This window comes from Pseudophryne corroboree, chromosome 5 (assembly GCF_028390025.1).
Source record: "Pseudophryne corroboree isolate aPseCor3 chromosome 5, aPseCor3.hap2, whole genome shotgun sequence".
NCBI classification, from domain to species: Eukaryota; Metazoa; Chordata; class Amphibia; order Anura; family Myobatrachidae; genus Pseudophryne; species Pseudophryne corroboree.
In genome coordinates, this window is record NC_086448.1 from 91,665,130 (window position 1) to 92,818,562 (window position 1,153,433).

General features: G+C 45.7%; 1 protein-coding gene, 2 long non-coding RNA genes and 2 pseudogenes across 4 annotated transcripts; 2 read left to right on the forward strand and 3 right to left on the reverse strand.

Moving 5' to 3' along the window:
* Positions 1-89,130: 89,130 nt before the first annotated feature.
* LOC134928807 (uncharacterized) lies at positions 89,131-176,205 on the forward strand. Its single transcript, XR_010178025.1, has 3 exons — positions 89,131-89,513; positions 149,336-149,401; positions 172,724-176,205. It is a non-coding gene; the product is annotated as an uncharacterized LOC134928807 (long non-coding RNA).
* Positions 176,206-436,558: 260,353 nt separating this feature from the next.
* On the forward strand, positions 436,559-461,669 carry LOC134928808 (uncharacterized). The gene is made up of 3 exons (XR_010178026.1): positions 436,559-436,668; positions 436,750-436,863; positions 459,382-461,669. It is a non-coding gene; the product is annotated as an uncharacterized LOC134928808 (long non-coding RNA).
* Positions 461,670-467,277: 5,608 nt separating this feature from the next.
* ZNF804B (zinc finger protein 804B) lies at positions 467,278-965,989 on the reverse strand. Of its 2 annotated transcripts, XM_063921473.1 has the most exons (4): positions 965,053-965,989; positions 522,454-522,597; positions 489,247-489,377; positions 467,278-470,974 (listed from the first exon to the last, which is right to left on the reverse strand). In XM_063921473.1, exons 1-4 carry the CDS (start codon positions 965,161-965,163, stop codon positions 467,506-467,508), a joined length of 3,855 nt encoding a protein of 1,284 aa, XP_063777543.1. In that variant the 5' UTR covers positions 965,164-965,989; the 3' UTR covers positions 467,278-467,505. The 2 variants fall into 2 exon arrangements, with proteins under 2 accessions (XP_063777543.1, XP_063777544.1); XM_063921474.1 differs by lacking the exons at positions 489,247-489,377; positions 522,454-522,597; positions 965,053-965,989 and adding an exon at positions 476,104-476,187.
* LOC134931602 (5S ribosomal RNA) lies at positions 899,799-899,918 on the reverse strand (annotated as a pseudogene).
* LOC134929753 (5S ribosomal RNA) lies at positions 900,148-900,267 on the reverse strand (annotated as a pseudogene).
* Positions 965,990-1,153,433: the final 187,444 nt, after the last annotated feature.

Genomic DNA, 1,153,433 nt, shown 5'->3' on the forward strand with positions numbered 1-1,153,433 from the left:
TACTACTACATCTCTTTATCAACCAGTCTATATTAGCAGCAGACACAGTACAGTACGGTAGTCCACGGCTGTAGCTACCTCTGTGTCGGCACTCGGCAGTCCATCCATAATTGTGTACTAGTATCCATCCATCTCCATTGTTTACCTGAGGTGCCTTTTAGTTGTGCCTATTAAAATATGGAGAACAAAAATGTTGAGGTTCCAAAATTAGGGAAAGATCAAGATCCACTTCCACCTCGTGCTGAAGCTGCTGCCACTAGTCATGGCCGAGACGATGAAATGCCAGCAACGTCGTCTGCCAAGGCCGATGCCCAATGTCATAGTACAGAGCATGTCAAATCCAAAACACCAAATATCAGTAAAAAAAGGACTCCAAAACCTAAAATAAAATTGTCGGAGGAGAAGCGTAAACTTGCCAATATGCCATTTACCACACGGAGTGGCAAGGAACGGCTGAGGCCCTGGCCTATGTTCATGGCTAGTGGTTCAGCTTCACATGAGGATGGAGGCACTCAGCCTCTCGCTAGAAAAATGAAAAGACTCAAGCTGGCAAAAGCAGTAGCACCGCAAAGAACTGTGCGTTCTTCGAAATCCCAAATCCACAAGGAGAGTCCAATTGTGTCGGTTGCGATGCCTGACCTTCCCAACACTGGACGTGAAGAGCATGCGCCTTCCACCATTTGCACGCCCCCTGCAAGTGCTGGAAGGAGCACCCGCAGTCCAGTTCCTGATAGTCAGATTGAAGATGTCAGTGTTGAAGTACACCAGGATGAGGAGGATATGGGTGTTGCTGGCGCTGGGGAGGAAATTGACCAGAAGGATTCTGATGGTGAGGTGGTTTGTTTAAGTCAGGCACCCGGGGAGACACCTGTTGTCCGTGGGAGGAATAGGGCCGTTGACATGCCTGGTGAAAATACCAAAAAAATCAGCTCTTCGGTGTGGAAGTATTTCACCAGAAATGCGGACAACAGGTGTCAAGCCATGTGTTCCCTTTGTCAAGCTGTAATAAGTAGGGGTAAGGACGTTAACCACCTCGGAACATCCTCCCTTATACGTCACCTGCAGCGCATTCATAATAAGTCAGTGACAAGTTCAAAAACTTGGGCCGACAGCGGAAGCAGTCCACTGACCAGTAAATCCCTTCCTCTTGTAACCAAGCTCACGCAAACCACCCCACCAACTCCCTCAGTGTCAATTTCCTCCTTCCCCAGGAATGCCAATAGTCCTGCAGGCCATGTCACTGGCAATTCTGACGAGTCCTCTCCTGCCTGGGATTCCTCCGATGCATCCTTGCGTGTAACGCCTACTGCTGCTGGCGCTGCTGCTGTTGTTGCTGCTGGGAGTCGATGGTCATCCCAGAGGGGAAGTCGTAAGCCCACTTGTACTACTTCCAGTAAGCAATTGACTGTCCAACAGTCCTTTGCGAGGAAGATGAAATATCACAGCAGTCATCCTGTTGCAAAGCGGATAACTGAGTCCTTGACAACTATGTTGGTGTTAGACGTGCGTCCGGTATCCGCCGTTAGTTCACAGGGAACTAGACAATTTATTGAGGCAGTGTGCCCCCGTTACCAAATACCAACTAGGTTCCACTTCTGTAGGCAGGCGATACCGAGAATGTACACGGACGTCAGAAAAAGACTCACCAGTGTCCTAAAAAATGCAGTTGTACCCAATGTCCACTTAACCACGGACATGTGGACAAGTGGAGCAGGGCAGGGTCAGGACTATATGACTGTGACAGCCCACTGGGTAGATGTATGGACTCCCGCCGCAAGAACAGCAGCGGCGGCACCAGTAGCAGCATCTCGCAAACGCCAACTCTTTCCTAGGCAGGCTACGCTTTGTATCACCGCTTTCCGGAATACGCACACAGCTGAAAACCTCTTACGGCAACTGAGGAAGATCATCGCAGAATGGCTTACCCCAATTGGACTCTCCTGTGGATTTGTGGCATCGGACAACGCCAGCAATATTGTGTGTGCATTAAATATGGGCAAATTCCAGCACGTCCCATGTTTTGCACATACCTTGAATTTGGTGGTGCAGAATTTTTTAAAAAACGACAGGGGCGTGCAAGAGATGCTGTCGGTGGCCAGAAGAATTGCGGGACACTTTCGGCGTACAGGCACCACGTACAGAAGACTGGAGCACCACCAAAAACTACTGAACCTGCCCTGCCATCATCTGAAGCAAGAAGTGGTAACGAGGTGGAATTCAACCCTCTATATGCTTCAGAGGTTGGAGGAGCAGCAAAAGGCCATTCAAGCCTATACAATTGAGCACGATATAGGAGGTGGAATGCACCTGTCTCAAGTGCAGTGGAGAATGATTTCAACGTTGTGCAAGGTTCTGATGCCCTTTGAACTTGCCACACGTGAAGTCAGTTCAGACACTGCCAGCCTGAGTCAGGTCATTCCCCTCATCAGGCTTTTGCAGAAGAAGCTGGAGGCATTGAAGAAGGAGCTAAAAGGGAGCGATTCCGCTAGGCATGTGGGACTTGTGGATGCAGCCCTTAATTCGCTTAACAAGGATTCACGGGTGGTCAATCTGTTGAAATCAGAGCACTACATTTTGGCCACCGTGCTCGATCCTAGATTTAAAACCTACCTTGGATCTCTCTTTCCGGCAGACACAAGTCTGCTGGGGTGCAAAGACCTGCTGGTGACAAAATTGTCAAGTCAAGCGGAACGCGACCTGTCAACATCTCCTCCTTCACATTCTCCCGCAACTGGGGGTGCGAGGAAAAGGCTCAGAATTCCGAGCCCACCCGCTGGCGGTGATGCAGGGCAGTCTGGAGCGACTGCTGATGCTGACATCTGGTCCGGACTGAAGGACCTGACAACGATTACGGACATGTCGTCTACTGTCACTGCATATGATTCTCTCAACATTGAAAGAATGGTGGAGGATTATATGAGTGACCGCATCCAAGTAGGCACGTCACACAGTCCGTACTTATACTGGCAGGAAAAAGAGGCAATTTGGAGGCCCTTGCACAAACTGGCTTTATTCTACCTAAGTTGCCCTCCCACAAGTGTGTACTCCGAAAGAGTGTTTAGTGCCGCCGCTCACCTTGTCAGCAATCGGCGTACGAGGTTACATCCAGAAAATGTGGAGAAGATGATGTTCATTAAAATGAATTATAATCAATTCCTCCGCGGAGACATTGACCAGCAGCAATTGCCTCCACAAAGTACACAGAGAGCTGAGATGGTGGATTCCAGTGGGGACGAATTGATAATCTGTGAGGAGGGGGATGTACACGGTGATATATCGGAGGATGATGATGAGGTGGACATCTTGCCTCTGTAGAGCCAGTTTGTGCAAGGAGAGATTAATTGCTTCTTTTTTGGTGGGGGTCCAAACCAACCCGTCATATCAGTCACAGTCGTGTGGCAGACCCTGTCACTGAAATGATGGGTTGGTTAAAGTGTGCATGTCCTGTTTATACAACATAAGGGTGGGTGGGAGGGCCCAAGGACAATTCCATCTTGCACCTCTTTTTTCTTTTATTTTTCTTTGCGTCATGTGCTGTTTGGGGAGGGTTTTTTGGAAGGGACATCCTGCGTGACACTGCAGTGCCACTCCTAGATGGGCCCGGTGTTTGTGTCGGCCACTAGGGTCGCTAATCTTACTCACACAGCTACCTCATTGCGCCTCTTTTTTTCTTTGCGTCATGTGCTGTTTGGGGAGGGTTTTTTGGAAGGGACATCCTGCGTGACACTGCAGTGCCACTCCTAGATGGGCCAGGTGTTTGTGTCGGGCACTTGGGTCGCTGAGCTTAGTCACACAGCTACCTCATTGCACCTCTTTTTTTCTTTGCGTCATGTGCTGTTTGGGGAGTGTTTTTTGGAAGGGCCATCCTGCGTGACACTGCAGTGCCACTCCTAGATGGGCCAGGTGTTTGTGTCGGCCACTAGGGTCGCTTAGCTTAGTCATCCAGCGACCTCGGTGCAAATTTTAGGACTAAAAATAATATTGTGAGGTGTGAGGTATTCAGAATAGACTGAAAATGAGTGGAAATTATGGTTTTTGAGGTTAATAATAATATGGGATCAAAATGACCCCCAAATTCTATGATTTAAGCTGTTTTTTAGGGTTTTTTGAAAAAAACCACCCGAATCCAAAACACACCCGAATCCGACAAAAAAAATTCGGTGAGGTTTTGCCAAAACGCGGTCGAACCCAAAACACGGCCGCGGAACCGAACCCAAAACCAAAACACAAAACCCGAAAAATTTCAGGCGCTCATCTCTACTTTTTACACATTGCAGCAGCCAGTCCCATTTTATACATATTGCGGCAGCCAGTCCCATTTTACACATTGCGGCAGCCAGTCCCATTTTTTACACATTGCGGCAACCAGTCCCATTTTACACATTGCGGCAGCCAGTCCCATTTTACACATTGCGGCAGCCAGTCCCATTTTTTACACATTGCGGCAGCCAGTCCCATTTTACACATTGCGGCAGCCAGTCCCATTTTTTACACATTGCGGCAGCCGGTCCCATTTTTTATACATTGCGGCAGCCAGTCCTATTTTTTACACATTGCGGCAGCCAGTCCCATTTTACACATTGCGGCAGCCAGTCCCATTTTTTACACATTGCGGCAACCAGTCCCATTTTACACATTGCGGCAGCCAGTCCCATTTTACACATTGCGGCAGCCAGTCCCATTTTTTACACATTGCGGCAGCCAGTCCCATTTTACACATTGCGGCAGCCAGTCCCATTTTTTACACATTGCGGCAGCCAGTCCCATTTTTTACACATTGCGGCAGCCAGTCCCATTTTTTACACATTGCGGCAGCCAGTCCCATTTTACACATTGCGGCAGCCAGTCCCATTTTTTACACATTGCGGCAACCAGTCCCATTTTACACATTGCGGCAGCCAGTCCCATTTTACACATTGCGGCAGCCAGTCCCATTTTTTACACATTGCGGCAGCCAGTCCCATTTTACACATTGCGGCAGCCAGTCCCATTTTTTACACATTGCGGCAGCCAGTCCCATTTTTTATACATTGCGGCAGCCAGTCCCATTTTTTACACATTGCGGCAGCCAGTCCCATTTTACACATTGCGGCAGCCAGTCCCATTTTTTACACATTGCGGCAGCCAGTCCCATTTTACACATTGCGGCAGCCAGTCCCATTTTTTACACATTGCGGCAGCCAGTCCCATTTTTTACACATTGCGGCAGGCGGTGTCCGAGAGAGAGAGAGAGAGAGAGAGAGAGGGGGGGGGATATACTTACCTTCTCCCCGCTGACAGGCTCCTCGTGCAGCTCCCTCGGTGCAGGCAGTGAGGTGAGAAGAAGGAGGAGGGAGGGGGAGCAGGGAGCCGCAGCAGCGCTATGTTATTGGTAGTAAGCGCCGCTGCAGCATCCCCCTCTCCTTCGCAGCCAATACGGAAGGAGAGGGGGATGCTGCAGCGGCGCTTACTACCAATAACATAGCGCTGCTGCGGCTCCCTGCTCCCCCTCCCTCCTCCTTCTCTGCTGCCCGGCGCTGATGTCTTCTATCTTCACAGCGCGGCGCACGGCGCAGAGACTTAGAGGCGGCATGTAATGAGTCAATTTGACTCATTACATGCCGCTGGCCGTGCGCCCTCAGGGCAACTGCGCTGTGTGCCAAGCCCACTTGGCACACACGTAGTTACGGCCCTGAGTATTGCATTACTTGTTATTACTGGCGGATGGTGAGTGGCACCCAAAAATACTGAGGGCTGCAGTCAGAAGGTCAGAGGTACCAGTTTCCCATGTGTCAACTGCTCTGACTGGCTAAATACTGTACTGCTGCATTAACTCTGTACTGTGCGGTGCTTTGTTCCTACAGACACTGTAAATGCTAGCCCCCTTTTTGATACTACTGAATCCTAAAATTCATGGGTGCAGGACACATCCCAATCACACTCACTTGTGGGCCTTCGTTGCAGCTGTATACTCCCCTGCTACTACAGTATATGGTTGTGTATTTGGACATAATATCGCAGCAGGAGAAGGGCAGCAAAACCTGCCCTGACCAAGAGTGCTAACTAGAAATGTGCGCTGACCCCCGTGTTTTGGTTTTGGTTCTAATTCATCATTATGGCTTTTAGTTTTGGCAAAACCACCCTCAAGTGTTTTGGTTCAGATTCGGATTTCTGATCCTTTTAAAATTGATTAAAAAATAATAACATTTATAATCATTGATTAAAAATCAATAAAAAATAACTAAAATCATGTAATTTTGCAATCCAAAACCGAAAATTTGGATTTAGGATCTGAATTCTGAATCACATGATGATTCCAACCAGGACTCGGTTTGGATCAGATCTCCTCAGGGATTCAGGATCGGGTTTTGGTTCAGTTCGGGTCCACAAAATTCGGGTGGATTCAGATTTCTGACAAACCAAACCTCACATCTCTAGTGTTGACTGTGGATTTTCCCATCTAATTTGGGGTCAATTATTTATCAAATTTTGTAAAAATTTTAATTATGCTGAATTATATATTGTTCCTAGAATTGGAATGTAAAAATTTACTGTGAGTAGTCTAGCTTATTGAGACACTGGCATACGGAAATATTAATAAGCATTTAAAGTTTCTACTGATGTTTGCAGTCTTTCCTTATGTACTGAATTTTGTGATTTTGGTGAGTTCTGGTGTCATTTGTAAGCTCTCACTGTCTGGGAAATACATGTTGTGAGAAAATGGAGATTATCTGGGTCAAGTGGCGACACTAATGTCTATTTATTAAGCCTTGAAGAGAGATAAAGTACCAACCAACCAACCTGGCACTTTATCTCTCTCTGCTTTAACTCTCTTCAAGGTGCAGTTGCAGCAGTTGGTGTAAAATCAGTGAGCGGGCCCGTGTTCTTGCTTCAAAAAGCAAGGATTCTCAATTTCACTGTACGGAATTTGGCATCAGCATAAGGCGGTACATCTGGATTCCGCAGCATCACGTAAACTCAGCCACTTTGCTTCCAACCCAGATTCAGGGCCCAGAATGAGGCAGTGGAAAGGCCAATGTGCATTTTATCACGGCTCCAATGCACTGTTAGTAATTATATGTATGTGAATTAGGAAATATATCACTGAAGGACACAAGAACAATAAGAATATTAGAAAAAGGTACTCTGGCCCAAAGAGCTTACAAACTAAACACAGCTTCCACTTGATTTGACCTACCTAGGTGCAGGGCTGTAGAGAGCACTAGGTACTGTAGGGGGCGTGGCCTAATCTTGAAGTGTGGCATGCCCCTGTATTAAAAGCATTTATGAAAAATAGCATGTGTGCAACACAAGGGGGTGCCGTGTGCAGCAAGGCACAGATCCAGTTTGAGGACGAGATTAGTGCAACCAAACCCCCCCCCCCCCCCCGCCCCCCCACCCCCCACATGCATATTGTGCAGGTGGAGGAAACTGCTATGGCAGCAGCCTTCCTGGACCCACCGCAGCCAAGCACACAGCAGCAAATGCTGCGCTGGGGAGAGGCTGTTGGTACAAATCAAGATTTTACATTACATTTCATAGCGCACCTAAATGGTTTCCTAATAACTATCAGGGATATCCAAGGAAATCACTCTGGAATAACTTTGGCTGCATATGTAAATCCCCCACAACATTATAGCACTGTGAATGGAACCTAGCACTTATACTGTATGCATTGCAATTGGTTATGTACGAGACCACCTGAATATGAATAAATCTTTTTTAAGGACAAAATTAGATACATTTATCTCAGTGCCAATCCCCCATAATTGTCGATCAATAATCCTTTATTATCATAATTGCATATGTTACCTTTTATGTTTAGGAACGTATTGCAATAATCTCCTTTGTTTTTACGCCACTGTAACTTTCAGTGAATACTATAAAGCATCTGTTTCTTTAACTTGTACTTTACTTGGAGTGATAAATGAGCCCATTAGTATTTAAATTACCTTGCCAAGGCACACACTGTTTTTCAGGAGTACTGTAGCTCTGTAGAATGAGCTTCGTGTGGGAGTATCTCCATATTGCCACCTTTTTAATAAAAAAAAAAAAATTGCCCATTTTTATTTTGCTTTCAATGAAGGATTGAAATGGAATATTTGCTGAATGACAATGGAACCACAGATGTGCACTTTATAAAGGGAATTACATTAGCTTATGTACCATACATTTTTTTTCTTCATATGACTAAAATACGTGTATTTTATTTCTCTTCTTTGCAGGCTTTTCATCTAAACCACAGTGTATTATTTTATGTAAAATAAAATGCTAAAATGCTTTTCACTTCTACAGTTATGCTACTAGTAATATTAATAAATGGACGCTAAACCTAAACCCTACATTTCTATTTTCCTTTGTATAGTACTTGTTTTATGCATAGAAATCTTCTTGTTATTGGACTATATCTAGTTTCTATAACGGTAGTAATATATCTGCTTACAAAAGTCACAATGCAGTACAGTTTCCATTGCATCTCCTCCCTTCCCCATGCTCCCTTTATCCTATGTTATGGCGTTCCTGCTAATATTATTGAAATGTGGTGATCTTCTCAAACTTCAATAACTTAGGGGTATTTCCTCACGATACGAGTGTAAAATATGACTGGATAGGGATTGATTTGGCACAGGAAGGGCCAAAAGGCTGATAGTAAGCAGACATAAATTATATGAAATATGTCTGGCTTTCACAAATCATTTGTTTTATGTTTCATTCCCTTTAAATGAAGTCAATCTAGAAAACATGTTTATCGGTGTTTGTAAGACATACTTTTATCCATAGTGTCAGGCCAGACATTAAATGTCCCATGTTAAATCCCTAAACCAGGCTAGTTGCGGCCTTTGCCCTTACTATCATTCTTTCCCTTAAAGTCAAGACTGATCATTGGTTCTTGGTTCTCTTTAGGTCTTAGGAACATGGAAGTACAGGAGGAGCTTTTTCTGGAACCTATTTTAAGACTAGACATATGGATACACTGTAATATATTGTGATACAAACTAGTGATGTGCACCGGACATTTTTCGGGTTTTGTGTTTTGGTTTTGGATTCGGTTCCGCGGCCGTGTTTTGGATTCGGACGCGTTTTGGCAAAACCTCACCGAAATTTTTTTGTCGGATTCGGGTGTGTTTTGGATTCGGGTGTTATTTTAAAAAAACCCTAAAAAACAGCTTAAATCATAGAATTTGGGGGTCATTTTGATACCATAGTATTATTAACCTCAATAACCATAATTTCCACTCATTTCCAGTCTATTCTGAACACCTCACACCTCACAATATTATTTTTAGTCCTAAAATTTGCACCGAGGTCGCTGGATGGCTAAGCTAAGCGACACAAGTGGCCGACACAAACACCTGGCCCATCTAGGAGTGGAACCAGAGGCGTCACTTACTTTTAAAACACCCGGTGCGGTCGCGGGTTAAATGGAGCGTGGCTTCACGGGAGGGGCGTGGCTTCGCGTCCCGAACCCGTTTTCGGCACATTGTGGGTCCGGGGGATGCGGGCTTCACCCCTAGACTGCTGAATCTGCAGTGCTGGCTTCTGCACTGTGACAGGAGCCGGGTTGCAGCATCCAGTTCCTGCCACTGAGCAGGAGCCGGCACTTTGGTGTCACCCCTCAGAGGGGAACACCTGGGTGCGGGCCGCACCCCCCGCACCCACGTTGTGACGCCACTGAGTGGCACTGCAGTGTCAGGCAGGATGGCACTTCAAAAAAATAGTCCCCAAACAGCACATGATGCAAAGAAAAAAAGAGGCGCACCAAGGTCGCTGTGTGACTAAGATAAGCGACACAAGTGGCCGACACAAACACCTGGCCCATCTAGGAGTGGCACTGCAGTGTCAGACAGGATGGCACTTCAAAAAAATTGTCCCCAAACAGCACATGATGCAAAGAAAAAAAGAGGCGCACCAAGGTCGCTGTGTGACTAAGCTAAGCGACACAAGTGGCCGACACAAACACCTGGCCCATCTAGGAGTGGCACTGCAGTGTCAGACAGGATGGCACTTCCAAAAAATCGTCCCCAAACAGCACATGATGCAAAGAAAAAAAGAGGCGCACCAAGGTCGCTGTGTGACTAAGCTAAGCGACACAAGTGGCCGACACAAACACCTGGCCCATCTAGGAGTGGCACTGCAGTGTCAGACAGGATGGCACTTCAAAAAAATTGTCCCCAAACAGTACATGATGCAAAGAAAAATGAAAGAAAAAAGAGGTGCAAGATGGAATTGTCTTTGGGCCCTCCCACCGACCCTTATGTTATATAAACAGGACATGCACACTTTAACGAACCCATCATTTCAGCGACAGGGTCTGCCACACGACTGTGACTGAAATGACTGGTTGGTTTGGGCCCCCACCAAAAAAGAAGCAATCAATCTCTCCTTGCACAAACTGGCTCTACAGAGGCAAGATGTCCTCCTCATCATCATCCTCCGATTCCTCACCCCTTTCACTGTGTACATCCACCTCCTCACAGATTATTAATTCGACCTCACTGGAATCCACCATCTCAGATCCCTGTGTACTTTCTGGAGGCAATTGCTGGTGAATGTCTCCACGGAGGAATTGATTATAATTAATTTTGATGAACATCATCTTCTCCACATTTTCTGGAAGTAACCTCGTACGCCGATTGCTGACAAGGTGAGCGGCTGCACTAAACACTCTTTCGGAGTACACACTGGAGGGAGGGCAACTTAGGTAGAATAAAGCCAGTTTGTGCAAGGGCCTCCAAATCGCCTCTTTATCCTGCCAGTATACGTACGGACTGTCTGACGTGCCTACTTGGATGCGGTCACTCATATAATCCTTCACCATTCTTTCAATGGTGAGAGAATCATATGCAGTGACAGTAGACGACATGTCAGTAATCGTTGACAGGTCCTTCAGTCCGGACCAGATGTCACCACTTGCTCCAGACTGCCCTGCATCACCGCCTGTGGGTGGGCTCGGAATTCTTAGCCTTTTCCTCGCACCCCCAGTTGCGGGAGAATGTGAAGGAGGAGATGTTGACGGGTCACGTTCCGCTTGACTTGACAATTTTCTCACCAGCAGGTCTTTGAACCTCTGCAGACTTGTGTCTGCCAGAAAGAGAGATCCAACGTAGGTTTTAAATCCAGGATCGAGCACGGTGGCCAAAATGTAGTGCTCTGATTTCAACAGATTGACCACCCGTGAATCCTGGATAAGCGAATTAAGGGCTCCATCCACAAGTCCCACATGCCTAGCGGAATCGCTCTGTTTTAGCTCCTCCTTCAATGTCTCCAACTTCTTCTGCAAAAGCCTGATGAGGGGAATGACCTGACTCAGGCTGGCAGTGGCTGAACTGACTTCACGTGTGGCAAGTTCAAAGGGTTGCAGAACCTTGCACAACGTTGAAATCATTCTCCACTGCGCTTGAGTCAGGTGCATTCCCCCTCCTTTGCCTATATCGTGAGCAGATGTATAGGCTTGAATGGCCTTTTGCTGCTCCTCCATCCTCTGAAGCATTTAGAGGGTTGAATTCCACCTCGTTACCACCTCTTGCTTCAGATGATGGCAGGGCAGGTTCAGGACTGTTTGGTGGTGCTCCAGTCTTCTGTACGCGGTGGTTGAATGCCGAAAGTGGCCCGCAATTCTTCGGGCCACCGACAGCATCTCTTGCACGCCCCTGTCGTTTTTTAAATAATTCTGCACCACCAAATTCAATGTATGTGCAAAACATGGGACGTGCTGGAATTTGCCCAGATGTAATGCACGCACAATATTGCTGGCGTTGTCCGATGTCACAAATCCCCAGGAGAGTCCAATTGGGGTAAGCCATTCTGCGATGATCTTCCTCAGTTTCCGTAAGAGGTTGTCAGCTGTGTGCCTCTTCTGGAAAGCGGTGATACAAAGCGTAGCCTGCCTAGGAACGAGTTGGCGTTTGCGAGATGCTGCTACTGGTACCGCCGCTGCTGTTGTTGCTGCGGGAGGCAATACATCTACCCAGTGGGCTGTCACAGTCATATAGTCCTGAGTCTGCCCTGCTCCACTTGTCCACATGTCCGTGGTTAAGTGGACATTGGGTACAACTGCATTTTTTAGGACACTGGTGACTCTTTTTCTGAGGTCTGTGTACATTTTCGGTATCGCCTGCCTAGAGAAATGGAACCTAGATGGTATTTGGTACCGGGGACACAGTACCTCAATCAAGTCTCTAGTTGCCGCTGAATTAACGGTGGATATCGGAACCACGTTTCTCACCGCCCAGGCTGCCAAGGCCTGAGTTATCTGCTTTGCAGCAGGATGACTGCTGTGATATTTCATCTTCCTCGCAAAGGACTGTTGGACAGTCAATTGCTTACTGGAAGTAGTACAAGTGGTCTTCCGACTTCCCCTCTGGGATGACGATCGACTCCCAGCAGCTACAACAGCAGCGCCAGCAGCAGTAGGCGTTACACTCAAGGATGCATCGGAGGAATCCCAGGCAGGAGAGGACTCGTCAGACTTGACAGTGACATGGCCTGCAGGACTATTGGCTTTCCTGGTTAAGGAGGAAATTGACACTGAGGGAGTTGGTGGTGTGGTTTGCAGGAGCTTGGTTACAAGAGGAAGGGATTTAGTGGTCAGTGGACTGCTTCCGCTGTCACCCAAAGTTTTTGAACTTGTCACTGACTTATGATGAATGCGCTGCAGGTGACGTATAAGGGAGGATGTTCCGAGGTGTTAACGTCCTTACCCCTACTTATTACAGCTTGACAAAGGCAACACACGGCTTGACACCTGTTGTCCGCATTTGTGTTGAAATAATTCCACAACGAAGAGCTGATTTTTTTTGTATTTTGACCAGGCATGTCAATGGTCACATTCGTCCCACGGACAACAGGTGTCTCCCCGGGTGCCTGACTTAAACAAACCACCTCACCATCAGAATCCTCCTTGTCAATTTCCTCCCCAGCGCCAGTAACACCCATATCCTCATCCTGGTGTACTTCAACAGTGACATCTTCAATTTGACTATCAGGAACTGGACTGCGGGTGCTCCTTCCAGCACTTGCAGGGGGCGAGCAAATGGTGGAAGGCGCAAGCTCTTCCTGTCCAGTGTTGGGAAGGTCAGGCATCGCAACCGACACAATTGGACTCTCCTTGGGGATTTGTGATTTAGAAGAACGCACAGTTCTTTGCTGTGCTTTTGCCAGCTTAAGTCTTTTCATTTTTCTAGCGAGAGGATGAGTGCTTCCATCCTCATGTGAATCTGAAATACTAGCCATGAACATAGGCCAGGGCCTCAGCCGTTCCTTGCCACTCCGTGTCGTAAATGGCATATTGGCAAGTTTACGCTTCTCATCAGATGCTTTCAATTTTGATTTTTGGGTCATTTTACTGAACTTTTGTTTTTTGGATTTTACATGCTCTCTACTATGACATTGGGCATTGGCCTTGGCAGACGACGTTGATGGCATTTCATCGTCTCGGCCATGACTAGTGGCAGCAGCTTCAGCACGAGGTGGAAGTGGATCTTGATCTTTCCCTATTTTAACCTCCACATTTTTGTTCTCCATTTTTTAATGTGTGGAATTATATGCCAGTATCAATAGCAATGGCCTACTACTATATATACTGCGCACAACTGAATTGCACCACAGGTATGGATGGATAGTATACTTGACGACACAGAGGTAGGTAGAGCAGTGGCCTTCCGTACCGTACTGCTATATATAGTATACTGGTGGTCACTGTCAGCAAACTGCAAAACTAAAATACACCACAGGTATAGAATGTAGATGGATAGTATACTTAATGACGACACAGAGGTAGGTACAGCAGTGGCCTTCCGTACCGTACTGCTATATATAGTATACTGGTAGTCACTGTGTCAGCAAACTGCAAAACTAAAATGCACCACAGGTATAGAATGTAGATGGATAGTTTACTTAATGACGACACAGAGGTAGGTACAGCAGTGGCCTTCCGTACCGTACTGCTATATATAGTATACTGGTGGTCACTGTGTCAGCAAACTGCAAAACTAAAATGCACCACAGGTATAGAATGTAGATGGATAGTATACTTAATGACGACACAGAGGTAGGTACAGCAGTGGCCTTCCTTACCGTACTGCTATATATAGTATACTGGTGGTCACTGTGTCAGCAAACTGCAAAACTAAAATGCACCACAGGTATAGAATGTAGATGGGTAGTATACTTAATGACGACACAGAGGTAGGTACAGCAGTGGCCTTCCGTACCGTACTGCTATATATAGTATACTGGTGGTCACTGTGTCAGCAAACTGCAAAACTAAAATGCACCACAGGTATAGAATGTAGATGGATAGTATACTTAATGACGACACAGAGGTAGGTACAGCAGTGGCCTTCCGTACCGTACTGCTATATATACTGGTGGTCACTGCGTCAGCAAACTGCAAAACTAAAATGCACCACAGTTATAGAATGTAGATGGATAGTATACTTAATGACGACACAGAGGTAGGTACAGCAGTGGCCTTCCGTACCGTACTGCTATATATAGTATACTGGTGGTCACTGTGTCAGCAAACTGCAAAACTAAAATGCACCACAGGTATAGAATGTAGATGGATAGTATACTTAATGACGACACAGAGGTAGGTACAGCAGTGGCCTTCCGTACCGTACTGCTATATATACTGGTGGTCACTGTGTCAGCAAACTGCAAAACTAAAATGCACCACAGGTATAGAATGTAGATGGATAGTATACTTAATGACGACACAGAGATAGGTACAGCAGTGGCCTTCCGTACCGTACTGCTATATATATTGGTGGTCACTGTGTCAGCAAACTGCAAAACTAAAATGCACCACAGGTATAGAATGTAGATGGATAGTATACTTAATGACGACACAGAGGTAGGTACAGCAGTGGCCTTCCGTACCGTACTGCTATATATAGTATACTGGTGGTCACTGTGTCAGCAAACTGCAAAACTAAAATGCACCACAGGTATAGAATGTAGATGGATAGTAAACTTAATGATGACACAGAGGTAGGTACAGCAGTGGCCTTCCGTACCGTACTGCTATATATACTGGTGGTCACTGTATCAGCAAACTGCACAACTGAAATGCACCACAGGTATAGAATCTAGATGGATAGTATACTTAATGACGACACAGAGGTAGGTACAGCAGTGGCCTACTGTACCGTAATGCTATATATTATATACTGGTGGTCACTGGTCAGCAAAACTCTGCACTGTACTCCTCCTATATAATATTATACTGGTGATCCCCTGTCCCCACAATAAAGCAGCACACTGAGCACAGATATGGAGTTTTTTTCAGGCAGACAACGTATACTGGTGGTCACTGTCAGCAAAACTCTGCACTGTACTCCTGCTATATAATACAGCTGCTCCCCAGTCCCCACAATTAAGCAGTGTGAGCACAGATATATGCAGCACACTGAGCACAGATATGGAGTGTTTTTCAGGCAGACAACGTATTACTGGTGGTCACTGTCAGCAAAACTCTGCACTATACTCCTCCTATATACAGCTGCTCCCCAGTCCCCACAATTAAGTAATAAGCAAGCACAAAATATTTGCAATGCATCAACATAAACGGAGAGGACGCCAGCCACGTCCTCTCCCTAACATTTCCAATGCACGAGTGAAAATGGCGGCGATGCGCGGCTGCTTATATAGAATCCGAATCTCGCGAGAATCCGACAGCGGGATGATGACGTTCGGGCGCGCTCGGGTTAACCGAGCCATACGGTAGAATCCGAGTATGGCTCGGACCCGTGTAAAAAGGGTGAAGTTCGGGGGGGTTCGGTTTCCGAGAAACCAAACCCGCTCATCACTAATACAAACTGGAATCACAGGTCTTCACACAGGCCTGTAGGTACGAGTGTCTCTGTCATAGACAGGCTTCAATATCTCACAGTGGGGCAGATGCATTAACCTTGAGAAGGGATATAGAAGTGATAAAGCAGTGATAAGTGCAAGGTGATAACACACCAGCCAATCATTACGGGTTTGAAAAATTACAGGAGCTGATTGGCTGGTGCGTTATCACCTTGCACTTATCACTGCTTTATCACTTCTTTATCCCTTCTCCAAGCTTAATACATCTGCCCCAATGTTTCCTATATGTACAGTCTTAGAATATATTCCAGAAAAAGATCCTACTGCCAAGTTCCTTTAAGCTAAGGAGAACCATAACCAATCACAATCCAATCTAGTGTTCCAAGTAGTCTGTGATCCAGAAAGAAGAAGGGGCTATAACAAAGGTCTGGCCTCTCAGCAATTCAAAAATAGTTAGTGGTCCAAAGTTTGGGTCAGGACAGACAGCAATCAAAAGGGTAGTCTAGGAAGAAATAAAGGTCAGGGCAAAAAGCAATCTAAAGTGTAGTCAGGGTTCAAAGCAGAGATAATCAGGCTGACACACTGAAAGCAGGCATCTTTGAATAAACGCCTGTGTTCGTACTAAGGGCCTAATTCAGTAAGGATTGCAAATTCTGCTAATTAGCAGAATTTGCAATCCTTATGTTCGGATGCTGACCGCCGCCTCCCCCCCTTCAACAAGCAGAAATTGCGATTGCATCAAATTTCTGCATGTTAGCAGAAATTAAGGTTGCCTACTGCCGGCTCAGCTTAGCTACGCCCGCAGGAGGCCCGTCGCCATGTTTCCGATCACAGCGGCTGCATGTGATGTCAAGCAGCCACTGTGATCACCCCCCCCGTTACGCACACCGTTTCCCTGTCGCTGCCCCCGTTTCTCCTGCGCCGCCCCCGCAACGCTCCATCTCCACCCTGGAAACGGAGCGTCGTCGTCCCCCCGCCCCGCAGCCGCCTCTGCCTGATTGACAGGCAGAGGTGATCGCATTTTCTGCACCCCCCCGCAGAAAATGTGGCACATGCGTAGGGAGGGCGCTGTGCATGCGCCGGTATCTTTTACGTATTATTTGCGGTTGGATCGCAATCTGTGATCCAACCTGAATTAGGCCCTATATGTATTTTCCCCTCTTTTTGTACATCTCAGAATGTTATTCAGCTTTGCAGCTGCTGCCTGACACTGTGTGCTACTACTCAGCTTTCTCTCATCTAATACTCTGACTGTAAATCCCTTTCCATCTCTGTATTTCGGGCAGAGCCGGCCTTAGGCATAGGCAAACTAGGCAAATGCCTAGGGCATTTGGTATGCTTAGGGGCACCAGCAGCTTCTGCTGATTAAAATGATATGCGGCATGCCTATATTCTGTGTGTGACTGCGGCTGTATCTGCATACGAAATGCTACGTTGCAGTGTATTCCTGGAAATCACTGTAATGTAGCATTTCGTATGCAGATACAGCTGCAGTCGCACACAGAATATAAGCATGCTGCATATCATTTTAATCAGCAGAAGCTGCTTGTGCATCCTAGCCACATAGTAATGCAAATAAGATGCATTTTCATAAACAAAAGGCGCCCAACGTTAACAGAGCTGCCAGGCATCTCCTGCAGAACTAGCGGCGGTACTAGGGGGCACCAGCCAAAATTTTGCATAGGGCATCATATTGGTTAGGGCCAGCTCTGATTTCGGGTGTAATATGGTATGCCGGCGGCCGGGGTCCCAGCGACCAGCATACCGGCGCCGGGATCCCGACCGCTGGCATACCGACAGCGTGGTGAGCGCAAATGAGCCCCTGCGGGATCGCTGCACTCGCCACGCTGTGGGCACGGTGGCGCGCCACGCTATTTATTCTCCCTCCAGGGGGGTCGTGGACCCCCAATAGGGAGAAAAAGTGTTGGTATGCCGGCTGTCGGGATTCCGGCGCCAGTATACTGTGCGCCGGAATCCCGACAGCCAGCAAACTGAAGACCACCTCTGTATTTCCCATCAGTATTCTATTATATGTAAACGCAATCCCAGTTTGGTAGGTTTTTAACAGATTGTTACATATGTGTACACAACTATTCCTCGTTTCTATCTTTTATATTGCTCTAAAATATGTTTTTACCCTTCCATTCATCCAGGTCTCATTTATAGCCAGTATTTGTTATGGGTAATATATTTTATACCACCCTCTTGTCTTATGCCTGAAAGATGCTTTGTTTGAAGTTATTGTTTAATACAAACGTGTTCTGCAATTCTCCATGACCCGGGGCCTCGTTCTTTTGCAGTAAGTGGGTGGCATTTCGTGATCAATATGTCAGCTTCCATCTGTAAAACTCACCCTTTACTTCTTTTGGATTATCAAATCTTTCTAGAAATCAATTCCTTTAATCCTGATACTACAGATGAGTAAACCTCCCCGCTTCATTTCATGTTCGTGTTTATGCTTTTATTATTGGCTCAAACAAAAAGGAATTCAGAAAGACATTGTAATAGTGTAAAAAGTAATGTTTCATTACATTTTTTTGTAATATGTTTTTTAACCTCTTTTATAGAATCGCTTGTTAAAAACATTATAAATAAAGTTTTGTTTAAAAAAACAGTATTACAACACATTTGCTTTTCATTTTGCCAGTGTGAGTTTTCCAAATCACGTTGGTAGCTGTAAACATGAGCGCCGATAGCTGTGCCGGGCCCAGGTACTCGTAGGGGGAGTGGTCAATACAGGGAGGTGGAGCCAGCCCTCCTTCTTAGGAATTCTAGAAAAAACTGTTCTTTTGCAGCCAAGAGGCGGGCACGCACTGCAGGTTGGGGCGCCGGTGGGAGGCTGGTGCGAGCAGGCCCCGCCCACATCAAGCATGGAGAGAGGCAGCTGCTACACCAGTCACTCCTCTCTCTCCCGGCTCCAAGTGTCTTGTGCTGTGTACAAAGTGGAAGATATCATGGTTAAAGTGCCTTGAGAACTGAAGTTGTGAATCAGTGCTGTAGTGAATCAACACGTTGACAGTTGGCATGTAAACAACGCGATTTTCCAAAAACATATCAACTAACCCTAAACCTGGTCCGAACTACAGCCTAACCCTAACCCTAAAATAAGCTGTAGACATTCTATCTGTCCTCAATGAATGCCGACATTCTGTCAGTGTTGACACTGAATGTTGACTTATAGAATGGTTATATTCTGTCCATATTGAAACTCTGAATGGCGACATCAAGAACATATACAAATGGTAAAAAATAAAATGAATTTAAAAATAGAAAACAGTGCTGTTTTCCTTTAAATTTTATGCGCACGTCTTGAAATTCATTCATGTTTGGTGGTAATGACAAAATTGGGGCTTTATACAGTACAAGCCATGTTTTAGCTTGTTGCACCGCAAATTTTAAGCTATTTAAATATAAAACAGCTTTAAAATACTAATTACAGTTCAACTATAATTTCAAAACTGAGAGCTGTAATGTAATATTTCCTTTTATCTGAGGTTATATTTTTCACTTCTGTAGGAAGGCTGAACCTTTCTAAATGGTGTCGGCATAAGATATTGCTAAATGTTTGACCTTGCCTTTCTGGAAGACAGATTAAACCACAGACTGCTCCCTGAATGCTTTTAGATTTTCCTTACACCTACTTCATCCCTGTCTGCGCTTTTAATTGATCTCCTGCTTCATTAGTGAATTAGAGCAACCTAATGGCACTTAGAAAGACGAATACCGGGGATAGTGTTTCAGACCTATGGGAAGTTGGACATCTTTCTTATCCATCAAATAGATGCAAAATACAGAACACAGGCAGCTTCTAGATCACCCTCGCTAGAAAAATACCCCCTGTAATTACTAAATACAAGCGAAAAAACAACAAAGGCATTACTCAGTGAATAGCCATCGATAACGATATTTGAGACAAGGTGCAAGTTATGGGAAGATTAACTTGTAATCAGGATAAATCTATCAGACATTTTCTTTAATAATTAATCGAGTCAGGATACATAGGGCACGCCGTAATATGATGCAAAGGCAAAGTGCGTGATTAACCAGTATAGGAAACAATGTTTTATGTAATAAATGAAGGCAACAATTTGACATTTTAAATGAAATGAAACAATTTAATGGATTCCAGATTCATTTCAGTGTAACCATTCTGCCACGCAACTGCAGATAAACATTAGCAAATTAAACAAAGGTTTGTTTGCTAATAAACAAAAGCATAAAGCGGAATCATTTGACTTAAATTTGGCATTTGAGTGATATTTAACAAAATTACATTGCCATTATTAATTTTAAACTTTAATTAGAAAAGTTATTAATTAAGAGAACTGATTCTGTGTTGTTGGTAGCAATGTAAAAAAGAGTAAGTAAGTTAGCTCCTGTGTAGAACCATGCTGCACTGGAGGGGGACAGATGTAACAGGTGCAGAGAGATCTAGATGTGAGAGGGGTGTGGGCAAACTGAAATCTAAATTGCATTGCACAAATAAAGTAGACCAGCATTTGTGGGCAACATGAAAAAGCAGCCTATATTTACCCTGCATGAAAATAAAATAAATAAATAATAAATAAATAAATAAATAAAAGTATTTGCACACCCTACATAGCAACATTGGGGGTCATTCCGAGTTGTTCGCTCGTTATTTTTTTCTCGCAACGGAGCGATTAGTCGCTAATGCGCATGCGCAATGTCCGCAGTGCGACTGCGCCAAGTAAATTTGCTATGCAGTTAGGTATTTTACTCACGGCATTACGAGGTTTTTTCTTCGTTCTGGTGATCGAAGTGTGATTGACAGGAAGTGGGTGTTTCTGGGCGGAAACTGGCCGTTTTATGGGTGTGTGTGAAAAAACGCTGCCGTTTCTGGGAAAAACGCGGGAGTGGCTGGAGAAACGGAGGAGTGTCTGGCCGAACGCTGGGTGTGTTTGTGACGTCAAACCAGGAACGACACTGACTGAACTGATCGCAGATGCCGAGTAAGTCTGGAGCTACTCAGAAACTGCTAAGAAGTGTCTATTCGCATTCTGCTAATCTTTCATTCGCAATTTTGATAAGCTAAGATTCACTCCCAGTAGGCGGCGGCTCAGCGTGTGCAAAGCTGCTAAAAGCAGCTAGCGAGCGAACAACTCGGAACGACCCCCATTGTTTGCTTCTTGTGCAAACTTGCTAATTCCCCCCCCCCCCCCCCCTCTGCTTTACTCCCATTTCAATCCCAAAGTCACTGGTGTATTTATAATGGGTGCAGTGCACACGGGCCCCCGAGTCCAGGGAGGCCCACACCTCACCTATTTCTTGAATACTCACCCCTCCGGAGTCCCACGCCAACAGCAGTAGCGCTGTTGAATCACTGTGAAAATGGAGCAGCAGCCATTTTCACTGTGGCGGCCATTTTCACTGCATGCAGGAGAACTCACTGGGAAAATGGCCACCGCACAATTTTCCCAGAGATCTGCACATGCGCATTAGAGTCTGAGCTCTTTAGTGCTCAGACTCTACAGCACTGCAGGCAGAGAGGAGGGGGCCCAAATGGAGGAGGCAGCACACAGGCCTCCTCCTCTCTTAAAGCAACCCTGCCCTAAGTGTGGTTTTGTGTGGTCTAAAGGAGGGAGAGGAAGGAGGCCTGTATTCCTCTAAGTACAGCTGAGACAGATCTCCTGTCATTAAGCCTTTCTTTTGTACCTACTCTCAAAGGAAATAGCTTCAACTGCGCAGTTGATCATTATAGGTTTGACAGGAAACTCAGACTCAGGGATTTTCTAATAATCCCTGTGAGATAGATGTTAACCCTGGTTTATGTAAACCTCATACCTTTGACCCTTAGTCCTCTAATCCAAGTTTCAAACTGTTTTTAAGACTTACCCACCAAGAGATGGATGCCATACATGATGTCCCCAAATGGGATAATTTGCCTATAAAACAGAGACCAGTATTAAAAGAATTGGTTAATAATGACAAGATTTTTATTGAAGGAGGGGTGGCAGTGGTGCAGGATTGGTGTGCATATAATGTGGAAATCCACTGTCAGTTATCTGATTCTGAGATATATATTATATTGTCAACTACCCCTATGTATGAAATTAAGAGGGGCATTGATATGATTATAGACTACGTTGTGCAATGCGATTGGCTTGATAAATGGAAACTAACTTTTGAAAAGTTGAACATCTTGTTTGTCCAATTATATATACGTTGGCCAAAGTACAAAGCCAAGGGTTGCCCAGAGCCAGGGGTTCAGTACTACAGCCATTGGCATCTTCATTGACAATTTTTTACAACCCCATATTAAGAGAGTGTCTAGTTATATCAGGGATACTCCTAAGTTCTTAGATAAAATCAAAGCCTTTGGAGTTATCCCTGATTATTCTTAGTTGGTGACAATGGATGTATAGTCCATATACTGTACACTGTCATTACACTGCGGGCCTCGAAGCTATGAGACAGGTGCTGGTTGAAGGACCTCATATTGGTTCACCCGAGTTTCTACTTGACTTGGTCAGATTGGTATTGCTAAAAAATATATTTTTTTTGTATAGTAAAGAGTATTACCTGGGATTACAGGGGATGGCAATGGGCTCCAACCTATATATGTAACAATATGAGAATGAACACATTATGCTCAGATTTGAGATTCATATTCTAGATTTTTGCCATTATATTGATGATATATTTATCTTATGACTTGGCATTTATGTAGAATTTAAGGAAATAGTTGGGTTTCTCAACTTATTAAATAGCCATATATGCTTTACATACTACATCAACAAAAATACTTTTGATTTTTTGGATGTCACCATTTTTTGCCAAGATGGTCATGTGGCCTCTACCCTACATCAGAAGGACACTGATCGCAACACTCTTTTATGCGCATCGAGTCACCATCCTACCTCCCTTAAAGAGAGTCTTCATATATCACAATTAATACATGTGTTGTGGAAGCAACTAAGACACAGCTCTATGAGATGGAGGACAGAATCCTTGAACGTGTAAATTCTGCCAGGGCAATGGCTAGATAAGGCAAGGCATAAGCACTCACAAAAAACAACAAGGACGTCTCTTCTGGATTGTTGCAGAAAATGTTACGGCAGTAATGGGCAATTATTACATCAGATCTGGAGTTCTATTTAAGATGGGATGTTGCCCATAGCAACCAATCAGATTCTACTTCTCATTTATCTAGCACCTTCTAGAACAGGGGTGTCAAACTCAAATTCATCGGGGGCCGCATCAGCAGTTTGGTCCCCATCAAAGGGCCGGTTGTATCTGTAGGTCTATGTGTCCACTCTTTATTATCATAAATTAATGTCACTGCATTCAATTATTACTGTTTTTTGTAATAATGTAAGTAATAACTAGCTCTGAAAGCAGAAACATAGTCAGAATAATGACAAGTAGATATTCAAATGTACAATTATTGTACAATGTATTGAAAAATGTTTTTTGGTAACAAACATTAATTTTTTTTTAAACATACAAATATTGCCAAACACTGTTTATTAAACATATGGAAAACACAAGGCCATGTGCCCCCTTTTATAGTGCCCAGCCATCTGCCCCCTTTTATAGTGCCCAGCCATCTGCCCCCTTTTATAGTGCCCAGCCATCTGCCCCCTTTTATAGTGCCCAGCCATCTGCCCCCTTTTATAGTGCCCAGCCATGTGCCCCCTTTTATAGTGCCCAGCCATCTGCCCCCTTTTATAGTGCCCAGCCATCTGCCCCCTTTTATAGTGCCCAGCCATCTGCCCCCTCCATTTACTTTACTTACCTTTTACTTCTTTCTTTCTTTTACTTCTTTCTTCTTGCTCCTCTCCGCGGCGTCCGCGCGCTCCTCTGATCCCTGGAGATGTCGGGCGGACGTCACGTGATGACGTCACGTCCGACACCCAGGGAGCAGTGCGGGGCAGGAAGAAGTCGGGCCAGGTCCCGGAAGGTAAGGCACGGAGTAAATTCATTGAAAAAAAAAAAGGGGGAGGCTGCAAGGCTGGCGGCGGCACCGCGGGCCATCAGACGAGGTCTGGCGGGCCGGATTTGGCCCGCGGGCCTTGTGTTTGACACCCCTGTTCTAGAAGATAATGGGGGTAATTCTGAGGTGATTGCAGCAGGATTTTTGTTAGCAGTTGGGCAAAACCATGTGCACTGCAGGGGAGGCAGATATAACATGTGCAGAGAGAGTTAGATTTGGGTGGGTTATTTTGTTTCTGTGCAGGGTAAATACTGGCTGCTTTATTTTTACACTGCAATTTAGATTGCAGATTGAACATTCCACACCCAAATCTAACTCTCTCTGCACATGTTATATCTGCCCCCCCCCCCTGCATGGCACATGGTTTTGCCCAACTGCTAACAAAATTCCTGCTGCGATCAACTCAGAATTACCCCCAATACCTGGAATCTGATAGGTTGCTAAGGGCAACATCCCATCTCAAATAGATCTCCCATCTTAGTAAATTTACCCCCTGGTGTTTAAGGATGTTAGCGCACTACCTTCCTTGTGCTCACATTGCCATGAGATTAATGTACGACAAATGTTCATGCGCCCCACATTGCAACCACCTGACACCGCAGGTACATGGTTACCACCTGCCCAGAATGGATGTTATTATTGTTCTGGTTGTATGACTTGCAAGTCAGTGATTGTGAGACAGAGTTTTTCACACCCTCATGGTCATAAGATCAAAATATGACATACTGTAGATTATACTGTACAATGGACCCAGTACATTTAAATCCACTACACACACCCATTACCGGTATAACATCCCCTATGCCCACACCCCTTACCATTTTAATATTCACTACACACCACTCACTGAACATGGATTGCCAGCCCATTAAGTACCTAGGAATCTGATTGGTTAATGGCTGGGAATTAGGACCCTGTGGTTCCAGGCAGGAAGAGACAAAGGCTAGAGAGACTCTGTGCAGGGCAGACATGTTGGATAGTGAGCTGCAGTGAAGATAGCTTTGACTGAAGTGAGCACAGATATGTGTGTGTGCTGCTGAGAAAGTCAGGGAGAATGCTGCAGGGCAGAGAAGGGGAGAGGCTGCTGTTAACATGTTGCTGAATGCAGGCCATGTATGGAGCCAGAGCACCCCTGTGAGGTGGGACTGGTGTCTGAGTACCATGTGGGGCCGGGTATTGTGGAGGAACTGAGTGAGCCGTGACCAGAACCTGATGCTGGAAAAGTAAGCCAGTGTGGAGGAGACACTAAAGAGAACTAAACAGAGTCAAACTGCATTACTTATGGGAACAGTCTGTTTCTGATCAGTGCAACTTTTAAGGTCCATACACACGGAGAGATATAACTGAGAGATTTTGACTATATAGTCAAAATCGCTCAGAAAGTTAGTGCATATCACTCTGTGTGTACACAGCCAGCGATAGCGATGCTCGTCCCCGCCAGGTCGCTATCGCTGCTAAAAATAGACTGTGCAGGCAAGTCAATTTTGTCTAGGTCGCTGGAAAAGAAAAAGCATCCCCTTGCTTAAATGAGTTAGGCAAAATCGCCCATAGCCAAAATCGCTGGTAAAGTTAGTCAAAATCGCTGTAAAAGTTAGTCAAAATCTCCTACTGCCAGTCAAGGGAAAACGCTCAGTCAAAATCTCTCATAGCTAAAATCTCTCCGTGTGTATGCACCTTAAAGGTATATATATATATATATATATATATATATATATATTTATATATTTGCAATAAATACTTGAAAATATATAAAGGGGAAAAACACATTAGCTCTGTTTTAAATCTTTATTCACATATTGTTAATTTTCTGCCACTTTTACCTTTTTCTTTCTTTCAATTTTAATATTTCGCTCTATTATTAATAAAGGACAATTAAGTCCCACTAAAATAGAAAACCATTTTATACATTGATTTAGGTCATTGGGCATTTAAGCCTTTATTTGATATTACTACTGTGGATATACATTCTGACAATATCAATCATATTAAAATTTGCCAGTTGGGTGAGTGCACCTCAAATTGTACCTGGTTTCTCCCCCTTTTCCCCTCTCTATGGGGATTTGATTTCATATCCTTACTCAAACCAGTTGGTAGCACCTTTGTGAGCCTTCAAACCTTTTTGCATATACATGTATATAGTGAATCCCTAAAATTAGGGTTTAATTAGATATGACGTAAGGCACCCTAACTCTGTAATATATATTATAATTTATTTATCTCGATGCGGGTCACCCTCCAGGCCTGGTGGGAGCTTTCAGCTACAAACGTCTATCACCAGCTCAGAACTGCATAGCTAGCTAGGTAATAAGGGAACATGCCCCAATCAGGATGGCTGGAAGCCAGGCACAAGGTCATTGCACAAACACCTGCAGGGGAGAATTAACCCATAGAAAACAGGCTGCAATTACACAGACTCACCACCGGTGGCCAACAAGAGTCTTCTAAACAGGTACAGGGGAAATCCTGGCATGTAAACAGAACTATAATACAAAATACATGAACAGACAGTAACAGGAATGAACCACTGCTTGTGGTTCATAACAGTACCCTCTCCTTAAGGGTGAAACTCCGGACACCCCATTAAAGCCAAGGGGAAAAGAAACAGAAGAACAACATAAAATACATAACCAAACTGCAAAACAGGAATGAGCCACTTCCGTGGCTCATAACAGCGAGTTTGGGCAATTTTATCACCTGTCATCCACATCCTGGTTGCGGATGGTGATAAATAGGCCCCAAAGTCTACTATGCATGCAAAGGTCTCCGGGGAAATGGTGAACGTGCCATGTTTCCGGGGTTTTCTCTACTGCGCATGAGCATATCTTCAGGAAAATGTCCACTGCCAGGGGACTCCAGGTAGGGCATGCAGTGCGGGCTCCTCTGGACCCAGAGGTCCATGTGCACTATTTACCCATTATAGATACACCACTGCTAACATGTTATTAATAATGTACTGTACTTTATAGTACCTTTTATCACCTTTTAACACCTTTTATAGGTATTTACGGAAAATCTTGTAATAAAGGGGTATTATTATTATAAAGTAGTGAAAACTGTGTAGAAGTGAGCCAGTGGAGAAGTTGCCCATTGCAACCAATCAGCATTCAAGTAACATTTATCATTTGCATACAATACAATTGTACGGAGCAGCTGATTGGTTGCCATGCACAACTTCTCCACAGGCTCACTTCTCAACTCTTTTCACTGCTTCATGAATAGACCCCATAATGTCATGTTACATTACTCTCAGGATATACTGTACTAAGCTTTGGAGAGTGATAAAATGGAGAGAGGTAAGGTACCAGCCAATCGGCTCCTAACTGCCGTGTTACAGGCTGTGTTTGAAAAATGACAGCTAGGAACCGACTGGTTGAAACTTTGGGGGACATGTACTAAGCAGTGATAAAAGTGGAAAAGAGAGCCAGTGGAGAAGCTGCCCATGGCAGCCAATCAGCTGCTCTGTATACTGTTATAATATGAAAATTATAAATGTTAAGTCAATGCTGATTGGTTGCCATGGGAAACTTCTCCACTGGCTCACTTCTCCACTTTTATCACTGCTTAGTACATGTTCCCCTTAATCTCTCTCCACTTTCACTCTCCAAGGCTTACTACATGTTCCCGTAAGAGCAATTATCATGGCAGTCTCTAATTAGCAAAGGTTGAGACTATGAAATGATGTACTAACTCTTGACAAATAGGCATTTAGCACTTTTACATATATGAATAGATGCCTCCTTTATAAGTGTTTCTATTGGTTGAATTTAGTTCCACTTTAAAGAAACTTCAATGATCTATATCTCTAGAGTGAATAGCAGTTTATTTCCTCTATTCAGCTATAAGTTTCTGAAACATACTACATCAGAAAGCCGAAGACGGCGGAGGTAAATGGAAAACAGTAATGGAAATAAAAGACCAGTTAGATGAACAGAAATTAAGTTTCATGAAGGTAAAATAAAAAATAGACAGGGCAAAATAGAGGTTAGTGAGAATAGACTGTAAATGTAAGATGAGAACGGGAAAATGGAAATTCAACAGAAAGTCAGTATCAAGTCAACCTGAATATAAATGAAAATGTATTAGCTAGAAAACGCAAATGTTAGAGTTTATGGAGGAGACGGGCACTTAGAAAGTATGATTCCGGATATTTTAATCTAGAATAAAGATATAAACCAGACTGCGGACAGCAAATGCACAATAGGGGTCAGGACGGAGCAGAACTTGTAGATATTATTAGTGAAGTGTGGGATAAAGTACAGTAATTTCTGAGAGAGAATGCGGCTGCAACTTCTGCTCTGACCTGAAAAGGTTTGAAAACATTCTAATCTGCAACAGAAGGGAACATTAACAGATCAGCCATATACACTACTGTAGGCTGTGTATGGCAAGTTTTCCTGCATACTTCTTCTGTGGAATGTTGATGGCCACGGTGTGCTGTTCTGGGAACGGTACATCACGCTCAATTGAATCACCCCCAATAAATGTCACACGGCACCCCCAATTCCATAATAACAAAATTCATCCTCTTTTAAAATTCGGAAAAAGTGAAGAGGTCTCAGGAGAACACTTCTATATCCTGCAGCTCCAGAGAAGGTTATGCGATTTTTTTAAAGGTTTAACACAATTTTTTAATGGGTTAACTTAATGCCATGACATCAGAGGTTTCTCTGTCTTTCTTCTTCTCTTTTAACATGAGATTCAGTGGTAAATATCTGCAATACTTCACTGTAGTACAATGGTAGTTACCGCCACTCACTGACCAATAATAAACACACCCCATTATCATTAATGTCCTGATTCAGAAGTGTCGGCTGCGATTTATCATGGATTCTCAAGTGCGAAAATATGCAAATGGCAGTTTACGCTTTCTTCTTCTGCACAAGCATGCAAAGGACTTAGCAAGCCCTGCGATGCCCACTTTGAATAGATGAGTAATGCTTAAGTGTGCTAAGGAATCTGATTACTCCACTATCGATGCACCATCGGTCATAACATTGTTCCCTCGAGCAGCCACTGCCTGGTGCAGAGTCTCGGTTGTAACTTTTGTAAGATATGCTCACTGTGTCTGCGGTCCTGTGGAGTTTTTTTTTTTTTTTAATAAAGTAATTTTTATTCAATAATATGTAGATTGAGTTACAGACATTGCATATCATCAGCATATCGCATCATCACATTAATCGCATCTTCTTTACCATACATTTTGTCAGCCCGTCTGCACTTGCAACATCTGCATCCACTATATGAATCAACATATCGATTTTTTAATTTTTACCCTTAAACTAACCCACATAAGGGTACGTAAAAAGAAAAGAAAAAGAAAGAGAAATAAGAAACATAAGAAGGACGTAATGTCATCTGAACTAGGACCTTATCAGTCGCATATGTATTAAGGCAAGCCCGCAGAGCTACGCTGTCAGCCCTCTAGATATACATCATTATATATTAGATCAGATCAGTGGCACAATAGCTCTTCGGTATCAATTATGATCAAGGGACTAGGTGGGAGTGGGGAGATTCCAGCCAGCGGGACCAAATTCTTTCAAACTTGGCCGATGCGTTCTGCTTCATATAAATATATCTTTCCTTAAGTATTGTGTCATTAACCAAGGTCCTGAATGCAGAGACTAAAGGACCGCTAGGGGCCATCCATAGTCTCGCAATGCACACCTTAGCCAAGGCACATACATTGCGAGCATACAGATCAACTGGGCCAGTCTCAGAAGTAGAGCCTCCTATCCCCAAAATGCAGAACTGTGGGGTAAGCAGTCCGCCAGTCACTCCCGTACTCTCCAGCACCGATCTAACCCCCGACCAGAACACCCTCAGTCTCGGACAGTCCCACACCATATGCCAAAATGTTCCCATATCCGCCTCGCACTTAGGGCAGAGACCAGATCTACCAGTCCCAAAAGAGGCCAGTCTAGCTGGAGTCATATATGTCCTATGTAAAATGAAAAATTGAATCTGTTGGTATCTGAGGGACTTGGTGACCGTGGCGGGGTATTCCAGAGCAAGAGCCCAGTCCTCCTCACCCATAAGGCCTACATCCTCCTCCCATTTTCCACGGAGACGTGTCAGCGGGTCCGCATGGATTTTGGTGAGAAGATATCCATACGCAAGGGAAACCATCTTGGTTCGACCCAATGTAGTTACAAAAGTCTTGATGGGAAATGGGAGGATTCGCGGGGGGGAATCCGCAAACTGGGACTGGAGGGCATGTCGAAGCTGAAGGTATCTGAAAAAAAATGAGTTGGGTAAGCCAAACTCATCTTTCAGTTGCTGGAAGGATTTGAGTGAGTCATTTAGGTAGAGTTGGGAAATAGAGACCACTGCTCTAGGGGCCCACACCTCCCGTCCCCCAAGCGCATGCAGCTCAGGAAGCCAGTCAGAGTACCAAAGGGGGGTGTCTGGGTCCAGGTCGTCGTACCCTAAGAGGTCTCTCAGGGCCCGCCATATCTTTAAGGCCTGAAAAATAATATGGGGAAGGAACCGGGCCCCATTCCCACTCAGCAGCAGCTGTAGAGGAGAAAGGTGAGGAAAATAACAGCGGATAAACTCACATTGCAAGGTGTCATCACCAGAATCCCGCACCCATTCACTAATATGAGTCAGCTGGGCAGCGTAGTAATACATCTGGAAATTAGGCAAGGCTAGGCCGCCATCCGAGCGCAGCCTAGTAAGAGTATTTAATTGTATCCTAGGTCGTTTGTTAGCCCAAACAAGCGAGGACAGGATACTGTTCAGTTTCCTAAAGAATGTTGGGTAGATATATACGGGGGATTGAAGTATAATATATAGGAGTTTGGGCAGTATGATCATTTTAATGAGATTAACCCTGCCAGACACCGTCAATGGGAGTCTACACCAGGTTTTAGATTTGCACACGATCTGCTGCATGATCGGGTCCAGATTCAGAGGGATGAAATCAGAAGGATCATTAGTTATTTGGATTCCAAGGTATTTAAATTGTGTTGTCCAGCATAATGGTAGGGAAATTTTTGGAACAGTAGGAGGGAGGCCTATGACTGGCATAATATATGATTTAGACCAGTTGATCAAAAGACCCGAATGAGCACCAAAGTCCTCAATCACACGCAGCAGAACGGGCATTGACCTGGCGTAGTCTTGCAGAAATAATAAGATGTCGTCGGCATAAAGTGCTATCCTATCCTCGCGTGAGCCCGTGCAAATTCCCACAATATCTGGGTGTGATCGTATCAAACAGGCCAAGGGCTCAATGGCCAAGGCAAACAGTGCGGGGGATAGGGGACAGCCCTGTCTGGTACCCCGGGACAATTGAAAGGAGGGGGATACATAACCATTCACCAAGATCCTGGCACTCGGATGCTGGTACAGTAATTTAGTCCATCTGATATAGTTGGGCCCAAAGCCCATACAAGACATCACCTCCCATAAATAGGCCCATTCAATACTGTCAAAGGCCTTGGCCGCGTCTAGCGAGATCACAGCCGAGTCAGAAGGGGAGTCACGTGGGAGTTGTAAAATGGTATACAGTCTACGCAGGTTGATAGATGTGGACTTCCCAGGCATGAAGCCAGTCTGATCAGGATGAATGAGGGAGGTGATCACTGTATTAAGTCGTACTGCCAATATCTTTGCCAGGATCTTGGCGTCGGTGGGGATTAGGGATATTGGTCTATAGGAATCCGGAGACCTAGGGTCTTTACCGGGCTTCGGGATCACTATTATAATTGCCTCTGACATAGAGGGGGGAAGTTCGTTATTGGTAAATATATCTAGGAATAAGGCATGGAGCCTGGGCCCGAAAAAATCAACATAAGTTTTGTAAACTTCTGAGGGAATTCCGTCACACCCCGGGGCCTTGCCACTGGGAGACATACCAATAGCCGCAGTCACCTCCGCGAGCGTCAAGGGTGCCTCCAGTGCCACACGGGCCTCGGGGGGGAGCACGGGTAGTGAGATACCCGCCAAATAGTAGGAGAGATCCCTAGTGGAGAACGTCAATTGTGAACTGTAAACTTTGGTGTAATAGGATCGGAATAGCTGCGCAATGTCCGGTGTGGTGTCAACAAAGGACCCATCCCCATCGGACATTTGTGTAATTACAGTCCCAGGGCGATCCTGATGTACCAGCCGAGCCATGAGGCCACCCGTCCTATCAGCCTGCATATAAATATTAGTGGCCCTAAAAAGGAGGGACCGTGAGTTTTTATCGGTCAGGTGGGCAAGCCACGCCGACTGGGCCACCAGCCATCGTGTTTTCGTCGTAGGGGTACCATCAAGCAAATATTGAGACTCTAAATCCCTGGCGTCACTCTCCAGGGCCCTCTCCCTTTCTCTAGAGGACACTTTGTGAGCTGCTATACGTCCTATATAAGAGCCCCTCAGAAAAGCCTTAAATGAATCCCATACCATAGTTCCCGGGGCAGATCCTGTGTTGTCGCTAAAGTAACCCTCCCACTGAGTCTCCAGGTCCCCACAGTCACTCAGTTGAGTCAGCCAAGATGGGTGCAGCTTCCAATAAGAGTGTCCCCTCTGACCCTTCACAGCTAGAGTCATCAGCAAGGGGGAATGGTCAGAGATCCCTCGGGCCTCATAACGTACGTCAGTGATCGCAGGGATAAGGGCGGGGGACACCAGTACCAGGTCTATTCTAGAAAAGGAGCCATGTGTGCTGGAGAAACAGGAGAACTGACGGACTGCAGGGTGGCGAAGCCTCCACACATCAACCCATTGAAGATTATTCAAGAAATCAGCAAATTTGGTATACCCACTACCCACCATCACATCATTCGGAGACCGCCATCGGTCCACAGAGACATCCAATATATTATTAAAGTCGCCCAGACATATCACCGGAGTGGTAGGGGAGGAAGCTATAAAAGATGCAGCTTGCTGCAGTACAGCGTATGAAAAAGGAGGGGGGACATACACTGCTAAAATGTAATATGGCTGGGAACTTAGTTTGCATTCTAGAAACACAAATCTGCCATACGTGTCAGTTTTGACCGATATTAACTCAAATTGCACCGTTTTCTTAATCAGAACAGATACTCCCCTGGAGAAGGAGGAATGAGAGGCATGGTAAGCCCATCCCACCCAGGCCCGTCTTAGAGACAACAACCTATTTCCCTGCAAGTGGGTCTCGCTAAGACATGCAATGTCCGGGTCATATTTCTTAATCGTATTTAGAACCAAAGAACGCTTAATTTTGTTATTTAGTCCCCGGACATTCCATGCCAGGAATTTCAAGTTACTCATGACCCCAGGTATATTCTATGTACCACACGGATAGAAATCGCACAATATATATCCAAACATCAGCACCGTTACCCATAGCGACATATATCTCATAGGAGCTCTGCGTTATAAGCCACAATACCTGGTATATCAAACATCCTAGTTTCAGAAAAAACGTAAATATGAAAAATAATAAACTAAAGAAAAGAAACCAAAAACAACAAGAAGAGCCGCAACTAGCAGCTTCCCAACCTTCCCTCCCCTCCCCGTACACCACCCCGAACTCCGGCATACTTATATCCCAAAACGCCAAATCCAACTACCAAATGCTAAGAAGGCCCAGATTCTCAACTTAACCTAAACCCTCCAAACCAGTAGTGAACTTAGAAAAGTCTTGAGCCACCAATGCAAAAGGTGGGGGGCTCCCCGAATTGTGGTCGTCTCCTCCGGTGGTCAAGATCCCGGTATCTTCAGCGCGGGAAGTCAGTCCGGAGCTAGCTGACGAGCACCCGGCGCATATCCGTCCAGCCACTGGGCCGCCTCTCTAGGAGAATTAAAAAACTTGGTCTCCCCATCTGCCACCACTCGGAGCCGAGAGGGAAACAGCATGGAATATGAGAGGTTGAGGTCCCGCAGGCGTCGCTTGATAGGCATAAACTGGGCCCTGTCCTTCTGAACGTCCGCGGCAAAGTCCGGGAAGGCCGACACTCTGACTCCGTTGCGGACCAATGGGCCCTTTGTACGGCCAAGGCGGAGGACCGAGTCCCGATCCTTATAGTGCAAGAATTTGGCGATGAAGGTGCGAGGAGGGGCACCAGGAGGTAATGGCCGAGATGGTATCCTGTGCGCTCGCTCCACCGTAAATTGTGCAGTAAAGGACTCAGCTCCATATATCTCTTTGAGCCAGGATTCGAGGAAGTCCTCCGGCTGCGAGCCCTCCTCTTTCTCCGGCAGACCCACAAATCGGACATTGTTTCTGCGTAGCCGACCCTCCATATCTAGGAGCTTGGTTTGGAGAGATGAGACCTGCTGGGTCACTGCGGACACGGATTGCTTAAGGGGGCCACACACATCCTCCAAGTTGGAAACACGCGTCTCCGCCTCACCCACTCTCTCCCGTATACGTTGGACATCTTGTCGTAATAAGGAGAGGTCGCACTGCACTTTTTCCATCTTATCGGAGAGACGCTGCTCACTGCCCGCTATAGCTTCCAACACCTGCTGGATAGACGGCGCCTCCGCTGTCATTGGGGAGTTGTTGACAGACGCTGGAGGGGAACTTGAGTGTACTGGAGAGGCACCCTGAGGTGGAGCCGATGAGCCCCTGGGGTTGGGTTGCCTTGTAAATCTTTCCAGTTTGGCCGCGGCCGCGCTCCGGCCTCCCCCAACCATATTGATAAATGTCGGTCACCCACTTCTCCGAGCAGAGTTGTAGTATAAAGTATAGTTAGGAGACAGCAGGCTGTATGATTTTAAAGCCGGGAAGGATCTTTGGCTCCAAATATCAATGGACAAGAGCACAGGCTTTGTGTAAAATAAAAAGTAGTAAATGATAATGATGTTATTGAGGGGAGAATGTCCAGCAGTGAATTCCAGGTAGAAGCAGAGTATGATTGTGTGTCACACTGTGATTTATTAATGTGACACAAAAGTGCATTGAGTTGCAGTGTGCATGCAGTCCTTGCAGGGTAGGCAGGGATGTCTGTGTGCTGAGACTATCTATTGAACTGCACCCAAAATGGCCACCGGGCTTGTGATCACTTCATCCCTCCACTGGAGTACCTGTGTCTTATTGTGCAGTCAGGAGTCTCAGGTCCTCATCAGCCAGGTATAGGAGGGCAGGAGGGCTTGCAATATCCCCTGCAGTGTGCCCAGCTCTAGCCAGCGCCGCCCGTCCGTTCGTCCGTCTGTCGTGAGGGTCCTGGAGCCGCGCGGCCGGGAGCGCCAAACTCAAGGCCGGGGGGGGTCCGGAGGAGTCACAGGCCTCAAAACCGGAAGTCGTCCGCCGCGGTCAGACAGCGCCCAGAGACCCCGGACAAAGGTGCCCGCCGCTGCTCGGAGGCGAGGGGGGACCAGCACCGGGGGGTAGACGCTCCGGAGGGACACAGGATAGGTGCAGGATCTATAATATCGGGGAGCTCCCGGGATCCGCTGCTTACTCCCTCACCGCCGTGGCCACGCCCCCCGGTCCTGTGGAGTTTAAGTCACATCCCAGTCTCCATCCATGGATCGCAGAAGCCGCCTCAAGTAATAGCGATTCAAAGTGCTTCCTCTAATGGTGGTACATTTAAACAGTGTGAGAACCCACAGTGGGTCAAATATATGTAAATATTTTTCAACTGAGAACTAAATTTACCAGGAGGTACCCTGTAAGCTCCAGCAGCCATTTGCTGGCTTTTTTTCTGTTACACATTTTATTACATTTTAATATTTTATTACATTTTACCCTAGCGATGGCCATTAATGGGTCTTTCATTGATGCCTGGTCAATAGTTTTGCACCATCGGTAATTAAGACTGCCTCGCATGAACAGACAGAGCCCCACACATTCACATAGTAGGGCCAGCAGTCACTATTGGGGACTGCCACCAATGTTTTACCATTGGCGGCATCCCACTGATGGTGAAAACTCTCACCATCAACTTCAGACCATTCTTGGCTGATGGCGGAATATGTACAAAATGCTGGTCCCAGCACTGAAGATGTTGACATTGGAGGAGGTAAGTGTTTTTACCCCCCCCCCCCACGTCCCCCATCCCCTACCCTAACCCTCGGGGGGGGGGGGTGGCTAGGGCTAACACCCCCAGTGCCTAACCTTAACCACCCCTAGTGCCTAACCCTATCCCTACCCCCCTCCGGGCCCTGACCCAAAGCCTGTACCCCGATACTCACCTTTGAGATTTTGACTGTCAGTGATACGATGCCGGGATTCCAGCGCCAGTCAAATGACTGCCAGCATCCCTACAGAAGGCATCCCTACATCCCTCGATGGCCACCCCTTTGTATAAATAAGTTCCTTTGCGTAGACTGTATGATCAGGTTTCAGGGGTAATGCACTCCTGTTCTCCTGCGCATAGGCATTTCTATAATGTGTGCAGTGAGTGCGGTGCACACGGGTTCCTGGGTCCAGGGGGGCCCACACTACACACACTGCATACATAAATTATACTTACCCCTCCAGAGTCCCATGACGGTAGCCCCGCACTGTGGACAGGACTCACTCGGAAAATGGCCGCTGCGGCCATTTCCGAGTGATTTGCGCATGCGCACTGGTGATGTCCCCAGGAACAAGGCGCGGGCACCATGTTTCCGGAGACCTGCACATGCGCAGTAGACTGTGGCATTATGCCAGAGTCTACTGCTGCCAGAGAGGAGGAGGCCTGAGATGGAGGCTGCACATGGTTCCTATCCTCTCTTAAAACGCCCCTGCTCCTGTGATTGTATAATGGACATTGCAATCATAACTAATGAGATAAATAGAAAAGCAAATACATTTCAAAGTCCACATAGTCACAGTCTCCTTAGGATTGGAAAACGTGTTTATTTGTTTAGAATAAACACATCAAACAACAAAGCTCCAGAAAGTTCTTCAAATATAGATTTATTAAAAATTGCAGAAAAACATTGTTAAATACAGAATACAAAATCAAATGCTTCAAGACTTCAGGGATTCTTGTAAAACTAAAACGTGCACAAAATCACAATATAACAAGCAATAAATATAACATCTCACAGCGTTCTGTAATTAAAACGGCGCACAGCTGAAACTGGCGATGAGACTTTACTACCATCTGCAAATGCGAATTGCAATAAAGCTGAAGGAGCGAAAAAACAGAATTGCAGATGAAATATAGCCCCAAAATGTTATTATTGTTTTCTTTTAAGAATGATGAATAAATTGAAGGCTGCTAATGCTAATTGCTACCTACCTGTCCTTGTACAGGGGAAGAAAAATGCTTCATATTCATGGTAAGGACTTAACTGTAAGACTGGTTAATTTATAATGCCAATGCATAATAGATTTTCACTCCGGCATTGGAGAGTGTACAGAGAGGACGTCTCTCCGTTCTCTCAGTGTCCTCAGTGTCCGAGTCTTGTGCTGAATCAGTCCAGTCACAGAGCTTGTGTCCTCTGCTGCCTTATGTCTAGTGCTGCTTTATAAGTCCATTGCAGTGGTGCTGTGTTGTGCTGCATCAGTCCAGAGGTGGTGTCCCTGTGCTGCCATATATGTCCAGTGATCCTGCCGTATATGTCCAGTGATCCTGCCGTATATGTCCAGTGATCCCGCCGTATAATTCCAGTGATCCTGCTGTATAATTCCAGTGATCCTGCCGTATATGTCCATTGATACTAGAAATGTGCGGCTGGCACTTTTCGTGTTTTGGTTTTGGTTTTGGATCTGGATGATTTTTGAAAAAAACATAAAAACAGCTAAAATCACAGAATCTGGGGGTAATTTTGCTCCTACGGTATTACTAACCTCAATAACAATCATTTCCACTAATTTCCAGTCTATTCTGAACACTTCACACCTCACAATATTGTTTTTAGGCCAAAAGGTTGCACAGAGGTTGCTGGATGACTAAGCTAAGCGACACAAGTGTACAACACAAACACCTGGCCCATCTAGGGGTGGCAGTGGCACTGCAGTGTCAGACAGGAGGGCAGATATAAAAAAAAGGCCCCAAACAGCACATGATGCAAAGAAGAAAAAGAATTGCAATGAGGTAGTTGTATGACTAAGCCAAGCGACACAAACACCTGGCCCATCTAGGCGTGGCACTGCAGTGGCAGACAGGAGGGCAGGTATATAAAAAAAAAGGCCCCAAACACGACATCATGCAAAGAAGAAAAAGATTTGCAATGAGGTAGCTGTATGACTAAGCCAAGAGACACAAACAATTGGCCCATCTGGGAGTGCACTGCAGTGGCAGACAGGAGGGCAGATATAAAAAAAAAAGGCCCAAACAGCACATCATGCAAGAAGAAAAAGATTTGCAGTAAGGTAGCTGTATGACTAAGCCAAGCGACACACACAAATGGCCCATCTAGGCGTGGCACTGCAGTGGCAGACAGGAGGGCAGATATCAAAAAAAGGCCCCTAACAGCACATGATGCAAAGAAGAAAAAAAGGTGCACCGAGGTTGCTGTAGGCCTAAGCTAAGCGACACAACCACCTGGCCCATCTAGTAGTGTCACACAGTGGCTGAATGTCGAGATGGGCCGCAATTGTTCAGTCTACTGAAAGCATCTCCAGCACGCTCCAGTCACTTTAAAAAAAATCTGCAATTGGTGGACTTATATGGCAGTACCCCAGGACTCATACGGCAGTGTCACACAGGTGGCACTTTTCAAAAACTAGGCCCCAAACAGCATCTCATGCAAAGATGTCAAAGAGGTGCAATGAGGTAGCTGTATGACTAAGCCAAGCGACACAAACAATTCCAACTGGAATTATACGTCCAAATCACTGGAATCAATTGGCAAGATCACTGTAATTAATAATTGTAAATCACTGACATTAATTGGCAAAACCACTGTAATTATACGTCCAAATAACTGGAATTAATTGGAAGATCACTGTAATTAATAATTATAAATCACTGATATTAATTGGCAAAATCACTGTAATTATACAGTACGTCCAAATCACTGGAATTAATTGGCAAGATCGCTGTAATTAATAATTATAAATCACTGACATTAATTGGCAAAATCACTGGAATTATACGTCCAAAGCACTGGAATTAAATGGCAAAATCTCGCTATCGCCTGCCTAGTGAAGTGGAATCTAGATGGGATTTGGTACCGGGGTCACAATACCTCCATCATTTGTCTAAATCCCACTGCACTAATGGCGGATACCGGGCGCATGTCTAACACCAACATAAGTGTCAAGGCCTCAGTTATGAGGGCTTCCATCGTCATGTGAAGCTGAACCACTAGTCATGAACATAGGCCAGGGCCTCAGCCGTTCCTTGCCACTCCGTGTCGTAAATGGCATATTGGCAAGTTTACGTTTCTCCTCAGACCATTTCAATTTCTTTTTTTGGGTCTTTTTACTGAACTTTAGCTTTTTGGATTTTACATGCCCTCTATCACATTGGGCATCGGCCTTGGCAGTCGACGTTGGCATTTCATCGTCTATGTCATGGCTAGTGGCAGCAGCTTCAGCACTAAGAGGAAGTGGTTCATCTTGATCTTTCCCTATTTTATCCTCAACATTTTTGTTCTCCGTTATCAGGTCTGAACTGCGCGTGCGCCGGCGCATGCCAGACAGCTGATTGACAGGCAGAAGCGGTCGTTGGGCGGGAGGGGGTGGGCGGGTGGCATTTGGACGACCTTTTAGGGTCGCGCTCTGGGCAACGCAGGTGTGCCCGGACTGTTCGGGGGGAGGGCCGCGGTGGCTGCATGACATCACACGCAGCCGCTGCGACCCTCACAGCTACGAGTAGCTCCCTGCCAGTGCGCAGGAGCTGCGCTGGTGGGGAGCTACTCTTCAAGCACAATAGCATAGCCGCTGTGCGATACTTTTGTACTTGTGCGATGGGCAGGGCCTGACATTTAGCACATCTACGATCAGGTCTGAATTAGGCCCATAGACACTATGCAAGAAGCAAGTTTGGGGCCCACTCCAATATTCTGCTCATCACTGTAACCACTTACCCTATGTGTGCAGGATTTGATCGAGTCCCCTCTTTCCTCACAGCGCAGGTCTCTGGGATGTGGCACCCAGTGCTGTGTTCCCAGGGACACCTCAACTGCACATACGCAAATCACTGCCCTTTTCCCTGTGATTTCTGTCTGTAGTGACTGCCGCCATGGAACTTCGGAAACGGTAAGTATATTTACATGGGTGCAGAGTATATTGTATGGGCCCCCCCGGACCCAGGTGCCTGTATGCACTGCACACTTTGCACCCATTATAGATATGCCAATGCCTATATGTATCTGATACACACTGATCACTATATATAGGTAATACTTATATCACACAGCTGACACACTGATCACTATATACAGGTCATAGTTATAGCACACACTTGACACACACTGATACAAACTGATTATTATACATAGGTCACGCAGATCATACATGATACACACTCATCACTATACCCAGGTCACACTTATATCACACACTTGATACACACTGATCACTATACACAGGTCACACTTATATCACAACTTGATACACATTGATCACTATACACAGGTTACACTAATACCACACATGGTGCTCACTGATCCCTATACACAGGTCACACTGATATTACACATGGTGCCAGTGGCGGAACTACCACCAGTGCAAGCGGTGCCTTGCACTGGGGCCCACCGTTGTCAAGGGGCCCAAAGCAAGAGAGGCATGTAATGAGTCAAACTGACTCATTACATGCCGCCTGCCGCTGTGTGCTATGAGGGAGAGAGGAGAGGAGCAGCAGGGACGCAGCAACGGGGAGAAGGAGGAGGAGGGAGGGGGACTCGGGAGCTGCAGCAGCGCAGTGTAATTGGTGGTGGCACTGCTGCAGCTGTCCCTCTTCTTCCACATAGGCTGACCGCCGCCGCTGTGAATGTTGGGATGCGCTTCCCTCATCACAGCGGCGGCGGCCAGCCTATGTCGAAGGAGAGGGACAGCTGCAGCGGCGCCTCCACCAATTACATTACGCTGCTGCAGCTCCAGTCCCGAGTCCCCCCTCCCATCTCCCCTGCCTGGGATTATCATCTGCCTGACTGCCTGCAAATAATCTTTCTTTCTTTCTTTCTTTCTTTCTTTCTTTCTTTCTTTCTTTCTTTCTTTCTTTCTTTCTTTCTTTCTTTCTTTCTTTCTGTGTAAAAAGGGGGACTGTCTGCCATAATGTGTAAAAAGGGGGACTGGCTGCCATAATGTGTAAAAAGGGGGATACTGTCTGCTGTAATATGTAAAAAGGGGGACGCTGTCTGCCGTAATGTATAAAAAGGGGAATCTGTCTGCTGTAATGTGTAAAAAGGGGACGCTGTCTGCCATAATGTGTAAAAAGGGGGACTGGCTGCCATAATGTGTAAAAAGGGGGATACTGTCTGCTGTAATATGTAAAAAGGGGGACGCTGTCTGCCGTAATGTGTAAAAAGGGGAATCTGTCTGCTGTAATGTGTAAAAAGGGGGACTGTCTGCCATAATGTGTAAAAAGGGGGACTGGCTGCCATAATGTGTAAAAAGGGGGATACTGTCTGCTGTAATATGTAAAAAGGGTGACGCTGTCTGCCGTAATGTGTAAAAAGGGGAATCTGTCTGCTGTAATGTGTAAAAAGGGGACGCTGTCTGCCATAATGTGTAAAAGGGGCTCTACCTGGTGTAGTGGTGTTACTGTACGGCGTAATTTGAATAATGGAGACTACTGTGCACCGTAATATAAATTGGTATTATTTTGTGGCCACACCCCTTCCCTGTGAAGCCACGCCCCTACATATTTTTGTGCGCGCCTACAGCGCTCACTGCCCCTATTTTACATAAAGGGGGGGCGCCGATGCCATTTTTTGCACACAGTGCTAAAATGTCTAGTTACGGCACTGTTGCTAGGTATCCATTTCCATAGCCCTGAGCAGGTCCTCCTCACCAGATCCTCTCTGGGGATGAGGGGGTGGAATTGGACGGGATGGGGGGGGGGGGGTGGGGGGGAGGAGGGGGGCAAAGCATTTTGTTTCACCTGGGCCCCAGGTCTAGTTCCGCCACTGCATGGTGCTCACTTATCTCTATACACAGGTCACACTGATATTACACATGTGCTCACTGATCACTATACACAGGTCACACTGATATTACACATGGTGCTCACTGATCCCTATACACAGGTCACACTGATATTACACATGTGGTGCACATTGAGCATTATACATAGCTCACACTGACATCACAAACCTGATAAACACTGATCTCTAGATCAAGGGTGGGGACTGGGAAGTGCAACTTGCCTATGTAACTTAACGTTAAATATAATTTTATAGACGTTTAATACACAGTGAACCTTTGCAATAAGGAACAAATATGGGATACTCATATATGGTATGCGGTTAGGATGTCAGCTGTTGGGATCCTGATAGTCAGAATCCAGATACTTGTCAGAATGCCGACTTTGGAATCCCGACAGTATCGGGAGACCAATGCTGGAATCCTGACAGCTGGCATCCCGAACCATAAGTATGGTGGGTGGGTTAGGGTTAGGGACGGGGGTGGGGTTAGGTTTAGGCACCACCCGGATGGGGGAAGGGGGTTAGGGTTAGGCTGTGGGAAGGGAGGGATAGGGGGTAGGGGAGAAGGGGGAACATACTAACTTGCCCCTGTTGGGATGCCGGCGTCGGTAATGAACCCTCATATATTTATATTAATTTGCCCACTAAAACTGAGTACACATTCCAACATTTTCAAATGGAAACTTGGGACAAATTGTACTTTGATCCTTTTAGGGGATGCAGTCATGTGAGCAGCGCTCAAGATCCCAGTGGCCATCATGCCAACACCGTGATCCCAAACGATCAAAAGCCCGAAGGTTGGAATGCCGACTAACAGGGGCTATTTCCACTCGTGGATGTCCACTACTCCCATACAGTGGGAATACAACATGTGGTGAGGGCAGCGAACCACCGAGCCTGCTACATGGCGAGCATAGCGAGCCTGCAAAGGGCTTCGTTGCACTCAACTCGCCGCTGGCATTCTGCGTCGGTATGCTGACTTCCGGAAACCCCACCGCTGGTCTCACATCCCCATCCCCCTTTTAGACCATGTTTTGATTTACCGAGACCACAACACATTGTTTTTTGGCACACTTGCCACCTACCAACAGCAGCGAGGTGATGACACTTGTTTCACTGGAACAAAACAAAAGTGAAAGACTTTGCTTGTCAAAAACATCTAATGAGCTCATTGGTTGGCCAGAGCGAACTACTAGAATCTAGTAAATGCAGACCTATTTGGCTCTGGTTTTATTGATGAGGTCAATGCCCGCAGATAATTTTCTGATCTCAACAGGAGTCCAAAGAAGCTCTTTTCTCAAGGGGCCTGGACTTTGAAGCTGGGGTCCAGCCCAAGAATTTAATAGTGCTTCCAGATCATAGAGAGGACACTTCTCCAGCAGAAAATGAGGGTTCAAAGTGTTGTGTCGTCCATCTGGATTGCCTTCAAAAAAGAAGAAACAGTGGTAAGTATCCTTCTTTCTTCATATCTCTGCATCATTCTTGCAGATGCCCTTCCCGCTTGGAGGCAGATTCCATGCAGGTGGCTCTAAAACATCTTTTGGAATGGCCTTAGTCTTCCACTGATTAGTTTTCCTTACCAATAATTTCCTTGCTCGAGTAACTGCTTGCTAGATGAGTCTCTGTGACTGGCTTGAGAAAGGTGAAGGTGGAATTAGCAGATTGTAATCTCCTGCTCTCCATAAATGATCTGAAAGTAGTCCAGAATCTTTCCCAAACTATAACATTATGGGGATTCCCCATACAGTATATACCCCTTCTTTCTTACTTGCTGTTTTTCTAGAGAAGTGTGCAGCGGTGAAGAACTCAGTATCCCGAATACTTCATCACTACAATAATACAGAAATTCATTGGGGAAATTAAAGCCTTGTCCCCAGGCTTCATTCACGTTACTCTACTCTGCAGACAACACCAAGATCTGTTGGTACCCTTGCTATGTGACCATTATACTGTATATGGCTAAACAAGATTTGTCTGACATTTCCAGTTCCAGCAGAGATTACTAGTTGTACCTCTTTACCTTGCCCTCTTCCCATATTGATCCCCACCAGCAAGAATAAGATTCTGATATACATTTATCAGAGGGGGCTTTCACTCAGGACTGGGCAGTTAGATGGAAATGGTCTATCGAAGAGACAAAATCTTGCATTAATCTCATTGAGTCAAGGCTACAAAGTTGGCCCTCATTGCATTGGTTCCCAGTCACTTTCGGGACATCACATTCATTTATGACTGGATAAATGCTGTCTCTCATTTGAACATAAGGGAGCCGTCGTTTCCTAGCGATCGCCTCTGCCTGCTTGACAGGCAGAGGCGGTCGATGGACGGGAAGGGGCTGGATGGCGGCGTTAAGCCACCGTTTAGGGGGGCGCGGTCCAGCCAACTCAGGCATGGCCGGACCATTGGGAGGGAGGGCCGCACCGGCTGCGCGACGTCACACGCAGCCGCTACAACTTGGACAGCGAAGAGGTGTGATGCTTTTGCACTTCTGCCAGGGAGGGGAGCCGGCACTGACATGCGGGGTGGACTAGCCCTGTGTTGGGCATCACCCGGCATATTTGAGTGCCTGATCGTAGCTGTGCTAAATTTAGCACAGCTACGATCAACTCAGAATGACCCTCCATGTGCACTGCAGGGTGGGCAGATATAACTTGTGCAGAGAGAGTTAGATTTGGGTTCGGTGTGTTCAAACTGAAATCTAAATTGCAGTGTAAAAATAAAGCAGCCAGAAACAAATTAACCCACCCAAATCTAACTCTCTCTGCAAATGTTATATCTGCCCCACCTGCAGTGCACATGGTTTTGCCCAACTACTAACAAAATTCCTGCTACGATCAGGTCTGAATTACCCCCCCATGTCTCCTTTCAAGGGAGCAGAGGAATCATCAGACATGGGCCCTCATTCTGAGTTGATCGCTCGCTAGCTATATTTTGCAGCCGTGCAAACGCATAGTTGCCGCCCACGGGGGAGTATATTTCCGCTTTGCAAGTGTACAAACGCCTTTGCAGCCGAGCTCTGCAAAAACATTTTGTGCAGTTTCTGAGTAGCTCTGGACTTACTCAGCCCTTGCGATCACTTCAGTCTTTTTGGTGCCAGAATTGACGTCAGACACCTGCCCAGCAAACGCTTGGACATGCCTGTGTATTCCCAAACACTCCCAGAAAACGATCAGTTGACACCCACAAACGCCTTCTTCCTATCAGTCTCCTTGCGATCCACTGTGCGAACGGATTCTTTGTTAAATCCATTGCCCAGCAACGCTCCGCTTTACGACGCGCCTGCGCATTGCGGTGCATACGCATGTGCAGTAGTTACCTGATCGCTGCGCTGCGAATCAACTCGGAATGACTCCCATTAGCACCTATGGATGGGATGTTGTTATGTCACAATACCTTCCCCTAAATCCTGCCCCCTCACAATCTCGACAGTCGGCATGCCAACCAGCAGGGACTATTCCCACTCATGGGTGTCCACGATACCCATAGAGTGGGAACAGAACCCGTGGAGTGCTCAGGTCGCCACCGAGCCCGCAAGGATCTTGTAGTGCTGGCTCCCCGCTGGCATTCTGCTTTTGGGACCCCGGAGGAGGTATGCTGATGACCGCCAGTCACACATACCACATCCTATATTTTTGGAAAAAAGCAGCAAGGTAAAGAGAAACTTTAAGAGTTGAAAGGCCTTCCAATACATAGGAACAACTACTGACTACATAGGCCACAAACCTAGATTCCCAGAAAATGACCAGTCCACTGCATACACTATGGAATAGAGATGAGCGGGTTCGGTTTCTCTGAATCCGAACCCGCACGAACTTCATGTTTTTTTTCACGGGTCCGAGCGACTCGGATCTTCCCGCCTTGCTCGGTTAACCCGAGCGCGCCCGAACGTCATCATGACGCTGTCGGATTCTCGCGAGACTCGGATTCTATATAAGGAGCCGCGCGTCGCCGCCATTTTCACACGTGCATTGAGATTGATAGGGAGAGGACGTGGCTGGCGTCCTCTCCATTTAGATTAGGAGAGAGAGAGAGAGATTGACCTGAGGCTGATACTGTAGAAGAGAGTGCAGAGTTTAGTGACTGACCACAGTGACCACCAGCAGTGCAGTTGTTTTATTTAATATATCCGTTCTCTGCCTGAAAAAAACGGTACACACAGTGACTCAGTCACATACCATATCTGTGTGCACTGCTCAGCCCAGTGTGCTGCATGCCTGCATCATCTATGTATATATTATATATCTGACTGTGCTCAGCTCACACAGCTTATAATTGTGGGGGAGACTGGGGAGCACTGCAGTGCCAGTTATAGGTTATAGCCGGAGCCAGGAGTACAAGACAGTCACATACCATATCTGTGTGCACTGCTCAGCCCAGTGTGCTGCATCATCTATGTATATATTATATATCTGACTGTGCTCAGCTCACACAGCTTATAATTGTGGGGGAGACTGGGGAGCACTGCAGTGCCAGTTATAGGTTATAGCAGGAGCCAGGAGTACATATTATATTAAAATTAAACAGTGCACACTTTTGCTGCAGGAGTGCCACTGCCAGTGTGACTGACCAGTGACCTGACCACACTGACCACCAGTATAGTTAGTAGTATACTATATTGTGATTGCCTGAAAAAGTTAAACACTCGTCGTGTGACTTCACTTGTGTGGTGTTTTTTTTTAAATTCTATAAAAAACTCATTCTGCTGACAGACAGTGTCCAGCAGGTCCGTCATTATATAATATATATACCTGTCCGGCTGCAGTAGTGATATATATATATTTTTTATATCATTATTTATCATCCAGTCGCAGCAGACACAGTACGGTAGTTCACGGCTGTAGCTACCTCTGTGTCGGCACTCGGCAGTCCATCCATAATTGTATACCACCTACCCGTGTTTTTTTTTTCTTTCTTCTTTATACATACATACTACTACATCTCTTTATCAACCAGTCTATATTAGCAGCAGACACAGTACAGTACGGTAGTTCACGGCTGTGGCTACCTCTGTGTCGGCACTCGGCAGTCCGTCCATAATTGTATACCACCTAACCGTGGTTTTTTTTTCTTTCTTCTTTATACATACATACTACGACATCTCTTTATCAACCAGTCTATATTAGCAGCAGACACAGTACAGTACGGTAGTTCACGGCTGTGGCTACCTCTGTGTCGGCACTCGGCAGTCCGTCCATAATTGTATACCACCTAACCGTGGTTTTTTTTTCTTTCTTCTTCATACATACATACTACGACATCTCTTTATCAACCAGTCTATATTAGCAGCAGACACAGTACAGTACGGTAGTTCACGGCTGTGGCTACCTCTGTGTCGGCACTCGGCAGTCCGTCCATAATTGTATACCACCTAACCGTGGTTTTTTTTTCTTTCTTCTTTATACATACATACTACGACATCTCTTTATCAACCAGTCTATATTAGCAGCAGACACAGTACAGTACGGTAGTTCACGGCTGTGGCTACCTCTGTGTCGGCACTCGGCAGTCCGTCCATAATTGTATACCACCTACCCGTGGTTTATTTTTCTTTCTTCTTTATACATACTTACTACTACATCTCTTTATCAACCAGTCTATATTAGCAGCAGACACAGTACAGTACGGTAGTTCACGGCTGTGGCTACCTCTGTGTCGGCACTCGGCAGTCCGTCCATAATTGTATACCACCTAACCGTGGTTTTTTTTTCTTTCTTCTTTATACATACATACTACGACATCTCTTTATCAACCAGTCTATATTAGCAGCAGACACAGTACAGTACGGTAGTTCACGGCTGTGGCTACCTCTGTGTCGGCACTCGGCAGTCCATCCATAATTGTATACCACCTACCCGTGGTTTTTTTTTCTTTCTTCTTCATACATACATACTACGACATCTCTTTATCAACCAGTCTATATTAGCAGCAGACACAGTACAGTACGGTAGTTCACGGCTGTGGCTACCTCTGTGTCGGCACTCGGCAGTCCGTCCATAATTGTATACCACCTAACCGTGGTTTTTTTTTCTTTCTTCTTCATACATACATACTACGACATCTCTTTATCAACCAGTCTATATTAGCAGCAGACACAGTACAGTACGGTAGTTCACGGCTGTGGCTACCTCTGTGTCGGCACTCGGCAGTCCGTCCATAATTGTATACTAGTATCCATCCATCTCCATTGTTTACCTGAGGTGCCTTTTAGTTGTGCCTATTAAAATATGGAGAACAAAAATGTTGAGGTTCCAAAATTAGGGAAAGATCAAGATCCACTTCCACCTCGTGCTGAAGCTGCTGCCACTAGTCATGGCCGAGACGATGAAATGCCAGCAACGTCGTCTGCCAAGGCCGATGCCCAATGTCATAGTACAGAGCATGTCAAATCCAAAACACCAAATATCAGTAAAAAAAGGACTCCAAAACCTAAAATAAAATTGTCGGAGGAGAAGCGTAAACTTGCCAATATGCCATTTACCACACGGAGTGGCAAGGAACGGCTGAGGCCCTGGCCTATGTTCATGGCTAGTGGTTCAGCTTCACATGAGGATGGAAGCACTCAGCCTCTCGCTAGAAAAATGAAAAGACTCAAGCTGGCAAAAGCACAGCAAAGAACTGTGCATTCTTCGAAATCCCAAATCCACAAGGAGAGTCCAATTGTGTCGGTTGCGATGCCTGACCTTCCCAACACTGGACGTGAAGAGCATGCGCCTTCCACCATTTGCACGCCCCCTGCAAGTGCTGGAAGGAGCACCCGCAGTCCAGTTCCTGATAGTCAGATTGAAGATGTCAGTGTTGAAGTACACCAGGATGAGGAGGATATGGGTGTTGCTGGCGCTGGGGAGGAAATTGACCAGGAGGATTCTGATGGTGAGGTGGTTTGTTTAAGTCAGGCACCCGGGGAGACACCTGTTGTCGGTGGGAGGAATATGGCCGTTGACATGCCAGGTGAAAATACCAAAAAAATCAGCTCTTCGGTGTGGAGGTATTTCAACAGAAATGCGGACAACAGGTGTCAAGCCGTGTGTTCCCTTTGTCAAGCTGTAATAAGTAGGGGTAAGGACGTTAACCACCTCGGAACATCCTCCCTTATACGTCACCTGCAGCGCATTCATAATAAGACAGTGACAAGTTCAAAAACTTTGGGTGACAGCGGAAGCAGTCCACTGACCAGTAAATCCCTTCCTCTTGTAACCAAGCTCACGCAAACCACCCCACCAACTCCCTCAGTGTCAATTTCCTCCTTCCCCAGGAATGCCAATAGTCCTGCAGGCCATGTCACTGGCAATTCTGACGATTCCTCTCCTGCCTGGGATTCCTCCGATGCATCCTTGCGTGTAACGCCTACTGCTGCTGGCGCTGCTGTTGTTGCTGCTGGGAGTCGATGGTCATCCCAGAGGGGAAGTCGTAAGACCACTTTTACTACTTCCACCAAGCAATTGACTGTCCAACAGTCCTTTGCGAGGAAGATGAAATATCACAGCAGTCATCCTACTGCAAAGCGGATAACTGAGGCCTTGGCATCCTGGGTGGTGAGAACCGTGGTTCCGGTATCCATCATTACTGCAGAGCCAACTAGAGACTTGTTGGAGGTACTGTGTCCCCGGTACCAAATACCATCTAGGTTCCATTTCTCTAGGCAGGCGATACCGAAAATTTACACAGACCTCAGAAAAAGAGTCACCAGTGTCCTAAAAAATGCAGCTGTACCCAATGTCCACTTAACCACGGACATGTGGACAAGTGGAGCAGGGCAGGGTCAGGACTATATGAATGTGACAGCCCACTGGGTAGATGTATGGACTCCCGCCGCAAGAACAGCAGCGGCGGCACCAGTAGCAGCATCTCGCAAACGCCAACTCTTTCCTAGGCAGGCTACGCTTTGTATCACCGGTTTCCAGAATACGCACACAGCTGAAAACCTCTTACTGCAACTGAGGAGGATCATCGCGGAATGGCTTACCCCAATTGGACTCTCCTGTGGATTTGTGGCATCGGACAACGCCAGCAATATTGTGTGTGCATTAAATATGGGCAAATTCCAGCACGTCCCATGTTTTGCACATACCTTGAATTTGGTGGTGCAGAATTATTTAAAAAACGACAGGGGCGTGCAAGAGATGCTGTCGGTGGCCAGAAAAATTGCGGGACACTTTCGGCGTACAGGCACCACGTACAGAAGACTGGAGCACCACCAAAAACTACTGAACCTGCCCTGCCATCATCTGAAGCAAGAAGTGGTAACGAGGTGGAATTCAACCCTCTATATGCTTCAGAGGTTGGAGGAGCAGCAAAAGGCCATTCAAGCCTACACAATTGAGCACGATATAGGAGGTGGAATGCACCTGTCTCAAGCGCAGTGGAGAATGATTTCAACGTTGTGCAAGGTTCTGATGCCCTTTGAACTTGCCACATGTGAAGTCAGTTCAGACACTGCCAGCCTGAGTCAGGTCATTCCCCTCATCAGGCTTTTGCAGAAGAAGCTGGAGACATTGAAGGAGGAGCTAACACGGAGCGATTCCGCTAGGCATGTGGGACTTGTGGATGGAGCCCTTAATTCGCTTAACAAGGATTCACGGGTGGTCAATCTGTTGAAATCAGAGCACTACATTTTGGCCACCGTGCTCGATCCTAGATTTAAAGCCTACCTTGGATCTCTCTTTCCGGCAGACACAAGTCTGCTGGGGTTGAAAGACCTGCTGGTGAGAAAATTGTCAAGTCAAGCGGAACGCGACCTGTCAACATCTCCTCCTTCACATTCTCCCGCAACTGGGGGTGCGAGGAAAAGGCTCAGAATTCCGAGCCCACCCGCTGGCGGTGATGCAGGGCAGTCTGGAGCGACTGCTGATGCTGACATCTGGTCCGGACTGAAGGACCTGACAACGATTACGGACATGTCGTCTACTGTCACTGCATATGATTCTCTCACCATTGAAAGAATGGTGGAGGATTATATGAGTGACCGCATCCAAGTAGGCACGTCACACAGTCCATACTTATACTGGCAGGAAAAAGAGGCAATTTGGAGGCCATTGAACAAACTGGCTTTATTCTACCTAAGTTGCCCTCCCACAAGTGTGTACTCCGAAAGAGTGTTTAGTGCCGCCGCTCACCTTGTCAGCAATCGGCGTACGAGGTTACATCCAGAAAATGTGGAGAAGATGATGTTCATTAAAATGAATTATAATCAATTCCTCCGCGGAGACATTGACCAGCAGCAATTGCCTCCACAAAGTACACAGGGAGCTGAGATGGTGGATTCCAGTGGGGACGAATTGATAATCTGTGAGGAGGGGGATGTACACGGTGATATATCGGAGGGTGATGATGAGGTGGACATCTTGCCTCTGTAGAGCCAGTTTGTGCAAGGAGAGATTAATTGCTTCTTTTTTGGGGGGGGGTCCAAACCAACCCGTCATATCAGTCACAGTCGTGTGGCAGACCCTGTCACTGAAATGATGGGTTGGTTAAAGTGTGCATGTCCTGTTTTGTTTATACAACATAAGGGTAGGTGGGAGGGCCCAAGGACAATTCCATCTTGCACCTCTTTTTTCTTTTATTTTTCTTTGCGTCATGTGCTGTTTGGGGAGGGTTTTTTGGAAGGGACATCCTGCGTGACACTGCAGTGCCACTCCTAAATGGGCCCGGTGTTTGTGTCGGCCACTAGGGTCGCTAATCTTACTCACACAGTCAGCTACCTCATTGCGCCTCTTTTTTTCTTTGCGTCATGTGCTGATTGGGGAGGGTTTTTTGGAAGGGACATCCTGCGTGACACTGCAGTGCCACTCCTAAATGGGCCCGGTGTTTGTGTCGGCCACTAGGGTCGCTAATCTTACTCACACAGTCAGCTACCTCATTGCGCCTCTTTTTTTCTTTGCGTCATGTGCTGATTGGGGAGGGTTTTTTGGAAGGGACATCCTGCGTGACACTGCAGTGCCACTCCTAGATGGGCCCGGTGTTTGTGTCGGCCACTAGGGTCGCTAATCTTACTCACACAGTCAGCTACCTCATTGCGCCTCTTTTTTTCTTTGCGTCATGTGCTGATTGGGGAGGGTTTTTTGGAAGGGACATCCTGCGTGACACTGCAGTGCCACTCCTAAATGGGCCCGGTGTTTGTGTCGGCCACTAGGGTCGCTAATCTTACTCACACAGTCAGCTACCTCATTGCGCCTCTTTTTTTCTTTGCGTCATGTGCTGATTGGGGAGGGTTTTTTGGAAGGGACATCCTGCGTGACACTGCAGTGCCACTCCTAAATGGGCCCGGTGTTTGTGTCGGCCACTAGGGTCGCTTATCTTACTCACACAGTCAGCTACCTCATTGCGCCTCTTTTTTTCTTTGCGTCATGTGCTGATTGGGGAGGGTTTTTTGGAAGGGACATCCTGCGTGACACTGCAGTGCCACTCCTAGATGGGCCCGGTGTTTGTGTCGGCCACTAGGGTCGCTAATCTTACTCACACAGTCAGCTACCTCATTGCGCCTCTTTTTTTCTTTGCGTCATGTGCTGATTGGGGAGGGTTTTTTGGAAGGGACATCCTGCGTGACACTGCAGTGCCACTCCTAAATGGGCCCGGTGTTTGTGTCGGCCACTAGGGTCGCTAATCTTACTCACACAGTCAGCTACCTCATTGCGCCTCTTTTTTTATTTGCGTCATGTGCTGATTGGGGAGGGTTTTTTGGAAGGGACATCCTGCGTGACACTGCAGTGCCACTCCTAAATGGGCCCGGTGTTTGTGTCGGCCACTAGGGTCGCTAATCTTACTCACACAGTCAGCTACCTCATTGCGCCTCTTTTTTTCTTTGCGTCATGTGCTGATTGGGGAGGGTTTTTTGGAAGGGACATCCTGCGTGACACTGCAGTGCCACTCCTAAATGGGCCCGGTGTTTGTGTCGGCCACTAGGGTCGCTAATCTTACTCACACAGTCAGCTACCTCATTGCGCCTCTTTTTTTCTTTGCGTCATGTGCTGATTGGGGAGGGTTTTTTGGAAGGGACATCCTGCGTGACACTGCAGTGCCACTCCTAAATGGGCCCGGTGTTTGTGTCGGCCACTAGGGTCGCTTATCTTACTCACACAGTCAGCTACCTCATTGCGCCTCTTTTTTTCTTTGCGTCATGTGCTGATTGGGGAGGGTTTTTTGGAAGGGACATCCTGCGTGACACTGCAGTGCCACTCCTAGATGGGCCAGGTGTTTGTGTCGGCCACTAGTGTCGCTTAGCTTAGTCATCCAGCGACCTTGGTGCAAATTTTAGGACTAAAAATAATATTGTGAGGTGTGAGGTATTCAGAATAGACTGAAAATGAGTGGAAATTATGGTTTTTGAGGTTAATAATAATATGGGATCAAAATGACCCCCAAATTCTATGATTTAAGCTGTTTTTTAGTGTTTTTTTAAAAAAACACCCGAATCCAAAACACACCCGAATCCGACAAAAAAAATTCGGTGAGGTTTTGCCAAAACGCGGTCGAACCCAAAACACGGCCGCGGAACCGAACCCAAAACCAAAACACAAAACCCGAAAAATTTCAGGCGCTCATCTCTACTATGGAATCGAAAGGCACATGGAGTCATGCATTGTCCATAGGGGTGTCGTTAGTGCACCATTAATCTTTTTTCAAGTTGGAAAAATAACTGTCTGTCTGCTTTGCCTTGTAACTTAAAGTAATTTTCCTTCCTTCATTTGTCCAGATCTAGGATTAGGATTGTCACCAGTAGGCTTCCTAAAACTCTGAGGAGCAGACACACGTACAGTATCAAAGAGGCCTCTCTGAAGAACAAGGAATTGGAAAGTTTTTCACTTTACCTTGTACCAGCGCAATTGGGAAAGCTAACTCACTACCAGCTGTTGCTAGGTGGCCATCTCATACCCTACAAACAAAGAGTTTTTGCAGATCATAGAATCCTGTTAACAATTGTTTCTGACCATTTTTTGGCACTGAAATTTGGGACAATTAGGAATTATGAATCACCACTTATTTAAAGTATAAAATGTCAGGTTTTCAGCCTCTGAATCGCTTGAAGCTGTCAGAGTCAGAGATGTGTGGGTTCGTTGTTTTATTTGAAAACCAGGCTCATCCGAATTTGCCGCTTCTCAGTAGTTCTGAGCCCAGGGGTCAGGTTTTCCCGCCAGACTCAGATTTCAAAACAAGGCAAAAAGTCATCTTTCCGGGTATCAGAATTTTCATGTTTTGAATTCTATAAAAGTCCCTCCCTCTGTGACTCTGGCAGCATTCCACACAGGATCCCGTAGGGTTATGGTGTGAGGATGTGGTCTGCAGCACTGTGACTGTGTCAGTAAAGGGCTGTGGGCTGCAGCACTACTGTGGCACTAATGTGACTGTGTCAGAATGTGAGGGGCTGTGGAGTGCAGCACTGCTGTGACTGTCAGACTGTCAGTGAAGGGCTTTGAGCTTAAAAAACAGGATGTCCCAAATTATCCAAATCCATTGGCAATACTACGCCAATTTCAGATTTATGAAATATCCACATAGACTCATTAGTGGCACCAAAAAGGGGTTGTGGCCACATGGAAAGCACACCGCTGACATCAATATAGGGGCTTCGCCTCTCAGAAGTACCCTGTTAATCTTGCTCCAGGGACATGCCCAGCATCCCACCCGTTACCCCCGGAGACTCTGGCTGCACTGCCAACTCCTTCTCAGTGACAGGAGCCGGGCGCTGCAGGATAATGTCACACTGCAGGACCCGGCTCCCAGTCACTGCGGAGGAGCTGGCATTTTGGTGTCCCATCTTGGAAGGGTGACACCTGGGTGTGGTCTGAACACCCTGTGACGCTTCTGCAGAGCCTGATTAAGAACCAGATGGGCCTGGGGCTGAAAATTTTATATTGAGCAGGGGAGGAGCTGTGACTAGTGCTGTGTGGGTGTGGCTAGAGCCATATGGGTGTGACCAGTGCTGTGTTGGTGTGGCCAGAGCTATGTAGGTGTGACCAGGGTGGTGTGGGTGTGTCCAGAGCCATGTGGGTGTGTACACTATCAGCCCCACTGTCTCCCTTAATTCATGAAATTAGTTACTGTAAGTTGCATAATTTGGGAAGAAAACTAGAAAAACAATTTAATACATAATTTATGGCTGACTGTTTGACCAGCTAGGGAGCTGGTCCTCTGCATGCTGCCATGATGATGGGCCTATTTTTATGTAGAGGCCTGGAGCTGCTGTGAGAGGGCAGCGGGTTGGGGGGGACGGGGGAAGTCACTGTCCCCGTTTCCCCCGGTCAGCGGCGGCGTTGCGGCGGGTCCCCAGCGGTGGGATTCAAGCCCCTCCAATCGCGGGCGAGGATGGCGCCGGGCGGGAGCCAATCAGGGCTCGTGCCTGGCCCACCAATCGGAGCATGCCGCGACGAGCCAATCAAGGCTCGCCGCGTCATAGCTCCGCCCCCTCCCAGCGTCTTATAACAGACGCGGCGGAGCGGGAGCGGGCAGTCGGCTCCGAGGACGGAGCAGAGAAGAGCTCCAGAAGAAGACGGAAGAACAGAAGACATAGGCGGCGGCAGCGGCGACGGGAACGGCGACGGGAGCGGCCAGGAGGCAGAAGCCCAAAGAGGTCCCAGCGCGGAGAGGCTGTCGACGGCCGAGAAGAAGACATCGGGACGACCGCGGAGGAGGAGCCCACCGGAGGTCCCGGAGGAGAGTGCCGCGGTGTGTGGGAGGCAAAAGAGCTAACGAAGCTCCCCACCGCGGCCTCTCCCTACGGCCCGGTAAGCAGCCTCGTGCCGAGCCTCATTCCTCCTAGACCACCGGGTGATCGGGCGCTAGGCCCGTGGGCATAGTCAGGCCCTCTCGGCCTGTGGGCAGACAGTCGGGCCCTTCCGGCCCGTGGGCAAGTTGGTCGGAGAGTCTGGGAGGCCGCGCGTAGTCGGGGCTCCACCCGGCCCGCGGCCTGTAAGGTCAGACCCGACCCATCTCTTCTGCGGGGTTTTGGGCGTTAGGCCCGAACCCCGGTTAATCACACAGTCAGGCGGTCATTAGGCCCGGGGTATAACGGGCCATAGGCCTGTGGGCCATAAGAACGCCTAGCCAGCGGGGGGGGGGGTAGGGAATCATAAGGTGTCCCAGGGCACTACGTTCGGGTCATCCCACAGTACCCACCAACAGGAGGGGGAGATCATCAGGGTGTCTTCATATTAAGCGGAGCCTTGCCCTTTGCACACCTCGGCGAGCGAGCTGTGCGGCCGCTCGGGCGGGGTACATTGTAGGCTGGGCACGGAGGGTCGGCTGACCCTCACGCCTTGGGTACACTCCCAGGGTGGGGAAGAGCCGTGGAGAGTTGGTCGCCACTAGGGCGAGGTGGCAGAACCTGCGTCGGACCGGATGGTAAGGTACTCTCCATTTATATTGTACCCGCATTGGTCTTGTGTTTGCTTAACCTGCTGTTAGCGATTAGGTGAAGTAGCCATCCCAGTAAATTGTTGTAGTTATAGTAGTTGGGCTCAGTTTGTTGTTAGCCGTTGGTTAGTTGTAGGGAGGCTGCTGTCATTCTTTTCCCGCAGGAGCGGAGTGGCGTATTAAGCAAGTTGACAAGAGTACCAGCGTGAGTATTATTTGGGTGTGTGTGTCCTTGTCCGTGTTTAGCACCGGTCGCGGGATCCCGCTAGGCCTAGCGGGCTCGCTCCCACCTCGGTGCGCAAGTGCCAATAGGTGACGATTGGGTAGCTGAGGCCCACGGGCCGATGATGACATTCACCTAATCGGTGAACGTCACAGCCACCCCCGGTGTGCCACTTATTCCCTAGGTAAAGGGAGAAGTGGGCCCACAGTGAGAGTCTTTCTTGTCCCCTTTAGCCGGCAAGTTCCGGGCGGAGGCCCCGAAGGAGCGTCCTCTGAAATCAACGCCGAGTGGGGGAGTGTACGCGCAGACGGAGGTAAGCAGGGATTCACTTACACGGCCACCGGCTTCATACCACTTCGGCATCCTTACATTTGGCGTAGTCGGCAGGATCCTTAGAGAAGATGGATCGGGAAGTGGAACAGCCGGAGGACGACGGTAACGATCCGCCTCGGGACAGGATACCCATAGGGGCGGCCCTCAACCACCTTGACAAGTTCGACGGACAGAATATGCCCTTGACAGAGTGGATCGAGCAGTTGGAAACCACGATCGACCTCTACCAGATTCCGAGACGGGTACAAGTGAACTTGGCGTTGAAGGTCCTGACTGGCGACGCCCGGAAGACCGTGAGAGTAGGCCCCGAGCGGCTTCGTAAAAGCCTGGCTGACGTCTTCACCATCCTGAAGGGCGTGTATGGGGAGAAAGCCACCACCACCACGCTGAAGAAGCGTGTATTCGCGCGGGTTCAAAGGGAGGACGAGACGATTTCTCCGTTTGCGAATGCGATCCAGGAATACATGAGTGAGATCCAGACGAGGGAAGATGAGGAGTTGATGACGGGGGACCCGGATTCCACCTTGAGGGGTATTTTGATTGGTGGACTGAGGAGCAGGTCCCTGCGGAACTACCTCCAGGATAAGGTCGATGGGGATGGCGAGCTCACCTTCTTCGAGGTGTTAGAGATGGCGCTGAAGAAAGAGGAAAATGCGGAGCTTAGTTCCAGCGCCGTGTCCGCACCACCCACTCAACCGATAGATAGGGTCCGGGCGCCGGAGGTTAGTCCCTTGGAGGGATGTATCAAGGAGCTAACCACCACGCTCCTTCTCGTGCAGGACGAGGTGTCCCAGTTAAGGCAGAGGGTGGAACGGGCTGAAAGCCGTGACGCCGACCCCGAAAGGAGGGGTTGGGACGACGAGGATCGGGCCAAGGAAAAGAACCCTCGGAGGAAAAAGGAGACGGAGACCGCTGGACGTCGGGGAGGAGAGGTGCGCCCGAGGGGACCCCGCGAGTTGGTGTGTTGGGAATGTGAGGAGCCTGGACATTTCGCTCGGGATTGCCCGGGGCGCCGCTCCGGACGGGAGGGGCGTAGGAGGCCTTTAAACTAAGGTCCCTCGCGGTAACGGGACAAACCGCGGGGGAAGGCGGCGCCCAAGTAGACGTCGTCGACTCATCGGACTTGTTCGGTGAGTGTCCCACGGTAGTGGCAAAGTTAGGAGGGAGGGATCAACGTTGCCTTTTTGATACCGGATCGCAAGTGTTCACCATGTCCGAGAAGCGGTTTAGGGAAGATTATGCCCATCTCACGACCACCAGTGTCGGGAATTGGGTAACCCTAGTGGCCGCAAACAACCTTCCCATTCCCGTAACAGGGGTCGTGTGGATTGAGATGGAGGTGTATGGGCAGTCCCTTGGAAAAAAGGGGTTCGTAGTGGTGAGTGGCGAGGAGTTTCACCATGGGCCGGTGATTCTGGGGATGAACATCCTACGGAGTCTAGATCGGGTACTCGTACACGATAAGGGCCCCCAGTACTGGAAGTATCTGGGTGTGCAGAAGCCGGTGCAGCAAGCCTTCCAGAGAGTCATTCAGCGGAACGAAGAGACCGCCTCTGTGGAAACCTTGCGCCCCCTCGGCCTGATTAAGACGCGGCATAACCAAAGGGTGAGGATCCCAGCGAGGCAGGAGGTGGTCCTGGAAGTACCCGTCCGTGCGCAGCAGCGGCTGGAAGGAAGGGAAGTGTTGATAGAACCTTGTTGGTTCAGGCAAGTGGAGGCCGGGTTGCTGCTGGCCAGAACCGTAGCGGTCGTACGGAATGGCACCGTACCCCTACGGGTGTGCAACCTGGGAAACTCACCAATTAAGATCCCGGGCAGGTCGGTGCTGGCCCATCTAGAGGCTATCCCCGAGGGTGGCATTGAACCCGGCCCTAGGGTTACCTTGAAGCCGGACGCATGCGAGCCTTGGACGTTGGCCGTTGCCCTTGAGGAAAAACAGGAACCCACCGCGGAGTGGAATGGGGACGTGATCCTGAACCAGATGGATGTATCATTGGAGGGCCTTGGTACAGCAGAGGTGGACCGGGTAAAGCAAATGTTGTGGGCACGACAGAAGTCGTTCTCCCGCAGCGAGGAAGATTTTGGTCACACGACCGAGATGGAGCATGAGATCAACACCGGTGACAGTCTGCCCGCTCGGGAGCGCTATCGGCAGATTCCCCCGAAGCTGTACCAGGAGGTCAAGACCATGATACAACAAATGTTAGCCAACGGCGTCATCAGGGAAAGTAAGAGCCCATGGGCTGCCCCCATCGTGCTGGTGAAGAAGAAAGACGGGACAATCCGGTTCTGCGTGGACTACCGGAGGTTGAACAGCTGCACCGTCCGGGACGCTTATCCGCTACCCCGCATTGAAGAGTCACTGGCGGCTTTGGGGAAGTCGCGCTTCTTCTCCACGCTGGATCTGGCCAGTGGGTACTGGCAGGTGCCCGTCGCGGAGAAGGATCAGGCGAAAACGGCATTCGTTACGCCCATGGGGCTTTTTGATTTCTGTCGAATGCCCTTCGGGCTCTCCAATGCACCAGCCACGTTCCAGCGCCTAATGGAGCGCTGTCTCGGGGACTTGAACTTCGAAGCAATCCTCATCTATTTGGACGACATCATAGTGTTCGCCCCCACCCTGGAGGAACACTTGCATAGGTTGGAACAAGTGCTCCAGCGATTGGAGCAATACGGCCTCAAATTGAAACCACGGAAGTGCCACCTCTTGAAGTCCAGCTTGGAATACCTGGGCCATGTAGTCTCGGAGGAAGGGGTGCGGCCCACCCCCGATAAAATTGCCGCAGTCCAGGAATGGAGGACCCCGGGCAATGTGACGGAGTTGAGGGCATTTCTGGGATTGGTCGGCTACTATCGGCGGTTCATTCGAGACTTTGCCAAGATTGCAGGCCCCCTGCATGGACTGTTGCGAGGTGTTGCCACGGATGTGCGGAATCGGGCAGTGGCGTGGGACCAAGCCCAGGAGGTTGCCTTCACGGGGCTTAAGCAAGCCCTCACCCAGGCCCCCGTGCTGGCTTATGCTGACTTTGACAAGCCATTCATATTGTACACCGACGGGAGCCACCAAGGCCTGGGGGCTGTACTCTCCCAGCTGCAGGAGGGCCAGGAGCGAGTTATCGCATATGGGAGTCGGAGTCTCCGGGAGTCGGAGCGGAACCCTGACAACTACAGCTCGTTCAAGCTGGAGTTGCTGGCTGTCGTCTGGGCGGTCACCGAGAAGTTTGCAGAGTACCTGACCGCCACCGACTTCGAAGTGGTCACGGATAACAACCCCTTGTCGCACCTGCATACAGCTAAGTTGGGCGCCCTAGAGCAGCGTTGGGTAGCGCGTTTGGCCAAGTTCTCCTTTAAGATCCGATACCGGCCGGGCAAGGCGAATACTAATGCAGACGCCCTGTCCCGCTACCCGGTAGGACTACCTACGGGGCCCACGGATGAAGAGAGAGAGGGTCAGGAGATCCCTGATCTTACCAGGATGACCCCTAGCCCGACCGGGCCCAAGGCAACACGCGGGATCCTACTGCAGAAGGCCTTGCCGGACTGGGCTGCAGCACAAGGGCAAGACCAGGAGGTGCGGTGTGTGCGAGGGTGGAAGGAGCGGGACCACTGGCCGTCCTGCGCGGAGAGGCTGCAGCTTGGCCCGTGGGGCAAGAGGCTGGTACGTCAGTGGGAACGATTGGCCGTACGAGGAGGGGTATTGTGCCGCCAGGCTTATCTCGAGCATGAGCTCCGGCAGGTGTGGCAGGTTGTTCTCCCCAGGGAGTTGGCCCGTGGTCTGGTGACAGAGGCCCACGAAGAAGGCGCCCATTTCGGTACAGAGAAGACCCTGCAATGGATCCGCCGGCAGTACTTCTTCCCGGGTTTACAGACCCTGGTGGAAAGCGTGTGTCAGACATGTAGGAGGTGTGCTGTTACCAAAAGTGGCGAACAACGGGCACCAGTGCAGACCATTCGGACCACCAGACCCCTGGAGCTCCTCATGGTGGACTATGTCCTGATAGGGGAATCGGTGCGTGGGTACCAGTATGCCATCGTGATGACTGACCATTTCACCAAATTTACAGTGGTTGTCCCCACCATGGACCAGACTGCCGACACGGCGGCTAAGGCCATTGTTGAGCATTTTATCCGAAGGTACGGCTGCCCGGAGCGCCTCCATTCGGATCAAGGTGCATGCTTCCAAGGTCGGGTGATGGAGCGGCTGTGTAGCACCTATGGCATGAATAAATCAAGGACCACTCCGTACCACCCCCAGGGGAATGGAGCCTGCGAGCGATTCAACCGGACGTTGCTACAAATGCTGAGGGTCCTGGAGGCTGACAAGAAGCGGCGCTGGCCCGACTTTGTTCCGGAGTTGGTGTGGGTATACAACAACAGAGTACACCGGACCACGGGGTTCTCGCCTTATTTTCTGCTGTTCGGCCGACCAGAGAAAGGCCTACAGGACCTCGATCTATCCTTACCGGCGGAGGAGGAAGAGTGGACGCACAGTGGGTGGATTGAGGAGCAGAAACGCCGACTGGAGTTCGCCCGGGAGGTGGCAGCGGGGAACATCGGGTCCAACCTGCACCCTAACCCCGGGAGGTCGCTAGGAGGACCATTCACGGAGGGACAAAGAGTGTTAGTCCGAGAGAAACGTCCTGGAAACAAATTGAGCGAACGATGGGAGGTGATGCCATACATCGTGCAGCGGCGAGTGTCTCCGGACAACCCCGTTTACGAAGTAAAGGCGGAAGACGGGAGTGGGCGTGCCCGCACTTTGCATAGGAACATGCTGCGTCCCTGCCTGTTTGAGGACCTGCTCCCCATGGAGACAGTCCCAGGGGCTACTCCGGGATCGGAGGAGGATGATTGGTGGATTCCGCCGCCTGAAGGGGCCCCGGACTCTCCGCCATCGGGAGAGTCAGCCGAGAGTGGTGAACTGGAGACTTCTGTGCCCGAGGTTTCCGTCCCCACCTCAGCAACCCTGCCCAGGCGGTCAACTCGAACTACCCGTGGGGTGCCGTCCCCCCGCTTCGCGGACCCAAACTTCGAGTGGGCAGCAGCTCGCGTCTTTGTAGGGTCTACAAAGGAAACAGGGGGGGGAAATGTGAGAGGGCAGCGGGTTGGGGGGACGGGGGAAGTCACTGTCCCCGTTTCCCCCGGTCAGCGGCGGCGTTGCGGCGGGTCCCCAGCGGTGGGATTCAAGCCCCTCCAATCGCGGGCGAGTTGGCGCCGGGCGGGAGCCAATCAGGGCTCGCGCCTGGCCCACCAATCGGAGCATGCCGCGACGAGCCAATCAAGGCTCGCCGCGTCATAGCGCCGCCCCCTCCCAGCGTCTTATAACAGACGCGGCGGAGCGGGAGCGGGCAGTCGGCGCCGAGGATGGAGCAGAGAAGAGCTCCAGAAGAAGACGGAAGAACAGAAGACATAGGCGGCGGCAGCGGCGACGGGAACGGCGACGGGAGCGGCCAGGAGGCAGAAGCCCGAAGAGGTCCCAGCGCGGAGAGGCTGTCGACGGCCGAGAAGAAGACGTCGGGACGACCGCGGAGGAGGAGCCCACCGGAGGTCCCGGAGGAGAGTGCCGCGGTGTGTGGGAGGCAAAAGAGCTAACGAAGCTCCCCACCGCGGCCTCTCCCTACGGCCCGGTAAGCGGCCTCGTGCCGAGTCTCATTCCTCCTAGACCACCGGGTGATCGGGCGCTAGGCCCGTGGGCATAGTCAGGCCCTCTCGGCCTGTGGGCAGACAGTCGGGCCCTTCCGGCCCGTGGGCAAGTTGGTCGGAGAGTCTGGGAGGCCGCGCGTAGTCGGGGCTCCACCCGGCCCGCGGCCTGTAAGGTCAGACCCGACCCTTCTCTTCTGCGGGGTTTTGGGCGTTAGGCCTGAACCCCGGTTAATCACACAGTCAGGCGGTCATTAGGCCCGGGGTATAACGGGCCATAGGCCTGTGGGCCATAAGAACGCCTAGCCAGAGGGGGGGGGTAGGGAATCATAAGGTGTCCCAGGGCACTACGTTCGGGTCATCCCACAGTACCCACCAACAGGAGGGGGAGATCATCAGGGTGTCTTCATATTAAGCGGAGCCTTGCCCTTTGCACACCTCGGCGAGCGAGCTGTGCGGCCGCTCGGGCGGGGTACATTGTAGGCTGGGCACGGAGGGTCGGCTGACCCTCACGCCTTGGGTACACTCCCAGGGTGGGGAAGAGCCGTGGAGAGTTGGTCGCCACTAGGGCGAGGTGGCAGAACCTGCGTCGGACCGGATGGTAAGGTACTCTCCATTTATATTGTACCCGCATTGGTCTTGTGTTTGCTTAACCTGCTGTTAGCGATTAGGTGAAGTAGCCATCCCAGTAAATTGTTGTAGTTATAGTAGTTGGGCTCAGTTTGTTGTTAGCCGTTGGTTAGTTGTAGGGAGGCTGCTGTCATTCTTTTCCCGCAGGAGCGGAGTGGCGTATTAAGCAAGTTGACAAGAGTACCAGCGTGAGTATTATTTGGGTGTGTGTGTCCTTGTCCGTGTTTAGCACCGGTCACGGGATCCCGCTAGGCCTAGCGGGCTCGCTCCCACCTCGGTGCGCAAGTGCCAATAGGTGACGATTGGGTAGCTGAGGCCCATGGGCCGATGATGACATTCACCTAATCGGTGAACGTCACAGCCACCCCCGGTGTGCCACTTATTCCCTAGGTAAAGGGAGAAGTGGGCCCACAGTGAGAGTCTTTCTTGTCCCCTTTAGCCGGCAAGTTCCGGGCGGAGGCCCCGAAGGAGCGTCCTCTGAAATCAACGCCGAGTGGGGGAGTGTACGCGCAGACGGAGGTAAGCAGGGATTCACTTACACGGCCACCGGCTTCATACCACTTCGGCATCCTTACACTGCATCTACCCCATTATTAATCTGGACCTGCACCTCTGCATAGGCTAAAGCTAGAGGGGTGCAGGGGCCATCACACTCTAATACTGACCTCTTTAGCCACTCACATATTTATTAAGTTTGAATACTGTTGATTATACGTTGGGTATGTCAACAGTCATAAAGTTGACACCATAACTGTCAACATTGTGGTGTCAACTTTTGGAATGTTATTGTCGACTTTTGTACTTCATCCTATTTATTTCCAATGGGACAAGGGGGGTCATTCCGAGTTGTTCGCTCGTAAGCTGCTTTTAGCAGCTTTGCACACGCTAAGCCGCCGCCTACTGGGAGTGAATCTTAGCTTATCAAAATTGGGAACGAAAGATTTGCAATATTGCGATAAGACATCTCTGTGCAGTTTCTGAGTAACTCGAGACTTACTCGGCATCTGCGATCAGTTCAGTGCTTGTCGTTCCTGGTTTGACGTCACAAACACACCCAGCGTTCACCCAGACACTCCTCCGTTTCTCCAGCCACTCCCGCGTTTTTCCCAGAAACTGTAGCGTTTTTTCACACACACCCATAAAACGGCCAGTTTCCGCCCAGTAACACCCACTTCCTGTCAATCACACTACGATCACCAGAACGAAGAAAAAACCGTGAGTAAAATTCCTAACTGCATAGCAAATTTACTTGGCGCAGTCGCAGTGCGAACATTGCGCATGCGCACTAAGCGGAAAATCGCTGCGATGCGAAGAAATTTACCGAGCGAACAACTCGGAATGACCCCCAATACTATCTACCTTGGAAACATCATTCAGAAGATCTATTCATATTACAGTAAGGGTAATGTATGCTGGTACTGTCTGAGAGTGACGGTGCTGGGTATATTTTTCAAAGTGGGATAAGATTTGACCCCTTTATTCCAATAGTTGTTTTCCCCAGTATGACAATCTTCAGTCTGATCTTTTCTCCATATAGCCGAATAATATTGTGTCCCATTTTAGCCCTACATTTCTGCAGTGTGGCATCCAGGTCAGAGAGTTAACTCACAACAAAATGAGCAGCTCTCAAAATCCCACCAAACTCAACCTACATTCTCCCCAAACCACACCTAGTTCCATATAGCCCCGCCCACATATTGTGCAAAGACACACCCACTACCTAAAAGTCAGCTCTTGGTCTGAACAAAGATAAGATATTAAACTAAGGTGCCCCACACCCTATGCTGGGACTCTAGGGCTGGTGCATACAATCTTTTTTTAATGGTGACTTGTGATTGGCTGCCCGATCCTCCCCCTATACTAGAGGGGAGCTTAGTAAAATCTTTTACGAGGTGGTAGTGTAGCTTTAAGTAACATTATACTATGATTTTTATATGACAGATGTGTAGACTACGAGCTACGGTTTCTAATCTGATTATCTTTCAAGCATGATGTAATTATTTGTTACAGCAGGGTTCACATATATTTCATTAGATGACAATGATGGATTCAAAGAGCCATAAATACATGTTGTCAGTCATTTCATTGACATTCTTAGCTCTCGTTACCAGCAATGTTTCCTTTTAAAGTCTTTGAATGACAACCTTAGAAAAGTTGAGAGCTATTTTTCCATTGTCTGTGACCCTTATGTTGACGGTACATTATCATTTATAGAAAAGGTCATTTACAAATATGGAACATATTACTTAGGTCATTTGTTCATTTTATGTCATAAATCATACGACTTTAATACAAGAGGCAGACGTAGATTTCTTGCATATTTTTTTTATTTTCTTTATTGTGACTATATAATTGTCATTATTACTATTATTATTTTTCAATATTGTGTTTAGAAAGTAAAAACATGTTCCATATCTTTCAAAAATCAGGAACATTTTAATAGCACATCAATAAAACTACACTGAAGTACGAGGCATGGAGGTTACTGCCCATATAAAGTTGCATTCTAACATAACAAGAAACATTTGATACACAAGGCAAAATAGGGGGCTATTGGCTGAAGGGGAGATATGAATCAGTTTGTTTACGTCTAGATAATGTAGGAGAACAAAATATTCAAAACTGTTCCGTGAGCCTCACACAGAGATGCCTACAGCTGTATTTATGCGCAAGTATGAGCCCCTTCTCCTCTTCTCCTTTGGCGGGACCCCATCCTTTCCTCATTCTTTGTTATGGGAGGGCTGCAGCACAGCAGGGAGCGGTGTACAGTATAATGAATCAGTCTGACTCATTATAATGCCACTGGCTGCAGGCCCCTTTTATTGCGGTGGGCCCCCTTGCGTAATGCACCAACGCTAGCTCCAACCTATTTCAGCCCAAATTGAGGGGGTCTATTTACTAAGCTTTGGATGTAGATAGAGTGGACGGCGATAAAGTACCAGACAATCAGCTCCTTACTGTCATTTTTCAAACACAGTCTGTGGCTTGGCAGTTAGGAGCCGATTGGCTGGTAGTTTATCTCCGTCAACTTTATCTCTATCCAAGGCTTAGTAAATAGACCCCATACTCTTTTCTGGGTTACAGTTGCAAGTTGATGATAGTTAATTAATAAAATTCCTTTTTTGTTCTTCAAATTTGCCATTCTTATATTTCTTACTATTTTTTAAACTGGTTTCAGAACTCAAAAGAGAAAGTCCTTTTATTGTCTGACTGATTCTGATTATCCAACTAAACAAAATATGACTAAATTAAATGTCAAGCATATCTTTTAAGCCCATATTTACGTTCAAAGTATTCCCCCCTTCAATCTCGCAGACAGGTTTAGAATTCCTGGTAACAAGAAATTATTGGGTCTGGAGTGGTTCAATTTGCTGTTGTTTAGATACAGTACTTAACATGTTAGTGTTAAATCATTTTTATTACTATACTGTTTTAGCAGGTTATTCGTCTCTGCTCAGCACTGGAATAAGATGCTGTGCAATGGGCACCGGCTGGCTGCACCAACCTCCCATAAAAACTTGATCATCTGATTTCCCAGAGTTTAGAAAATATCTGCAGAACGTTTATGGCCAATTGTTCAGCACAGATTCAAACCTGAAAAATGTGAAACCATCTGCAATGGATCAATATGGAGTGCTTCCAAAAACTACATGAACCACTGTAAATGGTAAATGGCGTGGAGTTACAGCGCCTGGTTGAGAGATGTATGCTAATGCCACTGCAGGTGCAAATTTGTACGCAGTAGCTGTGCAAAAAGTATGCAAATGTAGCAGCAGCCCAGATTTGTATTGAGACATCCACCGGCAATGTCTCGGAACTGTAGCTAGCATACTACAAAGCAAGCATCGGACGCACATCGGCCAAACATTGACAAGGCCCATAGTGTTGTCCCTTGAAACACTTCACTCTCTTTCCTCTTATTCTGCCCAGTGCCATAATTCCCAACAGCAATCTTTAAAATATATCAGTCTAAATTTAAAGAAATGCATCTACTTTCTGATGTGCCTGGTGAGTGTTATTCAATCTCAGCTGATATAAGACAGAGGATAGCTCTGGGGAGACATATATCTTCATAGACAAATGCAGGGTGGTTTCCAGTTGCCCAGAAACCCCATTTCCCCAGCGGCCACTATATGCAGTTTAAAGGGTGGAATGCAGCTGCTGCACATGCCCAGTGGCAGACTTTCCTACCAAGTCTGCTGTGTGTATGTGGATCCCATCGGTCGGGATTCTGGCAGTCGAAATACTGACACCGGAATCCCGACACTACTTGGAATGCCAACACCGAATAGGGTCACAAGTCCAGGCCGGAATCCAGACTGCTGGGATCCCGAACGAGTGCATGCCGGCCCATCAGAGAAGTAAGCCAATGGGGAGGTGGGATATAGGTTTAGGCTGTGGAGAGGGGGGTCAGGTTTAGGAACCCCTGGAGAGGGTCAGGAGTAGGCTGCGAGGGGGGAAGGGTTAGGTCTAGGATCCGTGGAGAGTGGCTTAGGTTTAGGCACTACCGGGGAGGGTTAGGTTGTGAGGAGGAGTGGGTTAGGGGGGCCATTGGGGGAAGATAAGTATACTTACCTTCTCCTGTCGGGATTCTCAACAACGGGATGCCGCAGTCGGTATTCTGACCACCAGCATCCCGAACACCGGCATATCGATCCCAACCCATGTGCGTCTGTGGATCTGAGTGCTCAATTGTCGCACCAGAGAAAGAATCTGGTAAGTGGCTTACCATGATCATTGGACCTGTACATGTCTGAAGTACTGTATTAAATAAACTTTGTTTGGGGCAGACTATAGCTTGCTAATTATACACCCTTCATGGGCCAGAGACAATCGCTCTAAAATCATACATTTGTAAACACACCCCTCCTCCTCCAAAAATCCTGCATTTGCCCCTGATCATGGACACATTGTAGTGTGATCACAGATCTGTGGGAAATCCTTCAATGGCACTGCAGTAATACAGGAGGGAAAGACATCCGTAGGTGCTGAAATACTGATTGGTGCATCATTTGCACCATTAAAATTTGTTTGTTTATTCTGAGCTGTGATCACCTTTGCAATCACACTGCCCATGCCCTCTATCCATAAGATCTGCCATCATCACTATCCATGGATTCACACCTACGCCAAGCAGAAGATATGAGTGAACGTGGAATGTACTGTGCATAAGCATGATTCAGAATTGGCAGTAACTCTGACTACACGCTCATGACGCATCATAGGATGTCTCTGCAGGGACTTAACTAGCAGTGTGCAAGCAATGCCTGGCACATAGCGCATATGCACTGTGGGCACAGAACCACCGGCAGCACCCGCATGGCCGTGCGCCGCACTTGCCCGGCTACTGTTCACACAGGCAACTGGCAGCAGGGTCCCACACCTCCTTATGCTCAGCCCCTCCTTACTCCTGACATCCTCTTCTGTATCCACACTAGCCCGGCTACTGCTCACACAGGCAGCCGGCAGCAGCATCTTATACCTCCTTACGCTCCTCCCCTCCCAAGTCCCGATGTCAGCTTCTGTATCTGCACTAGCACGGCTACTTTGCAGCATTAGAAGAACACAGACATGTGGAAGCTACTGCTCTGGAGCCGATCGTAAGTATAAAACAAACAAAAGTAAAAGGGGCTCTACCTGGTGAAATGTTAAGAGGGGGCTCTACCTGGTGTAATGTTAAAAGGGGGCTCTACCTAGCAGTGCTAGCACAATGTGAAAAGGGGTCTCTACCTGGCCCAATGTGTAAAATGGTTCTCTACCTGGCGTAATGTGTGAAAGGGGCTCTACCTGGGGCAATGTGTAAATGGGGGATCTAACTGGCGCAATGTGTAAAAGGACTCTAACTAGCGCAGTGTGTAAAAGGGGCTCTAACTGGCATAAAAAGGCATTCTATCTGGCGTAATGTGTAAAAGGGTGTCACGATCCGGGTATCTGGACGCCATTTCTTACCCATCAGATGCCTCCTAAGGCTGGCTCAGCGCTCCAGGACCGGATTCCATCTGTTATCCTGATGTGTACATTCCTGTATCCTCTCCTGTCACTCTGGGACGCTGTCACAGTGAACGCCATATTGCACCTGGCATGGCGTCTCCCGCGGCCTCCGCCGCCGTCCCTGAACTTCTGCATGCAGAGTGTCTGAGTGGCGATTACGTCAGCCGCGGCCTCCGCTGTGTCCGCGTGGTTGGATGTGCATCTGTCAGCCTGGCGCCTCCTGTCTCCGGTGGCCGGCGCCGCCATTACTGTTTTCATTACCACATGGATTACAAACCAAACTTCCCTCCAAGTGTCTGCATGGGCGCAGCCATCTTGGATTCTGTCAGCTGATCATTTCCACCAATCTGTTCTCAGTATTGATAATCTGCATAATTGCCTAGCCAATCCCTTCCTTGCTGCAGGTATAAATACACTGTGCCTGAGCAAGGAAGGCGTCAGTGCTTTGGTTGTCAAACCTAGTTCCTGTTTGTCTCTCTCCTGTGATTGTCTTCCAGGTTCCAGCTCCTGTCTCAAGACTTCCACCATAGAGACCCGCACCAGCATTCCACCTGCGGTGTAGCCTGACTCTCCAATCCATTGTGGATTCATCTGTTTCCAGCTACAACATTACCTGCTTCCAGCTCAGCTTCCAGCAGAGTACAGCTTCTCTTAAAGGGCCGGTGTCCTTTCTACACTTTACCACTCTCCACCGGTATTATTATTTCTCCGCTCTCAAGTTCTACATTTCAGTTCATATTTCATCGCTCCCAAGTTCATTTATTATTTAACTGGTTCCAGCCAGTATCCACTCCGTGCTAACAACAGTCTGGTTCCAGCCAGTATCCACAGCAGCTGTTTTATCTTCAGCAACCCAGCTTTTCCTGGAACACCAGCTGGCACAATCCTGGGTTATCTCCATTGCTACAGTCGGGCCTGGTAAGGACTTTCCATCTAGAAGATTATAAGAACTATCTCACACTACCAGTGCCCTGTGGCTCCTGCCATCCTGTAGTACCCAGGAACTGTATTTATTCTTTGCTGACTTTTACGTTTTCTTTTACTGCTGCTGTGTTGCGGAGTTGTCATAATAAACATCATTGACTTTTATCCAAGTTGTCGTGGTCACGCCTTCGGGCAGTTATTATTCATGTTACTTACATGTCCAGGGGTCTGATACAACCTCCCAGGTTCCGGTACATCTCAGTCCCTACAACTGAGGCTGCCTCCCGTCAGCTCAGGCCCTCAGTTGTGACAGTAAGCACTGACCAAATGAATCCAGCCGGAGACCAGGATCAAGCGGCCAGGCCGATGCAAGAACTGGCAGCCCGACTAGAACATCAGGAGGCTGCACAGGGCCACATCATCCGCTGTCTCCAGGATCTCTCTACTCGGCTGGATGGGATTCAGACAACTCTCCGTGGATCAGGCGCGTCTGGTGCGTCAACCACAGTGACTCCAGCTATAACCCCACCCACCTTACCCATTTCTGCTCCACGTCTTCATCTTCCAACGCCAGCAAAATTTGACGGATCTCCAAGATTCTGCAGGGGATTTCTCAACCAGTGTGAGATTCAGTTTGAGCTACAACCTGGCAATTTTCCCTGTGACCGTACAAAAATTGCCTACATTATTTCTCTTCTCAGTGGCTCAGCCCTTGATTGGGCATCACCGTTATGGGAGAGGTCCGACACCCTGCTATCTTCCTACACTGCCTTCGTGTCAACATTCAGGCGCATCTTCGACGAGCCAGGCCGGGTAACCTCAGCTTCATCCGAGATTCTCCGTTTACGCCAGGGGTCACGTACTGTAGGACAATATCTGATACAGTTCCAGATCCTGGCATCCGAACTGGCATGGAACGACGAGGCCCTGTATGCTGCATTCTGGCATGGCTTATCTGAGCGTATTAAAGATGAGTTAGCTACCAGAGACTTACCTTCTAAGTTAGATGAGCTAATCTCACTCTGCACGAAAGTTGATTTACGTTTCAGAGAGAGAGCAACTGAGCGTGGAAGATCATCTGCTCCAAAATCTTCTGCTCCTCCTCCTCGTCAACTGTCACCATCTAAAGATGAGCCCATGCAACTTGGCCGTTCCCGTTTAACTCCTGCTAAGCGCCGAAGACGTCTCTCCGAGTCTCTCTGTCTCTATTGTGCAGCTCCGTCTCACACCATTAATGCCTGTCCCAAACGTCCGGGAAACTCCAAATCCTAGCTCGCCAAGGAGAGGGCCGGCTAGGAGTAATGATCTCCTCTCCATCTCCTCAAGATTGTAATCTCCCAGTCTCGCTTCAAGTTGCTCAACGTTATCGGAACGTCATTGCCCTCCTTGATTCCGGAGCAGCTGGGAACTTTATTACCGAAGCCTATGTTAAACGGTGGTCCCTACCCACCGAGAGACTTCCTTCGTCCATTTCTTTAACTGCCGTGGATGGCAGCAAAATTTTTGATGCAGTTATTTCTTTAAGGACTCTACCAGTTCGTCTGAGAGTGGGAGTTCTTCATTCCGAACTTATTTCTTTTTTAGTGATTCCAAGAGCCACACATCCTGTGGTCCTGGGCCTTCCATGGCTCCGTCTTCACAATCCTACAATTGATTGGACGACTACGCAAATCCTGGCATGGGGTTCCTCCTGTGCTGAGACATGTTTGTTTAAAGTATTGCCTGTCTGTTCTTCCTCCCCCAGGTCGTCTGATGTTCCACCTCCTCCATATCAAGATTTCACGGATGTGTTCAGTAAAGCTTCTGCTGATATCCTTCCTCCTCATAGAGAATGGGACTGCCCGATTGATCTCGTTCCAGGGAAGGTTCCACCTCGAGGCCGAACTTATCCGTTGTCTCTGCCTGAAACGCATTCTATGGAGGAATATATTAAAGAGAACCTAGCAAAGGGGTTCATTCGACCTTCTTCTTCTCCAGCCGGCGCAGGCTTCTTTTTTGTAAAAAAGAAAGATGGTGGTCTGCGGCCGTGCATCGACTACAGAGGTTTGAACGACATTACCATCAAGAACCGTTATCCTTTACCCCTGATTACTGAGCTCTTTGACAGAGTTAGCGGAGCTACCATCTTTACAAAGCTGGACTTGAGAGGTGCATACAATCTCATCCGGATCCGTGAGGGTGACGAGTGGAAGACCGCCTTTAACACCCGTGACGGACATTATGAGTACCTCGTCATGCCCTTCGGATTGAGCAATGCTCCAGCTGTCTTCCAGCATTTTGTCAATGAGATCTTCAGAGACATTCTATACCGTCATGTCGTGGTCTATCTAGACGATATCCTCATTTTTGCCAACGATTTAGAGGAACATCGTTTTTGGGTTAAAGAGGTTCTGTCCCGTCTCCGTGTCAATCATCTCTATTGCAAATTAGAAAAATGCGTCTTTGAAGTCAAGTCCATTCCGTTTCTAGGGTACATTGTGTCCGGTTCCGGACTAGAGATGGATCCTGAGAAACTACAAGCAATCCAAAATTGGCCGGTACCCTTAACCCTCAAAGGGGTCCAGAGGTTCTTAGGGTTCGCCAACTATTACCGAAAGTTTATACGAGACTTTTCCACCATTGTGGCGCTTATTACTGCTTTCACTAAGAAGGGTGCTAACCCGTCCAAGTGGTCTGAAGAAGCCATGCAAGCATGCAGGAGTTGCTAGCCATCAAGCTCGCTCTAGAAGAGTGGAGGTATCTGTTGGAGGGAGCTTCTCATTCAATCACCATACTTACAGACCACAAGAACCTTTTATATCTGAAAGGCGCACAATGTCTCAACCCTCGTCAGGCCAGATGGGCACTTTTCTTTTCCAGGTTCGACTTTAAACTCCAGTTCTGTCCGGGCTCTCAGAATCGCAAGGCCGATGCCCTTTCCCGCTCATGGGAGCAAGAAAATGAGTCAGAGTCTTCAGACAAGCATCCTATTATAAATCCGTTGGCATTCTCCACGGTAGGGATGGACTCTACGCCCCCATCAGGGAAAAGTTTTGTGAAACCGATGCTAAGGAAGAAGCTCATGCATTTTGTCAATGAGATCTTCAGAGACATTCTATACCGTCATGTCGTGGTCTATCTAGACGATATCCTCATTTTTGCCAACGATTTAGAGGAACATCGTTTTTGGGTTAAAGAGGTTCTGTCCCGTCTCCGTGTCAATCATCTCTATTGCAAATTAGAAAAATGCGTCTTTGAAGTCAAGTCCATTCCGTTTCTAGGGTACATTGTGTCCGGTTCCGGACTAGAGATGGATCCTGAGAAACTACAAGCAATCCAAAATTGGCCGGTACCCTTAACCCTCAAAGGGGTCCAGAGGTTCTTAGGGTTCGCCAACTATTACCGAAAGTTTATACGAGACTTTTCCACCATTGTGGCGCTTATTACTGCTTTCACTAAGAAGGGTGCTAACCCGTCCAAGTGGTCTGAAGAAGCCATGCAAGCATTTCATCTTTTAAAACAAAGGTTCATCTCTGCGCCTGTTCTGAAACAGCCTGACATCGACTCTCCTTTCATCTTAGAGGTGGATGCCTCCTCCGTTGGAGTAGGAGCGGTGTTATCTCAGAGGGCTAAAGATGGCCATTTACACCCTTGCAGTTTCTTCTCCCGGAAGTTCTCCCCAGCTGAGCGCAACTATGCCATCGGCGACCAGGAGTTGCTAGCCATCAAGCTCGCTCTAGAAGAGTGGAGGTATCTGTTGGAGGGAGCTTCTCATTCAATCACCATACTTACAGACCACAAGAACCTTTTATATCTGAAAGGCGCACAATGTCTCAACCCTCGTCAGGCCAGATGGGCACTTTTCTTTTCCAGGTTCGACTTTAAACTCCAGTTCTGTCCGGGCTCTCAGAATCGCAAGGCCGATGCCCTTTCCCGCTCATGGGAGCAAGAAAATGAGTCAGAGTCTTCAGACAAGCATCCTATTATAAATCCGTTGGCATTCAGACAAGCATCCTATTATAAATCCGTTGGCATTCTCCACGGTAGGGATGGACTCTACGCCCCCATCAGGGAAAAGTTTTGTGAAACCGATGCTAAGGAAGAAGCTCATGCATTGGGCCCATGCTTCCCGTTTTGCCGGACATACAGGTATCCAAAAAACCCTGGAGTTTATCTCTAGGTCCTATTGGTGGCCAACTCTGAAAAAGGACGTCTTGGAGTTTATTGCATCTTGCCCAAAGTGTGCTCAACATAAGGTATCCCGCCAGTCGCCTGCGGGGCAACTGGTTCCACTATCTGTTCCCCGTCGACCTTGGACCCATTTGTCGATGGATTTTATTACAGATTTACCCATGTGCAACAAGTTCAATACCATCTGGGTGGTAGTTGACCGGTTCACCAAGATGGCACACTTCATTCCTCTCACCGGTCTTCCGTCAGCTTCCAAGTTGGCTCAAGTATTCATACAAGAGATCTTCCGACTCCACGGTCTTCCTGAAGAAATTATCTCAGATCGAGGAGTTCAATTCACAGCCAAATTCTGGCGAAGTTTATGTCAAGTCCTCCAAGTCAAGCTAAAGTTTTCCACGGCTTACCATCCTCAGACCAATGGTCAAACCGAGAAGGTGAATCAGGACTTGGAGGCCTTCCTCCGCATCTATGTGTCCTCCTCTCAAGATGACTGGGTTCAATTACTTCCCTGGGCCGAGTTCTGTCATAACAACCAGTATCATTCTTCATCTGCTTCAACACCATTCTTCACTAACTTTGGATTCCACCCTAAAGTCCCTGAGTTCCAACCGCTTCCAGCAACTTCTGTTCCCGCAGTGGATATCACCTTGCATCAGTTTGCCAATATCTGGAAGAGCGTACGATCAGCTCTGCTCAAGGCATCGTTCAGGTACAAGAAGTTTGCGGATAAGAAGCGTCGAGCAGTTCCTGCTCTCAAGGTGGGTGATCGGGTATGGTTATCCACGAAGAATTTGAGGTTAAGAGTTCCCAGTATGAAGTTTGCACCTCGCTATATCGGTCCTTTCAAGATTGAACAAGTCATCAATCCTGTTGCTTACAGACTCCAGTTGCCTCCCTTCTTAAAAATACCCAGGACATTCCATGTTTCCCTGTTGAAACCGCTGATCTTGAATCGGTTTCATTCCTCACTTCCTCCAACTCCGAAAGTCCAAACTCAACGAGGCGTTGAGTATGAAGTGGCCAAGATCCTGGACTCACGTCACCGTTACAGTCAACTACAATATCTTATTGACTGGAAGGGTTATGGTCCTGAGGAACGTTCATGGACCAATGCTTCTGATGTCCATGCTCCTGCCTTGGTCCAGAGATTCCATTCCAAGTTTCCTCATAAGCCAAAGAAGTGTCCTGGGGCCACTCCTAAAGGGGGGGGTGCTGTCACGATCCGGGTATCTGGACGCCATTTCTTACCCATCAGATGCCTCCTAAGGCTGGCTCAGCGCTCCAGGACCGGATTCCATCTGTTATCCTGATGTGTACATTCCTGTATCCTCTCCTGTCACTCTGGGACGCTGTCACAGTGAACGCCATATTGCACCTGGCATGGCGTCTCCCGCGGCCTCCGCCGCCGTCCCTGAACTTCTGCATGCAGAGTGTCTGAGTGGCGATTACGTCAGCCGCGGCCTCCGCTGTGTCCGCGTGGTTGGATGTGCATCTGTCAGCCTGGCGCCTCCTGTCTCCGGTGGCCGGCGCCGCCATTACTGTTTTCATTACCACATGGATTACAAACCAAACTTCCCTCCAAGTGTCTGCATGGGCGCAGCCATCTTGGATTCTGTCAGCTGATCATTTCCACCAATCTGTTCTCAGTATTGATAATCTGCATAATTGCCTAGCCAATCCCTTCCTTGCTGCAGGTATAAATACACTGTGCCTGAGCAAGGAAGGCGTCAGTGCTTTGGTTGTCAAACCTAGTTCCTGTTTGTCTCTCTCCTGTGATTGTCTTCCAGGTTCCAGCTCCTGTCTCAAGACTTCCACCATAGAGACCCGCACCAGCATTCCACCTGCGGTGTAGCCTGACTCTCCAATCCATTGTGGATTCATCTGTTTCCAGCTACAACATTACCTGCTTCCAGCTCAGCTTCCAGCAGAGTACAGCTTCTCTTAAAGGGCCGGTGTCCTTTCTACACTTTACCACTCTCCACCGGTATTATTATTTCTCCGCTCTCAAGTTCTACATTTCAGTTCATATTTCATCGCTCCCAAGTTCATTTATTATTTAACTGGTTCCAGCCAGTATCCACTCCGTGCTAACAACAGTCTGGTTCCAGCCAGTATCCACAGCAGCTGTTTTATCTTCAGCAACCCAGCTTTTCCTGGAACACCAGCTGGCACAATCCTGGGTTATCTCCATTGCTACAGTCGGGCCTGGTAAGGACTTTCCATCTAGAAGATTATAAGAACTATCTCACACTACCAGTGCCCTGTGGCTCCTGCCATCCTGTAGTACCCAGGAACTGTATTTATTCTTTGCTGACTTTTACGTTTTCTTTTACTGCTGCTGTGTTGCGGAGTTGTCATAATAAACATCATTGACTTTTATCCAAGTTGTCGTGGTCACGCCTTCGGGCAGTTATTATTCATGTTACTTACATGTCCAGGGGTCTGATACAACCTCCCAGGTTCCGGTACATCTCAGCCCCTACAACTGAGGCTGCCTCCCGTCAGCTCAGGCCCTCAGTTGTGACAAAGGGTTTCTACCTGGAATTGTAAAAGGGGGCACTACCTGGTGCAATGTGTAAAAGAGGGCTCTATCTGGTGCAATATGTAAAAGGGTGCTTTACCTGGCGTAATATGTGAAAGGGGCTGCACCTAGTGTAATGTGTAAAAAGGGTCTCTTCCTGGCATAATGTGTATAGGAGGCTCTACCTGGTGTAATATGTATAGGGGGCTCTACCTAGTGTAATGTGTATAGAGGGCTCTATGTGGCATAATGTGCAAAATGGGCTCTACCTGGCATAATGTGTATAGGGGGCTCTACCTGGCATAATGTGTATAGGGGGTATACCTGGTGTAATGTGCAAAAGGGGCTCTACCTGGTGTAATGGGGTGTGTATGGAAGGTAGATAGTAACTAGGTCGACACTATCTAGGTCGAACACTATTGGTCGACAGTAACTAAGTTGACAGGGTCTATAGGTCGACAGGGTCTTTAGGTCAACATGGTGTAGGTCGACAGGTCAAAAGGTCGACATGAGTTGTTTGTTTGGGGGTGTTGTTTTCTTCATAGAGTATGAAAAGGTTCATAAAAAGAAAATAATCATGAAAAACTCATGTTGACCTTTTGACCTGTCAACCTAGAACATGTTGACCTAGAGACCCTGTCGACATAGAAACCCTGTCGACCTAGTTACTGTCGACCAGTAGTGGTCAACCTAGATAGTGTCAACCTAGTTACTGTCGACCTAGAGACCGGATCCCGGTGTAATGTATATAAGGGGCTCTACCTGTCATAATGTGTATAAGGGGCTCAACCTGGCATAATGTATAAAGGGGGCTATACCTGGAGTAATTTGTATAGGGGACTCTACATGACAAAATGTGTAAAGGGTGCTCTACCTGGTGTAATGTGTACAGGGGGCTTTACCTGGCATAATGTGTAAAAGGGGACTGTACCTGGTGTAGTGTGTATAGTGGGCTCTGCCTGGTGGAATGTATAAAAGGGGCTCTACCTGGAGTAATGTATAAAAGGGGCTCTATCTGGTGTAATGTATATAAGGGTCTCTATCTGGTGTAATGTGTATTAGTGGTTCTACCAGGTGTCATTTGTAATAGGGGTTCTACCTGGTGTAATGTGTGTAGGGGGCTCTACTTGGTGAAATGTATATAAGTGGCACTACTGTGTGGCGTAATATGAATTGGTATTATTTTGTGACCACGCCCCTTCTCCATGAAGCCACGCCCCTATAATTTTGTCGCGTGCCTTCGGCGCACACTCTCCCTATTTTAAATATGTGGTGGGGGGGCACCAATTCTCTTTCTGGCACAGGGTACAAAGGTGTCTACTTATGGCAGCAAATGCCCCAATGCTTCAGGATTCTAAGTAAAAATTACTCAAAAGTGCTTAAAGATATATATGTAGAGTAGACTGCAATACATGTACATTTCACTAAACAGCTAGAGGCAGCTGCATTGGGACCTGCATGCAACTTGGAACCAGGCCTTTAGTATTCATTAAAAACACAGCCCATTTACTGATGGTCGTATCTGATACTTCATTAAAGTACTATATTGAGAATGAAATATAGACCTGATTTGTACGCAAACTCAATGGTTTATGTACAAATCCAGTGTTTAGAGGTCTGTACATTCACAATTCCCGCTTTGCGCATGAGGAGGTTTGGAGGCAAACACTAATTTTATGCAGATACAGCAGTGGGGTTAAGGGTGCAGCATCCGGTTTCTATGCCCAGTTCTGGTAGTGTAGACTGGTGATGCCGCTTGCTTGCAGTGCTGATTGCCGGCCAGCAGGTGTTTACTTATAGGGGGTCATTCCCCCCAACTTTCTGCAGCCCGTGCGATCAACTAGACGCCGCCTATGGGGGGGTGTATTTCTGCATAGCAGGGCTGTGATCGCTTGTGCAGCCCTGCTATGCAAAAAAAAGTTTTGTGTAAAACAAGCCTGTGTTCGGATCTTCATGGCCAGAAAACGGTGAGTTGACGCCCCGGAACGCCTTACTCCTGTCAATCTTCGTGCGGTCGCCGCTGCGACTGCTTTCTTCGCTACCGTCGCCGGGCAATGACGCGCCTGCGCAATGCGGGCGCAGCGCATGTAGTTCTGACCCGATCGCATGGCTGCGACGAAGTACAGCGTGTGATCAGATCAGAATGACCCCCATAGTTCTGGGGATCTCCGTTCCTCCAATCCCTGCGAATGCAGCTGAACTCCATGGATACCGTACCTCATCCTGGCTGGGCATTGGACGCATACCTAAGATATGCCCATTTTGCTACCTATGCAGAATTAACCGCAAAAAAAACAAGATTTTACTCACCGGTAAATCTATTTCTCGTAGTCCGTAGTGGATGCTGGGAACTCCGTAAGGACCATGGGGAATAGACGGGCTCCGCAGGAGACTGGGCACTCTAAAAGAAAGATTAGGTACTATCTGGTGTGCACTGGCTCCTCCCTCTATGCCCCTCCTCCAGACCTCAGTTAGGATACTGTGCCCGGAAGAGCTGACACAATAAGGAAGGATGTTGAATCCCGGGTAAGACTCATACCAGCCACACCAATCACACCGTATAACTCGTGATACTATACCCAGTTAACAGTATGAAATACAACTGAGCCTCTCAACAGATGGCTCAACAATAACCCTTTAGAAAGGCAATAACTATATACAAGTATTGCAGACAATCCGCACTTGGGATGGGCGCCCAGCATCCACTACGGACTACGAGAAATAGATTTACCGGTGAGTAAAATCTTATTTTCTCTGACGTCCTAGTGGATGCTGGGAACTCCGTAAGGACCATGGGGATTATACCAAAGCTCCCAAACGGGCGGGAGAGTGCGGATGACTCTGCACACCGAATGAGAGAACTCAAGGTCCTCCTCAGCCAGGGTATCAAATTTGTAGAATTTTGCAAACGTGTTTGCCCCTGACCAAGTTGCAGCTCGGCAAAGTTGTAAAGCCGAGACCCCTCGGGCAGCCGCCCAAGATGAGCCCCTTTCCTTGTGGAATGGGCTTTTACTGATTTAGGATGCGGCAATCCAGCCGCAGAATGCGCCAGCTGAATTGTGCTACAAATCCAGCGAGCAATAGTCTGCTTAGAAGCAGGGGCACCTATTTTGTTGGGTGCATACAGGATAAAAAACGAGTCAGTTTTCCTGACTCCAGCCGTCCTGGAAATATAAATTTTTAAGGCCCTGACTACGTCCAGAAACTTGGTTTCTTCCAAGTCCCTAGTAGCCGCAGGCACTACAATAGGTTGGTTCAAGTGAAAAGCTGATACCACCTTAGGGAGAAACTGGGGACGAGTCCTCATTTCTGCCCTATCCATATGGAAAATCAGATAAGGGCTTTTACATGACAAAGCCGCCAATTCTGACACACGCCTGGCCGAAGCCAAGGCCAATAACATGACCACTTTCCACGTGAGATATTTCAGATCCACAGTTTTAAGTGGCTCAAACCAATGTGATTTCAGGAAACTCAACACCACGTTGAGATCCCACGATGCCACAGGAGGCACAAAAGGGGGCTGAATATGTAGCACTCCCTTTACAAAAGTCTGAACTTCAGGCAGTGAAGCCAGTTCTTTCTGGAAGAAAATCGACAGAGCCGAAATCTGGACCTTAATGGAACCCAATTTTAGGCCCATAGTCACTCCCGACTGTAGGAAGTGCAGAAAACGACCCAGCTGAAATTCCTCTGTTGGGGCCTTCCTGGCCTCACACCACGCAACATATTTTCGCCAAATACGGTGATAATGGTTTGCGGTTACTTCTTTCCTGGCTTTTATCAGCGTAGGAATGACTTCCTCCGGAATGCCCTTTTGCTTTAGGATCCGGAATTCAACCGCCATGCCGTCCAACACAGCCGCGGTAAGTCTTGGAACAGACAGGGCCCCTGCTGTAGCAGATCCTGTCTGAGCGGTAGAGGCCATGGGTCCTCTGATATTATTTCTGTAAGTTCTGGGTACCAAGCTCTTCTTGGCCCATCCGGAACCACGTGTATCGTTCTTACTCCTCGTTTTCTTATTATTCTCAGTACCTTTGGTATGAGAGGCAGAGGAGGGAATACATAAACCGATTGGTACACCCACGGTGTCACTAGAGCGTCCACAGCTATTGCCTGAGGGTCCCTTGACCTGGCGCAATATCTAGTTTTTTGTTTAGGCGGGACACCATCATGTCCACCTGTGGCCTTTCCCAACGGTTTACCAACAGTTGGAAGACTTCTGGATGAAGTCCCCACTCTCCCGGGTGTCGGTCGTGTCTGCTGAGGAAGTCTGCTTCCCAGTTGTCCACTCCCGGAATGAACACTGCTGACAGTGCTAAGACGTGATTTTCCGCCCAGCGGAGAATCCTTGTGGCTTCTGCCATCGCCATCCTGCTTCTTGTGCCGCCCTGTCGGTTTACATGGGCGACTGCCGTGATGTTGTCTGATTGGATCAGTACCGGCTGGTTTTGAAGCAGAGGCCTTGCCAGACTTAGGGCATTGTAAATGGCCCTCAGTTCCAGAATATTTATGTGTAGGGACGACTCCTGACTTGACCAAAGTCCTTGGAAATTTCTTCCCTGTGTGACTGCCCCCCAGCCTCGAAGGCTGGCATCCGTGGTTACCAGGACCCAGTCCTGTATGCCGAATCTGCGGCCCTCTTGAAGATGAGCACTCTGCAGCCACCACAGTAGAGATACCCTGGTCCTTGGAGACAGGGTTATCAGCCGATGCATCTGAAGATGCGATCCCGACCACTTGTCCAAGAGGTCCCACTAAAAGGTTCTTGTATGGAACCTGCCGAATGGAATTTTGCTTCGTAAGAAGCTACCATTTTTCCCAGGACTCATGTGCAGTGATGCACCGATACCTGTTTTGGTTTCAGGAGGTCTCTGACTAGAGATGACAGCTCCTTGGCTTTCTCCTGCGGGAGAAACACTTTTTTCTGTTCTGTGTCCAGAACCATCCCCAGGAACAGTAGGCGTGTGGTAGGAACCAGCTGTGACTTTGGAATGTATAGAATCCATCCGTGCTGTTGTAGCACTTCCCGAGATAGTGCTACTCCGACCAACAACTGCTCCTTGGACCTCGCCTTTATAAGGAGATCGTCCAAGTACGGGATAATTAAAACTCCCTTTTTTCGAAGGAGTATCATCATTTCTGCCATTACCTTGGTAAAGACCCTCGGTGCCGTGGACAGTCCAAACGGCAGTGTCTGGAATTGGTAATGGCAATCCTGTACCACAAATCTGAGGTACTCCTGGTGAGGATGGTAAATGGGGACATGTAGGTAAGCATCCTTGATGTTCAGGGATACCATGTAATCCCCCTCCTCCAGGCTTGCAATAACCGCCCTGAGCGATTCCATCTTGAACTTGAATTTTTTTTATGTATGTGTTCAAGGATTTCAAATTTAAAACGGGTCTCACCGAACCGTCCGGTTTCGGTACCACAAACAGTGTGGAATAGTAACCCTGTCCTTGTTGAAGTAGGGGCACCTTGACTATCACCTGCTGGAAATACAGCTTGTGAATTGCCTCTAGCACAGCCTCCCTGCCTGAGGGAGTTGTCGGCAAGGCAGATTTGAGGAAACGGCGGGGGGGAGACGCCTCGAATTCCAGCTTGTACCCCTGAGATACTACTTGAAGGATCCAGGGATCCACCTGTGAGCGAGCCCACTGATCGCTGAAATTTTTGAGGCGGCCCCCCACCGTACCTGGCTACGCCTGTGGAGCCCCCGCGTCATGCGGTGGACTCAGAGGAAGCGGGGGAAGAATTTTGATTCTGGGAACTGGCTGACTGGTGCAGCTTTTTCCCTCTTCCCTCGTCTCTGTGCAGAAAGGAAGCGCCTTTGACCCGCTTGCTTTTCTGAAGCCGAAAGGACTGTACCTGATAATACAGTGCTTTTCTTAGGCTGTGAGGAAACCTGAGGTAAAAAATTTTCTTCCCAGCTGTTGCTGTGGAAGCGAGGTCCCAGAGACCATCTCCAAACAATTCCTCACCCTTATAAGGCTCTATGTGCCTTTTAAAGTCAGCATCACCTGTCCAGTGTCGGGTCTCTAATACCCTCCTGACAGAATGGACATTGCATTAATTTTGGATGCCAGCCGGCAAAATATCCCTCTGTGCATCCCTCATATATAAGACGACGTCTTATGTTCGCAAAATAGTATCCCAGTTTGACAGGGTTACAGACCACGCTGCAGCAGCACTATCTGCAGGTCTCAGTCTAGTACCTGAGTGTGTAAATACAGACTTCAGGCTAGCCTCCTGCTATTTATCAGCAGGTACCTTCAAAGTGGCCGTATCCTAAGACGGCAGTGCCACCTTTTTTGACAAACGTGTGAGCGCCTTATCCACCCTAGGGGATATCTCCCAGCGTAACTTATCCTCTGGCGGGAAAGGGTACGCCATCAGTAACTTTTTAGAAATTACCAGTTTCTTATCGGGGGAACCCACGCTTTTTCACACTTCATTCACTCATTTGATGGGGGAACAAAACACTGCCTGCTTTTTCTCCCCACACCTAAAACCCTTTTTTAGTGGTACTTGGGTTAATGTCAGAAATGTGTAACACATTTTTTATTGCCGGGATCATGTAACGGATGTTCCTAGTGGATTGTGTATATGTCTCAACCTCGTCGACACTGGAGTCAGACTCCGTGTCGACATCTGTGTCTGCCATCTGAGGATGGCCTTTGAGACGCCTGGGCAGGTGCGGGCTGAGAAGCCGGCTGTCCCATAGCTGTTACGTCATCCAGCCTTTTATGTAAGGAGTTGACACTGTCGGTTAATACCTTCCACCTATCCATCCACTCTGGTGTCGGCCCACAGGGGGCGACATCCCATTTATCGGCATCTGCTCCGCCTCCACATAAGCCTCCTCATCAAACATGTCGACACAGCCGTACCGACATAACGCACACACACAGGGAATGCTCTGACTGAGGACTGGACCCCACACAGCCCTTTGGGGAGACAGAGAGAGAGTATGCCAGCACACACCAGAGCGCTATATAATCATATAATGTAGGGATAAACACTATCACTGAGTGAATTTTCCCCAATAGCTGCTTGTATAAACAATATTGCGCCTAAATTTAGTGGCCCCCCTCTCTTTTTAACCCTTTGAGCCTGAAAACTACAGGGGAGAGCCTGGGGAGCTGTCTTCCAGCTACACTGTGAAGAGAAAATGGTGCCAGTGTGCCGAGGGAGATAGCTCCGCCCCTTTTTCGCGGACTTTTCTCCCGCTTTTTTATGGATTCTGGCAGGGGTAATTATCACATATATAGCCTCTGGGGCTATATATTGTGATTATTTTGCCAGCCAAGGTGTTTTTATTGCTGCTCAGGGCACCCCCCCCCTTGCGCCCTGCACCCTCAGTGACCGGAGTGTGAAGTGTGTATGAGGAGCAATGGCGCACAGCTGCAGTGCTGTGCGATACCTTGGTGAAGACTGAAGTCTTCTGCCGCCGATTTTCCGGACCATCTTCATGCTTCTGGATCTGTAAGGGGGACGGCGGCGCGGCTCTGGGAACGAACACCAAGGACGGGTCCTGCAGTCGATCCCTCTGGAGCTAATGGTGTCCAGTAGCCTAAGAAGCCCAAGCTAGCTGCAAGCAGGTAGGTTCGCTTCTTCTCCCCTTAGTCCCTCGTTGCAGTGAGCCTGTTGCCAGCAGGTCTCACTGTAAAATAAAAAACCTAACATATACTTTCTTTCTAGGAGCTCAGGAGAGCCCCTAGTGTGCATCCAGCTCGGCCGGGCACAGAAATCTAACTGAGGCTTGGAGGAGGGGCATAGAGGGAGGAGCCAGTGCACACCAGATAGTACCTAATCTTTCTTTTAGAGTGCCCAGTCTCCTGCGGAGCCCGTCTATTCCCCATGGTCCTTACGGAGTTCCCAGCATCCACTAGGACGTCAGAGAAATGACATGCAACCAACTCTGCTTCGATAGTAAATATGCATATGACAGGAGCAACTGCGCCATGAGGTGTGGCTTCACTGTGAGTACAAAAGATGGACACAGTACACAGCTCATATACATTACAGTAAGTCTATGGAAGTGTAGATAGCAAGTACCCAAGCAGTAGCGGATCTTGCCACGGGCAAGCAGGACTTTTGCCCGGGGTGCCACCTTCCGGAGGGCGCCGGCGCCATCTGGAGGGCGCCGCACCAGGGCAAGATCCGCTGCTGCTGTGCCCCCCGCTGCCCGCTGTGTCCCGTTGCCGCTGCCCGCTGTGAAGGGAAACTAGATGCTACGCATCTAGTTTCCCTTTGTGGAGAGGACCTTTACTGTGCAGTGCGCGATGACGTCATCGCTTACCGCGCAGCAAAGGTCCTCTCCACGAAGGGAAATAGTAGCGTCTAGTTTCCCTTCGTGGAGAGGACCTTTGCTGTGCGGTGCGCGATGACGTCATCGCGCACCGCACATCATTTCAGTGGCGCTACTACTGTACAGGGGGCGTAACTGACCACGGCCCCTGTATGAAGCCACGCCCCTATTGCCGCCCGGGGTGCAAAAAGCCGCTGAACCGGCCCTGTACCCAAGTCACATTGTGTTTGTTAAAAGGAAACTGAGAAAAACAAAAATATAAAATTGGACCTTTTTTTAAGCTAACACTACAAAACATTTTTGCAACCTTCATCTTCCCTGCCAGAGAAATGGTCTTAATTTGCACCAGCAGTTTGACACCTGTTAGGTTGGGACACATTTCGTGTCAGCCTTGCTGTACTTTGATGCATCAACATACCCAGGGCATTAGAGAGCCTGGCTGGGCCCAGGTACTTTTCAGGAGGTGTGGCCTAATCACAGGAGGTGTGGTCATGAAACAAATTGTGTTTTAAGCGACTTCATGGCCACACTGCAGCCCAACACAGAGCAGTGTGTTCCGGGCTGAGGAGAAGAGTTGCAGCTGCTGCTGCCAGGTAAGGAGGCCCTGGGCCCCCACTGTGCCACTCCATAAGACCTGGGCCCGGGTAATTTGTACCCTCTCCCCCCCTTTCTCGGCACCACTGCACATAACCCCTCCAAATACCTTGGTGCAAGGAGCCACAAGTGCAAAATGTGTCAGAGTTGTTGGGGCAAAAGTTGCATTTCGCTAAGAGATGCCCATTTAAATAAAGAGCAAGTTGCATGGAAAAAAGCTGCTGCAAAATGTGTCAGAGTTGTTGGGGCAAAAGTTGCATTTCGCTAAGAGATGCCCATTTAAATAAAGAGCAAGTTGCATGGAAAAAAGCTGCAACTGAATGAGTTGGAGTACCTGTAGATGAATATTATTCATATTTATAAACATCAATTAAAACAGTTTTTCTTTCTAGTTTTTGGAAGCAGTTAAGAAGAGAATCTTTACCTATTGTGAGGTTTTAAGGGTTTTCAGCAAAAACAAGATGAATATTAGACATTTTCTAACATTCTGTTTTAATTACATTATTTTCAGCACTATGATTCCAATAATTATCAGATCTTGGAAGAGTTGATATACAGTAATGTCACTGCTTTATCCATTAAAGGTGAATGAACTGTAACCTCTAACTTTCAGCAAGCTGGAAGGACCAGCTGGGATTTCCAGTGGAACAACAGCTGGTGAGCCACAGGCTGCCTATCCGTGATCTAGAAGACACAACTTTTAAAGAAGTTAGTAACAGGTTTGTAAAATATGTCTAGGTGACTTTCAGGAAAGTCAGACCTAGCAGCTGCCACATATACTTTTTCTATTACATTTTACTGATCAATGCTTTGATCTGTTTATTCTTCTTTGCAGAATTCCAGCTGTCACATTTTTGCTTAACATACTTGTTCTTTTTGATATATTTTAATATGAATGTTTCTATTGTAAGTGTATTATGTTTTATTCAGTAATGTATGCTCCTGAAGATTTTTTTAAAGGGGAACTCTTGTCTCTGATAAGATTGTATACTAGCTGCAATGTTCAGAATTGTCTGGTATTTATTTATTTTTCTCTCTGTCTCCAATTACCTACAGTATCTCTCCCCCCAACACTTTCTCACTCTCCACCTATTTTCTCTTTTCCCACCCCCAACACTTTCTTCCCACCTCTCTTCCTCCCTCCCCCATTGTCTCTTGCAGGGGCACTTCAAGAGAGGAGTAGGCTCGTGTGAAGACTCTTTCTGGGCCTCCTCCTCTCTAGCCAGCTGATCTGTAGACTCTGAGCACTAGTGTCACTAGGAGACATCACTAATTGTACCATGGAGGACTGGCAACATGTGGTGTGGTCCTATGAATCATGGTTCCAATTGTTACAGGCTGATGGTATGGTTCGTGTCTGGTGCATGCCCCATGAGGCCATGGACCCAGGCTGTCAACAAGGCCAGTGGTGGTTCCATAATCATGTGGGGTGTGTCCGCTGGTCCACCTAAACATGTCATTGACCTGTAACCACTGCGTTGCAGTGCTTGGTAACCATTTGCAACCCTTCATGGACTTCAATCGAGCATTTATGGAATGTGTTGGAGTGGTCCATTTGCACTCAAGGATCTTGCACCTACTGTACATATATCAGGAAACTGTGGGAAGCTATCCAGATGACATGGGTCAACATCTTCCCAGAGGTCTTTTATGCACTTGTGGAATTGAAAGACTGACAGCATGATCCCGCAGGTCAGAATCCTGACACATCTTAGAGGTGAGTACAAGGGTTGGGGTTAGGCACTAGTAGAAGGATTAGGGTTAGGCTCTGGGAGGGATAGATTAGGGTTAGGGTTAGGGGCAGAAGTAGGCTAAAAATACTTACCAGGATGTGTTGGGATTCTGGCCATTGGGATCCTGACTGCCAGTATTTCATTTTGAGTGATAGAGTAGAACTGACCAGGTGGTGAAGACTTTGGCGCAGTTGGTCAGCTTATTAAAATAAATTGTTTTATCAAAACAGCTTTTTCTGTGTACTCTTTATGTTACCACCATCAGAATTCCGGATCCTGGAATTTACCACCATTAAGAGGGGCCGTCTGGTGGCTTTGTGATGGGAATCATGCCAAACTGCATCATCAAAATCATTGTATAATCAAGTTTGTTCAGTCTAGACAATCCATCCTCTACTTCCTAGTACAGATGTGTACTAGGAATGATGCCCCTCTAAGGTCTGCCACGGCTAGGGTTGCCACCTCTCCCGGATTTCCTGGATTCTCCAGGATTTGGTGGCAACCCACCAGGAGGCTTTTCCCCTCTCCCGGATTCCGGGATTCTCCCGGAATAAGTGGACTCTGCCTCCACAAGCCCACAAACCAGTGGGACTGCTGGGGGCGTTGCCGGCTGCACGCACATAGGAAACGTGGATGGCCGTTGTATGACTGTGACGTTGAGACGAGTAACAGGTGCAGCAGGGCGGACTGGTGGCGGACGGTGACTGGGAGCAGTAGCAGGCAGCATGTCTCTGTCGGTGCTGGCTCTGGCGTAGCCTAGGTAGGAATCCTAGGTGTGTGTTGGACTTGCATGTCAGACGATGTGGGAATGCTGTGGTACCATAGAAACAGGGCAAATGGGGGGAGGGGGAGCAGTGTGAGGCACGAGGTGAGCACAGTGAGATGAGTTATGAGGTGAGTACTGTGAGAAATGCGGAGAGTGGTGTGAGGAGAACAGTGTGAGGGGGGTGCAGTGTGAGGTAAGGTGTGAGGAGAGCAGTGTGAGGGGGGTGCAGTGTGAGGTAAGGTGTGAGGGGGGTGCAGTGTGAGGTAAGGTGTGAGGAGAGCAGTGTGAGGGGGGTGCAGTGTGAGGTAAGGTGTGAGGAGAGCAGCGAGAGGGGAGGTGCAGTGTGAGGTAAGGTGTGAGGAGAGCAGTGTGGGGGGGGGTGCAGTGTGAGAGCAGTGTGTAGGGGGGGGTGCAGTGTGAGGTGAGGTAAGGTGTGAGGAGAGCAGTGTGAGGTAAGGTGTGAGGAGAGCAGTGTGAGAGGGGTGCAGTGTGAGGTAAGGTGTGAGGAGAGCAGTGTGAGGGGGGTGCAGTGTGAGGTAAGGTGTGAGGAGAGCAGTGTGAGGGGGGTGCAAAGTAAGGTAAGGTGTAAGGAGAGCCATCAGCAGGCTTATTTACATGAACATTGCTCGGTGTCGGGGGGGGGGGGGGGGGGGGGGGGGGGGTTGGGATTGAAGAATTGGATCTCCAGGAATTGATTATGCATTAGGTGGCAGGTGGCATATCCGCTCCGAGCATCTTTCTCGCTCACAATGTGCATCTTATTGACAGAAATAACACAACTGTGAATATAAAGTAAACTACATTGCTGGCTTGAGTTGATCAATTTAATCTGTGTATAGATGAATCTAAATCTGTGTACGAAGGGTTCCAATGTGAGTGACCTTTGCTCTTTCTCACACCAAGTTCCATTCTGATACCTTTGCAAATTTGTAGGTGTTTAAAACTGAGGGCAGGCCCGGCGCTACCCGCTCAGCAAAGGGATGCAGTGCAGGTAGGCGCCAGGGAGGAGAGGCGCTTTCCCTGCACTGCATCCCCGCTGCTGTGCCGTCCTGTCACCCCCTGCTGCCGGCTGCTGTGCCTGTCACTGTATGACAGGCAGCGGCGCTGGCAGATTAAAGCCTCCCCTCCTCTCCCTTTGACATTCTCTACGGTAACAGTTCTCCTCCCCCAGGTGGCGCTAACATACGCTACCCATTGTTTTCTACCCGGGCCTCCCCTCGCTGGAATTACACTTGTTCCGCCTCTTTTCCGCCGCGGCCACTCAGACATCCCAAGCTGTGGCATGTGCGCATGCACAAGAAAATAGCAAAGGGGGAGCGCGGCATCAGCGACGCTGAGACCTGAGTTGCCACGGCGTAGCAAGTGTAATACCAGCGAGGGGAAGCCCAGGGACAAAACAACAGGGAGCGTATGGCAGCGCTGGCTGGGGGAGGAGAACTGTTACCATGGAGAATGACAAAGGGAGCGCAGTGAAGGCAGCTGAGTACATCCTGCCCTAACTGATCGGACGAAGGGGGGCGGAGCGTAACGGACGAAAAGGGGGCGGAGCTTCACGGCCGAAAAGGGGGCGGGGCTACACGGAACCAGAAGACTGCAGTACCACAGAGGAGCGGGAAGATCCTCTTCAAATGTAAGTAGTCTCTCTCTCCCCCCCTCCCTCTCCCTTCCTCCCTACCAACTTGACACTTGCATGCCGTACTGTATAAAATGGGGACACCTGCCTGCCGTACTGTATAAAATGGGGACACGTGCCTGCGTAATGTGTAAAATGGGGACTCTCGCCTGCGTAATGTGTGAAATAGGGACACTTGCCTGTGTAATGTGTAAAATGGGGACTCTCGCTTGCGTAATGTGTAAAATGGGGACACTTGCCTGTGTAATGTGTAAACTGGGGACTCTCGCCTGCGTAATGTGTACAATGGGGTCACTTGCCTGACGTACTTGCAAAATGGGGACTCTTGCCTGCTGTAATGTGTAAAATGGGGACTCTCGCCTGCGTAATGTGTAAAATGGGGACACTTGCCTGCCGTACTGTGTAAAATGAGGACTCTTGCCTGCGTAATGTGTAAAATGGGGACTCTCGCCTGCGTAATGTGTAAAATGGGGACTCTCGCCTGCCGTACTGTGTAAAACGGGGACTCTCGCCTGCGTAATGTGTAAAATGGGGACTCTTGCCTGCCGTACTGTGTAAAATGGGGACTCTCGCCTGCGTAATGTGTAAAATGGGGACTCTTGCCTGCTGTACTGTGCAAAATGGGGACACTTGCCTGCCGCACTGTGTAAAATGGGTACACTTGCCTGCCGCACTGTGTAAAATGGGTACACTTGCCTGCCGTACTGTGTAAAATGGGGACTCTCGCCTGCGTAATGTGTAAAATGGGGACTCTTGCCTGCTGTACTGTGCAAAATAGGGACACTTGCCTGCCGCACTGTGTAAAATGGGGACACTTGCCTGCCGCACTGTGTAAAATGGGTACACTTGCCTGCCGCACTGTGTAAAATGGGGACACTAGCCTGCCGCACTGTGTAAAATGGGGACTCTTGCCTGCCGTAATGTGTAAAATGGGGACTTTTGATGTTTGTTTTTTTCCCCCTGTGGTGGCCGTGATGATATCAGATGAGACCATGCCCATATCAATGAGGCCACGCCCCCTTGCCGGGAGCGCGCCCATGATTTTTCTTTTTATAGCTATGGGGGGGGAACGCTTTTTTAAAATGTAAATGGGGGGGCGTTTTGAAATCTCGCACTGGGAGCCAAATTGGCTAGAAACAGCCCTAGACCACATCCTTTTATTCAGCGCGCTGTCCCTTTGTAAAGTATGGGAGGGCGCAAATTTATAGTTTGCAGGAGGGCGCCGAACACCCTAGCACCGGCCCTGACTGAGGGGTCTATGTAGTAAGCCTTGGAGAGAGATGAAGTAGACTCCCGCGGAGATAAAGTACCAGCCGGTCAACTACTAACTGTAATGTTTGAAAAAAAGACAGGAGCTGGTTGGTTGGTTGGTTGGTTGGTTGGTTGGTACTTTATCTCCATCCACTTTATCTTTCTTTATCTTCCCTATAGACTGTAAGCTTGCGAGCAGGGCCTTCCTACCTCTATGACGATCTGTTATTACCCAGTTTTGTTTTTCCACTATCGTTTCCAATTGTTTCGTCTTACGTGATCACTCTTTCCAATTGTAAAGTGCAATGGAATTTGCTGCGCTATATAATAAGAAACAGTTAATAAATAAATAATCTCTCTCAAAGGCTTAATACACAGACCCCTAATTGCTTTCTAAAGGATTGTTTACTTAAATAATGGAAATAAGATAGATGTGCTGTAACCAATAACAACGGATGTGACATTAGTTTGCATCAGTCCAATTTATACTAGGGAAAGCTGACTTGTTGTGGGTACGGGATAAAGCACATTTCAGCTTCAATTAATATTTAAAAAAAAAAGATTTAAATTTTACTGGCATTCAAATAGTATGGTTCATAAAATATATGCATTTTACGAGTTGGGATCGATACGCAGGCGCTGGGGATGCCGACTGCGGCATCCCAATGGTGAGATTCCTGACAGGGGCAAGGTAAGTATACTTACCTTCCCCTAATGCCCCCCTAACCCTCCCTTCCTGAAGCCTAAACCTAACCATCCCCCCTTCCTCGTAGCTTAAACATAACCCCCTCTACCCGCAGCCTAACCCTAACCCTCCTTCACCAGCAGCCTAAACCTAACACCACCCCCTCCCACACACACACACACACACACACACACACACACACACACACACACACACACACACACACACACACAGATTACTTCCCCGGTGGCCCGGCAGTCACTTGTTCGGGATCACAGCTGTCGGGATTCCACGCCGGGATTATGATTCCAGTCAGTGTTGGGATTCCATCGTCGGTATTTTGAGTACTGGGATCCTGACCAGATCCCCATTTAACTATACAAGCTACAAACCAGCCAATTCATTTGGTTTGAAAGTTCATGCTGTAAAAAAATATTCACAATTGACAAAAAATGCATATTACAGGCACTTTTGTACTTACATCGTAACATAGTTGATGAGGTTAAGAAAGACAAAATGTCCATCGTGTTTCACCTGTAATGTAATCCTTACGCTAGTCTGAATGTGACTATAGTTTACTATAATGACCCGGATGAAGTTGTGTTTATTAGTATAATATCTACTAGAATTCATGCTTTTTCTAATATAAACTTCTTATATAATCTTAAATGCTGTACCCTTGGATATTGCTTTCAGTTAGGAATTTATCTAATCCATTTTTAAACTTATCGAGTGAGTCCACCATTACTACCTTCTCTGGCAGATAATTCCAAAACCTTACTGCCCTTATTGTGAAGAACCCTTTCCTTCGTATGGAATTAAATTTCCTTTCCTTTAGTCTGCGTGTACGGAGTAGATTTTTGTAAATAAACAATCGCCTGAAAGGTCCTTGTATTGTCCTTTTATATATTTGTAAATATAAATAAAGGCCCCCCTTAACCACCTCTTTTCGAATGTTGGGGGTAATTCCAAGTTGATCGCAGCAGGATTTTTGATAGCAGTTGGGTAAAACCATGTGCACTGCAGGGGGGCCAGATATAACATGTGCAGAAAGAGTTAGATTTGGGTGGGTTATTTTGTTTCTGTGCAGGGTAAATACTGGCTGCTTTATTTTTACACTGCAAATTAGATTGCAGATTGAACACACCCCACCCACATCTAACTCTCTCTGCACATGTTAAATCTGCCTCCCCTGCAGTGCATATGGTTTTGCCCAATTGCTATCAAAAATCCTGCTGCGATCAACTTGGAATTACCCCCGTTAACATATCTAGCCTAGTAAGCCTTTCCTCATAGTCCAGTACCTCTAGACCCTTAATCAATTTGGTTTCTCATAGTGATGAGCGGGTTCGGTTCCTTGGAATCCGAAACCCCCCAAACTTCACCCATTTTACACGGTTCCGAGGCAGACTCGGATCCTCCCGCCTTGCTCAGTTAATCCGAGCGCGCCTGAACGTCATCATCCCGCTGTCGGATTCTCACGAGATTCGTATTCTATATAAGGAGCTGCGCATCGCCGCCATTTTCACTCGTGCATTGGAGATTATAGGGAGAGGACGTGTGCAGCGTTCTCTCAGTTGTGTTCAGTGTGCTGCAAATATCTGTGCTCAGTGTGCTTGCAAATATCTGTGCTCAGATTGCTGAAAATATCTACGTTCTCTGCCTGAAAAACGCTCCATATCTGTGCTGCATTGTAGTATATAGTAGGAGGACAGTGCAGAATTTTGATGACCAGTGACCACCAGTATTATATCAGTATGGTACAGTAGTCGACTGCTCTACCTACCTCTGTGTCGTCAAGTATACTATCCATCCATACCTGTGGTGCATTTAAGTTTTGCGCAGTATATTTATAGTAGGAGGACGGTCATAATTTTGCTGACCACCAATATATAATATATAGCAGTACGGTACAGTAGTCCACTGCACTACCTACCTCTGTGTCGTCAAGTATACTATCCATCCATACCTGTGGTGCATTTAAGTTTTGCGCAGTATATATATAGTAGGAGGACAGTGTATAATTTTGCTGACCACCAGTATATAATATATAGCAGTACGGTACAGTAGCCCACTGCTCTACCTACCTCTGTGTCGTCAAGTATACTATCCATCCATACCTGGGGTGCATTTAAGTTTTGCGCAGTATATGTATAGTAGGAGGACAGTGCATAATTTTGCTGACCACCAGTATATAATATATAGCAGTACGGTACAGTAGTCCACTGCTCTACCTACCTCTGTGTCGTCAAGTATACTATCCATCCATACCTGGGGTGCATTTAAGTTTTGCGCAGTATATATATAGTAGGAGGACAGTGCATAATTTTGCTGACCACCAGTATATAATATATAGCAGTACGGTACAGTAGTCCACTGCTCTACCTACCTCTGTGTCGTCAAGTATACTATCCATCCATACCTGTGGTGCATTTAAGTTTTGCGCAGTATTAGTAGGAGGACAGTGCATAATTTTGCTGACCACCAGTATATAATATATAGCAGTACGGTACAGTAGTCCACTGCTCTACCTACCTCTGTGTCATCAAGTATACTATCCATCCATACCTGTGGTGCATTTAAGTTTTGCGCAGTATATATATAGTAGGAGGACAGTGCATAATTTTCTGACCACCAGTATATAATATGTAGCAGTACGGTACAGTAGTCCACTGCTCTACCTACCTCTGTGTTGTCAAGTATACTATCCATCCATACCTGTGGTGCATTTAAGTTTTGCGCAGTATATATATATAGTAGGAGGACAGTGCATAATTTTGCTGACCACCAGTATATAATATATAGCAGTATGGTACAGTAGTCCACTGCTCTACCTACCTCTGTGTCGTCAAGTATACTATCCATCCATACTTGTGGTGCATTTAAGTTTTGCGCAGTACATATATAGTAGGAGGACAGTGCATAATTTTGCTGACCACCAGTATATAATATATAGCAGTACAGTACAGTAGGCCACTGCTCTACCTCTGTGTCGTCAAGTATACTACAAAAGTTCAGTAAAATGACCCAAAAATCTAAATTTAAAGCGTCTGATGAGAAGCGTAAACTTGCCAATATGCCATTTACGACACGAAGTGGCAAGGAACGGCTGAGGCCCTGGCCTATGTTCATGGCTAGTGGTTCAGATTCACATGAGAATGGAAGCACTCATCCTCTCGCTAGAAAACTGCAGTGCCACTCCTAGATGGGCCAGGTGTTTGTGTCAGCCACTTGTGTCGCTTAGCTTAGTCACACAGCTACCTCATTGCACCTCTTTTTCTCTTTGCATCATGTGCTGTTTGGGGACTATTTTTTGAAGTGCCATCCTGTCTGACACTGCAGTGCCACTCCTAGATGGGCCAGGTGTTTGTGTCGGCCACTTGTGTCGCTTAGCTTAGTCACACAGCTACCTCATTGCTTCTCTTTTTTTCTTTGCATCATGTGCTGTTTAGGGACTATTTTTTAAATCTGCCATCCTGTCTGACACTGCAGTGCCACTCCTACATGGGCCAGGTGTTTGTGTCGGCCACTTGGGTCACTTAGCTTAGCCATCCAGCGACCTTGGTGCACCTCTTTTTCTCTATCGTCCTAAGTGGATGCTGGGGTTCCTGAAAGGACCATGGGGAACAGCGGCTCCGCAGGAGACAGGGCACAAAAAAGTAAAGCTTTTACCAGATCAGGTGGTGTGCACTGGCTCCTCCCCCTATGACCCTCCTCCAGACTCCAGTTAGATTTTGTGCCCGAACGAGAAGGGTGCAATCTAGGTGGCTCTCCTAAAGAGCTGCTTAGAGAAAGTTTAGCTTAGGTTTTTTTACTTTACAGTGAGTCCTGCTGGCAACAGGATCACTGCAACGAGGGACTTAGGGGAGAAGTAGTGAACTCACCTGCGTGCAGAGTGGATTTGCTGCTTGGCTACTGGACACTAGCTCCAGAGGGACGATCACAGGTACAGCCTGGATGGTCACCGGAGCCGCGCCGCCGGCCCCCTTGCAGACGCTGAAGAGAGAAGAGGTCCAAAATCGGCGGCTGAAGACTCCTGAGTCTTCATAAAGGTAGCGCACAGCACTGCAGCTGTGCGCCATTTTCCTCTCAGCACACTTCACACAACAGTCACTGAGGGTGCAGAGCGCTGGGGGGGGCGCTCTGAGAGGCAAATAAAAACCTTATTAGAGGCAAAAAATACCTCACATATAGCCCACAGAGGCTATATGGAGATATTTAACCCCTGCCTAACTTCAAAAATAGCGGGAGACGAGCCCGCCGGAAAAGGGGCGGGGCCTATCTCCTCAGCACACAGCGCCATTTTCTCTCACAGAAAAGCTGGAGAGAAGGCTCCCAGGCTCTCCCCTGCACTGCACTACAGAAACAGGGTTAAAACAGAGAGGGGGGGCACGGATTTTGGCGATATTGTATATATATAAAAGATGCTATAAGGGAGAAACACTTATATAAGGTTGTCCCTATATAATTATAGCGTTTTTGGTGTGTGCTGGCAGACTCTCCCTCTGTCTCCCCAAAGGGCTAGTGGGTCCTGTCCTCTGTCAGAGCATTCCCGGTGTGTGTGCTGTGTGTCGGTACGTGTGTGTCGACATGTATGAGGACGATGTTGGTGAGGAGGCGGAGAAATTGCCTGTAATGGTGATGTCACTCTCTAGGGAGTCGACACCGGAATGGATGGCTTATTTAGAGAATTACGTGAGAATGTCAACACGCTGCAAGGTCGGTTGACGACATGAGACGGCCGACAATCTATTAGGACCGGTCCAGGCGTCTCAGAAACACCGTCAGGGGTTTTTAAAAAACGCCCATTTACCTCAGTCGGTCGACACAGACACAGACACGGACACTGAATACAGTGTCGACGGTGAATAAACAAACGTATTTCTCATTAGGGCCACACGTTAAGGGCAATGAAGGAGGTGTTACGTGTTTCTGATACTACAAGTACCACAAGAAAGGGTATTATGTGGGAGTGAAAAAACTACCTGTAGTTTTTCCTGAATCAGATAAAATAAAATGAAGTGTGTGATGATGCGTAGGGTTATCCCGATAGCAAATATTGGCGTTATACCCTTTCCCGCCAGAAATTAGGGTACGTTGGGAAACACCCCTTAGGGTGATAAGGCGCTCACACGCTTATCAAGTGGCGTTACCGTCTCCAGATACGGCCGCCCTCAAGGAGCCAGCTGATAGGAAGCTGGAAAAATATCCTACAAAGTATATACACACATACGGTGGTTATACTGCGACCAGCGATCGCCATCAGCCTGGAGATGCAGTGCTGGGTTGGCTTGGTCGGATTCCCTGACTGAAAATATTTTATTCATGTAGAGCATTTAATAGGATGCATTCTATATATATGTATGTGAGATGCACAGAGGGATATTTGCTCTCTGGCATCAAGATAAGTGCGTTGTCCATATCTCCCAGAAGATGTCAGGGACACGACAGTGGTCAGGTGATACAGATCCCATACGGCAGATGGAAGTATTGCTGTATAAAGGGAAGGAGTTATTTGGGGGTCGGTCCATCGGACCTGGGGACCACAGCAACAGCTGGGAAATCCAACCTTTTTTACCCCAAGTTACATCTCAGCTAAAAAAGACACCGTCTTTTCAGCCTCAATCTTTCCTTTCCCATGAGGGCATGCAGGCAAAAGGCCAGTCATATCTGCCCAGACATAGAGGTAAGGGAAGTAGACTGCAGCAGGCAGCCCTTTCCCAGGAAAAGAAGCCCTCCACCGCGTCTGCCAAGTCCTCAGCATGACGCTGGGGCCGTGCAAGCGGACTCAAGGTGGGGGGGTAGTCTCAAGAGTCTCAGGGCGCAGTGGGATCACTCGCAAGTTGACCCCTAGATCGTACGAGTATTATCCCAGGGGTAAAGATTGGAGAGTCGAGACATCTTCTCCTCGCAGGTTCCTGAAGTCTGCTTTACCAACGGCTCCCTCCGACAGGGAGGCAGCATTGGAAACAATTCACAAGCTGTATATCCAGCAGGTGATAATCAAAGTACCCCTCCTACGACAAGGAAAAGGGTATTATTTTTCCACACTATATTGTGGTACTGAAGCCAGACGGCTTGGTGACACATAGTCTAAATCTAAAATGTTTTGAACACTTACATAAAAGGTTCAAATCGAGATAAAGTCACTCAGAGCAGTGATAGCGAACCGGAAAAAAGGGGACTATATGGTGTCCCTGGACATCAAGGATTACCTCCATGTCCAAATTTTGTCCTTCTCATCAAGGGTACCTCTGGTTCGTGGTACAGAACTGTCAATATCAGTTTCAGACGATGCCGTTTGAATTATCCACGGCACCCCGGGCCTTTTTACCAAGGTAATGGCCGAAAAGATGTTTCTTCAAAGAAAAAAGGCATCTAAATTATCCCTTACTTGCACGACCTAAAAAGGGCAAGTTCCAGAGAACAGTTGGAGGTCGGAAGAGCACTATCTAAAGTAGTTCTTCGACGGCACGACTGGATTCTAAATATTCCAAGAATCGCAGCTGTTTTCCGACGATACGTCTGCTGTTCCTAGGGATGATTCTGGACACGGTTCAGAAAAAGGTTTTTCTTCCCGAGGAAAAAGCCAAGGAGTTATCCGACCTGTCAGGAACCTCCTAAAACCAGGAAAGGTGTCTGTACATCAATGCACAAGAGTCCTGGGAAAAATGGTGGCTTTTTACGAAGCAATTCCATTCGGCAGATTCCATGCAAGAATTTTCCAAAGGGATCTGTTGGACAAATGGTCAGGGTCGCATCCTCAGATGCACCTGCGAATAACCCTGTCGCCAAGGACAAGGGTATATCTTCTGTGGTGGTTGCAAAAGGCTCATCTATTGGAGGGCCGCAGATTCGGCATACAGGATTTGATCCTGGTGACCACGGACGCCAGCCTGAGAGGTTGGGGAGCAGTCACACAAGGAAGAAACTTCCAGGGGGTATGGACGAACCTGGAAAAGTCTCTTCACATAAACATTCTGGTACTAAGAGCAATCTAAAATGCTCTAAGCCAGGCGGAACCACTCCTGCAAGGAAAACCGGTGTTGATTCAGTCGGACAACATCACGGCGGTCGCCCATGTAAACAGACAGGGTGGCACAAGAAGCAGGAGTGCAATGGCAGAAGCTGCCAAGATTCTTCGCTGGGCGGAGAATCACGTAATAGCACTGTCAGCAGTGTTCTTCCCGGGCGTGGACAACTGGGAAGCAGACTTCCTCAGCAGACACGATATTCACCCGGGAGAGGGGGGTCTTCATCCAGAAGTCTTCCACATGCTAATAAACTGTTGGGAAAGACCAATGGTAGACATGATGGCGTCTCGCCTCAACAAGAAACTGGACAAGTATTGCGCCAGGTCAAGAGATCCACAGGCAATAGCTGTGGACGCACTGGTAACACCTTGGGTGTACAAATCAGTATATGTGTTTCCTCCTCTGCCTCTCATACCAAAGGTATTGAAGATTATACGGTGAGGAGGAGTAAGAACAATACTAGTGGCTCCGGATTGGCCAAGAAGGACTTGGTACCCGGAACTTCAAGAGTTGGTCACGGACGAACCGTGCCCTCTACTTCTGAGAAGGGACCTGCTACAACAGGGTCCCTGTCTCTTTCAAGACTTACCGCGGCTGCGTTTGACGGCATGGCGGTTGAACGCCAGATCCTAAAAGGGAAAGGCATTCCAGAAGAAGTCATTCCTACCTTGATTAAGGCAAGGAAGGAAGTCACCGCGAAACATTATCACCGCATTTGGCGAAAATATGTCGCGTGGTGCGAGGATCGGAGTGTTCCGACGGAGGAATTTCAACTGGGTCGTTTCCTACATTTCCTACAATCAGGATTGTCTATGGGTCTCAAATTGAGATCTATTAAGGTTCAAATTTCGGCCCTGTCAATATTCTTCCAAAAAGAATTGGCCTCAGTTCCTGAGGTACAGACTTTTGTTAAAGGAGTACTGCATATACAGCCTCCTGTGGTGCCTCCGGTGGCACCGTGGGATCTAAATGTAGTTTTAGATTTCCTCAAATCCCATTGGTTTGAACCATTGAAAAAGGTGGATTTTAAATATCTCACATGGAAAGTGACTATGTTACTGGCCCTGGCTTCCGCCAGGAGAGTATCTGAATTGGCGGCTTTATCTTATAAAAGCCCTTATCTAATCTTCCATTCGGATAGGGCAGAACTGAGGACTCGTCCGCATTTTCTCCCTAAGGTGGTATCAGCGTTTCACCTGAACCAACCTATTGTGGTGCCTGCGGCCACTGGCGACTTGGAGGACTCCAAGTTGTTGGACGTTGTCAGAGCCTTAAAAATATACATTTCAAGGACGGCTGAAGTCAGAAAATCTGACTCGCTGTTGATACTATATGCACCCAACAAGTTGGGTGCCCCTGCTTCTAAACAGACGATTGCTCGTTGGATTTGTAACACAATTCAACTTGCTCATTCTGTGGCAGGCCTGCCACAGCCTAAATCTGTTAAGGCCCATTCCACAAGGAAGGTGGGCTCATCTTGGGCGGCTGCCCGAGGGGTCTCGGCATTACAATTCTGCCGAGCAGCTACGTGGTCGGGGGAAAACACGTTTGTAAAATTCTACAAATTTGATACCCTGGCAAAAGAGGACTTGGAATTCTCTCATTCGGTGCTGCAGAGTCATCCGCACTCTCCCGCCCGTTTGGGAGCTTTGGTATAATCCCCATGGTCCTTTCAGGAACCCCAGCATCCACTTAGGACGATAGAGAAAATAAGAATTTACTTACCGATAATTCTATTTCTCGGAGTCCGTAGTGGATGCTGGGCGCCCATCCCAAGTGCGGATTATCTGCAATACTGTACATAGTTATTGTTAACAAATTCGGGTTATATTGTTAAGGAGCCATCTTTAAGAGGCTCTTTCTGTTATCATACTGTTAACTGGGTTTAGATCACAAGTTGTACGGTGTGATTGGTGTGGCTGGTATGAGTCTTACCCGGGATTCAAATTGCCTCCCTTATTGTGTACGCTCGTCCGGGCACAGTACCTAACTGGAGTCTGGAGGAGGGTCATAGGGGGAGGAGCCAGTGCACACCACCTGATCTGGTAAAAGCTTTACTTTTTTGTGCCCTGTCTCCTGCGGAGCCGCTGTTCCCCATGGTCCTTTCAGGAACCCCAGCATCCACTACGGACTCCGAGAAATAGAATTATCGGTAAGTAAATTCTTATTTTTTCTTTCCATCATGTGCTATTTGGGGACTATTGTTTAAATCTGCCATCCTGTCTGACACTGCAGTGCCACTCCTAGATGGGCCAGGTGTTTGTGTCGGCCACTTGGGTCGCTTAGCTTAGTCATCCAGCGACCTTGGTGCAAATTTTAGGACTAAAAATAATATTGTGAGGTGTTCAGAATAGACTTGAAATGAGTGGAAATTATGGTTATTGAGGTTAATAATACTATGGGATCAAAATGACCCCCAAATTCTATGATTTAAGCTGTTTTTGATGGTTTTTTGTAAAAAAACACCCGAATCCAAAACACACCCGAATCCGACAAAAAATTTTCAGGGAGGTTTTGCCAAAACGCGTCCGAATCCAAAACACGGCCGCGGAACCGAATACAAAACCAAAACACAAAACCCGAAAAATTTCCGGTGCACATCACTAGTTTCTCGCCTCGGAACCTGTTCAAGTTCTGAGATATCTTTTTTATTGTACGGTGGCCAGAACTGTACACAATATTCGTGGTGTGGCCATACCAATGATTTATACAGTGGCAGGATTACACGTCCCTTGTCTCCATTCCCCGTTTTATACATGCTATTACCTTATTGGCCTTTGTTGCTGCATTTTGACATTGGGAACTGCTACTAAGTGTATTATCAATGAGCACCCCCAAATTTCTTTCAACTACCGTTTCCCCTAAAACTTCCCCATTTAATTTGTAGGTTGCCTGATTGTTATTAGTCCCAAGGTACATAACTTTACATTTTTCTATATTAAACTTCATTCTCCATTTGTCTACCCAAACTACCAATTTAAGCAGGTCATTCCGTAAAGACTCAACATCCTTGTCAGAATTAATTACTTTACAATGTTTAGTTTAGTCTGCAAAAATTGACACTGTGTTTTCCAGACCCACTCCCAGGTCACTAATAAATATGTTAAACAATAGTGGCCCAAGTACGGACCCTTGCGGTATTCCACTGAGTACAGGGGCCCAGTCGGAAAGCATCCTATTGACCACCACTTGCTGTTCCCTGTTATCCAGCCATAAGCTTATTCAAGTACAGACAGTGTTGCCTAAACCAAGCTCTCTTAATTTGAAAATCAGTTTCACATGTGGTACTGTGTCGAAGGCTTTAGCAAAATCTAAACAAACCACATCCACTGTTTTACCATGATCGATATTGTCACTTACATTCTCTTAGAAGCTAATTAAGTTAGTTTGGCATGACCTGTCCCTCACAAAACTATGTTGGTTCCTGTTGATAACCTTGGTGGTATCCAAGTACTCCTGAATGCTATCCTTAATGTACCGACCAGTATTTTCCCCACTATAGATGTCAAACTTACTAGTCTATAGTTACCGGGACAAGTTTTAGTTCCCTTTTTAAATATTGGGACTACCTCTGCTATATGCCAGTCCTTCAGTATCATGCCTGATGAAATTGAGCCTTAGAAAATCAAATACTGTATAAAGGCCTTGCTAGTTCTAAATTAAGCTCCATAAGAACCCTTGGGTGAAGCCCATCTGGACCAAGAGATTTAATTATCTTAATTTTACTTAACATCATTTAGCTAAGTACTTAGCATCTGGACATTATCATAGCTTTTGTTTTGTACCACTCCCACCAACCAGTACTCTCTAGTAAACGCTGATGAAAAAAACGTATTCAATAAATCTGCTTTATCTTTGTCATCATTGATCAGGTCACCCGACCTGCCCTTTAATGGTCCTATAGTCTCCTTTTTTAACCTTTTACCATTTATATACTTAAAAAACTTGTTAGGGTTTATTTTACTTTATTTTAAATGACTTTTAATAAAAGATTCATGAATCAATTTGCCAAAATTCTATTGACCCACAGTTGCGTCTTACCCTGAATACCAGATGCTAGAGTTTCTTCACTTGCCTCTAACCCACAGATTACAACTTTGACTTTAGTGACACACATTGGCAAGGTGAGATGTTTCTGCATACCCAGAGAGTCCAGTTTGACTAGATAGGCCAAGTGGAACGCACCTTCCATTAAATTCTATGTTTAGTTGGCCTTGCCAATGATGAAACACGTAATGTTTATGGGCAAAATGCCACGTTATCGCAATGCTGGAAAGCATCACAATTGTTCAGTTGTTATTTTCTAAATGAGTTTACATGATGGCAATTCAATAAACACTGACTTATTTGTAATGTGTGAAAGAACATTTTTCATTTCCTTACATCCTATATGCACACTGTGATATTACCTCTGTGGCTTTTACGAGATTGTACAAGTCTCTCGTTTATTTCTTGTTATTACCATTCCCTTAGCACCACTGTTAAAATTAATACTCATTCCCAGCAGAAACATTTTCCTGGGAAAATCACAGGATTCTATGTGTCGGGACACATCACTGCTCTTTAATTAATATGAACAAACAGCTCTAAAAATAAAATAAAACAAATAATGTTCAGCTTGGGGATGATCATTGTAATGATCACTGGAGTATAGGGCAAGCAAAGTTCACACTACAGTAAGGTATATGTGGATGAACGTAGATCTGACTGTAATTAATAACAAATAAGGGGCAAATTAGTATAGACAAGCTACTATATTCAAGTAGGAAATTCATTTGTTTCTGTGATATTTGAAAAATAACATTTAAAATATCATCAAATAAAAGATGATTTATTTTGCTATATTATTTTAGTATCTATTATGACTGTGTATAGTGTGTATGGTGGGATGTAGAATTTAATTTGCCTGCTCTTACAGTAGTGGATTTATACTGTACATCAGAGGTTCTCAAACTCGGTCCTCGGGGGCACACACTGTGCATGTTTTGCAGGTAACCCAGCAGGTGCACAGGTGTAATAATTACTCACTGACACATTTTAAAAGGTCCACAGGTGGAGCTAATTATTTCACTTGCGATTCTGTGAGGAGACCTGCAAAACATGCACTGTGTGTGCCCCCGAGGACCGAGTTTGAGTACCTCTGCTGTAGATAATCTTGGTCACAGTAATCTCATCCCAATGTGAGTGAGAGGGTCTGTCTGTTACACGTGCTGTCTGCAGCTCTATTCTGTCAGTTTAATTGCAGCTCTATTCTGTCTGCTTAATTGCTGTAGCAGCACACCTGTTGGGAAATGACTTGTTACCAAATGGGCCCTACACACTAAAGCTGGGCATACACTATACAATTATCTGCCAGATCTGGCTGGTCGGAATGAAAATCTGGTAATGGATGAGAGCAAATGACAATTGATAATTGGCTAATGGCTAAAATCTATTGTTCATTCAAATTGGTTAAATCTGTGATTTAACCAATTTGTATGAACAACAGGTTTTGTCCATTTTCCGTTGTTCGGGAGCAAATGGTCGATTGTCATTTGCTCTCATCTATTACCAGATTTTCATTCCAACCTGCCAGATCTGGCAGATTATCTGCCAGATAATTGTATAGTGCATGCCAGGCATAAGCGATAACACTGAAAGATATGAACAATCTTGTTCATTAATGAATGAGATATCATTTATATCTTTCAGTGTGTAGGCACCAATGATGAACAATGCGTGGCCCCATGCTCGTTCATCATTGGTGCTTGCTCGTTTATGCATGCAAGCCAATCTCGTCCATATTAGCATGCAGGGCTATGGGGCTAGGTGATGGAGGGAGTGAAGAAACTTCACTCCCCCCGTCACATCCCCCCCCCCCCGCGCCGCCGTATCGTCCGTTGGGCACCTCGGCGGCACATTGCGCTGTGTGTAGGGCCCATCACTCCAGCATGTGGTTTCTTAAAGTCAGGAGCCTGGTGGATGTGCAGCAGCACAGTTGCACTGAGTTAGTAATTAAAGGGGGCTTGTCTGTACTGAATCTTGTTATTGGTTAGTGCTCCCTTTATATTCCCAGCCTGCCCATTATTACATGTTGGTCATAGAATTGGGTTGCCGCGTGAGCCTTTGGGCCTCATTGTCAAGTCCCAGTCCTGTTGGAACACTGCTTTTTTGCTATAGTTCTGCAGAATCCTTCTTTGTTTGTCCCTGTAATCAGTCTTTTGTTTATGTCCCTGTTTTATGTGGTTCTTGTGAGAGACTGTCAGTTCCATTCCACTACAGTCTCTCTCTCTCTCTCTCAGGCCTCTCTCACTGTGTACATAGTCTCGGCCCTATCAGTCTGTCCCTAGACCAACCCTCTGTCTGTCTGTCTGTCCCTGTTTATCTTCTACACTGCTCCTTTGTGTTGGTACTGTGGTTGCCAGGAGTAACATCCACTGGCCTGGAGCATTCTATGTTATTTGTATGTCTGTTCTGCTTTTCCTCTCTGGATTCAATTGTTATACACTTCTGTGGTTGCCAGTAGCAACTACTGTGGGTTCGGAGCATTGTTTGTCATTTATGTACCATTTGATATGTATCTTATCCAGTCCTGATCCCACTGTGTGTTATACTCCTGCTATTTACCAGTCCAGCTTATCTACTACTTGTCTAGTGTGTGCCCGTCTGTCCAGCTTTAACCCATTCCGTGCCAGGTGGGTGTCAACTTGAGCATATTTCCTTACACTTGCCCAGCCTCCAATAGTTTCCTTGTCCACATTAAGACCTGGGGGCATCTGAGTCATACTTGCCTACCCTCCCGAAATGGCCGGGAGGCTCCCAAAAATCGGGTGACCCTCCCGGCCCCCCGGAAGAGCAGTCAAGTCTCCCGATTACAGGTTCCCCCCCTGCCCGGCTGCCCACTTAGCGAGTGAAGTGGGCGGTCCGGGCAGGCGATGACGCTATTCTTGTTGAATTGCGTCATGCAAGCCACGCCCCCCACTGTATAATGCCGGTAATTGCGGCATTACACAGTGGGGGGCGTGGCTTCCATGATGCGATCCAGCAGCCACGCCCCATCCCTCCTCTGGCCCGCCCCGCCCCCGTGCCACCTCCAGCCCGCCCCCTCCTCACATTAGCTCACTGCCCGCCCCCCTGCTGAGCCGACTGGCTGCTCTCTCCCGGAGAGAGCAGCCCAAAAGTCGGCAACTATGATCTGAGTACTTAATCCACCTGGGAAAGGCGGCTGCTAAAGGTGAAGCTTTAGTACGCAGGAGACTTGAGGATTGCTAGGCCTGCACAACACTCCATCCAGATACATTCCCCATATCATTTCTATCAACACTCAGTCCTGATATACTCCCCAGATCATAACACTGTCTCCATCATCCCTTCTATGATTAAGTGTTGGTGAAGTTGGAGGGGCTGGTTACATTGACGATAAAGTAGCACTGTTATACTCATAAAATATACTCATGTATACTGTGACAGTATGTATGTAAATTGCATTAGCGAGCTATGGGTTCTGTGTGGGGCAGGGAAGAAGACAGATGTGAGCACACCTAATTGCTACAGAGTGGAGTCTGTCTGAGGAAAACTGCTGCAGTCAGGACAGGCTGCTGTCTGTGTATCCAGCCCAGGTGGGTTGGGAAAGCCAGTCAGGCTGCAGGGGGCAAAGAGCTCAGTGTGCTAGAAAGCCAATGTGGGTCAGGAGGCCTGTGTCTAAACCTGTAGGAGACAGGGAAGACCACCAAACTCTGTGACTGAGCTTATATTGTTGGGAAGAAACCAGGCCATTGAGCCTTGAATGTGAGTAGGCTGGAAAGTTAGAGTTCATACCTTCAGGAGGCACAGAGAACTAGAGAACTGCGCCTAGTTATGAGTAGTTGTGGCAAGTCAAGCCAAGCTGGAGCCTGTGATATAACTGCAGGAAGCACGCAAGACTTTAATGCTGGGTACACACTAGACGATATGCTCCATGAGCGATATTGTCAGTGTTTGCCCTTGATATCTCGGGCAAATGAGGCAGTGCATACACCCTGAACAATATCGCTAACAATATCATTCAGTGACGTCATCTGGCCTGCATCCTGTACATGCATCGTCAACCACATAGTCAAAATTGACCTGTATGCACGGATAATAGAAGCCCTCGTTAATGACCTGCGGGAGTGCGCATGATTAACGATATTGTGTGTACACACTGGACAATATTACAAACGATATCGCTCAAAAGGGTTAAAATAAGCTATATCATTTAATATCGCCTAGTGTGTACCCAGCTTAAGACTTTGTGATGAAGACTAACTGCCCAAGTATAGTGAGCGGTGAAGAAGTGAACTAGGTTGTTTGTTGTTTTATTGCCATTTGTGCTGCCAGTAAAGCATTACTTTCATTTATTTATCTGAAGAGCTATGTTTCCATCTTGACTTTGCACCTAGACACTGCACCAATACATCCCTCTATAGCGTTAATTATCCCAGATCATCACAATACGCAAAGTGGCTGTACAGTAGTTGAGGGAAGCCATGGAAACCTCATTAAGGGTGTGATGTACTAAGCCAAAGTGGAGAGAGATACAGTACCAGCCAATCAGCTCCCAACTGCAGTGTTACAGGCTGTGTTTGAAAAATGTCAGGTAGGAGCTGATTGGTTGGTAATTTATCTCTCTCCACTTTATCTCTCTCTAAGGCTTAGTACATCTGACCCTTAATACCTTATGTGGCTGTTGTGCATCGAAAGCGGTAATCTGTTATGCCTACCGATTAAATGCTGGCCACCGCAATCATCATCATTAACATCAGCACATGTACCAGGCAGTGCTAGGTGCAAGAAATATGTCAGAAACAAGGGGGGTGATTCCGAGTTGTTCGCTCGCTAGCTGCTTTTAGCAGCATTGCACACGCTAAGACGCCGCCCTCTGGGAGTGAATCTTAGCTTAGCAGAATTGCGAACGAAAGATTAGCAGAATTGCAAATAGAAATTTCTTAGCAGTTTCTGAGTAGCTCCAGACTACTCAGCCATTGCGACCAGCTCAGTCCTTTTCGTTCATGGTTTGACGTCACAAACACACCCAGCGTTTGCCCAACCACTCCCCCGTTTCTCCAGCCACTCCTGCGTTTTGCAACTCGAACGCCTGCGTTTTTCCGCACACTCCCAGAAAACGGCCAGTTTCCGCCCAAAAACACCCACTTCCTGTCAATCACACTACGATCAGCACAGCGATGAAAAAGCTTTGTTATGCCGTGAGTAAAATACCTAACTTTTGTGTAAAATAACTAAGCGCATGCGCTCTGCGAACCTTGCGCATGCGCAGTAAGTGACTAATCGCAGTATAGCAAAAATCGGCAACGAGCGAACAACTCGGAATGACCCCCAAGATTCAGTGATCTATGTACTAAGACTTGTGGGGAGATGTATTAAGCAGTGATAAAATTGGATAAGTTGCCCATGGCAACCAATCAGCATTGACGTAACATTTATAATTTGCATAGTATAAAAGTATACAGAGCAGCTGATTGGTTGCCATGGGCAACTTCTCCACTTTTATCACTGCTTAGTACATGTCCCCATTGGAGAGAGATAAAATACCAGCCAACTAGCTCCTAACTGTCATATTTCAAACACAGCCTGTAACATGGCAGCCAGGAGCTGATTGGCTGGCAATTTATCTCTGTCCACTTTATCTCTCGCCAAGACTTAGTGGGAGATGTACTAAGCAGTGATCAAAGTGGAGAAGTGAGCCAGTAGAGAAGCTGCCCATTGCAACCAATCAGCTGCTCTGTATACTTTGATAGTATGCAAATTAGAAATGTTATGTCAAAGCTGATTGGTTGTCATGGGAAACTTCTCCACTGGCTCACTTCTCCACTTTTATCACTGCATAGTACATGTCCCCCTTGGTACAAAGGGGGTAATTCCGACTCGTTTGCACGCTGCAGTTTGTCACTGCGGTGCGAACAGGTCGGAACTGCACATGTGCGACGCCGCCAGTGGAAAAAGTGATCGCAGCGGCGATCGCAAGAAGACTGACAGGCGTGAGGCATTCCAGGGCGTCAACTGATCGTTTGCCAGGCGTGGTGAGGTGAATGCAGGCGTGTCCAGGCGTTTGGAGGGTGGATGTCTGACATCAATCCCGGGACCTTCGTCGCTGGATCCGTCGCACAGGGTGAGTAAGTCTGACCCTGGTCTTGTTTTGCAGAAAACTTTTTTAGCATAGCAGGGCTGCACAAGCGATCGCAGCCCTGCTATGCTAAAATACACTCCCCCATAGGCGGCGTCAAGTTGATCGCACGAGCAGCAAAATTTTGCTACGTGCGATCAACTCGGAATGAGGGCCAAAGACCCCTCAGAATCACACAGAGCTTTTGATACTTTGCCATGACACTCCCACAAGTCAGGATGGTCCATGTGCTTGCATTGTCTGAAATGTCCAATCTCATGGAAAGATAGATGTGACCAAGTTTTGTGTGACTCAGGATTAGATGGAGATACGCAAAATTATTTTCCCATACAGAGATCGAACCATTATCAGTGTTGACCCAATTTACATGTAAGATGGACTATGACTTTTTGAATCCCATAGATTGTAGAAACCCATAATAAATGATCTGCTCCCTGTTTGGCAATAATGCTGTGTGTAAGTTCAGCGCAGTAACCAGATATGGCGGCCAGACAGCCTGTATCAGAGCATATGCCAAATATTTAGAATAACATGAAATTGTGGGAGAGATTTTAGAAGAAGCAACACACACAATGAGCTGAGCTGCCAAATCACATTGTTATCCGTAGCTATTCCCTCTCCTGGAGCCACTGGAAGCTGCTGAAATCAGTGCCGTGTGCTGCAAAACATGGATTTTCTTCTTTTGCTAACAGGGTTACAATCCATCTGCTAACCCCAAATTTGTTTTCTGTTTGATTGACAAATTTGCGGTAAGGATGGATTTTATACAGGGCCCAGAAAGCATGCAATGTAATTGCTGGTCCTTACAGGACTTTAGCAGTGGCTGTACACTCCCTGTAGGCAACACTTCCTGCATCCCATACACTGTATACCTGACGGGCCGGCTGAGAATCAGGCCATTGGTGTGGAGTGCGTGTAGAACAGAAAGTGCAGGTGACGGTGATTGGACCTTAGCCATGAGGTGATGAATGCATGGACAACATAAAGTGCAGGTGACAGGGATTGGACCTTGGCCAGGGGTGAGGAATGCATAGACAACAGAGAGTGCAGGTAACGGGGATTGGACCTTGGCCATGGGTGAGGAATGGGTGGACAACAGAGAGTGCAGGTGATGGGGATTGGATCTTGGCCGTGGGTGAGGAATGGGTGGACAACAGAAAATGCAGGTAACGGGGATTTGACCTTGCCCATGGGTGAGGAATGGGTGGACAACAGAGAGTGCAGGTGACGGGGATTAGACCTTGGTTGCTGTACTGCTACAGTAAGAACAGGATAAAGCTTGCAGCCCTAGTTTCAATGCTTTCAATTAACTACACTTTTCAGTTTTTCTCCTGAAATACTGATAGTTTCTCTATCGTCCTAGTGGATGCTGGGGTTCCTGAAAGGACCATGGGGAATAGCGGCTCCGCAGGAGACAGGGCACAAAAAGTAAAGCTTTTCCAGATCAGGTGGTGTGCACTGGCTCCTCCCCCTATGACCCTCCTCCAGACTCCAGTTAGATTTTTGTGCCCGGCCGAGAAGGGTGCAATTCTAGGTGGCTCTCATAAAGAGCTGCTTAGAGAAAGTTTAGCTTAGGTTTTTTATTTTACAGTGATTCCTGCTGGCAACAGGATCACTGCAACGAGGGACAGAGGGGAGAAGAAGTGAACTCACCTGCATGCAGGATGGATTGGCTTCTTGGCTACTGGACATCAGCTCCAGAGGGACGATCACAGGTACAGCCTGGATGGTCACCGGAGCCGCGCCGCCGGCCCCCTTGCAGATGCTGAAGTAAGAAGAGGTCCAGAATCGGCGGCTGAAGACTCCTGCAGTCTTCTAAAGGTAGCGCACAGCACTGCAGCTGTGCGCCATTTTCCTCTCAGCACACTTCACACGCAGTCACTGAGGGTGCAGGGCGCTGGGGGGGGGCGCCCTGGGAGGCAAATGAAAACCTATTAAAAGGCTAAAAATACCTCACATATAGCCCCCAGAGGCTATATGGAGATATTTAACCCCTGCCTGGATTCACAAAATAGCGGGAGACGAGCCCGCCGGAAAAGGGGCGGGGCCTATCTCCTCAGCACACGGCGCCATTTCCTCTCACAGCTCCGCTGGTCAGGACGGCTCCCAGGTCTCTCCCCTGCACTGCACTACAGAAACAGGGTAAAACAGAGAGGGGGGGCAAATTTAATGGCAATATTTTGATATATATAAAGCAGCTATAAGGGAGCACTTATTATAAGGCTATCCCTGTCATATATAGCGCTTTTTTGGTGTGTGCTGGCAGACTCTCCCTCTGTCTCCCCAAAGGGCTAGTGGGTCCTGTCTTCGTGTAGAGCATTCCCTGTGTGTCTGCTGTGTGTCGGTACGTGTGTGTCGACATGTATGAGGACGATATTGGTGTGGAGGCGGAGCAATTGCCAAATATGGGGATGTCACCTCCTAGGGGGTCGACACCAGAATGGATGCCTTTATTTGTGGAATTACGGGATAGCGTCAACTCGCTTAAGCAGTCGTTTGACGACATGAGGCGGCCGGACAATCAATTAGTGCCTGTCCAGGCGCCTCAAACACCGTCAGGGGCTGTGAAACGCCCTTTGCCTCAGTCGGTCGACACAGACCAAGACACAGGCACTGATTCCAGTGGTGACGGTGACGAATCAACCGTATTTTCCAGTAGGGCCACACGTTATATGATTTTGGCAATGAAGGAGGCGTTACATTTAGCTGATACTACAGGTACCACTAAACAGGGTATTATGTGGGGTGTGAAAAAACTACCTATAGTTTTTCCTGAATCAGAAGAATTAAATGACGTGTGTGATGAAGCGTGGGTTGCCCCTGATAAAAATCTGATAATTTCAAAGAAATTATTGGCATTATACCCTTTCCCGCCAGAGGTTAGGGAGCGCTGGGAAACACCTCCTAGGGTGGACAAGGCGCTAACACGCTTATCTAAACAAGTGGCGTTACCCTCTCCTGAGACGGCCGCACTTAAAGATCCATCAGATAGGAGGATGGAAAATATCCAAAAAAGTATATACACACATGCAGGTGTTATACTACGACCAGCTATAGCGACTGCCTGGATGTGCAGTGCTGGGGTAGTTTGGTCAGAGTCCCTGATTGAAAATATTGATACCCTGGACAGGGACAATATTTTACTGTCGTTAGAACAAATAAAGGATGCCTTTCTTTATATGCGTGATGCACAGAGGGATATCTGCACACTGGCATCACGGGTAAGTGCTATGTCCATTTCGGCCAGAAGAGCTTTATGGACGCGACAGTGGACAGGCGATGCGGATTCAAAACGGCATATGGAAGTTTTGCCGTATAAAGGGGAGGAGTTATTTGGAGTCGGTCTATCAGATTTGGTGGCCACGGCTACAGCCGGGAAATCCACCTTTCTACCTCAAGTCACTCCCCAACAGAAAAAGGCACCGACTTTTCAACCGCAGCCCTTTCGTTCCTTTAAAAATAAGAGAGCAAAGGGCTATTCATATCTGCCACGAGGCAGAGGTCGAGGGAAGAGACAGCAACAGGCAGCTCCTTCCCAGGAACAGAAGCCCTCCCCGGCTTCTACAAAAGCCTCAGCATGACGCTGGGGCTTCTCAAGCGGACTCGGGGACGGTGGGCGGTCGTCTCAAAAATTACAGCGCGCAGTGGGCTCACTCGCAGGTAGATCCCTGGATCCTGCAGATAATATCTCAGGGGTACAGGTTGGAATTAGAGACAGATCCACCTCGCCGTTTCCTGAAGTCTGCTTTACCAACGTCCCCCTCCGAAAGGGAGACGGTTTTGGAAGCCATTCACAAGCTGTACTCTCAGCAGGTGATAGTCAAGGTACCTCTTCTACAACAAGGGAAGGGGTATTATTCCACTCTATTTGTGGTACCGAAGCCGGATGGCTCGGTAAGGCCTATTCTAAATCTGAAGTCCTTGAACCTGTACATAAAGAAGTTCAAGTTCAAGATGGAGTCACTCAGAGCAGTGATAGCGAACCTGGAAGAAGGGGACTTTATGGTATCCTTGGACATCAAGGATGCGTATCTCCACGTTCCAATTTACCCCTCACACCAGGGGTACCTCAGGTTCGTTGTACAAAACTGTCACTATCAGTTTCAGACGCTGCCGTTTGGTTTGTCCACGGCACCTCGGGTCTTTACAAAGGTAATGGCCGAGATGATGATTCTTCTTCGAAGAAAAGGCGTATTAATTATCCCATACTTGGACGATCTCCTAATAAGGGCAAGGTCCAGAGAACAGCTAGAGATGGGATTAGCACTATCTCAAGAGGTGCTAAAGCAGCACGGATGGATTCTGAATATTCCAAAATCCCAATTAATGCCGACAACTCGTCTGCTGTTCCTAGGGATGATTCTGGACACGGTTCAGAAAAAGGTTTTTCTTCCCGAGGAAAAAGCCAAGGAGTTATCCGACCTGGTCAGGAACCTCCTAAAACCAGGAAAGGTGTCTGTGCATCAATGCACAAGAGTCCTGGGAAAAATGGTGGCTTCTTACGAAGCAATTCCATTCGGCAGATTCCATGCAAGAATTTTCCAAAGGGATCTGTTGGACAAATGGTCAGGGTCGCATCTTCAGATGCACCTGCGGATAACCCTGTCTCCAAGGACAAGGGTATCTATTCTGTGGTGGTTGCAGAGGGCTCATCTATTGGAGGGCCGCAGATTCGGCATACAGGATTGGATCCTGGTGACCACGGACGCCAGCCTGAGAGGCTGGGGAGCAGTCACACAAGGAAGAAACTTCCAGGGAGTGTGGTCGAGCCTGGAAAAGTCTCTTCACATAAACATTCTGGAACTAAGAGCAATCTACAATGCTCTAAGCCAGGCGGAACCTCTGCTTCAAGGAAGACCGGTGTTGATCCAGTCGGACAACATCACGGCAGTCGCCCATGTAAACAGACAGGGCGGCACAAGAAGCAGGAGTGCAATGGCAGAAGCTGCCAGGATCCTTCGCTGGGCGGAGAATCACGTGATAGCACTGTCAGCAGTGTTCATCCCGGGCGTGGACAACTGGGAAGCAGACTTCCTCAGCAGACACGATCTTCACCCGGGAGAGTGGGGACTTCATCCAGAAGTTTTCCACATGCTAATAAACCGTTGGGAAAGACCAATGGTGGACATGATGGCGTCTCGCCTCAACAAAAAACTGGACAGGTATTGCGCCAGGTCAAGAGATCCGCAGGCAATAGCTGTGGACGCGCTGGTAACACCTTGGGTGTACCAGTCGGTGTATGTGTTTCCTCCTCTGCCTCTCATACCAAAGGTATTGAGAATCATACGGCAAAGCGGAGTAAGAACGATACTAGTGGCTCCGGATTGGCCAAGAAGGTCTTGGTACCCGGAACTTCAAGAGATGGTCACGGACGATCCGTGGCCTCTACCTCTGAGAAGGGACCTGCTTCAACAGGGTCCCTGCCTCTTTCAAGACTTACCGCGGCTGCGTTTGACGGCATGGCGGTTGAACGCCAGATCCTAAAAGGAAAAGGCATTCCAGAAGAAGTCATTCCTACCTTGATTAAGGCAAGAAAGGAAGTCACCGCGAAGCATTATCACCGCATTTGGCGGAAATATGTTGCGTGGTGCGAGGATCGGGGTGCTCCGACGGAGGAATTTCAACTGGGTCGTTTCCTACATTTCCTGCAATCAGGATTGTCTATGGGTCTCAAATTGGGATCTATTAAGGTTCAAATTTCGGCCCTGTCAATATTCTTCCAAAAAGAATTGGCTTCAGTCCCTGAGGTCCAGACTTTTGTCAAAGGAGTACTGCATATACAGCCTCCTGTGGTGCCTCCGGTGGCACCGTGGGATCTAAATGTAGTTTTAGATTTCCTCAAATCCCATTGGTTTGAACCACTAAAAAATGTGGATTTGAAATATCTCACATGGAAAGTGACTATGTTACTGGCCCTGGCTTCCGCCAGGAGAGTATCTGAACTGGCGGCTTTATCTTATAAAAGCCCTTATTTAATTTTCCATTCGGATAGGGCAGAGCTGCGGACGCGTCCGCATTTTCTCCCTAAGGTGGTATCAGCGTTTCACCTGAACCAGCCTATTGTAGTGCCTGCGGCTACAAGCGACTTGGAGGACTCCAAGTTGTTGGACGTTGTCAGAGCTTTAAAAATATACATTTCAAGGACGGCTGGAGTCAGAAAATCTGACTCGCTGTTTATACTGTATGCACCCAACAAGTTGGGTGCGCCTGCTTCTAAGCAGTCGATTGCTCGTTGGATTTGTAACACAATTCAACTTGCACATTCTGTGGCAGGCCTGCCACAGCCTAAATCTGTTAAGGCCCATTCCACAAGGAAGGTGGGCTCATCTTGGGCGGCTGCCCGAGGGGTCTCGGCATTACAACTCTGCCGAGCAGCTACGTGGTCAGGGGAGAACACGTTTGTAAAATTCTACAAATTTGATACCCTGGCAAAAGAGGACCTGGAGTTCTCTCATTCGGTGCTGCAGAGTCATCCGCACTCTCCCGCCCGTTTGGGAGCTTTGGTATAATCCCCATGGTCCTTTCAGGAACCCCAGCATCCACTAGGACGATAGAGAAAATAAGAATTTACTTACCGATAATTCTATTTCTCGGAGTCCGTAGTGGATGCTGGGCGCCCATCCCAAGTGCGGATTATCTGCAATACTTGTACATAGTTATTGTTAACTAATTCGGGTTATTGTTTAGGGAGCCATCTTTCAGAGGCTCCTCTGTTATCATACTGTTAACTGGGTTTAGATCACAAGTTGTACGGTGTGATTGGTGTGGCTGGTATGAGTCTTACCCGGGATTCAAAATCCTCCCTTATTGTGTACGCTCGTCCGGGCACAGTACCTAACTGGAGTCTGGAGGAGGGTCATAGGGGGAGGAGCCAGTGCACACCACCTGATCTGGAAAAGCTTTACTTTTTGTGCCCTGTCTCCTGCGGAGCCGCTATTCCCCATGGTCCTTTCAGGAACCCCAGCATCCACTACGGACTCCGAGAAATAGAATTATCGGTAAGTAAATTCTTATTTTTAGACTAATTCATAAGAGTGCGGAGACATCAAGACTATTTTTATTACATGTCATTTTCCCACCACGTCTTTTTCAGCTAAGCTGGCAGGGCAATTGGCATGACCATGCGATGAATCACATCTTCTTATTCCCTCCCCCAGGTATACAAACCTGGAAACCACAGCAAAACACCATGGGTGAGGCCACAATTACACAATTGTCTGTGTCTCGCTTCCATCCTGCCCACTTTGACTTGCTGAAGTCGGAAAGTTTGCTTTGCATGTGACACTTTATTAAGTATTGCTCGGTGTGCACATATAAACTGACTTATTAGTCAAAGGTTGAGAGATATTGGGCCAGATGACTCTAATAACACATATCAAAACGGACTGGAAGATGTATTAAGCCTGGAGAAGTGATAAAGCAGTGATAAGTGGAAGGTGATAATGCACCAGCCAATCAGCTCCTAACTGTTATTTTTCAAACCCGTGCTGATTGGCTGGAACGTTATCCACTTCCATTTATCACTTCTCCATGCTCAATAAATCTGCCCCAGAATTACAATACCTATTGTAGACAACCCCCAGGCACAGTGCACTGTTGAGATGTAAGTCTTGTATTCACCAGTCTGTTGAACTTTTGCATGGGAACCCCATGTTTGTTGCCTCCCTGATATAGTAGAAACCAGCTCAGACTGTTTAATGCTTGTGTACCATTCACCTGGAAATGTCTGCCCAATTTTACCCGACTGCTCCTCTCTGCTTTTGCAAACTGCTGCTCCCCTGTGGCCCTTTTGTTCCACACACTCAGCGGTGCAAGTGGGCGGGTACAGGCTGGTACAGCGTGCCGTTAAGAATTTAGCCACCGGGCCGCCGTTCACTGTGCCGCTAAGCTGTTCACCGGTTACAGTGGGGGCATTTGTGTATCTGGCACTGTGGGACAATGTGTATCTGGCTCTGTGGGGGCAATGTGTATCTGGCACTGTGGGGGCATTTGTGTATCTGGCACTTTGGGGCAATGTGTATCTGACACTGTGAGGCAATGTTTATGTGACACTGTGGGGCAATGTATATCTGGCACTGTGGGGGCATTTGTGTATCTGGCACTGTGGGGGCATTTGTGTATCTGGCACTTTGGGGCAATGTGTATCTGACACTGTGAGGCAATGTTTATGTGACACTGTGGGGCAATGTATATCTGGCACTGTGGGGGCATTTGGGTATCTGGCAGTGCACTGTGGGGCATTTGTGTATCTTACACTGTGGGGACATTTGTGTTTCTGGCACTGTGGGGGCATTTGTGTATCTGGCACTGTGGGGGCATTTGTGTATCTGGCACTCTGGGGCAATGTGTATCTGGCACTGTGGGTCATTTGTGTATCTGGCACTGTGGGGGCATTTGTGTATCTGGCACTCTGGGGCATTTGTGTATCTGGCACTGTGGGGCATTTGTGTATCTGGCACTGTGGGGCATTTGTGTATCTTACACTGTGGGGACATTTGTGTATCTGGCACTGTGGGGGCATTTGTGTATCTGGCACTCTGGGGCAATGTATATCTGGCACTGTGGGGACATTTGTGTATCTGGCACTGTGGGGGCATTTGTGTATCTGGCACTCTGGGGCAATGTGTATCTGGCACTGAAGGGCATTTGTGTATCTGGCACTGTGGGGCATTTGTGTATCTTACACTGTGGGGACATTTGTGTATCTGGCACTGTGGGGGCATTTGTGTATCTGGCACTCTGGGGCAATGTGTATCTGGCACTCTGGGGCAATGTATATCTGGCACTGGGGGCAATGTGTATCTGGCACTATTGTGGTCATATGTGTATCTGGCCCCCCCATATGTGTATCACGCCACCATTTTCATTGGCCACGCCAAACACGGCATTTGGTCACGCCCATTTTTTGGGCACGTGCACAAGCACATTACCTATAAGACATTTTTTCTACTTGCACCACTGCACACACTTAAGGGGCCCATACATCTGGCAAGTATCAGAGCAAATCCCTCATTTGCTGATACCCGGGTTGGGAAATCGGGGAAGTCCTCAATGTTGGAAACCCTTGATCCAACCTACAAATTATTGGGTACAGCAACTCAAGGATTATTAACATGCTGTCTTTTCCCAAATCCCCAACAGAGTGACGATCATTGATGTCTGCTGGTCGGTGACCCGCCGATCGATAGAACGGGGAATAGCGGCCGGGGGAAATTAAAGGCACACAGTGGGGGGGAATGCAATTGACTGCGCATTTTCAGAGGTTTTAAAGAAGGACATATTTAATTTGCCGATCTGCTGAATTTCTGTCTGTCAGATATATTTGTTTCCAGCATTATATTATCTTCTTGACCATGTTCTGTTTTCATTTCATATCCTTTTTATGTGTTTTTCAGCTTCCCCTAGTAGGTCTGTATTGATGTCACCCTTTGCCAAGATTATTTTCTCTTCCCCTTTGTCTCTTGTAACTAAATCTTTCTTTGTACATCCCTGTGCTACAGATAATCTGCAAGCAGGATATTTATCGGCTGTCTTTGATGCACCAGAATATAGTGTTTACTTAATGTGGACCTTTTATCTCTATATAAACCCATAGTGGTATCTAAGTTATCAAATAAAGATCCCTTTAGCTGTTTGTGTGCACTGGAAGTAGAAAGGACATTTTCTGAATACATTTTCATTTTTCTCTCCAGAGCTATAGCAGTAAGGAGAATTTCTATCTTAAAGTAGAATATCTACAGAATCTTTCTCATTCCTTTCATTAGCTTAGGCTGCAGTTGTCGTTAGGACGGGACTGTCAACTAAGGAGATCAAAATGAAAGATAAGATGAACAGTGTGACAAGCGCAGAGCTTATGTGATGCACAGTTATGGAAATCCTAAACATTTTGTAACAGCCAGCATTAAAACGCCCTGGGCCTTTTGATTTGGGCGTAATGCTGATATTTGCGCAGATGGTCAAGTATTTCAATTACACATCCATCTAAAGGCCTGATTCAGAGATGGACGCAAACCCGACTTTTACGTAGTTGAGTAATTATCTGCGCATCAGTCTAAAGGTACCCGTACACCGGTTTATTTTCCAATCTGGCTTGTTGGAACGAAAATCTGGTAATGGATGGGAGCAAATAACATTTAACCTTTTCAAATGGTCAACTGTCATTTGCTCCCATCCTTTACCAGATTTTCGTTCCAACCAGCCAGATTGGAAAATAAATCTTTAGGTGTATGGGCACCTTAAGTTGCGCTGCGCATGTCCTGCAATAGTCTTGCAATGGCGGTGAGGATTTATTTGCAAAGTGGATTGGCAGTCAGTGACCGTTTTGGGAGTTTTATGAGGACTGGCAGCAAAAACCGCAGGAGTATCGTGACCGATTGTGGGGCATGTCTCGGCCTACAACTGCAATCCGGTACGCAGATGCAATGTCTTCGGATCTTACCTCCTGCTGCCATGCTGTGTGACCATAGGGCAGGCCTTGCCAACCTGTGGGTCTCCAGCTGTTATGAAACTACAATGCCCAGTATTCCCTGTGACAGTTTTTTTTTTAAATTAGGGAATGCTAAAACTGTGGCAGGGCATGCTGGGACTGGTAGTTTCACAACAGCTGGAGAGCTACAGGTTGGCCAGGTCTGCCATAGGGCAACTCAGAAGTTCCATAAGATAACCATCTATAAATCAGGCCACAAAATGTGCACAGTGCATGCATCCCACGATGTATACGCACATAGCGCAGTAGCAATTGAGACGCATGGGCACAGGGGTGTATTCGGCATTCCTGGGCGCTGGCTAATCAGACACACAGATATACATGGCATTATGGGCATATTATGGGAGTGTTGCAGATGTGTCACAGAAGCGGTTGCGATTTCTGATGTTTACTTGCTCACATCGGAGGCCATACTCTGTTGGAGAATCTGCACATAGCATGGGACAGGTGCTTTGATTGTCCGACACAAAGACGCTGAAAGTGGGCATCCCAGTCCTTGCACATTCAGGCATGTTGCTTGTACACCAGAGAGAGGACTTTTATTAGCATAGAGTCACAGACAGGGTTGGACTGGCCCCCCCGGGGTGCAGGGAAACTCCCCCCCCCCCCCCCCCCATCCCTTCCTCCATGGATCAGGTTCCAGACTGTGCACTTAAATTATGCATTATGCCAGGGGTTCTCAAACTATTTTGCTCTGGGACTCCGTCAGAATATAAAAATTATTACAGGATCCCAGCAAGTTACCGTAGAATGGCTGCCACACATGTGTGGTCAGCAGATGGCACAATAGCTTTTGTGGAGGCACAAAACAGAAGTGAAGTGACTGCTAATGAGGGGTGGTCTTCAGTTTGCCGGCTGTTGGGATCCCGGTGCACAGTAGACCGGCGCCAGAATCCCGGCATCCGGGATACCGACACCTTTTCTCCCTCTTGGGGGTCCACGACCCCCCTGGAGGGAGAATAGATAGCCCGGCCCCCGGCATACCCTGGCACACCCCTAATGAGATCACTTAATTTCTTACACAATCCCAGAGACAAGCTCCTTTCAGAGTCCCTCCCGTGCATTTGTTTTTAAATATATATATATATATATATATATGCAAATGTTAAGTTTATACCTGCTGTGAAGGCTTTGAAGGTGACAGTGAGTGAAAGGGAGGAGGCAATGGGTGACAGGGAGAGGCAGTGGGTGGAGGGGGAAGGAGAGGCAGATGCTGGAAGGGAGAAGTAAATCGCATTGGGCAGAGGGGACCTGGATTCTTTGGTCTGTTATCCGGAAGGACATGTAAAGTATCATGCTAATCCTGGCTGGAATATAAAGTGTGCATTTCTGTGACTGTTGCCATGCTGAAATACAATTTTTTATGAAGTTGCTACTGGTGGTGTGCTGGTTTCCTTCTTTTGGCTGGGAAAGATTTTCTTTGGCTTAAGGAATACCTTTATATTTTATTCATATGAAATTGCAGCACCCGGTTGAATTGGATTAAAGTCAAATGTGTGCGGTTTTTCCGATTGATTTTATATATATATATATATATATATATATATATGCAAATGTTAAGTTTATACCTGCTGTGAAGGCTTTGAAGGTGACAGTGAGTGCAAGGGAGGAGGCAATGGGTGACAGGGAGAGGCAGTGGGTGGAGGGTGAAGGAGAGGAAGATGCTGGAAGGGAGAAGTAATGATTGACAGGGAGAACTAGTGGGTGGCAGGGAGAGGCAGAGGTTGGCAGTGGGAGAGAAGTTGAGGTCTGTGGCAAGCAGGGAGATGCAGGGGGAAACTGGCAAAGGCAGAAGGTGACAGGGTGATGGCAAAGTGAGAAATGGTGGCAGGGGGTGACTAGGGAGATAAAGTGTAACAGGGGTGTTGGCAGAGGGTGACTAAGGAGATTAATAGGGTGGCATAGGTAGGCATGTGGGTGATGTAGGCAGTGGGTGATGATGCTGGCAGAGGGTGATGGTGATGGCAATGGGTAGTAGGGAGATGTAAAGGGTGCAATGGGAGATAGGTTGAGGCAGTGGCTGACTGGGAGATGCAGAGGATGACAGCGAGAGACAGAAAATGGCATGGAGAGGCAGAGCGTGAATAGGGAGAGGCAGTGGGTGATAAGGATGGCAGTGGGGGACAAGAAAGGCAGAGAGTGATAGGGCATAGCAGAGGGTGACAGGGATAGCAGAGGATGACTAGGGAGAGGCAGAGGGTTGAATGAGGAGGCATAGGTTGGCAGTGGGTGACAGAGGATGGCAGAGAGTGACAGGGAGGCAATGGGTAATGGAGCATGGCAGGGGGTGATAGGGGGATGGCAGAGGGTGACGGGATTGAAGAGGGAGGCAGAGGGTGACAAAGGAGAAGCAGTAGGAGCTTAATTGAGTTTTCTCCTGATCCCCCTCCACATCCTACACTGTGTGCTCCCCTGTTCCCCCCATCCCCAGACACATCCCATAAAGTATGTGCTCCGAGCTCCCCTCTTTCCCCCTCTTAATCCCCTGCTGCTGCTTCCGAGAACACCTTTCCCCCCTCCCTGAGGCAGCCGCAGATGACCCACCCATGCTGCACTTAAAAGAGATTCTTCACAGACTCAGAGTCCTGGTCCCTGAGAGCTAACTCCCCTGCATCTGACTACGGTCCACTGATGGCTGCAAGTTTCCTACAGTTTAGAAGCCCCAGGACCCAGGAGTGTCCTTGCTGCCAACCATGTGCCCCCTGTGGATATCTGCATGCAGATGAGGGAGCCAGGAATGCAGCCTTCTTGTGACAGCGGTGGCAGCAGCGGATGCTGGGCAGCAGTGCAGTAACTAGACATTTAAGTTCTGTGTGCAAGAAACTTCATCAGCGCCCCCACCCCCCCCCTTATGTAAAACAGAGGCAGTGCGCGCCGTAGGCTTGCATCAAAAATATAGGGGCATGGTTCATGTGGAAGGGGTGTGACCACATAATACCAATTCATATTAGAGTGCAAAGTAGTCTCCATTATTAAAATTACGCCGCACATTAGCGCCACTATACCAGGCAGAGCCCCTTTTACACATTACGGCAGGTTGCGTCCCCTTTTTTACACATTATGGCAGACATCGTCCCCTTTTTACACATTACGGCAGACAGAGTCCACATTTTACACATTGCGGCAGACAGATTCCCCTTTTTTACACATTACGGCAGACAGCGTCGCATTATTACACATTACGGCAGACAGTGTCGCATTATTACACATTAGGCAGGCAGAGTCCCCTTTTTAAACATTACGGCAGGCAGAGTCCCCCTTTTACAGGCCAGGGGCGTAAGTACATACCAGATGCCCATATACAAATGCCCAAATATACACACAACCACATATATACATACATGCACAGTGCACGCAGCCACACACACACACACACACACACACACACACACACACACACACACACACACACACACACACACCAAGCCACATATACACACACACAGCCTCATGTACTCATGTACCCAATGTGTACTCTATATATACTCCCTCTCCACCCCGGTCTTCTCCCCTGTCAGTCCCCTTTCTGCCCATCTCCTCATGCAGCCACTGCTGGACGGACCTGCGTGCGGGATCTCGATCCGTGCACCTGAGGGAGCCGGGCAGCCTGCGGGAGCCGAGCAGCCTGTCTCTGTGTGTGGGAGACGGGAGACGGGCAGCGGGGATTAGGAGGTGGGATCCAGGCAGCCAGTCTCTGCGTGCTGGAGGCGGGAGCCGGGCAGCGGGAGTCAGGAAGGGTGAGCCGGCAGCCGGAGTGTGGGGGCGGGAGCCGGGCAACGGGGGTCAGGATCTGTGCACACGCACATCAGGTACTTCCCCTTTCATTGCTCGCTCCGTCGGCAGCACAGAGGCGGCTTGTAATGAGTCAGCCTGACTCATTACAATGCTGCAGACTTTGGGCCCCCTGAATGGGGATGCGGGCAGTTGCGCCCTCAGGGCGACTGTGCTGTGTGCCAGGCACACCTGGCACACACGTAGTTACTTCCCTGCTGGGCAGCACAGGGAAGGCAGAGCACTGGGGTGAGGCAGAGCTGCCTGATGACTCCTTGCATCCCTAAGCAGAGCGGTCTGAAGTAACACACGATTCAGCTGTTTTTCAGACTCCTTGGATCACTGGCTGAGAGATCAGAGGAGTCATCAGCCTGACCCCATGCTGAGATGGTTGTGACCTATTTTGGGGTCGGAACCCACAGTTTGAGAACTGCTGTATTATACATATGTCACATTATACTTCACAGGACTATGGCACATTCTCTACAGTGCATTGCTTTTATTAATGTGGTACATTATCATGCATACACTATGCACACACAAGACCATGCACTCTCTGATGGTTAGACACCCCCTCTGGAGACTGGTCACACCCCTACCACTGCATTACCCCGGTAGGCCCTTTATATTTCATTCACAGACATGACTGCGGCATAAGGTGTGAAAATATCCCAGCAGCCTGTGACTGTATCAGCACCATAAGCAGATAACAAAGAGTTAAAGGTCACGCTACTAAGGAGGGGTAAAAGGGCTATATTGGCTATTCTAGCAGCAGTTCTATATGTATTTTGTTTGTCTAAGTCCAAGAAAAACTTAAGAAAAGCACAAATTGCCTCCACTTTACAATTATGAGTGAACTTCATTTTCTGCTTGTTCCAGATTAGCCTTAAAAGCTAGTTCAGGGCATGTGAAAGCTTCTGTAACCTTTTCTCTGGAATAAAAATAAAGCAACGTGCTTATTTTATAAAAATGTAGCAAAAATACCTTCAATGTACAAATTTGTGAATTAATAATAGATTGATAGTTCTTTCTTGTAAATGACAGTATGAGTAATACGTGCATGTGCAACACACTTGCCTACGCTCCCAGAGTGGCCAGGAGGCTCCTGAAAATCAGGTGGCGCTCGCGCCCCTCCGGAAAGGTAGGCAAGTCTCCCTCACCCCATTCAGCTGCTTACACCCCCGCCAGCTGCTCGCACCCCCAGGGGATGCCCATTTACAGAGCACAAGTGTGTGGTCTGAGGGGGCCCGATGATGCAATTTGTGCTGAAACGCGTCATTGTAGCACTGCTATACAATGTCTATTTCCTCTGCACTTTATAGCGGGTGGCGAAGCCAAGATGATGCAATCGTGCCACCAGGCCCCCGCAACAGCCCACTTTTGTGGCAGCCACGCTCCCTATGTGCCAACCAGTGCGAGGGGGGCAGTAAACCAGAGGAGGGGGCAGCAAAGTAGCCAAATATAATGTGTAATTGTTTACTAATATCTTTAATTGAAATGAGGAAATTGATTTAGTACACTTTGCATGGATGTATAAGTGAAGGTGTGTAAAGGAAAATAACTGTAAAATGTGGGTTACAATGTTTAGGCAGACAATGTCTAGGTCGACCGTCATTAGGTCAACCCCCTATGGTCGACAGGCATTAGGTCAACACTGACAAAAGGTCGACAGGTTCAAATGGCATATGGTTGACACAGCTTTTTAAGGGTTTTTTTCTGTGCATTTTTTACACCTTTTTCATACTTTGCCATCCACCGATCCACGTGAACTACAATAGGAAATAGTAATTTGTGCCGAGCCCAGAGGAGGTGGAGCGAGGCACATTGCACACAGAAGGGGACGCGGAACACTTATTGGGGTTCCCTGTGCTCTGACGGGGAAAAACAACAAACATCAAAAAGATTTCGTGTTGACCTTTTTTGTGACAAGCATTTTCCATGTCAAACTTTTCTTGTGTTGACCTTTTGCCAGTGTCGACCTAATGCATGTTGACCTTTTGTCAGTGTCGACCTGATACTTGTCGACCATATGTGGTTTTCCTAATGACTGTCAACCTAGACATTGTAGATCTTCTATACCACACCTGTAAAAGCATGGGTCTTTATAATGGTAATGATATATCTTTTTCTCTAACGTCCTAAGTGGATGCTGGGGACTCCGTAAGGACCATGGGGAATAGCGGCTCCGCAGGAGACTGGGCACATCTAAAGAAAGCTTTAGGACTAACTGGTGTGCACTGGCTCCTCCCCCTATGACCCTCCTCCAAGCCTCAGTTAGATTTCTGTGCCCGACGAGAAGGGTGCACACTAGGGGCTCTCCTGAGCTTCTTAGTGAAAGTTTTAGTTTAGGTTTGTTATTTTCAGTGAGACCTGCTGGCAACAGGCTCACTGCATCGAGGGACTAAGGGGAGTAGAAGCGAACTCACCTGCGTGCAGAGTGGATTGGGCTTCTTGGCTACTGGACATTAGCTCCAGAGGGACGATCACAGGCCCAGCCTGGATGGGTCCCGGAGCCGCGCCGCCGGCCCCCTTACAGAGCCAGAAGAGCGAAGAGGTCCGGAAAAATCGGCGGCAGAAGACGTTCCTGTCTTCAATAAGGTAGCGCACAGCACTGCAGCTGTGCGCCATTGCTCTCAGCACACTTCATACTCCGGTCACTGAGGGTGCAAGGCGCTGGGGGGGGCGCCCTGAGACGCAATAAAACATGATAAAAATACCTTACATGGCAAAAAATACATCACATATAGCTCCTGGGCTATATGGATGCATTTAACCCCTGCCAGAATATACAGAAAAACGGGAGATAAGGCCGTCGAAAAGGGGGCGGAGCCTATCTCCTCAGCACACTGGCGCCATTTTCCCTCACAGCTCAGTTGGAGGGAAGCTCCCTGGCTCTTCCCTGCAGTCACTACACTACAGAAAGGGTTAAAAAAAGGGGGGCACTAATTAGGCGCAGTATTAAAACATACAGCAGCTATAAGGGGAAAAACACTTATATAAGGTTATCCCTGTATATATATATATATATATATATAGCGCTCTGGTGTGTGCTGGCATACTCTCCCTCTGTCTCCCCAAAGGGCTAGTGGGGTCCTGTCCTCTATCAGAGCATTCCCTGTGTGTGTGCTGTGTGTCGGTACGTTTGTGTCGACATGTATGAGGAGAAAAATGATGTGGAGACGGAGCAGAGTGTCTGTAACAGTGATGTCACCACCTAGGGGGTCGACACCTGAGTGGCTGTACTGTTGAAAATTACGTGACAGTGTCAGCTCTGTATAAAAAAACAGTGGTTGACATGAGACAGCCGGCTACTCAGCTTGTGCCTGTCCAGACGTCTCATAGGCCGTCAGGGGCTCTAAAGCGCCCGTTACCTCAGATGGCAGATACAGACGCCGACACGGATACTGACTCCTGTGTCGACGGTGAAGAGACAACCGTGATTTCCAGTAGGGCCACACGTTACATGATTGAGACAATGGAAAATGTTTTATACATTTCTGATAATACGAGTACCACCAAAAAGGGGTATTATGTTCGGTGAGGGAAAAACTACCTGTAGTTTTCCTGAATCTGAGAAATAAAATGAGGTGTGTGATGATGCGTGGGTTTCCCCCCGATAACAATTGATAATTTCTTAAAAAGTATTGGCTGTATACCCTTTCCCGCCAGAGGTTAGGGTGCGTTGGGAAACACCCCCTAGGGGGGATAAGGCGCTCACACACTTGTAAGAACAAGGGCTCTACCCTCTCATGAGATGGCCGCCCTTAAGGATCCTGCTGATAGAAAGCAGGAGAGTATCCAAAAATGTATTCACACACATACTGGTGTTATACTGCGACCAGCAATCGCCTCAGCCTGGAGGTGCAGTGCTGGGTTGGCATGGTCGGATTTCCTGACTGGAAATATTGATATCCTAGATAAGGATAGTATATTATTGCCTATAGAGCATTTAAAAGATTCATTTCTATATATGCATGATGCACAGCGGAATATTTGCCGACTGGCATCAAGTATAAGTGCGTTGTCCAATTCTACCAGTAAAATGGTCAGGTGATGCGGATTCCAAACGGCATTTGGAAGTATTGCCTTTGAAAGGGGACATTTGGGGTCGGTCTTTTAGACCTGGTGGCCACGGCAACAACTGGGAAATCCACGTTTGTACCCCAGGTCGCCTCTCAAAATAAGACGCCGTATTATCAGGCGCAGTCCTTTGTTGGCAAGCGGACAAAAGGTTCCTCTTTTCTGCTCGTGACAGAGGGAGAGGAAAAAGGCTGAAGAGATTACCCAGTTCCCAGGAACAGAAATCCTTTCCCGCCTCTGCAAAAGCCCTCAGTATGACGCTAGGGCCTTACAAGCTCAGGCACGGTGGGGGCCCGTTCTCAATGAATTTCAGTGCGCAGTGGGCTCACTCGCAAGTAGACCCCTGGATCCTTCAGGTAATATCTCAAGGGTACATATTGAAATTCGAGACGTCTCCCCCTCGCCGTTTCCAAAAGTCGGCTTTACCGACGTCTCCCTCTGACAGGGAGGCAGTTTTGGAAGCCATTCACAAGCTGTATTCCCAGCAGGTGATAATCAAGGTACCCCTCCTGCAACAGGGAACGGGGTATTATTCCACACTATTGTGGTACCGAAGCCAGACGGCCCGGTGAGACCGATTCTAAATCTAAAACCTAAAATCTTTGAACACTTACATACAGAGGTTCAAATTCAAGATTGAGTCACTCAGAGCAGTGATTGCGAACCTGGAAGAAGGGGACTACATGATGTCTCGGGACATCAAGGATGCTTACCTTCATGTCAAAATTTACCCTTCTCACCAAGGGTACCTCAGGTTATGGTACAGAACTGTCACTATCAGTTCAGACGCTGCCGTAGGGATGGTCCACGGCACCCCGGGTCTTTACCAAGGTAATGGCCGAAATGATATCCCTTCGAAGGAAGGGAATTTTAGTTATCCCTTACTTGGACGATTCCCTGATAAGGGTAAGATCCAGGGAACAGTTGGAAGTCGGTGTAGCACTATCTCAGGTAGTGTTGCGGCAGCACAATTGGATTCTCAATATTCCAAAATCGCAGCTGGTTCCGACGACTTGTCTTCTGTTTCCTAGGGATGTTCCTGGACACAGTCCAGAAAAAAGGTGTTTCTCCCGGAAGAGAATGCCAGGGAGTTATCCGAGCTAGTCAGGAACCTCCTAAAACCGAACCAAGTCTCAGTGCATCAATGCACAAGGGTTCTGGGTAAAAATGGTGGCTTCCTACGAAGCAATCCCATTCGTTAGATTCCACGCAAGAACTTTCCAGTGGAACCTACTGGACAAATGGTCCGGGTCGCATTTTCAGATGCATCAGCGGATAACCCTGTCACCAAGGACAAGGGTATCCATCTTGTGGTGGTTGCAGAGTGCTCATCTTCTAGAGGGCCGCAGATTCGGCATTCAGGACTGGGTCCTGGTGACCACGGATGCCAGCCTGCGAGGCTGGGGAGTAGTCACACAGGGAAGGAATATCCAGGGCTTAGGGTCAAGCCTGGATACATCACTTCACATAAATATCCTGAAGCTAAGGGCCATTTACAATGCTCTAAGCTTAGCAAGACCTCTGCTTCAAGGTCAGCCGGTGTTGATCCAGTCGGACAACATCATGGCAGTCACCCACGTAAACAGACAGGGTGCACAAGAAGCAGGAGGGCAATGGCAGAAGCTGCAGGGATTCTTCGCTGGGCGGAAAATCATGTGATAGCACTGTCAACAGTATTCATTCCGGGAGTGGACAACTGGGAAGCAGACTTCCTCAGCACGACCTCCACCCGGGAGAGTGGGGACTTCACCCAGAAGTCGTCCACATGATTAAAAAACTCGACAGGTATTGCGCCAGGTCAAGAGACCCTCAGGCAATAGTTGTAGACGCTCTGGTAACACCGTGGGTGTACCAGTGAGTGTATGTGTTCCCTCCTCTGCCTCTCATACCCAAGGTACTGAGATTGATAAGATGGAGAGGAGAAAGCACTATATTCGTGGCTTCGGATTGGCCAAGAAGGACTTGGTAACCGGAACTTCAAGAGATGCTCACGGAGGATCCGTGGCCTCTACCTCTAAGAAGGGACCTGCTCCAGCAAGGACCCTGTCTGTTCCAAGACTTACCGCGGCTGCGTTTGACGGCATGGCGGTTGAACGCCGGATCCTGAAGGAAAAAAGGCATTCCGGATGAAGTCATCCCTATCCTGATCAAAGCCAGGAAGGATGTAACCGCAAAAACATTATCACCGCAATTGGCGAAAATATGTTGCGTGGTGCGAGGCCAGTAAGGCCCGACGGAGGAAATTCAACTGGGTCGATTCCTACATTTCCTGCAAACAGGAGTGTCTATGGGCCTGAAATTGGGGTCCATTAATGTTCAAATTTTCGGCCCTGTCAATTTTCTTCCAAAAAGAACTAGCTTCAGTCCCTGAAGTTCAGACGTTTGTAAAAGGGGTACTGCATATACAGCCTCCTTTTGTGCCTCCAGTGGCACTTTGGGATCTCAATGTAGTTTTGGGTTCCAAAAGTCACATTGGTTTGAACCACTTAAATCTGTGGAGTTAAAATATCTCACATGGAAAGTGGTCATGCTGTTGGCCCTAGCCTGGGCCAGGCGCGTGTCAGAATTGGCGGCTTTATCCTGAAAAAGCCCTTATCTGATTTTCCATTCGGACAGGGCGGAATTGAGGACTCGTCCTCAGTTTCTCCCCAAGGTGGTTTCAGCGTCTCACCTGAACCAGCCTATTGGTGGTGCCTGCGGCTACTAGGGACTTGGAGGCCTCCAAGTTGCTAGACGTTGTCAGTGCCCTGAAAATATATGTTTCCAGGACGGCTGGAGTCAGGAAATCTGACTCGCTGTTTATCCTGTGTGCACCCAACAAGCTGGGTGCTCCTGCTTCTAAGCAGACTATTGCTCGTTGGATTTGTAGTACAATTCAGCTTGCACATTCTGTGGCAGGCCTGCCACAGCCAAAAATCTGTAAATGCCCACTCCACAAGGAAGGTGGGCTCATCTTGGGCGGCTGCCCGAGGGGTCTCGGCTTTACAACTTTGCCAAGCAGCTACTTGGTCAGGAGCAAATACGTTTGTAAAATTCTACAAAATTGATATCCTGGCTGAGGAGGACCTGGAGTTCTCTCATTTGGTGCTGCAGAGTCATCCGCACTCTCCCGCCCGTTTGGGAGCTTTGGTATAATCCCCATGGTCCTTACGGAGTCCCCAGCATCCACTTAGGAAGTTAGAGAAAATAAGAATTTACTTACCGATAATTCTATTTCTCATAGTCCGTAGTGGATGCTGGGCGCCCATCCCAAGTGCGGATTGTCTGCAATACTTGTACATAGTTATTGTTACAAAAATCGGGTTATTATTGTTGTGAGCCATCTTTCAGAGGCTCCTCTGTTATCATGCTGTTAACTGGGTTCAGATCACAGGTTATACGGTGTGATTGGTGTGGCTGGTATGAGTCTTACCCGGGATTCAAAATCCTTCCTTATTGTGTACGCTCGTCCGGGCACAGTATCCTAACTGAGGCTTGGAGGAGGGTCATAGGGGGAGGAGCCAGTGCACACCAGTTAGTCCTAAAGCTTTCTTTAAATGTGCCCAGTCTCCTGCGGAGCCGCTATTCCCCATGGTCCTTACGGAGTCCCCAGCATCCACTACGGACTATGAGAAATAGAATTATCGGTAAGTAAATTCTTATTTTTCTTTTTAAAAATGACAATTTTATAATGTTTATACAATAGTTCTATTCAGCATTATATCTGACAGGTGTGGCATCTGGGCAATTGGGTACAGTAGGTCTGGAGGAGTGAGGGGAGAAAAATTGCAAGGGTACAGTAATCTCACCTATGTATTTCTCAATTTCTCTAACACATTGGCCCTCATTCCGAGTTGATCGCTCGCTAGCTGCTTTTAGCAGCATTGCACACGCTAAACCGCCGTCCTCTGGGAGTGTATCTTAGCTTAGCAGAAGTGCGAATGAAAGGATCGCAGAACAGCGTCTAAATATTTTCAAGCAGTTTCGGAGTAGCTGCGGACCCACTCCGACCTTGCGATCACTTCAGTCTATTTAGTTCTTGTTTTGACGTCACAAACACGCCCTGCGTCCGGCCAGCCACTCCCCCGTTTCCCCAGGCACGCCTGCGTTTGTATCTGATATGCCTGCGTTTTTCAGCACACTCCCTGAAACCGGTCAGTTGCCTCCCAGAAATGTCCCTTTCCTGTCAATCACTCAGCGGTCAACAGTGCGACTGAAAAGCATCGCTAGACCTTGTGTGAAATTGCATCGGCTTTTGTGAAAGTACGTCGCGCGTGCGCAGTGCACACCATACGCATGTGCAGAAGTGCCGATTTTTTTTTGCCTGATCGCTGCGCTGCGAACAACGGCAGCTAGCGATCAACTCAGAATGTCCCCCATTGCCTCTACCTGGTGTAGTAGAACTTGGCAAGTTCCACATTGGGGTGTGGCTCTGGAGGGGTGTGGTTCATTAGGTCGACATAAGTTAGGTCGACATACATTGGGTGAACCACGTTTGGTTGACATGCATTAGGTCAACATGATCACTAGGTCAACATGGTCATTAGGTTGACATGTGCTAGGTCGACATGGACAAAGGTCTACATTAATTTTTTTATTTTTTTTGGTGTAGTTTTCTTCGAAAAGTGATGGGGAACCCCAGTTAGTGCACAGTAACCCCTCACATGGCGAGCGAGCTTCGGGCACAGTGCCTCGCTCCACTACCGCTGCGCTCGGCACAGGTTACCGTTCCCAACTGTAGTCCACGTGGATCGATAAGTATGAAAAAAGTAAAAAATTTTAAAAAATTGTGAAGAACGCATGTCGGCCTTTTTCCATGTCGACCAAGTACATGTCGACCTAATGACCATGTCGACCTAGTGATCATGTTGACCTAATGCATGTCGACCTAATGACCGCCATCCACTTGGGAGATCCATGCCCAGCTCTCTAAAAATGACTTATGATAACCCACATACAGTACACGCTTATATCAGGAAACAAAGAAAATACACTGGCCACTTCTCATAAAAGGCTGTAGGGGAGATGTAGCAAACCTTCAGAGAGATAATGTGGAGAAATTGCCTATAGGAATCAACCAGCTACTGTCATTTACAGTGATAAAGCCTATAATTTATCCTATTTAAAACACTCTAAAAGGTTAATGAACACAGTACGCAATTAACGTATGGAATACCGTAAGAGTACGCACGTAGCGTAACAAACGCTTAGCCGTGGACGAGACGCACGAGCGGCACGTTCGCTCACGGCTTAGAGCGTAAAGGCAAGCACGCTATAGGCTGCCGACTAACGTTATGATACGCTATCAGCGTAGCGGACGCTCGAGACCACGAGGAGATCACAAGCGGCGCTGACGCTCACAGCGTTTAACCTTTGTAACAATATTATAAACAATGTACTTATAATGTAAACCTTTGTGCAGTGATAAGGTGTAAATGCAACACAGTGTAACTTTGTTAGTTTAAAAGCTGTATGAGCGACTCTTACGCTCTGAGAACCCCTTAGCAATATAATAAACACTCAAATACCGGTCTAAGGGTCTAACACCTTTTAAGGGAAAAAGAATGAACGTTCAATCGCAAAAGAATACACAATACAAGTTATACACTACCAAACTAACATAAAATACCTAACCGAGTTACTACACGTTAAAATACAACAAAGACACAATTACATTTAAGGGGGAAGGAGAGAGAGAATGGCTTACAACAAAATAGGAGATAAATATGGTTGCAGAGAACTTACGCACAAGGGGAACAATCGCAAGAGCCTTTCTGGATATCCAGCTCCCGATTATCAGTGATGAGAACCGTTGAGAAGAGTAGAGAGCTGGCCCAGATCGGCTTGTCTTTTTATACACTACACATAATACAGTACAATGGTCCCTACATTCTTATTGTTCATTGGACACAGGAATTCGTCTCTGCATTATAACAAAAGGTCATAGGTTGGTTCATACAGGTGGGCTGTGACTATTTCAAACTGCTCAGGTGGGAGGGAAACTGGGTTTCCCGCCGCATGGGTAATAAAGTGCAAATATAGTAAATATTCATAAACTTCTTATGTCCATAACTATACGCACGAGCGAGTAATCCGCTTCAAACCAACACCGGAATATTGCTACTTATATTCTCTTCCGATGGATACTAAACACCACTGTGTAACCCCTGTCTGACCCTTCGTATCAAACAAAGACGAATCTCTTTGTCCCCGAACATGCTATATTAACTAAACTTTCAGATTCTATCAAAGGGACCATAATCTACAAAATACATTATATGACTAAAATATGTTACGATTGAGTCGCCCGCTAGACGCACACAAACTCTACCGTAAATTCGCATACCGTGCACCTGCGAGTGCACGTGACTGCGAGTATACGCACGCACGGGAGAGCTCATGCTCGTGCAGCGGGCACACGCATGAGGTGCATATATGGCAATGTGCAGCGTGATATTTTTCTGACTTTGACAGACCACCCTTTGGCAGTCACAAATAACTGCCACTTCCTAAAACAGTTCAAAAAGAGAAAAATATATGTCATGTATAATACATTTCTATGATTGGGTAGGGGAGAAGAGAAGAAGGTGAGAAAAAGGTATGATCTAGTGAGGTAGTAGAAGCATGCATGTATGAGTCCATGTTTGAGGAGTCATGTATCATCGTGCCGTACGTGTTTTAAATCAAGCTTCGAGGTATTGCGAAGTATACATTTGAATTCCTTCTTATCCCGTGGTACGGGTCTGTGGATGGGCTGTCAAACTTTACCGAGCTCTTTTCGGCTTTTGGTTGCAACAAAATGGGGGAGCACATTTTAGTTGATGATACATGAATGGGGGGGATATGTGAGTGCTGATATCTGTGCCTATATTCCCTATCGACTATGTGTGTCATTACCTGAAGGTTGTAGAAATGAAGATAAAGAGCAATTATGGTAAATGCAGTCATAAACTATGTGAGTTTAATATACATTTGCCGATTGAGGTCTTGTCTTGTGTCTTGTCTTGTCTTGTCTCGATGTACATGTTGACTGTAGTCTCCTGATGCTTTTGCTATAAACGGTGTGCAAAAAGCTTTTTCAATGTCCATAGACTTACAAAAAATGTTGGGCTAGCGTAAAGTTAAAGTTACTAGGGATATGGGGGGTCTATGGCATAGTCCATCAGTTGCCTGTGTAAAAGGTTGTCAAATTCTTCTTCCAAGCGGATGTCTTTTTACCTTGGAGGAAAACAAAGGAGAAACGGGTGAAAGAAACGGACCGTGGAATCACATTTTCATCACAACATTGTCTCTATCGTTGGGTCATAAACCAAATCAGTCGTTGTTATTACAGTATCTTCACTTCTTAAACTCATCACTCGGGCGCTACGTTTACACTTTGTTAAAATCCGAATGCATCTAAATATCAGACCGACCGATATGATGACACCCAGAATACACAAAAGAAATTTCCCTACATCCATGATAATTCCTTGAGCCCATTCTCCTAAACCAGAGAACCAATTTCGCGGGTTCAACCATGACACCCAACCGGTCAGCTCATTACGCACAGCAGCGAGGGTGAGGTTGTGTCTCCTGCGGAACTCCCACTTTAATTGGAGAATGTCGTCCATCTTTTTGTCTATGACCTCGACCGGGTCCTCGGTGCTATTCGTAATATAAGTGCAGCATTTTACGCCGTACTGCGTTGCCAGTGTGACACAATATCCACCCGTCACTGCCGTGAGATAATTAAGAACCATCCTATGCTGAACCAGTTCTGTTTTATAAGCTTGGAGCTCCCTTCCGGTATACCTGAATGTGTCATCATACATTTCAGTGATATTGTCTAATAAATTTGCAAGCGCAGATATATATTTATAATTTATCACTCCTCTGGCGGTACGAGTGATATCTAACGCGATTAGGAATTGAATCCCGGTGGATTCATGGATCAGGTCAGAGGCCGGATGCTCTGTTCTTTCTATCAGGTGCCGTTTAACGATGTGCTCGTAATGAGTGTGAGTATAAGGAGCTTGGGCACTGCGGTGAATATCCTTCATTTTAGTGTGGGATACGGTCATTACCTCAGGCAGTACTTTTCCAATATAACATAACCCTTCTGAGTTTGGGGCAAGCCACTTATACGCCTTCCTCCCGCATATGAAATATGCATCATCGGGGAGAACATATGGGACGGAGTAGGACATAACCATATTACACATTTTCCATATGAAATCTCCTAACCCTAATTCTCCCATCTGTTTAGTACACGTATCTGTTTGTACGATATGTGCACAGTATCCTGGTGATACTTCTCCAACTCTCATGATCCTACTTCCTAGGGTATACCTATATCGGAAATATTTTCCACTACCGGCTATGTGGCGTATAAGTTCTGTATCTGTAGGCATTCTATCGGCTCTGTATGAAAAGGTCATGGTTTGGTTATTCCATGACACTTCCCAATTTCCCGGCTTTCGGGGATTGGAAATGTTAAAACATACTAGGGATCTATCCACATGATATTGGTGGAGCTTCAAACTAGGAGGACTGGAGATATTAAACCTCCTGTCCACCGGCCTCCCACCACTTAGCTCAAGTACCTCCCCTATAGTTAAAGGGAATGGTACTAATCCTGATTTGCTATGGCCTTGAGGTACTTGAGAGCATACCCAACAATCTGTCTGATTTAACACTTTACCCACTAAGGAGTGATAGTCACTCAATGGATGCCGGTCCATGTGGATATTAAAACTGGACTGACATTTCTTGATGCACCCATCCTCAACTACACTGTCACAGAGTCTACAGATACAGTTCTCTTCAGCTAACAATCCTTCACAATTCCTCCTATTGTCAATGCTATCGGATCGTTTTCTGATACTCGCCTTTGCTTGATGATTATGATGTTCTTGGAAATCTACGCCTCCAATTTTGTCATCAGAACCCATTCCAGAACCTCTCTCGACCTCCATGGTACTCTCGCCGGAATAGACTGCTCTGGTCAACATCATGGTCAACAGGAAAATCCGGATCACAGTCTCTTGGGGCAAGTCCATCTTATAGGAGGAAATGGAGAAGAATGAGAAGGGGGAAAGAAGTAATTGAGGGAGATGGGATGGGAAGTGGAGAAAAACAATAAAAGGGAACAGGGAATCGACAACTGCCTCCGATCTTATTATTCTCAATGCTCAGGTGCCGTCTCAGTCCTCCTGAAACAGACACTCCAGTGATACAACTTCCTCTACCGTCTGTTCTTTATCACGGGACCTCTCTGGATCAGCAACCTTTTTACAATGGGACGAATGGACCCAAGTCTCTCTCTCGGCAACCTTCAATGCTGTCGTGCTAATCAATAAGACTTGGTATGGTCCTTCCCATCTGTCAATAAGGCAACCTGAGCGTAGAAAATTCTGTATCATTACATAATCCCCAGGTTCAATGTCATGACAATTACTATCTGGCAGATCAGGAATCACCAACTTCAAATTATCATTCTGATTCCTTAGCTGTTTACTCATCTTAACCAAATACTTTACAGTCACTTCATTGTTACACTTCAAATCATCCTGAGGGTTAATCATAACATGCGGTTGTCGACCGAACAGAATTTCAAAAGGGGACAGATTAAGAGGGGACCTGGGAGTGGTTCTGATGCTGTATAATACAATGGGCAAAGCTTCTGGCCATGTCAATCCTGTTTCTGCCATAACTTTGCTAAAAAATTTTTTAATAGTGCTGTTCACTCTTTCTACTTTCGCACTCGCCTGGGGGCGGTACGGAGTGTGCAGCTTACTATCAATTCCCATCAACTTACACATTCCTTGAAAGACATCACCTGTAAAATGGGTACCCCTATCACTTTCAATTATTCTAGGGATACCGTATCTACACACAAATTCCTGCACAATTTTCTTAGCAGTAAACATAGCGGTGTTTGTGGCCGCAGGAAATGCTTCGACCCAATTTGAAAACACATCTATACAAACTAGTACATACTTCAAATTTCGACAAGGGGGTAATTGTATGAAATCAATTTGTATCACCTGAAAAAGGCCGCCTGTAGGTGGGATATGAGATGGTTCTGTTGGTATTGCCTTTCCGATATTCTTCCTCAAGCAGGTGAGGCATGTCATTGCCCTTTTTCCCGCATGGGAAGAAAATCCTGGGGCGCACCAATATGCTCTTACCAACTTGCACATCCCTTCCTTGCCTAGATGAGTCAGCCCATGTGCTGCTTCCGCTAAACTTGGAAGGTATGCTCTGGGTGCCACTGGTTTACCCTGCCCATCTGTCCAGAGTCCTGAGGACTCCTGGCCATATCCTTTTGCCCTCCAAACTGCCTTTTCCTGTGTGGAACACAAATTTTGCATTTCACACAATTTCTGTGTGTTGACGGTATTAAATACCATCAGTTGTGTGGTGTCTGTTTGTCTGGGGGTACCAGCTGCTAACTTAGCAGCTTCGTCTGCTCGGCTGTTACCAAGTGATACCGGGTCTTGGCTATATGTATGTGCTTTACACTTGATAACAGCCACTCTGTCGGGTTCCTGTATCGCTGTTAGAAGCCTTTTGATGTGAGCTGCATGCGCTACCGGTGTACCAGCTGCCGTCATGAAATTTCTGAGGCGCCATAGGGCTCCGAAATCATGGACTACTCCGAATGCGTATCTAGAATCGGTATAGATATTGGCTGATTTGCCCTTAGCCAATTCACATGCTCTGGATAGGGCTACCAGTTCAGCAACCTGGGCTGAGTGAGGTGGGCCTAGCGGTTCTGCTTCTATGGTGCCTTGGTCATCTACGACTGCGTATCCAGTACACAAGTCTCCCGAGTCCGTCTGTCTGTGACAACTACCGTCAGTGTAGAAAGTAAGATCTACATCTTCCAGTGGGTTGTCACTGATGTCAGGCCTTGCCGTGAAATTTTGGGTCAAATATTCCATACAATCATGCGTGTCATCCCCTGTCTTAAATCCTCCTTCACTATTACTCTCATCCTCCACCCTTTGTGCCTGTCCAGGCACACCTGGGAGATACGTTGCCGGATTTAATGCACTGCATCTCTTTATGGTGATGTTTACGGGGGCCATTAATGCCAATTCCCATCTTGTAAACCGTGCTGATGAGACGTGTCTAGTTTGAGCCGAATTCAGCAAGGCTGACACTACATGTGGTGTATGGATTGTGAGGTTGTGTCCTAGCACTACATCTTCGCTTTTAGTTACTAGCAATGCTATCGCAGCGACACTTCGCAAGCATGTGGGGAGGGATCGCGCTACCGTATCTAGCTGAGCGCTGTAGTATGCTACCGGCCTGCTGGCATCACCGTGCTTTTGGGTTAGAACGCCTGCCGCGCAACCAGCACTTTCTGTTCCGTACAGCTCAAAGGGTTTCCCATAGTCTGGCATACCTAATGCTGGTGCCTGCGTTAGGCACTGTTTAAGTCTCTCAAATGCCATCTCGGATTCGTCTGTATGCGAAATCCGATCAGGTTTGTTTGATGAGACCATCTCCTGCAAAGGTAATGCTAGAATGGAAAAACCTGGGATCCAGTTACGGCAATACCCACACATTCCTAGAAATGTTCTGATCTGTTGCTGGGTTTGTGGCAGAGTCATGTCTCGAATTGCTTGAATTCTATCAGCGGTCAGGTGTCTCAGTCCCTGTGTCAGACAGTGTCCCAAATATTTTACTTTAGTCTGGCATAATTGCAACTTGTCTTTAGAAACCTTGTGTCCTGTGTCTGAAAGGTGAAACAGGAGCTGTTTCGTATCTTTCAGGGATGCTTCCAGTGAATCTGAACACAGTAGTAGATTATCCACATACTGTATCAATATTGATCCACTCTCTGGTTGGAAAGACTGTAAACAATCATGCAAAGCCTGTGAAAATATACTTGGGCTGTCTATGAAACCTTGTGGTAATCGAGTCCATGTGTATTGGACTCCTCTGTATGTAAATGCAAACAAATATTGGCTGTCAGGCTGCAGAGGTACCGAGAAGAAGGCGGAGCAGAGGTCAATAACAGTGAAAAATTTCGCAGTGGGAGGGATTTGCATAAGGATGACAGCTGGATTTGGCACTACGGGGAACTGACTCTCAACTATTTTGTTAATCCCCCTTAGATCCTGCACTAGCCTGTAACCCCTCCCCCCACTCTTTTTCACAGGGAAGATGGGACTATTGGCAGTGCTGGATGTTCTTACCAGAATGCCCTGTTGTAGCAAGCGCTCTATTACGGGGTATACTCCTAACTCCACCTCTGGCTTCAGAGGGTATTGTGGGATTTTTGGAGCTATCCTACCATCTTTTACTTGCACAACTACTGGAGCTACGTTTGCCATTAATCCAGTGTCTTGTCCATCTTTAGTCCAAAGTGACTCTGGTATTTGGGATGTCATTTCTTCTACCTGGGATGAACTCCTATTTATCATAACGGTATGTGACATTAATTTTGATGGGGAGTCTAGCATGTCTCGTACTTCCTGAGCGTGATTCTCAGGTATGTCTAAGAATACACCTTCAGGAGTACAATAAATGACGCACCCCATTTTACACAATAAATCTCTTCCCAGGAGATTAGTCGGCGCCGATGCAGCCAGCAAAAAGGAATGCTTGGTATGCAAAGGCCCTATTGTAATCTCTGCTGGTTTGCTAACAGGGTAGTGCTGTACTACTCCCGTTACTCCCATGGCTGGAATTGTCTTACCAGTGGTTCTCATGCCCACTGTCGAATTTATCACTGATTTGGCCACCCCCGTATCTACAAGGAAATTTAATGATTTACCAGCTACATCAATTGTGACCTCGGGTTCACTTCCAAGACTTGCAATCAATTTCACTGGCTGCAGATTACAGGTGTGGCCACACCCCTATTGGGTATGGTGACCTCCCTGAATCGCGCTGGCAGCAATTACTTGTGGTGGGGGTAGATGGGAACTATCAGAGATTTGCCAGTCTCTTCTTGGGGGATACCTTTTGGTTTCCCCTGCATGTGGCTCATAGCTCCGCCCTTTCGGTCCTTGATCCCAATGTCTCGTATCAGGTCGTTGTCTAGGGGATTGATATGAATTTTGCCTTTGTTTTGTTTTACAATCACGTGACATGTGTCCCTCTCTGTGACAACTAAAACATTTTATACCTCTTGACTTACCCACAGGGGTCACAGTTCTGGGCTGAGGTGGTGGCCCAGTAGTAAGAGCCTGTATGCTTACAGCCATTAATTTATCACTCTGTGACTCCCTGTGTCTGATGATATTCCGATCATGCCCAGCAGCAGCCTCTCCCAATGCATCCACCGACATACCTCTCCAATCAGGCCTAGTGGTTTGTATTCTATTCCTTAAAACCTCTTTTAGACCGTCCATTAATACTGAAACAGCTACTTCCCTATGGTGTACATTAGTTTTAATGTCATCTATACCAGTGTACCTAGCCATATCCTGCAGAGCCCGGTGAAAATTCTCTGGTGTGGATTCACCTTCTTTTTGTTTTATTGTAAAGATTTTATTCCACTTTACTACTGCAGGAAAATATACCCCTAACTGTAAGTTGATTCTCTTTACATTATCCTGATTATACTCGTCTGTTAGTGGTACTTCCTCATCTAACTTGCAATCAGCGATAAACTTTAACGAATCAACATTGGGGGGTAAACATGCCCTAAAAACTGTCCTCCAATCTTTGTTATTTGGCTCTGCAGAATTTCCTAGCTCTCTAATATACTTTTGACATGCAGCTAAGTCTTTTCTAGGATCAGGGAATTCAGACATCATTGATCTTAATTCCGTTCGGGAAAAAGGACAGTGCATGGCGATGTTCCTGACAGGAGTTGCTCCTGAAGTGTCAGTTTTCCCATTTGGCACTGCTATTACCCTAACAGGATTAAGTCCAACAACATCATTCTGAGTAGATTCTACAACATGTGGTGAAATGGTTTCAGCATAGTGTATGGTTCCGTACTTACCAGTCGATACGACCTCACCTGTCCCTCCGCTAGGGGCCTTTGATGCTAATCTTATGGGTTGGGTCGTGCCTACTGCTGTTTCTGATATGGTGGCTGCTAGGGAGAGTGCTGATATTGTTGTGGGCTCATCCTCTTGGACACAATCCTGGGGAAAGTTCAAAACAGGGTACAACTTGCACGGATTAATGTTAGCATTAATTACTTTGGTTACATTATCCTTAACTTCTACACATTTAACATAACCCTGAGTGCCATTCTCTGCAACCAATTTCTCTCCAGGTATGTACGGTGGTGGGGGTGCAGTGGCTATCAGTTTCCTGATAGGGTTAGATCCAGTGGCTTGCGCCAACCCCCTTTGTATTTCACCTTCCTGTTGCCACAATGTTAAATAATCATAATGTTTAATACGCCTTTTTGAAGATTTAATCAGGCACACTCTTCTCCTTAAATTCTGTAATACTTCTGGGTTAAAACTACCTACCCGGGGAAACTTTTCCCCGTCGTGCACAGTCATCCTTTCCCATTCATTGCACAACATTTCTGTGTGATGACCATATTTCTCACACATGATATACCTTGCCGACCCGATTGGTCGGTTTACCAAATCAACCTGAACCTGGGTTGATCGCCCCTTACCTGAACAACTGGCCCCCATCTCTGCAGGTGCTGCTTTCACTACCTCTGACTTCAAATCAGGGTCTTCGGCAATCCTTACAGAAAACCAAAATGTCCGGGGTAAGGCTGCGGTGGGGGTTTTGCAACGAGGTCCGCCCACTTAACTCCGCCCACGCTGGCCAATACGGCGACCAAAGTTCCCAGAGGTTCCGTACCCAACCTAGGGCACCTAAGTACGTCTACTTGCTCGGGTGTGTGGGAGTGTCTTACCCTCCCCAGCAAGTATCAGTCGCTGGAATGTCCCTGAGTGATCAGGCTACTTCCCTTAAAATAAAAAAAAATTACACAAATCACGTTAACAATGTGCAAGCAGCGTTCTTCTGAATTCAAGACACGCTAATGCACACAATCACATGCGGTACAATCGTATCTGCACACAAGCAACTAATCTTATGTGCGGAACGATCAACGAAATTGAAAATTTCTGCTGCAAATTCCTTCAGCGATGAGCTTCTTTGGCCTATATGGGTCTCGCACCAACCCTCTTCGGTTGTGCTTCTCTACTTCTAGTCTGCTGTACCTGAACCTCTTGTCCTGGTCTGTGACCTCCTGGTCTGTTATGTACAGCAGACTCTACTGCTCATTAATATGTCGAGATTTACAAGGGACGCCTCCCAAGCCACCCCACGCTATCACTCTCGCTGGTGTACCTCTTTCTACTGGCCTATGGTTCCCACTTCCGTAATAAAAGAGAAATCTTATATATACACACTCTTACATTCGAACACTCTTATTTCTGTACAGAATTCCTTTCATTCAGTAATAGTCTAACCCAGAAGAATTGCAACAGAGAAAGTCTTTTTTTTTTTTAACTTTAAACTTTTGGATTTGAGATAGATCTGTGTTATTATCGCGTTACTTCCTTATCGCCTATTAAAACAATACTATCGTGCGGTTTGTATTATGTGGGCGTATCCGTACGCTCCGTTGCGTAATATACGCTCCGTGCGTCGACCCTTGCGTTGCGTACGCCCTGCCCTTGTAAGGACACGTGTACGCAGACCAAGTACGTCCACAGTAACACACTACACGTTTATCAATGTGAATGATCTTTAACAGTAATCCTTCACTGAACACCACTCAAATCTCCCTTGTATTCTAGGCGAGATTGTGTGCGTGCCTTTTACAATTATTCCCTTAAATATTACTTTTTTATCTTTTAACTATTAATAACAACAAATGTCTCAGCACGTTTATCACTAGTATGTGGCAATCAGGAGAATGAGGCACGAACAAATAATACTAAACAAGAAATACAGGTGTGTGTGCTTATGCGTACGTTCGCAAAACAGAAACTAAACACTTTTTAAAAGACAATAACGTACTGTTCCTACCTTCCGGTTCCGGATTCCTTCAGCACTCCTTACTAAGCGAAGCAGACGCTTATCTGGTCAGCACTACGAGGAATATTACCTCCCGCCCTTTACTGACCGATAATGTCTGCTGAAATTACCTAGTGCAGATATGTGAAGAGCGGGCGAGTCCCCAATTGATAAAGCCTATAATTTATCCTATTTAAAACACTCTAAAAGGTTAATGAACACAGTATGCAATTGGCGTATGGAATACCGTAAGAGTACGCACGTAGCGTAACAAACGCTTAGCCGTGGACGAGACGCACGAGCGGCACGTTCGCGCACGGCTTAGAGCGTAAAGGCAAGCACGCTATAGGCTGCCGACTAACGTAATGATACGCTATCAGCGTAGCGGATGCTCGAGACCACGAGGAGATCACAAGCGGCGCTGACGCTCACAGCGTTTAACCTTTGTAACAATATTATAAACAATGTACTTATAATGTAAACCTTTGTGCAGTGATAAGGTGTAAATGCAACACAGTGTAACTTTGTTAGTTTAAAAGCTGTATGAGCGACTCTTACGCTCTGAGAACCCCTTAGCAATATAATAAACACTCAAATACCGGTCTAAGGGTCTAACACCTTTTAAGGGAAAAAGAATGAACGTTCAATCGCAAAAGAATACACAATACAAGTTATACACTACCAAACTAACATAAAATACCTAACCGAGTTACTACACGTTAAAATACAACAAAGACACAATACATTTAAGGGGGAAGGAGAGAGAGAATGGCTTACAACAAAATAGGAGATAAATATGGTTGCAGAGAACTTACGCACAAGGGGAACAATCGCAAGCGCCTTTCTGGATATCCAGCTCCCGATTATCAGTGATGAGAACCGTTGAGAAGAGTAGAGAGCTGGCCCAGATCGGCTTGTCTTTTTATACACTACACACAATACAGTACAATGGTCCCTACATTCTTATTGTTCATTGGATACAGGAATTCGTCTCTGCATTATAACAAAAGGTCATAGGTTGGTTCATACAGGTGGGCTGTGACTATTTCAAACTGCTCAGGTGGGAGGGAAACTGGGTTTCCCGCCGCATGGGTAATAAAGTGCAAATATAGTAAATGTTCATAAACTTCTTATGTCCATAACTATACGCACGAGCGAGTAATCCGCTTCAAACCAACACCGGAATATTGCTACTTATATTCTCTTCCGATGGATACTAAACACCACTGTGTAACCCCTGTCTGACCCTTCGTATCAAACAAAGAGGAATCTCTTTGTCCCCGAACATGCTATATTAACTAAACTTTCAGATTCTATCAAAGGGACCATAATCTACAAAATACATTATATGACTAAAATATGTTACGATTGAGTCGCCCGCTAGACGCACACAAACTCTACCGTAAATGCGCATACCGTGCGCCTGCGAGTGCACGTGACTGCGAGTATACGCACGCACGGGAGAGCTCATGCTCGTGCAGCGGGCACACGCATGAGGTGCATATATGGCAATGTGCAGCGTGATATTTTTCTGACTTTGACAACAGTATCTAGCAATGTCTATAAAATGACAGATGTAGGTTGCTTTGGGCAACTACTCCACATTATCTCTCTTGAAAATTATCTCTCCCTGTATAACATAAAGACCCATAATCCAGTCCATAGAGGGCACAGGATAAAAGATTGAGGGGGAGGTGTATCAAACCTTCTAATGACAAAAAGTGGTGAAGGTGCCTATGATAGCTTGAGAAGGTGCCTTCAATGATAGCAAATGATAGTGGAGAAGGTGCCTTCATTGATAGCATATGATAGTGGAGAAGGTGCCTTCAATGATAGCCAATGATAGTTTGAAAATGTGACTTCAATGATAGCCTATGATAGCTTGAGAAGGTGCCTTCAATGATAGCATTTGATAGTGGAGAAGGTGCCTTCAATGATAGCAGATGATAGTGGAGAAGGTGCCTTCAATAATAGCCTATGATAGTGGAAAAGGTGCCTTCAATGATAGCCTATGATAGTGGAGAAGGTGCCTTCGATGATAGCCAATGATAGTTTGAAAATGTGCCTTCAATGATAGCATATTATAGTGGAGAGGTGACTTCAATGATAGCCTATGATAGCTTGAGAAGGTGCCTTCAATGATAGCATATGATAGTGGAGAAGGTGTCTTCAATGATAGCCTATGATAGTGGAGAAGGTGCCTTCGATGATAGCCAATGATAGTTTGAAAATGTGACTTCAATGATAGCCTATGATAGCTTGAGAAGGTGCCATCAATGATAGCATTTGATAGTGGAGAAGGTGCCTTCAATGATAGCAGATGATAGTGGAGAAGGTGCCTTCAATAATAGCCTATGATAGTGGAAAAGGTGCCTTCAATGATAGCCTATGATAGTGGAGAAGGTGCCTTTGATGATAGCCAATGATAGTTTGATAATGTGCCTTCAATGATAGCATATTATAGTGGAGAGGTGACTTCAATGATAGCCTATGATAGCTTGAGAAGGTGCCTTCAATGATAGCATATGATAGTGGAGAAGGTGTCTTCAATGATAGCCTATGATAGTGGAGAAGGTGCCTTCGATGATAGCCAATGATAGTTTGAAAATGTGCCTTCAATGATAGCATATTATAGTGGAGAGGTGACTTCAATGATAGCCTATGATAGCTTGAGAAGGTGCCTTCAATGATAGCATATGATAGTGGAGAAGGTGCCTTCAATGATAGCCTATGATAGTGGAGAAGGTGCATTCAATGATAGCATATGATAGTGGAGAAGGTGCCTTCAATGATAGCAGATGATAGTGGAGAAGGTGCCTTCAATGATAGCCTATGATAGTGGAGAAGGTGCCATCAATGATAGCCTATGATAGTGGAGAAGGTGCCTTCAATGATAGCAGATGATAGTGGAGAAGGTGCCTTCAATGATAGCCTATGATAGTGGAGAAGGTGCCATCAATGATAGCCTATGATAGTGGAGAAGGTGCCTTCGATGATAGCCAATGATAGTTTGAAAATGTACCTTCAATGATAGCATATTATAGTGGAGAGGTGACTTCAATGATAGCCTATGATAGCTTGAGAAGGTGCCTTCAATGATAGCATATGATAGTGGAGAAGGTGTCTTCAATGATAGCCTATGATAGTTTGAAGATGTGCCTTCAATGATAGCATATTATAGTGGAGAGGTGACTTCAATGATAGCCTATGATAGCTTGAGAAGGTGCCTTCAATGATAGCATATGATAGTGGAGAAGGTGCCTTCAATGATAGCCTATGATAGTGGAGAAGGTGCATTCAATGATAGCAGATGATAGTGGAGAAGGTGCCTTCAATGATAGCAGATGATAGTGGAGAAGGTGCCTTCAATGATAGCATATGATAGTGCAGAAGGTGCCTTCAATGATATCCTATGATAGTGGAGAAGGTGCATTCAATGATAGCATATGATACTGGAGAAGGTGCCTTCAATGATAGCAGATGATAGTGGAGAAGGTGCCTTCAATGATAGCCTATGATAGTGGAGAAGGTGCTTTCAATGATAGCCTATGATAGTGGAGAAGGTGCATTCAATGATAGCATATGATAGTGGAGAAGGTGCCTTCAATGATAGCAGATGATAGTGGAGAAGGTGCCCTCAATGATAGCCTATGATAGTGGAGAAGGTGCCTTCAATGATAGCCTATGATAGTGGAGAAGGTGGCTTCAATGATAGCCTATGATAATGGAGAAGGTGCCTTCGATGATATCTTGAAGCTTCAAGCTATCATTTATCTAATCCAGTCTATAAAATGTCAGTTAGTAGCCTTACTTACACTTACACTCGTACTTTTTAGAATGTTTGATACAGTACATCTCTCCTTCAAGCTCTCATATGGTTAAATCAGTTAAGCTCAGTCTAACCGTGAAATAGAATGACATTGTAAAATAATGAAACTATATTAATCCAGGAAAGACTAACTGGACATTGAAAAGAACAAAGGCATTGGACAGAGACAATGGGCCTGAGTTTGAGAGCCATGTAAGTCTGCTCTGCAGACGGATATTGTCATTTTCAGCAACTGCATGGGCATGAGAACCTTCATGCGCCACTCTGGGCAGCAATGGACAATTCCGAGTCATAGGCCTGTCAATCACATATTTACTTGTGGAATGCTGGGTATAACTGGGTGGCAACTGGGCAGTCGCATGTAGGATAGGTGCGCCATTGGAGTGTAGACAGTATTGTGAGCAATTCACAAGCCCGTGTAAGCTGAGATCCATCTGATTTCAGATTGAAATCTTGCACCAAGGATAGTAATCGCGCCTCATGGTTATAGCTATTTTTACAAACAGATAGATGGGGCGTTGTCATATACATGCGGGTAACTGTGAGTACTGGTGGATATTTGCATTCATAGTACTGTATGTGCAAGTATTCCAATGCATGCCTCTCTGAATCAGGCCAGTGTATTGAGCATCCATTGGTACTTTCTCACATTCTCAAGATCTATTTCAGATTAACATCAAGTTAATAGTCAAATTAATCATCTATTGGAAATAAAACGTCCTCACTTTCAATTCACCACGCATGACAGCATACCATGGAATGCTGATCTGCCAACAGGGGGAACAGAATATATCAGTATAGATGGGTTTGGTATATTTTGTTGACATTCATCATGTTGACATGTTTATAATGTCCACATTCAGCATGTCAACACTGTTGAAATGTCAACATGATCAGAATATCAGCACTGTATTTTTCGAGATGGCATTGGAAAACCGACAGTCGGGATCCTGACAGTTACAATCCTGACAGCAGAATCCCGACGCTCAGATGATGACGCACCCCAGTAAGTATTTTAACCGTAACCCTACCCCTAACCCACCCATACTGCAGCCTAACCCTGACCATCCCCTCCCGCAGCCTAATTCTAACTGCCTCCCCCCTTGCAGCCTAACCCTACCCCCTGCAGCCTAACCCAAACCTCCTCCCATAGCCTAACCATCCCTCCCCACAGTCTAACTCTAACCGTCCCCTCCCGCAGCCTAACCCTAACTGCCCTCTTCCTGCAGCCTAACCCTAACTGCCCCCTTCCTGCAGCCTAACCCTAACTGCCCCCTTCCTGCAGCCTAACCCTAACGGCCCCCTTCCTGTAGCCTAACCCTAACTGCCCCCTTCCTGCAGCCTAAACCTAACTGCCCCCTTCCTGCAGCCTAACCCTAACGGCCCCCTTCCTGCAGCCTAATCCTAACTGCCCCCTTCCTGCAGCCTAAACCTAACTGCCCCCTTCCTGCAGCCTAACCCTAACGGCCCCCTTCCTGCAGCCTAACCCTAACTGCCCCCTTCCTGCAGGCTAATCCTAACTGCCCCCTTCCTGCAGCCTAAACCTAACTGCCCCCTTCCTGCAGCCTATCCCTAACTGCCCCCTTCCTGCAGCCAAACCCTAACTGCCCCCTTCCTGCAGCCTAAACCTAACTTCCCCCTTTCTGCAGCCTAACCCTAACTGCCCCTTTCCTGCAGCCTAACCCTAACTGCCCCCTTCCTGCAGCCTAACCCTAACTGCTCCCTTCCTGCAGCCTAACCGTAACTGCCTCCCGAAGCTTAACCCTAAACATCGCCTCCTGCATCTTTACCCCATTTGACTAACCCAAACCCCAGTACTTACAGTTGGGATTCTGAATGCTGGGATTCTGCTGACGGCATTCTGTCTGGATTCTCACCGCATCCCATGTTTTTGATGCCAGTGTATCCTTAACCCTAACGTTAACCCTAATGCTAACAGTAACCGTAAACCTAACGCTAACCCTGGCTCCAATGCAACTGGCGACATTTTGCCAATGGCAACCTTTCATACAGTATGTCGACATACTGTACATTTTTCAGGTGTCGACATTTATCTCACTGACATGTTACATAGAAACATAGAGTTTGACGACAGATAAGAACCACTTGGCACATCTAGACTGCCCTTTTTTATTTTTTTTACATTATTTTTATCTCTAACCTTGTTTGATCCTTTTTTCTTTGTAAGGATATCCTTATGTCTATCCCATGCATGTTTAAATTGCTCTATTTTCTTACCCTCTACCACCTCTGATGGGAGGCTATTCCATTTGTCCACTACCCTTTCTGTGAAGTAATTTTTCCTCAAATTTCCCCTGAACCTCCCCCCCTCCAGTCTCAGTGCATGTCCTCGTGTCCTATTGCTTCTCTTCATTTGGAGAATGTTTCCCTCCTGGACTTTGTTAAAACCCTTGATATACTGTATGTTAGTGTAACCTCACCTTACTTATGGTGTGCCTCCACCCAAGCATAGACACCCAGGCTAGCTTGGGCAAGCCTTCCTCTAATGGGATAGGAGGGTGTGCAATATTCTATTGTATAGTTGTTGTTATGGAATAAGTGTTTATAATGATCTTGGGTCCTCACCTGTTGTTTAAATGTCTCTTCCTTTTCAGATTCCTCTTCTCTTTTCCAGTGTCTCCAAATAATAAAGATCAAATACTCGGTATACACTATAACAGGTAAGTGGTTTATTTTCTTTCTCTTTTCTTTTAAAGACTAATCACGGGTGAATCCCTGTTCAAAGTATTGCTTATACATATACATATATTATTATATTATATTATATTATCTTTCTTACAATACTGCATTAAATGTAACATAAATTTCCGCATGCATTACACAAAATTACCTACCACAGTCGATCGGACTATGGACCCGGGATTTTGTTTAAAAAATACCATATTACTCTTTACCATTGGTACCAATATACAATTTGATTAAAGTAAGAAATAATTGTATAAATGATCCACCTGTTCAAGTTCATGAATCGGTCAGTATTAACTCCTTAGATTGGGATAGTTGGTCCTTATATAATTACAGTTTTACACGCTGCTAAGGGGATATGCGATGGGCAATCTTCTTCCCCTTTCAGCGTTCTTCAGACTAATGATGGGTAATCTTTCAGTGGTTAGTATCCTTTACCCTAACCGGTTATGTAGAAGGGCTGGGTCCTCTTGTAATAACACTCCAGTACAATAGTCCCAAGGGGGGTTTTATCCCCAATATGTTCCTTTCAAAGCAACAGTATGCTCTCAATATGGTCACATCTGGGAATAATTATCTATATTTTTGAACTATACCAATACAGAATAGACTAATAATTCCATTTGGGTCTCTTAAGTCTCCGGAGATTCTTCTTGAATATTCGCAAATATATATTTACACGGTTGTTCATAAAGTAGTAAGTTATAATTTAGCTGTCCCTATAAATATATATATATATATATATACACAGCAGACAGGTGCGGCACTCAGGAAAAAATAACAGACTCAGGAAAGTTGTATATCAACGTTTCGGTGTATTACCGTCTTCAGGATATAAAATACAAACAAACAAAATCTTACCTTAAATTGCTATCTCACCCAGTGAAAAGCAGGCAGTGTTTGACGTGCATCCACGGCCGCCGCCGGACCGGAAGCGAGGCGCAGCTCACGTCAACATTACCCACAACGGCATGTCCGCGCTTCAGCTGTGCGGCGCATGCTTGTGACATCACCTTCACCATCACCATAACAACCACAATGTACACAACAACATCACTGAAAGAGAAAGTAACATAGCGTATAGTATAATCATATCTGCAGAATATACTTATACAAGTATCTACATTCCTGCTTTGATTGAGAGCATCAGGCAATGATTATTAGATGATTCTAGATATATTCTATCAGCATAAATAGATTTATGTGACTTCATATGAACATGGACCACGTGATTGTTTCATTAAGTCCTCGAGGACTAACTGTCTCCAATCTATGTATCCATTCTGTTTCACGTTTAAGTAGAAGTCGATTACGATCACCACCTCTACGTAAGGGGGGGATGTGGTCGATCATTCTATACTTCAGGCTAGATATACTATGTCTATTTACTAGAAAGTGTCGGGCAACTGGTTGTTCGCTCTTACCACTATTAATGGCAGCTCTAATTGCCGACCTATGTGCCGACATTCTCTCTTTGAATTTGCATTGGGTCTTCCCAATGTAAGAAAGTCCGCAAGGACAGATAATCTGATAGACCACATGTGTACTATTACAGGTGAGATGGTGTCTGATTTGGTACATCCTACCTGAATGTGGATGTGGGAACCTATCACCCGGAATCATAAAACTGCATGTAGCACATGTACATCTGAAACAGCCCCATTTTTTATTAGCTAGAAAATGAGTGGCTTTATTGGGATCACTGATGTCAGTGCGAACAAGTAAGTCCCTAAGATTTTTTTCACGGGTATAACATGGCATTATCATCTGCTGTCCCAAGTGAAGGGACCTATCTGATTGTATGATTGGCCATCTGCTCTTAGTAATTTTTTTGATATCAGGGGATAAATCATTGTATCTACTTACAAACGGGAATCTATCAGATGACATTCCTTTTGCCTTTTTCTGTAATAAAGTAGACCTGTCAAGTTTAAGGACCTTATCTTTAATATTGCATAAATTCCTGTAATCATAGCCGCGCTCAACAAATTTCTGTACCATTTCATCAAGTTGCCTACATGCCTCATCTGGATCGGAATTAATTCTACGTGTTCTTATCATCTGAGAGTAGGGTAAACCTAGTTTGAGTTCACGTGGATGGTTACTGTTAATATGTAAAATAGTGTTGCGGTCCGTAGGTTTATTAAATACAGATGTAGTCAATCCTTCTGGGGTTACTGTAATCTGGACATCCAGAAAGTGGATCTGTGATTGACTCATCTCTACTGTAAGTTTTACTGGGCAGTCAGAATCATTGTGCAGGTTAATTAACGATCTGAAATTATCTTCAGTACCCTGCCAAATTAAAAACAGGTCGTCTATATACCGCATATAACAGATAACCTTAGAACACACTTCTTGATTAGAAAAAAATAAATCCTGTTCAATATCAAACATATAACAATTCGAGTATGCTGGGGCTACAGAAGACCCCATAGCACACCCAAGTCTCTGTATGTAATAGTCCCCATCAAACAAAAAGTAATTTCTGGTCAAAATAAATTCTAAAAGCTGTAACAAAAATTCAACAAAAGCTGGTGTTAATTGATCATCAGTTGTCAGGATCTTTTTCACCGCAGAGATCCCTATATCATGGGGGATAATTGTATAAAGGCTAGTGACATCTGCCGTCACTAGCCAGACCCCACCTGGTAATGGGCCAACTGTGGATAATTTATTTAAAAAGCTGGTTGTGTCAAGAAGAAAGAACTCATTGCTCTGAATAAGAGGTTGTAAGATAGCATCGAGTAAGGTAGCGGCTGGTTGAGACAGGGATCCCCTGGCAGAGATTATAGGTCTGCCTGGGGGAGGGGAGATGCCCTTATGTATTTTAGGCAAACTATATAGTATGGGGGTGATAGGATATTCAGGTATAAGTATGTTACCCAGTTCATCTGTTATAATGGCTGCTGTTTTCGCTCCATAGATGATACTCTCCAGTTCCTTTTTAAAGATGGTACCAGGATCAGAGACCAATTTTCCGTAAGTGTCCTGATCACTTAGTTGTCTCAAGATTTCGGCTCGGTAATCAGTGAGGTCTTGTAATACTATTGCCCCGCCCTTATCAGCGGGACGAATAATAAGATCCTTGTTAGAGGACAGTGATTTGATGGCATGACGTTCCAAGATGGTGAGATTGGGATGATGATTTTTATTATTCACTTGTAGTTGATTAACGTCATCCTCTAACAATCTCATAAATGTTTTTATTGAAGCATTTAGAGACACAGGTTCAAATGTTGATTTTGCTGCAAATTGTTTCATCTGTGCAGGAATAACCCATTTGTCATTAATGGGGGCACATTCTTTATTCCCAAAAAATTCTCTTAACTTCAGTTTCCTCTGTAGTTTGTACTTGTCTACTTGCCACTGCTGCGTGTTAAAGGGACATGTAGGTATATATGAAAGTCCTTTTTGTAGAAGACTGAACTCCGATTGAGATAGTTCATATGAGGAGAGGTTGCAAACTACCTCCTTTGCTGGACTGGCGGTTTTCTGCCACGTCCTTTGTCGCCGGCATTGTCCACCTCGTCTTGTTGGTCTATGGCCTGGGTGGCATATTTCCTGCGTGTGGTTACCGCTAAAGGGATAATTCGCTTTTGACGTCGCCCAACGGGTTTTTTACCAGATTCACTGGCACTGCTAGATTGCTCTTGTGAGGAGGCCGTATCGTGCATGGATTTCGGATATCGGCGGTTTCGTTGGAAGTTCCGTCTCGTGTTATTGCCTTCGTTACCTCCTGTGAGCCATCTATACACTTTATGATATTCATAGTCGTTATCTACTTTCTGGGCTTTCTCCTTTTTAAATTTTATAAGATCACGTTTATAGATAGAGATTTGATTCTCCAATTTCGCGATCCAATCCGTCTCTGTGTCGACACTTAGTGCAGGTAGATGAATTTTCTCAAAGGCATCAATTTTCTCCTTGATTGCTGATAGTTCTTTATTAGATTGATCAATAACCAGAATGATCAAGTCATAGGAACATTTGTTCAGTATTCCTGTCCATTTTTTACAAAAACCAGGATCATATCGGCCAATCGTGGGACAATTCCTTATCCGGAATCCCCTTGGTATTTTTTTGGATCTATAATAGTCACTCAAAGTTATAGAGTGATAGTAGAAGTCTAGTTCTTTTCTTTTAAGCCGTAGTAGGTCTCTGTAGATAATGTCAGTACTAGTAGCCTCAGGGCTATCTTTGAGGCAATCCTTCTGGAGTATACCATCAATCTCGACATCAGAGAACCCAAATGTATCCCCAATCGGGTACAACGCAGGGTTAAAAGGTAAATCATCATTAAATTCAGCCATTTCTTCCACACACCTACCAGTGTGTAATACTCACTCACCGTGCTCGGTGATCATGCAATGATGCTCTCAATGTAGGGAGAGACCACTGAGTATCAAGATGCTGTTGTGTGCAGTGTCCTTGATAAAAACAATCACAGTTTGTGAACAAAATCCATATGTTTGGGTAATATAGCAAATCCCAACAAAAGCGGAGGGTGCCACGTTAAGAAGGTTTCCAAATGTATAATTGGGCTTCTTTCTAAATATCACATACACAGTAGCTGGCACTCGCTGGATCCATACTAATATAGCGTGTCCTGGTGCCCTCACATGCTGGTATCCCCAGCAGTATGTACACAGCAGACAGGTGCGGCACTCAGGAAAAAATAACAGACTCAGGAAAGTTGTATATCAACGTTTCGGTGTATTACCGTCTTCAGGATATAAAATACAAACAAACAAAATCTTACCTTAAATTGCTATCTCACCCAGTGAAAAGCAGGCAGTGTTTGACGTGCATCCACGGCCGCCGCCGGACCGGAAGCGAGGCGCAGCTCACGTCAACATTACCCACAACGGCATGTCCGCGCTTCAGCTGTGCGGCGCATGCTTGTGACATCACCATCACCATAACAACCACAATGTACACAACAACATCACTGAAAGAGAAAGTAACATAGCGTATAGTATAATCATATCTGCAGAATATACTTATACAAGTATCTACATTCCTGCTTTGATTGAGAGCATCAGGCAATGATTATTAGATGATTCTAGATATATTCTATCAGCATAAATAGATTTATGCTGATAGAATGTCACAAGCATGCGCCGCACAGCTGAAGCGCGGACATGCCGTTGTGGGTAATGTTGACGTGAGCTGCGCCTCGCTTCCGGTCCGGCGGCGGCCGTGGATGCACGTCAAACACTGCCTGCTTTTCACTGGGTGAGATAGCAATTTAAGGTAAGATTTTGTTTGTTTGTATTTTATATCCTGAAGACGGTAATACACCGAAACGTTGATATACAACTTTCCTGAGTCTGTTATTTTTTTCCTGAGTGCCGCACCTGTCTGCTGTGTACATACTGCTGGGGATACCAGCATGTGAGGGCACCAGGACACGCTATATTAGTATGGATCCAGCGAGTGCCAGCTACTGTGTATGTGATATTTAGAATTAAGCCCAATTATACATTTGGAAACCTTCTTAACGTGGCACCCTCCGCTTTTGTTGGGATTTGCTATATTACCCAAACATATGGATTTTGTTCACAAACTGTGATTGTTTTTATCAAGGACACTGCACACAACAGCATCTTGATACTCAGTGGTCTCTCCCTACATTGAGAGCATCATTGCATGATCACCGAGCACGGTGAGTGAGTATTACACACTGGTAGGTGTGTGGAAGAAATGGCTGAATTTAATGATGATTTACCTTTTAACCCTGCGTTGTACCCGATTGGGGATACATTTGGGTTCTCTGATGTCGAGATTGATGGTATACTCCAGAAGGATTGCCTCAAAGATAGCCCTGAGGCTACTAGTACTGACATTATCTACAGAGACCTACTACGGCTTAAAAGAAAAGAACTAGACTTCTACTATCACTCTATAACTTTGAGTGACTGTTATAGATCCAAAAAAATACCAAGGGGATTCCGGATAAGGAATTGTCCCACGATTGGCCGATATGATCCTGGTTTTTGTAAAAAATGGACAGGAATACTGAACAAATGTTCCTATGACTTGATCATTCTGGTTATTGATCAATCTAATAAAGAACTATCAGCAATCAAGGAGAAAATTGATGCCTTTGAGAAAATTCATCTACCTGCACTAAGTGTCGACACAGAGACGGATTGGATCGCGAAATTGGAGAATCAAATCTCTATCTATAAACGTGATCTTATAAAATTTAAAAAGGAGAAAGCCCAGAAAGTAGATAACGACTATGAATATCATAAAGTGTATAGATGGCTCACAGGAGGTAACGAAGGCAATAACACGAGACGGAACTTCCAACGAAACCGCCGATATCCGAAATCCATGCACGATACGGCCTCCTCACAAGAGCAATCTAGCAGTGCCAGTGAATCTGGTAAAAAACCCGTTGGGCGACGTCAAAAGCGAATTATCCCTTTAGCGGTAACCACACGCAGGAAATATGCCACCCAGGCCATAGACCAACAAGACGAGGTGGACAATGCCGGCGACAAAGGACGTGGCAGAAAACCGCCAGTCCAGCAAAGGAGGTAGTTTGCAACCTCTCCTCATATGAACTATCTCAATCGGAGTTCAGTCTTCTACAAAAAGGACTTTCATATATACCTACATGTCCCTTTAACACGCAGCAGTGGCAAGTAGACAAGTACAAACTACAGAGGAAACTGAAGTTAAGAGAATTTTTTGGGAATAAAGAATGTGCCCCCATTAATGACAAATGGGTTATTCCTGCACAGATGAAACAATTTGCAGCAAAATCAACATTTGAACCTGTGTCTCTAAATGCTTCAATAAAAACATTTATGAGATTGTTAGAGGATGACGTTAATCAACTACAAGTGAATAATAAAAATCATCATCCCAATCTCACCATCTTGGAACGTCATGCCATCAAATCACTGTCCTCTAACAAGGATCTTATTATTCGTCCCGCTGATAAGGGCGGGGCAATAGTATTACAAGACCTCACTGATTACCGAGCCGAAATCTTGAGACAACTAAGTGATCAGGACACTTACGGAAAATTGGTCTCTGATCCTGGTACCATCTTTAAAAAGGAACTGGAGAGTATAATCTATGGAGCGAAAACAGCAGCCATTATAACAGATGAACTGGGTAACATACTTATACCTGAATATCCTATCACCCCCATACTATATAGTTTGCCTAAAATACATAAGGGCATCTCCCCTCCCCCAGGCAGACCTATAATCTCTGCCAGGGGATCCCTGTCTCAACCAGCCGCTACCTTACTCGATGCTATCTTACAACCTCTTATTCAGAGCAATGAGTTCTTTCTTCTTGACACAACCAGCTTTTTAAATAAATTATCCACAGTTGGCCCATTACCAGGTGGGGTCTGGCTAGTGACGGCAGATGTCACTAGCCTTTATACAATTATCCCCCATGATATAGGGATCTCTGCGGTGAAAAAGATCCTGACAACTGATGATCAATTAACACCAGCTTTTGTTGAATTTTTGTTACAGCTTTTAGAATTTATTTTGACCAGAAATTACTTTTTGTTTGATGGGGACTATTACATACAGAGACTTGGGTGTGCTATGGGGTCTTCTGTAGCCCCAGCATACTCGAATTGTTATATGTTTGATATTGAACAGGATTTATTTTTTTCTAATCAAGAAGTGTGTTCTAAGGTTATCTGTTATATGCGGTATATAGACGACCTGTTTTTAATTTGGCAGGGTACTGAAGATAATTTCAGATCGTTAATTAACCTGCACAATGATTCTGACTGCCCAGTAAAACTTACAGTAGAGATGAGTCAATCACAGATCCACTTTCTGGATGTCCAGATTACAGTAACCCCAGAAGGATTGACTACATCTGTATTTAATAAACCTACGGACCGCAACACTATTTTACATATTAACAGTAACCATCCACGTGAACTCAAACTAGGTTTACCCTACTCTCAGATGATAAGAACACGTAGAATTAATTCCGATCCAGATGAGGCATGTAGGCAACTTGATGAAATGGTACAGAAATTTGTTGAGCGCGGCTATGATTACAGGAATTTATGCAATATTAAAGATAAGGTCCTTAAACTTGACAGGTCTACTTTATTACAGAAAAAGGCAAAAGGAATGTCATCTGATAGATTCCCGTTTGTAAGTAGATACAATGATTTATCCCCTGATATCAAAAAAATTACTAAGAGCAGATGGCCAATCATACAATCAGATAGGTCCCTTCACTTGGGACAGCAGATGATAATGCCATGTTATACCCGTGAAAAAAATCTTAGGGACTTACTTGTTCGCACTGACATCAGTGATCCCAATAAAGCCACTCATTTTCTAGCTAATAAAAAATGGGGCTGTTTCAGATGTACATGTGCTACATGCAGTTTTATGATTCCGGGTGATAGGTTCCCACATCCACATTCAGGTAGGATGTACCAAATCAGACACCATCTCACCTGTAATAGTACACATGTGGTCTATCAGATTATCTGTCCTTGCGGACTTTCTTACATTGGGAAGACCCAATGCAAATTCAAAGAGAGAATGTCGGCACATAGGTCGGCAATTAGAGCTGCCATTAATAGTGGTAAGAGCGAACAACCAGTTGCCCGACACTTTCTAGTAAATAGACATAGTATATCTAGCCTGAAGTATAGAATGATCGACCACATCCCCCCCTTACGTAGAGGTGGTGATCGTAATCGACTTCTACTTAAACGTGAAACAGAATGGATACATAGATTGGAGACAGTTAGTCCTCGAGGACTTAATGAAACAATCACGTGGTCCATGTTCATATGAAGTCACATAAATCTATTTATGCTGATAGAATATATCTAGAATCATCTAATAATCATTGCCTGATGCTCTCAATCAAAGCAGGAATGTAGATACTTGTATAAGTATATTCTGCAGATATGATTATACTATACGCTATGTTACTTTCTCTTTCAGTGATGTTGTTGTGTACATTGTGGTTGTTATGGTGATGGTGAAGGTGATGTCACAAGCATGCGCCGCACAGCTGAAGCGCGGACATGCCGTTGTGGGTAATGTTGACGTGAGCTGCGCCTCGCTTCCGGTCCGGCGGCGGCCGTGGATGCACGTCAAACACTGCCTGCTTTTCACTGGGTGAGATAGCAATTTAAGGTAAGATTTTGTTTGTTTGTATTTTATATCCTGAAGACGGTAATACACCGAAACGTTGATATACAACTTTCCTGAGTCTGTTATTTTTTCCTGAGTGCCGCACCTGTCTGCTGTGTACATACTGCTGGGGATACCAGCATGTGAGGGCACCAGGACACGCTATATTAGTATGGATCCAGCGAGTGCCAGCTACTGTGTATGTGATATATATATATATATATATATATATCTATCTGGTGTCCAGGATACTACTCTTTATTTGCTATCCGCTACTGGGCATAGGATTTGTAGATATATTGAGGTTTTAGTCCAACAGCCAAGTTTCCTGTATCAACTCCCTATGCCATCTAATGACTTAGTGCTACTCCATATAAATAATGTTACATGAGGACGTCAGTATGATATTAATACTTGTGCAATCCACTACATATGACTGTCCCCAACAGGTTGACTTCAGGGTAACCCTGTTATAAGGGTCCCTTAATTAGTGGTGGGGAATAGAGTCTGGATTTTAGTGATACAATCCTCCCTTCAGGCTTCTGGAGAGTTAATTATTATATCACCCACCTCTGAGGGAGTATCTCCAGTTTATAGCTCCTCCCGCTGTGGGCTTGTTCTGTCCCTCCGCCTCTCAGTAGGCGGGCCTTGCTAGGATTGCGTAGTATATCCGGTCTAGCCGCAATGACGGGGACTCGTTCCTCTCCCTGCTGGCGGCTGTCTCTCCCCTCGGTTCCGTGCGGCCAACACTCCTCAGGTCAGTTGCTTTTCCGCGATCACAGCGCTTCCCCGTTCTGGCTCTCTCCGACTCTCTCCCTCCTCTCCGTACTGCGCACTTCAGTTTTTTTTCTTTTTCCTCGTGCCCTCTCCCCAACCGTCTCTCCCCTCGTGCAGACCCCCCTTGGCCGTGCAGCTCGCGGGGCTCTGGAAGCTTCCAGCCTCCCATTCACCTGAATTAAACATAACAGCCCCATATACACTGGTCTACCCCCATGTAATACATATATTTCTCTATCGTCCTAAGTGGATGCTGGGGTTCCTGAAAGGACCATGGGGAATAGCGGCTCCGCAGGAGACAGGGCACAAAAAAGTAAAGCTTTTACCAGATCAGGTGGTGTGCACTGGCTCCTCCCCCTATGACCCTCCTCCAGACTCCAGTTAGATTTTGTGCCCGAACGAGAAGGGTGCAATCTAGGTGGCTCTCCTAAAGAGCTGCTTAGAGAAAGTTTAGCTTAGGTTTTTTACTTTACAGTGAGTCCTGCTGGCAACAGGATCACTGCAACGAGGGACTTAGGGGAGAAGTAGTGAACTCACCTGCGTGCAGAGTGGATTTGCTGCTTGGCTACTGGACACTAGCTCCAGAGGGACGATCACAGGTACAGCCTGGATGGTCACCGGAGCCGCGCCGCCGGCCCCCTTGCAGACGCTGAAGAGAGAAGAGGTCCAAAATCGGCGGCTGAAGACTCCTGAGTCTTCATAAAGGTAGCGCACAGCACTGCAGCTGTGCGCCATTTTCCTCTCAGCACACTTCACACAACAGTCACTGAGGGTGCAGAGCGCTGGGGGGGGCGCTCTGAGAGGCAAATAAAAACCTTATTAGAGGCAAAAAATACCTCACATATAGCCCACAGAGGCTATATGGAGATATTTAACCCCTGCCTAACTTCAAAAATAGCGGGAGACGAGCCCGCCGTAAAAGGGGCGGGGCCTATCTCCTCAGCACACAGCGCCATTTTCTCTCACAGAAAAGCTGGAGAGAAGGCTCCCAGGCTCTCCCCTGCACTGCACTACAGAAACAGGGTTAAAACAGAGAGGGGGGGCACTGATTTTGGCGATATTGTATATATATAAAAGATGCTATAAGGGAGAAACACTTATATAAGGTTGTCCCTATATAATTATAGCGTTTTTGGTGTGTGCTGGCAGACTCTCCCTCTGTCTCCCCAAAGGGCTAGTGGGTCCTGTCCTCTGTCAGAGCATTCCCGGTGTGTGTGCTGTGTGTCGGTACGTGTGTGTCGACATGTATGAGGACGATGTTGGTGAGGAGGCGGAGAAATTGCCTGTAATGGTGATGTCACTCTCTAGGGAGTCGACACCGGAATGGATGGCTTATTTAGAGAATTACGTGAGAATGTCAACACGCTGCAAGGTCGGTTGACGACATGAGACGGCCGACAATCTATTAGGACCGGTCCAGGCGTCTCAGAAACACCGTCAGGGGTTTTAAAAACGCCCATTTACCTCAGTCGGTCGACACAGACACAGACACGGACACTGAATACAGTGTCGACGGTGAATAAACAAACGTATTTCTCATTAGGGCCACACGTTAAGGGCAATGAAGGAGGTGTTACGTGTTTCTGATACTACAAGTACCACAAGAAAGGGTATTATGTGGGAGTGGAAAAAACTACCTGTAGTTTTTCCTGAATCAGATAAAATAAAATGAAGTGTGTGATGATGCGTAGGGTTACCCCGATAGCAAATATTGGCGTTATACCCTTTCCCGCCAGAAATTAGGGTACGTTGGGAAACACCCCTTAGGGTGATAAGGCGCTCACACGCTTATCAAGTGGCGTTACCGTCTCCAGATACGGCCGCCCTCAAGGAGCCAGCTGATAGGAAGCTAAAAAAATATCCTAAAAAGTATATACACACATACGGTGGTTATACTGCGACCAGCGATCGCCATCAGCCTGGAGATGCAGTGCTGGGTTGGCTTGGTCGGATTCCCTGACTGAAAATATTTTATTCATGTAGAGCATTTAATAGGATGCATTCTATATATATGTATGTGAGATGCACAGAGGGATATTTGCTCTCTGGCATCAAGATAAGTGCGTTGTCCATATCTCCCAGAAGATGTCAGGGACACGACAGTGGTCAGGTGATACAGATCCCATACGGCAGATGGAAGTATTGCTGTATAAAGGGAAGGAGTTATTTGGGGGTCGGTCCATCGGACCTGGGGACCACAGCAACAGCTGGGAAAACCTTTTTTACCCCAAGTTACATCTCAGCTAAAAAAGACACCGTCTTTTCAGCCTCAATCTTTCCTTTCCCATGAGGGCATGCAGGCAAAAGGCCAGTCATATCTGCCCAGACATAGAGGTAAGGGAAGTAGACTGCAGCAGGCAGCCCTTTCCCAGGAAAAGAAGCCCTCCACCGCGTCTGCCAAGTCCTCAGCATGACGCTGGGGCCGTGCAAGCGGACTCAAGGTGGGGGGGTAGTCTCAAGAGTCTCAGGGCGCAGTGGGATCACTCGCAAGTTGACCCCTAGATCGTACGAGTATTATCCCAGGGGTAAAGATTGGAGAGTCGAGACATCTTCTCCTCGCAGGTTCCTGAAGTCTGCTTTACCAACGGCTCCCTCCGACAGGGAGGCAGCATTGGAAACAATTCACAAGCTGTATATCCAGCAGGTGATAATCAAAGTACCCCTCCTACGACAAGGAAAAGGGTATTATTTTTCCACACTATATTGTGGTACTGAAGCCAGACGGCTTGGTGACACATAGTCTAAATCTAAAATGTTTTGAACACTTACATAAAAGGTTCAAATCGAGATAAAGTCACTCAGAGCAGTGATAGCGAACCGGAAAAAAGGGGACTATATGGTGTCCCTGGACATCAAGGATTACCTCCATGTCCAAATTTTGTCCTTCTCATCAAGGGTACCTCTGGTTCGTGGTACAGAACTGTCAATATCAGTTTCAGACGATGCCGTTTGAATTATCCACGGCACCCCGGGCCTTTTTACCAAGGTAATGGCCGAAAAGATGTTTCTTCAAAGAAAAAAGGCATCTAAATTATCCCTTACTTGCACGACCTAAAAAGGGCAAGTTCCAGAGAACAGTTGGAGGTCGGAAGAGCACTATCTAAAGTAGTTTTTCGACGGCACGACTGGATTCTAAATATTCCAAGAATCGCAGCTGTTTTCCGACGATACGTCTGCTGTTCCTAGGGATGATTCTGGACACGGTTCAGAAAAAGGTTTTTCTTCCCGAGGAAAAAGCCAAGGAGTTATCCGACCTGTCAGGAACCTCCTAAAACCAGGAAAGGTGTCTGTACATCAATGCACAAGAGTCCTGGGAAAAATGGTGGCTTTTTACGAAGCAATTCCATTCGGCAGATTCCATGCAAGAATTTTCCAAAGGGATCTGTTGGACAAATGGTCAGGGTCGCATCCTCAGATGCACCTGCGAATAACCCGGTCGCCAAGGACAAGGGTATATCTTCTGTGGTGGTTGCAAAAGGCTCATCTATTGGAGGGCCGCAGATTCGGCATACAGGATTTGATCCTGGTGACCACGGACGCCAGCCTGAGAGGTTGGGGAGCAGTCACACAAGGAAGAAACTTCCAGGGGGTATGGACGAACCTGGAAAAGTCTCTTCACATAAACATTCTGGTACTAAGAGCAATCTAAAATGCTCTAAGCCAGGCGGAACCACTCCTGCAAGGAAAACCGGTGTTGATTCAGTCGGACAACATCACGGCGGTCGCCCATGTAAACAGACAGGGCGGCACAAGAAGCAGGAGTGCAATGGCAGAAGCTGCCAAGATTCTTCGCTGGGCGGAGAATCACGTAATAGCACTGTCAGCAGTGTTCTTCCCGGGCGTGGACAACTGGGAAGCAGACTTCCTCAGCAGACACGATATTCACCCGGGAGAGGGGGGTCTTCATCCAGAAGTCTTCCACATGCTAATAAACTGTTGGGAAAGACCAATGGTAGACATGATGGCGTCTCGCCTCAACAAGAAACTGGACAAGTATTGCGCCAGGTCAAGAGATCCACAGGCAATAGCTGTGGACGCACTGGTAACACCTTGGGTGTACAAATCAGTATATGTGTTTCCTCCTCTGCCTCTCATACCAAAGGTATTGAAGATTATACGGTGAGGAGGAGTAAGAACAATACTAGTGGCTCCGGATGGCCAAGAAGGACTTGGTACCCGGAACTTCAAGAGTTGGTCACGGACGACCCGTGCCCTCTACTTCTGAGAAGGGACCTGCTACAACAGGGTCCCTGTCTCTTTCAAGACTTACCGCGGCTGCGTTTGACGGCATGGCGGTTGAACGCCAGATCCTAAAAGGGAAAGGCATTCCAGAAGAAGTCATTCCTACCTTGATTAAGGCAAGGAAGGAAGTCACCGCGAAACATTATCACCGCATTTGGCGAAAATATGTCGCGTGGTGCGAGGATCGGAGTGTTCCGACGGAGGAATTTCAACTGGGTCGTTTCCTACATTTCCTACAATCAGGATTGTCTATGGGTCTCAAATTGAGATCTATTAAGGTTCAAATTTCGGCCCTGTCAATATTCTTCCAAAAAGAATTGGCCTCAGTTCCTGAGGTACAGACTTTTGTTAAAGGAGTACTGCATATACAGCCTCCTGTGGTGCCTCCGGTGGCACCGTGGGATCTAAATGTAGTTTTAGATTTCCTCAAATCCCATTGGTTTGAACCATTGAAAAAGGTGGATTTTAAATATCTCACATGGAAAGTGACTATGTTACTGGCCCTGGCTTCCGCCAGGAGAGTATCTGAATTGGCGGCTTTATCTTATAAAAGCCCTTATCTAATCTTCCATTCGGATAGGGCAGAACTGAGGACTCGTCCGCATTTTCTCCCTAAGGTGGTATCAGCGTTTCACCTGAACCAACCTATTGTGGTGCCTGCGGCCACTGGCGACTTGGAGGACTCCAAGTTGTTGGACGTTGTCAGAGCCTTAAAAATATACATTTCAAGGACGGCTGAAGTCAGAAAATCTGACTCGCTGTTGATACTATATGCACCCAACAAGTTGGGTGCCCCTGCTTCTAAGCAGACGATTGCTCGTTGGATTTGTAACACAATTCAACTTGCTCATTCTGTGGCAGGCCTGCCACAGCCTAAATCTGTTAAGGCCCATTCCACAAGGAAGGTGGGCTCATCTTGGGCGGCTGCCCGAGGGGTCTCGGCATTACAATTCTGTCGAGCAGCTACGTGGTCGGGGGAAAACACGTTTGTAAAATTCTACAAATTTGATACCCTGGCAAAAGAGGACTTGGAATTCTCTCATTCGGTGCTGCAGAGTCATCCGCACTCTCCCGCCCGTTTGGGAGCTTTGGTATAATCCCCATGGTCCTTTCAGGAACCCCAGCATCCACTTAGGACGATAGAGAAAATAAGAATTTACTTACCGATAATTCTATTTCTCGGAGTCCGTAGTGGATGCTGGGCGCCCATCCCAAGTGCGGATTATCTGCAATACTGTACATAGTTATTGTTAACAAATTCGGGTTATATTGTTAAGGAGCCATCTTTAAGAGGCTCTTTCTGTTATCATACTGTTAACTGGGTTTAGATCACAAGTTGTACGGTGTGATTGGTGTGGCTGGTATGAGTCTTACCCGGGATTCAAATTGCCTCCCTTATTGTGTACGCTCGTCCGGGCACAGTACCTAACTGGAGTCTGGAGGAGGGTCATAGGGGGAGGAGCCAGTGCACACCACCTGATCTGGTAAAAGCTTTACTTTTTTGTGCCCTGTCTCCTGCGGAGCCGCTATTCCCCATGGTCCTTTCAGGAACCCCAGCATCCACTACGGACTCCGAGAAATAGAATTATCGGTAAGTAAATTCTTATTATATATCTCCAGCAGACTGTTATAATATTTTAAAATACAGTATACCTATACCTATCATTTAATATGAGTGATTACTTTATTATTTACATCAATTCATACCTAACCACTATAAAGGGTTACATTAGCCACGTCGGCATGAGTGTCAACTTTCAGGTGTTGATATTGTCCCTGTCGTCATGGTGACTGCATCCTGTGTAGGTTGATCACTCATTTGTGAACATAAAGTTCTAAAGTAAACGGTTTCTGCAACTATTACCGGTATGGTCAGGTTCTATCCGGGCTGGGAGAGGTGACGCGTTTCCTAATTTATATACTTTAGCTTGAATACTGGTGGCTGGATAGAAGCTGTACCACATCTAATCTATTATTTGTAATTTCTCTGACGTCCTAGTGGATGCTGGGAACTCCGTAAGGACCATGGGGAATAGCGGCTCCGCAAGAGACAGGGCACATCTAAAGAAAGCTTTAGGATCACCTGGTGTGCACTGGCTCCTCCCCCTATGACCCTCCTCCAAGCCTCAGTTAGATTTTCTGTGCCCGACGAGAAGGGTGCACACTAGGGGCTCTCCTGAGCTCTTTGTGAAAGTTTTAGTTTAGGTTTATTATTTTCAGTGAGACCTGCTGGCAACAGGCTCACTGCATCGAGGGACTAAGGGGAGAAGAAGCGAACTCACCTGCGTGCAGAGTGGATTGGGCTTCTTAGGCTACTGGACATTAGCTCCAGAGGGACGATCACAGGTTCAGCCTGGATGGGTCACCGGAGCCGCGCCGCCGGCCCCCTTACAGAGCCAGAAGAGCGAAGAGGTCCGGAAAAATCGGCGGCAGAAGACTTTCCTGTCTTCAGATAAAGGTAGGCGCACAGCACCGCAGCTGTGCGCCATTGCTCTCAGCACACTTCACACTCCGGTCACTGAGAGTGCAGGGCGCTGGGGGGGGCAGCGCCCTGAGACGCAATAAATCGATAGAAAACCTTTTATGGCTAAAATAAATGCATCACATATAACTCCTGGGCTATATGGATGCATTTAACCCCTGCCAAAACATACAAGAAAACGGATGATAAGGACGCCGAGAAAGGGGCGGAGCCTATCTCCTCAGCACACTGGCGCCATTTTCCCTCACAGCTCAGTTGGAGGGAAGCTCCCTGGCTCTCCCCTGCAGTCACTACACTACAGAAAGGGGTTAAAAAAGAGAGGGGGGCACAAATTAGGCGCAGTATAAACAATACAGCAGCTATAAGGGGAAAAACACTTATATAAGGTTATCCCTGTATATACATAGCGCTCTGGTGTGTGCTGGCAAACTCTCCCTCTGTCTCCCCAAAGGGCTAGTGGGGTCCTGTCCTCTATCAGAGCATTCCCTGTGTGTGTGCTGTGTGTCGGTACGTTTGTGTCGACATGTATGAGGAGAAAAATGAGGAGACGGAGTAGAGTGTCTGTAATAGTGTTGTCACCCCCTGGGGGGTCGACACCTGAGTGGATGTACTGTTGAAATTGCGTGACAGTGTCAGCTTTGTATAAAAGACAGTGGTTGACATGAGACAGCCGGCTACTCAGCTTGTGCATGTCCAGACGTCTCATACAGGGGCTCTAAAGCGCCCGTTACCTCAGATACAGACGCCGACACGGATACTGACTCCTGTGTCGACGGTGAAGAGACAACCGTGATTTCCAATAGGGCCACACATTGCATGATTGAGGCGATGGAAAAAGTTTACACTCTTCTGATAATATAAATACCACCAAAAAAAAAGGGGTATTATGTTTGGTGAGGAAAAACTTCCTGTAGTTTTCCTGAATCTGAGAAATAAAATGAGGTGTGTGATGATGCGTGGGTTTCCCCCCGATAACAATTGATAATTTCTAAAAAGTTATTGGCAGTATACCTTTTCCCGCCAGAGGTTAGGGTGCGTTGGGAAACACCCCCTAGGGGGGATAAGGCGCTCACACGCTTGTAAGAACAAGGGCTCTACCCTCTCTGGAGATGGCCGCCCTTAGGGATCCTGCTGATAGAAAGCAGGAGGGTATCCTAAAATGTATTTACACACATACTGGTGTTATACTGCGACCAGCAATCGCCTCAGCCTGGATGTGCAGTGCTGGGTTGGCGTGGTCGGATTCCCTGACTGGAAATTTGATATCCTAGATAAGGACAGTATATTATTGCCTATAGAGCAATTAAAAGATGCATTTCTATATATGCATGATGCACAGCGGAATATTTGCCGACTGGCATCAAGTATAAGTGCGTTGTCCAATTATACCAGTAAAGTGGTCAGGTGATGCGGATTCCAAACAGCATTTGGAAGTATTGCCTTAACAAAAAAGGGGATGTACCCCAGGTCGCCTCTCAAAATAAGACGCTGTATTATCAGGCGCAGTCCTGGTTGGCAAGCGGACAAAAGGGTTCCTCTTTTCTGCTCGTGACAGAGGGAGAGGAAAATGGCTGCAGAGATCAGCCAGTTCCAAGGAACAGAAACTCTTTTCCGCCTCTGCCAAGCCCTCAGTATGACGCTAGGGCTTTACAAGTTCAGGCACGGTGGGGTCCCGTTCTCAATGAATTTCAGTGCGCAGTGGGCTCACTCGCAAGTAGACCCCTGGATCCTTCAGGTAATATTTCAGGGGTACAAATTGGAATTCGAGACGTATCCCCCTCGCCGTTTCCAAAGGTCTGTTTTACCGACGTTTTCCGCTGACAGGGAGGCAGTTTTGGAAACCATTCACAAGCTGTATTCCCAGCAGGTGATAATCAAGATACCCCTCCTGCAACAGGGAACGGGGTATTATTCCACACTATTGTGGTACCGAAGCCAGACGGCTCGGTGAGACCGATTTTAAAATCTAAAATCTAAAATCTTTGAACACTTGCATACAGAGGTTCAAATTCAAAATTGAGTCACTCAGAGCAGTGATTGCAAACCTGGAAGAAGGGGACTACATGATGTCTCGGGACATCAAGGATGCTTACCTTCATGTCAAAATTTACCCTTCTCACCAAGGGTATTTCAGGTTATGGTACAGAACTGTCACTATCAGTTCGGACGCTGCCGTAGGGATGGTCCACGGCACCCCGGGTCTTTACCAAGGTAATGGCCGAAATGATATCCCTTCGAAGGAAGGAAATTTTAGTTATCCCTTACTTGGACGATTCCCTGATAAGGGTAAGATCCAGGGAACACTTGGAAGTCGGTGTAGCACTATCTCAGGTAGTGTTGCGGCAGCACGATTGGATTCTCAATATTCCAAAATCGCAGCTGGTTCCGACGACTTGTCTTCTGTTCCTAGGGATGATCCTGGACACAGTCCAGAAAGAAGGTGTTTCTCCCGGAGGAGAAAGCCAGGGAGTTATCCAAGCTAGTCAGGAACCTCCTAAAACCGAACCAAGTCTCAGTGCATCAATGCACAAGGGTTCTGGGTAAAAATGGTGGCTTCCTACGAAGCAATCCCATTCGGCAGATTCCACGCAAGACTTTCCAGTGGAACCTACTGGACAAATGGTCCGGGTCGCATCTTCAGATGCTTCAGCGGATAACCCTGTCACCGGGGACAAGGGTATCCCTCCTGTGGTGGTTGCAGAGTGCTCATCTTCTAGAGGGCCGCAGATTCGGCATTCGGGACTGGGTCCTGGTGGCCACGGATGCCAGCCTGCGAGGCTGGGGAGCAGTCACACAGGGAAGGAATTTCCAGGGCTTATGGTCAAGCCTGGAGACATCTCTTCATATAAACATTCTGGAACTAAGGGCCATTTACAATGCCCTAAGTCAAGCGAAACCCCTGCTTCAGGGTCAGGCGGTATTGATCCAATCGGACAACATCACGTCAGTCGCCCACGTAAACAGACAGGGCGGCACGGGAAGCAGGGGGGCAATGGCAGAAGCTGCAAGGATTCTTCGCTGGGCGGAAGATCATGTGATAGCACTGTCAGCAGTGTTCATTCCGGGAGTGGACAACTGGGAAGCAGACTTCCTCAGCAGACACGATCTACACCCGGGAGAGTGGGGACTTCATCCAGAAGTCTTCCACATGATTGTGAACCGTTGGGAAAAACCAAAGGTGGATATGATGGCGTCCCGCCTCAACAAAAAACTGGACAGGTATTGCGCCAGGTCAAGAGACCCTCAGGCAATAGCTGTGGACGCTCTGGTAACACCGTGGGTGTTCCAGTCCGTGTATGTGTTCCCTCCTCTGCCTCTCATACCAAAAGTACTGAGAATTATACGGCAAAGGGGAGTAAGAACGATACTCGTGGCTCCGGATTGGCCAAGAAGAACTTGGTATCCGGAACTTCAAGAGATGCTCACGGACGAACCGTGGCCTCTACCTCTAAGAAAGGACCTGCTCCAGCAGGGGCCTTGTTTGTTCCAAGACTTACCGCGGCTGCGTTTGACGGCTTGGTGGTTGAACGCCGGATCCTGAAGGAAAAAGGCATTCCAGATGAAGTCATCCCTACCCTGGTCAAGGCCAGGAAGGACGTAACCGCAAAACATTATCACCGCATTTGGCGAAAATATGTTGCGTGGTGGGAGGCCAAGAAGGCCCCTACAGAGGAATTTCAACTGGGTCGTTTCCTCCATTTCCTGCAAACAGGACTGTCTATGGGCCTAAAATTAGGGTCCATTAAGGTTCAATTTTCGGCCCTGTCGATTTTCTTCCAAAAGGAACTGGCTTCAGTGCCTGAAGTTCAGACATTTGTAAAAGGGGTACTGCATATACAGCCTCCTTTTGTGCCTCCAGTGGCACCTTGGGATCTCAATGTTGTGTTGAGTTTCCTAAAGTCACATTGGTTTGAACCACTCACCACTGTGGACTTAAAATATCTCACATGGAAGGTGACGATGCTGTTAGCCCTGGCTTCAGCCAGGCGTGTGTCAGAATTGGCGGCTTTATCATATAAAAGCCCTTATTTAATATTTCATTCTGACAGGGCAGAATTGAGGACTTGTCCTCAATTTCTACCTAAGGTGGTTTCTGCATTTCACATGAAGCAACCTATTGTGGTACCTGCGGCTACTAAGGACTTGGAGGATTCCAAGTTGCTTGACGTGGTCAGGGCCCTGTAAATATATGTTTTCCAGGACGGCTGGAGTCAGAAAATCTGACTCGCTGTTTATCCTGTATGCACCCAACAAACTGGGTGCTCCTGCTTCTAAGCAGACGATTGCTCGTTGGATTTGTAGTACAATTCAGCTTGCACATTCTGTGGCAGGCCTGCCACAGCCAAAAATCTTAAAATGCCCACTCCACAAGGAAGGTGGGCTCATCTTGGGCAGCTGCCCGAGGGGTCTCGGCTTTACAACTTTGCCGAGCAGTTACTTGGTCAGGAGCAAATACGTTTGTAAAATTCAAAAAATTTGATACCCTGGCTGAGGAGGACCTGGAGTTCTCTCATTCGGTGCTGCAGAGTCATCCGCACTCTCCCGCCCGTTTGGGAGCTTTGGTATAATCCCCATGGTCCTTACGGAGTTCCCAGCATCCACTAGGACGTCAGAGAAAATAAGAATTTACTTACCGATAATTCTATTTCTCGTAGTCCGTAGTGGATGCTGGGCGCCCATCCCAAGTGCGGATTGTCTGCAATACTGGTACATAATTATTGTTACCAAAAAATTCGGGTTATTGTTGTAGTGAGCCATCTTTTATAGAGGCTTCTCTATTATCATGCTGTTAACTGGGTTCAGATCACAAGTTGTACAGTGTGATTGGTGTGGCTGGTATGAGTCTTACCCGGGATTCAAAATCCTTCCTTATTGTGTACGCTCGTCCGGGCACAGTATCCTAACTGAGGCTTGGAGGAGGGTCATAGGGGGAGGAGCCAGTGCACACCAGGTGATCCTAAAGCTTTCTTTAGATGTGCCCTGTCTCCTGCGGAGCCGCTATTCCCCATGGTCCTTACGGAGTTCCCAGCATCCACTACGGACTACGAGAAATAGAATTATCGGTAAGTAAATTCTTATTTTTGCAAAGCAAACAAAAGTGATGAGGAGCAAATAAAACGACACACTACAGTAATATATTATGCAAAATGCATTCCAATGCAAGTTTACACAAATCTCCACTGTCATTGTCAGCCAGGAGACGCAGAGGATAAAGTTTGGCTTATGCACTGTTTAGTTATGGGTCCGCATTGCAGCAGCACAAACCACAGACCATAAAATTCGGGTCACACATTTATACGCAAGCCCAATAAGGAGTACATCTGTTGTTTGGAGAAAGTATAATCCCATCATGATTTTCATCAGGAATTTCAATTATGTCAAAACATTCTAATTGTGATTATGAAAAAAACAAACAAACACAAGTGTTAGAGGAAATACTAAATTGATTTGTTTGTTTGCTTACTTGCAAACTATTCCTACTTTCTCATCAGAATAATGAAAGCAATATTATCTTCTGAGGCATATTGCACGCTCATTATTTCTCTAGCTGCTCGTCATAGATTTGCTTTAGACATGAGTTATTCTGCAACTCTCTTTTATCTGACATTCTGGAAAATAAAATATAATGATATACAGTCTAATAAGATAGACACAAAACACTTTTTTATTTGGACATTAAGCCCAGCATCACTTAATTCAAATATTTTTAGTAGACTAAAGATAATACATATTTCCAATGTGTCATGTAGAGCTACTAAATGTGCATTAATATTTCAGATGCATTATAAAGCAATCTGTGGATGAGGGAATTAATCAGAGAATATTGCATTAGATATTAATCTCTGTCTGTGGATTAGGGTTGCTGCAAATTTATTGCTTGCAATAATATAGCAGTTATGATGGGTTTTAAATGGCTAGCTTTTCATGTGAAACATAATTTCAGATCTGAACTTTACAGTCAGTTGTTAAATAAATCTAATTTGACATGTTTAGTTATTTGCGTTGTGTCCATGTCATGTTTCTGTTTTTTTTTTCATGAGTTTTCTCCTATATCCATAATGCAATTACTGTAGATGCTGAATAACCCCCCAAAAGTATAATTGCCATCTACATTTACACATCTCATGTATCACTATAAATTATCTACCCAGTGACACATTCTTGGGGTAGATTTACTAAAATTTCTAAAAAAGTGGAGGTGTTGCTTATAGCATCTAATCAGATTGTAGAGCACATTTTTAAACTGTGCTAGGAAAAGAATAGCTATAATCTGATTGGTTGATCCACCTGTCCTTTTAGATTCATTAGATCTACCCCATTTGGTTTTCTGAGTCTAAACTTTGAGGGGTATACAGTATTTACTAAAGGTCAATTTCAATAGATTTCCATCGATTTCAGATCTATTAAAATTGATCTTAACCGATGTTGGGTTTCCAGGGCCAAAACATTAACTAACATTTTAAAATGAGTGTTAAAAAAATCATGTGTTAGTAAATGTGTGTTTTAACCCTGGAAGCCCAACATCGATTAAGATCGATTTTAATCGATATGAAATTGATCAAAATCGATCTTTAGTAAATATAGCCCTAAGAGTGAAACCAATAAAGTTTTAAAAAAAGTATATTTAATATTTTTTTCAGAATAATGAAAACATCCTGCTTCTATGCTAACTTCCTGTCAGACTTCCACCAAGAAGATCAAAGATCTATATGAGAGCAGCCACTGTCAGCCAGGTGAGTATGGGTATAACCCAGTGGTTCTCAAACTCGGTCCTCAGGACCGCACACAGTTCACGTTTTCCATTTCACCCGGCAGGAGCACTGTGTATCTCCAACTGTCACATTTTAAAAATCTACAGGTGACCTGCAAAACATGAACCGTGTGGGGTCCTGAGGACCGAGTTTGAGAACCTGTGGTATAATCCATTGCACTGGCAGTGAACGGCAGGCATTCCAATCTACATGGACTACAAGGACAGCCCTGCCACTACCAGAGCATTATGCCCTGGAGAATGGCATGCAGTTTTTTCCATCCTATTGTTAAATATCTGAACATATTAGTAACCACAACAATAACAGCAATACGTTTGTTATTGCAAACCTATTACAGGTTGAGTATCCCATATCCAAATATTCCAAAATACGGAATATTCCGAAATTCGGACTTTTTTGAGTGAGACTGAGATAGTGAAACCTTTGTTTTTTGATGGCTCAATGTATACAAACTTTGTTTAATACTCAAAGTTATTAAAAATATTGTATTAAATGACCTTCAGGCTGTGTGCATAAGATGTATATGAAACATAAATGAATTGTGTAAATGTAGACACACTTTCTTTAATGCACAAAGTTATAAAAAATATTGGCTAAAATGACCTTCAGGCTGTGTGTATAAGGTGTATATGTAACATAAATGCATTCTGTGCTTATATTTAGGTCCCATCACCATGATATCTCATTATGTATGCAATTATTCCAAAATATGGAAAAATCCGATATCCAAAATACCTCTGGTCCCAAGCATTGTGGATAAGGGATACTCAACCTGTATAGAATTGTTTTGGATAATTGTAACATATAAAGCCGCTATTAGAGTAATTTATATTGTAGCAATGTAACGATTGCACCAACACAATGTGTAGACAGGGTGGTGCTGAAGAACCTATATAAGAAATCAGAAACATTACAAGCCAAACTAGAACCCAGCATGTTCAATATCACTAAAAAGAAAAAAGGGTATTTTACAGGAAAAAGTAGAGAAATGAGGACAGAGATAACTATCAATCCTCTGGATAGATTAAGAGAAAGACCCAAGGGCTTCTTTAGGTGTGCCAGAGCCAGGTGCCTCACTTGCAGGAATGTAAATTCGTGCAGTAAGACATTTGAGTCTAGAGCCACGGGTGAATCTTTTGCTATAGAGGGCTTCTTGAACTGTGAATCCACGTATACCTTATAGAATGCGGATGTGGATACCAGTATGTCGGACGAACTATTAGAAAACTGAAAGTGCGCTTTCTCGAACATCGAAGAAACATCATAAATCAAAATATTACACATAGTGTGTCGCGACACACAAGCCAGTGCAGACAAGGTAATATTTCCGATGTCCGACTAAAAGCACTTGAACAGATCAAGATAACGTAAAGAGGAGGCGATAGATTCAATGCTTTATGCAGAAAAGAGGCCTTCTGGATTTTCCGTCTAAAGACTCTGGAGCCCTTGGGCCTAAATGAGAACATAGAACTTAATAATATCTAATGTTGTTATATGCATATGTTCCCTCAAGGAGGTACTTCTGTTATAAATGTGCCCCTCAGACTATTGCTCCCGAATGTCCCTATGTGTATATGTACATGTCCCTGTAAGTGAATACTTGAAACATAGGAGTCTTTCAGTCACATATAAGTAGTGACGTTAATCCTATGGTCTGTATCCCCTATATCTAGTAATTGGTGTATCCTTTATTATAATACATAAACTAAGATTGAATAATTCGTCTTTTCACAAAAAAGTGGAGAGTTTCCACTAAGCATATACATGAATAAGTTCTTATTATATGTATATGGTCCCTTCCCAAGCTGATTTATATATGCAGGGAGTATATCAATTATAGAGATCTCCTTATATGTATTCATCTTTTGGATTATATTATATTGTTATCCTCATATGCATCTTCTATTCATATGTGTCTGTATTCTCTATCTCACTTCACTCCCCTATACTTCTTGTTTTATATATTAAGGAAAACATAGGTTGTATATATCCCCTAATCATTAGGGTCCTAAAATAAGAATTTAAAAATATTTTAAAAAATAATTAGAACTAATTACCACTGGTGGTTCAAACCATATAAGGGTTAATTAAGATATAGGTATGTGGACTAGATGTCTATTGCCGGATTTATGACACCTCAATGTGGCTACTAGATCAAGTATCATTTTTATAACTTTTTATCAATTTTTTTTTTGTATATTAATTATATATAGGGAAGCCAATCCCGGGCCATTTTTTCAATCCCGGGTATCGGGATTGAAAAATGGTCAATCCCGGGATTCCCGGGATTGGCTTTAGACTGTGTCCGGCCGACCCCCACGCCCCACCCCTCCCGCCCTGCAGACATAAAAAAAAAACGTACCTGCACAGCCAGGTCCTGAGGACGCTCAATGCTGATCCCTCAATCCCCGGGATTGGAGCTTCCAATCCCGGGATTGAATCCCTGCCGTTTTTGGGCCTAAATCCCGGGATCCCGCCGATCCCGATCCCGGGATTGGCATCCCTAATTATGTATGTTTACTTATGTATACAACATATAGTGCATATATAGGTGTACCAGAAAGGCATAACTATAAACTGGTTAAATTAGATATTTTAATGAGAAACCGATCAGCTGTTATTAATAATGTCTGAACAGAAATTTTTGACCAATGGGGAGTCCCCGAGGGGGATAAATAGAGACTGCACTAATGAAAATCTAAACCTCAGAGGAAACCGCCACCCATTAAAGGCGGAGAAACGCGCCAGTTGATCGAGATACATCAGGTGGAACGCACCGGAAGCTCCGAAAAACCCGGAAGTCGCGGTCCGCGACCAAACGTTCCCTGCTACACCACACGCTTCCAGCGTCTAAGGCTCTGTTGGAGGCAGCTGCCGGTACCAACCAGCCAGGCAACAGACACTCTGAACCGCCGCAGTGCGGAGGGATAAGCTTCGCCCACGGGAGTGTCGTGCCGTGGAACAACAACTACCAGCACCACATCACGTAACTATTCATTGCTGCTAAGCATTTTGCCTTACAAAACTGCCAAAACCAACAAACTTTTCTACCATTATTAGTGCGGGACTGTGACTTTTCAAATGTGGCACTTGCTATGCTTATTTAACAACAACTAATATTGATATTAATAAGTCCCTTGGAGGTAGATAACAGCTTTACTAACCAGTAGTTCTGTATGAAAAGATTGTGCTGTGCCTAACGGACTATTACATCGTGTGCATGCCTTCTACTAACACCAAAGCCTAATTGGCGAGAGCTTATATTGTACAATTTATTTATTTTTCTTCAGTCTTGACTGTTTTATCATGATGGTTTGATTATGTTTAAATTTATTGTTTTTAACAGCTAAATAAAGGTATTTTTTATTAAACCAGCAGCCTTTGAATAAACTAGATGTTCATGATTACACCCACTAGTGCACTCACATTAGATATTTAACATTTTGGACCTTGTGTCCTGTATTTGAGGATATCCAGATCCTCTTTGTGTGAGCTACCGTTTAATAGTATATTTTCAATAACACATAAATTAATTTTTAGCGCCCACTTTTTGATTGTTTTGGATAATTGTAACATATAAAGCCGCTATTAGAGTCATTTATATTGTAGCAATGTAACGATTGCACCAACACAATGTGTAGACAGGGTGGTACTGAAGAACCTCTTTTAGGAATTACCAGATCTCTGTGGGATCGTCCATGACCCTCAACTTCAACATCTCTCTGATCTCTTATACGCTATTCGGAATATGATAGTTTATCAAGAAATAACTTTGAGAGATGCAAACCTTCCTCCAGTTACCAAAAATATGTAGTAAAGACCTACTATATAAAATCTGTGTCTTTATTTTTATTTGGTGACCCTAATAGGGTGGCCGTATAAGCCATATGTTATTTTTCTTTAGAGGGCTCTCAAAATATATGGTTCTCCATCTGATGTGGATCTACACATCTCCTGTGTCTGTCTGGAGATGAGATTTCCACAACAACCAGAGAATCACAGATTGAAGATATCAAAATTAACTGGGGAAATAAAAATGAGGAGAATGTGTTGCCTCATCTGAGAATGTCGCCTTGTGAGTGCAGGACACAAAAGGTGTGTAACGACTGACATCCAAATAAACTCCCAAAATTTGTCATCATTCTTCCCAGGGGCGTAGCCAGAACTTTGTGGGCCACATAGCAACATTTTGAAGGGGTCCGCGTCCCGATGCTTTTAGAGAGACACCTCTCCGCAGCAGTTGTTAATTTTATGCTCATAATAGTGTGCTAGTTAATTATATGAACCATATTAAAGCCCTAGTTCAGATGATGTCACTTTGCAGGGCTACCAGTACTTATTATGAAACACAGTATCCCCAATTCACTTTGTGTCATACTGTACAGTGTCCCCCAGTTCATATTATGTCACATTATAGTCTCCCTGTTCTTATTATGCCAAATTAACATTTGTAAGGGCCCCTATGTACCACCGGGATACGGTCAAGATCCCACCGGATGGAATCCCGGCGGTCGGAGTACCAACACAGGAATCCCGACCGGCACAATCCCGACATATCCTCCCACCATGGGTGTCCACGACACCCACAGAGGGAGAATAAATTAGTGTGCTGAGCATAGCGAGGCACCGTGCCCGCAAGGCGCTGCGTTGCGCTCGCCCCCCTGTCGGGATTGTGCCGGTCGGGATTCCGGTGTCGGTATCTGCAGTGTCTGATCCCATACCACCCAATGGTTACAAATGTATATAACACATGTACAGATTGAGCCGCGCTCATCTAATTTGGCTCCAACCCAAACGTGCACTCCCGGCATGACTAGGCAAAATGTCGCCTAGCCACACTACAGGAGTGCACAGGGACTCTTCCATTACAGTGAATGGGGAACATGTGGCACAGATGGAGCCATGATTAGTGTGGCTCCATCTGTAAGTTTGAGAGGGAAGGTGGCCCCTCTCAGCTCTGGGCCCCATAGCAGCAGCACTTCCTGCACCTATGGTAGCTACATCCCTGTATGTACTATATAACATATGTAACTATGACAGGGAAGGTGGCCCCTCTCAGCTCTGGGCCCCATAGCAGCTGCACTCCCTTCACCTATGGTAGCTACATCACTGTATATATATATACTATATAACATATGTAACTATGACAGGGAATGTGGCTCCTCTCAGCTCTGGGCCCCATAGCAGCTGCACTCCCTTCACCTATGGTAGCTACATCCCTGTATATATATATATACTATATAACATATGTAATTATGTCAGGGAAGGTAGGCCCTTCTCAGCTCTGGGCCACATAGCAGCTGCACTCCCTGCACCTATGGTAGCTACATCCCTGTATATAACATATGTAACTATGACAGGGAAGGTAGGCCCCTCTCAGCTCTGGGCCCCATAGCAGCTGCACTCCCTGCACCTATGGTAGCTACATCCCTGTATATAACATATGTAACTATGACAGGGAATGTGGCCCCTCTCAGCTCTGGGCCCCATAGCAGCTGCACTCCCTTCACCTATGGTAGCTACATCCCTGTATATATATATATATATATATATATATATATATATACTATATAACATATGTAACTATGACAGGGAATGTGGACCCTCCCAGCTCTGGGCCCCATAGCAGCAGTACTCCCTGCACCTATGGTAGCTACATCCCTGTATATACTATATAACATAAGTAACTATGACAGAGAAGGTGGCCCCTCTCAGCTCTGGGCCCCATAGCAGCTGCACTCCCTGCACCTATGGTAGCTACATCCCTGTATATAACATATGTAACTATGACAGGGAAGGTAGGCCCCTCTCAGCAATGGTTTGATTGCAGAGGGATCAGAGATGGGGAATCACAGGGCACCATTAAATCCCACAGCCAGCAATGACAGGAGGTGTGTCATGTGATACCACAGTGCTAGTAGCCCTAACATTGTGGTATGTTGACAACGTTACTGTTTTACCGCTCACTGATTTGCTGTCAAATTGAAGCCAACAGCATCAATCTACTTTAGCATGGGACAGAAATGTATGTTAGCAGAGGCACAGCCCATTTTTGTAAACTTTGTGGACCCTAGAGGTTTTACTAACACCAAAACGGCAGCCGAGGCTGGAGCTATGGATCCTCCCCACCACACACACACACTTCTATTGGTCCTAGGCTGTTCCCATAGTCACCCCCTTTATAAAAATATCACTGAATGTTGATACTGCAATTGATACTGTATGATATAACTGGAATATGAAAGTGTACAGATTATTACATAGGGGGAGATGTACTAAGCTGTGGAGAGTAATACAGTGGAGAGAAATAAAGTACCAGCCAATCAGCTCCTAATTGCCATGTCACTGGCTGTGTTAAAAAAAAATGACAGTTAGGAGCTGGTTAGTTGCTTGATTATCTTTCTCAACTGTATCACTTTCCAAACTGAGTCCAACTGCCCCATAATATTAAAATACTAGGGCTACATTTATCAAAGCTTGGCTAGAGATAAAGTAGAAAGAGATACAGGGGCATATTTATCAAAGCTTGAAGAGACATAGGGGTATATGCAATTCTGGGCGAATTGCGGCTTTTTTTCGCCCGTTTTTAAATTCGACACAATTCGACCGTCGAATTCTGGCCGGCGGGTGCCGGAATTCGACATATTCAATAAAAAACGGATTCGACAGTCCCGCTGTCGAAAAACGGACCAATTGAAGGATAAGTGCGTCCTGGATTCGACTTTTCGGACGGCACAAAAATGGTTACAAAACCCTAAAAATAATTGCTTGGGGTCCCCCCTCCTAAGCATAACCAGCCTCGGGCTCTTTGAGCCGGTCCTGGTTGTAAAAATACGGGGGGAAAATTGACTGGGGATCCCCCGTATTTTTAGAACCAGCACCGGGCTCTGTGTCCGGTCCTGGTTCAAAAAATATGGGGGACAAAAAGTGTATGGGTCCCCCGTATTTTTAACACCAGCATCGGGCTCCACTAGCTGGAGATATAATGCCACAGCCGGGGGACACTTTTATACCGGTCCCTGCGGCCGTGGCATTAAATCCCCAACTAGTCACCCCTGGCCGGGGTACCCTGGAGGAGTGGGGACCCCTTACATCAAGGGGTCCCCCCCTCCAGCCACTCAAGGGCCAGGGGTGAAGCCCGAGGCTGTCCCCCCCATCCAAGGGCTGCGGATGGGGGGCTGATAGCCTTGTGTAAAATAAAATAATATTGTTTTTTGCAGAAGAACTACAAGTCCCAGCAAGCCTCCCCCGCAAGCTGGTACTTGGAGAACCACAAGTACCAGCATGCGGGAGTAAAACGGGCCCACTGGTACCTGTAGTTCTTCTGCAAAAAAAATACCCAAATAAAAACAGGACACGCACACCGTGAAAGTACAACTTTATTACATACATGCCAACACACACATACTTACCTATGTTCACACGCCGACTCTGTCCACGTCTCCAAGTAGAATCCGGGGTACTTGAAAATAAAATTATACTCACCTAAATCCAGTGTGTCCTGTTCTTTTTTTGCAATCCACGTACTTGGCAAAAAAACAAACCGCATACCCGATCCACGCACTGAAAGGGGTCCCATGTTTACACATGGGACCCCTTTCCCCGAATGCTGAGACCCCCGTGACTCCTCTCACAGAGGGTCCCTTCAGCCAATCAGGGAGCGCCACGTCGTGGCACTCTCCTGATTGGCTTTGCGCGTATGAGCTGACAGACAGCGCATCGCACAGCCGCACCATTATCTTCAATGGTGGGAACTTTGCGGTCAGCGGTGAGGTCATCCGCTGTCAGCGGCTGCCTAGCCACACTACAGGGGTGCACAGAGACGCTTCCATTGCAGTCAATGGGGTGCATGTGGTACAGACGGAGCCACGATTAGTGTGGCTCCATCTGTAAGTTTGGCAGGGAAGGTGGGCCCTCTCAGCTCTGGGCCCCATAGCAGCTGCACTCCCTGCACCTATGGTAGCTACACCCGGTATATAACACATGTAACTGTGACAGGGAAGGTGACCCCTCTCAGCTCTAGGCCCCATAGCAGCTGCACTCCCTGCACCTATGGTAGCTACATCCCTTTATATAACATACGTAACTGTGACAGGGAAGGTGGCCCCTCTAAGCTCTGGGCCCCATAGCAGCTGCACTCCCTGCACCTATGGTAGCTACACCCGGTATATAACACATGTAACTGTGACAGGGAAGGTGACCCCTCTCAGCTCTAGGCCCCATAGCAGCTGCACTCCCTGCACCTATGGTAGCTACATCCCTTTATATAACATACGTAACTGTGACAGGGAAGGGGGCCCCTCTAAGCTCTGGGCCCCATAGCAGCTGCACTCCCTGCACCTATGGTAGCTACACCCGGTATATAACACATGTAACTGTGACAGGGAAGGTGGCCCCTCTCAGCTCTAGGCCCCATAGCAGCTGCACTCCCTGCACCTATGGTAGCTACATCCCTGTATATAACATATGTAACTGTGACAGGGAAGGTGACCCCTCTCAGCTCTAGGCCCCATAGCAGCTGCACTCCCTGCACCTATGGTAGCTACATCCCTGTATATAACATATGTAACTGTGACAGGGAAGGTGGCCCCTCTAAGCTCTGGGCCCCATAGCAGCTGCACTCCCTGCACCTATGGTAGCTACATCCCTGTATATAACACATGTAACTGTGACAGGGAAGGTGGCCCCTCTAAGCTCTGGACCCCATGGCATCTGCACTCTATGCACCTATGGTAGCTACATCCCTGTATATAACATATGTAACTGTGACAGGGAAGATGGCCCCTCTCAGCTCTGGGCCCCATAGCAGCTGCACTCCCTGCACCTATGGTAGCTACATCCCTGTATATAACACATGTAACTGTGACAGGGAAGGTGGCCCCTCTAAGCTCTAGGCCCCATAGCAGCTGCACTCTCTGCACCTATGGTAGCTACATCCCTTTATATAACATACGTAACTGTGACAGGGAAGGTGGCCCCTCTAAGCTCTGGGCCCCATAGCAGCTGCACTCCCTGCACCTATGGTAGCTACACCCGGTATATAACACATGTAACTGTGACAGGGAAGGTGACCCCTCTCAGCTCTAGGCCCCATAGCAGCTGCACTCCCTGCACCTATGGTAGCTACATCCCTTTATATAACATACGTAACTGTGACAGGGAAGGGGGCCCCTCTAAGCTCTGGGCCCCATAGCAGCTGCACTCCCTGCACCTATGGTAGCTACACCCGGTATATAACACATGTAACTGTGACAGGTGACCCCTCTCAGCTCTAGGCCCCATAGCAGCTGCACTCCCTGCACCTATGGTAGCTACATCCCTGTATATAACACATGTAACTGTGACAGGGAAGGTGACCCCTCTCAGCTCTAGGCCCCATAGCAGCTGCACTCCCTGCACCTATGGTAGCTACATCCCTGTATATAACATATGTAACTGTGACAGGGAAGGTGGCCCCTCTAAGCTCTGGGCCCCATAGCAGCTGCACTCCCTGCACCTATGGTAGCTACATCCCTGTATATAACACATGTAACTGTGACAGGGAAGGTGGCCCCTCTAAGCTCTGGACCCCATGGCATCTGCACTCTATGCACCTATGGTAGCTACATCCCTGTATATAACATATGTAACTGTGACAGGGAAGATGGCCCCTCTCAGCTCTGGGCCCCATAGAAGCTGCACTCCCTGCACCTATGGTAGCTACATCCCTGTATATAACACATGTAACTGTGACAGGGAAGGTGGCCCCTCTAAGCTCTGGGCCCCATGGCATCTGCACTCCCTGCACCTATGGTAGCTACATCCCTGTATATAACATATGTAACTATGACAGGGAAGGTGGCCCCTCTAAGCTCTGGGCCCCATGGCATCTGCACTCCCTGCACCTATGGTAGCTACATCCCTGTATATAACATATGTAATTATGACAGGGAAGGTGGCCCCTCTCAGCTCTGGGCCCCATGGCATCTGCACTCCCTGCACCTATGGTAGCTACATCCCTGTATATAACATATGTAACTATGACAGGGAAAGTGGCCCCTCTCAGCTCTGGGCCCCATAGCAGCTGCACTCCCTGCACCTATGGTAGCTACATCCCTGTATATAACATATGTAACTATGACTGGTAAGGTGGCCCCTCTCAGCTCTGGGCCCCATGGCATCTGCACTCTCTGACTGCCTGTAAAATGCCGGTTACTGTTGAAGCAGATTGGTTAGTACTTTATCTCTCTCCACACTTTGATAAATATAGCTCATACTTGCCTATTCTCCCAGATGCCCGGAAAGTTAAATAAAACCTTCAGGATCAACTGACATCTACAGAGAAGCGGATGGGGCCTGATAACATGACTTGCTGTGAGGCTACAATAACGCTCCATTTGATCAGCCTAGTGAAGCACTGGAGTTAGTAGACTGGAACAGTGTAACCTTATATAAAACCAATATTTTAAATAAATTGCTGTAACTGCATTCTGTATGACCAGAAAATGTTTTGGAATAAAAGATGGGTGTCCATAGATCAGGTAAGTTGTTAAAAGGTATAATGGGAGACATGATTAAGTGGAGATGATCTGGTTGGCTACCTCAGCTTCTTGGCCTTGTAACAGCCTTTAAACAATTTAACCTGGTATTCATAGCCACCAATGAAATTAGAGATGAGCGGGTTCGGTTCCTCGGAATTCGAACCCCCCCGAACTTCAGCCTTTTTTGCCCGGGTCCGAGCAGACTCGGATCCTCCCGCCTTGCTCGGTTAACCCGAGCGCGTCCGAACGTCATCATCCTGCTGTCGGATTCTCGCGAGACTCGGATTCTATATAAGGAGCCGCGCGTCGCCGCCATTTTCACACGTGCATTGAGATTGATAGGGAGAGGACGTGGCTGGCGTCCTCTCCGTTTAGAGAGACGAGTGACATTTGATTTACTACTAATTTTGGGGAGCAGTTGTTAGGAGTACTCAGTACAGTGCAGAGTTTTGCTGATAGTGACACTGACCACCAGTTTTATTATAATCCGTTCTCTGCCTGAAAAAAACGATACATACCATATCTGTGCTCAGCCTCAGTGTGCTGCATGATATATCATCTATGTATATCTGACTGTGCTGAGTGCTCACTGCTCACACAGCTTAATTGTGGGGGAGACTGGGGAGCAGTTATAGCAGGAGTACACTGCACACTTTTGCTGCCAGTGACCACCAGTATATTGTCTGCCTGAAAAATTTAAACACTCCCGTGGTGTTTTTTATTTTTTATTCTATAAACGCATTCTGCTGACAGTGTCCAGCAGGTCCGTCATTCATTATATTATATAAATATTTACCTACAGTAGTGTTATATTTTTATTTTCATCTCTATCATCTTTATCACCTCTATATTAGCAGACGCAGTACGGTAGTCCACGGCTGTGGCTATCTCTGTGTCGTCAGTGCTCGTCCATAATTGTATACCTACCTACCTGTGGTGGGTTTTTTTTTTCTATCTTCTTCATACTAGTAGTTTAGGAGTCTGCTGACAGTGTCCACCAGGTCCGTCATTATATTATATACCTACAGTAGTAATATATTTATTATATTATCTATACTAGCAGACGCAGTACGGTAGTCCACGGCTGTGGCTATCTCTGTGTCGTCAGTGCTCGTCCATAATTGTATACCTACCTACCTGTGGTGGGGTTTTTTTTTCTATCTTCTTCATACTAGTAGTTTAGGAGTCTGCTGACAGTGTCCACCAGGTCCGTCATTATATTATATACCTACAGTAGTAATATAATTAGTATATTATCTATACTAGCAGACGCAGTACGGTAGGCCACGGCTGTGGCTATCTCTGTGTCGTCAGTGCTCGTCCATAATTGTATACCTACCTACCTGTGGTGGTTTTTTTTTTTCTCTCTTCATACTAGTAGTTTAGGAGTCTGCTGACAGTGTCCACCAGGTCCGTCATTATATTATATACTAGAGATGTGCACTTGAAATTTTTCGGGTTTTGTGTTTTGGTTTTGGGTTCGGTTCCGCGGCCGTGTTTTGGGTTCGACCGCGTTTTGGCAAAACCTCACCGAATTTTTTTTGTCGGATTCGGGTGTGTTTTGGATTCGGGTGTTTTTTTCAAAAAACACTAAAAAACAGCTTAAATCATAGAATTTGGGGGTCATTTTGATCCCAAAGTATTATTAACCTCAAAAACCATAATTTCCACTCATTTTCAGTCTATTCTGAATACCTCACACCTCACAATATTATTTTTAGTCCTAAAATTTGCACCGAGGTCGCTGGATGACTAAGCTAAGCGACCCTAGTGGCCGACACAAACACCTGGCCCATCTAGGAGTGGCACTGCAGTGTCACGCAGGATGTCCCTTCCAAAAAACCCTCCCCAAACAGCACATGACGCAAAGAAAAAAAGAGGCGCAATGAGGTAGCTGTGTGAGTAAGATAAGCGACCCTAGTGGCCGACACAAACACCGGGCCCATCTAGGAGTGGCACTGCAGTGTCTCACGCAGGATGTCCCTTCCAAAAAACCCTCCCCAAACAGCACATGACGCAAAGAAAAAAAGAGGCGCAATGAGGTAGCTGTGTGAGTAAGATAAGCGACCCTAGTGGCCGACACAAACACCTGGCCCATCTAGGAGTGGCACTGCAGTGTCACGCAGGATGGCCCTTCCAATAAACACTCCCCAAACAGCACATGACGCAAAGAAGAAAAAAAGAGGCGCAATGAGGTAGCTGTGTGAGTAAGATAAGCGACCCTAGTGGCCGACACAAACACCGGGCCCATCTAGGAGTGGCACTGCAGTGTCACGCAGGATGTCCCTTCCAAAAAACCCTCCCCAAACAGCACATGACGCAAAGAAAAAAAGAGGCGCAATGAGGTAGCTGTGTGACTAAGCTTAGCGACCCTAGTGGCCGACACAAACACCGGGCCCATCTAGGAGTGGCACTGCCGTGTCACGCAGGATGGCCCTTCCAAAAAACACTCCCCAAACAGCACATGACGCAAAGAAGAAAAAAAGAGGCGCAATGAGGTAGCTGTGTGAGTAAGCTAAGCGACCCTAGTGGCCGACACAAACACCTGGCCCATCTAGGAGTGGCACTGCAGTGTCACGCAGGATGTCCCTTCCAAAAAACCCTCCCCAAACAGCACATGACGCAAAGAAAAAAAGAGGCGCAATGAGGTAGCTGTGTGAGTAAGATAAGCGACCCTAGTGGCCGACACAAACACCGGGCCCATCTAGGAGTGGCACTGCAGTGTCACGCAGGATGGCCCTTCCAAAAAACACTCCCCAAACAGCACATGACGCAAAGAAGAAAAAAAGAGGCGCAATGAGGTAGCTGTGTGTGTAAGCTAAGCGACCCTAGTGGCCGACACAAACACCTGGCCCATCTAGGAGTGGCACTGCAGTGTCACGCAGGATGTCCCTTCCAAAAAACCCTCCCCAAACAGCACATGACGCAAAGAAAAAAAGAGGCGCAATGAGGTAGCTGTGTGAGTAAGATAAGCGACCCTAGTGGCCGACACAAACACCGGGCCCATCTAGGAGTGGCACTGCAGTGTCACGCAGGATGTCCCTTCCAAAAAACCCTCCCCAAACAGCACATGACGCAAAGAAAAAAAGAGGCGCAATGAGGTAGCTGTGTGACTAAGCTTAGCGACCCTAGTGGCCGACACAAACACCGGGCCCATCTAGGAGAGGCACTGCAGTGTCACGCAGGATGGCCCTTCCAAAAAACACTCCCCAAACAGCACATGACGCAAAGAAGAAAAAAAGAGGCGCAATGAGGTAGCTGTGTGAGTAAGCTAAGCGACCCTAGTGGCCGACACAAACACCTGGCCCATCTAGGAGTGGCACTGCAGTGTCACGCAGGATGTCCCTTCCAAAAAACCCTCCCCAAACAGCACATGACGCAAAGAAAAAAAGAGGCGCAATGAGGTAGCTGTGTGAGTAAGATAAGCGACCCTAGTGGCCGACACAAACACCGGGCCCATCTAGGAGTGGCACTGCAGTGTCACGCAGGATGTCCCTTCCAAAAAACCCTCCCCAAACAGCACATGACGCAAAGAAAAAAAGAGGCGCAATGAGGTAGCTGTGTGACTAAGCTTAGCGACCCTAGTGGCCGACACAAACACCGGGCCCATCTAGGAGTGGCACTGCAGTGTCACGCAGGATGGCCCTTCCAAAAAACACTCCCCAAACAGCACATGACGCAAAGAAGAAAAAAAGAGGCGCAATGAAGTAGCTGTGTGAGTAAGCTAAGCGACCCTACTGGCCGACACAAACACCTGGCCCATCTAGGAGTGGCACTGCAGTGTCACGCAGGATGTCCCTTCCAAAAAACCCTCCCCAAACAGCACATGACGCAAAGAAAAAAAGAGGCGCAATGAGGTAGCTGTGTGTGTAAGCTAAGCGACCCTAGTGGCCGACACAAACACCTGGCCCATCTAGGAGTGGCACTGCAGTGTCACGCAGGATGTCCCTTCCAAAAAACCCTCCCCAAACAGCACATGACGCAAAGAAAAAAAGAGGCGCAATGAGGTAGCTGTGTGAGTAAGATAAGCGACCCTAGTGGCCGACACAAACACCGGGCCCATCTAGGAGTGGCACTGCAGTGTCACGCAGGATGTCCCTTCCAAAAAACCCTCCCCAAACAGCACATGACGCAAAGAAAAAAAGAGGCGCAATGAGGTAGCTGTGTGACTAAGCTTAGCGACCCTAGTGGCCGACACAAACACCGGGCCCATCTAGGAGAGGCACTGCAGTGTCACGCAGGATGGCCCTTCCAAAAAACACTCCCCAAACAGCACATGACGCAAAGAAGAAAAAAAGAGGCGCAATGAGGTAGCTGTGTGAGTAAGCTAAGCGACCCTAGTGGCCGACACAAACACCTGGCCCATCTAGGAGTGGCACTGCAGTGTCACGCAGGATGTCCCTTCCAAAAAACCCTCCCCAAACAGCACATGACGCAAAGAAAAAAAGAGGCGCAATGAGGTAGCTGTGTGAGTAAGATAAGCGACCCTAGTGGCCGACACAAACACCGGGCCCATCTAGGAGTGGCACTGCAGTGTCACGCAGGATGTCCCTTCCAAAAAACCCTCCCCAAACAGCACATGACGCAAAGAAAAAAAGAGGCGCAATGAGGTAGCTGTGTGACTAAGCTTAGCGACCCTAGTGGCCGACACAAACACCGGGCCCATCTAGGAGTGGCACTGCAGTGTCACGCAGGATGGCCCTTCCAAAAAACACTCCCCAAACAGCACATGACGCAAAGAAGAAAAAAAGAGGCGCAATGAAGTAGCTGTGTGAGTAAGCTAAGCGACCCTACTGGCCGACACAAACACCTGGCCCATCTAGGAGTGGCACTGCAGTGTCACGCAGGATGTCCCTTCCAAAAAACCCTCCCCAAACAGCACATGACGCAAAGAAAAAAAGAGGCGCAATGAGGTAGCTGTGTGAGTAAGATAAGCGACCCTAGTGGCCGATACAAACACCGGGCCCATCTAGGAGTGGCACTGCAGTGTCACGCAGGATGGCCCTTCCAATAAACACTCCCCAAACAGCACATGACGCAAAGAAGAAAAAAAGAGGCGCAATGAGGTAGCTGTGTGAGTAAGATAAGCGACCCTAGTGGCCGACACAAACACCGGGCCCATCTAGGTGTGGCACTGCAGTGTCACGCAGGATGTCCCTTCCAAAAAACCCTCCCCAAACAGCACATGACGCAAAGAAAAAAAGAGGCGCAATGAGGTAGCTGTGTGACTAAGCTTAGCGACCCTAGTGGCCGACACAAACACCGGGCCCATCTAGGAGTGGCACTGCCGTGTCACGCAGGATGGCCCTTCCAAAAAACACTCCCCAAACAGCACATGACGCAAAGAAGAAAAAAAGAGGCGCAATGAGGTAGCTGTGTGAGTAAGCTAAGCGACCCTAGTGGCCGACACAAACACCTGGCCCATCTAGGAGTGGCACTGCAGTGTCACGCAGGATGTCCCTTCCAAAAAACCCTCCCCAAACAGCACATGACGCAAAGAAAAAAAGAGGCGCAATGAGGTAGCTGTGTGAGTAAGATAAGCGACCCTAGTGGCCGACACAAACACCGGGCCCATCTAGGAGTGGCACTGCAGTGTCACGCAGGATGGCCCTTCCAAAAAACACTCCCCAAACAGCACATGACGCAAAGAAGAAAAAAAGAGGCGCAATGAGGTAGCTGTGTGTGTAAGCTAAGCGACCCTAGTGGCCGACACAAACACCTGGCCCATCTAGGAGTGGCACTGCAGTGTCACGCAGGATGTCCCTTCCAAAAAACCCTCCCCAAACAGCACATGACGCAAAGAAAAAAAGAGGCGCAATGAGGTAGCTGTGTGAGTAAGATAAGCGACCCTAGTGGCCGACACAAACACCGGGCCCATCTAGGAGTGGCACTGCAGTGTCACGCAGGATGTCCCTTCCAAAAAACCCTCCCCAAACAGCACATGACGCAAAGAAAAAAAGAGGCGCAATGAGGTAGCTGTGTGACTAAGCTTAGCGACCCTAGTGGCCGACACAAACACCGGGCCCATCTAGGAGTGGCACTGCAGTGTCTCACGCAGGATGTCCCTTCCAAAAAACCCTCCCCAAACAGCACATGACGCAAAGAAAAAAAGAGGCGCAATGAGGTAGCTGTGTGACTAAGCTTAGCGACCCTAGTGGCCGACACAAACACCGGGCCCATCTAGGAGTGGCACTGCAGTGTCACGCAGGATGGCCCTTCCAAAAAACACTCCCCAAACAGCACATGACGCAAATAAAAATGAAAGAAAAAAGAGGTGCAAGATGGAATTGTCCTTGGGCCCTCCCACCCACCCTTATGTTGTATAAACAGGACATGCACACTTTAACCAACCCATCATTTCAGTGACAGGGTCTGCCACACGACTGTGACTGAAATGACGGGTTGGTTTGGACCCCCACCTAAAAAGAAGCAATTAATCTCTCCTTGCACAAACTGGCTCTACAGAGGCAAGATGTCCACCTCATCATCATCCTCCGATATATCACCGTGTACATCCCCCTCCTCACAGATTATCAATTCGTCCCCACTGGAATCCACCATCTCAGCTCCCTGTGTACTTTGTGGAGGCAATTGCTGCTGGTCAATGTCTCCACGGAGGAATTGATTATAATTCATTTTAATGAACATCATCTTCTCCACATTTTCTGGATGTAACCTCGTACGCCGATTGCTGACAAGGTGAGCGGCGGCACTAAACGCTCTTTCGGAGTACACACTTGTGGGAGGGCAACTTATGTAGAATAAAGCCAGTTTGTGCAAGGGCCTCCAAATTGCCTCTTTTTCCTGCCAGTATAAGTACGGACTGTGTGACGTGCCTACTTGGATGCGGTCACTCATATAATCCTCCACCATTCTTTCAATGGTGAGAGAATCATATGCAGTGACAGTAGACGACATGTCCGTAATCGTTGTCAGGTCCTTCAGTCCGGACCAGATGTCAGCATCAGCAGTCGCTCCAGACTGCCCTGCATCACCGCCAGCGGGTGGGCTCGGAATTCTGAGCCTTTTCCTCGCACCCCCAGTTGCGGGAGAATGTGAAGGAGGAGATGTTGACAGGTCGCGTTCCGCTTGACTTGACAATTTTCTCACCAGCAGGTCTTTGAACCCCAGAAGACTTGTGTCTGCCGGAAAGAGAGATCCAAGGTAGGCTTTAAATCTAGGATCGAGCATGGTGGCCAAAATGTAGTGCTCTGATTTCAACAGATTGACCACCCGTGAATCCTTGTTAAGCGAATTAAGGGCTCCATCCACAAGTCCCACATGCCTAGCGGAATCGCTCTGTGTTAGCTCCTCCTTCAATGTCTCCAGCTTCTTCTGCAAAAGCCTGATGAGGGGAATGACCTGACTCAGGCTGGCAGTGTCTGAACTGACTTCACGTGTGGCAAGTTCAAAGGGCATCAGAACCTTGCACAACGTTGAAATCATTCTCCACTGCGCTTGAGACAGGTGCATTCCACCTCCTATATCGTGCTGAATTGTATAGGCTTGAATGGCCTTTTGCTGCTCCTCCAACCTCTGAAGCATATAGAGGGTTGAATTCCACCCCGTTACCACTTCTTGCTTCAGATGATGGCAGGGCAGGTTCAGTTGTTTTTGGTGGTGCTCCAGTCTTCTGTACGTGGTGCCTGTACGCCGAAAGTGTCCCGCAATTCTTCTGGCCACCGACAGCATCTCTTGCACACCCCTGTCGTTTTTAAAAAAATTCTGCACCACCAAATTCAAGGTATGTGCAAAACATGGGACGTGCTGGAATTTGCCCATATTTAATGCACACACAATATTGCTGGCGTTGTCCGATGCCACAAATCCACAGGAGAGTCCAAGTGGGGTAAGCCATTCCGCGATGATCTTCCTCAGTTGCCGTAAGAGGTTTTCAGCTGTGTGCGTATTCTGGAAAGCGGTGATACAAAGCGTAGCCTGCCTAGGAAAGAGTTGGCGTTTGCGAGATGCTGCTACTGGTGCCGCCGCTGCTGTTCTTGCGGCGGGAGTCCATACATCTACCCAGTGGGCTGTCACAGTCATATAGTCCTGACCCTGCCCTGCTCCACTTGTCCACATGTCCGTGGTTAAGTGGACATTGGGTACAACTGCATTTTTTAGGACACTGGTGAGTCTTTTTCTGACGTCCGTGTACATTCTCGGTATCGCCTGCCTAGAGAAGTGGAACCTAGATGGTATTTGGTAACGGGGGCACACTGCCTCAATAAATTGTCTAGTTCCCTGTGAACTAACGGCGGATACCGGACGCACGTCTAACACCAACATAGTTGTCAAGGCCTCAGTTATCCGCTTTGCAGCAGGATGACTGCTGTGATATTTCATCTTCCTCGCAAAGGACTGTTGGACAGTCAATTGCTTACTGGAAGTAGTACAAGTGGTCTTCCGACTTCCCCTCTGGGATGACGATCGACTCCCATCAGCAACAACAGCAGCGCCAGCAGCAGTAGGCATTACACTCAAGGATGCATCGGAGGAATCCCAGGCAGGAGAGGACTCGTCAGAATTGCCAGTGACATGGCCTGCAGGACTATTGGCATTCCTGGGTAAGGAGGAAATTGACACTGAGGGAGTTGGTGGGGTGGTTTGCGTGAGCTTGGTTACAAGAGGAAGGGATTTACTGGTCAGTGGACTGCTTCCGCTGTCACCCAAAAATTTTGAACTTGTCACTGACTTATTATGAATGCGCTGCAGGTGACGTATAAGGGAGGATGTTCCGAGGTGGTTAACGTCCTTACCCCTACTTATTACAGCTTGACAAAGGCAACACACGGCTTGACACCTGTTGTCCGCATTTCTGTTGAAATACTTCCACACCGAAGAGCTGATTTTTTTGGTATTTTCACCAGGCATGTCAATGGCCATATTCCTCCCACGGACAACAGGTGTCTCCCCGGGTGCCTGACTTAAACAAACCACCTCACCATCAGAATCCTCCTGGTCAATTTCCTCCCCAGCGCCAGCAACACCCATATCCTCCTCATCCTGGTGTACTTCAACACTGACATCTTCAATCTGACTATCAGGAACTGGACTGCGGGTGCTCCTTCCAGCACTTGCAGGGGGCGTGCAAATGGTGGAAGGCGCATGCTCTTCACGTCCAGTGTTGGGAAGGTCAGGCATCGCAACCGACACAATTGGACTCTCCTTGTGGATTTGGGATTTCGAAGAACGCACAGTTCTTTGCGGTGCTTTTGCCAGCTTTAGTCTTTTCATTTTTCTAGCGAGAGGCTGAGTGCTTCCATCCTCATGTGAAGCTGAACCACTAGCCATGAACATAGGCCAGGGCCTCAGCCGTTCCTTGCCACTCCGTGTGGTAAATGGCATATTGGCAAGTTTACGCTTCTCCTCCGACAATTTTATTTTAGGTTTTGGAGTTCTTTTTTTACTGATATTTGGTGTTTTGGATTTTACATGCTCTGTACTATGACATTGGGCATCGGCCTTGGCAGACGACGTTGCTGGCATTTCATCGTCTCGGCCATGACTAGTGGCAGCAGCTTCAGCACGAGGTGGAAGTGGATCTTGATCTTTCCCTAATTTTGGAACCTCAACATTTGTGTTCTCCATATTTTAATAGGGACAACTAAAAGGCACCTCAGGTAAACAATGGAGATGGATGGATACTAGTATACTTATGGATGGACTGCCGAGTGCCGACACAGAGGTAGCTACAGCCGTGGACTAACGTACTGTGTCTGCTGATAATATAGACTGGATGATAATGAGATGAAATCAATATATATGTATATATAATATCACTAGTACTGCAGCCGGACAGGTATATATTATATATTTATTATGTAATGACTGATGACGGACCTGCTGGACACTGTCAGCTCAGCAGCACCGCAGACTGCTACAGTAAGCTACTATAGTAGTATGTATAAAGAAGAAAGAAAAAAAAAAAACACGGGTAGGTGCTAGGTGGTATACAATATTATATATATATTATATACAATTATATATATATATATATAATATATATTAAACTCATAAACTGGTGGTGATTTATTAAACTGGTGGTCAGGTCACTGGTCACACTATCAGCAACTTGCAAGTAGTACTCCTGAGTCCTAAGCAGACAATCACAATATATATTATACTGGTGGTCAGTGTGGTCACAAACAATGGCAGTGTGGCTGGCACTCTGGCAGCAAAAGTGTGCACTGTACGTTATATGTACTCCTGAGTCCTGAGTCCTGCTCTCAGACTCTAACTGCTCCCCATTGTCAGTGTCTCCCCCACAAGTCAGATAATACAGTCACACTATCTCTCTCTATCACTTCAGCAAGTACTAGTAGTAGTAGTACTCCTCCTAATGCTCCCCAAATTACTACTGTGTCTCTCTCTGTCTCACTCTCTTCTCGAATCTCTATAAACGGAGAGGACGCCAGACACGTCCTCTCCCTATGAATCTCAATGCACGTGTGAAAAATGGCGGCGACGCGCGGCTCCTTATATAGAATCCGAGTCTCGCGATAGAATCCGAGCCTCGCGAGAATCCGACAGCGTGATGATGACGTTCGGGCGCGCTCGGGTTAACCGAGCAAGGCGGGAAGATCCGAGTCGCTCGGACCCGTGTAAAAAAACATGAAGTTCGGGCGGGTTCGGATTCCGAGGAACCGAACCCGCTCATCTCTATTATATACCTACAGTAGTAATATATTTATTATATTATCTATACTAGCAGACGCAGTACGGTAGTCCACTGCTGTGGCTATCTCTGTGTCGTCAGTGCTCGTCCATAATTGTATACCTACCTACCTGTGGTGGGGTTTTTTTTTCTATCTTCTTCATACTAGTAGTTTAGGAGTCTGCTGACAGTGTCCACCAGGTCCGTCATTATATTATATACCTACAGTAGTAATATATTTATTATATTATCTATACTAGCAGACGCAGTATGGTAGTCCACGGCTGTGGCTATCTCTGTGTCGTCAGTGCTCGTCCATAATTGTATACCTACCTACCTGTGGTGGGGTTTTTTTTTCTTTCTCTATCGTCCTAGTGGATGCTGGGGTTCCTGAAAGGACCATGGGGAATAGCGGCTCCGCAGGAGACAGGGCACAAAAAGTAAAGCTTTTTCCGATCAGGTGGTGTGCACTGGCTCCTCCCCCTATGACCCTCCTCCAGACTCCAGTTAGATTTTTGTGCCCGGCCGAGAAGGGTGCAATCTAGGTGGCTCTCCTAAAGAGCTGCTTAGAAAAAGTTTAGCTAGGTTTTTTATTTTACAGTGATGCCTGCTGGCAACAGGATCACTGCAGCGAGGGACTGAGGGGAGAAGGAGTCAACTCACCTGCGTGCAGGATGGATTGGCTTCTTGGCTACTGGACATCAAGCTCCAGAGGGACGATCACAGGTACAGCCTGGATGGTCACCGGAGCCACGCCGCCGGCCCCCTTGCAGATGCTGAAATCAGAAGAGGTCCAGAATCGGCGGCTGAAGACTCCTGCAGTCTTCAAAAGGTAGCGCACAGCACTGCAGCTGTGCGCCATTTTCCTCTCAGCACACTTCACACGGCAGTCACTGAGGGTGCAGGGCGCTGGGAGGGGGGCGCCCTGGGAGGCAAATGATTACCTATAATGGCTAAAAATACCTCACATATAGCCCTAGAGGCTATATGGAGATATTTAACCCCTGCCTAATGTTTCTAAATAGCGGGAGACGAGCCCGCCAGAAAAGGGGCGGGGCCTATCTCCTCAGCACACGGCGCCATTTCCTCTCACAGCTCCGCTGGTCAGGACGGCTCCCAAGTCTCTCCCCTGCACTGCACTACAGAAACAGGGTAAAACAGAGAGGGGGGGGCACATTTATGGCGATATTTTGATATAACAAAGCAGCTATAAGGGAGCACTTATTATAAGGCTATCCCTGATATATATATAGCGCTTTTGGTGTGTGCTGGCAAACTCTCCCTCTGTCTCCCCAAAGGGCTAGTGGGTCCTGTCTTCGTTAGGAGCATTCCCTGTGTGTCTGCTGTGTGTCGGTACGTGTGTGTCGACATGTATGAGGACGATATTGGTGTGGAGGCGGAGCAATTGCCAAATATGAGGATGTCACCCCCTAGGGAGTCGACACCAGAATGGATGCCTTTATTTATGGAACTACGGGATAGTGTCAACACGCTAAAGCAGTCGTTTGACGACATGAGGCGGCCGGACAATCAATTAGTGCCTGTCCAGGCGACTCAAACACCGTCAGGGGCTGTGAAACGCCCTTTGCCTCAGTCGGTCGACACAGACCCAGACACAGGCGATGACTCCAGTGGTGACGGTGACGAATCAACCGTATTTTCCAGTAGGGCCACACGTTATATGATTTTGGCAATGAAGGAGGCGTTACATTTAGCTGATACTACAGGTACCACTAAACAGGGTATTATGTGGGGTATGAAAAAACTACCTATAGTTTTTCCTGAATCAGAAGAATTAAATGACGTGTGTAATGAAGCGTGGGTTGCCCCTGATAAAAAGCTGATAATTTCAAAGAAATTATTGGCATTATACCCTTTCCCGCCAGAGGTTAGGGAGCGCTGGGAAACACCTCCTAGGGTGGACAAGGCGCTAACACGCTTATCTAAACAAGTGGCGTTACCCTCTCCTGAGACGGCCGCACTTAAAGATCCATCAGATAGGAGGATGGAAAATATCCAAAAAAGTATATACACACATGCAGGTGTTATACTACGACCAGCTGTAGCGACTGCCTGGATGGGCAGTGCTGGGGTAGTTTGGTCAGAGTCCCTGATTGAAAATATTGATACCCTGGACAGGGACAATATTTTACTGTCGTTAGAACAAATAAAGGATGCATTTCTTTATATGCGTGATGCACAGAGGGATATCTGCACACTGGCATCACGGGTAAGTGCTATGTCCATTTCGGCCAGAAGAGCTTTATGGACGCGACAGTGGACAGGCGATGCGGATTCAAAACGGCATATGGAAGTTTTGCCGTATAAAGGGGAGGAGTTATTTGGAGTCGGTCTATCAGATTTGGTGGCCACGGCTACAGCCGGGAAATCCACTTTTCTACCTCAAGTCACTCCCCAACAGAAAAAGGCACCGACTTTTCAACCGCAGCCCTTTCGTTCCTTTAAAAATAAGAGAGCAAAGGGCTATTCATATCTGCCACGAGGCAAAGGTCGAGGGAAGAGACAGCAACACGCAGCTCCTTCCCAGGAACAGAAGCCCTCCCCGGCTTCTACAAAAGCCTCAGCATGACGCTGGGGCTTCTCAAGCGGACTCGGGGACGGTGGGCGGTCGTCTCAAAAATTACAGCGCGCAGTGGGCTCACTCGCAGGTAGATCCCTGGATCCTGCAGATAATATCTCAAGGGTACAGGTTGGAATTAGAGACAGATCCACCTCGCCGTTTCCTGAAGTCTGCGTTACCAACGTCCCCCTCCGAAAGGGAGACGGTTTTGGAAGCCATTCACAAGCTGTACTCTCAGCAGGTGATAGTCAAGGTACCTCTTCTACAACAAGGGAAGGGGTATTATTCCACTCTTTTTGTGGTACCGAAGCCGGATGGCTCGGTAAGGCCTATTCTAAATCTGAAGTCCTTGAACCTGTACATAAAGAAGTTCAAGTTCAAAATGGAGTCACTCAGAGCAGTGATAGCGAACCTGGAAGAGGGGGACTTTATGGTATCCTTGGACATCAAGGATGCGTATCTCCACGTTCCAATTTACCCCTCACACCAGGGGTACCTCAGGTTCGTTGTACAAAACTGTCACTATCAGTTTCAGACGCTGCCGTTCGGATTGTCCACGGCACCTCGGATCTTTACAAAGGTAATGGCCGAGATGATGATTCTTCTTCGAAGAAAAGGCGTATTAATTATCCCATACTTGGACGATCTCCTAATAAGGGCGAGGTCCAGAGAACAGCTAGAGATGGGATTAGCACTGTCTCAAGAAGTGCTAAAACAGCACGGGTGGATTCTGAATATTCCAAAATCCCAGTTAATACCGACAACTCGTCTGCTGTTCCTAGGGATGATTCTGGACACGGTTCAGAAAAAGGTTTTTCTCCCGGAGGAAAAAGCCAAGGAGTTATCCGAGCTTGTCAGGAACCTCCTAAAACCAGGAAAGGTGTCTGTACATCAATGCACAAGAGTCCTGGGAAAAATGGTGGCTTCTTACGAAGCAATTCCATTCGGCAGATTCCACGCAAGAATTTTCCAAAGGGATCTGTTGGACAAATGGTCAGGGTCGCATCTTCAGATGCACCTACGGATAACCCTGTCTCCAAGGACAAGGGTGTCTCTTCTGTGGTGGTTGCAGAGTCCTCATCTATTGGAGGGCCGCAGATTCGGCATACAGGATTGGATCCTGGTGACCACGGACGCCAGCCTGAGAGGCTGGGGAGCAGTCACACAAGGAAGAAACTTCCAGGGAGTATGGACAAGCCTGGAAACGTCTCTTCACATAAACATTCTGGAACTAAGAGCAATATACAATGCTCTAAGCCAGGCAGAACCTCTGCTTCAGGGAAAACCGGTGTTGATCCAGTCGGACAACATCACGGCAGTCGCCCATGTGAACAGACAGGGCGGCACAAGAAGCAGGAGTGCAATGGCAGAAGCTGCAAGGATTCTTCGCTGGGCAGAGAATCATGTGATAGCACTGTCAGCAGTGTTCATCCCGGGAGTGGACAACTGGGAAGCAGACTTCCTCAGCAGACACGATCTTCACCCGGGAGAGTGGGGACTTCATCCAGAAGTCTTCCACATGCTGGTAACCCGTTGGGAAAGACCAATGGTGGACATGATGGCGTCTCGCCTCAACAAAAAACTGGACAGGTATTGCGCCAGGTCAAGAGATCCGCAGGCAATAGCTGTGGACGCGCTGGTAACGCCTTGGGTGTACCAGTCGGTGTATGTGTTTCCTCCTCTGCCTCTCATACCAAAAGTATTGAGAATTATACGGCAAAGAGGCGTAAGAACGATACTAGTGGTTCCGGATTGGCCAAGAAGGACTTGGTACCCGGAACTTCAAGAGATGATCACGGAAGATCCGTGGCCTCTACCTCTAAGGAGGGACTTGCTTCAGCAGGGTCCCTGTCTGTTTCAAGACTTACCGCGGCTGCGTTTGACGGCATGGCGGTTGAACGCCGGATCCTAATGGAAAAAGGCATGCCGGAAGAAGTCATTCCTACTTTGATTAAAGCAAGGAAAGAAGTAACCGTGCAACATTATCACCGAATTTGGCGAAAATATGTTGCGTGGTGCGAAGATCGGAGTGCTCCGACGGAGGAATTTCAACTGGGTCGATTCCTACATTTCCTGCAATCAGGATTGTCTATGGGTCTCAAATTGGGATCTATTAAGGTTCAAATTTCGGCCCTGTCGATTTTCTTTCAAAAAGAATTGGCTTCAGTCCCTGAAGTCCAGACCTTTGTTAAGGGAGTGCTGCATATACAGCCCCCTGTGGTGCCTCCAGTGGCACCGTGGGATCTCAATGTAGTTTTGGATTTTCTAAAATCTCATTGGTTTGAACCACTAAATAAGGTGGATTTGAAATATCTCACTTGGAAAGTGACCATGCTTCTAGCCCTGGCTTCTGCCAGGAGAGTGTCAGAATTGGCAGCTTTATCTTACAAAAGCCCATATCTGATTTTCCATTCGGACAGGGCAGAACTGCGGACTCGTCCGCATTTTCTCCCTAAGGTGGTGTCAGCATTTCATCTGAACCAGCCTATTGTAGTGCCTGCGGCTACAAGTGACTTGGAGGACTCCAAGTTACTGGACGTTGTCAGAGCATTAAAAATATATATTGCAAGAACAGCTGGAGTCAGAAAATCTGACTCGTTGTTTATATTGTATGCACCCAACAAGATGGGTGCTCCTGCGTCTAAGCAGACGATTGCTCGTTGGATCTGTAGCACAATCCAACTTGCACATTCTGTGGCAGGCCTGCCACAGCCTAAATCTGTAAAGGCCCACTCCACAAGGAAGGTGGGCTCATCTTGGGCGGCTGCCCGAGGGGTCTCGGCATTACAACTTTGCCGAGCAGCTACGTGGTCAGGGGAGAACACGTTTGTAAAATTTTACAAACTTGATACTCTGGCTAAGGAGGACCTGGAGTTCTCTCATTCGGTGCTGCAGAGTCATCCGCACTCTCCCGCCCGTTTGGGAGCTTTGGTATAATCCCCATGGTCCTTTCAGGAACCCCAGCATCCACTAGGACGATAGAGAAAATAAGATTTTACTTACCGATAAATCTATTTCTCGGAGTCCGTAGTGGATGCTGGGCGCCCATCCCAAGTGCGGATTATCTGCATAAATTGTACATAGTTATTGTTAACTAATTCGGGTTATTGTTGAAGGAAGCCATCTTTCAGAGGCTCCGCTGTTATCATACTGTTAACTGGGTTTAGATCACAAGTTGTACGGTGTGATTGGTGTGGCTGGTATGAGTCTTACCCGGGATTCAAAATCCTCCCTTATTGTGTACGCTCGTCCGGGCACAGTACCTAACTGGAGTCTGGAGGAGGGTCATAGGGGGAGGAGCCAGTGCACACCACCTGATTGGAAAAAGCTTTACTTTTTGTGCCCTGTCTCCTGCGGAGCCGCTATTCCCCATGGTCCTTTCAGGAACCCCAGCATCCACTACGGACTCCGAGAAATAGATTTATCGGTAAGTAAAATCTTATTATCTTCTTCATACTAGTAGTTTAGGAGTCTGCTGACAGTGTCCACTAGGTCCGTCATTATATTATATACCTACAGTAGTAATATATTTATTATATTATCTATACTAGCAGACGCAGTACGGTAGGCCACGGCTGTGGCTATCTCTGTGTCGTCAGTGCTCGTCCATAATTGCATACCTACCTACCTGTGGTGGGTTTTTTTTTCTATCTTCTTCATACTAGTAGTTTAGGAGTCTGCTGACAGTGTCCACCAGGTCCGTCATTATATTATATACCAACAGTAGTAATATATTTATTATATTATCTATACTAGCAGACGCAGTACGGTAGGCCACGGCTGTAGCTACCTCTGTGTCGTCAGTCACTCGTCATCCATAAGTATACTAGTATCCATCCATCTCCATTGTTTACCTGAGGTGCCTTTTAGTTGTGCCTATTAAAATATGGAGAACAAAAATGTTGAGGTTCCAAAAATAGGGAAAGATCAAGATCCACTTCCACCTCGTGCTGAAGCTGCTGCCACTAGTCATGGCGGAGACGATGAAATTCCATCAACGTCGTCTGCCAAGGCCGATGCCCAATGTCATAGTACAGAGCATGTAAAATCCAAAACACAAAAGATCAGTAAAAAAAGGACTCAAAAATCTAAATTAAAATCGTCGGAGGAGAAGCATAAACTTGCCAATATGCCATTTACCACACGGAGTGGCAAGGAACGGCTGAGGCCCTGGTCTATGTTCATGGCTAGTGGTTCAGCTTCACATGAGGATGGAAGCACTCAGCCTCTCGCTAGAAAAATTAAAAGACTTAAGCTGGCAAAAGCACAGCAAAGAACTGTGCGTTCTTCGAAATCACAAATCCACAAGGAGAGTCCAATTGTGTCGGTTGCGATGCCTGACCTTCCCAACACTGGACGTGAAGAGCATGCGCCTTCCACCATTTGCACGCCCCCTGCAAGTGCTGGAAGGAGCACCCGTAGTCCAGTTCCTGATAGTCAGATTGAAGATGTCAGTGTTGAAGTACACCAGGATGAGGAGGATATGGGTGTTGCTGGCGCTGGGGAAGAAATTGACAAGGAGGATTCTGATGGTGAAGTGGTTTGTTTAAGTCAAGCACCCGGGGAGACACCTGTTGTCCGTGGGAGGAATATGGCCATTGACATGCCTGGTGAAAATACCAAAAAAATCAGCTGTTCGGTGTGGAAGTATTTCAACAGAAATGCGGACAACAGGTGTCAAGCCGTGTGTTACCTTTGTCAAGCTGTAATAAGTAGGGGTAAGGACGTTAACCACCTCGGAACATCCTCCCTTATACGTCACCTGCAGCGCATTCATCATAAGTCAGTGACAAGTTCAAAAACTTTGGGCGACAGCGGAAGCAGTCCACTGACCAAGTAAATCCCTTCCTCTTGTAACCAAGCTCACGCAAACCACCCCACCAACTCCCTCAGTGTCAATTTCCTCCTTCCCCAGGAATGCCAATAGTCCTGCAGGCCATGTCACTGGCAATTCTGACGAGTCCTCTCCTGCCTGGGATTCCACCGATGCATCCTTGAGTGTAACGCCTACTGCTGCTGGCGCTGCTGTTGTTGCTGCTGGGAGTCGATGGTCATCCCAGAGGGGAAGTCGTAAGACCACTTTTACTACTTCCACCAAGCAATTGACTGTCCAACAGTCCTTTGCGAGGAAGATGAAATATCACAGCAGTCATCCTGCTGCAAAGCGGATAACTGAGGCCTTGGCATCCTGGGCGGTGAGAAACGTGGTTCCGGTATCCATCGTTACTTCAGAGCCAACTATAGACTTGATTGAGGTACTCTGTCCCCGGTACCAAATACCATCTAGGTTCCATTTCTCTAGGCAGGCGATACCGAAAATGTACACAGACCTCAGAAAAAGACTCACCAGTGTCCTAAAAAATGCAGTTGTACCCAATGTCCACTTAACCACGGACATGTGGACAAGTGGAGCAGGGCAGACTCAGGACTATATGACTGTGACAGCCCACTGGGTAGATGTATTGACTCCCGCCGCAAGAACAGCAGCGGCGGCACCAGTAGCAGCATCTCGCAAATGCCAACTCTTTCCTAGGCAGGCTACGCTTTGTATCACCGCTTTCCAGAATACGCACACAGCTGAAAACCTCTTACGGTAACTGAGGAAGATCATCGCAGAATGGCTTACCCCAATTGGACTCTCCTGTGGATTTGTGGCATCGGACAATGCCAGCAATATTGTGCGTGCATTATATCTGGGCAAATTCCAGCACGTCCCATGTTTTGCACATACCTTGAATTTGGTGGTGCAGAATTATTTAAAAAACGACAGGGGCGTGCAAGAGATGCTGTCGGTGGCCAGAAGAATTGCGGGACACTTTCGGCGTACAGGCACCAAGTACAGAAGACTGGAGCAACACCAAAAACGCCTGAACCTGCCCTGCCATCATCTGAAGCAAGAAGATGTAACGAGGTGGAATTCAACCCTCTATATGCTTCAGAGGATGGAGGAGCAGCAAAAGGCCATTCAAGCCTATACATCTGACCACGATATAGGAGGTGGAATGCACCTGTCTCAAGCGCAGTGGAGAATGATTTCAACGTTGTGCAAGGTTCTGCAACCTTTTGAACTTGCCACACGTGAAGTCAGTTCAGACACTGCCAGCCTGAGTCAGGTCATTCCCCTCATCAGGCTTTTGCAGAAGAAGCTGGAGGCATTGAAGGAGGAGCTAAAACAGAGCGATTCCGCTAGGCATGTGGGACTTGTGGATGGAGCCCTTCATTCGCTTAACCAGGATTCACGGGTGGTCAATCTGTTGAAATCAGAGCACTACATTTTGGCCACCGTGCTCGATCCTAGATTTAAAACCTACGTTGGATCTCTCTTTCCGGCAGACACAAGTCTGCATGGGTTCAAAGAACTGCTGGTGAGAAAATTGTCAAGTCAAGCGGAACGCGACCTGTCAACATCTCCTCCTTCACATTCTCCCGCAACTGGGGGTGCGAGGAAAATGCTACGAATTCCGAGCCCACCCGCTGGCGGTGATGCAGGGCAGTCTGGAGTGACTGCTGATGCTGACATCTGGTCCGGACTGAAGGACCTGCCAACGATTACTGACATGTCGTCTACTGTCACTGCATATGATTCTCTCACCATTGAAAGAATGGTGGAGGATTATATGAGTGACCGCATCCAAGTAGGCACGTCAGACAGTCCGTACGTATACTGGCAGGAAAAAGAGGCAATTTGGAGGCCCTTGCACAAACTGGCTTTATTCTACCTAAGTTGCCCTCCCACAAGTGTGTACTGCGAAAGAGTGTTTAGTGCCGCCGCTCACCTTGTCAGCAATCGGCGTACGAGGTTACTTCCAGAAAATGTGGAGAAGATGATGTTCATTAAAATGAATTATAATCAATTCCTCCGTGGAGACATTCACCAGCAGCAATTGCCTCCAGAAAGTACACAGGGAGCTGTGATGGTGGATTCCAGTGGGGACGAATTGATAATCTGTGAGGAGGGGGATGTACACGGTGATGAATCGGAGGATGATGATGAGGTGGACATCTTGCCTCTGTAGAGCCAGTTTGTGCAAGGAGAGATTAATTGCTTCTTTTTTGGTGGGGGTCCAAACCAACCTGTCATTTCAGTCACAGTCGTGTAGCAGACCCTGTCACTGAAATGATGGGTTGGTTAAAGTGTGCATGTCCTGTTTATACAACATAAGGGTGGGTGGGAGGGCCCAAGGACAATTCCATCTTGCACCTCTTTTTTCTTTCATTTTTCTTTGCGTCATGTGCTGTTTGGGGAGTATTTTTTGGAAGGGCCATCCTGCGTGACACTGCAGTGCCACTCCTAGATGGGCCAGGTGTTTGTGTCGGCCACTTGGGTCGCTGAGCTTAGTCACACAGCTACCTCATTGCGCCTCTTTTTTTCTTTGCGTCATGTGCTGTTTGGGGAGTGTTTTTTGGAAGGGCCATCCTGCGTGACACTGCAGTGCCACTCCTAGATGGGCCAGGTGTTTGTGTCGGCCACTTGGGTCGCTGAGCTTAGTCACACAGCTACCTCATTGCGCCTCTTTTTTTCTTTGCGTCATGTGCTGTTTGGGGAGTGTTTTTTGGAAGGGCCATCCTGCGTGACACTGCAGTGCCACTCCTAGATGGGCCAGGTGTTTGTGTCGGCCACTTGGGTCGCTGAGCTTAGTCACACAGCTACCTCATTGCGCCTCTTTTTTTCTTTGCGTCATGTGCTGTTTGGGGAGTGTTTTTTGGAAGGGCCATCCTGCGTGACACTGCAGTGCCACTCCTAGATGGGCCAGGTGTTTGTGTCGGCCACTTGGGTCGCTGAGCTTAGTCACACAGCTACCTCATTGCGCCTCTTTTTTTCTTTGCGTCATGTGCTATTTGGGGAGTGTTTTTTGGAAGGGCCATCCTGCGTGACACTGCAGTGCCACTCCTAGATGGGCCAGGTGTTTGTGTCGGCCACTTGGGTCGCTGAGCTTAGTCACACAGCTACCTCAATGCGCCTCTTTTTTTCTTTGCGTCATGTGCTGTTTGGGGAGTGTTTTTTGGAAGGGCCATCCTGCGTGACACTGCAGTGCCTCTCCTAGATGGGCCAGGTGTTTGTGTCGGCCACTTGGGTCGCTGAGCTTAGTCACACAGCTACCTCATTGCGCCTCTTTTTTTCTTTGTGTCATGTGCTGTTTGGGGAGTGTTTTTTGGAAGGGCTATCCTGCGTGACACTGCAGTGACACTCCTAGATGGGCCAGGTGTTTGTGTCGGCCACTTGGGTCGCTGAGCTTAGTCACACAGCTACCTCATTGCGTCTCTTTTTTTCTTTGCGTCATGTGCTGTTTGGGGAGTGTTTTTTGGAAGGGCCATCCTGCGTGACACTGCAGTTCCACTCCTAGATGGGCAAGGTGTTTGTGTCGGCCACTTGGGTCGCTGAGCTTAGTCACACAGCTACCTCAATGCGCCTCTTTTTTTCTTTGCGTCATGTGCTGTTTGGGGAGTGTTTTTTGGAAGGGCCATCCTGCGTGACACTGCAGTGCCACTCCTAGATGGGCCTGGTGTTTGTGTCGGCCACTTGGGTCGCTGAGCTTAGTCACACAGCTACCTCATTGCGCCTCTTTTTTTCTTTGTGTCATGTGCTGTTTGGGGAGTGTTTTTTGGAAGGGCTATCCTGCGTGACACTGCAGTGCCACTCCTAGATGGGCCAGGTGTTTGTGTCGGCCACTTGGGTCGCTGAGCTTAGTCACACAGCTACCTCATTGCGTCTCTTTTTTTCTTTGCGTCATGTGCTGTTTGGGGAGTGTTTTTTGGAAGGGCCATCCTGCGTGACACTGCAGTGCCACTCCTAGATGGGCCAGGTGTTTGTGTCGGCCACTTGGGTCGCTGAGCTTAGTCACACAGCTACCTCATTGCGCCTCTTTTTTTCTTTGCGTCATGTGCTGTTTGGGGAGTGTTTTTTGGAAGGGCCATCCTGCGTGACACTGCAGTGCCACTCCTAGATGGGCCAGGAGTTTGTGTCGGCCACTTGGGTCGCTGAGCTTAGTCACACAGCTACCTCATTGTGCCTCTTTTTTTCTTTGCGTCATGTGCTGTTTGGGGAGTGTTTTTTGGAAGGGTCATCCTGCGTGACACTGCAGTGCCACTCCTAGATGGGCCAGGTGTTTGTGTCGGCCACTTGGGTCGCTGAGCTTAGTCACACAGCTACCTCATTGCGCCTCTTTTTTTCTTTGCGTCATGTGCTGTTTGGGGAGTGTTTTTTGGAAGGGTCATCCTGCGTGACACTGCAGTGCCACTCCTAGATGGGCCAGGTGTTTGTGTCGGCCACTTGGGTCGCTGAGCTTAGTCACACAGCTACCTCATTGCGCCTCTTTTTTTCTTTGCGTCATGTGCTGTTTGGGGAGTGTTTTTTGGAAGGGCCATCCTGCGTGACACTGCAGTGCCACTCCTAGATGGGCCAGGTGTTTGTGTCGGCCACTTGGGTCGCTGAGCTTAGTCATCCAGCGACCTCGGTGCAAGTTTTAGGACTAAAAATAATATTGTGAGGTGTGAGGTGTTCAGAATAGACTGAAAATTAGTGTAAATTATGGTTATTGAGGTTAATAATACTATGGGATCAAAATGACCCCCAAATTCAATGATTTAAGCTGTTTTTTAGGGTTTTTTGAAAAAAAACACCCGAATCCAAAACACACCCAAATCCGACAAAAAAAATTCGGTGAGGTTTTGCCAAAACGCGTTCGAACCCAAAACACGGCCGCGGAACCGAACCCAAAACCAAAACACAAAACCCGAAAATTTTCCGGTGCACATCTCTAAAGAAATTACGCTACACACCAGCAACTACACAGCGCGTAAAGGTTTGCCAGTTCCCCACCATTGTTCTGTAGATGTTCCGGAGTTAAACTTGTCTGTAAGTACTTAGTACTAATTGGTCTGCGAGAACATGATACAAATGCAAAAGAATTGATGACATTAGTAGCAAAGTAGAAAATAAATAATCTTGAAAAAAATTATTTTACAAATTATTAATTGAAACCAAAATAATCTTTCTATATTTATTATATACATTTAAGAATATTGCTTTACATGAATATGGTACAGGACTGGCAATTTTTACTGTAGCAAAACATTCTACCAAGGGAGGAGGAGTTGCAGGGTTTAGTAAGGGAGATGCAACAACCCAGTGGGCAGGAGAGAACAGTGTAGGGTAAACAAGAGACAAAGGCTCCCAGGTACAAAGCAGGGGTTGGGGGATGCTGTGATCAATAATCATAGGGAAAAAATGGCAGAGATGAGGTCAGGGGATGCAGGAACCAAACCATTTCTCCAGCACTTTGTGGCCATTATTGATTCCTGAATTGTTCCCTGGGAATAATAAGGGCATGGTAAATGTCAGGAGAACCCACAATCATGCTATCAAGTAGAGCAGCATTCAAGGGATCCTGGGGAGCAGCGAGATAACAACAGATGATAAGGGAAATGCAATGGTTTGATTGCAGAGGGATCAGAGATGGGGAATCACAGGGCACCATTAAATCCCACAGCCAGCAATGACAGGAGGTGTGTCATGTGATACCACAGTGCTAGTAGCCCTAACATTGTGGTATATTGACAACGTTACTGTTTTACCGCTCACTGATTTGCTGTCAAATTGAAGCCAACAGCATCAATCTACTTTAGCATGGGACAAAAATGTATATGTTAGCAGAGGCACAGCCCATTTTTGTAAACTTTGTGGACCCTAGAGGTTTTACTAACACCGTAACGGCAGCCGAGGCTGGAGCTGTGGATCCTCCCCACCACACACACACACTTCTATTGGACCTAGGCTGTTCCCATAGTCACCCCCTTTATAAAAATATCACTGAATGTTGATACTGCAATTGATACTGTATGATATAACTGGAATATGAAAGTGTACAGATTATTACATAGGGGGAGATGTACTTAGCTGTGGAGAGTAATAAAGTGGAGTGAAATAAAGTACCAGCCAATCAGCTCCTAATTGCCATGTCACTGGCTGTGTTTAAAAAAAATGACAGTTAGGAGCTGGTTAGTTGCTTGATTATCTATCTCAACTGTATCACTTTCCAAACTGAGTCCAACTGCCCCATGATATTAAAATACTAGGGCTACATTTATCAAAGCTTGGATAGAGATAAAGTAGAAAGAGATACAGGGGCATATTTATCAAAGCTTGAAGAGACATAGAGTGGAAAGAGATATAGAACACTACGAGGTCTATTCACGAAGCAGTGAAAGGAGTGGAGAAGTGAGTCTGTGGAGAAGTTGCCCATGGCAACCAATCAGCTGCTTCGTACAATTGTACAGTATGTAAATTATAAATGTTACTTTAATGCTGATTGGTTGCCATGGGCAACTTCTCCACTCACTCACTTCACCACACTTTTCACTGCTTCATGAATAGACCCCTATATACTAAGCACTGAAGAGCTACAGTATATGAAGATAAAGTACCAGTTAAACAGCTCCTAACTACCACGTTACAGGCTGTGTTTGAAAAATGGCTGTTAAGAGCCGGTTGGCTGGTATTTTATCTCCATCCACTTTATCTCTCTCCAAGGCTTATTACATAGGCCTCAAACTGCCAACCAATCCACTTCTGTCATGTTATGGGCTGTGTTTGAAAAATGACAGGTAGGAGCTGATTGGTTGGTACTTTCTCTCTTTCCAGCTTTGAAAATCTGCCCAACATACCAACCAGTCAGCTCCTAATGGTCATTTTTCAAACACTAGTCTGTAAAATGCTGATTGGTTGGTAATTTATCCCTCTCCACTTCATCTCTCTCCAAGATTTGATACATATGCCCTTTTATCACTCTCCAAAATTTGATAAATTTGTCTCTAGGTCTGTTATAAAAAGAGTGTACATAAGTACATATTATTATATATTATATTATAAGTACATATAAGTACATAAGTAATAAGTATTGGTTGAAAGATGGTAGACAACTTTATGTAGAAATAATTATAAACCATATCAAGATTGTTTCAGCAAGAATCTTGAATCGTACTAGTAGTCGGTATGTTTCCTGGGGAGTTCCTATTGGTTGAGTGCATTTTTGCGACTTGCTGGTACTTTAGTTAAGGGCCCTTGAGAAATGTGCAGTTCTAGAACTGAATCAGCCATCAGGTCACTGCTGCTGTCGTTACTCTGGGCATATGCAATGAATATGGCTTCCACGATAAGTATTTCTTTATTTTTATTCTTCCTTTTTTCATGTAATAGGTTTTCACATATTTTTGCCTATTTATGAGTGCTGTGAAGTTATTGTTGGACTGTGCAACTGAGGTACATCCGTTAAATGGCTTTTACAGCCTTTTCTAAAGCCACAGTCAGGCCTGGCACTACCTGCTCAGTGAAGGGATGCAGAGCAGGTAAGCGCCAGGCTGGAATGATGCTCTCCTTGCTCTGCAACCCCGCTGCTGCACCTGGCCTCCCTACTGCTGCTGCCAGCTGCTATGCCTTTCACACTGACAGGCAGCGGCGCTGCCAGCTTCAAGCCTCCTCCCCCCTAACCTGTGACAGCGGCTGTGTGCAGTGCTTTGCAAGTCATGAAGAGGGGACGGGGCTATACCGGAAATGAAGGGGCGGAGCTACATGGGATGGAGGGGACAGAGCTACATAAACCAGGCTGTTGTACAGTGCAAAGGGAGAGGAAACAGATCCAGCCAGCCAGGTTTAGGTATGTGAGAGAAATATGTGTGTATGTGGTGTGTGTGCGTGTTTGTGTGTCTGTGTGCATTATGTATAAGCAGCACTTCCATGGGCATTGTATAAGGACGCTACAACTGGCTGGCATTATGTATAAGGATGTTACTACTGGCGGGCATTATGTATAAGGACGTTACTACTGGCGGGCATTATGTATAAGGACGCTACTACTGGCAGGCATTATGTATAAGGACGCTACTACTGGCAGGCATTATGTATAAGGATGTTACTACTGGCGGGCATTATGTATAAGGACGCTACTACTGGCGGGCATTATGTATAAGGATGTTACTACTGGCGGGCATTATGTATAAGGACGCTACTACTGGCGGGCATTATGTATAAGGACTCTACTACTGGTGGGCATTATGTATAAGGATGCTACTACTGGTGGGCATTATGTATAAGGACGCTACTACTGGCTGGCATTATGTATAAGGATGTTACTACTGGCGGGCATTATGTATAAGGACGCTACTACTGGCGGGCATTATGTATAAGGATGTTACTACTGGAGGGCATTATGTATAAGGGCACTACTACTGGCGGGCATTATGTATAAGGACGCTACTACTGGTGGGCATTATGTATAAGGATGCTACTACTGGTGGGCATTATGTATAAGGACGCTACTACTGGTGGGCATTATGTATAAGGACGCTACTACTGGCGGGCATTATGTATAAGGACACTACTACTGGTGGGCATTATGTATAAAGACGTTACTATTGGTGGGCATTATGTATAAGGACGCTACTAATGGTGGGCATTATGTATAAATACGTTACTATTGGTGGGCATTATGTATAAGGACACTACTACTGGCGGGCATTATGTATAAGGACGCTACTATTGGCGGGCATTATGTATAAGGACGCTACTATTGGCGGGCATTATGTATAAGGACGTTGCTACTGGCGGGCATTATGTATAAGGACGCTACTACCGGGGTGCATTATGTATAAGGACGCTACTACTGGCGGGCGTTATTTATAAGGATGCAACTACTGGGGTGCATTATGTATAAGGACGTTACTACTGGCGGGCATTATATATAAGGACACTACTACTGTGGTGCATTATGTATAAGGACACTACTACTGGTGGGCATTATGTATAAAGACGTTACTATTGGTGGGCATTATGTATAAGGACACTACTACTGGTGGGCATTATGTATAAAGACGTTACTATTGGTGGGCATTATGTATAAGGACGTTACTATTGGTGGGCATTATGTATAAGGACGCTACTACTGGTGGGCATTATGTATAAAGACGTTACTATTGGCGGGTATTATGTATAAGGACGCTACTACTGGCGGGCATTATGTATAAGGACGCTACTACTGGTGGGCATTATGTATAAGGATGCTACTACTGGCGGGCATTATGTATAAGGACGCTACTACTGGCGGGCATTATGTATAAGGACGCTTCTACTGGCGGGCATTATGTATAAGGACGCTACTACCGGCAGGCATTATGTATAAGGACGCTACTACTGGCGGGCATTATGTATAAAGATGCTACTACTGGCGGGCATTATGTATAAGGACGCTACTAGTGGCGGGCATTATGTATAAGGATGCTACTACTGGGGTGCATTATGTATAAGGACGCAGAGCCGGCCCTAGGCATAGGCAAACTAGGCAATTGCCTAGGGCATCTGGTATGCCTAGGGGCACAAGCAGCTTCTGCTGATTAAAATGAAATGCGGCATGCCTATATTCTGTGTAGCATTTCGTATGCAGATACAGCCGCAGTCGCACACAGTATATAGGCATGCCGCATATCATCAACAGAAGCTGCTTGTGCATCCTAGCCACATAGCAATGCAAATAAGATGCATTTTCATTAAAAAAAATTGGTGCCCGACGTTAGCAGAGCTGCCAGTTGACTCACGCCAGGAACTATATCTGTCATTATGTGTATAAGGGCATTAATAATGTGCGGCATATGTGTAATGGACATTATGTGTGTTATTATGTGTTTAAGGGCATTAACATGTGTGGCATATGTGTAAGGGAAATTATGTGTATTAGGGCATTAATAAAGGTTGGCATAATGTGTAAAGTGCATTATGTTTATAAGGACATTAATAATGTGTGTCATATGTGTAAGGGGGATTACTGTCTGGTATTATGTGTATAAATGCATTACCAATGTGTGGCATTATGTGTATAAGGTGCTCTACTGTGTGGCGTAACGTATAGAAAGGGCACTACTGTGTGGTCTAATGTGAATAAAGAGCAATATGGTGTGGTGTAATGTGAATAAGGAGCAATATCATGTGGCGTAATGAGAATAAAGAGCAATATGGTGTGGTGTAATGTGAATAAGGAGAAATTCAGTATGATGTTATATGAATGAGAGGCACTACTGTGAGGAGTAACGTATATAATGTAAAGTGGTACTACTGTGTGATGTAATGTGAACAAAGGACACTATCGTATGATACATTGTGAATAAAGTTGCACTACTGTGAGACATAATTTGAATTGGGGGTACTATTGTGTGGCCATGCCCCTTGCCAGCAAAAACACATACCTTTTTGGGCTGTGCGTCGAATGTGCACACGGGGGGTAATTCCAAGTTGATCGCAGCAGGAATTTTGTTAGCAGTTGGGCAAAACCATGTGCACTGTAGGGGAGGCAGATTTAACATGTGCAGAGAGAGTTAGATTTGGGTGTGGTGTGTTCAATCTGCAATCTAATTTGCAGTGTAAAAATAAAGCAGCCAGTATTTACCCTGCACAGAAACAAAATAACTTACCCAAATCTAACTCTTTCTGCACATGTTATATCTGCCTCCCCTGCAGTGCACATGGTTTTCCCCAACTGCTAACAAAATTCCTGCTGCGATCAACTTGGAATTACCCCCACTGTTCTTATTTAAATTACAGGGGGTAGGAAAAAAAAAAAAAAGGACTACTATGGGTGTGGGGTGATGGTGCTGGGAAAGGGGTGCAGGGTCAAAGGCGGAACTAGCGGTGGTGCTAGGGGGCACCAGCCAAAATCTTGCCTAGGGCATCATATTGGTTAGGGCCGGCTCTGTAAGGACGCTACTACTGGCAGGCATTATGTATAAGGACGCTACTACTGGCGGGCATTATGTATAAGGACACTACTACTGGTGGGCATTATGTATAAGGATGTTACTACTGGGGTGCATTATGTATAAGGACACTACTACTGGCGGGCATTATATATAAGGATGTTACTACTGGCGGGCATTATGTATAAGGACGTTACTACTGGAGAGCATTATGTATAAGGACACTACTACTGGTGGGCATAATGTATAAGGATGTTACTACTGGGGTGCATTATGTTTAAGGACACTACTACTGGCGGGCATTATGTATAAGGATGTTACTACTGGCAGGCATTATGTATAAGGACATTGCTACTGGCGGGCATTATGTATAAGGACGCTACTACCGGGGTGCATTATGTATAAGGACGCTACTACTGGCGGGCATTATTTATAAGGACGCAACTACTAGGGTGCATTATGTATAAGGACGTTACTACTGGCGGTCATTATGTATAAGGACACTACTACTGGGGTGCATTATGTATAAGGACACTACTACTGGTGGGCATTATGTATAAAGACGTTACTATTGGTGGGCATTATGTATAAGGACACTACTACTGGTGGGCATTATGTATAAAGACGTTACTATTGGTGGGCATTATGTATAAGGACGTTACTATTGGTGGTCATTATGTATAAGGACGCTACTACTGGTGGGCATTATGTATAAAGACGTTACTATTGGCGGGTATTATGTATAAGGACACTACTACTGGTGGGCATTATGTATAAGGACGCTACTACTGGGGTGCATTATGTATAAGGATGCTACTACTGGCGGGCATTATGCATAAGGAGGCTACTACTGGCGGGCATTATGTATAAGGACGCTACTACTGGCGGGCATTATGTATAAGGACGTTACTACTGGCGGGCATTATGTATAAGGACGCTACTACTGGCGGGCATTATGTATAAGGACGCTACTACTGGCGGGCATTATGTATAAGGACGCTACTACTGGCGGGCATTATGTATAAAGATGCTACTACTGGCGGGCATTATGTATAAGGACGCTACTAGTGGCGGGCATTATGTATAAGGATGCTACTACTGGGGTGCATTATGTATAAGGACGCTACTACTGGCAGGCATTATGTATAAGGACGCTACTACTGGCGGGCATTATGTATAAGGACACTACTATTGGCGGGCATTATGTATAAGGATGTTACTACTGGCGGGCATTATGTATAAGGACATTACTACTGGCGAGCATTATGTATAAGGACACTACTACTGGTGGGCATTATGTATAAGGATGTTACTACTGGGGTGCATTATGTATAAGGACACTACTATTGGCGGGCATTATGTAGAAGGATGTTACTACTGGCGGGCATTATGTATAAGGACATTACTACTGGCGAGCATTATGTATAAGGACACTACTACTGGTGGGCATTATGTATAAGGATGTTACTACTGGGGTGCATTATGTATAAGGACACTACTACTGGCGGGTATTATGTATAAGGACACTACTACTGGTGGGCATTATGTATAAGGATGTTACTACTGGCGGGCATTATGTATAAGGACGCTACTACTTGCGGGCATTATGTATAAGGATGCTACTACTGGGGTGCATTATGTATAAGGACTCTACTACTGGCGGGCATTATGTATAAGGACGCTACTACTGGCGGGCATTATGTTAAGGACACTACTACTGGTGGGCATTATGTATAAGGATGTTACTACTGGGGTGCATTATGTATAAGGACACTACTACTGGCGAGCATTATGTATAAGGACACTACTACTGGCAGGCATTATGTATAAGGACACTACTACTGCCAGGCATTATGTATAAGCGGCGCTACTACTGTAGGCATTATGTGCATAAGCAGCACTACTACGTGACATATATTGTGAATAAGATTGTGCTACTGTGTGGTGTAATTTGAAATGGGGGTACTATTGTGTTGCCATGCCTTTTACTTGTGAGACCACACCCCTTTTCCCGGCGGAGCATGCTGCTCCTTTATGAACTATGGGAGGGTGCAAATTTGGATTTTGTAGGGGGGGGCGCTGAACACCCTAGTACCTGCCCTGGCCACAGTATAAGCCTTTCACGTAATTCTCTCAAATGCCAGTCAATCAAATAGACATTCTATCAAACTCCAATTTTTCTAGCAAAATCATTTGCAAGTATACCTGCAAAATATTTGTTTCTTGGATCTAAAATGCCTTCTAGAAAATTAGACTATTGCAAATAATCAGCAAAAATATATCAATGATGGATGCCCCATCAGAATTAATTCCTTGAGCAACAACACTGAAATACAGTACAATAATTTAGTCTACAACTCTGCCAAAGTATTTTTTTGTAAATAAATCCAGCATTACTTGGAATGGATGATGTGACATATGAATTTACTTTTCCATCATTGGCAGCATTTCCTTCGGCCTGAGAGTGTATATGGGATCTGCAGAAAAGCGTGATGATAAAACAGATATTTTCTTTATAGCAGTATTAAAATTTTAATTCCAGCTCTTACTATAATTTAGGGTATTTCAAAAAAAATTTCATGAATGCACATTGACGATATTATTGATGTTAGTATAAAAACTGCATTTCCTATTCTAACGCCAGCATTTTATTATGCTTGCTCATAAAATAGCTTGCATATTTTTTTGATTGAGTAATACTTTATTGAACTAGGCAAACCATTTTTCAATTTTTTTTGACAACAAAATATAATTTTTGTGGAAGCAGAAAACACAACTTTCCTTTATCACGAGTCCAGTACATTAGTTCACTGGCTATTTAGTATTACTGTTGTTATTAATGGTTGTGTCGCATAAGGTATGTGATAAATTATCAGTGCATCCAGATCTTTTTTTTCTGTGAAACAAAGTACTAGTATTCAGATAAAAAGTACAGAGACTCACCTAAAGTTGCAAGATGATACAAGATTTATAGTAGCTTCTACAGTATGTTCTGGACAAGTCTTCAAATGCAATTTTTTTTTATTTGTAGAATCATTTCACTATATTTTTTCTTGCTGGTGGAACTTTCTACTGTATAAGAATTAAAAATATAATAAATAAAGGAGTCATCACAGCATACTATCAGCAAAATAACTGATCATAACACTTTATTCAGTGCACCAACAATTACATTTTCATTTCTGGAATTTTTTCACTATATTTTTACTTGATTCTAGAACTATCTACAAGAATTATAAAGTATAATATAGATTGTAAGCTTGCGAGCAGGGTCTTCCTACTTCTATGTCTGTCTGTTTTACCCAGTTTTGTTCTATTACTGTTGTTCTAATTGTAAAGCACAACGGAATATGCTGCGCTATATAAGAAACTGTTAATAAATAATAAATAAAGAAGTCAGCACAGCATACCATCAGGAAAAAAACTGATCGCAACACTTTTTTCAGGGCACCAACAATTCTATTTCCAAAACATTTAGAAAATTGTACATTTCAATATTTGCATAGTACAAAATTTAAGACATTTCCATGTCACCTTCCTAGATTTCATAGTGATGACTGTATTATATTGTGTGTCCCACTGTGTTCCTAATATTAAGATAGGTGTAACAAAAGGTTAAATTGGTGCCGTCCACTTGGCAGCCTGCGGGACAAATTTGGCCATCCAAATCAGATTTTCCTCCATACTGTGCATGTTTTTGTATGTTAATAAGTAGTATTTGGCTTGGAAGATATTTGAAAAATATACCATTATTTTTCATGTAGATACAGTATTTGGACAACATTGGTTTTGATGACACTTATATTCTGCCAATGGTATTATGAGATGTTACCTAGGGCTGTAAAGCCTAATAAATGTCAACTCAAAATTCATGAAGCACGCCGAACTTTGATTTAAAAAAAATTCTGCCCGTAGATTCCATTTCACTTCAGTTTCATAATCTTAGGAATAGTTTTGCAAAACCAGTATCTACTGTATAACCAGGCATCACAGCACCGTGAGTGAGAGTTAGGGCACGTCCCTTAACTTTAAATGTATTATTTTTAGTTCAGTTGCCATTTTTGTTTTTTAGTTCAGCTTTGTTTGTAGAAGAGTGTTAATTTGTTGAGGTGTATTTTTCTCTTTAGTAAGCATTGTAATTTATTTCATTTTGTGAGTTGATTTTTCCTTTAGCTTTTATTATAAATTCAACTGCACTGTATTCTACTTTCTTAAGTATGGTAGTTATGCTCATTGGAACACTGTTTCCCACAGGACTACTGCAAAGACATATTGGTGCTTACTACTCAAATAGGCAAATGTGACAGGGTGGAGCAGTATCCAGTTGCCCAGAAACCCCCCACAGCCTAACCAGCGGCCACTACAATCAGTATAAAGGACAGAATGGAGCTGCAGCACACGGCCAGTGGCAGCAGATTTTCCGACCATAGGGGTAATCAGACCTGATTGCTCGCTAGCGTTTTTTGCAGCGCTGCGATCAGGTCAGAACTGTGCATGCGTATGCACCGCAATGCGCAGGCACATCGCACGGGTACAAAGCAGATCGACGCTTAGCAATGGGTTTGTGCGAAGAATCTGTTTGCACGGGCGATCGCAAGGAGATTGACAGGAAGAAGGCGTTTGAGGGTGTCAACTGACCATTTTCTGGGAGTGGTTGGAAAAAGGCAGGCGTGTCCATGCATTTGCAGGGCGGGTGTCTGGCGTCAATTCCGGTCCCGGACAGGCTGAAGTGATTGCAGTGGCTGAGTAAGTCCTGGGCTACTCAGAAACTGCACAAGATCTTTTTGTACCGCTCGGCTGCACATGCGATCTCACACTTGCACAGCTAAAATACACTCCCCGGTGGACGGCGACTATGCAAACGCAGGACTGGAAAAAACAGCTAGCGATCGATCAGGTCTGAATTACCCCCCCATGTCTGCTGTGTGTGTGTGTCAGTGAATCTGAGTGTTCAATCTTTGCACCAGAGAGACAATCTGATAAGTGACTTACCGTGATCATTGTGCCTGCATATGTCTGACATACTATATTACATAAACTGCAGGCTATAGCTAGTTACATGCTAATTACGCATTCTTCATGGGCTGGTGACAATCGCACCAACATCAAACATTTGGAAATCACCCTCCAGAAATCCTGCGTTTGCCTCTTACTCAGGTCTGAAAATTAGCAACAGAGGTGAAGTAGAAAAAAAAAAAAAAAAAGGTACAGGAGCAAGATCCGCAATGTAAGTCAGCAGATATGACGTGGTCATCCAAGAGGAGGAGACTTACAGCAAAAGTAATACATACAGTATTACTGTATGTCAAAATCGCAGGAAAAGTTAGTGCAGATCGCAAGGTGAAAGTCACCTTGCGATCCCAATTCGATCCCGATGCGCGGTCCCGCCAGGTCGGCATCGCAAGAAAAGATAGCCTGTCAAGGATGACAAGTCAATCCTCGCTAGATCAGTGTACTATCTAGTTCATATCGCAAGTGTTTCCAGTAGCTTGCAATATGAGCTTGTGATGCCGATCTGCGTCATCCCAGCCACTCCCCGCCGCGTCCATTTTCTTCATTCACGGAGGCTGAAGACAGACGAAGCACGTGGAGCAGTGGGCTGCAGAAAACATCTTTAAAAACGGTAAGTATCAGCAGCGGAGTGGGGGGCAACACTGGGGGGCAATGTATGTGGCACTGGGGGCACCGTATCTGGTACTGGGGCAATGTATCTGGCGTGGGAGGGGGCAGAATATCTGGCACTGGGGGCAATATGGCGCTTGGGGGAAATGTATCTGGCACTGTGGGGCAATGTATCTGGCGCTGGGGGGACAGTGTATCTGGCACTGTGGGCAATCTGGCGCTTGGGGGCAATGTATCTGGCACTGTGGGGCAATGTATCTGGCACTGGGGGGGCAGAGTATCTGGCAATGGGGGCAATATGGCGCAGGGGGGGCAGTGTTTCTGGCACTGGGGGCAATGTATCTGGCACTGTGGGGCAATGTATCTGGCACTGGGGGGGCAGAGTATCTGGCAATAAGGGCAATATGGCGCAGGGGGGGCAGTGTTTCTGGCACTGTGGGGCAATGTATCTGGCCCTGTGGGGCAATGTATCTGGCAATGGGGGGCAATGTATCTGGCACTGAGGGGGGGGGGCAGAGTATCTGGCACTGGGGGCAAAATGGCGCTGGGGGAGTGTTTCTGGCACTGGGGCAATGTATCTGGCAATGGGGGGGCACTGTGGGGCAATGTATCTGGCAATGGGGGGGCAATGTATCTGGCACTGGGGGGGGCAAAGTATCTGGCACTGGGGGCAATATGGCGCTGGGGGAGTGTTTCTGGCACTGGGGCAATGTATCTGGCACTGTGGGGCAATGTATCTGGCACTGGGGGGGCAGAGTATCTGGCACTTGGGGCAATATGGTGCTTGGGGGCAGTGTTTCTGGCACTGGGGGCAATGTATCTGGCACTGGGGGGGCAGAGTATCTAGCACTGGGGGCAATATGGCGCTGGGGGTGCAGTGTATCTGGCACTGGGGGGCAATGTATCTGGCACTGGGGGCATTTGTGTTTCTGGCACTGGGGGTCATTTGTGTTTCTGGCACTGGGGGGCATTTGTGTTTCTGGCACTGGTGGACATTTGTGTTTCTGGCACTGGGGGACATTTGAGTTTCTGGCACTGGGGGACATTTGTGTTTCTGGCACTGGGGGACATTTGTGTTTCTGGCACTGGGGGACATTTGTGTTTCTGGCACTGGGGGGCATTTGTGTTTCTGGCACTGGGGGATATTTGTGTTTCTGGCACTGGGGGGCATTTGTGTACCTGGCACTGGGGGGCATTTGTGTACCTGGCACTGGGGTGCATTTGTGTACCTGGCACTGGGGGGCATTTCTGTATCTGTCACTATTGGGTTCATATGTGTATCACCCCCTCCCCATTTTAATTGCCTTTTCCCCCTTGTGGCATTTGGCCACACACTTTTTTTTGGGGGGGGGAGGGGGGCTGCGCACCTTTGGCACGCACACACAGTACCACTAATACATTTTTTTCCACCACTGGGAGGCACATGGGGACAGGGGAGGCTGCATAGAGACAGGACACTGTACACCACCAATGTTTGGGGTGACGGGGGAGACGCATTAAGGGATGCATTTTTGGGGTGCTGCGTATTTTAATGTGATAAAATATATATATATACAGTATATATATATACTATTAATAATATTTTTAGGCTATTTGTAGGTAATGGTTGTATTTTGTAGGTTAATTGTGTTATTTTATTTTCAACCAGCAATGTCATCTGAGGAGTACCGCCAATTCTGGTCAGGATTCATTGATCTGTACCATGAGAATGAGTGCCTGTGGCGTGTCAGAAGCCCGGACTATGCCAACAGAAGCAAGCGGAATCGAGCATATCAGGAGCTTATCGAGTAAAGAAAATTGCAAATTTCTGAACAGTCTTTGTCAAGGAACACAAGAAGGTGTAGGATTCACAGCGATCCGGAGCTGGGACTGATGAGGTCTATGAACCGATGCTCTGGTACTATGACCAAATTAAGTTCATTATAGAGCAAGAGCCACGGGTAAGATCACGGGACGCTCTGGATCCAGAATCTCCAGTTCTTGTAGAAGAGGAGGCCAGGAGAGTCTGGATCTGGTAAGTACACGCACATTTGTTTGGTATGCCACCCACAAATTTTGACATAGACCTAATTTTACTTTTTCTTATATTGCAGGAACCTACCCCGGAGCTGGAGGAGGAGCCCACCATAGGCCAAGGGGCAGAAGTGGAGGAGCCAGTAGTGGAGCCGGTGGCACCCCCGCAGCCGCGTCCACCAAGATCAAGGCGCACGGCGAGGAGGACCACTTCTGCCCCCTATAGCACCCCCTCTAGCTCCCAGCAGTTTTTTCTACGCGCCGAGGAGGTTCTGCATAGGCTCCCAAATGTGGATCAACAATTCTGCAATTATATTGCAGCGGAGATGCGATTGATGACGGAGGATCAAAAGATGATCCTTAAACGATTAGTATGTGATGCTACCTCACGCGGCAGCCGCCAAACACTGGTGCCGGCATGTGAGATAGTGCCAGCTGACTATTGGCATCTCCCAAATTTGCCCCCTCCCACCTTCCCATACCACCCCCCCCCATAGAGCATGCGCCAGTAAACCCTCCTCCGCAAGCGACTTTTTTTTCCGACGGGAGCCACACAGCCCAGCCCCTCCCCCCAATCTAGCACCTTGTCCAGTGGCATGTACTCGGACATGCCGAGTACACAGGCCTCTGTGCTTGGCGACCCACGCTATTTTAATATATAATTAGTTTTTTTTCTACCCGGTTTTTTAGTTTTATTGGAAAAATCTGCTGGTGACCTTATCCTACGCGCTTGCTCAAAGTGAACTTTATGAGGTCATTAGTTCTGCAGCGTCGGTTTTGTGACCTCACTGTCCCGGATTACAGATCGTTTTAATCACTGCACTTCTTGTGTTCCTTCAAGACTGTTTGGAAATTTGCTGTTATTTTTCACGCAAGGCAAAATCGCACTGGGTTGGCCTCTATTGTACTGGGATATGCCCGATTCCTGTTCTGTTGGCATAGTCCCTGTAAAAAGGCACTCGTTCTCATGGCACAATGTATGAATCCTGACCAGAATTGGCGGTGAATTTTACATATTTTCTTTTTGATAAAGTTAAAAAAAAAAAAAAAAATTGTGTTGCGTGTTTTTTAAAAATGTAATGTGGGTTATATTGTGTTATTGGCAGTGTTCGCAAAAAGGCCCTATAGCGTTTTTAGGTGGGGGATGGTGGATTTGGGGGGAGGGGGATGGATGGGTGCAGAGTGTTGCTGTGACAGAGGTGGGGGTGGGATACTGGGGAAAACCACACATTTTTTAAGTGTCTTTTTTTGGGTCATGTTTTTCACAATTTTTGGTTCATGTTTTATTAGGGCCTAATTCAGACCTGATCGTAGCCCTGCAAAATTTGCCAAGGCTAGGATCAGGCACACCAACATGCTGGGGGATGCCAAGCACAGGGCTAGTCTGCCCCGCATGTCAGGCCCGCCCCACCCCCCCACAGAAGTGCAAAAGCATCGCACAGCTGTGATGCTTTTGCACTTCAGGAATATCTCCCGGCCAGCGCAGCTTTTGCATGCTGGCCGGGAGCAATTTGTCGCTGCCCGGGTTGCAGCGACTCCTTGTGACGTCACGCAGCTGCTGCGGCCTGCCCCCTGCATGGTCCGGCCACGCCTGCATTGGCCGGACTGCGTCCACAAAATGGCGGCCAAACACCACTGTGCCACCCCCTCCCGATTGCAAGGCAACAACAACCGTCGGCTGTCAGACATGCGCCGGTGCACTGTGGCACCGGTGCACTTCTGACCTAATTACTGCAATAAACTGCAGCGAGCGATCAGGTCAGAATGACCCCCTTAGTCAGAAGCATGCACAGATCAGTAAGATCCGTCTACGCTTCTCTGTGAAAATGGTAAAGTGTTAAAAGTAAAAAAAAACGATGTGCAGGTCCACCCAAAAAGCATAACCAGCCTCAGGCTCTTTGAGCTGGTCCTGGTTGCAAAAATATCAGGGAAAAATGGAGTAGGGGTCCCCCATATTTTAGCAACCAGCACTGGGCTCTTAGACCGGTCCTGGTTCCGAAAATATGGGGGACAAAAAGAGTAGGGGTCCCCCGTATTTTTGAAACCAGCACCGGGCTCCACTAGCCAGGGAGGTGATGCCGCAGCCGGGTGGGACACTTTTATACAGGTCCCTGTGGCCGCAGCATCACACACCCCAACTAGTCACCCCTGGCTGGGGTTCCCTGGGGGGGGACCCCTTAAATCAAAATTGTGTAAAAAAAGAGAATATTGTCTTTTGCTGTGGAACTACAAGTCCCAGCAGGCCTCCCCCGCATGCTGATACTTGAAGAACCACAAGTACCAGCATGCGGAGAATTAAAGTGCCCGTTGGTACCTGTAGTTCCACAATAAAAGAAATACCCCAAGGAAGACAAGGAAGACAAAACACACACACACACCGTGAAGGTAAAAGTTTGTTAACACACACCTACACACTCCCACATACTTACCCATGCAGCCCCTCTGTCCTCTTGTCCATGTAGAATCCATGGGGTACCTGTGAAATTAAAAAAATATGATCACATGGTGTAAAGAATGGATGGCATTATTTATATGACAGAGAAGCATGCACAGATCAGTCAGATATGTGCATGCTTCTGTGTAAAAATGTTAAGAAAGTGTAAAAAGTAAAAAAAAAGAAAAAAATGATTTGCAGGTCCCCCAGAGCATAACCAGCCTCGGGCTCTTTTAGCCAGTCCTAGTTGCAAAAATATGAGGGGAAAATGGAGTAGGGGTCCCCCATATTTAAGCAACCAGCGCCGGGCTCTTGGACCAGTCCTCGTTCTAAAAATACGAGGGACAAAAAGAGTAGGGGTCCCCCGTATTTTTGAAACCAGCACCGGGCTCCACTAGCCACGGATGTGATGCTGCAGCCGGGGGACACTTTTATACAGGTCCCTGTGGTCGCAGCATCACACACCCCAACTAGTCACCACTGGCCGGGGTTCCCTGGGGGGGTGGGGACCCCTTAAATCAAGGGGTCCCCCCTCCAGGCACCCAAGGGCCAGGGGTGAAGCCCGAGGCTGTCCCCAGCACCCCTGAGCAGTGGGTGCCGGGCTGATAGCCAAAATTGTGTAAAAAAATAATATTGTGTTTTGCTGTGGAACTATAAGTCCCAGCAAGCCTCCCTCGCATGCTGGTACTTGGAGAACCACAAGTACCAGCATGCAGAGAATTAAAGGGCCCGCTGGTACCTGTAGGTCCACAATAAAAGAAATACCCCAAGAAAGACAAAACACACACACTGTGAAGGTAAAAGTTTATTAACACACACCTACACACTCACACATGCTTACCTAGTGTAAACCGCCGCCCTCTGGGAGTGTATCTTAGCTTAGCAGAAGTGCAAACGAAAGGATCGCAGCGCTGCTACAGAAAAAGATTGTGCAGTTTCTGAGTAGCTCGAGATCTACTGCTAGCTTACAATCATTTCAGACTATTTAGTTCCTGTTTTGACGTCACGAACACGCCCTGCGTTCGGCAGCCATGCCTGCGTTCCCCAGGCACGCCTGCATTTTTATCCGACACGCCTGCGTTTTTACACACACTCCCGAAAACGGTCAGTTACCACCCAGAAACACCCACTTCCTGTCAATCACTCTGCGGCTAGCAGTGCGACTGAAAACGTCGCTAGAGCTTGTGTAAAACTGCATCGGCTTTTGTGAAAGTACGTCGCGCGTGCGTATTGAGCCGCATACACATGCGCAGAAGTGCCAATTTTTAGCCTGATCGCTGCGCTGCGAACGAAAGCAGCTAGCGATCAACTCGGAATGAGGGCCTATATCTCAAGAAAAGTTAGTCAAAATCTGTGGTGCTGGGCTCCGGCGAGTTCAAGGGAAATCACAGTCAAAATCGGCCATATTAAGGATCTCACCGTGTGTACACACCTTAACTTTAAAGTACCTTATGGCATGCCACATGGCCAGATCTTACCAGCAGCAGGGGAGATCATAGGATCCATCATATGGCCCCCGGGAGCACGCCTCATATGGTAATCGTAAGTGGAATACAATACACACAATGTGGCACTTTTACTCCTAAATAGCCGATATCGCTCTAGTGTATGGGCACCTCTTTCTTTCTTTCTTTCTTTCTTTCTTTCTTTCTTTCTTTCTTTCTTTCTTTCTTTCTTTCTTTCTTTCTTTCTTTCTTACCTCTCATCTGTTGTGAATTTTGGGGATTGTGCTATATAGTCAGTCACCTCCGACCTGTTGAGACAGTTATGAGTTGCCTGACTGCAGCACCAGGAGAGGGAACTGCATGCAGATCCGGTATGTAATACCAGCAGACGGGATGCCGGCTGTCAGTATACTGAAAGCGGCATCCCATCTGCCGGAATACCGGCAGCGAGTCCCCCTCGCCACAGGTTCTATTCCCACTCGGTTGCTGGCGAAGACCCACCAACCAAGTGGGAATTATGGGCGGGTGTGGGAATTATGAGCGGGTGTCGGTATTCCGGCCGCCTTTAAAATGCCGGGTGTCGGGATTCTGGTGTTTGGTCTTTTGAACGCCGGGATCCTGACAGCTGGCATGTTGACCACATGATCTGCATCCCCTGCACGGACCTGATGTTTGGGGTGGATAGAATTTCTGAGTTAAACAAATGGGAGGTGGTTGGGCAGCAGGCAACTACCTCATAATTTTTCTACACAATTTTCCTAAATGTTCTCGTCTACATTTTGCAGTATACTAGATTCTAAAAAGCTGAAACCAGTTCTGTAAATCTTAGTATCAAAAAGTCAAAGGAGTTTCCATCCATTTGCCATAATACTTGCATTGGACTTAGGGTTGGACTGGCCCACAGGGGAACCACCGGTGGGCCCCACTTCCTGTGGGTCCTCCTCCTCCTCTAGGGATCAGGTTCCAGATTTTATCCAGGTGCACTTGAATTATGCATTATACATATGTTACATTATACTTCACAAGAATATGGTTTATTATATATTTACCATTGGCAGACCCGGCGCTCACCGCTCTGCAAAGGGATGCAGTGCAGGGAGGCGCCAGGAAGGAGAGGCGCTCTTCCTGCTCGGTATCCCTGTGCTGGGCAAACATCCCTGCTACCGCCGACTGCTGTGCCTGTCCAGATGTGTCGGAATGGGGGGAAGGGGGTGGTCAAGGGGGCAGCTCGCCCCCCCCCCCCCAAACATGAGAGGAGACAGCCAGAGTTGGCCTTACCTAGAGACATTCTAGGCAAATCGGCAATGCCTTGGGGTATCCCCAGCCTAAAAACAGTCCGCCTCCCCCCCCCCCCTTCCCCGGAAAAGTGTAGTGTGTGGCCGGTACGGGAACGGAGAACGTGGAGCAGGGTTGAGGAAGACAGTTCAGCAGCAGCAATGGTGATTAGCATGCAGGGATGCGGGGGCGTGGTTTGGGCGGAGCGTGAGCCAATGAGGCTGACTTTTGACACCGTGCAGTGGCGGATATAGCAGCGGTGCATTGCCCAGAGGCCCGCTGCTGTCAAGGGGCCAACAGCCAGCGGTATTACCCATTATTCACCGCCTGACACTGTGCTGCAGGCCGTAATGAGATGAGGAGCGGAGACGCTACAATGATACGAGGAGGAGGAAGGGTGACTCGGGAAGCTCCAACCGCTTAATGTAGGATCATCACCTGGCCCTTTACGTCTCTGCCCCCACCGCATTGCAGCTGTCTCTCTCTCTCTCTCTCTTGTTGGCCGCACTGACTGATGGGAGGAGGGACAGACCGGACCTCCGGGGCTGGCTGCAGCGAGTACTCGGAGCCTAGCAGCTTAACAACGGAGCAAGTAAGTAGAAAGCCAGGCAGCTGCCAGACTTAGCAAAGTATGTTTTGAAATTACATTTTTTTAAATACCATGGTACTGAAATCTCTCTCTCTCGTCTATTTATTTACCTCTACTGTCTGTCAATCTAATCTATCTATCTCTATATCTATCTCTACTGTATATCTGTGTCTGTCTATATATCTATCTCTACAGTATATCTATGTCTGTTTATCTATGCCAATTCCCACCACCTGCCGAGCGATTTGCATTAGTTGCTATCTGTTCTGACTAGCAAGCACTTTTTTTAAAGGGTTCTTTTATATAACTATTACTGCTATATTTATTTATTTTGTATTGGATTCATTGTTTATGTCTGCAGATCCCCATGTGTGGTTTCAATTAGAATAGACATTTTTGGGAGGAGTAGATATGGAAGCAAGGTGGGAGGAAGTGATACACAGGCCCCAGTGTGTATGTCACCATGCCCCCCAGGCCCCGGTATGTGTCACTATATCCCTTTCAGGCCCCTGTGTATGTCACCATGCCCCCCCTGGCCCCAGTATGTATTTAACCATGTCCCCCAACAAAGGCAGAGCTCGGCAGCCATTTGAGTTCAGTGGCCGAACAGGGTGGGACACAGGACCAATCTGGCGGGGGACCTCCGGCCACATAGAGATGGGATCCAGTTTGACCAGTCCACAGACAAGAGCTTTGCCATTGGTGAGCAGAGGTAAACAGTCAGCACATCCATCCCACTGGAGCTTCCCGCTCGCTCCACTCCCTCTCTCTCTCCCTGTCCCACTCTCTCATCCTAACACACTCTGTCCTCTTGCTCCTTTCTCCCTGACACTCTTTATCTCTACCTGACACTGTCTCACTCTCTACCTGACACTCTCCCTCTCTTCCTGACACTGTTTCCCTCTCTCTCTTCCTGACACTGTCTCCCTCTCTCTCTTCCTGACACTGTCTCCCTCTCTCTCTCCCTGACACTGTCTCCCTCTCTCTCTCCCTGACACGTCTCTCTCTTTCTATCCTTGACACTCTCCCTTTCTGTCCCGACAGCAGTGCCGCCTCCATTTCGTCCCCATAGTCCCGCCTCCTCCTCCCGGTAACTCCGCCCCCAGGGGCGACAAAATGAGGCTCTAACTCCCTCCCCCCAATCTATAAATGTTCTGACGCCACTGCGCCTGTCACAGTCTACCACAGGCAGTGGTGCCGGCAGCATGAAGCCTCCTCTCACCTTCCCTGTCACAGTCTCTCTGGAAGCGTCACTACTGCAGGGGGCATTACATGTGCAAGCGTCACTACTACAGGGGGCGTTACGTATGCAAGCGTCACTACTACTGTGGGCTTTATGTGTGCAAGCGTCACTGGTACAGGGGGCATTGTGTGTGTAAGAGTCACTGGTACAGGGGGGCGTTACATGTGTAAGCGGCGCTACTACAGCGAGTATTATGTGTATAAGCATCACTGCTACAGGGTGGCATTATATGTGCTGTCCTATTGTAAAGTATAGAAGGGCGCAAATTTATAGTTTGCAGGGGGGCGCCAAACACCCTAGCACCGGCCCTGACCATTGGGCACAGAAAATATACCCTTTAATGGTTAGCCAAACCTCTGTGGTGGCTGGCTACGCCCCACTGAGCCTGGCCACACCCTTAAGCATGGGCCTCTACAAAAGCCTTTTCCCCGTGGACCCTGCATGCCGCAGTCCGACACTGATTGGACTGACTACAAACAGACATCAATGTGGAGGCTGCTACTGCAGAATGAAATGTAGGGATGGTGTCAAGTGTAACCTGCCATGTAATTTGTGTTGCATTCATGGTCTTATAATTACCAGAGGAACGACTCCCACACGTGTGTTCCGTGGATCCATCCTTCCCCTGTAAGAGGTAAATATTGGTGCCTGTATGTTTGAGCTCTCATTGTTTAGGTAAGTTCCTAAAAAAAATACTCAGCGGAGTTAATTAAATAAGAGGTGCATAAAAAGTGAAGGTTACTATACTTCAGTAGAATAATAAACTAATGGGAATGTCTCCTTTGCTGCTGCGGGAGCCATAATTACATGTTGTAATCTGTTCATAATGGTACATCTCTGTTTTAGTCTGTGACGCTTGAGAGTTGTGTGGAGCGGAGGCCGTGATGCATCTTGTGAAATGCATATTTTGAGGCCTATCATCGCTCTCCTCGGCCTACTTAAACACCACCTGCTTATGGTGCACATATATTAAATGCCATTATTATCACATTGATGCCTTTTATAGTCAAAATAAGATCTTGGAAGAAACGTGTGGCATTTGCGTTTTGCTCCTGTTATGGCTTTTTTACGGCTGCTTAAAAAAAAAATCATGCAAAGAGATTTTTTTCTAGCAATTTTTATTGTCTTTTTGGTTTTATTTGAACTTGTTTCGTCATTGGCTTACGTGTTGGATTCATTGGTACATATAATAGGCAAAATAAGCAACATACCTGACAGACATATTCATCCGTAATAAGTAAAACAGGAATTTGAGATTTGTGAGCGATTGCTAAGCAAAGTACAATACATGGGCAATTTTTGGTGAGCATATATCAACGTTTCAGTAAAAAAAAAAACAATTCCACCTTTGGCGCTACACAATAAAGGAGCACAAGATCGTGCAATGGGCCTAATCTGATCGTCGATGTGCTAAACTTAGCACATCTACGATCAGCTTCCCTGACAACGGGTTCCGGTATGAATGGTCGACAATGTTAAGGTCGACACTCATTAGATCGGGTGTGGTATGGTATGCCGGCGGCCGGGCTCCCAGCGACCAGCATACCGGCACCGGAAGCCCGACCGCCGGCTTACCGATAGCGTGGCAAGCGCAAATGAGCCCCTTGCGGGCTTGCTGCGCTCGCCACGCTGCGGGCGCGGTGGTCCACGCTATCTATTCTCTCTCCAGGGGGGTCGTGGACCCCCACGAGGGAGAAAAACTCTCGGTATGCCAGCTGTCGTGATACCGGCGCCGGTATACTGTGCGCCTGGGATCCCGACAGTCGGCAACCGAAGACCACCCATTAGGTCGACCACTATTGGTCGATATTGACATGGTAAACATGGACTAATGGTCGACACATGTAAATGGTCGTTTTCTACTTTTTTGGTGTCGTTTTCTGCATAAAGTGACGGGGAACCCCAATTGGTGCAACGCGTCCCCTCGGATGGCTCGCTTCACTCGCCATGCTTCGGGCAAGGAGCTTCGCTCCTCTACCGCTGCGATCGGCACAGGTTACCATTTCCAGTCATAGTCCACGTGGATCATAACGTATAAAAAAAGTTCCAAAAAAGTTTTTTTTTCAAAAACTGACGTCGACCATTTACATGTGTTGACCATTAGTCCATGTCGACCATGTCAATGTCGACCAATAGTGGTCGACCTAATGAGTGTCGAGCTTAATATTGTCGACCATCTGACCGGATACCCTGAAAAGCGGCTGACGCCCAGCACAGGGCTAGTCCGCCCCGCAGGTCAGGCCCTACCCCACTGCACAAGTACAAAAGCATTGCACAGTGGCAATGCTTTTGTACTTGAATAGTAGCTCCCTACCAGCATAGCTCCTGCGCACTGGCAGGGAGCTACTCATCGCTGTCTGGGTCGCAGCGGCTGTGTGTGACATCACGCAGCCGCCGCCCGCCCCCCGCAGGATTCGGGCATGCCTGTGTTGTCCGGACTGCGCACCTAAAACGGCGGCCAAACGCCACCGGCCTGCCCCCTCCCACCCAGCGGCCGCCTGTGCCTGTCAGACCGCTGGCACATGCGCAGTTCAGACCTGATCGGCTGCTGTGCGAAAACGCACAGCAGCGATCAGGTCTGAATTAGGCCCAATAATAGGTCACCAAACCTATAACACTGTATACAAAGGGAAAAAGTACAATCTCACTTGCGCTCCAAATTGTCCACAACTTTGAAATGAACCTCAATGTGATGATTTCGCAGGAAAATCCATCAATACATATAGTCCAATGATGATCACATAGGAAATAAAAACAATATAGTGTAATAATAAGATTTTACTTACCGGTAAATCTATTTCTCGTAGTCCGTAGTGGATGCTGGGGACTCCGTAAGGACCATGGGGAATAGATGGGCTCCGCAGGAGACAGGGCACTTTAAGAAAGAATTTGGATACTGGTGTGCTCTGGCTCCTCTCTCTATGTCCCTCCTCCAGACCTCAGTTAAAGAAACTGTGCCCGGAAGAGCTGACAGTACAAGGAAAGGATTTTGGAATCCAGGGCAAGACTCATACCAGCCACACCAATCACACCGCGTAACTTGTGATAAACTTACCCAGTTAACAGTATGAACAACAATGGAGCATCAGATAAACCCTGATGCAACCAAACATAACCCTTATTTAAGCAATAACTATATACAAGTATTGCAGAAGAAGTCCGCACTTGGGACGGGCGCCCAGCATCCACTACGGACTACTAGAAATAGATTTACCGGTAAGTAAAATCTTATTTTCTCTAACGTCCTAGTGGATGCTGGGGACTCCGTAAGGACCATAGGGATTATACCAAAGCTCCCAAATGGGCGGGAGAGTGCGGATGACTCTGCAGCACCGAATGAGCAAACACAAGGTCCTCCTCAGCCAGGGTATCAAACTTATAGAACTTTGCAAAAGTGTTTGAACCCGACCAAGTAGCTGCTCGGCAAAGCTGTAATGCCGAGACCCCTCGGGCAGCCACTCAAGAAGAGCCCACCTTCCTTGTGGAATGCGCTTTTACTGATTTTGGCAGCGGCAATCCAGCCGCAGAATGAGCCTGCTGAATTGTGTTACAGATCCAGCGAGCAATAGTTTGCTTTGAAGCAGGAGCACCCAGCTTGTTGGGTGCATACAGGATAAACAGCGACTCAGTTTTCCTGACTCTAGCCGTTCTGGCTACATAAACCTTCAAACCCTGACCACATCTAGTAACTCGGAATCCTCCAAGTCACGAGTAGCCACAGGCACCACAATAGGTTGGTTCATATGAAAAGATGACACCACTTTTGGCAGAAATTGCGGACGGGTCCGCAATTCTGCCCTGTCCATATGGAAAACCAGATAGGGGCTTTTATGTGACAAAGCCGCTAATTCTGACACACGCCTAGCTGAAGCCAAGGCTAATAGCATGACCACCTTCCACGTGAGAAATTTTAACTCCACGGTTTTAAGTGGCTCAAACCAGTGTGACTTCAGGAAACTCAACACCACATTCAGATCCCAAGGTGCCACTGGAGGCACAAAAGGGAGCTGAATATGCAGCACTCCCTTTACAAACGTCTGAACTTCAGGAAGAGAAGCCAGTTCTTTTTGAAAGAAAATGGATAGGGTCGAAATCTGGACCTTAATGGAATCCAATTTTAGGCCCAAAGCCACTCCCGACTGTAGGAAGTGAAGGAAACGGCCCAGCTGGAATTCCTCCGTAGGGGCATTCCTGGCCTCACACCAAGCAACATATTTTCGCCATATACGGTGATAATGTTTAGCCGTCACGTCCTTCCTAGCCTTTATCAGCGTAGGAATAACCTCATCCGGAATGCCTTTTTCTGCTAGGATCCGGCGTACAACCGCCATGCCGTCAAACGCAGCCACGGTAAGTCTTGGAACAGACAGGGCCCCTGTTGCAACAAGTCCTGTCTTAGAGGCAGAGGCCATGGGTCCTCTGTGAGCATTTCTTGCAGCTCTGGATACCAAGTCCTTCTTGGCCAATCCGGAACAATGAGTATTGTTCTTACTCCTCTTCTTCTTATGATTCTCAGCACCTTGGGTATGAGAGGAAGAGGAGGAAATACATAGACCGACTGGAACACCCACGGTGTCACTAGTGCGTCTACAGCTATCGCCTGAGGGTCTCTTGACCTGGCGCAATACCTCTGTAGCTTTTTGTTGAGGTGGGATGCCATCATGTCTACTTGTGGCAGTTCCCACCGACTTGCAATCTGCGTGAAGACTTCTTGATGAGGTCCCCACTCTCCCGGGTGGAGGTCGTGCCTGCTGAGGAAGTCTGCTTCCCAGTTGTCCACTCCTGGAATGAACACTGCTGACAGTGCTCTTACGTGATTCTCAGCCCAGCGAAGAATTCTGGTGGTTTCCGCCATCGCCACCCTGCTCCTTGTGCCGCCTTGGCGGTTTACATGAGCCACTGCGGTGATGTTGTCTGACTGAATCAGCACCGATCGGTCGCGAAGCAGGATCTCCGCTTGACGTAGGGCGTTGTATATGGCCCTTAGTTCCAGAATGTTGATGTGAAGGCAAGTCTCCTGACTTGACCACAGACCTTGGAAATTTCTTCCCTGTGTGACTGCTCCCCACCCTCGGAGGCTTGCGTCCGTGGTCACCAGGACCCAGTCCTGAATGCCGAATCTGCGGCCCTCGAGAAGGTGAGCACTCTGCAGCCACCACAGGAGAGACACCCTGGCCCTGGGGGACAGGGTGATCAGCCGATGCATTTGTAGATGTGATCCGGACCACTTGTCCAACAGATCCCATTGAAAGGTTCTCGCATGGAACCTGCCGAAGGGAATGGCCTCGTATGATGCCACCATCTTTCCCAGGACTCGCGTGCAGTGATGCACCGACACCTGTTTTGGTTTTAATAGGTCTCTGACCAGTGTCATGAGCTCCTGAGCCTTCTCCATCGGGAGATAAACCCTCTTCTGGCCTGTGTCCAGAATCATGCCCAGGAAGGGCAGACGAGTTGTAGGAATCAACTGCGGCTTTGGAATATTTAGAATCCAGCTGTGCTGTTGTAACACTTCCCGAGAGCGTGCCACGCTGATCAGCAACTGCTCTCTGGACCTCGCCTTTATGAGGAGATCGTCCAAGTATGGGATAATTGTGACTCCTTGCCGTCGCAGGAGCACCATCATTTCCGCCATTACCTTGGTAAATATTCTCGGTGCCGTGGAGAGACCAAACGGCAACGTCTGGAATTGGTAATGACAATCCTGTACCACAAATCTGAGGTACTCCTGATGAGGTGGATAAATGGGGACATGAAGGTAAGCATCCTTTATGTACAGAGACACCATAAAATCCCCCCCTTCCAGGCTTGCGATGACCGCTCTGAGCGATTCCATCTTGAACTTGAACCTTTTCAGGTATATGTTCAGGGATTTTAAATTCAATATGGGTCTGACCGAACCGTCCGGTTTCGGTACCACAAACATGGTCGAATAGTAAACCCTTCCCTGTTGAAGGAGGGGAACCTTTACCACCACCTGCTGAAGATACAATTTGTGAATTGCAGCTAACACTATTTCCCTCTCTAAGGGGGAAGCTGGCAGGGCCGATTTGAGGTAACGGTGAGGGGGCATCTCTTCGAATTCTAGCTTGTATCCCTGAGACACAATCTCTATAGCCCAGGGATCCACCTGGGAGTGAACCCACTTGTGGCTGAAATTTCGGAGACGCGCCCCCACCGGGCCTAGCTCCGCCTGTGGAGCCCCAGCGTCATGCGGTGGATTTAGTGGAAGCCGGGGAGGACTTCTATTCCTGGGAACTAGCTGTATTGTGCAGCTTCTTTCCTCTACCCCTGCCTCTGGCAAGAAAGGACGCACCTCGGACTTTCTTGAATTTTTGTGATCGAAAGGACTGCATTTGGTAATACGGTGCTTTCTTAGGTTGTGAGGGAACATATGGCGAAAAATTTGACTTTCCAGCCGTAGCTGTGGAGACCAGGTTCGAGAGACCCTCCCCAAACAACTCCTCACCCTTGTAAGGTAAAACCTCCATGTGCCTTTTTGAGTCGGCATCTCCTGTCCATTGCCGAGTCCACAGGACCCTTCTGGCAGAAATCGACATTGCATTTATTCTAGAGCCCAGTAGGCTAATGTCTCTTTGAGCATCTCTCATATATAGGACAGCGTCTTTTATATGCCCAAGGGTCAGTAATATAGTATCCTTGTCCAAGGTATCAAGTTCCTCAGATAAGGTATCTGTACATGCTGCTGCAGCACTACACATCCAGGCCGACGCAATCGCCGGCCTTAGTAAGGTACCTGAATGTGTATAAATGGACTTTAGGATACCCTCCTGCTTTCTATCCGGAGCATCTTTTAGGGTGGCCATATCCTGTGACGGCAGGGCTACCCTTTTGGATAAGCGTGTTAAAGCTATGTCTACCCTAGGGGAGGATTCCCAGCGTAACCTGTCCGTTGGCGGGAAAGTATACGCCATAAGCATCCGTTTGGAAATCTGCAGTTTTCTATCTGGAGATTCCCAAGCCTTTTCACATAACTCATTTAACTCATGTGAAGGGGGAAAGGTCACCTCTTGCCTTTTTTCCCCATACATATAAACCCTCTTGTCAGGGACTGGGGTTTCCTCTGTGATGTGCAATACATCTTTCATTGCTATAATCACGTAACGGATGGCTTTAGCCATTTTAGGCTGTAACTTTGCATCATCGCCATTGACACTGGAGTCAGAATCCGTGTCGATATATGTGTCAACAATTTGGGATAGTGGGCGCTTCTGAGACCCTGACGGCCTCTGCGACATAGGATCAGGCATGGGCTGAGACCCCGGCTGTCCCACGGCATCAGCTTTATCCAACCTTTTATGCAAGGAAGTAACATTATCATTTAAAACCTTCCACATATCCATCCAATCGGGTGTCGGCGCCGTCGGCGGCGACCCCACATTCATTTGTTCCCGCTCTGTTTCCACATAGCCTTCCTCGTCAAACATGCCGACACAAGCGTACCGACACACCACACACACAGGGGATGCTCTATTTGAAGACAGTTCCCCCACAAGGCCTTTTGGAGAGACAGAGAGAGAGAGTATGCCAGCACACACCCCAGCGCTATATTACCCAGGAGTCACACAGTAACTTAGTGTTAACCCAGTAGCTGCTGTATATACTGTTTTTGCGCCAAATTTATGTGCCCCCCCTCTCTTTTTACCCTCTTCTACCGTCTATCTGCAGGGGAGAGCCAGGGGAGCTTCCTCTCAGCGGAGCTGTGGAGAGAAAATGGCGCTGGTGAGTGCTGAGGAAGAAGCCCCGCCCCCTCAGCGGCGGGCTTCTGTCCCGCGTTTCTGTGTAAAAATATGGCGGGGGCCCATGCATATATACAGTGCCCAACTGTATATATGCCCACTTTTGCCAAGAGGTCTCTAATTGCTGCCCAGGGCCCCTCCCCCCCCCCCTTCCCTGCGCCCTGCACCCTACAGTGACCGGAGTATGTGGGTTTAGTGTGGGAGCAATGGCGCACAGCTGCAGTGCTGTGCGCTACCTCATATAAAGACTGGAGTCTTCTGCCGCCGATTTCGAAGTCTTCTTGCTTCTGTCACCGGCTTCTGTCTTCCGGCTCTACGAGGCTCCGGGATCGGACGACCAAGTGTGCGATCCTGTGTATGATCCCTCTGGAGCTAATGGTGTCCAGTAGCCTAAGAAGCAGGACCTATCTTCAGTGAGTAGGGCTGCTTCTCTCCCCTCAGTCCCACGTAGCAGAGAGTCTGTTGCCAGCAGATCTCTCTGAAAATAAAAAAACCTAACAAAATACTTTCTTTTTAGCAAGCTCAGGAGAGCTCACTAAGTAGCACCCAGCTCGTCCGGGCACAGATTCAAACTGAGGTCTGGAGGAGGGACATAGAGGGAGGAGCCAGAGCACACCAGTATCCAAATTCTTTCTTAAAGTGCCCTGTCTCCTGCGGAGCCCGTCTATTCCCCATGGTCCTTACGGAGTCCCCAGCATCCACTAGGACGTTAGAGAAACTGTAGATAATTCACAGCTGCACCCCTGGTGACGGAAGAAGTGGGATATGTGTGTAATAGTTCCCAATCCAATTATAGATCTTTCCTTCCTTTTAAAGGCACTCAAGGTGTTGAGGGATGTAGACTTGAACAGACTTTTACATGTATGCTTACTTGTAACAAGTAGATGCGAAGCATATAAAGGTTTCTTTTGGACTTCTATAACGTCCTCACTGGATATGAATGGAGACCGATGTCTCTCATGATATAAGTATAGAACCAAAACAAAGGGACTGTATGAAAAGCCCAATGTATTTTTTTTTTAAAATAAGTACATAAAATTTGGACAGACAGCCGTACCGTAAATATGTTATGTACAATCCACTAGAAGATATAACCGGGGTATCAATATATGTAGTGGGTACAAGTTGCGAATATAGGTTGTCAGCCAAAACACGAACACTGTATCTACGCGTTTCGACAGTTTGCGGTGTCTTTGTCAAGATTACAACAGTGTGATAGACAACATAAGCTAAACAAAGGAATATTGATACCCAGGTTATATCTAAAATTTGTAATGGTTCCTGCATTTTTATTGGTCGCTGCAGTGGTCCCTGTATTGTGTATCTGTCACTAGAACAGTCCCAGCACAGTCACGTGGGGCTGGTTGATGATGTATTTGTTATAGCTCTTTGCCATAACAATTTTTCAGATTTTCAATAGCTTTTTATATCATACCCACACTAAGTAAACCACACCTAATGTACAACAGTTTTTTGCATTGACAATTTTTCCATTGCATGCATTGGTAGAAAAGCTGGGCCATTTGCTTGCGTCTGCCCCCCAGGCTGAAAGCTGCCAGCCAGCCCCTGTCCTTATTCCTCTAACAACATGGAGATATAGTATGACTACTGCTTCCAGGGGGTTGGGTTAAAAATCCAAGCAGTCGAGATCCCGACAGTCAGAAGACAGACGGCAGGATCGCAATGTCCAGAAACCCGACACATCCCGGTAAGTATTTTTACCCTACCCCTAACCCTACCCTTAACCCTCCTCCCACAGCCTATCCGTAACCCCCTCCTGCTGAAGCCTAATCCTAACCCCCCCCATGGCCTTAACCTAACTGCCGCCCCACAGCCTAACCCTAACTTCCCATAACACTGCAGCCTACCTTCCCCCTAGTACCTAACCCCAACCACGGTACTTACCTCCGGGATGTGTCAGAAGTCAGACCATCAGGGTCCTGCTGTCTTCTGACTGTTGGGATCCCGACTGCCAGGATTTTGACTGTATCCCCTTACAGGCCTTACTCAGTTTCCGTGGTTATCATTTGCCATATGTTTCATTTAGACTTTGCATTAATTTACCCAGCAAAAACTTTAGCCAATTCAAAAGGTTTCCACTCTTTTATAGATGTTTTGGATTCATTAGAAAGCATTTGCAGTGAATGGTGGCACAGGGGTTGGCATTGCTGTCTCATAACACATTCCTTTCCAGAGACCTATGTTATAGGGAGTTTGCTTGTTTTCCACATGTTTATTGTTGGAATTCATACAGAAAATGATGGAAACGGTACAGCCGTACTCACTGTTACATGTACACTGGTGATGGAGCGTAGCTTGAGCAGAGCTTGTAGATGCAGTTATTGACAGGTCTCTCTGGAGCTAAGTAAGAAACTACTTCTATAGTTTCACATTATACAGTCTAGATCAGTCTGGCTCCTGCACATGCACTGTAGACATACTTGCAACCATCTTGGGATTGGGCATGAAGCTTCCCTGGATAACCATAAGACTGGAGTCTGTGCAGTAGAGCACTCCTGTTTCAACATGCATGTGGACTTTTCTGCATAATCCGGTTTTCTCACATACTGGTAGGTTAATTGACAGCTGACTTAATATACAGTACCCTAGTGTATATATAAGTGTGTGTGTGTGTGTGTGTGTGTGTGCGTGCGAGCGATGGGGAACTTAATAAATCAAGCAGGGAAAACAGTGGACCAGTGGAGAAGTTGCCTGTAGCAACCAATGAGCTTCTACCTATCATTTTGTAGAAAATACTTGATATATGCTACCTTGAAGCTGATTGGTTGCCATGGGCAACATCTCCACTAGTCTACTTCTTCACTCTTATCACTGCTTCATACATCATCCTCTAGACTATACACTGTAATAAGGCATGACCTGATAGGAATGACAGGTATTCCCTGTACAGAAAAGCATAATTAGAGTTGGTAGTTTATTAACGGCTATTACCAATTAGATACTATACAGTTTGATATGGGGAAAGGGTATTCTATAAAAATAATATGTGCTTTACAATTTCATTTGTTCAAAAATTCTAAAAATCTAACAGTGCTAGCATTTCCTTAAAGGTTAAGAACATAAAATGTACATTATAATGTGCTGAAAGGTGGCCGGGAAAATATATAGTTATATACATTTTTTCAGCAGTAGAAACACTAATAACACATTTTCCTTCTCCGTCCAGAGCTCTATCTCCCGGGAAGCATTGGGATTATTTAGAAGTCTATTTTTTGGCAAACACAGAAGCAAAACTTAAACTTCGTAAACAAACAGACAATGAAGCCCAAGGTAATTACTTGGCAAACATGTGTTTGGTGGGATACAAAATAAGTTAAGGATGTGCAACGCTGTAACATTCAGTCTGAACTGTGCTTGCTGAAGAGCAACTTAACACAATACATTTAAAAGTTAAAATGCAACAACAACTCCAGGGATTGTAGAATTCATCATTTTCTATGCAGATATAAATGTACAGAGAGTTAGATTTGGGTGGGTTATACTGTTTCTGTGCAGGGTAAATACTGGCTGCTTTATTTTTACACTGCAATTTAGATTTCAGTTTGAACACACTTCACCCAAATATAAAGGTGCATATACACTGAGCGCTTTTCCCCACTGCCCAGCGGGACGCTATGGAAAGCCGCTCACCCCGCCGTTCATCTACTGGTAATATCAGTAGATGACCGGCGGCCGCCAGCGATGAAGTGGGAGCGCGCATCAGCGCTCCCCGCTCATCGCTTGTGCATACACACGGGGCTGCTTTGAGCTGAAAGCAACTCAACACACCAAAAGTGGGCTGCATTCAGCTCAAAATCGCCCAGTGTGTATAAGCCTTAACTCTCTCTGCACATGTTATATCTGCCCCCCCTGCAGTGCACATGGGGGGTCATTCCGAGTTGATCAGTCGCTAGCTACTTTTTGCAGCCGTGCAAATGCACAGTCACCGCCCACTGGAAAGTGTATTTTAGCTTTGCAAGTGTGCAAATGCATGTGCAGCCGAGCGGTACAAAAACAGTTTGTGCAGTTTCTGAGTAGATCTGAACTTACTCAGTCGCTGCGATCACTTCAGCCTGTCCGGTCCCGGAATTGATGTCAGACACCCTCCCTGTAAACACATGGACACACCTGCGATTTTCCTACCACTCCCAGAAAACGGTCAGTTGACACCCACAAACGCCTTCTTCCTGTCAATCTTCTGGTGAACGGCTGTGCGAATGGATTCTTCGTAAAATCCACCGCCCATCAACGTACCGCTTTGTACCCATGCGATATGCCTGCACATTGCAGTGCATACGCATGCACAGTAGTGACCTGATAGCTGCTCTGCGAAAAACGTCAGCGTGCGATCAGGTCGGAATGACCCACATGGTTTTGCCCAACTGCTAACAAATTTGCTGCTGCGATCAGATCTGAATTAGACCCATAGCTATAAGCAGTAGGACAAAAGCAAATTCATGTATTGACTCCATATACTTATAAGGTGCCCATAATTTTATTGCGATTGACATAAACACTAAAATAACGACACACTAAAATAACGACACGGACACGGTTAGCTGTAGTTAAAGGTCAGACGATATTTATTGATCGCTGACCTGTTCTTTAAACTATAATTGTAATTTAATTGATTTTATATTGGAGGATGGCAAAGGAAAAGTCGCTACCAGACACCAGCTCCAGTCATTTAGATTGAAACCCAAAAACTGAGGAGGGTACTAAACCACAACACCGCCTCCTCCCTGCATAAGAGCCCACCGAGAAAGACAAGACGCAGGAAAAAATATAGTCAGGGCGGGCGGGAGGGCATTCCAAAATGGCAAGAGGAAGTCTAAGGCACATGACTGGGATTATATATAATCCTAAACCCACGCCCCTAAAACCTTGATGGACAGCCCAACAATCCTATAGGAAAAATTACCACAGAACCAAAAAACTACCTAGCAACTGCTTAGTCATAGACAACCAATCACAAAAAATTGGGCTCTTATATGGCCTCAGGCTTATGCAGCCTTCAGCTAATCTAAGGCGCCCATAATTTTATTGCGATTGACATAAACACTTCTTTAAGCTAGTTTACCACTAAAATAACGACACACTAAAATAACGACACGGACACGGTTAGCTGTAGTTAAAGGTCAGACGATATTTATTGATCGCTGACCTGTTCTTTAAACTATAATTGTAATTGAATTGATTTTATATTGGAGGATGGCAAAGGAAAAGTCGCTACCAGACACCAGCTCCAGTCATTTAGATTGAAACACAAAAACTGAGGAGGGGACTAAACCACAACACCGCCTCCTCCCTGTATAACCCGCATTGTGCAGGACTCACCACTCTTATCTCTGGCAAACGTTTGGTTCCCGCAGGGGAACGTCTAAATGTCCAACCGCAAGGTAAGGACACACCTGCCGTCCTTCTAAAGAGGGTGCCCCACAATGACCACTTATGCCCATCTGACCGCTGGTTGGTAGCGACTTCCCGCCACAAAGGTTTAACAAACCGCCCTGCCATCCAAACAAAGAAAACAAGGAAAACAAGATCGCTAACGGAAAGGACCAAAACCCCATCTAAGAAAACCAGAAAAACTCCAGCCGGAGAAAGACGAACCCCATCCTCCTTGTAGAACTGCCGCTGACGCAGTACAAGCAGAGGATGCCTGACAACCACTCCACCTAAAAGCTGTAACAAACAACGACACAGCAGAATTACCATCTTGCGGGCTTTCTCAATAGTTGAGAAATGCACCGCCCCCTTCCAATGAAAAAACGCTGGACTAATTGGCCACCTAAAACGGATCTCCGGCCAGTGACAACGTGGCCCATGAAATCAGCCTTAACGAACAAATTGAGGTAGATGCCGTTGACGCAACCCCTATCAGCGCCGCCCAAATGCAGGACAATACCGCCAGGACGATCCCAACTATGCTCACGGTCGCAAAGGAGCTGTACAAATACCCCTTAGTATCCCTTAACCACGGACACCCAACCAACAAACCACCCTGGAACCAAAACATCAGCTGTCCTACGCGCCAAGGGATGCCCTGCCGCCCAAAAAATGTAAGAGTGGCCAACCAGCTACGCCTGTTCAAACCATCGACGGCTGCAAAACAAAAACACCCTAACATCATCACACTGACATAAATCACATAGGAAAACCAAGTGACAGAGAACAGAAATAACCCAAGTGAAGGAGAAAACTCAAAAACCTCCCGTGGACTTTTGATGAGCCAATTGTAATTAGGCCCCCTCGGAGGAAAATTTAAAATTTCACTTCACACCCTCGATTCCTGAACGCTTCCCGTTCAAAAACCGACGGGTAAGCCAAGTTTTTGGGTTAGCGCAACAGGCGCAACTAAACATTATCCACATGCATGTAGGACTTATAATAAGCATACCTCCAATGGACCACCTCCTGAATAGCTGCCGTGGAGGACCCTGTGGCTGCCGCATGGTAGCCACCCCCTTCCGCAAGGAATAGGACCTAAGAAGTATACCTCCAACGGACCACCTCCTGAATAGCTGCCGTGGAGGACCCTGTGGCTGCCACATGGTAGCCACCCCATCAGCAAGGAATAGGACCTAAGAAGTATACCTCCAATGCCCTGCTCCTGAACAGCTGCCATGGAGGACCCTGTGGCCGCACGGTAGCCACCCCAATCCGCAAGGAATAGGACCCAAGAAGTATACCACCAACGCCCCAGCTCCTGAACAGCTGCCGTGGAGGACCCTGTGGCTGCCGCATGGTAGCCACCCCAATCCGCAAGGAATAGGACCTAAGAAGTATATGTCCAATGGCCCAGCTCCTGAATAGCTGCTGTGGAGGACCCTGTGGCTGCCGCATGGCAGCCTCCCCAATCCGCAAGGAATAGGACCTAAGAAGTATACCGCCAACGGTCCAGCTCCTGAACAGCAGCCGTGGAGGACCCTGTGGCTGCCGCATGGTAGCCACCCCAATCCGCAAGGAATAGGACCTAAGAGGTATACCCCCAATGACCCAGCTCCTGAACAGCTGCCGTGGCGGACCCTGTGGCCGCCGCCTGGTCAGCCGCCCCATTCCGCAAGGAATGGGTAACGAACCCAAACACAGCAGCAAACTGTAAATTAGTGAGAGGACCAGCGAGCGCCTGTATCAGCAACTGGTCGCCCCCCCGGAGGCCCATCTATACTCATGCGCCAGGCGCAGCGGGCAGACACCCACCACCTCCTGGGCCTCCAAGGACACCCAGCGACCCCCAGCTGCTTGATCCGATTTGGATCACACCATCCTGCAGAGCAACCGACCATCCTGCAACATGCGTTACAGAAAAGGCCCCGGAATCCCGAAATACCTGCTGCACGCCACCACTCGCTTACCCGCAAAACCCAGAAGAAAGCCAAAGCAAAGGCTAATCTAAACAGGGGCCACCTCCAACACCGATTCGGCGACATGAGGCAGCACACCCAGCAACTCCACCAAAAGTTGCCACGTAGCAGGCCTACGGGTATCCGCAGGCGCGGGGCGCACCCTAGCCCAACCCTAAAGCGCTCACGAAAGGGGCGAAAGACCAGGCGGGGTCCACCAGCCCGTGCAGCCTAGAACGGAAGGAAATGCCCGCAAGGGCAGGATACATGGCCGCCTAGGACCTACCTCCCAGATAACGCTCGAACACGAAAACCATCAAACCGTCTACCAGGGACACACCCGCTGTATCCAACCTACTGAAAAAACACCAGGACGCAGCAGACGCCCCAAACGAGGAAGGAGCCAACGCATGCCTAGTCCGAGTAGCCAACCCGCCTGGACAATCCGCCCGACAGAAGACGGGCATGAGAAACCCTATGTCGCCACCCCCGGAACCCACTCACGGCACTTATCAAACTGAAAATGAGACAAAGCATCCGCAAACCCGTTCCGACTCCGGGAGCGTGATGGTAAAACTGCGCCGCCAGCAGACAAGCAGATGTCGCAACAGTCGCAAAGCCTGGGGGGACCGGAGGGAACAAGGAGGAGGAGGCCCAAAAAACCTCCCCGTAAAAAGACTATAGGAATGAAGACCAAATCCACCAAAACATCTCTGATCTCGCGGGAAGGGAAACTGCGTGACGCTACCTGGCCGACCCCGCAGCGGCCCGTAGGTTTCCTGCAAACTATGCCACCCATGGAGATAAACCTGCTCGCAAAAGGGGAGGAACTAACAACGACTGCACCCGCTTAAGCCGAACTTCGCGTTACCCCAAGCAGTCGTTAATAAAACCCAAAAGTTTTGGTACCTTGTCAGCGGGGAGGCGGCAGCAACCCGCAATTGTGCCCAGCACCAACCCCTAAAAACTCAGGCAACCGCTAGGGCCCTAGCAGCGTACAAGGGAAACGGGAACACCCAGGACCACGAACAAAGACCTGGCAACCTACAGAAGGATAGCTGCAAATCGAAATGCCTCCCAGACCCATGAAGAGAAAATAGTCCCGGTAGCGAGAAACACTGGGGGGGGCGGAGACGGACAGTATGCACCAACGCAAGAAAGTGCCGAATTTCTCAAAAGAGGCACATGAGACAGAAAAACCCAGGGGCACCCACCTGTTAGCATAAAACTGGCACCTAATCGAGGCCCGAAAAATTGCAGGGGATAGGGGAGCAGGGGAAGCGGCGAAAACACGACCCAACGTATAAGTTAGCCAAAAGGGAAGTACCCGGCCCATATTCACGAAACAAAACGCAGAGTCCATAAAAGACGGATACTCACCCTGCGCATGGTCTCGGAAATGGAGCATGAAAAGAAAACCCCATGAAGATAAGACAAATGTAGGATAAGGCAGAACTAGCCCAGGGTCCTTGGGCACCAACCCCACAGGGAAGATGCACAAGTCAGGAAGAGAGGAAAAAACGGCATAGTGCCCACATGAGCCCCAAGCCGGTTCTGCATCCACCTTCCGCCGGACCTGATGCGAGAAAGCGTGAGCGGACTTAAAACACCGGCGCGCCACCATGGGCAAGGTTACCCGCTCAAAAAAACGAGGGGGTAGAGGACTGCTGCGCCTCAGAGAGCTGCAGTAGGGAAATCTGCGGGTGATCACTCAATCACCCTGGAACATAAATACACAAGAAATGAGAGATCCCTTCCGCGCTCATCCAACAACAACAATGTGTGGTGATGAAATAATTCAGATAAATTCTCAGTCAATCAGTCTATGAAGAGATTTCAGTCTCTGTCTCAGTTCTTTTCCTTACAGGGCATCTTAGGTGCAAGAGGATTTGATGCGTACCATACTCACATAGAGTCCCGATATGTCCCTCGTATAAAGGTATCTTTAGGTCTTCTGTTCTTTTCTCTCTCGCTTCTCCAGAGTAGAAAGTTCTTATCCTCGTGGTTGAAATAGAAGGAAGAAATGGGACAGGAGAACAACTGATAGTGTAGTAAGTTCGTGAAGACTGGAGGTTACTTGATAAAAATGCGTGAGAAGGTGAGATGAGCGTGGCTCTAAGGGTTATTAGTCCGAAATTTTCATCCTTTCTACAAGTGATGGTAAGGGAGTGGAGGTACTTAGAGTGGATGATGATTTAACGCGTACCGTACTCACGTTAAATCACGGTTGTTTCTGTATATAAAGGTATCTTTAAGCCTTCGTTTCCCCTTCTTTTTCCTCTCGTCTCGGAGATGACACTGGTTCGATGTTCTTATTCTCGGCGACAAGGAAAAAAATAAGAATTTACTCACCGGTAATTCTATTTCTCGTAATCCGTAGTGGATGCTGGGAACTCCGTAAGGACCATGGGGTATAGCGAGCTCCAAAGGAGGCTGGGCACTCTAGAAAGATTTATGACTACCTGGTGTGCACTGGCTCCTCCCACTATGACCCTCCTCCAAGCCTCAGTTAGGACACTGTGCCCGGACGAGCTGACATAATAAGGACGGATTTAGAATCCCGGGTAAGACTCTTACCAGCCACACCAATCACACCGTACAACTCGTGATACTATATCCAGTTTTACAGTATGAAAAACAACTGAGCCTCTCAACAGATGGCTCAACAATAACCCTTTAGTTAACAATAACTATTTACAAGTATTGCAGACAATCCGCACTTGGGATGGGCGCCCAGCATCCACTACGGACTACGAGAAATAGAATTACCGGTGAGTAAATTCTTATTTTCTCTGACGTCCTAGTGGATGCTGGGAACTCCGTAAGGACCATGGGGATTATACCAAAGCTCCCAAACGGGCGGGAGAGTGCGGATGACTCTGTAGCACCGAATGAGAGAACTCCAGGTCCTCCTCAGCCAGGGTATCAAATTTGTAGAATTTTGCAAACGTGTTTGCCCCTGACCAAGTAGCTGCTCGGCAAAGTTGTAAAGCCGAGACCCCTCGGGCAGCCGCCCAAGATGAGCCCACCTTCCTTGTGGAATGGGCATTTACAGAGTTTGGCTGTGGTATGCCTGCCACAGAATGTGCAAGCTGAATTGTACTACAAATCCAGCGAGCAATAGACTGCTTAGAAGCAGGAGCACCCAGCTTGTTGGGTGCATACAGGATAAACAGCGAGTCAGATTTTCTGACTCCAGCCGTCCTGGAAACATATATTTTCAGGGCCCTGACAACGTCTAGCAACTTGGAGTCCTCCAATTCACTAGTAGCCGCCGGCACCACAATAGGCTGGTTCAGGTGAAATGCTGACACCACCTTAGGGAGAAATTGGGGACGAGTCCTCAACTCTGCCCTATCCATATGGAAAATCAGATAAGGGCTTTTACATGATAAAGCCGCCAATTCTGACACTCGCCTGGCTGAAGCCAAGGCTAATAACATGACCACTTTCCACGTGAGATATTTCAGATCCACGTTTTTTAGTGGCTCAAACCAATGTGATTTTAAGAAACTCAACATCACGTTGAGATCCCAAGGTGCCACAGGAGGCACAAATGGGGGCTGAATATGCAGCACTCCTTTCACAAATGTCTGAACTTCAGGTACTGAAGCTAGTTCTTTTTGAAAGAAAATCGACAGAGACGAGATCTGTACTTTAATGGAGCCTAGTTTTAGGCCCATATCAACTCCTGCTTGCAGGAAATGCAGAAATCGACCTAGTTGAAATTCCTCTGTTGGGGCCTTATTGGCCTCGCACCATGCAACATATTTCCGCCATATGCGGTGATAATGCGTTGCCGTAACATCTTTCCTGGCCTTTTATAAGCGTAGGAATGACTTCTTCCGGAATACCCTTTTCCTTTAGGATTCGGTGTTCAACCGCCATGCCGTCAAACGCAGCCGCGGTAAGTCTTGGAACAGACAAGGCCCCTGCTGTAACAGGTCCTGTCTGAGCGGTAGAGGCCACGGGTCCTCTGAGAGCATCTCTTGAAGTTCCGGGTACCACGCTCGTCTTGGCCAATCCGGAACCACGAGAATTGTGTTTACTCCTCGCTTTCTTATTATTCTCAATACCTTTGGAATGAGAGGCAGAGGAGGGAACACATAAACCGACTGGTACACCCACGGTGTCACTAGAGCGTCCACAGCTATCGCCTGAGGGTCCCTTGACCTGGCGCAATATCTTTTTAACTTTTTGTTGAGACGGGACGCCATCATGTCCACCTGTGGTTTTTCCCAACGGTTTACCAGAATCTGGAAGACTTCTGGGTGAAGTCCCCACTCTCCCGGGTGGAGGTTGTGTCTGCTGAGGAAGTCTGCTTCCCAGTTGTCCACTCCCGGAATGAACACTGCTGACAGTGCTAGTACATGATTCTCCGCCCATCGGAGAATTCTTGTGGCTTCTGCCATCGCCATCCTGCTTCTTGTGCCGCCCTGTCGATTTACATGGGCGACTGCCGTGATGTTGTCTGACTGGATCAGCACCGGCTAGTGTAGGAGCAGGGATCTTGCTTGACTTAGGGCATTGTAGATGGCCCTTAGTTCCAGAATATTTATGTGTAGGGAAGTCTCCTGACTCGACCATAGTCCTTGGAAGTTTCTTCCCTGTATGACTGCCCCCCAGCCTCGAAGGCTGGCATCCGTGGTCACCAGGACCCAGTCCTGTATGCCGAACCTGCGGCCCTCTAGAAGATGGGCACTCTGCAGCCACCACAGTAGAGACACCCTGGTTCTTGGAGACAGGGTTATTAAGCGATGCATCTGAAGATGCGATCCGGACCACTGGTCCAACAGGTCCCACTGAAAGATTCTGGCATGGAACCTGCCGAAGGGAATTGCTTCGTAAGAAGCCACCATCTTTCCCAGGACCCGTGTGCAGCGATGCACTGATACCTGTTTTGGTTTCAGGAGGTCTCTGACTAGAGATGACAACTCCCTGGCTTTCTCCTCCGGGAGAAACACTTTCTTCTGGACTGTATCCAGAATCATACCCAGGAACAGTAGCCGTGTCGTCGGAACCAGCTGTGACTTTGGGATATTCAGAATCCAGCCGTGCTGGTGCAGCACCTCCTGAGATAGTGCTACTCCCACCAACAACTGTTCCTTGGACCTCGCTTTTATTAGGAGATCGTCCAAGTACGGGATAATTAAAACTCCCTTTTTTCGAAGGAGTATCATCATTTCCGCCATAACCTTGGTAAATACCCTCGGTGCCGTGGACAGGCCAAACGGCAGCGTCTGGAATTGGTAATGGCAATCCTGTACCACAAATCTGAGGTACTCCTGGTGAGGATGGTAAATGGGGACATGCAAGTAAGCATCCTTGATGTCCAGGGATACCATGTAATCCCCCTCGTCCAGGCTTGCAATAACCGCCCTGAGCGATTCCATCTTGAACTTGAATTTTTTTATGTACGTGTTCAAGGATTTTAAATTTAAAATGGGTCTCACCGAACCGTCCGGTTTCGGTACCACAAATAGTGTGGAATAATAACCCCGGCCTTGTTGAAGTAGGGGTACCTTGATTATATCCTGCTGGGAATACAGCTTGTTTATTGCCGCTAGCACCGGCTTCCTGTCTGAGGGAGCAATCGGCAAGGCAGATTTTAGGAACCGGTGGGGTGGGGACGCCTCGAATTCCAGTTTGTACCCCTGAGATACTATTTGCAGGATCCAGGGATCCACCTGTGAGCGAGCCCACTGATCGCTGAAATTCTTGAGGCGACCCCCCACCGTACCTGGCTCCGCCTGTGGAGCCCCACCGTCATGCGGCGGACTTGGAAGAAGAAGCGGGGGAGGACTTTTGCTCCTGGGAACCTGCTGTTTGTTGCAGCCAGAGGTGTATCTAGGGGTCTGAGCGCCCCTGGCAAAGTAAAGGACTGGAGCCCCACACCCGCCCATATTTGAAATATTGAAGGCGCATGTGCAAAAGGGGGCGTGGCCACTCAATAGTACTCAAATACAAATTACACCACTCAGTAGCATTCTATACTAACATTACACAGCACAGTTATGTCCGTTGTTTCACGTTACGCTACACAGTAGCACCGCTTATACACATTATGCCATACAGTAGGGCCTATAATATATATATATATATATATATATATATATATATATGTATATATATCCAAAAAATGCTAACCCATTATACCATAATATATATCCATTCCAATAATTCCATTCCATCACCAATGTAGACAAAAACTTAACGTAATCCTTTCTCAAGACATCCCACCAGTAGAAGACACACACACACACACACACACACACACACACACACACACACACACACACACACACACATATTATATATAGTGGTCATAGTGGAAATTGTGAAGTAGGGGTATGGAAAAGTGAAGGTTGTAATTATGTGCGCGCCGAAGGTGCGTGCACTCAGGGAAAATGAGGCGTGGCCACTCAAAAGGGGGCATGTCCTTAAGTGTAGTGTACCACATCATATACCCCTTATACACATTATGCACCACAATAGTAGGACCCCTTATACCATCTAGTACTAGTGCCCCTTAAACATTATGCCACACTGCATGAGCCAAAATTCACATTATGCAACAAGGAATGAGCAAAAATTCACATTACCCCACACAGTATGATCCAAAATTCACATCACCCCACACAGTATGAGCCAAAATTCACATTACCCCACCCACATTACCCCCCAAAATTCACATTACCCCACACAGTATGATCCAAAATTCACATCACCCCACACAGTATGAGCCAAAATTCATATTACCCCACCCACATTACCCCCCAAAATACACATCTCCACACACAGTATGATCCAAAATTCACATCAACCCCACACAGTATGATTCAAAATTCACATTACCCCACACAGCATGATTCAAAATTCACATTACCCCACACAGTATGATCCAAAATTCAGGGACAGGGAGAGTGACAGCAGGGACATAGTTACAGGGAGAGTGACAGCCGGGACAGTGACAGAGAGACAGTGACAGAGAGAGTGACAGCAGGGACAGGGAGAGTGACAGCAGTGACAGAGAGAGTGACAGCAGTGACAGGGAGAGTGACAGCAGTGACAGAGGGACAGAAAGAGTGACAGAGGGACAGTACCTGAGCAGCTGATGGGGCTGTGGTCGGCGGCGGTGCAGAGGCTGAAGTCAGCGGCAGTGAGGAGAAGGCCCTGGGCAGTGGTGGCGACCAGGAGAAGGCCCTGGGTGGCGTAGCGGAGGATGACATGGGCGGCAGCGGCGGAGGACATGGGCGGCAGCGGTGAAGAGGAGGAAGCCCAGGGCAGCGGCTGTGTGGAGATGTGTATACCGGCCCACTTTGAGCATTATATATATATATATATATATACACACACACACAATATTCCCCAGCACTTCAGGATCCCCGAAGGGGAACGTGTTCCAGGGCACTCCTAGGGGGTATGTGCCCCAAAATATGCAGGCAGGAATGAACAGGCAGAACTCGGAGACTCCTAAATAGTAAAATATCCCAACAGGGTGGTTTCATTAATCTACATTTCGGGGATGGTCTTCCTTTCCGGTCCTGAAGAAGGAGAAATCACACCCGAAACATAAATTAATAAAAGCACCCTCTTGGGACATTTCACTATTTTCGAGTCACTGAGTGCCACTAAATAATCGCAGGGTGGTGGCAGCACTCTTCAGACTTGCACAGTGTCCGTGGTATATCCCCGAAACATGACGGCCTAATGGTCAATAAACGGACACTGCCTTAAGGACTCTATGCAAGTCTGATGAGTGCCGCCACCACCCTGCGATAGATATATATATATACACAGCAAAACGAGGTGGCACTCGGAGTCGGTGTAAACAAATATAACGTGTATTAAGAATAAATGTCAACGTTTCGGGGACCAACTCCCCATCTTCCCCGAAACGTTGACATTCATTCTTAATACATGTTATATTTGTTTACACCGACTCCAAGTGCCGCCTCGTTTTGCTGTCTATATGAGGCGTGTGTCTTCTGTGGAGGGCACCGAAGCAAGCAAGATCCATGGTTGGATCAACTGAGTGCCGGAACGCAGGTGTGTGTGTGTACACACACACACACACACATATACACACACACACACACACACACACACACACGTATGTATGTATATATATATATATATATATATATATATACATACATACATATACACATATATATATATATATACGTATACATACATATACACACATACGTATATATACATATATATTATACATTTTTTATATATTTGTACCCCCGAGCACTCCCCCCCCTCCCCCGTTAGTCCCTCACCCACACTGACGCCCAGGTTCGACCATAGCAGGCAGCCGCTGTCACAATAATTGGCGCCGGAGTCCGCCAATCAAGAAACTACACCTTACCTGCGGCCCTTGCTGCAGTGACCTCCCTGCAACAAAGGCTGCTGGGAGCTGTAGTTTATGTAGTTTCCTGATTGTAGCGCTGTGTCGGACCCCGGCGCCGCGGCCAATTACAGTGACTGCCGCTGCTGCGGCTGCCTGCTATGGTCTTCAGTGCAGGTTTCAGTTCGGGGTGACGAACTACCGGGGCGGGGGGGAGACACCTTGGAGTGGACAGCTGCTTAATATTAAATCTACCTACTGGGCGCGGGTGGCACCGCTGGGCGGCGCCCCTCCTCGGCTGGCGCCCCTGGCGAGTGCCATCCTGGCCAATAGGCAGATACGCCCCTGGTTGCAGCCTTTTTCCCCTACCTCTGCCTCTGGACAGAAAGGACCCGCCTTTACCACGCCTGTTTTTCTGGGTCTGAAAGGACTGAACCTGATAAAACGGCGCCTTCTTAGGCTGTGAGGGGACATGGGGTAAAAATGCTGACTTCCCAGACGTTGCTGTGGAAACTAGGTCCGAGAGACCATCCCCAAATAATTCCTCACCCTTATATGGCAACACTTCCATGTGCTTTTTAGAATCTGCATCTCCTGTCCACTGGCGAGTCCATAAGCCTCTCCTAGCAGAAATGGACATTGCACTTACTTTAGATGCCAGTCGGCAGATTTCCCTCTGTGCATCTCTCATATATAAGACAGAGGGGCAGATTTATTAAACCCGGTGAAGTGATAAAGTGGAAGGTGATAACGCACCAGCCAATCAGCTCCTAACTTCCATGTCACAGGCTGGGTTTGAAAAATGACAGTTAGGAGCTGACTGGCTGGTGCGTTATCACCTTCCACTTTATCACTTCACCGAGCTTAATAAATCTGCCCCTGAGTCTTTTATATGGTCTATGGTTAACAGGATCGTGTCTCTGTCTAATGTGTCAATATTTTCTGACAGTTTATCTGACCACGCAGCGGCAGCACTGCACATCCAAGCTGACGCAATAGCTGGCCTAAGTATAATGCCTGAGTGTGTATATACAGGCTTCAGGATCGCCTCCTGCTTTCTATCAGCAGGTTCCTTGAGGGCGGCCGTATCCGGAGACGGTAGTGCCACCTTTTTAGACAAACGTGTGAGCGCTTTATCCACCCTGGGGGGTGTTTCCAAACGTGACCTATCCTCTGGCGGGAAAGGGAACGCCATTAGTACCTTCTTAGGAATTACCAATTTTTTATCAGGGAAAGCCCACGCTTCTTCACACACTTCATTTAATTCATCTGATGGGGGAAAAACTACGGGTAGTTTTTTCTCCCCAAACATGGGCCCTCATTCCGAGTTGTTCGCTCGTTCTTTTTCATCGCATCGCAGTGAAAATCCGCTTAGTACGCATGCGCAAAGTTCGCACTGCGACTGCGCCAAGTAACTTTACTATGAAGAAAGTATTTTTACTCACGGCTTTTTCTTCGCTCCGGCGATCGTAATGTGATGGACAGGAAATGGGTGTTACTGGGCGGAAACACGGCGTTTCAGGGGCGTGTGGCTGAAAACGCTACCGTTTCCGGAAAAAACGCAGGAGTGGCCGGAGAAACGGTGGGAGTGCCTGGGCGAACGCTGGGTGTGTTTGTGACGTCAACCAGGAACGACAAGCACTGAAATGATCGCACAGGCAGAGTAAGTCTGGAGCTACTCTGAAACTGCTAAGTAGTTAGTAATCGCAATATTGCGAATACATCGGTCGCAATTTTAAGAAGCTAAGATTCACTCCCAGTAGGCGGCGGCTTAGCGTGTGTAACTCTGCTAAATTCGCCTTGCGACCGATCAACTCGGAATGAGGGCCATAATACCCTTTTTAGTGGTACCTGTAGTTATATCAGAAATGTGTAACACCTCTTTCATTGCCTCAATCATGCAGTGAATGGCCTTAGTGGGCATCAGGTTAGACTCATCGTCGTCGACACTGGTGTCAGTATCAGTGTCGACATCTGGGTCTGCTTGTGGTAGCGGGCGTTTTAGAGCCCCTGACGACCCATGCAACGCCTGGGCAGGCACGAACTGAGAAGTCGGCTGTCCCACATTTGGCATGTCGTCAATTTTCCTATGTAAGGAGTCTATACGTGCACTCATTACTTTCCATAAGCTCATCCACTCAGGTGTCTGCCCCGCAGGGGGTGACATCCCTTCTAACGGCATCTGCTCCGCCTCCACAATATTATCCTCATCAAACATGTCGACACAGCCGTACCGACACACCGCACACACACAAGGAATGCTCCGAATGAGGACAGGACCCACAAAAGCCCTTTGGGGGGACAGAGTGAGAGTATGCCAGCACACACCAGAGCGCTATATAATGCAGGGACTAACTGAGTTATGTCCCCTATAGCTGCTTTTTCTATATATTATATACTGCGCCTAAATTTAGTGCCCCCCCTCTGTTTTTACCCTGTTCTGTAGTGTAGACTGCAGGGGAGAGCCAGGGAGCTTCCTTCCAGCGGATCTGTGAAGGAGAAATGGCGCCAGTGTGCTGTGAGAGATAGCTCCGCCCCTTTTCAGCGGACTATTCTCCCGCTTTTTTCCATATTCTGGCAGGGGTATTTTCCACATATATAGCCTCTGGGACTATATATTGTGGAATTTTTGCCAGCCAAGGTGTTATTATTGCTTCTCAGGGCGCCCCCCCCCCCCCCAGCGCCCTGCACCCTCAGTGACCGGAGTATGAAGTGTGTATGAGGAGCAATGGCGCACAGCTGCAGTGCTGTGCGCTACCTTGGTGAAGACTGATGTCTTCTGCCGCCGTTTTTCCGGACCTCTTCTTGCTTCTGGCTCTGTAAGGGGGACGGCGGCGCGGCTCCGGGACCGAACACCAAGGACTGGGCCTGCGGTCGATCCCTCTGGAGCTAATGGTGTCCAGTAGCCTAAGAAGCCCAATCCGGCTGCAAGCAGGCGAGTTCGCTTCTTCTCCCCTTAGTCCCTCGCTGCAGTGAGCCTGTTGCCAGCAGGTCTCACTGAAAATAAAAAACCTAAATCTATACTTTCTTTCTAAGGGCTCAGGAGAGCCCCTAGTGTGCCTTCAACCTCGGCCGGGCACAAAATCTAACTGAGGCTTGGAGGAGGGTCATAGTGGGAGGAGCCAGTGCACACCAGGTAGTCATAAATCTTTCTAGAGTGCCCAGCCTCCTTCGGAGCCCGCTATTCCCCATGGTCCTTACGGAGTTCCCAGCATCCACTAGGACGTCATAGAAAGACAAGGGGACGACTGATAGTGTAGTATATATGTAACAACACGTGACCATATGTAACTTTTTAGAGTAGAGAGTGACCTTTAAATTATTCTGATAACTTGGTGCGTACCATACTCACATCCAAAAAAGGAGAGAAAAAGTGCATAAAGGTATCTTTCCTTGTATTGATGTTTATCAAAACCTGGTATTGTCACTTAGAATCACTCACACTTAAATGTGACAGACGATACGTGAAAAAATGGGCATACCCAACTCACACTTATTGGTGTTGAGACTTGTATATAAAGGTATCTTTGGAGTGGTCCTTGATATGCCGGGTCCCCAATTCTACTCCTCTCGTGGTTAGCAGTGTACGTGCGGAGAAAGAGACAGAGTGTCAATAATTCAAGGTGAAGTATTTGACACACAAAATTTATTGCACCTAAGATGCCCTGTAAGGAAAAGAACTGAGACAGAGACTGAAATCTCTTCATAGACTGATTGACTGAGAATTTATCTGAATTATTTCATCACCACACATTGTTGTTGCTGGATGAGCGCGGAAGGGATCTCTCATTTCTTGTGTATTAAGGTTACCCGCTCGTGGCTGGGGCACCGTCACTGGACGGGAGACAGGCCTTGCAAATTTGCATGAGTGACGAAAATGGGAGTGGACGCCTATGGTGTACTTGCCCCTGACATATACGAAAAACCCCACCCCTACCAAGGAGCGCAAAACAGAAGCTCCAACTGCGAGGGGCCTGCGGCCTGGGACCCCACTGTGCGGTCCGGCCTGTCAGGTGACCCTCAACCACAACCCCAAGGAAAAATTACGTTTCCACCCCGAACACGATGGACTTTACGTCGTAATCTCCCCAAGCGTAAACCTCGGATTTAAATTGCGTGCGCTGAAACAAATACTGCACCATGTGGGGATATTCGGCAGGTCGTGACCCGGTGTAACAAGCCGTAAAATCCTAAAACCGTAACCACAGATGAAAGTACGGAAAGCCGTCTCCCCAATGCCCTCCCCCCCCCCCCGTCTGCCTTCTCCGCGAACAGCAGGGGGCGGAGGGAACAGTAGCCGCCGGTGCCCTGTCTTTCCAAGACGCCTAACGCCACGTGCCGCGCAATGAGCCTAGCCAACTAACGCGGGCGCCAAGGAGAACCAGAGGAACACTACAGAAGGTTAAAAGAAGTACTGTAACAATAAGGAGAAACAACAGCATGCTCACCGGTGCCTGAAGGACCTGGAACACCATCAGCTGCCTCCACCGCGACCAATCTCGGCGGTGCGTCTTCTGCTGCCGCTGCATCCCTCCTCGGCCTCCGCTTCCTCCGTGCTGACGCCCTGACTCCCCCGTCCCCGCAGACACCTGCGCAGACAAAACAGAGGGGACAACAAGTGCAGGAAGCGCCCGCGCTTCGACGACGAAACAGGAGGCACAGGCGGGAGGGGGAAGGGGGGGGGCGCCCCGAGGGCAGGTGACTGACCACGTGGGCTGAAACCCCAGGGGCCAAAACTGAGCAATATGGTGAAAATTGCAGGGAGTAGGAGCCAGCAGACCCGGGTGGCTCGCCATGGAAGATGTGGTAACCGGCTGCGCCACGGGCCCAGGATGAGCTCCGGGTAAAAACTGCGGGAACCAACCCCCGGCAAACCCAGCCGACGTAGAAAACAAGGAAGAGGGCCAGGCAGGTGGAACGATGCCACCACAGGCGACTGCGCCGCCACCATCCACACCATCCCAGTCCCGCAATACGGGGGCACCTGCAAGCTGGGACACAGGGAGGGCGCAGGATGGAACAGCCCCATGCTAGAAGGGGGGGTTACGCAGGAGAGACCCCCGCCGCGAGCCCCGCGGTCGGCGACCCCCCGTTAAAGGGGCCACCCGCTGCACCCGCGGTACGGCACCCCCCATCGAAAACCTGTCCCCAGAACCAGGGTGCCTGGGCCATGATCCCCCACCCACACTTATTGAGGGACCCCACAACCTGCCCCCCAGCCTGGGGGCACACCCCAGCTGCACCCAGTGCAGCAGAAGCCATGGGCACGTTGAACAGCTGCTGCCCCATCTCCATCCCGGCCATAGGACACGCCGCCCGCCCCCCCCCCCTCCCCCGCAGCCAGCCCCGGCACAGGGCCGCAAACGGGGAGGGGGCAGGGGACGCACCAGGAGAAGCCGGGCTGGAGGAGAGAGCCACTCGCAGCCCAACAGTCGCCGGGGATGACCCCCGCGACCGCGGCCGCACAGGACCAGCGCCCGCTGCGGTAGGGGCACCGCACTACCCCGTCCAGATGAGCAGCAGGGGGAGAAGCGGGGTCCACAGCGGTACGACCCCGCCGCGAACTATCGGATGCCGGGACGTAGACAGGGGAGACCCCGCTCCGGGGACAACAGTGCCGGAAGCCCGCGGCTGCAGCTAAACGAAGGGGGGGGGGGGGGACCAGCAGGTATGCGGGCAGAGCAGCGAGAGGAATAGGGACCACAAGTACCATATTGAAATAAATAAAAGCACGTAAGGAGAGAGGAGGGGGGGGGGGGGGGGCAAAAACAGGGCAAAAAGGAAACAACCAAAAGAAATGACTTATGACAATATATATATGCAATCCGTACTCAGCCTTCCTGGGCCATTCCAAAATGGCAAGAGGAAGTCTGAGGCACATGACTGGGATTATATATAATCCTAAACCCACACCCCTAAAACCTTGATGGACAGCCCAACAATCCTATAGGAAAAATTACCACAGAACCAAAAATCTACCTAGCAACTGCTTAGTCATAGACAACCAATCACAAAAAATTGGGCTCTTATATGGCCTCAGGCTTATGTAGCGTTCAGCTAATCAAATGCATTTTGGTTTTAATAGCATGTTAGCCTTTGGTGGATAAATAGTGGTTTTTGCAATAACATTAGTAGTGTGCTAAAATATTTACAGATTAATCACAATAACAATGTAAAGAGCCAAACAGAAAATGGAGGTTACCATAATTTGGCTTTAAGCTTCTACAGTCCTACTGCAGCCAACCACTCAGCAGAATTTATGTTCCCAGGTATATTATAGACTTCCAACTTGGTAAAATACAAAGTTACATAAGAGGGTATTCCAATTCAGTGCAATGTGCCGCATGACATCACCATATAATTATTCCAGTACACAATGGTCTTAACTAATATTTGTATGCAAAGTTGCAAACCCAATAGTTTACGTACAAATATGATGTATGGCGGTGTGCACAGGCGCTAGACCTGTTCTACACATGTGCAGAATGTGTCTTGCGATATCACTCGCAGCCCCCTGTGGGTCGCAGCGTGATTGACATGCTGCAGCATTTGGAGGTAGAGCGGGGTGGCACCCGGCAGCGTTCTTCAAAGTAGGGGGCGTGTCTCCCCGTTTTGAAGGTGTGACAGTTCCAGGGACAATGCAGACTTCCTGGAACCGGGTGTCCAGCTCCTATGGCCAGCCTAACTAAGCTTCAATTGTGACCTTTTCAATTCATTACAAATATGAATTAGGCCCTATTATCCGCTGTACCTCTATAGTGTGCCAGAGAAAATGAGCCAAGATGCACTGTCATGAAGTGTTATTGCCTGACCTGTTGGCAGTGAATTAAATACCCCACATGAAATGCAGAATTCCAAAACAAAAATGGAACTCAAATCTTGTATTTGTGGAATTTTGCACCTCCGTTCTGGAATGATCCTTAGCTTGTGCCTAATTTTTTAAATTCTCAAATATAGCTAACTGTTGTACTTAAAAATGGAGGTAATACCGTACTGATGGTAGAATGGTAATGGATGACTGGAGGAAACAGTTACAAATACAGTAGAGCCTCAAACTAGCGATGAAAATTGAGAATTTGTTTTTGTCAGCTAATTTATATTAACAAAGCAGACATGATGCACACTGAAAAATGTCTTGCACATGCATATCTGGGTGGGCAACCGGGCATATTCCATTTTGTACGTCTGTGCTCCGTAGAAGAATTTGCAAACCCAAAGTTTTCTTAGATGTATGAAAACTTGCAAAATCTGTAGAGATGAACTGTATGACGACTGTAGCATCAAAAATCTAACTTCGAACCACTTTAGAATTCGTCAAGTGAAACTTTTCAGTCTTTCTCCAAAAATATTCCTTGCTTAGTCATGAGAGTGAGGAGACATCATAATGTATTTATTACATGTCATATTTTTGTGTGTGAAAATTTTTGGTACAATACTGTACACCTAGCGATGTGCTTCCCTGCTGAAGCCATGAAGGCTCAAAATAAGTCCAGTTCAAATTATAAGAGGAGACCTGAAGACCACCAGCTCTGAACTGGTGTGAAAAGCTAGATGCACTACAGTCATTTTTGACTTTGTAAGTGGGCTATGTTTGGATTTTATTTACTTTGATCACAAGTGAATCCATAGATATCTGCTATGTTCTAAATGGTACCATATTATGTAGTCATTTATTGCAAAGTCTGATTGACTGGAACTTTTAAGTTTGTCCATCCAGTGTTATGGAAGTAGGCCCAGTTTGGGCATTCAGCAATCAGGCCTAGTGATCGACATGTTGGTATACAATAGCACACTGTAAGGAGTGCAACATTATCATGGTTTCCACCATTTGTTCTTTTTATTATATTGGTAGGAACTAGGAAAGCACTTTCCCATGAAACGCGTACATGTGGAAAAGAAGTCCTAATGAAAATATAGGCCAAATCTCAATCTCAACCAACATCTCAGATACTTTTAGAAATAAAGTCCTTTGCTGGGACAATAGATGCTATATTCTACAACCCAACTGGTAATGCACCTGTAAATGTTTCCTCATCACCCCATGTCTTGTCCCACAAGCCAAAATCTTGTATGTATACGATATAAGATGCACACCTGTTCACCTAGCCTACCTTCAGCAAAGAAAACCCCAACCTACCAAGATCCACCAAATGGAATGTGCAAACTTTTTCAGCCTTTGAAAATGCCAGCATATGATGATACTAGCTGAATACCCATGCTTCGCTACAGAATTTAAAGTATTATCACAAAGAGATGAAAAGCCCTGGTATTTAAGCAAATTTAGTACTGATTTTAAAATACGCTCACTTGTGGTAGGATGTTGTTGAGATCTGGTAGCATCAAAGTGCCCCTCCATGAAAACGCCCGAGAACACGCCAAAACAAGAAACGGATTTTATTGTACGGGAATCTGTAGTGTCTGTGCCTTATTTTCTGGACAATGGGATATACCTAAAGTTTACTGGTTACTTTATCACAGAAGATCAACAATTAGACTTACATCAGGACATGCTCCGGATGGACCTTCCCTGGATTGATGCTGTCAAAAGGAGGAGAATAATCTGCCTCCTTCTCTTACCGTCCCGCCTCTGATGCTGCCATGCTTAGTGCTGTAAATGCTGGAATGACAGTCCAAGCTTCACTCGCTGTACAGATATGTCCTCTTACAACTGTGCTCTATTCGCTACAAGTCGAGTTACACATACAACAAAAAAAGAACACCTACACTCAAGTAGTCCCCCTGGCGCCAATATAATTCGTTTTATTCGATTACTAACATGTAACATGGTATCAGACTGAGGAAGCTGCCGATGCCAGGAGGTAGTGAAACGCGTCTCTGTATTTGCACCTGCCAGTGACAACCTACTCTACCACTCACGCCGAGCATCAGGAGGACTTTGGACATATCTCCGGATAAGGCTCGTTTTGAACGGTTAATTAGTACCAGAGCCGGGAGGACTACAAAGACGGAAACCTGAGGCGGAGTGGTAATTAAAACTTAACATGGCCATGTCTTATAAAAACTGTGATTATATCCATTAATCCTACTGCTTCATGATGAAATTGCTGCTAACCTGATCAGCGTCATTTAAAGTGGACAAAAAAGCTGCTAAATACTATACGTATTATGTGTGATTGAAAGCAAGCTCTGTTCTATATATCATACATTATTTAATGTTATAACATCTATCTCAAGATTACAATTATCAAAAGAAAGGAAACAGCAGCAAACTAAATGAAACTAAGTAACCAGTCAATGGACTCAGCTGTTGCAGCTTTATAGCAATCAAGTGAAACACTGGGACTCACTGAAACTATTGTATCTTTTTCTCTACAAAAAGGGTTAGCTAAACCAATCTGTGGAGCAGAGCATTTTCTTATATATTATTAATTGATGTCAATGTGGTTTTAGTTTTTTTTACATATGTAAATTTGTTGTCAAGGCAAGGGAAAGATTTTTTATTAATCTATATCCTTGGTACTATAATAGTACTAGTGGAGAATTATCATTGAGATAATAGTTAATCAATAAATTTATTATAATAATAAATCTGCAAGCGCTATCTGTATTTCTTTTGTTTGAGTTACACATACATTAACACGTGAGTGCCGTATGACTCGGTAATGCAGAGAGTCTTTTTTGGATCTTTTGCCACAAAATTGCATCTTAGACGCAATGTAATGCAATAGGATGCAGGAGCCGTTTCTGCTGATTAAAATGATATGCAGCATGCCTATATTCTGTGTGTAATAGCGGGTCTATCTGCATCCGAAATGCCACGTTCCAGTGTTTTTCAGGAAAACACTGTAGCATAGCACTTTGTATGCAAATACAGTTGCAGTCACACACGGAATATAGGCATGCATACACACATGGACTTGTGCGTCCTAACGCATTTTCGTGGCAAAAGACGCAAAAAAAGATGCTCAGTGCTTCCAAATCCCGCCACAGCATGGTGCGACTTGAAGGGCTGTTTAGCATGACTGCAGCAAGGATGTAAGAGGACACATCTGTACAGTATGTTAAATATGTAAAGTTTGCAGGGATAAGATGACTCTATTCCAAAGGGCCCTAGGTATCCTTGCTTAATTTCTCTCTCTTTCCTTAGGGCTCCTCCTTTGTGGTAAAAAGGCAAAGATTTTCCCACAAAACTTAAGATCACTGGGAGAGCTGTCGGTACCCATTACACAGCAAATAAGCAGTTGCTGACTATGAAGCTTTCCTTTAATGCATTTAAGAGTCAAAATATCTATCTTTCCTTTCCTCTTATTGCTCTATGAGAAGTACAGCAATGTGTTCAAGTGACAGGTTAACCTCTGATAATTGAGACACTATCCTCTCCTCACTTGAAATAGGTTGGTTAAGTTCTTAAAAGGCAAATACAACTGACTCATTGCAAAATCTCCTGAAGCATAAGGCTTGACTTCCTTGCCAGTGGCAGTTGCAGAGCAGTCCATTATTCAAATAGGGGAGCCACACCCAGCGATGTTTGACAGTGTTTAGCAGTGGCAGTTGATGTGGCTCCCCTATTGAACAATGGACTGCTGTGCAACTGACAGTGGCAAAGAAATCCAGGAACAGAGCATTGTGTCCTCCCCCCTCCGCAACTTGGTATCGCTGGCACCATGCATACTTTGTAACCCAAGCTAATTTTCCTCTGTGAAAGGGGAATTCACAAGAATCATCTCTCCCCTTTTAACCCCTTTGTGGGTGGAATTGTGAAAAATCCCTTCTTAGTGGGTGCATACATCACAAAAGCATGCTACTGTCCAAATATCAAGTTCATAGTCCTTATGGTTCAGGAGATTTTCTGCCTAATATAATGTTGATCACAAAAGCAAAATCTTCCTCTAATGGTAAAAACCATGTGCACTGCAGGGGGGTAGATATGCAATGTGCAGAGAGAGTTAGATTCTAAATGGTACCAAATCGTTGCTTTTGCAATCAACCTTGAATTAGGCCCTTAGTAATGAGTCAGTGGTATATTTATTATTTACAGTATATACATATTTATATATATATATATATATATATATATATAACAGACAAATACTCTCCTCCTGCGCTGTTCAGTTGGCAAAGGAAAGATTTATGAAAAGATTCTAAAAATGGCTGCCTGATTCCACTAAGTTCCCTGTTAGGAGGAACTAAGTATAAGGAATAGAGTGAAAATAGAGGAATTGGCGCCCTAGGATTGTATCAACCCCTGATATTAAAGAAAACCCTTTTGTGGTTTCACAACTAAGTGTCAACAAGCTTTAAAACATAATGATCAACTGTTCCTTCATAAAAATGTATTTAAAACAGTACGTTAGCACAATTAATGTCCATAACATAACATCAACAGTAAAATGTAGTTCTCCCACATTGGGTTATCATTCTGTTTTATCTGATGTTACTCTCAAATTTATAATAAGGAAGAAGAAGAATATTGTAAAGATCTACCTACACTTTTTTTTGCCTTCGATAGGTCGATCAATGTGGGAGAACTACATTTTACTGTCGTTGTTCTGTTATGGACATTCATTGTGCTAACGTACTGTTTTAAATCAATTTTTATGAAGGAACAGTTGATCATTATGTTTTAAAGCTTGTTGACAGTTCGTTGTGAAACCACAAAAGGGTTTTCTTTAATATCAGGGGTTGATACAATCCTAGGGCGCCAATTCCTCTATTTTCACTATATATATATATATATATATATATATATATATTAGTGCTGGGCAACGATTAAAATTTTTAATCGCAATTAATCGCAGGATTTCATGCAATTAATAGCGATTAATCGTATTGTTAGCCGACTAAAGTCAATAATGAATTCAAAAGTGGTGTATTGCGCACTTTTAGTACTTCTATATGAACAACAGTGCAATAACATTAAACAACACTGCAAAAACATTTGGTTTGCAGTTTTCCCTTAACACAGTAGCATTTAAAAAACGTTAAAAATTAAAAATAAAATATGTTTTCTGAGAATCTAAATGTTTTCTTTCCCAGATTTTTGTAAACTTCACACGTCAGATGCATCCGCACGCCACTCAAGCACACTTATCTTAGTAAATAAAGACACAACAACCAAAATGGGCGTGAAAGGGGTCAGCTTTTTATTTTGACTGAGAGGAAGGCCTATTAATACTAAAACTAAAAATGCAGACTTCCCTCTCTAACTAAGGTGGCGGGGAGAAGAACGGTTAAGCATGATAAACAACTTAATAAGGGTGATCCAAAATTATATGACAAAATAGAGCAATAAACATATGTGTGTGAGGGGGCCTTCTGCCCCAGATGTTCCGGGATCGGCCTGCTGCCTCCATCCCGAGCAATAAAAACATATGTGTGAGGGGGCCTTCTGCCTCAGATGTTCCGGGATCGGCCTCCTGCCTCCATCCCAGACATCGGAATTCCAAAATCCAAGGCTAGGGGTCGACCTTCTGCCACTACCCCTGCCCACCAACAGTTGTAGGGACGGAGGTACGCTCCGCCCCTATGGGGTAAAAAATTAAGCGGTGGGTCAGGGACGGAATGACTCCGTCCCTGCAAGCCGCCTCAGCCGCCCCCGGACCCCCCGGCGTTCCGTCCCCGGCCGCAGCTAGCGGCGGGGACGGAGACGGAAAGAGAGGATGGACGTGTGCACGGGCGGGCGGCCGAGCCCGGCCGCGCACGCACTAGGTCTCCTGCACTGCGGAGCAGCAGGCCTACCAAAGTTTTTGAACTTGTCACTGACTTATGATGAATGCGCTGCAGGTGACGTATAAGGGAGGATGTTCCGAGGTGGTTAACGTCCTTACCCCTACTTATTACAGCTTGACAAAGGCAACACACGGCTTGACACCTGTTGTCCGCATTTGTGTTGAAATAATACCACACCGAAGAGCTGATTTTTTTTGTATTTTGACCAGGCATGTCAATGGCCATATTCGTCCCACGGACAACAGGTGTCTCCCCGGGTGCTTGACTTAAACAAACCACCTCACCATCAGAATCCTCCTTGTCAATTTCCTCCCCAGCGCCAGCAACACCCATATCCTCATCCTGGTGTACTTCAACAGTGACATCTTCAATTTGACTATCAGGAACTGGACTGCGGGTGCTCCTTCCAGCACTTGCAGGGGGCGTGCAAATGGTGGAAGGCGCAAGCTCTTCCCGTCCAGTGTTGGGAAGGTCAGGCATCGCAACCGACACAATTGGACTCTCCTTGGGGATTTGTGATTTCGAAGAACGCACAGTTCTTTGCTGTGCTTTTGCCAGCTTAAGTCTTTTTATTTTTCTTGCGAGAATGAGTGCTTCCATCCTCATGTGAATCTGAACCACTAGCCATGAACATAGGCCAGGGCCTCAGCCATTCCTTGCCACTCCGTGTCGTAAATGGCATATTGGCAAGTTTACGCTTCTCATCAGACGCTTTCAATTTTGATTTTTGGGTCATTTTACTGAACTTTTGTTTTTTGGATTTTACATGCTCTCTACTATGACATTGGGCATCGGCCTTGGCAGACGACGTTGATGGCATTTCATCGTCTCAGCCATGACTAGTGGCAGCAGCTTCAGCACGAGGTGGAAGTGGATCTTGATCTTTCCCTATTTTAACCTCCACATTTTTGTTCTCCATTTTTTAATGTGTGGAATTATATGCCAGTATCAATAGCAATGGTCTACTACTATATATACTGCGCACAACTAAAATGCACCACAGGTATAGAATGTAGATGGATAGTATACTTAATGATGACACAGAGGTAGGTACAGCAGTGGCCTTCCATACCGTACTGCTATATATACTGGTGCTCACTGTGTCAGCAAACTGCAAAACTAAAATGCACCACAGGTATAGAATGTAGATGGATAGTATACTTAATGACGACACAGAGGTAGGTATAGCAGTGGCCTTCCGTACCGTACTGCTATATATACTGGTGGTCACTGTGTCAGCAAACTGCAAAACTAAAATGCACCACAGGTATAGAATGTAGATGGATAGTATACTTAATGACGACACAGAGGTAGATACAGCAGTGGCCTTCCGTACCGTACTGCTATATATACTGGTGGTCACTGTGTCAGCAAACTGCAAAACTAAAATGCACCACAGGTATAGAATGTAGATGGATAGTATACTTAATGAAGACACAGAGGTAGGTATAGCAGTGGCCTTCCGTACCGTACTGCTATATATACTGGTGGTCACTGTGTCAGCAAACTGCAAAACTAAAATGCACCACAGGTATAGAATGTAGACGGATAGTATACTTAATGACGACACAGAGGTAGGTACAGCAGTGGCCTTCCGTACCGTACTGCTATATATAGTATACTGGTGGTCACTGTGTCAGCAAACTGCGAAACTAAAATGCACCACAGGTATAGAATCTAGATGGATAGTATACTTGACGACACAGAGGTAGGTACAGCAGTGGCCTACTGTACCGTAATGCTATATATTATACACTGGTGGTCACTGGTAAGCAAAACTCTGCACTGTACTCCTCATATAATATTATACTGGTGGTCCCCAGTCCCCACAATAAAGCAGCACACTGAGCACAGATATGGAGTGTTTTTCAGGCAGACAACGTATACTGGTGGTCACTGTCAGCAAAACTCTGCACTGTACTCCTGCTATATAATACAGCTGCTCCCCAGTCCCCACAATTAAGCAGTGTGAGCACAGATATATGCAGCACACTGAGCACAGATAAGGAGCGTTTTTTTCAGGCAGAGAACGGATAAAACTGGTGGTCACTGATCAGCAAAACTCTGCACTGTACTCCTCCTATATTATACAGCTGCTCCCCAGTCCTCCCCACAATTAAGCAATAAAGCACAATCAAGTTCAACAATAACGGAGAGGACGACAGCCACGTCCTCTCCCTAACATTTCCAATGCACAAGTGAAAATGGCGGCGACGCGCGGCTGCTTTTATAGAATCCGTATCTCGCGAGAATCCGACAGCGAGATGATGACGTTTGGGCGCGCTCTGGTTACCCGAGCCATACGGGAAAATCCGAGTATGGCTCGGACCCGTGTAAAAAGGGTGAAGTTCGGGGAGGTTCGGTTTCCGAGAAACCGAACCCGCTCATCACTAATAAAACCAGTACTCACAGAGATATTGTGAAGATGTCTCAGTCTCAAGAGGTTATGGCGGCTGGCAGCTTCCTCTTCTCCGGCGGCATCCGGTGGCTTCCCCATCAAGGGGGTCAGATGAATTACTGCTTTCGGCGGCTTCTTCTGCTACTGCTTCCGGCGCAGCAGCATTAACGGCGTTAACAATATTATCGCCGTTATTGCCTTATGGCGTTAACGCGTTAATAACGCGTTATCTTGCCCAGCACTAATATATATATATATATATATATATATATATACATGGTCCAAAGGCGGCACCACTCCGATCTTGTTAAAAAAACAACAACACGGGCAGCGCTGCTTGCAGGCTCCGACCCCCTCCTCACTCCAGCCGCAGCATCTCCTGGGGGCTAACCAGTCACTCCCAGTCTCCCCTTACCACAGTGCCCGGCAGCCACGAGGTCCGCGCCGCGTGCATGCTATGACCCCCTCCTCCTCCCTGCTGCAGCGTCTCCTGGGGACTAGCCAGTCACTCCCAGTCTCCCCTTACCACAGTGCCCGGCAGCCACGCGAGGTCCGCGCTGTGTGACTGAGGAGTGGGGGGGAGGGATGCGGGCGGGCAGAGGAAGCAGGACTCCAGCCTGAGAGAGTCAGCCATGCCAAGTCTCCAGCAGCAGCAGATCCCAACAGGTTGGAGTGGAACAGCAGCAGCCAGCAGCAGTGGTTCCGGTAAGACACATCTGTCTGTCACTAATACCAATCTCTCCCGTGCCCTGTGTTCTGTCATGTCCCTGTCACCCCTGGCCTTGCCCTGTCACCCTTATCTTGTCCCTGTCACCCTTATCCTGGCCCTGTCACCCCTATCCTGGCCCTGTCACCCCTGTGCTTGCCCTGTTAACCCTATCCTGGCCCTGTCACCCCTGTCCTGGTCCTGCCGCCCCTACCCTGGCCCTGTCACCCCTATCCTGTCCCTGTCATTTCTGTCCTGGCCCCGTCACCCCTGGCCTGGCCCTGTTACTGCATACCCTCCAACTACCTTTTTGGCAGGTACAGTACCCACGGTGCCTCCAGACCCCTCCCCAATGCACCACACCTCCGCACCTTCCCCTACACCACATGCAGCACCCCACACCTCCCCCACACGCTGTGCCTCCAGACCCCCTACACTACCCGCGGCTCCCACTACCCCGCCCCTCCACCACCCACAGCACCTCCAGACCCCCTCCATCATCCACCCCCCACATATGTCTCCCCCCACACCTGCCCCCCTCCACCCGCAGCATCTGCAGACACCCTCCTCCATCCGCGGTCCCCCCTCACCCACCCCTCCCCCACCCACCCACGGCACCCCCGCACCCGCCCCTTCACCACCTGCAGCGCCTCCGGATTCCCTTCCCCATCCACCGCACCACCACCCCTTCCCATCCCACAGCACCTCCGGAACCCTTCACCCATCCACAACATCCCCGCACCTGCCCCTCCCCCACCTGCCACTCCTCTGCCCCTCCCCCACCTGCAGTGCCTCCGGACCCCTCCCCCATCTGCAGCCCCCAATCCTCGGCCCCTCCCCCACCGACAGCACCTCCCGACCCTTCCCCATCCAGGCCCCCCCCGCATCCGCCCCCCCGACCCGCAGCATCTACCGACACCCTCCCCCATCCACAGTCCCCCCCCGCACCCACTACATTCTGTACATCGTGCCCAGCAGGTGCTGTTCATGCCGTCGCAAGGGGCTGCGCCTCCTTCACCATCGCACCCTCTTTCATTGTGCAATATTTAACCACTAACAAAGGAATGCAGGTAATACTCCATATAATACAAATATTGAACCCCAGAAAAACATGCAAGGGATAAGGGGGCGTAGCCCCTTGCGACGGTGTGAAGAGCGCCCGTAGGGCACGATGAAGCACCTAGTATATATATATATATATATATATATATATATATATATGTCTGGACTCCCAGATAGCTCCGTATAATTAAGATCTCCCAGCTGGGTGTATTTAGGAATCTGGCTCCCTGATTCATTTAATTACATTCACTGACTGAGCATACCAGTAGTATATAAATCAGTGGAATGCATGATCTACATAAATGGGTTCCTGGGATTGAAGTGAAGTTGTGCACATTGATTTAGCCATGAAACTTACCACTTGGCTGCAGCTCTGTACGAAGCTATTCAATTACTGCCCGCTATCCCGATAGCATTCTCTGAGGGTGAATTTAACAAGATTTTTCTCAGGAGCTGCGAGGAAAAGTGCACGTTAAGGGCACCCTCTGGGGCTTGTAACACATGGAAATTGCCAAATAATTTAATCGCTCGGGGCATTGAACCCAGGAGCTGCAGCTGTGGTACAGTAAATGCTGCGGCTAATTGAATGTGTCCATTAATGTCGAAAGTACACTTACATATTGTTTCTGTTTTTGGCTGGTCGTGCCCAAATAGGCTGGGTTTAGCCACGTAAAGTGCCATTTGGGCACCCAAACGGGTCACTTTTTGAGCATTTCAGCTTGCCACCCCCAGGGGGTGCTAGCTGAAATGCAGATGCCGGCATCCATCGCGCCCGAACGGAGCTACAATTGAATAGCTCCATTTGGGCACCATCTAGTGGCTGCAAGTGGAAACAGAATTTAATTTTGCCCATTGAACAATACTTACACACATACTCAATGAACGATACCTAGACCCATAATGGATTATTACAATGTACTACGTAAAATAATTCCATACTGTTTTAAAACATAAATTATTATTTGAAACTGGAACATGATTATACAGGTTGAGTATCCCTTATCCAAAATGCTTGGGACTAGAGATGAGCAGGTTCGGTTCCTCGGAATCCGAACCCGCCCGAACTTCAGGGTTTTTTACACGGGGCCGAGCAGGCTCAAATCCTCCCGCCTTGCTCGGTTAACCCGAGCGCGCCCGAACGTCATCATCACGCTGTCGGATTCTCGCGAGGCTCGGATTCTATATAAGGAGCCGCGCGTCGCCGCCATTTTTCACACGTGCATTGAGATTCATAGGGAGAGGACGTGGCTGGCGTCCTCTCCGTTTATATATAGAGATTCGAGAAGAGAGTGAGACAGTCTCACTAGAGAGAGACACAGTAGTAATTTTGGGGAGCATTAGGAGGAGTACTACTACTACTAGTACTTGCTGAAGTGAAGTGATAGATAGTGTGACTGTATTGTATTATCTGACTTGTGGGGGAGACACTGACAGTGGGGAGCAGTTAGAGTCTGAGAGCAGGACTCAGGACTCAGGAGTACATAGTACATATAACGTACAGTGCACACTTTTGCTGCCAGAGTGCCACACCAGTATAATATATATTGTGATTGTATGCTTAGGAGTACTACTTGCAAGTTGCTGATAGTGTGACCAGTGACCTGACCACCAGTTTAATAATCACCACCAGTTTAATTAATATATATATATATATATAATTGTATATAATTAATATATATATAATATTATAATTGTATACCACCTACCTGTGTTTTTTTTTTTTCTTTCTTCTTTATACATACTACTATAGTAGCTTACTGTAGCAGTCTGCGGTGCTGCTGAGCTGACAGTGTCCAGCAGGTCCGTCATCAGTCATTACATAATAAATATATATACCTGTCCGGCTGCAGTACTAGTGATATTATATATACATATATATATTGATTTCATATCATTATCATCCAGTCTATATTAGCAGCAGATACAGTACGTTAGTCCACGGCTGTAGCTACCTCTGTGTCGGCACTCGGCAGTCCATCCATAATTGTATACCACCTACCCGTGGTTGTTTTTTCTTTCTTTCTTCTTTATACATACTACTATAGTAGCTTACTGTAGCAGTCTGCGGTGCTGCTGAGCTGACAGTGTCCAGCAGGTCCGTCATCAGTCATCATTACCTAATAAATATATATCTACCTGTCCGGCTGCAGTACTAGTGATATTATATATACATATATATATTGATTTCATATCATTATCATCCAGTCTATATTAGCAGCAGACACAGTACGGTAGTCCACGGCTGTAGCTACCTCTGTGTCGGCACTCGGCAGTCCATCCATAATTGTATACCACCTACCCGTGTTTTTTTTTTTTTCTTTCTTCTTGATACATACTACTATAGTAGCTTACTGTAGCAGTCTGCGGTGCTGCTGAGCTGACAGTGTCCAGCAGGTCCGTCATCAGTCATCATTACCTAATAAATATATATCTACCTGTCCGGCTGCAGTATTAGTGATATTATATATACATATATATATTGATTTCATATCATTATCATCCAGTCTATATTAGCAGCAGACACAGTACGGTAGTCCACGGCTGTAGCTACCTCTGTGTCGGCACTCGGCAGTCCATCCATAAGTATACTAGTATCCATCCATCTCCATTGTTTACCTGAGGTGCCTTTTAGTTGTGCCTATTAAAATATGGAGAACAAAAATGTTGAGGTTCCAAAATTAGGGAAAGATCAAGATCCACTTCCACCTCGTGCTGAAGCTGCTGCCACTAGTCATGGCCGAGACGATGAAATGCCAGCAACGTCGTCTGCCAAGGCCGATGCCCAATGTCATAGTACAGAGCATGTCAAATCCAAAACACCAAATATCAGTAAAAAAAGGACTCCAAAACCTAAAATAAAATTGTCGGAGGAGAAGCGTAAACTTGCCAATATGCCATTTACCACACGGAGTGGCAAGGAACGGCTGAGGCCCTGGCCTATGTTCATGGCTAGTGGTTCAGCTTCACATGAGGATGGAAGCACTCAGCCTCTCGCTAGAAAAATGAAAAGACTCAAGCTGGCAAAAGCACCGCAAAGAACTGTGCGTTCTTCGAAATCCCAAATCCACAAGGAGAGTCCAATTGTGTCGGTTGCGATGCCTGACCTTCCCAACACTGGACGTGAAGAGCATGCGCCTTCCACCATTTGCACGCCCCCTGCAAGTGCTGGAAGGAGCACCCGCAGTCCAGTTCCTGATAGTCAGATTGAAGATGTCAGTGTTGAAGTACACCAGGATGAGGAGGATATGGGTGTTGCTGGCGCTGGGGAGGAAATTGACCAGGAGGATTCTGATGGTGAGGTGGTTTGTTTAAGTCAGGCACCCGGGGAGACACCTGTTGTCCGTGGGAGGAATATGGCCGTTGACATTCCTGGTGAAAATACCAAAAAAATCAGCTCTTCGGTGTGGAAGTATTTCACCAGAAATGCGGACAACATTTGTCAAGCCGTGTGTTGCCTTTGTCAAGCTGTAATAAGTAGGGGTAAGGACGTTAACCACCTCGGAACATCCTCCCTTATACGTCACCTGCAGCGCATTCATAATAAGTCAGTGACAAGTTCAAAAACTTTGGGCGACAGCGGAAGCAGTCCACTGACCAGTAAATCCCTTCCTCTTGTAACCAAGCTCACGCAAACCACCCCACCAACTCCCTCAGTGTCAATTTCCTCCTTCCCCAGGAATGCCAATAGTCCTGCAGGCCATGTCACTGGCAATTCTGACGAGTCCTCTCCTGCCTGGGATTCCTCCGATGCATCCTTGTGTGTAATGCCTACTGCTGCTGGCGCTGCTGTTGTTGCTGCTGGGAGTCGATGGTCATCCCAGAGGGGAAGTCGTAAGCCCACTTGTACTACTTCCAGTAAGCAATTGACTGTCCAACAGTCCTTTGCGAGGAAGATGAAATATCACAGCAGTCATCCTGCTGCAAAGCGGATAACTGAGGCCTTGACAACTATGTTGGTGTTAGACGTGCGTCCGGTATCCGCCGTTAGTTCACAGGGAACTAGACAATTTATTGAGGCAGTGTGCCCCCGTTACCAAATACCATCTAGGTTCCACTTCTCTAGGCAGGCGATACCGAGAATGTACACGGACGTCAGAAAAAGACTCACCAGTGTCCTAAAAAATGCAGTTGTACCCAATGTCCACTTAACCACGGACATGTGGACAAGTGGAGCAGGGCAGGGTCAGGACTATATGACTGTGACAGTCCACTGGGTAGATGTATGGACTCCCGCCGCAAGAACAGCAGCGGCGGCACCAGTAGCAGCATCTCGCAAACGCCAACTCTTTCCTAGGCAGGCTACGCTTTGTATCACCGCTTTCCAGAATACGCACACAGCTGAAAACCTCTTACGGCAACTGAGGAAGATCATCGCGGAATGGCTTACCCCAATTGGACTCTCCTGTGGATTTGTGGCATCGGACAACGCCAGCAATATTGTGTGTGCATTAAATATGGGCAAATTCCAGCACGTCCCATGTTTTGCACATACCTTGAATTTGGTGGTGCAGAATTTTTTTAAAAACGACAGGGGCGTGCAAGAGATGCTGTCGGTGGCCAGAAGAATTGCGGGACACTTTCGGCGTACAGGCACCACATACAGAAGACTGGAGCACCACCAAAAACAACTGAACCTGCCCTGCCATCATCTGAAGCAAGAAGTGGTAACGAGGTGGAATTCAACCCTCTATATGCTTCAGAGGTTGGAGGAGCAGCAAAAGGCCATTCAAGCCTATACAATTCAGCACGATATAGGAGGTGGAATGCACCTGTCTCAAGCGCAGTGGAGAATGATTTCAACGTTGTGCAAGGTTCTGCTGCCCTTTGAACTTGCCACACGTGAAGTCAGTTCAGACACTGCCAGCCTGAGTCAGGTCATTCCCCTCATCAGGCTTTTGCAGAAGAAGCTGGAGACATTGAAGGAGGAGCTAACACGGAGCGATTCCGCTAGGCATGTGGGACTTGTGGATGGAGCCCTTAATTCGCTTAACAAGGATTCACGGGTGGTCAATCTGTTGAAATCAGAGCACTACATTTTGGCCACCGTGCTCGATCCTAGATTTAAAGCCTACCTTGGATCTCTCTTTCCGGCAGACACAAGTCTGCTGGGGTTGAAAGACTTGCTGGTGAGAAAATTGTCAAGTCAAGCGGAACGCGACCTGTCAACATCTCCTCCTTCACATTCTCCCGCAACTGGGGGTGCGAGGAAAAGGCTCAGAATTCCGAGCCCACCCGCTGGCGGTGATGCAGGGCAGTCTGGAGCGACTGCTGATGCTGACATCTGGTCCGGACTGAAGGACCTGACAACGATTATGGACATGTCGTCTACTGTCACTGCATATGATTCTCTCCCCATTGAAAGAATGGTGGAGGATTATATGAGTGACCGCATCCAAGTAGGCACGTCACACAGTCGGTACTTATACTGGCAGGAAAAAGAGGCAATTTGGAGGCCCTTGCACAAACTGGCTTTATTCTACCTAAGTTGCCCTCCCACAAGTGTGTACTCCGAAAGAGTGTTTAGTGCCGCCGCTCACCTTGTCAGCAATCGGCGTACGAGGTTACATCCAGAAAATGTGGAGAAAATGATGTTCATTAAAATGAATTATAATCAATTCCTCCGTGGAGACATTGACCAGCAGCAATTGCCTCCACAAAGTACACAGGGAGCTGAGATGGTGGATTCCAGTGGGGACGAATTGATAATCTGTGAGGAGGGGGATGTACACGGTGATATATCGGAGGATGATGATGAGGTGGACATCTTGCCTCTGTAGAGCCAGTTTGTGCAAGGAGAGATTAATTGCTTCTTTTTTGGTGGGGGTCCAAACCATCCCGTCATTTCAGTCACAGTCGTGTGGCAGACCCTGTCACTGAAATGATGGGTTGGTTAAAGTGTGCATGTCCTGTTTATACAACATAAGGGTGGGTGGGAGGGCCCAAGGACAATTCCATCTTGCACCTCTTTTTTCTTTAATTTTTCTTTGCGTCATGTGCTGTTTGGGGAGTGTTTTTTGGAAGGGCCATCCTGCGTGACACTGCAGTGCCACTCCTAGATGGGCCCGGTGTTTGTGTCGGCCACTAGGGTCGCTTATCTTACTCACACAGCTACCTCATTGCGCCTCTTTTTTTCTTTGCGTCATGTGCTGTTTGGGGAGTGTTTTTTGGAAGGGCCATCCTGCGTGACACTGCAGTGCCACTCCTAGATGGGCCCGGTGTTTGTGTCGGCCACTAGGGTCGCTTATCTTACTCACACAGCTACCTCATTGCGCCTCTTTTTTTCTTTGCGTCATGTGCTGTTTGGGGAGTGTTTTTTGGAAGGGCCATCCTGCGTGACACTGCAGTGCCACTCCTAGATGGGCCCGGTGTTTGTGTCGGCCACTAGGGTCGCTTATCTTACTCACACAGCTACCTCATTGCGCCTCTTTTTTTCTTTGCGTCATGTGCTGTTTGGGGAGTGTTTTTTGGAAGGGCCATCCTGCGTGACACTGCAGTGCCACTCCTAGATGGGCCCGGTGTTTGTGTCGGCCACTAGGGTCACTTATCTTACTCACACAGCTACCTCATTGCGCCTCTTTTTTTCTTTGCGTCATGTGCTGTTTGGGGAGTGTTTTTTGGAAGGGCCATCCTGCGTGACACTGCAGTGCCACTCCTAGATGGGCCCGGTGTTTGTGTCGGCCACTAGGGTCGCTTATCTTACTCACACAGCTACCTCATTGCGCCTCTTTTTTTCTTTGCGTCATGTGCTGTTGGGGAGTGTTTTTTGGAAGGGCCATCCTGCGTGACACTGCAGTGCCACTCCTAGATGGGCCCGGTGTTTGTGTCGGCCACTAGGGTCACTTATCTTACTCACACAGCTACCTCATTGTGCCTCGTTTTTTCTTTGCGTCATGTGCTGTTTGGGGAGTGTTTTTTGGAAGGGCCATCCTGCGTGACACTGCAGTGCCACTCCTAGATGGGCCCGGTGTTTGTGTCGGCCACTAGGGTCGCTTATCTTACTCACACAGCTACCTCATTGCGCCTCTTTTTTTCTTTGCGTCATGTGCTGTTTGGGGAGTGTTTTTTGGAAGGGCCATCCTGCGTGACACTGCAGTGCCACTCCTAGATGGGCCCGGTGTTTGTGTCGGCCACTAGGGTCGCTTATCTTAGTCACACAGCTACCTCATTGCGCCTCTTTTTTTCTTTGCGTCATGTGCTGTTTGGGGAGTGTTTTTTGGAAGGGCCATCCTGCGTGACACTGCAGTGCCACTCCTAGATGGGCCAGGTGTTTGTGTCGGCCACTAGGGTCGCTTAGCTTAGTCATCCAGCGACCTCGGTGCAAATTTTAGGACTAAAAATAATATTGTGAGGTGTGAGGTATTCAGAATAGACTGAAAATGAGTGGAAATTATGGTTTTTGAGGTTAATAATACTTTGGGATCAAAATGACCCCCAAATTCTATGATTTAAGCTGTTTTTTAGGTTTTTTTTAAAAAAACACCCGAATCCAAAACACACCCGAATCCGACAAAAAAAATTCGGTGAGGTTTTGCCAAAACGCGGTCGAACCCAAAACACGGCCGCGGAACCGAACCCAAAACCAAAACACAAAACCCGAAAAATTTCCGGCGCTCATCTCTACTTGGGACCAGAGGTATTTTGGATATGGGATTTTTCCGTATTTTGGAACAATTGCATACCATAATGCGATATCATGGTGATGGGACCTAAATCTAAGCACAGAATGCATTTATGTTTCATATACACCTTATGCACACAGCCTGAAGGTCATTTTAGCCAATATTTTTTATAACTTTGTGCATTAAACAAAGTGTGTGTACATTCACGCAATTCATTTATGTTTCATATACACCTTATACACACAGCCTGAAGGTCATTTAATACAATATTTTTAATAACTTTGTGTATTAAACAAAGTTTGTATACATTGAGCCATCAAAAAACAAAGGTTTCACTATCTCAATCTCACTCAAAAAAGTCTGTATTTCGGAATATTCCGTATTTCGGATTATTTGGATATGGGATACTCAACCTGTAATATTTTTTCTTCTACGCTACTCCATGGCAGCCATTACTCTGGGATTTATCCCTACTCCTAGATTTTAGACAGGAAGTTTTTTTTCTATTTTAGGCTCCGCCCCCCTGGGAATATAGGTCCGACCGCCCCTGGCTTCCCCAGTCTTTTTCCTGTCTCCTTAGATAGTGACAGTGTAGTTGTTTGTTATTTTTTTATTTATTTTTTTCAAATATGAGGCTTACCAGGATTTTTTCCCGGCCTAATGCGCCTCTGTGAGCCGCGGCTGGAAGGAGTTTGGCACCCGGGACCCATGGAGGAGCATTGTATTACTGCCTATGGCAGTACAAATGCTGGATGGCACTAATATAATTACTGCCTGTGGCAGTATAAAAGCTAAATAAACCATAATAATTTCTGCCTGCGGCAGTATAAATATGGAATACCACTGCTGTACCTGGTGCCCTGGCTGGATCGATTATGAAGAGGTGCCCCCGCTCCTGTTGCCGCTGGTGACCGCCGAGACGCCGGAGCCTGGAGGGCGGAAGCAGCGCTGAGCCTGGAGGGCAGCGCTGGACGCGGCGGGCGGAAGTGCGCGGCCGAATCCCGGAAGTTGCCGCGGATCGGTCTGCGCATGCGCCGCCCGGAGGCTGAGAGTCAGAGGGGGATAAAGAATAGATGGCGCGGTCCACCGCTGAGAGTGAGAGAGGAGCAGTGGTCAGTGTTCCCAGTTATAAGGGAACAAATAATAATTGGAGGATCTTGTCAGCATGGATAAAGAGATGTCTCCCTCCACGCCTACATGTGCCCAGGAATGGTAAGCAGTCTCATTTAGGGCACTTATTATGTTATGTAGTTAGGGTGTTTAGGATACTATTTGCTTTGGTTGCAGTGTGTCTGAAGTTCCTAGGAAAAGAACATGTAAAAAGAAGCATCATTTGGCTTGTTCTGGATGTAGGAAAAGCTTTTCTGGAGATAAACATAGCAAGTTATGTGATGATTGTGAAGCATCCCAGGGCCAATCTAAGCAGATTCAGGATCTGATGGAATGGATGAAAAAGTCATTCGTAACAAAGGATGAATTAAAGGAGCTTCAGGGGGCTAAAAGATCCAGGTCGCAGACAAGTTTAGATGCTGCAGAGGATTCAGATAGTCTCGTTGTATTGGATTATGCTGATAGTCCCTCTCCGGCAGAGTCGGAGGAGGCTCAGGAGCCAGAGAGGTCATTTAATTTGGATATAGTGGATAGCTTACTCAAGCATATGTATAGAGCTTTAAATATTAAGGATGAAGCACAGGAGGATGATGCTCAGGATCCTTTATTTGAGGATAGGATTAAGAGAAGCCGATGTTTTCCGGTGCATAAAGTGTTGAAGGAGATTATGTCAGTGCAGTGGCAGACTGCGGACAAGCGTCTCAATTATATGAAAAGGTTGGAGCGTATGTTTCCGGTACAGGATGAGGAATTTATTAAATGGTGTGATTTGCCTAAAGTGGATGCTGCAGTAGCAGAAGTTGTTTCCAAAACCACCATCCTGTTGGAAGACGGTGCGGTGCTTAAGGATGCAATGGACAAGAAGGTTGAGAGTTCCTTGAAAAAAGTCCACAAAGCATCAGCGGTGACGCTAAAGGCTGGGGTAGCGATGGCGTCAACAACCAGAACCCTGAGACTGTGGGGGAACAACCTGAATCGTGATTTGGAGGATCAGGTATCCAGACATCACCTGCAGAAAGACCTGGCTGTGATACTGAAGGCGGTGGAATATCTGTGTGAGGCCTCTCTTGAGGTAGTAGAGTATGCGGCAAAATCATTAGCAGCAGGTGTAGCGGCTAGAAGGTCACTGTGGCTGCGTACATGGACAGCAGACGTCCACTCAAAAAATAGATTGGTAGCTCTTCCTTATGAAGGATCTCGCCTCTTCGGAAGTAAGCTGGAGTCCATAATCAATGTCATGTCAGGCGGTAAATCCGCGAAGCTGCCATATGATAGAAAAGCAAGGTTTAGGGCTTCTTCACCTAAGCAGCAGTTTAAGGAAGCCAGGTCATACAGGCCAGGTAGGCAGTATGGTAGATACACTCCAACGACTACCAGGCAGTCCTTTCGTCAGTCTGGCAGAAGAGGAAATAGAAAATTCTGACTATATGATGCCCCGGAGTGCTGCGCCAGTAGGAGGCAGATTAATGAAATTTGCGGATCAGTGGCAGGAGTCAACTCAGGAAGCCTGGGTATTAAAAGTAATCTCCCAGGGTTATCGCATAGAATTTATAAAGAAGCCGACGGGGCGGAATTTTGTAAAGTCAAAAATTCTAACGTCAAAAGAACAGATAATAGCCTTTCAGGGTATTCTAAAAAAACCTCATCAAAACACAGGCAGTTGTAAAGGTACCAGTGGCAGAGGAGAGAAGAGGTTTTTATTCCAGGATGTTGTTGATTCAGAAACCATCAGGGGAATTCAGGGCAATTCTGGATTTAAGAAGTTTAAACAAATTTCTTATAAAGAAACGGTTTCACATGGAAACATTGAAGACCATATTATTAGGGATAAAGCAGGAAGACTTTATGGCCTCTATAGATCTGAAAGACGCCTACTTTCATGTGCCAATTCACAGGGACGACCAGAGGTTTCTAAGGTTTTACGTCCTTGGAAAACATCTTCAATTCACCTGCCTGCCGTTTGGCCTGTCTTCCTCACCAAGAGTTTTCACGAAAGTGCTTCTAGCTCTAGTGGCACATATGAGAGTGACGGGCATAGCATTGTGGCCATACCTGGACGACTTGCTGATCTGTGCAAGTACGAAAGCGACTCTAATAGCAACGGTTCAGAAGACTCTTCAGATTCTTCAAGCTCATGGTTGGCTAGTGAACTGGAAGAAGAGCAAGCTAGATCCAACACAAGGTCTACAGTTCCTAGGGGTTTGGATAGATTCAAAAAAGTACACGGTAGCATTGTCAGAAGGCCGATGCAAAAAGATTCAGGATCTCTCATCCCTGGTTCAGGTAGAGGATAGCATTTCACTCCGTCTGGGCCTGCGTCTTGTGGGGATGTTGTCCTCTACGATAGAAGTAGTACCCTGGTCCAGGTGGAAAATGAGAACGTTCCAGTGGGACATAATCAGAGCGGTCCGTATAGGCAGAGACCTAGACCACAAGATAATCCTTACTCAAGGAGCAAAGAAGTCCCTGGATTGGTGGATAGACCACAGCCTAAGTCAGAGGTCAGTGTCCTTAGCGCAACCCAAGCATGCTGTCTTGACAACAGATGCAAGTGCCACAGGTTGGGGAGGTTATCTGTTAAATCACACATGCCAAGGGTCATGGTCCACCCAAGAAAAACTCATGTCTTCCAACAAGCAAGAAATGAGGGCAGTGTGGAATTCGATACGTTGTTTTCAGACGTTGCTGGTGCAGTCTCATCTGAGAGTGTTCTCGGACAATGTGACAGTTGTGGCATATTTAAACCGACAAGGAGGCACCAGAAGTCGAGATCTATGGGTGGAAGTAGCAAAGATTTTGGATTGGGCAGTACAAAATCTAAAGTCCATAACAGCCCTTCATGTTCCAGGAGAATCCAACTTAGTGGCGGATTACCTGAGCAGACACGATGTATTACCGGGAGAATGGGAGCTGAATCCTCAAGTGTTCCACTTAATAACACAGAGGTTTGGGTACCCTCAGATAGACCTGATGGCCACATCCCAGAATACGAAAGTGGAACATTTCTTTTCAAGGTACCAGTCCCCAAATTCCAGCGGGACAGATGCTCTCTCCCAGAGGTGGAACTTCAGCCTCAGTTATGTGTTCCCTCCACTACCAATGATACCTCGAGTTCTACGGAAAATCAGAGAGGAGAAAGCGGTAGTTATAATGGTTCTACCTCATTGGCCAAACAGAGTGTGGTTTCCCACAGTCCCCAGAATGGCGATACAGGGTACATGGATCTTACCAGTAGAACCAGAGTTACTACGACAAGGACCAGTCTGTCATCCGAACCCACAGAGTCTTCATTTGACGGCGTGGAAGTTAAGAGGTCAATCCTGAGAAGTAAAGGCCTTTCAGAACAAGTTGTCACCTTACTTATGAAAGCAAAGAAGAGCATCTCTTCAAAATCCTATTATAGAGTGTGGAGAAAATTTGGCGATTAGTTAGGAGATGACGTCGAAATTTCTAAGGTTGAAGTTCCGCAGGTACTGCAGTTTCTAAGCGAAGGTTTTCAGATGGGTCTTGCAGTATCAACCATCAAGGTGCAAATATCAGCCTTAAGTATATTGCTGGATAGGAAGTTGTCGGAGGATAACCTGGTGCAGAGATTCTGTCAAGCCATCAAGAGGGAACGTCCTAGAGTCAGATCAGTTATGCCAACCTGGGATCTGAACCTTGTTCTAAATACGCTGATGGATTCACCTTTCGAACCTCTGCGGGAAATCTCTTTAAAAATGCTTACCTGGAAAGTAGTTTTCCTCACAGCAATAACTTCGGCGAGAAGGGTTGGAGAACTACAGGCTCTCTGCGCTGAGGAGCCCTACCTGAATATTCTTCCAGACAGAATAATATTAAGGAATAATCCTGAATTTCTGCCAAAAGTAGTATCAAACTTCCATATGAGTCAAGAGATCATTCTACCATCTTTCTTTCCGTACCCAACGGATGATTACGAAGAAAGACTGCATATGTTGGATGTCTTACGGGCAGTCTCCATATACTTAGAGAGAGTGAAAGGCTTCCGGAAAGTTAAGAATCTGTTCGTTCTACACTCTGGAGTCAAAAAAGGTGAATCACCTTCTAAAAACTAGAGATGAGCGGGTTCGGTTTCTCTGAATCCGAACCCGCCAGAACTTCATGTTTTTTTTCACGGGTCCGAGCGACTCGGATCTTCCCGCCTTGCTCGGTTAACCCGAGCGCGCCCGAACGTCATCATGACGCTGTCGGATTCTCGCGAGGCTCGGATTCTATCGCGAGACTCGGATTCTATATAAGGAGCCGCGCGTCGCCGCCATTTTCACACGTGCATTGAGATTGATAGGGAGAGGACGTGGCTGGCGTCCTCTCCATTTAGATTATAAGAGACTGAGAGAGATTTACTGGAGCTGACTAGGAGGAGTACTGTTACTGTAGAAGTTTAGAGACTGAGTGGAGAGAGTTTACTAGTGAGGACAGTGCAGTTTACTTTATAATCCGTTCTCTGCCTGAAAAAAGCGATACACAGCACACAGTGACTCAGTCACATACCATATCTGTGTGCACTGCTCAGGCTCAGGCCAGTGTGCTGCATCATCTATTATCTATATATAATATTATATATATCTGTCTGACTGCTCAGCTCACACAGCTTATAATTGTGGGGGAGACTGGGGAGCACTACTGCAGTGCCAGTTATAGGTTATAGCAGGAGCCAGGAGTACATAATATATTATATAGTGAGTGACCACCAGACACACAGTGCAGTTTATTTAATATATCCGTTCTCTGCCTGAAAAAAGCGATACACACAGTGACTCAGTCAGTCACATACCATATCTGTGTGCACTGCTCAGGCTCAGGCCAGTGTGCTGCATCATCTATATATATTATATATCTGTCTGACTGCTCAGCTCACACAGCTTATAATTGTGGGGGAGACTGGGGAGCACTACTGCAGTGCCAGTTATAGGTTATAGCAGGAGCCAGGAGTACATAATATTATATTAAAATTAAACAGTGCACACTTTTGCTGCAGGAGTGCCACTGCCAGTGTGACTAGTGACCAGTGACCTGACCACCAGTATATATAATATTAGTAGTATACTATCTCTTTATCAACCAGTCTATATTAGCAGCAGACACAGTACAGTGCGGTAGTTCACGGCTGTGGCTACCTCTGTGTCGGCACTCGGCAGCCCGTCCATAATTGTATATACCACCTAACCGTGGTTTTTTTTTCTTTCTTTATACATACATACTAGTTACGAGTATACTATCTCTTTATCAACCAGTCTATATATTAGCAGCAGACACAGTACAGTGCGGTAGTTCACGGCTGTGGCTACCTCTGTGTCGGCACTCGGCAGCCCGTCCATAATTGTATATACCACCTAACCGTGGTTTTTTTTTCTTTCTTTATACATACATACTAGTTACGAGTATACTATCTCTTTATCAACCAGTCTATATATTAGCAGCAGACACAGTACAGTGCGGTAGTTCACGGCTGTGGCTACCTCTGTGTCGGCACTCGGCAGCCCGTCCATAATTGTATATACCACCTAACCGTGGTTTTTTTTTCTTTCTTTATACATACATACTAGTTACGAGTATACTATCTCTTTATCAACCAGTCTATATATTAGCAGCAGACACAGTACAGTGCGGTAGTTCACGGCTGTGGCTACCTCTGTGTCGGCACTCGGCAGCCCGTCCATAATTGTATACTAGTATCCAATCCATCCATCTCCATTGTTTACCTGAGGTGCCTTTTAGTTGTGCCTATTAAAATATGGAGAACAAAAATGTTCCACCTCGTGCTGAAGCTGCTGCCACTAGTCATGGCCGAGACGATGAAATGCCAGCAACGTCGTCTGCCAAGGCCGATGCCCAATGTCATAGTACAGAGCATGTCAAATCCAAAACACCAAATATCAGTAAAAAAAGGACTCCAAAACCTAAAATAAAATTGTCGGAGGAGAAGCGTAAACTTGCCAATATGCCATTTACCACACGGAGTGGCAAGGAACGGCTGAGGCCCTGGCCTATGTTCATGGCTAGTGGTTCAGCTTCATATGAGGATGGAAGCACTCAGCCTCTCGCTAGAAAAATGAAAAGACTCAAGCTGGCAAAAGCAGCACAGCAAAGAACTGTGCATTCTTCGAAATCCCAAATCCACAAGGAGAGTCCAATTGTGTCGGTTGCGATGCCTGACCTTCCCAACACTGGACGTGAAGAGCATGCGCCTTCCACCATTTGCACGCCCCCTGCAAGTGCTGGAAGGAGCACCCGCAGTCCAGTTCCTGATAGTCAGATTGAAGATGTCAGTGTTGAAGTACACCAGGATGAGGAGGATATGGGTGTTGCTGGCGCTGGGGAGGAAATTGACCAGGAGGATTCTGATGGTGAGGTGGTTTGTTTAAGTCAGGCACCCGGGGAGACACCTGTTGTCCGTGGGAGGAATATGGCCGTTGACATGCCAGGTGAAAATACCAAAAAAATCAGCTCTTCGGTGTGGAGGTATTTCACCAGAAATGCGGACAACAGGTGTCAAGCCGTGTGTTCCCTTTGTCAAGCTGTAATAAGTAGGGGTAAGGACGTTAACCACCTCGGAACATCCTCCCTTATACGTCACCTGCAGCGCATTCATAATAAGTCAGTGACAAGTTCAAAAACTTTGGGTGACAGCGGAAGCAGTCCACTGACCAGTAAATCCCTTCCTCTTGTAACCAAGCTCACGCAAACCACCCCACCAACTCCCTCAGTGTCAATTTCCTCCTTCCCCAGGAATGCCAATAGTCCTGCAGGCCATGTCACTGGCAATTCTGACGAGTCCTCTCCTGCCTGGGATTCCTCCGATGCATCCTTGCGTGTAACGCCTACTGCTGCTGGCGCTGCTGTTGTTGCCGCTGGGAGTCGATGGTCATCCCAGAGGGGAAGTCGTAAGCCCACTTGTACTACTTCCAGTAAGCAATTGACTGTTCAACAGTCCTTTGCGAGGAAGATGAAATATCACAGCAGTCATCCTACTGCAAAGCGGATAACTGAGGCCTTGACAACTATGTTGGTGTTAGACGTGCGTCCGGTATCCGCCGTTAGTTCACAGGGAACTAGACAATTTATTGAGGCAGTGTGCCCCCGTTACCAAATACCATCTAGGTTCCACTTCTCTAGGCAGGCGATACCGAGAATGTACACGGACGTCAGAAAAAGACTCACCAGTGTCCTAAAAAATGCAGTTGTACCCAATGTCCACTTAACCACGGACATGTGGACAAGTGGAGCAGGGCAGGGTCAGGACTATATGACTGTGACAGCCCACTGGGTAGATGTATGGACTCCCGCCGCAAGAACAGCAGCGGCGGCACCAGTAGCAGCATCTCGCAAACGCCAACTCTTTCCTAGGCAGGCTACGCTTTGTATCACCGCTTTCCAGAATACGCACACAGCTGAAAACCTCTTACGGCAACTGAGGAAGATCATCGCGGAATGGCTTACCCCAATTGGACTCTCCTGTGGATTTGTGGCATCGGACAACGCCAGCAATATTGTGTGTGCATTAAATATGGGCAAATTCCAGCACGTCCCATGTTTTGCACATACCTTGAATTTGGTGGTGCAGAATTTTTTAAAAAACGACAGGGGCGTGCAAGAGATGCTGTCGGTGGCCAGAAAAATTGCGGGACACTTTCGGCGTACAGGCACCACGTACAGAAGACTGGAGCACCACCAAAAACTACTGAACCTGCCCTGCCATCATCTGAAGCAAGAAGTGGTAACGAGGTGGAATTCAACCCTCTATATGCTTCAGAGGTTGGAGGAGCAGCAAAAGGCCATTCAAGCCTATACAATTGAGCACGATATAGGAGGTGGAATGCACCTGTCTCAAGTGCAGTGGAGAATGATTTCAACGTTGTGCAAGGTTCTGATGCCCTTTGAACTTGCCACACGTGAAGTCAGTTCAGACACTGCCAGCCTGAGTCAGGTCATTCCCCTCATCAGGCTTTTGCAGAAGAAGCTGGAGGCATTGAAGAAGGAGCTAAAAGGGAGCGATTCCGCTAGGCATGTGGGACTTGTGGATGCAGCCCTTAATTCGCTTAACAAGGATTCACGGGTGGTCAATCTGTTGAAATCAGAGCACTACATTTTGGCCACCGTGCTCGATCCTAGATTTAAAGCCTACCTTGGATCTCTCTTTCCGGCAGACACAGGTCTGCTGGGGTTGAAAGACCTGCTGGTGACAAAATTGTCAAGTCAAGCGGAACGCGACCTGTCAACATCTCCTCCTTCACATTCTCCCGCAACTGGGGGTGCGAGGAAAAGGCTCAGAATTCCGAGCCCACCCGCTGGCGGTGATGCAGGGCAGTCTGGAGCGACTGCTGATGCTGACATCTGGTCCGGACTGAAGGACCTGACAACGATTACGGACATGTCGTCTACTGTCACTGCATATGATTCTCTCAACATTGATAGAATGGTGGAGGATTATATGAGTGACCGCATCCAAGTAGGCACGTCACACAGTCCGTACTTATACTGGCAGGAAAAAGAGGCAATTTGGAGGCCCTTGCACAAACTGGCTTTATTCTACCTAAGTTGCCCTCCCACAAGTGTGTACTCCGAAAGAGTGTTTAGTGCCGCCGCTCACCTTGTCAGCAATCGGCGTACGAGGTTACATCCAGAAAATGTGGAGAAGATGATGTTCATTAAAATGAATTATAATCAATTCCTCCGCGGAGACATTGACCAGCAGCAATTGCCTCCACAAAGTACACAGGGAGCTGAGATGGTGGATTCCAGTGGGGACGAATTGATAATCTGTGAGGAGGGGGATGTACACGGTGATATATCGGAGGGTGAAGATGAGGTGGACATCTTGCCTCTGTAGAGCCAGTTTGTGCAAGGAGAGATTAATTGCTTCTTTTTTGGGGGGGGTCCAAACCAACCCGTCATATCAGTCACAGTCGTGTGGCAGACCCTGTCACTGAAATGATGGGTTGGTTAAAGTGTGCATGTCCTGTTTTGTTTATACAACATAAGGGTGGGTGGGAGGGCCCAAGGACAATTCCATCTTGCACCTCTTTTTTCTTTTCTTTTTCTTTGCATCATGTGCTGATTGGGGAGGGTTTTTTGGAAGGGACATCCTGCGTGACACTGCAGTGCCACTCCTAGATGGGCCCGGTGTTTGTGTCGGCCACTAGGGTCGCTAATCTTACTCACACAGTCAGCTACCTCATTGCGCCTCTTTTTTTCTTTGCGTCATGTGCTGTTTGGGGAGGGTTTTTTGGAAGGGACATCCTGCGTGACACTGCAGTGCCACTCCTAGATGGGCCCGGTGTTTGTGTCGGCCACTAGGGTCGCTAATCTTACTCACACAGCTACCTCATTGCGCCTCTTTTTTTCTTTGCGTCATGTGCTGTTTGGGGAGGGTTTTTTGGAAGGGCCATCCTGCGTGACACTGCAGTGCCACTCCTAGATGGGCCCGGTGTTTGTGTCGGCCACTAGGGTCGCTAATCTTACTCACACAGCTACCTCATTGCGCCTCTTTTTTTCTTTGCGTCATGTGCTGTTTGGGGAGGGTTTTTTGGAAGGGCCATCCTGCGTGACACTGCAGTGCCACTCCTAGATGGGCCCGGTGTTTGTGTCGGCAACTAGGGTCGCTAATCTTACTCACACAGCTACCTCATTGCGCCTCTTTTTTTCTTTGCGTCATGTGCTGTTTGGGGAGGGTTTTTTGGAAGGGACATCCTGCGTGACACTGCAGTGCCACTCCTAGATGGGCCCGGTGTTTGTGTCGGCCACTAGGGTCGCTTATCTTACTCACACAGCGACCTCGGTGCAAATTTTAGGACTAAAAATAATATTGTGAGGTGTGAGGTATTCAGAATAGACTGAAAATGAGTGTAAATTATGGTTTTTGAGGTTAATAATACTTTGGGATCAAAATGACCCCCAAATTCTATGATTTAAGCTGTTTTTTAGTGTTTTTTGAAAAAAACACCCGAATCCAAAACACACCCGAATCCGACAAAAAAAATTCGGTGAGGTTTTGCCAAAACGCGTTCGAACCCAAAACACGGCCGCGGAACCGAACCCAAAACCAAAACACAAAACCCGAAAAATTTCAGGCGCTCATCTCTACTAAAAACACGATTGCTAGGTGGATCACGGAATTGATTGCATTCACCTATCAAGAAAATGGCCGACCAGTTACAGACCACATTAAGGCACACTCTACGAGGGCTGTGGCTACATCCTGGGCAAGAAGAGCGCAGGTGTCGATTAAAGAGATATGTACGGCAGCGACATGGTCGTCCATCCATACATTCACCAGACACTATGGCTTAGATGTCTCTGGTGGTCACTTTGGAGAAGCAGTACTGAAGGAAGCAACTGCATAAAAATTTACTTTAAGCATCATTTGGGCTCTGTGTGGTTTATTTCCCTCCCTACTAGGATGCTTTGGTATATCCCAGAGTAATGGCTGCCATGGAGTAGCGTAGAAGAAAGTAGCAAATTATACTTACCGATAATTTCATTTCTTCGAGATACTCCATGGCAGCCTAGTTTTTTCCCACCTCAATATATCTTTGTTTTTTCTTAGGCTCCGTCAAGGAGACACTCAAAGACTGGGGAAGCCAGGGGTAGTCGGACCTATATTCCCAGGGGGGGCGGAGCCTAAAATAGAAAAAAAACTTCCTGTCTAAAATCTAGGAGTAGGGATAAATCCCAGAGTAATGGCTGCCATGGAGTATCTCGAAGAAATGAAATTATCGGTAAGTATAATTTGCTACTATTGTTTGAAATTGCTTTTGGGCAACATCTAATATATCTATCGCATGCTAAGTCAATGGAAAATTTTAGCATTTTCTATGTATCTAAATTCCATCAAGTGATAAATCCATAATTTAATCAATAAATGCTATTTATTTTATGAAATTTAATTAAAGATGAAAGCTGACTTGAAATGTAACAGTGCCATTGATTGGGGACAGACATAAATCATTTGCTCTATGATCCAGCATAATTGCTGATCTTGTTCCAACTTCCAAGTCTTTTATTGACCAGCATTAACTTTAATAGTAATCATATTTTTTTAATGAGTTATTTGATGGCATGTGTCCAGGTATTATGTGTAAAGGCCGGAGATTATTTTGGTGCTAAAATTATTTTTGGAACCCATTGGACATTATAACTTGAGACATTTTTTTTTTTAACCTGGCATCATTAGTATTATGCTGTCTCTTCCAGTTTTAATTTTATTTTTTATTAGAAGTCAAAGTCATATAAAGAAAACATAAACATCCTGTATGGGTTCAGAAAATCTATACAGTAGTGCTAGACAACACATTTCAATGGCACTAAAACATTTATATATTAAATAAACTTATTTGACAGCGAGATAGCCCAGAGTGGATATAGGATTTCTATCACAATGATTTACTTATTATCAAAAACATTGCCAACTAACGTAGATGAGACAGACCTACAAGAGGTAAAGATACCATTATCCTGTCCCTCGTAATTATGTAGGTAAGGTCAGGGAGCCTTAATATATTACTACAGATGTATTATTATTTAGGACTTCTGACTGCCAAAGATTGAGATTAAAGATTTTAATATTCAATTGTGATGGGAGATAAAATTATTTTTCATGAAGATTATTGGTATTTGCGGATAGTGTTAACTAACTTCCCAAATTTTAGCGCCGGACTCCACCAAGAAAATTGGATTAATTTATGCTCCTTCCGGAAATACAGCTGTAATGTGACATTTATGTAATGGAAGTCAAACAGGGGCTTAAGTTTATCCTGGTTGCCCAGGGGCAAGTTGGAATTTGGTTCCCGCCCTATGTTGTGCGGCAACAGCTGGTGCGCTAGACTCAGTTGTCTGCAACATGCAGAATCAGCATTCAGCAGTGGGTCCCATCTCACAGTCCGGTAGCAGTGGCGGGTGTACTGTCACTTGCTGCAGTGCAGGCTGAGTGGTACCAGTTGGGAATTGTCCTGTCCCCTATTGTAGGTGTTCGCATGGCTCTTGGGACACTAACTATGCAGCAACAGTGGGTGCACTGCAGAGCTCTGTTGGAAGAGCAGAGGTCACACATGGATCCCACTGTGAACCAATCCGGTGCTGCTGTACATGCAGGTGCCCCTTCACAGCTTGGAGCTTGGAGGCAGGCGTCTCCACTGTCTCTGGGAGTTTCGCCACTGATCATTGGCCCTCATTTCGAGTTGTTCACTCGCTAGCTGCTTTTAGCAGCATTGCACACGCTAAGCTGCCGCCCTCTGGGAGTGTATCTTAGCTTAGCAGAATTGCGAACGAAAGATTAGCAGAATTGCGAATAGAAAATTCTTAGCAGTTTCTGAGTAGCTCGAGACTTACTCCTACATTGCGATCAGTTCAGTCAGTTTTGTTCCTGGTTTGATGTCACAGCGTTCGCCCAGACACTCCCCCGTTTCTCCAGCCACTCCCGCGTTTTTCCCTGAAACGCCTGCGTTTTTCCGCACACTCCCATAAAACGGCCAATTTCCGCCCAGAAACACCCACTTCTTGTCAATCACACTCCGATCACCAGAACAATGAAAAATCTTCGTTAGGCCATGAGTAAAATACCAAACTTTTGTGCTAATTTACTTGGCGCAGGCGCACTGCGAACATTGCGCATGCGCAGTTTGCGACAAATCTAACGAGCGAACAACTCGGAATGACCCCCATTGTTCACTGTTAGTTTTACAGGTTTTTCTAAACTGAGTATGAGTTTATATACTATGGGGAGGGGAATTCAATAACAGGCAAAGGTTGCAAATTACTGTTGCTGCGGCATTTAAACAGCGATAATAGCAACCTTTGCACGCCCGGCCAAATCCGTGATTCACACAAAAGTGCTCGCAATCCTCTGGAGTAACAAACACTGTTGTGCGAGATCTCCCTGCTGTAAAGAGCGGCTGCGCTGATTCGGCTGGGTAAGATCATTTATTTATTTTGTTGGCTAGTCCTTATGTATTATATGCCCTTGCTTCTCTTTTGTCCCTGACTCCATTATTTGTTTGTATTATTTTTTATGTTTTTATTGTTTGTGATACAAATTTGTGGTTAATAGAATTTCATATTGTAATAACTAATATAGATTTCAAGGGTTTGCTCCATTGTCGTTACTGTTCTTGGATCATTATATATGACAGCTCATTGAAACATTGCAGAACTAATTGCAGTGAAGGACTTTCTATAGTTTATCCATTTTAGCAATTAACTAAATAACTTAAACTATTCATACAATGAACAAATCAGCAATATGATACAAAATATGGCAGATTCTCCACTAAATCCTAAGCAATGATGTATTATTATGTAGGTGGGGATTTATCAAGGATCATCAAATTCGCCGATGACACCACCGTCATCGGCCTCATCAAGGATGGGGACGAATCGGCCTATAGACAGGAAGTAGACCGGCTGGCCCAGTGGTGCATCCACAACAACCTTGACCTCAACCCCCTCAAAACTGTCGAGATGATAGTGGACTTCAGGAAGAAGTCATCTAGTGCACCTCCGCTAACGATTGCTGACAGTGTGGTATCGCTAGTGGACTCCTTCAAGTTTCTAGGGACCACAATCTCCAGGGACCTTAAATGGGGGTCCAACACTGACGCCACTGTTGGGAAAGCGCAGCAGAGGTTGTTCTTCCTCAGGCAACTAAGGAAGTTCAACATCCCACAGAAGCTCCTGCTCCTCTTCTACTCCGCGATTGTGGAGTCGGTACTGTGCTCCTCGATACTCGTATGGTACAGCTCCGCCAGCGCGAGGGACATATGCAGGCTCCAAAAGGTGGTCAGAACCGCAGAGAAGATCATCGGGGCCGACCTTCCCTCAGTCCAGGACCTGTACTTGTCCAGAGCTAAAAAGCGGGCAATGAAGATAGTAAAAGACCAGCTACACCCCGGCCACAGCATGTTTAACTTGCTTCCTTCAGGCAGGCGTTACAGGGCTGTCCCCGCCAGATCCACCAGAAGCCTCAAAAGTTTCTTTCCCCAAGCTGTCCGCCTGCTGAACTCCTGAACATTGACTGACTAGACGTACATGTAACTCACTTGTGTCCCTACGGTATACCTATCTGTGTAACTTTACTTGCCCCCCCCACACACACACACACACACACACACACACACACACACACACACACCTGCTTACCTGTTACCTACTTGGCTGTTGTATAGCAAACCGAAGACAAATTCCTAGTATACGTAAGTATACCTGGCCAATAAAGCTGATTCTGATTCTGATCAAGCCTTCTAAATAGGAAATGTGAAGTTATTGATAATAGTATGCTTTCTCCAACAGGACTCAAGGTGCAACCAATTGTATTCTAGCTATCTCGTATCCAGTATACATTGAAAGAGGAGTGTGCTATAGTGCAGTCTCCAGTCTTCTTGTTCTCCATGGAGGCTTCATGTAATATTCCAAGATGGCCACTAAGTTTTTAACTGAACATGTGCAAGGACCTTCTGGTCTTTACTGTGAAGAGTGACATATTGGGAGACAGAAGTCTTCTACTTAGTTGCAATTACCTGCAATATAACCGCTGTTCCAGCATCCTGCACTGCTATCCAGTACCTATATACACTAACCAGCTGGTGGCTGTATTACACCCTGCTCCGCTCAAGTTTCACCCTATCTACAAGTGTGTATAACTGTGAGTACGGCTGTACCTGCTAAACATATAATAAAACTGTAAGAGTCAGTGCTTAAAGTGGTCCGAGAGAGGTGGTGGAACTCACCCCCCCCTCCCTCCCCAAGGAGAAAATGCAATAAAGTTATTGGGCACGCCGCAGAAAGGGACGTAGTCTCAAAAAGAAAGGGACGTGGTCACACAATAGTAATAATGCCCACTGTAGTAGCACCCCGTAATACACATAATGCCCACAGCAGTAGCGCCCCTTATACAAGGCCCACAGTAGTAGTGCTCCTTATGCAATGTCCACTGTACTGGTAGTGCCCAAAGTGGTAGTGCCCTTTATATAGAGCCCATAGTAGTGGTGCCCCTTTGCAATGCCCACAAAAGTAGTGCCCCTTATACCCCAGGAGTGATGCCCCTTATGAAGTTCCCCCTTTACAATGCCTTCATTAGTAGTGCTCCCAGTAGTAATGCCCCTGTGTAGTATTGCCCCCAGTAGTAATGTTGCCTGTAGTAATGCCCCCATTCATTTTGCCCCATGTAGTTTAGCCCCAGTAGTTATGCCCGCAGTGGTAATGCCCCTGTAGTTATGACCCCAATAGTTTAGCCCATGTAGTTTAGCCCCCATGAAGTTTGCCCGTTCATAATGCCCCCAGTAGTTTGCCCACTTGCAGTTTAGCACCCATAAGTAATACCCCCAGTCATAATGCCCCCTGTAGTTTGCCCCCTTGTAGTTCAGCCCCTGTAGTTATGCCCCCAGTAGTTTAACCTCTGTAGTTATGCCCCCTTTTAGTTTTCCCCCTAGTAGTTTAGCCCCCAGTAGTTTAACTCCTGTAGTTATGCCCCCAGTAGTTTAACCCCTGTAGTTATACCCCCAGTAGTAATGCCCTCCTGTAGTTTGCCCCCAAGTAGTAATTCCACCAGTAGTTTAACCCCTGTAGTTATACCCTCAGTAGTTTAGCCACGCTGTAGTTTGCCCCCAGTAGTCAGCCCCCGTTAGTAATGCCCCCAGTAGTTAGCCCCGTTAGTAATGCCCCCAGTAGTTAGCCCCCATTAGTAATGCCCCCAGTAGTTAGCCCCCATGTAGTTTGCCCCCTTGTAGTTTAGCCCCCAGAAGTAATGCCCCAAAGTAGTAAAGCCCCATTGTAGTTTGCCCCCAAGTAGTAATGCACCTGTAGATATGCCCCCAGTAATGCCCCTGCAGTTATACCCCCAGTAGTAATGCCCTCCTGTAGTTTGCCCCCAGTAGTTATCCCCCATTAGTAATGCCCCCTTGTAGTTTGCCCACAGCAGTTTGCCCCCAGTAGTAAAGCCCCCCCCCCAGTAGTAAAGCCCCCAGTAGTAATGCCCCCCCAATAGAAGCACCACTACACATAGGGAAAAAAAATCACCATACTCACCGTGCCCTGCTCCCGCGGCCGACCGCTGCAGTCGTCTGGGCATCCGCTACTTGGCACTACGGGAGAGACGTCATGACGTCTCTCGCATAGCGCACAGTGACAGAGACGGAAGCCGGAGCTCAGTGCTGAGCTCCTGCCTCCGGCTGATGCTGTGGAGAGAGGGCCGGGCGCCCGCTGGTAACACAATCTCAGCGGGCGCCCGGCATCTTCCAGCGGCGGCAGTGGCACACAGCCGGTTAGGTGAGCTTGACTCTGCCCAAGTTATACAATGGAACCAGACTCAAAGTGACTGCTCTGCAGAGGCAGCTAATGGTGGCAGGGATTCTAATGAGATGTAGCACAGGTGAGACAGTGGTTATACCACGTATATCCCTTATCCACAACAATTTTCCTTTTCAATCAAAGTTTTTGCAGTTTCCTGCAAGCATCTGCTTTGCTATGATGATCAACAATTTGCAGAGGCAATTCCTCAGGGCTACAGGCGTAGATCTCAGGACCAGCTGCTTCTCCCATGGGCAGCTTTATGTGGCTTGCTCACGAGTTAGTAGCCACAAGCATCTGTTTGTGTTAATGCCTGAAGGAAAAACGTCAAATATTGTTACAAAGACATGTTGTGTGATCAATGTGTACAATATTAGGTACATCACAATATTAGATGGCACTACTGTCTTTGTAAAATTAGTTCAGCTGAACAATAACAGGCATCCATGCAAGCCAAGCCATAGGCAAATGCTAGTTTTCAATAAAACCACTGGTTAAGTACAGTAACTGGGCTGTTTGTAGTTGTTAGGCATACGCTGGTGTGTACAGAAACTGCTACATCATAAAGCCTGTACTTACATATTTACAATAGTACATTCTATGAAAAGATAGCTAGATTCTAATTGGTTGCTATGGACAATACCACCACTTGTCCATTTTATAAGGTTTGAAAAATCTACTACTGAATCCCATAAAAAACTGGAAAATAAATCAAGTGGTTTGTGTCATTTTGCGCCAACTGATGAATAGGATGTGCCGTTAAGTGTACACAGGGCCGTTCAGACATCTACAGATAGTGCTATAACAAGGCTTTGGCGCTCCCTGTGCTGGCCCCACCCCCCAAGTGCATGATGTCATGCAGGGGAGGCAGGGCCATCAGCACCAGGAAGTGCAGCATTGCCCGGATTAGCCAGAGGACACACTGAGCAGCACTGCCGCAGCAATACTTGCTGCAGGGTGCTGTTCCTGGCCCATCCAACAGGTCCAGGCCCGGATAATTAGTAATTGCTCCCCCTCCCCCGTCTTGACTACCCTAATTGTACAAACTGTAATTAAAACCATTCTGGCACACTAATTATTGATAATATACTAGTTGCGTTTATGAGGCTTCTCTCGTTTGCTAGTAAATTCTGCTTGCATGTAGAGTATAACAGTGCAGTAGACCCAGAGTCCTTGTGTTTCACACTGTTCACACAGTTTTCTTCCCTTCCTACTCTTTAATTGTATTTTCTTTTTGTTGTCTATATACTATAGGCTAACAGGGTCAGCTGCAACCAACTCCCAACAGCATTCAAATATCAATAAGCTGCACCCCATGTTGCCCTGACCCTAGCTTCAAGGTTTTGCTTGTCTTTTTATTTTATTGTATTTGCTATTACGCCATCCCGTATCTTATCTTGTTTTGTTTCTTCTTGTCCTCGCTTGGTCTATCTTCCTGTCTAGCATCCAGTACCTATATACACTAACCAGCTGGTGGCTGTATTACACCCTGCTCCGCTCAAGTTTCACCCCATCTACAAGTGTGTATAACTGTGAGTACGGCTGTACCTGCTAAACATATAATAAAACTGTAAGAGTCAGTGCTTAAAGTGGTCCTAGAGAGGTGGTGGAACTCACCCCCCCCCCCTCCCTCCCCAAGGAGAAAATGCAATAAAGTTATTGGGCACGCCGCAGAAAGGGACGTAGTCTCAAAAAGAAAGGGACGTGGTCACACAATAGTAATAATGCCCACCGTAGTAGCACCCCGTAATACACATAATGCCCACAGCAGTAGCGCCCCTTATACAAGGCCCACAGTAGTAGTGCTCCTTATGCAATGTCCACTGTACTGGTAGTGCCCAAAGTGGTAGTGCCCTTTATATAGAGCCCATAGTAGTGGTGCCCCTTTGCAATGCCCACAAAAGTAGTGCCCCTTATACCCCAGGAGTGATGCCCCTTATGAAGTTCCCCCTTTACAATGCCTTCATTAGTACTGCTCCCAGTAGTAATGCCCTTAATGGTAATGCCCCTGTGTAGTATTGCCCCCAGTAGTAATGTTGCCTGTAGTAATGCCCCCATTCATTTTGCCCCATGTAGTTTAGCCCCAGTAGTTATGCCCGCAGTGGTAATGCCCCTGTAGTTATGACCCCAATAGTTTAGCCCATGTAGTTTAGCCCCCATGAAGTTTGCCCGTTCATAATGCCCCCAGTAGTTTGCCCACTTGCAGTTTAGCACCAATAAGTAATACCCCCAGTCGTAATGCCCCCTGTAGTTTGCCCCCTTGTAGTTCAGCCCCTGTAGTTATGCCCCCAGTAGTTTAACCTCTGTAGTTATGCCCCCTTTTAGTTTTCCCCCTAGTAGTTTCGCCCCCAGTAGTTTAACTCCTGTAGTTATGCCCCCAGTAGTTTAACCCCTGTAGTTATACCCCCAGTAGTAATGCCCTCCTGTAGTTTGCCCCCAAGTAGTAATTCCACCAGTAGTTTAACCCCTGTAGTTATACCCTCAGTAGTTTAGCCACGCTGTAGTTTGCCCCCAGTAGTCAGCCCCCGTTAGTAATGCCCCCAGTAGTTAGCCCCGTTAGTAATGCCCCCAGTAGTTAGCCCCCATTAGTAATGCCCCCAGTAGTTAGCCCCCATGTAGTTTGCCCCCTTGTAGTTTAGCCCCCAGAAGTAATGCCCCCAAGTAGTAAAGCCCCATTGTAGTTTGCCCCCAAGTAGTAATGCACCTGTAGATATGCCCCCAGTAATGCCCCTGTAGTTATACCCCCAGTAGTAATGCCCTCCTGTAGTTTGCCCCCAGTAGTTATCCCCCATTAGTAATGCCCCCTTGTAGTTTGCCCACAGCAGTTTGCCCCCTGTAGTAAAGCCCCCCCCCCCCAGTAGTAAAGCCCCCAGTAGTAATGCCCCCCCAATAGAAGCACCACTACACATAGGGAAAAAAAATCACCATACTCACCGTGCCCTGCTCCCGCGGCCGACCGCTGCAGTCGTCTGGGCATCCGCTACTTGGCACTACGGGAGAGACGTCATGACGTCTCTCGCATAGCGCACAGTGACAGAGACGGAAGCCGGAGCTCAGTGCTGAGCTCCTGCCTCCGGCTGATGCTGTGGAGAGAGGGCCGGGCGCCCGCTGGTAACACAATCTCAGCGGGCGCCCGGCATCTTCCAGCGGCGGCAGTGGCACACAGCCGGTTAGGTGAGCTTGACTCTGCCCAAGTTATACAATGGAACCAGACTCAAAGTGACTGCTCTGCAGAGGCAGCTAATGGTGGCAGGGATTCTAATGAGATGTAGCACAGGTGAGACAGTGGTTATACCACGTATATCCCTTATCCACAACAATTTTCCTTTTCAATCAAAGTTTTTGCAGTTTCCTGCAAGCATCTGCTTTGCTATGATGATCAACAATTTGCAGAGGCAATTCCTCAGGGCTACAGGCGTAGATCTCAGGACCAGCTGCTTCTCCCATGGGCAGCTTTATGTGGCTTGCTCACGAGTTAGTAGCCACAAGCATCTGTTTGTGTTAATGCCTGAAGGAAAAACGTCAAATATTGTTACAAAGACATGTTGTGTGATCAATGTGTACAATATTAGGTACATCACAATATTAGATGGCACTACTGTCTTTGTAAAATTAGTTCAGCTGAACAATAACAGGCATCCATGCAAGCCAAGCCATAGGCAAATGCTAGTTTTCAATAAAACCACTGGTTAAGTACAGTAACTGGGCTGTTTGTAGTTGTTAGGCATACGCTGGTGTGTACAGAAACTCTGCTACATCATAAAGCCTGTACTTACATATTTACAATAGTACATTCTATGAAAAGATAGCTAGATTCTAATTGGTTGCTATGGACAATACCACCACTTGTCCATTTTATAAGGTTTGAAAAATCTACTACTGAATCCCATAAAAAACTGGAAAATAAATCAAGTGGTTTGTGTCATTTTGCGCCAACTGATGAATAGGATGTGCCGTTAAGTGTACACAGGGCCGTTCAGACATCTACAGATAGTGCTATAACAAGGCTTTGGCGCTCCCTGTGCTGGCCCCACCCCCCAAGTGCATGATGTCATGCAGGGGAGGCAGGGCCATCAGCACCAGGAAGTGCAGCATTGCCCGGATTAGCCAGAGGACACACTGAGCAGCACTGCCGCAGCAATACTTGCTGCAGGGTGCTGTTCCTGGCCCATCCAACAGGTCCAGGCCCGGATAATTAGTAATTGCTCCCCCTCCCCCGTCTTGACTACCCTAATTGTACAAACTGTAATTAAAACCATTCTGGCACACTAATTATTGATAATATACTAGTTGCGTTTATGAGGCTTCTCTCGTTTGCTAGTAAATTCTGCTTGCATGTAGAGTATAACAGTGCAGTAGACCCAGAGTCCTTGTGTTTCACACTGTTCACACAGTTTTCTTCCCTTCCTACTCTTTAATTGTATTTTCTTTTTGTTGTCTATATACTATAGGCTAACAGGGTCAGCTGCAACCAACTCCCAACAGCATTCAAATATCAATAAGCTGCACCCCATGTTGCCCTGACCCTAGCTTCAAGGTTTTGCTTGTCTTTTTATTTTATTGTATTTGCTATTACGCCATCCCGTATCTTATCTTGTTTTGTTTCTTCTTGTCCTCGCTTGGTCTATCTTCCTGTCTAGCATCCAGTACCTATATACACTAACCAGCTGGTGGCTGTATTACACCCTGCTCCGCTCAAGTTTCACCCCATCTACAAGTGTGTATAACTGTGAGTACGGCTGTACCTGCTAAACATATAATAAAACTGTAAGAGTCAGTGCTTAAAGTGGTCCTAGAGAGGTGGTGGAACTCACCCCCCCCCCCTCCCTCCCCAAGGAGAAAATGCAATAAAGTTATTGGGCACGCCGCAGAAAGGGACGTAGTCTCAAAAAGAAAGGGACGTGGTCACACAATAGTAATAATGCCCACCGTAGTAGCACCCCGTAATACACATAATGCCCACAGCAGTAGCGCCCCTTATACAAGGCCCACAGTAGTAGTGCTCCTTATGCAATGTCCACTGTACTGGTAGTGCCCAAAGTGGTAGTGCCCTTTATATAGAGCCCATAGTAGTGGTGCCCCTTTGCAATGCCCACAAAAGTAGTGCCCCTTATACCCCAGGAGTGATGCCCCTTATGAAGTTCCCCCTTTACAATGCCTTCATTAGTAGTGCTCCCAGTAGTAATGCCCTTAATGGTAATGCCCCTGTGTAGTATTGCCCCCAGTAGTAATGTTGCCTGTAGTAATGCCCCCATTCATTTTGCCCCATGTAGTTTAGCCCCAGTAGTTATGCCCGCAGTGGTAATGCCCCTGTAGTTATGACCCCAATAGTTTAGCCCATGTAGTTTAGCCCCCATGAAGTTTGCCCGTTCATAATGCCCCCAGTAGTTTGCCCACTTGCAGTTTAGCACCCATAAGTAATACCCCCAGTCGTAATGCCCCCTGTAGTTTGCCCCCTTGTAGTTCAGCCCCTGTAGTTATGCCCCCAGTAGTTTAACCTCTGTAGTTATGCCCCCTTTTAGTTTTCCCCCTAGTAGTTTAGCCCCCAGTAGTTTAACTCCTGTAGTTATGCCCCCAGTAGTTTAACCCCTGTAGTTATACCCCCAGTAGTAATGCCCTCCTGTAGTTTGCCCCCAAGTAGTAATTCCACCAGTAGTTTAACCCCTGTAGTTATACCCTCAGTAGTTTAGCCACGCTGTAGTTTGCCCCCAGTAGTCAGCCCCCGTTAGTAATGCCCCCAGTAGTTAGCCCCGTTAGTAATGCCCCCAGTAGTTAGCCCCCATTAGTAATGCCCCCAGTAGTTAGCCCCCATGTAGTTTGCCCCCTTGTAGTTTAGCCCCCAGAAGTAATGCCCCCAAGTAGTAAAGCCCCATTGTAGTTTGCCCCCAAGTAGTAATGCACCTGTAGATATGCCCCCAGTAATGCCCCTGCAGTTATACCCCCAGTAGTAATGCCCTCCTGTAGTTTGCCCCCAGTAGTTATCCCCCATTAGTAATGCCCCCTTGTAGTTTGCCCACAGCAGTTTGCCCCCAGTAGTAAAGCCCCCCCCCCCAGTAGTAAAGCCCCCAGTAGTAATGCCCCCCCAATAGAAGCACCACTACACATAGGGAAAAAAAATCACCATACTCACCGTGCCCTGCTCCCGCGGCCGACCGCTGCAGTCGTCTGGGCATCCGCTACTTGGCACTACGGGAGAGACGTCATGACGTCTCTCGCATAGCGCACAGTGACAGAGACGGAAGCCGGAGCTCAGTGCTGAGCTCCTGCCTCCGGCTGATGCTGTGGAGAGAGGGCCGGGCGCCCGCTGGTAACACAATCTCAGCGGGCGCCCGGCATCTTCCAGCGGCGGCAGTGGCACACAGCCGGTTAGGTGAGCTTGACTCTGCCCAAGTTATACAATGGAACCAGACTCAAAGTGACTGCTCTGCAGAGGCAGCTAATGGTGGCAGGGATTCTAATGAGATGTAGCACAGGTGAGACTGTGGTTATACCACGTATATCCCTTATCCACAACAATTTTCCTTTTCAATCAAAGTTTTTGCAGTTTCCTGCAAGCATCTGCTTTGCTATGATGATCAACAATTTGCAGAGGCAATTCCTCAGGGCTACAGGCGTAGATCTCAGGACCAGCTGCTTCTCCCATGGGCAGCTTTATGTGGCTTGCTCACGAGTTAGTAGCCACAAGCATCTGTTTGTGTTAATGCCTGAAGGAAAAACGTCAAATATTGTTACAAAGACATGTTGTGTGATCAATGTGTACAATATTAGGTACATCACAATATTAGATGGCACTACTGTCTTTGTAAAATTAGTTCAGCTGAACAATAACAGGCATCCATGCAAGCCAAGCCATAGGCAAATGCTAGTTTTCAATAAAACCACTGGTTAAGTACAGTAACTGGGCTGTTTGTAGTTGTTAGGCATACGCTGGTGTGTACAGAAACTCTGCTACATCATAAAGCCTGTACTTACATATTTACAATAGTACATTCTATGAAAAGATAGCTAGATTCTAATTGGTTGCTATGGACAATACCACCACTTGTCCATTTTATAAGGTTTGAAAAATCTACTACTGAATCCCATAAAAAACTGGAAAATAAATCAAGTGGTTTGTGTCATTTTGCGCCAACTGATGAATAGGATGTGCCGTTAAGTGTACACAGGGCCGTTCAGACATCTACAGATAGTGCTATAACAAGGCTTTGGCGCTCCCTGTGCTGGCCCCACCCCCCAAGTCAGGGCCGGACTGGGACTAAAAATAGGCCCTGGCATTTTTGAAGCACACAGGCCCACCTCGGTGTCAGCATTTGACTCCTCCTCTTACTATTCCTGACTCCTCCTACTTCTTAGTCTATACTCTTACAAATATAATTAATATTATAACAAAATACCAGTATACATCATTCTGTATTAAAATACACACAACCAGTGGTTGAAGTGGAAATGTTGAAGTGGGGGTATGGAAAAGTAAAGGTTGTAACTAAGCGCAAGGGGTGTGGCCACTCAAAAGGGGGCAGGTCCTTTAGTGTAGTTTACCACACCATATACCCCTTATACACATTATGCACCACAATAGTAGGACCCCTTATACTTTCTAGTACTGATGCCCCTTTCACATTATACCACACGGAATGAGCCGAAATTCACATTATAGCACACGGAATGAGCCGAAAATTCACATTATAGCACACAGAATGAGCAGAAATTCACATTATAGCACACGGAATGAGCCAAAATTCACATTATAGCACACGGAATGAGCCAAAATTCGCATTATAGCACACTGTATGAGCCAAAATTCACATTATAGCACACGGAGGCTGAGGGCAGAGCCAATGCAGTGGAGGAGGAGGCAGACGGCGGCAGCGGTGCCACGTAGGAGGCTGTGGTCGGCGGCACTGCAGTGCGGCCTCTATGACCGCGGTGTTACTATTTCAAATCTGCCGCGGACCAGCAGCAAATCAGGAGCGGCCGCGCAGACAAGAGAGAGGGGTGAGGACGAGAGAGAGAGAGAGAGAGAGAGAAGGGATGAGGACAAATAGAGGGGATGAGAAAGAGTGAAGGGATGAGGAGAGAGAGAGAGAGAGCACGAGAAAGAGAGAGAGAGAGAGAGAGAGAGAGAAAAGGATGAGGACAAAAGGAGAGAGAGGGGATGAGGACATAGAGAGAGAGAGAGAGAGTGAGTGTGTGTGCGAGTCAACCAGGGCATGTATACAACCACACTCACCCTGGCCAGGGAGGCAGCCGCAGCACTCTCCTTGCAGTGCTGATGCTGCAGCTGTCTGATGTACTGCTGCAGGGGCCGGGATCCAGGGACAGGGGCTCAGGCAGGCGGGCAGGCTCGAGCGGCCGTATGTAGGTGGGCAGCCGCGTGCCACCATGCTGGGGCTGCTGCTGCTCCTTGTTCTTGCCCTTGTTCCTTCTTGTTCCTAACTACCGCGGCCGCTCCCAGAATGGTGTGCGGCCGAGCGCGATGACGTCACGCTCACACTTGCATTCTGGGAAGGTGGGAGGGAAGAGGAGAGCAGCTGCACTTTTCTCCAGAGTGCAGTGGCCAGACGTAGGCGCCGGGAGTTTTGAAAAGGTGCGGGGCTACTCGTGCAGGCAAGAAGTCAGACCGGCCCATCTGGTCATCGGCCCTTCTGGCATTTGCCAGAAGTGCCAGATGGCCAGTCCGGCCCTGCCCCAAGTGCATGATATCATGCAGGGGAGGCAAGGCCATCAGCACCAGGAAGTGCAGCATTGCCCGGATTAGCCTGAGGACACACTGAGCAGCACTGCCGCAGCAATACTTGCTGCAGGGTGCTGTTCCTGGCCCATCCAACAGGTCCAGGCCCGGATAATTAGTAATTGCTCCCCCTCCCCCGTCTTGACTACCCTAATTGTACAAACTGTAATTAAAACCATTTTGGCACACTAATTATTGATAATATACTAGCTGCATGCGTTTATGAGGCTTCTCTCGTTTGCTAGTAAATTCTGCTTGCATGTAGAGTATAACAGTGCAGTAGACCCAGAGTCCTTGTGTTTCACACAGTTTTCTTCCCTTCCTACTCTTTAATTGTATTTTCTTTTTGTTGTCTATATACTATAGGCTAACAGGGTCAGTTGCAACCAACTCCCAACAGCATTCAAAAATCTATAAGCTGCACCCCATGTTGCCCTGACCCTAGCTTCAAGGTTTTGCTTGTCTTTTTATTTTATTGTATTTGCTATTACTCCATCCCGTATCTTATCTTGTTTTGTTTCTTCTTGTCCTCGCTTGGTCTGTCTTCCTGTCTATCATCTAGTACCGTTGTCTGGTATTCCTGTGATGTTCTCTATATCAATCTTAGCTCTTCATACACTAGTCTCTAATGACTGCCCTGGTGAAGATGAGAGGGAGCGTTGGCTTACAGCTCCAAGCTATATAGGGTTCCCGTAGCAATCACTGCATTTCTTTCCTACCGCCAATCACAGGTCTTGGTCACTTATTAAGAATCACTTACATTATTCCTGCTATAAGCTGTAGAGAGCGGCAATGAACAGGGACATGCCAGGTAAGGTCAAGCTTATAGTGCGTTACAAGGGCACCTGGGTGTATACTATATTCATTAGCCCTAGCTTTACTCCTTAAGTATAAGTTGAACCTTAAAGTTATTTTTTCAGGCACATCTCCTTTCTAGATATATAGATATTTATGATATTCATAGATGTCATATTTCTTTCTTACACACAATGATGGAAGTATGTTGCAGTGAGAATAACCTATAATAGAGTTGCTTTAAAAAGTCACAGTAACAATACGGGCAACACCGCTTGACTCATTTTTATTTTAGAATTGCCGTGTCGCGTAACAAATTTCTAGGAGGAAACCTCACAGGTGCTAACCCTGAGTATTTTTGTAGTTCAGGCAACTATTCTTATTTGTTCTGTTAGAGTTTCTGCATGACCTTGGGAAAAAGTCTGAATGCAGAAAGTTAGTAACTCAGATATAGCCAGTTAATTGTGTGCTGCTGCTTTCAGAGGTCTTACTAACTTTACTGTTTAAATCTGGATGATAACCTACTTATTATTAACAGGCGAGGTATGCTCGTTCTCTCACTTGTATTTAAAATCTGCAATCTATTTTTGTACTTGGAGATGGATATTTAAAATAGAAATGTGCGGTTCAGTTCTCTGGAAATCAGATTCCACCCAAATTTTGTGGATCCGAACCGATCTAAAACCTGATCTAGATCCCCTGGGGAGATCTGATCCAAACTGATTCCCAGTCTGAACCTTCCTGTGGTTCGGGATTCCGATTTTCAATCCGACTTTCAGATTTGATTGCAAAAATTAAATGATTTTAGCTGTTTTTATCAATTTTTATCAATGATTACTGATTTATTTTTTTCAATCTGTTTTAAACCGAACTGAAATCCGGGTCAGAACCAAAACATTTGAGGGAGGTTTGGCCAAAACACGGGGGTTGGCGCCAGGGCCGTCTTAACAGCAGTGTAGGCCCCTGGGCACAGCAATGCACTGGGCCCCTTACCCATCCTCCAGCGGTAGGGGTGGGGGATGCTATCAGCGCAGCTTTGATGTCCTGTGGGCGGCAGGGGGTGTTCTATCTTCCACTCAGCATGTAGGACCTTGGCAATGCTAAATTCCTTTGTCGTATAATCAACCCTTACGAAGCTAAGAACACTGTACGCTGTTTACTTAAGAAATACCGTAATGGTACGCTATTTGCGTAACGATCGCTCAGCCGTAGGCGAGACGCTCAAGCGTCACATTCGCTCACGGCCCAGCGATCACAGGACACGTTATTGGTTATGTCTAGGGGAAAGATTCGCTATGGCGTAGCATACACTCGAGACCACGAGGAGGTCACCAGCGATGCAGACGCTCACAGCACAATACCTTTATTTTTAAACCTTTTAACAATGTAATGCGCTATATACCTTAATGTGAATACAGGGTGTAAATGCAACTTTGTGTAGCCTGACTACCTACAAAGCTGTTTGAGCGTCACCGACGCTCAAGTGAACACTTAACACTATAGTAAATACACAGATACTGTTTTAGGGTTCCAAAGCCTATTATCTGTATTATATCTAGTATACTTGTAAAAGAGTAACACAGTACAAATGATACACTACAATATAACAAAGCCTTCCTAACCAAACACCTAACTAAGGGATAAACTACAATACTATCCTGGCCTAACACAATACAATACAATACTATAAAGTATAGTCTAGGGGTTACGAGAGAAAAGAGAAAATAGAGAGAGAGAAATAGACACAGAGGGAGAGAGAGAGGAATTGGCTCACAGAAAGACAATGATTACGGAGAGAACTTACGCACAAAGGGTATGATCGCCTGCGCCTCGATATCCAGCTCCCGATTATCAGCAGATAACCGTTGATGAGAGAGTGAGAGCTGGATGTGGTCGGCCTGCCTATTTATGCCCCACACACAATGCAATCTCCTGGTCCTACAATCCTTCAGTTTATTGGACACAGGAATTCGGCCCTGTACTGTAACCAAAGGTCATAGGTTGATTCATACAGGTGGGCTGTGCTGAGTTTAAACGGCTCAGGTGGGTGGGAAACTGGGTTTCCCGCCGCATACCTGAGTATGGGTAAATAATAGAAATGGACATAAATTTCTTATGTTCATAACTATTCGCACGAGCGATTAATACGCTCCAAACCAACACCGGAATATTGCTAATTAAATACTCTTCCGATGGGTATCAAACACTGCTGTATGACTCCTGTTAGACCCTTCGTGCAATACAAAGAGGGATTCCTCCGCTCAGGGACATTCTATCTAAACCAAACTTACAGAAACTATTGAGGGGAACATGATCTATAAACGACATTAATTGTGAACCTTTGTAACGAATGAGTCGCACGCTACGATCACATAAACTCTACCGTAAATGCGCATACTGCGCGTGCGAGTGCACGCTATTGCGGGTATGCGCTTCCACGGGAGAGCATACGCATGCGCAGCACGGACCAGTGTGCGGTGCAAATATGGCAGTGTGCATTGAGACATTTTTCTGACTTCGACAGTCCACCCTTTGGCAGTCAATAATAACTGCCACAAAATATTTAAGGAGAAAAATGTAAGTCAGGGGTTAATTGATTTCCATGGTGGGGAAAGGAGGAAGAATGGAGTAGGTGTGAAGAGTGTATGACCTAGTGAGAAAGCAGGAGCATGTGTGTATGAGTCCATGTTTGGGGGGGTCATGTATCATCGTGCCGTACGTGTGGTAAATCAAGCTTCGAGGTATTGCGAAGTATACATTTGAATTCCTTCTTATCCTGTGGTACAGGTCTGTGGATGGGCTGTCAAACTCTACCGAGCTCATTTCGGCTGTGGTTGTAACACAATGGGGATGCACATTTTAGTTGATGATACATGAATTGGGGGGGTATGTGGTTGCTGCTATCTGTGCCTGTATTCCCTATCGACTATGTGTGTTATTACCTGAGGGTTGCAGAGATGAAGATAAAGAACACTTACGAAAAATGCAATGATATTCTATGTCAGGTTAATGTACGTTCGTCGATTGAGGTCTTGATTGGTGTCGTTTGATTGCAGTCTTCTTCTTTGTGCTTTTGCTCATAAATCGTGAGTAAAGCAAACAACGTCCATGGATTTACAAAAAAATGTTGGGCTAGCGTGATTTTAAAGTTCCTAGGGAAACTGGGGTACCCATGGCATTGTCCATAAAATCTTGTATATCAGGTCGTCTGCTCTTCTTCTTTCCATCTTTCCGTTGTCGGCCCCTTGGCTCATCAGGTCCTTCGTCTACGTGGGTCTTTGTACCTCGGAGGAAAACATAGTAATGGGTGAAAGACGGACCGTATACTCATTACATCATTACGTCATGGTTTCTAGCATTGGGTCATAAATCAAATCCAGGTTAATTACAGTTTCCTCACTCCTCAAGCTCATCACTTTCGTACTTTGTTTACACCTCATCAAAGCCTGCCCGCATCTAAATATCAATCCAATAGATATAACGACACCTAAGATACACAGGAGAAACTTTCCAACATCCATTATGATTCCTTGAGCCCATTCTCCCAAACCGGAGAACCAATTTCGCGGGTTCAACCATGACACCCAACCAGTCAGCTCATTACCTACAGCAGCAAGGGTGAGATTGTGTTTCCGACGAAATTCCCACTTTAATTGCAGAATATCATCCATCTTTTGGTCTATGACCTCTACCGGATCCTCGGTACTATTTGTGATGTACGTGCAACACTTTATGCCGTACTGTGTTGCCAATGTAACACAATATCCGCCTGTTACTGCTGTAAGGTAATTAAGAACCATCCTATGCTGAACTAGTTCTGTTTTGTAAGCTTGAAGTTCTCTTCCAGTGTATCTAAACGTGTCATCATACATTTCAGTGATATTATCTAACAAATTGGCGAGTGCGGAAATGTATTTATAATTCATCACTCCTCGAGCGGTACGAGTGAAATCTAACGCTACCAGAACCTGAATCCCGGTGGATTCATGGATAAGATCAGAGGCCGGATGCTCTAACCTTTCTGACAGTTGTCTTTTAACTCGGTGTTCGTAGTGAGTGTGAGTATAAGGAGCTTGGGCACCACGGTGTATGTCCTTCATTTTGTCATGTGTTACAGTCATCACTTCAGGCAATACTTTTCCAATATAACACAATCCTTCAGAGTTTGGGGCAAGCCACTTGTACGCCTTTCTCCCGCATATGAAATATGCATCATCGGGGAGAACATAAGGGACGGAGAAGGACATGACCATGTTACAAACCTTCCAGGTGAAATCTCCTGACCCTAATTCTTCCATCTGCCTAATGCACGTATCGGTCTGTACGATATGTGCACAGTATCCTGGTGATACCTCTCCAACTCTAGTAATCCTATTTCCTAAGGTATATCGATACCGAAAAGATTTTCCTCTACTGGCTATGTGGCGTACGAGCTCTGTATCTGTAGGCATTCTATCTGCTCTGTGTGAAAAGGTCATGGAAAGGTTGCTCCATGACACTTCCCAATTTCCCGGTTTTCTAGGATTGGAGATGTTAAAACATAGGAGGGACCTATCCACATGGTATTGGTGGAGCTTCAAACTAGGAGGGCTGGAGATGTTAAACCTCCGGTCCACCGGTCTCCCACCACTTAGCTCAAGTACTTCCCCTAACGTTAAAGGAAATGGTACTAGCCCTGATTTGCTGTGACCCTGAGGTACTTGAGAGCATACCCAACAATCTGTTTGGTTCAACACGTTACCCACTAGAGAGTGATAGTCACTCAATGGATGCCGGTCCATATGGATATTAAAACTAGATTGGCATTGCTTTATGCATCCATCTTCAACCAGATTACCACAGAGCCTACAGATACAATTTTCCTCAGCTAACAATCCATCACAATTTCTTCTATCGGATCGTTTTCTGATACTCGCCTTTGCTTGTTGGATTGGTTGATCTTGGAAAACTACGCCTCCATCACCATAATCGGAACCCATTCCAGAACCTCTCTCGACCTCTATGGTACTCTCGCCGGAACAGACTGCTCTGGTCAACATCATGGTTAACATCAAAATCCGGATCACAGTCTCTTTGGGCAAGTCCATCTTTGAGGAGGAAATGGAGAAGAATGAGAAAGGGGAAAAAGAAATATCAAGGGAGAAGGGATGGGAAGTGGAGAAAAACAATAAAAGGGAGAAGGGAGTCGACAACTGCTTTCGATCTTCAAGGCTCAGGTGCCGCCTCAGTCCTCCTGGAACAGACACTCCAGTGATACAACCTCTACCGTCTGTTCCTTATCACGGGACTTCTCTGGGTCAGCAACCTTCTTGCAGTGGGATGAATGGACCCAAGTCTCTCTCTCAGCAACCTTCAATGCTGTGGTGCTAGTCAATAAGACCTGGTATGGTCCTTCCCATCTATCAATAAGACAACCTGAGCGTAGAAAATTTCGTATCATTACATAATCCCCAGGTTCAATGTCATGACAATTACTATCTGGTAAATCAGGAATCACCAACTTCAGATTATCATTTTGACTCCTCAACTGCTTACTCATGTTAATCAAGTACTTTACAGTTACTTCATTGTTACATTTCAAATCATCCTGAGGGTTAATCATGACATGCGGTTGTCGACCAAACAGAATTTCAAAAGGAGACAGATTAAGAGGGGACCTGGGAGTGGTTCTGATACTATACAAGACAATGGGTAAAGCTTCTGGCCACGTCAATCCTGTCTCTGTCATTACTTTACTCAATTTATTTTTAATAGTGCTGTTCACTCTTTCGACCTTCGCACTCGCCTGTGGACGGTACGGAGTGTGCAGCTTGCTATCAATTCCCATCAACTTACACATTCCTTGAAAGACATCACCTGTAAAATGGGTACCCCTATCACTTTCAATGATTCTAGGGATACCATATCTACATACAAATTCCTGCACGATTTTCTTAGCTGTAAACATAGCAGTGTTTGTAGCTGCTGGAAAAGCTTCGACCCAATTCGAGAAAACATCTATACAGACAAGTACATACTTTAAGTTTCTACATGGGGGCAATTGGATGAAGTCAATTTGTATTACTTGGAAAGGGCCGCCGGCAGGTGGGATATGGGAGGGTTCTGTAGGTATTGCCTTTCCAATATTCTTTCTCAGACAGGTAAGGCATGACATTGCTCTTTTACCAGCATGAGAGGAGAATCCTGGGGCGCACCAGTATGCTCTTACCAATTTGCACATCCCCTCCTTGCCTAGATGAGTCAGCCCGTGAGCTGCTTCAGCCAGACATGGAAGGTATGCCCTGGGGGCCACTGGTTTACCATGTCCATCCGTCCAGAGCCCTGAGGGCTCCTGGCCATATCCCTTTGCCTTCCAGACTGCTCTCTCTTGAGTGGAACACAAATTCTGCATCTCACACAACTTCTGTGTGTTGATGGTATTAAATACCATCAACTGTGTGGTGTCTGTCCGTATGGGGGTAGCAGCTGCAAGCTTTGCAGCTTCGTCTGCTCGGCTGTTACCAAGGGATACTGGGTCTTGGCTATACGTATGTGCTTTACATTTGATAACAGCCACTCTGTCGGGTTCCTGTATCGCTGTTAGAAGCCTTTTTATATACGCTGCATGCGCTATCGGTGTGCCAGCTGCCGTCATGAAATTTCTGAGCCGCCATAGGGCTCCGAAATCATGGACTACCCCGAACGCGTATCTAGAATCGGTGTAGATATTGGCAGACTTACCCTTAGCCAATTCACATGCTCTGGTTAGGGCGACCAGTTCAGCAACCTGGGCTGAGTGAGGTGGGCCTAGCGGTTCCGCTTCTATGGTGTCTTGGTCATCTACGACTGCGTATCCAGTACACAAGTCTCCCGAGTCTGACTGTCTGTGACAACTACCGTCCGTGTAGAACGTGAGTTCTGCATCTTCTAGTGGATTGTCACTGATGTCAGGCCTTGCGGTAAAATTTTGGGTCAAATATTCCATACAATCATGTGCATCCTCCTTTGTATAAAATCCTCCTTCCCCATCACTCTCACCTCCCACCCTTTGTGCCTGTCCAGGCACACCTGGGAGAAATGTTGCAGGGTTTAATGCGCTGCATCTCCTTATGGTGATGTTTACTGGGGCCATTAATGCCAATTCCCATCTCGTAAACCTTGCTGATGAGACATGTCTGGTTTGGGCAGAATTTAATAAGGCAGATACTGCATGTGGTGTATGGATTGTGAGGTTGTGGCCTAGCACGACATCTTCGCTTTTCGTCACTAGCAATGCTATCGCCGCAACGCTACGCAAGCATGTGGGGAGGGACCGCGCTACCGTATCTAGCTGAGCGCTGTAGTATGCAACTGGCCTGCTGGCGTCACCGTGTTTTTGTGTTAGTACACCTGCTGCGCACCCAGCACTTTCTGTTCCGTATAGTTCAAAGGGTTTCCCATAGTCTGGCATACCTAGTGCAGGTGCCTGCGTTAGACACTGTTTGAGTCTCTCAAATGCCGTTTCAGATTCGTCTGTATGCGAAATCCGATCAGGTTTGTTTGAGGAGACCATTTCCTGCAGAGGTAGTGCCAATATGGAAAACCCTGGGATCCAATTACGGCAATACCCACACATTCCTAAAAACGTTCTGATCTGTTGCTGGGTTTGTGGTAGTGTCATGTCTCTAATGGCTTGGATTCTATCAGCGGTCAGGTGTCTCAGTCCTTGTGTTAGACAGTGTCCCAAATATTTTACCTTATCTTGGCATAATTGTAACTTGTCTTTGGAAACCTTGTGACCTGTGTCTGAAAGGTGAAACAGGAGTTGTTTCGTATCTTTCAGAGAGGCTTCCAGTGAATCTGAACACAGTAGTAAATCGTCCACATACTGTATCAATACTGATCCACTTTCTGGTTGAAAAGACTGTAAACAATCATGCAAAGCCTGAGAAAATATACTTGGACTATCTATGAAACCTTGGGGTAATCGAGTCCACGTGTATTGGACTCCTCTGTATGTAAATGCAAACAAATATTGGCTGTCAGGGTGCAGAGGTACCGAAAAGAAAGCGGAGCAGAGGTCAATGACAGTGAAAAATTTGGCAGTGGGAGGAATTTGCATTAGGATGACAGCTGGATTAGGCACTACAGGGAATTGACTCTCAACTATTTTGTTAATCCCCCTTAGATCCTGCACTAGCCTGTAACCCCTCCCCCCACTCTTTTTAACAGGGAAGATGGGACTATTTGCTGTGCTGGACGTTCTTACTAGAATGCCCTGCTGTAGCAAGCGCTCTATTACGGGAAAAACTCCTAACTCCACCTCTGGCTTCAGAGGATACTGTGGGATTTTTGGAGCTATCCTACCATCTTTTACTTGTACTACTACTGGAGCTACGTTTGCCATTAATCCAGTGTCCTGTCCATCTTTTGTCCAAAGTGACTCTGGTATCTGAGATGTCATCTCTTCTACCTGGGATGGGTTCCTATTTGTCATAATGGTGTGTGACATTAATTTTGATGGGGAGTCTAACATGTCTCGTACTTCCTGAGCGTGATTCTCAGGTATGTCCAAGAATACACCTTCAGGAGTACAATAGATGACGCAACCCATTTTGCATAGTAAGTCTCTTCCCAGGAGATTGGTAGGTGCCGATGCAGCCAGCAAAAAGGAATGCTTGGTATGCAAAGGTCCTATTGTAATCTCTGCTGGTTTGCTAACAGGGTAATGCTGGACTACTCCTGTTACTCCCATGGCTGGAACTGTCCTACCAGTGGTTCTCATGCCCACTGTCGAATTTATCACTGACTTGGCCGCCCCTGTGTCTACAAGAAAATTTAAAGTTTTACCAGCTACATTGATTGCAATCTCTGGTTCACTTCCAAGACTAGCAATCAACTTAACTGGCTGCAGATTACAGGTATGGCCACACCCCTATTGGGTATGGTGACCTCCCTGAATCCCAGTGGCAGCAACTACTTGTGGGGGAGTTAGCTGGGAACTACCAGAGGCGTGCCAATCTCTGTTCGGGGGGTATCTTTTTGTTTCCCCTGTATGTGGCTCAAAACTCCGCCTCTGTGGACCCTGCTCCCAATGTCGTGTGTGGTGTTGTTGTCTGGGGGGTTGAAAAGATCTTTGTACATTCTTTGATCTACATTCTCGTGCAAAATGTCCTGGTCTGTTACAAGAAAAACATGTTATTCCACTTGCCTTACCCACAGGATTCGGTGGTACATACGCAGGCTGCCTTGTGGTCAGCGCCTGTATACTTACGGACATCAACTTATCACTTTGCGACTCCCTGTGCCTAGTGATGTTTTTGTCGTGATCAACAGCAGCCTCTCTCAAAGTGGACACTGACAGACCTCGCCAACATGGTTGTGTGGTCTGTACCCTAGCCTTTAATGTTTCTTTCAAACCATCCATCAGTACAGATACTGCTACTTCTCGATGGTTTGGGTTGGTCTTTATGTCTTCTATACCAGTGTATTTTGCCATTTCTGATAATGCCCGGTGGAAATATTCTGCTGCCGTTTCAGACTCTTTTTGTTTGATGGAAAATAGTTTATTCCATTTAGCAACGGCTGGGAAATATTCTTTTAGCTGCAAATTTATCCTTTTTACATTATCCTGGTCGTACACATCTGTAAGTGGTACCTCTTTGTCTAGTCCACAATCAGCCAAGAATTTAACTGGGTCGACACTGGGGGGTAAGCAAGCTCTTAGCACTACCTGCCAATCCTTATTATTGGGCTCTAAAGTGTTTCCTAGATCCCTGATATATTTTTGGCTTGCCACTAAATCCTTTCTGGGGTCTGGGAATTCAGACACTATGGTCCTTAATTCCATTCTAGTGAACGGGCAATACATGGCGATGTTCCTGATGGGTGTGACTCCTGATGCATCTGTTTTCCCATTGGGAACTACTATCACCTTAACTGGATTAACTCTTATAACTTCACTCTGTGTAGATTCTACAGCTTGGGGTGTAAGTGTTTCAGTGTAATGCATGGTGCCGTACTTACCTGATGACACGACCTCACCTATCCCTCCGCTAGGGGCCTTCACTAATCTCGTGGCTGTTGATGTGCCTACTGTAGTCTCTGAAATGGTGGCTGCAAGAGAGAGAGCTGAAATTGTTGATGGATCGTCTTCTTGATCACACTCCTGGGGAAGGTTCAAAACAGGGTACAACTTGCACGGGTTAATACTTGCATGGGTTATTTGGTTAACATCATTAACATTAACATGGTTACTAAGAGTTTTAGTTTTACAACCCAGTGCGTCTTTCTCCGTAATCAACTTCTCTCCTGATATATATGGTGGAGGAGGAGCTGTGGCTATCAGTTTCCTTACTGCCCCAGATCCTGCCGCCAGAGCCAAACCTCTCTGTATCTCACCTTCCTGGTGCCACAACTGTAAATAATCATAATGCTGAATTCGTCTCTTTGTTGGTTTTACGAGACATATCCTCCTCCTTAAATTTTGTAACACTTCCGGGCTGAAACTACCTATTCTTGGGAATTTGTCCCTGTCTTGTACAGTCATTCGTTCCCATTCATCACATAAAACCTCTGTGTGACTACCGTATTTTTCACACATAATGTATCTTGCCGACCCAACTGGTCGGTTCTCCGAATCAACCTGAACCTGGGTTGATCGCCCCCTACCTGAGCAACTGGCCCCCATCGTCTGTAGGTGTTGCTTAGTCCTCCTTGGATTTTCTGTATCAAGGTTTTCAGCAAGCCTTTACAGACAACCAAATTACTCCACAGTAGGCCGGCGGTGGCGGTTTACCGAGTACCCCACTCACTCGCCCACCTCGACCAATACGACCTGATCACACCGATATGGTGCTGGCGTACTCGATACAGGGCCCCTATGGAACCTTCAGTTTACTGGAACATATGAGGGATACCCGCAGGACACTTACTCTTTCCAGTAAAGTTTAGGTTGTTGGATAGTTCCTGAGTGACCAGCGAACTTCCCTTCCAAAAATAAAAAATTACACAAATCACGTCAGAATGTACAAATAGCGTTTATGACCTTCGTACACAAATAGTACCGGTCAGGTTTACTAATGCACACAATTACGTGCGGTACAATCGTTCAGCACATAAGCAACTAATCTTATGTGCGGAGCGACCAGTGGAATCGAAAATTTCGGCTGCGAATTCCTTCAGCCAGAGCTTAATGGCCTATATGGGTTCTGCACCAACACCCCAGGCGTTGTGCCACTGGACTTTTATAGCGGACCTTTTTACCTTATGACCTCCTGGTCTTGTTACCTTATGACCTCCTGGTCTTGTTACACCTTATGGTCCGCTATACTCTAATGCTCAAATATTTATTTAACCAGAGATGCCTCCCTAGCCACCGTATATGTCACTTACACGTATGTTCCTTGACGAGTACTCGGCTTTCCTTTTGGTTCCCCCTTTAAAATTGTATAAACACACTCACTCAACACATGTACACTTTTGTTTCTACCTCTATTTCTGCGCAGAAATTTGTCTTCAGCCCAAGTGTGTTACTAATTAGGAGCAGGATCTGTTAAACTAAATTTCGGGTTTTCCAAAAATTGATTTGCGTTATTTACCGCGTCACGTTATCTACCGCTGTGCGTTACTTATCGCCTTTGCGCTAATTATCGCTTTGCGCTAAAATCCACTTTATCACAACTTGAGCTACGTGGACGTAACCAGACGCTACGTTGCGCAATGTACGCTGCGTGCGTCTGCCTTTCGGATTGCGTACGCTAGTCTTTGTTAGCGACACGTGTACGCAATGCAGAGGATCCACCGTAACACAATATTTATTTATCAATGTAGATGATCCCTGATCATCCACCGCAATCCACACTGCACACTGGCTGCCTCGTCTCTAAGACAAAACCGTGTTCTATACTTTAATTATTACTTTTACTATTAAATAACAGCAAATCTCTTTTTGCACTTTCTATCAACTATAAAAATTGGCAAACAGGAATAGTGATATACGAAAAATGAAATATACAAGTGGAAAGAAATGCAGGTATATGCGTGCGTACGCAAGACAAAAGAAAAATAAACAGTTTTAAAAGACACAAGCGTTTTGTTCTTACTTCCGGTTACCGGGTTCCTTCAGCACTCTTTACCTAAGCGAAGCAGACGCTTATCCCGTCAGCAACTGTGAGACAACCTCCCACCCTTTTGCTGGGGGATAAAGTCTGCTGATCTACCTAGTGCAGATGTGAAAAGGACCGGGCGAGCCCGCAATTGGCAATGCTAAATTCCTTTGTCGTATAATCAACCCTTACGAAGCTAAGAACACTGTACGCTGTTTACTTAAGAAATACCGTAATGGTACGCTATTTGCGTAACGATCGCTCAGCCGTAGGCGAGACGCTCAAGCGTCACATTCGCTCACGGCCCAGCGATCACAGGACACGTTATTGGTTATGTCTAGGGGAAAGATTCGCTATGGCGTAGCATACACTCGAGACCACGAGGAGGTCACCAGCGATGCAGACGCTCACAGCACAATACCTTTATTTTTAAACCTTTTAACAATGTAATGCGCTATATACCTTAATGTGAATACAGGGTGTAAATGCAACTTTGTGTAGCCTGACTACCTACAAAGCTGTTTGAGCGTCACCGACGCTCAAGTGAACACTTAACACTATAGTAAATACACAGATACTGTTTTAGGGTTCCAAAGCCTATTATCTGTATTATATCTAGTATACTTGTAAAAGAGTAACACAGTACAAATGATACACTACAATATAACAAAGCCTTCCTAACCAAACACCTAACTAAGGGATAAACTACAATACTATCCTGGCCTAACACAATACAATACAATACTATAAAGTATAGTCTAGGGGTTACGAGAGAAAAGAGAAAATAGAGAGAGAGAAATAGACACAGAGGGAGAGAGAGAGGAATTGGCTCACAGAAAGACAATGATTACGGAGAGAACTTACGCACAAAGGGTATGATCGCCTGCGCCTCGATATCCAGCTCCCGATTATCAGCAGATAACCGTTGATGAGAGAGTGAGAGCTGGATGTGGTCGGCCTGCCTATTTATGCCCCACACACAATGCAATCTCCTGGTCCTACAATCCTTCAGTTTATTGGACACAGGAATTCGGCCCTGTACTGTAACCAAAGGTCATAGGTTGATTCATACAGGTGGGCTGTGCTGAGTTTAAACGGCTCAGGTGGGTGGGAAACTGGGTTTCCCGCCGCATACCTGAGTATGGGTAAATAATAGAAATGGACATAAATTTCTTATGTTCATAACTATTCGCACGAGCGATTAATACGCTCCAAACCAACACCGGAATATTGCTAATTAAATACTCTTCCGATGGGTATCAAACACTGCTGTATGACTCCTGTTAGACCCTTCGTGCAATACAAAGAGGGATTCCTCCGCTCAGGGACATTCTATCTAAACCAAACTTACAGAAACTATTGAGGGGAACATGATCTATAAACGACATTAATTGTGAACCTTTGTAACGAATGAGTCGCACGCTACGATCACATAAACTCTACCGTAAATGCGCATACTGCGCGTGCGAGTGCACGCTATTGCGGGTATGCGCTTCCACGGGAGAGCATACGCATGCGCAGCACGGACCAGTGTGCGGTGCAAATATGGCAGTGTGCATTGAGACATTTTTCTGACTTCGACATTTCTGCTAATTACTCCTTTACTGCACAGATGGGATGGGAGGGAGAACACTAAACTGTAGAAGAGGGCATTGGGCTTAATGAAGGGGCCCTGGTACATTAGGGGGTATTTAATACTTATGGGAGGGGTGGATAGTGGAGTGGGCTTAATAAATATTCATAATTTTCTGGTGGGAGGACAGCTTGCTTGACTGCATATATCTCCATTTCCTTGAAATAGATTCCTTAGCTGTGAATGTGATAACAATGTAGAGAGTTCCACCTATCAGGAGGTACTGTGAACTTGTGGATCAGAGTTCAGGAGCCAGAGCAAGTCAGACAGAACTCGAGATATCTGGCTGGGAAGAGCAAATAACAGGCTTGGATGGGGACCACTGCTTTGAAGGTTTCCCAGGGCCGATTTTCAAAAATCTGGAACCCCCTGGAAATAGGGGATGCTCAGCTATCAGCCTAGGGCCCTCATACTCTTGGTGCCCTTGGGCAAGTGCCCATTGAGCCCATACGAAAAGACGGCCCTGGTTGGCGCACATCTCTAATATAACATGCTCATACATGTAGGGTTGCCAACACCTGAAAATATCTGCTATCGAAATTACGGATGGCTATAATTTTTTACAGACACTTTGGGGGACATGTACTAAGCAGTGATTAAAGTGTGGAAGTGAGCCAGTGGAGAAGTTGCCCATGGCAACCAATGAGCTGCTCTGTATACTTTTATAGTATTCAAATTATAAATGTTAAGTCAATGCTGATTGGTTACCCTGGACAACTTCTCCACTGGCTCACTTCTACACTTTTATCACTGCTTAGTACATCTTCCCCTTAATCACTGGGTTTCCAAATTTGCCCAAGACAGAAATCTAAATCAGTATGTAGAACAAAATGGCAGCGGCATGTGAAAGAAAGGGTTTATAACCCGGGTTAATATCTGGGATGTGGTCTTATTTTTACTGACAACTAGAGACTTTTAGCAGAAAGTAAATTTATTGAGTGAGGGTCCTCATCGGCACATCAGGACATATTCATCTCTTGTAAATGTACGATGAACATAATTAAAATCAATGAAGACATTTCAAATTCACACATATACCAAAATTGACATTTGTCTGAAATGATGTGGAAGCAAATTCATTCTCAAAATTTGCACAAGGATTATGATATGTCATTTATTTGTGTCTCATTCGATGTGCAGCGCTGGGATTTAGAAATCTTTGTTTACCATACGGTTGTTTTGTATTAATGCTTACTACATGGAGGACGTTGTATAATCTCAAGCATTCCATACCTCATGGGTTCAAAGGTTAATGCAATTAAATGTCTAACCAGCATATTTATTAACAATTTTTTTACAAAAATAATGTGAAAAGGGGTGTTTTTGCGCCCTTTACACATTATTTTAGTATCACCTGAATGTATTAAAGGGCTTTTGGGGCAGTTTACATGAAAAACTGCTCAAACCCTTTGATTTTTCTTATTATAGTAACCAGATTGCATATCCCATACTTATAATGGGAAATGTGATCTGGACGAATTTACAAAAAAAATAAAAAAATTGTCAAAAACCCCCACAGTTTCCTCTGTTATAATTATGCCATGTTCAGCTGGCGTATTCACAGAGCTCACTGCAGAGTCTGTTCTTCTGCATAGCCTTCTATGCCCCGCTATGCATACCTGTAACATAGAAACATAGAATTTGTCGGCAGAACAACCATTTGGCCCATCTAGTCTGCCACTTTTTTACCTTTTGTAAACCTCAACCCTATTTGATCCTTAGTTCTTTGCAAGGATATTTTTATGTTCAAGTTCAAGTTCAAGTTTTTTGTCATCAGCCAAAGCAAGTTGACAGACGAAATTACATTGTACAGAGCATCATGTAGTAGTAGGCGACAACATAAAACAAACATAAAAATAAATAATTCATTTAGCATACGTACAGCAGATGGGATGAAACTAACCCTAAACCGGTTGGTACGAGTTAACAAAGTACGAAACCTCTTTCGCGATGGAAGTTTATCAAAAAGCATACTAAAAGGGTGCACGCTATCTAGTAAAATGCACCTGGCTTTGCTTAAAACCCTACACCTATACAAATCATCAAAGCTAGGCAACGGTATACCAATGATTTTACTTGCCGTTTTCCTTATCCTTTCTAATGCCCATCGATCTTTTAAAGTGCAGCCTCCATACCATGCCACAATCCCATAACTAAGAATGCTCTCTATCGAGCACCTGTAAAAATTTAACATGGTCTGAGCACCAACACTTGCAGTCATTAAACGCCGCAGGAAGAAAAGTCGTTGTTGAGCCTTTTTTCCTATCAGTAACAGGTGCTCAGACCAAGTCTATCCCAACCAAGCAATGGCTCAATATTTGCATAGAGAATTTTCAAATTTCATCTTGCAGGTGTAATTTAACTAAGCTTTAACATGAGTGCTTGATCACAAAACTAAATAATTCAATTGCACACATTGACTAAAGTCTTTCCTATCACCAGGGATAGGCTGTACAACCATTTCACAGAAAGGGTAGTGGATAAGTGAGATAGCCTGCCATCAGATGTGGTTTAGGCTAAGACTATAGAGCAATTTAAACATGTTTGGGATAGGCATATGAATATCCTTACAAAGAATTAAGGTTCAAAAAGGGTTGAGATTACCTAAATGATAATAAAAAGGGGCAGACTAGGTGGGCCAAGTGGTTCTTATCTGCTGTCAAATTCTATGTTTCTATGTTTTTACAAAGTTTTGGGGCCCAAGCTGCCAAGAAGCGCAGTCACTCCCCAATACATTGTGGCCTATTCCCTTCAGTAGGCAGCCTGGCATTTAATGAGGGTCCAAGTACTCACTGGTAGAGCTCCTGATGACTAGATGTTGAATACTATATGGCCTCCAATATTTAATAATGACAAGCTAACATTTTCTTTTCTCATTTCTAAGTTCAGTGAAAGACAAATAGTTCCAGCTCATCTTCTCTGTGAAGTTACTCAATGTTGACCATGGTGAAATATTACCAGTAATGCCAAGTCAAACAGTGAGCTACTGTAAATCCTCCATTCATTCTTAGAAAACCTGGCATGGACCAGGATAGTTGTGACTACTCTCTTTGAAATAAGAACTCTCAACAGGGGATGTACTGTACTTGATATCTTGGCAGCATTGGCGTTTCTATAATGGGTGCAATTAGTGCATTGCACATGGACCCCACACTGCGCACACTGCACCCATGTTGTTTTATACTTAACTTTCCAGAGTTCCGCAATGGGCGCTGCAGTTGCAGCAAAAGTCACATCCAAAATGGTCACCACGCATGCCCAGTAGGAAATTTGTGTCCGGACCATTGCAGGCACCATGTTTCCGGAGACCTGTGCATAAGCAGTAGACTCATGGGCCCCCTCCTCTCTGGCAGTCACAGGATAACTGCTCTGCCTGGCAGTCACCATCATGACGGTCAGAATGCCAATGGTATGTACTGAGGTTAGGATTAGGAACTAGGGGCAGGGTTAGGCTGCAGGAGGGGATGGTTAGGGTTGGTCTGTGGGATGGGTGAGTTAGAGTTAGTCTGTGGAGTGTGGGGGTAGGGTTATGGTTAGGATTAGGGCAGAGCCGGATTAAGGCTATGAGGGGCCCGGGGCACTTCAGACTGTGGGGCCCTTGCTAAAGAGGTAGATGAATTATATATATATATATATATATATATATATAAATAAACACAATGCAATTTAGCCAGCCTTACTTGCTCCAGGCAGCCTCTGCTGGCTCCACATGCTGCCAGGGATCTGTCTTCCTTCCTTCTCCCTGCAGCCTGCGCGCCCAGCCAGTGACTGAGCCGCAGGCTGCAGCTTTAACCGCTGTTGGACAGCTGAGCCGTCGCTCAGCTGTCCTCTACTCTGCTATGCAGCGCCAGTGGCGGAACTTGTGAGTGGTGGGCCCAGGTGCAAAAATATGCTTTGGGACCCCCCTTCAGCCCACCCCAAGTTAATAATATGCCACACGACAGTGGATAACAGGGCAATGAAGAGAGTAACGGGGAAAGGCAAAGGGTGACAGAGAGAGTAAGAGGATGATGGGGAGAGGCAAAGGATAATGGCAGAAAGTCATGGAGATGCATTGGGTAACAGAGAGGTAGAGAGTGATGGGTGAGGCTGTTGGGGACAAGGAGAGGGTGACAAGGAGAGGCAGAGGGTGACAGAGAGGCAGTGGGTTGACAGGCAGAGGGTGAAAGGGAGAGGCAGTGCGTGTCAGGCAGAGGGTGACAGGGAGAGGTATAGAGTGATAGGGTGAGGCTGTGGGGGACGAAGAGAGCCGGAGGATGACAGGGAGAGGCAGTAGGTATAGGCTGCGGGAAGGGGGGAGGTAGGGTTAGGCACCACTGGGGAAGGTTAGGGTTAGGCTGTGGGAGGGGGGAGTGTTAGGGGGCAAGGGGGTGAGGGGTAGCTTGTTTCCCGACCCCTGTTGGGATTCTAAACAGCGAGATGCCATGGAAGGTATTCTGACCGCCAGCATTCCGCCCGGTGGCATTTCAGCTCCAACCAGAGCCGGTCTTAGGCATAGGCAAACTAGGCAAATGCCTAGGGCATTTGGTATGCTTAGGGGCACCAGCAGCTTCTTCTGATTAAAATGATATGCGGCATGCCTATATTCTGTGTGTGACTGCGTCTGCATCTGCATACGAAATGCTACGTTACAGTATATGCCTGGAAATCACTGTAATGTATGCAGATACAGCCGCAGTCACTCACAGAATATAGGCATGCTGCATATCATTTTAATCAGCAGAAGCTGCTTGTGCATCCTAGACACATAGTAATGCAAATAATATGAGGCATTTTCATAAACAAAAGGCGCCTGACGTTAGCAGAGCTGCCAGATGACTCATGCCAGGCATCTCCTGCAGAACTTGCGGCGGTGCTAGTGGGCACCAGCCAAAATCTTGCCTAGGGCATCATATTGGTTAGGGCCGGCTCTGGCTCCAACCCTTTTAAAAGGATGCAGAGAGTGATGATGACACACCGCAATTTATGGATGGAAGACTATAAATTCATGGAGAGTGCATACAAACTCTGTGGAAAAGTGACACATCTAGAATAATTATTGAATAACTAAAAATGTGTGGAGAGAACACACAAATTACTTGAGATGTAAAATGATGGTTGTACAGTACAGACCCAAATGTTATTGTTGTGTACTTTAAAGGATTTTAGCCCAAATTAGTAAGTGACTTAATGTGGGAAGGTAAAACAGCTAAAGAAACACTGAAATATATATATTAGTAGTAGCTACAGCTAAAACTTCTGTGATCCATACTGCTCTACTGTACAAAGTATACATATTTCTCATACGTCCTAGAGGATGCTGGGACCTCCAAAAGGACTATGGGGTATAGACGGGATCCGCAGGAGACATGGGCACTTTAAGACTTTAAAAGGGGTGTGAACTGGCTCCTCCCTCTATGCCCCTCCTCCAGACCTCAGTTAGATTCTGTGCCCAGAGAGACACACTAGGGGAGCTCTCCCGAGTTTCTCTGAAAAATACTTTTTTTAGGTATATTATTTTCAGGGAGCACTGCTGGCAACATACTAGAGCACCTTATACACATAATACCACACCGTAATGCCCCTTACACATATGAGACACATTATTAATGTCCTCATAAACATAATGCACCTTACACATTATGACAACCTTTATTAATGCCCTTTTACACATAATGTCCCTTACACATATGCTGCACATTATTAATGCCCTTATACACATGACACACATAGTGCCCCCTACACATATGCTGCACATTATTAGTGCCCTATACACATAATGACACACATACAGTAGTACCCTGTTACACATATGCCGCACATTATTAATGCCCTTATACACATAATGACACACACAGTGCCCCCTACACATATGTTGCACATTATTAATGCATTTTTACATGACACACATAATGCTCCTTATACATATTCTGAACACTACTGCACAACCAACCCACTCACATGCACACAGCACTCACACTGCCACTAACACTGTGACCTCTGCCTCTGCTTGGATACAGATGTGTCCTCATAAATCTTGCCTCAATGCTAACATCGGGCACATTTTTTTTAAATGAAGATGAAAATCTTATTTGCATTGCTATGTGGCCAGGTTGCACAACCAGCTTCTGCTGATTAAAATGATATGCAGCATGCCTATATACTGTGTGATACTGTGGCTGTATCTGCATATGAAATGCTGCACACAGAATATAGGCATGCTGCATATCATTTTAATCAGCAGAAGCTGCTGATGCCCCTAGGCATATCAAATGCCCTAGGCAATTGCCTAGTTTGCCTATGCCTATGGCCGGCTCTGCTGGACACCATTAGCTCCAGAGGGTCTGATCACTTGGTATAGCCTAGCTGCTCGTTCCCGGAGCCGCGCCGTCGTCCCCCTCACAGAGCCAGAAGAAAGAAGCTGGGTGAGTAACCGAAGTACAGAAGACTTCACTAAAGACGGCAGAAGACTTCAGTCTCAGAGGTACCGCGCAGCGGTCGCGCAGCGCGCCATTGCTCCCACACACAAGCGGCACTACTTGGGTGCAGGGCGCAGGGGGGGCGCCCTGGGCAGCAATAATACCTCCAGTTCAGCCTGGCAAAAGTAATATACAGTGCATAGGCACTGTATACAGACCCCCGCCAGTATAAAAAAATAGCGGGACATAAGCGCGCCATTACGGGGGCGGGGCTTGGTCCTCCCAGCTCTAATCAGCGCCATTTTCTCTCCACAGTGAGCTGCAGAGGCGCTGGTCCTGGCCTCCTACACTTCTGTGACAAGTAACAGGGTGCTAAATGGGGGGGGGGGGACCAGCAAATTTGGGGTTGATATTTATAAAAAGCGCTGACAGGTCTGGGGCATTATACATACTTTCAGACCGGGATAGGCGCTGGGTGTGAGCTGGCAAACTCCCTCTGTGTTTCTCTAATAGGCCTTATTGTGGGTCTGTCCCCTATAGCCCAGTGTGATAGTGGTGTCGGTACGAGTGTGTCGACATGTCTGAGGCTGAAGGCTCTTCCCAGGAGGAGGCTGGAGTGGGGACAGAACAGTGCGGGGGAGTGAATCTGTCGGCACCGCCGACTGCTGATTGGGTAAATATGTTGAGTGCCTTGAATGCAAATGTGGCTCTATTAAATAAGAGATTAAATAAATCTGAGGCTCAGAACCAAACATGGAGACAATCCATGGAAGATGCTTTATCCCAAACGCAGGCTCCCTCAGGGTCACAGAAACGGCCGTTTACCCAAATAGCAGACACAGATACCGACACGAATTCGGATTCCAGTGTCGACTATGGTGATGCCAGGTTGAATCCAAAACTGGCTAAGAGCATTCAGTACATGATTGTGGCAATAAAAGAAGTGTTACATATCACGGAAGACCCTGCTGTTCCTGAGACAAGGGTCTGTATGTTTAAAGGAAAGAAACCTGTGGTAACATTTCCTCCCTCTTATGAACTGAACACTCTTTTTGAAAAGGCTTGGGAAATTCCTGACAAAAAGTTGCTGATTCCCAAGAGAATTATTATAGCATACCCGTTCCCCTCTGAGGATAGGAAAAAGTGGGAGTCAACCCCCAATGTGGACAAGGCTCTAGCACGGCTGTCCAAGAAGCTGGCGCTTCCGTCCCCTGACACGGCGGCCCTAAAGGATCCTGCGGATCGTAAGCAGCAAACTACTTTGAAATCTATTTATGTCACTACGGGTACGCTGCTCAGACCTTCCGTGGCATCGGCATTGGTGAGTAGTACAATTGAAAAGTGGGCAGATAACGTATCATCTGACTTGGACACCCTGGATAGGGATAGCGTTCTTTTGACACTGGGTCATATCAGGGACGCTGCAGTCTTTCTAAGGGAGGCTGCAAGAGATATTGGCCTCTTGGGATCAAGGGCCAATGCCATGGCAATCTCGGCTAGGAGAGCATTATGGACTCATCAATGGAATGGTGATGCTGACTCTAAGAGGGTTATGGAGGCTCTGCCGTATAAAGGTGGTGTTTTGTTTGGTGAGGGCCTCGCGGATCTGGTATCTACAGCTACCGCGGGTAAGTCATCTTTTCTACCAATTGTCCCTGCACAACAAAAGAAGACGCCTCTTTATCAGATGCAGTCCTTTCGGTCTAATAAATTCAAAAAAGGACGAGGGTCCTCCTTCCTTGCTGCTAGAGGTAGGGGAAAGGGAAAAAAGTCGCCGGCTGGGGCAAGCTCCCAAGAGCAGAAGTCCTCCCCGGCCGCTGCCAAATCCACCGCATGATGCTGGGGCTCCGCTGCTAGAGTCCGCACCGGTGGGGGCACGTCTTCAACTCTTCAGTCAAGTCTTTGCTCGTTTGGCCCTGGATCCTTGGGTACAAACTGGAGTTTCAAGACGTGCCCCCTCACCGATTTTTCAAATCGGCCTTACCAGCTTCTCTTCCGGAAAGGGAAGTAGTATGCGCTGCGATACAAAAGCTGTGTCTGCAGCAAGTTATTGTCACGGTCCCCCCGTCACAATGGGTAGATGGCTTTTATTCAAGCCTGTTCGTGGTCCCGAAGCCGGATGGCTCGGTCAGACCGATTCTGAACCTAAAATCCCTCAATTTCTTTCCAAAAAAATTCTAATTCAAGATGGAATCTCTCCGAGCAGTGATCTCCAGTCTGGAAGGAGGGGATTTTATGGCGTCAGTCGACATAAAAGATGCCTACTTACATGTCCCAATATATCCTCCACATCAAGCTTAATTGAGGTTTGCTGTTCAGGATTGTCATTACCAGTTTCAGACGTTGCCGTTTGGTCTTTCCACGGCTCCGAGGATTTTCACCAAAGTAATGGCGGAAATGATGGTGATCCTGCGCAAGCAGGGTGTCACAATTATCCCGTACTTGGACGATCTCCTGATTAAGGCGAGATCAAAGGAGCAGTTACTAGGAAACGTTGCGCTCTCCCTGACAGTCCTGCAACAACATGGTTGGCTCCTAAATTTGCCAAAGTCACAGTTGGTTCCGACAACACGGCTGTCATTCTTGGGCATGATCCTAGACACGGAACTGCAGAGAGTGTTTCTCCCAGTAGAAAAAGCTCTGGAAATCCAGAACATGGTCAAGGAGATTCTGAAACCGGCAAGAGTGTCGATTCATCAATGCACTCGGGTGCTGGGGAAGATGGTGGCAGTATACAAAGCCATTCCGTTTGGCAGGTTCCATGCCAGGGTGTTTCAGTGGGACCTGTTGGACAAGTGGCCCGAGTCTCACCTGCACATGCAACAGAAAATAAGCCTATCTTCCGGGTCCGCAATTCGGCCGTGAACACAGTGAGGCAGAAGTTTGGAAATCAGCCACGGGAGCCAGAAATCATCAACACAGCAAGGTATAGATAGGGATAGCTAGCCTATAACTACCTGCTGAGGACATCCCAGGAGGCATACATATGGAATCCAAACACACTAATTAAAAATAAAAATTCCGGATTACTCATCTTATCAATTCAAAAAAGAGCTGTAAACATACTGGTATCTTCCCCTTCCCCCTTCCCTTCCCCCTCATAGCGCTTTGACATAACCCTTATTATTCCATGAGGATAAAGCGGAATTGAGAACTCGGCAACAATTTCTGCCAAAGGTGGTTTCTTCGTTTCACATGAACCAACCTATTGTGGTAAAAGAAAAAAAGGTTTTTTTGCGCTGAGCAGAACTGTGTATGTTTACACCCTGGGATTAGCTGCCACCTGGTGAGGAGGTAGCTAGCCTCCTCAAACAACAAAACAAATGGAGAAAATTACCTGGTCAGCGCTTAATGCCAGTGATGTACACAATAGTTTATAAAACAATTTATGAGACAAACTAAAAACATATAACAATTTAAAATTGATTAGACCACAGCATAACAATCATATAAAACTGAGGTATCTAAAACCTCTGAATGAACAATAGTATACACTGATTGTAAGCAGTAGAAGGCAGTCGCAAAAACCTTATGTGGGAATGACCCTCTGTTTGATTTTATCCGTGTTTGAGTAATTGCCCACAGTATAAGCACAGATGAATCTTATACGGCCGTACATATAAGTGTCCTGAATTAATGCAGGTTTGATCACAGCTTCAAAATGTCAACCTATTGTGGTGCCTGTGGCTACTGAAGCCTTGGCTGATTCAAAGTCTCTCGATGTAGTCAGAGCTTTGAAAATTTATGTAGCCAGAACGGCTTGTATAAGGAAAATAGAGACTCTGTTTATCCTGTATGCTCCCAACAAAATTGGGGCTCCTGCTTCTAAGCAGACTATTGCACGCTGGATCTGTGATACGATTCGGCATGCTCATTCTACGGTTGGATTGCCGTTACCGGATTCGGTGAAGGCCCATTCTACTAGGAAGGTGGGCTCATCTTGGGCGGCTGCCCGAGGAGTCTCGGCGGTTCAACTTTGCCAAGCAGCTACTTGGTCGGGTTCAAACACTTTTGCTAAGTTCTACAAGTTCGATACCCTGGTATGGGTGAGGGGTGATGGTGCTGGGAAAGGGGTACAGGGTCAGACAGAGCCACCCTAACCAATATGATGCCCTAGACAATATTTTGTCTGGTGCCCACTTGCACAGATGCTACTGTATTTCCGCCTCTGACCCTGTACCCCTTTCCCAGCACCATCACCCCTCACCCATACCAGTCCTCATTTTGGTGCTCTTACCGCCTATATTTTAAATAGGAACAGTGTGTACATTCAGTGCCAGCCCAAAATGGTGCATGTTCTTGCTGGGAAGGGGCATGGCCACACAATAATACCCCTTTCTTTATGTTACGCCATAAAGTACTGTAGTACACTTTATACACCTACTGTAATGCCGCACATTAGTAATGCATTTCATATGCAGATACAGCCGCAGTCACACACAGGATATAGGCATGCTGCATATCATTTTAATCAGCAGAATCTGCTTGTGCCCCATGGCATTCCAAATACCCTAGGCATTTGCCTAGTTTGCATATGCCTAGGGCCGGCTCTGCTCACACCTATGAAGTGGGTGCACTCGGCAGTACACAACAATGCCCCTTGCAACCCCTCCTCATTGGCCTGATCCCCAGCCTTCTACTAGAAGGGGCAACATTGGGAAAGTTATAAAGTACAGCCCTCCAGCCCTGTCCTGATTTCTGTGGTCCCACTCCCATCCCAGCAGCAGCAGATCTGGAGAAGAGGAATCAGATCAGCACCTACCCTCCATCCTTGTCAAGAACCGGAATGTCTCCACCACCAGGGTCTACTGCTTCACCCAGCTCCCAATGTGCGGAGGAGGGAGGGATTTGCTGCTGCTACTGCTGCCACAGCATGTAATCTCCTTGCCTGCCCTGCAGTGGTGAGTTCCATGGGAGCTCACTGCTCTCAGGCTCTGCCGGCCATCAAGCTCTGCCCCCGCTGCTCCCGGCTTGCTCATGCGAGGTCCGGATTTCACATGGGGCTGGAGGATTCGGGGAGGTTGGCTGGGCTTTCCGGGTCAGAGCGAGATTGTGGGACGGGAGCCTGGAGTTATGGCACGAATGCAGTAGTGATATGTATGCTACGCTCACTGCAGAAGTGGCCAGCTCCTCTGTGCCCCCCTTGATGGCTAATGCCCGGCGGCAAATGTCTCCAACATTGCCATTTGCGAGTACAATCCATTGTTTCAATTGGCTACACCACTACTAACATCATCCCATGTCCCTAGTTATGGTATTCCTGCCCCTTTCACTGGCAAAGCACAGAACGGTTGAATCGGATTGTTAAACATGAGTAAAGGTGGGTACACACTGATAGATAGATATATCTGCAGATCAATTGATCTGCAGATATATCTGTGGATGGATCGGGCAGTGTGCTGTGCATACACATTGCCCGAAACATCGGGGGCTGAGGTCATGAACTGGGCGGGCGTGTACACACCAGTTCAGGTGTCAATCACTGCTGGCTGCCACAGCATGTGTACGGGCGGTCGGCCCGTACACAAACAGCGATGCACCAATATATCGGTAGATATATTGGCTGTCGGCTGTGCTGCAGCGCCGACTTGATATGTCTGTGAACGACTGTCGCATGCCTGTGCCCTGCGCTGGCAGGAGGCTGTGCTGGTTCAGGCATGCTCCTCAGTGGCAAGAGACATGGAAGGGCCAGCGCAGCGTCATAGTCATGATGTTGTGGCGGCTGCATGCACCAAGTAAGGGGGGGGGGGAAGGATTGTGCGGCCAGACTCTTAATTAGTTAAATTGGTGGCGGACAGTCAGTTAGTTTAAAAAGTACTAAAAGGAGCTGCAGTCCCGTAATAAGTGTCCCTTATCCCCGGCTGGGCCCCTCTAACCCTCGGGGCACAGTAAGGGTGTCCCCTTTGCCCCCCCCTGTTGCAGGGCCTGCCCAGAATAGGTAAGCAGTCTTGCACTGTCTGTGCTGATCTGCACCAGACACCAGACAATGGCCCTCATTCCGAGTTGTTCGCTCGATAGCTGCTTTTAGCAGCATTGCACACGCTAAGCCGCTGCCCTCTGGGAGTGTATCTTAGCAGAATTGCGAATAGAAATTTCTTAGCAGTTTCTGAGTTGCTCGAGACTTACTCACAAATAGCGATCAGTTCAGTCAGTTTCGTTCCTGGTTTGACGTCACACACACGCCCAGCGTTCGGCCAGCCACTCCCCCGTTTCTCCAGACACTCCCGCGTTTTTCCCTGGCACGCCTGCGTTTTTCCGCACACTCCCAGAAAACGGACAGTTTCTGTCCAGAAACACCCACTTCCTGTCACACTACGATCACTTCAACGATGAAAAATCTTCGTTCGGGCGTGAGTAAATCTACTAAGCTTTGTGTTAAAATACTAACCGCATGCGCATTGCGAACCATGCGCATGCGCATTTTTGCCTCAATCGCTCCGTTGCGAAAATCGGCAACGAGCGAACAACTCAGAATGACCCCCATTCTCTGATCTGGAGAGCGCACACTTACCAGTACACAGCCGCCGCTATACAGACCAGGCTCCCCACAAGCTGCTGTCTGAGGCTGTTTTATTCTGTCAGCTCGCCAGCCTGGCAGTCTATTAGTCACAGTCCAGTTACCGCTTCGGCCTCTCCTCTAAGGTAGTCGCCACACAGCAGAGACAGGGCGGGCAGGGAGGAGAGATGGACGCAGCATCATGCTTTCCACACGGGGACAGCTGTACAAGATGTACCCGGACAGCTGACCCGGGGACAGTGAGGTGGGGTTACCACAGGGTCCGCTGTATGAATAATGCTGGCTAACTATATACATTGCGGCATCACACCGCCACACTGGCTGCCCACTGTGTAGTTAATAGCAACATCATGACTGACAGAAGAGCGTTGGTAATAAATTAGGTTATTTAATGGGGGCAATCACATGTCTGTAGTAAAGTTACACTCTGAAAGCAGACTTTGATCATCTACAGGAACCTGCAAATTGTGGCCACATCAGTATTATTAAACATTAGTCTCTTATATCATATTTATAGGGTTAGTGCTCATTAAATAATTTACTTTTTTACTGCATAGGTCTTAAAATCTTAATAACAGCCAGTATTTTTCCCTGACACATTACTATGTCATTGTCGGACGACGGACGTATCTGAAAGTGAAAGCAGTAAAGCATTTGCAGGTCAATTAGCTCAGGGATTGGAAGTAAAATCTTCACAGCCGTGTATAGGCCATAAACAAGCCATGTACCACCTGCTGTGTACAATATGCAGAGTCTATTGTTACTTCATTTTACTGAAGGATTGGCAACGGCTTGCCCTGGAATGGCATGTCCTATTGTCTCCTCGTTAAGTCTTTCAGAATTCTAGAAAAGTGGAGGAAGCAGGTAGAGGAAATAAATTGTCTTGGAAAAAGAAGTAGATTAAAGAGCAAGCAATGACATACAGTATATTAAAGCTGTGCATTAATGAACGACATGAAATAACTGGAGTGCAGGGGCTGGCTGGCAACTTTCAGACTGGGGGGCAGACTCAAGCAAGTGACCCAGCTTTTCACAGAGAATCTGCAGTCAGGTGGCCCTGGAGCACTTAAATTGCACTGGCCTGGGGGGCAGATGGCACCCTGCCCCCCTGCCCAGCCAACCCCTGCTGGAGTGATTATTCTTAACTAGCTGATGTGCCCGGTTTTAACTGGGCAAAAGTTTGCTGGGCGGAACATTTTATCCCTCTTCATTCCCTTAGGAGTCAATACCCCATACCCCCTGCTTAGTGAGTGGCTGCACATAACTGTCACAGTTTCCAGAACTCCAGACAAGTCACATGTTCCAGTTCACCCAGCAGGTGCACAGGCAGAGTTGATCAACAGCTCAATGGTGATGAATTGTAATTGGCTGACAAATGTTTTGCCTCATAACTCCGAACCTAAGCAACCGATTATACAGCAATATCATTCTGTACATCTGCTGATCAAGAGCTTTCATTTGGTATATGATTTGCTCTGCTCAGGCAATGGCATCATAGAAATAAGTCACTCATATTAATCGTCCTTACGCTATTAATATATAGATGATGCCATGTTAGGAGAGTAACGTTCTCTACAGCAGACACAGAGTGGCTCACACTTTAGTAAAAATGCAGAATGCGGATTGGTTGGTTCACTCACATGGAAGTCAGAGATGTCAGATGGTGGCGTCACTAGGGGGGAGTAGGCTGCTCCCGGGTGTCAACCTTGGAGGCAGAGACACCAAAATGCCAGCTCCGTCACAGTGACACGAGCCAGGTGCTGCAGTGTGCCATTCCCCTGAAGCACCCGGCTCCTGTAACAGAGGCCGTCTCCGGGGGTAGCACAGCATCTCCGGTAAAGCTGGGCAAGCCCCCGACGTGATGTAATTGGGAATCCCTGCAAGGCCATGGCCCCTTTTAATATGTGTGTGTGTGTGTGGGGGGGGGATACAGAGTGCGCACAGCGTGTCACCAGACCTGGTGATGCCTCTGACGTCAGAGTAACTGAATAACTGCATGCTTGTTTTTTTTTTTACCTGTATCAGATACCAGTATGCTTTATATAAGAAAAGATTTCAATTTTGATGTGATAGATGTGTCATTTTGATATTGTAACCATTGCTGTCAACTATGTTTATTGTACATGGTGGTGTCATCAGTGTTCAGCTGCTAATAAAGTTTAATGAAAACTAGGCATAGCTATGGGATGTGTATTGGGGATGGACAACGGAAGTCCACTATCAAATGATGGCTGGGCTACTGCCATAAATACATTTGATCCAATTTAAAACTAATCATTGCAAGAAAACCCCCAGAAAATTGTGTGATGGTTTGCTGTTGTGCAAAGAACATCTATGCGAACGCGCATTAGCGTACGCACTGTCCACAAATCTCAGCCCTCACCCTGTCTGAGGGGATTGCCACAGATTGGATTTATTAATGTTCACTCTGGTTTAATAGTAGAGCCCGGGTGGGGAACAAAACCACTGCAGAAGAATCCCTATTACTTTTACATAATTTCTGCTACTTTAAGCGAGAAAAACAACAAAAATAATAATTTTAATAAACAATAGACCATCTTAAAAATGAGCAATCAGGTCTCCATTGTACCTATACTATAAATTAAACGGCGCCCATTTTAAAGAAGCCTTAAAATGAAAAGAAAGTTTATATTGGTAATCAAAAAGTGTAATTTAGCAATTAATGTTTACAAGAAATACTTTTATTAGTACAAGGATTTAACATAGGACTACTAAATAATAAGAAAAAAATCTTGAAAAAAAATAAAAACCTCTAAAGTTATTAGACACAAGTAGAATACAACATAAAATTAAATAAACAATTTTACTATTGGACAATACAAATAAGGTATCCTACTGTATATAATCCAAAACAGATGACAGTTGGATCATATCCCTGAGGAAATCTAAAAGATGAAATGCGTCTTCCCTGAGGGGAGAGGGGAGATTCAGAGACCAGGGGCCATATGTACTAAGCCTCGAAAAGTGATAAAGTGGAGAGAGGTAAACTGCCAGCTAAACAGCTCCTAACTGCCATTTTTCAAACAGGGCCTGTCACATGGCAGCTAGGAGCTGATTGGCTGTCAGATACCATTAGCACCACTATGCCTTGGACTGGGTGTCACATACAGGATGAGACTTGTAATCTCTTTAGGGTAAATTTACTAGGTGGCAGGTTTGCACAGCCACCAGATTTTCAGCATTTACTTGGCTGTTTAGCATCATGCTCATTTCCTAAACTGAAAACCGCCAAACCCGATAATAGGCGATCAGAAATTCCATCCTTGTTTATAGGGAAAAGACAATAAGAATCTAACTCGTTGGCGTTGCTATGGATTACTGTACATCCAATTCATTGAGCTACACTAAAATTTAACTCATTTTTGTCACCTCTTAGAATTCGCCAAATGTCATAACCAATTGCCATTTTTACTGGTATTGTCACAGCCGCCTAACACATGCACAGTTATATACAAGTATGTAATTGTGTTAGAATGGTAATTAATAGCCCCAGCTAAGTACATTTTATAGATAAATGATAGGTTGGCATTTGCTATTTCCATAATGTGAATTGTGAATATATTTTTGGGTCACAAAATGCTCCACTATTATCTATACAGCAGCTTAATAGAGCAAATTGAAGTAATGAAAACAATTACAGTTTTTTACGGATTGCTTCTGCAAGCTTGAAAAGCTAAACTCCCATGATTGAAGAATGCATGTAAAGATAACACATTAGCTTACATAAAGTCTAATTAGACTTAAAACAGTTTAGAAAACCCATTTTAGAAATTACAGGTTTTTTGCTCCATAAGCTGAAGACAAAACCTCATGAAAGTTTAAATAAGTATATTGGAAAAACGGAAGATAAAAATAATCCTATTGTCTTTTTGCTCTTAGAAATAGTAAACTACATTTTATATCGCAGCCTAGAAGATTTGCAAAACACACAGCATTATAAAAAGATGAACTAAAACAAATAGATTACTTGCTATAAATGATTAGAAATATATTTCAGACACCTTCGGCGCCACATTGAAATAAAAATATTGTTGCTAAAACTATTCAGACACCATTGAAGCAAATATCTGTGCAGAACTATACTGCGCCATAAATACAAGCCAGTAGTCATTTGCAGAAATCGACTAAATACAGACTTAAAGCAGAAATCCCACATAGACGATTGTTTTTCTTTAAATAGCAAGTCAAGTACAATTTAAGCTTGCATCTGAGTCATTTTTGTTAGCTATCCTCCTACACATCATTATCTACTTTCCGATGTATGGTTGCGAGATACAGACACAGCCTCACAGCTCTCAAGGGTAAATGTATGAAGGAGTGATAAGAGTGAAAAAGTGAGCCAGTGGAGATGTTGCCTATGGCAACCAATCAGCTGCTCCGTACAATTGTACAGTATGCAAATTATAAATGTTACTTCAATGCTGATTGGTTGCCATGGGCAACTTCTCCACTGGTTCACTTCTCCACTCTTATCACTGCTTCATACATTTTCCCCTCAGTTTGCAATGCAATGGTGGGGAGGGGGGAGAAGGAGGGGGAGGAAGGCACAGTGAAAACAGATCCTGGAAGGCAGTGATGTGCGGTCAGGGTTAAGCAGAACCTCTTCTATTTTACTCCAGTATACTCCAGAGTTTTGATTATAAAAATTATCTGAAAACTACAAAGAGGATATAATGAAGCAAAACTCTGAAGTATACTGGAGTATGACAGGTGAGGCTTCATATGAGAAAAGTGTTGTTTTGCTGTCAACTATGTTTATTGTACATGGTGAAGAAGAACACATAGGGCCGGTGCAAGGTTTCTCAGCACCCTAGGCAAATCTTCAGCGCCCCCTCCCCCACCCCATACCCAACCCACTTGATAAATGTGTGTGCTACACCAAATAAATTTTCTACACCTAGAATCTGACGGCAGATAAGAACCGAATAGGGCCATCCAGTCTGTGTTAGGATATTAGGGATAGGGTATTAGGGTTGTTTTAGCGACGCATATCAGTTTGGGTTAAGGTACTGTATTGGGGTTATGATTAGGGAGAGGTTTAGATGTGTATATATAAGTCCCAGAATGCGCCACTCCAAGCGTATAATAATAACACATCAATGGCAGCACTGATGTGTTCTTCTTATATGCTTGGAGTGCCGCACCCTGCGACTTATATATATATAGTTCTACTGTGAAGGCAACCAGTTAAGAACTTCCCTAAGCATACAGTATATAGGGCATGCCGGCTTTTGTGTATTGCCCACCGCAGCAGATGACAGTACAAAAAGTCAAGAAGGCTGCAGCACTCTGGATTTTGATAAAACAACAACTTCTATATTAGTGCAAAAGATGGTCACATCTGGCCAACGTTGTGAAGGCGTGAACGATATACATACATTTATATATATATATATATAAATATATATATATGCTATCAAGACAGAGCAATCAGCGGCACTCAGAGACTGTAGATACCAAGGCTAAGATACAAAAGATTTTTAATCCATATTGGCAAAACAGGGGTGATCCAACGTTTCGGGGCGCGAACGTCCCTTTGTCAAGGTGAACAAACACCTTGACAAAGGGACGTTCGCGCCCCGAAACGTTGGATCACCCCTGTTTTGCCAATATGGATTAAAAATCTTTTATATCTTAGCCTTGGTATCTACAGTCTCTGAGTGCCGCTGATTGCTCTGTCTTGATAGCATATGCATCCCAAGTTCCAAATGGCACCGGAGCACCATTGAACCTGCAGGGAGAGTGCCGATCCGAATACCCACTATATATATATATATATATATATATATATATACTGTTTATAGACTGTGTGCCAGCCCAGCCGCTAGTGACCCAGGAGAGAAGGGTGTATACTGCTGCTGCTGTGTAATATACAGTGGAAGGTATGGGAGGACTATAGCCACCTGCTACAGATGTGTCACTTTAAATCTTGTCTTGGCGCTGCCATGATAAATATGCATCGCGCCACTGCGTAGTACCCACATTACAATAGCCCGCTGACTCCGACGGATCCGGCATTTATATCTACTGGTAGTGGGCGCATACCCTCCTGCTACCCACATGATTATGCTCCTGCAGGCTTCCCCTTCTGTGTACGGGTAGCGGGAGCATCGCTCCCCGGTATCCGCCGCTGGTGTGCGCCTCCATAAAATTTGTGAAGCAGGTGTGTGCCCGCTACAGTACACTATGCCCGGACTCATAGCCTGGTATGAGTAACACATACGTCGGTTTTACAATCGCCCTGCTGTCTGTGCGTGAGGCCGTGCGCCACCATAGACTGTGCACAGGAGGAGATGACAATAGGCAACCTCCAGGGAAGGGATTTAGGGCAACAGAACATGTGGCTGTAACCGATATACCACCCCTCAACCACTGATTTTTACAACAGCATCTTGATTTTACGTAATAAGTAATACTGTGGTAAATTCAGTGGTGTAAGTAGAAAAAATGTTTTAGAGGTACTGTGTGCGCGCGCTGGAAAAATGGGTGTGGTCAAATGCCACATGGGGCGTGGCCAATGAAAATGGGGGGGTGATACACATATGGGGGGCCAGATGCACTTATGACACCAATAGTGCCAGATACACATATGCCCCCACAGTGCCAGATACGCCCCCACCGTGCCAGATATGCTCCTACAGTGCCAGATGCACAAATGCCCCATGGTGCTAGATACACAAGTGCCCCCAGTATTGCCATATATGCCCCCACAGTGCCAGATACACATTGCCCCAGAGTGTCAGATACACATACGCCCCCACAGTGCCATATACGCCCCCACAGTGCCAGATATGCTCCCACTGCGCCAGATACACATATGCACCCACAGTGCCAGATACACATGCCCCCACAGTGCCAGATACATATATGCCCCCACAGTGCCAGATATGCCCCCACAGTGCCAGATATGCACCCACAGTGCCAGATATACATGCCCCCACAGTGCAAGATATACATGCCTCCAGAGAGCCAGATATGCCCCCACAGTGCCAGATACACATGCCCCCAGAGTGCCAGATATGCCCCAGCAGTGCAACTTACCGCTGTTGCTGCTGCCTGGGGCTGACACTATCTTCTGCTGGGGAGAGGAGAGCGCAGCACGCGCTCCTCCTGTCCCTCTCCTGCCCTCAGTCCGGTCTGCTGAACTGGCGCCGGTCCGCGAGCCAATCAGGACTTGCGGTCTGGCAGCAGTAGCTCCTGATTGGCTGCTGGTCCGCGAGCTCTGATTGGCTCACGAACCGGCTCAGTGCACGCTGCCGCTGCCGGACTCGGGACTCGCAGGCTGGAGAGGAGAGGCGCATGCTGTGCTCTCCTCTCTCCAAGGCCCAGTGTGTCTGCAAGGTGGCGGCCCGGCGGTACGGCGTACCTGCTGGGATTTTCTTACAGGTACGCCGTACCGCCATACTTGCAGCACTGGGTAAATTAGGGCATGCAGCTATGCACAAGAACCGACGGAGGGAGCGAATCTTGGTCGTCAGGGCAGGGAAGCGAACGATGCATGAGGAGGAGGCAGGGGAAGGCCCCAGACATAGTGAGTCAGAGAGAGAGAGGGAGAGAGAGAGAGACAGTGCCAGGAAGAGAGTGATGGAGAGAGAGTGCCAGGAAGAGAGTGAGGGAGAGTGCCAGGAAGAGAGAGCGAGGGAGAGAGAGAGTGCCAGGAAGAGAGTGAGGGAGAGACAGTGCCAGAAAGAGAGTGCCCGGAAGAGAGTGAGGGAGAGTGCCAGGAAGAGAGTGAGGGAGAGAGAGAGTGCCAGGAAGAGAGTGAGGGAGAGACAGTGCCAGAAAGAGAGTGAGGGAGAGAGAGTGAGGTAGAGAGAGTGCCTGGAAGAGAGTGAGGGAGAGTGCCAGGAAGAGAGTGAGGGAGAGACAGTGCCAGAAAGAGAGTGAAGGAGAGAGAGTGCCCGGAAGAGAGTGAGGGAGAGAGAGTGCCCGGAAGAGAGTGAGGGAGAGAGTGCCCGGAAGAGAGTGATGGAGAGTGCCAGGAAGAGAGTGAGGGAGAGACAGTGCAGGAAGAGACAGTGCCAGGAACAGAGTGAGGGAGAGAGAGAGTGCCCGGAAGAGAGTGAGGAAGAGTGCCCAGAAGAGAGTGAGGGAGAGTGCCCAGAAGAGAGTGAGGGAGAGACCGTGCCAGGAAGAGAGTGAGGGAGAGACAGTGCCAGGAAGAGAGTGAGGGAGAGTGCCCGGAAGAGAGTGAGCGAGAGTGCCCGGAAGAGAGTGAGGGAGAGTGCCCAGAAGAGAGTGAGGGAGAGACCGTGCCAGGAAGAGAGTGAGGGAGAGACCGTGCCAGGAAGAGAGTGAGGGAGAGACAGTGCCAGGAAGAGACTGAGGGAGAGACAGCGCCAGGAAAAGAGTGAGGGAGAGAGTGTGCCAGGAAGAGACTGAGGGAGAGACAGTGCCAGGAAGAGACTGAGGGAGAGACAGTGCCAGGAAAAGAGTGAGGGAGAGAGAGTGCCAGGAAAAGAGTGAGGGAGAGAGAGTGCCAGGAAAAGAGTGAGGGAGAGAGAGTGCCAGGAAGAGACTGAGGGAGAGACAGTGCCAGGAAGAGACTGAGGGAGAGAGTGTGCACGGAAGAGAATGAGGGAGTTTGCCAGGAAGAGAGTGAGGGAGAGAGAGTGCCAGGAAAAGAGTGAGGGAGAGAGTGCCAGGAAAAGAGTGAGGGAGAGAGAGTGTCAGGGAGAGAGAGTGCCAGGAAGAAAGAGTGAGGGAGAAAGTGCCGGGAAGAGAGAGTCCGGAAGAGAGTTAGGGAGAGAGAGTCAGGGAGAGAGAGATAGAGTGTTAGGGTGTGTACACACGGTGAGATTTTTTTTTAAAGATTTTGACTATATAGTCAAAATCGTAAGAAAAGTTAGTGCAGATCGCAAGGTGAAAGTCACCTTGCGATCCCGACGCGCGGTCCCGCCAGGTCGGCATCGCAAGAAAAGATAGACTGTGCAGGCAAGTCAATCCTTGCTAGATCGGTGTACTATCTAGTTCTTCTCACATGTCAATGACATCTCACATAAGCCAAAATCTCACATAAGCCAAAATCGTAAGCACACATAGTCCATATCTCAAGAAAAGTTAGTCAAAATCTGTCCTATCTGGCCTCCGGGGAGTTCAAGGGAAATCGCAAGTAAAAATAGGACATAGCAAGGATCTCACCGTGTGTACACACCCTCAGAGAGAGACTGAGTTACACTACCTGATTACTACAGTAGCACAGCAGCACAGGTCTCCGGTCATCTGATGGGGGCGGGCACTTCACGGCATTAGGCTCCGCCCCCTAAATCCCCGCGAATCACGGCACTGCACTGTCCTCCGGGCGGGAGCTGGGCAGAGCAGGCCGGGCCAGGCTTGGTCCTCCCCACCCTCCCCCGTTACATCGGTACAGCTACATCCTCCGTGCCTGCAGGCTGCAGCTGCCATGTTACACAGCACTGCAGCCTGAGAGACGCCAAAGTTCACACAAAAAAAGAAAAACCCAACTACACCGAGTGAACAGGCGCCGCACATCCTGTCAAATATTTTTTTTTTCTTAACACAGCGCCGCCCTCCAAGTGCCGACGCCCATAGGCAGCTGCCTAAAGCTGCCTAATGGTGGCGCCGGCCCTGAACACAGAAGGAGTTTGGCACTTGTAGTGCTGTCAGGCGCTGCTCACCTAATGCTGGGAGTTGGCTGGTCAGTGTGCTAAGACCTCTATGAGGATACCTGGCAATCTCCGGGGAGTAGGTGGCAGGTTGATAATTAGATTGCTGAATGTAGGTCGGGGAGGAGTCAGCGGGGACCAAGTAGGGGAGCCTAGACAGAGCAGTGTGATGGGCCAATTCTGGACCCACCAGTGACCAAAGTCTACAAGTGACAAAGAAAAAAATAAATTGACAGGTGCCGCTGAACAGCGCCCCGTTCCTTGCAGCACTCAGTGCTGTGGCACTTGTCACACCACCCTAGTTACGACCCTAATACTCAAAGCTCTGGAGTCCCACATCAGCGGTGCAGCAACAGCAGAAATCACAGAGAAAATGATGTGGCGGCCATTTTCTTGGAGATTTTTGCATGCACAGTAGAGAAGTCACTGGGAACATGCCACTGGTGACATGTTCATAGAGAACTGCGCAATGCCAGATTCTAGAGTGCTTTCCCAAATGGTCCCTGGTTAGAAGCCAGGCCACTGATACGTAACAGCAGAAGACTTTAGGCATAAACTTTACTAGAAGACTGAATATTGGTGGCTTCTATATAATATTTCTCTTGGTAGCTAAAAATTTCACTGTGGTGTCTGTATTGTATATTATGACATTCGGAAGGAGCGTATCTAGTGTGGCATGTAGAAGGTGTGTCTGTGTATTATGAGATGTGGAAGGAGTGTCCGTACATTACCATATGGGCAGTGAGTCTGTATATTATGATATACTGTATGAAAGATTCATCTCTGTTTTATGACATATGTACTATAGTATGTCTGGTCTGATGTTCCTTACCTGCCAATTTGTGCCACCTTTTTGTATTTATCATGGAACAACTCCACAAGCCTACAGGCTCATCTGGTGCTACAGCCAGCCTGCAGGGAGAGAGACTCGGGGGGTAGAGAAGAATGTAGAGATGTGCGCTAACCCCTGTATTTTGGTTTTGGATCTAGATTCATCTTTGTGTTTTGGTTTTGCAAAACCACTTTCAAGTGTTTTTTTTTATTATTCGGTTTGTTTCAAAAACAATGGAAAAAAATTGATAATCATTGATAAAAATCTATAAAAAAATCTATAAAAATAGTTAAGAACAGCCAAAATCATCCAAAATTCGAAATTTTTATTTAAAATCCAAATTCCGATATGCGGGAAGATCCGAACCGGGACTTGCACATCTCTAGAAGAAAGGGAGACAGAGAGAGACTAGGGTGGTAGTAGGGACTGAGAAAGAGAAAGTCCGAGAGCAGGGGAGGTTGTAAGAGTAAGAGCCTCGGGAAGAAAGAGAGAAAATCAAGAGAGTAAAAAAAACTCCAACAAAGCAAAAAAGATAACCATGCAATGCCAGGGACGACAGATGATTATCTTATAACATATCTCACTTCAGTCTACCACAAACTACTAGTGTATCATGGGCAAACGATGTTTCCGGTTGCCTGGAATCCCCCTCCTCTTGGAAAGTGGCTCAAATTATGACCACAATAGCAATGGTATATAATACAATTACTAGAGCTGCAGCCGCATCATGCAGTTTAAGGAACAAAGGAGAGTTGCTCCACATGTCCAGTGGTAGCAGCTACTTCTACCAAGTTTGCTGTGTGTGTGGATCCTCAATGAGTGCTCTGGACCAGAGAGTAGTTCCCAGGAATAAGAGACAGGAGCCTTACCATGAGGTGGGAGAATGTGTACTTACAAAGTCTAGTACTGGTTCTATTATGTTTGTGCATTTATTTATTATGTTTAATATTTTCCTGACCACTGATTTTTTTTATTTAAAATTATTTGATACAGCCTATACTAGTCTAGACCATCTATAGTGGTAATTATTCATACTGTATTCCATACAGTTTCCGGTATATAAAAAGACCAATGTTTAGGGTCATTACTATGCTTCTTTAATGCTACCCCAGACTCCCGCACTTAGGGGGTAATTCCAAGTTGATCGCAGCAGGAAATTTTTTAGCAGTTGGGCAAAACCATGTGCACTGCAGGGGGGGCAGATATAACATTTGCAGAGAGAGTTAGATTTGGGTGGGTTATTTTGTTTCTGTGCAGGGTAAATACTGGCTGCTTTATTTTTACACTGCAATTTAGATTGCAGATTGAACACACCACACCCAAATCTAACTCTCTCTGCACATGTTAAATCTGCCCCCCCTGCACTGCACATGGTTTTGGCCAACTGCTAAAAAATTTCCTGCTGCGATCAACTTGGAATTACTCCCCATGTGCACTGCAGGGGGGGGCAGATATAACATTTGCAGAGAGAGTTAGATTTGGGTGGGTTATTTTGTTTCTGTGCAGGGTAAATACTGGCTGCTTTATTTTTACACTGCAATTTAGATTGCAGATTTAACTCACCACACCCACATCTAACTCTCTCTGCACATGTTATATTTGCCTCCCCTGCAGTGCACATGGTTTTGTCCAACTGCTAACAAAGTTCCTGCTGCGATCAACTCAGAATTACCCCCTTACTCTATTGTTCAGCAGAGTGGGAAACTGAGGATTGCATTTTGAAACCCACCTCTAGAAATCCTGCATTTGCCACTTTGTATTTGAATCCACTTACTTATCCCTTGTGTTCTTTTTGCAATGCAAAGGATATTGGGATTAGAGGGAATTGTAGAGAATTTATGCAATTAGGGTTTCATTATTGTCGGCAGCTTAACAAAATAAAACATACAATAACCTAACACAGCCCCCTGGGGCCTACCTTATCTTTCATATCCACGGCCCTTTGCCCCCAAACAATTATATTCTGAGATACTGTATCTCCTTTACTGGAATTCTGAGAGAGGTGAATGTTAAAAAATACATTTAAATGCATTTGGCTGACTTTATTAACATGGAGCAGAGCTAGAGAGAATCAGGCTATCCTTTATCGTCTGTGTCCAATTCTGTTTGTCACATTTCATGCATCTGAAGCAAATTTCTTAATCGGCATGGATTATGGCAGTTCATACCTGCCAGTATTTATTTTCCCATGAAACATGAAGAAAAGTGAAGCTGCTACGTAGAGGGCTAAAGTTACCCCGGCCGCTTCTTTATTTAGGCTGCACAAAATCTGGAAATTATACAGCTTTCTTCTTTTCTGAGATTTACTAATCTGTGCCAAAAATGCTATATTCATCTGAACAATGGGAAAATGCTGTAGAACAATGGTAACTCAGAACAATAGGAGAGGAAACTAAAGATCCATTCTATAAATACAAAGTAATGAAAGTTTGGTTGCAGTTACTTTAGGGCAGTGGGTCTCAAACTCTACCCTCAAGACCTCAAACAGTTCACATTTTCCAAGTCAATCAGGAGCTGTAGAGGTGTATTCATTACTCACTGACACATTTTAAAGGATCCATTGGTAGAGCTAATGGTGTGCACACACGGTGAGATTCAGGCTAAGGCCGATTCTCACTATGCGACAGGGGCTAGGTCGGCATCGCAAGCACATAATGAGTGTGCTTGCGATACTGACTATGTGCGATTTTGGCTAAGTGTAAATTTTGACTATCTTTTATACTAGATAGTCAAAATTGACTTGCCTGCACAGTCTATCTAGGCTTGCGATGCCGACCACGCGGGACCGCGCATCGGCATCGAATCGGGATTGCAAGGTGACTTTCACCTTGCGATCTGCACTAACTTTTCTTACGATTTTGACTATATAGTCAAAATCGTAAGCAAATATCTCACCGTGTGTACACACCATAAGTATTTTACTTTCGATTCTGTGAGGAGACCTGGAAAACATGAACTGTTAGGGGCTGAGTTTGACAACCTATGATTTTAGGGGGATAAAAAATACATAACTATGGCTGCTGTTTTGACTCTCCAACACTCCTTAACCACTTACCTGGCATGATCGCATCAGATGCAACCACACCAGCAAGTGCCTTATCTGATCTGGCCACACAGGATGCGGCCAGTCAGATAGACAGCGTGTTCAGCTGTAGGGAAGAGAAAGTTCCTGCATCTGCGGCTCTCAGAGGGACCGGTATGCCCTTTTGCTTTCCTGCACCCTCCCCCAGTTTCTGCCATGCTGCCAATCACTGCTGATCGGTCAGCACGGCATGACCCCCACACGGTGGATGCAGACAAAAGCAGACGCTAGGGAAGTGTAAATTAACCCCCAGTCTCACCAGTGTGTATCTGGTGGCAGAGCCGGCACTACCCGCTCTGCTAATTTGCTGCTGTCAACTTACTGTTGCTGTTGGCTGCCACTGCGCTTGTCAAACCGTATCAGAGGCAGCGACACCAGCAGAGTGAAGAGCCCTGCTCCCTCCTCCTCATTCACTGTCAGCCCTCCTCCCTCCTCCCTCACTCACTACCAGCCCTGCTCCCTCTCCTCATTCACTGTCAGCCCTCCTCCCTCATTCACTACCAGCCCTGCTCCCTCCTCCTCATTCACTATCAGCCCTGCTCCCTCCCTCCTCCCTCACTCACTACCAGCCCTGCTCCCTCCTCCTCATTCACTATCAGCCCTGCTCCCTCCTCCCTCACTTACTACCAGCCCTGCTCCCTCCTCCTCATTCACTGTCAGCCCTCCTCCCTCACTCACTACCAGCCCTGATCCCTCCTCCCACACTCAATACCAGCCCTGATTTCTCCTCCTCATTCACTGTCAGCCTTGCTCCCTCCTCCCTCCCTCACTACCAGCCCAGCTCCCTCCTCCTCATTCACTGTTAGCCCTGCTCCGTCTTCCCTCACTCACTCCCAGCCCTGCTCCCTCCTCCCTCACTCACTACAATCCCTGCTACCTCCTCCCTCACTCACTACCAGCCCTGCTCCCTCCTCTTCATTCATTGTCAGCCCTGCTCCCTCCTCCCTCACTCACTACCAGCCCTGCTCCCTCCTCCCTCACTCACTACCAGCCCTGCTCCCTCCTCTTCATTCATTGTCAGCCCTGCTCCCTCCTCCCTCACTCACTACCAGCCCTGCTCCCTCCTCCTCATTCACTATCAGCCCTGCTCCCTCCTCCCTCACTTACTACCAGCCCTGCTCCCTCCTCCTCATTCACTGTCAGCCCTCCTCCCTCACTCACTACCAGCCCTGATCCCTCCTCCCACACTCAATACCAGCCCTGATTCCTCCTCCTCATTCACTGTCAGCCCTGCTCCCTCCTCCCTCACTCACTACCAGCCCTGCTCCCTCCTCCTCATTCATGTCAGCCCTGCTCCGTCTTCCCTCACTCACTACCAGCCCTACTCCCTCCTCCCTCACTCACTACCAGCCCTGCTCCCTCCTCCTCATTCACTGTCAGCCCTCCTCCCTCATTCACTACCAGCCCTGCTCCCTCCTCCTCATTCACTATCAGCCCTGCTCCCTCCTCCCTCACTTACTACCAGCCCTGCTCCCTCCTCCTCATTCACTGTCAGCCCTCCTCCCTTATTCACTACCAGCCCTGCTCCCTCCTCCTCATTCACTATCAGCCCTGCTCCCTCCCTCCTCCCTCACTCACTACCAGCCCTGCTCCCTCCTCCTCATTCACTATCAGCCCTGCTCCCTCCTCCCTCACTTACTACCAGCCCTGCTCCCTCCTCCTCATTCACTGTCAGCCCTCCTCCCTCACTCACTAGCAGCCCTGATCCCTCCTCCCACACTCAATACCAGCCCTGATTCCTCCTCCTCATTCACTGTCAGCCTTGCTCCCTCCTCCCTCCCTCACTACCAGCCCTGCTCCCTCCTCCTCATTCACTGTTAGCCCTGCTCCGTCTTCCCTCACTCACTCCCAGCCCTGCTCCCTCCTCCCTCACTCACTACAATCCCTGCTACCTCCTCCCTCACTCACTACCAGCCCTGCTCCCTCCTCTTCATTCATTGTCAGCCCTGCTCCCTCCTCCCTCACTCACTACCAGCCCTGCTCCCTCCTCCCTCACTCACTACCAGCCCTGCTCCCTCCTCTTCATTCATTGTCAGCCCTGCTCCCTCCTCCCTCACTCACTACCAGCCCTGCTCCCTCCTCCTCATTCACTATCAGCCCTGCTCCCTCCTCCCTCACTTACTACCAGCCCTGCTCCCTCCTCCTCATTCACTGTCAGCCCTCCTCCCTCACTCACTACCAGCCCTGATCCCTCCTCCCACACTCAATACCAGCCCTGATTCCTCCTCCTCATTCACTGTCAGCTCTGCTCCCTCCTCCCTCACTCACTACCAGCCCTGCTCCCTCCTCCTCATTCATGTCAGCCCTGCTCCGTCTTCCCTCACTCACTACCAGCCCTACTCCCTCCTCCCTCACTCACTACCAGCCCTGCTCCCTCCTCCTCATTCACTGTCAGCCCTCCTCCCTCATTCACTACCAGCCCTGCTCCCTCCTCCTCATTCACTATCAGCCCTGCTCCCTCCTCCCTCACTTACTACCAGCCCTGCTCCCTCCTCCTCATTCACTGTCAGCCCTCCTCCCTCACTCACTACCAGCCCTGATCCCTCCTCCCACACTCAATACCAGCCCTGATTCCTCCTCCTCATTCACTGTCAGCCCTGCTCCCTCCTCCCTCACTCACTACCAGCCCTGCTCCCTCCTCCTCATTCATGTCAGCCCTGCTCCGTCTTCCCTCACTCACTACCAGCCCTCCTCCCTCCTCCCTCCTTCACTCACTACCAGCCCTGCTCCCTCCTCTTCATTCACTGTCAGCCCTGCTCCCTCCTCCCTCACTCACTACCAGCCCTGCTCCCTCCTCCTCATTCATGTCAGCCCTGCTCCGTCTTCCATCACTCACTACCAGCCCTACTCCCTCCTCCCTCACTCACTACCAGCCCTACTCCCTCACTCACTACCAGCCCTGCTCCCTCCTCCCTCACTCACTACCAGCCCTGCTCCCTCCTCTTCATTCATTGTCAGCCCTGCTCCCTCCTCCTTCACTCACTGCCAGCCCTGCTCCCTCCTCCCTCACTCACTACCAGCCCTGCTCCCTCCTCCCTCACTCACTACCAGCCCTGCTCCCTCCTCCCTCACTCACTACCAGCCCTGCTCCCTCCTCCCTCACTCACTACCTGCCCTGCTCCCTCCTCTTCATTCATTGTCAGCCCTGCTCCCTCCTCCTCATTCACTATCAGCCCTGCTCCGTCTTCCCTCACTCACTACCAGCCCTCCTCCCTCACTCACTACCAGCCCTACTCCCTCACTCACTACCAGCCCTGCTCCCTCACTCACTACCAGCCCTGCTCCCTCCTCCCTCACTCACTACCAGCCCTGCTCCCTCCTCTTCATTCATTGTCAGTCCTGCTCCCTCCTCCCTCACTCACTACCAGCCCTGCTCCCTCCTCCCTCACTCACTACCAGCCCTGCTCCCTCCTCCCTCACTCACTACCAGCCCTGCTCCCTCCTCCCTCACTCACTACCAGCCCTGCTCCCTCCTCTTCATTCATTGTCAGCCCTGCTCCCTCCTCCTCATTCACTATCAGCCCTGCTCCGTCTCGCCTCACTCACTACCAGCCCTCCTCCCTCACTCACTACCAGCCCTACTCCCTCACTCACTACCAGCCCTGCTCCCTCCTCCCTCACTCACTACCAGCCCTACTCCCTCACTCACTACCAGCCCTGCTCCCTCCTCTTCATTCATTGTCAGCCCTGCTCCCTCCTCCCTCACTCACTACCAGCCCTGCTCCCTCCTCCTCATTCACTGTCAGCCCTGCTCCCTCCTCCCTCACTCACTACCAGCCCTGCTCCCTCCTCCCTCACTCACTACCAGCCCTGCTCCCTCCTCCCTCACTCACTACCAGCCCTGCTCCCTCCTCTTCATTCATTGTCAGCCCTGCTCCCTCCTCCTCATTCACTATCAGCCCTGCTCCGTCTTCCCTCACTCACTACCAGCCCTGCTCCCTCCTCCCTCACTCACTACCAGCCCTGCTCCCTCCTCCCTCACTCACTACCAGCCCTGCTCCCTCCTCTTCATTCATTGTCAGCCCTGCTCCCTCCTCCTCATTCACTATCAGCCCTGCTCCGTCTTCCCTCACTCACTACCAGCCCTACTTCCTCCTCCCTCACTCACTACCAGCCCTACTCCCTCACTCACTACCAGCCCTGCTCCCTCCTCCCTCACTCACTACCAGCCCTGCTCCCTCCTCTTCATTCATTGTCAGCCCTGCTCCCTCCTCCCTCACTCACTACCAGCCCTGCTCCCTCCTCCCTCACTCACTACCAGCCCTGCTCCCTCCTCCCTCACTCACTACCAGCCCTGCTCCCTCCTCCCTCACTCACTACCAGCCCTGCTCCCTCCTCCCTCACTCACTCACTACCAGCCCTGCTCCCTCCTCTTCATTCATTGTCAGCCCTGCTCCCTCCTCCTCATTCACTATCAGCCCTGCTCCGTCTTCCCTCACTCACTACCAGCCCTACTCCCTCCTCCCTCACTCACTACCAGCCCTACTCCCTCACTCACTACCAGCCCTGCTCCCTCCTCTTCATTCATTGTCAGCCCTGCTCCCTCCTCCCTCACTCACTACCAGCCCTGATTCCTCCTCCTCATTCACTGTCAGCCCTGCTGCCTCCTCCCACACTCACTACCAGCCCTGCTCCCTCCTCTTTCACTGACCGCCAACAAGAGCTCCCAGACGCAGCGTCTCTCCTCCTCCCCTGTTAGATTACAAAAGCTTTTTAGCTTTCAGTGTAGATCACTGGGTGAGGGTGCTGGATGAGGATTGCTGTGGGTGAGGGGCGATGGTTGTTGCTGGCTGCTGCTGTGATCTGTGCTGCTGGAGACGGGTTCTGGGTCAGAGGCAGAACTAGCGGTGGTACTGGGGGGGCATCGGTCAAAATCTTGCCTAGGGATTCAAATTGGTTTGGGCCAGCTCTGCATGTAAGGGCCTAATTCTGGAAGTGACTGGACACTGAGATTTAACTTAATTAGCACTTATTGTTCTCTCCCAGACATGTGTAGACATGCAGGGCATCAGCAGGGTTTAACCTGCACTGAACCTGGCCTTCCTCCCTACCATCACCACAGTGTCCCCTGTCACTCGCTGCTCTGCTCTGAGCAGCGGTGAATAGATGCTGTACACATGCGCACAGCGTTTATTCCCTGGCAGGGAGGGACAGGGGGCATGGCCAGCCACTCGCAGAGCGCTATCCATGCCCCCATAGTAATGAAAACAGGGGCGTGGCTTGCAATCGCGGCCACGCCCCATAATTTCAGACAGAGATGTCAAGATGTCACTATTCCGCAGCGCAACAAGTTAGGCGGTATGGTTTACCTGAGGATGTCGTTCATAATAGCATAATATAATAAACGTAGGTTCCACAGCATCACGCAAACACAGCCATTTGCCGTCCAATTTAGGATCAGCATCTATAGCGTCCCGCAAAATGCAGCCTCTTTTTGGAATCTGAGTATAGAATCAGGAGCTCGCTGCAACCTTCACCATTCTGCATGTATAACTCCCAGGGCGGGATGTACTAAGCGGAAAATGCGGTAAACCCCCTGTTTACCGCATTTTCCTGATGCAACATCCCCCGGCCGGCAGGTCAGCGCCGCAGCGGGGTTCGCCAGCTTTAGCTGGCGATAGTCCATAGAAGCCTATGGGCTTCTCTCCGCGGCGCTGTCTGAGGGATCCGATCGGATCCCTCCCAGCATGCCTTGCGGCCACCCCCGTCACCCTGCACATGCGCAGACTGACTCCTGGGGCCGAATCCCGGAAGTCAGGCTGCCGCTGTGCATTGCGGAGGACAGCTCTTATCGGAAGAGCTGTCCTCCGCAATGCTGATCGCATATGTAAGTACATATGCGATCAGCATCGTGGCGCAGGGCGGCGATGTACATTAGTACATCCCGCCCTCAATGTGCTGACAGCTTCGTCTATAAAAATAGTCCTATAGCTGTTTCTCACTGATACAATACTGTATGAAAAGATAAGTTTTCAGGGTATTAATCATATTTCCATTTTTCATTGTGTTTCCTGACTCCTGAGTTGCTTTTATAAAAAAGTTGCTATAACAACCGCCCATGTATTTTACTTGCTCCAGATGTTTTATAAAAGAATGATGACTCATAGGAAATCAGATTTTTGGTTAATTCAATCCCATGTAAGAAAATCTACTTTTAAAAGACAAGGAGAAAATGAATAGTTAATTTGTAATATAATTTTACACCATAAAAGTCCTTTACCTTTGAAGTTAAAATGGTTTCTGGAATTATTAATGTCAATATTAAAAGGCTATATCTGAGTAATAGTGTCTCCGTGGCTTGGGGAATCCCAATTACAGAAGCCTGGGTAGTGGATAGAAAGTGCTCTGCAATAAGTAGCTACTATGTTACTGTACATAGCTAAATGCTACGCCTTCCACACCACTTCTCCCTATGTCAGTGATGCCAAAGGTGAATCTGTTTAATTTATATGTCAGACAGGCCGTGCCGAGGGCAGCATGACCAAGGTAGTCTCCAGGATGCATGGCGAAGGCTGATCATTAGGTGCTCAAGCGTCGCTGGTCCCTAATGGGGCTGTGGTTCAATGGATCTACAGTAAAAATATAGACAGTGAATAGATCGACCCCCATATGGTCGGCATGCAAAAGGTCAGTAGGGTCAAACGGTTGGCAGTAAAATGGTCGACTATGTCTAGGGTCGACAGATACAAAAGGTCGAAGTAGGAAGAGGAGTGGCATGGGATTTGTAGTTTATATTTTATTACTCAGACTCTAAGCAGTAAAAGATAAACTACAAATCTCGTGAGGCATTGTACCCTTTACAAAGATGGTGCTGCTGGACCAGGTACTCAGGAGAAACTCTGCCATTTCATGTTATTGTATGGCGCCAGCCCGGACTTACACATTCAAATAGGTACACTTCCTCTCTCCCCTTACTGTCGTTGGCACGGCTCCTCAGTCACTGCCCTGTCATGCATCAGTAACAAGGCTGCTGCTGAAACACCTGGCTGAAAGCAAATACAGTCTTTTCTCCATCACACTGGGCTAGTCTGTGATCATTCTCGCACTCCACTAATCAATCAATGGAGCAGCAGAAGTTATACATCAGCAATGCCCTGTATCTTTGCAACTCACACTATACGATCTCATGAAGAATCATCTGCAGTTGCTATATTACCTCTATTAAGGGAAAACTAATCAGCTCTTTTGGATTTCTGTATCATCTGTATGTGGATGATACTCAAATCTACCTATCCTCCCCAGATTTGTCTCTACAGTTATTGGGCCAGGTCACTGAAAGCCTTTCTGCCGTTTCATCTTGGATGACATCTCGCCACCTCAAAGTTAATATTTCCAAAGCAGAATTAATTATATTTCCACCAACCAATAGTAGTTACCGAACTGATACAGTATCTCTATCACTGTTGAGAACTTGACAATCAATTCTACCACACAAGCTCATTGCCTAGGTGTCATCCTCGACTCTGTTCTGTCCTTTGGCCCTCATTCCGAGTTGATCGCTCGCAAGGCGATTTTAGCAGAGTTACACACGCTAAGCTGCCGCCTACTGGGAGTGAATCTTAGCTTCTTAAAATTGTGACCGATGTATTCGCAATATTGCGATTACTAACTACTTAGCAGTTTCAGAGTAGCTTCAACCTTACTCTGCCTGTGCGATCAGTTCAGTGCTTGTCGTTCCTGGTTTGACGTCACAAACACACCCAGCGTTCGCCCAGGCACTCCCCCGTTTCCCCGGCCACTCCTGCGTTTTTTCCGGAAACGGTAGCGTTTTTTCCCGCACGCCCGTAAAACGGCCTGTTTCCGCCCAGTAACACCCATTTCCTGTCAATCACATTACGATCGCCGGAGCGATGAAAAAGCCGTGAGTAAAAATACTATCTCCATTGTAAAATTACTTGGCGCAGTCGCAGTGCGAATATTGCGCATGCGTACTAAGCGGAATTTCACTGCGATGCGATGAAAAATACCGAGCGATCAACTCGGAATGAGGGCCTTTATTCCCCACATTCAATCTGTCTCTTAATCTTGCTACATGCATTAAAAAAAATACAAAATACAACTATACCTTACACAAGACACTGCAAAACTCTAATCCATGGTCTCATTATCTCCCGTATTGATTATTGCAATAGTCTTCCTCACTGGTCTTACCAAAAAGAGACTCTCTGCATTCTAAATGCTGCTGCAAGACTAATCTTCCTCGCTTGATGTTCATTGTCTGCGGAGCTACTTTGTCAGTCTCTCCATTGGTTACCTGTGTTCAACTTCTATTGTATTCAATATAAAATACTTTTACTCACACAAAAGATCATTAACCAAACTACACATCTCTGCGCTCATCTCAAAATATCTCCCAACCCGACCTCTCCGCTCATCACAACATCTGCATCTCTCATCCACACTCATTATTCGCTCCCATTCACGATTGCAGGTCTTTCTCTGTGGAATGCCTTCCCAAGTACAATAAGACTCTCCTCTAGCCTACAAACCTTCAAGCGTTCCCTGAAAACTCACCTCTTCAGGCAAGCCTATCAAATTCCAGAACTACCCACATAACCTTCATAAACTTTCACCAAGAACGTCTGCAATCTGGTGGACCTCTATGCTATAGATAGCGACCATCCTTGTGTATCAATGTCTACTTTCCTATAAATTGTTAGACTTGTGAGCAGGGCCCTCCTACCTCTATGACTGTCTGTTATTACCCAGTCTTGTTTTTTCACTCTTGTTTCCAATTGTTTTGTTTTTTGTTATAACTGTTTTCAATTGTACGGAATTTACTGTTAATATTAATCTTTATGTCACATATCTGTGAGAAGGACCTGATGAATATGGGCGACTAGCCATTACTTATGCTGAATGTTATTACTGGTTACAGGGATATGCGCTTTATTATCATATACCCTCTCTCTACTGTCACCCTCTGCCTCTCTATGGCTTCACTCTCTCCCCATCATACAGATACGGCATTCCCTTTGAGGCCACTCACCTTGATGCAAAGCCACACCCACTTTTGCAGAGCAAAGAAAACCCCTTTTAATGGTGCCCCCCTGTCATATTGTTCTGGATCCGCCCCTGCATCCACAGACACATATTGGGAGGGATGGACCAAACATTTGCGTAGAGGGTTGTGTTAGTAGACCTGGAGCATCCCTGCTGCACTTGTCTTAATGTATATCTCTGAATCAGACCCAGCATCAAGAATTGTACCACAACCTGTTTGTGCATGTCTAGGGGTAACAGAACTTTTTTATTTTATTAACTTACAAACGGTATAAAATTACCTCCTAGTCTGTATTTATTTTTATGCATTTATTGCTCACTGAGAACATTTTGTGGCACCTAATAAAACAAATAGAAGGATAATAATAATTACAGACATGTTGATTTGTTGTATTTTTTCCATTTGCAACTTATATCATCTTGCAATGTAGAGCAAATATTTGCCACTGTCAGATTGTCTCGTGTTCACAAAAATTTTACGGCCCTATCGACAGATTTCAGTTTCAATATGAGTTGGTTACGCAGTGACTGTCGACGTCAACAGTTATGCCGACAACGCAATGTTAATCGCTGTGATGTCAACATTGTTGATATGTCAGCATAGAACATCTCAACATGTGCCGAATGTTGACATGTTTACAATGTTGACATGGTGAAATGTTGATGAGTGGAGTGTCAGCATTTCAAATGTTGACATTCTGTGCAGAGTGAAGGGTCAGGGGTGAGGCACTAGGGGGGGCATGAAATGTTGATGAGTGGAGTGTCGACAGACATTCTGTGCAGAGTGAAGGGTTAGGGGTGAGGCACTGGGGGGGCATGAAATGTTGATGAGTGGAGTGTCGACAGACATTCTGTGCAGAGTGAAGGGTTAGGGGTGAGGCACTGGGGGGGCATGCAATGTTGATGAGTGGAGTGTCGACATTTCAAATGTCAACATTCTGTGCAGAGTGAAGGGTTAGGGTGAGACACTAGGAGGAGGGTTAGGTATGGGAGGGGAGGTTAGACAGGGGGAGGAATAGACTGTGTTATGGGAGGGTTAAGCACTAGGGGGAGAGTTAGGGTTATGCTGCGGGAAGGGAGGGTTAGGATTAGGGTTAGCGTTACTGCTGCCACTGCTTCATGATAGCCGGAAGTCATGTTCAGCTGACTGCCAGGCCCAGAAGCCAAAGCCGCTACCAGATAGGTGGGTGCTGCACCGGAACACACTGTATTGTTGACATTTTAAGCATGCCGACATTTCATCAGTATCGACATGATGATTGCCAAGGGTTTTCTGCTGCACAGGCTTTACATTCATGTCTCTCCACTGCAATACAGCTAATATGGACCCATAGCGACTGAGAGCCAGCCAAGGACAACGTTTGCCGCAGTGGTGGCCCAAAATATGTGGGCCACGGGGCAACTGCCCCCCCCATAATCTGGCCCAGCTACATGTAAATATTACAACCATGTTATCATTCTCATGTCGATATTTTGTATGTCGAAATAATATAACAAACCCGGTTACACTACCTGGAACACAGCTATTTCTTTAGTTGCTGGTGTATTGGATACCACAAGCCCCCAGAACATCATTGTTCCATAAAAATGTATTTTAAGAATATAGCTTTTATGTAAAATGTTATCCCATACTTTTAACTCTCTATTGTGCCTGATTATGGAATTTTAATCCATATTGTTCATAAAAGAAAATGGCCCTTGAGTTTAGGTTTCTAAAATGTGTACATGTAATTTGGATTTTGCCCCACTGCCTCGGTTTTGAAAAGTGAATTTACGATTTGCTTCTGCATCCAAAGAGCACAGCACGTCTCTGTTATTTCATGATACAAAGATTTCTATTTCCAGGAGAAAGTTCCTTATTTTGCAACACCTGGCTGCAGTTACCCTGGAGGTGGCTTTATATTCATGAAAAGAGGAAAAAACACACTGTGATATATTTTCATTTGCATACGGAAGACGCGTTTAAACAATACGCCCAGGATGGAACAATAATTGAAAATCTGTCCTATCAAAGTGAATGATGATTTAAGCTTCAAATGCTTGAATATTCCAATACAGGAAAACTCATCTTAACAAATTTGTACAGAAAAATACTGTGATAAGATATTTACACTATAGCACTTAACTGAAGCCATCAGTTAATAAAAAGACATTTCCTATTGACACTAACAATATTATAGTGCAATTCTGTGTATACAGCAAATTAAAGCAATAATATTATGTTCATATTTTGATCAAAACCGATGCTTGCAGCCCATCGCTAATGAAGTCTGCAGTGAAGACAAAATTTTGTATTTAGGGCCTAATTCAAGGTTGATTGCAAAAGCAAAATATTCCTCTAATGGGCAACACCATGTGCACTGCAGGAATGAGTTGGGGGGGTTTCAGATATAACATGTGCAGAGAGAGTTACATTTGGGTGGGTTATATTGTTTCTGTGCAGAGTAAATACTGGCTGCTTTATTTTTACTCTGCAATTTACATTTCTGTTTGAAGTCCAAACCCAGAGCCGTCCCTAGGCATAGGCAAACTAGGCAAATGCCTAGGGCATTTGGTCTGCCATGGGGTACAAGCAGCTTCTGCTGATTAAAATGATATGCCGCATGCCTATATTCTATGTGTGACTGCGGCTGTATCTGCATACGAAAAAATGCTACATTACAATGTATTCCTGGAAATCACTGTAATTTCATATGCAGATACAGACACAGTCACACACAGAATATAGGCATGCTGCATATAATTTTATGATGCGTGTGCATCCTAGCCACATACTGTAGTAATGCAAATATGATGCATTTTCGTCAAAAAAAGGAGCCCGACGTTAGCAGAGCTGCCAGTTGACTCACACCAGGCATCTCCTGCTGTATGGCATATTGAGGAAAGATGTATGAGGACACATCTGTATCCCTTCAGTGGAACGTGCTCCACCACTGCATTAGACTCTCCCGGACCTTGCAAAGCTTCAAATATGCACTGAAAACCCACCTATTCCTCAAAGCGTAACCTTTTGATGCATAGCCTAGTCCTGCTCCTACATCCCCCTGCCTCATGCCTTGACCATCTCTGCTTTGCTTACATCCTGCCATCAGGCTACCTCCCGCTTGCTTGCACCTCATGTCGTTTGTCTGTTGCCCCTTCCCACTAAATTGTTAGCTCCTCAGAGCAGGGCCCTCTTTCCTCTTGTTGCCAAAGCCCTCTTCTCGATGTTGGCAGAGTGTTGCAGTGTCGGATAGAGGAGTCAATCCACACAACGGCACTTAACCAGGATGATTGGTTTATTCAGATAACATAGGTAACAGCTTGTAGTATATAGAAAATTTTCTGCAGCAGCAGGAACTCACAGTATACACGTGAAGCAGTACAGCGGTAACACAGCATCTCAGTACACACAGGATGCGGCTGCATATACACAGGGTGCGGCTGCGGGGTAGACAAGGTCACACACAGGAGAGCAGAAGCAGCACGCCAGTGCAGTTGTCTCTCCTAGGAAGAACTCTCTCAGACTGTGCACTTAGCACCTCCTCTTGCACTGAGCTGACACTAGGAGGGAAAACACTAGAGCAGGTTAGCTGTCTCTAGTGCTGGGAACAGAGACAGACCACAGAGTGATCCACGGTCTAACACCACCCCTCCCCCCCCCCCGCTCAAGGCTGTCTTCGGTTACATACATTTGTATAACACTTTATCAAAACATTTCTCAATAAAGTTTTCCTGTTACCGAAAACACAGTAATAAAGCATGGTAAGCAAACAGTAAAACAAATCAACATTTCTCAAAAGTATTTCAGTCCACATTTTGTAATGAACATATTCAGCAAGTGTGATTACAGTCCCTTTGTCAACATATCAGCAGCATTGCTCTTGCTTGCTATGTAATCCACATAGACAGACTTGTCCACTAACTCACGGATAAAGTGATGTCTAATGCCAAAGTGTTTGGACCGTCCATAATGCTTAGTGCTGGAAGACAAATCAATTGCTCCCTTGTTATCACACACAATGTTTATAGTCTCACTATGGTAAAGAAGGCTAAGCTCATATAAAGTCTCCTTTAGCCAAAAAGCTTCTTTTGCAGTTTCTGCTATGTACTCCACCTCAGTGGTGGATAGGGCCAGAGTGGGTTGCTTTTTGCTCACCCAGCTGATGGCTTTGCCTGCCATAGCGAACAAGTATCCCATGTAGGAACGATGGTCATCCTCATCTGATCCCCAATTGGCATCACAGAAAACTTCCAAAGTCGTACCTTTTGACTTTGTAAACATCAAGTTTAATGAACTTTTAAGTACCTTAAGATTGTTTTGACTGAAATCCAGTGTTGCCCCCCAGGGATAATTGCAAACTGGCTTGCCCGGCTCACTGCATGTGTGATGTCGGGGCAAGTCCCAATTCTTGCATACATTAAGTTACCAACAGCATTTTGATGAGAAACCTCTCTTATTTCCTCTATCTCCTCCTGTCTGGTTGGTGACATGGCCTTTACTATCTTTATGCTTTTGTCAATAGGAGTGCTCACTGGTTTTGCATCAGACATTCCATACTTGTGAAGTATCGCTTTAATATATGTCTGTTGATCAATTGTAACAGTCCCATCTTTCAGGTTTTGTACAATCCTCATGCCTAACAAATGATTTGCAGGGCCTAAATCCTTTATCTTGAATCTTTGTTTTAGCTGCTGTGTTACATCAGTAATGTGCTCTTCTTGACCTGCTAGCAATAGATCATCTACATACACAACTATGATGAACCGCTTTTCTTCTATAGTTTTGTGATATAAGCAGTGATCAGTTTCTGACCTAACAAAGTTTATCTCTAGCAGCACAGCATCCAGCTTTACATACCAACAATGACCAATTTGCTTTAGCCCGTACAAAGATTTCTTTAGGAGGCAAACTTTTCCCTCTTGGAACATACTCTCGTCATAATGCTCGGGTGGTTGCATATGAATCTCATCAATTAACTCTCCATTTAAGGAATGCAGATTCAAAATCTAACTGGTATAACAATACATCATGAAGTGTAGCAATAGCAATGACTAACCTCAAGGTGCTGTACCTTGCGACAGATGAAAAGATCTCTCCGTAGTCAATCCCAGATTTTTGTGTGTATCCTTTAGCAACAAGGCAGGCTTTATAATGAGCAATAGTCACATCCGCATTCAGCTCTCTGCAAAAGACCCACTTGATTGTCCTACAGTTATTCGGCCTGTCAACTACAATCCATGTACTGTTATCATCCAGAGCTGACAGCTCTGTATCTATTTCTGACTTCCATTCTTTCCAGTCGGCACTTGATTTTGCTACCTGTATATTTTGGGGTCCACAGTAAGCTATATTAGCATATTCCTCACTGTGTCTTTTGGATGGAACACCTTTATTTCTCTTCATGGAACTTCTGTTTCCTGAATGGGTATCTGCATTAACACTTTCTGGTTTAGACACACTTTCCGCTGCCTGTTCATCCAGTAATACATATTGTTGCTGTGATTCTTGTTCCACTTTTCCAGTGATTGGTTCTGTCTTATGGAGCACCACATCTGTAGACTTGAACAGACGTTTGTTTGTAATGTCCCAAAGTCTGTATCCTTTGCTTTCTTCACAGTATCCTAGCATAATACATTCCACTGACTTTGTATCTAATTTCCATCGTTACTCCTTAGGTGTGTGTGCATAAGCTTTACAGTCGAAGACACGGAGATGATTGACAGCTGACTTTTTCCTGGACCATGCCTCCAGTGGTGTTTTACCTTTTATGGCTACTATGGGCACACGGTTGTTAAGATATACTGCAGTAGACACTGCCTCTGCCAAAAGCTTTTCTCCAGGCCTGCGTCACTCAACATAGTTCGTGCTCTCTCAACAATTGTATGATTTGCATGCTCATTCACACTGTTTTGTTCTGGCGTGTAAGCATTTGTTAGTTGATGCTGTATGCCGTATTTTTTCAGGAACTGTGCTAAAACTCTGTTGTCATGCTCTCCGCCGTCGTCGGATCTCAAGACTTTTCATTTTAGACCCGTCTGAGTCTACACCAGATTCTTGTACTCCACAATTTTACTGACAACTTCACTTTTAGCTTTCATGATATATACATGTGTCATCCTTGTGGCATCATCAATAAATGTTATAAAATACATGTAGCCACTCATTGATTCCATCTCCATCAGACCACATACGTCAGTATGCACTAGGGCAAGTTGTATTTCCGCTTTACTAGTAGACTTAGGAAATGGGTGCGAGTCTGCTTCCCTTTTATACAACTCTCACACAGAGGTCTCCCAGTATTACTCACAGTGATTCCAGTTGCCATTCCATCAAGTAATTTCTGGATGTTGTCATATCCCAGATGACCTACAGTAGGCGCCTGTGCCACAGCTCCATCGACTGGTTTGATTCAGAGGCCGCCATTGCAGAACACTGCTCAGTGTCCAGGACAAACAGTTGGTTGCACCGGGTTGCTGAAGCAATTACAGTCCCTTTCTCATTTTGCACCATACATTTGCCCTTTGCAAACTGGACTCTGTAACCCTTTTTCTCCGGGACGCTTATAGCAATGAGATTGCTTCCCAATTTTGGCACGAACAAGATGTCTTGGATGTCCGTAATATCTGTTTCACCTTTAATTCTCAGATGCACTGTGATTGTCCAAAATTTTGAAGCAGTAAGGACTTTGTCTCCAATCCCTTTTACTGTAATGGGTTCACATGCTGTCAGTGAATAGAACCATTCCTGATTACAACTGAAATGCCTAGTGGCCCCCGAGTCCATGTACCAGCATTCCTTCTTGTGACTATCTGCTACATTCAATCCTGACTCATTTGGTTTGTCACGCTTCTTCTGCAATCTGAGGCCTTGTGCCCAACCTTGTGACATACAAAGCACTTAAACTTGAGCTTTTTGGACTTAGTACCTTTCGTGTATAAGGCAGAACCCTCAGCATGTGTTTCAACAGGAATACGTTCTTGGAACTGAAGCAGCTTGTCTCTTACAATTTCTGTTGTCAGCTTGTTATCGTTAGACTCCAACGCTACTTTCAAGAAATCAAATTCTAGTGTCAGATTTTGTAACATCGTCACCGCCACTTCCTCGTTGTCCACCTGTGTCCCTACAGATGCCAATTGATGAGCTATTGACAGTATTTTATCAATATAATCGTTCATGTCTTTACAGGCACTTAACTTTGTCCTGTACAGCATACGCCTCAAGTTTATTCTTCTCATCAGACCTTTGTCCTCATACGCCATTTGCAGAGCTGCCCACATGTCTTTGGCTGACACTTTTCCACTGATAATGGAGTAAACGCGTTGTTCCATGGCCAAGCCTATTGTCCCGATGACTCTATCCACTTCAAATGGGTTTGGGACTGCTCCTGGCTCAATTGTGACTTTCCACAACTTTTCCAGCTTAAGCTGCTTCTCCATGGTGAATTTCCACATTGTGTGATTCTCTGAGCCTTTTAGCTTTGTAAAGTTCACGCTGTTCCCTTTACTGTACATTCTTCTCTATATTTAAAAAAGTATTCCTTCTTTAATCAGCTGCACTTATATTTCTTATGTACAGTATCTCTGTTTTAGAATGCCTTTCCGACTTGGGGTCCTGGGCCCATAACCTGTTGGCAAAGTGTTGCGGTGTTGGATAGGGATGTTACTCAACACAACAGTACTTAACCAGGATGATTGGTTTATTCAAATAACAGAGATAACAGCTTGTAGTATATAGAAGATGTTCTGCAACAGCAGGAACTCACAGTATACATGTGAAGCAGTACAGCAGTAACACAGTGTCGCAGTACACACAGGATGCTGCTGCATACACACAGGGTGCAGCTGCGGGGTAGACAAGGTCAAACACACAGGAGAGCAGAAGCTGCACGTCAGTGGAGTAGTCTCCTAGGAAGAACTCTCTCAGACTGTGCACTAAGCACCTCCTCTTGTACTGAGCCGACACTAGGAGGGAAAACACTAGAGCAAGGAAGCTGCCTCTAGTGCTGGGAATGGAGACAGACCACAGAGTGATCCATTGTCTAACACTCAACACATTTCACTCACAGCTATCTCCTACTCAGTGACCATCTTTACCCGCATTTTCTCCTGCTGGTAAAGGCTCATCTCTATCTATGGCCACCAGCCCCTAGTAGTACGCTGATTACTTCCTCGCTACTTACATCTAAGCTGTATTATGTATTGAGAATTGTGTGTTCTTTGTTACCTATACTCTATTTTTTTATTTTTTTACTGTAATGTTAAGTTCTGTCTCCCTGTACTGTTCTATTGTATGCCCTTTGTACGGCGCTGCGAAACACTTGTGGCGCCTTATAATTTTTTTTAATAATAATAATAATCTGTATCTAAGCAGATGCAGAGGTCACAGTGTTAGCAGCCATGTGAGTGCTGTGTGCGGGTGGTTTGGTTGTGCAGTAGTGTTTGGCATATGTGTAAGGGGCATTATGTGTATAAGGAATTCAATAATGTGTGTCATATGTGTAAGGGTGTTATGCACACCAGTGCCAGCAGGAATGTACTGGTGTCTGAACGGTGAGGGATGCAAAACAAATGAACTCACAGACAGACTGGGGAATATGACATTACATACACAGAAGGTGATAGGGTAACAAAATAAACACAAAGTGAACAGAGAAGCCCAAAGGCTAAGAAACCGGGTGTCTCCCTAGTATTAGGAATGCTCAGATGGAAAGAAGCGAGATATAGTGATTTAATACGTAGAGAACCCGAAATGCTGTTGCTAAGGGCAACAGCAAAACCCTAAAGGGTTACCAACGGGTGTGGCAGTAAACTCCTTGGTCAGAGATGGAATAATAGACACAAGGAGAGTCTCCACAATCCTAGTCCTCACTTGCAGTGCACTGGTTCATTTTACTGCCACTAAACTGACACCTGAACACCTTGCACAGTGAGAAAGGATTTTGGCAGGCAAGTCTGAGAATACAGCCGCAAACTTGCTAGGTTCACAGAGTAGCAAAAGAACCCCAGCAGGTTAAACGACTGACTCCAGTCTTACTGCTAGGTCTGGATTGGCAGAGTGTAATACCAAATCCCAAGGCCTATTTGCAGTAAGCAACAAACAAATACAAAGTTTACACAGTACTAGCTAGCTTTCAGGAACTGACTAACCAACAAAGATTCAGCAGCATCTGCCTAACCTGAGAAGAGGGTTTATATAGCAGGTGCTGTCCACGCCCCACTCAGACCTCACAGACTGTGAGCACAAAAACCAGCACCGGATCCCCTGCCGTGCACAGAGCCTGTAACCACTGCACAGCAAAAGACCCGAACCGGAGTATCAGCTACGCTCAGGTTACTCCACTAGCACTTGTCTCCCGGTTGCCATGACGACGTGGCAGCACAGAGCAGGAGACCCTAACAAAGGGGCATTACTAATGTGTGGAATTATGTGTATAAGGGGCTCTACTGTGTGGCATAATGTATAAAAAGGGCACTACTGTGTGGTCTAATGTGAATAAAGAGCAATATGGTGTGTAATGTGAATAACGAGCAATTCAGTCTGATGTAATGTGAATAAGGGGCACTACTGTGAGGAATAACGTATATAGAGTGGAACTACTGTGTGATATTAACATGAATAAGGAACACTATTGTATGATAAAATGTGAATAAAGTTGCACTACTGTGTGGTGTAATTTGAATTGGGGGCACTTTTGTGTGGCCATGCTCCTTCCTAGAAGCAACACGCCCATTTTTGAGCTATGCGCCAAATGTGCGCACTGTTCCCATTTAAAATATAGGGAGAAGGAGCACCAAAATGAGAACTGCTGTGGGTGAGGGGTGATGGTGCTGGGAAAGGGGTGCAGGGTCAGAGGCGGAACTAGCGATGGTGCTAGGGGGCCCCAGCCAAAATCTTGCCTAAGGCATCTTAATGGTTAGGGCCGGCTCTGGGCGTTGGGATTCTGACGGGTGTCTGACTGTGTTTTGACCGCTGGTAATGTCCATTTACTCCTTATTGATTGCCAGGATTGGCTTTAGGATCCAGCAAGCAAAATTCATACAGCGATAAGAAGTCTTAACATTTTGAGGCTCATCATGTATAATAATAAATCTTAACCAAAGTACTGTTGTGAGCAAACAAACTCCAATAACACAATTTAGATATTCAGTAGAACTGAAACCTGGAAACTATAATGAGTTCTTGATCAAGCATGTTTTTAGTAGGGATGTGCACTTGAAATTTTTCGGGTTTTGTGTTTTGGTTTTGGGTTCGGTTCCGCGGCCGTGTTTTGGGTTCGAACGCGTTTTGGCAAAACCTCACCGAAATTTTTTTTGTCGGATTCGGGTGTGTTTTGGATTCGGGTGTTTTTTTCAAAAAACCCTAAAAAACAGCTTAAATCATAGAATTTGGGGGTCATTTTGATCCCAAAGTATTATTAACCTCAAAAACCATAATTTCCACTCATTTTCAGTCTATTCTGAACACCTCACACCTCACAATATTATTTTTAGTCCTAAAATTTGCACCGAGGTCGCTGGATGACTAAGCTAAGCGACCCAAGTGGCCGACACAAACACCTGGCCCATCTAGGAGTGGCACTGCAGTGTCACGCAGGATGGCCCTTCCAAAAAACACTCCCCAAACAGCACATGACGCAAAGAAAAAAAGAGGCGCAATGAGGTAGCTGTGTGACTAAGCTCAACGACCCAAGTGGCCGACACAAACACCTGGCCCCTCTAGGAGTGGCACTGCAGTGTCACGCAGGATGGCCCTTCCAAAAAACACTCCCCAAACAGCACATGACGCAAACAAAAAAAATAAGCGCAATGAGGTAGCTGTGTGACTAAGCTCAACGACCCAAGTGGCCGACACAAACACCTGGCCCATCTAGGAGTGGCACTGCAGTGTCTTGCAGGATGGCCCTTCCAAAAAACACTCACCAAACAGCACATGACGCAAAGAAAAAAAGAGGCGCAATGAGGTAGCTGTGTGACTGAGCTCAGCGACCCAAGTGGCCGACACAAACACCTGGCCCATCTAGGAGTGGCACTGCAGTGTCACGCAGGATGGCCCTTCCAAAAAACACTCCCCAAACAGCACATGATGCAAAGAAAAAAAGAGGCGCAATGAGGTAGCTGTGTGACTAAGCTCAACGACCCAAGTGGCCGACACAAACACCTGGCCCATCTAGGAGTGGCACTGCAGTGTCACGCAGGATGGCCCTTCCAAAAAACACCCCCCAAACAGCACATGACGCAAAGAAAAAAAGAGGCGCAATGAGGTAGCTGTGTGAGTAAGCTAAGCGACCCTAGTGGCCGACATAAACACCTGGCCCATCTCGGAGTGGCACTGCAGTGTCACGCAGGCTGGCCCTTCCAAAAAACACCCCCCAAACAGCACATGATGCAAAGAAAAAAAGAGGCGCAATGAGGTAGCTGTGTGAGTAAGCTAAGCGACCCTAGTGGCCGACATAAACACCTGGCCCATCTAGGAGTGGCACTGCAGTGTCACGCAGGATGGCCCTTCCAAAAAACACCCCCCAAACAGCACATGACGCAAAGAAAAAAAGAGGCGCAATGAGGTAGCTGTGTGAGTAAGCTAAGCGACCCTAGTGGCCGACACAAACACCTGGCCCATCTAGGAGTGGCACTGCAGTGTCACGCAGGATGGCCCTTCAAAAAACACTCCCCAAACAGCACATGACGCAAAGAAGAAAAAAAAGAGGCGCAATGAGGTAGCTGTGTGAGTAAGCTAAGCGACCCTAGTGGCCGACACAAACACCTGGCCCATCTAGGAGTGGCACTGCAGTGTCACGCAGGATGGCCCTTCAAAAAAATACTCCCCAAACAGCACATGACGCAAAGAAAAATTAAAGAAAAAAGAGGTGCAAGATGGAATTGTCCTTGGGCCCTCCCACCCACCCTTATGTTGTATAAACAGGACATGCACACTTTAACCAACCCATCATTTCAGTGACAGGGTCTGCCACACGACTGTGACTGAAATGACGGGTTGGTTTGGACCCCCACCAAAAAAGAAGCAATTAATCTCTCCTTGCACAAACTGGCTCTACAGAGGCAAGATGTACACCTCATCATCATCCTCCGATATATCACCGTGTACATCCCCCTCCTCACAGATTATCAATTCGTCCCCACTGGAATCCACCATCTCAGCTCCCTGTGTACTTTGTGGAGGCAATTGCTGCTGGTCAATGTCTCCACGGAGGAATTGATTATAATTCATTTTAATGAACATCATCTTCTCCACATTTTCTGGAAGTAACTTCGTACGCCGATTGCTGACAAGGTGAGCGGCGGCACTAAACACTCTTTCGGAGTACACACTTGTGGGAGGGCAACTTAGGTAGAATAAAGCCAGTTTGTGCAAGGGCCTCCAAATTGCCTCTTTTTCCTGCCAGTATAAGTACGGACTGTCTGACGTGCCTACTTGGATGCGGTCACTCATATAATCCTCCACCATTCTTTCAACGGGGAGAGAATCATATGCAATGCCAGTAGACGACATGTCCGTAATCGTTGGCAGGTCCTTCAGTCCGGACCAGATGTCAGCATCAGCAGTCGCTCCAGACTGCCCTGCATCACCGCCAGCGGGTGGGCTCGGAATTCTGAGCCTTTTCCTCGCACCCCCAGTTGCGGGAGAATGTGAAGGAGGAGATGTTGACAGGTCGCGTTCCGCTTGACTTGACAATTTTCTCACCAGCAGGTCTTTGAACCCCAGCAGACTTGTGTCTGCCGGAAAGAGAGATCCAAGGTAGGTTTTAAATCTAGGATCGAGCACGGTGGCCAAAATGTAGTGCTCTGATTTCAACAGATTGACCACCCGTGAATCCTTGTTAAGCGAATTAAGGGCTCCATCCACAAGTCCCACATGCCTAGCGGAATCGCTCTGTGTTAGCTCCTCCTTCAATGTCTCCAGCTTCTTCTGCAAAAGCCTGATGAGGGGAATGACCTGACTCAGGCTGGCAGTGTCTGAACTGACTTCATGTGTGGCAAGTTCAAAAGGTTGCAGAACCTTGCACAACGTTGAAATCATTCTCCACTGCGCTTGAGACAGGTGCATTCCACCTCCTATATCGTGCTCAGTTGTATAGGCTTGAATGGCCTTTTGCTGCTCCTCCAACCTCTGAAGCATATAGAGGGTTGAATTCCACCTCGTTACCACTTCTTGCTTCAGATGATGGCAGGGCAGGTTCAGGCGTTTTTGGTGTTGCTCCAGTCTTCTGTACGTGGTGCCTGTACGCCGAAAGTGTCCCGCAATTCTTCTGGCCACCGACAGCATCTCTTGCACGCCCCTCTCGTTTTTTAAATAATTCTGCACCACCAAATTCAAGGTATGTGCAAAACATGGGACGTGCTGGAATTTGCCCAGATTTAATGCACACACAATATTGCTGGCGTTGTCCGATGCCACAAATCCACAGGAGAGTCCAATTGGGGTAAGCCATTCCGCGATGATCTTCCTCAGTTGCCGTAAGAGGTTTTCAGCTGTGTGCGTATTCTGGAAACCGGTGATACAAAGCGTAGCCTGCCTAGGAAAGAGTTGGCGTTTGCGAGATGCTGCTACTGGTGCCGCCGCTGCTGTTCTTGCGGCGGGAGTCCATACATCTACCCAGTGGGCTGTCACAGTCATATAGTCCTGACCCTGCCCTGCTCCATTTGTCCACATGTCCGTGGTTAAGTGGACATTGGGTACAGCTGCATTTTTTAGGACACTGGTGACTCTTTTTCTGAGGTCTGTGTACATTTTCGGTATCGCCTGCCTAGAGAAATGGAACCTAGATGGTATTTGGTACCGGGGACACAGTACCTCCAACAAGTCCCTAGTTGGCTCTGCAGTAATGATGGATACCGGAACCACGTTTCTCACCACCCAGGATGCCAAGGCCTCAGTTATCCGCTTTGCAGCAGGATGACTGCTGTGATATTTCATCTTCCTCGCAAAGGACTGTTGGACAGTCAATTGCTTGGTGGAAGTAGTAAAAGTGGTCTTACGACTTCCCCTCTGGGATGACCATCGACTCCCAGCAGCAACAACAGCAGCGCCAGCAGCAGTAGGCGTTACACGCAAGGATGCATCGGAGGAATCCCAGGCAGGAGAGGACTCGTCAGAATTGCCAGTGACATGGCCTGCAGGACTATTGGCATTCCTGGGGAAGGAGGAAATTGACACTGAGGGAGTTGGTGGGGTGGTTTGCGTGAGCTTGGTTACAAGAGGAAGGGATTTACTGGTCAGTGGACTGCTTCCGCTGTCGCCCAAAGTTTTTGAACTTGTCACTGACTTATTATGAATGCGCTGCAGGTGACGTATAAGGGAGGATGTTCCGAGGTGGTTAACGTCCTTACCCCTACTTATTACAGCTTGACAAAGGCAACACACGGCTTGACAAATGTTGTCCGCATTTCTGTTGAAATACTTCCACACCGAAGAGCTGATTTTTTTGGTATTTTCACCAGGCATGTCAATGGCCATATTCCTCCCACGGACAACAGGTGTCTCCCCGGGTGCCTGACTTAAACAAACCACCTCACCATCAGAATCCTCCTTGTCAATTTCCTCCCCAGCGCCAGCAACACCCATATCCTCCTCATCCTGGTATACTTCAACACTGACATCTTCAATCTGACTATCAGGAACTGGACTGCGGGTGCTCCTTCCAGCACTTGCAGGGGGCGTGCAAATGGTGGAAGGCGCATGCTCTTCACGTCCAGTGTTGGGAAGGTCAGGCATCGCAACCGACACAATTGGACTCTCCTTGTGGATTTGGGATTTCGAAGAACGCAGTTCTTTGCTGTGCTTTTGCCAGCTTGAGTCTTTTCATTTTTCTAGCGAGAGGCTGAGTGCTTCCATCCTCATGTGAAGCTGAACCACTAGCCATGAACATAGGCCAGGGCCTCAGCCATTCCTTGCCACTCAGTGTGGTAAATGGCATATTGGCAAGTTTACGCTTCTCCTCCGACAATTTTATTTTAGAGTTTTGAGTCCTTTTTTTACTGATATTTGGTGTTTTGGATTTTACATGCTCTGTACTATGACATTGGGCATCGGCCTTGGCAGACGACGTTGATGGAATTTCATCGTCTCGGCCATGACTAGTGGCAGCAGCTTCAGCACGAGGTGGAAGTGGATCTTGATCTTTCCCTATTTTTGGAACCTCAACATTTTTGTTCTCCATATTTTAATAGGCACAACTAAAAGGCACCTCAGGTAAACAATGGAGATGGATGGATACTAGTATACTTATGGATGACGAGCGACTGCCGACACAGAGGTAGCTACAGCCGCGGACTACCGTACTGTGTCTGCTGCTAATATAGACTGGATGATAATGAGATAAAATTAAAATATATATATATATCACACTAGTACTGCAGCCAGACAGGTATATATTATGTAATGACGGACCTGCTGGACACTGTCTGTCAGCACTGCAGACTCCTAAAGTAAGCTACTAGTATCAAGAAGATAGAAAAAAAAAACCACGGGTAGGTGGTATACAATTATGGATGGACGAGCGACTGCCGACACAGAGGTAGCTACAGCCGTGGACTACCGTACTGTGTCTGCTGCTAATATAGACTGGATGATAATGAGATAAAATTAAAATATATATATATATCACACTAGTACTGCAGCCGGACAGGTATATATTATGTAATGACGGACCTGCTGGACACTGTCTGTCAGCACTGCAGACTCCTAAAGTAAGCTACTAGTATCGAGAAGATAGAAAAAATAAATAAACCACGGGTAGGTGGTATACAATTATGGATGGACGAGCGACTGCCGACACAGAGGTAGCTACAGCCGTGGACTACCGTACTGTGTCTGCTGCTAATATAGACTGGATGATAATGAGATAAAATTAAAATATATATATATATCACACTAGTACTGCAGCCGGACAGGTATATATTATGTAATGACGGACCTGCTGGACACTGTCTGTCAGCACTGCAGACTCCTAAAGTAAGCTACTAGTATCAAGAAGATAGAAAAAAAAAACCACGGGTAGGTGGTATACAATTATGGATGGACGAGCGACTGCCGACACAGAGGTAGCTACAGCCGTGGACTACCGTACTGTGTCTGCTGCTAATATAGACTGGATGATAATGAGATAAAATTAAAATATATATATATCACACTAGTACTGCAGCCGGACAGGTATATATTATGTAATGACGGACCTGCTGGACACTGTCTGCAGAATGCGTTTATAAAAACACCACACGACGAGTGTTTAACTTTTTCAGGCAGACAATCACAATATACTGGTGGTCAGCAGACAATCACAATATACTGGTGGTCAGTGGTCACTGGTCAGTCACACTGGCAGTGGCACTCTGGCAGCAAAAGTGTGCACTGTACTTAAAATATGTACTCCTGCTATAACTGCTCCCCAGTCTCCCCCACAATTAAGCTGTGTGAGCAGTGAGCACTCAGCACAGTCAGATAATGATATACAGTATTACATATGATGCAGCACACTGGGCTGAGCACAGATATGGTATGTGACTGTGTCACACTGTGTATCGTTTTTTTTCAGGCAGAGAACGGATTAATTAAACTGGTGGTGGTCACTGGTCACTGGTCACACTATCAGCAAGTAGTACTCCGTCCTAAGCAGACAATCACAATATACTGGTGGTCAGTGTGGTCACTGGTCAGTCACACTGGCAGTGTGGCACTCTGGCAGCAAAAGTGTGCACTGTACTTAAAATATATTATTTATGTACTCCTGCTCTAACTGCTCCCCAGTCTCCCCCACAATTAAGCTGTGTGAGCAGTGAGCACTCAGCACAGTCAGATATACAGTATTACATATGATGATGCAGCACACTGAGGCTGAGCACAGATATGGTATGTGACTGTGTCACACTGTGTATCGTTTTTTTTCAGGCAGATAACGGATTATTTAAACTGGTGGTTAATGGTCACTGGTCACACTATCAGCAAATAGTAGTACTCCAGTCCTAATATGCTCCCCAAAATTAGTAAGTAGTGTCTCTAACTCTCTACTCTCTTCTCTATAAACGGAGAGGACGCCAGCCACGTCCTCTCCCTATCAATCTCAATGCACGTGTGAAAATGGCGGCGACGCGCGGCTCCTTATATAGAATCCGAGTCTCGCGATAGAATCCGAGCCTCGCGAGAATCCGACAGCGGGATGATGACGTTCGGGCGCGCTCGGGTTAACCGAGCAAGGCGGGAGGATCCGAGCCTGCTCGGCCCAGTGTAAAAAAAGCTGAAGTTCGGCGGGTTCGGATTCCGAGAAACCGAACCCGCTCATCACTAGTTTTTAGAATTGTATCGCCTAATGTTTACACTACAAGAAGCAAGCTAAAATAGGGTTAGTGCACATTTAATTCTAACACTAAACACCACTTGCTAGATCTAAAACCAACCCGTGCTTAGCTTCATCTAACAATAAAACATGCAAGGTAATCCAATTGTCCATAGGGACACTGGCTCATGCTGTTCTTGTTTATGTTCTCAAACCAAGTTACACCTTTTTGAATCAGTGACATAATTTAAAAGCACATTATCAAATCACCTCTCACTGAGGGTTTATCAAGAAAGGTTTTTAGAAAAGCCAATTACAATGATAATAATATCATTACTTTTTATTAGAGCTTAGCGCAAGTTTATAATAAAAAAAAAACATTCTACATACTGTGAAGTACTAATGACAATAAAGCAGAGATTAATGACATTATAGCTGTAACGCAATACACAGAGACAGCATTAAACTGACAGATTATATTACATTACTGTTCTATAAAGAAAGGTAGACTTTTGATAAGGTTGTTGTCATGGAAAAATGTCCCTTATAATCCAGGAATTTTACAAAACGATTTCCTGTCTCATTATGAAAGAAAGACTTTCATTCATAAAATTATTTGTACTGTCGGTTGCATAGTGGCCCTCATTCCGAGTTGTTCGCTCGCAAGGCGAATGTAGCAGAGTTACACACGCTAAGCCGCCGCCTACTGGGAGTGAATCTTAGCTTCTTAAAATTGCGACCGACGTACGCGCAATATTGCGATTACAAACGAGTTAGCAGTTTCTGAGTAGCTTCAGACTTACTCTGCCTGTGCGATCAGTTCAGTGCTTTTCGTTCCTGGCTGACGTCATAAACACACCCAGCGTTCGCCCAGGCACTCCCACCGTTTCTCCGGCCACTCCTGCGTTTTTTCCGGAAACGGTAGCGTTTCCAGCCACACGCCCCTAAAACGCCGTGCATCCGCCCAGTAACACCCATTTCCTGTCAATCACAATGCGAACGTCGGAGCGATGAAAATGCCGTGAGTAAACTTACTTTCATCATAGTAAAGTTACTTGGCGCAGTCGCAGTGCGAACATTGCGCATGCGCACTAAGAGAATTCTCACTGCGATGCGATGAAAATCTCCGAGCGAACAACTCGGAATGAGGGCCAGTGTTTGCTGACAGATTTCTGTGAAAGCCTGCTTCACGAGTCTATAGGAGCAGAAGAGTGTTTCTGTCTGTACCACAAGAATGCTAATTTTGAGAAGGATGGTAGAGAATTTAATACCCATTTATGTATTTTGAATTTGGGGAAATATGAATTATATCATTTTTTTATGTATATATTATTTTTGTATACACGTTAAAAGTTACTGTGGTGGAATTTTGCATTACAAGTTAAATGGGAAAAACTAGACCCAAGGGTCTTGCAGAAATACCGTAGGAGATAATGTAAAGTTGGGCGTACATCTGTTTTCTTGCCCAAAAAATGCAATTTTGACAGCCTTTTCTATCTATCTATCTATCTATCTATCTATCTATCTATCTATCTATCTATCTATCTATCTATCAACACATTTATCAATATTTTTGTGCATCTTACACTTATGCAGTATGGAGGACAGACTGGAGTAGAAAGAGGTGGGAGTCAGGGAGACCAGATAGGAGGAGATTACAGTAGTCCAATCTGGAGATGACCAGTGAGTGGATGAGGGTCCTAGTAGCATCAAGGGTGAGAAACAGTCTTAGACTGGAAGTATTTTTGAGGACTGTGAAAAGTACTGGTGTCCCGTTGTCTCACCAGGAAACTTTCCGTTGAGGTAAATGTTAGAGATGAGCGGGTTCGGTTTCTCTGAAACCGAACCCGCACGAACTTCATGTTTTTTTCACGGGTCCGAGCAGACTCGGATCCTCCCGCCTTGCTCGGTTAACCCGAGCGCGCCCGAACGTCATCATGACGCTGTCGGATTCTCGCGAGACTCGGATTCTATATAAGGAGCCGCGCGTCGCCGCCATTTTCACACGTGCATTGAGATTGATAGGGAGAGGACGTGGCTGGCGTCCTCTCCATTAGAAATTAGATTAGAAGAGAGAGAGAGATTGTGCAGAGTCAGACAGAGTTTACCACAGTGACCAGTGCAGTTGTTGTTAGTTAACTTTTATTTATTTTAATATAATATATCCGTTCTCTGCTATATCCGTTCTCTGCCTGAAAAAAAACGATACACAGCAGCAGCCAGTCACACAGTGTGACTCAGTCTGTGTGCACTCAGCTCAGCCCAGTGTGCTGCACATCAATGTATAAAAGGCAAAGCTTATAATAATTGTGGGGGAGACTGGGGAGCACTGCAGGTTGTTATAGCAGGAGCCCCCAGGAGTACATAATATTATATTAATTTAAAATTAAACAGTGCACACTTTTGCTGCAGGAGTGCCACTGCCAGTGTGACTAGTGGTGACCAGTGCCTGACCACCAGTATAGTAGTATATTGTTGTATGTATTGTATACTATCTCTTTATCAACCAGTCTATATTAGCAGCAGACACAGTACAGTGCGGTAGTTCACGGCTGTGGCTACCTCTGTGTCGGCAGTCGGAACTCGGCAGGCAGTCCGTCCATCCATAATTGTATTACAATATATACCACCTAACCGTGGTATTTTTTTTTCTTTCTTTATACCGTCGTCATAGTGTCATACTAGTTGTTACGAGTATACTACTATCTCTTTATCAACCAGTGTACAGTGCGGTAGTTCACGGCTGTGGCTACCTCTGTGTCGGCAGTCGGCAGGCAGTCCGTCCATCCATAATTGTATTATTATTATAATATATACCACCTAACCGTGGTTTTTTTTTCATTCTTTATACCGTCATAGTGTCATACTAGTTGTTACGAGTATACTACTATCTCTTTATCAACCAGTGTACAGTGCGGTAGTTCACGGCTGTGGCTACCTCTGTGTCGGCAGTCGGCAGGCAGTCCGTCCATCCATAATTGTATTATTATTATAATATATACCACCTAACCGTGGTTTTTTTTTCATTCTTTATACCGTCGTCATAGTGTCATACTAGTTGTTACGAGTATACTACTATCTCTTTATCAACCAGTGTACAGTGCGGTAGTTCACGGCTGTGGCTACCTCTGTGTCGGCAGTCGGCAGGCAGTCCGTCCATCCATAATTGTATTATTATTATAATATATACCACCTAACCGTGGTTTTTTTTTCATTCTTTATACCGTCGTCATAGTGTCATACTAGTTGTTACGAGTATACTACTATCTCTTTATCAACCAGTGTACAGTGCGGTAGTTCACGGCTGTGGCTACCTCTGTGTCGGCAGTCGGCAGGCAGTCCGTCCATCCATAATTGTATTATTATTATAATATATACCACCTAACCGTGGTTTTTTTTTCATTCTTTATACCGTCGTCATAGTGTCATACTAGTTGTTACGAGTATACTACTATCTCTTTATCAACCAGTGTACAGTGCGGTAGTTCACGGCTGTGGCTACCTCTGTGTCGGCAGTCGGCAGGCAGTCCGTCCATCCATAATTGTATTATTATTATAATATATACCACCAAACTGTGGTATTTTTTTTTCTTTCTTTATACCGTCGTCATAGTGTCATACTAGTTGTTACGAGTATACTACTATCTCTTTATCAACCAGTGTACAGTGCGGTAGTTCACGGCTGTGGCTACCTCTGTGTCGGCAGTCGGCAGGCAGTCCGTCCATCCATAATTGTATTATTATTATAATATATACCACCTAACCGTGGTTTTTTTTTCATTCTTTATACCGTCGTCATAGTGTCATACTAGTTGTTACGAGTATACTACTATCTCTTTATCAACCAGTGTACAGTGCGGTAGTTCACGGCTGTGGCTACCTCTGTGTCGGCAGTCGGCAGGCAGTCCGTCCATCCATAATTGTATTATTATTATAATATATACCACCTAACCGTGGTATTTTTTTTTCTTTCTTTATACCGTCGTCATAGTGTCATACTAGTTGTTACGAGTATACTACTATCTCTTTATCAACCAGTGTACAGTGCGGTAGTTCACGGCTGTGGCTACCTCTGTGTCGGCAGTCGGCAGGCAGTCCGTCCATCCATAATTGTATTATTATTATAATATATACCACCTAACCGTGGTTTTTTTTTCATTCTTTATACCGTCGTCATAGTGTCATACTAGTTGTTACGAGTATACTACTATCTCTTTATCAACCAGTGTACAGTGCGGTAGTTCACGGCTGTGGCTACCTCTGTGTCGGCAGTCGGCAGGCAGTCCGTCCATCCATAATTGTATTATTATTATAATATATACCACCTAACCGTGGTTTTTTTATACCACCTAACCGTGGCAGTCCGTCCATAATTGTATACTAGTATCCAATCCATCCATCTCCATTGTTTACCTGAGGTGCCTTTTAGTTCTGCCTATAAAATATGGAGAACAAAAAAGTTGAGGTTCCAAAATTAGGGAAAGATCAAGATCCACTTCCACCTCGTGCTGAAGCTGCTGCCACTAGTCATGGCCGAGACGATGAAATGCCAGCAACGTCGTCTGCCAAGGCCGATGCCCAATGTCATAGTACAGAGCATGTCAAATCCAAAACACCAAATATCAGAAAAAAAAGGACTCCAAAACCTAAAATAAAATTGTCGGAGGAGAAGCGTAAACTTGCCAATATGCCATTTACCACATGGAGTGGCAAGGAACGGCTGAGGCCCTGGCCTATGTTCATGGCTAGTGGTTCAGCTTCACATGAGGATGGAAGCACTCAGCCTCTCGCTAGAAAACTGAAAAGACTCAAGCTGGCAAAAGCACCGCAAAGAACTGTGCGTTCTTTGAAATCCCAAATCCACAAGGAGAGTCCAATTGTGTCGTTTGCGATGCCTGACCTTCCCAACACTGGACGTGAAGAGCATGCGCCTTCCACTATTTGCATGCCCCCTGCAAGTGCTGGAAGGAGCACCCGCAGTCCAGTTCCTGATAGTCAGATTGAAGATGTCAGTGTTGAAGTACACCAGGATGAGGAGGATATGGGTGTTGCTGGCGCTGGGGAGGAAATTGACCAGGAGGATTCTGATGGTGAGGTGGTTTGTTTAAGTCAGGCACCCGGGGAGACACCTGTTGTCCGTGGGAGGAATATGGCCGTTGACATGCCAGGTGAAAATACCAAAAAAATCAGCTCTTCGGTGTGGAGGTATTTCACCAGAAATGCGGACAACAGGTGTCAAGCCGTGTGTTCCCTTTGTCAAGCTGTAATAAGTAGGGGTAAGGACGTTAACCACCTCGGAACATCCTCCCTTATACGTCACCTGCAGCGCATTCATAATAAGTCAGTGACAAGTTCAAAAACTTTGGGTGACAGCGGAAGCAGTCCACTGACCAGTAAATCCCTTCCTCTTGTAACCAAGCTCACGCAAACCACCCCACCAACTCCCTCAGTGTCAATTTCCTCCTTCCCCAGGAATGCCAATAGTCCTGCAGGCCATGTCACTGGCAAGTCTGACGAGTCCTCTCCTGCCTGGGATTCCTCCGATGCATCCTTGCGTGTAACGCCTACTGCTGCTGGCGCTGCTGTTGTTGCCGCTGGGAGTCGATGGTCATCCCAGAGGGGAAGTCGTAAGCCCACTTGTACTACTTCCAGTAAGCAATTGACTGTTCAACAGTCCTTTGCGAGGAAGATGAAATATCACAGCAGTCATCCTACTGCAAAGCGGATAACTGAGTCCTTGACAACTATGTTGGTGTTAGACGTGCGTCCGGTATCCGCCGTTAGTTCACAGGGAACTAGACAATTTATTGAGGCAGTGTGCCCCCGTTACCAAATACCATCTAGGTTCCACTTCTCTAGGCAGGCGATACCGAGAATGTACACGGACGTCAGAAAAAGACTCACCAGTGTCCTAAAAAATGCAGTTGTACCCAATGTCCACTTAACCACGGACATGTGGACAAGTGGAGCAGGGCAGGGTCAGGACTATATGACTGTGACAGCCCACTGGGTAGATGTATGGACTCCCACCGCAAGAACAGCAGCGGCGGCACCAGTAGCAGCATCTCGCAAACGCCAACTCTTTCCTAGGCAGGCTACGCTTTGTATCACCGCTTTCCAGAATACGCACACAGCTGAAAACCTCTTACGGCAACTGAGGAAGATCATCGCGGAATGGCTTACCCCAATTGGACTCTCCTGTGGATTTGTGGCATCGGACAACGCCAGCAATATTGTGTGTGCATTAAATATGGGCAAATTCCAGCACGTCCCATGTTTTGCACATACCTTGAATTTGGTGGTGCAGAATTTTTTAAAAAACGACAGGGGCGTGCAAGAGATGCTGTCGGTGGCCAGAAAAATTGCGGGACACTTTCGGCGTACAGGCACCACGTACAGAAGACTGGAGCACCACCAAAAACTACTGAACCTGCCCTGCCATCATCTGAAGCAAGAAGTGGTAACGAGGTGGAATTCAACCCTCTATATGCTTCAGAGGTTGGAGGAGCAGCAAAAGGCCATTCAAGCCTATACAATTGAGCACGATATAGGAGATGGAATGCACCTGTCTCAAGTGCAGTGGAGAATGATTTCAACGTTGTGCAAGGTTCTGATGCCCTTTGAACTTGCCACACGTGAAGTCAGTTCAGACACTGCCAGCCTGAGTCAGGTCATTCCCCTCATCAGGCTTTTGCAGAAGAAGCTGGAGGCATTGAAGAAGGAGCTAACACGGAGCGATTCCGCTAGGCATGTGGGACTTGTGGATGCAGCCCTTAATTCGCTTAACAAGGATTCACGGGTGGTCAATCTGTTGAAATCAGAGCACTACATTTTGGCCACCGTGCTCGATCCTAGATTTAAAGCCTACCTTGGATCTCTCTTTCCGGCAGACACAGGTCTGCTGGGGTTGAAAGACCTGCTGGTGACAAAATTGTCAAGTCAAGCGGAACGCGACCTGTCAACATCTCCTCCTTCACATTCTCCCGCAACTGGGGGTGCGAGGAAAAGGCTCAGAATTCCGAGCCCACCCGCTGGCGGTGATGCAGGGCAGTCTGGAGCGACTGCTGATGCTGACATCTGGTCCGGACTGAAGGACCTGACAACGATTACGGACATGTCGTCTACTGTCACTGCATATGATTCTCTCAACATTGATAGAATGGTGGAGGATTATATGAGTGACCGCATCCAAGTAGGCACGTCACACAGTCCGTACTTATACTGGCAGGAAAAAGAGGCAATTTGGAGGCCCTTGCACAAACTGGCTTTATTCTACCTAAGTTGCCCTCCCACAAGTGTGTACTCCGAAAGAGTGTTTAGTGCCGCCGCTCACCTTGTCAGCAATCGGCGTACGAGGTTACATCCAGAAAATGTGGAGAAGATGATGTTCATTAAAATGAATTATAATCAATTCCTCCGCGGAGACATTGACCAGCAGCAATTGCCTCCACAAAGTACACAGGGAGCTGAGATGGTGGATTCCAGTGGGGACGAATTGATAATCTGTGAGGAGGGGGATGTACACGGTGATATATCGGAGGGTGAAGATGAGGTGGACATCTTGCCTCTGTAGAGCCAGTTTGTGCAAGGAGAGATTAATTGCTTCTTTTTTGGGGGGGGTCCAAACCAACCCGTCATATCAGTCACAGTCGTGTGGCAGACCCTGTCACTGAAATGATGGGTTGGTTAAAGTGTGCATGTCCTGTTTTGTTTATACAACATAAGGGTGGGTGGGAGGGCCCAAGGATAATTCCATCTTGCACCTCTTTTTTCTTTTCTTTTTCTTTGCATCATGTGCTGATTGGGGATGGTTTTTTGGAAGGGACATCCTGCGTGACACTGCAGTGCCACTCCTAGATGGGCCCGGTGTTTGTGTCGGCCACTAGGGTCGCTTATCTTTCTCACACAGTCAGCTACCTCATTGCGCCTCTTTTTTTCTTTGCGTCATGTGCTGTTTGGGGAGGGTTTTTTGGAAGGGACATCCTGCGTGACACTGCAGTGCCACTCCTAGATGGGCCCGGTGTTTGTGTCGGCCACTAGGGTCGCTTATCTTTCTCACACAGTCAGCTACCTCATTGCGCCTCTTTTTTTCTTTGCGTCATGTGCTGTTTGGGGAGGGTTTTTTGGAAGGGACATCCTGCGTGACACTGCAGTGCCACTCCTAGATGGGCCCGGTGTTTGTGTCGGCCACTAGGGTCGCTTATCTTTCTCACACAGTCAGCTACCTCATTGCGCCTCTTTTTTTCTTTGCGTCATGTGCTGTTTGGGGAGGGTTTTTTGGAAGGGACATCCTGCGTGACACTGCAGTGCCACTCCTAGATGGGCCCGGTGTTTGTGTCGGCCACTAGGGTCGCTAATCTTACTCACACAGCTACCTCATTGCGCCTCTTTTTTTCTTTGCGTCATGTGCTGTTTGGGGAGGGTTTTTTGGAAGGGACATCCTGCGTGACACTGCAGTGCCACTCCTAGATGGGCCCGGTGTTTGTGTCGGCCACTAGGGTCGCTTATCTTACTCACACAGCGACCTCGGTGCAAATTTTAGGACTAAAAATAATATTGTGAGGTGTGATGTGTTCAGAATAGGCTGAAAATGAGTGTAAATTATGTTTTTTGAGGTTAATAATACTTTGGGATCAAAATTACCCCCAAATTCTATGATTTAAGCTGTTTTTTAGGGTTTTTTGAAAAAAACACCCGAATCCAAAACACACCCGAATCCGACAAAAAAAATTCGGTGAGGTTTTGCCAAAACGCGGTCGAACCCAAAACACGGCCGCGGAACCGAACCCAAAACCAAAACACAAAACCCGAAAAATTTCCGGCGCTCATCTCTAGTAAATGTGCGGGTGTAGTATGTCTGACCGGCGGTCAGGAGACCGCCGGTCTGCATTCCGACGCCGGGATCCCGGCAGCATACCGATGCCGGGATCCCGGCGGGGAGGGGCGAGTGGACACCCACGAGTGGAAATAGTCCCTGTTGGTCGGCATGCCGGCCATCGGGATAGTGAGGGGGCGGGATGTCGGTGGAAGTCATGTGACCGTCGGTCACCCGACCGCCGGTCACATGAATACCACGCAAATGTGCAATGTGATGTACTGTGGGGCCACTAATTCAGCTGTAACCATCAAATTCTGGACACATACAGTGGGAGATTACCTCATAATAAAGTATAAGGAATACTTACAGATCTGCCTCCTCAGGATGCAATGGGGCAGATGTATTAACCTAGGAAAGGGATAAAGAAGTGATAAAGCAGTGATAAGTGCCAGGGCCGTAACTAGGTGTGTGCAGATTGTGCCTTGAACACAGCGCACTTACGGAGGGAGCGCATCTTGCGTCGAGTCCCTGTTTGGCTGTCCTGCTTGTGTGACTACTACATCGCAGTCTGTTACTCTACTGTGGAGATGACAGCAAGCAGAGCTAGTGATGGAGAATCCCCGGCAACGATTCAGGGTCAGCCGGGACATTGGAGGGAGTGGCATCGGGCACAGGACAGCACTGTCTGCTGTGGAGAGGAGAGCAGGCAGCGCTGGCGATGGAGAATCCCGCGCTGCGCTGCAGGGTCAGCGTCAGCCGGGACATTGGAGGCAGAGGGAGAGGCAACGGGCACAGGACAGCGCTGTCTGCTGTGGAGAGGAGAGCAGGCAGCGCTAGCGATGGAGAATCCCGCGCCCTGCGCTGCAGGGTCAGCATCAGCCGGGACATTGGAGGCAGAGGGAGAGGCAGCGGGCACAGGACAGCGCTGTCTGCTGTGGAGAGGAGAGCAGGCAGCGATGGCGATGGAGCGTACACTGCTGTGATGCGGAGAGAACCAGGAGTCATCCGGGAGACAAGAAACAAGGAAGAGGCAGCAGAACAGCTCCGGAGCAGTGACTGGTGAGTTAAATGAGCGCACCAAGTGCTCCGCAACACCCCTCCCCCCATACGCGCCACTTGGTCCGGTCCTTATGGTCACTGCACAAGACATGATTAACATCACCCTGTCTTGTGTCTTGTTTTAAAGCAAAGTGTGGATTTAAAAAATGTATGCGTATATAAAAACACACACATAATATGTAAATCTATATACTCGTAATAGGAAAAGGTAATTTGTGGATGAGAGGTGTCCGGGGTAATATCATAGCTAGTAAAAATATTATTAGGAACAGGGGGTCTTCCAGGGACCATTACCCCCACCACCGTGTGTCACAGGCCAGGAGTACCACAAGGGGCAATCCTGTGTGATGGGGGGAGGGGCAACGAGGATTTTATTAGGGAGGGACAGGGCAGCAGAGGAATATGCGAGAGCCCATGGTGACACCGGCAGCCTCCCCATACAGCGGGCAGCAGCTGGAACACATCCAGAGAGGAGCCCCAGTGCGTAGCCACTTCCCCCCGGTGTCCGGCTGTTGTATCCGGCGTTCTTCTGCGGTACCTGCAGTAAAAATCCTCATTACCCCTCCCCCCATCAGGATTGCCCCTTGTTGTGCTCTTGGCCTGTGACACATGGTGGTGGGGTAATGGACCCCGGAGCAGTGGCGCACGCAGGGGGGGTTTCTGAGTACCCAGAAACCCCCCCTGATGGACCAAACATTTTTTTTTCAGCTGTGGTACGGACGGCCGTCAATTGTAGCCCAGCCCCCTTGCGGCTATATGCCGCGATTCGCGGGTCTGTCGGGAGGGGGCGGAGCCAATATGACATTATCATGTAATTTAGTCATATTGGCTCCTCCCCCTCAACGTCGACCCGCGGATCGCGGCATGTAGCCATGAGGGGGCGGGGCTACAGTTGCCGTACCAATTATGCCATGGTGGCTTATTTTTTAAACGTGCTTCGGTCCAGCCCTGCATTAATGACAACTGCAGCATCCTCTTCCTTCAGGACAGGGCAGTTTCCAAATGTAAGTGTACTGTATGTGGTGTGTAATTGTGTATCTGTGTATGTGTGTGTATATGTATGTGTTCCATGTGTATATTTATGTGTACGTGTTCTGTGTATGTATATCTATCTATGTATGTATTGTTGTGTTCTATGAGTGTGTGTACTGTATATATGTATGTTTGTGTATTCTATGTGTGCATTTGTGTGTATGTGTTCTATGTAATATATGTATTATATATATCTACGTGTGTGTGTGTGTGTGTGTGTGTGTGTGTGTGTGTGTGTGAGCACATAGAAGTAACACCCCCCCTTCCCCATTAACTCTGCGTTTACCCCTGAGGGGGGTATCCTGTGCATGGGATCTAGAGTGATAAGATACACATAATAGCATAATAGCTGTGATATTACCCCGGACACCTCCCATCCCCAAATTACCTTTTCCTATTATGAGTATATATATTTACATATTATGTGTTTGTTTGTGTGTGTGTGTGTGTGTGTGTGTGTGTGTGTGTGTGTGTGTGTGTGTTTATATACACATACATTTTTTTAAATCCACACTCTGCTTTAAAAAAGGGGGACTCTGCCTAATGTGTAAACAGGGGGACTCTGCAGCTGTAATGTGTAAAAAGGGGGACTCTGCTGCCTAATGTGTAAAAAGGGGGACTCTGCTGTAGTAATGTGTAAAAAGGAAGACTCTTCCTTCTGTAATGTGTAAAAAGGGGGACTCTGCCTGTCTAATGTGTAAAAAAGGGTGACTCTGCCTGTTTAATGTGTAAAAAGGGTGACTCTGCCTGCCTAATGTGTAAAAAAGGTCACTGCTGCCTAATGTGTAAAAAGGGGGACTCTGCTGCAGTAATGTGTAAAAAGAAGGACTCTTCCTTCTGTATTGTGTAAAAAGGGGGACACTACCTGCTGTACTGTGTAAAAGGGGACTCTACCTGGCGTAATGTGTGACAGGGGCTCTACCTGGCATAATGTGTAAAAGTACCTGTGTAATGTGTGTAAGTGGCGCTACTGTGCGGCGTAATTTGAATAATGGAGACTTCTGTACAGCATATAATGAATTGGTATTATTTTGTGGCCACACACCTTCCCTGTGAAGCCGCGCCCCTATATTTTTGGCACTGGGACATTTTGTATAGGGCTGAAATGTCTAGTTACGGCACTGATAAGTGCAAGGTGATAACGCACCAGCCAATCATTACGGATTGAAAAATAACAGTTAGGAGCTGACTGGCTGGTGTGTTATCACCTGGCACTTATCTGTTCTTTATCCCTTCTCCTGGGACAGTGACAATATTATATCAAGGAAAAAGGATAATAAGGAAGGCGTCATCACTTATAATAGTAAAACTACAATCTGTTTCACACTTCACTGAAGGTCAATTTTATGCTATCCATAGAGATAAATACCTGTGTTTTCTAGGACCCTACAACTGCACCATTCATTGAAACTGGACAAATTGGGTGTGTTTATACATACTGGCCCTCATTCCGAGTCGTTCGCTCGGTATTTTTCATCGCATCGCAGTGAAATTCCGCATAGTGCGCATGCGCAATATTCGCACTGCGACTGCGCCAAGTATCTTTGCTATGAAGATAGTATTTTTACTCACGGCTTTTTCCTCGCTCCGGCGATCGTAATGTGATTGACAGGAAATGGGTGTTACTGGGCGGAAACACGGCGTTTTATGGGCGTGTGGCTGAAAACGCTACCGTTTCCGGAACAAACGCAGGAGTGGCCGGAGAAACGGGGGAGTAGTTGAGCGAACGCTGGGTGTGTTTGTGACGTCAAACCAGGAACGACAAGCACTGAACTGATCGCACAGGCAGAGTAAGTGTGGAGCTACTCTAAAACTGCTAAGTAGTTTGTGATCGCAATATTGCGAATACATCGGTCGCAATTTTAAGATGCTAAGATACACTCCCAGTAGGCGGCGGCTTAGCGTGTGTAACTCTGCTAAATTCGCCTTGCGACCGATCAACTCGGAATGAGGGCCACTGTGTACTGGTCCAAGTGACTGCATATATATTTATATCTATATGATGTTTCATAAACATTAAGTGCTATGATACCTATATATATTTTCTGTTTGTTTTGATATGTTATTGGTAACTGTACAAATGTGTCCTAATACTGTGAATGTATCCATGGGCGTTTAATATATACAGATCGTATATGGTGCAGTGGTTACCTATTCTTTATAGTAAAAATGAACCAATTTTTAAACCCTGTGTGATTCCTGGGTCTGGGGTCAGGTTACCTTTACCTCACTGGCAGAGAAGGGGTGATTACCGGAAGAGGTCATCATACCCAATGGTGAGTGTTACACAAATTCCCTAGGTGTTAATATTCTAAGATTGTAACCGGTGTTCCTTCTCCAGTGGTGCAAGTAGAAAAAATGTCTAACAGGTACTTTGTGCGCATGCCGAAGGCGTGCGCGTCAAAAAATGGGTGTGGCCAAATGCCATATGAAGCGTGGCCAATGAAAATGTGGGCGTGATACACATATGGGGGAGGGGCAGATACACATATGACCCCCACAGTGCCAGATACATGTTGCCCCACAGTGCCAGATACATGTTGCCCCACAGTGCCAGAAACACGTTGACCCACAGTGCCAGATACACGAATGCCCCACAGTGCCAGATACATGAATGCCCCACAGTGCCAGATACACGAATGCCCCACAGTGCCAGATACATGAATGCCCCACAGTGCCAGATACACGTTGCCCCACAGTGCCAGATACACGTTGCCCCACAGTGCCAGATACACGAATGCCCCACAGTGCCAGATATACATTGTCCCCACAGTGCCAGATATACATTGCCCCCACAGTGCCAGATATACTTTGCCCACAACAGTACCAGATATGCATTGCCCCCCACAGTGCCAGATATACATTGTCCCCACAGTGCCAGATATACATTGCCCCCCACAGTGCCAGATATACATTGCCTCCCACAGTGCCAGATATACATTGCCCCCCACAGTGCCAGGTATACATTGCCCCCCACAGTGCCAGGTATACATTGCCCGATATACATTGCCCCCCACAGTGCCAGGTATTCATGAAGCAGCAGCAGCCCCCCCTTCCCCTGCTCACCGCTGCTGCTGTCTTGTCTCCCGTGTGTGAGGGGAGGAGAGCGCAGCCTGCGCCTCTCCTTCCCCTCAGTCTCCGGCGGGTGAGTTCAATTCAGCGCCGATCCGTGAGCCAATCAAAGCTCCGCGAGCTCTGATTGGCTCACGGGCGGCGCTGATTTGAAAGAAGACATTGAGGGGCAGGAGAGGCGCAGGTTGCGCTCTCCTCCCCTCACATCAGCGGTAGCGAGTGGCGGCCCATCGGTGTGGGTACAGCGTACCCACTGCAAAAATCTTAAGGGTATGCCGTACCCACCCGTACCCGCATACTTGCACCGCTGTCCGTCTCTATATTTAATGATGATTGTGCCCACATTTGTCTTTGTGCAGTAAAAGTGACCCAGAAATGGAATGCGGTTGAGTGGCTGAGGTGACCCGACAGATACCTGATCCACTTATTTACTAATATGCAATACACTGTAGCAGTAAGCAGAACTGTATATTTTATTATTGACCAATTGTTAGGCTACTGATTAACAAAACAATGTTTACAAAATAATTTTTAAAGGTATCCTGAATGGTAGGCCTGTGTTACACAGCTATCAAATATGATTACAGACTCCTATGGAATTAAACAAACAGGGGCTCGGGGGAGCACCACTGAATTTTAAGATGGGGGTTAGGATAATGTTTTGTTGTATAATAGAGAGAATCTATATAAAATACGATAGACGTAACACTTACTCGCATAGTCAGAAATATTCTGCCGTTCATTGTATGGCATTCCTCTAGAAGTCTAGCTAGGAAACAAACATAAAGCTATTTCTTGGCTTCTAAAATCATTTGTTGTTGCTGGGGATGTAGCCATAGAAACTCTGTATAAAATCTGCTTTTTATCAGATGATTTTACACTCTGTTTTCATTTCCTGCTGTTGGACAGAGATAAGTTGAGCAGCTGGAGCTGCCTGTGAAAGTGAAATGCGTCGTCAGCAGAAGACTGGAATACTGTAGAAAGAAAAAAAAAAGAAAAATACACATCTTTCATTCCCTCATCTTCATCTTCCTGGCAGGGTGACAATCTGTGCACTTCTAAACAGACAGTAGACAGCACGATTTCACACCATGGCTTATCGCAGCTCAAAGAATGATGAAAAAAAGAAAGAATAGAAGAACATCATTATTAGGTTATGTACTAATTTTAAAATGAACAAAGAAAGAGCCTCAGGGTCAACAAGGAAATGCAATATGTAAAAAGCAGCAAACAAAACAAAAAACAGTGTAGTATAGTAGAAACTATGAGAAAGATAAAGCAGCTATGCATAATACTGTGTGGTATAACACAGCAGATTCTGAAACATCTGACAGTGCTTCACTTAATCAGAGCCTCATAGATAACATCCCAAATTGAGCTGTTTCTATGCACCTAAGTTGGCCCTAGTTACAGTCAATATATAATTTACCTACATGTGGGTGATAAAGGTGAAGACTGACCAATGCTTGGAGAGAGATAAAGTGGAGAGAGTACCATCCAATCAGCTCTTAAAATGTCATTTTTCAAACACACTGGCCCAAATGTATCAAGCCTTAACAAGTGATAAAGTTAAGACAGGTAAAGAGTAATAAATAACCAGCCAATCAGCTTCCTAATTGCCATGTCAAAGGCTGTGTTTAAAAAATGATAGGAGCTGATTGGCTGGTACTTTATCTAGTGATGAGCGGGTTCGGCTTCTCGGAAACCGAACCCCCCCGAACTTCACTCTTTTTACACGGGTCCGAGCAGACTCGGATCCTCCCGCCTTGCTCGGCTAACCCGAGCACGCCCGAACGTCATCATCCCGCTGTCGGATTCTCGCGAGATTCGGATTCTATATAAGCAGCCGCGCGTCGCCGCCATTTTCACACGTGCATTGAGATTGATAGGGAGAGGACGTGGCTGGCGTCCTCTCCATTTAGTTATAGAGCCTTAGAGTTAGTTGATCTGATTGATTGATTGCTACTGCTTAGCTTATTGTGGGGAGGATTGGGGAGCAGCTGTTAGGACAGGAGGAGTACAGTGCAGAGTTTTGCTAGTTTTTTTTAATCCGTTCTCTGCCTGAAAAAAACGCTCCATACCATATCTGTGCTCAGCCTTAGTGTGCTGCATGATATATCTGACTGTGCTGAGTGCTCACACTGCTTAATTGTGGGGGAGACTGGGGAGCAGCTATAGCAGGAGTACAGTGCAGAGTTTTGCTGACAGTGACCACCAGTATACGTTTGTCTGCCTGAAAAACACTCCTGTGGTGTCTTTTTTTCTTTATACTATAAACGCAGTCTGCTGACAGTGTCCACCAGGTCCATTATACTATATATAGCAGTACGGTAGGCCACTGCTGTACCTACCTCTGTGTCGTCACTCGTCGTCATACATAAAGTATACTAGTAGTATATCCATCCATCTACATTGTATACCTGTGGTGTCTTTTTTTCTTTATACTATAAACGCAGTCTGCTGACAGTGTCCACCAGGTCCATTATACTGTATATAGCAGTACGGTAGGCCACTGCTGTACCTACCTCTGTGTCGTCACTCGTCGTCATACATAAAGTATACTAGTAGTATATCCATCCATCTACATTGTATACCTGTGGTGTCTTTTTCTTTATACTATAAACGCAGTCTGCTGACAGTGTCCACCAGGTACATTATACTGTATATAGCAGTACGGTAGGCCACTGCTGTACCTACCTCTGTGTCGTCACTCGTCGTCATACATAAAGTATACTAGTAGTATATCCATCCATCTACATTGTATACCTGTGGTGTCTTTTAGTTGTGCGCATTAAAATATGGAGAACAAAAATGTGGAGGTTAAAAAAATAGGGAAAGATCAAGATCCATTTCCACCTTGTGCTGAAGCTGCTGCCACTAGTCATGGCCGAGACGATGAAATGCCATCAACGTCGTCTGCCAAGGCCGATGCCCAATGTCATAGTACAGAGCATGTAAAATCCAAAACACAAAAGATCAGTAAAAAAATGACCCAAAAATCAAAATTAAAAGCGTCTGAGGAGAAGCGTAAACTTGCCAATATGCCATTTACGACACGGAGTGGCAAGGAACGGCTGAGGCCCTGGCCTATGTTCATGGCTAGTGGTTCAGCTTCACATGAGGATGGAAGCACTCAGCCTCTCGCTAGAAAAATGAAAAGACTTAAGCTGGCAAAAGCACAGCAAAGAACTGTGCGTTCTTCGAAATCACAAATCCCCAAGGAGAGTCCAATTGTGTCGGTTGCGATGCCTGACCTTCCCAACACTGGACGGGAAGAGCTTGCGCCTTCCACCATTTGCACGCCCCCTGCAAGTGCTGGAAGGAGCACCCGCAGTCCAGTTCCTGATAGTCAAATTGAAGATGTCAGTGTTGAAGTACACCAGGATGAGGATATGGGTGTTGCTGGCGCTGGGGAGGAAATTGACAAGGAGGATTCTGATGGTGAGGTGGTTTGTTTAAGTCAGGCACCCGGGGAGACACCTGTTGTCCGTGGGAGGAATATGGCCATTGACATGCCTGGTCAAAATACAAAAAAAATCAGCTCTTCGGTGTGGAATTATTTCAACACAAATGCGGACAACAGGTGTCAAGCCGTGTGTTGCCTTTGTCAAGCTGTAATAAGTAGGGGTAAGAACGTTAACCACCTCGGAACATCCTCCCTTATACGTCACCTGCAGCGCATTCATCATAAGTCAGTGACAAGTTCAAAAACTTTGGGCGACAGCGGAAGCAGTCCGCTGACCAGTAAATCCTTTCCTCTTGTAACCAAGCTCACGCAAACCACACCACCAACTCCCTCAGTGTCAATTTCCTCCTTCCCCAGGAATGCCAATAGTCCTGCAGGCCATGTCACTGGCAAGCCTGACGAGTCCTCTCCTGCCTGGAATTCCTCCGATGCATCCTTGAGTGTAACGCCTACTGCTGCTGGCGCTGCTGTTGTTGCTGCTGGGAGTCGATGGTCATCCCAGAGGGGAAGTCGGAAGACCACTTGTACTACTTCCAGTAAGCAATTGACTGTCCAACAGTCCTTTGCGAGGAAGATGAAAGATCACAGCAGTCATCCTGCTGCAAAGCGGATAACTGAGGCCTTGGCAGCCTGGGCGGTGAGAAACGTGGTTCCGGTATCCATCGTTACTTAAGAGCCAACTATAGACTTGATTGAGGTACTGTGTCCCCGGTACCAAATACCATCTAGGTTCCATTTCTCTAGGCAGGCGATACCGAGAATGTACACAGATGTCAGAAAAAGAGTCACCAGTGTCCTAAAAAATGCAGTTGTACCCAATGTCCACTTAACCACGGACATGTGGACAAGTGGAGCAGGGCAGACTCAGGACTACATGACTGTGACAGCCCACTGGGTAGATGTATTGCCTCCCGCAGCAAGAACAGCAGCGGCGGCACCAGTAGCAGCATCTTGCAAACCCCAACTCGTTCCTAGGCAGGCTACGCTTTGTATCACCGCTTTCCAGAATACGCACACAGCTGAAAACCTCTTACGGCAACTGAGGAAAATCTTTGCAGAATGGCTTACCCCAATTGGACTCTCCTGGGGATTTGTGGCATCGGACAACGCCAGCAATATTGTGCGTGCATTACATCTGGGCAAATTCCAGCACGTCCCATGTTTTGCACATACCTTGAATTTGGTGGTGCAGAATTATTTAAAAAACGACAGGGGCGTGCAAGAGATGCTGTCGGTGGCCAGCAGAATTGCACGCCACTTTCGGCTTACAGGCACCGCGTACAGAAGACTGGAGCACCACCAAAAACACCTGAACCTGCCCTGCCATCATCTGAAGCAAGAGGTGGTAACGAGGTGGAATTCAACCCTCTATATGCTTCAGAGGATGGAGGAGCAGCAAAAGGCCATTCAAGCCTATACATCTGCCCACGATATAGGCAAAGGAGGTGGAATGCACCTGTCTCAAGCGCAGTGGAGAATGATTTCAACGTTGTGCAAGGTTCTGCAACCTTTTGAACTTGCCACACGTGAAGTCAGTTCAGACACTGCCAGCCTGAGTCAGGTCATTCCCCTCATCAGGCTTTTGCAGAAGAAGCTGGAGGCATTGAAGGAGGAGCTAACACTGAGCGATTCCGCTAGGCATGTGGGACTTGTGGATGGAGCCCTTCATTCGCTTAACCAGGATTCACGGGTGGTCAATCTGTTGAAATCGGAGCACTACATTTTGGCCACCGTGCTCGATCCTAGATTTAAAACCTACGTTGTATCTCTCTTTCCGGCAGACACAAGTCTGCAGAGGTTTAAAGACCTGCTGGTGAGAAAATTGTCAAGTCAAGCGGAACGTGACCCGTCAACATCTCCTCCTTCACATTCTCCCGCAACTGGGGGTGCGAGAAAAAGGCTAAGAATTCCGAGCCCACCCGCTGGCGGTGATGCAGGGCAGTCTGGAGCGAGTGCTGACATCTGGTCCGGACTGAAGGACCTGCCAACGATTACTGACATGTCGTCTACTGTCACTGCATATGATTCTGTCACCATTGAAAGAATGGTGGAGGATTATATGAGTGACCGCATCCAAGTAGGCACGTCAGACAGTCCGTACGTATACTGGCAGGAAAAAGAGGCAATTTGGAGGCCCTTGCAGAAACTGGCTTTATTCTACCTAAGTTGCCCTCCCTCCAGTGTGTACTCCGAAAGAGTGTTTAGTGCCGCCGCTCACCTTGTCAGCAATCGGCGTACGAGGTTACTTCCAGAAAATGCGGAGAAGATGATGTTCATTAAAATTAATTATAATCAATTCCTCCGTGGAGACATTCACCAGCAGCAATTGCCTCCAGAAAGTACACAGGGACCTGAGATGGTGGATTCCAGTGGGGACGAATTAATAATCTGTGAGGAGGGGGATGTACACAGTGAGAGGGGTGAGGAATCGGAGGATGATGAGGAGGAGGGCATCTTGCCTCTGTAGAGCCAGTTTGTGCAAGGAGAGATTGATTGCTTCTTTTTTGGTGGGGGCCCAAACCAACCAGTCATTTCAGTCACAGTCGTGTGGCAGACCCTGTCGCTGAAATGATGGGTTCGTTAAAATGTGCATGTCCTGTTTATACAACATAAGGGTGGGTGGGAGGGCCCAAGGACAATTCCATCTTGCACCTCTTTTTTCTTTCATTTTTCTTTGCGTCATGTGCTGTTTGGGGAGTATTGTTTTGAAGGGCCATCCTGCGTGACACTGCAGTGCCACTCCTAGATGGGCCAGGTGTTTGTGTCGGCCACTAGGGTCGCTTAGCTTAGTCACACAGCTACCTCATTGCGCCTCTTTTTTTCTTTGCGTCATGTGCTGTTTGGGGAGTATTTTTTTGAAGGGCCATCCTGCGTGACACTGCAGTGCCACTCCTAGATGGGCCAGGTGTTTGTGTCGGCCACTTGGGTCGCTTATCTTAGTCACACAGCTACCTCATTGCGCCTCTTTTTTTCTTTGCGTCATGTGCTGTTTGGGGAGTATTTTTTTGAAGGGCCATCCTGCGTGACACTGCAGTGCCACTCCTAGATGGGCCAGGTGTTTGTGTCGGCAACTTGGGTCGCTTATCTTAGTCACACAGCTACCTCATTGCGCCTCTTTTTTTCTTTGCGTCATGTGCTGTTTGGGGAGTATTTTTTTGAAGGTCCATCCTGCGTGACACTGCAGTGCCACTCCTAGATGGGCCAGGTGTTTGTGTCGGCCACTAGGGTCGCTTATCTTAGTCACACAGCTACCTCATTGCGCCTCTTTTTTTTTATTGCGTCATGTGCTGTTTGGGGAGTATTTTTTTGAAGGGCCATCCTGCGTGACACTGCAGTGCCACTCCTAGATGGGCCAGGTGTTTGTGTCGGCCACTAGGGTCGCTTAGCTTAGTCACACAGCTACCTCATTGCGCCTCTTTTTTCTTTTGCGTCATGTGCTGTTTGGGGAGTATTTTTTTGAAGGGCCATCCTGCGTGACACTGCAGTGCCACTCCTAGATGGGCCAGGTGTTTGTGTCGGCCACTTGGGTCGCTTATCTTAGTCACACAGCTACCTCATTGCGCCTCTTTTTTTCTTTGCGTAATGTGCTGTTTGGGGAGTATTTTTTTGAAGGGCCATCCTGCGTGACACTGCAGTGCCACTCCTAGATGGGCCAGGTGTTTGTGTCGGCCACTTGGGTCGCTTAGCTTAGTCATCCAGCGACCTCGGTGCAAATTTTAGGACTAAAAATAATATTGTGAGGTGTGAGGTGTTCAGAATAGACTGAAAATAAATGGAAATTATGGTTATTGAGGTTAATAATACTATGGGATCAATATGACCCCCAAATTCTATGATTTAAGCTGTTTTTTAGGGTTTTTTGAAAAAAACACCCGAATCCAAAACACACCCGAATCCGACAAAAAAATTTCGGTGAGGTTTTGCCAAAACGCGTTCGAAATCAAAACACGGCCGCAGAACCGAACCCAAAACCAAAACACAAAACCCGAAAAATTGCCGGGGCACATCACTAACTTTATCACTCTCTATCCATCTCCACTTTATCACTTGTTAAGGCTTAATACATTTGGCCCACAGGGTCAGATGTATTAAGCCTGGAGAAGTGATAAAGTGGAAGGTGATAATGCTGCAACCAATCAGCTCCCAACTGTCAAGTTGCAGACTGGGTTTGAAAAATGACAGGAGCTGACAGTCTGGTGTGTTATCACCTTTTTACTTTATCAGTTCTTCAGGCTTAAAACATCTGACCATGTGTTTGAAAAAATGACAGTTAAGAGCTGATTGGTTGTTACTTTATCTCTCTCCACTTCAATTTTGCTTCCGTAGCACAGCACAGGGCAAGGCCATCCAGCATGTGTCTGGCGCCACCCCACAATGAATCCGCGATTTATTTGCCGACGCATTGATTTAAGGTTGACCCCCTGGAGGCCAACTGCCTTTGTGATTGCAGCGGCTGCATGTGATGTCACGCAGCCACCCTGATCAAGCCAACGCCACGCCCTCCATTTGTGCCACCACGCCTCCATTTCCCCATTGCCACCCCCGCCTTGGAAATGGAGCGTTACCACCCCCTCCTGGCCCGCAAACTCCTCTGCCCAATTGATAGGCAGAGGCGTTCGCATTTAATGCGTGCCGCCCGTAGAAAATGCGGATGCTCGCGCAGGATGGGTCCTGCGCATGTGCCCGCATCGTATAAGTATTTTTTGCGATTGAATCGCGTTTTGAACAGGGACATAAGTATATATTTCGTTCAATTTTGGGGACTTTAAAAAAAAAAGTGTAAACGGACCGATTACACCCACCTGCAAGCCTAAAAACACTTGTGCCACTCATAAAGCACCCCAATATACCTGTCCTTTACCTTGTACCCCAATTTTTATCACTTTGCATTTTTTGCCCTCAAGACTGACATGTCATTACAGGTTGAGTATCCCTTATCCAAAATGCTTGGGACCAGAGGAATTTTGGATATGGGATTTTTCCGTATTTTGGAATAATTGCATACCATAATGAGATATCATGGTGATGGGACCTAAGTCTAAGCACAGAATACATTTATGTTCCATATACACCTTATACACATAGCCTGAAGGTAATTTTAGCCAATATTTTTTATAACTTTGTGCATTAAACAAAGTGTGTCTACATTCACACAATTCATTTATGTTTCATATACACCTTATACACACAGCCTGAAGGTCATTTAATACAATATTTTTAATAACTTTGTGTATTAAACAAAGTTTGTGTACATTGAGCCATCAAAAAACAAAGGTTTCACTATATCACTCTCACTCAAAAAAGTCCATATTTCGGAATATTCCGTATTTCGGAATATTTGGATATGGGATACTCAACCTGTATTGGTTAATTAATAATAAAAACTTTTATGTGCCTAATTAGTCAATAGCGGCTGTCACGTTTGGAGAAAACTGCTATATAAATAATATTTAGGGTTTTTCTGCGATTTTCCATTGTTTTTGCATAAATGAGATTTATTACAAGCAAATCCAATGGTAAATCACATGAAACCCCCGACTTTAATCGGCAAGAGACGGCATTAGACTATTGGACCAAACATCAATTGCTTTTCATAGACAGGAATACAATTATTGGACTGTGGGGGGTTATTCAGAGTTATTAGCAAACCAAAAAACATAGCAATTGGGCAAAACCATGCTGCACTGCAGGGGGGGCAGATGTAACATGTGCAGAGAAATTAGATTTGGATGGGGTGTGTTCAAATTGAAATCTAAATTGCAGTGTAAAAATAAAGCAGCCAGTATTTACTAGAGATGTGCACCGGAAATTTTTCGGGTTTCTGTTTTGGTTTTGGGTTCGGTTCCGTGGCCGTGTTTTGGGTTCGAACGCGTTTTGGCAAAACCTCACCGAATTTTTTTTGTCGGATTCGGGTGTGTTTTGGATTCGGGTGTTTTTTTCAAAAAACCCTAAAAAACAGCTTAAATCATAGAATTTGGGGGTCATTTTGATCCCAAAGTATTATTAACCTCAATAACCATAATTTCCACTCATTTTCAGTCTATTCTGAACACCTCACACCTCACAATATTATTTTTAGTCCTAAAATTTGCATTGAGGTCGCTGGATGACTAAGCTCAGCGACCCAAGTGGCCGACACAAACACCTGGCCCATCTAGGAGTGGCACTGCAGTGTCACGCAGGATGGCCCTTCCAAAAAATACTCCCCAAACAGCACATGACGCAAAGAAAAAAAGAGGCGCAATGAGGTAGCTGTGTGACTAAGCTCAGCGACCCTAGTGGCCGACACAAACACCTGGCCCATCTAGGAGTGGCACTGCAGTGTCAGGCCGGATGGCCCTTCCAAAAAATACTCCCCAAACAGCACATGACGCAAAGAAGAAAAAAAAGAGGCGCAATGAGGTAGCTGTGTGACTAAGATAAGTGACCCTAGTGGCCGACACAAACACCTGGCCCATCTAGGAGTGTCACTGCAGTGTCACGCAGGATGGCCCTTCCAAAAAACACTCCCCAAACAGCACATGACGCAAAGAAAAATGAAAGAAAAAAGAGGTGCAAGATGGAATTGTCCTTGGGCCCTCCCACCCACCCTTATGTTGTATAAACAGGACATGCACACTTTAACCAACCCATCATTTCAGTGACAGGGTCTGCCACACGACTGTGACTGAAATGACGGGTTGGTTTGGACCCCCACCAAAAAAGAAGCAATTAATCTCTCCTTGCACAAACTGGCTCTACAGAGGCAAGATGTCCACCTCATCATCATCCTCCGATTCATCACCGTGTACATCCCCCTCCTCACAGATTATCAATTCGTCCCCACTGGAATCCACCATCACAGCTCCCTGTGTACTTTGTGGAGGCAATTGCTGCTGGTGAATGTCTCCATGGAGGAATTGATTATAATTCATTTTAATGAACATCATCTTCTCCACATTTTCTGGAAGTAACCTCGTACGCCGATTGCTGACAAGGTGAGCGGCGGCACTAAACACTCTTTTGGAGTACACACTTGTGGGAGGGCAACTTAGGTAGAATAAAGCCAGTTTGTGCAAGGGCCTCCAAATTGCCTCTTTTTCCTGCCAGTATACGTACGGACTGTCTGACGTGCCTACTTGGATGCGGTCACTCATATAATCCTCCACCATTCTTTCAATGGTGAGAGAATCATATGCAGTGACAGTAGACGACATGTCCGTAATCGTTGTCAGGTCCTTCAGTCCGGACCAGATGTCAGCATCAGCAGTCGCTCCAAACTGCCCTGCATCACCGCCAGCAGGTGGGCTCGGAATTCTGAGCCTTTTCCTTGCACCCCCAGTTGCGGGAGAATGTGAAGGAGGAGATGTTGACAGGTCGCGTTCCGCTTGACTTGACAATTTTCTCACCAGCAGTTCTTTGAACCCCTGCAGACTTGTGTCTGCCGGAAAGAGAGATACAACGTAGGTTTTAAATCTAGGATCGAGCACGGTGGCCAAAATGTAGTGCTCTGATTTCAACAGATTGACCACCCGTGAATCCTTGTTAAGCGAATTAAGGGCTCCATCCACAAGTCCCACATGCCTAGCGGAATCGCTCAGTGTTAGCTCCTCCTTCAATGTCTCCAGCTTCTTCTGCAAAAGCCTGATGAGGGGAATGACCTGACTCAGGCTGGCAGTGTCTGAACTGACTTCACGTGTGGCAAGTACAAAAGGTTGCAGAACCTTGCACAACGTTGAAATCATTCTCCACTGCGCTTGAGACAGGTGCATTTTACCTCCTATATCGTGGTCAGTTGTATAGGCTTGAATGGCCTTTTCCTGCTCCTCCAACCTCTGAAGCATATAGAGGGTTGAATTCCACCTCGTTACCACTTCTTGCTTCAGATGATGGCAGGGCAGGTTCAGGCGTTTTTGGTGTTGCTCCAGTCTTCTGTACGTGGTGCCTGTACGCCGAAAGTGTCCCGCAATTCTTCTGGCCACCGAAAGCATCTCTTGCACGCCCCTCTCGTTTTTTAAATAATTCTGCACCACCAAATTCAAGGTATGTGCAAAACATGGGACGTGCTGGAATTTGCCCAGATTTAATGCACACACAATATTGCTGGCGTTGTCCGATGCCACAAATCCACAGGAGAGTACAATTGGGGTAAGCCATTCTGCGATGATCTTCCTCAGTTGCCGTAAGAGGTTTTTAGCTGTGTGCGTATTCTGGAAAGCGGTGATACAAAGCGTAGCCTGCCTAGGAAAGAGTTGGCGTTTGCGAGATGCTGCTACTGGTGCCGCCGCTGCTGTTCTTGCGGCGGGAGTCAATACATCTACCCAGTGGGCTGTCACAGTCATATAGTCCTGAGTCTGCCCTGCTCCACTTGTCCACATGTCCGTGGTTAAGTGGACATTGGGTACAACTGCATTTTTTAGGACACTGGTGAGTCTTTTTCTGAGGTCTGTGTACATTTTCGGTATCGCCTGCCTAGAGAAATGGAACCTAGATGGTATTTGGTACCGGGGACACAGTACCTCAATCAAGTCTATAGTTGGCTCTGCAGTAATGATGGATACCGGAACCACATTTCTCACCGCCCAGGATGCCAAGGCCTCAGTTATCCGCTTTGCAGTAGGATGACTGCTGTGATATTTCATCTTCCTCGCAAAGGACTGTTGGACAGTCAATTGCTTGGTGGAAGTAGTAAAAGTGGTCTTACGACTTCCCCTCTGGGATGACCATCGACTCCCAGCAGCAACAACAGCAGCGCCAGCAGCAGTAGGCGTTACACTCAAGGATGCATCGGAGGAATACCAGGCAGGAGAGGACTCGTCAGAATTGCCAGTGACATGGCCTGCAGGACTATTGGCATTCCTGGGGAAGGAGGAAATTGACACTGAGGGAGTTGGTGGGGTGGTTTGCGTGAGCTTGGTTACAAGAGGAAGGGATTTACTGGTCAGTGGACTGCTTCCGCTGTCGCCCAAAGTTTTTGAACTTGTCATTGACTTATGATGAATGCGCTGCAGGTGACGTATAAGTGAGGATGTTCCGAGGTGGTTAACGTCCTTACCCCTACTTATTACAGCTTGACAAAGGCAACACACGGCTTGACACCTGTTGTCCGCATTTCTGTTGAAATACTTCCACACCGAAGAGCTGATTTTTTTGGTATTTTCACCAGGCATGTCAATGGCCATATTCCTCCCACGGACAACAGGTGTCTCCCCGGGTGCCTGACTTAAACAAACCACCTCACCATCAGAATCCTCCTTGTCAATTTCCTCCCCAGCGCCAGCAACACCCATATCCTCCTCATCCTGGTGTACTTCAACACTGACATCTTCAATCTGACTATCAGGAACTGGACTGCGGGTGCTCCTTCCAGCACTTGCAGGGGGCGTGCAAATGGTGGAAGGCGCATGCTCTTCACGTCCAGTGTTGGGAAGGTCAGGCATCGCAACCGACACAATTGGACTCTCCTTGTGGATTTGTGATTTCGAAGAACGCACAGTTCTTTGCTGTGCTTTTGCCAGCTTAAGTCTTTTTATTTTTCTAGCGAGAGGCTGAGTGCTTCCATCCTCATGTGAAGCTGAACCACTAGCCATGAACATAGGCCAGGGCCTCAGCCGTTCCTTGCCACTCCGTGTGGTAAATGGCATATTGGCAAGTTTACGCTTCTCCTCCGACGATTTTATTTTAGATTTTTTAGTCCTTTTTTTACTGATATTTTGTGTTTTGGATTTTACATGCTCTGTACTATGACATTGGGCATCGGCCTTGGCAGACGACGTTGATGGAATTTCATCGTCTCGGCCATGACTAGTGGCAGCAGCTTCAGCACGAGGTGGTAGTGGATCTTGATCTTTCCCTATTTTTGGAACCTCAACATTTTTGTTCTCCATATTTTAATAGGCACAACTAAAAGGCACCTCAGGTAAACAATGGAGATGGATGGATACTAGTATACTTATGGATGACGAGTGACTGACGACACAGAGGTAGCTACAGCCGTGGACTACCGTACTGCGTCTGCTAGTATAGAGATGATAATGATATAAAAAATATATATATATCACTACTGCAGGTATATATAATATAATGACGGACCTGCTGGACACTGTCAGCAGACTCCTAAACTACTAGTATGAAGAAGATAGAAAAAAAAACCCCACCACAGGTAGGTATACAATTATGGACGAGCACTGACGACACAGAGGTAGCTACAGCCGTGGACTACCGTACTGCGTCTGCTAGTATAGAGATGATAATGATATAAAAAATATATATATATCACTACTGCAGGTATATATAATATAATGACGGACCTGCTGGACACTGTCAGCAGACTCCTAAACTACTAGTATCAAGAAGATAAAAAAAAAAAAACCCCACCACAGGTAGGTATACAATTATGGACGAGCACTGACGACACAGAGGTAGCTACAGCCGTGGACTACCGTACTGCGTCTGCTAGTATAGAGATGATAATGATATAAAAAATATATATATATATCACTACTGCAGGTATATATAATATAATGACGGACCTGCTGGACACTGTCAGCAGACTCCTAAACTACTAGTATGAAGAAGATAGAAAAAAAAAAACCACCACATGTAGGTATACAATTATGGATGAGCACTGACGACACAGAGGTAGCTACAGCCGTGGACTACCGTACTGCGTCTGCTAGTATAGAGATGATAATGATATAAAAAATATATATATATCACTACTGCAGGTATATATAATATAATGACGGACCTGCTGGACACTGTCAGCAGACTCCTAAACTACTAGTATGAAGAAGATAGAAAAAAAAACCCCACCACAGGTAGGTATACAATTATGGACGAGCACTGACGACACAGAGGTAGCTACAGCCGTGGACTACCGTACTGCGTCTGCTAGTATAGAGATGATAATGATATAAAAAATATATATATATCACTACTGCAGGTATATATAATATAATGACGGACCTGCTGGACACTGTCAGCAGACTCCTAAACTACTAGTATGAAGAAGATAGAAAAAAAAACCCCACCACAGGTAGGTATACAATTATGGACGAGCACTGACGACACAGAGGTAGCTACAGCCGTGGACTACCGTACTGCGTCTGCTAGTATAGAGATGATAATGATATAAAATATATATATATATATCACTACTGCAGGTATATATAATATAATGACGGACCTGCTGGACACTGTCAGCAGACTCCTAAACTACTAGTATGAAGAAGATAGAAAAAAAAAACCCACCACAGGTAGGTATACAATTATGGACGAGCACTGACGACACAGAGGTAGCTACAGCCGTGGACTACCGTACTGCATCTGCTAGTATAGAGATGATAATGATATAAAAAATATATATATATCACTACTGCAGGTATATATAATATAATGACGGACCTGCTGGACACTGTCAGCAGACTCCTAAACTACTAGTATGAAGAAGATAGAAAAAAAAAAACCACCATAGGAAGGTATACAATTATGGACGAGCACTGACGACACAGAGGTAGCTACAGCCGTGGACTACCGTACTGCGTCTGCTAGTATAGAGATGATAATGATATAAAAAATATATATATCACTACTGCAGGTATATATAATATAATGACGGACCTGCTGGACACTGTCAGCAGACTCCTAAACTACTAGTATGAAGAAGATAGAAAAAAAAACCCCACCACAGGTAGGTATACAATTATGGACGAGCACTGACGACACAGACGTAGCTACAGCCGTGGACTACCATACTGCGTCTGCTAGTATAGAGATGATAATGATATAAAAAATATATATATATCACTACTGCAGGTATATATAATATAATGACGGACCTGCTGGACACTGTCAGCAGACTCCTAAACTACTAGTATGAAGAAGATAGAAAAAAAAAACCCACCACAGGTAGGTATACAATTATGGACGAGCACTGATGACACAGAGGTAGCTACAGCCGTGGACTACCGTACTGCGTCTGCTAGTATAGAGATGATAATGATATAAAAAATATATATATATCACTACTGCAGGTATATATAATATAATGACGGACCAGCTGGACACTGTCAGCAGACTCCTAAACTACTAGTATGAAGAAGATAGAAAAAAAAACCCCACCACAGGCAGGTATACAATTATGGACGAGCACTGACGACACAGAGGTAGCTACAGCCGTGGACTACCGTACTGCGTCTGCTAGTATAGAGATGATAATGATATAAAATATATATATATATATATCACTACTGCAGGTATATATAATATAATGACGGACCTGCTGGACACTGTCAGCAGACTCCTAAACTACTAGTATGAAGAAGATAGAAAAAAAAAACCCACCACAGGTAGGTATACAATTATGGACGAGCACTGACGACACAGAGGTAGCTACAGCCGTGGACTACCGTACTGCGTCTGCTAGTATAGAGATGATAATGATATAAAAAATATATATATATCACTACTGCAGGTATATATAATATAATGACGGACATGCTGGACACTGTCAGCAGACTCCTAAACTACTAGTATGAAGAAGATAGAAAAAAAAAACCCCACCACAGGTAGGTATACAATTATGGACGAGCACTGACGACACAGAGGTAGCTACAGCCGTGGACTACCGTACTGTGTCTGCTAGTATAGAGATGATAATGATATAAAAAATATATATATATCACTACTGCAGGTATATATAATATAATGACGGACCTGCTGGACACTATCAGCAGACTCCTAAACTACTAGTATGAAGAAGATAGAAAAAAAAAACCCACAGCCGTGGACTACCGTACTGCGTCTGCTAATATAGAGATGATAAAGATGATAGAGATGAACAAAAAAAATATAACACTACTGCAGGTAAATATTTATATAATATAATGAATGACGGACCTGCTGGACACTGTCAGCAGAATGCGTTTATAGAATAATATAAAAAAAACACCACAGGAGTGTTTAACTTTTTCAGGCAGACAATATACTGGTGGTCACTGGTCAGTCACACTGGCAGCAAAAGTGTGCACTGTACTCCTGCTATAACTGCACCCCAGTCTCCCCCACAATTCAGCTGTGTGAGCAGTGAGCACTCAGCACAGTCAGATATACATAGATATATCATGCAGCACACTGAGGCTGAGCACAGATATGGTATGGAGCGTTTTTTTCAGGCAGAGAACGGATTAAAAAAAACTAGCAAAACTCTGCACTGACTGTACTCCTCCTAACAGCTCTCCCCAATCTTCCCCACAATAAGCTAAGCAGCAATCAGATCAACTAACTACTAACAGTAACTATAAACGGAGAGGACGCCAGCCACGTCCTCTCCCTATCAATCTCAATGCACGTGTGAAAATGGCGGCGACGCGCGGCTCCTTATATAGAATCCGAGTCTCGCGATAGAATTCGAGCCTCGCGAGAATCCGACAGCGGGATGATGACGTTCGGGCGCACTCGGGTTAGCCGAGCAAGGCGGGAAGATCCGAGTCTGCCTCGGACCCGTGTAAAAAGGCTGAAGTTCGGGGGGGTTTGGATTCCGAGGAACTGAACCCGCTCATCTCTAGTATTTACCCTGCACAGAAACAATATATCCCACCCAAATCTAACTCTCTCTGCACATAAAAAGAAAAAATAGAGAGCGCATTATTATTAATAAGTGTTACATTTTATGCTGGTTCAAATTCAAATTGTGTCATGGCTTTTTAATTATTTGAATTGATTTTTATACCAGAAAACTATATAACAAATATAATAGTTCTAACAGTCTTAAGTTTGTTTTGCGCTCTCTATTTTTTCTTTTTATGGTCATTCATTTGGGGGTCTGCTAATACCCCTATACTGAGAGAAGCAAAATATCTTACTCACAGTAGTTTGATTAAAAGGCGCTTTAAAAATGTTTTTCACTTTATCTCTCTGCACATGTTACATCTGCTTTACCTGCAGTGCACATGGTTTTGCCCAATTGCTATCTTTTTTGGTTTGCTAACAACTCTGAATAACCCCCTGTGTTCCAAAAACTGATAGAAATCACTACAACAGAGAAGGAGAAATAAATAAACTACCGAATGAGTGGCGAATTTGTATGTGCAAAGAGCTGCAATTGGTCCAGCCTTAATCATGATGCAATTAAAAGAGGACTATGGGGTCTATTTACTAAGCCTTGGATGAAGATAAAGTGGACGGAGATAAAGTGCCAGCCAATCAGCTCCTAATTACCATGTTACAGGCTGTGTTTGAAAAATGACTGTTAATAGCTGTTTTTTTGTGTGACTTTAACTCCGTCAACTTTATCTCCATCCAAGGCTTAGTAAATAGACCCCTAAATCACCTGCAGCAATGTTGCTGAGCCAAGTATGGCAAAAGCAGGCCTTTTGGGTGTGATGAGCACATATCTAAGATACTTAGCATTCCACCACCTGACTGATAGAACCCAATAGGAAAGCAATAGGAAGTATTTGTTGATACCTATCAGTGTTCATCGATTTTCATTGGTTTCATTTCAGTCTACAGTATGTGACTGCTGAGTCTATCATAAACCAGCAATCCAACAGAGTTTTAGAGAGAAAGAAAAAGACGGTTAATACCATCAAAATTCAACAGACACTCAAAATGATGGTTAGTAAATACTGCATTTAGACTCTCCAACCAACATCGATGTTCAGTGTTTTGGTTAAGAAGTCAAATGCGATTCTTAATAACTTTTACCCCTTAGTGCTTTTATTGGTGGCAATCCAGGACACCTGAGAAAGAAAACCAGATTTCACCAAAGAATTGGTCGGTCCAGAGTTTGATGACGCCATTCTCTGTATATTGCCTCATTATGGTCACGCCACCTGCAGTACAAATCCACAAATCGTGGCCATGTAGAGTTGGGGCGGGGCTATGGTGACGCGACTCACAACACCATACCTCCTACCTGAGCCTCTCCCTCTGGTATTTCCCAGAGTGCCATGGTAAAAAGTTATCTTTCAGAACAAATCACCACAAGCAAAATTGTTTCTATAATCAGAAATGGTGGTACAGATGGAACCGCAGAGGTTCCTATGAGTTTAGTTCATTTTGTCCTATTTCATTCTTAATTATAAAATATTAATACACATAGGATTTCTTTGTTAGTAGCATACTTTGTGTAGATTTACTAAGCAGTGAAAAGAGTGGAGAAGTGAGCCAGTGGAGAAGTTGCCCATGGCAACCAATCAGCTGCTCTGTATAATTTTATAGAATGCAAATTATAATTGTTACTTCAATGCTGATTGGTTGCCATGGGCAACTTCTCCACTGGCTCACATCTCCACTCTTATCACTGCTTTATACATTTACCCCTAAGCATGGTAGGATGAAAATCTAAATACTCATGTTTTTACATGTATCATTTGCACCAAGTATAGGCGCATCAATGATGGTGAGTAGCAACCCAAGCATATAGATGAGGGCTGGCCGATGGCAGAGATGTGCAAAATTCTTTATACTGTACAAGAGAATACAGGGTCTTTGTTCTGCATATGCCATATACAGTAGGAACATCAGGCCCAGTATGGATGGATACTTCTGCTGCTGGAATATTACAGGGATATATGCTGTTGTAGTGCTACTGGGTATTAATGATGCTCTGCTTGTTACTGGGCATATCTACCCCTCCAGTATTAATAGCCAGTGCTACTGCTGTGCTGTTACATTATTAGGCAAATGTATGGGGGTAGAATAAATTTGACCAATTTAATAAACATTACTAATGTCTGAATATTACTGGCGGTACTGTTGATTCATTTATTACTGGGCATATTACTAGTCATTCATAAGGCTAAATATGCCATAGCTTGTATAAAATATACACTACAATCACCCAGATGGATACTTGGGATACAACGCATATTTAGTGTACACAAGATAAACCTAACAGCATCTAAACACTAGAGATGAGCGGGTTCGGTTTCTCTGAATCCGAACCCGCCGAACTTCAGCTTTTTTTACACGGGGCCGAGCAGGCTCGGATCCTCCCGCCTTGCTCGGTTAACCCGAGCGCGCCCGAACGTCATCATCCCGCTGTCGGATTCTCGCGAGGCTCGGATTCTATCGCGAGACTCGGATTCTATATAAGGAGCCGCGCGTCGCCGCCATTTTTCACACGTGCATTGACATTGATAGGGAGAGGACGTGGCTGGCGTCCTCTCCGTTTAGAGTGACTAATAGTACTAGAGAGAGAGAGACACAAATTTTGGGGAGCATAATATAGGAGGAGTACTACTTGCTGCTGATATTGTGACCAGTGGCAGTGACCAGTGCCACCAGTTTAATGAATCCGTTCTCTGCCTGAAAAAAAATGATACACAGTGTGACACAGTCACACATACCATATCTGTGCTCAGCCCAGTGTGCTGCATCATATACTGTATATCATTATCTGACTGCTGAGTGCTCACTGCAGTGCTCACACAGCTTAATTGTGGGGGAGACTGGGGAGCAGTTATAGCAGGAGTACATATTTTAAGTACAGTGCACACTTTTGCTGCCAGAGTGCCACTGCCAGTGTGACTGACCAGTGACCACTGACCACCAGTATTGTGATTGTCTGCTGACCACCAGTATATTGTGATTGTCTGCCTGAAAAAGTTAAACACTCGTCGTGTGGTGTTTTTATAAACGCATTCTGCAGACAGTGTCCAGCAGGTCCGTCATTACATAATATATACCTGTCCGGCTGCAGTACTAGTGTGATATATATATATATATATATTTTAATTTTATCTCATTATCATCCAGTCTATATTAGCAGCAGACACAGTACGGTAGTCCACGGCTGTAGCTACCTCTGTGTCGGCAGTCGCTCGTCTATCCATAATTGTATACCACCTACCCATGGTTTTATTTTTTTTTCTATCTTCTTGATACTAGTAGCTTACTTTAGGAGTCTGTAGTGCTGACAGACAGTGTCCAGCAGGTCCGTCATTACATAATATATACCTGTCCGGCTGCAGTACTAGTGTGATATATATATATATTTTAATTTTATCTCATTATCATCCAGTCTATATTAGCAGCAGACACAGTACGGTAGTCCACGGCTGTAGCTACCTCTGTGTCGGCAGTCGCTCGTCCATCCATAATTGTATACCACCTACCCGTGGTTTATTTATTTTTTCTATCTTCTTGATACTAGTAGCTTACTTTAGGAGTCTGCAGTGCTGACAGACAGTGTCCAGCAGGTCCGTCATTACATAATATATACCTGTCCGGCTGCAGTACTAGTGTGATATATATATATATATTTTAATTTTATCTCATTATCATCCAGTCTATATTAGCAGCAGACACAGTACGGTAGTCCACGGCTGTAGCTACCTCTTTAGTTGTGCCTATTAAAATATGGAGAACAAAAATGTTGAGGTTCCAAAATTAGGGAAAGATCAAGATCGACTTCCACCTCGTGCTGAAGCTGCTGCCACTAGTCATGGCCGAGACGATGAAATGCCAGCAACGTCGTCTGCCAAGGCCGATGCCCAATGTCATAGTACAGAGCATGTAAAATCCAAAACACCAAATATCAGTAAAAAAAGGACTCAAAAATCTAAAATCAAATTGTCGGAGGAGAAGCGTAAACTTGCCAATATGCCATTTACCACACGGAGTGGCAAAAAACGGCTGAGGCCCTGGCCTATGTTCATGGCTAGTGGTTCAGCTTCACATGAGGATGGAAGCACTCAGGCTCTCGCTAGAAAAATGAAAAGACTCAAGCTGGCAAAAGCACTGCAAAGAACTGTGCGTTCTTCGAAATCACAAATCCACAAGGAGAGTCCAATTGTGTCGGTTGCGATGCCTGACCTTCCCAACACTGGACGTGAAGAGCATGCGCCTTCCACCATTTGCACACCCCCTGCAAGTGCTGGAAGGAGCACCCGCAGTCCAGTTCCTGATAGTCAGATTGAAGATGTCAGTGTTGAAGTACACCAGGATGAGGAGGATATGGGTGTTGCTGGCGCTGGGGAGGAAATTGACAAGGAGGATTCTGATGGTGAGGTGGTTTGTTTAAGTCAGGCACCCGGGGAGACACCTGTTGTCCGTGGGAGGAATATGGCCGTTGACATGCCTGGTGAAAATACCAAAAAAATCAGCTCTTCGGTGTGGAAGTATTTCAACAGAAATGCGGACAACATTTGTCAAGCCGTGTGTTGCCTTTGTCAAGCTGTAATAAGTAGGGGTAAGGACGTTAACCACCTCGGAACATCCTCCCTTATACGTCACCTGCAGCGCATTCATAATAAGTCAGTGACAAGTTCAAAAACTTTGGGCGACAGCGGAAGCAGTCCACTGACCAGTAAATCCCTTCCTCTTGTAACCAAGCTCACGCAAACCACCCCACCAACTCCCTCAGTGTCAATTTCCTCCTTCCCCAGGAATGCCAATAGTCCTGCAGGCCATGTCACTGGCAATTCTGACGAGTCCTCTCCTGCCTGGGATTCCTCCGATGCATCCTTGCGTGTAACGCCTACTGCTGCTGGCGCTGCTGTTGTTGCTGCTGGGAGTCGATGGTCATCCCAGAGGGGAAGTCGTAAGCCCACTTTTACTACTTCCACCAAGCAATTGACTGTCCAACAGTCCTTTGCGAGGAAGATGAAATATCACAGCAGTCATCCTGTTGCAAAGCGGATAACTGAGGCCTTGACAACTATGTTGGTGTTAGACGTGCGTCCGGTATCCGCCGTTAGTTCACAGGGAACTAGACAATTTCTTGAGGTAGTGTGCCCCCGTTACCAAATACCATCTAGGTTCCACTTCTCTAGGCAGGCGATACCGAGAATGTACACGGACGTCAGAAAAAGACTCACCAGTGTCCTAAAAAATGCAATTGTACCCAATGTCCACTTAACCACGGACATGTGGACAAGTGGAGCAGGGCAGGGTCAGGACTATATGACTGTGACAGCCCACTGGGTAGATGTATGGACTCCCGCCGCAAGAACAGCAGCGGCGGCACCAGTAGCAGCATCTCGCAAACGCCAACTCTTTCCTAGGCAGGCTACGCTTTGTATCAGCGGTTTCCAGAATACGCACACAGTTGAAAACCTCTTACGGCAACTGAGGAAGATCATCGCGGAATGGCTTACCCCAATTGGACTCTCCTGTGGATTTGTGGCATCGGACAACGCCAGCAATATTGTGTGTGCATTAAATCTGGGCAAATTCCAGCACGTCCCATGTTTTGCACATACCTTGAATTTGGTGGTGCAGAATTTTTTAAAAAACGACAGGGGCGTGCAAGAGATGCTGTCGGTGGCCAGAAGAATTGCGGGACACTTTCGGTGTACAAGCACCACGTACAGAAGACTGGAGCAACACCAAAAACGCCTGAACCTGCCCTGCCATCATCTGAAGCAAGAAGTGGTAACGAGGTGGAATTCAACCCTATATATGCTTCAGAGGTTGGAGGAGCAGCAAAAGGCCATTCAAGCCTATACAATTCAGCACGATATAGGAGGTGGAATGCACCTGTCTCAAGCGCAGTGGAGAATGATTTCAACGTTGTGCAAGGTTCTGCTGCCCTTTGAACTTGCCACACGTGAAGTCAGTTCAGACACTGCCAGCCTGAGTCAGGTCATTCCCCTCATCAGGCTTTTGCAGAAGAAGCTGGAGACATTGAAGGAGGAGCTAACACGGAGCGATTCCGCTAGGCATGTGGGACTTGTGGATGGAGCCCTTAATTCGCTTAACAAGGATTCACGGGTGGTCAATCTGTTGAAATCAGAGCACTACATTTTGGCCACCGTGCTCGATCCTAGATTTAAAACCTACCTTGGATCTCTCTTTCCGGCAGACACAAGTCTGCTGGGGTTCAAGGACCTGCTGGTGAGAAAATTGTCAAGTCAAGCGGAACGCGACCTGTCAACATCTCCTCCTTCACATTCTCCCGCAACTGGGGGTGCGAGGAAAAGGCTCAGAATTCCGAGCCCACCCGCTGGCGGTGATGCAGGGCAGTCTGGAGCGACTGCTGATGCTGACATCTGGTCCGGACTGAAGGACCTGACAACGATTACGGACATGTCGTCTACTGTCACTGCATATGATTCTCTCCCCATTGAAAGAATGGTGGAGGATTATATGAGTGACCGCATCCAAGTAGGCACGTCAGACAGTCCGTACTTATACTGGCAGGAAAAAGAGGCAATTTGGAGGCCCTTGCACAAACTGGCTTTATTCTACCTAAGTTGCCCTCCCACAAGTGTGTACTCCGAAAGAGTGTTTAGTGCCGCCGCTCACCTTGTCAGCAATCGGCGTACGAGGTTACTTCCAGAAAATGTGGAGAAGATGATGTTCATTAAAATGAATTATAATCAATTCCTCCGTGGAGACATTGACCAGCAGCAATTGCCTCCACAAAGTACACAGGGAGCTGAGATGGTGGATTCCAGTGGGGACGAATTGATAATCTGTGAGGAGGGGGATGTACACGGTGATATATCGGAGGATGATGATGAGGTGGACATCTTGCCTCTGTAGAGCCAGTTTGTGCAAGGAGAGATTAATTGCTTCTTTTTTGGTGGGGGTCCAAACCAACCCGTCATTTCAGTCACAGTCGTGTGGCAGACCCTGTCACTGAAATGATGGGTTGGTTAAAGTGTGCATGTCCTGTTTATACAACATAAGGGTGGGTGGGAGGGCCCAAGGACAATTCCATCTTGCACCTCTTTTTTCTTTAATTTTTCTTTGCGTCATGTGCTGTTTGGGGAGTGTTTTTTGGAAGGGCCATCCTGCGTGACACTGCAGTGCCACTCCTAGATGGGCCAGGTGTTTGTGTCGGCCACTAGGGTCGCTTAGCTTACTCACACAGCTACCTCATTGCGCCTCTTTTTTTCTTTGCGTCATGTGCTGTTTGGGGAGTGTTTTTTGGAAGGGCCATCCTGCGTGACACTGCAGTGCCACTCCTAGATGGGCCAGGTGTTTGTGTCGGCCACTAGGGTCGCTTATCTTACTCACACAGCTACCTCATTGCGCCTCTTTTTTTCTTTGCGTCATGTGCTGTTTGGGGAGTGTTTTTTGGAAGGGCCATCATGCGTGACACTGCAGTGCCACTCCTAGATGGGCCAGGTGTTTGTGTCGGCCACTAGGGTCGCTTATCTTACTCACACAGCTACCTCATAGCGCCTCTTTTTTTCTTTGCGTCATGTGCTGTTTGGGGAGTGTTTTTTGGAAGGGCCATCCTGCGTGACACTGCAGTGGCACTCCTAGATGGGCCAGGTGTTTGTGTCGGCCACTAGGGTCGCTTAGCTTACTCACATAGCTACCTCATTGCGCCTCTTTTTTTCTTTGCGTCATGTGCTGTTTGGGGAGTGTTTTTTGGAAGGGCCATCCTGCGTGACACTGCAGTGCCACTCCTAGATGGGCCAGGTGTTTGTGTCGGCCACTAGGGTCGCTTAGCTTACTCACACAGCTACCTCATTGCGCCTCTTTTTTTCTTTGCGTCATGTGCTGTTTGGGGAGTGTTTTTTGGAAGGGCCATCCTGCGTGACACTGCAGTGCCACTCCTAGATGGGCCAGGTGTTTGTGTCGGCCACTAGGGTCGCTTAGCTTACTCACATAGCTACCTCATTGCGCCTCTTTTTTTCTTTGCGTCATGTGCTGTTTGGGGAGTGTTTTTTGGAAGGGCCATCCTGCGTGACACTGCAGTGCCACTCCTAGATGGGCCAGGTGTTTGTGTCGGCCACTAGGGTCGCTTAGCTAAGTCATCCAGCGACCTCGGTGCAAATTTTAGGACTAAAAATAATATTGTGATGTGTGAGGTATTCAGAATAGACTGAAAATGAGTGGAAATTATGGTTTTTGAGGTTAATAATACTTTGGGATCAAAATGACCCCCAAATTCTATGATTTAAGCTGTTTTTTAGTGTTTTTTAAAAAAAACACCCGAATCCAAAACACACCCGAATCCGACAAAAAAAATTCGGTGAGGTTTTGCCAAAACGCGGTCGAACCCAAAACACGGCCGCGGTACCGAACCCAAAACCAAAACACAAAACCCGAAAAATTTCAAGTGCACATCTCTACTAACACATGACAAACACGCAGCACAGTTCAGTTAGTTGCTAGACACAAAGGCTGACATTCTTATACGGTAGAAGAACTGTCACCTCGGGTGTGGTTATTCCAAATTACTCAGTTTATTGGCTCACATTCTTCCATTCTCAGCTTCACTCAGGTCTCTGGCAAGTGCAGACTCACAGAGGGAACATTCATCCTCACAAATCTTGGTTAGAAGCTTCCTGCCCTGACTGTATGGTTTAGATCATATTGCAAGCTCTGTTCATCTTTTCTTTCCTTGCGTACTGAAGAATCCAGCATCAGCAGCCTCTCAAAAGCCTGGCCTCGGATCCACACAGCTGTTGCATTCATTTGTCAGATTGGGGTCAAAGGAGGAGAAGATGTGAAATTAGCCCATCACTAAAGCATTCATCCTAGCCAGGTGTAACCAGCAGAGTTCAGCTCACCCAACACCCAACAGAGATTCTGGCACAAATCATTGAATTTTGGATCTGACCAGTTAACCCCAAACATAGTCAGTGGGGTAAATTTACTAAGATTCGTGTTTTCCCGTTTGAGGTCAAAGTTCAATCACGAATGACATCGAAAGTGTAAATATGCAACTTTTTGAATTGATTACGACTAATTTACTAAGCTGCCGTATTCTGCATTTTCGGGTTTTCCGATGTCGATGTCATTCGTTTTTTTTGGCAGTGTTTTACGTGAGTGACTTGAAAAACACTGCCGACTTTAATACAATGAATCTCGGCCGGATCTGAGAGATCCGTGCTGGGCTCCATTGTGCACTTTGTTTAACAAAAAAATAAAGTTTAAATGTAAAAAAAAAATTGCGTGGGGTCCCCCCTCCTAAGGCAAACCAGCCTCGGGCTCTTTGAGCCGATCCTGGTTGCAGAAATATGGGAAAAAAATGGACAGGGGTTCCCCCATCTTTAAGCAACCAGCATCGGGCTCTGCGCCTGGTCCTGGTTCCAAAAATACGGGGGACAAAAAGAGTAGGGGTCCCCCGTATTTTTGAAACCAGCACCGGGCTCCACTAGCTGGACAGATAATGCCACAGCCGGGGGTCACTTTTATACAGTGCCTTGCGGCCGTGGCATCAAATATCCAACTAGTCACCCCTGGCCGGGGTACCCTGGGGGAGTGGGGACCCCTTCAATCAAGGGGTCCCCCCCCCAGCCACCCAAGGGCCAGGGGTGAAGCCCGAGGCTGTCCCCCCCATCCAATAGGCTGCGGATGGGGGGCTGATAGCCTTTGTGAAAAGTGATTGATATTGTTTTTAGTAGCAGTACTACAAGGCCCAGCAAGCCTCCCCCGCAAGCTGGTACTTGGAGAACCACAAGTACCAGCATGCGGCGGAAAAACGGGCCCGCTGGTACCTGTAGTACTACTACTAAAAAAATACCCCAATAAAGACAACACACACACACACCTTGAAAGTATAACTTTAATACATCCATCCACACCTCCATATACACATACTTACCTTATGTTCCCACGCAGGTCGGTCCTCTTCTCCAGTAGAATCCATGGTGTACCTGTAGAAAAAATTATACTCACATAATCCAGTGTTTTCGGCTCCTCGGTAAATCCTTTTGTAATCCACGTACTTGAAAAAATAAAAAAACGGATACCCGACCACGAACTGAAAGGGGTATTTTTTTAGTAGTAGTACTACAGGTACCAGCGGGCCCGTTTTTCCGCCGCATGCTGGTACTTGTGGTTCTCCAAGTACCAGATTGCGGGGGAGGCTTGCTGGGCCTTGTAGTACTGCTACTAAAAACAATATCAATCACTTTTCACAAAGGCTATCAGCCCCCCATCCGCAGCCTATTGGATGGGGGGGACAGCCTCGGGCTTCACCCCTGGCCCTTGGGTGGCTGGGGGGGGGGACCCCTTGATTGAAGGGGTCCCCACTCCCCCAGGGTACCCCGGCCAGGGGTGACTAGTTGGATATTTGATGCCACGGCCGCAAGGCACTGTATAAAAGTGACCCCCGGCTGTGGCATTATCTGTCCAGCTAGTGGAGCCCGGTGCTGGTTTCAAAAATACGGGGGACCCCTACTCTTTTTGTCCCCCGTATTTTTGGAACCAGGACCAGGCACAGAGCCCGATGCTGGTTGCTTAAAAATGGGGGAACCCCTGTCCATTTTTTCCCCATATTTCTGCAACCAGGATCGGCTCAAAGAGCCCGAGGCTGGTTTGCCTTAGGAGGGGGGACCCCACGCAATTTTTTTTCTGAAAATTTATAACATTTCCCCCCCGATCCCACTGAAAAACATGCACGGATCTCATGGATCCGTGCATGCCTATACAAACACGGGATAAAAAAGCAGGTCTGTTTTTTTTTAGCACTTTTTCACGATTTGTATTTTATCACGGCAGTGTTTGGCTATTGTCGGCAGTGTTTGTGTTTTGCACTTTTTAGTAAATTCCCGATTTCTAGCAAATTGCAGGCGTATTTGACCGATGGTGTATTGATTCGTGAATTTTTCCTAGGACTTCCAAAATATTACGAATGCCCTCATCACTGCCGTGATTTTTGCTTAGTAAATTACCGAGATGACACTTTGATGAAAAAACGGCATCTCGGTCAAAATCGGGACCTTAGTAAATATACCCCAGTGTGTCATTATGTTACCATCAACCTACTTAGAAAACACCTGATAATGTACATGGCCAATCTGCTTCTGCACTCAGCAGTCTATGTCTTTACATGTGCTTTTCCCGCTACCAACTCTATTTTCTCTTTTTCACTTTATTTTAGTTTCTTTCATGTCTTTGTTCCTCTCCCTTTATTGCCTATCTCCTTTTCTACATCTCTTCTCTCTTTCTACCCTACTTTCTCTATCTTTTTCTTTCTCCACCCCCTTCTGCCACTATCTACCCCTCCCATTACTTTTCTAATTTTTTGTTTGTCCTTCTCTCTCCTCTCCTTCTTTCTCTTCATTTCTTTCTTTTTAACCTCCCCTCTTCACTTTCTCCCTCTTTTTCCTCATTCATGCTCCCACCTGCTTTCCATCCTTTATCTCTCTCTTCTTTCTCCTCCTCTGTCTTTTTCTACCCAAGTGTGCACACAACCAGAGTGGTTGATAGAACACAACCAATATATATCTCCTATATATTTGCCCAAGTCTGTGACTCTGTGCTGGCCGTAACGCTGGGCGGAGTCACAGGCACAGATCTGGCCAGGAACAGTCCCCTCCCTCTCTCCGCCCAGTCCCTTCCCGATCTCCGCCCAGTCCCCTGTCTCTCTTCTCCCTGTACTGCCCCTGGTGAGTGGTGACACCGCAGCCGCTGACTGTGAGCGGAACTCACATTACCCGCCTCACAGTCTTGCGGCTGCCACTGAGTCAGGGAGACATGCTGAACAGTGACTCGCCCCCCCCCCTCCCTCCCGCCCGCCCGCGGCAACCACCCGCGTCTGCCCCCCTCCCGCGGCACTCCCGTCCCCTCCCCCTCCCGCAGCACCAACATCCGCAGCACTCCCACCCTGAGTTTTCACTTTTCTAATACCCGCTGCGGTCGCGGGCAAAAGGGGGCGTGGCTTCGCGGAAGGGGCGTGGCTTCGCGTCCCGACCCCCGTTTTCGGCACGTTGTGGTTCGGGGGACACTGCTGAATCTGCAGTGCTGGCTTCTGCGCTGTGACAGGAGCCGGCACTTTGGTGTCACCCCTCAGAGGGTAACACCCGGGTGCGGGCCGCACTCCCCGCACCCACGTTGTGGCGCCACTGCTCCTGCCCCCTCCCCCACCCGTAGCACAAACACCCACCGTCTCCACCCACCACCCGTGGCACTCCCGTCCCCTCCCCCACCCAGAGCACAAACACCCACGCAACCCACCCGCGGAACTCCCGCCCCCTCCCCCACCCGTAGCACCAACACCCGCGGTAACCAACCGCATTCGCCCCCCACTTGCTGCACTCCCACCCTCTCCCCCACCCGCAGCACCAACACCCGCGCCACCTACCCGCAGCACCCACCGCATCCACCCACCACCCGTGGCACTCCACCCCCACCCGCAGCACCAACACCCGAGGCACCAACCGCATCCACCCATCACCCGTGGCACTCCCCCCCCTCCCCCACCCGCTGCACCAACACGCGCACCACCCGCGGCACTCACGTCCCCTCCCCCACCCAGAGCACAAACACCCGCGCAACCCACCCGCGGAACTCCCGCCCCCTCCCCCAACCCGTAGCACCAACACCCGCGGCAACCAACCGCATTCGCACCCCACCCGCGGCACTCCCACCCTCTCCCCCACCCGCAGCACCAACACCCGCGCCACCCACCGCATCCACCCACCACCCGTGGCACTCCCCCCCTCCCCCACCCGCAGCACCAACACCCGCGGCACCCACCGCATCCACCCACCACCCGTGGCACTCCCCCCCCCCCCACCCGCTGCACCAACACCCACACCACCCGCGGCACTCCCGTCCCCTCCCCTACCCAGAGCACAAACACCCGCGCCACCCACCCGCAGAACTCCCGCCCCCTCACCCACCCGTAGCACCAACACCCGCGGTAACCAACCGCATTCGCCCCCCACCCGCTGCACTCCCACCCTCTCCCCCACCCGCAGCACCAACACCCGCGCCACCTACCCGCAGCACCCACCGCATCCACCCACCACCCATGGCACTCCACCCCCTCCCCCACCCGCAGCACCAACACCCGCGGCACCCACCGCATCCACCCACCACCCTTGGCACTCCCCCCCCTCCCCCACCCGCTGCACCAACACGCGCACCACCCGCGGCACTCCCGTCCCCTCCCCCACCCAGAGCACAAACACCCGCGCCACCCACCCGCGGAACTCCCGCCCACTCCCCCAACCCGTAGCACCAACACCCGCGGCAACCAACCGCATTCGCCCCCCCACCCGCGGCACTCCCACCCTCTCCCCCACCCGCAGCACCAACACCCGCGGCACCCACCGCATCCACCCACCACCCGTGGCACTCCCCCCCTCCCCCACCCGCAGCACCAACACCCGCGGCACCCACCGCATCCACCCACCACCCGTGGCACTCCACCCCCTCCCCCACCCGCTGCACCAACACTCGCACCACCCGCGGCACTCCCGTCCCCTCCCCCACCCAGAGCACAAACACCCGCGCCACCCACCCGCAGAACTCCTGCCCCCTCCCCCAACCCGTAGCACCAACACCCGCGGCAACCAACCGCATTCGCCCCCCACCCGCGGCACTCCCACCCTCTCCCCCACCCGCAGCACCAACACCCGCGGCACTCACCGCATCCACCCACCACCCGTGGTACTCCCCCCCCCCTCCCCCACCAGCAGCACCAACAACCGCACCACCCGCGGCACTCCCGTCCCCTCCCCCACCCAGAGCACAAACACCCGCGCCACCCACCCACGGAACTCCCGCCCCCTCCCCCAACCCGTAGCATCAACAGCCGCGGCAATCAACCGCATTCGCCCCCCACCCTCGGCACTCCCACCCTCTCCCCCACTCGCAGCACCAACACGCGCGGCACCCACCGCATCCACCCACCACCCGTGGCACTCCCCCACGTACAGCGCCAACACCCGCACCACCCGTGGCACTCTGCCCCCTCCCCCACCCACAGCACCAACACCCACTGCCCCCCCCAGCGGTACCCAACGCATCCCCCACATCCGCTCCCACCCGCGGCACTCCCACCCGTAGCTCCCACACCTGCAGCACCCCCCGCCCCTCCCCCACCCGCTGCAACCCTGCCCATCCCCCATACCCACCCTCTCCCCCACCCGCAGCACCAACACCCGTGCCACCTACCCGCGGCACCCACCGCATCCACCCATCACCCGTGGCACTCCACCCCCTCCCCCACCCGCAGCACCAACACCCGCACCACCCGTGCCACTCTGCCCCCTCCCCCACCCACAGCACCAACACCCGCGGTAACCAACTGCATTCGCCCCCCACCCGCGGCACTCCCACCCTCTCCCCCACCCGCAGCACCAACACCCGCGCCACCTACCCGCGGCACCCACCGCATCCACCCACCACCAGTGGCACTCCACCCCCTCCCCCACCCGCAGCACCAACACCCGCGGCACCCACCGCATACACCCACCACCCGTGGCACCCCCCCTCCCCCACCCGCTGCACCAACACCCGCGGCACTTCCGTCCCCTCCCCCACCCAGTGCACAAACACCCGCGCCACCCACCCGCGGAACTCCCGCCCCAACCCGTAGCACCAACACCCGCGGCAACCAACCGCATTCACCCCCAACCCGCGGTACTCCCACCCTCTCCCCCACCCGCAGCACCAACACCCGCGGCACCCACCGCATCCACCCACCACCCGTGGCACTCCCCCTCCCCCACCCACAGCACCAACACCCATGGCACTCTGCCCCCTCCCCCACCCACAGCACCAACACCCACTGCCCCCCCCTGCGGCACCCAATGCATCCCCCACATCTGCTCCCACCCGCGGCACTCCCACCAGTAGCTCCCACACCTGCAGCATTTCACTGCCATTTCTTAATTACATTCCGAACAGAGGATATGGGCATCTGATAACGCTTTGCTATCTTCTTATAGCCTTCTCCTGCTTTGTGAGCGTCAACTATTCTCAGTTTCAGTGTTCTACACAACTGCTTAGAGGAACCCATGGTGCTGATTGTTGGAGCAAGGTCAGATGAGTCTGGGCTTTTAAAACCTTTGAGATTGATATCACCTGGTCTTTCCAAACGATGATTGAGAACAATCCATGACACTGCCAGGTCTCAGCTGTCCAAAGGGGGCAGTACAAGGTATTAACTCTGCAGGGTGCCCAAACTTTTGCAGACGCCATTTTTTGTTTTCTGTTCTTTTGAAAGTGTAAATGATGGAAATAAAATCAAACTTTTTTTGACATGTTATAAGAATGTCTAATCTGTAATTTGATGCCTTTTGGAGATTTTTCCATCTTTCCTTGGCTTCTTTTTGCACATTAAAATGAATTTTTGCCTGGGGTGCCCAAACTTTCAAACCCCACTGTATATATATATATATATATATATATGATGAAGTCCTAACAAATCGGAAAAAGGACGAAACGCGTTGGTCAGACACTCCACTCCTTTAATAGAGGATCTCAGATAAGCCTTTTATTATCTACTCATTGTACTGGTCCATTTTTTATTGTATTCATTGTTTGTTTGTATTATTTTAAAAACGACTACACTATGAGCTATCCTTCCCGTATCTGGGAGATTTTACCTTTTTAACAGGAGCCCTTAACTCCATACCACGGGAGAGGAACACCATAAAGGAATATACTATATGCAAGATTTACAAGTCCTGATGGTACTCATTTTTAAACTACCTTAGGTTGTGGATACACCACCTTGCTTATGAAACTGACACTGGGTGAACTACTCTTTTACTATTCATCACATCTGAAAAATGTTTTCTATATAAGCACACCTGTTTTTATTGTCTTACAATATCACACTATTGTGGCTTTCTAAATCTCCTTACGGTCCACCCACGGAGTAACTGGGGAAGTAAGAAGATCGTTACCAGGAGAAGTTCCATTCATTATACTGGCCTGAACACACATGAGATGCGGTACGCATAATATTATTTAAGTTTCACTTGGAAACCACATAACACAGGAGGCGCTGGGTTCTACCACTTTTTCACATTCAATTTATTTGGACTTTGGAAATAGAGTCCACACAAGAGAACTTGTCTAGCAGCCCCCCAAAATTGGGGAAGTGTTTTTGAACTTTGAACTTGATATATTACTATATTCATTTATATCTTTATATTAGTCTTGTTATATTGGTAGCAGCGCTATTTGCACTACTGTCTTTATATATATATATTAGTTCAATTGATTGGGTTCTAATATATATATATATATAAATGCAGGAAAATGCTGGCACTCTCAGAGACTTGTAAAAACGACACAGATGCTGTAGTTAAGGTCAACGTTTCAGGGCCATGCCCTTTTATCAAGACTGATAAAAGGGCATGGCCCTGAAACGTTGACCTTAACTACAGCATCTGTGTCGTTTTTACAAGTCTCTGAGAGTGCCAGCATTTTCCTGCATTTATACTTCTCAGCTCTGACTGACGCAGGGCACCGGAGCAATTTGTGCATATGCATACTGGGAGTGCCATACTGTACTTTGCATTATATATATATATATATATATATATATATATATAAACTTTATCAGAGAATGTATATTTTTCTTTCTGGAAGGCTGGTAGGCAATTATCTGTATTTTGCTTTCCCTCTGTACTATTATGTTTTCTTTAAACAGCATTAAGTAGCATTTATAATAAGATATTTGCCAGATGAGGCATCTATTGTGACTCCTGCATCAGCCCGTACTCTATATTTTGTGGAGTGTAATGGAAAAAAATCATATGGATTAAGCCATATGGATTGTACACAGAAACTGTTCTTTCAATTTGCAACACCCAAGCTGTGAGAATAGTACTTTAAAATAGGCAGTTATTAAACTAACCGTGGAGAAAAGTGTTTCCTGATTGCCCACATTAATTTCATTGTGATGGCTATCTACTAGATACTGTAAGTCTGGAATAGCAACAGAGAAATCTGGTCTGTGTGACTCAAGGATTACACACTTCACATAGGGATTGAAGTTTATAAATGTAATAATCAAAACGGATTTGGTGTTATAAATACTTGAAAACGAAGTAGTTTGTATTCTACTTTCTTTTAAGACTGGAGAGGAAATGATTACCATCGGAACATAAAAAACATGGTTAAACTTTATTTTCTACAGTATGTGACTTATTTGGCTTATTTGCTACTAGTGGAGGAGATGTATCTATTCTTAGAGATAAATAAAGGGGAGAAGTTGCCCAAACCAACCAGTCAGCGCTTGTAATTTCAAAGACTGTGCTAGATAACTGACAGTTCGCAGTTGATTGTCTTCTGTGGGCAACTACTCCAATGATCCCTTTTCAAGACGCTGGCAGGGACGTGCGGTGAGCTAAATAGCTCAGGAGTCACTGGCTAGCACCAGAGCCAGATTTACACACAATATATGAGCCAAAGCGTACATCTGGGAATTGTACACAGGTGCAGCAGTATAAACTCCTGGAAATTTGGTAAGTTTTGATCAGAAATGTGAGGAAAAGATAGACAGTGAAGGCAGAGTCATTTCAGCACTATAAGGAATGTAACAAAATATGCAAAAAGGAAATAAGAGCGGCTAAAGTAGAAACTGAAAAACTAGTAGCAAAGGAAAGCAAAGCGAATCCCAAAAAATTATTTAAATACATTAATAGCAAGAGATTAAAGAAGGAGAGTATAGACCCTTTAACAGACAAGTTGGGAGTCTTAAGCAAAAATGATAATGACATAGCTAGCGGACACACTAAGAGTTTTTTTCAACAGTATTTACTAGAGAGGACCCAATTCAGGGACTAACACATAATCTCAATAATGAGAATATCCCACTGATAGGTACTTATTTAAGCGAGGAAGTAGTCTGTGACCGATTAAAACATTTTAAGATTAATAAGTCACCAGGTCCCAATGGTATTCACTAGAGATGAGCGGGTTCGGTTTCTTTGAATCCGAACCCGCACGAACTTCACTTTTTTTTCCACGGGTCCGAGCGACTCGGATCTTCCCGCCTTGCTCGGTTAACCCGAGCGCGCCCGAACGTCATCATGACGCTGTCGGATTCTCGCGAGGCTCGGATTCTATCGCGAGACTCGGATTCTATATAAGGAGCCGCGCGTCGCCGCCATTTTCACTCGTGCATTGAGATTGATAGGGAGAGGACGTGTCTGGCGTCCTCTCCATTAGAATAGAGATAGATAGATTAGATAGAGAGAGATTGTGCAGAGTCGCAGACAGAGTTAGTTTACCACAGTCAGTGACCAGTGCAGTTGCTAGTTAACTTTTATTTAATATAATATATCCGTTCACTTCTCTCTGCTATATCCGTTCTCTGCCTGAAAAAAAAAACGATACACAGCACAGTCAGTCACACAGTGTGACTCAGTCTGTGTGCACTCAGCTCAGCCCAGTGTGCTGCACAGTCATCAATGTATAAATTAAAAGCTTATAATTAATTGTGGGGGAGACTGGGGAGCACTGCAGGTTGTTAGCAGGAGCCAGGAGTACAATTATATTAATTAACAGTGCACACTTTTGCTGCAGGAGTGGTGACCAGTGCCTGACCACCAGTATAGTATTGTTGTATACTACTAATATCTCTTTAAATATCAACCAGTCTATATTAGCAGCAGACACAGTACAGTGCGGTAGTTCACGGCTGTGGCTACCTCTGTGTCGGCACACGGCAGGCAGTCCGTCCGACCAGAATTGTATTATTTATTATTATATACCTACCACCTAACCGTGGTTTTTTTTTCATTCTTTATACCGTCATAGTGTCATCCTAATTGTTACGAGTATACTACTATCTCTTTATCAACCAGTGTACAGTGCGGTAGTTCACGGCTGTGGCTACCTCTGTGTCGGCACACGGCAGGCAGTCCGTCCGACCAGAATTGTATTATTTATTATTATATACCTACCACCTAACCGTGGTTTTTTTTTCATTCTTTATACCGTCATAGTGTCATCCTAATTGTTACGAGTATACTACTATCTCTTTATCAACCAGTGTACAGTGCGGTAGTTCACGGCTGTGGCTACCTCTGTGTCGGCACACGGCAGGCAGTCCGTCCGACCAGAATTGTATTATTTATTATTATATACCTACCACCTAACCGTGGTTTTTTTTTCATTCTTTATACCGTCATAGTGTCATCCTAATTGTTACGAGTATACTACTATCTCTTTATCAACCAGTGTACAGTGCGGTAGTTCACGGCTGTGGCTACCTCTGTGTCGGCACACGGCAGGCAGTCCGTCCGACCAGAATTGTATTATTTATTATTATATACCTACCACCTAACCGTGGTTTTTTTTTCATTCTTTATACCGTCATAGTGTCATCCTAATTGTTACGAGTATACTACTATCTCTTTATCAACCAGTGTACAGTGCGGTAGTTCACGGCTGTGGCTACCTCTGTGTCGGCAGTCGGCAGGCAGTCCGTCCATCCATAATTGTATTATTATTATAATATATACCACCTAACCGTGGTTTTTTTTTCATTCTTTATACCGTCATAGTGTCATACTAGTTGTTACGAGTATACTACTATCTCTTTATCAACCAGTGTACAGTGCGGTAGTTCACGGCTGTGGCTACCTCTGTGTCGGCAGTCGGCAGGCAGTCCGTCCATCCATAATTGTATTATTATTATAATATATACCACCTAACTGTGGTTTTTTTTGCATTCTTTATACCGTCGTCATAGTGTCATACTAGTTGTTACGAGTATACTACTATCTCTTTATCAACCAGTGTACAGTGCGGTAGTTCACGGCTGTGGCTACCTCTGTGTCGACAGTCGGCAGGCAGTCCGTCCATCCATAATTGTATTATTATTATAATATATACCACCTAACCGTGGTTTTTTTTTCATTCTTTATACCGTCGTCATAGTGTCATACTAGTTGTTACGAGTATACTACTATCTCTTTATCAACCAGTGTACAGTGCGGTAGTTCACGGCTGTGGCTACCTCTGTGTCGGCAGTTGGCAGGCAGTCCGTCCATCCATAATTGTATTATTATTATAATATATACCACCTAACCGTGGTTTTTTTTTCATTCTTTATACCGTCGTCATAGTGTCATACTAGTTGTTACGAGTATACTACTATCTCTTTATCAACCAGTGTACAGTGCGGTAGTTCACGGCTGTGGCTACCTCTGTGTCGGCAGTCGGCAGGCAGTCCGTCCATCCATAATTGTATTATTATTATAATATATACCACCTAACCGTGGTTTTTTTTTCATTCTTTATACCGTCGTCATAGTGTCATACTAGTTGTTACGAGTATACTACTATCTCTTTATCAACCAGTGTATAGTGCGGTAGTTCACGGCTGTGGCTACCTCTGTGTCGGCAGTCGGCAGGCAGTCCGTCCATCCATAATTGTATTATTATTATAATATATACCACCTAACCGTGGTTTTTTTTTCATTCTTTATACCGTCGTCATAGTGTCATACTAGTTGTTACGAGTATACTACTATCTCTTTATCAACCAGTGTACAGTGCGGTAGTTCACGGCTGTGGCTACCTCTGTGTCGGCAGTCGGCAGGCAGTCCGTCCATCCATAATTGTATTATTATTATAATATATACCACCTAACCGTGGTTTTTTTTTCATTCTTTATACCGTCGTCATAGTGTCATACTAGTTGTTACGAGTATACTACTATCTCTTTATCAACCAGTGTACAGTGCGGTAGTTCACGGCTGTGGCTACCTCTGTGTCGGCAGTCGGCAGGCAGTCCGTCCATCCATAATTGTATTATTATTATAATATATACCACCTAACCGTGGTTTTTTTTTCATTCTTTATACCGTCGTCATAGTGTCATACTAGTTGTTACGAGTATACTACTATCTCTTTATCAACCAGTGTACAGTGCGGTAGTTCACGGCTGTGGCTACCTCTGTGTCGGCAGTCGGCAGGCAGTCCGTCCATCCATAATTGTATTATTATTATAATATATACCACCTAACCGTGGTTTTTTTATACCACCTAACCGTGGCAGTCCGTCCATAATTGTATACTAGTATCCAATCCATCCATCTCCATTGTTTACCTGAGGTGCCTTTTAGTTCTGCCTATAAAATATGGAGAACAAAAAAGTTGAGGTTCCAAAATTAGGGAAAGATCAAGATCCACTTCCACCTCGTGCTGAAGCTGCTGCCACTAGTCATGGCCGAGACGATGAAATGCCAGCAACGTCGTCTGCCAAGGCCGATGCCCAATGTCATAGTACAGAGCATGTCAAATCCAAAACACCAAATATCAGAAAAAAAAGGACTCCAAAACCTAAAATAAAATTGTCGGAGGAGAAGCGTAAACTTGCCAATATGCCATTTACCACACGGAGTGGCAAGGAACGGCTGAGGCCCTGGCCTATGTTCATGGCTAGTGGTTCAGCTTCACATGAGGATGGAAGCACTCAGCCTCTCGCTAGAAAACTGAAAAGACTCAAGCTGGCAAAAGCACCGCAAAGAACTGTGCGTTCTTTGAAATCCCAAATCCACAAGGAGAGTCCAATTGTGTCGTTTGCGATGCCTGACCTTCCCAACACTGGACGTGAAGAGCATGCGCCTTCCACTATTTGCATGCCCCCTGCAAGTGCTGGAAGGAGCACCCGCAGTCCAGTTCCTGATAGTCAGATTGAAGATGTCAGTGTTGAAGTACACCAGGATGAGGAGGATATGGGTGTTGCTGGCGCTGGGGAGGAAATTGACCAGGAGGATTCTGATGGTGAGGTGGTTTGTTTAAGTCAGGCACCCGGGGAGACACCTGTTGTCCGTGGGAGGAATATGGCCGTTGACATGCCAGGTGAAAATACCAAAAAAATCAGCTCTTCGGTGTGGAGGTATTTCACCAGAAATGCGGACAACAGGTGTCAAGCCGTGTGTTCCCTTTGTCAAGCTGTAATAAGTAGGGGTAAGGACGTTAACCACCTCGGAACATCCTCCCTTATACGTCACCTGCAGCGCATTCATAATAAGTCAGTGACAAGTTCAAAAACTTTGGGTGACAGCGGAAGCAGTCCACTGACCAGTAAATCCCTTCCTCTTGTAACCAAGCTCACGCAAACCACCCCACCAACTCCCTCAGTGTCAATTTCCTCCTTCCCCAGGAATGCCAATAGTCCTGCAGGCCATGTCACTGGCAAGTCTGACGAGTCCTCTCCTGCCTGGGATTCCTCCGATGCATCCTTGCGTGTAACGCCTACTGCTGCTGGCGCTGCTGTTGTTGCCGCTGGGAGTCGATGGTCATCCCAGAGGGGAAGTCGTAAGCCCACTTGTACTACTTCCAGTAAGCAATTGACTGTTCAACAGTCCTTTGCGAGGAAGATGAAATATCACAGCAGTCATCCTACTGCAAAGCGGATAACTGAGTCCTTGACAACTATGTTGGTGTTAGACGTGCGTCCGGTATCCGCCGTTAGTTCACAGGGAACTAGACAATTTATTGAGGCAGTGTGCCCCCGTTACCAAATACCATCTAGGTTCCACTTCTCTAGGCAGGCGATACCGAGAATGTACACGGACGTCAGAAAAAGACTCACCAGTCTCCTAAAAAATGCAGTTGTACCCAATGTCCACTTAACCACGGACATGTGGACAAGTGGAGCAGGGCAGGGTCAGGACTATATGACTGTGACAGCCCACTGGGTAGATGTATGGACTCCCGCCGCAAGAACAGCAGCGGCGGCACCAGTAGCAGCATCTCGCAAACGCCAACTCTTTCCTAGGCAGGCTACGCTTTGTATCACCGCTTTCCAGAATACGCACACAGCTGAAAACCTCTTACGGCAACTGAGGAAGATCATCGCGGAATGGCTTACCCCAATTGGACTCTCCTGTGGATTTGTGGCATCGGACAACGCCAGCAATATTGTGTGTGCATTAAATATGGGCAAATTCCAGCACGTCCCATGTTTTGCACATACCTTGAATTTGGTGGTGCAGAATTTTTTAAAAAACGACAGGGGCGTGCAAGAGATGCTGTCGGTGGCCAGAAAAATTGCGGGACACTTTCGGCGTACAGGCACCACGTACAGAAGACTGGAGCACCACCAAAAACTACTGAACCTGCCCTGCCATCATCTGAAGCAAGAAGTGGTAACGAGGTGGAATTCAACCCTCTATATGCTTCAGAGGTTGGAGGAGCAGCAAAAGGCCATTCAAGCCTATACAATTGAGCACGATATAGGAGATGGAATGCACCTGTCTCAAGTGCAGTGGAGAATGATTTCAACGTTGTGCAAGGTACTGATGCCCTTTGAACTTGCCACACGTGAAGTCAGTTCAGACACTGCCAGCCTGAGTCAGGTCATTCCCCTCATCAGGCTTTTGCAGAAGAAGCTGGAGGCATTGAAGAAGGAGCTAACACGGAGCGATTCCGCTAGGCATGTGGGACTTGTGGATGCAGCCCTTAATTCGCTTAACAAGGATTCACGGGTGGTCAATCTGTTGAAATCAGAGCACTACATTTTGGCCACCGTGCTCGATCCTAGATTTAAAGCCTACCTTGGATCTCTCTTTCCGGCAGACACAGGTCTGCTGGGGTTGAAAGACCTGCTGGTGACAAAATTGTCAAGTCAAGCGGAACGCGACCTGTCAACATCTCCTCCTTCACATTCTCCCGCAACTGGGGGTGCGAGGAAAAGGCTCAGAATTCCGAGCCCACCCGCTGGCGGTGATGCAGGGCAGTCTGGAGCGACTGCTGATGCTGACATCTGGTCCGGACTGAAGGACCTGCCAACGATTACGGACATGTCGTCTACTGTCACTGCATATGATTCTCTCAACATTGATAGAATGGTGGAGGATTATATGAGTGACCGCATCCAAGTAGGCACGTCACACAGTCCGTACTTATACTGGCAGGAAAAAGAGGCAATTTGGAGGCCCTTGCACAAACTGGCTTTATTCTACCTAAGTTGCCCTCCCACAAGTGTGTACTCCGAAAGAGTGTTTAGTGCCGCCGCTCACCTTGTCAGCAATCGGCGTACGAGGTTACATCCAGAAAATGTGGAGAAGATGATGTTCATTAAAATGAATTATAATCAATTCCTCCGCGGAGACATTGACCAGCAGCAATTGCCTCCACAAAGTACACAGGGAGCTGAGATGGTGGATTCCAGTGGGGACGAATTGATAATCTGTGAGGAGGGGGATGTACACGGTGATATATCGGAGGGTGAAGATGAGGTGGACATCTTGCCTCTGTAGAGCCAGTTTGTGCAAGGAGAGATTAATTGCTTCTTTTTTGGGGGGGGTCCAAACCAACCCGTCATATCAGTCACAGTCGTGTGGCAGACCCTGTCACTGAAATGATGGGTTGGTTAAAGTGTGCATGTCCTGTTTTGTTTATACAACATAAGGGTGGGTGGGAGGGCCCAAGGATAATTCCATCTTGCACCTCTTTTTTCTTTTCTTTTTCTTTGCATCATGTGCTGATTGGGGAGGGTTTTTTGGAAGGGACATCCTGCGTGACACTGCAGTGCCACTCCTAGATGGGCCCGGTGTTTGTGTCGGCCACTAGGGTCGCTAATCTTACTCACACAGCTACCTCATTGCGCCTCTTTTTTTCTTTGCGTCATGTGCTGTTTGGGGAGGGTTTTTTGGAAGGGACATCCTGCGTGACACTGCAGTGCCACTCCTAGATGGGCCCGGTGTTTGTGTCGGCCACTAGGGTCGCTAATCTTACTCACACAGTCAGCTACCTCATTGCGCCTCTTTTTTTCTTTGCGTCATGTGCTGTTTGGGGAGGGTTTTTTGGAAGGGCCATCCTGCGTGACACTGCAGTGCCACTCCTAGATGGGCCCGGTGTTTGTGTCGGCCACTAGGGTCGCTAATCTTACTCACACAGCTACCTCATTGCGCCTCTTTTTTTCTTTGCGTCATGTGCTGTTTGGGGAGGGTTTTTTGGAAGGGCCATCCTGCGTGACACTGCAGTGCCACTCCTAGATGGGCCCGGTGTTTGTGTCGGCCACTAGGGTCGCTAATCTTACTCACACAGCTACCTCATTGCGCCTCTTTTTTTCTTTGCGTCATGTGCTGTTTGGGGAGGGTTTTTTGGAAGGGACATCCTGCGTGACACTGCAGTGCCACTCCTAGATGGGCCCGGTGTTTGTGTCGGCCACTAGGGTCGCTTATCTTACTCACACAGCGACCTCGGTGCAAATTTTAGGACTAAAAATAATATTGTGAGGTGTGAGGTATTCAGAATAGACTGAAAATGAGTGTAAATTATGGTTTTTGAGGTTAATAATACTTTGGGATCAAAATGACCCCCAAATTCTATGATTTAAGCTGTTTTTTAGTGTTTTTGGAAAAAAACACCCGAATCCAAAACACACCCGAATCCGACAAAAATAATTCGGTGAGGTTTTGCCAAAACGCGTTCGAACCCAAAACACGGCCGCGGAACCGAACCCAAAACCAAAACACAAAACCCGAAAAATTTCAGGCGCTCATCTCTAGTATTCACTCAAGGGTTCTAATGGAGCTTCACTCTGAACTTGCAAAACCGCTATTTTTGATCTTTAAGGATTCAGTGATATCAGGTATGGTTCCCAAAGACTGGCGTATAGCGGAAGTAGTGCCTATATTCAAAAAGGGAAGTAAAGCTGAACCAGGTAATTATAGACCAGTTAGTCTTACATCTATAGTGGGGAAAGTATTCGAAGGTATTCTAAGAGATAGTATTCAGAAGTTCCTTGAAGTCAATAAGGTCATTAAAAGGAATCAACATGGGTTTATGAAGGACAGATCCTGTCAAACCAACTTACTTGGCTTTTATGAAACAGTAAGCGCAAACCTAGATCAGGGTAAAGAGGTGGATGTAATCTTTTTAGATTTTGCCAAAGCATTTGACACTGTACCACACATGAGACTTATCTACAAGCTACAAGAATCAGGGCTAGGAAGCACAATATGCACTTGGGTAAAAAACTGGTTAGATAATAGAGAGCAGCACGTTGTGGTTAATGGATCTTTTTCAACTTGGACTGAAGTGCTAAGTGGTGTGCCGCAAGGCTCAGTATTAGGACCGCTATTGTTCAATATTTTCATTAACGACCTAACAGAAGGTCTAGAGAGCATGGTGTCAATTTTTGCAGATTATACCAAATTGTGTAAAGTTATAAATGTGGAGGGGGATGCTGAGTCGCTTCAGAACGACTTAGTTAAATTAGAAGCTTGGGCAGCGAAATGGAGAATGCACTTCAATACAGACAAGTGTAAGGTAATTCACTGTGGTAACAAGAACAAAAATAACACCTACCTACTAAATGGGGTAAAATTAGGGGATTCTGTACTGGAAAAGGACTTAGGTGTCCTCATAGATAGCAAACTAAGCAGTAGTACCCAAAGTAGGACTGCAGCAAAGAAGGCTAATAAGATATTAGCATGCATAAAACGGGGAATTGATGCTAGGGACGAGAGTATTATACTCCCGTTATATAAATCACTTGTGAGTCCACACCTTGAATACTGTGTACAATTCTGGGCACCTTACTACAAAAAGGATATCCTGGAGCTAGAAAAGGTTCGAAGGTGGGCGACCAAACTAATTAAGGGAATGGAGACGCTGGAATACGAGGAAAGGCTTGCAAGACTAGGCATGTTTACACTGGAAAAGAGGAGATTAAGAGGGGACATGATCAACATTTACAAATATATAAGGGGACCATATACAGATCTTGCGCATGACCTGTTTTTGGTTAGATCAACACAGAGAACTCGTGGACACTCGCTCATGTTAGAGGAGAGGAGATTCCGCACAATACGGCGTAAAGGCTTTTTTACGGTAAGGACGATACGTGTTTGAAATTCTCTTCCTGAGCGAGTTGTAATGGCCAATTCAGTCAACACCTTTAAGAATGGGTTAGATAAATTCCTAATGGATAAGGATATCCAGGTTTACGGGGCATAGTCACGCACTATGGTTATTATAAAAAAGAGGGGTAAAACATAACGGCAGTCATCAACTTCAGTCAAAATTGTATACAAAATAATCGTGCATAGGAGACCAAAAATAGGTTGAACTCGATGGACAATTGTCTTTTTTCAACCTTAGATACTATGTTACTATGTTACACTGCCTCACCTGCCATAGACTTTTTACTCCAGAGCTTTGGCTATAAAAATGATTAGAATAATGCAAAGAAGATATTTCAAACATATTCTTTGTATTTTTCATATACTTTATACAGTCAAAACTCTGGCACAAACGTTAGTACGACAGGAAAGGTTCTGCCTCACCTGCCTCACCCCACCGCACGTCACTGCAAGACGGGTATGGGTCATTAGGTCGATCACACTTAGGTCGACAGTCATTAGGTCGACCACTATTGGTCGACATGCATTAGTTTGACATGGTCACTAAGTCGATATGGTCACATGGAAAAAGGTCGACATGAGTTTTTTACTTCTTTTGGTGTTGTTTTCTTCGTAAAGTGACGGGGAACCCCAGTTAGTGCTCGCATGGCTCGCTTTGCTCTCCATGCTTCGGGCAAGGTGCCTCGCTGCGCTCAGCACAGGTTACTATTCCCAAACGTAGTTCACATGGACCTTAAAGTATGAAAAAGTTTTAAAAAAATGAAGAAGAAAAAAGTAAAAACTCATGTCGACCTAATGACCATGTCGACCTAGTGGCCATGTCGACCTAATGCATGTCAACCAATAGTGGTCGACCTAATGACTGTCGACCTAAGTGTGGTTGACCTAATGACCGTATACCCACAAGACTTGATCCATCATGCCCTAGAGTTTCATACTAGATGGAAATCATGTTGCACAGTTTAAACTGTGACGTATAACCCTCCAGAGGTGTTACCGGGTCTGACGATACCCGGTGCGCACTCTGCATACTCCAGCTTGCTGGAGGCATGCCCACGGCTGAAAAGGGGATGTGGCCTAAGATGGAGGGGGTGTTGCCTCGAGCGGGAACCCGGTGACATCACTCCGGGGGCAGCCTAGCATCACCTGAAGAAGCTGTGTTGCCCCTGTAGATCAGTAATTGCAGTGTGGGCTCCCCGTGAATGACAGGAGCCGAGAGCTGCAGGAGATTGTTACACTGCAGCACCTGGCTCCTGTGAGTGTGAGAAGCCGGCATTTTGGTATCACCTCCTCCGCACCTCACTTTTGACGCCACTGTTACCCTGCCATCATTGTTAGGACTTTCATGAAGTTTTAAACAGAATAAGGAAATGTAAACTTCCAGATGATTCCAATTTATATTGCTATTATGTTGTAGATCTATGGGTGCCCCGGGACCAGTATATATTATGCCTAGTCTGGCTTGTATGTACTGGAAGCTTAGACAGTAATTGGGCTGATTGTGAGTCAGACGCAAAGTGGCTGTGATGTTGTGGAACCCTATCCCTAAACCTTACCCTAACCCTCATATACTACCTTGTGCTAATCTGATTTTCCATAGGACTAATGTGAAAAACTATGTACTGTAGCCTCAAATGGGAAGCTGCTCGGTCCACTCATTTTCCATCCACAGCCGTTACCGTCAACATTAGTATCTGCACTTGCACCAGCCCCATACTAGTTGCAGGAGATCCCGATGGTCAGAATACCGACGCAAAGATCCCGACCCCAGAAAGCTGGCAGGGGGGCGAGCGTAACGAATCACCTTGCGGGCTCACTGCACTCACCACACTCACCACACTGCGCTCACCACACTGCGCTCACCACAGGTTCTATTCCCACTCTATGGGTGTCGTGGACACCCAGGAGTGGGAATAGCTGTGGCGGCGCTGGCGGCATTCTGACGGTCGGGATCCCGGCATTGAAATTCTGACCGTTGGTATACCGACCGCCGGGATCCTGACTACATCCCGACAGAACTTTTTGGCATGATCACACTGTTGCCTAGTGCCAACCCAGAATCGCCCATTCCACCCAAAAACAGACCCAGCCATCTGGATGGAAGTATGCCAAAATGCATGAATTTGCATCTGTGCATGGGCTATATGCTAAAACTAGCTAACTGCATCCATACAAAGAGATCCATCAGAATCAGGTCTATAAAGACACTGTGAGGCCGTCGGCAAGAATGCTAGTTTGGGCCCTCTATTCATATGTATATGTACATTATAGAGAGAGAGAGATTGATTGCTGCCAGAGTGTGTGGGAAATAGGCATTTATACACACGGGTAGGTGTTATATATGGCATAATAGTTAGCAAAGGTTTTTGCTGGACTGTATGATGTGGTCACACAGCAATGTTGTCCTGGGGTCAGGAGGAAGGGAAAGTGAAGAAAGAGAAAATATGTGAGCATATGTGTTGACAGTACAGAGGGGATATTATTGGGTAGGAAAGTTTATGAAGGTTATGTGGGCGGTTTTGGACGCTGATAAGCTGCCTGAAGACGTGAAGGTTTGGAGACTAGAGCAGAGTCATATTGTGCATGGGAGGGCATTTCACAGAGTGGGTGCAGCCCGAAGAAAGTCCTGTAGTTGTAAATGGGAGCTAATAATGAGTGTGGATGAGATCAATGTGAAGAGTGAAGATATCAAGTTGGGAGATATTCTGAGATAAGCGAATAAATGTACATTGGTGTAGTTTGGTGAATGGCCTTGTGTGTGGGTAAAAGTATTTTATATAGAATTTTATATAGAATATGGAAGAATACAGATAGCCAGTGGAGTGACTGACAGAGTGGATCCACAGGCGATGAACGTCTAGCGAGGGAGATTAGCCTCACAGATGTATTCCGTGTCTGGCTTAGCAAATCCAAAGCTAAGAACAGGCACTGGATTGCATTGAGTCCCACAACAAATCTTGTTCTTTCTGAGAGCTGCCCCCCTATGCACACAATACATCCTGTCCCCTCATGTCCCACAATGCATCATGACCCCTCCATGTCCCACCCCATTTGTCCCACAATGCTTCCTGTTCCCCTGAGACCCATTCATGTGTCCCACAATGTATCCTGTCCCGTCTAAGTCTCGCCCCCCACCCCCCATATCCCTAAATGCATGCTGTTCTCTCTAAGTCTTGCCCTCCTTTCTGTCCCACAACACATACTTTACTCTCCTGGCCTACACTGAGCCCAACCCCAGTTTGCAATATGCAGAAAAAATATAAACATAAAGGTGTTTGGCAACAGGCGACTAGGTGGTCACCTGTACCGGCTTGTCGATAATCCAGCCCTGGCCCCAGTGTGTCTCTTTTGATTGTTCTAGTCTTATAAAACTGTATGCATTGACACATACAGTAAGGAGTGCAACCTCATGATTTTTCCAGTTAAAATTGTTTTGAACAGCCTGCCTTCACTTCTTCCTAAGGTTCATTCTCTGGAAACCACCAACCAGGGGCTAATCCTTCCTGAATTTTTCACCAATCTATCAGCTAACCACATACTTGCCTGCTCCCCTGTAACTGCTGGAAGGCTCCCGAATCTCGTGTGGTGCTCCCAAGTACCCAAAAGAGCATTCAAGTATATATATATAAAAAAGAGAAAAGAATACCCTTCATGCACTGAAAGATAAGCAGCATTACTGAAAGATCCCCTGTTAGTAGGACCTTAAAGATAGATATACACAATAGAAACAGAGTGCGCTATAGCATAAATTGCTGATTGGAAATAGTTCAATTCAGGATTCGCAGTCGAAGCTTCTCTTGGATTCTTTTTGCTTTTGGGAACTTCCCAATTAGGGCGTACAGAAATACCCTTGACGGTGTGAGCTCTATGAAGAATATTTGATGCAAACAATTGGTGTACAATAATTGATAGACCCTACGCGTTTCATCCAAGTGGACTTCTACAGGGTTAAATCATGTCTAAAAATATAGCGTATTGTGTTCCACAAAAAACTACCGGCTTTAATCCATTGGAAACCGATGTGCAACAAATAGAATTGATTCTAGACTGTAGATATAAAAACTTTAAATTAACATGAACTGTGATGATTTTGGAACCATTAAAGATATAAAAGTAGTGTATCACCATTTGTAAAAGAACAAATGATCCACAGCGAATAACAGCAGCAGGGATCAAGACTAAAACCATATAGAAATAATCTGAAACCTCCTCTTCACTGTGACACAGCTTGGTAAACCGGTTTGTGAAAAGAGCCAGTAGAATATGATAAAAGTCCATTGACTTATACTTAAAATGTAATGGCAATCCAGCAAACCCGCAGACCGTTTGTTTGCAGCGATTACTATATATATATATATATATATATATATATATATATATATACACATATAAATAATACTGATGTAGAGTAAAACAATAAATGCTGCACAGTATAAATAGTACACTGTACAAGTTTTTCATACACTTCCCAGATGTAAAAATGACTCGCTGCTCATCCATCAGTTTACCAATCTGGTTGATTGGTCAAAAGTGGTCTAGAAACAGTGGAGAAGCGACATGTACTGGACCTTACTTCAGCCCCAGCTTACTGGACCCATTTCAGTCAGGATTTCATGCCCAACACTCCACAGAGACAGCACTGACTAAGGTAGTGAATGATTTGGTCACTGTTAAATCAAAAGGCAATTACTCAGTACTTATTTTCCTTGATTTCTCTGCTGCTTTTGACACTGTTGACCACTCTCTTCTCATACAAGCACTGCAATCCCTAGGTCTTCAGAACACAGCCCTTTCTTGGTTCTCATCCTACTTTTCTAATCGCTCCTTCAGTGTTTATTTCTCTGATTCCACCTCCTCTTCGCTACCTCTCTCAGTGGGACGCAAGGCTCAGTCTTGGGTGCTCTGCTTTTCTCTATCTATACCACATCTCTTGGCAAACTAATCAACTTTTTGGGACTTCAGTATCATCTGTACGCAGATAATTCTCAAATCTACCTATTCTCCCCAGATTTGTCACCATCTGTATTGGGCAGTGTCACTTAAAGGCTTTCTGCCATTTCATCTTGGATGACATCTCGCCACCTCAAACTTATTATTTCCAAAACAGAATTAATTATATTTCCACCGGCCAATAGTAGTTACCAACCTGATATCTCTATCACTGTTGATAACTCAGCAATCATCCCTACACCACAAGCTCGCTGCCTAGGTGTCATTCTTGACACCTACAGTCATAACCCTTACAGTTTTATTATATGTACAGATTATCAATTTTAAACTGAACCGAAATCCGAATCTGAACTAAAACACTTGAGGGGTCCATGATGATGAATTAGAACCAAAACATGTAAGTCTGCGCACATATCTACAGAAACTGACAGAACTAAAGTTCCCTGACTGTAGTCCAGTAATATAGTTAAACTTACTTAAAGCTTATAATAGATTAATGTAGTAAAATGAGACAGATGCGGGGGAGTAAGAAAAGAGGGGGAAGGAGAGAAGGGTAAAGAGGTGAGTGAGGATTGTTATCCAGGAAATGTACAATTCTAACATAAATCATTTATATTCTTTAAGGAGTATTTTAAGGAAATAACAATGTGTGGAGAGAAACTGGAGGAAAATACCTCTTTATTAAAAAAGAAATGTATTGTATTACAACTGATGCTATGAATGGCTACTTACTGTAATTTTAATTTCAAATGCATTCAACATGGAGTCACTCTGAGGTCACAATATAAGCAGTAGGTGTATGACCTCTCGGGTGCTGACACACTAGATTAGGGGGGTCATTCCGAGTTGATCGCATGTAGCAACTTTTTGCTGCTCGTGCGATCAACCTGATGCCGCCTATGGGGGAGTGTATTTTAGCATAGCAGGGCTGCTATGCTAAAAAAGTTTCATGGAAAACAAGACCAGCCCTAGACCTACTTACCATTTGCGACGGATCCAGCGATGCAGGTCCCAGATTTGACGTCAGACATCCGCCCTCAAAAATGCCTGGACACGCCTGCGTTTGCTGGACCACGCCCAGAAAATGGTCAGTTGATGCCCCGACACGCCTTCCTCCTGTCAATCTTCTTGCAGTTGCCTCTGCGACCGCTTTCCTCGTTCCCGGCGTCGTTGCCCAGCGAGCAACGATGCGCATGCGCAGTTCCGACCCGATCACACTGCTGCGAAGAAGTGCAGCGTGCAATCGGGTCAGAATGACCCCCTAGGTTCTATAATAAAACAAAAGTCACGGTACATAGATAGAGTGAAATATCTCTCAATGACCCCTGAATACTTAAAAAACATACAATTTAGGGGTCTATTTACTAAGCCTTGGATGGAGATAAAGTCGCTGGAGATAAAGTACCAGTAAATCGGCTCCTAACTGCCATGCCACAGGCTGGGTTTGAAAAATGACAGTTAGGAGCCGATTGGCTGGTACTTTATCTCCAGCGACTTTATCTCCATCTAAAGCTTAGTAAATAGACCCCTTAATCTGAAAACGCACACAAAAATAAAATCATTCAATTACTCTTCATTCAATAGGGAGAATATATATTATACCCAGGAAAGATTCAGGATCGCACCTAGGAGCTCATTCAGAGATGCTGGGGGTCGCCCACCACAGGGCAAGGCCGCCAGCATGTGTGAGGCCGCCTCCCAAAGTGTCTGCAATTAAATTGAGGACGCATCAGGGATTGATTCCTGGCTGTGCTGTCAGGCAGTCGGCTGCCATTTTTTTAATCGGAGCAGCTGCGTATGACATCACATTCCGGCCCGCCACCGTTGGGCTGCCCCCCACCCAACGCTGTCAATCACATTGCGGTCCCATCCATTGGGGATGCGACTGTAATGTGTGTGCCCGCTCAGTCGTGATGCAGCCACTGCACATGTGCAGTTTGCCTCCATCGGAATGACCCCTTTAGATGGCAATTGGTGGAACCCTCCTACCAGCAATTCAATGTAAACTCCGGAATTACCTAAGGGAAGGTAAAGTGGGTCCCAAGGCGTAGATCTTTCTGGTATAGCAGATAGTCTAGTCACACACATCACCAACGTGTTTCAACCTTTCAACGGGGGTTTTATTTATGTATATATATTCTGCCGGTTGAGTGAAGGGTAATTGAATTATTTAATTTTTGTTTTCATTTCCAGAATAAATTGTATGTTTTCTAAGTATTCAGGAGTCATATCACGCTATCCGTGTACTGTGACTTTGGTTTTACCATAGAACCTAATCTAGCGTGTCAGCGCCTAAGAGGTCATATGCCTATTGTTTATATTGCATGAATTTCGGACCCCATTGTTTGGTGGGGGGACCATTTGACTTATAGGCAGCTTTATTTCACGTTTGTGCGCCCTGAGTATCCACCCCCTTTTCATATAGTTACTATCCGAGGTCACTATGTCAGCATCATGAATGTTACTATAAAATGACTAGCTCAGATCAATGAAAAATAATATAACTTCTATAATGTTCTATTACCCTACTATAGTAGCAGTATGGTTCTCTTACCTGATAACATTGTACTGAAATCACCTCATACCATTTTTGTCCTGCTGCCTTTCCTCCCCTGTACCTAGACTTACCTGCACTGTGCCTCCCCAGGACTGGATTATAGACAATGCTGTGCAGAAAACTGCCTAGGTCCTGGTGGGAACCAAGGGGCCCAGAAGCTGCAACCACCAGATACCTCCATGTTTATATTTTTCCTGTATATTACAGAACTGTTGTCTGTCATATGATCGAGTAGGGCAGGACTTGGAGGGGACAGGATGTGGAAGAATGAACTAGGGCCCTGTAAGACTCCAAAGGGGGTGGGGCTCAGAGGAGGCTGGGACTTGTAGAGGATAGTACATGTTGTGGTACAGAGAAGGGGGCAGGACTCAGAGGGGGCAGGATGCACTGTGAGACACATGGGGGGTGGGATTTGGAGTGGACAGGATGCATTGTGGGACTCGGGAAAGGATTTATTGTGGGTCATGGGGGGACTCAGAGGGAACAGGGTGTGGGAAACAGGGATGGGACAAGAAAGGAACAGGAAACATTGTGGGACAAAGACGGTGAGACTCACAGGGTGCATTGTGGAACATGTCGGACGGGACTCGGAGGGGACACAATATATTGTGGGTCACAGGGGGGAGACCTCAGAGCAACTTCCATTTTATATTGCATTTCTGAGAGGCACAGATGGGACCAGCATTTGTAGAGCATGCTGGTTGGTGTAGTGACAGTTGGAGGACCTAGGGGTGACTCCAGGAAAGTTGGCTCTACATTTAGATATATTTTTGTATGTGCTATTATTAGTGCCTTAGAGTAGACATATATATGGCCCAGAGTGGGTACTGTTATCGTGCAGTGTTAGAGACCACCAGTATCAGAGAAGCTGTGAAGTGGCCTGGTGGCTTATCCATATATTTAAAAATATATGCATATAAGATCTTTGAATTTTCTACTATCATGTATTGTTCAGATCAACGGCAGGATGTAATGGACAGCTGCTTCCGCCGGTCCGGACCCACCATCTATCACCTATCCATGGAGGTATCCACACACCGCAAGTCCCACCACGACCACGTTCTCCCTCCTCTGCTGCTGTCGCTGCAGTGCTTGTGCATGGAGGAATCTTTATACATACTAACAATTACGGTCATCAGTCACCAAAGTCACAGCAGCAGCAGGTTAAACATATCGATCCTGCTATACTGGCAGTACTGGCGGTTTTGAGATCTTTCCTGGTTTGTTAACCTAAGCACAGCAAAGTAATTGTGAAATTGCTCCATAACAGCGGTACACATGCAATCCAATGCAGCTGGAGGTAAAGCATAGCACTGGTCAGTGCAGTGGGTATATCAAATAAGTGAGACTATAACTGCCTATACTATGGAAATTAATATATCACCTGGTGGTTATGGACAGTCAGATAATCAATTATCAATACACAGTCTAAGGGTATGGTTATATGGACTATGGTGGCTATATATATATATATGGTATATTTGTTTTAAATGTATTTTAATCTTTTTGAAATATTAAAATTTATATTATTTATGATCTCTGCACTCTCTGTGCTATATTTTTTTTTAAAGGGGCAATCACTTACAAGGCATGGTTAAGTGTTTGATCCATTAAAAAATGTCAGAGAACATCCGGCATCCCGCACCTCCGGTGATCTTGGACTCCCTTACATCCCGCCGCCTATTGCTAATACCTCTTGGTGTGCTGGGGGAAAATCTTGTTTGTATATTTTTTTTGTTCAGAACTCAGAGGGTACAAGATGTGATTGTGTGACTCAGTGGGGGCAGGACTGTAGTGCAATCCAGCACCTGCTCTTAGCATTGGATTTGTCAATCCGGACTCGGTCACCTGCTGTTACGCAGCACGGCTCTCTGAAATTGGACTTTTGTAGATGCAGTACCCATAGAGCGTTAGACTGCTGCAAGATACCCGGATAATTGATTGTAATACTGTTACCACTGTTTTCTATACACATCTGTAATACCCCGCTTGGTGATGTATAGCAGTGCTAAGTTGAGTTATGATGTTTATGTACCTCACCAATGGAAGTGGAAGTAGACTAAGTTTACATGGGTAAAAGATTCCAAGCTACCATTGGTGAAGCGTTCACATATTTTGGCAATCCATGGGTAAGACGACGCTGAATCCTCATCCTTAGCGGCACTGAAAATTAAATACTTCTGTTGTTGATTGATATTTTCCAATATTTTTTATTAGTTTTAACTTACCCTCTACCAGGTTCATCTTCCTCCATTGTCTTTTCTTGAGTTCACTAATACTGTCATCAAACCAAGGGGCTTGACGGTGTGGTTTGCGGGGTCGTATATGCACAGGGTCAATAATATCCTTTGCAGTTATCACATCCCTGTTATAGTAACGGACTGGAGAACAAGGATCTTCACAGGCTCCCAGAGAGGTCCAGGTTTGCTGCAAGAGCCATGGGCTATTTCGAGGGGTTGCAACAGAGAACTGTATTGAGTGGTGCTCTGACATGTGACTGGATTTATTTTTAGGTCAGAGACTTCTAATCCAATCTGGAAGACAAGATCACTTTTATGTGTAGCAGAGGGAATGACTTGTGTGAGGCCCAGAGCATCATCGTGAGAGCTCGTTATTGACCCATGCATTGAAATCCCCAAGGATCAGCTATCTTTGATGCTCCAGAACAATACAGTATCTGCAAACTCATGTAGAAATATCCTTCCATCTCCAGGGGGGCAGTGAATGAGAAATACTCTGAAACCTAATTCGGTAGAACTCTGGGCAGCAATGCACTCAAATGAGTAATTTCCATTGGGTAGGCCCTAAGTTTAAATGTTTTCTTTATACAGATGGCCACCCCGCCTCCAATGTGGTTCATTCTTGGGTTGTGAATGACAGAAAAATGCTGCAGTTTCATCTAGCCAAGTCATTGTAATACAGGTGATATCTGCGGATTCAAAAAGGTCAGTAATTGTGGCAGCAATGCACTCAAATGAGTAATTTCCATTGGGTAGGCCCTAAGTTTAAATGTTTTCTTTATACAGATGGCCACCCCGCCTCCAATGTGATTCATTCTTGGGTTGTGAATGACAGAAAAATGCTGCAGTTTCATCTAGCCAAGTCATTGTAATACAGGTGATATCTGCGGATTCAAAAAGGTCAGTAATTGTAGCAGTCTTGTTTCTTATAGATTTGGCATTACAGAGGATGTACTTGATTGGGCAAACCAGAGTTTTCTTTATGTTGAGTCTGTTGACTCTGGGGATGTCAGTCACAGAGCGAGAATTTACAGATCTGTACTTCCAAGCACAGGGCCGTCTGTTAGGTACCACTTCTATTTGTCTCCTATTTGAAATTGGAGAGCCTGAAGACAAGGGGCCTAATTCAGAGTTGATCACAGCAGCACATTTGTTAGCAGTTGGGCAAAACCATGGTGGTCATTCCGAGTTGATCGCTCGCTGCCGATTTTCGCAGTGCAGCGATTAAGTAAAAGTAAAAATGTGCATGCGCATGGTACGCAGCGCGCATGCGCTAAGTACTTTCACACAAAACTTTGTAGATTTACACAAGCTTGAGCGATGTTTTTTCATCGCTCGAGTGATCGTAGTGTGATTGACAGGAAGTGGGTGTTTCTGGGCGGAAACTGACCATTTTCAGGGAGTGTGCTAAAAAACGCAGGCATGCCTGGAAAAAACGCAGGAGTGGCTGGAGAAACGGGGGAGTGGCTGGCCGAACGCAGGGCGTGTTTGTGACGTCAAACCAGGAACTAAACGGACTGAGGTGATCGCAGTCTAGGAGTAGGTCTGGAGCTACTCAGAAACTGCAGCAAATTATTTAATAGCAGTTCTGCTAATCTTTCGTTCGCTATTCTGCTAAGCTAAGATACACTCCCAGAGGGCGGCGGCCTAGCGTGTGCAATGCTGCTAAAAGCAGCTAGCGAGCGAATAACTCGGAATGACCACCCATGTGCACTGCAGGAGGGGCAGATATTACATGTGCAGATTGAGTTAGATTTGGATGGGGTGTGTTCAAACTGAAATCTAAATTAAAGTGTAACAATAAAGCAGCGAGTATTTACCCTGCACAGAAACAAAATACCCCTCCAAATCTAACTCTCTCTGCACATGTTATATCTGCCCCACCTGTAGTGCACATGGTTTTGCCCAACTGCTAAAAAAAATTGCTGCAGCCAAATTGTGTTGAATCCCTGATGAACTCCTGGGAAGTTCCTTATATACATTCCCATCCCACAACTTCTGTGGTTGTTAAGAAAAGTGGAATCACTTGACCTGTGTTTGACTACATGCCATATTCATACATCATCATGGTGGTTTCTTCATTCTTATTCTTGCTATGTATTTGCTATGTATTTGCTTTTTATATAATGGCAGTGCATTTAACTTAGAGTACAGGGCATGTGGTTGGGTATGAAATGTCGACAGTCACAATGTCAACACGGTCATAATGTCAACGTTGACCATGCCAGCATTCATCATGAAGACAGTGTTAGAATGTTGACATTTTGTCCTGGTGGCCCAGTAGTGACTTGCCTGCGTCGGGGATTCTGCAGCGGCTCCAACGGCGTCTTCTGAGTCCTGACAGTCATGTGGACATGACACCTGGGTCAGAGCTGTCATTCTCCACATTCGGTATGTGTTTTTCCCCTAATCCTTACTCCTAGACCTCCCTCTAGTGCCTTACCCTAACTCTACCCCCCTCTGCAGGCTATCCCTAACCTCCTTCACGCCCACTGCCCACTAATGTCAACATTCTGACAACGTTGACATGTCACCTGTTGACATTTTGTTTTGAGAATGCCGACATGTTGAATGTCAGCATCTTATCAATGTCAACAAGTAACATAAATGTTGACATTGTGGTTCTGACATAATGAACCTTTTGACTACATCTCCAGGGCATGTAACCTGTTTTTCAGTGTAGGAAAGTGAATGTTTTAGATGTAAACTGGAATAATATATATGTTATATATATCTTAGCTATCACAGAGGCTGCTACATGATTCAAGAGTAATTAGATATGTCAAACTTCTGTACTTTAACCTGTACTTGTCAATCGCGTTTCTCGAAAATTGAGCAAAAACAAAAAAAATAGTATTGTGTATTCTGAAATGCGTTCATCTAAAGTTAACTGTATCCCAACAGATAACTGTGTCCCGAAAGTCTACTGTATCCTGAAATGTTACTGTATCCCAAAATGTTACTGTATCCCGAAAGTTTACTGTATACCAAAAGTGTTCGAAAGAATTCATTATATCAACTGAATTTAGAGCAGAAAAAAATTGGCAAGGGCTTTGCTGCAATTTACGACCCAAAGGGAAAAAGCGTGCCCCCACTCAATACTTTTTCTATGGGACAAAATTATGACTTTGACACATTATTCCTAAACAACCTGAGTACTTACCATATTTCTGCATCACACACCCTACCGAATGACACCTGAATTATCAAAATCGGTGTCGCCATTGCGAAGTAGTTGCTCTCACAACAAAATTGCTTAGCCAATTTAATATATAGAGGAAAACTATCACAGGGTTTCTGTATAGCAAAATTATATTCTAGCTGAAAACAAGTTTTAAATGCAAACTTGTACCATGAATATTTCTTCTGTGTGTCCGTCCTTTCTGCTGGAAAAATAAGAATTTACTTACCGATAATTCTATTTCTCGTAGTCCGTAGTGGATGCTGGGGACTCCGTAAGGACCATGGGGAATAGCGGCTCCGCAGGAGACTGGGCACAAAAGTAAAGCTTTAGAACTACCTGGTGTGCACTGGCTCCTCCCCCTATGACCCTCCTCCAAGCCTCAGTTAGGATACTGTGCCCGGACGAGCGTACACAATAAGGAAGGATTTTGAATCCCGGGTAAGACTCATACCAGCCACACCAATCACACCATATAACTTGTGATCTAAACCCAGTTAACAGCATGATAACAGAGGAGCCTCTAGAAAAGATGGCTCACTACAGCAATAACCCGATTTTTTTTGGTAACAATAACTATGTACCAGTATTGCAGACAATCCGCACTTGGGATGGGCGCCCAGCATCCACTACGGACTACGAGAAATAGAATTATCGGTAAGTAAATTCTTATTTTCTCTGACGTCCTAGTGGATGCTGGGGACTCCGTAAGGACCATGGGGATTATACCAAAGCTCCCAAACGGGCGGGAGAGTGCGGATGACTCTGCAGCACCAAATGAGAGAACTCCAGGTCCTCCTCAGCCAGGGTATCAAATTTGTAGAATTTTACAAACGTATTTGCTCCTGACCAAGTAGCTGCTCGGCAAAGTTGTAAAGCCGAGACCCCTCGGGCAGCCGCCCAAGATGAGCCCACCTTCCTTGTGGAATGGGCTTTTACAGATTTTGGCTGTGGCAGGCCTGCCACAGAATGTGCAAGCTGAATTGTACTACAAATCCAACGAGCAATAGTCTGCTTAGAAGCAGGAGCACCCAGCTTGTTGGGTGCATACAGAATAAACAACGAGACAGATTTTCTGACTCCAGCCGTCCTGGAAACCTATATTTCCAGGGCCCTGACAACGTCTAGCAACTTGGAGTCCTCCAAGTCCCTAGTAGCCGCAGGCACCACAATAGGTTGATTCAGGTGAAACGCTGAAAACCACCTTAGGGAGAAACTGAGGACAAGTCCTCAATTCCGCCCTGTCCGAATGGAAAATCAGATGAGGGCTTTTACAGGATAAAGCCGCCAATTCTGACACGCACCTGGCCCAGGCCAGGGCCAACAGCATGACCACTTTCCATGTGAGATATGTTAACTCCACATATTTAAGTGGTTCAAACCAATGTGACTTTTGGAACCCAAAAACTACATTTAGATCCCAAGGTGCCACTGGAGGCACAAAAGGAGGCTGTATATACAGTACCCCTTTCACAAACGTCTGAACTTCAGGGACTGAAGCTAGTTCTTTTTGGAAGAAAATTGACAGGGCCGAAATTTGAACCTTAATGGACCCCCATTTCAGGCCCATAGACACTCCTGTTTGCAGGAAAAGTAGGAATCGACCTAGTTGAAAAATTCCTCCGTCGGGGCCTTACTGGCCTCGCACCACGCAACATATTTTCGCCAAATGCGGTGATAATGTTTTGCGGTTATATCTTTCCTGGCTTTGATCAGGATAGGAATGACTTCATCCGGAATGCCTTTCTCCTTCAGGATCCGGCGTTCAACCTCCATGCCGTCAAACGCAGCCGCGGTAAGTCTTGGAACAGACAGGGTCCTTGCTGGAGCAGGTCCCTTCTTAGAGGTAGAGGCCACGGATCCTCCGTGAGCATCTCTTGAAGTTCCGGTTACCAAGTCCCTCTTGGCCAATCCGGAGCCACAAATATAGTGCTTACTCCTCTCCATCTTATAATTCTCAGTACCTTGGGTATGAGAGGCAGAGGAGGGAACACATACACTGACTGGTACACCCACGGTGTTACCAGAGCGTCTACAGCTATTGCCTGAGGGTCCCTTGACCTGGCGCAATACTTGTCGAGTTTTATAAACATGTGGAAGACTTCTGGGTGAAGTCCCCACTCTCCCGGGTGGAGGTCGTATCTACTGAGGAAGTCTGCTTCCCAGTTGTCCACTCCCGGAATGAATACTGCTGACAGTGCATGATTTTCCGCCCAGCGAAGAATCCTTGCAGCTTCTGCCTTGCCCTCCTGCTTCTTGTGTCACCCTGTCTGTTTACGTGGGTGACTGCCGTGATGTTGTCCGAATGGATCAACTCCGGGTGACCTTGAAGCAGAGGTCTTGCTGAGCTTAGAGCATTGTAAATGGCCCTTAGCTTCAGGATATTTATGTGAAGTGATGTCTCCAGGCTTGACCATAAGCTCTGGAAATTTCTTCCCTGTGTGACTGCTCCCCAGCCTCGCAGGCTGGCATCCGTGGTCACCAGGACCCAGTCCTGAATGTCGAATCTGCGGCCCTCTAGAAGATGAGCACTCTGCAACCACCACAGGAGAGACACCCTTGTGCTTGGTGACAGGGTTATCCGCTGATGCATCTGAAGATGCGACCCGGACCATTTGTCCAGCAGGTCCCACTGGAAAGTTCTTGCGTGGAATCTGCCGAATGGGATTGCTTCGTAGGAAGTCACCATTTTTCCCAGAACCCTTTCATTGATGTACTGAGACATGGCTTGGTTATAGGAGGTTCCCGACTAGCTCGGATAACTCCCTGACTTTCTCCTCCGGGAGAAACACCTTTTTCTGGACTGTGTCCAGGATCATCCCTAGGAACAGAAGACGAGTCGTCGGAATCAGCTGCGATTTTGGAATATTGAGAATCCAATCGTGCTGCCGCAACACTACCTGAGATAGTGCTACACCGACCTCCAACTGTTCCCTGGATCTTACCCTTATCAGGGAATCGTCCAAGTAAGGGATAACTAAAATTCCCTTCCTTCGAAGGAGTATCATCATTTCGGCAATTACCTTGGTAAAGACCCGGGGTGCCGTGGACCATCCATACGGCAGCGTCTGAAACTGATAGTGACAGTTCTGTACCACAAACCTGGGGTACCCTTGGTGAGAAGGGTAAATTGGGACATGAAGGTAAGCATCCTTGATGTCCCGAGACATCATGTAGTCCCCTTCTTCCAGGTTCGCAATCACTGCTCTGAATGACTCAATCTTGAATTTGAACCTCCGTATGTAAGTGTTCAAGATTTTAGATTTAGACTCGGTCTCACCGAGCCGTCCGGCTTCGGTACCACAACCGTGTGGAATAATACCCCGTTCCCTGTTGCAGGAGGGGTACCTTGATTATCACCTGCTGGGAATACAGCTTGTGAATGGCTTCCAAAACTGCCTCCCTGTCAGAGGGAGACATCGGTAAAGCCGACTTTAGGAAACGGCGAGGGGGAGACGTCTCGAATTCCAATTTGTTCCCCTGAGATATCACCTGAAGGATCCAGGGGTCTAATTGCGAGTGAGCCCACTGCGCGCTGAAATTCATTGAGACGGGCCCCCACCGTGCCTGATTCTGCTTGTAAAGCCCCAGCGTCATACTGAGGGCTTGGCAGAGGCGGGAGAGGGCTTCTGTTCCTGGGAACTGGCTGATTTCTGCAGCCTTTTTCCTCTCCCTCTGTCACGGGGCAGAAATGAGGAACCTTTTGCCCGCTTGCCCACGAAAGGACTGCGCCTGATAATACGGCGTCTTCTTATGTTGAGAGGCGACCTGGGGTACAAACGTGGATTTCCCAGCTGTTGCCGTGGCCACCTCCGCCTCACCTGACCACTGTCGTGTCCATAACCCTCTACTGGCAGAAATGGACAACGCACTTAGACTTGATGCCAGTCGGCAAATATTCCGCTGTGCATCACGCATATCTAGAAATGCATCTTTTAAATGCTCTATAGACAATAATATACTGTCCCTATCTAGGGTATCAATATTTTCAGTCAGGGAATCTGACCACGCCAACCCAGCACTGCACATCCAGGCTGAGGCGATTGCTGGTCGCAGTATAACACCAGTATGTGTGTAAATACATTTTAGGATACTCTCCTGCTTTCTATCAGCAGGATCCTTAAGGGCGGCCATCTCAGGAGAGGGTAGAGCCCTTGTTCTTACAAGCGTGTGAGCGCTTTATCCACCCTAGGGGGTGTTTCCCAACGTGCCCTAACCTCTGTCGGGAAAGGATATAATGCCAATAACATTTTAGAAATTATCAGTTGTTATCGGGGGAAACCCACACATCATCACACACCTCATTTAATTTCTCAGATTCAGGAAAACTACAGGTAGTTTTTCCTCACCGAACATATTACCCCTTTTTGGTGGTACTCGTATTATCAGAAATGTGTAAAACATTTTTCATTGCCTCAATCATGTAACGTGTGGCCCTACTGGAAGTCACATTTGTCTCTTCACCGTCGACACTGGAGTCAGTATCCGTGTCGGCGTCTATATCTGCCATCTGAGGTAACGGGCGCTTTAGAGCCCCTGACGGCCTATGAGACGTCTGGACAGGCACAAGCTGAGTAGCCGGCTGTCTCATGTCAACCACTGTCTTTTATACAGAGCTGACACTGTCACGTAATTCCTTCCAACAGTTCATCCACTCAGGTGTCGACCCCCTAGGGGGTGACATCACTATTACAGGCAATCTGCTCCGTCTCCACATCATTTTTCTCCTCATACATGTCGACACAAACGTACCGACACACAGCACACACACAGGGAATGCTCTGATAGAGGACAGGACCCCACTAGCCCTTTGGGGAGACAGAGGGAGAGTTTGCCAGCACACACCAGAGCGCTATATATATACAGGGATAACCTTATATAAGTGTTTTTCCCCTTATAGCTGCTGTATTTTTAATACTGCTCGTAATTAGTGCCCCCCTCTCTTTTTTAACCCTTTCTGTAGTGTAGTGACTGCAGGGGAGAGCCAGGGAGCTTCCCTCCAACGGAGCTGTGAGGGAAAATGGCGCCAGTGTGCTGAGGAGATAGGCTCCGCCCCCTTCTCGGCGGCCTTGTCTCCCGTTTTTCTGTGTATTCTGGCAGGGGTTAAATTCATCCATATAGCCCAGGAGCTATATGTGATGCATTTTTTTTGCCATCCAAGGTGTTTTTATTGCGTCTTAGGGCGCCCCCCCCCCAGCGCCCTGCACCCTCAGTGACCAGAGTGTGAAGTGTGCTGAGAGCAATGGCGCACAGCTGCAGTGCTGTGCGCTACCTTGTTGAAGACAGGACGTCTTCTGCCGCCGATTTTCCGGACCTCTTCTGTCTTCTGGCTCTGTAAGGGGGCCGGCGGCGCGGCTCTGGGACCTATCCATGGCTGGGCCTGTGATCGGTCCCTCTGGAGCTAATGTCCAGTAGCCTAAGAAGCCCAATCCACTCTGCACGCAGGTGAGTTCGCTTCTTCTCCCCTTAGTCCCTCGATGCAGTGAGCCTGTTGCCAGCAGGTCTCACTGAACATAAAAAACCTAAAACTAAACTTTTCACTAAGCAGCTCAGGAGAGCCACCTAGTGTGCACCCTTCTCGTTTGGGCACAAAAATCTAATTGAGGCTTGGAGGAGGGTCATAGGGGGAGGAGCCAGTGCACACCAGGTAGTTCTAAAGCTTTACTTTTGTGCCCAGTCTCCTGCGGAGCCGCTATTCCCCATGGTCCTTACGGAGTCCCCAGCATCCACTAGGACGTCAGAGAAACGTGTAATAATTGAAAAAGCTTTAAATAAGGTGATTTTAGAGATGGGCTAAATTTTCTAAAATGTTACATAAAATATAGAGATTTGTGCAGACCCCCATGTTTTGGTTTTGGCTCTAAGGGGTCTATTCATGAAGCAGTGAAAAGGGTGGAGAAGTGAGCCAGTGGAGAAGTTGGCAATGGCAACCAATCAGCTGCTCTGTATAATGTTATAGTATGCAAATTATAAATGTTACATCAATGCTGATTGGTTGCCATGGGCAACTTCTCCACTAGCTCACGTCTCCACACTTTTCACTGCTTCATGAATAGACCCCTAAATCATCATCATGGTTTGCTTTTGCTAAAACAGCACCTAGTGTTTTGGATTCAGTTTTGGGTTTAGTTTTGGATTTGGTTTTTAAAAAAATCTATAAAAATAGATAAAATCCATAAAAACAGCTAATATCATGTAACTTGGATCTGGTTTTGTTCCTAAAGTATTAAACATCAATAACATGAATTACCAGGCATTTCCAGTCAATTTTGCCCACTCTCGACTAAGTGAAATGGCATCTGATATCACAATTGAGAAACTTACATGCACTCCAAGACCCGAGATTCATGTTTTTAAATCTGAGTTCCGATCTCGAGGGAAGATCTACCTCAGATCCCCAAAAGTGATCCAAACTGGGACTCAGTTCTACTCGGATCCCTAAAGTTTGGGTGTGTTCAGTTAAACGGATCAGCTCATTGCAAATAAAATATTCACCTTATTTGGTTAGGTTGAAAAGAGGCAAAATGCCCATCGGGTTCAACCTGTATTTTGTGATAAGCTGTTTATATTATAATGCACCTGCTGAAGTAATGATTTAGTACCAATTGACAACTATGATTCTTACCACTCCCAGATATTAAAATCACTATTTTAAATGCTGTAACCCTGGATACTTTTTCCAGTTAAAAATTTCTCCAATCCATTTTTAAATGCATTTACAGAGTCTGACATTATTATCTTCTCCAGCAGGGAGTTCCAAATCTTTACTGCCCTTATTGTGAAGAACCCTTTCCTACGTTGTGTACGGAATTTTCTCTCCTCTATCCTCAGTGAGTGCCCACGTGTCCTATACAGGGTTCTTTTAATAAACAAATCCCCTGCTAACTCCTTGTAATGTCCCTTTACTTATTTGAAGATATTAATAATGTTGCCTCTTTTCTAGTGTATACATATTTAAGCTAGTAAGCCTTTCCTCATACTCCAGTGTCTCTAACCCTTTAATCAATTTAGTAGCTCGCCTTTGAACTCTTTCTAGTTCCCTGATATATTTTTTATAATATGGTGCCCAAAATTGAACACAATATTCAAGGTGCGGACGTACCAATGATTTGTACAGTGGCAGGATTACATCCTTGTCCCTTGTCTCAATGCCCCAATAACGATTAAACAATTAGCAACAAATAAACAATTTTATCAGTTTTGAAATGTTCATGTTGACAGCTCTTACAATAACAGGTTGCTGTTAGTTAATGAACTCCTCTTATTTAATTAATAGTCTCCCTCCAACTGAATTAAAAACAGGAGCCACTTCTCACTGTTCGCTTTCAGATACTGTAGCTATTTGCTATCAATTTACTTTCGCGGCCGCTTCAGAGCGGCATAATTAAGTGGTCAAAAGCTGCTGGGGAATGTAGAGCAGTTTATAAATTGAGAAAGAGCACTATTGGACAGTGAGTTCTCTCTGCCTTGAAGTCATGCCTCAGTGATAGACATAAGCAGCAGTCTTTCAGACGAGAGGTGAAAATTTAATTTTGCCAATATATTTCAAGCCTTGTGCCTTCTTGAAAAACAAATTTATTTTAAGGGCACTGTACAAAAATGGTGATTAAAATTTGCAGTGGCCCTGAGATACTCTAAGAAATGATAACTGTGGCTTTCAGTTCTTTCGAGATATGAAACCCGTTTCTATGTCGGCTAAATAACATTTCTAGAATTTCGTTGACAAGAAGAAATTGATGCGATGGAAAGAAGGTTTCAGAACTGTGCGACTTTTATTTATATCGTTGATGAATGAAAGCATGTAGAATTTTGATTGCACGCTGATTTAAAATTAATATGGTGACTGGTGAATGTCAGTTCTAAATTGATCATAGTCTTAATTATTTAAACAATCAGTTTTAAAATGGTAAACATGGAGCACAACAACCAACAGGCTCATTAAATGTGTCTATTTATATATACTTTAGAGATCCAGACAAAATGACTGCATCCTGTACAAAGAGAGGGGGTGGGGGGGTGGGGGGGGGGGAATAAAAAAAAAGAGTTTTATCAGGCTGGGAATTTTTTTTTTTTTTTTTTATAGAGGTCCTCAAATTAGAGACATCATCATTAGTGATTAGCCATTTGCGATATAGTTGGTTGTTTCGATTTGGTTAACTTGCTGTAGCCATCCTGCCCTCGATCATCGTAGGTTTGCGCCTTAAAGATTTATAGGGGTATTTATCAAAGCTAGAAGAGAGATAAAATTGTGAAAGATAAAGTGCTAACTAATCAGCTTCTACCCTACATGTTACAGACTGTGTTTGGAAAATGACAGTTAGCCATTACATTGGTTGCTACTTTGGGTTCTATTTATTAAGCCTTGGATAGAGATAAAGTGGACGGATATAAAGTACCAGCCAACCAGCTTCTAACTGTCATTTTCCAAACACAGCCTGTGACATGGCAGCTAGGAGCTGATTGGCTGGTACTTTATCTCCGGCCACTTTATCTCTATCCAAGGCTTAGTAAATAGACCCATTTATCTCTCACAACTTTGATAAATACCTTCCATAGTGAAAGTTGTATCAAACTTTCAAAATTGCCCATAGCAAGCAACCAGATTTGAGCTTTCATTTTCTAGAATCTACTAGATACTGTACCTTAGCTAGGATCTGATTGCTATTGCCGACACCTCCACTTGTTTTCTTTAGATGGCTTGATACATCCCCCCCATAAACTTTAAATGTTGCCTGATCAAGCTTATATGATAAAGTTAATCTTTTATATTACTATCTACATTTGATTTTACTATAAAAACTAAACTACTTGTCTGTGAATAACTTATATTTGAGGATTACTAAAAATGAAACACTTCAGTGCCAAATATGAAAACTTCTATAATAGGATGAAAAAATAGGATTTTGATAACCTACCGGTAAATCCTTTTCTCTTATTCCGTAGAGGATGCTGGGGACGACATCAAGACTATGGGGTATAGACGGGATCCGCAGGAGACATGGGCACTCTAAAGACTTTTCACCTCAGTTGTAGGAACTGTGCCCAGGGAGACTGACATTTCGAGGAAAGGAATTACTTAACTAGTGGTGAGATATCTACCAACTCACACCCTCAACCATGCCGCACACATGGCATTCAACATAACACACGCCAACAGGCATGAACCAATTGCAGCAACATGCTGAACTAAAGAAACACAACTTGTTTAACTGTAATAACTAAACTGCAGGTAAAATACGCACTGGTACGGGCGCCCAGCATCCTCTACGGACTAGGAGAAAAGGATTTACCGGTAGGTTATCAAAATCTTATTTCTCATATGTCCTAGAGGATGCTGGGGACGACATCAAGACCATGGGGTCTATACCAAAGCCCCAGTACGGGCGGGATAGTGCGGATGACCCTGCAGCACCGATTGACCAAACTTGAGGTCCTCATCGGCCAAGGTGTCAAACTTGTAGAACTTAGCGAATGTGTTTGACCCTGACCAAGTAGCTGCTCGGCAAAGTTGTAATGCCGAGACCCCCCGGGCTACCGCCCAGGATGAGCCCACCTTCCTAGTGGAGTGGGCCTTTACCGACGTCGGTAACGGCAATCCAGCCCTAGTATGAGCATGCTGAATCGTATTTCTAATCCAACGTGCAATAGTCTGCTTGGAAGCAGGACAGCCAATCTTGTTGTGAGCATACAGGACAAACAAAGCCTCTGTTTTCCGTATGCGAGCCGTTCTAGCGACATAGATTTTCAAAGCTCTAACCACATCTAGAGATTTTGAATCAGTGAATGTGTCAGTAACTACTGGCACTACAATAGGTTGGTTTATGTGGAAAGATGAAACCACCTTCGGAAGAAAATGTTGACGAGTCCTCAACTCTGCCCTATCTTCATGGAAGATCAGGTAAGGGCTCTTGTGAGACAAGGCCCCCAATTCAGACACCTGCCTTGCGGATGCCAAAGCCAAAAGCATCACCACTTTCCAAGTGAGAAACTTCAACTCTATCTTTTGTAGAGGCTCAAACCAATCCGATTGAAGGAACTGCAATACCACGTTAAGGTCCCACGGTGCCACTGGAGGCACGAATGGAGGCTGGATGTGCAGAACCCCTTTCACAAAGGTCTGAACCTCTGGAAGAGATGCCAATTGTTTCTGGAGGAACACTGACAAGGCCGATATCTGGAACTTGATTGATGCCAATCGGAGGCCCGCCTCCACACCATCCTGTAAAAAATGGAGAAAACGTCCTAAATGAAACTCTTCCGTAGTAGCTTTCTTGGTTTCACACTAAGATACATATTTTCTCCAAATACGGTGGTAATGTTTCGACGTTACTCCCTTTCTGGCCTGAATAAGGGTGGGGATGACCTCCTCGAGAATAACCTTCCTGGCTAGGATACGGCGTTCAACAGCCATGCCGTCAAACGTAGCCGCGGTAAGTCTTGGTACACACACGGCCCCTGCTGCAGCACGTCCTCTCGAGGAGGAAGAGGCCGAGGATCTCCTATGAGTAACTGCTGAAGATCTGGGAAGACATACACTGATGGAAACACCCACTGGGTCACCAGTGCATCCACTGCTACTGCTTGAGCGTCTCTCGACCTGGAACAGTATCTCTGAAGCTTCTTGTTGAGACGAGACGCCATCATGTCTATTTGAGGAACTCCCCAAAGACTTGTCACCTCTGCGAAGACTTCTTGGTGGAGGCCCCACTCTCCTGGATGGAGACCATGTCTGCTGAGGAAGTCTGCTTCCCAGTTATCTACTCCCGGAATGAATATTGCCAACAGAGCTTGTAGATGTTTTTCTGCCAAGCGGAGGACTTTTGTTGCCTCTGCCATTGTTGCTCTGCTTTTCGTTCCGCCCTGCCTGTTTATGTAAGCGACTGCTGTTACATTGTCTGCCTGGATCTGCACAGGACGGTCTTGAAGAAGATGTACCGCTTGTTGAAGGCCGTTGTAAATGGCTCTTAGCTCCAGAACGATTATGCGAAGGCAGGCTTCCTGTTGTGACCAACGTCCCTGGAAGTTTTCCCCCTGAGAGACTGCTCCCCAGCCTCAGAGACTTGCATCCGCAGTTACCAGGACCCAGTCCTGAATCCCGAACCTGCGTCCCTCTAGTAGGTGAGAGCTGTGTAACCACCACAGGAGCGAAATCCTGTTTTTTGACGACAGGATTATCTTTCTGTGCATGTGTAGGTGTGACCCCGACCACTTGTCCAACAAGACCCACTGGAATACTCTGGCATGGAACCTGCCAAACTGTATGGCCTCGTAGGCCGCCGCCATCTTCCCCAACAACCGAATGCACTGATGGGTCGACACATTTGATGGTTTCAATATCTGTTTTACCATTTTATGGATTTCCAGAGCCTTTCCAGTGGAAGAAATACTCTCTGAACTTCTGTGTCCAGAATCATCCCGAGGAAAGACAACCTTGTCGTCGGTTCCAACTGTGACTTTGGGTAATTTATGATCCACCCGTGTTGTTGGAGTATTGACAGAGAGAGTGATATGTTTTGTAACAACTGCTCCCTGGATCTCGCCTTTATCAGGAGGTCGTCCAGATAAGGAATTATATTGACTCCTGTCTGACGAAGGAGAACCATCATCTCCGCCATCACCTTGGTGAATACCCTCGGCGCCGTGGAGAGACCGAAAGGTAACGTCTGAAATTGGTAATGGCAATCCTGAACCGCAAATCTCAGATAAACCTACTGAGGAGGATAAATAGGAACATGCAGGTAAGCATCCTTTATGTCCACCGACACCAAGTAGTCCCCCTCCTCCAGACTGGCAATCACTGCCCGAAGTGATTCCATATTGAACTTGAACCTTTTTAGGTAACCATTCAGCCTCTTTGTGGTTTCGAAGCCGGATGGCTCGGTCAGACCGATCCTAAATCTAAAGGATCTGAATGCCATTCAGATCCTTTAGATTTAGGATCGGTCTGACCGAGCCATCCGGCTTCGAAACCACAAAGAGGCTTGAATAAAAACCCCTCCCTTGTTGTGAGAACGGTACCAATACTATGACCTGGTCTTGACATAATTTTTGGATTGCCGCTGTTACTGCTTCTCTTTCTGACGGAGAAACTGGCAAGGTCGATTTGAAAAACCGGCATGGGGGAACATCTTGAACGTCCAGCTTGTACGCCTGGGATACTATTTGCAACACCCAGGGATCCAGGCAGACAGAATCCAATCCTGGCTGAAGAGTCTGAGACGTGCCCCCACCCGAGCGGCCTCCCGCAAGGGAGCTCCAGCGTCAAGCTGGGGATTTGGCAGAAGTAGGAGTAGACTTCTGCTCTTGGGAACCTGGAGCCGCTGTGGGCTTCTTTCCCCTTCCCCTTCTCCTACCTGCAAAGAAGGGGGAACCTCTCGTCTTTTTGTATTTATTGGGCCGAAAGGACTGCATTTGCGGGTGATAGGTCTTTTTTGCCGGTGCAGGCGCAGAGGGCAAAAATGTTGACTTACCTGCGGTAGCCGCCGAGACTAACACATCCAGACCATCGCCAAATAAGGTCTCACCTTTATATGGGAGAGCCTCCATGTTTTTTTTGGAATCTGCATCCGCGTTCCACTGGCGAATCTACAATGCCCGCCTAGCCGATACTGCCATGGTAGCGGCCTGTGAACTCAAGAGTCCAATATCCTTCATTGCTTCCAGCATGTAGGCGGCAGCGTCCTTGATATTCCCTAACTTAAGGAGTATCTCATCTTTATCAATCGTGTCAATTTCTGATGACACGCTTTCTGACCATTTTTCAATAGCGCGACTCACCCATGCGCAGGCAATAGGGGGCTTAATCAGTGTACCATTGGTAACATAAATTAATTCAATGTTGTTTCCATTTTGCGGTCTGCCGGTTCTTTAAGAGAAGCCGTGCCAGGAGCAGGGAGAATTACCTTCTTTGTCAACCTGGAAAGTGCACTGTCTAACACAGGGGGTGACTCCCACTTTTTCCTGTCCTCAGCCGGGAAAGGGTAAGCTATGTGAATCCTTTTGGGAATACGAAATCTTTTATCAGGATTCACCCACATCCCTTCAAACAGAGCATTTAGTTCGTGTGAAGGGGGGAACGTGACTTTGGACTTCTTTTCCTTACATAAATACGCCTTCTCCTGAGGTACAGGAGTGGTTTCTGTAACCTCCAACACGTCCCTTATAGCCACAATCATATATTGTATATTTTTTGCCAATTTATGATCTATCTCTTTGGATTCACTATCGTCGACACAAGAGTCAGAATCCTTGTCGGTATCAGTGTTTACAACATTTGCACATGGTCTCTTATGTGACCCATAGGGGCCGCCCGCATAAGGAATAACAGCATCCTGAAAAATCACATCTTCCACAGATTTTCTCCAGCATGCAGCCTTAGATTCAGACATATCCAATCTACGGTTAATCAGATGCATACTGTCACGTAGCTCTTTCACCCATGCAGGCTCTTGGTGTGCCGGTAGCGCCACCAGATTACAACTCTGTGTCCCTAAAATGGCTTCCTCCGGGGAGGAACTCCCTGCCTCAGACATGCCTCACAAGTGTACAGCACACCAACAGACACACTGGGACTTATTTTGGGGACAGACCCACAGTAAAATCTGTCAGAGGGACACAGGATAGGAGCAGCCAGTTCACAATCCTAGCGCCAGTATTTCCAGTGAACACAGTATGTCCACAGCCTAACAGCACTTTTTAAATAGTAATATACACTATCAAATGCACCACAATCGCTTTGTGCCCCCCCTTAATAGCACTCTGTACTTGTCAGAAGTGGAGGAGAGGACCAGCGTGTTCTCTGCAGCCTGAGGAGAGAGAGAAAATGGCGCTGAGTAGTGTGCTGGCTGCCTGGGGAAGAAGCTCCACCCCCGCAATGGCGCGTCCTTACACTCATACAAACACTGTAATATTTATACTGGCGGGGATAGGGCTGTGCCAGCGGCAACTTATGCCCCCTTTTAGCCAGTTTGAGGTATATTTCTTGCTGCCCAGGGCGCCCCCCCCCGCGCCCTGCACCCTGTAGTGCCTGTGTGTGTGGGCAGCAATGGCGCGCTGCGCTCCCGCCAGCCGCGCCGCACCTCAGCCGTCACTTACTTGACAGAAGATCATTCTTCTTATACTCACCTGTCTTCTGGCTCTGTGTGGGGGGTGACGGCGTGCTGTGGGAGTGAGCATCTAGACACGGCTAGCGTTCAGTTCCCTTCAGGAGCTAATGGTGTCCTGTCAGCCAGAAGCAGAGCCATGAAACTCTGAGGAAGTTGGTTCTGCTTCTGCCCTCTCAGTCCCACAAAGCAGGGAGTCTTTACAGAGAAACTCAGTAGAGCTCCTCAGAGTGCATCCAGTCGACCTGGGCACATTTCTAAAACTGAGGTCTGGAGGAGGGGCATAGAGGGAGGAGCCAGTTCGCACCCAATTAAAAAACAAAAAGTGATTATGGGAAGATGCATCAAGGCTTCTAAAGAGTGGAGAGGCAATCAGCCACTAGTATTTGTCAAGTACATTTTATGAAATGATAGGTAGGAGCTGATTGGTAGTTACAGGGCAGCTATCGGGGGGTGGGGGGACTGTGGGGGCCCTTACAGAGTGGGGGGCCCACCCCTGGCTCCTACTGCCAATACCTGTAGAGCTGCACCGGTCTGTGAATCAACAGCAGGTTGCTGTGCAGGAAGGATATCTAAAAACAAGCCTTCCCAATTCATCAGCTCTCCGTGAACTGTTCCTGTAGGTACGCAACACTCCACTTATATGTCCGCTCGGCAGGGGGTTCTGCTGTGCTGACTGATCAGCAGTGATCAGCAGCACGTCAGATACTGGGGAAGGGTGCAGGGAAGCAGAGGCGTCAGGATGTTCCTCTGTGCGTAGCGGCTGCTAGAAGATTCTCTTCTGGCAGCTACCCACTCTGTGTATCTAACCGGTCGCATTGTCTGCGAATAGATCAAATAACACACTGCATTGTGTGATAGCAAACGATGCAACCATGCCAGGTAAGTGGTTAAAGTGTAACACACTACTTAAAAATAATTTTGCCTACATAAAATCCTTAATTTGAGTCCTAAAGCTAATGAGGTTGCCTCCCAATACTTGAAATAGAAATTCTATCTAAAATTGTTTGCTTAAATCTCAGGAACATATGATTGCCTCCATTCGACAGGATGTACCTGTAGATGGGCAAAACTGTGGTGTTACACAATACCAACAATCGTGTTACACAAAAATACTGTATTGCAATTCTGCTTTACTTCTCATTTCCATGGAACGGTCCTTTTACACATTGAGGCTCGCTGAGAAGTGGTTTTCATGTGCTCTGAATGTACAGTACATAGAAAAAAAATCACATATAAAAAAGTGTACTTTTATGCATATGTTGAATCCCAATTGAATTTATACCAGACGTTCTTCAGTCATAACAAGTGTGTAAACTTACCTCCCATTACTGCCTTGCCCTGGGCGATGGAAATCCTAGTTTCAGCCCTGGCTTAACACTTTATAAATCAAATGGGAATATACAATCAATATACAACCATCCAATCTGAAGCAAATGGAAAGTTCGGCTGAAAGGCGTCACCATCATTACATATCGTTTCACCTGCTGTCCCGTACCCTCAAAAGATATTTCTCTTAAATGAGTTCTCCTAGTGTACTGTACGTACACATCTAATTGTGTTGTAATTATGTGAGCACATCCGATTGTACCTGGTTTATGCTTGTCAATCCCTTGCTGTGCTCATTTTACCTTTCAAGCTGAAGAAGTCGCTATTCGTATATGTGAAGTATTCTTAATAGGAGCAGAAGATTTTTTTTTTTACACATGTGCATATACGTCCACCTCTATATGTCGACAAGCACTATGAGTACCCCAAAATGCCGCAACTGGGAGATTGTCAAGTGTGAAGTGCTTAGAGCATTGCACTGGCACTGGCTGTACAACTGTAAAACATGATGATTAATCATTGTAATGTCAGTACAAGTTAAATGCTTTAGGTAGCATTCATACCTGTCGACATCCAGGGTCCACAAACTGTACTGCTTGGCAATATTATGGGTGGAATTCAAATGTTTTTCCGCTGGCAGCCACTAGATGGGGCCCATAAAGAGCCATTCAATTGTAGCTCCGTTTGGGCAAAATGGCTACCAGCGAGTACATTTCAGCTTGTACCCCCCGGGAGGCGGCGAGCTGAAATGCACAAAAAGTGACCCATTTGAGCGCCTAAACGGCACTTTTCATGATCAAGCCCAGCACTTTACTCAGGTTTAGCTGTTTTATGCGGCTAAACCCGACCTTTAGGGGCATCACCTGCATAAAAAAACAAAACAATTGAATTGCACCCCGTGATCTCCTGTCACTTTAAATGAGCGATCGCCCTATGAATGTTCACAAGACTTATGCATCCTGACCTTCTTAGTAGGTTGCAGTAAATAGTAAAATTTCAACTAAGCTAAATCATCTTTGCGTGGTTACCCTTTATGCAATTTCACTTTATATTAAAAATAATAGTGAAGAAGTCAATGAAAATTTAGCAAACATTTCCCAAAAGTAATTATCTGACTAATTAACAAATCCTGAAAGTTACAGCTGTATAGTAGGAAACAATTATAAAAATACATAAATTAACTAGAATTTTTTTTTTTTGCATGATGTGATTAAGAATGTACAGTACCAGTAGACAGTGCTGCAAGTATGGCGGTACAGGACGGTACTGCATACAGGCAAGAAATTGCCTGCCGGTACGCAGTACTGCTGTCCCAGCCACCATGCTTGCAGCAGCTTCTGTGTGAACCAGAGATTTGCGGTGAGGTCAGTGGCTGGGGAGGCACAATATATATATATATATATATATATATGAATGAACAGAAAAAAAATAAAAAAAATAATGGGGTTCCCCATACTTAACCATAGCCAGCACTAAGCTGAACCAGCCGGTAGGGGGGGTAATCCCATAGCAGGGAGAACACTCGGTGTGGGGTCCCCCTGTCATCACATTAAACTCCCCCCCCCCCCCCAAACCAGACAGCCCAGGACTGGAATTTTTCGGAAAGCGGGGACCCCAGACAAAATAAATGGAGTCCCCTCTCCCGAGCAACAACCAGCACTGGGCCGGTGGCGGTGGGTGCGGGGTTCATGTTATAATATTGTTCTTTACTGGTGGCCTACAAGTCCCAGCAAGCCTGCCCCAGCATGCCGTCATTTGGAGAACCACAAGTGCCTGCATGCCCGGACATTCAGGGCCCGCTGGCTCCTGTAGTCCTCCTGTAAAGAAAATATTAAAATAAACACGACACATTTTATTTAAACAAGTTTATTGTACAGCGTCTTCACCTGGGGGGGCAGCGGCCTTGGGGCAGCTCATTTTTCCATGGCCGCCGCCTCCCCTGGGCTTCCCGGCGTCTTCTGTCTTCACCTGGGTGTGCGACAGCCTTTGGGCAGCTCTTTTCCCCAGGATTTCTGGAGTATTCTGTCTTCACCTGGGGGGCTGCCGCCTCCCAAGGGCTTCCGTGTCTTCACCAGGGGGACGGCAGCCTTCGGGCAGCTCTTTTCCATGTCCGTCGCCTCCCCTGGGCTTCCCGGTGTCTTCTGTCTTTACCCTGGTGGGCGGCGGCCTTTGGGCAGCTCTTTTCCATAGCCGCTGCCTCCCCAGGGCTTCCGGGCGTCTTCTGACTTCGAGAGCTCTTGCACGCTCCCTCCGCGCCGGCGGACTGACAGCCGCTGCCTCACGCTGGCTTCTATAAGTCAGCCCCGAGGGGCAGGGCAATGACACGGCGAGCCGTGATTGGCTCGCTGCGGCCATCTTAGATTTAAAAAATGATGCTAACGGCACCATTTTTTAAATTGGAATCGCTCTGCTGCCGAACTCTGCTAAATGTCAGGCAGGGACTGGATCCTCTTGGGTCCAGGCCTGCCATCATGCAAGCTGTCCCCGCTGGGTTCCGCCACCACTAACGCCCGCACCTCGGCCGCGTCCCCGCTGCACATACCGCTGCCCAACCAGTGATGACAGCGGATCCATCACTGGACAGCTGTATCCAGTGACAGATCCACTGTCCAATCACATCTGCCTGACTGACAGGGGAGTGCTTTCATGTGCAGTGAAAGCACGCCCCTGTCACCGAGGCAGTTATACTAGTGCCATTTTCAATGTTATTTTCAATGGGCTTTTACTGCCCAAGGCTTGGGCCTGCCCCCGCCCGTCCCCCACTCGCGCACCTTACCTATTGTTAATGGGAGGCACCTGCTATCTGTGCCTCTCAAACCTATTTTTAATGTATAATTGGTTAGTATAATACAAAGCAGATACTTATGACACAGAATATGTGTCATAAGTATCTTCTTTGTATTATTTTAACCACTATTGACAGGGGAGGCCCTGCCTCCTCTGCCTCCCGACTGCACGTCCCTGGTGTGCGGCGTGGCCCCCCCCTGGAGCCAGGGGACCGTGTGCACCGTACACATTGCAGCCATTATAGAAACGCCAATAGGAACAACACTGCCTTGCTGGCCCCTGGATATCACCAGATATACAGTAGCATAGTATATCTATGTGGATTTTTTGAATACACATAAAACTTTATGTAAAAAAAAAAAAGGAGAATTGAAACTGTAGATTTGTTCATCTTTAAGAACCTCCTTGTTGCTAAATATGTTAACTCTGTAGTGACGCCGAACAATTCTCATTACTGCTCCAATCATCCACCTTCGGTTTCATTATTTCACTTTTTATGGGGGTTGTTTCTTTTACGTATACCATATTAATATACTCATTACTCCTCCAATCCTGACTTTGGTGTTTTAGTAGGTGTAATTTACGGGTTCAGTATGATCTACCGACGGACACTATACCGACAGCCATAATCCCAACAGCCATTGACCGACAGTCAAAATACAGACACAGTCAAAATACCGACATTCATTATGCTGACATTCAAAATGCCAACATAGAATTACGACATTTGAGATGCTGACATTTCAAAATACCGACATAAGTTTTTCTGCAGGGGGTTGTGTCAATGTCGACATAGGTCGACATGGACACCATATAAGTGTACCGCGTCCCCTGTTTTGGGGCAAAACATCCTTAAAAACGTATGTCGGTTTTGCCTTGTAGACATTTGCTGTCTCGCAAGCCATTACATCCGACCCTCTGATTCCATTTTTCTCTCTCTCTTTCAAGTCTTATTGTTGTCCTATATTAAGACAGTAAAGAATCAGAATGACTGTCTTTCTTGTAACTAACATTTGTAGATGGGCATTATTTGTTATTACAATGTATTTTGACTGCTTTATGCACTATCCAATGCCGTATAAAGCATACCTAGTTTTTGTAACCGGCATTCTATTGAAAGTATAGGCCAATGCTCAATTTCTGTCACCTCCAAGAATGTATAAAATTCAGTTTACTTTGGGATGAAAAAGGCTCCAGCCACCAGCGTAGCAGACTGGCTTTTATATACTTACTGTACATTAACCAGAAATTTGTTTTGTTTAGTTACCGTTTTTTTGTTTGTTTGTTTTTTACATGTTTTTGTTGCTTTTACTCCAGGTGACATCCTCATAAATATTAGCTGCAATCTAGGAAATAAATTGTAAGGGGAGTTAGGCAGACATCTAGAAGTTTACATGTCATGATATACTGATATATCTAACATGTATCGTGAAGCCTGGCTAAAGCCTAATTGCAATATACTGTACCATGGCTGTATCTGCATATGAAATGCTACGTTACAGTGTTTTCCTAGAAAACACTGTAATGTAGCATTTTGTATCCTGTTACAGCCACAGACACACAGAGAATATAGACATGCCGCATATCATTTTAATCAGCAGTTTGCTTATGCGTCCTATTCACATAGCAATGTGAATAAGATGTATTTTCAGCAAAAAAAGATGCCCAATGCTAACGGAGTTGCATGGGACCTGCCAGCTCACTCACGCCAGGCATCTCCTGCTATGTGGTGTATTGAGGCATGATGATGGGCTAAGTGTAGCTGGCACCATGAGGCACCTGGGAATCAGCATAAAGTTTCACACACTTCTAAGCCCACCACCAGACTACTGTGAAACTAGTCAATGGTTATGATGCCAGTTCTTTAAGATGCTAGGGTGTCTATGTCTAGTATATGAAGGGTCTAGTTATAAAGTCTTAGCTTAAAATCATTAGCAGCGTTATATCGGCGTGTTATTCATTTATCTTCAAATTATATCGATTGTGAATTGACTCCTACTTTCTCCTTCTCATCAACAGGTAAATCTATACAGATCACTAATGAAATCTCAACTGACACCAGGACCAGGCTCAGCAGGGACATTTCCTTCAGACATTCGTGTGCTCTCCATCTTCTCATGCCATCCCGCACTGCTCCCATGAGACCAGGACATTTATAATTTTTTCAAAATAATGTTATCCCATTTTTCCCCCTTCCGTGGTTACCAGCAAATGTGTTCTTATAATGTGCTTTTTTTTTTTCTTTCTAATAGTGTGCTTCCACCACACTGCCTGCTATTCCTGTAATGTGTACCTCCACTGATTGCACACCCTGCCAGCCGTGACCTACACAGTGCACCCCAGTTGTTTGCCTTGGATGGTTCCTCCGCAGGCAGAATGTTCTTCATATGGATCTTCAGTACAGGGTATATCATACTATACACAAGTGTCAGTTTTCCCCATATATGCATTGGGGCCTTGTATGGCTCACCACCAACAGTGTAACCTTCGTAGTGCACCAACATGGCTGCCTCATCTGGTTCACTTGTGGATGGGATGAAAATTACATGGACCTGACGGTTTTGTTGGGACGCTACTCTGAGCCTTAGAATGCTGCATTCACCCCATTTTGTGTCATCTCTTCTAGGGGTAGACTAATCTACCCAGGGTAATCCTACGCAGTGCACCCAAGATGGCTGCCTCACCTGGTACCTTGTGAGGGTGAAATACACAACCCATGGAAGTTATAACCCAAAATGCCTACACCAATCCTGCATTATGCTTACAGTACGCTTGAGGTTTTCCTTTTATGTATGTGTGGCTTGTCTATTGCTGTATTACTTAAATCTTTTGTATTATGTGCATTGGTTTTGATGTCTGTAAAGCGCCTTGAGTCCTGTTTGAGAAAGTGTGCTATCTAATTAAAATTATTATTATTATTATAATGGAGTCTGCAGTGTGAAGCTTCATGCTGATTCCTGGGTACCTCAGGGCTCCAGATACACTCAGGGCATCCGATCCCCGGGGCAGCCAGCACATACTGTATGATAATGATAACATGGATGTTTATATGTGCTAAGCGGTTCCCCCCTGCACTATATGATCGGTGCTGCAGCCCATGCATTGCACCCACCGCTGACCATAATTATTCAATAATCCTCTTGATGAAGAAACGTGTGATGCACAGTATGACTGCCATAGCATTAACATATAAATAGTTGTATGTGAGAAATAAGATATCATTTTTATGTTTTTCAAGGGTAACAAATTACAATATGTAAATTAGATTATGGGAGTGTTTTCTGGTTTGTGGGCAATTACTGAGCCTGTGTCACCATAAAAAGACTTTTTTACCAGTGCTCAGGAATTTTCAGCAATTAGGTGTCATGCTATCATTTAAATGATATGGGAGACCTTTTACCAACCAGCTGAATTTGGTTAAGGGCTATGGGGGTCATTTCCGAGTTGTTCGCTCGTTATTTTTTTCTCGCAACGGAGCGATTAGTCGCTAATGCGCATGCGCAATGTCCGCAGTGCGACTGCGCCAAGTAAATTTGCTATGCAGTTAGGTTTTTTACTCACGGCATTACGAGGTTTTTTCTTCGTTCTGGTGATCGTAATGTGATTGACAGGAAGTGGGTGTTTCTGGGCGGAAACTGGCCGTTTTATGGGTGTGTGTGAAAAAACGCTACCGTTTCTGGAAAAAACGCGGGAGTGGCTGGAGAAACGGAGGAGTGTCTGGGCGAACGCTGGGTGTGTTTGTGACGTCAAACCAGGAACGAAACTGACTGAACTGATCGCAGATGCCGAGTAAGTCTGGAGCTACTCAGAAACTGCTAAGAAGTATCTATTCGCAATTCTGCTAATCTTTCGTTCGCAATTTTAAGCTAAGCTAAGATTCACTCCCAGTAGGCGGCGGCTTAGCGTGTGCAAAGCTGCTAAAAGCAGCTTGCGAGCGAACAACTCGGAATGACCACCTATATGCGCACAGAAATGCATTTTAATAAAAATATTGAAACATGCAAAATTGAAACCAGTATAAAAGACAGTCCGGACATTCTGTCACTAATATGGAAGATATAAAGCAGATATCCCACAAAGAAGTAGTATTATTAAATAGCAAGTTACCTTTTAGGCATGTATCTTTTTTCTTAGCTAGTCTCTTACTTATTATCGCCTATCAAAATGTATTTTTAAAAACAAGTAAGGTTGCCAGATAGGGACTAGTATGAAATACCTACAATCAAAATCCCAACAACAATTGACCGACAGTCAAAATACCGACAAGGTCAAATTACTGACATTTAAAAGACCGACAAAGTCAAAATACCGACATTTAAAATGTTGACAGGTCAAAAAGTCAGAACAAGTTTTTCATTATTTTTTTTTTTTTTGGGGGGGTGTATGTCGACATAGATCAACATGGACACTGTATAAGTTCACCGCGTCCCCTCGCATGTCTCTCTGCGCTCACCATGCTTCGGGCACACTATTATATTCCCCCTCCAGGTCCACTGGGATGGTAAAGTATGAACAAGTCAGTTTCAATAAAAAAAATCATGAAAAACTCATGTCGACTTTTTGATCTGTCTACATTTTAAATGTCAGTATTTTGACCTTGCTATGGTTATAAATGTCAATGGTAGTTAGTATTTTGACCGTCAGGATTTTGATTGTACTGTAGGTAAATTGACAGCATCCCACCAGATACTGTTTAAGACAATTCTCTGCATGTTATGGGCTGACAAATGGTAGAGAAGATGAGGGAGGATATCACACTGCATAGAGCTCAGAGGTGTGTTCCAAAGTCTCTGTGCTCAATATATGATACCATGTGACTGTGACCTATGACAATCTTTAGCATTTTTACTGTATTTTAAAATATTTATTACTATTACATTTTTATGGCTTACAATTGTATTGCAAATTAAAACGCTTTGACAAATTGGCCTTTAACTATCTATCCTGTAATCCAAATAAAAAGTTAACACATGTACACATTAACATGGTTATCTGCATTTTTGGAACAACTGAAAAATGTCTGCAATTCAAAAAAAAAAGTAATTCTAGCATCAAAATATTTTTATCAACTGATGACGCTAAAAGCTTCTGCAGAACTGTCTGTGATGACATAAGATATCTGCAATGGATCGATCTATCTATCGATCTATCTATCTATCTATCTATCTATCTATCTATCTATCTATCTATCTATCTATCTATCTATCTATCTATCCATCTATCTAAATACAAGAAGATTAAGTGCTTCATTATAGTACCATAACCAATACATACTCCAAGTCCATTCATTTCGATAGAAAAATTGACACTTACCAGCAGCAAAATGGTATAATCTATCTCAGAGTTGCCTACCCTCCCTCATTCTGCAGGAGACTCCCTGAAATAGTAGCAATCTCCCTAACTCCCTGAATAGTCTATCAATCTCCTTGATTGCAACTTACCCCCATTATGCAGCTGTTACAATCCTAGGGAAAAAAATAATTTGGAGATACATACATTCAAATGGGATCTTGTGCACCATTTTCCTGCATTGGTATAAGACACAATGATCCCTATGGCTACATGCATTTTAAATAAGGTTTCTCGTGGCCATTTACAGTATAGTATATGGAACCTCTTGTAAAACACAATACACTAACAAATCCTGCAAAATATCAGTGTCTTTTCTTCAAGAAGTAGATCTTACTACCTTTGGGGCTCATTGACATTTGGATGTAAGTCATTTTCATGACACACCTCTCAAATGTAGCAGTACACGTCCGCACTGATAGGTGTTACTTTCACAATCTCCCTGAAATGCTTTTTCAAAAGTAAGCAAGTATGCTCCTATCTATCTATCTATCTATCTATCTATCTATCTATCTATCTATCTATCTATCTATCTATCTATCGTTACTTCATTGCTTAATGTGATCAAATACAAATATATAAAATGAAATTCTACATAAAATGTATAAGATGAAATACTCCTTGTACGTTACACCTAGAATATGAAAAAACAAACAGTAATAAAATTAATAACAGCATGTTAATCATTATTACACTACATAATACACTAGTATTCAAATTGTGATATGCATAAACAAATGTTTTTCTAATGACTTATTATAATTACTTATAATTATAATGACTTATAATATAATAATAATTTCCCTATAGATTGTAAGCTTGTGAGCAGGGCCCCCCTACCTCTCTGTCTGTCTGTTTTTGCTCAGTTTGATCTATTACTGTTGTTCTAATTGTAAAACGCAATGGAATATGCTGCGCTATATAAGAAACTGTTAATAAATAAATAAATATATAATACAAATAATAATACATTTATACTATTTATAATGTGCTTTTTTCTTTTTTTCTTTTTTTTTCATATACAGTATTTACGCAATGTGGTCACATACCACTTGCACCATAGATATAGGAATGGTGAGGGCAGTGAATCAATGCCTTTTGTTTATTTTATTAATTTTTAATTCATCTTTTTGTCATCACATCTTTTCATGCACCCCGGTGTTTTATCCGACTTGTGTCCGCTGTATTTTATAGCAGATATGCTTGGTGGAGGTCTTACCTTTAAAAGCCAATGATGCAGGAAAGCATGAAACCACGGAACATGTCTTACGTTTAAGACTGATGTAATAGCCATGTTTTTAATTCTAAGGGATAGAGTAGGACTGACCAGACAGGGAAGACTTTGGCGCGGTTAATCAGCCAGCTCCGGAGTGGTGACGTCACCGTGACGCATCCTCTCAGCTTACACAGACTCAACCTTGGGCAACCACCTGTAGCCATAGTGACTAAACCCTCTGCCAATAAAAAAGAAGCCTGCAGTTGCTATAACAACGACAACACCTACGGCTGTAATGCTATACAATGCAGTGCTCGCAGTGAAAGCCACTCCAGCCTTCGGACGCAGCAGCAATAAAAAAATATGCTAATCCCACAGGAGGCTTCTGAATAAAAAAAGATGCCTCCTGCCAGCATCAGAGATACGAGTGCTGCGTCTGAGGACACTGCATTGGCTCATCATTCTGACTGTCGGTCACGATGATCGCAGTCATTGTCCATCTGAGTAAGTGGAAGCTTAGAACGGGCGACGGAACTCCTCTGTGGAAGACACAGACCCTGACCTCAGCATGCCTACAGAATGGGGGCGACTCGCAAAAATGGGAAAGCAGTCCCCATTACAGCCCCCGTTCCATTTGGAGGCACTGTGGGCCTAATTCAGACCTGATCGCTGTGCTGCTAATTTTGCTGTCCTGCGAGCGGATAGTCGCGCCGCCCAAGGGGAGTGTAAATTCGACCATGCAAGTGTGCGATCGCATGTGTAAGCCGTGCTAAAAATGTCCCTCAATCAGCGGACAGCTGCAAATCCGTTGGCATCACACTCACCATTAAATGTTTTTCCACTGTGTGTAAGGTGTGCGTATCCCAAGACTTACTCCTATAGTGCGAAGAGAAGAGGCTGATCGGGGCCAAAGCTGACGTCACACACCCTCCCTGAAAACGCTAGGGAACACCTGCGTTTTCTCTGACACTCTCAGAAAACAGCCAGTTACCGCCCACAAACGTCCGCTACCTGTCAATCAGCTTGTGAATGGCTGTGCGATTGAAATTTTCGCACCCGCTTGTCGCTTTTTGCCGATGCCTGTTTGGCGACGCGCATGTGCATTGCGGTGCATACACATGCGCAGTCAATTGATAACCGCCCTCTGTGCAAAAACGCACAGCAGCAATCGGGTCTGAATCAGGCCCTGTGTGTGATAACATAGGATCTGTTCTGCACATGTGCACTCTAGATACCAGAATACTGTACATAGTTGTACACAAACGGTTGGGTTTACGTTCAACTATGAATCATGATCATAAACAGAGTTACAATACTGTATGTCTAAAGCAATTAGAGTCACATAGACTGTATGTATGGACTGATAGAGAAATAATCTGAAAATAATTGCTGTTTAGACTAGATGAACCTAAATAGAATGTGTGTGTGGGTGTGTGTTTGTGAAAGAGCCTTCTACATTCTTCCCTTTAAAATGTAAGCTCTCACGAGCAGGGCCCTCTCCCCTCATGTGCTTTTCCTTCTCTTAGGGGGTATACGCACGGAGCAATATTAGCCTATTTTCTAAGCGAGCACGCTAGATCGCTTAGAAATTAAGCACTGATCGCTCTGTGTGTATGCCCCATAGCAATAGCGATGCGCGGCCCCGCGTGTTTCTATCGCTGGCTCAGATCTTGACTGCATGCATTCAAGATCTGGCTAGATCGCAAGGCTCTCATTGAGGTCTAGTTAGGATCGGGCTAGAACACATCGCACTGAGCCCGAATCGGCACGTGTGTATGCCCTTTTAGACTATCTCCTACTCCATACTAACTACATTGGCACCTAACCCCTGGTTTCTGCCACCCTGATGATCAGTGTCCTGTCCCCTAAATGCAGCCATGTTAATATACCCTGTAATTGTCCTACATTGTCTTGTACTGTAAGTCACTGTTTATGTACTTTGTTAGACACTGCGGAACCCTTCTAGCGCCATATAAATAAATGATGATAATAATAATGATAATACTGTGTCATAAAAACCAGATTATAATTTAAACATGTTTATCTTTGAATATTAGTTCTCAACCATCCTCCAGCTTTATTTAGGATTTAAAACATATGGTATAAAATGAAATAGAAACAGTACCAAAAAACAGAGTGCATCCTGTTTAACCAGTGCAGTAAGTTCAAATTTATTAACAGGGAAGGTAAATCACAAATCCCTTTTCAGGACCAACCACTCTTGTGTCCCAATAGACTACTCATATGTAGATATAGGTAACAAAGGTCCTGCATACCATAAAAAGTTTGTAATACAAAGGGGAAAAAATATATAAAATATCCAATAGGAAAATCGTAGCTAGCACACATGTAAAAAACAGTAATTAAGATTTGATTCTCTGCCCATATAGGAGATCCATTAGTTACTGTAGGTAGGTAAACCCAACACATTTTATCTATTTAGTCAGACTTCATCAAGAGGATAACCTCTTAAACAGATGTGCCCTTGCACATCTTACAGTGTAATCGCGTCAAAAGCAATTTATTTTCTAGCAATTAGCGTGTCTGCAACCCGCTCATGGGTAAGATGAACAGTGTCACATATGTATATGTAACAGAATACATATATAACAAAATATATAGAAAAATATGCTATATGCTAAAAAGAAGAACACTATGGTGGATGGTTCAGTTACTATGGCTACAGGATGTCGGCCCAAGGTTGGGTCTGTGTCATCAGAGGGGAAGTGTCGTGATGACTTCAGATCTGGTTCCTGATTGTTTGACACGTGGGAGAGTATGCAGTGTATTTAAACGCTCGTACATATATATATAAATATTTTATATATGTGGTCCCTGAGGAAAGTCTCAATAGAGAGAAACTGAAACGTTGTAGTTTAACTATCAGTAAAAAAATAAATATATATATATATATATATATATATATATATTAAAATAGATAGATAGATAGATAGATAGATAGATAGATAAGAGAAAAGGAAGAGAGAGGAGTTGGATTCCCCGAAACATCGCTGATGAGCCTTCACTTTATTTAAAATAAGTTCTTATCAAGTCCCATTTGAGCGCCTGCTTCATTTGTTTTTCTTTTGTGTGTATCTATCTATCTATCTATCTATCTATCTATCTATGATAGATAGATACATCACATCCAAATATATAGATGTTAAATTAACAACATATGCAAAATTAAAAATGTTTCTAAGTGACACAATCAAATGACAAACAAATAAATTAAAATAATATTGTTTTTGTTTTGGGCAAACCACAGAAACACTTGAGAAATACTTTTCTGTGCCATTTTGTAGTCAGATCAATTATTCTTTATTTTATTAAAAATAATAGCATTTTCATTATAATAAATTCACATCATATACCATATCAAATGGACAATCAAGAACTACAATAAACATAAATTCTTAAAATCTTAAAAGTAGATTACCATGGATTAAACTAAAACATTTCTACTAAAAAAAAAGATAAATCAAAAAGTAGTGAAAGAAAAGAAAACCTAACAATGTAACATAATCTAATCTTCAATATGTACTCTATTATGCGAGTAAATTTAAATCTAGCAAATATTAATGAGGGTGACTAGGCCCAGAATGGTGATGAAAATCTTGCCCTTGGAACAGTGGGTGAATTAGAGGATGCAATTGTATTGTAGGGTGCATTCCTGTGTTGGGGTGCGGAGTGAAGAGTGTTGGGATAAGGGTTGCATGTGGGAGTGCTTGAATAGTCAGGTGGGCAGGGTGAATGGATGTTGCTGAAACTAAATGCAGTGGATGTGCCAAAGGATGACCTATGAGCGGTGCAGGCGTTGGAAAGAGCGTTGGTGTTAATGATGAAGAAAGGGTAATAGGAGAAAATTGTGACTGGGGGAATGGATTTAGATGGGGCAATGGAAAGTGATTGACATGGGAATGCATGGAAGCTGTCACAGCATATCGCTGCATGAGAGCATGATGGATGGTGGTGATAGACGGATGGTGTTGGACTGAAACGGGCTGAATAGTTTGTGCACTTGAGAAGACAGATGATCCATTGGTGGGTAACGCTTTAAAATGCTTTGTCATCAGCTGCTTCTGCATATGCTGCTGTGCCTGAATTTGCAATAGCTTATACTTGTCTACTTCTTCTGGTGAGAATGTAATAGGTTGTTGTGCTAGAGGAGGAGAAGTTGACTTATGATGGAACCTTCGACTATCATCTGTTTTTCTAAAATCCTGCATAGTACTGTCATAAAAGTATTTTATATTTCCTTCCACATGGTTTAAGTTCATATTTACATCAGGCCGTCCCAGTCTTATTTGTTCTTCTTTGGTCTCTGGTGTGTTGGTTTCACCTAAATGTCTTAGATGGGACATCGCACATGGGAAGTTAAGGTGACTTGGGCCGGGGCTTTGCATAAAAGGTTGCACTTCACCAAGGAATTGTCTTGGTGGTTCCACAACTGGAAATTCAGTTCTACATTCTCTATCTATGTGAATGATATCTTTAAAAGGACAGTTATCAGCAGTTGTGGTAACATTGACTTTAGAGACTTCTGAAACGTTGAATTTGCAACTGCTGATCCTATCTTTTAGCATGTGGTCCGTATGATAAAGGTCTACATTTCCTCTAGCTTTTACATTATCATGCAATGGCAGACCTGCTTTTTCATGATCATCGGGAGGAAGTTTTATAGCAAAATAATTCTGAGATAGCTTATTAAGTTTCATATTACCATACTCCTTAGTATCGTGAATGTCTTCTATTGGCTCTGTGGCCTGTTGACTCTCTAACATCAATTCTGTAATCAGGGACTTTTTGTCATTTGCTATAATTTGCTGTTCTATGTCTTCCGAAGACACCAGGTCTTGATGATGAAATGCATGTGATGACTCCTTTGCAGTACTGTTCATAAAACATTCTGTTGTATGCGGACTTCTGGGAGATCCAGAATTGTGACTTACTTCTTCAGGGGAAGCACTAGTTTTGTTGATTCCTGATTTCACAGTTGCAGAGCTTTCAATGCTGTTTTCTTGCATGGAAAGCAATCGTTCAACAACAGAATCTGCACCCAAGTCATCTTTTTCCTTCCGAAACCAATGTTTGTTCATGGCATGTTTGCAACACAAAAGATGTTCTAAATACTCATGTTTTGAGGTCTTACTAAAAGTTTTGTGCTTTTGATTTCTGCATTTACATTTTGACTGTTTATCAGCTTCCGAAATGCAGTCATTATCAGAAGACATATCGCTGTTGTGCTTTGCTGGTATGTGGCAGTCTCCTTTCGGAGAGTCATCATGAGTAGTTGTTTTGCTAAGTAAGTCTTCATGCCTGCAAGTTGAACTACTACTCACTGAATAACTACAAGAGGATGTCTGTGAAAATAATGTTTTCTGGGAAATGTCAGAGTTTGTATCACTCTCTGAGTCTTTACTACCATCACCGTTATCCCAAGAGAAACTATTTTCAAAGCGACTATGGTCTTTACTTTCTTTAGACTTGTTTGAGCTGTACCCCCTGTCCTTAAAAACCATCTGATCCTCTTGTAAAAACCTCCTTCTTTTCAACTCCTCTTTGGAATTTGCCATTTCCTTAATCCGGCTATGATCAGGCGTTTTGCTTCTCTTGGAATGGTCATGATAAGACCTTTTGCGTTTTCTCGAATGGTGACTTGACCTGACAATGCAGTTCCGAGAATGACTGCAATGGGTGGTAACCTGAGGTCTGTCATCATGGAAATGATTGAACTTGCTTTTGTGTGTGTATTCTGTAGCTACTCTGTAATTGTCATAAGATTCCATTTCTCTTTCTGCCGTTCCCTCTAGGTGCATTCTGTCTTTCTTTGGCTCTAAAGATTGACTCTCTGTTTCATTCTCCGCTTCTCTATCCATCTTGATACCTGAGGCTTTATCCTCATGTCTGTTTTTAGGCGGTTCACTGCTCTCGCAATTCTTTGTGTCTGTTTCGCTTGACTTTCCAATTTTGCCTTTTTTAGAACATTTAAAATCAAAATACAATGGATTGCAGGTGTAGGATATCGAGGGTTGAGTTTTAGTAAACAAAAGGAGTTCTGTGGGCCACTGAAGGATAGTATTGCCATCTTTGCTTAAAACGCTAAGAAAAGATAGTGTTTTGGATGGAGCAGCTGTATTTTCGGATTCACCTACCAAATTTTCTGGGCAGTCACTGGGGTTTTGAACTTGATCATTACATCCTTCTGAATGTCCTTCCTCTGAGTTTACACTTAACTTCTCTTTACCATGTTTTTGTGAGAGTAAGTGGTTTAAATGCTCGATTAATATTGCATCTGCAACTGTGTGCTTGTTGGAACAAGTCTCTTGTATATTGCTCTGAGCTTGGCAATGGACCTCCACTGGAGTCTCAGGCGAAAACTCAGTCTCTAAAGAAACATTTACTTCTTTTGGACTCAGTTGATCTACGCAACGGGTGTCTGGAGATTGCATTTCAGCTGTTATGTTTGATTGGGCAATTTTGCTATGTTCCTTTGTGTTATCCTGACTGCTTCTGTCATCTTTAAACTTCTCTACATTTGCAGGCATATTGTCTGGCAGCGACACGTCTGTTTCATCTTGTTGAGACAGCGCAGTGTTTTCCGTTACACTGTCATTTATGTGTGCATGGTGTCTAAAGCTTACAGACACTTGCTTGGCTTTGTGGTGAAGTAATTGGCTGCATTCATTTACTTCTTCCACGCTCTCATTGAAAACGGATGCTGAAGAATCCAGCTTTAGTAAAGCTTTCTTGGAAAAGCAGAACGAGACGCTTGCCCTGTTGGTGACACTGCTGCTGTTTGAGAATGGTACGTGTAGTTGAGTCTGATTTTCAACAAAACAGCAGCTGCTGTCATTCAGCACCTCCCTGCTTAATAAAACGTCTTGTTTGTTCTCGGCGGTGCCACCGCTGCTGCTGGTGATGGCTTCGCCTTTGCACGTAACTGCACACCTTGAACTTGAAACTCTGTCATCTATGTTTGTGAATGCATCTTCCTGTGATCCATTTAGTCTGGGTGCTTTAAATACTGGCCCCTCATCTGCAACACTGGAAAAAAAAGGAAATACAGTAGTACGTTAATGGCAAATATAAATAATATACAAAGGTTCATAGGACTCTAACACGTAATGCTCTTGAAAGTAGATTTGCTTAATTAAATTTTTGTTATAAATATTCTTAATTGTTGCTTGAAAACATGTAGGTTTAAGGCAGTACTCATTGCCAGTGATTGTACATATGAATGAGATTTATGGCTCATTCACATTCTGACTTATCATACACTTGTATTGCAATTTCAGATACGGATGGTGTAATGGTTAGCATTCTTGCCTCACAGCACTGAGGTCATGGGTTCAATTCCCACCATGGCCCCAACTTTACGGAGTTTGTATATTCTCCCCATACTTGCATGGGTACTCCGGTTTCTTCCCACAATCCTAAAATATACTGGTAGGCATAGGCAGATCCAGGGGGAGGGCACTTGGGCCCATGCCCCCCCCCCTGTCATCTCTGACTTATTTATTTTTTCAAAAGGAGAACAGCAGCAGCACTACTGCTATTTCTGTCAGTCAGATTTGATAAAAGAGCCGGCAGGCACTAGGACCTGCAGCGGCTCTAACAGCAAGTCCGTGTGGTAACCAATGGGGAGGCTGGAGCTGCAGCTCCAGCCTCCCCCTGTTCACACTGCAACCTACCTCTCCCACTGCCAGCCAGCCAGAGTCCAGCCCAGGCGCGGGGTTCAAATGCCAGCATCAAGTAAGACTGTTACTTATGACGGCGCAGAAGACTTCATTAGCCCTCACTGCACCGCACAGTTTCCCAGAGCTTCCTCCTCCACTTCCTTTACCACCATGCTAGGTGCAGTCAAACTCAGCTCAGCTTTGAGAAGGCGGCCCGTGTGATTGTGACAGGGCTGTCCTGCAGATGTCTTATGCTGCTTGTTGGAGATCCAGTTGGCCGCTTCTGCTAATCAAAGATGGGCAGTTTGTGTCCTGGAGTCTCAGTGCAGTGCCCAAAGCAAGATATGCTGCTCCTGCCACCACCAACTAAAAACTTTAATAATTATATTGTGCTGGGGTGCCTTCCAGGCTCCCATAACTAATGGAACATGTGACCAACATTTCAAGGCCCAATCAGCCTTTTCATCAGGGTGAAACATTGGCAATAAACCAGGATGCGCTTCTACAGCCAATCATTACCTGATGGCATATTCTGTGAGGCCACGCCCCCTGTGATACCACTCCTCTTATATGGGAGCAAGCGTGCCTTAGGTGCATGTAAATATAACTATTACCATTCCCCTATCATGATGCCCCCCCCCCCTTTCATTTTCTTCTGGATCCGCCCCTGCTGGTAGGTTAATTGGCTCCCAACTAAAATTAACCCAAATGTGTAAGTTTCTGCATATACAAGTGGTAGGGAATATAGATTGTAAGCTCCACTGGGGCAAGGGCTGATGTAAATGGCCAAATATTCTCTGTAAAGTGCTGCGGAATGTATGTGCGCTATATAAATAACTGGTAATAAATAAATAAATAAATACAATTTGAATGGTCAGAGCATCTCTCAATTTACAAAATAACATGTGCCTCAAAATACCATGACACTGGTATTGCTTTTAATGTTGTTCCAACTAAATTGCCTTTATTAATACTCTATATGTTAGTGTAAATGGGGGAAATAGCTGGAGTTTAGCAATAGGTGCAGACTTAGTACAATTGAAAATTTACACTGGAGGGACAGTAGGTGGCGCTGTATTTTAAAGCTAACACTGTATAGTCTCACTTTGTTGTAGGTACACATTTCTAATAATCTTGTTTGTTAATCCTCCATGTTGTATTATTGGGTTGTTCTGTTCACAATTAATTTAATCCAACAATCTTTCCTGTATTTGATGCTTCAACAGAGAAGCATACTCTGCAACAAAGGAAAACTGACCATAGGAACCAATAAAAAAAACCCTGTGTTCTGTACAAGTGGCAGAGACCAAGTGAATTAAATAACAGATAGGTGAATCCGAGTTTAAAATAACCATAATAGCCACCTCTTCCTGCGTCTGCTTGCGTCTGCTCCAACTGCGCATGTCAAAGAGAGACATTATTACTCATCATATTGGTGTCATCCTATCTATCTATCTGTCTGTCTATCTATCTATCTATCTATCTATCTATCTATCTATCTATCTATCTATCTATCTATCTATCTATCTCTGTGTAATTAATTACACCAATGTCTGTCTGTCTATGGCATGTGCAGTTGGGGCAGATGCAGGAGGAGCAAGTGGTCATTATGGGCCCCACATATGCCAGAAGACCAGGAGGGAAGACCAAACCATTGGTCAACTCTCCAACACCAGGTGCATGGGAGAAGCAGGATGCAGCATGTAGGTAATAGTTACCATGCAACACCTGTAATAGTTACACATGCGACACTCTTTGTATGGCAGCGTGGTGCGACCTGCTCACAGATAACTGTGCATGCCTACTGACAATGCCACTCAACATTAACTGCAGGCATCCAGTGCAATGATTTACCCTAATAGTACATGCGTGCTCTGAATAGGACAACTGATGCAATGCAAGTGCCAGCAAGGGCAGCACAAGTAATGAAGAGGAAGGGGCCCCAAAGGTACTTGCTCTGGCCCCTCAGACATCTTTATCCCTGTACTTACAGTATGGTCATATACAAAAATGAATAGAATATATGGGTTAAAATGAAAGCATCACACAAATAAGAAAAACATCTGGCAGACCACGGATGAGCGCAAGCCAGGTAATTAATAGTATTACAAGGGTCACTATTATGAGCGTTTCTTGGTCTATGTAAAGTGACTGACTCCTCAGTGATTATTTCCTCATTAATTACAGCTGTCAAGATGAGTTTGTTTTGTTACTGTAGGAAATTTACACTTCATTCTGAGAAGTATATTTCTGGCACTGGAAATGAGAAATGGAATTACGATGCTATCAACTGATGCTCCTTCCTTATCTACCTAAATATGTTCTAATTATCTTTCTTTCTAAGGAACAGCCTTTTCGTTATCATTCTTCCACAACTATTGGTCCCCTGTCTCTATATAGATGTGTCCATATACACTTATCCACAAACACATAAGGCCTGATTCCGTTTGTAGGGAATTGCAGTCTCAGAACACAACTGCATCCATCAAGCGCGTTTTGCGCTGGTTACAGGCAGAGCCGGCCCTAATCAATATGATGCCCTAGGCAAGATTTTGGCTGGTGCCCCCTAGCACCGCTGCTAGTTCTGCCTCTGACCCTGCACCCCTTTTCCCATCAGTTCATATGCAGATACAGCCACAGTCACACACAGAATATAGGCATGCCGCATATCATTTTAATCAGCAGAATCTGCTTGTGCCCCATTGCATTCCAAATGCCCTAGGCATTTGCCTAGTTTGCCTATGCTTAGGGCCGGCTCTGGCAGAGCCTATGAATAAATCAGTATGCCAGCTGCTGCCCTTTTGGCAGTCGAAAAGTGATCCTAGGGTTTTATATAGTTTTACTGGTCTACAGATTTTAGCAGCGCCCCATAATGTTATGGGGCACTACTAAGTGTTATGTGGGTTAATGCGCTGTAATACTTCACCTTTGGTCACAGGTACGAACCCCACTAGGGTTTTAAAATTAAAGTTTCCTTTTCTCAAATTTATTTTAATGAATATATTTATTGCTTTAGACCTGAATGGTCTTACAGTCAATTGACTATCAAGTGGACTAATTTAACATTAATTTAACAAACAAAAGTCCATGATAAACAATTTCTATAACCTGGAAAAGAGCAATACTCCTAATTAGTGCAGATAGGTGAGTGGGCGAATTCACTTCATCACTCCACAAAGGGTCATAACTTATGGAGGGGCAATAAAAATATTTGTAGTTATTAGCATTTCATGTTTTAATATTTTGTCAAAATCCAACTGATGCCCCTATTGTATAAGCTCTGCCCTCCAAGGTCCAGGTTTTTTTATGTCAGGAAAAAAAATGTATCTGGGATCCAAGTTCAAGATCCACGCACTGGAACTCAACTCGGGGGCCACCCTGTCAGAGGTGTGCTAGGACTTTCCACTCTTCCCGGTCTGAGGCATGCTAATGCTTACCACACTCCCGGGTAGGCGTGCCAGGTCTTATCACACTCCCGGGTAGGCGTGCCAGGTCTTATCACACCCCCGGGTAGCATTCCGGGTGAAGTAGTCGGGGTGGGATTCGAACCCACAATGACAGCTTCCCAGACACTGACGCAGACACTACGCCACAGTAGCTGAGAGTAGTTCTAGGACCCATGAAGCTTAGTTACTATGATATCATGCTTCTAGGCACTGTGCAGCAGCACCACCAGGGCAGGAGAGTCTGTTATAACTGTGACCCTTTTATGTTTCATAGCAAATATTTTTGCTGTTTTGTAATAAATTGTTTAGGATTATATAGATTTGAAAAATAAAACATGAAATTATTATTAATCATTACAATTTAGTAATTAATAGTTAAAAGTATTTATATAGTAGGGAAAAGTGACTATGGACTAAAGGACTGACTGGGAAATATTGAGTGGACACTAATGGTCTCCTGAATATTGGGGGATGGAGAACTTTCCAGTGGCCCTCGTGCTTATGTTGATTCCCTGTTAATGCATGCAGGGCGGATGGCAAGGGTGACGTGCACAAGTCTTGAAGTTTCTTGGTGACAGGCGTTGAAGTTTCCAGAGAGCGGTGCTGAGAACTGGGTACATTGGCCGGGAGAATCTGAGTATCTGAGGGGAAAAGGGAAGGGGGCCCTAATTTGCACACCTTAATTAGGTAATGAGGTGCTACTATGCTTGAGACTTAATACAGCGTACAGAGGGAAAAAGTAGCAGGTGCACTGTCTCATACTAGCTCAACCTGTAATAACCAGAGGCACTTAGCATATTCCTAGCCAGGGCTATGAGCTTACCCACCGCATCAAGGTAGCCTCTCATTGGGTAAGTCCCTAACACTAACTATAGGGGTTCAGATCCAGGGAGAAAAGAAGCTGTGTCTGTGAGTGCAGGATCTCTGGTTACCCAGAGAGCGGAGCAGCCGTGACAGCCGCTGATACCTGAGCTCTTCCCGCTGCTCGCCTAACGGACAGCCCATATTGCCTGCCAATCCAAACTGACACGCACCCGCAACTCACACCTACCGCTGCTTACCGCAGAAAGGGACAGATGTACTAAGCATTGCAGAGTGATAAGGTGGAGAGAAACTACCAACCAGTCAGCTCCTAACTGTCATTTTTCCAACACAGCCGGTAACATGTCAGTTAAAAGCTGATTGGCTGGCACTTTATCTCTCTCCAATTTATCACTCCCAAAGGCTTAGTACATCTCCCCCACAGTCCGGCCCCACTACACAGCCAGATGTCAGTCACTATAGCTGTCCACCCTTCTTACTGTACCCCTCTCCACCAGCACCTGCAGACAGAACGGGCCTCTTCCCAGCCAGCTGTCAATCACCATCGCCTGCCACTCATCAGGCTGGACACCATATCTGCTGATGTTTGAAAGCAAGAGCCCTAATAGCCACCAAAAGCCAGGACAGTGCCCAGGGCAAGACAAACAATGGAGAGAATGGAGCTACAGCTCCAGGCCTCCACATAAAATTAGGCCCATCATCATGACAGTATGATGAAAACAAGCCACCTAGCTGTCCACACGGTCGGCCATAAAGTTTTACAATTGTATTTCTAGTTTTCTCACAAAATTCTGCAATTTTTCTTTTTTTATGTATTTTGTGAGACAGTGCGTCTGATAGTGTAGGGGTGTACACACCCACACAGCACTGACCACACCTACACAACACTGACCACACCCACACAGCACTGACCACACCCACACAGCACTGACCACACCTACATGGCACTGACCACACCCACATGGCACTGAGCACACCTACAAGGCACTGACCACATCCACATGGCACTGACCACACCCACACGCCACTGACCACAACCACACAGCACTGACCACAACCACATGGCACTGACCACACCCACACAGCACTGATCACACCCACACAGAGTCAGGGGAGTGTACAAGGAGCAATAGGCAGATTATTGGTGGAGGATTGCTGAGGTCTGTAAACACTCCCATGCACTGTAGCCGCACACAGACACAGCAGCAGGAATCATCCACAGCAGTGAGCATAATTCCCATAGACATTGCTGTATAATAGTTCAGAGACACGGAACACCAGTCACCAGATTACACTTCAGGAAGTATAAAGTATAGACACTGGCACTGTCTAGGTGACCTGTGTGGGGAGTAGGAAGGGTATTATGTATCTCTCTGGCTAATCTGTGATACATGTGAGCAGTCCAAGCTTCCAGCAACGTTAGGGTACACTAGGGCATCTAGTGTATCTCATTTATTATAGGAAAGTGTGGTGAAGCAGGGTAATAATAGAGAGGTGTAGAACTGACGCTTCCTGTGTTAGGCAGCTGCAGCAAAGCCCACATTGTCACGCAGAGTAACTAACCGCTAACCTCAAAGCCCCCTAATAATATATCCAAACCCACACTATTCACTGGTGTCAGACATCCAGGCTGGGCTATGGGTAAATCCCATTCACATACCTTCTTCCACCTTCCATGATAAAAGAACTGTGCCCTCAGGTTGCGGAGCCCAGAGCCGGCCCTAATCAATATGATACCCTAAGCAAGATTATGGCTGGTGCCCCCTTTCACCCCTGCTAGTTCCGCCTCTGACCCTGCACCCCTTTCCCCAGCATTTCATATGCAGATACAGCCACAGTCACACACAGAATATAGGCATGCTGCATATCATTTTAATCAGCAGAATCTGCTTGTGCCCCATGGCATTCCAAATGCCCTAGGCTTTTGCCTAGTTTGCCTATGCCTAGGGTCGGCTCTGGTTACAGACACCAACCAGCCTGCATGAGCTGAAGCTTACTCAGGCTGGCCGTAGGATCCAGACATCAGGGTCCAGGAAGTTAGTGCCTGACGACGTAGACCATGGACCCATCACACCTGCAAAACGGGAGCAACACACCTCCATTTTGAAGAACGTTGCTGGGTGTCGGCCCCACTCCAGCCCCCAAATACCACAGCATGTAAATCATACTGCGGCTGAGGGGGCCTGCGAGCGACATTGGTAGACCCGTTCTGCACATGCACATAATGGGTCTGTGCAGACCCCCAAAGATCGTATTTGTACGCAAACCAACGGATTTGTGTACAAATATTAACCAAGAGTGATACTGTAAAATCAGATGTGCATAGTCTATCTAATGCACAAACATCAACATGTCAGGAATACAGATCCACACTTTCTCTCATGGTTAAAAGAATATCTGGACCTACAAACTAATCAGAGGCTACACAGTGCTACTATAGTGTGATACTGTTTGTAATATTTTATTACATATTCATTTTGGAAAAAAGCTGCTCACAATTCAAATACAATTGAGCTTATCTGAAATAGATTTTTAAAGGCCAGAAACTGGTACAATCAAGTCTTCCATGGACTCATCCACCACATGAAAAGCAATCCAATAGCACCAACAGAGCTCTAGTAATATCAAATGGGAGGCTACTCTATGCGTTTCATCGGCATGGCTTCATCAGGGGTGGCACACTCTATGGGCAAATATAATAGCATATTACATTTCTCCCTCCTTCTCTGTGTACATAAAGGCTTTTGGTACCATAAGCTATGTATTAGACTTTTGTGATATCTCTCAAAATCAGGACCAAGCTAAATGTCAGGATTCCACAGGATCAGTTAGGGTATTCAGCAGCAGGCTCAGAATTTGCAGAACCGGCTCAAACAATGGGCGGTATTGAATTCTTTTCACCCCCTTCTACACCCGTTCTGTTTCTGCTGATGGGCGTGGTATAATAATTTCAGCTTACTACCCCTGGGTTAACGAGGGCGCACAACCCTTTACGCAGCTAAACCTGATTACTATGGGCTCGATGTACGCGATAATGGGTTCACTTTAGAAAGGAGATTGGGCATCATATAGCATTTGAATACCACCCAATGAGTCATATCTCTACTCAGGGGCAGAACTCCCAAAGGCAATGGAGACACCTTCCTCTGTACTCCAAGCCCTGAAGGGGCACTGGCATGTATTGTACAGCAGCACATGTGTGGTTTACAGCAGGATCCAAGTGTGACTGCCTCTCTTCCAATGGAGCTCTGCGGCGCACCCGCTGCTGCTGCAGAGTTAATCCGCTTTGTCCCAGGAGCCCTGCTAACACCTGCAATAGGGAACAGGACGGCTCCCATCTGGTAACCTGCACTGCAGCAAGCAACGATCCACCCACCATTACTGCTGAACTGTGAGATGGGACCCACTGGTAAATGCTGAATGTGCATGCTACAGTTGGCTGACTCACGTATGTCTGGCCCTGACCCACTGTCCATTGTCACACAGCGTTGCTGAAGCCATGCCAATTCACTGATGGCTCCGGTCCCTATAGAACGGGTGAGAGTGATGTCTATATAATTCTGTAAGCTGTGTGTGTTTACACACACTCACACACACACACACACACACACACACACACACACACACATATACCAGTGACGTGCGGTGAGGTCATTGGCTGGGGAGGCACTGCTATTTTTATATATATATATATATATATATATATAGTGTTTGAAGTGGAAATTTTGAAGTGGGGGTATGCAACAGTTAAGGATGCAAGTATGTGCGCGCCAAAGGCGCGCACGCTCCAGAAAAGGGGGCGTGGTCACCCAATAGGTGGCGTGTCCAGTGTTGTAGAACCCCTTATACTATCTAGTACTGGTGCCCCTTTTACCTTGTAGCACACGGTAGGAGCCGAAATTCACATTATAGCACATGGGCCCTCATTCCGAGTTGTTCGCTCGCAAGGCGATTATAGCAGAGTTACACACGCTAAGCCGCCGCCTACTGGGAGTGAATCTAAACTTCTTAAATGTGCGACCGATGTATTCGCAATATTGCGATCAAAACCGAGTTAGCAGTTTCTGAGTAACTCCAGACTTACTCTGCCTGTGCGATCAATTCAGTGCTTTTCGGTCCCGGCTGACGTCATAAACACACCCAGCGTTCGCCCAAGCACTCCCACCGTTTCTCCAGACACGCCTGCGTTTTTTCCGGAAACGGTAGCGTTTTCAGCCACACGCCCCTAAAACGCCGTACATCCGCCCAGTAACACCCATTTCCTGTCAATCACAATGCGTTCTCCGGTGCGACGAAAAAGCCGTGAGTAAAATTACTTTCTTCTTAGTAAAGTTACTTGACGCATGCGCAGTGCGAACATTACGCATGCGCACTAAGAGAATTCTCACTGCGATGCGATGAAAAATACCGAGCGAACAACTCGGAATGAGGGCCATGGTACGAGCCGAAATTCACATTGTAGCACACTGAATGAGCCGACATTCACATTGTAGCACACTGAATGAGCTTAAATTCACATTATAGCACACTGAATGAGCCGAAATTCACATTGTAGCACACTGAATGAGCCGAAAGTCACATTGTAGCACACTGAATGAGCCGAAAGTCACATTGTAGCACACTGAATGAGCCGAAAGTCACATTGTAGCACACTGAATGAGCCGACATTCACATTGTAGCACACTGAATGAGCCGAAATTCACATTGTAGCACACTGAATGAGCCGAAAGTCACATTGTAGCACACTGAATGAGCCGAAAGTCACATTGTAGCACACTGAATGAGCCGAAATTCACATTGTAGCACACTAAATGAGCCAAAATTTACATTGTAGCACACTGAATGAGCCAAAATTCACATTGTAGCACACTGAATGAGCCGAAATTCACATTGTAGCACACTGAATGAGCCGAAACTCACATTGTAGCACACTGAATGAGCCAAAATTCACATTGTAGCACACTGAATGAGCCCAAATTCACACTGTAGCACACTGAATGAGCCGACATTCACATTATAGCACACTGAATGAGCCGAAATTCACATTGTAGCACACTGAATGAGCCAAAATTCACATTGTAGCACACTGAATGAGCCCAAATTCACACTGTAGCACACTGAATGAGCCGACATTCACATTATAGCACACTGAATGAGCCGAAATTCACATTGTAACACACTGAATGAGCCGACATTCACACTGTAGCACACTGAATGAGCCCAAATTCACACTGTAGCACACTGAATGAGCCGACATTCACATTATAGCACACTGAATGAGCCGAAATTCACATTGTAACACACTGAATGAGCCGACATTCACACTGTAGCACACTGAATGAGCCGAAAGTCACATTGTAGCACACTGAATGAGCCGAAAGTCACATTGTAGCACACTGAATGAGCCGACATTCACACTGTAGCACACTGAATGAGCCAAAATTCACATTGTAGCACACTGAATGAGCCGACATTCACATTGTAGCACACTGAATGAGCCGAAATTCACATTGTAGCACACTGAATGAGCCGAAATTCACATTGTAGCACACTGAATGAGCCAAAAGTCACATTGTAGCACACTGAATGAGCCGAAAGTCACATTGTAGCACACTGAATGAGCCGAAATTCACATTGTAGCACACTGAATGAGCCAAAATTCACATTGTAGCACACTGAATGAGCCGAAATTCACATTGTAGCACACTGAATGAGCCCAAATTCACACTGTAGCACACTGAATGAGCCGACATTCACATTATAGCACACTGAATGAGCCGAAATTCACATTGTAGCACACTGAATGAGCCGAAAGTCACATTGTAGCACACTGAATGAGCCGAAAGTCACATTGTAGCACACTGAATGAGCCGAAATTCACATTGTAGCACACTGAATGTGCCAAAATTCACATTGTAGCACACTGAATGAGCCAAAATTCACATTGTAGCACATTGAATGAGCTGAAATTGTGATAGCAGGGAGAGCCAGAGTGACGACAGGGAGAGAGAGTGACGACAGTGACAGCAGGTAGAGAGAGTGACAGCAGGGAGAGAGAGTGACGATAGTGACAGCAGGGAGAGAGAGTGACAACAGTGACAGCAGGGAGAGAGAGTGACAGCAGGGAGAGAGAGAGTGACGATAGTGACAGCAGGGAGAGAGACGACAGTGACAGCAGGGAGAGAGAGAGAGTGACAATAGTGACAGCAGGGAGAGAGATTGACGACAGGGAGAGAAAGTGTGACAGTAGGGACAGGGACAGAAACGACAGGGAAAGAGGGTGACAGCAGGTGAACATTACCTGACTCATTTGTTGCGGCTGGTGGCGGTGAGTGGCTGGCGGCGGTGGGCGGCTAGCGGCGGTGAACGGCTGTGCGCTCTACACAGCCGCCGGCCGTCAAGCAGGGGCTTCTGTCTGAGAGAGGGCGGAGGAGGAGAGCACCGGGCGCCGCTCAATTCACGCTGGGTCTGTGGCTTCCCGCCGCTGTCGCCGTGCACATTAGCCAGCGTTTGGGCCAGCGGTGGACATGGAACACTCTTTAGCTAGTAGGGGGAGGGGGGTACATGGCACACACACATTAGCTAGTAGGGGGGGACATGGAACACACACATTAGCTAGTAGGGGGAGGGGGGACATGGCACACACACATTAGCTAGTAGGGGGAGGGGGGACATGGCACACACACATTAGCTAGTAGGGGGAGGGGGGGGACATGCCACACACACATTTAGCTAGTAGGGGGAGGGGGGGGGACATGCCACACACACATTAGCTAGTAGGGGGAGGGGGGGACATGGAACACACACATTAGCTAGTAGGGGGAGGGGAGACATGGCACACACACATTAGCTAGTAGGGGGAGGGGGGGACATGGAACACACACATTAGCTAGTAGGGGGAGGGGGGACATGGCACACACACATTAGCTAGTAGGGGGAGGGGGGACATGGCACACACACATTAGCTAGTAGGGGGAGGGGGAGGGGACATGCCACACACACATTAGCTAGTAGGGGGAGGGGGGGACATGGAACACACACATTAGCTAGTAGGGGGAGAGGGGACATGGCACACACACATTAGCTAGTAGGGGGAGGGGGGGACATGGAACACACACATTAGCTAGTAGGGGGAGAGGGGACATGGCACACACACATTAGCTAGTAGGGGGAGGGGGGGACATGGAACACACACATTAGCTTGTAGGGGGAGGGGGGGACACGGAAAACACTTTACCTAGATTACAGTAGGAAGATCTTCCGTTCCGCTCTCCCCCTCCTCCCTGTACCGCTGCTGCTGCACTCACTGCCTTCAGGCTCTGCCTGTGTGTGACAGGCGCCGGACCAGCAGCGGCAGCAACAGCAAGGACACTGTGAGTAAGGAGGCAGGGAGGGGGAGCTGCTCTTAATGAAGTCAGCCCCGCACGGACTCCTGAGCATCCCGGCGCCGCCGCAGCTGGAGCAGTATGAATGGTCCCGGCGCCGCTTCTCCCGGCCGCGTCTATGTGATTGGACCAGCGGATCCAGCACTGGATCCGCTGTCCAATCACAGGTGCCTCGCTATACCATATTTGTTTTCCATGTTTTGAGGGGGGGGGGGGGGGGGGCACCAAACTCCAACTTGCCTCTGGGCGACTGGGATGAATTTACACACCTGTCTCTACTTGCAGTTGAATGGGCCTGAATTACCGGCATTTGCACTGAATGAGGGCATGTGAAGGGTGCTACAGTAGGTTGCAGCAGTAGGTTGCAGAGCTGGATTTAGGCCTTATGGGGCCCCAGGCAAGATACCGGTTTGCGGCCCCTCTCCCCAAAACAATTCATAGCACTATATTTTTGTTCTTTATTCATGCTCCCTACCATTATTTGTCATTTTTCCTACACCTCATACCTGTCAGCGTCCGGGGTCTTACCGGCACGCCGGGGCCGTGGGGTTTGCTGTACAGGCGGCTTGTGGGCAGCGGTGGAGGAGGGCTGCTGCGCCGGGTCCGTGTGCAGTGGTAGGCGGCAGTGGGGGGTCCGCTCGTGGTGGCGGGATGCCACTGCAGCGGGTCTCACCCACTTAGGCGGTTGCTAGGAGACCAGGGGCAGGGAGCTGTGTGGTGTATACAAAAAGGTCTGCCTTACTGGGAGCCGCCATGTTGGAGACCAAATTCTGAAGCATAGTGCAGGCTTCCTGTTTTTTCCAGCCAATCCAGGGAGAGATCTCCTTATAAAAGGGGGCTGGTTTATGACAGGGACGCCAGTGCTTCAAGTTACAACCCATTTGTAGGTGCTTTAGCCTGTGCTCCCAGGATTCTTGCCGTGTCCTGGTAACTCCTGACTCTGCTAGCCGTTTATTTGCTGCTGCAGTCCTGCCGTTTCTAACCTACTGCTGCCTGTGGATGCACTCCTGGAAACCCCGGTCCAGTAAGAGCCTTTGGGCACGGACGGTCCCGGGCTACAGCCTCGTCTTTCAAGCCACAGTCCCTAGTTCTTTATCTTTAGCCACGTCTTTAAACCACCATTCACAGTCCACAGATCATTATCTACAGCCTCGTCTTTAAAGCCACAGTCCGCCGTTCTTTATCTTCAGCCACGTCTTTAAACCACCATTCACAGTCCGCAGTTCATTATCTACAGCCTCGTCTTTCAAGCCACAGTCCGCAGTTCTTAGTCTTCAAACCTCGTCTTTAGTCATCATTCACAAGCCACAGTTCTTTTCCCTCAGCCTCGTTCTCAAGAACTACTACTCACTGACTCATAGCTCTGCCTACGTTCTCCTTTGATCCCTCGTCCCATGAGAAGGAACTATATCCAGCCTCCACGTCTTCTTCATCCGCAGTCAACTACTTCCTTGGGCAAGTCTCAGCTGTCAAATCCTCAAATCCAGCCAAGCGTGACAATACCATAGTGCTCCTCACACAATATGCCACACACCGTAACTCCCCTTACACATTATGCACTGCACCATAACACCCATTACATATTATGCACCACACTGTAACACCCATTACACATTATGCACTACACCGTAACACCCATTACACATTATGCACTACACCGTAATACTCATTATACATTATGTACCACACCATAACACCCATTATGCACTACACCGTAACACCAAATTAACACTATGCACCTCACCATAACACCCATTATACATTATGCACCACACCGTAACACACATTACACATTATGCACCACACCGTAACACACATTATACATTGTGCACTACACCGTAACACATTACATATTATGAAACACACCGTAACACACTTTACACATTATACACTACACCGTAACACCCATTATACATTATGCACTACACCGTAACACCCATTATACATTATGCACCACACCGTAACACCCATTATACATTATGCACCACACCGTAACACACATTACACATTATGTACTACACCATAACACACATTATACACCACACAGTAACACCCATTATACATTATGCACTACACCATAACACTCATTACACATTATGCGCTCACACCGTAACACCCATTATACATTATGTGCCACACCGTAACACCCATTATACATTATGCACCACACCGTAACACCCATTATACATTATGCACTACACCGTAATACCCATTATACACTACACCGTAATACCCATTATACATTATGCACTACACCGTAACACCCATTATACATTATGCACCACACCGTAACACCCATTATACATTATGCACTACACCGTAATACCCATTATACATTATGCACTACACCGTAACACCCATTATACATTATGCACCACACCGTAACACCCATTATACATTATGCACTACACCGTAATACCCATTATACATTATGCACTACACCGTAACACCCATTATACATTATGCACCACACCGTAACACCCATTATACATTATGCACTACACCGTAATACCCATTATACATTATGCACTACACCGTAACACCCATTATACATTATGCACCACACCGTAACACCCATTATACATTATGCACCACACCGTAACACACATTACACATTGTGCACTACACCATAACACACATTATACACCACACAGTAACACCCATTATACATTATGCACTACACCATAACACTCATTACACATTTTGCACTACACCGTAACACCCATTATACATTATGCACCACACCGTAACACCCATTATACATTATGCACCACACCGTAACACCCATTATACATTATGCACTACACCGTAATACCCATTATACATTATGCACTACACCGTAATACCCATTATACATTATGCACTACACCGTAACACCCATTATACATTATGCACCACACCGTAACACCCATTATACATTATGCACTACACCGTAATACCCATTATACATTATGCACTACACCGTAACACCCATTATACATTATGCACCACACCGTAACACCCATTATACATTGTGCACTACACCGTAATACCCATTATACATTATGCACTACACCGTAACACCCATTATACATTATGCACCACACCATAACACCCATTATACATTATGCACCACACCGTAACACCCATTATACATTATGCACTACACCGTAATACCCATTATACATTATGCACTACACCGTAACACCCATTATACATTATGCACCACACCGTAACACCCATTGTACATTATGCACCACACCGTAACACACATTACACATTATGCACTACACCATAACACACATTATACACCACACAGTAACACCCATTATACATTATGCACTACACCATAACACTCATTACACATTTTGCACTACACCGTAACACCCATTATACATTATGCACCACACCGTAACACCCATTATACATTATGCACCACGCCGTAACACACATTAGACATTATGCACTACACCATAACACACATTATACACCACACAGTAACACCCATTATACATTATGCACTACACCATAACACTCATTACACATTATGCGCTCACACCGTAACACCCATTACACATTATGTGCCACACCGTAACACCCATTACACATTATGCACCACACCGTAACACCCATTATACATTTTGCACTTTCTGTGTAGTAAGGGAGAGTCCTGAGTCTGCTCTTGGTCAGTCAGATTAGATTTAACTGCCTATATCCCACTGTAAGGAACTTGAACACATTCCTCTGTTGGGCAATAATTACAGAGAAGTGTCCATACAAGCAGACATGTAGTAGAATAGCAGTTTTACCAAAAAGATTTGCAATAGCATTGATGAACAATCAGTGGTGGATAGGGGAGGTTCATCCCTGGCATTCGCTCCATGCATGCGCCATAGGCGTGCACATGGATCGAATAGGGGCATGGCCACACATCACTGCAATGTGACCACGAGTTACAGGAGTGCAACCTCATGGCACGTCCCATCTAAGCATGCCGGCAGAGCAGAGCACCGACCAGACTGATCCTTCTGACATTTGCCAAATGGCCAGTATGGCTGTGGTAACAATGCACTACTACAGTATATACATGAACAGGTGGGGGAAATATGGAACAGTGAGGGTGTTCCTTGATAATTAAGGAGGAAGCAAGTATAGTGGAGCAGCATAATAGTGATATTTTTATTTATTTTTTCCAAGTATGCTGACTGAAACATTGTTAGGGGTGTTGCTTTGCTCTGCAAGCCATTCCATCAGATTGCTAATGGGACACATTGTGCAACTTTCATCTAAGAAGCACTCATCTAAAGATACTCTTTTGGTCCAATCTTAAACTAGTCTTCACACACATATACAGGTAATAAAGACAGTCCCTGATCTCCCCTAACACTTAACAGTGTTTTTGGAGAGAGACAGAAGTTTTCAATTTAGGGAAGGAATGGTTCTACAGCAGTAGGAGGTTGGACTTCAGCACAGTTCTTCTTGAGATTTTTCAGTTCTACTTGAGATTTTTCTGCATCTGCAGAAAGCTAGGTGCACTTCTAGTTGGTGAGGTATACCCCGGGAGTGGAGAGTAGGTGTGCATCTTGGTGCGCTATAGGCAGACTATCTAGGTGTGTAAATCCAAACCCGAACCCAAGTGAGGGCTTTTCTCTGGCCTAGCTGGATTAGTAAACCCTGAGAGGTAGCTCCCAGCACTCACTACAGAAGTATAGGCCCGTGACATCATAAAGGGCAGTGCTCCACATGGGGACCCCAGCAGCCACATTACAATGACTGAACAGAGAACCCTACTACAGTAGATACATAGCCTGGAGACCCTGCCAGTCCCTTTGCACACATGCCCTTGGAGGGGACACACATGGGGGACAATGAGAGCACACAGAAGAGTGGTTACAACTTACAATACAGGGAAGGGAAGAGCAGATGGAGCAATAGTAGAGCAGACAGAGGAACAGAGAGGGGTTAGCGCATACCTAAAAATCTGACACTATAGAGTACAGCGGCGGGGTTAAGACAGAGGAAGAGAACAGCAGAGAGACTAAGGTAAGTAAACAGCAGAGGGGTGCAGAAAGAAGTGAGCTGAAGGGGTTACTCTATAAGGGTGATAAAAGCAGACAGCAGAAGGTTAAGTGACTGTGGAGATAAGATCAGACAGGTGTGTAGAAAGGGAAGAGGTGATTCAGTATGATAGGAGGATGGAAGGTACAGTACATCAGCGGAGTTAAGAGCAAGGAAGAGGAGAACTGATAGTGGAAATATAGATTCTGGCCGACTAACATGTCCAAAGAGTAAGACTTAAAATGATTGAAGATCGTTACCTAGTAATGTGCCCAATGCGCATGACTATAAACTATCTACTGGAGACACTGTATGTAGCTGTAGGCAGTGAATAGTTGGAGAGGTGGCAGTAGGGCGGAGTGAGTAGTTGGAGAGGTGGCAGTAGGGAGGAGTGAGTCCAAGACTCATGTACAGTAGAGGTTTGAAAGCATTGTCAGGTAGTGTATCTAATAGATCCTATTAGAGAGGCGATGGCTACTTGTCACCTCCTATACATAGAAAGGGTGAAGGGCTGGGGAGCTCCGTCAATCATTATAGCAGATAGGGGTAGTAATCTCAATGAGATCCTATGCCCCAAATATCTAAGCGTTCCAGGAGGACAATTTATCGTTTACTACGTGTGTGCCAGGTGCCTCCCAACTCACTGAGGTTCTAAGCTGTGTTCAGTGGCAAGCGTGGGTTAAATTTGGCATGGTAGTATTTCTGTTACACACTGTACCCAGCCTCCCTCCTATTTTTGATGAACAACTACAGCATTTCTGAATGCGGCTTTAATTGCAAAGAATATATAGAGCTAAATCATGTTATGTCACTTAGTCTGTATGGAAATTACTTGTGACATAACTTAATTATCCCATAAGTGCAAAAAAAATAAAAATAAATGTAAAAACACTGCAATCAAGCAGCATTGTTTTATAGAATTTTCAGCAGCATCGTATTCAAAGCCTCACCAGTCTGGCTGCTTGCGTAGCTCTGCGAGCTGATGAAGCCTTTTGAGTGCTTTCTCCTGCTTTTTTTCATCTTTCCATGACTTTGAAGCCACATTTCGAGCAAATTCTCTTTGTTTCAGTTCTTTTAATCGCTAAGGGAGAGAAGAAATATACATATAACATTTTGTTAGCTATATATTGTGACATGTCACTGCCTTATTCGTGATTTAATTATTAAGCCTGTATTAAAAATGTACATTTCATTAAATGGGCACATGTAATCTGCCTTATTATGTGTGCTCGCAGTTAGCACTAGACTTTCAACCCAATACAGGTGACCGTAACACACCAGAATATTAAACCCAGTACGTACACTGTGAAGCCCAATTGGCCTATTATTTCAGTGGGTGACGTTTGCCCAGAGAATCCCATAGGAGAGTTATTCTGAAGCTTGTTTCACCACCCGCACATGATCAACGGGATAACGTTCAATGAGCAATGGTTGTTTTGCCATCAAAACCAATGATAGTTTGGGTAGGCGCAGCATATCCAAAGAAACTGGGACTGCAGCCGAGTATTCATTGACGGGATTTTCCCATTGGACCTCCCTGATCGATGGTAAAACTATTTAACCATCGATGGCCACCAGCCATCCCTTCACAGGAGCAGAGCGTGGGCCTCCACAGTGGATAACTTAGTAATAGTGCTTGCTGTTGAATTGGTTGCAGGTCTAGGTACACAGAAGATCTGATTACATCATTCCCAAGCACTGTATACTGAGCACCCGAACCACACAACAGTAACATCAAGCTGCAGATGGGATTGGGTGATTGGAAGACGCTAGGGATTGATGTTACTTCATTGGGTCTTCTAAGTGTCTGTGGTCAAGTGGATCCGGCAGCAAGTGAAGTTCTAAGCATGGTATTGCTATTATTATTATATTATTACATTATTATTATTATTATTATTATTATTATTATATTATTAACTCTGCCAATTGAAACTGTAATAAAGCTGACCAAAACAATTCAGAATATCACCTTTTTCTTCTCAGCAAATCAGATCAAGGCGCTCAACCTGACATAAGTTCCCAAATTCTGAACGAAATTGTCTACTCTATTTCAGCTTCTGGCCAATCATAAATGAATCAGATTTACATTATAAAAAATGTGTATATCATTAACTCTTTCACTTCCACGGCCACTGTTTCTGGATGACCAAGGTCATAACGCTGATCCCATTGACAGTCATTTTTACGTCCACACGATCCGGCAAATTGCTGACAACTGGTTTAAAACAGGACTAATCTTCTGTTACACAAATTGCATCATGTAGGGTCGCCTCATGTTCGAATGTGTAAATAGCCACGCAGCCAGTCTCTTGTGCATATATTCCAAGTCAGCTGTGACCTATTTTTATTTTTATTATTGTTTTAGGTAAAAATACAGAGCATATTGTTATATTCTTCATTATACAGCCAAATATGTGGTCAAATATATTTAAAACATAAAGAAATAAAAACATTAATCGGAAGTGATTTGTTGCAGCAGTGCAGATATTCATGTTTAGAGGCGTTCTGTTTCGGCATGTCAATTGAGACTAAATTATATACAATTCTGTATGCCAGCCGCAAGGAGCTTGGAGCATTGTTTTGGTAATATAATCAATTTGGAGAGTTTCTTAAGAGACCCGTGCTACACTGCAATGAAATATGTCTAACATTGGTGCCTATAATCATTAACAGGCTAGGCTCAAACCGGCAACTTTTTATGCTACAAAACATTTAATGTAAAAGTTTAAAAATACATGCCCTTATTTATCAATGAGTGATAAATTTCACTGTGAATGATAAATTGCACCAGCCAATCCGCTCTTAACTGTCATTTTTCAAACACACTCTGTAACATGGCAGTTAGGAGCCGATTGGCTGGTGCAATTTATCATTTACAGTGAAATGTATCACTCATTGATAAATAAGGGCAACAGTCTGTATACAGTATTTACATTTCCAACAAGCTAAGGAGTAGAAATGACACACATTAAAGTTAGGTACGTATGCAATGTTTTATGTATACTGTACACTTCCTTAGCGAGTACAAATTATTATATGACCCTGTTATAAATAATATGCCACCCGTAACATTTTTGAAACTTATAGCTGGGATGGTGTACCCCCTATATTATAAGCGGGTGCTTTAATACATCATACATAAATTTGAGGCATTTTAATTTTTATATAAGCTATGCTAAATCAGCGGTATGGTGGATACACATACACTCCTGATGATGAATAGAGAACACTAAAGAAAGAAAAAAACATACAGATCTTCCTAAGCAATGATCATATATAGTATGTAGGTGGTGGTACATTACCCAAGCTTTAATTAAAGACATATGGGGTCTTTGTACTAAGCCTTGAAAAGAGATAAAGTGGACAGAGATAAAGTACAAACCAATCAGTTCCTTGCTGTCATGTTACAGGCTTGTTTTGGAGAAATGACAGGAGCTGATGGGTTGGCAGTGGTACTTTATCTCTTTCCACTTTATCTGTCTTCAAGACTGACACACAGATATACATCTACATAGACTGATACAGACTCACATTTATGCAGACTGACAATGGGGGACATTTACTAAGCAGTGAAAGGAGCGGAGAAGTGAACCAGTGGAGAAGTTGCCCGTGGCAACCAATCAGCACTGAAGTAACATCTATAATTTGCATACTATAAAATTATATAGAGCTGCTGATTGGCTGATAGGGCAACTTCTCCACTGGCTCACTTCTCCGCTCTTATCACTGCTTAGTAAATGTCCCCCAATGACTGACACTTACAGACTCAGGCCCAGATTTATCAAGCCTTGGAGAGTGATAAACTGCACAGTGATAAAGTACCAACTAATCAGCTCCTAACTGCCATGTTTCAGGCTGAATTTGAAAAATGACAGTTAGGAGCTGATTGGTTGGTACTTTATCACCGTGCTATTTATCACTCTCCAAGGCTTGATAAATCTGGGCCTTAGAGTGTGATCAAGCCTTGGAGATAGATAAATGGAGAAATTGTGCAAAGCAACCAATCAGCTGCTAAATGTCGTTTATCTAGCGCAGTTTTCTAAATAACAGACTATGATTGGTTACTTTGAGCAACTACAAACTGCAAGAAATAAGCAGCTGGAAACAGGGCAGCAGATAGTGATGTCAGAGCCCTTTGCAGCCATTAATTGGGGCATGCCTTGACTACTGTACATGCACAGTATATAGTGGTATATCCCCCCCAGGCTGTTTGGTGCTGTGCATGTAGCCTAGAAGTGAGACAGCGCAGAGTACTAGGAAGCTGTTTGTTCATGCAGCCACTTTCTCCAGCACCATCCACCCCCATCATGATTACTACCACTGGGCCCTCAGGTCCCTCTCTGCCATCCTAAATAAGAGGTTAGAAGCTTTAATTCTACCATCCATATAATAATTCCCAGATACTGGAAAAGGCGTCCTGTCCTTTACACCTAAAATATAAAGCTAGAAAAAAATAAACATGTCAATTTGTTATGGTGGGAACTACAGTTCCACAGCAGCGGAAGATCCCAGGTAGCCTAAGCAGCAGTGGATTTAAGCTGGTAATCACTAGCTACCGCATGCAGCAATAAAATGGGCTCAGAATGGCCACTAGTGGCATAGTCATAACCACTATGACCAACTCCATAACAGGGTGGCAGTTTGTCCTGTGCTGGCCCCGCCCGAAACACGTGGCATCATGATGTATTGCCTAGGGAGCAGGACGCTGGCTCTGGGCAGATCCACAGGCTGCAGGGAGCATCGCTTGAAAAATCTGGGTGGCTCTGCAGTAGCACTGCTGGCCGTAGGGTGCCGTTCCAGGCCGGCTGCAGATGTTGTGGGCCAGAGATGGTGTTGACCCCAGGGCTCTGTGCCCTGGCACTGTACACACACCCCTAGTTGCAGCCCTGACTATGACACCCCCACACCCCTGGAGTCCTTTACTATACTCTGGAGAAATTCCATCAGAACATTCGCTTTGAGGACTCCATCACAGGAACCTTCATTAAGGGACGTTATGGTGATTTTTATTTGTCTATAATTTTGTGTTAAAGCGCTGTGGTTATAAACACAGATCTCTGATTTTGTGGTAGTACCCAGTCATTGCTGTGCACACTAGAAGCAGATATACGCACAGCACCTATTCATTGGTGCATGCAGGGGAAGTTTCTGAATACCCAGAAGGCCCCCCCACTGACCAATTTGTTTTTCTTCATGTAATAGAGCTACCAATCCCAATTAAGTCCCACCCCTTATGGCATTTGGCCCCTCCCCCTTTTCAAAACCTCACGACTCACGGGTTGTGCAGCAGATTCCTACTTGCTGTGTGAAATGATCTTCGCCACCAGTGCCGTAACTAGACATTTTAGCGCTGTGTGCAAGAAACGGCATCGGCGCCCCCCCTTAATGCAAACTGGCGGCAGTGCGCGCCGTAGGCGCGTGCCAAAAATATGGGGGCATGGCTTCACGGGAAAGGGGTGTGGCCACAAAATAATACCAATTCATATAATGGTGCACAGTAGTCTCCATTCTTCAAATTAGGCCGCACAGTAGCGCCACTACACCAGGTAGAGCCCCTTTTATACATTACGGCAGACAGCGTCCTCTTTTTACACATTACGGCAGACAGCGTCCCCCTTTTTTACACATTACGGCAGACAGCGTCCCCTTTTTTTTTTTTTACACATTACGGCAGACAGAGTCCCCTTTTTTACACATAACGGCAGACAGTGTCCCCCTTTTTTACACATTACGGCAGACAGCGTCCCCTTTTTACACATTACGGCAGACAGCGTCTCCTTTTTACACATTACGGCAGACAGCGTCCCCTTTTTTACACATTACGGCAGACAGCGTCCCCTTTTTTACACATTACGGCAGACAGCGTCCCCTTTTTTGCACATTACGGCAGACAGCGTCCCCCTTTTAAATGTTACGGCAGACAGCGTCCCCTTTTTTACACATTACAGCAGACAGCGTCCCCTTTTTTACACATTACGGCAGACAGTCCCCTTTTTACACATTACGGCAGACAGCGTCCCCCTTTTACATGTTACGGCAGACATCGTCTCCTTTTTACACATTACGGCAGAGAGCGTCCCCCTTTTACACATTATGGCAGGCAGAGTCCCCCTTTCCCCCTTTAACACAGTACGGCAGCCAGTCCCCCTTACACACACACCCCCCTCCTACCCTTAGGGTGTAGTGTAGTATAGTGAAGTGTACTGTGGTGTAGTGTAGTGTAATGTACTGTAGTGAAGTGTAGTGTAATATAGTGTAGTATAGTGTACTGTAGTGAAGTGTAGTGTAAAATAGTGTAGTGTAGTGTAGTCACTTACGTTTTGTTGCGGGCGGGCGGCGGCTTCACGGGGACACGGGCGGGCGGGTGGCGGCTTCAGCAGCAGGAGTCTGGTGGGCGGCAGCGGCTTCCGTATTGCAGGGGAGGGGGGCCGGACTGCCACTGGGCCATTGAGAAGGCTGCACAGATGCCGCAGCAGCTTGAAAACTTCCTCTGAACTTGAAGCCAGAGGAAGTTGCGGAAAACAGGTGGGTGGCTTCAGCGGGACACGGTTGTGTCCAGGCGGGTGGGCGGCAGCTTCAGAGGGACACGGGCGGGCGGCGCCGCCATCAGCGGTACACAGGCGGCGCCACCTTCAGCAGTCTGGGCTCGGAGCTAGCAGGTGTGATGCCCGATGGTGTGCCCTCAGTGCATTTGCGCTGTGGGCAAGGCACCATCGGCACACACCTAGTTACGGCTCTGTCCGCCACCATCCCTCCTCCCCTCTCCAAGCACTATACTGTTGTTTAATGGGCCCGGTATGTATGTATGTATGTATGTATGTATGTATGTAGTCTATCACCACTCCCATGCTTGGCTCCACCCCTCTCTAGAACAACACCCGCCCCTGCCCTCTGCAATTCCTGTTTTTGCCCCTGCCCATTCACCGCTGTTTTGCTATGCATGCTCACAGTGGCGTAAGTTCATCCCAGTCGCCCGGAGGCAATCTGGAGCTTGGTGACCCCCCTCCCCGGAAAAAAACCCCCTCTAAATTAGAATATGCTTCTATTGGGCCTATTTACGAGATACACCCCCACCCCCGGAAAGGTGCTGAAAAGAGATGCCATATGGTGGACGGCCTTTGTCGAGACCTTTTGGGGCCGCTGTTACAGGTTTTTGTGGAAACTGGACCAACAGGGCCCAAATCAATATAGAAATACAAATACATAAAGCTCTCATCCCTAACTCATATTCCCATCCTCATACAGACTCCCCCCTAATATAGCTCTCACCTCCTCATACAGACCTCCTCACACAAAGAGAAATCCCCCCTCACATAGCTATCCCTTTCTCACACAAACCCTTACACACACAGCTCTCCTAAAACACATTTAGCACCACACCCTGACTCAGAGACCCACCACCACCACGTAGTGGTCCCTTACTTACACAGAACCCCCTACACACAGCTCTCCCCTCTCACACAGACCCGAGTTCCCCACCCCCATATGGCTGTCCTTCACACAGACCTCTGCGCACACACAGCTCTCCACCCTTACAGAGACTCCCTCCCCACATGGCTGTCCATTACTCTCACAGACCCCTTTTCCCCCACAAACACAGCTCTCCTCCATCACTCAGTTCCCCTCCCATCAAACAAACACACACACACACACACACACACACACACACACAGAGCCCCGCACAGCTAACCAACTTTCCTCACAGATAATCCCCCTTTCCAAACACACAGCTCTTCCCCCACACTCAGCTCCCTCCCCAAATAGCTGGCTTCCTCACACACACGCACACACACACACACACACACACACACACACACACAGCTCCTCTCCCTCCCTCAGTTCCCCTCCCCTCAAACATACTCAGTGTACCACCCTCCCTCAGATCCCACTCACACAGATCCCCAGACACAACTCTAGCCAAACTCCCTCCTCTCCTCCCCTCAAACACACAGATCTGCTCCCCCCTAAGCACTGGTATTCCATCGGAGTCCGACCTTACTGTGCCGCTGAAGTTACTTCTGTCGCGAGGGGAAGATCAGATGATAATCCTGAAGCACACAGCAGAAAGTGGGCGTGGCAGGAGCAGCGAGTGCCGCTCCGCCTACACCGACATGGTCCCTGTTTGGAAACACCGACCTCAATGAGCGGTTGATTCTATATCTGAGAGGGAGAAGAGACCTTCTGACGTACCTAGGGGAGGAGACACGTCACCAGGGGGAGGAGCTACAGCCGAACAGGGAACCCGAAAAGTACCTTTGCGGGCTCGCTTCGCTCGCCACGCTTCGCTCGCCACGCTTCGCTCGCCACGCTTCGGGCTCGGTGGCTCGCCACCTGATTACTAAAGGTAATAGTTTGGGGCGTGGATAGTAGAGGAACTATCCCGCTGGCCTAGTTCCTCCCCCTTGTGTTGTCCCCCCCACTGACGGAAAAGGTCCCTTAGCCTACTTGGATCTAGCTTCAACCCTCAATGAGCTTCAGGCTCCACAAGGGACCCACCCCCCGCTTCCTCCTCTTGTACGGACAGCACAGCAGTACAGTACGGGTACTGTGGGGCTCATGCTGCAGGTAATCCCTGACACCGGAGAAATGGAGGAGGTGCCCCTTAAGGGCTAGCGCCCGGCGGCAGCCGACTCCATTGACTCCGAAAGTTCCGCCACTGCATGCGCAGACTTTCTGAAACGAATGCTCAGCAGTAATTTGCTTCAGGAAGTGATATTTTCCATTGATGCATTAGGCTAGAGAAACTTTACAATGTGGTTCTCCAGGGCAGTCTCATTCCAGATGCACTTTTCTAGGAAGAAAAGTTTATTAAATAGCTCTGATCGGAGCCAAGTAATGGGATCAGAAATGTTATTTGTCAGGGAAACATCCAAATATATAAGAATCGTCTCATAATCTGCTATTCGTGCTATAAACCAGTTAACATGGGTTTCATGTGTGAGATCCTTAAATATTGACTTGTCTTCTGGTGGCTATAGCTGTATAGGCCTCCCACTTTTCACTGTTAAGTGTTTATCGATTAATATGTAGCATTTATCTCTGCAAATTGCAACAATGGATTATTGATGAAAATGCTACAAGATGTTCTTTACCTTTCTTATTTTCAATTATGAATTCAATTAAGAACTCAAGAGTAATTTACGAATCGCAAAAATTAAAGGAGCACTACACATTTTTATTTGATGATAATGCATCTACTGTAGCTGTCACCCTTATGCAGTACAAGGAGCAGCCTTCCTATTGGGTTCTGGGACTGTTCCAGCAATAACGTTCTGCACAAATTCTTTGCAGGTCACCTGGATATATACATAATTAATAAAAAAAATCAATAAAAAATAAGTCCCCCTAAAGTTTATCTTTGAAATATATCAATCCCCAACATCAAAACCCCACCTCACCCCCAGCGGCAAACACAGGATTACTAGAGGGAGGTATCCAAGTGCAGGCCATATTCTCCCACTGTGGATTAAACATTGGTCTTTTTATACAGTGGATACTATATGGAATAAAGTATTATTATTTCACATTATTGCCCAGATTTATCAAGCCTTGGAAAGTGATAAATTGCACGGTGATAAAGTACCAACCAATCAGCTGCTAACAGTCATTTTTCAAACGCAGCCTGTGACATGGCAGTTAGGAGCTGATTAGTTGGTACTTTATCACGATGCAATTTATCACTCTCTAAGGCTTGATAAATCTAAGCATAAAGATGGTCTATAGCAGGGATGGGGAACCTCAGGCCCGAGGGCCAGGCTCACGTAGCCGGGCGCCCGCTGAGATTTTGTTACTAGTGGATGCCTGGCTTCTTACCCTCAGTAGCAGCCGGAGGCAGGAGCTCACTCCTGAGCTCCGGCTTTCGGCTCTGGCAGTGTGCATGTGCGGCTGAGCGGTGTTATGGGAGAGATGTCATGACTTCTCTCCCATAGTTCTGAGGAGCGAGCGGCCAGGCGGAGGGCAACGGTCCGGAAGCAGGAGCTGGGCTGGTGAGTATTGTGGGTTTTTTTTTCTTTTAATGTGTATGTGTAAGCGTAGCTACTAGGGGGCATATCTAATGGTGCATAAAAACTGACTGGTGGAATATCTAATGGGGCATAACTACTGACTGGTGGCATATCTAATGGGGTATATCTACTGGGGGCATATCTACTGGGGGCACGCTCATTTTTAAGTTGATAATTTTTGTATGGCCCCCAAAGGATTTTATAAATATCCAAATGGCCCTTGGTAGAAAAAAGGTTCCCCAACCCTGGGCTATAGTATAGGCTGTATCAAACATTTAAATAATATATATATAAGTGGTCAGGAAAAGGTTAAACAAACCACAATAAATAAATGCACAAACATAATAAAACTAGTACTGCACTTTCTAAGCATACATTCTCCCACCTCATGGTAAGGCTCCTGTCTCTTTTTCCTGGTAGTTACTAGTTACTCTCTGGTCCAGTGCACTGACTGAGGACTCAGAACCACACACAAAGCAAGTTTGGTAGAAGAAGCAGCTACCACTGAGCATGTGCAGCAGCTTTGCTCTGTCCCTTAAACTACATGATGTGGTGGCAGCTCCAGTAATCGTATTATGTACCATTGTTATTATTGTCATAATTTGAGCCACGTGTGAAGAGGAGGGGCTTCAGAGCAACCGGAACACCCCCCCACCCCCACCCCCTGCATGTTTGCATATGTCAGCCCACCACCCCCACTGTTATTATCTTCCAATTTGTGAGCGATTTGGACGTATTTACAGCTACAATCGAAGAAGCAGAACTGGAGCAGGGACAGGACCATGCTGACCTATAAACGCAAATGCAGCTGTTGCAAGATGTAGTTATGTACCTGCTATAATAAAAAGTGTTGATGATGATGATGACCTGATGGAATATACTGTAGCTGTACTGTATATGCTACTTATGCAGAACAAAACTTGTAAGTATCTTATATGCGGAAATGCGCTTTTGCTTACAAGAACATATGTTTTCAGTACAGTAATTTGCTCCCATTTTACCTACATTTACCCAACAATTCGAATGGTGCAAATGGCATTCATGGCTGTAACTAGGGCTGGGCTTAGGGACAGTCTACTAGGATGCAAATTTGAAGGTGTGTACAGTAAATAAATATTGTAGGTTTATTTGCTATTACAAAAGTGGGCTTAGGGGGTGTCAATTTAGATTCTTGCCCCAGGAGCTAACATTTATAATTACAGCTGGTGGTATCCAATTAACAAAGGCTTCTTCCACTTCTGAGCATGTGTGCAAATCGGGATACGGTCATTAGGGCGACACAGCTTAGGTCGACAGTCATTAGGTTGACCGTTGACGGTCAACAGGTCAAAAGGTCGACATTAGTTTGTTTGTTTTTAAATCCTTTTTTGGGATTTTTTCATACTTAACAATCCACGTGGACTGCATTGCCCAAAGCATGGTGAGTGAAGCGAGCCATTCGAGGGGGCACGGTGTACTAATTGGGGTTCCCCGTCACTTTAAGGAGAAAACGACGCCATAAAAAGTTTAAAAAAAAACATTTCGACCTTTTGACCTGTCGACTTAGTACATGTCGACCTAATGACCATGTTGACCTATTGCCCCTGTCGACCTAATGCATGTCAACCTTCCATGGTTGCCCTAATGACTGTCGACCTAAGTTGTGTCTACCCAACGACCCATACCCTGCAATTCAGATCCTTTATTGCTGAGATTTTTTTTTTGCTATATATATGTCCAGTAAATAAAATAAATTAAATGCATGTCCTGAAATTCTTGAATCTCATTTATGAACACAAAATTTTGTGTTTGTATGTTGGGGTCCTACACTCAGGGGTGTAGCAAGGGTGGATACGGTGGAGCCATGCCCCTATATTGTTGTTGCAAGCCTTCGGCATGCACTGACCCTATTTTAAACATTGAGGGCACCCAAAGGGCTTTCACCCTGAGCTCCACAAGCTCTAGAATCGGCCCTGTCACCAATTTAGGATTTTAAAAAAATGTTTCTTTTCCAATGTAAGTAACATTCCACCACATGTTGCCTAGGCCCCCAATTTAGTACAGGGGACGGGGGCACTAAAACATGCCCTTGGACTGGGCACCATGGCGCCCAGCTACACCTCTGCCTGCACTCAGCAGGGGAAGCCCCAATCCATGGGTCTACTACGATTGGCCGGCGGTCGGGATCCTGGCGCCCAGCATACCTGCGCCGGGATCCCGACCGCCGGAATGCCGGCAGCAGGGTGAGCGCAAAAGAGCCCCTTGCGCGCTCGCTGCGTTCACTACGTGTGTAACATACATAGTAACATAGTATCTAAGGTTGAAAAAAGACAATTGTCCATCGGGTTCAACCAATTTGTGGTCTCCTATGCACGATTATTTTGTATAAAATTTTGACTGAAGTTGCTGACTGCCGTTCCGATTAACCCCTCTTTTTTATAATAACCATAGTGCGTGACTATGCCCCGTAACCCTGGATATCCTTATCCATTAGGAATTTATTTAACCCATTCTTAAAGGTGTTGACTGAGATGGCCATTACAACTCCCTCAGGCAGGGAATTCCAAACACGTATCGTCCTTACCGTAAAAAAGCCTTTACGCCGTATTGTGTGGAATCTCCTCTCCTCTAACCTGAGCGAGTGTCCACGAGTTCTCTGTGTTGATCTAACCAAAAACAGGTCCTGCGCAAGATCTGTATATTGTCCCCTTATATATTTGTAAATGTTGATCATGTCCCCTCTTAATCTCCTCTTTTCCAGTGTAAACATGCCTAGTCTTGCAAGCCTTTCCTCGTATTCCAGCGTCTCCATACCCTTAATTAGTTTGGTCGCCCGCCTTTGAACCTTTTCTAGCTCCAGGATATCCTTTTTGTAGTAAGGTGCCCAGAATTGTACACAGTATTCAAGGTGTGGCCTCACAAGTGATTTATATAACGGGAGTATAACACTCTCATCCCTAGCATCAATTCCCCGTTTTATGCATGCTAATATCTTATTAGCCTTCTTTGCTGCAGTCCTACTTTGGGTACTACTGCTTAGTTTGCTATCTATGAGGACACCTTAGTCCTTTTCCAATACAGAATCCCTTAATTTTACCCCATTTAGTAGGTAGGTGTTATTTTTGTTCTTGTTACCACAGTGCATTACCTTACACTTGTCTGTATTGAAGCACATTCTCCATTTCGCTGCCCAAGCTTCTAATTTAACTAAGTCATTCTGAAGCGACTCAGCATCCCCCTCCGCATTTATAACTTTACACAATTTGGTATCATCTGCAAAAATTGACACCATGCTCTCTAGACCTTCTGTTAGGTCGTTAATGAAAATATTGAACAATAGCGGTCCTAATACTGAGCCTTGCGGCACACCACTTAGCACTTCAGTCCAATTTGGAAAAGATCCATTAACCACAACGCGCTGCTCCCTATTATCTAACCAGTTTTTGACCCAAGTGCATATTGTGCTTCCTAGCCCTGATTCTTGTAGCTTGTAGATAAGTCTCATGTGTGGTACAGTATCGAACGCTTTGGCAAAATCTAAAAAGATTACATCTACCTCTTTACCCTGATCTAGGTTTGCGCTTACTGTTTCATAAAAGCCAAGTAAGTTGGTTTGACAGGATCTGTCCTTCATAAACCCATCTTGATTCCTTTTAATGACTTTATTGACTTCAAGGAACTTCTGAATACTATCTCTTAGAATACCTTCCAATACTTTCCCCACTATAGATGTAAGACTAACTGGTCTATAATTACCTGGTTCAGCTTTACTTCCCTTTTTGAATATAGGCACTACTTCCGCTATACGCCAGTCTTTGGGAACCATACCTGATATTACTGAATCCTTAAAGATCAAAAATAGCGGCTTTGCAAGTTCAGAATGAAGCTCCATTAGAACCCTTGGGTGAATACCATCGGGACCTGGTGACTTATTAATCTTTAAATGTTTTTATCGGTCACAGACTACTTCCTCGCTTAAATAAGTACCTATCAGTGGGATATTCTCATTATTGAGATTATATGTTAGTCCCTGAATTGGGTCCTCTCTAGTAAATACTGTTGAAAAAAACTCATTTAGTGTGTCCGCTATGTCATTATCATTTTTGCTTAAGACTCCCAACTTGTCTTTTAAAGGGCCTATACTCTCCTTCTTTAATCTCTTGCTATTAATGTATTTAAAGATTTTTTGGGGATTCGCTTTGCTTTCCTTTGCTACTAGTTTTTCAATTTCTACTTTAGCCGCTCTTATTTCCTTTTTGCAAATTTTGTTACATTCCTTATAGTGCTGAAATGACTCTGCTTCCCCGTCAGATTTGTATTTTTTAAATGCTCGCCTTTTCTTGCCCATAAATTCCTTAATCTTTTTGTTAAGCCACATCGGTTTATGATTTTTATTCCTTTTTTTGCTGCTCGTAGGAATAAATTTGAGTGTATTTTTAGCTAGCAGGAATTTTAGTACCTCCCATTTCTCCGTAGTATTTTTTCCTAAAAACAAACCTTCCCATTCAATATCCCTGAAAGATACCCTCATCTTATCAAAATTTGCTTTGCTAAAGTTTAGAGTCCTAGTTGAGCCAGTATAGAGCTGTTTATGGAAACTGATATTGAATGTGACCATATTGTGGTCGCTGTTTCCTATGGGTTCCCCTACTATAATACCTGATACCAAATCCCCATTGTTTGTTAATACAAGGTCTTAGATTGCATTGTACCTAGTTGGTTCCTCAATTAGTTGAACTTAAGGGGGGTACTCACGGGAGAGATGTGTGCTGAGCGACCTTAACACAGACCGCTCAGCACACATCTCTCACCCCGCTCAGCACAGCGCGATGTGCTGAGCGAGGGGGAAAGCCGACGGGGGGCCGCTCACTTCACACAACGGTGAAGTGAGCGACCCGCTAGATTGAGCCTGCATGCAGCTCAATCTAGCATCGGCGATAGCGATGCGCGGGGCCGCGCATCGCTATCGCTGGAGGGCATACACATGGCAGATCCGTGCTTAAAATCTAAGCAATCTAGCAAGATTGCTTAGATTTTAAGTACGGATCTCTCCGTGTGTACCCCCCTTAAGTTGTTATCATTAAGTGTGTTTAAAAACATATTGCCCCTAGCAGTATCACATGAATCGTTTTTCCAGTTTATCTCTGGATAGTTAAAATCTCCCATCACTACTATGTCTCCTACTCCTGCTGCTCTTTCAATTTGCTTAAGTAACAATTCCTCATCAGATGCGTTGATACCAGGTGCCCTATAGCATACACCGAATACTAACTTTTTTATTCCATTTTCCCCGCATGCAATTTCTACCCATAATGTCTCGACAGTGTCTACAGTCCCCTCCTGAATATCTTCCCGTATATCAGGTTTTAAAAACGGCTTTACGTAAAGACACACCCCTCCACCCTTTTTATTTAGTCTGTCTCTCCTAAACAGTGTATAGCCCTCTAGATTGACTGTCCAATTTGAGATTCGTCCCACGCTATTTATTCTCCCCCCAGGGACACCCCAAGAGGGAGACTAGTTGTCGGTATCCCAGCGGCCGGGATCCCGCCGCCGGTATGCTGAGCCCCGGGATCCCATCAGCCGGTATATCGAGCGCCTCCGCCGATCCACCCATTAGAAAGTATTGCTACATTCACCATCAAATATGTGGGCTCCCCTATAAAAACGTGCGCATTCTGGCAAATATAGTGATGACTGGAGTAGGAAAGAATTGGGCCCGGGATGTGGACACGCATTACTGGGGTGTGGCTTCACAGTGCCCCGTCTCAGCATGCCGACTGGGCAGAGGGCAGGGAGGTGAAGCTGCTCAGCCATGAATTCAGGAAGCCAGACAGGGCCATGGTCCTTTCTGGTATTTGTCAGAAGAGACAGATGGCCAGCCCACCTGCGGTCATGTGACATCATAAAAAATGAATTTGCTCTATGAGGCCATTGTTTCGCACCCATAAAACCTTTAGTGTACAATAAACATAGAAAATGAGGCATCTAAATTTTCTTTTCATGTCTGAGAAACAGGATTTACTTTTAATTAAGCTTGATTCTATTCAGCAACAAACCTATACTACTGTATATTACAGGTTTTATTTAAATTAACTTGCTGCAAAACCTTGAGAAGGACAATGGTTGGATGAATTAAAATACAGTTGTAAAGTATTTTTATTAAACAATTAATTGGAGTGTCATGGATCATATCTGCCTGGCTTAAAGGAATGTGTTCAAGCCGGGTATTCTATATGTGTGAATGAAGAAAATGTGCTTCAATATAATGTTTAGAAAAACAGATTCATATCAGTAACACACTGGAATTATTCTAATGGAGTTTATTAACTGAAGTGAAGATTTTAGTCATCATCCTTATTTTTATTTATTTTTTGTCTATTAAATGATGATGCTGCTATGTAAAATTAGCCACAAATTTGGTATTTTCTTTGTGAGACTGGTTACTAGTGATGTTAGGAACGGCATTTGACATGTGGTAGTAAGTAGCCTACCCTTGTGATCAATAAGGGGTGGATGGCGATGGCCCGAGCCAGTCCTAGGCATAGGTAAACTAGGCAAATGCCTAGGGCATTTGGTATGCCTAGGGGCACAAGCAGCTTCTGCTGATTAAAATTATATGCAGCATACCAATATTCTGTGTGTGACTGTGGCTGTATCGGCATACAAAATGCTATGTTACAGTGTATTCCTGGAAATCACTGTAACGTAGCATTTCATATGCAGATACAGCCACAGTCGCACACAGAATATAGGCATGCCACATATTTTAATTAGCAGAAGCTGCTTGTGCATCCTAGCCACATAGTAATGTAAATAAGATTCATTTTCGCCAAAAAAGGCGCTGACTCAAGCAAGGCATCTCTTGCTGCATAGCGTATTGATGCAAGATGTATGAGGACACATCTGTATCCAAGCAGAGGTCACAGTGTTAACAGCCATGTGAGTGCTGTATGCGGGTGGGTTGGTTGTGCAATAGTGTTCGGCATATGTGTAAGGGGCATTATGTATGTCATGTTAATAAGTTCACTAATAATGTGTGGCATATGTGTAAGAGGCACTATGTGTGATATTATGTGTATAAAGGCACTAATAATGTGCGGCATATGTGAAAGGGACATTATGTGTGTCATTATGTGTATAAGGGCATTAATAATGTGCGGAATATGTGTAAGGGACATTATGTGTATAAGGGCATTAATAAAGGTTTGCATAATGTGTAAGGTGCATTATGTTTATAAGGACATTAATAATGTGTGTCATTTGTGTAAGAGGCATTACTGTGTGGTATTATGTGTATAAAGGCATTACTAATGTGTGGCATAATGTTTCTAAGGTGCTCTACTGTGTGTTGTAACGTATAGAAAGGGCACTACTGTGTGGTCTAATGTGAATAAAGAGTAATATGGTGTGGTGTAATGTGAATAAGGGGCAATTCAGTGTGATGTAATGTGAATAAGGGGCACTACTGTGAGGAGTAACATATATAAAGCAAAGTGGTACTACTGTGTGATGTAACGTGAATAAGGGACACTATCGCATGATAAAATGTGAATAAAGTTGCACTACTGTGTGGCATAATTTGATTTGGGGGTACTATTGTGTGGCCATGCCAATTCCCAGCAAGAACACGCCACTTTTTGAGCTGTGCACCGAATGTGCGCACTGTTCCTATTTAAAATATAGGGGGTAGGAGCACCAAAATGAGGACTGTTATGGGTGAGGGGTGATGGGAAAGCGGTGCAGGGTCAGAGGCAGAACTAGCAGCGGTGCTAGGGGGGACCAGCCAAAATCTTGCCTAGGGCATCATATTGGTTAGGGCCGGCTCTGGCGTTGGCAATGAAGGACACTAGAGACCATCTTGAGTAAACGCAAGTCAACAGAGCAGGAAGTATCCAATATAGACTATGAGGTCTATGTACTAAGCCTTAGAGAGAGGTAATGTGGAGAGAAATAGTTGGGTAAATGTATTACCCATCGTTATGGGGGAGAAGCGGTATCAGCGCACGTTATGTGCACTATACCGCTTCTCCCCATGTATGAAGGCAGTGGTGCCTGCAGGGTGATGGGGCATTATGACACGGGTGATGCCCATTCACCACAGCAGACGACAGAGCTATCCCTGGCTGTGACTGGGTGCCGGCTTCGGACTGCACAGAGGATATCACATGAGTAGCGAGATCCCACACATGCGCAGAGGGAGCCGGCCGGGACAGGGAGACACAGCACTTCAGCACTGAGCTGAAGCACTGTGTGCTCGGGGGACATCGCCGGAGAAGGGAGCACTTGCTCCCCCACTTCGGCAGACAAGGTATTAGTACATATTGTCAATGTCTGTTCCTGCTCCGCCTCGGTTATGATGTGAAGCAGGAAGTGTTAAAGCGGTACGATCCGTGTCACTGTAATACATTTACCCCAAAGTACCAACCAACCAGCTACTAACTGCCATTTTCAATCACAGCCTGTAAGATGACAGTTACAGTAGGATCTGATTGGCTGGTACTAAGGGGGTCATTCCGACCCGTTCGCTCGCTGCGTTTTAACGCAGCAGAGCGAACGGGTCCCTGCTGCGCATGCGCCGGCGCCGTAGTGCGCCTGCGCATGCGGGTTGGCCGAAGGCCGTAGCAGGACACGATCGCCTCTGCCTGAGCGACAGGCAGAGGCGATCGATGGGTGGGAGGGGACGAAACGGCGGCGTTTGGCCGCCGCTTCGTAGGCGCGGTCCGGCCAATGCAGACGTGGCCAGACCAAACAGGGGCGGCCGCAGCGGCTGCGTGACATCACACGCAGCCACTGCGGGCCGGGGAGCGATGAGTAGCTCCCGGCCAGCACGCTAAAGTTACTCCTGAAGTGCAAAGGCATTGCCGCTGTGCAATGCCTTTGCACTTCTACGAGGGGGGCCAGACTGACATGCGGAGCAGACTAGCCCTGTGCTGGGCGTCCCCCCGCATGTCAAGAAAGATGATCGTAGCTGTGCTAAATTTAGCACAGCTACGATCAACTCGGAATGACCCCCTTTATCTCCATCCACTTTATGGGCCAGATGCATCATCATTTGGAAAGTGATAAAATGGAGAGTGAAACAGCACCAGCCAATCAGCTCCTAACTGCCATTTTTCAAACATAGACTGTGACATGGCAGTTAGGAGCTGATTGGCTGGCACTGTTTCACTCTCCATGCGATGATGCATCTGTATCTCTCCAAGGCTTGTGGTTTGTACATAGACCCACACCTCCCAACTTTCTAGATGGCAGGGTCGGGACGCTCGCCGCGCGCGACCCGAAAGGGTCTTAGTGAGGCAGGGGTGTGACCTTGGCTGAGTGGGCATGGCCGAGCATCACGGACCCGTATTTTCTTGCATTTTGGGGGCGTGCCCAGCGCTCCCCGAGCAGCTGGGCAGCCCCCTGCTGTCCACCCATTATTGAATAGATGCCGTACGCTTTGCAGAGCAGAGCAGCGGGTGATCAAAGCCTTCCCAACTGCCGCCCCCCTCCCCCGCCCGTGGAACACTGCAACCGGCAGGAGGGACAGCGGGACAGTGTCCAAATAGCGGCACTGTCCCATGGAAATTAGGACTGTTGGGAGGTATGTAGACCCCTTAATCTCTGCAATCGTGTGTATGGTGACATTGCATCCAATAGGATTAATCATTTATTCCTGTTTACATGATGTCACTTGTGTCAAAAAGGAGGATTTGTAATACCAGTCTAACACAAATCACTTCTAGAGCTGTTGGGAATTAAGTAAAAAATATAAATAAGGCTATAAGTGACATGATAGATGTTGTTAAAACTTCCTATTCCAAGGAATTAGCCTAGAGGAGATTTTAGGGGAGGCACTTGAGACCCTTAGGGCCTATTTAGAAACCTGGAAGCTCTATCTCTGGTGAAATAATTAGTACCACCCGTGGATCTTTTAAAATATATCGCTCAGTAATGAATACACATGTGGTCGCTGAAGCACTAAGCATGGAATACATGCGTCGTTAATGTTCCCTGAGGACTAGAGTTGGAAAACAGTGATAGAACAGTGATATAAAGTCTAATTGCACTCATCCCCGTAGCTAAATTACAGTACCACGGAAATATGCTATAGTAATATTGCAATACAATGGGGGGAATTCAAATGTTTGAAAAGTCGGTTGGGTGTCTGTTTTTTTCCTGTCTATTAGATAGGGAAAAACAGACACCCAACTGACTTTTCAAACAACTGAATTCCCCCCAATACCCCTTTTAAAAAAATAAAGTCAAAATGCAATAATAGTCCTTATCACCATGATAGGTTTTGTCTGAACAGTCCATGATTTCTTCTTAGAAATGTTTGATCACGTACTGTATCTTGAATTCTTCGCCTATTGCAATGTGAAACAATTGTCTGCTTAACAATGGACTAACATTAACAACGATGAAATTAAGTGTCCCATGGGTTTCAATTTATAATAAAGGTTAAATAGGCCATTTACATATTAATTAGCCGCAAGTCTAAGAGCGCTGAATGCAATTTCATAGCATTTAACGTTAATGACAAATTTGGCTTATCTAGCCTTTTAATTTAAAGGGAGCACTCAACATTATTTGTTACAGCTTTCATAAGTGCTAATGATTACAGGAATCTCATTACGGCAAACAACATGCTCTTCCCAATGAAGACATATAATAATTTATTTGCTCAGCGCTAAATTTTGTAACAAGGTTTGCAGCTTCTGTTTCTGAGCAGCAGGTGTAAGTATTTCTCAGTACAGCAGATTGGGCCGCATAGAATAGTGGGCTGAGTATAAACTGTTGTATCAATTGACATTTAAATCTGGAATGTGATGCCTGTAGATACAAACAGTCACCAAGCTGTGTTCAGTGGCATTTCACAATCCAATTTTTTTCCTTTCTAAACTGGCATCACTTGAATGCGTATCATTGCGGTCTGTTGTAAGGGTTTCACATTCTTATGTATGCAATTATTGGTTGTAAAACTGTTGTGTGCTAAGATCCATAATGTAAGGACGGAGTCAATGAAATGTAAACAGAAACATTGCCATAAACATTATTAAGGGTGCTGTATAAAAGGACGCGGGTTTCAGACAACATCTAAAAAAAAAAAAAATGTAAATACCCCTAATGGTTTGTTCATTTTAGAACAGGCTTGGCCAGCTTGTGGCTCTCCAGCTGTTGTGAAACTACAAGTTCCAGCATGCCCTGCCACAACTGTCCTACTAGGGAATGCTAAAACTGTGTTTTAAAAGGAATCCCCCCTCCCATGGCAAGAGGCTCACATAGGGCCTAATTCAGACCTGATTGCTAGGCTGTGTTTTCGTACAGCCGGCGATCAGGTCTAAACTGTGCATGCGTGCAGTGGCGTGCGGTGAGGTCAGTGGCTGGTGAGGCACTGCAGCCATAATGTCCGCCGAGTCCCACCAATAACCCCTACCGCCGTCGAGCCAATGTAAGCTACCGCCCTTTTGCCGATGCCCATTAAAATGGCTAAAACACAGTTGGAGAAAGAACCTCTGACGTCACCAGCGCCGAACAGGGAACCCGAAATGTACCCTTGCGGGCTCGCTTAATTCGCCGTGCTTTGGGCACTGTGGCTCGCTCTGCTCGCCACCAGGTTACTAAAGGGAGTAGTTGATGGCGTGCAAAGTGAAAGAGCTATCCCGCCGGCCTAGCTCCTCCCCCTGACATCAGAGGTCCTTTAGCTCACTTGGTTCTAGCATCTACCATGCCCACTACTGCCACTGTCCCTGCATGTGCGAAAAGCACACAAGCTCTCGGAAAACTGGGCGTAGTCTTGCATTGAGAATGTGACCAAACAACAAGTTCTCAATGGGAATGCTGTATCCATATGACGGAGAAGGTGATGCCTTGGAAAGGCAGAGGGTGACGAGAGATGGTGATGGGGAGACAGTGATGCAGGGGGTGACGGAGAGAGGCAGTGGTTGATGGGGAGAGGGTGACAGGTAAAGGGGTGATGGAGAGAGGCAGTGGGTGACAGGAAGAGGGTGATGCCAGGGAGCTGGTGACAGGGAAAGGGTGACAGCAGTCGGTGCCAACTGCAAATGACAGGAAGAGGGTGACGCCAGGGATAGGGTGATGCCAGGGAGAGGGTGACAGCAGTGGGTGACAACGGAATTTGCTGCGCTATATAAGAAACTGTTAATAAATAAATACTATGGAGAGCATATTACTATCCCACTCTGTTCGCAGTATAGCATGGAATATAAGCAGTACAGCCCGGTCCCCGGTGAGCTTAAACCATGTCAAATTAAAGTATCCGCCACTCTCCCACGCAAATCCTGGCCAGCCCCTGTTGCAGCCGGTAACAGGGAGAGGAAACAACAAACCTGCTCCCTGTGGTGGGGCTGCTCTTCCTCCACTACTCCCTAGCTCCACTTGTACAGGTCCGTGTCTGGGAGCAGGGCCGGTGCATAGTGACACTGCGCCCTAGGATAAATTTTAGCCTACCACCCAACCTCCCTCAAAAACCCACACAAGTGACTTTTGGGAAAAGCTGGTGAGTAGACTCTAGGACAGCACCAGAGTCTACTCATACTCCTTTCAGACCACCACCTATGAACACGGGATATTGGCACATGAACGCACATAACCCGTGTTCAGGTGCGGTCTGACAGGTGCAAGGGTTAAAATACTTGGTCGAACGACTCTGTATTTTAAACTTGGTTGCGAGCAGGGTTGAACTCATGTTCAACCCGGCTCACTGTGTGTTATGAACGGGAGCCAGGTCGATGCGATCAGTTTCTCATTCACTGTGTGTGTATATGGGCTGCGGTTGGAGATCATGTGATCTCCAAGCACCGCCCCCGCAGCGTCACCACTGGCGTCACCAACCCAATATGCTGGGTTGCAGACAGCAGTGGCGAGGGGCCTGCAGCTGGTTGCACACTGTGAGCTCCCGTATCAGGCTCCCGTGTGCGACCCGCCTTAGGCGGTCTGAAAGGGGTATTACTTGTACCGCTGGCTAGAGAAGGGGGCCCGGATGAAGACGGCACAATGACCCCTCCTTGCTGAAAACACCTGGCTGTGTGTGTGCTCAGATTAAAATAAAACCAAATCCCACAAAACATCACTATCCCCCCCCCCCCCCCACCACACACTACATTACACCATTCCCAAATAACTTCAATATACAGATACTATAATACAAAATAGCACAGAACCCCATGATGGTGATACAACCCCCACCCCCACCCAATATTATTTACCAAACCACTCCCCTAAATACTAATACAAAACCCCTATATAATATTAATATATTATATACCCCAACCCCCATATATAAAAAAAAACACCCATAACCCCCTTCCCCCCCAAACACCTCACAGATCCTCACCTTTGATTGTGGGAGGTTCAGCTGCAGTCTCTATATATTCACTCCCTGGTTTGTCCCACGGAGCCGGCTGGGGAGAAATCATATCTTCCCTAGTAGAGTCGGAAAGGGGCGGGGCCTCTGCCGCGAGGGGGCGGGACCTCTGGAGGGGAATAAGAATGGATGTATTGCTACAGCCTGCAGTAGAGATTGGTTGCTGCTGCAGGGGGAGGGAGTGGCCATGCAAAGAGGGTAGGGGGGAGCAGACATCGTGCACTGCTGCTGCTGCCTGTGCTGCAGCAGACATGTCAGACTGTGACATGTCTGCATGATCAGACAGCAGCTGAAAGGGGTGTGTGCGTGTGGGGGAGGAGGGCAGCGGCCGCAGCTTACAGTGTCCGCTGCTCAGACAATAGGGCTGGAGGCCAATTACATCTGCCTGTGACGGGGGCGTGCTTTCATATGAGCTGAAAGCACGCCCCAGTCTAAAGCGGCACTTCTGCAAGGTGCCGCTTCTGGTAGATTTTTTTACGGGCTTTCCCTGCCCAGCGCTTGGCCCCGCCCCCCTCTTTCTGCTCTCTTACACTGACAGCTGGAGGCACTGACATCGGTGCCTCTGAAAGACATGTAAAACAGTTTTTTTACACAGAAAAAAAATGATTAAAATAATATCAACACTAAAGCAGATACTTATGACACAGAATATGTGTCATAAGTATCTCTTTGTATTATTTCAATCATTAATGACAGGGGAGGCACTGCCTCCCCTGCCTCCCCTGACTGCACGTCCCTGCATGCGTGTGCACCGCAATGCGCAGATGCATTGCGCGGGTACAAAGCGGATCGCCGCTCAGCATTAGGTTTGTGCAAATAATCCATTCGCACGGGTGATCGCAAGGAGATTGACAGGAAGAGGGCGTTTGTGGGTGTCAACTGACCGTTTTCTGGGAGTGGTTGGAAAAATGCAGGCGTGTCCATGCGTTTGCAGGGAGGGTTCCTGACGTCAGTTCCGGTCCCGGACAGCCTGATGTGATCGCAGTGGTTGAGTAAGTCCTGGGATGCGCAGAGACTGCACAAAATCTGTTTGTACAGCTCTGCTACACATGCGTTCACACACTTGCACAGCAAAAATACACTCCCCTATGGGTGGCGACTATGCGAACGCAGAACTGCAAGAAAACCCTAGCGAGCAATCAGGTCTGAATAAGGCCCATTATGACAACAATAGCGAGGGGCTGGCTGGCAACTTTCAGCCTGGGGGGCAGACTCAAGCAAGCGGCCCAGCTTTTCACAGGGAATCTGCAGTCAGGTGACCCTGGAACACTTAAATTGCACTGGCCTGGGGGCCGGATGGCACCCTGCCCTCCGCCCAGCCAGCCCCTAACAATAGCAAGGGTATATATAGGGCCTAATTCAGTAAGGATTACAAATTCGCAGAAAAAGGCCACCCAGCATGCTGACCGCCGTCTCCCCCCCCCCCCCCCCCCCCTTGATGAAGCAGAAATTGCGATCGCCTTGCAATTTCTGCTTCATCGTAGAAATTAGGGAAGCCTCCTGCCGGCGCCCGCAGGAGGCCCGTCACATTCTTCTTGATCACGGCGGCTGCGTGTCATGTCACGCAGCCGCCATGATCACGCCCCCGACAAGCCCCCATTTGTCCACCCCCACAATGCTCCATCTCCGCCTTAGAAATGGAGCATTGCCGCCCCCCGCCCCGCAACCGCCTCTGCCTGATTGACAGGCAGAGGCGATCACATTTCCTGCGGCCCCTCCACAGAAAGGGCAGGCGCATGCGCCCATGGGGCGATCGTAATAATTCCGGTTGGATCACGATTTGCGATCCAATCTGAATTAGCCCCATAATACTATTACTAGAGCTGCCACCACATCATAGTTTGTGTATTTATTTATGATGGTATGTTTAACCTTTTCCTGACCACTTTCTTTGATACAGCCTATACTATAGACCATCTATAGTGTTAAATATTAATATTGTATTCCATACAGTATCCAGTGTATAAAAAGACCAATGTTTACAACATTAATGTCCAGGGGTTGTTACTAGGTTCTTCTGCCGCTCCACCAGACTCCCGCACTTGCTCCAATGTTCCGCAGAGTGGGAGATTGTGGACTGCATTTGGAAACACGCTCCTCTGGAAATCCTGTGTTTGCCACTGTATACAGTTGAGCACTGTAATGTGTCGGCGTCACTCATGCACCATGGTCAGCATTGCTACTTTACAGAATTGTGCCCTAACCTGTGTTCATTTGTAATTTATAGGGTATTCAGATCAGCGTGGCACCTTGTGACAGGTAATATTGACAATTTTACCTTGCTTCCCAAATAGGAAATCAGCATTATTACTGGCAACAAAGGGGCAGATGTATGAAAGTGCGCTGTTGTTTCTGCTGACCACAGCGCACTTAAAGCCTGCATTTAGCGCTTCCCTTCAATGTATGAACAGCGTGTTAATGTCGTGTGCACTGACAGCCGAGCGCACCTGCCGCTTACCGCTTCCCCGCAGTAGAAAATGGGAGACGAAGGGCAGAGGCAATGTATGATTGCCTCTGCTGTCACTTTTCGCCTCCTAAAGCCGCCGGTCCGGTTCGCCTCCCCCGACCAGGCGCTGTGTGGCAGCAGCATTCAGGGATGTTTTTTTTTTTAAATTATTATTATTATTGTAATTTTGTGGCTAAAACTTTATTGATCGTGGACAAACACGTCCACACAGCCTAATCGCACATGCGCCTCCTGCCGCCAGCGGTGCGAGCAGGGTGAACAGCAAAAAAGCGCATGTGCAGAAACACAGCAACAGCGATACCAGGCCAGTCGATGTGGAAGGTGCGCTATCGCGGGACAGGTAACATAACACCCTCCCACATCGGCGGGGGCCTAAATAATACATTCTGGTGGCGGGTTGTTACATATACTCTGCATACAGATGTGTCCACCGTTATCAACTGTCCCGATTTATGTAGGACAATCAAATTTTTTTGGGCGACCAAAAATTACCTAAATGAAGCCATTGGTGTGCAGTGATTTGATAGGCTGCATTTGCTTTCATTTTGGTTAGGTTATCAAAATGGCAGACAAAAATGGCTAACCTGTTGCCAATAAAAGCATTCATGGAGTTAGTCCAGCCTCTAACCAATGAGAGCATGCACTATATGGGAATAGATAAACCTGCAGCCAATCAAACCACTCATGGGACTTAAGTGTCAGGTCTGGCCTCGGATTAGTGTCTGGCAAGGTGACCATGGTTGGAGCAGCTGATGTCTCGGGTGAAGCACAGGGACAAGAAGGCAGTGACATTCCGAGAAATTACAGCAAGGACTGGGAGAAATACAGAAGCACCTGAGCACTTCTGGGAGCACAGAGCAAGAAACTATCAAAGAGCAGCAACATATAGCCCTGGTGAAGCTCCATTGCCAACCAGACCCTTTTAAGAGAGCAGATGAGCAGGAATGCCAGTTACAGCATGACTGGAGGGCTAGGAGGCTTCCTTGGTTTCCAATATGGCGGCGGGCGGAATTGCAGACACTTGTCTGCATGTTGCTGTGCAGTGCCGGCCATCAGCTCCCGACAGAGCAGCCACTCTCCCATCCTGCCTCGGCAGATGCTAGAATCAAGTAACCTAAAGGACCTATGATGTCAGGGGGAGGAGCCACATCAGGGGGGGAGCTAGGCCAGCGGGATAGTTCTTCTACTATCCACGCCACCAACTACTACCTTTAGTAACCCGGTGGCGAGCGAAGAGTGGTGAGCGAAGCGAGCCCACAAGGGTACATTTCGGGTACTCTGTTCGGGCATGGCTCTTCCCCCTTGAGATGTAGCTCCTCCCCTGATGACACCATAGGCCTCTTACCCAACTTGGATTTAGAACTAACCATCCTGCTTCACTCTGGCCACAGACGCCTCCATCCGTGACTGGGACCTCCAGCTCCCGGACCGGCAACCCATGGCACCCGGCCATGGAAGTCGGTCCCCGGGACCTGACATTAAGCAGCCTATAGCCAATCAGAACATTAGTGTAATAATGGGGTAAATCTAATCTTTAACCAACCAGAGCATACAATGCATGGGACTAAAACAATTTCTAGCCAATCAAAGCATTCATCAAACTAGACCAAGCTGCAACCAGTCAGGACATAAATCAACTTGACCAGCCTGTTGCTAGTTGTAAGTTTAATATAATATTGGGGCTAGTCCAACCTTTAACCAATCAGAGCATACAGTACATGGGACCATAACTACTTGTAATCAATCAGAGCAATCAATAAACTAGACCAAGCTGTAACCAATGAGAGCACACCTGGGTCACTCTTGACCAGCCTGCAGCCAATTAGAACATATAGAACAATAACGAGGTTAGTCCAAGCTGTAACCAATCAGAGCCCACTTAACTACTAGACTAAACTATAGCTAATGAGAATAGTAGAGCAATTATGAGGCTAGTGCTCTCTGTAACTAATCAGTGCTTTAAAATATTAACAACATGCAGTAAACATGGACGGAGCTGACATCCAACTGCAACAGAAACAACAAAGTAACCACTTCTCTAAACAAACTTAAGAGCCCTACACACTGGTCGATACCAGTGAAAGATATGAACGGTATCTCGTTCATGAATGAACGAGATACCGTTCATATCTTTCAGTGTATAGGCACCAGTGATGAACGATGCGCGGCCCCGCGCTCGTTCATCGCTGGTGCCGGCTGGCTCGTTTAAACATGCAGGCCAATATGGACATTATCATCTATATTAGCATGCATTGCTATGGAGCCGGGTGACGGGGAGAGTGAAGAAACTTCACTTCCCCCATCACCTCCCCCCCGCCGCCGGGTCGCCAAATCGGCAGTCGGGCAGCTTGGCGGCGGGTCGCCGAGTCTGTAGGGCCCTTTAAGGTGTGTACACACGGTGCGATATGCACTTAACTTTCTTTATGATTCTGACTATATAGTCAAAATCGTAAGGAAAGTTAGTGCATATTGCACCGCGTGTACACAGCTTGCGATGCCAATGCGTGGTCCCGCGTGATCGGCATCACAAGCAAAAATAGACTGTGCAGGCAGCCAAACATTGACTATATCGTCGGGGCCAGACTCTGACCTCGTCGTATAGTCAATGTCGGGCTAAAGCCGCATCGTGCCGCGTGTACACAGCTTTAGGGGTTTTTTCAGGTTTGTTAGCAAACCAAAAACACACACTAATGCTGCACTGCAGGGGGGCAGATGTAACATTTGCAGGGAGAATTACATTTGGGTGGGTTATTTTGTTTCTGTGCAGGGTAAATACTGGCTGCTTTAATTTTTCACTGCAATTTAGATTTCAGTTTGAACACACCCCACCCAAATCTAACTCTCTCTGCAAATGTTATATCTGCTCCACCTGCAGTGCACATGGGGGGTAATTCTGAGTTGATCGCAGCAGCAAGTTTGTTAGCAATTGGGCAAAACCATGTGCACTGCAGGGGGGGGCAGATATAACATGTGCAGAGAGAGTTAGATTTGGGTGGGTTATTTTGTTTCTGTGCAGGGTAAATACTGGCTGCTTTATTTTTACACTGCAATTTAGATTGCAGATTGAACACACCACACCCAAATCTAACTCTCTCTGCACATGTTATATCTGCCCCCCCTGCAGTGCACATGGTTTTGCCCAATTGCTAACAAATTTGCTGCTGCAATCAACTCAGAATTACCCCCATTGTTTTTTCCATTAGTGTGTTTTTTTTTGGTTTGCTAACAAGCCTTTATCAGGCTCTTTGGCCCTCATTGCAAGTTGATCGCTCGCTAGCTACTTTTAGCAGCCGTGCAAACGCATAGTCTCCGCCCACTGGGGAGTGTATTTTTGCTTTGCAGGAGTGTGAACGCCTGTGCAGCAGAGCGCCTACAAACACATTTTGTGCAGAACAAGACCAGCCCTGTAGTACCTTATTCTGTGCAATGATTGCTGCGACGAGTGACACAGTAATTACGTCAGATACCCGCCCAGCAAACACCCGGCCATGCCTGCGTTTTTCCAAACACTCCCAGAAAACGATCAGTTGACACCCAGAAACGCCCTCTTCCTGTCAATCTCCTTGCGTCCGCCAGTGCGACTGAAAGCGTTGCTAGAACCAGTGCAAAACCACGATGCTCTTTGTACCCGTACACCACGCATGCGCATTGCGGTGCATACGCATGTGCAGTTTTGCCGTTTCTTTAAAGATCGCTACGCAGCGAACAACGGCAGCTAGCGATCAACTTGGAATGAGGGCCTTAGTCCACACATTCCACTTACAGTATGCTTCTCTCTTTTTGTTGCTACACCAGCACCTCCCAGATCTTATGCTGCAAAATGATAAGGTGATTACAGCAGCTATAACATATTGTGGGATAATGTCGGACACATTTCACGCACAACCTCTGCTGTGTATCAATTCATCCAGGATCAACTCTAAATGACTGGAAGAGAAGTGGGAAAAGGAGAACAAAACATCTAGCGCAGTGATCTGTAAAATCCCTTAAAGTAAAAGAAGGTCAGTCTGCCTGTTATATTTATTTTTCTTTGCTGCCTTAAAAAAAGGAATGTTATATTAGATGCTATAATGTTATATTAGATGCTATAATGTTATATTAGATGCTATAATGAGCACAGCTGACGACAGGTACATATCACACACTGTATCAGTGCCAATAAATAAAAGCTTAAAAACGTAGTTTATGCATCGCTCAATTACACTCTAATAAGACAATGCATAACAATCTTCACCAGAAATCGAGTTACATGTTAGATCTATGTACTGTGATAAAATCCTAAATTACGCAAATGATATGTAGCATATGATAAGGCTAAATGACACAATTATACTGGTAATTATATGCAGAGTAGACATGAAGCACTCGGGCCTCCAGTGATGAATAATACCTTCATTAGTTAAGAGGTAGAACACGTGGTTCTCCAGCTGTTGTAGAATTGCAAGTCCCAGCATGGGATGTAAACCTCTTAGGGGCCCTACACATTTCCCGATGCGCCGCCGAGGTGCCCGACGGCCGATACGGCCGACGAGCGACCCGTCGGCGGGGGGGGCAGTGATGGGGGGAGTGAAGTTTCTTCACTCCCCCCGTCACCCGGCTGCATTGAAGTGCAGGCAAATATGGACAAGATCGTCCATATTGGCCTGCATGCACAGCCGACGGGAGACCAGCGATGAACGAGCGCGGGGCCGCGCATCGTTCATCGCTGGAGTCTCCACACTGAAAGATATGAACGAGTTCTCGTTCATTTATGAACGAGATCGTTCATATCTTTCAGAAAATCGTCCAGTGTGTAGGGCCTATGCTGAGATTTGTAGTCCCACTACGGCAGGAACACCACTGACTGCATATACATCATTAGGCCAAGTAACAGGATAAATGTTAATTGCATGTGCATGTGCATATAAATGCCTAGCTTTAAATTATTATAAATAAAAATTAATTGTGTTGGGAAACTGGGAAATGAAATTCAATTTAAGGGGAATTAATTTTTAACCACCTGCCTGGCGCCGTCGCATGTGATGCGATTAGAGCCAGAAGTGCTTCAGTTGGCAAGATGGCATCACACGCAACCACACAGCCCCGCAGTGTGCCCCAGTTTTAGATTAGGAGGTCCCTTCTGTACAAGGGCAGAATGGATCTCCTCTGGCTTCCCGGACCTCCTGCGGCTGTTTGTGACCACTGACATCACTGCCAAAATCGCGCAGGGAGGGGAACTTAGTTCCTCCCCAAGCACACTTTGGCTTATCTCTGTAAGTGCAGGGATCAGCTACAGGGGATCAGTACTAAATGCCGCCGGCCGGAATCCCGGCGGTCGAAATACTGACGCCAGAATCCCGACCACACAATCCCGACAGGGGTGGCGAGTGGAACGCAGCCCCTTGCGGGCTCGCTTCGCTCGCCACGCTGCGGGCACGGTGCCTCGCTACGCTCGGCACACTATTATATTCTCCCTCTATGGGTGTCGTGGACACCCACGGAGGGAGAATATGTCGGGATTGTGGCGGTCGGGATTCCGGCGTCGGTATTTCGACCGCCGGGATTCCGGCCGGCAGCATCTTGACTGCATCCCAGCTACAGCAGGGAAGACTGATCTTCAGTTCCCCGTGACACACGCTCCTCTGCACTCTGCCCATGGGAGGGGAAAGGGGGTAACCTCTTGGTGGGATCTATCACCAGTGGGGGGTGGGGGCAGGGTAAAATAAATACATATGATGCTGGAGGGGGGAGATGGAGTAAAATAATAATAAAAAAATACATTGGTCACAGGGAAGGGAGAGGAAGCAAAAAAGGGGCTTTTAACAGGGGGGAGGTTGGTTTTATAAAACATGAATTTGTGTACTACTAAGGGGGTGGTTATTGCGTGGTGATACCGTTGGTGTCACCATACCGACGCCGCAACAAAGCCACAGGTTCTATTCCAACTCTATGGGAGTGAGACTGGTCCCTGATAGCCGGCATGTCAGGATTGTGAGGGGGCGGGATGTAGGTGCCGTTATTGTGACCGGTGGTCTCCTGACCACGGTCACATAACTACATACCTACTAAGGGGGTGTGGGGGTACTATTGTTAGGATTTAAAAACATTGGGGAGGTCTATGAACATGGCGGGGGGGGGGGGGTGGAGTGCAAAACACTCCATTGATATATTTAAAAAAATGAAATATATTATTAAAAATGCTTTTTAAACTTTATTAAGTTATAAAAAAAAAAGAGGAAAAAACGGTTTTGTGGGGGGAAAAATCATCAGTTAAGCGGTTAAAGGCTTTCTCCACAGCTAGAGCATATGTGGTAGATCTGGTTATGGGATACTCGGGGACACATACCTCTCGCTCATTGTTCTGAACCACATATACTGGACACATCATTTCTACACATCTTTTCCCCCATCTACACTTATCCCATCTTTCGACCAGTCCTCAGTGCTGGAAACTGTTAGCGGGGGGGAAGAGGGGAGGGAGGGGGGCACAGTATCATGTAGGAGATGGGAAAGACCATAGTGGAATATTACAGAGTATCCATGCAGATCAGCGGGCAGGCTGTCAAGGATGAGTGACTACCTCCCAGAAGGAGTAGATTCTTTGTAAGGACACCTGCAATTGCACTATGGAGGATGGAGTTCCACTGTAATGCTCCAATCTCAAAAGCTCATTGGTGTAACAAATGCTATGTGAGAAATGTACGGTAATTATTATATATATATGTTTTCTACTGATCATTGCCTTTTGGTTATTGACATGCAAATATTCTGACTTTTTCATCATGTGTCAGTAAATATATGGTTTGTAAACATATGCAATTCATATGCAATAAAGTAACAATCATGTTTTAAGAGTGTTAAATGAAAATTATTTTGCAACAATTTATACATCTTTACTAATATGGTCATACAGTATAATCCACACTAAGTAGAGAACTAGGAATGGGCAGTGCTGCATGTGTGGTGTACCATTAAGAAATTGGCAACCGGTATGCCATACCGCCTGAACGCCATGCAGCTGTCTTTAGCTACTTACACTGGGCTCCTGGAAGCGCGGCACCGACATTAAATTGTGCTCCCTGCACTTGCATGAAGAAGAGCCTGCCACCCTGTGACACCTGCCTGGCCTCACGTCCGCCTTAGACAGACTAAGTAGGCAGAGGTGCGGCTGAGAGTGAAGGAAGGGGGTGGTGGTGGCTGCTCACATTTGTCAAACAGAATGCAGACAGTCCCTTGAACTCCCTCCGACATGCGTAAATGCCCCTGACTTGTGAGACAGCAGAAGCCCGGTAACTGCAATTCCTGGACCTGCGAGGTTATTACTCCTTATGATACAACATGTGTATTTTGGCAGAGCCCAGCCTCACCGAGCTGCATCTTTTGCCGCCCCCATTCATGCATTGGGCATGTGGTGGTGGCAAACCAATGCGCCAAGATATAGCCACGATGAGCGTGGCAACACCTGTACAGTAGTTAAGTTGCATTTGGAATCTAATAGAGTAGAAAGGAATGCTCCCAGAGTGACAAAAAGCAGGTGGTGTGTCCTGTTGACATGCCCCCATTTTTTGTGTGACCACACCTCTCGTGGCATGTAGCCACGCCCAATGCCACAGAGTTTGCGTACAACTCTTAATCAGCTCTATATCAATTATGATGTGTGTAAATCATGGCCTAGTTTATGCTACAGAGTACAATGTACAATAAAATTTACATCTTCAATGGAATAGCGCTACATGGTGCTCATGAGCGGTACTGCAGTGCTTATTTATTTCTATACTCATTCACCGTTATTGCACTTGGGAGAACTTATGCATTCCTGCATACTCCCGCCAGAGCTAGTAACAGTTAAAAGAAAAAGTCTTGCTTATAGATTAAAAATTATAAATGTAATAACCCAAGAATAATATCCGTGCTGAGTAAAGTATATTTCTGCTGCAGCCACTGGTTTTACTATAATTAGGGAACTCATATATTTAGTTCACTTTCAGAGTAATTTGAAAGTAACCATTTTTCTTCCAGCCATTGATATTTTCAATTTAGCAATTTATCTAAGAGAGACTGTATCTAATTATACTTATACACCACTCATAAGTTCACAGTTGTACAAGGAGCCAAAGGCATTTCTTTTCTAATAAAGTCTCTCTCTTTTTTTTTTCTCCAGAACTCAGAATAACATCAGCAGGTTGGGAAAGATTAGTGTAATGTTACTGAAGATTTCTGCAGGATGATTGAATAAAACAAATGAAAACTTCATCCCCACCGCGCGGCTTTTACTCCTTCCCCAGTGGACATGTCATTGTTGTATTTGAACACCGGTATTATGAGGTCGTTGGTAAACATGAATTTCTAGGATTACCTGTTTGTGAGCGTGGTCATAAGAATTAATATGGTTGTCAAACTCCTGGTGTTTGTGGTACTGCTTGTCACATAATTCACAATAGAAATTAGCCTTCAAATCCTCTAGAGCGTTTGCAATGCTCTTTCCCTTTTCCGCATAGCCCTGAAAGAAACAAACAAGGAAATATTGAGTTTGTGCAACGTGATACTGTAACTTTTGCTCCCTGTATATTTCACCTGAGTAACTTTATGCATTAAAATATCACAGTAATTCAACTGGAACAAACCTGAACGGAAAATTCTCCTTACTGTAAAATAAGGAGAACTGTATTTTATTTATTTTTTTATTCTGAAAGGGCCATACACACTAGATGATGTCGCTCTATGAGCGACATTGGGGGTAATTCTGAGTTGATCGCAGCAGGAATTTTTGTTAGCAGTTGGGCAAAACCATGTGCACTGCAGGGGAGGCAGATATAACATGTGCAGAGAGAGTTAGATTTGGGTGTGGTGTGTTCAATCTGCAATCTAAATTGCAGTGTAAAAATAAAGCAGCCAATATTTACCCTGCACAGAAACAAAATAACCCACCCAAATCTAACTCTCTCTGCACATGTTATATCTGCCTCCCCTGCACTGCATATGGTTTTGCCCAACTGCTGACAAAAATCCTTCTGCGATCAACTTGGAATTACCCCGATTGTCTAGTGTTTCCCCTCCCGGGCCGGGCAGTTGGCGGCTGCCCGTACACACTGAGCGATATGACCGTTCATATCGCTCAGTGACGTCATGCAGTGGCCGGCCGTGCATGCAGCTCCTGGACGATAGTCCAGATAGAGCATGCATGTACCCACGGGGCCGCACATCGATCATCGCTCGTGGCACACACACTTGCCGAGACAATGAGCAACGTCGCTCAGGTAGGGGGAAAATGAGCAACGTCGCTCAGGTAGGAGGAAAATGAGCAACGTCGCTCAGGAAGGGGGAAAATGAGCAACGTCCCTCAGGTAGGGGGAAAATGAGCAACGTCGCTCGGGTAGGGGTAAAATGAGCACCGTCGCTCAGGTAGGGGGAAAATGAGCAACGTCCCTCAGGTAGGGGAAAAATGAGCAACGTCCCTCAGGTAGGGGAAAAATGAGCAATGTCCCTCAGGTAGGGGGAAAATTAGCAACATCGCTCGGGTAGGGGGAAAATGAGTAACGTCGCTCAGGTTTGAGGAAAATGAGCAACGTCGCTCAGGAAGGGGGAAAATGAGCAATGTCCCTCAGGTAGGGGGAAAATGAGCAACGTCGCTCGGGTAGGGGGAAAATGAGCACCGTCGCTCAGGTAGGGGGAAAATGAGCAACGTCCCTCAGGTAGGGGAAAAATGAGCAACGTCCCTCAGGTATGGGAAAAATGAGCAACGTCCCTCAGGTAGGGGGAAAATGAGCAACGCTGCTCATTTTCTTGCCAAGTGTGTATGGGCATTAAGAATGCCTATGGTTAAAGGTTATTTTTACACAATCAAAATGCCAGCTTCCATGTTACGCCCCTTTCACGGACGGGTCATGACTTCCATCATTCACATATTGGGACGTATACAGATGTACTAAGCCTTGGAGAGTGATAAAATGGAGAGAGATAAAGTACCAACCAGTCATTTTACAGACTGTAGGCCGGATGTAATGACGCCCAAGTTTGATGGCCGAACTCAGACATTTTTTTACAGAGGCAATCACTGACTAGATGGTGGCCCACACCGCACTGCACCGCACAAATGACACTGCCACCCGCACTGCCAACACCGTCGTCCGCACTGCCAACACCCCCACAATGCACTCCTGCGCTTCCGACACCCCCGCACTGAGGACACCTCTGGCACTCCAACAATGCCGACACTGCTTGCACCCCCGCACTGAAGACATTGCCGGCTTTCCTGCACTGCCGACTCAGCATCTCCATACTGTTGACACACCCCAGCATTGAGGACACCGCCGGCACTCCCATGTTGCCGACACCACCAGCACCATAGCAGTACTGACACCACCGGCAACCCAACACTGCGGACACTGCCAGCACCTGTGGCACTGCCAGCACCCATACAGTGAAGACACCCTTGGCACCCCTGCATTGCCAACACAGCCAGCAGTACCAACACCACCAACAACTCTGCACTTAGGACACCACCATCACTGCCGACACCACCAGGAATCTGCTAGCATCCCCTGTCACATTAAGTGCACTATTGGTGTATCTGACCCACACTGTATCCTGCGCTATATCCATCCCACTCTGTATCTAACCCACATTTTATCAAAACCGCACTATATCCCACACTGTATCTGTCCCACACTGTATCCAACCAGCAATTTATCCAGCACTGTATCCCACCAGTGTATCCAACCCAAACTGTCTCCGAATAACACAATATCCAATAAGCACTGTATCCAACCTGTCCTGTATCCCACACTGTATCAAACCCACTCTGTATCTGACCCGCACTGTATCCAACCAAAACTGTATACCGCAGTTTAGCCAGCCAGCCTTTGGCCAATATTGGTGAAAACAATATTGTGAGTTGTGAGGTGGTCAAAATTGAGTGGAAATAACTGGAAATTAATGTTATTGAGGTTAATAATATGCTAGGAACAAAAAACAGGTCCAAATGAGTGATTTTAGCTTTTTTGGTAAATTTTTCTAAAAAATGTAAATCCAAAACCAGTTCACAGCGGTTTGACAAATCCAAATCTAAATCCAAAGTGGGCTGACGAATCACAACCAAATCCAGAAAAAATGGTCCGGCGCACATCCCAAGTATAAATATAGATATTCTTCAGTCATTAGTTACAAGTGTCTTTTGATTAATACACAGCTGAATAAATGCTTAAAAGCCAAAGTTTTAATTACTCATAGCACTTTAATCCATAACTTTTGCAGGAATTGCTCACTACAGGCTGTCAGGTTACTAAAACCCCTTTTCCACTTGTAGCACGGGTCGCATCCGGGAACCGCCTTCTACACTAGCTCCACCAACCCGGCATATTACCGGGTTGGTGACGCTGCTGCTGACGCAGCAGGGGCGGCGCTGGGAGATCACATGATCTCCCAGTGCCAGCCTTCCATTCACTGTGAACGGGAGCCGTGTCGCCTCGACGCGGCTTCCGTTTACACTAGACAGCTAGCCGGGTTGAACACGTGTTCAACCCAGCAAGCTACCCGGGTAGGATTTCCGGATCACTTGATCCGGGAATTTGCAGGGGGGACCTTTTCCACTAGGAAAAAACACGGGTAAATGCGCGCCCACACGCATTTACCCGTGTTTTTAGAGCTAGTGGAAAAGGGGTATAAGAAAGTCTCTGCCACTGCCTTAAGCACTGACATTTCTCTTACAGCCATACACACACCTTTCACACACAATGTGTATTTGGCACACAAAAAAGGACTTTTGGTGGCTGACCAAATGTCAGATTTGAGCAAAATAATTTGGCAAAATTCATAATTCAGTGGATCCACCAGATTTTCAGCTTTATCTACTTATACACAAAGACACAGGCGCTGAAAAGGTTGTTTACGAAAAAAATGCAAATACATTTTAATTGATTTATTTGATGCATTTACTTTCAGAATGTGCTTTTCAATTTATTTATTAATTGTTTGTTTTTTTTTTTTTTATGGGGGGGTGGGGGTGGATTTTGTGAAATAACCAGAGTACAGAAAGGAAACTCATGCAAACACAGGAAAACATACAAACTCTACACAGACAGGGCCTTTGTGGGAATCGAAACAAAGATCTAACCACTCTGCAACCGTCCTGCCGGTACTGTTTGCCATCAACATTTCATTTTTGGTGGGATAGTCATTGGCAAAATGAACACAGTCTATCTATAGCTCCTACTGTATATATCCCAGTTCTTTCAGTAATTCATTAATTAAAAAAGAAAACATATGGTGATTTTGTGGCCTGGGCAGACATCAAGTCACATCAGGTAGGGGTCATTAGGTCGACAAGATTTAGATCGACAGCCATTAGGTCGACCACTATTGGTCGACATGCATTAGGTCAAAAGGTCGACATGGTCATTAACAATGTCGACATGGAAAAAGGTCGACATGAGTTTTTAAAACTTTTTTGTGTCGTTTTCTTCATAAAAGTGACGGGGAACCCCAATTAGTGCACCGTGTCCCCTCGCTTTGCTCGCCATGCTTCGGGCAAGGTGCCTCGCTCCGCTACCACTGCGCTTGGCACAGGTTACCGTTCCCAATCGTAGTCCACGTGCATCGTAAAGTATGAAAAAGTAAAAAAAAAATGAAAAAAGTGACCTTTTTCCATGTCGACCTTCTTCATGTCGACCTTATGACAATGTCGACCTTTTGACCAAGTTGACCTAATGCATGTCGACCAATAGAGGTCGACCTAATGACTGTCGCCATAAGTCTTGTTGACCTAATGACCGTAAGCCGTCACATCAATACCCCTGCTTTTTATTTCAAAACCGAGGAAACTCTAGCAATTTTGGAATGGGGGTGGGGCCTCAGCAAACAGAGTTTGCGAACCACTGTGTTAGACAAATTGGGGTTTTGCCAAACTGCCTACCCTAATGACACTCACTTGCACAAGTGAATTTTCAGTTAAAATTAACCAAGTAAGGGGTCTATTCATGAAGCAGTGAAAAGGGTAGAGAAGTGAGCCTGTGGAGAAGTTGCCCATGGCAACCAATCAGCTGCTCCGTACAGTTGTATAGTATGCAAATTATAAATGTTATTTCAATGCTGATTGGTTGCCATGGGCAACTTCTCCATTGGCTCACTTCTCCACACTTTTCACTGCTTCATGAATAGACCTCTTAGTATATGACATTTGGTAAGTTCAGATATTTGAGATGATAACATGATATAAGCATATTAATATATAAACATATCTCAGGAAAGTGGATAAAGTATGTTTTGTAAGGGGATTTCACCATCTGTACCACAGACCACCACAGGCAATGCACAGGGCAGCAGAGAGCTTGGCAGGGCCCAGGTACTTTTCAGGGGGCGTGGCATAATTACAGGAGACGTGGCTATGCACCCTTTGAACAAAACACAGAGAAAATTGTATTTTAAGTACCTCCCTGGCCACGCTGCAGCCCAGCACACGCTGCTGAGGAGAAGATCTGCTGCTGCTGGGTAAAGGAGGACGGTACCTGCCCCCCCCCCCCCCCCCCCCCACTGGGTCCTGCCATCAGACCAGGGCCTCGGTATTTAGTACCCCCCCCCCCTCCTCTTCTTGGCACCACCGGCAATGCATTACTTAGGTCAATAGTTACACAGAGCTATGTCAACAGATACTGACACTCGTCACTCGTGTTAGTCAGTCATTACCAATCAATGACATATATGTGATCCTTCCCTGACCAGCAAGCTGCACCTGCTCTAAAAGGAGATTTCAAATAAGCCTCATCGCATTGGGTTACATTTGTCTAGTTCCAGATCAGGATCACGTTTTACATTCTTTGTTTCTCTATGCTGAGAGCTGCGGCTGGTGTGCATCGATTGGGTATGGAAAGTCTGTGAGCAGACTGTGGTCAACTAAATGGACAAGAAAATATGAGAGAGGTTGCCCTGGGAATTGGGCATATGAAATATACATGAGTACTTTCAGATGCATAACGTAACGTCAGCAGAAATGACAGAAGATGTCAAGGTGATGGGGTAACCTGATAGGCGCTCGGCAATAATGAACTGGATTTCTTTTTTGTCCGTTACATTTTGTTTATGTGTTTTAGGTGTTTATTTTGTTAAAAGGAGTTAGTATAATCTTTCTCTAACGTCCTAGTGGATGCTGGGGACTCCGAAAGGACCATGGGGAATAGCGGCTCCGCAGGAGACTGGGCACAAAGTAAAAGCTTTAGGACTAGCTGGTGTGCACTGGCTCCTCCCCTATGACCCTCCTCCAAGCCTCAGTTAAGATTTTGTGCCCGAACGAGAAGGGTGCAATCTAGGTGGCTCTCCTGAGCTGCTTAGAGTAAAAGTTTAAATAGGGTTTTTTATTTTCAGTGAGACCTGCTGGCAACAGGCTCACTGCATCGAGGGACTAAGGGGAGAAGAAGCGAACTCACCTGCGTGCAGAGTGGATTGGGCTTCTTAGGCTACTGGACATTAGCTCCAGAGGGACGATCACAGGCCCAGCCATGGATGGGTCCCGGAGCCGCGCCGCCGGCCCCCTTACAGAGCCAGAAGAGTGAAGAGGTCCGGAAAATCGGCGGCAGAAGACGTCCTGTCATCAATAAGGTAGCGCACAGCACCGCAGCTGTGCGCCATTGCTCTCAGCACACTTCACACTCCGGTCACTGAGGGTGCAGGGCGCTGGGGGGGGGCGCCCTGGGACGCAATGAAAATACCTTAAATGGCTAAAAATACATCACATATAGCTCCTGGGCTATATGGATGTATTTAACCCCTGCCAGTTTTCCACAAAAAAGCGGGAGAAAGGCCGCCGAAAAAGGGGCGGAGCCTATCTCCTCAGCACACAAGCGCCATTTTTTCCTCACAGCTCCGTTGGAGGAAGGCTCCCTGACTCTCCCCTGCAGTCCTGCATTACAGAAACAGGGTAAAACAAGAGAGGGGGGGCACTAAATTGGCATATTAATATTAGAGATGAGCGGGTTCGGTTTCTCTGAATCCGAACCCGCCAGAACTTCATGTTTTTTTTCACGGGTCCGAGCGACTCGGATCTTCCCGCCTTGCTCGGTTAACCCGAGCGCGCCCGAACGTCATCATGACGCTGTCGGATTCTCGCGAGGCTCGGATTCTATCGCGAGACTCGGATTCTATATAAGGAGCCGCGCGTCGCCGCCATTTTCACACGTGCATTGAGATTGATAGGGAGAGGACGTGGCTGGCGTCCTCTCCGTTTAGAATAGATTAGAGAGACACTTGATTTACTAATTTTGGGGAGCATTAGGAGTACTCAGTACAGTGCAGAGTTTTGCTGATAGTGACCACCAGTTTTATTTATAATCCGTTCTCTGCCTGAAAAAAGCGATACACAGCACACAGTGACTCAGTCACATACCATATCTGTGTGCACTGCTCAGGCTCAGGCCAGTGTGCTGCATCATCTATTATCTATATATAATATTATATATATCTGTCTGACTGCTCAGCTCACACAGCTTATAATTGTGGGGGAGACTGGGGAGCACTACTGCAGTGCCAGTTATAGGTTATAGCAGGAGCCAGGAGTACATAATATATTATATAGTGAGTGACCACCAGACACACAGTGCAGTTTATTTAATATATCCGTTCTCTGCCTGAAAAAAGCGATACACACAGTGACTCAGTCAGTCACATACCATATCTGTGTGCACTGCTCAGGCTCAGGCCAGTGTGCTGCATCATCTATATATATTATATATCTGTCTGACTGCTCAGCTCACACAGCTTATAATTGTGGGGGAGACTGGGGAGCACTACTGCAGTGCCAGTTATAGGTTATAGCAGGAGCCAGGAGTACATAATATTATATTAAAATTAAACAGTGCACACTTTTGCTGCAGGAGTGCCACTGCCAGTGTGACTAGTGACCAGTGACCTGACCACCAGTATATATAATATTAGTAGTATACTATCTCTTTATCAACCAGTCTATATTAGCAGCAGACACAGTACAGTGCGGTAGTTCACGGCTGTGGCTACCTCTGTGTCGGCACTCGGCAGCCCGTCCATAATTGTATATACCACCTAACCGTGGTTTTTTTTTCTTTCTTTATACATACATACTAGTTACGAGTATACTATCTCTTTATCAACCAGTCTATATTAGCAGCAGACACAGTACAGTGCGGTAGTTCACGGCTGTGGCTACCTCTGTGTCGGCACTCGGCAGCCCGTCCATAATTGTATATACCACCTAACCGTGGTTTTTTTTTCTTTCTTTATACATACATACTAGTTACGAGTATACTATCTCTTTATCAACCAGTCTATATATTAGCAGCAGACACAGTACAGTGCGGTAGTTCACGGCTGTGGCTACCTCTGTGTCGGCACTCGGCAGCCCGTCCATAATTGTATATACCACCTAACCGTGGTTTTTTTTTCTTTCTTTATACATACATACTAGTTACGAGTATACTATCTCTTTATCAACCAGTCTATATATTAGCAGCAGACACAGTACAGTGCGGTAGTTCACGGCTGTGGCTACCTCTGTGTCGGCACTCGGCAGCCCGTCCATAATTGTATATACCACCTAACCGTGGTTTTTTTTTCTTTCTTTATACATACATACTAGTTACGAGTATACTATCTCTTTATCAACCAGTCTATATATTAGCAGCAGACACAGTACAGTGCGGTAGTTCACGGCTGTGGCTACCTCTGTGTCGGCACTCGGCAGCCCGTCCATAATTGTATATACCACCTAACCGTGGTTTTTTTTTCTTTCTTTATACATACATACTAGTTACGAGTATACTATCTCTTTATCAACCAGTCTATATTAGCAGCAGACACAGTACAGTGCGGTAGTTCACGGCTGTGGCTACCTCTGTGTCGGCACTCGGCAGCCCGTCCATAATTGTATATACCACCTAACCGTGGTTTTTTTTTCTTTCTTTATACATACATACTAGTTACGAGTATACTATCTCTTTATCAACCAGTCTATATATTAGCAGCAGACACAGTACAGTGCGGTAGTTCACGGCTGTGGCTACCTCTGTGTCGGCACTCGGCAGCCCGTCCATAATTGTATATACCACCTAACCGTGGTTTTTTTTTCTTTCTTTATACATACATACTAGTTACGAGTATACTATCTCTTTATCAACCAGTCTATATATTAGCAGCAGACACAGTACAGTGCGGTAGTTCACGGCTGTGGCTACCTCTGTGTCGGCACTCGGCAGCCCGTCCATAATTGTATACTAGTATCCAATCCATCCATCTCCATTGTTTACCTGAGGTGCCTTTTAGTTGTGCCTATTAAAATATGGAGAACAAAAATGTTGAGGTTCCAAAATTAGGGAAAGATCAAGATTCACTTCCACCTCGTGCTGAAGCTGCTGCCACTAGTCATGGCCGAGACGATGAAATGCCAGCAACGTCGTCTGCCAAGGCCGATGCCCAATGTCATAGTACAGAGCATGTCAAATCCAAAACACCAAATATCAGTAAAAAAAGGACTCCAAAACCTAAAATAAAATTGTCGGAGGAGAAGCGTAAACTTGCCAATATGCCATTTACCACACGGAGTGGCAAGGAACGGCTGAGGCCCTGGCCTATGTTCATGGCTAGTGGTTCAGCTTCACATGAGGATGGAAGCACTCAGCCTCTCGCTAGAAAAATGAAAAGACTCAAGCTGGCAAAAGCAGCACAGCAAAGAACTGTGCATTCTTCGAAATCCCAAATCCACAAGGAGAGTCCAATTGTGTCGGTTGCGATGCCTGACCTTCCCAACACTGGACGTGAAGAGCATGCGCCTTCCACCATTTGCACGCCCCCTGCAAGTGCTGGAAGGAGCACCCGCAGTCCAGTTCCTGATAGTCAGATTGAAGATGTCAGTGTTGAAGTACACCAGGATGAGGAGGATATGGGTGTTGCTGGCGCTGGGGAGGAAATTGACCAGGAGGATTCTGATGGTGAGGTGGTTTGTTTAAGTCAGGCACCCGGGGAGACACCTGTTGTCCGTGGGAGGAATATGGCCGTTGACATGCCAGGTGAAAATACCAAAAAATTCAGCTCTTCGGTGTGGAGGTATTTCACCAGAAATGCGGACAACAGGTGTCAAGCCGTGTGTTCCCTTTGTCAAGCTGTAATAAGTAGGGGTAAGGACGTTAACCACCTCGGAACATCCTCCCTTATACGTCACCTGCAGCGCATTCATAATAAGTCAGTGACAAGTTCAAAAACTTTGGGTGACAGCGGAAGCAGTCCACTGACCAGTAAATCCCTTCCTCTTGTAACCAAGCTCACGCAAACCACCCCACCAACTCCCTCAGTGTCAATTTCCTCCTTCCCCAGGAATGCCAATAGTCCTGCAGGCCATGTCACTGGCAATTCTGACGAGTCCTCTCCTGCCTGGGATTCCTCCGATGCATCCTTGCGTGTAACGCCTACTGCTGCTGGCGCTGCTGTTGTTGCCGCTGGGAGTCGATGGTCATCCCAGAGGGGAAGTCGTAAGCCCACTTGTACTACTTCCAGTAAGCAATTGACTGTTCAACAGTCCTTTGCGAGGAAGATGAAATATCACAGCAGTCATCCTACTGCAAAGCGGATAACTGAGTCCTTGACAACTATGTTGGTGTTAGACGTGCGTCCGGTATCCGCCGTTAGTTCACAGGGAACTAGACAATTTATTGAGGCAGTGTGCCCCCGTTACCAAATACCATCTAGGTTCCACTTCTCTAGGCAGGCGATACCGAGAATGTACACGGACGTCAGAAAAAGACTCACCAGTGTCCTAAAAAATGCAGTTGTACCCAATGTCCACTTAACCACGGACATGTGGACAAGTGGAGCAGGGCAGGGTCAGGACTATATGACTGTGACAGCCCACTGGGTAGATGTATGGACTCCCGCCGCAAGAACAGCAGCGGCGGCACCAGTAGCAGCATCTCGCAAACGCCAACTCTTTCCTAGGCAGGCTACGCTTTGTATCACCGCTTTCCAGAATACGCACACAGCTGAAAACCTCTTACGGCAACTGAGGAAGATCATCGCGGAATGGCTTACCCCAATTGGACTCTCCTGTGGATTTGTGGCATCGGACAACGCCAGCAATATTGTGTGTGCATTAAATATGGGCAAATTCCAGCACGTCCCATGTTTTGCACATACCTTGAATTTGGTGGTGCAGAATTTTTTAAAAAACGACAGGGGCGTGCAAGAGATGCTGTCGGTGGCCAGAAAAATTGCGGGACACTTTCGGCGTACAGGCACCACGTACAGAAGACTGGAGCACCACCAAAAACTACTGAACCTGCCCTGCCATCATCTGAAGCAAGAAGTGGTAACGAGGTGGAATTCAATCCTCTCTATGCTTCAGAGGTTGGAGGAGCAGCAAAAGGCCATTCAAGCCTATACAATTGAGCACGATATAGTAGGTGGAATGCACCTGTCTCAAGTGCAGTGGAGAATGATTTCAACGTTGTGCAAGGTTCTGATGCCCTTTGAACTTGCCACACGTGAAGTCAGTTCAGACACTGCCAGCCTGAGTCAGGTCATTCCCCTCATCAGGCTTTTGCAGAAGAAGCTGGAGGCATTGAAGAAGGAGCTAAAAGGGAGCGATTCCGCTAGGCATGTGGGACTTGTGGATGCAGCCCTTAATTCGCTTAACAAGGATTCACGGGTGGTCAATCTGTTGAAATCAGAGCACTACATTTTGGCCACCGTGCTCGATCCTAGATTTAAAGCCTACCTTGGATCTCTCTTTCCGGCAGACACAGGTCTGCTGGGGTTGAAAGACCTGCTGGTGACAAAATTGTCAAGTCAAGCGGAACGCGACCTGTCAACATCTCCTCCTTCACATTCTCCCGCAACTGGGGGTGCGAGGAAAAGGCTCAGAATTCCGAGCCCACCCGCTGGCGGTGATGCAGGGCAGTCTGGAGCGACTGCTGATGCTGACATCTGGTCCGGACTGAAGGACCTGACAACGATTACGGACATGTCGTCTACTGTCACTGCATATGATTCTCTCAACATTGATAGAATGGTGGAGGATTATATGAGTGACCGCATCCAAGTAGGCACATCACACAGTCCGTACTTATACTGGCAGGAAAAAGAGGCAATTTGGAGGCCCTTGCACAAACTGGCTTTATTCTACCTAAGTTGCCCTCCCACAAGTGTGTACTCCGAAAGAGTGTTTAGTGCCGCCGCTCACCATGTCAGCAATCGGCGTACGAGGTTACATCCAGAAAATGTGGAGAAGATGATGTTCATTAAAATGAATTATAATCAATTCCTCCGCGGAGACATTGACCAGCAGCAATTGCCTCCACAAAGTACACAGGGAGCTGAGATGGTGGATTCCAGTGGGGACGAATTGATAATCTGTGAGGAGGGGGATGTACACGGTGATATATCGGAGGGTGAAGATGAGGTGGACATCTTGCCTCTGTAGAGCCAGTTTGTGCAAGGAGAGATTAATTGCTTCTTTTTTGGGGGGGGTCCAAACCAACCCGTCATATCAGTCACAGTCGTGTGGCAGACCCTGTCACTGAAATGATGGGTTGGTTAAAGTGTGCATGTCCTGTTTTGTTTATACAACATAAGGGTGGGTGGGAGGGCCCAAGGACAATTCCATCTTGCACCTCTTTTTTCTTTTCTTTTTCTTTGCATCATGTGCTGATTGGGGAGGGTTTTTTGGAAGGGACATCCTGCGTGACACTGCAGTGCCACTCCTAGATGGGCCCGGTGTTTGTGTCGGCCACTAGGGTCGCTAATCTTACTCACACAGTCAGCTACCTCATTGCGCCTCTTTTTTTCTTTGCGTCATGTGCTGTTTGGGGAGGGTTTTTTGGAAGGGACATCCTGCGTGACACTGCAGTGCCACTCCTAGATGGGCCCGGTGTTTGTGTCGGCCACTAGGGTCGCTAATCTTACTCACACAGCTACCTCATTGCGCCTCTTTTTTTCTTTGCGTCATGTGCTGTTTGGGGAGGGTTTTTTGGAAGGGACATCCTGCGTGACACTGCAGTGCCACTCCTAGATGGGCCCGGTGTTTGTGTCGGCCACTAGGGTCGCTTATCTTACTCACACAGCGACCTCGGTGCAAATTTTAGGACTAAAAATAATATTGTGAGGTGTGAGGTATTCAGAATAGACTGAAAATGAGTGTAAATTATGGTTTTTGAGGTTAATAATACTTTGGGATCAAAATGACCCCCAAATTCTGTGATTTAAGCTGTTTTTTAGTGTTTTTTGAAAAAAACACCCGAATCCAAAACACACCCGAATCCGACAAAAAAAATTCGGTGAGGTTTTGCCAAAACGCGTTCGAACCCAAATCACGGCCGCGGAACCGAACCCAAAACCAAAACACAAAACCCGAAAAATTTCAGGCGCTCATCTCTAATTAATATATACAGCAGCTATATTAGGGAAAAACACTTATATAAGGTTATCCCTGTATATATATAGCGCTCTGGTGTGTGCTGGCAAACTCTCCCTCTGTCTCCCCAAAGGGCTAGTGGGGTCCTGTCCTCTATCAGAGCATTCCCTGTGTGTGTGCTGTGTGTCGGTACGCTGTGTCGACATGTATGAGGAGGAAAATGGTGTGGAGGCGGAGCAATTGCCTGTGTTAGTGATGTCACCCCCTAGGGAGTCGACACCTGACTGGATGGTCTTATGGAAAGAATTACGTGATAGTGTCGGCACTTTACAAAAGACTGTTGACGACATGAGACAGCCGGCAAATCAGTTAATACCTGTACAGGCGTCTCAAACACCGTCAGGGGCTATAAAACGCCCGTTACCTCAGGTCGATACAGACACTGACACGGACACTGACTCCAGTGTCGACGGTGAGGAAACAAACGTATTTTCCAGTAGGGCCACACGTTACATGATCACGGCAATGAAGGAGGTTTTGAACATTTCTGATACTACAAGTACCACAAAAAAGGGTATTATGTGGGGTGTGAAAAAACTACCCGTAGTTTTTCCTGAATCAGATGAATTAAATGAGGTGTGTGATGAAGCGTGGGTTTCCCCCGATAAAAAACTGCTAATTTCTAAAAAATTATTGGCATTATACCCTTTCCCGCCAGAGGTTAGGGCGCGTTGGGAAACACCCCCTAGCGTAGATAAGGCGCTCACACGCTTATCAAAACAAGTGGCGTTACCGTCCCCTGATACGGCCGCCCTCAAGGAACCAGCTGATAGGAAGCTGGAAAATATCCTTAAAAGTATATACACACATACTGGTATTATACTGCGACCAGCAATCGCCTCAGCCTGGATGTGCAGTGCTGGGGTGGCTTGGTCGGATTCCCTGACTGAAAATATTGATACCCTTGACAGGGACAATATATTATTGACTATAGAGCATTTAAAGGATGCATTTCTATATATGCGAGATGCACAGAGGGATATTTGCACTCTGGCATCAAGAGTAAGTGCGATGTCCATTTCTGCCAGAAGAGGATTATGGACGCGACAGTGGTCAGGGGATGCGGATTCCAAACGGCATATGGAAGTATTGCCGTATAAAGGGGAGGAGTTATTTGGGGTCGGTCTATCGGACCTGGTGGCCACGGCAACGGCTGGAAAATCCACCTTTTTACCCCAAGTCACCTCGCAGCAGAAAAAGATACCGTCTTTTCAGGCTCAGTCCTTTCGTCCCCATAAGGGCAAGCGGGCAAAAGGCCACTCATATCTGCCCCGGGGCAGAGGAAGGGGAAAAAGACTGCAGCAAACAGCCTCTTCCCACGAACAGAAGCCCTCCCCCGCTTCTGCCAAGTCCTCAGCATGACGCTGGGGCCTTACAAGCGGACTCAGGCACGGTGGGGGCCCGTCTCAAGAATTTCAGCGCGCAGTGGGCACACTCGCAAGTGGACCCCTGGATCCTGCAGGTAGTATCTCAGGGGTACAAATTGGAATTCGAGATGTCTCCCCCTCGCCGGTTCCTGAAGTCTACTTTACCAACGTCTCCCCCCGACAGGGAGGCGGTATTGGAAGCCATTCACAAGCTGTATTCCCAGCAGGTGATAATCAAGGTACCCCTCCTACAACAGGGAAAGGGGTATTATTCCACGCTGTTTGTGGTACCGAAGCCGGACGGCCCGGTGAGACCCATTTTAAATCTGAAATCCTTGAACACTTACATAAAAAGGTTCAAGTTCAAGATGGAGTCACTCAGAGCAGTGATAGCGAACCTGGAAGAAGGGGACTATATGGTGTCTCTGGACATCAAGGATGCTTACCTCCATGTCCCAATTTGCCCTTCTCACCAAGGGTACCTCAGGTTTGTGGTACAGAACTGTCACTATCAGTTTCAGACGCTGCCGTTTGGATTGTCCACGGCACCCCGGGTCTTTACCAAGGTAATGGCCGAAATGATGATTCTTCTTCGAAGAAAAGGCGTCTAAATTATCCCTTACTTGGACGATCTCCTGATAAGGGCAAGGTCCAGAGAACAGTTAGAGGTCGGAGTAGCACTATCTCAAGTAGTACTACGACAGCACGGATGGATTCTAAATATTCCAAAATCGCAGCTGATTCCGACGACACGTCTGCTGTTCCTAGGGATGATTCTGGACACAGTACAGAAAAAGGTGTTTCTCCCGGAGGAGAAAGCCAAGGAGTTATCCGACCTAGTCAGGAACCTCCTAAGACCAGGCCAAGTGTCAGTACATCAATGCACAAGGGTCCTGGGAAAGATGGTGGCTTCTTACGAAGCGATTCCATTCGGCAGATTCCACGCAAGAACTTTTCAGTGGGATCTGCTGGACAAATGGTCCGGATCGCATCTTCAAATGCATCAGCGGATAACCCTGTCTCCAAGGACAAGGGTGTCTCTCCTGTGGTGGTTACAGAGTGCTCATCTCCTAGAGGGCCGCAGATTCGGCATTCAGGATTGGGTCCTGGTGACCACGGATGCCAGCCTGAGAGGCTGGGGAGCAGTCACACAGGGAAGAAATTTCCAGGGCTTGTGGTCAAGCATGGAAACGTCACTTCACATAAATATCCTGGAACTAAGGGCCATTTACAATGCCCTAAGTCAGGCAAGACCTCTGCTTCAGGGTCAGCCGGTGTTGATCCAGTCGGACAACATCACGGCACTCGCCCACGTAAACAGACAGGGCGGCACAAGAAGCAGGAGGGCAATGATGGAAGTGGCAAGGATTCTTCGCTGGGTGGAGAATCATGTGATAGCACTGTCAGCAGTGTTCATTCCGGGAGTGGACAACTGGGAAGCAGACTTCCTCAGCAGACACGATCTTCACCCGGGGGAGTGGGGACTTCACCCAGAAGTCTTCCACATGATTGTGAACCGTTGGGAAAAACCAAAGGTGGACATGATGGCGTCCCGCCTCAACAAAAAACTGGACAGATATTGCGCCAGGTCAAGGGACCCTCAGGCAATAGCTGTGGACGCTCTGGTAACACCGTGGGTGTACCAGTCAGTGTATGTGTTCCCTCCTCTTCCTCTCATACCAAAAGTACTGAGAATCATAAGAAGGAGAGGAGTAAAGACTATACTCGTGGCTCCGGATTGGCCAAGAAGGACTTGGTACCCGGAAATTCAAGAGATGCTCACGGAAGACCCGTGGCCTCTACCTCTAAGAAAGGACCTGCTCCAGCAGGGACCATGTCTGTTCCAAGACTTACCGCGGCTGCGTTTGACGGCATGGCGGTTGAACGCCGGATCCTGAAGGAAAAAGGCATTCCGGATGAAGTCATCCCTACCCTGATCAAAGCCAGGAAGGATGTAACCATACAACATTATCACCGTATTTGGCGTAAATATGTTGCGTGGTGCGAGGCCAGGAAGGCCCCTACAGAGGAATTTCAACTGGGTCGTTTCCTGCATTTCCTGCAAACAGGACTGTCTATGGGCCTCAAATTAGGGTCCATTAAGGTTCAAATTTCGGCCCTGTCAATATTCTTCCAAAAAGAACTGGCTTCTGTTCCTGAAGTTCAGACGTTTGTCAAGGGAGTACTGCATATACAGCCTCCTTTTGTGCCTCCAGTGGCACCTTGGGATCTCAATGTAGTTTTGGGATTCCTAAAATCACATTGGTTTAAACCACTCACCACTGTGGACTTAAAATATCTCACATGGAAAGTGGTAGTGCTGTTAGCCCTGGCTTCAGCCAGGCGTGTCTCAGAATTGGCGGCTTTATCCTATAAAAGCCCTTACCTAATTTTTCCTACGGACAGGGCAGAATTGAGGACTCGTCCTCAATTTCTTCCTAAGGTGGTTTCAGCATTTCACTTAAACCAGCCTATTGTGGTGCCTGCGGCTACTAGGGACTTGGAGGATTCCAAGTTGCTGGACGTAGTCAGGGCCCTGAAAATATATGTTTCCAGGACGGCTGGAGTCAGAAAATCTGATTCGCTGTTTATCCTGTATGCACCCAACAAGCTGGGTGCTCCTGCTTCTAAGCAGACGATTGCTCGTTGGATTTGTAGTACAATTCAGCTTGCACATTCTGTGGCAGGCCTGCCACAGCCAAAATCTGTAAAAGCCCATTCCACACGGAAAGTGGGCTCATCTTGGGCGGCTGCCCGAGGGGTCTCGGCTTTACAACTTTGCCGAGCAGCTACTTGGTCAGAGGCAAACACGTTTGCTAAATTCTACAAATTTGATACCCTGGCTGAGGAGGACCTGGAGTTCTCTCATTCGGTGCTGCAGAGTCATCCGCACTCTCCCGCCCGTTTGGGAGCTTTGGTATAATCCCCATGGTCCTTTCGGAGTCCCCAGCATCCACTAGGACGTTAGAGAAAATAAGAATTTACTTACCGATAATTCTATTTCTCATAGTCCGTAGTGGATGCTGGGCGCCCATCCCAAGTGCGGATTGTCTGCATTACTTGTACATAGTTATTGTTACAAAAATCGGGTTATTGTTGTTGTGAGCCATCTTTTCAGAGGCTCCTTCTGTTATCATGCTGTTAACTGGGTTCAGATCACAAGTTGTACGGTGTGATTGGTGTGGCTGGTATGAGTCTTACCCGGGATTCAAAATCCTTCCTTATTGTGTACGCTCGTCCGGGCACAGTATCCTAACTGAGGCTTGGAGGAGGGTCATAGGCTGAGGAGCCAGTGCACACCAGCTAGTCCTAAAGCTTTTACTTTGTGCCCAGTCTCCTGCGGAGCCGCTATTCCCCATGGTCCTTTCGGAGTCCCCAGCATCCACTACGGACTATGAGAAATAGAATTATCGGTAAGTAAATTCTTATTTTAGCGCGCTTTCTACCTGTCTGTCCGCAGTAAACACTACTTGTTGCTATGAGTTACATCACTAATTCTTATTGTGTTAAACGGTAAATGATTGTGCTGATTGACGTACGGTGGGCATTAGTCCAGTTTTGTAATCACAGTCCTCTGTTTTATGTATGATAAATGGTGTAACTAGTTGAACTAGCAAATTGACAACCTACAGTAGGTTTGAGGATGACTACGTGCATCGGATACTTGTTGCAGCAGAAAGTGACTGGATTCAGCTAAATGTGACATTTTGTACATATGTTTTATGTCGGTTAGTACATCCTGGGGTACAGTGAATAATTCACAAATTGAAATAAGTCTGGTTTAATTTGCTTTGTGCCCAAGAGCCATAAAGTGACAACATGCAACTCTTAGGGCCTTTACCTTTAACCCATTTATTCTAATGACCACACAATACTTGCCTACCCTCCCAGGGGATGCGGTCAACTTACCTACAATCAAAATCCCGACGGTCAAAATCCCGACAAGGACAAAATCCCGACATGGTCAAAATCCCAACATTTGAAACTACCGACAAGGTCAAAATACCGACATTTAAAATGTCGACAGGTCAAAAAGTCAACGTGAGTTTTTCATGATTCTTTCACTGAAACCGACTTTTTCATACTTTACCATCCCAGTGGACCTGGAGAGGGAATATAATAGTTTGCCAAGCGCAGTGAGGCACCGTGCCCGAAGCTGTGAGCCATATGAGGGGACGCGGTACACTTAAACATTGTCCATGTCGACCTATGTCAACATACACACAAAAAAGAAAAACTTGTCGACTTTTGACCGGTTGATATTTTAAATGTCAATATTTTAACCTTGTCGGGATTTTGACTGTCGGTCAACTGTTGTCTGTATTTTGACCGTAGGGATTTTGATTGTAGGAATTTCATACTAAACCCCTCCCAGAATGTCTGGGATACTACTGAATCTTGCTGAGTTTCCCTGGACTGTAATGGCAGTGATCCTATAAGACCCCGCCCACTTCCCTTTTGAAGTGAGCTCAGTGTGAGCTTTATGATGGGACTGGCAGTGAAATGCGTCTTTATAGCCCTTTCCCCTACTACATAATGCCATTGCACTGCTTGGCAGGGCCCATTGATATGAACTGCATCATCATGCCCGCTTCACCTGCCTCCTGAACGTCGAAAAATAGGCAAGTATGCGATGACTCTATAACCACTTGCATTTACATTCTTGCTTGTGGCAAAGATCAGATCAGGGGCTTCCGTGCTTTAGGATTGTGCATGCTAAATTACTGTAGATCCCTGCAAGTCACGTTGGGTGATCAATCATGTGTCCTCCATTGACATTGCCCCATCAACAGTGCTCTGATCAGCGGTGGCCAAATGTTCTCACAATTGACATGCGTTGCCACAGTTGATTTCCTAATACCTGTAGGCTTTATGGATCTGAGTCAGTGGCATCACAAGAGGGGTGAGGGCCGCTCTCAGGTGTCACCCTTTCAGAGGGCGACGCCAAAATGCTGACACCTCAGCAGTGACATGAGTGCTGCAATGTGACATTAACCTGCAACACTCGGCCCCTGTCACTGAGAATGAGGTGGCAGTGCTGGAACCGTCTCCGTTGTTGCAGCCCACAAGGCCATACCCCCTTTATGCGAAGCCATACCCCCTTTATGCGAAGCCATACCCCCTTTATGCAAAGCCATACCCCCTTTATGTGAAGCCATACCCCTTGATGCGAAGCCATACCCCCTTTAGGTGAAGCCATACCCCTTGATGCGAAGCCATATCCCCTTTATGCGAAGCCATACCCCCTTTATGCGAAGCCATACCCCCTTTATGCGAAGCCATACCCCTTTATGCGAAGCCATACCCCCTTTATGCGAAGCCATACCCCTTGATGCGAAGCCATACCCCCTTTATGCGAGGAACCCTTCTCAGTCATGGCACATTCAGACAAACACTTGAACAGGCTTTGCGTAAAGGGGGTATGGCTTCGCATAAAGGGGGTATGGCTTTGCATAAAGGGGGTATGGCTTCGCATCAAGGGGTATGGCTTCGCATAAAGGGGGTATGGCTTCGCATAAAGGGGGTATGGCTTCGCGGTTCCGGTATGAATGGTCGACCATGTTATGGTCGACAGTCATTAGGTCGACCACTATTGGTCGACATTGACATGGTCGACATGGACACATGGTCGACACATGAAAATGGTCGACACGTGAAAGGTCGACATATGAAAAGGTCGACATGAGTTTTTTAACTTTTTTTGGTGTCGTTTTTTGCGTAAAGTGACTGGGAACCCCAATTAGTGCACTGCGTCCCCTCGCATGGCTCGCTTCGCTCGCCATGCTTCGGGCATGGTGCCTTCGCTCTGCTACCGCTTCGCTCGGCACACTTTACCGTTCCAATCATAGTCCATGTGGATCGTAAAGTATGGAAAAGTTCCCCAAAAGTAAAAAAAGTTAAAAAACTCATGTCGACCTTTTCATGTGTCGACCTTTCATGTGTCGACCATTTTCATGTGTCGACCATGTGTCCATGTCGACCATGTCAATGTCGACCAATAGTGGTCGACCTAATGACTGTCGATCGTAACATGGTCGACCATGTGAACGGATACCACTGAGAAGTCCTATAGACACTGTAACACTGCTTAGTTCATCTTTATACCCCACCATCGGCCACACCATCGCAACTTGTACCAACTCTACTACAGGTATCGATTTTAGTATGAGAATGACCTCCACTGTGAGCAATTAAGCGTCTGAGCACGCAACCAGCACCGGGACCTTATTTCTATAGATTATAGCATTTAAGATGTTAAAGCAATTTATACATCTTTAAAAGTATCTAATATTTCTGCCTGGATGAGGCGTAGAAATTGTATTTTATTTTACAGACAGGTTTTTCTTCTTACATCTCTATAGGAAGAACATACTGTATTGTGTAAAGTATACATGCACAGTAAGAGAGGTGCATATGTTAGTATGATACTGCAGATTGCTTGTTAAGCACATGGAACATATGCTGCAAATAGATACATATCACAATGTTTTTCTTCCATAGGGCTGTAAGTATGTGCCGGAGTCAGAAATTAGTGAGAAAGAAATTATTTGATTAATACATTAACACACGACAGGATACTTTCCTTATTGTTGCCATTAGGAAACTGATGTGGTGTAAATTCTGCTGTAATGGTCTATATCCAAGAATAATTTTTACAGAAGCTTTGCACATAATAATTACGCATAATTACACAGCGCATTAATTTTCAGAGGGAGCGCATTGTATCTGTTTTTTTATGTATTGCCCTAGATTGTTTACAAAGTAATGATGTTTATTTAGATACTTCTTAGTATGAAGTCACAATGAATCTTTGTAATCTATAAAATGGAATGTCATTCATCATTTCTTACAGTCTGGAGCAGTGGTTCCCAAACTGTAGGGCACTTGCAGGGGTGCCATGGGTTGGTGGTCCAGGACCAAATTATTTAGGGTCCATGTGATAGGCTAATCCAGAGCTGGTGGCAGCCAATCATAAAATAAATGGACAAGCAGAAGCCCAACCCATGTCCACCACCATATAATTGACCCTAAGGATGACATGTAAGCACAATTTACTAAATGTAATATTGATATTGGCCTAGGAGTGCCATGAAAAAAAAAATGCTGACACTCTGGGGCTGGATTAGTGAAATAGCCTAAAGGCCTAAGATGGCAGAGGTATCCGTATCACATTTTATTTTTGTTCGCAAAGCTGTACGGAGAGGGGCAATAGGAGAGTGGAAGCAAAAAGTGCTGGGGGGTGAATCCAGGTTGATTCCTAGGTGGTATGGAGTAAATATGTGTCTTGTTTTGTGCAACTGTGTTTAGATCTGATTATGGGAGTGATTGAGATCTGATCGTAGATGTGCTAAATACTCCATTCCCTCTTCATGACTTATCCCTGCCCCTGTCACATGCAGCCCTGTCCTCGCCAACACATCACTCATCTTCTGACATACTCTGTGCTGCTGGAGACCCTGCTTCTTACCTTACATAATTCTGTCTGCAGCTTCCTGCTGATTACATCCTGCCCCCCCCCCCCCGCACACACACACACACACACACACACACACACACACACACACGCACACACACACACACAACAACATTGCTCCTTTGCACATGTAGTCCTGTCTTCTGTAATACTGTATAATCATAATCATATCTTATATGGTGTTTTATTATTTAAGGATGACCATAAGATCACTGTCCATTGTATTTAAATCAGATTGTTCATGGAAATTTAATCCAGTAGTATTAAACAGTTTTCTTGGAACATGGGTCAGGTTTAGGTCCGAACAACATACCATAGAATGCTACATTAAATAAGCGTTATGCTTTTGTCAACAGCAGTATTTCCCTCAAGACATTCTGCAGCCCAATTTAAATACCATTGAAATGTATTCAATTTGTTTCATTGTGGTTATAAAATAATGACTTTCCTCCCAAAAGACTTGAAAAAAATGTAAAAAAAAAACCCGTTTGCTGAGCCTCCTGCTACAAGTTAAATGAGCTGGTTAATCTGCTGCTGGCAGTGTTCTGTGTGATCTGATAACATTAGTTCTGACTTTTCTCTGAATATTTTTTTTCTTATGATGGTTTATTATAAAATCTAACTGTATTCAGGGGAGATGTATCAATCATTGGAGAGAGATAAAGTGGAGATTACGTACCATCCAATCATTTCCTGTCATTTTTCAAATCCAACCTGTAAAATGATAATTTGACGCTGATTGGCTGGTACTTTCTCTCTCTTCACTTTATCTCTCTCTAAGCGTTGATCTGGGGTTTTGTAGTTTAGAATGGCGATTTCAGTTTTGCACAGGATTACATATTGTGTAACTGAAAATAACAGATGGTTTCATTTTTTTTTATTAATTTAATATTATTTATAAGTCTTAAGAGTGCTAGTAAAGTATGTGCATTTCCTTTGTGGGAGTCGGTGTCTGTCTCTGTAATCTGTGCTCCATTTTTCTGCTATTCCCTGGGATCAGGGATGGCATCAACAATTGATGGTTAGCAGAGGTGCAAATGTTAAATTTAGAGTTAGATTTAGCCCCACCCTCTTCCTCTGATTGGCCCACCGCATTCACATGTCCCACAGCAGTGATGCCCATTCACAGTTCAAACCATCAATGGTTTTCCGTATCAATGGCACCATCCATGGAGAACATCGATTTGTGAACCATTCAGTGGCCATCTCTAATATTTTCCCACAGATAAATGGTGAATAACCAGAAGTTGAACCCCCAGTGGGATATTTTCACATGTCTTTCCAATTAATGCAGACATTTTACATTCAGGAAACAGTTTACAAATGTTTCCTGTAATTCACTCTAATAGCAAATGACGTTTTGTCGATAAGAAGTCTGAGATAAAAATGAGCAAGCTGACAGAGCAGACTTGTGTCTCCGGTCAGTGGAAAATATATACATATCTAGACGTGTTCAGTAATTACCAGTCCATTGGTGTGCTGTAAAAGCAAGACAAGAGGGCGTGGCATATAGGGTTGCAAGGTCAGATATTCAAAAGTGCACAGATACTGTATGCAGGGCCGTATTAAGCCTTCAGGGGGCTCATGGCACTTACCCCCTGGGTCCCCCCCCTTAATCCGGCACTGACTGTATGTACTGCAACACGCATGCTGCAATTAATCTGGAACATGTTGCATGTTGAATTTTTACATACCCTGCTTGTACCACAAACCTCAAACTGTGCCACACAGCAGAGGCCCCTTACACCATGTAATGACACACAGTAGTAGTGCCGATTACACCGTTATGCCACAAACAGTAATGCCCAATGCACCACACAGTAATGTCCAATGAACCACATTATGCCCCACACCGTAATGTCCAATGAACCACATTATGCCGCACACCGTAATGCCTATTGTGGCACATTATGCCCCACAAAATAATTCCCAGACACCAACCTATCCATGTCTAGGGAGTCTGAAGCTGGCGTCCATCCAGGGATTCCGCGCCACCACTGCAACTGGCATCCATCCAGGGCCCCAACTCCTCATCACAAGCCACTTCAGCGTCCCCTTACGAGCTAGCATTTCTTAGAATGCGCAGCCGTGTCATGACATCACATCGCACATTTCTGAAACATTCCCTGCTGAGCACAGTGGTGCTGTGAGGGGAGGAGGGGGGGGGGGGGGCTTGTGGATGGTCAGACAGGTCTTGATTGTGGGGGAGTGAGGGCCTCATGCCGTCACATACCCCCTCTATGCTCACAGTCACTGCCCAGCATTACACATGATGCAGACTCATGCCCAGCACATAAACCCCCTCTTCCCACAGTCACTGCCCAGCACATACAACCCCCATGCCCACAGTGAGTCCCTGCCCAGCACATACAACACCCATGCCCACAGTGAGTCCCTGCCCAGCACATACACCGCCCATGCCCACAGTAACTGCCCAGCATTGCACATGATACAGACTCATGCTCAGCATGTACACCACCCACATGCCAACAGTCACTGCCCAGCACATACAGCCCCCGATGCCCACAGTCACCACCTGGCACATACACTCCCCATGCCCACTGTCACTGCCTGGCATATACACCCCCCCATGCCTAGTCACTGCCCAGCACATACCCTCCCCCATGCCCAGTCACTACCCGGCACATATGATCCCCCCATGTCCAGGTACTGCCCAGCATACACCGCCCCCATACCCAGTCACTGCCCAGCATAAACACCCCCCACAGGCCCAGTTACTGCCCAGCACATACACCCCCATGCTCACACTCACTGCCCGGCACATACACCGCACCCATGCCCAATCACTATCCAGCACATATACCCCCCACTATGCTCAGTCACTGCCCAGCACATACACCCTCCCATGCCCAGTCACTGCCCAGCACATACACCCCCACCATGCCCAATCACTGCCCAACACATACACCCCCCACCATGCCCAGTCACTGTCCAGCACATACACCCCCCACCATGCCCAGTCACTGCTCAGCACATACACCCCCATAATGCCCAGTCACTGCCCAGCACATACACCCCCCACCATGCCCAGTCACTGCCAAGCACATACACCCCCCACCATGCCCAGTCACTGCCCAGCACATACACCCCCCACCATGCCCAGTCACTGCCCAGCACATACACCCCCCACCATGCCCAGTCACTGCCCAGCACATACACCCCCACCATGCCCAGTCACTGCCCAGCACATACACCCCCCACCATGCCCAGTCACTGCCCAGCACATACACCCTCCCATGCCCAGTCACTGCCCAGCACATACACCACCACCATGCCCAGTCACTGCCCAGCACATACACCCCCCACCATGCCCAGTCACTGCCCAGCACATACACCTCCACCATGCCCAGTCACTGCCCAGCACAAATACCCCCCACCATGCCCAGTCACTGCCCAGCACATACACCCCCCACCATGCCCAGTCACTACCCAGCACACACCCTCCCCCCACCATGCTCAGTCACTGCCCAGCACATACACCCCCCACCATGCCCAATCACTGCCCAGCACATACACCCCCCACCATGCCCAGTCACTGCCCAGCACATACACCCCCCACCATGCCCAGTCACTGCCCAGCACATACAACCCCCACCATGCCCAGTCACTGCCCAGCACATACACCCTCCCATGCCCAGTCACTGCCCAGCACATACACCACCACCATGCCCAATCACTGCCCAACACATACACCCCCCACCATGCCCAATCACTGCCCAACACATACACCACCACCATGCCCAATCACTGCCCAACACATACACCCCCCACCATGCCCAATCACTGCCCAACACATACACCCCCCACCATGCCCAATCACTGCCCAACACATACACCCCCCACCATGCCCAATCACTGCCCAGCACATACACCCCCCACCATGCCCAATCACTGCCCAACACATACACCCCCACCATGCCCAATCACTGCCCAACACATACACCCACCACCATGCCCAGTCACTGCCCAGCACATACAACCCCCACCATGCCCAGTCACTGCCTAACACATACACTCCCCCACCATGCCCAGTCACTGCTCAGCACATACACCCCCACCATGCCCAGTCACTACCCAGCACATACACCCCCCACCATGCCCAATCACTGCCCAACACATACACCCACCACCATGCCCAGTCACTGCCCAGCACATACAACCCCCACCATGCCCAGTCACTGCCTAACACATACACTCCCCCACCATGCCCAGTCACTGCTCAGCACATACACCCCCACCATGCCCAGTCACTGCCCAGCACATACACCCCCCACCATGCCCAGTCACTGCCCAGCACAAATACCCCCCACCATGCCCAGTCACTGCCCAGCACATACACCCCCCACCATGCCCAGTCACTACCCAGCACACACCCTCCCCCCACCATGCTCAGTCACTGCCCAGCACATACACCCCCCACCATGCCCAATCACTGCCCAGCACATACACCCCCCACCATGCCCAGTCACTGCCTAACACATACACTCCCCCACCATGCCCAGTCACTGCTCAGCACATACATCGCCCCCCATGCCCACAGTCACTGCCCAGCACATACACCCACCACCATGCCCAGTCACTGCCCAGCACATACAACCCCCACCATGCCCAGTCACTGCCTAACACATACACTCCCCCACCATGCCCAGTCACTGCTCAGCACATACACCCCCACCATGCCCAGTCACTGCCCAGCACATACACCCCCCACCATGCCCAGTCACTGCCCAGCACAAATACCCCCCACCATGCCCAGTCACTGCCCAGCACATACACCCCCCACCATGCCCAGTCACTACCCAGCACATACACCCCCCACCATGCCCAGTCACTGCCCAGCACAAATACCCCCCACCATGCTCAGTCACTGCCCAGCACATACACCCCCCACCATGCTCAGTCACTGCTCAGCACATATATCGCCCCCCTTCCCCCCCATGCCCACAGTCACTGTACCGCATTTGATCCTTACAGTAAGGTGCAGCCACCACACACAGCAGTATGCTGGGAAACAGTCTATACGGCTGCCGGCGGATGAGAAGAGACCTCACCGCCACGCAGCCAAACTACAGTGATGTGAGACAGGCAGCCTGCTGGGCTACCGCTGTGCACTGTGTGCTCGGCCGAAGACCCGCCAACTAGAAGCCTCAAGTGCTGTCAATGGTCATTCAGTCTGATCGGGTGGGGGATTTAGGCGGGCGGGCGCACGGCAAATAATGGAAAAAAAAATCAGATGCAGTAGCCTAACCGGGTGCAGGGGAGCGGCGGGGGGCCCCACCAGCACCTTGGTTCCCCATAGCAGCTGCATCCCTGCACCTATGGTAGCTACACCACTGGGATTAAGGTCTGGGGAGGTTCCTAGTCATGGATCCAAAATTTCAGCAGGACAATGATACCAAGCACAAGGCCAAAGAAACACTAGTGTGGTTGAACACCAAAGAGATGAATGCCAAGTCAAAGTTCAGAATTTGAGAATCTTTGGCACTATTTAAAAATTGGCGTCCACACACATCATCCAACCAACCTGAACAGCCTGGAGAAGATGTGCAAGAAAAAATGGTCAAAGATCTCAAACAATGTGCAAACTGGTAGAAGTGAACCTTATCTCAACCAACTTACAGTAGGGACAGATTTAGCAAAAAGTGATGTTGTCACTCATTACTAATCTTAAATGGTGCTCCAACCAATCAACTCCTCTCTTGTGTTTGAAAACGGAGAGTTGGGAGCTGATTGTTTGGCGCAAAATTTAAGATTAGTAACGATTGATAAGACTATCATTCATTGTTAAATCTGCCCCTTACAGATGTTATTGCAGCAAAAGATGGTTCTACCATGTATTAGTCTGCAGGGGTTGAATACTTATGCAAGCATAATTTTAAAGGTTTTTTATTTATTTTTTAATTCTGCATACAAATAAAAAATTTTTTTACCATAATGGGGCCTAGTATTTACTAAGCCTTAGAGAGAGATAAGTGGACAGAGATAAAATACCAGCCAATCAGTTCCTAACTATCATGTTACAGGCTATGTTTAAAAAATGACAGCTGGTTGGCCGGTACTTTATCTGTCTCCACTTTATCTCTCTCCAATGCTTAGTAAGTAGACCCCGAAATCTTATATTCTGCACGTGTAAGTACGGTATATAGTACTGCTTCATGGACTTATAGCAAGATTAAACTTTCCAATGTTTCCTCGCCATTTTTGAGTTTATAGGAAATAGAGAGAGAACATCCAATCATCAAATGCCTTTTTGCCAAGCTAAGCAGTATTTTAAGCTGACTGAGGACAGAGCAGAAATGTATCAGGTAGCAGTTTTATAAGTGTGGTTGGAGGTCAGTGGCCGGTCAGGTTGCTAGACATGCATCTTTGATCTCTGTGTACCTGAAACAAACAAGTTTTATAGTATCAATCCAATCTGCTGACTGAAACGAACTTATTTATTATGTTACCGGAACGCTGACAGAATGCGGATGACTGTGATGCAACGAAACAGGTATTTAAAATAGTTCTAGCAAAACAGGTTCCAGAACACATATTTAGGAAACCTATTAGCCAACAAGTTCCCCAGACCAGTAAGAAAATAAACAATAAGTGAGTAAATAAATGCTACTTAGTCACTTGCCGAATCACAATATATTTACATTTTGTAAGGATTGTGTATCTCGCAGTAGGGTTCTGTAGCTTTCCTATTATGTGTCATCTCATCAAGGCATTGCCTATTCTGCCCAGTGTACCCTGTGTTGTGCTCCCAAGATGGCTGCCTTGTCTAGTAGCTTTGTGGGCAGAATAAATAATACTTGCAATTTATGATTCAAAATGGCTGCCTCAATTCTGTATTATGTACATTAAAAAAAAAAAATTCAGCAAATATAACTCTCTTTGCTGGGAACTGGCCCGGGTAAGAATACAGAGGACACAGGGTGGGATGGAGCAGCGAGGGGGCAGGTTTGAGGCTATATGGGGGCCAGGGAAGAGTATGGGGACACCATGGTGACTCGGCATATGCCAAGGCCCTTTTAGTTATTCATATTTGATATATTAAATGATTAACAAACACATAAAAATCTGGTGCGAATATATATATATATATATAAAAAAAAAATCCATTATATTAAAAAATGCAATTTCTATTTTTTCTCATCTGTGAGCAATTTTTGCATTTTATAAATAGTTGGTCCTAGACTAAAACACAGAAGCCTATAAAGTGTGCAACACTACATATTACATATCATCTCAGTGCACTGTGCAATAATACTAAAACTTCTAAAACAGGCAAGTGGTGGTGTTGCCCATAGCAACCAACAAGATTCTATCATTTTCTAAAATGCAAAAAATAAATGAAAAACAGAACCTTAATGGTTGCTACGGGCAACTTCTCCACTTGTCTGTTTTAGATGCTTTAGTAAATTTACCCCAAGCCCTTTAACCATTAAACTGGATAATATTTGTTAAAGAAAAAACGCTCAGAAATTTTCATTTTTTTATGATTGATTAGGTCAAGAACATTTACTTAAAACATATCTTACAAGACCAACATGATTTTATTTTTTTAGATTTTTTTTTTTAATAAACGTTGGTTTAAACATCAATTTCCGATATATCTGTTCACCGATGTTCAGAACATTGTGACCATTACAACTTTACATTTTCCTGGCAGCCACCGGGTATAAACAGGGAAAGTAAAGGCTGCTTGTTGTACATTTCTCAAGTGACTGCTAATCTCTAAGGCCGCGGGGTGAGGAGTGCCTCCGGGCTGCCCGATCAGCAGTGAATGGCTGCACAGCAGGCACTGGGGGAAGGGAACCAGGAAGTAGAGGGGCAGGGAGGTACCTCTGAGATTGGCAGCTGGTGGAAGATTGTCTTCCAGCAGCCACACTGATGTGACCATGTCAGAGAAATGCCAGATTCATGTGGTCTCATCTGATGAGATGACCCACAACTAGGTGGGACCGCGCATAAGTCCCCTCCCTCACCTTTTTAAGAACTTTTGTCTGCTGCGTTAATTTGTAGTGTCAGAATTTTATTGACAGGTTTTTCACCATTTAGGTGGAGGGGCTGTATTTGAGCAAATGTTTGTTGCAGCTCCCCCTCTTTTAGAAATCCCCGCAGAAAGTTGAATACCGATGTTTGTTTTGTTTGAATAGTGGGCTATATGTTTTGTTATATTGTTTATCATCCATTCTTGCTTCTTCACCATGCTAACATTAATCTATAAAATTATAAAAAGTTAAATAAAATAGTTTCAAGTAAATCTGACCTTAAAGGGAAATGACAACTCCTGTGTAAATTTTGTAGGAGACGTTTAATGAAAAGGTGGAGACCCTTGCAAAAGCGGTAACTGATAGGGAGTTTATTGCCCAGTATAATGAACCAAGGGAGAGATTTAGAAAAGCATGGAGAGAGACATACCCTCCAACATTTTACATATAAAAATCGGTACAAATCTGAAAAGGGGGCGTGGTCATGGGTAAAGGTCACGCCCCTTTTCCTAAACTTTCAATGGAACTTTGGAGAGCCAAAAATCGGTACAGACCATAAAAAAAAAGGTACTGTATCTGCCAAAAAGGTACAGCTGGAGGGCATGGAGAGATAAAGTGGAGAGAGATTAAACACAGTCCGTAAAATGACAGAAGCACATTGGTTTGTACTTTATCTCCCTCTAAGCTTTGATAAATCTCCCCCCAAATCTGATATTAATTAATTCCATTTTTCATGTAAAATCAGACATTAGAATGAAGTCATGGCATGAAAGGGGATCCATTCAGGATACCGGCATTCAGGATCCCGGCAGTTGGAATCCCGGTACCACTCGGAATGCCGACGCCGGTAGAGGGTACACATACTTATTCGACTCCTGTCAGGATTCTCAGCTTCGGTATGCCGATGTCAGTCATATGACGCTCGCATCTCATCTGCCTGCATATCATATGTATTCCCATGAAACAAAACAGGAAGCAGTGTCTTCTGCATTGTCCACCTGAGATTTACTAAGATGGGAGTTCTACTTACGATGGGATGTTGCCCATAGCAACCAATCAGATTTCAGGTATTATCTTCTAGAAGGTGCTAAATAAATGAGAAGTAGAATCTGATTGGTTGCTTTGGGCAACATCCCACCTTAAATAGAACTCCCATCTTAGTAAATGTACCCCTGTGTCTTCAATATTAACCAACCAAAATCTCGGCAGATCTCCATTGGATTTGTCTCCTCCAAGTAGAATTCTATTCCGCAGCCATTTTAAAAGATTGAACTAAATTGATTGATCTTTAAATACGTAAAGGAAAATAGCTGTGAATATATATAGCCAACTCACACATTCTGCTTTAATGGGACTTCATTTTCTTTTTATGTTGTATATTCTCAGGGACAGAAAGCTGAAAAGAGCGTACATTTAGGAATCTCCCCCAGCCCAATGTCTGTATCTTTTATGTTTAGACATTTACATTGGTAGCAAAAATAGTCTACAGCAGTGTTTCAAGTAGTGGCATGCAAATAATGTATTGCATTATTGAACAGTTCCCGTAACATGGCATATACATATGAGGAAACATGATTCCAGAGTCATAACATATAAATTATTCATGTATGTAAGGCGTGTGAGACTAGAGACACAGGTTTTCTAATAACTTCCTGCTCAAACAGGCCAACATGAAAATTATGAGATAGTCCGTAATGCGGCTATAAAGTGTAAGCTATGAACCCGGCACCTGTGCCATCATACAGAGCAACAGCATCAATGCCCAATTTAGAGACACACAAGTGCTAAAATGAGATCTAGACTGGAGGCTGTCTTATATATCTCAAAAGCATGAGACAGAAGTCACTGGGATAACAATGGTGATGCTTCCTCGGCTTTACTCCCTGGGTGGTGAACCGATCCACACCAGGGCTGCCATCAGGGGGGAACTGCTGGGACTGGAATCCCGGGCCCTGACAGCTGAGGTGGTCGGCCACCATCAGAGTAAATTATTACATTCACACAGCACAGCTCAAGCGGCTAGCACTGGCCAGAGAGTGATATGAATGAATGACTGATCCTACAGCTAATTAACAATCAACAATTTAACCGGATCTAGTACTGAAGATGCAAATGTGAGATTGTGGCTGCAGTGCACAGAGGTACCTCTGCCTCCTCCTCCTATACAGTCTGTCCCACTGTCCCCTTTACTATTCCTGCCTCTGCCCACTCCCCATATCTATGTCTCCGCTCCCTCCACACCTCTGTGTCTCTGCCCCCCCCCCCCCCCAATGTTCCTAAGTGCGGCGCCATCTTCTCAAAGAGATCACTGGGACGATGGCGCCACTGCCAGCCACAGCACAGATATACCATTAGAGATGTGCAGATCAGTCTTTGCTTTCTATGTGCGGTGCCATCTTCCCAAAGAGATCACTGGAAAGATGGCGCTGCTGTCAGCCACAGCACTGGTATACCATTTGATATGTGTGGTTTCAGGGGCGTATCTAGAGAGGAGGGGACTCGTGTGCATGCCATTTTTATGGAGACCTGCGCATGCGCTGTAGACTCTGGCAACTGTGCTAGAGTTTCTAGTGCTCAGAGCACTAACAGCAGTGCTGCCGACTACGGGAGAGGAGGAGGCCCACACACGGACACCAGAAAGGTAAGCATACAAGAAATAGGTGCAGTGGGTGCGGTGTGGGCCCCCTCTGGACCTAGGGGCCCATGTGCACAGCACATACTGCACCCATTATAGATACGCCACTGTACGGTTCAGTTCCTTAGAAATCCGAACCCACCCAATTTTTGCGGTTCCGAACCTAACCAAGTCCAAGTTCAAATATCCTGAGGAGATTCAAACCGAACCGAGTCCTGGTTCTTCTGATCTTCTCATGGTTTGGATTTTGGGATTTATATCCGGATTTCTGGGTTCTGAATTGTAAACTTTACATGATTTTTGCTATTTTTATCCATTTTCAAGAATTACAAAACTCAAGATTCGGATTTTGAAATCTGAATCCTGAACCAAAATACTTGAGGATGATGGTTTTGCAAAACCAAAACACGTGGATAAAATTAGAACCTATATAAAAACACGAGACTCCGCATACACCCATAATTACCATATTCACCCACAGAATCTTCGCTATAGCAGATTCTGTGTATAATAAAGTATATTTTTATACTGATCATCCTGTTTCCTACTGACAGACAAAAACTATTTTTTTTACTGACAGTAGACAACCATTGTATTTTCCATAAAATTGTGTATCACTCAATCCGCTTTATTTTCATGGGAAGATTAGGGGAAAGGACACTGGCAGCCAAGATTTCAAGTAGCCCTCAAATATTGTAGCTTAGGAGGTCCTCCTAAATATCCAATTAAAGAAGAACGCCTGACTGCAGACATGCATGATATACAGTAGTCTTCATTTAAAACTATTCTATTAAAGCCAATCCACACGATAGACATTGCCTAATCTTTAAAGAAGCGTAGCAATGATATCAAGGGGCATTTAAGAGTGCTCATAAATTAATACAAATTTAGATACTATTCTTGTAGCATTAAAATTCTCCCTTGTCCTTTCATTACTTTGAAACCATACAACATAATCTCTGCAATCAATTTACAATGCATTAGGTTATTTAAATGATGATAATTAAGAATAATTACTTAATTTATTAGCTGTGCAGATGTAACTCACAGTACTAGCCGTGCATCATTACAAGTATAATTAATTAGAGGCAGTGTAAAACCTATGGAAATTTGTAATAAATAAAGAGGCAGTAAATACTGTGTACTAAATTCTAGAAAAAGGCTAAAACGTGATAAAACACCATAAAAACGGCTCTGTGTATTACGTGTTTTATTACACTGATAGCCAATATATCCCTGACTTTCCTGCAGAGTTTAGGGAATTATTCCTCAGCAAAGTGTCGCTAAATGAGCCTGCTACAAGAATCAACCACATTTTAATTCATTAACAAGACAAGTTTTCATCCTCAAAACTAACAGTTTGCAAATAATACCCCTCTCACACCGCACAAATAACCCGGTATCGACCTGCTATATTGGCGGGTTGACGCGGGTCGCTGTGCGGTGTGAAAGGGGTCATTGCCGAATTCCCGGGTCGCCAATTCCCGGTATTTCAACCCGGGAATAAAGAAGGGTTATTCCCAGGTTATCACTGGGTCAGGTGCAGTGTGAACGGGTTGCCGGGTCGATGCAAGTACAGGCAGAGGCGGCGTGGAGACAATCTCATCTCCCAGCGCTGCCTTCGCACCCGACCCGATGCCTCCTCTGTCCCCGTCCCTGATGGCAACCAGACCCGGCATATTGCTGGCTTGGGAAGCCAGTCTGAAAGGGTGCATTGCCGGGTCGCACCCGGGAAGGACCCGTTCCAATTCCCGGGTGCGACCCGGCATTGCGATGTGAAAGAGGTATAAATGGTTCTGATGGCTGAAGTGGTCAGCAGAACTTGAGAGCTACCACGGGACAGTCCTCAAAAACTGTGACGCAATGGTTGGGAGGACTCACTTAAATAAAAGCACTATTAGTGGATACAGGGCCGTCCTTGGGGGGGAGGGGGTACAAATGTAAGGAGCCAGGAGTGAGCGAAGGGCCAACCATGAATGTATCTGATGCTTGTCTGTGGGGGGGGGGGGGGGGGGGATCATCAGCATTGTGCCTATCAATCAGATATCCTGGTTACTATTTTTTGTTGAACATATCATTTAAGGAGTGTCATAGAGGATGCAATTTTCCTACAGGTATATCTGACAGTAAGTCATAACTTGAACACTGTAAAACTGTGCACTTGAATTATACACATGTTACCTTATACTATACTTATGTTTGATATACTTATCAAGGCGCCAAGACCATGCACTCTCTAATGGTTAGCCAAGCCTCTGTGGCAGCTGGCCACACCTCCCCTGGATACAGGCCACACCCCTAAACATGGGCGCCTACAACTGCCTTTCCCTGGTGGGCCCTTCATGCCCCAGTCCGACACTGTAGATGAGGGTAATGTAAGCGTCCGCAGCTATTGTAATAAGTTGCTCCTATGTAAAAGAACCAGGCGGGTGGGTTATAAGCAGTGGCGTCATAAGGTGACACCAAATTGCCGGCTCCTCCGCAGTGACAGGAGCCAGATGCTGCAGTGTGACAGCCTCCTACAGCACCTGGCTCCTTTCATTGATGAGGAGAGGACAGCGAAGGAAGAGTGTCTCTGGGGGCTGGCCAGTACAGCCCAGCATCTCCGGAGATGCTGGGCATGCCCCCGGAGTTACGAGTTCCGAATCCCCGTGAGGCCACGCCCTATATGCATGTGACCACGCCCCTTATATGTCACCATGCCCCCTTTTCGATGCAGGTGCGCCTTCGACGCGCAGGGAGATCCAGGGTGCGCACCGGGTGTCACCACACCCGGTGATGCCTCTGGATAGAAGGTGCATGCTTTGAAGTCTGGGGTAATATGAGGGGTATGTGGGGCATGTAAGAGACATGTGGGGAGGTCAGGAAAGGCATATAAGGGGCTGGTGGTGCACTTCATTACTGAGGGGCCATCATTGCATGTGCTTGCTCCATGTGTCAGAGTTTGAAGCTACATCCGTGCCTCAAATCATAACTGAGGGAGCAGTTACTTAAGGAAGAGGCGCGGCCCTGCCTGCAACCATCTGTACTGGGCCCTACAATGTCTGATGGCAGACCGTGTGGATACAACATAACTGTAAAATGTAAGTGTAGACTATTAACGAGTTACATACGTTTTACCCGCGGACGGGATGCCGGCTGTCAGTATCCCGACAGCAGCACCCCGTCTGTCAGAATGCTGGCAGCAGGTCGAGCGCTAAGAGTCCCCTTGCGGACCCGGTGGCTCGCCACGCTCGCCACAAGATCTATTCCCAGTCTATGGGTGTCGTGGACACCCACGAGTGGGAATAGCCCTGGTGCGCCGGGATTCCGTCTGTCGATATTGTAGGCTGTCGGGATTTCAGAGTCAGTATCCTGACCGCCGGGATCCCGACAGCCGGTAAGTTAACCGCATCCCCTATGAACACAACACGTATAAGTTTCCATCCTTTTTCACATAGCGTTCATTGCTGTGCTTGTATGTTGGAATGATGCTCTCAACACGCACGCCATAATAATACTTCTAGAGGCTTTTATCTGAAGGATCTTTGATCTCTATGTCATCTGCTCTTACTTATTCACAGCTTAGTGCATCTTTCACACCAACGGGTGGAAAACACTCCATGTCACCCTTTAAAGGTGAGTTACAGTAGACACTAACTGAGCTATGAAAGTGCCATATAGATCCTTCAACAACTAATACAACCCAATATACAGTAGGAGATGTAGTCCTACAACAACCTCTTGTACAGTATATGTATATAAAGGGTATGAGCTTCACAGTTAAACAATTTCTTAGAAAAAGGCCTTATAAATACATTAATATCATAGCATGTTCCTATTCGCAGCTTATATATTTTACATTACTATATTATAATATCTGACATAACTTGATAAAGACTTTATGAAACGCCTTACTATCCCCACGTATGGCTTTAGCATTGCAATCACATGAAAAAATGATGTGCGCTTTCTAACATAAGCTTCTATGGTTTACAGTAAGAAGACACATGATGGTCTTATCTCTTCCTTCCTTACGTTGTTATTAATAATTTACAGTATGCTAAGCGTTGTTCCGTGTCCATGGCAACCACAGCATTCCATCCGAGAGGCTCCGCTGCCGTATCGCTCTCCTCCACACAGAGGTTTAGCAAAGAAGCTATAAAAGTACATCATACAAAATACCGAAGAATTGCAGCTGTGCAATCCCAAAATGTCACTTATTACACACATGCAAAAATGCAGTTGCATATGCAGGTGTGCAAAATTTTGTTTCAAATGAAGAAGTTGGGCATATTGGGGGCATACTATGCTGTGTCAGGGCTCCTGGGTGTATAATATACCTATAAGCCCCCATGCAAATGGAATGTTATTTTGCTGGATTAGAGTAGTTTTATGGTAATTGAGGCAAATTTTTGGAAAAGTCCCAATTAGAGGGTGTCCTTTGCAAAGTTAGGGGCGACACAACATTTTAATTTGATTGGTACCTTTATTTTGGGGGGTAAGGGGCGGGCTGGCCAAATGTGGTTATGTCGCATGTATGTCACATTCAGAGATTGCGTCTACAGATGAAGTTGATGGCCATGTTCCAATGGACATAAGGCTGGTACAATGTCTGGCGATGCCACCGTATGATGCGTCTTTGTGGGAACAGTGCCACTGGCATTGGCATATAGGTACGACTTCATCTGCATTCACCTCTGAATCAGGCCCAGTAGTGTATGTCATGTCTTATATTATAATAAAGGATATTTTGCTCAATTAAATTGTTTACACCATCATCTGGTTACAACTGTACTAGGGTATCAAAGTATAAAGTGTATAGCAGATTATGTGGCTTGACAAGCCAACTGGTTTCCTCTGTCTTATTGTGGACCAGGCCAATACTATCCACTTTGCCACATCCCTAGTGTCCAACTACGGAACATCATGGGCAAAGGCCCAGCCTGACTCCAATTGCCAACCGATTGCCAACCTCCTGCACAGGAGTCAGTGCCGTCACTAGGGGGGGTGCGGGATGTGTAGTCTACTCCCAGGTCTCAGCATTTGAGGGGTGACACCAAAATGCCAGCTCCTCAGTGACAAAAGCCAGGTGCTGCACTGTAACATTTTGTGCAACACACGGCTCCTGTAACATAGGAACTGGCAGTGCAGGTACAGCAGTGTCTGGGGGCAACCCAGCATCTCCCGGAGCCTGGAATCCTGAAAATGGGGGTTGGGCTGTGGAGCCACACCCCTTTCCCGCAAGACCTTGCCCCCTTTTTTGGTGCTTGCAGGGGGGGCTTATACTGCACCAGGCGTCACCCCTGATGGGAGTAAGGAACCTTTCTAAGAAATGCTGAGTCCTAAAGTGTAAATGACCTTTAAAACTTGTGACAATGGAAGTTTCACTTGCTCCTTTGTCTGTAAACTCATTTTGAAGTTTACATTGCTACCCGCAAAGGCGAGTGATTTAACGTATTGTATTAAAACTTAACCTGATTCATCCATTACTCACTTCAAATGAATAAACTACAAAATGTATGGGTAATTCTATTACAAATACTTGTTGGGAATACATTACCGAGACAGTAATGAGCACTTCTTGCGGTGCCTCAGAGACATAAGACTTCCTGAAACAACAATTCAAATAGCTGATTACAGTTTGATGCTGTTTCACGAGCTCCCCTGGGGCATCAATTAATGCTGTGAACTCATCCTATCCCACACTTATTTACCAAAAGGGCCTGAAATTAATGGCAGTCTGAGAGCTTTCAGTCCCCGAAAGATGATCCCAGTCTTCTTATGTCTGTCTAAAAAGGTGTTTATGGCTCCACCATCAATTAACAATAATATATTTGTGAAGCTATTAAAACAAGGTTACTGGTTTTAAACTTTGTAATCCTTCCTTGTAAAATTTCTTCGGTGTAGTATATGAGCCATTGGCATTTATGGGCTCTTTGTAACTACTTAGAATAATACCACACATTGTTAAACAGGGAAATAGCAACCGTGCTCCATGTCTGGAAGTGGGCCATACGATTTAACGGGCAACTTAGACTGACAATAAGAAATGTCAGTACAAACGTCCTTTACGGAGGAAATGAGAAAGATGCACATGGCCTGTAATATTAATACCATTAACTTAAATTAAATTAATCAGCAGTGGCCGATCCCACCTCCGTCATGTGTTGTAGGAGCTGGAATATGCGCAGCGCAGGACCCCTCCAAAAGCTCCCTCTGCAGCAATGGGACAGAACACCTGGAAAGGAGAACCACTGCGTTGGAGGTAAGTACATAGTACAGTACAGTGGGGAGCAGTTGATATAAGTTGCTCTACTCTACCCCTCACTTTCTGGAATCACTCCATCCTGCATTTGGTATAGAACAAACATAAAACATATATAACATAAAATAATATCATATCTTAAAATAAAGGGTGTGTGTGTGTGTGTGTGTGTGTGTGTGTGTGTGTGTGTGTGTGTGTATAATAGACATACACATATAGTACGTTTGCAGCTTATCTATCTATCTATCTGTCTGTCTGTCTGTCTGTCTGTCTATCTATCTATCTATCTATCTATCTATCTATCTATCTATCTATCTATCTATCTATCTATCTGAATGCCTTCATTCACTCACTGACTGACTCATCACTAATTCTCTTACTTTCCGATATGTTAGGGAGCTGAAATTTAACATAGGTATTCTGCAGGTGCACAGGCGCCGATTCCGTGGGTGCTCCTGTGCCCGAGCACCCACGGACAATGAGGAGCACCCATGGAACCAGCCACTGCCCCAGTAAAGTTACTGCAAGCCCCCGCAGTGGATTGAGACTTACATTGCAGTGTAAAAAAAAAACCTACCAAAAATGGCCGCCGCCTTGGAGGAGACAGACGCTAGAGGTCACATTTGACCTCTAGCACCTGTCTCCTCAGCGGCGGGCATTTTAAAGGGTTTTTTTTTACACTGAATGTACGGGAGTGATGAGGGCTTTAGGTTTGCGGAGCCGTCATGGAGAACGCTAAGAGGCCAGAGACTAAGCGCAGACGCAGCACCAGCCCCCAGCGTGCGGCGATGAGAGAGCGGCACCCCACCCCCTTAACATGCAGCCCATCAACAGCAGCCCCCGAAGGAGAAGGAGGAGGTACTGGTGAGCAGGCAGCGTCTCCCGGATGGGGGGGGAGGGGGGGGGACACTGTGAGTGGGTGTGTGTGTAATCCACAGTCTGGGTGTGTGTGTGTGTGTGTGTGTGTGTGTGTGTGTGTGTGTGTGGGTAATCTACAGTCTGAGTGGGTGTGTGTGAGGGGGGAGGGGGGCAGTCCGTGTGTGTAATCTACAGTCTGTGTAGGTGTGTGATGCGGGACTGTCGGTGTGTGTGTAATCTACACTCTGAGTGGGTGTAATCTACAGGAGACCCCTGACAACGCGCATGACACCCAGGCGAGCAAGGAACCCAGAGCATGAAACCCCTGACAACGTGCATGAGGCCCCTAGCAACGAGCATGAGACCCCTGGCAACGCGCATGAAACCCCTGGCAATGCGCAGGAGACCCCTGACAATGCGAATGCGAGCATGGAACCCAGAGTATGAAACCCCTGACAACATGCATGAAACCCTTGGCCACGAGCACGAGACCCCTGACCACAGGCAGGTTATTTAAAAGTAACAAGAAGCTTTACTGTCATTTGTAAGAGGCATTGTGTGTGGGGCATAAAATGGTGTCAGGGCCATAACTGTGTGTGGCATAATATGTAATTGACGTTACAGTGTGTGGCATAAAGCATAATGGGTGCGTGTAACGGTGTGTAGCATAATGTGTAACAGACATTACGGTTTGTAGCATAATGTGCAATAGACATTACGGTGTGTAGCAAAACATGTAATAGACATTACGGTGTGTAGCATAACGTGTAATAGACATTACGGAGTGTAGCATAATGTGCAATAGACATTACGGTGTGTAGCATAATGTGTAACAGACATTACGGTTTGTAGCATAATGTGTAATAGACATTACGGTGTGTAGCATAATGTGCAATAGACATTACGGTGTGTAGCAAAGCATGTAATAGACATTACGGTGTGTAGCATAACGTGTAATAGACATTACGGAGTGTAGCATAATGTGCAATAGACATTACGGTGTGTAGCATAATGTGCAATAGACATTACGGTGTGTAGCATAACGTGTAATAGACATTACGGTGTGTAGCATAACGTGTAATAGACATTACGGTGTGTAGCATAACGTGTAATAGACATTACGGTGTGTAGCATAACGTGTAATAGACATTACGGTGTGTAGCATATAGAGATGAGCGGGTTCGGTTTCTCTGAATCCGAACCCCCCCGAACTTCATGTTTTTTTACACGGGTCCGAGCGACTCGGATCTTCCCGCCTTGCTCGGTTAACCCGAGCGCGCCCGAACGTCATCATCACGCTGTCGGATTCTCGCGAGGCTCGGATTCTATCGCGAGACTCGGATTCTATATAAGGAGCCGCGCGTCGCGGCCATTTTCACACGTGCATTGAGATTGATAGGGAGAGGACGTGGCTGGCGTCCTCTCCATTTAGATTATAAGAGAGAGAGATTTACTGGAGTTTAGGACTAGGAGGAGTACTGTAGAAGTGTAGAGAGTGCAGAGAGTTTACTAGTGAGTGACCACCAGACAGTGCAGTTTATTTAATATATCCGTTCTCTGCCTGAAAAAAGCGATACACACAGTGACTCAGTCACATACCATATCTGTGTGCACTGCTCAGGCTCAGCCCAGTGTGCTGCATCATCTATATATATTATATATCTGTCTGACTGCTCAGCTCACACAGCTTATAATTGTGGGGGAGACTGGGGAGCACTGCAGTGCCAGTTATAGCAGGAGCCAGGAGTACATAATATTATATAGTGAGTGACCACCAGACAGTGCAGTTTATTTAATATATCCGTTCTCTGCCTGAAAAAAGCGATACACACAGTGACTCAGTCACATACCATATCTGTGTGCACTGCTCAGGCTCAGCCCAGTGTGCTGCATCATCTATATATATTATATATCTGTCTGACTGCTCAGCTCACACAGCTTATAATTGTGGGGGAGACTGGGGAGCACTGCAGTGCCAGTTATAGGTTATAGCAGGAGCCAGGAGTACATAATATTATATTAAAATTAAACAGTGCACACTTTTGCTGCAGGAGTGCCACTGCCAGTGTGACTGACCAGTGACCTGACCACACTGACCACCAGTATAGTTAGTAGTATACTTATATTGTGATTGCCTGAAAAAGTTAAACACTCGTCGTGTGACTTCACTTGTGTGTTGTTGTTTTTTTTATTCTATAAAAATAAAACTCATTCTGCTGACAGACAGTGTCCAGCAGGTCCGTCATTATATAATATATAATATATACCTGTCCGGCTGCAGTAGTGATATATATATATTTTTTATATCATTTATCATCCAGTCGCAGCAGACACAGTACGGTAGTTCACGGCTGTGGCTACCTCTGTGTCTGCACTCGGCAGGCAGTCCGTCCATAATTGTATACCACCTAACCGTGGTTTTTTTTCTTCTTTATACATACATACTACTACGACATCTCTTTATCAACCAGTCTATATTAGCAGCAGACACAGTACAGTACGGTAGTTCACGGCTGTGGCTACCTCTGTGTCTGCACTCGGCAGGCAGTCCGTCCATAATTGTATACCACCTAACCGTGGTTTTTTTTTCTTTCTTCTTTATACATACATAGTTACATAGACATCTCTTTATCAACCAGTCTATATTAGCAGCAGACACAGTACAGTACGGTAGTTCACGGCTGTGGCTACCTCTGTGTCTGCACTCGGCAGGCAGTCCGTCCATAATTGTATACCACCTAACCGTGGTTTTTTTTTCTTTCTTCTTTATACATACATAGTTACATAGACATCTCTTTATCAACCAGTCTATATTAGCAGCAGACACAGTACAGTACGGTAGTTCACGGCTGTGGCTACCTCTGTGTCTGCACTCGGCAGGCAGTCCGTCCATAATTGTATACCACCTAACCGTGGTTTTTTTTTCTTTCTTCTTTATACATACATAGTTACATAGACATCTCTTTATCAACCAGTCTATATTAGCAGCAGACACAGTACAGTACGGTAGTTCACGGCTGTGGCTACCTCTGTGTCTGCACTCGGCAGGCAGTCCGTCCATAATTGTATACCACCTAACCGTGGTTTTTTTTTCTTTCTTCTTTATACATACATAGTTACATAGACATCTCTTTATCAACCAGTCTATATTAGCAGCAGACACAGTACAGTACGGTAGTTCACGGCTGTGGCTACCTCTGTGTCTGCACTCGGCAGGCAGTCCGTCCATAATTGTATACCACCTAACCGTGGTTTTTTTTTCTTTCTTCTTTATACATACATAGTTACATAGACATCTCTTTATCAACCAGTCTATATTAGCAGCAGACACAGTACAGTACGGTAGTTCACGGCTGTGGCTACCTCTGTGTCTGCACTCGGCAGGCAGTCCATAATTGTATACTAGTATCCATCTCCATTGTTTACCTGAGGTGCCTTTTAGTTGTGCCTATTAAAATATGGAGAACAAAAATGTTGAGGTTCCAAAATTAGGGAAAGATCAAGATCCACTTCCACCTCGTGCTGAAGCTGCTGCCACTAGTCATGGCCGAGACGATGAAATGCCAGCAACGTCGTCAGCCAAGGCCGATGCCCAATGTCATAGTACAGAGCATGTCAAATCCAAAACACCAAATATCAGTAAAAAAAGGACTCCAAAACCTAAAATAAAATTGTCGGAGGAGAAGCGTAAACTTGCCAATATGCCATTTACCACACGGAGTGGCAAGGAACGGCTGAGGCCCTGGCCTATGTTCATGGCTAGTGGTTCAGCTTCACATGAGGATGGAAGCACTCAGCCTCTCGCTAGAAAACTGAAAAGACTCAAGCTGGCAAAAGCACCGCAAAGAACTGTGCGTTCTTCGAAATCCCAAATCCACAAGGAGAGTCCAATTGTGTCGGTTGCGATGCCTGACCTTCCCAACACTGGACGTGAAGAGCATGCGCCTTCCACCATTTGCACGCCCCCTGCAAGTGCTGGAAGGAGCACCCGCAGTCCAGTTCCTGATAGTCAGATTGAAGATGAAGATGTTGAAGTACACCAGGATGAGGAGGATATGGGTGTTGCTGGCGCTGGGGAGGAAATTGACCAGGAGGATTCTGATGGTGAGGTGGTTTGTTTAAGTCAGGCACCCGGGGAGACACCTGTTGTCCGTGGGAGGAATATGGCCGTTGACATGCCTGGTGAAAATACCAAAAAAATCAGCTCTTCAGTGTGGAGGTATTTCAACAGAAAAGCGGACAACAGGTGTCAAGCCGTGTGTTGCCTTTGTCAAGCTGTAATAAGTAGGGGTAAGGACGTTAACCACCTCGGAACATCCTCCCTTATACGTCACCTGCAGCGCATTCATAATAAGTCAGTGACAAGTTCAAAAACTTTGGGCGACAGCGGAAGCAGTCCACTGACCAGTAAATCCCTTCCTCTTGTAACCAAGCTCACGCAAACCACCCCACCAACTCCCTCAGTGTCAATTTCCTCCTTCCCCAGGAATGCCAATAGTCCTGCAGGCCATGTCACTGGCAATTCTGACGAGTCCTCTCCTGCCTGGGATTCCTCCGATGCATCCTTGCGTGTAACGCCTACTGCTGCTGGCGCTGCTGTTGTTGCTGCTGGGAATCGATGGTCATCCCAGAGGGGAAGTCGTAAGCCCACTTGTACTACTTCCAGTAAGCAATTGACTGTCCAACAGTCCTTTGCGAGGAAGATGAAATATCACAGCAGTCATCCTGCTGCAAAGCGGATAACTGAGGCCTTGACAACTATGTTGGTGTTAGACGTGCGTCCGGTATCCGCCGTTAGTTCACAGGGAACTAGACAATTTATTGAGGCAGTGTGCCCCCGTTACCAAATACCATCTAGGTTCCACTTCTCTAGGCAGGCGATACCGAGAATGTACACGGACGTCAGAAAAAGACTCACCAGTGTCCTAAAAAATGCAGTTGTACCCAATGTCCACTTAACCACGGACATGTGGACAAGTGGAGCAGGGCAGGGTCAGGACTATATGACTGTGACAGCCCACTGGGTAGATGTATGGACTCCCGCCGCAAGAACAGCAGCGGCGGCACCAGTAGCAGCATCTCGCAAACGCCAACTCTTTCCTAGGCAGGCTACGCTTTGTATCACCGCTTTCCAGAATACGCACACAGCTGAAAACCTCTTACGGCAACTGAGGAAGATCATCGCGGAATGGCTTACCCCAATTGGACTCTCCTGTGGATTTGTGGCATCGGACAACGCCAGCAATATTGTGTGTGCATTAAATATGGGCAAATTCCAGCACGTCCCATGTTTTGCACATACCTTGAATTTGGTGGTGCAGAATTTTTTAAAAAACGACAGGGGCGTGCAAGAGATGCTGTCGGTGGCCAGAAGAATTGCGGGACACTTTCGGCGTACAGGCACCACGTACAGAAGACTGGAGCACCACCAAAAACTACTGAACCTGCCCTGCCATCATCTGAAGCAAGAAGTGGTAACGAGGTGGAATTCAACCCTCTATATGCTTCAGAGGTTGGAGGAGCAGCAAAAGGCCATTCAAGCCTATACAATTGAGCACGATATAGTAGGTGGAATGCACCTGTCTCAAGCGCAGTGGAGAATGATTTCAACGTTGTGCAAGGTTCTGATGCCCTTTGAACTTGCCACACGTGAAGTCAGTTCAGACACTGCCAGCCTGAGTCAGGTCATTCCCCTCATCAGGCTTTTGCAGAAGAAGCTGGAGACATTGAAGGAGGAGCTAACACGGAGCGATTCCGCTAGGCATGTGGTACTTGTGGATGGAGCCCTTAATTCGCTTAACAAGGATTCACGGGTGGTCAATCTGTTGAAATCAGAGCACTACATTTTGGCCACCGTGCTCGATCCTAGATTTAAAGCCTACCTTGGATCTCTCTTTCCGGCAGACACAAGTCTGCTGGGGTTGAAAGACCTGCTGGTGACAAAATTGTCAAGTCAAGCGGAATGCGACCTGTCAACATCTCCTCCTTCACATTCTCCCGCAACTGGGGGTGCGAGGAAAAGGCTCAGAATTCCGAGCCCACCCGCTGGCGGTGATGCAGGGCAGTCTGGAGCGACTGCTGATGCTGACATCTGGTCCGGACTGAAGGACCTGACAACGATTACGGACATGTCGTCTACTGTCACTGCATATGATTCTCTCAACATTGATAGAATGGTGGAGGATTATATGAGTGACCGCATCCAAGTAGGCACGTCACACAGTCCGTACTTATACTGGCAGGAAAAAGAGGCAATTTGGAGGCCCTTGCACAAACTGGCTTTATTCTACCTAAGTTGCCCTCCCACAAGTGTGTACTCCGAAAGAGTGTTTAGTGCCGCCGCTCACCTTGTCAGCAATCGGCGTACGAGGTTACATCCAGAAAATGTGGAGAAGATGATGTTCATTAAAATTAATTATAATCAATTCCTCCGCGGAGACATTGACCAGCAGCAATTGCCTCCACAAAGTACACAGGGAGCTGAGATGGTGGATTCCAGTGGGGACGAATTGATAATCTGTGAGGAGGGGGATGTACACGGTGATATATCGGAGGGTGATGATGAGGTGGACATCTTGCCTCTGTAGAGCCAGTTTGTGCAAGGAGAGATTAATTGCTTCTTTTTTGGGGGAGGTCCAAACCAACCCGTCATATCAGTCACAGTCGTGTGGCAGACCCTGTCACTGAAATGATGGGTTGGTTAAAGTGTGCATGTCCTGTTTTGTTTATACAACATAAGGGTGGGTGGGAGGGCCCAAGGACAATTCCATCTTGCACCTCTTTTTTCTTTTCTTTTTCTTTGCATCATGTGCTGATTGGGGAGGGTTTTTTGGAAGGGACATCCTGCGTGACACTGCAGTGCCACTCCTAAATGGGCCCGGTGTTTGTGTCGGCCACTAGGGTCGCTAATCTTACTCACACAGTCAGCTACCTCATTGCGCCTCTTTTTTTCTTTGCGTCATGTGCTGTTTGGGGAGGGTTTTTTGGAAGGGACATCCTGCGTGACACTGCAGTGCCACTCCTAGATGGGCCCGGTGTTTGTGTCGGCCACTAGGGTCGCTAATCTTACTCACACAGCTACCTCATTGCGCCTCTTTTTTTCTTTGCGTCATGTGCTGTTTGGGGAGGGTTTTTTGGAAGGGCCATCCTGCGTGACACTGCAGTGCCACTCCTAGATGGGCCCGGTGTTTGTGTCGGCCACTAGGGTCGCTAATCTTACTCACACAGCTACCTCATTGCGCCTCTTTTTTTCTTTGCGTCATGTGCTGTTTGGGGAGGGTTTTTTGGAAGGGACATCCTGCGTGACACTGCAGTGCCACTCCTAGATGGGCCCGGTGTTTGTGTCGGCCACTAGGGTCGCTTATCTTACTCACACAGCGACCTCGGTGCAAATTTTAGGACTAAAAATAATATTGTGAGGTGTGAGGTATTCAGAATAGACTGAAAATGAGTGTAAATTATGTTTTTTGAGGTTAATAATACTTTGGGATCAAAATGACCCCCAAATTCTATGATTTAAGCTGTTTTTTAGTGTTTTTTGAAAAAAACACCCGAATCCAAAACACACCCGAATCCGACAAAAAAAATTCGGTGAGGTTTTGCCAAAACGCGTTCGAACCCAAAACACGGCCGCGGAACCGAACCCAAAACCAAAACACAAAACCCGAAAAATTTCAGGCGCTCATCTCTAGTGTTCATCAATATAATGCACTGTAACTCGGAGGTAATTATGGTTACCCAGCGATGTCCAGTAATCTCCAGTGAGAGCAACATGTGGTGCACATTGTAACGCCATCGCCATCGAACCCAAAACCAAAACACAAAACCCGAAAAATTTCAGGCGCTCATCTCTAGTAGCATAACGTGTAATAGACATTACGGTGTGTAGCATAACGTGTAATAGACATTACGGTGTGTAGCATAACGTGTAATAGACATTACAGTGTGTGGCATAATGTGTAATATGCAGTATGGTGTGTGGCACGCATATTGCGTAATGGGCATTACAGTGTGTTGCATAATCTGTAATGGGCATTACGGTGTGTTGTGTAATGGGCATTAGTCACTGCCGTGGCCACCCGTTCATTCCTGCTGCCACCTCCCGCTGAGCACCCACCAGCAAATACATAAATCGGCATCTATGTGCAGGTGGGAAATTGGAAAACTACGTAATCACAATTTTAATAAACCTCCCCTAAGGGGAAGACATAATGACATCATTACCGATGTGTGGCTTGCGTTGCGTGAATGATAACGCCCAAACGGACAATCAGATCAAAATTTGGATTGCACCTCCAGTGTGTAGAATTTAATAAACTACAAAAATGCTCCTGTCTTTTTTTACCGTATCTGCTACGGGTGCTTCTCGGGGTGTGTGGTATGGAGGGTCGACAGTAACTAGGTCGACAGTGTCTAGGTCGATCACCTTTGGTCGACAGTAACTAGGTTGACAAGAATGCTGGGTCGACAGGGTCTGTAGGTTGACATGAACAAGGTCGACAGGTCAAAAGGTCGACATGACTTTTTAATGTTTTTTTTTGTGTCGTTTTCTCCGTACAGTGACCGGGAACCCCAATTAGTGCACCGTGTCCCCTTGCATGACTCGCGTCACTCGCCATGCTTCGGGCAAGGGGCCTCGCTCCGCTACCGCTATACTCGGCACAGGTTACTATTCCCAATCGTAGTCCGCGTGGATCGTTAAGTATGAAAAAGAAAAAAAAAATTATTTTTTTTTAAAACCTCATGTCGACCTTTTGACTTGTCGACCTAGAGACCCTGTCGACCTAGAAACCCTGTCGACCTAGTTACTGTCGACCAATAGTGGACGACCTAGACACTGTCGACCTAGTTGCTGTCGACCTAGAGACCGGATACCCTCCTCGGGTAACGCCAAGAATCATGGATTAATATTTATTTACATTAAGACGTCTCAAATTTACATCTCTATAGATTTACCAAATTATTAACACTCATGTATATGTACAACCATGAAAATCAGAAACTCCCATGCGAAGAACGTGTACAATAGTACTGTATATGACAAAGAGGCATTTCAATGTAACTTTCTAAATCCCTTTAAAATGGACACTGATGCTGGTCTTCAGAGCTGAGTAAATCGGGGGAGGGGGATGAATTGAGTTCTAGAGATGTGTGGTTCAGTTCTTCAGAAATATAAATTCACCCAAATTCTGTGGCTCCAAACCAAACCAAAACCCGGTCTGGATCTCCATATGAAATCTGATCCAATTAAGTACTGGTTCGGATCTTCCTGTGGTTTGGAATTAGGATTTTAAATCCAAATCTTCGTGTATTGGATTGCAAAAATTATATAATTTTAGCTGTTTGTATTTATTTTTATTGATCTTTATCAATGATTATCGATTTTTTTTTTTTAACCGAACCGAAGATCAAATCTGGAGAACCAAAACACTTGAGGGTGGTTTTGTAAAAACACAAGGATGAAATCAAAACCGAAAACACAGGGCAAACATCTCTAATTTAGATCAGCACCCAATCTGCACCTAATGCTGTTGGCCATATAGTTGAGTGAGTCAATGCAAGTACCTGCATTCCCAGGCGCACAGACGCAGGCATAGGAGGCCACGGTGAGATGGAAAAACTGCACCTGCCACAGAGCTGATGCACGTTTCAATGGTGCGACCATTGGGGGTGTATAAGGACGCACCAATTGGTATTACTGCATGTATGGCCGCTAAACGTTCACATTCGGCCACATGGATATACACAAAGGAAGCAGTTTATAGCAACATTTACATAAAGTCACAGACCGTGCTGAGTGCGACCCTGTGGTGGACCCTTCTGTATCAAAATCTGACCTCTGCGTTTAACACAGATAGGACACAGTGTAACAAGCTGAAGGGGTGACACACAGAACTACATAACTACGTCATTCTCACTGACAGCTTACAATGCAACGCTGCCCCTACAGACTTCCATGTTTCTTTGCTGCACTTGAATATATCAATATTGGCAGCACATGAAAAAATATTCTTTTTAAAAAAAAAACGTGCATAGTCAGCATCTAGCTTTCTACCATGCCAAGCTTTATGGATAACTTTCCAGTGAATTCCATTATTCGGAATAAAAAATGTCTAAAAAAAATAATTAAATTTAGTTTTAAGTATCGTTAATACTACTTGTCTCAGAACTTACTGAATGGCTTCCCTTGAAGATTCCAATATCTCCGTACAAGCCAGTTTTCAGATAATCCTTTTTGGGTAGGTGTTAAAATACTTATGGGCCCATTTTTCAACAATTTTAGCTAAGCGCCTTGAGTCCTGCTGGAGAAAGAGCGCTATAAAAATAAAATAATAATAATAATAATTATTATTATTATTATTTAAAACTCTTGGCGTATGATAAATGGCGCTCCTGATAATCTGCTCCCAACTGCCATTTTTCAAACACATGACAGTTAGGAGCTGATTGATTGGGGCACCATTTATTATACGCAGTTTTGAATAGCTAAAACTTGTTGATAAATGAGCCCCTTAATTCTGTTTAGTGAAAAAAAAAAGATTTTGTGCGGGATGTATTAAGCCCTAGAAAGAGATAAAGTGGCCCAAATCAACCATCAATCCTATTTGTCATTTGAAACACTGTGCTATGTAAATGATTGGTAATTTTGGGTAACTTCTCCATTTTATCACTTTCCAAGGTTTGATTTATCTCCCCCTTTATGTGAAACTGCAAAAAATCAAGGCTATAAGATTCTAAGATTGTACCAGAACAGTAATCACAGACACATGCAGAGAACTAACTGACTTAGCTTGTACCGGAGCGTAATGGACATGTAAAGAATTTCACCTCAATTATAAATCTCAAAGGGCTGGAAGTCAAATCATAACAATAACAGCAGAATCCATTAGCTCAAGGCGAAAGAAATCATTAATTCATCAGTATTCCGTGATATGTGCGCTAAGGGGTTCCACTGCGGATCAAACATATCCATCAACTATCTCCTCACTCTCAATAACAGGCGCTTTGTTCATTATTATAAACAATTTTGAAGATAAATTGCTCTGCAAAAAAGTTCTTCTTCCAATGTGATTGAGCAACTGCCACCAAAGCATTTCTGCACTATATAATAATGTATAATAGGGAAAACGAGGGGAAACTAGGGAAAATTAGGTAATCTGCTGATTGCAATGGTAACTACTGTACATTTTGGTTTTGCTTGTAAGTGATTGCCCCTTTCAAAAAGTCCAGTTTTTTTTAATTAATGTCATTAAATGCATCAGGGAGCCAGATTCCTAAATACACCCAGCTGGGAGATCTTAATTATACAGAGCTATCTTGGAGTCCAGAAATATACATATATATATATATATATATATATATATATATACATACAGTGCTCCAAAGAATAAAGGGAACACTTAAACAACACAATGTAACTCCAAGTCAATAAAAATTCTGTGAAATCAAACTGTCCACTTAGGAAGCAACACTGATTGACAATCAATTTCACATGCTGTTGTGCAAATGGAATAGACAACAGGTGGAAATTATTGGCAATTAGCAAGACACCCCCAATAAAGGAGTTGTTCTGCAGGTGGTGACCACAAACCACTTCTCAGCTCCTATGCTTTCTGGCTGATGTTTTGGTCACTTTTGAAAGCTGGCGGTGCTTTCACTCTAGTAGTAGCATGAGACGGAGTCTACAACCCACACAAGTGGCTCAGCTAGTGCAGCTCACCCAGGATGGCACATCAATGCGAGCTGTGGCAAGTAGGTTTGCTGTGTCTGTCAGCGTAGTGTCCAGAGCATGGAGGCGCTACCAGGAGACAGGCCAGTACATCAGGAGACGTGGAGGAGACCTTAGGAGGGCTACAACCCAGCAGCAGGACCGCTACCTCCGCCTTTGTGCAAGGAGGAACAGGAGGAGCACTGCCAGAGCCCTGCAAAATGACCTCCAGCAAGCCACAAATGTGCATGTGTCTACTCAAACGATCAGAAACAGACTCCATGAGGGTGGTATGAGGGCTCGACATCCACAGGTGGGGGTTGTGCTTACAGCCCAACACCGTGCAGGACGTTTGGCATTTGCCAGAGAACACCAAGATTGGCAAATTCGCCACTGGCGCCCTGTGCTCTTCAAAGATGAAAGCAGACGTGACAGAGTCTGGAGACGCCAAGAAGAACGTTCTGCTGCCTGCAACATCCTCCAGCATGACCGGTTTGGCAGTGGGTCAGTAATGGTGTGGGGTGGCATTTCTTTGGGGGGCAGCACAGCCCTCCATGTGCTCACCAGAGGTAGCCTGACTGCCATTAGGTACCGAGATGAGATCCTCAGACCCCTTGTGAGACCATATGCTGGTGCGGTTGGCCCTGGGTTGCTCCTAATGCAAGACAATGCTAGACCTCATGTGGTTGGAGTTTGTCAGCAGTTCCTGCAAGACGAAGGCATTGATGCTATGGACCGGCCCGCTCGTTCCCCAGACCTGAATCCAATTGACCACATCTGGGACATCATGTCTCGCTCCATCCACCAATGCCACGTTGCACCACAGACTGTCCAGGAGTTGGCGGATGCTTTAGTCCAGGTCTGGGAGGAGATCCCTCATGAGACCATCCGCAACCTCATCAGGAGCATGCCCAGGCATTGTAGGGAGGTCATACAGGCACGTGAAGGCCACACACACTACTGAGTTTCATTTTGACTTGTTTTAAGGACATTACATCAAAGTTGCATCAGCCTGTAGTGTGTTTTTCCACTTTAATTTTGAGTGTGACTCCAAATCCAGACCTCCATGGGTTAATAAATTTGATTTCCATTGATAATTTTTGTGTGATTTTGTTGTCAGCACATTCAGCTATGTAAAGAACAAAGTATTTAATAAGAATATTTCATTCATTCAGATCTAGAATGTGTTGTTTAAGTGTTCCCTATAGTTTTTTGCGCAATGTTTATATACATATATATATATATATATATCAACAAAAAAAAGTTATAACCAGATTGCGCTATGAATGAACCGCCTTAGACGCAATAGTCCTTGGGGGAATCGGACGCTAATCTCCAAACAAAGTCCTCTTGCCAGTTGAGAACCAGTGGTTAGACAATGTAGATGGTTGTATGGAGAGCGCTCAAATAAAAGTCAATTTCTCTTTGCAGTTTTTTTCTAAGAATATTCCTTCAATTTGGAATTAGCCACGGAGAGGTAGATGTTTCTGAAAAAAACCCTCTCATCAGAATCACCCAGACAGCAACATCACTCGTTAGTCCATAATCTTCATAACATTAAAAATCTTTTTGTAAAATGTATTGTATGACTCTTACATTAATCTTGACATTCATGGGAAATATGATCTTATTAGGACTTGCTGTCCACCCCAGCCGGGGAGGAGCTCCTAAGACAGCCTGTCCACCCACTATGTCTAAGACAATCACTCAACGCGTTTCGTCTAAACAGACTTCCTCAGGGGTGTCTTTAACAGAAATCAAAATCAAAATGACAAACTCAAAATGACAATCAAAATCAAAATGACAAACTAATTACATATATAACAGACTACTTCTCATAGGTGGAATATAACCTTGCCACCGGGCCCGAAGCGTGGCGAGTGCAACGAGGGGATATGCTGTGCTTGCCGCCGGTATTTCGGCTGTCAGGATCCCAGCGTCGGTCTCCTGCCCGCCGGGATCCCGACAGCCGGCATGTCATACTGAATTCACCTATATAACTGTGTACAATAATAATATTTGACATGTTACTTTTTGGAAACAAAAGAGGTCATCACCATTTTAATTATCATTATTATGGGATGCAGTGTTTTCCAGTGACAACTTTATACACGTCAATCACATCAACGTTGAAGTTTACAGTCTAAGGTGGAGATTTATCAAATATTTTACCGCCTGCATTAAAAGAAATGACAGGAGCTGATTGGTTGGTACTTTAGCTCTCTCCAATTTATCTGTCTCTAAGCTTTGAAAATTCTCCCCCTAAATCCCCTACCACACACACACACGCATGGCACACAAATAATACACACTAGGGCAGTGATGGCTAACCTTGACACTCCAGCTGTTGTTGAACTACACATCCCAGCATGCCCTGCACCAGTTTTAGCATGGCCAAATAAAACTGTAGCAGGGCATGCTGGGATATGTAGTTCAACAACAGCTGGAGTGTCAAGGTTAGCCATCACTGCACTAGGGTCCACTGTGACACAAGCCAATTACCCTACCAATATGTTATTGGACTGAGGCCCTCATTCCGAGTTGATCGCTCGCTAGCTACTTTTAGCAGCAGTGCAAACGCATAGTTGCCGCCCACGGGGGAGTGTATTTTTGCTTTGCAGGAGTGCGAACGCCTGTGCAGCCGAGCGGCAACAAACACATTTTGTGCAGAACAAAACCAGCCCTGTAGTTACTTATTCTGTGCAATGATTGCTGCAACGAGTGACACAGTAATGACGTCAGATACCCACCCAGCAAATGCCCGGCAACGCCTGCGTTTTTCCAAACACTCCCAGAAAACGGTCAGTTGCCACCCAGAAACTCCCACTTCATGTCAATCTCCTTGCGTTCTTCTGTGCGATTTTAATCGTTGCTAGAACCAGTGCAAAACCACAAAGGACTTCGTACCCGTATGACGCGCGTGCGCATTGCGGTGCATACACATGTGCAGATTAGCCATTTTTTTTACTGATCGCTACGCAGCGAACAACGGCAGCTAGCGATCAACTCGGAATGACCCCCATATATACTTTGATGTATGTACTGTAAACATATTATTGCTCAATAAATGAAAAACACAAGTCCGATTTATCATTTATACTCAGTGGCCACTTTATTAGGTACAATCTGCTCATTAATGCAAATATCTATTCAGCAAACCAAGTACTGTAGCAGCGACTCAATGCATAAAAACATGGAAGATATGGTCAAGAGGTTCAGTTGTAGTTCTGGGGAAGAAATAGAATCTAAGTGACTGCGATTGTGGAATGAGTGGAGCCAGACAGGGAGGCAGATCTATCAAACCTTGGAAAGAGATTGGCGAGTGATCAAAAATGATAGCTGATTGGTTGGCACTTTATCACTCTCCATTTTATCTCTCTCCAAGCTATGATACATCTCCCCCAGGCTGTTTTGACTTTTTAGACATGCTGATCTCCTGGGATTCTCGTGGATAACTGTCTCTAGAGATTACAGAGGATGGCATCATGTCAAACAAAAAAAAACATGGAGTTCAGGATGGTGGTGGAGTAATAGTGTTTGGAATGTTTTCTTGAGACACATTAATAGCAATTGGGTATTGTTTGTAGGTTATTGTCACTGACCATATGCATCCTTTTATAGCCGCCCACAACCAACCTTCCTCTACTGGCTACATCTGGATAATACGCTAGGTGCAGTGTCGGACTGGAGCATGAAGGGCCCACCGGGAGTATGCAGTGGTAGGGGCCCATGATTAGAGTTGTGGCCAGCCTCCAAAGGGGGTGTGGCCAGCCACCACAGAGGTTTGGCTAACCATTATAGAGTACCTGGTCTGGACTCCTTAATAATTTGTATAGTAATTAATGCTAGTGCATGCATGATAATGTGCCAGATTAATGACAGCAATGTACTGTAGAGAATATGTAATAATCCTGTGCAGTATAAGGTAACATATGTATAATATATAATTCAAGTGCACAGTCTAGAACCTGATCCCTAGAGGAGGAGGGCCCCCCAGGCAGTGGGGCCTACCGGTGGTTTCCCCTGTACCCCTGTGGGCCAGTCCAAGCCTGGCTAGGTGACAAAGCACACATCATATCAAGCTGCTTACAGTGTGTGTAGTATTCTCTAATGCTCTCCACTGTCACCGGGATGCAGCATGAATGTGCAAAATGGGCATAACCATTCCTCACGACCCCTGCGATGCGACACATTGGGGCTTGCCTGTGCGTCATGCCTCCCACTGCATCCATTCACAGCTGGACTGCTGAGTAGTGGTGAGAGCATAACCTCCCAACTCTTCCCCTCCTCCATGAGACACTGTGGCCTGCAGGTGGGATGGTGGAAGAGTGCTGGAAAGCAGAATTGTCCTGACTATGAGGGTCATTCTGACCCGATCGCACGCTGCAGTTTTTCGCAGCGTAGCGATCGGGTCAGAACTGCACATGCGCCAGCGCCTCAGTGCGCCGGCGCATGGCCACCCGTTGCTGGGCTACAATCGCCTCTGCCTGATTGACAGGCAGAGGCGGTCTATGGGCGGGAGGGGGCGAAATGGCGGCGTGGCTGGACCGTGCGGGGAGTGGCCTTCAGCGGCTGCGTGACGTCACACGCAGCCGCTGCGGGCCGGGGAGCGACGAGTAGTTCCCGGCCAGCACGCTAAAGCTGCGCAGGTCGGGAGCTACTCTTGAAGTGCAAAGGCATCGCCGCTGTGCGATGCCTTTGCACTTTTGCGGGGGGGCGGCACTGACATGCGGGGCGGACTAGCCCTGTACTGGGCTTCCCTCCGCATGTCTCAGTGCCTGATCGTAGCTGTGCTAAATTTAGCACAGCTACGATCAACTCGGAATGACCCCCTATGTCAGAATCGTTGGGAGGTATGCCTGAAGCTTGAACAACATGGACCAGAATCTCTAAGAAATGCTTCCAGCACCATAAATAATTCAGGCTATTCTGTGCATAAAGGTGGAGCCGCTAAATGTATAAGCTTTTATATGATTTTTTTTCATTGTAATGTCCCTTTCTGTGGGAGTGTGGTGGCCACTGGCCAGTGGCTGCGTCTTTCGTCTTTACTGCCTATGTATCGTGAATTCCTCGGCCATCATGAGTATCATGAGGATTACTCAGATGGACGATGTTCACACAGTTGTACTAAGATTTACTAAGCCTTAGAGAGAGATAAAGTGGAAAGAGATAAAGTACAAACCAATCAGCTACTAAGTGCCATGTTACAGACTCTGTTTAAAAATGATAGTTAAGATTCAGTCAATCAATTTATCTTATATCTTATATTTGTTTGTTTTTTTGTCACTTTTTAACAAGTGAAACCGAGTTAAACTATAATATTGTTGAGAAAAATACCACTGTAAAAAGTATACCGAACTTGTTTTTTTTATTTATTTATCTTATATAGTTTTATTGCATATTAGCTAATTGTTCACAATGTGTGTAAATTTATGTTTATAAAGAAACATGCACTCGTTGTAAATCAATATCATGCTTCTATAAAAAGAAAGTATGTATGTATATATATATATATATATATAAATCATAGTTAGGAGCTGACTGGCCGGTACTGTATCTCTCTCCAAGGCTTTGAAGGCAGCAGCGGATCACACAAGCTGGCAGGTGTCGATTAACACAGACGCCTCCTGCATCATAACTATATATTCACATGACGGCGTCCGAAGAAGCATTTTAGGTGATGAAATATATATGATCTCAGCTGCAGGTGTAAAAGTCTCGCCGGGGGTGGGGCTGGGGTGGCTATCTAATTAGCCCCGATAAGCCGGCACGTGCCGCGGCTTATCGGGGATTTTGTTTCACCTTCCTCTGGCAGACAAAGCAAAATCCCAGATAACAGCCCCGTTTTCATCCGAAAACGGGGCTATTTCTCCCGAAAACACACAGGTTTCACTGAACCTGTGTATTTTCGGGTGAAAATGCACTTTTTTACGGCCAGTCAAATCAAATAGGCCGACCGCAAAACACGAAGATACATCAGGAGTTTTTACTCCAGATGTCTCTTCGGGGGCTAATTGAATACCCCCTTAGAGTTAAAATGTATTTACAATACAAGGGTCACCTTGAAATAGACATGTAAAAGTCTGCAGGAAGGCCAAAACCCCTAAGGGGTGAAAGTAAGATTTATTTTTTATCATGTGCTTCGGCCAGTTGATGGTAGTTTTATTGCTATGCAAATATTATTTTAATATTAAAAGATGTTATTCATAACAGCCAATCAAATTCTAGCTCTAATTTCCTAGGATGTACTAAACGGTAGCTAGAACATCAGTTGTTACTATGAGCACCTCCTTCACTTTTTAGTTTCAGAAAACTTTAAAAATCTACCTTCAAAACTTAAAAAATTGGAATGGCCAAGACCTGTACAGCCTGTGCTAATCAATGGGTGTGGTATGATTTGTCAACAGATATTACATTGACAGTCATCAGGTTGACATAAAATGGTCGACATAATCGAACTGTCAACATGCTTAGTGGCAATGTCAATATTTATCACATTTGAACTGTGAACTACAGTAACTGTCCCTGGTGGTCTAGTGGTCTCTTACCTTCTCCCGGTGGCTCCAGTGCGGCTTTCGGGTCTCAGTGATCATGCGAACGTCACTTCCGGGTCAGTATTTCCCCACTATCCCTAACTCTAATCCCTGCCTTCCCTCTAGATCAAACCCTATCCTCCTCTTCCCACAGTCTAACCCTCCCCTCCCCAGCAGCTTAACCCTAACCCTCCTGGTCAGTGGCGGAACTAGCAAGCGGTGGGCCCAGGTGCGACAAAATGCTTTGGGCCCCCCCATCCCTTCCAAGTCCACCCCCTCACCCCTGGAGAGGATCTGGTGAAGGGGACCTGCTCAGGGCCAGAGAAATGGATACCTAGCAACAGTGCCGTAACTAGACATTTTAGCACTGTGTGCAAGAAACGGCATCGGAGCCCCACCCCTGCATGCAAAACAGGGGCAGTGCGCGCCGTAGGCGCGTGCAAAAATACATAGTGGCGTGGCTTCGCAGGGAAGGGGTGTGGCCACAAAATAATACCAATTCCTAAAACGGTGCACAGTAGTCTCCATTCTTCAAATTACGCCGCACAGTACCACCACTACACCAGGTAGAGACCCTTTTACACCTTACAGCGAACAGATTCCTCTTTTTACACATTACGGCAGACAGCGTCCCCTTTTTACACATTACGGCAGACAGCGTTCCCCTTTTTATACATTACGGCAGACAGCGTCCCCTTTTTACACATAACGGCAGACAGCGTGCCCTTGTTACACATAGCGGCAGACAGCGTGCACTTTTTACACATTACAGCAGACAGCGTACACTTTTTACACATAACGGCAGACAGCGTGCCCTTGTTAAACATAGCGGCAGACAGCGTACACTTTTTACACATAACGGCAGACAGCGTCCCCCTTTTTACACATTACGGCAGACAGCGTCCCCTTTTTACACATTACGGCAGACAGCGTACACTTTTTACACATAACGGCAGACAACGTACACTTTTTACACATAGCGGCAGACAGCGTGCCCTTGTTACACATTACGGCAGACAGCGTGCCCTTGTTACACATTACGGCAGACAGCGTGCCCTTGTTACACATTACGGCAGACAGCGTGCCCTTGTTACACATTACGGCAGACATCGTGCCCTTGTTACACATTACGGCAGGCAGTCCCCCGTTTTTACACATTGCGGCAGGCAGATTCCCCATTTTTACACATTACGGCAGGCAGATTCTCCCTTTTTACACATAGCGGCAGGCAGATTCCCCAGTTTTACACATTGTGGCAGGCAGTCCCCCATTTTTACACATAGCGGCAGGCAGTCCCCCATTTTTACACATTGCGGCAGGCAGTCCCCCATTTTTACACATAGCGGCAGGCAGTCCACCCTTTTTACACATTGCGGTAGGCAGTCCCCCATTTTTACACATAGCGGCAGGCAGTCCCAACAAATAAAGAAAGAAAGAAACAGAAAGAAATAAAGAAAGAAAAAGAAAGAAAGAAAGAAAGAAAGAAAGAAAGAAAGAAAGAAAGAAAGAAAGAAAGAAAGAGAGAGAGAGAAAGAAAGAAAGTAGAATCATACTTACCCTCTCCGCTGGCTCAGGCTCCTCGTGCAGCTTGACGATTCCCGGGCAGTAGACGAGGTGGAGGAGGGAGCCGCAGCAGCGCTGTGTTATTGGTGGAGGCGCTGCTGCTGCTGCCCCCCTGCTTCACTATAGGCTGTTCTCGGAAGACAGCCTATAGTGAAGCAGAGGGGCAGCAGCAGCAGCGCCTCCACCAGTAACAAAGCGCTGCTGCGGCTCCCTCCTTCACCTCCGTCCTCCTCCTTCCCCCGTCCGTGCCGCTGCTCTTCTCCTCTGTGGGCGGATGTGCGCTGCGGGCAGCGGTTGCCCGCAGCGCACAGCGGCATGTAATGAGTCAATTTGACTCATTACATGCTTGGGCCCCTGGACAGAGGCGGGCCCCAGTGCAACGCACTGCTTGCCCTGCCGGTAGTTCCGCCTCTGCTCCTGGTGCCGCCTAAGCCTAACCATCTGTATCCTCAGGATGTCAACATTTCACGTGGTGACATTTCTGATGTCGACCTTCCGAGGATGTCAATATGGTGCCTGGCCACAATTTGAACCATGTCAACATTCTGATGTCATCGTTGTGGTGTCTACATTATGGGGGTATTCAATTAGGGCCGTTTTCACCTACGCGAAAAAATGCACTTTTTGCTATTTTTTAGGGCAAATGGGGATTCGCCATATTCAATAGCAGGACCGTTTTTTTCGCCTAAACGAAAAATTCAGCAGGAGAGAAAAACATGTGGATCGGCGAATCCATGTGTTTTCTCACCTGTGTTGGCAAAAACACGTGCCGTTTTCACAGATTTTGAGGCATTTTTCGGCAATGCCTTTTCACAAAAAAAAAAAAAAATAGGCCGGAATTGAATATGCAGGAGGTGAACTGGATAGCTCCGAAATTGTCGGAGCTAATTGAATACCCCCTAGGAATTTCAACATGGTACAGTAGCTGTCAGCCATGTGACTGTACCTTATAAATAATAGAGAAAATGACTCCAAACCTAAGCTAATGCGCAAATCTCAACCTCAAGTTAATTTAAAAACAAGTTACAGTTTGATTGTTATTATGAACTAAATTAGCCTACTCCCTTTACATCATGAACAATTGTACTAGCTACTGTGTCAAATTATAATTTTAATGCTAATAAGCCTGCATATGATTAAGATTGATAGTTTCCAGTACTTTTAGACTGGAAGACAATCAATGGAGCACTTTAACGGCAGAATTTTGTCATCTAATGACACTTTCCCCATTTTAATTTAATGGATAGCATAGAAGAGAAATCCGCAGTTCTAAAGCAGCAATAGTGACTGAGATATGGGCAGTTGTTAAATTTAACAGGCACATTTCAATGATCCTAATTTGCCTTAGTCAAGCAAGTATAGATTATCAAAATACCCAGCTAGAGGTATTAACTCTAAAGCATTTTTATTATTACAGATATATTTTACCTTTATTGTAGAACACAATTTATGATCTAATTCTTAGGCAATTGTCCCAGTTGTGTAACTTTTGACAGGCACTATAAAAAAACAAATAGCAAACAAAAACAGTATACCCAGAGGAAATAAACCCACGCCCAATAAGCACATTCGTGAACATATACAATGAACTTTATCATCTACATTTTTTATCATGCTATAGTTTTGAGTTTAGTTATTGTCTCATCCAAGTAAGTTCTATTAATTGCCTCTTAACTATGGATAAAAACTGAAGCAAAACTAAAATATATGTTGTTTAAAGGGAAAACAAACAAACACAGTGGAGCACTAAACTCAATGTATTCAGTTGTTAAACACTACGGCCACACAGAGCGGCCAAGCGGGTCCGGTTTAGCGCCCACACATGTGCGGCAGTCCCACTGACGCCGGGTCCGACCGCAGCATGCTGTGGTGAGATCGGACGACAGAACAACGGGATTTCAATGTGAGCACATATATTTCAATGTATGAGAAATAAAGGGGGTCATTCCGAGTTGATCGCTCGCTAGCTACTTTTAGCAGCCGTGCAAACGCATAGGCGCCGCCCACGGGGGAGTGTATTTTTGCTTAGCAATTGTGCGAACGCGTGTGCAGCCGAGCGCAGCAAAAACATTTTGTGCAAAACAAGACCAGCCCTGTAGTTACTTATTCTGTGCGATGATTGCGGTGACGAAGAGTAGCTCTGGACTTACACAGCCCTTGCTATCACTTCAGTCTTTTTGGTGCCGGAATTGACGTCAGACACCCGCCCTGCAAACGCCTGGACACTCCTGCGTTTTCCCAAACACACCCAGAAAACGGTCAGTTGACACCCATAAACGCCCTCTTTCTGTCAATCACCTTGCGATCGGCTGTGCGAATGGATTCTTCGTTAAATCCATCGCCCAGCACCGATCCTCTTTGTACCCGTACGACGCGCCTGCACATTGCGGTGCATACGCATGCGCAGTTTTGCAGTTTTTTTACCTGATCACTGCGCTGCGAAAAACTGCAGCGAGCGATCAACTTGGAATGACCCCCAAAGTGCAGGAGTTACCTAGAGTAACAAATCAGATTCTAGTTATCAGTTATCTATAAGATGACAGTCTATGAAAGGACAGTATGAAGTTGATTGGTTGATTTGAGCAACTTTATCTCTTTTGAAGATTTGAGACACCTCCCCAATTTCTGTTAATATCACCTTTCTGTACATACAGTATAGCTAGTGAGCAGTAGGTAGGTAGGGCACCCTAATATTTTTATTTCAAGCACTGAAACTCAAAATAAGGTAAAATTGCTTAATGGGGCCTTCTTAAATTCCTCCGCGGGAAAGTAGGCAAGATCCACCACATCTACCACATAGCCACCCACTTACAGAGTAAAGTGTGCGGACCGGGTGGCTGATGACGCGATTTGCATAGTGGGGGTTGTGGCTATGATGATGCGATAGCGCAGCCACTCCCCCACAAATAGTCTTTCCCGTCACGTCACGCCCTCTCCCCACCCCCTATTTAAAGCCACGCCCGCGCACCACACGTTGGTCTGCTGACCTGGTTGCCTCGTCCCGCAGGGGGCAGCAGGAAAGTCGGCAAACAAGAGCCAGGGCCATCCCACCATTTTTAATGAATGTTTAGTAACTTCATCAACTTAGGCATGTTTCCTGTTGTAGATATTTATAAACGCCTGTAGTTTAACTGCGTGTCTGCTCTGCTGTACAACAATCACTATTTTGCTGTTTGAACATTTACAGCACTTTTATCTGTCAACTTTAGGCACCTAACGGCTTTCATCGGAGTCAGGATAAGATTATAATAAAATAAACACTGTTGATTTATAATAGAAAAGTAATAGAAAATCTATGTACTACAGTACATATTAATATTTCACAGTGAGATTTATCAACCAAAACAACTGATGACCTTCACAGTTGCGCAATTCTATTTCAATTGTCAACAGTGTGAAATTATTATAGACTATAAAAATACAGTGGGATAATGGAGGAACAATTTTAGCATGCTGAGAAAATTGTTCTTTACAGGCTCTTTTTTTTAAATACACATGCAAAGGAGCATTACAATACTGCAGATATTTCTTTGTCGGCTAACCATTGTCTGTGTTCAACTGCTCTTTGAAAATCGTGGCTGTAGAATCTGCGAGATTTTAACTAATAATAAAAGCTTACAGCGGCACTTAGAAATTACCGTGATAAGGTCACATGATCATTTGTTGCATCAGATCTGTAGCATTAGATAAAATGGGATCAGTATGATTTACCTACAATCAAAATCCCGACGGTTAAAATACAGATAACAGTTAAACGACGGTCAAAATACAGACAAGGTCAAAATACCAACATGGTCAAAATACCGACATTTAAAATGCCGACACTGTCAAATGCCGACATTTAAAATGTTGACAGGTCCAAAAGTCGACACACATTTTAAAAATTTTTGTTGTGTGTCGACATAGGTCGACATGGACACTGTATAAGTGTACCGTGTTCCCTCGCATGGCTTGCTACGCTCGCCATGCTTTGGCATGGGGGCCTCGTTGAGCTCGGCACACTATTATATTTCTGCTCCACGTCCACTGGAATAGTAAAGTATGAACAAGTCGGTTTCAATGAAAAAATCATGAAAAACTTGTGTTGATTTTTTGACCTGTCGACATTTTGAATGTCAATATTTTAACCATGCCGGTATTTTGACCATCGGTCAATGGTTGTCGGTATTTTGACCATCTGGATTTTGACTGTAGGTAAATTGACTGCATCCCGATAAAATCGAGTATCAAAACGACAGACAGTATTTACAAAAGTGTCATAAAATACTGCTATTAATAAAGTTGTTTTTTTAATTCAATACTGAGGGCACTTTACATTTTGCACACATCTGTGGAAGAAAATAGTGTAAAAGAAGTTGGTATGGCCTAGAGACAGGGGCTGACTGGCAACTTTCGGCCTGGGGGGCAGATACAAGGTTATGATCCTGCATTTTCTCCCGATACATTACAGTGATAACAACCCTTGTAGATGTGGTTTGTTTAATGTTAATGTGATGAAAACTTGTTATGTCAAAGAGCTGTAACCTAATAAAACACCTACCAGCAATTACACAGTTACCATACTAGTAACTGTTCAACTAAACAATCACCATTTTAGTGACCAATATACAATTCAGGGACCGTTTTAGTGATCAATGGGGTTTATCTTTTGATGTAATACTTAAATCTTCTGTATTATGTGCATTGTGTGAGTTCTAGTTGGCGCCGCGGATGGCTGCCTCGGTGCTGCTCTGCCAAGCAGCCTTAGTTTTTAGTCTTAAATGTATAATATGTCTACTGTACAGTTGCATATGTGCAGTATGAACTCATATGTGTAATGTTTGTAATGTATGCTACGTTTTTTTTCCCTCCATGTTGCTGCTTGGCGATGCATTGTACCACAAAGAATTCCTAGTGTATGTAAGTACACCTGGCCAATAAAGCTGATTCTGATTCCGAGTTGATCGCTCGCTAGCTACTTTTAGCAGCCGTGCAAACGCATAGTCGCCGCCCACGGGGGAGTGTATCTTTGCTTTGCAAGTGTGCGAACGCCTGTGCAGCCGAGTGGTACAAAAACATTTTGTGCAAAACAAGACCAGCCCTGTAGTTACTTATTCTGTGCGATGATTGCTGCGACGAAGGTCCCGGAATTTACGTGATATACCCGCCCTGCAAACGCCTGGACACGCCTGCGTTTTCCCAAACACTCCCAGAAAACAGTCAGTTGACACCCATAAACGCCCTCTTTCTGTCACTCTCCTTGCGGATTAGTGACCAATATACAGTAATCAATATACAATGCAGGGATCACTCTAGAGACTGATGTACAATGCCGGGACAATTTTAGTGACACATAAGCAGCTGAAATTTATCACCATCTTCTCTAGGTTTGCGGTGATGACATGGTGTTGCAGAAACAGGTTTGGGTTTGGTGCACTGCCTTTTATACCGGCAGGACAGGCGCTCCAATCCCTGTGATGTGTAAAATGATCACATCATCAATCGCTTGATTTCATGTTGAGGACCTACTGCACATGTGCGGTTATTAGACAGTGCATGCGCGAGTGCCTGTTACTGGGGAGGGAATCATGAGGATCCCTCCCCAGGTAAATTATGCAATATATATCCCATAGGCTACAATGGCTAATGCCATCGCTATTGCATTCAAAAACAGGGAAAGCAATACAGATACAGTACCCTTAAGATCTGCTGCAGGACCCCTATAATACTTTCAGGAGATACATAAAAAAATGTAAAGGTAGTCCCGGAAAATGTCAGCTTTCAGAGGATTTCGCACAAAATGTGTAGCTCCCACCCTGGCTGTGGCTCTGCATGGTCGTAATGAGACTTTACAGGTCGGAGTGTTCCACATTGGTGGGGCGTGGGGCAGGTGGGGAGAGGGAGATGTTTGGGTCCAGGGGGAGAGAAAGGATAAAGGAGGAGCAGAGAGGGAGGAGGGGATGAACATGTGAACTGGGAGGTGAGAAGAGCGCAGGGCTGATCCCACAGGGAGGGCCTTCCTGCTGGTACTAGCCGCATACTGTAGGGGCTGGAGCTGTGTGCAGATCGGTGGAGGGCCCTGCAGTGGCAAATGCAGGATTTGCATGGGGGGGTTTCCAGAACTGGGCGGAGCCAATCACGGGGGTGGGGAATGAGGTGACCCTGTATATGCTGGGTCCGTAAAACTAGTGTGTGTGTATATGTGTGTGTATATATGTATATATATATATATATGTATATACACACATATACATAGCATATTAAACATGCATACATATATATGTACACACACACATACAGTACATATATATATATATATATATATACACATGTATATATATATCATGTGTGTGTGTGTGTGTGTGTGTGTTTATATGTATGTATGTATGTATGTATGTATGTATATATATACATGTGTATATATATATATGTATGTACACCGATATATGTACTATAATTAAAATAAAGTAAACTTTTATTGCACTTACAAGTGCCACCAGGAAGACAGCAGGCTGCAGAGGACGCTAGACAGCCATTAATAATACTCATGCAGCTAAAAAAAAAAAAAAAAATTTGTGGAGGGGGGTTTCTGGGTGCTCGGAAACCCCCCCCTGGGTGCGCCACTGCCCTGGAGCTGGCAGAGAGGGGCTGTGGGGAGGGAGGAGTTGGAGCAGCCAGAAAGGATTATCTCAGTCCTGACACTAGCTGTGGTACGCTTAGATGGTGGCCGCACAGCACCTCGCAACCCATTACATTGACTGGCACCTTTAAAATATTTGGGGGGGTTCAAGCATTCTCTTTGACACCCTCCTACCCCTCTCTCCCCCCCCCCTATTTCTGCACCTGTGATCCTTATTGGTTTACAGGCCCCACACTCAAGGTGGATATGAACATCCCAAGGGGTCGCCGAAGTCCTGATCCTGAAACCAGCTACTACAGTAAGTCCCAATCTGAGTGTAAGAAATGTCTTTATTTACCCCATGACTTTTGTGTTGTTTTCCTCTGCAGAGAGCATAGCATCAGCAACAACAAGGAACTTTGCAGATGCTGCAGAACATTGAAATTCTTTCCGAGGACCCGAGACTAATGAAAGCATTACAGCACTTTGGCAAAGGAATGCCCTTGAACTTGTGCATGATTGCAACTTTAGAAGAGATTGCCTCGCCGGTGCCAGAATTCAGCCTTGATCCATTTAAATGAACAACCTACATATTGTACCATACTTGGCTACTGTTGAAAAAGCTTTTCAGGGATATTGTGAAAGTAATGCAGACGTGTACTGCTACATCTGAGGGGCGTGTCATAAAAATGACTTACATACAAATGTAAATGAGCTCCAAAGTGAGATCTACTTGTGGATGAAAAGACACTGATATTTTCCAGGGCTTGCACATGCATTCGGCCAGATGCACTAGGCCTTGGAAAGTGATAAATACCATGGTGATAAAGGGGGATATGTACTAAGCAGTGATAAAAGTGGATAAGTGAACCAGTGGAGAAGTTGCCCGTGGCAACCAATCAGCTGCTCTGTATACGTTTATAGTATGCAAATTATAAATGTTACATCAATGCTGATTGGTTACCACGGGCAACTTCTCCACTGGCTCACTTCTCCACTTTTATCACTGCTTAGTACATGTCCCCCAAAGTACCAGCTAATCGGCTCCTAACTGTAATTTTTCAACCACAGCCAGTGACACGGCAGTTAGGAGCTGATTGGCTGGCACTTTATCACTGTGAAATGTATCACTTGTCAGGCTTAGTACATCTCTCCCCCAGTGTTTTACAAGAAGTTCCATATAAGTCGCCACGAGAAACCTTAAAAATAATGTAGCCATAGGTATTGTTGTGCCTTATATTCAACACAGGGAAATGGCACTGATGATCCCATTTGAATGTATATACAGTATCTCTGATTTCTTTCTTTTTGCCCAAGTATATATAATGGGGATAAAGTGCAATCAGGTAGATTTCTAGATTCTTGAGGGAGTCAGGGAGATTGCTAAAATTTCAGGGAGTCTCCCTAATAATCAGGGAGAGTTGGCAAGTGTGTTACAGTATATACCACCAGGATATTGCTCACCTATACTGTACATGTTACTTTTTTTTATTTCACTACAAAAAACATGATAAAATAATTAACGGGAGCATCAGCAGTGTTTATACTGTAATTCCTTTATGATTAGAGGAGAACTTTACGGTACAATAGGGTTTCATAAGGCAATAATCATGGTCACACAACAAGCTGTATAATGTAACCTAGAACGTGAGTCACTCTGTGGCTGATACACAGCTGAATGTACACCTGCTTGAGGAGTATGTTCGCACTTTGCTTGTAGCATAATTAAGCTTACAAACATATGAGCAATCCAACATCCTGTACATTGTAATCACATCTCCACTTATGGCCTAATCGGTGGGTCTGAGTTGTGACACGTCATTATCACTTAGGCGAAGTTAAGTGGAATAAAACCAAACACACCTACTCTCATACCTTCCAACATTGTAGAGTAGTAGACGGGACTTCTTGGCGCTGCAAAGCCACGTTGCCTCTGAAATGGGGTGTGGCCTATACAAAAGGGGGGGTGTCTTCGCAGAGGCCTGCTATCAGGAGCCACAACCCTGTTTTCGTCAGTGAGGGGGCATGCCCAGCACTCTGTGAGCTGCTGGCATGCCCCCAGACCTTCTGTCTTCCGTGAATAGACGCTGTGCGCATGAGCACAGTGTCTATTCACCGCTGCTCTGCTAAGCAGAGCAGTGACTACAGGAGTCTGACAACTGCCCCCCCCCCCCCCCCCCTCCCCACCGCAGGACACTGCAGCCCGTGGGTGGGACAGCGGGACAGTCCCTAAAAAAAACAGGACTGTCTCGCAAAAACCGGGACAGTTGAGAGGTATGTACTCTGCCAAAATGTTCAGGAACTCCTGAATTTTCAGATAGTCCCCCAGAGCCCCAGAAAACTGTCTGGTCATCCTGCATCACGCCCACTTCCTAGTAAAGGGTGCAGGATGGGGACTGTCCATGGGGATGAGGCAGGGCCAATGTAACCCCTCCCTCGCTTCTTAGACCCACGATTTGCAGCCTTTTGGTGCACAGGGGTGGGGCCTAATGAAGCAAATCACGTGGCCCCACCCCTCAGTGATCAATTGCATCTCAGTTAAAAAAAAGTCAGTAAGTATGCATAATACCAGCATAATAATTAGTACCCCCGTCCGTCTCTGCGTCCATGACCACCACCACCACTTTACTTTAGACCGCCCCATCCCGGGATCCGGTCTGAAGATCGACAGTGTCTAGGTCGACAATGTTTAGGTCGACCACTATAGGTCGACAGTCACTAGGTCGACATGGATGGAAGGTCGACAGGGTTTCTAGGTCGACATGTGCTAGGTCGACAGGTCTAAAGGTCGACATGAGTTTTTCACATTTTTTTTCTTATTTTGAATTTTTTCATACTTAACGATCCACGTGGACTACGATTGGAACGGTAAAGTGTGCCGAGTGAAGCGGTAGCGGAGCGAAGGCACCATGCCCGAAGCATGGCGAGCGAAGCGAGCCATGCGAGGGGACGCGGTGCACTAATTTGGGATCCCGGTCACTCTACGAAGAAAACGACACCAGAAAAAAATAAAATCCTCATGTCGACCTTTAGACCTGTCGACCTAGCACATGTCGACCTAGAAACCCTGTCGACCTTCCATCCATGTCGACCTAGTGACTGTCTACCTATAGTGGTCGACCTAGACACTGTCGATTTGATGAACCACACCCCCCATCCCACCTCTCCACAGGTAAGTGTCAGATGTGAGTAAATGTGCATACACAGGCAGCTTGGTTTTGTGGGCATGTGCAGTGCAAATTGGCAGATTTGGGGAGTTATCCAGGTTTGCTAGCAAACCAAAAAAAGCACACTAATGGACCAAACCATGTTGCACTGCAGGTGGGGCAGATGTAACATGTGCAGAGAGATTTAGGTTTGGGTGGGTTATATTGTTTCTGTGCAGGGTAAATACTGGCTGCTTTATTTTTACACTGCAATTTAGATTTCAGTTTGAACACACCCCACCCAAATCTAACTCTCTCTGCACATGTTATATCTGCCCCACCTGCAGTGCAGCATGGTTTTGCCCATTAGTGTGCTTTTTTGGTTTGCTAACAAACGTGAATAAGCCCTTTATGATGCAAAAACAGAAGCAGATCCTGCGTGGATCTGAAAATGCATTTGTAAAATAATGATCTACAGTACAGTAAATCAGAGAATCCTTACCGAGCAAAGTAGATCAGATACAGGTGGCATTTTTATTCAAGATCATTTTGGAACTGTGCTATCAAAATTCTAGGATGTGGCCCACGTAGACGAGGATGAGAATTGAATTACACATGCTAATTAGTCTATGCTAATTTATTTTTCAATTGAATATGCTATTTGACAATTTAATTAGTGGCACAATAAACAGAAAGGTGACTTCTGCCTTCAGTTATTTGGCCCAAGCTAACAACTTGGCCTTCATCATAGCGGTATGAAACGCGCGTTGCTAATGCTTCTGTAAAAATATGATTGCAATCTAATTGCTGAGCATGCCCCTCTTTCATACATGATCTGGGCTTTTAATTCATCTGATTAATGTAGCTAGACATTTGTGCTTCTTCCCCACCCAGTTAATTCCACAGTAGCAGCAAAGAGATAATGTTGCTCACAAGAACATGAAAAACCTGGTAAAAATAGAAGCACTGCGCATTAATAGGACAAAATAACGCTCATATCATAGGGCGCTTTAGTGTCTTTTACCGTAGTAACATCCGCAACTTTATACTAATGCCCTTCCCCTGGGGTACAAGCATGCACCCGATTATGCAAGGACTGGGACACTGTAATACTGCTTGCTGCATCTTTAGACGCTACTATTGGTCGCACCATCAAAATTTGCACAAGCCCTAAAGTTGGCGTGGACTGTCTGAGACAGTATTGCCTCTAACGTGAGCTATTAAGCGTCTGTTTACAAAGCACTCTCATAATATGCCACAACACTCTCATAATATGCCAATAAGACAAACCATTTTTGTGAATCTGAATGGCCACATCCCAGTCACCACCCGGGAACGCTCAGCATATTTCCAATGTAGCTCTCATACTCTGCGTCTTTTTTGCACAAGCACAATAAACAAGAGCTGGCCCAGACCAATGTAGTGCCCCAGGCAAGATATCCCCTAGCAGATAATCCCACCACCAATCTTAGTGTTTAAAAAATGACAGCACAGCGCTCCTCTTCCAGCACAGCACCCCTTACCCAGCACAGCACCTTCCCTCACCACTTTCCCTGCACGGCACCCGTCACCCAGCAAAGCACCCCTCAGCCAGCAGAGCACGGATCACAGCTCAGCACCCATCACAGCAACCCTAACCAAGCACTGCACCCATCTCCCAGCACAGCACCCTTCTCCTAGCACAGCACCCCTCACACAGCACAGCAACCCTAACCAAGCACTGCACCCATCTCCCAGCACAGCACCCTTCTCCTAGCACTGCACCCCTCACCCAGCACAGGACAACACCTTCACCCAGCACCCCTTTTCAGCACAACACAGATTACAGCACAGCACCCTTCACCCAACACAGCACAGCACCCTCCCCAAGCACAGCACCCCCTGGTCTCCGATTCAGTAAAGCATATGTAAAAACATGACTTACAGTAATTGTACATAACATAGATTCATATAATGCAGTATAGCCAAATAAGTAATAATTAGGATCCGGTCAGGATCCCGTTGGTCGGGATACTGGCAGTCGAAATGCAGACGCCGGAATCCCGACACTGCTCAAATGCCAGCACCAGCATCCCAACTACAGTAGGATCACCATCCTGGCACTGGAATCCTGACCGGCAGACCCTGAACAACTGTTTGCCAGGTTGCCAGGGAGGTAAGCTGCAGGGGGTAGGTTAGAATTATGTTGTTTGGGGGAGGATTACGGTTAAGCTGCAGGAGGGGGGGGGGGATAGGCTTAGGCTGTGGGACGGGAGGGCTAAGGTTAGGGGGGCATTGGGTGAAGGTTAGTATACTTACCATCCCCCTGTTGGGATTCTCAACATCGGGATGCTGCGGTCGGTATTTTTACCGCTGCCATCCAGGACGCCGGCATATTGAACGCAACCCATAATAATAATATCTTGCCCAGTAAATCAGTATTACAAATAACTGTTCAGACAACCACCACAGAATAATAGAAGTAAACTATTCCCCTTTACTATATGGTTATACATAGCGCAAAGTCAAAGATAAATGCCAAAGGTCAGGGCAGGCAGCATACAATTGGTATCAAGAAACAAAGCCAAGGTTAAATACAAATGATCAATATGTGGGACCAGTTTCCAGGAGCACAAGTATAAACCAGAAAAGCAGAAACTACAACCGGCACTGGTGAAATGGCGAGGCATTTTTAATTAATTTTAGCACAGGGGGAATTTTTAGCACAGGGGGAATGTGTATGGTGAACCTTGTGTACAGCATATAAAACAATTTAAGGATTTGTGTCTGCCTCCTCTATTTGCTCTTTGTCATTTTTCTAAATGGCCAGCTCTCCTAGTTGTCCTATTAACAACATAATAGAAATTATTACAAAAATAGCATAAAAGTACCTGTAACTTAAAACAGACTTGTGCACTATTGTTATCTAGCTATAAATATCATCAGTATTCCTATATCGTGATGTTTATTACAATTAATTTTAATCATTATTGAATAGGTCATGTATACTTACCCCTTTCACACCGTTGCTGGCACCTGGGTTGTCGCCGCTCACACAGGACGCTTGGAGATGACATAATTTCCAAGCGCTCCTGAGTCGGCCAATTGGCAGAATATTAGGCATGACCTGGGCCATCAATGTCTGCCTTTCACACTGCAGTCGACTCAGATCGGACCTGGGATGCAAGACCCGGGTTTACCCTTTCACACCGAGCCTGGACCAGGATCACATCGGCTTGCCCCGGCAATAACCAGGTTCTTGGCTCTGTGTGAAAGGGGTAAAATATACTTTAAAAAAAAAATGTTTCTTTATGTGACCGGCAGACGGGATGTGGTCTGTTACTATACCGACAGCGACATCCCGTCTGCTGGAATCCCAGCAGCGAGTCCCCTCGCAGGCTCGTTGCGCTCCCCACGCACTCACTGCACAGGTTATATTCCCACTTAGTTGGTGATGTGAACCCACCAACCGAGTGGGAATAACCTGCGTTGGTTGGGATTCCGGCCGTCAGCCAGGGGCGCTTTAAGAGAGGAGGAGGCCTGTGTGCTGCCTCTTTCATATGGGCCCCCTCCTCTCTGTGGAAGCGCTGTAGAGTCTCAGACTCTACTGCGCATGCGCAGTTCTCCAGAAAAATGGCACAGCGGCCATTTTCCCAGAGATTTCTCTACTGCGCTTGTGCAGAACTCCGTGAAAATGGCCGCTGTGCCATTTTCACGGGGTTTTAGCAGTACCGATGAAGTCGGCGCGGGACTTCGGAGGAGTGAGTATTAAAAAATTGGGTGCAGTGTGTGCGGTGTGGGCCCTCTCTGGACTCAGGGGCCCGTGTGCACCCTTTATAAAAACGCCAGTGCCATCAGCATGTCACTGGCTGTCGGGATCTGTATGTCGGTCCAGAGGCGGAACTACCGGCAGTGCAGGCAGTGCACTGCACTGGGGCCCGCCTCTGTCCAGGGGCCCAAGCATGTAATGAGTCAAACTGACTCATTACATGCCGCTGTGCGCTGCAGGCAACCGCTGCCCGCAGCGCACAGCCGCCCGGAGATAGGAGCTGAGCAGCGGTACAGACGGGGGAAGGAGGAGGGAGCCGGAGGACGGAGGCGCAGCAGCGCTTTGTTACTGGTGGAGGCGCTGCTGCTGCTGCTCCTCTGCTTCCCTATAGGCTGTCTTCCGAGAACAGCCTATAGGGAAGCAGAGGGGCAGCAGCAGCAGCGCCTCCACCAGTAACAAAGCGCTGCTGCGGCTCCGTCCTCCGGCTCCCTCCTCCTCATTCTCTACTGCCCGGGAATCGTCGTCTGACGCAGCTGCACCGAGGAGCCTGAGGGTAAGTATAATTCTTCTTTCTTTCTTTCTTTCTTTCTTTCTTTCTTTCTTTCTTTCTTTCTTTCTTTCTTTCTTTCTTTCTTTCTTTTTCTTTCCTTCTTTCTTTCTTGTGCCTGCCTGCCGCAATGTGTAAAAAGGGGGGACTACCTGCCGCAATGTGTAATAAGGGGGGACTGCCTGCCGCACTGTGTAAAAAGGGGGGACTGCCTGCCGCAATGTGTAAAAAGGGGGGACTACCTGCCGCAATGTGTAAAAAGGGGGGACTGCCTGCCGCAATGTGTAAAAAGGGGGGACTACCTGCCGCAATGTGTAAAAAGGGGGGACTGCCTGCCGCAATGTGTAAAAAGGGGGGACTGCCTGCCGCACTGTGTAAAAAGGGGGGACTGCCTGCCGCAATGTGTAAAAAGGGGGGACTACCTGCCGCAATGTGTAAAAAGGGGGGACTGCCTGCCACTATGTGTAAAAAGGGGAATCTGCCTGCCGTAATGTGTAAAAATGGGGACGCTGTCTGCCGTAATGTGTAACAAGGGCACGCTGTCTGCCGTAATGTGTAAAAAGGGCACGCTGTCTGCCGTAATGTGTAACAAGGGCACGCGGTCTGCCGTTATGTGTAAAAAGGGGTAATCTGCCCGACGCTATGTGTAAAAATGGGGAATCTGCCTGCCGTAATGTGTAAAAAAGGGGGGCTGCCTGACGCTATGTGTAAAAATGGGGAATCTGCCTGCTGCTATGTGTAAAAAGGAGGAATCTGCCTGCCGTAATGTGTAAAAATGGGGACGCTGTCTGCCGTAATGTGTAACAAGGGCACGCTGTCTGCCGTAATGTGTAACAAGGGCACGCTGTCTACCGTAATGTGTAAAAAGGGCACGCTGTCTGCCGTAATGTGTAACAAGGGCACGCGGTCTGCCGTTATGTGTAAAAAGGGCACGCTGTCTGCCGTTATGTGTAAAAAGGGCACGCTGTCTGCTGTAATGTGTAAAAAGAGGAATCTGTTCGCTGTAAGGTGTAAAAGGGTCTCTACCTGGTGTAGTGGTGCTACTGTGCGGCGTAATTTGAATAATGGAGACTACTGTGTTGGTATTATTTTGTGGCCACACCCCTTCCCCACGAAGCCACGCCACTATGTATTTTTGCGCGCGCCTACGGCGCGCACTGCCCCCGGGGTGGACTTGGATGGGGGGGGGGGGCCAAAGCATTTTGTCGCACCTGGGCCCACCGCTTGCTTGTTCCGCCACTGTGTCGGTCTCTGGAATCCCGACAGCCGGCATATTAACTGCATCCTCTTTATGTCAGTACATCATACTTGAAATAAGTATCTAGAGGAAAGCCCTGTTTAAGATATATATATTTATTTAAATACACAGAAGTAAATTGTGCACAACATAAAATCAGCCAAACTTGCAGAGACGGCTATAAACAAACTAATTTTCATTGTAGCATCTGTATCCCAACCCTTAAAAATCTGTATACCGCTGTATAAAGTAACCATATGACCACTATTCTGGGATTTATTTTTGTAACATATGTTGTACAGAAATTGAGCAGCAGGTCTGTTTTTAATGAAACAGTTTAAGTAGATTGCTATAAAGGCAGAAAAGATGTTTCCTATGAACTCAAAACACTAGTTTCTATCCATTAGCAGACCCAACTCAGTCTAGTGTTAGTACATAAAATTGCAGAATGATTATACATATTACTGCAATTTTTTTTCTTCTTTGCTAAAGTCCTTTGTACGCTACACAGCATTTTATTCCTTTGAGTTAGGAACAATATCAAAGCATCACCCAGGATTCATTTCTGTACAAAAGTTTGACGAACAAATCATCAACTGCGCTTTTGGTATCGATGCCTTTTACATTTCTCCGACAATATTTCCAGGCGTGATAAGATGGATGGATGATGTTCTTTCTGTGTGCAGGTGCCTGCCACCCCTCACTCAATAGGACAGGAGTGTCACATGACCATAATGTGCTGTTGGGGACACTGCTCCTTTTGGTATATATTCCTAGTTTCTTATCTTGTCTTCCCATTTTTATATCGTTACCAGAGGTAGAATAGCAGGGGCGCTTTAAGAGAGGAGAAGGCCCGGGTGCAGCCTCCTCCGTTCGGGCCCCCTCCTCTCTGCCGGCAGCGCTGAGAGTCTGAGCACTAGAGCGCTCAGACTCCATGCGCAGATCTCTGGGAAAATGGCGCGGTGGCCATTTTCCCTGAGATTTCTCTACTGCGCATGCGTTTTAACACTGCCGTGGATGTCGCCGCGGGACTCCGGAGGGGTGAGTATTCAGAAAATGGGTGCAGCGTGTGCGGTGGGGGCCCCCTCTGGACTCAGGGGCCCGTGTGCACTGCACACACTGCACCCATTATAGAAACGCCAGTGTAGAATAGGGGTGTACAGTGATGCTGTGAAGAATTTCAGGGGGCATAACCACACCATGTTAGATGCATCTCTTCGGCAGGCTCTTGCCCATTTTGCAACCACACCCCACTGCCTCACCAGGATTGATTAATGCACAAGTCTATAGAGGGAGACAGAAATAATCAAATGCAGAGTTCAAGAGACAAATTTATAAAACTTCCTTTCGAAGCTTGGCTCCATTAGCTAATGCTATCTTTAGGCTTCACAATGCACCATGGTCTACAGGATGTGGATGTGAGTCACGTGACAAATTATTTTGCCTACATTCCCTATCACTCTTCCTGGTTTGGGTCCTTTGCGCTACTGCATATGTGAGACCGGGAAGGACCCTATGGAGAAGTATCTGTAATATCCGTCTCCGAAAGGAGCTGCGTTATAGTAACCCATAGGTTACTGTTGGCTAATGCCATCTGACAGATGGCATTAGTGGCCGGGGGCTAACCCTCCCAAGTTTAATAAATCTGACTGCATAGCAGCCTCCAAAGAATCCTATGAGGGCTGCCGTGCAGTCGGAAATGGAGGGACTGCAGCCGGCATCGGATATTCCAGCGATCTTTAAAGGTTCCTGCACATGCTCATTAAGCAAGCTGGGTCTGTTAGCTATCACTTTACTTTTTAGTCTTCACCAGGACGGGCCCCATAATAAATAACCCAAACTTTCCAAACCACTGCAATATGGAACAATAATAATTGTCAGGGCTTTTAGAGCATTTAATAATAATTAAAAAAAAAAGGGCGCACAAATGTTTTTCAGATATTGACCACCAGTGCAGCAACCCGCCATATGTATTACGCCCTATGAATTTACACGATAAGAAAGGATTCCATGTAAACTCTACTAAGCAGGGGCGTAACTCTGGGAGGCAGTCATCTGCCGCCGGGCTCCTGCTCTGAAGGGGGGCACCTCTCCTCCCCTTCTGTGACACCAGAATGGGAGCTATTTGCTCCTGTATAAGAAATATGACAATTCTAACTATATGAAGTTACTTCTCTGACAATTACATGTAACTTCATATAGTTAGTATTCTCATGCTTCCTCTACAGGAGCAAAGATCTCCATCAGTGGAGTGTCTCCTGTCAGTGTAACAGGTCATGGCTTCTAATCCTGGGTATGACTGCTAAGAAATGTGTGATTTAAAATAAAAGACAATAAAATGTGTATATATACACAGTATATACATTTTTTTTCAGAACATTACACACACACACACACACACACACACACACACACACACACACACACACACACACACACACACACACACACACTTATTGAAATATAAGGAGGGGGGCACCAATATTTATCTTGCTTCCGGGCAACTGGAACGAATTTACGCCACTGTCACTAAGCTATACTGGTAGGAATGGACAATTATTCAAAGTCAAACAAGCAAGTAAACAAGGCATTCCTAGTTGCACAGCGTGATTTAGGTTAATGCGGGTTGCTGCTGGGATTGTAATGTACTGCTGTTAGGATATACAGTGGAGCGTCTTTCATTTAAATTACTCACTGTTGATATTTGGGCTCTTTGTTCTTTTACAAAAAAAGGCTTCCTTTAATGAACCTTCCTGAAAATGTTTTGCTTTTTGGTTAAATTGAAGCTTTGCCTTTATTTCATTATATTTATTCCTATAAAGCACATGTAAACGAATAAACCTGTGGAATCAATACAATTTTTGTATGCCCATTGATGATACTGTATATACAAAGCAAATGTTAAGGTGATTTTTAAAGAACACCAACCACTTAAGGGGGGTACTCACGAAGCGATATTCTAAGCAATCTGACTAGATTGCTTAGAATTTCAGCATGACCGCTCCGTGTGTAGCTCCCTCAGCGATAGCGATGCACGGCCCTGCGCATCGCTATCGCTGCTGCTAGATTGGCCTGCCATGCAGGCCAATCTAGCGGGTCGCTCACTTCACCCGCTGGGTGAAGTGAGCGGCCCCCCTGTTTCCCCCCGCACGCTCAGCACAGATCGGCGGCGGGAGAGATGTGTGCTGAGCGGTTCGCTCAGCACACATCTCTCCTGCATCGGCCCGTCTGTATGGGCCTTTAGAGACAGGGGAGTCACTGGGAATTTATAGCCCAAGGTCATACACAGTCACATAGCAACAGAAGGGAGATACCGCACTGGGCCCAGGCATCTAGGGGGCCCCGGCAATTCCAATATCATACACAAGAGGCAGTGTAGTTTTGTTGTTTCAAATATGGAAAGTAATGATAGCACACCTACAAATCATTATGCATTCATTAAGTAGAAATGTCTTAGGCAAATAATGGGGGGTTATCTAGTTGCCTGGAAACCCCCCACCCTTCATACCCAGTCTGTCAGTGACTTGAATCATGACTACAAAAGTCGTAGTGTATGATACAATTTTACTAGATCTATGGTATAAGTGATGGAATGGAGCTGCTACTGTACAGTATGTATGCCCTATGACAAGTGGCTTCTCCTATCAAGTCTGCTGTGTTTGTGAATCTGTGCACTCAATCAGAGTGCCAGACCAGAGAGACCAAAGAGCAGCTGCAAAGTAGGGAAGACAGGCAGGTTACCATGAGGTGGGAGACTTTGTGCTTAGAAAGTTAAGGCCGTCTCCTCTTACTGGTTATATTAGGTATGTATATTTATTATGGGATGACCACTTTAGCCCTACTACCACATGAAATGGCTTACTGTGATTGCTGGCCCTGTATATGCCTGAAGTATTACATACACTGCACTCCATGTGACTCAGACTATAGATTGCTAAGTGCTAATTATGTCCTCCTCATAGGCTGGAAACACTCAATGTAAAATCAAGCATTTAGAAAGCCCCCCACTAGTAGTCCTGTATTTACCCCTGAATATACAGTATACAGTCACCAATGCAAACACAGTATTATACATGAATGACACATATGTATACACATTAATATCCCATTACATACCGCAAACAAAGTACAGTAGCCCACAGTGGAAAATAGGCAGAACACAACTGGCTACATTACAGGAATAATATCATACTGTAGGTGGCATATACCGGAAGTACTTTTGTGTTATATTATTACAGTTATTCAGAGTTGGGTATATTTTGTCGCCATTTATCAAGTCAACATGAGACTGTCTATATGGTCGTAATGTTGACACGCACAATGTGAAAATGTCGACATGATTAGAATGTCAACAAAATGTTCCTGTAGATCCAGCAGTGTCTTCTAGGTCTAGTGAAAGGCTGATGGTGACATCCGGCTGATTCCAGCACTGAGCAATGCTGAACCTTAACCCTAATCCTATTCCTCTCCCTAGTGCAAACCCTAACCTCCCCTCCCACAGCCTAACCCTAACCCTCTGTTCCTGCAGTCTAACCCTAACCTCCCCTTCCACAGCCTAACCCTAACCCTCTGTTCCTGCAGTCTAACCCTAACCTCCCCTTCCACAGCCTAACTCTAACCCTCTGTTCCTGCAGTCTAACTCTAACCCTCCCCTTCCACAGCCTAGCCCTAACCCTCTGTTCCTGCAGTCTAACCCTAACCCTCCCCTTCCACAGCCTAACACTAACCCTCTGTTCCTGCAGTCTAACCCTAACCCTCCCCTTCCACAGCCTAATCTTAACCCTCTGTTCCTGCAGTCTAACCCTAACCCTCCACTTCCACAGCCTAACCCTAACCCTCTGTTCCTGCAGTCTAACCCTAACCTCCCCTTGCACAGCCTTACCCTAACCCTTTGTTCCTGCAGTCTAACCTTAACCTCCCCTTCTACAGCCTTACCCTAACCCTCTGTTCCTGCAGTCTAACCCTAACCTGCCCTTCCACAGCCTAACCTTAACCCTCTGTTCCTGCAGTCTAACCCTAACCTCCCCTTCCACAGCCTAACCCTAACCCTCCGTTCCTGCAGTCTAACCCTAACTTCCCCTTCCACAGCCTTACCCTAACCCTCTGTTCCTGCAGTCTAACCCTCCCCTTCCACAGCCTAACCCTAACCCTCTGTTCCTGCAGTCTAACCCTAACCCTCCCCTTCCACAGCCTAACCCTAACCCTCTGTTCTTGCAGTCTAACCCTAACCCTCCCCTTCCACAGCCTAACCTTAACCCTCTGTTCCTGCAGTCTAACCCTAACCTCCCCTTCCACAGCCTAACCCTAACCCTTTGTTCCTGCAGTCTAACCCTAACCTCCCCTTCCACAGCCTAACCCTAACCCTCTGTTCCTGCAGTCTAACTCTAACCTCCCCTTCCACAGCCTAACCCTAACCCTCTGTTCCTGCAGTCTAACCTGAACCTCCCCTTCCACAGCCTAACCCTAACCCTCTCTTCCTGCAGTCTAACCCTAACCTCCCCTTCCACAGCCTAACCCTAACCCTCTCTTCCTGCAGTCTAACCCTTACCTCCCCTTCCACAGCCTAACCCTAACCCTCTGTTCCTGCAGTCTAACCCTAACCTGCCATCCCACAGCTTAACCCTAACCCTCTGTTCCTGCAGTCTAACTCTAACCTCCCCTTCCACAGCCTAACCCTAACCCTCTGTTCCTGCAGTCTAACCCTAACCTCCCCTTCCACAGCCTAACCCTAACCCTATGTTCCTGCAGTCTAACCCTAACCTCCCCTTCCACAGCCTAACCCTAACCCTCTGTTCCTGCAGTCTAACCCTAACCTCCCCTTCCACAGCCTAACCCTAACCCTCTCTTCCTGCAGTCTAACCTGAACCTCCCCTTCCACAGCCTAACCCTAACCCTCTCTTCCTGCAGTCTAACCCTAACCTCCCCTTCCACAGCCTAACCCTAACCCTCTCTTCCTGCAGTCTAACCCTTACCTCCCCTTCCACAGCCTAACCCTAACCCTCTGTTCCTGCAGTCTAACCCTAACCTGCCATCCCACAGCTTAACCCTAACCCTCTGTTCCTGCAGTCTAACTCTAACCTCCCCTTCCACAGCCTAACCCTAACCCTCTGTTCCTGCAGTCTAACCCGAACCTCCACTTTCACAGCCTAACCCTAACCCTCTGTTCCTGCAGTCTAACCCTTACCTCCCCTTCCACAGCCTAACCCTAACCCTCTGTTCCTGCAGTCTAACCCTAACCTCCCCTTCCACAGCCTAACCCTAACCCTCTCTTCCTGCAGTCTAACCCTAACTTCCCCTTCCACAGCCTAACCCTAACCCTCTGTTCCTGCAGTCTAACCCTAACCTCCCCTTCCACAGCCTAACCCTAACCCTCTCTTCCTGCACTCTAACCCTAACCCTCCCCTTCCACAGCCTAACCCTAACCCTCTGTTCCTGCAGTCTAACCCTAACCCTCCCCTTCCACAGCCTAATCTTAACCCTCTGTTCCTGCAGTCTAACCCTAACCCTCCCCTTCCACAGCCTAACCCTAACCCTCTGTTCCTGCAGTCTAACCCTAACCTCCCCTTGCACAGCCTTACCCTAACCCTTTGTTCCCGCAGTCTAACCTTAACCTCCCCTTCTACAGCCTTACCCTAACCCTCTGTTCCTGCAGTCTAACTCTAACCTGCCCTTCCACAGCCTAACCTTAACCCTCTGTTCCTGCAGTCTAACCCTGACCTCCCCTTCCACAGCCTAACCCTAACCTTCCGTTCCTGCAGTCTAACCCTAACTTCCCCTTCCACAGCCTTACCCTAACCCTCTGTTCCTGCAGTCTAACCCTAACCCTCCCCTTCCACAGCCTAACCCTAACCCTCTGTTCCTGCAGTCTAACCCTAACCCTCCCCTTCCACAGCCTAACCCTAACCCTCTGTTCTTGCAGTCTAACCCTAACCCTCCCCTTCCACAGCCTAACCTTAACCCTCTGTTCCTGCAGTCTAACCCTAACCTCCCCTTCCACAGCCTAACCCTAACCCTCTGTTCCTGCAGTCTAACCCTAACCTCCCCTTCCACAGCCTAACCCTAACCCTCTGTTCCTGCAGTCTAACCTGAACCTCCCCTTCCACAGCCTAACCCTAACCCTCTCTTCCTGCAGTCTAACCCTAACCTCCCCTTCCACAGCCTAACCCTAACCCTCTCTTCCTGCAGTCTAACCCTTACCTCCCCTTCCACAGCCTAACCCTAACCCTCTCTTCCTGCAGTCTAACCCTAACCTGCCATCCCACAGCTTAACCCTAACCCTCTGTTCCTGCAGTCTAACTCTAACCTCCCCTTCCACAGCCTAACCCTAACCCTCTGTTCCTGCAGTCTAACCCTAACCTCCCCTTCCACAGCCTAACCCTAACCCTCTGTTCCTGCAGTCTAACCCTAACCTCCCCTTCCACAGCCTAACCCTAACCCTCTGTTCCTGCAGTCTAATCCTAACCTCCCCTTCCACAGCCTAACCCTAACCCTCTCTTCCTGCAGTCTAACCTGAACCTCCCCTTCCACAGCCTAACCCTAACCCTCTCTTCCTGCAGTCTAACCCTAACCTCCCCTTCCACAGCCTAACCCTAACCCTCTCTTCCTGCAGTCTAACCCATACCTCCCCTTCCACAGCCTAACCCTAACCCTCTGTTCCTGCAGTCTAACCCTAACCTGCCATCCCACAGCTTAATCCTAACCCTCTGTTCCTGCAGTCTAACTCTAACCTCCCCTTCCACAGCCTAACCCTAACCCTCTGTTCCTGCAGTCTAACCCTAACCTCCCCTTCCACAGCCTAACCCTAACCCTCTGTTCCTGCAGTCTAACCCGAACCTCCACTTTCACAGCCTAACCCTAATCCTCTGTTCCTGCAGTCTAACCCGAACCTCCACTTTCACAGCCTAACCCTAACACTCTGTTCCTGCAGTCTAACCCTTACCTCCCCTTCCACAGCCTAACCCTAACCCTCTGTTCCTGCTGTCTAACCCTAACCTCCCCTTCCACAGCCTAACCCTAACCCTCTCTTCCTGCAGTCTAACCCTTACCTCCCCTTCCACAGCCTAACCCTAACCCTCTGTTCCTGCAGTCTAACCCTAACCTGCCATCCCACAGCTTAACCCTAACCCTCTGTTCCTGCAGTCTAACCCTAACTTCCCCTTCCACAGCCTAACCCTAACCCTCTCTTCCTGCAGTCTAACCCTAACCTGCCATCCCACAGCTTAACCCTAACCCTCTGTTCCTGCAGTCTAACTCTAACCTCCCCTTCCACAGCCTAACCCTAACCCTCTGTTCCTGCAGTCTAACCCTAACCTCCCCTTCCACAGCCTAACCCTAACCCTCTGTTCCTGCAGTCTAACCCTAACCTCCCCTTCCACAGCCTAACCCTAACCCTCTGTTCCTGCAGTCTAATCCTAACCTCCCCTTCCACAGCCTAACCCTAACCCTCTCTTCCTGCAGTCTAACCTGAACCTCCCCTTCCACAGCCTAACCCTAACCCTCTCTTCCTGCAGTCTAACCCTAACCTCCCCTTCCACAGCCTAACCCTAACCCTCTCTTCCTGCAGTCTAACCCTTACCTCCCCTTCCACAGCCTAACCCTAACCCTCTGTTCCTGCAGTCTAACCCTAACCTGCCATCCCACAGCTTAATCCTAACCCTCTGTTCCTGCAGTCTAACTCTAACCTCCCCTTCCACAGCCTAACCCTAACCCTCTGTTCCTGCAGTCTAACCCTAACCTCCCCTTCCACAGCCTAACCCTAACCCTCTGTTCCTGCAGTCTAACCCGAACCTCCACTTTCACAGCCTAACCCTAATCCTCTGTTCCTGCAGTCTAACCCGAACCTCCACTTTCACAGCCTAACCCTAACACTCTGTTCCTGCAGTCTAACCCTTACCTCCCCTTCCACAGCCTAACCCTAACCCTCTGTTCCTGCAGTCTAACCCTAACCTCCCCTTCCACAGCCTAACCCTAACCCTCTCTTCCTGCAGTCTAACCCTTACCTCCCCTTCCACAGCCTAACCCTAACCCTCTGTTCCTGCAGTCTAACCCTAACCTGCCATCCCACAGCTTAACCCTAACCCTCTGTTCCTGCAGTCTAACCCTAACTTCCCCTTCCACAGCCTAACCCTAACCCTCTGTTCCTGCAGTCTAACCCTAACCTCCCCTTCCACAGCCTAACCCTAACCCTCTCTTCCTGCAGTCTAACCTGAACCTCCCCTTCCACAGCCTAACCCTAACCCTCTCTTCCTGCAGTCTAACCTGAACCTCCCCTTCCACAGCCTTACCCTAACCCTCTGTTCCTGCAGTCTAACCCTAACCCTCCCCTTCCACAGCCTAACCCTAACCCTCTGTTCCTGCAGTCTAACCTTAACCTCCCCTTCCACAGCCTAACCCTAACCCTCTGTTCCTGCAGTCTAACCTTAACCTCCCCTTCCACAGCCTTACCCTAACCCTCTGTTCCTGCAGTCTAACCCTAACCTCCCCTTCCACTGCCTAACCCTAACCCTCCGTTCCTGCAGTCTAACTCTAACCCTCCCCTTCCACTGCCTAACCCTAACCCTCTGTTCCTGCAGTCTAACCCTAACCCTCCCCTTCCACAGCCTAACCCTAACCCTCTGTTCCTGCAGTCTAACCCTAACCTCCCCTTCCACTGCCTAACCCTAACCCTCTGTTCCTGCAGTCTAACCCGAACCTCCACTTTCACAGCCTAACCCTAACCCTCTGTTCCTGCAGTCTAACCCGAACCTCCACTTTCACAGCCTAACCCTAACCCTCAGTTCCTGCAGTCTAACCCTAACCTCCCCTTCCACAGCCTAACCCTAACCCTCTGTTCCTGCAGTCTAACCCTAACCTCCCCTTCCACAGCCTAACCCTAACCCTCTGTTCCTGCAGTCTAACTCTAACCTCCCCTTCCACAGCCTTACCCTAACCCTCTGTTCCTGCAGTCTAACCCTAACCTCCCCTTCCACAGCCTAACCCTAACCCTCTGTTCCTGCAGTCTAACCCTAACCTCCCCTTCCACAGCCTAACTCTAACCCTCTCTTCCTGCAGTCTAACCTGAACCTCCCCTTCCACAGCCTAACCCTAACCCTCTCTTCCTGCAGTCTAACCTGAACCTCCCCTTCCACAGCCTAACCCTAACCCTCTCTTCCTGCAGTCTAACCCTAACCTCCCCTTCCACAGCCTAACCCTAACCCTCTCTTCCTGCAGTCTAACCCTAACCTCCCCTTCCACAGCCTAACCCTAACCCTCTGTTCCTGCAGTCTAACCCTAACCTGCCATCCCACAGCTTAACCCTAACCCTCTGTTCCTGCAGTCTAACCCTAACCTGCCATCCCACAGCTTAACCCTAACCCTCTCTTCCTGCAGTCTAACCCGAACCTCCCCTTCCACAGCCTAACCCTAACCCTCTCTTCCTGCAGTCTAACCCTAACCTCCCCTTCCACAGCCTAACCCTAACCCTCTGTTCCTGCAGTCTAACCCTAACCTGCCATCCCACAGCTTAACCCTAACCCTCTGTTCCTGCAGTCTAACCCTAACTTCCCCTTCCACAGCCTTACCCTAACCCTCTGTTCCTGCAGTCTAACCCTAACCCTCCCCTTCCACAGCCTAACCCTAACCCTCTGTTCCTGCAGTCTAACCCTAACCCTCCCCTTCCACAGCCTAACCCTAACCCTCTGTTCTTGCAGTCTAACCCTAACCCTCCCCTTCCACAGCCTAACCTTAACCCTCTGTTCCTGCAGTCTAACCCTAACCTCCCCTTCCACAGCCTAACCCTAACCCTCTGTTCCTGCAGTCTAACCCTAACCTCACCTTCCACAGCCTAACCCTAACCCTCTGTTCCTGCAGTCTAACTCTAACCTCCCCTTCCACAGCCTAACCCTAACCCTCTGTTCCTGCAGTCTAACCTGAACCTCCCCTTCCACAGCCTAACCCTAACCCTCTGTTCCTGCAGTCTAACCCTAACCTCCCCTTCCACAGCCTAACCCTAACCCTCTGTTCCTGCAGTCTAACCTGAACCTCCCCTTCCACAGCCTAACCCTAACCCTCTGTTCCTGCAGTCTAACCCTAACCTGCCATCCCACAGCTTAACCCTAACCCTCTGTTCCTGCAGTCTAACTCTAACCTCCCCTTCCACAGCCTAACCCTAACCCTCTGGTCCTGCAGTCTAACCCTAACCTCCCCTTCCACAGCCTAACCCTAACCCTATGTTCCTGCAGTCTAACCCTAACCTCCCCTTCCACAGCCTAACCCTAACCCTCTGTTCCTGCAGTCTAACCCTAACCTCCCCTTCCACAGCCTAACCCTAACCCTCTCTTCCTGCAGTCTAACCTGAACCTCCCCTTCCACAGCCTAACCCTAACCCTCTCTTCCTGCAGTCTAACCCTAACCTCCCCTTCCACAGCCTAACCCTAACCCTCTCTTCCTGCAGTCTAACCCTTACCTCCCCTTCCACAGCCTAACCCTCTGTTCCTGCAGTCTAACCCTAACCTGCCATCCCACAGCTTAACCCTAACCCTCTGTTCCTGCAGTCTAACTCTAACCTCCCCTTCCACAGCCTAACCCTAACCCTCTGTTCCTGCAGTCTAACCCGAACCTCCACTTTCACAGCCTAACCCTAACCCTCTGTTCCTGCAGTCTAACCCTTACCTCCCCTTCCACAGCCTAACCCTAACCCTCTGTTCCTGCAGTCTAACCCTAACCTCCCCTTCCACAGCCTAACCCTAACCCTCTGTTCCTGCAGTCTAACTCTAACCTCCCCTTCCACAGCCTAACCCTAACCCTCTGTTCCTGCAGTCTAACCTGAACCTCCCCTTCCACAGCCTAACCCTAACCCTCTGTTCCTGCAGTCTAACCCTAACCTCCCCTTCAACAGCCTAACCCTAACCCTCTGTTCCTGCAGTCTAACCCTAACCTCACCTTCCACAGCCTAACCCTAACCCTCTGTTCCTGCAGTCTAACTCTAACCTCCCCTTCCACAGCCTAACCCTAACCCTCTGTTCCTGCAGTCTAACCTGAACCTCCCCTTCCACAGCCTAACCCTAACCCTCTGTTCCTGCAGTCTAACCCTAACCTCCCCTTCCACAGCCTAACCCTAACCCTCTGTTCCTGCAGTCTAACCCGAACCTCCCCTTCCACAGCCTAACCCTAACCCTCTGTTCCTGCAGTCTAACCCTAACCTGCCATCCCACAGCTTAACCCTAACCCTCTGTTCCTGCAGTCTAACCTGAACCTCCCCTTCCACAGCCTAACCCTAACCCTCTGTTCCTGCAGTCTAACCCTAACCTCCCCTTCCACAGCCTAACCCTAACCCTATGTTCCTGCAGTCTAACCCTAACCTCCCCTTCCACAGCCTAACCCTAACCCTCTGTTCCTGCAGTCTAACCCTAACCTCCCTTCCACAGCCTAACCCTAACCTTCTCTTCCTGCAGTCTAACCTGAACCTCCCCTTCCACAGCCTAACCCTAACCCTCTCTTCCTGCAGTCTAACCCTAACCTCCCCTTCCACAGCCTAACCCTAACCCTCTCTTCCTGCAGTCTAACCCTTACCTCCCCTTCCACAGCCTAACCCTCTGTTCCTGCAGTCTAACCCTAACCTGCCATCCCACAGCTTAACCCTAACCCTCTGTTCCTGCAGTCTAACTCTAACCTCCCCTTCCACAGCCTAACCCTAACCCTCTGTTCCTGCAGTCTAACCCGAACCTCCACTTTCACAGCCTAACCCTAACCCTCTGTTCCTGCAGTCTAACCCTTACCTCCCCTTCCACAGCCTAACCCTAACCCTCTGTTCCTGCAGTCTAACCCTAACCTCCCCTTCCACAGCCTAACCCTAACCCTCTGTTCCTGCAGTCTAACTCTAACCTCCCCTTCCACAGCCTAACCCTAACCCTCTGTTCCTGCAGTCTAACCTGAACCTCCCCTTCCACAGCCTAACCCTAACCCTCTGTTCCTGCAGTCTAACCCGAACCTCCACTTTCACAGCCTAACCCTAACCCTCTGTTCCTGCAGTCTAACCCTAACCTCCCCTTCCACAGCCTAACCCTAACCCTCTGTTCCTGCAGTCTAACTCTAACCTCCCCTTCCACAGCCTAACCCTAACCCTCTGTTCCTGCAGTCTAACTCTAACCTCCCCTTCCACAGCCTAACCCTAACCCTCTGTTCCTGCAGTCTAACCCTTACCTCCCCTTCCACAGCCTAACCCTAACCCTCTGTTCCTGCAGTCCAACCCTAAGCTAACCCTAACCCTATTATAATTTTGTATATGGCACTATTCTACTTGCATACTGTACTGTACATCACGTGAAGCACGTTCATTTCAGCCTGGTCGGCAAAAAAGTAGAATTCTATGCACACTGCAACATTTAAATAGTGGATGGAAGATATGTCACACTACAGGCTTTTTCCAATTCATTTTTCATCCCTACGAAAACATAGTTTAAGCAGCCGGAGTATCTTAACAATAATAGGATGGTAAGCCGCAGTAGGTGATTCGCTATCAGATTCTGACACATTCTTCCTAAATTATCCACACTGTGAGATAACTGCTTCTCTTACAATACAATGTGACACAACAAGGCTTTATAACTGTATAGGATGGAAATGATCTGCCCTTCAAGACAAAACTACATGCCAAGGTCGTCTCACAACAAATATTCATACGGCTGCGAAGCAAAAATAAAACACTATACCAATGCCCACATACTGTACTGTAATGATATTGGCTTTGCTGTGGAATAAAAAAAAATGATGATTGGTGCAATGTGGAATGGAAATATTGGCCCTCATTCCGAGTTGATCGGTCGCAAGGCGAATTTAGCAGAGTTACACACGCTAAGCCGCCGCCTACTGGGAGTGAATCTTAGCTTCTTAAAATTGCGACCGATGTATTCGCAATATTGCGATTACTAACTACTTAGCAGTTTCAGAGTAGCTCCAGACTTACTCTGCCTGTGCGATCAGTTCAGTGCTTGTCGTTCCTGGTTGACGTCACAAACACACCCAGCGTTCGCCCAGGCACTCCCACCGTTTCTCCAGCCACTCCTGCGTTTTTTCCGGAAACGGTAGCGTTTTCAGCCACACGCCCCTAAAACGCCGTGTTTCCGCCCAGTAACACCCATTTCCTGTCAATCACATTACGATCGCCGGAGCGAAGAAAAAGCCGTGAGTAAAAATACTTTCTTCATAGTAAAGTTACTTGGCGCAGTCGCAGTGCGAACTTTGCGCATGCGTACTAAGCGGATTTTCACTGCGATGCGATGAAAAAGAACGAGCGAACAACTCGGAATGAGGGCCCTTGTTTCAGTAAATTAATGCACTTCTTTCTGCTTGTATAATATCTCATAATATATTTTTTGTTAGAACAGGTTTTGCTATATTAAGCAGTTTAGTCCTGTACATTGAATGTTGCTGGTATTCTCCTGCTCAGTTGAAGGTTTTCTTCACCTAAGGATTTCATAGTAATTTGCCATGTGAGCTCAGTATGAAGTGTGTTGTTAACAGCCGGCTGTCTCCTAGCCCAAAAGACTCGCTGATTTGCTCAGTACCATAAGCAAATGCAGGGGTGGTGGGGGTGGGGGGTTTCCGGATGCCCAGAAACCCCCCTCCGCTTTACCAGTGGCTCAAATTTTGACCACAATAGCAATAGTATATAATACGATTACTAGAGCTGCCACCACAAAATGCAGTTTATGGGACAAAACTGAGCTGCTGCATATACCCAGTAGTAGCAACTTCTACTTCCAAGTTGGCTGTGTGTATGGATCTGAACGCTCAGTCATTGCATTTGTCCAGAATCAGTACTAGGTTCTTCTACCACTCCCCCAGATTCCTGCTCTGCAGTGTAGAAGATTGTGGAATGTCGCAGTATGTATGCACAACACACTGACCGATCCGTCTGTAGATATAACTGATCTGCAGATATATCTGCCAGTGTGTACCCAGCTTAGAGGTTTTTTTTTAAATAAACCAATCAATCAATCAATCAATCTGTATAGTAAGACAATCTATATTTTATGGCTTCAGAAAGTAGCATGAAGGACTGGGAAGGTGAAATGATGATAGAATGGAGATAGTTTAATAAATTGTCAGGGGGAGAATTGATGTTTTTTTTGAGGGAATGGTTTCATAGGGCGTTAATTGATTTGTGATGTGTCATGTGTGTCCAGTGGCAAACACAGGATTTGCATGGGGGGTTTCCAGAAATGGGTGGAGCCAAGCAAAGGGGTGGAGACTGAGGTGACCCAGTATATGCTGAGTCCATAAGATATATATATATATATATATATATATATATAACATATATATGTGTTTGTGTGTATATATGTATGCATATTCATATATATATATATATATATATATATATATATATATATATATATATTGTATACACACACACACTAGTATATATATATATATGTATATATATATAAAATATAGACCCTAATTAAAATAAAGTAAACTTTTATTAAGAACTTACAAGTGACACCAGGAAGACAGCAGGCTGCAGAGGACGCCAGGCAGCCATTAATAAGATTCATCTCTGGAGTCTTGGATAGTGGAGGGACGGAGGTGGAGATCAGGGGGAGCCACAGCTAGAAGACAAATAGCAGCCAGGAAGAATCTGCCGCACATCCCGTGATTCGCGAGTCTTTAAAGGGGTGGAGCCTAATATCGGGAGGGGCTGGGATTAAATTGTGGTCCGCGAAAAGCCGCAAAAAAAATTGTCGCGGGGGGGTTCTGGGTGCTCAGAAACCCCTCCTGCGTGCACCACTGGTGTCCGTGTGTCCGTGTGTGTATGGGGGAGGGGGGATCTCCATGACATGAGTCTTCTCTGGGTGCCATGGCTCTGCGCCTCTATAAAGGTAACCATTATCTACCCTATGATCTGGCGACAATGAGACTGCTGCTAACGCTTTAAACCGTCCGCAGGTTGCAATCATTCGCTCTTCTCTTTGTTCTATTGTTGCGCAATTTACAAGAACAGTCAATGGGAAGTGCAGCTTCCTGGTCTTGTGTGCTTGCTTGTGCTTACTACAAATTGTTATAGAAAAATGAGTGGGGCTTTTAAGAAAGAAAAGAAAAGCGTTTGCAAGAAGAAAATGTACGCAGAAGAAACATGCAGATAACTTCATATTTGGTAAACAGAAACAATATAAGTTGGTGAGTTCAAATAAAGCTATTATTGCCACATCCCCACTTTCATTCATTCATCCCCATTCGCTTTTGTGTAGAAGTTCGTGGGGAGGAAAACACAGTCTTTGCCCGCCGAACAGAAATCTCAGGAGGGGGGCAACTGTCCCTTCTGCACCCCACATCAGTGATTGACAGTCTGATGCTATTTGGGGTGGTGATGACCTCCGTTTCTCCAAACAGAGGCGTGATGCCACTGTTGGAGGGAAGGGGTGAGTCCAGAGGATGGAAATTTCCTGGCCTCTACAGTAGGTAAGACTTATAGCGGTCGGCCGATGGTGTTCCAAATTATCCGGACGCAGCTTGGATCAGTAATGCAGCAGAAGATGTAACACCTCCTACTGCATTACTATATTAGTGCTTTAGAATACCGACATCAGTCAAAATGCTGACACCGGAATCCCAACGGCTGACATCCCCATTGTAAGTATGCTGGGCACTGTTAGTGTTAGGCCATGTTGGGTGGGGCGGTGTTCAGGTTAGGTTTAGGCAACACCGGGGAGGGTTAGGATTAGGCTGTAGGAAAGGGGGGGTCAGATTTAGGCACCACAAGGGAGGGTTAGGGTTAGGCTGCGGGGGAAGGGAGGGGGTGAGGGGGTTATGGTTAGGCTGCGGGAAGGGAGCATTAAGGTTAGGAGGGTAGGATAAGTTTACTTACCTAACCTCTGTCTGGATTCCCTCCATCTGTATGCCGATGTCAGTCTTCTGACAGCCAACATCCCGAACGCCGGCCGCACGTATCACACCCAGCAGTGGGCGTATACCAGTCTGCTACCAATATACAATCTAAGAACAATTGTGCTAAGATAGCACACTTTAAAAAATGTTCAGGAGATAGTACTTGACGGCTGCTAATCACCGCTACACCGGTCCTTAGTTCTGACCTTCTCTGAGTTACCAAGCTGTGAGTCTAGGCTGACCAAGAAGTGGGTGCAGCTACCATGTTCCTCCACACAGAAATCTACTGTTCACTAGGTGGTGGTCAGCACATGGTAGTAATTTCATATGCTGGACATTCCAAAAACGCATCCAGCTCTACACAAGGTCCATCAAACGTTAGAAACCTGTCACATGACAATGAACAGTGCGGTCCATATAGTCATCAACATATAACTATTATAAATGCTATCAATGCTGAACCTGAGATATGAAGTGCGCTTACTGTAAGGTATAGGACAAAATGCTTTAGTTGCACCCAAGCACATAGATGAACCAGTTTCTGAACATGAACATACTGTACATACAACTACAGTATCATCTATTCATATGCAATGCTTCTACAAACTTGAAGCATTCCTAGGTGTACAAAGAGCATACTTGGCTACTCTCCCAGATAGTTAAGGAGACCCACATTTTGGTGAGTTCTCCTACACTCCCTGAAGAGTGAACCAAGGCATCATGGCATAGAAATCCACCTTCAATCTCATTGAAATAACCATTCCCCACAAAATGCCATATAGTTTCTGGATGTAGATACAATGCCGTTTCCTGTGGATGGTGAGCAGTGTGATCCCACGGGCGCCCACCGTGACACTTTGTGTCCCCTATCCTGCCCCCCTCCTCCCCGTTCCCTAGTATTTGCTCGGGGGGGAGGAGTTTTTCATGGAATGACGCAGTTGCGTCGTGACATCACGATGCAACCATGTCATTCTGCAAAAGTCTGCCCCCCGATGGGAGTAGTACTAGGGAGGAGGGGGAGCGGGCCCCCAGCGAATATACTTACAACCCTTGGCAACAAGCATAGATCCCAGAGCATGAAACCCCAGGCAATGAGCATGATACCCAGCGCGTGAAAGCCCTGGCAACGAGCATGACACCCAGCGCGTGAAACCCCTGGCAACGAGCGTGACATCCAGTGCATGAAACCCTTGGCAACAAGCAGGTAATTTAAAAGTAATTAGAAGCTTTACTGTAGGGCATAATGTATCACAGGCATTGCGGTGTATGACATAAAAAGTGCAGGAGGCATGATATGGTGCAAGGGGCATTACTGTGTGGGGCTTAATATGGTGGAATGTTTATTTTTTCCAGTGGTGGCTGAGGTCTGTTGTTGTAGGGTCAAAAACTGGAGTGTAAGGTAGTTTTTACCTGCGAGGCCACGCCTATTTTAGTGAAGCCACGCCCATTTTAGTAAGCCACGTCTCCTCACCGGGAACACGTGCACCTTTGGCGCACACAAAAAAAAATTATGTTTATGGGGGGGGCACATTTTTGAATGTCTATGGGGGGAGGGGGCGCGTTTTTTTTTTAATGCTCACACTGGGAGCCAAATTGTCTAGAAACAGCCCTGTGTAGATACATAAATAAGTCTTATTAATGTTCCCTGCACTATATTAATTAACTACCAAACCATCAAGCTCCTTCCACCAAAAGACACAAAATTCTTCCCATCTGTAGATGCCACAATCTTTGCATTATACAGTATATATATGCTATATATATATATATATATATATATATATATATATATATATAAAAATGTCTTTTCTATCAGGATTTGTTTATTGACTTTCCTAAATGTTCAGGTGTGATGAAACCTGGAGAGGACCAGAAGAAAATGGTTGTTAAAGATTTGAAACAAAAAAAAAAAATGGTGTTTTCTTCCTTTCTCAGTAGATTCACAGTTCAATCTATTTTTCCCTAAAAGGAAATCCTGCTGTGATTACCTCAGACAAAAATATTCAAAGTGCGGAGGAAAACGAGCCAGCTGAAGCAGGTACTACTGAAATTGAAACATAAATAAAAATTAAATACTACACTTCGTACAGCTGGTATTTTTGTCTCACCTAGGGGATATGTTCAATAAGTAATCTGAGTGTGCGGGAAATTATCTACAATTATGTCACTGCTCACAGAAAAATATTATCCTTTCAGTGTTCAGTGCACAATGCTTCTAATTATTTAACCCAACAAAAACCTTTGCATGCATAGAACGTGACCGTTTGTAGTTAGTGTATTATGGCCCTCATTCCGAGTTGATCGCTCGCAAGGCGATTTTAGCAGAGTTACACACGCTAAGCCGCCGCCTACTGGGAGTGAATCTTAGCTTCTTAAAATTGCGACCGATGTATTCGCAATATTGCGATTACAAACTACTTAGCAGTTTCAGAGTAGCTTCAGACTTACTCGGCATCTGCGATCAGTTCAGTGCTTGTCGTTCCTGGTTTGACGTCATAAACACACCCAGCGTTCGCCCAGACACTCCTCCGTTTCTCCGGCCACTCCTGCGTTTTTTCCGGAAACGGTAGCGTTTTTAACCACACGCCCATGAAACGCCGTGTTTCCGCCCAGTAACACCCATTTCCTGTCAATCACATTACGATCGCCGGAGCGAAGAAAAAGCCGTGAGTAAAAATACTATCTTCATTGTTAAATTACTTGGCGCAGTCGCAGTGCGAATATTGCGCATGCGTACTAAGCGGAATTTCACTGCGATGCGATGAAATATACCGAGCGAACGACTCGGAATGAGGGCCTATGTACATAGTCATCGTCTGGTTAAAACAGACAGAAGATTGTTCACAGAGATTTCAGATCACAGCGGTGGGAATACGGTGCACTGATATAGTCTGTATTTGCTTTTGACTTTATACCACAATGTGAACGTTTCCTGTGGGGATAGGCTGGGATTGCAATATGTATACTCTATATTTTAAGTTATATTGAGGGGAAAAAATAAGAATTTACTTACCGATAATTCTATTTCTCGTAGTCCGTAGTGGATGCTGGGAACTCCGTAAGGACCATGGGGAATAGCGGCTCCGCAGGAGACTGGGCACAAAAGTAAAAGCTTTAGGACTACCTGGTGTGCACTGGCTCCTCCCCCTATGACCCTCCTCCAAGCCTCAGTTAGGATACTGTGCCCGGACGAGCGTACACAATAAGGAAGGATTTTGAATCCCGGGTAAGACTCATACCAGCCACACCAATCACACCGTACAACCTGTAAACTGAACCCAGTTAACAGCATGATAACAGAGGAGCCTCTGAAAAGATGGCTCACAACAATAATAACCCGATTTTTGTAACAATAACTATGTACAAGTATTGCAGACAATCCGCACTTGGGATGGGCGCCCAGCATCAACTACGGACTACGAGAAATAGAATTATCGGTAAGTACATTCTTATTTTCTCTGACGTCCTAGTGGATGCTGGGAACTCCGTAAGGACCATGGGGATTATACCAAAGCTCCCAAACGGGTGGGAGAGTGCGGATGACTCTGCAGCACCGAATGAGAGAACTCCAGGTCCTCCTCAGCCAGGGTATCAAATTTGTAGAATTTAGCAAACGTGTTTGCCCCTGACCAAGTAGCTGCTCGGCAAAGTTGTAAAGCCGAGACCCCTCGGGCAGCCGCCCAAGATGAGCCCACTTTCCTTGTGGAATGGGCTTTTACAGATTTTGGCTGTGGCAGGCCTGCCACAGAATGTGCAAGCTGAATTGTACTACAAATCCAACGAGCAATAGTCTGCTTAGAAGCAGGAGCACCCAGCTTGTTGGGTGCATACAGGATAAACAGCGAGTCAGATTTTCTGACTCCAGCCGTCCTGGAAACATATATTTTCAGGGCCCTGACTACGTCCAGCAACTTGGAGTCCTCCAAGTCCCTAGTAGCCGCAGGTACCACAATAGGCTGGTTCAAGTGAAACGCTGAAACCACCTTAGGGAGAAATTGAGGACGAGTCCTCAATTCTGCCCTGTCCGTATGAAAAATTAGGTAAGGGCTTTTATAGGATAAAGCCGCCAATTCTGAGACACGCCTGGCTGAAGCCAGGGCTAACAGCATTACCACTTTCCATGTGAGATATTTTAAGTCCACAGTGGTGAGTGGTTCAAACCAATGTGATTTTAGGAACCCCAAAACTACATTGAGATCCCAAGGTGCCACTGGAGTCACAAAAGGAGGCTGTATATGCAGTACCCCCTTGACAAACGTCTGAACTTCAGGAACTGAAGCCAGTTCTTTCTGGAAGAAAATCGACTGGGCCGAAATTTGAACCTTAATGGACCCTAATTTTAGGCCCATAGACAGTCCTGTTTGCAGGAAATGCAGGAAACGACCCAGTTGAAATTCCTCTGTAGGGGCCTTCCTGGCCTCACACCACGCAACATATTTACGCCAAATACGGTGATAATGTTGCACGGTTACATCCTTCCTGGCTTTGATCAGGGTAGGGATGACTTCATCCGGAATGCCTTTTTCCTTCAGGATCCGGCGTTCAACCACCATGCCGTCAAACGCAGCCGCGGTAAGTCTTGGAACAGACAGGGTCCCTGCTGGAGCAGGTCCTTTCTTAGAGGTAGAGGCCACGGGTCCTCCGTGAGCATCTCTTGAAGTTCCGGGTACCAAGTCCTTCTTGGCCAATCCGGAGCCACGAGTATAGTCTTTACTCCTCTCCTTCTTATGATTCTCAGTACCTTGGGTATGAGTGGCAGAGGAGGGAACACATACACTGACTGGTACACCCACGGTGTTACCAGAGCGTCCACAGCTATTGCCTGAGGGTCCCTTGACCTGGCGCAATATCTGTCTAGTTTTTTGTTGAGGCGGGACGCCATCATGTCCACCTTTGGTTTTTCCCAACGGTTCACAATCATGTGGAAGACTTCTGGGTGAAGTCCCCACTCCCCCGGGTGGAGGTCGTGTCTGCTGAGGAAGTCTGCTTCCCAGTTGTCCACTCCCGGAATGAACACTGCTGACAGTGCTATCACATGATTTTCCGCCCAGCGAAGAATCCTTGCAACTTCTGCCATTGCCCTCCTGCTTCTTGTGCCACCCTGTCTGTTTACGTGGGCGACTGCCGTGATGTTGTCCGACTGGATCAACACCGGCTGACCCTGAAGCAGAGGCCTTGCTTGACTTAGGGCATTGTAAATGGCCCTTAGTTCCAGGATATTTATGTGAAATGACGTTTCCATGCTTGACCACAAGCCCTGGAAATTTCTTCCCTGTGTGACTGCTCCCCAGCCTCTCAGGCTGGCATCCGTGGTCACCAGGACCCAGTCCTGAATGCCGAATCTGCGGCCCTCTAGAAGATGAGCACTCTGCAACCACCACAGGAGAGACACCCTTGTCCTTGGAGACAGGGTTATCCGCTGATGCATCTGAAGATGCGATCCGGACCATTTGTCCAGCAGATCCCACTGAAAAGTTCTTGCGTGGAATCTGCCGAATGGAATCGCTTCGTAAGAAGCCACCATTTTTCCCAGGACCCTTGTGCATTGATGCACTGACACTTGGCCTGGTTTTAGGAGGTTCCTGACTAGCTCGGATAACTCCCTGGCTTTCTCCTCCGGGAGAAACACCTTTTTCTGGACTGTGTCCAGAATCATCCCTAGGAACAGCAGACGTGTCGTCGGAATCAGCTGCGTTTTTGGAATATTTAGAATCCACCCGTGCTGTCGTAGTACTACTTGAGATAGTGCTACTCCGACCTCTAACTGTTCCCTGGACCTTGCCCTTATCAGGAGATCGTCCAAGTAAGGGATAATTAAGATGCCTTTTCTTCGAAGAAGAATCATCATTTCGGCCATTACCTTGGTAAAGACCCGGGGTGCCGTGGACAATCCAAACGGCAGCGTCTGAAACTGATAGTGACAGTTCTGTACCACAAACCTGAGGTACCCTTGGTGAGAAGGGCAAATTGGGACATGGAGGTAAGCATCCTTGATGTCCAGAGACACCATATAGTCCCCTTCTTCCAGGTTCGCTATCACTGCTCTGAGTGACTCCATCTTGAATTTGAACCTTTGTATGTAAGTGTTCAAGGATTTCAGATTTAAAATAGGTCTTACCGAGCCGTCCGGCTTCGGTACCACAAACAGCGTGGAATAATACCCCTTTCCCTGTTGTAGGAGGGGTACCTTGATTATCACCTGCTGGGAATACAGCTTGTGAATGGCTTCCAATACCGCCTCCCTGTCGGAGGGAGACGTTGGTAAAGCAGACTTCAGGAACCGGCGAGGGGGAGACGTCTCGAATTCCAATTTGTACCCCTGAGATACTACCTGCAGGATCCAGGGGTCCACTTGCGAGTGAGCCCACTGCGCGCTGAAATTCTTGAGACGACCCCCCACCGTACCTGAGTCCGCTTGTAAGGCCCCAGCGTCATGCTGAGGACTTGGCAGAAGCGGGGGAGGGCTTCTGTTCCTGGGAAGAGGCTGCCTGCTGCAGTCTTTTTCCCCTTCCTCTGCCCCGGGGCAGATATGAGTGGCCTTTTGCCCGCTTGCCCCTATATGGACGAAAGGACTGAGCCTGAAAAGACGGTGTCTTTTTCTGCTGAGAGGTGACCTGGGGTAAAAAGGTGGATTTCCCAGCCGTTGCCGTGGCCACCAGGTCCGATAGACCGACCCCAAATAACTCCTCCCCTTTATACGGCAATACTTCCATATGCAGTTTGGAATCCGCATCACCTGACCACTGTCGCGTCCATAACCCTCTTCTGGCAGAAATAGACAGCGCACTTACTCTTGATGCCAGAGTGCAAATATCCCTCTGTGCATCTCGCATATATAGAAATGCATCCTTTAAATGCTCTATAGTCAATAATATACTGTCCCTGTCCAGGGTATCAATATTTTCAGTCAGGGAATCCGACCAAGCCACCCCAGCACTGCACATCCAGGCTGAGGCGATTGCTGGTCGCAGTATAACACCAGTATGTGTGTATATACTTTTTAGGATATTTTCCAGCTTCCTATCAGCTGGCTCCTTGAGGGCGGCCGTATCAGGAGACGGTAACGCCACTTGTTTTGATAAGCGTGTGAGCGCCTTATCTACCCTAGGGGGTGTTTCCCAACGCACCCTAACCTCTGGCGGGAAAGGGTATAATGCCAATAATTTTTTAGAAATTAGCAGTTTTTTATCGGGGGAAACCCACGCTTCATCACACACCTCATTTAATTAATCTGATTCAGGAAAAACTACGGGTAGTTTTTTCACACCCCACATAATACCCTTTTTTGTGGTACTTGTAGTATCAGAAATGTTCAAAACCTCCTTCATTGCCGTGATTATGTAACGTGTGGCCCTACTGGAAAATACGTTTGTTTCCTCACCGTCGACACTGGAGTCAGTGTCCGTGTCTGGGTCTGTGTCGACCATCTGAGGTAACGGGCGCTTTAGAGCCCCTGACGGTGTTTGAGACGCCTGGATAGATACTAACTGATTTGCCGGCTGTCTCATGTCGTCAACAGTCTTTTGTAAAGTGCTGACGCTATCACGTAATTCCTTCCATAAGACCATCCAGTCAGGTGTCGACTCCCTAGGGGGTGACATCACTATTACAGGCAATTGCTCCGCCTCCATACCATTTTCCTCCTCATACATGTCGACACAACGTACCGACACACAGCACACACACAGGGAATGCTCTGATAGAGGACAGGACCCCACTAGCCCTTTGGGGAGACAGAGGGAGAGTTTGCCAGCACACACCAGAGCGCTATATATATACAGGGATAACCTTATATAAGTGTTTTTCCCTTATATAGCTGCTGTATTGATTAATCTGCCAAATTAGTGCCCCCCCTCTCTTGTTTTACCCTGTTTCTGTAGTGCAGGACTGCAGGGGAGAGTCAGGGAGACGTCCTTCCAGCGGAGCTGTGAGGGAAAATGGCGCTTGTGTGCTGAGGAGATAGGCTCCGCTCCCTTCTCGGCGGCCTTTCTCCCGCTTTTTTAAGGAAAAACTGGCAGGGGTTAAATGCATCCATATAGCCCAGGAGCTATATGTGATGTATTTTTTGCCATCTAAGGTGTTTTTATTGCGTCTCAGGGCGCCCCCCCCAGCGCCCTGCACCCTCAGTGACCGGAGTGTGAAGTGTGCTGAGAGCAATGGCGCACAGCTGCGGTGCTGTGCGCTACCTTATTGAAGACAGGACGTCTTCTGCCGCCGATTTCCCGTACCTCTTCAGTCTTCTGGCTCTGTAAGGGGGCCGGCGGCGCGGCTCTGGGACCCATCCATGGCTGGGCCTGTGATCGTCCCTCTGGAGCTAATGTCCAGTAGCCTAAGAAGCCCAATCCACTCTGCACGCAGGTGAGTTCGCTTCTTCTCCCCTTAGTCCCTCGGTGCAGTGAACCTGTTGCCAGCAGGACTCACTGAAAATAAAAAACCTATACTTAAACTTTTTCACTAAGCAGCTCAGGAGAGCCACCTAGTGTGCACCCTTCTCGTTCGGGCACAAAAATCTAACTGAGGCTTGGAGGAGGGTCATAGGGGGAGGAGCCAGTGCACACCAGGTAGTCCTAAAGCTTTTACTTTTGTGCCCAGTCTCCTGCGGAGCCGCTATTCCCCATGGTCCTTACGGAGTTCCCAGCATCCACTAGGACGTCAGAGAAAAATCAATATAGAAAATACACAGACAGAGAAAGAGATGGGGGTGGGGGTATAGAAGGGAAGGAGTGTTGGGGAGCGGGGAAAGGAGAAAATAGGGGTGGAGGAACGGAACCAATGAGGGGGAATTGAGTGATATAGGGTGGGTGGGTGCTTTTATATGGATCGGTATGGATACTATATTTCCTCATTTTCCCCATGTGCTGTAATTGGGTTTTTGTTCCCCTGAATTCTTTACCTGGCTGCACATATACAGTATTAACTTCATTCAGAGTGTAGAGGATAGGGGAGAAAGGGTTCGTTTAACTGTTTTACATTATTGGCAACTTAAATGAAGTATATTGCTAATGTTATAGCATGGTGACACCTCCCATTGTTTAATTTCAAAATGGTAGGATCTCTAGTTAGAAGGTAGAAAGGTAGAAGTGAAACGGACAGTAAGATGCCAGGAGACAGTGAGAGCTGGAAGGAAAGGGAGGCAGATACATAGTGGTAAATTTACTAAGGTGGGAGTTAAAAAAAAAACCTGGAGATGTTGCTCATAGCAACCAATCACATTCTATCTATTATCTTCTAGAAGCAGCTAGATAAATGTTAAATAGAATCTGATCACCAGTTCTACAACAACAAAAAAACTCCCACCTTAGTAAATGTATCCCACAGAGTGAAAGAATGGGAAAAGAAAGTGGATAGTAGAGGAAAAAGTAATATAAAATAAGAGATATAGTGAAATAAAAATAATAGAGGAGAAGGGAATAGACAGAGACAAGGATGGGGAGAGGGTAAGAATGAGCAAGCAAGAAAGCTGGGTTTGAGGTCTTGCTTGCTCATCTGTAATATTATAGGTTAGGTCAGCCATGTCAGATATGCAGCCTGAGGAGGAGACTATAAAGGAGAAGGAAAATAGGGTCAGATGGAGAAGGAATATAGGCCCTCATTCCGAGTTGATCGGTCGCAAGGCGAATTTAGCAGAGTTACACACGCTAAGCCGCCGCCTACTGGGAGTGTATCTTAGCATCTTAAAATTGCGACCGATGTATTCGCAATATTGCGATCACAAACTACTTAGCAGTTTTAGAGTAGCTCCACACTTACTCTGCCTGTGCGATCAGTTCAGTGCTTGTCGTTCCTGGTTTGACGTCACAAACACACCCAGCGTTCGCCCAACCACTCCCCCGTTTCTCCAGCCACTCCTGCGTTTTTTCCGGAAACGGTAGCGTTTTCAGCCACACGCCCATAAAACGCCGTGTTTCCGCCCAGTAACACCCATTTCCTGTCAATCACATTACGATCGCCGGAGCGATGAAAAAGCCGTGAGTAAAAATACTATCTTCATTGTTAAATTACTTGGCGCAGTCGCAGTGCGAATATTGCGCATGCGTACTAAGCGGATTTTCATTGCGATGCGATGAAAAATACCGAGCGAACGACTCGGAATGAGGGCCATAATGCAGAGTAAAGGAGAAAAAGGAGGCCAGAGATTAACGTTAATGAAATTATAAATATCAAAAGTGAAAGTAAATCTGCATGTAATATTTAAAACAAGTCTTTAGTAATATGAATATAATTGTTCCTGTGAGTATAGAGCAGATAAGAATTATACCTCTTGGCTATACTTTGCAGTATTAATTATAAATGTAAATGGTCGGTGGTATATTTGCTTCATTATTATAACACTCAGTGCTAAATCAGAGAGATAGGTCACACATTTTAACAAATAGTAATCACTAGGGTGCTTTCTGTATTGTGTGGCACTCACTAGCACCCTAAATTTGTCAAGGGGGACGGGAGCTTGGCACAGCCGGGGTATTACATTCATGAAGTCTTGGGTGTCTTGGAGGCATTTTTGCTTGTTGTTGCCATATTGTATTACTTGCAGGACTATGCACACATGGGATAGCTGTAACAAGAGCATTCAGTACAACCAATTCATCATTTATGTACTGATCGTGCTAACTGTCTGATGACACATCTCTATGGGACATCATGCAAAGGTAAATATCATTTTACAATAAAAAACATGGTAGCATTCTATAAATATTATACAACATATCGTATGCAAGTGATTTCTGGAGGGTCTGTTATGTTGTGGTTTGAAAGCAGTATATGAAAGATTACAGGCTCAAGTGGTAGTTGCTTTGAGGGCATTGGAATCATAATGGAATATTCCATCACTATCCCCGCTTACATGTCTTTATTGGTGTTAAGAAGCACTAGTAAGCCATATTTATCAATGCCAGTGAGTTATTGACCTCAGTATTTATCTCAATAGCCTTCACTTAGAACAGAGACCATGCATCCGTCTATACTATATATACAGACAGTACAAAAAAGGCTCAGATGTCTAATTCAATGTACGTACATATGTCATTATCTACATTTATTCCAGCATTCATGTTAGAGCCCGGCATAGATTGCTTTTATGAATAAAGGAAATCAGTTCTCTTATATCATTAGGTAACTTGCACCTTTGTGCTAATTTGTGGATGAGCAGATGCAACCCTCAACTGAGTGAAAAATAACCATTAATTACCTAAAATCAGGGGCGGATTGGCCACATTCCCAATAGGGAAGATTACCGGTGGGCCGACGTGCAGCGGGAGAGGGGGGGGCTGTTTTGTTTGATGACATGTGGCCCCATTTACAGTCATAATGAACAAGTGCAAAATAATTAGCATATATTAAAATGTGTTTGGCATAAGGTTGGTGTAATATATTTTTCTAAAGAATTATATAGTTTTCCATAATTTTAAAAGTGCATAATATAATGTGCCCCTAATGTTTAATTTTATTTCCTTTTAACTTTCTGCTTGATGCTAGACATGCCCACATTCTGGCAAGTTTTAATAAGGGAGGGGGTGCTTTTGTCAACCTACACCCCTGGTACTTGTGAAGCCACTTCTAAAAAAATTTCCAGGGCCACTTTTCGTCCCCAATCCGCCTCTGCCCAATATATTGGGGAGAAATTGCATTACTAAGGCATATTGGGGTGTTGCATATAATATGAAGCTGTCTAGATTTCCCGATTATGCACAATAATACACAAAAATTGCAGGATGAGGGATTATATTGAGTTTTGATTGTATAGACTACGCATATTTGAAGGACGTTTTGGTTTGCTGCAAGTCTGCACAGCTATTTAGCTATGAAAAGAAGGGTTTTTTTGCCCCCACCTCATAATCAGTTCATATTAATCATAGTGATGAGCGCCTGAAATTTTTCGGGTTTTGTGTTTTGGTTTTGGGTTCGGTTCCGCGGCCGTGTTTTGGGTTCGACCGCGTTTTGGCAAAACCTCACCGAATTTTTTTTGTCGGATTCGGGTGTGTTTTGGATTCGGGTGTTTTTTTCAAAAAACCCTAAAAAACAGCTTAAATCATAGAATTTGGGGGTCATTTTGATCCCATATTATTATTAACCTCAAAAACCATAATTTCCACTCATTTTCAGTCTATTCTGAATACCTCACACCTCACAATATTATTTTTAGTCCTAAAATTTGCACCGAGGTCGCTGGATGACTAAGCTAAGCGACCCTAGTGGCCGACACAAACACCTGGCCCATCTAGGAGTGGCACTGCAGTGTCACGCAGGATGTCCCTTCCAAAAAACCCTCCCCAAACAGCACATGACGCAAAGAAAAAAAGAGGCGCAATGAGGTAGCTGTGTGAGTAAGATTAGCGACCCTAGTGGCCGACACAAACACCGGGCCCATTTAGGAGTGGCACTGCAGTGTCACGCAGGATGTCCCTTCCAAAAAACCCTCCCCAAACAGCACATGACGCAAAGAAAAAAAGAGGCGCAATGAGGTAGCTGACTGTGTGAGTAAGATAAGCGACCCTAGTGGCCGACACAAACACCGGGCCCATTTAGGAGTGGCACTGCAGTGTCACGCAGGATGTCCCTTCCAAAAAACCCTCCCCAAACAGCACATGACGCAAAGAAAAATAAAAGAAAAAAGAGGTGCAAGATGGAATTGTCCTTGGGCCCTCCCACCCACCCTTATGTTGTATAAACAAAACAGGACATGCACACTTTAACCAACCCATCATTTCAGTGACAGGGTCTGCCACACGACTGTGACTGATATGACGGGTTGGTTTGGACCCCCCCAAAAAAAGAAGCAATTAATCTCTCCTTGCACAAACTGGCTCTACAGAGGCAAGATGTCCACCTCATCATCATCCTCCGATATATCACCGTGTACATCCCCCTCCTCACAGATTATCAATTCGTCCCCACTGGAATCCACCATCTCAGCTCCCTGTGTACTTTGTGGAGGCAATTGCTGCTGGTCAATGTCTCCGCGGAGGAATTGATTATAATTCATTTTAATGAACATCATCTTCTCCACATTTTCTGGATGTAACCTCGTACGCCGATTGCTGACAAGGTGAGCGGCGGCACTAAACACTCTTTCGGAGTACACACTTGTGGGAGGGCAACTTAGGTAGAATAAAGCCAGTTTGTGCAATGGCCTCCAAATTGCCTCTTTTTCCTGCCAGTATAAGTATGGACTGTGTGACGTGCCTACTTGGATGCGGTCACTCATATAATCCTCCACCATTCTTTCAATGGGGAGAGAATCATATGCAGTGACAGTAGACGACATGTCCGTAATCGTTGTCAGGTCCTTCAGTCCGGACCAGATGTCAGCATCAGCAGTCGCTCCAGACTGCCCTGCATCACCGCCAGCGGGTGGGCTCGGAATTCTGAGCCTTTTCCTCGCACCCCCAGTTGTGGGAGAATGTGAAGGAGGAGATGTTGACAGGTCGCGTTCCGCTTGACTTGACAATTTTCTCACCAGCAGGTCTTTCAACCCCAGCAGACTTGTGTCTGCCGGAAAGAGAGATCCAAGGTAGGCTTTAAATCTAGGATCGAGCATGGTGGCCAAAATGTAGTGCTCTGATTTCAACAGATTGACCACCCGTGAATCCTTGTTAAGCGAATTAAGGGCTCCATCCACAAGTCCCACATGCCTAGCGGAATCGCTCCGTGTTAGCTCCTCCTTCAATGTCTCCAGCTTCTTCTGCAAAAGCCTGATGAGGGGAATGACCTGACTCAGGCTGGCAGTGTCTGAACTGACTTCACGTGTGGCAAGTTCAAAGGGCAGCAGAACCTTGCACAACGTTGAAATCATTCTCCACTGCGCTTGAGACAGGTGCATTCCACCTCCTATATCGTGCTCAATTGTATAGGCTTGAATGGCCTTTTGCTGCTCCTCCAACCTCTGAAGCATATAGAGGGTTGAATTCCACCTCGTTACCACTTCTTGCTTCAGATGATGGCAGGGCAGGTTCAGTAGTTTTTGGTGGTGCTCCAGTCTTCTGTACGTGGTGCCTGTACGCCGAAAGTGTCCCGCAATTCTTCTGGCCACCGACAGCATCTCTTGCATGCCCCTGTCGTTTTTTAAATAATTCTGCACCACCAAATTCAAGGTATGTGCAAAACATGGGACGTGCTGGAATTTGCCCATATTTAATGCACACACAATATTGCTGGTGTTGTCCGATGCCACAAATCCACAGGAGAGTCCAATTGGGGTAAGCCATTCCGCGATGATCTTCCTCAGTTGCCGTAAGAGGTTTTCAGCTGTGTGCGTATTCTGGAAAGCGGTGATACAAAGCGTAGCCTGCCTAGGAAAGAGTTGGCGTTTGCGAGATGCTGCTACTGGTGCCGCCGCTGCTGTTCTTGCGGCGGGAGTCCATACATCTACCCAGTGGGCTGTCACAGTCATATAGTCCTGACCCTGCCCTGCTCCACTTGTCCACATGTCCGTGGTTAAGTGGACATTGGGTACAGCTGCATTTTTTAGGACACTGGTGACTCTTTTTCTGAGGTCTGTGTACATTTTCGGTATCGCCTGCCTAGAGAAATGGAACCTAGATGGTATTTGGTACCGGGGACACAGTACCTCCAACAAGTCTCTAGTTGGCTCAACAGTAATGATGGATACCGGAACCACGTTTCTCACCACCCAGGATGCCAAGGCCTCAGTTATCCGCTTTGCAGTAGGATGACTGCTGTGATATTTCATCTTCCTCGCAAAGGACTGTTGGACAGTCAATTGCTTGGTGGAAGTAGTAAAAGTGGTCTTACGACTTCCCCTCTGGGATGACCATCGACTCCCAGCAGCAACAACAGCAGCGCCAGCAGCAGTAGGCGTTACACGCAAGGATGCATCGGAGGAATCCCAGGCAGGAGAGGAATCATCAGAATTGCCAGTGACATGGCCTGCAGGACTATTGGCATTCCTGGGGAAGGAGGAAATTGACACTGAGGGAGTTGGTGGGGTGGTTTGCGTGAGCTTGGTTACAAGAGGAAGGGATTTACTGGTCAGTGGACTGCTTCCGCTGTCACCCAAAGTTTTTGAACTTGTCACTGACTTATTATGAATGCGCTGCAGGTGACGTATAAGGGAGGATGTTCCGAGGTGGTTAACGTCCTTACCCCTACTTATTACAGCTTGACAAAGGGAACACACGGCTTGACACCTGTTGTCCGCATTTCTGTTGAAATACCTCCACACCGAAGAGCTGATTTTTTTGGTATTTTCACCAGGCATGTCAACGGCCATATTCCTCCCACGGACAACAGGTGTCTCCCCGGGTGCCTGACTTAAACAAACCACCTCACCATCAGAATCCTCCTGGTCAATTTCCTCCCCAGCGCCAGCAACACCCATATCCTCCTCATCCTGGTGTACTTCAACACTGACATCTTCAATCTGACTATCAGGAACTGGACTGCGGGTGCTCCTTCCAGCACTTGCAGGGGGCGTGCAAATGGTGGAAGGCGCATGCTCTTCACGTCCAGTGTTGGGAAGGTCAGGCATCGCAACCGACACAATTGGACTCTACTTGTGGATTTGGGATTTCGAAGAACGCACAGTTCTTTGCGGTGCTACTGCTTTTGCCAGCTTGAGTCTTTTCATTTTTCTAGCGAGAGGCTGAGTGCCTCCATCCTCATGTGAAGCTGAAACACTAGCCATGAACATAGGCCAGGGCCTCAGCCGTTCCTTGCCACTCCGTGTGGTAAATGGCATATTGGCAAGTTTACACTTCTCCTCCGACAATTTTATTTTAGGTTTTGGAGTCCTTTTTTTACTGATATTTGGTGTTTTGGATTTGACATGCTCTGTACTATGACATTGGGCATCGGCCTTGGCAGACGACGTTGCTGGCATTTCATCGTCTCGGCCATGACTAGTGGCAGCAGCTTCAGCACGAGGTGGAAGTGGATCTTGATCTTTCCCTAATTTTGGAACCTCAACATTTTTGTTCTCCATATTTTAATAGGCACAACTAAAAGGCACCTCAGGTAAACAATGGAGATGGATGGATACTAGTATACAATTATGGACGGACTGCCGAGTGCCGACACAGAGGTAGCTACAGCCGTGGACTACCGTACTGTACTGTGTCTGCTGCTAATATAGACTGGTTGATAAAGAGATGTAGTAGTATGTATGTATAAAGAAGAAAGAAAAAAAAACCACGGGTAGGTGGTATACAATTATGGACGGACTGCCGAGTGCCGACACAGAGGTAGCTACAGCCGTGAACTACCGTACTGTACTGTGTCTGCTGCTAATATAGACTGGTTGATAAAGAGATGTAGTAGTATGTATGTATAAAGAAGAAAAAAAAACCACGGGTAGGTGGTATACAATTATGGACGGACTGCCGAGTGCCGACACAGAGGTAGCTACAGCCGTGAACTACCGTACTGTACTGTGTCTGCTGCTAATATAGACTGGTTGATAAAGAGATGTAGTATGTATGTATAAAGAAGAAAGAAAAAAAAACCACGGGTAGGTGGTATACAATTATGGACGGACTGCCGAGTGCCGACACAGAGGTAGCTACAGCCGTGGACTACCGTACTGTACTGTGTCTGCTGCTAATATAGACTGGTTGATAAAGAGATGTAGTAGTATGTATGTATAAAGAAGAAAGAAAAAAAAAACACGGGTAGGTGGTATACAATTATGGACGGACTGCCGAGTGCCGACACAGAGGTAGCTACAGCCGTGAACTACCGTACTGTGCTGTGTCTGCTGCTAATATAGACTGGTTGATAAAGAGATGTAGTAGTATGTATGTATAAAGAAGAAAGAAAAAAAAAACACGGGTAGGTGGTATACAATTATGGACGGACTGCCGAGTGCCGACACAGAGGTAGCTACAGCCGTGGACTACCGTACTGTACTGTGTCTGCTGCTAATATAGACTGGTTGATAAAGAGATGTAGTAGTATGTATGTATAAAGAAGAAAGAAAAAAAAACCTCGGGTAGGTGGTATACAATTATGGACGGACTGCCGAGTGCCGACACAGAGGTAGCTACAGCCGTGAACTACCGTACTGTACTGTGTCTGCTGCTAATATAGACTGGTTGATAAAGAGATGTAGTAGTATGTATGTATAAAGAAGAAAGAAAAAAAAACCACGGGTAGGTGGTATACAATTATGGATGGACTGCCGAGTGCCGACACAGAGGTAGCTACAGCCGTGAACTACCGTACTGTGTCTGCTGCGACTGGATGATAAATATTGATATAAAAAATATATATATATCACTACTGCAGCCGGACAGGTATATATTATATAATGACGGACCTGCTGGACACTGTCTGTCAGCAGAATGAGTTTTTTATAGAATAAAAAAAAAAACACCACACAAGTGAAGTCACACGACGAGTGTTTAACTTTTTCAGGCAATCACAATATAGTATACTACTAACTATACTGGTGGTCAGTGTGGTCAGGTCACTGGTCAGTCACACTGGCAGTGGCACTCCTGCAGCAAAAGTGTGCACTGTTTAATTTTAATATAATATGTACTCCTGGCTCCTGCTATAACCTATAACTGGCACTGCAGTGCTCCCCAGTCTCCCCCACAATTATAAGCTGTGTGAGCTGAGCACAGTCAGATATATATACATAGATGATGCAGCACACTGGGCTGAGCAGTGCACACAGATATGGTATGTGACTGAGTCACTGTGTGTATCGTTTTTTTCAGGCAGAGAACGGATATATTAAATAAAACAAAACTGCACTGTCTGGTGGTCACTGTGGTCAGTCACTAGTAAACTCTGCACTCTCTACACTTCTACAGTACTCCTAAGCTCCAGTAAATCAGGTCAATCTCTCTCTCTCTCTCTTCTAATCTAAATGGAGAGGACGCCAGCCACGTCCTCTCCCTATCAATCTCAATGCACGTGTGAAAATGGCGGCGACGCGCGGCTCCTTATATAGAATCCGAGTCTCGCGAGAATCCGACAGCGTCATGATGACGTTCGGGCGCGCTCGGGTTAACCGAGCAAGGCGGGAGGATCCGAGTCTGCTCGGACCCGTGAAAAAAACCATGAAGTTCGGGCGGGTTCGGATTCAGAGAAACCGAACCCGCTCATCTCTAATTAATCACTACTTCCATTCAGACAGTTTTTTAGGTAGATTTTAGAGAGGAGGCAAATTAGTAAATAAGAGTACAGTATATAAAACGTAATATAAAATATATTGACTCTTTCCTGGAACTTTCATGCCTCTGTACTGTTCTGAGTTATATGATTCCTACATAAATATAATCATTTAGCGTAATAAAAAAGGGGATGGTCTAAATATGATAGTACGGAACAATTTGAGCTGAGTGTTTTACCTCTGCTTGACCATGCACATTTCAGTAGCAGTACATACTGTATAACTCTGAATATTACATGCGTCTTGTCAGACAGAACATAAATATATGGACTGATGGGTCTTCAGCCATTTATATAGTGTGAACATATGTAAAATAGGCATAATTTCACATAAAAGCAAAACACTACAGATCCATATTTTTTAGCATCATAAAAGACCCTTCTGTACTTTTTTACTTCCTTTAATTTTTATTTGTTTCTCAAGGTTGTGGACATACAGTAACACAAAATGGAGAATTAACAAACACGATTCTACAACAAAGAACGGTCACACTTTAAGAAACAGCGCCATCTACTGTCCCTCCAGTGTAGAGACTCAAGTATACTTAGCCTTTAGCTGTTGCTATATTCAAACACCTATGGTATTACTCATTACATGCAAGAATTCACAATAACATTGAGACTTTTAATTAGACTGTTAATTGGGAATTGCATTACCACTCTTGGCCATAAGTGTTAATATAGATGACATGCTGTATGACTCATTGTCTGGGCAAATTGTAAAAAAGTTCATTAAAAAACTTAAATGACATCATGTGTTCACTTGTGTCAAACATGTTTTTAACACACCCGCTGTATCAATGGCACTGATATAATTACTTTTTTTAAGTGAAAAAAAAATCTTAATTTCAGGTGGAAACCAAACGTGATAATGATGGAACCTTCGGACTCTTTTTCACGTATAAATTAGCTTCTGGAGATCTTGCGCTGCTGACGGATATTAGAAATGAATGTTTTCACTTACGTTAACGGTACTAGTTGTAACATTTTACCCTTGTTCATTTGGATTCTGGCTTGTGGTGCCCGCATAGCCAAAGTCTAGACTCTCTCCAGGGCCGCAATGTTCAGTAGCAAATTCCATACTGAGGCAGCGAGCTTAGCAAATAGTCTTTATCACCTATTGATATTCACTTAAAGCAGCTGCAACAGATTAATGGCCTATGTTTTGTGAAAATGTTACTTTCATTAGAAAGTTGTGCAGCGGAACAGAAAGGCACATAAAACTGTTAAATGAAAATTACTTTGCAGGATATCAGCAGCATATTTAAGGTTTATTCTGCACTAGGGCTGCCAGGGATAAAAACACCTAAACACAGTAAATATTAGACATCTGCACAATTTTCAGAGCTGTTCAGCGAAATGTTTGCCTCAATCTCTAGCTGTGGAAGTTTGCCCATTTCACTGCTGGCGTTTTCTCTTTTTCATTCTGTTGGAACTTCCCCGTATCATGTTTGTAATACCTGGAATTCCATACAGGTGTGCAGCCGCCCACCCTCATTCTCCTAGCAACACACCTGCTACCTTCTGCGGCCGGGTACCATCTTTCCAGTGATATTTAGGAAGATGACGCATACATAGAAGATAAACAAAGGCCATGACATAAGGCGTAACGACTGGTAGGCCAGGATGGCACTAAAGCCACCGGTTCAGTGACGGTGATGCTGGCTCAACCACCCTCAAATTTTAACCCCAGGGGCACCTGCAACTGCCATATGCCGGGGCAGGCTCTCTACAAATTACCCTAGCCTTGCCTTTCGGTCCCATCTCCTGACTCTAGACTATGGGGACAATTTACTAAGTTTTGGATGGAGAAAAAGTGGACGGAGATAAAGGGGTCTATTTACTAAGCCTTGGAAGGAGAAAAAGTGGAAGGAGATAAAGTAACAGCCAATCACCTCCTATCATTTTTCAAACACAGGGCCAGATGCATCATCGTTTGGAGAGTGATAAAATGGAGAGTGAAAAAGTACCAGCCAATCAGCTCCTAACTGCCATTTTTCAAACACAGCCTGTCTCATGGTAGTTAGGACCTGATTGGCTGGTACTTTATATCTCTCCATTTTATCACTTCCCAAGCGATGATGCATCTAGCCGATTGCCTGTGAAATGGCAGTTAGAAGCTGACTGGCTGATACTGTAGATTTATCAAAATGTAATTATCGTTTCTTAAGTAGTAGGACCCACTTCACCGCATTACAGTAGTGAAGCGGGTCCTCTCATCGTCAGCATGTATGATCCTGGCTGCATCTAATACGGAAGTGTGTTATGTCACCCTCCCGGTGGTACACCACCTCCCACATCGGCTGTGTGCATCGCCAGGTGTAGTGTGTTCTGCGCATGCGCCATCTCTCACACGAAAGGCACGCTGGGAGTATGTGACGGCGCCATCACCATTTCCTAGCGTGTCCTGCACTAGTTAACCAGCGCATGCACAGTGGAATTTTATGGACGCCAGAATACAGAAGCGCGGTGGCGCCGTGGTAGGGAGGGGAGGGATGTCACCAGGTAGTATTCTGTCCTCAGGTCTGCAGATAACTTTTATGTTAGACATACTCTCACTACGGTCACCTCAGTGGGAGGACACTGGTAAAACATGATCAATAAAGTTTTCTGACAAAGGACATAAAAAAAAATCAAAAAAGCTGACAGGAGACCCACATATCAGGAAGGGGACCTCCGACAGGGGAAAAAAATGAAACAGGCACTCACAATGACAGATGATACATTAAGGAGCTTATTGGTATTCTATCTAAATAATAGAAGCACCGATAATGGGAATGCCGCATATCGAGGTGTTCATACATTGAGTGATGCGCTATCTGTGGCACATAACGTGCGTGGATTGCGCACCACCGCCATAACGTATGTTCATAAATCTACACCTGAATCTCCGTCCGCTCTATTTCTCTCCAAGGCTGAGTAAATAGACTTCATAGTACCAGCCAAACAGCTCCCAACTGTCATTTTTCAAACCCAGCCTGTAACATGGCAGTTAGGAGCTGATTGGCTGGTACTTTATCTCCGTCCATTTTACCTCCTTCCAAGGCTTAGTAAATAGACCCCTATGTCACAGAAACTCCATTATCTTAAAGCCCGGAAGTGCAGTGCAAATGACATCATGACGTTGCGAGGCAACTGAACAAGTGATTCACTTTGCCCCGGTCACTCGGACCCCTAAATATAAAACCGGTCGGAGGCAGCAGAAAACTAGGAACAAAAAAACACAATCCATGGGCAGCATGGAGTAACAGTCTTTGTTTTATTTTATTGTTAAAGTGCAGGTGAAATTGGCGTGCAGAGGAAATTGATGATATTATACTGTGGTTGTCTATGTATATCCCATTAGAAAGAAAAACACAACCTTACCTCTGAGCCAACAATGCCAGCTGAGCCTTTGAATCATACGGACGTCGTGTAAGTAACATACAGTATGTACATTGGGAAACCAAACACTATTTTTAAAGCAGAATCTAGTGATTTTGCTGCTATCAATGAGTTGGGGAACCATATGGTTCTGTGAACACTCTGCAATAACAGCACATATATTATATATTCTGCAGCCTGGCTTCATGACTGTCTCAGCAGAAAGCTACTATAAATATGTAACGCGGGAATAGAGCTGTCTTTAATTAGAAGTGAAGACATAACTAGTTTTCCTTTCACACTGACTGTAGTACACGGAGAAAAGCTCAATGAAGTACCTTAACAAAATAGGAAAATGATTAGGAATTGAAAAATTAGATAGATCGTTTGATGGCAAATAGCTTGTTACCATACACTAATAGAGAAGTCAGTTAATCCCTAAAGAGATGTCAATACTTTTATATGCAATACCCAAGCATTAAAGCAATGTATACACTTAGGAAATCCAATACAAACAAACAAACAAACAAATAAACAGATAACACTGGTTCCTTGTTTTATTTCATGTATTAAAGATGAAAAGTGCTATAGATATTATTATTTTTCATTATTTTTATTATTATTATTATTATTATTATTATTATTATTAGTCATCATTTAAAAAAAAATTGTAAATGTCAATAAATATATTTTTCAAATAAATATTTGGCAAAAATAAATAAATAAATAAAACTATTAGATAACAGGAAAAAAAACACCTAATGGGAAAAAACAACACAAAATAGGTTGCTTCCATTCAAACCATACCTATTCCTGGCAAGACCGCAGCCCTTACAGGCACCAGAAATCAGTTGGGACTGTTGACAGGTTTGGGAGACAAAGTATATGGATTACAAATAATTCATGCTAGAGATCATCATGGGAAAACTCAGATATATTGCTGACGGGCAAATTGTTTTATGTTTTTTTCTTTGCTATTGCTTTAGTTTTTGGTTTTCAGGGTCTGGTCTGGATGGGGCATTGTGTGGTTTTTAATCCATGCTTAAGTTGATACGTAGCTGCACCTGCCGTGCCTGCAGAAGATAGTTACAAGGGTTAATATAAAGCTGAAATCTGATACTGATAAAGGAACTGTTTATGTATACCAAATAAGGGGCCTGATTCTGAGCCAAATGCAATGTCTATGTCAGATGCAGTTGAGCGATTTTTTGCAATTGCACATGCGCCCAAGTTGTAATGCGCATGCATCTAGAGGTCGTGCATACAGGGGTGTATTCAATAACTGTTGGAAGCTGCCGTTTTATCGGAAATATGTCAGCTTCCGACAGAAATAGGCCAGAAGGGGTTCCGACCTATTCAATAGGAGCTGATTTTTTCCGTCAAGTCGTGAATCCCCGGCTTGTCGGAAAACACGTGGATAGGTGGAATAGCCGCCGATCCGTGTGCTTCTGTCAGAAATGGGGCCAAATCCGACAGGTTTTGGCCCCCTTTCCGACAAACTCAATCCGACTCTCTCCCTGCAGCACCTCCTCACGTCGCCACAGACATGTCCCCCCGCTGCCAGATCATCTTGCCGGCCACCGATCTCAGCTCCCCCCACCGCCCAGCTTACCCCGGTCCCCATATCCCAGGATGAAGGGCAGCTGCTCCGGGCCCGGGGAGGAAGAGCAAGTCTGGGCAGCGCACGGCGCCAGGGTCAGCAGCACCAGCACGGAAGATGAGGACACCCGGCAGGCGGGGAGGGGAGCAGCAGCCTCAGCAGCGGGGAGGTTGAGGATTCCCGGACAGCACTGGGATCGGGGTGAGCAGCAGCAGCGGCCAAATCTGACAGTCGGATTTGGCAGTTTATTGAATAGTGCATTGTCGGATCCTTTCCGACAATGCTTGTCGGAAAGGATCCGACACTTATTGAATATACCCCATAGTCAACATTGCAATTGAGACACACCAACGTACTGTATAATTGCTCACATTGGATTCCATACGCTGGCAGAGAATCTGCACCTACAATAGCATGGCATTTGAGTACGTTTCAGTGGTGCAAATGATGGTTGTATCCAATGTCGGCTCCAGAGGTGGGGCTACAGTGCAGTCCAAAATTCAAATAGAGGAGCCGCACCAACTGCCAATGACTCCTGTCATGGACTTGTTGATCCACATTTTGAAAAGTAAAACCATACAGCCTATTATGTAGTGCAGGCACCCCTCCATTCCACAATATGGGACAATATAAAACCGGGAACGAGCTTCCAGAACATATTCACACCTTCCACAAGCGAGGCACAGCCCAGATCCATCATAGGAGCGACATGAAATTAGCTGGAAATGAGATGGGAGGTGGGAGTGGTCCTTAGAATTAATGACTAGCTAGCTAAGAGCTCTTTCTTTATCCATATTATAGAGTGTATGTAAGATCTACTATCATTGTTGTTTAGCCATGGTTTGACGGCACTGTATTTACCCTACCGCTTATCGAGGACAATGCAGCTATTCTTTGATATCACCAAAATACTGGTACATGACATATGAAGTAATTAAGGATGATTTCAGATTTGCTAAATGTTTAATTGCCTCAAAATGGACACCATTTTATTAACCAACAAGGCTCTAACCCCATTTATGCCATAGTAAGCTATCATCTTACAGTAATTACGAGCTGGAACATTGGGCTTCCCGGCAGACATTGAAGATCTGCTCCAACAAACCCTCTCTTTTTTCTTGCTCGCTACTCTTGGTATTCCTTTTTATTATATGCACTAGACAATGTGCATCTTGTTATCCACTGACAGGGCCACGAAGAGTGGCCACGGGCCTGGATGCAGAGGGGGCGTGGCCAAATCCAGAGAGATGTGTCTACATCCCCTCAAAAAATTGTAAAAATTGTTTTCGGCACCAGCAGCCGCACAGGGGGGCATTTGTCTCACCCAGCAACTGACCCCACCAGGCTCCTCCAACAAGCCCAGGCCTGAGGTAATTAGTACATCCCACCCTCTCCTGACACCCCTGACACGGTTTCAGACTTGACGTATTTATTTATGCACTGTATCCTCCTACTAACAAATGATCTTAATAAATAAATATTGTAGGGGAAAAATGTACAATACTAGTAAATCCTGCATTGGCATCAGCAACACATTAAAAATATTTCCTGACTTCATATATTTGTAGATCATCATCTTTAAAGTCCTGCTTGACCTGGTTGAGACATACGGATAGTGTTTCACTAAACCAGTGGTTCTCAAACTCGGTCCTCAGGACCCCACACGGTTCACGTTTTCCATGTCACCCAGCAGCTGCACTGTGTATCACCAACTGTCACATTTAAAAAATCTACAGGTGACCTGCAAAACATGGACTGTGTGGGGTCCTGAGGACCGAGTTTGAGAACCTGTGCACTAAACTAATATATATAAAAAGAAGGACTGATTTACAGTATTTTAACCTTCAACATCACAGACTTTCCATGTGTACAGGAACTCGATTACTGCAAATCATTTGCCAAGCAAAGTTACAGTGCTCCCTCTTATACAGCAATTCTACTCAAATACAGCCAGACTAGACCCCCACCCACCATTCAAATGTGTGTTATTCTCCAAGAAATGTGTGTAATTAGGACATATTGAGACAAACTGAGTGCAAGATTAATGGTGTCAGTGGAAAGAAATTTCTCAACAATTGTATCCCAGCTCATAGTATATGCTACAACACACTGACACTACAGTATAAGTGCTTATTTATATATCTCCACCATATTATACAGTGCTTTCAAGAAAATATTTACTGCAATTATTCACACCAGTTCCTGCTTCACTGGTTCATACAGTCTAAAGTATATATTCCCCCCACACCAGTAGTGGATCCAGAGTGGGGGGTACATACATCCAGTAACACACACAACGATCACCCCCTCACCGCCACCCCCAGGATCCGCCACTGTCCCCCACAAACATACAACTAACTAACCTACCAATATTTTTTTGGATTGTAGGGGAGAAAACTGGAGCACCCGGAGGAGGAAAACGACACAAGCAAGGGGCAACCTACAATCCCTACTCAATTAGGGCCCTAATTTGAATTGATCCCGTGGACCCTGTGAGTCAGCAATGACAACCACTGCGCCACTGTGCCGCCCATTAGCGGCCCACAACTGCAGTCGACTTTCTATAGGAAAATGGAATCATTAACTTATTGCAAATAACAAAGAGGCAACTAAACCAAAATAAAAGGAGTGACTGGGCATACAACTGTGTTTTTTTTGTTTTTATTCAGAAAAGTTCTCAAGTAAAAACTGAATTTGTACACAGAAGTCAATCAGATTTGTTCCCGTCATTTATCCTGTACAGTTTAGACAGTGAAGCATACTGTATAATTAGTTGCTATGGATTATAAAACCTTATTTCCCCTCTACACCAAGCTTCATAAAAATACCCAACGACTGTACTTTGCACAGTATAAGTTTTAGTGTCTGTGTACTTTCTTTAATGCATATTTTTTCCCCTACATTTCGTGCCTACAAATCCACATATTTGTCATGGAATAAAACAGATCAAATAATTTGGATTTACATTCCATTCAACAGCAGCGGAAAGGGGTGCTAGACAATTCCCTTCCAGGTACTATTACTGTGATTCCTGAAGGAGAAAAACAAATCACATTTTTATAGTACGCGAAATTGTTTCTGTCTTAGATTTGAAATTGTGCAGAACACAGTAAATCTTAAGACTATTATGTGTTCTATCTCCAGTAACACTGCTATGCCAAGCCACCTTAATTACTGAACATCACATCTCCAAATGTGCATCCGCTACCTTCATATGTCTGGCCGAGATAACGTTTGTCACTCTAGTCTCCCTGGTAAGTTCCAACAAAATAAATAAGTAACACAGCATTCGAGCAACTTAGTCTGACTGCACAGAAATTACTAAGGGCTCCCACTCTTCGAAAATTCCAGCCATTCCCCCATATAAATACATTTCATTCCAGGCCCCTCAGCAAAAGGAGCAGCACCTCTATTTTCCAGCGCATAAAAAAGCAAACATTTCATTAAAACATGCATCCATAACAAATAAATTGTTGGTACCTCTGTCATTTGCCACAATAGCTGCAGGCTGGAAATCTTTTAAGACAAATTCTCAGATGAAGAATTGTACAGGGACCAGCTAGACTACAGTACAGGCGGCCACCCCAACTGTTTCGCTGCATTTATTCACCAGTTGGATTAAATCACTGGAGATTAGAAGAGCATTTTAGCTCACTGGTTGTATGGGTATCCGTTCACATGGTCGACAGTCATTAGGTCGACCACTATTGGTCGACATTGACATGGTCGACATGGACACGTGGTCGACACATGAAAGGTCGACACATGAAAAGGTCGACGTGATTTTTTTAACTTTTTTTTCTTTTGGTGAACTTTTCCATACTTTACGATTCACGTGGACTACGATTGGAACGGTAATCTGTGCCGAGCGAAGCGAAGGCACCATGCCCGAAGCATGGCGAGCGAAGCGAGCCATGCGAGGGGACGCGGTGCACTAATTGGGGTTCCCAGTCACTTTACGCAAAAAACGACACAAAAAAAGTTAAAAAACTCATGTCGACCTTTTCATGTGTCGACCTTTCATGTGTCGATCATTTTCATGTGTCGACCATGTGTCCATGTCGACCATGTCAATGTCGACCAATAGTGGTCGACCTAATGACTGTCGACCATAACATGGTCGACCATTCATACCGGAACCGGTTGTATGGACCAGCAGGAAAATAAATTAGAATTCTGCCTGCAATTACGTACCGTACCTTGCAACAAAAACGCCAGGTGGAACAGCTACATTCTGCAAGGTCTATGAGAATTGGAAAGATGTCTTTTTTTCTGTATTTTATGTATGTCATCATGGCCTCTGTGACCAAGGAGTCCATTGATGCAGCGACAGAAGACAAAGAGGAATAATAAATGTAGACTAAGATTAGAAAGAATTAAAAGTGACAAGTAAAATCCATTAAAGGACAAGCGTCAGCCGCTGTAATCAAAGGATTATTACTTGTATTGTCAATTAGTAACAATGCTCTTGTTTTCACAATCCACTGAATGCCGTATTGTGTCATACTGTTAGAGTTCCTCCGCTGGGCTGTGCAAATTAAGTTGACAGGAATCTAATGGCACTTCAAGTCTATTGTATGTACTAACTAATGATTAATTCCCTGAGTTCTTAATTTCCACATTATCAATAGTTTAAACCAGGGGCGTCTTAAGCGAGGAGGGGGCCAGTGTGCAGACTCCTCTCTCCATGGCCCCCACCTATCCATGTCGCTGTAGACTCCGACACTGCTCCGGAGCCTACTGTGCATGCGCAGGCCTCTGGAAACATGGCGCCCGCCATGTTCCGGAGACAAAATTTAAAGTGCGCATGCGCGGCGGCCATTTTGGAGTGGATTTTGTGCTCGACGGAGGCAGCTGAAACGTCCGACGCTGGACTCTGGAGAGGTGAGTACCCGTGGGCCCAGGGGCCCGTGTGCACCGCACACATTGCACCCATTATAGAAACACCAATGGTTTAACCCAGGGTTTCCCAAACTTGGTGCTCAAGGCACCCTAACAAGTCAAGTTTTAAGCATATCCATTCTTGTGCACAGATGATATAATTAAACTGATAGAGGTACGGGATGTAGTTATGTGACTGGCGGTTTGGAGACCAGCGGTCACAACACCGGCACCTACTTCCCGAACCCTCACTATCCCGATTGTCGGCATGCCAACCAACAGGTACTATTCCCACTCGTGGATGCCAACTAAACCCATAGAGTGGGAATAGAACCTGTGGCGAGCAAGGGGCTTCATTGCGTTGCCCCCCCCCCGCTGGGCATCTAAATGCCGGGATCCCGCTGCCGATATTGTAACCGGCGGTCACCTGACTGCCAGTCACACATACCCAACCCAGAGGTACTTACAGTATTAGAGCACCTGTGCTTAAGATGGGATATCCTTTAAACCGACAAAAATGGTGGAGAATGTCAGCGCTTCACACAATTTAACAAGCAATCACTGGTTTCCCTGCATTTCCACATTGTACACCGCTTTTCGTCATCCCACAAAACCCTTACGGGGATAGCGACCTTAGACAATTTACTAAGCAGTGAAAATCTTAGCTTTTGTGCTGCAAGCCAGAGAGTAATTGCACTTGTCCTCTTATCTTCTTTCTTTCAAGTTTCCTGCAACACCCCGAAGCAGGCGAATAGGAAATAGGGTGCAGAGATGTGAATGTTTGAAGTTGAACCCACATTAGCAGGTGTCATTGCACAGATTGACTGTGCACATATGTGTTTTGGTTAGTAAATGATCCTCAGTAATCCAACCTGTAACTACTAATAAAACAACTACAATTTCTAATGGACCCTTCAAAATAGTATGTTCCGAACATAACAATTTATTAGAGTCCAGTAACAGGCCATCAGATCAGGCCGAGTCTTCCATGAAAGCCTTTTCTTCAATCACGAGATGGGGTGGAAGTTCATCTCTGTGTAAAATGGGAAAAGAGCTTTCTGCACCTGATGTTCCACTGACTCTTACACTTACATTTTACGATGTGTTAAATCCTCAGTTTCGCTCTTTTCATTCTCCATCGGCCCATTACTTTGACAACATAAAATACTTTCCCATCAATTTTATCAATTGGCCCACTCCAATGTCTGCTTCCACCTTTGCGTTTCCGCTCTGTTCCCTATTGCCGGAGATGCAATGTAGCTTTAACTTCAAATGTACTGGTGCTGCTGATACTGACACACAATGTGAAATCAACTATTTAAATATGATCTGTTCCATTGCTCAATGACATTCGTTCAAATTTGTCAGTAAAATACCATGTTCCTCTATTCCTCAAACCAGACACCAACAAATAGTATTTCATGCAGTAAATGGGCAATCCTGTGGTTCAATCTTTCCCATTTTCATAGCACTAACATAAATGTAGTATAATGAATCCTCCAGTCACGCAGCGTTTAAAATCATACAATGTTCATCCAATACAGATTCTCAATTAGTCTACAGTGCTTGTTTTCTTTAAACATAATTCAGTAACTGTTTATAGCACATAATGGTCTTTTTATCAACCAGTGACGACCTTTTCTTGCCGAAAGAATGGGTTATTATCACCGCTTCCAATGTTTGAAAAGACAGCTACCGCAGACAGGGTCAGACTGCCCCACAGGGGAACCCCCCGGTGGGCCCCCACTGCATGTGGCCCCTCCTCCTCCTCTAGGGATCAGGTTCCAGACTCTATCCTAGTGCACTCGAATTATGCATGATACATATGTTACATTATATTTGACAAGAATGTAGTTTATTAAATGTTTACCAAGGGGCACAGAAAATGTACTCTAATGGTTAGCTAAACCTCTGTGGTGGCCTTAAATATGGGCCCCCTACAACGACATTCCCATGGTGGGCCCTTCATGCCCCAGACCGACACTGACCGCAGAAAAATTACAGATCATTCCTGCTCTAATTTTGCCTACTACCACAGTGCCGGTAACCTGATGGGGACAGCAAAGTGGTTCATCTTGTGGTGGAATTAGCCTATACTAATTTGTGGAGAGCCTGAGAAGACAGAGAGGTCTGGCAAGATGACCTCCAAGACACAGAGGCGCCGAGAGGGGAGGGTGGGGGTACTAATTAGGTTTGCCGCCTCAACCCCAACACATCTTACCTGTCAGTCAGTAGTGACATCAGTGAGTGCTAGGATTCAGTGGGTCCAGGGATACTGCACACAACGTTCAGCTGTGACACCACCCTTTCTAAAATGGCTTAAACATTTAGGTGCAGATGTACTTAGCCTGGAAAACTGAAAAGTGGAGAGTGATGAAGTACCAGTCAATCAGCATTAGACCATATATGTTACTGAATAATATTGCCATGGATTTGTTTTTTTGTTTCTTAAAATGTATTACCTGGTGGCTTACAAAATTTATATTTGTATAATGTATCCACTAGGGGCACTGTTGTGTTAAAAGGTGTAAAATTGATAACATTAGGGGAGATGTATTAACCTTCTAAACGTAACAGGTGGAGATGTTGCCCATAGCAACCAATAGGCTGCTAGCTATCATTTTATAGAACACACTTCATGAATTCTAGCTACAGTAGAAGCTGATTAGTTGCTATGGATATGCTATCCATGGGTCCTCCTTTGTAGGCTTGATACATCTCACGCTTTATCTTTGGTGAGCAAACAACCATGGTGATATATATATATATATATATATATATATATAATTTTATATATATATATATATATATATATATATATATAAATATATATATATATATGATTATATATATATTAAAGATGTTTTTTATGAGTGACTTACTTCTTTGAAGCCATTGACTGAGCAGGGAAAATCATATACCAAATTAAGGGGCGGATGTATTAACCTGGAGAAGGCATAAAGAAGTGATAACCAGTGATATGTGCAAGGTGGTAAAGGCACCAGCCAATCAGCTCCAATATGTAAATTAACAGTTAGGATCTGATTGGCTGGTGCCTTTATCACCTTGCACATATCACTGGTTTATCACTTCCTTATGCCTTCTCCAGGTTAATACATCTGCCCCTAAATCTCTTGGTCCGTAGATGTGCAGAATTTTATTGGCGTTGTAATTGGTTGCTTCGTTTTAGAGTTACGTGGCAAAACCTCCTCCTGCCAGTTACAATGCATCATCATTGTGCTCTGGAAAATTTGACAATTGGTGAACTCTCCCTGTGCACCTGCTGGGTTACCTACTGGGTGGTCTGGGAACTGTGACAGTTATTTGCAGCCACCCAGAGGCACAAGACTTGGGAAATGTTGAGTCATTGGTACATGTATACGTAAATCAATACTCTGTATCTAGCCATAATGTGAAATGATGGTGCAGGCCTTTGTGCTTATGAAAACAGCATCACTCTACTTCTCAAAGTGCTGGTATAGCTCTTCTGATCTTCGTTCTCTTGTTTGTTAATGCTACATTCTATTTTCTTAGAGATATGAACACAAAACCCTGGGGAGTGAATTAAATGGCTCCAACCACTGGAGGGGAGTAATTCACAGTCTCTGACAGATAGGAAATGACATCAAGAATCTTTGGGGACGGACAGTAGCGATGTGGGAACATTTTCATACGATAGCACTTTAACTGCAAATATATATGTCATAATGTAGTTGGCAACATTTTAAAATATTTTCCAGGGGCATCCGCAGAGGTTAGCACTGCAGGGTCTATAATCTTAGTTTTGTCTGCTTTTTACATTTTTCTCTTTGAATATATTTTAGCTTCTAAAAACAAGATAGAAGAATAGATATCAGCATTCCAGCTAATATGAAGAAACATAAAAAGGTTATTGTGCTGTTAGTCAACACTGCAAAATAGGAACACTTACAACTTACAAGTACACATGTTCATCTATAAAACTTTAGAACCTGGTACATGTCAGTTGTGTGTGTGTGTGTGTGACTTGGATAGATAGATAGATAGATAGATAGATAGATAGATAGATAGATAGATAGATAGATAGATAGATACTGTAGATATGAGATAGATGCATTGGCGTGCACAAGGGCCACTGGGTCCAGTGGGGCCCACAGCATACACACTGCACCATATTTTTTTGATACAGCACATGCGCAGTAGGAAATATGTCTCCGGACCATGGCGGGCACCATGTTTCTGGAGACCTGTGCATGCGCAGTAGACTGTGGCACAATGCTGGAGCCTCAGTAGCGGTTCTTGCCACGGGCAAGCATGCTTTTTGCTGTCCCCAAGGCGCCGCCGCCGTGGCAAGAGCCGCTACTGATCCCTGCTCCCCTCTCCCTGGTTGCAGCAGGCTCCACTGTGTGGGCGCCCACTGCAGCCGGCTCCACTGACAGACTCTAGAGGTCATAATTGACCAGTAGCAGATCTTGCCACGGGCAAACAGGACTTTTGTCCGGGGCGCCGCCTTCCGGAGGGCGCCGGCGCCATTTGGAGGGCGCTGGCGCCATCCGGAGGGCGCCGCACCATAGCAAGATCCGCTACTGCTGTGCCCTCCGCTGCCCACTGTGTCCCCCGGCTGTGTCCCCCTGTGAAGGGAACTAGACGCTACACGTCTAGTTTCCCTTTGTGGAGAGGACCTTTGCTGTGCGGTGCGCGATGACGTCATCGCGCACCACTCAGCATTTCAGCGGCGCTACTACTGTACAGGGGGCGTAACTGACCACGCCCCCTGTATGAAGCCACACCCCTATGTCCTGCCCGGGGCGCAAAATGGGCTCGAACCGGCCCTGTAATTGACCTCTAGTGTCAGTGCGGCGCTGCTATGGGAGAGACGTCATGACGTCTCTCCCATAGAGAGGAGCCGGAGGCCAGAGACGGAGGGCAGCGCAGCAGCGGTCCGGAAGCAGGAGCGGGACTGGTAAGTATTGTGTAGTTTTTTTTTTTTTTTATTGTGTGTGTTTGTTGTAAGTGGCGCTACTGGGGCACAGCTACTGAGGGCAGAATTACTGGGGGCACTACTATTGGGGGCACAACTACAGGGGGCACAGCTACAGATGCACAACTACTGGGGCACAGCTACAGATGCACAACTACTGGGGCACTGCTACAGGGGGCACTCGTACAGGGGACACAGTTTCAGGGGGGCACAGCTACTGAGGGCAGAACTACTGGGGGTACTACTATTGGGGGCACAACTACAGGGGGCACAGCTACAGATGCACAACTACTGGGGCACAGCTACAGGGGGCACAACCACTGGGGGCAAATCTACTGGGGACACTGCTACAGGGGACACAGTTACAGGGGGGCACAGCTACAGGGGGGTACAACTACTGGGGGCACAGCTACAGAGGGCACAACTACTGGGGTCACAACTACGGTGGGAACAGCTACTGGGGGCACGGCTACAGAGGTCACAACTACGGTGGGAACAGCTACTGGGGGCACAGCTACAGAGGGCACAACTACTGGGGTCACAACTACGGTGGGAACAGCTACTGGGGGCACACCTACAGGGGGGCACAAGTACAGGGGACAACTGTGACCATGCCCCTATTTTTGCCCGCGCGCCTTTGGCGCGCACCAGCTCTATTTTGCTTGGGGAGGGTGGGTGGCAAGCCACAGGAAACTTTCGCCCTGGGCGCCACAAGGTCTAGAACCGGCCCTGTGGAGCTTACACCACCATGGACAGGAGGGGGTCCACCTGTAGCCCGCACACGGTCCCCCTACTCTCTTAAAATGTCCCAGAATAGATGGCTAAAATGATAAATGGATAGATAGATAGATAGATAGATAGATAGATAGATAGATAGATAGATAGATAGAATATACATGGATATATAGATAGATATGATTGAGATAGATAGATAGATAGATAGATAGATAGATAGATAGATAGATAGAAGAGAAAATGATAGATAGATAGATAGATAGATAGATAGATAGATAGATAGATAGATAGATAGATAGATGACACTGTTACTGGCTAACAGATGTAAGGATATGTTCAATAGAACAATTTCCATATATTTGTATGATCTTACACAGTAAGTTGGGCATCTATTGAGATGAATAGAATTTATTCTTTAAAATTAGATACCAGCAATAGTTATTTATGTCCACTGACTAGCTGGCTCCAAACTCAAAGTGGGAGCCTAAATAAACTGTTAAATAAATCTTAATTTAAAAGTATTAGCATTTAAAGTACGTTTGTTTTTGGCTTTGCCCAATGGTGGTTTTCATTTTATGGCCTGAACCAGTATGAAAGTTGACAGTGAGCTTATCGTTATAACTGGTTCCCAGTGAATATGACAAGCTGCATGTTCATAAATTCTGGTTCTGCATCCAAAATGGCTGCCTGAAGGTTCACTTCCTACTGTATATTTTCTTTATCCAGCAATAGGATTTAGAACTGCACAATGTAGAGTAGAACATGAACATTTTCCTCCATGTTAATAACATATAGAATCAACTGATTATTTAAGTGATTGCAGAATACAGGTGATTACTCTTTGTTAGTACTGTACAGCATTCAGCAACCTCAGGCAACATGTGAAATTATTTCAGTGGTGAAATGTCTTAGTAGGAGGTCGTGTTGGCAGGAGGAAACCCAGGGAAAACCAGAGATGAAAGCCACTTACTGTGATTGGAAATGTTAGGAAACCATGACCTGCTGTGAAGAACATTCTGTCTTGTTTGTCCTGATTCATTACATGTTGTCCACTAACTATGTCTAATAGCCAAACATACAACATTCTGTTTCTTGTCCTTTGCGCTTGTTACAAAAAAGAAAATCTAGCATAAAAGCAAAATTTAGTAAATGATAGTAATTTCTACTATGATCACAGCGTTACAGAGACTCTAAGGAGAATATGCAAATTAGCTGCTCCTTTATACAAAAACAGACTTATGTGAAATACCATTAACAGGGAACCCTTGTTTGCCAGAGTTTTGTCAATGGCTTTAAATGCATGATATCATATGGGCTAGTGATGAGCCAGAAATTCCACCATCTCTTGTTTTGAGCACTTGTCCTCTTTACAAGGTTTGATAGCGCTACAACCTAAAGTAACTATATAGAAACACTTTAATGGATTATCGCTGTGGTTCCGAACGTTTTTTGAATCCCTGCACCCTAGAGTGTCAGAATTTTTTTCACAGCACCCTTCGGCCCAAAAGTTTCTTTTTGGGAAATTTTTAAAAGTATATTTACTAAGTAGGAACAGCTTACAGGGGCAGTATATGTATGTCCTACCCATTTATACTCCATTCAAGATGGTATATGGTACAGTACGGTGGAAATATTTTACAGTGACCAGTTAATTTTGGTCTGACAGTACCAACACAAGCATCCACGTGCCTCATGGGAAATTCCCCACTGCCAGTATTTGTACTCGGGCCCTCATTCCGAGTTGTTCGCCCGCTAGCTGCTTTTAGCAGCCGTGCAAACGCTAAGCCGCCGCCCTCTGTGAGTGTATTTTAGCTTAGCAGAAGTGCGAACGAAAGGATCACAGCGCGGCTACAAAAAAAGATTGTGTCGTTTCTGAGCAGCTCCAGACCTACTCCTAGCTTGCGATCACTTCTGTTTTGTTCCTGTTTTGACGTCACGATCACGCCCTGCGTTCGGCCAGCCACGCCTGCGTTTCCCCAGGCACGCCTGTGTTTGTATCTGACACGCCTGCGTTTTTCCACACACTCCCCGAAAACGATCAGTTACCACCCAGAAACACCCACTTCCTGTCAATCACTCTGCAGCCAGCAGTGCGACTGAAAAGCGTCGCTAGACCTTGTGTGAAACTACTTCGGATGTTGTGAAAGTACATCGCGCGTGCGCATTGCGCCGCATATGCATGCGCAGAAGTGCTGTTTTTTTGCCTGATCGCTGCGCAGCGACCGAAAACAGCTAGCGAACAACTCGGAATGACCACCTCTATTCCAAGCCAATATATTTACTATCCATATATTGCACCTTGAAGTCATTTATCTGACAAAACAGAAAAATAATTAAGCTGAAATCTAAAAAATTGGTTTGGAAAAAAAAAAGACTTTGCTTCTACTTCTGTAGGTTAGCAGCAATACTTGTAGTCTACTTTTATATCAGAATAGTTAATGAGGAAGCCGCTCTTGGGATTCCTGCGCCCATCTAGAGATTAATGACAGTTGTTGTTTCAGTGCAGGTTCACAAGATAAATCCATCAGGAGCACGTGTTTCGCGGGAGAAATTCCTCTCTCCTACTCTGTTGATGGCGAAAGATGTTGACAGCTTGTTACCATATTGCAGAGTAAATAGGAAATGCCTGACAGAGTTAAATTGTCATACAAAGGAGGTTTCTACAAATAAGCGTGAAAGTAAACACGGTGAAGGTCACATGAATTTGTATTATGGCAAAATTAGACTTGTAAATATCAAAGGTGTTTGTGTTATATTTTTCAGTCTGTGTGTGGGTGTGTGTGTGTGTGTGGGGGGGGGATTCCTCATTGGATTGTAGGCTAGTATTTGATACTGTGTTGTTCTAGTTGGGTCATTAGAGAGATTAGATTTCAGCCAGACAAAGACTCAGGTGTAGAGGTGGCAGGTTGTGAATGGTTTTAATTAAAGGGCCCCATACACTTAGGCGACCAATTGTCTCAGGTGATCACCCCGGCAGCCTCCCAGGGGGCAGGATCGCCCAAGATACATCGTATGCTGGGGGTCATTCTGATCCGTTCTCTAGTGAGCCAGCGCATGCCAGACGGCCGATGGCCGTAACAGGGCTGTGATCGCCTCTGCCTGATTGACAGGCAGAGGTGATCGCTGGGTGGGAGTGGGCGGAAAGGCTGCGCTTGGTCGCCATTTTGTGGGTGCGGTCCGGCCAACGCAGGCGTGGCCGGACCAAACGGGGGCGGGCCACAGCGGCTGTGTGACATCACACGCAGCCGCTGCGGGCCGGGGACCGGTGAGTAGCTCCCGGCCAGCACGCTAAAGCTGCTCTGGCCGGGAGCTACTCTTGAAGTGCAAAGGCATCGCCGCTGTGCGATGCCTTTGCACTTCTGCTGGGGGGCCGGCACTGACATGCGGGGCGGGATAGCCCTGTGCTGGGCTTCCCCCGCATGTCAGTGTGAATGATCATAGCTGTGCTTAAGTTAGCACAGCTACGATCAACTCGGAATTACCCCCACTGTCCTTTTGCATACGATGTATCTTGGGCGATCCCAACCATGCCCCAAGGTCGGACCTGATTGAATGTGCAGCATCCGATTTCATTTTGGAGGTGTTTCCGATCTGATCCGATGCACGTTCCCGTGAGCATCGGATCGGATCGGAAAAACACCTCCAAAATGCCTGATTTCATCCAATATATCGGGCCGAATGCCCGAATTCAGATGAAATCGGGCATTATCGCTCTCGTGTATGGGGCCCTTAAGAGGTGAAATAGAAGGAATTGGGAAAGGTGAGCACTGGAAAAGTGATGAGAATGCAATGGGGACTGACAGGCAAATTTTTGGCCCTGGTGGCATTGGCCCATGAGCATCAGCCTACAGTTAAAAGTAGTTTAAGGTCTACAGCAAAGGCGCTGATTTACCAAAGTGCAAAGAGCCCGGTTGCTGGAGAAAACAGTAGTTGTTGCCAATAATAACTTGTTTTTGCACTGCCATATATATTATACATTATAGGATTACCGGGTAACGATAACCTCTTTTGGGAAGCCTATTTATAAAGCATTAAAGCGGTACTCTCGGTTTGGTAAATGCCATCTATAGCCAGGGCAGAAGCAATAAAAATGAGGCACTGTTTACATTTGTTTTAATGATTTATATTAAAGAAAGGTACTTGTTAATTGCATGGGCTCCACTGTAGCTCACTAGTGCCACTTCCACTCTCACTTGAACCACTGTCTTCAAGTCTCTCACAACTAGCTCAAGTTAAGATTCACTCAACAGAAGATTGGAAAACAAGTGTGAAAAGCAGTGAAGTGCTGAAAAGTGTCGGTATAATTACTAAGTACCAGAAATTAATCATGCACTAGGGCTAATAGTGGCTATGGCTCTCAATTCTTCATCTCACACCCTTTTCTTCTTCCATTAGCGTAACTTTTCCTCCTACTACATTCAAAATGAATATATGCAACCTACTGGAGTGACTAATAAGTACAAGGGTTAGGAAAGGATATGGATGCATGAACTGCATAAAACACCACTAGGCCGGCCAACCAGCCGGAACCCAGCCCAAAACTTTAAATAGGGGCAAGGATGGACTGGCCCACAGGGGTACAGGGGAAACCTCCGGTGGGCCCCTCTGCTGGGGTGGTGGTGGGGAGGACACCTCTTCGTGTAGGGATTGGGGTCCAGATTGTGCACTGTATGCACTAGCAGTATTTACTATATATATTTATCAAGGGGCCCAGCCCATGCACTCTCTAATGGTTAGGCAGACCACTGTGGTGTATGGCCACACCCCTTCTGGATACTGGTCACACCCCTAAACTTGGGCCCCTACCACTGCATTCCCTGGTGGGTCATTCATGCCTCAGCCTGACACTGAATAGGGGTGCATCCTGGGATACATATGCCCCCACGCACAGGACACCCCTCAAAGGCAATAATTATTACTTCAACCCTTAGTAAAGTTTTAATTATAACTACTTTTATCTATCCCACTAGTATTAAGTCCCTCTATAATAGTATGCCGGCTACTTCACTAACTCTGATTATATTATGTGCTGGCTAAAAGCTGTTATTCCAGAACTAGACAACCTGTCACTCTCTCATGTCTTTCACTATCTACTCATTTATTCATTTTAACTCACTCTCTATAGGACTTCAATCATCTCCTTTCCTAACGATTTCTATCTGTCAACTTATTATGTGAGTTTGACTTTTATAAATAACAAATCAAAACTTTATACAGTCACAGTGCAACAACATGAAAACCTGGTAAATGGCGATCTTGGGGACAGGCCTGGGTTGGCGTAGCAACACCACTGCTCCCAGGAACACCCACTAAAATTCACAGACCCTGCATCCGATTCCGTACTGCGTTTCTGAGCGCTGACAATTGGGGTGCATGCGTAGACTTTGTGCTGCATCGGCACTGTGTCAGACTGTGAGTGAGCGGGTTACGCTACATTTCCTACATGTTGTCATGCGGACCATTTTGCATATCAAACTTGGCTCTTCCGTTCCTACTTTCACTACTACTATGTTATAGCATATACCTCTGTGCTATTTATACAGTACTTTATTGATCCTCTGCAAAAAGTCATTTTAATATTGCTGGTCTTTTAATGAATATTCATTTACAGGATAAGTTACAGTTAAAGAGTTTTAAAACTAAATTCCTTCAGCCTGAGAAGTAATCCTGAATGTGAAACAGATCATTAAACGAAGGACAGAGGACATGTTATCAAGTCAGGCTAACTTTTTCTTAAATATTAAAGAGCAGGAAAGGAGTGAGGAAGATACTTTTACTACGCTGAGATGAATATATTAAATAAGTGGCCCTAGGGACTCTCAGGCGTATAAAAATGTCTTATGATTAGTTCCGAAGATAGAAGCAGGGTGGTTGGGGGGAAATCAGTTTAGCCTCATGCCTGGCATTCACATTTAATGAGACGCCAGTTAGTAAAACTAAACTATCAAATTCAGCTTTGTCCCTGTCTAATACTAATTATACCACTGTCTAAGCAACGTAATACATTTTCTAAAATGTAAGAACAAAGGAAGATTTTTTTATGGAGAATAACCATCTTCTCGGTGGTAGAACATGTGGTTGGATTTTCCTAACATGACTACGTCAACATGGCATACTCTGCTTTCAGGTAAGGAGTATCCGTATAAGAGATATCTGTAGCATAGCGGAGCAGCCTATCGCCACAGCAGAACATCTCGCACCAAATCCTCTCATAATTCAAATATCTGTACTCTGGAAAGAATGATATTCGTAAGTCTGAAATAATTCTGTTCTTATAGGTTATATAGATGGGGCTTGACACAGAGTTACAGTAGTAGCAAAATGCATATCTACAGAATGCACGCACACACACACACACACACACACACACACACACACACACACACACACACACACATCTCAAGATGCATACACAGCTGCATGACTTAGTTAACATCATCCGGGTTTGCTCCTGTCCTATGGTCTATAGTAGGTGCAAAGATGCGTCGCTTAATAGGTGTATAAGGGTAGAATTGCTAGTCTGAATTTGCATGACCATGCCCTTACGGAGATACATGACAATGTACCTTCCCCCTTACGTTCCACATCTGTCGGTCATAAGTCCCAAATCCAAGACATTTGCAGGAAATTATTTGTCGTTTTGTGTGCAGTTATTCAATTGCGACTCCCAAATATTTTGGGTGGAAGCCACCCCCTTGCTCCCAATGTTCTAGAGTCTATGGCTGCTGGTGAACACCCTCTAGTGGCAGGCATCCAAATAACAATTGAATCACACCCAATATGCAATTGCATATCTGAATGTTTTCTCTTTCTGGACATGCCCAGTAGGAGTATAGCAAAATTCACCATGTCAACTGGTGTGGCGGTCACTCTGCCTCAGCCCCGGCATTTACAAAAAGTCTTCTCTGGTACTTTTATTGAGGCCCGGACTCTGCTCTTCTTAGCTCTTTTGCGCTACCTGGGGCATTACTACGAATACACCAGCACTCAGGCCCTCTGGTTGTTCACCAAATGAACAGTTAAGCTTCTGTTCTGCAGATGGGCAATTCACCACTTGAGCACAACGTATATTTAATGTAACTGGATGAAAATTATATAGGTATAATCTATTCATTTTTTATCTGTTCACATACCTTTTGTTTTCAGGTTAAAGGTTAACTTCCCCCAAAAGATGCATAAAAATGATTTTGCTTAAGTAAAATCCAATGATAAATCTGTAATGCTACAACAACTTACAGTAATGCTTCAAACTTAGGGGGCTATTCAATCAGCCGCCATATCATTCCTATTCAATTACCCCACAAGAAAACTCCCAGTTTTTTCATGCGTACATACATAGGTCCCGCGGTTCTATGTACTTTAGCAGCACTTATGGTGGAAAAAAGGGCACTTATTGAAGATTTGGATTCTCTTACCTCAGACGAATAGCCTCTTGGTGAACCAATTAGTGTAGCTAATTGAATACCACCCTTTGTTGGATTTGTGCTGAAAGTGGCAGTTCAGACATGGCTTTAGCTGTCACTTGGCAGACATTTTGTAAATAACTGACAGCCCTTGCAGCATGCGCGGTGGCCATTTTGGTGGCAATTTCTGCCTCCCTCCCTGCAAAACCCCATCCCTGTGGCCTAACCATAACCTGCCCCAGCATACTTACAATCGGGATAAAAGCAGTTGGGATTTCGGCACCAGCATTGTGATCCATGCCGGGATCCCGGTGTCGGTCTTCTGACCAATGGCGGGATTCTAGCGTCATGATTCCGCTGGCATCCTGAGTACCGGTATGCTCACCGGATCCCACAGTGACTTGGTTTTACAGTTTATGTGAAAGAGCTTTTCTCTTTTTTTTACTTTTTGGTTGAGGGAAAAGAAGCGGCTTTGTGAGAATTACACTTTGGCTCCAGTGAACTGTGTGGTTTTTTTTTACTCCAGGTTAAAAGGGGTTGACTACTTGTATTTTTGGTGTTTATTGTAAAAGCTTAAAAGTGATCTTTTTTCCCATTAGGAATAACCTTATCACTGCATGCCTTGAAATGTCAAGCACATTTTCTTTCAAACCTTTCTGATCATGGCCAAATGCATCTAACATATGATTTTTCCACACAGGACTTTAATTATCTCACATATCAAATTTTAGAACATCGTTTGTTTTTTTTACTTGTATGGTAACTGCTCATTACAGGTTGTGACGGTTTTACATGTCTACTTTTTATGCTGCTTTTTCTTTTCTCCTGGTGGAAAAAGAAAGAAAAAGTCCTGTAAATTAAAAAAAGATTGCCAGTTTCTTTGCTACAAAGTAAATACAGGTTACAATTTTCAACAGAAACCATATATTTCCTCAAATCCATCAACAGCAAAACAAATAAGAAAGGATTCTCGCACAAGATTTATCTTTTTGTTCTACTGTAAGTTTCAACATGAGAAACTGCATCATGACAAAAGCAATAATGGTGTCAGTTTCTACGGATGCACAAGGAGAGATGTATCAAAGCTTGGAGAGAGATAAAGTTACCAATTAATCAGCGGATTGGCTGGTACTTTATCTCTTTCCACCGTATCTCTCTCCAAGTTTTGATACATCTTCCCCAATAACTGAACAATTGATCAGAAAGGCACAGAGCATGTTGTTTTTTTCATAGGTTTTTATTGGGTTGATATTAAGAGACCGGCATTTGGATCCCGGAGGTCAACATACCGATCCCAGGATCCCGGACTCCAGAATGCCGGCAAGGGGGGGGAGGGGGAGTGCAACGGAGCCCCTTGTGGGCTCACTGCGCTCGCCATGCAGTGGGCTCGGTGGCACGCTTTGCTCTCCACAGGTTTTATTTCCACTCTATGGGTGTCACGGACACCCACAAGTGGGAAAATTCCCTGTTAGTCTGCATAATGACTGTCGGGGTGTCCAGCGTTCGGGAAACCGGCGTCGGTATAGTGACCGTCACATGACTACATCCCATTTTCATTTTGTTGTCATTTATTGTTATGGTACAGTCGTTTCTTGTTTTATAAAAACCATCTCATACGTGACAATTCTTCGGCGCTACCGTCTGACACAATTGACCCATGGTATAATGACAGAAAACTCACTAACATGATTAGACTCACTGGACTCTGATTAAGCACCCAGACACTGAATTAAAGCACCCCTCTACTGAGTTAATTGCCCTGTGTCACCAAAATTAGTTAAAAATAATTCAAATTTAATGGCCTATACTGAACTAATTTTCCTCCTATTCTGTATCTGTTTCACCCTATTTTATCACAACAGGGGCCATTTTATAAGACAGATATCCCACTCTTGGGTATGCGGTCCCTGCGGATGATTGAGCACACTTGAGGCCTAATTCAGACCTGATCGTAGCAGCAAATTTGTTAGCAGATCGGCAAAACCATGTGCACTGCAAGGGGGGGAGATGTAACATGTGCAGAGAGAGTTAGATTTGGGTGGGGTGTGTTGAAACTGAAATCTGAATTGCAGTGTAAAAATAAAGTAGCCAAATACGTCCCGTCTGTGACGACCAGCACCACCAGCCCATCTGGGTATTAGTCCACTACAGACCACCCCATTTGAAATGAAGCTCTGGATAGGGGTCGAGCAAGTAACTCAGCTGCCCCATTATCAACATCTCTGCTGGACACGGAGTACAGCACACAAGCCGCCCTAGAGAGCCGCCTCACAGAGCCGTGAACGGAGCTACATCTACCGCGCCCTCCCTCTCCCCACGCCGGGGTCCGATCATTACACCTGCAGTATTACAGGACATTCATACTACGGATCCTGTCCTTCATGACACCTCAACGGAGCGGTAAATGATCAGAGGTGGTAGCATAGCGCGAGGGCTCACATTCAGTCCTCTACTGACCTCTTTACAATATTGGACTTTGGTCATATTAACAGGGGTGGGTCGACCTAATTGGGACTGTACACATTGGATTTTATCCTTTCATAAAAGTATCCTATGCTTTTTATTATTGTCATATAATATGTGCAACTTTTCATTTGCTACTATTGAATGATTTTAATTCTTAATCAGTTAGCGCTCCCTGTATATATATATATAGATATACGTATATATAACTGTTTTCTTCAGCCAGTATTTACCCTGCACAGAAACAATATAACCCACCCAAATCTAACTCTCTTTGCACATGTTATATCTGCCCCCCCTCCGCAGTGCACATTGGCCCTCATTCCGAGTTGATCGCAACTTTTTGCTGCTCGTGCGACCAACTAGATGCCACCTATGGGTCAGTGTATTATAGCATAGCAGGGTTGCGAACACTTGTGCAGCCCTGCAATGCTAAATTTTTTTCCTGCAAAACAAGACCAGGGTCAGACTTACTTACCCTGTGCGACAGATCCAGCAACGAAGGTCCTGGGATTGACGTCAGACATCCGCCCTCCAAATGCCTGGACACGCCTGCGTTCACCTCACCACGCCTGGAAAACGGTCAGTTGATGCCCCGGAATGCCTCCCACCTGTCAGTCTTCTTGTGATCGCCCCTGCAATCACCTTTTCCGCTGGCATCGTCGCTTCCCGGCGACGGCTGTTGCCGGGCAACGATGTGCGTGAGCAATGCGTCCGCAGCGCATATGCAGTTCTGACCCGTCCGCACCGCTGCGATAAACTGCAGCATGCGAATGGGTTGGAAAGACCCCCATGGTTTTGCTGCTACAATCAGGTGTGAATTAGGCCCTTGGTCTTTCCCGCATGGATCACAGCAGATACCGAGATGTGCGAATATCAGAACACGATATCACACCCGATAGTGGTATATCTATTACATATAGAACTTTTAATTCCTGAAAATCACATGATTGATGCAGCAGGGAGTAGTAGAAACTTGGGTGCGTGCCCCAACGGCGCACACTACACAGTAGACTGGACGTACTCAGAAGAGGGGATATGACAAACAGGGGTGTATCTAGGGGTCCAAGCGCCCCTGGCAAAGTAAGGGACTGGCACCCCGCCCCCCTACACACATTTGAAATAAGGTGTGAGTATTGGAAATGGGGCATGGTCTTGTGGGGGAAGGGCGTGGACACAATAGTACTTCCAAATCAAATTATGCCACACAGTAGTGTCCCTTTTTCACATTACACCGCACTGTAGTGTCTCATATTCATGTTACACCATCCATCCCCACTAACCCTAACCCACCCTTCCCAAAGCCTGACCCTAACCCCCCCCCCCCCAGCCTTTTCAGTGGTGCCTAACCCTAACCCACCCTTCCTAATCTCCCTCCCTGCAGACTAACCCTAACCCTACCACCCTCACAGCCTAACCCTAACCCTCCCACGTGGCTTGCCGGTGGAGACTTAGGCACCAACTCGATCCGGATTTTGGCATTCTGCATCACTATCTATGTTGAGATGCCAGCATCAGCATTCCAAGCAGTTTCGGGATGCTGGCGTCAGCATTCCAACCGCCGGGATGCCAAACGCCGGCATCTTGACTGCATCCCGAATGAAATGCTAATGAGATGCTGTAAAATGAGCCTCAAATGGACCCAGCCATTAACCAAACACCATTAGTTGGATGGTAGAAGTGCTTCCTGTTAGAAGAAACATCAGGGTGCCGTCACTTCCAAGATAAAATGATCAATTATACAATTAACTGATATACATTTCATTTTCCTTGAACCTGGGCTTGAAATAGGTAAGATATGTATTTTCTTTAATGCACTCAACAAGTTAAAGTTTTCGCTTACTTACTACTTACTTACATCTAACATGCATGAAAATCGTGTAGTTTTCCAGGTACTACAGTCCCTTCTCCCTAACACTGCCACTTTTTTATTATCGTCAACAACAAATAGATCTATAGCACTGTGCTATATAACAATTGCTGTGCACCTGGTGAGAGTCGGTTACTGCTGGCGTGTCCATCAGCACCGCACTGCGCTAGTGATCAGACTAGTGTCTGGCAGCACCGCACTGCACTAGTGATCAGACGAGTGTCCGGCAGCGCCGTACTTGTATTCAGACTCAAAATAAACTACAGTTCCCAGTAGCCCTTGCTGCCGGGAGCTCCCAGCAACAAGGGCTGCTGGGAGCTGTAGATTATTTTGAGTATGATTACAAGTGCTGTGCTGTCGGACACCGGCGCAGCTCCAGCAGTAACAGACTCTCACCAGGTACAATCTGATAGTACTACTTTTCTACCCTTTGGCCGCGGGTGGCACTTCCAGGCGGCGCCCCCTCCTTGCCTGGCGCCCCTGGCGAGTGCCATCCTGGCCAATGGGTAGATACACCCCTGATGACAAAGTAAGTACTGTGTGTATGTATGTATGTATGTATGTATGTATGTATGTATGTATGGGAGTCAGGGATAAGGGCAGTGGGAAGGGAAGGGGATGATGGAACTGGGGGATGGTGGTACGGATTGAACAGCAGGGAGAGGGTGGGGACTGATAGAGTGGAGGGCAAAATAGGCCAGAACGTGGGCGGAGACTGAGGTGACTCGGCAGATGGGTATAATATACTATATATATATGTATATATAAAATATATAAAACTTTCTTGCATTTCTGTTTCTGACTTTGTGATTCTTTAAATTCATATAATCTGTTACCCTACCATTGAGAAGGATTAGTATCTCAATAATAGCATTATCATTCTCTATACCAATAGAGTAGCGGATCACTAAAAATGTGACTTCCATAATAGATATTACCCCTTCCATAACCCTCATCCATTTTATTAAATGAAATCACTGTTGTCACATTGACACCAGAGTCTTGCCTGTAGCAATAACCTGAACGCATTCATGTATGAGCCTGTGCTACTTGAATTATCATAACAGGAAGTCATTTGATGGAGAATTATTGACTCTGGTGGCATTTAACAATTGATTGAGTTTCGGAAACCCTAATCAGAGGTTAATTCATTCATCCCTATTACTTTTGTAAAGCTTTTACCATGTTTAATTTAATTTAGAAATGTCTATATACTGTACTGACATGACTACATGGTTCTCACTAATAATGTTAATCAAAATTGTTAGGCATCATCAAAGAAAATCAAAAGGAAAAATATCTAACATTTTACCAATATATTTTTTTAATTCTTTATTTTAAATGGTCAATTGTGATACAGTATATAAACTTAGAAAACAAGAAAAGAGTCCATGGTCCATTAAATTGACAATATGGTGGGGAAAAGTTAATATACTACATTTGCATAATCAGTGGGGTCAAGTCCAGCTGCATATTTGCACCCCTTGCATGGTTTGTTCCAGGTTCAAAGTGACTTGCTTTTTTTGCTTGACTCCCACCACAGACTCAAGTGGAGATGTACTATGCAGTGATAAACGTGGAGAAGCGAGACAGTGGGGAAGTTGGCCACGGCAACCAATCAGCATTGACAGAGCCAGACCTAATCAATATGATGCCCTAGGCAAGATTTTGGCTGGTGCCCCCTAGCACCGCTGCTAGTTCCGCCTCTGACCCTGCACCCCTTTTCCCATCAGTTCATATGCAGATACAGCCACAGTCACACACTGAATATAGGCATGCCGCATATCATTTTTATCAGCAGAATCTGCTTGTGCCCTATGGCATGCCAAATGTCCTAGGCATTTGCCTAATTTGCTTGTGCCTAGGGCGGGCTCTGGCAGAGCCTATGTATAAATCAGTATGCCAGCTGCTGCCCTTTTGGCAGTCGAAAAGTGACCCTAGGGCATACTTGCCTACTCTCCCGGAATGGCCGGGAGGCTCCAGAAAATCGGGTGACCCTCCCGGCCTTCCAGAAGAGCAGGCATGTCTCCCGATTTCGGGGGTCCCCCCATGCCCAGCCGCCTACTTAGAGAGTAAAGTGGGCGGTCCGGGCAGGCGATGACGCGATTCTTGTTGAATCGCGTCATCATAGCCACGCCCCCTCCTGGACAATACCTGTAATAGCGGCATTACACAGCGAGGGGCGTGGCTTACATGACGTGTCCCGCCACCACGCCCCGTTCCTCCTCCGCCACGCCCCCACCACGCCTCTGGCCCGCCCCCTCTGCACTGCTCATCGGAGCCCGCCCCCCTGCTGAGCCGACCTGGCTGCTCTCTCCCGGAGAGAGCAGCCAAAAAGTCGGCAAGCTTGCCCTAGGGTTTTACATAGTTTTATTGGTCTCCAGGTTTTAGCAGCGCCCCATAATGTTATAGGCGCTGCTAAATGTTATGTGGGTTAATGCGCTGTAATACTTCACCTTTGGTCACAGGTTCGAATCCCACTAGGGTTTTAAAATTACATTTTCCTTTTCTCATATTTATTTTAATTAATATATTTATTGCTTTATAGCCAAATGGTCTTATAGTCAATTGACTATCAAGTGGACTGATTTAACATTAATTTAACAAACAAAAGTCCATGATAAACAATTTCTATAACCTGGAAAAGAGCAATACTCCTAATTAGTGCAAATAGGTGAGTGGGCGAATTCAGTTCATCACTCCACAAAGGGTCATAACTTGAGCAGGGGCAATAAAAACATTTTTAGTTATTAGATTTTCATGTTTTAATATTTTGTCAAAATCCAACTGATGCCCCTTTTGTATAAGCTCTGCCCTCCAAGGTCCAGGTTTTTTTATGTCAGGAAAAAAATGTATCTGGGATCCAGGTTCGAGATCCACGCCCTGCAACTCAACTCTGGGGCCACCCTGTCAGAGGTGTGCTAGGACTTACCACTCTTCCCAGTCTGAGGCATGCTAATGCTTACCACACTCCCGGGTAGGCGTGCCAGGTCTTATCACACTCCCGGATAGCATTCCGGGCGAAGTGGTCGGGGTCGGTCTCGAACCCACAATGTCGGCTTCCCAGACACTGATGCAGACACTACGCCACAGTGCCTGCCAGTAGCTGAGAATAGTTTTAGGACCCATGAAGCTTAGTTATTATGACATCATGCTTCTAGGCACTGTGCAGCAGCACCACCAGGGCAGGAGAGTCTGTTATAACTGTGACCCTTTTATGTTTCATATCAAAATATTTTTGCTGTTTTGTAATAAATCGTTTAGTATTATATAGATTTGAAAAAATAAAATGTGAATTTATTATTAATCATTACAATTTAGTAATTAATGTAATAATAGTTTAATTTAAAGAATTTATATAGATAGGAAAGGTAACGATGGACTAAAGGACTCACTGGGAAATATTAAATGGACACTAATGGTCACCTGAAAATTGGGGGAGGGAGAACTTTCCAGTGGCCCTCGTGCTTATGCTGGTGCCCTGTTAATGCATGCAGGGCGGATGGCAAGGGTGACGTGCACAAGTCTTGAAGTTTCTTGGTGACAGGCGTTGAGGTTTCCAGAGAGTGGTGCTGAGAACTGGGTACATTGGCCGGGAGAATCTGAGTATCCGGGGGAAAAAGAAGCTGTGTCTGTGAGCGCAGGATCTCTGGTTACCCAGAGAGCGGAGCAGCAGTGACAGCCGCTGATACCTGAGCTCTGCCCGCTGCTCGCCTAACGGACAGCCCATATTGCCTGCCAATCCAAACTGACACGCCCCCGCAACTCACACCCGCCGCTGGTTACCGCAGAAAGGGACAGATGTACTAATCCTTGCAGAGTGATAAGGTGGAGAGAAACTACCAAACAATCAGCTCCTAACTGTCATTTGTCCAATACTGCCGGTAACATGTCAGTTAAAAGCTGATTGGCTGGCACTTTATCTCTCTCCAAGGCTTAGTACATCTCTCCCACAGTCCGGGCCCTCTACACAGCCGGATGTCAGTCACTATAGCTGTCCTCCCTTCTTACTGTACCCCTCTCTACCAGCACCTGCAGACAGAACCGGCCTCTTCCCAGCCAGCTGTCCATCACCATCAGCTGCCACTCATCAGACTGGACACCATATCTGCTGATGTTTGAAAGCAAGAGCCCTAATAGCCACCAAAAGCCAGGACAGTGCCCAGGGCCAGACAAACAATGGAATGAATGGAGCTCCAGCTCCAGGCCTCAACATAAGATTAGCGCCCATCATCATGACAGTATGATGAAAACAAGCCACCTAGCTGTTCACACGGTCGGCCATAAATCATAATTTACAATTGTATTTCTAGTTTTTTCTCACAGAATTCTGCAATTTTTTTGTGTGCATTTTGTGAGACAGTGCGTCTGATAGTGTAGGGGTGTACACAGCACCTACACAGCACTGACCACTCCCACACAGCAGTGGCCACACCCACATGGCACTGACCACACCTACACAGCATTGACTACACCCACATGGTACTGACCACACCTGCACAGCATTGACTACACCCACATGGTACTGACCACACCCACATGGCACTTACCACACCCACACGGCACTGACCACACACACATGGCACTGACCACACCCGCACAGCACTGACCACACCCACATGGCACTGACCACACCTACACAGCACTGACCACAGCTACACAGCACTGACCACACCCACACAGCACTGATCACACCCACACTGAGTCGGGGGAGTGTACAAGAAGCAATAGGCAGATTATTGGTGGAGGATTGCTGAGGTCTGGAAACACTTTCATGCACTGTAGCCGCACATAGACACAGCAGCAGGAATCATCCACAGCAGTGAGCATAATTCCCATAGACATTGTTGTATAATAGTTCAGAGACACGGAACACCAGTCACCAGATTACACTTCAGGAAGTATAAAGTATAGACACTGGCACTGTCTAGGTGACCTGTGTGGGGAGTAGGAAGGGTATTCTGTATCTCTCTGGCTAATCTGTGATACATGTGAGCAGTCCAAGCTTCCAGCAACGTTAGGGTACACTAGGGCATCTAGTGTATCTCATTTATTATAGGAAAGTGTGGTGAAGCAGGGTAATAATAGAGAGGTGTAGAACTGCCGCTTCCTTCCCCCTCTTGCCAGTCACCAGAGCACATAACTGTGTTAGGCAGCTGCAGCAAAGCCCACATTGTCACGGAGAGTAACTAACCGCTAACCTCAAAGCCCCCTAATAAAATATCCAAACCCATACTATTCACTAGGGTCAGACATCCAGGTTGGGCTATGGGTAAAGCCCATTCCCATACCTTCTTCCACCTTCCATGATAAAAGAACTGTGCCCTCAGGTTGCAGAGCGGTATTGACGTAACATTTGTAATTTTCATACTTTAAAGGTATACAGAGAAGGTAATAGGTTGCCATGTGCAACTTCTCCACTGGATCACTTCTTCATTTTTATCACTGCTTAGTACATCTGCCCTTCAAGACCATATGCTGCTATTTCAGCCTGCTTAAGCATGTGGCATTTTATGTGTAATCCAATGGTTCTCAAACTGTGTGCTGTGGCACCCTGGGATGCCGCGGGACACTTGCAGGGGTGCCCTGGGTTGGTGGCCCAGAACCAATTCAAATTATTTATGGACAATGTAATAGACAAAACCAGTGCTTGTAACTAGCAATCATAAAATATGTGGCCAAACAGAAGTGAATTTCTGTCCCTCACCACATAACTGAACCTAAGAATAACATGAAAACACAATTTACTTATGTTAATATTTTTTTTGAATCTCTAAATAAGAAATTTTTGGCCTAGGGGTGCCGTGAAAATACTTTTGATAATGTGGTGCGCCGTGATTCAAAAAAGTTTGGGAACCACTGGTGTAATCTAAACAAAGATTTTAAAATAGGATTATTTTTACATGTCTACACAGTGATCTTGGTAGATGATTTAGTGGTCTGTATGCTGTATTATACCCCTTTCACACCGCACAAATAACCCGGTCGACCCGGCATATTGCCGGGTCGACACGGGTCGGCGTGCGGTGTGAAAGGGGCATAGCCGAAATCCCGGGTCGCCTGACCCGGCAATTCAACCCGAGTATAAAGCAGTGTTATACCCGGGTTGAATACCGGGTCAGTGGCTGCATAAACGGGCTCCCGGGTCGGTGCGACCCGGGACCCGTTTACTAGATAGGGAGAGACGACACGGAGATGATCTCATCTCCCAGCGTCACCTCCACCCCCGCTGCTATGGCAACCCGCCCGGCATATTGCCAGGTCGGGAAAGCCTGCAGCAGCTGCCAATGCCGGATCCCACCCGGGAAGGACCCGCTTCCAATTCCCGGGTGGGATCCGGCATTGGCAGTGTGAAAGGGGTATTACTGTGATGAGCCCTAAATCTGGTGAAAACACCTATTTACAGAAAGAAGCCCCTGGCCAACTACTGTTCCTCAAATCCCTGGGGAAGCCTATTTAACAGGGGAAGCTGTACACTGGTGTCAGAGAGGAGAAATGCCAAAATTATTATAAATATAATTTTTTTTCAAAATTCAAATATTTTTCTTTTTTTATTGCTCCGCTTTCCCCAAATGAAACATAATTGTTTACAAATATAAGAATAGACAGAAATATATCTGAATTTTTTTTATGGTAGTTAAAATGCTTAATTTAAAAATTATTAAATTTGCTACAAGGATGCTCCGTTATCGCCATCCTGAGATAGAAATTGCAATATCACTTTTTTATATCATTAATATATCCATTTATAATTGATGATTTAAACATTCCTGTCATTTGAAAATATAAAGTGGAAGCTATGAGCCAAACTGCATGTCAGATTACAGCTGGCAGATGACTCTGCAGCCGTCTGGGTTTACGTGGAGCAGATAAAATTATATATACTACAAGCATCTGTGCTCAATAAAATAATGTGTGCCAAAAATCTGTCTAAAGAGCAAAGACAGTGGCAGCGCATGGAATGCGGTCATACGTGTGACTGGTGGACCTTTAATGTACACGCTTTTTATATGTTAGAATTTATTATTCAAATGATTTCTTTTGCATATGTTGCCTACCTATTGTCTTATTTTTTAAGTTCAAATTTGAGAGGAACGATTTGGTACGTTAGATATCCGAAGCGATCCAAACCAAATTGAGTCCCGGTTTGGATCTTCCCACAGTTCGGAATTCGGATTTTAAATACGATTTTCAGGTTACGGGTTACAAATATTATATGACTTTAGCGGTTTTTATCCATGTTCAAGAAATCCAATACCCAAGTTTGGATTTTAAATCTGAATTTTCCAATCAAAAAACTTGATGTGGTTTTGCAAAACCAAAACCCAAACCAAAACACGATGATAAAATTAGAACCAAAAACAAAACATGAGACTCCACGCACATATCTAGTTCAAATTACCTTGGTAGCTTAACTTCAACAGTCTCTAAAAAAATCTTCCAGGTTAGCACAAGAGAACCTAGTTTTCATCAAGGTGGTATGTACATGTTGCCCCATTTCCACAATATTCACCTAATACTGTACATCTTCATTCTGCAATCCATTAGACAATATGGAGGTCCAGAAATTTCACATGGGGCTGCCTCCTTTAAATGGCATAAGTGAATTGTTTCCTACTGTACTGTCCATTATAATGTGAATCCGAAATGTTCAATATTTCATGTGCTTACTTAGTTAATAAACATGACTTCATCTTTTGCTTTCATTTTCCAATATTATTTTGCAATGCCTGAAGCTCTTTTTGCGCATATGATATCATTAGAGATCAATTGAATGGTCAATGCATACACTCCATGGAATTTCCAACTATCGTTGTTTATATACTTTTTTATTATTAGCACTTTATTTATATTACACTGGGATGTACATGGTTTTTATATAGACAACAAACAAAACAATGCCCCAGGCTTTATAATAATTAAATGACTGCACATATACTAGTAATTACCTACCTTGCTATGCTGCAGCAATAACATGTATTTCTTGTACAGATGCCCCTTCAGAGTATGGAAGTATAGCCTGTAATATTTAATTATTGTTACAATATTTAATTCCAGGTTACATCCAATTAATCGTGGGCCTAATTCAGAGCTGATCGTAGATGTGCGAAAAAATGCACACCTACGATCAAAATCTCTGACATGCGGAGGGTCGCCCAGCACAGGGCTAGTCCACCCCACATGCACAGCGGCGATGCTTTCGCACCTGGTGAGTAGCTACCCGCCACGTTTTTGGTTGCAGCAGCTGCATGTGATGTCACGCAGCCGCCATGACCTGCCCCAGCAACGGTCCGGACCACGCCGGACGACCACGTCCCCCCAACGCCATCCTAACGCCGCCGGCATGCCCCCTCCCGCGACCGGCGCTGCCTGTCAATCAGGCAGAAGTGATTGCACCAGTGAGATGCTTTCGCATCTAACTGTGTGCGCACACGCAGTGTGGCAGCTGCGCGTTCGCGCACCACATAGGGCTTCAGCCTGCGATCGCAGCCGTTGCAGCAACCAGGTCTGAGTTAGACCCTGTGATTGCCTGTGGAAGCTTGTGTATTCTGTGTAGAATATGTGTTTATGCAGTATATATAAATATATATATATACTGTATATATATATATATCAGATTCAGATTTTATGTATGTGATTCCTGACGATGGGACTACAGGTACCGAAACGTTAAATTAAATTAGCTTGACTATTTAAAAGCCTGCAGTGCCGTGTGTCTCTCTCCCTGGCTGGGAGACAGCTCCTGTGTATATAATGATTAATTATTCAGAGAGAGAGAGAGAGAGAGAGAGAGAGAGAGATTGCGTATACCATATCGAAAATGCTTGGGACCAGAAGTATTTTGGATATCGGATTTTTCCGTATTTTGGAATAATTGCATACCACATGAGATATCATGGTGATGGGACCCAAGTCTAAGCACAGAATGCATTTATGTTACATATACACTTTATACACACAGCCTGAAGGTCATTTTAGCCAATATTATTAATAACTTTGCGTATTAAACAAAGTTTGTGTACATTGTGCCATCAGAAAACAAAGGTTTCACTATCTCACTGTCACTCCAAAAATTCCTAATTAGGGTTCCCCGTCACTTTACAGAGAAAACGACACCCAAAAAAGTAAAAAAACTCCCATCAACCTTTTTCCATATCGACCTTGTCCATGTCGACATAATGACCATGTCGACCTCTGTGACCATGTCGACTAATGCATGTCGACCAATAGTGGTCGACCTAATGACTGTCGACCTAAATGTGTGACCCATACCCTCCCACAGATGCTCATTCGGAATCAGATCTGGGTAATTTGGAGGCCAAGTCAACACCTTTGCATATACTGTATATTGGCCCTCATTCCGAGTTGTTCGCTCGCAAGGCGAATGTAGCAGAGTTACACACGCTAAGCCGCCGCCTACTGGGAGTGAATCTTAGCTTCTTAAAATTGCGACCGACGTACGCGCAATATTGCGATTACAAACGAGTTAGCAGTTTCAGAGTAGCTCCAGACTTACTCTGCCTGTGCGATCATTTCAGTGCTTGTCGTTCCTGGTTGTCGTCACAAACACACCCAGCGTTCGCCCAGGCACTCCCACCGTTTCCCCGGCCACTCCTGCGTTTTTTCCGGAAACGGTAGCGTTTTCAGCCACACGCCCCTGAAACGCCGTGTATCCGCCCAGTAACACCCATTTCCTGTCAATCACATTACGATCGCCGGAGCGAAGAAAAAGCCGTGAGTAAAAATACTTTCTTCATAGTAAAGTTACTTGGCGCAGTCGCAGTGCGAACATTGCGCATGCGTACTAAGCGGATTTTCACTGCGATGCGATGAAAAATACCGAGCGAACAACTCGGAATGAGGGCCATTGTGTGTATATAACTAGATAGATAGATAGATAGATAGATAGATAGATAGATAGATAGATAGATAGATAGATAGATAGATATTTAGCAGTCACTGACATTAGTTTAAATTACAATACTTGTATTTCGTTCCCTTACACTCTTTCCCCCATTGCCCTTCAAATCTACCAAATGTCCCAACTGCCGACATTCTCAGCTGATCCAGCACTAATGGATCGCAGTATTTCTTTGTTATGTTGCTGTTGATAGAGTTAGGCTTATAGACTTCTAACATATGCTAGCATTGCAAACAATATGTCACAAAGGAAGTTGCCATAAATATTGACTTTTTAACTAAGCTGAAAAATCATTAGTTTAAATTACCAATATGTTTCTGTAGATAAAAAAAGCAGTAAAGACAAGTGTGTGTGGGCTTTCAGATATATATATCTCAGTCAGTAAGATTTTTAGAACACACAATCACTTCTTCAATAAATCTTTCTACGTATAGTATGGGGTTTACTTGTCAATCAGTGGTTTGTAAGCCGCTGATTTTACATGCTGTGTGTTGACTTAAAAAATTCACTGCTTTAAATCTTACGAAAAAATAGCGTATGGATAAATACTTTAAACCCCTAGGTGTGTACAAAATAAAAATAATAAAATATAAATTATTTTTTTAGATTATATTCACATGAGGTTTTGTTTATATCAGATTTTTGAGTATCTCAAACAGAATGGCAGTATTTACATAGCTACCAGCTAAAAATTGCATATTAAGGGGGTTATTCAGAGTTGTTAGCAAAAACGCTCAATAATGGGCAAAACCATGTTGCACTGCAGGTGAGGCAGACGTAACATGTGCAGAGAGAGTCAGATTTGGGTGGGGTGTGTTCAAACTGAAGTCTAAATAGCAGTGTAAAAATACAGCAGCCATTATTTACCCTGCACAGAAACAATATAACCAACCCAAATCTAAATCTCCCTGAACGTGTTACATCTGCCCCACCTGCAGTGCCCATTTGCTTACTTTTTTGGTTTGCGAAATACAGTACTGTACAGTATGTCTCACTGAAGGAAACACTCTATGCAATATAACCAAAAATTAACAGGAACAAACAAATGAGTTTGCTCACACTAAAGTTTTTGTAATAGAGATTTGTCACAAATGCCATAGGCTTCTAACCTGCTAATTATCTTTTTGAAATAACTGTGATATTTGTCTAACAGTTCTAATTAACTGACAATTTTTCATTTTTGGGGGGGTTCAAACTCAATACATTTAAAATAAAATAAAAAGAAAGCTGTGAGGTAAATCTGTTAACAGTTTTATTTCTTAAACATTTTTAGAGATTTTTCTTAAAAAAAAATTTTCCTAAATATATTTTGTAGCAATTCTGTTTCTAAAACAGCATTTAATGAATGACCCTAATGCACTTTACATTTGAAATTGATTTGTGTCTTAAAATGTTGAAATCTAACAGGTCAACAGCTGGAATATGTCGACATTACTATCTGTGTCAACATGCTGTGTCATCATTGTCGATACAATATACATATCCGCTTGTATGCAGTATATGAGTCTATAAGCGCCCATACACTAGTATGATTTTGCCCGATTTCATCCGATTCTGACGTTTCAGGCCGACTAACCGGATGAAAACTGGCAAATCGCATGTGCTTTACCTCCGATCCGATGTACGGTCTTGTGAGCATGGGATCGGAGCATCTAGATCGGAAGTACTGCACTATAGATATTTCGGATCCCACAGGGATGACTCTGATTGCATACGATACATCGTATGCAAAAGGACCGCATACAACATATCATATGTGATCCTGCCGCCTGGGAAGCGGGCGATTCAAGGGAAATCTTATGGGACTTCTCCCTAGGAGAAGTTGGATAAGTGTATGGCCACCCTATGACTTTACAAATGAATTGTTAATTACAGTGAATGATTTCTATTTTTAGAATTTAAGGTGATCATCTTACTATCCTATTCAGTTTGTATATTGTCTATTTTTTTATTTATTATTGCTTTATTTGAATTCTATGAGGTGTTTCCTATAGCAACCATTCAGATTCTACCTATCATTGATCTAGTACATTCCATGAAATTATACAGTAACTACCGGCAACATTTCCACTTTTCCTGTTTGGATGTTTTAACAAATCTACCATTCAATATGACATAATGAGGCACACCAGAAAAGGTGTTGTGTTCACTGAAGAAAAGCTCATATTTATAAAGGATTTAGGCCCTCATTCTCAGTTGATCACTCGCTAGCTACTATTTGCAGCCATGCAAACGCATAGTCGCCACCCACGGGGGAGTGTATTTTCGCATTGTAAGTGTGCGATCGCATGTGCAGCCGAGCGGGACGAAAACGTTTTTTTTTTGCAGTTTCTTAGTAGCTCTGGACTTACTCAGCCCTTGCGATCACTTCAGCCTGTCCGGTCCCGGAATTGACATCAGACACCCGCCCTGCAAACGCCTGGACACGCCTGCGTTTTCCCTACCACTCCCAGAAAACGGTCAGTTGACACCCATAAACACCCTCTTTCTGTCAATCTCCTTGCGAAAGGCTGTGCGAATGGAATCATCGCTAGAAGCATTGCACAGCATTGTTTGCACCAGTACAATGCGAGTGCGCATTCTGGTGCATACGCATGTGCAGTAGTAACCTGATCGCTGCGCTGCAAAAATCGGCAGCGTGCGATCAACTCGGAATGACCCCCATAATGCAAATGTCAAGCTATTAAAATGACTATGCAATGAATTATACAATCGTTATAATCTGTTTTTTGATGGCAGCTCCGTGTGAAATACTGAACGAAAACAGTTTACAAAAATTGTTTCCTGTCCCGAAACAAATGGTTAAATTTTCCTGCTCATTTCACTAAACCATGTCTGATTGCAGTTCAAAAATTTAATTTGTTCTTTGTTTATCCCATTATTATTCCTCAGTGAGCACTGGCATTAAGCAGAAGAAATGTCAGCTGCAATTGAGCATTCTTTCAAAGCCCCTTTTATTTAAAGAAGAAAAAAAAACACCTATCATTACACAATTCTGTTCTTGCACTCTGCCCTTGATTAGTTAAGCATTGTCCTTTATTCCAACCATACAGAGGTTAGTTGTCGGCTGTAAAGCTATGTGCTGAATAAATGCCCCGGAAACCAATTTAATAGGTGCAGGTAGAATAATGCGTGTACGGCTAATTCTGCTACTCTGAAGGTTGCAGCACATGGCTGTTAATACTACGATATAATGTGGGTCATTCAGAGTTAATCGCTAGCTGCCGTTGTTCGCTGTGTAGCGATCAGTGAAGAAAAATGGCTAATCTGCGCATGCGTACGCACCGCAAAGCGCACGCGTGATGTACGGGTACAAAGAGCATCATGGTTTTGCACAAGGAGATTGACAGGAAGAGAGAACTGGGGAGAAGACATGCTCCAGGCAGTCTGTCTGCAGTAAGATGATGTCTCCGGATGGTAAAGGTGGGGAGTGTAGGGAAGGAATAAAAGAAGTGGAAAGGAGGGGAGCAGGGAGTGGCGTTCCAGCCATCAGCAACGCTGCGGGATCCAGGAGCAGCAGCTGCAGTAGAGTTAGAAGGGGGAGCAGGGGGGAGTCCAGAAACTGAGGGGCCCCAGTGACAGGTACACGTTCCATCATGGCTCAGCAGGCCGCAGAGACAGTCACCCCTGTGGCAGGTATGAGGGGCTGTCTGACCACCTGGAGTACTAGTTCTGAGGGTAGAGGAGACCTTCTGGAGGTGAGATAAGCGCAGCAGGGCTCCGGAGTGGCTATGAGCCTGACTGCACAAATCTCCAGCGCCATGCAGCTGTCTCACTCGGCATACAAGCCATGTCCCTGCTGTGCAGAGACCGCAGCCTGGGAAACCTCAAGAATCTGATATGTCGTACCATTGCATACCGGCACACTCCAGCTCTGGTCCCGTCTATGGGGGTCATTCCGAGTTGATCGCATGTAGCAACTTTTTGCTGCTCGTGCAATCAACCTGACGCCGCCTATGGGGGAGTGTATTTTAGCATATCAGGGCTGCGAACACTTGTGCAGCCCTCCTATGCTAAAAAAGTTTCTAATAAAACAAGACCAGTGCGACGGATCCAGCAATGAAGGTCCCGGTCCTGATGTCAGACATTCGCCCTCCAAACGCCTCGACACGCATGCGTTGGACTCACCACGCCTGGAAAACGGCGAGAATCCGCCCCAGAACGCCTCCCGCCTGTCCGTTTTTTTGCGATCGCCGCTGCGATCACATTTCTCATTGGCGGCGGCGTTGCCCAGTGACGATCGTCACTGGGCAACGATGTGCGTGCGCAATGCGTCCGCCACGCATGCGCATTTTCAACCCATTTGCACAGCAGCGAAGAACCGCTGCGTGCGAACGGGTCGGAATGACCCCCTTTGAGAGGTGAAATTGTGCCCCTGATAAGTGTAAATTCTAGAAAATAGTGTGTTTGCGTGTGCATGTGTGTGTGTGCGTGTGCATGTGTGCGTCTGTGTGTGGTAGGGAATATAGATTGTAAGCTCCAATGGGACAGGGACTGATGTGAATGGAAAATAATCTATGCAAATCGCCGCGGAATATGTGTGCGCTATATAAATAAGTGGTAAACAAATAATTAAGAGTAAATAATAGGAGTGTATATTTCCTAAAATCACTGTATAGTGTTTTCCCCACATGGCAGTAGCACATCCCGGTAATAAATGCCCCCCTTACTGTCTGACATCATACACAGTCAGCTCTTGGCATTTGCAAAATACCAGTTTTAGCATCTCAAAAATAGTCTTCATCTGTCATATGATATTTATAGAACCGTTAATTTAGAATCCATGTCTTATTAAAATTAAACAGGATTATGAGTTTTGAAATGTGGCATTTTTTTGTTCTGAAGGATTATAGCGTTCCACAAGTTAACTCTTTGCCACTTACTAACCCTACTTTACCATTTAGGTGTATAATTATAAACAGTGATATACAGTATATTGCTGTCCCGGGCATCCAGGGTCTCTCAGTAATGAGCCCTACACACTTTGCGTTCCGCCGCCGAGCTGCCTGACGGCGGATACGGCTGACGGGCGACCCGGCGGCGGGGGGGCAGTGATGGGGGGAGTGAAGTTTCTTTACTCCTCCCGTCACTCAGCTCCACAGCAGTGCAGGCAAGTATGGGCGAGACCGTCCATATTGGCCTGCATGCACAAGCGATGGGGTACCAGCAATGAACGAGCGCGGGGCCGCGCATCGTTCATCGCTGGTGCCTCCACACTGAAAGATATGAATGGTATCTAGTTTTTAATGAACGAGATCGTTCATATCTTTCAGTGTTATCGCTCAGTGTGTAGGGCCCATATGAGTGCACATTGTAATGCATGTTTGTATCTGGGTAAAAAATAAAAAATGTCTAATGAAAACAAATGACTCTAGCAAAAGTATTACTTTATGTCAGCACTTATAGGTTACTTACAATAACTTTATATAAATGTCACTCTACCTCCTTAAAGTGAACGCATCAACCACATGGAGTGTAGGCCACCCTTTTATTGGATGAACCAATTTTCGGGCTCTGCACAATAACGTTGCAGTGCAGCACTTGGCTCCCTGTCACTGAGGAGGTGTCGGCATTTTGGTGTCACCCCCTGGAAGGGTGACACCAGGGTGCGGTCAGCACCCCCCAAGTTACGCCTCTATTGAGAATATAGCTTACTATCTCCTTTGCAGCTGAGGGTTTTGTCACCCTTGAACTAAGGTCATTTTTTCATATTCACACTCATCACATTCCAACGTCAATATCAATGGATTCTTTATGTGGCACCACACAAATTATACTTTTTGTTTTTTTAATAGAAGTCTTTGTATTTTCAGAAAATAAAATCTGTTTAAGTACTCAAACGCCTCCATTTTTTTAATTCTCAGATGGTCAAAAAAGTGTTTTTTATTCAAATTTCAAGAAAGAGAATAAAAAAGCAAACATCGTTATAAACACAGTAAAAAAATAATACATTATAGTTCTTGTTTCACCTTTCCGAAATACAGGATTCTATGGGGTGTATTTACTAAGGTAGGAGTTTTTAGAAGTAAAGATGTTGCCCACAGCAACCAATCATATTTGAGCTATAATCTTACCTTAGTAAATACTGTATACACCAATGTGTAGGTTTTGACAAGAAATTATTATTATTATTATTTTTTTTGCTGTCTCGATTTAAATACTTCCTATGTGTAGGCAGAATATGGTAGCTCAGCAAGGATTACCATTTTATAAACTAGGCAACCTACTTTTTATTTTATTTGAATCAAGAAGTGGCATATATAGAATAGGCTTTAGATCCCCCAATTTTTTGTGTACTGTCTTACTGTCAATAACTACTAATGGCCCAAGTACATTGTTTGAAAGAGGAGATTCCCCTGTTTTTCAAAAAATGTACCCACATGTGTCTGTACCAGTATGGGGGAATGATCACCAGAGAATAGTTATTAGCGGGCCTCATAAATTGAAGGTGGAGACTCCCCACTTTCAAATATGGTTACCTACGCTGTTATAGCTGTTATGTTGGGGGTGATAGGGTACGTGCTAGTGCCCCTAGCCCAAAATACAGAAAATTTAAGTTTTACATAGCATCAGGTAACATTGTTGCAATAAGTACATTTATAATTGGTGCCCCTTAATTATTTCTAGCCAGGTTGGGATAGAGTTTCTCCCATGTCTGAACTACATTATTTTTCTGTAGTGCAGGGGTTAATGTCTAGTAATTACAGTGATCACCAGACATTAGCTTTTATGTACTGTTTGAAATAGACACACCTTTTGAACTAGAGGTCTCTCCTCTTTCATACAAGAGTGCCCCCATCTTTCTATGTGTTGGGGTTGGGTATAGAGAGGGACTTTAAAGCACTCCCCACACTTTTCATTTTCATTCATTTTTTTTCATTACAAAAGTGGCAAAAGTCGATTTCACGTCCCGATCTGGCACAATAGCTTGGAATAAATAGGTAAACAAAAAAAAAAACTCTGCAGCCCCTTGCTTTGTTGGAGGAAATGCCCTCCCTCTCACAACAAGACTTTCTTCAAGCCTCCAAACCTTCAAGCGTTCCCTGAAAGCTCACCTCTACAAACAAGCTTATCAAATTCCTGAACCACCCACTTAACCTCTTTCAGCTATTCTACCCAATGACCACCCCCTCAACACAGTTCACACAAAATTTACATGTGTTCTCATTTCATAGTCCACTAAACACTTATTTCTCTTGCAACCTGACTGTAAAAACATATGCAATATGTGTATTAGGAGATCATTTGTGAGGGTGGCCCCTGAGATTTTGACTGCCTAGGGTTTCACAGGGTTTAATCCCGCACTGCGCTTACCTTTCTGTCTATTCATACTTTAATTTCATGGATTGGATACGGGATCCTGGCATCCAATCCATGAAATCTCACGTTAAACCTAAACCCCCCCCCCCCTGCGCATGGCCCGCCAGTCCTCAATCAGGATAACAACGGTTGATATCAAGGCGCTGGCATTTCAATCAATGTTGGGATACCAATGATGGCATTCCAAGCTGTGTCGGGATTCCTACCGCCGGGATCCTGACCGAATCCCAATTTTATCGCTGTGTTACAAAATGTAAAGCATAACAAAATATACTGGTGCGGTAAAAAAAAAGTCAATACATAAATAAGACTTAAATTAAATAATATGTCAGTCTATACTAGATGTTTGAAGATAAACAGATCTCTTCTTTCAACACAGGGAGTCTCCTTTATCAAGTTGCTTGACTAAGAAGATCAAAGGCTTCCTAGGTCATATAAAATGTAAAAATGCATGAACTTATATCAACCTTAAACATTAATTTAACTGTCATCTTTAAAACTCCCTAACAGTATCCCAAGACACAAACCTTTCTTTGGCTGTTACCTTACCCCTCGTAGTAGCACACCTAATAAAAAATATAACAAAGGGAATTTTTTCTTTTTGATGTACTTTTGATAAAACTTTACTTTTGGGATTTGGTTGCAAATTGACCCTGTTTGTTTTGCAAATGAGAATAGGGGTCCAAATATGTGATCTTTGCTGTAGGTCTTTGCTGTATTGCCTTAAAGCTGTCTTTATTTTAATGACTGTGGAAATTCTCTTTTTTTCCGCTTAAAAATACCATGTTTAACTTTTTCAATTAAATCTCTGTGCCAAATTTCCTTAAGGTATAAAGAAGACCAGAATTTTAAATAGTTCTTCATGTTATAGTTTTTCTCCTTTTGGATTGCCAGGAAAAGTGTCAGTACATGACTGAAATGATAAAGTGAGTATTTTATGCTAGTCATTCACTGCTTGCTTTTGGTGCACTATGGAACATCAGATTAAACTTTATGTATAAAATATAAAGTGTTCTCTGATTTTAAACCCGGCGATTGATGTCTCTCTAAATACTGCATGCTGTGAGCTACGGAAATTTACATATTTCTATTTGTATACTGTGTCAATAAAATGTGGGATGCAAGCAAAACGTAATGGATGATTTTATTTTCATAATAATGCTCTAAGCCATATGGCAGAGCAAATATAAATTCCACCTTGCGAATCAAGACTTTTTAACTTATGAAGAGGAATAAAAATCTGTTCTTCCTAACGGCAGAAACTAGCAAGAAACTGGTCGCTGTGAAGCTACAGATGGAATAAACTATAACAGTAATAATAGTAAGTAATGATGTTGGTACTTTTAAATCTTTTTACTTTTAGGAAAGAATAGTAATCAACCCTTTCACTGAAGACCAGCGATTTAGAAGCTCAACCTGGAAGTTCCTGAATGGCAACATTACTGAAGCCAGACACCCACATTATTGGCTGGAGCGGAAAAATCCTTGGCTGGAGAGTGTCAGCTGCAATATTCTCCTATCACCCTGCTGAGAACATGAGGGTCTTAATCTCTACAGTTTTAGAACATTTGAAGAGGTTAACTGGAGCTTCTGCTTCATAGAAAAAATGGTCAGTAATCCAATACACAGGATTAAAGTAATTATAAATTGGCAGCTAGAGATGGCTGGACTTTAGTTCAGCTCTGTGCCCTACTCCCACATAATTCTCTTCTCACCGATATAACCTCAGTTAAAAATTTGTGAAGGCTGTGGGAAATTACAAGGTGGTGTCAAGGAACTCATAGCACCATGGGCGGTGTTGTTTTGAAGATTTACAGAATAGCATGTGAGTTTGACTGCTGGACCCAGAGAGTTCTCCTATCTATACTGTCTCCTTTCGTAATCTCCAATCCCTCCCTGGTTGCAGCAGCTGCTACTTCAATGATGCAAACATGGGGACTAGGTGTCCTGGCGCTGTGTGTTGCTTCAGGTATGATGCCAAAAAAGAATGCTTCATACAGTGCTCTTCTGTGCTGATAGATGACCATAACAGTTCCGGTGTAGAGTCAGAGATAGTAGTTGAAGAAATAGCTACTGATCAAATACAGCAGTTGATAAATGTTCACTTAAGAACGACTTCATTGCATCAGGAATCGCAGCAGGAATTTAGTTAGCAATTGGGCAAAACCATGTGCACTGCAGGGGAGGCAGATTTAACATGTGCCGAGAGAGTTAGATTTGGGTGGGTTATTTTATTTCTGTACAGGGTAAATCCTGGCTGCTTTATTTTTACACTGCAAATTAGATTGCAGATTGAACACACCACACCCAAATCTAACTCTCTCTGCACATGTTAAATCTGCCTCCCCTGCAGTGCACATGGTTTTTCCCAATTGCTAACTAAATTCCTGCTGCGATCAACTTGGAATTACCCCCCAAGTCCATAATTATGCGGTATAGACGTATATAGGCTGCAAACATCCAAGCAGCATAATAAGGTGTTGGGAGGCAGCACCTGGAAGTTGGTCAGTAACGAGAAAACTTGTAGTGTCCTTCAGGAATGCTTTTTTTCCGAGGGAGCAGTGGTTGAAGGATGTAATCCAATAAGCGTGAGACCGGCTGGTACATAGAGTCCCTGGCCGAAATGATCAGTCTTCCCGGCGGTTGTACCGGGTCCTTGTGAAGTTTCGGAAGTGTATAACGGATGGGCACCACTGGAAATTGCTGATACAGAATCGTGAATAACTTGGGAGATATTTCTCTTTCCTCTTTAGCCAAGGACAAAATTGCATACAGTTCTTTTTGATACTGTAAGGTGGGATCACCCCGGAGTCTGGTGTACACCCCGGGTTTAGACAATTGTCGTTCAATCTCCTTGCGGTAATCTGTGATATTCATCACACAAATTGCACCGCCCTTGTCTGCAGGCCTGATTATGATGTCCTGGTATGCCTCCAGATCTTTCAGTGCTTTATATTCCATTTTAGATAGATTGTGGCGTACTGGAGCTGGATTACTGGTGTATTTGGTAACCGCTTCATCCATAAGTCTGGCAAAAGTCTTGATTGAAGGGTTTGTAGAGGAAGGATCAAATGCAGAGGTGGGGGTAAATTTACTAAGGTGGGAGTTTTTTTTAGAATTGGTGATGTTGCCCATAGCAACCAATCAGATTCTACTTAACATTTGTCTAGCTGCTTCTAGAAGACAATAGATACAATCTGATTGGTTGCTATGGGCAACATCACCAGTTCTAAAAATCTCCCACCTTAGTAAATTTACCCCGTGGAATTATTTTTAATGAATTCGCTAAATGCTGGAATATTGTCAGGAGCAGGTTGGTTCTGATAGAATTCTTTAAGACGTAGCTTCCTAGAGAAGCTGTGTAAGTCCTTTTTCCATTGGAATTCATTATGAAAATTCTTAGGAACATATGATAGCCCTTTATTGAGCACTTGAACCTCCATTTCAGTCAATACCCTATCCGACAAGTTGAAAATTAAGTCACTTTGTAATTTTTTCTTGGACCACCTCTTGTTTTGACCACCCCGACGGGTGGCAGATTTTTTGAGGGAGGTCCCGGTGCTTCTGCTCCTAAAGGGACTGTCGGACCTCTAGAGTTCTCGTCAGAATCGGTGAAGGCAAAATCACTATCGCTGTGGGCAGTCGTCGACGGTGGTGTTTTCACATTCCCTTTCTTTGTTTGCCAAGGGCGACGTTTTCTTATTTGCCCCAATTGTTGCTGTGATTTTTGCTTACCGCCACCTGTTAGCCACCTATAAACAGCGTTTTCCTCGTAGTCCTGATCCACAACTTGTTTTTTGTTGTTCTTAAATTTGATCAAATCATTCTTATATTTATTGCATTGTTGTTCCAATTTCCTTAACCATTCGCACTTGGGGTCTTCCTCTAAGGTCTTTTTATGTGCTTTTTCATATTCATTAATTTTCATTCTGGTGGATGTCAGTTCTCTCCCGGCTTCCTCTATCACAAGAATCAAGTCCAGGGCACACTTATTAAGTATGGCTATCCATTTTCTGACAAATTCTGGATTTTGCCTGCCAATAGTTGGAACATTCAGGATTTGGAAGCCACGGGGGATCTTACGTTCTCTATAGTACTTCGATAGCGAAGAGCCATGAAGTAAATAATCAGTTTCCCGGCGTTTCAATTTATATAAGTGATTGTATACAGACTCAGCTCTCATTAGAGGATGGCCACATCCTCCTTAAATATAATTTTTTCAATTTCTACATCCGTAAAACTGAATGTTTCCCCTCGGGGGGTATACACTCCACGACAGCCATCCGGGTCCACCATCCCCGACGGTCCCGAAGGCACTTCCATGTTCACTTTTGGAAAAAACTGGAAGGCTGAACCGCATCACAATGCAGTAGTAAAAAACTTGTTAGGTGCCTTGAAACAGGTACTGGGTAGCCAACTACTAACCTGTACAACAATATCCTCCACAACCATCTTCTCTGATGGGAATATCTCGCAACATATATTACTATACACCCGCTACATTGACGACGTGTTTATGCTATGGTCAGGTGGTGTATGTTTATTTGAAGAAATTATGACATCCATTAATGCTCTCAATAGTTCCATCAGGTTTACTTATACACATAGCGAGGAATCTGCCCAATTTCTTGATGTAATGGTACATGTGAAAGATGGCTCCTTGCCCACAGAGATTTATTATAAACCCACGGACAGAAACACAATCCTGGCTGCAACCAGTCATCACCCTGAAGCCCTGAAAAAGGGACTACCATTCTCCCAAATGGTGAGGGTGGCAAGAATAACCAGTGATCCTAAACTGGTGCCTAAGCATTTGGATGATTTAATCAACAAATTTGCAGCACGTGGGTATGAAGAGAAGGAATTACTCAATATAAAACACAAAGTTCTGGCACTGCAACGTGAAGATCTATTGGGCGCTAATGTGAAGGAGGGTAGAAAAATTCTCCCATGGTCAAGCGATTTCACTACAGCCAGTCCTATCATCAGACGTGCTTCTCAAGCCCTGTGGCCCATTGTGAAATCGGATAAAGATTTGCCGTGCCTGAAAGAAATCCGGCCGGTGGCGGCTTTCAGAAGGGGTCATAACTTAAGAGATTTCTTGGTCCATATGGATATCACCGGAATGAATATGCCCAAAGCCCCTAATGTATATTTCAAAGCCCTGTGATGCTATAAATGTACACAATCTGAAACTTGTAAATTTATGATCAACACTAAGACCTTTAAACATCCCCATTGTGAGCGGGTGTATAACATCCGACATGTGGTAACTTGTACTACCACGCATGTCGTATATATTATAGTATGCCCGTGCGACCTTTATTATGTGGGGCAAACCATCAGAAAATTTCGCGAGCGGATGGCCTTACATAGATCTGCCATCAAGGCGGCTCTCTCAGGCAAGGAAATCGAACAGCCGGTGGCGAGACATTTTAAAGCTCGTGGCCATGATTTAGTTTCTTCAAGATATTTTATCATCGATCATGTGAAGGAATCGATTAGAGGGGGAGATAGATCTAGGAAATTATTGAACCTAGAAACCAGTTGGATCATTCAGGCTGAATTCGGTCCATCCATATGGCCTGAATGAAAAGATCAACTGGAATTCTTTAGTTTAAATCCTCTTTTTTCTAATATGATGATGTACTCTTTACATTGTACTTCCTAGTATAGAGTTGTATTAACCATACTCCTCAGGCAAACAATATAGTGATTTGCATACTCTTTTTCTCACAGCGATCATGGTGATATGTATATGTATGTATTTGGGTATTATGCATACACTCTGCGTGTTTTTAACTGTTTTTTTAATGTATTGTCACTTAGGTGAGGGTGATGAGCTACCAGCTGGAGCTACTGCTACCCCCGAGCGCCCTGTCAGACTCTCAGCATCTTTAGCGTGATCACCTTGACGGCATGGGACGCGCCGCACCGCCTGGATGTATTGGCGGCGCCATAGCAACGGGTGGAACGCAGGCCTGACTTCCGCTGCCTGGTGGAACGCATAGACCGGAAGTTCGGCTGCGAGCAGCGGAAGCACTCGGGGACGCGGATGCCGGCGGGAGCTGCCTGAGCACTAGATGGTGTGGTATATAGAGGGTAAGTTTTCTTATGTTCTTGTTATGTCTGTTTGTGCTGTAATGCATTCTTGAGAAAGGGGGTTGCACCCCGAAACGTTGAATCTCAATACAGCTTTCTGCATTTGTACATCTAAGTCTCTGAGTGCCATCTATTCATTGGGGATTCTGCATTATTGATTCGGATGGAGCACCTGAGCCTGTTGCATTTGAGTATGTGAGTGACGGCTGGTTGTGGAGGATATATATATATATATATATATATACCAGAATCAAGCACTTAATTCCCTCAGATGATATGCCAAAAGTCATACATGCATTTGTATCATCTCGATTAGACTACTGTAATGCCCTTTACCTGGGTCTCCCAGCAAAAGAATTGCAATGCTTACAGCTAGTGCAAAACACAGCTGCCAGGCTATTAACCAACCAGCCCCGTTCTAGCCACATAACACCCATCCTCTACTCCCTTCACTGGCTGCCTGTAAGATGGCGAATCATCTTCAAGATTGGCTTACTGAGTTTCAAAGCATTGCATGACCAAGGCCCAAGGTACCTGAAACAGCTTCTGACCCCATACTGCCCCACTCGATTACTGCAATCTGTAGATGAAGGACTTTTAGCAGTACCTAGAATCTACCGTAATTCATATGGGGGTCGAGCTTTTAGTCATGCGGCTCCGACTCTATGGAACTCGCTTCCCCGCACAGTGCGAGAGGCCCCAACTATAGAATCCTTCAAAAGTAGACTCAAGACTTTTCTGTTTACTCAAGCATTTCCATAATGTCCCTTTTAGTATCTTCATGCTTCTGTATTTTATGAAATTGTACTTTATTATTTTCTGTACTATATTATGCTATGTATCTGTTAAGCGCCTTGAGTCCTATTGTAGAAAGAGCGCTATATAAATAAAATTATTATTATTATTATTATTATTATACTGTATATACAGTATATATATATATATATATATATATATATATATATATATATATATATATGTGGCCCCTCACCCTAATATGATGCTTATGCCACTAAATTTGGACACTACTCGCAACTCAAAATATCTCTTTTTAATCAGCCACTTTTACTCAACAATGGTAAAAGGCAGAAATAAATCCTCTAACAGTCCTGAGTATCACTGTAATTATACGTAGGTGTCACAACTAGATATCATCTTGAAGACCAGTTTGGGAAATAAAAGTTAGACATTCGCATTCACGAAGCAGAAAAACCCAATTAAATAATATCAGAAAGACTGTTTTATGTCAACACACAACAGACCATTCCAATTATTATAGCAGGGAATCAGAAACATCTCAGAACTTTTTTTCTAGCTATTTATTTTTGTAAATATTCAAATATAGGAGCTGTTTAATCACGTTAGGAATAGGAGTAAATTACAATGAGCAAATCACTGTAATGGAGGATATTTTCTTTTGCCCACAGTGATAAGCCAGGTAAATATGTAATATCTATGCCTAGCTAGTCAGTCAATCCTGCTTTGCAATCAAAGCTGTTTTCCTGGCACTTTTCTGAGCTAAAATTGTTAATGAGCGAATAGACACTCATGGTCTGTTATAGAAATGTAAATTACATATTACCTTTTAACATTGGTTAGGTGCCCTTTTTAGCAGAGAGTATCTAACAAGTACCTGCAGGCAAGTCCCTGCAATTCTGGGGACTAGGAATATACCACAACGTATGTAGGAGTGAAGAGAAATGTTGACTCCAAGCAGATGACGTAAATTTGGTGTCAGGAACAATTAGTGAGTCTTATAAATTCAATTGCTAATTATACTAAGAGATTCTTAGACATAGCATAACTGTTAGATAAACTTTACAAGACATTGTATCTAACCAACAATTAAAGAACAAATAGGAATTATACATACAAAATACATCCTTTGGGTCCAATATTTCTAATTTTGCAGGAAAAAAAAAATCACACAACACGTGGACTTAAATGAGTGGGGTTTGGGTAGATCAAGGAGTTGCTTATTTTGTCCTGTTTAAGCTTTTTAAAATGTCTGAAAGTTGGGTCAGGGGCGGTTTAAGAGAGGAGGAGAGAGTAGGGGGCTTATGTGAAGACTCGGGCCAGATTCATGTTTGTGAGTAAAGCAAATTATCAAACAACTGGGCAAAACGCTGGTTGCACTGCAGGTGGGGCAGATATAACGTGCAGAGAGATAGATTTGGGTGAGTTATATTTTTGTTTCTGTGCATGGCAAATACTGGCTGCTTTATTTTTACACTGTAATTTAGATTTCAGTTTGAACACACCCTACCCAAATCTTAATCTCTCTGCACAAGTTACATCTGCCCCACCTGCAGTGCAAGATGGTTTTTCCCAGTTGTTTGAAAATTTGCTTTGCTTACAAACATGAATCAGGCCTCCTTCTTTCTCCGCAGTGCGAGTAGACAATGGTACTGTGCCAGAGTCTACTACGTATGAGCTGCTCTCCGTGAACAAGGCGCCTGTCCCATGTTCTCTATAATTTCTGTACTGCATACGTGCAAATCTCCAGGAAAATGATGGTGCAGCACCAATGCAGCACTCTGTAGATGTAAGTATACTTAATGGGTGCAGGGTGTGCGGTGTGGGCCCTCTGGACCCTGGAGCTAGGGCTACCACCTCATCCCCTTTATTCTGGACAAGTTAATTACATAGCTTCTGTGTCTGATTAAAACCAGGTGAAATGGAGTCTTGAAGTCAGCCAGCCACAGAACCTGTGTAATTAATATGTGGCCAGAATTAAAGGGATGATGTAGTAACCCTACCTGGGGCCCATGAGCACCACACACATAGCACCCATTATAAATACGCCACTGGGTTGGATATAATGGATGGTACAAAAGGGAAGGTATAAAACCATATAGCTAAAAATATTCTGGGGCAGCTGTATTAACCTGGAGAAGGCATAAGGAAGTGATAAACCAGTGATATGTGCAAGGTGGTAAACACACCAGCCAATCAGTTTCAATATGTAAATTAACAGTAAGAAGCTGATTGGCTGGTGTGTTTTTATCACCTTGCACATATCACTGGTTTATCACTTCCTTATGCCTTCTCCAGGCTTAATACATCTGCCCCACTGTGTTTTGTCTTCCAAATATTTACTTAAACCAAACACAATAAAGCATTTACTGTAGTTTCAACCTAATTACGTTATGTATATATGGAGAACTACTATTATTACATATCACTTTACTCCAGATACAGAAGTGCAAAATGTTTTACATCTATGGAGCTATCTTTTTTTTGTCCGTATCTTTGATTTATATCAAAAGTGAGTTATTCCAAACATGCATGTACAGCTTTTATCACACAGGGACCTTCCAAGAAATTGTTATCTGATCTCTAAAATATATTTTTTACCTCAAATGTCTGAAATAAACGTGGACGCATTTGGAGCGAGATAAGCAAGATGCAGCCAGACATACAGGAGATCGTTCAAGTGCTCTTTTCGTCTAGAGAAGAGCTAGTTAGGCTCTAACATTTTCGAAAGAGCATATCAAATGCATTTACAAGAAGCAAGCCTCAGAATAGCTACAATTTTCCCCTGAATTTCACACATTTTCCCCAGTTGTCATGTTTTTTACTTTTTTTGTTCTCAAGGGAAGTTTGGAAATGTATTTTTCTTAACTTGAAGGAAATGTAAAAGTCTTTAAAAACCATAGGGAATATAAAAAAAATAAAAAAAATAAAAACACAATAAAAGAATAAAAAAGATAGTATAAAATAGGAGATGCCACCATGTAGGTTACTCTCCATGCATTAATACAGCTGCCAAGCTATTTAAAATGAATTAACCGGGAGCTTTTCAAAGATTCATTTTTGCAAAAAGAGGATTTGTGATAATCTCTAGATAGACAGACAGATATGTAGATATATGATGGGTATCTGGATAGATAGAAAGATAGATAGATAGATAGATAGATAGATAGATAGATAGATAGATAGATAGATAGATAGATAGATAGACATGTAAATAGATGATAGATTAATTATATATAGTAACAGTTTGTGTATAGACAGATAGATAGATAGATAGATAGATAGATAGATAGATAGATATGTAAATACATGATAGATTAATTATATATAGAACAGTTTGTAGCTAGATTATGAATAGATAGATAGATAGATGATGGATAGATATGTAAATAGATGATATATTAATTATATATACAAACAGTTTGTAGCTAGGTTATGGATAGATATTTAGATATATAGATAGATATTTAAAGATTATAGATGTGTAGATAAACAGATAGATTGATATGTAAAAAAAATTACAGATCTGTGGATAGATAGATAGATAGATAGATAGATAGATAGATAGATAGATAGATAGATATGTAAATACCTGATAGATTAATTATATATAGAACAGTTTGTAGCTAGATTATGAATAGATAGATAGATGATGGATAGATATGTAAATAGATGATATATTAATTATATATACAAACAGTTTGTAGCTAGGTTATGGATAGATATTTAGATATATAGATAGATATGTAAAGATTATAGATGTGTAGATAAACAGATAGATTGATATGTAAAAAAAAATTACAGATCTGTGGATAGATAATAGATAGATAGATTACAGATCTGTAGATAGATAGATAGATAGATAGATAGATAGATAGATAGATAGATGATAGATCTGTAGATAGATGATGTATAGATAGACTGTCTTGGTTTGTGGAAGTTGAAGCAAGTAGCTGCTCCACTTGTTAGGCCCCTGCCAGTTTGGACCTATACTACATCACATAAACACACACACACACACACACACACACACACACACACACACACACACACACACACACACACACCAAGAGGGCGCTTATGGTGCAGTAATTTTAAGAAACCATTAATGATGTTTCAATAAGCATTAAGCATATTTTTTACAAATTTGAAAGTATTTCTTATCTGAATATTTTTTCCACTGTAGATGTCTTTTTACAGCATCAATACTTCTTCAACGAGGTAGAGCTCTCTTTCTTTATATACTATGGTAGGTGGCACCTATAATGGCTGGCCACTCCTCCCTGGTCTTGTGGCCACAAGCTTTCCAGCATATGGCAACGCCCCTTAGTGGGCCCCTGTGATTGCATTTCCCTGGTGGACCGTTCATGTCCCAGTGTGACACTGGACACAGACACACAGTAGACTTGGTAGGAAAATCTGCTGCCACTGGGCATTCTGCCCTTTATACTACATGCAGCTAGCCCACTGTGGGAAAGTGGGGTTTCTGGGCAACTGAAACCCCCCTTCCCCCAGGCTTTTGTCTATGCAACTGTATATACAGTATGTTTTGCCTTTACTTGTGTGGATGATGCCTGGCAATGCTGGGCTCCTGATTAATACTTGCTCTCTACAATATTGGTGAATGGTATGCTGTACAAGTGAATAAACCCTTTACGTAAAGTTGCCTAGTAATATATGTATTTACTATAGTAAAGTCTTTCATTTGCTGACTTAAATCATGTACAGTACCTGATTTTCTGTAACTTATTAGTTAAAATGTAATGCCAAAATATACGTTCCTCTGTATATTCAGCTGCATCTTACACTAACTTCCTACAATATGTTTCTACAATAATTTACAGATTGTCCTTGCGTATAGAAAATCCATACTTTTGTGTACAGTAAATCTTGTGAGTCGCAACTAATGTTTATTTAATCTGCGTTAAATAATCATCACTAATAGTTAATGAAACTCCACGTATTCCAAATATATGTTCATCTGGTCACATTATAAGTATGTTGATGATTTCATCGTTATGATAATTGCTAAGCAGTCTGCAATGTACTTTATAAATAAGTAATGATGGTGTAAATTTCACCGTTCTAGAGCCATGTTTAAAGCTAACTTCCTCATTGTTTATTCTAATGAGATCACAGAACATAACTAACATATTGACTTTGCTTTTAACATTTGACATAGATAGAGTGCATGGCAGGATTGATTTAATTCTGCTTGTAATGTAACAGCAATCCGATATCTACTGTACTGTAAATATTCTGCCTCAATATAAACGGTGCAAGCTTCCTGCTTATCACTGCACCATCTGTCACCGGTCCTACTTTTCCAAAGCGAATATGGTCAAATATAATACAGAGACATCCACATTATTAGCACTCGAGGCCGACAGTCAGGAAGCTGAGGCAGTTAGTGCAGTAGGCGGATCCCTGTTGTTAAGAGCAAGACATTCACTAAACTAAAGGTGTGTACGCAAGGAGATAATTTTATTTACGATTTTGACTATATAGTCCAAATCGCAAAGAAAGTTAGTGCAGATCGCAAGCTGAAAGTCACCTTGTGTTCCCGATGCAATACCGATGCGCGGTCCCGTGAGGTCAGTATCGCAAGCCCAGATAGACTGTGCAGGCAAGTCAATTTTGACTATCTAGAATAAAAGATAGTCAAAATTGACACTTAGCCAAAATCATACAAAGCCAGTATCGCAAGCACAGTCATCTTTGCTTGCAATACCGACCTAGTCTCTATTGCATAGTGAGAATCGGGGTTTAGCCCGAATCTCACTGTGTGTACACACCTTTAGGGGGGAATTCAATTGTTTGAAAAGTCGGTTGGGTGTCTATTAGATAGGAAAAAACAGACACCCAACTGACTTTTCAAATAATTGAATATCCCCCTTAGGGGTCTATTCATGAAGCAGTGAAATGACTGGAGGAGCGAGCCAGTGGAGAAGTTGCCCATGGCAACCAATCAGCTGCTCTGTATAATTTTATAGTATGCAAATTACAAATGTTACTTCAATGCTGATTGGTCGCCATGGGCAACTTCTCCACTTGCTCACTTCTCCACACTTTTCACTGCTTCATGAATAGATAAATTACTGGACACAGAGGAGTCGACAGCCACCGTAAAGGACTCTTTTGCAAGGGCTGGTCCCCTACTGGCCCAGACTAGCCCCGATAAGCCTGAAGTGGTGAGGTCAGGACACAGGAGTATCTTTCCGACCGAGCTGTATAACTCTGGATGTAGGGTGGGAACATAAGTCAAGAGATGTGGTGTAGGACCTTCATGACATATCTGCCCATGAACTTTTGGTGAAAACTCCACAGCTGTGGGTGGTATTTTATACAGATATTTTAGTTAAGCAAATTGATGGCTTGCAAAACAAAACATGAATTTGGTGGGATTGGAACCTGTACCTGAATCAACTAAAACAATTTTGTATAACTAAGGGGGAGATGTACTAAGCAGTGAAAAGAGTGGAGAAGTGAGCCAGTGGAGAAGCTGCCCATGGCAACCAATCAGCAGTTCTGTATAATTTCATAGTATGCAACTTCAGGGGCGTTTCTAGCGAGGAGGAGGCCTGTATGCAGGATCCGTCTGGGCCCCCTCCTCTCTAGCCGGCAGCGCTGTTGCTCTGGGCGCTAGGGTCTCTAGAGCTGTCCCAGAGTCTAGAGCGCATGCACGGATCTCCAGGAAAATGGCACAGCGGCCATTTTCCCAGTGATTTTTCTTATTGTGCATGTGCGAAACACTGGGAAAATGGTGCTGTGCCATTTTTCCAGTGATTTCTGAAGCGCTGCTGCTGCGCCGTGGGACTCCGGAGGGTAAGTATGAAAAATAATGGGTGCAGGGTTTGCAGTCGGGCCCCCCCTGGACACCGCACACACTGCACCCATTATAAATATGCCAATGTGCAACTGATAAATGTTACTTCAATGCTGATTGGTTGCCGTGGGCAACTTCTCCACTGGCTCACTTCGCCACTCTTTTCACTGCTAAGTACATCTCCCCCTTTGGTAGGTAGGAGCAATCGCCAAGGTTACGTTTCATGACTAAGGGGTCCTTGTATCGAAAATTGTTTTCTCACTCTTTTCTCTCAGTCTGTCCCCAGACAATCACTATCCAGCAGATCTTGCATAGTAGCTGTGGAGTGTGGGTCTACACTTATGATGATAATGCAATGAATTGTTACCATGTGGCGTTAGAGACCCAATTACACAGATATGAGCGCAGGGATGGGTGACAGGAAACAGTAAGTCGTTTGCAATTATTGGAATTTTTAAAGGCCGCATGTATAATCTATGATCGAAATCACAGGTAGGTAAACTGCGTGGCCCCTCAGCTGACATAAAACTACAAATCCCAGTATTTTTTTCTATTCAAAGCCTAGCAGAGCACACTGGGACTTGTAGTTCCAAAGCAGTTGGAAAGTCTCATATCACCCGAGGACTCACAATTGTTTTGTTTGTTTTTAAAACTGAATTTTGTCCTACTGCCAAAACTACATGGTTCATTGGCTTATATATTTTATTTCTTTGCCATCCACTGTGATATATTCCCGATGGGCTTCATTTTCCGTGATGAATATATGGCATCCATTTGGTGACCTTATTCAGCATTCATTACAAACATGTAATTATATATTTACCTATTTATTTTATAATAGATTTCATATTAAATTATGATTTGAATTATTAATGGTATTTATTTCATTTCTATATAACGCAAACCATTTTTTTTTTTTTTTACTTCTCTTCCTCTCGTTTAATTAGCGTGGTGTTGTGAATGAGAATGTTGAAGCTCTTGGCAAAGAATTACTTTTACATTGGCATACATTCCAGCTAATTGACACAGTGGCTGATTCCCAGCTTTTCTTTCAAAGCTTCTGCTAGGAAATGAATTTGCAAGAAAATACCAAAAACACACCAAACACCAGACCTTGTCAGTATTCAAACATGACCCAGAAAAAGACGTTTGTTGCGCCCCTTTAATTCCACATTTAAAAACATTACAGCGCAAATGCGTCTGGGTGTTTTTGTTCTTGAGGGTCAATCATTTACAAAGCATGACAGCACCTCAATTTAATTACATTGCCTTTGTCCTTTTTTAAGCATGTCAGTTTGTCATAAATCACAGTGCGTCCCAGCGATTATTCTAAGGAATCCTATTGACAGCAATTGAGTCTATACTTAAACTTATTGTTATCATTATTATTATTACCAGTTATTTATATAGCGCATACATATTCCGCAGCACATTACAGAGGATATTTGCCCATTCACATCAGTCCCTGCCCCAGTAGAGCTTACAATCTACATTCCCTACCACATGTACACACACGAGTGCCGTTTCTTGCGGCGGGCGAGCCGTGCAACCACACGGGGCACCCGCCGCGGCTCTTCATGAGCACTTTGAATCCCCCCTCCTCTCTCCTCCCGAGTGCCCAGCTCGGGGGCGGGGCGGAGTTTCACGGAATGACGCGAGTGCGTCGTGACGTCACGACGCAATCGCGTCATTCCGCGAAACTCCGCCCCCCGAGCTGGGCACTCGGGAGGGGGGAGAAGGGGGAGCCAAGCCGGCCGGCCGGCGCCGCGCAGACGAGGGAGAGGGGGCTGAAGAGCGGGAAGTACCACTTCAAATGTATGTCAGCCCCTCTCCCTCTCTCTCCCTCCCCCCACCACCTGCCGTACTGTGTAAAATGGGGACACTTGCCTGCCTTAATGTGTAAAATGGGGACACTTGCCTGCCGTGATGTATAAAATGGGGACTCTTGCCTGCCGGAATGTGTAAAATGGGGACACCTGTCTTCCTTAATGTGTAAAATGGGGACACTTGACTGACGTAATGTGTAAAATGGGGACTCTTGCCTGCCGTAATGTGTAAAATGGGGATACCTGTCTGCCTTAATGTGTAAAATGGGGACACTTGACTGACGTAATATGTAAAATGGGGACACCTGTCTGCCATAATGTGGAAAATGGAGACTCTTGCCTGCCTTAATGTGTAAAAATGGGACACTTGACTGACATAATGTGTAAAATGGGGACTCTTGCTTGCCGGAATGTGTAAAATGGGGACACCTGTCTGCCGTAATGTGTAAAATGGGGACGCTCGCCTGCCGGAATGTGTAAAATGGGGACACCTGTCTGCCTTAATGTGTAAAATGGGGACACTTGCCTGCCGGAATGTGTAAAATGGGGACACTTGACTGACGTAATGTGTAAAATTGGGACTCTTGCCTGCCGTAATGTGTAAAATGGGGACACGTGCCTGCCGTAATGTGTAAAATGGGGACATGTGCCTGCCGTAATGTGTAAAATTGGGACTCTTGCCTGCCGTAATGTGGAAAATGGGGTTTTAATGTATCAAGGGCATTGCGGTGTATGGCATAATATATATTTTGTATTCATTTCCTGTGCTCGCCGTGATCTGTCGGTGCAAGGTCAAAACCAGGGGTGTAAGGTAGTCTTTTCAGATGAGGCCACGCCCATTTTACAGAGACCACTCCCATTTTATTGAGGCCACACACCCTTTGTCGGGGGCACACACATACCTTTTACTTTTTTTATCTATGGGGGGGCGCATTTTTAGGTTATGTCAATGGGGGGGGCGCATTTTTAAATCTCGCACTGGGAGCCAAATTGGCTAGAAACAGCCCTGACACACACACACACACACACACACACACACACACACACACACACACACACACACACACACACACACACTAGGGTAAATTTTGTTTGGAGCCAATTAACCAACCAGTATAGTTTTGGAGTGTGGGAGGAAACCCCGAGTACCCGGAGGAAACCCACGCAAGTACAGGGAGCATATACAAACTCCACACAGTTATGTCCATAGTGGTAATTGAACCCATGACCTCAGTCCTGTGAGGCAGTAATGCTAACCATTACACCATTCATGCTGCCCCATGCTGCATGTGTGGAATTATTGTTCTTTATGTTTTTAGAAGTTGGCCATTTTCGGCATTCAGATCACATTTCTGGTTTCAAACATGGCAAGTGGCATCAGTGCCGTTTCTTGCGGCGGGCGAGCCGTGCAACTTCTTGAGGACTTTCAGTCCCCCCTCCCCTCTCCTCCCGAGTGCGCAGCTCGGGGGGTGGGGTTTCGCGGAATGACGCGATTGCGTCGTGATGTCACGACGCAATCGCGTCATTCAGCAAAACCCCGCCCCCCGAGCTGGGCACTCGGGAGGAGGGAGAAGGGGGAGCCAAGCCGGCCGGCGGCGGCGCCGCGCAGACGAGGGAGAGATGGCTGAAGAGCGGGAAGAAACGCTTCAAATGTAAGTCAGCCCCTCTCCCTCTCTCTCTCTCCCTCCCTCCCCCCTCACCACCACCACCTGCCGTACTGTGTAAAATGGGGACACCTGTCTGCCGGAATGTGTAAAATGGGGACTCTTGCCTGCCGGAATGTGAAAACGGGGACGCAGTCTGCCAGAATGTGTAAAATGGGGGCACGTGCCTGCCGGAATGTGTAAAATGGGGACTCTTGCCTGCCGGAATGTGTAAAATGGGAATGCAGTCTGCCGGAATGTGTAAAATGGGGGCACGTGCCTGCCGCAATGTGTAAATGGGGACACTTTCCTGCTGTACTGTGTAAAATGGGGGCACGTGCCTGCCGTACTGTGTAAAATGGGGGCACGTGCCTGCCGCAATGTGTAAAATGGGGACACTTTCCTGCCGCAATGTGTAAAATGGGGGCACGTGCCTGCCGCAATGTAAAAAATGGGGACACTTGCCTGCCGGAATGTGTAAAATGGGGACACGTGCCTGCCGGAATGTGTAAAATGGGGATGCAGTCTGCCGTAATGTGTAAAATGGGGGCACGTGCCTGCCGTACTGTGTAAAATTGGGGCACGTGCCTGCCGCAATGTGTAAAATGGGGACACTTTCCTGCCGCAATGTGTAAAATGGGGGCACGTGCCTGCCGCAATGTGTAAAATGGGGACACTTTCCTGCCGTACTGTGTAAAATGGGGGCACGTGCCTGCCGCAATGTGTAAAATGGGGACACTTTCCTGCCGCAATGTGTAAAATGGGGGCATGTGCCTGCCGCAATGTGTAAAATGGGGGCACGTGCCTGCCACAATGTGTAAAATGGGGACACTTGCCTGTTGTACTGTGTAAAATGGAGGCACGTGCCTGCCGCAATGTGTAAAATGGGGACACTTTCCTGCCGCAATGTGTAAAATGGGGGCACGTGCCTGCCGCAATGTGTAAAATGGGGACACTTTCCTGCTGCAATGTGTAAAATGGGGACACTTGCCTACCGTGCTGTGTAAAATGGGGACACTTGCCTGCCGTGCTGTGTAAAATGGGGTTGCGTGCCTGCTGTAATGTGTAAAATGAGGACTTTTTTTTTATCCTGTGGTGGCCGTGATGATGAGATCAGATGAGGCCACGCCCATCGTAACAAAGCCACGCCCATTTTAACGCGGCCACGCCCCCTTGCCGGGAGCGCGCGCACCTTCGGCGCGCGCATGCTTTTACTCTTTATATCTATGGGGGGGGGGGGGGCGCATTTTTTTTCAAAGTGAATGGGGGGGGGGGGGGGGGGGGGCATTTTTAAATCTCGCACTGGGAGCCAAATTGGCTAGAAACGGTCCTGAGTGGCATTGTAGGAAGTTATGTAATAACAGTGAAGATGTTTTATGTGTCATCTCATCCAGACATTGCCTATTCTGTCCAGTGTAACCTATGTAATGCGCCCAATATGGCTGCCTGTCTGGTGCCTTTGTGGTTAGCTGCTCCTGGGCTGCAGCTCCGACCAAATATTGCAGGTGGAAATCAGTTAGCACATATAAACATACTGTACATGTGATCTTATATGTAGTATATGTGCTGGCTGCCTTACCCAGGAATTTGCAGCCACCGCTGTGTGTATCACTGACCTACAGCCGCTGGACAGGAGACATTACTCTGCTTGTCTATTATTTTCTATAAGCCTTCCCCCTCACCCCTGTGAGCCAATGGAAGTCAGGGGCGGACTTATAGAAAATGATGGACAAGCCAAGTGATGCCTCCCGTCCAGCGGCTATATTACATAAAACATCACATCTATGTGCTGAGGGGCTTCCCCCTGAAATGTGTTGTCGGAGCCGCAGCCCAGGGGCAGCAGTTGCCGCTGGTGGGTAGGATGAATAATCCTTGGAATTGATGACTCAAAATGGCTGCCTCAACACTGTATTACAGATGTTTCCTCATACAACATTGCCATAGTCACATCAAACAGCCCCTTTTCAGGGTGCCAGTCCTGTGCAACTCAGCCGCACCGTATTATTCGCTGAAAATGTGCATCTTTTTTGCGCTAGTATTACAACCTCATGCAACAAAATTACTTTGATAGATTGAAATGATCTATTTCATGTGCAAGATTTGTTTGAAAATGAGTCTGAATCTGCAAACGAAGTGCTACAATGCAGCGGTTCCGTTGTGCTTCATCTGTGACTATGTACATGTTTAAAACTAATTCCTGTGTAGTTACAGTCGCAGCCTGGTGTCTCTAGTACAGATTGAGTGGTGTTTCGCTGCATCTGCGGTGTGAATAAGATGCAAATTTCAAGAAAAAGTCTGTATGCTGTACCGGGCGCCTCTTTTCATATATAGCGTATAGAGTCTAGTTGTATGAGATATTTGCAATCAGAGTGCATCTTTAGGAAGATACAGTACCACAGAATTTACAATAGACATTTTTTAACCATTGCTTCAATGACTCAGATCAAGGGGTATATGCAATTCATGGCGAATCGCGGCAAATTATCGCCGTTTTTAAATTCGACACAATTCGACAGGTGAATTCCGGCAGGTGGCTGCCGGAATTCACCATATTCAATGAAAAACGGATTCGACAGTCCCGCGGTCGAAAAACGGCCGATTTGCCGGATTTTGCCGCGATTTAAAAAAACGGGAAAAAACGGGAAAAACACGAAAAAAAAATGGCGTGGGGTCCCCCCTCCAAAGCATAACCAGCCTCGGGCTCTTCGAGCTGGTCCTGGTTCCAAAAATGCGGGGGGAAAATTGGGCAGGGATCCCCCGTATTTTTAAAACCAGCACCGGGCTCTGCGCCTGGTGCTGGTGCAAAAAATACAAGGGACAAAAAGAGTAGGGGTCCCCCGTATTTTTTACACCAGCATCGGGCTCCACTAGCTGGACAGATAATGCCACAGCCGGGGGTCACTTTTATGCAGTGCCCTGCGGCCGTGGCATTAAATATCCAACTAGTCACCCCTGGCCGGGGTACCCTGGGGGAGTGGGGACCCCTTCAATCAAGGGGTCCCCCCCCCCAGCCACCCAAGGGCCAGGGGTGAAGCCCGAGGCTGTCCCCCCCATCCAATGGCTGCGGATGGGAGGCTGATAGCCTAGAGTAAAATGACAAGAATATTGTTTTTCCCAGTAGTACTACAAGTCCCAGCAAGCCTCCCCCGCAAGCTGGTACTTGGAGAACCACAAGTACCAGCATGCGGGAGAAAAACGGGCCCGCTGGTACCTGTAGTTCTACTGGAAAAAAATACCCAAATAAAAACAGGACACAGACACCGTGACAGTAAAACTTTATTACACACTGCCGACACACACATACTTACCTATGTTGACACGCCGACTGCCACGGTCTCCGACGATCCGAGGGTACCTGTGGAAAAAATTATACTCACCTTCCAGCGTCCAGAGGTACATCCACGTCCAGAGATACATCCACGTACTTGGCAAAAAAAGAAAACGGACACACGGACCACCGGACTGAAAGGGGTCCCATGCTGACACATGAGACCCCTTACCCCGAATGCCGGGACACCACGTGACTCCTGTCACTGAAGTCCCTTCAGCCAATCAGGAAGCGCTACTTCCGTGGCGCTCACCTGATTGGCTGTGCGCTGTCTGTGCTGTGACAGCGCATCGCACAGCTCCGTCCATTATATTCAATGGTGGGAACTTAGCGGCTAGCGGTGAGGTCACCCGCCGGTCAGCGGCTGACCGCGGGTAACCCCACCGCTGACGGCAAAGTTCCCACCATTGAAACTAATGGTCCGAGCTGTGCGATGCGCTGTCACAGCACAGACAGCGCACAGCCAATCAGGTGAGCGCCACGGAAGTAGCGCTTCCTGATTGGCTGAAGGGACTTCAGTGACAGGAGTCACGTGGTGTCCCGGCATTCGGGGTAAGGGGTCTCATGTGTCAGCATGGGACCCCTTTCAGTCCGGTGGTCCGTGTGTCCGTTTTCTTTTTTTGCCAAGTACGTGGATTTATCTCTGGACCCTGGCTGAGGTGAGTATATTGAACTTTTCTTTTCAGGTATCCGTGGATTCTACATGGAGAAGAGGACCGATGTCGGCGTGTGAACATAGGTAAGTATGTGTGTGTCGGCAGTGTGTAATAAAGTTTTACTGTCACGGTGTCTGTGTCCTGTTTTTATTTGGGTATTTTTTTTCCAGTAGTACTACAGGTACCAGCGGGCCCGTTTTTCTCCCGCATGCTGGTACTTGTGGTTCTCCAAGTACCAGCTTGCGGGGGAGGCTTGCTGGGACTTGTAGTACTACTGGAAAAAACAATATTCTTGTCATTTTACTCAAGGCTATCAGCCTCCCATCCGCAGCCCTTGGATGGGGGGGACAGCCTCGGGCTTCACCCCTGGCCCTTGGGTGGCTGGGGGGGGGGGACCCCTTGATTGAAGGGGTCCCCACTCCCCCAGGGTACCCCGGCCAGGGGTGACTAGTTGGATATTTAATGCCACGGCCGCAGGGCACTGCATAAAAGTGACCCCCGGCTGTGGCATTATCTGTCCAGCTAGTGGAGCCCGATGCTGGTGTGAAAAATACGGGGGACCCCTGCTCGTTTTGTCCCCCGTATTTTTTGCACCAGCACCAGGCGCAGAGCCCGGTGCTGGTTTTAAAAATACGGGGGATCCCTGCCCAATTTTTCCCCGCATTTTTAGAACCAGGACCAGCTCGAAGAGCCCGAGGCTGGTTATGCTTTGGAGTGGGGACCCCACGCCATTTTTTTTTTAAATTTTCCCGTTCCAGCACAAAAAAACAAATAAACAAATAATAATAATAATATTTTAAAAAATATATAAATAATACTTGTGCCTCCAAAAAAAAAAAAAAAAAAAGTACCTAATCCCTTCTAATATAAATAGATATGCTATTCCCAAAAAAAAAAAAACACCAAAAAAAAATGTTTACATTTTTTTTTATTGTTTTCACCCTCCAAAGTGTGGCGGATTGAAAATGACGAATTTACTGTCTAAAAGCACTGCTGTCGAATTTCCAAACTTGAATTGAATATGCTTTTGTCGAATTGCAGCACTTGTATCATTGCAGAAAAGTCGAATTTGCAAAAAGTCGAATTTCAAAAAGTTGAATTTTGAAAGTCCGTTTTTTTGACGGAAAGCACTGAATTGCATTGACGATTTTTTTTTTTTTTTTGGCGAAAATGACCCGAAATTCGACAATTTCGGGAATTCGACCGCAATTGCATATACCCCCATGCCTCTATGTAATATTTCACCTCAGAGGCGACGCAGGACTTTGGCACAGGAAGGAGAAGAGCAAGAAGCCGCATGGTAATGATTCATCTCAATACAATGAGTGTGTAAGTTCTCCCCACCCCATCTACTCTTCCGGTCATGCCTCACTAGACAGCGATTGTCCAGAAAGGTACCACTGGGAGAGAAGAGAACATGCACAGCTCATTCTCCATATGTGATGATAAATGGACCCCTTAGTAATGGAACATGATTATGAAAATTGTTCCTATCTAACTTAATTATACAGCAATGTTATAGCTGATGCTTGCTGGCGAAGTAGGGGTAATCATTGGTGGACAAATTGTTTTTGCAATTCAGTCAGGACACTGATGGCCATTTATAGGTGCAGTGCTTTTGTGCACGATGCACAGGATTTTACACAGTTGTACAGGGACTTGCTTGGCAAGATGGCAACCTCTCCATAGAAGCACTTATTTCTAGGAAAACTGGAGATTCTACAGACTTTTATCAGAGTGAGGTAACGAGAGTGAGGGTGATGCTATACAGGGAGATGTGATCACAGGAAGGTCCTATAGACACTTTTATATTTTCATGGCGTCATAGGAGGCCATAGTGGCTACACAGCCTGGGATAGTATCCATAATAAGGGGACTTCCCTGAAGAGGCTGCGTCTCCAGAGCAAAAAGCTTACACTGAGTTGTCTGAACCAGTGAGGGACAATTGCTAAGCTTCATCAGTGTCATCCACAGTCTTCTATTTCCCACTGTATTCTTCTCCTTCTATCACTACTACCATGCATGTGGACTGGCCACTGCTTCACTTCATCCCAAGGATCTGACTGGCTCTAGGTTGTTCTATGTCCAGGGTTGGACTGGCCCACAGGGAAACAGGGGAAACCACCGGTGGGCCCTACCATCTGGGGCCCACCTCTTCCTCTAGGGATCAGGTTCTAGACTGTGCACTTTAATTACTCAATTACTCATTATACAGGTTGAGTATCCTATATCCATATATTCCGAAATACGGAATATTCCGAAATACGGACTTTTTTGAGTGAGAGTGAGATAGTGAAACCTTTGTTTTCTGATGGCTCAATGTACACAAACTTTGTTTAATACACAAAGTTATTAATAATATTGTATTAAATGACCTTCAGGCTGTGTATATAAGGTGTATATGAAACATAAATGAATTGTGTGAATGTACACACACTTTGTTTAATGCACAAAGTTATAAAAAATATTGGCTAAAATGACCTTCAGGCTGTGTGTATTAGATGTATATGTAACATAAATGCATTCTGTGCTTAGATTTAGGTCCCATCACCATGATATCTCCTTATGGTATGCAATTATTCCAAAATACGGAAAAATCCGATATCCAAAATACCTCTGGTCCCAAGCATTTTGGATAAGGGAGACTCAACCTGTATATGTTACCTCATATTGCACAGGACTATGGTGTATTCTGTACAGTGCATTGCTGTTAATAATTAACATGCATGCACTAGCGGTATTTACTACAGTATATACATTTAGCAAGGGGCCCAGACCATGCACTTTCTAATGGTTAGCCAAGCCTTTGTGGCAACTGGCAACATTCCCTCTGGAGACTGGCCACACCCTTAAATATGGGCCCCTAATGCTGCATTTCCCCGGTGGGCCCTTTATGCCCAGTCTAACACACTCTATGTCTTCCACATAGGCAAGCAGAGGATGCAGAATAATATTCCAAAGAAGCTCTTCTGACCATAGTCACACACATCCAAAAAAAACAATGTCTTTTTAGTCTACTCTCAAGTAAGTACTTTGCAACAGCCAGAGCATTTTTTCCTATGCTAGACTTTATACAAGAAGAATTAAACAATGCAGTGTTGTGATCCCCCTTCCTGCCTCAAATTGGGAGATGATGAGGATTCTCAGGGGAACTTGTGCTGTCATTTCACCAAGCGGTTGGGATATTAAAGTAAAACAAATTACTATGATGGTCTTCGTCTTAACCCCAACACATCCAAGCTACACCATAGCAATAGGGCAATGACATAGAGTACAGAGGGACTGACATTTGGAGCTGTCACATACTTACTATGACTCCAGATGTAGGAAGACTCAGTCTGACCATGTGCTTCAGTAGTTTATTGTAGACTTGGTACTGTATCTATGTGGATTTTTTAATACATTGCATGCACTGAATAATTGTTTCACTTAATATACTGTAGTTGCAACTATTTATAAGCAAAGAGGGTCTTTTCCCCCTTAAATTGTGAGCTTCAGACATTTGTCAATTGTAATTAAAAATCAATCTATAAAAAAAATAAAAAAAGATTTGTGGTTACGGCAATCACCTCGCCTAATGCAATCAGGAACATGGTCACCTGATCCCAACCATATACCTCTAAAAATGGAACTTGAATGACAGGAATTTAGTCTAACTATCCAATTGACACAAACAAAATAAAAAATCATACACCAATGGTAAGAATGCAGACCTATAGTGATCAGGGCCGGTTCTAGCCCTTGTGGTGCCCCGGGTGAAAACAGGGGCGTGGCTTCATAACGGGGCATGGTCAATGTGCCCCCAATAGTACTGCCCCCATTTGTGCCCCCAGTAGTATTGACCCCATTTGTGCTCCCAGTTGTGTTGCCCCAGTTTGTGCCCCCAGTAGTATTGCCCCCGTTTGTGTGGCTTTAAAAAAAAAAAAAAAAATACTTACCATCCCCGTTCCATATTCCTGACCGCTGCTGCCCTTTGTCTCTGGTCACTGGCGCCGCTCCTCTGATCTATGGGAGAGACGTCATGACGTCTCTCCCATAGAAACGCATAGACACTAGAGGTCAATCATGACCCCTAGTGTCTAAGTGCCGCTCCCACAATGCCATGCGGTGCATCGCGCACCGCACAGCAGTACCGGCAGGGTGGAGGGGGGCACCACCAGTAGCGGATCTTGCGGCGGCGCCCTCCGGATGGCGGCGGCGCCCTGGGCAAAAGTACTGTGTGCCCGTACCAAGATCCGCTACTGATAGTGATACAAACTAGTGCCACTTTAGTATGTGTATTTTGAGTAATTGCAATGTTAACTTAATCTGCTGTTTATTTCCGGGTATTCAGTATAAACAAAGAGCATGTGACTCAAAATAATTACCCTGTCCCCTGTCTGCATTCTAATTGTTGGGATACCAGTGTCGGTCATGTGACCGTTGGTATCCTAACCACCAGGATCCTGTATCACACCCATTTCTACGTTGTTCTAAACAGGATGCGGTCAATTTACCTACAATCAAAATCCCGACGGTCAAAATCCCATCAGCCATTGACCGACGGTCAAAATCCCGACAAGGTCAAAATACTGACATTTAAAATGTTGACAGGTCAAAAGCAGACATGAATTTTTCATTGAAATCAACTTGTTCATACTTGACCATCCCAGTGGACCTGGAACGGGAATATAATATGTACCTGCGAGGGGACGCGGTACAATTATATGGTGTCCATGTCAACCTATGTTGACATACACACCAAAAAGCAATGAAAAACTTGTGTCAACTTTTTGACCTCTCGACATTTTAAATGACTGTATTTTGACCTTGTCGGTATTTTAAATGTCGGTATTTTGATTGTAGTTATTTCATACTAAACCCGTTCTAAACACCTTGTTTTTAGTTTCCTGGCTGTCTGCCTAATATATTTCAAATTACAGTCATATGTTACAAATATACATAACATATATATTGTTGCAGTTTATAAAACGTTTTATTTCGTAGGGTTCTTCTTCCTCTCTATTGGAATAGAAGTTGTTTTTCTTTCTGTGTGTCTATAGGTCAAACATTTCCCCCCTCCATACATTAAAGAAATCTTCTGGCTTCCGTTGGAGCCACAACATTCTCTCTTTTGGGTGCATAAAGGTTTGAGGAAAATTGGAGCTAATAAGGTGTTAAGAGATCTATTTTTACGAAAAATAAAGACAGGTTCTGATGGAATAAGATTAACAAATGTTCTTGTTTCAAAATGTTATAATTTTTCTGTATGATATTTTTAATCTCATGGCAGTGGCTGTCGTAAGTAGCTAGAAAGGATATTTCCGTATCTTTATTGATGGACTTTTGGTTTTCTCTCTTTCTGTTTCAAAGGATCCCACCATTGGTAAATTGAACTTCCTTAAGGGCTTTCTTTATAATAAAATCTGGGTAGCCCCATTGTTAAAAAGAATCTATAATCTCTCCTGTCTGTTTCTCAAGTGTCTTCATTTCAGAACAGTTCCTCTGCAGATGGAGTAATTGGCCTTTGGGGATATTTTTCTTCCATGAATGGGTAATGTGCACTATTATAATGCAAGTATGCATTAATTCCCACCTCTTTGGAATAGTTGGAAGTACAGATAGATTTTCCCTGGACTTCAAGGGTCAGAATCAGGAAGTTCATGCGGTTAATATGAAAGGAATGTGTAAATTGAAGATTAGAAGGATTAGAGATAAAATAAGTAATAAAATCAATAGCAGCAGTTAGATCCCAATCCCAGATAAATAAATAAATAAATGGATCATTCTATAATGGCCATAAATAGCCCTGATCATTTGTCTGGTAGATATGGGCACTCCCCAACCAGGAAGAAAATATAACACAGCAAAGGGGGACATTTATGCCCTTCCAACAGGCCCTTGAGGGGGCAAACAGTACCCGCTTCCCTTCCGCTCTCGGCATCCCTGATCGTGTGTACAGTAGATGAAAGCTGAATGGACATGAGGATAAATAAGAATCTTGTTTGTTTTCTGATTGGTTGAGTGTAACAGCTTTTGTTGCTAGGCAGATTAGTTGTGCTGGTTTGTTGGTGTCAATCATTCATTTGAGCCAATTAGTGGCTTCGGAGGAGTGATTTCTGTTGCAGGGTATTTAAATGGGGGCTGTTCTTGTGTTTTTTTTTATTAGTTTTTTGGAGTTCCGCCCTCTCACACTGTCACTGCTTTGTTTTGTTTCATTATTTTTTTCCCATTCAGTGGATAGTTGTGGGGCAATTTGCCTCTATTGTATTTGTTGAGTTTGTCCTTCTGTGTGCGGGGGACCTGAGTGGATCTAGTATGGAATCATTCAGACTGTGCCAGTAAGGGGACATGAGTCTCCATGACGTAAGTCTGTAGGGTGGATGTTGTTGTCGTCCCCTAGTGGTTGTTTCGTCGTGTAAGGCTAGAACTGAGATTGCAGCGTCTCCTGGCCACCTTTCCTGTTAGGTTAATTTATAATTAAAGTTTTGTTTGTGTCATTCATTTTATTTATAGGTCAAATGTCATTTGGTTAGGTTATTAGAAGGTTTTAAAGAGTTAAAGGGAGATGTACTAAGCAGTGAAAAGACTGGAGAAGTGAGCCAGTGGAGAAGTTGCCCATGGCAACCAATCAGCTTCTCTGTATAATTTTATAGTATGCCAGTTATAAATGTTTCTTTAATGCTGATTGGTTGCTATGGGCAACTTCTCCAAAAGCTCACTTCTCTGGTCTTTTCACTACTTAGTACATCTCCCCCTAATTTAGGAATAAACCAATGGAGCTCTTATGAATTTTGGAACAAACTGCAGAACAATAACATTGAGTTCTCTTAATTAATCAATCTTTTCAGAAATTGTAAGAGATTTATTAACCTTGGTACATTATGTGTTTCTAAAACAGTACAATGGGTACAGGATTAAAGAGTTTTTGTTAAATATGTTAAACATACCATCCTTAATTTCTAATTGTCTTTCATGTCCTGTCTAGATCTAGTTTTTATGCTATACTTTAATAAGGCTGCAGCTATCTGATCTCTGCAAGAATTCAAACGATACCTTGTTTTAAGTTCTGCATTTGAAGCCATGTGAGGTGTCAGCTTTATAAATAGACAGACGAAGGGTGGACACAGTAAAATACAGTAGATGTAATTCTAATAGGGAAATTTAAAGGCCTTGCACACACAGGTACTGTAAGCAATTACTGCTTTATAGGATTAATCACAGTTCCTTTAGATTAATGCGCTGATTATTCTCTCCAATGCACGGCAATATTATTGGTAAAATTGTGCATTATGTTTTTTTTAAATATTTGAAATAGGGAGAAATCTCAATTCACAATTAGATAATACTCTTGGAGATAGACTTATCCCCCAGTACTGATTTCACCGGCAGTTTCTTTGAAGCAACCCAATGAAAAAATGATAAATGGAAAAGAGACGGGAATCCGTCTTCAAACCGTGACAAGCTCATTTGTACACTCGATTCTCTGTAGCTAACACAGGGACTGAACTATGCAATAACCGTGTTTCAAATATGGTCTTGCCAAAAATACTTTCAAAACTCAATATTTTGTGCATAATCTACATCTTAATATATTTAAATGTATTTGCAATACATTTTATTTATATGTTTTTCATATTAACAAGCAACATATTGTAAACAGCCAAATGTCTTGTGTGCGATCTCAAGCAAGTTTCCAGAATGCATTTTCAGCCATGTCTTTATATTATCAGGAATATTTTATTTATTGTCATTATAAAGCCTGGTGATGTGGGCCAGTCACTTGGAGGACTAGATAAGAGGAAGCAGAGAACTCGGGGGAGGGACTAGTGATACAGGCCAGTGTATGGCCTGGTGTGGATCATAGAGTCGACCATACTTAGGTGGACAGTGTCTACGTCGAACACTAAGTTGACACCGGAAATAGGTCGACACAAGCATTAGGTCGATATGTACAAGGTCAACATGAGGTTTTTTTTTTTTTTAAAATGGTGTTTTTTTCGTAGAGTAACCGGGAAGCCCAATTAGTGCACCGTGTCCCCTCGCATGGCTCGCTTCACTTGCCATGCTTCGGGCGAGGTGCCTCACTCCGCTACCACTGCGCTCGGCATGGGTTACTATTCCCAATCGTAGTCCACATGGATTGTAAAGTATGAAAAAGTTCAAAAAAATTTTTGTGTGTGTAAAACTCATGTCGACCTTTTGTCATGTCGACTTAGTGTCCATGTCGACCTAGACACCGTGCATGTCGACCCATAGTGGTCGACCTAGACACCTTCGGCCTAAGTGTGAACGACCTAGAGACCGGATACCTGCATCACCATAGAGTGGGGCTTCTCTCATGCAAAGATGCGGGTAGCAATATAATTACTGGCAAGTGTGGCTTACTGTATGTACACATGGAATGAAGTGCCAGTGCCAGATATAGGAACCCTATATAGGAACCAAAGCCTATAAAGATTACCCAGGAGGGTTTTTTTTTTTGTTAAATGGGACACGTGGCAGGAGCTAGTGTGGATCCGGGCTCTCTGGCATTAGGGGGGAGAGCTGTATGGCAGTGCCATGAGCCACATATGGTATATCAAGAAGTAATCTCCATTATGCTTTAGGAGGGAGAGAGCGCTGTTTAGTACATAACATGGAAGCAGCAAGAGCAGCCAAGAAAAGGAGATTGTCTACAACTACAAAACCCCATTACAGCGAGACAAATAGGGGAGCACTGGAGTGTGGCTTCAGTAGAAAAGAGGGTAAGCACATATATACATGTGCTATAGGGAATAGCCCTTGGCTTGGAAAAATACTACAAGGGTAGGAGACAACTGCAGTCAGGCAGTGCGGCTCTAGGAAAAGTGTCTGAAGAAGGGGAAGCCCCTTACATGTATATGAGAGCCTCCTACATCGGCCATCTACAGTGTCTGTCTATCTATCTATCTATCTATCTATCTATCTATCTATCTATCTATCTATCTATCTATTCTATTCTATTCTATCTACCTGTCTATCTATCCAAAGAAATATGCGGGAGTGTGTGTGTGATTTCTGTGCATACTTTGGTCTATACATTATAGCAGTGTTTGTAAAAATGGTGCTACTACATTTCTGTTCAGAATTCAGTAAGAAATATTATGCGCAGGCAAATGTCAGGCTTGCTGCCTCAATAGATCATTGACAAAAGGCACATATTCCGCCAGCACTGTGTTGTCAGCGCTGACAATTTTCCAGATGCAAATTAAACATTTTCTTTCAACTTTCCACTCCAGTGAAATATGTGTTGCTTAATGCAGTCAATAGCCATCTGCAATTAAATTGTTAACTAATGTCCACATTGCTTAACACAACTTTGAATTGTGCCTATATTGGATACCAAATGCCTTCTTTAATCTTTGTTGACATTAAAATCATCTCCATGGCAATTGTTGATGTCACAGATGTTACAAATGAAATGGCAGTAAGGGGCATCCAAGCAGAAATTGTAGACATATGGTGGAGAAATTATGAAAATGCATAATTACTGTATTTTATAGTTTAGCATCCAACCAAATACAACGAGGGAATATCTGGGTCAGGCGGTGTTGTTCTTTTGAATTGTTCAATGTGGCGATATTGGGATGTGATGTTCTAATTCTGGATATTTGGTTTATATAATAGAGATGGTTTATGTTACATGAAATTAAAAAATAATGCTATGTTATAAAAACAAAATTAAATTTATGATTTTGTGATTTATTAAAAATTACGCTCTATGAGAATTATACTTCAATGATATCTCTGTAGAATTCTATTGCATTTTCTTTAAGTTTGTAGTGGCGTTTGATATCTGCAATGTGACTATGGTTATGATGGAGCAAGTTTTACAAACACAGTAGAATAATAATAATAATAATAATAATAATAATAATAACAACAACAAATTGTATGGTAATTAAATGGAACTTCTAGTTTTATATTTAAGGATTGCTTATTAATGCTCCTGTTTGCCATGTGCCAGTTCTTCTACAACAGAAGCACAGGATATTAGAATAAAAAATACATATGCATAGTAATACCAACTATACTCCTAATATTATATTGAAAAAGGGAAACAATTAAGAACAAGACATTTTTAATGATAAATGTATAAAGTTGTGAGTTTTAAACAATCATTTGTTCACCATATCCAGATAACTCTTTGTTCTTCTTTAGGGTGGCTAAGCTTCTCTATTTTGAGTTAAAGTGGTAGAACCTCTATGGGGTTGGGTACAGGATCCCAACAGTCAGGATGCCCTTGGTTAGAATACTGACACATTGTAGTAAATTTAATAAATCCTTCTCCTTACCATCCCACTAACACTAATTCTTACTACCCGCAGCCTAACGCTAACCCTCCCGTCCGGCAGCCTAATCCTAACCCTCCTGTCCCGCAGCCTAATCCTCCCAACCCTCCCGTCCCGCAGCCTAATCCTAACCCCCCCGTCCCGCAGCCTAATCCTAACCCTCCTGTCCCACAGCCTAATCCTAACCCTCCCGTCCCGCAACCTAATACTAACCCTCCCGTCCCGCAGCCTAATCCTAACCCTCCTGTCCCGCAGCCTAATCCTCCCAACCCTCCCGTCCTGCAGCCTAATCCTAACCCCCCCGTCACGCAGCCTAATCCTAACCCTCCCGTCCCGCAGCCTAATCCTAACCCTCCCGTCCCGCAGCCTAATCCTAACCCCCCCGTCCCGCAGCCTAATCCTAACCCTCCCGTCCCGCAGCCTAATCCTAACCCTCCCGTCCCGCAGCCTAATCCTAACCCTCCTGTCCCGCAGCCTAATCCTAACCCTCCCGTCCCGCAGCCTAATCCTAACCCTCCTGTCCCGCAGCCTAATCCTCCCAACCCTCCCTTCCCGCAGCCTAATCCTAACCCCCCGTCCCGCAGCCTAATCCTAACCCTCCCGTCCCACAGCCTAATCCTAACCCTCCCGTCCCACAGCCTAATCCTAACCCTCCCGTCCCGCAGCCTAATCCTAACCCTCCTGTCCTGCAGCCTAATCCTCCCAACCCTCCCGTCCCGCAGCCTAATCCTAACCCCCCCGTCCCGCAGCCTAATCCTAACCCTCCCGTCCCACAGCCTAATCCTAACCCTCCCGTCCCGCAGCCTAATCCTAACCCTCCTGTCCTGCAGCCTAATCCTCCCAACCCTCCCGTCCCGCAGCCTAATCCTAACCCTCCCGTCCCGCAGCCTAATCCTAACCCTCCCGTCCCGCAGCCTAATCCTAACACTCCTGTCCTGCAGCCTAATCCTCCCAACCCTCCCACTAGTGCCTAACTCTAACCCTAACCCTCCCCTGCATACTTATGTTTGGGATGCTTACTTTCGAGATTCCGGCGCCAGTCTTCTGACTGCTGGCATCTTGACCGTCGGGATGCCAACTACACCCTACATGACGAATACTCAGCTCTTGCACCAGCATATACCAGCCCCCTTTCTTAGGAACTGAGATAGAGGGCCACAAGCTATGTGTAAAGTGCATCAAAGCCCAAATCCCCTTTCGGGGGTCCCTAGTGAAAACCCCTGTCATTTTAAACTCTGCGCCCCTGTTTTGGGTCCAAGTCAATCCTAAAGTAAGGTTCCGCATCCACTAATCCATCTGTAAGTTTGCAACATCCAGGTTTTTAAGCATATCCATGCAGCCAAGGGGCGGGCGGAAGAGTCACCTTCTCCCCTGGGAGTTTTTGGGATTCCCCGTATATTTGGGAGCAGGCAAATATGGCATTAACACTCCCTTACTGTACTCAAATAATGTCAGTATGCTCCTTCCATCCCCTGTTCCCCCGGTCTTAGTGTAGAGGCACAATGTATACATATGTCCATACTTGCCGACATCCTGGCTGCTCTCTCCAGGAGAGAGCAGCCGGGTCGGCTCAGTAGAGGGGCGGGGCAGGGCTATGATGCATATAGGGGGTGGGATGGAGGCGGAATGGGGGCATGGTTACCTTGACTGTGTCATTGAAGCCACGCCCCCGCTATACAATGCCAATATTACCGCCATTATACTGTAGGGGGCGTGGCTATGATGACGCAAGTCAGCAAAAATTGCATCATTAACTGCCTGGACCGCCCACTTTACTCACTAAGTAGGTGGCCGGACAGTTGGGGACCTTGAAAATCGGGAGACTTGCCTGCTCTTCTGGGTGAGGCGGGAGGGCCACCTGATTTTCGGGAGCCACCCGGCCATTCCGGGAGAGTAGGCAAGTAGTCAGCATATTCCACCCTGCTGCACATACTGTACACAGTAGGTAATAGCGCTTGTGATTCTGTGTTGTCTTCCATCTTCTGAGCATGCACCTGCACTACACTTGTGCTAACCAACGGGGCAACTACTGCTGCCGCTCATCTACGGTCCCCACGCCCTGTAACCGGGTAACCATGGCGTTACCTGCAACAGCAGAAGTTCCCCTACTGGGAAACAGCATCTATTCAAACTTTGGTCAATTCATGCAACATGGTGAATTCAGTCTTTAGTAGAATGCATTAGTAGAATGCAGACAGACAGGTAAAATGTTCTTATATAAGTAAAATACCCCATTGAATGGATCGATCTAATGTGTACGGAATGTATTTTTGCCTTTGAAAAGGAAATAAATGATTGAGTCGGTTTGGTGAGCACATTAAATCAGATCTTTGCACCAAGCTGTTCCCATATATTTAAATTGATTCTAATCTTGTACAAATATTTAAATACGCCTAGGCTTTCACATTGTCTGGAGAGCTGCACAGCAACAGTCATATGTTCTCCGGAGCCCAGAAGCAAATGACTTTTATTTCTTGTGTCTAATATGTCTTATAAACCACATGAATGATGTATAGATTGCATGACAGCGTGATCCCCAGGAGCTCACCCTGGCGTGAAATCTTATTTATGACTTGGACAAACATAATGCAATTATTAATAAGGCATATGCAAAGCTATTCCCCAAGTCCACTTGTCATAGGAATGCAGAGGAAACACTGAATCATTCACAATAATATCCAAAATGTATCTCCCAGTGTACTGATGATATAGATGATCAGGCCATCTGCTCAGCAACATCATGCAACCACCATTTAGCATGGAGAAATATGGAGGAAACTGCATATGGTAAGAACCAGTGGCAGCTCCAACCTTTTACGAGGAGGGGGTCTGCCGCGGGCCAGGTCCGGAGGGAGGAGGAAAGCCTCTGCTGCCGCCAGCTGGGTCCCAGGACCGCACATGCGCAGGCAAGCGGTAGCTTGACTGTGCATGCGGAGACCCCCCAGCTTCTATGAACTGTATCGGCATACAAGCCGGGGTTTGCGCATGCGCAGTTAAGATGCCATTTGACTGTGCATGTTCCCAGGGGATCGCAGCCCGGTCTGGCAGTCCTGGAGGGCAGAAACACCTCCCAATGGGTCTGCCTATACTGGGATTGACTGGCAGGTAGGACTTCCTCTAGAAGTCATCATTGCCAGTCACTGTGTAGCCAGTGCAGTGGCGGATTTTACTGCGAGGGCTGCAGCCCATAGGTTCAAACCGCCACTGGTAAGAACTAGCACTATAAAAACTGTATATTATGCAACCTTATCATGGTAGTCAGTGTATTAGGCTGAACTGTAACAAGTATACCATGCCACCCCATCATCAGGTGACCAGATTATTAGGCCGAGCTCTGACATACTGTAACAAGTATACCATGCCACCCCATCATCAGGTGACCAGAGTATTAGGCCGAGCTCTGACATACTGTAACAAGTATACCATGCCACCCCATCATCAGGTGACCAGTATATTAGGCCGAGCTCTGACATACTGTAACAAGTATACCATGCCACCCCATCATCAGGTGACCAGATTATTAGGCCGAGCTCTGACATACTGTAACAAGTATACCATGCCACCCCATCATCAGGTGACCAGTGTATTAGGCCGAGCTCTGACATACTGTAACAAGTATACCATGCCACCCCATCATCAGGTGACCAGTATATTAGGCCGAGCTCTGACATACTGTAACAAGTATACCATGCCACCCCATCATCAGGTGACCAGTATATTAGGCCGAGCTCTGACATACTGTAACAAGTATACCATGCCACCCCATCATCAGGTGACCAGAGTATTAGGCCGAGCTCTGACATACTGTAACAAGTATATCATGCCACCCCATCATCAGGTGACCAGAGTATTAGGCCGAGCTCTGACATACTGTAACAAGTATACCATGCCACCCCATCATCAGGTGACCAGTATATTAGGCCGAGCTCTGACATACTGTAACAAGTATACCATGCCACCCCATCATCAGGTGACCAGTATATTAGGCCGAGCTCTGACATACTGTAACAAGTATACCATGCCACCCCATCATCAGGTGACCAGAGTATTAGGCCGAGCTCTGACATACTGTAACAAGTATATCATGCCACCCCATCATCAGGTGACCAGAGTATTAGGCCGAGCTCTGACATACTGTAACAAGTATACCATGCCACCCCATCATCAGGTGACCAGTATATTAGGCCGAGCTCTGACATACTGTAACAAGTATACCATGCCACCCCATCATCAGGTGACCAGTATATTAGGCCGAGCTCTGACATACTGTAACAAGTATACCATGCCACCCCATCATCAGGTGACCAGAGTATTAGGCCGAGCTCTGACATACTGTAACAAGTATATCATGCCACCCCATCATCAGGTGACCAGAGTATTAGGCCGAGCTCTGACATACTGTAACAAGTATACCATGCCACCCCATCATCAGGTGACCAGTATATTAGGCCGAGCTCTGACATACTGTAACAAGTATACCATGCCACCCCATCATCAGGTGACCAGTGTATTAGGCCGAGCTCTGACATACTGTAACAAGTATACCATGCCACCCCATCATCAGGTGACCAGTGTATTAGGCCGAGCTCTGACATACTGTATCAAGTATACCATGCCACCCCATCATCAGGTGACCAGAGTATTAGGCCGAGCTCTGACATACTGTAACAAGTATACCATGCCACCCCATCATCAGGTGACCAGTGTATTAGGCCGAGCTCTGACATACTGTAACAAGTATACCATGCCACCCCATCATCAGGTGACCAGTGTATTAGGCCGAGCTCTGACATACTGTAACAAGTATACCATGCAGAACCTCACAATATGGTGACCAGTGTGCTGCTGTATGCTGAGCAACTGTATCTTATAGTGAGCATTTTACTACAACAACTGACCGCAATGATCCTAGAAAGCAAATAAACATGATAATTATACTTAACAAATGGACACCATCATTATACTAAACAAATGAGCATCATAATTATACCTAATAAATGGGCAAGACCATCATACCTATCAAATGGACACCCAAATAAGTAGGCCCCATCATAATACCCAATAAATGGAGACCCAACAAAAAAACCATCATAATACACAACAAAAAGACATCTAATATAAGGGTATCACTGTTATATCCACAGAATGGCCTTTATCATGCACAGCAAGCACACATGGATGAAGACTCATATCCTTTGCCTAAAAATATTGCTACATTACCAGGTTACAAATATGAGTAATCTCTCCTCTGATTATTATGCGCCACAATTTTTAGCCTTATTTTACATAGTGATATACCTCACATAGGGGGTAATTCAGACCTGATCACTAGGCTGCATTTTCTCACAGCCTGCGATCAGGTCCGAACTGCGCATGCGTTTGCACCGCAAAGCGCAGGCGCGTTGCACGGGTACATAGCGGATCGCCGCTCAGCGATGGGTTTTTGCGATGGATCCGTTCACACGGGCGATCGCAAGGAGATTGACAGGGAGGGGTTGGAAAAACTCAGGCGTGTCCATGCGTTTGCAGAGAGGGTTCCTAACGTCAATTCCGGTCCCGGACAGGCTGAAGTGATCGCAGCGGCTGAGTAAGTCCTGGGCTGCGCAGAGACTGCACAAAATCGGTTTGTGCAGCTCTGCTACACATGGGTTCGCACACACTTGCACAGCTAAAATACACTCCCCTATGGGCAGCAACTATCTGTTCGCTGCAGTGCAAAAATCTCTTGCTAGCGATCGCCTTACCTGGGATATAGTTTGTCATGTTCTGCTGACCTTTTCATTTTTCTAAATGTACGATATAGTACAAGAACGTAAATACTGGGACTAGAGCACCTTTACACACACGTTTACGTCTATCTTTAATTAGTCCAAACCTTTGGCTGCACATTTAAGGCAAAAATAGCCCGTTAAGATTTTCCTATGGGAAACTGAATAAATCACACGATTTTATTTTGTGCAAAAGAAAACTATAATTTCATAACTGTAAATATATGGTATTTTGCTGGCAGCTCGCACAGGTTTGCACATAGATTGGATTTAATTCTCTACATTCCTCAATTTAAAACTTTACACTCATTCCACCCATGCAACATACTGCCATCCATTATTGTCACATGCCAGAATTGCTCCATCTCTGCAAAGCAGTGAGCACTATTACAACATTCATCCCTGCCAGCTAAAGTAAGGTTATTCCGTTAATACACTCCACGGTACCCAGTTATGTCATTACAGTGGTTTAAAAGCAGACCTACAATCCATCAATATAAACCATTCAGAGGTCCAGAAGTCTTTTGATTTAGGAGAACAAGAAAGCATTTTAAGTTTCGTTCCTAATCTTTTGAGTAATAGCACATTTGCTAGATGCTCATTTTCCCATGGTCTGGCAATGTGAATTAATACTGTGCGCCCACCTCATATATATTTAAATTGAATGTACAGTAGATTGTAACCTGGGTATGTGGGCACAGTGTTGTCGTAGTCATTATACCACCCAACATATGGTTGTTTACAGTATCTGACTGGGGCATGAAGGGCCCACCGAGGGAATGCAGTGATAGGGGCCCATACTTAGGGGTGTGGCCAGCCTACAAAGGGGGTGAATACACAACAGTTTAGTGCAGTGTAATGCAACATATCTACCATGTATAATACAAGTGCACAGTCTGGAACCTGATCCCTAGAGGAAGGAGTGGGCTCTCAGGCAGTGGGGCCTACCGGTGGTTTCCGTGGTACCCCTGTGGGCCAGTCCGACCCTGGTTGTTTAAAATAAAGGCAATGGGAAGGATGAAAAAGTCAGAGTTCAGCGGCCGTGAGGGATGCCGGCTGAACTCTGCTTAATTTTAAAAGCGGCAGTCATTTACAAGGCATGGTTTAGCCTTGTGCTGTACATGATTGACACTTTAAAAAGACATCGGAGTTGGCTGGCATCCCGCGCAGCCACTGAACTCCAACTTCTTTACATCAGGCCCATTGCCTCTATTTGAGATCACTGTATGATTATTTCTATTTCCACTGAGATCACGGTATGACTATTTCTATTTCTATTGAGATCACGGTATGACTATTTCCTGGAACCCGTGCAGGGCCTTCAGGAGCCAGGGGCAATTAAGACACGCAGGGGCTGCCCCACTCCTTCAGTCCTCTCCCTCTTGTCAGCACTGCCCCCACTCGTCCTCTGGCCCACCACCCATTATTGGACCTCACCATACATCAGTGTGCTTCATCTGAGAACATACAGTCCCCAATTCTTTTTCAGCCAGCCCTACTCATCATTCAGTCCATCCCCTCTTGTCTTATGGATGGCTTCCACTATGGGAGTGCATAGTACAGCAGTTTGCTCTGGCTGTGGTGAAAGAGGAGCATCCGGGGCATTTGCCCCCCCCCCCCCCCTTAAAAAGCTCTGGTCAATGCCAGGACAAGAAGCTTTTAAGTACTGGCAGTAGTGACATATTCTCTGTGGATGTACCTGGTATGGGAACTGCGTGGTTTGTTGCTTGTGTGGAGGAGGCGATAGTAGATAAAGATGACATATTAGCTAGAGTTACCCTTTAAGTCACACTCACAGGTTTCATATGCGTAAGAATACACTTCGCGTAGGGTACGTCTGCTGTCAGGCATCTCTGCAGTGCTACAGTATCTCTCTGAGAGAGGCACAGCTGCACACATTTATTCGTTCACGTCCATGACCCTGGATGTGGATAGCTGGAGTTGAGCAGTTTGGTATGAGCCTTAGGCTGTCGCACAAAATGTACAATGCACTGGGAATGGGCATTGATGAGGAAGAGGTACAGATGCTCTACTTGAATTTATTCTCTTTTAATAATAATAAAAAAAAAGACTGAAAATCAATACATTACTATGGTCTCCACTGCTGAGACAGGGGAACAGCTGGCTGAGCGAATCTGCTGCTTTTTTAAATTAGATCACGCTATGGAAGGATATGCCCAGGTAGAGGTACAATTTCCATGATTGGTCCTGCTGCTTTTTTATGAAAATTTACAGCAACATGAGCGTGGCATGCAGATAGTCCTGTCGGAGCTGGCAGCAATTTATATCAGGAGGATATTGCAGTAATACGGATTTCAGCATTGCCAGCGTCTGAGATGGACCCGGCTGTGTTCTATGCAGGCATTACAATCCCACACTCACAGCTAGTGTATGCCAACATTAGGCAACAGAGGTCATCTCTAAACAAGAAGAGATTACTGTCTCTCATAATATGCTGGATAGATAGACAGATACAGACAGACAGACAGACAGACAGACAGACACAGATAGAGATAGATAGATAGATAGATAGATAGATAGATAGATAGATAGATAGATAGATAGATAGAGACAGGCTGTCAATGTTTTCTTACAGCCATCACTGTGCTTTTGTTGCTTCATTTTGTTCTAAATGCTCCAGTCTATTGGGTGTAGGCAACGTGTAGCACTCCAGCTGTCATGGACCTACAAAACCCTGCCTACCCTCCCATAGTTTTATTATACCCTTACAGCAAAATTGTGTCAGGGTACCCTTGTGCTACATAATGGACTGAAGGTTCATACTCTGCTCCCTGATTTCTCTCTGATCATCACTTTTTCGCCTCACCTAGCCTCTCTGATTGGTTACTTTCCCTTCCTATGCCCTTTCTGTTTGGTTCATTTGACGTTATCTGCCCTTTCCTCTCTCATCTGCTCTTTTCTCCTGCCCTTTCTGTTTGGCTTCCTTCCTTTTCTCTTTCTTAACTGATCACCTCCATTTTCTTCCCCACTCCTCACCCATCACCTCTTTTCTCCTTCCCTCTCTGTTCTGATTGACTCTCTTCCCTTCTTCTCTCCTCTAAGTCTGACTCCTTTCCCTTCCCCTCTTCACTTTGATCCTCACCTCTCCCCTCCACTGCTCCTTAGGAATGGCCATCGATCGGGTCACCATTCAAAGAATCATTGGTGGTTAACCTTGATGGAATAACCCTTCAATGGTTTTGTCCACCACTGATCATCCATGCTGTATCACAAAAGGGGCAGCGGGCCAATCAGAAAAGTGGGCAGGGCTTCAGCACCATTGAGAAAAAAAAATCAAACATTGCAGTTTTTATCATCAATGGTCGATGATAGGGTAGGGACGGTAGGCCATTCTTACCCATTATTGTGCCATCCCTACCGCTCTTTGTGCCATCCCTACCCCTCAAGGTTCCATTCACTAGTCCTAAACTAAAAGTTATTTTAATTACAATGAATAAGAATTAAAAAAAAAAATACTGTCTGCTTTGTTAATTGCTGTGAGAAGAAAGGAGATGGATGTTTCCAGGCAGGAAAATAAAGTATAATTTGAAAAGATTTTAAAAACATATTACGCAAACTGAAATTACTAATGATGACAGACGGTGCATGACAAGGCTGGTAGTACTCTCGTACTATAACTCCATATTTGCTAAATGAGAGCGTAGCTGGGAATGCAAGTTCCCCATATGTGTCTCCATCACAGGAAGAAGCTGGAGGTGCAAGTGCAATTTCACTGTGAAATGATCAGCAGATACTGTAAAATCTCCTCTATATAAAGGAGGTAACAGCCAGCCCCTAGGTGCTATACATAAAGGGTGCCAGAGGAGCTAACCATTGGTCAAGTAACAATAAATCACATGGTTAAACTTAATTCTACATGAATTGCAATAGTTCTATTGATCAGTATGAGTAAATAATGCCATATTACTAACCCAGCATCAAATACAATTTTCATCCTTCATACTGTACATATCAAAGGAAGCTTGCCACAATAACTGAAATGCTATGAATTTAACCGATAATATCTTTTAAACAAAGCATTTCTCAGGCATGAACTGTTTCCTTTACTCATTAAAGAGATAACAAAGCAGAAAATGCTTTTCAGAATACAGGTAAGTGACATTTTTTGTATAACATACTATTACTACGTCAGATATACATATAGGAGGGGACTTGGATTATAACCTATTACTGCAAAATAAAACAGTGTTTTAATAACAGGAGTGGATGTGTCACAATAATGCAGGGCTGTAACTAGGGCTATGAGACCGGAGTCAACGCCCATGGTGCAGGTTCTAGGGGAGGCACCGTCACTGCCTCATGGCACCCGCATGTGGCTTACTGGCTGCCTGCAATGGCAGCCTGCATAGCAGCCACACAGAGCTACCCAGTGGAGCTGCCTGGAGCGTTTGTAAGATGCTCGATGGGCTCTGCTTCTTCCTGTCCCTGGTGTCACATATTTGGGGGCAGGGCCAGTATAGGACAAATTATAGCCCTGCTTGGGTTTTGGACGAATTATGGTGTTATAGTAGAATATATACAGTTCTGATTTTCTCTGGGTTTTATTGTTCTCCCTGTTCTGTCCGCCCCCCCACCCCACCCCACCCCCAATACCGGTATCAGATTTCTCCTTATGGGTACTTGCTATATCCATATCAGAGTCATCCATAAGGCAACCTAGGCTGCTGCTTAGCCCCAATGGACACTCGCAGAGATATAACATTCTTCCAACTCATCTCTCAAGGAGAGAGGGATCAGGATCAACATTTAACTGGGTGGCCCTTGTTGGACATCATGAATGTTGGTGGACATGAGTCCAGTATAAGGACTAAGATATTCTTTATATGTCCAGTGTAGTGAGCGACACTAGTGTGTGAGGCTATAAGTAGACTTCAGCACCACCACATTCACTATTTCTGAAAGATATACAGTATGTGATGAAACGTCTTTACATTAAACAAAAGGAACCTCTCATCAGTATGCACTATGATGGTGAGTTTAAAAACAGACTTTTGAATAATGTACAGTCTGGTATTCCCTGAGCGGCTGTGACGTCCCCCTTTCATATTTCAGAAAAGATTTATGAAATGTAGCAGACAACATCAAGGCCCCACAACCATTAATTTACAATGACTTTCCATCTCATTCTCTTGAGCAAATTGCTGAGCAATCACCATTTCTCTCTTTACCTTCTGCTCCCAGTAATATAGCTTATGTTGTGCTAGGATCGCAATTCGCAAACATTAATTATACACAAGCCAATATATGCCCTGTAGATCATAGAAAGTAAAAGAGTCTGCCATCCTATTCCTAACTGTGCAGTCTGGTGTCCTGGATATTATACAACTGAACAGCAAGGATACTGTATGTGGTATATTAAGGTTTTATCTGATTCTTAGGGGCCTATTCATCATTAAATATTTGCAGGATATTGTATTCTGGGGATACCTGCAAGTATTAAGGAGCCCCATTTGTACTATGGAGGGATTGCAGCCGATATCTGATATTTAGGTGGCCCCTCCATTTTCATCCACAAATGCAGCCCCTTAGGTTTCTTAAGTATTTGCCCTGATAGAGCGAGTCAAGCTACTTGTAGATATGCGATTATTTGCCTTCTCTTCCCCATGTTTATTTTTCTTCTCCCAGTCCTTCTGTCACTCCTAAAGTGACTCTGATAAGAGCCTGTCCCTGTGAAGAGACTGCAGTTAGGTACATATTAGTCATGGCCAGTGCTAGGGTCTTCAGCACTCTTACAAGTATGTCCAATTGAAGCATTTCTCTTTACAACCAAAGCCTGAGAAACTCATAACACCACTATCCTACCTTATGGATGGTTATAAACCTGTGGCTATTCCAATGATAGCCATCCTTATCCAACACCAAAGGGTGTCAGACAGCAAGCCTACTTAGCTATCTAGCACGGGATCAATATGAATTACCAACAGTCAGAATGCCACTTATCAGTATGCCGGCAGCGGGGCAAGCGCAAAGAGTCCCTTTGAGGGCTCACTGCACTAGCCACGATGCAGGCTCGGTGGCTCACTGCACTTGCCACAGGTTCTATTCCCACTGTATGGGTGTCAAGGACCCCCACGATTGGGAATAGCCCCTGTGAGCCGCGATTCCGGCTGGCGGTATTGTCAGCAGTCGGGATTCCAGCGTCAGTGTTATCTGTTGTTGGTATCCTGACCACCGGGATCAGTGACAGGAGCAGGGTGCTGCACTGTGACAATGCGTGTAGCACCCTTTTCCTGTCACTGTTCAGGAGCCGGCACTGCACTTGCACTGGTACCCGTGGGCAGTCTGTCTCTCCGGGGCCCCCGAAGTGATGATACAGAGGTCTGGGACGCAAGGCCACACCCCCTGTCCACTAGGGCATACCCCCTTCCATGAGGCCACGCCAGTTTTTGCCACGCACTTCATATTCCCTCCCGCACTAGGTGTCACTGTAATCAATGACGCCTCTGGATCAGGGGGATGCAACCAAGAACTGCACTCGTGGTGCCCTTCTCTATCACGACAATGCACCTGCCCACAAGTCCAGGAAAGTGGTGGATTTTCTGGCCCATGAACACATCCAGGAGCATGGTCATCTGCCATACAGTCCTTATGTTCCGATAAATCAAGCACTAGATGCATGGAATTCATTTTGAGTCACCAGAAGCTGCAGTGAAGACCTTCATCCAGCACTTAGAAGACATGCTTCGGCCTGGTCCAGCTGCATCACCAAGTAGTTTGAGCGCATGCAACTTTGCATAGACTCCTATGGCAAATACTTTAAAAAAATGGAATGGTCACTTTGTAAATATAATACTTTTTGTGCATCCAGAAACTTATTGCACACTCCCCGAAAAACAGTATGTTGCCAAATTAAAATATGTATGTTAACTTAAAAAAAACATCAGGGTCGAACGGGTCCACAGGTATAATGGGGAAGTCCTTGGTGAGCCCCACTTCTGATGGGCCCCATCCCCTCCTCAAGGGGGCCAGGTTCCAGAGTGTGGATACTTCGTGGAGAAGGATAATGGATGAACTTTGGTAATTGGTTTGTTTCTATGGAAACTACACCAAGATTAGCCCTCCTGCCAAACAAAATGGGCAATCCTCCTTACACACCCCTCTCCCCTCCTTTGTAAAGGGGGCCTGTTCTTAACTGGCAGTCTTCTCTAATGGTTGACCACACCCCCTCTGGTGGCTGGTCACACCCCTTAACTTGAGGTGCAAAACACCATCGCCCTGATTTAGAGTTGCACACAAAGTGCATCTACTGTGGGGGGGGTTTCCCGTGGCCTACCTACTGTACATGGATCTGCAGGCTATTCCAAGTTGTCCACATCTCTGCTGCATCTGCAGTTGTGACTGGATGGTTGTAACTGGAAGCCAGCAGGGCGCATGCATGAAGGTCAGGTTGCCATTGTCAATTTGAGGGCAGAATTGTGGGTGGTTGTATGGAGTCTGCGTGGCTGAATACGTGAACCAACTCTGAACACAGGCAAATCAAGCAATGTGGACAATTGCGTATGAGCCTGGATTAGGCTTTATATGACACCCTACAATAGACATATATAATTAAAGAGTCATCTGCCAATATGGTCATCTATATTTTCATCTACTTTTTATTGAAAAAATAAAATCAACAGTGTATCGCTGAAGAGTAACAATCTTGGAACATGTGAAATCCAGCACAGCTGGATGAAAGATGAGAATTGGCCTATTAACCTTCAAAATGTACCTAACAACAGTACAACACATTTCTATAAACACTTGGTAATGTCACAGATATACACTGCAAGTGTAAAAGATAGCGGCAACCAGAGAGGAGTGAAAACAGAAGCAAATGTACAATGGCCCTCATTCCGAGTTGTTCGCTAGCTAGCTGCTTTTAGCAGCATTGCACACGCTAAGCCGCCGCCCTCTGGGAGTGTATCTTAGCTTAGCAGAATTGCGAACGAAAGATTCGCAAAATTGCGAATAGAATTTTTTTAGCAGTTTCTAAGTAGCTCGACAATTACTCTGCCACTGCGATCAGTTCAGTCAGTTTCGTTCCTGGTTTGACGTCACAAACACACCCAGCGTTCGCCCAGGCACTCCCCCGTTTCTCCAGCCACTCCCGCGTTTTTCCCAGAAACGGCACGTTTTTTCACACACACCCATAAAACGTCCAGTTTCCGCCCAGAAACACCCACTTCCTGTCAATCGCACTCCGATCACCAGAACGAAGAAAAATCCTTGTAATGCCGTGAGTAAAATACCTAACTTTTGAGTAAAATAACTAATCGCAATATAGCGAAATTCGGCAACGAGCGAACAACTCGGAATGAGGGCCAATGTTAATGTCAGCTCTATTTAACTGGCAAATTGGTAAAGCAATATACAGCACACTTATTTTTTTTTATATATATATATATGATACATAAGGGGGTATGCAATTAGGTCAGTTTTTTCGCCTAGCCCAAAAAAACGGAACTAATTTGACCCACCGTATTCATTTGCGAGTAATTTCGTCCCCATTTTTTAATACATTTTTGCCCATGCAGTTTCACCTTTGTTTTGTAGGCGAATCGGCACTGGCGAAAATGGCCCCAAAAACCGTCGAAAAACATTTGCAGATTCTCCAAAACACGTGGATCGGCAGTGAATTCGCCAATCCACATGTTTTTCGCCAGTGCTGGCATTTTTCACCTAGGCGAAAATCCAGCCCTGCTATTACATAGGGCAGCAAATCTCGATTTGCCCCAAAAATAACGAAAAAGCTAAATGTTTTCACCTAGGCGAAGAAACGGAGCTAATTGCATACCCCCCATAGAATTACTACTGTAGGGTAATATAAAATGAATTTTAAAGTTAAATGAAAAATAAAAAAGACTTTGCCACCTCAGCAAATTTCATTTTCATCAGCTACTTAAAATCATTTAAATGCAAGAAAAACAAAATTTGCAAATGTGGAGCAATTATCAGCAGTCTGCCGCACTGCACATTTGATGCAATGGTCTTGTGATTCAGAGAAGGGATTTATTTGCATACTTGTACAGTACATCTTTGAATCAGGCTCTAAGTCCCAAATAGCCTGCAATTTGACAGCAACAGCGCAATTTCTGCAAAATTTAAAGCGGAAGTTAGTTTCAAGGGGAAATTTTTTTTATTTTTCCCTTGAAACGAATTACTAATTGCTTTAAATCTTGCAGCTATATTGCCAAAATTGCACCAATGTCGTCAAATCACAGATTTATACATCTGTGCCCAAATCTGCATGTATGAACTTCAAGAAAGATATAGGGGAGTATTTAATTGGTGCCGGTTTTTCCGACAGTTGGAAAACTGCACTTTTCGACAGTTTTTCGAATATGCATTCGACCTATTCAATGAAAGTGCCATTTTTTCGACTGTCGAAAAAACCAGCACTGTCGGAAAACATGTCTGTTTTCGACAGTTTAGCGCTGATGCAGATTCGACTTGTTATCAAGTCGAATCTGTATTGTCGGAATGCTGGCTGGAAACGGCTGGCATTGAATAGCAGGGTCCGCATCTTTCAGCTAGCTGAAAAATCTGGACCAAATTGAATACTCCCCATAGCCGTAGTTCCCAGCATGTTCTACCATTTCCTGAAACACATCGTGTGTCATCACATGGTGCCATATATGGTATATATATATATATATATATATATATATATTTATATAAAAACCGAAAGTGAGGGGCGCACCAGGTGAGTATTAAAGTATCAATGATTTAATAACAAAGTAATACCCCTTTCACATCGCACAAATAACCCGGTATCGACACGGCATATTGCCGTGTCGACCCGGGTCAGTGTACGATGTGAAAGGTCCTTGGTCGTTTTAGCGGGTCGCCTGACCCGGTAATTCAACCCGGTAAAAAAGAAGGGTTTTACCCGGGTTGATTACCGGGTCAGGTGCGGTGTGAATGGGAGCCGTGTCGATGCGACACGGTTCCCATTCACAGCATAGGGAGAGGCGGCGCAGGAGATGAGCTCATCTCCCGGCGCCGCCTCCACCCCCGCCCCTGCTGCTGCTGCTCCCTCCGCTGCTATGGCAACCGACCCGGTATATAGCGGGTCGGAAAGCCAGCAGCGGAGCGCAAATGCCGGATCCCACCCGGTAAGTACATGTTTGTCTTACCGGGTAGGATCCGGCATTTGCGGTCTGAAAGAAGCATAAAAGGTTCACATACAGCAACAATCAGCAGCCTCACGCTCCTCCTGCGACACCTCCGGATGGCTCACAGTGCGGACGCTGTACGGCTGGTAACAACGGCGGCTCCGGCTCCAGGTCTCCCGCTGGCAGAGCACTTGTCAGCAGTGTGATTAAGCGCTTCCCGGCTTCGGATCTCGCGTTCTCAATGGACACAGACACAGACTGTGACGTCCGTCCGCTGTAGTCCACAAACCACGCCCAACTGGTTTCGTCGGTTAGAATTCGTCAGGGGTGTGTGACTTTACTAGTTACCGCTCAGTATTTATGATCTAATCAGTCAACTGTTGCACAGCCGATCTCTGGACCGGGTTTTGGTTCAACACAAAATTTGTGTGGTTTTCCAGAGAATCAAACTGCACATCTCTGAAATATATATATATATATATATATATATATATATATATAGTGCATCAAAACTGTTGTTGTGATATAATTGTATAAACAGCAGAGATTACGTTCCCAGCACAACCAACATAATCAACTTGAAGATACTGGGGGGTAAATTTACTAAGATGGGAGTTATTGCCCATAGCAACCAATCAGATTCTACTTCTCATTTATCTAGCACCTTCTAGAAGATAATACATGGAATATGATTGGTTGCTACTGGCAATATCCCATCTTAAATAGAACTCCCATGTTAGTAAATTTACCCCTAGAAGTCTGGGAAGATTTACTAAAATGTCTGAAAAGGAAAAGTGGTCCTATAACAACCAATCAATATTGAGTTATCATTTCTATCATATACTAGACATATGATAACAAGAATCTAATTGGTTGCTATGGGCAACACCTCCACTTTTACTTTTTTACATTTTTTGGTAACTAGAACAGGAGAAAGCTGTTAAAATATAGTAATATATTGATTAAACGTAACAGGAGAGCATGTGCAAGCCAGTAGCATTTCCATACTATACCTATTAACATTGTACAATAGTAGTGCTCACATGATGAATAAAAACCCATTAAGTATATTACAGTACAGTATCTTCTGAAATGCACTGAGTTAGGTTAGCAGAAATAGGGTGCATTGCTAGGCAACATGTTACACAGTCACCTAGCACTCAAAGGGTTATTTATAGGTATTTATAGCGAAATATGCTCCGTTCCATTTTTATTTCTAGAAAGATGGAATCGCCGCCAATAAATGTAAATGGTGTAGGTCACTAATCCCTCTGAGCTGTCCTGTAATATTCATGATCATCGACCAACAGGATTAAGACAGCTGAGAGAAAGAGAAAAAAAAGATTGCAAGGCAACATTAGACCGGTGTGGTACTGCAATAAGTCCACAGTGACTGTTATTGGCCATTATTGGAGGATTTCATCAGGCAGAGGCACAAATGACTGTTTTAAACTTTATTAAAGTGCTCCCTAAGAAGCCAAGTAATGAAGTGTACCACGCAAAAGAATATAGGATATATTGGTAATACATTATAGAAGCAAAATAAAAAGATGTACTGTACAATATTGTTAAGATTTTGGTGTCATTAATTTATGCCATAATCAGCAAGTACAGAACACACAGAAAAAAATCATCCCCACATGTTAAATAAACATCAAGATCTGCAGAGCCAAAATCCCAATGGGAATCTTAACATCATTATAAATCAAAATTCAAAAATAGATTATGTTTTTAATATTAATGTTCTCAATCTGCTAATAGTTTTTTTTTTTACTAATTTGTCTATCTATTTATTTATTTATTTATTTATTATTGTCTCTTTATGAATTACTAATCCATGGAAATTCTATTCTACTGATACTTAACCTTTAACATTTTCCTTTTATTCATTCTTTGTATCAAAACCCCAAATAAAGTAATTTTGGAAGAGGCGGGCATATAATCTATGCAGTACTTTTTTTTATGGTAAATGATAATGTCTACCCATTGCAACTGTTTTACTGCCACCTCCTGTCCTTCTATTCCCCTTTTCAGGGGTCAGCAGCAGTGTTGTGTAAAATTGTAGGTGACTTGAGACCTGTTTCTGTACAATTACTATTGTTTTATCTCCCAACCGACCAACTATGGAGGGCTCTGTCCTATCACTTCATTGTCCCATGGACCAGAAAATGACTGTTATGCATTCAAAAGCAGTGGAGAGCAGATGCCCCGGACACCTGCCATTGGTCACCGGGCATTGAAGGAAATGGTGAAGGAATAGGAAGGTTATGAACCCCATGACACAAGACCACTTCTCCTTCTAGTGTACACATTATGCCAATTTCCCATTTAAAAAAAGTCTAGACATTGCTGCTACCGTCCTACTACTATCCCATTAATATGTTCATATTTTTACAGCTGTTTTCTACTTGGCAGGATATAAAAAACACCCAATGTAAAAAAAGTCACCATTATTGAGAGAATAATGTACACTATATGCTATCAGCATTCCCAAGCTGAGCTCCTTAACAGAGACCAGTTCATGTGGCATGACACCATCCTAAATACACAAAATGGCTGCCTCCACTGAGTTCTGGCAATGAGAACACTTTACAGCCTGTGTTATAGGAATGCTGTAAAACCTGTTATATGTTCCATTCATTTACTCAGCAGGTTTGCATTTTATGCAAATTAAAATTTAGCAGTAAGTATTTTAAATGAATGTGTGTGTTCATTTACCTAGCTGTTTATCTGTGTTATTTACATTGCATGACAATTAACTGCCAGTTTATAGAGAGTGTTAGATCTAATGAACTGGATGGGGAAATTTGCTACGTCAACATGCTGTCTTTATGAAGATCGTCTCTGTTTGATAGTCTGTCGAATAACTGTGTATGCGTTTGCACAAATTACTCAAAATGCAGTATTTTTTCCCTATAGGATTCTTAAGATAACGCAGGAGATTTGTCATGCAAGATGTACAGAAGGAAATGTTGGGGGCCATTGGTAACTATGGGTTACTTGACATTTAGTTTTGTGACAAATGTTTCTCAAAGTATACCTCTTTAATTCAGAACTGTTGCTCTACTGAGACAAGGTGAGGAGCTTGCATCAGATATCACTAAGGGTCCTCAATGTATTTATGCCCAACAGGCCTGAAAGACCAACTGCAGCATGAAGCATAGAGTGAGATGAATCACTGTCTCTTTTTCCTGAAGTCAATGTCAGATGATTGGTAGCATGCCTCTCAACATTCTATGATCAGGTCATAGAACAAGACCAGGCACTATCAAGAAAGGGCTGTGGTCACATTGGAGTCATAGACTCATGACTTTGTGGCAGGGGCAACACAACAATGTTTAAATTGGGAGGCCAAAATCTAATTTCATTTTGGTGCCCCTAAACTGTTGAATGTTGCCCTCCCCCCATAGGCAGCAGGACTTACTATCCACACCACCTACCTGTTGATCGATCGATCTATCTATCTATCTATCTATCTATCTATCTATCTATCTATCTATCTATCTATCTATCTATCTATCTATCTATCTACACAAACACACACATGCATTAAACACTAATTTATGTTAAAAAAAAGCGCAGAGGACACTATGGAGAATGCAGATAATAGTGAGTTTGAAAGAAAATAAAACAATTAGGGGCCTATTTATTATTGAGTTATAGGCATGATAAATAGACTTTCTTATTGACGATATTTGAACAGTAAGAAATTAATATCCACCCAGACGTATTAAAATCACATCCAGGGACAGGCGTTCTGATAGGAGCCCATCAGTGCTACTGTATGTGTAAAGTAAATTGATTGCATCAGTAATCACTTTACTTTATGTTGCGGACCTACTGCGCATGTGCGGTCATTAGATAGCGCATGCGCCAGTGTCTGTTACCAGGGAGGGATCCGGAAACATAGAAAGCACAGCAGATATCAAGGGGACCTTAGAAAGAAGAGGGGAGAACCATATGACGTGGCAGGTGAGAAGGGCGCAGGACTGATCCCAGAGGAGGGACCAGTCCACAGTAACTAGCTGCACACTTTAGGACCTGGAGCTATTGTAGGTGCAGTGGGGGAGGAGGGCCCAGGAAGCGAGCGGAGGAGGGCTTTGGAGAGGTCGGAAAAGGGGATGATCTCTATCCTTACATTGCCCATGGGAATCCTAGATGGTGGCTGCACTGCACCCTGCAACCCATTACATTGACTGGCACCTCTCAAATGTTTGAGGCGGTTAGGCACACCCTTGCACCCCCGCCCCCCCCCCCCCTCCCTGTTCCAGCACTTGTGCTTTGTGCTCATGCCTTATTCCCCAGTTAAATAATAAACCCAACAGTCCGTCCCTCCTCTTAATATACCTCTGCACAGCAGCTTGCATGTATGCTGTAAAGCACAGGTTCTCAAACTCGGTCCTCAGGACCCCACACGGTTCATGTTTTGCAGGTCACCTGTAGATTTTTAAAATGTGACAGTTGGTGATACACAGTGCGCCTGCTTGGTGACATGGAAAACGTGAACCGTGTGGGGTCCTGAGGACCGAGTTTGAGAACCACTGCTGTAAAGTAAAGCCATGAGTGGAACATACCATGGCATCAGCACAGATGGTTACAGTAGTTCAAAATAATGGTGGTACTAATTAATTCACTTGTGCTCAAGCCTGGATATCACTAAAACCTGGACTGTTAGTGCGCCTTGCATGCAGAGGTTGGAAATAACTGCTTTAAAGTTTGCATGGTGGAATGGAAAAAAAAGGCAGTTGGCACAACATCAAAACATGTCCTTCAATGTGTCTCGTCAACCTCAACAACAAATGAATGTACAGTACTGTATCTCCTTAGAATTCTAAACTGTAGGTTTTGGGCAAATCAATAAAACTGCCCAAATAAGTTAATTATTTTCTTTTCAAATAAAATGACAATTTGAACATTCTAAGTGCTTTCACCGCAGGAAGTCAATGTAAGGAGACAATTATGTCACGAAGGCTATGATTAATGGCTTGTTTCAATAAAATGTTCTTACCACTATTAGTAATTAATGGCCATTTACTTGAATGACAGTAAAAGAATAATAATGCTTTTCCACTTCAGTAAATACCGGGGTGCAATGTGTATATTGGACACACTAATCTCAGCATCAGGGTTTGCACTCTGAGCTGTTGTTTTCTTCTCACTGTGACTCATCCGGTGACTGTCAGTGACAAAACACCGAGAGCAGCAATGTACATAGAGTACGGTTGGTTGGTTACATCTCGTCATAATGTATTTGAGGTTTCTTTCGACAAGTTATTTTTATCAGTGTAATGTGCAGCTGAAAGTAAAAAAATGGTTCATGTGTTATCTAAACTCTCTAGGCAGCCACCATCTAGGCTTACCACGGGCAGTGTAAGGATAGAACATAGGGGGTAATCCAGACCTGATCGCTGCTGTGCGTTTTCACACAGCGGGCGATCAGGTCCAAACTGCGTATGCACCGCAATACGCAGGCGCGTCGCACGGTGTCCATGCGTTTGCAGGGAGGGTTCCTGACATCAATTCCGGTCCCGGACAGGCTGATGTGATCAAATAACGGGAGGATGCAGCGCTCAACCTTAGAATTGTGTTGTGGTGAAGTGTAAGATATGATATTAACACAGGATAAGTGTATGTAACTTTACTAAGCCCATACAATGGGTCCTATGTGATTAACTACCATATACCATATACACAAAGATGATTAATTTACATATGTGGTTTGGCAATTGCATATGATTGGCACAGGTGTAGCATGGTTATCTTGATAAACACTGTACTACAAGTTAACATAAAAAACCACATAAAAGTTCATGGGGCAAAAAGAAAAAACAGTATATAATACAAGTTCAAAGTATATCTCCCTTTTGGGGAGAAAAAAGTCTGCTGTGATCCAGCTAGAATGGTATGACCCTTAGAGCTGTGAACCAGCTGATGGGTAAAGTCGTGACAGCGAGTCTCAAAGTTCTTTAGTAGTAGCAGAGTGCGGCGTCCAGCTTCTGCTACTACTAAAGAACTTTGAGACTCGCTGTCACGACTTTACCCATCAGCTGGTTCACAGCTCTAAGGGTCATACCATTCTAGCTGGATTATTTGTAATTTGTAATAGTTACCATCCTGAGTCCCGCGGCAAAGCGGCAGCGCTGCAGGAATCACTAGGAAAATGGTGCTGCGCCATTTTCCCAGTGTTTCCCGCATGCACAGTAGGAAAATCACTGCAAATGCGCTCTAGACCCTGCGCTAGGGACCCTAACGCCCAGAGTCACAGTGCTGCAGCGGCTAGAGAGGAGGGGACCCTGACGGAGCCTGCACACGGACTTCCTCCTCTCTAGATACGCTCCTGTGAAGCACCCAGGGCATATGAGAGCCTTAGAGGCTGATACAGACCTGACCGCAAGTTCTTTTGTGGAGTTTATTTTTCCTGATTACGCTCTGCGCATAGAACCAACCAGAGGCGGAACTACCGGCAGTGCAGGCAGTGCACTGCACTGGGGCCCGCCTCTGTCCAGGGGCCCAAGCATGTAATGAGTCAAACTGACTCATTACATGCCGCTGTGCGCTGCGGGCAACCGCTGCCCGCAGCGCACAGCCGCCCGGCGAAGAGAGGAGAGGAGAGGAGCAGCGGTACTACAGACGGGGGAAGGAGGAGGAGGGAGGCTGAGAAGGGAGCCGCAGCAGCGCTTTGTTACTGGTGGAGGCGCTGCTGCTGCTGCCCCTCTGCTTCCCTATAGGCTGTCTTCCGAGAACAGCCTATAGGGAAGCAGAGGGGCAGCAGCAGCAGCGCCTCCACCAGTAACACAGCGCTGCTGCGGCTCCCTTCTCAGCCTCCCTCCTCCTCCTTCTCTCCAGCCCGGGAATCGTCTCTGACGCTGCACCGAGGAGCCTGAGCCAGCGGAGAGGGTAAGTATAATTCTTCTTTCTTTCTTTCTTTCTTTCTTTCTTTCTTTCTTTCTTTCTTTCTTTCTTTCTTTCTTTCTTTCCTTCTTTCTTTCCTTCTTTCCTTCTTTCTTGTGCCTGCCTGCCGCAATGTGTAAAAATGGGGGACTACCTGCTGCACTGTGTAAAAATGGGGGACTACCTGCCGCAATGTGTAAAAAGGGGGGCATACCTGCCGCACTGTGTAAAAAGGGGGGACTGCCTGCAGCAATGTGTAAAAAGGGGGGACTGCCTGCCGCACTGTGTAAAAAGGGGGGACTACCTGCCGCACTGTGTAAAAATGGGGGACTACCTGCCGCACTGTGTAAAAATGGGGGACTACCTGCCGCAATGTGTAAAAAGGGGGGCATACCTGCCGCAATGTGTAAAAAGGGGGGACTGCCTGCAGCAATGTGTAAAAAGGGGGGACTGCCTGCCGCTATGTGTAAAAAGGGGGGACTGCCTGCCGCAATGTGTAAAAAGGGGGGACTGCCTGCCGCAATGTGTAAAAAGGGGGGACTGCCTGCCGCAATGTGTAAAAAGGGGGGACTGCCTGCCGCAATGTGTAAAAAGGGGGAATCAGCCTGCCGCAATGTGTAAAAATGGGGGACTGCCTGCCGCTATGTGTAAAAAGGGGTAATCTGCCCGACGCAATGTGTAAAAAGGGGAATCTGCCTGCCGTAATGTGTAAAAAAGGGGGACTGCCTGACGCTATGTGTAAAACAGGGGGACTGCCTGACGCTATGTGTAAAAATGGGGAATCTGCCTGCTGCTATGTGTAAAAATGGGGAATCTGCCTGCCGTAATGTGTAAAAATGGGGACGCTGTCTGCCGTAATGTGTAACAAGGGCACGCTGTCTGCCGTAATGTGTAAAAATGGGGACGCTGTCTGCCGTAATGTGTAACAAGGGCACGCTGTCTGCCGTAATGTGTAACAAGGGCACGCTGTCTGCCGTAATGTGTAACAAGGGCACGCGGTCTGCCGTAATGTGTAACAAGGGCACGCTGTCTGCCGTAATGTGTAAAAAGGGCACGCTGTCTGCCGCTATGTGTAACAAGGGCACGCTGTCTGCTGTAATGTGTAAAAAGGGCACGCTGTCTGCCGTAATGTGTAACAAGGGCACGCGGTCTGCCGTTATGTGTAAAAAGGGCACGCTGTCTGCTGTAATGTGTAAAAAGAGGAATCTGTTCGCTGTAAGGTGTAAAAGGGTCTCTACCTGGTGTAGTGGTGCTACTGTGCGGCGTAATTTGAATAATGGAGACTACTGTGTTGGTATTATTTTGTGGCCACACCCCTTCCCCACGAAGCCACGCCACTATGTATTTTTGCGCGCGCCTACGGCGCGCACTGCCCCTGGGGTGGACTTGGATGGGGGGGGCCCAAAGCATTTTGTCGCACCTGGGCCCACCGCTTGCTTGTTCCGCCACTGGAACCAACGATAAATGATGCAGAACACAGACTGACTGCACCTCCACTTGAGGAAAAGGGCGTTAGTGGCTGCAATGGGGTATTCACATCACACGTAGACTTTGGGCTGGAAAGAGCAATGACGGGCCAAGATGACGGGGAGGTATGACCAAATAAAATGAATGAAATCTTCTATGCAGCGCGGAGAGGGCATTATTCTTCCTGCAAAGCTGACCTGCCACCCTGCCAGGCCCCTTAAACAAGACTGGGGTAGGTATTTAGTACAGCGAGCCACTGAGCCTGCAGCATGGCGAGAACAGCGAGCCGGCAAGGGGACTGTTAGCGCTCACTGCGATGCCGGCATTCTGTGTAGAGAGAAAAAGTACCAACCAATCAGCTCCTAACTTGCAGGCTATGGGCCAGGTGGATCATCGCTTGGAAAGTGATAAAATGGAGAGAGATAAAGTACCCGCCAATCAGCTCCCAACTGCCATTTTTCAAACACAGGCTGCGACATGGCAGTTAGGAGCTGATTGGCTGGTACTTTTTCTTTCTCCATTTTATCACTCTCCAAGCGATGATGCATCTAGCCCTATCTATGAAAAATGACAGTTAGGAGCTGATTGGTTGGTACTTTATCTGTCTCCACTTTATCACTATGCAAGGCTTAGTACATCTCCCCCACACTTTGCAAAATAACCACGTAACATAGATATGTTATATTATATCTTATTGTGGCTCAGTTATAAAAAACATTCACACTAACAATCATTAAAAAAAAAACATGTCTGCCGAATATAAATTCCTTTTTTAAGTAGATCAGAAAGTTCAAATGGATAAAAGACTGAAATGCGTCAGTTTTATTGAACACATTCTGGAGAAGTACTGTATAAAGCAGCGGTTTCCAAACTTTTGTTGAGTCATGTCTCCCTACATTATCAGAATATTATTCACGTGTCAATAGTTTCTTTTTGAGAAATTCAGAAAAAAAATATTAAGTAAATTGTGTTTATATGTCAGCCTTAGGTTCAGTTATGTGGCGAGGAATGGGATTCGCTCCTGTTTGTCCACATATGTTATGACTGGAAGCCACAAGCACTGGTTTTGCCTATTACATTGACCATAAATAATTGTATTTGGTTCTGGACCACCAACCAGAGGCACCCCTGTTTGAGAACCACTGGTATATAAAGCACAGAAAGAATTCCACAAGTACAGTAATTTGTTTACACTTTACTTTTCAGTATTCAGTTCAGAAATTGTACAGAAGAGTCTCTCTTACAGGGAAGGGTAATAGGGGGTCATTCCGAGTTGATCGCGCACTGCAACTTTTTGCAGCCCGTGCGATCAGATAGTCGCCGCCTATGGGGGAGTGTATTTTAGCTGTGCAAGTGTGCGAACGCTTGTGCAGGGGAGCGGTACAAAAACATTTTGTGCAGTTTCTGAGTAGCTCTGAACTTACTCAGCCGCTGCGATCACTTCAGCCTGTCAGGTCCCTGAATTGACATCAGACATCCGCCCTGCAAACATCTGGGCATGCCTGCGTTTTCCTCTCCACTCCCAGAAAACGGAACGCCTTCCTGCTGTCAGTCACCTTGCGATCGCCGCTGCGATTGAAATCCCTATAGATTGTAAGCTTGCGAGCAGGGCCTTCCTACCTCTATGTCTGTCTGTTTTTACCCGGTTTTGTTCTATTACTGTTGTTCTAATTGTAAAGCGCAATGGAATATGCTGCGCTATATAAGAAACTGTTAATAAATATATAAATCTTCGTAAGAACATCCGCTACCTGGCGTTCCCTGTTGCCGGGCAGCGACGCGCCAGCGCATTGCGGACAGAGCGCATGTACATTCTGGACTCAATCGAAGCGAAGCGAAAAACTGCAACGTGCAATTGGGTCGGAATGACCCCCATAGTCTTTATTCTGATAATGATAAAGTAACACAGCAGTCAATAGTAGAAATGTAAGGAGCTCACCTAATACTGAGGAGTTGTGCAGAACCAGGAGGTGCTCTATACCCCCCTCCCCCCCACACAATCCACATGCATGTAAAGACATCATAGCGTAGCACCACACCCCAGCCCATTACAAACATGGCTGCTGGCAGCTGTTGCTCAATCATGATAGCGGGCAGTGCACTGCACAGTGACAATAAAGACATTGAATGAGAGATATTATTGCACTCATACAGGGTGGGATGCACCAACACTAAAAATGTGGCCAAACCCCAGAAATTGCAGTTTTCCGAGGTTTTGGCCACTTACCACATATGCACCAAGCTCCAGAATGTGATACATTCCGAGGCTTGGATGCCCTATAGAAGCCTATGGGCTTTTTCCCCTGATTCTCCCCAAGAGAGATCCAATCGGATCCCTCCCAGCACCCTCCACGGCGTGTGCGTCACTTGACACATGTGCAGAAGGACTCCCGGCTCCTAAACCCGGGAAACCTTCTATCGCAAAGGACTGCTCTTACCGGAAGAGCTGTCCTTTGTGATTTTCTTCAAGCATACAGTGTTACTACTGTACGTGCCGTCATGCTTGTGTAGAGTGGCGGGATGTATCGTATTCAAAATGTGATGCATGATGCATCCCACCCACAGTATTTTTGGTACCTTATATTCTGGTGCCCTAATTAACCACTTGGATTCAGCGTGGGGTGCCGTGAGGAGGTTGGTCCTGTCCGAGGGACCTGGCAGATGCACCTGTTAGCTGGGGTGCTGGAACGTGTATTCATAATTCTACAGAACATGCTGAACAGGGTGTGGCCATCTCCCCACAGTTGCACCACTGGCCACACCCTCACTTGAGTAACGGGACCAGCCTGATGTCTCAGCAGGCCCAGATTCACCTCTTGGTGTAGCCATTCTTGCTTGTACTGTAGGTACTGTTTTAACTGAACTGAACCTGTATTAAAAATAATTTTTTCGCTAGCATTTTCAAATGACATCAAAGGGGGAATTCAATTAGCCCTGATAATTTTTTGTGCGAAAAAAAATGTGATTGTATTGCAAGTTTTTCCAGATGTTTAGCTTTGGGCTATTCAGTTAAACCCAGTTTTTTTTCTCCCCCCCAAAATTATCTCTTTTTCAGTGAAAACACATAGAATCTGTGATAAGTTCATAGATTTATGTGTTTTCGTGAAAAAACAAGGTTGATATACTGTAGCTTTTTATCAGTAAAAATTTTCTCGCCTGCCTCAGGCAGGTGAAAAAAAATCCCTGATGTGTGCTGGCTTCAGGCTAATTGAATAGCCCAGGGGAGGTCAATTAGACGAGGTAATTTACTGAGGCTAATTAATTCCTCTATTTTTATTTATGGGTGTAAGGTCTTTTCTTGTAATAAAGCATTTTTTAAAATATTTTTTTGAAATTACATTTTTTGACAAATACAGCACTTGTGAACTTTATTTTGTTTTCAACGAAGCATCTACAGTGGGGCAAAAAAGTATTTGGACAGCCACCGATTGTGTAAGTTGACCGACTTAAAAAGATGAGAGGGGTCTGTAATTTCCATCATAGGTACACTTCAACTGTGAGAGACAGAATCTGAAAAAAAACCCAGGAAATCACATTGTATGATTTTTAAACAATTTGCTTGTATACTCTTGTGGAAAATAAATATTTGGACACCTACCAAGCAGCAAGATTTCTAGCTCACATACCTGTTACTTCTTCTTTAAGAAGCTCTTCTATCCTCCACTCGTTACCTGTATTAATGGCACCTGTTTGAACTGGTTATCTGTATAAAAGACAGCTGTCCACACCCTCAAACACTCAGACTGCTACCTCTCCACCATGGCCAAGACCAGAGAGCTGTCTAAGGACACCAGGGACAAAATTGTAGAGCTGCACAAGGCTGGGATGAGCTACTCGACAATAGGGAAGCAGCTTGGTGAGAAGAGATCAACTGTTGGCGCAATTATTAAAAAATGGAAGAAATACAAGTTCACTGACAATCTCCCTCGATCTGGGGCTCCGTGCAAGATCTCACCTCGTGGGGTATCAATGATCTTGAGAATGGTGAGGAATCAGCCCGGAACTACACGGGTGGACCTGGTCAATGACCTCAAGAGAGATGGGACCACAGTCACAACGGTTACCATTAATAACACTACGTCGTCATGGATTGAAATCCTGCAGTGTCCAAAAGATCCCCCTGCTTAAGCCATCACATGTCCAGGTCCGTCTAAAGTTTGCCAGTGACCATCTGGATGATCCAGAGGAGGATTGGGAGAATGTAATGTGGTCAGATGAGAGCAAAATTGAACTTTTTGGTATAAACTCCACTCGCCGTGTTTGGAGGGAGAAGAATGATGAATGGCATCCCAAGAACACCATACCCAGTGTGAAGCATGGAGGTGGAAACATCATGCTTTGGGGCTGCTTTTCTGCAAAGGGGACAGGATGACTGATCCATATTAAGGAGAGGATGAATGGTGCCATGTATTGTGAGATTTTGGGCAAAAACCTCCTTCTCTCAGTAAGAGCATTGAGGATGGAACGTGGCTGGGTCTTCCAGCATGACAATGACCACAAACACACCGCCCAGGCAACTAAGGAGTGGCTCCGTAAGAAGCATTTCAAGGTTCTGGAGTAACCTAGACAGTCTCCAGACCTCAACCCAATAGAAAATCTGTGGAGAGAGTTGAAAGTCTGTGTTGCCCGGCGACAGCCCCAAAACATGACAGATCTAGAGAAGATCTGCATGGAAGAGTGGGCCAAAATACCTGCTGCAGTGTGTGCAAACCTGGTCAAGAACTACAGGAAACGTTTGACCTCTGTAATTGCCAACCGAGGTTATATTACAAAGTATTGAGTTCAACTTTTTGATTGTCCAAATATTTATTGTCCGCAAGAATATGCAAATAAATTGTTTAAAAATCATACAATGTGATTTCCTAGTGTTTTTTTTCCAGATTCTGTCTCTCACAGTTGAAGTGTACCCAGGGCCGGTTCTACCCCTTTTGGCGCCCCGGGCGGAAAATATGGGCATGGCTTCATACAGGGGGCGTGGTCAGTTACGCCCCCTGTAGAGTTGTGCCCCCATTTGTGCCCCCTGAAAGAGTAGCGCCGCTTACACACAAAAAATAATAATACTTATTATCCCCGCTCCTGATTCCCGACCGCTGCAGACCTCCGCCGGCGCCGCTCCTCTCCTCGGATCTATGGGAGAGACGTCATGACGTCTCTCCCATAGCACAGCATAGACAGACACTAGAGGTCAATTATGACCCCTAGCGTCTGTGTCAATCCCACAATACTGTGCGGTGCGCGATTACGTCATCGCGCACTGCACAGCAAAGGTCCTCTCCACGAAAGGAAACTAGACGGGTAGCGTCTAGTTCCCTTCACAGCGGGGGACACAGCGGGGAGCACAACGGACACAGCGGGGGCACAGTAGCACAGTAGCTGATCTTGCCATGTTGTGGCGCCCTCCAGATGGCGCCGGCACCCTCCGGAAGGCGGCGCCCCAGGCAAAAGTCCTGCTTGCCCGTGGCAAGATCCGCTACTGAGTGTACCTATGATGGAAATTACAGACCTCTCTCATCTTTTTAAGTTGGTCAACTTGCACAATTGGTGGCTGTCCAAATACTTTTTTGCCCCACTGTATATAAGTAATTATTATACGAAGAGTAGAACTGATATGTTGACAGGTTTTGTGAATTCTGTGTGTCTAGGAAACTACAAACAGTATTTGTTGAAACTTGAAAACATGCGTCTTTCTATCCTAAAACAAAGAAGAAAGAACTATACCCTTGTTTTATGTCAGGCATAAAGGGAGATTGCAGGCCTTATCTGGGTGAACTGCAAATTACCTTTCAAACACAGATTATTTTTTGTTGTTGCTTTGAGTGACATGAAAATAACACAGGTTTTAGGCAGGGAATGAGCAACTATATTTCCCCTGGCACTCTCACAGTTTATCTCTTCTCTTAATATATTTAGTTCTTAGGCGCTGTTCTGTTTTAAATTTGAAGATAAAGAGTTTAATCTGGCTACAACAATTCGATATGGCTTTAGGTCAATAGGAATAGGATTGTTAGAGATGGGAAGTGATGTCCAGTAGACGTTCTCAAGGTTACAAATGGCAGCAAGCGCAGGAACAATGAAATATTACAAAAGGCTATGACAATAATCATAAACACTTAGGTAGTGCCTGCAGCAGGGGCAGCCATATTGTCAGCTGAACCAGCACTGGCGTTTCTATAATAGGTGCAGTGTGTGTGGTGCACACGGGCCCCTGACTCCAAAGGGGGCCCCCCACCGCACACACTGCACCCATTTTTAAAATACTCACCCCTCTGAAGTCCAGCGCCGGCATCCGCAGCGCTATTAGAACTCCGTGAAAATGGCTCAGTGGCCATTTTCACGGAGTTCTGCGCATGCGCAGTAGAGAAATCTCAGGGAAAATGGCCACCGCGCCATTTTCCCGGAGATCTGCCCATACGCAGTAAAGTCTGAGCTCTCTAGTGCTCAGACCCTACAGCGCTCTGTACAGAGAGGAGGGGCCCGAACGGAGGAGGCTGAACACGGGCCTCCTCGTCTCTTAAAACGCCCCCGTGAACCAGCGTTTATGAAAATGCAGCTTTTCCAATTACTAGCAATTAGCAGCACCAATGAAGCATTTCCCATTTTTAGTCCTAATGAATTTAACTGCAGACAGCAATGACATACAGCTACTGTGAAACTACACATGCCAACATACCCTGCCACTGTTTTGCTATTAGGGCATGCTAAAACTGTGGCAAAGCATGCTGTGATGTGTAGTTCCACAGCAGGTGGAGGGCTGCATGTCGAATACCCCTGACATACAGTAATGTTTAATAACAATGACTAGATCACAGGACTTTTCAATGATCATTTTTGCTTATGTATTTAAACACCCCCCATGTGCCTTCTGAGGCAGAAATTTGTTACATCCCCAAGTACCTTTAGTTTCCACATCTATCAAAATGTTCTAATGTGAATTAAGCTCAATAAAAAAAGACACCATGTGTATGCTCATTTTAGTCTAATTTGTAGATGCCGACAATATATACTGCGAATATACTTGCATAATACTAATAAACATGAAGTTCATGGTTGGAATACTAAAAAGCGCAAAGCAATTACAAAAATGAGTTATTGTAAAACAATGCCAAAATTCTAGAGAGAAGATCATTTTAAAATTGAAACAGTACACATAATAATAATCCTATGTTTAAAGTCAGTTTGTGACTGTGTAATGTAAATATTAAGATATTAAAGTATACTATGTTCATTTTTTTCAAAAAAATCATTATCACCTCCCGGAGTGCTGATGCTAGTCTCATGTATGTGTAATAAGCCTGTCAATATATAATGGTTTGGGAGTGTCCCAATGTATTCAGTTTGATGGACGGGATGTCGTTGGTCAGCATACCCTCCCTTCCCCGCTGCCTAAACCTAACCCTAACCTCCCCTTGTAAGTGCCTAACCCTAACCTCCCCTTGTAAGTGCCTAACCCTAACCCACCCTCCCAGGTACCTAAATATCCCCTTCCCGTCCCTGCACCCTAACCCCCTTCTAATGCCTAAACCTAACCTCCCACCCACTGCGGCAGGACGCCCGCCCGTTCTGCTAAAAGAACGTTTGGGATTCCAGGCATCAGTATTTTCATGCCAGGATCCCGAGCTCCGTTGGTATTTTGACGCCGGCATTATGGTGTGGTTCGGAATTCCGGCTTCAGTATGTCGACCGCCAGGATCCCGTCCGGTGCCATTTTAATTACATCCTGTCACAATACCTGGTCCACTTTTGCTATCTACACTTGGAAGCAACCAAGGACAACTCCAACATCCAATCATCAATGTTGGTATTATGCATCAGCCAGGGCCGTTGAGACATATGCAAGGTCCAGTTCATACTGAGGGTGCGTAGCTAAATCTGTGAGGTGTAGCCACAACCACACGGAGACAAAACTTGGAATACTAAGCGCTGCAAAGGGGGACATTTGTCACCTTCAGCAGCTGGCGCGGGCCAGGTCTCTCTAACAGGCACGGACCCAGTAGTTAGTACCCACAACCCCCTCTCGGTTCCCTGCCATCTGTCTTAACCCTTACTTGCTTCTATTAATTGTGGCTAGAGAATAATTTCTAAAACACAACAGGATTATAGCCTGACAGACTGGGACCCCTAATTGGCCCCGGCATTGGAAGTGTGCACAAAGAGCATGGCCTCATGGCACGACCTGTCACTCTGAGAGCGCCGGGCAGAGCTGCTCAGCCAGGTTTTCAGGCAGCAGAACTGGCCATTAGACGTTTTGGGCACAGATTGATCTGAAGCGCAACCATCTAATTATATTAAAAAAAATTCATACCAATTGTTGCAAATACAATGGTCATCTGACATTCAGAGAGGTCGAAACTGTTTGCTTAAAAGATCTAAACAAGGTCTGAGGCTGTTTCAGGAAGTTTAAGGCTGTTTGATGTTGTTCATAATGATCAAGTTTGACATCGGTTCAGCACTTTAAGCATATATCACACATTCACTGAACATGAAATGCATTCATTGTATGCGTAAGATGTTCAAACACATTTTCTGTGTCTCCAGCACCTTTGACCAACAACGTTTGGCATAGGCATTGCTTGTATATCTAGCAAATTCAATAAATTATTATCTGTTATTTGCTAGGGGCCACAAGGTGTAAGTGGCATTGTACAGATGGTACAGTAGACATAAAAACAAATACAGTAAACAGCATAAACACAATCTACAACAAGAAACCATCAAAGGAGTACAAATCATAAATACAAACATTTCAGTAAAACCACAGAGAAGAAGTGATCAGTACAGGGAAGGGCAACTCGCTTTATCTAGGCTCATCAGGCAGTGGCGAGTCAAAAGGGAAGGGTAGGGTAACCAGTAGCTAGAGTCTGCAGGCAGTGCTGAGCCATAGGGGAAGGTTAGGGCAATTCATTGTAACTAGGGTCAGCAAGCAATGGTAAGTCATAAGGGAAGAGTCAGGCAACTTGCTCTAGCTAGGATCAGCAGGCACTGGAGAGTCTTTAGGGAAGAGTAGGGCAACTCGCTGTAGCTAGGGTCAATAGGCAGTGGTGAGTCATAATGGAAGAGTCAGACAACTTGCTCTAGATAGGGTCAGCAAGCAGTGGTGAGTCATAATGGAAGAGTAAGGCAACTTGCTCTAGCTAGGGTCAGCAAACAGTGGTGAGTCATAATGGAAGAGTCAGGCAACTTGCTCTAGCTAGGGTCAGCAAGCAGTGGCGAGTCATAATGAAAGAGTCAGGCAACTTGCTCTAGCTAGGGTTAGCAAGCAGTGGTGAGTCATAAAGGAAGGGTAGGGCAACTCACTATAGCTATGATCAGCAGGCAGTGGTGAGTCATAAGGGAAGGGTAGGGTAACACACTGTAGCTAGGGTCAGCAAGCAGTGGTGAGTCATAAGGGAAGAGTCAGGCAACTTGCTATAGCCAGGATCAGCAGGTACTGGAGAGTCATTAGGAAAGAGTAGGGCAACTTGCTGTAGCTAGGGCCAGCAAGCAGTGGTGAGTAATAAATGAAGGGTAGGGCAACTCACTATAGCTAGGGTCAGCGAGCAGTGGTGAGTCATGAGGGAAGAGTAGTGCATCTCACTGTAGCTAGGGTCAGCAGGCAGTTTTTAGTTATAAGGGAAGGCAAGGGTAGGGCAACTTGCTGTAGCTAGTGTCAGTAAGCAGTAGTGAATTGCAGGGGATAGCACACAAGCTCTTAATGAACCTATACTCATGGTGTGTACAAACAGACAGTGAAGTGCAGTCACTGGAGGGGTTAAAAGAGACAAAAGGAACACTGGTAGTAGATATAGTGCAAGGGAAGTACAAGAGGGGTGAGGGACCTGCCAAGAGTTTACATTGTACAGGATGGTGTAATCGGTTGGGTGGTGGGATAAACTGGGAAGGAAACATGGTGGGTAGGAGGTTTCCATTTTAAACTTAAGTCGAATTGCAAATGAACCTTCAAAAGTAACAAGTTAACTATTTTAGAGCATTTCTATTGGTATGCTGACTTTGCTGACCTTCACCATTACATTTTATTCCCCTCAATCCATACTGTTTATTTACACAGGCCTGCAAAACTGGGGTCATTGAAAATTGTCTGCAATTTGATGACTAATTCTTATGGTTTTGGCACGCTGATTTCAATATACTATATCAAGCAAAGTGAATGCGTTAATATAGGGAAATAGCATAATAATATGTATTCTGGTAGATTTTTTATTTATTTATTTGTAAAAAAACATCAAAAATAGTTTTAAGCACAAAATTATTCATAAAATCCATCCTTTTACTGCCTTCCTTTTCTCCTCAAAGCTCCTTTTTGCATTCCATCTCCTTGATATATTTATGAAATCTTTCCACCTGCTCGTAAGGGGGGTACACATGGAGAGATCCGTGCTTAAAAGCTAAGCAATCTGACCAGATTGCTTAGATTTTAAGCATGGATCTCTCCGTATGTATGCCCGTGTGGCACAGTGACAAACATTGCTGCCTCACAGCATTGGGATCATGGGTTCAGGGGGTAAATTTAGCACATCTACGATCATTTACTCTGACATGCGGGTGGATGCCCAGCACAGGGCTAGTCCACCCTGCATGTCAGGCCCTACCCCAACCCCCCTGCACAGGTGCAAAAGCATCGTATGGCGGTGATGCTTTTGCACCTGGCGAGTAGCTGCCTGCCAGCGCAGCTCCTATACGCTGGCAGGCCGCTACCCGCCCCGTCCCGGGTCGCAGCTGCCGCAGCCCGCCCCACCAACGGTCCGGACATGACAGCGTTGTCCGGACCACGCCCCGCCAACGGCGTTCAAACGCTGTTGCCACGTCCCCTCCCGCCCTGCGACCGCCTCTGCCTGTCAATCAGGCAGAGGCGATTGCAGCCCAGAAATGCTGTTAGCATTTCACTTGGCTCCCGGGTGCACTCCACATAGGGATTCAGACTGCGATCTCTGCCGCTGCAGCGATCCAGCCTGAATTAGGCCCTCAGTTATGACCAGTGCCAAATTTGTGTGGCGTTTGTGTGTTTTCAGATAATTGATTTAGGGAAGGGCTGGGTATGATGTCTCGGCAGTCGGGATTCCAGGGGTCACATGACCGTCACAGGCATCCCAACATTGAAGATCCCGACGGCGGAGAGGGTAAGTATTCACTTACCCTATCCCTCCGAGGTGGTGGCTAGGGGTAACCTCCTGGGGGTGGTGGCTAGGGCTAACCCTCGGGGCCTAGCGGCTTGGGCTAACCCCCCCTAGTACCTAACCCTAACCCCCCCTTGTGCCTAACCCTGACCCCCACTTGTGCCTAACCCTAAACCTCTTGCACTCCCCAGGCCCTAACCCTAATATACTCCCCGATACTATGGTGTCAGGATTCCGGCATCATTCACATGACCGCCGGCATCCCGGCCAACGGGATGCTGACCGCATCTCATTGGAGAATATAGATTGTCAGCTCCAGTATGGCAGGGACTGGAATCAATGATTATTCTTTCTAAAGCGCTGTGTAACATATAGATACTATATGAGTAGATAGTTGAAAATTCTATTTGCCTACAAAATGTATTCAGTCTGCTAAAGTTTCATATTATCTGGCAAAAATATGATTAAATACAAATATATATATATATGTGTGTGGATCCACCTGGATTCCTTTTGAAGTAGAGTTCTATCCCTATCCCCACCCCTCAACGTCTTGGGGACCTGGTCGATAAGGATAGCCCGTATACTGGCTACTCCATATTGGCAACTAAACAGTGCCTCGCAAAGGGTTGATCACTATGGCCCTTTTCCTGTGCTTTTTTAATAGCATTACGGTGTAGGGCCATTCTCTCCCTAAATTGTCTTATGGTCTTGCCGATGTAGGGAAGACCACAAGGACAGGTAAGGAGATATACTACATGTGTTGTAGTGCATGTTAGTCTGTGTCGAATTTTAATTTTGCGTCCTGTATGAGGGTAGTTAAAGGTGGGGCCTGTCATCAAGGTGTTACAAGTCGCACAAGCAGCATGTATCCGGGTTGCCATGGTGCTCCCCTACGACGCAGCGCACCATGACGTCACTGCAGAGAGACGCGGAAGCGGATCAGGACAGCGGGCGTGCGGGCGCGCCGTGGAGCAGGTGAGTACGATTAGGCTTGTTAGGTCCTGATTTCTTGTGGTATTTATGTGTGTCTGTTTCACCCACACAATTGTCTGGCCCTGAGGACGGAGAGTAGTCACCGAAACATGTCGGTCTGTGGTTATTAAAATGAGTCTTGCTTAACCGCCTGCTACAAGTCTGCTGAGTGCCGGCTGTAAAACCCTGTTGCTATATATATATATATATATATATACAATTGGATGTCATTAACTGTAATTTAGTTATGTGAACAATCTCTTCCAATCAAATTAGCAAATAAAGAAATAGAGAAAGTTAATCACAGAATTGTACAAGTTGGACTGATTAGGAAAAGTTATAATTCTCTGTGGTCATTAACAGGTTAAGATAAAAATACCGTTGTTTAATTAACATTTTAGTTCGTTATTCAAAAAGTGACAAAGTACTGTAAAAGCTACTGTATGTTGCGGGAGCCATATCCGAAGCTGATGAATAACGATAAACCGCAGAGATAACTGTCCAGCCCCGGAACGATTATCATTAGCATGTTCTGTCATTAGTGAGTCATAAAGTTTATTGACTAATTATGTGTGAGATAATGTTTATTTATATATTTTTTTCCCTATCCTTTACATGTGCATAATGTGGAAATCATTTTTGCATTCTTGAGCCAAATATTTGTAATTAAAATAAATACAAAAAAAGTATTTTTAAACAGATGTTGTCAATGCTGTACCAAACTTGGTCTTCACACTCAGGACTCATTGAACATTGAATAAGACTCTCCAGTGGGTCTTTCCAGTGTACATGGCAGGGAAGAGAAAGCACGATTCGAGAAATACATAATTTCCCCAGAGAGTTCTTCCACTAATGTGAACAACAGGAACTGAGTCTAGGTCAGAAAGTTTCAATTCAGAGCAGATTTGTGTTTTAATGGACACTGACAACAGAAAAAAGTAAAATGAACAAATAAATAGTTAAACTTGAAGTAAGCTGTTCCAATAACTACTACAATGATAAAACAGCTGCTAATCCCCTGTCATACCACGATAGGGGTGGGTAACTGACATTGATCTCAACTCACAGCTGCGATCCCATATGCAGCGGCGGTACGAAAATATGTAAAATATCGCTGCCACCTGAGACATCTGAGAACCACCGCTTGTCTATGAAGATGAAACATCGGTCAATCATCGACCTTCTTAGTATGGTCATGCAACATGTCACAGTTAAGCCATTGTAAGTACATTGGTTTAGCTCTGTGAACTTTCCAATGCGCTGATTGGCTATATAACATTTTGTCTAAATCTGATCACCGGACTGGCAAGATATGGGTCTAGGGGTTATGGATCAATTGGTTGATCTGGATAAGGTCGACAGTCAATAGGTCAACCACTATTGGTGGACATGGACATGGTCAACATGGGAAAATGGTCAACACAGGACAGATCGACACATGAAAAGGTCAACATGATATTTTTTTATGTTTTTTTAGTCATTCTGTTCATAACATGACCATGAACCCCAATTAGTGCACCACGCCCCCTAGCATGCGGCGGGCAGGTTACTATTCTCAATCCACATGGATGGTAAAGTATGAAAAAGTTAAAAATACCAAAAAAATTGTAAATAAAAAAAATTATGTTGACCTTTTCCAGTGTCAACCTGTCCCATGTCTGCCATTTCACTGTGGTGACCTTTTTCCCACGTTGACCTTGTCCATGTTGACCAAGAGTGATCGATCTATTGACTTTCGACCCTAAGTACTGTTGACCTACCATCCGGATACCGGATCTCAGTAATGCTCGTGGCCATTACTGAGAAAAACCGGTACAATAAAAACTTTGACCACACTTAAACATACCCAAGCAAAACAGCATTGAAGGCAACAGCCCCCTTGTAATGGAAGTTCAATAAATAAGTGTCCCATTGTGTCTAATACATCTGCAAATATGCTCCACTCCTTTCGAATTGATTCTCTTTACTTTGCTTGTCTTAAAAGCAGGGACGTGCCGCCGCACCTCACTGCTTAAAAGAAACCCCAATTTGACAGGAGTTTATAATACTTGTTGGCTTTGAGCAAGGGAAGAAACCCCCCTACTGACGCTGACCTTTAAAACGTGGCATTTCGGTGACACAAAATGTGCAGTTTTGTGAATGAAGGATCAGCAGATAATTTGCACGTTTACAACTGTTCTTACAGCATAATACAAAGCAGCATTAGGGCAAATGGCCTATTGTAATATTAAGAATCTTTGCATTATTTGATAATTGCATGGCCTACATCTAGAATGCAACCTATGCCGTTTCCCAGCTATACGACTTCTAAAAGCCACCAGACCATAAAATCTTTGACTCTAGCACTTGGTAAATGTGCCTGCGTGTACGCTCATTGGCTCCTATGAGATGGAATTACAGTGGTTAGCAGAGATTATTCTTGAATATGTCAGTGTGGATTTGATGTGAAGCTGCATGTGACAAATATAGCCCAATACATCTTGTTAATAAATGAGCCGTGTACATCACCTATGACACTTCAGCAGAAGCACTAAGTTGAAGGGCACTGCATATAAATCTTAGTATATAGCGTAATATATACATTTAATACCAGTTCAAAAGGAAGGAATTCTGAGGAATTTTCTTATACAGTAATGCAATAACTTGTGACAAAAGAAGAGCAAACTGTTCCGTCTCATATCAAAATTTGCAACTATACATATAATAAAACTGTAAGGGTTCTGTACATAGCATTTTTATTTTAGTCATACAGTATACTCTACTTCTAGGGGGTAGCAGCTGATTTACCAACAGACACAATACAGACGGTCATAATCCCGTCAGCCATTGACCGACAGTCAAAATACTGACACGGTCAAAATACCGACATTTATTATGCCGACATGTCAAAATGCCAACTTGCATTTTTAAGGACTTTTTGACCAAAAACAGACTTTTTCATATTTTACCATCCCAGTGGACCTGGATGGAGAATATAATAGTGTGGCGAGCGCAGCGAGCCATGCAAGGAGACGCGGTACACTTAGTCGCTGTCCATGTCGACCTATGTCGTCATTGACACAAAAAACAGAAAAACTCATGTCAATATTTTGACATGTTGGCATTTCAAATGTCGGTATTCTGACTATGTCAGTATTTAGAACATGTCGGCATAATTAATGGCGGTATTTTGACTGTGTCGGTATTTTGACTGTAGGTCAATGGCTGTTGGGATTATGACCGTCGATATTGTGTCCGTCAGTAAATCATACTGAACTCCTTCTAGGGACTGTTTATGAACTGTGGAGACGGAAAAAAAATTTTTATCTGACATTTTCTATCTGTTCGTGGCGGCATCACGCAAAACAACTAGATGAATTTGGACCGGTTTTCACTATTGTATATTTAGTGACCCAGTAAAAAAACTGAGGTATGTATGATCTCGATGTGACATCAGGGAGAGGAGCAATAAAGGAAAAAAAGACGCTTGACAATCGGTGCGTGCAGGCTCCTTAAGAGGACAAGGCTGCATTTGGCAGGGGCAGTGACATAATGTGAGGAGGGGAATGGAGGTAGCAGGAAGTCACAGACTGAGAGTTATATAGTAGTGATGTGCACCGGACATTTTTCGGGTTTTGTGTTTTGGTTTTGGATTCGGTTCCGCGGCCGTGTTTTGGATTCGGATGCGTTTTTGCAAAACCTCCCTGAAAATTTTTTGTCGGATTTGGGTGTGTTTTGGATTTGGGTGTTTTTTTACAAAAAAACCCTCAAAAACAGCTTAAATCATAGAATTTGGGGGTCATTTTGATCCCATAGTATTATTAACTTCAATAACCATAATTTACACTCATTTAGCTGGATGACTAAGCTAAGCGACCCAAGTGGCCGACACAAACACCTGGCCCATCTAGGAGTGGCACTGCAGTGTCAGACAGGATGGCAGATTAAAAAAATTGTCCCCAAACAGCACATGATGCAAAGAAAAAAAAGAGGCGCAATGAGTTAGCTGTGCGACTAAGCTAAGCGACCCAAGTGGCCGACACAAACACCTGGCCCATCTAGGAGTGGCACTGCAGTGTCAGACAGGATGGCAGATTAAAAAAATAGTCCCCAAACAGCACATGATGCAAAGAAAAAAAGAGGCGCAATGAGGTAGCTGTGTGACTAAGCTAAGAGACCCAAGTGGCCGACACAAACACCTGGCCCATCTAGGAGTGGCACTGCAGTGTCAGACAGGATGGCACTTCAAAAAAATAGTCCCCAGACAGCACATGATGCAAAGAAAAATTAAAGAAAAAAGAGGTGCAAGATGGAATTGTCCTTGGGCCCTCCCACCCACCCTTATGTAGGTATGGATGGATAGTATACTTGACGACACAGAGGTAGGTAGAGCAGTGGCCTACTGTACCGTACTGCTATATATTATATATACTGGTGGTCAGCAAACTGTGCAAAACTGAAATGCACCACAGGTATGGATGGATAGTATACTTGACGACACAGAGGTAGGTAGAGCAGTGGCCTACTGTACCGTACTGCTATATATTATATATACTGGTGGTCAGCAAACTGTGCAAAACTGAAATGCACCACAGGTATGGATGGATAGTATACTTGACGACACAGAGGTAGGTAGAACAGTGGCCTACTGTACCGTACTGCTATATATTATATATAATGGTGGTCAGCAAACTGTGCAAAACTGAAATGCACCACAGGTATGGATGGGATAGTATACTTGACGACACAGAGGTAGAGCAGTGGACTACTGTACCGTACTGCTATATATATAGTTATACTGGTGGTCAGCAAAATTCTGCACTGTCCTCCTACTATATACTACAATGCAGCACAGATATGGAGCGTTTTTCAGGCAGAGAACGTTTAATACTGGTGGTCACTGGTCAGCAAAACTCTGCACTGTCCTCCTACTATATAATACTGCTGGTCCCCAGTCCCCACAATAAAGCAATTAGCACACTGAGCACAGATATTTGCAGCACACTGAGCACAGATATGGAGCATTCTTCAGGCAGAGAACGTAGATATTTGCACTTGCAGCACACTGAGCACAGATATTTGCAGCACACTGAGCACAGATATTTGCAGCACACTTAGCACAGATATTTGCAGCACACTGAGCACAGATATTTGCAGCCCACTGAACATAGAAACTGAGAGGACGCCAGCCACGTCCTCTCACGATCATCTCCAATGCACGTGTGAAAAATGGCGGCGACGCGAGGATCCTTATATAGAATACGAATCTCGCGAGAATCCGACCGTGGGATGATGACGTTCGGGCGCGCTTGGGTTAACCAAGCAAGGCGGGAGGATCCGAGTCTGCCTCAGACCCGTGTAAAATGGGTGAAGTTCGGGGGGGTTCGGATTCCGACGAATCGAACCCGCTCATCACTATTATATAGTGGAACAAGCAATGTCCCTCAGCAGCACTGTGTATATCAGGAGGTGAGTGATGTGTCAGCGAGGACAGGGATGAATGTAACAGGGACATAATGTGAGGAGGGGAATGGAGGCAGCAGGAAGCCACAGACTGAGAGTTATGTAGTGTGAAGAGCACGGTCCCAAGCAGCACAGAGTATATCAGGAGATGAGTGATGTGTCAGTGAGGACAGAGCAGCATGTGGTGGGGCAGTGACATGAATTGAGGAGAGGAATGAAGGCAGCAGGAAGCCACAGACTGAGAGTTACTTAACTGTATATATATATATAATATATGGAGTAGTGTCTTCCAGCAGGAGATGAGGACAGCACAGGGTAGTGATAAGAGAATCCTGTCTCTAGAAATGAAATTCCCATGTTACTTTTGCAAATTGATTAAAAAAAGGAAAAAAAAAAGGTAAATCTGTCAAGTTATTAAAATGTTACACAAAATGTTCAGCCCAACTCAGCTTGTGCCCCAAACTCTTCAGCAGCTTTTATCGATCAATCATTTATTTTGCCTGACTACATACAGTAACACGGAGAAACTGCTGCAATTATCAGCAGCTAACAACTAATAATTACTTCACTGAAAACAGAGATGCCGTCACCATCAATAATTCACATTTAGACCTGTGGCTGCAAGTAATAACAGTGTCAAAAGTTTGCTTTGCTTGTCTGCTAAATTCTAATCCAGGCTGCCTTTAAATTAAATGTCTCTGCGCTATTTGCTTCAAAGACATGTACCAGATCCATCATCCTGATCACACAGAAATATCCACCTCCAGCCCTACGCCATTCTCCAGCTAATCTTGTATCGCAAAAATTATTATTATTATTATTTTTTTCTGTTGAGGGAATATTTAGGTAATATCTACAGTAACTGCATTTTACAGTAAACCGGCCTTATAAAATGATCATTTAGGGCAGTGGTGGCCAACCCGTGGCTCTCGAGCCGCATGCGGCTCTTTCTTTATTGAGCTGCGGCTCCTGCCTCCCGCTACCTGACACAGGACACACGGCAGCAGAAACCTCCCCTGATGGAAATGGAGATTGCTTTATCTCCGTCTCTACACTAACAGAGGATGGTGAGCCTCCCTGCTCCCCCTTCTCCGCCCCTGCCCCCCCTTCTCAGCCCCTGCCTGTCCGCCCAGCCACAGCACCCTGCTCTGCGAAGAGCTGCAGCGTAGGGCGGAGGACAGCTAGCCGGTGTATTCTGCTGTAAACGTAAGTATAACACCCTTTTTCTCTCTCTCTCTCTCTCTTCCTCTCCCAATCTTTGTAAAAGGGGACCCTGCCTGCTATAATGTGTAAAATGGGGACTCTTGCCTGGTACAATGTGTAAAATGGGGACTCTTGCCTTCCTTAATGTGTAAAATGGGGACTCTGCCTGCCAGTGTTTCTCGTCCCCAGCGTAGCTAAAAATGGGGGTGTGACACATGGTCATGCTCCTACTAACGTCATACTGAAGGTATGCGCACAAAAATGGGGCGTGGCCTTGTGCCAGTTAGGCCAAACACCATTTTTAGGCGCACACATAATACCTACTCTTTGGCTTTACTACAGATATTTTTCGGCTCTTTGCCTCTGACTGGTTGGCCACCCCTGATTTAGGGGAACAACAGATGAAAATGTATGAAACAACGGAGTTAAGATGCACCAATTTGCAAAATAGAGTGAGCTGAATTCACTTTATAAAAATTAAATTCACTGATGTCACTATCTCATACTTGACGACCTTCTTGTTGCCTCCTCCGGGAGGAGGCAGCCATGTCGGTATTGCGAGGGGTGCGGCACGGCACATGGGGGCATGTCAGTGGGCGTGATGATGCAAAGGGGTCAGAGCGGGGGCGTGACAATGAAAACATATCATTGTAGCCATGCCCCTGCTTCACAATGCCGGGATTACCGGCATTGCTAGCACAAGGGGGCGGAGCCATGATGGTGCAATTCCATGCGAATCCGTCATCAGCTTCTTCAGCGTTGGGGGAAAGCTATGTGAGGGTGCACTGGGTGCGGCGGTTGGCGGCGATCCGGGAGTCTTGTCTACTGTTCCAGGGGGGTCCCCCAACTTTCGGGAGCCTTCCTGGCCAATCCGAGAGAGAAGGCAAGTATGCACTAGATCCTAGAAGTGGAGATGTGTAATTTAGGTTCTAATTCATCATTGTGTTTTGATTTTGGCAACACCACTCTCAAGTATTTTGGTTAGGATTCAGTTTTTGGTTTGGTTAAAAATGCTTAAATGTAAACTTATTGACAAAAATCAATAAACACAGCTAAAATCTTGAAATTTTGTGCAATCCAAAGTCAGAAATTTGAATTTAAAATTCGAATTCCGAAACTGAAGAAAGATCCGAACTGGGTTCGGGTTGGATCACCTCGGGAGATCCGCACATCTCTACCTAGAAGTGACATTCTGAATATTGTTTCGGTCAGTGATACAGATGGTCTCTCTCTCTATGGGGTATATGCAATTCCTGGCGAATTGCGGCATTTTTTGCCCGTTTTTAAATTCGACACAATTCGACCGTCGAATTCCGGCCGGCGGGTGCCGGAATTCGACATATTCAATAAAAAACGGATTCGACAGTCCCGCTGTTGAAAAACGGACCAATTGACGGATAAGTGCGTCCTGGATTCGACTTTTCCGACGGCTGACCGCGAGTAACCTCACCGCTGACCGCAAAGTTCCCACCATTGAATATAATGGAGGGGCTGTGCAATGCGCTGTCTGCCAGCTCAGACGCGCATAGGAAATCAGGAGAGTGCCACGACGTGGCGCTCCCTGATTGCCTGAAGGGACCCTCTGTGACAGGAGTCACAGGGGGTGTCAGCATTCGGGGAAAGGGGTCCCATGTGTAAACATGGGACCCCTTTCAGTCCGTGTGGATCGGGTAAATGCGGTTTGTTTGTTTTCCAAGTACGTGGATTACAAATAATAACAGGACACTGGATTTAGGTGAGTATAATTTTATTTTCAGGTTCTGCCGACAGATGGAGACGTGTCCACATAGGTAAGTATGTGTGTCGGCATGTATGTAATAAAGTTTTACTTTCACGGTGTCTGTGTCCTGTTTTTAATTTATTTGGGTATTTTTTTACAGTAGAACTACAGGTACCAGTGGGCCCGTTTTACCCCCGCATGCTGGTACTTATGGTTCTCCAAGTACCAGCTTGCGGGGGAGGCTTGCTGGGACTTGTAGTTCTGCTGCAAAAAACAATATTCTTTCATTTTTACACATGGCTATCAGCCCCCCATCCGCAGCCCTTGGATGGGGGGGACAGCCTCGGGCTTCACCCCTGGCCCTGGATGGTTGGAGGGGGGGACCCCTTGATTTAAGGGGCCCCCACTCCTCCAGGGTACCCCGGCCAGGGGTGACTAGTTGGGTATTTAATGCCACGGCCGCAGGGACCGATATAAAAGTGTCCCCCGGCTGTGGCATTATCTCTCCAGCTAGTGGAACCCGGTGCTGGTGTAAAAAATATGGGGGACCCCTACGTCTTTTGTCCCCATATTTTTTGCACCAGGACCGGGCGCAGAGCCCGGTGCTGGTTCTAAAAATATGGGGGATCCCATGTCAATTTCCCCCCCGTATTTTTACAACCAGGACCGGCTCAAAGAGCCCGAGGCTGGTTATGCTTAGGAGGGGGGACCCCACGCATTTTTTCCCTGGATTTTAACCCATTCCCACCCCTTCCCACTGAAAACCATGCTCTCTCTATTATAGTCAGTAAAAAAAATATATATTATTTAAAAAAATATATAAATAATAGTTGTAAATCCTAATAGACAAACCAAAGTACCTAATCCCTTCTAATATAAATAGATATGCTATTATCAATAAAAAAAACACCAAAAAAAAACATGTTTTTTTTTTATTACATTCCGCCAGCAAAGTGAGGCGGAAGGAAATTGACGAATTTACTGTCGAAAAGCACTGTTGTCGATTCGACATTTTTCAATTGAATATACGTTTGTCGAAAAGCCGCATTTTTACCATTGCAGAAATGTCGAATTTGTCAACTGTCGAATTTCCAAAAGTCGAATTTGAAAAGTCAGTTTTTTTGTCGAAAAGTACCGTATTGCATTGTTGAATTTTTGTTGTTGTCGAAAATGGCCAGTTTTTTCGACATTTGCGGCAAATCGACCGCAATTGCATATACCCCTATAAGGGTTAAGTGGGACGCAGTCAGGATCCTGACAAAATACTGGCAGTGGAATGTTGACAGTCCAAATCCCAACAGTAAGAACTTGGGTTAGAGTTAGGCATTTGGAGGAGAGTTAGGGTTAGGTTGTTCTGGGAGGGATTAAGCTGCAAGAGGGCTGGGTTAGGGCTTGGTGTAGTGGCGGCTCCAGAAGTGGGAGTCCAAAATTCAAATAGGTTAGCCACAATAGGTTAGCCTATTCAAATAGGTTAGCCAGAGATTCCTGACCAGTGATGTTTGACAGTGTTTTTGGAGTGGAATTGATGTAGCGCCCCTCTGAAGCCACCACTTGTAAGGGACAGGAAAAAAATACTTACCAGGATCCATCGGGATTATGACCATCAGGATCCTGCTGTCTGCATCCTGACCATCTGGATGGTGACTGCCGAGATTTCGATACCATCCCAAACAGAACTCCTATTAAATGCCTAGCAATTATTTTTAATCTGTAGATAATGCCGACATTCTAGCTGCCCCCTCCAGAATGGGACAGCCAGGTCAGCACAGCAGGGGGCGTGGCGGGCAGTGTGATGCCTGATGGGGGCGAAGCTGTGGGCATGGCAGCATGGAGACGTCATCATGGCCCTTTGATTTGCGCAATCGGACCCTCGGACCGCAACATCTACTGAGGGGAATGTAATGTGTGGTAATGTGGTGGGTTGCAGCAGGTTGCTGGGCGGGCGGGGGGGGGGGGGTGAGGGGGATGGGTGCGGATGGGTAGCACCAGCCAGGAGACTTGCACACAGCCATTCCGGGAGGCAAGTATGAGCTACTGTACCAGTAAGTACTGTACCTGTAACCGCTTATCCCATTTCTCCATGTCACAACCAACAGCCCTCATATCAGTATCATTATATCATTACACTACCTGTCTTTTTGTGCTGTCATTTTAAATTGCCCAATATCGGATTTATGATATGGTGGAGGGCAAGAGAAATGATCAGTGCAATTAGAATTTTGTTGGCAGAGGAGGAAGGTACTGGTATACAAGAATCACTGGTTGTCTGGGGCAGCCAGCTAGAAATGTATTTAATTATTAACGGGGCGATATATCAATCCTCTGGCTGTGGTATGTTAGGTAGATTAAATTTAGGTCGACAGTGTCTACGTCGACCACTATTGGTCGACAGTAAGTAGGTTGACATGGTTTCTAGGTCGACAGGGACTTTTTTGGTGTGGTTTCGCATGGCGCGCGAAGCAAGGTATCTCGCGGCGCTCAGCACTGGTTACCATTCCCAATTGTAGTCCACGTGGATCGTAAAGTATGAAAAAGTTCAAGAAATTAAAACATTTTTTTTTAAACTCATGTCGACCTTTTGTCATGTCAACCTAGAGTCCCTGTTGACCTAGAAACCATGTCGACCCTGAAACCATGTTCAACCTACTTACTGTCGACCAATAGTGGTCGACCTAGACAGTCTCGACCAACTTACTGTCGACCTAAAGACCGGTTCCCCAAACCTTCTACTGAGGGTGTTAGCATTGCCTACAGCAACCAATCAGATTCTAGATATAATTTTATAGAATGAAAGATAAACAATTGCTAGAATCTAATTGGTTGCTTTGGGCAAACCTCCACCTGTCATCTCTAAAAGGTTTGCTAAACCTCCTGATTAGGGATGTATGTAATAGGTTGAGTTCCTAGGAGTGGCGTGATTTTGGTGATCTCAGCTGTAGATTTAAAGCTGCAATACTGTAATTCAACTGGCAAAACTAGGCTGTGTCAGGCAATACTACTGTGCCCCAATACCTGTACAGTGCTGATCTCCCCTTTTGTCTCCTGTCACTGTGCACAGACACCCCTGGCTTCTGGACCCTGCACTTGAACCCCCATGTGGTCCTTTCTTATGGCTTCTTGCTGCTGCTGCTGTGGGATGTTTCTAGCGTCTTGCTGCAGACAGACCCTTATCCCTAGGGTTGCCACCTCATCCCTTTTATTCTGGACACATATTAATTACACAGGTTCTGTGGCTGATTAAAACCAGGTGAAACCAAGTCTTGAAGTCAGCCAGCCACAGAACCTGTGTAATTAATATGTCCAGAATTAAAGGGATGAGGTGGTAACCCTACGTATCCCTGAGATACCTGCCTCATGCTACACAACCTCGTATACCCCTTTCACATTGCCAAAATAACCCGGGTTATTGCTGTGTCGACCTGGGTTGAGGTGCGGTGCGGTGTGAGAGGTGGGTTAAAAGAAAGATTATTGTGCATGTAAAAGCTACAGACCCAGGGTGTAAGAAAATGGTGCTGATTGGCTGATCGAGAGACCCCTCCTTTTCATTTACTGTATAGTAACCTCATCAATGTGAGCCAAGAAAGTCCTTTTAAAATGACATCACACTGTCTTAATATGGGCGACCTGGGTTGAGTAAAAAAGCACCATCCCTGCAATAACCCAGGAATAACCCAGGTCAATAGTGTGATGTGAAAGGCTCTGACCAGGGTCAGAGCCGGGTTGGACACGGGTTCAAAACCCGGGTCCGACCTGGGTTTGCGATATGAAAAGGGGTATAAGGTATTGGTATAGGTATTGTTTAGGTATAGGTATGGTATTGATTAACCCACTACTTATACCCCTTTTACACTCGCAGTGAAAGGTCATTCCCGGGAATGTGTCCCGGTATATTTGCCGGGACACATTCCCAGGAATGACCCTTTGACATTAGCGGGCCAACCCGGCATATTGCAGAGAACGGGTGCCGGGTCGCCTTGACCCGATATACCCGTTCACACTGCACAGCTTCCCGGGATGGTCCCGGATTCAACCCAGGTCGAGACCTGGGTTGAAATCCCGGGATGCTCGTCCCGGGAAATTGTCCCTGTACCCATTCACACTCACAAAAATCCCGGGATGATGTGCGTTCACGAGCAATATCCCGGGATTTTTCTGCGAGTGTCCCTTATGCTCCTGTTGTGCACCTGTCCTCCTGCTCCTTGTAACTGCCCCCCCACAGCACCCTAAAAACTGACCCCTGCACCCCTGCACCAGCGACACCTGCACCTTGAAACTGCCTTCCCTGCAACTGACCCCCCTGCATCTTACATCCCTGTGTCCTGTATCTGCCCACCCCACCAAAATGCACCTTCCACGTCTCTGCACCCTGCACGGGACTGTCCCGCTGATTGTGTCACAGTTGTGAGATACAGTATGAAAGTGAACCTCAGGAATGCCAGATATCATAGAAGTATATTTTTTGGGATGGCGCTATAGTAGCCTCTGATAGTCACTACTGGCTGCTGGAAGGAATATATATTTTATAGAATTACCATGTTCTGTGACGTGTGTTTGCACAACATTTGGAGTATTACAAGTTTTTGAGCATAAGAAATGTAACTAACTACGCAAAGCACAGTGATAACCTTCACAGGCAATTTACCAGGAACACAGCATTGTAAATAAATAAAGGGGATGAATATTTAAATGATTGTTTACACCATCAGCAGCTGAAAGGCCATATTACAGTTAATAGATATTTCAGCGACAATGGGCTTAAACACATCCTTGAAATAAAAATAAAAAAATCAATTGTTTAGTTCAGGATTTATGAAGCCTCCCCGGTTATACAGAACAGATACGAGAGGCTGGGTGCCTCCACAATGATGCTGAGTATTGCTGATGGAACTTGTATCTCTCAGTCAGGGCCATGGCTACTGTAGGTTATTGCCTGGAGTTCAGTTACAGTTTAAAAAACTGTTCATCAAAATAATCGCTTTGTTGCACTTTTGGTGGAGTGAAATCTCATATTCCGCAAGTGGGTGTATAGCCTTAGTATTCTCCGCACCAGGGTGGTCATTCTGAGTTGATCGTTCGCTAGCAGTTTTTAGCAGCTGTGCAAACGCTATGCCGCCTCCCACTTGGAGTGTATTTTAGCTTAGCAGAAGTGCAAACGAAAGGATCGCAGAGCAGCTACAAATTTGTTTCGTGCAGTTTTAGAGTAGCTCAAAACCTACTCAGCGCTTGCGATCACTTCAGACTGTTCAGTTCCTATTTTGTCGTCACAAACCCGCCCAGCGTTCGCCCAGCCACGCCTGCGTTTTTCCTGGCATGCCTGCGTTTTTTGGAACACTCCCTGAAAATGGTCAGTTGACACCCAGAAACGCCCCCTTCCTGTCAATTACTCTGCGGCCACCAGTGCGACTGAAATAAATGCTTCGCTAGACCCTGTGCAAAACTACATTGTTCGTTGTGCCCGTACGACGCGCGATTTAAACCATACCTCCCAACATGACCCTCTCCAGGAGGGACAGATTGCTCTGCTTCTGGACTTCCTTCTTACTGTATGATTGCCTGCACCTGTGGTGAAACACCTTTCTTATCCATTACCTGTTCAACACAGGTGCCGGCAATCATAAATTAAGAGAAAAATCCAGAAGCAGAGCATTGTGTCCCTCCTGGAGAGGGTTATGTTGGGAGGTATGTTTAAACTAAGCAAAGAGATTAAAGCTGGAGATATACACTAGACAACATGTGTACCCAGCAATGTCATCAGTGGCAGAACATGTGCAGAAGTGCGCATCGTCAGTGCCATAGTGCATACACACTAGACCAGTGGTTCTCAAACGCGGTCCTCAGGACCCCACACAGTGCATGTTTTGCAGGTCACCCAGCAGGTGCACAGGTGTATTAATTACTCACTGATACATTTTAAAAGGTCCACAGGTGGAGCTAATTATTTCACTTGCGATTCTGTGAGGAGAACTGCAAAACATGCACTGTGTGGGGTCCTGAGGATCGAGTTTGAGAACCTGTGCAGTGTGCACTAGACCATAGGTCTGCAAACTCGGTTCCCATTACCCCACACAGTGCATGTTTTGCAGGTAACCCAGCAGGTGCACAGACACATTTTAAAAGGTCCGCAGGTGGAGTTAATTATTTCACTTGTGATTCTGTGAGGAGAACTGCAAAACATGCACCGTGTGGGGTAATGAGGACCGAGTTTGCAGACCTATGCACTAGTCGATATCGTGAACTATGTGACGGTATCGGTATATGTCTCGTGTGTACCCAGCATTAGATGTGGGAGGGGTGTGTCCAAACTGAAATCTAAACTACACTGTAGAAATAATGCTGTCAATTATTTGTGGGCTACATGCAAAAGCAGCCAGTATTTACCCTGCATGCAAAACAATAAATAAATGAATTTGCACCCTTTACAATTCAACATTGGGGGTGAATCAGACCTGATCGCTGGGCTGCTAAATTTGTTGTCCTGCTATCAGATAGTCGCCGCCCAAGGGGAGTGTATATTCACCGTGCAAGTGTGCGATCGCATGTGTACGCCGAGCTGCAAAAATCCCTCGGTCAGCGGACAGCTGCAAATCCATGTGCACCTCACTCCCCATTAAATGATTTACCACTGTGTGCAGTGTGTGCACAGCCCAGGACTTACTCCTACAGTGCGATGAGAACAGGCTGATCGGGGCCGGAGCTGACGTCACACACCCTACCTGAAAACACTTGGGTACGCCTGCGTTTTCCCTGACACTCCCTGAAAATGGCCGGTTACCACCCCCAAACGGCCGCTTCCTGTCAATCAGCTTGTGAATGACTGTGCAATTGGAATTTTCGCACCAGCCTGTTGCTCTCCGGCAATGCCTGCTGTTGTTTGGCGATGCGCGTGCGCATTGCAGTGCATATGCATGCGCAGTCAATTGATGATCGCCCGCTGTGCAAAAACGCACAGCAGTGATCAGATCTGAATCACCCCCATAGTTTGCCCAAGTGTAAAGCTGGGAGCAAAGCAAAATAGCTGGGAGCAAAGCAAATCCTTTATCCACTGGCGTTTCTATAATGGGTGCAGTGTGTGCGGTGCACATGGGCCCCTGACTCCAGAGGGGGCCCCCACCGCTCACGCTGCACTCATTTTTAAAATACTCACCCCTCCGGAGTCCATCGCCGTCATCCGCAGCGCTGTTAAAACACAGTGAAAATGGCTCAGCAGCCATTTTCACGGAGTTCTGCACATGTGCAGTACAGAAATCTCAGGGAAAATGGCCGCTGCACCATTTTCCCAGAGATCTGCGCATGAGCAGTAGAGTCTGAGCCCTCGAGTGCTTAGACTCTCAGCGCTGCCAGCAGAGAGGAGGGGGCCTCATCCTCTCTTAAAATGCCCCTGAATGAGCCCCTATATGTCGATATGAAATATAAAAGTGCACAACAATTGCACAACTGACATTCCTAAATAAAGTCTCCAGGGAACTGAGATCACACACATGTAAAGTGCAACATTTGACCCATTTGTAGGAAATATTCCCAGCAACTGATATTTTTCTGCAACCAAGAGATAACAAACTGAGGAGACCGAGCTACCATCAGCTGCACCCGCATCTCCATATTCTGGGGAGGTTTATGTGCAGCTTGCAATGTGTTTTATCAATTTACAGCTGAAGGAATCTGCACAGTCCCAGCACTCATAATTCTGCAAATCCCCTTTGCAAACAACAGATTGCCATTGTTAAACAAAATATATTCATCTTGACACTATGTAACAACATTAGCAACACTGCCTTCGGAACAGTCATTTTTTTCTTTGTTATCCATACATTATGACAAAGCGTCACACACATTACTTCAATGCAAAAATGATGAGCGCGGCTTCAGCAGCCAGATTTTTCTCTGGCCGGCTAAGGATGACGGGCGTCGTAGTTCATCTGGAGATCCGCCAGTCACATTTGGATTCTCTAGCATAGATGGCAGCTGCATTTTGTTGTGTAAGATATGCAAGTTGTATCCAACTCAGCAAAAGTCCCACTTGTAGGGTGGAACTGGGATGTAATGGGGCATTCTCAGGATAAATAATGCTAAACGGGGCATCGACAGAATTGTCCGCTATGCAAAGTTGCTTGTATGCATAAATGCAGATGAGCCCTTTTACACCTGTGCTCGCGCTGCAGCGGTAGATAGGGGTATGTGCGGCATTCAGACCCACAATCCCATAGGATTGCATGGTGCAAATGTTGTTTCAGCGTGGCCTATTGTGATGGGCATATTCACAGAAATTGGCATACTGCAGCGAGCTGCAAGCAACAATGTACTGGACACATCTGTACACTCTGATTGCAAAGGGATGTTTGCTCCATGCATGGGGCTGGTGCAAATGCAAATTGATAATGATTACAGCTATGAAACTAACGGCCTAATTGTAAGACAAACACAAGGCAGATATTCATGCAAATGGACAATGCTCTTCAGCTGCGCATGCATCTAAATAGCTAAAGGTCATACAGTGCATGTGTTCCATGGTGGCGCAGTAGTGATTGAAACACATATTCTCAGAAATGTATTGGAAAGGTTTTGGGCGTTCCTGTGGTGACAGGGCCTTATTAACATATAGGCACACTGGGCAGCTACCCAGGGCCCCACAATTCTAGGGACCTCCAAGCAGGGTTGCTTGGTAGTCACAAAATTATTAGGCGAGGAATCATTCTCTACCTGCCTCCCACCCTGCAGCCAGACAGTGTATGGTTGCCAGCATGCTGATTGGTGGACTGCTCGAGCTATCCACCAATCAGAGTGCAGCATTCTCTACCTGCCTCCCTTTTTTGAAATTGCTAGCGTTGTCAGGATGGGACCATTCCTGCTTTGCATTAAACCAAGTATCCAATGGTGCATGACTTGAGCAAATGTTTGCTCTTCCCCACCTAGAATGTCAGTAGCTTTCTGTAAAATGCTAGCAATATGGGCTAAACCACTGGAGATTTATGGTTTTGAAACCCCGATTTGCATTTTAATATTCCAATAAATCCTATGGTACTGTATCAAAACAATTGGTGAAGTGCGTTGGGTTGGGCTGAATGCGAAACCTGTATGCCAATAAATGTCCCCCATAGTGTTGATATATTTATTAAGTTGTTTGTAATGCTGTTACGATTGAGTGCCTGTCACTAAATGTGCGGTATTGATATGTACAGTATTGCACAGCCACAGGGAAGTGAAGCCTCAGGGATTTGGCTGTGCAGTACTGTACAACTAATAATTTAATGCTGCAGGAGGCATTTTTTCCTACAGATACAGCATTGGATTACCATCAATGGTCGTACCAGAAGCATCAAAGCATATGCAGACTGGCCATCGGAACCCCTCTGCTAAATACAGGAAGTCTGCATCCAACAATGCAGGCCCTGGCTCGGTCCACCGACAAAATGAGGGCAACACCCGCTCGTTTTGTAGATCTGTCCCGGTCAATGATGCTGCAATTAAGGGGGGACTGCGAGTTCCCCCCACCATCTAATTTACATACAAATGTGAATCAGGCCCAAAGTTCCATCAAACAGGTCATGTGACCCTTTAATGTTCCTTTCTACTACCTAAAGCAAAAGCCGAGAACGTATTCCATCCATATTTCTTCAGCACAGATATAGAGAAAGCACGTGCAAGGTGGAAAACCGGAGAGAAGAAAGTTGCAAAGACCTATTAAAGTCTTAGCAGTAAAGTGACAGTCTTGTAAAGGGCATGCATCATTATCTTACAGAAAGAAGCGGTTCATATTGTAGCAGGAGATTTTGAGTGAAGTGTGACACAGACAGTGTGCTTATTTTAATAGGTGTGGGTTTTGACATTGATAGGAAACAGGAAAGAAAGGCTTTTGAAAAAAGTTTGAGGAAGAGCGCCTTTTATGTGTAAGGCACTACAATGGGAGATGTGCAGATGTGTGGGATGATTCCACGGAATGATAATAAACCATTTATTGGTCTTCTACTGAAAAGCACATATTCTTGTGGCATCAGCCTAGTGCAGTGAGCCAAGTTAGAAGGGCACATCTATTGTTTAGTTGAAACATAACTCTACAGAGAGACTGGCAGCAAAAGAGTTTATTGTTAAAAAGGGACCACCGCCATGTCGATTTTAAGGGTGTGTGCAGCTATACAATAGCAAGTGGATTCCCAAGGAGGGACGTAAATAGTGGAGGTTTGTGTGGCATAACATGTTGGGAGCTACGTGGACTCACTTTCATGCTGCTACTTTTTGTGTGTGTGTAGCGAGTCTTTGTAAAAGGGTCCAATGGTAAAAATGATAATCCCCCCGCACATTTATGACACTCCGATTGTGCAGCATGGAGACACAGCTCAGCTGCCAGCACTGATTTGAAAGGTCTACAGTCTTCCAGATTTTTTGCCTGTCTGAGATACCTAATGTTATTTGTTTAATTGTACTGGACTACTGTACTTTTTTATTTACTGCTATGAAATGTAGAATACTGTATTTCAGTGGCTCTGGCCAGGGACAGACTGGGGTTGTGAAGCAGCCCTGGCACATGTGCGCACACAAGACAAATGGGGCTCAGCCATGATTCACTGGGGAGTGAAGGGGGGGTCTGGTCTCACGGCACCCCCCATATATCTATATACTGACCATGGGTGGTGGGGAGGGAGGTAGAAACTGCCCTGCAGTAACAAAAAATGGCCATCATGGGGGAGGGCAGGGATTGCAAAACTGACTGGAGAATCCCTGAAAGTACATTTTCTCCTATTTTACAATGCAGACCATATAGTGCCGGCTACCATTCAGCATTTTCTGCATCTATTTCAGTTAGGGGTTGTTACAAATAAAGTGCTTAATCAAAATCACTGACATGCGGGGGGACACCCAGCACAGGGCTATTCCGCCCCGCATGCCGGATCCTGCACTCCCCGCAGAGGTGCAAAAGCATCACACAGCAGCGATGCTTTGACACCTGCCGAGTAGCTCTCTACCTACGGTCTTGCTGCGTAGGCAGGCGGCTTCCCACCATGTTTAGGGTTGCAGTGGCTGCATGTGACGTCACGCAGCTGCAGCGGCCCACCCCACAAACGGTCCGGACACGCCTGCATTGTCCAAATCACGCCCCGAAAATGCCACCGCACCACCGCAGACACGCCCAGCGACCGCCTCTGCCTGTCAATCAGGCGGAGGCGATCGCACAGGTGAGATGCCGTTGCATCTCACCGTGTCCGCACGCGCAGGGCGGTTGCTGCGTGTGAGCACACAGCACAGGGCTTCAGCCTGCGTACACTGCAGTGACCAGGTCTGAATTAGGCCCAAAGTTCATGACTGAAATAAACATTTTTGCAAAACTATAGCTGCCATGCATACAGTACCATGGCATTGGGACAACTTTCTTAGGAATTAAAACTTTTCCTAAAATATTGCTCTGTAGACAGTACTCGCTTCCTTGTGTGGGGCATGCTTATCAGGAATTGCTATTTTCCCCGTATCAATTAAAATTTCCTATCGCTGCATCTTGCTGAGATTTGGGGGTAAATTTACTAAGATGTGAGTTCTATTTAAGATGGGATGTTGCCCGTAGCAACCAATCAGATTCTACTTCTCATTTATCTAGCCCCTTCTAGAAGATAATACCTGGAATCTAATTGGTTGCTATGGACAACATCCCATCTTAAATAGAACTCCCATTTTAGTAAATTTACCCCCTGGAATGTTTTTCAAGGGCAGATGGCAAGACTCAAGACTTAAGTTCCACCAATAGAATGTAGGCAATGTTTGACGTTTAATGGGAGCTGATTTCACTGCTTATGTTGCCAATATAACTCTTAATGCATGGCGCTTAGCCCCGCCCCATTCCCTGATTGGTCACTTGTCCCACTGTACAAATGCCCATCTATGGTTCATCCTATTTTAATACGCACAATCACAGGCATCCTAATATACCTGCAGATCTGCATGTTACACAAATTGCATATTTTTAATGATTTTTTTTTTGTGCATTTAAATTGCAGCCAGTGCTATATAATTATCTTGATATGCAGGAGAAAAAGACTGGAAAAGAGTTGGTAGAAAATTGCTAGTGCTGGCTACATCAATATGGTCGCCTCCCAAGTTACACTCACTTCTCATAAAGCTTTGGGTCTTCCTGGCAGTCAGGTAAGTGAAATCAATCTGTCTCGCCAAGCTCCTCTGACAGTTAACACTGGCACCCAATGAACTACTTTCCCCGTCTCACTCCGAATATGTGAAACCTACCAAAAATATTTCATTTTCACACAATATGTAGAAAGCATTTTATACGTAACATCTTGCACTGTAGATTCTCAGCAACGTTTAATTTTCCAGTAAAAAAACACATTAACCTCATTATATTGAATTAATAACATTTTGCTAGGAAGAACTGAACAGAAGATATATTCCCAGTGTAAATGTAATATGGTTTCTATCCATATTCTATTGCTCTCTCACTTCTTTAGCGTAAGGGCATCTAAAAATGAACTGAGAAAGACCCGGAGGTCCCTTTTCTCTTACTTAAATGCAATAATTAAAAATACTTTAAAATTAGTGTTTAAAACAGACATTTTTTGCAAAGCTGTACGAACAGCAAGGTGAAAAGAGAAACGGCAAATAAATGCAGGAAGTTCTTTGTAAATACTTTTTTTTGATGTACTGCAAACAACGTCTTATCGGTTAGAACATTATCACGGAGAAGAAAAAGACTTGGGGAAGAAAAATGAAAAGAAATGTAATTTAAATATTGCAGTGTTGGTATCTTTAATACAATAAGCGTGCTTCCTTTACAAATGTGCATTACAAACACATATTTTTTTGGACATACGTCAGCACAGTTACCTACTGTAGGTGTACAGAGCAGTGGCGTGTGATGAGGTCAGTGGCTGGTGAGGCACTGCAGCCATAATGACCGTCGAGTCCCACCAATGATTCCTACCACCGCAGAGCCAATGCCCGCTACTGCTAATACTAGTGCAGAGGGGTTTGGTATGATTTAAATACAGACGGGATCCCGGCGGTCAGAATACCGACAGCGGCATCCCAACCATCAGAATGCCGACAGGTCCCTGTAAAGTACCCTAACCCTCCCATGCACCCTACCCTAACCGTCTCTTGTGGGTTCCTAAACCTAACCCTCCCTGATGCCTAAACCAAACCCTCCCCACTTGGTGTATAACCTCCCCCTCTATGTGCCTAAACCTAACCCTCCATCCCAGTGGCGCACCCAGGGGGGGTTTCCGAGTACCCAGAAACCCCCTCCACCAAAAAAAAAAAAATATATATATATTTTTTTTTTTTATGTGCATGAGTATTGTTAATGGCTGTCTAGCGTCCTCTGCAGCCTGCTCTCTTTCTGATGGCACTTGTAAGTGCTTCATAAAAGTTTACTTTATTTTAATTATAGTACATATATTTCCATGTTCAATTTGTGCATACATATATACACATGTATATACATACATATAAACACACACACACACACACACACACATGATATATATACATGCATATATATACGTGTACTGTATGTATATATATATTATTATTATCCTTTATTTATATGGCGCCACAAGGGTTCCGATTTACTCCAATTACAGAGTACATAAATAATCAAACAGGAAAACAGCAACTTACAGTTGATGACAGTATAGGACAAGTACAGGGTAAATAAACATAGTTACATCAGCAGATGACACTGGAATAAGTATCAGGTGGCAGAAGACTGCTGGATGTGGTACAGTTGAAGATTATTAAAGTAAGAGACGGATAATCACATGAGGGAAGAGGGCCCTGCTCGTGATAGCTTACATTCTAAAGGGGATTGGTGGACAGACAGGTGTGACACAGATGGGGTACATAGAGAATGTGGAACAGAGGGTTAGGATGAGATTTGGCTGGGTTTGGTGAAGAAGTGGGTCTTGAGAGCCCGTTTGAAGTTTTGTAGAGAGGTGGAGAGTCTGAGGGGGAAAGGTAGGGAATTCTAGAGAAGTGGTGCAGCACGTGAAAAATCTTGGAGGTAGGAGTGGGAGGAGGTAATCGGTAGGGAGGAGAGTCGTTGTGCATTAGCAGAGCGAAGAGGACGGGTGGGAGTGTAAAGGGAGATAAGATCAGAGATGTAGATGGGAGAGGAGTGGGTGAGGGCTTTGTAAGCGAGTGTGAGAAGCTTGAAATGGATATATATATATGCATGTTTAATATGCTATGTGTATATTATATATATATATATATTTATATATATAGGTGTATATACGGTATATATGTGTACATATATAGATATATATATATATATATATATATATATACACACACACACAGACACACTAGTTTTACGGACCCAGCATATACTGGGTCACCTCAGTCCCCGCCCCCGTGCTTGGCTCCACCCAGTTCTGGAAACCCCCCCATGAAAATCCTGCGTTTGCCACTGCATCCCCAATACTTAACGCTAACCTTCCCGTTCCTGCGCCCTAAGCCTAACCCTCCTTCTCCTGCCTAAACCTGACCCCCTGCGGCAGGACACCGGCGCGTCCCACTAAAAGGACATTCGGGAATCCAGCTGTTGGTATTTTGATACCGGTATCCCGAGCGGCATCGTTATTTAGACGTCGGACTTGTGGTGCCCTTCGGGATTTCGGCGTCAGGAACGTATATCGCCCGCCAGGAACCCGTCCGTCAGGAACTTAACTGTATCCCGTGCAGAGTAGGGGACAGGCAGGGACTAATAGAAGGGGTGGCAGGATGGGAGTAGTGGTGGGAAGAAGTGGGCAGGATAGGTGTAGAGGGGACACGGCGAGTATAAGTTAGTATAAGATGAACAAGGATCTCACCTCTTTACAGCTCACACAGGACGTACACTCGGACAGCCAGAGTGGAAGTGATAGGTCCCGCTCCTCTGGCGGCTCACACCCGTTTCTTTCTTGCACTATCCAGCGGGGCTAGGACAAAGGGGTGGACCACTGCTGTAACTAGACATTTTGGTGCCCTGTGCCAGAAAAAGAATTGGGGCCCCACGGGCTAATGCAAAAAAGGGACAGCGTGCACCATAAATAGGGTGGCAGGGGCGTGGCCACAGAATAGTTCCAATTCACATTACACCATACAGTAGTACTCCTTATACAAGTTACACCACACAGTAGTGTCTGCACGTCACTTTACACCGCACAGTAGTGTCCGAAAGTCACATTACACCATACAGTAGTACTCCTTATACACATTACACCACACAGTAGTGTACGTAAATCACATCATACCGCACAAAAGTGTCTATTATTCACATTGTGCCGCACAGTAGAGTATTTTGTTCACATTACACTGCACAGTAGTGCCCCATTTACACATTATGCCATGCAGAGCACCTCCATCTCATTCCTCCGCCTCCTCCTCCTCATACATCCCCGACTTTGAGGGCATGCTGGCCCTTGTGGTTCTTCATCTATAAAGTCACCCTGCTCTCTTTTAATCTATACTGTAAGAGTTCCGTCAGTGGGGTGATGTTGTGAGTGAGTGAGTGAGTGAGTGAGTGAGTGAGGGAGTGAGTGAATGGTTGGTTCTGTTGCTGAGGGACGTTGGAGACCCACAAATGGTGTTGGATGAGGTACATTGCTGCTGTGAGCCGCCTACAGGTATTAGTGCGGGGACATGGTGGGAGGGGGTGCGGAGGTGAGTGGCTGGGGACAGGTATCAGTGAGGGAACACGGCGTAAGGGGGTGTGGATGTGAGTGGCTGGAGACAAGTATCAGTGAGGGGACATGGAGTAAGGGGTGTGAGTGGCTGGGGAAAAGGTATCAGTGAGAGGACAAGGGAGTAGGGGTGTGAGTGGCTGGGGACAGAAAAGCAGCACATCTGTGAGATGCAGGGAGGGTGCCAGGCCTGCTGGTCAGCAAGCCGCTACTAGCGGGAGAATAAGATCTGCCGCTCGTCAGGAAGCACAGCACAGTTACCAGCCCTGCAGGTCATCGCTTCATGTGCTCTGCACAACACAGGTGACCCGCATCTTGTCACCTGCCAGGTTCTGTTGAACCTACTGCAGCGCGCGATGGGATACAGCGCAGCTCAGAGGAAGAGGGAGACTGGAGGTAGGGGAAAATCCTGTACACACTTATCCAATACACATATACATTTTCATGCTCATCATGCCATCCCTATTCCCCTCCCTGACTCCTCATACTCCCATCCTACCCCCCCACACACACACACACTCCTCTGTCTTCCCTCTTTTTCTTCACCTCTATCCACTCTGCTCATTGTGCTTTTGTGCTGTTACTTTAGTTTAGTCCTCCACTCTCCACAACCTCCAGTTGCCCCCTTTCATTACATCTGAGGTGCGCTGTATCCGCCATCGCATGACACCCTGCGATACAGCGCTACTTTTTCATCCCCACCCCCACTCCCAAGGTGAGAGCAAGTAAATATTTTTTTATAAATCTGACCTGGTGCCGCGCTGTTTCCATGGCTGGGAGCTAGGTTATAAGGGCACCACAAACAGAGGATGGAGACAGAGGAGCGGAAAGCAATCCCCCCCTCCGCACCAGCCATGATCAGCTCTGACTGCGGCATACAGGCACCTGAGAGCGGTTGTCACTGGGCTGCCCTGGGAGTGGGGCAGTTCCTCCTCTGCAGCCCTGCATGTGATGCGGCCATACAACAGGTATGGCCGCGGTTGTGTACTCCGTCGCGCGTGCGCAGGGGGGGGGGGGCAGGGACAGGGACGGGACTCTCACTGGTGTAAGCTCGGCAGGGTGGGGCGGCGCGAGTGGTAGCCGGCCCATGGGAGGGCGGTGGTTTGGGGACGGGTTGCCACTCCAGCCCTCCCCACTGTCTAATCACAGCAACATTAGTGACAGGGGCGTGCTTTCATATGGGCTGAAAGCACGCCTCTGTCAAAGCGGCACTTCCAGTGGGTGCCGCTTACAGGGATTTTTTCAATGGGCTTTTATTGCCCGATGATTGGCCCCGCCCCCCGCTTCCGCCTCTTTCACACTGACAGCAGGAGGCACCGAGAACGGTGCCTCCGAAACACGTTTAAAACTTTTTTAACACAATAAAAATGATTCAAATAATATAAAGGATAAAGAAGATACTAATGACACAGAATATGTGTCATAAGTATCTTCTTTGTATTATTTTATTCATTAATGACAGGGGAGGCTCTGCCTGCCTCCCCTGACTGCACGTCCCTGGTACAGAGCAGAGAAGATACAATAACTACGGAATGAGTGGAAAATATTAATAAAGCTAGGTACACACTATACAATTATCTGTCACATAATCTGCCAGATCTAGCTGGTTGGAATGAAAATCTGGTAATGGATGAGAGCAAATTACAATCTATCATTTGCTCCCATTCCCAAACACTGGAAAACTATCAAAACCTATTGTGTTTATACAAATTGGTTAAACACAAATTTAACCAACTTGGATGACCGACTGTTTTTGACAGTTTTGCAGTGTTTGGAACAAATGATAGATTGTAATTTGCTCTCATCCATTACCAGATTTTTATTCAAACCAGCTAGATTATCTGCCAGATAATTGTATAGTGTGTACCTATCTTAAGAAAAGGAAACATTTTAATAATGCTAAACATATTTATCATTTGTATCTGATTAAATCAGCAATTCCACCTAGCAATTATTTTTCTTTATTTAGTGAGTTAAGAACTTTTTCAGCAAATATCATGTCATTTTATTAACTGTCCTCTTTATCATTATCTCCATTTTTAATCTCTCTGAAGGGCAGACAAGTATGGCCAGGGCTGCTAATAGAAATTGTGGGACCCAGTGCAGCTGTAACAGACAGGGCCCCCTTCATCCTCCCTCCCCCACACCACCACCCGGCCTCTCATCTGTTGAATGGAGAGGTCCAACGAGCCCTGGCACCCAGTGCAAGCACATGCTGTGATGCTCCTCTGTGCACTGCCCCTGTACATTAGCACTGTCTGACAGCTGTAGTCCACCGATGGTGTCCCTGAGTATGACTGTCAGTTACAAGAACACATACAAAAGCAACACACATCTGTCAGCATGCCATGTGATGGCTGGGTGGAGGGGGAGGGACAGACAGAATGCAGATTGTGCTCAGAACCTCTCTGCTCACTATTATGTGCCATTTGACTGTGGTTGCCATGGTAATCACATAACAATGAGCAAAACTCTGCAGCCTGAAGAAATGAACCAAGTAAAAATGGAAGTTACAAAGATTCTTCTTATAGTCTGACACAGTGGTTCATGTTAAAAAAACAAATATTTTTTAATTGCTGCTTTAATTTGTGAATGTAATGTTCGGTATAATATTTCATAGGTACAAAGAAAGTTCAAGTTTGGAGAGAAGTTAGGATTCCAGCATCAGGGTAGAAGGATCCATGAGCAGAATAACAATATGCAGCTATGTGCAGTGGGAGAGCCAGATGAGCTGTCTGTAGCCTTTGGCATTAGAGAATTAGCGGAGTCCGTGGTCAAAGCAAGTAATAGAGAGAGAGCTGGGAAGATTGCCTGGAATAGCCATGGTGATACACATGGAATCAGAGTGCACTGGACCGAGGCCAAGAGCTCAGTAGTCTATGAGTTAGTGCAAACAACTGCCACACATATAAACCCTGAGGATGCAGGTGATTGGCTGCAGACAGGAAATGGCCGTCATACTAATCGAGAAGCTTGGAGAAAACACACAGCGTACAGGTTTCTTAGAATAAGGGCTGCAATAAGCCACCAGCCATCAGACAGATCCACTCCCAAGCTCATGGGACAACGGCAGTGTTGGACTGGGCCATGTAGGGCCCACCGGGGGAATGCAGCGGTAGGGGCCCATGTTAGGGGTGTGACCAGTCTGCAGAGGATGTGTGGCCTGCTAACCACTCTCTAACCATTAGAGAGTGCAACTTCTGGGACCCTTCATAAATATATAAGTAAATTCATCTGCTGCATGCATGATAATGTACCAGATTAATAACAGATTCATAACAGCAATGCACTGTAGAAAATACACCATAGTCCAATATAAGGTAACATATGTATGATGTATAATTCAAGTGCACAGTCTGGAACCTGATCTTTAGAGCAGGAGGTGGGCCCCCAGGCATTGGGGCCCACCGGTGGTTTCCCCTGTACCCCTGTGAGCCAGTCCAAGCCTGGACAACAGAGCAAGCCCAGTGCATCCATTATGCATCTTCTATGGGATCTTCCACACTTTGTCATCATCCCTCTAGTACTGAGGCCCAAAAGTTCTCCTGGCGGCCCTGGTAAGTGAATTCCTAACCCACACTCAGAAAGGAAGCCCAGATCATTCAGTGACTCCCATCAGATACCAAATGTATCACCCCCACAGATCTTGCTCTTGTTATTATAATGTCTGTATATTTGAGAATATGTGGCATCACAAAACAGAATTTACCTTGCATTCTTTAGGCAGTAACCTTTCATGGAATTGTTGCTATGAACACCTTGAACTGAATGAGTCAATAAAGACTGTTGCATCTGAATGCAGGTTATCCACATAAGGGAAGCGCATTACGCTCAATCTCACCTGTGACAAGCTGGAAAAACATGTTACTGGTAAATAATATCCCCCTGACATACTGCCGGGTGCTTTTCCACTATTTATTGTAATATTGGACAGAATTAAACATGGCTTTAGCGGGGTATAAACAAGGAAAGAAAGTTTTCCACTACCATAAAATTCCATTTGGTGTAAATAACTGCAGGCTTTATATTATTAATGAAATGTTAGTTTTGTGTTTTTCTCCCAGAGCAGTTTAGTCGCCTTTCTGTCACAGCTACATTACAGCGGCGTTCTGTTCTCTTATTACCAGGGTCCGCAGTGATGACTGCTGTCTGCTTGGCATTAGGATATCATGGCATGAGGAGGATCCATGGCACAAATGGAGAAATGGAGTCAAGTTTACATTTTTAAATAACTATTAGATATGACACTGATAATGCCAAAACTGACTGACAGAGAAAGGTGCATTTTCCCTGTTAAAATACACATTTTTGCTATCTTTTTGTATCTCCTACATATCTGGGTAACCCCAGTATATAAGTAGGGAGGGAAAAGAACAACTCGATCTCCAGTAACCAGGGTCGTAGAGAGTAGCGGCGGGCCCGGTTACCGGATGTGTGGCATAAACAGGGTGTGTGGCCACAAAACATATATATATATATATATATATATATATATACCACAAAAACGTGGCACTGCACGCTCCATGGGGGGGGGGGAAGGGTGGGGGGTGCGGGAAGCGGTCTATGGCTAGAGAGTAAAGCCCCTCCAACAAGCCTGGGCCTGGGTAAATTAGGTCCTGCTTCACCCACTCTCGGTGCCAAAGACAGTGTCACCACAGTAACACATAGTGGGCATTAGCAAATTTCCCATTAGGCACATGCCTAGGGGCGGCACATCTTGGGGGGCAGCACTTGGGCTCATGTTTCATTACTGTCAGTCCAAAATTACCAGTAACTACAAAATATTCCCTCTCTCATATACTTCATGCACATCATCTTGAGTTGAGATTGAATGGGTAGGACATAGGCATACTGCCCTGTAAGCTGTCCTACTCAGTAAATATTAGAGATGAGCGGGTTCGGTTCCTCGGAATCCGAACCCGCCCGAACTTCATGATTTTTTACACGGATCCGAGCGACTCGGATCTTCCCGCCTTGCTCGGTTAACCCGAGCGCGCCCGAACGTCATCATGACGCTGTCGGATTCTCGCGAGGCTCGGATTCTATCGCAAGACTCGGATTCTATATAAGGAGCCGCGCGTCGCCGCCATTTTACACGTGCATTGAGATTGATAGTGAGAGGACGTGGCTGGCGTCCTCTCCGTTTAGAGAAGAAATAGATAGGAGAGTGAGAGTGAGACAGTGACACTTCATTTACTGGAGCTTAGGAGGAGTACTCAGACAGAGAGTGCAGAATTTTGCTGATAGTATTAGTTAGTTATACTAGTGACAGAGTGAGACAGTGACACTTCATTTACTGGAGCTTAGGAGGAGTACTCAGACAGAGAGTGCAGAATTTTGCTGATAGTATTAGTTAGTTATACTAGTGACTGACCAGTGACCACCAGTGCAGTTTTATATTATTTAATATAATCCGTTCTCTGCCTGAAAAAACGATACACAGTGACTCAGTCACATACCATATCTGTGCTCAGCCCAGTGTGCTGCATCATCTATGTATAATATCTGACTGTGCTCACACAGCTTAATTGTGGGGGAGACTGGGGAGCAGTTAGGTTATAGCAGGAGCCAGGAGTACATATTAAAATTAAACAGTGCACACTTTTTTTCTGCAGGAGTGCCACTGCCAGTGTGACTGACCAGTGACCTGACCACCAGTATAGTATACTATATTGTATTGTGATTGACTGTCTGCCTGTAAAAGTTAAACACACGTCGTGTGACTTGTGTGGTGTTTTTTTATTCTATAAAATAAAAAACTCATTCTGCTGACAGACAGTGTCCAGCAGGTCCGTCATTATATAATATATACCTGTCCGGCTGCAGTAGTGATATATATATATTTTTTATATCATTATTTATCATCCAGTCGCAGCAGACACAGTACGGTAGTTCACGGCTGTAGCTACCTCTGTGTCGGCACTCGGCAGTCCATCCATAATTGTATACCACCTACCCGTGGTTTTTTTTTCTTTCTTCTTTATACATACTACATCTCATTATCATCCAGTCTATATTAGCAGCAGACACAGTACAGTACGGTAGTCCACGGCTGTAGCTACCTCTGTGTCGGCACTCGGCAGTCCGTCCATAATTGTATACCACCTACCCGTGGTTTTTTTTTTCTTTCTTCTTTATACATACTACATCTCATTATCATCCAGTCTATATTAGCAGCAGACACAGTACAGTACGGTAGTCCACGGCTGTAGCTACCTCTGTGTCGGCACTCGGCAGTCCGTCCATAATTGTATACCACCTACCCGTGGTTTTTTTTTTCTTTCTTCTTTATACATACTACATCTCATTATCAACCAGTCTATATTAGCAGCAGACACAGTACGGTAGTCCACGGCTGTAGCTACCTCTGTGTCGGCACTCGGCAGTCCGTCCATAATTGTATACCACCTACCCGTGGTTTTTTTTTTCTTTCTTCTTTATACATACTACATCTCATTATCATCCAGTCTATATTAGCAGCAGACACAGTACAGTACGGTAGTCCACGGCTGTAGCTACCTCTGTGTCGGCACTCGGCAGTCCATCCATAATTGTATACCACCTACCCGTGGTTTTTTTTTCCTTTCTTCTTTATACATACTACATCTCATTATCATCCAGTCTATATTAGCAGCAGACACAGTACAGTACGGTAGTCCACGGCTGTAGCTACCTCTGTGTCGGCACTCGGCAGTCCGTCCATAATTGTATACCACCTACCCGTGGTTTTTTTTTCTTTCTTCTTTATACATACTACATCTCATTATCATCCAGTCTATATTATCAGCAGACACAGTACGGTAGTCCACGGCTGTAGCTACCTCTGTGTCGGCACTCGGCAGTCCATCCATAATTGTATACCACCTACCAGTGGTTTTTTTTTTCTTTCTTCTTTATACATACTACATCTCATTATCATCCAGTCTATATTATCAGCAGACACAGTACAGTACGGTAGTCCACGGCTGTAGCTACCTCTGTGTCGGCACTCGGCAGTCCGTCCATAATTGTATACCACCTACCCGTGGTTTTTTTTTTCTTTCTTCTTTATACATACTACATCTCATTATCAACCAGTCTATATTAGCAGCAGACACAGTACGGTAGTCCACGGCTGTAGCTACCTCTGTGTCGGCACTCGGCAGTCCGTCCATAATTGTATACCACCTACCCGTGGTTTTTTTTCCCTTTCTTCTTTATACATACTACATCTCATTATCATCCAGTCTATATTAGCAGCAGACACAGTACAGTACGGTAGTCCACGGCTGTAGCTACCTCTGTGTCGGCACTCGGCAGTCCGTCCATAATTGTATACCACCTACCCGTGGTTTTTTTTTTCTTTCTTCTTTATACATACTACATCTCATTATCATCCAGTCTATATTAGCAGCAGACACAGTACAGTACGGTAGTCCACGGCTGTAGCTACCTCTGTGTCGGCACTCGGCAGTCCGTCCATAATTGTATACCACCTACCCGTGGTTTTTTTTTTCTTTCTTCTTTATACATACTACATCTCATTATCATCCAGTCTATATTAGCAGCAGACACAGTACGGTAGTCCACGGCTGTAGCTACCTCTGTGTCGGCACTCGGCAGTCCATCCATAATTGTATACTAGTATCCATCCATCTCCATTGTTTACCTGAGGTGCCTTTTAGTTGTGCCTATTAAAATATGGAGAACAAAAATGTTGAGGTTCCAAAATTAGGGAAAGATCAAGATCCACTTCCACCTCGTGCTGAAGCTGCTGCCACTAGTCATGGCCGAGACGATGAAATGCCAGCAACGTCGTCTGCCAAGGCCGATGCCCAATGGCATAGTACAGAGCATGTCAAATCCAAAACACCAAATATCAGTAAAAAAAGGACTCCAAAACCTAAAATAAAATTGTCGGAGGAGAAGCGTAAACTTGCCAATATGCCATTTACCACACGGAGTGGCAAGGAACGGCTGAGGCCCTGGCCTATGTTCATGGCTAGTGGTTCAGCTTCACATGAGGATGGAGGCACTCAGCCTCTCGCTAGAAAAATGAAAAGACTCAAGCTGGCAAAAGCAGTAGCACCGCAAAGAACTGTGCGTTCTTCGAAATCCCAAATCCACAAGGAGAGTCCAATTGTGTCGGTTGCGATGCCTGACCTTCCCAACACTGGACGTGAAGAGCATGCGCCTTCCACCATTTGCACGCCCCTGCAAGTGCTGGAAGGAGCACCCGCAGTCCAGTTCCTGATAGTCAGATTGAAGATGTCAGTGTTGAAGTACACCAGGATGAGGAGGATATGGGTGTTGCTGGCGCTGGGGAGGAAATTGACCAGGAGGATTCTGATGGTGAGGTGGCTTGTTTAAGTCAGGCACCCGGGGAGACACCTGTTGTCCGTGGGAGGAATATGGCCGTTGACATGCCTGGTGAAAATACCAAAAAAATCAGCTCTTCGGTGTGGAAGTATTTCACCAGAAATGCGGACAACATTTGTCAAGCCGTGTGTTCCCTTTGTCAAGCTGTAATAAGTAGGGGTAAGGACGTTAACCACCTCGGAACATCCTCCCTTATACGTCACCTGCAGCGCATTCATAATAAGTCAGTGACAAGTTCAAAAACTTTGGCCGACAGCGGAAGCAGTCCACTGACCAGTAAATCCCTTCCTCTTGTAACCAAGCTCACGCAAACCACCCCACCAACTCCCTCAGTGTCAATTTCCTCCTTCCCCAGGAATGCCAATAGTCCTGCAGGCCATGTCACTGGCAATTCTGACGAGTCCTCTCCTGCCTGGGATTCCTCCGATGCATCCTTGCGTGTAACGCCTACTGCTGCTGGCGCTGCTGTTGTTGCTGCTGGGAGTCGATGGTCATCCCAGAGGGGAAGTCGTAAGCCCACTTGTACTACTTCCAGTAAGCAATTGACTGTCCAACAGTCCTTTGCGAGGAAGATGAAATATCACAGCAGTCATCCTGCTGCAAAGCGGATAACTGAGGCCTTGACAACTATGTTGGTGTTAGACGTGCGTCCGGTATCCGCCGTTAGTTCACAGGGAACTAGACAATTTATTGAGGCAGTGTGCCCCCGTTACCAAATACCATCTAGGTTCCACTTCTCTAGGCAGGCGATACCGAGAATGTACACGGACGTCAGAAAAAGACTCACCAGTGTCCTAAAAAATGCAGTTGTACCCAATGTCCACTTAACCACGGACATGTGGACAAGTGGAGCAGGACAGGGTCAGGACTATATGACTGTGACAGCCCACTGGGTAGATGTATGGACTCCCGCCGCAAGAACAGCAGCGGCGGCACCAGTAGCAGCATCTCGCAAATGCCAACTCTTTCCTAGGCAGGCTACGCTTTGTATCACCGCTTTCCAGAATACGCACACAGCTGAAAACCTCTTACGGCAACTGAGGAAGATCATCGCGGAATGGCTTACCCCAATTGGACTCTCCTGTGGATTTGTGGCATCGGACAACGCCAGCAATATTGTGTGTGCATTAAATATGGGCAAATTCCAGCACGTCCCATGTTTTGCACATACCTTGAATTTGGTGGTGCAGAATTTTTTTTAAAACGACAGGGGCGTGCAAGAGATGCTGTCGGTGGCCAGAAGAATTGCGGGACACTTTCGGCGTACAGGCACCACGTACAGAAGACTGGAGCACCACCAAAAACTACTGAACCTGCCCTGCCATCATCTGAAGCAAGAAGTGGTAACGAGGTGGAATTCAACCCTCTATATGCTTCAGAGGTTGGAGGAGCAGCAAAAGGCCATTCAAGCCTATACAATTGAGCATGATATAGGAGGTGGAATGCACCTGTCTCAAGTGCAGTGGAGAATGATTTCAACGTTGTGCAAGGTTCTGATGCCCTTTGAACTTGCCACACGTGAAGTCAGTTCAGACACTGCCAGCCTGAGTCAGGTCATTCCCCTCATCAGGCTTTTGCAGAAGAAGCTGGAGACATTGAAGGAGGAGCTAACACGGAGCGATTCCGCTAGGCATGTGGGACTTGTGGATGGAGCCCTTAATTCGCTTAACAAGGATTCACGGGTGGTCAATCTGTTGAAATCAGAGCACTACATTTTGGCCACCGTGCTCGATCCTAGATTTAAAACCTACCTTGGATCTCTCTTTCCGGCAGACACAAGTCTGCTGGGGTTGAAAGACCTGCTGGTGAGAAAATTGTCAAGTCAAGCGGAACGCGACCTGTCAACATCTCCTCCTTCACATTCTCCCGCAACTGGGGGTGCGAGGAAAAGGCTCAGAATTCCGAGCCCACCCGCTGGCGGTGATGCAGGGCAGTCTGGAGCGACTGCTGATGCTGACATCTGGTCCGGACTGAAGGACCTGACAACGATTACGGACATGTCGTCTACTGTCACTGCATATGATTCTCTCAACATTGAAAGAATGGTGGAGGATTATATGAGTGACCGCATCCAAGTAGGCACGTCACACAGTCCGTACTTATACTGGCAGGAAAAAGAGGCAATTTGGAGGCCCTTGCACAAACTGGCTTTATTCTACCTAAGTTGCCCTCCCACAAGTGTGTACTCCGAAAGAGTGTTTAGTGCCGCCGCTCACCTTGTCAGCAATCGGCGTACGAGGTTACATCCAGAAAATGTGGAGAAGATGATGTTCATTAAAATGAATTATAATCAATTCCTCCGCGGAGACATTGACCAGCAGCAATTGCCTCCACAAAGTACACAGGGAGCAGAGATGGTGGATTCCAGTGGGGACGAATTGATAATCTGTGAGGAGGGGGATGTACACGGTGATATATCGGAGGATGATGATGAGGTGGACATCTTGCCTCTGTAGAGCCAGTTTGTGCAAGGAGAGATTAATTGCTTCTTTTTTTGGGGGGGTCCAAACCAACCCGTCATATCAGTCACAGTCGTGTGGCAGACCCTGTCACTGAAATGATGGGTTGGTTAAAGTGTGCATGTCCTGTTTTGTTTATACAACATAAGGGTGGGTGGGAGGGCCCAAGGACAATTCCATCTTGCACCTCTTTTTTCTTTTATTTTTCTTTGCGTCATGTGCTGTTTGGGGAGGGTTTTTTGGAAGGGACATCCTGCGTGACACTGCAGTGCCACTCCTAGATGGGCCCGGTGTTTGTGTCGGCCACTAGGGTCGCTTATCTTACTCACACAGTCAGCTACCTCATTGCGCCTCTTTTTTTCTTTGCGTCATGTGCTGTTTGGGGAGGGTTTTTTGGAAGGGCCATCCTGCGTGACACTGCAGTGCCACTCCTAGATGGGCCCGGTGTTTGTGTCGGCCACTAGGGTCGCTTATCTTACTCACACAGTCAGCTACCTCATTGCGCCTCTTTTTTTCTTTGCGTCATGTGCTGTTTGGGGAGGGTTTTTTGGAAGGGCCATCCTGCGTGACACTGCAGTGCCACTCCTAGATGGGCCCGGTGTTTGTGTCGGCCACTAGGGTCGCTTATCTTACTCACACAGTCAGCTACCTCATTGCGCCTCTTTTTTTCTTTGCGTCATGTGCTGTTTGGGGAGGGTTTTTTGGAAGAGCCATCCTGCGTGACACTGCAGTGCCACTCCTAGATGGGCCCGGTGTTTGTGTCGGCCACTAGGGTCGCTTATCTTACTCACACAGTCAGCTACCTCATTGCGCCTCTTTTTTTCTTTGCGTCATGTGCTGTTTGGGTAGGGTTTTTTGGAAGGGCCATCCTTCGTGACACTGCAGTGCCACTCCTAGATGGGCCCGGTGTTTGTGTCGGCCACTAGGGTCGCTTATCTTACTCACACAGTCAGCTACCTCATTGCGCCTCTTTTTTTCTTTGCGTCATGTGCTGTTTGGGGAGGGTTTTTTGGAAGGGCCATCCTGCGTGACACTGCAGTGCCACTCCTAGATGGGCCCGGTGTTTGTGTCGGCCACTAGGGTCGCTTATCTTACTCACACAGTCAGCTACCTCATTGCGCCTCTTTTTTTCTTTGCGTCATGTGCTGTTTGGGGAGGGTTTTTTGGAAGGGACATCCTGCGTGACACTGCAGTGCCACTCCTAGATGGGCCCGGTGTTTGTGTCGGCCACTAGGGTCGCTTATCTTACTCACACAGTCAGCTACCTCATTGCGCCTCTTTTTTTCTTTGCGTCATGTGCTGTTTGGGGAGGGTTTTTTGGAAGGGACATCCTGCGTGACACTGCAGTGCCACTCCTAGATGGGCCCGGTGTTTGTGTCGGCCACTAGGGTCGCTTATCTTACTCACATAGCGACCTCGGTGCAAATTTTAGGACTAAAAATAATATTGTGAGGTGTGAGGTATTCAGAATAGACTGAAAATGAGTGGAAATTATGGTTTTTGAGGTTAATAATACTTTGGGATCAAAATGACCCCCAAATTCTATGATTTAAGCTGTTTTTTAGTGTTTTTTGAAAAAAACACCCGAATCCAAAACACACCCGAATCCGACAAAAAAAATTTGGTGAGGTTTTGCCAAAACGCGGTCGAACCCAAAACACGGCCGCGGAACCGAACCCAAAACCAAAACACAAAACCCGAAAAATTTCCGGCGCTCATCTCTAGTAAATATGTGTACCTAATTCAAAAATAAATGAAATGTCATAGCTCATGGCTTGTTTTTTTATTAGGTAAAATTATGTTAAACTACCATTCGTCAAAATGAGGGCTTATATTTAGACAATGAAATTAATAAAATTGGATAGCAGGGGTAGTCATTACTGTTGTGCCTAGGGGCACACTATCCCCTAATCCATCCCTGATAGGGGGAATTCTATAAGGTGCGAGTTTGGTCTTGTGAGCAGCATACACAGTGCACTGGCACTGCAAATTACATTTGCTATTCAATTACAAACTCGTATTTGTTTTCCAGAATAAATTTGGGTGTTTTGTTCGCAACCCCCTGAGCAGGATAAAAAACTAGGGTAAATCTATATTTCAAGGTAGGGACTTGATTCCGAACCCCTTGGATACCTCCCCACCTCCAATTACTAATTAAGCATTTGGAAGTTTCAATTAGCATTTCATTATTGTGGTTAGAAAAATGAAAACATTTTTGTTAGTTAATATACCCCAAATTTAATGAAAGTATTTCATACCCCCAAATCACCTTTTTTCTCTACTTATTATTTTTTTTTTTTTTTGCGTTTTTCATTTCATTTGTTTTTAGTTAATGGACAAAAGTTTACTTTTTATAATTTTCTTATTTTTTTAAAACAATAACACAAATCATCCATTTGACACCAGTACTTTCCTTATACCCGCTAACAGCCTTATATATGGTCCTACTAACAAAATTGTCACTTTTTGGGGTACAGGAAGGTCTCCCCTATTTTTATGATCTTTTCCCTGTTTGCCTCTTGGACAAAATTTGCACAACCTCCCTGTGAATAGTGCGAAATTGGCATTTCTAATTGAATTGTCTGTTTCTTTGGTGTGCGCATGAAGGCGAAGTGTGCAAGTTTAACAATGCAAGTTTGCCTTTTGCAAACTCACACATAATTGAATTCAACCCGTAGCATTTCAGGAAGCCACAGATTGAGAGTTATATAATGGAAGGAGCAGGGTGCCCCAACAGCACAATAAAGTAATGACTGACTTCTGTCAGAATAATACAGGAAGGGCATGCCTCTCCTGAGAAGACAACTTTATACAGTACATGTCTCTGGGGCGGTGTTTTTGTTGTGGATGCTTCCCCCCTGGTGCCAAATACATATTGCTGCTGCTGATATAAAAAATAAATAATTTTAATGAAAATAGTTTTTCTTTTTTAATATCAAATGGGAATCTTCTTCTCTGTGGCAGTCCACATGGAAAAATCAATTAAATAAGAAGGCTATTAAATGGCCAATATGTCATATAATATAGCAGTCATACCAATGAATGAAGTACAATTAGTGGGAACAGTCAGGATGCAAACAGACAATCAGAAGCAGCCAGCTAGTGCAGCCCTCCAGCTCCCGCAAGTCATACCCTTCCTGGCAGTATTATTATGTTACTCTTATATATTTCTAGATCGTTATCCAGTCTATAGATCTATACCAAAAAGGTCTACAGTCAATAGGTAGACCACTAATGGTAGACATGCATTAGGTCAACAGGGTCAAAAGGTCAACATTTAAAATGTAGACAGGTCAAAAGGTCAACATGACAATGGTTGACACATATGATCAACACAAGTTTTTTTAATTATTTCTCATTTAAAAAAAAACTTTTTCATACTTTACTATCCACGTGAACTACGATTGGGAATAGTAACCTGTGCTGAGTGCTGTGTTAGAAGAGCGAATGCTAAAGCTCGCAAGACATGCGAGGGAACATGGTACACTAATGGTGCTTGTTTGTGGTAGAAAAGTGTCAAAACACCCAAAAAGACAAACAAAAATTGTGTCTACCTTTTTTGTGTTGACCATTTTCATGTTGGCCTTTTGACCCCGTCAACCTAATGCATGTCTACCATTAGTGGTAGACCTATTGACTGTAGACCTTTTTAGTGTAGATCTAATAATCCACACCCGTCTAGATCTATCTCAGACACAGCCTCAGTGTACTCTCACCCACCCAATCTGCATAACGATGCCACAGGGTAGGTTTAAGAGAGAAAGTAGTTGGCGTCCTCTCTTCCGGCAGACCCTGGCACTGGAATATCCGATTGATCTACTTTACTGAATACTAGCAATACTGGGCCCTGTGTTGATGCACAGTGAGTGCAATTATGTTAAACACATTTCAACATATTTTACAAAATGACCCTCTTAATGTAATAGAGTAGTTCCATCATTGCCACTAATACCATTATCACTGTATTCATCCTATTACATATATCAGTGGTTTCCTGACTTTTTTGAATCATGGCACCCTAGAGTATCAGAATTTTTTTCACGGCACCCCTAGGCCAAAAGTTTCTTATTGAGAACTTTAAAAGAAATGGTAAATTAAGTCAATTGTGTCAACCTTCGGTTCAGTTATGTGGTGAGGGACAAGCTTTGCTTCTGCTTGTTCACTATTTTATGATTGGCAGCCACCAGCACTGATTTTGCCTATTACATTGATCATAAATAATTTAAATTGGTCCTGGACCACCGATCCAAGACACACCTGCAAGTGTCCCGAGGCACCCCAGGGTGCCACAGCACACAATTTGAGAACCACTGATATATAGCATTTTCATGCACACGGTGCATTAAAGGACAACATATGTTGTAATAGTGGTTGATCTTGCTTTCCCTCTGCTGTCATAATGCTGTCATGTTATATAAACTTGCCACGTTCGGCATCCACAGACTTATCCCTAATTATCTATACACATCACGTTATTTAAAAATAGACAAAGCAAGTGAAGCATTGTCATTAGCAGGTATTTCTTTGCTCTCAGCAGATACGGGTACAACATTCCAGCATTACAGGCAGATCATGATGGAAGTCCCTAGGCAGCATATTAAATTACAGAGAACAGATAGAATTCTGCACAGTTATAACAGTTGAATGCAGTGAATGTGAACGTGGGATATGCAACATTCCTGTAGGGTTCCGATGAGACTTTGTTTCTCCTGAACAGTTTTCTTTCTTTGCACCCAATGTCTCACTATACATTATCCTGCAATGAATCTGGCTCATACTGAAGACCTTGCAGGATAGGTTTGGTCATATTGTTAGTCTTGTATTATTAGGTACGTAGTGGATTTCATGCCCTGTAAAAACTTTAAGGGGGGAATTCAATTAGCCGCAGACTAATTGCTGAGCTGGAGGTATTCAATTAGCGGGGAATACCCCACGCACTAGTCCCCGCAGTCAGAATTGAATCCTATTTTTCGGTGTCATGGGGATTTTTGCCGGCAATTATGTGGTTAAGCCCCCGACTAATTCAATACCCACCTGAGGTACTTATTCTTAGAAGGGCTCAGTCATGGCTGTCCTTGCGTCTGCGACTTCATGCTAATGTCGCTAGAAAGCACTTCCCTGCTATACAATCATGTGTCTGAGTATGCAAGGACTGAGATGCCCAAAGGCGTCACTGTTGTTGGTGACCTAATGCGTATCCTGTATCCCCCTGCGTGCCTCAGGCATTTATCCATAAAGAGGGTGTGGTCTATAATAAAGGGGGCATGGCCTCACAGGAAATCCCTGTTTCCCTCGATCCGGGGGTGTGGTCTCACTGGGAGGAGCATGGCTTCATGGAAATCCCCAGATTACATCACACCAGGGGCGTGCCCAGTATTCCCGGAGATGCTTGGCCGCCCACAGGAGATTGGTCTGTCTGTACTGCCGGCTCCTCCTCTGTGACAGGCGCTAAGTTGCGCAGGAGAATGTCATGCAGCAGCAGACGGCTCCTGTCACTGTGGAGGGTGAGACCCGGGTGCGGCCTGCACTCCCATAATAACGCCACTAGAGATGCAGTGCCTATACAGATGGGGTGTGGTTCATCAAATCGACAGTATCTAGGTCGACAATGTTTAGGTCGACCACTATAGGTTGACAGTCACTAGGTCGACATGGATGGAAGGTCGACAGGGTTTCTAGGTCGACATGTGCTAGGTCGACAGGTCTAAAGGTCGACATGAGCTTTTTTTTTTTTGTGGTGTCGTTTTCTTCGTAGAGTGACCGGGATCCCAAATTAGTGCACCGCGTCCCCTCGCATGGCTCGCTTCGCTCGCCATGCTTCGGGCATGGTGCCTTCGCTCCGCTACCGCTTCGCTCGGCACACTTTACCGTTCCAATCGTAGTCCACGTGGATCGTTAAGTATGAAAAAATTCAAAAAAAGAATATTTTTTTAAAAAACTCATGTCGACCTTTAGACCTTTAGACCTAGCACATGTCGACCTAGAAACCCTGTCGACCTTCCATCCATGTCGACCTATAGTGGTCGACCTAAACATTGTCGACCTAGATACTGTCGATCTTCAGACCGGATCCCATACAGATGTGTCCTCATACATTATTGTCGCAGTTGCGCCAAACATCCCTGTTCAGGACACTTGGGAGGTGGCGATGTACCACTGGCCGCACCAGTAAAACTTGCACCAGCTCTATAATGGATGTAGTTCCACCGTCCAAACTTTGCCTCTTATGTGTGCAGCTGTGCATCTCTGTATGCAACCATTTTCAGCAACATGCTTGCAACACGCCTGTAAAGCTCCCATAAGCTGCAGCATCTCCGTGGGCCTTTTTACCCCCCACCCCCACCCCAATTAATGCCTGCCGCCATCCCAGAACGAACCTTACATTTCTGCTCCTTTGTGCATAAATTCATTCTGTGATTTTGTAATTGCAAAATCAGCACGCATGCACGAAGCAACTCAGACACACATGCACATGAGAAAACATTGGACGTTTGCGTGAATACCGGGCATAGCAGGCAACGTAGGATCAGGCCCTTAATGTCTGGGTACTGTAGTTCTGTATTTTTAATTTAAAAATGATGGGAATACAAATCTGTATATATCATCTACGTATTCCTATCAAGGGTCTCACATTTCAAATATGGAATAATATAAACTATCCAGAAGGAATGTGTCAATATTCGCCCTGTGTTTCACTGCGAAATCTGCCAAAATCTAAGTGATTATTTTCAAAATATGTATTAAGCTTTCATCTTTCAGCCCTTTAACAAAATCATAAATCAATCAGCTCAGTAGCAATCGAGAAAATAGGCCAAGCAATAGGAACCCAGATTAAAAATGATGGAAAAATTGTGCTTCAGATTACTGAAATTAATCTGATATGCTTACTTTAAGCAGGGGGGAAATACTTCATAGACCTCACAGTTTGCAATTCCGTTGCTGTCATGTTTTTTCCTAAGACCTTTCTAATCCTTTTGTACATGTTCTGCTTCTCCCCTTAAACCTTGTACGTTTAGCTTGTCCTCTGGAGAACTGAATTAAACCATGAGTAGCTCTGAATTAAACAGGAGATAAGGGACCGCAGAGGATAGCCAACAATGAGCATGGAAAACTGGCAAGGTTAGGAGGGTTCCTCACTCTTCTGTTGCTTGTGGCAACACTGATACACAACAGCCCACCCCCTTGTTCATTCAGGTCGCCAGCTAATGTCTCCTGCCTGCGTCACTTCTACAGTCACTTGTAAAGAGTCCATGGGCTGGGTTGCCTATACAGTAGGCAGCAGTAGTGGACAGGTGAGAAGTGTTATGGGGAATCCGCCACTGGGTACAAGAACTTCAGTTCTATAGGGGGTGTTGGTAGACAAAAGTGCATAGAGGGCAGGAAAGATGGGGAGTGTGAAGCTGGAGAGATAGTAGGAGTGGGTAGGTTTGACTGAAGAGATGGCAGGCATGAAAGCAGGGAGTTGGGTTGATCGTGGGAGCGCCGTCCCAGAGTTAGGAAGTAGGAATGGACATCAAAGGCATAACAATCGTTTGTGCCATTAGTGGCTATCATGAAACCATTGACAAGAAACTGTTCATGTATTCACTCATCGATTGACACCCCTTTTCTGTGACATGCTGGACAGTGGGCCAATAAGGGGAGGGGGCGGGGCTTTTCAGGTTAAATGGGGCAGCGGCCAATAAAAGGAGTGGAACCAAGCTTCATGTCCCCAGTGGTACACCTACCTTTCGTAAATGACAGAGAACCATTGTATCTCCGCCATCACTGGCAAAACCATTGACCATGGGTGGAAAACCATCAATGGTTTCTAACCATCAATGGTCAATGGCCATCCCTATTAGGGAGCAATCCTAAAGGTTGACAGTCGGAGGAGAGGCTCTACTCATAGGCTACTTGTGAACTTTATATTTAAAGCATTAAAACAATTGAGTGTGGCCATCTACTGACTAAAGCTAGGTACATACCTAAAGATGACTCTGTCTAATCTGTCTGCTGGGAACACAAATCTGGTAATATATGGGAGCCAATGACCATGTGCTCCCAACACCGTTTGCTTTAACAAATGTATCCAAATAATCGTTTTTGTCCTAATTCCAACATTTGGGAGCAAATGGCTGATTGTCATTTGCTCCCATACATTACCAGACTTCTGTTCCCCACCAAACAGATTGGACAGATAAGTCTTTAGATGTGTACCCAGCTTAGCTCTGTGCAGTCAGGTGATTGTTGCAAGAGCCCAGTTAAACCTTTAGCATAACATGTGGTGTAAACTGAGCAATCATATTGCCGTCATCAATCTTGCCGGTGCAGGAACCTACGGCTTCAATCAATGCAGATTAAAAATCAAAATCACATTGATTCTCTGCAGCGAATAGGTTTTTCGAAAGGAAAACTAAATATCAGCTTTTGTAGGGTGCAATCTCTATTTCGGCTCAAGTGTTTGATATATTATTGTGTACTATAATAAATGTTGTGTTCTGAAACAAAACGTCATCTTTAATAAATCACAGCAGCTCAATAAAAAAAACACACTCGGTGAAAGCTATAAATTAGTCTCCTTGGCAGAAAGTCCGGGCCGGTCAGGAATCAATGAAATTGCAGTTATATGTGTGAAATAGTTTTAGGACAGACACAGGCTCGCAATATGTCATTCATTCCAACCCAGAACCATGCCAGAGGGTGGTAATAAAGGACTGAAGAGAGACTGAGCATTTATAGAAATGTGTGTGAGGCTCTGTGCTGTCAGTAGAGGGAAGAGCCGCAGCGTCTATCCTTAGGATAGCTGAAAGACATCCAACTGCAGAGCAATGCACCGCACGTGTTTTCTTTCACGGATATAGAGACACAACATACTGTAACACAAATAATACCAAACAGATTGCTTCTGACTTGCTTCTGTTACAAGTAACTCAGGAAGAGGAAAGAGAAAAATAGTTTCAAAAAAAGAAAAAAAGCAACGGTGCAAGTATGCGGGTATGCTCGGGTACGGAGTACCCTTAAGAATTCCTCAGCGGGTACGCAGTACCACCTGCCACACACTTTGCCATTACCACAATTATAATGTGCCACAAAGCAACAAGACCATGGTGCTTGGCAGCATGACGGCTCCTCCCACTTTGTCAGGGTTACTGGGAGTGCGACAGTGGCTGTGTTTTCCTGTTGTAATGGAGGCGTTACTCTATATTGTTATTAAATTGGGGGCATTACTATATATTTCTATTATTCTGGAGGTATCACTATATATTTTTAGCCTTGCCTCCAGATTCCCCCCAAAAAAGGGTCTCTGGCCCTCATTCCGAGTTGATCGCTCGCTAGCTGCTTTTAGCAGCATTGCACACGCTAGGCCGCCGCCCTCTGGGAGTGTATCTTAGCTTAGCAGAATTGCAAACGAAAGACTAGCAGTTCTGCTATTAAATATTTCCCTGCAGTTTCTGAGTAGCTCCAGACCTACTCCTAGATTGCGATCACCTCAGTCCGTTTAGTTCCTGGTTTGACGTCACAAACACGCCCTGCGTTCGGCCAGCCACTCCCCCGTTTCTCCAGCCACTCCTGCGTTTTAGGATGGCACGCCTGCGTTTTTTAGTACACTCCCGGAAAACTCTCAGTTTCCGCCCAGAAACACCCACTTCCTGTCAATCACTCACCGATCAGCAGAGCGACTGAAAAGCGTCGCTCGGACCTGTGTAAAATTGCATAGTTTTGTGTGAAAATACTTAGCGCGTGCGCCCTGTGGCCCATACGCATGCGCAGAATCGCCCATTTTTAGCCAGATCGCTATTCTGCTAAAAACGGCAGCGAGCGAACAACTCTGAATGACCACCTCTGTCGTGTGGCCACGCCGCTAGTGTCATGTAGCCATTCCAAATAGCAGCATGTGACCACGCCCCCTCACAACACATGACCACGCCCATTTTTCGGCACTCAGTACCACTAAGAAAATATTTCTACTTGCACCACTAAGAAAGAGTATGCTGAAAGGGTACTGTCACCAGTGGTGTAACTACAGGGTGGCTAGAGTGGAAAATGTCCAGGGACCCACAAAGGTGAAGGATGCCCACCCCAAGAGCAGTCACTACTGTAGAGTAAATAGGTGATTTGGCAATTCATATCCGGAGATCAGCAGCGCTGTGTGTCTCACAGCCACCGCTGCATTTGGGACGCAGCAGCACGCAGCCTCTCCTTCCTGTTTAAGCCCACACCCAGACTCCAGTGTAACTAACCAATAGGAGTCTGGGGGCGGGCCTATACAGGACGGAGAATGGGAAGTGGAGAGCTAAGTCCAAGTGCAGCCGCGGCTGTGATACACACAGCGCTACAGATCCCAGGGTCAGGCAGCCGTCACACATTTTACATGTAACATTAAAGGTATGTTTTTATGTTTTAACTGCCCCCCCCCTCCTCCCATGCTATGCGCAATCAGCGCTGCAAACCAGGGACAGCAGCCGCCACTCATAATGACAAGGCTTAGTAAGCGGAGCTGGACACACTTACAAAACTTTAACACTATCTTGCCATTCCGACTCACATACAGTGCATCCAAAAAGTATTCATAGCGCTTCACTTTTTCCACATTTTGTTATATTACAGCCTTATTCCAAAATTGAATACATTATTTATTTTCCCCACACAACTCTACACACAATACCCCATAATGACAACGTGAAAAAAGTTTTTTTTTAGATTACTGCAAATTAATTAAAAATAAAAAACTAAGGAATCACATGTACATAAGTATTCACAGCCTTTGCTCAATACTTTGTTGATGAAGCTTCGGCAGTAATTACAGCCTCAAGTCTTTTTGAATATGATGCCACATGCTTGGCACACCTATCTCTGGCCAGTTTCGCCCATTCCTCTTTGCAGCACCTCTCAAGCTCCATCAGGTTGGATGGGAAGCATCGGTGCACAGCCATTTTCAGATCTCTCCAGAAATTTTCAATCAGATTCAAGTCTGGGCTCTGGCTGGGCCACTCAAGGACATTCACAGAGTTGTCTTTTCCTAAAGCCACTCCTTTGATATCTTGGCTGTGTGCTTAGGGTCGGTGTCCTGCTGAAAGATGAACCGTCGTCCCAGTCTGAGGTCAAGAGTGCTCTAGAGCAGGTTTTCATCCAGGATGTCTCTGTAAAGTGCTGCATCCATCTTTCCCACTATCCTGACTAGTCTCACAGTTCCTGCCGCTGAAAAACATTCCCACAGCATGATGCTGCCACCAACATGCTTCACTGTATTGGCCTGGTGATGAGCGGTGCCTGGTTTCCTTAAAACATGACACCTGGCATTCACGCCAAAGAGTTCAATCTGAGAGTCCTTCAGGTGCATTTTGGCAAACTGTTACAATACCTACCAGTGGAACACTTACACAATAAAATCATATACATCACAAGTATTTTTAGGTGAGGTTCAAGATGTCTGGAATATTTATTTTATGTCAGATGCACTGTATTATTTCTACCTGACAGAGGATGGGATGTGCTAAAGCCGAAAACGTGGTCAAAATTCAGAAAATCCAGGCTGTTTTTTTAGTTTTGGATGTATTTCCACATGTACCAAGCTCTGCAATGCACTATTAACACCAGTATGTACCCAGTAAGTGGCAGGATGTATCGTATCATGGATGCAATGCTTAGTACATCCTGCCCACTATATGTACCACACTATAGTAAGGACTATATTTAAAATGTCTGTACTCCAGAGCTTCATGAATAAATCAATATTGCATACCCACAAACAGCCATGATTATCTGTCTTTCACTTCCATCTGCAAGCCTTTGAGCAGGCGAATGACACAGGCTATAGTGCTGCCTTTGTGTACATAGGGTTGCTTAGAAATTGTCCGGGCCCCAGAACTGAGGTGGTGTGACCAAGTATGGGTAATTTGGACCTCTCAGAGCTTATACGACCTTAGGTGGGAACCAAAGTAGCCTAACTGATCAAGCAATGATGGGTGCTGGTGCCTATCTGAGAAGACTGTCAGAATTTTGGTTTAGACTGGACCGATAACATTGGGGGTTGTTTGGCTAGTAGGTGCAGCTTTGGTGAGTGGATATAGGATAGAGCTTGGGTGGATAGTGAACAGTTTTGAGTGGATAGTGTGTTGAGTTTTAGGGGACAGTGGGTGGGGTTTGGATGGATAGTTTGATAGATCAAGATAGTGCTTCAGGTTTGAGTGTATAGATGTTTGAGTTTGAGTGGGTATTGTGTGGAGTTTGGGTGGATAGTGGTGCTGTTTGGGTGGCTTGTGGGTGGTATTTGGGTAGCTACTATAGTGGGTGATGTTTAGGTTGCTAGTGGGTGTTTATTTTTCCTACTTTGTTCTATAAAATGTTGGGAAGTATGTTTCATCAATACCTTTTTTTGGATAGATAGTGGAAGGAATTTATCTTTAATCATTTCAATCAGAGGTACAGTTGTACATTGTATTGGCAAAATACTAAGTATATAATTTAAACAGTTTTAAAGTATTATTAAAAGTGCTCTGAATCTGATTCTGGTCCTGTACCTCTGAGAAACAACTGTTATGTGGTGAATCCCAGCAATCTTTCTGATGTTCACATTTGTTTCTCCACTGTTGGTTCTATTCTAATGTCGTCTATAGATATTTCAGTTTACTAGATATATAGCAGCTTCTGCTCTTATTACTTAAATGTCAATCTGTAGAAAAAACATTCTCTACCAGGAATAATAGTATACTGTAATAGTATAATAGTTTACTGTATGTTTCACCGAACATGTAAAAAAAAGTATAATGCAAATATGCATTATGTAAATGAATTGCCTAGTTATTATTACCCAATATGTTTTGTAGCTCATTTTGTATCCACATGCTGGTGTGTTTCCTATCAGTTCCATAATTTGCTGTAAAATTTGTATAAACCATTCACCAGATTTACTGCCAGAAAAAAGAACTGTTCAGTGGCATGATTGATGTATCCTCGCCCTGAAGGGTTATCTAGTCTTTTCCTTTGCCACCTGTCTGCCATCTTTCATGCAAGATAGCTTCTTATGCTGACCTATTTTTAGGGACGATGACACCAAGATGTCATTAAACTGTAAACAAACGCATTGTCCCCACAAGTTGCACACAAGTAACGAAGGATGTGAAGTACTATGTGAATAGGTGTCAGGAATGTCCAGTGTGAATATCAGTAAGCACAATATAGTTTAATGAGTTAATTAAAAATAAAATACTACAATGCAAAAAAAAAAAAAAAACGTAAATAGGCAAAAATAATATAGTGCATGACAAATAGGTGAAAAAGGACATATGTATTAATTTAACATCCTGTATCAATAGTAAAATCAACACTCAACAATATATAGTTCTAGACAGTGGTATAACTATCAATTTTGTGCACCCTTGCCCAAAAAAGTCTGCACCCCCATGGCATTTTAGTGCCACTTACACCTAATGTCCCCAGTAGTGCCACTTACACATAATGTCCCCAATAGTAGCTACTTTTACATAATGAGCCCAGCAGCGCTCACCAGCACCAGCCTTCTCCACCTCTGCTGCCACTGCTGTTGTTGTTGCTGCAGTGGCATTCTATAAGGGGCAGAGAGTGGAGAGCGCTACTCCTGCCCGCCACTGAGTCTGGCGGCCATTTCAATTTGTGTAACCTGGGCACATTTTAAATAAAGTAATAGAATCAGTGGTTTATGGGCATAGTAAAATTTTATCAGAGATAATCGGTTCGGTTTTGTTGAAAACGGAACACACCCAAACTTTGGGGATCAGAGTAGACAAGAGTCTCAGCTTGTATACATTTTGGGGATCCAAGTGGACCAAGTTGGGTCTTCCCTAAAGTTCAGAACTTGGATTTAAAATCCGAATCTCAGGTTTTGGATTGCGCGGAACGCCCTCCATTGTGATTTCAGGCGCCATTTCAGTCAGAAGAGTGTATGGTGAGGTGGGCACAATTGACTGGAAATGTCTGGAAATTATGTTATTAATGTTACTAATACTATAAGAACAAAAACAGGTCCATGTTAAATTTTGGCTGTTTTTATCAAATTTTTAAGAAATCCAGATTCAAAACTAAGCCCAAAACACTTGAGGTTGATTTTGCTAAAACCAAGACACAACCGTGATTTAGAACCAAACTCCAAAACACGGAGGTCTGTGCACATCTCTAACTTTAATATAAAACTGAATTTTGAGGTAATATATACAAATCTGAATAAACAAGCAAACATCTCTACCGTTTTAGGTAAAGGAATCACCCTTACTGTTGTACGCTTCAATGTAACCATATAGTGGAGAGAGAATTATTTCTGGCTGTTAAATTGCATTATTTCCATTATATTAACCCTGATATCGAGATATTATGTGATAATTTAGTTAAACACGAATATTTCCATTGCTTTATGGAGCTAATTCAGGTTGAATCGCAAATCGCGATCCAACCCGGAATTTTTACGATGGCCCCGGGGGCGCACTTGCAGCGCCCGTCCTGCGCATGTGCCCACACTTTCTGCGGGGGGGCTGCAGAAAAAGTGATTGCCTCTGCCTGTCAATCAGGCAGATGCGGTCGCGGGGCGGCAACACTCCGTTTCAAAGGAGGAGACGGAGCATTGCGGGGGCAGGGTGACATAAACAGTGCGCGGTGTGGTCGCGGTGGCTGCGTGATATCACACGCAGCCACCACGACAGATAAGATGGCGCTGGGACTCCTGGGGCTGCAACTAAGCTGCGCTGGCAGGATACATCATTAGTTTCTGCTGACAAGCAGAAATTGAGAAGCGATCGCAATTTCTGCTTGTTAAAGGGGGGGAGGCTCCGGTCAGCATGCTGGGCGGCCTTGCCCAGCGATGGGCGGACCCTAGCATACTAGGAAAAGGAACTTGCTATCCTTACTGAATTAGCCCCTATATGCAATGAATGAAAGTCTGCCTATAATATAGTTTTCATTCAGTGAACATTGATAGTTTAAAGAGCCCTAAAATATGAAGTAATAGATCACAAAATCAAATTTCCTCTATTAGCAAAGTAAAGGACTTCAACTGATTAGTAATGCCTACCTCCAATATTTTGCACGTGCTGCTCCCTTTCTCTGGAATTCTCTACCTCTCCCCATCAGACTCCCCAGCTCTCTACAAAACTTCAGACGGGCTCTCAAGACCCACTTCATAAAACCCATCTCTCTTCTTAACCCTGTGTTCCATGCTCACTGTCTACCCCATCTGTGTCACCCCTGTCTGTCTGTTCCTCCCCTCTAGAATGTAAGCTCTCACGAGCAGGGCCCTCTCCTCTCATGTGCTTTCCTTCTCTTACTTACACTATCATCTACTCTACACTACCTACCCTCGGTTTCTGCCACCCCGATGCTTATTTCAGTGTCATGTCCGCTGATGCAGAAATGTTTATATACCATGTTCTTGTCCTACATTGTCTACTACTGTAAGTCACTGTTTTTTTGTTTTGCTTATTTGTTTATGTACTTAGTAAGGTGCTGAGGAACCCTTGTGGAGCCATATAAATAAAGGATAATAATACACTGCTCAAAAAAATAAAGGGAACACTAAAATAACACATCCTAGATCTGAATGAATGAAATATTCTTATTATAGTTTGTTCTTTACATAGTTGAATGTGCTGACAACAAAATCACACAAAAATTATCAATGGAAATCAAATTTATTAACCCATGGAGGTCTGGATTTGGAGTCACACTCAAAATTAAAGTGGAAAAACACACTACAGGCTGATCCAACTTTAATGTCCTTAAAACAAGTCAAAATGAGGCTCAGTAGTATGTGTGGCCTCCACGTGCCTGTATGACCTCCCTACAACCCACACAAGTGGCTCAGGTAGTGCAGCTCATCCAGGATGGCACATCAATGCGAGCTGTGGCAACAAGGTTTGCTGTGTCTGTCAGCGTAGTGTCCAGAGCATGGAGGTGCTACCAGGAGACAGTCCAGTACATCAGGAGACGTGGAGGAGGCCGTAGAAGGGCAACAACCCAGCAGCAGGACCGCTACCTCCGCCTTTGTGCAAGAAGGAACAGGAGGAGCACTGCCAGAGCCCTGCAAAATGACCTCCAGCAAACCACAAATGTGCATGTGTCTACTCAAACAATCAGGAACAGACTCCATGAGGGTGGTATGAGGGCCCGACGTCCACAGGTGGGGGTTGTGCTTACAGCCCAAAACCGTGCAGGACGTTTGGCATTTGCCAGAGAACACCAAGATTGGCAAATTCGCCACTGGCGCCCTGTGCTCTTCACAGATGAAAGCAGGTTCTCACTGAGCACATGTGACAGACGTGACAGAGTCTGGAGACGCCAAGGAGAACGTTCTGCTGCCTGCAACATCCTCCAGCATGACTGGTTTGGCAGTGGGTCAGTAATGGTGTGGGGTGGCATTTCTTTGGGGGGCCGCACAGCCCTCCATGTGCTCGCCAGAGGTAGCCTGACTGCCATTAGGTACTGAGATGAGATCCACAGACCCCTTGTGAGACCATATGCTGGTGCGGTTGGCCCTGGGTCCTCCTAATGCAAGACAATTCTAGACCTCATGTGGCTGGAGTGTGTCAGCAGTTCCTGCAAGACGAAGATATTGATGCTATGGACGGCCCGCCCGTTCCCCAGACCTGAATCCAATTGAGCATATCTGGGACATCATGTCTCGCTCTATCCACTAACGCTACGTTGCACCACAGACTGTCCAGGAGTTGGCGGATGCTTTAGTCCAGGTCTGGGAAGAGATCCCTCAGGAGACCATCCGCCACCTCATCAGGAGCATGCCCAGGCATTGTAGGGAGGTCATACAGGCACGTGGAGGCTACACACACTACTGAGCCTCATTTTGACTTGTTTTAAGGACATTACATCAAAGTTGGATCAGCCTGTAGTGTGTTTTTCCACTTTAATTTTGAGTGTGACTCCAAATCCAGACCTCCATGGGTTAATAAATTTGATTTCCATTGATAATTTTTGTGTGATTTTGTTGTCAGCACATTCAACTATGTAAAGAACAAAGAATTTAAGAAGAATATTTCATTCATTCAGATCTAGGATGTGTTATTTTAGTGTTCACTTTATTTTTTTGAGCAGTGTATTAATAATAATAATAATAATAATAATAATATTTTGTACTTGTGTTGACTGTTATGTTTTAGACTCTATGGGGTATATTTACTAAGCTCTCGATTTTGACCGATTTGGTGTTTTTTCTTCAAAGTGTCATCTTGGGAATTTACTAAGCACAAATCTCGGCAGTGATGAGGGCATTCGTATTTTTTTGGGAAGTCAAATAAAAAAAATACGAATGAATACACCATCGGTCAAATACGCCTGTTATTTGATAGAACTCGGTCATTTACTAAAATTTGTATTTCACAAACACTGCCGCCAATAGCCAAACACTGCCGTGAATAAATACAAATCGTAAAAAAAAATCAGTTTTAAAATAGACCTGCTTTTTTTTACCGTGTTCTGATAGGCATGCACGGATCCGTGAGATCCGTGCATGTTTATCAGTGGTAAGGGATGTGAAAGTGTTAAAAAAAATTACAAAAATGTGTGGGGCCCCCCTCCTAAGCAAAACCAGCCTTGGGCTCTTTGAGCCGGTCCTGGTTGACAAAATATGGGGGGAAAAATGACAGGGGTTCCCCCATATTTCATCAACCAGCACCGGGCTCTGCGCCTGGTCCCAAAAATACGGGGGACAAAAAGCGTAGGGGTCCCCCGTATTTTTAAAACCAGCACCGGGCTCCACTAGCCAGGTACATAATGCCACAGCCGGGGGACACTTTTATTGTGGTCCTGGCGGCCCTGGCATTACATACCCAACTTATAACCCCTGGCCGGGGTTCCCTGGAGGAGTGGGAACCCCTTAAATCAAGGAGTCCCCCCTCCAGCCACCCAAGGGCCAGGAGTGAAGCCCGAGGCTGTCCCCCCCATCCAATGGCGGCGGATGGGGGGCTGATAGCCTTTTGAAAAAAATGAGAATATTGTTTTTAGTAGCAGTACTACAAGTCTCAGCAAGCCTCCCCCGCAAGCTGGTACTTGGAGAACCACAAGTACCAGCATGCGGCGGAAAACCGGGCCCGCTGGTACCTGTAGTACTAGTACTAAAAAAATACCCAAAAAAACCCAGGACACACACACCGTGACAGTATAAGTTTATTACATACATGCACACCTCCAAACATACATACTTACCTAAGTTCACATGAGGCTCGGTCCTCTTCTCCATGAAGAATCCTAGGGGTACCTGTGAAAAAAATTATACTCACATAATCCATTGTACCTTCTGTTCTTTGTATAATCCACGTACTTGGCAAAATAAAAAAACGGAAACCCGACCACGCACTGAAAGGGGCCCCATGTTTGCACATGGGACCCCTTTCCCCGACTTCCAGGACCCCCCTGACTACTGTCAAAGAGGGTCCCTTCTGCCAATCAGGGAGCGCCAAATCGTGGCACCCTCCTGATTGGCTGTGTGCTCCTGTAGTGTCTGTGAGGCAGCACACGGCAGAGATACAATGTAGCGCCTATGCGCTCCATTGTATCCAATGGTGGGAACTTTGCGGTCAGCGGTGAGGTTACTATCGGTCAACCGCTGACCGCAAAGGCTATCAGCCCCCATCCACCGCCCTTGGATGGGGGGGACAACCTCGGGCTTTACCCCTGGCCCTTGGGTGGCTGGGGGGGGACCCCTTGATTTAAGGGGTTCCCACTCCTCCAGGGTACCCTGGCCAGGGGTGACTAGTTGGGTATGTAATGCCAGGGCCGCCAGGACCACAATAAAAGTGTCCCCCGGCTGTGGCATTATGTACCTGGCTAGTGGAGCCCGGTGCTGGTTTAAAAAATACGGGGGACCCCTTCGCTTTTTGTCCCCCGTATTTTTTGAACCAGGACCAGCCGCAGAGCCCAGTGCTGGTTGTTGAAATATGGGGTAACTCCAGTCATTTTTTTTAACCCAGATTTTTACAACCAGGACCGGCTCAAAGAGCCCGAGACTGGTTTTGCTTAGGAGGGGGGACCCCACGCATTTTTTTCCCCTACTTTTACACTATTTTTCATTTATTTAAAGATGCACAATGAAACCCTGCACAGATCTCACAGATCCGGCCGAGTTTCATTGTTGTAATGTCGGCAGTGTTTTACTATTCACTCCCGTAAAACACTGCCAAAAAATACGAATGACATCGACATCGGTAAACACGAAAATGTAAAATACGGCAGCTTAGTAAATGAGGCGTAATAAATTCAAAAAGTTGCAATTTTACACATTCGATGTCATTCGTGTTTGAACTTTAACCTCATTCTGAAAATTACGAATTTTAGTAAATTTACCCCTATGTCTATATTTCTATGTCTATATTTCTATGTCTATATTTTGATGGGATTTCCCATATGACTAAGCCACGCCATGAGTCCCATCACAACCTATTACACAAAATATATGTCTGTCATATTGCTAATGTGACAAAAGTATATAACACTAGTACCCTGAACCAGGGGAATAATTCAGAGCTGATCGCTCCTCTGTGAGTTTGCTGAGGTTTGGGAAAGTGATGAGCGGGTTCGGTTCGTCGGAATCCAAACCCGCCCGAACTTCATCTTTTTTTGCACGGGTCCGAGCAACTCGGATCCTCCCGCTTTGCTTGGTTAACCCGAGCGCGCCCGAACGTCATCATCCCGCTGTCAGATTCTCGCGAGATTCGGATTCTATATAAGGAGCCGCGCGTCGCCGCCATTTTTCACTCGTGCATTGGAAATGATCGTGAGAGGACGTGGCTGGCGTCCTCCCAGTTTCTATGTTCAGGGGACTGCAAATATCTGTGCTCAGTGTGCTGCAAATATCTGTGCTCAGTGTGCTGCAAATATCTGTGCTCAGTGTGCTGCAAATATCTACGTTCCCTGCCTGAAAAACGCTCCATATCTGTGCTCAGTGTGCTGCAAATATCTGTGCTCACACTGCTTTATTGTGGGGACTAGGGACCACCAGTATTATATAGGAGGAGTACAGTGCAGAGTTTTGCTGACCAGTGACCACCAGTATTATACGTTCTCTGCCTGAAAAACGCTCCATATCTGTGCTCAGTGTGCTGCAAATATCTGTGCTCACACTGCTTTATTGTGGGGACTGGGGACCACCAGTATTATATAGGAGGAGTACAGTGCAGAGTTTTGCTGACCAGTGACCACCAGTATTATACGTTCTCTGCCTGAAAAACGCTCCATATCTGTGCTCAGTGTGCTGCAAATATCTGTGCTCACACTGCTTTATTGTGGGGACTGGGGACCACCAGTATTATATAGGAGGAGTACAGTGCAGAGTTTTGCTGACCAGTGACCAGTGACCACCAGTATTATACATTCTCTGCCTGAAAAACGCTCCATATCTGTGCTGCATTGTAGTATATATACTTATATAGTAGGAGTACAGTGCATAATATTGCTGACCACCAGTATATAATATATAGCAGTACGGTACAGTAGGCCACTGCTCTACCTACCTCTGTGTCGTCAAGTATACTATCCATCCATACCTGTGGTGCATTTCAGTTTTGCACAGTTTGCTGACCACCAGTATATAATATATAGCAGTATGGTACAGAAGGCCACTGCTCTACCTACCTCTGTGTCGTCAAGTATAATATCCATCCATACCTGTGGTGCATTTCAGTTTTGCACAGTTTGCTGACCACCAGTATATAATATATAGCAGTACGGTACAGTAGGCCACTGCTCTACCTACCTCTGTGTCGTCAAGTATACTATCCATCCATACCTGTGGTGCATTTAAGTTTTTGTGCGCAGTATATATATAGTAGTAGGACATTGCTATTGATATATTACTGGCATATAATTCCACACATTAAAAAATGGAGAACAAAAATGTGGAGGGTAAAATAGGGAAAGGTCAAGATCCACTTCCACCTCGTGCTGAAGCTGCTGCCACTAGTCATGGCCGAGACGATGAAATGCCATCAACGTCGTCTGCCAAGGCCGATGCCCAATTTCATAGTAGAGAGCATGTAAAATCCAAAAAAATAAAGCTCAGTAAAATGACCCAAAAATCTAAATCAAAATCGTCTGAGGAGAAGCGTAAACTTGCCAATGTGCCATTTAGGACACGGAGTGGCAAGGAATGGCCGAGGGCCTGGCCTATGTTCATGGCTAGTGGTTCAGCTTCACATGAGGATGGAAGCACTCATCCTCCTGCTAGAAAACTTAAAAGAGTTAAGATGGCAAAAGCACAGCAAAGAACTGTGCGTTCTTCTAAATCACAAATCCCCAAGGAGAGTCCAATTGTGTCGGCCACTTGTGTCGCTTAGCTTAGTAATATAGCGACCTTGGTGCACCTCTTTTTTTCTTTGCATCATGTGCTGTTTGGGGACTATTTTTTAAATCTGCCATCCTGTCTGACACTGCAGTGCCACTCCTAGATGGGTCAGGTGTTTGTGTCGGCCACTTATGTCGCTTAGCTTAGTCACAGCGACCTTGGTGCACCTCGTTTTTTCTTTGCATCATGTGCTGTTTGGGGACTATTTTTTAAATCTGCCATCCTGTCTGACACTGCAGTGCCACTCCTAGATGGGCCAGGTGTTTGTGTCGGCCACTTGTGTCGCTTAGCTTAGTCACACAGCGACCTTGGTGCACCTCTTTTTTTCTTTGCATCATGTGCTGTTTGGGGACTATTTTTTAAATCTGCCATCCTGTCTGACACTGCAGTGCCACTCCTAGATGGGCCAGGTGTTTGTGTCAGCCACTTGTGTCGCTTAGCTTAGCCATCCAGCGACCTCGGTGCAAATTTTAGGACTAAAAATAATATTGTGAGGTGTGAGGTGTTCAGAATAGACTGAAAATGAGTGGAAATTATGGTTATTGAGGTTAATAATACTATGGGATCAAAATGACCCCCAAATTCTATGATTTAAGCTGTTTTTGAGGGTTTTTTTTGTAAAAAAACACCCAAATCCAAAACACACCCGAATCCGACAAAAAATTTTCAGTGAGGTTTTGCCAAAAAGCGTCCGAATCCAAAACATGGCCGCGGAACCGAATCCAAAACCAAAACACAAAACCCGAAAAATTTCCGGTGCACATCACTAGTTTGGGATCAGATAGTCGCTGCCCAGACAGAGTAAATAACTGTCCGGTGCAAGTCTGTTTGTTCCAGTCTGTGTCTGTAGCCCAGGACTTACTCCTACAGTGCAATAGAATCAGGCTGCTTGGGGGCGGAGCTAACGTCACACACCCTCCCTGAAAACATTTGCGCACGCCTGTGTTTTTTCTGACACTCCCATAAAACGGGTAGTTACCACCCCGAAACGCTGGCTTCCTGTCAATCAACTTGCGTACGACTAGCGATCAAAAAAGACGCTGAATTATTTTGCGGTTTGGCCTCGCGTGTGTGCGCATTACGATCCGTATGTATGCGCAGTCATCCGATAATCATTCGCCTTGCGATTTCGCACAAGAGCGATGAGGTCTGGAATAGGCCCCAGGGCCAGAGTGGTGTTCTGGCACTTATGGAAAATTACCATAGAGCTAATGGCCTGATGGGTTGGTCCATCCACGCAGAGAGACCGAGGCCAGCCGAGCACTCTCAGATGCCACCCTTCCAGCCCTTCCCCCGGCGCTCTGCTTGGTATACAGAGACACAGGGGGAAGTGCCGCGAGGCCATAGCCCTGTGACTAGCGCCCCCCCCCCCCCTATGAGCCGTGACGATGCCCACTTTTCTGCACATGATGAAATGTTTTTGCTGTACTAAATACCTCCAGAAGGCTTCTCTTTAATCGCCACAATTGTGACCGTATCACAAAATAACCTTTATTGTCTTTTATTGATTCTGCTTAAACACTACAACTATGCTCACTTAACGCAGGGGAATTAACACTAATGGAACGAGTATTCTGCAGACATTTTCATATCCAGCTCAATTTGTTGATGCCATAAAAACGTCTTGTCTGTCTGTTAGTACTAATCTAAACTGTACATACTGCACTGATAGTAAAAATACATAAACCATTTAACTATGACTATGAAACCAAATAGCCCCAAATTAGGTGAAATCTTCACATTAAGCTATAATGTGATATCCTAGAAACAACATTAGGAAACCATTGTGTATATACAGTATAGAAAATATGTCAGTTGAGATGAAAGTCCAAATTTGGTCATTTGTCGATTTATCATATTGTTTTTCAATTACTCAGTTTATCCCTTGCAAATTCTTTCATTTTCCATAATACACAAAGGGGGTCATTCCGAGTTGATCGCATGCTGCAACTTTTTGCAGCCCGTGCGATCAACTAGACGCCGCCTATGGGGGAGTGTTTTTTTGCACAGCAAGGCTGCGATCGCTTGTGCAGCCCTGCTGTGCAAAAAAGTTTTGTGCAGAACAAGACCAGGGTATGAGTTACTTACCCTGTGCGATGAATTGACACTGACATCAGACATCCGCCCTCCAAACGTCTGGACACGCCTGCATTCGCCACACCACTCCCAGAAAACGGTCAGTTGACGCCCCAAAACGCCTTCCTCCTGTCAATCTTCGCTGCGACTGCTTTCTTCGCTAGCGGCATCGCTTCCCGGCGATGGACGCACCTGCGCAATTCGGACGCAGCGCATACGCAGTTCCGACCAGATCGCACGGCTACGACGAAGCGCAGCATGCGATCGAGTCGGAATGACTCCCTATATACGGGTGCCGCACCAGAAACTCTGATTACTTCTTATATGGATATATGTACTGATCCATCAATCCCACCTTTTATTGGGAGGGGTGCCTCCCCTATAACCCAAATTCTGTGCACCATGATAAATAACTGTATTTATTCTTTTTTTTTCTTTAAACTGTTACATTTGGCTATCCTGCAGGAACACAAGCTTCTGTTATAGTGTGCATGCATATGGTAATGTGATTGAGCAGACACAGAACTTTGATAAGGGAGCACAGATTCCTATACACTTGTAATGCAGATTCACTTTGGGCAAAACTGGGTAAAATGCTCAAAAGGAATCAAACAGGAAATGGTACTGTACATTCTGATTATATTTCCCTGTGCTTTCAGTCAGTGTTGCCCCAAGTGGCTGTGGAGAGAACTCTTGCAATCACCACAGGAAGCTATGATCCATTTTTATACAGGATACAGCAGTGTACTTTTATTTTAACAACAGCACCCCTGTATTTTTACAGCATACAGGACCAGTGTACTTTTATTTTAACAACAGCACCCCTGTATTTTTAGAGCATACAGAACCAGTGTACATTGATTTTCACTGCACCCCAGAATTTTTACAGCATACAAGACAGGGCCAGTGTACATTTATTTTTACTGCACCCTAGAATTTCTGCAGCATACAAGACAGGGCCAGTGTACATTTATTTTACTGCACCCCTGAATTTCTGCAGCATACAAGACAGGGCCAGTGTACATTTATTTTACTGCACCCTAGAATTTCTGCAGCATAAAAGATAGGGCCAGTGTACATTTATTTTACTGCACCCCAGAATTTTTTCAGCATACAAGACAGGGCCAGTGTACATTTATTTTACTGCCCCCCTGAATTTCTGCAGCATACAAGACAGGGCCAGTGTACATTTATTTTACTGCACCCCAGAATTTTTTCAGCATACAAGACAGGGCCAGTGTACATTTATTTTACTGCACCCCTGAATTTCTGCAGCATACAAGACAGGGCCAGTGTACATTTATTTTTCTGCACCCTAGAATTTCTGCAGCATACAAGACAGGGCCAGTGTACATTTATTTTACTGCACCCCTGAATTTCTGCAGCATACAAGACAGGGCCAGTGTACATTTATTTTACTGCACCCCTGAATTTCTGCAGCATACAAGACAGGGCCAGTGTACATTTATTTTACTGCACCCCTGAATTTCTGCAGCATACAAGACAGGGCCAGTGTACATTTATTTTACTGCACCCCTGAATTCTGCAGCATACAAGACAGGGCCAGTGTACATTTATTTTACTGCACCCCTGAATTTCTGCAGCATACAAGACAGGGCCAGTGTACATTTATTTTACTGCACCCCTGAATTTCTGCAGCATACAAGACAGGGCAAGTGTACATTTATTTTACTGCACCCTAGAATTTCTGCAGCATACAAGACAGGGCCAGTGTACATTTATTTTACTGCACCCCTGAATTTCTGCAGCATACAAGACAGGGCCAGTGTACATTTATTTTACTGCACCCCTGAATTTCTGCAGCATACAAGACAGGGCCAGTGTACATTTATTTTACTGCACCCCTGAAATTCTGCAGCATACAAGACAGGACCAGTGTACATTTATTTTACTGCACCCCTGAATTTCGGCAGCATACAAGACAGGACCAGTGTACTTTTATTTTACTTGCACCCCAGAATTTCTGCAGCATACAAGACAGGACCAGTGTACATTTATTTGCCCCAATCAGCCAGATTCTGTTGCACTGTAGGAGTAGGTCCTGGGTTACGCACAGATTGCACAGACTGAAAAAAAAAATTGATGGTGAGTGAATTGTGAACAGGTTTGCAGCTGACCGGCGATCTGCGAGATTTTCGCAAGGCGTACGCAGACTTGCACGGGGCGGGTATTCACTTGCACTGTCTGGCCGGCGGATATCTGATCGCGATCAGGTATGAATAACCCCCATACAGGCTCAGACTGGCCCATAGGGGTACAGGGGAAACCACCGGTGGGCCCCACAGCCTAAGGGCCTACCTTCTCAATTATACATTATGAATATGTTACATTATACTGCACAGGACTATGGTGTATTCTCTGCAGCGCATTGCTGTTATTAATCTGGTACATTATCATGCATGCACTATCAGTATTTACTGTATATATTATTCATCAAGCGGCTCAGACCATGCACTAATGGTTAGCCAAGCCTCTAAGAATGGACCCCTACCACTGCATTTCCCCGGTGGGCCCTTCGTGCCCCAACCCGACACTGACCCCATAGTACTTTAGTTAAAATGACTGCATCTCAGTTCTGAGGTCATGAGTTCCATTTCTGACCAAGGTAAGCAAAGGGGTAAATTTACTACGGTAGGAGTTTTTTTTAGAACTGGTGATGTTGCCCATAGCAACCAATCAGAGTCTATATATTGTCTTCTAGAAGCAGCTAGATAAATGTTAAGTAGATCCTGATTGGTTGCTATGAGCAACATCACCAGTTATTTAAATCTCTCACTTTAGTAAAGTTACCCCAAAGTGTGACGTTTCTATGTTCTCTCTGTGTTTTTATCTCTTGCTGCTCAAGTTTCCTCCCATACTCCAAAACAAACCTGTACAGTAGCTACAGTATATTGGTTTCCGACAAAAAAATTAATCTTAGTGTGTCCATACGCTAGGGAATATCTAGGCTAATGCAGATGTGGCTGGAGTAGCTATCGCTGCTGCTTACACTAATATGTACTACTGTGGGTGTCCTGCACAGTAGCGGATGTGGCTACGGGCACGCAGCATTTTTGCCCGGGGCGCCGCCGTCCAGAGGTTGCCGCCGCCGTCCGGAGGGCACCACCACCGTGGCAGGATCCGCTACTGGTACCCCCCGGTGCCCGGTAGATGCGGTGCAGTACGGTGCTTGATGAAGTCATCGCGCACCGCACTGCATTGTGGGAGCGGCACATAGACACTAGGGGTCATAATTGACCTCTAGTGTCTATGCGGTGCTATGGGAGAGACACCATGACGTCTATCCCAAAGATCAGAGGAACGGCGCCGGCGGCCGGAGACGGAGGGCAGCAGTGGACGGGAAGCAGGAGCGGGGATTGTAAGTATTAATTTTTTATTTTTTTTTAAGCGGCGCAACTAGGGGGCACAACTCTACAGGGGGCACAGTACTGGGGGCACGACGCAACTAGGGGGCACAACTCTACAGGGGCACAGTACTGGGGGCACGGTGCAACTAGGGGGCACAACTCTACTGTGGGCACAACTCTACAGGGGGCATAACTGACCACGCCCCTTCTCAGAGAAGCCACACCCCTATTTTTTCACCCAGGGTGCCACAAAGTCTAGATCCTGCGCTGGTTCCGCACATACGTAAAGTATCGATAATCTGTACTATGCTGCATGTAACGCTACTCTAGCCACATCTGAATTATCCCCATTGATTGTAAACTATAGAGCAGCAGGAAATTAGATAAATGAATGAAATATTAGCTGTAAAGAGCAGCAAAACACTTGTGTGCACTATTGTTTATAAATAATAATAATAATAATAATAATATTATTTTGTACCAGTGGAAAATATATTTCTGGTTGGCTTCTATGATTGTACAGAGTTACAAATCTTCACAATGGTCACATTCACCTAAAATATTTATCCATGGGGCATAAGGAAGTAAGCATGGCCCCTGACAATGGGTATTATTCAGTAGTTGATACACTTACCCACTGAGTCGCTTTTCCATCTGAACAATAAATCTTTTATTTTTCTTTACAGTATGAGTTTTTAAAATAAATAAATAAAGAAATAACACACTTTCATAAACAAACATATTTTTGTCATGTGGGTAATTGCCGTTTGCTAAGACTATCCGTTTCTACGTGGGTAGGTGTGGATTTTAGATAATTAAGGGTTACAAAAACAGTTGCATTTACTTTATCCTGTGATTAAAGATAATGCTATGTAGGAAGTAAATGAAAGTCATATTTCCGAGGTGTGAAATTGGAATCGCTTTTGAAAACGCTAGCAACACTATAGTCAATGTCTACTGAGTAAAGTAGTAACATTATACACGCAGTGCCAAGACCTGACATATTCCAGAAACATTTTTCAGACTCCGAAAAGTAGAGAGTATTTCATACCTTGCTTAACCTCCAAGCAAACAACACACTAGATTATGTTATAATGCACAGGCGCCGCAGCATTCTTCTGATTTCCTGACAGTTACATGATTGCAAGTGCAGAGCTCTTTCCATTTATTGTAAGACTGTATCAGCGGTCTGACTGCAGAAGGAAACATTGATTGAATTGTCATATGTTAAAGTGTTTCTTGGATAAGGTCCACCTGAGTCAATCAATTTATGTTGTTTTTAATGTGAGTTGTTCATAAGATAATTGCCTGACAAAAAAAAAATTACTCAAGTGCAGGGAATGCTTTTAAATATACCTTTCGTTTGACAGCCCCTCGCTATCCTACGATGCATTGCCGAGAAGATTAGAATGCAACGGTATACCTTGTAAGTGAAGGCAGTTAAAGGGCAGGTACTTGTTTTCTTTCATTTATCTCTTTTTCAAGGGTCTGGTGTTTAATGAAGCACTGTAATCATGATCTGAGTGATTGCACCTATTGTTTAAGATACGTTTTGGAGCTTGAGGAGGTGATATAGAGTTGGCAACAAAGGTGGTCATTCCGAGTTGATCGCTCGCTAGCAGTTTTTAGCAGCCGTGCAAACGCTATGCCGGCTCCCACTGGGAGTGTATTTTAGCTTAGCAGAAGTGCGAACGAAAGGATCGCTGAGCGGCAGCAAATTTTTGGTGTGCAGTTTTAGAGTAGCTCAATACCTACTTAGCGCTTGCGATGACTGCAGACTGTTCAGTTCCTGTTTTGACATCACAAACACGCCCTGCGTTTGCCCAGCCATGCCTGCGTTTTTCCTGGCACGCCTACATTTTTTCAAACACTCCCTGAAAACGGTCAGTTGACACCCAGAAACGCCCACTTCATGTCAATCGCTCTGCGGCCAGCAGTGCGACTGAAATGCGTCACTAGACCCTGTGTGAAACGACATCATTCGTTGTAATAGTACGACTCGCGTGCGCATTGCGCCGCATACGCATGCGCAGAAGTGCAGTTTTTTTGCCTCATCGCTGCACAGCGAACGAATGCAGCTAGCGATCAACTCAGTATGACCACCAAAAATGGGTGTAAATGACTGTACAAAAAAAACAAAACATGATGTATTTGTGCCCAGGAATGGCCTGAACCACACACATATTGCCATAAGATTAGCTCCTCATTGGCAGCATGTGAGCCCAGTTTACAGCAGGTTATCATCAACATCTGAGTGAGTTTCCAGGTACATAAGATCAGACCATGGGGCATATGTCATAGGGGCCGAGTTTGTCGGAGGTGCGGGATGCCGGACAATGTCGGACGTTTTTATAAAGTGGCAATCATTTACATGCATGGTTTTGCCTTGTAAATAATTGCCGCTTTAAAAAACCACTAAGATCGGCCGCCATCCCGCACCTCCGGCAAACTCGGCCCCTATTACAGTGATGGGGAACCTTGACACTCCAGCTGTTGTTGAACTACACATCCTAGCATGCCCTGCTACAGTTTTGCTATTTGGCCATGCTAAAACTGTGCCAAAGGTTCCCCATCACTGCCCTATTACATAATATGTCCCCATATATAGGCATACATGAGTGTATCTCTCTCTATATACTGTATATATCACATACTATCTATATATTAACAGAAGGATGACTTTTATGAATGCATATTTCTATGATGATACTGTCTGAGCAGCCCCAAATAAAAGCTCTTGGTTCATAGACTTGCAGAGCAATATTGGCAGTGTAATGGGTTACTTTGTTTTAGAGTTATGTGGCAAAACGTCCGCCTGTCATTTATAATGATCACCAGGGCCGGACTGCCAATATGTCACAGGATGCGCACAGCGCAGCCTCCAGCTCTTTGGTCTGGCCGCTCTTCCCCGCCTCCCCACCTGTTTTAATGGAAGTGGAGGCGTGCCGCGATCCCACGCCCCCATTTTGCAGCACTCCCCCCCCCCCCGTGTGCTGTGTCGCACGCCCTTGCCCCCCCCGTCCGTCTGCATGGAGATGGGGGCGTGCTGTGAGTCTACGCCCCCTGACTCGTCGCACGCCCCCCTTGGTACTGTCTGTGCACCCTCTTTCACGGCACGTGTATGCACGCACATTTTCGTCCTAGTCCGTCCCTGATGATCACCATTGTACTCTGGAATATTGGAAAATGTAACAGTTGGTGAACTCTCACTGTTCACCTGCTGGGTGACCTGGAACATGTGACCTGCTGCGTGTGGCCAGGGCCATATATCTGATGTATATATATATATATATATATATATATATATATGCGGGAGGTGCGGCACTACAATGTTTTACTCCGAGTCAATGTATGGTCTGGTTATGCATTCGGACAACCCTGTACCAATTGGGATGTAGCCAACGCTAGGTGGTCCACAAAGCCGGCCCTAACCAATATGATGCCCTAGGCAAGATTTTGGCTGGTGCCCCCTAGCACCTCTGCTAGTTCCGCCTCTGACAGTACTCTCCTTTCCCAGCACCATCACCCCTCACCCATAGCAGTCCTTATTTTGCGTTTCCTACCCCATATATTTTAAACAGGAACAGTTTGCACATTCGGCGCACAGCCCAAAAAGGGGTGTGTTTTTGTTGGCAAGAGGCATGGCCACACAATAGTACCCCCAATTCAAATTACGCCATACAGTACTGCAACTTTATTCACATTTTGTCATGCGATAGTGTCCCTTATTCACTTTACATCACACAGTAGTACCACTATACCTTATATACATTACTCCTCACAGTAGTGCCCCTTATTCACATTACATCACACTGACTTGCTCCTTATTTACATTATACCACACCATATTGCTCTTTATTCACATTAGAACACACAGTAGTGCCCTTTCTATACATTATGCCACACAGTAGAGCACCTTATACACATAATGCCACACATTAGTAATACATTTATACACATAATACCACACAGTTATGCCCCTTACACATATGACACATTATTAATGTCCTTATAAACATAATGCGCCTTACACATTATGACAACCTTTATTAATGCCCTAATACACATAATGTCCCTTAAACATATGCCTCACATTGTTAAGGCCCTTATACACATAATGACACATATAATGCCCCTTACACATATGCCGCACATTATTAATGCTCTTATACATATAATGACACACATAGTGCCCCTTACAAATTTGCTGTACATTATTAATGCATTTTTACACATGACACACATAATGCCCCTTACACATATGTCACACATTATTAATGCATTTATACACATGACACACATAGTGCCACTTACACTTATGCCGAACACTACTGCACAACCAACCTACCCACACACAGCACTCACACGGCCGCTAACACTGCTTCTGCTTCTCCTTGGATACAGATGTGTCTTCATAAATCTTGCCTCAATGCTAATGTCGGGCACCTTTTTTTGATGCAAATGCATCTTATTTGCATTACTATGTGGCTAGGAAGCACAAGCAGCTTCTGCTGATTAAAATTATATGCAGCATGCCTATAAACTGTGTGAGACTGTGGCTGTATCTGCATATGAAATGCTACACACACACACACAGAATATAGGCATGCCGCATATCATTTTAATCAGCAGAAGCTGCTTGTGCCCCTAGGCATACCAAATGCCCTAGGCATTTGCCTAGTTTGCCTATGCCTAGGACTGGCTCTGGTGGATTTAGAAGAAAGCTTTACAGAGTGGAAACACTGCATCACAGAAGACATACCGGATGTTTGGGGACGGGGTCAGTTGAACCTCACAGCGAAATGCGCCAGGTAGAACTGTTTTGGGCCTTCCATTGGATGGATTTGGATGAAAACTTCACATAAAGGTAACATTGCATCCCAGAAGACATACTATGAGGGTGGGGCCTGGTAGGACCTCCTGTTGGTGTACGCTGGGCAGAATTTTGAGACTGGGAGCCTGCTCTGGGCCTTCTACCGGGGATCAAAGTTACTGGAGACCAGAGGCGTAACAAGGGTAGGGAGAACAGGGTGCGTTCCATGGGCGCCGTGGTAGGCATAGCTGAGGAGTCGCTGCTGGCCAGGGCATCGCACCCGCCCACATACCCATATCCGCAGACGCCACCGCCTGACCGCCCACCCGCAGCCGCCCCCGCCTGCACCTGACACAATTTTGCCGCCGAGCAAGTCCCGCCGTGGTGCTTGGCGTTACTGCAGAGTGCAGCAGCAGCTCTAGCCTCCCTCCTTGCTAGGGCTGCTGCTGGGAGCGTGACCGCGATGCCAGCGTCACGCTCACTGACCTGTCTGCGGCCAGTCCTCATCATCGCCGCCGGCTTGAGAGTTGAGGGGGAAGGGGAGGAATCAATCTAGACACACACAGAGAGGCATAGAATAGGGAGGGTGGGAGGTATACACAAAGAGAGGCATAGAATAAGGGGGGAGGGTTACAGAGACAAAGAAAGAAGGGGGAGGGGGGATACACACGGAGGCATAGAATAAGGGGTGGGGGCGACACAGTGATGCAAAAAATTAAGGTGGGGAAGGGACACAGAGAGACATAGGGGGGTATCCAATTAGTCCCGATGCTGTTTTGGACGATAAAAATGGCTGGTTATCGCAATTAATGACCAAAGGTCATTATCACAGTATCCAATTACAGGCCGTTTTTATCGGACGAAATTGGACCCGCGATCGTGCGATAATACATGGGAACGGGGATAAGTCCCGAATCCCATGTGTTATCGCAGCTCCGGTAGGACACTTATCGCGGATTATGCTTCGGATGCCCGAGGCACCTGAAGCATAATCCCTGATTAGTGCTGGCATCGGGGCTAATTGGATAGCCCCCAGCGGTTATTGACAGTGGGTAACTGGATACCCCCCATAGAATGAAGGGTGAGACGATGCGTGCTGATGGTGTGCTGAGAGATGACACAGGGAGGTGATGGTGTGCTGAGAGACAACAAAGGGGGAGGTGATGGTGTGCTGAGAGACAAAGCAGGGGCAGGTGATGGTGTGCTGAGAGACAACACTGGGGGAGGTGATGGTGTGCTGACAGACAAAGCAGGGGGAGGTGATGGTGTGCTGAGAGACGTCACAGGGGGAGGTGATGGTGTGCTGAGAGACGACACAGGGAGGTGATGGTGTGCTGAGAGACGACAGACAGGGAGGTGATGGTGTGCTGAGAGACGACTGACACAGGGAGGTGATGGTGTGCTGAGAGATGACACGGGGAGGTGATGGTGTGCTGAGAGATGAAACAGGGTGGTGATGGTGTGCTGAGAAATGACGCAGTGGAAAGGTGATGGTGTGGCTGAGAGATGCAGGAAGGAGATGATGGTGTAGCTGAGAGACACAGGGGGCAGGAAGTGACACGGGGGACACGTGTCTGGTTGAACCGATATTGTATGACGATGACCTTGTAATATTCCTACACAAACAGGTATCTTCCAGGCGATGTGACTTACATGAATAGTGAATACCAGCTGAAGACGACCTTCTTCCCAAGGAGGATGCATTTCTTCAGAGGTTCCATGTGGTGAGAAACCATCATATAGGTAAGGTGTGTATGCAATGGAAAGAAATGTTCCCATAGTGACGAGAGACGGGTGGACGAGTGGCGTGTCATGTTGGCACGGCCCATTTTCAGTGAACAGGCCCCTTCTGGCATGTGGCCACACCCACTTCTCTGGCACGCGCACATAGTGTTCTTTATATTTCTGTGTTTTATTTTATTTATTTATTTTTTGGAGGAGGGCGCCATTCTCCATCTTGCCTTGGACGCCGAAGACCCTAGTTACGCCTCTGCTGGAGACACCCCAAAAACAAAAAACGACACTGGGCAGCAACCTCATGGGTGTGTTAGAAGAGCTCCCAAGCTACTAATTATTTTTTATATGTTGACAGTTACATCCAACTCATTGATAACTTAATAATTGGAAAATGTAAACCCAGGCAACGCCAGGTACTTCAACTAGTAATTAATAAATCTGCCTCTAAAGGGCCCTACACACTGGCCGATTTTCGGAAAGATATGAACGATCTCGTTCATAAATGAACGAGAACTCGTTCATATCTTTCAGTGTGGAGACTCCAGCGATGAACGATGCGCGTCCCCGCGCTCGTTCATCGCTGGTCTCCCGTCGGCTGTGCATGCAGGCCAATATGGACGATCTCGTCCATATTTGCCTGCACTTCAATGCAGCCGCGTGACGGGGGGAGTGAAGAAACTTCACTCCCCCCGTCACTGCCCCCCCGCCGCCGGGTCGCTCGTCGGCCGTATCCGCCGTCAGGCAGCTCGGCGGCGGGTCGGCCAGTGAGTAGGGCCCTTAAGGCATTTTATCAACAAGTACAAGACAGAGACGGGAGAGCTCAGTCATACAACGGATTTTCTCTAGGCTGGTATTGGTGTTAATAACTGTATATCACAATTAAGCTTTTACTAAGGCTGTACTAATAAAATAAGGTTTTTTTAAACCTATGTGACTCACACATTTTAACAAATTGCGGCATGAAAATCCCCTTTATGTGTCCCTCCTGGCTAACGCTATCTCCAGCACAGATATATCCAGACACACAGAGCAATAAATTCATCTTGCCTACAGCTGTTTCAACCTTATTAGACCTAATCATGTTATAGCTCAAAACTCTCCTTTAGAAGGATTATCATTGTTATAGAATAGTACTCTATAAGAACAGCAAAGCACCTCTTGTCTAATAGGACTATGTATTACAGGGCAGCAGAATCAGGGATTAGTGTTTGTATTATTGAAATTGTGACATCATTTGTTTCTCTCCTGCCAAACACGAACAGGTGCTCGTGTCAGAACTGGCAATTCTCAATGTCTGTACTGACGGCCAGTAAATAATAAATCAAACTTTCACCTGACAGTAAAGCATGACATTAAAATACAGAGTTTCTACAAAAATGAAGCAATTTGCAGCAACCCTCTATGTGTGTGTGTGTGGCGGGGGGGAAGATTGGGAGGATTAATTACATAATTTATTGCAAATCGCCTAATTACTCCTCTATCCCACCCACTTCAGTGCAGGGACCAATGGCGTATCTGTAAGTTAACATATGCAGAGTGAGTCAAGGGGAGCTCTGGGCTGCACACTCTCCACACAGAACAGAAGTAGGGCTGCCAAGATATCAGATGGGCCCCAGTACTAGAGGGGGTGTGACCAAATGTTGGGGCGTGTTATGCCCCATTCTGCATAAAGTTTCCTGTAAACAGTTGCCCTGGCCCACACAGGCTCCCCAGGTAGTACCGGGTAATCTGTACCTGACCCTCTCCCCTCTTGACTCCCCAGGTTGCCAAGAGCTCCATGTATCTATCTAGTGATGCAATTCGAAATGGAAAGATGGCTCCAGTCAAGTCTGCCTACTGTACTTTCTGCATGTGACATCTTTCTGTAGACATCACTGCATGTGTGGTGGTGTCATTGCACACAGAGCCCCCCCCCCAACTCCAAACAGCACTCCAGCAAGCATTGTTTAGTATTTGATTCTTGAAATGATCTATTATGATTTAAACATTGTATCAACTGCAGAGAAGACTATTAGAGATAGGATAGGAGACACTTTAGTAAATTCCATCTTAACTAGAACTACTAAAAACAAAAGTGTGCAATATCTGAGCCCTAAAATGATCAACAAGGAGGAATTAACTTAAAAGTTGAATTTTGAAACTGCAACTACACCAGGTTGGATCACTATTGAGACAGAAATTGCAATTTTCTCAATCCTGCTTCTGCTAAAAACCACATGTGAAGTGCCGCCCAGAAAGATAAAAGACTCTCACCGATGCATTCTACATTTTTTTAACCACTTCCTGCAAACACCATGTAAACCTCCCACAAACGGACACGTCCTGGCAATTGCTATGTGATTCGCACTGCCTTTGCATTTTGCATAGCGATGATGCTTTTGTAATTGACGAGTAGCTCCCTACCAGCGGTGGCCCCTAAAATGGTTGCCAAATGGCGCCGGCCCGCCCCCTCCCACCCAGCGACCGCCTCTGCCTGTCAATCAGACAGAGGCGATTGCAGGGCTGAGATGACTGTCAGCTGTCTGGCATGCACCAGCGCACTGCGGTAGCGCATGCGCAGTTCAGACCTGATCGGTTGCTGTGCGAAAACGCACAGCAGCTATCAGGTCTGAATTAGGGCCTGTGTCCTGACATTTTTATCTTAAAATAATGATTTTCCTCACTTGCTGGGGGTGGGTGCACTAAGAAAGTCCTCCAAAAATGCTATGTAAATTTGGAATTGAATTGCAAATGGAATTTGAGGTGCACGTTTGTTGTGAGGTGCAAGTTTGTTGTCTCCCAGAACCCAACTCGCACCTAACTGAATAGGCCCCTATAAGTTCAAGTATCAGACAGCTGTAAATATACAGCATCTGAAATTAACTAAAGCACAGTACCCACGGGCCGATGCAGGAGAGATGTGTGCTGAGCGAACCGCTCAGCACACATCTCTCCTGCCACTCAGCACAGATCGCGCTGTCAGATTGCTTAGAATATCGCTCAGTGAGTACCCCCCTTAAGACTTGTCTAGTTTGAATATTTGCTGCTTTGTTTCAACAAGAGAAAACTTCCTATCACAGCCAATAACCTAGTTATCTTATACTGTATATCGTAGGCTGAGGGATTCATTCAGTGCAGACACAATGTTATACAGAATGAGGTCTGGGCGCTTAGAACAGAATATATTTCCCCTTTTCAATCAAACTAATTTCTTTGCTTTTCTTACACAGAATAGGATTTATCCTCTGCTTATAATCATATTTTACAAAATAAGACCAATTGAACTTGCTTCCCTACAGCATGGAGAAAATCACCCTATCAGTCTAACAGCAGGAATCCTCCCTACTTAAGAAAGACAGTTGATGACATTTGGTGTTAAGGATTAGTTTACACAATTGAATTCTGAGCTCTCTTATGGAACAGAAATGATCACAGCAGAGCTGAAAATGGAAAAACTTATTTGAATACACCAAAGACTTTGACAAAACAAGGCCTTAATCTGGCTATTTTACAGTAACAATGTATCCGCGTACTGAAAAAAATAGTTGTATAAGAATCTCTTCTGCTGCTCTGAAATGCTGAAGGCAATGTCATGGAAACTTCAACTCGCAGACACATACTTCTATAAAGATAAATATATATATATATATACATATCAGAAGTGGAACTACCATTGGTGCTGCAGATGCATTGCACCGGGGCACCTGCGGACTAAGGGACCCACTGATGGCTAGACCAGTAAGGAGTTAGCCCCTGCCCGCTCCTTTATCCCGACCGTTTTGAGCAATATCGAATGAATGGCCCATGCAGAGAGCAGGGCGGGCCTCCCTGTCTGAGGAACCTGCCCCCTTAATTTATGGAGGCAGGGCTGACCTTGTGTGTGCCGGGCTAATAGAGGAACCTGCCACCTATCAGCAGCGATGATCAAAGCCACTTACTGCCTCTAATTAAAAGATAGCTGTACATTATTACTGATTCTCTGCTGTCTGTGAATAGAAGCAGCTCAAAACAGGTCTAACTGGCACTCTCAGAGACTTCCTGACGGAGTGCCAAACTGAGGAACGCACAAGGGGCAGGGGCCCCTGTCACAGACAGAACAGAGGCCGATGTGTTCCTGCTCCCACCAAGGTACATGGCCCCTGTTCTCCATACCACGTAGGACATTGTGCTGGGTCCCCTGTCACCCTACCAGTCTCCCTCTGCCTCCTCCTGCCTTCCACTATCACCGTCTGCCTCCCCTTGCCTTCCATTGGCACCCTCTGCCTCCCCTTGCCTTATGCTGTGACCCTCTGCCTCTTTCCTGTCACCCACTGCCATGTGGTTTGGGGTGGTGGAGGGTGGGCAAAATTATATTTTTGCACCTGAGCCTTCCAATCACAAGTTCCGCCACTGATACATATCTAATCTATAGATGGTTTGCAATCAGTACGTCAAGATTAAGAAATTCGACACCGTTATGTTGATGTAGCCAGAATGTCAACATTCATGCCGACATGTACATAATGTCGACATTCAACATGTTGACATACACAGTATCGACACAATGTCAACATATAGAATGGCAACACATCATTTTAGGGTTAGGCTTCAATTAGGATTCTGGTTAGATTAACGTTAGGGTGCAGTTAGAGTTCGGTAGAGGCAGAACTACCAGTGATGCAGCTGGTGCATTGGACTGGGGCTCAGCCACAGACAGCGGCATTACAATGAATCCTTATATGCCACAACTGAACCGCAGGCCACCAGTCCCCAAGTAACGGTGGTTGAGCTGATGTTCGGGCCCGGGCGGAGGGGGAGGAGGCCACTCTCTTTACAGCTCCTCCCCTTTACTCCTTGTTTCTATGAAACCCTGGAATTCTCTGTGCCCGAACTTGTCCTCTACTTTTACTCAGCACTGATGTAGTTGTGATGTGAAGGGTTGGCTCTCTCACAGAGGTAGTACTGAAGATGTAGCTCCATCGACCTCTCTCCTCAGCCCATTGGTTAATTGCTCTCAGGAGTGTTAGGAAGTCTTCGGTCAGAAGAGGGCCTGCATTATTTTGTGGAATAATGTGCAAGGGGCACTACTACAGTGTGGGCATAATGTGTAAGGGGCACTACTACAGTGTGGGCATAATATGTAAGGGGCATTACTGTGTGGGCATAATGTGTAAGGGGAACTACTACTGTGTAGGCATAATCTATAAGGTACAATGCTACTGTGTGGGGGTCTGGCTTCAACTAGTAAATCACATCAGCTTTCTCATGCACTGGCTAATTAGAGCAAAGCTGTTGTGATTGGTTAGTTGTGGACAGGCCTTCCAGCACTGCCTCAACATCATTCACATGTTTTTTTTCTCTTTTGAATTACAAGTGAAATAGAAGAGAATAAATTAATAAAGTGGGGTGAGGTAGTCTGGGAATGTTTATTTAAAAAAATCGAGTTTTCCTGTTTATTTTTTAAATTTCTTTGTTTATGGTACTTTTCTATGTGGCACTACTTCCAGTATGCTCTACAAGTGCCATATTTGGGCAGATATGAGTATGCTGCCATTTGTTATTATATACAGTAAGTGCCACCATATCCAAAAATGTCCCTCTCAGAATCGATCTGTGCTATAGTAGCCAATAGACAACTATTGTCTAAAGCCATTTTCAGATGGCATTAGTGGCCAGGGCCAAGCTCCGGAAAGTATATGTACATAGTGTACCTATACTGTATATGTATATATATATATAGAGAGAGAGAGAGAGAGAGAGAGAGAGAGAGAGAGGGGGAGAGAACATTTATCTATATACAGTTTCTTATATAGCGCAGACAATTCCACTGCACTTTACAATTGGAAACAACAGTGATCAAACAAAACTGTGAAATAACAGACAGTCATAGAGGTAGGAAGGCCCTGCTTGCAAGCTTACACTTTATAGGGAAACAGGCATTGATACAAAAGGGTAGGTGTTATTCATTGCATAATGGTCCACCATATTGGGCTGTATGACATAGGCCCTCATTCCAAGTTGTTCGCTCGGTAATTTTCTTCGCATCGCAGCGATTTTCCGCTAATTGCGCATGCGCAATGTTCGCACTGCGACTGCGCCAAGTAAATTTGCTAAGCAGTTTGGTATTTTACTCACGGCATTACGAGGTTTTTTCTTCGTTCTGGTGATCGGAGTGTGATTGACAGGAAGTGGGTGTTTCTGGGCGGAAACTGGCCGTTTTATGGGAGTGTGTGAAAAAACGCTACAGTTTCTGGGAAAAACGCGGGAGTGGCTGGAGAAACGGGGGAGTGTCTGGGCAAACGCTGGGTGTGTTTGTGACGTCAAACCAGGAACGACAAGCACTGAACTGATCGCACTGGAAGAGTAAGTCTCGAGCTACTCAGAAACTGCACAGAGAAATCTTTTCGCAATATTGCGAATCTTTCGTTCGCAATTCTGCTAAGCTAAGATTCACTCCCAGTAGGCGGCTTAGCGTGTGCAATGCTGCTAAAAGCAGCTTGCGAGCGAACAACTCGGAATGAGGGCCATAGTCACACTGCAATGTTGGCCTGGGGTCAGGAGGATGGGAAAGTGAAAGAGAGAGAAAACATGTGAGGATATGAGTGGACTGTAAACTGGGAATGCAATTGGATAGGAAAGTTTACGAAGGTTGTGTGGGTGGTTCCAGAATTTGATTAGCTTTCCTTGTAGAGGCGAGTTTTCAGGGAACGCTTAAAGGTTTGGAGACTAGAGGAAAGTCTTATTGTGTGGGAGAGGACATTCCACAGAGTAGGTGCAGCACGAAGAAAGTGCAATCGTGAATGGGAGCGAATAATGAGTGTGTATGAGAGACGTAGATCTGGAGAAGAGCGAAGAGGTCGGGTTGGGAGATATTTTGATATAAGCTAAGAGATGTGCATTGGTGTAGTTTGGTTAATGGTCTTGTGTTTGAGTAAAAGTATTTTATATTGAAAACAGTAGAATACAGGTAACCAATGGAGGAACTGACAAAGAGGAACTGCAGACGATGAACGTCTAGCAAGGAAGATTAGCCTCGCAGCTGCATTCAAAATGGATTGAAGTGGTGATATTCTCTTTTTGGTAAGACCAGTTGGAAGACTATTGCAATAATCAATGCGGGAGATAATGAGAACATGGATTAGAGTTTTTGCAGTGTCTTGTGTAAGGTATGGTTGTTGTTGTTTTTTATATGTTTTTTAGATGCATGTAACATGATTTTGAGACAGTATATATACATAAATACTGTACATACAGTAACATACGTACACATTCAGTGTACACACGCATGCTGACATCCTTATATACAGTACTCTACAGGCCACAGTGCTCAGTAAGAAGTTAGTCTTTTGTCCTTTGTGTTTCTCAAACAGTCCAGGCAGTAATTCCCAGCACCACTTAAGACACATCTAGTCACCCCTGACCGCCTATAATGTATTCAGTGCCGTACCATTACCTATATCATTTCTTTCGATGAAGAAAGTATTCTATATGGAAACAAGTTTCAAAGGCTAAAAATAAAAGAAATGTGATATCTAAAGATTGGATGATTAAGTTACTGATGCCGCATATAAAAAATAAAATTCAGAGAGAGGGAAACCCTTAGTTCAGACCCAGGGCAAACGCAGGACTTGTGAAGGGGGTTTCTGTTCTGCCTTAGTTCGCCTTTGCGGAGGGAAGACAAACATAGACGGGGATGGGGGGCGGGGGGTGCTGCGGAGAGGTGATCTTATATATATATATATATATATATATATATACACACACACACACACACAAGTATTTGTCTGGCAATCTGTAAATGTATATACAGTATATGTGCACACACACTTACACAATTTATAATCCCAGTACCTTTATCCTGCCCTACAAGAACCATACTAAGAAGTCTCTTTACATTCCAAACAGCCAAAGTATCCAAAAAGTATTCTAACTTGAATGTGGATGCAGTTATAATTAGAGATGAGCGGGTTCGGTTTCTTTGAATCCGAACCCGCACGAACTTCACTTTTTTTTTCACGGGTCCGAGCGACTCGGATCTTCCCGCCTTGCTCGGTTAACCCGAACGTCATCATGACGCTGTCGGATTCTCGCGAGGCTCGGATTCTATCGCGAGACTCGGATTCTATATAAGGAGCCGCGCGTCGCCGCCATTTTCACACGTGCATTGAGATTGATAGGGAGAGGACGTGGCTGGCGTCCTCTCCATTTAGATTAGATTTAGAAGAGAGAGAGAGAGAGAGAGATTGCTGTGATACTGTAGATTAGAAGAGAGTGCAGAGTGCAGACAGAGTTTAGTGACTGACGACCACAGTGACCAGTGACCACCAGAGACAGTGCAGTTGTTTGTTTTATTTAATATATCCGTTCTCTGCCTGAAAAAAACGATACACAGTCACACAGTGACTCAGTCTGTGTGCACTGCTCAGCCCAGTGTGCTGCACATCAATGTATTGTATATAAAGCTTATAATTGTGGGGGAGACTGGGGAGCACTGCAGGTTGTTATAGCAGGAGCCAGGAGTACATGATAAATAATATTATATTAAAATTAAACAGTGCACACTTTTGCTGCAGGAGTGCCACTGCCAGTGTGACTAGTGGTGACCAGTGCCTGACCACCAGTATATTAGTAGTATTGTATACTATCTCTTTATCAACCAGTCTATATTAGCAGCAGACACAGTACAGTGCGGTAGTTCACGGCTGTGGCTACCTCTGTGTCGGCACTCGGCAGGCAGTCCGTCCATCCATAATTGTATTATATACCACCTAACCGTGGGTTTTTTTTTCTTTCTTTATACCGTCGTCATAGTCATACTAGTTGTTACGAGTATACTACTATCTCTTTATCAACCAGTGTACAGTGCGGTAGTTCACGGCTGTGGCTACCTCTGTGTCGGAACTCGGCAGGCAGTCCGTCCATCCATAATTGTATTATAATATATACCACCTAACCGTGGTTTTTTTTCCGTTCTTTATACCGTCGTCATACTAGTTGTTACGAGTATACTACTATCTCTTTATCAACCAGTGTACAGTGCGGTAGTTCACGGCTGTGGCTACCTCTGTGTCGGAACTCGGCAGGCAGTCCGTCCATCCATAATTGTATTATAATATATACCACCTAACCGTGGTTTTTTTTTCGTTCTTTATACCGTCGTCATACTAGTTGTTACGAGTATACTACTATCTCTTTATCAACCAGTGTACAGTGCGGTAGTTCACGGCTGTGGCTACCTCTGTGTCGGCACTCGGCAGGCAGTCTGTCCAACCATAATTGTATTATATACCACCTAACCGTGGTTTTTTTTTCATTCTTTATACCGTCGTCATACTAGTTGTTACGAGTATACTACTATCTCTTTATCAACCAGTGTACAGTGCGGTAGTTCACGGCTGTGGCTACCTCTGTGTCGGCACTCGGCAGGCAGTCCGTCCAACCATAATTGTATTATATACCACCTAACCGTGGTTTTTTTTTCATTCTTTATACCGTCGTCATACTAGTTGTTACGAGTATACTACTATCTCTTTATCAACCAGTGTACAGTGCGGTAGTTCACGGCTGTGGCTACCTCTGTGTCGGCACTCGGCAGCCCGTCCATAATTGTATATACCAGTGACCTAACCGTGGTTTTTTTTTCTTTCTTTATACATACATACTAGTTACGAGTATACTATCTCTTTATCAACCAGTCTATATATTAGCAGCAGACACAGTACAGTGCGGTAGTTCACGGCTGTGGCTACCTCTGTGTCGGCACTCGGCAGCCCGTCCATAATTGTATATACCACCTAACCATGTTTTTTTTTTTTTTCTTTATACATACATACTAGTTACGAGTATACTATCTCTTTATCAACCAGTCTATATATTAGCAGCAGACACAGTACAGTGCGGTAGTTCACGGCTGTGGCTACCTCTGTGTCGGCACTCCGCAGCCCGTCCATAATTGTATATACCAGTGACCTAACCGTGGTTTTTTTTTCTTTCTTTATACATACATACTAGTTACGAGTATACTATCTCTTTATCAACCAGTCTATATATTAGCAGCAGACACAGTACAGTGCGGTAGTTCACGGCTGTGGCTACCTCTGTGTCGGCACTCGGCAGCCCGTCCATAATTGTATATACCAGTGACCTAACCGTGGTTTTTTTTTCTTTCTTTATACATACATACTAGTTACGAGTATACTATCTCTTTATCAACCAGTCTATATATTAGCAGCAGACACAGTACAGTGCGGTAGTTCACGGCTGTGGCTACCTCTGTGTCGGCACTCGGCAGCCCGTCCATAATTGTATATACCAGTGACCTAACCGTGGTTTTTTTTTCTTTCTTTATACATACATACTAGTTACGAGTATACTATCTCTTTATCAACCAGTCTATATATTAGCAGCAGACACAGTACAGTGCGGTAGTTCACGGCTGTGGCTACCTCTGTGTCGGCACTCGGCAGCCCGTCCATAATTGTATACTAGTATCCAATCCATCCATCTGCATTGTTTACCTGAGGTGCCTTTTAGTTGTGCCTATTAAAATATGGAGAACAAAAATGTTGAGGTTCCAAAATTAGGGAAAGATCAAGATCCACTTCCACCTCGTGCTGAAGCTGCTGCCACTAGTCATGGCCGAGACGATGAAATGCCAGCAACGTCGTCTGCCAAGGCCGATGCCCAATGTCATAGTACAGAGCATGTCAAATCCAAAACACCAAATATCAGTAAAAAGCCTCTTTTTTTCTTTGCGTCATGTGCTGTTTGGGGAGGGTTTTTTGGAAGGGACATCCTGCGTGACACTGCAGTGCCACTCCTAGATGGGCCCGGTGTTTGTGTCGGCCACTAGGGTCGCTAATCTTACTCACACAGTCAGCTACCTCATTGCGCCTCTTTTTTTCTTTGCGTCATGTGCTGTTTGGGGAGGGTTTTTTGGAAGGGCCATCCTGCGTGACACTGCAGTGCCACTCCTAGATGGGCCCGGTGTTTGTGTCGGCCACTAGGGTCGCTAATCTTACTCACACAGTCAGCTACCTCATTGCGCCTCTTTTTTTCTTTGCGTCATGTGCTGTTTGGGGAGGGTTTTTTGGAAGGGCCATCCTGCGTGACACTGCAGTGCCACTCCTAGATGGGCCCGGTGTTTGTGTCGGCCACTAGGGTCGCTAATCTTACTCACACAGCTACCTCATTGCGCCTCTTTTTTTCTTTGCGTCATGTGCTGTTTGGGGAGGGTTTTTTGGAAGGGACATCCTGCGTGACACTGCAGTGCCACTCCTAGATGGGCCCGGTGTTTGTGTCGGCCACTAGGGTCGCTTATCTTACTCACACAGCGACCTCGGTGCAAATTTTAGGACTAAAAATAATATTGTGAGGTGTGAGGTATTCAGAATAGACTGAAAATGAGTGTAAATTATGGTTTTTGAGGTTAATAATACTTTGGGATCAAAATGACCCCCAAATTCTATGATTTAAGCTGTTTTTTAGTGTTTTTGGAAAAAAACACCCGAATCCAAAACACACCCGAATCCGACAAAAATAATTCGGTGAGGTTTTGCCAAAACGCGTTCGAACCCAAAACACGGCCGCGGAACCGAACCCAAAACCAAAACACAAAACCCGAAAAATTTCAGGCGCTCATCTCTAGTTATAATGCTGGCTGACGAGATCCCGGCGATCAGGATATCGATGCCAAAATCCCGACAGCCGGAATCTCAGCACACCAGGGCTATTCCCACTCGTGGGTGTCCACGACACCCATAGAGTGGGAATAGATCCTGTGGCGAGCATAGCGAGACTGCAGCATTGCGAGCGCAGTGAGCCCGCAAGGAGACTCTTAGTGCTTGCCGCACTGCCTGCATTCTGGCAGGTGGGAAGCCGCTGTCAGGATATTGACAGCCGGCATCCCGTCTGCTGGTAAATGGTATGTATTCCCATGCATGTATAATAACATTCCTATCATATCATGCCCCCCCCTCCCCACACACACACTCACGTGCGTCACACACACAGTGCAGCTTGATACAGGCACCGCCTTACCTGCGGTTATCGTGACGAAGGAAGAGTGCATCAGCCGTGCAGATCTCAAAGCCCCATGGTCACTGTCTTGGAGGTGCGATGTGCTGCAGCTCGCCCTAGAATCAGCTGCCATCTCTGTTGATATGAGGAAGTAGCTGTAGAGTCAATGAGGGGAATTCAGACCTGATCGTAGCAGCAAATTTGTTAGCAGTTGGGCAAAACCAGGAGGGGGGTCATTCCGAGTTGACCGAACGTAGCAACTTTTTGCTGCATGTGCGATCAACTAGACGCCGCCTATGGGGGAGTGTATTTTAGCACAGCAAGGCTGCGATCGCTTGTGCTGCCGTGCTGTGCTACATTTTTTTGGTGGAAAAACAAAAGTAGCCCTAGACATACTTACCTGGTGCAATGATTTCAGTGATGCAGGTCCCGGAACTGACGTCAGACATCCGCCCTCCAAACGCCTGGACACGCCTGCATTAGCCAAACCACTCCCAGAAAACGGTCAGTTGACGCCCCGGAATGCCTTCCTCCTGTCAATCTTCTTGCGGTCGCCGGTGTGACCACTTTCTCCGTACGTGGCGTTGCTGCCCGGCGATGGCCGTCGCCGGGCAACGACGTGCCTGCGCAATGCGGCCGCCACGCATGCTAAGTTCCGACCCAATCCCACGGCTGCAAAGAAGTGCAGCGTGCGATCGGGTCGGAATGTACCCCATGTGTACTGCAGGTGTGGCAGATATAACAGAGTTAGATTTGGGTGGGTTATTTTGTTTCTGTGCAGAGTAAATGCCCGCTTTATTTTTACACTGCAATTTAGATTTCAGTTTGAACACACCCCACCCAAATCTAACTCTCTCTGCACATGTTATATATGCCCCCCCCCCCCCCCAACCCTGCAGTCCACATGGTTTTGCCCAACTGCTAACAAATTTGCTGCTGCGATCAGGTCTGAATCACCCCCAATGAAACAACTCCTCCATCTCCGCACAAAAAAACAATAAAATAATAAACTGCAGCAATGAATTGGTTAATATCCTGCAGCTGCATTTTGTACCATCTGCAAGCGGAGCAATCCTTTTGCTGGGCGAACCAGGTAGAGGGCATTGCAGTAGTCTATGCGTGATGATACAAATGCATGTATGACTTTTGGCAGATCTTCTGATGGAATTTAGCTTTTGATTCTGGCTGTGTTCCTCAGATGAAAGAATGAGGATTTGATTGTGGCTGATACCTGATGTTTACGTGTCATCCAGGACAACATTAAGGCTGGGTACAAACCAGACAGATATGTTGGTGGATCCACTGTTTGCGTCGACTGAGTTAAATATGCACACCGATAGGCCGATAGATGTGTCGGTCCTCTATTCCAGCTGGGTGGGCATTTTAATTTGCCTGCCCAGCTGTGATGTTTTTCTCCACAGCAAGGATACGGACGGGCAGTGGACCACCTGTACATACAACCAAATGCACTAATAATACATATATAGATATATCGTCCATCGTCTGTGTTGCACAGTCAACGTGATACTGTATGTCTGTGAACAACAAAATTCAGAGACATATCGGGTGTACACACCTGCCGATGGGATGGCGATATATCGTCCGTTCGCTCAAACGGCAAAAGGGAAAAGCAGTTAATAACAGTGCAATCTGCTGTCATTGGCTGCCATCAGGGAACCAGCCAAGCAGGACCGCCATCAGAAATTGTAGGGCAGGGACTGACAAAATTGCCCCCCCCCAAAAAAATAATAATAATAATAATGTATATATATATATATATATATATATATATATATATATATATATATCCAGAGAAAGTACAGGCACTCACCACTTCCTTGATGATAAAGAAATTTATTGCCACTCACAGGTATGTCTCACATAGAGACGGTCAACAGCATGTCAGCATATCGTGTCGACGTTTCGGCTCCATCTGAGCCTTTTTCAAGACAGAAAAGATCACAGCAGGTACATACCCAGCAGCCCATAACACACACTACACCCTGGATCACTTATATAGCAAAGGCACCTCACAAACCCCGCCCATCAATCGTCCAACAGGATGTGACTATAGTGGTCGATGCACAGTCTCTAGTTTATATTGAACTAGAGGACCATCAGCTGTGTCATAGCATTGAGTGAACGTGCTGTTTATAAGCATAAAAGCAGCTGATGTTCAACAGAAAAACGGCTAATCGCGGATAATTGCCGCGATGCCGGAAGTGATGTGCGTTCCATTGACCGTGGAACGCACACATGACACACGTACTTCCGGAAGCGGTCTGGTAACGGGCAGGTATAGTTATTATTAGCTTCTGTATGTGTTGTATTCGGCTGCCTAGCAACGGCTGGCAGCCGTCTCACTCAGCCCCATTGCTCTGGATACGTGGTTGCGCTCCACGGCGGTGGAACGCATACCGCTTCCGGAAGTACGTGTGTCATGTGTGCGTTCCACGGTCAATGGAACGCACATCACTTCCGGCATCGCGGCAATTATCCGCGATTAGCCGTTTTTCTGTTGAACATCAGCTGCTTTTATGCTTATAAACAGCACGTTCACTCAATGCTATGACACAGCTGATGGTCCTCTAGTTCAATATAAACTAGAGACTGTGCATCGACCACTATAGTCACATCCTGTTGGACGATTGATGGGCGGGGTTTGTGAGGTGCCTTTGCTATATAAGTGATCCAGGGTGTAGTGTGTGTTATGGGCTGCTGGGTATGTACCTGCTGTGATCTTCTCTGTCTTGAAAAAGGCTCAGATGGAGCCGAAACGTCGACACGATATGCTGACATGCTGTTGACCGTCTCTATGTGAGACATACCTGTGAGTGGCAATAAATTTCTTTATCATCAAGGAAGTGGTGAGTGCCTGTACTTTCTCTGGATATATTTTGGACTTCTTGGGAGCCCTTTACGGAGCACCGCCCATGTTGTGGACTGCAGCAGTGAGTGTGGACTTAATGGATATATATATATATATATATATATATATAGAAAAATATATATATAAAATATATATATAAAAACATATATAAAAAACTGAAATAAAAATAACTATATATTTTAAACCAAAATTCCTGTTCACTTATGAAGCAACACCAAATTATGCCCCTTGCACCATATTAAGTCCCCACAGTAATGCCCCTAACACCATATTGTGCCCCCACAGTTATGGCGTACACAGTAATGCCCTTGTCAAGATATTATGCTCACACATATAAACCCAGCACCTGCTTGTTGTCAGTGGTTCTACTCATTGTCAGGGGCTCTGCTCGCTGTCAGGGGATTCCCGCCCCCAGGCAGCTGCGGCCGTAGCAGGTCTGCCGTCCCGGCGAGGCAGCTGTTCCCCCGTGCCTGCTTTAAACTATTAAAACGTCTCTATAAAAATGGTCGCCGCCTCAGACAGTTATTAGAGATTTTGGGAGGGACATTTTCAATAGATTGCTATGGGCGGACAGTGACCGGCGTGGACGAACAGTGGCGGGGGTAAGGAGGCGGGCGGACGGCAGCATGAGTGGCCCAGGCCCTACCCTCTCTGTGCCCCCAGTGCCCCCCTGATGGCAGCCCTGTACCCAAGCACCAGTAGAGGAGTTGCAGCCCAGGCCAGGTTAGTATGGAAAGATGGTTAGAAGCTATAACACCATTGGCGTTTCTATAATGGGTGCAATGTGTGCGGTGCACACGGGCCTCTGGATCCAGGGGGGCCCACACCGCACACACTGCACCCATTTTAATACGTGCCTTGCTGGAGTCAAGGGTCGGGCGCTGCGATCGCAGCGGAAACCACTGCCAAAATGGCCGCAGCGCATGCATGGAAACCAAATTGATCTCCGGATCATGGTGGGCACCATGTTTCCGGAGGTCTGCGCATGCGCAGTAGACTCTGGCACAATGTCGGAGTCTACAGCGCCGTACAGAGGAGGGGGCCCACCTGGAGGTGCACACGGGCCGACTCCTCTGTTGAAATGCCCCTGTATAACGCTATGTACTGGTCACCAGAATGACACCCATTTTATATGTTGTTATCATCATGGTCCCCACACTGTATACTAGGCTTCAAAATGAGTCTCATTCATCTGAGAGGGCATTGCACTATGGGCCTAACACAAATCCAGATGTTGACATGTCCTGCCAATATTCGCACGCTGCGCATGAGTCACAGAAAGCAATTGCAGACCATTCATGCAAAACACCACACCACGCACATGCAGATGGATGGAGGTTGAAAGGGTGGACAGACTAATCTGTCTGTTGAGAAATCACTCTTTTCTTTAAAATGGGCGCCACCATGATCCATCTCATTGTCTGCTGATATAACCACTGTTCCTGCAACATCCTGCACTGCTACCTGACACCTACAGTACATACACTCACTGGCTGGTGAGCTGTATGACACCTCGCTCTGCTCAAACTCCGCTTCCAGTGTATATAACAGTGAGTACGGCTGTACCTACTTTATCTTCAATTAAACCTCTCTGATGGTTAGGTAACTGGGCTGTGCGTAGCTGTAAGGTATCCACTGTTGTGTACAAAAACTCTGCTACAGCCTCAAGCCTGTACACAGTCACACATACTGTATTTCCAACAGATGCAACCACACAATTCGCCAAACGATGAATTGTGTGAACAGAATACATGATGCTCATGCAGAGCGGTCACAGGTACCATGTTTCAAGGCAAACGGTGTAGTGTGTACCCAGATTTAGCGATGAATAATGATATTTACATGCTTTGGGTTCAGCAATGCTGAACATTTTATGTGTGCTTTGTGTTGTGTTAGGAGTTGTTTTACTGTATTCCTTTTGGAAACCTATTAAACACACTTTATCCGCTTAATCTTATTGTGCAGGCAGCAGCTTGTCTAATTATCTAAGTTTCTCTATTCACACTCGAATGACTTCAATAATTCAGAACCGCTGCTGACATTCCATTCTGCCAACACTGACACTAAAGCATCTGACTGTTCCATAATAAAACATTAGTATAATATCTCATCTGTACATTCAATTTCCTACTACAACTCATCTTCTTCAATAAAAGCAATTCCCGTCCATAATGTTACTTATTTTTCCTTTGAATCCCTGAAAATTACATTACTTTTATTCGCCAGATAATTTTGGTTCGCTTTGCTTTGTGTTTCATCTAGTCACAAATTGCTCATTTGAATTTTACAAAGCATTCCCCAAGTTTTCAGAATCTCAGGCATAAAATATTTCCACAACTGCTAGTTATATTTTATTGAAGTGCACACACAGCATATATTAATGGGCCTAATTCAGACCTGATCGGAGCTGTGCGTTTTCGCACAGCAGCTGATCAGGTCTGAACTGCGCATGTGTCGGTGCCGCAGTGCGCTGGTGTATGCCAGACAGCCGATGGCCGTCTCAGCCCTGCGATCGCCTCTGCCTGATTGACAGGCAGAGGAGGTCGCTGGGTGGGAGGGGGCGGGCCGGCGGCGATTGGCCGCCGTTTTAGGGGCACGGTCCGGGCAATGCAGGTGTGCCCAGACCGTGCGGGGGGCGTGCCGCAGCGGCTGCGTGTTGTCACGCGCAGCCGCTGCGACCATCACAGCGACAAGTAGCTCCCTGCCAGTGTGCAGGAACTGCGCTGGTAGGGAGCTACTCCTAAAGTACAAAAGCATCGCCGCTGTGCGATGCTTTGGTACTTGTGCAGGGGGGTAGGGCCTGACACGTGGGGCGTACTAGCCCTGTGCTGGGCGTCCCCCCGCATGTCTGTGTGACTGATCGTAGATGTGCTAAGTTTAGCACATCTATGATCAGAATGTCTAAAGAGTATTACACCATACAAGTTCTCCTTTCAGAGTGCTTTTTATACAAATCGTATGGCAGAGTGTAGTGTCTCCTGTCACTTGTTGTGTCCTCCTTGTTCTCTTCCATTGCGGCATACTATATGTATTTAAATTTCCCCCCGTTAAATATTATATCTTATCCCAGGTTGCTTTTTGCCCAAAGATTAACAAGAGGGCCATCCAGGAGCCCCCACACACTGCTGAATACATTGCTGCATCACTAATGTGGGAGGCACTTATGCATATGTGAACTGGGGTTTCTGTGTGGCATAATGTGAATTGGGGCACTACAGTATGTTTATGTTTCACATTTGTGTTGCTAGGAGCCTTTACACATTATACTTTTTAGTAACATTGCCAGCATATATTACGGACAATATTATTGGTAGGGTCCCCCACAAGTTGGTTGCCCTAGTGCCCCCTCACCACTTTCCCGGGTGGAGGTCGTGTCCACTCCCGGAATGAACACTGCTGACAGTGCGCTTACTTGATTCTCCGCCCAGCGAAGAATTCTGGTGGCTTCTACCCTCGCCACCCTGCTCCTTGTGCCGCCCTGGCGGTTTACATGAGCCCCTGCGGTCTGACTGGATCAGAACCGGTTGGTCGCGAAGCAGGAACTCCGCTTGACTTATGGCGTTGTATATGGCCCTTAGTCCCAGGATATTGATGTGAAGGCAAGTCTGTTGGCTTGACCACTAACCTTGGAATTTTCTTCCCTGTGTAACTGTCCCCCGCCCTCGGAGGCTTGCATCCGTGGTCACCAGGACCCAGTCCTGAATGCCGAATCTGCGGCCCTCGAGAAGGTGAGCACTCTGCAGCCACCACAGGAGAGACACCCTTGCCCTGGGGGATAGGGTGATTAACCGATGCATCTGAAGATGTGATCCGGACCACTTGTCCAGTAAGTTCCATTGTCCTTGCATGGAACCAGCCGAAGGGGATGGCCTCGTATGATGCCACCATCCTTCCCAGGACTCAAGTGCAGTGATGCACTGACACCTGTTTTGGTTTTCAATAGATTCCTGACCAGTGTCATGAGCTCCTGAGCTCTCTCTATCGGGAGATAAACCCTCTTCTGGTCTGTGTCTAGGATCATGCCTAGGCGAGGCAGATGAGCTGTAGGAACCAACTGCGACTTCGGAAAATATAGAATCAAGTCGTGTTGCCGTTTCACTTCCAGAGAAGCTGATACACTGTCCAGCAACTGCTCTCTTGATCTCGCTTTTATGAGGAGATCATCCAAGTATGTGATAATAGTGACACCTTGCTTCCGTAGGAGCACCATCATAACCGCCATTACCTTGGTGAAATTGGTAATGACAATCCCGTACCGCAATTCTGAGGTATGCCTGATGAGGTGGATAAATGGGGACACGAAGGTATGCATCCCTTATGTCCCGATTCATTTCAGGCTTGCAATGACCGCTCTTAGCGATTCCATCTTGAACCTGAACCTTTTCAGGTATATGTTCAGGGATTTTAATTCAATAAGGGTCTAACCGAACCGTCTGGTTTCGGGATTATAACATGGTCGAATAATAACACCCTCTTGTTGAAGGAGGGGACCCATGACCACCACCTGTTGAAGATACAATTTACGAATTGCAGTTAACACTGGCTCCCTCTCTTGGGGGGGAGCCCGCCGGGTCCTCGGTGAGGGGGCATCTTCTCACAGTCCAGCCTGTATCCCTGTGATACAATTTCTATTGCCCAGGGATCTAACAGGGAGTGAACCCACTTGTGGCTGAACCTACGAAGGCGTGTCCCCACCGGGCCTAGCTCTGCCTGTGGAGCCCCAGCGACATGCAGTGGATTTTTGTAGAGGCCGGGGAGGACTTCTGTCCCTGGGGACTAGCTGTGTTGTGCAGCTTCTTTCCTCTGCCCCCGGCTCTGACAAGAAAGGACGCACCTCAGACTTTCTTGTTTCTTTATTCGAAAAGCTGCATTTAATAATGTTGTGCTTTCCTAGGCTGTGCAGGAATATAAGGCAAAATATCAGAATTACCAGCTATAGCTGTGGAGACCAGGCCCGAGAACCTTTCTCCACACAATCCTCAGCCTTCCATATGCCTCTTAAGTCGGCATCATCTGTCCAATGTATATTCTACAGGACACGTCAAGCAGAAATCGACATAGCTTTTGTCTCTAGGACCCAGTATACTCATGTCCCTTTGGGCATGCTTTATAATTATATATCTATCACTTAAGACAGCATCTTAAAATATTTATATGCATACTAGGGTCTCAATCTCTGCTGATAAGGTACCTGTCCACGCTGCCACAGCGCTATAAACCCATGCCGACACAATCGCCGGTCTGGGTAGTATACTAGAATGTGCACGCTATCTGCAGGATCCCTGAGAATAGCTAGTGCAAACAGGACACCCAAGGGGAAGATTCTCAACACATCCTGGCCCTAGTGGGGAAAGGATACAGCCTGAGAATTCTCTTGTGGGAAGCTGCCGTCTCTTGTCTGGAGATTCCCGCTCTTTTTCCTCATGAGAGGAGGGAAATTTACCTCAGCATTCTTCCCCTTAACATGTGTACTCTCGTGTCAGGGACAGATGAGTCATCAGTGATATGCAAATCATCTTTTATTCCAATAATCATATATTGAATATCTTTTAGCCCTCTTGGCTGTAACTTTGCATTATCGTAGTCGACAGTGGAGTTAAACTCTGTGTCGATACTTTGTTATTTTTGGATAGTGAACATAGAGAGACTCTGAAGGACTCTGTGACATAGGGACAGACCAGGGTAGATTTCCTTTCTGTTCCCTAACCTTTTGTGCAATAATTTTACCTCAGCACTTACACATATCCAAACAGGTGTCAGCGTTGTTGGTGGAGACACCCTCCCACACACTTATCCGCTCTATCACCTCCTTAGAGAAGCCTTTTACCTCAGGCATGTCGACACTAGAGATGAGCGGGTTCGGTTTCTCTGAAACCGAACCCGCACGAACTTCATGTTTTTTTTACGGGTCCGAGCAGACTCGGATCCTCCCGCCTTGCTCGGTTAACCCGAGCGCGCCCGAACGTCATCATGACGCTGTCGGATTCTCGCGAGACTCGGATTCTATATAAGGAGCCGCGCGTCGCCGCCATTTTCACACGTGCATTGAGATTGATAGGGAGAGGACGTGGCTGGCGTCCTCTCCATTAGAAATTAGATTAGAAGAGAGAGAGAGATTGTGCAGAGTCAGACAGAGTTTACCACAGTGACCAGTGCAGTTGTTGTTAGTTAACTTTTATTTATTTTAATATAATATATCCGTTCTCTGCTATATCCGTTCTCTGCCTGAAAAAAAACGATACACAGCAGCAGCCAGTCACACAGTGTGACTCAGTCTGTGTGCACTCAGCTCAGCCCAGTGTGCTGCACATCAATGTATAAAAGGCAAAGCTTATAATAATTGTGGGGGAGACTGGGGAGCACTGCAGGTTGTTATAGCAGGAGCCCCCAGGAGTACATAATATTATATTAATTTAAAATTAAACAGTGCACACTTTTGCTGCAGGAGTGCCACTGCCAGTGTGACTAGTGGTGACCAGTGCCTGACCACCAGTATAGTAGTATATTGTTGTATGTATTGTATACTATCTCTTTATCAACCAGTCTATATTAGCAGCAGACACAGTACAGTGCGGTAGTTCACGGCTGTGGCTACCTCTGTGTCGGCAGTCGGAACTCGGCAGGCAGTCCGTCCATCCATAATTGTATTACAATATATACCACCTAACCGTGGTATTTTTTTTTCTTTCTTTATACCGTCGTCATAGTGTCATACTAGTTGTTACGAGTATACTACTATCTCTTTATCAACCAGTGTACAGTGCGGTAGTTCACGGCTGTGGCTACCTCTGTGTCGGCAGTCGGCAGGCAGTCCGTCCATCCATAATTGTATTATTATTATAATATATACCACCTAACCGTGGTTTTTTTTTCATTCTTTATACCGTCATAGTGTCATACTAGTTGTTACGAGTATACTACTATCTCTTTATCAACCAGTGTACAGTGCGGTAGTTCACGGCTGTGGCTACCTCTGTGTCGGCAGTCGGCAGGCAGACCGTCCATCCATAATTGTATTATTATTATAATATATACCACCTAACCGTGGTTTTTTTTTCATTCTTTATACCGTCGTCATAGTGTCATACTAGTTGTTACGAGTATACTACTATCTCTTTATCAACCAGTGTACAGTGCGGTAGTTCACGGCTGTGGCTACCTCTGTGTCGGCAGTCGGCAGGCAGTCCGTCCATCCATAATTGTATTATTATTATAATATATACCACCTAACCGTGGTTTTTTTTTCATTCTTTATACCGTCGTCATAGTGTCATACTAGTTGTTACGAGTATACTACTATCTCTTTATCAACCAGTGTACAGTGCGGTAGTTCACGGCTGTGGCTACCTCTGTGTCGGCAGTCGGCAGGCAGTCCGTCCATCCATAATTGTATTATTATTATTATAATATATACCACCTAACTGTGGTATTTTTTTTTCTTTCTTTATACCGTCGTCATAGTGTCATACTAGTTGTTACGAGTATACTACTATCTCTTTATCAACCAGTGTACAGTGCGGTAGTTCACGGCTGTGGCTACCTCTGTGTCGGCAGTCGGCAGGCAGTCCGTCCATCCATAATTGTATTATTATTATAATATATACCACCTAACTGTGGTATTTTTTTTTCTTTCTTTATACCGTCGTCATAGTGTCATACTAGTTGTTACGAGTATACTACTATCTCTTTATCAACCAGTGTACAGTGCGGTAGTTCACGGCTGTGGCTACCTCTGTGTCGGCAGTCGGCAGGCAGTCCGTCCATCCATAATTGTATTATTATTATAATATATACCACCTAACCGTGGTTTTTTTTTTCATTCTTTATACCGTCGTCATAGTGTCATACTAGTTGTTACGAGTATACTACTATCTCTTTATCAACCAGTGTACAGTGCGGTAGTTCACGGCTGTGGCTACCTCTGTGTCGGCAGTCGGCAGGCAGTCCGTCCATCCATAATTGTATTATTATTATAATATATACCACCTAACTGTGGTATTTTTTTTTCTTTCTTTATACCGTCGTCATAGTGTCATACTAGTTGTTACGAGTATACTACTATCTCTTTATCAACCAGTGTACAGTGCGGTAGTTCACGGCTGTGGCTACCTCTGTGTCGGCAGTCGGCAGGCAGTCCGTCCATCCATAATTGTATTATTATTATAATATATACCACCTAACCGTGGTATTTTTTTTTCTTTCTTTATACCGTCGTCATAGTGTCATACTAGTTGTTACGAGTATACTACTATCTCTTTATCAACCAGTGTACAGTGCGGTAGTTCACGGCTGTGGCTACCTCTGTGTCGGCACTCGGCAGGCAGTCCGTCCATCCATAATTGTATTATTATTATAATATATACCACCTAACCGTGGTTTTTTTTTCATTCTTTATACCGTCGTCATAGTGTCATACTAGTTGTTACGAGTATACTACTATCTCTTTATCAACCAGTGTACAGTGCGGTAGTTCACGGCTGTGGCTACCTCTGTGTCGGCAGTCGGCAGACAGTCCGTCCATCCATAATTGTATTATTATTATAATATATACCACCTAACTGTGGTATTTTTTTTTCTTTCTTTATACCGTCGTCATAGTGTCATACTAGTTGTTACGAGTATACTACTATCTCTTTATCAACCAGTGTACAGTGCGGTAGTTCACGGCTGTGGCTACCTCTGTGTCGGCAGTCGGCAGGCAGTCCGTCCATCCATAATTGTATTATTATTATAATATATACCACCTAACCGTGGTTTTTTTATACCACCTAACCGTGGCAGTCCGTCCATAATTGTATACTAGTATCCAATCCATCCATCTCCATTGTTTACCTGAGGTGCCTTTTAGTTCTGCCTATAAAATATGGAGAACAAAAAAGTTGAGGTTCCAAAATTAGGGAAAGATCAAGATCCACTTCCACCTCGTGCTGAAGCTGCTGCCACTAGTCATGGCCGAGACGATGAAATGCCAGCAACGTCGTCTGCCAAGGCCGATGCCCAATGTCATAGTACAGAGCATGTCAAATCCAAAACACCAAATATCAGAAAAAAAAGGACTCCAAAACCTAAAATAAAATTGTCGGAGGAGAAGCGTAAACTTGCCAATATGCCATTTACCACACGGAGTGGCAAGGAACGGCTGAGGCCCTGGCCTATGTTCATGGCTAGTGGTTCAGCTTCACATGAGGATGGAAGCACTCAGCCTCTCGCTAGAAAACTGAAAAGACTCAAGCTGGCAAAAGCACCGCAAAGAACTGTGCGTTCTTTGAAATCCCAAATCCACAAGGAGAGTCCAATTGTGTCGTTTGCGATGCCTGACCTTCCCAACACTGGACGTGAAGAGCATGCGCCTTCCACTATTTGCATGCCCCCTGCAAGTGCTGGAAGGAGCACCCGCAGTCCAGTTCCTGATAGTCAGATTGAAGATGTCAGTGTTGAAGTACACCAGGATGAGGAGGATATGGGTGTTGCTGGCGCTGGGGAGGAAATTGACCAGGAGGATTCTGATGGTGAGGTGGTTTGTTTAAGTCAGGCACCCGGGGAGACACCTGTTGTCCGTGGGAGGAATATGGCCGTTGACATGCCAGGTGAAAATACCAAAAAAATCAGCTCTTCGGTGTGGAGGTATTTCACCAGAAATGCGGACAACAGGTGTCAAGCCGTGTGTTCCCTTTGTCAAGCTGTAATAAGTAGGGGTAAGGACGTTAACCACCTCGGAACATCCTCCCTTATACGTCACCTGCAGCGCATTCATAATAAGTCAGTGACAAGTTCAAAAACTTTGGGTGACAGCGGAAGCAGTCCACTGACCAGTAAATCCCTTCCTCTTGTAACCAAGCTCACGCAAACCACCCCACCAACTCCCTCAGTGTCAATTTCCTCCTTCCCCAGGAATGCCAATAGTCCTGCAGGCCATGTCACTGGCAAGTCTGACGAGTCCTCTCCTGCCTGTGATTCCTCCGATGCATCCTTGCGTGTAACGCCTACTGCTGCTGGCGCTGCTGTTGTTGCCGCTGGGAGTCGATGGTCATCCCAGAGGGGAAGTCGTAAGCCCACTTGTACTACTTCCAGTAAGCAATTGACTGTTCAACAGTCCTTTGCGAGGAAGATGAAATATCACAGCAGTCATCCTACTGCAAAGCGGATAACTGAGTCCTTGACAACTATGTTGGTGTTAGACGTGCGTCCGGTATCCGCCGTTAGTTCACAGGGAACTAGACAATTTATTGAGGCAGTGTGCCCCCGTTACCAAATACCATCTAGGTTCCACTTCTCTAGGCAGGCGATACCGAGAATGTACACGGACGTCAGAAAAAGACTCACCAGTGTCCTAAAAAATGCAGTTGTACCCAATGTCCACTTAACCACGGACATGTGGACAAGTGGAGCAGGGCAGGGTCAGGACTATATGACTGTGACAGCCCACTGGGTAGATGTATGGACTCCCGCCGCAAGAACAGCAGCGGCGGCACCAGTAGCAGCATCTCGCAAACGCCAACTCTTTCCTAGGCAGGCTACGCTTTGTATCACCGCTTTCCAGAATACGCACACAGCTGAAAACCTCTTACGGCAACTGAGGAAGATCATCGCGGAATGGCTTACCCCAATTGGACTCTCCTGTGGATTTGTGGCATCGGACAACGCCAGCAATATTGTGTGTGCATTAAATATGGGCAAATTCCAGCACGTCCCATGTTTTGCACATACCTTGAATTTGGTGGTGCAGAATTTTTAAAAAAACGACAGGGGCGTGCAAGAGATGCTGTCGGTGGCCAGAAAAATTGCGGGACACTTTCGGCGTACAGGCACCACGTACAGAAGACTGGAGCACCACCAAAAACTACTGAACCTGCCCTGCCATCATCTGAAGCAAGAAGTGGTAACGAGGTGGAATTCAACCCTCTATATGCTTCAGAGGTTGGAGGAGCAGCAAAAGGCCATTCAAGCCTATACAATTGAGCACGATATAGGAGATGGAATGCACCTGTCTCAAGTGCAGTGGAGAATGATTTCAACGTTGTGCAAGGTTCTGATGCCCTTTGAACTTGCCACACGTGAAGTCAGTTCAGACACTGCCAGCCTGAGTCAGGTCATTCCCCTCATCAGGCTTTTGCAGAAGAAGCTGGAGGCATTGAAGAAGGAGCTAACACGGAGCGATTCCGCTAGGCATGTGGGACTTGTGGATGCAGCCCTTAATTCGCTTAACAAGGATTCACGGGTGGTCAATCTGTTGAAATCAGAGCACTACATTTTGGCCACCGTGCTCGATCCTAGATTTAAAGCCTACCTTGGATCTCTCTTTCCGGCAGACACAGGTCTGCTGGGGTTGAAAGACCTGCTGGTGACAAAATTGTCAAGTCAAGCGGAACGCGACCTGTCAACATCTCCTCCTTCACATTCTCCCGCAACTGGGGGTGCGAGGAAAAGGCTCAGAATTCCGAGCCCACCCGCTGGCGGTGATGCAGGGCAGTCTGGAGCGACTGCTGATGCTGACATCTGGTCCGGACTGAAGGACCTGACAACGATTACGGACATGTCGTCTACTGTCACTGCATATGATTCTCTCAACATTGATAGAATGGTGGAGGATTATATGAGTGACCGCATCCAAGTAGGCACGTCACACAGTCCGTACTTATACTGGCAGGAAAAAGAGGCAATTTGGAGGCCCTTGCACAAACTGGCTTTATTCTACCTAAGTTGCCCTCCCACAAGTGTGTACTCCGAAAGAGTGTTTAGTGCCGCCGCTCACCTTGTCAGCAATCGGCGTACGAGGTTACATCCAGAAAATGTGGAGAAGATGATGTTCATTAAAATGAATTATAATCAATTCCTCCGCGGAGACATTGACCAGCAGCAATTGCCTCCACAAAGTACACAGGGAGCTGAGATGGTGGATTCCAGTGGGGACGAATTGATAATCTGTGAGGAGGGGGATGTACACGGTGATATATCGGAGGGTGAAGATGAGGTGGACATCTTGCCTCTGTAGAGCCAGTTTGTGCAAGGAGAGATTAATTGCTTCTTTTTTGGGGGGGGTCCAAACCAACCCGTCATATCAGTCACAGTCGTGTGGCAGACCCTGTCACTGAAATGATGGGTTGGTTAAAGTGTGCATGTCCTGTTTTGTGTATACAACATAAGGGTGGGTGGGAGGGCCCAAGGATAATTCCATCTTGCACCTCTTTTTTCTTTTCTTTTTCTTTGCATCATGTGCTGATTGGGGAGGGTTTTTTGGAAGGGACATCCTGCGTGACACTGCAGTGCCACTCCTAGATGGGCCCGGTGTTTGTGTCGGCCACTAGGGTCGCTTATCTTTCTCACACAGTCAGCTACCTCATTGCGCCTCTTTTTTTCTTTGCGTCATGTGCTGTTTGGGGAGGGTTTTTTGGAAGGGACATCCTGCGTGACACTGCAGTGCCACTCCTAGATGGGCCCGGTGTTTGTGTCGGCCACTAGGGTCGCTTATCTTACTCACACAGCGACCTCGGTGCAAATTTTAGGACTAAAAATAATATTGTGAGGTGTGATGTGTTCAGAATAGGCTGAAAATGAGTGTAAATTATGTTTTTTGAGGTTAATAATACTTTGGGATCAAAATTACCCCCAAATTCTATGATTTAAGCTGTTTTTTAGGGTTTTTTGAAAAAAACACCCGAATCCAAAACACACCCGAATCCGACAAAAAAAATTCGGTGAGGTTTTGCCAAAACGCGGTCGAACCCAAAACACGGCCGCGGAACCGAACCCAAAACCAAAACACAAAACCCGAAAAATTTCAGGCGCTCATCTCTAGTCGACACACGCGTACCGACACACCACACACACAGGGGATGCTCTATTTGAAGACAGTTCCCCCACCAGGCCCTTTGGAGAGACAGAGAGAGAGTATGCCAGCACACACCACAGCGCTATATAATACAGGGATGTACACTATACTGAGTGATTTTTCCCCTATAGCAGCTTATATACACAGTTTTGCGCCAAAATTTATGTGCCCCCCCCTCTCTTTTTTACCCTTTGTGTACCAGGATACTGCAGGGGAGAGCCTGGGGAGCTTCCTTCCAGCTGAGCTGTGAAGAGAAAATGGTGCCGGTGTGCTGAGGAAGAAGGCCCGCGCCCCTCAGCGGCGGGCTTCTGTCCTTTTATGTACTTTAATAGCGGGGGTTAATGCACATATACAGTTTATCAGACTGTATTATGTGCTTTTCGCCAAGTAAGGTAATCTAATTGCTGCCCAGGGCGCCCCCCAGCGCCCTGCACCCATCAGTGACCGGAGTGTGTGGTGTGCTAAGGGAGCAATGGCGCACAGCTGCAGTGCTGTGCGCTACCTTAATGAAGACCGGAGTCTTCAGCCGCCGATTTTCAACTTCTCTTCGTTCTTCTGGCTCTGCAAGGGGGACGGCGGCGCGGCTCCGGGATCGGACGACCGAGGACTGGGCATGTGTTCGATCCCTCTGGAGCTAATGGTGTCCAGTAGCCTTAGAAGCCCAAGCTAGCTGCAAGCAGGTAGGTTTGCTTCTCTCCCCTCAGTCCCACGTAGCAGTGAGTCTGTTGCCAGCAGATCTCACTGAAAATAAAAAACCTAACAAATACTTTCTTTTCTAGGAAGCTCAGGAGAGCCCCTAGGGTGCATCCAGCTCTGGCCGGGCACAGATACTAACTGAGGTCTGGAGGAGGGGCATAGAGGGAGGAGCCAGTGCACACCAGATATAGTACCTAATCTTTCTTTTAAGAGTGCCCAGTCTCCTGCGGAGCCCGTCTATACCCCATGGTCCTTACGGAGTACCCAGTATCCACTAGGACGTCAGAGAAATGTGAAGTGGATAGAGAGAAAAAAATGGGTTGAAGTTGAAGATAAGGTGTATGAGTAAAAGTGGAGGCTGCCAAGTTAAGAGAAGAATTAAGTGAGATTTAAAGTGCTTGGAAGCCGGCGGTTCATACAAAGCCCAGTTTAACTGCTGTGCATGTAATTGTGTCTTGCGTGCTGCGTTGCTAGCACTCACTGACCCCCGTCTGCCACCGCAATTATGCAAAGCATGTTCCTGTGTTTATTTGCTTACAGAAAGCTACATAACAAGATCCCTGTAAAAATCTTGATTTTAGCATTCTTTATTTGCTGCGTTAGTCCACTGTTTACTGGCGGCTGCAGACACGTTTACATGGAATATCAAGGCACTTTAAATTAAGCCATCAATCACATCTAATGTGCCGGGTGTTTTATGTTGTTATATAGTCAAAGTATTCTGATTAACTGGGAAATGTAGGGCGCAAACTACTCTCCAGACATAAATAATGCAAAACATAAATACATAAATAAAATAAAGAGTAGGCACTTTTGGAACAACTGGAAAGGCGTTGTAGCTTATTTGGTTACATATAAGTCCCTGGACGTTTGCTGTAACTTATTATTTCAAATCGTCAAAGGAATACACTTAGGATTAGTGGAAACCGATGCATTTCTGCCTGTGTATACATTGGTGGGCGGGCATTCTAAAACATACTGCATTCTGCATTAAAAAAAAGGGTTCTCCACCCTCAGATAACTTTTTTTGGGGGGGTATATATCTGGCTTTAACTTTCTCTAAAGAGTTTTCTTGATAATTTTGGCTTAATATTGTATTCCATTTGAAATATAAAACACAATATTTAATTTAAGACTTTGCCACAATTTCACATGTCTGTACTCTAATGTAGCACTGGGGACTAATTATTGGGCAAATTCTTCACTCTGTATACCAGGCATTCCCAACCACGGTCCTCAAGGCACACTAACAGTACAGGCTTTAGTGCTATCCAGGCTTGAGCACAGGTGACTTAATTAGCACCTCAGTTATTTTGATTTAACCATCTGTGCTGCAGCCTGGATATCACTGTAAACCTGCACTGTTAGTGTGCCTTGAGGACCGTGGTTGGGAATGCCTGCTGTATACCATTAGAAAAAGAGGCAAATATGTTCCATATTGAATGGAGAACTAGTCACAAATAAAATAATACTGCATCATTTTCCATTTTCTAATTTATCATATGAATATATAATCTTGCTATATCGGTCTGTGTAAAGACTACAGCATAAGGTTTTTTGTTTGTTTGTTTTTTAGAATATTCTCAATGGGGGAGATTTGACAGCATTCCCCATCTTTCAAGCTCCAGAAATCAAAACTTTCCAGAGCTTTTACCTGATAGGCAACACCATCTACAGATTTACAATATATGGGCTTGATTCCGCATATTTACCCAAGAAAGATCCAATAGGATACCTCCCAGTGTCCTCTGTAGCTCATTTTGCACAAATACATTTTTTAAAAATGACAGTGGCATGTGGGAGATGCTGTCTGCGGCCCGAAAAATTGCTAGACATTTTAACCATTCAGCAACGCATGTACAGTAGAAGATTGCAGCGGCTGCAAGAACAGTTAAATTTGGCATGCCACCAACTGAAGCAAGAGGTAGTAACCAGGTGGAATTCTACCATTTGTATGCTTAAGTGAATGGAGGAACAGTAACAAGCATCCAAACCTACACAACAAGCCATGACATTGGGAGGGGAGCAGGAATGTACCTTAGACCAGCACAGTGGAGATTTTTTTCCATTTTCTGCAAGCTACTGAAACCATGTAGTGATTCCCCAACTTAGACTACTGGAAAAGCAGCTAGAGAAATGGAAAGAGGAGATGAACCAAAGCAATTCCTCTAAGTATAAACCAAAGCAAAGATACAAATGGAGTGCGCTGTCAACGGCAGCCTGTACAGGGAAGGTCAATTCCCTTATAAGAATGAGCAAAAAAAGGAATATAGGTACTGGCGCCGGCTGTAGTTCAAAGAAAATTAACTATACCAATATAGAATAAAAAATCTTAAATTTAATTTCTACACATTCATAAAAGTAAAGGAAAAATATTACTTATTCCTCAATAGTAAAATACAATCAAGTGCAAATGGCTATGTATATAGGAACCACAGTTTCACCCTTTAGAAATGTATCGTCCACAGTCCCTGGCTAGGACATTGGCCCACAGCTGTTTCACAAGTTCAATTGAATAAGGTTGATTACCAGACTCTTTTTCCAAATGGAAGTTCCCTAGGTATCCGTATTGCAATGGAAATCAGATAGCAGATGGGTGTGAGTCCAGATCTGTAAATCCCTTGTGTGCAAAATTAGGGCTGATGGATGCATGAAAGTCCAAATATCGCCAGGAGGTGGATGGGGGTGCTGGTACTTGTGGTCCTTCAGATAAAAAGCTCAACGCGTTTCACTGGTCTTATGGGTGCCAGCTTCCTCAGGAGCATATACTCAGTATCTGGCAGACTATATATACCCTTAGAATCATAGGGCTGTTAGAAACATCTGTCAGTTCTGTCACAACATGATTAATAAACATTTCATAAAATAGTATAGAAATTCAGTAGGAGGCAATCCTTTATAACACAATACCACAAATATCATTTATTTGTAAAAACGAGATCTAGAAGTGCTAAAAAACATATAAGTATATAATTAAAACCTATACCATGTGATCATTCCTGGAAATGGAAAGAGAATTATCATTTTCTAACGTTAGATGTACAAGCATTGTACACACATATCCCCCATTCCAGAGGGATTGATATAATTTCTAAGAAACTGTCCTTGGATGGGGACCTCGGCGCTGAACACCAGACCTTTATTCTTCAGTCTATTTCCTTTTATACTATCTCACAATTATTTTCTTTTTCTGTCCACCTATTATTTGCAGGTAATGTGGACGGCCATGGGGACCAGTTTTGCCCCCAGTTACGCCAACCTATACATGGGAGACCTTGAGGACTCACTTGTGGTGGGGAAGCGACTGGGGGGATAACTTGATCTTCTATGGCCGTTACATTGATGATCTTTTTATTATTTGGAATGGGGATCTATCTAGTATTTCTTCTTTTGTTTCTTATCTTAATCACAACACTTATAATTTATCATTCACCTTTGAGCACAGTATGGAGCGCATAGACTTCCTGGATGTGACCCTTGAAATTATAGATAACCAAATCATTACATCTAATTATACTAAATCAGTGAGTACATTTTCGTATTTACACTTTGAGAGCGCACACCATGCCCCTTGGAAACGTAACATCCCCAAGGGGCAGATGATGCGTCTCAGACGAAATTGTTCTGATATTAACACCTTTTCGCTGCAGGTGAAAGAATTAATGTACTCCCCGAGACGGAGAAAATATCTGGAGAGCTTACTCCAACAAGCTTTTAGTGAGGTGTATAATATGGACAGAACCGAATTGCTTATACCAAAAGTTAAAGATACGACCATCAGTAGTAAAAACGGTAACATTGACAGTGGCGAGAGACAACTAGCCTTTATTTGTAAATATAACAATTCAGCTCAGGAAATACAATCCATTATTTCCAAAAATTATAGAGTTTTAAAACAAGACCGAACCCTGAATCAAATACTCCCCCCTAAACCCCTGGTGATATTTAAGAAGAACAAGTCCCTCAAAACCATATTAGCTCCAACATATTTGGACCCCCGAGAGCGGAAAAAAGATACACCTAAAGGATGCATGTGGCTGCCAACTAAACCAACCGGGTGTTTCAATTGTGGGAAGACCCGCTGCACTACATGTATACACATGCCTAAAAAAACATGTTCCATTACTATACCAGGGACCAATGAACAATACAATATAAAAACATTCATGTACTGTGACACAAATTATGTAATTTATCTTTTGACCTGTGGCTGCAGCCTTAATTACGTGTGGAGGACTACCAGTCCCATACATACTAGATTTATGGAACATCGTAGAAATATAATCAAAAAATTTGACAAACACAATGTCTCGGGGACACTTTTCACAAACACACTCAGGGGTCCCCAGGAGTCTGTCTCTCATTTGTATTGAACATGTCGCCCCCACACCCAGGGGGGGGTGACAGGTTCAATAAGCTTTGCTGCAGAGAAGTTTATTGGATACTTAAATTCGGTTCCTTGTATCCGGATGGGCTTAATGAAAGCATAGAGCTAAATACAATACAATAATACTCTTTGAAACTATGAAGTATCCAGAACCTTTACTTTGACTTTATGGAATCAAATACAACTATAAAATGAGGTATACTTTGGGTCCTACAATAACAGGATGAGATATGATTATCATTATTTAAGAACAGTTTTCATTTAATAAATTATTATTATTTATTAATATTTTTTATATAAATATTTATATTGTTTATTATTTATTTAATGAAGAGCGGAAGTATACAATTAACAACTAAAAAGTAGAAACCTACATGGTGCCCTGCAGGAATTTCCAAGTACAGTGTGAATGTACATCCAGTGCACATTTGCATTTGTGTACGCAATTGATGTATATGCATATACAGATGCATGTTTATGCATACATGAGTTTTTTTTCCTTTGGTTGAAAGATCTTTGCAAAGAAATACAGCATGGTAGCTGAAGCTTTTGATTTTATGGGCAATGGATTAATGTTTCTTCGTAATTTTATTTTTATTTTTCCCTTGAAATCTTATAGGCTAAAGTATTCTAAGTTATATGTATAAGGTATAAATATATACTATATGTACATTGGTATATTGAATGATATCTGAGTAGAAGACTGAACACACCATGGAAAATAACCCTGCATTTATCTGTATATATGTATGTTTTTCCCTATATCTATCTAAGGATTCCCTTTCAATATGTTTCATTGGATCTGCACTCGTCCCAGTGTCCCTGGAACGCAAGCTATTTCCTCAATGTCAGTTGTGCGCTCCACGGAGCGCAATGATACCTCCACGCATGCGCCGTACGACGGCCGTACGTCCCGTTGGCGGGATCGTCCCAGAATCCCTGGAACGCAAGTCACTTCCTCAATGTTAGCTGTGCGCTCCACGGAGCGCAATGATACCTCCGCACATGCGCCGTACGACGGCCTGACGTCCCGTTGATCGGAGAAGATCACGTGCTCCCGGGCGGGAACACAAAAAGGCCCAACATGTGGCGCTCATTGGTTGAAGAATATCATGTGATCAGGAATGATCACATGGTATAGGTTTTGATTATATACTTATATGTTTTTTAGCACTTCTAGATCTCGTTTTTACAAATAAATGATATTTGTGGTATTGTGTTATAAAGGATTGCCTCCTACTGAATTTCTATACTATTTTATGAAATGTTTATTAATCATGTTGTGACAGAACTGACAGATGTTTCTAATTGCCCTATGATTCTAAGGGTATATATAGTCTGCCAGATAGATACTGAGTATATGCTCCTGAGGAAGCTGGCACCCATAAGACCAGTGAAACGCGTTGAGCTTTTTATCTGAAGGACCACAAGTACCAGCACCCCCATCCACCTCCTGGCGATATTTGGACTTTCATGCATCCATCAGCCCTAATTTTGCACACAAGGGATTTACAGATCCGGACTCACACCCATCTGCTATCTGGTTTCCATTGCAATACGGATACCTAGGGAACTTCCATTTGGAAAAAGAGTCTGGTAATCAACCTTATTCAATTGAACTTGTGAAACAGCTGTGGGCCAATGTCCTAGCCAGGGACTGTGGACGATACATTTCTAAAGGGTGAAACTGTGGTTCCTATATACATAGCCATTTGCACTTGATTGTATTTTACTATTGAGGAATAAGTAATATTTTTCCTTTACTTTTATGAATGTGTAGAAATTAAAATTAAGATTTTTTTATTCTATTTTGGTATAGTTAATTTTCTTTGAACTACAGCCGGCGCCAATTCCTCTAAGTATGTTGGAATTGTACATCAAGTTCTTTATTCACTTTGCCAGGATCAAAGGGTTGTCAACATCTTACAATCAGATCACTACATTTTGGCAACCATGCTTGACCACAGGTTTACGGCTTTACATAATATATTTCAACTGACAGAGATCTTAAGAGATGCAAAGACCACCTAGTGAGCAAGTTGTCAGCTCAAGTGGCACATGACATGTCGATGTCTTCAGTTTCTACTGCAAGGAAAAAACTGAGCTTTTCCACTGGTGATAACTCAACTCAGCGCACCAGAATGAAACAACATTATGACATCTGGTCAGGCCTAAAAGAATTGCTCAATAATTTTGACACCTTTACCATGACTCAATCTGATACCGTAATGATCAATAGAATGGTGGATGATTATTTTAATGACAATGTACAAAATAGCATGTCAGACAGTCACTTTGAGTACTGGGTGGAAATGACATTTTGGAGCCCCTTGAATGAAGCAGCTTTGCTTTACTTAAGCTGAAAACCCTCCAGTGTGTACTCAAGAAGAGTGCAGTGATCGGTGTAGGAGGCTACTTCCTAAAAATGTGGAAAAGCAGATTCCATGAGGAAGACCTTTCCTGCCAATTGTGTCAAAGTACAGAGACTTCTATAATGGTGGATTCCAGTTGGGATGAGCTAATATTGTGTGATGATATTAACACTGATGAGGGTGTGGAATTGAATGAGGAGAATGACCTCTTTCAACTGTTGAGAGTATTTACAACACTGTTAACTGCCTTAAGCCCGTTGGTAGCTTGTTTTGTGGGGAACTAAACAACCAAGCACTCCAGCCACAAAAGGGGCAGTCCCTGTCATTGAAGCTCTTGGCTTGTTAAACTGTACATGTCCTTTTTAATATACAACATTAGGGTGGGTGGGAGGTCCAAGGACAAATCTATGTTGCACCACTTTTCATTATGGGTTGTATTTTTGGGTGACATTGGTGATGGTATTCTTTGCATAGACAAACATTTTTATTGGTTATTGCCAGTGGTGGCTCCAGAGGTCATAGGGGAGCCACACTAAATGCCACCCTAAAAGCTGACAATCATCACTGGCTGAGACTCACTGGCAGTTGGTGTGGCTCCCCTATTTGAATTTTGAACTGCACTGCTGCCCCACCTCTGGAGCCGTCAGTGGTTATTGCTCGAATACTGTACATTACTAATTTGCAACACATTTTGAAACAAAAATAACTGCCGTGTGTTTGTGCCACTGCTCTGTTGCTTAGTTTAGCCAGTCAGCCTTGGTGAACAATATTGTGATCTGTGATGTGGTCATAATTGACTGGAAAATGAATGTTATTGATTTTAATAATACTATAGGAACACAAATAGGTCCAAATGACATGATTTTAGCTGTTTTTAGCTCATTAAAAAAAATCCAGATCCAAGACCATAACCGAAACACGTGAGGGTGGTTTGCCAAAACTGGAAAACAAAAACAAAACACTAAGGGTGGTTTTGGCAAAACCAAAGCAAAAACACATGGGTGAGCGCATTTCTCTAGTGTTAATAAACGTTGCAATGCGTGCAATAAGTGGCGGGATGTTTTGCATTCCCACACTATACCATTTAGAATGAAACGGCAGTGGTATTGTCATCAAGCAAATAATTAGTTTTACTTAGCACAGAGAAAATCAGGCATCTGAGAAGTGGCCTTTATGCTAACAATTAATAATGTTAATGGTTGCTTTAGTCACTGGCTAGCTCCTAAGCGGCAATAGTGCCTGTGTGTAGTACAGGGATAAATGAATGCAAAGTTCTAAATCTGAATCTATTTATTGCCCCTACCATGCAATTAGAAACCAGAAGTTCCAGTGGCTGGCTACACATTAACATATGATTGACACTGCTTTCGCTCCTGAGTTCAGCAAAGCCATTTTCAATTGTGCCTCAAAATGGCATATTGATTAGATGTGAGAGTGGTTCTGGGTAATTATAAATCAGCAGTAGATTGGGAAGTAAAACTTGAGTGGTGTAAAACGTCGAACTGAAGCTTCTGTTGCCACTTTTCTATAGACAGGTAGAACACAAAAATCTCAGGCAGCACTGAACATGATGTCTCAAACCTCAAATGACTCTGATGAATAATTCAGAGGCACCTGAAGGCAATCAATTCATTATCTTGACTGCTTTCAGTGGGCATACCTGGGCTCCGGAGGGATGGCAATAGAATAAATCTGTGCCAAGAGAATTAAAAGACATGAACGGGTATTTTAAACTAACATGATATGCACGCAGTTCAATAAAACAAACCAACAAATATGGGCCCTCATTCCGAGTTGTTCGCTCGTTCTTTTTCATCGCATCGCAGTGAAAATCCGCTTAGTACGCATGCGCAAAGTTCGCACTGCGACTGCGCCAAGTAACTTTACTATGAAGAAAGTATTTTTACTCACGGCTTTTTCTTCGCTCCGGCGATCGTAATGTGATTGACAGGAAATGGGTGTTACTGGGCGGAAACACGGCGTTTCAGGGGCGTGTGGCTGAAAACGCTACCGTTTCCGGAAAAAACGCAGGAGTGGCCGGGGAAACGGTGGGAGTGCCTGGGCGAACGCTGGGTGTGTTTGTGACGTCAACCAGGAACGACAAGCACTGAACTGATCGCACAGGCAGAGTAAGTCTGGAGCTACTCTGAAACTGCTAAGTAGTTAGTAATCGCAATATTGCGAATACATCGGTCGCAATTTTAAGAAGCTAAGAGTCACTCCCAGTAGGCGGCGGCTTAGCGTGAGCAACTCTGCTAAATTCGCCTTGCGACCGACCAACTCGGAATGAGGGCCATGGATTCATCACACTGACACTGAGATGAAGAGCTTACACTTACACAACTAGTTCTGCATTCATTGGGTAATGCATTTACTTATTAACGAGGAAACTGGTTGTTTGGGGGGTCACATGTTCCCCTCTGCGTCTTTCATGCGACAAAGCTAAATACTTAAGATATTTATTTAAATGTGGCTGCTCCATTGCAAACAGTTTAATATCACGTACACATGTACCGTAGTATACAGTCTTTTTGCAGGTAGACTCGTTCTGATAATGTTTTACGGTAGTTTTATTTAAGATTGGTGTTGAAAATAAATGTGGGCAATTATTATAAACTACAATATAAAATATAATATAAAGAAAAAATAAGTAACGAGATGCTTGTTAGCCTCTAAATCAATTAGTATTTCTTGCAATGGAGTTTTTCCCACTCAGTTTGACCCTTGGAGTTTGACATGCCTGAATTACCATAAGATCACATCATTAATACGCTCAGTAAATCTCCTAATTAACTCTACACCTACCTTTCAGTCAACAGCTAGATCCCAAAATAGAAATACACAAAGCAATAGAAGATCGCTGCTATGGTATATTATATGACTTTGTATTACATGGGAATCTGATATTGCCTAATAATGGGTTTATTCAATTATAGGGGGTCATTCCGAGTTGATCGCTAGCTGCCTTTGTACGCTGCGTAGTGATCAGTGAAAAAAACGGCTAATCTGCGCATGCGTATGCACCGCAATGCACACGCGCGTCGTACGGGTACAAAGTCCTTTGTGGTTTTGCACTGGTTCTAGCTACGATTCCAATCGCACAGCTGATCGCAAGGAGATTGACAGGAAGAGGGCGTTTCTGGGTGGCAACTGACCGTTTTCTGGGAGTGTTTGGAAAAACGCAGGCGTGTCCGGGCGTTGCTGGGTGGGTATCTGACGTCATTACCGTGTCACTCGTCGCAGCAATCATCGCACAAAATAAGGTACTACAGGGCTGGTCTTGTTTTGCACAAAAAGTGTTTGCAGGCGCTCTGCTGCACAGGCGTTCGCACTCCTGCAAAGCGAAAATACACTCCCCAGTGGGCGGAGACTATGCGTTTGCACGGCTGCTAAAAACTGCTAACGAGCGATCAACTCAGAATGACCCCCATAATACGTATAGACCTACTTGTACTCAGGGGCGTTTTAAGAGAGGAGGGGACCCGCATGCAGCCTACGTCGCTGGGCCCCCTCCTCTCCGGCAGCAGTAGAGTCTGGCATAATGCCACAGTCAACTGCGCATGCGCAAGTCCCCATGAACATGGCGGTTGCGCCATGTTCCCAGGGACACCTTCGGTGCGCATGCGCAAATCACTCAGAAATGGCTGCGGCAGCCATTTTCCAGGTGATTTGTGCCCACATAGCAGTGACACCGTTGTGGGACTCCGGAGGGGTAAGTATAATGTATGGGTGCAGTGTGTGCGGTGTGGGCCCCCCTGGACTCGGGCCCGTGTGCACCGCACACACTGCACCCATTATAGAAACGCCAATGCTTGTACTGTATATGTTACCTTCAAGCGTTCCCTGACAGCAAACTATTCTAATTAGGATACATGTACCTCCCCTCCACACAGTCCACACATAACTTTACATATGTACGCTGACCCCAAGCCAACATTGCTGTGTGAGTGGATCATGCAGCCCACCCAGAAACTCTGTAGTCTGACTGGGCCAATATGCAATATGTAGCACTTATGCTCATGTATCAAATACCCATGTCCCTACAGATTGTAAGCTTGTGAGCCGGGCCCTCTTTGCCTGTCTGTTATTAGCTAGTATCATCTTATCACTATTTTGTCCCCAAAGAATGTACTGGCGCTTTGTGATGCCATACAAAGGCAGGGTATATCTAAAGTGAAGAGCAAACTGCAACTGCAGCTGACGAGGAGAGCTGGGGTTACAATGGCAACAGCTAGGCATCTGCTGTTGGACGGTTCCAAGAGGAAGGTCCTGTGTCCTAGGCTGCTGGGAAAGCCCGCGTGAGGGAGAAGATGTGAACTTGGCAGTGTGCCGCCATTGCAGTGTGTTACCATCGCAGTGTGAAGGGATCAGTTGTGAGCTGGACACTCTGCCGCCATCGCAGTGTGTAGGGAGCAATTGTAAGGTGGACACTGTGCCCCCATCACATTGTGAAGGGAGCAATTGTGAGGTGGGCACTGTGACGCCAACGCAGTGTGAAGGGAGCAGTTGTGAGGTGGGCACTGTGACGCCAACGCAGTGTGAAGGGAGCAATTGTGAGGTGGGCACTGTGCCGCCAACGCAGTGTGAAGGGAGCAGTTGTGAGGTGGGCACTGTGACGCCACCGCAGTGTGAAGGGACCAGTTGTGAGCTGGACACTCTGCCGCCATCGCAGTGTGTAGGGAGCAATTGTAAGGTGGACACTGTGCCGCCATCACAGTGTGAAGGGAGCAACTGTGAGGTGGGCACTGTGCTGCCATCACAGTGTGAAGGGAACAAATGTGAGCCAGACAGTATACCAGTATTGCTGTGATTAAAGTAGTGGTCTGTCCATTACAGTCAAGCTGGGAGGAAGGTCTGTCCTGGAAAGAAGTTCCATGTAAGCAGCGCAGTAATAGCGCTGACATATGCAGCAACAACAGGCGGTATTTATTATTGTACTTTGGCTATCAATCCTCTGAAAACATCTATCTTCAGACAATTGCAGCATTATTATACTACTTAATTGTATTCCCCCCTCCCCTCCCAAAAAAAAAACAACACTTTTTTTTATTAGGTTTAGAACATATTTTTAAAATTGTATTTGAACATTTTATTTGAAAAATAAAACTAAGCCCCTCCCCCGTCTATTGGGCCCCATTTTAACAGTATGTCCCACCCCCCCACCCCAGTGGTAACAGATCCCCCCAGTGGCAATATATCCCCACAGTATGAACCCCCCACTCTCCTATTAGTACTGTTCCCCAACAGCATAGCTCCCACCCATTAGTGTCCATAATTTCTTTATAGTTATCCTTCCCCTCCATAGGTTAAAACACTGTGGGGCATATTCATCATGTTAAGTATCGGGGGCTGAGCCAATCAAAGCTCATAGTCCAGCAGCCAATTAGGAGCAGCCACTGCCGGTCCGCAAGCTCTGATTGGCTAACGAACCGGCACTTGATTTGAGATAAACGCCACTGCTGGAGACCAGGCAGAGCACTGAGGGGCAGGAGGGGCGCGCACTGCGCTGTCCTCCCCTCAGAGACACACAGCAGCAGCTGCAAGCAAGATGGTCATGTTGGCGGTACTGCTTATCGTCTGTCAATTTCTTACCGGTATATAGGACCGCCCCGTACCGCCATACTTGCAGCACTGGTAAGAAATGACAGTTTGCAAAAACTTATACTGTAGGTCCCTTAAGGTGTAGTAAATGTGGTACACAGGTGTGACTGGTGACTTGTGTGAATGGCTTGGGTAGAGAGAACAGTAGCCCATCTTGCACCAATTTCTATATCCATAATATTGGCCTGACATTGACCACCAATCGTATGCACAACCTTACGTCACTAAATACTACCATCCCTTTTCATACACAGCATGGAACACAAACCTTGAAGTACAAAATCCAAGCCATTTAAAAAGCATAAATGCAATAAAAACAAAAATGCAAGCAAAATAAATAATAAGCTTGATATAAGACACCAAAGGGTATATTCAATTGAAGTCAAAACTGCCGCCCTGTCGGAAAGACGGCAGTTTCCGACTATTTTAGGTCGAAAGGGGTTCCGACCTATTCAATAGACCCCTAATTTTTCCGAGAAGTCGGGAATTCCGACTTCTCGGAAAGCACGTGGATCGGCGGAATAGCTGCCGATCCGCGTGCTTCTGTCGGAACCGGGGCCAAATCTGACAGGTTTTGGCCCCGTTTCCAACAATCTCAATCTGACTTTAAAAAAAAGTAGGACTGAGGAGAGGAGATGGGGGAGCGGGGCGGTAGTTTATAGGGGCAGCAGGGCACATAGGCAAGTACCTGATGGGCGTTCCCCCGGCCAGGTTCCTCTCTCTCCCGGCAGCGCTCCCCAGCCGGCACTGGGCTGTGTGAGGTACCTGACGGCGTCCCCCCGGCCGGGCTCATCTCTCTCTCAGCAGCGGTCCCCAGCCGGCACTGGGCTGTGTGAGGTACCTGATGGGCGTCCCCCCGGTCAGGCTCCTCCCTCTCCCGGCAGCGCTCTCTAGTCGGCACTGGGCTGTGTGGCTATGCAGAATCTGAGGCTCCCTCCAGCCCCTCCCTGTGATCTCACACACGGAGAGGGCTGCCTGCTGACAGCAGCAGCACGGACGGGACACCGGGAACGGACAAATCCGACAGTCGCATTTGGCCTCTCATTGAATAGGGCTTGTCTGATCCATTCTGACAAATGTATGTCGGAATGGATCTGACAGCAATTGAATATACCCCCAAGCAGCACAGGATAAAGGGTAGGGCTGGGGGGAGGACAGAGTGCCCCTCACATAAAAACCTACTAGAACGACTGTTAGTTTTTGTGCTTTTTTGCCCGGTTTACCAGCAACCAAGTCTCAAGCCAAACACTATGGGGGAGATGTATCATACCTTAGAGAGAGATAAAGTGGGCAGAGATAAAGTACCAGTCAATCACCTCCTAACTGTCATTATACAGGCTGTGGGGTCTATTTACTAAGCCTTACATGGAAATAAAGTGGACAGAGATAAAGTACCAGCCAATCAGCTCCTAATTGTCATTTTTCAAACCCAGCCTGTGACATGGCAATTAGGAGCTGATTGGCTGGTTCTTCATCCAAGGCTTAGTAAATAGACCCCTGTGTTTGAAAAATGACAGAAGCTGATTGGTTGGTACTTTATCTCTTTACATCTTTCTCCAAAGCTTAATACATGCTCTTCATGGGCGGGATGTACTAAGCAGAAAATGCGGTAAACCCCCGTTTGCCGCATTTTCCTAATGTACAAAGACCTGCCCGCCACGTCAGCGCCGCAGAGGGGTTCACCAGGCGTCATTCTGCACATGTGCAGAATGACACAGGGGGCCAAAACCCGGAAGTCAGGGAGACGCCAGGGATCGCGAAGAACAGCTCTTATCGGAAGAGCTGTCCTCCACAATGCTAAGCGCATATGTAAGTACATACTGTATGTGCTTAGCATCATGATGATGGGCGGCGATGTCACATAGTACATCCTGCCCCCTATATCAGCAATGTCACTGTGACATAGCATACGCTATACCAGGGATAGGCAACATTTTTCTCTTTGGGTACCAGAAGTTCCACATTACAGTGTCACCATCATTAAAACATATACAGACATTGTAGTGGCTTCCAAAATGAGTTTCAATCAATCAATCAATCAGTTTTTATTGTCACTTCTACATTACAAAATGTACCAGTGAAATGACAATACAAAAAACTTACAACTTAAAAAAATGACATAAACATTCAACATTTCAAAATGTAAAGTAAAGGTGCCGACACACGGAGCATGGTGTCCTCCAGGGACACATTGCGAGGAACGGTAACGACTACGGGTGGAGAGGGGGGGGGGGGTTTGGTAGCGGGGATCATGCTATTCGGTATGATCAAAAGATCTGACGAGGCGGAGCACGACCTGCGGGTGCACGCTTCGCATTGCTGATATGCCCACACACGGACACTTTTTAAACAATGTGTTGTCCCGATTGGTTGGAAATGCCCACCAGGGCTGTTTCTAGCCAATTTGGCTCCCAGTGCGAGATTTAAAAATGCGCCCCCCCATGACATAAGAAATGTGCCCCCCCACACACACACACAGATGAAAAAATAAAAACTTGCGCGCGCACTTGGCAAGGGGGCGTGGCCTCACCTAAATGGGTGTTGCCTCATTTAAATGGGCATGGCCTCGTCTGAAAAGACTACCTCACAATCCAGTTTTTGACCCTGCTCCAACAGATCACGACCACCACAGGAAAAAAAAATTCTACCGTATTAAGCCCCACACAGTAATGCCCCCTGCACCATATTATGCCACACACCGCAATGCCCTTGATACATTAAATCCCCACACTACGGCAGGCATGAGTCCCCTTTTCATACATTACGGCAGGTGTCCCCATTTTACACATTGAGAGAGAGAGAGAGAGAGAATACTTACAGAGGCGATTACCGCTCTTCGGCCCGCCTCACCAGTCGCTCCTCGCGCTGGCCTTTCCCTCTTCCTAACTTGGATCCCCCTCTGTACTCCGCTCGGGGGGGAGTTTCGTGGAGTGACGGGTTTGCGTCGTGACGTAACGACGCAACCGTGTCATTCCGTGAAACTCCGCACCCCGAGCGGGTTACTCGGGGAGAAATTGGAGGGGGAAGCAGGGAGCCACAGTTAGTGCCGCGGCGGGCGCCCAGTGCGGTTGCACTGCTCGCCTGCCCCAAGAAACGGCCCTGATGCCCACATTGTTTAAAGCATTGACCTGTGTGTGGGCACCTTAACAATCGCAGATGGAAAGAAGCTGTTCTGCAACCTACTAGTACAGCACCCAATATACCTGTAACGCGTTCCTGAGGGTAGCAGAGAGAAGAGGGTAACATGGGTGGCTAGGATCATATCTTTTAATAGGTTGCTTTTAGCAAAAATATCCTCCATTCTTGGCAGACATTGGCTAGTGATTCTCTCGGCCGCTTTAACCGTTCTAGCTAATGATGTACGGATTGCTTAGGTTAAATTGACATGCGTCAGAATTTTGTACTGTTATCTGACTGAGCAGGACCAACGGTATGCAAGGTCGACAGTAACTAGGTCGACAGTAACTAGGTCGAACACTATTGGTCGACAGGGTCTCTAGGTCGACAGGGTGTAGGTCGACAGGTAAAAATGTCAACATGAGTTTTTTAAATGTTTTTTTGGTGTAGTTTTCTCTGTACAGTGACCGGGAACCCCAATTAGTGCACCGTGTCCCCTCGTATGGCTTGCCATGCTTCGGGCAAGGTTACTATTCCCAATCGTAGTCCGTGTGGATCGTTAAGTATGAAAAAGGTCAAAAAAAGAAAAATAATTGTGAAAAACTCATGTCGAACTTTTAACATGTCATTCTAGAGACCCTGTCGACCTAGAGACCCTGTCGACCAATAGTGGTCGACCTAGTTACTGTCGACCTAGTTGCTGACGACCTAGAGAACGGATCACGGACTAACTGGGGCTTGGCATGCAGGCCACACATGGGTTCTTTGGTTTGGGAAGGCCTAGTGCCACAAACAATGTCTCCACTGTGAGGGAAGAAGGTGGAACAGGAGCACAATTCGCCTAGAAGAATTACTGACCCCATGGGCAGGGTCGGACTGGCCCACAGGGATACAGGGGAAACCCCCGGTGGGCCCAATTGCCTGAGGGCCCAACTTCTCCTCTGGGGATCAGGTTCCAGATTGTGCACTTGAATTCTACATATGATACATTATACTCCACAGGACTTTGGTGTATTTTGTATAGTGCATTGCTCTTATCAATCTTTTACACTAGCATACATATTTATTTATTACCAGTTATTTTAGAGATGAGCGCCTGAAATTTTTCGGGTTTTGTGTTTTGGTTTTGGGTTCGGTTCCGCGGCCGTGTTTTGGGTTCGAACGCGTTTTGGCAAAACCTCACCGAATTTTTTTTGTCGGATTCGGGTGTGTTTTGGATTCGGGTGTTTTTTTCAAAAAACACTAAAAAACAGCTTAAATCATAGAATTTGGGGGTCATTTTGATCCCAAAGTATTATTAACCTCAAAAACCATAATTTACACTCATTTTCAGTCTATTCTGAATACCTCACACCTCACAATATTATTTTTAGTCCTAAAATTTGCACCGAGGTCGCTGTGTGAGTAAGATAAGCGACCCTAGTGGCCGACACAAACACCGGGCCCATCTAGGAGTGGCACTGCAGTGTCACGCAGGATGTCCCTTTCAAAAAACCCTCCCCAAACAGCACATGACGCAAAGAAAAAAAGAGGCGCAATGAGGTAGCTGTGTGAGTAAGATTAGCGACCCTAGTGGCCGACACAAACACCGGGCCCATCTAGGAGTGGCACTGCAGTGTCACGCAGGATGGCCCTTCCAAAAAACCCTCCCCAAACAGCACATGACGCAAAGAAAAAAAGAGGCGCAATGAGGTAGCTGTGTGAGTAAGATTAGCGACCCTAGTGGCCGACACAAACACCGGGCCCATCTAGGAGTGGCACTGCAGTGTCACGCAGGATGTCCCTTCCAAAAAACCCTCCCCAAACAGCACATGACGCAAAGAAAAAAAGAGGCGCAATGAGGTAGCTGTGTGAGTAAGATTAGCGACCCTAGTGGCCGACACAAACACCGGGCCCATCTAGGAGTGGCACTGCAGTGTCACGCAGGATGTCCCTTCCAAAAAACCCTCCCCAAACAGCACATGACGCAAAGAAAAAAAGAGGCGCAATGAGGTAGCTGACTGTGTGAGTAAGATTAGCGACCCTAGTGGCCGACACAAACACCGGGCCCATCTAGGAGTGGCACTGCAGTGTCACGCAGGATGTCCCTTCCAAAAAACCCTCCCCAATCAGCACATGATGCAAAGAAAAAAAGAAAAAAAAAAAGAGGTGCAAGATGGAATTGTCCTTGGGCCCTCCCACCCACCCTTATGTTGTATAAACAAAACAGGACATGCACACTTTAACCAACCCATCATTTCAGTGACAGGGTCTGCCACACGACTGTGACTGATATGACGGGTTGGTTTGGACCCCCCCCCCAAAAAAGAAGCAATTAATCTCTCCTTGCACAAACTGGCTCTACAGAGGCAAGATGTCCACCTCATCTTCACCCTCCGATATATCACCGTGTACATCCCCCTCCTCACAGATTATCAATTCGTCCCCACTGGAATCCACCATCTCAGCTCCCTGTGTACTTTGTGGAGGCAATTGCTGCTGGTCAATGTCTCCGCGGAGGAATTGATTATAATTCATTTTAATGAACATCATCTTCTCCACATTTTCTGGATGTAACCTCGTACGCCGATTGCTGACAAGGTGAGCGGCGGCACTAAACACTCTTTCGGAGTACACACTTGTGGGAGGGCAACTTAGGTAGAATAAAGCCAGTTTGTGCAAGGGCCTCCAAATTGCCTCTTTTTCCTGCCAGTATAAGTACGGACTGTGTGACGTGCCTACTTGGATGCGGTCACTCATATAATCCTCCACCATTCTATCAATGTTGAGAGAATCATATGCAGTGACAGTAGACGACATGTCCGTAATCGTTGTCAGGTCCTTCAGTCCGGACCAGATGTCAGCATCAGCAGTCGCTCCAGACTGCCCTGCATCACCGCCAGCGGGTGGGCTCGGAATTCTGTGCCTTTTCCTCGCACCCCCAGTTGCGGGAGAATGTGAAGGAGGAGATGTTGACAGGTCGCGTTCCGCTTGACTTGACAATTTTGTCACCAGCAGGTCTTTCAACCCCAGCAGACTTGTGTCTGCCGGAAAGAGAGATCCAAGGTAGGCTTTAAATCTAGGATCGAGCACGGTGGCCAAAATGTAGTGCTCTGATTTCAACAGATTGACCACCCGTGAATCCTTGTTAAGCGAATTAAGGGCTGCATCCACAAGTCCCACATGCCTAGCGGAATCGCTCCCTTTTAGCTCCTTCTTCAATGCCTCCAGCTTCTTCTGCAAAAGCCTGATGAGGGGAATGACCTGACTCAGGCTGGCAGTGTCTGAACTGACTTCACGTGTGGCAAGTTCAAAGGGCATCAGAACCTTGCACAACGTTGAAATCATTCTCCACTGCGCTTGAGACAGGTGCATTCCACCTCCTATATCGTGCTCAATTGTATAGGCTTGAATGGCCTTTTGCTGCTCCTCCAACCTCTGAAGCATATAGAGGGTTGAATTCCACCTCGTTACCACTTCTTGCTTCAGATGATGGCAGGGCAGGTTCAGTAGTTTTTGGTGGTGCTCCAGTCTTCTGTACGTGGTGCCTGTACGCCGAAAGTGTCCCGCAATTCTTCTGGCCACCGACAGCATCTCTTGCACGCCCCTGTCGTTTTTTAAAAAATTCTGCACCACCAAATTCAAGGTATGTGCAAAACATGGGACGTGCTGGAATTTGCCCATATTTAATGCACACACAATATTGCTGGCGTTGTCCGATGCCACAAATCCACAGGAGAGTCCAATTGGGGTAAGCCATTCCGCGATGATCTTCCTCAGTTGCCGTAAGAGGTTTTCAGCTGTGTGCGTATTCTGGAAAGCGGTGATACAAAGCGTAGCCTGCCTAGGAAAGAGTTGGCGTTTGCGAGATGCTGCTACTGGTGCCGCCGCTGCTGTTCTTGCGGCGGGAGTCCATACATCTACCCAGTGGGCTGTCACAGTCATATAGTCCTGACGCTGCCCTGCTCCACTTGTCCACATGTCCGTGGTTAAGTGGACATTGGGTACAACTGCATTTTTTAGGACACTGGTGAGTCTTTTTCTGACGTCCGTGTACATTCTCGGTATCGCCTGCCTAGAGAAGTGGAACCTAGATGGTATTTGGTAACGGGGGCACACTGCCTCAATAAATTGTCTAGTTCCCTGTGAACTAACGGCGGATACCGGACGCACGTCTAACACCAACATAGTTGTCAAGGCCTCAGTTATCCGCTTTGCAGTAGGATGACTGCTGTGATATTTCATCTTCCTCGCAAAGGACTGTTGAACAGTCAATTGCTTACTGGAAGTAGTACAAGTGGGCTTACGACTTCCCCTCTGGGATGACCATCGACTCCCAGCGGCAACAACAGCAGCGCCAGCAGCAGTAGGCGTTACACGCAAGGATGCATCGGAGGAATCCCAGGCAGGAGAGGACTCGTCAGAATTGCCAGTGACATGGCCTGCAGGACTATTGGCATTCCTGGGGAAGGAGGAAATTGACACTGAGGGAGTTGGTGGTTTGCGTGAGCTTGGTTACAAGAGGAAGGGATTTACTGGTCATTGGACTGCTTCCGCTGTCACCCAAAGTTTTTGAACTTGTCACTGACTTTTTATGAATGCGCTGCAGGTGACGTATAAGGGAGGATGTTCCGAGGTGGTTAACGTCCTTACCCCTACTTATTACAGCTTGACAAAGGGAACACACGGCTTGACACCTGTTGTCCGCATTTCTGGTGAAATACCTCCACACCGAAGAGCTGATTTTTTTGGTATTTTCACCTGGCATGTCAACGGCCATATTCCTCCCACGGACAACAGGTGTCTCCCCGGGTGCCTGACTTAAACAAACCACCTCACCATCAGAATCCTCCTGGTCAATTTCCTCCCCAGCGCCAGCAACACCCATATCCTCCTCATCCTGGTGTACTTCAACACTGACATCTTCAATCTGACTATCAGGAACTGGACTGCGGGTGCTCCTTCCAGCACTTGCAGGGGGCGTGCAAATGGTGGAAGGCGCATGCTCTTCACGTCCAGTGTTGGGAAGGTCAGGCATCGCAACCGACACAATTGGACTCTCCTTGTGGATTTGGGATTTCGAAGAATGCACAGTTCTTTGCTGTGCTGCTTTTGCCAGCTTGAGTCTTTTCATTTTTCTAGCGAGAGGCTGAGTGCTTCCATCCTCATGTGAAGCTGAACCACTAGCCATGAACATAGGCCAGGGCCTCAGCCGTTCCTTGCCACTCCGTGTGGTAAATGGCATATTGGCAAGTTAACGCTTCTCCTCCGACAATTTTATTTTAGGTTTTGGAGTCCTTTTTTTTCTGATATTTGGTGTTTTGGATTTGACATGCTCTGTACTATGACATTGGGCATCGGCCTTGGCAGACGACGTTGCTGGCATTTCATCGTCTCGGCCATGACTAGTGGCAGCAGCTTCAGCACGAGGTGGAAGTGGATCTTGATCTTTCCCTAATTTTGGAACCTCAACATTTTTGTTCTCCATATTTTAATAGGCACAACTAAAAGGCACCTCAGGTAAACAATGGAGATGGATACTAGTATACAATTATGGACTGCCTGCCGACTGCAGACACAGAGGTAGCCACAGCCGTGAACTACCGTACTGTACTGTGTCTGCAGCTAATATAGACTGGTTGATAAAGAGAAGATGTCTATGTAACTATGTATGTATAAAGAAGAATGAAAAAAAACCACGGTTAGGTGGTATACAATTATGGACGGACTGCCTGCCGAGTGCAGACACAGAGGTAGCCACAGCCGTGAACTACCGTACTGTACTGTGTCTGCAGCTAATATAGACTGGTTGATAAAGAGAAGATGTCTATGTAACTATGTATGTATAAAGAAGAATGAAAAAAATCCACGGTTAGGTGGTATTACAATTATGGACGGACTGCCTGCCGAGTGCAGAGACACAGAGGTAGCCACAGCCGTGAACTACCGTACTGTGTCTGCTGCGACTGGATGATAAATTATATAAAAAATATATATATATCACTACTGCAGCCGGACAGGTATATATTATATATTATATAATGACGGACCTGCTGGACACTGTCTGTCAGCAGAATGAGTTTTATTTTTATAGAATAAAAAAAAAAAAACACACAAGTGAAGTCACACGACGAGTGTTTAACTTTTTCAGGCAATCACAATATAAGTATACTACTAACTATACTGGTGGTCAGTGTGGTCAGGTCACTGGTCAGTCACACTGGCAGAGGCACTCCTGCAGCAAAAGTGTGCACTGTTTAATTTTAATATAATATGTACTCCTGGCTCCTGCTATAACCTATAACTGGCACTGCAGTAGTGCTCCCCAGTCTCCCCCACAATTATAAGCTGTGTGAGCTGAGCAGTCAGACAGATATATATAATATTATATATAGATAATAGATGATGCAGCACACTGACCTGAGCCTGAGCAGTGCACACAGATATGGTATGTGACTGACTGAGTCACTGTGTGTATCGCTTTTTTCAGGCAGAGAACGGATATATTAAATAAACTGCACTGTGTGTCTGGTGGTCACTCACTATATAATATATTATGTACTCCTGGCTCCTGCTATAACCTATAACTGGCACTGCAGTAGTGCTCCCCAGTCTCCCCCACAATTATAAGCTGTGTGAGCTGAGCAGTCAGACAGATATATATAATATTATATATAGATAATAGATGATGCAGCACACTGGCCTGAGCCTGAGCAGTGCACACAGATATGGTATGTGACTGACTGAGTCACTGTGTGTATCGCTTTTTTCAGGCAGAGAACGGATATATTAAATAAACTGCACTGTGTGTCTGGTGGTCACTCACTATATAATATATTATGTACTCCTGGCTCCTGCTATAACCTATAACTGGCACTGCAGTAGTGCTCCCCAGTCTCCCCCACAATTATAAGCTGTGTGAGCTGAGCAGTCAGACAGATATATATAATATTATATATAGATAATAGATGATGCAGCACACTGGCCTGAGCCTGAGCAGTGCACACAGATATGGTATGTGTCTGTGACTGAGTCACTGTGTGCTGTGTATCGCTTTTTTCAGGCAGAGAACGGATTATAAAGTAAACTGCACTGTCCTCACTAGTAAACTCTCTCCACTCAGTCTCTACACTTCTACAGTAACAGTACTCCTCCTAGTCAGCTCCAGTAAATCTCTCTCAGTCTCTTATAATCTAAATGGAGAGGACGCCAGCCACGTCCTCTCCCTATCAATGTCAATGCACGTGTGAAAATGGCGGCGACGCGCGGCTCCTTATATAGAATCCGAGTCTCGCGATAGAATCCGAGCCTCGCGAGAATCCGACAGCGTCATGATGACGTTCGGGCGCGCTCGGGTTAACCGAGCAAGGCGGGAAGATCCGAGTCGCTCGGACCCGTGAAAAAAAACATGAAGTTCTGGCGGGTTCGGATTCAGAGAAACCGAACCCGCTCATCTCTATTATTTATACAGTATAGTGCACACATATTCCGCAGCGCTTTACAGAGAATATTTGGCCATTCACATCAGTACCTGCCCCAGTGGAGATTACAATCTATATTCCCTACCACATGCACACGCACACACATTCACGCTGGAATTAATTTTGTCAGGAGCCAATTAACCTACCAGTATATATTTGGATTGTGGGATGAAACCAGAGTACCTGGAAGAAACCCTTTGGAGGCTGGCCAAACCCCTAAGCATGAGCCCCTACCACTGTATTCTCACGGTGGGACCCTTCATGCCAAGTCTAACAATGCCCACAAGTGCCACTGAAATCATCCTTGAGTACCATCTTATGGCACCTGTGCCAAGGGATGCCTACCCCTGCACAATACTATAATACTTTATTGCATCATTTATAATAGTAACGTTGTGTTTTGTACTAAGGTATTACCTATATTAAACAGTAGAAGAATGGAGGTAAATTGTCTGCCCCCATCTTTCAAGTAGACCGGTAATAAACCAATTTGCATATTTCATAATGTAAAAAAAAAAAAAATCAGAAAGTTCATTATAACAAATATGATAAAGTAAGGGGAAAATGCTGCAGGTGTTTCTTTTAAAAAATTAAGAAGTACTTTCCAGCTTATTGCATTAGCTGTGCCTCTTATTACATTGAGAACTGAACACTTTGGGCTGACTTCCAGCATTAACGTTTTGATTTTAAATTAAAGTCGTTCCTTTTAGAACAGAATATTAATATCAATGTGCCATGGCAGCCTGCATACATTTTTAAAACCATTTGTGGAAAGAGCGCAGTATCTGGATTAACCGCATAGAGGAGAGAATGAGCTTTCCCGCTGCAAATACTGTACCACCTGTGCCATAGAGTTTCATGTTGCAGCAGCCAAAAGTTTGGAAAATGGTCACCAATATGTGTAAATAAGTGACATCACATTCCAGCGACCACATACTATAGTTAGCAGAGTTCCACATACTTCCAACTGTCACATTACCTTCTGTAACAAATCCAACTGTAAACAACAGCATCACTCACAGAGAGACTACTCATAGAGACCAAGCATTTCCCTGCCTCACTGACAGAAGCACATTGCTGCCTCACTGACATCTGCATATCTCTGCCTCACTGAAAGCAGCACATTACTACCTCACTGACAGCAGCACATTGCTGACCTCAGCACATCCCTTCCTCACTGACAGCAGCACATCGCTGACCTCAGCACATCCCTGCCTCACTGACAGCAGCCCATCCCTGCCTCACTGACAGCAGCACATCCCTGCCTCACTGACATCAGCAGCACATCACTGCCTCATTGACAGCAGCACATCCGACAGCAGCACATCACTGCCTCACTGACAGCAGAACATCACTGCCTCACTAACATCAGCACATCACTGCATCACTGACAGCAGCACATCCCCGCCTCACTGACAGCAGCACATCCCTGCCTCACTGACAGAAGCACATTGCTGCCTCACTGACATCTGCATATCTCTGCCTCACTGAAAGCAGCACATTACTACCTCACTGACAGCAGCACATCGCTGACCTCAGCACATCCCTGCCTCACTGACAGAAGCACATTGCTGCCTCACTGACATCAGTACATCCCTGCCTCATTGACAGCAGCACATCACTGCCTCACTGACAGCAGCACATCCGACAGCAGCACATCACTGCCTCACTGACAGCAGCACATCACTGCCTCACTGACAGCAGCACATCCCCGCCTCACAGACATCAGCACATCCCTGCCTCACTGACATCAGCACATCACTGACAGCAGCACATCCCATGCCTCACTGACAGCAGCACATCACAGCCTCACTGACAGCAGCACATCACTGCCTCACTAACAGCAGCACATCCCTGCCTCATTGACAGCAGCACATCCCTGCCTCATTGACAGCAGCACATCCCTGCCTCACTGACAGCAGCACATCCCTGCCTCACTGACAGCAGCACATCACTGCCTCACTGACATCAGCACATCACTGACAGCAGCACATCCTTGCCTCACTGACAGCAGCACATCACTGCCTCACTGACAGCAGCACATCCCTGCCTCACTGACAGCAGCACATTCTTGCCTCATTGACAGCAGCACATCACTGCCTCACTGACAGCAGCACATCCCTGCCTCACTGACATCAGCACATCCCTGCCTCACTGACATCAGCACATCACTGCATCACTGACAGCAGCACATCCCTGCCTCACTGACATCAGCACATCACTGACAGCAGCACATCCCTGCCTCACTGACAGCAGCACATCACAGCCTCACTGACAGCAGCACATCGCAGCCTCACTGACAGCAGCACATCACTGCCTCATTGACAGCAGCACATCCCTGCCTCACTGAAAGCAGCACATCACTGCCTCACTGACAGCAGCACATCCCTGCCTCACTGACAGCAGCACATCCCTGCCTCACTGATATCAGCACATCACTGCATCACTGACATCAGCACATCACTGACAGCAGCACATCCCTGCCTCACTGACATCAGCACATCCCTGCCTTACTGACATCAGCACATCACTGACAGCAGCACATCCCTGCCTCACAGACAGCAGCACATCCCTGCCTCACTGACAGCAGCACATCACTGCCTCACTGACAGCAGCACATCACTGCCTCACTGACAGCAGCACATCACTGCCTCACTGACAGCAGCACATCCGTGCCTCATTGACAGCAGCATATCCCTGCCTCATTGACAGCAGCACATCACTGCCTCACTGACAGCAGCACATCCCTGCCTCACTGACATCAGCACATCACTGCATCACTGACATCAGCACATCCCCGCCTCACTGACATCAGCACATCCCTGCCTTACTGACATTAGCACATCACTGGCAGCAGCACATCCCTGCCTCACTGACAGCAGCACATCACTGCCTCACTGACAGCAGCACATCACTGCCTCACTAACAGCAGCACATCCCTGCCTCACTAACATCAGCACATCCCTGCTTCACTAACAGCAGCGCATCCCCGCCTCACTGACATCAGCACATCCCTGCCTCACTGACATCAGCACATCACTGACAGCAGCACATCCCCGCCTCACTAACAGCAGCACATCACTGCCTCATTGACAGCAGTACATCCCTGCCTCATTGACAGCAGCACACCCCTGCCTCACTGACAGCAGCACATCACTGCCTCACTGACAGCAGCACATCTCTGCCTCACTGACAACAGCACATCACTGCCTCACTGACATCAGCACATCACAGCCTCACTGACATCAGCACATCCCTGCCTCACTGACATCAGCACATCCCTGCCTTACTGACATCAGCACATCATTGACAGCAGCACATCCCTGCCTCACTGACAGCAGCACATCACTGCCTCACTGACAGCAGCACATCACTGCCTCACTGACAGCAGCACATCGCAGCCTCATTGACAGCAGCACATCCCTGCCTCATTGACAGCAGCACATCACTGCCTCACTGACAGCAGCACATCCCTGCCTCACTGACAGCAGCACATCCCCACCAGGGCCGGTTCAAGGGCGCAGAGCGCCCCGGGCAGGAAAGGGGCGTGGCCTAATACAGGGGCGTGGTGAGTCACGCCCCCTGTACATTGAAAGCGCCGCTTGAATGCTGAGCGGTGCGCGATGACGTCATCGCGCACCGCACAGCAAAAGGTCCTCTCCACGAAGAGAAACTAGACGCTATGCGTCTAGTTCCCTTCGTGGAGAGGACCTTTGCTGTGCGGTGCGCGATGACGTCATCGCGCACCGCTCAGCAGTTACTCTCCACGAAGGGAAACTAGACGCATAGCGTCTAGTTCCCTTCACAGGAGGCGCCGAGGACGGGGACGGCAGCGGGCAGCGGAGGCGGACGGGGGACACAGCGGGCAGCAGTGGCGGATCTTGCCATGGTGCTGCGCCCTCCGGATGGCGCCAGCGCCCTCCGGAAGGCGGCGCCCCGGGCAAAAGTCCTGCTTGCCCGTGGCAAGAACCGCCACTGATCCCCGCCTCACTGACATCAGCATATCCCTGCCTCACTGACAGCGGCACATCCCTGCCTCACTGACAGCAGCACATCCCCACCTCACTGACAGCAGCACATCCCTGCCTCACTGACAGCAGCACATCACTGCCTCACTGACAGCAGCACATCACTGCCTCATTGACAGCAGCACATCCCTGCCTCAATGACAGCAGAACATCACTGCCTCACTGACAGCAGAACATCACTGCCTCACTGACAGCAGCCCATCCCTGCCTCACTGACAGCAGCACATCCCTGCCTCACTGACAGCAGCCCATCCCCGCCTCACTGACAGCAGCACATCCCTACCTCACTGACATCAGCACATCATTAAAAAAAAAAAGAGAGTAGAGGATTCCTGCTACACTGGCGCACAGTAAAAGCTACCTTGTATTATGTTCCTTCCTGAAATGTCACCACACTTCAACAAAAACATATGTAGAAAAACATAAATTGGAAGGCCACAACCCTGCACGGTAATAGTCATGATGTAACATATGTAATATAACATTACATATGTAACATAACATATGTTATAATATAATATATGTTTTATTACATATGTTACAGAAGCACATCACTGTCTCACTGACAGCAGCGCGCATACTGTATATCAGAACGCAACCGCACACCCAAGAGTGGCATATCTATTACATATATATATTTCAGTGGTTCTTTAGAGGTTAGTAAGTTAATGATGCCAACATTTGTAATGCAGAAACCGAAGGGAACATAATGCTGAAGAGGATTTATGAGGGTGTTTGAGTTATGAGTTTGTTAGTTCATCCATTCAGTGAATATATGTGTGCTCTTGATCACAATGCATCATACTTATACTCACAGTTGCACTGGCTGTATACATCTATTTGTTTCCGCTGTGTCCAGTAAACCTACGGCACGATACTGCAATAGATTACTGCTTATTTAGATAGATGAGAAAATACAAACACCATAGATCTATGTACATATAGATGTCATTGGAAACTAATGAAGATATTTGATAATGAAGGGGGCAGGTGAAAGGGGACCGTGGGCTGACCTTGGGTGACAGTAATAATGCTATATGAGAAATAGAGTAATTGGATAAGAGTATAGTCATGACAAAGCAGTGTCACGGAGACAAATAGACTGCAGGGAAGGCGGGGGGAGCGATTTATCAATGGCTGCATAGACAGCAGGATGCTCAATAAGACTCTAATGTAAAAGTGCGTTACTTAATTAATGAAAAACACATTTAATGTACAGATTACAGACCCTAATATGCACCACCCAAAAGCAATGAACATCCGTTTATATACTTTGCCTGTCTTATGTTTAAATACTGTGTAAGGTGCCATGGATGGACCCTTTGTAGCACCATATAAATAACGGATAATAATTTAATCATCTCCTGTTTCTTGCAAAAAGAAGGGACTTGCTTTCACAGAGAGGGAGGGTGTACAATACCTTTACGTTACTACCGACCCTCCGGGCTGGCGAGAGCAGCCACGGGCCTAGGTACTGAAGGGGGAGGGAGGGAAATATATGGGATCCGTGGCATTGCCAATCACACAAGGGGAGCCATAAGCCGCGCAAGGGTACATCTGTTCCCCTTAGCACCTGACATGGGCACAACATGCCTGGGCAATTAGTACTGCACATTGTATTTTATATAGTAGATGTATAAATGACCGAACTGCTCCGTCCTCAGCTCCTCCGTGGGTGGGAGTAAATAGGGGTGTGAAGTGCGTTTTACATCTTGTGAATCAATGCATAATTGCTCACTGTCATCTCATCGGAATGACAGGGGCACCCGTACTTTTGATGACAAACGGGTAATGGGCATCCAACTTTATTAGGATGCCCCCCTATGGTGTGCCACATTGTTTTGAGCATTACTAGTTTTCCTAGTAGCTATTATAAACCCCCCCACCCCACTCCACTTTAAGAATTGTATTGAAGTGCTTTGGGCGGTTTGTAGTGCTCACAATTTCCCATCATTGCTGCAAGGGAAATTAGTGGGTGCGGAACAATCCAACATGCAGCTTCAGATAATGGGGGAATTCTGGGGAGACCTAATTGTTTACTATAGAAGGTGTTTACTATGGGCGTTCCAACATACATACTTCATAAAGGGACTGCTTTCTGGCAAACAGTTTGCTATAGGTGCTCGCCTCCCCACTAAACATTAAAGAAAATTATGACCATATATTTCATGATTGGTTAAGAGCAGTGGTGGCACCAGAGGTGGGGTTCAAAATCCAAATAGGGAAGCTGCACCAACTGCCACCAACTGTCATCCTAAACTGACTCACTGGCAGTTGGTGTTGCTCCCCTATTTGAATTTTAAACTGCGCTGCAGCCCCAGCTCTGGAGCCGCCACTGGTTGACTTGACAGTGCCACATCTTCATCTGGATGCTCACAACAATAAGCTATAACCATTTTCAGTATGTGTCCCTTACCTAGCACAAAAACATTCTCATTCCTCCCTGTGAGATATGTTCTCACAACCTGTTCTGTGCCACTGGGTACTTTCTCATTACTATTACATCAAGAGAATAGCATATTGCATTCGTTAGCAAGCTGTTCCGTATCAGATTGTCAAATGATGTCTGTTATATCTATATTCATCTCCATAAACCTATATAATATTTATTCATTTCAAGGTTTACAAAATATATAATTGCTTTTAAGAAACATTATATATGCAGTACACATGGGCATCAAAAACAACGCTGGTTAGAAGACCTTGGACTTTATTCTAACTTTTAAGATAAGTTTCATAATGTTTTCCCAAAGCCTCTGTTGCAGCATAGTGCACAAGCACTTGGGGGGTGGTCTATACTTCAAGCAGTGAAAAGAGTGGAGAAGTGAGCCGGTGGAGAAGTTGCCCATGGCAACCAATTAGTTTTTAAGTAACATTAATCAAGTGCGTTCTATAAAATTATACATAGCACCTGATTGGTTGCCATGGGCAACTTCTCCACTGGCTCACTTCCCCACACTTTTCACTGCTTCATGAATAGACCTGTTTATGAGCCCTCCCATAGAACTCCCACGTATTGTACTGGATGCTCATGAACGCGGCAGGTAAAACTGAAATTGACGCAAAGCAAAAAAAAAAAGGTCTGCAGAAGATGTTAGCGTAACAGGCCCCTCACATACATCATGTTTTAGATGATCAACGTTAAAGAGCTGACGACTGTATGTTTTGAAGCCTAAACTATTGTAGTAATGGTATAATATGTGGACATTAAATTGTTGAATAATGAGACCAATGATGTTGGACTTAGACTTGTGGTTTGCTTGTATTTGTGTTGTCTTTTATCATGCTTACAAAACATAGAAAGCAGAGGTAATAATGATTTTGTAAAAAGGAACCAGTAAATTCTAGACCTGTGAGTTTGGCTTTGTCATTGTTAATTATTGGCAGGGATTCTGAAGGATGTAATTAGGTTTGTGTGCAGTGGAACAACTAGGTCAATAGGTGGTCCTTGTGCCTTCTTCTACTTCATTGGTTCTCATCCTTAACCTTCTAGTGTTCCCAACTGGTCATGTTTTAAGGATTTTTGTCTGTCGGGATAATTACTGACCCAGCAAAATGGATCCCAAAAATATGACCTGTTGGTGGTACTTTAGGACTGGAGTTTAGAACCACAGCAACAGAAATTAGAATTTATGAAAAGTTTAATTTGATGAACCAATGTCTTTTTTTAACCTAATTAATATTTATACATATATCTAAAATCAATACACAGGTAAATGTAATGAACTTTGTAACTAAACAAACTAAAGACACGAGGTCATCAGTTGCCAATGGAAGAAAGAAGGTTTCACCAGTAGCAAAGGGAAGGGTTCTTTACTGTAACGGCACTTACACTGGAGTTCTTTACTACAGGAGGTGCTAATGGAAAATTCACTAACAAGATTAAGACATTGATTAAATGCCTTTTTAGAAGAAATAGTGTTTGCAGGTATAATTAGTATAGTACATTATACGGGTGACTGGTCGAGGGAATTTATCTGTTTCAATTTTTTTTGCCTTGGGAACAAATTTTGTCAAGATAAATTGGCAGCGGTCAGACTGTTTTGGATGAGAAAAAGTAGTTACCCAGAGTTCTGTAGTTATAGCTTCCTGTATTTCTGTGTATGACAATGTCCTCAAACATCACAGCACCATTCAAGCTAGTTTTCAGAACCTGTTATCTTCTTGATCAGATACAATCAGGCTGAAAGTGAAGCATCTGACCAGTGGCGGCTTCAGAAGTAGAGCTGCAGCAGAGTTCAAAATTCAAATAGGGGAGCCACACCAACTGTCCCCAACTGTCACCCCAAGCTGAATTACTGGCAGTTGGTGCAGCTCCCCTACTTGAACTTTGGACTGCAGTCTCACCTTTGGCCGCTGCATATAACCAATCAAAATCTCACTGTGTGTGTGCAAATTAACTCTGCGAGAAGTCCATGACCGAAGAGGCTCCAAAATTGTGAGTTTGATTTTGTCTGACAGATATAAAACAAATCAAAGGTGCATGAAATCCAAGAAAAGTACTGTACTTTGTGCTATATAATACTCTATACTATACTATATATATACTATATATATATATATAATACTCTATAATACTGTATATATTTGATCCCCACCATAATCAGACTACTTTTCATTTATACTAAAAAAAAATGCAAACAAAAATGTTACAGAGTGCCTAAAAAATCTGTTTAGAGGGCAGCTCAATTCTTATAAACGTTAGCCGTGTATTCCAGCTGTCAAGTAAAATTAAAGGTAGCTCGCATTTGCGTTGTTCCCTATTGCTATGGATAATTCACCTTTAATTATTAAGAAAAAGAAGTGCTGAAGCATGAGAAGAAAGCAAATAACAGTAATAAAAGCTGGCAGAGTGAATGAGGACCAAGAAATCACCCTGTCTAAACCGTGTTGGAAATCATTCTTCTGTGTTGCTGCAGGCTCCTGGAAACGCTATGATCTCCCAGACCACGCTTCATTTGTTGGTTTTTTTGTTTGTTTTATGTCATTTTAATGTTTTTGGCAATATATCACACAACAAGATTGTGGCATCAAAATAATTGGTAGCAGTAGCTTAGATCTGTACAAATTATATAGTGTGTGTGTGTGTGTGTGTGTGTGTGTGTGTGTGTGTGTGTGTGTGTGTATATACAGTATAATATAAATATCCTCCTAAGTATAAAAATATATAAAGCCAGGGGTGCACTCCCCAGTCTTCTCAATAATTGCATTCACATCACAGTGTTAAAACGACATGTGACTCTAATTCTATGTCATTTTAACACTGTGAGGTGATTACAATTATTGAGAAGGCTGGTGAGTGCACCCGCCCCTGACTTTACACATATATATATATATATATATATATATTTATTTACACATATATAGATATATATATATATATATATATACATACACACACACACACACACACATATATACACAGTATATATATATATATATATATATATATATCATTGGAGATCCGCACTCACATCAAAGCACATAAACACATATTTGGGTGCACCCAGTGATACTGACGAAGTCAGCCACAAATACAATACTGGATTTCCACCATGGTGGAAGGGGCACTCACAATAATAGGAAACAGACAAAAAATTCATATCTCTTAAATTATCACATAGTTTAATTGTTGGATCATCTGTTGCCCCAACTCGCCCTTAATCGACGTTTCGACCCTATATCTGGGTCTTTTTCAAGATAGGCAGATTCGGTGAAGGTTCAGAAATTTCACAGAGGTAAATGTTACAACATCAATAGAGATCTAGAAAAGATATGAAACATAAATACACACTCAGTGCCTCCCAGGCCCCATTGTTGCAAAATAAATACTTCTTTATTGCAAAGCACACTCATAGTGCACTCATCCGATACACCTTAGGCCCAGTGGGTAAAAACAAGTATACTTCAGTGACCACCCAAGTGGAATCAAGAGACTAAAGGGCTTACTGTACATAAACCAATCTCTCTGGGAGATGTCCAAATAACACCTGTCAAATCAACAGGTGGGCGACCCATGTGCACCTAAAATCAATATATACAAAATATCAGAGGTATAGGAAAAGGGACAGTACTTAGTTCAACTCAAAAAATATAATACACAAGTAATCACATACTCTAGTGGCCGTGCCTCCACAATTATCAACTTGTTACTTCTTAATGTGATCAGCTCTCCCTATAAACAAACGGAAGGTAAATCTACTAATTATATAAATACAACGTACCAGACAAACAATACACAAATTTCACAGCCTCTAATTACTCACTAGATCCAGGTAGTCTTTCCAGTATATATCTATGTCCAAATAGTTCATTAAATTGTTTCCAATAGGTCAAACAGATCCCTAGAGTATAGAGCAGTACATATTTACCATCAGCCACCCGGGGTATAACCTTTAAACAAATAGTCATAACCACTAAAATGCAAGTACTCACATGGCTGGTATCCTGCTGTCACACTGCACATGGCTCTACAAACACTGTCCCAGCTCCGGGGGTTATAACCCCGGGCACCCGGAAGTAGAAACAACATCACTTCCTGTTCTTAGTATATATTATACACTCAATACACAAAGCCATAACTGGCCTCCCCTACCTCCAAACCAAGTCATCTGTCCCTGAAGCCTGCAACCCTCCCGCACAACGGACTCGACCCCCAGATGCCGTGGTCCGGGATGCGCCCTGCGCTCCACGGACCGGAAGCCCCTCCGATGACCCGGTCAGGGACGCGTCATGCGTTCCACAGGCCGGAAGCGTGTATTGCGTTCCACCACAAACAGGTGAGACGCATCGGATCACGCTGGCGGAGTACTCAGGTTTACAATGTACTATACTCACGGGGGGGGGGGGGGGGAACGGAAACTATATATATATATATATGTTTATACACACACACACATAAATGTGTATATTTGAAATAACTTGTAAGGAATAAAACTCTGTGTTTGTGTGTAGTATTGTTGTTACTATTGTTGTTTATTCATGTAGCACCATTAGTTTTACGCAGCTGTCTCTGCCCTATTGGAGCTTACATTCTAAGGGGTCTATTCATGAAGCAGTGAAAAGTGTGGAGAAGTGAGCCAGTGGAGAAGTTGCCCATGGCAACCAATCAGCATTGAAGTAACATTTATAATGTGCATACTATAAAATGATACAGAGCAGCTGATTTGTTGCCATGGGCAACTTCTCCACTGGCTCACTTCCCCGCTCTTATCACTGCTTAGTAAATGTCACGCTAAGTCATAAATATAATATTAATAATTCCGAGTCCATGTTCTCATAATCTCATGTTACAAGATAGCTTGGAATTTTATAATGCTACATCTTAAGGCAGATATTGTTAGAATAACAATATCTCAGCTTTAATACTGTAGTGTATATATGTAAAAAGCAAAATAGCCCGGCACTCCACTTGCTGGTAAATATTGGCCCTGGTGCCCTCTGCAGATACAATGGTGCAGAAAAGAAGGAGACAGCGGCACTCGGGGACTTCAAAACATGAACAAATGTATTAGAAAAAGTCACATATTAGACCAACGTTTTGGGGCCCGTAGCCCCCTTGTCAAGGTGTGGTTGTCGACACCCATGAGTGGGAATAGCCTTGGCGCAGCTATTGGCATTCTAGGCAGTCGGGATCCCAGTGTCAGTATTCTGACCGCCAGCATCCCGACCACCGGGATAGTAACTACATCGCCTTTGGAAGTTTGGATAAATGAAAGAAGACTTTTTTTGATGAATAATTTCAATATATATATATATATATTGAATATATATTACAGTGGAGGACACTGAGTATATTCTGTCTTAATTCATTTTAAAACTAATGCTTTTAATATTTTTGACCTTTCTGTGTATAATTTATAACATAAGTCATGGTAATCACATTAATAACAACAATATCTGCCTCTGACTATATAAAAAAAACCCTTAGAGGCACATATATGGTCACCTATGGAAAGATGCATTATTGTAGCTTTATTGGATTGCTTGCTGACTTCCTGGCTCTCCCTTTAGATCAGCTCATCAGGTGGGGGGGGCGTGTTGCGGGAAAGTGGGCATGTCAGTGGGCGTGTTAATGCACCATACCACCCACTTTTGCTTGGCAAGTGTGTGGAAGTGGCTGGGTGGCAGTAAGCTCTTGGCAACTTGCTCATTCTTTCAGTTAACCGGAAGCACCGCCTGAGTTTGGGAGCCTCCCAGCCATCCTGGGAGAGCAGGCAAGTATAGCTAACATTTATTTACAGTATATAGCGCCATCATTATCAATTGTGCTTTACAGCTGGTTCTATGATATTTCACTATGCATAGTCCGCAATCATTTAGACCAGGCGTAAACAACCTGTGGCACTCCCTGTTGAACTACATAGCCCAAAATGCCCTGACACAGTTTTGGGGCATGGGCTTGCCAATCTGGTAGCAGGGCATGCTGGGATGTGTAGTTCCACTTCAGCTGGAGCTGCAGGTTGCCTATCCCTGATTTAGACTATTGAAGAGGCTACATTTAAAATAAATGTATTAGAATGTGAATTCTATTAATAAAATAATAGCCTAAACCACAGGTTCTCAAACTCGGTCCTCAGGACCCCACACAGTGCATGTTTTGCAGGTCTCCTCACAGAATCACAAGTGAAATAATTAACTCCACCTGCGGACCTTTAAAATGTGTCCGTGAGTAATTAATTCACCTGTGCACCTGCTGGGTTACCGGCAAAACATGCAATGTGTGGGGTCCTGAGGACCGAGTTTGAGAACCTATGGCCTAAACTAAACTTTCCAACTGCAGATCAGCATTAGCGATCTGTGACCCTTAAATTGTTGGGGACCTACAATGGTTGGTAGGATAGGGCATAGTGCAATTTTCCGTTATAGGCAGGTAAACCCAGGTTGCTAACTTTTCTCTCAGTAATTCCTGAAACCTACAGCTAGAAGCCTGATGAATACCTTTAATCAAAAGGAAAAATGCCATGATAAAAAGTGATATTATTTTTTCAGTATAACACATGTCCAGTATCAATGACCAAACCTCTTTCTGGTTCACCTTCCTCTCAGCAGTCATGAACCGCTATACATCTTCATTCTGCTGAACACGTTCCAACTCTTCTTTTAAATTGATTTACCACCTAAGCAGTCAACACTTCTCGGATAACAGCTGCAGGTTCTCCCCAAGTGCTTTGGAGAACACATGGGTATACTGTATAGCTTCTTTAAGAGGCAGCTTGAGCGCTTTCATCTTTCCGCCTTGGAATTACTATCTTTGTTATCATTTGCAAAGATTTTCACCAATAATTCATTGCAGCAATATGCAGCATTTTGGCAGATTTAATTTAGTGGTGGTTATTAACGTTCCATAACCACACTGCACCTGCGGCCTCTTAGTCAACACAACTAGTAAATTTTATTTTTCTTTTATCGGCCAATATATCCGACTATGCCTATATTTGCGCTAACTCAGCACGGGGAATACAGAAATTAAATTAATAATGAATGTAAAATGTGTTGAATAAACAATGCCTCAGAGTACATTATTATGGTTCCACAGGCATTAAAATTTTCTCTGTTTAATCAGCTGCATGAATATAAAATGTCTGGCAACTAGTAACAGCCTGTCATCTGCCCACACACAAAAAAAATGATTAATTTAAAGAGAATGGTTTCGTCTTTGAAACCCTCTGATTACTATTTTCCACTGAGCTCCTCTGAAATCAGGGAGTTTGCTGTGCAGAAGTTGTAAAACATGCAGCAATAGCTCCATTTAACTTCAAAATATAATGTACCCTCTCCTCTAATCTACATTATGCAGCATGCGGCCGTCCCTATTTGTTCTCATACATATTTCCAGATTTGTTTCCTTGGTTTATAGCAAGCACTTGGCTGATCCATGGCCCTCATTCCGAGTTGATCGGTCGCAAGGCGAATTTAGCAGAGTTACACACGCTAAGCCGCCGCCTACTGGGAGTGAATCTTAGCTTCTTAAAATTGCGACCGATGTATTCGCAATATTGCGATTACTAACTACTTAGCAGTTTCTGAGTAGCTCCAGACTTACTCTGCCTGTGCGATCATTTCAGTGCTTGTCGTTCCTGGTTGACGTCACAAACACACCCAGCGTTCGCCCAGGCACTCCCACCGTTTCTCCGGCCACTCCTGCGTTTTTTCCGGAAACGGTAGCGTTTTCAGCCACACGCCCCTGAAACGCCGTGTTTCCGCCCAGTAACACCCATTTCCTGTCAATCACATTACGATCGCCGGAGCGAAGAAAAAGCCGTGAGTAAAATTACTTTCTTCATAGTAAAGTTAATTGGCGCAGTCGCAGTGCGAACATTGCGCATGCGTACTAAGCGGATTTTCACTGCGATGCGATGAAAAATACCGAGCGAACAACTCGGAATGAGGGCCCATATACATTTCATGCAGATATATAACAAATGCTGAATAATATAACAACAACAATACAGAAAATGCACAACGTTGCAAAATAAAATATCATATGCATATATTATATTAATAAATCCATATTGGCCCTTTTTAAGGCTTCGGGGTTTAACCCAACCTTTAGTTTCCAATGCATAGGCAAGAGGTAATTATATTGAATGAGTCGAAAATGGGAATAGGCTTGTTCTTTTTCCCTTACACAACAGAAGAAAAAAATATTGCATTTATCCGCATAGTGCGTCGGCCCCTGCATCCCTCTGGGACAAGTTAAATATGAAACTAGTGGCATGGCTTCTCAGTAATTCAATGTCATTCGGGGAAAGGAACCGGCCGTCTATCAGAATTACTATCAAACAGCAATAAAGAAATGTAACTCTTCTAGATATTTTTATTTTTAACCAATTTTCAGTTCCCAAAGTCCAGGGACAGTCCCAGAAAGACTTATCTTTAAAAATGGACTTTAATACTGATCAATTGCACAGTAAAATATATCTTACTCTAATTACCTCTATTTAATGATGTAGACCACAGGTTCTCAAACTCGGTCCTCAGGACCCCACACAGTGCATGTTTTGCAGGTCTCCTCCCAGAACCACAAGTGAAATAATTAGCTCCACCTGTGGACCTTTTAAAATGTGTCAGTGAGTAATTAATACACCTGTGCACTTGCTGGGTAACCTGCAAAACATGCACTGTGTGGGGTCCTGAGGACCGAGTTTGAGAACCACTGATGTAGAGTATTTGGAACACAAGAAAATAATCATGACAAGCTGAGAGTTTTAGTGCATCAGGGTATATCTAGATGGTAGTATTACCTACCTGCACTGCGGGGGTAGGGGGTGGGGTTTCACTGCCGGCAGCGCTGACAGTCTGAGCACTAGAGGACTCAGACTCTAGTGCACATGCACAGATCTGCAGGAAAATGGTGCAGTGGCCATTTTCCCAGTGATTTCTCTACTGCGCATGCGCAGAACTCCGGGGATATGGCTGCTGCGACATTTTCACAGAGTTTTAACAGCGTTGCTGACGTCGGCACAGGGCTCCGGAGGGGTAAGTATTCCAAAAATGGGTGCAGCGTGTGCGGTGTGGGCCTTTCCTGGAAGCAGGGGCCCGTGTGCGCTGCACACACTGCACACATTATAAATACGCCAGTGCTTGTCCGACTTTCACTGATTTAGACCTTATACTACCGGTGTTTACATAATACTAATAAAAACACAAGTAAACAGCATATGAAGCAGAAATACATTTAATGTGGAATATTTTTTTTTTTTTACGTTTTGAAGCTCATTATAGGCATCCTGATGGGTATAAATAGATCACACTCGTCTACACTCCCAGAATGTCCAGGAGACTCCTGAAATCCAGGAGTTTTCCCTAACTCCCGGGAGAAAAAGCATCCCTCCCTGATCCCATCAACACAGGTAACAAATGTAAAATTTAATTGGGTATGTAACACTAGAAACTTGGGCCCCAATTTATCAAGCCTTGGAGAGTGATAAATATCACGGTGATAAAGTACCAGCCAACCAGCTCTTGTCATTTTTCAAACACAGCCTGTGACATGGAAGTTAGGAGCTGATTGGTTGGTACTTTATCACCGTGCTATTTAGCACTCTCCAAGGCTTGATAAATGGGGGCCTTGTATTATTTCTGAGTTATGAATATCTAGATTGGCTACAATTCTCATTTTAACATGAATGTGATTAACATATCTCTGAGCTGGTAAACTTACTGCTACACACCCACTCCTTTTCTGATTGGCTAGTGGCTATAGAGTAAATATAGTGTCACCTTTCTCTATACTATTCTCGTATTTCCGAACAATACCATAAAAATTATTAATAGAATAATAATAATAATAATAATAATAATAACAACAATAATAAAAATAATAAAAAGCATTGACAGATTATGAGATTTATACTGCTGTACTTTACAACTCCGGTAAAGCAAATAAATAAGTAAAACCGGCAAGGTTTTCCAGCAGAATCCTCTGAACAATTCATGATTAACCTTTCTTCTCTTCAACCTGCAACTAGAGGCACATTTCTTTTCAACTAGGTTTGAGTAATAGATAATTGCAGGACTACTTAGAAGCAGCTCAGCGCCGAAACGCTGCAAGCTGACAGTCACTGGCAACACTAAATGTATAACAAACCAGGAAACATCTTTAACAGAAGAAAAAAAGTAGTCTCGGGGTTTGTAATATAAATAGGTACAAATATGTGGTTTGTTACTCATTACTCAGAAAGTATAATATAATAGTACAGTAATTCTGGAGGGCAGGCTGTCCTGAAGGATATTACATACCACTAAGAAATGAATTCACTGGAAAGACCTTATACTGTGAATTCCTTTCTTAAGAATGAAAAAAAATAAACATAATTTCCATTTTTTGCTTTTTCTGGACAAAAAGAAAGCATTCAGCAGGATCAAATGGCTCTTCACGCTTCACAACTTTCACTAATTTGGGTTTGCAGGTAACTTTCTCAAAAGCATTCCATCTGCTAAGGTTTCAGTAAATGGGAATCGGATCCTGTAACCTAGAGAGCAGGGGAGGCCAACCTGGTCCTCGAGGACTCCTAACAGTTTACATTTTCCAGACCACCTAGCTGGTGCACAGAGATAGTCATTACTAGCTGTCAGAATTCAAAAGGTGTGGCACATTCATTCCTAAGTGAGGGATGTTATATGTAAAGAAACAGAGCAAGTTTCTTAAAAGCTGGACTTTGACGTGCAAAACAAGAATGTGTCACTGGACATGGCTGGAGATTCATTTGAACCAGAGACTACCAGCATGGAAGTTCAACCACAGAAAATATTGTCTGCTACCTCAAATGGACTGTGGATGTGGGGTAATGAAGCGATTGCATCATCTTGTAAAGTGCAAGTGGGCCCACAATGATTCCTTTCAACACAGGCTCAGTAGAGCCGTTTGAGATTCAGGGGGATCCTGGAGATTCCAGGAGAGTAGCTAAGAAGGGCACGCAGTCACCACTGTTACTGTGCAACTGTAGAAAAAGAAAAAGCTGTTTGGCACTCCAGCAGCAAGCAACAGTCCACGGAGTGTAGGAGTACTAAATAGTGTCTTTTATCATTTCCAGTACCTCAAAGTCACAGGTCTACCACTACAGGAAAGCAGAGCCTAACAGTCAAGAGAATGTGAGCCAGGACACTGGAAAGGATGGTTACTGGCGATCATCCTTTGGAGGAGATTTCTTGGACAGAGAACTAACAGAAGAGTCACAATGAATGATGATTAAAATAAATTGCAGCAGACATTTAAGAGTCAGAAGGTACTGTAACAAATAGCAAAAGAGGTAGGGTGGAACTTAAGAGTGGAGTAAAGTGGCTGAGGAGAGTGAAATTACATCAGAAAGCAATAGGAAAGTGTAAAAAGGAGCGTAACCTAACCAAACAGAAAAGAGTAGTGGAAATGGTAAAAAGGATTGTAAGACGTGAGAGGAATTGCAAATGGAGAAAGCTGACAGACAGTAATAGAAGTGCCAGTGAAGGATAGTGGCATACAGTAAATAGGGAAGTCTGAGGATTACATAGAGACTGACAGGATGTCTTAAGGAAAGAGCAACAAGTAGTGGGAAATACAAAGAATACCATATAAGGAGACAAAGACTGAGAGATAAGTACAAATGAAGGAAAGGCAAAAAACAAATATAAGGACATAAAGACTAACAATGGACTTTAGAATAGTGTGCACAGGTAATGAGAGAGACATTAGCACAGGTAATGAGAGAGACCTTAGCACAGGTAATAAAAGAGACCTCAGCGCAGGTAATGAAAGAGACCTCAGCACAGATAATGAGAGAGACTTTAGAGCAGGTATTGAGAGAGACCTTAGCGCATGTAATGAGAGAGACCTTAGTGCAGGTAATAAGAGAGACATCAGCGCAGGTAATGAGAGAGAACTTAGTCCAGGTAATGAGACCTTAGCGCATGTAATAAGAGATACCTCAGCACAAGTAATGAGAAAGACCTTAGAATAGGTCATGAGAGAAACCTTAGCACAGGGAATGAGAGAGACCTTAGCCCAGGTAATGAGAGAGACCTTAGCACAAGTAATGAGAAAGACCTTAGAATAAGTAATGAGAGAAACCTTAGCACAGGTAATGAGAGAGACCTCAGGGCAGGTAATGAGAGACCTTAGCACAGGTAATGAGAGAGACTGTAGAGTAGATAATGAGAGAAACCTTAGCGCAGGTAATGAGAGAGACTTTAGAGCAGGCAATGAGTGAGACCTTAGCACAGGTAATGAGAGAGACCTTAGCACAGGTAATGAGAGAGACTTTAGAGCAGGGAATGAGAGAGACCTTAGCACAGGTAATGAGAGAGACCTTAGCACAGGTAATGAGAGAGACTTTAGAGCAGGGAATGAGAGAGACCTTAGCACAGGTAATGAGAGAGTCCTTAGCACAGGTAATGAGAGAGACCTTAGTGCAGTTAATGAGAGAGACCTTAGCCCAGGTAATGAGAGAGACCTTAGCACAGGGAATGAGAGAGACCTTACCATAGGTAATGAGAGAGACCTGCGCACAGGTAATGAGAGAGACTTTATTGCAGGTAATGAAAGAGACCTCTGTGCAGGTAATGAGAGCGACTTTAGCACAGGTAATGAGAGAGACCTCGGTGCAGGTAATAAGAAAGACCTCAGTGCAGGTAATGAGAGAGACTTTAGCACAGGTAATGAGAGAGACCTTAGCCCCGGTAATAAGAGAGATCTTAGCCCATGTAATGAGAGAGATCTTAGCACAGGTAATGAGAAAGACAAGGACTTAGCATGTGAAAGACAGAAACAAAACCCAGGCAATGCCAGCCACAACAGTACAGCCACTGTGGTATATAGATAATATTAAATAAAGAGACAAAACCCAGGCAATGCCAGCCACAACAGCACAACTACTGTGCTATATAGATATTAAATTATTTACTGATTGAAATTTTAATAAACAATACTATGCACAAATGTTAGTTTAAAATAGTACACTGAAGATTAAATAGAACCGTCCACGTTAAAAAAAATAATTATATATATATATATATATATATATTGTGAATTATTTTTGAAAATTATACCTGTCATTTTTTTTAAATATATAAAATTGAGGTAGGCATAAAATGAAAAAAAAAAAGAGTAAAACACTATATACTTCACACTAAAAATGACAATCAAAACCAAAACAGTAAATTGACACAAAAGTAATACTATATATATTGTCAACTTATTTGAGTAAAACTTTCAGTACTACATTTTGTAACTCTTCACTTAAAAAAAAAATACACTACTACACTGAACAGTTGCTGCATTATAAAGTGACATCATAGTACAATATACAGGATGTATATCATTTTGGATAATTTTATATTTTAAAAAATTGTATAAAAGCATGGCTATTGATGCACGTTCAATAAGTACACTAGGGAATTAAATAACCATGTATATAGTGTAATATGTCCTGTTAAATAAAGAAAATGTAAAATGGGTGTTTTCTTGTATGTGATTCAGTCTCCCATAATTTTCATACAAGTGTCTTGCCATAAAATCCACCCAAAAAAGTAAAAAAAAAAAAATTAAGGGGATTCCATTCTAATAAATCTTGCTAATTTAAGTTAATCAGGAACCTGCACATGCATATTGGATGGAATAAATGTGACTTTCCATCAAATAGGAACTCTATATATGATCAATGCCTATAACCCCTGAACCACTCTTTCTGCCTCTTGAATGCAACAATTTCAGTCTTTGCTCACTGGGATCAATCATGATTTTTATGGTTCTGTACTGTGTATGTTATGAGCTGAGAGTTCCATGATATTGGGACTGCATAACTCAGTGTGTAATGCACATATTTTTATTAAATTAAATCAACAAGGGCCAACTAGTCCTTTATTATCATTTAATATAGTTGTTTTAAACATTTTTACTCTGTAAATTTTGCGAGTCAGTGATCAAACACAGATGACTGCTTTGTTAATGAGCAGATTTAGGCTTGTAAAATGTATCTGACAGCTTCTGGCAAAGCCGCTGACTGCCAAGAAAGGCGGGGAAACGCGTTAAGTAACAGCTAAGAGCTATGTACTGCTGCAAAAGCCTGGATGGTCTCTGTTGGCTGCTATTGAAAAGGTGGTTTTCTCTGAGTAGCTGCATTATAATGACTTACCAGCAGCTGGGAGGTAAAACACATATTCCACTACAACTTCCAACAAAGTTAAGACAATATCACATATTTATTTCTGGGATCTCTTTTTGTTTATATTTTGGGGTCTATTAACTACACTAAGCCTTGGAAAGAGATAAAGTGCACAGAGATAAAGTTCCAACCAACCAGTTCCTAACTGTCATTTTTCAAACATAGCCTGTGACATGGCACTTTATCTCCATCCAAGGCATAGTAAATAGACCCCATAGTTATATACTTTATATAAAAGTGAAAATATGTATGTATTTATTTATGTATGTACAGTATGTATGTATGTATGTATGTATGTATGTATGTTTCTTCTTTATAGGCTCCTACATGGCTTGATTGATCTGGACCAAACTTGGTACACATACCCTTCATTAACCAACTTAAAATACTGGAAGGATTTAAAAGGAAAAAGAAATCCACCACTTTCAGGGCCAGGGCCATATATATATCTTATAAATAAAATGAATTGCTCTGTTTGTCCAGTTATGCATTCGGACACCCCTGCACAGTTTGGGATGAAACCAATGCAAGGTGGTCCAGTTGGACCCTGGCCAGCTTTTAGGGGGGTTAGGGTCCCAGTTGGACCTCACGGCAAAATGTGCCAGGCAGTACTGTGACCCAGAGAGCATGTTCTGGGCCTTCCAATGGATGGATTTTGAAGAAAACTTCACAGAGTGGTAACATTGGATCCCAGAAGACATGCTATGGGTTTGAGGTCCCGGTCCGACCTCCCATTGGTGTACCCTGGGCACAACTTTGACACAGGGAGCCTGTTCTGGGCCTTTCACTGGATGGATTTGGATGAAAACTTTAATGAAGTGTAATAACTGACAGAAATAACCATTATTCAATGACCTGAAATAACTGACTGAAATAACCATAAATCAGTTAACTAAAGTAACTGACAGATATGGAGGTGGGAAGACAAAAATATTGTGTACCCAAAAGCCTTGAAATAGCAACATTGATTACAGAAGGAAAACTTTAAACCCATCTTGCAATGGAGAAGTGATTATAAAACTGAACAGAAAGAAAAGCTGGGGATCAGGGCTACTGGCGACACCCCAAAAACAAAAACAACATTGGGAAGACACCTCATGGGTATGTTGGAAGAGCTACTAAGCTGCTAATTATTTTTCAGAGACTTCTGCCCTATGTGCCTATGATACCCTATGTGATCTATTGGTGTCCAGGACCATTTTGATCCAGATGTCCATTATCTAATGGATGGGTAGGCGTGTTGTGTGGTGATGCAAGCTGTCTCCATGGGGATACCACATATGTGGTTTACGTTCTGTTTTTTTATGTATAAAATGTGAGTGCTTTATGTGAATACATTTGTTACCCCTTTTCCAACAGTATTGCAAAGCCACATGGATCAGCGAATTTGCCCCTGATACACGTTTTGTCGAATTTGCGGGAGTTTTCGCCCATTTTTGGGTCCGTTTTCGCCCATGCTGATTCGGAAAAAAAAAGAAGTGAAAAGGCATTGCAAAAATGGATAAAAAAACGGGTGAAAACGCACATGGTAGAATTAGTGCAGATTTTCCGACTGTTGGAAAATTCGGCACTTAATTGAATACCCCCCTTAAGCACTTATTTTGAACCAATCCGTTTTGAGACGTTCCATATCATTAATAACTTAATAACTGGAACATTTAAACCGGGGCCACTCCAGGTACTTTAGCTAGTTTGATATAAATCTGTGATCCTTACTAACTCTATTGCATGCATGGACAGAAATGAACATAGTGAATGTGGACAAGTATGCAAATGACTATACAACTCCTAGCAACTAATTCCATGGAAGAACCTTTTGGTTGATACTAGTTACTAACAAAGTTCACTTTAACTCAGTATTCCTGAGGACTGTTTGCATCGGAATCAGTTTACTTTAATGCTGCTATGCTTGCACTTCTGATGTTTTAGTTATTTATGTATTATGAACACTGTCTTGTGTAAATGTCTTAATCAATTTATTGTGTATATTTAGTCTAAATGTATTACTTAACTGCCATTTTTATTTCCATACACTCAGAAATATATTTTTTTAATGATTAAATTAGGTTAATGACATATATTTAAAACTTATCGAAAACGTTTTTATTCAAATATTTTTTTAAAACATTTGAAAAATATTGGGTTTTCAAACATCGGAATATCACCATCGGAACATCGTAAACATTGTGACCATCTTGACTTTGATTTCTCCAGTGGCTGCAGCCACCAGATACACACTAGGGGGCCGAGCGAAGGGGGTTTATTTACATTTGCCAGGGCATCTGCTCCTTTATGCAGCCGCCGGGTGGGGGTCCTGCTGTGCTGACCAATCAACAGTGATCAGCAGCATGACAGACGCTGGGGGAAGGTGCAATGATGCAGAGGTCCACATGTGATTAGTGGCTGCAGGAAGATTATCTTTTGGCAGCCAGCCACTATGTGTTTCTGACTGGTCGCATCGGTTGCGACCAGGTCAGATAAAGCACAGTCCGGCATGGTCACAAATTATGTGATTTCATTTTTTTTTTAAAATAACCAAGTCTGCTCTATTGACCAGCAAGCAGGAGGTGGTATATAATAATCATTGTATTTAGTCTCCAATAAGAAAACAAATGAATATCTTACCGAGTTTGGATCCTGAGACTGGTCATTGATTAGAGTGGCCACATGACCTCCTATAGCCATAATTCAACAGAAATGAAGTACTGCTGGTACATATTGCAGATCAAGTACCATTGATCCGTCGTACTGATCAGCAGGAGCACTGCTATTATCAAGGAGGTGAGAACTAATAGCATTTTATAATTGCTTTATATGTGAGAACATGGAGAGATTAAATACTCAAATTCAACTGTTGAAATAATAAAGCATCTGTATGGCAAAATCATCCAGATTGTCATTATTCCATAGACCATTTAACATACAGTGAGTGTGGGTGTACACTCTAATCACGGGTAAATATTTGCATAATGAAAACAACAAACAGGAATAAAAAGTGTTCATGTATACAACTATTCACAAAGTACAGAAACCTATTCAATGCATTATTACATTAATGTCAGAAAAAGTGTGGGCTGGAAGAGAGAAGTGACATTTATAAACAATTTAAAGATGTCAGCAACATAAATATACAGTAGAAAAAATATATATATAAATATATATTTACACACACACACACACACACACACGTGTGTGTGTTTGTGTGTGTGTGTGTGTGTGTGTGTGTGTGTGAACGCCTCTGACGACGGGGTTAGACCCCGAAACGCTGCTGGTCCCAATAAAGGATGCTATCATAAATTCCCTATCCGTTTGATAGATAGACAGTGTCTAGTTAGACAGTCAATAGATAGACACCATATATTAGACAGACATTAGGTCGACAGGGTCAAAAGGTCGACATGGTCAAAAGGTCGACATGTAAAAGTTCGACAGGTCAAAAGGTTGACATGGTCAAAAAGTCGACATGAAAATGGTCGACATAAAAAAGATAGACAAATTTTTTTTTAATGTAACATGTTTTTGGATTATTTCATACTTTCTCTATCCATGTCGGCATAGAGTTGGTTATAAACCTTGTGGCGAGCGCAGCGAGCCACCGTGCCCGAAGCGTGGCGAGCGAATCGAGCCCCGCTAGGGTATGCCTTTCTACAATTTGGGGTCCCAGATGACAAAACTATCCACACAAACCACAAAAATGCAAAAAACATGGTGTCTACCTTTTTCATGTCGACAATTTTCATGTCGACCTATTGACCTGTCGACCTTTTGACTTGCCGACATTTTCCCTGTCGACCTTTTGACCCTGTCGACCTAATGTCCTTCTAACATATGGCGTCTATCTATTGACTGTCTAACTAGACACTATCTATCTTTCATACCGGAACCCATAAATTCTTGTCAGTCTGCTTGAGTGCTGCCGGATATTCCTTTCTGTATGGGGCCGGATTTCTGATCCACGGAGGGCACCACAGCAAATTCAGTTTATAATTCACCAAGGAGTGCCGGGTGAACTATCCACATATATATATATATATATATATTACAATAATGTGTACACAGCACTACAACCAAAGCTCCTTGGAGAAAGAGCACTGTATAACTGGAATTATTATTATTATTATTATTATTATTATTATTATTATTATTATTGTTAATAAAAAATGTGACCAATAATAAATGTCTAGATTAAAATAATACTAGTTCTTACATTTCCAATTCATCCCCTCATGAGGTGGCTGCTACAGTTCCTTCATACTGTATATAACTTGTATTCCAAAGATAAATTTCAATAGTGGTAAGGTACAGCGCCTTCAGTAACAATAATTTTGAAATGTGTCCATCATAACTCGTGCATGTATGAATTCTTTAATATATATATATATATATATATATATATATATTTGTTTGGTAGGCAGGACAGCATAGGAGTCTCTCAGCACATCAGTGCAGAATTGCATCAGCATGAGTTCACAGTAGTACAGGATAACATCTGTATGGATTCAGTGGCCCTGGCATCCCAACACCCCCTTCTGGATGCTAGTCACCATCAGAAGCAATGTCTCTGTGCACTGAACACATACTTAAAGGCAGATTACAGGTGCTGTTACTTAATTAGCCTAGCTTCTGGCTGACAACTGATTGAGGCGAAACCTGAACTGCTGCTGATGTACACCTGGTGAATCCTGATGTTCCACATCCTCATTTGGAACTATGCTGCCCCTGCATATACATATATATATATATATATATATATATATATACATACAGGATGATTCAAAAGTTGCAGTACACCCTTTTGTTTCAAAAACTGTGCAGTAAGTGGGAAAACTAAATACTCCAGTAAGGTATGGGTGAGGTGGGCTATCTTCTAGGGCAGAGGTTCTCAAACTCGGTCCTCAGGACCCCACACAGTGCATGTTTTGCAGGTAACCCAGTAGGTGCACAGGTGTATTAATTACTCACTGACACATTGTAAAAGGTCCACAGGTGGAGCTAATTATTTCACTTGTGATTCTGTGAGGAGACCTGCAAAACATGCACCGTGGTGGGTCCTGAGGACCGAGTTTGAGAACCTGTGCTCTAGGGTATGTACCGAACATGGGCGCCATCTTGAAATTGGTCATCTTGAATGTAAGTCAGTTTTTTTCAATGGAAAGGGGGTCGTGTACCATGTCAAACAACATTAGAATTTGCTGCACACTGATTTGAAATAGCAGTTATGGTTCAAAAGTTCTAACACTTTTTTTGTTGCAGGTAACTGAAGATGACTTTGACAAATGAGGAGAGAATTGAGGTCATTTTGATGTCTGGAGAACAAAGTTTCCATGTCATAGCTGCAGATTTTAACAAAGGGCACCTAGAAGACCTCCAATTTCACATAACACTGTCAGGTGGCTAATTTCCAAATTCTGAGAAACTGGGACTGTGGCTGACAAGTCACGGAGTGGTCATCCAAAAAGTGCTACTGACAAGACAACCTCAACAATGGTTTTGGCATCCTTTGTGAAGAGGCCACAACGCAGCACAATGCCCTCAAATTAAATGACTGTCCTTTATGGAAAACAGTTCAGCCTGTAATTCCAACAAAAAAAACCTGTTGTAACTTCTGAACCATAACTGCTATTTCAAATCTGCAAATTCTGATGTTGTTTGACATGTTATCCGACCCCCTTTCCATTTGAAAACACTGACTTAGATTCAAGATGGCCGATTTCAAGATGGCACCCATGTTCGGTACATACCCTAGAAGATAGCCCACCCCACCCATACATTCAGTTTTTCCATTTCCTGCACAGTTTTTGAAACAAAAGGGTGTACTGCGACTTTTGAATCACCCTGTATATATTTACATACACAGTGTAGACTTCAATGCAATTTTTTACCATCAACATGTCATGTTGTCATCTAAAATATCTTCACAGGGCTTACTGAATCTGGATAAAAAGTATTGATTGTGAGTCCAGTCAGTTTAATAAATCACTCACCAACAGATGATCACTGGATGAAGCATTTACATTTACATTTCAATCGCAATCCTCATATTGTTATTACCCCTGACCTATGTTAAGTGAAATCCATTACGGAATCACATTGTCAAAGATTGACATTTCAGTCTATGCCTAGCTTACTGTGTTCCGGCAGCTAAATGAAAATACAGCTGTGAACACTGCTTAGATTATACAGTTCCGCACACAACTTCCCTGTCCCGCCTATCCAGGTACACAAGCGATGCAAGAGGGCCTGACATGTGGGACGGACTAGCTCTGTGCTATGCGTCCCCCCCCCCCCCCCCCCCCGCATGTCAGAGAAACTGATCATAGATGTTCTAAATTTAGCACATCTACGATCAGGTCTGAATCACCCCCTTATATATTAAACTAGTATTGCAAATCCATCATTTGCAGGGTGATGGTTTTGGTATCCAGCGTTACTGGGTGGGTTTTCCCCCTCCCCTTTTCATTTTTGCTCCTCCGATCCGTCTCTCACTCCTCCCCCCATCCTACCCCATCCCTGTCTCTCCCCATTCCCTCCCTCTCCACCTGTTTACGGTATCTGTCTCTTTAGGCTAGGGGTGGGCAAAATACAGCCCGCGGGCCGGATGCGGCCCGCAAACCGATCCTGTCCGGCCCGCTGCCTCCCACCAGCGAGCAATGACAAGCGGCCCGAATGGCTGAGCTGCTTGTCATTGCTCTGAGCTGCAGTACCTCCAAGCTGCCGGCGCCTCTCTCCCCTGCTGCTGCTGCTGCGTTGTAGCAGCCTCCTCCCTCCTCCAGAGTCCCCAGTGACAACGGATGGGTTCAGCCGAAAAGGGGCGGAGCTACGCGCCGAGGAGGGGGCGGGGCTACATGGGACCTCAGGGGGCGGAGCTACACGGGACAAGAGCCAGACTTGTACAGAATAGATCCATCCTTCCTGCCACTGCCAGCCAGCCAGATCAGTAAAGTTAATGGGAAAAGTGAGTGAGAGAAAGAAAGGGGGGTGTGTGTGTATGTATGTGTGTGTGTGTGTGTGTGTGTGTGTGTGTGTGTGCATATATTTGTGGGTGCGGGCAGTGGCGTCAGTCTGTTTTTAGGTTTGGGGGATAGATCTTTAGCTCTCGCTGTACCAACCCCTCCCGTGTTCTGTCACCATGTCACCCCTGTGTTCTGTCACGTATAACCCCCCGTGTTCTGTCACTGTCACCCCCCCCTGTGTTCTGTCACGTGTCACACCCACCGTGTTCTGTCACTGTGTCACACCCCCCCGTGTTCTGTCACCGTGTCACACCCCCCGTGTTCTGTCACCGTGTCACCCCCCCGTGTTCTGTCACCGTGTCACCCCCCCCGTGTTCTGTCACCGTGTCACCCCCCCCCGTGTTCTGTCACCGTGTCACCCCCACCGTGTTCTGTCACCGTGTCACACACCCCGTGTTCTGTCACCGTGTCACACACCCCGTGTTCTGTCACCGTGTCACCCCCACCGTGTTCTGTCACCGTGTCACACACCCCGTGTTCTGTCACTGTCACCCCCCCTCCCCGTGTTCTGTCACTGTGTCACCCCCCCATGTTCTGTCACCGCGTCACCCCCACCGTGTTCTGTCACCGTGTCACACACCCCGTGTTCTGTCACCGTGTCACCCCCACCGTGTTCTGTCACCATGTCACACACCCCGTGTTCTGTCACCGTGTCACACACCCCGTGTTCTGTCACTGTCACCCCCCCTCCCCGTGTTCTGTCACTGTGTCACACCTTTCCCCAGGGGCCATAAGACACTGGATAATTTGCTTGCTGCACAATAATTATCCTAAATAAAATGTTAATGTGTAAAAGGGGGCTCTACCTGCTGTAATGTGTAAAAGGGGCTCTACCTTCCATACTGTGTAAAAGGGGCTCTATCTGGTGTAATGTGTGTAAGTGGCGCAATTTGAATAATGGAGACTATTGTGCAGCCTAATATGAATCTGTATTAGTTTTTGCCCACACCCCTTCCACATGAAGCACGTCCCTATATTTTTGGCAAGTGGGGGGAGCTGCTATTTTGTATGTGGCCCTCGGATACTGACAGGAAATGTCAAGTGGCCCCTCAGCTGAAATAATTGCCCACCCCTGCTTTAGGCCTTATTCAGACGTGGAGGCAAATCCCATCGCAACTGCGTCTTTTTATGAAGCGGGTGTGTGAACATATGCAAATGTTGCAGCCACAGAATTAGTACTGATTCACTTACTGGCAGCATCGCTATTCTGCTGCTTGCGTACAAAGATGCAGCATCGAATGCACATTGGTTCACCAACAGAACTCTGAGGAATCGTATAGTTGCTCAGAATGTCCGTCACTAACTAAGCCGCCAGGGCCATTGGCGCACTGCGTACAAGGGTGCAGTCGCTGTCTGCCACATGGGTGTGGTATAAAAGACAGTGTCTAGTTAGACAGTCAGTAGATAGTCACCACCACATGATAGACAATCAAAAGGTCGACCTTTTCACCCTGTCTATCTTTAAACCCTGTCGACCTTCTGACCCTGTTAACATAATGTCTGTCTAACATGTGGTGTCTATCTATTGACTGTCTAACTAGGCACTGTCTATCATCCGGATACCCTGCAACATGCCCACCAAGTGGTTGCAACTCATAGCTGCATTTTAGTAGCAAACCCCACCTCCACCCCACCTGGTACCTCCCATAAATGCACCCTGTCTGTCAAACACTCTGCATCCACATCCTCTCGGACAATAGATAACATTTTACTGTAATAGGCCCTACATACTGGCCGACAATCCTCAAAGATATGAACGATCTCATTCAATAATGAACAAGATACCGTTCATATCTTTGAGTGTGGAGTCACCAGCAATGTCGGGCAGCTCGGCAGCGGATCGTTAAATGTGTAGGGCCCTTAAATGAGGCTATTTATTTATAGAAATAGTTAATTGAAATATGTTAAAAACAATAACCTTTAACATCACTATAACTGTCCTTATTTTACAAAGGAAAGCAGGGCCCTCCTACCTCTGTTTGTTTGTTATTACCCAGTTTTGTTATAACATTGTTATTTCCAATTGTAAAGCGCAACGGAATTTGCTGCGCTACATAAGAAACTGTTAATAAATAAATAAATAAATAAATAAATTAAATAGTAGCAATCTTCATCATCACATATCGCAGTGATTCGGAATTTTCTTCCGGGTTCATTATGTCATACAAGTTAGTACTGGAGAGTCATTTGAAGGATTCCTTTTTTCCGAAAAATATCGCAAACACATAGCTCATAGGCTAAGCAGAAAAAAGCTTCGCTTAATAAAATGGACTTTTTCGCAGTCACCAAATATAGCTATAGGGATTGCTTTGAGAGGGGATTATGAGACGCGGTACCCTTATTATAAAAATGTGTTGCCTTCTTGAGAATTACTCATTTCTGTTTTGAAAAAACAAAGAAAACTATTGATACTCCACATGCTGTTTCAATAGATAAAATACAATCCTAACATCTGTTCTTCCTATTAATATAATTGTAACTGTAATTAAAATATAAATAAAAACTATTTTGATTCATGCTATTGAAGTCCAATATTTTCCACGCATCTCTCTGAATAAGACACGTTACAGTCAATAAGTCATGCTGCTTTAATGATTGCACTTCAAATTCATTACAATTGATTCTGTTTCCCCAAGGAATCCTTAATATAGAAGCTGAATGACACCATAATGACATCAGTTTCCTTAATGGGTTTATTTGTAATGGCTGTACAGCTGGGAAGTAACAAGGCGTAGGCAGGAAAGGCAGCTGTCTTAGGCACAAGGAACCTTGGGGCTGCAGACCAAGAAATGCTTGAATACATCAAAGTGTTTCAAAATTCAAAAATATTGAGTCAGCTCACGGGATTTGAAGTTGTTTGCAGTAGGATCATGAAATTAAATCAGTTGAATTATTTGGGGTTCTAGGTTTAAAGTTTGAGGTTCCATCTGTAGTTTGCATTAGACGTTCCTAAAAATGTTTGTATAAACTATCAGTTTTTTCTTGCTCAAACCATATGGCTACAACTTAAGTGGGGTACACGTGGAGAGATCCATGCTTAAATTCTAAGCAATCTGACTAGATTGCTTAGAAGTTAAGCACGGATCTCTCCGTGTGTATGCCCCACAGCGATAGCGATGGGAGGCCCCAAACGACGCTTTCGCCGGTGCTAGATTGGTCTGCATGCAGACACAATCTAGCACATCGCTCATTTCACCGCTGAGCACACATCTCTGGGGAATCTCCGAGTGTGTACGGAGCTATAGGGTGCATACACACAGTGCTATGTAACCTTACGATTTTGACTATATAGTCAAAATCGTAAGTAAAGTTAGTGCAAATGGCACTGTGTGTACCCAGCTCGTGATACCGATGCACACTCCTGTGGGGTCAGTACCACAAGAAAAGATAGACTGTGCAGGCAAGGCAATCTTGGCTATATTGTGTACTATCTGGTACACAGTATAGTCAAAATTGGCACTTAGTCAAAATCTCACATAGTCAAAATCTCAAGTAAAGATAGTCAATATCAGTCGTTAAGCGCTCCGGGGAGATCAGAGGAAATCCACAGACATGCAGACACACAGACAGACAGACAGACACTGTAGGTGTCCCCCAAGGTTCTGTTCATGGTCCTCTCCTTTCCTCTCTGTTTACGTCCTTTAGGTGAACTCATTTGCTCTTTTAACTTCCAATATCACTTCTATGCTGATGACACTCAAATCTACCTTTCCTCCCCTGACCTCTCCCCTGCTCTCCTCATTCGTACCTCCAACTGTCTCTCTGCTACTGTCTCTCTTCTTGGATGTCCTAGCACTTTCTCAAACTTAACATGTCTAAGACTGAGCTGATCATCTTCCCTCCCATCCGCACAACTTCATCTCCCACAATGTCATTATCTATTGATAGCACTGCTATTGGGCGCTGTGGATCCCTTGTGGTGCCATATAAATAAAGGATACTAATAATAATAATAATAATAATAATAATAATAATAATAATAATAATAATAAATAGATAGATAGATAGATAGATACTGTAATTCATTGGTTGTATTGTATGAGCTGATTAATATAACATAATTGTTCACAATTAAGTAAATATGTCCATCTATAGTGACAAAATAACTAGTGTTTCTTCTTAACTAAATATGTCCATCTATAATGACTAAATATGTCCATCACGCTCTTTCACTCTCCATAGAAGGTTACCAAACTGTGTAAGGAGAGCAATGCTCTTCCTGACATATAGTAGCTAGATGTGAGTGACAGACTTGTAGCCTTGCCATGCCAAAATGGCATAAGTGCAGGGCCAAGTCACAGCAGCTTAAATGACTGAAATCTCAATTTTGTGACTTATGTCAGGTTCAATTAGCACACTGTCCGAGAGATGTAAAATATGGCTTTATATATACACACACTGAAATAATATTTCCTGCGTGTTTAATAAATAAGAATTAAAATGTAGTACTTTAGAAGGACATGTTCTTGTTAAAGTATCCTGTGAACTGTTTTTGCCGGTGGTCTAAATTTGTATTATAAATAACATACCTAACAGTATAAAAGCATAGAAGCAATTGAACAGAAATAGCTGAAACTTCAGTTAAGTAAGATAGTTTACTGAGGATTATACAAGGCTAAGGATGAGTGAAAATAATCTTTGGTCCTGACATTGTAAAAGGTAAATCACAGTACAGCTCTGAGCATCCAATTCTTTTCAGTGTAGCAGATTTCCACAGCTGTCAGACTAGGAATTGCTCATGCTAGGAACCAAGGGCTGGAAGAGTGAGTGTTTAAACAATAAAACTAGAACACAGCAATCTAGTGGAGAAAATTTATAGCGTTGCAATTTTCGGGCAATTCACTTAAATTTTTTTTATTAAAAAATCTATGTGTACAATTGCTGAAAACAATAAAAAAATATCTGGAAGAAGAACTGCAACAAAGTTACCATTCCAATAAATAAAAAAAAGAAACAAAATAAGAAGTATAAAAACAATAATGAAAGTATTATTATTATTATTATTATTATTATGCTTTTTGTGTAATTTTTAATCTTATAACTAGTTTAAGAAACAGGAAACAAATCTGTTAAATCATTATCCCGTGTGGAAGGTACTACATATCTTATACAGGTTGAGTATCCCTTATCCAAAATACTTGGGACCAGAGGTATTTTGGATATCAGATTTTTCCGTATTTTGGAATAATTGCATACCATAATGAGATATTATGGTGATGGGACCTAAATCTAAGCACAGAATGCATTTATGTTACATATACACCTTATACACACAGCCTGAAGGTCATTTTAGACAATATTTTTTATAACTTTGTGCATTAAACAAAGTGTGTCTACATTCACACAATTCATTTATGTTTCATATACACCTTATACACACAGCCTGAAGGTTATTTAATACAATATTTTTAATAACTGTGTGTATTAAACAAAGTTTGTGTACATTGAGCCATCAAAAAACAAAAGTTTCACTATCTCACTCTCGCTCAAAAAAGTCCGTATTTCGGAATATTCCGTATTTCGGATATTTGGATATGGGATACTCAACCTGTATACATTTTTTGGACTGTAGGTGAGTACCATCTCCTTTTTTCTGAGTACCAGTATTTTTTTAATAAAAGAAGTACTTATAATATTTCAGGTTCAGTTTCCCATATCCAAAATTCCAAAATAAGGAATATTCAGAAATACAGAATTTTTTAAAGTGCAAATGAGATAAAGAAACCATTGATTTCTGGGCTCAATGTACACAGACTTAGTTAAATGCACACAATTATTAAACATATAGTATAAAATGACCTTCAGGCTATGTGTATAAGGTGTATATAAAATATAAATACATTCTGTGGTTAGACTTGGGTCTCATCCCAAGAAATTTAATTATGGTATGAAAATACTCTAAAATATAGAAAAATCTGATATCCAAAATACTTCTGGTTCCAAACGTTTGAAAATTGGGGACTCAACCTGTAATCATCATCATCATCATCATCATCATCATAATCATCATCAACATAATCATCATCAACATAATAATACTAATAATAATAATAATAATAATAATAATAATAGTAATAGCCATTTCATGACCTTAAGGCCTGCAATTTGCATCCTTCCTTCAGTTTAGATGGAAATAAATTTATTTTAAAATTATTTTTTTCAGAGATGAGATTTTAGTTTCTAATTAATATCTAATAAATATGGCCCTCATTCCGAGTTGTTCGCTCGCAAGGCGAATGTAGCAGAGTTACACACGCTAAGCCGCCGCCTACTGGGAGTGAATCTTAGCTTCTTAAAATTGCGACCGACGTACGCGCAATATTGCGATTACAAACGAGTTAGCAGTTTCAGAGTAGCTCCAGACTTACTCTGCCTGTGCGATCAGTTCAGTGCTTGTCGTTCCTGGTTGACGTCACAAACACACCCAGCGTTCGCCCAGGCACTCCCACCGTTTCTCCGGCCACTCCTGCGTTTTTTCCGGAAACGGTAGCGTTTTCAGCCACACGCCCCTGAAACGCCGTGTTTCCGCCCAGTAACACCCATTTCCTGTCAATCACATTACGATCGCCGGAGCGAAGAAAAAGCCGTGAGTAAAAATACTTTCATCATAGTAAAGTTACTTGGCGCAGTCGCAGTGCGAACATTGCGCATGCGTACTAAGCGGATTTTCACTGCGATGCGATGAAAAATACCGAGCGAACAACTCGGAATGAGGGCCCATGTTTGTTGTTTAAGTAGAACCAAATCAGTAAAAGAAAAAAAATGTAGTTTTTCTGTAGGATATACGTGTGTGCATGCGATGGTGTATGGCAGAGTAGTGTACACACCAGCGTAGTGTTTTCTGACTCACAGACAAGTCCAGTGACTTAACCAGCCACTCACTGTGGCTGCACTGGTTGATGCATGAAGTAGAGTGGTGTTGAGATGGTGACTATCCTCTGGGTGCGGGTAGTGGTGCAGGATGCTGGAACAGTGGTAAAGTAGGCAATATCATACGGTCTCTTGGAGCTGGTGGGGAGAAGCCCATCTCCCACTATGTCACTCTACACAGTAAACAAGATGGCGCTGATTATGTACAGTAGTAATTATGGTGGCCATCTTGGTGAGGGTATGAAGCATCCCCAGAGGAGCCACTTTGGAGTGTATGCATTATCACTATCCTATTCTAATATTTTCAACATTATGCTTATTATGTTAGGGGTCATATTCACTGGTGTGTGTCCCCCCCCCCATTATTTAAAATGCATGTAAAATGAAAGTGAATATGACGTTTGTTACTAACATTTTTATAAACACTTGGAGCTAACTGTAAGGTTAACTAATGAATTTACAGACAGGTAAACGCAAAAATATTACTGAATGCTACTCCAAACACTAGCAAAAATGGTTCAATGGCACTAAAAAAACAACGGTTCCGTGTCAGACTGGTTTACTAGCATTAATGATTCTAGAAGAGGACATGTGGGAATGACAGTGGGTATGAGCCATAGATTTTACATGTATACCACATGACTCTTCCTGTACATTTGGAAGTCCCTACGAATTTGACACTTGAAGCACACAGTATTAATTTTGGAAGCTGTGTGAGATCATTGGGGTTATTAGAGAGAAGGGTGTTTTGGGAACCGCACAAGTCTTTAATTATAATGATCAGTAGCCTCTGAATAAACTGAATTATCCCGAATTGCTTCTAGATATAGCAACAAGGGGTATGGATAGTTAATCCTAGTCCCAATTAATCGTTGCTTTCAGTGGTGCTCCCAAGAGTCAATTTTAAGCAGACAGAAAAAAACAAAACAAAGAAGTGTTGGAAAGTAGACTCTTTTTTGGGAGCACTCTAATTCAGAGAATGGAAATATGATTTATCAATACTGGTAAAATCATTTTTATTAGGTTATTCATTAAATTTTTTTGGAGTATCTGCGTGAAAAATTATAAGCTTAGCGAAAATATAGAACACATTACACATGGTACGTGATATCCATATCACAATGTATCAATTGCCGGAAATTAATGGCTGTGGTTACAAAGTTCATTAATCATTACACATTCGAACTCATGTGATATATGACCATCATTTGTTCAGCAAGTATCCATCATGGATTACAATAAATGCTGAGAATTAAATCATAGGTCATATGAAAGTCAGGTACCCAATAGTATATATGTATAGATGGGTGACACTGTATAGGGGAGTCAATTTCTTGCAGTACCAGGGTGTTCAGAGGTGGTCTCCCATCCTAGTACTAACCCGGCCTTTCACTGCTTAGCTTCCAAGGTCAGAAGAGATTGGGCATCTCCAGTGATGTATGACCGCAAATATTGTACTCTCCCTTTAGGATCACCAAAATGCGTGCAGCCACTTGGTTGGATTACCCTCTAGCTAGGCAGTCACAATTATGATATAGACATATTTGACAGCCTATTTTGTAACGGAAAAGTTACCAAGTATCCACAATTTAGGCTTGCCTTTTCACTGATGCGAACCGATTTTTTAAGATTCCAAATGCCCAATATTTTGGGTGTGGATGACACTATAGGGGAGTCAATTTGTTGCAGTACCTGGGTGTTCAAAAGTGGTCACCCATCCTTTTACTAACCCGGCCTTTCACTGCTTAGCTTCCAAGGTCAGAAGAGATTGGGCATTTCCAGTGAGGTATGACCGCAAATATTGTACTCACCCTCCTGAATCATCCAAATTTATAAGTAGTGATTGCCAAGGGTAGCAAATTATATATACATGTGGTACAATAAAGGATTAAGTAAGATAATATGTAGCCACCTGGCTTAATCACCTTGTAACATATCAACCACGAAAAACAATATACTCGAGTGAGGGCCTGTTATGTGGGTAAAATTCCTGAACACCACACAATGTCCACAATTAGGACTTGCCTATCACTCCTGAAAATACCCAAAGAGCACCAGAACGGCCAGACAAAGATTAGTAACCATATAAGTGCAGGATAGAATTATGCTGCACAGAAATACATTTTCTAAATAGTCAATTTATAGTACACCCTTAAGCACTAAACCAGACAATAGATTAGAGGTGCCTGATGCTTGTAACCTCTAATAAATACCTGCATATATTGTGAGAAAGCAGGCTAGAAAAAGGTGCTTGTAGATGATTTGCACATATGTTGATTTGCTTGAGCCTATTAAATTCAAAATTAAGAGCATTTGCTGAGATTTGCCATTGTTGAATTTCAACAGAAAAAACACATTCAGTGCTTCCTATAAAATTGATATCAGCTTGCTGTAAATGTTTGTAGCCATGTGGGTATTGCTTGAGCCTAATAAATTCAAACTTCAGAGCATTTGCTGAGATTAGCCATTATTGAATTTCCAAAGAAAAAACAGTCAGTGATACCTATAGAAATGATATCAGCTTGCAAATAGTGTTTATAACCAATGTGGATTAGTCCCAATTGTATACCTTGATGCTGAGGAAAAAATCCTTGTGGTATTATTAATATGGACAGTTTATCCTGTATTGCTCTTTACCATGGTATAAATGTGGCAATACGGCTGGAAAGTATAAAGTCACTTGTATGGCTACTATGGCTCAAAGACAGGAAGGAAGAAAGAGAAGAGAAGAATAAGGAAGGAAAAAAACTTTTTGGCTGACAAGCTGATTATTAGTATGTGCAGTTCGCAATGAAGGGAGTGCAGGGTATACGATACCAGCTCCGATTGTTATGAGACCCGCCCGCTGCCGTGCCCGTGCTCCAGAGACTTCAGGGGCTGCTGCGGCGTGTGGTCAAGGTCTCCCCATTCAGATAACGGAGCTTGCGGCCGTTGCCTGGTGACCGTCCTCGGGATTCCGGCTAGTGCGGTCATGTGTGCGCATCACGTGATCGCAGTACTTCCTCCTGACGTACGTTTCGCATAGAATGCTTGATCACAGGACGTGCGGTATCAGCTGGAAGTTGCAGTTTTTAAACAAGAGTGCTAATGATAGATTAAACCTGATAATTGTTTAACACTGGGTCAACATAGATTGGATCATTTAATTGCAAGGTTGAGGATAATGGATGTTTCTGTAGGACAACAATTAAGGAAGTGTGGATAATATATAAAATGGATATCACGTACCATGTGTAATGTGTTCTATATTTTCGCTAAGCTTATAATTTTTCACGCAGATACTCCAAAAATTTTTAATGAATAACCTAATAAAAATGATTTTACCAGTATTGATAAATCATATTTCCACCCTCTGAATTAGAGTGCTCCCAAAAAAGAGTCTACTTTCCAACACTTCTTTGTTTTGTTTTTTTCTGTCTGAGATCATTGGGGTGCCAGGAATGGGGCTAAACAAGATTTCCTGACCACATAGAATTTGGGGTATATTACTAAACAATGGGTTTTCAAAGCCGCTGATTTAAATAATAGCAAAGGCAAAAACATAAAATGTAACATCTTCGCAGTTTTAAATCCTGTTTGGGAAACCACCGAACAACATATCGGCTTTCATATCCCGCTGCTTAGTAAATATACCCCATTGTCTACATCTTTTTTGTGATTCGTAAGTTTGGTTAGGAATACATTTGTTTCTTAGTTTACTAAACCATTACCTCAAGACTGTCACTTGAACCCCCTTAAACAAATGTGTTCAGTCGCCTGGAATCACTAGATTGGGAGACGGTCAGCATATCGGCATTCGGGATGGTGGAATTCCAACACTGGTCAGAAAAACGGTGCAGGGATACTGACATGGATAACACTGCCAGCGTCAGATTCCTGACTGCTGACATCCTGACCATAAGTATGCAGGGGTGGGTTAGGGTTAGACTGTGAGGGTGGGGGGTGGGGGTGTTGAGGGTGTTAGGTTTAGGCTGTAGGGGGAGGGTTGGGGTTGGACTGCGGGTGGGGGGAAGGTTAGCCTTAGGCTGAGTGGGGGGGGGAGGTTTAGGCTGTGGGAGGAGAGTTAGGGTTAGGCTGTGGAGAGGGAGGGTTAGGCTGCGGGAGGAAGGTTAGGGTTAGGTTGTGGAGAGGGAGGGTAAGGCTGCGGGAGGAAGGTTAGGGTTAGGCTTTGGAGAGGGAGGGTAAGGCTGCGGGAGGAAGGTTAGGGTTAGGCTGTGGAGAGGGAGGGTTAGGCTGCGGGAGGAAGGTTAAGGTTAGGTTGTGGAGAGGGAGGGTTAGGCTGCGGGAGGAAGGTTAGGGTTAGGCTGTGGAGAGGGAGGGTAAGGCTGCGGGAGGAAGGTTAGGGTTAGGCTGTGGAGAGGGAGGGTTAGGCTGCGGGAGGAAGGTTAAGGTTAGGTTGTGGAGAGGGAGGGTTAGGCTGCGGGAGGAAGGTTAGGGTTAGGCTGTAGAGAGGGAGGGTAAGGCTGCGGGAGGAAGGTTAGGGTTAGGCTATGGAGAGGGAGGGTTAGGCTGCGGAGAGAGAGAGTTAGGCTTTGGGAGGAGGGTTAGGCTTTGGAGAGGGAGGGTTAGGCTGCGGAGAGGGAGGGTTAGGCTTTGGGAGAAGGGTTAGGGTTAGGCTGTGGAGAGGGAGGGTTAGGCTGCGGGAGGAAGTTTAAGGTTAGGCTGTGGAGAGGGAGGGTTAGGCTGCGGGAGGAAGGTTAGGGTTAGGCTGTGGAGAGGGAGGGTAAGGCTGCGGGAGGAAGGTTAGGGTTAGGCTGTGGAGAGGGAGGGTTAGGCTGCGGGAGGAAGGTTAAGGTTAGGTTGTGGAGAGGGAGGGTTAGGCTGCGGGAGGAAGGTTAGGGTTAGGCTGTGGAGAGGGAGGGTAAGGCTGCGGGAGGAAGGTTAGGGTTAGGCTGTGGAGAGGGAGGGTTAGGCTGCGGGAGGAAGGTTAAGGTTAGGTTGTGGAGAGGGAGGGTTAGGCTGCGGGAGGAAGGTTAGGGTTAGGCTGTAGAGAGGGAGGGTAAGGCTGCGGGAGGAAGGTTAGGGTTAGGCTATGGAGAGGGAGGGTTAGGCTGCGGAGAGAGAGAGTTAGGCTTTGGGAGGAGGGTTAGGGTTAGGCTGTGGAGAGGGAGGGTTAGGCTGCGGAGAGGGAGGGTTAGGTATGGCACTAAGAAGGGGGGGTTAGGGTCAAGCACAAAGCGGGGAGGGTTAGGGTTAGACTGTGGGGAGGGAGCGTTAGGGTTAGGGGCTTAGGGTTAGAATACTTACCTGCTAGGTGTCGGGATCCTGCACGTAGGGATGCCATTGTCAGTATTCTGACCACTGGCATCTCAAGCGCTGGGATCCAAATACCATCCCACTTGATTGGACAGTTGCCAAGGTATCTAGTTTGTTACCGCAGTCAAAGGACGAACTCCTCAGAGATTTATTGAGTTTATTTATGTGCCCCATGCTTTTGATCCTCAAAGCCCCTGGTGGGTTTAATTATATGGCGTGTAAAATGAATGCTACCGAAATAACCATTGGGGTCCAAAATCTTTCAGTTACCCAATAATGGGCAGGGTGTATGACACACCACCTAGAATTTGGACTGGGTATCTATAAATGAAAATAATATACAAATATATGTAAATCGCCATATTTTTACCAATTCTCAACATTTAAATTATACAAAAATGATTATTTCAGTTGAAAAGCCATTCTCAGAAACCACAGCAGCGTCTCATCACAAGACGTTTCCCATGATCCTCTCCTTCCCTTCTGTCTGCTCTTACAGCCCAATGATTCAGTTCATAACAAAAGAAAATAGTAAGGATAATTAAAGTTGAATTAATTCTGCCGGCGAGTTTAAAATGAAGCGAGATTACAAAATGGACAGAGAAGAAATTGTTTGCTGTAATGAAATACAAGAAAGGTATAATAAGTAGTTGTTAACTAACTAGGAAATTATTCTATACACTATTAAAACACTGATAGAGAATGCTCAGCTTCTGGTAATTATACATTTGCTATTTTGACTGCTTATTCATGCAAGCTAATCTCCTAATCTCCTGCATGTATTCTTTAAACATATTTATCCCCAGTTGCTTTGGATGATGGTAATTAAACTGTATTATCTATTTTATTAACTTGCTGTACAGAACCCTAATTTTAAAATTACCTGATCATAGGCCCAGCACAGCGTGAATCTCAGTGTATGGTCATAATCACATAAAAAATGCAAAGGAATTACCATCTTATTATGCGGAAAATAAAACAGGCATTAACAAAATAATTATGCCTTTTCAATAATGGAGGACAAATGAGTTGTGTTTGTCCGTAATTCACAGATTCAATGACAGGGAAAATCCTTTGTATTTATTCCAGACATCATTGTGTGAGAAATGTAGGCCTTGTTTTTCCCCAGCATCATTAAGCATGATCATGATTGTAAAATGTTTCCACTACAACGGAGATATTCTACATGTGGATTTGAGAATTAAAAATATCACCTTGCTAGTAATCAGGGGTGTAGCCAGAACTTTGTGGGCCCCATAGCAACATTTGAAGGGGCCCCTTTCCCAATGCTTCAAGAGAGACACCTCTCCGCAGCAGTTGTTAATTTTATGCCCCATAATAGTGCCCTAGTTTATTTTATAAACCATGATAGTGCCCTAGTTCACGTTATGTCACATTGCAGGGCTGCCAGTACACATTATGCAACAGAGTACCCCAATTTACATTATGTTAGCGTCCTCAGTTCATATTATGTCATACTATAGTGCCTCCACTTCATATTGTGCCACATTAGAGTGCCCCAGTTCCAGTGACGTGCGGTGAGGGTCATAGACTGGGGAGGCACTGGGTATTCTTACCTGAGGAAAAGGCTTGATGCCTTGAAACGTCGTAAGACCTCCATGTTTTTCCATTTTTTGCACATTATTGCTCTGTTTTGCACCATGTTTTGAATATAAAAGTTTTTCAAGACCTTGGAGTGCCGCCTCTTGTCCTTTGCCAGATACACCTGAGCCACAGGTGGGGAAGGAATAGATACTGCATTATCTTTAGGAGGGCACCCAGGTATTTCTTCTGCTGCATAGAGTGCCGGATGTGTACATTTGTATTTGTATTTGTATATATATATATATATATATATATATATATATATACCCAGTCTATGACCTCAACACATGTCACTGGCTGAGATTCATCGCACGTCCCCCCCTCACCTGTGTGTCCGGACAGTGAGTGTAGCCGCTGCTGCTGGCTAGGAGGAGAGGGAAGAGCGCTGGCCTACACCGCTTCCCACCACTCCAATCTTCAGGGCCACTGCTCCTCCGCTGCTGTAGCCGGGTGCCCAGAACAGCTCCACCGCCGGGACCCGCCGTCACTTCCGCCCGCCGTGCCGCATATAGGGGTGATTGGACAGTGGATCCAGCACTGGATCCGCTGTCCAATCACAGCTGCCTCGCTGACATGGTGGTGGTGTCCCTGTCAGCGAGGCCCTTGTCTGAGTGCCACCTTCAAGCTTTTTTTTAATGGGCTTTTAAAAGCCCAGTGCTTGGGCCCCGCCCCCCGCTCTGTCCCATTACCATTGTCTACGGGAGGCACTGCAATCAGTGCCTCCCAAACTGATTTTAGTAGTTAAAATTATTAGAATAAAATAAAGAAGATACTTATGACACAGAATATGTGTCACAAGTATCTTCTCTGTATTATTTTAATAATTAATCACAGGGGAGGCACTGTCTCCCCTGACTGCACGTCCCTGCCCAGTTCATATTATGTAACATTATAATGCCCTTTAGTTCATTTATATACCACATTAAAATGAGCAGGTACAGGGGCATAACAAGATATACTGTAGGCTACAAGGCAAACGTTTGTAAAGGCCTCTATGTGCCACACAATGGTGAAAAATGAATATAACACGTGTAACTGTGACAGGGAAGGTGGCCCTTCTCAGCTCTGGGCCCCATAGCAGCTGCACTCCCTGCACCTATGGTAGCTACATCCCTGTATATAACACATGTAACTGTGACCAGTGGCGTAAGTTCGTCCCAGTTGCCCGGAGGCAAGATAAATATTGGTACCCCCCTATTTCCTATATCAAGATAAGTGTGTGTGTGTGTGTGTGTGTGTGTGTGTGTTTGTGTGTAACAGCAGACACTTTACTGATGGAGTTATTTGCTCCTGTAGAGGAAGCATGAGAATGCTAACTATATGAAGTTACGTGTAATTGTCAGAGAAGTATCTTCATATAGTTAAAATTCTCATATTTCCTATACAGGAGCAAACAGCTTCATCAGTAAGGTGTCTGCTTCCAGTGTAATAGGTTGTGGTTTCTAATCCTGGGTGTGACACTTGTAAAATGTGTATAATAAAGATGGTGTGATTTGTAAGGTGCAGGGACCAGTGAGGAAGTCGGCCACTGAAAAGACAGCGGCAGCTATCAATTAACTTAATTCATTGGTGTCACAGAATGGGAGGAGAGGTGCCCCCCTTCAGAGCAGGAGCCCGGCGGCAGATGACTCCGTTGCCTCCCAGAGTTCTGCCTCTGACTGTGACAGGGAAGGTGGCCCTTCTCAGCTCTGGGCCCCATAGCAGCTGCACTCCCTGCACCTATGGTAGCTATGCCCTTGCTAGATAATGTCAAATCTCGCGAGACTTCACACTGCAGTGAGTGAAGCTCCTTGGCGGCCGCAGCTGTAATGGAACGTCTCAGCTGCCGAGGAGGACGGAGAGGAGACAGGTAAATGCTGTACTCCTTCTCCGATGTTTTTTTGCAGTTGTGAGGACAGTGTGTGGGGGCCCCCGGGACAACCGCCCCTTCCGCCCTGCCATTAATCCGGCTCTGCATATAAGTGCTACATGGAAGCAACAGTGATAGCAACTCCGATCACACCTGAATCAGGCCCAGTGTCTTCATTTAGTAGCTCCTTTCTTTGGGGTTTATTCATGAAGCAGTGAAAAAAGTGGAGAACAGGAGAAGTGAGACAGTGACGAAGTAGTCCATGGCAACCAATCCGCATTGAAGTAACATTTATCAAGTGCATTCTACAATATTATGTGTAGCAGCTGATTGGTTGCCATGGGCAACTTCTCCACTGGCTCACTTCTCCACTCTTTTCACTGCTTCATGAATAGACCCATTTGTATTGTCTGGCGGAGCTTACAGTGACTGTAGAAAGAAGTTTCCCATATGATGTCTATGGTAATGAATAAATACAGCAGTCTTGGCAGCATCCAACCCATTCCGTTGTTGCAATCATTGATCATTTAATGCCCCTCCCCCCATTAGTCACATGACTAAATGTGAGTGAGAAGACAGATCAATAGGATCAGGAACCATCCTAAAAATTGTAATTTAGATGGTTATATGCTTTGAACATATTCATATTTAAGTAGATTTACAGCAAAACAATTGAGTTTTTAAGGGTAACATGGGTCATAGGGTGCATCATATTGATAAGGACCATCACTGACCCCAATCAATAGGATCAATAAAAATTGTGTCTTATACAATACACAGTTTTGTACATTAGAATGCAGTCTGCCACGACATACAGTGTAATCATTATTATTGACCCTAAATGTAAAAAATAGTAAAAAAAACAGGTCATACAGTACATCAACGGCTCAAAGGGGATAATTCAGAGTTGATTGCTCGCTAGCAACTTTTTGCAGTGCTGCGATTAGATAGTCGCCGCCTATGGGGGAGTGTATTTTCGCTTTGCAAGTGCGAGAATGCTTTTGCAGCCGACGGCACAAAAACGTTTTTGCAGTTTCTGAGTAGCTCTGGACTTACTCAGCCGCTACGATCACTTCAGTCTTTTTGGTCCCGGAATTGACGTCAGACACCCGCCCTGCAAACGCTTGGACACACCTGCGTTTTCCCAAACACTCCCAGAAAATGATCAGTTGACACCCACAAAGGCCTCTTCCTGTCAATCACCTTGCGATCGACTGTGCAAATGGATACTTTGTTAAATCCATCGCCCAGCACCGATCTTCTTTGTACCCATATGACGCACCTGCGCATTGCGGTGCATACGCATGCGCAGTTTTGCCGAGATTTAACCTGATTGCAGCGCTGCAAAAAGTTGCTAGCGAGCGATCAACTCGGAATGACCTCCAAAGAGCACAACGTTTTGTTCCAGTGAGCTTTAATTAAGCACTCAAATTATGTAAAACGAGTTATGTTATGTCAGCAACTGCACATACAGTATCATGGCTTATTTATTTAAACTGTACAGTATATCTAGAATACATTGCACTATTATATCAAATCACTGGTCTATGCAGCATCCTATTTATATGTCTTCATATACAGTATTTGCTTTTTATTTTAGTCTCAGTTTAAAACTTCCTACTAGGTATACTGTTACAATATGGCATGCAGTTTAGTTATACAACAGTGTGGGGTAAATTCAGTTAGCCACGGGGTTTACCTAGTGTTGGACTGAGGCATGAAGGGCCCACCGGGGGATGCTGTTGTAGGGGCCCATGCTTAAGGGTGTGTCCAGGCTCCACTGGGGCGTGGCCAGCCAGCACAGAGGTTTGGCTAACCGTTACAGAGTACATGTTCTGTTCCCCTTGGTAAATATATAATAAACCATATTATTGTGAAGTATAATGTAGCATAAGTATAATGCATAATTCAAGTGCATTAGGATAGAGTCTGGAACCTGATCCCTAGAGGAGGAGGAGGGCCCACAGGCAGTGGGGCCCACCGGTGGTTTCCCCTGTTCCCTAGTGGGCCAGTCCGACCCTGGGTTTACCCCTCGGCTAATTGATCATGTTGCACGGGGAACAACTATTCATTAGCCTTTTCCACATGTAGTTAAACATCTGGAAGTGTGCAGAAATCCACTGATTCATCATAAAATGCAAAATCTGGAAATAAATGCCGAGGGGTGTATTTAACGTGGATTTTTCCTCATGACTCCTCAGGCTGAGAGTAAAAATCCCGCCTCTGTGGATTAGCGCGAGGGTACGCTGCACTATGCAGAAAGTACCGATGGCTGGTACTTTGCACATGCACAGAAGCTGTATTGCATATGTGCAGTATGGGTCATGCATCGTGGGAAGCACTACAGCAGCAGACGTCAAGAGATTGACAGTCTGCAGCCATTTGGGGGCAGTGAGGACGCAACCTCCGTTTTCCAAAACAGAGGTGTGTCACATTCATTTTGGGGGAGTGCCAAGGCCAGGATCTCAGTCAAAAGATGGAGATTTTCTGGCCTTTGGGTTTGCATGTGATCCAATGCTGCTTCCTAGGAGGCATCTGGGATCACTAATGCATGCAGGAGGCGTGTACTTATATCTGATGCTGCTAGCTGTGCACACTCCAACCACATCTAAATTAGGCCCCCTGTGCATCTCTTTGAAACATCTTATAATTTTATTCTCCAATGTAGCGTATTTTTATTACTATTATTATTATTATTACTATTATTATTTTTATTATTATTACTATGATGATTATTATTATTATTAGATTTTATTAATATCCTATATATTTATAGAAGTATGACGACTGTTATATATTTCTATGATGTCGCTGTCTGAGCAGGGCACCTAATATACTAAATTAAAGGACTTGGTCCATAGATTTGCAGAAAAATATTGGCATTGTAATTGGTTGCTTCATCATTTTGGAGTAATGTTGTAAAATCATCACCTGCCATTTACAATGCATCACCATTGTGCTCTGGAAAATGTGACGATTGGTGAACTCTCCCTGTGCATCTGCTGGGTGACCTGGAGCATGTGACCTGCTGGGTCGTCTGGGAACTGTGACAGTTATTTGCAGCCACCCATTAAGCAGGATTTTTTTTCCAAATTCGACTCCTAAGAGGGTGAAAAGGGGCAATATGTTCCGCCTGCCAAACCTTTCCCCGGCACATCTGCTAGTTATTATTATTATTATTATTTTATTTTTGGCATGAGTAGTTCAAAATGAAATGACTGATGTGCTTGCTGATTGCAGAATTGGCCCAGATGTCTAGAAATTATTGTCATTGTCTGAGGTTTTTAAATTGTCACATTTGAATTGCATGGAACATGCACCTTTGCACTTTAGTACTGCTAGTTACATAAGTCACTGCTTTTCCAAAGCAGACATTATTACTTTTAATTAATTATAATATATTACTGTATTACACTATAAAAGTGCAGCTATTGTTTTAGAGGGAAAGAATATTTTAAACAACAAATTATTCCATAAGCAGACACATTAAAATCCAAACACAAGAGAAAAAACGATTTCATTAAATCCTGCTCGTCTAGTCTAATTCTAAACCACAAAATAACATCATGTAACAGAAAGGACAACACAGCTGTCTTTGTTAGCAGCCAATTAAAAGCCCTTGTCCAATAACGGCATATTATGGGTTACAATAGAGCAACTGTAGAAGTAACATGTTGCAATTTAAACAAAAAAATAACTAAATAGCGCACATAACGCAATAAGATGTAACTTCACAAAATGTTTGCTTTCCAACTACATCATATAGGGGTATAGGCATATCAAAGCTTGGAGAGTGATAAGGTGGAGAGAGATACAATACCAGCCAATCAGCTCCCAACTGTCATGTTACAGGCTGTGTTTGAAAATTGACAGTTAGGAGCTGGTTGGTTGGAACTTTATCCTCACTTGCCTAGTCATCGAGAACTGCCGAGAGGGTCCTGAAAGGCCAGGGCCACCTGAAAGAGCGGTCAGGTCTTCTGGAGCTGGGTGAAGTGAGCGGACCAGGTGGACGATGACGCAATTCGTGCTGATTCACGTCATCATAGCCAACCCCTCGCCGGTAATGCATAGCATCATGCCCCACACCACCCCTTATGCTAAGCCACACACCCCAAAAGAACTATGGCAGCTATGATTTTATCTCTCTTAACTATCTCTCTCCAAGCTTTGATACATATGCTCCTATGATGCATATGCTCCTAAGGGTTCTATTTACTAAGCCTTGGATGGAATAAAGTCGCTGGAGATAAAGTACCAGCCAATCGGCTCCTAACTGCCATGTTACAGGCTGTGTTTGAAAAATGACAGTTAGGAGCCGATTGGTTGGTACTCTGGAGGTAATTCAGACCTGATCGCTAGGGTGCGTTTTTTGCAACCCTGTGATCGGGTAGTTGCCACCTACAAGGGGAGGGGGAAATCGCTGTGTATGTGTGCGTTCGGATGTGTTGGAGAGAAAGCACAAACTAATTTTGTGCAGTCTCTGAGCAGCCCAGCACTTACTCTTCCAGTGCAATGATCGGGGCTGGAGCTGACGTCAGAAACCCTTCCTCCAAATGCCTGGTCCCTCCTGCGTTTTTCCAGACACTCCTCAAAAACGGTCAGTTGCCTCCCACAAACGCCCTCTTCCTGTCAATCTTCTTGCGTTCCCCGGTGCAATGGGATTTTTCACACCATCCCGTCGCTGGTCGTCTCTCCCTGTTGCTGCGGACCGTCGTGCCTGTGCATTGCGGTGCATACGCATGCGCAGTTCAGACCTGATCGCCCGCTGTGCGAAAACACACAGCAGAGCTCAGGTCTGAATCGGCCCTTTTATCTCCAGCGACTTTATCTCCATCCAAGGCTTAGTAAATATACCCCTATGGGGAATATTCAATAACTGTCGGAAGCTGCCGTCTTGTCGGACAGTTTTAGGTCGGAAGGGGTTCCGACCTATTCATTACGGCCCCGTTTTTTCCGACAAGTTGGGAAACCTGACTTGTTGGAATACTGTCAGAATGCATGCTGGAGGGGTGGAGCAGCGGGGAGAGCAGGAACCCAGCGGCAGCGGCCACCCGGGTCCAACAGCGGCCGTAGCAGGAGGATGGGGCACCGCCGCCGCTGACGGCAGTGTCCGCCCGGCTCCAGTAAGCGAGGTCCTGCTTGCTGGAGCCGGGTGGACGCTGGCGTGAGCCTCCAGTTACGCTGCATGCAGCCGCTGCTCACCCCGTCTCCTCCTCTCCACCCCAGCGTCTCCTCCTCTCTTCTGCTCCGTCTACTCCTCCTCCGCTGCTCCCTCAACCGCCGCAGACATCTTCTCCCCCTCCCGGCGCCGCAGACATCTTCCCACTGCAGCCACTGACAGCTCCCCCCTTCCCCCCCCCGGCACCGCTGACAGCTCCCCCCGCTGCCGCTGTCAGCGCACCCGGCAGCTGCTGACAGCAGCAGCAGGACAGGACATCGGGAACGGCCAAATCCGACAGTCGGATTTGGCCGTTCTTTGAATAGGGGTTGTCGGGTCAATTCCGACAACTGCATTTCGGAATGGACCCGACTTTTTGAATATACCCCTTTGTCTTCAATAGGCAAGGACCTGGTATATAGATTGTCAGTTGTGCACAACAGGAGGTGCCTTGTGTAAGTAGACGCCTCTTGCCGACTTCTGTGATCCGCTGTTGCTTCTGCAGGTTAGTCAGGATGGCCGGGGAATTAACGCTGCTGAAACCAGTGATGCTGCACCCAAGGGCGCAGTCACTGGCTTCACACATCCAGAAAACGAGGCCGACATTCAAGATGCAAGTCAATCACGCTGCGACATTGCATCCCCGGATCTGCACATGTGCAGTAAATCATCTGAGACCATGACAGATGTACGGAAAGCATCAGGTGTGTGCGTACATCTCTGAATCAGCCCAAAATGCAGATTTTTACCTATAGTGACCAAAATGATAGAAATATCAGCAATGTTTTGTGGGCATTTTGTTTATTTTATTATTTATTAACAATTGTTTATATAGTGCGTACATATTACGCAGGGGTGTAGTATGGTTTGCCAGCGGTCGGGGTCCCGACAACCAGCATACCGGCGCCGGAATCCCGACCACCGACATACCGATAGCTGGGTTCACTGCGCTCGCCACGCTGCGGGCACGGTGGCGCGCTAGGCACGCGATGCTATATGTTTTCCCTCCAGGGGGGTCGTGGACCCCCAAGAGGGAGAAAAGATGTATGTCGGCAGTTGGGATTCCGGCGCCGGTATGGTGGTTGCCGGGAGCCCGGCCGCCGGCAACCTGAAGACCACCCATTACGCAGTGCCCTGCAGAGAATATTTAGAGGCCTATTTATCAAACTTTATATTCCCACAAATAAGTTTCTGCATAATGTTTTAGGTATTCTGGATAATGAGGCTGATACAGGTTTGCAAGTAAAGCAAAAAAAGCAAGCAACTGGCAAAGCCATGTTGCACTGCAGGTGGGGCAGATGTACCATGTGCAGGCTGGCTGTCCCCAGGGACCAATGGCGCGGCTGTGTGTATCACTGCCACCACTGCAGCAGCTGGTAAGCAGCGCGCTCACCTTTTCTTCCTGTATGACCCGCCCCTGGACTCCTGTGTAACTAGCCAATGGGAATCTGAGGGGTGGATTATACAGGAAGGAGACGCTGAGAGCTGTGTCCCAGCCGGTGCAGCGGTGGCTGTGATTCCGTGGCACTGTATGTGGTCAGACCTGCAGCCCATGGGCAACAGCCGCCACTGATTGCAGGCTTCATTTCATCCAGAACAAAAGGACACAGGCTTCGGAGAAAATACACCCTGCTCTTTGTTGCTTATCTCAGAATTCAATTACTTGAAATCTGACTATACTGAAACACAAAAGAAGCCCGCGGATTAGCTACTCCTAAGGGGTACGTATCTGTCCCTGATCTAGCACTAGCTGCCACGGATTGAATGGCAGCTAACACAGGATCATGTAGAGATAACCTTCACAGGTATTACAGAATCTCTCCATAGTGAGTCATTCCTGGACAGTTTAATAACTTAGCTAGATTTACAAATTGTTATTTCCTGGAATTACTTACATTTTATTCCAGAAACTTTACCAACATGTTAATAATTTGCACAAGATATCTCCAGTAGATTAGAATAAAATATGTTAAAATGTGGATTATACACAGATAGAGATTTGCAAAATTATGCTAAATGATAATTTTTTTGTGTGGTTCCTAAACTATCTGAGAATTCTGCATTTCCCTCTATTGGATATCGGGGGTAATTCCAAGTTGATCGCAGCAGGAAAATTTTTAGCAGTTGGGCAAAACCATGGGGGTCATTCCGAGTTGTTCGCTCGGTAAATTTTTTCGCATCGCAGCGATTTTCCGCTTAGTGCGCATGCGCAATGTCCGCACTGCGACTGCGCCAAGTAAATTTGCTATGCAGTTAGGATTTTTACTCACGGTTTTTTCTTCGTTCTGGTGATCGTAATGTGATTGACAGGAAGTGGGTGTTTCTGGGCGGAAACTGGCCGTTTTATGGGTGTGTGCGAAAAAACGCTACAGTTTCTGGGAAAAACGCGGGAGTGGCTGGAGAAACGGAGGAGTGTCTGGGCGAACGCTGGGTGTGTTTGTGACGTCAAACCAGGAACGACAAGCACTGAACTGATCGCAGATGCCGAGTAAGTCTCGAGCTACTCAGAAACTGCACAGAGATGTCTTTCCGCTATATTGCGAATCTTTCGTTCGCAATTTTAAGAAGCTAAGATTCACTCCCAGTAGGCGGCGGCTTAGCGTGTGTAAAGCTGCTAAAAGCAGCTTGCGAGCGAACAACTCGGAATGACGGCCCATGTGCACTGCAGGGGGGGGCAGATATAACATTTGCAGAGAGAGTTAGATTTGGGTGGGTTATTTTGTTTCTGTGCAGGGTAAATACTGGCTGCTTTATTTTTACACTGCAAATTAGATTGCAGATTGAACTCACCACACCCAAATCTAACTCTCTCTGCACATGTTATATCTGGCACACCTGCAGTGCACATAGTTTTGCCCAACAGCTAAAAATTTTCCTGCTGCGATCAACTCGGAATGACCCCCATCATCCCTTATTCATTTGGAATTATACTAAGAGAATAAAAATACCTTGCATTTAAAAATCCTATTAGAGGTAACGCACCCTCAAAAGTGGTAAGCTAGTGATACAGGGGGTCATTCCAACCCGATTGCTCGCTGCAGTTTCTCGCAGCGATCGGGTTGGAACTGCGCATGCGCCGGCACCGCAGTGCGCCGGTGCATGGCAGCTTTCATTACCTTGCGATCGCCTCTGAAACAGAGGCGGTCGCTAGACGGGAGGGGGCTGAACGGCGGCATTAAGCCGCTGTTTAGGGGTAGCGGTTCGGCCAACGCAGGCGTGGCCGGACCGTTGGGGGGGTGTGACGAGCAACTCCCGGCCAGCCGTAAGAGCTGCGCTGGCCGGGAGTTACTCCTCAAAAACAAAGGCATAGCCTCTGTGCGATGCTTTTGTATTTGTGCGGGGGGGCCGGCACTGACATGCGGGGCGGACTAGCCATGTGCTGGGCGTCCCCCCGCATGTCTGAGTTAACGATCGTAGCTGTGATAAATTTAGCACAGCTACAATCAACTCGGAATGACCCCCACAGTACCTGCCGTCACGCGCCAGTTCTGCATGTGTGCTGCTGAACAGCCACAAGCTGCTTCATAGTAAGCAGTATCATGCCATCTATTCTGGGAACAAGCTCAGTGGAGATATTAACCGCGTGGCTAAATAAGAAAGGGTTGCTAGAGGCTCATTCACACTAACTGCTGGTATTGTGCATTCCAACCACTAACTGCTGTACTGTTGTGTTAACACATTAAAAATAGGATAAATGGTTCCTTCCTATTAACCGGTTTCAAAATGTCATTGCCCTTTATACAATTTTAGAACTCAGCATGACCTATTTCTCTTGTGGTAAAGCACGCTAGCAGCACTATACTATATATTATGACGCTAAAAGCAAAATGCGTGAGAAGTGTACAGTGTATGAATAATGAAGTTTAAAAAAAAAGCACATGGTATTTACATACTTACCTGCTTTGCTGGCAGCGTTGCAGGTGCATGGGGGCGTGGCCAGCAGCAGGATGGGCGTTCTTGGGGCGTGGCCAACAGGGTAGTGGACCGTCCGGGGGGGCATGGCATTAGGATTGCGTCATCGTGGCTCTGCCCCCTCTATGCAGTGCCGAGAAAAGAGGTGCTGTATAGCGGGGGGCTGAGCTACGATGATGTGATTCAGCGCGAATCGCGTCATCGTACCCCCTCGGACCGCCCACTTGTTCTCTGCTGCGGGCGTCCGTGGAGGGTCGTGGAGGGGCAGCACGAAAAGCGGGAGGCTTGCCCACCTTTCCCGGGGGCCGGGAGGGCCATCCGATTTTCGGGAGCCTCATGGCCATTCCGGGAGGGTAGGCAAGTATGGGTATTTAATTTTATCATACCAGTTTAGCCACTTTACCAGTGCACATGCACACCTCCTAACGGTCCCGCTGTACAGTTTTTCTAGGGCTGTCCCGCTGTCCCACCATCCCACACGCGGGCTGCAGTGTCCCACGGAGGGGGGGGGGGGGGGGGATTTGGGTATCTAGTCACAGTGCCAGGAGAGTTTGGGATCTCAGAGAGTGCTGGGCACGCCCCACACAGTTACTGGGAACGGGGGTCTAGTTAAGCTCTGCCCCCTTTCCCACGAGGTTCTGCCCCCTTTGCAGTCATGCACAGGGTCTGGCTCCGCGAACCATCAGATTGGGAGGTAAGCATATGTGTGATAAAGAAAAGTAATTCATTCAAAAGAAGGAAATAAAATAAAGACAGAAACTGATGAGGAGCCAAACAGTTTTTGAACATATAAATAACATAAAACTAGAGGCCGCTGATAGCACTGAACCATTAAAAGATTGAACTAGGAAAGTTAATTAGAGGAAACTAATAAAGCCTATTAAATATGTTCTTGCCATCTGTACAAAGGAAAGAACAAAGCAAGCAAACATGGTGTGCCATAATAACCCATGCATATCATTATACCGTACTGTATATTACTGTATAACTTGGGAAGAAGTACAGCTACGATTAAACAAGACTAAACTTCAGCATTCGTCCACACCTTAGAAAGCTTGATAGATTTCTTGCTATGAGCCTGATTCTGAGTTGGTCACAATGGCATTCGCTGTGTGTTTGTATGAGCGGATCTGAGAAGACATGCAAATGGCGTAGTCGCCAGGATTTGTATTGAGACTCCAGGCGCCAACTTCTCAGATCCGGCCACTTGCGTACAGAGATGCAGCATAGGATGCACAACGGTCGCACCATCAGACACTGTGGTTGCACAGAATGTCCGTCACAACTAAGACGAGGCCTGTGCATTGGCGTTTCTATAATGGGTGTAATGGGAGCAGTGGGCCCACACCGCACCCATTGCACCCATTTTAACAGTTACCTTTCCGGAGTCCAGCGCCGGGACCTGCAATGCGGCGAAAATCGCCGCCAAAATGGCCACCGCACATGCGCGGTAGCTAAATTGGTCTCCGGATCATGGTGGGCGGCATGATTCCGGAGACCTGCGCATGCGCAGTAGACTCCGGCACAATGCCGGAGTCTACAGTGCCGTACAGAGGAGGGGGCCCACCCGGAGGTGCACACGGGCCCCCTCCTCTGTAGAAACGCACCGGGGCCTGTGGTACTGTATCTGAAGATACCATCACTGGCTGCAACACTAGCATATTAATAGCCCCCCCGTCCCACCGGTATCTCCCACAAACGGGCACCGTCTGTAAATCACTCTGGGTCCTAATGCACAGTGTGGCTCTGACGCAGGTGCAGTAGAAAAAACATCAGCCACCTGCACAAACATCGACACTGCGTCCACCCCCTATATCTGTATATTAGAATCAGACTAAAAATCACAATACATCAGGCATGAAAATTAATCTTTTTGAAAGAACGGAGATGGATGCCCCTCCCTAGCGGTGAGTCTGACATCAGGGCCGGGTGAATGTTTTGAAGGAATTCTAACATATATCATCCAGAAAGACATTACAGAGGGTAAACTAATATAAGAGTCAACACTGTATTTTAAGGAACAGGTCATGCCAGACTAATCTGATCAGTGTTTGCAAGGAGAAAGTTGTAAATTGGATCATCCATATGACATATTGACAAATGAGATAAAAGTAATGGGTCTAGGGGAAAATACTATGGTGGTCATTCCGAGTTGATTGCTAGCTGCTTTCGTTCGCTGTGCAGTGATAAGGCAAAAAAAGGCACTTCTGCGCATGCGTATGCGGCACACGCGCAAAGTAATTTTACAATGAACGATGTAGTTTCACACAAGGTCTAGCGAAGCTTTTCAGTCGAACTGCTGGCCGCAGAGTGATTGACATGAAGTGGGCGTTTCTGGGTGTCAACTGACCATTTTCAGGGAGTGTTCGAAAAAACGCAGGTGTGCCAGGAAAAACGCAGGCGTGGCTGGGTGAACGCAGTGCGTGTTCATGACGTCAAAACAGGAACTGAACAGTCTGAAGTCATCGCAAGCGCTAAGTAGGTATCGACCTACTCTAAAACTGCTCCAAAAAAATATGCCGCTGCTCTGCGATCCTTTCGTTCGCACTACTGCTAAGCTAAAATACACTCCCAGTGGGCGGCGGCATAGCGTTTGCACGGCTGCTAAAAACTGCTAGCGAACGAACAACTCGGAATGACCACGGAAAAAAATGTGTAGGGGGTGGTCCAACGGGCGCAAAGCAGCTTAGATGTAACAGATTTCAGAGTAAATGTCACCACATTTAGAACAAGAAATAGAAACCAACAATTTGAAACACTGTTATACACCACAAGCGCTAAATGGAGGAGATATCACCATAACATTCCTTTTAGATTGAAGGTGGGGTTCTCTTCTCTGGGGTATCTCCCCAACTCGGATCAGTAGGATGTAGACTCGCCAGGTATAGATGTCATAAAAAAGACAAGAGAACAAGGACGACCAATGTGTAGTAAATTTTACCAAGACTTATTATAGTTCATAACAATGCCTCTAGATGACTGAAGTAGATTCAAAGCGTACCCCACTCACACTTAGAATAGGGATATTAAGCGCATCAAGGTAACTTTGTGAGGTTAACCTCTTAACACCCAGTGTGACATATAGGGATCTCAGTCAGACAGAAGAGTGGCTTGCGACAAGTTCCTGGAGGAGACAGATGATGTGTACCCCAACACTCACACTCGATAGACTGGTGATAAGCATATTACGGTATCTTTCTCTCCTTCAGGGAAAATGGTAATCCAACAATAGCGTACCGCAACTCACAATTTGAAGTACTGTATAACTCCTATCAAGCTATCTTTCAATTTTCAGGTGAAGATAAAGGCCCAGCTTTGGGCTGAAACGCGTCGACAAACAGGAGTGTGAGTAGCAATTTTTATCCGGATTTTTATTCACTATATTTTTTTAAATATTTTTTCCTTTTTTCTTTTTTTGTTGTTTCTTGCAAGAGACCACCATCTCTCCTTGCCATTTTTTATATTATTTGGTGTACTGCCTTGCATGGTTTTTTCCATGCATTTATTTCTTTTGTCTTTTTCCATGTATTGTTAAAGAAACATCTGTACCCCTCTTTTTTATTTACTCCGGTATGAGTATTGTAATTTCTTTTATTTTGGGGTACACGGAACAATACATGGTGTAACCCAAAAGCTGCATCTTCTACCTGAAGTCTAAAGATACCCTGATAGAAGATACACGACACATCAAACTGTGAGTCGGGTACGCCATATTGTATTGCCTTTTCCATTCTGAGGGGATAAAGATACCTTTATGAGTTTTCAACCTGCCTCCTGAGTGTGAGTATTGGGGTACGCACTGGCTGTTTTATTTATTGAAGCCGTTCTCGAGCCCCATATATGAAACCTTGATATATTTAAAATTCTCCATTCATACGTGAGTGGGGTACGCCTTTAATTCACTTTAGTCCGATAAAGACACTTTGTTTATTATATCAAACACTAGCAATACTACTACACATTGGTTGCTTTCTTGTCATTTTTTTATGATCCATGTCCGGAGACCTCATTATAATCACAAGTTGAAATCTTCACCTGAAAATTGAAAGATACCTTGATAGGAGTTATACAGTACTTCAAATTGTGAGTTGCGGTACGCTATTGTTGGATTACCATTTTCCCTGAAGGAGAGAAAGATACCGTTATATGCTTATCACCAGTCTATCGAGTGTGAGTGTTGGGGTACACATCATCTGTCTCCTCCAGGAACTTGTCGCAAGCCACTCTTCTGTCTGACTGAGATCCCTATATGTCACACTGGGTGTTAAGAGGTTAACCTCACAAAGTTACCTTGATGCGCTTAATATCCCTATTCTAAGTGTGAGTGGGGTACGCTTTGAATCTACTTCAGTCATCTAGAGGCATTGTTATGAACTATAATAAGTCTTGGTAAAATTAACTACACATTGGTCGTCCTTGTTCTCTTGTCTTTTTTATGACATCTATACCTGGCGAGTCTACATCCTACTGATCCGAGTTGGGGAGATACCCCAGAGAAAAGAACCCCACCTTCAATCTAAAAGGAATGTTATGGTGATATCTCCTCCATTTAGCGCTTGTGGTGTATAACTCGGAATGACCACCTATATGTACAAGCATGGATAAGTGACTGAGAAATAAAAAGCATTGGGGCACATGTGATAGCGTCCGAGTTTACTCGATGTGTGGAATGCCGGACGATCTTTGACGTTTTTTAAAGGGGCAATAATTTACCAGGCATAAACATGCCTTGTAAATGATTGCCTCTTTAAATAAATGTTATCAGCATGGTACATCAGAGTGAATATTGGGCCTAATTGTTTATTAAATATTCTTATTAATATGCAAATATCCAACCAAGGACAAGTAAAAATGTAAGTGAATATAAAATATATTTATGCATGTACAGCACAGACTGTGCACAAACAACAATTATCAATTCTGTCTACTTCTACGGTACAGGACATTTTTAAGAAAAAACAGCGCTGGAGATGTATCAAGTCTTGGAGAAGAGATAAAGTGGAAAAGCTGCCAGTAACTAGTTCAAACAATGGGTGTAAACACAATCAAAGCGCTGAGCTTTAGAGCACGAAGCTCAGTAAATAAACCCCTCCCTCTCTTTTACAGAAAAGAAATGCAAAAACACGCACAAAGACATAATAAAGGAATGAGCAATAAAGAAATCAGCCTCAAGCATGCATTAGCAATCAGCAGGTCACAGGTAGTACACTACAGCTGGCAAACGTCATCACCTTAGCGCACCTGCCCTTCAGCAGCAACAGATGGTATGGCTTGTATAGGCGCTTATGCATTTCTGTTCTAGGGTGTGTCTGTCCGCAATTACTGTATACGAACACCCCATAAAGGTTCTCCTCCTTGGTTAGTCCGCCTTTACCCTCACCTGTCCTGCCTCTCCTGGCAAAAGTGGGAATACAATAAGTGACGGATTCACACAAATCTACTTCAGCGCATTTATAATAAATAAATAAATAAATATTGCATATGCGTACATTTTTCCTGGGAATGTGTAGAGTGAGTGCAAATTGACATCACTCTGCATCAGCCCCTATGCCACTAATAAGGGACTGATGGCCCAGATGAGGGTCATTGTAGAAAAATATATGTAATACACGGTTGAGTCACGTTATTCTGACCACCTCCTACTTTTGACGTCGGCAGCCCATGAAGTACATCATGTGTCGTGCGCTGGCTTGGTGGGTATATAAGGTGTGTGATAGGCTGTCTGCACACATATCACTCGTTGCTGTCATGTGTAAAAGGGGCAATTTATCTGAGTTTCAAAAAGGGGTGATCATCGGCTTTCGGGCCAAGGGTAGCAGTATTTCTGAAACAGCGCAGTTTGTGAACTGTTCGTGTGCTGCTGTGGTGAAGGTGTATCCTGACTGGACACATGGCACCACTGTGAATAACCGACGTGGAAATTCCGGAGCACCACGTGCCATTGATGTGAGAGGTGAACGATGGCTACGAAGGTGCTTGAGGGCCGACCGACGCGCTCAAGTTCAGCCCGTCTAGCTGCTGTCTGTGCTGCACACGGCGGCGGTTACTCTGGCTAATAGCTGGTGGCCATAATAATCTGAGACTTGCCGTGTATATGTTAATGCATGTGGCCCATGGCTATAATTATACAACCTACTGTATACATTAGGTGGCATACTATTGAGGAAAAGCTTACAGTAGTTATGCTCGTTCGCCCGACGTGCGGGATGTCGGCTGAACTCTGATGTTTTTTTAAAGGGGCAGTCACTTACAAGGCCGAACTTGGACGGCATTACATCCGGCCCCTAGTGTCAGGCAGCTACTACAACAGATATAATCATACTTGCCTACATTTCTACACCCTCCTCCGGGAGAAGGCAGAGTTGTAGGTGCATGGGGGAGTGGCCGACGGCAAGATGGGCTGTCTGGGGACATGGCCCAGATGCAAGGTGGGCTGTCTGGGGGTGTGGCCGACGGGGAAGTTATCAGTCTGGGGGCGTGGCATCACGATCGCATCATCATGGCTCTGCCCATGCTAAACAGTACTGAGAAAATAGGCACTGTATAGTGGGGTGCGGAGCTATGATGACGTGACTCAGCGTGATTCAGCATCATCGGATCCCCTTGGACCGCCCACTTGTTCTCTGCTGTGGGCAGCCAAGATGAGGAGGGGGTGGTGGTGCGGAGGGGCTGGCAGGGAAAGCGGGAGACTTGCCCACCTTTCCAGAGAGCCGGGAGTGATTTTTGGAAGCCCCCCGGCCATTTTGGGAGGGTATGGCTATAAGCAGGGATGCATGATAAGTGTATAGATGTCATAGCAAATGTATAGCTGCAATGTTATGAATCCCTTGAATATGAGACGCATATTTGTGTAGCAGTGTATGAGAAAGGCAAGAGGCAACTTAAGAGGGTTCTAAAATGTGCTGCCTTGTCAAAGGATGGAGTTAAACAATAAGATGGTGACGTGACATGCCCTAGAACACACTGTAAGCTAAAAAAGCCAAGAAGAAAACAACAGGCGTTGCTTTTGAAGATCAAAAATGGATCATTGGGGGAAACAGTACACTCTCTTTTATCATCTCTGTAATAGGTCCCCTAAAGGACAATATTGTCTAAATAATTTATCCCTGTCAGATAGATATATACCAAGCTGTTTCATTCACAGTTCTGTGCTACCTAATGTTGCAGCTATTTACTCCAGTATTAGCAAAGCTGGACTCATCTCTATCTATACAGGACCAGAGTGGTGTTGTATCTGTAATGGGTGTAGGGTGTGCAGTGCATACGGCCCCCTTGTGGTCCAGGGAGGCCCAGGTCTGACGCCTGTATTCTATAGTACCTACTTCTCCAGAGTCCCGAGTCAGCAGCGCTGCACAAATGTCTCATGTGCAGTAGAAAAATCACTGGAAAATGGCCACCTGGACATTCTCTTGAAGTCCTACAGTGCAGTAGGCTCTAACCAGAGTCTACTGAAGTGGACCACCGGCTAGAGAAGAAGGGGTATGGACGGAGTATGCACACAGTCTCCTCTCGTTATACGCCCCTGTCTAGAGACACAGAAAGGAGAGAACAATGAAATACAGGACTTTACTTACAATATATACAGTAACTCAACAACGCCTTTCCCTGGTGTACATCCGTGCGTAAGGGCTGAGACGACCACATGCAGCGTCTATAGATGCTGGATTACCATCAGGGGCGTCTTTACTCACAGCATCAGTCACTCTATCGAAACCTGCATCAAGCTTATGGCAGGTGCAGTTTCTCCATCTGAGCGCGGCCTTCTATGTGGGGGTTTCAGCAACAAGCCTGCAGCACTCCCATAAAGTGTTACCTCTGCATGCATCCCACCATATCACCCAGCTGCCCAATATATTTCAGAGACTATGTGTTGAAATCTGTACTGCTCTCCGTACAAGCACCATAGGGATGCAGCCACAAAAAAACATTGCTCCACTGTGTCTGACATCACCGCTGCATCCAACTCAAAATCAGGCCCCATGTCCCTTGCTGCTCCGGACTAGGGGTCAAGTGATCTTAGATATACCAGATTTACCATAAACGATATTTAGATTTATAGAACAAGATAAGCAAATGGATGAGTGGAACATAAAAGTTGTGCATGGCTTTATGGCATCAAAGTTATACCACATGCATTGTTTGGATGCAGATCCCTTGTAAGAGTGTTCCCCCATTACAAACAAATACTACTTTCCCACCATCCTGATTTCAGCGGGCAATGTCCTGCTGTGCCACCTACGCGTTTGGGGGAAGTTGGGTGGCCTACCTATCACGTACACTGTGCCAGGAGAGGCTGGAGGCAGCCCAGCAGCTCCTAGGGGCCTGGGCAAACCCCACTGTCGTGCATGCGGGGGGAAGTTTGGAATGGCACGTGTCACCCCCACTGTGCCAGGAAAGGCTTGGCAGCTCCTAGAGCTCTGGGCAAGCCCCAGTGTGCTGAGAACGGGGGAGTGATGTGCTGCCACGCACCCAACTTGTGTACAATAAGGGGTGTGGCTTCACACATCATGTGGCCATGCCCATTTTTTGTTGGAGGTGGGTGGCGCCTTTGATGTGCTCACTAAAGTCCTGACCTTGTCCTCCTCTATGTTGGGAGGCATGAATAAATTCTTTTAACACTCTTTATAAATCAATTAGCATTGCCCGTTATAAAACAATAGTACATTTATATTACCTCATTATAAATAAATACATTTATATTGGCCTCATCATAATAAAATAATACATTTATATTGGGTATTTATTAAAATAATAATAGTGGCTGGAGTAAATAATTATTGTCCCACAATTCACAAGTATTGACTGATTACTACATACTTATCTTATTAGCCGGAAAGCTCATACAACATGCACATGGAGTAGTCTCATCTGTAAGAACAGAATACATACCATTTACCGATGGAGGAGCAGGGCCAGCGACAGGGGGGGGGGGGGGGTCAAAAGGGACACTTGTACCGGGCCCCAAGACTAAGAGGGGCCCCAAGGATATGCCACTTAGTGGCTGGCAGTGATGTGAGCCATCTTGTCCAAATAGGGCAGCGAGCTGTAGGCGGAGTGGCAGGAGCCTCTCACACACAGTGACTGTGTGGCATGAGTGTGCACCCGCTCTTCCGGGTCCAGCTCAGTTATCGGACATGGCAGCTCCCCTGACCAGGATTTCCGTGCTCTGTGCCGGCCTCTTCTGGTGGGGTGTGAGGGCTGCATGGTACCTGCTGTGCGGTGTTCAGGTCTAAGTACTGGGGAGTGCAGCACAGGTGAGTCTTTCCCCATGTTAAGAGTGGCTTATATATAATTAGAGATGTGCGGGTTCAGTTTTACTCGGATTTACTCGGGTCTCAAAACGGCATCTTACTGGTTCACGGATGTCACGCGTTTTGGATAGCCAATAAGAAAAATCCAAAAAACCCGAGTAAATCTGAGTAAAACCGAACCCGCACATCTCTATATATAATCTGAGGGGGATCCCAGAGATAACACTGTAGCGGGCCCCAAGATTTCTGTTACCGGCCCTGTGGACGAGATGCCGGTTGTAAAGATTCCGACAGAGGCATCCCATCCGCCAGAATTCCGGCAGCGGAGCGAGCGCTAAGAGTCCCCTTGCGTGGCACCCACGAGTGGGAATAGCCCTGTTTTGCTGTGATTCCGGCCTTGTCGGCTGTCGAGATTCTGGTGTCGGTATCCTGACCACGGGGACCCCGACAGCCTGCAAATTGAATGCATCAAGTCAGAACCATATCTAAAAAACTGGCTTTTATTCTAGCAGACGTGCAGTTATACAAACCTCAGCTTTATACACATGCAGTAAAACCACCAAGAACAAGCCATTTAGGCCCTCATTCCGAGTTGATCGCTCGCAAGGCGAATTTAGCAGAGTTGCTCACGCTAAGCCTACGCCTACTGGGAGTGTATCTTAGCTTCTTAAAATTGCGACCGATGTATTCGCAATATTGCGATTACAAACTACTTAGCAGTTTCAGAGTAGCTTCAGACTTACTCGGCATCTGCGTTCAGTTCAGTGCTTGTCGTTCCTGGTTTGACGTCATAAACACACCCAGTGTTCGCCCAGACACTCCCCCGTTTCCCCGGCCACTCCTGCGTTTTTTCCGGAAACGGTAGCGTTTTTATCCACACGCCCCGAAAACGCTGTGTTTCCGCCCAGTAACACCCATTTCCTGTCAATCACACTACGTTCGCCAGAGCGAAGAAAAAGCCGTGAGTAAAAATACTATCTTCATATCTTCATTGTAAAATTACTTGGCGCAGTCGCAGTGCGAATATTGCGCATGCGTACTAAGCGGAATTTCACTGCGATGCGAAGAAAATTACCGAGCGATCAACTCGGAATGAGGGCCTTAGTAAATCTCATGAGTTAGCAGGAAACAACATGAGGTCGGCCTTCAGGTAAGGTAGAGGAAATATCCTCTTCTGTTGCCCATCTTTCCTAGGTATGGATAAGTTAAACTCTGTGTTAGTGTTTTTGGTGGGTCTGTGTATTTTCACAGCTCACACTGAGCTCTGTCATGCCGAAAGCTGGCTCTGCATACAGAGAAGGTAATTTATCCATCGCCTGCTAATCACACAAATCAATAATCTCTGGCAGTCTTTAAAGAATGAGACAGACGTCCCTGTACTACAATGAATCAAAGGGAGGCAGTGAGTATACTCCTTGTGAAAAATCAACATGTGTTTTATATTTATACAAATCAAGATTTTTCTCCTCAGATACAGTATAATTCTGTGGGGTCTCTGTGGGACTGATTTAAACGAACGCATCTATTTCTACATTATGTGCCACTGCTATTTTTATGATTCCAAAAATATAAGAATCTAGGAGAAATTATCCTTTTAGAATTTATAGGCACATTTGTGTAAAATTAAATCCGAACATTCATTTAGAATGTTTGATATGGTTTATTTGTGCTCAGTAAGTCTTGGGTTATCCCATGAATGGATAATTCTTTATAGGGTGTTTTTGGGTAAAGCCAAACTAGTATTTTACCACTGCTACAAACGTGAACAATGCAGAACATTAATGAGACACGAAGGCAGCCATTTTTGGGGGCCAATTTGTTGGGTCCTACAGAGCTGGCTTCATTCTCTTGAATATTATATCCAGACTTGCCTACTTTGCTGCCTCCTCCTCCGGGAGGGGGAAGCATGGTGGGCGCATAGGGGGCGTGGCCATCATGAAGGTGGCCTGTCCGGGGGCGCAGCTTCATGATCGCATCATCATGGCTCCACCCGCTGCTATACAGTGCCGAGAAAACAGGCACTGTATAGCGCAGGGTAGAGCTATGATGACGCGATTCAGTGCAAATCGTGTCATTGGGTCCCCCTCGCACTGCCCACTTGTGCTCTGTTGTGGACAGCCGAGGAAGGGGGGGGTGAGGGGGTCGTGCAAGGTGCTGTTGGGGAAAGCGGGACACTTGCGCTCCTTTTACATAGGACAGGGACCACCACCCATTTTCGGGAGCCTCCTGGTCGTTCCAGGATAGTAGGCTAGTATGATTATATCATCCCACCAAATACTAGACTTAGGGGTCTATTTACTAAGCCTTGGATGGAGATAAAGTACCAGCCAATCGGTTCCTAACTGCCATGTCACAGGCTGTGTTTGACAAATGACAGTTAGGAGCTGATTGGCTGGTACTTTATCTCCAGCGACTTTATCTCCTCCAAGGCTTAGTAAATAGACCCCATAGATGGAATCAATCCTATTAACTCCAGCACAGGTGAGCGTGACTACATGCTACACTTATGGTATGTACCTCCAGACTTATGAACTTTTGCTCACACCCACCAAGTACTGCGTACAAAAATATTTGAGTCCAGGCTACAAGGGGGTAAATTGCGACGCCCCCCTCGCATTCTGAAAAACGCATGCACTCTGAAAAACCATTAACTGTCATGTAAAAGGTAACGGTGTACTTGATAGAAATATACCACATGATAGCTTTGTAAATCATAGCACTAGAGTAAATAAAAAAATTAAAACTAGCAAACAAATTATAAATATACTAGTTATCAGCATGTCAAAATAACAGAACAGCATAACAGTAAAGTCAGCACTGGAGGGCGTGCGTGCCCGAACGGGGCAACACTTGAATTGCTCCATTGGGCGCCATCTAGTGGCCATCGGTGCACAAAGCACTTGAATCCCCCCTATAGAACGTGAGGAGCAGCTTAAGCCTTTTATTATATAGGATTTCAAATCACTTGGCCAATGACGGTTCTTATAATAATGCGTCTCTTATTTAGCATTTTTATTTGTCTTTTTTCCCAGGCAGTAAGATAATCACCGGTGGTCCTGCACAATTAAGCGTGTTTGACCTACTCATGGCTCATTTCTCAATAAACTGTCTATGTATGGCATGGTTAGTTTCAATTAATATATAGAATTATGATAGCAAATTCAGGGACTCGACAGCTGTTATGGTTTAATAGCGTGTGCACAGTGGATGTTATTTGTGCTGTTAAAAATTTAAAAAATAAATAATTACATTTTGATTATGTTTATAACAAGTTGACAGAGAAGTTGCAAGGGAAGGGGGGGGGCAGGTTCTCATTACCCGAACCAGGGCTGTAGGATATAGTCTATAGATGACAACATGTTTTTATTTATAAACCAAAGTATTACACCCTATTCTTTTATCTTCTTAAAACTGTAAGTTAGAGACATAGGTATAATAATAATAATAATAACAATAATAATAATAAAGAACATTGGGGGTCATTCCGAGTTGTTCGCTCGTTATTTTTTTCTCGCAACTGAGCGAATAGTCGCTAATGCGCATGCGCAATGTCCGCAGTGCGACTGCGCCAAGTAAATTTGCTATGCAGGTAGGTATTTTACTCACGGCATTACGAGGTTTTTTCTTCGTTCTGGTGATCGTAATGTGATTGACAGGAAGTGGGTGTTTCTGTGCGGAAACTGGCCGTTTTATGGGAGTGTGTGAAAAAACGCTACCGTTTCTGGGAAAAACGCGGGAGTGGCTGGAGAAACGGAGGAGTGTCTGGGCGAACGCTGGGTGTGTTTGTGACGTCAAACCAGGAACGACAAGCACTGAACTGATCGCACTGGCAGAGTAAGTCTCGAGCTACTCAGAAACTGCACAGAGAAGTCTTTTCGCAATATTGCGAATCTTTCGTTCGCAATTTTGATAAGATAAGATTCACTCCCAGTAGGCGGCGGCTTAGCGTGTGTAAAGCTGCTAAAAGCAGCTTGCGAGCGAACAACTCGGAATGACCCCCATAGCACAGAAGTTTAGTATTACAGCACGAAGAAGACAACCCAAGTGCGTGTGTATGGGGGGGGGGGGGGGGCAGTTTTTCCCATCATACTGACTAGTGGGGGCTCCACAACTTCATTGCCCCTGGGACACCACCAGTCTTAATCCAGCCCTGAGTAAAGCTAGAGGAAGAGCCCTAACATACTATACAGGTGCATACACATGGCGAGATATTGACTAAGTGTCGATTTTGACTTTGCGATTTCCCTTGAACTCCCCAGAGCCAAGAACCACAGATTTTGACAATATTTACATGCGATTTTGACTATATACAATTTTGACTATACTAGAAACTAGATTGTACACAATATAGTAAAAATTGCCTTGCCTGCACAGTAGAAATGAGTGGGTTCGGTTCCTCGGAATCCGAACCCGCCTGAACTTCATTTTTTTTTACACGGGGCCGAGCGACTCGGATCTTCCCGCCTTGCTCGGTTAACCCGAGCGCGCCCGAACGTCATCATCCCGCTGTCGGATTCTCGCGAGGCTCGGATTCTATCGCGAGACTCGGATTCTATATAAGGAGCCGCGCGTCGCCGCCATTTTCACACGTGCATTGAGATTCATAGGGAGAGGACGTGGCTGGCGTCCTCTCCGTTTATAGAGAAGAGAGTGAGACTAGAGTAGAGAGAGACACAGTAGTAATTTTGGGGAGCATTAGGAGGAGTACTACTACTTGCTGAAGTGATAGATAGATAGTGTGACTGTATAATGTATATCTGACTTGTGGGGGAGACACTGACAGTGGGGAGCAGTTAGAGTCTGAGAGCAGGACTCAGGAGTACATATAACGTACAGTGCACACTTTTGCTGCCAGAGTGCCACACTGCCATTGTGACCACACTGACCACCAGTATAATATATATTGTGATTGTCTGCTTAGGAGTACTACTTGCAAGTTGCTGATAGTGTGACCAGTGACCTGACCACCAGTTTAATAATCACCACCAGTTTAATATATATATATATATATATATATATATATAATTGTATATAATATATATATAATATTGTATACCACCTACCCGTTTTTTTTTTCTTTCTTCTTCTTTATACATACTACTATAGTAGCTTACTGTAGCAGTCTGCGGTGCTGCTGAGCTGACAGTGTCCAGCAGGTCCGTCATCAGTCATTACATAATAAATATATATACCTGTCCGGCTGCAGTACTAGTGATATTATATATATATATATTGATTTCATCTCATTATCATCCAGTCTATATTAGCAGCAGACACAGTACGGTAGTCCACGGCTGTAGCTACCTCTGTGTCGGCAGTCGCTCGTCCATCCATAATTGTATACCACCTACCCGTGTTTTTTTTTTTCTTTCTTCTTTATACATACTACTATAGTAGCTTACTGTAGCAGTCTGCGGTGCTGCTGAGCTGACAGTGTCCAGCAGGTCCGTCATCAGTCATTACATAATAAATATATCTACCTGTCCGGCTGCAGTACTAGTGTGATATTATATATATATATATATATATTGATTTCATCTCATTATCATCCAGTCTATATTAGCAGCAGACACAGTACGGTAGTCCACGGCTGTAGCTACCTCTGTGTCGGCAGTCGCTCGTCCATCCATAATTGTATACCACCTACCCGTGGTTTTTTTTTTTCTTTCTTCTTTATACATACTACTATAGTAGCTTACTGTAGCAGTCTGCGGTGCTGCTGAGCTGACAGTGTCCAGCAGGTCCGTCATCAGTCATTACATAATAAATATATCTACCTGTCCGGCTGCAGTACTAGTGTGATATTATATATATATATATATTGATTTCATCTCATTATCATCCAGTCTATATTAGCAGCAGACACAGTACGGTAGTCCACGGCTGTAGCTACCTCTGTGTCCGATGGGCCCGGTGTTTGTGTCGGCCACTAGGGTCGCTTATCTTACTCACACAGCTACCTCATTGCGCCTCTTTTTTTCTTTGCGTCATGTGCTGTTTGGGGGGTGTTTTTTGGAAGGGCCATCCTGCGTGACACTGCAGTGCCACTCCTAGATGGGCCCGGTGTTTGTGTCGGCCACTAGGGTCGCTTATCTTACTCACACAGCTACCTCATTGCGCCTCTTTTTTTCTTTGCGTCATGTGCTGTTTGGGGAGGGTTTTTTGGAAGGGACATCCTGCGTGACACTGCAGTGACACTCCTAGATGGGCCCGGTGTTTGTGTCGGCCACTAGGGTCGCTTAGCTTAGTCATCCAGCGACCTCGGTGCAAATTTTAGGACTAAAAATAATATTGTGAGGTGTGAGGTATTCAGAATAGACTGAAAATGAGTGGAAATTATGGTTTTTGAGGTTAATAATACTTTGGGATTAAAATGACCCCCAAATTCTATGATTTAAGCTGTTTTTTAGTGTTTTTTGAAAAAAACACCCAAATCCGACAAAAAAAATTCGGTGAGGTTTTGCCAAAACGCGGTCGAACCCAAAACACGGCCGCGGAACCGAACCCAAAACCAAAACACAAAACCCGAAAAATTTCAAGTGCACATCTCTACTGCACAGTCTATTTTTTCTTGCGATACCGACCCCACGGGAGCGCACATCGGTATCACAAGCTGTGTACACACTGGGGGTAATTCTGAGTTGATCGCAGCAGGAACTTTGTTAGCAGTTGGACAAAACCATGTGCACTGCAGGGGGGGCAGATATAACATGTACAGAGAGAGTTAGATTTGGGTGGGTTATTTTGTTAATGTGCAGGGTAAATACTGCCTGCTTTATTTTTACACTGCAAATTAGATTGCAGATTAAACACACCCCACCCAAATCTAACTCTCTCTGCACATGTTATATCTGCCTCCCCTGCAGTGCACATGGTTTTGCCCATTTGCTAACAAAAATCCTGCTGCGATCAACTTGGAATTACCCCCAAAGTTACTGCTGCGATCAACTTGGAATTACCCCCACTGTGCGATATTTGCTAACTTTTCTTACGTAAGCAAACATCGCACTGTGTGTATGCACCTTAACAATCAGTTCCAAACATTTTTCACTCCACCCATGGGTGTACCAGGCAGGGCTGCCATATTGGGTTCACTACAAAGGTTACAATGTGTGAGATAAGCCATACAAGGAAATAAAACATATACAGGTGACTGAAATGTTTGTTATATGATATACACTGCATGAATAGATCCATGTGTTGTTTGCCCTGCCCAAAGTAGAAATGACTGAGACTCAGTGACATTGTGAAAGAGCCCCAGCCTATTCACATTGTTGTGTTATATGCTCTCCTCTAGTAAAAGCACACAGTGTATGCTCCAATCTGAGTGTGGTGTTATATATGCAGACATCATCTCACCGGGATAAATTCAGGATGCTGGAGGTCGGGATGCCAGCAGTAGAAATCCCGGCGCCAGAATCCCGACACGCGTCAAGAACACTGGCGTTGAAATACCAACATCAGTCAAAATGCAGACAATGGAATCCTAACAGCCACCATCCCAGTATGCCGGGGACTGTTAGCATTACGCCGCTGGAGGAGGGAAGTTAGGTTTAGGCACCACCGGGGAGGGTAAAAGTTAGGCTGTGGGGAAGGTAAGGTTAGGCTGTAGGGGATGGGTGGTTCGTTAGCTTTAGGCATCCTGGGGAGTGCGAGGATTAGGCTACGGGGAAGGGAGGGTTAGGCTGCTGGAAGGGGGGGAGGGTTAGGTTAGGCACCACCGGGGATGGTTGGGGTTAGGCTGCGGGGAAGGTAGGGTTAGGCTGCAGGGGATGTTCTAGCTTTAGGCACCCCCTGGGAGGGTTAGGGTTAGGCTACGGGGAAGGGAGGGTTAGGGTTAGCCTATGAGAAGGGAGGGCTAGGTTAGAAGGGTACGGGGTGTATGTATACTTACTGAACCCCTGTCGGGAGTCCCTCCATCAGGATGTCGCTGTAGGTCTTCTGACCACCAGCATCCCTAATGCTGGCCGCACGTATCACATCCCTCTCACAGGTGTAACAATTGTCATGCCACTGCTCCCAGTCTGTGGCTTCTCAATTACCTCAGTGCACCTCCTCACTTCACCACACTGCCTTATAGACAAATATACAGTATTAAAGATAAAGAAGGAAGGCTACTTTGATGTCCTGTTAATTTCCCATTCATAAATTATCCCTATAGTCTGTTATGCATCAAATATTCATTTTTTTCAACAATGATTCCCTCGTGCAGTTAAGCAATTTGTTTTCCAGGGTTCATGCTCACTTTGGCCACTCTGGGCCCTGTCCCACAGTTGTTTCTGGTCTGTGCCTTGTTTTACTGTGAGCTATCTGATTCACACAATGTATATCATAATGTATAATCTGCCTTATAATGCACAATTGTTCAGCAAGAACTCTCTAGTGAAAGCAGCAGCTATCACCAATCATGTAAATATTGTACGCAGGCATTAATACATATGCCACTTATTCCATGTATAGGGTTGCCAGATCATCCCTTTAATAAGAGACACATAATGAATTATACAGGTTCTGTTGCTGATTAAAACCAGGTGAAATGGAGACTTGAAGCTAGCCAGCCACAGAGTCTGTATAATTCATATGTGTTCCTACTTGTGTCTTATACGGACTCATCTACTCTCTCCGGAGGTGTGGGAGATTCATGATTTTTCGGGTAGTCCCTCACATCCACGGAAGAGTGGGTGGATTTCCCGCATCTCATACACATTATAGTGAAATGGGCAGAATGGGGAGAGAATACTGGAAATTGCAGAACCATACAGAGAGGGTGGGGCTAAAATTATGCAAATTGTCCCGACACGAGGACGCATGATTCGTTGCATTTTGCCATGACAGGGGCGAAGACTAATGACATGAGTATACAGCCGCGCCCTAAGATCGGTAAGCTCCTCTTCAGGCTTCTATCTTAGAGAAAAAAGGAAAAGTAGGTATGTGTATAGTATATAACCTGCGAAGCTGCATTTATACTAAACATAGGGGACGTGCATAAATAAATGTTAAGATAACAGTTTTCAGAGACGGCTCGATCTTATTTTTGAAGCATTAGATAAATACCGTTTTGGGGACAGAGAATCAATTTAACGACTGATTCTTTACTTAGCCAGAGATAAATCCTGGAGTCAAACAGTATATGTGAAGGAAACGGAAAACTAATCCTTGTGTAATGCTGGATTAGTTTCCCAATGTGAACAGAACAAGTAGAAAAACTAGTTGATCTAATCCAGCATTCAATACTGGATTATTTACTAAGAGATGAAAAGAACTGTGTGCAAAAACAGTTCCACAAACAAAGAATGCATATTGAGATAACTACGTAGGGTCATATAGAGACGACCAGTACATATGTAATTTCCTGGACACATTAAGGGCTGAATCATACAGTAGTTACGAGAAAGTCCACCCGGCAATTGAGACGTACACATGTCACTTGCAACTAAAAATTTGTTTGAAGTTCAAAAATGGGCAAATTATAACTGTTCCTAAATGTTGCGGGTTAGGTACACTAATATCCACAACTAAATCATACTTACCTACTTTTATGGTGTCCTCTCCGGGAAAAGCCCAAAGTGGAGACACTGCAGGATCCATGAAAATCCCAGAGAGGAGACACTGCAGTATCTGAGAAAAGCCCAGAGAGGAGACACTGCAGGATCTGGGAAAAGCCCAGAGAGGAGAGACTGCAGGATCCGGGAAAAGCCCAGAGAGAAGACACTGCAGTATCTGAGAAAAGCCCAGAGAGAAGACACTGCAGTATCTGAGAAAAGCCCAGAGAGAAGACACTGCAGTATCTGAGAAAAGCCCAGAGAGAAGACACTGCAGTATCTGAGAAAAGCCCAGAGAGAAGACACTGCAGTATCTGAGAAAAGCCCAGAGAGAAGACACTGCAGGAAAATTCAGGGGGTGGGGCCGGACTGTCTCGTTGCTAAGCCCCGCCACTCCACTGTCAAGGCATAATGTTGCAATTTGCAGGTCTGCAGGGAGGGGGCGGGTCTAAATGACACAAATGCCTATCATTTAGCCCCACCCCTCTATACGGAGCCAGAATCTCGGTATGATCTCTTCATCCTGCCCGCTTCACTAGGAAACGGGAGATTCGGACAACTTTCTGGAGAGTAGGCAAGTATAAACAAAATGCAAAATGTAATGTAGATTTTGCTTTACAAAATTAGATATCTAGATAATAATAATAATAATAATAGTTTTATTTATATAGCGCTCTTTCTCCAATAGGACTCAAGGCACTTAACAGATACATAGCATAATATAGTACAGAAAATAATGAAGTACAGAACAGCTTTTCATAAAATACAGAAGCATGAAGGGACATTATGGAAATGCTTGAGTAAACAGGAAAGTCTTGAGTCTACTTTTGAAGGATTCTATAGTTGGGGCCTTTTCGCTCTGTGCGCGGAAGTGAGTTCCATAGAGTCGGAGCCGCATGACTAAAAGCTCGACCCCCAGATGAACTAGATCAGCGGCAAGGGTGACTTGTACTGCCACATCCAGGAGTTACTGGATGTGGCAGTGCAACGGGTATAAAATCACTGAGTGGTATATTTAATCTCTGAAAATCAATCTGAATCGATGTTGTGTTTCTAGGGCTGAAACACACATTTACTAATATTAAAAAATGAATAAAAAATAAATAAATCATCTGTCTAAATGTTTTTTAGCCCCTGAAACACAACATTGATTAAGATTGATTTTCATTCATTTAAAATGAATGAAAATGGAGCTTTAGTAAACATACCCCAAACAGTTACCAGAAATTTGCACCACCTAGAGGTGGAGGAAGGTACTACAGTATAATACTCTTCCTGATATTTGTATTGCCCAAGTTCAGCCCAGTTGTGGCACAATGCACACATATATGTGGAGGTAAAATATATATATATATATATATGTGTATACACATTCTACATTATCCATTCATGTTTTCCACCGTACGCACCATGCAAATGCAATAGTTCCTGCACTCTTACAGTAATGAGCAGGAAAACGATTGCTTTGCATTTTAAAGTAGTTTTTATCATCTTGAAAAATCATTTGATCCCCTTTAGTGCAAGCTGTCACCTTAAGAAGCTTTTTCTGGATTAAATTTTCAATTTAATTACTTAATTGAGATCTGATTTAATAGTTTACTTAAACCTGTCCCACTCTTTCCTATCGTTATACAGTGTCAAATAAATAAAGATGATCTGTATTGTGGAAGCCATGACAGTACTTGCGGCAAACAGTTAATAAAGTCATTAATCAGAGCCATCATGTCTCCTCTCTTTGTATTATGCGGACAGAGGGGCTTTTGATGAGCAACCTTACATTATATATACTGTATGTATATATAGTACTGTGCAAAATTTTCAGCAGGTGTAAAACTAGTGATATTATGTCATTGTCAAAGTTTTGTGGACTGTATAATGCATAGTTGCCTTCCCTCCCTCATTCTGCAGGAGACTCCCTGAAATAGTAGCAATCTCCCTCACTCCCTGAATAGTCCATCAATCTCCCTGATTACACTTTATCCCCATTATGCAGCTGTTATATTCTTGGAAATATAATTCAGAGATACATATATTCAAGTGGGATCATCAGTGCCATTCCCCTGCATTGTTTATAATGCACAGTGATCCCTTTGGCATTATGCATTTCAAATAAGGTTTCTCGTGGCCACTTACAGTATATGGAACCTCTTGTAAAGCACAATACACAAATAAATCCTGCAAAATATCAGTGTCTTTTCTTCAAGTAGATCTTACTAACTTTGGGGCTCATTTACATTCGGATGTAAGTCATTTTATGACACGCCTCTCCGATGTAGCAGTACACGTCTGCACTGATAGGTGTTACTTTCACAATCTCCCTGAAATGCTTTTTCAAAAGTAGGCAAGCATAGTATAATGGGGTGTGGTATATTATGTTGCCATTCAAATGTTGACATTCACTAGTAATGCCAACATGTTCATAATGTCAACACTGATGTAATGGCGACATTATTGAAATGTGGTCAATGTGTTTTTAGTGTGCTTCTATCCCTAACCCTAACGGTAACCCTAATGCTGATACTAATTAAAACCCTAACAATAACCCAAACCCTACACCTAAAGCAAATATCAACATTTTTCTAGGTGTCCACAATAATGTTTTTTTTTAACCATGTTGACATCATGAAAGTCAGCCTTCTGGTGACAGTGTCACTGTTGACATAGTGACTATATACCTGGGGACGGGATGTAATGAAGTCCGAGTTCAGCGTCCATGCCTTTTACATGATTGCCCCTTTGAAAAAAGTCACAGTTCGCTGAACTCGGACTTCACTACATCCCGCCCCAAGTCTTGAGCGAATGTATAACAGCCAGTGAAGTGTAGATGTGTGTATAACAGTCAGTAAAGTGTAGATGGTATGTATAACAGTCAGTGAAGTGTAGATATGTGTATAACAGTCAGTAAAGTGTAGATGGTATGTATAACAGTCAGTAAAGTGTTGAAATAATGTATAACGGCCAGTGAAGTTTAGATACTGTAGTGTGTATAACAGTCAGTAAAGTGTAGATGGTGTGTATAACAGTCAGTAAAGTGTTTAAATAATGTATAACGGACAGTAAAGTGTAGATGGTGTGTATAACAGTCAGTAAAGTGTTGAAATAATGTATAATGGCCAGTGAAGTGAAGACAGTGTGTATAACAGTCAGTAAAGTCTAGATGATGTGTATAACAGTCAGTAAAGTGTTGAAATAATGTATAACGGCCAGTGAAGGCCAGCGAAGTGTAGATAGTGTGTATAACAGTCAGTAAAGTGTTGAAAGAATGTATAACGGTTAGTAAAGTGTTCATGGAATGTATTACTGCCAGTGAAGTCTTGATGGAATGTATAACGGACAGTAAAGTGTTGACTGAATGTATAACAATCAGTGAAACGTAGATGGAATGTATAACAGTCAGTAAAGGATTAATGGAATGTATAACAGCCAGTAAAGTATTGATGGAATGTATAATGGACAGTGAAGTCTTGACGGAATCTGTAGCAGACAGTAAAGTGTTGACTAAATTTATAACAATCAGTGAAGTGTAGATGGTATGTATAATGATCAGTAAAGTATTGAAAGAATGTATAACAATTGGTAAAGTGTTGATGGAATGTATAATGGACAGTGAAGTACTGACAGAATATATAATGGTCAGTAAAGTGTTGATGGTATGTTTAACAGTCAGTAAAGTGTTGAAGGAATGTATAACGGACAGTGAAGTCTGATAGAATGTATAACGAACAGTAGAGTGTTGATGGTATGTATAATGGACAGTAAGGTCTTGACAGAATGTATAACGAACAGTAAAGTGTTGATGGTATGTATAACTTTCAGTAAAGTATGAAATGTACTGTATGTAACAGACAGTGAAGTCTTAACCGAATGTGTAACCCAGGGGTGGCCAACCAGTCAGAGATAAAGAGCCAAGAAATCTTGTTAGGTACATCAAAGAGCCGAATTCGAGCCGAAGGCGCACTTGCAAAAATGGGGTGTGACCTTGTGCCTGCTAGGCCACACCCCTATAAAATACATTGAAAAAGCCAGATCCAACATAAAATACAATGAAAGAGCCACTTCTACATCAAATAATTGAAAAAGCCAGATCCGCATAAAATATATTGAAAAGCCAGATTCACATAATACACTTCAGTTCCCCCATGTGTCACTCCAGCCAGCAGCCTCTTGTGTCACTCCAGAAAGCTCCCCCATGTGTATTTGGCTCCCTCAGTTCTCAGTCTACGTAGTGCTGCTGCATGTCTGGCTGGAGTGCAGCGGTTTACAGATCTCTTGTGGTCACGTGACTTGGAGTGTTGGGAGCCACATTTGAATGAAGAAAGAGCCGCATGTGGCTCAAGAGCCACGCGTTGGCCACCACTGGTGTAACCAGTCAGTAAAGTGTTGATGGTATGTATAACAGTCAGTAAAGTGTGAAATGTACTGTATGTAACAGACAGTGAAGTCTTAACCGAATGTGTAACCAGTCAGTAAAGTGTTGATGGTATGTATAACAGTCAGTAAAGTGTTGAAAGAATATATAACAGTCAGTAAAGTGTTGAAAGAATATATAACAGTCAGTAAAGTGTTGATGGAATGTATAATGAACAGCAAAGTGTTGATGATGGCCCTCATTCCGAGTTGTTCGCTCGGAGTTTTTCATCGCATCGCAGTGAGAATTCTCTTAGTGCGCATGCGCAATGTTCGCACTGCGACTGCGCCAAGTAACTTTACTATGAAGAAAGTAAGTTTACTCACGGCATTTTCATCGCTCCGACGTTCGCATTGTGATTGACAGGAAATGGGTGTTACTGGGCGGATGCACGGCGTTTTAAGGGCGTGTGGCAGGAAACGCTACCGTTTCCGGAAAAAACGCAGGAGTGGCCGGAGAAACGGTGGGAGTGCCTGGGCGAACGCTGGGTGTGTTTATGACGTCAGCCAGGAACGACAAGCACTGAACTGATCGCACAGGCAGAGTAAGTCTGAAGCTACTCAGAAACTGCTATCTCGTTTGTAATCGCAATATTGCGCCTACGTCGGTCGCAATTTTAAGAAGCTAAGATTCACTCCCAGTAGGCGGCGGCTTAGCGTGTGTAACTCTGCTACATTCGCCTTGCGAGCGAACAACTCGGAATGAGGGCCGATATGTTTAATAGTAAACACAGTAAAGGAAAAGAAAGTGACAAATGAAATAGTAAAAGCACAAAATGTATTTCAGGACCAAACCCGTAAAACAGTCATTATTTTTATTATTTATATACGAGTGAGAGTTAATTTGTGATAGAGCAGGGAGGAAATACTCCACTACCCTTAATTTATAATTATAACCAAGTTGTCTCTCACAATTCATACGTGTAATTTATTTAACTAATTTATTTTTAATTAACTATACAGATGGAGCAGGCTTTATTGGCTATATCATTTTTATGTTACACATACTGTACTAATACTATGCTATAAATATGAAGATACCCAACAAAAGGCTTCCCGGACCATTTTTTTGTCATGTGATTAAGCGTAATTTGTTCCATAACCATTGAAAGCATGCCTTGTAGAGGTAATAGGATATTATGGAGTCTAACGAAAAATTGGCAGATATGAAAGCAGGGGAGACGTCAGACAGGCTGGATATATCACTTGTTTTCCCATGCACCGAGTTCCTGTTCTAAGAGTTAATCAATAACATCATTCCATTTTCCTTTTCTCTTTCAATGCAATTTAAAATTAAAATCATATTGACAGGCTTGCAAATTCCTCATGCCCTTATTGCGTATCAGTTACACACGAACAGCGAATGAGGATTCAGCCCAGGTCCATCTGTCCACCAAATTGCCATCTGCCAAGCAATTTAAGATAGGAGGATTACTGTAGGTTTAATTACATCTCATGATCAGACTTCAAAATGTATAAGAGCGCGGCATGCAGCTGTAACTCTTCCGTGCAGCCCTATCGCACCTTTCTCCTCAATCTCCTTTCCTTCATTCTCCGATCACAGCACCCAAAAACCTTAATACTCTCCTTATACCGTCAGCTAGAGCTGCAATATCACGTTTTTAGACCTTTAACAGTAATCCGCTGCATCAGCACAATTTATACAATTTCCAATTAGAATAAGTGCTGTCACAGCATTTTTTCCTCTATTTTACTCTTATTTCTGTAATAGGATTTTACACATTGCGTTTCAACTGCATTGTAGGACGGACGATTCTGTCACCTCCAGCTGCCATATGCCAATGTTTTGCCAGCTGACCTATTTATTCGCAACCTCAAAATAATGCAGTATATATGTTATGGTTTAATCAATCGTTTTATGATATTTCTGTATCTTTTATAATTAGGAAGTCATTAAAGAATCCAAATTTATTTCATTTACAAAACATATTAATGTACACACCACACCCAAAATGCATCTTCTCAATTTCTCCTATGTTGCCAGGATGGGAAGTGTAGTACCAGGAATTGTGGATCCATGTGGGGGGGGGGGATTCAATGATAATTGCATTTTTTGACCCTGCCCTCTCATCATACACCCGTGGGTTTGCATTATGACACAATGAGAGAGGGGCTTAATGACACAGAGAACCCTGCCCTGACCCCTCAGTGACCAGCTGTAACCAGGGCCATCTTAACGTATGGGCACAGTAGGCAGCTGCCTAGGGACCCACGATTCAGGGTTGGGTTGGGCTGTGGTGGGGGAAATCTGCACCCCAGACTACTGCTTCTGGAGCTTCACGGGAAGCAGGTAGAAAATGCTGCCCGGCCACTCTGATTGTGAATTACACACAATCAGAGCGGCCAGGTACCATTCTCTACCTGCCTCCAAGTCCGCAGACAGACAATGAATGGCTGTCAGCATGTTGATTGGTGGATGGCTGGAGCTATCCACCAATCAGAGTACTGACAGCCATTTACTGTATGGAAGTGTGTGGAGAGACAATGCAGGACTGCATGAGTAGGTAAGTAGGTAAGTTATGATTTTTTTTATTTATTTTGGTGAATAGGTGGGTAGGGGACCTAGTGCACTGCTTTGCCCAGGAACTACAAGGCTAAGACAGCCCTGTCTGTAACTCTGGGCTTCTCCCGGGAACTCGCGTACTCTTTACTCTGGCCTGTTGGAGGGTCCCTGATTGGACACGGGTCCCTCTGCCTCCCTTCCCTTTTGCAGAGAGCCGCACTTCGGTAAAGGGAGAGAAAGAATTGACTGCTGCTACAACAGCATCTCTCCCTAGTCCTGCACACGCTGCCGTGTCCTGGGTTGGGCAGAGAGGCAACTGCATAACTCCCAACTGTCACAGAGCGCTATCCATGCCCCTATAGTGACAAAAATGGGGGCATGGCTTGCGCTCATGGTACTTGCCTGAGGCCACGCACCCTAATTTTGACCGCGCATCTCCGGCGTGCTCAGATGTCCCTCTTCAATATAGAGGAAGTTGGGAGGTATGCACCTGCAGCAGCAGCAGTGACTCTCTCCCTGTGTAGGGAACGATCACACCCACCCACCACGCCGCCAGTCGGCACCCCACCTTGACATCACAACCCAAGTGTACTTGGAAGTGTTCCACCATAGTTGTAGTCCCAGGGTCTGGGTCAGGGTACTGGGAGGTGTGGCAAATCCTGAAGCCGTGGCTATACCCCAAAAAATGTCTGATCCGGGCTCCTCCAATAAGCATGTATCTGAGCATTTAGTGCCCACCACCCTCCCTTCTCGGCACCCCTGAGCAGTCCCTGTTAGGGGTCTCTTGCTCATTTTGTTAAAGGCTCCAGCCCATTTATCCTACAACGATAGTGGAACCACGCACTGGGACTGATTCTGCGTTGGGAAGAAAGCAAAAAAATTTAATAAAAATAACTGCACCTTGGAGCAAATATAAAATATACAGAGATTTAGATTTAGAAGGGGCGTGTCCAAACTCAAATCAAATTGCAGTATCATAATAAAGCTGCCCAGCATTTGTTGACTACATGTAAAAGCAACCAGTATTTAACCTGCATGCAAAATCTAAACATAAATAAATGTATTTGCACCCTTTGCAAAGCAACAAGGTTTGTGCCAGATACTGGGCCTAATTCAGACTTGATCGCTCGCTACTTTTTGCAGCGCTGCGATCAGATAGTCGCCGCCTATAGGTGAATGTATTTTTGCTTGGCAAGCGTGCGATCGCATGTGCAGCCGAGCACTACAAAAAGGTTTTGTGCAGTTTCTGAGTTGCCCAGAACTTACTCAGCCGCTGCGATCACTTCAGCCTGTCTGGTCCTGGAACTGACGTCAGACACCTGCCCTACAAACGCTTGGACACGCCTGCGTTTTTCCAAACACTCCCAGAAAACGGTCAGTTGACACCCACAAACGCCTTCTTCCTGTCAATCTCCTTGCGATCGGCTGTGCGAATGGATTCTTTGTTAAATCCATCGCAGAGCAACGATCCGCTTTGCACCCGTACGACGCGCCTGCGCATTGCAGTGCATACGCAGTTCTGACCTGATCGTAGCGCAGCAAAAAAATCTAGTGTGCAATCAGGTCTGAATGACCCCCACAGTTACTTACCATTCACCTCAGAATATGCAGTCTCAACATGTGTTTCCTTGTCATTAGGAAAACAGAAGAGAAAAACATTCATGCTCTCAGTGTATCAAAGACTTTCTATTCACATTGCAAATGCAAAAATACATTTGTAATACATGCAGCACCAAAAACAAAATCTATGTACAAAGGTGTATATATCTAATAATCACCTGTTCAAGATGAAGCTATTTGCCACTTCCTTTACAAAAGAAACACACATTGTTTGAGAACAGCGCTAATGATCACCCCAGAGATAGCTGTAGCTGTACTGTAGTCAATAAGGCAGAATATTACAGTACGTACAAAAGGTCGGTTTTCTTTTTGAAACAGTTATTTAATAATCAGTAATATAAAACATACTGTATACTGATCAAATAAATTACATCATTTATGGGCAACGGGCTTCCCGGAGGATGCATGTGGCCCTCTGACCCTTCAACCCCTGACCCCTAGCAAGTTCCTGTTTTATTGTCAGATTTCTTTGTTAAATTGTAGCTTGTAGAATTTTTGGCAAATGATAACGGATGTGCTATTACATACAGGTGCTTGGTTAAATGGTACACGTTCAAGATACCGGCTGTCAGGACCCTGGCAGACGAAATACCGACGCCGGAATCCCGTCACACGTCAGTACACCGTCGCCGGAATCCAGAACAATTCAGGATCCCTATGCTGGAATCCCGATAGCCGGAATCCCAAAGGAAAGTATAGCTGGGTGGGTTAGGGTTAGGCTGCCGGGGGGTGGGGAGAGGTTAGGGTTAGGCTGCGGGGAGTGGGGGTTAGGGTTTGGCACCACTGGGGCGAAAGTGTGTGGGTTAGGTTTAGGCACTAAGGTGGGTGGGTTAGGCTGCGGAAAGGGGGGTGATTAGGTTTAGGCACTAAGGGGGAGGTTGGGGAAAGGCACAAAGGGGGAAGGTTAGGGTTAGGATACGGTAAGGGAAGGTTAGGGTTAGGTGGGTAGGGGGGGAGTTTAAATACTTACCTCTTGACCATTGGGATACCAGTGTCAGTATTGTAACCGGCATCCCGGGTAAATATATTGTTTTAATTGATTACTATAAACGAGGGTGATGTGTGGCATTCTTGAAGGCTAGAGGACCCATGTGGCCACTGTAGTGTATCAGGCTGCCACTCACTGAGTCAACAAATCACACGCAAACACGTCAAACAACAAAAACTGAGTATCAGGCGCCGCGTGCTTATAGAAACGGATGAAAACATAAGCATATAAATATTTAGTTGTATATAGTGGTTTATAAGGATTGATTGAGGATTACAAATCTCTATATAAGATTCATGTACACTAAAGCAATTATTTTAAGTTATTCCATTGCTGACTTTCTGGTTTAATAAAGACAGTGAAATAAAGAACTTTCTCTGACGTCCTAGTGGATGCTGAGAACTCCGTAAGGACCAAGGGGGATAGACGGGCTCTGCAGGAGACTGGGCACTCTAAAAGAAAGATTAGGTACTATCTGGTGTGCACTGGCTCCTCCCTCTATGTCCCTCCTCCAGACCTCAGTTAGATTTCTGTGCCCGGCCGAGCTGGATGCACACTAGGGGCTCTCCTGAGCTCCTAGAAAGAAAGTATATGTTAGGTTTTTTATTTTACAGTGAGACCTGCTGGCAACAGGCTCACTGCAACGAGGGACTAAGGGGAGAAGAAGCGAACCTACCTGCTTGCAGCTAGCTTGGGCTTCTTAGGCTACTGGACACCATTAGCTCCAGAGGGATCGACCGCAGGACCCGTCCTTGGTGTTCGTTCCCGGAGCCGCGCCGCCGTCCCCCTTACAGAGCCAGAAGCATGAATATGGTCCGGAAAATCGGCGGCAGAAGACTTCAGTCTTCACCAAGGTAGCGCACAGCACTGCAGCTGTGCGCCATTGCTCCTCATACACACTTCACACTCCGGTCACTGAGGGTGCAGGGAGCTGGGGGGGGGGCGCCCTGAGCAGCAATAAAAACACCTTGGCTGGCAAAATAATCACAATATATAGCCCCAGAGGCTATATATGTGATAATTACCCCTGCCAGAATACATAAAAAAGCGGGAGAAAAGTCAGCGAAAAAGGGGCGGAGCTATCTCCCTCGGCACACTGGCGCCATTTTCTCTTCACAGTGTAGCTGGAAGACAGCTCCCCAGGCCCTCCCCTGTAGTTTTCAGGCTCAAAGGGTTAAAAAGAGAGGGGGGGCACTAAATTTAGGCGCAATATTGTTTATACAAGCAGCTATTGGGGAAAATTCACTCAGTGATAGTGTTTATCCCTACATTATATAGCGCTCTGGTGTGTGCTGGCATACTCTCTCTCTGTCTCCCCAAAGGGCTGTGTGGGGTCCTGTCCTCAGTCAGAGCATTCCCTGTGTGTGTGCGGTGTGTCGGTACGGCTGTGTCGACATGTTTGATGAGGAGGCTTATGTGGAGACGGTGCAGATGCCGATAAATGGGATGTCGCCCCCTGTGGGGCCGACACCAGAGTGGATGGATAGGTGGAAGGTATTAACCGACAGTGTCAACTCCTTACATAAAAGGCTGGATGACGTAACAGCTGTGGGACAGCCGGCTTCTCAGCCCGCGCCTGCCCAGGCGTCTCAAAGGCCATCAGGGGCTCAAAAAACGCCCGTTACCTCAGATGGCAGACACAGATGTCGACACGGAGTCTGACTCCAGTGTCGACGAGGTTTAGACATATACACAATCCACTAGGAACATCCGTTGCATGATCTCGGCAATAAAAATTGTGTTACACATTTCTGACATTAACCCAAGTACCACATAAAAGGGGTTTTATGTTTGGGGAGAAAAAGCAGCCGGTGTTTTGTTCCCCCATCAGATGAGTGAATGAAGTGTGTGAAGAAGCGTGGGTTCCCCCGATAAGAAACTGGTAATTAAAAAAAAATTACTGCTTGCATACCCTTTCCCGCCAGAGGATAGGTCACGTTGGGAGATATCCCCTAGGGTGGATAAGGCGCTCACACGTTTGTCATAAAAGGTGGCACTGCTGTCTTAGGATACGGCCACTTTGAAGGAGCCTGCTGATAAAAAGCAGGAGGCTATCCTGAAGTCTGTATATACACACTCAGGTATTATACTGAGACCTGCAATTGCCTCAGCATAAATAGTGCTGCTGCAGCAGGGTCTGATACCCTGTCAGATAATATTAATACCCTAGACAGGGAGAATATGGTGCTAACATAGAGCATATTAAAGACGTAGTCTTATATATGAGGGATGCACAGAGGGATATTTGCCGGCTGGCGTCCAGAATTAATGCAAGGTCCATTCTGCCAGGAGGGTATTAGAGACCCGGCAGTGGACAGGTGATGTTGACTTTAAAAGGCACATGGAGATTATGCCTTATAAGGGAGAGGAATTGTTTGGGGATGGTCTCTGGGACCTTGTATCCACAGCAACAGCTGGGAAGAAAAATTTCTACCTCAGGTTTCCTCACACCCTAAGAAAGCACTGTATTATGGGGTACAGTCCTTTCGGCTTCAGAAAAGCAAGGGGGCCAAAGGCGCTTCCTTTCTGCACAAGGGAAGAAGGAAAAAGCTGCACAGACAGCCAGTTCCCAGGATCAAAAATCTTCCCCCGCTTCCTCTGAGTCCACAGCATGACGCTGGGGCTCCACAGACAGGTGCGGTGGGGGCGCGTCTCGGGAACTTCAGGGACCAGTGGGCTTGCCCACAGGTGAATCACTGGGTTCTGCAAGTAGTATCACAGGGATACAAGCTGGAGTTCGAGGCGACTCCCCCTCGCCGTTACCTCACATCAGCCTTGCCTGCTGCCCTCGAATATAGGGAGTTAGTACTGGCGGCAATTCACAAGCTGTACTTCCAGCAGGTGAAATCAAGGTACCCCTCCTTCAACAAGGCCGGGGTTACTATTCCAAAAATGTTGTGGTACCGAAACCAGACGGTTCGGTGAGACCCATTCTAAAATTGAAATCCTTGAACACTTATATACGAAGGTTCAAGTTCGAAATGGAATCGCTCAGGGCGATTATTGCAAGCCTGGAGAATTTCAGGGTATCACTGGACATCAAGGATGCTTACCTGCATGTCCCTATTTACCCTCCTCACCAGGAGTACCTCAAAATTGTGGTACAGAATTGTCATTACCAAGTCCAGACGTTGCCGTTGGTCTGTCCCTGGCACCGAGGGTATTTACCAAGGTAATGGCCGAAAGAATTATCCAGTACTTGGACAATCTCCTTATAAAGGCGAGGTCCAGGGAGCAGTTGTTTGTCAGAGTAGAAGAGAAGAACAATTCCAGACGCGCTGTCACAGCTGCCAGCAAGGGATTGTCAGTCCCAATACAGAGTTTTTACAACAAAAGGCAAGTAAGCCGGCGCTGGCTGTCTTTCCAATAATTAAAACAACTATGGATGATTGAAAAACACTTGTATTTATTAACTGACACTAATTAGTGAATAAAAACATGAATAAAATATAAAATTCACACAATCATATAAAATTAAGGGCATATATGGAGCTGAGAAAAAATTCAAATGTGCTGCTAATGAGTGTCCACTGAGGATCCCGGACTAGAACACTGGACAAAAGTTCCCTGGGGAAGAGAAATGGAATACAGCTGGTTTTACCCGTATAAGCGGAGGCTTCCAATTGCTTTTGAAAACAGCAGGCGAGCTGTATCACTTGTATTCAAGCTGGGTCTCTCCGATGGATGCTGTAATTGATATGTCCCACAGAGAACAAATCCAAGGCAGGTGTTCCAAAATAGATTGTCAAAAGTCCATATCTGGATCCTGTGATGAAGTGGAGCACTGGTGATAGTGGTGATGGCAGCTTTTTCACACTTAACGCGTTTCCCTAGGCACGGTCACCTAGCTTCATCAGAGTAGCACTATCTCGGGAAGTGCTACAACAGCACGGCTGGATTCTGAATATTCCAAAGTCGCAGCTGGTTCCTACGACGCATCTACTGTTCCTGGGGATGGTTCTGGACACAGAACAGAAAAAAGTGTTTCTCCTGCAGGAGAAAGCAAGGAGCTGTCATCTCTAGTCAGAGGCCTCCTGAAACCAAAACAGGTGTCGGTGCATCACTGCACGCGAGTCCTGGAAAAAATGGTAGCTTCCTACAAAGCAGTTCCATTCGGCAGGTTCCATGCAAGAACTTTTCAGTGGGACCTCTTGGACGGGATCGCATCTTCAGATGCATCGGCTGATAACCCTGTCTCCAAGGACCAGGGTGTCTCTGCTGTGGTGGCTGCAGAGTGCTCATCTTCTAGAGGGCCGCAGATTCGGCATACAGGACTGGGTCCTGGTGATCACGGATGCCAGCCTTCGAGGCTGGGGGGCAGTCACACAGGGAAAAAAAAAAAAATTTCCAAGGACTTTGGTCAAGTCAGGAGTCGTCCCTACACATAAATATTCTGGAACTGAGGGCCATTTACAATGCCCTAAGTCAGGCAAGACCTCTGCTTCAAAACCAGCCGGTACTGATCCAATCAGACAACATCACGGCAGTCGCCCATGTAAACCGACAGGGCGGCACAAGAAGCAGGATGGCGTGGCAGAAGCCACAAGGATTCTCCGATGGACGGAAAATCACGTCTTAGCACTGTCAGCAGTGTTCATTCCAGGAGTGGACAACTGGGAAGCAGACTTCCTCAGCAGACACGACCTACACCCGGGAGAGTGGGGACTTCATCCAGAAGTCTTCAAACTGTTGGTAAACCGTTGGGAAAGGCCACAGGTGGACATGATGGCGTCCCGCCTCAACAAAAAGCTAAAGAGATATTGCGCCAGGTCAAGGGACCCTCAGGCAATAGCTGTGGACGCTCTAGTGACACCGTGGGTGTACCAGTCGGTTTATGTGTTCCCTCCTCTGCCTCTCATACCAAAGGTACTGAGAATAATAAGAAGGCGAGGAGTAAGAACGATACTCGTGGTTCCAGATTGGCCAAGAAGAGCTTGGTACCCAGAACTTCAAGAGATGATATCAGAGGACCCATGGCCTCTACCGCTCAGACAGGATCTGTTACAGCAGGGGCCCTGTCTGTTCCAAGACTTCCCGCGGCTGCGTTTGACGGCATGGCGGTTGAATTCCGGATCATAAAGGAAAAGGGCAGTCCGGAGGAAGTCATTCCTACGCTGATAAAAGCCAGGAAAAAAGTAACCGCAAACCATTATCACCGTATTTGGCGAAAATATGCTGCGTGGTGTGAGGCCAGGAAGGCCCCTACAGAGGAATTTCAGCTGGGTCGTTTTCTGCACTTCCTACAGTCGGGAGTGACTATGGGCCTAAAAATTGGGTTCCATTAAGGTCCAGATTTCGGCTCTGTCGATTTTCTTCCAGAAAGAACTGGCTTCACTGCCTGAAGTTCAGATATTTGTAAAGGGAGTGCTACATATTCAGCCCCTTTTGTGCCTCCTTTGGCACCTTGGGATCTCAACGTGGTGTTGAGTTTCCTGAAATCACATTGGTTTGAGCCACTTAAAACTGTGGATCTGAAATATCTCACGTGGAAAAAAGTGGTCATGTTATTGGCCTTGGCTTCGGCCAGGCGTGTGTCAGAATTGGCGGCTTTGTCATGTAAAAGCCCTTATCTGAGTTTCCATATGGATAGGGCAGAATTGAGGACTCGTCCCCAGTTTCTCCCTAAGGTGGTATCAGCTTTTCACTTGAACCAACCTATTGTAGTGCCTGCGGCTACTAGGGGCTTGGAGGATTCCAAGTTACTGGACGTAGTCAGGGCCTTGAAAATGTATGTTTCCAGGACGGCTGGAGTCAGGAAAAATGACTCGCTTTTTATCCTGTAGGCACCCAACAAACTAGGTGCTCCTGCTTCTGAGCAGACTATTGCTCGCTGGATTTGTAGCACAATTCAGCTGGCGCATTCTGCGGCTGGATTGCCGCATCCTAAATCAGTAAAAGCCCATTCCACAAGGAAAGTGGGCTCATCTTGGGCGGCTGCCCGAGGGGTCTCGGCTTTACAACTTTGCCGAGCTGCAACTTGGTCAGGGGCAAACACGTTTGCTAAATTCTACAAATTTGATACCCTGGCTGAGGAGGACCTTGAGTTCTCTCATTCGGTGCTGCAGAGTCATCCGCACTCTCCCGCCCGTTTGGGAGCTTTGGTATAATCCCCATGGTCCTTACGGAGTTCCCAGCATCCACTAGGACGTCAGAGAAAATAAGATTTTATTCACCGGTATATCAATTTCTCGTAGTCCGTAGTGGATGCTGGGCGCCCATCCCAAGTGCGGATTGTCTGCAATACTTGTATATAGTTATTGCCTAACTAAAGGGTTATTGTTGAGCCATCTGTTGAGAGGCTCAGTTATATTTCATACTGTTAACTGGGTATAGTATCACGAGTTATACGGTGTGATTGGTGTGGCTGGTATGAGTCTTACCCGGGATTCAAAATCCTTCCTTATTGTGTCAGCTCTTCCGGGCACAGTATCCTAACTGAGGTCTGGAGGAGGGGCATAGAGGGAGGAGCCAGTGCACACCAGATAGTACCTAATATTTCTTTTAGAGTGCCCAGTCTCCTGCAGAGCCCGTCTATCCCCCTTGGTCCTTACGGAGTTCCCAGCATCCACTACGGACTACGAGAAATAGATTTACCGGTGAGTAAAATCTTATTTTCTGGTTACAGATGATACGTCCTAATTTTGAACACAGGTGGTCTATAAATGATGGAAATACAGTATATCTTCCCCTACGTAAATGTGAAATGCTGAATATCTGTCATACACAGAATGACAGCTAAACATATGTTTTACCGGCGGCCGGGATGCCGACAGCGGGATCCCAGCCACCAGTATGCCGGCAGCAGGGTGAGCGCTAGAAAGCCCCTTGTGGGCTCGTTGTGTTCGCCATGCTACGGGCACGGTGACTCGCTGCGCTCACGACACGTTCTACTCTCTGTCTATGGGTGTCATGCACACCCATAGAGGAAGAAAAGCCTGTGGCGCCAGTATCGCAGCGGCATTTCACCACCTGTCGGGATCCAGGCGGTCTCGTGACTGCCTCCCCTTGTTTCAGTGAAGGGGTGGTGGCAATGTGAGTTGGGTGTGGTATAGATGATCTACATTCAGTAGGCCTACAGTAATTATGTTAACCCCATATAGTCGACAGGCAAAAGAATATCTTTCATATGTCAATCCTTGTCCGTGTCGACCTTTTGTCCATGTCGGCATTGTGCCTGTTGACAACATGGGGTTGACCTAGTGACTGTCGTCCTAATGAATGTTGACCTATAGTCTGGATCCCTTGTGAGTTATATGGAGTGTTTTAAAACATACATGTGATATAAAGGTACTTACCTAAGTAAAGAACTGTAAAGTATTAGTTGGCGCTGGCTATCACTCACTGGTTCAGGGTCACCATGGATTCACACTGTATTGAATACTTATATAATTATTCTTGTGTATATAATGCAGTACCCTGTATTTGGTTATTTATCACACTATGGGCTTTATTTTGTACCCCTTAAAAAGCATTTTTTTTTCTCTATACCCTATCTATAAATCTGAAAACTACATTCTCTACATACAGGTCCCACAAGATCCTTAGACCTACAGCTCTACAGGCCCCCACACACGGAGCGATATGTCCCCCAGTGACTCACTTGCTGATGCCGGTAACGATGAGCGACGGTGGTGAAGGGGGGGGAGGGGGGGGGGGGGCAGGACCATGCTGCATGGCATTGTTCACCACCTCCTCAGATTTTCATACATGTTCAAGAGATCTGAGAAAGTGACAAACGACTGCGGGTGCCCACATCACATAGTTTATATGGCCACACATGGACCGTTTTTAAATGATGAGTCATTCTGATTGGTCAGAAACGCCCACATCATTTAAAAAGGCTTACTGTGTGTGGGCACCTTAAGTGTATTGATTTGACTTGAGTTCTGCTTCTGGGACCTGTATAGATATATAGACAGAGTCGGCCCTAGGCATAGGCAAACTAGACAAATGCCTAGGGCATTTGGAATGCCATGGGGCACAAGCAGATTCTGCTGATTAAAATTATATGCGGCATGCCTATATTCTGTGTGTGACTGTGGCTGTATCTGCATATGAAATGCTGGGAAAAGGGGTGCAAGGCCAGAGGCAGAACTAGCAGCGTTGCTAGGGGGCACCAGCCAAAATCTTGCCTAGGGTATCATATTGATTAGGGCCGGCTCTGGGCTCTGCAACCTGAGGGCACAGTTCCTTTATCATGGAAGGTGGAAGAAGGTATGTGAATGGGATTTACCCATAGCCCAACCTGGATGTCTGACACCAGTGAATAGTATGGGTTTGGATATTTTATTAGGGGGCTTTGAGGTTAGCGGTTAGTTACTCTCCGTGACAATGTGGCTTTGCTGCAGCTGCCTAACACAGTTATGTGCTCTGGTGACTGGCAAGAGGGGGAAGGAAGCGGCAGTTCTACACCTCTCTATTATTACCCTGCTTCACCACACTTTCCTATAATAAATGAGATACACTAGATGCCCTAGTGTACCCTAACATAGCTGGAAGCTTGGACTGCTCACATGTATCACAGATTAGCCAGAGAGATACAGAATATCCTTCCTACTCCCCACACAGGTCACCTAGACAGTGCCAGTGTCTATACTTTATACTTCCTGAAGTGTAATCTGGTGACTGGTGTTCCGTGTCTCTGAACTATTATACAGCAATGTCTATGGGAATTATGCTCACTGCTGTGGATGATTCCTGCTGCTGTGTCTGTGTGCGGCTACAGTGCATGAGAGTGTTTACAGAACTCAGCATCCTCCACCAATAATCTGCCTATTGTTCCTTGTACACTCCCCCGACTCAGTGTGGGTGTGGTCAGTGCCATGTGGGTGTGGTCAGTGCTGTGTAGGTGTGGTCAGTGCTGTGTAGGTGTGGTCAGTGCTGTGTGGGTGTGTACACCCCTACACTATCAGACGCATTGTCTCACAAAATACATAAAAATAGACAAATTGCAGAATTTTGTGAGAAAACTAGAAATACAATTGTAAGACTTAGGATTTATGGCCAACCGTGTGAACAGCTAGGTGGCTTGTTTTCATCATACTGTCATGATGATGGGCCTAATTTTATGTGGAGGCCTGGAGCTGGAGCTCCATTCGCCCCATTGTTTGTCAGGCCCTGGGCACTGTCCTGGATTTTGGTGGCTATTAGGGCTCTTGCTTTCAAACATCAGCAGATATGGTGTCCAGTCTGATGAGTGGCAGCTGATGATGATTGACAGCTGGCTGGGAAGAGGCCGGTTCTGTCTGCAGGTGCTGGTGGAGAGGGGTACAGTAAGAAGGGTGGACAGCTATAGTGACTGACATCTGGCTGTGTAGAAGGCCCAGACTGTGGGGGAGATGTACTAAGCCTTGGGGACTGATAAAGTGGAGAGAGATAAAGTGCCAGCCAATCAGCTTTTAACTGACATGTTACCAGCTGTGTTGGAAAAATGACAGTTAGGAGCTGATTGGTTGGTAGTTTCTCTCCACCTTATCACTCTGCAAGGCTTAGTACATCTGCCCCTTTCTGCGGTAACCAGCGGCGGGTGTGAGTTGCGGGGGCGTGTCCGTTTGGATTGGCAGGCAGTATGGGCTGTCCGTTAGGCGAGCAGCGGGCAGTAGGGAGGCCAATCCCGGGATCGTGATCGGCGGGATCCCGGGATTTGGGCCCAAAAATGACGGGATTTGAATCCCGGGATTGGAGCCTCCAATCCCGGGATTCACGGGATTACATTGTGCATGTGCGGGAGGGTGGGTGTAAGTAATACAACTTACTATTAGGCGGGCGGCAGGCATGGACACACGCTGAATGCGGCAGCACTTCAAATGTGGCGCCGGCCGCCAGCCAATCAGAGCTGGCAGGCCGGCAGCCAATCAGGGAAGCTGCAGCAGCAGCAGCAGCCAATCAGGAGCGACTGCTACGGCCGCTTCCCTGATTGGCTGCCGGTCTGCCAGCTCTGGTTGGCTGGCCGGCGGCGCTTCATTTGAAATGCCGCCGCGTTCAGTGTCCATGGCTGCCGTCCACCTAATAGTAAGAAGTATTACTTGCACCCCCCTCCCTCCGTGCAGTGCGCTCTAACAGCCTCCCTCCCACGCCGCTACCTACACCAACCCTCCATCCCGCGCCGCTACCTACACCCTCCCTTCCCGCTACCTACACCCTCCCGCGCCGATACCTACACCCTCCCGCGCCGATACCTACACCAACCCTCCCGTGCAGCTACCTACACCCTCTCTCCAGCGCTGCTCCCTGTACCCTTCTCCACTGCCCTTCACTGATCCCTACTGCAATCCCGGGATTGAGCGTTTTTCAATCCCAAATCTGGGATTGAAAAAACGGCCCGGGATTGGTCCTCCTAGCGGGCAGAGCTCAGGTATCTGCAGTTGTCACTGCTGCATGCATTTACCCGGAGACCTGTGCATGAGCACTAAACTCTGGGACAGCACTAGGGATTCAGGTCTGGGGAACGGGCGGGCCAGTCCATAGCATCAATGCCTTCGTCTTGCAGGAACTGCTGACACACTCCAGCCACATGAGGTCTACCATTGTCTTGCATTAGTAGGAACCCAGGGCCAACCGCACCAGCATATGGTCTCACAAGGGGTCTGAGGATCTCATCTCGGTACCTAATGGCAGTCAGGCTACCTCTGGCGAGCACATGGAGGGCTGTGCGGCCCCTCAAAGAAATGCCACCCCACACCATTACTGACCCACTGCCAAACCGGTCATGCTGGAGGATGTTGCAGGCAGCAGAACGTTCTCCTTGGCGTCTCCAGACTCTGTCACGTCTGTTACATGTGTTCAGTGAGAACCTGCTTTCATCTGTGAAGAGCACAGGGCACCAGTGGCGAATTTGCCAATCTTGGTGTTCTCTGGCAAATGCTAAACGTCCTGCACGGTGTTGGGCTGTAAGCACAACCCCCACCTGTGGACGTCGGGCCCTCATACTACCCTCATGGATGCTATTTCTGATCGTTTAAGTAGACACATGCACATTTGTGGCTTGCTGGAGGTCATTTTGCAGGGCTCTGGCAGTGCTCCTCCTGTTCCTCCTTGCACAAAGGCAGAGGTAGCGGTCCTGATGCTGGGTTGTTGCCCTCCTACGGCCTCCTCCACGTCTCCTGATGTACTGGCCTGTCTCCTGGTAGCGCCTCCATGCTGTGGACACTACCCTGACAGACACAGCAAACCTTCTTGCCACAGCTCGCATTGATGTGCCATCCTGGATGAGCTGCACTACCTGAGCCACTTGTGTGGGTTGTAGACTCCGTCTCATGTGAAAACACCGCCAGCTTTCAAAAGTGACCAAAACATCAGCCAGAAAGCATAGGAGCTGAGAAGTGGTCTGTGGTCACCACCTGCAGAACAACTCCTTTATTGGGGGTGTCTTGCTAATTGCCTATAATTTCCACCTGTTGTCTATTCCATTTGCACAACAGCATGTGAAATTGATTGTCAATCAGTGTTGCTTCCTAAGTGGACAGTTTGATTTCACAGAAGTGTGATTGACTTGGAGTTACATTGTGTTGTGTTGTTTAAGTGTTCCCTTTATTTTTTTGAGCAGTGTATATATATATATATATATATATATATATATATATATATATACACGCATTCATATACTGTACAGCACACACAGTATGCTGTATATTGAGATTGGATGCTGCTAAGCTACCCATATACAGTATGAATTAAGCCGTTTGCCAGTATTTAATATCATGAACTAATTTTAGACCTGAAATGCTGGGTAATTTCATCCACAGAATGGCTGGTAAATATTCTGCATTCCTTGCATTTTAGTATACCTTGCACATCTTACATTCTATTTTTGCTTTCTGGAAACAGGTTATAAATGTCTCACAAAAGTTCTTAATAACCTCCGATGTGCATAATTTCTGGTAGATTTCTTCCAAAGTTTTCTCAAATGGATTTTACCCTGGAATGATTCACACATTCTTTAATAGTAACTCAATTTCTGAGAATCAAAATAGTCTAAACTGGAAGACTGTAACGGTGATGAGCTGGAAGAGATAGATTACTGCATGGAAATAAGACCTTAGCCTCAAAGCATTTCATTTACTGATACTTTGCATCATAGCTGGCAAATTAATTGCAGATCACGTGGTACCCCTGCTGTGTTAGGAGCTCCCTTGCTTTCAGCGTCCATACAATTGATTAGACATTATCGTGCGTTCTTGGATAGAAGAATAATATTCAGTTTTTAAGAGCATTTAATATCAGTAAACATTGGACATTCATCTGAAAATACTGAGGCACTGAGTCATCTTGATCAAGTGTCTTGAAATTGAGGGTATTCCTAGTTTCCATATTACTATGGTTCCTATTTTCTATTTTGTGGTTTATTTTTCCATATATTTACCCTCGGTATACTAGTATAGGTTCCAGCAAACCCTGGATACCTGAACATGCTGGAACTTGTGGTTTCTGAAGTGTCAGCATGCCCTGGCAGCTATGAGTATGCTGTAGCCTTTATCTCTACAAGCACCGTCGTACCTAACTACTTAAAAGCACCTTGGGCATGCTGGAATCTGTAGTGTGCCAGTGAAAAACTATAATTTTACTTATTTTTAGTCGTACGGGAAAAGCAATCAGCAATCAGCAATGAATAGATATTCCAATGGGGCTGATTATTCAATGGTGCAATCAGCAATGAATTGATTTTCCAATGGGGCAGGACTGCAGGACCCGTGGGGAAGAAACTGCACAGGACACATTTGCATTAACAAGCCCTTGCTGTACTTGGACTACTACACCTCTTTACTCTCTTAGCGTAAAGAGGTGCAACGTCCTGCATACAAAGTATATGCAGTATACAAACCATGAACTCCAATATTTGAGATTTGCATCAGATTTTACAAATTATAGTTCAATTTCCAATTTGCCTGCACCACTTTTTTAAATGTCATGGCTGTGCGCCCTACCACAAAGCAAGGAGAGCCTTTAAAGATCCCCTTCTTTACCTTATTTAAATTGTCTTGTTCAGTAGAATGTACAAGCCATACACCTCAGTATTATGCTCTATATACTAAATGTTAATGCATTGCTTCTTCAAGTTTTTCTTTTAAATACTGTAAAAAAAAATGCAAATGAATGTCAGTAAAGCTGTGAATATTAGTTCTGCAAATAGAATCTATATTCAATATAAATGGTTCATCTGCTCAACGTCACAGCCTAAGCAACTTCGCTTTAGACTCAGAATTGCAATAATGGTTTAGTCAATATTTTTGGCTTTCTTATTAAACTCCTGATCCGTCTGATTGTAAATCAGCATTCTCTTTGCGTTGAGCATAGCACAATTTAGTGATTATTATCTCATACCGTCACTTGTCAAAAATTAATGGAACTGACTTAATTAGTATTAGTGGCTGGAATTTAAAAACCGCATTGAGAATATATAAAAGTGACCAGTGCATTACTTCAATGGGTATTGACAACTACAAGGCTTTTAAATCAGCCTAATGGACAGTTATACATTTACCTATTTTCTAACCTCTCCGTGATCAGTGGAGCAGTGAAGTAAATACTATAGTGCATGAGACATAAAGATAACTATAAATACTAGGTATGGTATATTGATGGGTCTCAGGTGCTACTGAAATAAAAACATCCTTCTAAATTCTAAGGTTGAGAAATGAGCTATGCAGGGGCGCGTCCAGGCACTCTCCTCTCTAGCTGGCAAGGCAATAGATTCTGGGCACTAGTGTCACTAGGAGACCCTAGTGCTGTCCCAGAGTTTAGTGCTCATGCACAGGTCTCTGGGAAAATGGTGCGGTGGCTATTTTCCCATTAGTTTTCCTACTGAGCATGCTAGAAACGCTGGGAAAATGCCAGCTGCGCCATTGGCCTGGTGTTTACTGCAGCGCTGCTGCTGCCGAGGCCGGACTCTGGAGGGTAAGTATTGAAAAAATTGGTGCACCTTGCACACTGCACCCATTATACATATGCCAGTGGAGCTATGATTGATTGTTTATACTGACCAATCAGAAGTAGTGTGCTTACCACAATATTTGCCTGATTAAGTAAAAGGGCTTTAGATGACATGCAGTCAATAATAATTGTCCTTTTAAAAGTCAGACTTTTACAGTCACTCTGCAACATGGACATATAGACATGTGTATATTGAATTTTGTGTGTGTGTGTGTGTGTGTGTGTGTGTACTGTATATTTATTTATTAACAGTTTCTTATATAGCGCAGCAAATACCGTTGCACTTTACAATTGGAAATATATATATGGGCTGGACTGGCAAGTGTCAGAAGGGCTGATAGCCTGATGGGCCGGTCTGGTGCTCTGTTCGGCTACCCGGTACATGGAGACGGGATGGTTGCGTAACTCCCCCTCCTGGCACTCTATTCAGCCGCCCGGCATTTAGAGACCTGAGGGAGTGCCACGTCCTGTTACCAGTGGCCGCGCCCCCTTGTTACACAAACTAATACAATGCCAGGGCTGTTACACATCCCCAGTCCATTATATATATATATATATATATATATATATATATATATATATACATATATACAGTGCATCCAGTACATGCAAAAACCATAGGTCCTGTACTTGCACATATACTGTATGAAGCATAATTTTAAAATGTAAGACCCCATTGCAGAATTATTGTCCAGACAGATGTAGCGACTCCTATTTAGTGACTCAGAGACACAAATACGCAGGAGTTGCATTATGCGCGCATATTGGAAAATAAAAATGTAGCCTTTGAGAGCCTGTTGCAGCTGAAAGGATGAACCGAACGGCATGGATTTTGGATGCGTACTGTATATTGGACTTTTAACAGGAAACTAAACATGGCTCAATGTGTAACAAAGCAAGAAGTATAACTAATTCAGTAACAAAGCGCAGACATGAACGCCACTCAGACTATACACTCGGGTAGAACTGACCTATAGCTACTCAAGCACCTCTGCACTCCGATAGACTGGGGCTTATTAAGAGTTGCACGAGTTGTATGGAATTAAATTAATAAATCTATACAACCGCCCAGTTGTCTGCTTGTGAAAGGAACGCATCATTGCTATCACAGTTCTGAACACATGCATTAGTGCTAAACCTGGTGCAAGAGAACTTTACAGACTCACGTGCCCTTGCACGCACTCAACTTAGCATTGGTGGTCATTCCGAGTTGTTCGCTCGCAAGCTGCTTTTAGCAGCATTGCACACGCTAAGCCGCCGCCTACTGGGAGTGAATCTTAGCTTATCAAAATTGCGAACGAAAGATTCGCAATATTGCGATAAGACTTCTCTGTGCAGTTTCTGAGTTGCTCGGGACTTACTCTTCCAGTGCGATCAGTTCAGTGCTTGTCGTTCCTGGGTTGACGTCACAAACACACCCAGCGTTCGCCCAGACACTCCTCCGTTTCTCCAGCCACTCCCGCGTTTTTCCCAGAAACGGTAGCGTTTTTTCACACACTCCCATAAAACGGCCAGTTTCCGCCCAGAAACACCCACTTCCTGTCAATCACACTCCGATCTCCAGAACGAAGAAAAAACCTTGTAATGCCGTGAGTAAAATACCAATCTTCATAGCAAATTTATTTGGCGCAGTCGCAGTGCGAACACTGCGCATGCGCAGTTAGCGGAAAATCGCTGCGATGCGAAGAAAATTACAGAGCGAACAACTCGGAATGACCACCCTTGTCCAGGAATCCACGTTCAGGACCACGGACCACCGTGCCTTCATGTGAGTGCCTCGCTGTCACCTACAGTAGTTACACTAACTTTAAGTGAAGATGAGACGGAGATGACTATTGTGGGGTACACACTTGAACAAACAATGTCATGACCGTCCAATTTAATGATTTTGTAACAATAAGCACCAAAGATATTGTACATACATACTTTCTTTCATATGCAGATGTATTGTGTGTACACATTTGCATATGGGGGGGTCATTCCGAGTTGTTCGCTAGCTGCATTCGTTCACTGTGCAGCGATGAGGCTAAAAAATGGCACTTCTGCGCATGCATATGCGGCGCAATGCACACGCGTGATGTACGATTACAACAAATGATGTAGTTTCACACAGGGTCTAGCGATGCTTTTCAGTCGCACTGGCTGCCACAGAGTGATTGACAAGAAGTGGGCGTTTCTTGGTGTCAACTCACCGTTTTCAGGGGGTGTTCGAAAAAACGCAGGCGTGCCAGGAAAAACACAGGCGTGGCTGGGCGAACGCAGGGTGTGTTTGTGACATCAAATCCGGAACTGAATGGGCTGAAGTGATCGCAAGTGCTGAGTAGGTCTGAAGCTACTCTGAAACTGCACAAAATTATTTTGTAGCCGCTCTGCGATCCTTTCATTCGCACTTCTGCTAAGCTACAATACACTCCCAGTGGGTGGCGGCATAGCGTTTGCACAGCTGCTAAAATCTGCTAGCGAGCGAACAACTCGGAATGACCACCATGGTCCGGAAGGTGTATCGTTCAGCAACTGTACATATCGTCTAGTGTGTACCCAGCATACAACTGAATCGTCCATACTGTACTACAGTCGCTCAGAGCTGTGTATATTCAGCTACAAAGCATGCCCGATGCTAAAAATCTCAAGATCATCCGCAAAACGGAGTTGCATTTGAGTCTGAATCAGCCTCCGCTGTCAGCAGCCGCAAGACTGACATTTATATACACTCATCCACCATCAGGAGGAGGTGGGAAGTTTTGCGTTATGCGTTCCCAGGAATATCCTCCATAGCGCCCAATAGCTAGGCTGAATATGAGGGTTCTACACTGCTACCTACTGGCAACAACTGAAACTACAGTAACTGTTCTATGTATCTATTTGTAATTGCTTGTTTTCAGAATCAAAAGCAGTATTTCTTGAGTAGAAGGGACTTCAGCCAAATGCAATTCCACTAAACTGTTCGAGTTTCTTCAGCTCAGAATCACTCTGGATAATTAAAAGAAAAATTTACTTTCCTGCTATGAAGGTCTTTAATGCTGGCAAATATGACATTAGTGGCCATTACTTTAATCCACGTTTATACAGTATTAAAATAAATAAATAAACAGATACAAAAATAACACCTTAAGTGCTTTTCACATATTAGAAAGTCTTTATAATAGTTATTTGCACTTCTCTCCACTTTAAACATGAAGATATTTCATTACAAGTTGCATTGAATCTTGTTGTGTTGAAGTGGTTATATTTAAACCCATAATGAGTGTTCTTGCTGAAATTTATTCACCTTTAACAAAGCAGGAAATCTTTGATGATGTTGTGTCATTCAGCCCTAATGCACACATACAGTATTGATTGCAGAATTATTATTGAGATCTTGTTGTAAATTCATAATTGAACATCACGTAGGTTTAGAGCTAGTTATTTGTGTAATAATCAACTATTTTATTGGGGAATCCCCATGGAACTAAATTCTGAATGCTTTTCATTTTTATCCTGCCACAGACTTCATCTCTATAGTAATTATAAATTGATTGAAAGTGTGTTCTCGGTGGCAATATCTGTAACATATTCCTGATTAAAGACATTTTTATGGGTATTTCTTCTTCGACCGTTTTGGCCTCTATTTAGCTCTCTGTCCCACATCTTATTACAGAAATATGTAATGTGTGTTTTTATTAAGTGTATTCATACATAGCACATAATCTAGATACATTGGGCCAACGTCACCTTTTAAACACCTCATGAAATTAACGCCAACAGTATCTCTCTTTATTAGGTTTATTGCATGTGTACATCTGACCTGTGATATTTCGCTTACACCAGAAAACAAATGAGTTTGTAGTACAATCCCACCCTCTCTCACAACACCATTCACCAAGTCAACAGATCAATCAACATCCCCCCACATCTAAAAGTATGTAAAATGCCAGTTACAGAAGTTATCAAAAAACTTTTAGATGCAGGAAAAATTGCTAGTCTAAAGGTGCATACACACGGTGAGATATTGGGGGTCATTCCGAGTTAATCGTAGCTGTGCTAAACTTAGCACAGCTACGGTCAGACACTCAGACATGCGGGGAGACACCCAGCACAGGGCTAGTCCGCCCCGCATGTCAGTGCCCCCCCCCCCGCAGAAGTGCAAAAGCATCACATAGCAGCGATGCTTTTGCATTTGGCCGGGAGAAGCTCTTCACTGCCCCTGGTTGCAGCGGCTGCGTGTGACGTCACGCAGCCACTGCAGCCCTCCCCCCAAAACGGCGGCCAAATGCCGCCATGCCGCCCCCTCTCGCCCAGCGACCGCCTCTACATGCGCAGTTCCGACCCGATCGCTGCGATAAACTGCAACGAGCGATCGGGTCGGAATGACCCCCATTGACTTATGTGCGATTTTGACTGTGCGAGTGTGCGATATTGACTATGTGTGCTTGCGATTTTGGATATACTTTGTACTAGATAGTCAAAATTGATTTGCCTGCACAGTCTATATAACCTTGCGATACCAACCCCGCGGCAGTGCGCATCGGGATCGAATCGGTATCGCAAGCTGGCTAACACCTTGCGATATGCACTAACTTTCCTTGCAATTTTGACTACATAGTCAAAATCGCAAGGTAATATCGCACCGTGTGTACACACCTTGAGAAGTTGTCAAATAAAAACTTTCAGATGCAGTCAAATTGTTCCCTGTAGTTGACTATTGCAATCATAAACATCTGTGATGTTATTCTTAAATAAGGGTCAAAATGACATTTTACAAGTGTGGCGATTGTGTGGCTTTATAGGTAACATGAAAAGTGTTTGTTTTTTGTTTACTGCCTCCCCCCCCAAAATTCCACTGGTATTTCTTATTTACAGTACTTTATGGTAAACAAAGCACAAAAGTAAAGTTTTGCAAACAACCAAAAAATTCAGAAAGTACATATTTCTGCAAAACACGTAACACATTTAACGAAGCGCAACAATTTTTTTTTCTTTGCAAATAGAATTTATCATTTAAAGCTAATTGTAAGTAAAAATTGTAATAACAAACTATTATTTTACATTTGAAATGCTAATCGCTTCAGGTAGAAATATACAGCAATAAGTAACCTCTTAGAGAAGACTTGGGGATAGATAAAGTGGATGGAGATAAAGTATTAACCAACCAGCTCCTAACGGTCATTTTTAAACCCAGCTTGTGACATGGCAGTTAGGAGCTGATTGATTGGTACTTTATCTCCATCCACTTTATCTCTCCCCACGACTTAGTACATAGACCCCATAATCTTCTATTTTATAACAGTGATTAAGACGCAAACTACTGACAGCTTCTAAACTCTAATTGGGCAATGGAAGAAAACTACTGTGTGGTGAGTTTAATCTCATATTATCTTACAGACACTATACCCATGATACATATCACATGTACAGTGGGCACGACCACAAAATATAATGGGGGATATGTATAAAGCCTTGAAAAGTGATACATTTCACGGTGATAAAGTACCAGCCAATCAGCTCTTAACTGTCATTTTTTAAACCAAGGGGCAGATGTATTAACCTGGGGAAGGCATAAGGATGTGGTAAACCAGCGATAAGTGCAAAGTGATAAATGCACCAGCAAATCAGCTCCTGTTAATTTACATATTGGAGCTGATTGGCTGGTGCATTTATCACCTTGCACTTATCACTGCTTTATCACTTCCTTATGCCTTCTCCAGGTTAATACATCTGCCCCAATGTCTGTAACATGGCAGTTAGGAGCTGATTGACTGGTACTTTATCACCACTTTTTAAGGCTTAGTACATCTCCCCAATATGACATAAATCCATACAAGATCATATAGCACTTTGCACAATACATCTAGCTAGTTATATAAGTGTACCTGGGTAATCTGTGCTAGTCACAAAAGTTTGTCTCCTGCTTTATACTATAATGATCAGTCTGCAGGAAGCAATGTTTAACCCATGCAATTATTAAATACATTGTCTGTAGCATTAAATGCTTTTCATTCCAAATTATCTCTATTCACTGCCAAAGGCTTATTGAATGCAGGCATGTATCTATTAATAATAACATCTGGGTACCTGGCTGGAAAGTTTCAATGTAGATCAATATAGCAGTAATATCAATTTCTATTTTTTTTTTTTTTTCTGGAAAGAGAACCCTGGCAACAGAGACCCCCCCTCCCCTCCCCAGCTCAGGGGACTCTGGTTTTATTCAGAGTATATTTATTACTGTAATCTCCTTTGTCTGAGGATACTGTCTGTGATTCTTCTACGGAACTTCCCTCAGCACACAGCATCACTATGCCATAGAGGCACAGCCATCAAAAAAGCGAAGGGAGCACTTTGGATTCTGGACACAATCTGCCAATGCCACATAGCATGCAGCCTATGTGAGGGCAATCAAAACTGCCCCCCCTGGCCTGATGTGGGGGCAACTTTCTCAGCTTGCATAACTGACCCCTTGCACCCTGCCTCCCTGGCTGCAGCAATCTCTGCAGGACAATGATACAATGTAACACACACAGTAGCAGAACTAGTAGCAACAAGGGGACACTGGAGGAAATGCTGTTACCGGTATGGTGGTCCCAGTCTTGCGCAGGGGCCCCCTGAAAACTCCTTTAATACTTCGGAAGTGTCCATTGCTGAGATGCGTGGAGCTGATCACAAGGTAGTAGCAAGCCATACGGTCCACAGTCTCCCATATGTCTGTATATAGTGCATAAAGGGCCAGGCAGCCACTGGCAGCTAGGAGTGCAGGCAGCCCCGGTGATATGGGTGAGGGGAGACAGCCATAGGCAGCAAAAGCAGGAAGACCCCCTTGGCAATGAGTGAGGATGCTTCACACAATGGTATCCCCTCCACCCCTCCTTCAGCAGAATATCCCTAATCCTCTGCTTTGGAGACGCACAATCCAGAACCTAAGTGACAGATCAGGATGGAGCTGTCATTGTCCACTCGTGGGAAGCTGAGCTATGCCCCCCTCTGCCCCAGTGTGGCCACAGCAGTGATCCTGGGGGAGAAGCACATTGCCAAAAAAAAAAAAAAAAGTCTGTTCGTACTGCAGGCACCAGCAGGCAGCACACCTCTGTCTCCAGGAATCCCACTACAGCAGCAGCATCCAGCCCCCCAGCAATGCAATGCTCAGAGCACGGGGGATCCAGCAGGCAGCTCAGAGGTCCATCCCGTGCATCCTGCTGCCACTAGATAGTGATGACTCTCACCTGCTCAGTGGTAACTTTCAGTGTGTATGTCTGTGTGCTGCTTCCATAGAGTCTCTCTCTGCTGTCTCGCTGCTGCCTCCATTCTCCACCCCCAGCTCTGTGTCTCAGCCTCTCTCTCTCTCTCTCTCTCTCTCTCTCTCTCTCTCTCTTCTCTCTCTCTTTCTCTCTCTCTTCTCTCTCTCTCTCTCTCTCTCTCTGCTACCTGCCAGCTTCAGCCCTTGCTCAGTATTAAGCAGGAGGAAGAGACGGTGGCTTCCCAGCTGGCTGTTGCATGGATCAATCCAGCTCTAAATAGCATATAAAGGAATAAGAACCTAGGACCAATCCCTCTGTATACAGCAGATGTTGCTGGGTATTTTTTCACAGCTAGTGTAGTACATATAAAGCAGCCAGCTCTATATATCTATATGGGTGTGTGTGTAAATATATATATATATATATATACATATACACACACATATAGATATATATTCATACATATACACACACACACACACACACACACACACACACACACACACACACACACACACGCATATATCTGTTATGTATGTATCTAAGTAGTACTGTATACACAAACACACACGTAGATGGATGTACGTTACAGTAGGTATGCAACCAACCCTAAATATGTAAGGTGTGTTCTGCCTGATAAACATCTGCTGCTGTCATTCTGTGTTCTGCATTGAATGCAGGGTATTGAAATGAACTAGGAAGATGCAGTCTGCCCACACTATCCACATGCATCTAACCCTCCCATGTAATGAGATATGCCGGATACACTAAGTGAAAGTGTCCACTTAAGAAAAGATATCCACACCATAATGGCTGTAGTATCAGAGACAAGCAGGGAATAGGAGTCATTAAGTATCTATGTAATAATAAGGAACTTAACCATAATGACTTTGGGTCCGATTTATCAACTATCAGCATCAGAGGATACAGATGGGATGTGATAAAAATCCGTGATAATGATTACATTGCACGGATTAATCAATTATCGCACGCAGGGACAGAAGTTGCGAGCAAGTTCTGTCCCTGCGATGCCACTCCACAGCATTATCGGGGTATTTTTCATAAACAATTCCCTGATGTCCTGCGGCATATGTGCCACCACCGCAGGCAGTGCAGCTACCGCTGCTGGGTCGACATCCCCATTGCGACTACCCCCCAGTGCCACAGACCCCCCCACCGCACCGGTGATCATACTCACCAAACCCGGGGATTGGTGGCCGAAGCTCCTGGAGTGCTGCTGGTTGGCGGGGCTCCCTGCTTGCAGTGACCTCTGGTGCTGTAAAGTGAGCTGCTGCTTTGCAACATCACTTTACTGCACTGGAGGTCACAGAAGCTGCTGGGAGCCCCGATGACCGGCAGCCTGCATCGGAGCCCCGATCAGCAGTCCCTGGGTTGGTATGTTTTGGTTTTGTTTTTTCGCAGTGATCAGCTTGGTATCCGGACTCCAGGTCGACACCAATTAGGTTAACACCAATTAGGACGACACTAATTGGTCGCCATGCCTTAGGTCGATACCACAAATAGGTCAACACGGACAAAAGGTTGAAATGAACAAGATCGACATGGAAAAAGGTCGACATGAGTTTTTCACATTTTTTCTTTCTTTCATTTTTTTAACTTTTTCATACTTTACGATCCACGTGGACTACAATTCGGAATGGTAACCTGTACCGAGCAGAAAATTACACCAAAAACAGTAAAAAAAAATCATGTCAACCTTTTTCCATGTCGACCTTGTTCATGTCAACCTTTTGTCCGCGTTGACCTATTTCTGTTGTAAGCCTAATGTGCGTTGGCCAATTGGTGTCGACCTAAGTGGTGTTGGCATAATTGGTGTCGACCTTGAGTCCCAGGCCACCAATCAGCTTCTAGGTCCATAAATATGCCCCTTTTTTATTTTATGTTTTTTAAGACAAACAGTTTCATTATATAGTATGTGTCAGTGCAGCACATACACGTCGACCAGGTGTAACTCATGTTACAAGTTTGCAGAGATAGCAAAATGTAATGTAAAGCTGGATGGCACCGGCTTTATAATCTGCCCAAAATTAAAATTGAATGAATGAATGCGAAAATGAGAATATATAGTAATGTGCTGGGAGTGGCATCTTAGGTCGACATTTATCAGGTCAACATGAGAATGTTGAAATGGTCGAACTGTTGACATGTCTGCACAGATGACATGCCGACTTGACAGAATGTTGACATCACGTCCCTGGTGTCACAGCTGATCCCGCCGGCGGCAGTGATTCCAACATCTTCTTTCATGTGATCAACAGTTCTGGCGGAACCTGTGCAGAGTGGCATTTTGGTATATGCACTGACCCCATTCCTAACACCCTAATTCTCCCCCCTTGTGCCTAACCCAGTGGTTTCCAAACTTTTTTGAATCACGGCGCCCTAGAATATCAGAATTTTTTTCACGGCACCCCTAGGCCAAAAATTTCTTATTGAGAAATTTTGAAAGAAATATTACATTAAGTAGGTTGCGTTTATATGTCATCCTTAGGGTCAGTTGTGTGGTGAGGGTCAAGATTTGCTTCTGTTTGGCCACATATTTTATGATTAACAGCCACCAGCACTGGTTTTGCCTATTATATTGACCATGAATAATCTGAATTGGTCCTGGACCACCAACCCTGGGCACCCCTGCAATTGTCCTGAGGCACCCCAGGGAGACACGGCACACAGTTTGGGAACCTCTGGCCTAACCTTAACCTTCCTCAACGCCACCTTCCGCAGCCTAATCCTAAACTACCCCCCCCCCCCCAAGCCTAACCATCACCATCTAGGCGGCGTCTAAACATAACCGTTGGTATTCTGAGAATGTCAACATTTCATATGGTGCATTTCAGATGTCGACATTGTAAACATGTCGATATTCTGAGGATGTCAACATAGTCACTGTCGACCATGAGAATGAATCTGATTGTGCTAGATGCAGAGGTGTAACTAGGGTGAGGCAGGTGGGGCACGTGCCCCGGGTGCCAAATTTTGGGAGTACAACTTTTATGTTTAGAAAATGCAAAATACCACTTCTGATTAATGGCAAACACATTGATCCCTCTTCACATGTATTTGTAGCTATGTGTAACTGATGCTGTGCTGCAGAGAAGACCAACAGCACCAGCTCAGAGTGTCTTTGCAAGAGAGAGGTTGGAGGAAATGATTAGTACATAGGGCTTTATTATGTGTCAGCAAAGGAGGAATGGACAAAAAGGTGGGGCACAGATAAGATGTAGGGATGAAGGTTCTGGGAGCTTTGAAAGGTTTATAGAAGTTATGGGCTTTGGTAACGAGGGCTGAGAGAAGGGTGTATGTTCTTTTGATGTCACACTGAGACGGCACCCACCATTTCCACTATTTATTGCTGTTTGCAGTGTTGCACTGGCTGCAGGAAGACAAGGGGACATTGGGCATTGTACTAGGCGGGATGCAGTGTGCACCTTGCGTCGCTGTCAGGGGATCGATGCAATCGGTAATCGATGAGTCTTCTGTGGGGGCTGGGACTATTAATGTGTTTTATTTTTTCTGTGGGGGTCAAGGTATTTTTCATATTTTTCTGTGGGGATTCATGTGTATTATTTTTTTCCTGTGGGGATCAATGTTTGGGATGGTTTCCTGTGGGGGACAAGGTTTTTTCCTGTGTGTGGTGATGTCATAGGCATTTTTATAATGGGTACAGTGTGTGTGGTGCACATGGGCCTCTGGGTCCAGGAGGGACCACACCGCACACCCTGCACACATACATTATTCTTACTCCACTGGAGTCCAGTGAGTTTTGTGCATGCGCACTGGAGATGTCCCTGGGAACAAGACGCTGGTGCCATGTTTCCAGAGACCTGTGCATGCGCAGTAGACTCTGGCATTATGCCAAAGCCTACTCACTGCTGGAGGTGAGGGGGCCCACAACAGACTCTGCACCCTGGTCCTCTCCTCTCTTAAAATGCCCCTGGATAATGTGTTAAATTTTTTCCTGTGGGGGCCAATGTGTGTGTGCTTTTTTTCCTGTGGGGACCAATGTGTATGCGTTCCAAAATTTATTGCACAGGGTGCTAGTAGACCTGGGGCCAGCGAATGCTATTTGGCAAATTTTGGGTAAATCAGGATAAATGTATATAATCATTTGCGTGTATTGAGTCTCTTAAATCCGATTTGTCCATCCATACTTGCAACAAATGTTATCTAGCAATCCTATTCCCAGCAAAGGCAGGAGTCAAATAATCTGGAAAACCAGATTGTTACCATAGATATGTTTGAAATGCAACCATCTTTGTCTATCTTCAATCTCTTCTTCTCTGTGAGTTAATCAATATTAGTCATTATTTTTCACATACAACTGGAGTGAACAGGCAGCTTATTCAGCCACAGAAAAACCTCAAACCTGAAAACATAGTGCTATCAGTGAGCTGGGTAATAATCTTGGCATTTACAGTATATAGAGTTTTGCAGTACGTAATAGGAATGATGGATCACTCGCTTTATATCGCAATACTAACGCACTTATTGTACCTGCTTTGGTGTTTCTTTATTAGCTGTTTTTGAGACGTATCATTTTCCTTAAATTGTTTGACTGTTATTAATTAGAGATATGTGGTTCGTTTCTTTAGAAATTCGAACCCACATGAATTTTGTTGTTCCAAACTGAACCGAGTACAAATTCCTGCGGCCCGGAATTTGGATGAACTGAATTTCAGGTTTTGTATTGCAAAAATTACATGGTTTTAGCTGTTTATATTCATTTTCAAGAAATCCCAAACTCAAGATTCTGATCTTAAATCTGAATTCTGAACCAAAACACGTGATGGTTATTCTGCAAAACCTAAACCAAAAGACGATAATTAAATTGGAACCAAAACATGAGACTCCACGCACATCTCTATTAGTAATATTATTATCCTTTTATATTGGGCCAACATAGTAAACAGTGCTGTATAATTAGGGAGAAACATTATGTTTTGTTATTTTTAATTATTATGTTGGTTTGACCACTGTCTAACATCACAAATTAAAATAAATACATCTGATTTCGCTAGAAACACAGACAATGGAGCAGATATGGGGTGGTCACACATTACCAAGGCTGGGCATACTGTAGGTCAGCCTTGTGGGACTGGCGGTGGCAGACGCACAGCTTACCTGTTCAAAATGTAGTGGCAGAAAATAAGGACTTCCAAATGGCACTACCAGAAAAGATGGCGTCAACCTCCCTGCTGAATCACCAAAAATTAGGGAAAAGTAGGGGTGAGAAAAGTGCTCATATTGATTAAGAAATGTGGGGTACAAAGAAAAGGGAAAATATGGACCAATTAACACATAAACAGGAGTGGAATTTTATGTCAACAAACATCAGGTTGACCTGCACTCTGTCACCATGAGGACATGGTTGCAACATGCTTAGCATGTGTACAGAGAACATGTTGATGTGATACAGGGCCGGATCTAGGGGGGGGGGCGAAGGGGGCAACCGCACCCCCTAACACAGTCATAGACATGCTCACTTTTGAGTTGAAGAGAGCTCTCCAGGGAGTGTGGGTACTAGGGCTAATAATTACAATTACCCCATAGCACAGTCACATGTACATAGAACAATCACAAAGCTCTATCTCAGTATCACTCAAAAAGTTCAGTCAGAATTGAGAGAGGAGGAGGTAGGATTGCAGATGGGAGGAGTAGGGACTGTAGAGGGAGGAGTCAAGATTAAACAGTAAACTGCCCCCCCCTAAAGAAAAGTCTAGATCCGTCCCTGATGTGATAGAATGTTGACCTAACATCCCTGGTGAGTCAGCGGCCACTCCAGAGTCTTCTTCCAGGTCCCTGTGGCCATGTGACAAGCAGTAACAGCAGTGACCTGTGGTGAATGGAAGCCCCGTTGATTTTTCTCACACAATACTTAACTCCTCCCACCCACCACTGCCAAATCCTACCCCTCCCCTCTTTACCAATTGCAGTTTAACAATAACCCTCCCACTGGCACCAAACCCTTACTTGGCATTCTGAGAATGTCAACATAATGCCTGTTCACATGCCGACACACGTCGGCATTCTAGTATGTTGTGTTAAATAGAAAACATAATACAATACAATATATGATAAAACATAAAAACAACACACTTTATTGACTAAAACAAATTGTGTGGGGCTGTGAATGGACATGCATAAGTAGTAGATATCAGTTTTAGTAAATTGCCCAACAAGATGGAAAATTGCCTGATTGTGAGAGTCAATTTTGCATAAATGATTGTTGTCCACTGGATCCTCCAGTGGCTCCTGGTACCTGAAGAGACTCACAAAGGATTCTGACAGGGTCTTATACATGTTTGTAGGCACTTGCCTAAGCAGCTGGAAATTTTTAGACTCTGGAATTGCTAATGTTAGCAAGTGAAGCTGTCACCCGTAAAAGAAGATATACGCCCACCCATTCGCAGCTGTGTACACATACGCAGCCTATGTGCAATAACATAGGAACTTCGAGTGCTGAAGTAGCACTATGTCTGCGCAGACTGGACAGAGCAGTAGAGATGTAGGAGCCAAGTTTTAGTACATACAGGATCGCAGCTGAAGGCAGATGTATGCCCTAAAACAGCCATGACACTCCTGCGTTGTGCTGCCATTACCTCTCCCAAACGGTCACTTGCTGTAAATCATCGATTAAATCCTCACTGCGAGAGGCACCTTGGTGCATGCACAGTGCAATCTCAGGGCTTGCCCAGTATGCTGATAATCGTTCAGTTGCGTGACCATCTGCATTGCGTACAAACATAAATTAGGCCCCTCAGATAATAGTTTTCGGCTCGCGGCTTCATACAGTAAGCTGCTGGGGATTTGTTCAGGTATGGCACTGGTGCTATGTAACAGTGATTAGTCTGTGAAGCTAAACAGCTTATAATAGATACAAAAAAAACCCACAACTAGGGTGCAAGTGAAAAAGAGGTACTGTGTTTACCTGATCCGTAATTCACTAAGCAACGGAGGGTCACAATGAAACAAAAAATAATAATATTGACAAATGTACCTGTATATACTGTACTAATGAGTGTACAAGTATGGTTCGAGTACTGTATATACTACATGTAATTACCTACTATGAGTGTAGACATGTAAGTATACAGCCCATAAATTGTCTAGGTGCCTGTGACTTAACCTTGAGACTCATTGAGACTCTGCCTGATTGGTTGATTTATTATTTGTTTATTACCAGTTAGTTATATAGCGCACACATATTCTGCAGCGTTTTACAGAGAATATTTCACCATTCACATCAGTTCCTGCCTCATTTCATCTTACACTGGAATACTCTAGCTTATACCCTTCAGCAGGGGTGGGGAAGCTTTGGCTCTCCAGCTGTTGTAAACTGCACATACCAGCATGCCCTGCTACTAGGGTTATTTTTTGTTGGGAGCCAATTAACCTACCAGTATACTTTCAGGTTGTGCAAGGAACAGGGCCAGGGCCGGACTGGCCATTTGGCACTTCTGGCAAATGCCAGAAGGGCCGATGACCAGATGAGCCGGTCTGACTGCTTGCCTGCACGAGTAGCCCCGCACCTTTTCAAAACTCCCGGCGCCTATGTCTGGCCACTGCACTCTGGAGAAAAGTGCAGCTGCTCTCCTCTTCCCTCCCACCTTCCCAGAATGCAAGTGTGAGCGCGACATCATCGCGCTCAGCCGCACACCATTCTGGGAGCGGCCGCGGTAGTGAGGAACAAGAAGGAGCGAGGACAAGAACAAGGAGCAGCAGCAGCCCCAGCATGGTGGCACGCGGCTGCCCACCTACATACGGCCGCTCGAGCCTGCCCGCCTGCCTGAGCCCCTGTCCCTGGATCCCGGCCCCTGCAGCAGTACAGCAGACAGCTGCAGCATCAGCACTGCAAGGAGAGTGCTGCGGCTGCCTCCCTGGCCAGGGTGAGTGTGGTTGTATACATGCCCTGGTTGACTCGCACACACACTCACTCTCTCTCTCTCTCTCCTTTTGTCCTCATCCTTTTCTCTCTCTCTCTCTCTCTCTCTCTCTCTCGCGCTCTCTCTCTCTCTCTCCTCATCCCTTCACTCTTTCTCACCCCCTCTATTTGTCCTCATCCCTTCTCTCTCTCGTCCTCACCCCTCTCTCTTGTCTGCGCGGCCGCTCCTGATTGGCTGCTGGTCCGCGGCAGATTTGAAATAGTAGCACCGCGGTCATAGGGGCCGCACTGCAGTGCCGTCGACCACAGCCTCCTACGTTGCACCGCTGCTGCCGTCTGCCTCCTCCTCCATTGCATTGGCTCTGCCCTCAGCCTCCGTGTGCTATAATGTGAATTTTGGCTCATACAGTGTGCTATAATATGAATTTTGGCTCATTCCGTGTGCTATAATGTGAATTTTGGCTCATTCCGTGTGCTATAATGTGAATTTTGGCTCATTCCGTGTGCTATAATGTGAATTTCTGCTCATTCTGTGTGCTATAATGTGAATTTCTGCTCATTCTGTGTGCTATAATGTGAATTTCTGCTCATTCTGTGTGCTATAATGTGAATTTTGGCTCATTCCGTGTGCTATATTGTGAATTTCGGCTCATTCCATGTGGTATAATGTGAAAGGGGCATCAGTACTAGAAAGTATAAGGGGTCCTACTATTGTGGTGCATAATGTGTATAAGGGGTATATGGTGTGGTAAACTACACTAAAGGACCCGCCCCCTTTTGAGTGGCCACACCCCTTGCGCTTAGTTACAACCTTTACTTTTCCATACCCCCACTTCAACATTTCCACTTCAACCACTGGTTGTGTGTATTTTAATACAGAATGATGTATACTGGTATTTTGTTATAATATGAATTATATTTGTAAGAGTATAGACTAAGAAGTAGGAGGAGTCAGGAATAGTAAGAGGAGGAGTCAAATGCTGACACCGAGGTGGGCCTGTGTGCTTCAAAAATGCCAGGGCCTATTTTTAGTCCCAGTCCGGCCCTGAATAGGGCCATCATTTTCTATGAACTCAATGGAGTGTAAGGGCCCTAGGCTGATAGCTGAGGGTCTCATTTTTCCAGGAGTAACAGATTTTTTAAAATCGGCCCTGGGGAACCAGAGATATCCGACTTCAAAGCAGTGGTCTTCTTCCAAGCCCGTTAATTGCTCTTTCCAGCCAGATATCTCGGGTTCTGTCTGACTTAGAGTGTTTCTGAGGGTAAAATCCAAAAGCTGGAACTCTCCCATTTCGGTGAACACTGACAGCTTGTCTCTATCATGCCCAGAACCAGAGATATCAACTTTCCGGCAGCTGGTCCCTTTTCCAGCTCCACACGCCTGATATGCAGTTTTATATTTTTGTAGGTGGATTGCTCTGGCTCATGAAGTCTCCAGTATCTCCTGAAAGGTGGGACTCTCTAGTTTTTTTATCCCATTGAAGGCTAAGAAATCAATTTACAGGAACTGGTGATATCTGCAGTGAAGCAAGCTGCCCTCCCACCGGAAAATGATGAATATTAAGCCTACTCTACTATCCCCCCCCCCTGCATATTAAATACCCCTTATCACCTGGGAAGTCATGTACCGGGGCCCCTTCATTCAGCCCCTTCTACATTTTAGTGTTCTCCTTCCCACCCCATCGCCCACCATCTGTGCAGTAAAGGAGTAAGTAGCAGAAAATACTGCTCCAGGTCCTACATGCTGAGCTTAAGATAGAGCACCCCGCTGACAGCACACCCCACCCATACACCCTCCATCCATACCGCGTGTGCCCATGGGCCTACACTGCTGTTAAGACAGCCCTGGGGAGTAATCAGGAGTACCCGGAGGAAACCCCCGCAAGCATGGGGAGAACATACAAACTCCACCGAGTTAGGGCAGAAACTGCACAGAGAAGTCTTTTCGCAATATTGCGAATCTTTCGTTCGCAATTTTGATAAGCTAAGATTCACTCCCAGTAGGCGGCGGCTTAGCATGTGCAAAGCTGCTAAAAGCAGCTTGCGAGCGAACAACTCGGAATGACCCCCATAGGGTGACGGTATGCCACTCAGCTCTGCTGCTAATTGCTTTTCTTCTTAAAGCCTTGTTTAACCCATTGCATTATTCTTTATTTTGATTATGCCACATGTGACTTTGGACTTGTGACTAATGCAATATATTACATGGTTTGGTGTATGACTCTCCCAGTACAATTTCTGTGAGCTTGGAGTTGGCGGTAATCTTTGAGGGCAATGGTGGTGATTTATAAAAACATAAAGTTTACCTTGGTTGAGAATTTATGGAATGACTTTTTATGATTTTTATTTAGCACACAGACAGTGAGTAATGAGTCTATTTACTAAGCCTTAGATGGAGATAAGGGCCCTCATTCTGAGTTGATCGCTCACTAGCTTTTAGCAGCCGTGCAAACGTATAGTCTCCGCCCACGGGGGAGTATATTTTCGCTTTGCAAGTGTGCGATCGCCTGTGCAGCCGAGCGGGACGAAAAAGTTTTTTGCAGTTTCTGAGTTGGTCTGAACTTACTCAGCCCTTGCGATCACTTGGTCCCGGAATTGACGTCAGACACCCGCCCTGCAAACGCCTGGACACGCCTGCCTTTGCCCTACCACTCCCAGAAAATGGCCAGTTGACACCCATAAACGCCCTCTTCCTGTAAATATTCCCACCACCTGCCACAGTGGTATTTATTATGAAATGCGTATAGCATCCCGGCTGTCGAGATGATGGAGGTCATGTGACCAACGCCGGAATCCCAATACCACTCAGGAGGCCGGTGTCGGAAGACTGAAAGCCGCCATCCCAAAGCTATCGGGTAACTTTTATGGTTTGGGCCTGGGTGGCAGGGGGTAGGGGGTGTAGTGTTAGGGTTAAGCACGGGTTGGAGGGGTTTAGTCCTAGCCGACACCCCCTTCATCGTCTATATCTTCAAGGTTGGGATGCTGGTGTCGGTCATGTGACTGCCGTCATCCCAACAACCGGGATATCATACTGAATCTGTTTATTATAGTGGAGTAAAATCTATATATTCATACAGATATAGCCATGTCCATCGTGGCTACACCTGCGCCGAATGTGCACTCTTGACACACAGGGGCGTAAATTTGTCCCAGTTGCCCGGAGGCAAGAAAAATATTGGTGCCCCCCATACATACATATATATATATACACATATTTGCTCCTGCATAGCAAGCCTGCAGATTATAACTACTGTATATGAAGCTACTACAAAACCGTTGCAACTAGGCAGATCTATGTAGGGGTCCAGCCACACCCTACATAGATCTGCTCAGTCACTCACAATGCTGATTATTTCTCTGGCAATTAATTTGCAAGTGTCATATCCAGGATTACAACCTATTACACTGGAATCATGCACCTTACTGGTGGAGATATCTGCTCTTGCATGGGAAGTATGAGAATTCTAACTACAGTTTATGAAGTTACTTGTAATTGTCTGAGAAATAACTTCATATAGTTAGAATTCTCATGCTTCCTTTATAGGAGCAAATAGCTTCATCAGTAAGGTGTCTGCTTCCAGTATATCTATAATAAAGAGGGTGTGATTTGTAAGGTGCAGTGATTAGTGGGGAAGTCGGCTACGGAAGAGATACGGGCTGCTGTCAATTAACTGAACACATAGAACGGGAGGAGAGGTGCCCCCCTTCATAGCAGGAGCCCGGCGGCAGCTGACTCCGTTGCCTCCCAGAGTTCTGCCTCTGTTGACACAGCATTTGCCGCTACCATCCATTCGCCTAACAAGGCACGATTGTGGCAAGATGTAGTCCTGATGACCGTGGCTATGGGGGTCATTCCGAGTTGTTAGCTCTGTCACTGACCTAGGTTGGGGGTGTTGTGAACTCGGGGGTTCTCCCGATGGTAGGGGAGAGGAACCACAGTTGGGTCGGAACAGGGATGGCTTGATATAGGTCTTCCTCATACAGGACTCTGACAGTAAAGCTTGGTGAAAATATTAAAGGACTTTATTGCAGGAAGAGAGCAACACAATGTCATATAACAGAAATGGAGCGTATGGAGCAAATGTCCAGGAAGTACTTGAGAGTGATGGTAAAAGATACTGGTGACTGAAGAACTTGAGAGCGGTGGTTAAAAGACACTGATGATTTGAAGAACTTGAGAGTGGTGGTTAAAAGACACTGATGATTTGAAGAACTTGTGAGCGGTGGTTAAGACTCTGATAATTTGAAGAACTTGAGAGCGGTGGTTAAAGACACTGATGATTTGAAGAACTTGAGAGCGGTGGTTAAAGACACTGATGATTTGAAGAACTTGAGAGCGGTGGTTAAAGACACTGATGATTTGAAGAACTTGAGAGCAGTGGTTAAAGACACTGATGATTTGAAGAACTTGAGAGTGGTGGTTAAAGACACTGATGATTTGAAGAACTTGAGAGCGGTAGTTAAAGACACTGATGATTTGAAGAACTTGAGAGCAGTGGTTAAAGACACTGATGATTTGAAGAACTTGAGAGCGGTGGTTAAAGACACTGATGATTTGAAGAACTTGAGAGCGGTGGTTAAAGACATTGATGATTTGAAGAACTGGAGAGCGAGGGTTAAAGACACTGAGGACTTGTATAACTTGAGAGCGAGGGTTAAAGACACTGAGGACTTGTATAACTTGAGAGCGACGTTTAACCTGCAGCCCACGCTGACTCCAAGAAGCACAGGTGACTAGAGCGCAGTGGAACCCAGCAGCGGCTGGGAACGCTGGAAGCTGTGCAACAACTGACACCTGGAAATGCCGGAGACACTGAGGTATGCTGCAGAGAGATCCGCCGAGAACAGAAGCACTGGCATCCACTTCAGGGGAAAAGACGATACTCAGGCGCCGAGGCGCTGCCCGGCGTCTGCCTTTGAATCTTCCGCCTCCTCTGGATTGGCGGAACAGTCTGATGACATCACCTGCTCCCCGCCCACGTGATGCCGGGTGTCATGGCGGCGCCCCTGCCCCGGGGAACCGCCGGGAGCCGCGCCAGCCAGGCGCCGGAGCCCGTGGACCAACGAAGGCCGCAACACAGACCAGCAGGCACGCAGGGGTAAGCGCGGTGAACGCTGCCTATGGCGTGTGACAAGCTTGTTGACAATTTTTGCTATACTGCGATTAGTCGCGTACTGCGCATGCGCAAGGTTCGCAGAGCGCATGCGCTTAGTTATTTTACACAAAAGTTAGGTATTTTACTCACGGCATAACGAAGCTTTTTCATCGCTGTGCTGATCGTAGTGTGATTGACAGGAAGTGGGTGTTTCTGGGTGGAAACTGACCGTTTTATGGGAGTGTGCGGAAAAACGCAGGCGTTTGAGTTGCAAAACGCAGGAGTGGCTGGAGAAACGGGGGAGTGGTTGGGCAAACGCTGGGTGTGTTTGTGACTTCAAACCAGGAACGAAAAGGACTGAGCTGGTCGCAATGGCTGAGTAAGTCTGGAGCTACTCAGAAACTGCTAAGAAATTTCTATTTGCAAATCTGCTAATCTTTCGTTCGCAATTCTGCTAAGCTAAGATACACTCCCAGAGGGCGGCGGCTTAGCGTGTGCAATGCTGCTAAAAAGCTGCTAGCGAGCGAACAACTCGGAATCACCCCCTATATCATTATCATACATGCCGACACCAGGTCGGCTCAGCAGGGGGGCGGGGCAGGGCTAAGACACACATAAGGGGTGGGACAGAGGCGGAACAGGGGCGGGCGGAGGTGGAACAGGGGCGTGGTTATCATGGCACATACTTTAAGACACGCCCCCTGCACTGCAATGCAGCAATTACCGGCATTATACAGCAGGTGCGTGGCTATGATGACGCAATCCAGCAAGAATCGCGTCATCAACTGACTGGACCGCCCACTTTACTCACTAAGTGTCCCCGGGCATGGGGGGGGACATTAAAAATCAGGAGACCTGCCTGCTCTTCCGGGGGGCCGGGATGGTCACCCGATTTTCAGGAGCCTCCCGGCCATTCCGGGAGAGTAGGTAACCATGATCTGTATATGCCTATTGTTTGTAACCTGCTGGGAGGTTCTTTTCTGCTTGTGACTTAGGGCCTAATTCAGACCTGATCTCTCCTCTGCGAATTTGCAGAGGTTTATGATCGGATAGTCGCCGCCCAAAAATTCTGGGGAAATTCCGCCCCATGCAAGTCTGCGTACGACGTGCGAAAAGCTTTGCAAACGCCGGCCAGCTGCAAATCCATTCGCAACTCACTCACTATCAAATTATATTTCCAGTCTGCAGTCTGTGCGTAGCCCAGGACTTACTCCTATAGTACGAAGGAAAAAGGCTGTTCGGGCCGGAGCTGACGTCACACACCCTCCCTAAAAACGCTTGGGAACACCTGCGTTTTTCCTGACACTCCGGGAAAACAGACAGTTACCACCCACAAACGTTCGCTTCCTGTTAATCAACCTGCGTTCGCCTAGCGATCAAAAAAGACGCTGATTTATTTTGCAGCTTGGCCTCGTGCGTGCGCATTCCGATCGTTCGATAATCGTCCGCTGTGCGAATTCGCACATAAGCGACCAGGTCTGCATTACCCCCTTAGACCATTAATAACTATACAATGAATGAAACCTATTTGTTTGGAGCTTGTCAGAAATGCCTGCACTGCAATGAAACTGCAAGTCCCAGCAGACCCTACTGCCTAGGACAAGACTATGGAGGAGAACTGTCAAACCTTGGAAAGAAGTAAAGTGGAGAGAGATAAAGTACTAATTTCAAACTGCCATTTTTCAAACAGCCTGTAAAATGACAGGAGCTGATTGGTCGGTACTTTCTCTTTCTCCACTTTATCTCTCTCCATATTTATTTAATCTCCCCCAATATAAGACCTTCTGCGGTATAGAAGCTCTTGCAAAGAGAACTGATGTGTACTAGCCGTCTGCACTCTGATCAGAGATTAAAAAAAAAAATAAAAAAAAAAAAAGTTTTTTCAATTCTTAAAACACAAAAAAAGAAAGTTAAAGCAAAAAAAAAAAAAAAAAAGTTTTGAAAGTTACTTCCAAAGGAACATTAAATAATTGAAGAGGAAATGATTAGCCTGCTCCGACAGGTGTTATAGATTCCAGCACTTGAAGCAGCCACAAAGGGATAGTTTAAAGGGATAGTAAACCCAAAAAATATGCATGAACAAAACATGTTCTTTCGGAATGTGGCTGAACTGGAGGTCAGTGTTTTGATACAAGAATATAAGCTTCCGATCCCTTTTTAGATAACATGGTCAGAGAATGGTTCTGTTCCATGGAAATCAATTGTGTTTAATATTTATTGTTAATGCGAGCACAAATATCTATGAACATTCTATATAGAGTAGTATATTTACTGAGCAGCTCATTCCCTCAGACGCTGTCCCTCCACGAATAACTTTCCAATAATAAATGCAGGACTACACTGAAGATAGGGAAACTATGGGGGTCATTCCGAGTTGATTGCTCGTTAGCAGTGTTTAGCAGCCGTGCAAACGCATAGTCGCCGCCCACCGGTGAGTGTATCTTCGCTTTGCAGAAGTGCGGACGCTTGTGCAGCAGAGCGCCTGCAAAATCATTTTGTGCAAAACAAGACCAGCCCTGTAGTTACTCTTCATGTGCGTTGATTCTAACGATGGAGGGACGGCTTTTGACGTCACACACCCGCCCAGCCACGCCTGCGTTTATTGAGACATGCTTGCGTTTTTCTAAGCACTCCCAGAAAAAAAGTGAGTTGACACCCAGAAACGCCCACTTCATGTCAGTCTTCCTGCGTTCGGCCGTGCGACAGGAATGTTCGTTAGACTCTGTGCAAACCCACGATGCTCATTGTACCGGTACGACACGCCTGCGCATTGTGGTACATACGCATGCGCAGAAATGCCGATTTTTAGCCTGATCGCTGCGCTGCGAACAACGGCAGCTAGCGATCAACTCGGAATGACCCCCAATGGAGAATTTTCATATGTCTGTCAAATCATTGACCAGCATGTATAATACTATATGATTTATCAAATCTGGTAAACGAGTGAACAAGTGAAGAAGTTACCCATAGCCACCAAATAGCTTAAACTGTACTAGCTAGAAACTGTCAGCGTCTCCAATTGTCCTCTAAGGTATGTTAGACATTTTAGAATACTTTGAAAAAAATAAATAAATAAATAATGAGCCCCCCACCCCTCAACGCTAACTTTGAAAAGAAAAAATGCACAGCATCTCAAAGGAACACTGTTACACTTGCATGGAATACATTTGCATATTCACACTCACACATACACATGTATGTCGATTTACACTACTTTATGTATGTAACTGCACCAAACTGCACTGCACATACTGGAAGCTGGTGTGAGAGATCCATTTTAAAATGTAGAGATGCCTGTGTATGCACAACTCAGCATAGCCCTCTATTCCGGCAATAGGCCCACGACATGCCCTCATTCACTTTAGCCTACATGTGAGCATAGCACCCAACTTTTTAAAAGCACAAAGCGTGACCTTGGAGCGTGCGCACCCGAAAAGGGGCATGGCCTATATGAAAGGGGGCGCATAGCCGCGATCGCGAGTCACGCCCCCCTTTCACCATCACTGAGGGGGCATGTCCAGCGCTCTCTGAGCTGCTGGCATGCCCCCTCTTCCTCTGTCACCTGTGAATAGACGCTGTGCGCATACGCACAGCGCGAGCAGCGGTGACATGAGCCTTCCAGCTGCCCCTCCCCCCACTGCGGGACACTGGGGCCCACGGGTGGGACAGCGGGACAGTCCCAAAAAAAAGGACTGTCCAGCAAAAATCGGGACAGTTGGGAGGTATGGTGTGAGTGCCCTGTTATCACCAGTTTGCACACTTCAGCTGCAGGTGGGAATGTGACTGAGCTGTGTGTGACTGTCTACGAGGTTATGGTGTAACAGGTCGCACAAGGTCGACATGTGAAAAAGGTCAACACAATGAACAGGTCAACAAGGAAATGGTCAACACATGAAAATGTGGATATGGGTTTTTCATGGGTATTTTTTGGGGTAAAATTTTAGCTTACATTGTATGGAAACCTCAATTAGTGTACTGCATCCCCTCGCATGGTTCACCATGCTTTGGGCAAGATGCCTCGCCCTGCTACCGCTGTGTTCGGCACAGGTTGTCGTTCCCAATTGTAGTCCACGTGGATGGTAGAGTATGAAACAGTTGAAAAAATTAACACACAATAAAAACCCCTCATGTCGTTATGTTGTGTCGACCATTGTCACGTCGACCATTTAAACCCGTCGACCTTTTGCACATGTCGACCATATGCATGTCAACCATGTGATGTCAACCTGTTGACAGTTGACCTTTTGTCTGTCGACCTATCATCCGGATACCGTCCACAGTTGCTCATATTGTGTATGCACAGCTACAGAACATGCACAGTGGTAATAATCACACAAGCTCACAAAATGGACTTGTGTGCAATTCTGAATCAGCCTCACTGTGTTCAGCCAGTGGTACTGATTAGCTGTATGGAGAAGTTACTTGTCAAGGGATGCCGCTACAATGTCATCAGTTATGATGTTGACATTTTTGAAATAACAACATCTACAGAATGTCAATATGTCCACAGTGTTGACATGTAAATGCTCTGCAGTGAGAGGAGGGTTAGGGTTAGGTTGCGGGACATGAGACTTAAGGTTAGGCTGCAGGACTGGAGGGTTAGGGTTAGGCTCTAAGGGGAGGGGTAGGGTTAGGCTGTGGGCGAGATGGCTAAGGTTAGGCTGCAGGAGGGGAGAGTTAGGCATTAGGAGGAGTGCTAGGATTAAGTTGCAGGAGAGTAGTGTCTGGGTAAGGCAGCAGGAGTAGCCAGTTAAGGTTAACCTGCTGGAGGGGAAAGTTAGGGTTAGGCACTAGGGGGAGGGGGGTTAGGCTGAAGGAGGGGAGGGTTAGGGCAGAGACGTTACGGGAGGGCCAGACGGGGCGGAGGTCAGAGCGAGAGAGAGCGCGGGAGAGGAGTCGAGCCTCGCGGGGCGAGAGAGAAGCGAAGACTCGGAGCGAGGTCAGCAGGAGACCGTCCAGGAGACACAGGGAGAGAGGGAGCCACTTTCGGAGTGACATTACGATGCTGGCATTCTCATATCGTTATTATGAATGTTGACATGATGAATTTGATTAAATATCCCCAACCCCATGTCAAGATTGTACAGCAGGTAGAAGTAGGCAAACCAGATGTAATAGGAAAATCACCACAGCAAGTTGAGTACTGTCCAGAGATGCAGAAGTAAGCTACAGTATATGGTCAGGTGAAACTGGCAAGCTGTTTATAAATAGAAGTTTGCAGTATGATTAAATAGGTAAATGGATCAAGTATCAAAGTAGAGGTCACAGACATAGGTCGGTCCAAGCAGCAATAAGCAGAATTCAAGTTACAGGCATAAGGTCGGTCAAGGTGGCAATTATTCAAAGTTGGGTCACAGGCAGGAACCAGATAACAGACAAGAGACGAGATACAGATTAGCAGAATGTCAGGATGCACAAATGCTTGTATGTGAACGCTATAGGCCTGACTCTGAGTTGGAGGGTCTGCCCAAAGGTATTTGAGAGAAATTTCCTTTACTGTTGTTCTTAAATAATTACCTAAAACAACACAATTGATATATGGAAATGCCATAAAGAACTGTGATGTCTGAACAAATGTTCCTCAGGAACCAGGTTACCCATTGTTTCATTGATGTACCTAGTTCTAGGAATTGACATCAGAAACTGATGTTTAGCAACCATTGATGTTTCTGAACTGACGGAAATTCTTTTTCCAGGAAATAGCAGGTTTTCAACACTTGCCAGCCATTGGACGCTGCTTTCCAATGCCCATCCAGTGGCTGACTGGTTGAAGTTAGCTGCGGACAACAAGAATTGGTGTCTCCAGCAAAACTTGTGCGTATCTTTGGCTGCTTCTAGGGTGGCCAATCCCGGGATCAGAGCTCCAATCCCGGGCATTGCGGGACCATGCAGCCCTTTGTGTTCTTAAAGCTGGGCAGCATTGAGCGTCCTCATGATGCTCAGACGCCGCCCAGCTCCCTCTGCCCGGCTCCCCCTGCACAGCGTGACGTGAGGTCATGCTGCGCAGTCAGCCATCCGCCATCACCCGCCGCCGAGCCTGAAGGATGTGTCCCATCCTGCCGCCTTCATAGTATGGTGAGTTATGTGTGCGGGGCGGGGCGACAGGGGCGGACACATAGGAAAGAAGCCAATCCCGGGTATCCGGGATTGAAAAAATGGCCCGGGATTGCACAATGTAAACATCAATAGTTGTTATACCAGCTAATGTCTTTGATGCGATGGTTAGTAGCCTACCATGCATTTCATGCTGGGCTTACAATGTCACTACATTGAACTACAGTAGTTCCATGAATCAGAATACACTATGGCCACAATATGGCTTCTTAAAAGTGATAGGTAATACAGGCACTTGTGCACTATTCACATATTTGGTGATAAGGAAAAATGGATATTACTCCATGCACTTTCAATGTCACCATGAACAGAGTCTTCAAAGTGTTTTACAAAACCACTAGACTTACAATATTATCATTATTTTCTGTTTTTTCTGCAATTTCTGCCTGATCTCCCCATCTGCATGTCAAATGGTTGCAGTCTGAATGGAATTTCCCAAAATTCTCTTCTCCTGTTTGTGATCATTATTTGCGTATTTTTCAATGGAGCTTTTCATTCTCTGTAACTCTTCTCATTATTCCAATAAGGCTGGATAATTGTCATAAGTAAATGAGGACAACTGAATAAGTGGCGTTATAACAGCAATCTATTATAGCGCACACATGGTTTACAGATGTGTTCTGCCTTTTGTGTACTGTGTAAACATATCAGAAATACAATGTATGCGTCTCTTGTGATTTCTGCTAAGCATGGCCGTACTTGTGTTTCCCATTCACCAGATAGAGATGTTTCATTCTGTGACATTTCCGTCTGCTGAAATAGACTGAAGACTAATTACATGAACAATGTGTTTATTAGTAGATTTAAATACTGGAGTTTTACTGTAGGTGCAATCATTATAGGCTAATATATTTGCTGAATATTAGTCTTACTGATTTCTGCAGGGAGAAAAATGTTCACAATGCAGAGTAGACATGTGCTGCATCTCATAGTTGCTTATCCTCCCACATTCTGCAGGAGACTCCCTGAAGTAGCAGCAATCTCACTGACTCCCTGAATAGTCCAGCAATCTCCCTGATTACACCTTACCCCCATTATGTAGCTGTTACAATATTGTCAGTGCCATTTCCCTGCATTGGTTATAAGGCACAATGATCCCTATGGCTACATGCATTTTAAATAAGGTTTCTCATGGCCACTTAAGGGGGTACTCACGGAGCGATCGCTGCTTAAAATCTAAGCAATCTGACTAGATCGCTGGTGCTAGCATCACTATCGCTGGTGCTACTGTAGATTGGCCTGCCGTGCAGGCCAATCTAGCTGGTCGCTCATTTCCCCCGCTGGATGAAATGAGCGCCCCTTCCCCTCCTCTCCCCCGCACGCTCAGCACACATCGCGCTGTACTGAGCGGCGGGAGAGATGTGTGCTGAGCGGTTTGCTCAGCACACATCTCTCCCGCATCGGCCAGTGAGTACTGGCCTTTACAGTATACGGAAGCTCTTGTAAAACACACCGGCATACCATACCCAACCCATGTGACGTGTTCTGGTAGAAGATTGTATTGCATGAAATTTTAGTTACACTGTAGAAATCAAACTTGCATATTTGATTCCTTGATCCTGAATCGATGTACATTGCATGAATAAAGTAGCACTGTGTTAAATGGTACATAGTTACATAGTTGTTGAGATTGAAAAAAGACAAATGTCCATCGAGTTCAGCCTGTATTATAAATTTTATATTAATTAAGTGCTGTATCCTTGGATATTTCTTTCAGCTAGGAATTTATCTAATCCATTTTTACATGTATTGATTGAATCCACCATTAGTACCTTCTCTGGCAGAGAATTCCAAATCCTTACTGCTCTTACTGTGAAGAACCCTTTTCTCCGTTGTGTATGAAATTTTTTTCTAACTTCAGGGGGTGTCCTCGTGTCCTATGTAGCATTTTTTTGATAAACAAATCATTTGATAAATCCTTGTATTGTCCCTTTATGTATTTATAAATATTAATAATGTCCCCTCTCAATCACCTCTTTTCCAGTGTAAACAAATCTAACCTTTTGAGTCTTTCCTCATAATTCAGTGCCTCTAACCCCTTAACCATGTTGGTGGCTCGCCTCTGAACCCTTCGAGTACCAAGATATCTTTTTTATAGTGAGGTGCCCAGAACTGTACACAATATTTCAGGTATGGCCGCACCAATGATTTAAACAGTGGCAGGATTACACTCTCATCCCTTGTCTTCATACCCCGTTTTATGCATGCTAACACCTTATTTGCTTTAGTTGCTGCATTGTAACATTGCATACTGCTACTAAGTTTATTATCCATGAGCACCCCCAAATCTTTTTCAACTACCGTTATCCCTATATTTTCCTCATTTAGTTTATATGCTGCCCGATTGTTCATATTCCCAAAGTGCATAACTTTACATTTGTATATATTTAACCTCATTCTCCATTTATCCGCCCAGACCTCAAGTCTAGATAAGTCCTTCTGTAGAGACTCAACATCCTTGTCTGAATTAATTACTCTACATAGTTTAGTATCATCTGCAAAAATTGACACTGTGCTTTCTAGGCCCACTCCTAGGTCATTAATGAATATGTTAAACAGCAATGGCCCGAGTACTGAACCCTGCGGTATTCTACTGAGCACTGAGGCCCTTTCAGAGAACATCTCATTAATCCCCACTCGCTGTTCCCTGTTGTACAGCCAATTATTCACCCAAGTACAAATAGTGTTTCCCACCCCAAGCTCCCTTAGTTTGAAAATTAGTCTCTTATGTGGGACCTTGTCAAAGGCCTTAGTGAAGTCCAAAAGGACTACATCCACTGCTTTACCCTGATCAATATTATCGCTTACTTTCTCGTAGAAGCTTATTACAGTAAGTTAGTTTGACATGACCTATCCATCACAAAACCATGCTAATTCTTAGTAATAACCTTGGAGGTATCCAAGTGCTCTAGTATGCTATACCTTAATATACCTTCCAATATTTTCCCCACTAAAGATGTCAAACTCACCGGTCTATAGTTACCAGGATGAGTTTTAATACCCTTTTTAAATATTGGGACTACCTCTGCTATACATCAGTCCTTTGGTATCATTCCTGATGCAATTGACTCGCTGAAGATCAAATATAGGGGTCTAGATATCTCTGCGCTAAGTTCCATATAAACCCTGGGGTGAAGTCCATCCAGCCCAGGAGATTTATTTATCTTAATTTTACTTAGTCTCTCCGTACTACTTCCTCGTTTAACCATGTACTTAGCAACGGGTCGTTTTTATCGCTGATGTTGTGCACTACTCCCGTCAACTGGTCCTCTCTCGTGAATTCTGATGAATAGAATTTATTCAATAAATCTGCTATTTTCCTATCATCATTAATCAAGACATCCAACTCGCCCTTTAATAGCCCAATATTCTCCTTTTTTAACCTTTTATATCCTTAAAAAACTTTTTGGGGTTTGTTTTACTCTCCCTTGCGATTTGTTTTTCATTTTCTATTTTAGCAGTCCTGATTTCTTTTTTGCATTTTTTTTGTTACATTCCTTGTAGAACTGGAATGATTCCGCCTTCCTGTCAGACTTGAATGCTTTGAAAGCACACCTCTTTTTATCCATTTGTTCCTTGACCTTCTTATTAAGCCACACTGGTTTGAATTTACTACATCTGTTTTTGTTGACTTTGGGAATACTGTATATAAATTAGTGTACTTATTGAGCACAGTTGTAAAAACATCCCACATTTCAGCAGTATTCCTACCATGAAATACAATTTCCCAATTGATATCCTTCATTGTTTTTTCAGCAATATGAAATTAGCTTTCCTAAAGTTAAAAGTCTTAGTTAAACCCTTATATTGTTGATGTTTTTGGAAGCCGATATCGAATGTCATCATATTGTGATCGCTATTTCCTAGGGTCTCCCCTACTTTAGTATTTGTTATTATTTCCTCATTATTAGTTAGTACTAGGTCCAGTATAGATAGCCCTTTGCCTAGTCGGTTCCTCGATTACCTGGGACAAGTAATGATCTTTAAGCATGTTTAAGAACCTGTTACCCCTAGCTGTATTTACTGTTTCGGTGTTTCAATTTATGTCCGGGTAATTAAAGTCCCCAATGATAATGACCTCCCCCACTCCTGCAGCTTTTTCGATTTGCTGCAAGAGTTGTAATTCGTCAGACACACTAATATCTGGTGGTTTATTGCATGTCCCTATTAAGAGCTTTTTTGTATCTTTAACCCCACTCGAAATCTTAACCCATAATGACTCCACGTTATCTCCTGTCCCCTCGCAAATTACCTCTTTATAAAAACGGTTTTAAGAATGGCTTAACATAAAGACAAACACCCGCTACCTTTTTATTAGTCCTATCTCTACTGAAGAGGGTGCACCCCTCCATGTTTGGTGCCCAGTCGTGAGAATTGTCCCACCATGTCTCTGTAATGCCTATTATATCATATTGGTCATTATGTGCAATTGTTCCAAATTCCCCTATTTTACTTGTTAGGCTTCTTGCATTTGCAATCATACATTTAAGTTTAGTAGTTCCCTGATCCGCAAGTTTTTTTGTAGATAACGTTTCCATAGGAACTTGAGTTTTCCTTAAATTACCGTCGCTGACTATTTTTCTCCTTCCCCCCTCTCCACCCCCATTATACATTATACATCCCTCATTTCTTTGCTTTCTAGATGTCCCACTAATTCTTTCTAATCCCTCCCCCCAGGCATCTAGTTTAAAATCTCCTCCAACCTTCTAACCATCCTTCCCCCCAGCACCGCTGCCTCCTCCTCATTCAGGTGCAATCCATTGCAACAAAAAGATGGCGCCTGACTGAGAAGTCCACCGAGTGTTCCAAGAACACAAACCCATCTTTCCTACACCGGTCTCTAAGCCACACATATACCTCCCTTATCTCCCTCTGCCTCCCTGGACTCGCGTGTGGCACAGGTAATATTTCAGAGAATATTACCTTAGATGTCCTTGCCTTTAGTTTCTGGCCTAGGTCCTTATAATCTTTCTTAAGGATCGGCATCGCAAGCAAAAATAGACTGTGCAGGCAAGTACATTTTGACTATCTTGTGTAAAAGATAGTCAAAATTGTTACTTAGCCAAAATCGGTATCGCAAGCTCAGTCATCTGTGCTTGCAATACTGACCACAGTCCATGTCGCATAGTGAGAATCGGGCATAGCCGGAATCTCACTGTGTGTGTATGGACCTTTAGTTCCCCAAACTCTCCAGTCTATTAAATATTTCTTTCTCATAAATCCAGGTCGGCTTTCTGGGATTTTACTCTGCTCAGGAAAAATGCTGCTTCTCCCATCCATTTGAACGAACAGTGCATTTTCTAAGGGCATACAAATGGAATTTTATATACAGCATTTAAGTTTTGACAGTAGCAATATGTTTGACCATGCAATCTTGAATTCTTTAACTGAGTCCCCACTATGGCTGGGTGGCTTTTCTGTGGATCTATCACCATCTTCTGCAAGATATCGATTCCTTATGTTACATATATATACCTTTTGGTTTTCCTTTCTCCAATTCCAGAGTATTCCCCTTTGTTCTAGAATCTAGGAACTCTCCTACTGCCACTGGGGTGAGGGAGGCACTGTTACTATGTGGGCATATGGACACAAAGGATGCAAGACACTCCTTAGGCATATTCATGTTTCCAATAAAATATTTGAAAACAATATTTTTTAAATAAAATATTCTTAGTTTAATTGTTTTAATGAAGAAAAATCAGTTGACATTGAGAGAATGTTGATGGCCGGCATGACAGGCAAGCGGTTGTTTGTAGCATGGGTGAGTATTGCTGATCCTAACCTTAACCCTCATAGAGCCTAACCTTAACCCGAACTTAAAGCCTAACCATAACTTGGACTTTGAGCCTAACCCTAGCTCTAAAATCATTCAAACATTAACTGTAGAGATGGCATATTGACATTTTGTCATTGTCAACATGGTTGAATATTGATATTATGAACGTATAACATTACAATAATCTTACTATCACTATTCTCCAATGCACTTTAATAACTAAGTAAAAAATACTATTGTCATGTATCTCCCATTTAGACTGAGCAACATGCACACTCCCTGCACATTATTATGACATAATTACCATTGTGACTATATAAGTGACATCATCACCATTGTGTCATCATCACCATTATTACATCATCGCCATTGTGACATAATCAGTGACATCATCACCATTATGACATTATCATAATTGTGACATCATCACCATTATGACATTATCATAATTGTGACATCATCACCATTATGACATCATCACCATTTTGACATCATTAGTAACATCATCACCACTGTGACATCATCAGTGGCATCATCACCATTGTGACATCATCCCTGTTATGACATCATCACCATTGTCACATCATAACCATTGTGACATCATCAGTATCATCATCACCATTAAAAGGATATCCTGGAACTAGAAAAGGTTCAGAGGCGGGCGACCAAACTAATTAAGGGTATGGAGACGCTAGAATACGAGGAAAGGCTTGCAAGACTAGGCATGTTTACACTGGAAAAGAGGAGATTAAGAGGGGACATGATCAACATTTACAAATATATAAGGGGACAATATACAGATCTTGCGCAGGACCTGTTTTTGGTTAGATCAACACAGAGAACTCGTGGACATTTGCTCAGGTTAGAGGAGAGGATATTCCGCACTATACGGCGTAAAGGCTTTTTTACGGTAAGGACGATACGTGTTTGGAATTCCCTGCCTGAGGGAGTTGTAATGGCCGATTCAGTCAACACCTTTAAGAATGGGGTAGATAAATTCCTAATGAATAAGGATATCCAGGGTTACGGGGCATAGTTACGCAATATTATAAAAAAGAGGGGTAAAACGTAATGGCAGTCACCAACTTCAGTCAAAATTTGATACAAAATAATCGTGCATAGGAGACCACAAATAGGTTGAACTCGATGGACAATTATCTTTTTTCAACCTTAGATACTATGTCACTATGTATTATGACATTATCATAATTGTGACCAGTGCTGTAAGTGTGCAAGTGACAGCGGGTTCCACACGTGGCCCCCCCCCCCGCTGCTCTGTCAAAGTGTCCCGGCTCTTCCTCCGACAGCCCTGATGGTCTAGTGTTTTACGTGGTAGTAGCCGCGTCTGCTAACTGACCGTGACTGCCGGCTGTAGCCGCGGTCACACAAGGCACGGGGAGCCACGGGCCGGAGTTACAGCATGCACAGCGCTGTAACTCCTGTAAACTCCAGCGCTGTAACGCTGCAAAGTGGAGTCAATGTGTTACAGCGCTGCAACAGAGGAGAGGACCTGGTTCTTAGCTTGAGCACAGAGACGGAGTTTGGGATGGAGGGAGAGGCGACTGCTGCTGCTGCTGTTGTTGCTGCTCCAGCACTCTGAACAGCCTGGATCTTCCTGTGGTACCGCTCATCATGTCATGTATGGTAACAGGTAAGTATAATTCTCTCTCTCTCTCTCTCTTTCTCGTAATGTGTAAAAATGGGACGCTGTCTGCCGTGATGTGTAAAAACAGGACGCTGTCTGCCGTAATGTATAAAAAGGGGACGCTGTCTGCCGTAATGTGTAAAAAGGGGACGCTGTCTGCCGTAATGTATAAAAAGGGGACGCTGTCTGCCGTAATGTATAAAAAGGGGACGCTGTCTGCCGTAATGTGTAAAAAGGGGACGCTGTCTGCCGTAATGTGTAAAAAGGGGACGCCGTCTGCCGTATTGTGTAATAAGGGGACGCTGTCTGCCGTAATGTGTAATAAGGGGACGCTGTCTGTCGTAATGTGTAAAAAGGGGACGCTGTCTGTCCTAATGTGTAATAAGGGGATGCTGTCTGCCGTAATGTGTAATAAGGGGATGCTGTCTGCCGTAATGTGTAAAAAAGGGGTCACTATCTGCCGTAATGTGTAAAAAGGGGGACTGTCTGCCGTAATGTGTAAAAGGGGCTCTACCTATTGTAGTGGCGCTACTGTGCAGCGTAATTTGAATAATGGAGACAACTGTGCACCGTAGTATGAATTGGTATTATTTTGTGGCCATGCCCCTTCCCCACAAGGCCACGCCCCTATATATTTTTTGCACGCCTACGGCGCGCACTGCCCTTGTCTTGCATGGGGGTGGGGGCGCCAATGCTATTTCTTGCACACAGCGCTAAAATGCCTAGATACGGCACTGATTGTGACATCATCACCATTATGACATCATCATAATTGTGACATCATCAGTGACAGCATCACCATTATGACATCTTCACCATTATGACATCATCACCATTGTGACATCACAATTGTGACATAATCACCATTATGACATCATTATAATTGTGAAATCATGAGTGACATCATCACCATGATGACATCTTCACCATGATGACATCATCAGTGATATTATCAACATTGTGACATCATCATAATGACCTCATCACCATTGTGACATCATCATTATGACAATATCAGTGACATCATCACCATTTTGACATCATTACCATTGTTACATCATCAACATTAAAACATCATCATTGACACAATCACTATTATGACATCAGCACCATTGTGACATCATTACCATTAGGACATCATCACCATTGTGACATCAATACCATTGTGACATCATCACCATTGTGACATCATCACCATTATGACATCATCACCATTGTGACATCATCACCTTTATGACAGTATCACCATTGTGAAATCATCACCATTATGACATCATCAGTGACATAATCACCATTATGACCTCATCACCATTGTGACATGTTCACAATTATGACATTATCACCATTGTGACATCATCAATGACATCATCACCATTGTGACATCATCACCATTGTGACATCATCAGCATTATGACATCATCAGTGACATCATCACAATTGCAACATCATCATCATCATCACATTATCACCATTGTGACATCATCAGTTACATCATCACCATTGTGACATCATCACCATTATGATGTCATCGCCATTCTTACATCATCAGTGATATCATCACCATTGTGACATCATCACCATTGTAAAATCATCACCATTATCAGTGACATAATCACCATTATGACCTCAGCACCATCGTGACAGCATCACAATTATGACATTATCACCATTGTGACATCATCAATGACATCATCACCATTATGATATCATCACCATTTTGACATCATCACCATTGTGACATAATCAACATTATGACATCATCAGTGGCATCATCATCATTGTGACATCATCACCATTGTGACATCATCAGTGACATAATCACCATTATGATATCATCACCCTTTTAACATCATCACAATTATGACATAATTACCACTGTGACATATTCAGTGACATCATCACCATTGTGACATCATCAGTGACATAATCACCATTATGACATCATCACCATTGTGACATCATCACAATTATGGCATCATTACCATTGTGACATATGCAGTGGCATCATCACCATTGTGACATCATCACCATTATGACATCATCACCACCATTGTGACATCATCACCATTGTGATCTCATCCGTGACATCATCACCATTATGATATCATCACAATTTTGATATCATCACCACAGTGACATCATCACCATTAAAAAATCATCAGTGACATCATCACCATTGTGACATCATCACCATTATGACATCATATGTGACATCCTCACCATTGTGATGTCATCACCATTATGACATCAGCACCATTATAACATCAATAACATTTTAACATCATCACCATTGTGACATCATCACCTTTATGATATCATCACCATTGTGACATAATCACAATTATGACATCATCACCATTATGACATCATCACCATTGCGATATCATCATTGACATCATCACAATTTTTTAAATCATCACCATTGTGACATCATCAGTGACATCATCACCATTGTGACATCATCACCATTAAGGGGAGAATTCAATTGGGCTCAGTAAATTACCATGGCTAATTGATCCCCGGGACGGGGGTAATTGGTTTGTCCCCGATAGCTGGCCCTATCTGGGATTTTTTTCCACCTGTCAGGAGGCAGGAGAAAAGAAATATCAGCTAAGTGCTGTTTTTTTACGCTCACGAAAACACTTGGATCCAGGAACTTATCCGTGATTATCTGTGTTTTCGCATGAAATAATTTTTTTCATGTGGTAAATAAAAACAGGGGGTAATTGAATACATTGAAAAAAAATCACAATAAAAAAATTGCGGCAACGTCACATTTGTGCAGCGCAGAAAAGTATTGTGTACAATTTAATTCCCCCGCAATACTGTAGTACAGGGGTGGGGAACCTCAGGCCCGAGGGCCGTTATAAGGCCCTCAAAGCCATTTAATCCGGCCCGGCCAGGCTCACCTAAACGAGAGGAGATGGCGAGCACCTGCTGAGATTTTACCACCAGCGGGCGCCCTTCTCCTCAGCAGCAGCCGGAGGCAGGAGCTCACTCCTGAGCTCCAGCTTCTGGCTCAGGCAGTGTACATGTGTGGCTGTGCGGCGCTATGGGAGAGACGTCATGACATCTCCCATAGTTTCGAGGAGAGGGAGGGCAGTAGTCCGAAAGCAGGAGCAGGGCTGGTGAGCATTGTGGTTTTTTTTTCTTTCTTTTAATGTGTGTGTAAGCGGCACTACTAGAGGGCATATTTAATGGGGCATAACTGCAGGGGGCATATCTAATGGGGCATAACTACAGGGGGCATAACTACAGGGGGCATATTTAATGGGGCATAACAACTGACGGGGCATATCTAATGTGCCAAAACAACTGACAGTGGGCATATCTAATGGGGCATAACAACTGACTGGGGGCAAATCTAATTGGGCATAACAAGTGACTGGGGGCAGGCTAATTTTTAAGTTGATAATTTTTGTATGGCCCCCGAAGGATTTTATAAATATTCAAATGGCCCTTGGTAGAAAATAGGTTCCCCACCCCTGCTGTAGTACCTCAAACACATCAGCTCTTCTAAATGCTCTTTGATGCTTTAAATAATAATAATAAGAAGAATATAGAACAGAAATAAAACCTGATTAGGAAATCTGTTATACCTTCCTACAATAAAAATGCAAGTTGTAACTTAATTATTCTACCTTAATTAATAAGAGGTGTAAAAGCCACAGACACTAGCACAGTTTTCTGACAGGTTGTTATACTGTAGGTCTGTGATGACAACTTGTTATAGAGTTGAACACAGATTTGTGGATGGGATCTTTTTACAACTTAAAATATTATAACAAATGTACTTCACACATCTCACACAATGCAGAGGTTAATCTGCTATATGAGTCAGGTGAGCTTTATAATTGAATTGCATTTGAAGTTATCTTCAAATACAACGTAAGGGCTGTGCAGTCACTTGAGGTCACAGCTCAAATCTTGCTACCAGTTGGATCTCCCCTATGTGTCAACATGTCCATGTCTGCCAGAGTATACTGACACTTGTAAAATGAAGTGTGCCAGCTTGCCCTGGCATCCAGGGTCACCTGATACCTGTAGCTTGCCTGCAAGAAATATTGTAAAATAACTGACAGTGAAAAAAATATTTCTTAAAATATGAACTCTCTGTTCTCTTAAGAATAAAAATATCTCAATAAACTCTTTAAAAAATGATTAACATTTATATATATATATATATATATATATATATATACATACACACGCACACACATAAACACACGCTCACACACACGCTCACACACACACACACACACACACACACACACACACACACACACACACACACTTAACACTTTACCACTAACTTTCTTCCCCTTCCAGCTTGAACTTATTTTTGGGGGGAAAAATAACTCCTATGAACGATGAGATGGCCTGTCAACTTCTAATTAATATGGAGCTGTATTTCTCTGATTGGTCAGAGTGTGGGGAAGTGGATCTATATTGGTCAATATATATTAGGATATGGTGCGCTCTGTACCTGTCTCCTTCTGTGAACCAATCTATGAGTGCATCCGCTAGTGTCTGACCTCTAGTGCCAGGAGTCACAGGGAGGCGGAGTTACATGATGACGTTTCCTGTTCCTCCATCTCAGAGAGCGTGAGGAGAGTGTGACACACACAGAGACTGAGAGACAGAGTCCTGGAGTGTACAAGTGTGCAGAGCTGAGACTGGGAGCAGATCTCAGCTACAGAGACTCACAGCGTTTCCAGTGCATGTATCATCTTCTCTACAGTGGGAGTCAGACTGCACGGCTGTGCAGTCCTCCATGCTTTACCACCACAGACATCTCCTGATAAGTACCACTACCTAATACTGTTACCTTGTGTGATATATGGGCTTCTGATTACCGATATCAGTGGTACATCTGAGTCACCTGTGTACACTAAATAAACCTGCATTACTGTATAAGTCTTCAAGTGTGTGGCCTGACGTCTCTGCACCAGATAGCCCAGTACACTGCCAACAATATACCCACTATGAATGTAACAATTGCATAGCAGCAATGACATTCACGGGAACCTGTACTAAGCCTTGGAGAGTGGTAAAGTGGAGAGAGATAAAGAGGTCCATTTATCAATGAGTGATAAAACACTTTGTGAATGATAAAACTCATTGCGTATGATAATTGGTGCTCCAGCTAATCAGCTCCCAACAGTCATTTTTCAAACACATGACAGTTAGGAGCTGAACACTTCACAGTTAGAAACTGATTTGCTGGAGCACCATTTTTCTTGCGCAGTGAGTGTTTATCATTCACAACGAGTTTTATCACTTGTTGATAACAGAGCGCCAAAGTGCCAACCAATCAGCTCCTGTCATTTTTACACAGCCTGTAATATGGCAGTTAGAGGTGATTGGTTGGTAGTTCTCTCTCTACTTCATCACTCTTCACGGCTTAGTACATCTGCTCACAGTGGTACCCTCTAAGGGGCTAATTCAGACCTGATCGCTGCTGTGTGTCTTCGCACAGCATGCGATCAGGTCTGAATTGCGCATGCACAGGCACCGCAGTGCGCCGGCGCATGGCAGAGATGTGATCGACAGGCAGAGGCGTTCGCTGGGCGGGCTGGCGGCATTGGGCCGCCATTGTGGCGGCACGGTCTGGGCAATGCAAACATGCCAGGGCCGTGCGGGGGGCGGGCCGCAGCGGCTGCGTGGCGTCACATGCAGCCGCTGCGACCCGGAGAGCGATGGGTAGCTCCCCGCCAGCGCGCAGGAGCTGCACTGGTAGGGAGCTACTCTTCAGGTACAAAAGCATCGCCGCCATGCGATGCTTTGGTACCTATGCGAGGGGTGGGGGGCAGGGCACCTGACATGCGGGGCGGACTAGCCCTGTGCTGGGCGTCCCCCCGCATGTCTGTGAAAGTGATCGTAGATGTGCTAAATTTAACACATTTATGATCAAGTCTGAATTACCCCATATGACCAATGCAGCCTGGGCTGTGAGCAGTATTGTGACTACTTGCAGCCATTCTGCTGAACGCTATTCCTCACCGTGGGACTAAGCCAAATTTACTACCTTATGCTATTGTGAGATTCCATACAACTAATTTGAGAATCTGTGTATCTTCTAGTGGCAAAGGGGGTCATTCCAACCCGATCGGACGCTGCACTTCTTTGCAGCCGTGCGATCTGGTCGGAACGGAATAGTGCATACGCATCGGCCGCATTGCGCAGGCGCGTCATTGCTCACTGGGCAGTGACGCCGCGAACAAAGAAAGCGGTCGCAGCGGTGACCGCAAGAAGATTGACAGGAGGAAGGCATTCTGGGGCATCAACTGACCGTTTTCTGGGAGTGGTTCAGCGAACGCAGGCGTGTCCAGGCATTTGGAGGGCGGATGGCTGACGTCAGTTCCAGGACCTTCATCGCTGGATCGATCGCACAGGGTAAGTAACTATTACCCTGGTCTAGTTCTACACAAAACGTTTTTTGCATAGCAGGGCTGAACAAGCATTCACAGCCTTGCTATGCAAAAAAGCCCTCCCCCATAGACGACGTCGAGTTGATCGCACGGGCAGCAAAAAGTTGCTACATGCGATCAACTCGGAATAACCCCCAAAGCTCCCTTATTTTATTGCAACAGTAGCAGACTTGCACCAGCCCAAAAATGCACAAATTTGCTCTTGTACATGCACGGTGTGGAAAAAAGATTATTTGCACCTGTACGAGAGATCCATCCTGCCCAGAATATTTCTATACTTGTAAATTCCCATTTTGCAGAATTATGGAGCTGGGGCAATGATGGTCGGTGTGTGGTATATTTGGGATAGGACTTGGAAGACTTAAGTCCCAATTCTGCATGAAAAATATGTTATGTGAAACAGTATTAAAAATGACCCATCTCTACCTACACGTAAATTATCCATCAAAGTGATTCATATACTCTAAGCACACGCATTTCCCCAAATTAGCAGGAAATAATCAAGTCCGATACATGATCTGCATATATATTTTTACACCATATGAACATTTCTCATTGACCTTTCATTTGATCATGCAGTAATTCCCTTTTAACAGCTGAATGACTGCTTAATTAGCAAAGTGGAAAATTAAAAAAATAAATTGTTTATTGCAGCTGACCTTATTATTTTTTGCTCGCTCATCATCATACTGATTTTTAGAATATTGGATAAATGTGTCTGGAGTTACAGTTTGATAGATGTGAGCGGATTTGCTGATTATTGTAATACAGTGGGTTAGTTTTTTAAACTTCTCTCATCTGTAGGATACAGAGAAGTCAGTAAAGTAGAATACAGGTGTAAAGGCTGCTGTGACCACTGTCGTGTCTTTTGTCATAGTCAGGGGCGTAGAAAGTCACGCCGGGGCTTCGGTGATTAATAGGGACGTGGCCTATAAAGTGGGCGTGTCCACTTCCTATAATAATAATTAAAAACATAATAATTTCAGAGGCTCTTCGCACGCTCCACAGGGGGTCACCATTCCCATGCAGGGGGACAGGAGGGACCCGGGAGAGTGCACCAGCTTCCTACCATGCTTGCTCCAGGAAGCAGGTCCCTCCACCTTAGCTGGCCCATCTTCCCAGTGATATTTTGGAAGATGGCGCCTGTGCACTAGAGAGCAAAAACACAGTGCCAGAGTCTTTGCTTTCAATATGCGGCGGCCATCTTCCTGAAGATGTCACTGGGAAGATGGCGTCGGCCATAAGAATAATTATACTTGAGGGGGAGTAGCGAACCCGGGCCTCTTCAGCAGTCCGGGGTGGGTAATTAGTACCTACTCCCTCCCCCTCTTAGCACCACTGGTCGTAGTTGCATCTGTGATTATATTCTAATGCTAGCAACAGCCATTCCAATGGTATGCAATCGTGCATCTGGCTGTGTAAGGACTGATACACTCACTTCGAGCATCTTCAGACACGTAATAACACAGACAGTAAGCATCCCTAGACACCACTATCGGTTGCACCATCATAACTTGCACCAACCCAATGGTAGCTGCAGCTTCTTAGTCTGAGTATGACCTCCAATTTAAGCGATTAAGTGTACACCCAGTTCAGCGGCACTCCCATAATACACCCATTAGATGGACTCTTCTGTTCATCTGAATAGCCACCTCCCAGTCACCAAACTGTTTTTTGGGGGATTTTTTTGCATGCGCAGTACCCAAAAAAATCACCCAGCCAGCACACTTTAGAAATTGGGATGATGTTAATCAATTAATCCTGTTGGTTAGTGGTATCTGAATGATAAATATACTTTGTCTAGGTAGACAGTCACTAGGTCGACACCATATGGTTGACATACATTAAAGACGAGTGCTTTTTAACAAGTAAAACGTGGGAAATTACCTGTGTTTTACTTAGTGATGAGCGGGTTCGGTTCCTCGGAATTCGAACCCCCCCGAACTTCACCCATTTTACACGGGTCCGAGGCATACTCGGATTCTCCCGAATGGCTCGGTTAACCCGAGCGCGCCCGAACGTCATCATCCCGCTGTCGGATTCTCGCGAGATTCGGATTCTATATAAGGAGCCGCGCGTCGCCGCCATTTTTCACTCGTGCATTGGAAATGATAGTGAGAGGACGTGGCTGGCGTCCTCTCACTTTGTTTCAGGGGGCTGCAAAAGTGCAAATATCTTTATTCTGGGGACCAGCAGTATTATAGGAGGAGTACAGTGCAGAGTTTTGCTGACCAGTGACCACCAGTATTATACATTGTCTGCCTGAAAAACACTCCATATCTGTGCTCAGTGTGCTGCATATATCTGTGCTCACTCTGCTTTATTGTGGGGACTGGGGACCAGCAGTATTATATGGGAGGCAGTGCCAGATTAAGGTCCACATGGGCCTGGAGCTGAAATTTATGAAGGGCCTGTTGTGTGCCTTGGTAGGAGGTGTGACAAGTGCTGCGGTGGGCGTGGTTTAAAAAGGCTGTGTGGCCTGTGTGCTGGGTGTGGCATGGAGGTCATAGCTAGTGCCTACCTTCAACCACTTAACAGTGCTCGTCAAAATGGGAATTTTGCAGTGAGGGTATGGGAAATGAAATGGGAGTACAGGTGGGATTCCAGCGGCGAGCACAGCACTTTACCTTGTGGGCTTGATGTGCTTCGGGCCTGGTGGCGAGCTTTTCTCGCCTTACTAATTTATTCTCCATTGGGGGGGGGGGTGGACCACCCTGAGTGGGGATTCCGGGCTGCGGTCGGGATTCCTAACGCCTGGTTTCCCTTCGCTGTCGGGATTCCGGCACCAGTATCCTGTCCGCCGGGAAACTAACTGCTTCCCATATATATATATATATATATATATATATATATATTTACATAGAGAAATGGTGGCACTCGCGGGACTTCACTCCAATAAATAATGGACACAGCGGTCACAAGTCGAATATGATATTCGACTTGTGACCGCTGTGTCCATTATTTATTGGAGTGAAGTCCCGCGAGTGCCACCATTTCTCTATGTGTATTTGGTTGTGAGACCTGCTTTGGGAGGCACCGGCATAGTACAGTGAGAGGAGCGAGTGCCGGCTGCTATTTGGATATATATATATATATATATATATATATAATATATTGCATTGTATAAGTCCGCACTCACAGCTATATCACAGTCATCAGTGGGGTGCTCCACAAGGAGGCCTGTATAGACTTCCACATATACCAGATTATCTTCAAGACCCTGCTGAGGGTCTCAAATAGAGGGCACTCACCAATCACTTTCCAAAGATAAAAAGTTTTATTTAGACCATTGAAGTCTATTTGAGACCCTCAGCAGGGTCTTGAAGATAATCTGGTATATGTGGAAGTCTATACAGTCTATATGTCGCCTTCATTTATATCTTTCAAAATGCTCACTCAAAAACGTCAACACAGTCCAAGTGCAGCCGCAGATGGTTAGGTACGAGGGAGGGAAAGTTGGGTTTAGGCAATTAGAAGGGGGGAGGTTAGGGTTAGGCACCAAGCGGGGAGAGGAGGGCTAGGGTTAGGCACCAGCGGAAAGGGTTGAAAAAAAAATGACAACTTCAAAATAAACAACAAATATTACAGAAATAACAAGCTACTTGGTCAGGATTCACATAAAATCTCACAGAAAGCATCTATAATTAATGTTCACGTTTAACCCCCTTGGAGCGATAGTTTGTAATGTGAAAATATATATATGTGGAGGGGTTGGGTTCAAAATGCCGGGGGTCAGTATACCGACCACGGCATTCCGATGGTGAGAATCCTGACAGGGGCAAGGTAATTATACTGACCTTCCCCCAATGCCAGAGCCGTAACTAGGTGTGCGCGAAGTGTGCCTTTCACACAGCGCACTTGTGAAGGGAGCGCATTGCTGTGCTGCGAGGTCAGCTGGGAGCCAGCACACTGAATGGAGGAATAAGCAAGCAGGACAACTCCGGTGCTGTCCCCTTGCCTGCCTGAGCAGCCCCGCCTCCCACTTAACACTAGCAGTCCTAATGCACCTGGTATCATCTAGTTAGCCCTCTCCGGAATGTCCCGCCTTCCCAGAATGCCATTGCGGGCACGAGGTCTTCGCGCACGGCATTCTGGGAGCGGATGCGGTGGTGGAAGCTACGGCGCGTGGTGTACCCGCCGACAAGCACCAGCCAGGGCCCCGTCTGCGGCCTGCCTGAGCCCCCGCCGCCACTGAGAAGTCCTGCCGGCTGCCGCTCATGCAGTCCGCAACCCCAGCAGCAGCACAGCACTCGGCCAGCCTCAGCACTGGAGGGAGAGTGCTGACCCCCTTTTCCGGTGAGTGCAGATGTATCTGTCTTCCCTCTCTTTCTCTTTTTGTAAAAAGGGTTCTCTGCCAGCATAAAGTGTACAAAGGGGTCTCTGCCAGCGTAAAGTGTACAAAGGGGTCTCTGTCAGCCTAAAGTGTACAAAGGGGTCTCTGCCAGCGTAAAGTGTACAAAGGGTTCTCTGCCAGCCTAAAGTGTACAAATGGGTCTCTGCCAGCGTAAAGTGTACAAAGGGGTCTCTGCCAGCCTAAAGTGTACAAAGGGGTCTCTGCCAGCGTAAAGTGTACAAAGGGTTCTCTGCCAGCCTAAAGTGTACAAATGGGTCTCTGCCAGCGTAAAGTGTACAAAGGGGTCTCTGCCAGCCTAAAGTGTACAAAGGGGTCTCTGCCAGCGTAAAGTGTACAAAGGGGTTTCTGCCAGCCTAAAGTGTACAAAGGGGTCTCTGCCAGCCTAAAGTGTACAAAGGGGTCTCTGTCAGCCTAATGTGTAAAAGGGGCTCTACCTGGTGTAATGAGTGTAAGTGGTGCTACTGTGCGGCGTAATTTGAATAATGGAGACTACTGTACAGCATAATATGAATTTGTATTATTTTGTGGCCACGCCCCTTCCCCATGAAGCTACGCCTTTATATTTCTCTAACGTCCTAAGTGGATGCTGGGGACTCCGTCAGGACCATGGGGAATAGCGGCTCCGCAGGAGACAGGGCACAAAAATAAAGCTTTAGGATCAGGTGGTGTGTACTGGCTCCTCCCCCTATGACCCTCCTCCAAGCCTCAGTTAGGTTTTTGTGCCCGTCCGAGCAGGGTGCAATCTAGGTGGCTCTCTTAAAGAGCTGCTTAGAAAAAGTTTTTTAGGTTTTTTATTTTCAGTGAGTCCTGCTGGCAACAGGCTCACTGCATCGAGGGACTTAGGGGAGAGAATTTCAACTCACCTGCGTGCAGGATGGATTGGATTCTTATGCTACTGGACACCATTAGCTCCAGAGGGAGTCGGAACACAGGTCTCGCCCTGGGGTTCGTCCCGGAGCCGCGCCGCCGACCCCCCTTACAGATGCTGAAGATTGAAGGTCCGGAAACAGGCGGCAGAAGGCTTTTCAGTCTTCATGAAGGTAGCGCACAGCACTGCAGCTGTGCGCCATTGTTGTCACACACTTCACACCAAGCGGTCACGGAGGGTGCAGGGCGCTGCTGGGGGCGCCCTGGGCAGCAATATTTTATTACCTTAAGGCAAAAGAATACATCACATATAGCCATTAAGGCTATATGTATGTATTTAACCCATGCCACTTATCTAAATCCACGGGAGGAAAGCCCGCCGAAATAGGGGGCGGGGCTTATTCTCCTCAGCACACAGCGCCATTTTCCTGCTCAGCTCCGCTGTGAGGAAGGCTCCCAGGACTCTCCCCTGCACTGCACTACAGAAATAGGGTAAAACAGAGAGGGGGGGGCATTTTTTGGCGATATACTGGATATATTTAAGCTGCTATAAGGAACAACACTTATATAAGGTTGTTCCCATATATATTATAGCGCTTGGGTGTGTGCTGGCAAACTCTCCCTCTGTCTCCCCAAAGGGCTAGTGGGGTCCTGTCTTCGATAAGAGCATTCCCTGTGTGTCTGCTGTGTGTCGGTACGTGTGTGTCGACATGTATGAGGACGATGTTGGCGTGGAGGCAGAGCAATTGCCGATAATGGTGATGTCACCCCCAGGGAGTCGACACCGGAATGGATGGCTTTGTTTATGGAATTACGTGATAATGTCAGCACATTACAAAAATCAGTTGACGACATGAGACGGCCGGCAAACCAGTTAGTACCTGCCCAGGCGTCTCAGACACCGTCAGGGGCTGTAAAGCGCCCTTTACCTCAGTCGGTCGACACAGACCCAGACACAGACACTGAATCTAGTGTCGACGGTGATGAAACAAACGTATTTTCAAGTAGGGCCACACGTTATATGATCACGGCAATGAAGGAGGCTTTGCATATCTCTGATGCTGCAAGTACCACAAAAAGGGGTATTATGTGGGGGGTGAAAAAACTACCTGTAGTTTTTCCTGAATCAGAGGAATTAAATGATGTATGTGATGAAGCGTGGTTTAACCCAGATAGAAAAATGCTAATTTCAAAAAAGTTATTAGCATTATACCCTTTCCCGCCAGAGGTTAGGGCGCGCTGGGAAACACCCCCTAGGGTGGATAAGGCGCTCACACGCTTATCAAAACAAGTGGCGTTACCGTCTCCGGATACGGCCGCCCTCAAGGATCCAGCAGATAGGAGACTGGAAACTACCCTAAAAAGTATATACACACATACTGGTGTTATACTGCGACCGGCCATCGCCTCAGCCTGGATGTGCAGTGCTGGGGTCGTCTGGTTGGATTCCCTGACTGAAAATATTGATACCCTGGATAGGGACAGTATTTTATTGACTATAGAGCAATTAAAGGATGCTTTCCTTTATATGCGAGATGCGCAGAGAGATATTTGCACTCTGGCATCGAGAGTAAATGCGATGTCCATATCTGCCAGAAGGAGTTTATGGACGCGACAGTGGTCAGGTGATGCGGATTCCAAACGACATATGGAAGTATTGCCGTATAAAGGGGAGGAATTATTTGGCGTCGGTCTATCGGATCTGGTGGCCACGGCAACTGCCGGAAAATCCACCTTTTTACCTCAGACCCCCTCCCAACAGAAAAAGACACCGTCTTTTCAGCCGCAGTCCTTTCGGTCCTATAAGAACAAGCGGACAAAAGGACAGTCATATCTGCCTAGGGGCAGAGGAAGGGGTAAGAGAGGGCAGCAAGCAGCCCCTGCCCAGGAACAGAAGCCCTCCCAGGGTTCTGCAAAGCCCTCAGCATGACGCTGGGGCCTTACAAGCGGACTCAGGAACGGTGGGGGGTCGACTCAAGAATTTCAGCGCACAGTGGGCTTGCTCACAGGTGGACCCCTGGATTCTGCAGGTAGTATCTCAGGGTTACAGGTTGGAATTCGAGAAGTCTCCCCCTCGCCGGTTCCTAAAGTCTGCTTTGCCAACGTCTCCCTCAGACAGGGAGACGGTATTGGAAGCCATTCACAAGCTGTTTGCTCAGCAGGTGATAGTCAAGGTACCCCTCCTACAACAGGGAAAGGGGTATTACTCCACGCTATTTGTGGTACCGAAGCCGGACGGCTCGGTAAGACCTATTCTAAATCTGAAATCTTTGAACCTGTACATACAAAAATTCAAGTTCAAGATGGAGTCACTCAGAGCAGTGATAGCGAATCTGGAAGAAGGGGACTTTATGGTGTCCCTGGACATAAAGGATGCTTACCTGCATGTCCCAATTTGCCCTTCACATCAAGGGTACCTCAGGTTCGTGGTGCAAAACTGTCATTATCAGTTTCAGACGCTGCCGTTTGGATTGTCCACGGCACCTCGGGTCTTTACCAAGGTAATGGCCGAAATGATGATTCTTCTGCGAAGAAGAGGCGTATTAATTATCCCTTACTTGGACGATCTCCTGATAAGGGCAAGGTCCAGAGAACAGCTGGAGGACGGAGTAGCACTAACCCAAGTAGTGCTGCAACAACACGGGTGGATTCTGAATTTTCCAAAATCTCAGTTGACCCCGACAACACGTCTGCTGTTCCTGGGAATGATTCTGGACACGGTTCAGAAAAAGGTGTTTCTTCCGGAGGAGAAAGCCAGGGAGTTATCCGAACTTGTCAGGAACCTCCTAAAACCAGGGACAGTGTCTGTACATCAATGCACAAGAGTCCTGGGAAAGATGGTGGCTTCTTACGAAGCGATTCCATTCGGCAGATTCCACGCACAAACTTTTCAGTGGGATCTGCTGGACAAATGGTCCGGATCGCATCTGCAGATGCATCAGCGGATAACCTTATCGCCACGGACAAGGGTGTCTCTTCTGTGGTGGTTGCAGAGTGCTCATCTGTTAGAGGGCCGCAGATTCGGCATACAGGACTGGGTCCTGGTGACCACGGATGCCAGTCTGAGAGGCTGGGGAGCGGTCACACAAGGAAGAAACTTCCAGGGAGTATGGTCAAGCCTGGAGATGTCTCTTCACATAAATATACTGGAGCTAAGAGCGATTTACAATGCTCTAAGTCTGGCAAAACCCCTGCTTCAGGGTCAGCCGGTGTTGATCCAGTCGGACAACATCACGGCAGTCGCCCACGTAAACAGACAGGGCGGCACAAGAAGCAGGACAGCAATGGCAGAAGCTGCAAGGATTCTTCGCTGGGCGGAAGATCATGTGATAGCACTGTCAGCAGTATTCATTCCGGGAGTGGACAACTGGGAAGCAGACTTCCTCAGCAGACACGATCTACACCCGGGAGAGTGGGGACTTCATCCAGAAGTCTTCCACATGATTGTGAACCATTGGGAAAAACCAATGGTGGATATGATGGCGTCCCGCCTCAACAAAAAACTGGACAGGTATTGCGCCAGGTCAAGAGATCCTCAGGCAATAGCTGTGGACGCTCTGGTAACACCGTGGGTGTTCCAGTCAGTGTATGTGTTCCCTCCTCTGCCTCTCATACCAAAAGTACTGAGAATTATACGGCAGAATGGAGTAAGAACGATACTAGTGGCTCCGGATTGGCCAAGAAGAACTTGGTACCCGGAACTTCAAGAGATGCTCACGGAGGATCCGTGGCCTCTACCTCTAAGACGGGACCTGCTTCAGCAGGGACCGTGTCTATTCCAAGACTTACCGCGGCTGGGTTTGACGGCATGGCGGTTGAACGCCGAATTCTAAAGGAAAAAGGCATTCCGGAAGAGGTCATTCCTACACTGGTAAAAGCCAGGAAGGAGGTGACTGCACAACATTATCACCGCATTTGGAGAAAATATGTTGTGTGGTGTGAGGCCAGGAAGGCCCCCACGGAGGAATTTCAACTGGGTCGATTCCTACATTTCCTGCAAACAGGATTGTCTATGGGCCTCAAATTGGGGTCCATTAAGGTTCAAATTTCGGCCCTGTCGATTTTCTTCCAGAAAGAATTGGCTTCAGTTCCTGAAGTCCAGACTTTTGTAAAAGGAGTACTACATATACAGCCCCCGGTTGTGCCCCCAGTGGCACCGTGGGATCTTAATGTAGTCTTGGATTTTCTCAAATCCCATTGGTTTGAGCCGCTCAAATCGGTGGAGCTGAAGTATCTCACATGGAAAGTAACCATGCTACTGGCCCTGGCTTCAGCCAGGAGAGTATCAGAATTGGCGGCTTTATCATATAAGAGCCCATATCTGATTTTCCATACGGACAGGGCAGAACTGCGGACGCGTCCTTATTTTCTGCCTAAGGTGGTGTCAGCGTTTCACCTGAACCAGCCTATTGTGGTGCCTGCGGCTACTAACGAGTTGGAGGATTCCAAGTTGTTGGACGTGGTCCGGGCATTGAAAATATATATTTCAAGAACGGCGGGAGTCAAAAAGTCTGACTCACTGCTTATATTGTATGCACCCAACAAGATGGGTGCTCCTGCTTCTAAGCAGACGATTGCTCGTTGGATTTGTAGCACAATTCAACTTGCACATTCTGTGGCAGGCTTGCCACAACCTAAATCTGTCAAGGCCCATTCCACAAGGAAAGTGGGCTCATCCTGGGCGGCTGCCCGGGGAGTCTCGGCATTACAACTCTGCCGAGCTGCTACTTGGTCAGGGGCAAATACGTTTGCAAAATTCTACAAATTTGATACCCTGGCTGAGGAGGACCTTGAGTTCTCTCATTCGGTGCTGCAGAGTCATCCGCACTCTCCCGCCCGTTTGGGAGCTTTGGTATAATCCCCATGGTCCTGACGGAGTCCCCAGCATCCACTTAGGACGTTAGAGAAAATAAGAATTTACTTACCGATAATTCTATTTCTCGTAGTCCGTAGTGGATGCTGGGCGCCCATCCCAAGTGCGGATTGTCTGCAATACTTGTACATAGTTATTGTTACAAAAAAATCGGGTTGTTATTTGTGGTGAGCCGTCTGTTCAGAGGCTCCTACGTTTGTCATACTGTTAACTGGGTTCAGATCACAAGTTATACGGTGTGATTGGTGTGGCTGGTATGAGTCTTACCCGGGGTTCAATATCCTTCCTTATTGTGTACGCTCGTCCGGGCACAGTATCCTAACTGAGGCTTGGAGGAGGGTCATAGGGGGAGGAGCCAGTACACACCACCTGATCCTAAAGCTTTATTTTTGTGCCCTGTCTCCTGCGGAGCCGCTATTCCCCATGGTCCTGACGGAGTCCCCAGCATCCACTACGGACTACGAGAAATAGAATTATCGGTAAGTAAATTCTTATTTTTTGACGCACACCTACGGTGCACACTGGCCCTGTTTTGTATATATTGGGGGGGGCGCGCCGATGCGGTTATATACTTAACCGCCTTTTCGCAGCCTAAACCTAACCCCGCCCTTTCTGGAGCCTAAACCTAACACTCACCCTACAGTCTAAACCTAACCTCCCCAACAATCCCCCCAAACGCCCCCACCACCACCACCTTTCCAGCAGTCTGGCAGTCAGTCATTCGGGATCCCGACTGTCGGGATGCTGGCGTCGGGGTTGTGATCCCAGTTGGTGTCGGTATTTCGACTGTCGGGTTCCCGACCAATCCCAGGGGGGTTGAACAACAGAGTGTGGGATGGGATGGAGTGGGAGAGGAAAGGATTTCAGATCTCTTACATTCATAATAAACAGATTCATTTTTTCTTGTAACCTTTATCTCCCCCCACAATCCACTTGCCTGGTTTCTACACCTTATAGAAGCAGCCAGGATCACATAATGGAGGGAAAAGAAGTCAGGACTCACTGGGCTGGCACAAAATAGGGAGGAGACTGGAGGATGGGAGGCAGGATAGGAGGGACCAGCCTGGAAAGGAGCTCAGAGCATTGGTGGCTGGTCCCAGGGGAGTGGCCAGCTATTGTGCAGTATTGGCTGTCCATGTAATCCTGGAGAACAGCAGCAGCAGTGAGAGGCTACAGCTACAGTACGGCATAATCACCATACACACACACTCCCAGTTTACACCATCCAGACACAGCTGCAGCCTCTGTACAGCCCTAATGCCAGCAGCAGCTGTAGTGGCATGAGCATAGGGCAATATACATACCTGCTGCCTGTGATCGGAGGCTCCGCCCCTGACCGAAACCCCGCCCCCTGTGGCCACGCAGCTGTGTGTCTCTTCAGAGCGGCCGGGAGCACACTCTGTATGTCCCCTGGCTGCAAGCTATACGCACAGTGCCTGCAGCCCTACACTGCGTCTTTTCTACAGGCACGGGGGGGGCAGCTTGGCATCCTGCATCCCCAGGCCAGCCCGTTGGGATGCCCATACGGTGCTGGCTCCTTGAGCCCCAGCAGGAAAGGGGAGGAGCTGAGAGAGGCCCCTCCTCCCTATCCGGCCGGGCCTTGCTTATCAGCGGCACTAAGTCTGGGGGGAGGAGCTGTAAGTAGAGGGGAGAGCGGCTCCTCCCCCACCCTGGCTGGGCGTCACTCAGCACAGCAGCGTCGCTACTAGTCTAGGGGGAGAAGGCCGGGCGCTCCAGAGGAGAGTGGCCCCTCCAACTGCAGCCGGGATTTCAGTTCAGTATATGTGGGTCACTGTCGCTGGTGGCGGGCCTGGTTAAGTGCTGGCGGCAAATGCGGCATACAATGAGTCATTGTGACTCATTGTAATGCCGACGGTTATGTGGTTTCACTGCTGCGGGCTGTGGGCCTATATTCAATGGGGGGCCTGGAGCTGCAGCTCCATCCGCCCCATTGTTAATCCGGCCCTGATGGGAGGAGTACAGTGCAGAGTTTTGCTGACCAGTGACCACCAGTATACGTTGTCTGCCTGAAAAACGCTCCATATCTGTGCTCAGTGTGCTGCATATATCTGTGCTCACACTGCTTTATTGTGGGGACTGGGGACCAGCAGTAATATATAGGAGTACAGTGCAGAGTTGTGCTGACCAGTGACCACCAGTATACGTTGTCTGCCTGAAAAACGCTCCATATCTGTGCTCAATGTGCTGCATATATCTGTGCTCACACTGCTTTATTGTGGGGACTGGGGACCAGCAGTATTATATAGGAGGAGTACAGTGCAGAGTTTTGCTGACCAGTGACCACCAGTATACGTTGTCTGCCTGAAAAACGCTCCATATCTGTGCTCAGTGTGCTGCATATATCTGTGCTCACACTGCTTTATTGTGGGGACCAGCAGTATTATATAGGAGGAGTACAGTGCAGAGTTTTGCTGACCAGTGACCACCAGTATACGTTGTCTGCCTGAAAAACGCTCCATATCTGTGCTCAGTGTGCTGCATGTATCTGTGCTCACACTGCTTTATTGTGGGGACTGGGGACCAGCAGTATTATATAGGAGGAGTACAGTGCAGAGTTTTGCTGACCAGTGACCACCAGTATACGTTGTCTGCCTGAAAAACGCTCCATATCTGTGCTCAGGGTGCTGCATATATCTGTGCTCACACTGCTTTATTGTGGGGACTATGGACCAGCAGTATTATATAGGAGGAGTACAGTGCAGAGTTTTGCTGACCAGTGACCACCAGTATACGTTGTCTGCCTGAAAAACGCTCCATATCTGTGCTCAGTGTGCTGCATGTATCTGTGCTCACACTGCTTTATTGTGGGGACTGGGGACCAGCAGTATTATATAGGAGGAGTACAGTGCAGAGTTTTGCTGACCAGTGACCACCAGTATACGTTGTCTGCCTGAAAAACGCTCCATATCTGTGCTCAGTGTGCTGCATATATCTGTGCTCACACTGCTTTATTGTGGGGACTATGGACCAGCATAATTATATAGGAGGAGTACAGTGCAGAGTTTTGCTGACCAGTGACCACCAGTATACGTTGTCTGCCTGAAAAACGCTCCATATCTGTGCTCAGTGTGCTGCATGTATCTGTGCTCACACTGCTTTATTGTGGGGACCAGCAGTATTATATGGGAGGAGTACAGTGCAGAGTTCTGCTGACCAGTGACCACCAGTATACGTTGTCTGCCTGAAAAACACTCCATATCTGTGCTCAGTGTGCTGCATATATCTGTGCTCACACTGCTTTATTGTGGGGACTGGGGACCAGCAGTATTATATAGGAGGAGTACAGTGCAGAGTTTTGCTGACCAGTGACCACCAGTATACGTTGTCTGCCTGAAAAACGCTCCATATCTGTGCTCAGTGTGCTGCATATATCTGTGCTCACACTGCTTTATTGTGGGGACCAGCAGTATTATATGGGAGGAGTACAGTGCAGAGTTTTGCTGACCAGTGACCACCAGTATACGTTGTCTGCCTGAAAAACGCTCCATATCTGTGCTCAGTGTGCTGCATGTATCTGTGCTCACACTGCTTTATTGTGGGGACTGGGGACCAGCAGTATTATATAGGAGGAGTACAGTGCAGAGTTTTGCTGACCAGTGACCACCAGTATACGTTGTCTGCCTGAAAAACGCTCCATATCTGTGCTCAGTGTGCTGCATATATCTGTGCTCACACTGCTTTATTGTGGGGACTATGGACCAGCAGTATTATATAGGAGGAGTACAGTGCAGAGTTTTGCTGACCAGTGACCACCAGTATACGTTGTCTGCCTGAAAAACGCTCCATATCTGTGCTCAGTGTGCTGCATGTATCTGTGCTCACACTGCTTTATTGTGGGGACTGGGGACCAGCAGTATTATATAGGAGGAGTACAGTGCAGAGTTTTGCTGACCAGTGACCACCAGTATACGTTGTCTGCCTGAAAAACGCTCCATATCTGTGCTCAGTGTGCTGCATATATCTGTGCTCACACTGCTTTATTGTGGGGACCAGCAGTATTATATGGGAGGAGTACAGTGCAGAGTTTTGCTGACCAGTGACCACCAGTATACGTTGTCTGCCTGAAAAACGCTCCATATCTGTGCTCAGTGTGCTGCATGTATCTGTGCTCACACTGCTTTATTGTGGGGACTGGGGACCAGCAGTATTATATAGGAGGAGTACAGTGCAGAGTTTTGCTGACCAGTGACCACCAGTATACGTTGTCTGCCTGAAAAACGCTCCATATCTGTGCTCAGTGTGCTGCATATATCTGTGCTCACACTGCTTTATTGTGGGGACTGGGGACCAGCAGTATTATATAGGAAGAGTACAGTGCAGAGTTTTGCTGACCAGTGACCACCAGTATTATACGTTCTCTGCCTGAAAAACGCTCCATATCTGTGCTGCATTGTAGTATATAGTAGGAGTACAGTGCATAATTTTGCTGACCACCAGTATATAATATATAGCAGTACGGTACAGTAGGCCTCTGCTCTACCTACCTCTGTGTCGTCAAGTTTACTATCCATCCATACCTGTGGTGCATTTCAGTTTTGCACAGTTTGCTGACCACCAGTATATAATATATAGCAGTACGGTACAGAAGGCCACTGCCCTACCTACCTCTGTGTCGTCAAGTATACTATCCATCCATACCTGTGGTGCATTTCAGTTTTGCACAGTTTGCTGACCACCAGTATATAATATATAGCAGTACGGTACAGAAGGCCACTGCTCTACCTACCTCTATGTCGTCAAGTATACTATACTTTACCTGTGGTGCATTTCAGTTGTGCGCAGTATATGTAGTAGTAGGCCATTGCTATTGATACTGGCATATAATTCCACACATTAAAAAATGGAGAACAAAAATATGGAGGGTAAAATATACCTGTGGTGCATTTCAGTTGTGCGCAGTATATATAGTAGTAGGCCATTGCTATTGATACTGGCATATAATTCCACACATTAAAAAATGGAGAACAAAAATGTGGAGGGTAAAATAGGGAAAGATCAAGATCCACTTCCACCTCGTGCTGAAGCTGCTGCCACTAGTCATGGCCGAGACGATGAAATGCCATCAACGTCGTCTGCCAAGGCCGATGCCCAATGTCATAGTAGAGAGCATGTAAAATCCAAAAAACAAAAGTTCAGTAAAATGACCCAAAAATCTAAATTAAAAGCGTCTGAGGAGAAGCGTAAACTTGCCAATATGCCATTTACGACACGGAGTGGCAAGGAACGGCTGAGGCCCTGGCCTATGTTTATGGCTAGTGGTTCAGCTTCACATGAGGATGGAAGCACTCATCCTTTCGCTAGAAAACTGCAGTGCCACTCCTAGATGGGCCAGGTGTTTGTGTCAGCCACTTGGGTCGCTTAGCTTAGTTATACAGCTACCTCATTGCGCCTTTTTTTTCTTTGCATCATGTGCTGTTTGGGGACTATTTTTTTGAAGTGCCATCCTGTCTGGCACTGCAGTGCCACTCCTAGATGGGCCAGGTGTTTGTGTCAGCCACTTGGGTCACTTAGCTTAGTCACACAGCTACCTCATTGTGCCTCTTTTTTTCTTTGCATCATGTGCTGTTTGGGGACTATTTTTTTGAAGTGCCATCCTGTCTGACACTGCAGTGCCACTCCTAGATGGGTCAGGTGTTTGTGTCGGCCCCTTGGGTCCCTTAGCTTAGTCACACAGCTACCTCATTGCGCCTCTTTTTTTCTTTGCCTCATGTGCTGTTTGGGGACTATTTTTTTGAAGTGCCATCCTGTCTGACACTGCAGTGCCACTCCTTTATGGGCCAGGTGTTTGTGTCGGCCACTTGGGTCGCTTAGCTTAGTCACACAGCTTCCTCATTGCGCCTCTTTTTTTCTTTGCATCATGTGCTGTTTGTGGACTATTTTTTTGAAGTGCCATCCTGTCTGACACTGCAGTGCCACTCCTAGATGGGCCAGGTGTTTGTGTCGGCCCCTTGGGTCGCTTAGCTTAGTCACACAGTTACCTCATTGCGCCTCTTTTTTTCTTTGCCTCATGTGCTGTTTGGGGACAATTTTTTTGAAGTACCATCCTGTCTGACACTGCAGTGCCACTCCTAGATGGGCCAGGTGTTTGTGTCAGCCACTTGGGTCGCTTAGCTTAGTCACACCGCTACCTCATTGCGCCTCTTTTTTTCTTTGCATCATGTGCTGTTTGGGGACTATTTTTTTGAAGTGCCATCCTGTCTGACACTGCAGTGCCACTCCTAGATGGGCCAGGTGTTTGTGTCGGCCACTTGGGTCGCTTAGCTTAGTCACACAGCGACCTCGGTGCAAATTTTAGTACTAAAAATAATATTGTGAGGTGTGAGGTGTTCAGAATAGACTGAAAATGAGTGGAAATTATGGTTATTGAGGTTAATAATACTATGGGATCAAAATGACCCCCAAATTCTATGATTTAAGCTGTTTTTGAGGGTTTTTTGTAAAAAACACCCGAATCCAAAACACACCCAAATCCGACAAAAAATTTTCAGGGAGGTTTTGCCAAAACGCGTCCGAATCCAAAACACGGCCGCGGAACCGAATCCAAAACCTAAACACAAAACCCGAAAAATGTCCGGTGCACATCACTAGTACTGAATCATGTCTCTGATGGTGTATGTGGACGTGTATGTGGATGTGTTTGGCTGCCATGTTTGCCGGCAGCCAAACACGTACACATATGGGATCAGTATGAAATCTCGCTGGACGGGATCCCGGCGGTCGAAATACCGACACCGGAATCCCGACCAGCAGAATCCCGACAGGGGTGGCGAGTGGAACGCAGCCCCTTGCGGGCTCGCTGCACTCGCCACGCTGCGGGCACGGTGCCTCACAACGCTCGGCACACTATTTTATTCTCCCTCTATGGGTGTCGTGGACACCCACGGAGGGAGAATATGTCGGGATTGTGCCAGTCAGGATTCCGGTGTCGGTATTTCAACCGCCGGGATTCCATCCGGCGGGATCTTTACCACATCCCACACATACATGTCCACATACACCGTCAGCAACATGATTCAGAAAAACACAGGTAATTTCCCATGTTTTACTTGTTAAAAAGCACTACAGTTTTAGTGTTAGAAAGGGTTAAAAAATAGGAAAAAAAACTGTGTGGGGTCCCCCCTATGCATAACCAGCCCTGGGCTCTTTAAGCCAGTCCTGGTTCTAAACATATGGGGAAAAAGGACATAGGGGTCCTCCGTATTTTTTAAACCAGCACCAGGCTCCACTAGCCAAGAAAGCCATTCCACAGCCGGGAAAACACATTTATACTGGTCCTGTGGTCATAGCATTACCCCCCTCCAACCCAACTAGTCAGCCCTGGCAGGGGTTCCTTTGGAGAATGGGGAGTCCCCAAGAATGGCCCCCCTCCAGGGCACCCAAGGGACGGCGATGAAGCCCGGGGCTATCTCTGGCATCCCTGGGCTGTGGATGCCGAGTTGATAGTCCATAAAATCAGTGTGAAAATAATAATTAATATTGTGTTTTACTGGTGGAAGACAGGTCCCAGCAAGTCTCCCCTGCATGCTGATACTTGGAGAACCACTAGTACCAGCACGCGGGGCATTAAAGGGCACTGTCTGTGCTGAGGAGTCAATGACAGTAGCAGGGGTGTTTTAAGAGAGAAGAGGACCAGCATGCAGCCTTGGTTACGGGCCCCCTCCTCTCGTGCATGCACCAAACCTGTTTCCGTGACATGACATTATCACCATATACTTTGACAAGTTGCTGATGAATTTCAGCCACTGTTGTGCCCTTTAAACGCAGAAATCTGTTCACACTACGCACCTCAATGTGTGACCATGTATCCGCCAGCCCCGTCATCTTGCACCTGATGTTGGGACAGTATGACTGATATGAGGTGCAGTCTAATGGCTGTGAGATGAAGCATTGATCTACCTACTCTGACTTGGTGGGAAATTAGAATGAAATAGAGAACATTACATGTAAGAGATGTCTTGTTACCTTACTTATTGAATCACCCTCACAGTAAGGAAATGTGCGTTTTAGTCCCTAAAATCAACATCGATTTATATCTATTTAAATCAATTTAAAATCGATTCAAATCAACCTTTATTAAATTTACCCCTAGGTGTCTAATTACTGACAAAAAGTGGACAATTTCACTAGGGGCATATCTACCCATTGGCCAGGTTGGCACTCGCCAGGGGCGCCAGCTGAAGAGGGGCACCGCCCGGCTTTGCCGCCCTTGGCCAGGGTAGATTAACTGTGTCCCCCACCTGCAGGGATGCCCGGCAATGACCCCAGAAGGCAGCAGCAGCAGCCACTGTTACGCTGGGGTTCGTCACCGCTCCACAGTCCACACTACAATCAAGTAACACTGCAAAACTACATCTCCTAGTAGCCATTGCTGCTGTGAGCTCCTGGCAGCAATGGCTTCTGGGAGCTGTAGTTTTACAGTTACTTAATGTAGTGCGACTGCGGAGCGGTGCCGGACTCCAGCGCCAAGAACAGTGGCTGCTGCTGCTGCCTTCTGTGGTCATTGCAGGGCATCCCTGTGTGTGAGGAACTGCCCGGGGAGGGGGGACATCGATGGGGACACAGGTGTCTCCCCTTTAAAGAGAAATGTGTATATATGTGTGTGTGTATATATATATATATATATATATATAAATATATATACAGTGTGTGTATATATATAAGTATAGATAGATTAGATAGATAGATAGATAGATAGATAGATAGAGAGATTATTTATATATATATATATATATATATATATATATATATACTCAGTGGTCGAAGTGGGGTGGTATACGGCGGTATGGTATACCGCCACTTCTCCACGGACCTGGAAGTTTTTTTTGCAGCAGCAGCATGCAGGAGACCTGCATCCCCTACAGGACTCTGCAGCAGACAGCGCTGGGGCAGTGTGTCTGTCCCCAGCGCTGGTGGACCGGCAGGATGAGGTGGCGGACAGCGCTGGGATCAAGTGTCTGATCCCAGCACTGATGAGGCTGCAGTGGCGGAGGCATTTAAAGATTGGCGCCATCTGTGAGCCAATCGCACCTCACTGATCGGTGGCCAATCACAGGCGACCACGGCGAGCCAATCAGCGCTCACCGCGTCATAGGCCCCGCCCCCGGCATCTGATGTCAGATGCCGCTGGGACGAGGAGAAGAAAGGAGGCTGTGCGGAAGAGCGGCGAAGAGGTGTGGTGGCCGAGGAAGAGGCCAGAAGACGCGCTCCAGGAGGAAGAAAAGTCGGCGCTGCTGGCCAGGACAGGCCAGCGGCAGATGACAAAAGAGGCGGCGCCGCTGGCCAGGACAGGCCAGTGGCAGAAGACAGAAGAGGCCCATCCTGGCCAGCGGCAGAAGACAGAAGCTGAGGACCGGAGAGGCCACCAGGGGTGGAAAGGAAAAGAGCTAACGAAGCTCCCCCTGGTGCCTCTCCCACCAGGACCGGTAGGCCCTCGGTGAGGGCACCTCTCCCCCCCTTCCCTAGACCATCAGGTTTCAAGCACTAGGTCCGTGGGCACAATCAGGCTATAGGCCTGTGGCGCAGTAGGCGGGCACTAGGCCCGTGGGGTTAATTCAGGCATTAGGCCTTTCCCCATGTAGAGGGCATAAGGCCCTAGTTCAGAGTGGCCCTTTAGGTAAATAAGTTGACCCTGGGCATTAGGCCCAGGTCACCCAACTGGCCCCATGTTAGGCGGGTGTTAGGCCCGTGTGTGAAGTCAGGCCTCTGGCCTGTGCGCAGTTAGGGGGCGCTAGACCCAGTTAATAAGTGCCCCCCCTCGGGTGATTAAGGGTGATCTGGGCACAAGGCCCAGGTCACTCCAACCTGTCCCTGGGGCAATGTGCCTATAATATAGGGGATAGGTAGGGGTCTCACTCTCGCTGTCACTGTTGTCACTCTCTCTGTCACTGTCCCTGCTGTCACTCTCCCTGTCACTGCCCCTATGTCCCTGCTGTCACTCTCCCTCTACCAGAATTGTGTATCATACCGTGTGTCATAATGTGAATTGTGGATCATACCGTGTGTCATAATGTGAATTGTGGATCATACCATTTGCTATAATGTGAATTTTGGCTCGTACCGTGTGCTATAATGTGAATTTTGGCTTGTACCGTGTGCTATAATGTGAATTTTGGCTCGTACCATGTGCTATAAGGTGAAAGGGGCACCAGTACTAGATAGTATAAGGGGTTCTACTACACTGTCCACCCCCCTTTTGAGTAACCATGCCCCTTTTTGAGTGGTCACGCCCCCTTTTCTGGAGCGCATGCGCCTTCGGTGCACGCATAATTGCATCCTTAACTTTTCCATACCCCCATTTCAAAATTTCCACTTCGACCACTGTATATACTGCAAAAGGACGGCACTCCCTTAAAAAATGCATGCATGCAGCCGGTGCCCTCACAAAACTGTTTTCATACCACTCTCCGGGTGCGGCCATCCTGGCTTCACAAAGACGCAAGACACTGGCGACTGGCGTAATCAATAATGTTTCAGTTGTATTCAACTGTCATCAGATTCAGAATTTGATGACAGTTGAATACAACTAAAACGTTATTGACTACGCCAGTGTCTTGCATCTTTGTGAAGCTAGGAGTGCCGCACCCAGAAAGTGGTGTATGTATGTATATGTATATATATATATATATATATATATATATATTGTAGTAAAGTAGCTGCCGACACATAGGTCTTCCTGCTAATGTTGAAGAATGGGGTATTAGACAAGGGGTACTACTGTGTAGCATAATGTGAATAACGGATATTACTGTGTGGTGTAATGTGAGTAAGGGACACTACTGTGTGGTGCTATATGAATTAAGGGTACTATTGTGTGGCCACACCCTTTCTTTTGGCGACTTCCATATTTAAAATATGGGGGGTCCTGCCCCTACTTTACCAGGGGTGCTCAGACCCCTAGATACACCCCTGATTTTCACAGGATTTAGTGCTTTGCTTATTTATCAAATCCCTCTGCTGCTGAAGACAATTATTGTCTGTTGCAAGTCATGGAACTCACTGGTGCTATCCACCATGCTACCCATGAAAATCATGGGGAAGCCTATTTTGTGGGAGCTTACTGGGGAAAATGTTTTATTATTATTAGAATTAAGCATGTTTGTCCTTTCTTTTATTATTACTTTGCCATTCTGTACTTATTTTCTTTTTAATCATAGCTTATTTGTGTTTATTTTTTTCATCTCTGTTGAGTATGGAACTGGAAGCCTTAGTGCCGTTGGTGCCCGGTACTGCAGAACAGTCTGGCCAATCATGTCAAGGATGATGAAGGTTCCTTCCCATTCGGCATCCCACGCACCTGTCTTCATGAAATTCATAACCGCAACAAATTTCCTTTTTTAAAATAAGACTGACTTATTTTTTCTCCTGTGAGATCTGGAAGTGTTACTGCCATATTTCTTACAGCAAAACTCTGTCAACGTTATAGCTGCTTTTGTAACTATGCAAATCAATGTTTTCTTCTAGTAACTGTTACTTATATTCTTTGTATCATTATTTTACATTATTGTAAGTTGAGTTTGCCTTTATTATCACAACTTGAAATTTAAATTATACTGTATTTTTATATTATTTGCTTTGATAGAGCAGCTTCATATCCCACAGTGGGAGAAAACACAGTAATAAAACAACGGGTATTAACATACTACCCGTTGTTATTAAGAACCCACTGAAAAGAAGATTGGGGGTCATTCCGAGTTGTTCGCTCGTTATTTTTTTCTCGCAACGGAGCGATTAGTCACTAATGCGCATGCGCAATGTCCGCAGTGCGACTGCACCAAGTAAATTTGCTATGCAGTTAGGTATTTTACTCACGGCATTACGAGGTTTTTTCTTCGTTCTGGTGATCGTAGTGTGATTGACAGGAAGTGGGTGTTTCTGGGCGGAAACTGGCCGTTTTATGGGTGTGTGTGAAAAAACGCTACCGTTTCTGGGAAAAACGCGGGAGTGGCTGGAGAAACGGAGGAGTGTCTGGGCGAACGCTGGGTGTGTTTGTGACGTCAAACCAGGAACGACAAGCACTGAACTGATCGCACTGGCAGAGTAAGTCTCGAGCTACTCAGAAACTGCACAGAGAAGTCTTTTCGCAATAGTGCGAATCTTTCGTTCGCAATTTTGATATGCTAAGATTCACTCCCAGTAGGCGGTGGCTTAGCGTGTGCAAAGCTGCTAAAAGCAGCTTGCGAGCGAACAACTCGGAATGACCACCATAGTCTGTTGTTGCTCATTGTAGCTGGTATTTATCATGAATAAGGGAAGTATCCAATTACCCGCGGTCAGTTACCATGGATAATTGTATCGCTGGGTGCTATCCAATTAGCCCTGATAAGCCGGCGCTTAGTGTCACGAAAATATATAGGTCTGTGGCTTTTCGCTGGACCTATTTATTTTTGCACAAGGTAATTGGATAGGGCTGACCAAAAATGCAAAAAACACCCTTTTCTCGCAGCTACAGCACTATAGCTGCTAATAGGATACCCTTCTAAGTGTGAGGGACAGTGTCACCCAGTGTTTTGCTGTAAATTATTTGCAAGTGAAAGGAGTTGTGGCCTCAAGTTCACTAAACCAAATCTCCTGGTGTAACTTACCATATGTCATGCCCTAATTCTCGTCATACAGGTGGCTAGCCCAGCCTCTCCCGGACAGTGGATGACGCATGCATATGCGCATCATCCATCATAGCTGCTCAGTGACACCATCCAAGGGGGTGACACCACAATACCAGCACAGCTCTGCAGCCTCTGCTATTTTGGTGTCACCCCCTCGTATGGTGTCATCTGGTACGGCTCACACCCCCTCCGCAATCCCCTATTGATGCCACTGACCAGAGCAGCTAAGCAATGCTCACCTCCATGGCCACACTGTCTGGTACCAGTAAAAGTAGTTTTACCGCTTGCCAGTCCAGTTTTACCCCTTTCACATCTCCAATGCCTGTTCCCAACCGGGAATTGGAAATGGGTCCTTCCCGGGTGGGATCCGGCATTGGAGCCTCAGCGTTGGCTTCCCGACTTGGCAATATGCCGGGCTGGTTGCCATAGCGGCGGGGGGCGGAGCCGGCAGCAGGGGCGGAGGCGGCGCTGGAAGATGATCTCATCTCCGCGCTGACTCTCCCTATGTAGTAAACGGGTCCCAAGTCGCATCGACCCGGGAACCCGTTTACACTGCTACTGACCTGATATATAACCAGAGAATAACCCTTCTTATTACCCGGGTTGAATTACCGGGAATTCCCCAAGGCCCCTTTCACATCGCACACTGACCCGTGTCTACCCTGCAATATGCTGGTTCAATAGCGGGTTATTTTTGCGATGTGAAAGGGGTATTAGTTACCAGTTAAGTGTCAGGGAGCGCATGTGTGAGATCATTTATCCACTTTTAGGCGCTATTGTAGTTCTTACATAATTCAAATAATGCTATTCGCCAGGGGCACTTTAAGAGAGGAGGAGGCCCGTGTTCAGCCTCCTCCGTTCGGGCCCCCTCCTCTCTACTGCTCATGCGCACATCTCCGGGAAAATGGTGCGGCGGCCATTTTCCCTGAGATTTCTCTACTGCGCATGTGCAGAACTCCGTGAAAATGGCTGCTGAGCCATTTTCACGGTGTATTAACAGCGCTGCGGATTGCCGGCGCTGGACTCCGGAGGGGTGAGTATTTTAAAAATGGGTGCAGCGTGTGCGGTGGGGCCCCCTCTGGACTCAGGGGCCCGTGTGCACCACACACACTGCACCCATTATAGAAACGCCAGTGCTCTTCACTTAGTTTTATAGATATGCAGGCTGTGTATGTCTTGAAATCTGGCATGGAAGACTTGTTATACGGTAGTTGTACAAGGCAAAAGGCTATCTGATCATTTACACATTTTGTGCTTTTGGCAATAAAATGAAGATACATTACTTTTATTAATATACTGCGTATTTACTGTATCATTTATCATTATCTATCATCTGCTCTATGAGAAATTATGGTTTATGCCTCGTAGGTGACAAAATGTATTTCCCAGTGAACTAGATGCGAAAAGTGTTGCTACAGTATATACTATTTGTACCCCCCAAAATGTTAGGGACTTGCCCGACTAATGAGGTCACCTGGACGCGGTGGGCAAGCCGTTACTTATGGCCATAACTATGCGAAGAACCTCGCTTAAAATGCAAAATTTTATTGCAATTATTATTATTATTAGTAAATTGGTAATGTTTGAATTGTGCACCTGCAACCTTTTTCTTTGTATGCAGTTCTACTGAAAGGTCTCCGCAGGGTCGCACCTCTCATTACCGGTGTGCACCCCAGGACCCCTCCCCTGTATACCTAATGCTGTTTATTTACATACACAATAGAAGGCCAGAGACCCCTTCTGCCTGGTGGTAGCACCCACGCCCACCTGTCCTATATATTGGTTTTAATTAGGTTCCTGACATTTCTTAGACTGCATGCAGAGCAAGGTGAGTCCTGCACAAATGTATATTGGATTATCAGATGGGGGTGCATTTCCGGGGTGTGGGTCCCCCTGGACTGTTGTGGCTGTTTTACCTCAGTTGCAACACAGATTAACACTTATTTTCATATTCACTTTCATCCCTATCGTGTGTTTTGTTTCAATGTAATTCATTTCCTACCTTCACTTTTCACTACTTTACCTCTCACTACTTTATCTCCCCCTTCATTACCTCTCACTAATTTACCCCTGCTGTTTTCAGCAGCCTCTCTCACTAACCTATTTTCACTTTTTCACTATATATTTTTTCACTTTTGTGTTGCCCTGGGGTCACTCAGCTGCTTCATTTTGGGGGGTCCCGCACCCTAGATTTGTACCCCCCAAAATGTTAGGGACTTGCCCGACTCATGAGGTCACCTGGACGCGGTGGGCAAGCCGTTACTTATGGCCATAACTATGCGAAGAACCTCGCTTAAAATGCAAAATTTTATTGCAATTATTATTATTAATAAATTGGTAATGTTTGAATTGTGCACCTGCAACCTTTTTCTTTGTATGCAGTTCTACTGAAAGGTCTCCGCAGGGTCGCACCTCTCATTACCGGTGTGCACCCCAGGACCCCTCCCCTGTATACAAGGATGATGATCACAGCAGCGCTGGGAGGGTTAATAATTACCCAGGCCCAGCTCTGATGGAGGGGCCCAGTGGGGGCACAGGTGTCTCCCCCCTCCTTCTTACGTGCCAGGAGCAGTTCCAGCTCTTCTCCTCAGCCCATCACATGCTGCTCTGTGCTGGGCTGCAGTGTGGCCAGCGAGGCACTTAAAAAATAAAAAAAATCAGCTTTTTTCTCTAAGGTTGCATAGCCACGCCTCCTGTGATTAGGCCACACCCCTGGAAAGTACATGTGCCCATCCAGGCGCTCTACTGCACTGAATGATCAATGCGAACCCCCCCAGTGTAAAACTTCTCACCAGTCCACTACAACTTCTATAAATGTTTTTCGGAAAATCAGAGTACAGTAAACAAAAGTATTGCTGGAATCTAAAGGGCCCTACACACTGGCCGATCCGCCGCCGAGCTGCCCGACGGCGGATACGGCCGACGAGCGACCCGGCGGCGGGAGGGCAGTGACGGGGGAAGTGAAGTTTCTTCACTCCCCCCGTCACGCGGCTCCATTGAAATGCAGGCAAATATGGACGAGATCGTCCATATTGGCCTGCATGCACAGCCGACGGGGGACCAGCGATGAACGAGCGCAGGGCCGCGCATCGATTATCGCTGGAGCCTCCACACTGAAAGATATGAACGAGTTCTCGTTCATTTATGAACGAGATCGTTCATATCTTTCAAACAAATCGGACAGTGTGTAGGGCCTATTATGGGGTAATTCAGATCTGATCGCAGCAGCAAATTTGTTAACAAATGGGCAAAACCATGTGCACTGAAGGTAGGGCAGATATAACATGTGCAGAGAGAGTTAGATTTGGGTGGGTTATATTGTTTCTGTGCAGGGTAAATACTGGCTGCTTTATTTTTACACTGCAATTTAGATTTCTCTTACGCCCTAGAGGATGCTGGGGACTCCGTAAGGACCATGGGGATAGACGGGCTCCGCAGGAGACATGGGCACTAAGAAAGAACTTTAGGTATTGGTGTGCACTGGCTCCTCCCTCTATGCCCCTCCTCCAGACCTCAGTTAATTACTGTGCCCAGAGGAGACTGGGTGCATTACAGGGAGCTCTCCTGAGTTTTCCTGAAAAAGAAAGTATTTGCTAGGTATTTTATTTTCAGGGAGTACTGCTGGCAACAGACTCCCTGCATCGAGGGACTGAGGGGAGAGAAACAGACCTACTTTAATGTTAGGCTCTGTTTCTTAGGCTAGTGGACACCATTAGCTCCAGAGGGAACGGAACGCAGGTCTCACCCCGCAGTTCGTCCCAGAGCCGCGCCGCCGTCCTCCTTGCAGTGCCGGAAGATAGAAGCCGGGTGAGTATGTGAAGAAAGAAGACTTCAAAGGGGGCAGAAGACTTCAGATCTTCACTGAGGTAACGCACAGCGGTAGCGCTGTGCGCCATTGCTCCCACACAGCACACACAAACCGCAGTCACTGTAAGGGTGTAGGGCGCAGGGGGGGCGCCCTGGGCAGCAATATGGACCTCCAAAGGTGGCAATAACCTTATAAACAGGCTGGGCACTGTATACAAGAGAGATCCCCCGCCATGTTTTGAATGTTTAAGCGGGACCGAAGCCCGCCGCTGAGGGGGCGGAGCTTGTTCCTCAGCACTCACCAGCGCCATTTTCTCCACAGCACACCGCTGAGAGGAAGCTCCCCGGACTCTCCCCTGCTTAACCACGGTGAAAGAGGGTTTTAAAGAAGGGGGGGGGGCACATAATTGGCGCAAAATAGATATTACAGCGCTATCTGGGTAAACATATAGTGTGTTTTTTCCTGGGTCATTAGCGCTGGGTGTGTGCTGGCATACTCTCTCTCTCTGTCTCTCCAAAGGGCCTTGTGGGGGAACTATCTTCAGATAAGAGGATTCCCTGAGTGTGTGGTGTGTCGGTACGCGTGTGTCGGCATGTCTGAGGTAGAAGGCTCTCCTAGGAGGAGGTGGAGCAAATGAGTGTGGTGTCTCCGTCGACAACGCCGACACCTGACTGGATGGATATGTGGAATGTTTTAAGTGCTAATGTGAATTTATTGCACAAAAGGTTGGACAAAGCTGAAGCCAGGGAACATGCAGGGAGTCAACCCCTGCCTGCCCCTATGTCGCAGGGACCTTCGGGGTCTCAAAAGCGCCCACTATCCCAAATAGTAGACACTAATACCGACACGGATTCTGACTCCAGTGTTGACTACGATGATGCAACGTTACAGCCAAAATTGGCTAAAAGTATTCAATATATGATTATTGCAATAAAGGATGTACTGCATATCACTGATGACCCCTCTGTCCCTGACACGAGGGTACACATGATTAAGGGATAGAAAGCTGAGGTAACCTTTCCCCCCTCTCATGAGCTTAACGAGTTAGGTGAAAAAGCTTGTGAATCTCCAGACAAGAAACTGCAGATTCCCAAAAGGGTTCTTATGGCGTATCCTTTCCCGGCTAAGGACAGGATACGTTGGGAATCCTCCCCTAGGGTGGGCAAAGCGTTGACACGCTTATCTAAAAAGGTAGCGCTGCCATCCCAAGATACGGCTACCCTCAGGGATCCTGCTGATCGCAAGCAGGAGGCTACCTTGAAGTCCATTTACACACATTCCGGTACTTTACTCAGACTGGCGATAGCGTCGGCTTGGGTTTGTAGCGCTGTAGCAGCATGGACAGATACCTTATCGACGGACATTGATTCTCTGGATAAGAATACCATTTTATTAACCCTGGGTCATATTAAAGATGCTGTCTTATATATGAGAGATGCTCAAAGAGACATTGTCCTACTGGGTTCTAGAGTCAATGCTATGTCGATTTCTGCTAGACGAGTCCTATGGACCCAGCAATGGACAGGTGATGCCGACTCAAAGAAGCATATGGAGGTTTTACCTTACAGGGGTGAGGAATTGTTTGGGGAAGGTCTCTCGGACCTGGTCTCCACTGCTACGGCAGGTAAATCAAATGTTTTGCCTTATATTCCCTCACAGCTGTCACAACTGAGGGCTGGTGCTGACCAGGGGGAAGCCTCAGTTGTAGGGGCTGAGGTATATGTGTACCTGGGAGGCAGTACAGGGTTCTTGGACATGCAGGGAACCTTTAGAACAAATGCCCAAAGGCGTGACCACGACAACAAGGGAAAGTTCAAAGGTTTTATTAAACACAGTTCAGAGGAATACTGATGACTTGGTACTGGTAATAGGAAACACAGTTCAGAGAAATACTTGGGATCGATGACGGAACACCGATGGTTACTTTGGGATCGTTGGTAAGCTTTGAATGAAGCTGGGGTTCGCAGATAGAAATGCACTATTGTACTTAGAAGCACAGGTGAAGCATGAAGTGATGCTGGGGATCGCTGGAGAAGAAGCTGGGAATGGCTGCTGGGAAGCCGGAGTTCAGACATAGGTGAATCAGGGTAGACTGTAGAGGGTTAATCACTGGAGTGTCAGGTTACACTGCAGAGTGTAATCACCAGGGAGTCAGGTTGTACTGCAGAGAAAGTCCATGGGAGAACTGCACACTGGAATCACTGAAGACAATTGAAGCACTCACATCTTTCCACCCCAGGAACAGGATATTTATACCTGCTGGGAAGCAGGGATTGGCTGGCTGATTAACCAGAGACCAGAGTGCAGCTGCTGTGTAATCAGGCTGAGAGCAGAGTGCAGCTGATAGGCTGAAAGGTAACATGTGATTAGGAAAACATGGCTGCGCCCATGGTAGCTTTTGGAGGGAAAGATTGTTTGTAACTTGAATGTGAGCTTTAACCATGAAGCTGCCAGAATCACAGTGAAGAGATTTGAGACAATGAGATGCAGTGTGCTGCACACAGACAGTGCAGATGGAATCCAGGCTTGGAACACTGGGACAGTCTCAGGAGGCATTTGGAAGGTAAATACTGATAAGGAATTACCTAGATCGTGACAGCACCCCCTCCTTTAGGAGTGGCCCCAGGACACTTCTTATAAGTTCTTTACCTGAACAAATGGAAGGATCTAGATTGAATCCTGATGAACTTGAACTGGCTGGGACGAGAGGAGACTGTACCGGATCTATGGACGAGACCAAATTAAGTCCAGACAACCTTGAACCGGTTGAGACCGGCGGAGACTTTAGACCGACGGATAGGACCGGATTAGATCCGAAGGTATTGGAATCGGCTGGAACCGAAGGAGGCTGATCCGGACAGATGGATGGGACCGGATTGGGTCCAGAAAAGCTTGAACCGGCTAGGACCGGAGGAGTCTTCGGATTGACGGTTGAATCAGCTGGAACTGAAGGAGTCTTTGGACCTACGGATGGAACCGGATTGGGTCCAGAGATATCGGAATCGGCTGGAACCGAAGGAATCTTCAGACAGACGGATGGAACCGGATTGAGTCTAAAGACAGTTGAATCAGCTGGAACTGAAGGAGTCAGAATCCGGTTAGAACCGGAATGAGTGGTATCCGAGTGTTCAGTTAGACCATCCTGGACCTGGTCCATGCTGGATGCCAACAGGGTGGTGCTCTCTGAAGACGGCAAACAGGAGTTCATAACTGCATCTGTAGCACAAAAATTTCCATCTGGGAACTTGGCTCTGGATACTTCCCTTGGGACGGAAACTTTGGTGACCCCTCCTGGGGTTGATGAATCAGACACCTCTCTCAGGGTTGTTTTCTCCAGCACCCCTCCTGGGGTTGACAGATCAGAAACTCCTTTTTGAGAAGACTCATATGCCCCTACTAGAGCTTGAACATTGGATACCCCTCCTTGGGCTGTAGACACAGACGCCCCTCATTGGGCTGTAGACACAGACTCCCCTCCTTGGGCTGTAGACACAGATGCCCCTCCTTGGGCTGAGTAAAGAGCATCATCATTCCAGGAAAGTTCGGACGCTAGGATCTGGTACTGTACCAGATATTTACCGACTGTTCGTGTCCCCTGACGTAGCCGGAGGATATCAGAGGAGGCAGAGGTCACACGACCTGGTTCATCAAAGATGCGCCTGAAGGTTGCCACGAAATCTGCATATGAAGAGAGCAGGGCATCAGACTTCTCCCATAGAGGTGATACCCAATCGAGGGCGGAGCCACTGAGGAGGGAGATGATGTAAGCAACCTTGGTGCGGTCAGTTGGGAAACTGCCAGGCTGTAACTCAAAATATATCTCACACTGATTTAGGAAACCCCGACAGGCTTTTGGGGAACCATCAAACTTGGCAGGTGTCGGTAAATGGAGACAAGGAGCAGAAACGGGAATGATGGGTGGGGATACCACCAAAGGTACTGCAGTCAGCACACTGGACGCCCCTGAACCACGGAGGGTTACTTGTATTCCATCCAGCCGAGAGTAGAGGTCCTGGAGACAGCGGATTACATGGCCCTGTGCAGTCTCCTGACGTTCAAGGCAGGCTGCAAGTTCTTGCATCGGCCTGGTCGCTTGGACCTGGTCTCCGGCCGGATCCATGATGGTCAGTGCTTACTGTCACAACTGAGGGCTGGTGCTGACCACGGGGAAGCCTCAGTTGTAGGGGCTGAGGTATATGTGTACCTGGGAGGCAGTACAGGGTTCTTGGACATGCAGGGAACCTTTAGAACAAATGCCCAAAGGCGTGACCACGACAACAAGGGAAAGTTCAAAGGTTTTATTAAACACAGTTCAGAGGAATACTGATGACTTGGTACTGGTAATAGGAAACACAGTTCAGAGAAATACTTGGGATCGATGACGGAACACCGATGGTTACTTTGGGATCGTTGGTAAGCTTTGAATGAAGCTGGGGTTCGCAGATAGAAATGCACTATTGTACTTAGAAGCACAGGTGAAGCATGAAGTGATGCTGGGGATCGCTGGAGAAGAAGCTGGGAATGGCTGCTGGGAAGCCGGAGTTCAGACACAGGTGAATCAGGGTAGACTGTAGAGGGTTAATCACTGGAGTGTCAGGTTACACTGCAGAGTGTAATCACCAGGGAGTCAGGTTGTACTGCAGAGAAAGTCCATGGGAGAACTGCACACTGGAATCACTGAAGACAATTGAAGCACTCACATCTTTCCACCCCAGGAACAGGATATTTATACCTGCTGGGAAGCAGGGATTGGCTGGCTGATTAACCAGAGACCAGAGTGCAGCTGCTGTGTAATCAGGCTGAGAGCAGAGTGCAGCTGATAGGCTGAAAGGTAACATGTGATTAGGAAAACATGGCTGCGCCCATGGTAGCTTTTGGAGGGAAAGATTGTTTGTAACTTGAATGTGAGCTTTAACCATGAAGCTGCCAGAATCACAGTGAAGAGATTTGAGACAATGAGATGCAGTGTGCTGCACACAGACAGTGCAGATGGAATCCAGGCTTGGAACACTGGGACAGTCTCAGGAGGCATTTGGAAGGTAAATACTGATAAGGAATTACCTAGATCGTGACAACAGCCTAAGAAAGCGCCACATTATCAAATGCAATCCTTTCGGTCAAATAGAAACAAGGGAGTACGAGGATCGTCCTTTCTTGCCAGAGGTAAGGGCAGAGGGAAAAAGCTGCAAACCACAGCTAGTTCCCAGGAGCAGAAGTCCTCCCCGGCCTCTACAAAATCCACCGCATGATGCTGGGACTCCGCTGAGGGAGTCCGCCCCAGTGGGGGCGCGTCTTCGACTTTTCAGCCACATCTGGGTTCACTCACAGGTGGATCCCTGGGCAATAGAGATTGTTTCCCAGGGTTACAAGCTGGAGTTCGAAGAGGCGCCTCCTCGCCGGTTTTTCAAATCGGCCCTACCAGCTTCTCCCCCAGAAAGGGAGATAGTCTTAAAGGCAATTCAAAAATTGTGTCTTCAGCAGGTGGTGGTCAAGGTTCCCCTGTTTCAACAAGGGAGGGGGTATTACTCAACCCTATTTGTTGTCCCGAAACCGGACGGTTCGGTCAGACCCATTTTAAATTTAAAATCCCTGAACCTATACTTGAAAAGGTTCAAGTTCAAGATGGAATCGCTCAGAGCGGTCATCGCCAGCTTAGAGGGTGGGGATTTTATGGTATCCCTGGACATAAAGGATGCATACCTTCATGTTCCCATATATCCACCTCATCAGGCGTACCTGAGATTTGCGGTACAAGTTTGTCATTACCAATTTCAGACGTTGCCGTTCGGGCTTTCCACGGCCCCGAGGATTTTCACCAAGGTAATGGCGGAAATGATGGTGCTCCTGCGCAAGCAGGGTGTCACAATTATCCCGTACTTGGACGATCTCCTCATAAAAGCGAGATCACGAGAGCAGTTGTTGAACAGCGTGTCACTTTCACTGAAGGTGTTACAGCAACACGGCTGGATTTTCAATATCCCGAAGTCACAGTTGGTTCCTACGACTCATTTGACCTTCTTAGGCATGATTCTGGATACGGACCAGAAAAGGGTTTATCTTCCGATAGAGAAGGCCCAGTAACTCATGACTCTGGTCAGGGACCTATTGAAGCCAAAACACGTGTCGGTGCATCACTGCACTCGAGTCCTGGGAAAGATGATGGCATCTTACGAGGCCATTCCTTTCGCCAGGTTCCATGCGAGGACCTTCCAATGGGACCTACTGGACAAGTGGTCTGGGTCACATCTACAGATTCATCAGTTGATCACCCTGTCCCCCAGGGCCAGGGTATCTCTCCTGTGGTGGCTGCAGAGTGCTCACCTTCTAGAGGGTCGCAGATTCGGCATCCAGGACTGGGTTCTGGTGACCACGGACGCGAGCCTCCGAGGTTGGGGAGCAGTCACACAGGGAAGAAACTTCCAAGGTCTTTGGTCAAGTCAAGAAACTTGTCTTCACATCAACGTCCTGGAACTGAGGGCCATATACAACGCCCTTCGTCAAGCGGACACTTTGCTCTGCGACCTACCGGTTCTGATCCAGTCAGACAACATCACCGCAGTAGCTCATGTAAACTGCCAGGGCGGCACAAGGAGCAGAGTGGCAATGGCGGAAACCACCAGGATTCTTCGCTGGGCGGAAAATCATGTAGGCACACTGTCAGCAGTGTTCATTCCGGGAGTGGACAACTGGGAAGCAGACTTCCTCAGCAGACACGATCTACATCCAGGAGAGTGGGGACTTCATCAGGAAGTCTTCGCACAGATTGCAAGTCAGTGGGGCCTGCCCCAGATAGACATGATGGCGTCCTGCCTAAACAAAAAACTACAGAGGTATTGCACTAGGTCAAGAGACTGTCAGGCGGTGGCGGTGGACGCCCTAGTGACACCGTGGGTGTTCCAGTCGGTCTATGTGTTTCCTCCTCTTCCTCTCATCCCCAAGGTTTTGATAATAATAAGAAAAAGAGGAGTACAGACAATTCTCATTGTTCCAGATTGGCCGTGAAGGGCCTGGTATCCGGATCTGCAGGAAATGCTCACAGAAGATCCGTGGCCTCTTCCTCTAAGACAGGACCTGTTACAACAGGGGCCCTGTCTGTGCCAAGACTTACCGAGGCTGCGTTTGACGGCATGGCGGTTCAACGCCGGATCATAGCGGAAAAGGGCATTCCGGATGAGGTCATTCCTACTCTGATAAAGGCTAGGAAGGACGTGACAGCCAAACATTATCACCGTATATGGTGAAAGTATGTTTCATGGTGTGAGGCCAGGAAGGCTCCTACGGAAGAATTCCATCTGGGCCGTTTCCTTCACTTCCTACAAACTGGAGTGAATTTGGGCCTAAAATTAGGCTCCATTAAGGTTCAGATTGGGGCCCTATCCATTTTCTTTCAGAAGGAATTAGCTTCTCTCCCAGAAGTACAGACTTTTGTGAAGGGAGTGCTGCATATTCAGCCTCCTTTTGTACCTCCGGTGGCGCCTTGGGACCTTAACGTGGTGTTGAGTTTCCTTAAGTCGCACTGGTTTGAACCACTTAAAACAGTGGAATTAAAATATCTCACTTGGAAAGTGGTCATGTTGTTAGCCTTGGCTTCGGCTAGGCGAGTGTTGGAATTGGCGGCTGTCTCATAAAAGCCCCTATCTGGTTTTCCATATGGATAGAGCGGAATTGCGGACCCGTCCTCAATTCTTACCTAAATTGGTTTCATCTTTTCATATGAACCAACCTATTGTGGTACCGGTGGCTACACGAGACTTGGAGGATTCAGAGTCCCTTGATGTGGTCAGGGCTAGAGATGAGCGGGTTCGGTTCCTCGGAATCCGAACCCGCCCGAACTTCAGGTTTTTTTACACGGGTCCGAGGCAGACTCGGATCTTCCCGCCTTGCTCGGTTAACCCGAGCGCGCCCGAACATCATCATCCCGCTGTCGGATTCTCGCGAGGCTCGGATTCTATCGCGAGACTCAGATTCTATATAAGGAGCCGCGCGTCGCCGCCATTTTCACACGTGCATTGAGATTGATAGGGAGAGGACGTGGCTGGCGTCCTCTCCGTTTAGACTAGAGTACTAGAGAGAGACACAAATTTTGGGGAGCATATTATTAGGAGGAGTACTACTTCCTGCTGATAGTGTGACCAGTGACCACCAGTTTAATTAATCCGTTCTCTGCCTGAAAAAAAACGATACACAGTGTGACACAGTCACATACCATATCTGTGCTCAGCCCAGTGTGCTGCATCATATGTAATACTGTATATCATTATCTGACTGTGCTGAGTGCTCACTGCTCACACAGCTTAATTGTGGGGGAGACTGGGGAGCAGTTATAACAGGAGTACATATTTTAAGTACAGTGTACACTTTGTGTGACTGACCAGTGACCACTGACCACCAGTATTGTGATTGTCTGCTGACCACCAGTATAATTGTGATTGTCTGCCTGAAAAAGTTAAACACTCGTCGTGTGGTGTTTTTATAAACGCATTCTGCAGACAGTGTCCAGCAGGTCCGTCATTACATAATATATACCTGTCCGGCTGCAGTACTAGTGTGATATATATATATATTTTAATTTTATCTCATTATCATCCAGTCTATATTAGCAGCAGACACAGTACGGTAGTCCACGGCTGTAGCTACCTCTGTGTCGGCAGTCGCTCGTCCATCCATAATTGTATACCACCTACCCGTGGTTTTTTTTTTCTATCTTCTTGATACTAGTAGCTTACTTTAGGAGTCTGCAGTGCTGAGTCTGACAGACAGTGTCCAGCAGGTCCGTCATTACATAATATATACCTGTCCGGCTGCAGTACTAGTGTGATATATATATATATTTTAATTTTATCTCATTATCATCCAGTCTATATTAGCAGCAGACACAGTACGGTAGTCCACGGCTGTAGCTACCTCTGTGTCGGCAGTCGCTCGTCCATCCATAATTGTATACCACCTACCCGTGGTTTTTTTTTTTCTATCTTCTTGATACTAGTAGCTTACTTTAGGAGTCTGCAGTGCTGACAGACAGTGTCCAGCAGGTCCGTCATTACATAATATATACCTGTCCGGCTGCAGTACTAGTGTGATATATATATATATTTTAATTTTATCTCATTATCATCCAGTCTATATTAGCAGCAGACACAGTACGGTAGTCCACGGCTGTAGCTACCTCTGTGTCGGCAGTCGCTCGTCCATCCATAATTGTATACCACCTACCCATGGTTTTTTTCCTTTCTATCTTCTTGATACTAGTAGCTTACTTTAGGAGTCTGCAGTGCTGACAGACAGTGTCCAGCAGGTCCGTCATTACATAATATATACCTGTCCGGCTGCAGTACTAGTGTGATATATATATATATATTAATTTTATCTCATTATCATCCAGTCTATATTAGCAGCAGACACAGTACGGTAGTCCACGGCTGTAGCTACCTCTGTGTCGGCAGTCGCTCGTCCATCCATAATTGTATACCACCTACCCGTGGTTTTTTTTTTTCTATCTTCTTGATACTAGTAGCTTACTTTAGGAGTCTGCAGTGCTGAGTCTGACAGACAGTGTCCAGCAGGTCCGTCATTACATAATATATACCTGTCCGGCTGCAGTACTAGTGTGATATATATATATATTTTAATTTTATCTCATTATCATCCAGTCTATATTAGCAGCAGACACAGTACGGTAGTCCACGGCTGTAGCTACCTCTGTGTCGGCAGTCGCTCGTCATCCATAAGTATACTAGTATCCATCCATCTCCATTGTTTACCTGAGGTGCCTTTTAGTTGTGCCTATTAAAATATGGAGAACAAAAATGTTGAGGTTCCAAAAATAGGGAAAGATCAAGATCGACTTCCACCTCGTGCTGAAGCTGCTGCCACTAGTCATGGCCGAGACGATGAAATGCCAGCAACGTCGTCTGCCAAGGCCGATGCCCAATGTCATAGTACAGAGCATGTAAAATCCAAAACACCAAATATCAGTAAAAAAAGGACTCAAAAATCTAAAATAAAATTGTCGGAGGAGAAGCGTAAACTTGCCAATATGCCATTTACCACACGGAGTGGCAAGGAACGGCTGAGGCCCTGGCCTATGTTCATGGCTAGTGGTTCAGCTTCACATGAGGATGGAAGCACTCAGCCTCTCGCTAGAAAAATGAAAAGACTCAAGCTGGCAAAAGCACAGCAAAGAACTGTGCGTTCTTCGAAATCCCAAATCCACAAGGAGAGTCCAATTGTGTCGGTTGCGATGCCTGACCTTCCCAACACTGGACGTGAAGAGCATGCACCTTCCACCATTTGCACGCCCCCTGCAAGTGCTGGAAGGAGCACCCGCAGTCCAGTTCCTGATAGTCAGATTGAAGATGTCAGTGTTGAAGTACACCAGGATGAGGAAGATATGGGTGTTGCTGGCGCTGGGGAGGAAATTGACAAGGAGGATTCTGATGGTGAGGTGGTTTGTTTAAGTCAGGCACCCGGGGAGACACCTGTTGTCCGTGGGAGGAATATGGCCATTGACATGCCTGGTGAAAATACCAAAAAAATCAGCTCTTCGGTGTGGAAATATTTCAACAGAAATGCGGACAACATTTGTCAAGCCGTGTGTTGCCTTTGTCAAGCTGTAATAAGTAGGGGTAAGGACGTTAACCACCTCGGAACATCCTCCCTTATACGTCACCTGCAGCGCATTCATAATAAGTCAGTGACAAGTTCAAAAACTTTGGGCGACAGCGGAAGCAGTCCACTGACCAGTAAATCCCTTCCTCTTGTAACCAAGCTCACGCAAACCACCCCACCAACTCCCTCAGTGTCAATTTCCTCCTTCCCCAGGAATGCCAATAGTCCTGCAGGCCATGTCACTGGCAATTCTGACGAGTCCTCTCCTGCCTGGGATTCCTCCGATGCATCCTTGCGTGTAACGCCTACTGCTGCTGGCGCTGCTGTTGTTGCTGCTGGGAGTCGATGGTCATCCCAGAGGGGAAGTCGTAAGCCCACTTTTACTATTTTACTACTTCCACCAAGCAATTGACTGTCCAACAGTCCTTTGCGAGTAAGATGAAATATCACAGCAGTCATCCTGTTGCAAAGCGGATAACTGAGGCCTTGACAACTATGTTGGTGTTAGACGTGCGTCCGGTATCCGCCGTTAGTTCACAGGGAACTAGACAATTTCTTGAGGTAGTGTGCCCCCGTTACCAAATACCATCTAGGTTCCACTTCTCTAGGCAGGCGATACCGAGAATGTACACGGACGTCAGAAAAAGACTCACCAGTGTCCTAAAAAATGCAGTTGTACCCAATGTCCACTTAACCACGGACATGTGGACAAGTGGAGCAGGGCAGGGTCAGGACTAGATGACTGTGACAGCCCACTGGGTAGATGTATGGACTCCCGCCGCAAGAACAGCAGCGGCGGCACCAGTAGCAGCATCTCGCAAACGCCAACTCTTTCCTAGGCAGGCTACGCTTTGTATCACCGGTTTCCAGAATACGCACACAGCTGAAAACCTCTTACGGCAACTGAGGAAGATCATCGCGGAATGGCTTACCCCAATTGGACTCTTCTGTGGATTTGTGGCATCGGACAACGCCAACAATATTGTGTGTGCATTAAATATGGGCAAATTCCAGCACGTCCCATGTTTTGCACATACCTTGAATTTGGTGGTGCAGAATTATTTAAAAAACGAGAGGGGCGTGCAAGAGATGCTGTCGGTGGCCAGAAGAATTGCGGGACACTTTCGGCATACAGGCACCACGTACAGAAGACTGGAGCACCACCAAAAACGCCTGAACCTGCCCTGCCATCATCTGAAGCAAGAAGTGGTAACGAGGTGGAATTCAACCCTATATATGCTTCAGAGGTTGGAGGAGCAGCAAAAGGCCATTCAAGCCTATACAATTGAGCACGATATAGGAGGTGGAATGCACCTGTCTCAAGCGCAGTGGAGAATGATTTCAACGTTGTGCAAGGTTCTGCTGCCCTTTGAACTTGCCACACGTGAAGTCAGTTCAGACACTGCCAGCCTGAGTCTGGTCATTCCCCTTATCAGGCTTTTGCAGAAGAAGCTGGAGACATTGAAGGAGGAGCTAACACAGAGCGATTCCGCTAGGCATGTGGGACTTGTGGATGGAGCCCTTAATTCGCTTAACCGGGATTCACGGGTGGTCAATCTGTTGAAATCAGAGCACTACATTTTGGCCACCGTGCTCGATCCTAGATTTAAAACCTACCTTGGATCTCTCTTTCCGGCAGACACAAGTCTGCTGGGGTTGAAAGACCTGCTGGTGAGAAAATTGTCAAGTCAAGCGGAACGCGACCTGTCAACATCTCCTCCTTCACATTCTCCCGCAACTGGGGGTGCGAGGAAAAGGCTCAGAATTCCGAGCCCACCCGCTGGCGGTGATGCAGGGCAGTCTGGAGCGACTGCTGATGCTGACATCTGGTCCGGACTGAAGGACCTGCCAACGATTACGGACATGTCGTCTACTGGCACTGCATATGATTCTCTCCCCATTGAAAGAATGGTGGAGGATTATATGAGTGACCGCATCCAAGTAGGCACGTCAGACAGTCCGTACTTATACTGGCAGGAAAAAGAGGCAATTTGGAGGCCCTTGCACAAACTGGCTTTATTCTACCTAAGTTGCCCTCCAACAAGTGTGTACTCCGAAAGAGTGTTTAGTGCCGCCGCTCACCTTGTCAGCAATCGGCGTACAAGGTTACTTCCAGAAAATGTGGAGAAGATGATGTTCATTAAAATGAATTATAATCAATTCCTCCGTGGAGACATTGACCAGCAGCAATTGCCTCCACAAAGTACACAGGGAGCTGAGATGGTGGATTCCAGTGGGGACGAATTGATAATCAGTGAGGAGGGGGATGTACACGGTGATATATCGGAGGATGATGATGAGGTGGACATCTTGCCTCTGTAGAGCCAGTTTGTGCAAGGAGAGATTAATTGCTTCTTTTTTGGTGGGGGTCCAAACCAACCCGTCATTTCAGTCACAGTCGTGTGGCAGACCCTGTCACTGAAATGATGGGTTGGTTAAAGTGTGCATGTCCTGTTTATACAACATAAGGGTGGGTGGGAGGGCCCAAGGACAATTCCATCTTGCACCTCTTTTTTCTTTAATTTTTCTTTGCGTCATGTGCTGTTTGGGGAGTATTTTTTTGAAGGGCCATCCTGCGTGACACTGCAGTGCCACTCCTAGATGGGCCAGGTGTTTGTGTCGGCCACTAGGGTCGCTTATCTTACTCACACAGCTACCTCATTGCGCCTCTTTTTTTCTTTGCGTCATGTGCTGTTTGGGGAGTGTTTTTTGGAAGGGCCATCCTGCGTGACACTGCAGTGCCACTCCTAGATGGGCCAGGTGTTTGTGTCGGCCACTAGGGTCGCTTATCTTACTCACACATCTACCTCATTGCGCCTCTTTTTTTCTTTGCGTCATGTGCTGTTTGGGGAGTGTTTTTTGGAAGGGCCATCCTGCGTGACACTGCAGTGCCACTCCTAGATGGGCCAGGTGTTTGTGTCGGCCACTAGGGTCGCTTAGCTTAGTCATCCAGCGACCTCGGTGCAAATTTTAGGACTAAAAATAATATTGTGAGGTGTGAGGTATTCAGAATAGACTGAAAATGAGTGGAAATTATGGTTTTTGAGGTTAATAATACTTTGGGATCAAAATGACCCCCAAATTCTATGATTTAAGCTGTTTTTTAGTGTTTTTTGAAAAAAACACCCGAATCCAAAACACACCCGAATCCGACAAAAAAAATTCGGTGAGGTTTTGCCAAAACGCGGTCGAACCCAAAACACGGCCGCGGAACCGAACCCAAAACCAAAACACAAAACCCGAAAAATTTCAAGTGCACATCTCTAGTCAGGGCTTTGAAAATTTACGTAGCCAGAACGGCTAGGGTCAGAAAAACAGAAGCACTGTTTGTCCTGTATGCTACCAACAAGGTTGGCGCTCCTGCTTCAAAGCAGACTATTGCTCGCTGGATCTGTAACATGATTCAGCAGGCTCATTCAACGGCTGGATTGCCATTACCAAAATCGATTAAGGCCCATTCCACTAGGAAGGTGGGCTCTTCTTGGGCGGCTGCCCGAGGGGTCTCGGCATTGCAATTGTGCCGAGCTGCTACTTGGTCGGGATCAAACACCTTTGCAAAGTTCTACAAGTTTGATACTCTGGCTGAGGAGGACCTCCTGTTTGCTCAGTCGGTGCTGCAGAGTCATCCGCACTCTCCCGCCCGTTTGGGAGCTTTGGTATAATCCCCAATACGGAGTCCCCAGCATCCTCTAGGACGTAAGAGAAAATGAGATTTTAAACCTACCAGTAAATCTTTTTCTCCTAGTCCGTAGAGGATGCTGGGCGCCCGTCCCAAGTGCGGACCACTTCTGCAAGACTTGTATATAGTTGTTGCTTACATAAGGGTTATGTTACAGTTTTCATCAGTCTTGGTCTGATGCTGTGTTGTTTCATACTGTTAACTGGTTCGTATATCCCTAGTTATACGGTGTGAATGGTGTGGGCTGGTATGAATCTTGCCCTTGGATTAACAAAATCCTTTCCTCGTAATGTCCGTCTCCTCTGGGCACAGTTTCTCTAACTGAGGTCTGGAGGAGGGGCATAGAGGGAGGAGCCAGTGCACACCCATACCTAAAGTTCTTTCTTAGTGCCCATGTCTCCTGCGGAGCCCGTCTATCCCCATGGTCCTTACGGAGTCCCCAGCATCCTCTACGGACTAGGAGAAAAAAATTTACCGGTAGGTTTAAAATCTTATTTTCCGTTTGAACACACCCCACCCAAATCTAACTCTCTCTGCACATGTTATATCTGCCCCCCCTGCAGTGCACATGGGGGTCATTCCAAGTTGTTCGCTCGCTAGCAGTTTTTAGCAGCCGTGCAAACGCTATGCCGCCTCCCACTGGGAGTGTATTTTAGCTTAGCAGAAGTGCGAACGAAAGGATCGCAGAGCGGCGGCAAAGTTTTTTTGTGCAGTTTTAGAGTAACTCAATACCTACTCAGCGCTTGCAATCACTTCAGACTGTTCAGTTCCTGTTTTGACGTTACGAACACGCCCTGCGTTCTCCCAGCCATGCCTGCGTTTTTCCTGGCACGCCTGCGTTTTTCCGAACACTCCCTGAAAACGGTCAGTTGACACCCAGAAACGCCCTCTTCCTTTCAATCACTCTGCGGCCAGCAGTGTGACTGCAAAGCTTCGCTAGACCTTGTGTGAAACTACATTGTTCGTTGCAATAGTACAACGCGCGTGCGCATTGCGCCGCATATGCATGCACAGAAGTGCTGTTTTTTTGCCTGATCGCTGTACAGCGAACGAATGCAGCTAGCGATCAACTCAGAATGACTCCCATGGTTTTGCCCATTAGCTAACAAATTTGCTGCTGCGATCAGATCTGAATTAGGCCCAATGTTAGAGTTGGAGGTCTCTCAATACAAGTACTGTTCTGCACCCGTTAAATATGTGCCAGGTGTGTATTTGGTGTAAGTGTCAGGTCTGGTGCGCATCTTGATACACTTCCACCACAATTAATAAAATATTAAAAAGAAAGCTTGACAAGCAAAAGTAATGTGACTTAAAGTTAATTAATGAAATACAATATTAAACCATTGTAAAATAAATAAACATTGGCCCTCATTCCGAGTTGTTCGCTCGGTAAAAATCTTCACATCGCAGCGATTTTCCGCTTAATGCGCATGCGCAATGTTCGCACTGCGACTGCGCCAAGTAAATTTGCTATGCAGTTAGGTATTTTACTCACGGCTTTTTCATCGTTCTGGCGATCGTAATGTGATTGACAGGAAATGGGTGTTACTGGGCGGAAACAGGCCGTTTTATGGGCGTGTCTGAAAAAACGCTACCGTTTCCGGAAAAAACGCAGGAGTGGCCGGAGAAACGGAGGAGTGTCTGGGCGAACGCTGGGTGTGTTTGTGACGTCAAACCAGGAACGACAAGCACTGAACTGATCGCAGATGCCGAGTAAGTCTGGAGCTACTCAGAAACTGCTACGAGGTGTGTAATCGCAATATTGCGAATACATCGTTCGCAATTTTAAGATGCTAAGATTCACTCCCAGTAGGCGGCGGCTTAGCGTGAGCAAATCTGCTAAAATCCGCTTGCGAGCGACCAACTCGGAATGACCCCCATTGTGTAGAAAAGTGCAATGTGAAGTGTAAGGATTAAAATGATAGAGGCTTCATATCACAGACATAATTATAGGACCAGCGTGTCCTTTATAAATGAATAAAATACACCGGGAAATATAATCTGGCAGTTTAACTATCAGATGAAGAGCGGAGAGGTGCTGCAAAGTATGAAAGATTAGTTTCTAGCAAAAATGTTGTCAAACTAACAGATGGAGAATTTCTTTCTTGTAAAATCGTTGCACCTGGGTATGAATACAAATATACTAATTATTCTCCTATCATTTATTTTAATGCTCTTTCATCCTAATTGTAAAGTTTAGCAATAATAAAGATAGATACATTTGAAAATCTACTTCTGAAGTTTGTTATGTTGATAAATAATTATATCTAAGAAGATGCTTTTATACATAGAAATTGATTAGGTCTATCGCCCAGAACAGTGGTTCCCAAACACGGCTCTCAAGGCACACCCAAGCAACCCAGGTTTTAAGGATTTCTATGCTTAGGTACAGGTGACTTAATTAGTACCTCTGTCAGTTTGATTATACCAATTGTGCTTAAGCAGGGATATCCCTAAAACTTGGACTGTTGGGATGCCTTGAGGACTGCATTTAGAATCCACTAGCCAAGAATAGTGGTTCTCAAACTCAGTCCTCAGGACCCCACATGGCTCACGTTTTTCAGGTCACCCGTGTATCACCAACTGTCACATTTTAAAAATCCACAGGTGACATGGAAAACATGAACTGCGTGGGGTCCTGTGGACCGAGTTTGAGAACCACAGGCCTAGAAAAAGCATTTAAAAACATACATCAGCATATCTGAGACGTCTAGTTGATGACATCGATCACTGATACACTTCATATTAGTGAAGGCAGGGTTGCTGGGAGATTGATCATGCCAGGAATTGGGGGTGTGGACAACGGGAGTGGTTATACCCATTTTGGATGTCCCTTGCAAAATATGCTAACTACTGTAACACACCTAGACCCCCGAGAGCCCTTTGTACTGCACCCTCTCTGTGTGCCCTGCAAGGCACTGTACTGCTACATCTACATCTATGGCCATAAATGTGCAATCTATGGATCACTATTTTAGCCTTGATACTGTATACAGATGGAGCCACGTTCATTGAGCGTGGTTACATTACAGGTGGGGGGCTAGCGGCATGCCTAGGCCCACTGACGTGCGTACTGTCGAAGTCGAAAATATTTCAGCCATACACATCATGGACAAACTCCACACAGATGGCCTCCGTGCGCGTACTTGTGCTGCCGTGCGTGCGTATGCTCGCAAGCTGCATATAGCCGCTCACGCGGTAGTGCGTATTAGCGCGTGGTATGAGTAATTACGTAGCATTTGTAATCGCATGGAAAAGCCACAAAGACACGTTTCATATTTAATACACATAGCGCACAATTTACACATAGTCTACATACACCACACCAGCGAGTTACACTTGCTTAAAGGGTATAATAACAAAGGGATTCACCTTTACAGGATATGAGGGGACAGAACTAGGTTAGGAGGTGGTGTTTGGTATCCAGCTGTAAGGTATTTTAAGAGCAATATTCCAATATCAGTTTACGGAAGATAGCATGCTCCTGCGAATAGATATGCGCAGGAGCAGAATATTAATATCAACTGTATTTACTGTACTTCTGATATTCGGCGGGAACCCAGTGGAGACCAACTGCAAGTGCACCTGGACCAGACATTGCCCACCTATTCAAACTGACCTATGACCTCTCCTGTACTGTAAATGACCATCCTAGTGACCTATAGGTGAAGAGATTACAGTTTCCATTGTATTAGGTTTTGGACAAATGTATAAAAGGCCAGCTGCAGGCCCGGTCAGTACAATCTCTGAAGGTCATCTACCTTGATTGACTGAGGACAGGGCCGGGTAGCGCAGGCGAACAAACGTATGTACCATTGACTGTAGCCTTTTCTCTTATTGTATTGTATTGTTGTTGTAACCCCCTGCTAGTAAATAACCGTTGGTGGTTTGGACCCCAACATAGTTTCAAAGTACAACTTGGTGTCGTGTCCCTTTTCCTGCTAAGGTTTAAAGTGTATTTACAGCCACTTGGGCTGCTGCATTGTGATATCAGCGTGTAGGCCTGTGTACGCAAACCGTGTACTTACTACGTCCGTTGGGCAGAGTGTGCACACGGTACGATCTTGTGTATGTAAGGTGTGTAAACAGTACAGAGGTGAAGGATTAAATACTGCAGCCGCAGCGGCTTGAACTTTGGTGAAATAAGGTATTGCTTTTTGTCCTGTAAAATAATCAGCATTCACAATTGGTGGCTCCTCCGGTTCACTACATACTCACAGATTTGCAGCTAATAGTACAGACTTTGATCTATCAATAAAGGGTGGAGACGCATCTAGACGCATCTTAAGATAAACCTTTTTCTGGTTGCTTGGGTGTTCTTTAACCCTATTATTCTGTGTTGTTAGATCACGTCTGTAGCTGCAGTCTTAAGGGATGCTGGTGTAAAACCCTGAGACAGAAAAAAGCTGTTTATTATCTCAGAGTAATTTTTGGCGCGAAAAAGCGTACACAGGGCGTACCGATACTTTGCATACCCTCTCACATATTGTTGCCACAGGTATAGATTATTAGGTCATTTTAGATCTGTGTGAAATTGGATACATTTGTTTGCTATATAGATAAATTTGATTTAGTATATTAAGGGCGTAATTGTAAAAAACACAAAACACAGTTCTGGCCTAGTCATTACGGTTTACACAGAACCAGTGTGGATTGTGTTTAGAGGGCAATAGTAGTTTTATTGCTCACATTTATAGAAGTTGTGGTTTTTTTTTAAATTACGTACGCATGCTGCTACACGTGGTATGAACGTGAGGACAGCGTGCGAAAACGTGCACGTGGCACAGGGTCGCACACGTGGCATAGCGGTATGCACATTTGCGTGATTACGCAAGCTTGCGTAGGGTTGCGTGCGCATAATAGAATTACACGATAGTTGTTCAATTAAGGTGGGATAGTATACCTTAAATACAAATAGCATATTACTATCCGATTTCAAAAGCAGATTAGTGTAAGACTTTTGTCTAAACTGTACTATCTCTGGGGTAAAGCTGCCGATCAGAAGGAGTGGAAATTTTTCTGTACAGAAAAACACTGTAGTTGTGTGAGCTGAAAGTCAGAGTGAGTGTATTGATCCCCGGGAATTTGGGATCCCGTCGGTGACACCAAGTAAGTGGAGGCTTGGCGGCGTGATGCGGCTGACTCACGTTAATACAGATAGTGAAATATGCAAATCGTGAGGAGATTTGCAGAGGAGTGTAATAGGGAATTGTGCATTGTATAGTAAAGAATTGTGGACTGAAGTAAAGGTTTTTTGTTACGCTCCGGCTGAGGAGCGCAGCTTGTATATTCGACTCCAATGGTCGTAGAGCGGATAGGTAACAAGTACCTATACGCTGTGCGATTGGACCGCGCGTTTGTGGGTGCGATACGTGGTGCAACTTGATACCCTTGTGTGAACTTTTTGCGCAAAACCGCGGTATCATTAGCGCCGTGTAGAGCATACTGTGTATGCTGTATTGTGTATTTGTGTATAAGTGTATAGGGAGTTTTCGCTGGTCTCTCTCAGGAAAATCTCCAGCGGTAGATATTCACTGGAAAAGGTAAGTCACTCCTAAAACTTCCAGTGAATAGAAGCCAGGTAGGGTCCTCACTGGGTACGCGGTGGTCACTATTGGAGTAAGTCGTGGTACATCAGCGGAGAAGGAGTGGGTGAAAGCGCTCTGAGAACTTTCACCGTCTATTCGTGACGTGCATTAGGGATTGCGGAAAAGGAAAAAGTCCGCGATGGGATCCAATTGCACAAGCGGTGGGCGTATGGTAGCCAGGGTTCAGGCTGAAGAGCCGCGGCCCAGGGGGTCAGCGAGGTTTATTATGTGTGGGAAATATGGTCCACACACCGAGACTTTTTATTCTGAATGGGTACGTATGACAGCTGAAGATAGGACATCATTCCCTAGTATGGGCAGCTTTGAGCCAGAGGTATTGCAGAACATAAGGATTAGGTGTCACAACTGAGGGCCTGAGCTGACGGGAGGCAGCCTCAGTTGTAGGGGCTGAGATGTACCGGAACCTGGGAGGTTGTATCAGACCCCTGGACATGTAAGTAACATGAATAATAACTGCCCGAAGGCGTGACCACGACAACTTGGATAAAAGTCAATGATGTTTATTATGACAACTCCGCAACACAGCAGCAGTAAAAAAAAACGAAAAAGTCAGCAAAGAATAAATACAGTTCCTGGGTACTACAGGATGGCAGGAGCCACAGGGCACTGGTAGTGTGAGATAGTTCTTATGATCTTCTAGATGGAAAGTCCTTACCAGGCCCGACTGTAGCAATGGAGATAACCCAGGATTGTGCCAGCTGGTGTTCCAGGAAAAGCTGGGTTGCTGAAGATAAAACAGCTGCTGTGGATACTGGCTGGAACCAGACTGTTGTTAGCACGGAGTGGATACTGGCTGGAACCAGTTAAATAATAAATGAACTTGGGAGCGATGAAATATGAACTGAAATGTAGAACTTGAGAGCGGAGAAATAATAATACCGGTGGAGAGTGGTAAAGTGTAGAAAGGACACCGGCCCTTTAAGGGAAGCTGTACTCTGCTGGAAGCTGAGCTGGAAGCAGGTAATGTTGTAGCTGGAAACAGATGAATCCACAATGGATTGGAGAGTCAGGCTACACCGCAGGTGGAATGCTGGTGCGGGTCTCTATGGTGGAAGTCTTGAGACAGGAGCTGGAACCTGGAAGACAATCACAGGAGAGAGACAAACAGGAACTAGGTTTGACAACCAAAGCACTGACGCCTTCCTTGCTCAGGCACAGTGTATTTATACCTGCAGCAAGGAAGGGATTGGCTAGGCAATTATGCAGATTATCAATACTGAGAACAGATTGGTGGAAATGATCAGCTGACAGAATCCAAGATGGCTGCGCCCATGCAGACACTTGGAGGGAAGTTTGGTTTGTAATCCATGTGGTAATGAAAACAGTAATGGCGGCGCCGGCCACCGGAGACAGGAGGCGCCAGGCTGACAGATGCACATCCAACCACGCGGACACAGCGGAGGCAGCGGCTGACGTAATCGCCACTCAGACACTCTGCATGCAGAAGAGCAGGGACGGCGGCGGAGGCCGCGGGAGACGCCATGCCAGGTGTAATATGGTGTTTACTGTGACAGCGTCCCAGAGTGACAGGAGAGGATACAGGAATGTACACATCAGGATAACAGATGGGATCCGGTCCTGGAGCGCTGAGCCAGCCTTAGGAGGCATCTGATGGGTAAGAAATGGCGTCCAGATACCCGGATCGTGACAGCACCCCCCCCTTTAGGAGTGGCCCCAGGACACTTCTTTGGCTTTTGAGGAAACTTGGAATGGAATCTCCGGACCAAGGCAGGAGCATGGACATCAGAAGCATTGGTCCATGAACGTTCCTCAGGACCATAACCCTTCCAGTCAATAAGATATTGTAGTTGACCGTAACGGTGACGTGAGTCCAGGATCTTGGCCACTTCATACTCAACGCCTCGTTGAGTTTGGACTTTCGGAGTTGGAGGAAGTGAGGAATGAAACCGATTCAAGATCAGCGGTTTCAACAGGGAAACATGGAATGTCCTGGGTATTTTTAAGAAGGGAGGCAACTGGAGTCTGTAAGCAACAGGATTGATGACTTGTTCAATCTTGAAAGGACCGATATAGCGAGGTGCAAACTTCATACTGGGAACTCTTAACCTCAAATTCTTCGTGGATAACCATACCCGATCACCCACCTTGAGAGCAGGAACTGCTCGACGCTTCTTATCCGCAAACTTCTTGTACCTGAACGATGCCTTGAGCAGAGCTGATCGTACGCTCTTCCAGATATTGGCAAACTGATGCAAGGTGATATCCACTGCGGGAACAGAAGTTGCTGGAAGCGGTTGGAACTCAGGGACTTTAGGGTGGAATCCAAAGTTAGTGAAGAATGGTGTTGAAGCAGATGAAGAATGATACTGGTTGTTATGACAGAACTCGGCCCAGGGAAGTAATTGAACCCAGTCATCTTGAGAGGAGGACACATAGATGCGGAGGAAGGCCTCCAAGTCCTGATTCACCCTCTCGGTTTGACCATTGGTCTGAGGATGGTAAGCCGTGGAAAACTTTAGCTTGACTTGGAGGACTTGACATAAACTTCGCCAGAATTTGGCTGTGAATTGAACTCCTCGATCTGAGATAATTTCTTCAGGAAGACCGTGGAGTCGGAAGATCTCTTGTATGAATACTTGAGCCAACTTGGAAGCTGACGGAAGACCGGTGAGAGGAATGAAGTGTGCCATCTTGGTGAACCGGTCAACTACCACCCAGATGGTATTGAACTTGTTGCACATGGGTAAGTCTGTAATGAAATCCATCGACAAGTGGGTCCATGGTCGACGGGGAACGGATAGTGGAACCAGTTGCCCCGCAGGCGACTGGCGGGATACTTTATGTTGGGCACACTTTGGGCAAGATGCAATAAACTCCAAGACGTCCTTTTTCAGAGTTGGCCACCAATAGGACCTAGAGATAAACTCAAGGGTTTTTTGGATACCTGTATGTCCGGCAAAACGGGAAGCATGGGCCCAATGCATGAGCTTCTTCCTTAGCATCGGCTTCACAAAACTTTTCCCTGATGGGGGCGTAGAGTCCATCCCTACCGTGGAGAATGCCAACGGATTTATAATAGGATGCTTGTCTGAAGACTCTGACTCATTTTCTTGCTCCCATGAGCGGGAAAGGGCATCGGCCTTGCGATTCTGAGAGCCCGGACAGAACTGGAGTTTAAAGTCGAACCTGGAAAAGAAAAGTGCCCATCTGGCCTGACGAGGGTTGAGACATTGTGCGCCCTTCAGGTATAAAAGGTTCTTGTGGTCTGTAAGTATGGTGATTGAATGAGAAGCTCCCTCCAACAGATACCTCCACTCTTCTAGAGCGAGCTTGATGGCTAGCAACTCCTGGTCGCCAATGGCATAGTTGCGCTCTGCTGGGGAGAACTTCCGGGAGAAGAAACTGCAAGGGTGTAAATGGCCATCTTTAGCCCTCTGAGATAACACCGCTCCTACTCCAACGGAGGAGGCATCCACCTCTAAGATGAAAGGAGAGTCGATGTCAGGCTGTTTCAGAACAGGCGCAGAGATGAACCTTTGTTTTAAAAGATGAAATGCTTGCATGGCTTCTTCAGACCACTTGGACGGGTTAGCACCCTTCTTAGTGAAAGCAGTAATAGGCGCCACAATGGTGGAAAAGTCTCGTATAAACTTTCGGTAATAGTTGGCGAACCCTAAGAACCTCTGGACCCCTTTGAGGGTTAAGGGTACCGGCCAATTTTGGATTGCTTGTAGTTTCTCAGGATCCATCTCTAGTCCGGAACCGGACACAATGTACCCTAGAAACGGAATGGACTTGACTTCAAAGACGCATTTTTCTAATTTGCAATAGAGATGATTGACACGGAGACGGGACAGAACCTCTTTAACCCAAAAACGATGTTCCTCTAAATCGTTGGCAAAAATGAGGATATCGTCTAGATAGACCACGACATGACGGTATAGAAGGTCTCTGAAGATCTCATTGACAAAATGCTGGAAGACAGCTGGAGCATTGCTCAATCCGAAGGGCATGACGAGGTACTCATAATGTCCGTCACGGGTGTTAAAGGCGGTCTTCCACTCGTCACCCTCACGGATCCGGATGAGATTATATGCACCTCGCAAGTCCAGCTTTGTAAAGATGGTAGCTCCGCTAACTCTGTCAAAGAGCTCAGTAATCAGGGGTAAAGGATAACGGTTCTTGATGGTAATGTCGTTCAAACCTCTGTAGTCGATGCACGGCCGCAGACCACCATCTTTCTTTTTTACAAAAAAGAAGCCTGCGCCGGCTGGAGAAGAAGAAGGTCGAATGAACCCCTTTGCTAGGTTCTCTTTAATATATTCCTCCATAGAATGCGTCTCAGGCAGAGACAACGGATAAGTTCGGCCTCGAGGTGGAACCTTCCCTGGAACGAGATCAATCGGACAGTCCCATTCTCTATGAGGAGGAAGGATATCAGCAGAAGCTTTACTGAACACATCCGTGAAATCTTGATATGGAGGAGGTGGAACATCAGACGACCTGGGGGAGGAAGAACAGACAGGCAATACTTTAAACAAACATGTCTCAGCACAGGAGGAACCCCATGCCAGGATTTGCGTAGTCGTCCAATCAATTGTAGGATTGTGAAGACGGAGCCATGGAAGGCCCAGGACCACAGGATGTGTGGCTCTTGGAATCACTAAAAAAGAAATAAGTTCGGAATGAAGAACTCCCACTCTCAGACGAACTGGCAGAGTCCTCAAAGAAATAACTGCATCAAAAATTTTGCTGCCATCCACGGCAGTTAAAGAAATGGACGAAGGAAGTCTCTCGGTGGGTAGGGACCACCGTTTAACATAGGCTTCGGTAATAAAGTTCCCAGCTGCTCCGGAATCAAGGAGGGCAATGACGTTCCGATAACGTTGAGCAACTTGAAGCGAGACTGGGAGATTACAATCTTGAGGAGATGGAGAGGAGATCATTACTCCTAGTCGGCCCTCTCCTTGGCGAGCTAGGATTTGGAGTTTCCCGGACGTTTGGGACAGGCATTAATGGTGTGAGACGGAGCTGCACAATAGAGACAGAGAAACTCGGAGAGACGTCTTCGGCGCTCAGCAGGAGTTAAACGGGAACGGCCAAGTTGCATGGGCTCATCTTTAGATGGTGACAGTTGACGAGGAGGAGGAGCAGAAGATTTTGGAGCAGATGATCTTCCACGCTCAGTTGCTCTCTCTCTGAAACGTAAATCAACTTTCGTGCAGAGTGAGATTAGCTCATCTAACTTAGAAGGTAAGTCTCTGGTAGCTAACTCATCTTTAATACGCTCAGATAAGCCATGCCAGAATGCAGCATACAGGGCCTCGTCGTTCCATGCCAGTTCGGATGCCAGGATCTGGAACTGTATCAGATATTGTCCTACAGTACGTGACCCCTGGCGTAAACGGAGAATCTCGGATGAAGCTGAGGTTACCCGGCCTGGCTCGTCGAAGATGCGCCTGAATGTTGACACGAAGGCAGTGTAGGAAGATAGCAGGGTGTCGGACCTCTCCCATAACGGTGATGCCCAATCAAGGGCTGAGCCACTGAGAAGAGAAATAATGTAGGCAATTTTTGTACGGTCACTGGGAAAATTGCCAGGTTGTAGCTCAAACTGAATCTCACACTGGTTGAGAAATCCCCTGCAGAATCTTGGAGATCCGTCAAATTTTGCTGGCGTTGGAAGATGAAGACGTGGAGCAGAAATGGGTAAGGTGGGTGGGGTTATAGCTGGAGTCACTGTGGTTGACGCACCAGACGCGCCTGATCCACGGAGAGTTGTCTGAATCCCATCCAGCCGAGTAGAGAGATCCTGGAGACAGCGGATGATGTGGCCCTGTGCAGCCTCCTGATGTTCTAGTCGGGCTGCCAGTTCTTGCATCGGCCTGGCCGCTTGATCCTGGTCTCCGGCTGGATTCATTAGGTCAGTGCTTACTGTCACAACTGAGGGCCTGAGCTGACGGGAGGCAGCCTCAGTTGTAGGGGCTGAGATGTACCGGAACCTGGGAGGTTGTATCAGACCCCTGGACATGTAAGTAACATGAATAATAACTGCCCGAAGGCGTGACCACGACAACTTGGATAAAAGTCAATGATGTTTATTATGACAACTCCGCAACACAGCAGCAGTAAAAGAAAACGAAAAAGTCAGCAAAGAATAAATACAGTTCCTGGGTACTACAGGATGGCAGGAGCCACAGGGCACTGGTAGTGTGAGATAGTTCTTATGATCTTCTAGATGGAAAGTCCTTACCAGGCCCGACTGTAGCAATGGAGATAACCCAGGATTGTGCCAGCTGGTGTTCCAGGAAAAGCTGGGTTGCTGAAGATAAAACAGCTGCTGTGGATACTGGCTGGAACCAGACTGTTGTTAGCACGGAGTGGATACTGGCTGGAACCAGTTAAATAATAAATGAACTTGGGAGCGATGAAATATGAACTGAAATGTAGAACTTGAGAGCGGAGAAATAATAATACCGGTGGAGAGTGGTAAAGTGTAGAAAGGACACCGGCCCTTTAAGGGAAGCTGTACTCTGCTGGAAGCTGAGCTGGAAGCAGGTAATGTTGTAGCTGGAAACAGATGAATCCACAATGGATTGGAGAGTCAGGCTACACCGCAGGTGGAATGCTGGTGCGGGTCTCTATGGTGGAAGTCTTGAGACAGGAGCTGGAACCTGGAAGACAATCACAGGAGAGAGACAAACAGGAACTAGGTTTGACAACCAAAGCACTGACGCCTTCCTTGCTCAGGCACAGTGTATTTATACCTGCAGCAAGGAAGGGATTGGCTAGGCAATTATGCAGATTATCAATACTGAGAACAGATTGGTGGAAATGATCAGCTGACAGAATCCAAGATGGCTGCGCCCATGCAGACACTTGGAGGGAAGTTTGGTTTGTAATCCATGTGGTAATGAAAACAGTAATGGCGGCGCCGGCCACCGGAGACAGGAGGCGCCAGGCTGACAGATGCACATCCAACCACGCGGACACAGCGGAGGCCGCGGCTGACGTAATCGCCACTCAGACACTCTGCATGCAGAAGAGCAGGGACGGCGGCGGAGGCCGCGGGAGACGCCATGCCAGGTGTAATATGGTGTTTACTGTGACAGCGTCCCAGAGTGACAGGAGAGGATACAGGAATGTACACATCAGGATAACAGATGGGATCCGGTCCTGGAGCGCTGAGCCAGCCTTAGGAGGCATCTGATGGGTAAGAAATGGCGTCCAGATACCCGGATCGTGACATTAGGATATGTCTGATAAAATCTAGAAAACAAAGGATCAGACATACAGATTGTTTAAACTTGTGGCAGCAAGAGGGGGATGTGCAGAGGGAATTGGCTCGCATAGCAGGTTCCAAACCTAGCGGGAAAGCGATGGCGACCGCAACACCACCACATGTTGATGGGGAGAAATTGGCTACAAGCAATGGTGCATTGGTAAAGGATAGTAAAGTAATTGATCAATGTGCTAACCCTAACCCTTGCCAGCTGTATCCTATTTTAAATTTTCCCCAGGACTGTGAGCAGGAAGATGAGCCCAGCACGATATCGACACTCTCTCTAGCAGCCACCATACAGAATACTCAGATGGGCACGGCCCAACCACCAAGAGTTGTAGCGATGCCCCCCAGCGGAGGGGTGAGTGAGGTTGTGTCCACAGGTAAGTATGGCACCATACACTATGCAGAGACGATAACTCCCCACATTATAGAGTCAAGCCAAAATGATGTAGTTGAATTAAATCCTGTCAGGGTGATTGCAGTTCCCAATGGGAGAACTGATAGGGAGTAACTCCCATCAGGAACATTGCCATGCATTGTCCTTGGTCCCGAGCAGAGTTAAGGTCAATTATGTCAGAATTCCCTGATCCCAGAAAAGATCTAGTCGGATGCCAGAAATTTGTTAAAGAGTTAGGTAATGCTCATGAACCCACAAATAAAGATTGGCAAACAGTGCTACGGGTGTGTTTACCCTCAAATATTGACATCACAAAATTCATAACGGATTGTAAGTTAGATGCAGAGGTCCTCTCACTGATGAGTACAATCAGGAGAACGTAAAGCAAATCAATCTGCAATTAGGAGTATATTTCCCTACTGTTGTTAAATGGAATCAAATCTTCTTCATAAGACAAAAGGAAGGTGAAACTGCATCCGAATATTTCCATAGAGCACTGCTGGAAATAGCTAGGTACACTGGGATCGAGGATATTAAGGATAGTGCACATCACAGGGAGGTAGCTGTCTCGGTGTTAATGGATGGTTTAAAGGAAACACTGAGGACAAGGGTGCAAACCTCTCTACCTAACTGGAGAGGTATCTCGGTGGCTGCATTGAGAGAGTCTGCTATCGAGCATGATTGGAATATCACTAAACACAGGGAGTCGCAAGGGGATAAGCTGATGATGGTAAGTATACAGGCACTTACAGGAAAGTCCCATCAGCCAAAACCTCAGACCCCTGATGGTAAGTCACGGGTAATAGTATGCTACAATTGCCAGAAAGAAGGGCATTACTCAAGGGAATGTAGGAGTAAAGGGACACATAATGTATACAGACCCCCTAGACCTGGATACGAACCATGCTATAGCAAACACAGTTGGGAACAGGGACCACATAGAGGGGAAACACGGAGGTACCCACCTAGGAGGGACTGGCAGACCTCCGAAAACTCTCAGTTATCCCCCTCACATATTGTAGCTGCCAATGCGCTGCGGGAAGGTCCCACTACACAATAGAGGTCAGGCCACACCTGTAGTCTACAGCCAGTGAAGTTGATTGCTAGCCTTGGAAAGGAACCTGAGGTCATGGTTGATGTAGCTGGTGTACCATTACCTTTTCTTGTAGATACAGGGGCGGCCAGGTCTGTTTTGAATTCCACAAAAGGTGTGAAAACCACGGGAAAAACGATTTCAGCAATGGGAGTAACAGGAACGGTGCAACAATACCCTTTGAGTAGACCTGCAGAGATTACGATAGGGCCCTTGCAAACCAAACATTATTTCCTGTTGGCTGCATCGGCTCCGACTAATCTACTTGGCAGAGACTTATTATGTAAAATGAGGTGTGTCTTATATTGTACTCCTGAGGGTGTTTTCTTGGATACACCTGAGAACCACGCGCAAGAAGTGCAAGATATACTAGACACCCCTCAAAGGCTAATGTCGCATTCTACTGTTATAGACACATGTCCATCAAAGGTACAGGAAATGATCTCGCAAATACCGGGTTCCCTTTGGACCAAAGATTGACAGGACACTGGATTGATGGCAAATGTAGCTCCAGTAGCAGTAAAAGTAAAAGATGGCAGGATAGCTCCAAAAATCCCTCAATATCCTCTGAAGCCAGAGGTAGAGTTAGGAGTGTTCCCTGTCATAGAACGGCTGCTACATCAGGGCATCCTAGTTCGGATGTCCGGCACAGCCAATAGCCCCATCTTCCCTGTGAAAAAGAGTGGGGGGAGGGGTTACAGGTTAGTGCAGGATTTAAGGGGGATAAACAAAATAGTTGAGAGCCAATTCCCCGTAGTGCCCAATCCAGCTGTCATCCTCATGCAAATTCCCCCTACCGCAAAATTCTTCACTGTCATTGATCTCTGCTCTGCTTTCTTTTCTGTCCCTCTTCACCCTGACAGCCAATACCTCTTTGCCTTCACGTACAGGGGATTACAGTACACCTGGACTCGGCTTCCCCAAGGTTTCATTGACAGCCCAAGTATTTTCTCCCAGGCCTTACATGACTGTTTGCAATCTTTTCAACCTAAGAGTTGATCAGTACTAATACAATATGTTGATGACTTGTTAATGTGTTCTGACTCACTCGAGTCGTCCTTGATAGATACTAAACAGCTTCTGTTTCATCTTTCCCAGACAGGACACAAGGTTTCAAAGGATAAGCTGCAGTTATGCCGGACCAGGGTTAAATACTTGGGACACTGCTTGACACAAGGACTTAGGCACCTGACCGCTGATAGAATACAGGCGATTCGCGACATGAGACTGCCGCAAACTCAGCAACGGATCTGCACTTTCCTCGGAATGTATAGGTACTGTCGGAACTGGATACCAGGGTTCTCCATACTAGCATTATCTCTGCAAGAAATGGTCTCTTCGAACAAACCGGAACGGATCTCTCACACAGATGAGTTCGAAATGGCATTTGAGAGACTAAAACAGTGTTTATCACAAGCACCTGCATTGGGTATGCCAGATTATGAGAAGTCCTTTGAATTGTACGGTACTGAAAGTGCTGGGTGTGCAGCAGGAGTCTTAACACAGAGACATGGTGATGCCAGCAGACCAGTAGCCTACTACAGTACACAGTTGGACACTGTAGCACAGTCTCTCCCCACTTGCTTGTGAAATGTTGCAGCGATAGCTTTGCTGGTAAGTAAAAGCGAGGATGTAGTGTTAGGACACGACTTGACCATTCATACACCTCATGCAGTGTCAGCCTTACTAAACTCCGCACAAACCAGACATGTCTCATCTGCTCGGTTTATAAAGTGGGAATTATCACTGATGGCCCCGGTAAACATCACCATTAAGAGATGCAGCTCACTAAATTCTACAACTTACTTGCCAAGTGTGCCTGGTCATGCACAAAGGGTGGAGGATGAGAACGATGGTGACGGAGGATTTAGTGCAGATACTGATACGCATGATTGTATGGAATACCTGAACCAAACTTTCACTGCGAGACCTGACATCAGTGACAATCCACTGGAAGGAGTAGATTTTACCTTCTACACTGACGGTAGTTGCCACAGACAGACCTGTGCACTGGATATGCAGTTGTAGATGACGAAGGTATTATAGAAGCTGAACCCCTTGGCCCACCGCACTCAGCACAAGTTGCTGAGCTGGTCGCCCTGACCAGAGCATGTGAATTGGCCAAAGGTAAGCCAGCTAATATATACACGGACTCTAGGTATGCCTTTGGAGTGGTACATGATTTTGGGGCCCTGTGACGCCTCAGAAATTTCTCACCTGTAGCGCATGTGTCCCACATCAAAAGACTCCTGACAGCAATACAAGAACCGGGCAGAGTGGCTGTTATCAAGTGTAAAGCACACACTTACAACCAAGACCCAGTCTCACTTGGTAACAGCCGGGCAGACGAAGCTGCTAAATCAGCAACACGCACCACCATACAGACAAACATCACACCACTGATGACATTTAACACAGTCAACACACAACAGTTAATTGAAATGCAAAATTTGTGTTCCCTACATGAAAAGGCAGTCTGGAAGGCGAAGTGTTATGGTCAGGAGTCCTCAGGACTTTGGACAGATGGGCACGGTAAGCCAGTGGACCCCAGAGCATATCTTCCAAGTCTAGCTGAGGCGGCACATGGTCTGACTCATCTGGGCAAAGAGGGTATGTGCAAGCTGGTAAGAGCCTACTGGAGTGCGCCAGGATTCTCTTCTCATGCAGGTAGGAAAGCAATGACATGTCTTACTTGCTTGAGGAAGAATATTGGAAAGGCAATACAAATGGAGCCATCCCATATCCCTCCTACAGACGGACCTTTTCAGGTAATACAAATCGACTTCATACAGTTGCCACCCTGTAGGAATTTAAAATATGTGTTAGTATGTACTGATGTGTTTTCCAACTGGGTAGAAGCGTTCCCTGCTGCCACAAATACTGCCACGTTCACTGTCAAGAAAATCGTGCAGGAATTTGTGTGTAGATATGGTATCCCTAGAATGATTGAAAGTGATAAGGGTACCCATTTTACAGGTGAAGTCTTTCAGGTCATGTGCAAACTGATGGGAATTAATAGCAAGCTGCATACTCCGTACCAGCCACAGGCGAGTACGAAGGTGGAGAGAATGAACAGCACTATTAAGAACAAGCTGAGCAAAGTGATGGCTGAAACTGGATTGTTGTTGCCAGAAGCTTTGCCACTAGTGTTGTAAAGCATCAGAACCACTCCCAGGTCACCGCTTAACTTATCACCCTTTGAAGTTATTTTTGGTCGACAACCGTATGTAATGATAGACCCCCAGGATGATTTGAAGTGCAATAATGAAATAACAGTGAAATATTTGGTTAGGATGAGCCAGCAGCTGAGAAATCAACAAAGAAATCTAAAACTGGTGATTCCTGACCTACCGAACAGTAATTGTCATGACATTGAGCCTCGGAATTATGTGATGATTCGAAATTTTCTACGCTCAGGTTGCCTCATAGACAGGTGGGAAGGACCGTACCAAGTCTTGTTAACCAGCACAACAGCACTAAAAGTTGCCGAAAGAGAGACTTGGGTCCACTCGTCCCACTGCAAGAAGGTCGCTGACCCGGAGAAAACTTGTGACAAAGAGCAAGGTAAAGAGAACCTCGTATCACTAGAGTGTTTGTTCCGGGAAAGCTGAGAGGCAGGACTGTTGAAATGGCACCTGAGCGCGGAGAGCAAAAAGATCAAGGACGGTTGTCGCACCATTTTCTTTTTTCACCCCCCCTGCATTTTTCCTTTCTTTTCTCCTCCTTATTTTCCTTCTTTCCCCTAACGAAATGGATCTATCACAAGAGACTGCGTTTCGGGTTCTACTGGTAATTTTGTTTTTGATCAGGACAATCTGTTTTGGTGAGGGTCCCAGAGAGGTCGAGCAAGGATCTGGAATGGGTTCTGATGGCGAGTACGAATTTGTAGGATCTCAGGAGCAGCACATCACTCGAGTAAAGGCTGGTATCAGTAAGCGCTCTGGTAGTCATGGAGCTTGGAGGCAATGTGAGGGGTTATTGTCTGATGAATATTGTATTTGTAAACATTGTGAGAACATAGTCAAAGATGGGTGTATCCAGAGATGTCAGTCCAACAGTAATATCGATATGGACCGACATCCGTTGAGTGATTACCACTCATTAGTGGGAAAGGTCTTAAACCAGACAGAATGCTGGGTGTGCTCCCGACGTACAAGAGTACGTCGGGATTAGTGCCATATCCTTTAACGTTAGATGAGGTACTCGAATTACGGGGTGGGAGACCGGTGGACAAGAAATTCAATATATCTAGGCCCCTAGCTTGAAGGTCCACCAGTATCATGTAGATAGATCACTAATATGCTTTAATGTCTCCAATTTCTGAAAACCTGGACATTGGGAAGTAACCTGGAATAACGAGACAATGACCTTCTCACACAGAGCTGATAGGATACCTATTGACTCTGAACTTGTACGCAAGATAGCCAACAGTGGGAGGTATTTTCGGTATAGGTATACACGTGGGAGCAAGACCATGTGGGTTGGAAAAGTGTCACCGGGGTATTATGCCCACATCATCCAGCCTGATACTTGTACTGAGCAGATGAGAGAACTAGGGATTGGTTTCTTTACCTGGAAGATTTGCAACATGGTGTTGTTACATTTTGTCCCCTATGTTCTCCCAGATGATGCCTATTTCATATGTGGGAGGAAAGCGTACAAGTGGCTCACTCCGAGCTCTGAGAGATTGTGTTATATTGGAAGGGTATTACCTTAGAGCACGATAAAATGAAAGACATTCACCGCAATGCTCAGACTCCTTATACTCACACCCACTATGAACACATCATCAAGAGACATATATATAGGGCAGAGCACGCAGCCTCTGATTTGATCCATGAATCCACCGGGCTTCAGTTCCTACTCACATTAGATATCACCCGTACTGCCAGAGGAACTATAAATTATAGGTACATCCATGCACTAGCGAACTTGATAGACAATATCACTGAGATGTATGATGACACCTTTAGGTATACGGGCAGGGAGTTATAAACTGACAAGACAGAGCTGGTCCAGCACAGGATGGTCCTGAATTATGTCACGGCCGTGATGGGTGGGTACTGTGTCACTTTGGCAACTCAATATGGCGTGAAGTGCTGTACGTATATTACGAATAGCACTGACGACCCCACGGAGATCATCGATCAAAAGATGGATGAGATCTTACAGTTGAAGTGGGAGTTCCGGATGAGACACAATCTTACCCTGACAGTTGTGGGTAATGAATTGACCGGCTGGGTCTCATGGTTAAACCCACTCAAATGGTTTTCTGGATTGGGAGAGTGGGTGCAGAATATAATTGCAAGTGTAGGAAAGTTTCTCCTGTGTATCCTGGGTGTCGTCATAATTATTGGTTTGATATTTAGGTGTGTTCGAATTCTGATGCGGCGCAAGCATGAGACAAATTTGATGGGTCTAAGGAGCGAGGGTGTTGTTACAGCAGCAGATTTGATTTATGATCCATCCATAGAGACAGTGTTATGATAAGGATTGCAAATGAATTTCATGGCCTGTTTCTTTCACCATTTTTCTGTTTCCCCCTTTTTCCCAGAATACATCCAACTGGAAAAGACGTCAGCCCTACCCAATGCTTATGTGAATGTATTTTTATATATGTGTCTTATCTTCATCTCTGCAACCTCCAGTTAACGGCACACATAGTCGACAGGTGTTATCCACATATACTAGCACTCACATATGTCCCCCCTCCATGTATCATCAACTAAATGTGCTCCCCATTTGTTGGTATTAGAAGCCGAAGAGGCGAGGGATTAAAAGCCCTTGTCCGAACGAAGCTCGGTAGTGTTTGTTTGCCCAAGTACAGACCCTTTAATACGGGATAAGAAGGATTTAATGTATACTTCGCAATACCTTAAAGCTTATTTAGAACATATACGGCACGATGATATGTACCCCTCAGACATTGATTCATACATACATGCTTTTTACTATCCCACTAGGCTATACATTTCCCACCTACAACTCTCCCCCGATCATTCAAACTTGTATATATTGTGTAGATAATATTTTCTGTTTAGTTGTCAAGTGTGGCAGTTATTTATGACTGTCAAAGGGTGGACTGTCGAAGTCGAAAATATTTCAGCCATACACATCACGGACAAACTCCACACAGATAGCCCCCGTGCACGTGCTTGTGCTGCCGTGTCTGCGTGTGCTCGCAAGCTGCGTATAGCCACTCACGTGGTAGTGCGTATTAGTGCGTGGTATGAGTAATTACGGTAGCATTTGTAATCGCATGGAAAAGCCACAAAGACACGTTTCATATTTAATACACATAGCGCACAATTTACACGTAGTCTACATACACCACACCAGCGAGTTACACTTGCTTAAAGGGTATAATAACAAAGGGATTCACCTTTACAGGATATGAGGGGACAGAATTAGGTTAGGAGGAGGTGTTTGGTATCCAGCTGTAAGGTATTTTAAGAGCAATATTCCGGTATCAGTTTGCGGAAGATAGCATGCTCCTGCAAATAGATATGCGCAGGAGCAGAATATTAATATCAACTGTATTTACTGTACTTCTGATATTCGGCGGGAACCCAGTGGAGACCAACTGCAAGTGCACCTGGACCAGACATTGCCCACCTATTCAAACCGACCTATGACCTCTCCTGTACTGTAAATGACCATCCCAGTGACCTATAGGTGTAGAGATTACAGTTTCCATTGTATTAGGTTTTGGACAAATGTATAAAAGGCCAGCTGTAGGCTCGGTCAGTACAATCTCTGAAGGTCATCTACCTTGATTGACTGAGGACCGGCCCGGGTAGCGCAGGTGAACAAACGTATGTACCATTGACTGTAGCCTTTTCTCTTATTGTATTGTATTGTTGTTGTAACCCCCTGCTAGTAAATAACCGTTGGTGGTTTGGACCCCAACATAGTTTCAAAGTACAACTTGGTGTCGTGTCCCTTTTCCTGCTAAGGTTTAAAGTGTATTTACAGCCACTTGGGCTGCTGCATTGTGCTATCAGCGTGTAGGCCTGTGTATGCAAACCGTGTACTTACTACGTCAGTTCGGCATAGGTACGCAGAGTGCGCACACGGTACGATCTTGTGTACGTAAGGTGTGTAAACAGTACAGAGGTTAAGGATTAAATACTGCAGCCGCAGCGGCAAGAACTTTGGTGAAATAAGGTATTTTTTTTTGTCCTGTAAAATAATCAGCATTCACAGTACACAGACACTTCCATTAATTTTGAATTGGGCGCGTGCATGTCTAAGATGAACGTGCGCCCCGTTCGCTCCCGGTGGTCCGCCTCGCCGTGCACACCGAGGCACAGACAGAGCCACAATTAGCGTTGCTCCATCTGTATGCCAACATAGCTGGACTGGAATCTTCAGGCAGACATAGATTAGACATTGTAGGACTGTTCAACTGTATGCAAGACCTGCAATTAGATGCTACCAGAATATTTTACATACAGTAATCTGAATAATTATCTCCTACAGTGATAAGGTGATGTCCTCATAAGACCTGCAGGTGAACAAGCCCTTTGCTAGGTGCAAGAGATCTGTCTGAAACAGGCGTCTCTTACACATGAGTCAGAATCATACAAACAAGCCCCCAACACTCCCAGCTGAAATGCCACTCTGTGCATCTTGGTACCCACTGTCCAGTTGCCACTCAGAAACGCCTAGTTCATGCTGGTCTCTATTCGCACATAATGCGGCATGCACCTGCTTATAACTTTGGATGGATGCGTGCACAGTTGGCTAGTAAACAAGAGATGCGTCCGTTTTTACAATTGGGTTCAGCGGCGGCTGCAGAGGTGGGGCTGCAGTGCTGTCCAAAATTCAAATAGGGGAGCCACACCAACTGCCAGTGAGTCCCAGCCGGCTATGTTTGGCACCATTTGGGGTGGCAGTTGGTGTGGCCCCCCCTATTTACATTTTGGACTGCGATGCAGCCCCACCTCTGAAGCCACCACTTGTTGTGTCCGACACAGAATCAGACCCAAGGTGGATAGATGTTTTGCAGATCACCAAACATCATACGCGATTTCCACAGTTAGGGGCCAATTTATCAACAAGTGATAAAACTCATTGTGAATGATAAAACTCGTTGTGTATGATAAATGGTTCTCCAGCCAATCAGCTCACAACTGTAATTTTTTTGACACATGACAGTTAGAAGCTAATTGGCTGGAGCACCATTTATCATATGCAATGAGTTTTATCATTCACAGCAAGTTTTATCACTCGTTGATAAATGGGCCTCTTAATCTTCTAAATTTACTTTATGGTAGTTTGAAGGCTGAAAACTCAAACCGCTTTCAATGTTTGAATGTTTGCTAGGTTCATACTACGTATGGTTTACTTTATAGCAAACCACATGCTGTTTAAAGCGTACAGTACTTGCTGACATTTAAAGTGGGAGGTGCAAGGGCCGTGGTACTGGATTTGTACATTTTGGTGCTCTCCTCACTATACAAACTCACATTTCCCAACATTGTAAAGCTGGGGTTGGGGCTATGATGACGTAAATAAATGTGAATTTAATCACTGAGTCACCCTTACTGAGTGAAGTGGACAGCAGTGGGTGGAGGTGAGTGGCATACTCTCTCCGGAGACCGGGAGAGCCACCGAAAATTCATGAGTCTACCTTTTTATGGTTACATTAGGTAGTTAGTTTATATTTGACAGTCATATTCATTTGGGCGTGGAGGCATATTTGGAGTTTTGAGTGGCATATGTGGAAATATTAGAACACACGTGGAAGCTGTGGGCATGCAGGGAGCATTTTATGAAAAGTATGGATCTAAGTGGCATGTGGTGGACAATGTAGGGGCAATGTAGGGGCATTTTGTGAAATGTAATTTGGCTGCTGAGGCCCTTCTTGGAGCTGCAGGAGAAGAGGGAAGGAGATGAGAGAGACAGGGAAGGGGAAACAGAAATGAGAAAGAAACAGCGGAGATGAAAGACAAGGAGGACAGAAATGATAAAAAGACAGAGGGGAGAGACATATTAATTAGGACATTTGGTACAGAGGTGAGACAGACAGTCAGTCAGTCAGGGAGAGGGTGGACAGAGGTGAGAGAGAGAAATAGACAGATGGATGGGAAAAAATATTAATAGTAGAAAGATAGACAAGAGGAGAAAAGGCAAAGTTGAGAGAGAGAGTGCGACAGACGGATAGTTGGATGGAGATGAGAGATAGAAGGACAATGTACAGAGACAAATGAGAGATGGGGACAGTGGTAAAAGAGAGGGGGATGGGTGACAGAGAGCAGAGAGAGACAGACAGGAGGGACAGAGATGAGGGAGAGCTAAATGAGGGGAGGAGGAAAGAGATGGGAAAATGAGGAAAATAATCTACAACTCCGGGCACAATATCCAGCAAACTGGCCAATGATGGTTTCAAATTATTAGTGATTAACTTCATAGGTGGGGAAACAAAAAGACAGTAAACGAAAATGCAATAAATATAAAGAAATATAAATCATGTGATACTGATATAATTACTCCATAATTCTATTTTTCAGTAGAACTGTCTTATAGTAAGTACAGTTTGTTGTCAAAACAGTTGAGTTATTATTATTATTCTCATTAAATCTTTGCAGTGATTAAGCCAGAAATATGAGACTGCATTCTCTCCTGTGTAATACTTGTAATTAATCTTCATCGTTTATTCTTAGAGTGACCTTCTGCATCCCAATCCTCTAAGCCTCCATGATCACCTCTATGGGTCTTTCGGAAATGTACGGACACTGGTGTTAACTGTCTAATTTTCATTTTGTCTGAGTATTCCTGGTGTTAATTAAGTCCTGGTGTATGCAGCATTTAATACAAGGGCCGATGAGACAGTACACTACCCCTTCTAAAAGTGTACAACCATGTCTCCACATTTCTTAATTTTCATGGTAAATCCACAGGTTTTACATGTTACACAACTAGGGGAACCTTTTGTTTCATATCTCTTATTGACAAACTGGAAAATGACTCTGGAGTGTGACACCTTTCGTATTAGTGCCCCAACTCAATAACACTGTAGGGATTTATTTTCCTGCATGCTCTGAACCCATCATTAGTACATCCCAACGTTTCTGTAAGACGTTGAATATTTGTTCTCATTGATTGCAATATCTACAGATAAATCTCTCCACACATTAGTTATTAGAAATGTTATTACTACGCCTGAGTTTTGGCTATTTAAGCTAATGGACATACCTGTTTAGACATGGAAAAAATCCCTACTTCGGCATCTGACGAATGCCGCAAAAGAAACTATACCATGCTGTTGGAGAGCCTCCATATTATCTCCTATCTCTCGGTGGTTCCAGAGGATATGCTAATGACAAACTAACCTCTTTCATGAAGTCACCTTCTTCATTTTTTACGGCTACCAAGCATAACTGGTTAGCCTTTAAAGAAACCCCTGAATACTGTGAACACATTTCCATTTCCTCTTCCACAACAACGTAATTAGCATGGATGACTCTCTTCCCCCTTCCTACTTCTCCTCCTTTTCTTCCCCTCTTTCCCATAATCTTTCTTTTGTTATTTCATTCCTTTCCTTTTCTTTTCTTACCCTTCTTTTACTATTTACTGTTGTTACTCCAGTAGCGCACTGTACTATTATATGACATACCTATGATTATCTGGTTGCAGTGTCGGACTGGGGCATGTATGGCCCACCGGGGGAATGCAGTGGTAGGGGCCCATGTTTAGGGGTGTGACCAGTCTCTAGAGGGGGTGTGCCCAGCCACCACATTGGTTTACCTAACCATTTTGCAAATGTTGGTCCCCTAGATAAATATATACAGTAAATACTGTAGTGGATGCAATATAATGTAAAGGAGTATCTAAAGTCCACTAGGATTATTAGCAAGAACCAGCATGGGTTTGTGAGGTACAGGTCATGTCAGACTAACTTAATTAGCTTCTACGAGGAAGTGAGCAATAATCTTGATCAAGGAAAAGCAGTGGATGTGGTCTTCCTAGATTTTGCAAAAGCCTTCGTTATAGTTCCTCACAGGAGACTGATGATCAAATTAAAGGAGATTGGCCTAGGAAAAACTATTTGCACATGGATAAGCAGCTGGTTGGATAGCAGGGTACAGCAAGTAGTGGTCAACGGGAAGTCCTCAACCTGGTCCCCAGTAGTCAGTGGAATACCACAAGGGTCCGTACTCAGACTGGAAAGCACAGTGTCAATCTTTGCAGATGATACTAAACTGTGTAAGGTAATTAATTCAGAATTGGATGTGGAGTCTCTGCAGAATGATCTATCTAAACTTGAACTCTGGGCGTCTAAATGGAAAATTAGGTTCAACACAGACAAATGCAAGGTTATGCATCTTGGGACTAAAAACAAACTTGCATCCTACATATTAAATGGGGAACGCCTAGGGGAAACAGAGTTGGAAAAAGATTTGGGGGTATTCATTGATAATAGGCTTAATAACCGTACACAATGTCAAAACACAGTAAAGAAGGCAAGTAAGGTGCTAGCGTGCATAAAATGGGGAATTGAGACAAGGGACTCGGATGTAATCATGCCAGTGTATAAGGCATTGGTACGTCCGCACCTGGATATTGTGTTCAGTTTTGGGCACCATTGTATAAAAAAGACATCAATGAACTCGAAAGTGTTCAAAGGCGAGCTACTAAATTGATTAAAGGCCTAGAAGGACTAGACTATAAGGAAAGACTTACTAGGCTGAATAAAAATACACTAGAAAAGAGGCGCCTAAGAGGAGATATTATTAATATCTTCAAATATGTAAAGTGACATCACAAAGAGTTATCAGAGGAATTATTTATTAAAAGAACACAGTTTAGGACACGTGGGCACTCGCTGCGACTGGAGGAGAGAAAGTTCCGAACGCAACGGAGGAAAGGGTTCTTCACTGTTAGGGCAATCAGGATGTGGAATTTCCTGCCAGGGAAGGTGGTAATGGTGGACTCTGTAATTGGATTTAAAAAAGGAATGGATACATTTCTGAATGAAAAAACTATCCAAGGGTATAATACTTAAAATATCAACATGGTTAATCCGGGGGTAACATGAGTTATAGTAGCTAACTAGTCATAAAACATTATTTAGCAAGTATGTAGAATCATCACAACTTAAACTAGGTTGAACATGATGGGCAATTTGCCTCTATTCAACCTCAAATACTATGTTACTATTAGTAACAGCACAATCTGGAACCTGATCCCTAGGGGAGGGGGTGGGCTCCCAGGTAATAGGGACCACCGGTGGTTTCCCCTGTACCCCTGTGGGCCAGTCCAACCCTGTCTGGTTGCACTATATTGGAATGTTTACTTTTATGGTCCTTATTGCTACTCACTTTATGTTTATCTGTTATGAGTCTTTCTCGGCCATGTGTCTTTTATACTGCTTTTATCTCAATAAAACAGATTGTACAAAAAACAAAGAATAGAAATTTTATTACTGTCATAATAAGAGGTTCTTAATAGGCATTCTTAATTTGCCTTTCACTATAACCTCTATCTCAAAGCCAAGTACTTACTAGGCTCTAGAGTTATGGGCCTGAAGCAGAGTAGGAAGGAAATTGGGCGACCACATAACGTGGATGGAAAAAAAATGTATTGCCACCTGTGTGCAGAGCGGTACAGACCTTGTGGTGTGCCCACATAGGGCCTAATTCAGAGGCAATCGCTGCTACAACAGTGATCTCACTCTGAGGCCCTTTACACGGTGCACATGCGCGGTGGGCCACTGCACATGTGCAGCCAGTGAGATGCGAAAGCATCTCCATGGTGTGATTGCCTCTGCCTGATTGACAGGCAGAGGTGGTCGCGGGGTGGGAGGAGGCATGCCAATGGCGTTAGAACACCGTTGGTGGGGCGCGGAACGGACAATGCAGGCGTATCCAGACTGTTGCGGTGGCAGCCCGCGGCGGCTGCATACCTTCACACGCAGCCGCTGCGACCCAGAACGTGGTGGGTAGCTGCCTGCCAGTCAGGTAGGTATCTACTTGGCGGGTTGGGGGGCAGGGCCTGGCATGCGGGGCGGACTAGCCCTGTGCAGGGCATCCCCCCGCATGTCAGAGAAACTGATCGTAGATGTACTAAATGTAGCACATCTACGTTCAGCTCTGAATGCCCCCCAGTAGTCTTTACAGCTTGATTTGATACTCATCATCATCATCAGGGTGCACTTGAACCAACCCATAACTGTTGCAAAAAATATATCTGTAAACAGGCATATTTACACTTACGCCCAACACTGCATAGCCCATGGTTCCGTCAGCACATCCTGACTGGACTTTGTCTAAGTGAGTTTGTCCTGTTACAGCCCCGTTGTGTCTCTTCAGTCTTCAGTGTAGAAGCAACTAAAATCCATAGATCTCTGAATTGCTCATACACTTGTTTCTGGAGTATGTGTACTGCGAAAACACCCAAGATATTCTCTATCATCAGGTGTAGGTCTATGCGTCAGCCTCCATGCATCTAAATTTACTTTAAGCTCAACCATTTAATGATTGAGTGTACATCAGAACTCCTGTACCATGATGCTAAACAATGTTAATTGCTGGTTTTTTTTTTAAATTAAATTACTTGATGTCCTGACTTCCAGCTTCTTTGACCATAATTATAATGTTGCAAAAAAAACTGAGGTTTATTTCAAATTCAGATTAATTTCAAGTTACAAATATGTTATCTAGGTATTGAAGCCACATAGCATCAATGGCTGAGTAGAAATCAAGTGGTATCTCCAAATACAGTACAATCTCACACTCCCATTATCTAAGGCACAGGTTAATGTGGATCCTACGGTCACTCCCTGTGTCTGAAGAATAAACTGTTCATTAAATACAAAATAATTTTAAATAACCACAAATTTCAGGATGCTGATTCAAAAATCATTAACGGCCAGATGCATCATTGCTTGGAAAGTGATAAATTGGTGAGTGAAAAGGTATCAGCCAATCAGCTCCTAACTGCAATTTTTTAAGCACATCCTGTGACATGGCAAGTAGTACCTGATTGGCTGGCACTTTATCTTTCTCCATTTTATCACTCTCCAAGCGATGATGCATCTGGTCGTCTTCTGGATCCACTCATACAAAAAAATATTTAGCTTCTCCCAGACCTGCCAGGAGGAACCTCTGGAGATTTTTATGGAGGTTGGAGATGCCCACATGGTCTAGAGTCAACACAACACCATTCCATAGACAATGTGAAATACCAGTTTGGATTCCCTCAGGCCCTGGTGTGGAGGCTGAGACTATTTCAGAATCCGGATGGAAGATAGTAAATTGATAGACAATCAATAAGTTGACACCATATGGTCAACAGTTAATAGGTCGACAGGGTTAAAAGGCCGAGAGTTACAGTAAATAGTCGATATGGACTTAGCTCAGGTCAAAAGGGTGACCGGTTCAAAAGGTCAACATTCTAATGGTCAACACAGAGAATGTCAACACATGGTTTTTCAAGATTTTTAGGGTTAGGCGTTAGGGTGAAGGTTAAGGTAAGGCACTTGGAGGAGAGTTAGGCTACCGGAGGTAACGGTTAGGGTTACGCACTTGGAGGGTTAGTGTTAGTCTGCAGAAGGGGTCGGTTAAGATTAGGCACCAAGGAGAGGGATAGGGTTAGACACTAAGGGGAAAGATAGGTGGAGGATTAGGGTTTAGATTAAAATAACAAATAAAGTGTCAACCTTTTCTGTGTTGACCATTTGCATGTCGATCTTTTTAACCTGTTGACATCTGACCCTATTGATCTAAGTTCATGTTGACCATTTAGTTGTTGACCTTTTTCCCTGATGACCTATTGACTGTCAACAGTCTGGTGTCGCCATACTGTATTTACTGTATATCTATATACTGTTGATCTTTTAATGTACACCTGACTAGTTCACCTCCATTGGAAATTCGGTCATTAATCTCACCTTTACAACATAGGGGGGTTATTCAGACCTGATCGCTCGCTAGCAGTTTTTTGCAGCACTGCGATCAGATAGTCGCCGCCTACATGTGAGTGTATTTTAGCTGTGCAAGTGTGCGAACGCATGTGCAGCCGAACGGGACAACTAAACTTTGTTTAGTTTCTGAGTTGCCCAGAACTTACTCAGCCGCTGCGATCACTTCAGCCTGTCCGGGCCGGAATTGACGTCAGGTACCCGCCCTGCAAACGCTTGGACATGCCTGCGTTTTTCCAACCACTCCCAGTCAGTTGCCACTCACAAACGCCTTCTTCCCGTCAATCTCCTTGCGATCGGCTGTGCGAATGGATTCTTCGTTAAACCCATCGCACAGCAACGATCCGCTTTGTGCCCGTGCGACGAGCCTGTGCATTGTGATGCATACGCATGCGCAGTTCTGACCTGATCGCAGCGCTGCAAAAAAAGCTAGCGTGCGATCAGGTCTGAATGACCCCCATTGTGTAATCTATACTCTTATTTAAGCATATGCAGGGAGGCTTTGTTTTTCTGTAGAAGTTTAGCAACAGTGGCAACGTTCCTCACAAAACACTACTGGCTGGACAATCTTCTGAAGGCTGAATGCTCCCCTCCATAGAGAATCATTTAGAGTTTGCATCTGAATCGAGATGTGGAAAGTGTGATACAAAATAATCAAAGTGCATTAATATGTTTTTTTTTCTAATATGATAGGCAATACTAAACAAACACATCAATGGGGGTAATTCCAAGTTGACCGCAGCAGGAAATTTTTTAGCAGTTGGGCAAAACCATGTGCACTGCAGGGGGGGCAGATATAACATGTGCAGAGAGAGTTAGATTTGGGTGGGTTATTTTATTTCTGTGAAGGCTGCTTTATTTTTACACTGCAAATTAGATTGCAGATTGAACACACCCCACCCAAATCTAACTCTCTCTGCACATGTTATATCTGCCTCTCCTGCAGTGCACATGGGCCCTCATTCCGAGTCGTTCGCTCGGTATTTTTCTTCGCATCGCAGCGTTTTTCTGCTTAGTACGCATGCGCAATGTTCGCACTGCGACTGCGCCAAGTAATTTTGCTATGAAGATAGTATTTTTACTCACGGCTTTTTCTTCGCTCCGGCGATCGTAGTGTGATTGACAGGAAATGGGTGTTACTGGGCGGAAACACGGCGTTTTATGGGCGTGTGGATAAAAACGCTACCGTTTCCGGAAAAAACGCGGGAGTGGCTGGAGAAACGGAGGAGTGTCTGGCCGAACGCTGGGTGTGTTTGTGACGTCAAACCAGGAACGACAAGCACTGAACTGATCGCAGATGCCGAGTAAGGTTGAAGCTACTCAGAAACTGCTAAGTAGTTAGTAATCGCAATATTGCGAATACATCGTTCGCAATTTTAAGAAGCTAAGATTCACTCCCAGTAGGCGGCGGCTTAGCGTGTGTAACTCTGCTAAAATCGCCTTGCGAGCGAACAACTCGGAATGAGGGCCATGGTTTTGCCCAATTGCTAACAGAATTCCTGCTGCGGTCAACTTGGAATTACCCCCAATATTTCCTTGTGAAGATGCTTTTAAAGTGCATCATGATGCAAATATGCATATATTGATAAGGCAACATACTCGGGATATCATTTATTATCCCAGTTCTCATAGTAATTAATGGGGTTTAGAGTTCATAAAAAAAAAACAACAAAACAGAAAAACAACAACTTTAAGAAGAAATTTTTACACAGAGAAAACGGCTAGGTTTGTTGCTGCTTATAAGGGGGCAACAGGAATCGACCCATTACCAGGCTATGATAGGCAGGGTTGGTCAAACTATGGGGGTCATTCTGACCTGATCGCTCGCTGCAGTTTTCTCGGCAGAGGCGGTCGCAGGGCGGGAGGGGGCTGGACGGCGGCATTAAGCCATCGTTTAGGGGGCGCGGTCCGGCCAATGCAGGCGTGGCCGGACCGTTGGGGGGACGGGCCGCGGCGGTTGCGTGACGTCTCACGCAGCCGCTGCGGCCAGTGGCAGCGACAATCAACTCCCGGCCAGCCGCAGGAGCTGCGCTGGCCGGGAGTTACTCCACAAATACAAAAGCATCGCCGCTGTGCGATGCTTTTGTATTTGTGCGGGGTGGGGGCCGGACTGACATACGGGGCGGACTAGCCCTGTGTTGGGCGTCCCCCCGCATGTCAGGGAAGATGATTGTAGATGTGCTAAATTTAGCACAGCTACAATTAACTCGGAATGACCCCCTATACCAAGGAAACCTACAGCAAAGGAACCCCCTGGCATAATGACACAGCCCCAGGCAGTTCAACCTGTAGCTGAATAACCTATGGGACTTGATAGAAAAAAACTTGTGACTCCTTTCCAATAAAAAACAGACCTGTGTTGAAACACTGGAGCTTGTCCAAACACCTGTCCTGGTGGGTGTTGAGTTAATAAAATGTAAAATAATAGAAATAAGCATTTTTGTACAGTATGTGGCACTAGAGGGTTCCAGCAACCCTAGGTATCCATGAACTGCTTGGGAAACAGCATACCAGCATACCTACGTGCCCCATTAAAAAGTACTGTTAAATAAAATGTCAAAGATAAAATAACTTATTTACATAACGAGTTACCAGCCCATCAAAATGACGGAACAACATAACAGTAATGTCAGCTCCGGCGACTGTGCGTGCTCGAATGGAGCAACACTTGAATTGCTCAGTTGGACGCCATCTAGTGTCCCTATAAAGGTAATGTTCAAGAGGTGAGGAACAGTGGGGGTAATTCCAAGTTGATCGCAGCAGGATTTTTGATAGCAATTGGGCAAAACCATGTGCACTGCAGGGGAGGCAGATATAACATGTGTAGAGAGAGTTAGATTTGGGTGGGTTATTTTGTTTCTGTGCAGGGTAAATACTGGCTGCTTTATTTTTACACTGCAAATTAGATTGCAGATTGAACACACCCCACCCAAATCTAACTCTCTCTGCACATGTTATATCTGCCTCCCCTGCAGTGCACATGGTTTTGCCCAATTGCTAACAAAAATCCTGCTGCGATCAACTTGGAATTACCCCCAGTGTTAGCCTTTTAGTATATACTGTAGGATTACTATTGTAAACTAGTGATGTGCACCGGAAATTTTTCGGGTTTTGAGTTTTGGTTTTGGATTCGGTTCCGCGGCCGTGTTTTGAATTCGGACGCGTTTTGGCAAAACCTCCCTGGAAATTTTTTGTCGGATTCGGGTGTTTTTTTTACAAAAAATCCTCAAAAACAGCTTAAATCATAGAATTTGGGGGTCATTTTGATACCATAGTATTATTAACCTCAATTACCATAATTTCTACTCATTTCCAGTCTATTCTGAACACCTCACACCTCACAATATTATTTTTAGCCCTAAAATTTGCACCAAGGTCGCTGGATGGCTAAGCTAAGCGACCCAAGTGGCCGACACAAACACCTGGCCCATCTAGGAGTGGCACTGCATTGTCAGACAGGATGGCAGATTTAAAAAATAGTCCCCAAACAGCACATGATGCAAAGAAAAAAAGAGGTGCACCAAGGTCGCTGGATGGCTAAGCCATCTCTCTCTCTGCAGTATGTTGTGTATGTGCTATGCTGTTTGCTTGCTCGCATGCACTGAGTATGTACCTGTATCTATTAGCTGTTATCTGAACCCCATTTGTACAATGATGGTGATTGAAAGAGTTCATTGAGGTTAGGCTCTTTTTGACTAAGTAGAACAAGTTTGTCCTCGTGGCCACCTGCATTTATACTTAATAAATTCAAGCAATTGGCTTGTATTTTGTATTGCAACATTAAGCCAATTAATTCAGAGCCACATATTTTGCATACTCTGTACATTCACACCCGAAGGTTATAACCAGACGAACAACAGAAGGCTGCCATAAGCCTGGAGTGGCTTAAACCACAAGGCTCTGGTGTAGCTTGAGTTGTGGTCATCTATTATAATCTTATTATTAGCTAGTGTTAGTAGTGAGGTTGATTATTTTATTTAAGACTCTGACTTCAGGCCTGAGGCCTCTTTCACTGAAGAACAACCCCCACCTCCCTATTATTATTTGCAGTTGTAGTTGTTAGATGTTTGGCAGGAAAATACAGGTAATCATTAGTCCCGATGCTGCTGTCTTGTTGAGTACACTCACTTTCATGGAGATTATTTAGGAAGTCTGGATCACCCTCACGGGCACTGGCATATTTGTAATGGGTGCAGTGTGTGCGGTGCGCACAGGCTTCTGGGTCCAGAGGGGCACAAACCACACACCCTGCACCCATTTTTTCAATTCTTACCTCTTTGAAGTCCAGAGGCTGCAGCAGTGACAGTGACTCTGAGCACTAGGTGGTGCATAGGTCTCCGTGAAAATGGTGCAGCAGCCATTTTATCTGAGTTTTATGCAAGTGCAGTAGGGAAAATTACCAGGTAAACGGACACCGTGCACTTTTCCTGGACACCTGTGCACCACCTAATGAGTCACTGTCACTACCGCTGCCTGCTAGAGAGGAGGGTAGCCTGGACTAAGACTGCACATGGGCCCTCTCCTGCCTTAATAGGCCCCTGCTCATGGGAGCAGCAAATACCCTTTCTCAATGGAATAGTTATCTTTATTTTGTAATTATTACGTTTATGTAGGGGTGAATGTACATGCACTAGACATACCTCAGCTACAGTATTAGTAGGTTTAATAAAAAGTCTAAATCAAATTTATTTTATCTATGATAACCATAAGTACTTGTCTTACCCCAGGGTTTAGAAGGAAAGGACTACTGAAAAGCCCAAGAGGACACAGGAAACTTTTTGGATACTGCAAGTAAGTATTTTGCCATTACTGCTAAAGGCAAATTCAATTGCAAGTTCATATGTAGTGTGGTGACCTCTGGTGGTTGGAGGTAGAATTTTTAGAGTCAGTTCCAAACATACACAGATGGACTCTTGCTCTATCTCCATAATATAATGATTATCACTAGCAGTCCCTATTTGTCAAAATTTAGCGAGGAAATCTCCATAGTCTGGACAATTTTTTTTTATATAATTGGTAAAAAGAAACGTTTGCCACGCTTGTATATAGGGGTTTGAGCAGCTCTGTATATAAATAGTATATTGTAGATAGGAAACAAAGCGCTAGATTAAACAATGCTGAAATAGGATAAAGTTAGACAAGAAAAAGATTAGACAAGATAAAAATAATAATAAAATATAAAAATAAAAATAAAGGTAACGAAAAAATTATAATAAAATGAAAATAATAAAATAAAAATATTAAAAATAAAAATGTTTAAGCTCTTTTATGATCAATTGCTGCTTTTTCTGGTAGAGAAAGGAGTCCTTTTGTTTAGCCTTGCACCGCCTCTATGAACGCTAAGCTATCCATATATTCTAACTTTATGTTCCGGTATTCTGTGGCCGGAGCTTGTTGTCGCTGGGTGCTTCTTTCAGCGTTGCTTGTTCGGCTATGTGCAGCTGGTCTCCTCGCGGCTTCACATGCCGGCGTCTTCACTCACTTCCGGGTTTAGCGGCTGTCGGATTTCCAACGCGTTTCATCATGGGTGTTTCTCCTTCCTGTAGGAGCTGTATTTTATATCGAAGTCCATAAAAAAACTTTTAAAAAACTTTATTTGGTTTGTTTAAAAACTGAATCAGTTCCACAGGAAGTGGTCATACAATTGGTGGCAACCACATGGTGATTTTTCTTTAATAGGTAAAAAAACATAATAGTATGCTTGCTCTGCATGCAGTTTAAATTTTTTTTTAGACTGCATGCAGAGCAAGCATACTATTATACTTTTTATCTAATTAATTATATAATAAATTAAGTATTTTTTTAAATAGAATTTTTCATCAGTCTACAATATATGCTTCCTGTCAGGTATCAGCATTCAGTGATGTCTCACTTACCAGTGCGCTGGTGTGCAGGCCTCCAGAGGTCACGGCCCCAGTCTGCGGCTGTATTAGCATCCTGTTTACGGAGCGCAGTACTCACTATTGTGGTGAACCCCTGAAGTCCATTCTGCGGGTGCCCTCCTGTGTACCGGCCATCTGTACAGCATGGGTGCCACCATGACACTTACGGTCAGCTGACCGGAGAGCACCCAATCCTGCGCTGTGATTGCTCACATGATCCAAGTATCCAATGACTGCCGACCAGGGGGCATAAGTCCAGAGCATCGGCTCAGTCTCATCACCTTGGACAACGTGTCGCATTGCGGCATAGCGTCTCCTGGTTCCAGTTTCCAATCTCCAGTTTCCAGTTCCAATCTCCAGTCTCCAGTTTTCAATCTGTTTCCAGCGATCTCCTATTTCTGGCATCTCTAAGTGATCTCCCGGTTCCAGTATTCCTGTGGAACTACAGGTCCCAGCATTTACTTCAGTTCTAACTTCTGCTACAGTCAGCCTCCACCTTTTGCAGTAAGAGACTTTCTTCAGGTGCTACTCATTGGGGGTAATTCCAAGTTGATCGCAGCAGGAAATTTTTTAGCAGTTGGGCAAAACCATGTGCACTGCAGGGGAGGCAGATTTAACATGTGCAGAGAGAGTTAAATTTGGGTGTGGTGTGTTCAATCTGCAATCTAATTTGCAGTGTAAAAATAAAGCAGCCAGTATTTACCCTGCACAGAAATAAAATAACCCACCCAAATCTGACTCTCTCTGCACATGTTATATCTGCCTCCCCTGCAGTGCACATGGTTTTGCCCAACTGCTAAAAAATTTCCTGCTGCGATCAACTTGGAATTACCCCCATTATCTTCACTTGTGTATGGTTTAATTGCATTCAGCATTGTGTTATGGCATCTGGCACTTAATATAACCACTTCATATGTGTTTCAAGTTGTCTCCTGCTTAACCTTGCTTGGTTGTGGACTTTGCATTCAAACTGACTGTGTGGAGTATCGTTGCTGGTTTCCAAACCAACTGCGGGAGTGATCACCATCTGATTGCTATACTAGTTTCCAGACTAGTTAATTGCCTGTATTTCATTGCCTAATTACTGCACTGGTTTCCAGACCAGCTAAATACCTGTGACTGTTTATTTCATCGTTGTCAGCATTTCTTGTACCATTCATCTCAAGTTTTCATTTGCTTCAATTACTGTTTATACTCATGAGCATTTAATAAACATCATTGCGAACATGCGCAGGAATCTCTTACAGCCTCCTCGGTTTCTCCATCGCACCACCACTGACCCACTAGTGCCCGCTCCGGGGACAGACATAACCACAGATCTGACACTTCCTTCTAGAGCAACTATTTTGAAATCCATTTTCACTTTCCTGTTGGGTTCAATTCATAGACTTAAGGAGACTATGTCCCTCATTCCGAGTTGTTCGCTCGCAAGCTGCTTTTAGCAGCTTTGCACACGCTAAGCCGCCGCCTACTGGGAGTGAATCTTAGCTTATCAAAATTGCGAACGAAAGATTCGCAATATTGCGAAAAGACTTCTCTGTGCAGTTTCTGAGTAGCTCGAGACTTACTCTTCCAGTGCGATCAGTTCAGTGCTTGTCGTTCCTGGTTTGACGTCACAAACACACCCAGCGTTCGCCCAGACACTCCTCCGTTTCTCCAGCCACTCCCGCGTTTTCCCCAGAAACGGCAGCGTTTTTTCAAACACTCCCATAAAACTGTGCTTCTTATTAACCCCTATTAATTCTCACCTGTGTGCTGACCTGGGGTGGCCGACCTGTGCCGACATCGTGGGGTCCTGCGCCCCAGGCCCATACCTAGTATTAGGGACCCCCAGTGACAGAGAAGCCTTGTCGATCGGCCTGGGGGCTTAACCCTATATCTGCAGATATACGCAACTAAGATCTCCGTATTATCTGACTATTATTATATAGTAATATTATTCACTCGGTGTGCATTAGGGAACACAGTTTTTTTCCTACACAGAATTACCCCTCCCCTTTTAGCACCTGAGTGACATTACAATCTGATTGAGCAGCTTTCCACTTTGTGTATTGTATATAGAGAGGCATAAATGGGTCAGCATTAGGAGGGATTGCTGACTCCAGAAGTGCCATAGGGGAAGCCAGGGGTATCCCCAGGTAAGCTGGCTCTCAGATGCTGTAGGTGCCATTACCATGTGGCCTTACACTGGGAATTTAACCCAGATATATTTGTAATTATTTATGGGGTGGGTGTGGGGTGCGGTGGCCCCTGTGTCGGTATGGCTGGGCTGCTTCAGGTCGGCACACCCTAACACTTTATTAACACTTATTATTTTTCCTATCACTTTGTATATATTATTTTAATCACACCACTTACATAGCACTTCTGTGCTTCTTATTAACCCCTATTAATTCTCACCTGTGTGCTGACCTGGGGTGGCCGACCTGTGCCGACATCGTGGGGTCCTGCGCCCCAGGCCCATACCTAGTATTAGGGACCCCCAGTGACGGAGAAGCCTTGTCGATCGGCCTGGGGGCTTAACCCTATATCTGCAGATATACGCAACTAAGATCTCCGTATTATCTGACTATTATTATATAGTAATATTATTCACTCGGTGTGCATTAGGGAACACAGTTTTTTTCCTACACAGAATTACCCCTCCCCTTTTAGCACCTGAGTGACATTACAATCTGATTGAGCAGCTTTCCACTTTGTGTATTGTATATAGAGAGGCATAAATGGGTCAGCATTAGGAGGGATTGCTGACTCCAGAAGTGCCATAGGGGAAGCCAGGGGTATCCCCAGGTAAGCTGGCTCTCAGATGCTGTAGGTGCCATTACCATGTGGCCTTACACTGGGAATTTAACCCAGATATATTTGTAATTATTTATGGGGTGGGTGTGGGGTGTGGTGGCCCCTGTGTCGGTATGGCTGGGCTGCTTCAGGTCGGCACACCCTAACACTTTATTAACACTTATTATTTTTCCTATCACTTTGTATATATTATTTTAATCACACCACTTACATAGCACTTCTGTGCTTCTTATTAACCCCTATTAATTCTCACCTGTGTGCTGACCTGGGGTGGCCGACCTGTGCCGACATCGTGGGGTCCTGCGCCCCAGGCCCATACCTAGTATTAGGGACCCCCAGTGACGGAGAAGCCTTGTCGATCGGCCTGGGGGCTTAACCCTATATCTGCAGATATACGCAACTAAGATCTCCGTATTATCTGACTATTATTATATAGTAATATTATTCACTCGGTGTGCATTAGGGAACACAGTTTTTTTCCTACACAGAATTACCCCTCCCCTTTTAGCACCTGAGTGACATTACTATCTGATTGAGCAGCTTTCCACTTTGTGTACTCCCATAAAATGGCCAGTTTCCGCCCAGAAACACCCGCTTCCTGTCAATCACACTCCGATCTCCAGAACGAAGAAAAAACCTCGTACTGCCGTGAGTAAAATACCAATCTTCATAGCAAATTTACTTGGCGCAGTCGCAGTGCGAACATTGCGCATGCGCAAATAGCGGAAAATCGCTGCGATGCGAAGAAAATTACCGAGCGAACAACTCGGAATGACCACCTATGTACTAAGCCTTCAAGAGAGCTAAAGTGGAGAGAGATAAACTACCAACCAACTAACCAACCAACCAACCAACCAACCAACCAACCAACCAACCAGCTCCTATCATTTTTCAAGCACTGCCTGTAACATGGCATTTAGGTGCTCATTGGCTGGTATTTTAACTCTCTGTGCTGTATCACTCTCCAAAGCTTAGTAAATAGTCCCCTATATCTTAAATAAATTCCCATCCATGTATTTTGTCTTATCATTCTTCCACACAAAACTGATTTTAATGGAAATTATCCGTGTGTTTTATTTCACATTCTGGTCGAAGCACAAAAAAAGGGCTCTGTTTGGGAAGTTCTGTTTCCTATAATTAGCAGGGATGGCCAGCCCAGGGGTGTTCTATACAGGACAAGGATAGCTGCATAAATATGCACAATTCTCCAAGCAAATAATACAAACCCCAAGAGGGCAATAAGATTGGCACTCCGAAATATGTGAAGCAACTTGCTGCGTGCCTTTGCACAGTGTCAAACAAGTTTCAAGGGTGTTTGTAATTGCAAAAAGCCAGAACATACCTGCACAGCACTTCAGCTTGAATACAAAAGCAGTGATTTATTCCTTCAACGTTTCAGTGTCATCTATACTCTGTCATCAGGAAGACAATAAGAATAAACACAAGACACTTACTTTATATCTCTGCACCCAAAGGTACCACCACCAAGCAGCACCGGAGCCTGTGTCCATGTGTCTAGAGGGGAGAGTGGTGCCTCCCAATGAAGTCACTCACTCAATCCCCAGGCGGTTGCTATGCCAACCGAAAGACACTCACTCAGTAACATAGTAACATCGTTTCTGAGGTTGAAAAAAGACAATTTGTCCATCGAGTTCAACCTGTTAGTGGTCTCCTACACTGAATTATTTTTAAGACTAATTTTAACTGTGGTGAGTGTTTAGCCGTAAAATAAAATACTCCATTTTTTTTATCACTATAGTACATGATTTACCCACCATAACCCTGTATATCCTTATCCATTAGGAATTTATCAAGCCCATTTTTAAAAGTAGTGACCGAGTCCGCCATGACTACTCTCTGAGGCAGGGAATTCCATATATGTATTGTCCTTACTGTGAAGAAACCTTTCCGTCTCTTTGTGCGAAATCTCCTCTCCTCCAACCTAAGCGTGTCCTTTGTGATGATCTTACCAAAAACAAATCTCCCGCTAGCTCTGTGTATTGATCCCTTAGAAATGTGTTAATGTTAATCATGTCCCCTCTTAATAGCCCAGTCAAAATAGGTTTTCACCAAAAATAATTCCAGCAGTTTTGAAACTTGGCACACTTACTTAGAGGTGTCTAGTGATGAATTACACAAAAGTCCTGATGAATCGGATGTGGGCCCTCATTCCAAGTTGTTCACTCGCTAGCAGATTTTAGCAGCATTGCACACACTAGGCCGTCGCCCTCTGGGAGTGTATCTTAGCTTAGCAGAATTGCGAACGAAAGATTAGCAGAATTGCGAATAGAAAATTCTTAGCAGTTTCTGAGTAGCTGGAGACTTACTCCTACACTGCGATCAGCTCAGCCCGTTTCGTTCCTGGTTTGACGTCACAAACACGCCCTGCGTTTGGCCAGCCACTCCCCCGTTTCTCCAGACACTCCCGTGTTTTATCCTGGCACGCCTGCGTTTTTCCGCACACTCCCAGAAAAAGGGTCAGTTTCCGCCCAGAAACACCCACTTCCTGTCAGTCACACTCCGATCACTTCAACGATGAAAATTCTTCATTCGGGCATGAGTAAATCTACTAAGTTTTGTGCTAAAATACTTAGCGCATGCGCACTGCATACCATGCACATGCACATTTTTGCCTTAATCGCTCCGTTGCAAAAATCGGCAACGAGCGAACAACTCGGAATGACCCCCGTGAGCTCTAGCGGCAGTGATGTGAAACATGTAACTTTTCCGGTTTTTAATTTTTATCTTGGAAACTGTTTGTCCTAGCAAATATGTAATCATATACATATAAAACAATAAAGCGAATCAGTCATAATAGGTTTTCACCTAAAAATAATCGATAATACAATTTTTTATTTCACAGCTTTGAAATGAAATACTTAAACAAAAAGTAAAATTTTAATAAAAAGAAAAGTATTTAAAAAAGTTTTTGGTAGTTCTTTCACTCGAATCTGGATTTTCTGCTTGAGGAGGGTCCTGCTTCTTCCGGTGACATGCACCTGCTGGGGCCGTTACAGCATTCCCCCCACCCAATAAAATCCAGTGGCACTGGGGAACGGACCCCCTCTGACGAGCTAAGGTCTTTTGTGGACAGTGACAGCAGCTAAGCAGCATGCCCCTTAAACAGTGACCGGCGCAGGATCGGAGCAGCTGCGTGCTGCACTTGGCGACAGCAAGGGGGTGGGGGTGGCGGCAGTCACCACTCACTAGTGTGCTGCTGCTACGCGGCCACAACGGGCGCGGTGGCTGCGGCAGTCACTCAGGGTGGGAGCGACAGGAGCTGCGGGAACGTTAGGCAGGCTTGGTGCACTGACATCCAGAGCTGCAGACACGTGGTTGCACTGTCATGCAGTCAGCCAGAAAAGGGCTTCCATCTCCAGGTGCTGAAGTGTGTATTATACAGTACAGCAGTTGTATGTATAAATATACGCTGTACAGTATGTATACATGCACAAAAATGTGTGTGAGAATATATATATATATAGAGAGAGAGAGAGAGAGAGAGATGTGTGTATATATATTTATATATATATATATATATATATATATATATATAGCACCAGTGTTAGTGTGAAATGGTATTGATTACCTTGGTGAACTATATATTTATACATATATATATCCTTCTGTTTATTAATTTATTGACTGGATAGCGATTCCAGTTACAGCAATACACCAATTCACGGCATAACCTATTCTCTCCAAACGCACTCCCGGCTCTGTCCCTGAATGATGACGTCCAGGGGTGGATTGGGAACAAAAAGCGGCCCTGGAAAAATTTGTACTAGTGGCCCCACATGGGCAGCACCAGAGGTGTAAGGTCTAGCCATGGGCCATGGCAGCAGCACCCTCCCCCAAGACTTTCCAGATAGTGGGCATGTCCAGCATCAAGGGGGAAGTTAAAAGGAAATAAAATTAAATATTCTGACACATTATATGATACACCTTTAGAATTTAGGAAACTATATAATTCTTTAGAAAGATATATTTTCTTGCTTATTACACCAACCGTATCCCAATCACTATTCACTCAATCTTATATGTCAGCCAAGCAGGCAGAGAGAGCATACACTAGATCATCTGCAATCACAGGCTAAGTGGCAAAGTCATTTTCATATATGCAAATTATTTAGCATTATTCATTATGTCTATAAAAAGGACCTCATGTCCTCAAACAAAACAGGCCCCACGGGTGCGTCGGTCCACCGGGAATCTTCCCTGTGAACCCTATGACCAATCCGCCTCTGATGACGTCAATAAGCCTGCATCTGCATGGCATGGAGATGGCACAGAATCTTCGCAATCCATATACAGCCTTGTGCACCCTGATATGACAGTTGTTATATTGTACAATGTACAGTATATGCAAATTTCAGTAAATATACAAAATGTTATATATATGACCGCTGGTGTTCATCACCAACTGTGGCCACCTCCCACTGCCCAAATCCCCCCCCCATCCGGCCACTTCCCGCATCCCCCCCACCAGGCTTGGCCGCAGCCCTCCCACCTGTCCGTCCGCTTCCTGCGTGCAGGCCCCCCCCCCTTAGCTATTTACTTTGGGAGGAGGAGCCCGGAGATGAGGAACAGGAACCAGTGCGGATGGAGGTGAGACACAGAGACAGACACACTCACTCACTCACTCACTCACTCACTCACTCTCGTTCTCACCTGGTGTAATGCTATAAGGGGCTACCTGGTGTAATGTGTATAATGGGATTCCTGGTGCAATGTGTATAATGGGCTTCCTGGTGCAATGTGTATAATGGGCAGTGGTGCAAGTAGAAAAAATTCTTATGGGTACTGTGTGCCACGGCAAAAAATGGGTGTGGCCACATGCCACATGGTGGCATGATACACATATGACTCCAATAGTGCAGTGCCAGATACACATATGCCCCCACAGTGCCAGATACACATATGCCCCCACAGTGCCAGATATGCCCGCACAGTGCCAGATACACACATGCCCCCCATAGTGCCAGATACACATATGCCCCCACAGTGCCAGATATGCCCTCATGGTGCTAGATATGCCACCACAGTGCCAGATATGCCCCCACAGTGCTAGATACACATATTCCCCCACATTGCCAGATATGCGCTCATACTGCCAGATATGCCCCCACAGTGCCAGATAAACATATTACCCCACCATGCCAGATATTCCCCCACATTGACAGATACACATGCCCCCACGGTGCCAGATATGCCCCCACAATGCCAGATACACATATTCCCCCATGCTGCCAGATATGCCCCCATGTTGCCAGATATGCCCCCACGTTGCCAGATATACATGCCCCTATGGTGCCAGATATGCCCCCACAATGCCAGATATGCATGCCCCCACAGTGCTACTGTAGATATGCCCCCACAGTGCCAGATACACATATTCCCCCACGTTGCCAGATATGCCTCCACAGGACCAGATATGCCCCCACATTGCCAGATACACATGACACTATGATGCCTCATATGTCCCCACAGTGCCAGATAAACATATTACCCCACCTTGCCAGATATGCCCCCACGTTGCCAGATATGCCCCCACAGTGCCAAATACACATGCCCACATGGTGCCAGCTATGCCCTCATAGTGCCAGCTATGCCCCCAAAGTGGCAGATATGCCCCCATCAGCGCAAATTACCCTTATTGCTGCTGCTGCCTGGGGCCAACACTGCTGCTGCTGCTGCCGGGGAAGGGAGAGGAGAGCGCTTCACGCACCTCCGCTGCTCTCAGTCCATGCTCCTCCTGCGGTGGCGTCCCGTGGATCAGATTCTGGCACTGGTCCGTGAGCCAATCAGAGCTTGCGGTCCAACTGCGGCGGACCCTGATTGGCTGCCGGTCCATGAGCTCTAATTGGCTCATGAACCGGCGTTTGAGTACACACCGCCGCTGTCGCAGCTGCCGCACCGACTCACTGATACAGGGATGAAACAGATTGAAAGAGAGGAGAGGTGCATGCTGCGCTCTCCTCTCTCCACGGTGTCTGCAAGGTGGCGTACCGGCTGGGAATTTCTTACCGGTACGCCGTACCGCCCCATACCGCCATACTTGCAGCATTGATAATGGGCTACCTGGTGCAACATGTATAATGGGCTACCTCGTGCAATGTGTATAATGGGCTTCCTGGTGCAATGTGTATAAGGGGCTACCTAGTGCAATGTGGATAATGGGCTACCTGCTGCAACATGTATAATGGGCTACCTGCTGCAGTGCATATAAGGGGCTACCTGGTGCAACATGTATAATGGGCTACCTGGTGCAACGTGTATAAGGGGCTACCTGGTGCAATGTGTATAAGGGGCTACCTGGTGCAACGTGTATAATGGGCTACCTGGTGCAACATGTATAATGGGCTACCTGCTGCAACGTGTATAATGGGCTACTTGGTGTTACATGTTTTATGGGCAATCTGGTGCAATGTGTATAAGGGGCTAACTTGTGCAACGCATATAAAGGGCTACCTGGTGCAACGTGTATAATGGGCTACCTGGTACAACTTGTATAAGGGGCTACCTGGTGCAATGTGTATAACGGGCTAAATCTGGTGCAATGTGTATAACAGGCTCGACCTGACGCAATGTGTATTTGAGGCACTGACCTGGGTCAATGTGTATAAGAGGCTGTACCTGGCACAATGTGTATACAACAGTCTTTGCACCCCCCCGCATCAGGCAAGCGGTGCAGCATGGCATTCTTCCCTCCCACCGCCGTATCAAAGCAGCAGGGGAGGGGGGGTTTGGATGTTCAGCGGCCGATATCATTGTGCTTGGGGGGTGCATTATCATTGTGCCTAGGGGCGGCCTGACTCGTAAATCTGGCTCTGCTATGCACTATGCACACTTCAACAAAACCCCCATTCGATCAGCCTTAGGGCTAGATGCATCATCGCTTAGAAAGTAATAAAATGGAGAGTGAAAAAGTGCCTGCCAATCAGCTCCTAACTGACATTTTTCAAACACAGCCTGTGACATGGCAGTTAGGAGCTGATTGGCTGGTACTTTTTCACTCTCCAATTTATCACTTTCCAAACGATGATGCATCTGGGCCTAAGTGAGAAAGTACAAGAAAAACTGAATCAGCTCAAAACAAATGGACCAGCAGCAACCCTTTGGATCCAATTGTTCAATATGATAACATTGCAAAAGGATTACATTCACACAGAGCGGTCAGGTGATTGGAATGGCCACCTAAACTGTGTCAAGAATATGATTCCCTAATCATGTCACCTATACTTGCAGGACATGATAAAGCTACCCTCTGTGATGACTCCAGATGAATTCCACAACTTCGTGCAAGAGAGCTACTTCACAATGCGGAGGACTTACCGATTTTGGACTGGGGTGTGGTTAGACAAGACAATTGAGCAAACCCTGATGCGTGGGATGAAAAGTATGGGTGGCTTGACGCAATGGCAGGGAATCACAGAATCACAGACAGTGTGATAAGCAAATGGGTTTTAGGGATGACTGCTACCCATGAAATTTGCTCGTCACTGGAATCCTGTTTTCTACTAGTGAAAAGCATGAAGATTTTGGGGAGGCACATAAAGTTAGAGACACTGCAGATATTACTAAGCTCTCATGTTGGTTTCAGAGTAAACCTCCATTTCCAGTGACAAATGAAATAATGTCAATAGCGAGTGAAGTCGTAGGTGATGATAAAGTCACTTGCTACAATGCTTATTCAGGAGGAATGTAAACAATGAACAAAAGAGTGGGACAGCGTTTTTCAGACATCAAATTGTCACAAAAAAATCGAGCTCTCCCTTTGTCAAGTATGTCGAATTCTGTTAAAGTTCGAGGTGAAACTGTGGTGATCAACCCTTTGATGATTTTCCAAAGGATAAGCATCTGCAAGCAGTCCGATGACGACCTAAAGACATATATGAAGTATGAGTTGGCTCTCTTTCCATTATCGTTGTTTGACGAAAATGGGATATGGAAAACTAAAAAATCAGCCCTGTATGATATGTTTGAAGTGTCAACTACAGAAATTGACTTCCCCGACTTCGATATTGTTGTTGATGGTGGCTTCTTGCTGCACAAGGTATTGTGGCAGAAAGATTCAAAAATGTTAACAATTTGTCACTGTAACATCAAGTACCTTCTCAAGCATTACTTGGGCAAAAGTTGTAGTGTGGTGTTTGACAGTTACTCCTCCACTGAGTGAGCACTAAGAGAGCTGAACAAAGCCAAAGATACAAGCTGAAGAAGTCCGTGGACATACATTTTAATAAGGTAACAGTTATCACCATCAAACAGGTAGATTTTCTTTCCAACGAAAAAAATAAATCAAGGCTTATTTCCTTTCTTTCAGTGGCACTTAGAAACCAGGGAATAGACTTTAGAGAAGCATCTGATAACGCTGATACATTAATTATTAAAACTGCTATAGAAAAATCAGAGGAAAATGCCAATGTAGCAGTAATCGGTGAAGATGTTGATCTCATGGTTCTACTTATGGCTTTAACCCCGCCCGAACGACAAATACTGTTAATCAAGCCGAGCCATGGCAACATTGAAAGAAAAGTTTATTCAAGCAACGATTTGCAAAGCGAGGGGCTGACAAATAGCATTCTCTTCTTGTATGGATTTAGTGGAGGTGACACCACTTCTGCATCATACCGGTAAGGTAAAATCAAGTCTGTCAATTTGTTCAGGAAGCATGCTGCAGAGTAGCAAGGTATTGCTGATGTTTTCAACAGTCAAAGCTCTTCCCATGAGGCTGTAGCAGAGGCAGGGAACAGAATGTTTCTAAAATTGTACGGAGCACCTGCTTATAAACAGACATCCCTCAACTTGTCTCGGTATCACTTGTTCATGCAAGCAGTGACTAATGTCAAACCGGACATTGCTGCACTACCGCCAAATGAAGGAGCAGTAAAACAACTTTCCTAGCAAGTATACTACCAAGTACAATGTTGGATGGGAAGCCAATTATCATCTGAAAGCTGGGGGTGGAAGCAGAAAAATAATCGGCTCATTCCCATCACAACCGAAGACCTGCTCGCACCTGATGAAATCCTAAATCTAATTTTTTGTAAATGCAAGACTGGATGTGGACCCAGGTGTGGGTGTATAAAAGCTGCACTATGGTGTCCGAACATCTGTCATTCTTGCCGCAGCGAATGCTTGAATGCCACACATATCATAATTGATGAGGAAGAAGACCAAGAAGATTTGGTTTTACTGCTTTAATATGAAGCCTACCCAGTGACACTATCTCAATAACATGTCACGTCCATCACTTCCCCCGGAAGAAGCAGGTCCCTTCTCAAGCAAAAAATCCAGATTCGAGTGAAAGAACTACCAAAATCTTTTTTAGAATACTTTAACTACTTTCCTTTTTTAATTTTTTTTTACTTTTTGTTTAAGTATTTCATTTCAAAGCTGTGAAATAAAAATTTGTATTATCGATTATTTTTAGGTGAAAACCTATAATGACTGATAAGCTTTATTGTTGTATATGACTACATATTTGCTAGGACCAACATTTTCTGAGATAAAAACGAAAAAAGTGACATGTTTCACATCACTGCCACTAGAGCTCACATCTGATTCATCAGGACTTTTGTGTAATTCATCACTAGACACCTCTAAGTAAGTGTGCCAAGTTTCATAACTGTTGGAATTATTTTTAGGTGAGGGCCTTTTTTGCCCTTCGTTGACTGGGCTATAATCTCCTTTTTTCCAATGTAAACATGCCTAGCCTAGCAAGCCTTTCCTCATATTCTAGAGTCCCCATCCCCTTTAATAATTTGGTTGCTCATCTCTGAACCTTTTCTAGTTCAAGGATATCCTTTTTGTAGTATGGTGCCCATAACTGTACACAGTATGCAAGATGTGGCCTCACTAGTGATTTATATAGTGGGAGTATAACACTCTCATCCCTTGCATCAATTCCCCGCATAATGCATGCTAATACCTTGTTTGCCTTTTTTGCTGCATTCCTACTTTGGGTACTACTGTTACGTTTGTTATCTATGCGAACACATAAATCTGTTTCCAGTACAGAATCCCCTAGTTTCTCCCCGTTAAGTATGTAGGTAGTGTTCTTATTCTTGCTACCGAAATGCATTACCTTACATTTTTCTATATTAAACCTCATTTTCCATTTTGAAGCCCATGCTTACAGTTTAAATAAGTCATTCTGAAGGGACTCAGCATCCTCCACCAAATTTATAACCTTACACAATTGGGTGTTGTCTGCAAAAATTGACACTATGCTCTCTAGACCTGCTACTAGTTGTTTTATGAAAATGTTGAACAATAGTGGTCCAAGTACAGACCCCTGTGGCACACCGCTGAGTACCTCAGTCCATTTAGAAAAAGATGCTTTTACCACCACTCGCTGCTCCCTATTAATCAACCATTACTCACCCAAGTACACAATGTGTTCCCTATCCCAAGTTCTCTTAACTTTTAGATTAGTCTACTGTATCAAAAGCTTTAGCAAAGTCTAAAAAGATTACAGGCACCTCTTTACCCTGATCTAGGTTTGCCTAGCTGTTTCATAAAAGCCTATTAAGTAAGTTTGACACAAATCCATGTTGGTTCCTATTAATAACCTTATTGGTTTCTATGAATTCCTGTATTCTATCCCTTAAAATGCCTTCCAGTACTTTCCATACTATAGATGTAAGACTTACTGGTCTGTAATTACCCAGTTCAGATTTACTTCCCTTTTCAAATATTGGCACTACTTCCGCTAAACGCCAGTCTTTGGGAACCATTGGGGTAATTCAGATCTGATTGCTGGGCAGCGATTTTTGCAGCCCTGCGATCAGATAGTTGGCACTTACAGGGGGAGTGTATTTTAGCTGTACAAGTGTGCAAACGCATGTGTAGCAGAGCTGTACAAACAGATTTTGTGCAGTCTCTGCACAGCCCAGGACTTACTCAGCTCTGTGATCACATCAGCCTGTTCGGGACCGGATTTGACGTCAGACACCCTCCCTTCAAATGCTTGGGCACGCCTGCATTTTTCCAAACACTCCCTTAAAATGGTAAGTTGATACCCACAAACGCCCTCTTCCTGTCAATCTCCTTGCGAACGCCCGTGCGAATGGATCCTTTGCACAAACCCGCCACTGACCGGTGATCCCCTTTGCAGCTGTGCAACGCGCTGGCGCAGTGCGGTGCATACGCATGAGCAGTTCAGATCTAATCGCCCGCTGTGCACAGCAGTGATCAGATCTGAATGGTCCCCCATGTCTGATGTAAGTGAGTAAATGAAAATCAAATAAAGGGTCTTGCTAATTCGGAGTGTAGCTCCATGAGGGCCCTTGGGTGAATTCCATCGGGACCAGGTGACTTATTAATCTTAGGGTTTTTTTTAATCGGTCACAAACTACTTCCACACTTAAATAAGCACTTAGCAGTGGGAAATTCTCATTGCTGAGGATCAGATGGCGGTCAATCCCGCCATCTGATCCTCTCTTGTGAATACTGATGAGAAAAACGTGTTTAATTCGTCCGCTTTGTCAATGTCGTCTTTGATTAGGATGCCCAACTGGCCTTTTAAAGGGCCTATATTGTCTTTCTTTAATCTTTTGCTGTTTATGTATTTAAAAAACTTTTTGGGGATTGATTTACTTTCCTTTGCTATTATCTTTTCCATTGCTATTTTACACGCTCTGATTTCTTTTTTGCATAATTTGTTACAATCCTTATAGTACTGGAATGACTCCACCTTCTCGTCTGATTTGTACTTTTTGAATGCTCTCCTCTTTTTGTCCATTAGTTCCTTAATCTTTTTGTTAAGTCACATTGGTTTGGAATTATTACTCCTGCATTTGCTGCCCATGGGAATGAACTTACGAGTATAACTAGCGAGCAACATTTTTGATACATCCCATTTCTCTGTGGTATTCTTGCCTTGAAACAAAATATCCCAGTCAATGCCCCTTAAAATCTTCCATCATCATGGCAAAGTTGGCTTTGCTAAAGTTTAAAGTTGTAGTAGAGCCTATATAGGGCTGTTTGTAAAAACTGATATTGAATGTGACCATATTGTGGTCGCTATTTCCCATGGGCTCCCCTACTGTAATATTCAATATCAATTCCCCATTGTTTGTTAGTGACCAGACCCTATAAGAAAAGATAACAAAGGCGGAGCATAAACAAAGTACAATATAGCAAGGTAAACAATACAACAGAGCACCGTCCAATGACCCTCATTCCGAGTTGATAGCACGTAGCAACTTTTTGCTGCTCGTGCGATCAACTTGACGCCACCTATGGGGAAGTGTATTTTAGCATAGCATGGCTGCGATCGCTTGTGCAGCCCTGCTATGCTAAAAAAGTTTCCTGCAAAACAAGACCAGGGTTAGAGTTACTTACCCTGTGCGATGGATCCAGCGACGAAGGTCCCGGGATTGACGTCAGACATCCGCCCTCCAAATGCCTGGATCCACCTTCATTCGCCTCACCACGCCTTGAAAACGGTCAGTTGACGCCCCAGAACGCCAACTGCCCCAAGGTGCCTGTGCCAACTACGGGGAGTTCCATGCCCTAGACATGACCCATAGTGTTAGGGACCCACCAGCTGAGGTCACCTAGTCACAGTTGTTGGGCCCATATTTTGGCTGAAAATAATGCTAGGAACCTCAATTTTGATCCATGTTAGATTGCAGAGTTTATTATAATTATTCTGATTAGCATTTTTTAGTACTATAGAGTATGCCATCTGCATTTTCTTTTTTACAACCTGTAACGTGGCAGCTAAGAGCTGATTGGCTGTTTCTTTTCTTTATGCCTGGAAAAAAATGTTATACATATATATACCATAGGCAGGGAATTTGGAAGTAGGATGAAGGGGTATGGGTCACATGGTCGACATGCATTAGGTCGACCATCATTAGGTCAACATCTATTGGTCGACAGTGACTGAATCGACACAGTCATTAGGTCGACATAAACAAGGTCGACATGAGTTTTTTTTACTTTTTTGTGTAATTTTCATCGTAAAGTGATGGGGAACCCCAATTACTGCACCGTGTCCCCTGGCATGACGAGCGGGCTTCGGGCAAGGTGCCTCGCTCCGCTGCCGCTGTGCTTGGCACAGGTTACTATTCCCAATTGTAGTCCACATGAATCGTAAAGTATGAAGAGGTTAAAAAAATGAAATGTGAAAAATGCATGTCGACCTTTTTCCATGTCTACCTAGTACATGTCAACCTAGTGACCATGTTGACCTAATGACCATGTCGACCTAATGCATGTCGACCAATAGTGATCGACCTAATGACTGTCTACCTAAATGTGGTCGACCTAATGACCGTATCCCGGGTGAAAGGATCATTCACCTGCTGGAATCCAGATCATACAGATTCTAGATCGTCACCCTGTCCCGGTTCAAACGTACTTCAGTCGGTGTTATGAACTAGCTTATCACCACTTGATAGATACAGTATATAGGTCACGGAGATACCAAATCAAAATGGTTTTTCTATAATACTGAAAGCGTGTGTTTGGGGGGGTATGGGTGATGGTGGTGGTGGGGTGATAGAGATGACAATAAAACAAAAATTGTGAGTCTTGGAACAATTTTGTGAAATAAAAGATTAAGATCTCTCCGTTATAAGTGATGGCGATAGATACATAAACTTCAAAGAGAATCTGTCAGCGTAATTACAAGTTTTACTTCTGCAGGATGAAATCAGGTATTCTGCGACAATGGTAATGTGACCATTGTTATAAAGATTGAAGAGCCTGCATAAATAAAGCAATAATGTTTTAGCCTATTTCTATACCAATTAAGTTCTTGTCAAAAAGATAAAGAATGGAAACAGCAGTTCTTATATACTAGTAATTGTAATGTTTGCATACATATTTGATACATCAATCTTCTTTTTAATGCAATGTAAATGACCTGCATTTTATAATTTGGGTTTAGCATTTAATAGTTTGGAGGTGGTCAATTAAATAGAAAAGGAAAGTGTTTTAAAGTGAATGTCATCAAAACTGACCAACCTTTATCTGAAACCGTTTAGCTGGCTCAGCTGAATGGCAGACCTATTCATTTCATTTTATGAAGAACAAAACTTTATCTTAATTTGCTGATTTCTCTGTCTTGTTTTTGCTTCCTATGATATTTATTAAAAATAAAATTTAAATATAATTAGTCCTTCAATACACTTATGGTGTTATAAATCCTTGGTGTCTGTATTTTGTGCTTTATGACGATAAAGTAATCCTTGCTGGTGTAACAAGAAAAAAAGAGAGATGGTGAGGATATTTTAATGATGAAGAAAATATACGTTATGGTAAGAACTTACCGTTAATAACGGTATTTCTCTTAAGTCCACAGGTTCCACAAGATAACAGTGGGATATGATGAAGCGACAGCGGATTTACACCAATCGGTCAAAACTTTTCGGCCTCCCAGCATGCAACGGGCCCATCCATATATCCCCGCCTCCTGGCTCAGGCAAATCATTTGTATTCCAAAGCTCAAGGCAGGAGCATCATAGATAACCCTAATCAGGCAAGAAGAACACACATACACACCCTTCTGTACAAGAAGGAAGAGGTTAGTGGTGGGATCCCTGTGGAACCCGTGGAGTTAGGAGAAATACCGTTAACAGCAGGGCCGTTTCTAGACAATTTGGCTCCCAGTGCGAGATTTTAAAATGCGCCCCCCCCCCCCCCCATTGCTATAAAAAAAATTGCGTGCCCCCCCCCATGTAGCCTGAAAAAAAACATGCGCGCGCCGAAGGCGCTCGCGCTCCCGACAAGGCTGTGTGGCCTGATTGAAATGGGCGTGGTCTCATTACAGTGGGCGTGGCCTCGTCTGATATCACACCCACCACAGGGTGAAAAAATAAAAATAAAAAAGTCCCCTTTTTACACATTACACCAGGCAAGTGTCCCCATATTACACAGCGCGGCAGGCAGGTGTCCCCATTTTACAAAGTGCGGCAGGCAGGTGTCCCCATTTTACAAAGTGCGGCAGGCAGGTGTCCCCATTTTACACAGTACGCTGGCAGGTGTCCCCATTTTACACAGTACGCAGGCACGTGCCCCCATTTTACACAGTACGCAGGCAGATATCCCCATTTTACACAGTACGCAGGCAGGTGTCCCCATTTTACACAGTACGCTGGCAGGTGTCCCCATTTTACACAGTACGCAGGCACGTGCCCCCATTTTACACAGTGCGGCAAGTATCCCCATTTTACACAGTGCGGCAGGTGCCCCCATTTTACACAGTGCGGCAGGTGCCCCCATTTTACACAGTGCGGCAGGTATCCCCATTTTACAGTGCGGCAGGTGCCCCCATTTTACACAGTGCGGCAGGTGTCCCCATTTTACACAGTGCGGCAGGTGCCCCCATTTTACACAGTGCGGCAGGTGCCCCCATTTTACACAGTGCGGCAGGTGTCCCCATTTTACACAGTGCGGCAGGTATCCCCATTTTACACAGTGCGGCAGGTATCCCCATTTTACACAGTGCAGCAGGTGTCAAGTGGGGGGGGGGAAGAGAGAGAGAGAGAGAGAGAGAGAGAGAGAGAGAGAATACTTACAACTTGCCGCTCTTCGGGTCCCGCGCGCCGGTCGCCTCCTCTGTCGATGGTTATCTCCAGTCCTCCTCTCCTTCCTCTCTCTCCCCCCGAGCGCTCCTGCTCGGGGGGCGGGGCTTCGCAAAATGACGCGTTTGCGTCGTGACGTCACGATGCAAACGCGTCATTCCGCGAAGCCCCGCCCTCCGAGCAGGAGCGCACGGGGGGAGAGAGAGGGAGGAGAGCAGTGGTCACAAAGTGCCGCGGCGGGCGCCCCGTGCGGTTGCACGGCTCGCCCGCCGCTAGAAACGGCACTGGTTAACAGTAAGTTCTTACCATAACGTATATTTCTCCGGCAGGGTCCACAGGTTATCCACAGGATAACATTGAGATTTCCCAAAGCAATTTAGTGGTGGGGGTGCTTCTGACTGATCAGGAGAATCCTGCGCCCGAATTCAGCGAGAGGCAAAGGTATCCATGGCATAATGTCTAATGAATGTGTTAATGGAAGACCATGTGGCTGCCGGTTCCGGTATGATAGATAGACAGTGTCTAGTTAGACAGTCAATAGATAGACACCATATGTTAGATGGACTTTAGGTCGACAGGGTCAAAAGGTCGACATGGAAAAGGTCGACAGGACAACAGGTCAAAAGGTCGACAGGGTCAAAAGGTCGACATGAAAATGGTCGACATGAAAAAGGTAGACATCATGTTTTTTGCATTTTTGTGGTTTGAGTGGATAGTTTTGTCATCTGGGACCCCCAATTGTAGAAAGGCATACCCTCGCGGGGCTCGCTTCGCTCGCCATGCTTCGGGCACGGTGGCTCGCTGCGCTCGCCACATGGTTTATAACCAACTCTATGCCGACATGGATAGAGAAAGTATGAAATAATCCAAAAACATGTTACATTAAAAAAAAACATTTGTCTATCTTTTTAATGTCGACCATTTTCATGTCGACCTTTTGACCATGTCGACCTTTTGAACTGTCGGCCTTTTCCATGTCAACCTTTTGACCCTGTCGACCTTTTGACCCTGTCGACCTAATGTCTGTCTAATATATGGTGTCTATCTATTGACTGTCTAACTAGACACTGTCTATCTATCGAACGGATAGGGTGGCTGCCTTACATATCTGTTCTGCTGAAGCACCACGGTGTGCTGCCCATGATGGACCTACCCTACGAGTAGAGTGAGCAGAGACATTAGCCGGAACAGGGAGATCAGCTTGAGAATATGCTTCTGAAATCGTCATCTGAAGCCACCTTGCCAGTGTCTGCTTATCAGCAGGCAATTCTCGCTTGTGAAATCTGTAGAGATTGAAGAGAGAATCTGTCTTTCTGATGGCACTGGTACAATCCACGTAGATCCTTAAAGCACGTACCACATCCAGCGATGCATCTCCCGCAGAAAGGCCTGATACCTGGAAATCCGGGACTACAATTTCTTTGTTAAGGTGGAAATAAGACACCACCTTGTGAAGATACCCAGATCTAGTTCTTAGAACTGCTTTATCTGGATAAAAAAATCAGAAATGGGGAAGGACATGACAATGCCCCTAAAACTGATACTCTTCTAGCTGACACCATGGCCAGTAGAAAGATAACTTTAGCTGTTAACCATTTAAGATCCACTTTATTAAGTGGTTCACATGGGGCAACTTGAAGGGCTTTTAGGACTAAATTTAAGCCCCAAGGCACTGTAGGAGGAACAAAAGGAGGTTGAATGAGCAGCATTCCCTGGAAAAAAGTACGCACATCGTACAAGTTTGCAATTTTCTTTTGGAACCATACAGTCAATGCTGACACTTGCACTCTCAAGGAAGCCACCTTCAAACCTTTATCCATTCCTGCCTGAAGGAATGCTAAGACCCTGGAAACTCTGAAAGACTTAGGGTCCATTCTTCGTTCACTGCACCAATGAATATAGGGGGTCTTTCGGACCCGATCGCTCGCTGCAGTTTATCGCAGCGCAGCGATCGTGACGGAACTGCGCATGTGCAGAAGGCCGTCGTTCCCTAGCGATCACCTCTGCCTGACATGTTTGAGTGCATGATCGTAGCTGTGCTAAATTTAGCACAGCTACGATCAACTCGGAATGACCCCCATAGGTTTGCCATATTTGGTGATAAATGCGAGCTGAGGAAGGTTTCCTTGCTCTGAGCATTGTTTGAATTACCTGTTGTGAGAAATCTCTTGACTTCAGGATAGAGGTTTCAAGAGCCACACTGTGAAAGACAGTCGATCCAGATTTCTGTGATAACAAGGATCCTGCATCAGTAGATCTGGACATTGAGGGAGCAGGAGTGGAACATCAATCAACATGCTCTGCAGATCTGTGTACCAATGCCTTCTGGGCTAAGCCGGAGCTATTAGTATCATGGCACCCTTTCCTTGCTTTATCTTTCTCACCATCCTAGGTAATAGGGTGATTGGAAGAAACACATAAGCCAGATGAAAGTCCCATCTCACTGACAGGGCATCCACAAAGATTGGGGTTCACTACGGCTGGCCGGCGGTCGGGCTCCCGGCGACCAGCATCCCGGCGCCGGGAGCCCGACCGCCGGCTTACCGACAGCTTGGCGAGCGCAAATGAGCCCCTTGCGGGCTCGCTGCGCTCGCCACGCTACGGGCACGGTGGCGCGCTACGCGCTCCACACTATTTTATTCTCCCTCTATGGGGGTCGTGGACCCCCACGAGGGAAAATAAGTGTCGGTATGCCGGCTGTCGGGCTCCCGGCGCCGGTATACTGAGCGCCGGGAGCCCGACCGCCGGCAAACAGAAGACCACCCCAAAGATTGCTCTGGGATCCTTTGTTCTTGACCCATATGCGAGAAGTTTGTTGTTCTGACGGGACACCATGAGATCTATCTCTGGCAACCCCCACTTGTCTACTAGGGTCTGGAAGACCTCCGGGTGTAGAGCCCATTCGCTTGCCTGAATGGCGTGTCGACTGAGAAAATCCGCTTCCCAGTTTAGGACTCCCGGAATTAACACTGCTGGATGATGAAGTTCTGCCCACTTTAGTATGTGATTTACCTCCTTCATCGCTTTTTGGCTGCAAGTTCCTCCCTGATGGTTGAGGTACACTACTGCCGTCGCATTGTCTGTACTGGTTTTCCCCAAAGAATGTCCTTTGCCTGAATCAGTGCCATGTATATGGTCCGAAGTTCCAATATATTTATTGGCAGGCAACCTTCTTACTTGCTCCATTTCCCCTGGAAACACAACCTTCCTGACACTGCTCCCCAGCCCTGGAGACTGGCATCCGTTGTCAGAATTTCCCAATCTGATATACAAAAGGGTCTCCCCTTGTACAGATGGGATGTCTGTAGCCACGAGGCTAATGACCTTCTTACTTCTATTGTAAGAACCATAGTGTGCGTTTTTATAGTCTGATGCAACCCATTCAATTAGGCAAGAATCAGCAGCTGCAGTGGCCTTGAATGGAACTGTGCATACTCCACCATGTCGAATGTTGACACCATCAATCCCATGACACGCATTGCTGCGTGAATGGATACCTTTTGACTGTGTAGCAAGTACTGAATCCTTGACTGAACCATGGATATCTTGTTCAGAGGTAAAATTACTCTCTGAAGACTTGAATCCAGTACAGCCCTCAAGTGAGTCATCCGCTGTGACGGAACCAGAGACAATTTTGCCCAATTTATGAGCCACCCGTGCCTTTGCAGACACGTTATTGTCTGTTGCATATGACATAGGAGCAATTCCTGCGACTGTGCCAGGATAAAAGTTCGTCGAGGAATAGAAAATTTCTTATCCCCTGCTGGCGGAGATAAACTGCCATTACTACCATAAACTTAAACTTGGTAAATAATCTGGGGGCTGTGGCTAACCCAAAAGGTAGTGCCTGGAACTGAAAATGCTGTTGGAGGATAGCGAACCTGAGATACTGTAGCACTGATGGGACAGTGCTATAGGAACATGTAGGTAAGCATCCTGTATATCCAGGTATACCATATAATCCCCTGGCTCAATGGCCAAAATGATGAAACGTAAAGTCTCCATATGAAACCGAGGTACCCAAATGTACTTGTTCAGCACTTTGAGATTCAGAATGGGCCGAAATGACCCATTTGGTTTCTGAACTAGAAACAGGTTGGAGTAAAAACCCTGTTCTCGTTGCGCAGGAGGAACTGGAATGACTACTCGTGACTGAAGCAATTTCCGAACTGCCTCTTGCAAAGCCCTGGCCTTCATCTCTACCTGAGATGGGCTGGTACAAAAAAACCTTAGAGGAGGGTGCTTCTTTAAGGCAAAAGCATAACCTAGAGATACCAGCCATCTGTTGTAGACTGCTTCCAGATCTCAGCAAACTGAAGTAGTTGGCCCCCCACCCTGGGATACCCCAGGTGGAGGCCCATGCCATCAGGCTGATGTCTTATTATCTGTTTTACCACCCGGTCCTCTCGTAGCCCAATGCTTTTTAGTCTTACCAGACTTGTTTTATTGAGACTGCCTGCCATCACTTTTTCCTTTAGCTTTTCCTTGAGACCGAAAGGGCAGAAAAGCCAGAACTTTATGTTTGAAATGGTATTTGAAAGGAAACTTTACTTTCTTGGAGTCTGCTTCTGACTCCAAAATATCTGTCAATTCTTTACCAAAAAGAATATCTCCAGAAAAAAGCAGATTCCAAAACCTTCTTTGATTCTGAATCAGCTTTCCACGTACGTAGCCAAACTGCTCTGCGAGCAGCGATTGTAGAAGCTGATGCCCTGTAGGGCAATCGTATCCATATCCAATGCGGCTTCTTCCAAGAACATTGCAGCCTGTTTTATATGTGCTATATGGGATTTTTGCCCTCTAGATGCTATTGAAAAATCCCCCTCCAATGCATCAGCCCAGGCAGCCACTGCCTTTGCCATCCAAGCTGAAGCCATGGCTGGCCTTATGACTGCCCCAGACAGGGAAAAAAATGCTTTTTAAAAAACCATCAACTCTCATATCCGTGACATCATTTAATGATGTTGAAGGCAAAGGTAATGTAGATTTTCGCACTAATCGAATCACATGCGTATCTACTTTAGGAGCCACCTCCCTTTTTAAACAATCCCCAGCTGGAAAAGGATAATTGGAATTCCATTTCTTAGGAATTCTAAACTTCTTATTGGGCGTAGCCCAAGCCTCTTCCACGATTTCCGTCAGCTGATCTGACCCAGGAAACTCAGTCTTAACTGTTTTGGGACGTTTAAACACAGGTGCCTTGGTTTTTAACACAGGCTCTGCTGAATCCTCTAAGGATAGAATGGCTTTCATTGCTTTAATTAACTCAGCTATGTCCACTGAGCTGAGACCTTCCTCCTTCTCTTCGTATGCCGACGCAGAGTTTATTGAGCTTTCCTCCTCCGATGAATCATCATCTGAAACATTTGTAGCCTGTGAGGATGAAGATTTACTTACCACTGGGGGCATATCTGGCACTGGGGGCATTTCTGTATCTGGCACTGTGGGGACATGTGTATCTGGCACTGGGGGCATTTCTGTATCTGGCACTGGGGGCATATATGTATCTGGCACTGGGGGCATATCTGGCACTGGGGGCATATCTGGCACTGTGGGGGCATTTGTGTATCTGGCGCTGGGAGCAATGTATATGTGACACAGTGGGGGCATTTGTGTATCTGGCACTGTGAGGCAATGTATATCTGGCACTCTGGGGGTATTTATGTATCTGGCATTGTGGGGCAATGTGTATCTGGCACTGTGAGGCAATGTATATCTGGCACTCTGGGGGCATTTGTGTATCTGGCACTGTGAGGGCAATGTGTATCTGGCACTGTGAGGCAATGTATATCTGGCACTCTGGGGGCATTTGTGTATCTGGAACAGTGAGGCAATGTTTATCTGGCACTGTGGGGCAATGTGTATCTGGCACTGTGGGGCAATGTATATCTGGCACTGTGGGGCAATGTACATCTGGCACTGTGGGGCAACGTGTATCTGGCACTATTGGGGTCATATGTGTATCTGCCCACTCATGTGTATTACGCCCCCATTTTCATTGGCCACTCCCCATGTGGCATTTAGTCACACCCATTTTTTGGGCGCGCATGCCTTCGGTGCGCGCACACAGTACCTGTAAGACATTTTTTCTACTTGCACCATTGCTTTAAAGGAACATAATATACTGTAGAAAAATACTTTTTTTTAAACTTGCGTGCTTCATAAGATCTGCAGCACTAGATAGCGGCTTCTGATTGAAGGATTAAACTCACTGTTTCCCCCCTTCCAGAGTACCTCCACCCCTCTCCTTCTCTCTTTTTATTGATAATAAGACACTTGCTTCTATGCCTCATGCCCACTGACTGTATGTCAAATTCGACTCCATTCCCTCTTTCTTTTTCTGCATTCAGGCGACTGTATCTCGCAACCATGCCGCTTCCAGCTCCACATCGTCTCTAGCACCCAGACCTTCCTCAATATTGATTTTGCCAAAGCATCTACACACTTCTCATTTCCCACCTTGATTACTGTAACCTCCTACTATTGTAGCTCCCTCACACTCACATCTTCCTACTTTTCTTCTATTGCCATATGGTATTGGCCCCACCTCTCTACAACCAACTTAATTGTATTCCTTACATACAGTATAAAGCTCCACCCCACCCCCCACACTCACAAATATCATCTCTGTCCACTCCCTTCCTCTCCACTCCTCCTACCAACTCCCCTCCTCCACCCTGGTCACTTCCTCTCATGCTCACCTTCAAGATTTTGTCCGTTGTTCTATTTTTCTATGGAATGCATTGCCTTGCTTGTTTAGAACTTTGTACCAGCCCTGCCCCTTGTTCTCCTCATAACACTATCTATATAACCAGTGCACCATCATTTTTCTCCTACATCCCCTTTAGCAGCTCTGAAACTATTTGTTGGCCCGTAAGTCGATTAAAGGATCATCTAGTGCAAACTTAGTCCCGCACTGCTGTTTTGTTCTTACACTATATACTTACATTGTAGTTAGGTGTTGTGTATTGTACTTATACTCTGTTATTTTGCAATGTTTATTATGTTTACGGTAGTTTGCCCACTTGTACAGCACTGCAGACACTTTGTGGCTTCATGTAATTAAAAGGTAATAATAATACCTGAGTCAGACCACTCCTAGGGAGTAATTCTGAGTTGATCGCAGCAGGAACTTTGTTAGCAGTTGGGCAAAACCATGTGCACTGCAGGGGAGGCAGATATAACATGTGCAGAGAGAGTTAGATTTGGGTGTGGTGTGTTAGATCTTCACTCTAAATTGCAGTGTTAAAATAAAGCAGCCAGTATTTACCCTGCACAGAAACAAAATAACCCACCCAAATCTAACTCTCTCTGCACATGTTATATCTGCCCCCCCTGCAGTGCACATGGTTTTGCCCAACTGCTAACAAAGTTCCTGCTGCGATCAACTCAGAATTACCCCCCTAGTACGAGCAGCGGCTGCTTATATAGCATTGCCTTCTGAGGAAGAGCTAAATACAGTAGCTAGAAACGCGTTAAGCCTACAGAAATAAGTGTGACAGCAGTGGGGCAGTACATAGTGGACCTCAGGAGTGTTTTGCTGGTCACTGAGGAGTTGTTGGGATTTCCTACTGTGCAAAACAACACTGTCTATTTACTTACTTACATCTAATAAGGGGGCTACTTAGCCATTTACTGCTTGATTGAGACTTCTTAAATTTCTTATTTACTATATTACTACAGACAGCACAGAGTTATATGTATAAATCAATTGCTCTATTATAGAGATTTTTATTCTATTTTGTGTTAAATGTATTCTCTTTTTTTTATTAAGACAATATTGCACTATATTCTTCTTTGCCTTTCTCTCCACATGTACGAAACATCTATTTTTTGAGACTGAGTACCTACTCACGGTGTGGCACCAGTGGATATTACACACAGTTTCTTTCATTAATTTCTATAGCAGCAGCAGCTGATTGGCTGAGAGTGGCTGAAGTACAGAGAACCATATGGGCAGCTATAATTCTCCAGAGAAGTTTTGTATATACAGTATGTATATACAGTGCTTCTGTGTCCGCCTGGATTAGGTAAGCAATTTTTTGTTTTGCTAAATACCATGGATAAGGGGACTGATCATAACCATAGAGAAGGTGAGTACGGAGTGTGAGTGCTGGTGAATGTATAATAAAGGGTTTAAACATTTGTTGTGTGTGTCTTGTGGTTTTTTAACATTTCCTTTACAGTGAAGTTAGATGCTGACTAATTGGGGGAGTATAATATTTTTGCCAGTGGTCCTGCGAAGCGTGTCCCCCGGCTATGGCATTACCACCATAGGCGTGATTACCAGGGGTGCCTGGTGCGCACAGGCACCCCCTAATGTCCGGCACCCCCCACGCGCTACGTCTTCAGCACCGTGATTGCTGCTCATTCCTGTGCCCCCTGCCTCCCACCACCCAGTCAGGACGGACTAATATTTACCTCTCCCGTCCGCACTCTCTCTGCCAACTCCCTACACGCTCTCTCTCCCCCTCCCCTCCATTCTCCCTCTCCCTTCTCCCATCCGCGCTCTCTCTCCCTCCGCCCGTCCGGGCTCTCTCTCCCCCCCTCCAGCCCGCGCTCTTTCCTCTTGTGCCGGTGTGCTTATGCACCTCGGCCCACCACTCTCTAGTTCAGCCACTGGGTCAGGGATAGGTTGGGGAAGTGTAAGCAGCAATAGGGTGCATCAGCAACTAGGACTCACGGTTATGCTGTGTAGATGACAGTCAGTACCAGCTGGCGGTCACACCATTATGTTTTATTTTATTTTTCTGAGGTATATTATATCTACTTCATTATTAGAAACTAGGGTGAAATTAGATTAAGCCATGGTAATTTACTGCAAGAATGTAAAATAGTTCTAGACATGTTCCTGTGTGGTGTAAGACATGCCCAAAAGGTAGTGCTAGACACACCCCTACCGGCAGTGCACCCCATAATACAATTAGCTGCGCACGCCTATGATTACCCCTCATTAGTTGAGCCCAGTTCTGGCTCTTGGAAATATGGGGGACGCCTAAACATTTTTTTTCAATGTATTTTTTTAAGGACCAAGATCAGCTCTTTGGCCCAGAACTGGTTATACTTGTGGGGGCGACGACACATTTGTTTTCTATTTTTTAACCATTTATTTACACTGTACAGATGGAGCCTCGCTCATCTAGGCTTCTCTGCTGCACCTAGGTGCACCAAGGCTTATTAGCATAAGCCTTTTATCTATTGTTCTCAGCTGCAATACAATACAGAGAGAACAATACAGCAGGGGATTAAGTCATTACAGCAGGGGATTAAGTCCAAATTCCCTGGCTCAATTAATCCTATTAAAGGGATAGATGAGGAGGGCTCCATCTGTATCACACAGAAGCTATGGCAGAACACAGCTCACAGGCAGGTCTATCTGAAACTTCTATTTTGGTTTGCGTTTGCTCCAAGTCTTAGTAAATCCAGGTGTTGTATTCCTGTCTATGGAAAGTACTTGTGAGTTGGTTCAATGGTGTATTGAATCCTATTGGTGTGCTCAGCTGTGTTTTTCAGATAGAATCGTCTTTTTACTCCCATGTTTTGTTTTAGTTAATCTCCGAGTTTGAAAAACAGACTAAACTTGCACTAGAACTAGAACTCGGACCAACATGATTCATAATAAAAGTACTCCTACTGTAGGTGTTATTTAGTTCTATCTACTGTAGGCTCCACACCATGTAAGCCACCATGCTCCAATCTCTGTTGGTGTAACTGTAGAGCAAATCCAAATTTCATGGGAAAATCCCCTCTCCCCCCATTTTGGAATATGATCTTAACAACAATAAAATTTTTGCAACCGTCATATGATTATATTTATATTTATAAACACAATAAATCTTTAACGAACATTTTATATAAACTCATTGTGCATACTGTATCTGTAATGCAAAAAGGTTTTAAAATGCTAAATAATGGAAAAGTCAGACCATACCTTCTACTAAAGATCTAATAAATCATCAATTTCCAGTGTGTTAATTGCCATAATGGCGATTTTCCGTAAAATGTGGAACCCTTGGTTTATTTATCGTAATCCACCATTTCCAGGATCTTATTCAGTAAGCTTTTACTGTATGTGTGCATTCGTCTCTGTCAAGCCTCTTCCCCTAATTCCTATTACTATTCTTTTTCTTAATCCCAGGTATTTCTTCCAAAAAGAAAACAGTCTCACAAGACTATACAGTGTATTATACACCCTTATGTTGTTGTTTGAATTCTTCCAAGGTCTTGTTAATATTGGATCATGAATTTACCTGTTGTGGATTGGTGTTATGTTTTTCTAATTGTAACTTGTATTTTCTTTTCTTACTGTCTTAGTAATTAAATTAGAAAATAATAAAAAAAAAACAGCACAAAATATATATATTTTTTAACATTAAGCTGCTTAATTAAAGTATCTTTTGATCTGTTGGAGACTGATTTCCTTATCTTCAATTCGCACTGATGCATTAAAATGTAACTTAAAGATGTGTCATCAACCCCTATATCATGTTCCATTCAGCTGCACAAAGCATCTTTTTAGCTCAAAATGTGCATTTTGGGGCAAATTCAGTAAGGATTGCAAAAATTACAAATTAACAAAAATTGCTAGCAAAAGCAAAATTGCCAAACAGAAAAACTGCAACATTAATTTAATTTACCAAAAAGAAGGTGGCCTTGTGAAATGTGCAAATATTGCGAAAACCATCCTAATAATCGCAATTTTTGCGTACATATTACAAATGTATGCAATTTTTGAGTACATGTTTTTGATGTTGCATTTTTTGCTAACAACAGTGTTTTTCCCTTAAAAATTGCACAACCTACTTTGCTGCACCCAAATTAAAGAAACTACTCAACAATTGTAAATCAATTCCATCATCACTTAATTGGTCAAATGATCTTGTGGTAATTTAGCAATTATTATCTTAAAGACACCATAGTGTTTTTCTTCAAACATTGACTAATGCCCATTACTGTGTTCAAATATATTCAACTAGAGAGTGTGAATTCTAGCCTCTAAACCCTACACAACAACAATTATTGGTATATGTTTTAACAAACACACTTTTTTTGGAGTCAAAATATTTTGATTCGGAAACAACAGTAACTTTTTTATTGAAAAAAAAGTGTTTTTTTGATTGTGAAGTGGTCAAACATTACATATTTTTGTTTCTTTGCTTTTATTTACATACCTTACTTTAAGGAATTATGTGTAAATATTTGTTTCAATAAGTATGCAAATGGAGCAGAATTTGCAAAACATGAAAATAAAAAGATGTTGTTGCTGTTCTTCAACATATGTTTATGTGTGTAGCGCACAAATAAAATTTAAAAAATAAAAAAATGTATGTGGGTATGTTTTATTTATCAAAAAAATGTTGGTTGTTTAAAAAAAAAAAATGTTAGGAAGCTAAATGTCATTCAGCAGATACTACTAAGCAAAATGCTTGTAAAGGTTATATTACATTTGCTTCTATCAAATACAGTAGTGTGATTGTCAAACCTAGATTGTTAATAAGTGTAAACACAAATCGGTTAGTAACATATATTTTCACATTCAACATGTGTTACAGAGTTAAACAATACCTTACATGTTTCTAAGTTCCAATACAGCTGAATGAAGTGATTTGTGGTCTGAGGCGTGAGTTTCTTCAGCTGGGTGTAATGAAGCAATGATTGCAGTATACATGCAGTCTACAACTGAGGTCAGCTTGTGCAGTTTTCAAGGTAGACCTGTAGTCACTCAGAAACTGCACATCAGAAATGTGCGATCTGTTGTAAAAATTGCGAATGCACCGCCCACCGACCATCAGCATACGCCCACAACACGCCCCGCAACACGCCCCTGATCGTAATTTTTGCGAGTCCAGCCCTTTAGTATGCACCCTACACGCCTACTTTTTGAAGTGCATATGCAGTTTTTGCTAAGTCTTAGAAATTGGGGGTTTTTTTCTCAGTTTTTGCTATTTAAGTTGCAGAATTTGCGTTTTTACGCTTTTATTTGCTAATTTTGCTGATTTGCGATCCTTGCTGAATTAGGCCCTTTATACAGACACACAATTCCTGGTATTATATACCCATCCTACCCACTTCACCAGGAAGTGGGTGAGATGCGGGTGATCCACTCATTCTTACCCAAAATATTGTTATTCTCCCGCACCATCCAAAAGAGTAGGTAAGTACTGTATGTGTCAAAGTTTTGGTTAGATTATATAAAAAAAAACAGGAAGTTATCCACTAATACCTCAAACTACTACAAGTTCTGTCACTAGAGGAAAATATGAAGAAATAAAATGATGCATCTTTCCTGTGGACTGTTTTGCAATTTTATTTAATTTGAAAATTTGCTGCCCATTTCTGTGTATGATTTAGTTTATTTTCACTTTTAATTCAAACATTATTTTGTTTTTTAGTTGGCAACCTGCAGAAAGCAGCTCAGCTACCTGCTGTGGGAGATGGACTTACTGAAAAGCAAAGACTGAATTGCCTCCTTTCTTGCTGGTTATGTATTTTGTCCCCGCCTTATTTAAAGTTGTTTTGTTTCTTCTGTTTACTGAACCTTCTGGACTTTGTAAAAAGCTATTTTCCTGATGTGAATGCATTCTGCTTAGTTGTTTTTTCTACTCCATTTTGGGAGGAAAACCAGAAAACTGATTGACTGGATGGAGACTGCAGCATAGAGCAATATCATTTATATTTATTACAGAGTCACTGTTCTATTCTTTGTTACCCTTCGAGGTCTTCTTGAGATATTCCATCTCATCCTTGGGGCATTGTATCTCCTTTTTGACTGTTCTCCAAAATTCGAGCGAGCTTCTGAATATTCAGTTCAAACTAGGGATGAGCGGGTTCGGTTCTCTGAGAACTGAACTCCCCCCGAACTTTGAGGTCCGAACCCAGATCTGAGTTAGGCTCAGTTTTTCACACTTAACTCGGATCCGAAAAAGAGGCAAAACGTCATCTTCCCACTGTCAGAGAGAGCAGAGGGGGGCAGGAGAGAGCAGTGCTGCTTGTGTAGGTGTACTGTTTCAGTCACTGTGTAGGGGTCTGCACAGTACAGTAGTGCACTAGCATACTGTGGCTGTGTATAGGACAGACCAGGTGTTGTTCTCTGTCATTCTCTGTCATTAAGGGGCTGTGTACTGCTGTACACTACTGCTATATATCTCTGTGTGAACCAAAGCCAAAAATATATTTCATTTAATTGGTGCATCACTGCGGCTGCCATACACTAACACTACTGCTATATCTGTGTGTGATCCAAAGTCAAAAATATATTTAATTAGTGCATCACTCTGATTACTAGTAATGCGGCTGTGTGTGATCAAGAGCAAAAAATATATTTCTATTGGTGCATCACTCAGTGACCACTACCAGTACACTACTGCTATATATCCTCTGTATGTGATCCAGCGGAAAAAAATATATTTCTATTGGTGCGTCACTCTGACTACTAGTACAACGGCTGCCGTATACTACTGCTATATATCCTCTGTGTGTGATCCAAAGCCAAAAATATATTTCTATTATGTATTTGAAAGGGGAGCTCTGTCTGCTGTATCTGAAAGGGGTGAACTGTCCTTCCATCCAGGGGCTCCGCCCCAATATAAAATGCAAATAATAAAAGCTAAAAACAAAAAGAATAAAATTATAATTATAAAAAACATCTATTTTTTTGTTTGTGCTGTACCCCAGTGTAATATACAATTTTTATATTATTTTCATAAGTACTATGACACTGCCGGTCAGACCACAGTATATTATTTCCTACTCATAAATGCATGTGCACCACTGTCAGTGTAGTCAACTGCAGTGTGTAATTATTATATACTAGGTGATTCATCGCGCGCTACGGGCGCTCCTCACACCATCGTAAGGGGCTACGCCCCTTTAGCCCTTGCACACCCTTGTGGCGTGCAATGTTTTTATTACGTTACGTGTGTAAGCGGCACTGGTACAGGGGGCGTTGCATCACTGGTACAGGGGGCGTAACGTGTGTAAGCGTCAGTGGTACAGGGGGCGTTACGTGTGTAAGCGTCACTGGTACAGGGGGCGTTACGTGTGTAAGCGTCACTGGTACAGGGGGCGTTACGTGTGTAAGCGTCACTGGTACAGGGAGCGTTACGTAAGCGTCACTGGTACAGGGGGCATTACGTGTGTAAGCGGCACTGGTACAGGGGGCGTTACGTGTGTAAGCGTCAGTGGTACAGGGGGCGTTACGTGTGTAAGCATCAGTGGTACAGGGGGCGCGCTGCGCGCTGTGATTAGGCTGGTTACCTGGTGTGGCTCAGTGGCAGGGTACGGAGCGTACGGGTTGTCCCTCGCGTTCTTTCGCTGTCCCGTTGGCGGCAGCGTCTCCCTGTGTGAGTGGTGGGCTAGCAGGAGGCAGGAATTCCAGTGGCAGCTGCATGGACTGCCAATCACAGTGCGTCCTGGCGGCGTCTGGCCAATGGCGGGCGGAGTGTGCCGGGGGGGGGGCTCGACGGAGGCTCAACAAATGGCTGGCAGAGGGGGGGAGGGTGGCCGCATCAGAGTCTTAACCAATGGCTTGCGGAGGGAGAGGGACCGCATCAGGGTCGGAACCAATGGCTGGCGAGGGGGGGGGGCGGAGCCTTAAGCTGGTGCTGCTATCTCTGGGGAGGGGGGGCGGAGCCGCGACGGCGGCCACGCTGATATAACCTGCGGTCAGTTATGTATCCTGCTCACATATATTAGGGCAGATTTCCTATGGCTATCTCCTATATATTAGCCCACATCTCTATGGCTTGACTCCGCCCAGCGTTAGCAAATGAGTCACAAAGTCACGGATCTGGGCTAATATATAGCAGATGGGGGGGATGTATGTACAGCAGGTATATATGTGTGTGTGTGTGGGGGGGGTAGATGTGTGTACAGTAGGTATATATATGTGTGTGTGGGGGGAGGGTAGATGTGTGTACAGCAGGTATATATATGTGTGTGGGGGGGTAATGTGTGTACAGCAGGTGTATATATATGTGTGTGTGGGGGGGTAGATGTGTGTACAGCAGGTATATATATGTGTGTGGGGGGTGGGTGTGTGTACAGCAGGTGTATATATATATATGTGTGTGTGTGTGTACAGCAGGTATATATATATATATATATATATATATATATGTGTGTGTGTGGGGGGTGGGTGTGTGTACAGCAGGTATATATATGTGTGTGTGGGGGGGTAGATGTGTGTACAGCAGGTATATATATGTGTGTGGGGGGTGTGTGTACAGCAGGTATATATATATGTGTGTGTGGGGGGGTAGGTGTGAGTACAGCAGGTATATATATATATATATATATATATGTGTGTGTGTGTGTGTGGGGGGGGGGGGTGTGTGTGTGTACAGCAGGTATATACTGTATGTGTGTATGGAGGGAGTACATAGGGCATGTACAGGTATATACACATAGTGTGGGCCGGGGAGGGGAGGAGGTGCTGCAGCTGCTGTGTACTGCACTGGGTCACTTGCTTGTCTCCGTCTTCCGGCAGCGGCTCCCCGCTCTCATCCTACCCGGGCGGCTCCGTCCTCCGCTGCCGCCGCCTCACAGTGACTGGTCGAGCCTCTCGCAGCCGCGGCCCGTTACCCGTCCTCCTCCTCCAGGCAATCACACAGTTGCCAGCTGACTGCCGCCATGACCCGCCGACCGGCTCTACACTGCCGCCGCCTCACAGTGACTGGTCGAGCGTCTCGCAGCCGCGGCCGTTACCCGTCCTCCTCCACCAGGCAATCACACAGTGGCCGGTTGTCAGCTTTTTCCGCCTATTCCTCCTATATCTTAGGCCAAATCTGTGACTCGGCCCAGCATTGTGACTCCACCCAGCGTTAGCAAATGAAGCACAAAGTCACAGATCTGGGCTAATATATAGGAGATATTTCTGATTAATTTGTGCAACACTGTAACCACCGGTGTGTGATATAAAAATAATATATATATTTTGATTTAAATTAATATTTTGTGCTGTGTCATCCCAGTATACATCCAGGGACTGCAGCTGCTTCGTCCATCTAGGGGTGTTCTGTTAGTCCACCCACAATAAAAGATATATTTTTTTTTATATTTTGTGCTGTATCCTCCCAGAATACATCCAGGCGTGCTCTGTCCATTTCAGGGTGTGGTGTCTGTAGCTCATATTCTTACTATAACTTATTGTCCTATTTTCATATCTCTTCTTATCACTGCATTGTAATTAATTATATTAATAATAATTATAAATTAACTAAATTAAAATTAAATGAATATAAAAAAACTATCCACACTCATATACTGAGCTTTCTGCACATCCAAGATATCTTGGAGGAAATTAAGAATTTGATTCTAATAAATTAAATAAATTAAATCTAAAATATTGTCTTTTTTTATTCTTCTTTGTCTTATCTTTTTGTGAACTGAAATCTTGAGCCTTGTCTAATGCATCTTTTATTAAATGCATTCTTTTTTTTTATTTTGTCCTCCCAGTATATACATCCAAGGGCTGCTGCTTCTCCGTCCAGCTCCGTCCAGCTACATCGGTACAACCTTTTGGCCTAAACTGGATAAACACAATATTGTGAGCTGTGAGGTGTCCAGAATAGTCTGGAAATGAGTGGAAATGAATGTTTTTGAGGTTTATAACATTGTAGGAACAAACACTCACCACCCCCCTTCAATTCAGTTTTTTTAGCTATTTCGATGACTTTTTTCGAAATGATCCAACCAGCAAGGGTGGTTCTAACAAAACCAATCCAGATCCAAAACATGAAGGAGATCCATATCCAAAAGCAAAACACAATGGGGGTCATTCCGAGTTGTTCGCTCGCTAGCTGCTTTTAGCAGCTTTGCACACGCTAAGACGCCGCCTACTGGGAGTGAATCTTAGCATAGCAAAATTGCGAACGAAAGATTAGCAGAATTGCGAATAGACACTTCTTAGCAGTTTCTGAGTAGCTCCAGACTTACTCAGCCATTGCGATCAGTTCAGTCAGTTTCGTTCCTGGTTTGACGTCACAAACACACCCAGCGTTCACCCAGACACTCCTCCGTTTCTGCAGCCACTCCCGCATTTTTCCCAGAAACGGTAGCGTTTTTTCGCACACACCCATAAAACGGCCTGTTTCCGCCCAGAAACACCCACTTCCTGTCAATCACACTCCGATCACCAGAACGAAGAAAAAACCTTGTAATGCCGTGAGTAAAATACCTAACTGCATAGCAAATTTACTTGGCGCAGTGCGAACATTGCGCATGCGCAATTAGCGGAAAATCGATGCGATGCGAAGAAAAATACTGAGCGAACAACTCGGAATGACCACCAAAACCCGAAAAATGACCTGGTGCACACCCCTAATTCAAACTATGAAAAAAGAGTCTTCAATACAAGTGCGGACTGGGGGGGAAAGGGGAGGGTTGTTGAGATTGATACATGATCCTGTAGTTATATGGGGAGGTTTATCAATGGTTGATGAGAGATAAAGTACCAACCAATTAGTCATGTTACAGGCTGTGGGTCTGTTTCTGAGATGGACATAGTTTATACAGCAGCCTCATTTGTAGACGCAGCTGCTGTATGAAAATATGCAATAGCACCAGAAAATGTCTTGAGTAAATAGATGCCTCCTGCATGCTTGTGTGATCCACTGCTGTGTCCGAAGATGCAGCATTGGATCACTTGCGTTAACATGGGCCATCTGAGTAACTCTAAGCTGACACCCCCACCCTGCCCTAAATGCCACCAACCTGTCATTTAGGCTGTGGCTTTGCGCACTGTGCAATGACACAGGACCTGTTCAGCACATGCCTTCGGAGAAAACCATTGGGTTAACATACATCTATAAATTAGGCCATGTGAAAAATGACAAGAGCTGATTGTTTGGTACTTTATCTCTCTTCACTTTATGTAGTATATTCAATTACTGTCGGATCCATTCTAGGGATGAGCGGGTTCGGTTCCTCGGAATCCGAACCCGCCCGAACTTCATGTTTTTTTACACGGGGCCGAGCGAATCGGATCTTCCCGCCTTGCTCGGTTAACCCGAGCGCGCCCGAACGTCATCATCCCGCTGTCGGATTCTCGCGAGGCTCAGATTCTATCGCGAGACTCGGATTCTATATAAGGAGCCGCGCGTCGCCGCCATTTTCACACGTGCATTGAGATTCATAGGGAGAGGACGTGGCAGGCGTCCTCTCCGTTTATAGAGAAGAGAGTGAGACAGTAGAGAGAGACACAGTAGTTATTTTGGGGAGCATTAGGAGGAGTACTAGTTACTTGCTGAAGTGATAGATAGTGTGACTGTATATTATCTGACTTGTGGGGGAGACACTGACAGTGGGGAGCAGTTAGAGTCTGAGAGCAGGACTCAGGAGTACATATAACGTACAGTGCACACTTTTGCTGCCAGAGTGCCACACTGCCATTGTGACCACACTGACCACCAGTATAATATATATTGTGATTGTCTGCTTAGGAGTACTACTTGCAAGTTGCTGATAGTGTGACCAGTGACCTGACCACCAGTCACCACCAGTTTAATATATATATATATATATATATATATATATAATTGTATATAATATATATATAATATTGTATACCACCTACCCGTGGTTTTTTTTTTTCTTTCTTCTTTATACATACTACTATAGTAGCTTACTGTAGCAGTCTGCGGTGCTGCTGAGCTGACTGTGTCCAGCAGGTCCGTCATCAGTCATTACATAATAAATATATATACCTGTCCGGCTGCAGTACTAGTGATATTATATATATATATATATATTGATTTCATCTCATTATCATCCAGTCTATATTAGCAGCAGACACAGTACGGTAGTCCACGGCTGTAGCTACCTCTGTGTCGGCAGTCGCTCGTCCATCCATAATTGTATACCACCTACCCGTGTTTTTTTTTTTCTTTCTTCTTTATACATACTACTATAGTAGCTTACTGTAGCAGTCTGCGGTGCTGCTGAGCTGACAGTGTCCAGCAGGTCCGTCATCAGTCATTACATAATAAATATATATACCTGTCCGGCTGCAGTACTAGTGATATTATATATATATATATATTGATTTCATCTCATTATCATCCAGTCTATATTAGCAGCAGACACAGTACGGTAGTCCACGGCTGTAGCTACCTCTGTGTCGGCAGTCGCTCGTCCATCCATAATTGTATACCACCTACCTGTGGTTTTTTTTTTCTTTCTTCTTTATACATACTACTATAGTAGCTTACTGTAGCAGTCTGCGGTGCTGCTGAGCTGACAGTGTCCAGCAGGTCCGTCATCAGTCATTACATAATAAATATATCTACCTGTCCGGCTGCAGTACTAGTGTGATATAATATATATTGATTTCATCTCATTATCATCCAGTCTATATTAGCAGCAGACACAGTACGGTAGTCCACGGCTGTAGCTACCTCTGTGTCGGCAGTCGCTCGTCCATCCATAATTGTATACCACCTACCCGTGGTTTTTTCTTTTTCTTTCTTCTTTATACATACTACTATAGTAGCTTACTGTAGCAGTCTGCGGTGCTGCTGAGCTGACAGTGTCCAGCAGGTCCGTCATCAGTCATTACATAATAAATATATATACCTGTCCGGCTGCAGTACTAGTGATATTATATATATATATATATATATATATATTGATTTCATCTCATTATCATCCAGTCTATATTAGCAGCAGACACAGTACGGTAGTCCACGGCTGTAGCTACCTCTGTGTCGGCAGTCGCTCGTCCATCCATAAGTATACTAGTATCCATCCATCTCCATTGTTTACCTGAGGTGCCTTTTAGTTGTGCCTATTAAAATATGGAGAACAAAAATGTTGAGGTTCCAAAATTAGGGAAAGATCAAGATCCACTTCCACCTCGTGCTGAAGCTGCTGCCACTAGTCATGGCCGAGACGATGAAATGCCAGCAACGTCGTCTGCCAAGGCCGATGCCCAATGTCATAGTACAGAGCATGTAAAATCCAAAACACCAAATATCAGTAAAAAAAGGACTCCAAAATCTAAAATAAAATTGTCGGAGGAGAAGCGTAAACTTGCCAATATGCCATTTACCACACGGAGTGGCAAGGAACGGCTGAGGCCCTGGCCTATGTTCATGGCTAGTGGTTCAGCTTCACATGAGGATGGAAGCACTCAGCCTCTCGCTAGAAAACTGAAAAGACTCAAGCTGGCAAAAGCACCGCAAAGAACTGTGCGTTCTTCGAAATCCCAAATCCACAAGGAGAGTCCAATTGGGTCGGTTGCGATGCCTGACCTTCCCAACACTGGACGTGAAGAGCATGCGCCTTCCACCATTTGCACGCCCCCTGCAAGTGCTGGAAGGAGCACCCGCAGTCCAGTTCCTGATAGTCAGATTGAAGATGTCAGTGTTGAAGTACACCAGGATGAGGAGGATATGGGTGTTGCTGGCGCTGGGGAGGAAATTGACCAGGAGGATTCTGATGGTGAGGTGGTTTGTTTAAGTCAGGCACCCGGGGAGACACCTGTTGTCCGTGGGAGGAATAGGGCCGTTGACATGCCTGGTGAAAATACCAAAAAAATCAGCTCTTCGGTGTGGAAGTATTTCACCAGAAATGCGGACAACATTTGTCAAGCCGTGTGTTGCCTTTGTCAAGCTGTAATAAGTAGGGGTAAGGACGTTAACCACCTCGGAACATCCTCCCTTATACGTCACCTGCAGCGCATTCATAATAAGTCAGTGACAAGTTCAAAAACTTTGGGCGACAGCGGAAGCAGTCCACTGACCAGTAAATCCCTTCCTCTTGTAACCAAGCTCACGCAAACCACCCCACCAACTCCCTCAGTGTCAATTTCCTCCTTCCCCAGGAATGCCAATAGTCCTGCATGCCATGTCACTGGCAATTCTGACGAGTCCTCTCCTGCCTGGGATTCCTCCGATGCATCCTTGCGTGTAACGCCTACTGCTGCTGGCGCTGCTGTTGTTGCTGCTGGGAGTCGATGGTCATCCCAGAGGGGAAGTCGTAAGCCCACTTTTACTACTTCCACCAAGCAATTGACTGTCCAACAGTCCTTTGCGAGGAAGATGAAATATCACAGCAGTCATCCTGTTGCAAAGCGGATAACTGAGGCCTTGACAACTATGTTGGTGTTAGACGTGCGTCCGGTATCCGCCGTTAGTTCACAGGGAACTAGACAATTTCTTGAGGCAGTGTGCCCCCGTTACCAAATACCATCTAGGTTCCACTTCTCTAGGCAGGCGATACCGAGAATGTACACGGACGTCAGAAAAAGACTCACCAGTGTCCTAAAAAATGCAGTTGTACCCAATGTCCACTTAACCACGGACATGTGGACAAGTGGAGCAGGGCAGGGTCAGGACTATATGACTGTGACAGCCCACTGGGTAGATGTATGGACTCCCGCCGCAAGAACAGCAGCGGCGGCACCAGTAGCAGCATCTCGCAAACGCCAACTCTTTCCTAGGCAGGCTACGCTTTGTATCACCGGTTTCCAGAATACGCACACAGCTGAAAACCTCTTACGGCAACTGAGGAAGATCATCGCGGAATGGCTTACCCCAATTGGACTCTCCTGTGGATTTGTGGCATCGGACAACGCCAGCAATATTGTGTGTGCATTAAATATGGGCAAATTCCAGCACGTCCCATGTTTTGCACATACCTTGAATTTGGTGGTGCAGAATTTTTTAAAAAACGACAGGGGCGTGCAAGAGATGCTGTTGGTGGCCAGAAGAATTGCGGGACACTTTCGGCGTACAGGCACCACGTACAGAAGACTGGAGCACCACCAAAAACGCCTGAACCTGCCCTGCCATCATCTGAAGCAAGAAGTGGTAATGAGGTGGAATTCAACCCTCTATATGCTTCAGAGGTTGGAGGAGCAGCAAAAGGCCATTCAAGCCTATACAATTGAGCACGATATAGGAGGTGGAATGTACCTGTCTCAAGCGCAGTGGAGAATGATTTCAACGTTGTGCAAGGTTCTGCAACCTATTGAACTTGCCACACGTGAAGTCAGTTCAGACACTGCCAGCCTGAGTCAGGTCATTCCCCTCATCAGGCTTTTGCAGAAGAAGCTGGAGGCATTGAAGGAGGAGCTAAAAGGGAGCGATTCCGCTAGGCATGTGGGACTTGTGGATGGAGCCCTTAATTCGCTTAACAAGGATTCACGGGTGGTCAATCTGTTGAAATCAGAGCACTACATTTTGGCCACCGTGCTCGATCCTAGATTTAAAACCTACCTTGGATCTCTCTTTCCGGCAGACACAAGTCTGCTGGGGTTCAAAGACCTGCTGGTGACAAAATTGTCAAGTCAAGCGGAATGCGACCTGTCAACATCTCCTCCTTCACATTCTCCCGCAACTGGGGGTGCGAGGAAAAGGCTCAGAATTCCGAGCCCACCCGCTGGCGGTGATGCAGGGCAGTCTGGAGCGACTGCTGATGCTGACATCTGGTCCGGACTGAAGGACCTGACAACGATTACGGACATGTCGTCTACTGTCACTGCATATGATTCTCTCACCATTGAAAGAATGGTGGAGGATTATATGAGTGACCGCATCCAAGTAGGCACGTCAGACAGTCCGTACTTATACTGGCAGGAAAAAGAGGCAATTTGGAGGCCCTTGCACAAACTGGCTTTATTCTACCTAAGTTGCCCTCCCACAAGTGTGTACTCCAAAAGAGTGTTTAGTGCCGCCGCTCACCTTGTCAGCAATCTGCGTACGAGGTTACTTCCAGAAAATGTGGAGAAGATGATGTTCATTAAAATGAATTATAATCAATTCCTCCGTGGAGACATTGACCAGCAGCAATTGCCTCCACAAAGTACACAGGGAGCTGAGATGGTGGATTCCAGTGGGGACGAATTGATAATCTGTGAGGAGCGGGATGTACACGGTGATATATCGGAGGATGATGATGAGGTGGACATCTTGCCTCTGTAGAGCCAGTTTGTGCAAGGAGACATTAATTGCTTCTTTTTCGGTGGGGGTCCAAACCAACCCGTCATTTCAGTCAGAGTCGTGTGGCAGACCCTGTCACTGAAATGATGGGTTGGTTAAAGTGTGCATGTCCTGTTTATACAACATAAGGGTGGGTGGGAAGGCCCAAGGACAATTCCATCTTGCACCTCTTTTTTCTTTCATTTTTATTTGCGTCATGTGCTGTTTGGGGAGTGTTTTTTGGAAGGGCCATCCTGCGTGACACTGCAGTGCCACTCCTAGATGGGCCAGGTGTTTGTGTCGGCCACTAGGGTCGCTTAGCTTACTCACACAGCTACCTCATTGCGCCTCTTTTTTTCTTCTTTGCGTCATGTGCTGTTTGGGGAGTGTTTTTTGGAAGGGCCATCCTGCGTGACACTGCAGTGCCACTCCTAGATGGGCCAGGTGTTTGTGTCGGCCACTAGGGTCGCTTATCTTACTCACACAGCTACCTCATTGCGCCTCTTTTTTTCTTCTTTGCGTCATGTGCTGTTTGGGGAGTGTTTTTTGGAAGGGCCATCCTGCGTGACACTGCAGTGCCACTCCTAGATGGGCCAGGTGTTTGTGTCGGCCACTAGGGTCGCTTAGCTTACTCACACAGCTACCTCATTGCGCCTCTTTTTTTCTTCTTTGCGTCATGTGCTGTTTGGGGAGTGTTTTTTGGAAGGGCCATCCTGCGTGACACTGCAGTGCCACTCCTAGATGGGCCAGGTGTTTGTGTCGGCCACTAGGGTCGCTTAGCTTACTCACACAGCTACCTCATTGCGCCTCTTTTTTTCTTCTTTGCGTCATGTGCTGTTTGGGTAGTGTTTTTTGGAAGGGCCATCCTGCGTGACACTGCAGTGCCACTCCTAGATGGGCCAGGTGTTTGTGTCGGCCACTAGGGTCGCTTAGCTTAGTCATCCAGCGACCTCGGTGCAAATTTTAGGACTAAAAATAATATTGTGAGGTGTGAGGTATTCAGAATAGACTGAAAATGAGTGGAAATTATGGTTTTTGAGGTTAATAATACTTTGGGATCAAAATGACCCCCAAATTCTATGATTTAAGCTGTTTTTTAGGGTTTTTTGAAAAAAACACCCGAATCCAAAACACACCCGAAACCTGTCCACACACAAAACAGCACAAAGGATGATAATATATTATCAGAGAGCGCTTGTAGCTAAATATATCAAATTTATTACATATATAACACAATAAAATAAGCACATGTGCACATGAAAATAAATAATTAATTAAAAAATTCCCCCTGCTGCTCTCTGATAATATATTATCATCCTTTGTGCTGTAGCGTCCAAGCTGCTGCTGTCAGCAGATTCCTGTGTGTGAGATCACAAGGAGCTGCTGTAGGGAGCCGCACATTATGCTGGAGGGAGCCTCACATCATGACACTCAAACGTGTAGCCCAGTGCCGGCTGGGGAGCGCTGCCGGCAGAGCGGTGCCTGGCGAGATGGGCGCCCGTCATAAGGTACCTGCCTGTGCTGCTTCCCCCATAGCCCGCCGCCCCGCTCCCCTGTCTCATCTCAATACAACTTTTTTTAAAGTCGTATTGAGATTGTCGTAAATGGGGTCAAAACCTGTCGGATTTGGCCTAGTTTCCGACAGAAGCACGCGGATCGGCACCTATTCCGCCAATCCACTACTTCCGACAAGTCAAATTTCACGACTTGTCGGAAAACTGAGGGGGGATTGAATAGGTCGGAACCCCTTCCGATCTTAAAAAGTCGAAAACTGAATATGCCCCTATATCATTCCAAGCTTTGAAAAATCTTTCCAAAAAACCTCCAATCAATAGTGGAGGTTTTATGATGGATTGATGCTCATGCACTGTCCTTAACCATTGTTGACAAAACCATTGATGGTTTCCACCCCGATGGTGTAAAACCATTGATGGTTTCATCATCAATGGATCATCCAGAACCTACCTCTAAGGAAGGTTCAATCAAGTGACAAGTAGGCTGACAGTGACTCCCTCATGTTTGAAGAGAAAGTTCCACTGGTATGTATGTCAAATGAGGGAAAACTTGTTTAGATCTTCTGACATTCATCAAATTGATAAAATAATGGAGGCTGGAGATATGGCAGCCAAAGCAATGTAAGTGGTCTGTCCTATTGCAGATCCTGGTCACGGTAATGCTGCAGTTGTCATACATTCAATATTAATATTTTAGTATTGGTTGAGTCATAGAAATCCCAAATGAAAACCAATGTAAAACCTTCTTAAACTATCAGAATCAGAAGGTATCTCTTGTACAATGCAAAAGAATGTTTATATTGCAGAGTTTGCTTGTTAGTAATGAATCAGTACAGTAGTTCTCTCTTCGTCCTCAATCACTTACAAACAATTTTAACTGTATGTAGAATGTTAGGGCACACCTAGTTAACCAAACGTCTCCCAATGTCTGACTATGGAGGGTTTCATATATAACAACCGCCATTCCCAAAAGAAATACAGTTAGTTCTTACAGTCAGGCCTGGACTGGCCCACAGGGTACAATGGAAATCCCCGGTATGCCCCACTGCCTGGGGCCCCACCTCCTCCTCTAGGGATCAGGTTCTAGACAGCAATAATTATACCTTATACTGCACAGGACTATGGTGTATTTTCTGCAGTACATTGCTGTTATTAATTTGGTACGTTATTACGCATGCACTAGCAGTGTTTACTATATATATTTATACTATATATATTTATTAAGGGGCCCAGCCATGCACTCTTTAAAAGTTAGGTAAATCAATGTGGTGGCTGGCAACACCGCTCTGGAGACTGGTGGCCACACCCCTACACATGGGCCCGTATCAATGCATTCCCCCGGTGGGCCCTTCATGCCCCAGTCTTACACTGCTTACGGTACTTGGATGTTGCCAGGGAGTCAGTGTTGTAACTAAGTGACCATGAGGAATGGTCACCTAGTTACAACACTGGAACAGAGAGAATAAATTAGATGCTGATTGTGATACAAAACATAAGGTGGAGGCTACAAGCAAGGTCCCATTATGGCTGATGTGATGTGGTGTCCTGGTTGTCTAGCAACGTCTGGGACCCGCTGGACCTGGGAGCTGCTGTGGCGGCTCCTATCAGAGAAAAACTCTGTAGGTTGAAGAATATAAATTTTGTCTTTCGACAGTGATGTGAGATAGTTCATTATTCATTCTGCAAACTCATGTACAAGGGCTATTCAAGGTACTGTAGCAAAACTTCTGACTCAGCTGAATATCCGACAGCAAGGGAGCATTATAGTTAGCTTTTATTTTGTAAAAGAGAGTTATGTTAATTCTTTTCAGAATTGATTAATTTAATTCTGAAAAAATAATGGCACTTAATTTATGTTCTTTAAATATTAATGGTTGGAGCCATCATTTTAATTAATTCCAGGCATTTTTCTTCCTTTAGGAAACAGTGTACACTTTTCTTTTTAGGAAATGCATAGTGCTGAGAGTTTGTATTTGAGTGGACAGGGCAGATCTTTTATAATCATCTGACTAAAACACCTAGAGGCATAATTATTATTATTATTATTATTATTATTATGATTATTATTATTATTATTATTAGATTATTTGATCCTTTTGTCTGAAAGTATATGTAAAACAGCCAGCTCTCTCCATGGGTGGATCAGCTATAAGGGTAGTGTGCATAATTTGCTCAATATACATTTATGCACTGTGTATAGGTCCTCATGGGTGAAGTTTTTCCACCATTTAAACTCTAAAATGCCTCAATACAGATGAGTACATTTTTCTTGGAGGCCAATTTAATTGCACTCTGTGCCAGCCTAGCCTCCCATACATGTGACATCATGATTGCCACCGGAACAAGAGAGAAATTGGTTACCCTGTGTGTCCCAAAGAAGATCCTGGCAGTAGTTTTTGTAAGCTGCAGGGTGTCATTCCAGGCAGTCTGCATGCCAAATGCAAGTGGCATGGGGCAGTAATGGTACTGCCCAATAGTCCCTGCACCCTGGGCAGCAGCTATACTCGTACAGTACAAAACTATTTACAGCCCTGGAGTCCATAGACAAGGTGGGTCAAGAGATCACAGTGTCGGACTGGGGCGTGAAGGGCCCACCGGGGGGGTGCCATGGTAGGGGCCCATGTTTAGGGGTGTGGCCAATCACCAGAGGAAGTGTGGCCAGCTGCCACAGAGGCTTGGCTAGCCATTACAGAGTGCATGGGTTGGGCTCTTTTATAAATACAGTATATATAGTAAATACTGCTAGTGCATGCATGATAATGTACCAGATTAAAAACAGCAATGCACTGTAGAAAATCCATCATAGTCCTGGTCAGCATAAAGTAATATCAGTTTTATGTATAATGTATAATTCAAGTGCACCGTTGGAAACTGATCCCTACAGGAGGAGTTGGGGCCCCAGGCAGTGGGGCCCACTGGGGTGTTCCCCTGTAACCCTGTGGGCCAGTTCAACTCTGGTTCCATCCCACCTCCATCCAGAGTTTTAAAAGAGATAGTTGCATCTTTTTCCTTGGTTGATATATTTGTAGGGACTAGTATCTCAGAGATGTTTCTTTTACTTTCAATAGAGTTGCATTCCGACATGGATAGTTGTATCATACACTTGTAATCACTGGATGTTAATTCTTCAGCTATCAGACTTTCTTCCTTTTTATATCCATCTGCTTAGACAGTGCTTAATCCTTTCAAACATCCAACTTCGTACTGAAATTTGAATTCCACACTCCTTGAAGATATCTTTGATACCAGGAAGTCAGCAGGACCTAATATAAGGAAAAACAGAAACTGTCAAAAGGGAAGAACAGCAAACATGAATTTCAGCGCAACTGAATCTTAAAATTGAATTATGCAGTGCTAGCTATAGTCCATAAAGGTAATGTTCTATTCTTAGTTAGAAAGCAGAGTGCATTCATTGATAGACTCAACATAAAAAGTAGTTACAAAGTTGCAGCTGTTTTCACAAGATCCATGAGGGGGTTCGGTATGGGATGCCGGCAGTCACATGACCGACACCGGCGTCCCGACATTGAGAATGCCGACAAAGGAAGGGGTAATTATTCTACCCTGCCCCTGTTCCCCACCATAACCCTAACCTGCCTGGGGTGGCGGCTAGGGCTATGAGTGTGGGAGTGGCGGCTAAGGATAACCCTCCTTTAGTGCCTAACTCTAACTCACCTCCAGGCCCTAACCCTAACAGTGACCCCAATACTTACATTCTGCAGTCAGTGTTCTGGCACCGGGATTCTGAGTGGTGTTGGGATTCCGGTGACTATCGGCATCCCAACTGCCAGGATGCTAAATGCATCCCCCATGTGGTTTTTTACTCTGCTCAGATGGAAACAAGGGTAAGTCAGAAAGGTTCCTGCTGGTGCAGTGTTAGAACACTGTAAATGAGTGTTGTAACTCTTGAGTACAAATGACAGCATTGTGTTTCCATCTTTACCCCTGAGCAGAGTGCTCACCCACAGGGACAGTGCTTGCTATAGCAGCTGTAAAATTAAGATTTCCATTAAGATTTCAGAACTGAATTTGGAAACCGGGCTCACAGAAATGAAGAGTTTCACTGCCAATAATGGGAAAATACTGCCAATAATGCAAAGATATTGCCAATTTTAGTCTGAGTTGCTAACTCTTTTAGGCACTGGGCTTCAGAAATTTTTGGAAAAGCTGGCAAATATAAATTGCTACTTTTCCAAAATCAAGACAATCGTATAATATTAGGAAGTCACAAGATTTTTGTCAGGGTTAAACCAAGGTAATAAGACAAACGTATGATGATATACAGTACAGATGTGTCCCCATACACTATTGCAGCAGTGATGCCAAAGAGCTTTTCTCACCGCACCAGGTCCTGTGCATCTCAGCTTGCGCGAACATCTTTTTTTTTTTTTTTTTTTTCACTCAAATGTGCCCCTTATTCACAATATGTTGAGACAAAACTAGAAATGTGCATGAAGCCTCGTATTTTGCTTTTGGTTCTAATTTCATCAAAGTGTTTTGGTTCAGAATCCGGATTTAAAATCCAAATCTTGGGTTTTGGATTTCTTGAATGACAGCTAAATTCATGTAGTTTTTGCTATCCAAATCCCAAAAGTCGGATTTAAAATCCAAATTCCAAACATCTGGAAGATCTGAACCAGGACTCTGTTTGGTTCGTATCCGCAAAAGTCATGTGGGATCGGTTTTCTAAAGAACCAAAATGCACATCTCTAGACAAAACTGCTTCACAAGTCTGGATTAATTTGATGTGACTCTTATACATCTGTGTGACAATAAATCTGAAGCTTATTATTCATTTTGGCATTTAGATAGTATTTTTAAAAAAATGTAATTCTGGTAGGTTTTATTTTTCTATATGTCTTTCCAACATAAGACCAAATAGACATAATATAACATACATTATTTATTCATTTTAGCAATGAATAAATGATTATCTATTGTATATGCAGTGTATGCACCCACAGCAACCTTTATTTGGAAGTATTATTTGGTTATACAGGGTTGCATGCTAAGTGTAAAAGTTGGGACCTTGTAAATTTGGTTGCTTACAAAATTGTAAATAAAATATTCTAACAGTGATTCAAACTTTTTGACAGTATTGATTAGTAAAAACAAATAAAGAGAGTTCATCAAATTCCTCCATTTTAATTTTAGGTATTATATATATATATATATATATATATATATATATATATATATATGTTACAAAAATATTTATTTTGAGACAATATTTCTATTTATACTTAGACTTTTAACTTATGAAATATTTCATAAACATATTACATTTTATTTAAATTTTCAGCATGTGTACCTGGTAATATTTATGCCTTATATGACAACTTCCATTTTCATTCTCTGTTGATGCCAAGTAATGTGTGACTTTAAAATTGCATAAAACAGGCTTTTGTTTTATTGCAAGTTTATGATGCTATTTATTTATAGATTACATTTTTTTTCCAAATATATACTAAATTACAGAAATCTCAATATATTCTAATTGCTATATATTGATTGTGTATATCAGTTTTGACATTTGAATAATTGAAGATATTCGTTCCAGTGTGTAGGTCGACCAGATTGCATTGATAGTGACAGGTAAGGGGGGAGGGGCAATCGACTTCCAGTTTGCTGCAATTTGGCACTTAGCTGTATTGAGAATGTGGTTCATCAATTAATGCATGGGTTGTGGGAGGTGGGAAATCGGTCTAGCCAAAAGTGTAAATAAGGGTGAAGATGGCATATCAAAATCAGTAATATTTTTAATTAACTTATGTATTTCCTTCCATTGATGACTTATAGAATGGCATGTCCACCAAATGTGTAAAAAATTACATTTTTGGCCACAATGACGCCAGCAAAGATCCGATGTGGTGGGATAAATAGTGTGGAGGCGGGTAGGTACTAGGTACCCACGAGCATGGAGCTTATATGCATTTTCTTTTATATGCACAGAGATCAAGCATTTCAATATCGCCTGTTTAATTTGGGACCATTCTGTAGGAGTTAGCTCCTCACCTACATCCTTTTCCCAGGCCAATTCATGAGATTCTTTGGGGGGTTGATTGTGGGATAATAAGAGTTGATACAGAGATGAAATGAGCCACTTAGATGACTGGTGGTGACGACAAAGAGATTCTATGGTTGAAGTGGATGTAGTTGAAGTAGGACGCTCGAGGGAGTGATAGAAATGCCAAATTTGTAAAAATTGGTGAAAGACCCTGTGGGGGAGATTAAAACGGGATTGTAGACTAGTTAAATCTGGGAAGGTGTGTAGAGGGGCAACATCCAAAGGGAATAAGACTGACAGTGATTCATACCTGGAATGAAGGCAGGGTGGTTCCAGAGGGGTACCAGGAGGGGGTGAAACGAACAAAGTTTATAAAAATGTATACAAAAATCCCAGATGGATAATGAGAACCGTACTGTAGGGAGGAGGGAGATAGAGATTGGTCGGGTAGAGAGGGAACACCATAAAAGAGTAGAGGGAGAATAAACTGAGAGAGTGTGGGCTTCAATGTACGTCCAAACTTTCTGACTCGAACGGGCATACCAATGCACACAGGTCAATTGAATGGCCAGAAAATATTTAAGGAGATCAGGAATGCCTACACCTCCAGAGTGTTGGTGTTTCTGTAATATTCGCATTTTAACTCTTAGTTTCTTACTCACCCATATAAAATTTGAAATCTCACATTGCAAATGTTTGAGGGTTGGTGTAGGGATATGAATAGGGAGTGTTTGACAGAGGTACAATAAACGGGGGAGAACATTCATTTTTACCACTGCAGAGCGACCAAACCACAAGATAAACTGTTTGTCCCATGCCGATAGGTCCGATTTGATGGAAGCCAGCAATCTCGGGAAGTTAGCAGCATACTGTATAGCTGTCTATACGATTTAGTGAGGTAAACACCCAAGTATTTAAGTTTGCAGGGTTGCCATCGAAAGGGATATTCAGCTTGTAACAACAGTAGATCCAAGTGCAGTATATTTATATCTAGAAATTCTGTTTTGTTTGTATTGTAGTTCGAGTATTGGCTATAGGTACGAGCTTCAGCAAACAGGGTCGGGAGGGAAATAGTAGGATTGGTCAGAGTCAGGATTACGTCATCTGCATATAATGATATCTTATGATCCAAGTGTCCCACTGCTATACCTGTGATATTTTTATTTAGTTTGATCTTCGCAGGCAGCGGTTCCATGACAAGGGCGAACAATAGAGGAGAAAGGGGGCAGCCCTGACAGGTAAGGGATTAGATCAAAGGCCATTTACCAATATGGAAGCTGCTGGGTTATGATAAAGGGAATTAAGCCCGTGGAGAGAGGAACCGTCAAATCCCATATTAGAAAGAGTATATTGCAAAAAAGACCAAGCTACTCTGTCAAAGGCTTTTTCAGTGTTGAGCGCCACCACCAAGGCCGACATTGAGCGGCTTGTTGCTATGTGGATGAGGTTTATCAATCGTCTCGTATTGTCAAATGCTTGTCTATTGGGAATGAAGCCCACTTGATCTGGATGGATCAAGGTTGGGAGCATAGGGGCGAGTCACATGACAAGAATTTTGTCAAAAAGCTTTAGGTCAACATTTAGGAGAGATTGGCCTGTAATTCCCAATTTCTGTAGGGTCTCTCTGGGGTTTTGGAATGACTATCATGTTGGCCCTGGTGGTGGCATCATCATCGAGCAAACCGCCCTCGAATACCGAATTGAAGAGGGAGTGAAGCATGGGAAGTAGAGGTTCAGTAAACTTTTTGTAGTAAAGGGCAGTGAAGCTGTCTGGGTTTGGTGCCCAGATGGGTGCAGTAGTTTAATAGCTGCTCTAATTTCCTCATCAGCAATCGTCGAGTTAAGAGTTTGAAATTGAGTTGCGGATAGTTTTGGTAGAGAGCAGGAGTCTAAGTAATGGGAGATAGAGGCGAGATCTGGAGGAGAAGTAGTAGAGTTATCGGAGAGGTTATTGAGAGATTCGCAAAAATGCCGAAATTGCAGTGTCATGACTTGGGAGTCATGGGTGGTGGTGCTGTTGAGACATTTCAGTGTGTGTATTCGATTACGGGTGCATTTGTCATTTCGTTTACGGGCTAACAAAGTGTCGGCTTTGTAAGACTTTTCATAAAAAGTTTGTTGAACCCATAATAGAGTATTAGCTGCTTTTTTCGAAAAGATTTGCGACAATTGTCCTTTGACAGCAATGATATTGAGATAAGTGCGGGTACCTGTGATGGAGATCTGTCAGGGAGGCTAGAGACGTCTCGAGTTCTAAAATTCAAGCCTGTTCTGCTTTATTGTGTGAAGCCGCTAAGCTGATAAGGGTACCTCGAAGGGTAGCCTTATGGGCTTCCCACAGAGTGGGAAGGGAATTATCTGGGATGGCATTGATAGTAAAGAAGTCTGTGAGAGCTGCACTGAGGTCCACAATATTGGACTGTTTTAAAAGGAGGGATTCGTGAAGTCACCAGTGACAGGTAGGTCGGGGACCGAGTTGGGCGGAAATGTCCAATTCCACGGCTAAATGGTCGGACCAGTGTATAGGGAGGATCTGAACACCAATAAGTGTCTGGGTAGTGGCACAATCAATGAAAAAATAATCTATACGAGTGTGCAGATCATGAGGGGGAGAATAGTGTGTAAATCCTCTAGCATTGGAGTATTGAACTCTCCATGCATCGTAGAGATCACTAAGGGCAAGTTGTGAGAGAAGCAGATTAGATGTTTTGGCATGTCTAGGGGGGAGTATGAGGGGAGTGAGATCTGTCAAGGTTGGGATCTAAGACGGTATTAAAATCTTCACCTATTATAGTGAGTCCTTCAGGTAGCCGGGCAAGGTGGTTGAAGAAGGTAGCATAAAGGGAACCCTGTTGCCCATTAGGGGCATATACTGAGGCTAAGGTGATGAGGGCTTGGTTAAATGTTCCTGTGAGAATAAGAAAATGGCCTTGCGGATCTGAGATAATGTCATGTATAGTGATAGGTGTATTGTGGTGAATTATGAACGTAGTGCCCCACCGTTTAGTATTCATCGAAGAGTAGAATACATTCGGGTATTGTATAGAAGAGAGAGAGGGATGAGAAGGCTTGAGGTGGGTCTCTTGAAGCATAATTATATTAGATTTACGTTGGTTAACATATTGAATAGTCATGGCCCTTTTAGTGGGAGAGTTGAAGCCGTTTACATTAAGAGTTAGAACTGTCAGCTTCATGGGGGGTCAAAATACAACAGGCAAAGCAGTAAGAGAAAGCAACACCTCGACTGGCTAGAGAGGTTAAAGTGGAGGCCACTAAAAGGGCCAAAGAGAGGGAGAAAGAAAAAGAAAGCAGGTAAAGAAGAAAGGCGACCTTCTCCTATAGCAGGGATAGGTCTGGGGGGAAAAGAGAGAGTGTCACTGAGACTTCTGTAGATGTGGGTGAGAAAGAACAATAAAATACACAAAATATGCAGTGTGGAAAATATACTGGGTAAATGCGGGTATGAGATGACCTGAGGGAAAGGGCGCGGTCACATACACATGTGTAGTCAATGGATAAATAAGTATAGGATTGAAGCTAAGCTACAGTACACACAGGAAGATACAAAAGCAAAACACAGTGAGTAAATAGGAGACACCGGAGAACAACTGCGAGTGTAGTATGAACAAATATAAGTGTATCTCAAAAGTTGACATCTACATTAAAAAAAAAGAAAAGGTTATCAGTCAAGCGAAACCCAACAGTGGGAGAAAAATTAATACTCATTGAGCAATCCTGGAAGGGAAAAATGGAAGGCTAAAACAGCGTGACTCGAACACTAAGAGTTAAGGGGTGTTCCAGTAACAAAGCCAACTAGTTAAATTATGAAACATCAGAACTGTACAAACATAAAACTGAAGAAAGATCAAGTTATAACTGTCATAGCAACAGTCAAGCCATGGACCAATCTTGTGATGGTGCCGCTGACTTGTGAGAAGAAACTTGGTGTCGGCATATTTCTGGAACTTCGTCTAGGAGAGCAAACAACTTTAATAGTTCATAGCCTTGGGTTGGGGTCTTAACATCGTGAGTTGTGCTGTTTCTAGTAACCAAGAGCTAAAAAGGGAAGCCCCATTTATATTTGATAGAGTAGGTTCTCAGAGTTTTAGTGACATTTAGAAGATCCCGCCATTTCTTATGTGTTGACAGGGCTAGGTCTTGGAACATTTGAAGTTGGGAACCCAAGTAGGAGACAGTTGAAAGTCCTCTAACAGCGGCTATGATCTGTTCTTTTGCTTTAGAATAATGAAAGCGAAGGATGATGTCCCGTGGAGGCTGAGTAGGTGGTGGTTTGGTACGGAGGGCTCTGTGAGCTCGATCTAGATGCAGGAGATCAGTGGCAATATCAGGAACTAGGTGGAAAAACAGGCCCTCTAGGTAGGCAGGTAAAGAGTCGGCAGTCTCTTTTTCCGGAATGTTACATATGCGGATATCGATTGCAATTTTCAATGTCCTCAAGGTGGTCTTTATAGGTCGGCACGTAGATCAGTGAATTCCTGGTCCATGATGCTCTGGTATTGGTATTTCATCCACCTTTAGCTCAAGGGTGTCCGTTCTGGAGCCAAGATCAGCAAGTTCGGACTTGAAATCTGCCAGGGCCAACCTCATTTCTGAATCGTTTTAGTAACTATAGAAATCACATCATTAGCCGTTAGTGGGGCATCAGCAGAAGGCACGCTAGCCATGTCTGAGGCACCTGTTTCTGCAGGCAGTTGTTTTGGGAGAGAACGGCCTTTTCCCATGCTCTGATAAAACTGGGTTTGGATGGGGCAGGGGCCTTCCGGCGCTTTTGTGGCATACCGTGCACAGGACCTTGCACCATGGCAGATAAGTCCAAGTATAGCAGGACTAGACAAATAGAAAGGAGCTTCCCTCAATAAGAAAGTAGAGTTGTCACGGTCACATGTACACAACCATGGTGATAGAAATAGTCATTAGCAATATAAACGTGGGATTTGGACCCTCGGTGGGACTCAGGTCATCTCAGGAGTCAGGGGGTGAACATCACAGTGCAAGACGGGAGGAGCATATTTAGTAAGTAAGCATTAGCTGACAGTGACTTAGATGATGAAGGCGTGTTGATGACCCTATCCGTCCGTGTCCAGCATCTGCCGGTGAGCCTGCCAGGCCCCTTTGTTTGAACAGGTGGAGCACCCCCTGGTGTCTCAGCGGTGGGGTCAACACTCTAGGTGCACACTGGGACAGGGTGCAGAGTCTGTGGAAAGGTAACAGCTATACCAAGTAAGTGAGAGGGTCTGTATAACAACAGGGCAGCAGAGAGTGTCCCCTGGGTCTGTGACCCTATATCCCCCAGTCTGAGGCTCTTAAGGCAGCAAGATGTGCTGCCTGCCAACAGAGATCCGTTGGTGCAGCAGAGAGGACTAGTGGATGAGGCATGCTGGGCACAGCTGACACTGGGAGAGAGGAAGAGAGGCAAGTATAGGCTGGGAATGGGTGCTGTCAAGCAGCCACTCACCAGCACTATGCAGCAGCCAGGAGACAGCCTGCAATGCTGCGGGACCTCTGAAGGGGTGAGCAGCTCTGAAGAGGTCGGAGGAGAGAGTCTCTCTAAGTCTAAGTGAGGAGAGGCGATTCCGCCGTGCTCCACGCCAACCGCTGCTTCTTCCCAGGCCGGAAGCACCACGCAAGGCCACGGCTACACCCGGGTGTGTAGGCCGCAACCCGCAGAGACACTACAAGAGTGTCTCCCGGCTCCGCGGTCCTCATCCACCGGCAGACAGGGAGCACTGGAGACCCTCCACAGTACGGGAGCACCGGGTCCAGGAGTGTAAGAAGGTGTTTAAAGGGCTGTCAGCCGGGAGCTCACCAATGTTGCATCCACTTAATATGCAGGCTGGGCCATGCCCCCAACCTATTTTCTTTTCAATACTCCCTTTGATGGCACCAAATCTTTTGGTTTTCTGCCACCCTGATACTTACAGTATTTTAGTGCTGTTTACTGACGCAGCTATGTTTAAATACCCTCTACTTGTCCTATATTGTATTGAACTGTAAGTCACTGTCTTCATGTTTTGCTTATTTATTTACTCTGTAATTGGGTGCTGTGGATCCTATGTGGCGCCATATAAATAAATGATAATAATAATAATAATAATAATAATAATAATATACACTGTGCATCTTTAGGATGCTCTGTGAACTCAGCTTCCTGGTCTCAGTGGTGGACTAGCACCTTCTTTATGATATCATAATGTCATATGGGCAGGGCCAGACCTTGGCACATTATTTCCTTGCTATAGTTCTAGTGGTGGGAAATCTCATTTAAGGTAATTGAAAATCACTTTATTTAGCTGTAGTCTGATGATGAGCCACATCATAGCCAGATTATGGTGGGGGCACAGGGCATGCTGTACACCGGGCCCCCCTCTGGGAGGGGGCCCACTCGGCCAAAGAACACAAACTTGAGTAGCTCTCCCTCTTGTGCAGCAGCAGAACCAGACAGCCAGAATGTGAGCAGGACAGTATATAGTACAGGAGATACACATGAGTATCAGGTGTCATGAGCTACCATTGGTGCTTCACAACCAGAGGAAAGATAGGAGGGGGGAGAGAGCTGTAAGTGACCCAGTGATCCCAGCTACTCCTTCTCCCCACCTGGAGAGTGTTCCTGAGTCCTGTCCAGGGTGTACCTAGTACAGAGGCTGCTGCTATTGCTTTTTTGCAAGATAAATTATAGATTTTACTTTTCTATGTGTATTTTAAGGTTGTTTAAGTTGTCTTTGTTCCACTACAAGAAAACTTAATAAAATAGTTGTTTCTCTATAAGGTGGAGCCATAGACACTAACCAGGCATTATTAAACTATTACTTTAAATGTAATATACACCATTGGTTTAAATTTAATATACACATTTCATACCTCCCAACATGACCCATTCTAGGGGGACAAAATGCTCTTTACATGCTGGACTTTCCTCTTAATTTATTATTGCAATCACCTCTGTTCAAATACTGTACCTTTCTTATGAATTAAATAGGTCATAAGTGACCCCAATCATATATTAAGAGGAAAGTCCAGGTAGAGAACATTTTGTCCCTCCTGGAATGGGTCATGTTAGGAGTTTTGTATCATCTAATATACACCCCTCTGTATTAAATTCCCCAGTCCCCCTCAAGGCTTAATCCGTCCCTGAGCTACATACAATTATGAACATGTTCAGGTGATGAGTAGACTCTAAGCAAGATCAGAAGGTAATTTTCTGTTCCATAAAGTGAGAGGTTAACATACAGTATAGTGGCTCCTATTAAATCTACCCTCTCTGTGGGTGGTATTCATGTGGCCGGCGGTCGGTAGAGCGACGGTCACATGACCTTCACCGACATCCCACCCTCTCACTATCCCGATGATCGGCATGCCGCCCAACAGGGACTATTTCCACTCGCGGGTGTCCACGACATCCATAGAGTGGGAATAGAACCCGTGGCGACCGCAGGTCGCCACCGAGCCTGCAGCGTGGCGAGCGCAGCAAGCCCGCAAGGGGCTTGCTGCACTCGCCCCTCCCCGCCGGGATCCTGGCATTGGTATGCTGCCGGGATCTCGGCGTCGGTATGCTGACCGGCGGTCTCTTGAGTGCCGGTCAGACATACTGCACCCCTCTCTGTACCAAATTTTTTATAAGCTGCATGACTGTACTACATCTGTCTCATCATCTGAGAATAGTTGTTCCTAAAGACAATATTCATTATCTGCTGTATTATGGCATTTAATATTCCATTTGGGAATCTGCTGTCTTTGTCCTAATATCTGAATGAATGCTATTTTATTGCTAAATAGTTTTTAGATTAACTTCTGATTACTTATCATAACAACTAAGATTGTTTTTTTGTCTCGTCTCTGTGATTACACTGCATGCATAATTTATTATAATAAATCAGTTTTCATTATTGTTTAGTTAAATATTCCTGTTTTTCCATCTATAGTTAAAATAAAAGTTACTTGTTTCTAGAGATGTGCAGTTCGGTTTTCCAGAAATCCGAATTTTGTGGAATCCTGACTGAACCAAAAGCCGTTCCAGATGCTCGGGGAGATCCGATCTGAACTAGGGGCAGATGTATTAAGCCTGGAGAAGAGATAAAGCAGTGATGAGTGGAAGGTGATAACGCACCAGCCAATCATTGAAAAATGAGAGGAGCTAATTGACTGGTGCGTTATCACCTTCCACTTATCACTGCTTTATCACTTCTCCAGGCTTAATACATCTGCCCCAGTGTCCCAGTTCAGATCTTCCCACAGTTCAGAATTCAGATTTTAAATATGAATTTTGGGCTTTTGATTGTAAAAATTGACATGATTTTAGCTGTTTTAATCAATTGTTATCAATCTTTATCAATGATTATCAATTTTTTTATCAATTTTATACGGAACTGAAATCCGAATCTGAACCAAAACATATGAGGGTAGTTTTGCAAAACCAAAACATGAGGATGAAATTAGAATCAAAACCAAATTCTGGGGGTCAGTGCACATCTCTACTTGGTTCTCCATGTTACAAAAGGACAATGTGACAGTGTTATCACTCATCTGAGGCGGTTACAGCGCAGGCGTGCACTCCTGGCATGACCAGGCGATCAATCTGCCTAGTCACACCGGGAGTGCACAGAGACGTTCTCCCATTCTAGTGAATGGGGTGCGTCTCCGTCACGGGCACGCGCCCGTCCGGACGGAAATGCTGTAGTCGCTAGGCGAGCCTGGGCGGGTGCGCCCAGGCATAGACGGAGCCACGACTAGCGTGGTTCCATCTGTATTTTTCTGGAAGACAGCAATTGTATGGTCACTATGAAAATAAAGTAGTTCAATTAATTTTCAGTGTCACTTAAAAAATTGCAAAACTGTAAAATGTGTTTTGGTGACAAACCAGCAAAAGGCTCTTAGTTAAATGGTACTTTTGAAAGACACATTGTGCAAAAAAAACCCAACAAATAGGGTCAGATGTAATGCCGTCCAAGTTGGCCAGAGGTACGGGATGCCGGCTGAACTTGGACTTTTTTTTAAAAAGCAGCAATCATTTACAAGTCATGGTTTTGCCTTGTGAATGATTGCCGCTTTAAAAAAACATCTGAGTTTGGCCAGCAACCCACACCTCCAGCCAACTTGGATGCCATTACTGTACATCCGGCCCATAGTCTGCAATGCAAGATGTCAAGAGCGTAGATCATGATTGTCAAGTACTAGCAGTTCGTGGTCCACTGTTGTGGCCAGGGAAGGTATTATACTTTGCAACAATGCAGCTAAATTGCAGGGACTTTGTTCAGGCATGCGTGATCGCAACGGGAAGGGCAAATATGTAGATGTCTTTGTCTTTACCATAACATTTTGGGCAGATTTGGTGGCTGTTGAGTGAAATGTACAGTATATGTTTTCCAATGTCTGTTTAGAGACTTGCTCTATGAGATGTGCTGAAGTACTTGCATACTATTCAAGGTATGTTCTGCTCATCTAAAGGTCCTATGTGGTTCTCTTATGATGAAGAGTTTCGTCAGAATCAGTTTGGAACTGCAGTTATTGACTTCAATTGTTAGGACGTAGAGGTGTGGCTGGAGGTTACTCAGCTGGCTTTAATGTCTGCTCCTGTGCCCGCATCCTCTAAGAATCCCACTAAGAAACCCCCCTCCCCCCCGTTTCCTCTAAGAAAACTCCTCTCCTCTTTCTCATTTTTTCAATGGCTCTTTTTGCATACCTCACAACATTGGAACATCGAAGAGGGGGTGGAGATCATGACACCCTTGCTTGTGTCACTGTGGGAATGTGCACAGCACTCTCTGAGGCTCTCCCTGTACTATGAATAGATGCCATGCACATGTGCATGACATCTATTCAACCACTGCTTAGTGTGTGTTGGCTCTCACTCTAGCCATATAGAGATCGAGGTGTACTAATCCTTGGAGAGTGATAAAGTGGAGAGAAATAAAGTACCAGCCAATCAGCTCCTAACTGCCATGTAACATGCTGTGTTTGACAAATTGTAGGAGTTGATTGGCTGGTACATTTTCTCTCTCCGCTTTATGGGCTAGATCACAGGTTCTCAAACTCAGTCCTCAGGACCCCACACGGTCCATGTTTTCCAGGTCACCTTTAAATGTGACAGTTGGTGATACACAGTTCAGCTGCCAAGTGACATGGAAAACGTGAACCGTGTGGGGTCCTGAGGACCGAGTTTGAGAACCACTGGGCTAGATGCATCATCGCTTGGAAAGTGATAAAATGGAGAGTGAAAAAGTACCAGCCAATCAGCTCCTACCTGACATCTCACAGGCTGTGTTTAAAAATGTCAGTTAGGAGCTGATTGGCTGGTACTTTTCACTCTCCATTTTATCACTTTCCAAGCGATGATGCATCTGGCCCTATAACTCTCCAAGGCTTAGTCCATTTGCATATTTTCTGCTTCTCAGTTTTCGAAAAGGCTTTTGTCTACCGGCGTGTGGGCCTGTGCCATACAGCATACCACTTATTTGAAATCTGCACTAGAACTGCCAAAAGAAGGTTATGAAGGAATTGAATTTGGGTCGGATGGCTGGATCCTTTGATTCACCTCCTTCGGTGGACTTTGTACTTCGCCATTCATTCCTAAGAAAGCACCAGGTAAGTACAGGTTGAGTATCCCACATCCAAAATGCTTGGGACCAGAAGTATTTTGGATATCGGATTTTTCCGTATTTTGGAATAATTGCATACCATATTGAGATATCATGGCAATGGGACCTAAGTCTAAGCACAGAATGCATTTATGTTTCATATACACCTTATACACACAGCCTGAAGGTAATTTTATACAATATTTTTAATAATTTTGTTCATTAAACAAAGTTTGTATACATTGAGCCATCAGAAAACAAAGGTTTCACTATATTAGTCTCACTCAAAAAATTCCATATTTCGGAATATTTGGATATGGGATACTCAACCTGTATATGTTGATTTAACAGTCTGCGTTCAGCATCCCGGCGGTCTGTATGTTCACCCAAACAAATTGATTGCTCCTCCTTTTATGGCATGCTAACCAGAGGTATTAGACTACCCACTTTGTCTTTGAGAGATTTCTTTTTCCTACACAAAGGCATCAAGTCTTCCAGTTTTAGCAACATTATATATATATATATATATATATATATAAAATATCCTGTAGGTTTTTAGTTGTATCTCCTGTCTGGTTACCATGCTGTGTCCTACTAATAATATTTGTGTTATTGTATGTTTTTCAGTCACTCCTTTTTGCCTGTATGAGTGTGTTGTTGTGTATTTGAATAAATATTTCCTTTATTAATGTATTTTTTTCTATAATAGTTTTTTAAAGGAAATTTTGATGTTAAGCTCATTTGGATCATTGGGTGTTCTTTTGTGTTTTAGGATTCTAGTTCATCAGCGGTTTTGATGAAAATAGGTTTCTATTTGCTACTGACATGCATTGGCTTGGTTATCATGGTATGTTGCGAAGGGATTTAAACAAGAATTTATTGGCTATGGCTAGGTTCTTTGACTTGGTTCAACACACATCTTTAAATCTCCACTGGTTTATGATACATGACTTGGACTTGTTCCAGGTTTGAATGAATGTCCATCATTCCACACTGAAAGTGGTGAGCGTTGAAGCCTTGTGCAGTCTGATAAAGCAAAAATATTTATCTTATATAAAACCCTTTATGAGGTCTAAGAACACTGTACGCTATTTACGTATGGAGTACCGTAAGGGTACGCTCTTTGCGTAACGATCGCTTAGCCGTGGTCGAGACGCTCAAGCGTCACGTTCGCTCACGGCCGAGAGATCACAGGCAGGCACGCTATTGGCTGCCGACTAACGTAATGATTCGCTATAGCGTAGCGGACGCTCAGGACCACGAGGAGATCACCAGCGGCGCTGACGCTCACAATGTTAAACCTTTAAATCTAAACCATAAACAATGTAATATGCTGTAAAACCTTAGTGTAGAGATAGGGTGTAGATGCAACACAGTGTAACCTTATTAACTTAAAAGCTGTTTGAGCGTCACCGACGCTCTGTGAATACTTAACACTATAAGAAATACACAGATACCGTGCTTAGGGTCCAACGCCTAATATATATATTATGAATGTTAGACTTGCAAAAGAATTAATACAATACAAGTCATACACTACAATATAACATAGACTACCTAACCAGATAACTACACAGGAAACACAATACAATACTATTACGTTTAGGAGAGTACGAGAGAAAGAAGAGAAGAGAGCGAGAGAGAGAAATGGCCCATAACAACAAGAAAGACAATATGATTGCGGAGAAAACTTACGCACAAAGGAAACGATCGCATGCGCCTCTGGACATCCAGCTCCCGATTTTCAGCAATGATAACCGTTGAAGAGTGAGAGCTGGATGTGATCGGCTTGTCTATTTATGCCCCACACACAATACAATTCAATGGTCCCTACAATCTCATTGTTCATTGGACACAGGAATTCCTCCTCGCATTATAACAAAAGGTCATAGGTTGATTCATACAGGTGGGCTGTGACTATTTCCAACAGCTCAGGTGGGAGGGAAACTGGGTTTCCCGCCGCATGGATAAGTAAGTGCAAATACAGTAAATGTTCATAAACTTCTTATGTCCATAACTATTCGCACGAGCGATTAATCTGCTTCAAACCAACACCGGAATATTGCTAATTAAATACTCTTCCGATGGGTACTAAACACCACTGTATTACTCCTGTCTGACCCTTCGTATCAAACAAAGGGGGATTTCTCTGTTCATGAACATTCTATATTAACCAAACTTTCAGAATCTATCAAAGGGACCATGATCTACAAAATACATTATATAGTGGAAATATGTAACGATTGGGTCGCACGCTACGAACACATGAACTCTACCGTAAATGCACATACCGCGCACCCGCGGGTGCCCGCAACAGCGAGTATGCGCACGCACGGGAGAGCGCACGCATGCGCAGCGCAGACCTGTGTGAGGTGCAGATATGGCAGTGTGCATAGAGATATTTTTCTGACTTTGACCGTCCACCCTTTGGCAGTCAACAATAACTGCCACTTCCTAAAACATTTCAAAAAGAGAAAAATATATGTCAGGGGTTAATACATTTACATGGTTTGGTAGGGGAGGAGAGGAGAAGGTAGGAAAACGGTATGACCTAGTGTGATAGCAGAAGCATGTGTGTATGAATCCGTGCTTGGGGGTCATGTATCATCGTGCCGTACGTGTTTTAAATCAAGCTTCGAGGTATTGCGAAGTATACATTTGAATTCCTTCTTATCCCGTGGTACGGGTCTGTGGATGGGCTGTCAAACTTTACCGAGCTCTTTTCGGATTTTGAACAAAATGGGGAGCACATTTTAGTTGATGATACATGAATGGGGGAATATGTGATTGCTGGTATCTGTGCCTGTATTCCCTATACTATGTGTGTAATAACCTGAAGGTTGTAGAGATGAAGAGAAGACATAATTACGGTAAATGCAGTGGTATTCTATGTCAGGTAAATGAACATTTGTCGGTTGAAGTCTTGTTCGGTGTCTGTTGAATGCAGTCTTCTTTGTGCTTTTGCCCATAAGGTGCGAGCAAAAGCTTTGTCAATGTCCATAGATTTACAAAAGTGTTGGGCTAGCGTAATTTTAAAATTTCTAGGGAAACTGGGGATCTATGGCAAAGTTCATCAAAAATCTGCGTATCAGGTTGTCAAAACTTCTTCTTTAATCCATCTGTTGTCTGTATATCGGCTCATCAAATTCCTCGTCCAAGTGGGTCTTTTTTTACCTTGGAGGAAAACGGAAAAACAGGTGAAAGAAACGGACCGTAGAAATCGCATTTTCATCACATCATTGTTTCTACATTTGGGTCATAAATCAAATCCATTGGAATTACAATTTCCTCACTCCTTAAACTCATCACCCTGGTACTTCGTTTGCACTTCGTTAAAGCCTGACCGCATCTAAATATCAAGCCAATCGTTATGATAACACCTAAGATACATAGGAGAAACTTCCCTACATCCATTATGACTCCTTGAGCCCATTCTCCTAAACCGGAGAACCAGTTTCGCGGGTTCAACCATGACACCCAACCAGTCAGCTCATTACTCACAGCAGCAAGGGTGATATTGTGTCTCCTCCGAAATTCCCACTTCAATTGGAGAATGTCGTCCATCTTTTGGTCTATGACCTCGACCGGGTCCTCGGTACTATTTGTAATATATGTGCAACATTTCACGCCGTACTGCGTTGCCAGTGTGACACAATATCCGCCTGTTACTGCCGTGAGATAATTGAGAATCATTCTATGCTGAACTAGTTCTGTTTTATAAGCTTGAAGTTCTCTTCCAGTATACCTAAACGTGTCATCATACATTTCTGTGATATTGTCTAACAAATTTGCGAGCGCTGATATGTATTTATAATTCAACACTCCTCTGGCGGTGCGAGTGAAATCTAACGCGATTAGAACCTGAATCCCGGTGGATTCATGGATCATGTCAGAGGCCGGATGCTCTGTTCTTTCTATCAGGTGCCGTTTAACTACGTGCTCGTAATGGGTGTGAGTATAAGGAGCTTGGGCAACACGGTGTATATCTTTCATTTTGGCATGTGATACAGTCATTACTTCAGGCAGTACTTTTCCAATATAACACAATCCTTCAGAGTTTGGGGCAAGCCACTTGTACGCCTTCCTCCCGCATATGAAATATGCATCATCGGGGAGAACATATGGGACGGAGTAGGACATAACCATATTACACATCTTCCATGTGAAATCTCCTAACCCTAATTCTCCCATCTGTCTAGTACACGTATCAGCTTGTACGATATGTGCACAGTATCCTGGTGATACCTCTCCAACTCTCGTAATCCTATTTCCTAGGGTATACCTATATCGGAAAGATTTTCCTCTACTGGCTATGTGGCGTACAAGCTCTGTATCTGTCGGCATTCTATCTGCTCTATATGAAAAGGTCATGGTTTGGTTACTCCATGACACTTCCCAATTTCCCGGCTTTCGGGGATTGGAAATGTTAAAACATATGAGGGATCTATCCACATGATATTGGTGGAGCTTCAAACTAGGAGGACTGGAGATATTAAACCTCCTGTCCACCGGCCTCCCACCACTTAGCTCAAGTACCTCCCCTATCGTTAAAGGAAATGGTACTAGTCCTGATTTGCTATGACCTTGAGGTACTTGAGAGCATACCCAACAATCTGTTTGATTTAACACACTACCCACTAAGGAGTGATAGTCACTCAATGGATGCCGGTCCATGTGGATATTAAAACTGGATTGGCATTTCTTGATGCACCCATCCTCAACTACGTTGTCACAGAGCCTACAGATACAGTTTTCTTCAGCTAACAATCCTTCACAATTCCTTCTATGGTCAATGCTATCGGATCGTTTTCTGATACTCGCCTTTGCTTGTTGATTATGTTGTTCTTGGGAAACTACGCCTCCATCTCTGTCATCAGAACCCATTCCAGAACCTCTCTCGACCTCCATGGTACTCTCGCCGGAACAGACTGCTCTGGTCAACATCATGGTCAACAGGAAAATCCGGATCACAGTCTCTTGGGGCAAGTCCATCTTATAGGAGGAAACGAAGAAGAATGAGAAGGGGGAAAAATAATTTGAGGGAGGGGGGATGGGAAGTGGAGAAAAACAATAAAAGGGAACAGGGAATCGACAACTGCTTTTGATCTTGTGATTCTCAATGCTCAGGTGCCGCCTCAGTCCTCCTGGAACAGACACTCCAGTGATACAACTTCCTCTACCGTCTGTTCCTTATCACGGGACCTCTCTGGATCAGCAACCTTCTTACAATGGGACGAATGAACCCAAGTCTCTCTCTCGGCAACTTTCAATGCTGTAGTGCTAGTCAATAAGACTTGGTATGGTCCTTCCCATCTGTCAATAAGGCAACCTGAGCGTAGAAAATTCCGTATCATTACATAATCCCCAGGTTCAATGTCATGACAATTACTATCTGGTAAATCAGGAATCACCAACTTCAAATTATCATTTTGATTCCTTAGCTGTTTACTCATGTTAATCAAGTACTTTACAGTCACTTCATTGTTACACTTCAAATCATCCTGAGGGTTAATCATAACATGCGGTTGTCGACCAAACAAGATTTCAAAGGGAGACAGATTAAGAGGGGACCTGGGAGTGGTTCTGATGCTGTACAGTACAATGGGTAGAGCTTCTGGCCATGTCAATCCTGTCTCTGCCATAACTTTGCTCAGTTTATTTTTAATAGTGCTGTTCACTCTTTCTACCTTCGCACTCGCCTGTGGACGGTATGGAGTGTGCAGCTTGCTATCAATTCCCATCAACTTACACATTCCTTGAAAGACATCACCTGTGAAATGGGTACCCCTATCACTTTCAATTATTCTAGGGATACCATATCTACATACAAATTCCTGCACAATTTTCTTAGCAGTAAACATAGCGGTATTTGTGGCCGCTGGAAATGCTTCGACCCAATTTGAGAAAACATCTATACAAACACGTACATATTTCAAATTTCGACAAGGGGGTAATTGAATGAAGTCAATCTGTATTACCTGGAAAGGGCCGTCTGCAGGTGGGATATGAGATGGTTCTGTTGGTATTGCTTTTCCGATGTTCTTTCTCAAACAGGTAAGGCATGACATTGCTCTCTTACTTGCATGAGATGAAAATCCTGGGGCGCACCAATATGCTCTTACCAACTTGCACATTCCCTCCTTGCCCAGGTGAGTCAGCCCGTGAGCTGCCTCAGCTAAACATGGGAGATATGCTCTGGGGGCCACCGGTTTACCTTGTCCATCCGTCCAGAGTCCTGAGGACTCCTGGCCATATCCCTTTGCCTTCCAGACTGCCTTTTCCTGTGTGGAACACAAATTTTGCTTCTCACACAACTTCTGTGTGTTGATGGTATTAAATACCATCAGTTGTGTGGTGTCTGTCTGTCTGGGGGTACCAGCTGCTAACTTAGCTGCTTCGTCTGCTCGGCTGTTACCAAGTGATACTGGGTCCTGGCTATATGTGTGTGCTTTACACTTGATAACAGCCACTCTGTCGGGTTCCTGTATCGCTGTTAGAAGCCTTTTGATGTGAGCTGCATGCGCTACCGGTGTACCAGCTGCCGTCATGAAATTTCTGAGGCGCCATAGGGCTCCGAAATCATGGACTACCCCGAATGCGTATCTAGAGTCGGTGTAGATATTGGCTGATTTGCCCTTAGCCAATTCACATGCTCTGGTTAGGGCGACCAGTTCAGCAACCTGGGCTGAGTGAGGTGGGCCAAGCGGTTCCGCTTCTATGGTGCCTTGGTCATCTACGACTGCGTATCCAGTACACAAGTCTCCCGAGTCTGACTGTCTGTGACAACTACCGTCCGTGTAGAAAGTTAGATCTACATCTTCCAGTGGATTGTCACTGATGTCAGGCCTTGCGGTAAAATTTTGGGTCAAATATTCCATACAATCATGTGTGTCTTCCTTTGTGTTAAATTCTCCTTCCCCACCACTCTCATCCTCCACCCTTTGTGCCTGTCCAGGCACACCTGGGAGATATGTTGCAGGATTTAATGCACTGCATCTCCTTATGGTGATGTTTACGGGGGCCATTAGTGCCAATTCCCATCTTGTAAACCGCGCTGATGAGACGTGCCTGGTTTGGGCAGAATTTAGCAAGGCTGACACTGCATGTGGTGTATGAATTGTGAGGTTGTGACCTAGCACTACATCTTCGCTTTTCGTTACTAGCAATGCTATCGCAGCAACGCTTCGCAAGCATGTGGGGAGGGATCGCGCTACCGTGTCTAGCTGAGCGCTGTAGTATGCTACCGGCCTGCTGGCATCACCGTGCTTTTGGGTTAAGACGCCTGCCGCGCAACCCGCACTTTCTGTTCCGTACAGCTCAAAGGGTTTCCCATAGTCTGGCATACCTAATGCTGGTGCCTGCGTTAGGCACTGTTTAAGTCTCTCAAATGCCATCTCAGACTCGTCTGTATGCGAAATCCGATCAGGTTTGTTTGAGGAGACCATCTCCTGCAAAGGTAACGCTAGGATGGAAAACCCTGGGATCCAGTTACGGCAATACCCACACATTCCTAAAAATGTTCTGATCTGTTGCTGGGTTTGTGGCAGAGTCATGTCTCTAATTGCTTGAATTCTATCAGCGGTCAGGTGTCTCAATCCTTGTGTTAGACAGTGTCCCAAATATTTTACCTTAGTTTGGCATAATTGCAACTTGTATTTGGAAACCTTGTGTCCTGTGTCTGAAAGATGAAACAGGAGCTGTTTCGTATCCTTCAGGGATGCTTCCAATGAATCAGAACACAGTAGTAGATCATCCACGTACTGTATTAATACTGATCCACTCTCTGGTTGGAAAGACTGTAAACAATCATGCAAAGCCTGGGAAAAGATACTTGGACTGTCTATGAAACCTTGTGGTAATCGAGTCCATGTGTATTGGACTCCTCTGTATGTTAATGCAAACAAATATTGACTGTCAGGGTGCTGAGGTACCGAAAAGAAAGCGGAGCAGAGGTCAATAACAGTGAAAAATTTCGCAGTGGGAGGGATTTGCATAAGGATGACAGCTGGATTTGGCACTACGGGGAACTGACTCTCAACTATTTTGTTAATCCCCCTTAGATCCTGCACTAGCCGGTAACCCCTCCCCCCACTCTTTTTAACAGGGAAGATGGGACTATTGGCAGTGCTGGACGTTCTTACCAGAATGCCCTGTTGTAGCAAGCGCTCTATTACGGGATAAACTCCTAACTCCACCTCTGGCTTCAGAGGGTACTGTGGGATTTTTGGAGCTATCCTACCATCTTTTACTTGTACAACTACCGGAGCTACGTTTGCCATTAATCCAGTGTCCTGTCCATCTTTAGTCCAAAGTGACTCTGGTATCTGGGATGTCATTTCCTCTACTTGGGATGGAGTCCTATTTGTCATAATGGTATGTGACATTAATTTTGACGGGGAGTCTAACATGTCTCGCACTTCCTGAGCGTGATTCTCAGGTATGTCCAAGAATACACCTTCAGGAGTACAATAAATGACGCACCCCATTTTGCACAATAAGTCTCTTCCCAGGAGATTAGTCGGTGCCGATGCAGCTAGCAAAAAGGAATGCTTGGTATGTAACGGCCCTACTGTAATCTCGGCTGGTTTGCTAACAGGGTAGTGCTGGACTACTCCCGTTACCCCTATGGCTGGAATTGTCTTACCAGTGGTTCTCATGCCCACTGTCGAATTTATCACTGATTTGGCCGCCCCTGTGTCTACAAGAAAGTTTAACGATTTACCAGCTACATTGATTGCAATTTCTGGTTCACTTCCAAGATTTGCAATCAATTTTACTGGCTGCAGATTACAGGTATGGCCACACCCCTATTGGGTATGGTGACCTCCCTGAATCCCGCTGGCAGCAACTACTTGTGAAGGGGTGCAATGGGAACTACCAGTGGCTTGCCAGTCTCTGTTCGGGGGGTATCTTTTTGTTTCCCCTGTATGTGGCTCATAACTCCGTCTCTGCGGACCTTGCTCCCAATGTCGTGTGTCGTGTCGTTGTCTAGGGGGTTGATATGAGTTTTGTGAATTTTTCACTCTACAGTCTCGTGCCATGTGTCCCTGTCTATGACATGAAAAACAAGTTACCACATTTGACTTACCCACAGGGTTTGGTGATTTATACAAAGGCTGCCTTGTGGTCAGGGCCTGTATACTTACGGCCATTAACTTATCACCTTGTGACTCCCTGTGTCGGGTGATATTCCGGTCGTGATCAATAGCAGCCTCTCTCAAAGTAGCCACCGACAGACCTCGCCAACATGGTTGCGTGGTCTGTACTCTTGTCTTTAATGTCTCTTTTAAACCATCCATCAGTACAGATACTGTTACTTCTCGATGGTTTATGTTTGTTTTAATGTCCTCTATACCTGTGTACTTTGCCATTTCTAGTAATGCCCTGTGAAAATATTCTGAAGCAGTTTCTGACTTTTTCTGTCTAATGGAGAAAATCTTGTTCCACTTAACTACTGCTGGGAAATACTCCTTTAACTGTAAACTTATTCTTTTTACGTTGTCTTTGTTGTACGCATCTGTAAGAGGTACATCCTGATCTAATCCACAGTCAGCCAAAAATTGAGCTGCGTCGACATTTGAGGGTAAACATGCCCTCAGCAATACCTGCCAGTCTTTGTTATTGGGCTCTAAAGTGTTCCCTAGGTCTCTGATGTATTTCTGGCTGGCAAATAAGTCTTTCCTAGGGTCAGGGAACTCAGACACTATAGTTCTTAATTCCATTCGGGAAAATGGGCTGTACATGGCAATGTTCCTAACAGGAGTGATTCCTGTCGTGTCAGTTTTCCCATTTGGCACTGCTATTACCCTAACTGGATTAAGTTTACTAACATCACTCTGTGTAGGTTCTACAGCCTGTGGTGAAATGGTTTCAGCATAGTGTATGGTGCCGTACTTACCTGTAGATACGACCTCACCTATCCCTCCGCTAGGGGCTTTTGTTACTAATCTCGTGGGTGGAGCCGTGCCTACTGTTGTCTCTGCTATGGTGGCTGCTAGAGAGAGCGCCGATATTGTTGCCGATTCATCTTCTTGATCACACTCCTGGGGAAAGTTCAAAACAGGGTACAACTTGCACGGGTTAATACTTGCATTAGTTAACTTATTAACATTTACACAGTTGCTAAGTGTTTGTTTGTTACACCCTGATGCGTCATTCTCCGCAACCAATTTCTCTCCTGATATGTATGGTGGCGGCGGGGCTGTCGCTATCAATTTCTTGATAGGATTAGATCCTGCCGCCAAAGCCAATCCTCTCTGTATTTCACCCTCCTGTTGCCATAACTGCAAATAATCATAATGTTGGATTCGTCTCTTTGTTGATTTAATGAGACATATCCTCCTCCTTAAATTTTGCAACACTTCTGATCTAAAGCTACCTACTCTTGGGAATTTCTCCCCGTCATGCACTGTCATTCTCTCCCATTCATCACATAAAACCTCTGTATGTGAACCATATTTTTCACACATTACGTACCTTGCCGACCCGACTGGTCGGTTTACTGAATCAACCCGAACCGAGGTTGATCGCCCCCTTCCTGAACAATTGGCCCCCATAACTTGCAGGCGTTGCTTTCACCACCTCTGACCTTATTTCAGGGTCTTCAGCGAACCCTTACAAAAACCAAAATGTTCACGATAGGCTGACGGTGGCGGTTTACCGAGTACCCCACTCACTCGCCCACGCCGACCAATACGACCCACACACTGCCTTAGTGCTGGCGTACTCGACCCAGGGCCCCTATGAACCTCTATTTACTGGAACATGCGAGGGATATCCGCAGAACACTTACTCTTTCCAGTAACTATTGGTTGTTGGACAATTCCTGAGTGACCAGCGAACTTCCCTTCAGAAAATAAAAAATTACACAAATCACATCAGAGTGTACAAATAGTTTTACGACCGGGTTTGTACACAAATGGTACTGGTCAGATTAACTAATGTACACAATTACGTGCGGTACAATCGTTCAGCACATAAGCAACTAATCTTATGTGCTGAGCGACCAGTGGAATCGAAAATTTCGGCTGCGAATTCCTTCAGTCAGAGCTTTATTGGCCTATATGGGTTTTGCACCAACCCCCTGGGTTGTGCCCTTTTCTCTTTTATGGCAGACTTCTTAGTCTGCTGTACCTGGACCTCCCGGTCTGTAGTATGACCTCCTGGTCTACTATTATCTACTGCTCAAATTTTATGTTTAACCAGAGATGCCTCCCTAGCCACCATGCACGTCACTTACATGTATGTACCTCTGCGAGAACTCGACTTCTTGTGGTTCAACCTGTAAAATTGTATAAACTTATATATACAAAACACTCACTCACCACACGTACACTTTTGCTTCTATTTCTATTTCTGCGCAGAAATTTTCTTTAGACCAGATGTGTTGTGAATTTGGAGAAGGATCTGTTAATCTAAATTTCGGACACTAAAATAGATTTTGCGCTATTTATCGCCTGATGCGCTACTTATCGCCTGTTGCGCTACTTATCGCCTGTTGCGCTACTTAAAAATCAACTGTCGTGTGACTTGAGTTACGTGGGCGTACCCAGACGCTCCGTTGCGTAATTTACGCTGCGTGCGTCGGCCTTGGCGTACGCGAGTCTCAGCCCTTTGTTAGAGACACGTGTACACAAAACCAATGTCCACCGCAACACAACTAACACTTTTATCAATGTAGATGATCCTCGATCGTCTACCGCGCAACACACCAATCTCTCCTTTTACCTTGGGTAGAGTTGCATGTGGGTTTTACACTTTAACTATGAAATAGCGACAAATCTCTCTTAGCACGTTTTATCAATTATAAAATGGCAAACAGGAGAGTGATATATGAAAATACACGAATGAAAAAGAAATGCAGATATGTGCGTGTGTACGCAAGACAGAAATAAACAGTTTTAAAAGACACTAGCGTGTTGTTCTTACCTCCGGTTCCGGATTCCTTCAGCACCCTTTACTAAGCGAAGCAGACGCTTATCCAAACAGCACTACGAGGAATATGACCTCCCGCCCTTTGCTGCTGGATAATGTCTGCTGAAATTACCTAGCAGAGATATGTGAAGGACAGGACGAGCCGCCAATTGATAAAGCAAAAATATTTATCTTATATAAAACCCTTTATGAGGTCTAAGAACACTGTACGCTATTTACGTATGGAGTACCGTAAGGGTACGCTCTTTGCGTAACGATCGCTTAGCCGTGGTCGAGACGCTCAAGCCGAGAGATCGCTCACGGCCGAGAGATCACAGGCAGGCACGCTATTGGCTGCCGACTAACGTAATGATTCGCTATAGCGTAGCGGACGCTCGGGACCACGAGGAGATCACCAGCGGCGCTGACGCTCACAATGTTAAACCTTTAAATCTAAACCATAAACAATGTAATATGCTGTAAAACCTTAGTGTAGAGATAGGGTGTAGATGCAACACAGTGTAACCTTATTAACTTAAAAGCTGTTTGAGCGTCACCGACGCTCTGTGAATACTTAACACTATAAGAAATACACAGATACCGTGCTTAGGGTCCAACGCCTAATATATATATTATGAATGTTATACTTGCAAAAGAATTAATACAATACAAGTCATACACTACAATATAACATAGACTACCTAACCAGATAACTACACAGGAAACACAATACAATACTATTACGTTTAGGAGAGTACGAGAGAAAGAAGAGAAGAGAGAGAGAGAGAGAAATGGCCCATAACAACAAGAAAGACAATATGATTGCGGAGAAAACTTACGCACAAAGGAAACGATCGCATGCGCCTCTGGACATCCAGCTCCCGATTTTCAGCAATGATAACCGTTGAAGAGTGAGAGCTGGATGTGATCGGCTTGTCTATTTATGCCCCACACACAATACAATTCAATGGTCCCTACAATCTCATTGTTCATTGGACACAGGAATTCCTCCTCGCATTATAACAAAAGGTCATAGGTTGATTCATACAGGTGGGCTGTGACTATTTCCAACAGCTCAGGTGGGAGGGAAACTGGGTTTCCCGCCGCATGGATAAGTAAGTGCAAATACAGTAAATGTTCATAAACTTCTTATGTCCATAACTATTCGCACGAGCGATTAATCTGCTTCAAACCAACACCGGAATATTGCTAATTAAATACTCTTCCGATGGGTACTAAACACCACTGTATTACTCCTGTCTGACCCTTCGTATCAAACAAAGGGGGATTTCTCTGTTCATGAACATTCTATATTAACCAAACTTTCAGAATCTATCAAAGGGACCATGATCTACAAAATACATTATATAGTGGAAATATGTAACGATTGGGTCGCACGCTACGAACACATGAACTCTACCGTAAATGCACATACCGCGCACCCGCGGGTGCCCGCAACAGCGAGTATGCGCACGCACGGGAGAGCGCACGCATGCGCAGCGCAGACCTGTGTGAGGTGCAGATATGGCAGTGTGCATAGTGATATTTTTCTGACTTTGACAAGTCATATATAAAGCATGACATAAGGTCAACTCTGCTGTGGTCCATTTCCTGTATTTAAGGGACTGTGTGGTGATTGAGCAACATCTCAATAGGTTTAGGGACGTTCATCTCTTTCATCCAGATGGTGGTCATTTGACCAATGGGAGTATTTTTCTATTTATTGATGATTTGTTTGGGTTTTTTTTTTTTTTTTGGGGGGGGGGGGTGTTGGAGTTTTTAGTTGGGAGGCGGTCTAGCGGCTGCATGCTTTTGGATTGTTATTTAGATTAGTGCGTTCGCTGTCCTATGATTTATAATGGCCAATCCAATGTCCCTACTGGGAATTTAACTCAAGCCTGTCCAGCTGTGTTAGTTGATTTTGGAGAGTTGAACACCAACATTTGATTTGTATGAGTGGCTGCTATATTGTTTTGTCATCCGTTCTTGGTCCATCACCATATTAACATTAATCAAAAAAGCAATTCAAATGTAATTCAGTTTGTTAATATAAATCTAACCTTAACTGGAAATGCCAGGTCCTGTGTTTGTGTCTTTATTTTACTATTCATTAGAGGTGTCAAGGATGAAAGTGGTGCCTATGCAACTGATATGGGACTGACTCTGAATCTGCATGTGAAGATCTACGATGCAGCGGGCAGAACTTTTTTTTTCACGCTGCTTTATTGTGCATTGCATACAGATTGAGACTCCATCACACACAGCTATACAGGTGTCGCATTTCAAATTAATCAGTGAAGTCCCCTGAAGCAATCACATTGCATTGTGGTCAAGATGCACATACAAGTGATAAGGAAACAATAAAAAACTAGACTATTTGCCGTGGATTACTCACATGACATATTGGGGGTCATTCCGAGTTGATCGCTAGCTGAAAATGTTCGCTGCGGTGCGATTAATGAAAAAAACGGCACTTCTGCGCATGTATATGCGGCGCAGTGCGCACGCGTGACGTACTTTCACACCGGCCAATGTATTTTTACACAAGGTCTAGCGAAGCTTTTCAGTCGCACTGCTGCCCGCAGAGTGATTGACAGGAAGAGGGCGTTTCTGGGTGTCAACTGGCCGTTTTCAGGGAGTGTTCGAAAAAACGCAGACGTGCCTGGAAAAACGCAGGCGTGGCTGGCCGAACGCAGGACGTGTTTGTGATGTCAAATCCGGAACTGAATGGGCTGAAGTGATCGCAAGCGCTGAGTAGGTCTGAAGCTACTCAGAAACTGCACAATTTTTTTTTTAGCCGCTCTGTGATGCAATCGTTTGCACTTCTGCTAAGCTAAGATACACTCCCAGAAGCGATCGATCAACTCGGAATGACCCCCATTGGGTTGTATCCAATGAGCCCTTATGCAATGTCAGCCGTTAGAAATGGCTGAATATCATGATTAATGACCAATTGTCATTATTGTGGTATCCAATAAGAGGCCGTTTTTAACGGCCAAAATTGGATCTGTGATCACACGAAAACACATGGCGTCAGGGATAAGCCCCTATAGGTGTCGGCATCGGGGGAAAAGGATGCCGATATCGGGGCTAATAGGATAGCCCGCACAAAATACCACTGCTAAAAGGATATCCCCCATTGAGGCTAAGTGTATCGACATTGTGTGCATCTCATAATCAAGTCTTAGGTGATGTGCATCTTTAAGATGTTATCATTAAGTAAAGTAGAACATTAGGGTGGTATAATTAAGAGTATATAAATCAGCATCAGTTTAGGCACCAAAATGTGCTCAGTCAGCAGAATAATATTATAATGTAATATTCTCCAGCTCAGACTGAGTAGTTTGTATAATAGGGTAAAAATTCACTGTGCTTTGCCAATAGTCCAATTAGATTTTTAAGAGCAGTAAAAAAAACATTTTCAAGATTTATTGCGGCTGAGTTTGACATTTTCTCAGATATACACACTTTTAAGTGAGTTTTAGTTTAGATATCAAATGGATTTCAGGAAAAGATTGTTCACAGGCTACATTTCTTACACGGCAGACATACCCAAGCTGATAGTCAAACAGCATTTTAAAAATATGTTCTTTTAATGAGAGAAGAAAAGGAGCTTTCAAATCGATAACTCTGCTTAATGTGAAGTTTAAAGTCTATGGGAAAGTTGAAAAAGTGAATGTGTGAAGTACAATATTTGAAATTTAAATTCAAATGTCTGTATCAGGGGTTCTCAACTCCAGACCTTAGTACCGCCAACAGGTTATGTTTTGTGGATATATTTAACATGCACAGGTGAGTTAATCTATTTTGTGGGGTCAGTAATTGTCCCACTTGGTTCTATTGAAATCCTCAAAGCATGAGCCCTTGGAAAAACTTGAGGATTGAAATTGAAAAACACTGGTCTATTAGATGACAAGAAAAAAAAAGTTTAGCAAAAATGTGCCAGGACCATTTAGTAAAGGAACACAATTTGCACTAGTCAGATGGTTCACTTGTTGTTTACCTTGCGATAGGGAACATATCCTATAAAATATTATATAGGCCAGATCAGGGGCGGATCCAGAACAAAATGACAGGGGGGGCACCATGATAGGGGAAGGCGGGGGGGGGGGACTTTTGCGCACGCTCCTGGGAAGGTGGGTGTGGTCTCATAACAAGGGTTGTGGCGTCACAGTGCCATACCAACGAGCCACAACCTCATTTTTATCATGCTGTGGGCATGGAGTACAGGTCTGGTGTCTGGTGAGTGACAGGGTGAGTATAGAAGGGCAGGTCTGGTAGGGGACGGGGTGAGTGTGCGGGGACAGGTCTGGTAGGGGACGGGGTGAGTGTGCGGGGACAGGTCTGGTAGGGGATGGATTGAGTGTGCGGGGACAGGTCTGGTAGGGGATGGATTGAGTGTGCGGGGACAGGTCTGGTAGGGGATGGATTGAGTGTGCGGGGACAGGTCTGGTAGGGGACGGAGTGAGTGTGTGGGGATAGGTCTGGTAGGGGACGGAGTGAGTGTGTGGGGACAGGTCTGGTAGGGGACGGAGTGAGTGTGTGGGGATAGGTCTGGTAGGGGACGGAGTGAGTGTGTGGGGACAGGTCTGGTAGGGGACGGAGTGAGTGTGCGGGGACAGGTCTGGTAGGGGACGGAGTGAGTGTGTGGGGATAGGTCTGGTAGGGGACGGAGTGAGTGTGTGGGGACAGGTCTGGTAGGGGACGGGGTGAGTGTGCGGGGACAGGTCTGGTAGGGGATGGATTGAGTGTGCAGGGACAGGTCTGGTAGGGGATGGATTGAGTGTGCAGGGACAGGTCTGGTAGGGGACGGAGTGAGTGTGTGGGGATAGGTCTGGTAGGGGACGGAGTGAGTGTGTGGGGACAGGTCTGGTAAGGGACGGAGTTAGTGCGTATATTGGGGGTATCACCTCATACAGGGCACCTCATACAGGGCACACAGTATATAGGAATAGTATGGACAGGTATACATGGGGAGTCACCTCAGTACACATGGCACAGTTTATAGGATATAGGGGGTATGGCACATATGGGCAATGACACTATAGTAGGTATATAAGTGAGGGTCTTACCCTGGCATAGGAGTCGGTCATATCATCCTCATGGTCGGCATGACCATGGCCCGTTGCGGTGGACACGGGCGCCTTGGAGGCCAGAGTGGAGCTGGTGTGGAGATTCAGCATGCGGAGAGAGTGCAGGAACCGGGCGGCCCCGGAGAGCCGCAGCACCCGCACACACAAGGGCATCGCCATGATCAGGCTGCCCTGACTGACAGCGACCGTAGCAGGTACAGGCAGCGGTGGGACCCAGCCACAGTAGTCCGGGCTGAGGAGAAGTAGAAGCAGTGCCCCCAAATCACGTCCGTCTCCACGCTCAGGGGCGGATTGGGATGGAAAACCAGCCCGGGAAATTTATGAAAGCAGCCCTAATGTGGCGGGGCCTGTTAAGGGGTGGGGTTTGTCAAAGGGTGCGGAGTCTGTCAAAGGCGGAGTTAAATGCAATTGTAGCCAAAAAAAAAAAAAATTGACTCCCACAGAAAAAAACAAACACATTGCCCCACCACAGGGAAAACACACACACACACACACACCATTGGCCCTACAGAAAAAAAACCCCGAACTGAACAACGCAGAAAAAATAGAATAAAAAAATACACTGGCTTTCACAAGAAAACAAAAACAAATTGACCACCGACATAAAAAATAATTAATGCAATGACCCCCATAGGATATAAAAAAAAACACATTGGCACCCAAATAAAAAAACAAACAAACATATTTGCACCCACATAAAACAAAACATATTGGCACCCACAGAAAAAAAAAATATTGGCATCCACAGGGGAAAAAAAAACATATTGGCACACACAGAAAAAACCCACATACTGGCCACAATAAAACACGTTGGCCACTACAGAAAAAAAAACTACATTGGCCCCGGACAGTAAAAATAAAGAAAATGTATGCCGCACAAAAAAAAAAAAAAAAAAATACATTGGCCCCCACGTGGAAAATATTAAAAGACATTGGCCTACAAAATAAAAAAAGAGGGGTGGATTGTGTATGTGACTGTGTTTGGGGGGGGTACTCTGTCTAGGGGGCTGACACACACACACAGAAGCTGACACACAGGTGCTGACACTCAGACAGATACTGACACACTGTTGCTGACACAGACACACAGAAAGATGCTGATACTGACACAGATACACACAGAAACATGCTGACATAGACGCTGACAGACAGCTGTTGACACACAGACGCTAACACAGACAGACACTGACACAGACACTGACACACAGAAACATGCTGACACACTGACGCAAACAGATGTTGAGACAGACACTGACACACAGATGCTGATACATTGACAAACAGATGTTGACACACATATGCTGACTTACTGATATACACAAACTGACACACTGAGGATTCAGGAATAACTTTCCTGCAGCTCTCCTAGGCATCTAAACCCTGACCTCCTATCATAGCACAGTCCCATCTTATACAGTGTGCAGGGAGAGGACGCATTGCAGTCAGACATACTTACGGGTGACCAGCGTCACCGCCGGCACTAACTTGCATATGCTTCCGTTGCTGGTGATCAAGGGATGTATTGCTCCAGGGTGCCCCGTGCTATAACACTGTTTGTCAGGCCCTGGATACCTGGCTCCTCAGTGCGCTCGCTGCTCCTGGTTATTTGCCTTGAGGGCAGCAGCCAGCAGACCCTCTCTTCACTGCCGCGGCTCCGGCTTGAATGGGTTTCTGAGCATGCGCAGAAGCTCTTATCGCCGAAGCCGTGGATATAGGAGCCAGCCAAAGTGAAGGGGGAGCAGCATGGCCACTGAAGTGAACAGGGATGCCGGCCGACTGGTAGTATGTACCGGCATCCCAATCCGCCGCTGTGACCACGCTACTCTGCTCCGGCCAGCCCTGCTTCCTGGTGACACGCTATATTCATAATACAGTAGCTGCATGGGCTGTGAGGACCGCAGGTTGCATGCGGTCCCCACAGCCCACGCAGCTACTGTATTATGAATATATCCTAAATGACAGGGGGGGCACGTGCCTGGGTGCCCCCCCCCCCCTAAATCCGCCACTGGGCCAGATAATTCCCCTGACATGTATGCAGTCACATTAGGCTAAGGATATCAGCACTTGAATGGAGTATCTTTCACTTCTTAGGGCTATATAAAGAACCTCATGGGCCTGGGATTGAAAATTATCAAGGACATTTAGACAAGCAGAATAGATGTGACAGCAAGAGCCTAAGGGGTATATGCAATTCCGGCCGAATTGCATCTTTTTTTTCGACAGTTTTAGGATTCGACTGTACTCGACAGCCGAAACCCTCCACCCGGGACCATGAATTCGACATATTCAATACAAAACGCATACGACACTCCCCTTGTCGAATAACGGACCAATCGAGTAGTGGGCGTCCTGGATTCGACTTCACGCCGCCATGAGCCCTTTATAGGGCTTGTTTGCTGCGTGCTCAGCAG

What these genes read in the sequence shown, in the direction of transcription:
- ZNF804B (XM_063921473.1), bottom strand. Translation starts at nt 965,163, where the DNA reads ATGGCTTGCTACTACCTTGTGATCAGCTCCACGCATCTCAGCAATGGA. An exon ending in AGACTGGGACCACCATACCG is followed by an intron (nt 522,598 to 965,052) that starts GTAACAGCATTT and finishes TGTTTCTTTCAG; the next exon opens with GGCTATGCGGAAAAGGGAAA. An exon ending in ATGACCACGCTCACAAACAG is followed by an intron (nt 489,378 to 522,453) that starts GTAATCCTAGAA and finishes TCTCTCCCTTAG; the next exon opens with CGATTAAAAGAACTGAAACA.